We start from the raw sequence: 1049557 nt of genomic DNA on the forward strand, positions 1-1049557 counted from the left end.
CAGTTGGTATGTATAATTTCCCTTCATGATAATACAAGCCTTCTATTATTTAGTATCTGTGGTTTTTTAACCAGTCAGATGTGGAGAAGGTAGAATAAGCCTGTGTTAGTCAATACAAAAACGATGGAGCATGGTTTTCTACTCGATATCCTACCCCTATTATCTTATGACATGGTATGATGGGAGAGAATGTGCTCATATGGATCTTCTTTTCTTGACCTATTCTGGATAATGTGTCTGCTTTTCCTTGTTGAGAGCCAGGGCGATATGTGATAATGAAGTTGTATTCGCTAAAGAATAGAACCCATCGCATTTGTCGGGGAGTCAAGGCTCTAGTGGATTAAAAAATTGTAAATTTTTGTGGTCTGTACAAATAGTAACTGTGTGAGGGGAGCCTAATAGATAATGTCTCCATTCTTGGAAAGCCATCTTTATGGCCAATAACTCCCGTTCTCCGATGGTGTAATTTTGCTCTGATGGGAGGAGTTTTTTTGAGAAAATCTACTGGATGCAAACAGCAAGTTATCTGATCACGTTGTGACAGAACTCCTCCTACTGCAAATTGGGAAGCGTCTGCTTCAACAGAATAAGGCTGGGTGTTGTCTGCATGCTTAAGGATAGGAGATGTAGTAAATCTTTTCTTTAATTGTGAAGAAGCCTGTTCTGCCTCATGGGACCACTTAAAGACCACTCTTTTGCGAAGTAAATGGTCAATGAATCTTCTGTAAAAATTTGCAAAACCTAGAAAGGATTGTACTTCCTTTACTGAGGTGGGGCTGGGCCAATTAATCAAGGCTTCTATTTTCTTGGGGTCCATATGAATGCCATCGGGAGAGATCACAAAGCCTAGGAATTCTACTTTGGTAGTATGAAATATACTCTTATCTAATTTAGCAAATAAGTGATTGTCTTTGAGTCGTTGTAAGATCTTCTTTACATGCTCTACGTGCTCTTCTTCATTCTGAGAGTAATCAAAATGTCATCTATATAGACAATCACGAAGAGATCTAGATATTCCCGTAAAATCTCATTAATGAAAAATTGAAAGGCCGCAGGGGCGTTACAGAGTCCAAAAGGCATGACACAATATTTATGCAATTCAAATTTAGTTCGAAACGCAGTTCTCCATTCATCTCCCTCTTTAATTCTTATCAGTTGATAGGCCCCTCTAAGATCTAATTTGGTAAAGATTTTGGCTCCGCGTATTTGGTCTAATAGCACTGGAATGAGTGGCAAGGGATATTTATTCTTTATAGTTACCTTATTCAATGCGCGGTAGTCCAAACAGGCACGCAGACCTCCTTCTCTCTTAGGAATAATAAAAATGGGTGATGATACAGGAGATGTAGAATGTCTAATGAACCCTTTCCGAACATTCTGTTATGTATTTTTGCAAATATTCTGTTTCAGAATCTGTCAAGGCATAAACTCTACTGACTGGTAACACGGCTCCTGGAACCAGATCAATTCTACAATCATAACTTCTATGTGGGGGAATAGCACTAACTTCATCAAAGACTTCTTTATAAGTTTCATAGATAGAGGGGATTTTGTGTGTCCCTTCAAGAGTACCAAGGGCACAACACATAGTGTGTTCTATCCGGCTGGCTTCTTTATAGCAATGTAACAGACAATGGGGGGACTTCAGGGTAACTGTACGCTTAGTCCAGTCTATAAGAGGATTATGAGTCAGCAACCATGGAACTCCTAAAATGGCTCCAAAATTGTGTGTATCTATCAAATCAAATTGAAGAGATTAGGGGCACTAGAGAGCCCACTGCAGAATGGCTGCCTCTTGAGACAGCTCCTCCGATCAGGCACAAAAAGCGGCAATCTATGGGGCATGGCGAGTTCGTATCTCCATACAACCGACATATCCTAACGTCGGAATGTCTGGGCTATGCGAGGAGAGCCTAGCGACGTATCCAGAGGCGCTCCTGAGCCGCTAATCGGCGCCCGACTGAGCAGCGAAGACACCGGCAAAAGCGCGAACAAAATGGCGGCACCCTAAAGTTGCGATCCAACCGGAGTGAAACAAATGAAGTGCAGAGCGGAGTATCGTGACACTGTCTGGCCGGGATCCGATACCCGGATGACCGTAGTGCGGCGTTGACACAGCTGAAGTGGCGCGGTTGCTGGTTACGAGTGGAAGGGTGAGAGGCAAGCGGGACGACTGTGGGAGTCAACCCCGCGCCTCAGTTCAAAATGGCGGATAGAGATATCAGCGGAACGCACTGCCATACATAGAGGACGCAGCGGCCGAGATCGCGGCAACCCGGAGCCACACCACACGCTGATTGTCCCTGATGTAGTGCTGCAGCGGATCTATGCGGGTGAGACCGCGATTGTGTGCGGTTGTGTGGGGGATTTACAAGTGCTGGCTGCTGGATGTCTTTACTCATGGATGTCCCTGCAGCGTTGGATGACCGAGGGAGGATGGCGATTTGACGCTGCGATGTGCGCCCCGCTGGATGCGGCTACCCTGCATAATATCAACCACTCGAGGGTACGAACTCTGCTGACGGCGGGACGTATGTTCTACTAAGTGCATGTGCGGTGGGGCTACCATGTGCGTATTAACTGCTATCTGTCGGGAGCTGCGATCTACTAGCACCGAGCGGAGGACGGGGCGACTCCCACGCAGTGGTCATTGAGTGGCTGTCCCCGATGTGTGAAGTGCATGCATATGGCCCGCTTCTCGGATGAGGTACAGTCATAGTGCTGGAGTCGACCGTTGTCAGCCCTAAAGTAACTCGATGTATGTGGACCCCCCTAGCGTCTGGCGACCTTTTTTCTGGGTGCAGTACTGTAGCTTTGAGGGCTGATTCATTGCGACGTTGTGCTGTGTAGTGCCATTGAAGACGTTGTGAGGATCTGGTGGCTTGAGACCGGTGTGCTGCACGGGGTTCGTCGACTCCCGTTGGGGGTTACACCTGCACGGCGCAAAGATGTGGAAGCCGGATAAGATGCAATCCAAATTGCCATTTGACACTAAAAAGAACGCAAAGGATACGGCGACACCCCCGGTGGTGGAACCTGTGCCCAATCTAGAGGTATCTACTGGCATGGAGGGAGTCCTGCAGGCCATACAGCGCAGTTTGCAGGATATCAATGGCAAATTGGACACCATCACCTTACGGGTGGACAACATGTCGGCCAAGCTGGATGGACACGGCGAGCACCTGGAGGATGCGGAATCTCGTATCGCGGCGGTGGAGGATGAGGCGCATGGCGCAGCGCAGAAATGCAACGAGATGGAGAAGCTGCTCGACGTTATAAGAAACAAGGCGGAAGATTTGGAAGCACGATCGAGGCGAAATAACATTAGAATCGCGGGAATTCCGTAATCCACAAATACAGGTCGAATGGAAACATATATTGAGGAGCTGGTTAGAAGCGTGTTCGGAACGGAAAGCCTCTCGGCTATTTTTGTGGTGGAACGTGCGCACAGGACTCTTGCCCCGCGGCCGAAGCCGGGCGCAACTCCCCGATTGATTGTTGCCGCGTTCTGAACTATAGAGATCGTGATACCATTTTAAGACTGGCTCGTGAGAAGCGACAAATCACCTACCAGGGTAACACGCTGGAGTTCTTCCCGGACTTCACTATGGCAGTTCAACTGGCGCGAAAAGAATTCAACCCAGCGAAAAAGAAACTCCGTGATTTACACATTGAATACGCCATGCTCTACCCGGCGAGGCTCCGGGTGTCGCATGACGGCTGACAGACAATCCTTCAAACGCAGAGGGCGGCGCAGGACTTCATTAAGAGACTCGGGGCCAAACGCAAAGAACGGCGACAGGTGGAGCAGCACTGGGAGTCAGATATGGACACCGATCTAGGTTGAAATGATTGTTGCACTCAGGCTGAAATGTACCGGTAAGATCTGTGCATGTACTATTGTAGATGACTGTTCTGCTGAGGTCCTAGGTGCCCCAGCAGGGGTGGGTTTGTGACGTGAAAAGTGACATTGGTACATATAAAAGATGTAACTTGGCCTATGTCGGGCCCTCCTGGTCTGGAATTACCGAACTATTGCTGGCATGCTGGGTACATCTGTCATGTACGGTCGGAGGATGGGCGCTTCAGAAATGGGGGCGACCATGGATCTGTACTACACTAGCGTCTAGCTTTAGGTTGCTTAGTAATGTTACAGCCGCAGTGCCTGGTTCTCTCGTTTGGCGACCTGCTCTGGGTTTCGGGTGGTGGTTGGCGGGGTGGCCATGTTACCAGGGTGGCATAGATTGGTGGCGAGGCATTCAATTGGATCAGTATAATGCACCGGATAGCCCTGGGTAGGGAGGTAGCGGCTGATAGCTCCAAACATAGGCCTGTTGCGATCTATTATGTTTAAAAAGTATCTGGTAGCCATGGAGGGCTGGGTTTGAGATACCTCGCATAGATCATGGTTGCCTGATCACATCCATTTTAATGGATGGAGTTGTGAGCTTTCGGTGGACCCCCGAAGCGGGTGCTCCCCAATCTCAGTTAAACTATGTTGTTCTGCAGGGGTGGGGCTTGGCTTTGGCATGGTTGGGGTGCTGAAGTGGGTGGGGGGTGGGTGCATCGGGGTTGGGGACTGGTATACAGGTTATGGTGCATGAGAAACATGGCTGAATTCCAGAACTGCATTTGGTTGTACAATGTTATGTTTCTGATTATTTATGGTTGCTATGGTGTAAGTGAATATCCATCCAATACTTGGAGTATGTCTTATGTCCGATGGCTGATGTGAAATCACGTGCCACTCGCTTGAATTTCCTGACCTGGAATATAAGAGGTCTTAATAACCCTAGAAAAATCAGGCAGGTATTTGCATATTTAGACAGACATCAAATTGACATTGTCCTATTGCAGGAAACGCATCTTGCACCCGCCTCACATATTCACATAGGGAAGAGATGGGAGGAGGTAATAAAAGGCTCCTCATACTCTTCCTACTCCAGAGGAGTCATTATCCTGATTAGAAAGGGAGTGCAGTTTAGTGTAGAGGACACTATTACGGACGAAGCCGGGAGGTCTGTCCTTATAACGGGTACGGTACGGGGTCAGAGACTAGCAACTGCTAAATACATATGGTCCGAATATAGATGATCCTGACTTCTATCATAAAATATGGCGAACACTTAGTGAACTCCCAGATATCCCGCTAATTTGGGGGGGTGATTTTAATATTGCACTCAATGATAAGCTTGACAGATCGGGTGGGTCTGCTGAACCACACAAAAGGGCATTAAGTAAACTACGGGATGTCATGGCTGACAGACGTTTGGCAGATATTTGGAGAGACCGGCATACTGAAACTAGGGAAGCCACACACATCTCGGTTGCGTATGGTAGCTGGTCTCGCCTGGACTATTGGTTGGGCTCGGACGAGGTGCTGCTGTGGACGAACTCCATTGCCCATCTCCCCAGGACACTATCAGACCATAACCCCGTGCTTCTGTCCTTAAACATACCATATTACACACCACCTCCGTATAGCTGGAGGTTCAATGCCAAGGTGCTGTTGGATTCTGTCTACACAGATACAATACACCAGGCCATTAAGGAATATTTTGACATCAACGCATCCACGGTGGATGATCCTGGGCTCTTGTGGGAGGCTTTCAAGGCTACAATTCGGGGTGTGTGCCTGGGTACTGCTGCCGGTATCCTCAAGGACATCAGGCAGCAACTGACTAAGCGTGAGGATAAGCTACGCGCCCTAGAGAATGAATGTGAAAGAACGCACAACACAAAAATTCTGAGTGATATTAGGGAAGTATTGTCAGAATATCAATCCTATGCTGAGGATGAGCTTAAATATGTAACCAAGCGCTCAACGGCGCGACACTACGGTGAAGGTGGCAGACCGGGTAGGAGCTTGGCAGCTAAAATCTGCTCCGGTCCCCAGGCGCACACAGTACGTGCAGTAAAAGATGCCACAGGGGCACTGAAGCACGATATGCAGGGTATATTGAGGGCATTCATGTGCACATACGAAACATTGTATGCCTCACGACCTACGGCATCACCTGAAGTGATAATGGATTACCTAGAAGATGTTGCAATAGCGTGGATGTCGGACAGGCAGAGAGAGTATTTGTCCCTGCCCGTCACGGTGGAGGAGGTAACGGAGGTGATTAAATCCCTGCCGAATGGGAAAGCCCCAGGCCATGATGGGTTCACGTGTGAATTCTATAAGGCGTTTGTCGATCAGCTGGCACCTCATTTAGTTGAGATGTATGGGGATGCCCATGAAAAACAACGACTGCCACCAACATTGCGTGAGGCCATGCTGATTGCATTGTTAAAGCCAAATAAAGACCCTGAATACTGCGATTCATATCGACCACTGTCCCTAATTAATGTGGACACCAAGATACTGGCTAAGCTCCTCGCAACTCGGCTGCAGCCTCTAATGCCTAAATTGATATTACCAATCGGGGTTTATCCCCTCCAGATCCACAACCCATAACACTAGGACACTTTTCGCATTATCACATTACTTACTTCCTCATACCAAGGCAGCGGCAGTGTTACTGGATGCTGCTAAAGCATTTGATTCGATCGAATGGCCATACTTACATACAATTTTACAACGAATGGGCTTTCCCCCGCTATTCCTGCAGTGGGTGACCCTACTTTACACGGCGCCGACGGCGCGGATAAAGGTTAATAGATACATATCCGACCCGATCAATATTGCGAGAGGTACAAGGCAGGGATGCCCACTGTCACCATTATTATTTGCAATTGCACTGGAACCCTTAGCCTGTAAAATTAGACAGAAACACCATTACTCAGCGCTCCAGTTCCCACAAAGACCACTGCACATCTCGCTATATGCTGATGATATGACGCTATATGTACGTGCTCCTGAGAAAAATTTGAATCCATTATTGAGGGAATATGTCAACATTCTGGTCTTAAAATTAGCTGGTCTAAATCGGTGATTATACCCTTAACAGATACCACTGACCCCTGTTTTGTGGACTACCCACTGGAGTGGCAGTCGGAGCCTGTAAGGTACCTGGGCGTTTGGTATCACCGAGACCCAGAAGTTGTAATTCGAACAAACTATGGACGAGCGCTTGATGTGCTGGAAGGTAAAATAGGGCGCTGGATCCAGCTGCCATTATCATTGGCCGATCGCATAGCCATTGTAAAAATGGTTATACTTCCCAAGCTGTTGTACCTTTTTAACAATATCCCAATTCAGCCCCCATCAGAGGTTTTTCGCAGGATCTCGGCCATGACCTTCCGCCTTATTTGAGCGGGTAAGCAAGCTAGGATCGAATTGCGGACTCTCACACTACCATACATGCAGGGTGGGTTTCAGGTTCCAGATTTCTTACTCTATTATTTATGCGCACAAGTGCAATATGCGCATTTTTGGTTCCATCCAATTCCGTTTCTTACGCATGCTGCGATTGAAGAAGGTGACGCTCACCCTCTCCCACTGAGCGCTATTATAACACATAAAAGACCTCCGCTGCACAATCGAGATATAAATACTATCGACACGACGAATAAAGCTTGACAGACTATGGGTGGGAAAGCACATAAACTGCCATTGTACGCCCCTGCGCTCCAGATACAGCATCACCCTGAGCTTTCAGTTTCTCAAGAGAAGGTGGGCATGGCTTTGCTCAGGCAGATAGGCCTGGACACCATGGGTGACCTGTATGAAAATGGATCTTTCAAATCGCATGAGGAGTTGACGTTCATTAGCAACCAAACGCTATTGTTTCAATTCACATACTATAGACTGCAAGGAGCACAGAAAAAATTATATCCGACACATCCTGCAGAGCCACCCCAATTGACTGCTTTGCAGTTGCTGATTACAACCACTACTGCTAAAAAGTTAGTGTCCAGACTATACACAGCATTGCAGACAGACATTGCTGACACCACGCACAAGGCAATGGAGAGATGGAACTGTAGCCTAATGGATCCATTAACAATGGAGGAATGGGTTATGGCTTGTTCAATTACTGGTATGTTGACACCGAATGGGAACTTGCGCATGATACACTATAAATACCTCCACCAGACATATTATACCCCAGCACGGCTTTATAAATATGGGCTGAGGGCTGACGCCAAATGCCGTCGCTGCAGGGCAGAATCGGCAGATTTTATACACCTGGCATGGCACTGTGAAGCGGTGGCTGACTACTGGTCAAGAGTAATACGTGTATTGGGTGCTATGGTGGATACAAACATTGAATGCACTGCTCGCGCATGTCTGTTGGGGTTTCTGCCCGGGGTTAGAGCAAATAAACGTAAATTCTGTATGATTGCATTGCTATTAGCCAAGAGGAGACTATCATTATGCTGGGGAGGCAGCATGGCACCCAGGGTTAAACACTGGATTCAGGATCTGACTTACTGCAGGGATACACTGCAAACATACGAGGAAGAGCTGACCACGGGTTCCAAGCCTAGGGACTATTGGAAATATTTAATTCAATATTTGCAAACGCACCAAGTTGACTAACTGTATTTCAACAAAAGACACCAGGTATGATGTGATGTCAGTGTTATTGCATAATTCTACATGCTGGATGAAGGATGTTGTTGTACCATGACCTGTAAGTTGTTTACATGTTGCTATTGTATGTTTTGCCTATTGCTGTTAAAACATGCTAATAAAACTAATTTAAAACAAAAAAAAGATTCTGGGTGACCATTACTGCATACCAGGATTAAGTCAGGAGTATGATAAGTAATTAACCCAGAGGACAGTTCACTCCCATCTACCACCCTCACAGGTTCAGGCCGGGATTTAGGTAGAAAAGGAATGCCTAACTTATGAGCTAACGGATATCAAGAAAATTACCGGTAGCACCAGAATCTAAAAGGATGGAGATGGCTTTTCTCTGCTGATTCGATATAATTAGTTTCACAGACAAGGTAAAATGTTTTGCAACAGGGGCTGCTAATAGGGCTGAATGTTGAGAGACCTCACAAGACCCACGACGTGAGAAACCGGTCTCACGTTTCCTCAAGTTGTTTAGTTTTCCGATGGGGAAGCATAGTTTTGATTTCCAGCTATTGTTTTAGAGAAGGAGCGGGTTTTAGCTGGACACTCTTTAGCATAATGTCCCCCTTTACCACAATATAAACAGAGATTGTTTTTTCTACGTTTATCTTTTTCTTCCATGGATAAGGGGTCCCACAAAACACCTATCTGCATGGGTTCACTCGTGTCTTTGGTGTCTCTAACTTCTCTTTTCTCCCCTCATGCTAGAACAAGTCGAGACAGAGTGGTGCGTGATTTCTCACCCTTTCTCCCTTTCTCCCGTTCAATCGATGATCAAGCTTAACCACCATATCAATGAAAGCATTACAGTCTTCTGGAGGATCAACTATTTGGGAGAGAAGGTCTTTTAAATCATCATTTAACCCACGGTAGAATAAGGAGGTTCTCTTTTCCTCTGGCCATTGAGTTTCGACTATGAGTCTATTGAATTCCGTAAGGTAAGTAAGTAGATCTTTAGACCCCTGTTTGAGATTTAATAGTTCATTATCACTGGCTCGGACAAACGTATGTTTAGCAAACAGGCTTCGCATCTTTTCCTTGAATTGCTGGAAATCGTAGAGGAGCGGATCATTGTTTTCTACTAGGGTATAGCCCATTTGGCTGCATTCCCACTTAAATAAGAAATGACAAAAGCCACCTTGGCTGCATCATCGGGGAAGGACGTTGCTTTACACATGAAATGCAAAAGACACTGATTCATGAACACACTGCATTTGGAGCTATCCCCATTAAATCTTTCAGGCAAGGCCAAAGGAACAGGGTTGGGAGCATGAACTGTTACATGTACAGGTGGTAGAGTCTCAGTGGTGGGAGAAACTGGATTCATAGTGGCAGAGGGAATCGTGAATCGAGCCGGCTGAATATAAGTTTTCTTATTCTTTTGTGTTATTTCTGTCGCACTATTATCTAATGACGACTGAAGTCGAGCTTGTACTAATTCAGTTTGGAGGCGTTGATTTTCTACCCTCAACCTACCAACCTCACTCTGTAAATCAACTATAGCTGCTGCGAGATCTTCTAATGAGGGTCTCTGGAGTGTAGGGTTTAAGGGAGAACATGCCCCTTCTAGATCCATCTTCGCTCAGGTGGACGATAATTCGTGGGCTTGGCTTTCTGTCGCCAGATCCACTGACCTGAAGGGATGCCCAGTCCACGGGAATGAAGAGAGCTCTCCACACTCCACAAAGACAGCCCCCCTGATATGGAAAAGAGATTCTCTCATACAGGAAGGCTAGCCCAGGGAGATGCGGGGAATGATATCCAACCCAGGTAGCCTCTTCTGAATCCCCAAAAGGTTCAAGGAAAGTGAATTCAAAATGAGTGTCCTAGGAGAGAAAACAAGAAATGCCCCAAATGAAATTCTATCCCCTTATGTAAATCTCAAAAACTTCGTAAGGATATTAGGCCTGTCCTGCAGAGACAATCGTTCCACTTACCAGCCAGATTTGATAAGGAACGTATGAACTGTGTGAGTGATTTGAAGAACAAGGTAAATCAGGCACATCAGTTATTTCCTTCACAGTCCGCAGAAGATCCGAAGAAGAAGAGGCAGATAAATCCAAAAAGGTTTGCTTTCAATGTCCAAACATGTTTAAAGGCGTAAGTTCCACAAAAAGTCTGACTTTACAAATTCGTAGGCCTCTTAAGAGCATTCACAGTCTATTACTGAGAACATATGGAGATTTCCAAACATAGGGGCTTTGGCACAAAATAAAAAGCTGGAGTATGGTTCAATTTCCCAAAAGGCCTTTTATTTCGGGGGCGTTTATTCAGCCCAATGTTGCCACTTGATATTGGGGGGGGGGGCCATGAATGTTCATGAATTGGCGCTTAAGCCAAAAAAATAATCAGAGAGGTGCTACTGTAATAAACATGGTCACGCATTAGCTATATACGCGACCGCGGTTGCAGCGAGAAAAAGGACGCGGCCGCGAATTACCTTCAAACGCGGCCGTGGAGTCACACACTGCTCAATATAAAAAAATAGGTGCTGCTCATTAAATGCCTTTAGCGCTACTGCGCAATAACAAGCAAACGCTCCATCCACAAAAAGAATCAGGGAGCAGTAGCATGCCAGCTGGCAAAAGAAAAGGAACAAAAAGGATTGGCAGCCAAAAAGAAATAGGATTTAATACCTCCACAGAAAAAAAGGTTTCAGCCACAGCAAGGATGATCTCCACGAAGGAAGTGGGCGTGGTCTCAAGGGTGAAGTTTCCGGAAGCCAAGCACTGGGTCCATCTGCTGGCCTGCATTTATACCCTTAAGGGAGCGTGTATAAATTCCTGTCCTTCTTCAGCATGGCAAGGGAATCTCGCAAAACGTTCTCTATCTCTGCAGAGTAGGCATTGCTACCCCTGACTAACAGTGGGGCCCTTTGATGGTACAAGAGGCTTGAGCTGTGACAAGAAGTCCTGTGTGTAGGTACAAAAATTGATTAAGATAAGGCTGAAAAACGTTTCCTGAAAGATGTATTATGGTTGCCGAAATGTGCCATACTCCAGGCAATAAGATTAGAAATGTATTTAAAATCCTGTAATTAGAGAGCAATGACTATAAGCTTGCGCTTTTGGGATAAGCAACTAAGGGCCCTATTACGATGTCAGTCGGTAAGCCTCCGACCTCTCGTTGGAGGCTTATCGACCGACACCGTTGGTTTACATTCCGACTGCTGAATTATAATGTCGGCGGTCGGAGTGGAAACCAGCCAGTCAAACCGACTGGTTTACGACCGGCTCAAGGAGCCCATCGGCCAGTTGGAAGCTACACATAATCCCTAACGGACAGCATTTCTGCCATCTGGATTATGATGTCGGTTTCCAACAGGTTTTCTGACATGGAAAGCCTTCAGAAAGTGACTTTTTGGACCTACTGTTGTGGGCCTGGGGCCACCTAAGGTGCCCCCCCTGAAAATCCCTGCCCTGTGTGGCAGATACCGCGAGGTGCCTGCCACACGGGGCAGAGATTTACACAAACTCCAATTTCTCTATGGGAGCTTATGCTGCGGGCAGTTTCCACCTGCACCACAATCTCCCACAGGGAAATGGGAGTTTGCGGTTTCTGGGCCGCCGACCAGAGGTCGGCCGGTTCCGCATCCGCAAGGCTGTCGGTCGGCGGGAACTCCGACCAACATCATAATGAGCCCTTAAGGGTTCCATTTCCAAAACTTCCAAGCTACTGTATAAAGAAATTATAAACAGTGAATTAGAATGGGCCAGTTAAGCAAGGAGATGACTTGAATCAATGGCAAGCGATTTTAATACACAAAATTTAAATATTGAGAAGTCCAGTTTCCCCCCAAAAAAGTATTAAATTCAACGGCTGCTCCTCCATTTGAATGGAGGAGCGTCGCACCACAAGTCTCAGAGCTGAAAAATAAAACGGAAATAAAGTTTATTACTGTTTAATTTTTCAGCAACCCGTTCTGAATCAAGTGTCAGGATGGGGCGGGGCCAGATGTGCGATTTAAAATGCGCATCTCTCTTTGGCCAGCTGTCTTGGGCCAGACAGCCAGAAATGCGCATTTTAAAGTTCTCTAACCTAGCTGTCTTAGACAGCTGGATTAGAGAAAGTTCAGGCCTCCAGTGCTCTTAGGAGCGCTGAGAGAGGCTGCCCTATCCAATCCTGGTGCTGCTTTTATGCTGTAAAAGCAGCGCCAGGATTGGGTAGTGCAGTTTCCTGCATCAGGAGCTTCTTGGAAGACACCCGAGGGAAGAGGACATCGCTCTATCAAGCTAAGTGAATTTATGGGTTTTTTTTTGTGCCCTCCCCTCCTACCGACCTCAGTACAAGCCAGCCGCCACTGATTAAATTTGAGGGTGTCGGGGGATCAAGATTAGGAGACTTGGTACAGGTATAAGCAAAGAAATCTACACTGCATTTTAGAGTGAATATCCTGCCAAGAAGCTACCTTGTACCCTTATTTTACAAAGTTACTTAACCACGCAATGCAGGAAAAATTGTTAAGATTTAGAATAGGCCAAAACTCCTTATACACATAAGGGGAAGTACTTAATTTTTTAAAATAAATAGTACAGATAATATGGCAGTATAGAAAGTATAGCACAACAACTGAATTACACAACGACTGAATTACACAATCACACAGATCATCTCATCATTGTACACAGTAAGTATTGAATGATGCGGCCATTTTAACTGCATCTAGGGCTGAAATTAAACTATTGGAATTCCGTATACATACACTTAGCGTTCAAAGGCAACTAAATCCCTCACGATTGGTTCAAGAACAATTAAATGAAGCTAAACAAAAATACACCACTTTTTTATATGAGCAGGGCGAGGCATTTTTTCGTATTCAATATCAGAAAATATATGAAGAAAGTAATTTCACTGGGAGATTCTTGGCCTGGCAGGCCAAGGAACAAGCAGCATCTAATTTAATTCGGGAGTTAAAATGTCCGGTCTCGCATCAATCTACAACTGACCCAGATAAGATAGGTGCGATAATGCATTGTCATTATCAAAATATATATTCTCATCAGCTTAAAATTAACCAGTCTACATTAAATTCCTTTTTGCGGCAGGCTGGGATCCCTTCTCTTTCCCACTCCGAAGAATTAACCATGGCAGATGGATTTTCTTTGGAAGAGATAGAGGCGGTGGTGAAAGATCTTCCATCAGGGAAAGCCGCTGGTCCGGATGGGCTACCCGCAGAGTTTTTTAAGGTTTATTTTCCCTCTTTTTCAAATTTGTTTCTACTATTGCTTAACTCTATGTTGGCTGGAGCCTCAATTCCCGACTCTTTCCGCGAGGGCACTGTGGTCAGCTTTTTGAAGAAGGGGAAAGATGCTACCGATCCTAATTCATATCGTCCCATTACTCTCTTAAATTCGGATTACAAGATCGTCACTAAATTATTGGCTATTCGATTTAATCAAATTTCTTCGGATCTGATTCATAAAGACCAAAACGGTTTTATTACCGGTAGACAGCTCATGACTAACACTCATTATCTGGCAGAAGCTTTGGACTACTTTGAGACACGGAGGATCCCTGCACTTATTTTGTTATTTGATGCGGAAAAAGCTTTTGATTTGGTGGTTTGGGAGACACTTTTTATTATTTTGCAGCACTTCCATATTCCTTCCAACGTTATTAACTTTATTCATAATCTTTATTTGGGTGCTAAAGCTAATATTATTATTAATTCACATTCGGTTGGATCAGTCTCAGTTAATCGCGGAACCCGTCAGGGTTGTCCCTTATCACCGATTCTTTTTGCTTTTTTTATTGAACCCCTCGCAATAGCTATTTGGAAGTCTGAAGAGATCTCACCCCCAATTCCATTTATGTCGAAGATAAAACTTTATGCAGACGATATTATGTTACTCATTAAATCCGATTTGCAGTCTCAAGCTCAGGCATTTCAGATTTTCGAGCAATATGAGACTTTTGGGGGTTACCGGATCAATAAAAAAAAGACCGAAATACTGATTTGTGGCAATCACATTCCCAAATTATATCCGGATTTACGTGGCTGTATTAATAATAAACTTAAAAGATATTTGGGGGTGTTTTTTTCCTCTTCAGTTAAAGATCTTTTCGGTTTGAATTTTGTTCCCCTTCTTCAAAGGGTTCACTCGATGCTAACTCGCTGGAATAAATTACCTTTATCAATACTGGGTAGAGTCGCTCTGATCAAAATGTCTATTTTACCATTATTTAATTTTCTGTTTTCAACAACTCCGTGTTTTCTTCCAGGTTCATTTTTCTCGAAAATAGAATCCTTATTCTCAAGCTTTCTGTGGTCACATAAAAAGCCCTGGATCGCGATGACTATTCTTTATGATGGTTTAGATAACGGTGGCCTTGCTCTTCCAAACATTAGAGATTATTATAATGCTTATTTTGCTCAGTACCTGACTCGATTCAAGGTCCCTACTCCGAACCCAAATGATTATATTAGTTTTTTCTTCGATTTAATTTTTTCAGAGAGTCAAATACCCTCCCCTCTTCAAATACCTAAATCCCCAAAATTGGCCAGGTATAAAATAATAGCTTGGTTTTTTAGGAAGCGTTCGGCCATGATTAGTAGATATTCTCTCTCTCTTTTTAATACCTCCTCCTTGCTGACTAACTTACTCTCATCTAGAGGGCAGGGGGTAAGCTCGCATTTAATGCGCTATTGGATTAAGGCCGGCTTTAGTAAAGTGGGCGATTTTTTACATTATTTCAGGTGGTTAACTCCGCCCGAGATGCGTTTACTACTTTCAGGAAATTTTTTGTTAGCCGGGTCTTATAATATAATTTATAAACTTTTGCAGCAGTATGCTCCCACCTCCTTTACTCAGACTTCCTCTTTAAACAACGATCTTTTCTTCAACAGTACTTTAATAAGGAAACCTGGTGAGTGGAAACGTCATCTCGCCCAGTCTAAACAAGACGATCTAGGATCCAAAGCAGTCAAAAAATGGTGGGAACACGAAAAACATGTTTTATCATTAACGACGTGGCGGACTATTAATAAATTTAATTTTTCCACATTAAGGGGAGCCAATTGGCGCAGAATGCTATTTTTTGGTAAATGGCTCCTGTATTATACCCCGGCGGCAATTGCTAAAATGTTTAGTAATTATATACCGATCTGCTTTCGTTGTCAAAGTTTCGCCCCAGCTAATTGGACACACGTCATAGTTGAATGTAGTATGGTCAAAGAGTTCTGGGCAGACATTTTTGCTTTTTTATGTTTTATCTTTCATATCCAGATATCTATAAATCCTAAACTGATGCTTTATGGCTTTGATCAGAATCTTAATCTTTCTGTTTCACTCGCTAAACTTCTATTCATCTGCATGGCAGTGGCCAGATCATTGTTACTTCAGAATTGGCGATCTACTCAGATACCATCCTTCCATGAATGGCTACGTAAAATGCGAAGAGTTAAGATTAGTGAGCGTAACTACGCGGCGAGGATTGGAGGGGGGAGAAAATTCGAAAAAATATGGGGAAACTTTTTTTGACTCTCTTTTCATTAATGCTATTTTAAAATTATTTTTGTTATTTTAGATGGATCTTGGTTCATTGTATAAGAGATGTTTTGGTCTTCGTAATTTTATATTTTCCGTATTGAACTTCAATGTTGTATGACACCTTTCAGTTTCAATAAAAAAAAAAAAAAAATTTAAAAAAAAGTATTGAAAAACATGCCTGGATTACAGAGGCCTTCCATAATTTCTAAATTTAGTAAAAGCATAACGCCCCTACAAGTCAACCTTATAGCAAGACCCTAATATATATCTGACAAAAAATATAATACATCTATGAGCCTTATCCTGTTGAGAGGAGCACACCTGCTCATTTCAAGCCTAATTTTGCCAAAAAAGTTCTCAATGGATGTCAGAAGTCTCACGGACTAGACGACAGTGGCAAAGTCTCTGTATATATCTCCGCCCATTCCACACACAAAGACATATCTTTCTACCAATCTTGAAATTTCGGGGAAAGATTACTACCCCATCTCACAGCTACCTTGCGTTTCCCCGAAAGCAGACCCATAGCAGTGAACTTTCTATATGTTTTCGGAAACTCATTAACATATCCCAGCAAACCCTTGGGGCATGGCTTGGCACCGATGTGAGGAGAAGCGAGAAATGCTGCAGATTACTTGGACCGGCTCAGAGCGTGGAGCCCTCAAAATGGCGGCTGGGCGCTGCTGATGCGCTTGCCTCCGATGGAGGTATGTGGAGCAGCCCCTTACTGCCACTTGTCAACAGAGAGGGGGGAATACCGTGGAGTGCTTCCCTGGTGGAGACAGTGCCTCCAAGACAACGACACACCGAGCACTGAGTGAATCGGCTCCAAGCGTGGAGCCTCTAAGATGGCGGCAGCGCTGAGCTGAAGTGACTGCCTTCGTATGCTGGGTCCGAGGATTACACTCTCCTGAGGCGGCGGCTCGAAGACTACCCGGGACTTTTCCACAAGTTGAAGGTGCGGTGAGAGTAGACCTTGGGATGCCAGAGAGCGGGGCGAGATTGATCTTCCATGGTCCTAGCCGGGGAAGTGCTGGAGAATGAGGTGTGCACCGCGGGGCCATACGTTTTGGGCCGGAGCCCAACCACACGTAAGGTGGATAGTGTTACACGCCTAGCCTCATGCACTTAGACCTAGGCCCCTTGCACTACTAGTACCACAATGCATCTGGGTGGGTAAGCGGATTGTGTGTGATCCCACGCAGCTTGAGGAGGTATCAGCTAACCCTGTGTTTAAATTTGGCCCGCCCCTAACACTAATTTCTTGGCTTCTTTGTACCGTTGGAACCTGCCGGTCCTGAATCATCGTGAATCTCTGCACTTCGGATCGTCTCCGCTGAGTGATACTCTCGTGGAGGTTCTTGTATCCATTTGTGTTGGCATTCTCCTGCTGAGCGCGAATAACGCGCTAACCTGCTTGGAAGATTATTTTCCTTCCGTGCGCGAAGAACGCGCCATCCTGATCTGAACATTATTTTTCCTGCCGTGCGCGAAGAACGCACCATCCTGCTCTGAACATTATTTCCTGCCGTGCGCGAAGAACGCGCCATCCTGCTCTGAACATTATTTTTCCTGCCTTGAGCGAAGAACACGCCATCCTGCTCTGAACATTATTTCCTGCCGTGCGCGAAGAACGCGCCATCCTGCTCTGAACAATATTTTTCCTGCCTTGCGCGAAGAACGCGCCATCCTGCTCAGAACATTATTTTTCCTTCCATGCATGAAGAACGAGCCTACCTGTAGCGAGGAAAAAGCGAATTAACCTTTACCTTTTGCACGCCCTCCCGCCCTTGCTAAAAGCTTCTGCCTTGCTGAGAGAAGGGCCTCCCAGCTGGTTTCCATAATCCGCACTCCGTGCTCAAAAGCACCCGCCTTGGTATAAAAACGACGCAAGACAAGTCTTCACTTACCTTTCCTTTTGTGAATCCACGCTCAGACGCTCTGAATACACTTAAGACGAACATAACTCCGTAAGGAAGCGAAATAAGGAGACTTCTCTGTCAATTAGGAAACTATTCTAATTTATCCAGGAAAGAACGGATCCTGTGTTACAAAGAGAACTTTCTTCACTACAGCGGCTGCTGTTTATTTTTTACGTTTCATTCACAGTGAGAACCCGTGTCTCCAGCAAGCGTATTTGCTTCCTCTTAGTCTGTGAACGGCAACTACTCTTGTTAAACAGACCTCCACCTCAGTTTCAGGTGAGTGTGAGACCACACACAATCCAAGACGCTTGAGTGTAGGGAGTAGATTGCACACATTATGTTGTCATATTATTGTCTTTTATTTCACCTTCTGTTTCTCTCCTTTCTACCCTGCAGCCTATTTACCTGGGTTCCCTTCCTGTGACAGAATAGCGTTGTCTTCTCCCTGGAGGTTATGAGATCGTCTCGTCTCTCCCTAGGGGTACGCTTAAGCCTTCCTGTTGCTCGATGAGTAGGGGCTGACTGTACCCTAGGGGAGAGGTGGGATCCTATCTTCGTTCCTGAGGATAGCAGGTGGTGAGACACCCCATAGGTCTGACAGAAAGCCAAGCCCACGTATACTTTATCCCCCGAGCGAAGATGGACAGAGGTGCTTCTTTTGACGCACTTTTACAAGGTGCTGCAGCCCCTGTGACTTCCGAACCTTCCCTGGCTGAACTCACTGCTGCTGTAGTGAGTCTACAGACAGAACTTAGAGAAGTGAAGTCAGAAAACCAACGCCTGGTATTAGAAATGGATGTACTACGAAGTCAGAAACCACTAGAATCAGAAGGTAGTCCCCTGTATAAGAAAAGCTATATACACCCTGCCCGCTTTCATGTTCCCTCCTTTTCTTGACCCTCTCCTGTAGAGAGCTCTGTGTCTACCCCTGTGAATGTCACAGTGGTAACTTCACCCCAAACTCCATTAGCCATGCCCGAGAGGTTCTCTGGAGACAGCAACAAATATGCTGTATTCATGAACCAGTGTCATCTGCACTTTTTGAGCAGAGCAACCTCTTTTCCTGATGACGCTGCTAAGGTGGCATTTATAATATCATATTTGACAGGTAATGCGACCCTGTGGGCTGTTTCATTAGTAGAGAATGATGACCCCATGCTTTACGATGTAGCGCAATTTAAAGACTGTATGAAACGTCTGTTTGCTCGGCATTCATATATGCAGGCTAGTGACAACGAGCTTCTAGGGCTCAAGCAAGGATCAAAGGATTTATTGACCTACATAACTACGTTTAATAGGTTGGTCACTGAAACACAATGGCCCGAAGTCAAAAGAACGTCTTTGTTCTACAGAGGTTTAAGAGACAAATTAAAAGATATTTTGTCTCAAATAGTTGATCCCCCGGAGGACTGCGCCTCTTTCATAGATCTGGTGGTTAAACTAGAACATCGGTCACAGGAACGAAAAGGGGAAAAAACCAAGGTAGATTATCCCCGTTTCCCTGTACCAAGGATGGAAAAGAAAGAAATAAAGGATACTAGCGAGCCTATGCAGATAGGAGGGATTCGAGGGCCGTTGACCCCAGAAGAACGGGACAAACGCAGAAAACAGAATCTTTGTCTGTATTGCGGTAAAAGTGGGCATTATGCCAAAGAATGTCCTGTCAAGCCTAAAGTAGGACCAAAGACGTCCATAAGTAAAACCATCTCCGTGTTGCAGGCGGAAAACTGACAGACTTGGAAGACATGGAGACCACCCTTCCAAGTCCCTCTCTCTTTCAGGTCTCACAGTTCCTTTCCAATACCTTCTCCCCGATCCCAAAACATCTGACCATCTCTGTGGTGCTCCACCTGTCCTCTCAACAAAGGAAGTCTTTGTCTATACTGGTGGATTCCGGAGCTACGGGGAACTTCCTAGATATAACCCTAGCCAAGTCTTTTGGGATTGATTTTATACCCAAACCTCACCCTGAAAAGGTTCGGGCAGTGGATGGATCAGAACTATCCTCAGGCCTGGTGACATACCGTACACCTGAATTACTAATGACGCGTGATAATGGACACACTGAAAGGATCATGTTTGACTTGATTGACACCCCTACGTTTCGAACCATCTTGGTTACAGCAACATATTCCTTTTATAGATTGGGTTACCAGGAAGATCACGCTCAAATCACCGTATTGTACGGAGCATTGTTATCAAGGCATGATTCACATGCAAATTCCCCTGTATTGTGCAGTAACAGCAAAACCACCTTCTGTTCTTCCTGTAGAATATTAGACCTATATAGACGTGTTCGATGGAGTAAAAGTGGTGGCCTTGCCCCCGCATAGAACATACGATTGCAGGATAGACTTAGTCCCTGGGGCTGAACTACCTATCAGCCAAGTCTATGCTCTTACTGAACCTGAAACTAAATACCTGTATGAATATCTGCAAGATATGTTAAGGAAAGGGTTCATACGTCACTCTTCCTCGCCAGTATCCTCGCCCATATTTTACATTCCCAAAAGGGAAGGAGGCCTAAGGGCATGCCTGGACTATCGCACCTTAAACAAGGTGACGATATAGAATAGATATCCTCTTCCACTCATCTCCAACCTCTTAGACCAAGTGCGCAAGGCCAGAATATTCACCAAACTGGATCTCAGAGGCGCGTATCATTTGATTCGCATTCGAGAAGGAGATGAGTTGAAGACTGCATTCCGTACCAAGTTTGGCTTATATGAGTACTGCGTAATGCCCTTCGGCTTATGCAATGCCCCAGCCGCCTTTCAGTTTTTTATAAATGAAGTCCTGCGGGAATATCTAGATGTATTCGTAATAGTCTACATCGACGATATCTTGATCTACTCTCAAACTGAACAGGAACATATCAAGCATGTAACAACAATTCTCCAATGTTTACAAGATAACCATTTGTTTGCCAAATTAGACAAATGTCTATTCCACACTACCACAGTTGAGTTCCTAGGGTTCGTCATCTCCCCTGACGGGATACAAATGGATCTGTCCAAGGTGTCCGCCATAATCAATTGGTCGAGTCCTCTGTCGGTGCGAGAAGTACAGTCCTTCTTAGGATTCACCAACTTCTATAGGAGGTTCATTGATCACTTCTCCGATCTCATCAGTCCTTTTACTAGGCTGCTTAAGAAAGACGTGTCTTTTGTGTGGGACAACGCTGCAGAACAGGCCTTCCAAACACTAAAGAACAGATTCACGTCAGCTCCCATTATACGCCATGCAGACGAAACGCGACCTTATTTTATTGAAGCAGACGCCTCTCAATATGCAGTGGGTGGGGTGTTGTCTCAAAGAGATCCAAAGACTGGGACGCTTCACCCCATAGCATACTTTTCAAAGACTCTTCTGCCGGCAGAGCAGAATTACACGATTAGGGAAAGAGAACTTTTGGCCATTAAATTGGCCTTTCAAGAGTGGCGTCATTATCTCCTTGGATCCCCTCATCTAATCACAATTTATTCCGATCATCGAAACTTGCAATTCTTCAAATCAGCAAGAGCCCTTACTCCAAGACAGATGCAGTGGGTTTCTTTCTTTTGCGAGTATGATTTTGTCATTTCATTCCGCCCTGGAGTAAAACATGGGAAGGCTGATGCCTTGTCTCGGCAGGGTAAAGAACTGAAAAACACAGTGGACACCCCTTTACCTATTATCCCTGACAGTAACATAATAGCAATAGGAGACAAGCAAAAAAGGGTGTCTGGCCTGTTTTTTGACAAGCTCTCTATGGCATATTCCACAGTATCACCTGAGGATTGGTTAGCAGATCCTCTTAATAAAATCGAGAACGACCTGTATTACCACGATAATTGTATACATGTACCCTCTGAGGAACTCCGTAACCTCATCATACAATGGTGTCATACTCTACCTTTAGCAGGACATCCTGGAAAAGACAAAACACTTCAAATGTGTAAAAGGTGTTTCTGGTGGAAAGGAATGATACAAGATATACACACCTTTGTGGGGGCCTGTCCCACATGTGCCCGTCAGAAACCATTACATTGTGCACCTGCAGGATTATTACAACCACTACCTGATCCGCCTGCCCCTTGGTTTTCTATCAGTCTCGACTTTATCACTGACATGCCAGCCTCACGAGGCTATACTACGATACTAGTGGTAGTAGACATGCTCTCCAAGATGGCACATTTCATTCCACTCAAACAGGTGCCCAAGGCCAAAGACCTCGCAGAGATATTCATAGACCAGATTGTGCGATTACATGGCTTGCCATCAGTTGTAGTGTCCGACAGGGGTCCCCAGTTTATCTCCCGATTCTGGCAAGGGTTGTGTCAGTCCTTACACATAGATCATCGTCTTTCTACAGCTTACCATCCTCAAACAGATGGTCAAACAGAAAGAACCACTCAGACAATAGAACAGTATCTCAGGTGCCTACTAAGCACCCTCACTAGTGATTGGGTTAAGGCATTGGCTGTAGCTGAATTTGATTACAATAACTCCACGCATTCTGCTTCCAAGGTTTCTCCTTTTTTCTTTTCTTATGGCTATCACCCTAGATCTCTACCTCTTCACCTTCCATCCTCTTTTTCCGAAATACCTGCTGTTGCAGAACACCATGCCCATCTACAGACTATATGGAATCAGGCTAAAAAGGAGTTGCAAGAGGCGAAGGAATACATGAAAACACAAGCTGACAAACACAGACGAGAAGTCTCTGGGTATCAAATAGGGGAGCAGGTATGGTTAGCCACCAAAAACATTCGTCTAGCGGGGGCCAGAAAATTGCAACCTCAATATATAGGGCCCTATAAGGTGGTACAACTCATTAACCCTGTAGTGGTGAAACTTGACTTACCCCAGGAAATTAAGGTACATCCTGTCTTTCACGTTTCTTTGCTTAAACCTTATGTCACCCCTTCCATTCCTGAGCCTCCACCCCCTCCTCTCATAGTTGAAGGAGAAGCAGAATATGCAGTGAAACGCATAGTAGATGCCCGGAGACATAGAGGCAAGCTGCAATACCTCATAGTTTGGGTTGGGTACACTCCAGACGATAGAACCTGGGAACCACGCACCTTTATTGGTTAGAAGATTCCATGTCTTACACCCCGAAAAACCGCGCCCGGTTAGGCGACCTTTAGGGAGGAAAACTGTTACACGCCTAGCCTCATGCACTTAGACCTAGGCCCCTTGCACTACTAGTACCACAATGCATCTGGGTGGGTAAGCGGATTGTGTGTGATCCCACGCAGCTTGAGGAGGTATCAGCTGACCCTGTGTTTAAATTTGGCTCGCCCCTAACACTAATTGCTTGGCTTCTTTCTACCGTTGGAACCTGCCGGTCCTGAATCATCGTGAGTCTCTGCACTTCGGATCGTCCCCGCTGAGTGATACTCTCGTGGAGGCTCTTGTATCCATTTGTGTTGGCATTCTCCTGCTGAGCGCGAAGAACGCGCTAACCTGCTTGGAAGATTATTTTCCTTCTGTGCGCGAAGAACGCGCAATCCTGCTCTGAACATTATTTTTCCTGCCGTGCGCGAAGAACGCGCCATCCTGCTCTGAACATTATTTCCTGCCGTGCGTGAAGAACGCGCCATCCTGCCCTGAACATTATTTTTCATGCCGTGCGCGAAGAACGCGCCATCCTGCTCAGAACATTATTTTTCCTTCCATGCACGAAGAACGAGCCTACCTGTAGCGAGGAAAAAGCAAATTAACCTTTACCTTTGGCACGCCCTCCCGCACTTGCTAAAAGCTTCTGCCTTGCTGAGAGAAGGGCCTCCCAGCTGGTTTCCATAGTCCGCACTCCGTGCTCAAAAGCACCCGCCTTGATATAAAAACGACGCAAGACAAGTCTTCACTTACCTTTCCTTTTGTGAATCCACGCTCAGACGCTCTGAATACACTTAAGACGAACATAACTCCGTAAGGAAGCGAAATAAGGAGACTTCTCTGTTAATTAGGAAACTATTCTAATTTATCCAGGAAAGAACGGATCCTGTGTTACAAAGAGAACTTTCTTCACGACAGCGGCTACTGTTTATTTTTTACGTTTCACTAACAGTGAGAACCCGTGTCTCCAGCAAGCGTGTTTGCTTCCTCTTATTCTGTGAACGGCAACTACTCTTGTTATACAGACCTCCATCTCAGTTTCAGGTGAGTGTGAGACCACACACAATCCAAGACGCTTGAGTGTAGGGAGTAGATTGCACACATTACGTTGTCATATTATTGTCTTTTATTTCACTTCTGTTTCTCTCCTTTCTACCCTGCAGCCTATTTACCTGGGTTCCCTTCCTGTGACAGAATAGCGTTGTCTTCTCCCTGGAGGTTCTGAGATCGTCTTGTCGCTCCCTAGGGGTACGCTTAAGCCTTCCTGTTGCTCGTTGAGTAGGGGCTGACTGTACCCTAGGGGAGAGGTGGGATCCTATCTTCGCTCCTGAGGATAGCGGGTGGTGAGACACCCCATAGGTCTGACAGATAGAAAGAGGGGACTGCTAGCTGGTTTTCACTCCGGCGGTCTTGGGGGGCATACTTCGCAGAGGTGGTAGAGCGGGACTGCTATAATTTGCAGCGCTGAACGAGCTCGCTGGCGGAGAGGACCCTTAACATTTGGAGTGTGCGGCGGCGACTGGGTGCTGGTGGGAGACGCCGGAGTTACTGACATTGCTGTTGCATCTGCGCTGCCTGGGAAGTGACTGAGCCCGGTTAAATTACTTGGAGGGGGCCGGGTCCCTCGCGATCGCCCCGCTCCTCTACTGTGATCACAGACTGGGCCGGCATTCCGATCCTACGGTGGAGGCCTGAGAGGAGTAACCAACTGGACAGGATTGCGCTGCTGTGATCACCCTATAGAAGGCCGGCTCAGTCACCTTCACCCTGCGGTCATGGGTCGGACCTCCCGGCGAAAGGGCTTTGCTGCTCTACAGATGGAAGGAGCGGGACAGCGCTCAGAGGATGAGGAGGAGGTAGCGGACCAACGGACAGACGTGGCTCTGGGGCAGTCCCACACTGGCGGACATAATGCAGGCCATCATCTCCTCGAGGGAGGCCTTGGAGACCAAGATTGACGCTATAGGAGTGGACCTTAGTTTATTAAAGGACGACCACCGCAAACTCAAGGAGCAGGTGATCGCTAAAGACAAGGCCATGGAGGAGGTCCCGGACGCAATCCTTACGTTACTGCGTTCCATGAAACTGGTGGGGAAAAGGTCTGGGTTTTGGAGGCAAGGGCAGAGGACAGTGAAGGGCGCTCTCGCAGGAACAATCTGCGTATAGTGGGGGGTCCCAAAGCGAGAGGAAGGGGATGACGCTATCAAATACATGGAGGCCTGGCTTAGGACCGAGGTGGCCCCGGAGGGCCTCTCCCCCATCTTTGCCCTCAAACGCGCCCATAGGGTCCCGGCTAGACCCCCCCAAGCCAGGGGCGGCTCCTCGGCCTATGGTTGTGCGTTTACTCCATTATCAGGACAGAGACCATATATTGCAGCAGGCCCAGGGGAAGCAGAATCTTCAAATCGGAAATGCTAGAGTGATGATTTTTCCGGACTTCACCAGGGAGGTGCAAAAGCAGCGTGCTTCTTTCTTGCAGTCAAGCGGAAACTCGGACAGTTGCAGATGCCATACGCCATGTTGTTTCCCGCACGCCTACGAGTGGTAGACCGGAATGACACGCACTTCTTTGTTACCCCGCAGGAGGCATGGCAGTGGCTGGAGGCGCGACAGACAGGGTCCAGAAATGCTTTTCCTACGAATACTCCAGGACGGGGGTCGCCCGCACCCCGGGGCTCTTTGAGGGCTCCTACATCGCCAGGACACCGCCTCGAGAGAGATAGAGCTGTGCAAGCGGTTGCATAGATTAGCAGAGGTGACATTAGCCCGAACTCCACTGCTACTGAGCATAGCACGGGCAGACCTGAGACTTCACCTCCTAGCAGCACGAACGGGGACTCTGAACCTGAACTTCCTGTGGTCACACTTCAAACGGCGGTCTTACTTGCATGAGAGTGTCGCATGCAGCTGGGTGAGACAGGTCCATGTTCATAGTGGGGACTGGCTGCTGGGAGAGTTCCCCCTTGGGGGTAGAGGGCTAATGGCACCAGCAACGAGTTGATGATAGGGGACCCCCATGATTGCTGTTGGCGGGGGGGTGGCCGGGGGAGCTCTGGGTCGTATAGGGCCAGTGCACGCTTCACCACATTTCGCGAATAGTTCTCTGTTGTACTAGTTTGGATGGGAGCTAGTTCAAATGTACCTGTCCTGGGGAGAGGGAGTTGGGGAGTTCAAGGGGTTGAGGGGAGTTTTCTTGGGATTGGTTATTTTGTTTTACGTAGGGGGCACTGCTGTCTATCTCATTCTCTATGCGGGGCCACAGGCCACTGCGAGGAGGCTCTCACCATCAGATATTGGGCGCCAGGTGTCAGGAGGGGCAGGGGAGGCCAGACAGAGGTGGAAAGACGGATTTGCAATGCCCTCTCCGGCAGAATATAATCTCCTCTCCTGGAATGTCTGGGGGATGCACTCCATGCACAAGCTCTACAACATCTTCTCACAACTAAATAGATGGGGGGTCCACATAGCAATGCTACAGGAAACGCATACATTGGCATCAGAGGGGGCGGCATTACACTGTAGGTGGAGAGGCCAGGCGTACTACACTACATACTCGGCATTTGCCAGAGGGGTCCTGATCTGGATCAGGGCAGGTGTCCCGTTCCAACACACCGGCCACAAAGTGGACCCAGAGGGTCGATATGTGGTGGTCACGGGGGCGACTAGACGGGCAGGACATCCCACTGATCAATATCTACGGCCCGAACACGGACCAAGGTACATTCTTTGAGCATTTATCGGGATGCCTAGCTCCACATATGACGGGGCAATTATCATGGGGACGACTTCAACTGTATAACAGACCCGGCCCTGGACCGTTCACACCCACCGCTACGAGATGCTCCAGTACATAGGACAGCTAAGACGTTTAGGAATGGCAAACCCACTGGGGGTCGGTGGACACGTGGCGTCGGGCGCAACCTCTGGACAGGGAGTACTCTCACCTTTCCCACGTACATGACTTACACGTCTGACTGGATCCCTTTCTATGCTCCCCAGACATGCACACCCGACTCCACAATTTGGAATACTTCATCCGAACAGTATCGGACCATAATCCTTTATTAATTCGACTACAGTGGGGATGCAAACAACAGCCCATCCCCACATGGCGTCTCAGGCTGGATGCTCTAGAAGACCAGGTGTTCCACCAAGAGATCAAAGAGCAAATCATCACATACTTTACGGACAATGCACACTCCACTGACTCCAGGGTGACGGAATGGGAGGCCTTTAAGATGGTGATTAGGGGGCGCTGCATGGCACTGTCCATAGGGGTACGACGTACAATACTGACTGACGGAGAACGGGCAGACCGAGCGTTGAAGGAGGTGGAACACAGACGCCCGAATGACCCGGACCTCCGCCAGGAGCGACTCGAGGAAAAGGAGGAAGTGGCGGTGCAGGAGGAGAGACTGAGGTGCTTTGACTACCGGGCATATATGGACAGAACGCACGCTGAGAGAGACAAGACGGTGTTCGCTATCGATATGGAAAAGGCATTCGAAAGCCTTGAATGTGGATTCCTGTATGCAGTGTTAAACAAAATGGGCCTAGGGCTGGTATTTGCACGCTGGGTGAAGCTACTATACACTGACCCGGTGGCGAGGGTCCGCACTGGACGCACAATATTGGAGCAGTACCTGGTGGAGAGGGGGATGCGTAAGGGGTGCCCACTGCTCTTTGCCCTGGCAGTGAAGCCATTAGCCTGCATGGCAAGATCTGGAGGGGCGTACCGGGGGATTTAGGTGGGCGAGCTGCGGCACCAAATAGCACTGTATGCGGATGACCTCCTTCTATTCTTAAATAACGCTGAGGACGATTTACCGGGAGCAAAGGCTATGATGGAGCGCTTTGGCTCTCTGTCGGGGCTACGAGTGAACTAGCTGAAGTCCAGATTATTCCCTTTGATGAGGGATGCACGCCCCCCCTGAACTTGGGAGATCTGCGGTGGGAACCCCGCTGCTTCCGCTTTTTGGGAGAAAATATATTGTGAGGAGGAACGTCTTCTCACTGACAAGGGCGCACTTAATATACGATGAAACACACGGGTTTCTTCACCAATTTTCATTTATTGATCGAAACACAAATTATTTGATTCCATACGATGAGTTTCAAATGTTCATCAATTCATGTGGAAAATCATGTTCATACTTCATTTCCAATAAAGTAAAATATTCTCTTTCATGACAACCTTAGATGTCCACCCAATGCATTTCGGGTCAATAACATCTGACCCTTCTTCAGGGGTCTAAAAATAAATGAGACAGGACCATTAAGTTCACTATAACATTAAACTAAATGCATAAACAAACAAATCAATAACGAGTGCTAAATCATGTCAGAAAATCAAATCATAAATGATCATACACTCTGATGCTAAAAAATAACCTAAAAGGTGCTTAAAAACTAGAGAAATGTGCAGCGCAAAAAACGGAAAGTGACATAAGCTATGGGAAACATGCACATGATCTGAAGAACGGTGAACGCAAATCTACTGAAAAATGATCTGTCTATGAGCATATAAAACGTGAAATACGATCAAAAAGATCGCATAAAAAATATAACTATCACGGTGTAGACTTACTGGGGACTAAGCGGTCTCCGTGGCTGTCAGGTTTCTGAACTCGACGGACGGCGTTCGCGCCAAAACAGGTAACGAGTCAAAGTGAAACATGATGGGTCAGGATTAGTAGACCAAATCACGTGGTATGGGACTGAACTAAAAACTACACTATGAATGGCTCTTGGGGGAACCAGTGAAAATGAGCGAAAGAAAAATGGAGCTGCGAATCAGCTGAAGGAATAGGCTAAATGTTCTGCGCTTACAAAAAGCAAACAAACGTCAGAGAATGTATGTGAGGAGTGTTCAATAAAGTTAACAACACAAAAAAAGAAACAATGTATATATGTAGAAAAATGTAAATATATAGAAAGATGATCTTAGGACCACATGATGCCTTATGACAATGCTGAATTATTGCAATGAAAATTATAGGAAACATGCATATTCTATGCGATCATTAATCCCAAAAGGGTGGGAACAGTTCAATTTCTTGATCCAATAATATTCAGTTCTTAGTCTTTGTTTTGTAGGATCCATGTCGCGGCGTTGTGAGATCGTTTCCAGTATAGTAAAACGTAGTTGGGATATTTGATAGCCAGCTTCCATCCAATGACATGCTACAGATGATTTCAAATTCTTCATCCTAATGTTACTCTTGTGCTCAGTAATGCGAACTTTCACTTTCCGCTCTGTTTGTCCAACATATACTTTGCCACAGGGGCATTTAATGGCGTAGATGCACTTGGCTGTGTCGCAAGTACTGGTATGATTGAGGGCTATAGCGTAACCCTTGGTAGGATGAGTGAATTTATTGCCAATTATTACATTCCCACAATGAGTAAAGTTTTGGCATTGAAGCATGCCGCGCCATTTCTGTGTCGATTTCTTGGGCGTGTTCAACATTTCTTTAAGATTTTTAGAACGTTGAAAAGCAAAAGTGATTTTATCTTCATATAGGTTATTTAAATCAGGTTCCATTTGTATAATTCTCCAGTGCTTATTTATCGTTTTCTGAATTTTGTGTGACTCAGTGGAATATTTTAACACACATACTGTTTTCTTTGTTTCTTTAGAATTGATAGTGCGTTGTTGAAGAAGGTCATTTCTAGATAGCGATGATACTTTATCTAAAGATGCCATTAAAACACTTTCAGGGTAACCTCTTAATCTGTACTTCATTGTTTGTTTATCAAGAGTCGTTTTTAAATCTTCTTGGTTGGATACGATGCGTTTTATTCTGATGAATTGAGAGGTAGGTAAGTGTTTCTTCAGTGGTTCTGGATGAAAACTCTGGAATAGTAAACTGGAGTTTTTATCAGTCTTTTTAATGTGGAGTTGAGTGGAAATCTGATTTTGATCAAGTTTCACAGTAACATCCAGAAATGCGATGGATTTCTCATCGATACAATGCGTGAATTTTATGCGATCATTGTGCGTGTTCAAATTAGCAATGTTATTTTCAAGTTGTAAACGAGATCCTTTCCAAATTAAAAATAAGTCATCAATATACCGCTTGTATATTACAATGCCTTCATTCCAAATGGGGTTCTCAAGAATGTGATCTGTCTCAAATTTACTCATGAAAATATTAGCGTACGAGGGAGCCCCCCCCGAATCCCATAGATGTACAGCTGGCTTGATTGTAAAATGTACCTTGCCATTCAAAATAGCTACAGAAAAGTGCAAACTGCATCAGTTCCATAATTAGCAATTTTTGAGAATCATCTAATTCACTGTTTAATAAACTCCATTCCAAAGCTTCCAAGCCTTCATTATGAGGTATCGAAGTATACAACGCAGTCACGTCTATGGTGCACAGTACATATGTTTCATTTTCATCAAGTTTGATTGATTTTAACAAATTCAAAAATGCTGTGGTGTCTTTGATGTAAGTGACGCTTTTTTGTACGATGGGTTGTAAAAATGTATCCACAAATTTTCCAATGGGTTCAGAGATGGACCCACAAGCCCATTTCTTATTACGTGGGGGACATATTGGATTGGGGAGTAGGACGCCGGGCGGCGCCATCTTTGTCTACGCTCTAGTGTTCACTAGGACGCTAGTGGTGCATTTAAGGCGATCATGCAGACGCGCAGCGGGCACGCGCAGCGGGTTCGCCGGATTTCCGCCGGAGTTACGCCTGAGTTCAGCCCGTCTGCGCCCGTCCGCGCTCGACCGAGCTCAGGTCAGGAGACTACTACTTTCCGCCATTCTTATTCTGGCAGTGTTCTACGCCACTTAGATAGTGGTGGGACGAAACTAGATATCGCTACTATGGGGAGGATTGGGGATATGAATCTACTGAGAACCCCCAGCGGGAGATCGGGGACTACTGCACGTACGCTAAAACTAACGTATCTAAACACTAGGTCGCTCCATAAACACCACCTAGAGATCTTCACACTGTTGCAGGATGAGGACATTGACGTCCTAACCCTTACGGAGACATGGTTGGGTGACGACTCCTTACCTGATATTATAGCGGCCCTCCCCTTTGGGTATGATGTGGTCTGGCAAAATCGAGCCCATAATGCTAGGGGGGGAGGGGTAGCAATTTTGTATAAAAAACACCTAAAGATTGTTAAAATAGCGGCTGAATCACTGGATATATCTGATGTTCTGGGTGTGAAGATCACGTTGGACAACTCATGTCTTGTAATCTTTACTGTTTACCGTCCGCCAAACTCGACGGCAGTGTTCAACGACTTATTTGCCTCTTTGATATCTGATCTTTGTACCCGGTACCAAAAGATCGTGATAACCGGAGACTTTAATATGCACTGGGATAAAAGTCATGATGACTCGATATCTTGTCATCTGGAGAGCATTATGTCATCTCTTGGAATGAGACAGCTGGTAAATGCCCCCACGCATATTAAAGGGAATATCTTAGATCTTATCTGGAGCTCAGATCCTGAGGTAGTTGTCGTTGATATTCTTCCATGTATTTGGTCCGACCATTATTTGGTAAACTGTGAGATCCCCATTACAGGATATCTAGCTCAAAAGCCTTCAAAAACGAAAGCAGTCCGTCAGTGGAAAGGAGTCGATTTACAATCCTTGTCCGCTACCCTTCCTGGATATGTCCAATCATTGATACTTAGTGAGGATCTAGATCTAGACTATAAAAACCTAACACGAACCTTGAGTCTGGCAATGGATGAAATAGTACCTGTGAAAACCCATAAAGTTAAAAGAGCAGGTAAAGGGGCTCCATGGTTCACCGCGGCCTTGAGGGATCATAAAAAGGAGCTTCGTTCTCTGGAAAGGAATTGGAGGAGAACAAAGGATGGTACGGATAGGGAACGATATAAAATCTGTTTTAATAGATATAAAAAGCTGATTATGGCTACAAAAGTAGCCTTTTATGAAGCTCGCATTAGTCAGGCTGAAAATATCCAGAAGGAAACATTTAACATCTTGACGGAGCTGAGTAAAAAACCTGAAACGTCGGAAACCACAATAAATGTGGACACGTTTCAACGCTTCTTCCTCGAGAAGGTGGAGACCATTCTCTTAGAGATTAAGAATGGCACGTTGTATGGCCCACCTCCGCTACAGGAGCCTCTTTTTCCTCTGGAAATTTCTCTTTTAAGGTTCCCTGTGATAGATCATCAAAGCTTTGAAAAGCTTATGAATAGAACCAAGTCCGGTTCCCCGGCGGACCCATGCCCTCCGAAGGTTTTTCGTTTGGCGTGCTCCTTGTTAGGAGATTATATTATTCCTCTCCTTAACAGTTCACTGGAGACCGGCTTTCTACCATCCAGCTTTAAGGAAGCTCGTGTTAGACCTCTTTTGAAGAAGCCGGGAGCCGACGCGACCATTCTGAAAAATTATAGACCGATTTCTCAGTTGCCTTTTTTGGCTAAGGTTTTGGAGCAACATGTTCTGAAGTCTCTTTCCGGTTTCCTGGAGACACACCACATACTCCAGGAGCGTCAGGCAGGCTTCCGTGCACATCATAGCACTGAGCTGGTGATGCTTGCAGTGCTAGATGAGCTTAGAGGTATGGCTGACAGTAAGAAGCCTAGCGCCCTGATACTGTTAGATCTATCAGCGGCGTTTGATACTGTCAGCCATTCCCTACTACTGGATAGACTAGCCCGTTTTGGGATAAAAGACCTGGCTCTTAAATGGCTGCAGTCTTTTTTAAACGGTAGGACACAGAGAATCCAGTTTGGGGATTGTATATCGGAGGTCGGAGTGTTAGAGTGCGGCGTCCCGCAGGGCTCCGCTCTCTCTCCGTTATTATTTAATCTCTATCTGCAACCTCTGATTAACTCTTTAGCCAAAATGGGTTGTCATGTATTTAATTACGCTGATGACACCCAGTTACTTTTGAGTATCGATAATACGATGTCAGCTCAATCCAATGCCCAAGATATCCTCAGACATACGGTCAGTTGGATGACGGTAAATTTGCTGAAAATAAATCCAAACAAGACCGAGATACTGGTGGTTTCAACTACAGCTTCACCTTGGGGTGACCTTTATTGGCCCCAGGACTTGGGCCCTACACCGATCCCAAGCAAGCAAGTAAAAAGTCTTGGGATAAAGATTGATAACGAGCTGTCAATGGCCAATCAGATCTCTGCGGTTGTAGGGACTTGCACTGGCATGATTAGACAACTGCGCAAGCTTGTCCCTTTTCTTTCCTTCTCCATGCTACGTACAGTTGTTTCTGCCACAATAATATCTAGGCTGGACTATGGAAACGTCCTGTACCTAGGCCTACCAAAGTCTTTGACTAAGAGATTGCAGGTTGTGTTAAATGATGCTGCGCGACTGATTTTCAGACTCCCTAGAAGAGCCCAGGCTTCTCCCCTACTGCACAAATTACATTGGCTCCCCATTGTGCAGAGAGTGGAGTTTAAGAGCCTCTGTACGGCCCACAAGGCGATCTATGGACAGGCCCCTGTTTACATCAAGGAACGTTTAGAGCTTTATCAGCCTAAACGAGCGCTTAGATCGGGGAATACCCAGTTGCTAGCCTGCCCGCGATACAGGTTGTCAACAAAAGGAGGTAGATCCTTCTCAGTGCTGGTCCCACAACTTTGGAATAGATTACCGGAATCACTCCGGAGAGAGGGTAACCTTCTATGCTTTAGGAAGCAGCTGAAGACGCTCCTCTTCAAAGAGGCTTTTTGCCACTTAAAATACCTTCGCGTAGGGCATTTCCTCTTCTCGCGTCCAGGGCCTGATCTATAGTTGTTAGTCATTGGTTTAAAGCGCCTAGAGACCTGCAGCTGAGTTGGCGCTATATAAGCCTAATATAACATAACATAACATAACATAACAAGCCGAGACAATGGGTCTGAAAGGTGGACAAACTATGTCCTTATGTATTTTTGGCAGCATATATAATTTAGGGCTTCTGGGAAACTTAGTGACAAAGAATTGCTTGGTTTTGGCGCAAATCCAATTCATTTCAAAAGCATGTTCGATGATCTTATCAAGCATTTGTTGATATTCAGCTGTGGGATCAGATTCCAAAGGAAGATAAATATCCTGGTTAGCAACGTGTTCATTAACACTCTTAATGTAGAATTCTGTGTCCATCACGACAAGGGCACCACCTTTATCTGCTTTTTGAAAGGTGAGTAGTTTATCCGAACTGAGATTTTTAAGGGTATTCCATTATTTGGGGGACAGGTTCATCTTCTTGGGTTTAGTGAACTTAATTTCTTGAATGTCCGCTAATACCGACCGTTCAAAAATTCAATCGTTTTATGTGTGAATGGCGCACAAAAAGTACTTTTTGGTTTAAAGTCTTTATCCCATGTCTCAATCACTTGAGATGTTTGAATGTCTTTGAAAAAGAATTTTAATTTCAAGGTCCTAAAGAATTTAAACAAGGCTATCTCAGTTTCTGCTAGATTAGAATGATAAGTGGGAACGAATGTGATGCCTTTATTCAACAGTTTGATTTCCGCTTTCGTCAGAATTTTAGATGAGATGTTTACTACGAGGTTGCTTTCGACATCTGGCTCCTGGTCCTTTCTGCAATATTTTGATCTGTTTCTTTTGCCCCTTCGTGTAAACCTTCTGTTACTGGTGGGGAGTTTGCTGCAGGACTGATGTCTAAAAAAGACGATTGTTGAGTAATTTTACTTGTGGACGGTTTTGTGATGGATATGTTAGACTTGTTTATTGGACCTCTTGATGCTGAAATCTCAGAGTCAGATACCACACTTTCTTGGGATGAAGATGTTGTTGACTTTTGTGCTTGTTGTTGTGGTTGCCATTTCCTTTGGTTATACACTTCAGCCCAAGAATATACTTCTTCGAGTTTATAATCTAATGTATCTCTTCGATACTTTCGGATTTTTCTCTCGTTCACTTCTTTGGCATATTTATCCAATTTCAAATTGATATCTTCCAGAGTTTTAGTGAGATCAGGACTTTTGTTGATTTCTGCTTGTAAGATTTTAATTTCTTCTTCTAATTCAATTAAAACTTTAGATAATTCTTCAACGATTAGCAAAATCAAATCAAGTGAACATTTATTTAGAATCTGATACCATCTTTCAATAAATTTCTTGCTGTTTTTGCAAAGCATTGTGTAGTGATCTGCTTTTAATGTAGTGCATTTCCCTTGCCCTGCTGTTCTCCCCAGCTATGTGATGTCATGTAGAATGTTGGGAATGTTGGGACTTGAAGAGTGGCAGTTGTGGAAGATGGGCTGAGTGGCCAGGAGGCTGCTCCTGGTGGGGCTTACTTAAAGACTTACAAAAGAACCTGTAAAGATACAACTAAGAAATAAACTACGAGACCTGTCTATGAGACTTCTTTCATTTCTACATTGGCGACGAGGATGGGATTCGAACCCACGAATATTCAATATTTAAACTATGACAACAGTGCCACCTGGTGGACTTTTCAAATATTTATTTGTAGCTCATAGTATAAAGCATTGGATGGTCATAATCTCTTTTGCTAACATAATATATTGAATTATAGCAATTGGGATAATAGTTGAAAGACAGAGAAAGTAATGTAATGGGAAAAGTGGTAAAGGAGTACACATATTCAAAAAAAACTTGTTAAGCGTGCTCACTACAGCAACACTTTGTTTTTGTTTAATTTAAATGTTCTAAAATGTGTTTTGGGATTTGATGCTTACTGAACATGTCCACAGTGATTGCAATGTATGGTCATTTTTGTGATATGTGTTGTGTGGTAGTTTAATTTAAGTTCTTTTTTTTGAGGTAACGGGGTAGTATAGGGAGGAGGATTTCCCCTGTGCGAGATAGATATTTGTTGAGGCTCCCCATCTTGATATTTTTAGGGTACTAGGCTTTGATTGGTTTTGTGTGGGTCTTTGTGTGTTGAAGCTGGTCTTCACACACTCTATTTTATTCTAAGGTGTGGGTTGTGCATACCCTTTACACTGATTCTACCCTACAGAGTTTTCATTTGTGCCTAGCATTAGTGTTTCAATCTGGTTACCCTTTTTGTTGTGATTTTGCTGTGTGTTTGATGGTTACCTCTAGTTGTTACATAAGGTTGAAGTGCGCAATGAACAACATTCTTATTTTATTTAGTTATGCACAATAGTCACTATAGGGACGAGGTTTCCCCTGTCCAGTAGGTGAAGTGTGTATGCAGTAGAGGGCATGTAATACTCCCTGGTCCTGCCATTTGTATTGGGAGGAGGTTTCCCCCTTTACATTGTGTTAAAAAATGGTCGATATGTGTAGGGAGGAGGATTCCCCCTGTTCAGTTGGTGAAGTGTGTATGCAGTAGAGGGCATGTAATACTCCCTGGTCCTGCCATTTGTTTAGGGAGGAGGATTCCCCCTTTACATTGTGTTAAAAAAAAATTGTCGATATGTGTAGGGAGGAGGATTCCCCCTGTCCAGTTGGTGAAGTGTGTATGCAGTAGAGGGCATGTAATATTCCCTGGTCCTGCCATTTGTTCAGGGAGGAGGATTCCCCCTTTACATAGAATTCTATATTTCTTGTTATTTGATTATACTTACTTATTATTATATTTACAGTATATTTCTTGCTAGATGTTTATCTTCTTTTACTACGCTTATAGTATTGTATGCTATTTCATTTTGTTAATATTATTATTATATTTACAGTATATTTCTTGCTAGATGTTTATCTTCTTTTACTACATTTATAGAATTGTGTGCTAATTCATTTTATTAATATTTAAAGGGGGGAGATATGTAGTGATCTGCTTTTAATGTAGTGCATTTCCCTTGCCCTGCTGTTCTCCCCAGCTATGTGATGTCATGTAGAATGTTGGGAATGTTGGGACTTGAAGAGTGGCAGTTGTGGAAGATGGGCTGAGTGGCCAGGAGGCTGCTCCTGGTGGGGCTTACTTAAAGACTTACAAAAGAACCTGTAAAGATACAACTAAATAAACTACGAGACCTGTCTATGAGACTTCTTTCATTTCTACACATTGGCTTAAGGGCTATCCTGAGGCCCCTTGGTATTCTCTTGTTTTTATGATAATGAATTAACGTGGTGGCATGCATCCTTTGGTTTATTTCTTTCTTGCTCATATATTCAAATTGTCTTAGTAACTGGGCTGTGGTGGTTTTTTGTGTAGTGAAACTTCTGGTCTCCTGAATCAAATCATAAATTTCTAGAGCTGCTTCTGGCGAAAAGCCAAGAGTTTCTGCTTTATTGGTGGTTAGTTGAGCGATGTCATCTAATTGCATTGTTGCGGTTTGGTGCAATCAGGGATAAGGCGGACTGAAGATAGATAATGCAACACTGTGTAATCCCCGTGCACTCAGAAATATGTGAATGGTTCAAGATAATACTTTCGGCGCTGCTTGTGTCACACGGAGTCCCAACGTGTCTTACAAATGAAAATATATTGTGAGGAGGAACGTCTTCTCACTGACAAGGGCGCACTTAATATACGATGAAACACACGGGTTTCTTCACCAATTTTCATTTATTGATCGAAACACAAATTATTTGATTCCATACGATGAGTTTCAAATGTTCATCAATTCATGTGGAAAATCATGTTCATACTTCATTTCCAATAAAGTAAAATATTCTCTTTCATGACAACCTTAGATGTCCACCCAATGCATTTCGGGTCAATAACATCTGACCCTTCTTCAGGGGTCTAAAAATAAATGAGACAGGACCATTAAGTTCACTATAACATTAAACTAAATGCATAAACAAACAAATCAATAACGAGTGCTAAATCATGTCAAAAAATCTGATCATACACTCTGATGCTAAAAAATAACCTAAAAGGTGCTTAAAAACTAGAGAAATGGGGGAGGAGCCTAGCGCTTGACCAAGATGGCCGCGTGAGCTTTGAGCTCCCGAGACCCTCGTGCCCTCCGTCGTCTATCCTGTATATAATCCTGTTTGTATGCATGGCATCGTGTAGATGACTTGTCAGGGAGGCGATCGATGCCACCCGAGGTCGAATCGCCCACCGGGAACCGGAGTTATGCATGGCGGACGATTGAGGCCCATCTCCGAGGGATGCCAGGGGCTCGAGTTGGCAGGATGCCCGACCTCTAATTGAACAACAGCGGCCAGGCGAGGTGTGAACTGCCGGACGGAGGTCCTTATCCTTTCACTTTCACTTTCTCGCCCTTTGTCTGCCCAGCCCAGGGAGTGCTCGCGTCTGCTTTATTATCATTCGGACGCTCTGCATGCCACACTGGCGACCCATCGTAAGACGGAGCACTCCTGATCTCTCTCGCTGAGAGAGGGCAGTCCGGTTTGAACCGACTTGCTTGAGCCCACCATGTCGGGCAAGGCAGAGGTGGACCGGCCGAAGCCCAAGGCCACCAGGCGGGGAGCCTACACTCAAGCCAATAACATGGACCGCTATGCCCAGCAGAAGGGGTCACCGGGTGCACCGAGCCAGTCCCCGGACACACAGAAGACTGCCTCACCCTTGGCCCCGGAGCTCTCACTGCAGGATGTCATGGGTGCACTCGACGGGCTGCAGACTTCGATTGGGAGACAGTGGCCGGGATGAACAAGGTTGATGTCTTCGGAACCGGGCTGACTCGGACTGACTTTAGATAATGACTTGCAGTAAATACGGAGGTTGTGGGAGGACGAGGGGAGCTCTTTCTTCCCTTAGGGTACTTTTTGTAGATGTTGGGTTTGGTAGGGCGACAGGCACACTGCAAGTTGGGGGGGCTTTGTAAGCTGCAGCAGGGGTGCAGGGTGGGGGGGGTTTCCGGGATTTTGGGTTTGTTGTGGGGAGGTTTGTTTCCGCAAGGCATAGTGATTATCTTCAGGACTGTTCCATGGTGGCTCTTCGGGTGTGGGGTGGGCCTCTTTACGTTTGGGGATGGGGGGTAGGGGCTTAAGTGTTATAAGCTGGAATGTTAATGGTTTGGGGGATCGCATTAAGCGTGGGATTGTTTTGCAATTCTTGAAACGGTCATTGCCGGATGTTGCCCTGCTGCAGGAGACGCATCTTATAGGTAATACGTGCTATGCCCTGAATAGGAAGGGTTATAAACTCATAGCTCATTCGGGATTCTCCTCTGGATCCAGGGGTGTGGGCATCCTAGTCAGAGCCTCGCTACCATTTGAGGTGGATTCCACCATTGTTGATGATAGGGGGAGGTTTGTGGCGGTGGCGGGGCGGTGGGAAGGAAGAACTTTGGTTTTGGTTTCGGTTTATGTCCCGCCGGCCCTGCAGTCCTCCACGTTCACAGATCTGGGTAGGGCCCTGCTGGATCTCCCGGGGGGTATGCTTGTAGTGGGAGGTGATTTCAACGCTGTTGGCTCCGGCCTGCTGGATAGATACCCGCCCAGAGACACTGGGGGGGCTCAGAAGTGGCTTCCAGACTTTCTAGATACGCTTGGCCTGATAGACTGCTGGAGGCTCCGGCACCCCACACAGAGCCAATACACTTTCCACTCCGGGGCGCATGGTAGCCTTTCCAGGATTGACTACATACTCACTCTGGCTGCGCACGCCTCATTGGTGTCTGAGGCCAGGCACATGGCGCGTGGTATATCTGATCATTCGCCGGTGTGGGTCAGGCTGGATCTGGGTCGAGACTCGAGAGGGAGGGGGAAGGGTGGCCCCTATCAACCCTTGGTATTTCCGAGACCCCAAGATGCGCAGCGCGCTGGTAAAGACAGTAGAAAACTTTTTCAAGGACAATCAGGGATCCGTGGACTCGGCAGTGTCGCTGTGGGAAGCATTTAAGACCGTGCTGCGAGGGGAAGCCCTCTCCCTTGTAGTGGCTGCCAAGCGGCGGAGAGATGGCGAGGTTTTGCAGATTGAGGAGGAGATCGCGGCTTTGGAGGGAGCGCTGGAGGAGGAGGTTACAGAGGCCTCACTGCATGAGCTGTGCTTGAAGCAATCCGAGTATAAGGACCTGGTGACGAATGCCGCTAAGACCCTCGGTAGGGAACAGCAGGGCCGTCTGTATGATGTTGGTGACAAGGCCGGGAAACTCCTGGCTTGGCTGGACAAAAAAGAACGGGTCAATAGAGTAGTGCCGGAGTTGACGGGAGAGGGGGGAGAGGTGATTGTGGAACCTGAGAGGATTGTGCAGTGTTTCTCGGACTATTTCCGTATGGTTTATGCCTCAGTGTCGGACAGGCCGCCCGAGGACTCGCGTGACCTCCTGCGCGATATCGCATTGCCCTGCCTCTCTGATATAGATAGGGACGATCTAGATGGTGACATAACGGTCGATGAGGTGGCGGGGGCTATCCGCGCGTTGAACTCGGGCAAGGCCTCGGGTCCGAACGGCTTGCCGGTCGACCTGTACAAGCTGTTTCCGGATAGGGTTGCCCCTCACCTGCGCGCCATGTTCGTGGAGGCGCGGGGGAGTGGGGCCCTCCCGTTGGATCAGCGACTGGCGACGATTGTGGTTATACACAAAGAGGGCAAACCCAGAGATAAGTGCGCCTCATATAGGCCTATCTCACTCCTTAACGCAGAGCCGAAAATTCTGGCTAAAATCCTGGCGGCCCGGTTGATTAGGGTACTCGGTGACTTGGTCCACCCGGATCAATCCGGATTCATCCCGCACCGTAACACAGCGTTAAATCTTCGGCGCCTTCATGGTGTAATCGCCAGGGCGGGCACGCTGCGTGAACCAGCTATTGTGGCGTCTCTCGACGCCACGATGGCCTTTGACACGGTGGAATGGGCATATTTGTGGGCCGTGTTGACCAAGTTCGGTTTTGGCCACGGTTTTGTGAGCTGGGTGAGGTTGCTGTATGAGGGCCCTCTTGCTAGTGTGGTGGTAAATGGCCGGGCGTCGACTCCGTTTCAGCTTGGGAGGGGTACTCGGCAAGGTTGTCCCCTGTCGCCATTGTTGTTTGCCCTCGCCCTTGAGCCGCTAGCTGCGTGGATACGCTGGCACCCGGATATACGGGGACTTAGATGGTCGCCTGAACACGAGGACCGTATATCGCTCTATGCTGATGACATCCTGTTGTATCTTGCCTCACCCAAGAAATCACTTATAGTGGTCTGTGACGTACTCACATCATTCGGTAGGAACTCGGGTCTCGTTATCAACTGGAGTAAATCGTACTTATATGCTCTTAGTGGCGAGGTTCCACCGATCCCTCGAACTTGTTCGATCCAGGTTGCTCAGCAGGGCTTCGTGTATCTGGGGATCTTTATCTCCATGGACTCTGCCGTGCGATATGAGAGGAACCTGCTCCCCCCCCTAGCGCGCCTGAGGCGGGACGTGGAGGGCTGGCGGAGGCTGCCGCTCTCCCTCGTTGGGCGCGCGGCCCTGTTCAAAATGATGTCTCTTCCCCGGTTCCTCTACGCACTGCAGAATACTTTGGATTGGGTACCGGCCAACTACTTTCGGGAGGTCGAAGGCCTCCAACGAACGTTGCTGTGGGACGGGCGGCCGCGAACAGCTATTGCAAAGTTGACGCTTCCATGGTACGACGGGGGTATTGCGCTTCCAGACATCCGACGGTACTATTGGGCCACCCAGCTGAGTGCGATTAATCATGGGTTTTATGGCCCTGCCCTCAGCCCCGGGTATGCCATGGACAGGTGGTTGATGCGTGGTGGTAACTATTACAGGGCGTTGTATTCGCGGTCCCTGGACTCATCCCTCACGGGGCCCACTGGTGTGGCGGTGCGGGTGTGGAAGATGGCAACGGACTCGCTGGGTTGGAAGGATAGGCTCACCCTCGCTACCCCGCTGTTTGAATCTGAGAGACTGGGTAGGCTTTGGCACACAAAAGGCTTTGACAAATGGGACTTGATCGGCATCTCCAGGGTCGGAGATGTCCTGATTACGGGGAGGGTGAAGTCCTTTGAAGAGTTGCAGAAGGAGTATGAGCTGGGGCCATCTGAGTATTTCCGCTATATTCAGGTGCGTCATGCCCTCCGATCAGTCCTCATAGAGGGTGAGAAGGTGCCTGAGTCCTCTCCTTTGGAGGACCGGGTCCTTGATGGCCATATGCCCGAGAGCACGATCTCGCTCATCTATAAGAAACTGATCAACGTCCGGGCGGATATGCTTCTGCGGTTGAGGGACCAGTGGTCTAGGGATGGCCTCGAGTTGGATGACGAGGATTGGCAGTCCGCTGTTTCCTCTCCTAAGGAGGTTGCGATCCCGTCGCGTCTGAGGCTGGTGCAGCTTAAAATACTGCATTGAGTGTACGTGACGGGGCCAAGGCTGGTTCACATGGGATTCTCGGAGGACGGCCTATGCAGGAGGGGATGTGGTATGGTGGGTACTTTCCTGCATATCATTTGGGAATGTGGTGTCATCGCGGAATTCTGGAGGAGAATCCATGCAGTGATGGGGGAGGTGACGGGCATTGCTATGCAGCCGGAAGCGCGGTGTTGTCTCCTGAATGTCTGGGGGCCCACTGATCATTATGCGGCGCAGACCCAATGGGTGACTCTGGGTAACATGGTCGCTAAGAGAGATATAGCGCGATTGTGGGGATCCGTGGGGCCCCCCACATTGACTGCGTGGAAAGAAAATATGGATTGGAGTATGCTAAGGGAGAAGACGGTATATTGCGCTAGAGGCCGCCCTCGGAAGTGGCACGCCATCTGGGGGCGATGGAATCAATACAGGGGGGAATTTGTCTTGCCCCTGATTTGGATCCCCCCGAGGAACAGCTTTCCTCCTAACCTTCTTTCCAGCTCAGTATGGTTAATGGTCTTCTTTGGCCTCTGCTGTCCCCCTTCTTCCTCTTTTCACAGTACTGTAAATGGTAGATGATTGGGGTCCTGCCTCCCCTGGGGGGCTATCACCATGGGCGTTCAGTGTTCTTGCCTTGCTGGGGGTTGTTGTGTGTTTTGTGTTTATTTAAAAAATGGAATCTTTGCACTCCTCCTTCATTGTACTGTGGACGCGTCTCTGTTCCTCTTTATCGAAGCTGCCGAACCTCCGGGTTGTCGGCTGAATAGCTGTGTCCAGACTTTTGAAAATAAAGGTTTTTAAAAAAAAAAAAAAAAAACTAGAGAAATGTGCAGCGCAAAAAACGCAAAGTGACATAAGCTATGGGAAACATGCACATGATCTGAAGAACGGTGAACGCAAATCTACTGAAAAATGATCTGTCTATGAGCGTATAAAACGTGAAATACGATCAAAAAGATCGCATAAAAATTATAACTATCACGGTGTAGACTTACTGGGGACTAAGCGGTCTCCGTGGCTGTCAGGTTTCTGAACTCGACGGACGGCGTTCGCGCCAAAACAGGTAACGAGTCAAAGTGAAACATGATGGGTCAGGATTAGTAGACCAAATCACGTGGTATGGGACTGAACTAAAAACTACACTATGAATGGCTCTTGGGGGAACCAGTGAAAATGAGCGAAAGAAAAATGGAGCTGCGAATCAGCTGAAGGAATAGGCTAAATGTTCTGCGCTTACAAAAAGCAAACAAACGTCAGAGAATGTATGTGAGGAGTGTTCAATAAAGTTAACAACACAAAAAAAGAAACAATGTATATATGTAGAAAAATGTAAATATATAGAAAGATGATCTTAGGACCACATGTCATTCGCAGCTCCATTTTTCTTTCGCTCATTTTCACTGGTTCCCCCAAGAGCCATTCATAGTGTAGTTTTTAGTTCAGTCCCATACCACGTGATTTGGTCTACTAATCCTGACCCATCATGTTTCACTTTGACTCGTTACCTGTTTTGGCGCGAACGCCGTCCGTCGAGTTCAGAAACCTGACAGCCACGGAGACCGCTTAGTCCCCAGTAAGTCTACACCGTGATAGTTATAATTTTTATGCGATCTTTTTGATCGTATTTCACGTTTTATACGCTCATAGACAGATCATTTTGCAGTAGATTTGCGTTCACCGTTCTTCAGATCATGTGCATGTTTCCCATAGCTTATGTCACTTTCCGTTTTTTGCGCTGCACATTTCTCTAGTTTTTAAGCACCTTTTAGGTTATTTTTTAGCATCAGAGTGTATGATCATTTATGATTTGATTTTTTGACATGATTTAGCACTCGTTATTGATTTGTTTGTTTATGCATTTAGTTTAATGTTATAGTGAACTTAATGGTCCTGTCTCATTTATTTTTAGACCCCTGAAGAAGGGTCAGATGTTATTGACCCGAAATGCATTGGGTGGACATCTAAGGTTGTCATGAAAGAGAATATTTTACTTTATTGGAAATGAAGTATGAACATGATTTTCCACATGAATTGATGAACATTTGAAACTCATCGTATGGAATCAAATAATTTGTGTTTCGATCAATAAATGAAAATTGGTGAAGAAACCCGTGTGTTTCATCGTATATTAAGTGCGCCCTTATCAGTGAGAAGACGTTCCTCTTCACAATATATTTTCATTTGTAAGACACGTTGGGACTCCGTGTGACACAAGGAGCGCCGAAATTATTATCTTGAACCATTCACATATTTCTGAGTGCACGGGCATTACACAGTGTTGCATTATCTATCTTCAGTCCGCCTTATCCCTGATTGCACCAAACCGCAACAATGCAATTAGATGACATCGCTCAACTAACCACCAATAAAGCAGAAACTCTTGGCTTTTCGCCAGAAGCAGCTCTAGAAATTTATGATTTGATTCAGGAGACCAGAAGTTTCACTACACAAAAAACCACCACAGCCCAGTTACTAAGACAATTTGAATATATGAGCAAGAAAGAAATAAACCAAAGGATGCATGCCACCACGTTAATTCATTATCATAAAAACAAGAGAATACCAAGGGGCCTCAGGATAGCCCTTAAGCCAATGCTTTGCAAAAACAGCAAGAAATGTATTGAAAGATGGTATCAGATTCTAAATAAATGTTCACTTGATTTGATTTTGCTAATCGTTGAAGAATTATCTAAAGTTTTAATTGAATTAGAAGAAGAAATTAAAATCTTACAAGCACAAATCAACAAAAGTCCTGATCTCACTAAAACTCTGGAAGATATCAATTTGAAATTGGATAAATATGCCAAAGAAGTGAACGAGAGAAAAATCCGAAAGTATCGAAGAGATACATTAGATTATAAACTCGAAGAAGTATATTCTTGGGCTGAAGTGTATATCCAAAGGAAATGGGAACCACAACAGCAAGCACAAAAGACAACAACATCTTCATCCCAAGAAAGTGTGGTATCTGACTCTGAGATTTCAGCATCAAGAGGTCCAATAAACAAGTCTAACATATCCATCACAAAACCGTCCACAACTAAAATTACTCAACAATCGTCTTTTTTAGACATCAGTCCTGCAGCAAACTCCCCACCAGTAACAGAAGGTTTACACAAAGGGGCAAAAGAAACAGATCAAAATATTGCAGAAAGGACCAGGAGCCAGATGTCGAAGCAACCTCGTAGTAAACATCTCACCTAAAATTCTGACGAAAGCTGAAATCAAACTGTTGAATAAAGGCATCACATTCGTTCCCACTTATCATTCTGATCTAGCAGAAACTGAGATAGCCTTGTTTAAATTCTTTAGAACCTTGAAATTAAAATTCTTTTTCAAAGACATTCAAACATCTCAAGTGATTGAGACATGGGATAAAGACTTTAAACCAAAAAGTACTCTTTGTGCGCCATTCACACATAAAACGATTGAAGCTTTTGAACGGTCGGTATTAGCGGACATTCAAGAAATTAAGTTCACTAAACCCAAGAAGATGAACCTGTCCCCCAAAGAATGGAATACCCTTAAAAATCTCAGTTCGGATAAACTACTCACCTTTCAAAAAGCAGATAAAGGTGGTGCCCTTGTCGTGATGGACACAGAATTCTACATTAAGAGTGTTAATGAACACGTTGCTAACCAGGATATTTATCTTCCTTTGGAATCTGATCCCACAGCTGAATATCAACAAATGCTTGATAAGATCATCGAACATGCTTTTGAAATGAATTGGATTTGCGCCAAAACCAAGCAATTCTTTGTCACTAAGTTTCCCAGAAGGCCTAAATTATATATGCTGCCAAAAATACATAAGGACATAGTTTGTCCACCTTTCAGACCCATTGTCTCGGCTTGTGGGTCCATCTCTGAACCCATTGAAAAATTTGTGGATACATTTTTACAACCCATCGTACAAAAAAGTGTCACTTACATCAAAGACACCACAGCATTTTTGAATTTGTTAAAATCAATCAAACTTGATGAAAATGCAACATATGTACTGTGCACCACAGACGTGACTGCGTTGTATACTTCGATACCTCATAATGAAGGCTTGGAAGCTTTGGAATGGAGTTTATTAAACAGTGAATTAGATGATTCTCAAAAAATTGCTAATTATGGAACTGATGCAGTTTGCACTTTTCGGTAGCTATTTTGAATGGCAAGGTACATTTTACAATCAAGCCAGCGGTACATCTATGGGATTCGGGGGGGCTCCCTCGTACGCTAATATTTTCATGAGTAAATTTGAGACAGATCACATTCTTGAGAACCCCATTTGGAATGAAGGCATTGTAATATACAAGCGGTATATTGATGACCTATTTTTAATTTGGAAAGGATCTCGTTTACAACTTGAAAATAACATTGCTAATTTGAACACGCACAATGATCGCATAAAATTCACGCATTGTATCGATGAGAAATCCATCGCATTTCTGGATGTTACTGTGAAACTTGATCAAAATCAGATTTCCACTCAACTCCATATTAAAAAGACTGATAAAAACTCCAGTTTACTATTCCAGAGTTTTCATCCAGAACGACTGAAGAAACACTTACCTACCTCTCAATTCATCAGAATAAAACGCATCGTATCCAACCAAGAAGATTTAAAAACGACTCTTGATAAACAAACAATGAAGTACAGATTAAGAAGTTACCCTGAAAGTGTTTTAATGGCATCTTTAGATAAAGTATCATCGCTATCTAGAAATGACCTTCTTCAACAACGCACTATCAATTCTAAAGAAACAAAGAAAACAGTATGTGTGTTAAAATATTCCACTGAGTCACACAAAATTCAGAAAACGATAAATAAGCACTGGAGAATTATACAAATGGAACCTGATTAAATAACCTATATGAAGATAAAATCACTTTTGCTTTTCAACGTTCTAAAAATCTTAAAGAAATGTTGAACACGCCCAAGAAATCGACACAGAAATGGCGCGGCATGCTTCAATGCCAAAACTGTACTCATTGTGGGAATGTAATAATTGGCAATTAATTCACTCATCCTACCAAGGGTTACGCTATAGCCCTCAATCATACCAGTACTTGCGACACAGCCAATTGCATCTACGCCATTAAATGCCCCTGTGGCAAAGTATATGTTGGACAAACAGAGCGGAAAGTGAAAGTTCGCATTACTGAGCACAAGAGTAACATTAGGATGAAGAATTTGAAATCATCTGTAGCATGTCATTGGATGGAAGCTGGCCATCAAATATCCCAACTACGTTTTACTATACTGGAAACGATCTCACAACGCCGCGACATGGATCCTACAAAACAAAGACTAAGAACTGAATATTATTGGATCAAGAAATTGAACTGTTCCCACCCTTTTGGGATTAATGATCGCATAGAATATGCATGTTTCCTATAATTTTCATTGCAATAATTCAGCATTGTCATAAGGCATCATGTGGTCCTAAGATCATCTTTCTATATATTTACATTTTTCTACATATATACATTGTTTCTTTTTTTGTGTTGTTAACTTTATTGAACACTCCTCACATACATTCTCTGACGTTTGTTTGCTTTTTGTAAGCGCAGAACATTTAGCCTATTCCTTCAGCTGATTCGCAGCTCCATTTTTCTTTCGCTCATTTTCACTGGTTCCCCCAAGAGCCATTCATAGTGTAGTTTTTAGTTCAGTCCCATACCACGTGATTTGGTCTACTAATCCTGACCCATCATGTTTCACTTTGACTCGTTACCTGTTTTGGCACGAACGCCGTCCGTCGAGTTCAGAAACCTGACAGCCACGGAGACCGCTTAGTCCCCAGTAAGTCTACACCGTGATAGTTATAATTTTTATGCGATCTTTTTGATCGTATTTCACGTTTTATACGCTCATAGACAGATCATTTTTCAGTAGATTTGCGTTCACCGTTCTTCAGATCATGTGCATGTTTCCCATAGCTTATGTCACTTTCCGTTTTTTGCGCTGCACATTTCTCTAGTTTTTAAGCACCTTTTAGGTTATTTTTTAGCATCAGAGTGTATGATCATTTATGATTTGATTTTTTGTCATGATTTAGCACTCGTTATTGATTTTTTGTTTATGCATTTAGTTTAATGTTATAGTGAACTTAATGGTCCTGTCTCATTTATTTTTATACCCCTGAAGAAGGGTCAGATGTTATTGACCCGAAATGCATTGGGTGGACATCTAAGGTTGTCATGAAAGAGAATATTTTACTTTATTGGAAATGAAGTATGAACATGATTTTCCACATGAATTGATGAACATTTGAAACTCATCGTATGGAATCAAATAATTTGTGTTTCGATCAATAAATGAAAATTGGTGAAGAAACCCGTGTGTTTCATCGTATATTAAGTGCGCCCTTGTCAGTGAGAAGACGTTTCTCCTCACAATATATTTTCATTTGTAAGACACGTTGGGACTCCGTGTGACACAAGGAGCGCCAAAATTATTATCTTGAACCATTCACATATTTCTGAGTGCACGGGGATTACACAGTGTTGCATCCGCTATTTGGGAGCACACATCTTCCACTCTATGGAGGATGTGAAGGAAGGCAATGTAGGAGGGGCGTTACGTTCGCGCAAAGACACTATGGCTTTTTGGGGAAGACTTCCCCTATTAGTGATGGGCCGCATCTCAATGCTTAAAATGGTGGCTCTTCCTTGGCTGCTTTACTTCTTTGTAACACTCCCGATCTGGATATCAGCAGTGATGCAGCGCCTAAAGGTTTGGAAATTGTAGGGGTGCATTATATTCACTGTTAGTGTATAACTAATGTATTAAGCAAATGTATCAGTTATATCGTAACATAGAAGTGTTAGAAATGTGAAACTACATTGTGGATATATTCGGTGAAATACATGATGATTAGTTTTGTTCAAATGCAATGTATTAGTTAAACGTGGGACATGATTAAAATGTATTCGTATAGGTTGCCCATTCATATATGTGAAAGTAAAAGTACTAAGGCTTAGGATGTGATTTAATAGCGTGTTTAACCTGGTAGAGGCCTGAATGCACATATATCGTTAGAGAAAAGGCCTGGTATTTTCTTATGTTAGCTGAATGCGGTAGGCCGCAATGATTTATTCCGTTAGAGGTTTTAGGCTGCAGTAAATTGTAAAGTTAAAAGATGCAAAGTATTTTTCCATCCCATGATCTCACCGCAGGTGCAAGGACAGTTGGTTCGTTAGTAGAAAAGGTCTTTGTCTAAGAGTTGAATTATGGAGAAAGCCAGACATGGGAGTGCATTGGAATGTGCCAATCGCAACTCCTCGTGCCGACGGTGTCTGGGACTCAAGGCCAAGCTGATGGACGATGGAAGATGGACAGCGTCGGACGGAAAAGTACTGGAAGAAGACCTGGTCGAGGAGGTGTGCCAGAGGGCGTGTTCTATGTTTTGGGGTTTCGTATTAGGGACAGCACCCCGAGGGTTGAGCAGAACAGAGTAGCCCAGAGCAGAGAGAAGGGGTGGGCGAGGAGCTAGAAGGAATATTGTAGATCAAACTCTCACCAAGTGAAGACTTCTTAGGGAGTTTCACTTCTGACACCTTTTCATGATTTCTTGGGTCTCAAGGGAACGCTAAGTAGGGATGTCATCTAGCATAGAGTAGGGACAGAGATGCTTTGGTTTAATGATTCCTAATATCGACATTGGCTTGGTAGTTATCTACCTCATGCTTTTAGAATTTGTACTTTTGTTTGTATTTAGTCGTATGCGGATTCTTCGTAGAGTAGCATTTGTGTTTCTGCCTATTTACCTGTTGTGCCTGGTATTGAGGTGCCTTTATCTGCAGATGTTTTTGTTGATAATAAAATCCCGAGAGCAATAGAGATTGGGTTTCGAGTCCTTAATTATGTCAAATTGCGGAAAGTATTCTCTGATAATTGTGTTTGCTCCCTCCACGCTATTGGGCAAGTAAAAAGGTTCAATCGGCCAGAGTGGGTTCTTGGAGACTAATGGAAACAAGAAAATTGGGCCCCAGCAGTTGGTAGCAGAGACGGATGGTTACTTCCGATAGCGAGGGACGATTAGATTAAGATAAGTGATCCTTGAGACCCATATATGATAAGAGATGGTGAATCATCAGATGGTGAGCAGCAGACGACGGCAGATGGTGAACATTGACGGCGAGTAGCAGTGCGGCAGGAAGCAGCAGTCCTTGGAGTGAGTATGAAAAGGATGAGATGTTGTAGATTGCGGTGTTGGGTTGTTGTGTGATGTCTTGCGGAGTTGGAGTAAATGTTGAGTGATTGTGAGATCAGGCTGTGAGCGCGCGCAGCCCGGGAATTGAGGTGTAGAAGACACCCGTGGTAGATTTTGTTGACCACCCAAAGGAGATCGTGAGGTACCATCGATCATCTGGACCGAGAAAGGGGGAGCGAATGTGTGAGTGCATGACAACTCGACGCTGGTCGTGGGTTGCTGTATGTAGATTTGGGTATTTGTAACCTATCAGAGGCGATCCGTCTGGTTGGACGGAGACAGACAGTTGCCAACCGAGGTCAACAATTTCGAGAGACTGTGGACGAACAGTCAGAGGCTGTGGACGGACAGCCAGAGAAGTAACTTGTTTGGGACAAACGGTTATTTCAGTGTATGAATGGGACGAATGCAGGTGTGAGACGTAAGCGTAAGGAAAGGGAACTGCTGCGAACGAAGGAAGGTGACGTCAGAGAGTGCCGCGCTGTGATAGGCCAGTTGGTGTTAGTTGCGCTGTAATTGGAGGGTTCGACACCAAGAGGTAAAAACAGTGCGTGTAATCGAATTTTGTCAACCATGAAGTGTTTTAAGGTCTTTCGAGAAATGTGTAGGGGTGACAAACATGTGGTTACTCGAGAGGGAGAAGAAGCCCCTCCTGAGGATACCCCCGCACATTATATGGCAAAGAATGTGGGATTGCATACGATAATTTGGCTTGAGAATTGGCATAAAATGACACAAGGTGAAGGGGAATTAGCATTACCGAGGTATGGCTCGTTCAGGCTAGCAGTGTTGTAGCAGTTGAAATCTGTGATGGCAGGGTTACGACCTATGCCAAGGCCAACACAGTTCGAAGCACTACATGCGTGGATTAGAGCAGCGCATGATAGGGATAGAGGAAGGAATCAGGAAAGGGTGAAAAAGTCGATCAGGGCTTACCAGGATGCCAGATGGGACACAGCGGAGAAAAGGTGGAGAGTGAAGGCGATAAAGGGAGATAGACTGTATCCCTTATTGATCACATCGGAGGGGGTAAAGAACGTAAAGCCAGAAGAAGAGGATGAGAGTGACATAGATGATGACCTATTGGAAAGATTGTTAGCAGAGAGACCAACTCCGTATAACCCAGAGGTCCCAGAAGGGACATTGATTCAGATAGAAGACACTAGAGGAGTAACAATCCACCCAGAGATGAGAGTAGAAGGAAGACTCTCGATAGGAACAGAGGGTACAAGGAGCCCGTCCGAGGCAAGCGTAAAGGTCGAGAGAGATGTGAGGTTACCGGATGCTTTCAAGGTACCGGTTACCATTGGACCCATTGTTTCAATTTACCACCCAGATACAGAGGAGGGTGAAAACCCAGAACAGACAGCCGAGGGGGTTAGGAGAGAGGTCGCAGAAAGTGGCCTAGCGGGTGCAATGGCCCGGACTCCGAACCCTATAGAATGGAGTACACCATTGCCAGCCATGTCAGATTCATCTAGGGGACAAGGAGAACAGAGATCAGAGAGGTCAAGATCTCTGAGAGAGTCGGGATCAGATTTACGAACATGGGTACCTCCCCTGAGAGGCCAAGACCCAGGAGTAAGGATAGCAGAGAGAGAGCAGGTCAGTTTCGGAGATCGGTCCGCGACAAGGGATATATCAGGAGAAAGGAGGTCGCTGGACCAGGAATGTGAGGATGACGGTAGAGGAAGGGTGGTCTGTTGAGAGATGCTGAAAGGAGCCCTAGGAGCCGGGATGATAGATGCAGTTAAGGTTAAAGGCAGAAGTGGATGAGAGAATAAGTGGAAGCTTACCCCTTGAGAGAGTGGTAACATATGCACCGGATGAATTACTTTTTGTAGCGAAGGATGTGACTCGGAAGGCACGAGTTGCACATGAGAAATTGTCGGAATTGGCTAGGCAATATGAGGTAGATTTGTCTAAAACTAAAACATTGCAAGGAAACCATAGGTTGCCGTATAGTGACCAGGAATTGGAGGAGAAAAGGGTCGTCGGATTGAGGGCCCATAGCAGAGATTTGATCCTAGCCATGCGTATATGGAAGACGCTCGATAAATGGGAAGAAAAATGGTCCAGGAAGAAAAGCTCTAGGGGAATGATAGGAGGGACTCCACCTCCGGGTGGAGGGCAGGTAAAGATAGGGAATTTCCCTTTAGGGAAGTGCAGAATGGAGGATACGTACACGTACCCTGGAGCAGGGGCGATTTGGCGGCGTTTACCAATGATTTTCCCCGGCTTAGGGAGAAGCCAGTAGAGTGGTATAAGCAGGTTGAGCGCTTTGTTAAGATCTCAAAGGTATTGTGGACCGATCTGAATACTTTATTTGATATTGTGGTTCCGGGAGATTTGTGGGCGGCATGTAAGATTGCCATTGATTGGCCAACTCACGAGCCTGAGAGAAATGCATACACAAATGGCCCATCACCGGCAGTAATGAGGATGTATGATCGAGTGATCGTCTGGTTGAAGGAGAAAGTTTCACCCCAAGATATCTATTGGGTGAAGATAGACAGGACAGTGCAGGAACCTAAGGAGACGGTACATGAATTCTATGAGAGACTCTTGCAGGCTTTTAAGCAGTACAGTGGCCTAGATGTGTTGGACACGAAAGATATGGGACAGTTTGTTTCAAAGTTTGTGTTGGGATTGAGGCCAGAGGTTAGCCTCATGATACAGCAGCACTTGATTTGTTGGCAGAATAAGCCTGTTGACGAGATTTTACGGTACGCCAGGTACTGTGCTGATGAGATTGAATCCAAGCACAGGAAGTTGAAGGATAACTTGATGCTTGTTCAGATGCAAACCGCTCAAGGACAGCCTAATGAGGGAGCGTTGGTAAGGAGACAGGGGAATTATCAGGCGGGAAATCAGAACGTTCAGGGGCAGGGAAGGCCAAGACCAATAGACCCTAGGACGGGGATGGATGTGGCGACATTGAAAAAGACCACAGCATGTCATCAGTGTCACCAGGTTGGACACTGGAGACGCGAGTGTCCCCTGAACCCATGGAATCAGATACAGCCGGAAGGAGAAGTAGTTCAGGTCCCTGGGGCGGAGGCGGTACAGACAGTAACTAGACCTAGGACGGTAAAAAGGGGGACTGGTGTTCCGCAGGTGCAGGTTCCCCAGCCACCCAGAATACAGACTGTACAGCAGGGAGCTCGCACTTATTTGCAGATGCCAATGTTCTAAGTGAGTGAGGGAAACGATACAAGCTTGTTGGCACGATTAGGGTCAAAAAGAGACACGGATTGTATGCTTAGAGCCATTCTAGAGGTAGATCAGGCAGGACCCTTTGTGGAAGCAGATCTTGACGGTCACCCTACAACCTTTTTGGTTGATACGGGGGCTACCCGATCGACTATAAGGTCGGCAGTGGTTCCACGGTTGGCCCTTTCCGGACAAAGTATCCAGGTTGTTGGAGTGGCAAATATGAAACTGGTTAGTCCATTGACGGAGCCAATACCAATCAGGATAGGAAATTTCAGTGATCGACATCAGTTCGTGGTGTGCGACTCGAGTCCGGTTTGCTTGTTAGGAAGAGACCTATTGTGCAAGCTCAACTGCACGATCTACTGTACCCCAAAAGGAGTGGAGGTACAGACGAGAGACGATGATGCGACCTTTAAGGTTGCAAATCAGCGTGTGTGTGTGGAAATGTACCCAGCATTGACGGTGGAGGAGCTTCCACTTGATCTGAGGGACTCAGTGTCTATTGACGTATGGGACCTTAGTGGTGAGGAGATTGGTTTAGTCAAGGGAGTAGACCCAGTGAAAATCCAGATTAAACCAAATGTAGAGTTTCCGAGGACACCCCAGTATAAGTTATCTCCTGAAACTATTGCAGGGATTAAACCTGTGATTGAGTCTATGATCAGGCAGGGAATACTAATGGAGATTATGGGTAGCCCAAGTAATTCGCCTATCATGGGACTACAGAAACCGAGCGGGAAATTTAGGATTGTGCAAGATCTGCGAAAAATAAATGACATAGTTGTTCCATGTTGTCCAGTGGTACCGAATCCATCTGTGATTCTATTTCAGATCCCATGTGAAGCTGAATGGTTCACAGTGATTGACTTTTGTCAAGCTTTTTTCTCGATTCCCCTACATGAAGAAAGCCGATTTCTTTCTGCATTTAGGCTGGAAAATCGCGTGTTAACGTGGTGTCGTATCCCACAGGGGTATACAGAGAGCCCATCTATTTTTAATCAGATCTTGAAGAAAAATCTCGAAGGTATTGTGTTGCCACAAAACTCTGTTTTAGTGCAATACATTGATGATCTGCTTGTTGCGTCGGAAACGGAAGACGCCTACAGAATTGATACCGTTGCTCTGTTGAATTACCTAGGAGAGAATGGTCACAAGGTGTCTCCAAACAAGCTGCAATACTGTTTAAGTGAGGTACAGTATTTGGGGCACCGAATTGAGAAAGGCAAGAGAAAGGTGTCACCAGATCGCATTGATGCGATTCTGAGAATGCCAGTTCCCTCGACTCATAGGGAAGTCAGAATGTTTCTGGGAATGGTGGGCTATTGCCGCCAGTGGATCCCGAACTTTTCCTTTGAAGCAAAGCCCTTACAGCGGCTGACGCGAAAGGATGTGAATGATCTGGTACCATGGGACGAAGACTGCTTAAGGTCATTCTTGAGGCTGAGGGAAGCTTTATGCAGTGCCCCAGCTTTGGGAATGCCAGATTATAACAAGGCATTCGCTTTATTCTGTTGCGAAAAGGAAGGTTGTGCATTAGCAGTGTTGACTCACGGAGGTGTCCGTAGACCAGTTGCCTATTTCTCAGCTACTTTAGATCCAGTAGCTTCTACGTTGCCCGGATGTCTCAGATCCGTTGCTGCAACAGGTGTCAGTATCGAAAGATGTGAGAGCATTGTGATGGGACATCCACTTACTGTTCATGTGCCACATTCGGTTGAATTGTTGATGACTAGGACTAAAACACAGCACCTCACAAATAATAGGTTGACTCGTTATGAGCAAGTTATCCTTGCCGCAGACAATGTGACGCTGAAGAGGTGTTCTGTTTTAAATCCTGCTACACTGTTGCCTATTCCAAATGTAGATGTAGATGAAGATTGTGAGGACCATGATTGTCTCGAGACCAGACATTGTCAATGAACCACTTCCAGTTTCAGACGAGATTTTCTTTGTGGAGGGTTCATGTTTAAGAGACAGTGTTGGTCGACTGAAAGCAGCGTTTGCTGTGTGTACCATCACAGGGGTGGTTGAAGCCGCTTGTCTAGAAGGAGTATACTCCGCGCAGGTGGCTGAGCTTATTGCTTTGACCCGTGCCTGTTTGGCCACTGATAAGATCCGTGTAACGATTTACACAGATAGCCAATATGGGTTTGGTGTAGTTCATGATTTCGGACAGCTATAGTCCCAGAGAGGGTTTATGACATCTTCTGGTTCACCCATCAGAAATGGGGATTATGTACGACAATTGTTGGAAGCATTGCAAGGCCCAGATGAAATTGCTGTTGTTAAATGTTCTGCACATACTAAAGGAAATTATTTTGTGTCACTGGGTAATAATTATGCAGATGAAGTTGCTCGATTTTGTGCAGAACAGGGATGCAATTTTACAGAGAACTATGTTGTGCAAAGCGAAGAGATAACAGAGTATGATGTGATGTTAGCTATGGCAGACTCATGGGAGGAACTGAAACAGTTGCAAGATGGAGTCTCTGATCAGGAGCGGGACAGCTGGATAAGAGCTGGATGTGAGAAGGGAGATGTAGATGTATGGGTTTCGAGTGATGGACGAGCTGTGTTACCAGAATGTTTGCTGAACCCCATGGCGAGGTTGATACATGGTGCTGTGCATCTTGGCAGGGACGCAATGATGCAAGTGTTTCGTCAGACGTGGTACAATCCGAAGTTTCGGATGGTAGCTGAAGCTGTGTGCCAGAGGTGTGTCACATGTCAACAGATGAATGTAGGAAAGAGGACCGCTGTGACGTTGAGTCACATAGGTAGGTCAGGTGGTCCTTTTAATAGGATGCAGCTGGATTTTATCGAAATGCCGAAGTGTAATGGGTTGAGGTACATATTAGTCATAGTATGTGTCTTTTCCAGGTGGGTGGAGGCTTACCCGACACGTAGGTGTGACACAATCACTGTAGCTAAGTTACTACTGAGGGAATTAATCCCGAGGTACGGTTTCCCGACCTCTTTTGAATCAGATAGGGGAACGCACTTCCACAGTGAAATCATGAAGCTGCTTTGTGCTGCCTTGAATGTAGATCAAAGATTGCATTGTAGTTACCGACCAGAGGCTTCTGGGATTGTGGAGCAAGTTAATGGGACTCTGAAGGCCCGAATGGCAAAAGTGTGTTCTTCGACATCCCTGAAGTGGCCAGATGCATTACCCTTGGTTCTCATTAGTCTCCGTAGTGTCCCTGATAGGAGGACTGGATTATCACCCCACAAGATCCTTATGGGGAGGGCGATGCGCTTGCCAGCAATACCTACTACTGCTTTGATTAATATCACTGATGATATGATACTGGACTATTGTAAAGGCCTGGCTGACGTGGTCCGTTCTGTGTCTCAGCAGGTGCAGACAGCAACAGTTCCAGCTGTAAGTGACCTGTGCCACGACTTGTGTCCAGGAGACTGGGTACTAGTGCGCAAACACGTGAGGAAGAGTTGCCTGGATGCTCGCTGGCGAGGACAGTATCAAGTTATATTAATCACGAATACAGCAGTGAAGTGTGGAGGACTTCCAAATTGGGTGCACGCCTCCCATACCCGTAGAGTTCCAGCACCCTTGGAAGAAACAGCCCCTCTCGAGAACGAAAACCCAGCTGAGGTGGCAGAGCCATCTGAGAGGGCAAGTCAAGCTGTAGGGGTTGCTGACGCAGCTGGTTGTGCACTAAAACAAGCCGAAAGGGAACGTGAAAGTAACACGGAAGCTGACTCGGAAGCAGAAGAAGAAAGAGCTGCAGTGGGCAGTGCCGAGTCAAATCCTGCTGAAGGAGAAAGCAGTGCACAGGGTACCAGTAGAGAGACTGGAGGTGCCACCGAAGCAGAAAGGGTTTGGCCCGTGAGTCAGAGACGGGTAAACTTGAGATCGGCACCAAGAACAGATCTCGGAGGAACCTAGCGCGCAACCAAGATGGCCGCGAAGGTGCGAGGCTCCCGAGGACCTCCGCAACCTCCTACGTTTATCCTGTCTTCATCCTGAATCGGTTGAGGGGACTGTGTCGGTGAACCTGAGCCGAGGTGGTACCCGTTTTCCGTTTTTGAATCGGACCCCGGGGGCCGGGGTGAGCATCGACTGAAGTTTGCGGCCTTCTTCTCTCCTGACCCCGGACTCGAGTTTGGGGGTGACCCAGTGGCGAAGTGAATAACAACGGCGGGCCGGGCCTGGCGAGTCGCGTACCCCGCACTTTCACTTTCGCTTTTGAGTCCCCTTGCCGCCATCGCGAGTGGGACTACGGCGCTTCTTTGTGTGGTGGTGGCCTCGCTGGGGGACCCTGCCTGCCTGCCTGCGGGGACCCGCTCCGCCTTCCTGAGGTGACCCCCGGGGCTCACGGCCTTGATTGCTTGCTCTCCACTGCGTGACTGGCGGGGGTGCGAGATACGCGACGATGGCCACGAAGCAGGATGGAGATCGGCTGAAGGCCAAATCGACCCGGCGTGGCACCGCACCTCAAGTCAACATTATGGATCGCTACACCCTCCCGAAGGGGTCTCCCGGCGGATCGCACAAGTCTTCCGAGTGTCCCCCGGATGCCCCGGATTTGCCTACGGATCTGACTTTGCAGGACGTCATGGGCGCCATTGCTGAGATGAAGACCTCAGTAGGCCAACAATTCGACACCTTGACGTACAAACTCGATGCGGTCCTCATCGATGTCAACCTTGTTAGAGCAGATCTATCTAAGACAAATGACCGGGTTGACTCCTTGGCCCATACCGCGTCGGGCCTCACGACTGAGGTCGCGGCCCTTCAGACGGAGGTGCGCCGGCTCCGGCAGGCCAGTGCGCTCACGGATCGGCGCCTGGAGGACTCCGAGAGCAGGGCCCGGAGGAATAACATTCGCATCATCGGAGTGCCCGAGGGACGGGAGGACTCGGCGGCGGATCTCTTTGTGGAGGACCTGATTTCTACCCATCTCCAGCCTCGAGGACTGAGTAAATTCTTCGCGGTGGAGAGGGCCCATAGAGTTCCTGGCGGCAGACCGAACGTCGGAGCTCCTCCGCGGCCTCTTATTGCCCTTATCTTCAACTTTCGGGATAGGGATGCGATTTTGCAAGCTTCCAGACTGCAAGGGCCGCTTAAGCTGGAGAACATGGAGGTGAACTTTTATCCTGATTTCACGCAGGCGGTCCAGAAGCAGAGACTGAGTTTCATGGGCGTTAAGCGGCGGCTTCGAGACATGAACTTAAAATACGCCATGCTTTTCCCGGCCAGGCTGCGTGTGGAGGCTGATGGTCGCACTCACTTTTTTGACCGTCCCGAGGTGGTCGGGGACTGGTTGGACACTTTGTCTGGGGGACATGATCGGGATGGGATGGGGGCGGCGGGAGGAGAGTGCCCTCCGGACCGGGTATGAGGTATTGACACTGGGGCTCATTCCTGATGATGCCACCTTTCGGCCAGGCTTAGGGTTTCTTGACTGTTGTGTCTTGTTTCCCCTCCGTTGGAGGTGGTGCTGTGTCTCGAGGGGGTTCTCTTTCCTCCTCTAGGGGGTCTTTGTAGTTTAGTTTACACAGGGGCGACAGGCACACTGCAAGTTGGGGGGGCTATTTGGGCTCATGCAGGGGTGCAGGGAGGGGGGAGTTTTGTTTGGGATGTTGGGTTGGGGTTGGGTATTGTTTATTTGTACCACAAGGCAGAAGTATTGTTGTGCTATCGCTAAAGTGCTCTCTGGGGGGAGATTGCTCGGTTTTGGCTATGATGGGGGGTAGGGGACTGAGCCTTTTGTCCTGGAATGTCAATGGACTGGGGGACAGGATAAAACGGGGAGTGGTCCTGCAGTTCTTAAAACGAATTTCACCCGATATAGTATTTCTGCAGGAAACACACCTCATTGGAAACTCCTTTCGTGCCATGAACAGACGGGGCTATCGCCTTGCAGCCCACTCGGGCTTCACATCTGGTTCGAGGGGTGTGGGCATTATGGTTAAAACCTCGCTCCCGTTGGAGGTTGATGAGGTGCTCCATGATGATAGGGGACGATATACGGCTCTGGTGGGTAGATTGGAGGGTAAAGTGATTGTTTTGGTTTCTGTTTATGTCCCGCCAGGGTTGCATACAACTACTTTTGCTGATTTGGGGCGCCTTCTTCTTGGCCTGCCGGTGGGGATTCTAGTGGTTGGGGGGGATTTTAACGCTGTCATTTCCGGAACTGAGGATCGTCACCCTCCCAGGGATCTCCCCCGTGCCCAAGCTTGGTTGTCTGGCCTCTTGGATACCCTGGGGCTGGTGGATTGTTGGCGGCTGAAACACCCTACGCAGATACAATACACCTTTCATTCCGGGGCTCATGGTATTCTTTCGAGGCTTGATTATGTTCTGATGCCAGCAGCACAGGCAGGGAGGGTCGGGGAGGTACGACATCTGGCTCGGGGTATTTCAGATCACTCCCCGCTCCTGTTGTACTTCGACATTGTCCCGAGGGGGGAGGGGAGGGTGGTCCCGATTAATTCCTGGTACCTGCGTGACCCCACAATTCGCGCTGATTTGGTTAAATCTCTTGAGCGATATTTTGAAGACAATGTGGGGTCTGTGTCGTCTGCGGTTTCTTTGTGGGAGGCGTTTAAGACGGTACTCCGAGGGGAGGCCCTGTCCCTCATTTCCCATTCCCGGAGGCGCGAGCGGGAGGAGGTGACCCGTATCGAATCTGAAATAACTGAGTTGGAGGGTGATCTGGAGTGTGGGGTAACGGATGATAAACTGCATGCTCTCCGACTCAAACAGGCGGACTACAAGGCCCTAGTCACGGAGGCAGCCAGGGGCCTGAGTAGAGAGCAACAGGGGCGACTGTATGATGTGGGTGATAAGGCTGGTAAATTGATTGCGTGGCTGGATAAAAAGGAGAGAGCGAGTCGAGTTGTCCCGTCGATTGAGAGACTGGATGGTGTGTGGGTCACTGAGCCGGAGGAAATTGTTGAATGTTTCGCTGAGTATTTCCGTGGGGTGTATTCCCCGGTATCTTCCCGCTCGGAAGAGGATTCCCATGACCTGCTTAAAGACATTGCGCTGCCTTCCCTTTCGGAGGAGGATAAATTGTCGTTGGACGCGGCCCCGACATCTGAGGAGATTGCCCTCGCCATACGTTCGGTCGCCTCTGGCAAGGCCATGGGTCCTAATGGCCTTCCCATTGAATTGTACAAATTACGACCGGATACGCTGGCTCCGCATCTCCGCGCTATGTTCCTCGCGGCCCGGTCGGCGGGTTCCCTCCCGCTGGACCAGCGTCTTGCCACTATTGTGGTTATTCATAAGGAGGGGAGGCCGCGGGATCGGGTCACGTCTTACAGGCCCATTTCGCTGTTGAATGCGGAGCCGAAAATTCTCGCCAAGGTGCTGGCTAATCGGCTGGTTGGCGTGGTGTGCGATCTGATCCACCAGGACCAGTCCGGCTTTATCCCTCATCGCAACACCGCGCTTAACTTGCGGCGTCTGCACGGGGTGCTCGCGAGGGTCCCGTTCATATGAGAACCAGCCATTTTGGCGTCCTTGGACGCCACTATGGCGTTCGACACGCTTGAGTGGCCATATATTTGGGCGACGCTGGCTAAGTTTGGGTTTGGCCCGGGATTCATTGGCTGGGTGAAACTGTTGTATTCCGGACCGCTGGCGCAGGTGGCGGTGAATGGGAGAGTATCGGCGCCGTTTGAGCTGGGCAGGGGCACGCGGCAGGGCTGCCCGCTGTCGCCGCTCCTTTTTGCGCTTGCCTTGGAGCCCCTGGCGGAGTGGCTGCGGTGGCACCCTTCGATTCGTGGTCTCCGATGGACCCCCGAGTATGAGGATCGCGTATCCCTTTACGCGGACGATATTCTTTTGTACCTTGCTTCCCCACGCAAATCACTGATTGTTTTAGTGGATGTGTTGCGTTCATTCGGCCGCAACTCCGGCTTAGTTATCAACTGGGCTAAATCCTGTGTGTATGTCCTCTCTGGGGAGGCTCCTATCCTTCCACGGGGTTGTCCTATCCAGGTTGCTCCGCAGGGATTTAAGTATCTGGGTATCTTTATTACCCTGGACGCTGATATAAACAGAACTTACTCCCCCCCCTCCAGCGCTTGAAGGAGGATGTGGCGCATTGGAGGCGCTTGCCGCTCTCGCCGCTCGGCCGTGCGGCCCTGTTTAAGATGATGTCGTTGCCACGTTTCTTATACGCTTTACAAAACACGATGGACGTCGTCCCGGCGCGCTACTTTCGGGAGGTGGAGGGTCTGCAGCGCCACCTGTTTTGGGATGGGAGGCCGCGTATCGCCCTCGCGAAGCTGACGCTCCCGTGGTATGACGGGGGGGTCGCCCTCCCAGACATCAAACGGTATTACTGGGCCTCCCAGCTGGCTGCGATAAACCACGGCCTTTATGGGCCCGCCCTTAACCCGGCTTTTGAAATGGACAAACTGTTACTGCCGGGTGGTGACTATAATCGTGCGCTTTACTCTACATCGCTCGACGCACGTTTGACGGGCCCTACGCGGGTCGCGGTACGGGTGTGGCACGCGGCAAACTTGGCTATGGGGTGGAAGGATCGGTTGACCCGGGCGACGCCACTGTACGCATCTGAGCGACTGGGCTGCTTGTGGACCTCGAAAGGCTTTGAGAAGTGGGACATGATAGGCATCAGCAGGGTGGGCGATCTCTGGACGAGGGGGGGATTCAAAACGTTCGATGTGCTGCAGAAGGAATTCCAGTTGCAGGACAGGGAGTACTTCCGATATGTACAGGTTCGTCACGCGCTGTGTTCTGTATTCCCGGATGTTGCCTCCATACCGGAGTGCTCCCCTCTGGAAGATAGAGTGCTAGATGGGCATGTACCGGATGGCACTATCTCATTGATTTATAAAAAGCTCATCAACGATCGCTCCGGACTGCTGACTGGCCTTCGTGAGGCATGGGTCGCCGATGGCTTGGAGCTGGATGACGAGGACTGGGTGTCTGCGGTGGCCTCCCCGAAAGAGGTGGCCATACCGGCCCGCCTTCGCTTCGTCCAGCTCAAAATACTCCACAGGGTCTATGTTTCGGGGCCAGGTCTGATGCGTATGGGATATGCCGTGGATGGACTGTGTAAGCGTGGGTGTGGTTTGTTAGGGACCTTTATCCATATTTTGTGGGAATGTCCGGAGGTGGCGCGATTCTGGCGTGGTGTACATGCGGTGTTGCAAGCGGTCACGCATGTGGCGCTGTTTCCCGAGGCTAGGAGATGTCTGCTAAATGTGTGGGAGCCGACTGATTATACGGTGCCGCAGACGTGGTGGGTGACTCTGGGATATATGGTGGCCAAGCGTGACATAGCACAATTGTGGGGCTCCCAGAGGTCACCAACGGTTTCGGTGTGGAAGGACAACATGGATTGGTGTATGTTTCGGGAGAAGGTAGTGTATGTGGCGAGAGGTAAGCCTGGGAAATGGGTGAAGGTGTGGGGCCCCTGGAACTCCTATCGTGGCGGGATTTGTACCCCGCCGCTGATGCCTGACTTGGCAGTGGCCCAGTCTCCCTAGTCTGCTTGTCACCTTGGTTCTGGGCATTGTGTCTACTTTGTTTCTGTCCCGGCCTGTCCCCCCCCCCTATTCCTGTGGATCGGTAGGGTCCTCCCCAGGGGAGCTCATAATGCTGCTTTGACTTTTGCTGCCTTGTGGATTTGTTTGTGGTTTCTTATAAAAAATGGAACCGTCATTTGGGGGGTCCGGCCGGTGTGGCCGCCAACGCTTCCCTCGACTTCTGGGACCTTTATCACTTGCCGCTTGTGTTTAATGACTGTATTTTATGCTCTCACTGTTTGCTAGCGGCCGGCCTGAAGGTTGTAGGCCCATCTTTGTATATCTTTTGCATTCTGTAATAAAGGTTTAAAAAAAAAAAAAAAAAAAAAAAAAAAAAGAACAGATCTCGCCCCAGTTTCTGAAGAGTCTGAAGCAGAGCAAGTTGACGAAGATCAACCCCAAGGTGCTTTGAGGCGATCGAAAAGGACAAGAGTGCCGTGCCAGAAGTACGCTTCACCAGAGTGGGCTTATTCCGTGACTGATGACAAGTTTACTGACCACGGGACGGCTGAGATCGATCACACTGGTCAGCAATACTCCGTTTCCGAGAGTAGAAGTGTAGTTGAAGATCCCAGGATTGGAGATCGAAGGAATACTGACCATCAATATTCCGAATCCGCCACTTCTGAGCATCATCCGTGGTCTGATTTTAGAAACGCTGGACTTCCCAAATTTTGCAGTTATACCAGTTCCCCAAGAATTCACAACCCTTAAACTTGAAATTTTGCAAGGGGTCCTACAGCTGTTGGGACCCGCAGTTATTCTGGACTGATTGGTGTATATAACGTTTGAAAAGAAGATAACTTAGGCCCAAGTGGAAGAAGAATAAATTTAGGGATTTTCCGTTGGAGGGCGAAGAAGAGTAGGGAGGCCTTCCAGACCGAAAAGATAAATAATTGAACTTTGCTAGAGGTTCCCCCGGTTGAAGGGAGTAGCTGAACTGAACATTGCTGGATGAGAAAAAGACTTGTGTCAACAGAGACTGTACTGAACATTGAGAACGGTGCAAAGATGGCGGAACCTGGAAATACACACCGTAGAGCCAAAATAGTGATAGGCACACTGTTAGGGATAGTGATAGTTGTTATATTAGCAGTAGTAATAACTTCATACATGGTGGCCCATAGACAGGAGGGGGGGGTTCAGGGAACACCCACACCTGCCACTTTAGGACAGGGAGGGGTCACTATTAGGGATCAGAGAGCTCAGACGCTTGAGGAGAGTCGTATGTTTCATATAGATTTGTCTCGAGCTGATTTCAAACTCAACGCTTATGCGAAGCTGTTGTATGAGTACATTGATGCGATGGATGCGAAGGATTGTTATGTGTGCATGCAGTTGCCTGCTTCAGTAGACGAAGGTATTAGGTATCATCATCTTCCATTGACATATGGGATTTCTTGTAGCCTATTGCTTAGTTTGTTTTATGATAGGAGACAGTTTGAGTATTTCTTTTCAAATTACGATACAGTACTTCCTGAAGTTCCGGCATACAAGCATTTGAATAAGTATGATTATTACAAGTCAGAAGATAGGCTTCGGAAGTATTTCATACCGACTGTGAAGCTAGACACAGCTTATGCTCATAGACATAATTTGACATGTTGGTTGTCCGAGACAGAAAAGATGTTCATAGCTCAGATAGAGGATAGGTATAGGAAACTGACTCAGACACGAGATACAGGAGATAGTCCAGTGGATTGGATGGATGAGGACAGATTGCATAAATCTAAGGGAAGTTATGGACCGATTGCATTAGATGAAGTACAGAAGGGGAAATTGTGTGTTGCTAAGGAGAAGGTTCCAGTGGGACAGAGTACGTGTGATCATACTTTTACCATGGAGGACTCTGCTAAGAATTTCTTGCAAGGTCCGGTACAGGTGATTCCGACCGTGTACTATGTATGTGGGAAGAAGGCCTATGTGAGATTGCCTGCGAATTGGTATGGTTCATGTTACTTGGCTATCATCTTCCCAAAGATTTATCATGCTGAGGATCTAAAGATGCTAGAGACGGGGCGTCATTCTAAAGTGCGTAGAGCTGTGAGTGCAGGAGTAGTGATTGGTGATATATATGGAGCGACTATACCTAGTTTGGGTGTGGTCTTGAATGACGTGAAAATAAGAAGGTTGGCGACAGTGGTGGATGAATTGTCAATGAATTCGGCGAGGTCATTGTTGTTGGTGAATGGAGAAATGTTATCGATACGGAATATGGTTTTGCAGAATCGCCTTGCGTTAGACGTGTTATTGGCAAAAGAGGGCAGAGTCTGTAAATTGTTGAAGGTTCAAGAATGTTGCACGTATATTCCAGACAATAGTAAGGATCTGGAGAAATACATTGTCAATATTACCACAATTCACAAGGAAATATTAGATCTGACAGAAGAGAATGTGTGGGAAAAGATTGGTCAAGGATTTGGTCGCGTGGGAACTTGGTTTGCGAACTTGGGAATGGGATTTCTTGGATCTGTGTTGAAGCCTATCATAATTGCTGTGGTTTGTGTGATCTGTTTGTGGGGATTCGTAAGAGCATGGAAATGGTACAGAGGGAATAGGGCCGAAAGAGCCCTCAGAGCGAATGAGCAGAGAATGGCGAGATTGCAGGACCGCCAATATCAGAACCTTAAAAGGATGGAAGGGATCCGACATGGTAGGATGGTAGCAACTGCAGTTTAGATCAGCTTCATTCCAGGAGGAATGAGAATGATGGTGTGATGACAGTTGTCATCAAAGGGGGGAACTGATGCAGCGCCTAAAGGTTTGGAAATTGTAGGGGTGCATTATATTCACTGTTAGTCGGCACCCGCACATAATCAATGCATATTTAGATGTGTCGTGCAGACAAATGTATCAGTTATATTGTAACATAGAAGTGTTAGAAATGTGAAACTACATTATGAATATATTCGGTGAAATACATGATGATTAGTTTTGTTCAAATGCAATGTATTAGTTAAACGTGGGACATGATTAAAATTTATTCGTATAGGTTGCCCATTCATATATGTGAAAGTAAAAGTACTAAGGCTTAGGATGTGATTTAATAGCATGTTTAACCTGGTAGAGGCCTGAATGCACATATATCGTTAGCGAAAAGGCCTGGTATTTTCTTATGCTAGCTGAATGCGGTAGGCCGCAATGATTTATTCCGTTAGAGGTTTTAGGCTGCAGTAAATTGTAAAGTTAAAAGATGCGAAGTACTTCTCCATCCCATGATCTCACCGCAGGTGCAAGGACAGTTGGTTCGTTAGTAGAAAAGGTCTTTGTCTAAGAGTTGAATTATGGAGAAAGCCAGACATGGGAGTGCATTGGAATGTGCCAATCGCAACTCCTCGTGCCGACGGTGTCTGGGACTCAAGGCCAAGCTGATGGACGATGGAAGATGGAGAGCGTCGGACGGAAAAGTACTGGAAGAAGACCTGGTCGAGGAGGTGTGCCAGAGGGCGTGTTCTATGTTTTGGGGTCTCGTATTAGGGACAGCACCCCAAGGGTTGAGCAGAACAGAGTAGCCCAGAGCAGAGAGAAGGGGTGGGCGAGGAGCTAGAAGGAATATTGTAGATCAAACTCTTACCAAGTGAAGACTTCTTAGGGAGTTTCACTTCTGACACCTTTTCATGATTTCTTGGGTCTCAAGGGAATGCTAAGTAGGGATGTCATCTAGCATAGAGTAGCGACAGAGATGCTTTGGTTTAATGATTCCTACTATCGACATTGGCTTGGTAGTTATCTACCTCATGCTTTTAGAATTTGTACTTTTGTTTATATTAAGTCGTATGCGGATTCTTCGTAGAGTAGCATTTGTGTTAGTGCCTATTTACCTGTTGTGCCTGGTATTGAGGTGCCTTTATCTGCAGATGTTTTTGTTGATAATAAAATCCCGAGAGCAATAGAGATTGGGTTTCGAGTCCTTAATTATGTCAAATTGCGGAAAGTATTCTCTGATAATTGTGTTTGCTCCCTCCACGCTATTGGGCAAGTAAAAAGGTTCAATCGGCCAGAGTGGGTTCTTGGAGACTAATGGAAACAAGAAAATTGGGCCCCAGCAGTAGCATGGTTCAGAGAACTGGACTCCAGCATGTCGGCTTTCATATGGGGATCAGGATGTAGACGAGTAGCCCTCAATACGTTAAAGCTGCCCAGGCTGGAGGGAGGCATGGCGGTGCCGGACATGGAGGCCTACTACCTAGCAGGACAACTGCAGAGGTTCACGCAGTGGGTGGCGGGTAGCAGGGAGCCGGACAGGGGGGTGCCACCTTTTGCCCCAGACGGGGCTAATGTGTTCCGAACACTATTAAGAACGGCCAGGCCTCAACAGATTCGCAGCTATGAGAATAGAGTGATAAATCGCTGTTGGGGCAGATGCCTGTGCAAAACCGGAACCAAGCGGCCATACTCACCGGAAATGGTGCTGTCAATGTTAGAAGCCCTTCCCCATGGAGGACAGTGGCGGGGTTTGGATGATTGGGTTCAAGCGGGAGCAACGAAGGTTGGGGATCTCTTCCGGGACAGGGAGCTTCTCTCTTCTGAGGACTTCAGGGCTGACTGGAACATACCACAGGGGCATTTCCTACTATATGGGGCGGTCACGGGAGCGGTGAGATGACATTGGAACCACCGCGACATACCACCTGCGAATACATAAGCTTGGCGGGTGGGACCATCAAGGTCGTGGCGTGCCTCTACAGAGCCATAGCGTAAGACTCCATACAACCACTGGACAGACTAAGACATAAATGGGGTGACGACATTGACAGGCCACTAGATGACAAGGACTGGGACAATATTTTAGAATGAACCACCAAAGTATCTTGAAATGCTCGGTTTAGCCTGATAAGTTTTTACATGCTACACCAAGCTTATCTAACCCCTGAACGTATTAACCGCTACTTTGATGGCGCGGACGCTCGCTGCCCGCATTGTCAAGTGCAGGGGGCAACTTTTATTCATATGGTGTGGAGCTGTGCCTCCTTAACACAATACTGGCAGGAGGTTACACAGGTGACAGCGAGGGTGACGGAGATGGTGGTCCCCTGCACCCCTGCACACGTTCTGCTCCACTTGTTCCCACAAACTGCCAAAACCAAGACCACAGCTAGGTTTCAGGACCTAGCATTTATCCTGGTGAAACGAGAAATAACTAGTAGCTGGAAGAAATCGGAGGGCCCCAACGTACACAGATGGAAACGGGAGCTGGTGAAATGGGCGGTATGTGAGGGCAGGGTCCTGCTTAGAAATGCACAGCAAGGAGTGGGCAAGCCGGAAGGGGCTCAGGCATGGGAGGGGCTGATGGCAGACTTAATAAGAGATGGCGAAGCATTGGAGGCTTCCACCCCAGAGAGACCCCCACAGGTAGAGAACCCCCGGAGACCAGAATAGGACAGAACAACCCAGCAGAGCTAGAGAGAAGGGTGCATTGCATGGCACTGACACACAGAGGAGAGGAGAGGATGAGATTGCAATAGACGGCCCCGGTGCAGCATCATCACACACACCTCGAGCGCAGAAGCGACAACTAACCTCAATAGCAGTAGAGGGGAGACAGTAGTGCGGGGAGGGTGGGGGAGGGGGGGATCAGTTACATGTTGGGGAGGGGGGGATTTTATCGAATAGATACTGGACTGATATTAGCTTGCGATGTGACTATGACAGCCAACGTTCGCAGATGGGACAACGTAGGGGCAACAACTGATGTATTCGCTTGGCCGCGCTCTATTGTTTTGTGTACACTGATTCCCTGAAAATAGATATGTGATATGATTTGTAAAAGGCAATAAAATTTGTTTTAAAAAAAAAACATATCCCAGCAAACCCATAATGGGAGTGAAGTGAAAAGTATGGTCTGTCATTTCATGAAGTGACGACATAAGTCAATACCAGAAAGTGGCAATCTAGGGCAGGCCCATGCAGGATGGAGGAAGTTCGCATCCATATCGCCACAGCGCCTACAGCTAGTATCTATGTCTGAGTAAAACCGTACAAGCGTCAGTGGCGAAAGGTATACTCTATGTAAAAACTTAGAGTGAATCAGACAATTTCTGCCATTTGAAGATACCCCTCTGGTTTGCTGGCAACAATATTGCAATTATTCATCATTTATTTTGAGTCCCAGGTCACTCACCCATTCTGGCGACTCCTGGGAGGTTCCAGATTAAACATTCCATGACTGCATTATATAGTTGTGAGAGACTTCTATGCGATTGTGGACTAGTCAGTAGAATGCGTAGCACAGGCCATTTGGGGGAACTTGTCAAAGAGGCGTCGAGCTTCATGTGAGAGCTTGCCATAGGCAAGAACATCTAGCATGGTAGCCGGGGAGTCACCCACATATTCACTGAATGTTTTGAACGTATGTTCCAGGAATAAGTCTCCTAGTGTTGAAATGTGTCTTTTCCCCAATGACCTCACAACCTCAGGAGCACAGTCCAGTTGGAGCAGGCAATAGTGTTTAATATGTATATGCGGAGAGTATGAATGAATTTTACGTGTGCCACTAAATAATAAACTTCAAAGTTGGGGGCAGCAAGTCCGCCGTGGTGATATTGAAGCTGTAGTATACGCTCGCTAATCCTAGGCTGCCGGACAGCCCACCCCAGCCTGATCATAAGGAAATGCATTTGAGCAAAAAATGCTTTATTCAAAGGCACTGGGATATTTTGGAATAGATATGACAGCTTGGGCAGGACCCCCATTTTCATTAAAGCAATCCTACCCACCAGAGACAGTCGGAGAGTAATCCACCTGTCTACAGCGGACTTAAGGCTTACCATATAATGTCCATAATTCTCCCTAAGCAGGATTGAAATGTCGGTATGATACAGAACACCCAGATATCTAATTGGTTCAGTTTGCCATTGCAACTGATAGGGCGTATCTGGCCTAGTAATGGCTCCAGTCAGTGGGAATATGATTGATTTGGTCCAATTTATTTTGAGTTCAGACCATTGACCAATCTTAATGATTTCACATATAACGGAGTCATGTTAACTGCGGGGTCTTTGAGAATTCACATTGCGTCATCCGTGTGCATAGATAATAGTGTGTAGTGGGACCCCATATGTACACCCCTATTATAATGGAATTCATGAAGGGCACATGCCAGGGGCTCCACTATATGGGTAAAAAGGAGTGGCGACAGGTGGCAACCCTGTCGCGTACCTCGACCTATTAAAAAAGGTTCTGACAAGCCACAGTTTAAATGCAGTCTAGCCTAAGGGGCTGTGTATAACAACTGCACCTACCTTACAAACGTGCCACCCAGGCCCATTCTGGTTAACACCGTGAGCAGGAACGACCATTCAACGGTGTCAAAAGCCTTAGCAGCATCCAAAAATGCAGCAACGACTGGCACATCACGATTTAATTTATGTGTAAGGGAAAACAGAGAGTGAAGATTATCCGCCGTAGAATGGGGCAGGATGAAGCCGAACTGATCTGGATGAATCAGCCGCGGCATCAAGGGAAGCAACCTATTTGCCAGCAATTTAGCTACATTTTACAATCAACAGTGATAAGGGATAGGGGATGGTAGGAGTTATATTTACTCGGAAGCTAGTCTGACTTGAGAAGAGTGATAACTACAGATTCCCTCATAGTTACGGGTAAGGTGCCTGATTGGAGTGCCTCTTCATATGCTTCTAATAATTTAGGAGCCAACTCCTCGGTATAGGCTTTATAAAATTCAACCGGGAGGCAGTCGCTTCCCGGTGCTTTGCCATTCTTTAATTGCCTGAGAACCTACTTGATCTCCGCAACCATTGGGGGTTGACAAAAGAACTCTCTCTCCGCCTGATCCAGCCATGCCAAAGTGAGATGTCTTAAATATTCAGTTGCGTCAGCAGAGGTAGCCTGAGTGTGGAAGGTGTACAGCCTGTGGTAAAAAGCAACACATTTGTGCATAATCTCACCAGGGTCGTGCAAGGGGTGGCGGTCAGTGTCATCTATGGGGTAGATATGGTTAGCAGTCGACCTGGGCTCAAGCAGCATAGCTAGTTTGTGCCCTGGTCTGCCGCCCTCCCCATATGTTCGTGCTTGGCAGTATTTACTCAAAAATTCACTTCCCTATCAGCCTCATCTTGGAACTCTCGCGCTGGATCACCAGAAAGAGGGTACGCATGGGGTTCAAAAGTAAGGGAACTTGGGGGGGCATGGCCTGGCTGATGGCTGATTAAGACGCACATCTACCGAGCTCCTGCTGGAGCATTTTACCCGTGCATAATTCCGGCAGTTCCCTGCATCATCTTAAGTGCCACAAAGGATCCCCCTGAGTGGCAGAAATGCTCTCACCTAAATCGGAGCAAAGAAAAGCAGCCAAACCAGCGAAGAAATAAAAAGAAACCGGGCAAGCACATTGGCGGCCAACACACAAAATGGCGGCCCGGCAGGCTTGATACTCTCCCATTCTCCAGAGATCCCAAAAGAGTGGGCCGACAGAAGACCACAGTGAACTGGGCAACGCTGGCAACCTGCGGCAAGACGAAACACCCAGGGCTCTCTCCTCTGATGACAGGGTGCAGCCGAGCGACGTTGGAAAGTGGCAGACCCCCGCAGAAGCAGGACCAGACCGGCCTCTACAGAAAGCGGAAGGCGAGTCCCGATCCATGACAGTCCGGACTGGGAAAACGTAAGACAAGAAATCGGCGACAAGAAGGTTAGGCTGTGCAGACCCCCGACTCGGCCGAGCGGCGTCTACCCAAGGTATGAGAAGGAGATTTGGGAGACTGGCCGAGACTTGGGAGAGAAGACCGCAAACTGGGGGGAGACAAAGCAGCCACAGGTGGGTCCTGCTGAAGATTCGGACTGCGAGGGAAGGACGCCAAACACCAGGACCTCTCCCCCCACCTACGATCATGGTTATGAGGAGGCCTGTCCATTGGAACCCTAAACGGAGGGCCTGAAGGGAGGGACGAAGAGACAGAGAGGAGAACCAAGCCAGGAGCTGGGAGAAATACCCAACAACCGAATCACAGCATCAACCACTGTAGGGACCCAGAGACCAAGGCCCACTAGAATTGCAGAAGCAAAGAGGCTGGAGTCGGCCACTGTAAGTCGCATAAGCTGTCACTAGCAAAACGCAGGACATAAACTGCAGCATCAAGGTGGATGGAGGCAGATGGGAACCTGACACCGAAAGACAGGTAGGCACTGATACTGTGACTGGGCTGGGTCTTTGGGAAGTGACAAGAACAGTACAGGACTGAAGAGGCAGCAAGTCATCACTGGCCTCTAACAAGTGCAACACAGGCCCACCCCACGAGACAACACCACCTGATAAAAGGGTCCAAGATAGGAGAATCTGAACCTGTACCCCTCCTCTCCGTGACTGCAGATTACAGAAAGATGAGGCCCTGTGAGCCCCTGTGTGCTCTAGCCGTGTAGGGCCTGAGAAAACTGGATAAAACAGAGTCCTGTGCTACTACACTTGGGAGGCAAAAGGCAGAGGCAATCACCCAGGATGATGGCCAAGGAAAACGTCCCAAACACCCAAGGGAAGGGAAAATGGACCGTTACATGAACATACTGACAACACAGGTGGAGCTGGTTGACGCTATGCATTTTCCATCAGACACTGCTGCACTCCTTCAAGTGATACAAAGTTCCAGAGAATCAGAGAGGTCTGCTCCAAAAAGACACTCCTCCGCCAAGACCTGCTCAAGGTGTCGGAAAGAGTGACAGAGGCAGAGACCCGAGTTTCAGAAGTGGAAGATGCAGTGAAAGACCTCCAGAAAGGGATGAAAGATGTACATAGCGCTACCATGGACATAATATGGTGAATTGAAGATGCAGAAAATAGAGCCTAGAAAAATAATCTCTGCTTTATTGGCTTTCTGAAAGGAGCGGAGGGGACCAATACACCAGCATTACTAGCGACCTGGCTCAGAGACATCATCCTAGCAGAACACTTCTCCACCTGTTTCGTCATAGAGCGAGCACCCCGCACACTGAGAGCAAAACCTCCCCCTGGAGCGGTACCAAGACCGATCATTGCGAAGCTCCTTAATTTTATGGACAGAGACAAGATCCTACACAAAATGTGTCGCAGGGGAGAGGTCATATATGAAAACTCAAAGATCATGAACTTCTGGGATTACAGTCGCAAAATGCAAAGACGGCCCGAACATTTGATTCAGTTAAGGCGAAACTCAGGGCCCTTCATATCCAATATATGCTTCTTTTTCTGGCAGAACTGAAGATTATTTATTTGGGGAAATCACACTTTTTAAAGAAGAGAGACCAGCCCTCCGACCCATGAGAAAACCGACAATGGGCAAATGCAAGGACCGGAATATGGAAGAGGAACACATGAAACCACGCCAAAAGAAACACAGGACCGAAACCCGGACAAGACAAATAGGAGGAGGAGCACCTTAAACTCTCAGGAAAGCTACCCAAGACAAAAGACGGCTTGCTCAAGAGGAAGGCTCTCAGCACAACTCGGGAACTGAGGCCGCCCAGAGGGCCAAATCCCCAGATGCACATGCAGACTCAGAGGACACTGAGATGTCCTAGGGACCTGAATCTGTGCACCCACTGGTGGCAGAACTACTCGCCTCGGAGAGAGTTGAAGTTTGCGAGATACAGATTGAGAAAAACACATGCCAGGCTCGCAACCGACAGACTTGGGAACTGGCACTTGAACTCCTTTATTTGCATTGTTGATTCAAATGTTATGAGAGTTGGGGGTTTGAAATACTGGGCTGAGTTGTGAGGGGTAGACGACAGACCACCCTGTCTTCTCTGGCTGATAGCCGCTTCTACAGATGAGGAGGCGTAATACTGAGGGGGAATTGAGGGAGGTGGGGAGATGGGGTTGCTGAGCGGAAATTCTGTTATGGTTATGTTGTTCACTTTATAGTTTACCAGTCGCATGGGCCACCAGAAAACTGAACCCCCATAGGATACCTAATGCCGCGAGGAGTTGCTTCCCTACCCCGAGGAGGAAACAAAAATGCATCCTAGGGCCAAACACACACTAGTCCACCACCTAGACTTTATGGTACTGACATGGAACATTAACGGGTTGGGAGATAAAATCGAAAGGGGACTGGTGATGCAACTCATCAAAAGACTCCACCCAGATATAACGATGCTCCAAGAAACACACCTTAAGGGCACACAATGAAGATTTCTCGGTCTGATGCATACCGTTTTGGCACATGCGGGATACACCACAGGGTCTAGGGGAGTAACCATATTGATCAAGAAAACCATCCCTTTCCAAACAATACACCTTTGGCAGGACCCTGTTGGCAGATATGTGGGAGTGACTGGGCAATGGGGGAGGAAAGAGGTAACCCTGATATGTGTATATGCACCGCCCAGACTCCAAGCACCCACCATGAGCAAAGTCATAGATATTCTGCTTGAGACACCCTCGGCCCTTCATATAGTGGGGGGAGGATCTTAATGACTTAATGGACCCCACAGTAGATCGTTCGGGGGGGATGAGCCCACAAAAACCACCCCTTTGTCGAGATTCGTCAGCACCATGGGGTTGGTTGATATGTGGCACCACAAACATCCACTGACAAAACAATTCTCATTCCACTCTGGAGCATACAACGCATACTCCAGATTAGACTATGTCTTTATTCCTGGGGATAAATTAAATGAGATTGGGCAGGCTGAATAGGCAGCAAAGGGTCTTTCTGACCACTTCCCACTTCTTCTACAAATAGGAGCACGAAGCCTGGGCGGTAATCAAGGGTGGCGTCTTAACGCCTGGGAATTACAGGCCAGTAAAGTGTTGAAAGGTATTCGGACGAACACAGAAATATATTTTTAAAAAAATGCGACCTTGGTCCCTTCCGGGGTGACAGTGTGGGATGCATACAAGACGGTGCTGCAGGACAGAGCCCAAAGTCGTATCTCCTGGGGAAAGAAAGAGAAGAGTAAAGGTTTAGAAGACATGGTACAGAAGATATTAGAGCTTGATGAACAGGCGATTTAAAGGACAGGCTCCACACTAACCCGTAAACTGAACACCATGAGACAGGAATACAGGGATATGGCCATGGACAACGCCAGAAAACAAAGACTGGTCACACTCCATCACCTCTTTGAAGTGGGAGACAAGGCAGGGAAGTAACTAGCCTGGATAAGCAAGAAAGAGATGCAAGCTAGTTGGGTACAGGAAATTGTCAATAGCCAGGGTATTACTCATACCACTGACACTAGCATGGCTGGGGTATTCGCCGACTATTATTGGGATTTTTATACAGCCCGTCACCGAAGATCCCACACAGAGATAGAGGATACCTAGCTTCAGTCAAGACCCCAGTATTGGGGGTAAGAGAGATAAGAACTAACTTGACTTCAACAGAAATAAGGGAGGCAGTGGCTAAACTAATTCTGAGTAAGACCCCTGACCCTAATGGGTTACCGGCCGAACTCTATAAGCACTGTATTAACCTTCTAGGCCCCCATTTGTTGCAGCTCTTCACAGATGCACATGAGGAAGGCATCCCACCCCCTGGTCTGAGATCGGCAACAATTATTGTCATACACAAGGAAGGCAAACCCTACAACCAATGTGGCTCATACAGACCTATCTCATTATTAAACACCGAAGTAAAGATATTGGCCCCAATCCTAGCAACACGCCTCCTCAAACATATCACATCACTAGTCCATGACAACCAATCGGGTTTTATATCAGGTCGAGCAACCCGGCTGAACACAGGACACATAATTGGTTAATGAAGGTAAAAGACTGTGACGCCCCCACATATTCCTATCGCTAGATGCAGAAAAAGCGTTCAACGTGGTACATTGGCCATTTTTAGAATGTACTCTGGCCAAATTTGGGATAGGCCCGCAATTCCGTAGCTGGGTAGCGCTCCTCTATAATCAACCCATAGCCATAGTGAGAGTAAACTGAGTAAGATCAGCAACATTCCCCATAGGCCAGGGGACGAGACAGGGATGTCCTCTCTCACCACTACTCTTTGCGCTCACCCTCGAATCCCTCGCCTTTAATATCCCAGGCCACCCAGGAATCCGGGGCTTACAAATGGTTCCTTCTGACCAAGAGGAGGAAAGGATTTCCCTTTACGCTGACGACATCCTCATATATGTCACCAACCCGATACAGTAATTCCTACCCTATTTGATACATAGCAAAATATGGTAGTCACTCCTGCAGGGCTCGAAAAATCATACAAATGTTACTAGATCTGCAGGTCTAGTAACTTTACTAATCTACTCGACCTAGCTGTAATGTACTTGACCCGTGAACAGGTCTCAAATTGTGTGATCCTAGGGAAATATTTTGTCTTATGGAGCCGTCTTTTATTTAATTATCACATAAGAGAGCACCTTCAAATATGCAAGTTTACTATTTCTGCTGTACAAAAACTCTTTTTATTTACTAGATAAATGTTTATAACAAGAATCAAGCCCATATATAGGGAACACATGATCCCTGGCTTGCCTCTTAGTTCACTAATAGCATTACCATCTGGGAAGGAGCAGTAATAATTCCCAGTTCATGTTTAAAAACTCACTTTTCATATTACCCAAGCATGAAGTGGTAGTGCACTGTCGTTTACAGATTGCATATTTTCCATTGAAATGGCCACAAAACTTTGCCACTAACATGTAGTTTTACTGATAATGGCGCATAAACAATGTTTGGAAATTGGGTTTCAGCAAAATTATTTAAAATTTGCACTAAAGTGTTCTAATTTGTTTTGATCCTATAAAAATATTTTTTCGCCACAGAATTTAAAAAATGGGTCTTCATAACTAGCTAAATATATTTAAAATGTTTAAACAGTTCACTTAGCTACTTCAGTGTTGTGTTAGAAAAAAGACTGACATCTTACAGCCTTTCATTTAACATGTTTTGCAAAGTTCAGTTGTTACACAGTTCACTTTACAAAATCCTTTAACTTTAGTCACAGAAAGAAAACTAAAGTAAGGAAAACAAACTGACTTTTAGGACGAGTAGTCCCTAAAAATAGCTTGTCCTTAATAAATCTTGCTCGATAATACGAGAGGTCGAGTGGATTTTTCGAACCTGGCTCCTGGTACAAATAAATTTGGAACAAGTCCACACTCTACAGCCCTAACGAAACTCAGCTGGACGTTGCCTGGTGACCTAAGAGTCGTTAAGGTGTGCTTCCAATACTTAGGAATCTTTATAACCCCACATAAAGAGAAATGTAGGCTTAAAAACCTAGTAACGGTCATACAAGACTTGTGGAACTCTGGAAAGACCTCCCCCTCTATCTGCTCAGAAGAGCGTCCATCTTTAAAATGATCACCTTACCCCCAATTGCTATATGCCCTCCAGAATACATATCATCCACTCCCACGGGGAGTGTTTGCCGAGCTGGAAAGTGGACTCAGATCCCTACTATGGCAGGGAGGTCACCCTAGAATTGCGCTTAAAACATTGCAGCAAAACCCTTACAATGTGAGGATTGCACTACCAGATGTAGAAGCCTACTATTGGTCCTCCCACCTCGTTCTCATAAATGAATAGCTACATAGAGATCACCCAACACACCGCCTGGAGAGAGAATTGATGGTGCTGCACACACATCTACACAATCTTTATGGTGGGAAGGGAATTTCCCACTTATGCCCGCAACACAAGTCACTTTAAAGGCATGGGCGAGAGCAACGAAAACCATGGGCTGGGCGAGCTGGGTTCCAAAGACCACACCTCTAAAGTAAGAGGGAGGATTCAAGGAACTGTGCAAACTAAAGGGATTTGAGGCCTGGGACCTCTTGGGCATCTCCACAATAGGGGACTTAATGGACAAAGAAGAACTAAAAACCTGGACTATGCTTAGTGAGGAATATGGCCTACACAAATCCCAATCCATCATATATGAGCAGCTGCAACATGCATGATGAGCAGAGGGTATACAGTGTACAAACTTACCGGAGTATGCCCCACTAGAGGGAAGACTACTACAGGAAGAGCTTGTAGAAAAGGCTGTCTCTCTAACATACAAAACTATTAACAATAACATGCCAGACAGATTGGGGGGATTGCGAGGAAGGTGGGAAAAGGATATAGGGCCCCTGGAAAACATAGATTGGGAGGCGGCATTAATGCCCCCCAGAAAGGTTGCAATCAAGGCAAGGTTGCACCTCATACAGGATAAAATACTGCATATGATGGAGCAGGTAAAGCAAAATTTTGTATACCTCCTCTATTTTGCATGAAAATACTAATTATATAACCTACTTATATTATAATTTGACTAACGGGTTGCTGTGTTATATTAATCAACTATTTGCACCTTTATTAAACATCAATTACACGTGGGACTTATTGCTATTTGCATGGCAGAATAACTCTAATAACTAAATTATGTACGTATATTAATAGTAGCACCTGTGGTAATAAGATATCGCATGATTTATGTTGCTTTTGTGATGTTTGCGTTCCCGTTTTGGACCGTAAGGGTGAGTTTTATTGCTTTAAATGTCGCTAAAAACTAGAAAAATACTAATACATAAAGGGATTAGTGAGGCTTTAACATTAGAATCTTCATTTCTTTGTATTAATTACTCTTTTGTGTTTGTTTCGCTTAAGTTGGCATTTGGGCCTACCAAAACATGGCGTCCGAAATGGTTCAGAAGTGGCCACCGTCTTGTGAGCGCGATGCCTACTGCGCAGACTCTGATGGCTCCGTAGACCTCCAGGTGACCTCAAGGCACAGTGTTACTGTTCAAGGATAGGAACATGGAGACCTGCCAAACTTCAGTCAGTAAAATCTGGTCTAAATGAACAATTGGGACATACAAGCAAAACTTTTACAATTTTGCATAAGGGCAACATGGACAGAGGAAGTGAACCAGCAAAATCCATGAGCACCTCAAGTGATGTGAAAATCGGACGTTTCAAATTAACCAATCATCTGCTTTCTTACTCTAAGAATGTTTCATGTTATCCCGAATTTCATTATAACAACGGTAGTAGAATAGGGGGGCTGGCATTCTGCGGTTTTCGATGACTGCACACACCTATCGACCCCACAGGCGATGACAGATGCTTGCACGATTTCTGGTCCTTTGGAGATCTTTGGGACTGTAACGTGCTGAGCAAAGAACTTTCGGACTTTGAGCTTTGAAATTTGGCCTGCTTTATTGGGTCAATTAACGGCTAAATTTGGTTATGCAGAGCCAAATGAATTAGGAAAAATCCAGATAGCAAGAATAGGTAAATATAAATGTCATGCGATTTGTGCTGATTGAACAAAATTCTAAACTTTGATTGACCAAAATGCTAATATTAATTACAAACAATATTTAGATAAACAAATATTTGATTAACAGAAATTACGAGTTTGTAGTTTTTCAGTAAAGAGAGTAGAGGATTCTGAGTATTAAATGTGTTTTAGCTGGTTCTAAATCACCATCAACCAGTCCAACTAATTGGTCCGTCGACCAAGTGGTGGAGTGCCTTGATGTTTAAGGTTAGGATCCTGAAAAGGGGTGAGGCTAATGTATATTCTGTAAAATAACTTTTCTTTCCTATAGGTAATAAGGTACTCCCTCACATGTCCATCGCTTGATTTATCATCCCTCCTGCGTGCAGACTCGAATGTGGAGTTAGTGTGAGTGTTGGTGTTATGGGCCCCACCAATGACTGCGTGTGTGAATGAGCTAGTGTGACGTCGGGTCTGCGACACAGGGAAGGATAAGTTGTTGATGTAAAAATGTTGCACCTTTTTCTTTTCTTTTTTCCCCTGGGTTTTCCCGCGTGCTGGATAAATGTTTCTGGTAGCATAATGATGGTTATTATTGCCTAGTTTGGTGATTATTACTTATTGATTTCTGATTTTTTGATTATTGATTATTGATTGCGGATGTTAGGATGAGTATTGATTTATGTACTAACATTCTATGTTGAGTCGCGTTGCGTTCTATGTTGTTTTTGAAGACTTCTGGGATGTAGGAAGTCGGATGGCTTGTGGCAAGTGAAGTCACATGGTGAATTGTTTGTTGCCCTGTAGGTACACGGGGAAAACGTGTGACGATTGGAGTTGCATGACGCATTGTCTGGGTTCGATTTGGTAACATCGCCGTGTGTTATCGTTAGGGACATTTCCGTGTGAAAGCAGTGTATGGGTAGCGAAGGCCACCTGTGAAATTTTGGTCTTAAGTAACAGGAGTCCACGTGAACTCTGATTACACTTATCACTGGAAAGGTAATAGGTGTTCCCTAAGCTTGTAAGAAGGATAAAGTAGAGGGAAGTGCTACTTTATTAACAAATGAAATAATTCTGTAGTAGGGCAGAGGCAAGCGCTGCTCTCGGGAAAGACAGGATTCTGTGCGAATGAACTACATTTTCCGTATGAATATGTAAATGAAATAGCATTCGACTTAATTGTGAAACTCTGGTCTTATTTCTCAGGAGCAGAGCGTCTCCAACAGGTGTCTTATTTCCAGAGAAACGGTTAGTTAATGCTTGCTAGAAGGGTAAGGTAGAGGGAAGTGCTACTTTATCGGCGAATGTAATGATTCCGTAGTAGGGCAGAGGTAAGCGCTGCTCTCAGGAAAGACGGAATTCTTGTAAAAAAGGTCAAGACTATTTCTTTTGTTAGCGAAACAGATAATGGTGGTATTTTTATGTTGTTACTAACAGAATTTGAGTAAAAGAGAACGTAAGAAAAGTTTGCAGATACATTTTGTAAAGGAGGGGTCAGCAGAAGCAGAAGTAGCGAGAAAAGCTGACGTCAGAAAAGAACGTGCTGGGATTGGCCAGTCAGTAAGGGACGTAGACGCTCCTGATTGGTGCGTTAGTGTATGCCGCGCTAGGATTGGAGAATTACAGGGTGACGTAGACGCTCCGGATTGGTGCGTTAGAGTGAGTCGAGCTGGGATTGGAAATTTACAGAAGTGACATAGACGCTCCGGATTGGTGCGTTAGTGTGAGTCGCGCTACGATTGGATAAAACAACAGAATAGTCGTAGGAGAAATCTAGCAATACTGAGAAGATAAAATGATGTATTACGATCCACCAGAAAAAGAGAAAAAGTCCTGGTTCGGAAAGATCAAGAGTTTATTTAAAAAGGACAAACCGATTGTGACTAGAGAGGGACAGTTGCTTCCTCCACCGAAATCAGCTGCATCCTTTATGGTTGCGAAATATGGATATCATACATGTATTTGGCTAGACAATTGGGCAAAGTATACAAAAGATGATGGAGTTTTAGCATTTCCGGAACATGGTTCATTCAATTTAGCGGTATTGAGGAATTTAAGAGAAAGAATGATGAGATTAGAACCAAGACCTAGACCTACTCAGTTTGAAGCATTGACAGAATGGGAAGATGAGATGTATGACAGAGAACGACAGCGGAGGGGCAGAAGGTACAAATATATGTTTGGTAGACTGTGTGGACAAGAGAATCATGATGATAGAATTAGGAGATGGTGAAGTGCAAATATGGCTGATGGTATGTTCCCTATGAGAAGTGCTGAAGAGACTAGTAGTAGAAAATGTACAGAGAAGAGAAATAATACAGGATCAGAAGGTTATAAGTATGGTGTCATGAGTCAGAGGATGATGTTCTTGAGGACATGTTTTATAAAAATCCACCCCCGTACCAACCAAATTCCACATTATTGACACCAAGTGCCCCAGCAAAAGAATCACCACAAAATATAAAGTTTGAGTCAATGCCACCTGAGGTAGGAAGAAATAATCCCTTTAGAGAAACAGAAAATACACAACCTGGTAAAATGATAAATGAAAATTCAGCTGAAGTAGCCAGAACTACTTTAGATTTAACTGAAAAGATTAGGGAATTGACTAAAAACATGGAAGCTGTAACTGTTCCTGTAACAATAGGACCCGTAATGCCTATTTTTGATAAGCAAAAAGATAGTGAGCATTGTCTGACGATTCCTTATAACAGTAATAAACAAACCGAAATGGAAAGAAGAGGTTCAAGAGAGAACCCATGGGGACAGGTGGTAGAAACTTCTGGACTAAGTACTCCTAAAAATTTGACTGTAAATTAGAGTCTAGCGAATAGAGCAATAATGACGACAAAATCAGTACCAGGGTCACCAAAAAGTTTAGAACAAACACAAAATGAAACAATTCCTGTAGGTCCTACTTCTGATGAATTAAGTGAATGGTCAAGAAGTTTACAGCAAAAAGATACTGAACCTCAACCTTTTGATGTGTCTAAATTAAAAATAGTTTTAGAAGAATTAATAGTAGGAACTATTCCCACAGAAAAGTTAAAAGCCTATCAGGATGAAGAACTGATGTTTCTATGCAAAAGTATAACATGGAGAGCAAGAAATTTACAAGAAAGATTGGAAGAAGTAGCAAGTGAAATGGGTATCGACTTTTAAAAAATAAAATCATTACAGAAACCATACAGAGTAGACTTTGCTGAAAAAGACATTGAAAATTTGAATACAGCAGGAAGAATAACTCAAATTAAAGATCTAATTGTTTTACTGAGAAAATGGGGCGATGTAGACAAATGGAAAAGTAGGTGATTTTGAAAATGAGACAAAACGGTTGCAGCTTTCCCAGTAAGAGAAAAAGAAAAAGTGGTAACTGAATGTCTCATGAGGGAGATTCCAGGCGGAGGCTATGTGCATGTCCCCTGGACTAGACAAGACATTTTATCATTCACCAATGACTTTCCTCGTTTGCGCGAGAAGCCGGTTGAATGGTACAGGCAGGTAGACAGGTTTGTAAAATTATCAAAAGTACTATGGATTGATATGGATAGTTTATTTGACATAATTGTGCCAGCAAATCTATGGGCAGAATGTAAAATTACAATAGGTTGGCCTACTCAAGAATACCCTAGAGATCCCAAAACAAGTGCTCCGGATCCAGAAGTAATGAGAAAATATGAACAGGTAGTTACCTTCCTGAAAAATAAAGTGCCTCCTAAAGAAACTGATTGGGTAAAAATTGATAGAACTCATCAAGAAGTAAAAGAATCTGTACATGCCTACTATGAGAGGTTGCTGTGAGCTTTTAAACAATACAGTGGTAATGAAATTTGGGTGAAAAGGATTTGAGTCATTTTGTATATCGATTTGTGTATGGGTTGCGTCCTGAAGTAAGCGAAATGATTAAACAGCATACAGTGGCAAAATAAAAAGATAGATGAAGTACTGAGACATGCAAAATATTTTAGAGATGAGATTGAAGCAAAGCAGCGTAAATTAAAAGAAAAGGCCATGTGGGCTCAAGTAAAAGTGGCAGAGAGACAGGAAGCCCAACTGATTGAACAAGCAAATGGTACAAGCATGAAACAAAAACCCAACATTGGGAAAGGGAAAGGACAGATTAGTATAGAAGGAGCCAAAAAGAAGTGGCTATGTCATAATTGCGGAAGAATAGGGCATTGGAGAACCGAGTGTAAATTTCCCCCAAGTGCTAATGGCGATAATGCATCATTGAATCCACAGGTGCACAATGAGGTGAGTTGTCAACCGCAGCGACAACAGCAGGTTGTTGCCCAACTGTGTCAGGTGCCAAAACCGCCTTTTCCTCAGAGCGTAAAACCTCAGAAATAAAGTAATGAGACAGGATTCTACAACGAAGAACAGGTAAGTAAGCTGCCGCGCGCTAGTGCTGTTTCGCAGTATTGGCTACAACGCGATGAGAGTGAGTCAGAAGAAAGTTATTGACTGTGCCGAGGGGAGGAAGAAGAGCGTGTACTTGGCACAACTCTAGAAGTAGACCAGACATGCCCTTTTGTGGATGGAACGGTAAATGACGAAAACATTACTTTCCTAGTAGATACTGGTGCTACTCGTTCAACTGTTAGGTCAGCTGATGTCAAAAATCTTCCTCTATCGGATGAAACAATCCAAGTAGTTGGAGTATCCAACAGACAGATAAAAACGTAGCTCACTGAACCAGTTAAAGTTAAAATAGGGACATTTTCTGAAATGCACCGTTTTGTCGTGTGCGATTCAAGCCCTGTAAATTTGTTAGGGAGAGACTTGCTGTGCAAAATGAACTGCACAATATTCTGTACTCCTGATGGAATAGCTTTTGAAACTCCTGATGAGTATGTACTGTACAAAATGACTATGGCTAACATGGAACCTGATATCACTGAGGCATTTGCTGTATTTGACCCCGAGGAATTGCCTCAAGAATTGAAGAAAACAGTAAAAACGGAGGTATGGGATTTTACAGGAGAAGATGTGGGATTAATGAAAAATGTAAAGGAAGGAGTAAGTTACCCAAATATTCCACAGTACAAATTGACACCCGAGATAATTGCAGGAGTTACTCCTATAATAGATAGAATGATTGAACAAGGTATTTTGAGGGAAATAATGAGCAGTCCATGTAATTCCCCAATTATGGGTCTGAAAAAGCGGAACTTTCAGAATAGTGCAAGACCTGAGAAAAATAAATAAAATCGTTGTATCATGTTGTCCCATTGTACCAAATCCATCTGTGATTTTATATCATATTACTCATTATGCAGAATGGTATACAGCGATTGATTTGTGTCATGCTTTCTTTTCCATTCCGTTGCACCCTGACAGCCAACAGATTTTTGCGTTCCGGTTTGGCGAACGTACTTTGGCATGGTGCCGAATCCCACAGGGGTATACAGAGAGTCCCTCGATATTCAATCAGATTCTGAAAAAGTCCCTAGAAGATTTAAAAATGACCGAAAGTTTGGTATTGGTCCAATATATCGATGACCTACTTGTGGCATCGAGAACTCGAGAAGCTTGTGTAGTGGATACCGTTGCATTGTTGAATCATTTGGCAGATGGAGGACTTAAAGTATCCCCATTGAAATTGCAATTCTGTCAGAAAGAAGTACAATATTTGGGCCATAAAATTGAAAAAGGACTAAGAAAAGTAACTGCAGATAGAATCAGGATAATAAAAGGAATGAGAGCCCCAATGACTCAGAGAGAAGTGAGAATGTTTCTTGGAATGGTTGGATATTGCTGTCAGTGGATTAGTAATTTTTCATTGATTGCAAAACCTCTGGTACGCTTGACAAGGAGTGATGTAAAAGATCCCATTGAATTTAATGAAGAGTTGAAGGCTTTTAAACAATTGAGAGATGGTTTGTGTGAAGCCCCAGCGCTTGGCATGCCTGACTATGAGAAAGAATTTGAACTCTATTGCAGCGAAAGAAATGGATGTGCACTTTCTGTGTTAATACAGAAACACGGAAAGTTGAGGAGACCAATTGCATATTTTTCCGCTATGTTAGACCCTGTAGCTGTAGCATTGCCTGGTTGTTTGAAAGCTGTAGCAGCTACTAAGAGTCTGGAACAGAGTGAAGGAATTGTGATGGGATATCCTGTGAGAGTATTTGTACCTCAGGATGTGGCAATCCTTTTAAAAAGGAGCAGCACTCAGTTCATGACGCATAGTCGTCTGACTAAATATGAGAAAGTTGTGTGCAACGAATGTGAGTCTTGTGAGGTGTTTGAATGTGAATCCTTCAACAATGTTACCTGATGCTGAGAATGTGGAAGTCAGAGATGATGTGGATCATGACTGTTTGGAAGTACTTGATTTTTGTACCAAACCACGTCCAGATATAAAAGATGTACCTTTGACAGAAAGTGACTACGTGATGTTCGTGGATGGATCATGCCTGAGAAAGGATGAGGGAATTTTGAGTGAAGCATATGCAGTATGTACGGTAGCAGCTGTACTGGAAGCATCTTGTCTGAAAGGAGTAAAATCAGCCCAGGTTGCTGAACTTTTTGCATTAACAAGAGCATGTAAGTTGGGAAAGAATGTGAGAGTGACTGTGATAACTGATAGTCAGTACGGCTTTGGTGTGGTGCATGACTTTGGGCAGATCTGATCCCAAAGAGGGTTTTTGACATCGAGTGGAACACCTATAAGGAATGCTGAAGTGGTTGTAAAATTGTTTGAGGCGATACAGCTGCTTAAGCAGTTAGCAGTGGTGAAATGTGCTGCACATTCGAAGTCTGCTGATTACATTTCAGCTGGAAATCAGTTTGCCAACGATATGGCTCAGTACTGTGCACGAAATCAGAACTCTGTAAATCGGGGTAGAGAAAAAGAAATGAATTCATGTCCCTTGCTGTTTACTAACACTGTGAATACATGGGAAGAAGTGAGGCAGTTACAGGAAGAAGCAGGAGATGAGGAAAGGAGACAGTGGGTAAAAGCAGGATGTGCACCACGGGAGACAGATCATGTGTGGATTTATCGGGATGGAAGACCAGTCATGCCTGATAGCATGGTTTCTACCATGGCACGGATGTATCATGGACAAGCAAATGTAGGAAGAGATGCTATGATCAGACTTTTCAAACAGACATGGTATAATGCAAAATTCAGACTTGTAGCTGAAAGCCTTTGTCAAAGATGCCTTATATGTCAGCTATACAATCCTGGAAGAAAAACAGTGGTAAGTCTGGGAACGATAGGACGAGAAGGTGGGCCTTTCACAAGAATGCAGATTGACTTCATTGAAATGCCCCCCTGCAACAGGTTGAGGTATGTTCTAGTGATAGTTTGCCTATTCTCTTGATGCGTGGAAGCATACCCAACTAGAAGGAGTGATGGAATTACAGTGGCTCAGCTACTATTGAGAGAGTTAATTCCCAGATTTGGTTTTCCAGTCATGATCGAGTCAGATAGAGGAAAACATTTCCATAATGAAATCATGAAATTAATTTGTGAAGCATTGAATGTACAACAGAAACTACATTGTGCCTATCGCCCAGAGGCTTCTGGTGTGGTGGAACAAGTAAATGGCACCATTAAAAATAGATTGGGAAAAATGTGTTTAGCCACAGGTTTGAAATGGCCTGATGTCTTGCCTCTGGTACTCATGAATATTAGATCTATTCCGGATAGGAATACTGGCTTGAGTCCTCATGAGATTGTGATGGGGAGAGCAATAAGACATGTTTTCATACCTGTCAACAAGCTATTACCTATATCTGATGACTTGGTGTTGGATTATTGCAAGGGGTTGGCTGATTCCGTTCATTCTGTGTTTCATCAGGTTGGATCGGATGCAACCACTCTTGAAAAGAAGCCAGCTCATGATCTGAGCCCAGGTGACTGGGTGAGAATAAAAGTGCATAGAAGAAGAAATTGTTTGGTCCCAAGGTGGGGTAAACCACGTCAGGTGATCCTGACCACGACGACAGCTGTAAAATGTGCAGGAGTGAAGAACTGGATTCATGCTAGTCATACCTTGCGAATTCCAACTCCAGTGGATAACACAGAAGAAGAATACTTTGAAGAATCTGATACAAGTTCCGAATCAGATACAGAAGAAATAAGAGCAAGACCAACTCCTGAAAGGGGGGAGTCAGAACCAAGTTCAGCTATAGCACCAGAGAATCTACCATTAAGAAGAAAATTGCAACTTTCTGACACCAGCTCAGAATCAGACACTGAATCAGCACAAGCACATAAGAGTGTAAACAAAAACAGTGGAGAGACTGTCAAAGAAATTCTTGATAAAGAAGTTCCGTATGAAATGTCAAGAGAAATTCCACCTGAAATTGCAGAAGTAGATGGTAAGGTACCAGATACAGAGAGAGAGGGAAAGATTGTTGCGGAAGACCTCCGAGGAGATGTAGGGAAACCATACATCCAGGTAGAAGAAGGGACAGTTAGTCTGCAGGAAGATTGTGTGGAAGAATCACGAGGAGGGACAGAAGTAGATAAGAAAAAGGAAGTGGTGGAAAGAAGGACTACTGAAAGTAAGAGTCAAGTTGGAACTGAATCTGAGGACAGTGACGAAGAAGTACCAGAAGGTCGAGTCCTGAGGAAAAGAGCATGGAGCACTGGAATGAAAAGGGAAATAAGTTAAAAAGGTGAGAAAAGGATGACATTTGGCCAAACAAGATAAAGAGATTGAGATACAGATTGACACAAGTAAAATCATCCAGAGCTGAACAAGTGAATGAGGTGTCTAGCCAAGAGAAATCAAAAGACGTTCAACAGACACCAGGAAAGCAAAAGGACTAGAAAACCTAACCAGAAGTATAAGTCACCAGAATGGTCGTATGTGGCACTTCCTGAAGTACAAGAAGAGGCAGACAGCCAAGGAGATCTAGAGGTGACTATACCAGAAGTGGTTGAGGACGACGAAGAATCGGAAATCCTGAGAGTTATCTTGTCCGACATCGGGGAAGAGACGGATGTTCAAGAAATTCTGAATCAAGATTGTGAAAGAACAGTGAAAGACGATCAAATGCCAAACTGAAGAGACAAAAGTGCTCTAAAAGGAGAATCTTGAAAAATACTAAATAAAAGGCATAACAGAAAAGAACCAAGTAGACGCTTAGAGCCTTGGGTTTAGACAAAACTAGTTGTGAGGTAGAAGAGGCTAAGTCAAAAGACACTGATCATTTTCCGAAATGGCAAACACAGAAAGTAGAAATCTACATGTATGTTCCTTCAAAGATGGTGCAAAATGTTTTGTTGTTGTACAGGATTACTAATGCTTTTGTGGAGTGTGTTGGCTTTAATGGTCTCATTATAGCCTTATAGCCCGCCGTAGCGGGCTATACCGGCTATTAAAGGCCCTCTGCAGCATTAAAGGCCCGAGCAGAAGGCGAGGGACTTTAACAAAGCAGCGGGACTTTAATTGCCGGTATAGCCCTGCTACGAAGGGCTATAAGGCTATTAGAACATTCTGCCACTAGAGGGCAGAATATTCTAACAAATAAAGCCTTCAGGGAGTGCGAGGGGATTCAAATCCCCTCCGGCTCCCTGAAGCCTTTGTTCACAGCCAGAGCTGTGAACAAAGAAACATTGGAATGTTGGAGCTCCGGGCTTTTACCAGCCATTATAAGCCCGGAGCACTCCATTGTTTTCAATGGAGCTTCCAACAATCCAATGTTCTAATTAAGGTTACATTAGAAACAATAGAAGGTCATAGTGAGAATAAGACTGATGTAGAAAAGATTCAGAAGATTTATCCGACTAAAATAGATAGAAATTATTTACATAAAGATAGGTCCATAACTGATTTTTCTAACAATATTTTCTCAAAATTATTATATGAATATGTAAAAACAATGGATGTGAGAGACTGCTATGTATGCATGCAGTTGCCTGCATCAATGTCTGAGGGAGTGACGTACCATCACCTTCCAGTGACATATGAAATAACATGTAGCGCATTAGCAAGTTTGTTTTACAAAATAGGGAAACTAGAATATTATTTTTCAGATGTAGATAACATATTTACACAAGTACCCGTAGTCCATAAACTGAATAAAGTAAAACCTGGTAAAGTGTTAGGTGAATTTTTCTTAGAAACTAGAGAATTCACATTAGAGTCAGTATTCAAAAATAATCTAACTTGCAGTCTGAAAAGAGAGGAGAAGACTTTCTTAGATATGGTAGAAGAGAGGAGAATAAAAATGCAAAAAAAGGTATCTGAGGGAAAAGTAGAAAAGACAGTTTGGGATGTTGAAAGAGAAAAACATTTGAAAGGAGAAGCTAGTCCAGCAATGGCTCTAGATTGGCCTTAGAAAGGGAAATTGTGTATTAAAAGAAATCAAACTGCATATGATAACTATTTCATAGGTGCAAGTGATTGCCATGATACTTATAGAATCATGGGTGGGTGGGGATTTAAAGGAGGAAATGATCCGGTATTTCCTGGATTATCTTTTATCTGCAGGAATAAAGCTTATTATCGATTACCCGACCATTGGTATGGCACGTTATCTAGGCCTGGTTTTCCCAAAGATATTTCATGTGGGAAGAGGAAAAGATGGTGCACACGAGATAGGTAGACAACTAACACGTAGAAGAAGAGAATCTTGGTCAGAAATTGTAGGAGACATTGGAGCTTTGATACCAGCAGTTGGAATATCTCTGAATGCACATAAAATTAGAAAATTATCAACAGTAGTGGATCGCTTGTCAACAAGCACTGCTGGAGGATTTTTATTGGTACATACCGAAATGGTTGCCATGCGAGCCATGGTGATGCAAAATCGACTTGCCCTTGATATAATTTTGGCAAAAGAGGGTGGAGTCTGTGGAATGCTGAAGGTTCAACATTGTTGTACTTATATTCCTGCCGAAAGTCAAGATTTAAAGACGAACATAAAGAATATAACTGATTTGCATGAGGAGATTGTTCCACTGGAGGTTGAAGGAATTTGGGAAAAGATTGGGAAAAAGTTTTCTACTATTAAAGACTTTTTATTAAATTTAAGTAGTACCTTTATGGGTAAGATTTTATTTCCAGTAACATGTGTGATTATTCTAGTATTAATTCTGAAATTAGGATGTTTATGTAGCAAAAGAAGAAAAATACGAACTAACATAAAAAGAGAAACTGTAAAGAAAAGAGAGAAAGAAAGAAAAGAAAGAGAATTTGAAGAGGTAGAATTAGAAGAATGGAAAGAGAATATGTATAAAAAGACAAGAGAAGAAGAGACAGGGGAAACAATCATGTGATCTAACAAAAATGTTGAGAAAACTGAATTCATTTCTATTTTCAAATGTTATCAAAATTTTAGGGATTTGCGGTGATATTAAAAATCACCAAAGGGGGGATTGATGGAGCAGGTAAAGCAAAATGTTCTATACCTCCTCTATTTTGCATGAAAATACTAATTATATAACCTACTTATATTATAATTTGACTAACGGTTTGCTGTGTTATATTGATCAACTATTTGCACCTTTATTAAACATCAATTACGCGTGGGACTTATTGCTATTTGCATGGCAGAATAACTCTAATAACTAAATTATGTACGCATATTAATAGTAGTACGTGTGGTAATAGAATATTGCATGATTTATGTTGCTTTTGTGACGTTTGCGTTCCTGTTTTGGACCGTAAGGGTGAGTTTTATTACTTTAAATGTCGCTAAAAGTTAGGAAAATACTAATACATAAAGGGATTAGTGAGGGTTTAACATTAGAATCTTCATTTCTTTGTATTAATTACTCTTTTGTGTGTGTTTCGCTTAAGTTGGCATTTGGGCCTACCAAAACATGGCGTCCGAAATGGAGTTCAGAAGTGGCCACCGTCTTGTGAGCGCGATGCCTACTGCGCAGACTCGGATGGCTCCGTAGACCTCCAGACGACCTCAAGGCACGGTGTTCCTGGTCAAGGATAGGAACATGGAGGACTGCCAAACTTCAGTCAGTAAAATCTGGTCTAAATGAACAATTGGGACATACAAGCAAAACTTTTACAATGTTGCATAAGGGCAACATGGACAGAGGAAGTGAACCAGCAAAATCCATGAGAACCTCAAGTGATGTGAAAATCGGACGTTTCAAATTAACCAATCATCTGCTTTCTTACTCTAAGAATGTTTCATGTTATCCCGAATTTCATTATAACAAGGGTAGAAGAATAAGGGGTTGCTGGCATTCGACCCCACAGATGACAGATGCTTGCACGATTTCTGGTCCTTTGGAGATCTTTGGGACTGTAACGTGCTGAGCAAAGAACTTTCGGACTTTGAGCTTTGAACTTTGGCCTGCTTTATTGGGACAATTAATGGCTAAATTCGGTTATGCAGAGCCAAATGAATTAGGAAAAATCCAGATAGCAGGAATAGGTAAATATAAATGTCATGCGATTTGTGCTGATTGAACAAAATTCTAAACTTTGATTGACCAAAATGCTAATATTAATTGCAAACAATATTTAGATAAACCAATATATGATTAACAGAAATTACGAGTTTGTGGTTTTTCAGTAAAGAGAGTAGAGGATTCTGAGTCTTAAATGTGTTTTAGCTGGTTCTAAATCACCATCAACCAGTCCAACTAATTGATCCGTCGACCAAGTGGTGGAGTGCCTTGATGTTTAAGGTTAGGATCCTGAAAAGGCGTGATGCTAATGTATATTCTGTAAAATAACTTTTCTTTCCTATAGGTAATAAGGTACTCCCCCACATGTCCAGCGCTTGATTTATCATCCCTCCTGCATGCAAACTCGAATGTGGAGTTAGTGTGAGTGTTGGTTTTATGGGCCCCACCAATGACTGCGTGTGTGAATGAGCTAGTGTGACGTCGGGTCTGAGACGCAGGGAAGGATAAGTTGTTGATGTAAAACTTTTGTACCTTTTTCTTTTCTTTTTCCCCTGGGTTTTCCCGTGTGCTGTATCACATAGAATATATTATGAGAACGAAAAATTACACAAGATGGGAAGATCAGAAACGTCATACTGCCCCACCTGTAAAATGGTCAAAGGTTACTTTTTTCACACAATATGGGACTGCCCCGTGATACAGACATATTGGGAGCCCATAATTGAGACACTGGGGACAATATAGGAAACAACACTGCAGGTCGAACCTGGATTCGCCCTATTGGGAATCCCAAGTGAGGTAGACATTAATAGGGCCCAACTACTTTTCGTTTTCCTAGGACTGGCGGTAGCCAAGAGAGATGTGGCCTTGGCAATGGGGAGTAGTGGAGAGTCCTACGATTCAGGAATGGACAAGGGGGATGGACCTTTATATGACCGCTGGACACACCACATACCTAAGTATGGGGCTGCCCCAGAAAATTCCGTAAAATATGGGGTCCCTGGAGACAACACTTTGGGCTTGATCTATGGGAAGACACGCAACAGCTCACGTTACAATCCTGAGGGGGAGCCTTTATAGTTCGAAATGGACAACCATCTTAATAGAGAATGTACCTTGTTATCCCTCACTCCCGGGCCCAGAGAGGAGGGCGGATGCCATGAAAGAGCAACAGTATTGATTCAAACTAATGCGATGTTATGGGAATGGGAGGATTCTGTCGACGATGGCTGGGTTTTCATGCGACCAACTGTTGTAGTATTGTCTGTTGAATGTATCTGGCATATAAAAAAAAGAGATTTGGAAAAAAAGTAAGGGGCAGTACTTACACACAGTTTAAATGAGGCGGGAGTATGCTCCTGTGGGCTTGCAGCTTGTGACATTATAAAATGCACTTTTCATTTGATTGTTTACATTTCTTACGCTATAGGCGTCCTATTTTAAAACTAGTTTTACTAAATATGGTAGCAAATTTCAATGGGATGCAATAGGGCTTTTATATGAATTTAACCTTTTAGATATAACCCGTGCTGTTGGTACATTGTTTATGGTTTTATCTGAAAGGGGAAATAATTTGTAATTTTCAATGTATATGTGATTAGTTGGTTGTATAGGATAATATAATAGGAAGATGTTCACTATTCTAAATTCACAAGGATCTAAATAAACATAATTTTACTACTACTACTGGAAGTACCTTTGGTGACACCTCATTTCACATTACACCCCTAGTGATCACTGAACCCTATTACCACAATACCGCCACCTATACCAGATTAAACATCACAATACAAGGCGCTGTCATAAGAACCAAGGAAGGCCCACTGGATTTTTCAGGGTGTTACCACATCAATAAAACTAACCACATGTTAAATATCCCCTTAATAACATCAATAAAACCAGTAGTCAAAAGCAGTCATAATATTGATAAACATGGCATTATTGGGGCATGGCCAAGGAGGGCAACATGGCAATCGCAGTGTAAAACTGCTCCTCACCTTCTCTGCCATTCGCCTTCATCCTGGCTACCCAGGTTGTTGTCTCTGGGCCCCGCTTGCCTACCTGTCCTCCGCGAAGGAGCTGTTACTGTCTGGTTGGGGCTGGAGCTTCCCGGGATACTGTGGGGACCGGTCGTCTGAAGCCCTCGTCCCATGGCCTGAGTCCTGTGCCTGCTAACGCGGCTTGTTGGGGAACCGCCTTGTGTTGAGCAGCGGCATGGCTGAGGAGGAGCCTGAACTCGGGTGGCAGCTGACTGGGGTTCCGCCTGCTGCGTCTACCCTCCTTCCCCCTAGGGCTCCTCTTTCCCCTAGCGGGACCTGACTGCGGTGGACCTCTCGGCCGTTGGCCAAATTCCCATGGGGCCAAAGGTCAAGGGCCTCCTCTCTCTCTCTCCCCCCTCCTCTGGGTTCCGCGGTGTGACCCACTGAGGCGCTGAGCCTCCCATGAAGGGTCCTGCCACAGCCCCTGTGGGTGGTAGGGGTCAGTGTCTGACTCCGGGGGACATGTGAGTCACCTGAGGATGTGATGCCAGAGACACCCTCTACCCCTGCCTTAGGTCGACGTCTGCCTGTTTTGGGGCCGGGGAAGAGACTGCCCTTTGTAGTCTGTCACCCCTTTCCCTCCATAGCAACATACCCACTTGAATAATCCTTCTCACCTGCAGCAGCCCGGAGGCCTAGTGATTGATGGTGCGAGAGAAGACCTCAGCGGCCTGGACCACTCACAGATATACCGGTAAGGGGGATCATGGAGAGGCTGTGGCGGCTACAGTGCCTCTCCACCTGGAACTCGTGGGCGATCCCCTCCACCATTGCCTTCCTGAAGGATATGTGCCTGGGACACACCAGCTGACCCCGCCACTGGTCATGGCCCCTGGGGGCATCCTGGCTACTCATGTTGCCTGAGGGCAAGCGGGCCAGAGTGGGGCTCTACTTACCACTTCAGCTCCTGACCAGGGCCCTGTGTCAACAACGTTGAGCAAGGATAAGGCCCTCCAACCTGTGCAGGCCCAATCCAAAATTGACCATTTTACCATGCTACTGGCGAGAACTGGGAACTCAACTGGGCCCCCTAAGTAACGGCCCCTCCAGATCATGCCCATCCCGACCTAGCTACCACTTTCAAAGCCATGCAAGACTCGAAATCTGTCCTGGAAAGCAGAGTAGGTGAAGTACAGATAGATGTTGCGCTCCTCTGCCAGGATCTTAGAGAAGTTCCCACTCAAGTCTCTCAAGCCGATACCCGGCTGTCCTCAGTGGAGGATGACATGACTGTCCTGAAGCGGCAGGTCACTTGCCTTTTGTCCTCTGCAGCAGCCCTGGAGGAGAGAGCTGAAGATGCAGAGAAATGCTCCTGCCGCAATAATGTGTGAACAGCAGGTTTCTCGTAGGGGTCTGAGACACCGGATGCCTGTTAATTTCCTGGAGAATTGGTTTTGCTCATGGATCCTGGTGACAGCGCTCTCTCCTTGGTTTGTGGTGGAATGAGCCCACAGATCTTTAGCACATCTTCCTCTCCCTGGGGTCCGGTGCACCCATTGATTGCTAAATTACTAAACTTCTGAGACAGAAACATTATCCTCAGAGAGGACAATGGGCAACCTTCAATTTAAAAATGCACTCATAATGCTCTTCCCCTATTATTCCAAGTCAGTCCAACAACGTTGTTGCTCCTTCAGTGAGGTCAAGTAAGAACTACAAGCACTTAATCTCCAATACATGCCCCTCTTCCCTGCGAAATTTGAGCCCTGAGCAGCCCTGGGGGTGGGTTGAGGAATGGAGTGTGGGGTAGGTTGGCGTGCCCAACTAGAAAAGTCTATTTAAAGTCATTGGGTTGCCCACAGAAACACAATAAGGTTTGGGGGAAATGGGGAGCATACTGTGGATTGGGTCTGTGATTATTAATTCTGACAATTGTACCAGGGTGCTGCTATAACAGATGTAGGGGTGCTTCAAATGGTGGATTTGAAAAGTCAATAAAAAACAACATGGCATTGTCAACTATCAACATTTTAACCAAAGCATTTCAATACAAAACATGCATCTCAGAGTCTTTACTTTACTATAGTAACACTGCTAGACTGCTACTGCACTGTAGAGTCCAAGAGCAAACGCTCTAGCTCTGAGAGTGCATGAAGGTATATTAAACCTCTTCTGGGGTCAGGGATTCAATTCCCTGAGAGAGGGAGGGTGAGTTACATAAAAAACCATGCCTATGTGGGGGTTGCTGCACCACCACCAGCCTCCACAGCACATTTACAAAACGCTAGCTGTGCCCCTGCCCACTTTGGGGCTTCAAAGAAGCAAAGTAGGTATATTTTAGCCTGCCGTTGGGGCACTATGGGGTTCTCCAGCCCAGCATTGTGAATATCTAATGAGCGCCTTTCTGTTGCTTAACACTGGAAGCAGCCTTTTCTTTTTTTGGGGTACCCTGCTCCCACCCGGGGCACCCACAAATAGCAGAGGCCATTGGGGGGGGGGGGGGGGGAGCAGCAAGACCGCCATGGCTCCCTGTGCACATTTGAGGATATTGTGGGAGCTGTCACCATTCTCCTCTGCTCCCGCCTGCCAAAAACAGCCATTCTTCTTGGCTTCCACCCATGGCAGGAACAATGTTGAGTCCCCTGCCCGCGAGGAGCACAGGCAAGGAGGAAGAAGGGCAGCGTGACATGGCCCCACCTCAGACACTGGGGGCTGACTACACGCCCGGTCTGTTGTGTGTTCCCTTCTTGCGAAGGAGGGAACACACAGAGAATGTGATTCCCACAGAGAGATGGCAGCCTCCTGGCGCAATACTGATTCAGGACAGGGGGCCCCACATAGGCATCTTCTGCCAAAAAAGGGAGGGAGCACAATTTTAAAAGCTAGCTGCGTCGACCCCTGGCCCAAGATATTTGCTGAAATCACAACAAAGCTCTATGCCCCATATACTTGCTTTTTAATTCTTATGGGGAAAAGACTTCTCAAGCCTGTTTCTCACAATAGGTCAAATTTTCACAATTTATGGCTTGTTTTTCTCCTGGTGGCCCTCCATAGCCGCCAGGAGCATTTCCTTCCGGCCTTTGGGCCTCTAAAAGGGCATTTTTCATGAGGAGATGGACTTTCTGGCTCCCTATTATAGACATGTTCTCTGCCTGGCTTCTGGTGCTCTTCTCCTACTGGCGGGGGCATCTTGCACAGCCCCTCTGAACCCACCAAAACACCCTTCCAGCTGCTCTTCTCCAGATCCAGAGATTCTGGACATTTTAATGTGTGTCACTGTGTGTCAGAAAAGTCATGGGCCAGTCCACAAATAGCCATGGGGCACCATCCATGGTGCCTCAGCAGGTCCATTTCCCCAACGGTTCGTCAAAGGACATAAATGCCAGCACTATTGGACCTGGAGAGACCCATCCAATTCAACTGGAGTCAAAGTCCCAAAATTCCTTCTTATAGAGCATCAGGCAGCTTCTTCTTCCAGCTGGGCGTCCTTTTGCCATTGTCGCTCCAAGGTCCAGTGACTTCCCAACTTTGTATAGGCGGTTTTAAGTTGTGGTGGAAAGTTCTAGAACCTAGACATCCTAGGCCAATCCGAAGATGCAACATTATCACTCCATCCCTGTTCCAACCCTCCTGCAAAGCATTCAGGGACATCCTAAAATTTTACTTCAAGTGGTCTGTAGAAAGTACTCCCCTGACAGCCTCAGCTCTGCCCCTAGGTATAATTCCTTCCCACTACAACTTCAAAGGTGAGCATCTTTTGTGCTTGCTCCAGAGGTCTAGTTCTCCTACTGTGCTCCTGTCCTAGCCAATGTACAGTGTGACAAGCTCATTATTGGAAGCAGATTTGCTCTCTACATCTTCCTTTCCCAGGAACTGGGTCAAGCACTGTTAATTACTCTGTGGTGTGGGGAGGCCTTTAATCCCTCTGCTTGGCAGCAGAATAGTTAACTCGGCCAAGCAGGTGGAACAAAGGCCTAGAATCGGATTCTGAGGCAGGCCAGAGAGATAGAACAAATCTTAAAGTGCCATAAGGTGTTTAGCTTGGATGTTAGGGACTGTAAATTCACACTCAGGTGCATGTTTAACACCAGACTGGTACCTCTCTGGACCCTGTAGTGGAGTGAAACTGTACTATAGAGCAGATTTTGCCTATAATGTGTACATAGTGTAATCAAACCAGACCTTCAGTAAGCACTAAAGATGTACACTCACTCACACCAGAAGATCTATCAGCACCATCCACAGAAGAGTCCCTACTGCGACAAGCTACCTGTGTGGAGATGCCAGGCTGCAGAAGACGGTAGTCTCACACACGCAGCTGACCCATGTGCGCACAAGCATATGCACATGTGTTCATGTCTTAGCCTAACTGTGCGGCAGCAGCCTTGTCTTAAAAGGTAGACGCTGTTGATTAGCATGCTCAGACTTATTACTGTAAATTTACAGTAAGGCTGACGTTGTGATACCTGCTCACAGTAAAAGTTCAAAAAACAGGTAGTCAAAAGCCAAAAGTCCTGGTGGACTAAATGGAAGAAACCTAACTGCTACAACCATTATTAGAAGAATTTGGTTAGCGTGGATTTTAATTCCAAATGCCTTTTGCCAATGTTGTCCAGCAGTGGCTAATGCTGTGTAGCATGGCAAAAAAGAAAGAACAAATACACAAAAAAGCCTGTAACAGCTGCCTCATTTGTATATTTTTAAAAAAAACTGAGGGGCTTTGCGGCTGAAATCGAGTAGTCGTTTGGGGAAGCATTGGGGAGTGGGTATAGGGCATGAAGGAAAGAGCAACACGGGGCGGGGAGAAGCACACGAGAGAGACACTGAGAGCATTGGCAGAGTGAGTACAGGGTACAGAACAAACAAAGAGCATGGAGGTAGTGGGGATGGTATTTGGTGGGGCGGAAGAGAAAGACATGAGGGTGGGAGCTGGAAAACACATGCACTCTCATGGAGCACTTAACCAAAAAAATAAGTAGTTCACAAAAAATAAACAGTAGAAGGACACAAGTAAGGTAGTCAAGAGGCAAAAAGGGTATGCAAACACAATATGGACAAGGAAAGCAATTGAATAAGAATCAAGCTAATGAGAGGCTATCCAATAGTAATGGTGCACCATAGGTCTTTTGAGATCAGACTGCTTGTGCTGTCTTGTAGGCTGGACCTAAAAAAAATCATCACTGGTGCCCTCTCCCACACTGTTAGAGGCTACTATGACTAGACAGACCATGTACAGCCCATGAAACAGAATGTTCTTGGCATCTCTCCAGACCCAGTTTAATGAGTGCACTGAGGGTATAGTCAGCATCTCAGAATGCAGAAATCTGTGTCAGTCAAGTAAAGTGAGTTCTGCAGCAGCCACACTATTGTAGTTTGGCTCTGGAATTCAGGGGCACTTGCTGATAGCAGCCAGTGAAGAAAGTATTGTCAATTTGGAAAAGCAGTTGATGCTTTCGTCAAAATTAAGAACACTAAACCAATGTTTATTTACGTCTGTAACCACAGAATCCTCTTTTTGTATGATGGAGTTTTTCACGGGTGCGAACAATTTAGGAATAAAAGCCGTCATTGCAGTCCTTTGGGGAGCAGGGAAGATAAAATTAATATTTTTGTCTGCAACTTCACTGCCATTTTGGCTACTAGACATCTCCATATCATCAGCGTACCTAGTTTCCAATTTTTGCTTTCATTAAACACATCACTGTATTATGCAAGGCAGTAGACATCAATTCCATTAAACAACTCATACTTAGCTAGGAAAAGACTGGTAACCTTACTGACATGGCCTCAAAGGATCTAAAAGATTAATATTTAATTTTGCATCAAGAAATTATATTTCAGTCTTCAGAAGTACTACTTTCTTTTTTTACATGAAGGGCTCTGGTTGACAGCTATGTTCTTATACAATGGTTGTGTCATTAGAAAACAACGTGAGGGATAGAATACTTGAATTAATCTCAGCCACTGGCAATCACTTGTGGCTACATCCCAATCCATTCTTTTTCTCCCACCATGTCTGAGTTTGGACCCAACTCTATACAAATTAGTCTTGAGTCTGCTCCAATGGGTACAGTCCAGGGCAAACTGCCAGGCCCTCCTTGAGCCGGAACACAAGCAACCCAGGACAGGTTTTGCCCTAGTCAGGGCTCATCAGTCAGGTATAGCTTGATTCCAGTGGCACGGTGAGCATGGCAACCACGTCCGGGCATATCCATTGCACTTAGGGCAACAAAAAACAAAGTGATGGATGTAGTGTTTGAATTAATCTCAGCCACTGACAATTGCTTGAGCCACATCCCAATCTATCATTTTTCACCCACTATACCACCTCAGTTTGGAGGCCTGCCATATGAAAACTAGTCTTGACCCTGCTCCAATAGGCCAGGCCCTTCCTTAACTGCAACACAAGCAACCCAGGCAGGTATAGCTTGGTTCCAGTACGTGGCACAGTGAGCATGGGACCCACGTCTGGGCATACCTGTTGCACAAATTGAAGGACTCAATTGTAAAGGCACTTCTGTTATCACCATTTGATCAAAAATGAGGAGTTGCTTGTATGTTGATGCCAGTGTGAGGGGTCTGAGTTCCATGCTTAGTAAGATATATCAAGGAACTGAGAGAACAGTTGGTTTTGCATCAAGACCTTTGTCGAATTCTGAAAGCAGATATTCCACTATCGAAAATGAAGCTCTTGCTTGCGCATGGGCAGTGGAATATTTGAAGACCTATATGTGGGGTAAGGAATTTACTTTAAAATCTGACCTAAAACCTCTATTGTCTTTACTCAGTAGCAATGGTACTGGAAGGGCATTTGCAGGGTTAAATGGGTCCAAAAGGCGAGGTCTATTGGCTTTGCCACTGCTTGTTTTTTCTTAACGTCTGCCCTTCTCTGTTCACAAATGTGCCCAGGTGCGTTTTTTGAAGGCTGTGTTCCGCACATTCGATGCATTCATTGATTGGTGTTTTAATATAGAGGTAAGCAGGGTCATAAAAACATTTTGACGTGACAATCGGAATTTATCAGAACTGCTCTTGTGCAGTTTTACATAGCCGTGATGTTAAGCGAAGAGGGTGTACAGATCGACTGTACTGTTCAATTCGACGATACTAATAAAGTTTATCTAATTCCAAAGCCGTCATTCGAACGCGCCATGTTGTGGAAGTAGTTTTGTCTCACGTTGTGAGATTCTAACATCAGCATATGCTTCATGGAGGCAGCCATGTCAGAGTCAGGAAGATAATAGTCCAGGGCCCTGTGCAATCGACGACCCGCTTTGATCACTACGAAGACTTGCCTGTTATTAAAATGGCTACCCTTGTGACTCGGGTACGCCCCCGACGCAGTGAGGAATGCGCAGAATGGATGTATCCGCACCGGAGTACTTGATGTGTGTTTAGCATTCGAGAGTAGAAGGGGCGCTGGGTTATATGTTTTCTGCCAGATATCAGCATGGAGACCACTCAGTCGCAGACACCAGCTACCCCAGTAGTCAAGAAAGCTTCTAGGTTTAACAACCGCACAGACCCCGTGAAGAACTTTGAGCGATGGAAGAAAAAGTACAGTAAAAAGCAACAGAAGTGCAAGATCCTGCGAAAAGAGCGACATAAGCCAGAGTGGCAAGTGGAGAAGGAGAGCATCAGCCGCCTGGTGCAGCGATACAATGAGGTAAGAGCAGAAGTACTGAAGGTACGGAGGGCACTGCGTTAGGGACTGACTCGGCACTGCAAGAACATGGGGCTGTCACTGCTTGGGAGACGCACTGTATGTGTAAAGACAGGCACATTACTTTAGAATGAGAGGAGATATGTACAAGCTATGATTGGGGAGAGTGGCATAGGGAAAAGCAACACTAAGGAAAAATAATTTTAATGTACGGAACTAATCCTGTTAGGGTGGTCCGGTTTCCAATATCATTTCGCTGGACACTTTGCGAATATGGCGAGACATTGCGCGTGTTGGCATCCTATTTCTGTTGGGGGTGGGGGAGCCATAAGTCACGTAGCGTATTTTTGGAATTCCATTCTAACCCCCCCCCCCCTCTAAATTAGCCCATATTAAATGATAAACACTACCATAGATTGTTTAGTGAGTGTGATTATTATGCACACTGTACCAGTCTGTTGCCCGGTTTGTCCCACTTTAGTGATGATTGCAGTACCTCGCAGGGTCGCGTTAATATTTCCATATCATACTAATGTGCACACCCAAGGCGGCATTATCGCCTAATAATATATTTATTGCCTTTGCCATTATTGCCGTATGTACAGGACTCTGAAGCATTATCAGCCACATCTTCATGATAATATCCCCGTGGGGTGTATACCCCTCTCTTATGTCATTTTCATATGTGTGTGATTGGAAATGGAGTTATCGGATATGGCCACTTTCATGAGAGAGCGAATCACAGTGTAGAAAGTCAGTCATTAAGCTATACATGAGTATGTGGCTTGCGATTGAGCGTAGTGAGAAAAGTGCTTTCTTGAAGGATGAAGGTACCTACAGGTGTCTATAGGACTGTCTATTAATTCTCTTTTAGTTCCCCTGACATGCCCATTGTGCCTGTGTATGACCTTCTGTCTCTATCCAGCTTTGAGTCCCAGGCGAAGTTGAAGTTACCCCCAACTATTATATTCCCCTTTGTGTTCCTGAGTTGGTTGCTAAAAAGTTGTTGGACGCGTAACGTTTGAAGAGGGAATAAGGTGTTAGTGAAGCATTCTTCCCTGTCTCTTTTAATTGTGACTCCTTCTCTCCCCAAATTTGGTCTGCAGAGGATCGCCAGGCCTGCTGTTTTTATTGGGCTGGCACCCAAAATAGGGTGGGGGGTAGGTAGGGGTTTTGGGCTGAGGCTAAAACTAGTACTGCTGCAAAAGGTGGGTTTCATGGAGAAAGACCACATCTGGAGTGTGCTTAGATAGATAACTACACATTTATTGCTGCTTACTCTGGGAGTTTAGTCCCCTCACACTCAGGGAAAGTAGTTTGAATGTTAACATAGGGTGTGCTTGGTGCTGTCCTCTGCCACTTCCCACCTCATGACTAGAAAATAAAATGTAACTGGCCAACTGGAGGTTTCCATTGGAGTTGTCTAGGATACTTGTGTGCTTGGCAATAGTGAGATAGTCTCTCCAAGTCCGTAGGGTCATATTATGATGAGTTATGGGGTGCGCAGGTCTGTGATGTGCGAGATTTTAGAAAAGCTTTGGAGCCAGTGGACCACCAATCCCGGCCTGATTACCCCAACTGTTCATTCCCCAATGTCTTATGGACACCAACAGGTTTGTCATCATTTAGGCTACTGCTGCCTGTTAAGCTTTTGCTTTGTTAATTACCATAGTGCCGTCTGCTTGCCATTGAACTGGAGGCGAAAGGAGTGGCTCGCCTCCTTCTCTAGAATCCCTAGTAGTGGGGGATCTGCTGTTCCCTGTAAAATTATTTTATTAGCAGTCTCTGCGTTTTCTCAGGGTAACTGCCAACAAGTCTTGGTACAATTATTTGTGTCCTCTGAAGAGAATGCTAACTTCTCACTTCATGACTTATTCTTCCTCCTTGAAGGCACGACCCCTCGTCAGAATGACTAGGAGGGCTATTCCTTGCAAACTTGCTGTACATACACTCTGTGTATCTAATCTAGCTTGAATGGAGGTGCATCTGACCTCAGAATTTGTGCAAAAGGTCACACACAAATTATTGGGTGCCATTCCTTTCCGCATTCCTTGGGACTTCTTCGAATCCAATCTTCTTTCTTGCTCTGGAGGTTCCTGTTCTGCTGTTTCAGAGTCATGATCATGTTCCATTGCTGTTCAGATCTGTTCACATCACAGGGGGCACCTGACAGATCGTCCCAAAGCTTTTGTGGCCCAACATTGTTATTGTTGGCTATGCAGCTGGTCAGCATGCTGAATCCATTCCGCTCCTCTTTAAGTCTTGAGCCGTCCCTATGCCTCATGGTCTCTGTGGCCCTACTTTCTTTTGTGCGGCACATGGGGTGATGGAATTTAAATTTGCTCCGCCTCTATTCTCTAGGAGGCTCCCACCTGTAGCCTCTCCGAAGCAGCTCTCCTGCGTATCTGAGACAGGCCCTGTCACAGCTCAAGTTTTCATGTTTGTGCCTTGAAGTTGCACTCCCCCTCTGATCCTGTTCAGGAGCTTTTGTCACATGGGCTCACCTCTACCTTCTGGCTCGCCCCTTTCTTTGTTAAGTTGATTCCGCTTTCTCAAGGGTCTGCAGTTGGGACAGCATCTGTCTGGGAGCCCTTCACCCCCTGTTTTGCTGGAGGTTTGGAATGCCTTGATGTCAGGAATTGAAAGGAACTGAAAGCTCTATAGAAACGACCAGAGTTTTCCAGTCATTTGTGAACTCAGATTGCTTACTTCTGCTTCCCAGTCCTACCTTCATAGATAGTAGCTTCAGAGAGCCAGGAAAGGAGCTACTACCCCTATTTCATTTGATCCTGTTTTCATTTGATGTGCTACCTAGTATTGTCGCCAATAACATTGCTCGTTGTATAGCCAAATTGGTGAATTATTCACTTAATACAGGAGAGATGAATGCCTCTCTCAAAAAATCAGAACGAAATTTTTGGTTCTAAAAAGAGCTCCATTACTTCCTGTTACCCTGCAAAACGTGTTCTTCTGCAGAACTTGCCTGGATCTGTAAAATCATGAAGACAAACATATCATCCCAATTTGCATACTTTACTGGATCATCATCTGAAGCTGGATAGCCATCTGTCAGTTATTCTAGCAGCGAGGCACTGTTTTGGTCTTATGGCTAGATATCATGCTTACGTTGATGGTGATAGAAATTTTTCATTGCTGGTAATCCTTTTTTTTTTCACATTTTTTTTGTTTTGTTTATATAACGAGTAAACCACGAGCACATGGGTGTGCGTACAAAACAACAATGTACATGCAAAGGCAATTCTTCATTAGGTACCTGTAGTACCACGATGTATCCGATCCGCCCATCAGGTAGCACAGCACACATCAAGTTACAGACCATCCCTCTTAAAGCTTCCGTAGAAGACTTCCACATCATTCAGGTGAGGACACAATTTCTTTATCCATCATAGCTATTCCACTGTATTTACCACAGGGACCCCAAATGTAACATTTTTCTTTGGACAAACTCTGGCTTCATACACAACTTCCTCTGCGGCCATGTACATGTCCATCCCACTCCTCAACGATGGGTAGTTCAGGTGCCCCCCAGTGCTTGGCAAAGTCACATTTTGCCACCACTAGACCTAGATTACAAAAGAGAAACTGGTCTCTCAGGAGAGCCATTGATGTGGGGATGCTGATGAGTACGTATTTGGGATCCACCTGTACGGGTGCCATCTGGAGCATACCTAGATCAGCCAATATGTCCATCAGTATATGCGAACAGTAGGGCACCCCCAGAGTGTTTGAAAGAAAGAGCCCTCTATATCCCCACATCTTAAGCAGTACAGTGTTTCGGCTCTTCCAAATTTGTGTAGTCAAGATCGGTCATAATAGAGTCGAGGAATCTCCAACCTTTTTCTTTAATAAAAGCTTCTTGTGTTCAATTGAACTCATGAAGAGCTGCTGATATTGTTTTTTTAAATATAATCCTTCATTAAATTCTTACCATATTACAATGACTTTCGCATTTGTATCTATATCAGTTGCACAATTGTCTAATCTCCATAGACATGTTGGGCGTAGGTGTACACATATCTTATTACATTGAGCATTTAATACAGTTGTTGTAGTATATTTTGCCATCTACATCAATGTTGCATATCACTGTTACCTGTGTGTGGGAGTTATACCTTTCGCCAATTTTACTGAACCATCCATTGTGTTACTTAAGCAAACATTAAGAAACGAGAAGAAACAAATGGTAACATAATGTTGATGGGCGTAGTCTGTAGTGAGGGGTGTTATAGGTGGATTGTCTACTACCATGTTTCGTTTGCACTGAGTGGTACATGCTTATATTGTGTTTCTGTAGCAGTTTAAGGTATGTTGCCTGTGCTTGGGAGGGAGTTGTGGGCCTATCTTTTCCGGATGTCCACTGTTGAGTGTATGAGTGTAGTTGTATAGTGGCCGGTGCAGGGGGGCAGTTTCCTGTATATTGTCGCTGGGAAGACCTACATATGTGTACGTGAGGGTTTACTTTAGTGGTGGAGGCGGCGGTGTATATAATTGTTGTTAGCGGCATTTATGATGTTGCGGTAATTATTTTCGATTCAATTAAGGAAAGATATGTCTTCCATTCTGGAGTTGAGGTGTCTGTCAAGGTGTCTAGTTGTTGTTTTTGTGAGATGTCTATTTCAGCCATCAGGGCTTTGAGTAAATCTTTAAGCCATTGAGATATAGGAGGGGATGACCTCGCTTTCCAGCGCATAGCTATTCTGCGTTTGTTATTATTAGATCTAGGTCCAGAAACTTGTTCAACGATTTGCGTTTAGGTGTACGTTTAGTAATTCCTAGAATAAAATGTTGCACGCTTGCTTGCACAGTTTTTTCTGTGGCATCGGTCAAGATCCCTGCCACTTCGTCCCAATATTCACCTATTTTTGGGCATGTCCATACGATGCGTTCGAATGTAGCTATGGGTGTGCAGCATCGTGGGCAAGTATCTGAGGAGGCCGCCGGATACATTCTAGCAATCCTGTGAGGTGTGAGATAAGTGTGGTATAAATAATTGAATTGGGTGTATTTTAGTATCTCATTGATTGAGCTAGTCTTTTTGTTCATTAAGCATTGTGTCCACTGCTTGTCGGTCAGAGTTGGAGATCACTCTCTCTCCCAGTAAGTCCTCACTGTTGCAAATTGTGGTGTTTTGTCTTGGCGAGGTGTAGAGTATTGTAATTGCTCGACCAGCTGTGCCATGGGTGAGTAGTGTTTGAAGGGGCTTGAATTTCTCTGGTTCATAGTGTGTTTTGTTCCATATCCTAAGCAACTGGTTTGTAAGTGTGGTGTACATTAAAAAAGAAGCAAGTGGCAATCCATATTCTTCTGTTAAATGTGTTGAATGTGACAAGTATTGAGACAGTGAACATGCCCGCTCAAGTTGTGAGTCCTGTGTTCACCCATTCTACAATTTTTGGTCTGCGACCGTGCGCAGTATAGTCCGGTGTAGCCCATAGCGGCAGAGCTGGTACATATGGGAACGGTTCCTTTTTATGTACATAATGATGCCAGCAGCTTTTAGCTATGGTCATTAGCAGGTTTTCTGGGTATCACAATGTCCGTACCTAGGAGCCCCTCTAAAACAGCATTTGAGGGGAGCCTAGTTGCCCATTGCCCCAATCAGAAGATATTTTGGCCTGCAATCCAATGCATCGGCCATTACAACTGGGCCATCTCAAAGTAGTATTCATAGTTTGAAGCGAAAAAGCCACCCTTCTGACAGTGGTGCATGAAGTCTTGCTAGAGAAACCCATTTTCTGCCCTTACCCCATATTAAGGCTATTAGTAGTGACTTTAAGTCTTGGAAAAATCTTGGAGGTTTATGTATCGGGAGGGCTGCAAAAAAGTATAATAGTTTGAGTAATATAAGCATCTTGGATATAGCAATGCGCCCCACGGGTGAAAGTGGTAGACCTGTCCAGAAATGCAATGAAGATTTGGCACTGGTCAATATTTTGCCTAGATTTCGGTCCATTAAATCTATGGGTGAATGATTATCTTGGACACCCAGATATTTAAATGTGTCGCGTTTCCATGTTAATGGAGCAAATGGGAGTGTATCCCGCTGTTCCGGTCTCATAAATGTCAGGGGGAATAGAAGTGACTTGTCACAATTCACGTTTAACCCTGAAATTTTGCCACAGTGCGCCAGTAATTGCATCGGATGGTTTAGACTTTCTGCATCATTCCTCAGATATAATAATGCGTCATCCACGTATAACAATACTATGTGCCATGTATTGTGCACTTTTAAGCCCCATTCCAGAACATGTTTATGAAGTATGCATGCCAATGGTTCTATTGCTAAAGCAAATATAATTGGTGATAGAGGGCAGCCTTGACCTGTGCCCCGTTCTATATTGGACAGTGCTGAGATTTCTGCTTGCGTACAGACTCTCGCGTCGGAGAGTTGTACAGTAGGGATACCTATTTCTGGCAGTGTGGCTCAATTCCGTAACGTGGCAGAACTTCTTGTAGGTATTGCCACCCATAGTGTGTCGAACGTCTTTTCTATTTCCAAGGAATCCACCCAGTCTTGCCTCTCCTGCTTCTTTGCCCAGGCCATTATCATAAACAACCTACGTATGTTTAGGAATGTGTTCCTGTTTTGGAGGAATCCATTTTGGTCTTGATGTATTAGTATTTGTATTAGGTCGATTAATCTATTTGCTAGGACTTTGCCTAATATTTTAGAATTTGTGTTTAATAGGAATAATGGTCGATATGTGCCAAGAAGTAGTGGTCCCTACCTGGTTTAGGGAGCATGAACAGAACTGCCTTTCGCAGGGGTGTGGGTAGTATGCCTTTATTGTACGCCTCTAAGTACACACGATGTAAACGAGGGGCTAACTGTGTTTGGTATTTCAAGTAAAATTCTGGTGGCCATCCATCTGCCGCTGGTGTTTTTCCCCCTTGCTAGTTGTTGAAGGGCATTTTATATTTCATTTAAGGTAATGGGGGACTCTAGATCTGTATATTGTGTTTTTGTTATTTGTGGGAGTTCTATTTCTTCCAGGAACAACTGAATGTCCGCGATTTCTACATTTTCAGGGGTACTGTAGAATGTTCTTAGTAAGAGTGAAAGGTCGTGTTTATTGCCGTCTGTGTGTTAACTATTATATCTGTTTCATCCTTGATAGCGAGGATCGGTACTCTAGGTGTATCGGAGTGTAGCAACATGCCAGAACCTTGCCTGCTTTGTCTCCTTCTGCATGTCATTTAGCCATGTATTCCTTCTAATCAATCGCTCCCAAGCAATCTAATGCGACCTTGTGGACCAGTCTTGTCTGAGCTAACTGTCCTGCCTGTAGTGTCGCATCTATAGTCCTCTGCTCTAGCTGTCTTATTTCAGATTCTTTTTGGATTAGTTCTTTCTGGAGGACCATTTTAGTTCCATATGTAGTTTTGCTTGTGTTTCCCTTTAATACTACCTTGAACTCATCCCACTCCACCCCCGTTCCCGATGCAGAGCCCTCGTTCTCTTGGAAGTATATGGTTATCTCCTTCAGTATGGTGGCGGGGAATGGCATGTCTTTGAGTGCCGCCACAGATAATCACCATGTAGGTATTGTGGGCCTAGTTCTACCCCATGCCAACCATAATTGCAGTGGGTTATGGTCTGATATAGTTCATCTGAGATATTCTGCCTTGGCGAGGGCTTCGTGAGAGCCGTATATTAAGTCTATTCTGCTGTGTAGGTCATGCAGGCCTGAGCAATGAGAATATTCCTGGGCCTCTTGGTGTAAACTTCTCTCTAGGTATCACGTAGCTATAGATCCCTGGACCAGGCCTGCAGACTACGGGCCAAAGCAATGGATTGCAAACCTGGTACTGGGGGGCGAGAGCGGTCCATGTCCAGGTCCTGGGCACAATTGAAGTCTCTGCCTCAGAAAACAGGGGCTCTAGTGTATTGTGAAGTAGGGTTGGGGAAAAAGAGTGCAGGAAGGAAGTCTGGTTGGTATTTGGTGCATATATCGTCACTAGTGATAGTAGATAGCCGTCCAATACCACATATCTACCCTTCAAGTCTATGCAGGTGTGTTGGATCTCTAGTGGGGTTCCAGGTGCCACCCAAATCAGCGCGCCCCCTCCATAACTAGAGTATGCAGTGCCAATCAGCGTTCCCATCCAGTGTTGACGTATCACCTCAAGCGTCTGTGTGATGAGATGTGTTTCTTGTAATAATGCTATATTGACCTTACGTCTTTTAAGGTACTGAATAACTTGGTTCCTCTTAGTGTAACCTGCTAAACTCTGTACATTCCAGGTTAATATTGTAATAATTGGGGCAGGAACATGCGTTTGCGGGTTCATGGTTTAGTAGTAAGGTACAGTTGTGGCACATGTAGGATATCTCCCCCACCCTCTCCCTCCCCACTTCAGAACCTCCTGAATATATTCTAGGTAGATTCTCCCCTGTTATGGTTGTTTAAACATTTTCATCTCACGTTGAAGAAATAAAACAAGTAAAAACGAATTAATCCCAACTCCAACACCCAGACTGGTATGCCAACAGGCGGCCAGCCATTGGCACTTAGATGCATAGTAACTACACAAATGTGTATCAAAATGTTTTGATCCATACAGTGCTTCTTAGAGGAAGAAACAAATGCGGGTGGGCTGTCAAGCACCAAACTAGGCCCTATCCTATCGGACTAGAGGAGATAGCCCATAAACCCTATAAAGGCCAGGGCGAAGATATGTAACATACAACAATGTCTCTGAGGGTATTAGTTAGTGGTCAATTTTTAGTAGCACAATAAATTGCTACGGGCAGAAGGAGAAAACAGGGAGACAAATAATTCAATGTGACAACATAAATTGTGTTTTTTGGTATCTACATATATTTGTTATAAATAACTTCATATATTTAAACATGCATGAGAACAGCACTGTGTTACATTAAATGGCATGTAACCTGTGGGATACTGTGCACAAGTGCTCGTGAAATAGTGAACGACGCAAGTGACACCTGAGGAAGTATGTACAACGACTGGAAGCGGCGCAATAAAAAAGCAATTGCTGATAAAATTTACATTGTAGAGATACCCAAACAGTGAATGTTAATAATTCAAGATAGGTATCCTTGAAGAAATAGCGCCGTAATTTTCACTGTAAAAGTCGACGGCGTTTCGGCCTGTTGATATGTTTAGGCCTTCATCAGGACCAGGTTATTCTTGTTTTATTGACAGTTGGCGTAGGTCGAGACAGAGGTCCCAATTGTAGACGTGCGGGGTCCCTTAATGGATCATTCCGAGTCAGGACGCACCCATATGTCTGGTGGAGTCAGACGAGGCTACGTTGGGAGGTCTTTGGGAGGGAGTCCAGAGAAGGTCCAAGAGATACTGCAGGGATACGCACAGGGTACATGCCATTTAATGTAACGCAGTGCTGTTCTCATACATGTTTAAATATATGAAGTTATTTATAACAAATAATGTAGTTACCAAAAAACACAATTTATCGTCACATTGAATTGTCACCTTATTTTCTCCTTCTGCCCCTAGCAATGTATTGTGCTACTAAAAATTGATCACTAACTAATGCTACCTCCCAAAGCGTGTTCCAATGGGGAAATTATCCCAGTAGTGTTCACAGTGTTAGCATGCTGGCCCCTCCCAGCAACCCGTGTTCCCTTCAACCCTCACGGTGGTTTGTCATATCACATCATCTGCAGTTTGTGGTGTGACTGTCGGGCCATCACCTATTGCCGCAGCTATTTGAGTGGGTGAAAGTTGTAGTATTTCTTCTTGTTTACTTTCTAGGTCTAATCCCGAAGCTGCGGAGGGGGGAGAACGTTTCCCCACATCTAGCACTACCTTGCCTCTTCCTTTCATTACTTGTTCTTTGGTGGGACCTTTGGGTTGATGTTTTATGGGTATCCTCCATTTTTGCTCGGTGTGCCAGGATTGCCTTGAGGTTGGGTCTGCTCCTTCCGTCGGTGTCAGACCTGTTTGTTCTAGCCAGTCCCATGGTGCTTCTGGAGTTTTCCAGAATTGCGTTGTGCCTTCACATTGAATTCGCTGAGTGGCTGAAAACTGTACGGCATATTCTATTTTGTGTTCACATAATACTCCCTTTTTTTTTTTTAATATCTTTTTATTGACATTTATATTTTAACATTACAGTACTACAATATTTAAATGATCACAACTGCCAAGTGAGGATACTGCAGCAAACATATGACATGTCCTTAGCAACGGTGACATGAATGCACTATGTTGGATATGGTATAGTGAAGTTATCCACAACATCGGATCACTTGAAAGGAAGTTTGAGCGAGTGCACAACCCAAACGCTGCATATTGTGATGCTATACTATGCGTGATATCGTGTAGTTATGAACGGTGGGAGGAGGGTTCAACATAACGAGGACAAAATAACTTGACTAAGGGAAAGTGGGTAACTGCTCGTGACCCAAGACCCTGATGTGTAGCAACAGCTAAGTAACTGCAAGTGGAGCACACGAAGACCTCGTGCTTCAGTGGAGCGTGTAAGTATTGCGTGAGACAGCCCCCTTTATGTTGCCTCGTTAGTGGGAGTGGAGTACACTCTTGGCGCTGAGGAGACCTCCGCTTCCTCCTGGGTGTCTGCTGTGGGTGTGGCTGCCTTCTGCAATTCAATCACCATAGCCCCCCAATCTGCAGCAAGAAGGAACCTGCGAAGTCCCAGTAAGTCCTCCCTCTGCAGTCCCATGCCCTATGCCTTGGCTCCATTGTGCCTAGAATGGTGCCAGGCCAGCACCTGAGGCGCCGCCAGGTTTTTCCATCTTTTGGTGATCAGACGCTTTGCACTGATTAAACCCAAATCTAAGAATCGTGCCATAGCCTCGTGTTTTTAGCTCCTCTTGAAGAGGCGTAATATATACACCTCCCAGTGGAAGGGAACTGCACGCTTGGTGCAGCGGAACAAGGTGGCTGCCACGTCTATCCAGTAGTCCCCTAGGACAGGGGAATTCCAGAGTATGTGTAGGAGGTCGGTGTTGGACAGTTGACACCTGGGGCATACAGAGTCCTCCCTATGAAAGAACTTATTTATCTGGGCAGGGGAGAGGTACGTGCGATGGAGTATAAAATATTGGATCTGCTGAAAGCGCTGGTTGCGAGGGACACTTGTAGGACTTTCTAGTATAGTCATCCATTCATTCTCTGATAGGGGGCAACCTAGGTCTTCCTCCCAGTATTGTCTCAGGGGCATCAGTGGTATCGCAGTGTGTTGGCGGAGTGAGGAAGCAAACCAGCGAATCAAGTGTCCCCCCTGTGCCCATTACGTGTAGATATTGCAATAGATGGTGTGTGGGAAGTTCTGTTGCTAAATTGCCCCACCTGGCAGAAAGTGAGGCAATGAGTGTGTGGTGCATTAGGAATAGCCCCGGAGGTAGACCATTGTCTGTGATATGGTCTGCATAGGGGATTAGAGCGCCATCTCTAAAAAGGTCCCCTGTGTCATGTATGTCCGCAGCCTCCCAACCATGTAACTCTGCCGGGGGCACACGGTGTGGTGGCACGAGTGATGTATACGCTTCTGCGATAGCTTTGGAACGCTATGGAGAGCAGCAAGGAGTCCGATTTCCTGGGCCTAGCGCATGGGTGAAAAACATTTGAAGGAAGTCATGAAGGGATATGGGAGGTCGCAGAGTGGCAGTGTCTGTTAGGTGTTGTGATACTAGCCATCTGGCTATCCATTGCAGCTCAGCTGCTAAGAAATAGTGTTCAAAATTAGGAATGTCCAGCCGGAAGATATAACTTCCTAATGGAGACTCTATGCGTGGATGTGCTCCAAAGAAAATCCCTAACCTTTGCCTCCTGTTTTTTAAAATAGGAGGGAGGAATGTAGAGTAGCGAAATAGTAAAGTAGGCGTGGGAGAACCACATTTTTTGCAAGGGCCACCCTGCCCGAAATAGTGGGAGCATCTTCCAGAATGTCCTCTGCGAGTAAATAGAGGAAGTGGCTCTAGTGATGTTTCCGTCAAAGAGGTCAGTTTTAGTACGGTATATTTCACATAATACTCTTTTCAAAGCAGCAAAGGATGTTCTGCGTTTCTGGACGTCCACAGTGTAATCTGGATACATTTGTACTTTGGCATTCTCAATTAACCATAGTCCCCTTGCTCTCGACACCTGCAGTATATGGTCCCTATCTCTATAATTTAATAGGCGTGCTACCACAGTTCTTAGTGTCGCGCCTGGTCAAGGCGATCTGCCTAGGACTCTATGGGCTCTTTCTCCCGAGAAGAAGGTGGACTGTTTACCCTGTAGTACCATTCCCACAAACCAATGCTCTAAGAAAAAATCCATATTGTGACCCTCCGCCCGTTCAGGCAGGCCCACTATGCGTACGTTATTATGACGAGACCGCCCTTCATGATCTTCGAGTCGATCACGTAATGGTTCACATCTGATTGGAGTTTAAGGATACGGTGGTCTGAGTCCCTTACCATGGGGCGTTGTGCTGCCAGAATTGATTGTCTCTTCCGCACGCTCTGTTAGTTTTTTTTGATTTTCTCGTAGGATATCAATCTCGACACAGAGCAAGTCCAGTTTGGGTTCCAATGATGATTTGATGTCAATCACAGCTGTAAGTAACTCCTCGAACTGCCGAGTAATATGGTTGCCAGTGTTCTCTGTAGCTTCATCATCGGTAGCGTGGAGCAGTTCTCCCTGTGCATCTCGTTGTGGTGCAGGTGTCTTGTCTGCTTTAGGTTTCACCATGTTGTTCGAGTGTTCGCGATCTTCTTTAGTCCGTTGTGAATAGAGGATTCAGAGTAGAGGTAGTGTCAGGCTCCAGGCTCTATTTGGTAGTTCACACTTGTTTTCTGTCTGTGCTTAGTTCTTGTCGCGTTATACTAGAGCCGCGTTGTTCTTGGTGTAGTCTTCCCACTTTACAGTACGTTAGGATGTTGTAAGAGTCACTAATATAGTTGCTTGTAGGAAGAGGGTGAAGGGGGTGAGCTCCAGCCTCCAATGTCAATATGCGCTGGCCAATGTGGCTGTATTCCTGTAGGGACAGGAAGGACAGCCTGCATTCCTGGTCCGTGCCTTGTGGTCACTGAATATTACCCTGCCCAGTGTGGGTCCCATGAGGATTGGTTCCTTGTCTTTTGGGGAAGTACAGGGAGGTGTTCAGAATAAATGGCGACGTGCATGGGGGGGTTGGGTGCCGGTCCCCTACCTCTGTTGGGAGCTTTCCTTTGTAGGTTGTCTGCCACTTGGGTGTTCACCCCTCGCCCGGTTATTTGGACCTGTTTTGCGGTCTCGTGTAATTCCCAAAGTCCCCTCGGGTGGTTCATTTTAGAGCTTTCCGCAGCCCAGCACGTTTTGTGAGCGCTCGCACTCGCTCTGCCCCTTAGACCTCACTCGCGACCCAGCTTGGTCCCGATGCTTGATGTCTTCATCTGGGCTTGCACCTTCTCCCCATAGAGTTTCCTGCGATCTAGGCAAAGTTGCGGTGAGCGGGGGGGGACGGGGGTGCGGGGGGGGGGTTGGTAGCACCGGGCCTATTATTGTTCGCAGCCCATATGTGCGCCAGTGGAGGGGAGACAAGACTGGGAGTTGCGGCAGTCTGCCCCTACCTACAGTTCTAGCGCGTTGTTGTCTCTTGTTTTGGGGACAGGCTTTGCCACCAGTGGTCTCTGCACCCTCCGGGGATCTCACGCTGCAGCCCGTAAATCTCAGCATGCGCGGCCTCCCTTTTGCGATCGGTGCTGCTCCATAACTCTGAGATTCCTGGCCAGGCTTCGATTTCACCATGGGTAGGGTGGGGAACCTGCTTTGGGAGAGCAGCCCTCCTTGTCGCGGGGAGCTGCAGGAGGGGAGAATTATGTCAGGATTTCGCTGGGCATGCACGGAGCTCGCTACAGCAATCCGTCTTGGCCACGCCCCAAGAGCTACTAATTTTGTTAATGTTGTAATACTGACTACATCAGACAAAATTACATTAGTGGGCACCATATGCAAAATTACTACCCATGCCACGATCACCTCAGGCATGGTTGCAAACAGTAAAGTGTGAAAGGCTCTGTCAATATGTAATGCCTCTACATGGGTAGTACATAACAACTCTAGCTGTGATGACTCTGACAGCAAGGTAATAAAGATTTCGAAAAGGTTTACCCAATGGCACATTAATTATCACTCAAATAGCAGCTTTAAATATATTTTGGAAATTCAGGCACTTTTTCTCCAAATATCAGCTTATGAGTTCTGAAAATCAGAACATTTTTGCTCCAACTATACGCTCGAAATTTTGGTATGCATATATTAAGTAAACCAAGTGAAAGCTTCTAATTTAGTAGTTTGGGTTGCACACAGGCGAGCTACTTGCAGGTGCCTGGAGAGCTACCTGTAGCTCACGAGCTACTTGTTGGAGAAGACTTTAATAGACTCTATGTAGGATCTTTAACTGTATACGACGTAATCCTGACTTACTCGCCATCTCTCCCGGGTGCTTTCTGGCTGCCTCCCAATCCTTACTATCTAGCTCTCCCACGCCAATGTCCTACTTTTCCTTTATTTTCTCATTGCAGATAATCATGATCAATCAGGAGGATTTAACTCAGTGGCCTATGATTTACTACTTTATAGTTTTAGGATTTGAGACAAAGTTTTGGATGAGGCCTTGAGATGGTTTCAATCTTTTCTGAGATGTGGACACAACATGTGAAGCGTGGCCTTTTTGATATCTTCTGAGTGGAGAGTTGAGTGTGGAGTACTGCAAGTGTGTCCTTCGTCACCACTACTCGTCACTGTAAATCGCTGTGCACATCATGCCCACTGTATCCCATCATCGAGATCAAAGGCATGAATTTCAAATCGTACATAGATGACACGTGTATGTGTGTATGTATATATATATATAAAAGGACCAAAAGATGATTTTTCTGGCCCTAAGAAAAGAGATCGAAGAAGTGGTCTCCTGGATGACTAATAGTTGTCTCAAACTTAATTGATTAAAAATGCAGGTGCTACCTAAAGGTCCATGCAAAAAGTTACAGACTTCAGATATACTTATTCCATCCTGCTGAGCTATTTGGGCTTCCAACATCCTTACCTAAAAAGAAAGGAATGCAGCTGTTGTATATGGGGTTCTGGACTATATTTTGAGGCTCATAATGAGTTGTTAGTTCGCTCAGCATTTTTAAGTCTTCAGCTGTTAAAACAGATAATGGCTTACATTGCTAAGCAATATCACAAAAGTATTACATGTTTGTTAATTAACTCCAAATTGAACTATGTAAAGGCGGCATTGAGTGGGCTTCCAAGGAACCAAATTGTGTGACTGCAATAGCAGCAAAACACAGCAGTGAGGCTGGTCCTTAAATAAAGAAATGGGACCATATCTCAGCAGGGTTAATCCCATTGAACTATTATCAGGGCATAAGAGCATCGCCTGCAAAGTTGCAGATTTTGATTTTAGACCATCTACATGTTCCTAGAACTAAACTCGTGTGGAAGGAAGACTGAAGGGTTTCAGTGATAGGCCAAATGATCTGCCATCTTTTTGCTCATAGACCTCAGGGGAAAAAAATGCTCTGCTGCGCTTTAGAAAACACCCTTGGAAATTCTCTTGTCGGATAGTAAACCGCTTATGGATTGTACATAGCATGTTGCATCCAGGGTTTCTTTTCTAGTTGTACTTCTCATATGATTATTTATTGTTTTCTTGCTCCTCGTGCCTAGAGACAATTTAGTCAGTGGTGTGCGCTCTAACAATAAATACACCAATGTGCGTTCCAGTTGTCTCTCGTGAAATGAAGAGTAACTGAATTCACTATTCTTCTGTTCTGTTTAGAGATGCTCTTTCATATTGATAATTTCAGTACTAATGTATGTGGTAGTTGTAAAGTACGAAACTAGTCAAAAGACTTGTTTGCAAGTGCTTGTTTGTGTGTAACTATGATGGGGTGGATTGCAAAGCAGTTAACTGTTTACTAATATAAGGTAATCGGTGTGTGTGCAGTTTTGTTTGTTGTACTCATCAGTTTTTTATACTGTTGCTTGTGATGTCATTGCTTGAGTACATTCAAGAGTGTAAATTTGCATAAAGCAATATTTGTATGTACAGTACATGTTCTACTCTACAAGGTGTTTATTTGTTTCGAGTCGGTTAAATGAATTTAATTCGGTTGCAGCTACAAAGGTTCATCTATTTACATTGTTGCTAAGTTTCTTTGGTGCTGTTGTTGTAGCAGTGAGGGTTTATCACTCCGTGTGTGAAGCAGCTCGCGTTTTGGTTTCTTTGGTTTTCTAGACCCAAATATAGCAGGATGATTGGTCTCTCAGAGTACAATGTTGCAAGGATTACCCTTGACCATTTGATACCTTGTCTATCTTTGTTTCATTTTTCTAAGAAGACATTTGAAATATTTTGCCCAGTTGCAGTTGGGGCTCTATTTAAGTCATGGACTGCCTGTTGCGATAGATTCCTGAGTTGTCATGTTTTGTTGATCATATTTATTCAGCTGAATATATGCAAGGCTTCTTGGTGCTACATAGACAGTTGCACTGAAAGTTCGATACTGAAGAGGAAGAAACCTAATAAAAGCCAGTAAAAATATATACCATCATCATAATGTTCTAAAAAATGCATATTGAATTTAGAACAGGGTCAAGATTAGTTATTAAAAAAACGTTTTAAGGAAATTAATGAATTTTGTCAAGCAGGACTCTACCCAAAGTCCTAAAGAGGGAAGATTACATTCTTGCTGGTGCCACTGAAAATTTTAAAGTTACTTCATAATCATAGTTCTCCTTCAAAGGATCCTCATTTAAGTCATAAGCACTGAAATGTCCCTTCCATGTACAGGCTCTTTTAGCACCCTAATCTCACATATTTATAAAGCCTTTAAGTAGAAAAGCACACTTTAATAATGAATCAAATCAGTTTAGTTTTGTAGTCTGACTGAAGGCTATATTGCCTACATTTTGTTTACTGTATTTTGTTTATTTGTACTAGGAAATTTAATTAATTCTAAAATAGGTCACAGAAGTAAAAATAAGATCCATATATGTAATATATCATTTACAAGTGTTCCAGAGATCCAGCACATAAGCAGGGCAGTTCACTGCTTTAATTATTCATGATGATTCCCAGAGGAGATATCCTAGCTCTGCAAGTTACAATCCTTGTCATGGGAACTTGGAAAATGTAGTGGTGACCTGAGCACAGACTGCCTCCTGGTTTTTGCCAATTTCATTTGGTCACTTAGAATTCTGGGGTATTTGAATAGATGTTCTTGTAGACCATGAAGGACTTGGAGGCCATCCTATGCTTAATAGACAGCCTGACACGTGTCTGGTCATTTCCAATTTGCTAAAAGGGATGCCGTTACTGTAGCAGGGAGAGGCAGAGGCACTGTAGCATGTAGATGCACACAGTGTATGAAGGAAAGGTGTGGACACAGAAGAGCAAGAAAGCTGCCCAGAATGAAAGATCCAGAAGCACTTCATTGGGGCAAACACAGTGTGGGGGATGCTGTAGCTGTACTGAAACCTGGGAGATGCATGCGCTGTCGGACAGAGAGAGGGGGGCTGACTCTTTCAAAAATAGAAAAGCAGGAAACCCATTGGGGGAGAGGGCAGCAAAATCCTAGAGAGGGAGAAGCAAGCACAAATGCTACAGTAGGAAGGGGACCTGGATCTCCAGAATGAGATTGCCCCTCTTTAATGTATGTTTTTCTTTTTCAGATTAATCTTGAAACTATAATCAAGTTTTCTGATTTTCCGTTGTCAAGAAAAACATTGAGAGGTAAGTGTTAACTTTATGCTGCAGTTGATTTACTGAGGTTCTAATGCAAGCTAAGGTTTGTTACAGCCACTTCTGACAATTATGATAAGGATTTACATACTTTATAAGAAGTATGGCAGCATCTGTACAATATAACTAAAGAGCAGCAGTGGCCTGTCCATATGAGCTGAGGGGCCACACCCTCAACCTTCTTCCCAGTAAGAAGAGTGTCTGTCAGGGTGAACAAAGGTCAGTCTGACTGACATCTTCTTGTTCAGGTTAGGCAGCCAGGAGCTAGATATGTGCTAACTGCGCATGCTTCTGGCTGCCTGAGCTGAACTTTTCCAGGATGAGGATTTCACAGCCCTGGAGGCATGACCTCCTCAGCCTGACTAAAGTGCCTCGAGCCCCTCCCCCTCAGTTTTTTTTTTTGTAAATAATTTTATTAGTTTTTTAGCGTACATACAGAGTATACATTTGATTACGTCATTAATAGCCATGTAACATTCGTCAAGTTATGTTGCTATCAGAACAGAAAAAACATTAGGGTCCCTACGTGTTCTGGCAGGCATTTTGTTTCTGACCCTGTGTAGGCGCCTAGTGAATCTGGGTCTCCTGCCAGTTTGTTAGTTACCGGGGTCTATCCAGTGAATCTTACTACTCTTAAGTGGCTGAAAAAAAAATGCACCCATTTGGACCCAACTGGGGAGAATAACTCCGGAATGGAACGAGGGGGGCTGGTAATCAGCACCTTGGTTGCTGCTGGTCTGTTGGCACCGAGCATCACTGTCACACCGGGAGTCTTATGGGGGATGGGTGGCGAGACCCTTTCGGGGGGCTCCTGTGATGCGCTGGGTGCCTCGGGGTCGTACTCTGCCTGCGCGGCCTCGGTGGTATTCGTGGAGGAGTTGTATGTCTGTTTGAAGCCGTGGAGGAGCTTTGACCTCTCCATGGATATTGTACTTATCCGTGTGCCCCTCGCCTCTTCTAGCCTGATTGCGCCCTCTTCCGCTGCCCCCCATTCTTGGACTGCGCCCCTCCATGCCGCTATCGGGGGGCCACTAGGAGAATGCCAGTGTAGTGTAATGCAGCACTTAGCTAGGAGTATGGCCAATATCACAAAGAGGGTTTCCACCTTCCTCTGCTCTTTCCGTTTAAAAATTCCAGGGCTCTAGCCTCCCAGGAAGCGATGCCCGTCAGACCCGTGACCGTTAAACTCGTGGCATGTACGTCTGCTCAGTAGGACTGCAGGGTGGTGCAGGACCATAACGTGAACAAATTGAGCCTCTGGCATGTGGCAGCGTGGGCATTCAAAGTGTGTCTCTGGGAAGAAGCGCTTGAGCCGCTCCGGCGTGAGTTACGTGCAATGTAGTATGTTGAATTGGATGTTTTTAAAACGTTGATTACGCAACTTTTTTTATTTTTTATGATGCTCTAGTGCTGTTGACCATTCCTTATCAAATAGCGCCCAGCCAAATTCCTCCTCCCACTTTAGCCGTAATCGTGTTAGCAGTACACAGGTCTATGATTGATTGATTTATATATCCATGTGATAAGGTGTCTCCCTGCTCCCATGTTCAGTATCGTGTGTAGTGTGGGGTGTGTTTTGGGTTCCCCCTCCGTAAAGTCCCACGTTCTCCTACAGTCCTCTATGAGTTGTCTGTGAAGCCGGAATTGTCCAGCGGGAAGCCCACTTCCCTCTGCTATGCCTTCAAACGAAGTTAACTGACCATCCGTAAACAGGGTATCCACCTCTGTGAGTGCATATTCTGTCCATATTTGTAAATCCCTGGAGGTGTAGTGGTTAGGTCCCCTAGGAATACCTGCTAGTGGCAATTGTAGGGAGTATAGTGGCGTCGTTCGAGTAAGACGGTGGACCCGCAGTATACAGGATCTGGCTACCTTCACCAAAACGGGGTGGGAGGGATTGGTTCTGGTCCCCGGGAGGAGCATTCGGGTGATCTCTGGAGCTGACAGTGCTCCGCTGACGCTTCCGTTTCCTCTAAATGACACCCCGCTGTCCAACGCGAGACCCACTGAAACATGGAATACCTTGCCTCTATATCTCCGATTGGAACCTGATTATAAGAGGTTCCGCAAAACCCTTAAAACCTGGCTTTTCTAGCTCTGCCGAGACACCTCTCCTGGTTTCTTTGAGTATATACTGGCGCTGTGAGACCTACGGGTGATATACGCGCTTAACAAATACCAAATACTGCAGTTGCTGCGAGGAAGTAAGCCTCAAAGGAAGGGGCCCCTAGCCCACCGCGGTCATGTGGTAGCTGTAGTGTCGCCATAGCTACTCTGCTGTGACTACCGCCCCAGACCAAGGTCAGCAGTAAGGAGTTTAGGTCTTGAAAAAAGGCCCGGGGGGATCACTGGGACATTGGCAAAAAAATCAAGAAGACTGGGTACTATTATCATTTTTGATAAAGCCACCACCACAATGAGGGCCGAGGGAAGCGTACGCCAGAAGGTGACCTGGGTCTTGATCCCCCGCAGGGCGCGAAGTGGTTGCTCTCAAGAAGATCCCTCGGAGTATGGTACAGCCTGATTTCTAGATATCTAGGAGCGGCCCCTTTCCATGCTAACCTGACTTCCCCAGCTGATAACTCCCAGTGGGGGGCATCTGGATGAAGGGGATAGATAGTAGATTTGGTCCATCTCACCCTCAAGCCCGCAGGTCTCCCAAAGTAGTCGAGTGTAGCCCACAGAGGTCGCTGTGATGTCTCTCACATATTTGAGAAGGGCATCCGTGTATAGAGACCACGCTGTGGGTTCGCCCCTCCAGTGGTATACCCCAGAGTTCGCCCCTTTCCCGAAGTCTTATCGCCAGCGGTTCCATTGCAAAGGCGAACAGCAACGGGGATAGGGGGCATCCTTGACGCGTCCCACAGGACACCGGAATAGGTGAGGAGATATGTTGGCCTATGCGGACCCAGGTGGTGAGGCCGGTGTATAGTAATTTAATGTAAGCCAGTAGTTGGGGCCCCATCCCTACTTGTTGGAGAACCGCGAATAAATACTGCCACGCAAAGGTATCAAAGGCCTTTTCTAGGTCTAGTATAAGGCAAGCGGCACGCGGGAATCGGCCTCGCACCCCGTCTTGAATGTGAAATAGCGGACCTAGATTCTGAGAGGTGTTTCTCCCTGGCATGAACCCACACTGATCGGGGTGTACCAACTGTGGGAGCACCCCATTACTCGGTCTGCCAGAATCTTCCCCAGTATTTTGCATTCGGACACAAGTAGGGTAATAGGTCGATATGATGACCTAAGCAGTGGGTCCCAGTCTGGTTTGGGGAACGTTACCAGTGTTGAGTCACGCATGGAAGGGGGAGTGTTTCCCCCTCTGGTGCCGCCCTATATACTATGTTATGTCCAGTTGTGGGGCTAGTTGCTGGGAGAACGTGTGGTAGTATTCTATGGGGAAGCCGCCATGTCCCGGGGCTTTGTTTTTGGCTAAATGATGGATCGCGTGTTTGATTTCCGCTGTTGTGATGTGTTCGTCTAGTGCAGTCTGGCCATCTTCCGTCAACTGTGTCAGGGTAATGGAGTGTAGTACTTTTTGGATGTGGTCTTCTTTGTCCGGGACTAGTTCCCTGTACAGACCACTATAATATTCATGGAAGGCGAGCAAAATATCTGCTTGCTAGTAGAGGATCTCACCGGTCGTGTTTCTGATATAAGTGATGGGTTGGGCGTCTGGTCCTGCTGGACAAGCCATGCCAGCAGGGTTCCAGCTTGGTTTCCCTCCCTGTGGGTTCTGGCTGCATAAGCGCGGAAATTGTATCTGCGTAAATCTGCTCAGGTCTCTGCCTATTTGGTCTTGGCTTCTGCTATTTGTGCAGACCCCCCCAGGATATTGCGGCATAGATTTGCAAATTTAGTGGCACAAAAATGGAAATTGAGCGGCACAAAAATGGAAATTTAGCGGCATTATTGCGGCACTTCATTTTACTTGTAATTATTCATTTTCAGCCTTAAATCAATGTAAACTGATTTAGCAGAGTTTTCCACTGTGAAACAGGCATGTTTAAAGTGTTTGTTGCTCTACAGAAGCACAGTTACAATCTGCAATTCGTGAGAGGGGGTTCTATTTCTCTCCGAGGTGTTTTAGCACCCATGTATGCACCCCTGCCGGGGCACCGCTGCCTACTGGACCGGTCCAGAATGTGCTACACCCGTGGCCAAGGGGAGTGTTTGCCTCAGGGCCAGAGTGACTGTTCTATCTATACCAAACTGCACAACTCCATCTGCACGTGACTTAGGTTTGGAATGAAGTCCGCAATTAAGTAACAGCAGAGGGGTGTGTGCAGGGCTTTAAGTAGTATGAAAAACCTGTTGGGAGGTCTCTCATAGGGGCGTGCCTGATGTAATTAAGGTTGTTGCTTAAAACACTTAAGCTAAAAATCTACATTTAGTATAGTGTGCTGCCCCGAATGGTATTTTCTGCTTCTGTCCATTCATCCAGATTTATAACACAACGTGGCCATGCAATTGATGACCTGCATATGTCTGCACTCCAGCGCTTCCTCTGATAGGAAATATGCCCCAGAAGGATCCCATGGCTGGAAACTGACTTGCTCCCTCATTAATCGAAATGTAAAGGGCTCATGTAAAGGGCTCTCATACCTTCGTGTCGAGTCCGCGCTATAATAAACTGCGACCTCAAAAAAAGGACCTGCTTAGTAGAGCTGTCCCTCGGGTCTAATACCAGCCAGTAAGCACACGTAGAGTGGAGCTATCCCTCTAATTATCCATCTTCTAGTTAAGGCTGAGAGAGCAGGGACACCCTCAGTAAGCCCTCATGGCAGGTCCTTGCACTGCACAGCTGGCTCTCACACATACATGCCAACATTTTGAAATAGAAAGAAGGAGATTTCGATAGAGAATAAAAAGGGGGGGCTTTATTTTCCTCCTTTTGGTACATTCAGGCAAAGGAAATTTAAGGTAGCAGACAGTTAAAAAAATAACTTTGGGCTTAAAAAATGGGCGCCTCCTGCCTGAACCAGGTATGCTGGCATGCATGCTCATGGTACACAGCTCTTGGTAACTCCATAGAAGGCAGTTGCTGTCGTTAGTCATTTCTCAATGAATATATCTCGTTCAAAACTGGTCTTAGTGAGGTATCAGCCAGCAGGCCTATCCCTTGGATTAATGTTGCTCAACAACAGATATCGGACAGCAGAGCTACCCCTCGAGATACTCATGTAACCTTCAGCTACAACTCGATGCACGTAATTATTTCAAGCACAAACACCAGCCCTTTGCTTTAGCAGAGCTACTGGTGTTTATAAGACACTGGGACAGCAAAGTAAAAGCAGCAGCTAATTGAGCAGATCAGAGATAAATGTCATCCATACAGAATTGTATACACCCTCCATCCCCTCCCCTGCCCCCCTCCTGCCACGGGCAAATAGGAACTGGAAAGGGAAGGAGGGGACTAGAGCGAAGGGACAGCGTTGAAGAGATGTGGGAATGAATCTATTAAGGGGAGGGATGCTGTCACGGCGAGGTGTAAAAGAGAGAGGCAAGCGCAGCTGAAAATGCAGCCTCTTAAGGCGTACAATTGTGTCAATGGGCAGGGCCCACTGACAAGACTGTACTTCTCATTTCTGTATTCCCTAAGGCCAGCCGCAGTAAGAAGCAGGCAGGTAAGCTGTACGGTGCCACGTAGTGACGTGTGCGCGTACAGCCTATAAGATATCATAATATTTTTTTTAATGCCTGCCGGAGACCTTTTTTGCGGGCAAAAAGGTAAATATCACGGTAATCGCGCTCCTCTGCTGATTTCGTGATTATTTAGCAAATTGCAAAATGCTGGAGGGTCTGTTTGTGTGTGGAGGTTAGCCTGTGTGTCTGCCTTTTTGGATAACTGTGCTAAACGTTGCTCTGTCCCCTGTACCTCCTGCTCCAGTGTTTTCTGCACCCCCGCTATTTGTCGGATGCATGCACTCCTCATGACCACCTTGAAGGCGTCCCACTCAAGCGTCCTAGAGTCTGTGGAGTGTGCATTGTCAGAAAAGTAGTTTTGGATGTTCTCCCTCTTTTCATGTTGGAACACAGGATCCTCCAGGCAGTCTCGTGGGAGCCGCCAGGTGGGGACTGGTGGTGAGGGTAAACGCCAGCGAAGCGTCAGAACGTGTGCATCGTGATCTGATACCACCCTGCCTAGATAGTCCGAGTGTTGCGCTTGGGGAAGGATCGAGCGCATACACATGAAGCGGTCCAACCGTACTCGTAAGTCGTGGGGGATTGAATGGAATGAGTAGAGTTTAGTTGTCGGATGTGCATGTCGCCATGCGTCCGTCAACGACCAGTGATTTGCCCAGTCTTGGAACCGGGATTAGCACGTGTGGGCTTGCAACTTTGGGGCCAGCGGGTACGATCTGTCTAAGGTGAGATTTAACACGCAATTGTAATCCCCTCCCAAAACCCTCGGTGAAGATGTGAATTGTGCCAGAGTGCGTGACAGGGTTTCCCAGAATAGTGTTTGTTCCATGTTTGGAGCATAGATGCTGCCTATCAGTATGGGCTGTCCACCCAATAATCCCTCTGGCAGGGCGTATCTCCCATCTGGGTCTATCTGTCTCTTGGTCTCCAAGGGGACTCTTGGCCTGAGCCAGATGAGGGCTCCTCGCGCGTATGCTGAATATGTCGTGGCGCAAAAGGTTCCCCTCCATCTCTTTTGAAGTTTGTCCAGTTCTCCCTTTGTGAGATGAGTTTCCAGTAATAGTATGACCTGCGCTTGCTGGCGATTAATATAAGCGCAGATGACGTAGCCCTTCGCGCTGTATGTATACCGGGGGCAGTGCGCCCACAGGTGTAAGTGGACTTCATATTAGCGTGTCGGCCATCTGCGGCGTGACGGCCGGCAGGGCCCCAGAGTTCTCGTTATCACTCCAGTCATTGGGATCTTCTTCTTCAGGCGTGAAAATATGTGGGGTGTCTTCATGATCAGAGATTTCCCCCCATTTCTACTGCTGCCTGTAAAGCCTTTTTGCACTCCGCTATGATCTGTTCCAAGTCCTGCAATGCTAGTGCTTTAGGAAGTGGTTGCTTTCCTGACTGACTCCGGGTGCTCCGTGTTCCGCGTCTTGGGGGGCCTAGCCGCCCTGGATCCCAGTGTTGTGGCACTTTTCTGTTTTCCACTCTGTAGGTTCAGGTCCAGCCAGTCCGTTGCTTCCTGCGGATCCGTGAAGAACACCGTGGTATCCTTGTGGATTATTTTGAGCTTTTGCTGGGAACAACGGAGAGTATTGCATGCCTTTATCTCGTAGTAGTCTTTTTATCTCCAGGAAGGATGCACGTTTCCGTTGTACTGCCTTGGAGTAGTCTGAGAAGAGCATGACAGTTTTATCCTCTACCATGATGGGAGCATTCTGCCTGGCAGGCACGTAAGATGGCATCTGTTAGACCTGGTACCATGGGCGTGAGTCTCCCTTCCATGTTTTAGGTTTCGCCTTCGCAGCGCGCATGCGCTGCCAGGAGGAGACCTTTAGAAATCTATTCTGTTTTTCAGGCAAAAACGTGCACGCATTGCATTGCTTTGAATGGCAACGCGTGCACGTTTGGCGATTCCCTTGCTCCCGCAAAGGAAACGGGTGCAGGCCCCCTCCTCTCTCCCCTTCCGCCTCCTCCTCTCCTCGTCAAACTTGTTTTTTTTACTTTCAGCGCAAGGCGCGCACGCTTGTTATATTAGGTATATTAACCACATTTCCACCCGCAGAACACAACCCAGTCTCCATCACTAAGTGCTAACTGTAAACTCCCAAAGTGTAGCGCTGCAGCTGCAATTGTACCAATATCACAGGCATCGCCATAGGCCCTATAATAGACTTCCTCTATGTCACTGAGGCGTGGCTCTCAACCTCTCTTTGACATTCTACCACCAATAGGAATAGTTTGGTGGAGTGGTGCACTGCTTATTGAAATGTCACTGACAATCAAAGAAATAAATAAGTAGGTGATAAGTTTCTTTTATTTTCCAAGACAAAAGATTTTTTTAGCCAGCCAACGCGTTTCGTTCATAAAATGAACTTCTTCAGGGCAGGGTAGGCGCTCTTGACAGTATCCAAACAGTAGGTAAGAATAGAAGTAGACACGATATAGCGCGTGGGCCACCTTGATAAGGGCCTAGTTACGCAATGTGCTGTGAACGCTGATCAGAAGGTCTCGTTCCCTCACGGAAAGACTGAGTAATGTCTCATTACTCAGTTTTTCCGTGAGGGAAATTATGGGACATGTAGTTTCAAGTGTAGCATGACGTAACCAATACAAAACCATGACAAAACGGTGCCGGAAAAGCTCCGATGGAAATAACATACTTGCTAAATATTTTTGAATCTTCTGCCAAAACATGATGTGGATAGCTATTTAGTATGTGCAAGTTTTGTTTTCTGCACGTTGTATGTAGCGAAAACGTGCTTTACTTGAGCACCAGAATTAATTACTCAAGATCAGATCTTTTCTCTAGGCACGGAGATATTAAATGATTTGCTCAGTATGACAACGTGTTGAGCTGACGCCGGGATTCAAATCTGGTCAGGTTCGGCTTTTGTGTTGGTGGTGCGATACTCTTTGTTGGCGCCCTTCACCGATGAAAGTCTTTAGGAAGTCCCTCGTTATTATCTGCTCTGGGGTTCATGCTTTGGAATTGTGAAATGAAGCTTCTGGGGGGAGGGCATGTCAGCATCTGAATGGTGTTAAATAGGCCCTAGCACAATCTGGATAGAGGCGAAGGGACACTAAAGAAACTGGTCGTATAGGTGCTGGAGTTTGATTTAGCCTTAGGGTATGGGCTCTGAGGGGATGGCACAGTCCGGGGCAGACAGAACTGAGGTTTAGGCAGTTTGTCATGGCCGTTGCAGGCAGTTTCAGCTGGTACAGGCAGAGACGTATGAGGCAAGCAGACTTGCATTTGGGGTAGCCTGAGTTAAGCAGAAAGGTATGGGGTAAGCAGAAAGAGGTGCAGCTAAGTCCGGAGCAGTTTCAGACGAGGCAAACAATTGCAGATGAAGGAGATAAGATCACATTTTTGGACAGGAACCGGAGGCAGTGAGGAAGCTGGTTGCTTGAGCACCATCTGCACTAGCTCTAGGCAAACTATTTAAACAGTAATTCGAATTTCGTGAACAAGCAGGGGCATCACTGCTCTTTGACAGAAGTGCATACACTCGCACTTTGCTGTTTTAAAGGAAGTTACAGGCATGTTGTGTGTTTGTGAAGTGCGTTGCAGCTTACAAAGGGCCTAAGTCTGAGTGTTGAAGTAACTAAACTCCCACCTCACCATCCCGTCCTCTCTATCCAACTCCCCATTTTATCTGTCTTCTCCACTATCGGTTTGGTTCACTTTCTTGCATTCTCTTGGTCTCTTTCTCTCTCACAGCATTATCTCTTCAATATTTACCCACCTCTGTCTCTTACATTATTTCATCATGCTGTTCCTCCCCTCCATCTTTTTCTCTTTACCACATCGTTTTCCTTTCTCTCCCTCCTCCCCTCATATTCTCTCCTAATTCCGAAATTCCATCTCTATATTTTAGTTTGTGTCTTTGTCATTCATTCTCTATCGCTCCTTCTGTCTTTCTCTCCCACTCACTAATTCTCTTACTCCCAATTTCTGTCTTTCTGTCTCTCTCATTTCAATATTTATTGGGATACTTTCCACACAAACTCTCTTGGACCGGAATCGGTCGTGGAATTTGGTGCACATACTCCATGCTGTCTAACTTAAATTGTCCCGGGTGCCCCCATACGATCCAGACTCTCCTTGGGTTACAGAAGTTTATTTTCCCTTTGGGCATAGAATGAATAGCCATATGTGTGATGAGTGTACAGTGGAGGTTTAGCTTCCCTTGAAAAACAAGCATTGGCATAGCCAATAGGTCTCGCTTTTGGGGCCGTAAAAGTGTTTAGCCATTCAACAGTTGATGTTGTTGCACCAAGGATATTATGCTGCATAACTAATACTTATAAGGTCCCAAAGGCGATACCTTTTGGCTATTCCAATGCTTGTTACTGATTGCCTCCTCTGTTTTTGATATGTTTTGCTGGTTTAGATGCTTTTGGCACTGTGCCTCTGCTATTCAGTGCCACAGTGCAAGTGCTCCCTTTGTTAAATTGATGTATTGATTAGTGACTCCATGATTGGCTTATTTGATTTACTTGTCAGACCTTAGTAGAGTGCACCATGTGTGCCCAGGGAGTGTAAATCAAATGCTGCTGGTGGGCTTGCAGCACTGGTTGTGCCACCCACAGAACCGGTCTGTAAAGTGTCTCAGGCCTGCCATTGCAGAGCCTGTGTGCAGTCTAGTACTGCCATGTCGACTTGGTAAGTGCACCCACTTACCAGTCCCTAAACCTTCCCTTTTCTACATATTAATCACCCCTAAGGTAGGCCCAAGGGCAGGGTGCATTGTAATTATAAGGTAGGACATGCCCTGGTGTGTGTGGCATGTCCTGATAGTGAAAAACGAAAATGGCTGTAATTCACTATTGCAAGGCTACCTGTCCCCATAGGCCAGAATGGGCAGTTTATAATCCTAACTGACCCAAGGAACATGGTAGAAATTCGAGTTTAGTATGCCTGAACTCCGAAGGATAAAATACATCTTTTAGTGAAGTTGGTTTTAACATTCTGTGTTTCAAAATACCACTTTTAGAAAGTAGTTATTTTCTTGCCTAACCATCCAAGCCTGCCTCTGTTAGGTTGGGTATTCCTTGTCTGGGTTGTGTGCGACAGGGGCTGGGGAGGCTCCAGGAGAACGGGTGAGTCAGCACAGGGCTGAATAGACCCATCTGCATGTAGAGTGGTGGGAGAAGTAGCACCTGGGTCTGCATAGGGCTCTGCCTGCCTTCCATAATGCTGGCTCCACCTCCTGTGGTGTGTCTGAGGACTGTGGCCCATCCAGACAAAGAAGAGAAGGAGTCTTGTAAGCAAAGTGTTTCAAGACTGACCAGAACTGGTTTGGACTAGGTACAGACTAGGTACAGACACGCTCTGCCTTCAGAGACAAAGGATTTTGGTATATAAAAAGGGGGACCCAGACCCCAGAACTTTAGATCACTTCTGGAACAACAAGACAAACCTTTGCCAAGGAGAAGAACCAAGGAAGATGCAGGAGTTTGGACTGCCCCCCTGCCAGTGTGATGGGTTGTTGGGTTGGCCTGCAGTGGCGTTTTCATTGCCAAGGAAAGGAGAAGAAACTTTTGAAGAACTTTCATCATCTTGCAGAATATTTCTCCAAGGGCTTGAACTTGTGCTTGCCTCCTGCTCAAGTCTCAGGGACAAAAGACTTCACCACCAGCTCCCCTCTGAATTTCCTTGCTGGGAATTCTGACTGCAGAAACCTGCGTGTCGCTGGGAGCTGGAAGCGTGACTCAACGAGAAGAAGAGTGTCGCAGTCGCAGCTGTTGCCGTCGCATCACCAACAGAATCATGCCTTCGTCGCAGCTGTTTACCGGCGCATCACCGGAGAAGCGTGTCGCCGTCGCATTACCGGAGAAGCGTGACGCAGTGCCTGCCGCGACTCCAAAGTTAGAGTTCACTGCACGGCCGTCGGGCGTGCACACATCGTCGTCTCATCACATCGCTTCAAGGGCGCCATCTTATCACATCGCTCCAGTGTGTCGCATCGCATCGAGGCGCCATCTTGCCGCATCGTAACCGGAACGCAGTACGAGAATCAACGTATCACCTCCTCTCCGGTAAGGACCAAGACGCATCCCCTACTCTGCGCAAGCATTGAGAAGCGACGCATCGTCTTCCCCCAAAGCAAGGAACCGACTCATCTCCCCTCCGCAAACCTTTTGTTTGTTTTGTGTTACGCATCCAGGTATTTTTGTGAGAATCGTGTTGCATTTATCCTCAACTTGAACTAAGTGAATTCTACCATCTATAAGTCTATTTTAAGTACATTATTGTGGATTTTTGTCGTTTGTGGTCTTGTGTTAAGTCTATATAAAGAATACTTATTTTTATAAAACCTGTGTGGTGTCCATCTGTAGTGTTTTCACTGTGTTAATGTATGTGTTTACAAATGCTTAACACACTGCCTCTGAAATAAGCCTGTCTGCTCGTGCCAAGCTACCAAGGGGGGTGAGCAGGGGTTATCCAGGAGTGTAATCCCCTTACCCAGACTTAGAAGCAAGTGTCCCTATTTGGTCAAAGGTACCTACCTCTGCCAACTAGAGACCCCCAGTTCTAACACCATCCCTGTCCCGGAAGTGGAGCAACTTCACCAGCATGGGGTGAGGATGCGAGCCCGGGGGCAGTGGTCGCGGCGGACCCTTGTGCGCCCTTTCAATGGAGAAGTATGAGGTGAGGTCCTCTCGTGGTGTAAAGGATCGGAGCCAGGCTTCTGTATATTCAACAGACTCTTTCCCCCCCACTCCCTCCGGTAGGTTCAGAATGCGCAAGTTGCTTTGCCTGGAGCGCCCTTCCAGATCGTCTGTTCTATCCTCCAGAGTCGCGACTCGGGCTTGCAAATCTTTGATAGAGTCCTGCTACGCCTTAGTTTTAGGTATCATTGCCGAGAGCATTTTTACCCTGTCTCCCACCGTGTCCGCCAGCATACTGTTGTCATCGCTCAGTAGATTGAGGTCCGAGGCCAGCGTTCCGAAGTGCTCCACCATTGTAACCCGTGAGTGCTCTATGGCTGCTAGCACCTTGTCCAGTTTTTCTGACATGGTGGCGCTGGGGTCTGTATTTGCCTTCTGACCTGTTAGTGCAGGGGATCCCGTCTGGTTAGGGGGCTGGGGTCCCCCAGTTGCCTTTAGACGACCCATGGTCACGGTTCTTGATGCAAGCTCCCAGCCACTCCGTTTGTGTAGCTAGCTGGGGGGTGGGTGGGGAGGGGCTGGTTGTCTATTGTTCTCTGACTCTGGGTCAGTTCCGACTGAGTCCCCCGGTCTAACTTCATCGTGTTCCCCCGCTCGGTCCTGGAGGGGCAGCCGGCTTGTGAGTAGCGCGCCTCAGTGATGCTTGGTCGGATCGGCCCCTCCTCCGCGTCCCCATGGGCTCTCCAGACCGGTCCCGGAATATGGGGTGTGTCGGGTCTAGTTTGCCAGGGCCCCCTCACCGATGATCCGTCGGGAGCTATGACTCAGTTCGCTCTCGCTTCGTGGGCAAGGTGGGTAGGCCTGCTGCTGCTGATTCCCCTTGGGGGACGATATCGTAATGCTGCTGCGGTTTGCGGGTGAAAGGGATAAGAGAGGCTCCTGCAGCTCATTCTCCGGTGTCAATTGTTTGGGCCTGTCGCTCCGTTCTGTGGTTCCCTCGTCTCAACTGCCCCCCCCCTCCTCTTTGAGGCTCACTCCAATTGTGTCTGCACAGTCTTTGGTCCCCAGCCATCTTGGCTGCCAGTACAAGTTTTCCCGCGCTGACCCCACACTGCCCACGCCGCCCCCCTGTGAGTGGCAGTCCCCCTCTCAGAAGTGGTCGGGACTCGAGAGGCCTCGTCTGTGTGCCACGGAGGCTACTGGGCAGTCCGATGGGGCCCTGGCAGTGCTTCCTGGTGGTGCCGCTTACCATCGCCACCTTCCAGCGATGGGGGGGAGGAAGGGGGGCGCCGAGCGCGTCTGCATGGCTCTCGGTGTGACGCCCTCCTTGCTTCGGCCTTCCCGGTTCTTACTCCCCGGTCCACCCTGCGAAATCCTTATTGCCCTGCGGTGAGCTGCAGCTCCTTCTCTGGGTGGATCCGGGGCATAAGATGGGCTCATGCGTATGCCCGTGAGGCCACCGGGCAACGCTCCGGGGTCCCGCAGGTATCCGATGGTCACCGGCTTGAAGGGCGCTCGCTGCAGGACCCCTCCCAGGCCTCAGTCCAGTCAGGTCTCCAGCCATGCTTTACGGTGGTGCCGGAGCAGCCGGGGCTCGAGATGCCGGAGCAGCCGGGGCTCGAGGCAGCCTCACGCCTTCACCCAAGAGGGTCAGGCCGTTCGCCGCACTGCCCGCCAGAAATGTCTTGTTTTCTCTGTTCTCCCTTCGGGATCACTGCCACTGCTGACGCCCTGCAGTTCAGGAGTGTGGCGCACACCTTTCGCTTTGATTTGGGCCCCCCCCCCCCCACCGTCGTCGATGGATGTCGCTTGATGGGCTCCCGGCACAGAACACTAGCAAGTTGCGTCCGCCATCGTGGCCCGCGAAGCCATGCCCGAGCCCCTCCCCCTCATGATGAGGGAGAAGTTCACTGATTTCCTCAGACCTGTTTGCTTCAGTTTCAAGCCCTTAAGTGCCATGGGCTGAGTGTCAATCAGTGACACCTCGTCAGAATGGGGTAGGGTCAGCAGGCTGCTGCCTTCTCTCATTAGCTTAACTTAGGTCAGCCAATGAAGGAAGGCAACAGCCCCAAACCTACTGGCTTCCACCTCTACAGTGAAGGTACGTTTTATTGTTTTTTTTTGTATGTTTGGCGCATGTGTGTGTGTGTATATATGTGTGTATATATCTGTGTTAGTGAGTGTTGTGAATGGGTGTACATGTGTAAATGCATGGATGTGAGTGAATGGGTGTGTGTGTGTGTGGCCGCCACTGCCCTCTCTGGGAAAATTACCAGACAGGACTGGTAAAGAGCAAATTAGAGGTTGAGAACTGTACATGTTAAAACATTTCTAATTGTATTTGACCCCATCCCCTGGGGCCAAATACAATTAAACAGGGTACTGGCATGCAGCCCCCTTACCCAAGCCTTTTTAGGCCCCGGGGACCCCAACCCCCGGGACTAAATTTAAATAAAAGGGGAGGTGTGCCTCGTGGCCCCTCTCGCCGAGTCTTTATAGGCCCCGGGGACCCCATCCTTATTTTAAAGGGGAGAGGGTGGGTGTGTGTTTGTCTGACTGTCTGTCTGGCTGGCTGTCTGTCTTGTCCATCCAGACCCCCTTGGAAACAGTAGGCATGCACAGCTGTTGTTATTTTACAGTAAGATGTTATTTATTTTGTACAAGGAGGACTTCGATCATATGTATCAAAATGATTATTATTATTCTAATCACAGCATTCATTATATAAGATAAAATGAACATTAAAAAATCCCAAAGTATTTTGCATCACACACTCCCTACTTCCCCTACTAAATCAGTCTAATCCCTACATAACACATATGTTTATGTGTATATTACCCATTGGTGGTCGCCACCCCTGAGCACCAATGTGAGAAATGGGGTTTTTGATTGAGGGGAGGAATACACTTTTCAAGCAACAACCACAATCCTTGTCAGGGTGAACCACAAAAGTCACTGAATTAACCTGTGCTTAACCCTCTGGTAGCTTGGAACAAAAGCAGTTAGGCTTAACTTAAAGGCAACGTATGAAGTATTTATGCAGCCCACAAAGAGTGCTAAAGTGAAGCCACAACACAATAAAAATCCTAAAACAATTTAGAATAGAGTAAAATGTAATAAATAAGATGAAACCATAATGAAACAAAATCCATTCCGTAGAGCAAGAGATATGCAATTTTTAACACTGAAGTAAAAATAGCTCTAAGAAGCAGAAAGCACTAACTGGGTATCTGGTCGCGCTTGACCGGGGCGAAGTCAGAAGTTCAGGCCGACTGCGATGGAGTGCGGGCTAGATTCAGGGACCAGGGTAGTCCCGCTGAAAAAATTATCCTTTCAAACTCCTGTGTGCAGAGATTGAAACTTCAGGATTTCACAGAAGGCACTCAACTGATGCCAGCCAATGAGCCAGGACCTGGGGACACACCTCTAGATTATCATGAACTCACTTCAGCAGAGGTCAGCAGGGCTCAAGCTGGTCCAGTTTCATGTCCAGTAAGAGTCGGTTGCAGCAGGTCAGCTGGGCAGTTGCATGCCGTCTTCTGGAGCTTGTTGTGTCCCTGTAGCACAGAACAGGTCAGCCAACTGACCCTTGGAGTCAGTCTGGTAGTCCTGGGTTCAAGCAGATGGTCCTATCATCTTCATGCTGCAGGGCAGTCCTCTGAAGAAAAATACAGGCCTCCAGCAGCAGGGCAGTCCTCCGTAGAACAAGACAAATCTCAAGCAGCAAGGCAGTCCTCTGAGAAACAAGGCAGGTCGTAAGCAGCAGAGCAGTCCTCTGAAGAACAAGGAAGTCCTTCTGTAATCTTCTTGAGTGTACTGAAGAGTGGGTCTGAGGGTCCAATATTAATACCTGGTGCCAGCTTTGAAGTGTGAAAAACTTCTGGAGTTTTTCCCCTACAGATTGTTCTGGAATTGCCTTTCGCCCTACCAAGATCCTAAGATGTCCAGGGTGACAAAAGCATGGTGACAAATTCCTTGTGAGTGTTAAAGCAACTCCCTTGAAATGTAAGTGGGCAGGGAAAGCTCCGCCCCTCCCATTTTGGCAGGATGGCCCTCTCCCAGCTGCACTCAGGTCCTATTGTTCACTGTCTGGGCAGAGTGCGCATTTCTGATGGGGTAGCAATAAACGGACCCAGGCAACTGGAAATTCCTCAGAAAGTCTAGGGCATGAAATAGCCAATGTTCTAAAAGGGGCATTCTCAAAATTGTAATTTAAAATCAGACTTTACCATAGTCAAAGTACAATTCATTGAGTCCAAACAGGGCATGCCTGCCTGCTCCCCACCAAAAGATTACACTTATTAAATGTAATAAGGTAAGCAAATATTATCCTATGAGAAGTTGGCCTCAAAGCAGAGAAAAACAAATTTAGGAGTTTTTTACTACCAGGACAGGTGCAATGTAAAAGTACATGTTCAACATTTTTAATCCAATATACCCTGTCCTATGGGGTGGGTAGGGCCTACCCTAGGGGCAAGATTTATGTATTAAAAAGGAAGATTTAGGTCTGGAAAAAGGTTTGCCAGGTCAAATTGTCAGTTTAAAACTGCACTACTAGGCTACGTAAGTGGTTGGCACAATAAGTGCTGCAGGCCCACTAGTAGCATTTAATTAACAGGCCCTGGATACATGCCGTACCACTTTACTAGGTTGTTATAAGAAAATTAAATGCACCAATCAGGTGTAAACCAAGTATACCTTGCTTTAATGGGGAGCACAAGCACTTTAGCACTAGTTAACAGTGGTAATGTGCACAGAGTCCTAAACAACAAAAAGGGTTCAGAAAACAGGGGGGTGAAGATAAAAAGTTTGGGGTTAACCCTGCTGAGAGTGCCATGTCCAGCAGAATGTCTTCCCCCCCAATGATGATATAGTCATTTTATAATGCATTTCTGTGTGTAGTTTTAATGTCATTTTTATTTCACCCCCTAGAGATAAGAATGACAGAATGTTCCCTCCATAACTTTGATCAAACGGGTCATTCATGTCTACTTACCTGGCCTGAGCCAATGATCTTTCTATCAGTTTCTCCATTTCCAATTTTCATTATGGCCCAAATTTTCTGTGAAACGCTCCAACGTGCAAAATGTTTCGTGAAAGACGGTCTCCTTGGGAGCACGCTTCCTCTGTGTTGACTTCACTAACAAGCTTTGAAAATGCAGTAGGTCTCGCCTTTGAATAAGTTAAAGCTATTCGCTTTGCTAATGGTATTGTATAGCAAAGCAAATGGCTTAACTTAATGAAAGGCGAGACCTATTGCATTTTTAATGCTTGTTTTATTTATGCTTGTGGATGATCCATTGCAAACAGATTCTATATTGATATTGCTCTCCTGTTTGAAAGACAGTCATGACCATGTAATATGCTTATCTTAATTTTAATTGAAGGGGATCGAATTCTTTTTGGTTGCCAATGTGCGCCTAGTCTGATCTCTCTCTGGCTTTGATTTTACCCTTAGGGGAAGAAAATTATGCATTAAACCACCACTGCTGCTATAGCTACTGCTTATTCTGATGGCGTATCTTACTGCGCGCACCTACTGAGTAGGGACACTGTGGAACTAGCCATGCTAACCTTAGCCACGTTTGGTATAGTCGGAAGCCAAACTCCAACCCCACAAATGAAAAGCCCCTCTTTTTAGAAAGTCCGATATAATGCACCATAAATAGCTTACAATACACTAACTTTTCTCTGCTGTTTCAAATCCCAAAAACAGATTGGTTTGTAATGGCATTAAGGGCATCTAGAAGACATATTCAACATAGGTTATTTGTTCAGACCCACATTATTACTAGTTTCCATGACTTAAGGTTTCCTCCAACGAAGAAGTGGGTGAATATAATTTCTTGTGTACAGACATCACACATTCATGAAAGTGCTCAATTACATCATATTCACTTTCAGAGGAACAGCCGCTAGATTGCTCTCTCAAATATCTTCAGGTATTCACTCACTAGCATACGGTGAATTAAGAGAAGAGGGGACATTACGCTACAATGACCGACCCACCTCGTCATACCTCATGTCTAGATGTCCACAGCCGCCTCAGCCAGCAGAGCTCTTGGGGTGTCGGGTGGGACAGTGAGCGAGTCCTTCTCTTGCACCATGACGGTCCTCAGTGTCGGCCTCTGGAACGCGCCTATGGGTCCTCGCCAGACCGCCTTACTACAGCTTCCAGATTTGGCATCGCTCCCCCAGGTCGAAGGATGCCCGCCTCTTTGTCTGCATGGACACGGGAGGGGGGGGGGTTAGCCTTGAAGCAGTTTCATCTCTCTCTATCCCATTACAGTGAAATCCAAGCCTCATTTGTGGTGGGATGGAGGGAGGGGGCAGGGCCTCAGAAGGAATACCCAGCTACTGGCTGACCTCATGCTTTAATTCCACAGCAGCACAGATGGCTGGCAGTCTGTTTCATAATCTCGGTTAGCCATTCCCTCGATGCACGTGCAGTTTGTAAAATAAAACTCTAGATCATAATGCTGCACATATAACTCCTGAACAGTGGGTTTATCTGCCGGGATAGCGTTTACCTGATCTGATGTACACACGTCTGCCCGGATTTGAGATACCAGCAGGCGATGCAAAGATCTCTCCCTCTGCAGCTGAAAGGCTGGGCACTGGGGCCGGGGATCGATAGAGAGCGCAGACATAAGCAGGTACTTGTGGCTAAACATGGCCGCAGGCTGTACTTAACAAGCATTGATCTCTTGTCTTTATGGGGCCATGTGTTTATAATTAGAAACACATGGCCCCATAAAGATAAGAAGGTGCTTTGCGACTGCAGCAAAGCAGGCAACCCAGTCCAGATCGGAGCCGAAAGGGCTTCAACCAAAAACCCTCCTTTCCAATGGCAGGCCATCGTTTAGCATAAACGGTGACTCCAGCCAATGGAAATGAGGGGCGTGGCTTTAAGTCCCTTTCTGAAAATCCCTCATCCACAAAATCTCTCGCCGAGCGAGAAGCGCTTTGAGCTGCAACGCTACGCGAGACCTAAAAATGATTGTGTAACATCTGGTCCAATAATTCTACTGACAGAGTGCCCATCCCCAATAGATTAGTCTCATCTTCTATAAAGAAGACAATGCTGGATAGATTAACCCAGAACTGATCAGACTTGCCTTGGTAATCCTGAGTTTGAAAAAGTTTGGAAAATAAACGTTCCCCAAAGATACCCTTGGCTATCCTGTTCATCTTTGAAATTATCAAGCTCACTTAACCCCTTCAGTGCCCATGACGAGCTGGACTCGTCATGGGCTGCGGTGGCGCTGTGCCCATGACGAGTCCAGCTCGTCATGAACTCCGCCTGCTAATGGAAGGCGCGGCACTGGGCGGGGAAAGGGGCGGGCATGCAAGGGGTTAAAACCTGTGGTTGTTTACCAACTTGAGTCTTCTCTGTGACAAATCTATAGAGTAATCTATCTTTGCTCCTTTTGGCATTAAGAAAATTGCAGACCCTCATTATTTTAGATTCTTTGTCTAGAACCTACATGAAGAGCTCTCTGCATTTCTCTTTTTTTGTAATTCTTGTTTTTGTTTCTTAAGTCTTTCAATGTAAACAAAATAGAAATAATGTATAGAGTCCCCTGGTTTTTATCACCTCTTTATTCACTGAAATACTTAAATGAACGTTGACACAAATGTAATTCTTGTAATACAGATACTGAAACAAATTCTGGGGAATTGGCTTGCCTATGTATGTTTCACACAATACAGCAATACATTTGTTTTTATTTCTTTTTAAAAACTGGAACATTGACACCATGCTCCAACACTGTCCTAAATTTATTAGGCACACTCTTCTGTCAAGTGTAGTTCGTTCAGCTTCCATACACCATTGTAGATTTCCTCTCTGCCTTCATTTAATAGGGTTTGTAAGACTTTCCCAGTTTTGGACTATAGCTCGTCAAGGGGCCTCCAAAGCCAAATCTATAGAAATTCTATGATAGCTCAAAGCTTCTAAATCTCTCCAGATTCCCAGCAATGCCTGCACTGCAATGCTGTATTTTTGGTATTGCTATTGTATCTGATGGAAAGTGTCTTCCTTGCCACAGTGTCTCAGGGAGGCTAACATGTCAGAGTAACTAACACATTTGGGTTCTGGAATAAAACCCTGTGTATTTAAAATTAGACTAATCTGAAACTCGCCCTAATGGTAACCTTGTGTGTACACAAAATAATTTACTGCCAGTCTTCCTCACCTGGGCTTCCCAAGCCTTTCTCCATTTCAATGTAGGTTTAGCAAGGGAGTGCACAGTGCTGTTGCTTAGGGTCTTCTAGGTCCTGGTGACTACCTTTAACAACATCCATTCCTGAGCAAACTGTTCTCCAGGCAATTTATGTCACTCCGAAAATGCACTTCCCCAAAGCATTACATGGATGTATATACCTGGAAAAAGTCTCATAGATATTCCATATTCATATTAAATTTCATATTTATTTGTGAAAATGTCATCATGGTGCCTGTCTCCCAGACATCTGACCTATCTACTTTCAGGTGATTGTGAAGAATATCTTGAATCCCTTTTCTTCTGTTTCATCCCTTTTACATTGGACCACTTCACATTTTCAGTAACTGCTTGTGAATAGTTAATATTGAGGACCTTCCCTTGAGCATTTGCATTTTAAAATTACTCCGCGTTATCAACCATTGTTAATAACTTTTCTTTTTTTGTATGTGTATGGATAGCCCAAATACTTGCTGTGGTAATCCTTCTTATAAGAGTTTACATCATTCTGTCAAATTCACCTAATTTTCCAGGGTTCATTTATTAACTGGTCAGTCACCAAGACATTCTAGGTGTTCAAGGGGCAAGTCATACTATGTTTTTCAGGACCATCAGTTGGCAGATATTTTGTCCATATCTTAGTTTTGTAAGTTCTCTCAGTCAAGTTTGAAATTTTTGGACATCAAATGTTTGCATAATCGCTGTCGTGTTCATCATTTACAGGTTAGGTTCTCTGTTTTACATGATAGAAATCAGTCTAATCATATGCTTGACAGTCCTGTCCCACTAATCAACCGCGTAGATTAAACCAAGAACTAGTGGGTGTTTTCAAACCATCAATTCATGACATGAGCTCCCAACAGATGTCACTGTTGAATCCTGTGAAAAAAGAGGTGATGCTTTTTCTTGACCACCCTAAACTTTGGTGGCCATCAGCAAGAGGTTTTTCCAGTACCATTTAAATAGGTCTTGGGCTTTGATGACATACATTTTAGTTCTTTTTTTCTGTTCTTTCTGATCAACACCGTAATCGGTGTGAGAAAGTGGGTTTCTGTTGCAGTGAACCCCCCCTTTTTAGGTCTCGCCTGACCCAGCGCATGCGCTGGTCTGGCGAGACTTTTTGAGAGGGCTCCAAAAAGTGCTACCAGGCCAGCCTAGAGCTACAGCTTGACCGCAATTACTTTCTCTTTCGCATCCGCACGGCCGCTTTGATGTTTGATCGCATAGACAATAGGTCTCGCTATTGGGACCTTAGAAGTATTTAGTTATGCAACTGTTGCATGGGTAAACACTTGTAAGGTCCCAAAGGCGAGACCTATTGGCTATGCCAATGCTTGTTGTTTTTGTTTCCAGAGTACTGATACTCTTTTGACTTGATGTGCTCTGGGTCCCTGCCAGTCAGGACCCCAGGGCCTGTGTCCTTTCCCCAAAACAAAACCCAATTGGCAACTCTGGCCACAGGTAGGTCCGTAGTAAATGGTACCCCATGTACCCAGGGCACTGTGACCAGAGAAGGCTCCTAAGGGCTGCAGCACCAATTGTGCCACCCTTAGGGGCCCTGTACCTTTTCACAAATACACTGCCTTGCAGGCTGCATGTCTTGGTGCAGATCAAAAGTGAAGAGTCGACATGGCACACATCCCTGTGTGCCATGCCTACCAACCACTGCACTGGCCTAGGTCAGTCACCCCTCTAGCTGGGTGCACTATGCCAGTGGTAAGGGCACAGAGGCATGAGCCCTGTGCCCCTACAGTGTCTGAGTCCATTCTCAGACATTGTAAGTGCAGTGTACCATTAAAGAGTATATGGTGCTGGGAGGTTGTCATTGCGAACTCCACAGTACCATGATGGATACACTGAAGTCTGGGAAGTTTGGTATCAAACTTCTCAGAACATTGTACCCACATTGATGCCAGTGTGGGTTTCAATGTAAAACGCACGACAGAGGGCATTTCGGAAATGCCCGCTGAACTCGACCCACAACCAGTGTCCTGACTGAGTGGCTGTTTAGGTTGCCACCCACCAGACATGTTGCTGGACCCCTGGGTCGAGAGCCATCCGCTCTCGAGGGCCTGCAACAATGCACATCCTGGGACGAGGAGCTAGGTCCCCTTCCCCAGGATGGGCAGGGGAAGCTTCAAAGGCCAGCCGCCTTTGTGAGCTTCACCAGACCACTTGCTGTACTCAGCAATTGGTCCCCACTGGTTATACCCTCCTCTTTGGGCGTTAGAACTGGCGGGAAAAACAAGTGAGGAAGAGAGGTGTGCCGACCTCTGCCAACTCCACCCCTAAGGTGGGGGAGGCGAGGTGAAGCACAACCTCGAGTCCCCGCCATGTTGAGGATGGGGGGACCCAGCCAACCAGTGACAGGCTCCTGCTCCCCTCCCACTGGAGAGTGGCAGAATAGGGGGTGTACCCACCCCAGGGAAGGGACCCATTGGTCCCTGCTCGTTACCAACCTGTAACGCCCCTAAATGTAGTTTTTAGGGGCACCCTGAACCTTCCTTCCTCAGATCCAGCAACCACAAGAAAAGAAGGACGAGAAGCCGTGCAGAGCTAACTAGAGAACGACGCCCACTGACTTGGCCCCAGCCCAACAGGCCTGTCTCAGTGCTGAGCCCAGGTGTCCAGTACTGAGTAAGAAAAGTAACTAAAAAGTAACTTACCTGTGAATTCAATTTCCTTCCATAGTATAACATTGGGGGTCCTTTGTGAAAAAGTTTCAGTGTCAACTTTTGAAATACAAGAATATTCTTTAAAAATACAAACTACAAAAACGTAATCACTTACCTGTTTTAAGTAGATGTCCCAGTGCTGAATCTAGGAGTCCAGCACTGGATTATAAAAGTAACGCAAAAGTAACTTACCTGCTAAGTGAATTTGCTCCCATAGGATAACATTGGTGATTCTATGTGAAAAAGTTTGTGTCAACTTTTGAAATGCAATAAAATTCTTTAAAAATCGAACCTCTAACCAAAACGCATTTACTCACCTGTTTTCGGGAAATGTCCCAGGGCTGAATCTAGGATCCAGCCCTGTGTTAGCCAAAGTAATCTGAAAAGTAATTAACTGCTTTTTACATAAAAAGCCCATTCAATTGAATGTAATATACCTGCAATGTGTTGCAAACTGCTTTCTTAAAACTGTAACCAAAACCAGTACAAGTTACACTGCTATTTTGAACTGTGTTCATACAAGTAATTTACTACTGAAAAGTATTTTTATGCTTACCTGTACCAGGCTTGCTTGGTTCTAGAAATAAAACAGTATATTTTTTTTTTATACAAAACAATTGGCCTGGAGTTCAGTTCTTGACTGTGTGAATTAATTTGCTGCCTGAGTGTGTACATCAAATGCTTAACACTGTCCTCTGATACTGCCTTACTGCTCGACCAAGCTACCACTTTAGAGAGTAAGGTTCTATCTAACTTTAACCTCTGCCAAACCTCTGGAGACTCTTGGACTCTATACACACTGTACCTCACTTTGGTGCAGTGTATATATAGAGTCAGTTTCTTACAATCAGTGCACATTTATTCGATCTTCTGTACCATTTCATGTCTACCCTCATTGTGTGGCTGCAGTGAAACTATATCATAGCTTTGTTTCTATTCTTGGATCCCAATGACTCTGCCTGTCTCTCCTTGAAATTCTAAGGGATACTCCTGTTGCTGGCTTCTTCATTAGCACCCTGTAACCATATAAGTGTGCCTTATACTACCTTTCAGTGTATAGTTTATGCAGTCTTTTCTCACAGTGAAAGCTAAGTTTGGATGAGAGCCTCTGGTTAGGTCTCGCTGAGCCCCAGCGCTTGCGCTGGCTCGAAGAGACATTTTGTATGTGGGCTCCAAAAAGTGCTACCAGGCCAGCCTAGAGGTACAGTGCATGTGCGCGGGCGCGCGCGCCGCGCTTACTTTCACTTTTGCGACCGCACGGCCGCTTTGATCGCGATCACGGCCAACGCTTGTTTTTCATTACTACAAGCTTCCTGCGTCCCGCGGCCAATGCTTGTTTGGACTTGGACTGCCGAATTCCAGACTTAAGCTCATGTGCGCAGAGGTGCCAACATGTCGGAAGAAAATCGCTCTTGAAACTCGTCCCAGCGATCCGGTTACATTCTCTGCAGACCCGCAGGGCTGTGCCAAGCGATCGCCGTGCCCTCCTCACCGCCTCGCTCTGCCCAGCATTGACTTGTAATGTATTCTGGTAAGACTCCCCGGGCCCTTTTAGAAGCATTGTGCGCGTTCAGTTGTGTCTCGCGCCGACTTGTGTGGATTTAATCCTGCGTTTTCGAGAGAGCGCTGTGTGAATCGGATTTCCGCTCTCTACTAAATTGCTGACCTTAAAGACCTGGGTTTGAACCCGAGGTTAGGCACTTGGCAACGATAATGACAGACTTTGAACATCACTTTATATCCTTGTGTTTCAAAATGTAAATAATGCCTATCGTTATAAATCATCTATAAAGTGAAACGCCCCAATGACACAATTGCACATTTTCTTATCCTAATTTCTGCAACTCTTTCTGAAATATACCCCACACTCCAAACTTGTTTATGAACAGCACTTCAAGTCAGAAGTGCCCCTACTATAGTGGAAATGCCATTTGTAAAGTGCACGGATGGTATCCTTACAGCCAGGTCTGCAGATCTAGCCAGTACCCACCAATAACAAAATAATCCCCGATGCAACACAATCGGGTCCTTCGATTCAAGAACATTATTCTAACGTGTAATCCTAAAAAGGCCCCCAGATGGATTCTCTTTTATATATATCGCGAGCTTTGAAGTATTAACATTACGTCTCATGCTCTCCAGGTTGTAGTACGCAATGTATAGTGCAGTTGCATTTGCAAATCATCATTGTACATCTACTATGTAATAAGATTTATATTTGTTACATTATTTTTTAAATGGTCAGTTTTTCATCTGTAATGCTTTGTGGTTATCTGCTAATGGAATTTATGGCCTTTCCAGGTGCTGCCGCCCTGGATTAAACTAGTATCCTGTTACTAATTGATTTCCGCCCGGATTTTCTTTGAAATGCTTGTTGTAATTGAAAGCAGTCCCCAAAGAACCTTTTTCGTCACTGTTTTTGTCCTAGTTTATTAAATAATAATACACAGCAGAGCCGTGTGCCATGTTTTACAACAGCAGTAATGAAAATGTTGTCCTGAGCACAAAAATCAACTTGAAGAATGCCTGAAACTTCCCTCTCGCAGTTGTTTCAACACAAGGTACTCGCGGTATGCTATATGGCAGTTGTGCAATACGCCGCGCTCTCCATACAGGGGCTTAATTTCACCCGGTGTTTCACGGTATGCACCAAAACATATTAAAACATAAAAAAATATGGCTAATATGTATGATATGCTATAGGGCATTTATGCAGCGCGCCACTCTCTCCATACAGGGGGCTTAATAGCTGCATTCCACGTGTGATGTTAAGCACCGGCTTCTTGCTGCGCAGCGTTTTGCCTGCTTTTAAGAGATGACGCATTATATTGGCCAGGGTGATGTAGTAAGCGCTATATAAAACGCAACGTCATGGTGTTATATAACATTATGTAAGTCAGTCGTCACTGTCCCATTCATTCCCACCCAATGGCTTAGTAACCAGGACGCAGCGTGTGATGTTAACCACCGGCTTCTTGCTGCGCAGTGTTTCTGGTGCAAATAGTCCTTTTTGAATTGTTTACATTTAAATGTTTGAAAGCGCTGCATAGGTTTCAACCCTATGAGTTATATGGGGTGCTGGAAACTCCCGGGAGACTCAGTGAGTGCTGTGGATGAGTCGCACAGTCAGTCCTCGGCTAGTGTTTTTGTTGCAAGAGACAATACCTGTGCCGTCCATTAGGGTGCAACAATGAGACGGGAAGCATCTCTACTCTTTTCTGCAAGGAGAGAACTCCTTCAGTAGGAGGGAAGTTATAGTACATCTCAGCAAACCTACAGTGGATGCTTTCAGCCGGAGAGTAGAGCAGACCTGCAATACTCACTGAAAGAGTAACTGCACTTCTGAGCAGAGCTGCAATACTGTCAGTGGGACAGTAACTGGACCCCTCAGCAGACCTACAATACGCTCAGTGGGAGAGTACCTGCACTTCACAGCAAACGTGCAATTCTCTCAGTGGGTGGGTAACGGCACTTATAAACAGACCTGCAAAGTTTTCAGTGGGAGGGTACTGGCACTTCTCAGCAGCCCTACCATGCTTTCTGTTGGAGTGTAACTGCACTTCTCAGCAGACCTGCAATGCTTCCAGCACAAAAGCACTTCTCAGCAGATCTTCGGTGCTTTCAGTGGGAGGACGCCTTCATTTCTCGGAAGAGACACTCATTTCACCAGGGAGCACTGCTTGGCAAAGGCAATAGGTCTGGATTTAATGTGCTACCGCAAATACAGGCATGCACCACCGTGCCCCAGGGGTGTAACACAGGCCCCCGCATCCCCCGTGGTGCGGGGGGGGCCTGAGCTGAAAGGGGCCCCCTCAGCACAGTACTAAGGCCTTAGAGCTCCGGGTTAAATCCAGAGCGGGGCCCCTCTGTGTACCTTGCAGGGGGGCCACCTCTGCTTTTGTTACATCACTGCTGTGCCCAGATGACTCTTGTTGTGTCTCTGAGTAACCTGTCTCTTCCTGTGCATCCCATCTGTGCCTTTTAAAAAACAAGCATTTGCAATGCAATAGTTCCGCATTTGCGAGAGTTTAAGCTATTGGCATTGTAAATGACAATGCCTTTTATTTATGTTTTAAAAACCAACACGTAAATAAAAGGCATTGTCATTTACAATGCCAATAGCTCAAACTCTCACAATTGCGAGACCTATTGCATTGCAAATGCTTGTTATAGTTTGCCTTTGTACAATGCATATTCGAATTATAGATTGCCAGCGATACACACAGAGAACTCACGCTGAGGCGGACAAATCAGGGGCGCTGCTGGCTAAAATATTGAAAGATGACCCCCCCCGGCCACGGTGATTAGGGTGGTCACTACCTTGGAGGCCGGTACAGCACGTACACAAAATGACATCAACACAGCCTTCTGCCAATACTATGCCAAGCTCTATAGCAAACCCGCAAATAGCATGGACGCACAAATAGACGACTTCTTACACACGCTGACATGTCCTCAACCGACTCCAAACGCCATAAAAGACCTTTTAGGCCCAATTACCAAAGATGAAATAAAAACGGTGCTTCATAGAGCCTACCTTACCCCTCATAGATTGGACAAAATGTTCCTGCAAACACAGCACCATTGCGCTAGATGCTACACAGTTGGCGCTGAGCTAGCACACATTATGGTCCTGCCCACATATAAGGAGTTTTTGGGTCTCGATCAGAAGGCTCATCTCTGCAGCCATACAGAGGGACATAGCCAATACTATGGAGGAATGTATCCTGGGCCTTCATAAGTCCTCCTCGAACCACAAGGTACAATACAGATTTGCGAACCTGTCACTCATTTTAGGGATACGAGCCATCACTATGCGATGGAAGACCAAGAAACCAACCCCCATAAATATGTGGCATAGCAAAGTGATCAGGTGGGGTAGTGCAGAAAGTGCAGCCCTAGGGCGAGAAGAGGCTAGGGGATTACGTAAAACTCCGATAGCATTAGAGTGAGATACAATGTTAGAATCCTTAAAAACGCAGGAGGTGGATGTGGTGGAATCTCGCATCAACTCACAATAATGCCTGTGGATCCCAAGTACCTGTACTGTACACGTTACTACTACCCACAAGATTTTATTTTTACTGACTGTAGTTGTATAGCGCGAAGTATTGCCTCACTATCAACGTTGATTTATTAATGGAACTGTCAGCTGGTGTTTATGTGGACAACCACTCTACAAAGGATATGTACATGTTTATATGAAGGACTGTAGGGAGGGGAATGTGATTAAGAAAGTTATGTTTCACTAGCGCAGACTGTGTTACGATAGGACGAGAAATGCATACCCGGCTGGGTAGACATGGACACTTGGACAATGTTATCGAAGTTTTGTCCTTACTAGACGGAATTATCCACGAACAGTTAGGATAGTGGATACACATGCTAACGATACCTGTTAAGATGGAAGACAGTTTATTGCACATGCCACAATTACTATGACTCTAATGCTAAAGATACCGTCCCACATATCTCAGGCATAATAGTACTTGTATTGTATAACATAAAAAACAGCGAATAAAATTGTGTTACAAAAAAAAAAAAAGGTGGTACCTGCGTAAGAAGTTAGATGTCTATTCTTTCGCCCAAAAATATGGAGAAATGTCCAGCATGGCTGTAAAAGATGACTTTGATTTAAACACTCATGATTAAGACCTGCTCGTCATCACAGCGGGTGGGTTAGATGTTCCGCACATTAATTTAAATTCGGTAGCAAGTGTTATGCTTTATAAATTTGGCACTCAGCAAGCCTATTTTGATATGACATAATGCGTGTTTGGAGATGGATGGGCGGATAATTGGGAACGATGAGAACTGTGCTCAGAGCTGGAAAATGGCCATGTTATTGTAGTACTGAATTGTAGCAGACTTTTCTGAATATTAAATTGTTGAAAAACACCAATAAGTGTATGAGTTCTTTATGGTCCCCCTACTCATTGGTTCTTCTTGTGCAAGAATAGTCCAAACATATGAATTAGAGAAATTTAAGATAAATATTGTTTGCTTTATTCTGCCTTCAAATAACTTGTTATTCTACACAAGCCTAATGTTCTGCTTTTGTCCCCTTTTGTGACAGGTTTGCAGGAAGCTCAGTACCGCATGCCATCCGAGATACAAAAGCAGACTATAGGGCTCGCTTTGCAAGGAAAAGATGTCCTAGGAGCTGCAAAAACAGGATCAGGCAAAACTTTGGCTTTCCTTATTCCTGTAAGCTTTGGGTTTGATTTGGATCACTAGTTTTCATTCCATTGATCACTAATATCTGCCAACTTTATTCACAAAGATTTGTGTGCATATAAATGGAATGTCTGTGCATAACAAACTTACCTATCAACAGAAATTCTCTTCTTCATTCTGTCAATCATGAAACATTTGCACCAGCAATTAGACTTAGTATTGCAGTCATTCCATCTGAAAACTAGATTGTGCCCATTAGTAACCTTAGGAACAAGATCAAGAGTATGGATGTTCCTGGGGGTGAGGGGACGTGGAGGTAAGTAGTTGATGCCTGGCAAGCGTTGCAAATTTGTGCAAACTCGTTACTCCTTTTTCAGCTTGTTTCGCACTTTGAATTCACTTGCATAAACTCCTGGGAAATGCTGTAGTAAATGATTTTCCAGAGTGGGTAAAGGACTGGGTACACCCCCTTGTTTGATCCTGTGTAGGGGATGGGGTTTCTGCAGGGAGAGCAGAGAATAATCTGTACTTTTCATAGTTCTGTCATTCGGAGTTGAGTGAATTGTCAGAACCACACAGAGTTTTATCCCTTGGAAATGTGAGATAATTACGATACCCTTGTGCTATTAAACCCACACAGTGCACACATTGTAATCTGTGTTATAATTTCAAATTCTCATTAATCCCTACTGCATGCTCCGGGTACTCCTCTGTTCATGGAGTCTAAGCCATTGTGTTACATCATCAAACATTAAGTAGTGAAACTCCTGTGCCACAATCTTCTGCCTCTCCTGGTTGTTCCAGATCCAAATCAAACTATGTAGCCACTTCTATGCACATAAATTAATCTAGATTTATTTAAACACATCAATTTTCATTCATACAATTTAGAAAGTAGCTTTCTTGTTGTAAACAATTCCTCATTAACTGAGTGCATATCTGTTATTTCCAAACCTTTTAACCTGAGAAAAGATTTGTATAAGTCTACCATTTATCAGTCTACCCGACTCCGGGTGTGTCGTGTTGAGATTATTCTCACTTTCTCGTCTTCCATCAGGGTTCTTGTTTAGTGTTCCTGCAGAAAAGTGGCTCTAATTTTTTGTGAATCTGCAACACCCCAGAGGGATGGAAGATGCAGTGACAGGGGCTTAGTTACATAATGGTATGTAGTAATACATATAGTTGCCAATACCCCTTTAGCAGCTATTTAAATTATTTTGCTTGACGTTAGAACTAACATATATTTAGTTACTTATATAGAAATTGAACTGCACTTTTATAAAATGCAAGCACTGTAACTCATCCAGCCAATCATACATAAACAAATTGGTTTAGTTTTGTTTGTCAAAGTCAGCGTGCGCATAGTAACCATTTTATAATCTTTCCATTGATTGGGGGAAACTTGCAGTAAAGAGACTAGTTAATTTTTTCTGTCAGTAGAATATTTTTCGGTGTGCAGGACCTGAAGTTTCATCAAAATTAAATGCTTTCATTCATCAGATTGCCTAGAGCAATAGCCTGCTAGCCCTGTTGCTTCTTATGCTTTTGGTACAGTATAATATTCGACTGCAAATTCCTAAACTGCTTTGTTAAAAGCAAAAAGAAACTGCGAGATGTTACTACTAGATGTAAGAAATTGTGTTATTGGTTGAATGGGGTGAGAACGCTCTTCATATAATAATCACAATCCTTGTACAGGTGAATCACAAAAGTCACAAAATAAACCTATGCTTAACCCTTTGGTAGGTTGGCACAAAAACAGTCAGGCTTAACTTTGAGTTTTGTATTTTTGCAGCACTCAAACAGCAATGAAGTAAAAACACAACACGAGAAGAATGCCAAACCAATTTAGAAAAATAAAATATATTTTACCAAATAAAAAGACACTCAAACAATAAAAAATCAATCAGTAGAATCAGAGTTATGAGTATAGCACCAAAAGACACAAGGCGCCAACTGTGGATGTCTTGTTTCATAAAACCGGAACAAACTCACAAGTTCAGGATGACCATGACCGAGTGCCGGTCGGGTATGGGACCAGGTGCAGCCTGCTGCGAGTTGTACTTTTTGTTGTCTGGAGGCTGTGCTGCAATGCGAGGTTCTGGGTCACTATGCGTTGTCTATTGAGTTGCCGATCAGAGGCTGCACGATGCTGCAACACGTGGCTCTGCATTGGATCAGGTGAAGCCACCGATAAGGCGCTGCACAGTGCTGCGATTTGAGGCTCTGTGTCGTCCTGCGCACGATCCAGTGAAATCTTTAATTGATCTGGGAGGGTTGCACTCCAACTCCAGTAAAGGGCCCAGGTCCTTTAGGACATCACTTGGGTCAGACCTGACACCCACAGAAGCCAGCATAGGGGACCACATCCAGTCCAGTTGGGTCTGGCAGTTGGGAAGCAGAAGGAGCCTCTGGAAGCATGTGTAGCTCAAAGAGAAGGTCAGCCATCTTGACCCTTCGAGTCCTGGCTTTAAGGCCAGCGGGTCCAGTCTTCCTTCTTCAGACAGCAGGGTGGTCCTTCTTCTGAGTCTTCTTAGATCTTGGAATGTTCTGATTTCAGGTTCTGGGGGTGCCACTTTTATACCCAGTGCCAGCCTGTGAGTGGGGGTTCACTTCTTTGTCTAACCTTAAAACTGGTTCTGGTCAGTTCTTCACCTTTCCCTAGGTTTGGCTACAGTCTGCCTAGTGAAACAAAGGGCAGGCAGTCCCAGATGTGAGCTGCATTTACCATTGGCAAGGTAGGCATCTTCTGAAGTCAGGAAGGGCCCGAGAACAGCGCTCAGGCTGCTCATTGAAGCTCAGAAAGGGGCTGGGTACATTCTGCTCAGGAGAGGAACACCCTTCCCCACACCCAGGCCCCTTGTCAACTATCTAAGAAGAATGCACATCACCCCGCAGGAGAGCCATTATAACTCATCGGGCCCCGGGCACTGTCAGAAAAGCACATTTTGTTTAGGCAGGACAGGGTCTACTTTATAAAAGAGGCATTTTCAAAATTGTAAGTTCAAATGTGACAACTTTTAAAGAGGAATTTAAATTACAATTCAAATGAGCAGAAACAGTGTTTCTCAAGCAGGTCCCAAACTGAAGTTATCACTTATTAAATGTATTAGGCAACACAATGTTAGTCTATGTTAGGCTAGCCTTGCTACAGTGAAAAAAATACCTTTGTTTTTTTTCCCACTGCCAGGTCATGTGAAACTCAAGTCTTCTTGTCCAACCTTTTAAATACCATGCACCGTGCCCCTTGAGCCTTTAGGGTCTACCTTATGGGTGACTTATAAATATTAAAAAGGGACGGTTTAGGCCTTGAAAAAGATTTATTTTGCCAGGTCGAAATGGCAGTTTTTAAATCTGCAAAAAACAGTGGCAATGGCAGACCTGAGACAGGTTTTACAGTGCTACCTTAGTGGGTGGCACAATAAGTGCTGCAGCCCAATTGTAGCATTGAAATTACAGGCTCTGGGTACATGTAGTACCTTATGCTAGGGACATATGAGTAAATAAATTGTACCTATCTGGTGTAATCTGGAAAACAAAAGCAATTTACCAATGGTTAGCAGGATTAAAGAGTACTAAGTTCTAAAGTCAACAAAATCGCATTCAGCAAAAAAAAAAGGGTAGTGAAAGGCAAGAATCCGGAGGAATACCAGGCAACAGATGGTCATTTTTAGGTCTCGCCTGACCCAGCGCATGCGCTGGTCTGGCAAGACTTTTTGTGAGGGCTCAAAAAAGTGCTACCACTGTAGCCTAGAGCTACAGTGCATGGGCGCGCGCGCCTCACTTTCGCGGCTGCACGGCCGGTTTGATGTTTGATTGCGATCACTTCCACTTTGATGTTCTCCGTGAGCCCGTTTTTTTTTTCCTCCTGTTTATTACTTCTATGTAGTAATGGTGGCACCCGTGCGCCGCCATTACTACAGGGCTGTAATAAACAGAAACAAGCCTTGGCATAGCCAATAGGTCTCGCTTTTGGGACCTTATAAGTTTTTAGTTATGCATCTGTTGCATGGCTAAACACTAATAAGGTACCAAAAGCGAGACCTATTGGCTATGCCAATGCTTGTTAAATTTATAAAGGAGCATGTTGACCAAAACTCTGTGCCCATGGCAGTGCTCCTAGACTTATCTTCGGCTTTCGACACAGTCTCCCATGAGATTCTATTGGGTAGGCTTACGAACCTAAGGATACAAGCCTTGTGGTTTGTCTTTTTTTGAGGACAGGACACAGTCGGTCCTGTTATGTCCCTTTTCCTCCACTACAAAACCGTTGGAGTGTGAAGAGCTACAGGGCTCTGCTCTGAGTCCCACTCTTTTCAATATTTACCTGGATCTGCTACCAAGTCTAGATGAAAGATTGGGTCTCGGGGTGATTTCCCATGCAGACTATACCCAATAGCTTTTGGTCCCTCTTCGGCCTTCAACTCTTTTAAAATGGTCCTACGGTCTGTTGAAGATTGGATGAGTAATAATTTCCTCAGGCGTAACTCTGACAAAAAAGAGGCCCTCTTTTTTGGTACTATGTACCATCCTGACAGATGCAATAGGTAGCTTTCAGAGCTTGGGGTTCCTCCCTCCCCTGCTTCATCTGCCAGGAATCTTGGAATCATTTTTGACTCCAATCTTCCCTTTGCTCCCTAAGTGAAAACTGTGTTGGACAGCTGCTTTGCCACTCTTAATTCTCTAGGCAGAATGCTACTTCGTGTGCCCAAGGGCACTTGTAAGACCACATTGCTCACTCATTAGTGACGTCCAACCTGGACTACATGAGTAGGCTTTATCTGCGTTTACCTGCTTACTTACTGCGTCGTCTACAGAGTGTGCAAAATGCGGCTGCCAGGATGATTTTGAAAATTCCCGTTTTCAATCAGTAATGTCCCATCTTCAACATCTCCATTCGCTGACTATTGCTAAACAAGTGCAAATAATGCGCTCACCTTGGCCTTTGGAGCTTTGGATCTTAGAGGTCCTGCGTATTGAAGATAGAGAATTAAAGTCTACTCCCAATCTTGATCTTTGAGGTCCAGTAGTCAAAGGCTACTTCAGACTCCTCTGGTTCACAGAGGAAGAGGAGGAGGAAGATCATTCGCTTTCCTACAGTTGGGCTCTGAAACACCCTTCCAATCAACCTGTGGTTTGCTTCCTCTGAAGCAATTTTTAGAAAAATCTTTAAAAAACTCTTTTTAACTCTGTAGTCTTTTCCTTTGACCTAAGCCACTAGCGCCGGATGCCTCTTCAGAGGCCGCTGTGCACTCTACAGATTGTTTTGTAGTTTATTTCCAACACTTGTAATTCCTCCAGATGTACAACTGTGTAGTTCTCCCTGTTCAACTGTGGTAATGACGTGTGACTGTTCAGTGACTCGTTTATTTTCTCAGACTAAAAGTCTTCAGTTTTTCTTTTCAGATATTCAGTTTGATTAGGTCATATATCTGGTTCATCACAATTTACATCCTTTTTTCTGGTTGTTTCTGAAGATTCTCTTTTTACAGCTAGTGGATTTCTTCTACAGATGCTCAGGTTGTCTGAGACCGAAGATGAAGGGAGCAAAGAATGTAAACAAAAAACCTTAACAGCAAATTCCATGAACTTTACATCTACAACTTTGCAGACCTAAGCAGTGTTAAGACTGAATGGTATCCAAATCAAAGCATGTCAAATTCACAAATGGGCAATGTAGGAAACTGGGTTTTTCTTGCATGTTGTCGCCACAATTTGTTTACCCCCTTTTTAGGTCGAGCCTATTCCGCGTATGCGCTGCTGCGAGGTATTCAGTTGTGGATTATGGCTTCGAAGCCCCGCCCACTCTCCGCCCATATTTTTAATTGGCTTGTGTCATTGTCCTTTGAAAATGCTGGCTTCCGAGTCTTTATTAGGCTTGTTAGTCACTCCTGGGTACCACCATGTCCGCATTTGTAACCTCCCATGGCAACGGGCCCTTTCACTTCTGTTGCGAGACAGTACGTCTTAGTCTGTAACCACTATTTTCTTTAATGAGTTTCTCCTACTGCAGGCACGACATGCTTTCCTCGCCATGCACGCTTTCACTTTCAAGTAGCCCAGACAATGGCAGCCGCCTATTTGAAGTGAAATAGGTCTCGAATGTTTATCTATTGGATGGTTGTTTTTTACTCTGACAGTGCACTGAGGTCTGCCAACCAGACCTCCGTGCCAGTGCTCTTTCCTTAAAACAAAGTGATATCTAATTGTAGCCCAACTGGCATGAACTTTAGTACCCCTGCAAATCCCTAGTAAATGGTACCCCTGGAACCTAGGGCATGAGTCCTAAAGAGGGTCCCTAAGGGCTCCAGCTTATCTTATGCCACCCTAAGGGACCCACACAAAAATCCACACAGACTGCCATTGCAGGCTGCGTGACATGGTGCAAACAATGTCTGAAAACATAACATGGCACACTCTTGTGTGCCATGACTAAGATACTGCATGGGTTGTATGTAAGTCACTCCTACAACAGGCCTTGGATCCCTAAGTTAGGGTGCATTATAGCACATGTGAGGACATATCTGCATGAGCAGACATGCCCCTGTAATGTGTAGGTCCATTGCTGGATATTACAAGTGAGCAGGGAAGCCATCTTAAGGTATGTATTGGTCACTGGTCAAAATGAGTTTCCCAGCTACATAATGGCTTCCCTGAAACCTATGGTGTTTGGAATCAAACACCTTGTATTAATAAACCCATACTGATTCCAGTATTGTATTTATTAACCTCTTCTGTGCCCATGACGAGATGGTCTCGTCATGGAGCACAGTCGCGCTGTGCCCATGACGAGACTATCTCGTCATGACACCCACCCACTAGGGAATCGCCAGGCACAGGAGGGGGAAAAGGCCTGGCACCCAAAGGGTTAATGCCTGCACCCAGAGGGTAGCTTAGAGGAACCCCCTGAAACCTACTAGTCCTCTAGTGTGCTGGCTGAAGGGTCCTGACCAGTCTGCCACCAAAGTTACTGGCCCCCTACGAGGTGAGAACCCTGCTCTCAGAGGTCAGACACAAAGCCTGCTCTGGAAGGAGATGTTTATATCTCCTCCAGCTGGAAGGCTAGTAAATTAGCATGTCTTAGCAGAGAGATTCAAAGATCAAACCGCCTTTAATCTGGCACCAGGACAGATAGGAAATTAGGTAGTTAGGAGGCGTGTTAAACTCACAGGCTAGTCACACCCCTAGGGTGGACTACCTGAAGTGAACACGAAAGAAACAATTCCACCATCTTGTGTGTGGTGGAATTGTAACTCTGGGACAGGGTGATTCCCACTCCCCGCGGGAAGTGGTCATCTAAGGAGTGTAGTTACCCCCAGGGTTAAGTAGCCCATTGGCTACTACCCGTCACTCTCCTTAAGGCCCCTAAATTGAGTATTCAGGTGACCCCCTGACACCAGAAACTGAGATTTGTCTGCCTGAAGAAGAAATGAGGACAAAGAAGAGCCCCTAACGTGAGAACTAAGGAGCAGCAACTGACTTGGTGCCAACACTGCCAGCCGGCCTGCTGTCCCTGACAACTGGATCTGGTTCATCCTAAAAGTGGTGTCTCCTCCAGAAGCAGTGAAGACTTACCCACGACTTTAACTGGCCAACAACATCTCCCTTGGAGCAGAGGAGCTGCTCCTGCTTTGTTGCAGGCACCAAAATGACCGTTGCAAGAGCCTCTGTCAGCGTGGCCCCGCTGGACAAAGCTGCACTGCACACAAGGCACCTGCCTGAGTTGCCATGAACTAACTGACTGTGCCCTTGAGGCCCACAAACCCTCAAGAGTTGAGCCCCCCTCTGTGCTCCACTGGTCTGGCCCCCCAGTCCCCACCTGTTGCCTCTCATGCCAGACAGCAGGAACAACAATAACCCGACACCAAGAAACACCTTTGCACCCGAACCCCACAGCTGGGGAGAAGTGGACCTACGGTGCTAATGGGGTCCTGAGACCCTCAAGAGCTGAGCCCACCTTTGGGTTTGGCTGGACTGGTCCCCCAGTCCCTGCTTGCAGCCTGTTTTTGCAGTCTAACGTCAAACCACTATTGCCTCCTGCAGCTCGCCCCCACCCGAGAAATCACCCCTGCAGCTGAGCTGACCAGCCTGAGTTACAGTGGCCCAGCGGTGTCCCTACGTGCCCAATCATCTCAAGGACTGAGCCCCCCTGTGGGTTCGCCTGAAAGGAATACAGTGCAAAGGGTAAAGGACACATAAACAAAAGACAGATAGTACAAATCTAATAGTAAAAAGACGCAGTGGCTCAGCACTTCGTAGAAGGGCAAAACCTGCAAAGGATATCGGTAATTCGGTTGCAGCACCATGTATATTAAGAATGATTTGAAAATAACCTGTTGGTAATAAAACTTTGTTGGGAAAGAAACTAAGTTGATAACAAAACACCCCTGTTAGGCTATTGAGTCGGATGCAAGTGTGAATGAACCTTTGATTTTAAAGAATGTTGTTAAAAGTCGACCAGTTGTTGTGTGCTGAACCTCGTGCCAGGCGGTGGGTATAAACCTCGTTTGTAATAGCACACCGGATAGTTGTTGTCCCAAATGGGATACTACCTAATAGGGCACCGTTCAACTATTGTTAAGGGTGCTGTATGGGGAAATCCAAAGATTTGTGTAGAAGCACTGGAGTGGATTGTAGGGTGTGCGGTGTAATCAGGGCGACTCACCCATGACTAGTGGATACTTCTTAATAAGAACAGCAGATACGGTTGTCAAAAGGTTGACCATACAAACTGGCCCCAAGGGATGTTTTCGTTCAGGCCCATTTCATATGATTTTAGTCTATAAAGCCCACGTTCTTCTTTTTCGAACAATTGAGATTCCTGATTCACTTGCTCTATCACTGTGCACCGTAGTTCGTTTGTGGTGTGTTGTGAAATGGGCCTGAACGAAAACATCCCTTGGGGCCAGTTTGTATGGTCAACCTTTTGACAACCGTATCTGCTGTTCTTCTTTTTTTTTTTTTTTAATAAATCTGTTTTTATTGTTTTGAAGAATTTACATCTTGTAGACAGGCAGCATTTATCATATAACATCGACCATACCTTAAAGCGTTTGGCAATATCAGATGAACATCACCGTGGACCAGTGATAAACCGATGTACATATCAAGGACAGTAGTGGTTTAGTTACAAGTTGAACCTTGACAGGATAAACAACATCATACATTGGTGACATGGTTCCAGTGGTATGGTGTACAGAGTCTACGCAGAGTCTTCAGGATACATGTGTGCACAGATGTTAGAAAGAAAACATTAAAGGGGGCAAAACTCAATAAAACCCAATAACCAAGAACAGCAGCATAGTCCGACTTTTGAATGTGCATTCCGCCCGTGTCCCCACTGCTTCTCCCTCCCCGCCCCCCCAGTTCCCCGCAGGCAGACACCACCAGTCAGTGAGCTCAGCATTGCCCATCCTGAGCGCCAGATAGTACACGGGTGTTTACATGGCGACGCTGCTGACCATTGGTGGTTTAATCATCACTAGCCATAAGGACGCCTCCCCCATGTTCAGGACACCCCTCTGTGTTGTTCCCCCCCCCCCTCCCTAGTCAGTGTCGAGGCCTGTAGTAGACCCTCCCATTGTGTCGCAATAGGTGTCTTCCGGAGTCCCAGCGTTTCCTCTTTCAGGATGGCTATTCCCTCTGCCTTGGCCCACGCCAGGAGCGAATACTTCCACGCCCTTATGTGTGGTGGGTCTGGCGCCTTCCACCGTTTAGTGAGTAGTCGTTTAGCCACCACCAGCCCCAAGTCGAGAAAGCGGGAGGAAACTTTTGTGGACGGTGTTCTGCGAAAGAGGTGCAGCAGGTAAACGGGCCATTCAAAGGGTATGGTGTGGCCCGTGCACGTGTGTAGCGCCTCTCGAACCACCCCCCAGTAGGGGTGTAGCTTGTGGCAGCTCCACAGCATGTGTACTAACCCAGCTCCCAACTCGGCGCAGCTGGGGCAGACCGTATCTGTGCGGTGAAAGTACCTATTGATCGTTTCGGGTGTAAGGTATGCTCTGTGGAGTATAAACAGCTGTATTTGGCGGAACCTCATATTTCTGGGTATGCATGTTGGACTCTGTAGCATCTTACCCCACTCCCTATCGTCTAGTGGCCGCGCCAGATCTGTTTCCCATTTGCGGCATAGTGGTTCCAAACTTATCGCTGCATGTTTACGTAGGGATGCCGCAAACCACCGAATCAAGTGTCTACCTCGCCCCATAACATAAAGATACTGTATGGTAAAGTGTTGGCTTGGCTCCTCCTTCATGTCCCCCCCATCTAGAGGTCAGCGTCGCAATCAGTGAGCGGTGTCTGAGAAATTGCCCAGGTGGTAGCCCCGCCTCTTCAACCAGGGATTCATACGTCATGAGAGTGCCGTCCCGATAAAAGTCTCCTAGGGTCTGTATGTCCGCTTCGTGCCACTCCACAATCTCAGAAGGTGTAAGCGTTCCCAGCCCACCGGGGGAGCCCTCTAGTGGTATGGCCGGAGCGTAGGGGACCAGAGTTCTAGTAAGGTATAGACTACGGCGGTAGCATTTGTAAGCCACCACCATGAGGAGCGGTGTCTGCGCTGGTGCTTTTGCGGCGGGGTGAAAGAGTTTGGTAATGTCAACTAGAGAGAGGGGAGGTGCTGTGGTTGCGGTGTCGTCACGGCTTCTGTCAGCTAGCCAGCGAACTATCCATTGTAGTTGCGCTGCCAAATAGTTATGCTCGAAGCACGGCACAGAAATGCCTCCCTGGTCAGTGGGCAAGTACATCTTGGACAACGCTACCCTGTGACGTGTGTTGCCCCAGAGGAAGTCCCGAAGTAACTGAGTGAGTGTGGTGAAGAAGGCCGCCAGCACATAAACTGGCAGGTTGGCAAAGTAATACAGGAGGCGGGGAAGGATCACCATCTTAGATAATGCTACCCTGTCGGTGACTGTTAGTGGGAGCGTGTTCCAGAATCGTATTTGAGACTTAATTGCTGTTACAGCCCGGCCCAGGTTACCCTCGATGAGATCCGCCGGTTGATGATATATCTGAACTCTTAGGTAGTGGAAAGTGTCCACTTTCCACTGCACCCGTACTCTGTCTAGGATGTAGCCCGGGTCCTGGGTGTCTCCTTTGAACGCATAGAGGCAGGACTTGCTGGCGTTTACCCTGAGGCCCAAGAGAGCGGCGAAGTCGCGCAACGTGTGCGCCAACCGGGCTGGAATATTACCCACATCTCTTATGAAGACCAAGAGGTCGTCCGCGTACAGTGATACCTGATGTGTCGCATCCCCCAGGGGGATTCCATCTCCCATTGTCGCACGCAGTGCCGCTGCCAGGGGTTCGATTGCTAGCGCAAACAGGAGGGGTGAAAGTGGGCACCCCTGCCTGGTGCCTCTGCGAATTGGTATGGCGTCAGAGATGTATGGCCCTGTCTTCACCCTCACTGTAGGGTTCTTGTATAGTAGGGCGACCATCTGGAGAAACCCCGGGCCCAACCCATAGCGCATCAGCACTGCCGCGAGGTAGCCCCACTCCAGACAGTCAAAGGCTTTTTCGAGGTCCAGCACAAGGCAACCCGCCCTAGGCCACTCCTGTGCGCTATTCGACGCCACCCTAAAGGATCTCTGCAGATTCAGTGAGGTACTACGTTTGGGTACAAAGCCATTCTGGTCGCTGTGGACTAACTTAGGTACTACTGGTGCCAGGCGCTCCGCCAACACCTTGGCAAATATTTTATAGTCCACGTTAAGAAGTGCCAGAGGTCTGTATGATCCCAAATTCTCGGGGTCCCTGTTCGGCTTGAGTAGGGACCCCAGGTAGGCCTCGTGCATTGAAGAGGGCAGAGTGCGCTCGTCAAAAGCTGTGGAGTAAAGGGCATATAACCTCGACACTAGGGACTCCCGGTAGGCCTTATAGTATTCAGCGGGTAGGCCATCTGGCCCCGGCGCTTTCCCAGATGCCATGGAGCCGATCACCTCCCCGATTTCCTCCAAAGTGAGGGGAACGTCGAGCGTTTCTTGGTGGTCTTCGGGGACCGTGGGCAGGCGGATAGTCTCGAAGAATCTATCCAGATCGGGGCCCGAACAGCGCCCTGCGGATCGGTGCAGTTATGCGTAATGGTCGAACATCACCATGTTTATCTCTCGCTGCATGTATACCAGGGCCCCCTCAGGTGTGCGTATGGCCCCGATTGGGGCGTGGTTGCTCTCCTGTTTGAGTAGCCAGGCTAACAAGCGGCCCACCCTGTCGGCTTTGGCATGAGTACGAGCTTTGTGGGCTGCATAATTGTGGCATCGCAGACATTCCATGAGGTCCGCATGCTGCGCCCGAAGGCTCACCAGACGGTCTGAGTGGCGGCCTCCGCACTCTCTTTCGTATTGGAGTAATTGCGATTCAAGGCGAGTAAGTGACAACGCCAGGTTTTTGCGTATGTTCCACGTGGCACCGGGGCAGTGACCCCTGATAGCCATTTTATGGGCATCCCATTCCACCAATGTGTTTCTCGCCGTGCCTTCGTTCAGTTACTCCAGGATAACCGTCCCCAGGGTTGCATGGAATTCCGGATCCTCCAGTGCCGCTGATTGGAGACGCCAGGTAGGGACCGGAGGACGATCGGATTCCCAGTTCAGCCGTAGCCTCAGGGGGTTATGGTCAGTGTGTCCGCCCTAAATATGCCGCGTCCTCAATCAACGGAGTTATTGAGTATGTTGTGCCATATAATTGACCCCTCCAGCGCTTGTGCAGCCTGTCTAATTCCGGCTGTTTCATCTGTGTTTCCTGCAGGAGGGCAATTGCAGCGGAGTGTCTTTGGAGATATTCGAATATGGAGTAGCGACGCACGGGTGTGTACATGCCGCGTATGTTCCACGTGATTATGTCAGTGTGCGCCATCTCGGATGAGTCGATTCAATGGTGGTGCGGGACGTGCCCGGGTGGTGCGGGGAACAGGGACAGGGCGTTTCATGTTAGTGTGCTGCAACGGAAAACATAACTGAAGAACTAAAAACGGTGTAACATCTGGGGCGGACATTTCGCGATGTCTGTCCAAACCACTGTAACTGTGAAGTAGCGTGAACTAGGTCAGTGGGGTGCCTATTGGGGTGCACGCACTAGCGGTGTCGTGTTATGGCCGTCCCCCTTGCTCCTGCACGTGTGTTGTGCCATCCGTGTGAACACCAGCTTCGCCTCGCGAGAGACCAAAAGACTGTGAGTCGAACCGGTGCGCCAGGTGAGTGTGCCTCTCCTCCCATTCTCCCCCTTCCCTCCCCCCCCCATCCCCTTGGGATGATGTACGGAACCTGACCAGTGGCGGGTGTGGCGTGGCTGCTCTGCCACCGTGTGGGCTGGACATTGCAGCTAGTTCAGTAGGCTCACCCTCCCCCCCCCCTAACTGCAGCCAAAATACAGAGGTTAACAGACAGTGGTCTACTTGCGTGAGCTGTCCATGCTGAAGGCTATCGTGACAGTGTCAATTCAGATAATGTCATCCGCAGTTTGCGGAGTTACCACTGGTAATCCGAGATCCTCCGATACTTCCATGGATGGCGATGAGGAGCTGCTGGGCACCAAGGTGGTGCACATGTGGGAGTCCGGTCGTTCTTGGGTGTGTGAGGAGCCAAGGGTGGTGACTGCATCTAGGGCTTCCAGTCTTTCCCTTCGCATGTTCTCCAGGCTCGGGGCGTTTATCCCAGGTTGGGCATTCTTCATTGTCCCCCGCCACCATCGTCGCCGGGTTCTCCTGCCTGCCGTAGTATCACTTTCTGAGCTCGAAGGTCTCGCGCCCGACCACAGTCCCGACTCTTCATGCCAGTCCCACGCCTCCTCTGGTGAGTCAAAGAAGCGGGTCCCCTTTTTTGGGACTACACATAGTCGGGCTGGAAACAACGAGTAAGGTAGTTCTAAGATGCGGAGCTGTCGTTTCACCGCTGTGTAGTTGCTCCTACGCCTCTGCACCTGAGCTGTATAGTCTGGGAAGAGCATAACTGAGTTGCCACCCACTTTAAGGTAGTCCATCTTGCGTGTTTCTCGAAGGACCGCATCCCTGTCCCTATAGTTGAGCAGCTTAAAGATGAACGGCCGTGGTTTGGCTCCCGGTTGGGGTTTCTGTGCCGGGATGCGGTGGGCTTTTTCAACCACAAACTGCTGTGACAGTGTTCCCTGAGGCAGGAGGTCGCGCAGCCAACGTTTTGTGAATTGCTCCGGGTGTCTTCCTTCTTCGCCTTCCGGCAGGCTCACCACGCAGACGTTGTTGCGGCGGGAACGGCCCTCCGCATCATCTGCTCTGTCTTCCAGGTCGTGGACACGATCTATCAGGTCTTGCAGCGCAGCAGTATGGCTTTGCGTGACAGCTTGAAGCTCTTTTATTGTTTGGCCTTGCGGGGTGACTTTGTCTGCCAGCTTACGGTGATCTGCATGGAGGTGGGTGTAGTCCGAGGTAACCTTGTCGATTCTGGTTTCCAAGGAGGTCCTGGTATGTTCCAGCGCGTCACCTATCCTTTCTACTGCTGCAAGTACGGAGTCCATTTTGGCTGCTAGGGCCGTGGTCGCAGGCTCTGTCGCCCCTCCAGTACTCATACTCATGGGATCCGAGGCGTTCCCACGTAAGGGCCCCTGCTGCATCTTGGCTCCCATCCGGGCCATTACAAGCTGCTGCGCTGTGGGCCTTCGCGGTTGGACACCAGTGGGGCGGTGTGCCAGCAGTGATATTACTTACAGGGGAGTTGGCTCCCGTGGTAGCTGCACGCGGGTTATAGCCCGGCGGGGAAGATCGTGGCGACCTCTCCCCGCTGTTTGTTGTCAGGACTCTGGTAGCGGCCTGTGGGGGCTGCATATGGACTCAGCCTCAAGTTGTCCAGTGAGGGCGAGGCGACGGACCACGGTAGCTCTGTGTGCCGGAGTGTGGGGCTTTCAGTCTGCGCAGCTACAAGCCGGTGCCGGCGATGTTAAGATCCCCGCGGTTGGTCGCCTCTCCAGTGGCTGGGCCCCAGGCGCGCAAGCAGGGGGGTTGATATCTTCTGCGCTCGTCCAGCACGGCCTCCGCACACTCCTATTGTACTCTGTAGGGGCCACCACTGTGCCGGTAGCGACCGCCGGCTAACGTCCTCCTGGGCGCGGCGCACACATGGGGCTCCCGCCCGCGCCACCCCGCGTCGTCGTCTAGGCCCAGGCACTAGCTGGTATGTTCGTGACCACTGTGGATGGTGCGGGTGCCAGGCTGCAGCAGGGTGGTCCCAGTGGAGGCCTCCAGGTCACGCTCCGTGGACGTGGCTCCCCTCCTCTCCCGCCAGAGGCCGCCGGTACTACAGGTCGGTGCGTGGCGGCCTACCTCAGCACCAGGCCACTCTTGGCATCCCCGCGGGCTGTCTATAGCCGCTGCGCCCGCTCACCACAATTCCGCCTCGTCTGGGCCGCACACTACCCTCAATCTCGGCGGCGCATGAGGGGCCCCCTGTCTCACGAGGGACTGCGCTTCCAAGGCTCTGGGAGGTGTCCAGTGCGTGGCGTTGTCACCTACCAGTGCTGGTTCCGCGTGTCAAGTTTCAGGCAGGCACAGCCCCAGCCAGCCACCGATGCCGAAAGGCCCCCGCCCTCTGGGCCGCACCGTCGCCGGAGGGACTGTCAGCAGGTGGGGGGCCTCGGTGAGCGCAGCGCCTCTACCGTCTGGGTTCACCCGGCGGCAGCGCGAGAGACTGTCCTGCTCACCTCCGGCTTCTCCGACTCCGCACAACACGGGAAAACACCCCTCTGGTCGGGCGGGACCGCGGACTACACACTGCTGCGAACAGGCCTCCGGGAAGGGGGGCAGCGCGGTCTCATGCGCTCCGCCGGCCGCGGCGTCTCCCCCGTGCAGCCCGCCCGGTCCAAAGACCTCCGCCGCCGCTGATTTCCTTACTCAAGTGTTGGCGACCATCATGCGGTTTGGAAAGGCCGCGTGCGGGCTCGCAGCAGGCAAGGCCGCGCAGTCTTCACCCGCACTGCCGCGTTGTCGGCAGGCCAAAAAGACTCGGGGCACAGCTCGCTAGATGCAGGAAAGCTTCCGCTACCAGGTTCTGGCCAGCAGGTACATGGATGGCAAGTTTTTCAGGAGAAATTACCGGAGTTGGGGGATTAACGGCTCGAGCTTTATGGACTCACATCCGCCATGTTGGCTGGTTAGCCACGCCCCCCACCGTATCTGCTGCTCTTATTGAGAAGTATCCACTAGTTTTGGGTGCATCGCCCTGACTAGACCGCACACCCTACAGTCCACTCCTGTGATTCTCCATGAAACTTGTGGTTTTCCCCATACAGCACCCTTAACAATAGTTGGACGGTGCCCTATTGAGGTAGTATCCCATTTGGGACAACGGCTACCCGGTGTGCTATTACAAACAGGGTTTATACCCGCTGCCTGGCGCGAGGTCCAGCACACAACAACTGGTCGACTTTTAACAACATCCTTTAAAATCCAAGGTTCATACAAACTCGCACCTGACTCCAATATCCTGACGGGGGTGTTTTGTTACCAATTTAGTTTCTTTCCCAACTAAGTTTTATTCTTAACAGGTTTTTTTCAATATTTCTTAATATACATGGTGCTGCAATCGAATTACCGATATCCTTTGCAGGTTTTGCCATTCTACAAAGTGCTGAGCCACTGCTCCTTTTCACTATTGGATTTGTACAATTTGTCTTTTTTTATGTGTCCTTTACCCTTTTCACTGTGTTCTTTTCTGGTAAACAGACTCTGAATACGCAATGAGTATTAGACAGCCGAGGCATGAACCCAGATTCCCTGAGCGCACATCTGGTAAAACAAGGAAGTGAGTATTACTTCCCTAACACCGCTACCACCACGAGGTTGCTAGCGATCGTGTCCCATCCGCGCATAAGAAGCAATCTGCCACGCCCCTCTAGTATATCCGGAGCCACGGGCAAACGGGTTCTTTCCCCAGTGAGGGAGTACCCTTGATGAAGTAAGTGCAAGTAAACCTTACCGGTTCTGCTGAACCTCGCTGGACAGATGATTTTTCTCTTCCCCAGCATCTAACGTCTGGAGGAGGGAACTCTGTTTCTTAACCCACAGGGTCTGATTACAGATGTGCCTCCTTCCCCGATTTGGACTCTTGAGGCCTGAATATGGTCGCTTTCATGTATGTAATGTCTCCTAGATATGTACTGTTTCCATTTGGGATCCAGTACGATATAAGTGTGTGTTTTGTGTACTGTACACCCATGTTTTTCCTTCTTCATTATCACATTTCTCAGTGTGCTCACATGTTTTTGAAAAATATATCACTACTCACTATTAGAACGCATGAAGAACAAATCTTTTATAAGGCGCGGGGGCCGTGCATGTTTTTAATGATTGTTTTTGGTCTTCCCCAAAATCTATAATGATTTAGAAAAACTGAGAACAGACAAATTTGGTGCTGTTTAGTTTTCCTTTATTTCCATTCTTTATTGTGTATTCTTCTTCTGCTATTTACTTAGAGATCAGTTGACTCTAGGAGTGGGAGCAACACCCTTCGGTCCTGAAGAAAAGCCTTGGGGTAGGGCTTGAAACTAGTTGACCAGGGAAACGGTAGGTCATATATCATAGTAGTTTCCCAGCATCCCCATTTATTAAACATATCAGCAAGGGGAGTGAATAAATTTACCTTTTTCCTACTAGTTAGATATTTGTATCCTTTTTATGCACTATAGAACCCACTCCAATACCATCCCAACCAGCATAGGTGTATAGGAGTATCACAAAATGAGTGCTCCCGCGTATCCGCTGGTCGTATCACGCCCCTTTCCGTAGCAGGTTAGGGATGAATCCTATGGTGAAGCATGCCACCAAGGGCTAATCCTGGTGGGTGTGGGTTACTTAAAAGGAAAACAAATTCCCTTCCACAACGAGGTTGGTGTTGTCTGTTTTTTTTCCATCTCTTTCGTCTCCTTGGAGGGACTCTTGTTTAGCCATTTTTTTAAAACCATCTTTTTTAGCATTCTCATGGTTAGCAGACAACAGATTGCTAGCTGACACCTGCCGGATATGAGATACAGCATAGATAGAATACGTCTGCCCATGTACTGCTATTTTATCGCTTCACATCTGCGCTTACAGGAGCTATGTGCTCTTAAGGTGGTAAATAACCTAAAATAGTAGAATACAAAAAATAGAACAATTAACAAAGCAGGCAGTCACCCTGATGAGAGCTATAGAACAAAGTCCTGTGCACACGTATAAGGATAGTGGTTTTAGTGTCAAAACCAAAGTTAAAAATTTCTTCTTGCTGAATTTATGAAGGTCGACATAAGGAGTATCATAAATGGGGATTTTATATCAATCCAGATCAATACAGAATGAAACAAACCAGCCGACACGTGTTTCGTCACAACGTGGTACAATTGTGATTCTTCAGGGCTGTATGTTTGGCAAAAGAGCATGGCAATCGCAATACCGGTGATAATTCCCCAAGTTAAAGGGACACGAGTGCAAACGACGGGTACGTCCGAAAAGGAGGCAATCTGCGCTCCAGAATCCTGTGTGTAGGATTCACGCTGTCCTATACAGGGTAATGGAAACCATTTACCATTACCCTGGATAGGACAGCGTGAATCCTACACACGTACCCGTCGTTTGCACTCGTGTCCCTTTAACTTGGGGACGCAGGGAAGGTTCATTTTCCACTTTCCCGATTTTCCATTTTTGCTCTACCTGTGTTGCTACCGGGTCGGAATTATCACCGGTATTGCGATTGCCATGATCTTTTGCCAAACATACAGCCCTGAAGAATCACAATTGTACCACGTTGTGACGAAACACGTGTCGGATGGTTTGTTTCATTCTGGATTGATATAAAATCCCCATTTATGATACTCCTGATGTCGACCTTCATAAATTCAGCAAGAAGAAATTTTTTACTTTGGTTTTGACACTAAAACCACTATCCTTATACGTGTGCACAGGACTTTGTTCTATATTTACTGGGTAGATCTTCACCTACACGTTTGCAGGGGTTGTTTTATTTGGGTTTGTTCCCCCTGACCTGTTTAGCACCGTGCACATTCATCCTCATCCCACACTCCTAGCGTACATGCCAGAGCGCCATTTCTTCCTGTCCTTAATCTAAACCCTTCACCGATACAACCCAGATGAGAGCTCCCCACAGCAATGGGAGCTGTCCAGTTGACATGATGTAATAAAGCCCCTTGTCCACGTTTCCTCACAGCCCTACCCTTTATCACTTTGACAGTATATATTACACACTGCTGAATGTTTCAGAACCCCACACATCCACCCCTCCCCGTCACCCCAAGCTGAATGCTCCTCTATCCGAATAGAAAGTTCTTCGCCACTGGGAAGTACCAGAGAATGTTATAATCCTTAGTTGTCCGGGCGGTTGCAAGCCTTCTAGCGATTCTTCCTATTCTGTTATAGGATTTTTCCGTAGGCCTCTTCCCATCTCAGTGCTGCCACTTGCACCGTACCCCATGATATCATATCTGCACTCCATAATTCTATCATGGGTAGCGCTCTGGCTTTCCAGTATATAGCGATCAGTCTATGAGTTGTGAGCATCGCTAGGTCAATGAAATGCGTGTAAGTTCTTGTCGACCACCTTGTCTTGTGTGGTCCAAGCAGACAGCTGGCATAATAGGAAGGTCAGTGCGACCCATGAGGTCTGTCGATTTGTTCGTTACCACTAGCCATAGGTTGTGTGCTAAGGGACCATTCCAGAACACGTGCATTATATCGGCCTCCTTTCCCATGCATTATGGTCAATTAGGGGAGAGTCAGGGAAGAGCCTGTGAAGTCTCACCTGGGTAAGGTAGGCTATATGTAGTAGATTATGCTGAATATATTGGAACCAGGTGTTCGAGAGACCTTCCTCGGATAGAGGCGAGTACTCTTCCATTCTTTCTGAGAGAGCTTGCAGCCTGTGTCTTCCTGCAAGGCTCTGTGTAGTGGAAACAGGGGGTCCTGTGTGTGCTGGTAAAAAACATGGTACAGCCATGTGATCAGGTGGCACCCAGCGCCTACCGTATGCAGAGCCTGTACAATCGGATGGGCGTTAAGTTCTGTGTCAGTGATGTGCCTCAAAATGGTGTTGCTATTTCATTTTAGGAGCAATATGCTTAATAAAGTAGGACTCCATAGTTACGGGAATTGGTTGGATTTTACCTGGATGGCAGAAAGGGACTTATTGACACTAGAATTTCTGGTGCCTCTAGCCATAACTTTTCTCATAGCATGGTGAAGGGAGGGCAAAATTAAAAAATACCTGGATGCAGTGTGAAATCCAGAACATTTCAGCATTAAAACTATATTGAATAATTAGTTAATCAGAGCCACAGTGAAATTGGGACATTTCTAATTTGAAGTTCTTACAAGGTCACATTGTTTCAGCGATAGCAGGCCTTTGTCCAAAAGCACTTCTTGTACTGTCCCCCCTCCACATTACCCTCTCTCTGTTGCATTTCTTGTTTTGAATGACTGGCTCTATGTTATTCTGGTTGTTTAAGGTGTCATAACACATTGTATGTGGCATTGCAGGCCTTGGAATGCTTGTATCGTCAACAGTGGACAGCCGATGATGGCTTGGGTATTCTAATAATCTCACCGACTAGAGAGCTGGCTTATCAAACCTTCGAGGTTCTGCGAAAAATTGGGAAGAACCATGACTTTTCGGCTGGGCTCATCATTGGTGGAAAGGTATGTTTTCTCATGTTTGTGCAACATTTTTATCCAAATCACTCAAGGATAGCACGTCATCTGCTTACAGGAAGAGTAAAGTTAATGTTTTGTTTCTTAAAAACTAACTTACTGACAACGTTGTTTTGCATTTTGAATATATATTATAGTATTTGTGAACACCAATGTTCCTCTGTGGGCACGGTCAATAATTAGATGTGTTTGAGACTTGTGAAAAATGTATTTGTGCTTTTCTTATGGAATTCTATACAACTTATTTCGGATTCCAAAATGATGTACACAGTTGGTCATGTCCGAGTTTGCTGTAAGAGCTACCTGTGCCCACATACAATTTGATTGTGCTTGATCAGTGAATTTAATGAAGAGCGAAAATATTTACATCTTTTTTTCTGTACTCCAATCTGATTTGGGACTGTCAAAATATTAAAATGTCTATATGAAATGAATGAAATACATTCTAGATACGTTATATTTTTAGAACTCGGTTAATTTAATTAACCCAGATGCAAAAAACATTTGTTGTGATTTCTAGAGGATACTCTTAATATGATATAGAATTTCTTTTCTTTGGCAATAATGCTGGATGTTAGTGTAAACATATGCTGAACATTCATGACTGTGTGTTGCAAGAGTATTGGCTGTGATTCACCACGGTGTTATGAAGCTGAATAGAGATAGTATATATTTTGACTTGTATTGAAATTGTGGGGACAAGGAACACTGCTCTTAGTATCTTCTTAATACTCTTTCACATGGTGTGTTATTTGAAAGGTAAAGCGTTTAAAGAAACATCATTAAAAAACAAGCGGAAATGGTTCTAATTAACTAAGCCATTATGTTTTTGAAGCAATATTAGTTTGAAGTAGCACCTAATCCCGTGGCAATATGCTCTGAAGTGTAAATGCTTTTGTATGTGTCTGCTATAACGAGATCTGTTGTCACTGAAAGTTAGCGTGTGCATGCCTATACGTGCTGGGCATGACTGTAACTAAAACCATGTTCATCTACAGAGTATTCGTCACGTCTAGATTCGGTTGCGCATCATACATGTGCTCTTGTGGCAGCATTAGTCTTTTACAACATCAGATTGAAGGTAGGCTGAGAAAGACCCATAAGAACTAGTTTTGAGCATTATGCATCAAGAAAGACTGGTCGCCCATTTCCCCATACACATTAAATCATTCACTCATGCCCCCCCAAGAGTGAGCGTCCCTTCATGAAAGAGTCCCATCGTTTCTGATGTACATCATAACTGTCCTCGCCTTTTTACTCCTACCTGTAAAGCAGGGCACATCTGTAGGAAGCTGGCTCTTTATATAGTGTACCAAAATGAGGTGCACTGTGCAGAGTCCAGGTAACCCCTACTAGTGTACTGAAGCTCGCATTAACAATCCCAATGTGCTCCATTTGTGGTAGTGTGGTCGAGCAGCCTTAGTCTTATCAGAGGGGAGTGTTAGGCATTTGTTGCGCACACACACAATCAATAAGAAAATCCGACACCAATTTAGAAATATAGCATAGATTTTTATATTAATTTAGACACCAAGGTCTATGAGAATAGGGAAGTACTTTTTGAGTTAGCCGTATTTTCTTTGTTTCTGAAAATTGCTGTCCGATTTGAAGCATTAGCCTCGAACGCACTAATGTTATCCTATGGGAGAAACACACACTGCATAGGGGTACTTGCAATTGAGTTACAGGGTAGTTCTTCTGGAATTAAGGTAAGGAGGGGCCAAGGTTCTTAGAACCACCAGCAGTTTTGTTATCCTGCTCCAGGGCAATTCTGATTAGATACAGGTCGGACCAACTCCCCAACTTGTGACCTTGATTGTTTCCCCCCTCTGTTTGACAGTGTGTGGATTTAACTACACCATTTGTAAGGGTCTTGTTCGCGCTTCATAAAACTTTTCAAATAAATAAATAATGGAGCTCACAAGGCTGGCCACCTTATGGGTGTGATTAGCCTGGTGGTGGAACACGCCTACTTGCATAGGTAATTTCCCTCCAGTCCTGATGCCAAATGGCCCTTAGGGCAGAGGGTGGTTTCTCCCAGGTCTGGGGGAAGCCATGGTCGCATATCAAAGGCAGGAGGGGTTTTGAAGCCCCTAGCCTTGATATGATAAATCACTAGCCATCCTGCTGGAGAAGGTATGAACACCTTCCTCCCGGAGCAGGCATTGTTTGTGGACTCAGAGATCATAGGCTGTCACCTGCAGGGGTTAGAAAAATATCTGTGGTGGCAGACTGGACGGGACCAGTCAAACAGCACATTAGATAGTGGTAGGTTTTTCAGGGGGCACCTCCACGGTGCCCTCTGGGTGCATGTCAAAATACATCTTGTACTGGCAACAGTACAGATTTATTAAGACAAGGTGTTTGCTACCAAACACCATAGGTTTGAGTAAAGCCATCATGTAGCTAGGGAGCTCGTAAGGACCAATGCATATACTTAAGATGACTTCCCTGTTCACTTGTACCATCTAGTAAGTGCACTAGAGAGCAAAGGGGCATATCTGCTAATGTAGATATGCCCCCACACGTAATATAATGCACCGTGCCTTAGGGCTACCAGGCCTGCTGTAGGGATGACTTGCATATATTACATTCAGTGACTTTGGCATGGCACACACTGAGTGTGCCATGTCGTGTTTTCACTCCTGGTTTGCACTATGTCGCAATGGTAGCATGAATGCAGGTTGTATGGGGATCTCTTAGGTGGCATAATGCATGCTGCAACCTGCAGGAACCCTCTTTTGTACCCATGTCCTAGGTACCAGTGGCACCACTTGCTAGGGGTGCCAAAGTATGTGCCAATCGTGTGACAATTAGACCATTTTACCTTGTTTTTAGGAAAAGAGCACTGGCACTTGGGCCTGGTTAGCAGGGACCCAGTGCACATCAGTAGAAAAAAATCAATACCAATGGCAAAAAGTGGGGAGTGACCATGACAAAAAGAGGCACTTTCCTACAACATAGTCTTGCTGTCATGGCAATTGCACCCTTTTGGCTGGTGCTGTTTATTCTTTCATGTTGTCCCCTTTGTGGAGAGCCATTTACTAGCATTGCTCTGAAGTGCATATCAATCACAACTGGCTTCAAGCTAAATGTAGAGAGCAGTTCTTGGCAGTTGGCCCACAAAAATCAAGCTTGGGTAAGCTTTTGTCATTCTGTAGTGGAATATATTGCTGAGAAACAGACTTCTGTGTATATTGAATACGATAATGGTGCAGTGGCTAAGAGATTCAGTATTGGTTTAACAAATTGTCTGCAGCACTAACAGCACCACCAATGAGTTGCCTTCCTTGTTTAACGGCCCTCTAAGTGTAATATAAAACATAGGGCATGCACATTTTAAACAGAGTCAAAAGATTTGAGTGTCCTGTGGCATAGATGTTCAGTTTAGAGAAGTTGCATGTTTCTAACATGGAACTCTAGGTGGGGCATATCAGGCATCCAGTGCTCTTTGATGCAGTGGCTCCAATCCTCTTTACATATCAGACTATGGTATTGCTGCTCCTGAAGAACAGGATGAGTACCCAGAAGGTGAGGAGAATTGGCCGTCATCCCCAAAACTGAGCTGAGAACCCATGTTTGTCCGGTGCAGGACGTGCATTTGCATTGAAAAATGTAAAGGTGAATGCATTCTTTTCTAAAGTTTCTCTAGTCCTGCTCGCTATCTCGGGCAATTCCAAACCAGTTTCAAAGGAGGGAGAACAAAGACTAAGTGTGCGAGAATCACATTGAAGGTAATCTTCCTAGACATATTAGAGGAAAAATTGCCACCATTCTGCAGCTGACATCTTTCAAATATTGACAATCTTAATAAGTTTATCCTACCACTAGTCAGAAATCAACCTAACAAATGTTTTCAAGACATGGTATATCGGTGGTCATTGTGCCAAAATTTTCTTTTCAGTTATAAGGAGTAATTAATTTCACATAAATAAGCAGCTGAACTTGATGTTTGGAGAGCCCCTTAACAGTTGCAGACTGTTCTTTGTTGGATGGTTTTAGCCTATTGGCAATGATTAATTTAGCTATTTAATGAGATGTTTGGATTTTAATGACCATGGCTTGTAGGAAGTTGCCTCTGGGAAAAGAGCTCATTGTTGCCTCTTTTTCACATTGTTATATTTTAGGACTTGAAACAAGAATCAGCAAGTATCCATCGCACAAATGTTTTGATTTGTACCCCAGGACGACTTCTACAGCACATGGATGAAACTTCTTTTTTCCATGCATCTAATCTTCAAATGTTGAGTAAGCAAATGACAACACTGAAATACGTTTTAAAAGATATGTCTTTGGGAATGGTGTTCAAGGCTTTTGGTTTGCTAAATATCCTGTTTTAAGTAATTGCATCTCAAGCTTAGTTTAGAGGATTCTTTTGTACGTTCAGTACTGCTGGCTTTACTTTAGAATTTCTTCTGCATTCCTCTGATCTTTCATTTGCCTGAACATAGACATATTCTAGGCTTAACCCCTTCCCTGCTCATGACGGAACCACTCCGTCATGAGCCACGGTTGCGCTGTGCTCATGACAGAGTGGTTCCGTCATGCTGCGGCCGTTGGCCGCCGCTCCGCCCACGCGGCGCTAATTCCCCGCCTGTGCGGGCGATTAGCGCAGTGGGCGGAGACGTGACAGAACCACTCCGTCATGAGCACAGCTCAACTGTGGCTCGTGACGGAGCGGTTCCGTCACAAGCACAGCGCCACCGCGCTGCCCCCAAACCCCCCCCCCCGCGCCGCGGCGGAATTCCTGCCCCGGCGAAGGGGTTAAGAACCTGTTATGGATAAAAGAGCTGTGATAACATTTTCTGTAATTAATAGTTTAACATATTTTCTGAAAGTAATATTCTCTTGTGTCTATTGTAATATGTAACAACATAACCCATTCTTTTGGATAGTTTAAAGTGCCAGATCTCGATTTTCTTTTGTTCTTGGCGACAGATGACAACATTTATGGATCTGATATTACTGCTGTTTTTAAAATTGCATCTACTTGAGAGTAGTTGTTCAGATAAGGTTATCTGGCATTGTATGTGGTGTTATTGGGTAAATCATTATTTATAGTTCTGTCCTTAACCAATAATGTAAAGACTTCAAACTTTAATCTTTTTTTTTTTAAAGTTCTCGATGAAGCGGATAGGATCCTGGATATGGGTTTTGCTGATACCATGAATGCGATCATAGAAAATTTGCCTAAGAAACGTCAAACACTGCTTTTCTCTGCCACACAGACAAAATCTGTAAAGGACCTGGCACGTCTGAGTCTAAAGGACCCAGAATATGTTTGGGTTCATGATAAAGCAAAATTCAGGTGATTATTTTTTTGTTTGAACTTTTTTGGGGATGATATTGACAGTATTATTCAGATTGCCTTCTACTGTACTGTTCCCTGAACCAAGTGCTTGCCAAATTTATGTAGTCTGCACAAACTCTTACATTTATCTCATGCGATTGTGTTTGGCCAAAATGTTCATGTTCAGCCTGTACTGTTTACTCAAGGTAAATGTCTGTTTTCCTTCTGCTGTGTGTATATTCAACTTTACCTAGTACTATTCTAAGCTATGATGCAGTACAGTGATATAAACAGTATAGGCAATGTTGCAATCAGGTCATCTATTAAACAATGAGAGTGAGGCACAGAGGAAAGTTCTCTTTGCAGTTCAGACCCGGGGGTGGGGAGCAAGAGGAGCCAAGGAATTCCTTATCAGTGGCGGATGAGATGTATTTTAGTGAGATGATTTTTCTATTATTTACCTAAATTAGGTCAGCGAAGGGGTGAGCATGATCTGGAACAGGCTGAATTCCCACATACTTTGTACGCCTGAGAAGATTTTTTTTCTAGCCTCTCCCTTTTTGGTTCCTCTTGATACATAACATATCTGATGATTTCTTTGGTTGTTACTTTGGCATCCTGAGGTTGATTTCTTTTTTTTTTGGTCCGCTTGGGTGGTGCGTCTAGTGTGAATGCCCTTGTTGATGATGCACATGTCTTGCAGATGATCTGAGACTGTAGTGGTAGCCAGTGCCCCTCTGCCAGGATTGGGTGATGAGGTCACACTACTTTAAAACTTTTAGTTGGCCCACTGCAGGCAAGATGCTTTTCAGTGGAGCTAGGTGGGAACCAGGTATACTGTTCAGGGGTGCCTTGCAACTGTTAAGGTAGGAAAGGTGCCTTTTAATGTTCCTTTGAAAGCTACAGTATTCTTACAGCTTTCCAATTCTCAACCGCTTGGTGGCAGGGACCGTAAACATCTTCCATAGCTATTTGAATACAGAAATGTACTTCCAGTACTGCGAACTCGCATATATTTCCTACAAAGTACACTTCTATCCCTCCTAGTCAAATTTTTTTCCTCTCGTCATGTGGATCGGAACCTACTTATTTCATGTTTGGATCCTTTGTGTTTATGCTACTGTTTCTCCTTCCATCTCCTTCTTTCTTTAGATCAGGTACCTTATGCCACAGTAACGTGGATTGAAGCCTTTGTCATTTTATGAACATTTTATGCTGACTCTAATCAACTCTCTAAATTTAGGCCTGTCATTAAATGGCACAGCAGCGTAAAGCATTTAAGAAATGCGTGGCTGGTTAACTTACCACATCCATTGATAAGAACAAGCTTCTTTTCCCTGTAGGAAAGTGCCCTTTTTTAGGTCTCGCCTAGCGGTGCAGCGCATGCGCTGCACGCTTTGCGAGGCATGCAGTATACACTATAGGTGAGGGAAGCCCCGCCCACTCCCCCACCCACTTTTTCATTGGCTTGTGGCTTTTTCCTTTGTAAATGCTGCCTTTTCACTGGTTTAGAGGCTGCTAGTCCCGCCCTATGACGGCCATGTCTCCTTCCACGGCTATTGGCCCCTTTACTGCGTGTTTCCTGAGCACTACTTTTCCCCCTGCCACCCCTCCCGCTGTCCGAGCCTTCACTCCCGCCCCTCCCACTTCCGCCGTTCGTGCCTTATTTTCCTTTCCATTCAGCCCTTTGCCCTCCTGGACGCGGCCCCGCGCCACCTCTCAGGTGCACGCGCTCGCTAAACCGCTTTCCTCAGAAGGAGGACACTGCTGAGGGATCCTCGCCGAAGCTTGTCCGCGATGTTGGCCATATTGGAACGGGTCTGGTCTTGTTGTAAAGCACGAACTGGAAGACCGTTTACTTTTCGCCAGAGGCACACCTAAAGTAGATGTAACATTAAGTATTTTGGTATACACAGAACGTGGTAATAGTAAGGATAATAATTGGTTACAGTTTAACTAATAATATTGAAAACACTGTTTTCGACAGTTAGACATTTAGTATATTATCCAATCTGCGTGGCTGTGAACGTCGCACCGGATAAAGAACGGACGCACTCCTTGTTTCCATTGCGCCCCGGCTCTGCGCCGCGATAAGGCCTCCATTCTAAGGTGGCGCTGGACGCGCAGGTGGCGGGGCCACGTGAGGGTCCGGCCACGCCCTCTACTTTCCATCGCGCACCGCTGTCACCATGACGCTTGTTCCCACATCACCATGGGCACCCCGGCGGAGAGCGTGAAGCCCCGGACCTCCCCCAAGGCTGTCAAGTTCCGGCGCCGGTGTCTTCAGGGCACGGTACCCTGCCACCCAGGATCCTACCTGCCCCGCCCCAACACTACCTGCCCCAGCCCCGACTCTGGAGTTCCCGGTATCCAGCCACTCTAGAGGAACCTACACAGTCCGCAGGAGGCGGCGTGCGGCCCCCACCTCCAAACCTCGCACCCTCCCAAACCAGACCCGGTTACTGCCCAAAGCGCCCTGAAGACCCTGCCCCCAGGACCCCTACACCCAGTGCTTTAAACGGGCCGGTACTGAGCACCGGCACTTGTTCATTTTGAGAGGGAGAACACCTGCACTTCTCAAGAAACAAGAAGGTACTCTGTTACAGAGCACCTGCACTTCTCTTTACTGCCCCTAGGCGATTCAATTCTACCGCCCCCCCCCCCCCCCCCCCCACACCCTCCTCCCCCACCCCATGTCCAGCCCACAGGAAAGAATACTGCTCCTGAAAAACTACACAGCCCTCTATTGACAGAACACTTCACTGCAGGGTACAGGGTAATCCATTCCGTCCTCTGCCCCAAGATGACGCGTACACTTCCCAAGTGCTGTGCACTACCCTGGAACATATCCTCATTGCTCGTTGGAGGAAACAAAAGTGGTAGCATTTGTATCAGCCGTTGTTGTAGGACAAGCTTTACAGTGCCTCGACGTAAAACAACAAGGTGCATTCTGAAAGAGTAAACAGTGGATGTTATTAAAAGTACGAAGGACATATAGAAAAGAATATAGGATGAAATGTAACTAGCAGACTGCAGTTCGTGGAATAATGAAAGCTTAAGAATGCCCTTCGTTGTCATGGTGAGCTGTACAGAAATAATATTTGGGAGTCAATGCTACGATAAGTACTAAATGCCCATTTTAATTCATTAATTTCTGCTGTAGCGAGGTTGTTCTACTAAATTAACGACTCTGCACGTCACTTTGCAAGAGTTGATGGCCTACACCTTAAAACCGGTCATACTTGACCGTTCGTTTCAACTTTGACCTTATACCAATCCCTTACTTCAGGCGGACATCAGCACTGCCCACCTACCCTCTTCACAAGCAGCTGTCGAGGCAGACGGAGTTCCCTTTGTGCTTAACTTGTTTTGCTGCTTGTACAGCGTTCTGATACCCGGACAGGTCGTGTTCGCACTATATAAACCTAATTCAATAAATTAATTTGCCCAGTAGTATTTTTTTTAACTAAATGGCCCTGAGAGGAGCTTCTGAATTCCTCGCAGTGATCCCCCTCTGCTCTCGTTCCCCTCCGGCCGCCAGCCATGTACCTGTCTGGTGTCTTGATTGTGGGCAGAGGAGCTGTTATCTTGAAGAAGGACCCGTTCCTCTGACCAGGATCTAGGGCACTCCACAAGCAAGGCCCTTCTAGCGTTTGTTCCTTAGAGAAGTTCACTCTGTGCTCACTCTAGAAACCAAACCCATAGTTGTGTTTGTCCCTTTAAATCCAGCAACATTAGCACACCAAGAGCTCTGCGTCATCGTTTACATCACTGCTCCAGTCTGGCAGTGCCATCTTTGAGGTTCCTTGTCTGACTACACCCCAGCTAGAGCAGCAGAGCGCCTTGTAATGAGGCAGAGATGTTTACAGCAAGCTAGTAATATTCGGATATGCTTCAACAGTCTAACAAAAGCATAAGCGAGAGAGCAAAACTTTAAATAACAAAACATAAATCGGGGCTTTAAACCTGATAATGGAAAACAGTGATGCAGGCAATGATGCAAAATAAAGTTTATTCTTATGGCTGTGAAATAATAGATCTGTGATGTTTAAGTAAATGAAGGAGGTATTTTTAAGCATTTCTTGATGGAGGTGGGGGTAGTGCAGTCCATATTTCATTTTTACGCCCACAGAAAGATTTTTTTTAGGCACAGAGAAGAGTGATGTATCATTGTGTGGAAGGATGCATGTGTTAAGTGTGTCAAGGGAGCCATAGACCTCTCTACATGTTACTATTGTGTGTGTAGCTGCAGTGTCCTGTGTAAGAGAGAGGTGTTACAGAGGTGTGCAAGAACAAAGAGGGGTGGGGGTGAGCGGATGCAGAGCTGTTCACGGGTGTGACTGCACTGCGCTTTGGGTGAGTGCCAGGCAGGTAGTTACAGATGAGATGAGGGAAGACCGATTTACAGGATGCTGAGCGGGTGGTGAGTACTAATGTAGCGCTCGGAGCTGTCACTTGCTAGGATAACGCTATAAAGAGCGCAGAGAGCTCTCCAACATCGCTCAGTTAGCCTCGGAGTTACACTGCGACGATGTGGTGTGACCTGATGCACGTGGACTGGGGTTTATTTCCAACCCCTCGGGGGCACAGGAGGAGACTGCTTGGCATCTGTTCGTGGTGGTCTTGCTCATCTGGGATTCCAGCTTCGCTCTTCTGCTGCACATTTTACATGCGCGCTTTTTGTTTTCAAGCAGCGGGACAATGGCGTGCTTCTTTCCAATGCAATAGTTCTCGCATTTAAATGCGAGAACTATTGCATTGCAATTATTTTTGTATAGCACTCCCACCATTCCCTACCGAAACCTTACACCCACACCCCTGACAATGGGCAGCGCAATTATTTTATGCTAAGGTTTACAGCCAAGACTTCCAGTTGCCGGACCACCCATCATCATCATCTGCCTGCCTATCCTGTGGCAGGAATTCATCGCCACTGGCAGGCAGGGTAAATTAAATGTTACCTTGCCAGAGGTCTGAAAACATTGCTGCCTACGCGATTTTCAAAGTTGCCCTGCTTTGCGCAGCTTCAAATACAAGTGCGGTGCGCTCTACGACTAGACTTTAATTAAATCTAACTTTTGAAAACGGTCCCTGTTGGGCCCAATATTCGTGTCCTTAACTCTGCAGGCACAAACACTGATCAATTTCTCAAAAATGACTGAGAAATCTTTTAACTAATACATGTGAGCAACGCGGTCCCTCTTTACATTTAGCATGTTTTACCCCACCGTGCTTTCTTTAAGACTAGTGGCTTTTTTCCAGATGTGTTTTTTTTTTAAGCAACATATCGCTCTTACGTATACCGTGGATAGAATTGCCTGTAGGTGTCTATCGGTGTTCAGGTTTTGGGTGAATTTGAATATGAAGGGCCCGATTGAGAGCCCTAGAGTTGATGCTGAAGGTAGAGCCTGTTTGTCACAGGGCATGCCTGTGGCTCATAAAGGTAGTCATGCTCCATGTTTGTCCAATCCTTAGCCTCTCTGCGGAGCGCACAGAACGATCATATGTGTGCTAATTGTTAATTAACACTCTTTGGGAAAGTCAAAATGTAGCAGCATCAAAGACAACTCATAGGTGAGTAGGTGTGTTGTGGCTGAAGGGTAGGTCACAAGACAGTCCAAATACCTCTACACCTGCCACAGACTTTAGTAATCTTTAATTGACAGTATTATATTTTCAGAGTTTAAATATTTTCTCTTGTAATTATGCACAACTGAATCCTTGTTACTCATTTCTCTGATACGGTCAACACGCAATGGAAAAGCCGATATGTCTGTCTTCTTTTAGAACTATGTCTATTCAATTTTTGGATCTTGCAATAACAGAAGTGTCACAGAGAAGCTCCCAAATACCTATACTGGTCAGGTGGCATGCAGTTTCAAGCAATTGTTTTTTTAGTTTACACGTTGTAGGCCATGTCTTTAAATACATTAGCCACGCTTCTGGAAAAAGACTCACAGATAAGTTTCTTTTGCCACTCCTCATTTAGAGACCACCCAACTTTTTTCAACATATGTGATTTTTGTACAAAGCAGTGCTAACAGTTCCTTTTCTCTTTGGTGCCAGTGGCTTTTCGCATGTAGGCTAAAGCTTGCCATTTGTGAGTTTGTATAATGGAGGACAACCCTGACGTAATGGGTCACCTCCCTTCCCATACCATAGTAAGAGTGGATGATGTTTTTAGTGTTAGTCTTTCCCAAAGCATCATACTTTTTACGGATTGAGTGGCTCAAACATTCTTCCACCTACCCCCAGCAAGTGTGACCTTTTGTCATGAGTTACCCCTGAGGAGACCCTTACACCCCTCCTCACTTCAGTGGGCTATTATCCTGTTTTCTGTCATTGTCAAGACCAGTCAGCTGCACATTGTCCTGGCACTTTAAATTTGCTCTCATGTGCACCCTTTTTTGCCCTCAGCTGAGGGCCCGAGCTCAGCCGGGCGCCAACAGTGCTGGGTGGCATGCATGAAACCGACTCTGTACATCCTGGCACTACCCATCAGTTACTCACACCAACGTATTTGAAATTTACTTGTCTTTAATATAGCGCAAACTCGAACCAAAGGAATTAGAGCGCTTTACCTGTGCACCAGTTACATTGCACAAGGACACACTTGTTTTTTGTAGGCATGGGGAGATTAAGGGATATGCCCAGAGTACAGGATGCTGAGCAACGCCTAGGCTCAAACCTGGTTCCCCAGTTCCAAAGAGGCAGCTCTGGTCGTTACGCCACATCCTGTCTCAACTGGCAGTGTTGGCTATTTGTCCTTATCACGGATGCAGAAGCATTGCATTGCAAGCGAATGTTTGTGTGTTAGGGGTGCCGATGCCAATTATGTCAACTCTAAGCCCTTATAGGAGAAAGCATGCTATAATCTCTGGGCAGATGTGGCTTGTAAAAGCCAAGGGGCTTTGTACCCGGAGCACCTCCATGGGTGGCCACTAGAAATATTTAGACTGTGAGGAAAAGCTTGTTATCCTAGTGCTTCAACTTTCACAGAGTACAGTATGTGACCCCAACACTCCTAATAAGTCTATCACATTGTATACAAACCTGGCACACATCTTACAGGCTATTTTGGCCTTACTAAACATTAGTGAAAACCTGTCTGCACAAATACACACCACATAATTCCACTACACAACACATTTCCCCATTTTATAATTCCGCACCACGCAAATCAACTCCACATTATTCCACTACATAACACATAATGCCAGTCCATCAAATTCAGCTCCACAAATTTCCACTCCACTCCATGCCAATAATTCCACTTCACATAATACCACTCCATGCTACTTAATTCCATTACACTCCACGCAACACAATTTAGCTCCAAATAATTCCACTACATATAATTTCACTCCAACCCACATAATTACACTTCACTCCACATAATTACATTACACATTTACACTCTGCTCCAAAACACATAATTGCACTAAACAAAATTCAACTCCACAATCTGCCTCATATTTACACTCCACATAATTCCACACCATGCCACATAACTCCACACATTGCCACATCACACAATTCTATACCACAAAACATATTTACACTCCACTCCATACCACAAAAGAACAATCCACATAAATCTACTCCATACTAGGGGTGGGCGAAATTTGCGAAATTCACTTTCGCAAACTATCGCGAAAATGTAAAAAATCTCCGCAAACACGTGGAAATATCGCGAAGACGCTGAAGTTTTTTTCCCGCCCGTTCGCGGTATTTTCTGCGTGATCGCAGCTCACCAACTTACCCATGCGGATGCTCACGGGCGCGGCCATCTTGTTTTCACTTGTCCCGCCCGCTCGCGTTCGATATGACGTGCCCACGTCCTCACGCTCTCGCTCGCGCTGGAGAATAACGTGTTCGAGATTTCAAGCATCTCATACTCTCGCGGTGCATGATCGTGAGAAGAAAGACGTGATCGCACCCGCATTAACGTCATTTGTCGTACGAACTGTCGCGAGACAGCGCAAATGGCTACCAACAATCCAACATCTCGTCGAGAACGTGACCGGATCGGGAAAACTTGTCGACGAACGCGGGGATTGAGGTAAGGCGCACGCGAGAATGTATGTTTTTTACCGCGCGAGCAAGAAAAAAAATTCCGGTAAGATGCGGATTGCGGAAATTTTTACATTTCCGCGCTCTCGGCGGAACACGAAAATGTCAAATTATCGCAATTTCCGCAAGTGGAACGGAATTTTCGCCCAGGCCTACTCCATACCACATACCGTAGCTCCACATAATGTAATGTAGTAACCATTTCTAAAGCGCACGGCTACCTCTACGGAAGTGTCTCAGCGCTAAAGGCAGGCTCACGCAAAGGTCAAGGGTGGCAGTTAATACACTCCATACCATGCCACATAATTTCGCTCAGCATAATTTCACTCAATGTCACACAATTCCAAAAAACACATTTCAACTCCACACAATTTTATTCCACAACACAAAATTCAACTCCACAACACATAATTCCACTACATACAACATACAGCCAATCTGCACCACAAAATTCCACACCATAGCACATAATTCAACACCACACTGCATAATTTCACTCAATACACTCGAAAACAAGACACACAATGCCACTACACACAAGTCCACTACACTTAATACTTTATAAATACTGTCCACATAATTCCATTGCACATGCACAAACTGATCCAACATTTCTCACATTGGCTCACTTCAGCTCTTTCAGACAGTTTCTTTACTTTAACTTTTAGAAAAATCCAAACCTCAAACACCCACTCTCCTCCTCTTCTTTCGGTGTCTTCTGCGTACACAAGAGCAGCCTCTTTTTGAATCTATAACCTTCTCACCCCTTCATACTCTCTAGCTCACACACTCTTTATACTTCTCTATCTAGAGTTCATTCCCCACTTCATACACAAACTACCTATCCCTCTCAATCTTAGTTTCTATCTATTCTATACAACTCTCACCCTTATCTATTCACCATTCTGCATAGTTCAAATATACAAATATACTACACACCACACAATTCCACACCGCACAATTTCACAACTAACAAATCCAAATTAAACCACATAATTCCACTGCAAACAACATACATCTACTCCACTACAAACAATAAACATAAGTAAAAATACAATAACATTATAACACCAATAGCTCTAACTCACAAATGCGAGACCGATTGCATTGCAAATGCTTGTTTGACATGGTCACCCCCATTTTCTGCCTGGTATTTCATGCAACTTTGACTGAAGTGCACTGGGTTCCTAATAACCAGGTCCCAAGTGCCAGTGTTCTTTCCCAAAAACAAAGTAAATGTGCAATTGGGATACAATTGGCAAGACCTTTAGCACCCATGTAAGTCCCTTGTAAATGTTACTCCTGGTACCTAGAGCATGGGTGCGAAAGATGATCTCTAAGGGTTGCAGCATGTATTATGCCACCCTAAGGGACCCACCACCAGACTCATGCCGACTACTATTGCAGGGTGTGTGAAATGGTGCAGACAAAAGTGAAAACCAGACATGGCACACATGTCCCCAACACTGCATGAAATATATGTAAGTCACACTACAGCAGGCCTTCCAGCCATAAGGCAGGGTGCAGTATATTACATGTGTTGTCATATCTGCATGAGCAGATATGCCACTGTGCTGTCCAGTTCAATTACTAGATAGTACAAGTGAAAAGGGAGGCCATCTTACGGTATGTACTGGGCACTGGTCAAAACGAGTTTCCCAGCTACATTGAAACCTACACTGAAACCTATGGTGTTTGGTATCAAACATCTGGTATTAATAAACCCACACTGGTTCCTGTGATTAATTTATTAATGCATGCACCCAGAGGGTACCTTAAATGTACCCCCTGAACCATACTAGACCAGCCTGCCACCACAGATGGGTTTTTGACCCCCCTAGGAGGTTAGAGCATCACGTTCCGAGAACAGAAACAATGCCTGCTCTAGCAGGAAGTGATTATACCTCCTCCAGCATATCAAGGCTGGAGGCTTCAAAGGCCTCTGTCGCCTTTGATATGCGACCTGAGGCTTCCCCCAGACAGGGGAAATGCCAACCCTGCCCAGGGTCCATCTGGCACCAGGCCAGGCGGTAAAATTAGCTAGTCAGGCGGTGTGTTCAGGCTCAGGTTAGTACCGTCCTGAAGGATGTGCACATGACTAGGAAAGTTGCACCATCTTGTTTTTTGTGTGGAATTAGTTCCTCTGGGTCAGGATTATGCCTGCTTCCCACAGGAAGTGGCCATATATAGGGTGTAGTCACCCTAAAGGTAGGTAACCCACTGGCTACCACCTGACAGTCCCTGCAACAACCCTAAATACAGTATGTAGGTGGCACCCCTGATACCAGAACTTCAGATTCCACGGGCAAAAAGGAGTGGACAAAGAAGATTGCTGACACGAGAACAGTGGAGCAACGACTGTCGTGGGGCCAACCCTGTCGGCCTGCCTGCTGCTCCCGACCCTCATAGAGAAACCAACTTGTCCTGCTGCTGTGCAGACTCCTAGAAACCCAGAGGGCTGCCAATGCATCAGAAATCGCCAGAGAACTCCCTTGGAGTAGGGTAGCTACTTCCTAGCAGGCACTAAGAAGCAAGGTCCAGTTGACGGTCCTGCTGTCTACCGACGCTGTAGCCACCCAGGAAGAGGTCGCCGTGCTCCCACAGGTCAGATCTGTCCTCCCTCCAAGTGTGGGGACGCCAGGACTGACTTGAGCCGCACAGTAACAGTGCCTGGGGTACCGGACCCCTTGCAGAAAGCAAGGCTTGTTGTGTCCAGCCCGGGCACAAACGCCGAGGAAGACCGACCTGTATGTCGAGGGACTCCAGGGACAGTGCGACCCACATCGAGAGTGGCCCACCTGTCCTATTTTCCCCTTTTCTGCAGAACCAAGACAGAGTGAATCTCCGACCGTCGCCATGCGACACCTCAAAGTTCCTCTACCCCTGCACCCCACAGCTCGAGTCAGAGGGCGGTGACCGTGCTAATGAACTCCCAACCTCTTTGTGCTGGCCCCCTCAACCGCGAGCATCTCCTGCAGCACGGACCCGACGCCGAAAGACAGCACCTCACCCGAGCCCTACAGCCTGAGGAGAAGTGGACCTATGTGCCTGAGCATCTCAAGGACTGAGCCCCCCTGTGGGTTCACACGGACTGCTGTTCGAGGTGATCTGCTGGTGTTGCCTTGGACCTTGCCCCACACTCACCTTAAGTTCCGGAAAAGTCGCTGACAAGTGCCGAATGCAGTATATGTTTTTCCCCCTTATGATAACAATACCGCTCCAAAAATTGCACTGTCGACTTTTGAAAGGTATAAAAATTCATAAATTTAAAAATACTTACCCAATTCCGACGATCTTGGTATCTAAATTCAAATAAAAATAAAAATGTTTTTATAAAATGTTGCCGAATTTCGTTATTGAGTGTATGTCTCACTCACTGCCTTTGTGTGTATAATAAATGCTTAGCACGGCCCTCTGATAAGCCTAACCGCTCTCCCACACTACCACAAAAAAGAGCATTTGGGTAATTTCGGCTTCTGTAAAACTATTGGGGTTTGCCTGGACTCTTTGCACAGAATACCTCTTTTTGGTCCACTATATAAAGAGACACTTTTCCCCTAAATCTTTTATATCTCCAGCTCCCCAAATTGGATTTTTGTAATTTTGTTGTAATTTTAGTTTATTAAAGTGTCCTCTATTTTTCTAATTTGATTTGGGTTTTTTATTGTTTGACATTTTGATTTCTTTGCTATTTTGGTACTGCGTAAGTAATTCACGCCCTAAGTCAATCCTGTCTGCTCTGTGCCATACCAGGGTTTTGAGCTCAGGATAATTTAGTGACTTTGAGGGCTCACCCATACAAGGTTTGTGATTATATAATAATCTAACTTCTTAGAGCCGCATTCTAAAATAAGGTGCCTGAGTGCATGATGAGTGCACCATCTTCCTCTGAAGGCTTGCGAGTTCTTATAGTCTTTTAGTATTGATGTATCAATAGTGATCATCCAGTGGCCATCCAATAGTGAGTAAAATACAGGCAGTTTGTAATAAAAACAAATAGTGAGTTTGCACTCTGGGGAAAGGCAACGATTTAAGTGTTGTAACTGATTTAGGAGATGATCTTGAAGAGATTGTTCCAGTCTGCAGTACAAAACCCAGTATTGGAATCCGTCTTTCATTAGAGCCTTGAAACAAAGAATAAAAAGAATAACTAATTCTAAAATGTTGCTGGCAGTTCATTGCTCTGAAGGGCTCAACCAACGAAGTGTGGGGTTCCCATGACATGTCCACTCTATGGTTGTTGGCCAGCACGATGACAAAGAATGCTTAGCCAATCAGGACTTCAAAGTACAATCTATGAAATCATGTACGTAATATCTGCATCCCCTCTCCATGCTTTTAAGTGAGATCTAGAAGACCACTAGAGCGGCTCTCACCGGAACTAAAAAGGTCTGAAATGAAAACAGTAAAGTAATTGTGAAGATGGATATAATGTAGGGTCTGCATTAAAAGACTACGCGGAGACTTGGCAAATTTTGTTAGTCTCAGAGTAGAAATCTGTCACCCAGTTGTTTTTGTCTGTTATGTAACAGGCAACCTTATGAACTATCCAACTTTTCGCCATAAAATGTGTTTTTCTGACCAGAACATCTTCTTCTTTTTTTTCTTCTTTTTTTTCAGTACTCCAGCAACTTTGGAACAAAACTATGTAGTTTGTGAACTATCTCAAAAAATTAACATGTTGTACTCATTCATACGAAATCACCTGAAGAAAAAGAGCATCGTCTTTTTTGCAAGTTGCAAAGAGGTACAGTTACATCACTGATGCATGTTGTTAACTTTTTGTTTGTTTCTTAAGATTGCACTTTGATAAATGCTCTAAGTCCTTTCCTTGTTTACATTTATGCATGTTGTATGAAACTGATACACAGAACTGTTTGTGTTTGTGAAATCATAATAATTCAGTTAAGTAAAAGAGTACATCTGTGTTTTTATTTTTGTTACAGCTGTTGATCATAGATATTTTCATTTGTTGCTCATCCTCAGGATAAAAGCCTTATGTAGCAGTCTTCTGGCAATATAACTTTAAACTTCCACTCCGATTCCCCCGGTATTATATGCAACAGCTTTTAAATAAAAGATATATTTTTTAAGTTCCAGTAAAGAGGAAGAAACGCAAAGAAAAGTGTCATCAGTGAGACATGAAGAAGCAGTCCTACAGGGATCATAATAGAAGCAGAGGAAACATAAACAAGTGTTAGCTCTGATCCTAAACACACAGATAATATGTGAGAAACGGTTCTCTCCCTATCAGTGTTATTTACGCTTACCTTTTGAGGAATCATCAGTCAAGACCAAAGTGTCTAACCCGAGGTTGCTGCGTTTATTAAATTTGTGGGGCAGCATCTACTATCCTTTACCATGCTCTTGGCCATCGTCCACATCAGGTGTTCAAGTTGGGGCTAATGTGCACATCAGTGTACAAACCATTGATGATAAACTGGGTGGTGTTGTATTCGACCAACCCTTACCACTCCGGGCCCTTGTCCGGGATTAGAAGGGCTATACAAATGCTGGAAATAATGGTGAGTGCAGAGAGTAATGAGAGTGAGTTGCAAAAGAGGAAAGTGCAAATTGTGGGGTGGTGTGCATGCACGATGATGAGGGTTTTGTGTTTGACTTCTGGTAAGGGATGAGTAGTGTATACATAAGCGCAAATTCTGTCCAGCTATTAGAATGAACATCGAGTTGTGACGTTTGTACTGTCTGTTTAGGGGGTGATGAGCAAGGAAGCGCAAGGAGGAAGTAAAGAAACCTCTGAAAATTCTCTACATCCTCTCCTATAGGGTGATTTGCCTGTTCTGTTGAAAAAATAGACTCCCACAATTGTTTTCCCAGTTCCACTATCTTACATATGGATAGCACTGCTGGAATAGTTTGTAACCACAAAGATAGGAGCATAAATAAATTGACAGTGTGGTCATTTGAGCAATGATAAAGAGAAACAGCAAGCAGCTTCCGGGCAAATCAAAGACCAAGGCACTCCTGTAAAGGAATTTGCACTGCCTTTCTTTTGTTGACACATTTTGGTTTCCTAACAGTACATCAGCATATCGTTTTTAATCATACGGTCATGTTCATTGAAGCATTCAGCACTCCTATTTGTCTTTTTAAACATGTTATTGGCATTTTGCTAGTAACAAATACACATTAGTCACGACTGTGCCTCAGCGAGATTGGTCCAATAACAAGTAATGAGCATGTGAGACAAAGACATAGCAGGAGATAGGAATAAGCATCAAAGTCTCTCGTGATCAGACCCAGAAAGATCTAGCAATACACAGTCTGACTAAAATAGTCCAGATAACGGTCTGGGCCTGCCGCGTAATGTGTTTGCCAACTCAGCCTAAGCAGAGCCTATGTGATTGTATAAAACTTGCTGTGGTCCGTAAGCCCTTGGGACAGGAGTGAGGTAAGGGGGAAACATTTAAAATAACATCTGAAAAAAACTGAACTGTCTCAGGGTGAGCGAACTGTCTCAGGGTGAGCGAACTGTCTCAGGGTGAGCGAACTGTCTCAGGGTGAGCGAACTGTCTCAGGGTGAGCGAACTGTCTCAGGTTGAGCGAACTGTCTCAGGGTGAGTGAACTGTCTCAGGGTGAGCATTTCCTACATGTGAGGAGTAACATCAGTGAGGACGCACTTAAGCAGGTATCAGCAGGCCGAGAACTCTGTAATGTATCAGGGAAGTCTCACCACATCCAGAGGGCAGGGAAAGGAGGGGGGTGGGGGGAGTGGCACAAGGGCACTCGGATATCATAACAGGTGGGGGGCGGAGTACCCCAAATAGAAGGGGGCCAGTTCTCCTCTGTGTGCACCCACGCCTACTTAAACACCTGGGTCCATGCCCTGAACTCCATCAATTAGCTCATCCTGCTCCTCGGGCTCTGACTCCACATCCTCCTCTGGGTGTTCCCCGCTCTCCAACACCTCTGTCCACAGACCAGCTATTGGGAGTCAACGCACCCCACATGCGTCTTCCCTAAGCAAGGCCCTTTCCACATCTCTAGTCCACGTGGTAACATCCCCCACCCAGGTCCCCAGAACAGTCCCCACTACAGACTTCACACCATTGCAGTTCGTCTCTTTTATAACATAAGTGCCAGGTCCAACAACCTAGTGTCTACCTTCCACGCTTTGGGTCTGGGGAACCCCGAGGAGGCAAGTCTAAATTGTGCACGGAAGAGTGCGACCCAGTGCAGTGTGCAATCTGAGGACTGTCACGTTTCAGAACAGCTGTAGAGTGGGGCAGCTCCACGTCATGTGACAAGTCTGCGTCTGGGTGGCTCCCATCCATAAGTGACCTGAAACCGATGGGGTGTCAGGTAGGTCATGTGGACATAGTTAAATTCAATGTATTTCAGTCTCATATTTCTGGAGACTTTATTAGGAAAGCCCAATATCCTACTCCACTCCTGGTCTGTGAGATCGCGACCCAGCACTCCGTCCCACCTTATTCAAAGTTCTCTGCACCATTTCATTGAGGGCCTTGTAGAACCACTTTACTAGACGCCATGCCGACCCCCCATAGCCGACAACAACTGGAATACTGCATGGGCACCAGCTGCTCCAGGGCCAAGGTCCCAGAGAGCTTCAGAGGACAGCACCTGGCTTCATGGATTAGGAATAGTCCCAGGGGCAAAGTGTGCTGGTTTTCTAGTTCCTCCAAGGGAATAAGGGTGCCCAGATGGTAAGACTCCCCCACCGACACCATGCATGCCTCTGTCCAGTCCGACATTTGCGGGACTGTGAAAAGGGCAATAGGATCCCCATGAGGCAGCCCCACCAACAACAAAGCAGGGGCATAAAGTGGCACGTTTCTAGTTTTCATTATGCAGCGCTGGCAACATTTTAGGGCCACCATCAACAGGGTACCAGGTTGTGGAATAACCACTGCTTTTAGGAGCTGTCAAGCCAGCAGCACTTCCGGATGGGGTGTCGGTGCCATAAGGTCCAATTTGTTGTGTGGGTCCTCCTCAACCCATCAGGCGACCCACTGAAACTATGCTGCTAAGAAGTACAGCTCTAAATCTGGAGCCCCCAGTCCCTCTTCACCTGGCGGACACTGCAGAAGATAGAGGGAAACTCTATGACGGCCCTCATCCCAGATCAATTCTCTGAGCAGGATGTTTAACTGTCGGAATCAGGTGACCGGTTCTTTAACTGGGAGATTTGTGAAGAAATACAGTAAGTGGGGGAGCAGCACCATTTTGGAGCCAGATATCTGGGTCATGATTGGCAGCGGTGAGGACCTTCAGAAAGTAAAGCTAGACTTAAGGGATTGGAGTGCCCCTCCCAAGTTGCCTTCTTAAATCTTCCAGACTGTGGTGCACCTAAATACCCAGATATTTAAAAGTTGAAGGGGACCAGGTCAAGACCGGAGGATAGTCCAGAGGTTGCTGGGCCCCCTGTTTAACCAGAAATAGGCAGGTTTTGAGGTTTTGGCCCTATTGACTTATAGGCCTGAGAGTGTCCTAAAATCCTCCAGCCATCAGGGTGCACCTGGGGCACTAGCAGGGCCGTCAGTCAGATAAAGCAGAAGGTCATCCGCATAAAGTGAAAGGATGTGTTTATGGCCATCCACGACAATATCACAGCCCCTGCTCGCCTGACGAAATAAGTCCTCCAAGGGCCTGATTGCCTAGGCCAACATGAGGGGGGGGGGAGGGGGGGATGACAATGGGCAACCTTGCCTTGTTCCCCAAAATCTATCATATTGACAGGAGACCCAAGTGCCTGTCCTGGCTCTTGCTGTCGGGTTACAATACCGTAATGTGACCCATATGACCCAGCCCTCTCCCAGTCACACGCGATGCATGACCGCGATTAGAAGGTCCCATCAAACCGTGTCAAAGGCCTTTTCAATGTCCACCGACATGAGCATTGCTCCCGGTAAGGACGACACTGCAGGGTAATATAAGATATGATAGAGCCGTCGGAGGTTAAGGGGGGACAGCTGGTTGATATGAAGCCGTTCTGGTCCCTATGTACCAGAGCTGGCATGTGGGGCAGCAATCGAGAGGCTCTTGAAATCCATGTTGAGCATGGACAGAGGCCAGAACATGGATGTAGGTGCACCCATAGCTTTGGTGTTAGGAAGGGGCACCACAAGTGCGTTTCGCATAGATTTGCGCAAGGCTCCCAATCTCAGCGACTCTATCAAGTGCTTCCAGTTTTGTGGCCAGTGGTCCCATGAATTTGGTGTAAAACTCTGCAGGGAGTCCATGCAGGGCCCGGGGTTATGTCAGTATCCATTTTGTTTATGGCATGCCTAATCTCTTGAACAGTCACCGAACCCCCAAGGTCCACCCTGGTCCCATAAGGTAAAGTCAGGAGTGGTTACCAGTCTGTAAAATCTGTCTGCAAACCCACCAGAAGTAGCTCTGGGCAGCAATAAAGTGACTCATAGTAGTCCCAAAACTCATCATTAATGGTCCCCGGAGAGTAGGCGCACACACCGACAGCAGCCTAAAGTTGGGTGATAGGGATGCCTCGAGTCTCTGGTTTAATGAACCCTGACTGTCATTTCCTCCTCATGAGTCCGGGCCACCTCATTCTTATAGTCATGACATCACAGACGCTCTAGTGTAAGGTTATACTACCGCTCCTTCACCTCAAGGAGCCTATTGTGAGCCAATGGATCCACCCCTAAGGCCTTAGCCAAGACATGGAGCATGCCACCCAGAACTCGCAACGCCCCATCCAATTCCCTTCGGACTCCCACCGACTTACCCAAACATTGTCCGCGGAACATTACTTTAAATGCCACTGGATGCCGAGCCCTGGTTAGTATCAAAGTACCCTGTGATGACAGCTTGTAGGTAGTCCCAATAGCAGGCGTCTTAAAGTGCCGACGGGTTGAGTCTCCATGTGGGAATCACTGTGCGAACATCAATTGGATGGACCCCCAGAAGTAACGGGCTGTGGTCAGAAAAAGTGCGGCCAAGATATTCAAAGTAAGTTGCATATTGACTCAAAGTGCCGGAACACACACATCTGTCCAATCTAGTATAAAGTGCGTAAATTTGGGAAATGTAGGATTAATCCAGTTCCACCCAATGTTGGATTCGCCAGATGTCAGCCAGCTTCCAGTGCCGTAACCAGTTACGGAGGCCTACTGCTATTCTATTGGCCTGTGCCCCAGGTAGAGGAGGTGTGGAACGATCGAACAATACGACAGTGACACAATTAAAGTCTCCTCCCAGGAGCAGATCATCACTTGTCAGGTGTCTCGGGGGTGCCAAGAGGGACAGGAAAAACGCTGCTTGGCCCAGATTTGGTGCATTTGCACTCCCTAGTGTGATTTCCTTACCCAGTAGCCTGCCCTTGACCAAGACGTATCTCCCCTCATTATCTATGGAGGAGTGTTCCAGCTCAAAAGGGGTCCCAGTCCTAATCCACACCAAGGCCCCTCGGGCATAAGCGGAGTAGGAGGTGGCATATAATTTGCTGCGCCACCAACGCCGCAGGCACTCCACCTCCACACCTGTAAGGTCGATCTTCTGCAGCATAGTGCTGTGCACCCTTCTGCACCTGATATCTGTGGATGTTATGCCGATTTGATGCAGACCCCATCCCCCAGGTGTTCCATGTCATAAATGTGAGTCCTGCGCTTAGAGCAGCCATGTACCCAAACGGAACATAAAACCCATACAGTCGACTCCAAACTAACCCCTCGCCTACACCTTCCACCACAGTACGCACCGCATTCCCCAAGACCAACAACAAATACCCCAACATCGAACTCCCCAACCCGAAAGCTGTACAGTAACAGTTAGCCACCCAAACATGATTGAAAAACACAGACACACTGAAGACAATCCACTTAGGGCCCCCAAATCTTCAACAAAGCTGCCGACACCATCGCACTCATGCTCCGCCACACCATCAACCGCTCCCTGGTGACCGCCTCATTCCCAGACGACTGGAAACACGCCACGATCAACCCCTTCCTGAAGAAGCCCTCGGCGGACCCCACTGACCTCAAAAACTACAGACCCATCTCATTGCTCCCGTTCCCAGCTAAATTCATCGAGAAAGCCATCAACAGCCAACTCGCCACATTCATCGAAGATCACAACATCCTCGACTCCTCCCAATCCGGCTTCAGAAAAAACCCACAGTACGGAAACCACCTTCCTCGCTGCAACAGACGACATCTGCACCCTACTGGACAAAAGAGAAACAGTAGCACTCATCCTCCTCGACCTCTCAGCGGCGTTCGACACAGCCTCTCACCGCACCCTAATACGCAGACTCTTCGACGCAGGGATCCAGTACAAGGCCCTCGACTGGATCCACTCCTTCCTCTGTGAGAACGCAGCGGGTCAGACCCCCCCCCCTTTCCTCTTGGACCCTACTTCAACTACCTGCGGAGTCCCCCATGGGTCTTCCCTCAGCTCTATGCTCTTCAAGGTCTACATGGCTCCCCTCGCCCTCATCGTCAGAACCTACGGACTCAACATTGTGTCATACGCAGGCGACACCCAACTCATTCTTTCCCTACCCTAACGAACCCAACACCGCAAGACACAACTTTCGAGAAGGCATGGAAGCCGTCACCAAATGGATGAAAAACAGCTGCCTACAACTAAACACCACCAAAACAGAAGTACTCATCATGGGCCCAAACCCCGATGCTTGGAACAACACCTGGTGGTCCCCCGCCCTCGGAAGCCTGCCCACCCCCACGGACCACGCACGCAACCTGGGAATCATCCTGGACTCAGAGCTCAAAATGGACCGCCAGATCAACTCCGTCTCGTCCTCCTGCTTCCACACCCTCCACCTCCTACGTAAGACCTTCAAATGCATCCCCCTCCAACACAGAAAGACAGTCACTCACGCCCTGGTCACCAGCAGACTCGACTACGGCAACGCACTCTACGCCGGAATAAATAAAACCCTCCCCCGCAAGCTACTGAACATCCAGAACGCCGCCGCAAGACTGGTCCTCAGCCTGCCAAGACACTGCCACATCTCCCAGCACCTGCGCACACTCCACTGGCTCCCCATCGAGGGTAGAGTCACTTTCAAGATGCTCACCCACGCACACAAGGCCCTCCACTACACCGGACCAGAATACCTTAACAGCCGACTCAAATGCCACGCACCCCAACGGACCCCACGATCAGCCCAGCTCTTCTACGCTGTGGTCCCCTGCACCAGAAAGACCAGATCGGGAGGCCGCTCCTTCTCCTTCCTCGCAGCCAGAGTCTGGAACGCCCTTCCAATCCACCTCAGACGGACAGCATCGCTCCCCATCTTCGCAAGAAACCTCAAGACCTGGCTCTTCGACAGACCTCCTCCTTGATGGACTGGAACCTGCACCACCCCCACCCGCAGCGCCTTCAGACCCTTACGCGTGGGTAGTTGCGCTCAACAATCAGCTGATTGATTGATTGATTGATTGATAATAAGCATGACTCTTCCGGACTTCTGATAGGGCTAAGGTTTGAGGGGCAGGCAAAAGTAATCTGAGTCCACAATTCCCTCTCTAGCCCTGGCTGCGCATGTCATCCGGGAGAAAACTATGACCCCCTAATAGGTCATTCAGGCACCCCTCACCTAGTCGTCCCAGAACCATTGAAAGAGGTGCTCACCTGACCCCCACAGTCATTGGCATGGCAGGTAAACCATATAGCCTCCTAGAGGCAGGTTACAAAGGCAAAGGTCCTCATCAATCCACTGTCAGCAGGGGGGGAGGGGGGAGGGGAGTGCTGGGCAAGGGCAAATCCCAGTAAACAAACATCTCCGAGTTGCATCAGTTCAGATCAGGTTCTCTACAGATTGTGGGGTCACTTTTGCGGGACACCCACCGTCCACTGTCAAACCGTCAGATTTCGATTCTACGGACTGCTACACTGACGGAAAACCATTCTCTGAGTCCGACACATGTGGCACCGCAATCTCCGCCACTGCCTGAACTGCAGCCTCTCGATCTTTCTCCGTCTGGGATCTAGTCGGTTTCTTCAGGCCCCCTCTGAAATTGGCTGCAGGAAAGCATTTCCTGGGCCTGCACCTGGTTTTACCCACTGCGACCTGAGGGACTGTGGGGCCGACCCCGGTCTGTAAGCGTCCAGCCATTCCCACGCTGTTTTTGGTTCCTCTTAGAAGTGCTTGACGCCATCCAGCATTATTTTCATTTTCGACAGGAAGATTAAAAAGGTTTGGAGACCCTGGTCTCGAAGCACCCTCTTGACCTCTAGGAAGGAGGCTCTCTTGGCTTGCACAGCAGTGGTGGCTACTCCACTATAGCGGAGGAGCGTCGACCCACTGCTTTCTCGCAGTGCGAGAAGCAGAAACATAAAATGGTAATAACTTTTAGTTATTACCATTACCCCAAGGAATATACAATGAGGTCCGTGCATGTTTTTCACCATTTGGTGAGATGTTAATTAGGTGTCATTGTCAGTTATCAAAACCACAGGAACACCCTCTTCCCTGAAAATTCTTTTCTTCACAGCAATAGTGGACACATCTTTCATAAATTTAACAGTGATCCTCTTGGAATGCACATCGACCATGACTACCGCAAATCTTAAATTCACTGGCAGATCAATCGTGGGGCCAATAAAGTAGAGGCAAATGGTATGCCAAGGCTTGCCTGGATCTTCTATATGTCCTCCAACATCCTTACACCCTACCTTCATTTTTTTCACTTTTCTTGCAAATGGAGCAACATTCCACCCACCTCTTCACTTCATCATCCAAGCCTGGCCACCAGAATTCTCCTTTGAGTCTTTTACTAGTCAGACCTTGACCTAAATGGCCCATATGCACAAGCTCAAACAACCTCTGTCTCAACCTTTCTAGAGGAACAAAGTGATCACCCCTATTTATAAGATTCACCCCACAAATGGACAACTCATCAGCAACCCTAAAATAAGGCTGAACGGTTTGTGACCATGCACTCTCTCTTGCTGCTCCATTCTGAATCATTCTAGACACCTCCTTAAGTACAACATCAAGTTCAATTTCTTCCGCCCATTGTTCAATAGTGAATGCTCCTAGACCACGCTGGACCGCGTCCTGTATGGACGCTACCGCACCCTCCAGTTCAAACATCTTCACTGCCATAACACCTACAGTCTTCCAATCCAACAACTGTCTAGACAAACAGTCTGCTTGGATGTTCATCCACCCCTTCACAAATTCTAGTGTAAAAATATTCTTGCAGCCTAGCAGCGAACCTAGCTGGTCTGGCAGACCCCTTGCCTGCCCCACCCAAAGATAACATTTTCATCAAGGGTTTATGATCCGTGCGTAACACAAAACGTGCTCCCCATAGGTAAACGTGAAAGTACTCCATGCAGCAGCTAATGCCTCTCGCTCTATCACCGAATAGTTTCTTTCCGCTGGTGTGCGAGTGCGCGGGGCAAAAGCAACTGTTTCTTCCCATGCCTTTGTGAAATAACCACCCCTAAACCGGTGCCACTCGCATCCACTTTAAGGACAGACTTCAATTTATCAAAGAGTGCTAAAACTCCGCATTACACATTTCTGCTTTGATGTTATCAAAGCAACTGCTTTGTTCCCTGCCCCAGACAAACTTTTCTCCCTTCCTCAGTAATCTCCTCAAACCCTCATTCTTGTCAGCAAACCTCTCTACACATTTTGAATAACATTCAATAAGTCCAAGGAAAGATCTTAATTGATCCGTCTCTTCAGGAGCAGGTGCCTTTCCAATGGCATCCAAAAGAGTGGTTAGGACTGGCACCTCGATTGGGTATAGAATACCCAAGGTAGTCTACCTGCTCTGTAAAAAATGTACACTTGTCCTTGTTCAACGTTAGTCCAACGTCCTCCAGTGTTTTCAACACCCTCCTTAAAGCGACATTGTGCCGCCCTATGGTTTACCCCATAATTAGAATAGCATCCTGAAAGTAAATGACATCTTTAACTCCCGCTCACACTTCCGTCATCACCCGTTAGAACAGGCTCGCGGCAGATGCCAAGCCAAACGGCATATGGGTGAACTCGAACGTTCCTTCAGTGGTGACGAAAGTAGTGAGTCTTTTGGATTTTTCATGCAACCGAATTTGGTGGTAAGCACTTCTCAAATCTAACGTTAAGAAGTACTTACCACCCTTCACCATGTTCAAAATGTCCCTTGTATTAGGAAGAGGAAATGTCTCAAACACAATCTCTTGATTAAGAGGTCTCAAATCGACAGAATCTCAGGCGGCCATCCGATTTTTGGGTGATAACCACCGGAGAAACCCATGGTGACGATTCAACCGTTTCAATCACACCCTCCTTGAGCATGTCGGTGAGTAACTTCTTCTGTGCCCCCCTGCCCCCGCTTGCTTCCGTGCCCTCTCTGATTCCGTACCCCTCGCCAGTGTGCCCCCTTTTATTCTGTACCACTGACTTCTGTGCCCCTCTGATTCTGTGCTTATTTCGTATTTCTGTGCCCCTCTGATTTTGTGCTTTTTCATATTCTGTGCCCCCTCCTCGAGTCCGTGCCCCACGCCGGTCTCCTCTCCCCCGCCGCTGCCTCCCCTGCGGCCCCGCCCCCTCCGCGCCCATTCGCTCCACCCGTCCATCGCCTCCCGCCTCCCAGCTGCTCCTCCCTCCCCACCTCCCCATATATGGCGGCCACTGCGCGGCCGCGCAGCGGGCGTGTGTTAGACCCGGCCTCGTGGCATTGCCATCCCTGTCCCCGCACCACATATCCTGACCCATGCACCTCATGCAGCCCCCGAGCACACGGCCTAGCCGATCCTTCCCACCAGGACACACACACACACGACCCGGACTTCCCCGTCCGTGGCCTTCCTCCTTTCGGCCACACCGGGCCCGCGTGTCAACTTCATGCACCATGATGGCCGCACGGCCCCAGCGCGACCTTGGCCTAGAGGCGCCACTCTGGCGGGAGGACATCGCGCTCCCATTGGGATGAGAGAGGGAGGAGCAGTTTCCATCGCACCTCTGAGCTCCCCTGGGAAGGTGGGTTTCGATCGGCCCTCCGGCCTCCCCGAGGGCTGGCTCCACGCCTGCTGGGTGTCTGGGACTCCTCCCGACCCGGCCCTGAAAGGATCAAAAGACAATGGCAGGAAACCCCAACAAGCGACCCCCAGGTGACAAGACCCCTGCCTGCACAGACTCCGGACATCAAAGAGGAGTCGACCTATAACAAGGGGTGCTCTGGGACTATCCGGCGGATTCGCCTTTGGAAACACCTGAGCCCTGCTGAGTGACTCGCGGCTCCCTGAAGATCGTAAGACCTCTGAACTTGTGCTTGAGCCCTGCTGAGTGACTCGCGGCTCCCTGAAGATCGTAAGACCTCCGAACTTGTGCTTGAGCCCTGCTGAGTGACTCGCGGCTCCCCGAAAGATCGTAAGACCTCCGAACTTGTGCTTGAGCCCTGCTGAGTGACTCGCGGCTCCCACAGACTCTCCTGGTCCCGCCGGACCCCGACGACGACAAGCGTATCCCCCAGCTCGAGGATTGTGAGCTGTGCGCCAGGTACGCCCCTGCATTTGATCCATATCCTCAAAGACTGTCCCGCTACCTCCTACCCCCCCCCCCCCGAGACTCTATGAGCCCGTGCTCTACTTGTATATATTTGCCTTCCTGATCATAAAGATCCTACGACTCCGATTTGATAAAGATTTGTTCTTAAGAACTCACGGTGTGGCGTCTCTTTGTCGTGTGGTGCCGAGTGTACGATCCTAGATACGAGATTCCTCCCCTGAGGAGTCTCCCGCCAGTGCCCGGCTACGATACCTCGAGGGTTGGTCTCAGGATAGTCAGGGCCCCCTCCGGGCTCCTCTGAGGTCGCCTTCTAACAGCGTGCCTAAGGCAAGCCCGTCTGCGCCCGTCCGCGCCTGGACCGCAACCCAAACGCCAGACAGCCGCACTGCCCTCAAAGACGCCATCTGCAACCACCACCACCTCATCAGTACCGCCAAAAGGGCCTCCTTCACAGACCGCCTTGACAACAACGCACACAACAGCAAGGAGCTCTTCACCATCGTGAAGGAACTCTCCAACCCCAGCTCCAAAGCCAACGACATGCCACCATCGCAAGCCCTGTGCGACTCCCTCGCCACCTTCTTTCACCGGAAAATCACCGACATCCCTAACAGTTTCAGACCCCGGACGACCCCTGCCGACCGCGCCGCACCGAACCCACCGCACCCCACCGCCCACGACACCCTGACAACCTGGGCCAACGTAAGCATCGAGGACACAATCAAGACCATGGGAACAATCCACTCCGGATCCCCGTCCGACCCTCTCCCGCACCACATCTTCAACAAAGCCAGCAATTCCATCGCACCCCACCTTCACAAAATCATCAACCTCTCCTTCAAGACCGCCACCTGTCCTGAGAACTGGAAGCACGCAGAGATCAACGCTCTACTGAAGAAACCCAAGGCGGATCCGAGCGGCCTCAAGAACTTCCGACCCATCTCCCTGCTTCCGTTCTCAGCAAAGGTCATCGAGAAGATAGTTAACACCCAGCTCAGCCATCACCTCGAAGACCACAACATCCTGGACCCGTCCCAATCAGGATTCTGCAGTAACCACAGCACCGAGACCGCCCTCATCGCCGCCACAGACGACATCAGGATCCTGCTAGACAACGGCGAGACGGCGGCCCTCATCCTCCTGGACCTCTCCGCCGCCTTCGACACCGTCTGCCACCGCACACTACGCACGCGCCTCCACGACGCAGGGATCAGAGACAAGGCCCTGGACTGGACCGCCTCCTTCCTCTCCGGCAGAACTCAGAGAGTCCGCCTCCCCCGTTCCAATCCAATGCCTGTTCATCGTCTACATGGCACCACTAGCACGCATCGCCCAACAGCACGACCTCAACATAATCTCCTACGCCGATGACACTCAGCTGATCCTCTCCCTCACCTAGGACCCCCTCACCGCTAAATCCAACCTCCACCAGGAAATGAAGGCGGTCGCAGTCTGGATGGAGGATAGCCGCCTCAAACTGAACACAGACAAGACGGAAATCCTCATCCTCGGGTCCAACTCCTCCGCATGGGACGACTCCTGGTGACCCACGTCACTGGGGTCCCCCCTGGCCCCCACCGACCACGCACGCAACCTGGGAGTCATCCTCGACTCAAAACTCTCCATGACCAAACAAGTCAACGCAGTCTCCTCCACCTGTTTCAACACCCTCCGCATGCTCCGCTCCCGCTCAAACTTATCAACAGACTACAGAGAATCCAGAACGCCTCTGAACGCCTGATCCTCGACGTCCCACGCCGCGACCACATCACCCCCCACCTGAGGAACCTGCACTGGCTCCCCGTCGACAAAAGAATCTCCTTCAAGCTCCTGATCCACGCACACAAGGCACTCTACAAAACCGGCCCAGCCTATCTCAACAGTCGACTCTCCTTCTACGTACCCAACAGGAAACTCCGCTCTGCTGACCACGCCCTGGCCACGGTCCCACGCATCCGGAGAACAACTTCCGGAGGCAGATCCTTCTCCCATCGCGCCGCCTGGACCTGGAACACCCTCCCCCTCTACCTGCGACAAACCGAAGACCTGCTGACCTTCAGGAGATAACTCAAGACCTGGCTCTTCGACCAATAGCAACAGCACCTCCCCCTCTCACCCCCCCGCACCTTGAAACCCTCACGGGTATGTAGTGCGCTTTACAAATTATTGATTGATTGATTGATTGATTGATTGATTGATTGACTTTTTAACCCCCTTCCCTCATAGACAAAGTTACCCTTGATGCATCCAACCCAGAATTGGTGGCCCCTGCTGGGATACATACACCTTCCTTTTAGTACATTGCATCCCAAGTTGAATGTCTCCTTCCATTTATCCCATAATGTCAATGGCCTCCCCTTGATACCCTGCAGGATTGATGCCCCTTTTGCCAACAGCATAACACCACTCCACACAGTGTTGAATATTTTCTTAGGAATTATGGAGTACATAGATCCTGCATTACCCATCAGTTCCACTTCCTTCCCACACACAATAAATTTCGCTAAGGGTCTCACTTGTCTCCTCACATTGCCGCATACTTCTTCCACTTATCCTCACTTTCACACACTACCAACGCTCTTTCTCCATAAACATTGTTCTTCATATCCTCCACGCCCATCACATTAGATTTGTTTTCCTTGCCCCACGCACTGTTATCTTTACACATTTGGGAATAATGCCCTTGGCCCCACCTGCATTCCTTGTTGATTGCAAAGCACCTCTTAGATTCCACTGTATGGTAACCACTGCCACACCTAAAACACTCCTTACCTTTACCTCCAGGCACAGATAATGATGCTCCCTTCCCATCTCACCTCTTTACCACACAAACTACATCCTCCTGACTGTTCTCATTATGTCACCCCCTCTCTATTTTCTGTTGAGTTCCTTCATACTCCTTTGGGACTCTTCAGTGACTTTTGTCTAGTCTCGCTTCCTTGAGAGAAGGATCGTTTGCTGCCCATAGTCCATCTTGGATCTTCTTGTCTGTACACTGTACAGTAAGCTGGTCACTTATCAATTCATCATTCATGGTACCAAAACGGCGTTTGGTTGAAAGCTCCCTCAATCTTGCTACAAATTCATCAATTGATTCGTGCTCTGCCTGGGGTTGGGTATAAAACTTGTAGCGCACCATAACCAAATTGATCTCGTTAGCAAACATATTCTCTAATCGTTTAATAGCCTCCTTATGGTTATGGGTTGGCCATTGGGCCCCACTGCTACAGGTTAGTACTTAAAAATCCTTTGCCCCTTATTCACAAGCACACTCAAAAGGTGGGTCTTCTTCCTAGCGGCAGAAAAATCCTGACCGTCTAATGCTACGATATAGTTCTCCATCATCTCTACCCAATCCTCCTACTGTATTGATGGAGGTCCTGGCTGAGATAGGAAAAATGGTGGTGTGATTATATTATTAGCCATAGTCAAAGAGCAATGCCCAATTCTAAGAAGAAACCCTGGACTCTTTACAACAAAATGTGGTGTTAAGATGGGAAGAATTCACTTCATAAGTCTGTCACAATATTGCTGCTAAATGAACCAGAATGGCCACATTTCAACTCCTCACCGCATATGACCGTAATTTCAGTCATTAACCAACTTCCATTCCAAGCACGTGTGTTCTCTGCTGACTCCTCCGATTTCCTGAAACGGAACGTCAAAGTGAGTCGTCCAATGACACTTGTCAAGTAATTATGACTTGTTCGGCAGTCCAGTTGTTTCTGTGACACACGTGATGTGCATAGGTCACGTGTCGTAAACACGTCAATCACCTTGTGCTGGTTATGACGTGACCACCGAAGACTTTGCATGCCACAGTATCGTTCACTCGCGCCAGTGTGATTTTTTTAAAATGATGGCTCCAACTTCTCACGCTTGTACGAGTATAGCGGATGCTCGAGCTCCATCTCCCTGTTCAGTGCATCAGTCACTGGTGTTCAGGCACAATGGAATGCTTAAAAAAGGCTGTCCTGCAATGTTGCTTTTTATTTTCTCTCTCTCACCCTAGTGCACTGGACAAAGACTTGTGTACTGCTGTTGATGTCTACCATGCAATTGCCCAAACAAAAACCCAGTAAGCTTCACTTAAAAGCAGAGTCCTTCTAAGGTTCTTGTAGAAACATTTGCTCTGCTAGATAGCTATAATGTCTTGAGAAAGACCTAAAAGATTAAGTAATAATCAACATTGCTGCATGTAACCAGTTGCTTATGTGGCATGCTCATGGTTGGACTCTATAGAGCATTTAGCTTGGTGATCAGTTACTGAGGTTTTCTCTGTTACTTGTTGGTGATAAAGGACTGAATGGGACACATAGGCCATAGCCTTTGATTTGTGAATTGACACATTTGGTTCTCTCCAAGTATCCCAAGTTCAATTAGTTTGGGAGCCTCCATGTTGAACAGACCTGTAGGTCGCTACTCTAGAATGTAAGCGTGCATGCCCTTGAGCGTATAGAATGGCTGCCTGTAACCAATGCATTTCTGTCTGTTGCTCCTTTTATGCTTATGGGTGCACTTCCTGGAGTTTACGCTATGGCTGACCGTAACCAGTGAATTCCAGCGGGCCACTCCTAGGCCACCCATGGGTGCAGTCCCGAATGTATACTATAGCTTCCTCTAACCAGTACATTCCTGCAGGTTGCTCCTCTAATGCTCAGTTCTTCCAAAAAGCTGAACCGTTTGCCTCTCAGGGATGCTAGGAAGGGCCACATACACTGCTATGGTTGTCCACTGCAAGCAAATTTCAGCAAGATGAAGGGTGCCTTCCGCTGTGTATTGTGCATGCCATCAAAACATTTCCCATGCAGGCCTCAGTCATAACCATTACCCTTCCAGCCATGTGGAGCAATATTTTAATGTAAAGCGCATGCATTCTATCCCTTCTTCATATGTCCTGCACTGCATGCCTAGGTGTAGGCAGCGATGTCTGGATAAGAACACCTCTTTGGTCATCATGCATTATACACATATGATTCCAGTAGAGGCCACACTGCAATTCAGTACTCTTGCAACTAAGCACTTTACTGAGTTGTAGTGTGCCCCCTGTCTGCCAACATGCTTCAGTACATCACCTTGTGTATAAAGTGCTGTAGATTTTAAAGCCTTAGCGCCTCTAGTGCCAAAGTGCTTATGCCTTACAGAGACACACGTTGGTTCTTATACTTGAAATGTTGTATTGCATGATGAAGGATTTGTACAGTACATGTTAATGTGTTTCTTTCATTTGCCTTTCACACAGGTGCAGTATTTGTTCAGAGTGTTCTGCAGGCTGCGCCCCGGCATACCTATACTTGCTCTTCATGGTAAACAGCAGCAAATGAAGAGGATGGAAGTCTACAACGACTTCATTCGGAAGAAAGCAGCAGTGCTGTTTGCCACCGATATTGCAGCAAGAGGCCTTGGTAGGTGTCAATAACTTTAAAGTTTCTTAATTAAAGCGATAACCCAAGGGCGAAAGCAACTGCTGATGTAGCTTGCGGTGAAGTAAAGCAAAACTGTTTTTGGGTACACCATATGTCAGCTTCATGTTTAGTCTTGAAAACGCATGCATTTCTTATTATGAACAGCTGCTGACAAATTCTAATGAACACACACCATTGAATAATCCAGATATCAACTACTCACTTTCAAATCGCTGTGCACTTTTAAGTGCAGAGATAAAATCAATATTCAAATTGATCTCACTACAATCTAAGCCTTAGGACACACAAGTGTTAGACTGAGTGTAAATAATTTACCACTGTGCATATGAGCCTAAGACATCACTAAGAGGTCAATCAAAAACTGCATTTTGTGAATTCCTATCTCTGATAAATATACACAGTCACATTAATGGAATGCCTATACTCAAAACAAAACCACCTACAGTACATCACCAATTTATATTGCAGTACTGGAAAAATTCACTGTATTTCAAAACGGGTAAATAACATTAATAAAACATTTACAGTCTTGTCTCGTGCCCACGGCTATATTAGGTTTTGTAAATGTTGATCACAAGAATCTAACAAGTTGAATGATAAAAATGGAGCAAAAAACAATAAAAAATACTTAACCACAGAAACAGAAGTCCGATAGTGTTCAAGGTAATTTGTTAATTAATGTGAAACACTTATGTGAAGTTTCTTTTTATTCAACAAACACTACAAACTACTTGTTACTCAGAGGGCAATCTAATATAATTGGGAGGCTCCAGTCTATATTTGGGGCAATCAAGTGAATGAACACTTATTTGCCATGTCTGGCAAAAGAATGTACACGTACTAGTCCTTTAAAGTTGTTATTGAGGAATTAAACAAATGCATCGATTTTCTCTAGTATGTAGCATCTGCCTTACGAATGAGGGCTAGACCAAAGTATTTTTAACACTCAGATTAAATCTTTACAAAATAAAGTGTGTGTGTACCTTTCAATCTCATTGGGCTAAGGTAGAGGAGTTTAAGATCGAAGCCTCCTAAGCTTTGGCAGAGGAGCTGAGGCAACCTGTGACAGGCCTGCCTGACAGGTTGATTTGAAAACCTACATCTATCCACCTGTTGAAAATATTCCAATTCAAATTGATGTAGTTTTGCAACACCCTGATCTTTACAAGTGTAGTTCTCTGGTCTGAGGCCTGGTGCCTGGGTTGCAATTTATTTAGCATTTTCTTCCACGCTTTTCTTTAAAGATTTCTGCTCATACACATTGGAACGTACAGCATTCTATAAGATGTAAGCCCATTCTATTGTAAAATTTCTGAATCAAAGAAGTCACTCATTGCAGACAACGAAATATTTGCTCCAGTTGCCTTTAGCCAGGTCATACCTGCTGGTAAGTGGCGCTGGAACAATTTTCAGAGTGGAGGTGCAGCCATCAATGTCACTGCATTGAAGTCCTAGGGATTGTGAAAAATCCAAGCGTCTCCGAAAGAGCGTTTTTTGCAAATGAGTCACTCTAATTCAGCAATAGAGAGGTATGTAGCTGGCGATGCATTTTGGTGCACACTGTCTTAAATATAGTATCTGGGGCTCAGCGAGACCTCGTCTGGCAATTCGGAAGTTAATTCCCCACAGATCAGAATGGAGAAGAGGGGGGGGGGGGGCACAGGCCTGCCCTCACTGGAACATTATTGTTTAGCCCTAGATTTGGCACAAATGGCATGCATGCACCACCAGGTCAAAGACCCCATGTTGTGGGTTAGGATTGAACAAAGACTCTGGGAGGCATCATTGGGATTACAGGCCCTCTATCTTCCCGACCCTCTGCCGCCAACTCATCCAATCCCATGATGAAAGCCATGTACGCTGCCTGGATGCCGGCCCACAAGTTTTATTCAGTGGATGTGCATCTTTATGACAAAACTCCAAGTTGGAATAATGCTGGCATTCGCATAGGAGGGACCATGCTTGTCTGGGGCCCTCGGCGCAGAGCTGGGATTCTGACTCTTAACGCTTCTGATCTCCGCTGGGGAACTCACGTCCTTTGAGATGCTACAGGAAGAATTTGGCTTGTTGCTTACCAAACAATGTCGATATATACAATTACGTCATTGTCTGCTGAGCAAATTGGGTCTCCAACCCTGGACCATTCCCTGTTCCCCGGTGCTCTCTTACCTCAACACTTGGGGCCAGCTTAAAGCAGGAATGTCTGGGTTATATAACTCCTGATTCGTCATCTTTACTCTCAGCCACAATTAGCTAGCCTCAGGACAACCTAGCAAGCTCATCTGTAGGTGGAATAGGACGAGGGAGACTCTACAGGACTTTTGGTGGCCCTGGAACGAGGAGTCCGTGAGGCACGGATGAAAATCATTTTTTTTAAGATCCTTCAGGGCTGGCACTGGACACCGGCGTGGCTCCAGGCTGCAGGGTTGCTCCCTTATTCTGCCTGTTGGCGATGTGACCATGCATTCTGTGATATGGTCCATATTTTGCTGGACTGTCCCACCAAACACTCCTTCGGGACATCAATTGAGTCGATGCTCCTGGAATCTATGGGTTTGCCCTCACCACTTCCAGACCCCCTAGTTCTCATTTCCAAATTGACCCGCCATGCTCGCTGATTGTTCGTCACTGCCCTTACAGCTGCCAAAATCGGTATTTTGTGACGGTGGCGCTCTCCACAATTGCCATCACATGAGGAATGGTTTGCGGAGATGTACAAGACTGTATCATATGAAAAGATTATTTGCAATTTAATGGACAAAGCAGATACTTTTCTTCTTATCTGGTCCCCCTTTTTGAAGATGCCCCCCCTTACCTCATAGGTCGCTTTGACTCTTGCTGTTTCCTTATTACCTTAATTGTACTCACCATGCCCTCCCTCACGTTCTTCCCTTCTTTGTAATTTACATCTTTCTTCCCTTCTTTCTCTCTCCTTCTTCTCTTCCTCTCTTCACTTTCTTCCTTCTGTAGCTTATTCTCTCACCCCTCTCTTCCCTTTTCTATCTCTCTTCAATATTTTATATATAAGTATTGTTTGCTATTGGTGCTTGTATCTTAATCAGCGTTTGTATCTTTATATTGGTATAAGCTGGACTTGCATGTCACTGTATTTGCTGTTATTTCTCAATACTTAATTTTATCATTAAAATAATTGCTATACAAAAATATATATATATATATTATTAAAGCATGGTGTGGTAGTGTGCTGTAATTTACAGACCGCACATTTTCCATTGAAATGCCCATTAAAGTTACACAGACATGCAGTTTTACAGATAAAACTATATTCTCTATAGGGCAAAAGTGATAATGTTTCAGCGAATATTTATCATTTTTACTACACCAAGTAAAGTGTCTTTATTGTATTAAAATCTTTGTTTCCATCACTCTTCAGAATTGCATTCAAGTGCACTCCATTTTTCTTTTCCTAACTGGTGATATACTTTCAAATGTGTGTACAGTTCATTTATGAGTATTTACATTCTGTGCGTTAATAAATAAACATTAAAATCCTACTTCCTTTCATCAGCCCAGTAGGTTTGTTACATAGTTCACCTTACCAAATCCTCTTGATTTTCAATCATAGAAAGAAAAGTAAACACCAGTCTCCATTTTAAAAGAGAAAGCAGCAAATTGTCAGAAATCCTAGCCTGGCATTTGACCTCCATCTTTAAACGTACAGCAAATGTGACAAGATAAACACAACAATTTAAAGTCATCTTTATTGCTCATTCACCTTCTGAACTCCGGCATGGTTATTTTGGTACTGCTGCAGCATCTTCATAGCCCTATTTCCAACACCTATGAAGCTCCACAAACCACTGACCCGATTGCATGGCAGTGTGTTTTAAACAAGTTACCTTTTGACACAAATATGCAACAATACATAGCAGATCAGGTATCACCCCTCGAGCCAGATTCTCCCCCCTTTAAAATTGCTTTGTGCGTTCTATTTGCCCAGTGATGCACTTCATCTAGATTGGAACTTCAGCTAAGTAACCTTTTCATCCAGAATTCAAAGCATTTTCTTTTGCATTTCTCAACATGCAAATCATCTTGGCAGTCTGTGATCACAGGTGTGACTTGGGTAGTGGGTTACATTAAAAATTAAACAAAATGTGTTTCCTTGTTAAGCACCTCTAGATAACAAGGTTGTGAAATAATATAAATATATCTGCACAGTTGCTCTACTTTCAAATGTGCCCCTCATAACCTCATATATCTTCTCTGTAGACTCTTTAAGTGGTCATGAGGGTGGAGCCTGCAGAGTCCTTGGAAGACCACCAATCCTTTGGGCTCCGGCTCATCATCTTTCTTGAGGTTGCGTAAAGCTCCTGAGGCTCAGAGGGATTAAAGAATGTGCCATTTTTGTGTAGTGGGAGATGCACCGGCCCTCCTAAAGCACTGCCACTGAAACTAGAAGGCTGACACTGGCTGCAGAACAGCTCTCCCACTCACAGAGCTTTCAAGATGGCCACAGCGCTGCAATGATGATGCATAGCAGCTACATGCCCAGCTGTGCAATTCCACAAAAAGTCACTATTTTATTCAGAATTGAAGGTGAAATCTAACACCAAACACCACCAACTGCCAGAATGGCATAGGGTTTTCTCACATCTGAAGTGGCAGTAACAGCAGGAGAAACCAGAGTGGTGCTTGATTTGGAACAGAGTGGAAGGGTGTTGCCATTCAGTGACTGGGGCCCTGCCTGCTGCACATGACTGTAGACCGAAAAATAGTGGATTCTCTTACCAAAGGGATGTGGCATTTCGTAACTTATACAGGGGATACGGGTGTCCATCCTGACACCTTTTTTCTGCAGAATGACCCTGCTAATGGAAGCAAATTCATCCAGACCCCTCTGATGTGTCTATAACCAAAGGTAAATTGATGCTGCTGGTGAGCAACTTGGAAAAAAAATCTTAGCAGATTGGAAGTAAGATCATCTCCTTGGAAGGCACTTATTGAGAAAGACTGAGGCAGATATTAATGTACTGGACAGTAACGTTACCAGAAGAGAGATTGGTTCATGAGAAGCTTATTCTAAGAGGTACAAGCACTTTCAGAGTGTTTTGTTACATCTATTGTGTAGCGTTACTCCAAGTTAGGTCTCGTTGAAAATGCTACAGGGAATTCTTTACTGTGATGCCTTGAGTACCCTCTTAAACAGATGGACCACTCAGATTTTGTTGATGTCTGCTGTATTAGGGTGACTGTTGCTGCGCCTCTTGATGGTCCTATGTGTTACTGGACTTACTACATAAGAACGGGCTTGTAGTCGAAAGAGAATCTTCTGATCGCAGAATTGGATGACTCATGGCAATGAGAACTTCTAAACAAAGAACTTCTTTCTTCACAGTTATAAGATTCATGTTTTTCTGGATTTGAGCTGTCCTTCCCTGTTGGACAGGGTACACTTGCAGGTTGTGAAAAAAAGAAAAAACACACCCTAGGGCGGTTTATTGCTTTTCCCTGCTAACATATTTCAGCAGGGGAGAAAATGCACAGCTTCTCCTGTCTTGAAGCTGCCTGTAGTTTCCTTACCCTGAGCAAAGGGACGTTAAGATAGATACTGCTGAGCGCATAGGTCCTTTTATACTTCATGCTTATTTATGTGTTTTTCCCAGTTTTTGGCTTCAGGTTTTATTGTCATTCCCTCCCCGAACTCCTCTGCACTGGCTCATTTCCTGATTTCAGGGTATTACTTACAATGTCTATTTATTTGGTGATGCCGCAATGTAAGTAATTTGTTCTGGTTACACTATCTGTACTGCTTTGCTCACAATACTGAGTGGTTTGTCAAATGCACTGTCTGGATGTGATGTATAGTGCTGTAATAAACCTACTTGTAAGACCAAATCATGCTTATAAAGGGAAGGAATGTGGTTGGAAGGACAAAACAATCTTAAAAGCCTGGCCACTTGGACACACTCAGCCGGGGAAATTTTAACCACATATGATATTTGTGTTTATTTCTCACCTGTTTCTGACGCTGCTGATCACAGTCTCTCTGAGGTATGTCTGTCTACAGTAGGTTACTCTTCATCACTTCCTTCCAGGCTCCAGGTTCCTAAGGGTCTGAGTGTCAATGGCAGCTTTTTGCAAAATGGACCCCACCTACAGATCTTTTAACGACAATTTGCCACTCAAGAAATATAGATTAACATTCATTGAACTACTTTTATATAATTTTGTATGGAAATGTGTGTCCTGTCCTCTGAAATTTTCATCTCGCCAAAATCACCTCTCTGTAGACAACACTGTGGAATCTAGATCCTCTCTTTTGTTGCTTGTCCCAGTTGACTCACTGCCATTATCCTCTTTACCCATAAGACTGCTTTCAAAACTCTGGACCTCATTTAGAGTTTGGATTGCTAGCCCCCTGATCAGGGGCAGCTAGTATGCAACTGCTGCCTGACAGGTGCCTCCATGTTGTTACTTTACATAATGTTCAAGGCCAACAGATAAATGGAAAGATGCTAAAGGCAGAATTACAATGCCCATAATTTATCCTATAAATATATAAATGAGACCTTCACAAATATATCATTGAGCTCAGTAAGACATACATTTTATTGTTTGCAACCACCACTGATTACCCTTCTGACTACATGGCAAGAAATATCAACGGTGTATGTATTTACAAATGCCATTACAGATCAACTGCATGCATTGTTTTGAAGACATCAGGTTAGTTTGAAAGTCAAATGTTTATGTAGTAAAAAAACCTAAGGCAGTAATGCATGCCATTATTTAAAAGAAAGTGAGAGATCTAAATCTTTGTGAAGGTAATTCAGAAATAAATACATGTAAAACAATATGAAATCACTTTTGATAATGCGCTTGCAGTATAGTTTTTGGGAAGTGGAGCAGAGAAATGGAACATGAGGGAACATGAAATATCTCATTGAGAGCTAGAATGTCGATACTGACAGATGAAAGAAAGCAAAAGTAACTTTTTAATACTGTTTCCAATTCTTAGCAACTTGTGATGCTGTTAAAAATGCCATATGTGATGGCCGTAGCAGCGTTATTGATATGAATTTAGTTATTGTCAAGCGACATTCACACTGTTATCAATTGTAATGTAGTTACTAGAATAGTGTATTTTAGCTTGTGTGTGTTTTTGTGATAATGATTATAATAGCTATATACCTACATTTCTTAACATTTTAATCTCTTTAATGTGGTTACAGATCGAACATTACTCAGAACCGTATTTCAATGAATGTCTATTTGTGCAGCACAAACTGCAGTTAAGCAATATTACGTTTAGAACTTAATAATATGTCTTGAAATTTAAATCCACAAAGGACCTGTGTTGCTAGAGTTCTCATACTGCCTCAGAATGTATTCTTTCACATATCATCCATCACAAAGTTTATCCCAGATGCCACCCTTATTTAGGCTCTCCCAATCCTCTGTCTCCTTCACCTTTAACCCTATTGCCTTATTCTCTCCTTACACCCTCTTTCGCTAATCATCTTTTTGTACATGTTTGAAACACCAGGGTGTTATATCCATTTTATAGTGTTGTTGTAGGAAAGTGCCTCTTTTTGTATGATCATTTCCCGAATTTTGGACTGATGCCACTAGTTTTTCAACTATGTAGTGCACTGGGCCTTGCTGTCCTGGTCCTGGTGCATGTGTATGTGCAATTGCTATTCCCTGTTTGGCATAGCTTACTTAGAAGACCCTCTTGTATAGTTCTCTGGGTAACCGGGGCTAGTAAGTTAAGTGCCACTAGGGGACTGCTGTGTTATATTCCATATAGGTGCCCCAATATGGGCTCAGGTAACATCCTAACCTTTCACCTGTTTTCTTCCCTACATTACACACATAACGGTTCTTAGGGACTGACCTTTTACCTAGATACGACCCTGAACACAGAACACAGGATTTTCCCTGGTAAAAGCCTCATACATTATGCATGAGGATTCTTGGAACCTCAGCAGGACTACCATCTCCTGTATAATAACTATGTATAAAGTTAATTCCCGACGTCATCCTAAGTCCGACAAGTGGCACAGCCGGGACTTCCCTGCCGACACACTGACGCGAGACGCTGAGGTTCCTGCATGCAGATACTCCAGCTCGCAGTGGTCTAACATCCCTTGTGGGGTGTCCAACTCGAGACCAAGACGGGGGTCCCACAGTCTCTCACTTCAGGTAATGGGGTTGACTTTATCCTAGCGGGATTCTTGGCTTAACACCTACACACATGCTAGGTACACTTAGGTACATCTAGTTAGGATTGCATCGTATGAGTACGCATTTTATTGCCCTGTATTTTATATACTTGCCTGTACTCATGGTTATAGCAAAATGGTAGAAATCTACCATCCTTTTACTTTCTTAGTGCTTGTAATCATTTATATCTGTTTGTCTGGTGGTTGTTTCAGCACACCTATTTTACACTAGAATGACGACTGTTCAATAAATGCTTATTGAAAAAAGTCCATACAATTATTCTGTGTATCTCTCTGAGACCAAGTGTGCACGAGTGACTGAGCGAAAAGTAGTACACTGTTTCCACGATCCTGAGGGATCAGGGTTGTCATGTTCGATAGTTGCCAAGAACTATTCTCTCCTTGGTAAGAGGAGTTTCTAGTGGCACTGTGGGGTAGCTGGTACACAGGCCAACATACCCAGTGGGGGTGTCTAAAATCAGTCTGACACCAATCCTTCAGTGTATGTTGTCTAAACACGCAGATCCTATATAGGTACTACACAACAACAGCACTCGTGCCACTGTTTGGGCAAAGTGGAAACATAGCTCTACGTCTCCCATCACAACCTAGTTGGGTAGCTTCTAAACTGCCATCTTAACATGGAAAAAGAACTCTTTTGCCAGGTCCAAACCTTTGTTTTTAATATCTATATTCACCCCCTAAGGGAGGCCTTATTAGCGCTTGAGTCAGTGTGCTGACATTAAAAAGGAGGACATGTCGAATTTATACCTTACATGTCTTGACAGTAAAACAGTAAAAACTCGCAATTGTCATTTTTATTGCAGTAAGGCTCGTAGCTCCATTGACTAACATGGAGTTTCACTATCCCACATGCTAAGTGGTAACTTCCTATATGGGACCATCGAATATGGTACTTTAAGGTATAAAATGAAATGTAGCATTAAACCAGAGTTATTACCGGAGCTGGATTTAGAGTAACTTTTAAGGCAAAGGTGACTGTAGAAAGTTACGGCTTTGTTACCAAAACCTCCCATAGCCCTTTCTGGCGTCAGGCTTCTTCCCTGCTCTGAAGTGTGAAGCGCTCCCAGGAACAGGGAACAAAGAGAACTGTTGGTGGGAGGAGGTGTGGCCTCCTTATTTATTTATTTATTTTATTTAAGCAATTTATTGAGCGCGCAAATACCCAGGGGTGTCTCGGCGCTATAGGACAACTTAAACGAAACAGACAGGAGAGACAGAGAGTATTATTGGAATAGCCATGTTTTTATGTTCTTCCGAAAAGATAATAAAGTAGGGGAACTTTTGATATGTAGTGGAAGTTTGTTCCAGAGTTTGGATGTTGCCACGATAAATCTCCTGTCGCCCCAGGTGGCTCTCTTGGTTCTAGGAACCATTAGCAGCTGATTAGAGCTGGAACGTAAGGTCCTGTTGGGTCTGTACAGGCAGAAGCTTTTCTTAAGGAATTCGGGGCCTGAGCCGTGGATTGCTTTATAGGCTATACACAATGCCTTAAATTTAGTCCTGCTTTTGATGGGTAGCCAATGAAGCTGTCGTATGACTCCTGAGATAGGTTTGAATTTGGGAGTGCCTGAAAGAATCCTAGCTGCGGCATTCTGTACCATTTGCAATTTTTGCAGGACTTTTTCTTGTGCGTTAATAAGTAGACCATTACAATAGTCTATTTTAGACATGACAATGGTACTAATAAGAGTTTTTCCTGCACTAGGAGGAAGAAAGGGTAGAAGCTTCTTTATCATTCTGATGGTGTAGAATGAGGATGAGGTGACATAATTAGCGTGTGGCATGAATGATAACTTATCATCAAATAAAACTCCAAGGTTTCTGACCTTAGTGACCGGAACCGGGGGGGAGCCTAGTTCCTTTGGCCACCAGGAGGTCGACCAACTGGGTTGTGGCTTCCCAAAAATCATCACCTCAGTTTTGTCGGAGTTTAGTTTCAGACAGTTATTTGACATCCATGTGCAGATGGTGGACATTCCTTTTTTAAAATTGTTTGCGATTGAATTTCCATTTTCATATATTTCTATTACAATCTGGGTGTCGTCAGCATAAGATGAGAGTCGCAGATCGTAAGCTTTTATGATTCTAGCAAGGTCTGCAACATAAAGATTAAACAACGTAGGGCTTAGTGAAGAACCCTGGGGGACACCGCATGGTTGGGAAAAGGGAGGAGAGAAAAAACTGCCCAATTTTACCTGTTGTGATCGATTGGCTAGAAAGGAAGCTAGTAAGGCCTTGGCTCTGTCTTTGATCCCAATGGCTGAGATACGGTTGATTAGGATAGAATGGTCCACCGTATCGAATGCTGCTGAGAGATCCAGCAGCACCAAAACTGCAGCCCCGCCCTTATCCATAGTTGTTGGTATTTCATCAGCTGTTTTAATGAGAGCTGTCTCTGTCCCATGTCCTTTCCTGAATCCGAATTGGGTTTCATCTAAGCAGTTGTTGTTTTCGATATATTCGGCCAACTGAGTGTTCATCACCTTTTCTATGATTTTTGCTGGAAAAGGGAGACCTGCTATGGGTCTGTAGTTGCAACAGTCAGAAGGGTTGAGTTGTTTTTTTTTAGAAGAGGTCTGATTACTGTTTCTTTCCAGATGGAGGGGTATATTCCTGTTTCAAACATGGAGTTGCAGATTTTGGCCAATTCAGGGGCAATAATTTCTGGAATGATTTTTATTATATTAGGTGGGCAAGGGTCATTGGGGGATCCTTCAGCAGGATGGCAACCGGGCAGTGGTTACAGCTTCAGAGAGACTGCCACTTCAGTGAAGTAAATGCTGATCACACTCTAGCATGCCTAGAAAATGCTGATCACACTCTAGTGTACCTGGTCCTTTGTGTCAATAGAGCGGCTGGCACCTACAGAGGAAGGAAAGCCGATTGCAGAACCGGTGTTTCAGTAGGGGTGGCTCATTATGCTGGGCACACCTTAAAGGTGTGCCCAGAACTCAACACAGTGGAAGAAAAACTTGAGCCATCTTCAATTCACGCAAAGAAGGGTGCTCTGGAATATTTTTTGACCAAACCCTCAGACAGTAATGTATAGTATGAAGAATTGTCCTGTGGAAACTGTTGCCCCGTTGGCTAGTAGGTCCTCCCCACTAACAAACATGAAGCTGGAATAAAAGTAGCACCCCTTGCAGTCTTCAGATCCCTACTTGCCTGGAAAAAATGCAGAAGGACTACCCTGCTGCTCCCTGGACCCATCAAAGAGAGGCTGCACCAAAGACTGGGCTGCAGCTGCTGCACCAGAGAAACCCACAAAGAGGACTGTGCTTGCTGTGCCCACTCACGGAAAAGAGCTCCACTTGTGCCGGAACAGAAGTGGCCCCAAGGGCTAGGTGACTAGCCTCCTGTTATGCAACAGGAATACAAAAGCTAAAGAAGCCTGCACCCTCAAGAGCCGAGCTGCCTAGAAACGCCTGCCCACCACTCGATGTCAAAGTGAACTGTGCGATATAGAGTCCTGACCTACACGAAGTGCCCCCTTTGGCTATAGTAAAAGTGGACCCTGGTTCCCCATCAAAAATGATTTACATACCTGCAAGTAACCACTGAGACCACTGTAACCGAGAGAGGAGTGTACCAGTTGCGACTGGACCTACCCTAGAAACCAGTGGGGCATCGTGGGAGTATGAGTTTTGAGGCAGGAGATGATGCCTGGATGTTCGTGGATTCAAGGGTGGCCTAAGGAAGACTCAACGTGCCTCTTCAGCATGTTGCATTCCCAGCATCAGAACCACTACTTTGCTGGACCACGATAAAGGACAAAATCACAGTGAAGACCATGAGACTGCTGAACCCGACAGGTAACTGTCTTCCTGGACCTGAGTGGTCCTTGTAACTGGCTCCCAACCCGTTGTGGCCTGTCCAAAAGAGTTTTAGTAGCTGTTCTAGCCTCTTTGCTCAAAACCATTAAACTGCTTACAACGATTCATTGTGTTATAAAAATTGAAATACAATGATTTAAGGGAACTTTGAAAAATCATTCACTGGTTTGCCGCAATAGATTTTTGTCATTTTGGTGTCTATTTAAAGGTAAAAAATATACCGTATTTTTATAAATTGGTGTTGGATTTTTATTGATTTGTGTTTCTTACTTACTGACTGTTTTGGTATTCTAAATTATTCCTTTGATAAAACCTGACTGCTCTGTGCCACAGCTTCATAGGACTGAGCTAAAGTTTTTATTAAAGAATCTAATTGGACCTGATGGAGATTGTGACATTACATGGTGAGGTCTCACAACCACAACCCAAAATAATCCACTTTCCTACAGTTGTGTTATGTTGATGGCATTTGTGTAGTACATAGTCTGCCATTAATATGGCCTTGTGCCAGTCTTCTGCTGTCCAGGGGTACCTCCACACAAGTCCAAGGCTTTTATCTTCTGGGAAGACATGTAGTATGTTTTGAGAACTGTGGTGTGGTCCCTCTCTAAGATGGCAGTGTGACCTTTAAGGTATGAGATTGTGGATTGTTTTTTTTATAAAAAGAAACTAAAATGTGTTGTGTTAGATGGCCTGCTCGATGGTTTGGAATATGTATGTGGAATGTTCAGTATAATATATTTTTTTTTTTTGTGATTGGTATCACGTAGGAGCTGAGTGCATAGTGACATCGTTTAACTCCCTGCATAGCATTTCTCTCCGTTGTTGAATGTACGCAATATGTTGTCTCTAATGTATACTTCAATGTTAAGTGAGAGAAAGATATATTACGCTCTATTGTGTTTCTGTGTGGCTCAGTTTGCTGATTAGTGCATGCAGGAAGCTATTTAGAAGATGCCAGTATTGTATATGTGTTTTTTGTTAAGGTATGTTAAAATGATCTCTTCAGTGAGTTCAATTGTTTGTTTGTGTGTGGCATCACACTGAGACAAGTGCTATGGAGGGCAGTGTACAACATCACTATATGTCACATCCTTGCTGTGTTTTTGTGTGATGATCAGTTGAACGCATTCCCTGAAGTGCTGGACAACAGTATGAAATTCAAGCAAGTACTGCAAACTTTATATTTCTTAGTTGAGATAACTGTCATTTAGAGTTAGGTGTACGTTGCCTTTTTTCTGTCGCAAAAGGACTAATTCATAGAATCGATTTGTTTGTGACCACACAAAGGCTTTTCTGCATGTACAATCACAAATTGAGATTTGGTAAGATATTGCAGAATCGCAATTTTGGTTTGAAACCAAAGTCCGAATTGATATTTGGAAGGGGCGTGTTTTAGGGAGCAAGTTCCAATTATTGGTTTGCATTAGTATGTATTAATATTTTTGAGACCGAATTCTGTCACAGAACATTAATCTTTACCACCTACTCAAAGGAGGTGGTAAGCCATTTGCAACTGAAAGGGTGCCCCAATGGCCCCCCCTTCCACTTTTTGAATGTTGACCAAACGTTGTTTAAGAGTAGGCAGTGGTCCCTTGGATCTCTTTCTTCTCTTGAAAAAATTAAACATACACTTTTTTTTTTTTAACTGCATCCCGTTTTGTGGGTTGTATTAAAAAACAATGCAGTCGGAGACTTGGTAGTCTGCTTACCCCAGCAGGCCACCATCCCTGTGATGGCTGTGACTCCTAGTGGGTCGTAATTGGCAACCTAACTCATTATTGATTATGAGGTAGGTCAAATTGCGACCCACTACAAATCTGTAATTTGGAATCTGTCCTATTAGTACATAGGACGATTCGCAAATTTCCACACTGGTTGCAAAAATACTAGCACATATTGCGACCAGTATGTTGCAATCAATGCTACGTACGTCTAGCCCTTAATTCCAGACACTGATGCAAAGGAGCTAATACATGACTAGACGTTAGATATGAAGAACAGGCCAATTAACTTGGGATGAAGGCACTAACATCCAACAGTGCTCCATGCCTGTCAATGTACTATAACAAGATTATGTCTTTCCTTGGTTCTCCAGTGGGTTTTAATGGGTGCTGTGATTGGCAGTGCTGTCATGCTGTGATGGCATAGGAAGGTGAAAGACACAAAAAGTGATTGGAGGAATGCTTGCAATGGGGGGAATGCTTGCAGTAAGTCTAACCACTGGCAGTCTCTCGGGGTAGCATTCCAACCCATTGTTCTTTTTCCCATCATGTCAACTCAGATTAGATCCAGCAATATGCAAATCAGACTTGGGCCTGCTCCAATAGGACCATTCCAACCACGAACTGCCAAGCCAGGTCCTCTCTGAACTGGAACACAAGCATACCACTATCTGTGTCCACCTGATTGGTCCTCTTCAGTCAGGTGTAGCTTTTTTTCAGTGGCACAGTGAGAAAGGCACCCACGTCTGGGCATACTCTTGGCCACTGAGGGCATTACATCTAACACTCAAAATAAGTCTAACCACTGGCAATCGCTTTGGTTGGCATTCCAAGACATTTTTCTTTTGTCCACGTTGGCTCCTCGAATTAGATACAACGATATGCAAATATGTTTTGGTGTTGTTCCAGTAGGAACAGTCCAGCACAAACTGGGGAGAGGAGTTGGCCTAACAGCTGGGCCGGTCAACCTCAAATCTGGGGAACCAAGTTCGTGTCTCGGTAAAGATGCACAACATCCTGTAATTCTGGGCAAATCACTTCATCTTGCCTAACAAAAGTTAATGTGTCCTCATGTAAGGCAACTGGTGCTCGTGTAAAGCGTTCTGATACCCAATACCTTCAGGTCAAGTTTGCGCTATATAAAACTTTGTGGGGAAAAAAAACTGCAGAGGCAGGTTTTTTCATTGTGTAGAGTGGCACAATGGGCGAAAAACGCTAGAATGCTACCCGAGCAAATTCAGAGACCATGATAGCTGCTATTCTGAATCTGCACCTCTTGTGAGTCCTTTCAGGTGAAGAGCCCCAAGATATGTAATTGCAGATGATAAATACTTGGAACCATTGCCCCTTGTGACATCCACACAAATGAGGAGTATACTGCTTCTTTATAATGCTGTGATATTTCTCCAATACAAATTTGATGTTCTGTATACATCTCCTTTTTTTTTTTTTAACATAATATGATGTTTTATTTAACTACAGCTCATCTATGACACTACCCTTATGGGTTCTCTTTATTTATATGATGTGCACTACCGCCTATAGTTATGCTTAGTCATGTAGCCAAATTGTGTATCTATATATATTCAAATGAGATAGTAAACCTATATAATGTATAGATTTTGTTAACATATGGCTTTTGTTTGCTTAGATTTTCCTGCAGTCAACTGGGTTCTTCAGCTTGATTGTCCTGAGGATGCCAGCACCTACATTCATCGAGTAGGAAGGACAGCAAGGTATGTTAAAACTGTGTAGTTATTAGTATTTATTTTTTAAAAGTCAGGTTTTCTTTTTCCACTGTTCACCTGGTTCTCAAAGGAAAAAATTAACGTTGATGTATTAAGGGAACATATTCACTGACCCAAATTGGTGCTCTTGGTCAGTTTGCTAAGAGGACCTTGTTAACTTCCTATCTGACCCGCTGAATTGTATTGAAGATGAAGCATAGCTTGGAGATTAAATCAAATGAAACACAAACAGCTGAACATCCTATACTAAGTTGATAACAAATCCTGAATTGTTGAAGCAAACATTGTAACGAAGAAGCTCCTGGTAGTGGGAAATATGAGATTGTACACGACATTCATCCCAGGTGTGATGATCAAGTTATTAATTGTTTCACTAGTTGGACGATTTCAATCTTTCAGATGGGTTTGAAGATCAACTGTCTATCCAAAACATTTCTAGTAAAATGGGGTACACCGGTATTGTTATATCAGTATCTATTCACACCTTGGTGTATGTTTCTATCTCCCCTTGTGGTACTTTGCCTGCCACTAAAGCCCTCCTTCTGCAATGCCTAAAAATTCATAATTGCAGGTTACACACTGGCCCCAACTTGTTAAATTAACTCTTCCCATATCTTGTTTTATCAAATTGCTTGCTAATAAGCTGCTCTCAGTGATAGCATTGTTTTTACATTACGATCATAGAGAAAGATTTCAATGCAGTTTGTTGGACGTATGTATGGGAGGACCTAGAGCTTGGCGGGTGCAGACCATCCTATTTAAAATGTGTGAGACTACTATTCGCATTGCCCACAGCTAGGATTTAAACAGATAATGTTAGGCAGTACTGCGTCGAAAAAAGGGCACGAGGCAGGGTTTTCACTGTTTCCACTCTTTTTAGATCGAGCCTAGAGCAGCGCATGCGCTGATTGCTCGACTTTTAGTAAGTGTGTTTTCAAAGTGCTACCCACAAGCTTTTCCTGGCCTAAAGCTTGCGTGCATGTGCGCGTGAACGTGCGCAGCCACCATCTGCCTTTCTTATCTCATTAAGCCTTGTTTTACAGTTACGAGCCGTCATGGCTCATTAAGTGCTTTCGCGCGCAACGCGCGCGCACACAACTCCCTCCACCTTTCTTTCCTGCTGCAGCTCCCATCTATGCATTCCGCGCGGCCAATGCTTGTCTTGCTTCTCTTGAGCATAGGGAATCCAGTTTGCAGATAATATAAATACAGCTTGCTTTTAGCTGAAGTTTAGCAAGTCTGCATTCTTTGAAAGAGCTGCTTGGGGCCAGTTTAGGGATCAGTTCCTTTCTCCCAGATACAACAGGCGGGTTTGCTCGAGATGACACCACTGGGAAGAAATCCATGTCAGATTTAGTAATGTTTATGTGAACACCACAGAGAAGGCTTGTAAGAAACACATGTTTTCCGTTTGCATGAGGGACGAAGCACCAAAACCGCTTGCAGTCTCAGATGGTGGCATGAACACGCACTCTCATGAGGCACGAGTCTTCGGGTGGGTTCAATGCCACCTTCTGGTTTGGCCTGGACTCCCAATCACTGGGCACATGGTGCTCGAAAAGAATTGAAACGGATAGTTAACGAATTTAATTTCTGCCCAATTGTTTTAAACTTGATTTTAATAATGCATACTTTTCTGTCTTTTTGTAAAATGGTTATGATATTAGATTATGAATCATTTGAAGTGTTCTCCTCGAGTTAGGTTCAGTGCTGCTCTTCCAGTCAGTTACATTCTTCAGCGTTCTAGCTCTGCGTTTATCCAATAATGTAAATACTATTGTTTTCAAATCAAATGAATAGGGATGCAGCTTCCTCGTGCCCAAGATCGAAGCTTTTATCGAATAATTTCTACTTTTAGGTGCACTTTTTGCACACGCTGTGTGCTGACGAAGTATCTTCACTGTATTCCAAGGTGCATTCACTTCCAAAGACACGTGAGGGATTAGGTGAGGTTTGCTGAGCAGCCAATTATAATATTCTGATGATTATCCCCGTCATCATTACTATAGGTGGCCTGCAAAGTAAAGCTTGTAAAGTCTGGATAGTGCACGGGGAGAGCTTGTTGTAGTATATTGTGCTTTGCTGTGCCCTTCTGCTGGCTTCCTGTGTTTTAGACCTTGAAATACTTGCTATGAGGTGACACTGGTTTCCAGCGTAGATGCTGCACACAAGTTGGCTTATTTCTCACATTGTGTAACATGGAAACAAGTGATATCATTTTGTGCCCAAAACATTCATAAAGTTGTGAACATATTTGGCAAATTACATTGTGGCAAGGAAATACAGGAGGAGTGTTTTTCCTGAAGATTACTGAATGCTGTAATTACAATGGTGGCACGGTTATTGCCAGATGTAAAAGAGAATGTATTATATGTCCCCGATGTTGATTTTTTTTTTTTCTTTTTAACTAGGTGTAACCAAAAAACTCCATAACTCAAACATTTACAACAAGCATTGGCAGAGCCAATAGGTCTCGCCTTTGGGACCTTATAAGTATTTAGTATTGCAGCACAATATCCTTGGTTCAACAACATCAACTGTTGCATGGATAAACACTTATAAGGTCCCAAAGGCAAGACCTATTGGCTATGCCAATGCTTGTTGCATTGGCTGTGGAACCATTCGATAGTAGATTGATAAAAAACTTGAAAGAACGGGCATGCAGCTGGAAGTCAGGAATCATGTTGTATCCTTGTACATGGCTGATGCATTAGTATACCTAAAAACCTGACATGTGCAATTCCTGTACTGCTTTAGGTATTGGAAACCTATAAAACACTATAGGTGTTCAAAATAACCCAGGCCAGATCCAAATTGTACCCATTGGGTGGGTTGACATACATGCAAAGCGAGCACTGCACAAAACTGTGTCTAGAATGGGTTTCCAAAAGCTACATATACCTGGGAATATGTTACCCAAAACATAGAAGACAGACATTGAATGGAACAAATTATAGCTGGCTTGAAAGCATCAATACCATTCTGAAACAGGCAAAGTGTCCATAACAAAAATGGTGGTCTTGTTTTGGTGCCTTTAACGTTTCATAGGTCTCTTTATTGAATCCAACACATTGTATTCAAAGCACTAGATGAGCTGCCACCCTCTGATATAGCTGAAAGACTTGGCATATCAAATTAGAAACCTTAAAGGTGACACGGAGTAGTGGAGGCTTATAGATCCCAGATATGTCGCTTTATTACATTGCAACTTGGCTACAGCTCATTGGTTAGATGACTAGGGAAACTGGATAATAACACTGCTGAGAGGAACACACGATGATACACCGCTAAAAGACCTTCTCATGATGGGTGTATGAATCTCAAGTCACTTACCATACCGAATTAGACAGGTGTGTCAGATCTGAAAGAGAGAAATTAAAGTCATAATGAAATACTCTCTGTGCACACTAGATATGCCTTTGTGAAGCATCAAACCATTATAAAAAAAGGCAGACCAGATGTGGAGATGGAAATGGACATGTAAGTTACTGGGTGACTTGTACCCATACAGATAATTTATCACATATGGAAGCACAGGAGCACTTAAGAATAGGACAAATCTTACGATATGCTTGCATTGGTTTCAGATAGTAAGAGAAATAGGGAACACATTCTCAGACGCCCCGACACCATACAGACTATGGTAACTACAGGAAAGTGGATTATTATTTGAGGTGGTCGACTGTCCACCTCAATGATAAGGCCAACATCTGCTAGATGTTACACAAATTAACTGAAATAAACCTGTGCTCAATCTCTGGTAACATGACGCAAATCGGTCAGGCTTAAATCCAAAGGCAATGTGTTCAGTATTTAATCAGTGCATACACTAGAAAAAGTTATACAAAACACAATAAACTTCCACAGCAAATTTTAAAACAAGGAGAAAATGTTATAGAAACGTAAGAACAAAACAACAAGAATCCAATAAGGGGAACCAGAGATATGCATTTTCAAAGATTTAAGTGAAAATACTGCTCAATCAGGTGCCTGTGGAAGCAGTAGACCTGGACCCAATTGAAAGCCGTCCACGATGGGTCCCAAGTTGGATACAATGAGTGGATTGGTGTCTGTCAAAGTCAAAAAGTTTCTAAGTCCCAATGCAGAAAGAGTCTTTTTCATTTTTGAGAAGAAAATTCTCCTTGAGCTGGCTGCCGCTGAAATTGTAGCTGCTGCTGTGGAACCGAAGGCTGGATAGTTGAAGCAGGTTGGTCTGTTTGAAGCTTTGGAGATTTCTTGCTGAAAATATTTTACGTCCCAACAAAAAATGGAACTTAGACTTTTTTATCAGGTGCAGGGCTTGGGCCTAAAATTCTGTCTGACACTGTGAAACTGCAGGTTGGATACTTAATCCTGCATGTCCTGCTGGAGCTCTAGACGAAACGTTTTCCAAAGTTTCCAGACTTTCGTCTTGTGCCCGAACAATAACAGGAGTACACTTCTGAAGGTCCAGGACCTCAGCGGATGCACTTAAAGAGCATCGGTGGCCAGCAGCATAGTCCACTCCAGCACAAATTGCCACTCCCGGGCATTTGGGTACTTGCTGGAAAAACACCTCTTGCAGCTTGTGGTGTCTCTGTAACCACACAGCAAGCTGACCCTTGGAGTCCACTTCTTTGTCCTGGGTACAAGTGCAAGCAGGTCAGCCTTTCACAGCAAATCTCATTCAAAGGCACCAGGTCCAGCTCTCTTCTGATCTTCCGCAGGTCCAGAAAGTGTTTTGAGGAGGTGCCTTGAGGTGCCACCTTTATGCCTCGCGTCAGCTATTGAGTGGGGGAGGGAAGGCTCCTGGCCACTATCTAACCGAAGGGTAAAAGTTTCTGGGGCAACCCTGCCCACTTTTTCAACAGCTCCTGCTTGCCCTTCTGCAGACAATCCCAAAGTGTGCCTCACTCTCAAAGAGGGGATACCCTTCTCCTCTTGTAAAGAGCCTGTGTGACATCCCAGAGGTGTGGCTGGGGTCATGCACAGTCCCCTCTGCTGTTGTCACTTAAAAACTTTTTTTGGGGTAGCCTTCCTCCCACTCGGTTTTGTACCAGCCTGACAAGGGTGACAAAAGCTAGGTCCTTTCCCGATGTTGCTTAACATTTAATTGTGACAGAGAAGGTCCCTTTTAAAGTACGTTGCATTCTTGAGCCCAACACAACTGTTCTTCCTTCTGGGGGAAGAAAATATCTCCCCGCTCGCAGGCCATGTCTCTACCCTGGAAGCAGTTTTCACACCTCTTTCACTCATAATTTATGCTTGATACTGGCTGAATAGTTGCTGGAGACCTCATGCAAATAAGCATCCAGCCATTTCAGGCAAGGTAAAGGTAACTTTCTATAGCTTTAAAGCCTGCTGGCGAGGGCTATACTGGTTGTTAAAATCCCTGAATCCAAGTTATATGTGGCGAGTGCCATTAACGAAGATGAGGTCCTTTAACAATGGATATAGCCTTAAGCAGAAGGGCTATAGGGTATAGCCCAAGGCAGAATGGCTACAAGGGTATAAGACAATTCTACCCAGTGAGGGTGGAATGTTCTAAATTAAAAAGGGAGAAACAGAAATATAAACATTGGAATGCTGGAGCTCCGGCTTACACCAGAAAACGTAAGTCCGGTGCTACTCCGTTGTCTTCAATGGGGCGTTCATTATTCCAGTGTTATAATAAAAGTTACATTTCCAATATACTTAAGAAAAACCTTCACCATTTAATTAGATTTATATAAAAATAAGCCTTTGAGTGGAGCCCGTGGGTGGTACAAGTCAAACGTTATAGATTAAATTGTATCATTTATACTTTGACTGTTCCTATGTGCTGGCTACAGCATACCCACCGCCAATTTCTTTTTGGGCCTAGTCACTTGGGTAACATGCCATCTTCAATATCCCACATAGTTCACTCTTAAATATTATGCACCTTACCTTGTGGGCAGCAAGGTGCACTTAGGGGTGTTTTAAAATTCGTTCTTCCACCTGTCAAATGGGTGATTTTGAAAGCTCTGTACAGCAGGGTTCAAGCTACTGCTATCAGGCTCCATGTGGTAGGACTTAAGCCATATTTTCTCTTCCACTGTAGTGGATGTGACAATAAGTATTGCAGTCAAACAAGTGGCATTTAACTTTCCATTGGCCTTATAGGAAAGTTATATTTGCCAATCCTGTTTTAAGCCGATTTCGACGTGTTTTAGGGATTATGTCACATACACTGGGAACTGGATAGTAGGTTCCCAGTGTTGGCGTTCAAGATTACCCAAAGGTGATTCCCCCCAAAAAATGAAAACCTCTTGACCATCATTACAGGGGTCATTTTGCAGTGGTAACTTTGTTGGCAATGGGAGGGTGCAGGCGACTTTACAATTGTATATAAATACAGAGCCCTCCGGCAAGATGGAGAAGGAAGCTTCATTGCGGCATATGAAATATATTTAACCTTCATAGATAAACTGCTTACTGAAAATGAAGAACAAAACATGTCAAAGAGTTAAAAGTACATGCAGCAGTGCCTGTTTTAAGTTAATGCAGTACAGGGACTATCAGACTTCCCTCAACTGAAGGTGGACTTTGGACTACCTGAGTCCGAGTATTGGCACTACAATGCTATCCAACACTGGGTAACCCACGCGCTAATAAGCCCACTTGCAAGTAGACCAATCGTCCCTTTTGAGAGGTGGTTCCTCTCTAGGCATGACAACAAGTGTATCCTCTCTGAAATTTACGCTTTCCTCAAAACTATCCCCAATGCTACCGCCTCACCTGCCCACACCCGATGGGAACTGGAGTGTGAGCAACAGTTCTCTGATCAAGAATGGTCACATATCTTGTGACAGGCCGGCACCTGTGCCTGCAGCGCTTCAGCAAGGGAGTCTCTACTTAAAGTTGCCCACTAGTGGTACTATACACCTGCACGCGCAGCCAGGTGGAAACATGGATGTGATGATCTGGCAGCCTTTGTAGAACACACCTTTCCCCAGTTTGAGAAGACCTGGGGCCCCTGTTTGAGATTTGTGTCCCAAAGCTTCAGAGAACTCACCTTACTAACATATCTATGAGTGCTTCGCCTTATGGTGGAAGTTACAGACACAGTCTGGCTTTTCCTCTGTGGCGGGCCTGGTACATGAACTGGAATGTGAGACATTGATTTGTGTGAGTATCTACCTTCTTCTCCCTCCATCATCTCCCACCTCCTTAACATATATGTGAACTTCTTGTACCGCTTCACCCTCCACCCCCGTCACTCTCGTTTTATGATCTGTACCACTGTCCCTTTTATTTCCCCGCCGGCCTTCAGTTGTAGGCGTGTTATGTTAACTGGTTTATTTTCTTTGCACAAAACAATAAAAAACTATTTGGTCCTAAAACTAGGCAAGGCACCTGGGTTGGATAAAATCCCGGGTGAACTGTTGTCCCATTATTTATCAGTTTGTGTCTCCTATGTTAAATTTCTTAGCAACGCTATAATGTCAGGTGCTCCGATCCCCAACACTTTGAAAGGTGCAGCGATAATCCTCTTGTATAAAAATGGGGACCGTAGGAACCCAGGTAATTGTAGGATAATAAGTCTTATAGACAGTCTACAGAAGGTCTATGTGAGGCAAAACCTCAATAAACTCTTAGGTCCTCATTATGATGTTGGGTGGACCGCCTTCGACAGGCCGTCGGTGGCGGTCCGCCCCACATGCAGGACATCGGTCCGACTGTCGCATTATGATGCAGGCGGTTAAAGTGATAATGTCGGGGGAAGACCACCGCCTCCGACAGGATCCAAGATGCCTTCGGGGCGGGGGCAGAATCCTATCCCTACAATGGAGGCAGTGCTTGTACGTGCACTGCCGTAGGGATTAGAATGTCCCTTTCTGACTGCCTTTTCATTGCGGTCTCACCAGCATGAAAAGGCAGACGGAAAGAGACTTTGGGGTCCCTAAGCAGGGGCCCTGTCCCCTGTATGCCACTGCTAAGTGGCCCTGGGGACGCATGTAGTGACCCCCCACACATCCGTGTGCCAGGCGCCACCTGGTGCCTGGCACATGGTGCAGTGGTGTGCACAAAGTGCCTTTCTCTACCGCGGCTTGTGCTGCGGCACTTTTCCTGGGCCGCAGTACAAGCCACAGTAGAAAAAGGCACTTTCAGCCCGACAGCCTCATCCTAATTTGGCGGATGGAACTGCCAGTTCATTTTCGGGTGGTCTCCTGACAGAAGCGAAGGCGGTCAGTGGCTCGGCCGACCGCTATCTTAATAAGGGCCTTAGAGTGGATTGATGACACAGAAATCTTGACCCCCTATCAGGCAGGGTTCAGAGCGAAAGTCGGTGCCCTACACCAGGTTTGAAGGCTTATTATAATTATCTGGAAGAATACTAAGTTGAGAGGCATCCATCTAAACACAGCTTTTGTAGATCTTAGGGCTGCCTTCGACCAAGGAGGTTGGGTGTTCTTGAGACATTGCGTGCCCTGTTAATAAAACTTCACCAGGACAACTCCGCTCAAGTCCGCTGGGGTCGAGAGGGACAATTAACTGACTGTATCTCAGTATGTAGAGAGTTGAGACGGGGTGCCCATTGTCCCCCACACTTGTCCCACTCTTTGTAAAAGAGGCTTTAGGGTCCTTTCTTAACAGTGACATATATGCCCCCAAATTAGGTGGGGTGTGTGTGCCAGCTGTCCTATTCGCAGACGATACTTTGCTAATCTACCAGACGCCTATGGGCTTGCAGCAACTACAAAGAACTCCCACGAGTTTTGTTCATCCAGGGGGCTGAAGATCAATGCGTCAAAACAAAATACAATAGTTGTCAGACCCCATAAGTCTTTTAGAGGTGCTATACAGTGGATAAGGAGGAACTGGAGCGTGCTTTTAAATTCGAATATCTGGGTATTTTGCTGGATGGGAAGGTTTTGTGATCCCCACATGTTCAAAAGCGCAGGGCCGTCATCCAGCACCAAGCTGCCGCAATTTATAAAAGCCATCAGGCATCATTCATAAGAGCCAGGCTTCCTGCCATGGAAGTGTATAAATTAAAGGTTCAACCTGCGGCACTTAATGGCGCTGAAATCTGGGGCCACATAGACTCCGAGATACTGACTTTAAGCGAGAACTAGTTCTCTGCTGTGTCTCCCTAAGAGTGCTTCGCGGATCCCAATGTTTTTTGACCTAGCTCTCAAAAGGGTGGGCTGTAGTGCCAGGTTAGGCTCTTTATTATACTAGGTGGGGCTTTGGTCTGCTGAGGGGCTTGTGCCTGATAGGAACGCTGTGAAGGAACTTCAAGCCTTAGATGAGAACTCCCCTTTTCCGGGGTTTAGGCATGTACAGCAATGGTTCTCGAGGCTGGGACTTGAAAGGTTCTGGACTCGCCCAGAAGATTTAACTATACATCTTCTAAAAAGCAACTAAAGCAAACCTGCTGGGACTAGGTCGCAGCTAATTCTTTTTGTAATTCCACTCTGGGGAGATTATCAGAAGAGTTCTTGTCTGTTAAGGATACCCCATGTTATGAGCCCTTCCTGGACATACTGCAACAACAGATGGCAAAACGTCTGTGCTTGAAGTTTCATTGTGGCACACTATAAATGCATTACAGCCATGTGGTCTGTAGGAATCTCAGTAGACCCTATTAATATATATGTCCAGTGTGCTCTTTATCTTGCATGGAAAATAGTAGTCAGGGCTCCTCTTTAGCAAGGCTCGTGTAAACCCAAGAGCAAAGTGGATTCGACCATTATGCGTTCATCAGGCTTGGCTCTAGACTTCATGATGGAGCTCGAAGGGTTTTCAAGAATGACACATCTATTGATACTGTGTCTTCCCTGATTTTAATTTTTTTTTCTTCATTGTGATATTGTGATTATTGATTATTTTAATAAATGTTGTTATGAAGCTGACCGTGTGGACTATTATTATTTCAGTTAGTTACATGTTGAGAAAAAATAAGAATGTAACGTTTTAGTTGCAGGTTGTATTGACTACATAGGCTTCCAGGTAGTATTTCTAGCAGTTCAATTTTGGTAATATTAGTTTTAAATGATGTACAGTTTCTTTTATACAGTAGTTTTATATTCTTACATAAGCTTGATATTATGGCTTGCGCTTTATTAGCTTCACCACCAGTATAAAAATGAGAGATCACAGGTTGCAAGTCTCATTTCTCCACCGTGTGAAAGTCTGGTGGAACCTCCAATGGTCCTAAATTGTTTTTATAAAATTGTATAATTGTCTGAAAAACTTGTATTTTTTATGGTGGAATTGGCACTTTACTACTGATTCTAAAACTGTGAAATTGTGGGTGCCTTTTTTTCCCTTGACCTTCTTCCCGCTTATATTGTTGTTAGTTGTGTCACATATGTATTTTAATCCACACAATTTTGAGTTAATGCTGCGACATTCACTATCCTCCAGTCTCAGCCGAATAGTAGACATGATATATATAGCCTGTCCCCGAAAAAAAATGTGTATTTGACGGCATACTACTGGTCTATTTTATGGTTTTTTTTAATTGTGGCGATGTAGGTTGTGTGACTATTTTAGCGTTATTTTCTGTATTTTAACGATGTTATTTACTGCATGAAGGCTTTTAATCAAATGTGATGTTGCACAGTTTTATGTATTTTATGGGTGTATTTTCCGAATAAACATTCTTGACTGACTGAATCATTTAAATCTTGTGTGAGGCAAAACCGTTCCTCTGCTTGGAGTGGTTGCTTCCCACACCCCGTTGCCTTCATTTCTCAGCAAACACCAACGCAAACATTAGCTGAATTGCAGCCTAGTGCGGATCATTAATGCGGTTAGCTATGATTTGATAGAAAGGGCCATGGCCCGTGATATGGGTAATAGAATTGATCCGAATCTAAATTAAATACCGCAACTAATTAGAATCCTTCGTGTTGCGGTGCCGCGGACACTTAATTTTCGTGAAATTAAAGTAATGCTTTGAATGTCTATGGTTCTGGCTGTTGCCTGCTGTAATGTGTCACCTAGCTGCGGAGGTAGCAGAATTCCAATGACGCCATCACTGGCATTGGTGTGAGACTCAATATGCCATGTTGCCACAAACTACCTGTGTGTCAGGTGCTGCTGCCAGTGAATATCAGTGTGTGATGTGCGGCTTGCCAGCGTCCTGTAATCAGGGGGGGGAGTGTGGGGGGGGGTGCGGGGGTCTCTTAAAGGGGCGTGACCAATGTAATTAAGGTGTGGCTTAACACAAGTAAGATAAACATCTATGCATAGCATAGTGTGCTTGCCAGACTTGTATTTTGCTGTTTCTGTCATTGCATCCAGATATATGATACAACAAGTAACATCATACCTACAGCAAGTAAGGACTATTGGCTTTGTCAATGGTTGTTAGTTGGCTAAGATAAATAAGCAGCAACTATGGCTTGTATATAATATTGAAAAAGCTTCCACTTAAAGCCTTGGTGACACCACGACAATGCTGCTGCTCCTGAGTTTCAAAATGAGAGCGGTAGTCAGAAAGAAAATGACTCTCTTTAAAGGATTTCCCTTCCCCTACAACGCTCGCCTGGCATGACGCCATGCTGTAACTTCTCCACTGTTGAGAAGTGAGCACATGCACATCGATGTGCCTGCTGTCACTGCAGTGGAATGAAACGGACCGCCTGTGCCAGGGCACAAAACAGAGCCCGCTAGAGACCCGTTTCGAGGCCCCCTTTAAAAACTGTCGGAGCTCAGCACCGGTGAGACCCGGCCCACTTAAAGCCCTGCCTGTAATGACCAAAACCACGCATGGATTCTGGCATTCTCACAGCACAGTGTTGCCCGCCCCGACGGCTCGCTTTGGGGGTGCCCGTGATGCCGAATTCACCGCCTGCTGTTGCTTCCAGGTCGTCTTGCCTTGTGCGTTACCTGAAGAAGCCCCCCTTTTAGGCCAGGAAGAGAGAAACGTTGGGTCTGCCTCTCACAAGCTAGTAGATTTTGCATTCGGCGTTTACAGTTCCTGGTGTCCGGCAACATGGCTGCACAGCCGTGCAGCACCCGTTTTCTCCCTCACAAGGCGCTGCTTTTATGAAACGCTTTATTGTCAAAAATAGCACCTGACTTTCGAGACGTGGAAACTGAGCTGGGCAGATCGTTAATTCCCCCATTCTGGGACCTGTGCCGGCTCTCGCGCTCCCTCCTGTCCCCCTTCCAACCAAAGAAGACATTACGCACTACGCAATTACCGTCATCATGGAATACGCGTGAGGAGAATGCTTGAATGAAGATTGCATTTTAAAGAGTGGGCCTTCAAGGACTACCTTAATCATAAAGCAATGGGGGACGTGGCTTTAAAAACCGTAAGTGTCGCCCACCCTCACTGAAAGTTGACATTTAAAATGCACTCCGTGTGTGGGCTTTCGAGGCGTGACGGGTCTGCGCCGGAAGATTCGGCCTCTTGCCCAACAATACACTGGATACGAATGCATTTGTTACGCATTCAACCTGAAACATTCACATACGCCGCTCTGCACTGAGGAGGGGTTTAAAAGAATGTGAAGCCAGGTGCCAAGGTATTGTCTAAATATTGCATATCTCGAGCAGTAAATAGTAAAACGGGGACACCGCCTCCTTCAACCTGGAGTTGTTACTCCCACAAGTTAAGCAGAAGATCATAAGACCCACCCGCCTCGTCTCCCTCTTTTTCTGTCGCCCCCGTGGCCGTGGAACCCTTGCCCACAACCTGCCAGCGGCAGTTAATTCTTGCATATTCTCACAGGACGTTGAGGCAAGGCTGGCACAGTTATTATGCTTTGTATTTATTGAATGACAGCTACAGCAGATCGCCACTAGGGGGAGCTGCTGTATAACCCACACATTCAAGAAGTGGTACCTAAACGAAACGCGTCGACAATGGATGGTGGTGTTCTTGAATGAAGGAGTCATTGGTTAAATGTAAGGAAGGAGGACTGGCTGAGTGAGCGTATGGAAAGGCGGAAGCATAGATATGTATGTTCTCGTGCTGGTAGTACTGTACGGGCATTGTGTATTCATCCGGGTGCTGTTAGAAATGTAGACGCAGCAAGTGAGGCCAGTACTGTGCTGATGCTGGTGCTAATGTACAGGTGTGTATTTTGGAATCCGACCTGGTCCCCATCTTCCCTGTAGCTTGTCTGTACAACGTGTGATTTGAATGGCACCGAAACTGGGTCACCAGCTGTCTACCTGGACTGGAGTTTTGGGTTAATCCCTGTAGAGCTGACGTGGAGGTCGTAGTGTGGTGGCTGCAGTGAAGATGTCAGGCTATAATACACAGATCATCGTTAGCATGTCCATTTCCGGATGGGGAATCTTCATTCAGTTGTTGATGTGAGGGCTCGGCAGACGTAAGCAATGGAGCGCAGAGACTCGTTCGCTACTCTTTGCATGAGGATTACGCAGAGTCCCCAATGCTGGAATCAGCAGGATGCTGTTGATTTGCTCACAGCTGCCCGCGAGCGCTGCTTTCCATGCTTTCGATACCCACTGATGGCCCGGAGTCCAAGGCGCAGTGACGTGCTATCGCGAGCTTATGAAGGACTTGTGTGTAAGAGAGTTGTAGATTGGACGTGAAGTGGTCACAGCTGCTGACCTGCCCAGACGTGTGACGTCGGAAAGTGTCATTGCTACTGGCAAGAGTTGAAACAGAAGGTGTAAGCAGGCGGGGGCATTTGGTGTGCTAGAGCTCACAGTAGTGTCTATCGGGTGTGGGCTCTGCTTCCTGAAGGCCTTGTAAAGCCACCGCCTGAGGGGGGCCCAGACCAGAGTTCTCTATTAAAGGCTAGATATTATCTGCAGGGTGGTACTTGAAAGATATCAGATGAACTGTTTGTATCCACCAGGCCCAAACACAAGTTTGGATGTTGTTGAGCTGTTGACAGCTGCCATCGAGTTGGAGAATGCTCTTTAATTTGTCCAGTCCAGGAGCCCGTCCTCATGTAAGGGAGATGTTCTGCTGCATGAGGGTTGTGGCCTTGTTTTAAGATGGCCGATTGTACAGTCTTGGCAAGGGGAAGGCGCCTTCGCTTAGCTGCCAGTTTGCTGCCTCCCCCTCCCTTCCACCAGTTATGGTTTGTATTGCGCTGTAGCCAGGGTGAGCTGGTTGAGTGTTTCAAAGATCAGAAACCGCACTAGATTCAGTGGCGTAACGAAACTTGAGGGGGCCCCCCTGCAAAGTACATGGAGGGGGCCCCCCATTCTCCTCGCCAGTCAAGAGCCCTCAGGCCAACGACCCGCCATACTGCAGGGGCTCACCCCAGCCATATAAAAAGGATTCTGGTTCCTCTATTGGTCACATCCGCCCTCTCATCGAGCGATTTACATACATCAGTAAATGCTGCTGCGCCCTCCAGCAAAGTTACATAACACTGCCTCCAGCCGGCCTACCAAACACATCCTCCTACTTGATGACCCACCTTCAAGCGAAGCCCGCTCAGTTAACCACCTCCAAACGCAGATCACTTCCGTCGTGCCTGCTACTAACTCATCCATTACACTCTACCCTCACCCCTATGAAACCCGCAATTATGCTTTTCTGCCCGCCTTTAAAACCACCCCTCGTATGTCACTTCAAACCTGTGACCGCCGCCTACTACTCCCCTGTCCATCACCCACAGAAAGACTGATGACCGGTCACCATCTAACCACTGCCTACCAGTAAAGACAGAGCCTTTGAGCTGCTGGCCTCCCCAATGCCACTATGGAAGTTTTAAAAATGTTGAACAATCTCTGCAACTGACCACCTCAAAACCTTTCTTCCTGCTAGCCTATACGGCATCAAAGCCGTTCCTGCTACTTTTCATCCTCTGCATGATGCACACAATAATATCAAATGTACAAAGGGTCCGATTTTTGTTTCCTCACGCCAACATTAATTTACACTATGTACCCCACTAAACCAACCTGCTGTCAAAGGCAAACCAGATCCCATATGTAGCACCAGTCAACAAGTACCCCAAGGACAAACACCAGAGAGAATGAGCGATTCATGAATTAAACCTACAATGACAACGTAGCATTTCCCCACCAACTGTCAGCCCAGCGAAGTCTGCAACCGCACAGTAGCCATCAATACCAGCAACGTCTAAAGCGCATTTCCACTTCCGTTTTTTGGCAGCTCCTGATACATATACGTATGCCTTCTGGGCGCCATCTACCACAGACCACAGCATTCTTTGTCTCCCTAAGACTAACCGAATGCTGTCGGTGAACGCTTCTCTTCCCCTTCCTTACTAATAACTAATGGAGGATAACGAAAAAAATATATAGTATTTTCTTATGCAAATAGCGTATCAAGCACTTGCTGCCCGCAGTCCTCGCCAGATCCACACAAATCAATATTCTGCTATCGCACCATCCTGTCACCCCTATTATTATCTGAAGATATTTTTTTATCCCTTCCTTGAACCGGGAAAAGCAATACTTTGCACAAAAACAAGTCCCTTTAAAACCTTTGCTACTTACAGACTCGCAAAGCACTTCCTTGTTTTACTAACTGTTGTAAAGCAAACGGATAACTCATTCTAGGATTGGGATTATTGTTTAGAGGTGTGGAAGTTAATACTGAGACATAGGATGATTTTTTGCATACACTCGTTCTTCCCTGCATGCGCACACAAAGCAACATTACAATTTAGCTAAACAAATTGTTCAGAAATGTACCGGAAGGTAAAGAAACAGCCCAAATTATTTTTACAAAGAAAAATAAACAATCGTCAACTTTATACCCCATGACATAAAAGCCTTAGCGTGCACAGCTTGCTCAAATCCACGCTACCAAATTCTACCAAACTCAGCACATTTGAACATCTCATAATTCCATGCCACACAATTCAACTATAAATAATTTAACCCTACATTCCATACCACATAATTACAATCCTAAAAATGAAAAAACATATATTTCTACTTCACTCCATACCACATAAGTCCACATCACATAATAACATTCCACACAACTTAATAGCACTCCAAACCACATAATTACACTCCACACAACACAATTTAAGTATACATAATTCCACTTCAACCTATATAATTATACGTCACACAACATATTTACACTCCACTTTAAAACACAGAATTACCCTCCACAAAATACAACTCTGCAACATGCTACATAATTCCACTCCGCACAATTATACACCACACCATGCCACATAATTCCACACGTCTCACAATTCCACAATTCATCCCCACACAATTCATCACACATAATTACTCCACATAATACCACTCAGCACCACATAATTAACCTCCACATAATTATGCTCTCATCCATATTGCAGAAATACACTCCACATAAATCTAGTCTATGCCACGTAGCAACATTCCACATACACTCATTCTTTCCTGCATACGCACAAAAAGAAACATTACAATTTAGCTTAACAAATTGTTCAGAAATGTACCGGAAGGTAAAGAAACAGCCCACATTATTTTTACAAAGAAAAATAGACAATCGTCAACTTTATACCCCATGACATAAAAGCCTTAGCGTGCACAGCTTGCTCAAATCCACGCTACCTAATTCTACCAAACTCAGCACATTTGAACCTCTCATAATTCCATGCCACACTATTCAACTATAAATAATTTAACCCTACATTCCATACCACATAATTACAATCCTAAATATGAAAAAACATATATTTCTACTTCACTCCATACCTCATAATTCCACATCACATAATAACATTCCACACAACTTAATAGCACTCCAAACCACATAATTACACTCAACACTACACAATTCAAGTACACATAATTCCACTTCAACCTATATAATTATACGTCCCACAACATATTTACACACAACTCCAAAACACAGAATTACCCTCCACAAAATACAACTCTGCAAAATGCTACATAATTCCACTCCGCACAATTATACACCACACCATGCCACATAATTCCACACGTCACAATTCCACAATTCATCCCCACACAATTCATCACACATAATTACTCCACATAATACCACTCAGCACCACATAATTAACCTCCACATAATTATGCTCTCATCCATATTGCATAAATACACTCCACATAAATCCAGTCTGTCACGTAGCAACATTCCACATAACTACACTTCACACCATGCCTCATAATACCACTCAACATAATTTTCACCCAGCAGCGAACACTTCCACGTCACACATTTCAACTCTACACATTTCCATTCCACACCACATAATTCAACAACAAACTACATAATTCAAACCAACAACAGAATTACATAACACACCACATACATCCAATCTACACCACAAAATTCCACATCATGCTATATTTAACAGCACACCACATAAGTAAACTCCACTACATACCACTCCACAACGCAAAATACCATTCCAGATAATCTCACTCCAAGACACACAATCCCACTCCATGACACACAATCCCACTCCACATAATTCCAGTACACTCAATACCACACAATTACTATCCACATAATTACATTATTTCTCTACACAGATCCAATCCACACAACACAATTCCACAGCTAACAATTCCAATCCAAACCACATATGTCCACTTGACACCACACACATTCACTCCACTCCAAGCAGAAAACACATAGGTAAAATACACTGTCCTTTACAATGTCAATAGTTCTAACTCTCACAAATGTGAGACCAATTGCATTGCAAATGCTTGTTTACCTTCCAATGCGACCGAGCAGATCCTGTTCATTTTTTTTATTTTTATTTATTTTATGGAGTTTTATATAGCTCGAACTTGACCCGTATCGGGTATCATAGCGCTTTACATGAGCACCAGTTGCGTTACATGAGGACACATTCATATTTGTTAGGCACAGGGAGATTAAGTGATTTGCCCAGAATCACAGGATGTTCAGCGTCATTGTTGAAACTCGAACCCAGTTCCCCAGATTCGAGGGCGACCGCCCTAGCCGTTAGGCCAACTCCTCTCCCAAGTATGAGTAAGAATAGGCATAAGAAGGGCTAAGCAGAAGAGCTGAAGTATTTAGATGTAAAAGTAGTGGAAGGTAGGTTCAAGTAGGAGTATGCAGGAGTAAGAGTGCAAGTAGGAGTAGGTAGGACTAAGTTAATGGTAATAAGGGCATTGGTAAATACGGTAGCAAAAGTAAGAATAGCAGTTAGAAGACGTAATAGGAGTAAGAGGAGAAATGAGTAAGAGCAGGAGGAAATAGGCGTAATAAATTGTTAGTGGAAGCAAGAGTATGTTGGAATAATAAAACGTAAGAGTGGGAACAAATATGAGGTGTAAGAGAAAGGTAAAATTTAGAGGTTACGTAGCACAGTAAGAGGAAGTATGCAACATATGAGTAGAAACAAAAATCAGCAGTAGGCATAAGTAGGAAAAGTTAGTAAATTAAGTGTAAGATTAATGAAAGTAAGATTGAAAGAGACCAAGATGAGAAAAGAAAGACAAAGACAGCAAATCCTTCCATATTCTTCTACGACTCCAGTGCTAACAAAGCATGACATGCTTTTCATTTTATGTACACATCAGATGAAGAGGAAGGACCTTCCATTAAGCACTATTGTAACACGCTTCAGTTGGTAACTTGTGTGCAGCTGAAATAGGTACAATTTATGTGTTTTATAGCGCTCACAAACAGCATAAGCGTGTTTCTTGGCACTATTTCAACAAAAGTTACCGCTATGCCACTGGCAGAGGTGCAATTTGTTTTATTATTGGGTTGCACACAGACCGGTCTCTGTGACCTGCTGTTCGACGAAAAAGTGCAAGAAAAGACTTCTTAATACCACGTGAGCAGCACTTCAGAACTGTTTGGATAAAGCTTAGCCGATGCCCGGGAGCCGAATAGTGATTTTTGTGTGTCTCTGGCGCCCAGTAGCAGTGCGTTTACCCCGAGGGCCACATTTGGCATGTTCTGATTTGAACTCACCATTATAGAGAGAATGTAATACTAGGTCATTTATTGTCACATGCAACAAGGGTTGTCAACCCGGCCCCCTTTCTCTGTAGTCCCCGGCACCTGTTTAGAGGTGGACAGGAAGGAGCCCTCTCTCCTTCCAGCACAGCAAGCAATACCACAGAACAGCGCCAAGACCAACACAAACGGCTCCCGGTAGCTCAGCTCATGTGCCCCGGTAGATGTGAGGCTGTGAGCTGATGAGTAAGAGGTTTAGGAGCAGGGTGAGGAGCTGGCAGCCTACACCAGGGTGGAGCAACAGCACCGAGGCGTCTACAGCAACAGGGGACGGGTCTCCTCAGCTCCGAAGTGTGAGGCCAGCACGAGGGAGCCATGCAGCGGCAGCCAATGCTTGTGAAGCAAGTAATCAAGCATTGGCAAAGGTAAAATAAAACCAAGCTAGTGCCAACTAACACGAAGGGTGGGACGGGGAATGGTAAAATTGGGGGCAGGAGGCAGGCCCGGCTCCAGGAATTTTTATTTTGGTGGGCCAAGGGTACATTCGGGTGGGCCAATGCTGGCCCGATTTATCGCTTATATATCTAGCCAGGCCTGCTTCTGGGCCCTCCTTTATCTCTCCTTACTCTTACAAGGCACAGTAAAACGCACTCTTTTCAAAGTCTCTTTCTAAATGTTATCACTCTCAAAAAGTGCTTTTCTTCCATGCAATGTCCCTTTGATGGGAAGAGGAAGTTTCTAAGGTGGGTGTATCAAGCAAGTGACACTACCCGGGCTTCCTCTGTGCGAGCCTTCAGGGAGAATCCCTCTTCATTACTACCTCCACCTGACCTCTGACTCTGCAGCGCACTCTCTTACAGGCTTGATTATCCACTTTTCTACCACCCTTCTCCATCACACCTTATCTCACACCTGACCTTGGGCCCTAGCCCCATATCAGCCACCATTCAGTTCCACTTTCACTATTCCCAGTAAAAAACAATAGTAAAATCACCTTCAAACTTGAAACATTGAATATAGCGGTAAAAATAATTAGCATGCATGATAAAGTATGCTCCACAGTTGTCCTAATCACCTGACTGTTAATTAAATAAATGAAAACAGAAAGGCCATGACAGGGCCGGCTTTACTGCTGGTGCAAACGTCTTTTTGACCTCTTTCTCTGTAGATAGCTTAACTACCACCCTCCAACAGTACCCTTCATCTCGCCATAGCCACTCCCCTCATGGCCTCCTCCTCAGACTCCCTCACTGCCACCCTCCACCAGCACCCCTCATAGCTTCGTATTTCCCCCCACCCCATGACCTCCTCCTCGGATTCCCTGCCACCCTCCACCAGTGCCCCTCATCTCTCTGTAGTTCCCCCCCCCATGACCCCCTCATCAGATTCCTTCACTGCCACCCTCCACTAGTGCCCCTCATCTCTCTATAGTTCCCCCCCACCCCATGACCTCCTCCTCGGCTTCCCTCGCTGTCATCCTTCACTAGTGCCTCTCATTTCTCTGTAGCCCCCCACCCCATGACCTCCTCCTCAGATTCCCTCACTGCTCCCTCAACCAGCGCCCCTCATCTCTCTGTAATTCCCCCCGAGCCCCATGACCTCCTCCTCGGATTACCTCACTGCCACCCTCCACCAGTGCCCCCCATCTCTCTGTAGTTCCCCCCCACCCCTGACCTCCTCCTCAGATTCCCTCACTGCCACCCTCCACCAGTGCCCCTCATTTCTCCATAATTCCCCCCACCCCCATAACCTCCTCCTCAGAATCCTTCACTGCCACCCTCCACCAGCACCCCTCATCTCTCCGTAGATCCCCCCACCCGTGACCTCCTCTTTGGATTCCCTCACTGCCACCCCCCACTAGTGCCCCTCCGCTCTCTGTAGTTCCCCCACCTCATGACCTCCTCCTCAGATTCCCTCACTGCTCCCTCCACCAGTGCCCCTCATCTCTCTGTAGTTCCCCCCCACCCCATAACCTCCTCCTCAGATTTCTTCACTGCCGCCCTCCACCAGTACCTCTCATCTCTCTGTAGTTCCCCTCCACCCTGTGACCTCCTCCTCGGATTCCCTCACTGCCACCCTCCACTAGTGCCCCTCATCACTCTGCTGTTCCCCCCACCCCGTGACCACCTCCTCTGACTCCCTCACTGCCACCCTCCACCAGTGCTCCTCATCTCACTGTAGCTCCCCACCCCATTACCTCTTCCTCGTTTTCCCTCACTGCCACCCTCCACTAGTGCCCCTCATCTTTCCGCAGCTCCACCCCCACTCCAGGACCTCCTCCTCGGCTTCCCTCACTGCCACTCTCCACTAGTGCCCCTCATCTCTCTGTAGTTCCCCCCACCCCGTGACCTCCTCCTCTGACTCCCTCACTGCCACCCTCCACCAGCGCCCCTCATCTCTCCGTAGCTCCCCACCCCATGACCTCTTCCTCGGATTCCCTCACTGCCACCCTCCACTTGTGCCCCTCATCTCTCCGTTGCCCCTCTCTCATATCCATTCCATTTGTTGTACAGCGCTACTCATATGAGTGTAGGGTGTCACAGTACTTTACATAACAGTACGCATTATACAGAGACAATAAATCCGTCTATGGGGAATGTCACATAAACCAATGAGGATTACAAGGTGTAGAGATCACGTCATCCATACTGGTGGGCAATATATTTTACGGGGGTTTGGACTGGAGAAGCACAAACTCAAACAAACTTTTTGGCAACATTAGAATAATGAAGGAATGGAGAAGTTCTAACTATATCACAATACAAAAAAGTGAAGTTTGTATGCAGCTCTTTAAAGACAGTTCATAGGTCACTGTCCTATGTTAGGATAGTAACTTCTGAACTGCAAGTAACACAAGGATATCTGTGACAGAGGTAGTAACCCACTGAGCTATTCCCATAAAATTCAGTTTATCAACATTTAAAAACTACCAACAGACAAATGGTTACTCTGCAGCAGGATCGTAAATCACCAGTTATCTGCACAGTTTTTATTGTAGTTGTACATCGGTGGCAGATTCACTGGGAGGGCCATGGCTCATGTTTGGGTGGGCCTGGCCCACCCGGCCCACCCCACCCTCTAGAACCGGGCCTGGCAGGAGGTAACATATCCTGCACTTGTTAGTGGTGTGAGACAAAGAAAAGGGTCAGCGGCAGGAGGATATTTACAGCTGGGACTAATTAAAGTCCCAGATAACCTAACTATCTGTAGAAATGTAAATGCTGCATTTTAAAATATATCAGGCATTTGTTATCAACCCACAACATAGCATGTTTTTTGAAGGAGCTCACAATGAAAACTCACAATTAAAACTGCTAGACTTACCGACACGCTGCAGAATGTTATCTGTCCTGCTCTTTACAAGTCTAACCTTTCTCCCTGAAAGCCCCGGTGTTTCTGAAGAGTGCAGGGCCCCATCCTTTTTCCGGCCGGGCTCTGACTGAAGAGAAACAATGTAACTTGTTACTTTGTTTCTCTTCAGTCCTGCACTGTGTCAGCGCGAGGACTCAGAGCCGGTTGCAGACTGCACCTGCTTTCTAGAGCAAGCCTTTCACTCACAGCTCTTTCCTGAAGAGCTGAGGGGGCCCCCTTCACCTACCGAAGACTGGGGCCCCCCCCGCACCGCGGGGGCTGCGGGGGCGTTTGTTACGCCCCTGACTAGATTGGGGACACACGCTGAAGCAGAGCTCACACATTGAATCGCCAGCCATGAGACACAATATTACCCTTTGACTGGTGCTGTGAGTGTAGTCCTCAACTCGCCAGCAGTGCTGTTTATTTCACTGGCATCTGTGCAAGCTTTTCTAGCTACTATCTGTGTATTTTGTTTACATTTACTGTAGTAGAAAGTGGCAGACTCTAGTGTCTGTGTTTAGTGAGAAAGATGTTGCATGTTAGCACCTAGTGTGAAACGGGATATTCACGCAGGCACCCATGCTAGTCGAGCGCCCTCTGAGGGGGCGTAGACCGCTGTGTCACAGCAGAGCCTGTTTGTGCTGGACATTGCATTGTCAAGGCTGGTGGGGGTTGTGAATGCAGCAGGAGTACTTTTCTGCGTACTTGTTTGACACGGGCAGTGGCTGCAGATGGTCCAGTGATGACAAGACACCATTTTGGTTGGCACTGTGCTGCTGCTGAGGTTAAGGCGGTGGCCTCTGTGAAGATCTGCAGGTAGCTCAGGATGCTCGAAGAGCAGCTGCTTTAAACACGTTTTACTAAAAGTTGGAAGGGGATGTCAAAGGCCCAGACCCGTCGCAGTAAAAAACTGGTTTGAAAAGGGAAACCCAAACAAACTCACTGGGACATCAATCCAATGTAATTAATCAGTGGAAGTGCTTGATTAATTGGAAACGTTCTGAAATGATTTGGTACCCAGACCAGGCATGGGAATGCTACCTGCTCGGCTATATTGATTCGGTCTTGAGCATTGGGACAAAGTCTCCACAAATATGAACTTTTGCAGACTTTCTGAGCAAACCGTCACACTGGGTTCAGATGGGGAGAGGCACAGACTATCTCCCGATTTCCTTCTTGGCGACATGAAGAGTATAGTGGAGGAAAATGGAGTTGTTGCAGTACTGTTGAATCCGTCCATCACTTTTGACACAGTATACCCTCACTTCTTACTGAGACCAGAGGAACATGGCATCTAAGGAACCATCTTCGACTAGATATCTTACTACCTCTCCGAAAGATCTGCCATCATATCACTACCGCCATTTTTATCCCCTCCTTTCAACACCAGCTCTGGCGAGCCTCAAGGCTAGATGCGTTCACTTCTCCTAAGGTTAAAAAAGCAGGGACCGCTATTATTCAGGACTCTATCTTTTACTCCGAGCTGTTGACCAGTGGATGCCAAGTTAGCACATAGTGTAGGCTACGGCTCTCCAAAATGGAGACCGGCAGATAATGGAAGAACTACCAGCCTACAACCACCTGGCTCCAGGGAAGGGCAACTTTGGCTGAAGCAAGAAACCTTGGAGTAATTGTGGACTCCCGCCTTTCCTTAGTCCTCAAGGTGAACGAAGGCTGAAGAAGAGCGTTCTACGTGATGCAGCCCTTTAAGCATCATCCTTCATCTAGGCTTCCCTGAGAATCTCTAGGCCGCCATTTTCGTGAAAATGTCCAACTCAGCCTACACTAATGGGGCTATACCTAAGAGCCTAGCCCTTATTACTCCAAAGACTGTAACAAATTCAAAATGATGTTGCAGGACCACCCTTAGGTTTTCTGCAGCACATCGCCCCATCCACCCAAACAGGCTGTCCATGCCAAAACACTGCCTTCACAACACTCTGCATTACCCACAGGCCCATCCATTGCAGAGGGCGTTTCTTCATCCAAGTAAGAATGTAAAGATACTCCCGGAACAGAAACCTCTGCTGTAGACTGGCACCTCAACTGATCTTTCCCTCCTACTAGAAAGAACGGATCAGTGGAACCTCTCCAGTCCGAGCGGCCCAAACACTGATCTCTCTCCGGCGAGGACAAGGGACATCCAAGATCACCTGGGAATCAGGAAGGCAGTAATGACCTGGCTCTTTTCTGACAAAGGATGAAAGTCTTACTGCAAAAAACAGAGGAAAGTCTTGTAATCATAAGGATGCCATGGAAGCCTTGGAATGGAAAATAGTGGCCTAGAAATGTAGCGCTTTGAGACCCTCACGTGTGAGTAGTCGTGCTTTATAAGATTCTGATTGATTGGTTGATTGAACCAAATCTCCCTTCCGCATGGTAGGCAGGAGCACAGGTACAGCTTTCTCTCATTCATTTGTTCCACTCCTCGCGTAAGTGCAGCTACAGGGCCTCAGCTACGTTTGTGTGGCATGGACCACACCACCCGTGTAGGCCAAACTCCATCTTTCGTGCGTCCAACAAAACACAGCAGTGCATTATAAGCGGAAGCGCCCTCTCTCTCACTTGTTTTCAGTCCACTACACAAGGGACAACAGCACTTGAAACAATAAGAGCTGAACTCTGGACCAGGGCTGGACGGGGAACCCAGAGCAGCCCTGGCAACTTTGTCAAACCAGCCTGGGGTGGTGGGCAAGTGTGAAGCACGGCTGCTTTTGTTACTAGGGGCCAGTATTGCAACACCGCTGAAAAACCGGTCCCCTCCAGTAACAAACCTGCCCCCACTACTGCAAAACCGGCTCCCACCCTTCCAGCCTCCCGAGGAAACGCCTGCAGTGGCCCCTGCTCTGGAAATTGCTGGGTGTGTGAAAAATCAGTTTATCGAAAATGTCTCTCCACTTGTCTATCCCTTTCATTTAAAACTCCGCATGTGCAGCACCACACGAAAAAATATCTCAGATAATATATGCACAATTGATTTAGAAGTTTGCTTCCTAAGGCTAATCCATACACTTTTTGTTTTTAACGTTTTCCAGTGTTTTTCTGTAATGTTTTGCCCACTTTTCTCTCTGGTCAGCATCTATGAGCAGAACATATATTGATTAAAGTGTGAGCTTTTGTCCGGCCTGTAGTGACACCATCTAGCATGCCTAACCTCAGGATCTTCGCTTGGTATTGGATTTGGAACATTACCAGGTCTCGCATTTTACATCTGAGCCCTGCTGAAGCCTGGACAGATGCAAGTGCACAAGTGTGCACGGGCCTCGCCCTACTCCAACATTAGTCTGCTGCTCCATGGCCCCTGCACATGAGGTGGACAGATCTAGAAAAAGACTCACAGGTGTGTGCAGTAAACACACTCCAACTAGTTCCAAGATGGCCGACGGAGAGCACAGAAAAGGACTCTGTGCAGCTGCCATCGCTGTGCTTCTATTTCTGAATATAATGTTGTCGCCTCAGTCCGTTCGCTCTACAGTTAAACAGAATACTTTGTTATTTGGTGCCCTACAGTGGCGCTGTAGTTGTCTATATAAGCAGCAGTTTCCCAGTGTCTGTTTTTCATCCACAGTTTAATCTATTTTCTTCCACTCCGTGGATGTTACATGTTGGTAGTAGGGTGTAGTTAAGATACAGGAGTCTGTGTGGAGTATATTTCCCAGCCCATTGTGGTGGGCAAAGCTAGCGGGTAGTACACGTTTCTCCCATGGTCGATGCTTCGGAGTGAAGTAAATGCACCTTTTTTCAAGCAGACACAACAACGCGAAACTAGAAATAGAGTTGCAAAAATATGTATATATTAATTTTTAAATGAAACGAGCAGGTAGAAATGTCAAGAAAATATTCAGTATTGTTATAGCTGCAGTAATTCCACAAGTATTTGAGCTTTCCCATTCAGAGATTTATGTATCTTTTATCTGCAGGAGTGTGGGCAATGGAGGGGCGGGGGGCGGGGGGGTGAGAGGTGGACAAACCACGCAGGGTTCGTGCCTGACCCGAGCTGAATGTCCAGGGCCGGACTGGGAACTAAAACCGGCCCTGGCAAAGTGCCCGGACGCCCCCCCCCCCACCCCCCCCCCCCACCCCCGGGGCTTGGGGGTGCCGCCGAGCTCTATGCCAGGGCCGGTTTTCGGCCGATTTCGTCACAGGGCAGAAACGGCCCTGTAACAAAAACGGCCCCCAGGGGCCCAAAACCGGCCCCCACCCGTGCGGCACACCGGGGGATTGCCCGGTGCCCGCTACGGCCACTCCGGGCCTGTGAATGTCTGTCTCTGGCTCGGCATCTGTTCCATGGGATTGGCAAGCCAACATAGGGCCGATCCCAGCATCCGAGGCACTACACTCTCCCTTCCCTAGCTCAGGTTTAAAAGACAAAAGATCAGTCAGCACGTGAACTCTGCAAAGGTGCGTCTCTGCTCTGTATGAGCCTGTGGGAAGGTGGGCTGCAACCTGTGCCCCCTTGTTCCGGATGTCTGAGTCCGGTTTCATTTGACTGACCATATAACTGCTGTCATTGCCTTCGCCGAAGTTTGTGCTTTTTTTATAAGACATATTTTGACATTTTATATATATTTATACTGAATTAAAATCTGAGAATTGTATTTATTGAGTATATGTACCATACTAATTTAGTTCATGAAATAATTGAACCCTGTCGGCATATTTATCCCGTGGCTGAATTGCAGTATGTGAGAGCAGGAAAGGAAACCTGTGTTCAAATCCTGGCGTCTCCACTTGACCAAACTGTCTATTCCTAGGTGAACCACTTTACTACACTGTACCGCACTTTGATGGAATGTCAAATCTGAGAGGATTTGAAATAATTTAGTTCAGAATTTGCACTATATAAAGCGTATTTGTATGGATGGACAGGCATAGCTGCTCCACTTGTAAGAATGTTCTTAACCTGTGGCCTGCTGCCCCTGGGGGATCTGCAGGGTCTGCTGACCGATATGATCCCTAACAATTCATTTCTGTCAATAATTGGTAACATTTGAGCTAAATAACCGTATAAAGATGGTTCCTTCTACAAGGAAAATAGTTTAATCAAGTAACAGTAATGCTTACTTGAGGTCTACTGTATGGCCTCCCCAATGTATTTGATACAAGTACTTATAAAATCAATAAAGAAATGTTTTGAAAAGTCATAAGCATTTTAAAATGTTTTAAGTGGGAGGCTGAGTATTAGTTCAGGACGGAGCATGTATGACTGCACAGTCTCTGTTCGCATTCAAACACGCTCCGACCTGAAGTACCAATCAGCTGCTAACTAAAAACGTTTGAATTCCTTATGATTTTCTACAACATCATACACATTTGGAAATTTAGAGCCAGCAGTTGCTCTAACTGCTCACTGACCTATGCATCTATACATGTGTGTAGACAGCCCAAAAGGCCCTCAAGGCAGCGCATGTTCTCCATCCACTGCTTAACGTAGGCCGGAATCTACAGGTTTCAGGCACCTATACTTCTTGTATAAGAAAGAGGGCGTGCCGCATAGCTATGACCAAGTTAACAATGGGATGGTATGATGGGGGTATAGGATTGCCGGACCTGCGCCTTTACTACCAAGCCTCACAACTGACGTCCATTAACCATTGGGTGTTCGGGAGACATGATGACCCGAGCTTCCGCACGGACCATTGGTTGTTGGGGAAAGGGGGCTTTAATAGAGCTCTGTACACAAATCATAATAAATTGGGACTGACCGGCCCAACGGCACGCACGGTGGAGGTATGGCATGGAGCGCAGAGACGGATGGGATGGCAGCGACGACTAACGAAGGCTACCCCACTATGGGAGCCGGATATTCTAGGGAGACGTGGCGCATATGCGGGGTTCGATAAGTGGGAGATGATTGGAATCTCCAAGGTGGGCGATCTGTGGATCAAGGGCAAAAAGGCATAATTCCCGGAACTTCAGGCCAAATAACAATTAGCTCCATCGGAGTGATTTCGGTACCTACAGATAATGCCATAGAATCGGCCCGCCCTAAAAACACACCCCTTCCGGACTCCTCTTCCCTGGAGGATAGGCTCTTGTTAGATCCTATGAACCGTAAGGCCTTATCATTCACATACAAGAAGCTGATCAACAACCGGGTTTATCCGATGTCGAAGCTCAGGGTGTTCTGGGAAAACGAACTAGGGGATTTGGCCGATGAGGACTGGCGGGAGGCATTGTCCTCACCCAGAGAGGTGGCTATCCCAATGCGTCTTCGCCTGGTGCAGCTTAAAATCCTGCATCGGGTGTACTTTGATGCCATCCTGCTGCACAGGCTTAATAGGCGACCTGATACACTCTGCCTCTGACATTGCGCTCAGACGGGAACATTCTTGCATATTTTATGGGGCTGCCCTCACATACAGAGATACTGGACTGATGTTACCAGGCAATTGACTAGGACGTGTGGTAAGACAATTCACCCGACACCCACGTTATGTCTCCTCAATATCTGGGAGGCGACAGACCTCACGCAGGCTGAACAGGAGTGGGCCACATTGGGGTGGTGTGTAGCTAAGAGGAACATCGCCCAGTGGTGGGGAGTGGACACCATACCGTTGATGGCAGATTGGGCAAAGGATATGGATCATGCCATGCTTGCCGAAAAAACAGTGTTTAAAGGGAGGGGTGCCCGAACAAATGGGACCACAAGTGGGGGAAATGGAATATGTATAGAGGAAGAATATGTGTCTCTCCGACGATAGAACTCAGGAGGGAGAGGCCGCTGGGATGTGAGGGGTGAGCGGAGGACTGGATGGCACACATGGTGAAAGGTCATGAATAGACAGAGTGATATGCAGACTCCTGACCCAGGGACACGCAAGTGCTTTTCAGGGGGAGCAAATGGCGGCGATTGGATTGTGATACTCTGGACTCCAGCGTGGTCGAGGATCGCTGAGGTTGATTTGTAATCGTATGGACTGACTTATCTACATTGTCAAGGTTATTGTCTCTGCTGCTGTCTTTGTTTCTGATAAAAATTGTTTTAAAAAAAAAAAAAAAGAAAGAGGGCGTGACTGCACTGTCTGTCACAGACTCCCGGCACCTATACTTCTTATATAAGAAAGAGGGCGTGACTGCACTGTCTGTCACAGACTCCCGGCACCTATACTTCTTGTATAAGAAAGAGGGCATTTTCTTGTATAAGAAAGAGGACATGACTACACTTTCTGTCACAGACTCCTGGCGCCTATACTTCTTGTATAAGAACGAGGGCGTGACTGCACTTTCTGTCACGGACTCCCGTGCCTATACTTCTTGTATAAGAAAGAGGGTGTGACTGCACTGTCTGTCACAGACTATCGATGCCTGTACTTCTTGTATAAGAGGGCGTGACTGCACTTTCTGTCACGGACTCCCGGCGCCTATACTTCTTGTATAAGAAAGAGGGTGTGACTGCACGGTCTGTCACAGACTCTCTGCGCCTGTACTTCTTGTATAAGAAAGAGGGCGTGACTGCACTTTCTGTCACGGACTCCCGGCGCCTATACTTCTTGTATAAGAAAGAGGGTGTGACTTCACTGTCTGTCACAGACTCCCGGGGCCTGTTCTTCTTATTATAGAAAGAGGGCCCGACTGCACTTTCCGTCAGACGCTCAGCACCTGTACTACTTGCATTAGAAAGAGGGTCAGACTGCACTTCCTGTCAGAGACTCCAGGCACCTATATTTCTTGTATTAGAAAGATGGTCGGACTGCACTTCCTGTCAGAGACTCCCGGCACCTGTACTTCTTGTATTAGAGTAAGGCCGTGACTGCACTTCCTGTCAGAGACTCCCGGCACCTGTACTTCTTATATTAGAAAGAGGTCCTGACTGCACTTTCCGTCAGAGACTCCCGGCGCCTGTACTTCTTGTATTAGAAAGAGGGTCGGACTGCACTTCCTGTCAGACTCCTGGCACCTGTACTTCTTATATTAGAATGAGGGCCTGACTGCACTTTCCGTCAGAGACTCCCGGCACCTGTACTTCTTGTATTATAAAGATGGCCGGACTGCACTTTCTGTCAGAGACTCCCGGCGCCTGTGCTTCTTATATTAGAAAGAGGTCCTGACTGCACTTTCCGTCAGAGACTCCCGGCGCCTGTACTTTTTGTATTAGAGAGAGGATATGACTGCATTTTCTGTCAGACTCCTGGCACCTATACTTCTTGTATGAGAAAGAGGGTCGGACTGCACTTCTTGTCCCGGCGCCTGTACTTCTTATATTAGAAAGAGGTCCTGACTGCACTTTCTGTCAGAGACTCCCGGCACCTGTACTTCTTGTATTAGAGAAAGGGTGACTGCACTTTCTATCAGAGACTCCCGGCGCCTGTACTTCTTGTATAAGAAAGAGGGTGTGACTGCACTTCCTATCAGACTCCCGGCGCCTGTACTTCTTGTATAAGAAAGAGGGTCGGACTGCACTTTCTGTCAGACTCCAGGCACCTATACTTCTTGTATTGGAAAGAGGGTCGGACTGCACTTCCTATCAGAGATTCCTGGCGCCTGTACTTCTTGTATTAGAGAGAGGGTGTGACTGCACTTTCTGTCAAAGACTCCTGGCATCTGTACTTCTTGTATTAGAAAAGGGGTCGGACTGCACTTCCTGTCAGAGACTCCCGGCGCCTATACTTTTTGTCTGGAATCACCGTATCAAGGCTTTTTTAGAATTATGCATGATGGAGACCTTGGACCTCAAGCACGTGCATGGAGGCAGACTCTGTCACTAAACAGAGTCCTTGGCGGGCACAAAGAATAATAGCCCTGTGGGTAATGCAACCCAAGAGTCAGGGCAGACAAATTGTGCTTTTGTCACCGGCTCCCTACCCCTCTTCTCTCCTGTCTTGCTGTTAAGCAGTGGTATGGGATGATGCATGCCATCATCCCATACCGCTGCTTCCTTGTCTTCTCATTCCCTAGTATCTCAGCTCACTGCTGATCCCTGTATCCAAGAAGCCTTCACCCCAGGATCCCATGGATCCCCCTCGCCCTTTCCACCTCCGTAGCTGCTCCATGGCATCCCCAGTGACTGCCCACCCACAGTCCTCTTCCCCCATTGTTTCATTCCACTCCTGCCGACCAAGCTTGTCCCACCTTCTCCCCAATCTTCTGTAGATTCCAGTCTCCCTTCACCACGGCGCTGCTCCCTGATCAACACAAAATGTTAGCGCTTTCACTTTGTTAATACTCCAGAGTGATTATGGCGCTCGATGGGCCATTCTGCTGCGGCTTAGTATTAGCCATGCATTATTAGCTTCATGCTCTCCCACAGAACCCCGAAACAGGTGATAAACACCGAAAAACCGCACAGTTCGGAGAGCAATAAACAGAATACCCCCCTCGCAGCCAGATCCCTCTAAGAAGCATTATGCTAATATATCAGATTTGTATATAGACACATGCTCCACTATCTGAGAGGGCCTTAGCCCAAAAATATACATTTACTCACCCACAGCTCACCCATAGGTTACCCATTCTGAAAGACAGAACTGCAAATATACAGATACATTTGTGCATAAATACCAAGTGTTCATGCTGGTGAATCATTACTTAATTTAATCATAATTTCCCGTTATCCCAAATAAGTTTTCAGTCCTATTTCTTTTAGAGTAAAAAAAAGTTCATTTTGCTGTCGCCATTAAAGCTTTGTAAGAATCCTCTCTGTTTGCAGCAGAAGAGCACAACTTTTTATATGCTTTACTTTTACCACTGTAACGCTGTTTTTGTAAACTCTTTTTTAGGGGTGAGTCTGAGACAAGTTTAGGGCATAGAAGGATATTTTGTGTGGCTATGACTATTGGGCTACTAGTCGGCAGCAGAGGCTAATTTTCCGAGTATCGCTGTTGTGACTATCTTTAGTTCTGATTCCACCAAAACATCACTTACCTGGGCTTGATAGTGTGGTTGAAATATTGCGAAATAAACTGCGTGTTATTAAGTTTGGACAAAGCAATTCGGCAATCTGAATTCAAGTAGTGCCCAGGTAATGAAAGATTAATATGTGACCGATTTAAATCAATATAAAGGAATATTTTCTTACTTAAAATGTTTGCTTATTAGCACAGCTGAACTTTTCTAAACGTTGATGCGTGCATTCGTCTCTTGTTTTGTGCAAGTCAATCTCTTTGAATTAAGGTACAGGGCTGTCCTGTTCAGTTTGTGGAAAAGACGCACTCCTTACAATTCCCATATCGCCATCCATACCCACCTCCCACTTACATCCATCGCTCCTTTTTAGGTCTCGCCTGAGCCAGCTCGTGCGCTGTTCTGCGAGACATTTAGTAAGTGAGTTTTCAAAGTTCTACCACACGCTTTTGCTGGCCATCTGCCTTTCCGTCATGCCTCATTAAGCACATCGCTTGCGGCACCCTTACAGCGTGGTCACTTTCACTTTTTTCTGCTGCCGCGAGTGCATCACTCGCGTGCTGTCATGTCTCATTAGCAAGCGATCACTTTCATTTTCGCGGCTTCTGTTTCAGCACTGTGCGCGCGACTCGCTTCAATGCTCCTCCCCCACCACAGAGCGCTAGTCCAACAAGTGCACACATCGTGCAGAGTTTCGTAGCATACAAAACTGAAAATGTGGAGTCACAGAAGGAGTTACTGGGTTATCCGTCGATGCTTTCACCGTACCAAATGGTTTACAAAACATTTCTTCAAACTTTGCAGTGTGAAAGGTCACGGCTTAATGCAACTAACATTTAACTGTCCAATTGTTACCTCCATGCGGCCGCCTACAACAACTGTCCTTGACCTCCGCAGTGCCCTTCCCGCACCCCAGCAGCGCCCGACGGCTGCCGCACGCCCACCGTGCAGCCGCCATTCTGCCCCACTGGGCGGACTAACTCAGTACTGTTTTCAGGGGGGTGGAATGAAACACGCGAGTGAACGGACTAACTGCGCGCCTGTGATCCCTTTTTGTATTTGATAACTACGCCCTCTATACTGTTCCAAACGCAAGCCGTGGAGCTACTTTATACATGTCTTTAAAGTTCCCACGTGAATTTCGGAAAAGTAGCCTGCACCTCCGTTGCCACCTGGGCACTTAGTACATTCCAAGATGGCGGCCTCCATGATGCGGCGGTGCTGGCTGTCAAACCGGGGTGCTTTTGCTGCATTAGCAGCCCCTCATCCTCTGTGTGCAGGTAACAGATTTCGGTTCACCACAAGCAGCCACTGTGCCTACTAGGTGACCAAAAACGACCTGTGCGCGACTCCCGTCCATTGCATAGGAGACCGATGAAATGATCCCTGGCCCAGCGACCTTGTCCTGCTGAGCTGCTTTATTGAGAAAAGAGCGTGTTTCTGTTTGCTTTAGTTTGTAATCGCTGAAAAAGAGTGCTCACGTTGTTTTATTTGTTTTATTTAGCTCTGACATTTCCCAACAGCTTTTGATTTTAGTTTCAGTGTGTGCGTATGTGTAATTTATTTACATAGGTTATGTGCCAGCTCTCTTAATGGGTCTATTGTGTCATTCACATTCTTCTGCCCACTATAGTATGGAGCAACGGACAATCCACTTCAGCTGACTTCACCTTGAGTGGCACCGTTCTGCTGTTTAATAAGCAGACTACACTCACACAATGTAGTTCTGTTCTGTTTCAGGGACTTCTGTTGCAATGTGTACTTTTTTATACAAAATGTCATCGCCACTTCCCTCCATTCCTCCATGACCATCTTGTGTACCCATCGCATTTGGGACATTTTTCAAATGTTCATGTCTCACGATTCTTTCAGAAACTGCAGGAAGGAAATCCAAATTATTAACACACAGATCTTTCATCTCGGATTGTCCGTACTCTCAATGAAAATGAATCAAACTACCTCACAGAGGATTTATTAGGCCAATACAAAATAACACAATGCCATTTTCAAAGTCAAAAGTATTTTTTTCAACGGACCAAATAGACAAAGAAATAAATCAATCAAAGATGGCTTCATGTTCTGAAAGTCTTGCCAATTATATTTCCCTACAATCAAGGTCCGGTTTACACATAGTTACACAACTGAACTACACCATTTTCTGTATGCAAAGTAAACACTGTAACTCCTTTTTCACCAACGAATCCAACATCAAACATAATACTAAAATGAAAAAATAATACCAAATACCATTTTCAGACCCAGTTTTCAACGCCTTTTTCGAAAACACCTTCAAATGCTGATAATCTCACTACTTTCATCCTATAAAATGCCAGCGGTCTGATAAAGGGTACTTTTCCCCTCCCGTTTGACTCCTGCTTGACCTCCTTCTCCTGAGACTTAAAAACCCGTTGAGCAGGGTGCAGATCAGCAACTGCGTTTTACTTGTTCTCTGGATCAACTCTCTGGTACCAGACCTGCCAACTAGAACAACAAGCATTGGCATGGCCAATAGGTCTTGCTTTGGGACCTTGTAAGTGTTTAGCTATGCAACAGTTGATGTTGTTGCACCAAGGATATTGTGCTGCATAACTAAATACTTATAAGGTCCCAAAAGCGAGACCTATTGGCTATGCCAATGCTTGTTTCCCTTATTCCCCGTGCTTTTCTCACCCCGTTATTGTTTTTTTCTTCTGAATTGTCCATTCACTTTATCTCTTTGCTGGTTTCTTATTTTCAGAATCTTTCTCAACATTCTTTGTTCCACAGAGACATTTTGTGCCATGTCCCTCTTTTTAATTTGCCAGAGGTTTTTCAGAACTTCTTATTTATCAGTGTGTTTTTTTTTTTATTCAAGAAGGTTTTATCTTGAAAGGCAGCCTTATTTTTTTTTTTTATAGTGCTTTGAGTTACCTTCAGTTACTGCCAAGTGCCAGTTAGCCGCCAGCTTGCAGAAACGTTAAGAAATAAGGGCACACTTTAAGTCGATTCAATAAGGGGGAGCCCATAACCAATATTATTTGATCGCGACCTATTTGTCAGTCTAGTTAGAAAGGAAAGCAAGCCTGAAAATTTGAGGCTTGCAGAGTTCCTGAATAATAAGGAGTTTGGTTCAAATCTCAATGAGAGGCTAAGGGCATAGCGTAGTCTGGTGCTGTGTACTCTTTGGGATTTGCGTCAGTGCTTCGTTCTCTTGAATGATCGGTGAGCCAGCTTGGCATACAATGATCAGGGATGTAGTGGGGAGCGAGTTTCTGATATGCTCAGCTTTTGCCCTGGTAGGACCATCGTACAGTACAGGGAACCATGAATGTGATCCTTGCTTCTGTTTCAAGCCAGAGGAGAGCTTTCTAGGATGGGTTTGATGTGGTCACGTTTGTGGAGATTTGAGCATAGTCTGGGTTCCTGATTTTGTAGCCTTTGTAGTCTGTTAGTAAGTTTTTGGCAGAGACCAGTGTAAGTGATGTAGCAGTAGTCAAGGGGTTCCATGATTATAGCTCTAGTCACCCTTAATGGATGATTGGTTTGGAGAAGTGGAAGGATTTTATGGAGTACAGAGAGCTACATGTTGATGCTTTTGACCAATGCATTGACTTGGAGGGATGAGTCCAAAAGTGTCTCTAGGATTCTAGAATTTTGGGCAATTGATGCCGGGATTTCTAGGCTTTAGTGTCAGTCAAATTCATGGAAAGTGGCATTGGCTCAGGTCCTCCAGGGAGCTACGGTTTGGTGCTGTTCATGCAGGGGACGGTAGTCATCCTATAGAGTACATAGTCCAAGCACTAGGAGATGTTGGTAGGATTATTTGGTTGGTTGTCTAGGCACAAATGACATACGCTTACCTTTCGAAGTACTTGGGGTACTAACGTAGATGTTAAACAATAGGCAGTAGAAGGATTAACCTTGAGTACGCCTTCAGGCACCCAACGTATGGGCCATTTAACTGATCCAGCCCTGATATTTTTGGCTGCTCTTAGAAAGATCCCAGGAATGAGCAAATCTAGATGTGGATGCCCATTGTTCCAGCCTTTCCACCAGTGGTATATAGTCGACCATGTTATAGGCTGAAGGTAAGCTAGGAGTTTCTCATCTTTGCTCATGGAAACAGAGAGCTGATCCTTTGTTTTGTTCAGGAATGACTCCGTGCCCTTGGTGGGTGGTTTAGTGGAGTGTTCTTTTGGAGTTGTTTTTTCACCTACCTTTCTATAACTTGCTGGCAATGGGAAGGTCGGAAATTAGAAGTAGTTCAATAAAATCTTAGGATCCACTTTTTTGTAGTTGGACTGGGCACAACTCTCAATCCTAAGAAAGTATTTATCATCTTTGACTTTTTGAGAAAAGGAAGAGTCTTTAAAGCAAGACTGAGCATTGCTCCATGGTTTTATCTTGGAGATCAGGCTTAATAGCCAGGTGGTATCCAGAAATTTGAATGAGGATAAGGCAGATTGCCTCTGTGGTAGAGACTGGTGGAAAAGATATCCAGTATTTTTCAGACTGATACACAGATTTTGACATTTGTGGACGAGAATGAGCAAAGTAAGTTTTTGCACTGTTCTCTAGATGTGCGTGGGTTTCCTTGCATGGCATCTAAGTGAGATTGCTAGTGATAAATGTTGAAGATTTCACTAGTTTGTTTGGATGTTTAGTTGGTGCATTTGGTGAAGTAAATCATTTTTGGATCTTAGTTATTCTGTGGTAATCTCACCTGTGTATGTTGTAGGGAGATTTATCTCTTTCAGTCCTAGACTTGCTGTATTCAGGATCCAGGTTGGGGGTAACACATTTCAGTTAAGCTGGTTCCCGCTGAATGACGTTTTTGATGCCTTACTTGGGTTTTGAAGGTATGATTTCAGCTTGGATGCCATGGGCAGAAAATATGTTATGATTGAGGTGGTTTAACATGGTTTCCAGGTCTGTAGAGTGGCTCGATCTTTCTAGCACTGTAAGTAACTCTAAGGAATCTATGCAGATGTTTCACATGTGCCTTTGAGGGATGGTAAGGATAGGGTAACTGCTGAGAGTGGTAGATATGTAACATAGGTCAGACAGGTTCATGGAGAAGGAATGAATTGACCATGACAATGGTTTGACTCCCAGGTTCGGTGTTTCAAGTTTATAGGTGAACATGACTACGAGCATGTGCCCAACAGTATTCTCTGGGCCTCGTACTACATGTTGGAAGTCTAGAGCCTGCATATTTTAGCAGGTCCCCACCAGATTTTGAGTCAAGCTTGTTAACTCCTAGTTTTGAAGTCACCCATTATCAAGGTCTTGTTTACTTTTATCTGTAAGCAGGGTGCCATTTTGAGAAATTCCTGTGGGAGTTTGAGATAATTTTGCAGGTAGCTAACCATTGCTAGGCACACATTGGGGATATTAATAAAGGTCAAGAAGTTAGTCACCCTTTTCTTGTCCTCCCGAAATTCCGGATTATTTTGTGACTCTGAGGTAGAAAGTGAATGTTAGCAAGAGTGTTATCGATTTCTCTCCAAAATTTGTGTCATTAAGGACAAATAAGCAACAATTGAAGTCAGAAAGAAGGTCATGGGCACGCTTCAAGGCATAGCAGGTCTTCATGAGGCCAACCTTCATGAAAAGGCTTGGTCATGAAGTTTGGGATTAGATAAATCATTTGAGTGCGGTAGGAGATGGTCAAATGCTTTAAACGGTTTGGACTGGGAGGTGTGGTAGGAGGTAGTGTTTTTAGGTTTATATTGAGAGTGAAAGTGGGTCTCCTCTCAAGAGGGTTGTACTAGTTAAAGACAGTGAGGGAAGACTATGCTGTAGAGTGGTCAAGGAAGTTGATGGTTTTTATTTGTGCATCGTAGTGGCTTGGGTGTTGAGAGGTTTCCATTGTTTTGTGATAGTGTTGCTGAAATATGGCTGAGTGAGTAGGTTTTTCGAGTTACATAAAGTGTACAGGTTGGTCATTTTGAGACACTGATGGATTTTACCGAATCTGTAGGTTCCTGTCATTGACCAGAATCTTGTTTCTGTTTTTATGTATAATCATTTTGTGATTACTTCAGTGAGCCATAGTGGATGGCAGCATCGAGTTGGGCAGCACTTTGAATTTCCAAGTTCTGGCTTCGTCTGGGCATCGTCCAGTCTGGTGTATGATGAAGAGGATGTCCATCTTTGTAACTATTGTCTTTGGGCTGGTGTAGTCTTCTGTAGTTGGGAAGTCCAGGTCAAGGCCCATGTTCCTTGGTCACATAGAGTGCAATTAAGGCACAGAGACCAATTGTTCCAGTCTCTAGTTTTGCAGGAACCAACAATGGTTTCTGCCTGGGTACGGTTCAGTTGGTAAATTCATTTAATTTGTTGGTACAAGCCTGCAAACTACATCTATGAAAATACATCTTGTTCCCCATAATGCAAAGCTGAAATATATTGAAGTAGAATACTTTGTATGTTAATCACTGGCCCCACCATTGAGTTAACAAACCATGTGCCAGAGGAACTGAACATTGGTCGCGAAGTACTGGTCGCTATTTGTGACTAGTGTTTTGCGACCAGTGTGGAATTTTGCTAACCGGACTATTTACTAATGGGTTTGTTCGCAAAATCAGAATGTTAGTGGGTCACAGTCAGACCTACCTCATCAATATTCACAAGGTAGGTGCAAATTGCCACTCGCTAGGATTAGATGCTATCACAGGGATGGTGGCCTGATGTGATCAGCAGACCACCACGTCTGTGATCGCATTTCAGTAGAGTACTTTTTTTTTAATGCAGCACATTTTCCTTTAAGAAAGTCTGCATAAAAAAAAAAGAAAATTACTTAAACATTTAAGCGTTGACAGTGGTCCTGTGTACCACTGCCCAATCCCAAACTTTTTTACATTCACCCAGAAGAAGGGGTCCTACAGTGGTTACAAATCGGTTACCACCTCCATTTCAATGTTTTGCTGCCCTATTTCTTTCCGCCTGTGTCTTTCTGCTTCTTTCTTTCCACTTTATTTTCCACCTTCTTATTTTCTTTCTACATTACCTCAAGTTCCACCTTCTCTTTCTTTATTTCCACTTTCTCTGTCTTTCAGTTTGCTTTCTGCTTTGTGCTAGGTACAGGTTAGTCCTTCCCTGTTCATCAGATCCATGAGTCCAATACCAAATACAATTTCGAGAGGCTTCAATGCACAGCTTTTCCCTATGACTCCACTAGTTACCCTCCTCTCCTGTTGCACTTGGACTGGACCCTGTTGTTTCTGCACATATTGTATCTTTGAGTCATCTTTGGAGACTGTGTCCAATACGCAAACTTTTTTTTCTTCCTTGAGTCAGTATGTTTTACTCCTGGAAGTTCAGGAGTGAGTGGTGTCTAAGTCATGTGAAAAACATAACTAATCACAGAGAAAGATTTTGGAGTCAGGCCCACTATAGTTTTTTGACCCAGGTGTGCTCCCATCAGTGACCCGTGCACCACTTCACATTTTACTTTGGGCTCAAACAGCTAGAAGTAGGGTCTGCATATGTATCTGTTGTTAGGTCTGACTTCATAGCGCAGCTGTCGTCTGCTCTTATGTAATCAACCAAAAAAGAGCTTTAACATGTACTACTGTGTGAAGGGATTTTGCGCCTCTGACATGTTGATTACCTTGAGTTCATGAATTGAGTGAGCAGACGTTCTGTGCTTCCTCAGAAGAGTGCTTGTTGCACTCTTATTGGCTCCTCTGGGGTTTTCCCTTCATCTAACTTGGCCGCTCCCAGTGGCAGCTCGTAAATAGCAGTTTCTGATCTAGACTTCCAGCCGCAGATTTAATAATAATAATAATAATAATAATAATAAGGTGCCTCCCTAGCACGCTGATATCCGTTCTTTTCTTACAGTGCCAGTTAGCGCAGATCTGGAGAATATCTACCCCCAAGTCACTTTGTGACTAACCTTTTTTGACCTTTTGTCGAAGACTTTTTGAGACATTGTTTCCCGGTATCCTAAAATGTCCGCAAGGAAGGCTGGTTTTAAGCCCTGTGGATCCTGTCATCAGCAGATGTCAGTGACAGATTCACAACTTGTCTGCCTCTGATGTCTCGAGCACGACCACAACGCAAAAGACCTTGAGGGATCGGTCCCTCAAGCTCCTTGCCTCTTGACGTGCAATGTTGCGATAGTCTTGATCCTGGTCAAGAGTAAGGTACCGGGATTGGTCGCAGAGCCATTGATCTTCGTCGAAGTCGTACAGGCGTTCGGATAAGTCCCACAAGAAAAGGAAAAGCATGAAGTCGAAGAGATCTTCGACTTCGCCCTATCTGTCGAACTCATCTGACGAGATTAGGGAATGTCTGTATTCAAGGCCTGGCTCCACGGTCGAGCCTGAGCCTGGGCTGTCTCCAGCCTCTCCTAGTTTTTTGGAGCCAAAGCGACCCGCACAGAACGCCATTAACTTTTATGAGGCCATGCACCTCCTATTTGAGCGGCTGTTCCCCTGGCGGGCCTTTGTTCTCTGCAGGGTTGGCAGGGGCCCCTACTTGTTTTTCGCTGGCAGGCTCGACTCCGTTGCTACTCGGGCCTCTTGGATCAATGGACGGATCTGGACCGACACTGGTCGAACCATATCGACCTTCCCCAGCACTGTTCCCTTTGCCAATGTTCCCAACACCGCCGTCCCCATTCTTATACCCGACATTCTGACAAAGAACCGGATGAGCGTCGTTTGATGCCGACTCTGGCGCTGAGTAGAGTCATTCCGTCCAGACCGAAGTCTGAGCCCTATTCCTATGGGCTAGGACTTGGTGAAGATTGGGAGGAGCCACTGGACCCTTATGAATACCAGCCCGTAGACCACAATGAGGACAACTAGTGCAAGGATTTGGCGGATGCCAGTGAACTGGACACCTCCCCAGATACTGGCTTGGTCTCTCCTCATACTGTAGCTACAGAGGAAGGAGCCTCATTTGCAGTGGTGGTGAATAGGGCGGCCTAGGTCCTGGACCTTAATCTACCCTCTGTGGCTGTCAAGACGAAGTCTTGATGGAGGTGCTTCAACCGGGAGTCACCCATCCGAACCGTCTCTCCCTTTTTAATGAAGCCCTCACAGATGTCCTACTCGAACCTGGTCCAAGCCCTCCACAGGGGCTCCTGTGAATAGGACAATAACCCGCTGCCATCAGCCTTCCCCTGGGGGACCCCACCTTCCTCACCCTACCCCGGTGATTGATGGTCCAAGCCGCCACGTACAAATTATGTGCGGGCGCATTCCCTACCATGCCACTGGACCGAGAATTCAGGAGACTGGATAATTTATCAAAGAGGATGTTTTCTTCTGCCGGCATGGCACTGCAGTCAGTTAACCCCGCGTGCCTTTTGAGTCGATGGTGCCACTCACTCTGGGACTCAGTTGCGTAGGTGCTGCCTATGGTCTCAGAGGAAGCCCGAGCCATACTCTTCCAAGCTATTGCTGATGGGATGGACGCAGCTAAGTTCGCCATTTGCTGTGGACTGGATACAACCGACTCACTAAGCAGAGCGGTCCTCCGCATCCTGCTTGTGACACATGCCCACTGGCATATGCAGGCTCTGCAGTGGGACCTGAAGTTCCAGCGGGTGCAGCATCAGGGGAATCTCTATGACATGGTCCAGATCTCTGCGGTAACTGCATGAAACCTGCAGTGGTGGCTGACAAACTGCAATTGTGTCAGAGGCAGACCCCTCTCCCTTCCCCAACCACATATCACAGTAATGACAGATGCGTCACTACTGGGATGGGGCAGCCATCTGGGAGAGGTGGAGATCAGAGGACTCTAGTCTCTGGCAGAATCTGTACTCCATATCAACCTGTTGGAGCTGCGACCGATCCAACTGTCACTGAAAGCCTTTCTACCCCCCATCAAAGGAAGGCTAGTTCAGGTGTTCATGGACAACACTACCGCCATGCAGTACTGCAACAAACAGGGTGTGTTGGGGTTGAGTACTGCCTATCAAGAGGCCCTGTGTCTCTGGAGTTGGCTGGAATGTCGGGCATTTCCCTGATGGTTCAACACTTGGTGAAATTTCTGAACACCAGAGTGGACGAATTCAGCTGAAGATGCCTAGCGGATCACAAATGGTGCCTCCATCTGGAGGTGGTGCAGCCTCTTTTAGCAGTGGGGAGAACCTTGGTTAGATCTGTTCTCCACCACTGAGAACTTGCAATGTCAGTACTTCTGCACACTAAAGTTTCCAGGGCGGCTCTCGCTCAGAAACTCTTTTCATCTTGAGTGGAGCTCCAGCCTCCTGTACACCTTTTCGCCCATACCACTCGGGAACTTCAAGGCCCAAGTCATACTCCTGGCTCCCTACTGACCTCAGAGAGTCTGGTATCCTGAGCTTTTGAGCATGGCCATCAGTCCTCCGGTCAGGCTGCCACTTAGGGAAGGGTTCTTTTCCCAAACCTGTCAACACCCCACCTTTATGCCTGGGGATTAAGGGGCGACTGTTGACAGCTTGTGACCTTCTGCCCATAGTCTGTAATGTTATCTTGGCAGCATGACGTCCCTCCCTCAAAACGGTATATGCCTGCTATTGGTGCAGGTGTGTGTCATGGTGCCCAGCCAAACAAGTTGACCTCTTATCTGCCCCCCTTTCTCAAGTCTTGTTGTTTATCCTTACCCAGGCCAGCAAGGCTCTGTATTGGACTCCTTAAAGGTTTACTTAACTGCCATCTGTGCTTTCCTACGGCTGCCAGATCAACCTTCCCTCTCAAAGTTCCCGATTTATAAAGAGGCTCCTTAAAAGTCTCCAGCGCGTTTCCGCCAACTCCATTCGTAATGCCTTAATGGGCGTTAATTTGGTTCTTACTTTTCTGATGTGTTCTCCCTTTGAGCCAATTCATACCTGCCATCTTCGTTCTTCAGACGGCCTTTGTGGTGGCAATTACATCTGCCCGGAGTGTCAGTAAACTGCAGGCACTGCCATCTCCGCCTTCATATGTATCGTTCTTTCCAGATAAACTCGTCCTTCAGACTCGGGCATCCTTTTTGCCAAAGTTTCTCACCCTGTTCCACGTAGGCCAGTCCATCATTTAGTTTATTTTTTACGCTCCACCTAATCCCACTAAAGAAGAGACTCCACTGGCTGGACCCGATGTCATTCTACTTTGACCGCACAAAACTGTTCCTTGTGGATGATCCACTATTTGTAGGATATGTCTGGGCCATGAAAATGGAAAGGCAGGGAAGAAACAAACCAACTCCCTATGGTTCGTACTCTGCACGGCTACGCATTGGCCAAGACGCAGCGGCCAGAGGGCTTGCATGGTCATTCCACCAGAGCAAAGGCTGTGACCACTACCTCAGCATGCAAAGTTCCGGTCCTGGACATCTGCCAGGCAGCAACGTGGGCCTCACTGTCGTGTTCACCAAACACTACTGCCTTCACAGTCCGATCCGTCGGGATGGGCACTTCTCCCATTTGGTCCTTCAGGACTTTCTGGTTTAAACCATGTTTGCAGACCCACTTCTGGGAAGCTATTGCTTGGGTATCTATTCTAAGATAAGGAATCCTCAGCTAGAAGTCTATCAGATTAACAAGTTACTTACCTTGGGTCTTATCTGGTAGGGACTTTATCTAGCTGCAGATTTCGTATCGACCCACCCATCCTCACCGCTCTGCGAATGGATTTTAGAGTTATGGGCTGCTCCCCTTTTTGGGGCCCTACCTCCACACACAAGTGGTCCATGTTTTTCGTGGCTTCACACTTCTGGCTTGAAAAGTTGCAAAAAGAACGGGACATCAGTTCACTGGCATGGTGCCTATATACGCACCACACACATCATTTCCGGCGCTGACAACGCCAGTCTCTGTCAGAAAATAAATGCATGTAATACAGAAAGCTGCTTACAAGACAGTTCAGTGGGCGGATCACCTGCTAGGATGGTCTGTGTAGATACGACAGGGAGTGCCCAAGATATTGCATTATCAGCCAGAGAACCAAAGAAATGAGTAACCCCCCGTCCCCTTGCTGATGAAATATGCTGAATTTTAAGGTATTGAAACTCTTTTGATAACTGGTCAGGCCAGTGCAAACCTTTTGTTTTCTAAGTGCCTGGGTGCAGAATAAGCCCCTTCTGTTTGAAACCATGCAATCTAGAGAAGTATCTCCTTCCCTTTCATCGGTCCCACCCTCCTCTTTCTCCTCCCCCCCCCCCATATTCCTCTTACCCCTACCCAGCACCCTGGGCCCTTTGTTACCTTAACTTTTTTCATCCCTTAACCCTTTTTTAGGTCAAGCCTAGCGCAGCGCGCATGCGCTGCTCTAGGAGAGGGTCTCTTGGAAACACTCCACACTTTCTAAAAGCTCGTGTGTGTGGTTGTCACATTTTATTAGCATGTCCCGCCTTTTCTGTAAACGTTCACTCCCATGGCCTTTGGGTCTCGGGAGCGAGCGCAGGGTGCCAGCTGAATTCTTTGCATTCTTGGATCATGTTACTAATTGACCCAGGCTTTCTTTTTTCTCAGCTTTCCCTTATCGTACAAACTTGTGACCTCCGCTTCTTCTCTCCCCTCTACCTAATGGGCCCCTTTCTCTGCCCTCTTCTTTCCTTCACATGCACCCCTGTCTCCACACCGTGAGACACCCTCTCTTCCTATTTCCTTTCATCCTGTCGTTTTATCTTTTTAAACTGTCTGCTTCTTCTCTTCCCTCTACGTAATGGGCCCCTTTCTCTGCCCTCTTCTTTACTTTGCATGCACCCCCCGTCTCCACGCCGTGAGACACCCTCTCTTCCTATTTCCTTTCAGCTTGTTCGTTTAAAAAAACAAAAACAAAAAACAGTCCGCTTCTTCTCTCCCACTAACGTAATGGGCCCCTTTCTCTGCCCTCTTCTTTCCTTGTCACCAAACGTGATTCCATCTGCGTATTGCAAATATTGAGAAATTACACCATAGTATTTAATAGTGTGTGTATAATAAAGGTATATTAGTGTGTGTATAATAAAGGTATATTTGTTTTTTGAATATAAAAAAATAACGGAGTCCATTTTTTTTACTGTCATTAATGCATAATAGTAGTAGCCAAAACAAACTCCCTTTAATAGGCCTTTAACTACACAACAGTAAAACAGTAAACTGCTACAGGTGGGTACTTATATTTCATTTACAGAACACTGCAAATTATAACTTATGAACTCCTCATATACAGCAAAACTACTTACAGCTCCCAAAGGTGAGACCTATTGGCTATGCCAATGCTTGTTCTGTTTTACCAATGCTAAAGAGGCGGTTAAAGTTCAAAGGTGCACACCCCACTGAAAGCTTAAGCCAGGCTCCATCCAGATGTTTGGGCCAGTTCGAGGTCCTCTTGGAACCTGGAGCTCAAAACAAGCTAAGCTTTCATAGGAGGCGGCATGGCCTAATATCAACTGCTTCCTGCCATGCAACATGGGGAACTAAGTTTGAATCTTTGCCTCAGCTCATCATCCTGTGAAGGCCGCAAATATCCCTCCATCAAAGAAAGTCGTACAGTAATCTGTGTGTTTTCGAGCACTTTTATGTCCTTGGGAATGGTTCGTTGTATGTAAAACTGCCAAAAATAAATGTGGGTTCTGTCCATAGCCCACACTCTGCTGTCATCCTCCAAAAATGGATGACAAAGCTTTAACCTTTAAAGTCAGAAAAAGGTCTCCATCTAGTGGATGAATTGCACAGTATGAAAATGGAAACTCTGGCATCAGTCTCGGCTTCCCTGCTTGATGAAACTGTGATGCTAGTCTACTTTATTTCACCAAGCCTCCTTTATGTTCATTATCACACATGAGGCACCTTCAGATACATGAGTACTGGATGTGTGCTGTACAAAAACCTCTATTATGTTTCATTTAACTGCCTACAATGTTGCTCCATCTAGAATAAGAATCTAGGACACTTAAAGGGTACACATGTCAACTGAATTGCCTCTTAGTTCACTAATAGCATTTTCATCAAGGTGGTGCAGGGATGCATGTTTAAAAACTCACTTTTAATAAATACTTCTCAAAGCTGATATCATCTGATGTACTAATATGAAACGCTACCTTGTGTTAAAGAAATTCAATTTCGAGGAGACTATTTTTTTTCCAAACTTTTTATTGTGGTTTTTCCTTATTCATTACATTGTTTATAACCGCATTGCAGTAATACAGTTAACATGAAAGTATCATGAGTGCTATAGACATTATATGACGAGGAGTAGTACAAGCTTAGGGCTAACATCGACTATTCCCTGCGGTCGTACTCGACTAACTTGTGGGAGAATACTATGGAGCAGTAACACCATGTATGATGTAGGTCCCGGCATATGTAAGTATTTTTTTTTTTTTAAAAACCTTTATTTGTGCATATTAAAGGAACAAATACGGGCCTACAACCGTCAGGCCGGCCACGGTACATTTAAGCACTGGTACAAACATTACATCCCCTGTGCATCAGCGGTCAAGGTTAGCAACGAGTCGTGAGGTATACACTGGAGAGATCCTTGACACCAGGGGAAGGAGAAATGAAGGTTAATTTTAAGGTTTTTCAATATAATTTTATCAGGGAAAAATCAGTAAAGAATGAGAACCAAGGAGATTCGAGTCCGCAAGATAGCTTCACCACACGGGAGAGCAGCAGCATCATTAAAACGGTCATAGAAGGAAAACCTCAGGCAGTGAGGCGATGCAGTTATATAACAGGATAGTCACATGAGTAAATATGCACCCCTCCAGAGCCGCCCCCACTCAATCCACCCCACACCCGGACCCCGAATCGAAACAAGTATAGCGCAGAAACAGAAAAGAAAAAGGCCCATAGAACTAAGTAGAAACAATGAATTACCCCCCCCACCCTACACCAATGCGGAGGCTACGGCCTGCCCCCCCCCAGCATAGTGCCTGTCGCCCAATGAACCCGAAATATAGACAAGAGAGAAAGTAGGAATAGAGTGAAGAAAAATAAGAGAACAGAGAGGTAAGTGGGGAGGAGCCTACGTTACCCCAGAGCGCCCGAAACCATCGGCCAGCTGTGGCCTCCACACACTGAGAACCCACTACGCCAAAAGCGGTCGTGGGAAGATGACGTGTCACAACAATTGAAGTGAAGGCGGACAAACCGCGACGAGTGCGCACAACATATGCAAACAGTTCCAGTCCCAGTCCAGTCCATCCGTGAAACCATGGCGATATAAATCAGTTTAGCCCTGGCCCGATCGCGGGCTTAAGATTACACCAGCCCCTACATGAAGGCCCCGCCCCCCGTGCAGACAAAGACAATATGGCCGCTTGGGAGAAGATGGTGAAGTAGAGTCACAAAATGGCCGCCGACCATCTATTGAGGTCCCCTTGTACACCACATAAAGTCCCAACCTAGCATGTAAAGCACAGGAGTTCCACAGAAAAGAAGCAGTAGGCCGCCGTGAACAGTTCCTCGAGGGCGTCAGGTGTCGCTCTGCTGGATACCCTTGCGGGCACGATGAGGCATGCAACAACGAAGCAGGCAGCAATAAACGGGGAGACAAAGTATCCGCAATTGAGCTGAAGAGCGATTGATCCTGGGTGCCGGTAAAGCCAGAGGCATGCACCAGTGTAGCACGATCATAAACAGCCATTGCGTCCCCGCAAGAGGACAAAAGCACTGGCAGACCCACGCCTTGTTGATGGCAAACGGGGCGCTCACGACCTGCAGCCGACAGTATGGAGTCAAACCGCTCACTCAGCGCTTGCAAGCCAAGACACATTTGTAGACGCAAGTCCCGCAGGGCAGCCAGAACGGAGCCGCATGTCAGCGGAGGCTGCTCCCCCCCATCGGTAGCAATCCGGGACGGCACTGTGGAGCTGGTGTCTGGTAGAGGGAGGGCGAAGCGGGCAGCGGGCGAGACCGGAGTAGCATCCCCCAGCCGCGAGCAGGCAATCATCGCCATGTTTTACCGCAGCACGGTACGGTGGCCAGGGGGGGAGGTCGTAGCAAGGAGGCAATTCCCCTCAGGTCTGCGCCGCAACAGGGAAAAGCCAACAATCGCTGCCCTTCCCTCGGGTTCTCTCTGCAGCCGACTAGGCAATAGAAGAAGGGGGTCTGCAGCCTCCCACAGCGCGGTCCACGGAACGGGGCAGGAGACCCTCCGCACCGGGGCTTACCCTGTAGCTCCAGCCCATCAGTTGCGGGGCACGGGAGGTGTCTGGGCGTCCCTCCCCCGGCTCATCTGGCGACAGTCCGTGGTGTGAGGTGGGACCGGGACCGTGGGGCTCAGGTTTATGCTAGCGGGTCCGGTAACTGCGGAGCTTCCAGGGGGCCGGCCAAGGCCACAATAGAGCAGGGGTCCAGTGCGGAGAACAAAAGCACCAAGAACTCCGGCGTCCGGGCGGGCTACGACTCCGGGAAAGCGGCAGCGCGGTCAGCGCGTCGTCGCACACGTTGCACCTCGAAAATCGGCGAGGATAGGAAGCAGGATGATAGTCCGAGGCCAAAGGCCGACGGAGCCGGGCGCTCAAGCGTCTGCTCCGGTCGCCATCTTGGCTCCTCCCCGCATATGTAAGTATTGATGGTATGCTGACCGTCGGGGCTTGGGGATGAATTGTGACCCTTAAGCTAGGCAAAGGAGGATGCAAACCTCTGAGTGAAAACTGGGGGATAGGGAGATTAATGAAAAAAGAGGAACTATGGCAGAAGGGGGCCAACTAATTAACTGCACAAGTGTGAGCCGAGAGGGAGCTTCAGGAGAATCCTGCATGGGTGAAACGTTCATCAGGTGTGGTGATGTCTATAGTTTCTGCCCGTGGCACCTCGCCTGCTCCTGCTCCCCGACGACGAAGGGATAGTTTTGTATGCTGAAGGGTTACCTCTGTGTTTTTTTGAAGTTTTGAGCCCCTGCAGTACTTCCCATCAGTAAGTGCTCTGTGCCAGGCATATTATTGGGTCTCTTGGCTGCTTTGACATGTTTCTCCAGAGTCTTTTCCCCCTGGGGCATGGCCACTTTGAGCTTTCCATGACTCACTAATTTTTCACCACTGGTGTCCTGCACATAAGTCACTGAATACTTTGTTGCACGAACGCGGGGGATATACTGGATAATCATTCCTTTCCTTTGAGAAATGCATGCCTATCTGCCCGTACTGTACTGCCAAATAAAGAGCACATGCTACAGCCTTTCTACTAAAATGCACTTCCTGGTTGACAGTACTGTTCAGCCCTGCATGTCACAGAACTACGGGTACTTAGACTTGGTTTTCAATTCATTGGGGTGCACTACCGCTATATTTGCGCCTGCCAATGACGTTACAGCTTGTATATATTGTTTTAAGAAGTACTTATGTTCTTCCGTTGTTCTGAAGAGGGCTGCATTTAAAATGGCCGAAACGCATCGACAGCACCCATTGGAGGAGTCTTCTAAATCCGAATTTTGGAAAGCATTAGTTAGGAGACGCACTAAAGAAACTGAGGATATGTCTATGCTCAGTGTGCCAATTGTCCAAAGGACCGCTTCATAGTGTGGACTGTGCACTCAATTATGGAAACAGACACATTTGCCCTAAACAGTTGGAAGACTGGAAAAAAGAAAAAAAAAGTGTTTTGTTGCACTTTTTTGTGACTTAATGGATTTGTTTGTATATATGTAGTAACAGGACGATTGAATGCCCTTGGGCTACGTTTTTTGCTGCCTTATGTATGTGTATTGTTACATATTGCCATATAAATGGATATACATGTTTATCCCAGATTCATGTATAGAGAGCGAAGGTTGTGAAGCTTGTTCATAAGTCACTGAATAAATCATAGTCTGTGATGAATAGACAAACATACCGGTGACTAATTTGAATTTTCACTTTGTTGAGTTTCCGTTGGACAATTTGCCCCCACAATATACCTACTGTTTCTGTTGTCACTTGTTATGGTGGGGTTATTTGGGCGAACCCCTTTTGTATGATCTATTTATGCTTCTAGGAGTGCGGCAGGGCAGAATTACGCTGTGTTGTTCTATGGAGGAACGGGAAGAGCCAGGTGACAAACAATAGGGAGGGCGTTTAATCGAATTGCGAGCCCTGTGTGGAGGGGACCTCTTCCCGCACCAGTATCTTGAGGAGACTTTATCATATTTTTGTACGTGTTTGTTGCACGATTTATATGCACATAGCTTGAAGGCTCAGCTGGTTCACAGGCTCTTGGAGCCAGAGCCGACCACTGGATCCGCTCTCGCCCAGCTCTCCCTGTGAATTTGTTGGCTCGCCCACTTCTAGGTAAAGCTAGCCTGCTGAAGGTTTTCAGAGGCTGCACACGTGCCCTCCAGTCATTGGCCACCTGCCCACAAACACTAGTATTTAATTTTGCAAATGAAGACATTTCTTAGTTTCCCCATCATTTTTGATAAACTAAAAACAATAGCTAACATTAAAGGAACATAAGAGTTGTTCTGCAGCTGACAAAAGAGATTTGTAACCATTTTAGAAAGCACTGGGAGGGTGGAGGCCTCCCAAGCTGCCATTGTGCAGGTCTACCTGAGGCCCTGAAGGCGGAGTGGCGATGCTAGGCACTGAGGTAGGGATAGATATCACTGCCACCTGCAGGCCTCATGTTGGCACCCTGGTCAGTTGATTAAAGTATCTGCTGCTGAGTCTGGTGTGTCACTGTTCCACAGATTCATTTCCTGAGATTGCAGTGCCTGTGTTAGTGCACTGTAAGAGGTGTTTCTGTGTGAATGCAGGGTAGGCAGTGTTACTTTATGGTTGCAGGGTGAGCAGTGTGTGCTGATGTGAGGGCGGTAGGAGTGTGCCCGTACGTTTGCACGGTGAGAGTGTGCCTGTGTGAGTGCAGAAATAGTTTATGCCCATATGAGAAGAGACGTGTTCACACTCTGTGCTCACTGGGCTCATGTGGTTTGTGCTCACTGGGTTGAGAGGAGTACATGTGTGAGTACAGAGGCAAAGATGTGCCATTTAAGTGAGGGGGATGGGTCATGCACATGAGTGCGTGGGTGGGATGGTGAGTGTGAAATAAGAGAAGCGTGCCCATGCGACTACAAGACATTTCCTTGTTAGTGCAGGGTGAGTGGTATGCTTTTGTGAGTGCACAGTGAGTGCTGCTCCCTTGTGATTGCAAGGAGACCATTGTGCCATTGTGAATGCTTGGTGAGTGGCATTCTTGTCTGAGTGCAGTCTAAGCCATGTCTGTGTGAGTGCAGTGGGAGAAGTGTGAGTGCAGAGGCAAAGGTGTCCCTTTTGAGTACAGGGTGAGGGGTGTGCCTATGTGAAGTGTGTCTGGGTGTGTTCTAGATGAGCAGTGTGCCCTTGTGAGTACAGGGTGAATGGTGTGCCGATGTGAGTGCAGGGGGAGGAGTGTTCATGTGAGTACACAGTGCTAGTCTGTCGTTGTGACTGAGGGGATTACCAGTGTGTCGACAGGGTGGGTAGTGTGCCTGTGTGAGTGCTAGGGAAGGGCATGCCTGTATGAGTGTGAGGGTATGTCTGTGTGCATGTGAATGCTGGGCATGCGGTGTAAGTGTGTGAGTACAGGGACAAGGGGGGGTGCTCTTTGGAGGGGTGAGCCCTGACTTTGAGTGCATGGTGAACGGTGCATCTCTGTGAGTGTAGTGGGAGGGATGTGCCTGTGTGAGTGCAGGGGCATTGCTGTGCCCATGTTGAGTGCTGGGTGAAAAGAGGACACGTGATTGCAGTGGCAAGTGTGTGCCTATTGAGGCAGGTGTAGGGGTAAGAGGTGTGCTTGTGTGTTTGCGGGGTGAGCGATGTGGCAGTGTGAATATGTTGATCGAGTGTCCTTGTGAGTGCAGTGTGAGCAGTGTGCCTGTGGTGCAGATTGGGGTGTACAAAATCTCCCTACTTCCACGGATAGAGTAAATTCACAGATACACGCACATACACTCATCATACGCTTGGGCCCATTTTACTAACATACACTCAGATTACTCTATTAGCACTGAACCTGTGGGAAAAAAACTTCTAAACACCCTGCATCTACACTGAGGTCGATAAGACCTAATTGTGACTGTCCTGAGTCATGATCTAAACAATCTATACAACAATAATCAAAATAGAGTACTCAATGATTGACAAGAAATAACCACCAACACTGTATTTAAAATTATAATTCTTTATCTAAAATTAGTCAAAGGGAAAATCAATCAAAGTAAATCATTCTCATAATTACCTATTCTAGCTAAATGTCAGAATGGGTCAGGACAGGTCTCTCAGTAGAAGTCTCCCGAGTCGCCGTCCTCACAGCATAAGTCCTCACCAACGCAGGTTTGGGAAGAAGTGGCAAAGTGGCAAAAACCCTCTCTAGGCTAACAATATTTATAATGTGTTTAACAATAGAAGGCAACATAAAATGTTTTCGATATCCGCTGAACCGCTGAGCAGAGCGAGCAGGAAAGGATGTAGCATTGCTACATTTGGAAAATCTCCGCTCAGGAAAAATCACAAAAATAAAAAGACAGAACACGGAACTGGAAATTAAAAAGTAACTCTTCATGTTCATCTTTCCTCGGAACCAACATCATGATCTCAGAGTTCATTCATTATGGCTCCTTTGTCCTCCAAGGTTACTCGGATGTATCTGGATGCTTGCCCAGAACTGCTATTGTCCTCACGGAAAATTTTAACCAGGCGAAGACTGTGGTCAGATGACTCTCGACCATGTTCAGCAAGGCCTTCTCATCCCAAAATTCACTCGAATACAGGCTTTAAACGGTAGCCATTTTCCCACCAGGCCAAAATGTACCATCTTAATTAAAAGAGACAAAACAACGTTACCACAGCATAGTGATTAAACAATGTTAACCCCACTAATACCCTTATGTGCTAGCCTTTGCAACACAAGAAAAGCATTAGTACATAACATTTAAAAAGCGTTTTTCGTGCTTTAAATAAACAGCACTCAGCAACATTTATTAATAAAACATGCACATTTATTAAATAGCAACGCAAAAGCATTCCCACGTGTCGTTTTTCTCTCATTAGTACGTATTGGTTAGTTAAAACATTTACACAAAACAAATAATTAATAGTTAAAAATTTATATTTTATTAATCGACAAATAGACAAACCAGAGCTTAAAAAAAACCAATAGATTTTCAACAGAAAACTCTGCTCCAGCAATCCCCCCTTTGGTGATATTATCACCAAATAAACACCCCCAAAAAAAAATTCGTAAAATTTTAATCCCAATTTTTAGGAGAAACTGGAAATGTCTTTTTCTTATACACAACACTAGACACCAGACTCCCTTTCATCATCCCTCTTTGTCTCCAAATAAACACTCTCCCTCAATTCTTCTAATTCTATTTCTTGTGGATCTCTTTTTCTTTTATTTCTCCTTTCAATTTTTCTTTTAATCAATTTCTTTTTCCCTCCCCTGTTTTTACAACACAAACACACCAATCTTAGTATCAATAAAGCAATAATTATACAAGTCAAAGGAAACAATATCTTACCTATAATAGTACTACCTATTTTTGCAATAAAATTCTTAACAGCAACTACTTTATTAGCTATTTTAGTCCAGATACTCTCCGCTTCCAGTGGTACTAATTCTTCATGCAAATCAGTAATATTTTTGATATAGACCTTCAGGTCTTTGCTTTCGTCTGGAATGTAAGTGCAACAATGTTGAACTTTCAATATTCCACAAACTCCACCCTCCTTGGCCAATAGAATATCAAGGGCAAGTCGATTTTGCATAGACATGGCACGTACGGCAATCAATTCCGTATTCACCAAAACAAACCCTCCAGCAGTATTTGTCGATAAGCGATCCACCACTGTTGACAGTTTCCGAATTTTATATGCATTCAAAGAAATTCCCACTGCTGGAATTAAAGCTCCAAAAATGTCACCCACTATTTCTGACCAAGTTTCTCTCTTAAAACGTGTTAGTAAATTAATATGTTCTACATCTTCTATTCTAGCTATATGAAAAATCTTTGGAAAAACCAGGCCCACATAACACGTGCCATACCAATGGTCAGGCAACTTGTAATAAGCCTTGTTCCCACAAACATAATACACTCCTGGAAAAATTGGATCCTCTCCTCCTCTAAAACCCCATCCTGTCGCAATGAAGTATGTATCATGACTAATTCTAGTTGGAACTACTTTTTGTGAACTTTTCTCTACATTAGTCTCATTCTCAGTATGTATTTCAAATGTACCTATTGAAACTCTAAATGTAACTAATAAAGCTAAAACACCCCATAATAGCATTAATAATACAGTACAGCACCAGCACATTCTACACCATCTTTTCAAGAAGGCACATCTACTTTGATTATTCTCTATGTTAGCCATTTTACTACTTTGACCTTGTCTTTTGACTTAGCCTCTACTACTCCACTACTGTATTACTCTTTATTTCTGGATTACTTCAAACAGCTTGATTTCAGACTTTCTCCTTTTCACTTTTCTCCAAGTGATTTCTTCAGTTCACTCAATTTGGATATTCATCACTTTTCACTCCTTCTTCTTCAGCAACATCAAATTGTATCAGATCATCAACAACATCCTGTGCATCCGACTCTTCTCCAATGTCAGTCAGGATAACTTTTAAGATTCCAACAGATTTGTCCTTTTCCTCAACCACTTTTCTCAAGATCCCCTCCGGATTGTCTCGATTCACTGTTTCTTCTCCTTCTCCTCCTTCAGACAGTGCCACATAAGACCATTCCGGTGATCTGTACTTTTGGTTGGGTTTTCTAATTCTTTTTATCTCCTCAGGTTCTCTTGACTCCTTTTGCTCCTTCCTTTTTACTTCGTTTTGACTCGACACCTCATTCACTTGTTCAGCTTTCGATGTATTTGCTCTTATCAGTCTGTATCTCAGCCTCTTTACTCTGTTGTTAGGCCAAAAATCTCCTCTTACAATCTTTTTCGGTCTTGTTTCTGTATTATTTCTCTCTCCAATCCAAGTTCTTTTTCTTAGAACTCGACCTTCTGATTTTTCATTCTCACTTTCATCCGATTCTGTTTCAAATGCCTCTTCTTCTTCAGCAGATTTCTTTCGCTCCACAGTCTTTTTCACCACTGTTTGAGACTTCCCTACTTCTTTCCCTCCTCGAGTCTCCGACACGTAATCTTCTTGCTGTCTACTTGTCCCTTCACCTAGCTTATCAGGAATGTTCCCTACACCTCCTCGGGGGTCTTCCGCAATCTGTCCCTCTCTATCTTCTTCTGACCCTACTTCTTCAGGTATAATCTCAAGTGGTTCTTCAATCTCCTCCTCTGATTCAGGAGTAATTTCTGTGGAACTGCTCTTTTCTTTTCTTTTTCCTCCACTGCTTTTTGGAACTTCAGGCTCTCTTACAGAATCTGATCTCCCTTCTGAGACTCTCAATGGTTCTCTTGAAGTCTTTTCTGCTTCTTTTCCTGAACTTTGATTTTTTCTCACCGGTTCTGGGTCTTCATCATCACTGGAATCTGATTCTTCAAAATATTCCTGGCCAGTCCCATCCTTTGGGTTTGGAACTCTCAGAGTATGACTTGCATGTACCCAGTTTTTCACACCAGCACACTTCACTGCAGTTGTCGTAGTCAAAATAACTTGTCTTGGTCTTCCCCACCTTGGAACCAAGCAATTTCTTCTTCTGTGTACTTTAATCCTCACCCAGTCTCCTGAACTCCGATCATGAGCTTGCTTCTTCTCAAGTGTGGTAGCTTCTTCTCCAATCTGGTGAAACACAGAATGAACTGCGTCAGCCAGGCCTTTACAGTAATCCAAAATCATGTCATCAGTTATTGTCATCAACTTATTGACAGGCAGATATGCATGTCGCATTGCGCGTCCCATCAAGATTTCGTGCGGACTTAAACCAGTAGTTCTATCTGGAGTAGATCTAATAGTCATTAGCACTAGAGGCAAGACATCAGGCCATTTCATTCCAGTGGCTAAACACATCTTACCAATCCTGTTCTTTATTGTGCCATTAATCTGCTCAACCACACCAGAAGCCTCTGGCCTGTATGCACAATGTAGCTTTTGCTGTATGCCCAATGCTTCACAAATCAAACTCATGAGCTCATTATAGAAGTGTCCACCTCTATCAGACTCAATCGTTACTGGAAACCCGTACCTAGGAATCAACTCTCTTAACAGTAACTTTGCCACTGTTATTCCATCATTTCTCCTAGTCGGATAGGCCTCCACCCATCTTGAAAACAAACAGACTACCACTAGAACATACCTCAGTCTGTTCACTTGGGGCATTTCAATGAAATCTACCTGCATTCTCGTGAAAGGACCACCTTCTCTACCTATTGTTCCCAGACTCACCACTGTCTTTTTCCCAGTGTTAAATTGCTGGCAAATCAAACACCTTTGACAGATGCTTTCTGCAATTGTCCTGAACTTTGCATTGTACCAAGTCTGTTTAAAAGACCTGATCATCGCATCCCTTCCCAAATGTCCCTGGCCATGATACATCCTTGCCATTGCCGACAGCATGGAATTTGGCATGACTGGTCTGCCATCTCTATAGACCCAAACATGGTCTGTTTCTCTTGGGGCACAACCTGCCTTGATCCAGTCTTTCTTTTCTTCCTTTCCTGCCTCATCCTGCAACTGTTTCACTTCATCCCACGTTTCTAGGACATTAGTAAACATCACAGAACAAAAAGACATTTCACCTTCTCGTTCCCTATTAATTGAGTGATTGTTCTTAGCACAATATTGTGCAATGTCGTTGGCAAATCTATTTCCAACTGTCACAAAATCATCTCCTTGTCCATGAGCAGCACATTTCACAACTGCTAATTCTTTAGGCAGCTGTATCGCCTCAAGCAATTTCCCAATCACTTCAGCATTCTTTATTGGAGTCCCACTCGACGTCAAGAAACCTCTCTGTAGCCAAAGTTGGCCAAAATCATGCACAACTCCAAATCCATACTGACTATCAGTCATCACAGTTACTCTCAGATCTTTCCCAATTTCACAAGCTTTCGTCAACGCCACCAATTCAGCAACTTGTGCAGATTTCACTCCTTTCAATGGTGATGCTTCCATCACTTCTGAAACTTTGCACACTGCATATGCTGCACTCAGCACACCATCATCATTCCTCAGGCATGATCCATCTACAAACAGCACATGATCACTCTCAAGTAAGGGAAGATCCCTTATGTCTGGTCTCTGTTTTGTACAGTACTCCAGCACATCCAAACAATTGTGATCATCTTCTGTCTTCACACCCACATTTTCAATATCCGGCAACAATGTCGCTGGATTCACATTCACACATCTCTCCAGAGTCACATTTGATGCTCCCAGAATGACTTTCTCATATTTAGTCAGCCGACTATGTGACATATACTGAGTTCTGCTTCTTGTCAAAAGAATTGCCACATTATGAGGTACGAATACCCTTACAGGATATCCCATTATAATTCCCTCACTCTGTTCCAGACTTCTGCATGTTGCAGCCACAGATTTCAGACAACCTGGTAAACCCACAGCTACAGGGTCAAGTGTCGATGAGAAGTACGCAATAGGCCTTCTCAGTAATCCATGCTTCTGAATTAACACTGAAAATGCACATCCATTTCTCTCACTGCAGTACAATTCAAACTCTTTCTCATAGTCTGGCATACCCAAAGCAGGGGCTTCACACATTCTGCTCTTCAGCTCCTCAAATGCTGCCATTTGTTCTCCATCTAGTTCCAATGGATCTGTCATTTCACTTTTTGTCAGCTTAATCAGTGGCTTTGCTATCAGCGAGAAATTAATTATCCACTGACTACAATAACCCACCATTCCCAGGAACATTCTCACTTCTCTCTGGGTCTTTGGGGCTTTCATTTCTCTGATAATTTTGATCCTGTCATCAGTCACTTTTCTCAGACCTTTTTCAATATTGTGTCCAAGATAATGCACCTCTTTCTTGCAAAATTGCAATTTAGCTGGAGATACCTTTAACCCTCCATCTGCCAGATGATTCAGTAAAGCTATGGTATCTACTTCACAAGCTTCACGTGTTTTTGATGCCACTAGTAGGTCATCAATATATTGCACTAGCACTGAGTTTTCAGGCATGATCAAACTCTCCAATGACCTTTTCAATAACTGATTGAATATCGAAGGACTCTCTGTATACCCCTGTGGGATACGACACCATGCTAAAATACGCTGGCCAAACCTAAATGCAAAAATCGGCTGGCTGTCATGATGCAATGGAATTGAAAAGAAAGCATGACACAAATCAATCACTGTGTACCACTCAGCATCATGTGGAATCTGATACAAAATCACTGACGGATTTGGCACAATAGGACAACATGCCACCACAATTTGATTAACTTTTCTCAAATCCTGTACAATCCTGAACTTCCCATTAGGTTTCTTTAGCCCCATTATCGGTGAGTTACACGGGATACTCAATAATTCTCTCAAAACTCCTTGCTGAATCATTTTCTCAATTATAGGAGTTATCCCTTCAATTATTTCTGGTGTCATTTTGTACTGAGGAATGTTAGGATAAGTAATTCCCTCTTTCACTGAAATTTTCACAGGATCTACATTATTCATCAATCCCACATCTTCTCCAGTAAAATCCCAAACTGTCCTTTTCACTGTATCTCTCAACTCTTGAGGCAAATCCTCCGGATCAAACACAGCATATGCACCAATTAACTCACTCTCTCTATTTTCTAGAGTCATTCGGTACAAAACATCCTCATCTGGTGTTTCAAAAGCTATTCCATCCGGTGTACAAAAAATTGTACAATTCATTTTACAAAGTAGATCCCTACCTAACAGGTTCACTGGACTAGTGTCACAGACAATAAATCTGTGCAAGTCTGAAAATTTCCCTATTTGTACTCTTACTGGTTCAGTAAGACGTGTCTTGATTTGTGTATTGGCTACACCAACTACTTGGATTGCTTCATCCGAGAGAGGAAGATTTCTAATATCTGTTGACCTGACAGTTGATCTTGTTGCACCTGTGTCTACTAAAAAAGTAACACCTTCTTCATTTATTTTTCCATCCACAAATGGTCCTGCCTGGTCTATTTCTAGAGTTGCACCAAGTATGCACTCTTCCTCCTCTCTTCGGCACCGTCAATAATCACCTTCAGACTCACTCCCTTCATTCTTTAACAAGTACTGTTGTACCTGGTTAGAACGCCTTGGTTTGTTTACCTGCTCATCATTGTAGAATCCCGAATCCGGATTATACTTTTGTGACCCTCTATTCTGCGGCAAGGGCGGTTTTGGCTCTTGACTCTGCTGTTTCACAACAGAAGATTGTTGCTGCTGTCGATTATTCCCTTCGTTCTGCACCTGTTGATTTAAGTTTTTATTCTCATTATTCGCTAATGGTGGATTGGTACATTCAGATCTCCAATGTCCCAGTTGGCCACAGTTGTGACACGGGAACTTTTTTTTGGCTTCCTCAAGATTCCCCTTTCCTTTCCCTGCATATCTAGGTCTATTCCCTGGATTATTTCCTGCATTATTCGCCTGTTCCACTAATTGTGCTTCCTGTCTTTCCGCAACTTTCACTTGTGCCCACATTGCTTTCTCTTTCAGCTTTCTCTGTTTTGCTTCAATTTCATCACCGAAGTATTTTGCATGTCTCAAAATCTCATCTATTTTCTTACTCTGCCAGTCCACAGTATGCTCACGAATTCTCTCACTAATCTCAGGTCTCAGGCCATATACAAATCTGTATACAAAGTGACTCAAATCCTTGTCACCCAGGTGTTCATCCCCACTGAATTGTTTAAAAGCCAGTATCAGCCTCTCATAAAAAGCAAGAACCGATTCTTTTGCTTCCTGATGTGTTCGATCTATTTTAACCCAGTCTGTTTCTTTTGGAGGTACTTTATTTTTCAGGAATACGATCACCTGCTCATACTTTCTCATTACTTCTGGATCTGGTGCTCCTGTTCTCTGATCTCTTGGATATTCCTCAGTAGGCCAACTTACAACTATTTTACACTCAGCCCACAAATCTGCTGGAACAATTATATCAAACAGACTATTCAGGTCAATCCACAGCACTTTTGACAATTTCACAAATCTGTCTACCTGCCTATACCACTCGACGGGCTTTTCTCTCAGTCGAGGGAAATCATTCGTAAATGATAAAATATCCTGTCTGGTCCATGGAACATGTACATATCCTCCTCCAGGTATTTCTCTCATAGGATAAGCAACAGTGGATGCTTTCTCTTTTTCTCTCACAGGAAATGCTGAATAAGTCCTATCCCCTGATTCTTCTCTTTTCTTGTACCACCTATCCTTCCACTTCTCAACATCACCCCATTTTCGCAATAAAGCGATCATTTCTTTAATCTGTCCTGTTCTACCACCACCATTCAGATTTTCAATATCTTTGTCTGTGAAATCCATCCTGTAAGACTTCTGCAAAACTTTCACTTTATCAATGTCAACTCCATAGTCATTTGCTATTGCTCTTAATCTGTCATGTGTATTTTTAGTTCTCCAGGTGATGTTTTTACACATAAATAACAATTCACCATCATGATGATTTTTTAGAATTTCTGTAGGAACTGTCCCTGCAACAAGCTCTTCTAATTCTACACGTAACCTAGCCACATCAATTGCCTGTGAATTTTTATCCCTCTTTTGAAGAACTTTCATCCATTCATTCAAATCCTCAGCTGTTATTTCAGTAGATTTTCTCACTGGAACCACTTTCTTCTGCGGTTCTAAAATTGGCATCCCTGAACAACTAGCTTCACCAGCATCCAATCCTGAATTAGACTGTATCTCTAATCCTTCACTACATGTCTCATGTCTGGATTTTTCTGTCTTTTTTCCTGAATCTCCTGAAGGACCAGCCAAACTTGTCAATCTATTCCCAACATATGGAATCACCAAACCATTCCCACCTGTCCTCTGCTTATCAAAAACAGGCATAATCGGACCTATGGTTACGGGCACCGTAACAGCGTCTAGATTCTTTGTCAGTTCTTTGATCTTTTCAGTCAACTCCGATGTAGTTCTGGCTAATTCTCTCGTATTTTCGCCACCGCTTCTATTCTCTCTTTCCCTAAAAGGATTACCACTTCTTAATTCAGGTGTCACATTTTCTGTCTCAATGATACGCAATGTATCTCTTATCGGAGAAACAACTGGTGTGCTCTCTTCTGGTTCTGGTCTATATGGAGGTGGTCTTTTTTTTTTTTTTTTCTTTTTTTTTTTTTTTATTCCTCATTTACTGCCATGGTTCCAGACTACTGAAAGCCTGCTGCTTGGGTAACAGGAGCTACGGGCGCACCGTTGTGCTGGCGCAGCAATTGCTGGGAGGGCGAACGGTGGGAGATCACATATAGAAGCCCTACAGCCACCGCGGCCGCCCTAACAGCTCAACCCTTGCTAGCCAGCTGACAGAAGTTAACCATCTTGAAAGAGGGGAACATGGCGGCAGTTCGTTAGCTGTCGCGGTGCTCCGCCCCTGACCTCCGGAGTGGGAATGCGGCAGTAGCGGTTCTACAACTGATATCTCAGGGGGCTACTCTGTTAACTCCGTGAGCTTCTAGGAAAACTTATATTACTTACATTACTACGCGTCCTCTTTTTTTGTTTTCGTCCGGATGCCTTTCCTTTCTCTCCTCCATGTGCGTTTGGATTGAACGCGTGAGGGAACCGGTGCCGGCGCCCTCGAGTCAGTTGAGTCAGAGCCTCTCACCAGGTGTGCTGCGCTGGAGCATTGCGGCGGTTGATCTGTGGCGGAGCAGACGAAGCTACTGGATCACAGCTGCTCTTCTCGCTGCTCCCTTCACCGGGTCGACCTGCTTCAACGTGGAGGTGGCGGCTCGCGTAGGGACTCCAGCAGAGACTCAAGCAGCAACAGTGGTGGCGGCTGCTGGTGAGACCAACGCGGAGCAACAAGAGCGAGTTACTACGAGGTCGACAGCAGCGTCGGGGAAACAGCGATCTGAGGTGAAAGGGAAAGGGAAAGTGAAAGGGAAAGGGTTGCGGGGGCGCTTGAAAGACTCCCCCTGGGGAGACGAGTCGGGTGTAGAGCGGGAGAGTCAGTCTGGGCCCTTGGGGTTTACTGACAGTGTTGGAGCCGGGGACTGTGTCTCTAAAGCGCATGAGGTAGGGAGCGAGGGAAAAAAGGTATTAACGCTCTAAAAATTCACTCCTCCCACGATAATAAGGCGACTATTAGGGGGGCAAGGGCACAAAAGTTGCAGAAAATACATCAGCCCGCAGCGGCTCCCCCACAAGAGACACAACCTGCAAAAAAATCCTCATCCTTCTTTACGTTCTTATTTTAAGGTTGTCCCCCAACTCCTTAATATTCACAAAAGCCCCTCTGCATATCTTGGCGGTCCACCTCTGCCCAGTGTTGAGACCGCTCACGGGCGTAAGCTAGACTATTCTTTGTCAGCGCCTGTTTCTGTTTCTGCCTCTGTTTCATTCCCCGAGTTCAGTCTGCCGTCCAACAATAATCAGATAACCTCTCTGCCAAACGTCTCCATAAACTTACGGCAATCTGCTTCACCTCTGGCTGTAATGGAGGTCTCTCCTCACACTTCCTCCTCTGAGCCCTCGCATCCCACTACCGAGTCTACCCCGGAGCGTATGAGTACTCCTCCCCCTGCCCTGGTGGTGGCAACCCCGTTTATTGAGCCAGTTGTTTTGGGAGAATACCCACCGCTGCCGGTCAACGTGCCAGGTATCATCGTTCCTGTCCTTGGCCCCGTTCACGTTACAAAGCCAGAGCTCGGAGGATTAGGTACTATGGTTCAGGCACCACAGGGGGCAAGGGGTGATGATCACCACTCGGGCCAGGTTGCAATAGATCCATTGGTACAGGAGCAATGCTCGCTTCAAGGAGTGCAAGATGTGATATTGAGCAGCAACTTTGAGCATGATTCACAGACATTGAGGGTAGGACTGCATCAACCGACCCCAGTTGATATAGCAACCCCTCTTTTGTCTCTCCCATCAGTTCCCTCTCTAGAGCAAATGTTTCGATCTCTCTCAGCCGACATTAAGCGAGGTTTTGAAGAATCAGCAGTGATTCAAAGAGAGATCAAAAGCTTTTGCGAGGCGTTGGGTACTAAAGTTGATGGGCTCACTGCAAGGACTAATGCGTTAGAGGAAGCGGTTGGTGGACTATCCGTGCATATAGATGAAGCGAGGGATGAGATATTGAAACTTAAGAACGAAGACATTTCTATTTCTGAGAGGATGGAGACTTTGGAAAATCACGCAAGGCGAAACAACATCCGAGTTTTGAATGTACCCGAGGGAGTTGAGGGCTCTGATCTTAAAGCTTTCATTGTCCCTTTGCTAGTTCAATCGTTAAAGTTGGCGTTATCTGAAGAAGATATAGTTCGGGATATTCAACGGGTACACAGAGAACCCTTTAGACGGAACCCTCAAAGATCAAAACCGAGGAGGATCCTTGTGAACTTTCATACTTACACTATAAAGGAGCAGATCCTTAACGCAGCTCTAATGTTAAAGTCCCTTGACTATAAAGGTTTTTCGTTTCAAGTACGTTCTGATCTGTCTAGAGTGACGCTTGAGAAGCAATGGGAACTCGGTAAAAGGATGGATGCTTTTCGGAAGATTGGTGCCACGGTCCAGTTAAGTTTTCCTGCAATTTTGAAGGTTATGTTCTGTAACAAAATGTACAATATTCGATCAGTCCAGGTGGCTGATGACTTGTTAGCTACCCTTCAAAGCGATAAGGGCGCAGCCGGGGTGCCTCCTTGAGTAACCTATTTCAACCCTTTTTACAGCTATTGTTCTTTACCTCAGGTGTACTCTTAGGAAATTTCATATTCTCCCACTTCTCTATATATCCATAGATTGTTCCAACGTACATACATGGAATCGCAAGTAAGGTGGGAAATCTGAAGCTTCTTGTAAATTATAAAGTGGGAGCAAGAAAGCAAAAAAAAAAACAAAAAAAAAAATTTATAAAAAAAAACAAAAAAAAAACCTATATAAATATTCACATATAGTGGAACTATGTCAATTGTACATACACTCCGGGGGGTGGGGTTGGGCTAGGGGCATCATACACCGGGTTCTGGTTGGACTTGGCAAGGGTTCCCCAGGGGGTAGGGGGGTGTGCGTAGGTCACTGGGTTGTAGGGGTAAGGTTAGGGGTGTGGGTTAGCATTAACAGAAAAATTTCCTCGTTTTCAGTCTGGTCCCAGATTCAGTTTTGTAAATTCATACTTTCCTTTGTTTCTTCCTGGTATGAATTCTTACATTTCTTACATTTTAACTCATTTAAAGGGTGGAATTTGAGCTATGAGTGATTTTAGGATTCTCTCCTGGAATGTTAATGGTCTGCGTACCAAATCAAGAGCAAACAGAATTCTTCAGTACCTTCGTGATGTTGATGCGCAGATCATTATACTCCAGGAGACACATCTAATTGAAGAGGAGATGTTGGATTTAGTGAAAAGGAACAGGTGGATTGACATATCGGTATCCACCTCCCAGACTTCGAACACGAGGGGTGTTACAGTTCTCTTTAAAAAACCAGTCAATACTAGGATTATAACCTCTAAGGTTGATCCGGGAGGCAGATGGGCAATTACTCAGGTGGTTATTGGAGGGGTAAACATAACACTTGCAGGTTTTTATGGTCCCAACCAGGATGATCCTGCTCCTCTAGAGTCTCTTTTCTCGAGTTTGTTACATTTTCCGGATCCTATAATCCTTTCAGGAGACTTTAATATTGTACTCGATCCATCTTTAGATAAGATCCCTCGTAGTAGGCAGTTAGCTCCATCTAAAGCCAGAGCTCTTCTGCAGAGTTCTATGAAACAATACGGGTACGTGGACATCTGGCGGGCAAGAGCTGGTACGAAACCAGGTTTTTCTTTTTATAATCACAAGTATCACCATCGTTCTAGAATTGACTATTTTCTGATAAGCCATATCTTGGTTGATTCAGTTAAAGACATCTCTTACCTTCCTTCGCATCTCTCAGATCACTCTGCTGTTCTTTTGGAACTGGTCGGTGTAACTAAACCTCTCACCTACTCTTGGTCATTTGACAGATCTTTACTTTCCTGTTCCCAAGACGTATTGTCTATTAGATCAGAAACCATTGAATTCATGCGTATAAATATTGGATCGTCAGACCCTCGGGTCCTTTGGGATGCATTTAAGTGTAGTCTTCGTGGAGTGATTAAAAACAAGGCTGTACATCGTAGGAGGCTCTATGTCCAGGAGGTAACATCTATTGAAGCAGCGCTTCTGGAAGTGCAAGCAGAAATTAATGTTACTAACAAAGATCTTACAGATATTTATTCTCCGCTCCAAGAGAAGTTGGCTTCCCTTAAAGCGGGTTTATCCGACGTATTAAATACACGTATCTTGCAAAAATGGGAAGCGAGTAAGCTGTCGCATTTTGAATATGGAGAGGGGGCTGGTAAACTGTTGGCCTGGAAGGCAAAGTCTGAAAGAGCGCGTAACATTATTAGCGAGGTAACAACCACCCAGGGGACTGCTTCCTCTGATATAGAGATTAGAACCGCCTTTAAAAAAAAATTTCAGAACATCTATCTGGAGGACAAGAATATTGACTTAGCAGATATAGAGAGTTGGCTAAGGGGTATCTCTCTCCCAAGACTCTCGGATCTGCAACGCGATATGTTGGAAAAGGAGGTAACCAAGGAAGAGGTAGAAGCAGCAATTCGTGCTAGTAAGAGGGGGAAAGCTGCTGGTCCGGATGGCCTACCAGCAGAACTATATAAGATCCTGGTAGAAGAAATTTCTCCCTTTCTTACAATATTATTTAACCATATCATAGTAGGAGGGGCCATACCACCAGCAACTTGGAATGAAGCTTCTATTGCTCTTATATTAAAACCCGGTAAGCCTCCCGATGACTGTGGTTCTTATCGCCCCATATCAATTTTAAATGCTGACTACAAAATCTTTGCCTCCTTATTGGCTAGAAGACTGGGTCAAGTCATACCCGCGTTAGTTCATCCTAACCAAAAGGGATTTATTAGAGGCCGCCAGCTCTTCGAGTTAACATATGATCTAATTGGGGCCATAGATATGGCCACCTTGAATGCAGCCCCGTTGGCCATTCTTGCGCTCGACGCCACCAAGGCCTTCGATAGGGTCAATTGGTTGTACTTGTCGGGGTTCTTGGCTAAGTTTGGCGTGGGGGGAAACTTTCAAAGGGCTGTACGGCTGTTATATAATTGTCCAACAGCTCGGGTACTTGTTAATGGCGGTCTCTCTGAATCATTTTCCATCTCTAGAGGACCCGCCAGGGCTGTCCTCTTTCCCCTCTTTTAATTGACCTCTATATCGAACCTTTGGCTCAAAAGCTCAAAAATTCGTGAGGAACCCCGTATCAAACCTTTTAGATATAGGGAATGGGAGAAGAAAGTCGCGTTGTACGCGGATGACCTCATGGTTTTGACAGCAGACATCGATACTGCTTTCCCGGCAGTTATCAGTTTGGCAGCCGAATTTGGAAATGTTTCTGGTTACGAGGTAAATGCTGCCAAAACTGAAACTTTGGTATGGAATGATGTCGGGAGCAGTTTTAGTAACGGCTCAAATAAATGCCTTCGATATTTGGGGTTAAATATTATTAAAGATATTACTTTGATCGCGTCCAATAATTTTGCCAGGATTGCAAAGGAATGTCGGAAATTGATGAGATCTTGGGTGCATCTTCCTCTTACTCTAATTGGCAGAGTTAACTTAGTCAAAATGTCTATCCTTCCCAAAATCTCTTTTTTGTTTAACACAATCCCTCTTTATTTTGAACCTGCTTTGTTGTCTAAACTTCAGGGTGAGATCAGTTCTTTCATCTGGTGCAATAAAAATCCAAGGATAGCTTGGAAAAAGATAAGGCGTCGAAGGGAGAAGGGGGGCTTGGCAGGGCCCGATCTACAAATTTATGCTTGGGCTTTTCAGCTTTCCCATTCACGTATGCTCTTAAAAACTCCTGCAGGTGATGGGATTGGCAACCTGTTTTCTACTTTGTTGAAGAGCGAAGGAGCTGGGCAGTCAGGTTTTTTGTTTAAGTTTGGAGACCCTAAATTTTTCAAAAAGGTGAAGTTAAAGATTTTACAGGGCCTGGCAAGAACTTGGGCAAAAATTAAATATTCTACTAAACTAGGGTATTATTCTAGTAGAGCTCCCCTCTGGGATCTTCCAGAGTCCCCAAACTGGCTAAGTGATGCACTTGCAGTACCACTCAGGGAATCGGGGATAGCTGTTTGGGGAGATCTTTTTGTGGAAGGGATCTTGATCCCCTGGGAGGATTTAGTTCGTAAAGTTGGGCCCAATCTCTCAAGATTTAAGTATTTACAAATAGTAAGTTGGTCCCAAGCAGTAACATCACGATCCACACGGCTTGATAAGTTTGTTCTAGGGGGAGGAAACCACTTGGAAACTCTTTTGGTTGATCAGACTCCTGCAAAAAAAGAGGTTTCACTATGGTATTCTTTAATATTGGACGAAATGGACGGCGATTTTGACCTCCCAAAACAGCTCTGGAGCTCTTCACTCCCAGCCTCCAATGTTGTAGATCTCTGGTTGAGGTCCTGTAAACTGTTGTGGGAATTAGTCAAACCAGCTTGGCTTCGCAGGAATCACCTGTTCACTTTACATAGAGCTTATTATTCTCCACAAAGACTTTCGAAATTTTCTGCCGGAGGCCCGGTGGCTTGCCCGAGATGTGGACTTATGGAGGCGGCCGATACACATATGTTCTTTGAGTGTTCCCATTTAACTCCTTTTTGGGATGCAATTAGTATTAAACTCTCGGCCAGCCTGGGTCGTCCAATATTAATAGATCTGAAACTTGTAATTTTTGGAATAGTAGACAATCTACGATCTATGGCTGGTAACCTACTATTCTACGCAATGTTAGCGGCTCGAAGAGAAATTTGTAAACGTTGGAAAGAACCTACGCCACCATCTCTTTTTGAGTGGCGTAGTTCTTTGCTTCAGCTCTCTAAACTAGATATAGCTAGGGCCGGTAATCGTGACAGGAGAAAATACTGGAGGATGCTGGATGGGACTGCTTGAACTTGCTGGGTTTTTTTTTTTTTTTTTTTCCCAGCTCCGATGATTATTCTGCCATAGTGCCACCTTGCTGTCTCATTGATGGTCTCCCTCTTTCTCTTGCCCAGGCGCACATATCCTTTCCAGCATGAATAACCACAAAGATGGTTAACTTCTGTCAGATGGAGGTGGTCTTTTGTAAATCATGTCATTCAAGACTTCATCCTCATACTCATTAACTTCATATCTTCTCACTTCAGGAACCCTTTCTGTACCCTTCTCTTCAATTGTTCTCATAGGGTATAATCCCTCTGACATACTAGCATCTCGCCATCTCGTCATTCGATCATGATGAGTTTCACGACCATGTCTCCTCCCAAACATATACCTATAGTTTCCCCCAGACCTCTGTTTTTCTCGCTCATGTACTTCCTCTTCCCATTCCACTAAAGCCTCAAACTGTGTCGGCCTTGGTCTTGGGTCAAGACACAACATCTTTTCCCGCAAAATTTTCAACACGGCCAGATTAAATGAACCATGTTCTGGAAATGCTAGAACACCATCTTCCTTTGTATACCTAACCCAATTCTCCAACCATATACAGGTATGATACCCATATCTCGCAGCCATGAAGGATGCAGGCGTTTTCGATGGAGGTAACAATTCACCCTCTCTCGTTTTAACATCTTTATCCTTGTCAAACCAATTTTTAATCTTTCTGAACAAAGATTTTTTCTTTTTCTCTTCTTGGTAATACATTTTAGCTTTTACCAAACTTTTCTAATCCTTTCCGTAATACAACTCAATAGTACGATGTTTTATCCAATAACAGCGCGACTCACACTAACGAACCAATCCTGGAGCGTCTACGTCACTAGAATACAAGAGTGACTCTTTCCAATCCCTGCGCGGCTCACACCAACGCACCAATCTCAGCGCGAGCACTGTTCTGATCTAATATCCAATCAGAGCGCGGTCTGTTTGACGTCAGCAGTCACTGCAGTCTCTTGCTCCTGTCTCCTGTCAGTCGTCTACCCCTCCTTTACAAAACTTCTCAGTAGACTTTGTGTCAGATTCTACAAAATCTATTAGTTACAACATATAAACATTTCCATTGTCTGCTTCGCTAACCAAAGAATAGTAAAGAAAATCTATTTCACAAGAATCCCGTTGACACAGTAACATGCATTCATTAACTGTTTCCTCTAGGACTGCTCCAAAGAGTATTACAATTAACCAAATATATGAGCATTCACGCACATTCATACAAGAAAATATAGTACATACACACAGAATCCTGCTTTTCCCGAGAACAGCGAACAATCTGCCCTACTACAGAATTATAACATACGTTAACCAAGCAGTGTTTACCTCTGCCCAGTCCTTCAAACAAGCTCAGAGAATACCTATTACTCCTCCCGCGATAAGCTTTAACGGTGAACCTTACGGATCCCTGGGACTTAAGACCAGAGTTTCACAAATAACCTTCGCTACCATACACACTCCTTTTATACCAGAAATATTTCTAATAGTAACACACAACGATGTCACTAATTTCGAACACAGACAATGTGACGCGCAACTTCGATTGTCACACGTTTTCTTTTCCTGCATACATACAGGACCAACAATCCCGTCTTTCCCGAGAGCAGCATATACTTCCCTCTGCCCTACTACGGAACTGCTATCAGCTCCCAAATTCCAGAAGCACTACATAAAACTCAACATGACGACTTCAACATATAGTATTAGTACATATACCAACATCAATCAATAATCAATAATCAAAAGCCAATGTACAAGCAATCTAATCAGATCAAGACAATCATCAATAACCATCAAATTCTGCTACCAGGAAATTGGTGCAGATTGGGGTGTACAAAATCTCCCTACTTCCACGGATAGAGTAAATTCACAGATACACGCACATACACTCATCATACGCTTGGGCCCATTTTACTAACATACACTCAGATTACTCTATTAGCACTGAACCTGTGGGAAAAAACCTTCTAAACACCCTGCATCTACACTGAGGTCGATAAGACCTAATTGTGACTGTCCTGAGTCATGATCTAAACAATCTATACAACAATAATCAAAATAGAGTACTCATTGATTGACAAGAAATAACCACCAACACTGTATTTAAAATTATAATTCTTTATCTAAAATTAGTCAAAGGGAAAATCAATCAAAGTAAATCATTATTCTCATAATTACCTATTCTAGCTAAATGTCAGAATGGGTCAGGACAGGTCTCTCAGTAGAAGTCTCCCGAGTCGCCGTCCTCACAGCATAAGTCCTCACCAACGCAGGTTTGGGAAGAAGTGGCAAAGTGGCAAAAACCCTCTCTAGGCTAACAATATTTATAATGTGTTTAACAATAGAAGGCAACATAAAATGTTTTCGATATCCGCTGAACCGCTGAGCAGAGCGAGCAGGAAAGGATGTAGCATTGCTACATTTGGAAAATCTCCGCTCAGGAAAAATCACAAAAATAAAAAGACAGAACACGGAACTGGAAATTAAAAAGTAACTCTTCATGTTCATCTTTCCTCGGAACCAACATCATGATCTCAGAGTTCATTCATTATGGCTCCTTTGTCCTCCAAGGTTACTCGGATGTATCTGGATGCTTGCCCAGAACTGCTACTGTCCTCACGGAAAATTTTAACCAGGCGAAGACTGTGGTCAGATGACTCTCGACCATGTTCAGCAAGGCCTTCTCATCACAAAATTCACTCGAATACAGGCTTTAAACGGTAGCCATTTTCCCACCAGGCCAAAATGTACCATCTTAATTAAAAGAGACAAAACAACGTTACCACAGCATAGTGATTAAACAATGTTAACCCCACTAATACCCTTATGTGCTAGCCTTTGCAACACAAGAAAAGCATTAGTACATAACATTTAAAAAGCGTTTTTCGTGCTTTAAATAAACAGCACTCAGCAACATTTATTAATAAAACATGCACATTTATTAAATAGCAACGCAAAAGCATTCCCACGTGTCGTTTTTCTCTCATTAGTACGTATTGGTTAGTTAAAACATTTACACAAAACAAATAATTAATAGTTAAAAATTAATATTTTATTAATCGACAAATAGACAAACCAGAGCTTAAAAAACCCAATAGATTTTCAACAGAAAACTCTGCTCCAGCACCTGTCTGAGTGAAGGGTGAGCGATATGCATGTGTGAGTGCAGTGGGAGGGGTTTACGTGTGTGAGTGCAGGGTGAGAGGTGCATGTGTGAGTGCAGTGGGAGGGGTTTATGTGTGTGAGTGCAGGGTGAGAGGTATGTATGTGTGTGAGTGCAGTGGGAGGGGTTTACCTGTGTGAGTGCAGTGTGAGCGGTATGCGCGTGTGAGTGCAGGGTGAGCGGTATGCGTGTGTGAGTGCAGTGGGAGGGGTTTACGTGTGAGTGCAGGATGAGCGGTATGCATGTGTGAGTGCAGGGTGAGCGGTATGCATGTGTGAGTGCAGTGGGAGGGGTTTACGTGTGTGAGTGCCGTGTGAGCGGTATGCGTGTGTGAGTGCAGTGGGAGAGGTTTACGTGTGAGTGCAGGATGAGCGGTATGCGTGTGTGTGTGCAGGGGGGGTTTACCTGTGTGAGTGCAGGGTGAGCGGTATGCATGTTTGAGTGCAGTGGGAGGGGTTTACATGTGAGTGAAGGGTATGCGGTATGCGTGTATGAGTGCAGTGGGAGGGGTTTATGTGTGAGTGCAGGATGAGCGGTATGCATGTGTGAGTGCAGGGTGAGCGGTATGAGTGTGAGTGAGTGCAGGGTGAGCAGTGTGAGTGTGTGAGTGCAGGGTTAGCGGTATGCGTGTATGAGTGCAGTGGGAGGGGTTTACGTGTGAGTACAGGGTGAGCGGTATGCGTGTATGAGTGCAGTGGGAGGGGTTTATGTGTGAGTACAGGGTGAGCGGTATGCGTGTATGAGTGCAGTGGGAGGGGTTTATGTGTGAGTGCAGGATGAGCGGTATGCATGTGTGAGTGCAGGGTGAGCGGTATGAGTGTGAGTGAGTGCAGGGTGAGGTGTGTGAGTGCAGGGTTAGCGGTATGCGTGTATGAGTGCAGTGGGAGGGGTTTACGTGTGAGTACAGGGTGAGCGGTATGCGTGTACGAGTGCAGTGGGAGGGGTTTATGTGTGAGTACAGGGTGAGCGGTATGCGTGTATGAGTGCAGTGGGAGGGGTTTACGTGTGAGTACAGGGTGAGCGGTATGAGTGTGAGCGAGTGCAGGGTGAGCAGTGTGAGTGCAGGGTGAGCGGTATGCGTGTATGAGTGCAGTGGGAGGGGTTTACGTGTGAGTACAGGGTGAGCGGTATGCGTGTATGAGTGCAGTGGGAGGGGTTTATGTGTGAGTACAGGGTGAGCGGTATGCGTGTATGAGTGCAGTGGGATGGGTTTACCTGTGTGAGTGCAGGATGAGCAGTGGCCTGTGCGAGTTCAGGGTGAGTGGTGTTCCTGTGAGAGTGCTGAGGGGAGTGTTGAACAGGAGTAAGGGTGAAGAGAGGTGGGGATGCGTGCGCCCCAAGTGAGTGCAAGGGGTGTGTTTGCGAGTGAAAGAGGGGCGGCACGCCCTAGTGTATGTCGGCTGTAGCGCATTCAAGCCGAACCTATTTGCATTGCCAGCGCGTGTTCTGGGCTTTTCTACAGCGCTGATGTTCGTGCTACCTGAGTGTTCATTTCTGAAAATGGAGGGGTGCAGCCCTGTTTTGGCACAGTCCAGCCTCCGCAGACCAGAGGGTGCACTCAAAGGCAGAACTGTATGCCCTTCGTTTCTTGTACAGATTTAAGACAGAAATAGCTTCTCGTTGTGCTCGAGGCGTGGACGGCTAAAGCCTATAGAGCCAGCCAGCTGAGCGGCGCAGACTTGTGTCGATTCTACATTCCCCGACTCACCGAGCCTGAACCAGTCGTTTTTTATAGGTTTGTTTGAACATTTTCCGATGGAAGTTTTTGGTTAATACAGATTGGCAGAACACGGAGTCTGTGGAGGGGCCAAGAATCATTACTCTCCGTCCGCAACCGATCTGCATTATTCTGAAATTGAGATGCAATTGATCAGCTCAGTAATCAATTAATCATTGTAATCGCCCACGGTGCATACCGATTGCTTCAGGCTCTGTTGTGGAGTCACTTGCTGACCTCAGTCCTCTCAGCAGGCCGCACCTCTCATGGTTCTGTGCTAATAGATTGCACTAGTGCATTTTAATATAATAAAGACGACACTATAGACCCCATTGTGTAAAAGTAAGGCAGAGCACACCGTTTCAAGATGTGAACACCAGTGTCTCTTTTTAATAACATTAGCTGACGAATCTTGATAGCAAACAGTTTTGTGCAGATGGCAAAATGTGGGCTCCAGTTGATCAATGTGTTTAGTAACAGTTTATTATTTGCATTTTTAGTAATGACATTTTTATTCGCAATAACATTTGAGAGAGCAGGTATTTAATTTTTACGTTTGTATTTTAGTGTATAATGGGTGTTTTCTCCATGGTCTCTTAAACTTGACTTTTTGCTTTGAGGGATTTGGGCCGGTGCATTTATTTGAGGAAACCTGTTTGTATTCATGTGAATCAATTAAGACATTATCAAGAATGTCCCCATCCCTCCTCTTTTCAAAATCTTAGAAACCTGAGACAGATGTGGCCGTAGTATTGGTGTAGAAGCAGTAGAAGCATTGCGTTAGATAAAAATTATACAAAGTGGTAGGTAGCAGAGCAAGTGTCACAAGAGACTTTATGTCACGGCTACACCGCGCTTCAAAAAGTTAATCTTAAAGTACATTTTTTTGGCAATTATTATAATGCCACATGATTCTGAAGTTGCACCCCTCTTGGAAACCTATTCTAGGGCACTAATTACAAAGTACACGATCACTGGTTAGTTATTCTTCTAGATGTACACTCTGTCAATTTATGCATTTGTGAATTTTGCTAAGGCTGAGCCAGACCGCTTTAAGCGATGGACGGCTCTATAGATATGTGGCCATGGCAAGGTTCAACGTCATCGGTTGTAACCCGTCACTAGATCACCTATTCCGTACAAAAATGGACTATGGGTCAGTCTGTCTAATGGGTTGGTGCTTATGGATGCAGGGGTATTTATATCCTTTAGGCCGTAGAGAATATACGAGCAAGCTCATTGCACTGTGTGGACAGCTGTACCATCCTAACCGGTTTCTACAGTTCTGTTTGACCCCTTCCCTTGTGGTCTCCCCTGTAGGCTTGAGATATTTAGATCTTCTGAGTTTGCTCCACATTGTTTAGATTGCTCTACCAGTAGAGCACCATGCTCTCCTGGATGGGGGGCAGCATCACATACAGTGGAGGGTTTCCACAGCCCTCTACACAGGCTTTTAGGAGACTTGTGTTTGATGGTAGATGAATGAATATACAGTTCACAGGCACTCCAAAGTGTACCTAGTTGCTGGCACTTTGGCCTTTGACCAAATACCTAGGAAGTCCCTTTTTTTGACTGGGTAGAATCAAGCACAATCAATGTCCAAGCCCAGGAGGAACTTTATAATTTCCTTTCTTTCCCATTTGATTCCTAAGGTGTGTTCTGTTGACTAGGGGTGGTTTTACCGAGTTTGAAAATATTGCCAACATTATTCTCTGTCATATGGTTCCCAGCTTATCAGAATATTAGTTTACACCCTACACTGTGGGGCCGCGTTGTGGCTTTCCATGGCACATTATTCTGGGAAGCCCTTTCTTTCTGGCAATTAATTTTGGAGCATGTTCTTTGGAGAAGAATTGTGGTGGATTTCTCTGCTCTGTGTACTCTGATAAAATGGATTTGTTGTTGGGCTATGTAGTGGCACAGTATTTACGATAGTGTCCCTTGTTAAATTAAATACCTTTGCTGAACTCAGTACTACCTTCCCACCCCTCTATTCTCATGGGCTGCACTGTCATTGATTGGTGAGTCTGTAAATGTTTGAAGCTAATCTCATAACCATGCAACCAGAAGACGAATAACTGGTTATCAAGGTTGTTAGATATGCTTGGCACGCACACTAGGTCCCAGTTCTTATGCCACAGTCGGTCGACAAGTTGTTAGATTTGGTTATCCTGGTTTACAGCTGGATCTTACAGGTTTTCTTTTTCTTTAACAGGTACAAAGAAGGGGGTGAAGCTTTACTGGTCCTCCTTCCTTCAGAGGAGAAAGGCATGGTGCAACAGCTGACCGAGCGGAAGGTTCCCATCAATGGAATCAAGTAGGAAAACAAATGTCCATTTTTCCTGATTTGAACTTACTGGGTAACTTCAAATTGTTATGGAGATAAATGCAGGGGTATTGGGGAGCAGCAATGACTTTGTAAAATATGTTTTTCTTTTAAGTAACTTAAATTGAAATGTGATACACCGAGCTGTTGGAAAAAGCCCGGATGGGCATTCTTGGAGCATTGGATGAAAATGATTATTTACAAGATTACTGGATTGTTCACTGTGGTGATTGATTGATCGTATGCAGTGCAGCTTTAAACTGGTGCCTAAATACGCACCAGGCATTCTTTGTCTTTCCTTTAAGTAATGGTATCTTTTCCCAGCATTTGATCTTACATAAATTGAAATGCTTGATTAATTCTGCTTAGTCGAGCTGTTTATCCATCAGTAATTTTTAAATAGTAGTGTAATGCTCAACAGTCACACGAAGAGCTGTAAAGACTGTCACTTTAGTAGCACAGTCACCTCTTTGACCAAACCTTGAGCCAGTGAGGCTGAGCTCCATTCATCTAGTGGCCGTCATACCCCAGAAGTCCCAGCACACGTGTGAAAGCATTGTATCTAGTAGGGGAGCTTCTACCCGGATGGAAGGGTGGACCACTTGTGAAGCTATGAGAGACACCAATGCTAGAGGATTATAGTTGCATATAAGTAACATTTATTTTGTAGTATTGGATATTTCATAGGTTTACATGCTTGAATCAGATTAGGAAGCAGTTTATTACAATTGTAGACCAACAAAACAGCAGACGGTGGGTTAAAAGAGAGACTCACCTAATTGAAAAAGATAGCAAAGGGCCTCTTGACTCACTGCTGCATTATTGCTGAGTAAAGGTGTGGAGAATCTTGCGGGTCACAGCTCTACATATAACTGCTAATGGTGCTGGTGCATTGAGGTCAGCTGATCAAGTGGACATCTATACAGTATGACACAGTGTGAGCTTCCCATTGAGGCCAGGATACAGCATCATAGCAGAACCAGATTCTCAAACACATTTTCTAGGATAAACAACCTTGCTCAGTTAAAACACAAACTCGACCAACTGATTAGTAGAAATAGAACACCACAGCATTGGGTCCAGAAACGACAGGAGACTACAAGATAGTGGGGAACTGGAAAGCAGGGTGGCAATGTACTATTGAAAATGCGTGGGGGCGGTGTGGCAACCCTTGGTCTAAAGAAGGAGACACTTAACGACCATCCTAAGCGAGCAAACCCATCAGCAAGAGACCCATTACTTTGTCATATCGAGTAGGAAGCCTTGAAGTGTGAGATGACTATTGGTTTATCTGAATTGAACCATAGTCTATTCTGAAGCACTTTCATCTCCTATAACCGTGAAACCTATTGAAAATGGGTTTGGAGAGCCTAGGCAAAATCATTGACACGATGAAGTGAATCCTTCCAGGAACCTCCTCCCGTGCCCCCTGAGCTGGAAGGCAAAGCATGAGAAAAATTGCTTCTCATGGTAATACTGGGCAAAGGGAATGCAGCAGGCATCACCATGACCCAGCTCCTGAAAAACAAGGCCTGCTCTACAAATTTATCTTTAAATGTGCTTCAAGACCACAAGGGTGTTGCTGGCATGTGCATCTCACGCTAGGGCCCCTCTGTACCTGAAATCTTTGCATTGATATGGTGCATCAATAAGATGTATAACTCTTTTACTACTTCTGCAAATATTATATTGCCAGGCTTTACATAATCATTTTTACATAGCCGTAACATTACTACATTTATATTGCCTCAATGGCTTTACCTAGCCCTCACTCTCTCCCTTGTCCTAGCACTACCCTTACCCCAGCCCTTACCAACGCCTAAGCATTACCCTAACCATTAATCTTAACCAATCCCTAAACTTTGCTCAAAACCTAAATTTGTGCCCGAATCCAAACCTGAATTTGTGCAAAGATTATTGATGTAAAGATTTACATCAATCATTGCATTAGAGACAATGTAAAGTAATTGTCAATAAAATGTTACGGCAATGTAAATGTATTTGTCAATTTACGTCTTTCTAAACGAGACATTGTGATTGACTGCGCCAATTCTCTGGCTGAGGTCAAGGAAGGTCCGATCAAAAGCAACATCAAAGACAAGTGACTGTTCCCTAGAGAAAGACTTGGATTTGGGAGGAAAGCACGAGTCACCTAGGGACATTGATCTGCAATTCTGCTTCTGCGTCTGCGTCTTTGGCCTTGCCACACCCATTCCAGCCAGATAAACAAATCCCTGGACATGCAATCCCAAACGTCTGACAAAAAAAATATGAAGGAAGCATTGGGATTCTCTCAGAGAAAGTGAATCAAAATGCGCTACCAGGAGAAAATAAATGTATATATAATAAATATGGTGAGGACATGCAGAAAGAGGTTGTATGGAAACTCTCAGAGAAAGGAGGCACCACGTGGTCCATTGGAGTTGTTCAAAAGTTCGATTGTGGATGGCCCCCTATGGATATCGGTACCACAAGCAGAGGCAGTTGATGGTGATGACATCACATGTATCAAATACAGAGAGGAAAGACCCCCTAGCTGGGTCGCCAGAGGAGGACAGGCAAGTTGACCCAGTGTGCCAGTGTGTTGACAGGGTCTACTGCTTCCATGTTTTTTGAGATGGAAAGATGTACGTAAAATTCCACGGCTTCGAATGATCTTCGCTAATAGAGTACTTGGGCTACTAAACAATTTAAAAACCACACAGGACGTGTTCTCTCCAATCATTTTAAAATGGCATGTATGTTCTGCAAAGCTACTTTGAAAGCAATTCATTTTCCAGTTATTGAGACTGCTGAGATACAGATTATTAATCTAAGTTCCCAACCACACTGTGGCGCTGATAATTGCAGCTTTTATTTTTTGAACATGTGTCCAGATACCCAAAATGGAAGCTTGCCCTATGTTTGCCAAATTCAGAAATGTTTATTTTCTATTGAGTGTTAACCCCTTCAGTGCCCATGACGAGATAGTCTCGTCATGGAGCGCGGTTGCGCTGTGCCCATGACGAGACTATCTCGTCATGAACTCCGCCCGCTAATGCAACGCCCGGCACAGGGCGTGGAAAGGGCGGGGCACTGAAGAGGTTAAGAGCTAATGCCTTTAGTCCTGTATACTTTGTATAAAACGTTTTTGTAAGGACTCTTCTTAAGGGATCATTATCTTATTTAGGCATACATTATCTGCCTTAAGATCCTTGTTTGGAAAAATCCTTAGCTGTTGTCACCATCTTGCACTCTCTGGACATGGATGACTGTGTGTATCTGCTGCACCTCTGTTTATTTACCTCCTTAACACACTCCGAGCTCTTTGTTCACGGAGTGGTGATAGTTTACTTTGTTATAAGCCAATAAAAAGTATCCATTTATTTCTTTTGAGGATTAACCCTGAAAAGCTCATAGATGTCCAGACGAGGCTAGAGGCATTCCTTGCACAAGAACAAGAGTTAAAAGAGCGGGCTCAGAGGGTAAGTTTTCTTCAAAACGTATTGTTTATTTAGTTTTCATTGCCTTTTGCAGAAAGGGACACAATTGGAAAATGTATTGGCATGTAAGTGGCAAGATGAAAATATGCTCCATCAGCTCCCCATCTGGTGAGTGGGTAGTTAAGGGGTTTGGCTTCTGTGGCAGACCGAGGAGTGCTTAATGTGTCTCTGTGATTGCAGGTGGTGAGCACCGGAACTCATTTTTGGAGACTGACACCAGACTTTGACAAAAAGCAAGAGAGAGAGAGAGAGAGGCTGAAAAGGGAGAAAGAAGGGGGGGAACAAGATAGGGAAACTGTTACAAAGGAAGAGAGCAACGATGAAAAGAGCCTGTGAGATTTAGATAGAGGCAGGAAGAATAGGATGGTGGAAGAAAGAGGCAAGAGGTGGAATCAAGACTAGGCAGTCACGTTATTCTGTAACCAACTCCACATCCTCCACTGGCTATGGGCCCGGATGTAAAAATTGGGGCTCTTCACTCATAGTTTTTCTATATCAAGCAATGGCTAGTAATGGAAGTATGAACTAGGGTTGCTGTGAAAGGCACCTTACGAACCAACTAGTTACCACAGCGCCTGTACAAGCACTTCCAAGCAGCATTGCTATACTTTAGAAGGATATACTACTATAGTGTAAAAGGATAATGCTCCCACTTCGCAGTAGAATGGCTAGACATTTTATGGGGCAGTATCACCACTTGTCTGCTATACCTCAGCTGTAGGATGTTTTCAGAACCCACGTATATGTGAGGGTTTGTTTTCACTGGCATTCAGAAGACTTTCCTCCTTTTTGTTTTGTTTCGTTTCTTTTGTGTTTATGCCCAAAGATCCTTCATTATTAGTGCAACTCTGAAGATTTTTTACTTTCATTTAAAAATAAATAAATCTGTACATTATTTTCTTTCATCCCAGACAACCTAACACAAGGGGTACTACTTATAAATCATCATCCTTCATAAAAATGTTTTTGAAATGCTTTCGATCCACAGTCCTGGCGAGTTGGGGTTTAGGTTATTCGTTTAATTAGAACAAAATATTAAAAAGGGGATTCATGGGGGCGTGGTTTGGACGCCGAGAGAGATGGCGGCTCGGTGATTCTCTCTGCCCGTGCGTGAAACGAATGAGGGCAGAGGAACGGGTCTCACCGCTCCTATCCAGCAACGGACGGTGGAAACAGTGATCGGAATGTGAGGGGGCCTGTGAGGCGAAGTTTGGAGACTTTTCGCTGATGAGAAGCGGCTCGGCCGCAGCCTTAAGCGATCCGCCCGATGCCCGCGAGGACTTCGGCAGGCTACGGTACCGCGTGACTGGAGGTGTGTCGGCGGCCGGGCGGTTGCCGGAGTGGATCGAGCCCATGTGCGACTGTTATCGGAACTCAGCCGGTATATGAACAGGAGCGCACCTGTGGTGAGGCAGAGGAGCTGCGCAGCGCGATGGGCAGTCGTTGGTGCATATCGCACAGACAAGATGGCGGCTACCGCGACATAGAGGGAGAGCCCTGACGCTTCTGCTGCAGAATCTGTGGGGAGTTTGGAGCATACTGAGCTATCTGCATTCCGTGAGTGATGTGTGCCTACTGGATCGTACCTTGATGCTGTTAGTTGTTGGGATGTGAGGCCGGCTCTACCCCCTTCAGTGCTGCCGTGAAATGATGGTGGTGTTCGTGTCATCGTGGGAGCGCGCATGGAATGGATGGCTCCCTCTAGGGTGGAACTAGGCCTGCAAAGTCGAATCTGATGCTCCGCCTGTGGCGCGCTCTGCTTTATTCATCTGGAGTTCGAGGTGCCTTACATGGGGATGTGGAGCTGTAATTGTCTCAGGCGCTGTCTTGTATGGGGTGATCCTTCATTACTGCTATCGTGTTGCTCTGGGCCTGCCAGGCTTCCCTGCTACCGTGTGATCTCGCCTGCAATCTTGTGCCTTGTACCATGGTTCCTGTGAGTGGAGGCGCGACCATTCCCTGTTCGTCTTCGCTGGTCTCCAGGATGTGATCACGTACCTCTGCGCTTAGGTGGGTAACACGAGCGCCATGCTCTGAGATCCTCCATTCACACAGATAGCGGACGGGAAGGCGCCAGGGGATGAAGCCTTAGTTGCACGCGTGGTGATGTTTTAAGTTAAAGTGAATATACCTGGCTGCTACCAGTCGGCAGAGGGAAACGGCGATCAGGAGGCACTCCATAGGAGTAGGCTGAAGCACTTTGGGACATTTCTGACTGGCAAAGGAATCTACACGACGGACTACCATGGCTGATAGTAAAGAATCAGTGAAAAGCATGAAGAGGCTCAAATCTGATCAGTCGAATCCTAGTTCACCCAGCAAGGGAGCGAAAGGTAATCCGGACCCGATGGAACTGATACTTAATAAACTGGAAGAAGTTAGGGAGCTAGCTAAGGCAACCAAAGATGAGGTGGCGGCTATCAGGCAGGATAATCGCGAAACCAATGCAAAATTGGTGGAGGCAGAATCGAGGATTAGCAGACTTGAGGATCTAGAAGTAAAGTCGTGTGCAGCCATCAACCGCTTATGCATATCATCGGATCAAACTATGCGGAAACTGGCGGAGTTGGAGGACAGGAACAGGCGGGGGAACCTACGCATTTTTGGCCTTCCGGAGGGGTCGGAGGATCAACATGCGAGCTGTGGGGCCTTCTTGGAGTCTTGGTTTACCCAGGCTACTAATCTGTCCTTTCACCATCCACTGGAGTTTGATAGGGCTCATAGAGTGCCAGGCAAGATAAGTAAAAACCAGAAAGGGCCCAGAGCGATTGTGGGCAAGCCATTGCGATATCAGCATGTGGAGCAGATTCTTGACTTCATGAGGAAAAACAACCATATTTTATGGAAATCGGTCAAGGTATACATCTCACAGGACTACAGTAAAGAGACGGTGGAGGTTAGGAAAGCGTTCTTGGCACTGCGACCAATGCTAAAGAAAAGGGGCTTCCAGTATGGGTTTGCTGGCCCTGCAAAGTACCGTGTGTTGGTCCATGGGTCTCCACATTTCTTCTCGGATCCTTTGAAACTGAAACGCATGCTTGATGGTCCGGACGATCTGGACATGGATACAAGCGCCTCAATGGGGGCAGTAGCGCAGGCCTCAGCCTCAGGTTATAAGTGAACACAGCTCTGTATGAGCTAATGCTACTTGAAGGGGCAGGTTGCCTGGGGCATGTTCTCTGCCTCGAGGCTCTCTCCAAAGACAGTTTTGTTGGCAGTATGCAGTTGCAGATGCTCAGGGTACCTGGCCACATAATATGTTTTAGAATTATTACCTTTCGAATAGATGGGTTTCAGTTTAACGGGCCAAGATTGCTAATGGTCATGTATAATGTTTCACAGGTTTATTAGGTGGGTTTGTAGTGATTGACGGGGGTGGGCTGTTGTTTAAACGGCTGATCTATTATGGTTGATGAGGTACCCGAAGGTTGTGCTGGTGGGGGGGGTGTTGATGCCTAAGGGGTGGTAACAGGCCTTAGTTTAAGGGTGATAGTTCCTCTGTTCCATGGTTTTTATCTCTCTGTAACGGCTATGCACGGGGGGGGTTTCTGATGCATTCTCTTTCCAGTCACCATGCCTAAATCGTACAGTTGGGGTGGGGCGGGTGGGGGGCTGGGGTTTTTTTGGGTAGGGGTATGTGTTCCTTGTTTTTTGCTCTTGTTTTTGTTTGTTCCGGCTTGCATGGTCTCCATCTTCTTGCTTCTCGTGGGTGTGGGTGGTGCCGGGCACTACTGCGGCTTTAAATCCGCTTACACTGTGAAGTATATGCTTGTTGTGATGTTGATGCAACCTCCTGATGCTAAATAGCTCACTTAGCTCTCCGATGGGAGTATGTAATTTGGACAGACTGAAGGTACTGTCGTTTAACGTTAAGGGCCTGAACCAGCCTGTTAAGAGACAGAAGATATTAGATTATGTTAAAAGACTGAGGGGTGATATTGTTTTACTCCAGGAGACGAAGCTTGATGCGAAGCAGTTTTACCACCTGAGGAATAAATTTTATAATGAGGTGGTGGGTGCTGAGGCTGTGAATAAAAAGAATGGTGTCCTGATACTTGTTGCGAGGAAATCTAAGGTGGAGGTTTTATCGTCTGAAGTTAGTGCAGATGGGTCACGGCCAAGATGAGTAAGGATAATACAGAGTTCTATGTTACTAGCGTGTACGCACCCAACACTAGCGACCTGGTCTTTTGGGACAAACTAAATAAACACCTTGAAACTATTCCGGACAATGCGTTGCACATAGTAGCTGGGGATTTCAATCTTCCAATAGATGCAATTTTAGATAGAGACTCACACTGCATCTTTAAACCAACAAAAGCTCATAAAGCTTTTCTTAGTATGTGTAAGCGCTTTAACTTGGTGGATACATGGAGACTCCAGAATCCCACTGAGAGGGATTATACTTTCTATTCTCCACCACACGACTCGTATTCCCGGATTGACTTCCTCCTTATCACACAGAATGGCGTTCCTAGATTAGACTCTACAACCATTGAACCTCGTGTATTATCGGATCATTCGTGCATTTCATTAACAATTACGAATGTTAAACCATCCTCTCGTCAGACATCTTGGAGGCTGAATGATGAAATCCTAACTAGTGACAAACACCGGTCCACAATCCAGGAGGCGATATCCTCCTACCTTCAGATTAATAAACAGGGGGACACGTCCGATCTCATTAGGTGGGAGGCTCTGAAAAGTACTATAAGGGGAGTGTGTATTAAAATTAGGTCTGAGATGAATAAATCTTATAATGAGAAGTTGGAGGCTTTGGAGATGGACATTAGGAATCTAGAGATGAAACATCTAAAAGATAGGGATGAGGTGTCTCTTGCTGCGTTGGCGAATAAAAAATATTAATATAATAAAATAGTTAGTGAGAGAGCGGGAGTCTGGCTTGACAAGGGCAGGCGTTTTAAGCTTTGTGAGTCTAATAAGGCAGGTAAATCCCTCGCCTCATACTTGAAGTTCAAGGTTCAGAAGAACTCTATTAGTGTCATTAAAGATGCATTGGGGCATTCGCATTCAGACCCTGACAAAATAACGGAGGTGTTTAGAGTTTTCTACGAGGACCTCTATGCAAAAAATGGGGCGGTAGAGGAATCTAGAATTAAGGATTACTTAGATGAGTGTGATCTCCCACAGCTTTCGGATGAGGACCGGGTCAGTCTTAATGGTCCAATTAGTTCTTCAGAGATAGAGACTGCAATTAAACGCTTAAAAGTAGGGAAAGCCCCGGGCCCTGACGGATTCACTGCAAAATTTTATAAAACCTTCCCCTCCCTTTTGGTCGACCCCCTCCTACAGCTATTTCAAGGTATTAATAAATCGGGTGAGGTTAGAGGTACTTTGGCAGAGGCCATAATTGCTGTACTTCCTAAAGATGGGAAAGACCCCTCGCTACCGAAAAACTATAGGCCGATCTCATTGATTAATATTGATTGCAAACTCCTGGCCATGATACTATCCGCCCGCCTGCAGGGGGTTCTCCCGCAGCTGATCCATCCATCCCAAGCTGGCTTCCTTAAGAATCGTTTGTCCAGTGACAACACAAGAATTCTGGCGCACGTACTAGAAAAAGCGAAACTTTTAGACACACCGACTGCAGCAATAACACTAGATGCTGAAAAAGCATTCGATAAGGTTGATTGGTCCTTCCTCCGTGCTGTTCTCTGTAAATTCAATTTAGGGGAGTCATTTACTAGACTGGTAATGTCCCTTTACTGCTGCCCTTCGGCGCGTGTTAGGGCTGGTGGATCCTTTTCCTCTCCCTTTTGCTTACAACAAGGCACGAGACAGGGTTGCCCCCTGTCACCCTCACTGTTCCTGTTGGCAATTGAACCGTTCTTATATCATATAAGGCATGACCCAAATATAGCGGGTATACCGTTTGGTGATTGCACTGTAAAATTAACGGCTTATGCGGACGATGTGCTGATTATGTCGGAAAGAGCGGATGAAGCAATTCCGGCGCTCATGACTGACATTGAGGAATTTTCCAGAGTCTCTGGATATAAACTCAATAAAGATAAAACGGAGGTAAAACTTTTGAACAGTGTTTGGGACAAGGGAATTATTGGAGATTCTGGGCTTACATGGCAGCCTCGGTGTTTTAAATACCTTGGGCTGGATTTTGATAAGGATTTGATCTCCACGCTGAAAGTAAATGAAGACTTGACCCTGAAAAAGATTTCTACATTACTGAAAGGTTGGTCCCCAAAGTTTCTCTCCTGGTGGGGTAGAGCAGAGACGCTTAAAATGATGTCGACCCCGTTGGTCAACTATCTGGCCAGTATGCTCCCTATGACGTTCTCTAATGCTTTTATTACTAAGGTGGATCAGTTGTTTGGGAATTTTCTGTGGCAGGGCAAGAAGGCCAGAGTCTCACTGAAGAAATTACAATTAGCAAAAGACAAAGGCGGTCTGGGTCTCCCCTCCTTCAGGTGCTATCAGACAGCGTTTCTGTGCAAACAGGGTGCTCAGTGGCTGTTAAAATCCCCTGCATATACACCATTATGGATTAATATTGAAGAGGCATTGGTGGATCACGCGCCTTTGGAGGCCCTCCTTACGATGGACCTGTCACACCTTCCTCATTCTAAATATATCCTGCTTAATACTAGAAGGGCCTTACTTAGACTCGACCAAACGCATAAAACAAACTTGACATTTGCCAGATCATCATTTATGTCCCTGTGGAGGAATGCCCATCTTAAACATAAGGGTAGTAGTATATTCTGGGAGTCATGGTCCAAGAAGGGCATTAATTTGGTGAAGGACTTATATGATGATAAGGCTCCGCTGCCATTCTCGACCTTACAGCACCGGCATGATCTTACCCCGATGGATTTTTATGATTTCCTAAAACTTAAATCGATTCTGACAGCGAGTAACTTCTCTCCTTATGTCCCATGGCTATTACAGCATATCCCACGATTAATACATGCTGGACACTTTGTGTCGAAGGTATATAAAATGTTGTTGCCTCTACCCATGAAAAAACACAAAAGAGTGGAGGGCGTATGGGAGGCGGAGCCAAATCTATCAGGCATATCCTTTGATTGGGAAGTGATTCATAAGTTAGCCCTTACACATAAAGTCTCACCCATCCTATTTCAGACGAAATATATGCTTCTCAACAGGGCCTTTTGGACGCCCGACAGGCTTTTCAGATGTAAATTAAGAGATTCCCCTGTGTGCTGGAACTGTCAGTCAGGTACTGGGGATCTTGCACACATGCTATTTTCCTGTTCTTCATTAGGGGATTATTGGGGGAAGATATTTGATTGCATTTCTCATGTTTTTAAGATAAAACCTATACAGGAATTTGTTTACGTCATTCTGGGGGCACTGGACCCACAAATAACAACTGACCAAGATCGCCAGCTGATGGATTTAATGTTAACAATGGCATGTAAAGTGATTCTTTGCAAATGGAAAAATGCGACTGAAGTGAGCTTTAAAATCTGGCAGGAATGGCTATCTTTCCTGAGGGGGTCTAGCAATCCGGCGCTGCAGGCTTCTACCTGGAGCCCTTCTAACAAAAAGCTTTGGAAATCGTTGGATGCATCCTCCTTTCATTACGAGCCACCTTGAGAGGTATACTGTGGTTGGCCCCTCTGAGTGGGGTTGTTGTAAGGTGAGGCGTGATTGACCCCTCGAGTCCGGGGCGCTGCGCCCACACACGAAGCAATGTAATGGGAATGTACCTGTATTTGATGATGCGAGCTAGAACGGGGTTTTATTCTTCATTTCATTTGTCTTGTCACTCATTTCTATTTTTTGTATTTGTATGTATGGATATGACTATTTTGAACTTTGTCTACGGAAGAGTTATTGTATTGTCTCTGTTACTTTAATAAAAACAATTTGAAATAAAAAAAAGAATAAAAACTGAAAAAAAAAAAAGAAAAAAAAAAGGGGATTCATTTTAAAGCCAAATGCTCAGGGATGGCACGCGTGTAATATGACATCCAAAGTGAAAAGATTCATGTCTTAGTATATGCTGCCTAAAGGTGAAAATTAAAGGCTAGATAAAATCTAACAAAGGTTCCTTTCATTATGTGTGTATATTTGTTGGTTCAAAACATGAAGTAGTAAACAGAAACATAAATGAACATGTACCTCCCACTCGACCAACTCTAACTATCAACTGACTCTGTAAAGCTCTGTTGGGCTATCCCTATGCTTAGCAGAATCAAATACAATTTACAAAAAATGTACATCAATTCACATTTTGTTTCATATTTTCTCTTTCAGTTATTTCTGTCATCGTCTTTTGAAATGTATAAATGCATTTTTTTACATGGTAATAAAAGTCACCATAATTTTTTTCTATATACATATATATAATACAACTCATACATGGTGCAAAATTAATACAAAACTATTAATTGTGCAAATTTGGTATAACTTGTCCGAGAATAGGCGTACAAAATAACATTATTAGATTTGTCCCAAAACCATTATCACATAAATACAAAACCTCACATCCAATCATAACATACCAAACATTCTCATACACACATCACATTCATTATTCTCCAGCTTAAAAAAGTGGTTTTTCCTTAGCTCAAGGGTCGACCCATGTATCCTTCAGACTTGTCCTATTGGTCATTAGATGTCCATTTCTTGTTTTTCTGTTCGCTCATAGTGGATTTGCGGCGGTCGGGAGTCCAACTAGAAGCTCACAAATAACAGCCAAGTGATAGAAATGGACTCCGTAAAGCTACACATACTGTCCATATAACTAAAGTGACGTTAGATAAAGCAAATCCTAAAGAAACAAAGGAAAAAATAAGAGAGCAGACTCGTTGGAGAACCAACAAGAAATGGACATCTAATGACCAATAGGACAAGTCTGAAGGATATATGGGTCTACCCTTGAGCTAAGGAAATCGCCCAGATATATATCAATTTATTCCCCAATTCACCTCCGGTGCATTAACTACAAGAAAGCATGTGGTCCTGAAGAAGGTGGATTAAATGAAAGGTATCCACTGAAACGTGCGTCGGCCTGTTTCTGTCCCAGCTGGCGGCATTATCATGGATACTAAAGAAGATTTCTCACCATGAGTTTTTTCTGTTGCAAGCCACTTTTTTAAGCTGGATAATAATGAATGTGATGTGTGTATGAGAATGTTTAGTATGTTATGATTGGATGTGAGGTTTTGTATTTATGTGATAATGGTTTGGGGACAAATCGAATATTGTTATTTTGTACGCATATTCTTGGACAAGTTATGCCAAATTTCCACACTTAATAGTTTTGTATTCATTTTGCACCATGTATGAGTTGTATTGTATATATGTATATAGAGAAATTATGGTGACTTTTATTACCATGTAAAAAAAAATGCATTTATAAATTTCAAAAAAGATGACAGAAATAACTGAAAGGGAAAATAATAAACAAAATGTGAATTGATGTACTTTCTTTGTAAATTGTGTGTGATTCTGCTAAGCATAGGGATAGCCCAACAGAGCTTTACAGAGCCAATTGATAGTTAGAGTTGGTCGATTGGGAGGTACATGTTCATCTATGTTTCTGTTTTTCCCTTTTCTCCCAGACCACAAAATTAAACATTAAGGGGTACCTTATTCTCTGAAAACATGAAGTAGTGGCACAATTAGCCATTAGGTTAGAGGGTCCCAGCACTTTTTGGTATGTAGGCTGTGCCTACATGCCTATGTTTTAGGTAGCGCTAAATATCTAGACTGGTTTTCTTCATCGCATGAAGAACAATGACTTTGTCTCAAGGCGGAATAGGCTTTATAAAACCCTGACACGATTAAGAGTTCTGGTCTCAATGCAAACTGACCGCATATGAAGTGATCCAACAAAAGATTATATTGATATATTTTCTCAGAAAGTGTCCAATTTAATAAGTTATTTTTACATTGTTTAATTACCAAACGAGTAGAATTCTGTACACCTATGGCCACTGATGCAGAAAGTATTTTTCCCACTGACCAAGAATATGACCTTTAGAGGATATGGATAATATCTCATTTGATTTACGGTTTTAAAGACTATTTAAAACCTAACCGAGGGAAGGCGCTATATTGTTTAATCATTTATTTTTTAACCAGGAACACCAGTGGTTTCTGTTGATATTGTTTCTGTTTTTCATTAATACTGCAATGGAAATCCTTATTATGTTGAGCAACGGTTCAGGTTGACTCGACCTCAAGAAATAGAGTGTGAGACAGAAGTGGCCCGTCCTTTTGGCAGACATAAAGAGTATCTGTCAGGCTGAGCAAAGGTCAGCCTAATAGACACATTTTATGTTCAGGTCAGGCACCCAGGCCCTGTACATGTGCTAAATGCGCAGGTGCCTGGCTGTCTGAGCTGAACTTTGCTGGGTTGAAGATGTCACAGCCCTGTGGGTGTGACCTTCTCATCCCAGCCAAGCGCTGCAAGATCCATAGCCTCAGACCTGGGCACTTTAGTTTTCAGCCGTGAAGTGACCAGGGCAGAGTGTCAATCAGTGACTCTTTGTCACAGAGCAGGATGGGGTCAGCAACTCTCACGTACCTCATCCCAATCTGTGACAAGCTAGGGACCGCCTCCTCCCAGAGAGGAAGCAGCAGTTCCAACCCTTCAGGAACCTCGGAGGCTTTAATGCAGTGCATGGTGTGCATGGTATGTGTGTATATATGAATGTTTGTGCATGCGTGCCTGGAATGGGTGTGTATGCTTGTGAATGGTGGGTTTATGCATGCATACGTGTGAATGCAAGGGGGTGTGAGTGTGCATGTATATGTGTGAGTGTTTGTGTGTTCCATCCGCCAACCTGTCGTGTAGTTCCTATATTACCCATACAGGATCTGCGTGTTTGGATAACATAAACTGTAGGATTGGTGGCAGACTGACTGTACACCCCCACCGAGAATGTTAGCCTTTCTGTTTTAGCTAGCTCACAGTGCCACTAGAATCTCCTCTTATTGGGTAGAGGCTAGTTCTTGGCAACCTCAGAACATGACAACCCTGATCCCTCAGAATCGTGGAAACAATGTACTTCCTTTTGCTGAGTCACTCGTGCTCACTTATTCGGTCTCCGCGAGTTGCACAGAAGAAACAGTCGGGCGTGTTACAATAAGAATTCATTGCACAGTTCTTCTAGTGTAAAATAGACGTGCTGCAACAACTGTTAGACAGCAGTAGATACAAATGATTAACAGTACCGTGAAAATAAAAGGATAGTACAGTTCTACCATCTTGCAATAATCATGAATACATACATGAATATAAAATGCATGATAAAAAGAAAGCGCGTACTCCTACGATGCCTGTCTAGATATACCTAGCATGTGAGTAGGTGTGAAGCCAAGAATCCCTCTAGGTTTTAGTCTAACCCCATTACCTGAAGTGAGAGAGTGTGGGACCCCGCCCTGGTCTCGAGTTGGACACCCCGTGAGGGATGTGTTAGACCTCTGTCAGCTGGAGCGTCTGCATGCAGGAGCCTCAGCGTCTCTGGTCAGTGTGTCAGCTGGAAAGCCTCGGTCTCCTCTCCCTAACCCTAGTAAGGTGCACTGTATTTATACAAAAAGTATCTAGGGTTCCATTGTCCCTTGTTTCTTGTATTAGCCATTGTTGGATTTGAGGATGACGTATAGGATGAACCTTGTACGTAGATATTATGCAGGTGGTGTATCCCCCGCCTGGTTTCCGTGAACCCTTATGAATATTCATTCATACTGTATGAGTCCATTGATGAAGTTATAGGATGCTACTGTTCAGGGAGAAACCCTCCTGCTGCGCCCAGGGCTAGAACTAGGTAAAGGTTCAATCCTAAAGGCTCGTTACTGTGTAGTATAAGGGAGATAATGTAGGTGAATTATATGATATTACCCGGGCCTATATTAGGGTACCTATATGGAACAAAGCAAACCCCCACCCCTTCCTGCTCATATTACCAGCTGCCACTGCAGTGAGAACCCCCTAACTGTTTAGTTTATTACAGCATCTTATTTATGCATATACATGAATGTCAGCTTATTGGTGATAGACATAATAGCTGTATAGCACATACATTAAAATAAAGAGCTAGAGTGCTTGATGTGGGTGCATATATTTGTGTGCAGATGCTAACTATATGTGTATAGAAGGGTTACTGTATTATTGGGTAATAGTGTGCTGGCTGCATGTGTGTCTGATGATTTCTATGTTATCAATTGTGTGTGATGGCTCTGTGTGTATATGAAGGTGAACACATGCAGGTGAGAAACTCATCACAAACTCCTATCTACCGAGGGGGATGCGATTCTCAATGGAAAATTGCTTTTTCTAAAAAAAGAGCTCTTTGTGAGACCTAATGAGTAAATCTCTTCGTAATTGCTTTAAATCTTTCTGCCTTCTTGCTATCCAGCTTACGATGGATACTTCTAAGAAGTGATTGCCAGTGGCAGGAGAACTGTTCCTGGGCCGGTTCCGATGCCAGTTAACTCTTCCACACCATTCCTTTATGTTTCAGCACTAATGCTGACTCCACCTGTCCCGAGGCCGGTGTGTGATTCTGAGCAGTCGTCAACCAGCCCCAGGCCTATGTCGCATTATAAGAGTACACAAGTGCAACCAGTCAGCTTGCAATTAGACTCTAATCCTTAGCCTCTGCCTCATTGTCAGCTCTATCAGATGCTAGAGGTCTTGTTGGGATCAACTTGATCAGTTCTCTGTGAGATTCTTTGGTGGAAAGAAAGGGAAGGTGGTGCAGAAAAGAACCCGGTTAAGACCCTGGAGGAATGAGCCTCAGAATCAAGATCTGCTATGTGCTGGCCACGAAACAACCCCCTGAAGATCTGCAGGCTCATTCCTCCAGGGTCAAATTTGCCATTACGTCATTGGCAAGAGGGTGCTGGTTCTAGACATCTGCCAGGCTGCAACATGGGCATCAGAGCACACCTTCACAAAACACTCGTGTCTTGACAGCCAGGTCCAATGGAAGGGCCTTTTTGCCTGCTCAGTCCTCTAAGATTTTTCAATCTAAGACCACTCCTCAGACACTTCACCTTTGGGAACACTGCTGTAGTATTGATTCTAAAGGTGAGGAATCTATGTTTAGAAATGTCCATCGGAAGAACAAGTTATTTACCTTTGGTAATGCTCTTTCTGGTGAATACTCTATCTAAAAGCATATTCCTCACTTCCCTTACACCTCTTTGTTCTGTGGTATGGACTCCTGAACAATATAAGGTTAGAAGATGGGTTTTGGCACAGGCACCTTCAGTTTGTTCACAGTGGTCCGTGTCTGGGGGAGTGGAAGGAGAAAGATTAAGAAACTGGCATCAGCACAAAGAGGTGGCGCTTATTAATGCAGCTCCACTTTGTTACTCTCAGGGTGGTACAGGGTCGTACAGGGTCACTGCAGCATCACCTATTTGCATGTAGGAGCATTACTGTAAAATTCTCCTGACCCAGTCTGGTGCCTGTGGATATTCTAAAGGTGAAGGATCTATAGTTTGGCAGAGTATCCACCAGAAAGACCGTTATCAAAGGCAAACATCTTGTTCATCCCCACCTTCTAGTAAGTTTATTGCTGATCTATCCATTTCTGGCTTGTACAGGGAAATAAAAGTCAAAGTTCTCAGATTTTTTTACAAAGTGGTTGAAGGACTCCCATAAATAGCCAATTGGAAGTACTCATGGAAATTTTATGTTAAGTTGTTGACATTTGGTAGTGCAGAAACTGATATTTGTATGGCATTTAAAAGATGCAAGTTTTAAATTTGCACCAACTTTGTAGATTCAGAATGGTAATTCATTTATGAAGCCATGTAAAACCAGTGGTAGACTGTTGCTGTTTTAATGGACTAGTAACATTGGTTTTCATAGTGACTGGTGTGCGAAGCAGTGAAGATTTAGTTTGCTTCACTTTGGTGTGTTACTACTTGACTTTAACTACCCTGTGTTACTTTTGTATTGTAAAGGACATACAGTGACACTACACTGTGTGTGTGTGTGTGTGTGTCTCTCTCTCTCTCTCTCTCTCTCTCTCTCTCTCTCTCTCTCTCTCTCTCTCTCTCTCTCTCTCTCTCCTTTGCTCTCCTCTCTCTCTCTCCTCCTCTCCCTCTCTCTCTCCTCCTCTCCCTCTCTCTCTCCTCCTCTCTCTCCTCCTCTCTCTCCTTCTCTGCCTCCCTTCCCTATTTTCTTGTTCCCTCCCTTCTGAATGTTATCATGGGTGCTGTGTGACTTATCAGATTAAACAGATAGCTGTGTAATGATTGCACTTGCTTCAGTTATGACACTATATTGATGCTATTATGGTTTTGTATTCTTTTAGTGTTTTGTATCCTACTTGCGTTCAGTATACCTAATGAAGAACAAAGAAGTGTTTGATGTCTTCAAGTTGCCTTTAGTGCAATATGCCCTGTAAGTACATAACAAAATACTGTGTGATGTATTTAGTCAGGTACACATTTCTTTTGTTAGGTTTGTAAGTTTGTTGCAAATATCCAATGCTTTTTGAGTGTTTGTTTTAAAACAAATTCATTGCTACAGGTGAGCAGGTACATTTTGGTAATGTCACCAAGAATATTTGTTATTAGCACTCCGCGTTTATTGTTACTGTGTTCTTCTCAATCTATATTCTTGTTTCTGATGGATATTTCTAACTACAGATTCCTCATCTTCAGAATATTCTCCAGTGCAAGACTTTTACAGCAATACTTGTGCGTGCCGCTACCCCATACCACCCTGGAAATGACAGAGCGGAGCCGCATATAATTGCCACCTCTACCCACTGACATTAGTTCCTTTCTTTCCACATGTTCCGACAGAGATCCATAGCCCCGCTTCCAATTTTGTTGGCTTTCCAGTGACCCCTAAACTAAGAAAATCCAGTGTGCTAGGAATCCTTGTCTCATCCTAAGACTTTCAAAGCATGCCACAACTCCGGGAAACAGATGTTGGGCACTGATCCAAAGGAGGTGTGCATCAAGAGTGACCTCATGGACCCTCAGTGTGCCCTAAGGTAATCCAGGACTGAGAAGAAAAGCTGTAGTTTGCAGAACACCAGAACTTCAAGTTGAGGGCACGAACACGCTCCCCGAGAGATCAACTTGGCGGTCAAGGTCCTCCAATATGTCAACGTCCGAACATAAACACTAGAAGACGAAGTGGGATTTGGCCCCATTATGGTGCTTTTTCCAGGCTGGCAATCCATCACGATCGAGAGATGGGTCCTTTCAATCGTTCACTGCTGCTGTTTCTTTCTGCTCTGCTGAATTTTCCCCCCCTCATCAGAGTGAATCTCAGAGAATCACCTGTCCATTGTGTTGCAAGAGGTGCCAGTTTACTCTCCAAAGGAGCGATTGGGAGGGCTTCAGACTTGAAAATGGGGGCAAGTTGCAACTCTTTATATTTCCTTATGACGAAGAATGATGGAGGCATTTGGACGATCTTAGATCTTCATCCTCTGAATTCCTTCCTGTGGGGAGGACAAATACAGAATGCTCATGCTGGCCCAGGTTCTGTCTGCCCTGGAACAGAGTGACTTGATGGTGTCCCTGGATCTGAAGTATTGTGTAATTGCATATACCCGTCCTGCAGTCCCACAGACATTACCTGCCTCTCAAGTATCCTATGCTTCCCTACAGTCTCACCAGTGAACCCTAGGTGCTCAGAAAAGGGATGGCGATCGTTGCTGCTCATTTTTATGGAGGTCGGGGATAGCAGTTTTCCGCTACTTTGATGACCTAGCTTGCCAAAGTCAGTGGTAGACCACCACCAGACGATGGTGGACTTTGCAATCTTGTTGGGATTCACTATGAGCAAACCGAAGTAGCACTTAACTCTTTCTCAGAGGTTTTCTTTCATTGGTGCCATCTTGAATATGGTATGAATTATTTCCGTTGCAACGGGTGCAGGATATTCGTGCTAGGATCCTGGTGTTTCAGCCTCTGTCCTGGATCTCGATAAGAGCAGCTCAAGGCTTTTTGGCCTTTCAGCCTCCTGCATCCTCTTTGTCAACTATGCCAGGTGGCATATTCAGGCTTTGCAATGGAATGGGAAGTTCCAGTGGGCCCAGCACCAAGGAAACCTGGAGATGCAGTTCGAATTTTGGCGAAAACTACATACGATACGCAGTGATGGCTGCTCAATCGCATTTGGACTGGTGACAGGGCCCTCTCTCTTCTACACCCTTAAGTGACCATGGGGACATATGCATGACTGCTAGGTTTGGGAGATCATCTGCTTGATTTGGAGTTCAGACGACTGGTTTCCAACGTAAATCCAGCACCATATTAAACTGCTGGAGTTGCCGACCTTTCGTTGGGCATTTATGGCCTTCATGATGTCCATCAAGGGGAGGCTGGTGCAGATTCTTACGGGCAAAATAACCACCATGTGGTACTGTAACAAGTAGAGCGGAGTGGGGTTGTAGGTCCTGTTCCAAGAGGCTCTGCGACTCTGCAGTTGGTTTAAGAGGATCATCTGGTTGGGATCCATGAATGAATGACGGGATTTGTTAAGAGCACGGCTACTTGGAGAGAGTGTCGTGGTGCTATACGAAGAGTAAAAAAAAGAGAGGCTAAAGTATAAAAAGCAATGTCTTAGGCTGCTTTCTGGATAGACTCTCACCTTCATTTTAACGCAATTCTATTGGGAGCCTATTCCAGGCCTGAGGTCCTAGAAGTGAGAAGGATCTGCCCCCTGATTGGGAAGGCGGACCCTAGGAGTTGCGGCCAAGTGGCCACAAGATGAGCGCAAGGGTCTCTTGAATTAATAGTGGCGTATCCTGAATGACAGATCAGCTGGACCAGAGTGGTTTATTTCTCTGTGCATTAGGAGAAGGGTCTTAAATAAGATCAGCTTGTTCACAGTGAGCAAATCCAGAACTCTCAAATGCGGCAAGACGTGCTCGGTATAGTAAATTCAGCACCTAGCGAGCAGCCGCTTTGCAAAGGCAGACATCTCAACCACCATGTCTGGTGAACCATGAATGTCTCCTGTGTCCTGAGGTGGTGCAGGGCATTTTCTGGTAGAGAGGAAAACCATGGTGAGATATTTTCGACACTATTGAGAATGCACAGGATCAAAGGTTTTGAGTTTCTGCGAAGACACTCGCTAGGGACTGCATTATGGCTGGAATGGAACAGAAAGCTCCTGTACTCCTTCCCACCACTACCTCGCCTGCCACAAGTTCTGTAAAAAATCAGGAATGCCTGGGCCCAAGTCATCTTTGTGGCTTCAGGGAGAATCTAAAAATGGAATGGTAATTCCTGGAATCCAGTGGATTTAGTTCAGGCTGTTTCAGAATTGTTTGACACTGACATTTTATTAGTCTAGGACTTTATTGTCCTTTTGTGATTTATTGATAAGTTTGGTCTTTTATCTCCTGTGCCACTTTAAAAATAAATCCAGTGGTCCAGGATCCACAGGCGATGCAGTTGTTCCTAGGTCGTTGATCGTATTTAGGTCGAACTCATCTATTTACAACCAGACCCTTTTGCTTAAGAAAATGTGTTATGTTAAATGAGTCTCTTATTCCTACACGACTCTATGCGATTATAGGTTTGTCAGTTTATTTGCTCTGTTCGTAGTCATACCATGGTATTTGTGCAGTCATACTTTGTGAGATCCTGTTTTAATGTCTGGTTTACCCCCGCCCCAGTGGGAATGCAGCAAAATCACAATTTAACAAGCACAGAGTCAAAGCCACATTTCAGTTAGTGTCAGTAATCACAAAGGCTAGACAATATATGCTTAATTAGCTAGGCGATCGCCCTGAAATGCTACAGATCCAGATGAGGATTCTTGGAGAGAGGTACTCTTGTGTGGGTATTGACTAGTTTGAAAGGGACAGTGAAGTGCATATATAATCCGGAAAATACTTTCAAAAGAAAGCTGGCTTCAACTCTAGCTCTAATAAGTATTCTTCCTGTATTGATGAAACATGTGTAGCCAGGTGGTGGTGGGAAAATGACTGAGCAATGGTAGGAAGAAGCTGATGACACCAGTCTGTCAGTTCGCTTATAATTTGACAGGTGATTTGTTTCAATGGGGGAATGTTTTCCACTTTTCATTTTGCCATAATGCCACATCCATTACAGTAAGTAGTTGTGTATTGCATTTAGTTGTTTTTTTCTCATTTCACACCTACTACTTGACTTTGCCCCTTTCAATCATTTCTAATTTCTTTTAAGAAAATATTTTTCCTCAAAACAATTCACCGAATTCCTTGCTGTCTTCATGGAAGCATTTTCACCTCAGGGCAGCGTGGCTTCACTCCAAGCTGGAGCCAGTGGTCTCCCTACAGATCCTTATGAGAAGCTTCAGTTTAGTGAAGACCCTTCCTGCGGAAACAATTTGTGATGAATCAGAATCATGCCCGAAGAGGTGTTTATGGACTATTGTTCCACCACTCATTGATGCAATTTTGGGCTTTGTATATGATGTTGATTCACTTTAGATCATTGGGAGGCTTTCCCAATTCAAGCCCAGTTATCTTTGAGTGAGTCGGCTTCTACCCAGCGATACTTGCAGATAGTGAAGCTTCCTGACCTCCAGAAATTCTCTGAAGATCATTCACTCCACAGCAACCTCACTGCAGAATTGACAGAATTGTTTATACTTATATGCTCACTTTCGATATTACCTTTTGTCTGGCTTTCAACTTATTCTAATAGCTTTTGAGATGTCTGAACAGGGTTTATAGGGAACATTTTGCATTTCTTTAGGTCTCTTTTGCCAAACAGCGAAAACTGTCTGTTTGTGAAAAGACTTATTATCAGTTTACAGTGGGATTAAAACCTGCTCATCGATTATCATTGGTGGGTTCTATTGTCACACTTGTTTGTGCGCACATCTGTCTTTAATTTTTGCTTAAGGGGTATGCCAACATCTATGACCGGGAGCGGTATAGTCCGGATATGGACTTTGGTGCTTCACGGCTGGAGCCATCACTTTTCTAATTAGGGGAACCCATGTAATAATGCCGAAACATTCTCATGAGAACAACAGACAGACATTCTCGTTTCAATTAAAAAATCTTTATTCATTCAATATGTAATAAGCATGAAGGGGTCATAAAACCTTTTAAAAGATATAAAACGTTCTGAATAAAATACAGGTTAACAAATTAAAACTCATTACAAAACAGATGCCCTCTGCCTCATAACACTTTCAATATAAACAGCAGTACAGAATCAAATCCTCACATTTGACAATGACTGCAGAAACGCAAAAGCAGCTCTATTATATAAGATATTAGCCTCTTTTAAAAAGGTAAAAGATACACCTTTCTCAGTGATGCATAATATTTACAAAAAACATCAAGTGAACTGTACACAGTATGTGTAACTAGCAAGCACTATGTTGCCGATTGCTAACCCATGTTAAATATGGCTCTACACCGTTGTTTGTGCAAATCTCAGCAAATGACTTGACAGCTTGCTTCTCAGCATCTCCCCGCACTCTCACCTCTTTGCATTTAGCTAAAAACTTGTTTTTGGAGGTACTTAAGAAACTAGCATTCATTCTACCAGGAGAGGTACAAAAATCTTCCAGGCCCAGGGTAAGAGAGGTGTTATGAATGTGCCTGAGCTAGGGGAATTTTAAGCATTGATCTAGCTTCAGGCAGTCCGTGAGAACCACCTAGTTAAAGGAGGTTTGACTCCTTGTCAATATCCTTAACCACAGAAGGAGGGGTTGCATCTTAATAACACCACTAATAAACCCTAGCCCAATCTCAGAAAGGCAGATTAAAGAGTTTGTCGATTTGGGGACAGCCAATAATCTCTTGATAAAGCTGTTCTCAATCCTTTCCAGCCCGCCTGGTCACTGTGGCCCCAAACCCCTGCCCCATAGCTAGCAATTGTGCAGCATTTGGCTTTATAAATGGCAGTGACCTCCCTAATGGGCTTATTACCTAGCCTCAATGGCTTTTGAGTAGGCTGCGGCTCTAATATTTTTTAGTGGGCCCTGGGTGAGGTTCTTGTCAAATGGGATTTCAAGATAAGAAAACGTAGGCATGGTACTTCCTTTATTGTTATTGACTATAAAAACAGTACCTTCCTTCTTCCTTGCAGCAAAAACCATAACCAAAAACCATAACATGATGAACCCTCAGATCCAAACTCATCAAAAAGTTACAAAGTGTTCAGGCAAGCGCTGCAAACTGATTACCGTTCTGGCTATTAGGACTGTATTGTCGGCGTAAATCAAAGCATGGATGCTACGATCACTTCTACATGGACAGTCCACACTGAGCTCAAAGAGTTATTCTTCCAGACCATTCACTTACAGCGAGAAGAGGAAAGGGGCCTGGACACAGCCCTGGCGAACACCTCTGGCTCAGTTGAAAGCTGTAGTTGTCTCCCCCTCCCCCCTGACCCTTACCTCAAACTGGTAGTTACTTCATTGGGAACTTAATGATGTTCTGATTTACACCCTTGCCTGACGTAATTCTCCACAACTTTATTCTATTACGGAGTGGAAAGTGGGGCTCGGGTCCATAAATGATAACTACAACTTGCCCTTCTTAGCCACAGTGTATTTGCTTATTAATAGATAAAGATGAGGGACTGCTCCACTGTCCCAGAGCCAGGGCAGAAACCAAATTGAACCTCAGAGATCACATTGTGCACTCAAGCCCAAGTTGAGGGGGCACCCCTGCAACTACATCTAGGGCCCCCTCTGCACTGAGTCAGGAGCTCTCAGACCAGGGTACTGTGCTATGGGGGACTCCTGGAGCCTGCCCTCCTCCGCTCACTGGGCTGCTGGGCCTATGTGTAGCCAATGTCCAGGAGTACCACCACAATGCTGCCGTTTATGACACTAATGCAATTATCAATGTCCTTCTACAAAGACCTGACCACTTCCACCTTAGTTAGATCAAAAACATTATTATAGATGTTCATCAGTAACATTCACATTGTTAGATATTGTAATACAATGAACTGGTAGTGCGCAGAACCAAGACCATGTAACCTGGGCAGGGAACGTGAGGGAAATAAGGGTGATGAAACTTCCTTTGGCCCTGCCCATAGCACCTGGGATTGGTGGTAAGAAATAAGTGTCACACCCATCTATTGATACAGGATCAGTTAACTATGTCTCTTGCAGGCATATGATTGTGTAGCGTTCAATGAATTTGTGCCAGTCTTGGCTGAGCCACTTCCTCGCCAGGCCCACCACGTTACGTGAGATTATCATTAAAGACTTGGCTGAGCTGTATCCAGGGTCCTCCCTGAGGATAGGACTATCACTGCTGGCAGAGGGGTTCGATGGGCCTGCGCAGGCCTAGCCAACCCATTCCCGCCTGTTAGACCTTGCATATTGGCGAGAGTCTCCCTTCCATTTTTTGGTTGTGCCTCATGTATTTTTGCTGGTGTTAACTGCGGGCACTGTGCCACTGCTGTCCAGTGCCACAGTGCAAGTGCTCCCTATTGTCAATTGATGTATGATTTGTGATTCCAGGATTGGTTGGTTTGGTTTACTTGTCAGACCCTAGTACAGTGCACCAGGAGTGCCCAGGGCTTGCAAATCCAAATACTGCTGGTGGGCTTGCAGCACTGGTTGTGCCACCCACAGAAGCAGCCTGTAAACATGTGTCGAAGGTCTGCCATTGCAGAGCCTGCGTGCAGTCTGGTACTGTCATGCTGACTGGGCAAGTGCACCCCAAGGGCAGGGTGCATTGTAAGATAAGGTAGGACATGCCCTGGTGTGTGTGGCATGTTCTAATAGTGAATTAACAGCCATTTTCGTTTTTCACTATTGCAAGGCTACCTGTTCTCCATAGGCCAGAATGGGCAGTTTGATTATTACATCTTATAATCCTAACTGACTCCGAGAACATGGTAGAAATTCGCATTTAGTATGCTTGAACTCAGGATGATAAAATACATCTTTTAGTGAAGTTGGTTTTAACATTCTGTGTTTGAAAGTGGCACTTTTAGAAAGTAGGCATTTTCTTGTCTAACCATTCAAACCTGCCTCTGCTAGGCTGTGTGTATTCCTTTGTCTGGAGTTTGAGTGACAGGGCTGGGGAATTCCAGGAGACAGGCTGAGGTGTCCCAGCGGTGAATAGAGAGATCTACATCCAGATGGGTGGGAGGAGCTGCACCTGGGACCTGAATAGGGCTGTGCCTGCCTTCCACAATGCTGGCTCCACCTCCTGGGGAGCGGCTGATGTCTCTGCCCTGCACAGTGAATGAAGAGAAGGAATCCTGTCAACAAAGTGCTCCAGTGCTGTACTTGCCTTCCACAATGCTGGCTCCACCTCCTGTGGGGCGTCTAATGTTTCTGCCCTGCACTGTGAAAGGAAAGGAGAAGTCTGGTAAACAGAGTGCTCAGGAACTGGTTTGGACTGGACAAAGGCCCCTCTGCCTTCAGAGGACAAAGGATTTCTGGGTATAAATATTGGGACCCTGATCCCAAGAACTTAGATCACTTTGGGAAAACAAGAAGAACCTCTGCTGAGGGAGGAACCAGAAGACGCTGAGGAGGAAACTATCCCTGAAACTGGGGGATTGGCCTGCAGTGGTTGCCTTACTGCCAAAGAGAGGAGAAAGGAACTTTGTGTGTACTTTTGCTCAACTTGTGAAGGATCTCCAAGGGCTTGGAAAAGAGCTTGCTGCCTGCTGAAGTCTCAGGAACGACAGACTTCACCCCCCCCCCCAGCTCCCCAGAGTTCTTTGGAAGTGCCTGCTGCTGTTGTTGGGCCTTCTGAGGGACTGCGTGTCGCAAGGAGCTGGAAGCGCGACTCAAGAAGGAGAAGCGTGTCGCCATCGTAGCTGACGCATGGCACCTCATCAAGAGAAGAGTCTCGCCTCGAGGAAGAAGCGTGTCGCCATCGCAGCCATCGTAGTTGTCGCATTGCACCGCATCAAGAAAATCGCCTCGCATCCACGGAGAAGCGTGCCGCCGTCGGAGCTGCTGTCGTCGCATCGCGTAAAGGGGTGTCGCCGTTGCAACGTCGCATCGAGCGGAAGCGTCTCGCAAACGTCGGAGAAGAGTGCCGCTGCCAAGGCTGCTGCCGTTGCATCGCGTAAAGGGTGTCGCCGCTGCAGCTGACGCATCGAGTCCTCTCGCAACATCGAAGAAACGTGCCGCATCTGGAAGATCTTCACGTCTTTATTTCTTTGCACCAAAAACTTTAACGCATCAACATCGCTGCAACACTTTTGTTGCCCTGCGTGTCGCATCTAAAAGGTACATTGACTTAAAGTGTCGCATTTAAGAACTTAAGAGAACTAAGCAAAATCCTCCCATCTAAAATAACAGTATTGTGTGTTTTTGTCGTTTAATGGTCTTGTGGTAAATCTATATAAAGAATACTTAATTTTAATATAAAACCTGTGTGGTGTCCATTTGTAGTGTTGTCACTTGGTTACTGTATGTGTTCACAAATGCTTTACGCACTGCCTCTGAGATAAGCCTGTCTGCTCGTGCCAAGCTACCAAGGGGGTGAGCAGGGGTTATTTTAGGAGTGTACCCCCTTACCCTGACTAGAGCAGGAGGTCCCTATTTGTCACAAGTGCATAACTGTGCCAACTAGAGACCCCCCAAGTCTAACACCGCCCTACAGATTGTTCGGGCCAGAGGTAGAGGCATCGGCAGGAAGCCAATCTAGCGTGTCCAGCTGCAAGATGGGCGCAAACCTATTTTTAAGTGGGGACAGAATGACAAAAAGTCATTGGAGCAGGCATAAGACTAGCTGTGGCCTGTAAAAGTAGTCGAACAGAAGTGTTTCTAAGATCGAGCCAGTAGGCCCGGTAAAGCTAAGCCTGGTCAAAATATCTTTGGCCACCCTTCTGTCTTGAAAGTCGATGACAATGCAAGTTTTGTTATCAGGCTTCAGGGTGTTTCCCACCCATGAGAGTCTGTGGACAAGGTTGATCTGCCTGTGAAGTAACACTGGACTGCCCATGTACCACTTTGTTAACCAATTGGTCATGGTCTTCCCGCGGGGGCGTAGATGTAGCGTGGGGAGCACAGGAGGCGGGACCCCAAAGTACACCCAGATCTATTGCTCCCTGGGCTGCGGGACACTTTGTTTTGCACTGGGGTCTGCCACCCCCTGCAAGAGTGCCTTGCACGCCACACCCTTTTCTCAGCAGGTTGATGCTCCATAAGGACACCACTCCACATTATCAAAGCTTCCTTGACCTGCTCTAGGCGGGCCGAAATTGATGCTCACACTCCTATGAACCAGATGACTTTCTCCTCCCATTGCGATGTGGATGTCTTTCCACGTCTAGGCCTCGTAACTCCGTCCCCACCCATCCTCTCGTGGAACACCCCGTTATATCTAGTCCTAACTCAGTAGGAATAGAGGGCATCTTGGTTAATGCCCGCTCCCTTGTCAAGAACAAGGTTATGTTCAAGGAGATGGTTTTGGATAGAACACCCACTCTAGTGTTTGTGACCGAAACATGGGCCAAGGATTCATCCGACCCTGACCTAATCGAGGCGGTCCCTGAAGGGTACTGCCTGGCCAGACTCGATAGACAGGGACGAGTGGGAGGGGGGATAGCGATCCTTTATAAAGATCACCTACAATGTCATATCGTCCCCATTCCCGATTTTCCTGATAGTTTTCAAGCACTTTATTTTTCAATAAAGGAAGCGCAACGCCCCTTCTTCAACGGTATCTTAGTTTATCGACCTCCCGGCTCGAGAACCCACTTTACGCACAACTTCCTCCAGTCCCTTGAACCCTATTTTGGCCGAGACAACCTTTCTATCATGGGTGATTTTAATTACCACCTAGAACGGCTTGACCTTTCTGATACCTCCTGTCTCACTGAGGCCCTTGAATCTTGTGGGCTCACGCAACGTGTTTTCGGAGCCACACATCAGCCAGGACACACTTTGGATGGTATCTTTTCCAATGACCCTCGTCTGACCACTAAGGACCCGTTTCATCTATCCTGGTCCGATCATCTGGCGGTCCCTTTTCTTTTGAGATATCATAGGATGGACTCCGGTAAAAAAGGGAACCACCTAATGGAGACTGCCAGAAACTTCAGGAATATCAACAGCGACTCTTTCAAGCCCTGGGCTGCTAGCCTTACTATCACTGGCCTAGATAACGTACAGACTGCAGTCGCTCGCTTCGAAAAGGTCACCACCGAGGCCTTGAATAAATTGGCCCCAGTACAATCTCGGCGCCGAGCCAGAAAGAGACCATCTGCCCCCTGGTTCTCTGACTCTCTTAGGCTCCTTAGGCAGGAAGTGAGGAGAAAGGAGAGGCTTTGGCATACTAGTTGGGACCTCAAGAACAAGGAAGCTCATAAACTCCTTGTTAAAAAATACAAGGCTGAAATTCTACAAGCTAAACAAGATTACTTTGTTACCGTGACCTCCTCGCTCTCCTCCCCGAAGGAGCTCTTTAAAACTGTTGATTCCTTGGTCAAACTGCAAGCCCCTGACCCTGTTATTCCTTCGCAGGATCTATGTGATAAGATTGCCTCCTTCTTCTACACTAAAATCCAGGATATCCACTTGGCCCTCGAGGAACAAAGAGCTGGTCTCAGTGCATCTACACCTGGGGGAGAGATGAGTTTAACCACCACAGAAATCTCCCCCTCAAGCACCCTGGACTCTTTTCCCCCGTTGGTCTTACAAGATCTTGAGCTATTGCTAACTAAGACCAAGTCTGGTTATCCTTTGGATACCTGCCCACTGAAAGTCATCAAGCAGTGTAGGGATACCCTCTTACCTCCACTGCTAGAGGTAATGAATCTAGCCATTAGAGACGGTACCTTCCCTATAGAATGGAAGAAGGCGGTAGTAAAACCCCTGTTGAAAAAGGCCTCCTTGGACCCGGGTGTCTTAAAAAACTACCGGCCTATCTCTCTGATCCCTGCCCCAGCGAAGATGCTTGAGACTCATCTTAACAGGCATCTCGCTGTTTTTGTGGAAAGCTCGGAATGCTTAGATCCCTCCCAGCATGGATTTAGGAGAGAATTCAGCACCGAGTCAGCCCTCACCATCGTGCTCGATAAAATCCGCACGACAGTAGATGAGGGCCAGACCTCTCTCCTGGTCCTGCTTGATCTAACTGCGGCTTTCGATACCCTCTCCCCCTCAGTCCTTACATCTCGACTGAGGGAGGTGGGGGTGAAGAACGCAGCTCTAGATCTTTTGACCTCTTTCCTCACAGGGAGGGAACAAAGAGTTAAGCTGGGGGAGTTCCTATCTCCATCCCGATCTGTGCTATGTGGGGTCCCTCAAGGGTCAGCACTTAGCCCAACCCTTTTTAATATCTATGTTACCCCACTAGCCAAACTTATAAGATCTTTCGGGATGGAGGTAGTCTCTTACGCAGACGACACCCAAATCCTCGTCTCTCTTCCCCATTCAGATGAACTAATCTCCTCCAGGTTTAGATCTTGTATGGAGGCGGTTGGTCAGTGGATGATTCAGAACTCTCTAAAACTGAATGGGGAGAAGACTGAGGTGATGGTGTTCGGGGGGAAAGAAAACATCTGGTCAGCTGATTGGTGGCCTGACTCACTAGGGACATGCCCTTCCCCTACAACATCTGCCAAGAACCTCTGGGTGCTGATAGATCCTGCCCTCGACTTAGGCAGCCAGGTGAGCAGAACTGTTTCCACCTGCTGGGGTTTGATTCACACCATACGAAGGATCAGGAATTATCTCTCCCTGCAGGCAAGAAAACAAATAGCTGTTGCGCTCATCGGATCACGCTTGGACTACTGTAATGCACTGTATGCTGGGCTTAACAAAGGCCAGCTGCAGCGCTTACAGGTAGTCCAAAATGCCATAGCCAGATTTGTCCTGGATATCCCCAGACGTTCTTCGGCCACTGCGGCCAGGAAAACGCTGCATTGGCTGCCGGTAGAACACCGAATCCGGTTCAAAGTTCTATGCATGACCTACAAAGCCATTGCCAAAAATAGCGACACAGGAATTGGGTCCATCATTTCCCACTATATTCCCGGAAGGAACTTGCGTTCCTCTGGGAAACTGCGTCTGACTGCCCCCCGTGTGCGAAGAGCCAAATGGGGTGGTAGAGCCTTTTCCACTCTTGCTCCTAAGTGGTGGAATGACCTTCCCCTGGACCTGAGATCTCTCCCGTCTTTACAGCACTTTCGCTCTGCTCTAAAAACCCTTCTCTTTCGGCAAGCCTACATGTAAGGTTTCCTGTCTCCTTCTCTGATCATTCTCTGATCTTTTTGTTAGGCGCCTTGATACCTGTGGGTTATTGTCTTGCGCAATATAAATTGCCATTCATTCATTCATTCAAGAATTGATAGGCAAATTTGAGAAAAGGTGTCATGAGCAGGTTTAGCAGCTAAGTATATAAGTCATAAGTACAAGCAATTCAGTTCAGTTCCAAATTAAATCTGCCATTGGTTTGCCTTTTAAAGTGGGGAATAGAGGGTTTCTCATGCTAGCAAAAGCCACACACTAATATAGGGCTTCATACAAAGTCTTTCATACATTCTGTGGAAACGCAATGATTGTCCTGGTTTGGACCAATAGAAAATAACCTAAGAGAAGCATTTTACTGCAGAATACATTAGAGGATTCTCTCTGGATAGTAGTTCATTGAGATTCAACCATTCTCGCGGTCTTGGCTGGGCAGTTAAGCTGATACATTGTTTTAACAAAAACCTAGGACAGTGAGAACCGTCCTTGATTCAGTACGAGGAAAATTCTTTGAGAACACTTTCTGCTTACTCAAGTGAATAGTAGACAAGTTTTATTTAGAACAGGAATCAGCGGCAGTTATCACATGATATATTGGGACGTGGAGGCAAAATGGAGGACAGTGTAAACAGATTCTAATGTTGGCATAAGCTCAAATCATAAGGCTCTTTTTATTAACAGAAAATTGACTCTCACACTTATTTACTTGTTTTTTATTCGTCAGCTTGTGTGGGCTTTCCTTCCTCTTCTTGTGTTTGTACCGCCCCTGGAGTAAGGCCTAATTGTTTTTGTCCTTCTACTGCTCACTTTTTGGACACAGCTTTTTCAGTTTCATTGCTTGTTTTCTTAAACTGTCTCCCTTGTGTACTTTTGTTCCCTTCCCTGCTGAACTCTGTATTACACTTTCTCCCCCTTTTGCTTCTCACCGCCACCCTGTGTGTATTGTGCCTGCCCTTGTGTGCTACTACCCTTGTTGCTTCCTCACCCATATGCTTCTCCCCCCGCCCCCCCCCCCCCTCCTCTCTCTAGCACATGTGCTTCTCTCCTTCCCTGCCGTGGTCCATGTTACCCTCTTTCTCCTGTGGCGATTCCCCCATATTGCTCCCCACCCACGCCCTTCCAGTTGCTTCTACCCCCTCACCACCCCTTGTTTCTTCATGCCTCCAACTCCCAGTGTTATTTCCTTCCCCACATCCTTTGTGTTTCTTCCCCTCACCTGTGTCTGGGGAAAAAATAGAAAAAATGTTTTCACTTTCTTTTCTTTTTTAGATAAAAACAAATAAAGTGCTTGTATCATTTTGTAGGAGCGTATGTTGTTGCATGCACATACAAAATGATGCAGCAGGGTCATAATAACTTTTTTTTTCTTCTTTTGTTTTCTGTTTAGCCATGCTGTATAGAATCGCGAGACATTTTGGCTTTGCCAATAATTGTTTTTTTTAATAAATAGCATTTTTATTAACATCGGATACAAGACATTAGTTGTGCAAGTTACATTTTACCCAATAACCACCCAATAAACATTCACACAAAACAATAACATACATATAATACAAGGCAAAACAGATTATGACTTCAAAATTGCATTCCCATTCAACCTTATATACGAGTGAAACTTATCTTACCTCTTTGCATTTACAACACTGTATCGGCATGTGAGGACAGTTCCTAGATGCCGCGGGGTGCCTCTCATATACAATTTGGCATTCACTACCTTACCACGCTCTTATTTTCCACACTCCTTGCCTTTGACATCACGTTTACAACATTCACACCAGACCCTTCCTTGTACTCCTGCTACAAAATTCTGGTTTTAATTATTTTAAATACTGCGATGTGCTCTCGCTCTGCTGGGTCAAATGTAAAAAGTTATGAAATATTGATTATTTCATACACAATATTTGTCCTGGATTTTAAAATTGTTCATCCTGCTGATTAGTTGAAGTCTATCTCTCACGGGTCTTTGAATGTACATGTGACTTCCAGTGTGCTTGAAGCACACTGTCCTTGGGAGAAAAATCTGTCTTTCAACCACTGTATTTATTTTATTGTTACAGTTCTTTCCCAGAGCCATTATCATGATCATCACCCTTCTCTTTACCCATCTCCTTGCCCTCTTCGTTCAATCCGCCTCTTCCTGTCACTGGTAGGTCTTTAAATATTCTTCTACCTTCCCATTCCCAGCTACATTTCGAGATGGCAAGTTCCTTTTTGCCAAAACGTCACTCAAAAACGTTTTGAATACCTCCTCCGGTCTCCCACTGCATAAACAGATCAGATCAGATGTGATCGGGAAGATCACATAAGACGCATGTTACTAGCGATATGCATGTACCGACTGGCAACCACAGCTGACAACCACTGGTGCACTGTTCTGATGGCCACACACTCTGACCTTGACACACAGTGAGCCACAACAGCCGTTGAATGTCAGTGAAGCACCTCCAGTGTAACCCACACCATCAGTTTCATTAAGCGCCAAAACTCCATCTCAGTACATGTCCAGCAAGAGACTGCGACAAATCTTTAGCCCAGTATCTGCATTGAGGTCCAGTGGTTTTTTTTCTTAGCTTCCATACATGCTTATGGCCCCTGAAAAGAACACCATGCAAGGGGGTAGAAATGGTTATTTCTGCATAAGAAAACTAGCTGTTGGGTCAGCAATTGCGAAACATCTTAAATTTGCTGTACAATGGGAAGAAAACTTTTCAGAAAATGAGATGTCAGGGCAAGCATTTAACTTCTTTTGCACTCTACATCTTACATCTTGTCTTAAATTAAATTTGACTTTGGGTAAAGGAAACCACTGCAAGAAATTCTTCGAGGTGTTTTTCTTTTCGAAATGCATTTCAAAGCATCCTGAGAGTGCACTATTGATAAGTAACACTTGAGCAAAAGGAGAATTTAGCTTATCTGGTGCATGCCATTGTGGGTATCTATCCAGGTATAACACTCCATCAATCTTTTCTCCAACTCCCTTTTGAATACTTGGGAAAAAAATAATCGCGGTTTGAAAACAAATAAGTAAAGGTGCTCCCACTTGTTCAATATACACATATTCACGTTACAGTCTGGTCTTTTTTGGACCAGCGTGTTGCTACAGATGCCTCCTAGTTGAGCGAACCGTCAACATTTGGTTTTATAAAAGGCAGACCGCACACCTAACACTGGCATTTTTTTATTTTATATTTACTGTTGATGAACATTTTAATGGTGTTTAAAATAAAGCGCTGTCTTTCAGTTTTTGTTTATTGGCATTGTGTATTGCTGTAGAATATATTGAAAAAAATATTTGAGGTTGTGAAACATGTCCACTGAAACGTGGTGAAACAGATGTTCTGTTTTTGTGTGTCGGATAGCAGCACACACTAAATTCAGAATTGCACACACAAATCGGCACCAGCTGCTGATTGGCATGTTTTTGTGATTCTTTGCACTAAAAGCTACTTCGATTTGAAAACGTGATAACGATTTAAATCTTTACTGCTAGCAATTTGCCTTGGTGAAAGAAGACTGCCGGCATTGTATCTACTGAACTAGTGCATTACCTATGTTTGAATAAAGGTACGCTCTAAAAACTAAAAAAAAACAACAACAAAAAACTAGTTGTTTACCCAAAAGACCACAGTGGTGTAACTAACTGCTGGGCTCAGAACACTCAGTCCTCCATGCCTCCAAAGCTCCCAACGTAATGGCAGGATATTGATATGTGAAAAAAAATGCAACACATCATAACACTAATGGAGTCCCTTCTGTCTCCGGATACCTGAAGGAGGTGTTGGAATGACAGATGGTGGGCTATCCTCTCTATTGCACTCCTTCTCCGTGGACTTTCCAGAACTAAGGGATGCTGGGACTCCCCAGACCCAGGGGATGCTGGGACTCTCCGGACCCAGGGGATGCAGACCAAGGGCATGCTGGGACTCCTCAGACCCAGGGGATACTGGGACTCTCCAGACCCAGGTGATGCAGACCAAGGGCATGCTGGGACTCTCCATAGCCTTGGGATGCTGGAGCATCAACCCGACCAGTGTCGCCAGTGATGATCTCTATACAGTATAGAATACAGCTAGTTACATTTCCCTTACTGATGCATCTTTAGAAGCTACTGGCAGCATGGTATATGGTCTCTCCTTGACCCCAGAGAGCACAACATCAGGGGATAAGAGTGGTACAGAGAGAAGCAGAATATGGTGACAGGCCACCATGTTGATCTTGTTTTTTTTTTTTTTTCTTTGTGGGGTTGACCCTGAGGGAGGAGGCAAAGGGTAAGGAAAGGAATCCTGAGTGGAGCTTCCTTATGACATCTCCCACTCTACACGGGCGGTCCATAGAATCAGGTATGGGAGGAAAAGGGTCTTCAGATTGCAAGCTACAACAGACAATTGTAGATTGGTAGCTATTATTTATTAGTTTTCCGCCCCATGGCTCCAGGTGGTATCACAAAATTAATGTGAGCTCATGCTAACCTCATGTGGAAGGCCGTTCTAATACCGACAGCTTTCCATCTATAATTCTAACTGCTCCTTGAATCATCATAGTTCTGTGTATTGGGCCAAAGTGACGTATGTGTTTTTACCTGATTGCTGTACCTGTGTAATGAAATGCACGATGGGCAGATAGTTCCTCGTTGTATAGTTCCAATGTTGGGTGTTTCATTTCCATTGCTGTCTCTGCAAACATTATGTATGTTTTACAGCAATAGTATGTTCTATATGTAATGTTGGGAGCGGTGTATATGCAGGAAATTGTTTTTTTTTTTTGCATTAAATATTTGCATGTGTTTGTGGGCATTACACTTTCCAGTATGCTTTACTGGTGTGAGAGATAACATTGAGAATTGTCCTGGCTGTGGAATGGAATGGCCATTGATCTTTTTCCTGACCACACATTTGGCATACACACTTGTAGACTGTTGCGGCGTTCATGTGTGCATACATTTGCTGCCCTCCCTAACTCGGATTGAGGCCCGAGATCGATCTAGTAATGAAGTGTCACCATTAGCGAGCCTTACTTTTGATTTTTGCTGATAATTTCTTAGGCCTCTCAAAACCTGCGTCATACACAAGGGATGAATGCAGCGAGGTGGAGCTGCCTTGTTTTAATAAAAACGCTTCTGACTGGTGGAGAGGGATTTATTCCATCCTTCATTAATCATAAATGGGGTTCTTTAGGCTGCTTTGGGTACCGAATGTCCACCCCGATGAGTAAATAGCATGGTAGATGGCTGAAGTGGCGGTGTTGAGGCACCAGGATTGGCTCAAGACCACCACATTCTGCCCAGAAGTTCAAGCCAGAGTGCTGGGTAGGACGATTGACGGCAAATACCTTTTTAATAAGCACGTTAACGACACACTACAACTGATCCAATCGGATACTTCCCCAGCTAAATCGCTGGGGAGCTTACAGCAGAGGAAGTTTTCCTCCTTCCAGGGCAGAGGAAGAGAACAATATCTCTCTCAACCGCAGTTGCAGCAGCGCTTTCAACTCTATTCCCTGCAAGGGTTTCGATTGCAATATTAGGCGCAGGCTTACTGACCAAACACGACGCCCTCTTATTCTAGAACGTCGGGATGTCGACGTCCCGCAATAGGAGAAAGGCCTCAGGAAACCAACAGGAGACAAAAAGGAATCACAGGCCACTGTAACCACAGTCCCACTTCAATTCAGTCCCGCCTTGTCCAAATTCTTCAATAAATGGAATCTCGTTTCTTCTGACAAATGGGTGCTAGACATATGCCAGAATGGTCACACCCTGAAACAGCCTCCACATGCCTCCATGGAAGAGATTGCATCGTCATCTTCCAGTTCTCAAAAAACAAATCAGATTACTCTTTTGAAAAAGAGTAATCGAAGAGGTGCTGCACAATCAGCGCAGACTGAGTTTCTACTCCCACTTCTTTCTGCTCAAGAAAATGCCGGGAAGGTGGAGGCAAATAATGGACCTCCGGTTACTGAACAAGTTCATCAAAAATCAACTCTTCAGGATTCACTCTCACCAGGAGATTTTGCTACTCATGGATGCGGGAGATTATCGGTCCTTCCTCAATCTTCTGGATGCATATTTCACATCCCCATACATTCCAAGCACCAAAGGTTTCAGAGGTTCGTAGTGGTAGGGTGCCATTGTCAAATCAAGATGCTTCCCTTCGGGCTGAAGTCAGCACCCAGGGTCTTCATCAAGTGCATCGGGCCAGTGGCGGCGTCTCTCTGACGTACTGGTCACAGGGTAGTCCCCTACCTGGACAATTGGTTAGTCATAGCTCCATCCTTCCAGATAGCCAAAAATACACAGAAGCCTCCCTACAACTGTTTCAAACCCTAGGTCTCAAGCTCAACAGAAAAAAAAATCTCTTATTCCGTCCAGGTCGCTAGTGTTTCTAGGAGCAACCCTGGATACAACGCTTTCAAAGACTTTTCCCACAGAAAATAGGCTTTCACGCCTGCAGAAAATAACTCCGTCACTGTTTTCAAAAAGATGCATTTCTGTAAGGACACGCAAATCCGTGCTAGGGATGATGTCATCCTGTATCCCCCTAATCCCCAAATGCCACCTACACATGAGGTTTCTTCAGGAGCAGCTCGATCCACAGTGCACGCAATCTCGGGGCTCTTTCAACGACATTGTTTCCATAACCTCAGAAATGACCTTGCAATGTCCTGGTGGATGGTCAAAGATAACATCTCTCAGGGTCTCTCCTTCCTCCCTGCAAATCGAAAGGTGGTGATGACATTGGATGCTTCCATGGAAGGATGGGGAGCCCACCCACAGGATTTACAAATCCATGGCAAGTAGTCCACACAGGAAGCATTGTGTCTCATAAATCTGCTACAATTAAAGGCGGTCTTTCTTGGTCTCCAGGCTTTCCTTCCAAGGATCCTGGAATCGTCATGTTTTCATCAGAAAGGACAGCACCACCACCATGTTTTATCTGCAGAAACCGGGTGGGACGAGATCTCAGGCCCAGTCAGCCCAAGCACAATAAATATGGGAGTGTACCAGGAGTCCAAAATGAGTGGGCCGACTCCCTCAGCAGGGACACCAAGCAGTGCCTCAAGTGGGAGCTCAGCCAGAGACAATTACAAAGGGTTTTTCAGTCTTGGGGATTTCCACACCTATCAGAGTGTTCTCTAGTTCAGTTCTGGCAGACTGAGTATCTCCTTACTATGAACCAGAGCCAATTGGTTCATCCGCAAATTCACACACTCCATTTGTCAGCCTGGCTCCTCACCACACTAAATTCAGAGCTCTAACAATTTCGGACAAATGTAGGTCGATACTTCGAAAGCTTGAGCTCCTTGGACACTCGAGTGCTACTCGGCGAAATGGAAGAGACTCTGTTCATGATGTGTTTCAGTCTTAACATCCTTTCTCCTAGACACCCGAAGAGACTGTACCCCATCTTCAGCATCTCCCATTAATCCATTAGAGTACACCTGGCGTCAATCTCCAGATACAGACGGTGTTCTGGTCAATTATCCCTGTGGTCTAACAGACTCATTAAAGAGTTTATGAAAGGTCTATTTAGAGCTTACTCACCGGTTAAGCCTCCTTCAGTACTCTGGCAGCTGAACACAGTTTTATCGCAGCTCACGAGGTCTCCATTTGAGCCTATCCACAAATGCAAATTTAAATTCCTTTCATGGAAGGTGGCTTTTCAATTAGCCATTACATCTGCTAGACGTATTAGTGAAATTCAGGCTTTTATCCACAACAGAACCTACAGTTCGCTGAGGACGGAGTAGTCCTATGCACCAATCCTTCTTTCATTCTCAAGGTGTCTACAGCATTTCATCTCAATGAACCTGTGATTCTGGCTTCCTTTTTTCCCAGTGCCTCTCTGCCTGCAGGGAAAGCTTTACACTCACTGGACAGTAGGCATAGTTTTGAAATTCTACTTACAAAGGACAAAGACTTTCAGTAAATTTACTCAGTTGCTCATTTCCTTCTCTGCCCCCAGAAAAGGTCAACCCTTAACACTGGCTAATATTGCTCGCTGAGTCTCCTCGACTATAGTCTTCTATCATGAGAAGGCTGGACGTCCTTTAGCTGTAAAGATGAAGGCTCATTCAACTCAAAAGGCGGTAGTGTCCTCAGCCCTGTTCGCAGGAGTGTCTCTACCTGACCTCTGCAGTGCAGCGACATGAGCAAACGCCCATACCTTCACAAAGCATTACTGCCTGGATGCCTGGAGTAAGGCGGATGTAGCAGTCGACCAGGCTGCCATACGAAGACTGTTCGCATGAGGTATTTTCTCTCTGAGCTTTCATTATCATTGATTAATGCTGAACTATGTCTTCTGATTTTGTGCAATTCCAGTGTCTTTGGTTCAACTGTTGTATTTAAGTCTGGGTCGCATGGCGGGATGGTTCGCCTTACCCACCGCCATTACTCTTCGGATACTGCTTACTACTGTTTCAAGCTTGTGGATCTATAAAAGATAAAATATTGGAGGAAAAACAAGTTACTTGCCTGTACACTGTGGCTCTCCTGTATTGATAACTTTAATAGATTTACATGCGACCCTCCCTCCTCCCCCTTCAGTCTCACCAGTTGCATACCTCTATTATTTTATTTACGCTTGTGCTCGAAATCTGAGGTATGGTGGCTCTGCAGGGGATGAGTGCTCCAGGGTCTCTGCTCTGATTGGCTGAAGTTTGGCTGTATTAAATCAATTTAGCACTTCTCTAATTACTGTTACTGTGGGACTCCCAGAAGATTCTAACATGTGAATCTATGAACGATATCAAAACTGAAGAATCACACTGTACAGGCAAGTGGCTTGTGTTTAATATTCCCAGCATATTCTTTTAGTAGTAAAGGAATACCAGAGGAAAGTTAGCCATTCTGTCAGCGTTTTGATTCAGAGTTGCCTTGTCTGCGCATTGAAATTGTTTTAAACACAGAAAAGATAGATGTGTTTACTGAACGTGAAATTAAAACTCCACAGTAGAAAATTGAGTACAAGTTTTCTTCCCATAATCTGCAATGCCATAATAGTTTACGTTGCAGCAGCGGGACGTGACTAGTGTAGAGCGAGGCAGCTGTAATAACGATTTGATTTTTCCTTCCTTCCAAGAGTCGGCGTGCCTTGAAGGGGGCTCAGCCGCTCTGTGGCGCGCAGCGCGCTGACGCAGGAGCCGGCGTTGCTGCGAAAATGCCACTAATCCGTTCTGGCGCCTGCGTTTATAGCGTCAATGCGTCACTCTGGAAGGAACGAGCCGTGTGACAGGGGTGAGCCTGGGCCAGACTACTGCCCATGCGGGAAAAATATCTTATCTCAAAAGAGGCCTCGCTGCACACTTACCAGAGAATAATAGGCTTTTCAATTATTTCTCACATTTTAAACTCTCAACCCGGTAGCCTCCTGTCAGAGATTAAATCTTGATTTCTGTTAAGCAATTACATATGCTGAGCGCCCTGTTTAAAAACTACCAAATACAACCTATCGGGTCTAATTGGAGCCACTCTTCTTCAGCGCTTCTCATTTTAAAGTAAAAGTTGGCTTTCATATTTAGTCAGCCCGAGTAGAAATATATTCAGAGCTATGACTCATGCTGACCTATATTACCGCCAAGTGTCCTGCTGTGGCCTCTCCCGCTTTTTCTTACTCAACTGGGATTTTATTCTTCCACAGAAGACACACAGTAACAGAAACATCACTAGTCATGTTTTTTATATCGACATATGTACCATGTTTGTTCTCATTGTAATTTCTATGTACAATAGTTTAATCACCATACGATGTACATTACCTTCCTGGCTTCACTCGTTGCTGTTTTTGCAAAATAATAAAAAGTATTTCGCCTGTATTCTCTACTTTGTATTTCTTCTGCCTGCCTGCTGTGCTGCTTCACCCCCCCCCCCCCACCTTCAGGTGTTTCTTAAACACCCAGCTGCTGTGTTGTTTCCCAACAGCCATGTTGCTTTCCCAAACCACATGTTGCTTTACCCTAACCCTACACCTGCTGTGTTGCTTCACCTCGCCCACTGCGTTGATTCCCCTTCCTTCCAGGTAAATTCCCCCCACTCGCCTTGTAGCTCCACCCCCTCCAACCCGCTTATCATCAGTTTACTTTCTTTTTGTTTTTAAATAAAACACTTTCACATTACATTTTGAAAATGTGTTGAACCATCTCGGTACACAGAAAGCATCTGTGTCCTTTTGTAGGGACACGTGCGTGTTGAGCTCCTGTGCTTGCCTATAAAATGATGCAGCGCTTTGTCATTGCGTTATTTATTTTTTCAACCATGCTGCACAGGAGCCATGTTAATGCACAGTGCGGCTAATAACCCCCGCACTTAGCCCATTCTCCCCTCCCAGGGGTACTCTCCCCCCGTTGTATCCCTTGTGCAAATAAGCCAACGTACACACTTCTTGTGGTGGTCATTTGTTGGCCGCAGTTTTATTAGGAATACATGTAGTTATACTGGCAGTTTGGTAAAAGCTTTATTGGCATGTTAGTCTTGTCTCTTGGTCCTTCTGTCGGTTCTTTCCGGTTGGGTTTCCCCTTTTTCTGCGTGGGAGGTGTAGCAGCTGTCCCGGAGTTAGGCCGCAACTCGCTACCTTGCCGGACTCGTGTTGTGCCCTGCCAACCGGCGGGGGCTGGGCTGCGAGCGCGTCTCCATTTGCTACCCCCTCTTGGTAGGCCGACTCACCCAGCCGTGAGGCATCCCAAAGTGAGTGGCCCTACTCGCACCTTTCGGTCCACTCGCCCAGCCGTGAGGCATCCCAAGGTGAGTGGTCCTGTCCCGGCACACCGCCCTCCGGTGTGCCTCCGTACCGACTGTTCTCCCCGTCGTTCTCCGCCCAGCGTCCTGCCTGTTCCTCAGCCCTGCGACCTAGCTGTTCCTCAGGTGTGGGTGGGTGGGTCAAAGAAAAAGGAGGGTCCTTCGCCGGTGCTGCTCCCCCGCTCCCAAGTATAGTAGCCAGCTTGGGGGAGCCATGCTTATATCCCCCCCCAGCGTCGCTCGCCCCTGCCGGTGTTCGCCCCTCATTGGGCCGTTTGTATGGCGCTAGGGCCCCCATTGGCCGGGGGGGTTGGCGCCAAGCCGGCGGCCGCGGCTGGGGGGAGAGGGGGCGGGTAGCCCCTGTCCTGTGGGCGCTTCTTGGCGCCAGAAAACCGGTTTTCGCGGGGGTGGGGAGGGGGCCCGGCGTTGGTTATGGCGCCGGCCTCTTATGCCCCCGTTGGGGGCTGCCTCTGCGATAACCCCCGCACTTAGCCCATTCTCCCCTCCCAGGGGTACTCTCCCCCCATTGTATCCCTTGTGCAAATAAGCCAACGTACACACTTCTTGTGGTGGTCATTTGTTGGCCGCAGTTTTATTAGGAATACATGTAGTTATACTGGCAGTTTGGTAAAAGCTTTACTGGCATGTTAGTCTTGTCTCTTGGTCCTTCTGTCGGTTCTTTCCGGTTGGGTTTCCCCTTTTTCTGCGTGGTAGGTGTAGCAGCTGTCCCGGAGTTAGGCCGCAACTCGCTACCTTGCCGGACTCGTGTTGTGCCCTGCCAACCGGCAGGGGCTGGGCTGCGAGCGCCGTCTCCGTTTGCTACCCCCTCTTGGTAGGCCGACTCACCCAGCCGTGAGGCATCCCAAAGTGAGTGGCCCTACTCGCACCTTTCGGTCCACTCGCCCAGCCGTGAGGCATCCCAAGGTGAGTGGTCCTGTCCCGGCACACCGCCCTCCGGTGTGCCTCCGTACCGACTGTTCTCCCCGTCGTTCTCCGCCACGCCGCCAGGGAGGCTCCCGTCTTCCTGCGGCTCCCCCCCCTCTCTTGGGACGGCTTCACCTGCAACCCGCCATAGCCATGGCGCCCCATAGGTTGCTCCAAAAGACCCCCATGCCTTCCTCGGATAGGTGCACCCCATCCTGTGCGTAGAGTTCTGGGCGGCCCGTGTGGATGAGCCCGTGTCTGACTGACTCCAAACCATTGATTCTGCAGAATTTGCTTACGGTGAGGTTCAGCTTCTTCCGGGAGTTCTCGACCGCTTTCTGGGATTCTGCCCCGCGCCATACCTTTCTGCTGATCAGCTCCGACCAAATAATGGTGGTGCTCCTGAAGGCTTTGGCTGCCTCCGTGAGATCCCTCTGTATGTCGTGGAGGAGTGCTCTCCTCCCCAGTTTGGCCAGATCGTTCCCCCCCAAGTGGATAATCAGGACGTCCGGGTGCCATACCGCCTCTGCCTGTAGGTCTGCCAGGGTGGCCGGTAGCTGGCCCCACCTCATCCCTGGTTGGCCGTACAACCGCACGCATGTGTCCCCTGGCCGTCCTTCCCGCTTGTGGCCCCGGCGTCGCCACCAGGTTTGCATCCGCTTTATAAACGAGTGGCCCACCACCCACACCAAACGTGGTTTCCGTCCTGCTGGTGAAAGGGACAGCAACAAAAATTGTCATGTGGGTGCCTGACTGCTGGGGGGTGCCTTCGCTTCTCCCCCCCAGCCGCCCTATAGCTCATAGCAGCTGGGGCCTTACGTAGGTGCGGTATGCCCGTGACCGCCATCGCCCAACTGCCTGGATCCCCGCCTCGCTCATCCCATGCAGCGCGGCAGTCGTGGCAGCCCCTATCCGGAATGAATGGGACCCGAAGGCCGCTGGTGGCAGCCCTGCTTTGCTGAGCGCGAGTCGCAACATTGCTTTGAACTGAAATTTGCTCAGGTGCGTGCCATCCCTGTGCCTGAATAAGGGGCCTTCACCGGCCGGGCGTACGGCCATAAAAGCCAGCAGGCAGCATACTGCGCAGCAATCTTGTTCCCTGATGCATCGTAGCTTTATTAATGCCCCCTTGCCAGCCTGATCTGTTTTTGATCGTTTCAGCAGGATCTCCATTTCCCCTGCCCCGGGCGCCACGTCGCCCGCTTGCAGGCAGTGCTCCGCTGCCCCTGTCTTTGCTGGCGCCACCAGCTCGCTCGCTGAGGCGGAATGCCCCGAAGAAGGCGGTCGTAAAAACCGCCCTAAACAGCAGGAGCTCAAAGTCGTCCTTGGCCACTCCCTGCAATGCCCCCATTAGTCTGCCCAGCCTAGTGTAGTCTATTGGGCGCCTGCTATCCCTCCTTGTGCCCTCCGAGCGTCTCCAACCCTTCATTGCCGTCTTGATGTAGTGGGATGCAACGGGGTCGTGGCCGGTCATCAGTTTACTGTAATGCGATACTGCAGCCAGGTGGGCCTGCGCCCATGACCTGGATTTGTTGGCGTTAAACGCCCACTGTATGAATACTCCGGTTGCTCTGCCCGTTGCCCCCACATCGCCCAGGGTCTGGATGCCGCCCACTTGCATTACGGTAGCAACGTACTTCCTATACCTCCTGTTAGCCTCCGGGGCGAGTGCCTGGCCAATTAGTTCTGATAGGTCAACCCCGCCAGGCCCCACAGTGGTTCCGGAAAGGGGGTCATGTTCCGCTCCGCGCTGGGTGCTAGCTCCCTGAACCTTGCCATTCGTGCCCTGGACAGGGCGTCCGCCACCTCGTTTTCTGCTCCCGGTACGTGGCGAGCTCTCAGGTCTATGTTGCCCTCCAACTGCAATTTAATCAGTCGGCGCATTAGTCTCAGAGTATTAGGGCACCTGGCTGTCCCTCTGTTAATCGCTTGCACCACCCCCTTGTTGTCGGACCAAAGTGTCAGCTTCATGTTTTTTAGGGCCTGCTTCCATACTGTGAGTGCGACTATGATAGGGAATAGCTCTAAGAAGGTGATATTGCTGGTCATGCCCTCCTTGTGCCAACTGCTAGGCCACTGCCCTGCGCACCACTTGTCGCCCAGGATCGCCCCAAAGCCCGTGCTACCTGAAGCGTCAGTGTACAGCGCGATCTGCTTGCTGGTCACCCAGCCTTCCCTCCATATCAGCACGCCGTTGAAGTCTGCTAGAAAAGTGTCCCACATTAGCAGTTCCTGTTTGACTGCCGCACCCAACCTCACATGATGGTGCTTCTGGTGGAGCCCGCATGTTAACTGTGTCAAGCGCCTGGCAAACGCCCTGCCCGCTGGGATCACCCTGGCCGCGAAGTTTAGTTTGCCTATGAGCCTTTGGATTTCCCTTAAGGAGGCTTTTTCCCGCCCGCAAAGGCCCCTAATCTCTGCCCTGAAATCCTCTACTTTGTCTGGGGGGAGCCTGGACGTCCCTGCAATCGAGTCTATCTCTATCCCTAGGAAGGTGATGCTTGTAGAGGGACCCATTGTTTTGTCCTGGGACAAGGGGATCCCTAGCTCGTCTGCCAATTCCACGAATGCTGCCAATGTGTTCCCGCAAACTGCTGACCCCGCCGGGCCTGTGAAGAGGAAGTCATCCAGGTAATGGAGCTTCCCGCCCGCCGGGTGCCTGTCGTGCAGTGCCCACTCAACAAAGGTGCTGAATATCTCGAAGTAAGCACATGAGACCGAGCAACCCATTGGCATAGCTTTGTCGAAATACACCCTCCCCTCCCACTGGAAACCTAATAAGTGGAAACTTGCCGGGTGTACCGGGAGTAAGCGGAAAGCGGACTCAATGTCAGCTTTCGCCATGAGCGCTCCCCGGCCTGTGGCCCTAACTAGGTCGATGGCGTCGTCTATCGAGGAGTAGCTCACTGAACATACCTCCGCGCAGATCCCATCATTCACCGAGGAGCCGTGAGGGAAAGACAGGTGGTGTATTAGCCTGTACTGTCCCTGCTCCTTCTTGGGCACCACCCCTAGCGGGGAGATCACCATACCCTTGCCCATGTCGGGAGGGAGGGGACCCTCAACTCTGCCCAGGGACCTCTCTTTCTCCAACTTCTTGGTCACCACTCCTGGGTGTAGCAATGCCGATTTCAAGTTTTTGGTGCTGCCTGGCGGGAGGGGGCCTGAGAATGGGATGGGGAAGCCCTCCTCAAAGCCATGAACCAAAGTTTCTGCGTCCTTCCTGTTGTGATATCTGTTTGCTAGCTTCCGTAACCGGTGTGTGTTGATTGGTGACCATGCCAGCCCAAATGCCGCCCACCCCCTAGGTCCCCCTGTGGCTCCCGTGTGCCCTTCACTATTTCTTTGCGTCTTTCCTGTCCCCCTTGTGTTCCTTTCTTCTCTTGCATGCTGCTGCTGGGTGCCCCCCCCCGCAGGATGAGCAGCAGTGTTGGAATTTACATGATGCCCCATAAGTGCACTCGTTAGCCTCAAACTTCCAACATATTGCCGGGGACCCATTGGCGTGTGATGGCCTCCCTGAACTGGCCTGCCTGGTCTTTTGAAAAGGCCTCCCTCTACTTTTGTGGAAGGGGGGCCGAAAGGACTGCTCGCTCCTCCCCGCCCATGACCTGGCCTCCTTCGCAACCATCATCTTATGGATGAAGCCGGACACATCTTCCTCGTTCCACTCCATTTTGGGGTGCGTCTGCATTTTTAGCCTGAAGCCCTTGTCGTATTCTAGCCATGCATCGCCTGGGAATTGCCTTTGCGCTTTATGTATGTTGGCTTCATAAAGCCATAAGTCAGCTGCGCAGCGTGGGACTTTCTCTACTATGATGCAGGCCATGATCCTGAATGCATCAAGCCAATTGTCGAAATTTCTCTCTTTGCGCTCCCTTCGCCTTTCCCTTCTTTCGTCGTCCTTCCTATCGCATGCCGTCAAGTCCAGCCCTTCTAACTGTATTTCCAACAGGGAGAAGATGTCGATAAACTCTTTTCGCCAAATTCGCTCTTTTACTGCTGGCGGTATGAGGCATGCCAAGCCTGTCGCCCTGGTGGTCATGGATGCCGGGCCTGGTGACGCCCTTACATATGGTTCGGGCGTCGGCGGTGCCATGTGTGAGCTGCCCTGCGCGCTTGTGCCCCCCCAGGCTGCTACTGGCGCCCCGTTGTCTCCCCTGGACCCGGCCGCGCCCCGTCCTAGTGCTTGCGCTCGTGCCTGCCCTGGGTCTATGAGGTGCCACGGCAGACCAGCCCGCCCCTCCTCTGCTGCTGCCGGTGCCCCCGTCACCCGATCCCCCTGTGCCTGTGCTCCTGCCACCCCTGTGCTTAAACTCTGTAACAGCAACGGTGTCATAGATTTAATACATTCCTGCACTATTGCGCTGATATGCTCACCGGGTGTTGTCGTGTCACTGCCCCCTGGGCCTGGTCCCGCCACCGCCGCCGTGCTGGCTACAGGTGGCTGGGCCTTCCTCTGGGGAGTTTTCTTGGGAGCGGCTGCCTCAGCAAGCTTGGCTGGTGCCCTTCTTATCCTCTTGGCCGCCGGGGCTCTGGCGTGCACCTGCCGCTGGCTGCTTGTCCCCTCGCTGGTGTCGTCCTGCGAATAGCGGTCCATCCAGTCGTGCCCATGCTCCTGCGACGCAGCGCGGATCCTTTTCAACAGCTCTCCCAAATCCTCCTGCTGGCGTTTCCCGCCCCTCTTTGCCATCTCGTGTGCTTCTTAGGGATCTCAAACCAGCTCCCGTGTTAATTTGGCCAAAGGCGGGGTGCTGCCGCTGGCTATATGCACCAATTCCGCTCGCGATGGCACTGTAATGGTGTGCGTCGCCTCCCTCACGTTGCCCGGCAACCCAGCTTTGTTTATGCTGCTTCGGCGGTGGCCGCTTCGTGCTCTCCCTCTTCTAGGGCAATCCAACGCTGCCTCCGCCTGCCGCGTGAAGTCGTGCCTGCCCCTTTAAGGCGCGTCCCCTTGTATCTTGCTTCGCGCTTGGGCGGGGCTGGCTGTGGGGAGTTCGCTTCCCGCTTCCCGGTACTTGCGCCGGACCTCAGGGCACGGGGGACGTCGTTCCTGCTCCCGTGGGTGCTTCTTCCTTCCGCTGCACTTCCCCGGCTGTCTGGCCGGCCCCACGCTGCTGTTCACCGCCGGTGGGCTGTCCCCAGCGGCCTCCTTGGGACGTGATGCACTTGGGTGAGGGAAGGCGGCGAGCACGGGCGGCGAACTCTGGAAGGACCGCGCCGCTGTCCCTGATCGAGGCACTGGTCGTCCCGGCAGCACGGCAGTCTAAGCGTCCTAGGCAGCCCGGCAGTCTCCGAAGTCCGAGATTCTCCTTACGACGGGTAAGATCGATGATTCCTTCCGCTCAAAGAAAAAGGAGGGTCCTTCGCCGGTGCTGCTCCCCCGCTCCCAAGTATAGTAGCCAGCTTGGGGGAGCCATGCTTATATCCCCCCCCCAGCGTCGCTCGCCCCTGCCGGTGTTCGCCCCTCATTGGGCCGTTTGTATGGCGCTAGGGCCCCCATTGGCCGGGGGGGTTGGCGCCAAGCCGGCGGCCGCGGCTGGGGGGAGAGGGGGCGGGTAGCCCCTGTCCTGTGGGCGCTTCTTGGCGCCAGAAAACCGGTTTTCGCGGGGGTGGGGAGGGGGCCCGGCGTTGGTTATGGCGCCGGCCTCTTATGCCCCCGTTGGGGGCTGCCTCTGCGAAAACACTGACAAAGCCAGTCGGTTTTATTGGCATGACCTATTGGCTTTCCCTAATCTTGCTTGGCAGCCTGTTACTTAAGGGTGAGTGAGGTTGGTGTCCAAGGCGAATGCAAATGATTTGGCAATTAGGGAAAGTTGTGATTCGAAACCGGCAAAGTTCATGTCATTGAACCATCAAGCTTTCAGTGAGAGGTGCCCAACTGGACAAAGTTAACCTCCCTCTTTGCCGAAAAATATAAATATTGGCTGTGAAGAGCGAGACACTCCTATATGTGAGAAGAGGAAAGTATTAAACCCCCTAATCATTTTGCAGAATAAAAGAGAATCCCAATAAAGCTCCCAATCCACACACAGTACCATCGAAGCTCTGCAGGTGGCAGAGGACATTACCAGGGATGCCCATGGTGGCCTAGCGCATGGTTAGTCCTCATCGGAAACTGCCCTACACTCTGTCACCGAATACATACCTTAGTTGCTGGCGCCATAGCTTACGGTAGTATAGGGAACCAAATTAGTGAAGCACATTGAACATTAAGCAAACTTACACCCATCTTTTACTACTCCCCCCTGAAAAACAAATCTTCTTGCCCTTGTGGAAGCTGTGCACACAGGATTGTCTTTTAGATTATGTATGGATTTCAGGACAGCAGAGTCTGCGATAAGTGGATTCCTGCTGCTGTCCTCAAATGCACTAGTGCTTAGGGAGCGAAGTAGCCACGAGTGTATGCATTGAGCGAACAGAAACAGAATGGTGTAAATCAGTGCTTTAAATGGGGTGGGGGGGGGGGGAGTGCAGGTACTCATTTACATGTGGCGAGTGGGCGGGGATTGGGGGCGGGGCTTAGGGGAAGACATGCTTCTTGATTTATATACTACTTGAAGCACATACCAAAACAGATGAGAAATGGCTTTCAATAAACAAAGAACTTAGTTACTCATTACACAATGAAAGCCAAACGTGGTGATATTTTTGCATTTCCTTGTTTTGTAATGTTTGCGACATCACTCCTGTTAATTGCTGTTGCTTGACATAATACCATATATTCTCCAGTGACACAGAAAGAAACAAGCAGACGTGCATACACCAGCATTCCACACATTTCCTCCTTGCAAGTGTCTATTCTCTCCCCCATTTCTCTCACACAAAAATAGTCACAGGCAAGCAGACAAACAATAGCAGACACTTAACAAAAGAATCAGGTGGGATTAAAGCCATTTGAACCTGGTTACCTCCCACTGCTTTCTGAATAGCTTTGTCACTGGGCTGCCTCGATTTCTGTGTTTGCAACACAGCATGATGGTAAACACCCGGATGGTGTGCAAATGAGCCCAATCCGAATAGTTCAGCAGGGCTCGGCTCAGGCCTACAGAAGTGCCTTGGCTGTCAGAGACAGGACGCCAGCATCAGCGCTTCATGAGTACCGGTACTCTTCTCGACAGTAGAGAAGTGCCGGTACTCAGAGTGATAAAACTAAGAAGTGCCAGTACTCAGTACCCGTGAGTACCCGCCCATTTAAAGCACTGGTGTAAATAATAAAAAAAAAAAATGGCAACTGCATAAGGAGCCAAAACGCGCTAATTCAGCAAATTGATCTGATTGCGTGTACTATATTAGAACCACGAGCTAATGTATTTTTGAAAAAATATTTGGTTAACATATTGGGTGAGTGAGGGGCGCAAGGCAGTAAACTGTGAAGGGGGATATGCAGGGCCAGCACATTGCCTAGCATGATTTCACTTCGTCTCAAGGAAGCTGGTAAAGAAGGGGAGTTGTTTGTGAGTTCTCCAAGCATATAATGTATAGTGGGAGTAGGAAGTTGTAGTGATTTTTTAAGTGTGACAGAATGTGAAAACAGAGTACTTGAGACCAGTGTAGGTTGCATACAGCATATGAGTGAGCAGTCTTCTTAGGGAGAGAGATGTGATGGATAAGCAGGTGTCAGTTTCTTCAAGTGGGGTGGGTGGATGAACTCAGCCCAATCTACACTTTTTTTCCAGGATTCCATAGTGGAAGCAAAGATTGGTGAGAAAACAACCATTAACCGTCTAAAGATTAAAGGACTTAAGCCTTCAAAAATGTATGTTCTGATAGAGACTTCTAGCCGTACCTTTTCGAAATTCCCCAAGCATCACACAGGATCTTGAAACTTGTTTGTGTTGCCGTACGCCTCCACACTGATGCAGTTTTCCTCCAGAAATGACGTGTTGCTCCCATAAAGGCAACATTCCCACACGCTGGCGTCAGTTCCTTTCTTTCCACTCCACCAGACGCAGATCTGGAGCTCCCCATCTCCGAGACACTTTTTTTTTTTTTTTATAAACAAATTTTTATTTTCGGCATAAAGGACAATATCAAGGATGATACACAACAGTGCATTGAACATGGCATCAGTAACGTCAATCAGGGAAGCATTGACAAGCAGATGTAAAGACCCCCCCTTCCACCCCCATCCCCCGCCCCCCGCGCCCCCACCCCTCAAAATATGCCCCCCAGCCATTTCCCCCATATCTTGCGGAATTTTTTGGGGCAGCCCCGGGCAGCGTATAACGACCGCTCCTGGGCCGCACACCAATCCACCCCTCTACTCCAAGTAGCCCTTCTGGGTGGGTCTGGTTGTGACCACACGGCCGCTATATCCCTCTTAGCTACCATTAGGGCAGTAGTGAGAAAATACTTGTCGTTACGGGACCCATCCAGCCCGTCCGTGATGCCCAGCAGAGCCATTTTAGGCTCATGGGGGACCTCCCATCCCAAGACCTCCGCTAGGTCGGTCTCAATCGCTGCCCAGTAGTCCTCCAGGCGGGAACAAGACCACACCATATGGAAGAAATCCGCCGGAGCCACCCCACAGCGAGCACAGGAGGGGTCCACGCGGAGGCCCGCCCGATACAGGCGGTCCGGAGTCAGATAAGCGGTGTGGAGGTAATAGAGCTGGATGAGCCGCAGCCTAGCGGAGGTGGTAAGCGATCGAGGTGCCATAAGGGCGCCTCCAATCCGCGTCGTCTAGGGGTCCCACCCAGACCTCCCATCGCTGCTTCAGTCCACTCCAGTCTACCGGGGTATTGTTAATCAGGGATTTGTAAATGCGGGATATGCCTCCCTTTCCCAGGCACCCTAACATCACCTGAGCTTCAGGTGGGCTATGAGAAGGCAATCTGGAGTCGAGAGGGACGTGGGCCCGGACCGCATGGCGCAGCTGAAGGTATCTATAGAATTGGGAAGACTGTAGCGAGAAGCGGGTCTGAAGCTCCTGGAAGGAACACATGTGGCTCCCCCGCCATATATCGCCCAGATTGGAGATCCCTAGAAGATCCCACTGCCGAAAACCCGCCAGTCCCACCACCTCCCGAAGCCATGTCCCGTGCCAAAGCGGAGTGAGCTGTGTTTTCGTCCCCGACCATCGGGTGTGCCTCAGAGCTGCGCGCCACGCGAGAAAAGGGGCCCGCACGACGCCAGGGAGCGACAGGGGGACCGCTGCTCCATAGAGCATGTTTTGGATAGAGGAGAATCCGAGGCATTGCACCTCGAGTCGATAGGCCGGATCGCCCCATCCACTCGAACCAGTCGTGGATCACCAGTAGCTGGGTGGCCAAGTAATATAGATATAGGTTAGTCATGCTCAGGCCGCCGTCGTAGGAGGGGACCCTGCAGCGATCTAAGGCCAGCCGGGGCCTGCCGCCGCCCCAGAGGAATTTGACCACCATCTTATCCAGTTCCCGGAACCACGGGCGCGGAAAGGGGCACGGGGTGTTTTGTAGCATGTACAGAAACTTGGGGAGGATCATCATCTTATAGAGGGCGACTCTCCCCAGCGGATTCAATGGGAGTGTCTGCCACCGGAGCATATCTGATCTGGTTTTGTTGACTATGGGAGCCACATTGAGGGCCCAGCAGAGTTCCGGAAGGAGGGTGACCCAGATCCCCAGGTATTTAAAGGAGAGTCTCCAGAGGGGAATGTCCGATTGCCAGTCGAAACAATCCCTTGACGGGTGTAGCGGGACTAGAACGGATTTTTTAGGGTTCAGATGAAGACCCGACGCTTGGCCAAACCGACGGAGAATCCGGCGGACCTGGGGCCCCGAGGTCGCTGGATCAGAGAGATAGAGGAGGACGTCGTCCGCATATAGGGCAATCTTATCGGGGGTCATACCTGGCCAGTCCCACCCGCGAAGAGCGGGATCCGAGCGAATCAAGACCGCCAGGGGTTCCATGGCCAGAGCGAAAAGGAGGGGCGAGAGCGGACATCCCTGGCGCGTTCCTCGACCTATGGGAAACGGGCGGGATAGAGCTCCGTTGACTAAAACACGGGCCCGCGGGCTCGCGTACAGGACCGCAACCATGGCACGGAACTGGGGGCCGAAGCCCATGTGCTCCAGGACCTCACCCAAGTACTCCCACCCCACTGAGTCGAAGGCCTTTTCAAAGACGACCAGCAGGAGGGCCAGATAGGGGGAAAGGCGGCTGCGGTGCGCTAGAGCGAGGTGCAGGCGCCGCAGGCAGTGTCTGGTCCCCCGTTCCGGCATAAATCCACATTGGTCCGGGTGGACCAGGGAGGCAAGAGATGGGCGCAACCGCTGCGCGAGGACTGTGGCATAGATTTTGAGCTCGGTGTTAATAAGGGAGATCGGCCGGTAATCCGAGCAGGACTGTGAAGGGGGCTGCGTCTTAGGGAGGACAACTATGGTTGCTGTGTCCGTCTCGGGCCGGAATGAGCCCTTCTCCACCGCGTCCGCAAACAGGTCCCGAAGCCTCGGGGCCAGAGTCTCCCGATAGTGAGCGTAGTATTCCTGAGGGAACCCATCAGGTCCCGGGGTCTTCCCGGGCGCCAGGCGGCTGATCGCGTCCTCAATCTCCTGCAGCTCGATAGGTGAATCGAGGGTCTCCGAAACCTCGGGCAGCAGCCGCTTGAGCACTGCTCCATTCGTCCCCAGCAACTCCTCCAGGGAGAGCGTGGACGGCCGGCGTCGGTACAGCCGGGAATAATAGCCAGCGAACGCCTGGGCCATCGCCACCAAGGCTGTGTGGAGGCCGCCCGCAGAGTCCGCGATGGCTGGAATAATCCTGCCTGCCCGAGGGTAAGTGGCCAGCCGGTGGAGAAGAGTGCCGTTTTTGTCCCCCCAGCCGTATACCTGGGCCACCGAGGAGCGCCACAAGGTCTTTGCCGCCTCCAGGGAGTGTAGGCGAATTTCTTCCCGCAGGAAGGCCAAGCGACGCGACCGGGTGTTGTCTCCCAACTCCCCCAGGTTGCGCTCCAGTTCCAAGGCTTGAGCTTCGCATTCCGCGAGTTTCTGGGATTGAGCTCGTCTTTGCCGTTGCAGATGCCCCTTAGCGGCCCCCCGAATAGTCGCCTTGCCAGCCTCCCACAGAACAGCAGGGGAGGGGAAGGAGCCCGCGTTGTGAGAGTAATAATCGGCTATCTCGCCACCGACCACCTTCCGAAAAGCCTTGTCGTGGAGGAACCAAGCGTTCAAACGCCACATTGGACGGGCAGAGAGGGGGGGGGGGCCAAGAGCCAGGAGCACCGGCGAGTGGTCCGAGAGGCCCCTCGGGAGAATGCGCGCATCCTGCACCCCTGCACAGTCGGTAGATGGGACGAAGATGAGGTCGATCCGGGCATGGGAGTGATGGGCCGCCGACGTGTGGGTGTACTGGCGAGCCCGCGGGTGCCAGATCCTCCAAACATCACAGAGGCCCTGAGATTCCGCCCAGGTCGAAAGCTGCTTTGCACGAGCGACGCGGGCCAGGGATACCGGACCCGTCGAGTCCAGGTGGGGCGCGTAAACCGCGTTAAAATCCCCGCCGAGGATGAGAGAACCCGCCGGAAGCTTCGGGAGGAGGCCCCCGGTGTAGGAGAGGGCCGACGACAGGAGGGATGGAGCCGCGTAGAGGGACATCAGGGTGAGAGGTCGCCCCTCCAGAGTACCACATACCACCACCACCATGCCCAGGGGGTCCAAGTGCACCTGGGTCAGGACGAAGGGAAAGGACTTGCGGACCAGGATAGCTACCCCTCGGGACCCCCGCGCAAAACCGGAGTGCCACACCCTGTCATAACCATAGCGGGACAGAAAGGGACAGTTATTATCCAGAAGGTGAGTCTCTTGGAGGAGGAGCACATCAATCTCTGCGCGTTGCGCATATTTGAGGACCGCCATGCGTTTAAAACGGTCCAGAAGACCATTGACGTTCCAGGACAGTACGCGCATGGCGGCCCTAGGAACAGGTGGGTCAGCCATAGTCCAGGACAGAAGAGGGGGCCATTGGAGGCACGGCTGGGCATGCCCCTAAAAGGGAGGGACAGCGGGACATCGGGCAGAAGAGCAGGTCAAAGAGTATAAGATGCCTTGGCACAACAACAAAGAAGGAGTAACCCCCCACCAACAAAACCTTCCCCATGAGGAAGAAACAACCCCAAACCAACCCCAAATCCCCACCCCCCACCCTATACTTCGAAAACAGAAGCATCTGTCGCCCGAACTAAATGAAAGAACCACCAAGCTAGAACGCTCGGGCTTGAGCACTAGTGGACCCCCGGTACAACTGAAGTCAAGCCTGATTCACCTGCCCTGGCCAAGAGCAACATTAACAGCGGAGCACTCCAGCCCCCCCCCCCCCCCCCCCCCCCCCCCCAAAGAAACATAGAGAGTCAAATGTTAGGACTGCGAGAGAGGTCTGAAGTGTCCACCAACTCAGCCGGTTGGGTCGCAGGGCCCGTAAGCCGGGGCGACACGGCTCGTCGCCCGTCAGCCGCGGGACTGGTGGGCGCGGCCGAGGAGGCAGAAGATGCTCTCGACCCCCGGCGCGGCCGTCCCCCAGAGCGCGTGGTGATCACCTCCTCCGCCGTGTGCTCCCGGGGTAACGTGGGGTGCCGCCGGCGGGTCTTCGATGTCCGGGGCCTCCCCCGTCCCCCCCGCACACCCGCAGGCGAGCCGCGCCCAGAGCGGTGCAGGGGATGCTCTTCCGTCAGCCAGGACCAGGCCGCTCGTGGCGTGTCAAAGAACAATGTCTTGTGCTGGAAGATGACCCGGAGGCGGGCCGGAAACTGAAGCTGGTACTGGAGGCCCAGAGAACGCATCTTCTGCTTCACTTCAGTGTAGGAGCGGCGCAGTTCTTGGACTTCGCGAGTGTAGTCCGGGAAGATCATAATTTTGTGGTTTTGGTAGTGCAGGGTGTCAGTGCGCCGGGCCTCGCGGAGAATGGCGTCTCTGTCTCTGAAATTCAAGAGCTTGAGGATGAATGGCCAGGGGGGCGCACCAGGGGGCCTGAGGGCCAGGGCGCGATGAGCCCTCTCCACCACGAACGAAGCAGAGAGGCTGTCCGCCGGCATCCAGGATCGGAACCAGCGTTCCATAAAGTCATCCACCCGGCCCGATTCGACCCCCTCCGGGAAACCCACCAGGCGCAGGTTGCTGCGCCGAGCGCGGTTTTCTGCATCTTCGACCCGGCGGTGTAGCTCCTTAGAGTGGGTGGTCAGCTCCCGAACCTGGTCCTGGAGATGGCGGATGTCATCCTCCGCGGTGGATATCCTGGATTTGGCTTCCGAGATGCGGGTGGTGGCATTCCGCAGGTCCTGCCGGAGGAGAGCAACATCCACCTTGACCTCTCCCACCATGCCTTCAAGGGATGCACGGGATGAGTTGATGGCCTGCAGGATGGCAGCAAGGTCCGCAGCGGGAGCCGGGGCCGGCTCGCCAGTGGGGCCGAACCCCTTCTCAGAGGTCGTGAATTTGTCCATCATGGTTTGGGTGGCCCCGGACGCCGGCTTGGTGGCCCTGTCCTTACCCATGGCGGGGGCGGCGTTCAGCTAAGCCGGTCAACAGGACGAAGACCCTCCTGCAGGATGTTGACGGGTGCTCGGGCTGAAGCGGAAGCAGGAGGAGGAACGGCCGGGGGGTCCCGCGGCGAGAAATGGATGGGCACCACCCGCCCCAGCGGTCAAGCCCCAGCGGGACTCCCAGCGGGACAGCCGGTCTGACCCCCGGCCACAGTCTCGCCCGTTGCCCTCCACCGACAAGGCGAGATCCAGCACCGGGCCCTTAGAGTGTCCCCCGAGTGCACCGCAGCTGATAACCTCCAGGCCTCGACTCCTGCGCACAGCCCACCTCTCCGAGGCAGCGCCTCACCGGTGTGGTCCCCCCACAGCCCCGGGGGGGGCATGTCATCACTCGGCGGGTCTCTTCGTCCGGGGCCCAGAGCGATGGGAGGGGGGGGAGGACGGCACACACACCCCCCCGACCGCCGATGCGCGGCCCGAGTCAAGAAGGGCCCCCCCTGCGCCCGGAATCCGTCAGTCGACCTCGGGCCAGTAGGGCCAGCTCAACACTACAGCCAGGGGGAGGAGGGAGAGGGGGGGGAGCTGGGGGCCCGGGCCCCCGGCTGCCGATGCACAGCCCGATGGGGGGGGGTCTCCCCTCCGCACCCGGCCCCAAGCGGTCCCACGCAGCCGCACTCACCGCTTGCTCCGCAGCATCAGTCCATTCAGGGGGGGGGCCGTCGCCCCACTCCCGGGTCTCCGCGATGTGCCAGTGGAGGAGGGCCGCACCTCTCCGATGCCAACAGGGCCCGCGGAAGCCTCGTGGCCGCCCTCTCTTCATCACTTGCAGGGTCCGGCCTGTGCCCCTCGTGGGCGCCGCGGGCTCAATTGCACCGCGCGGCCGGGTCACAGCTCCACGGCCGCCACCATCCGCCGCCGGTCGGGTTCCGCGATGTCCCAGCGGGTCCCGCAGTGTCCGCGGCGCTCCTGGATCAGGCCCGGGACAGCAGGGCAGCTCCACAGGTCCCCGCAACTCAGAGCGCGCCGGCCAGGGCAGTGCAGGAGGGATTTAGGAGGATTAGCGGGGACCGGCGCCGGGAGCCTTACTGAAAGGCGTCCATGACGGTCAGGCGCCACCTAGAGCTCCCCAAGACACTTTTACCTCAATATTTCTCAAAATTCCTCGGTGTGCAAAGGATGTCACCTCCTAAAATGACAGATTTCAAACCCTGTTGGGACTGTCGCAAACTAATGTTTGTAACATATCCCTACCAAGTATGCCTGTGGTATCTAGGGTTGAGCCACGATTCGAAAAGTTGTGGAGACTGTGCGTAGATGAACCCGAAGACCATCAGGGAACGTGAGGCAAACCTTTGCCCAAGCATCAGAAAGCACAGCTCCAGGACCACTTCATGTCCCGCTCAACGTCCAAGGTTCGATCCTGGTCCATTTCCAGTTCCCAGAGTCGACACAGCTGCTCTAGAAGGCAGTCTTCATAACACTTCAAGTCCTCCGGTAAACACAAGAAACACAAAAAAATCAAAGGAGAGTTCCACTCCTTCATGCCACTAGCACTCCCCTGAGCAAGCGGGTGGGAGGCGCCATCTGTCTCAATCACCCTCTTGAAGCCGACCGACTTTGGAGCGGATTTCAGCGCTACCCAAATTTTTGGGGACTTCAGCTATGTCATGCCGGGAAACATCGGTTACATCGCGGTGTTTACACTGCAATACCTTTACAACGCGGGTATTACAACACAAGTCATTACAATGACTTGCGCTGGATGGCGCTCTAAGCTAAGGAATAGTATGATTTACTATTCCAACACCTTCCCTACTGTAACGTAGGCTGGAGTTGGAATAGTAAATCATACTATTCCTAAGTTCAGCGACCTCCAGCGCAAGTCTTTGTGATGACTTGCTTTGTAAGGCCTGCGTTGTAAAGGTATCGCAGTGTAAACACTGCGATGTAACGTCATATATTCTGCCATGCCAGATCGAAGAGTTCTGTGCAGCTATGCTCCGGATCTTTGAATCCCTACTGACTCCCTGTGGCACACTTTCGGGCTCCAAGGAACTGAGAGACCTTCCATCTAGGATGCTGGATTGCTCTCGGCACCAGCTGGTCCCTCTGAGCCAATCTTGCCTCTGGCTCTTGTTATGATGCCTCCTTCAGCACCTAAACTCCCGCAGGGCCTGTATACATTGACGCCAATGCGATCTCGCCTCCTGAAGAGGTGGCCTCGATTGTCCTCTCCAACGCCATATCGACGCTAGTCAGATTTCGATCAACCTTGCTCCAAAATCTGACCGAGATGCCCATTCATGCACTCGACGTACTGCAAGGCAGGCAGCATTCTGCACTCCCTTTTTGGGACTAACTCCAATAATGATTATGACCCGGATGATTATTTCATTCAGCCCTATAGGATGACAACTGGTACGAGGACTTGCAGGTGGCTAGTGGCTAGACACCTCTTGGAGGTGCTCTTTAATCTCCTCCCAGACCAGCCACGGAAGAATCCGTCTCCTATACCATGGTCATGAATATGGCGGCAGAAGTCCTTCACCACCAACTTCCCAGCCTGGAGGTAAAAACTAATGTTCTGACTGAGGACCTGCTGCCAGGCTAGACTTCCTCTGAGCCCCACCTGCCTGTCAGTGAGGCTCTGATGAACACCCTTGTGGGAACAGCCAAGCCTTGCTTTGCTCCACCAGTTCATAGACAGATTTCCAGGTGCTATCTCCCTCATCCTGGTGACCTAGCTTTTCAGAGCACCCTTCACTAGAAAGTCTTGTAATGCAAGCCTCCACCATTCGTTCCAATCTAAACACTTTTGCTACCACTCCCGCTGATAAGGAGTCAAAGAGAGTGGAAACATTCGGAAAATGCCTCTTTTCATCCACCAGTGTGACCCTACGCTCTGTTAATGTCTCCTGTTTGTTGGACGGTTACTCTCAAGCCCTTTGGGATTCAGCGGCACAAGTCCTCAGAGCTATGGTTGTAAAACTACACAAGATGTCAGTGACAACTGACATGAAAATGGTACATCCTCAACAGTGACAGAGGGAGAAAGACCTAAACATGGTAATTGATGCAGAAAACTAGGAAAAGCTCTGCACTAAATTGACACTGCAAAATATATATACAACATAAAGATGATCTTTGGAAGAACTTGTATAGTTGGATTTACACCCCAACAATAATAAACATTTTCTTTCTAATACATTGGATGGAGCTTGGTGTGTTTTGCGTGGTACAATGTTAAACATGGTGTATACGTCTGAAGCTCGAAGAATTCAGAGAGTTAGTTGGATAAAGTATAAATGATTTGAGTGATATTCCGTTTTAAACAATCCATATTACGTTTTAGAAGATGGGAGTCTGGGTGTTTTCAGTTGCTCACTGAGACCAACATTGAAAATATTGAAGACACGGTTTTTAACCACTGCTGGGCTAACAATGGCTACACTCCAGGGTACCAACAATGTTCATAGAGATAACTCATGGGTATTAAAAGCTTGGCCCAAGGTGACTATGGAGCACAGTACAGACCGAATTCTGTGCTTTCTGGATGCCTTCATCAGTTTTATGCAAGCTCTGCATCTTTCCTCCTAAGGTAACCCGGTAACCCTGGTTATCTGTCTTACCAGTGCCTGCATGAATTTCTTACCTCCTTTCATACTTGTAAAGAAGAGGATGAGCCGGGTGCTGAAATACTTGGTTCAGTGAATCGTGTATAGCCTTTCTGCAGTTCTTTGATACAATTAATGTAACTGTCTCCAACTGGAAATAAGCGTTTCAACACAAAAGCACCATGCCTTACAGTCAACACAAAACAACCAGAAGGATCTGACAAAGGCAAAATGCTAAAGAACCGGAGGCCACAAAATGTTTGCACTCTGAAAAAAACGATTCTGTTTTATGTTTTAAATGAGGACCTATTAAACATTTGAGGTGAGAGAAATGTTGCGTAATTATTAGATGTTTTCTAAGAGACTTCCTAGCAGTGCAACGATGACAGAGCAGACCAGGCTGCATGTGGATTTGGTCATCATCTCAGTGGAGGTTTATCCTGGGAGAAAAGTTGCAGAATTTCATTTCTTGGTGCTGAATTCATCCAAATTGGAACTGGGGCAGGCGATGATGTTCAATGTGAGTTCCTCTGTCATGCTTCTCCCACCAGTCCATGAAACTGCAGAAACAACAATGAGATTGCAAGCATTCTCTACAAATTAGTCAAGCTCTCTAAGTTTAGCTCAACAAACTCTCTCACACAACTTCCTCTTACCATCTTTCCCTGACCTCAACACAAACCTCACTTCTTTCTGCCTTACCATAACTTGCTTCTTTTTCACTCTACCTCGCTTCATCAAAATATTACCGCATCCTCATTCCAAGTTCAACCTCTACATCTCTCCTTAACTTCATTTGAATCAAAACCACCTTACCTTCACATAGACTCACGCTTGCATCTGCATCACCTCAATATCACACTTGTCAGCTAAATTTTAATCTCACCTAATGTCAACCTCTCCCCAAAATCAAACTTTTTTTCAACTCCATCTCAATTGACCCCAAACTCACCCTAGCTTTATCTCATCTCAGCCTTGCATCACACTTACCCTCCTCCCTCAGTTTACTCTAGCCCCAGCCTCATGTGAACCTCAACTTTACCCTGACCTGTCATCTCCGGTAAACATCGATTGAGTAGCTTGGGAGGAAACACCAGCTTATTGATGAAATAGAGCAATTATAACGGGAAATGGTTTGCTAAGTGAAATCAGTGTGTATGTTGGGAATGACTGTGCAGATAAGTGGGAATATGGTTGACAGGTGCCTCTGGAAAAGGCGCATCTTCAGTTGTTTTCTAAATGTAAGAAGGGAGCGTTCTTAGGAAAGTGAGGAGGGAAGAATTGTTTCAGTGCTTGAGATGGTGTGAATTTCAGTATTTCCAGCTGGAAGGAGTCATTGCTTTTTAGGTCCTTTTGGCCTGCGGACATAATTAGGATGTTTACCAAGTATGCTATGTTTCTGGTTTACTGTTCTGTGGGACAGAGAGTACATTTTGAATTTGATCTTAGCTTCAAGGTGAAGCCAGTAAAGGTCTTTCAGAATGATGGAAGTGTGGTCAAATTTTGTCACAGTGTGCATTTTGATATTGCATACTCGGTGTGAGTTGTAGAAGTAGCAAATGCAGCTTTGTACCGACACTGCAGGTTCCTTATCCAAAAAGACCCTTTCTTGCATTATTTAGAAATGTTGTATATAAAGACGTGAGCCACAGTTCTTGTGCCAAATGTAGGATCTATATTACCTGTCTTGTTTATTTCTGAGGTGAGATTGGGCAAATAAACTGGTTTTACATTTTGCTCCACCCATAGCCAATCAGAGTAGTGTTTAATTTATACAGATCTGAAGCGGTCGGACCGCTGCATTGTTGCACTACCTTTAGCGACTTATGCTAGATAGTCTGAGGCTGATCAAACACTTGACATCTTAGTAAGTAGATTTGGGTATAAATTGCAGGGTTTAGTGATAGTGATAGATTTGTTCTCCAGTTATGCTCCAGCCCTGTGTATTTGTTTACATAGTTATATAATGCACTGATCTGGTCTGAAGAGTGCCCGAATGCTATGGACAAATATGAACATAAACTTGAAGGTGCATGTTGTACAATCAGTCAGCAGTATAGATTTAATATAGACATCTAGTCCAATCTACAACTTATGGTGAGACTTGGAAAATAAAGGTGCGTCAATCGGGAAAGAGATCATGGGATGAGAGAATCAATTTGGGACTGTTGAAACAAACCTTGAGGCCAGGGCTTTAGGTGAGGGCCGATCAAAGGTTTCCTAGTCTCAAGGTTTCTAATAGGGATGTAGGAGAATCTCTAAGGTGCATACATGGGAGACAGCTCAAGGTCTTTAACATAGATGTGGTTGAATCCCTAAGTTGCATGCATGGGAGGAAAGAAGATAGAATAGCCAAATTGGTGCTCAGGTATCGAATTGGAAATTGCTGCGCTGCTAAGCCTATTGCTGGTAGCCACGCCTGCTTTTTATTCATCCTTGGTTGATAATTTTGGGTATAAAAGATGGAAAAATCGATTCTGCAAGTCTTTATTGCATGTCTCCTCCAGCAACAAAAGACTGCCAGAAACGTTTCTGATACTACGAGGAGGTGAGGTAGTAAAACCTTACATTCTTCAGTATTACTATTTTATATAGCTCTCTACTCCACTCTAAAACCTCCCTATCCCTTCTAAAATATCATCACTCTCCAGAAACACACTATCTCTTTCCTTGGGGCTCAAATAGTTGTGAGATATGGTTTTCTCTACCATAAATTTCCAGACATACTTAATGGAATGAAGTGGAAACAATGTTCGGTGCTACTGCAGCTTAACATTGATACTGCTCTATTTCTGCCTGTTCTAGATGCGCTCCTACACTTATTAAATTTCTCTTGCTTATATTTTCCATTTCCTAGATAACTCTTTGCTGTGTGTTCAGCAATGAAGCCATTTTTTCATTAAAAACATGGCAGCTGGCCAGGTTTAATCCATAGCAAACCTCTTGTTTGTCTGTTGGTGTCTGCAAGACATACATAATGCCTCCTGGATGTAACTTAGTAGCCTTTTTTACCTTGTCTGACAGTAGGCATGAGAATGTGGGTTGAGGTTAGGTAGTTGAATTAATGAGCAGATTTTGCTTTTTTTGCTGTTCCTGGTGATCCTCACATCTCAAATCTTGACATCACCTTTTCTTCAAATGCACCTGGAAGTCTGGTCCACTCTCCTTCTGGAAATGGTGGGTTCTGGCTGTGTATTTGAGGCTATCTTCAGTGGCTCAGATATACCTAAATATTTCCTGTGCAGCTTTCGGGTACCCTTGGAAACCAGCAGGCCATGCAGTGGAAGTTCTGAGGTTTGAGCACCTTTGGCTGTGAAGTGATGTCTGCAACTCTTAAAGACTACCACAGACTTTCATGGACTGGCGGGTACCTCAGGCATTTAGCGCATCCACCTAATCAGTCAAAGAGCACCTATGTACAAAACAACATCCAATATACACTGAGACTCTTCAACAACAATGCCACCTTCAGGCTTGTAGAGAACAGCAGTATTCTTCAAAGTCTCAGTACTACACTTAACCAGACACATTAATCAAACCCATTCAGACAGTCCACACGCGCAGCATTTACAAGAGTAAGTAATGCCTTGTACAGCCATAGAATAAGTCTGCTTGTCTGAACTTTATTTCAAACATCAGATATGCCACACCGAATTCAAGAAAGCAGGTGGATGTGCATTGAAGAATGCACAGAGCACACTTCCAGAAGCTCCTTTTATTATGCAAGGGTTGGCAGTTCTTCACAAACTGAACCACCCGCTTCAGCCAGTAAATGTATAGGCATATGTTACAGTGATGTGAGAGATACCTCATAATGACAACACTGTTGTTTCTTCCTTTTTCATACTGTACAAATAAGTAAAGATCTCCCTTTAGATTTTGTGTGATGAGTTGTATTTGTAGAGCTTTAGTGGCTGGCTGTCCAGAGTGAAGATGGTTAGTATTTGAATTGTGTTTGTTCCTTTAAATATGTTCTCATATTTGGTGTACTTTATTTTGCGGTATCTTTGGTTACACTATAAGAACAATACTCACAGATGGTGTGGTGGGTAGTTCAAAACAATAAAAACATATCACAGTAATTGCTGCTTATTTGTTAGTGCAGTTCCTTTCTAAAGAACCATGTGGCCTGTACTCTACATTAAGAAATGATTGATTTTCACTATTTTATCCTTCCTCTCCCTCAAAACACAGTTCCCTTGGTCTTGCAATTGCACCACGAGTGAGATTTCTTCAGAAAGCCCAGGCCCAGCGTTCAACTGCAGATCATGCAGAAAAAGGCAAATCCGTGGAGATGACCAATCGAAGTAAAGAGAGCTCTTCAGTCAGTGATGATGAGGTGGAGGAATTTAGAGCACGCTTAAACTTAAAGGCTGCAGACCAAACAAAAGCTGGACAGTCGGAGGCCACCTTGGCTAGTCCATCCTGTGATGAAGAGAGCGATGGGCTAGAGGATGACTCAGAAGAAGAGTCACTTGATCGTTCTACAGATGATACCACTTATAACAAGTTAGTATCCCTACAGCTATTAGATGACGACGATGAAGAAGATGCTCGGGATCTTGACCTCCTCACAGTCAAACGCAGGGATGTTTTTGGTTTGAATACTAATGATTCTTCCATACAGGTACGTGGATTTAAGTTTTTTATTACAAGTACATTTATTTTCCTCTAATATAGATTGTTTCCATTATTTTATGAATATTGTGTTAGCTGCTTATTCAGATGTTAAACAAATGTTGCCATCTTTTTCAGTTTTGCACTTACCTGTTTATTTGAGTTTCAAATATAGCACGGAACATGTTTAAACACAATAGCCATGCATATGATCAGTTAAAGGAGCATAGCCATGGAAACATGATCTGGTCATACAGTAATGGCCCATTCACAAAGGTACACTTGTACATTAGTAAATGTATACACGTAAATTTACTGTTACACTTTTGAGTAACTTCACTACCGTGGGCAGTTCACCACTGAGAGTGTGAAGTTACTCCAAAGTGCAGACTTACATGTTCCCACCCCCTGAAATAAGGAGTCAGTCAAAAAGTCAAACACAACCATAAAGTTATACTAGTAGTGGCTTTTGTTCTGAAAAATTTGGCTGTGAACGCCACTGTTGGGCCGAGCATGGTAAGGAATAGGGGAAAGTCTAATATTTTTAAGGTAAATATTGATGTTAATTTTATATATTTAGTTTACAGGTAGAATATTATAAAATATTGCAGCATTACCAACTAAATTTTAAATTAAAAATGTAATTATTTTGAATATATTAAATTTAAAAGAAACTTCTTTTTTTCTGTAGTTTAATTTAAAAAATCCACCTAAATCAAAAACATGCATTTAAAACTAAGTAAGTTGTATATAGACTTAATCAACAGTAATTTAATTATTTTTTAATAAATATAAATGTTACATTTATTTTAAATTTAAAAAAGGGTCAAAATATTTTAATACAGTAATATTTGCTTTACTTTGATCATTTAATTAAATAAAATATGCATTTATTTAAACAGTTTAAAACCGTTAATTGATTTTAACGTTATTTTCAAGGGGTGTTATTTAATGTCCCAAGCTCCATTATTTTCTATGGGAAGGGTGTTGCAGTACCAGTGAGAGGCCATGGGTGTTACTGGACTTACTCCAGCTCTGGGCTGGAGAATATTTACAACTGTTTTGGGTCGTTTTTGACTGTAGTAACTCGATGGCATTTTGTAAATAGGAATGGGCTTACTCTTTTGTGGGTGGGTACATGTCCATTCCTAACCCTACCTTAATGCCTCCTTACTCCTACCTTAAGTCCTCCCCATTAGTAGTAATTAAAATTGGGGGTGGTGGTGGAGGAAAACCCCTCACATAGGCTTGTGAATTGCGTTTTGTAGTATGTTTAGAAGTACTGTTGTAGTCTAAACTTTATACAAAATGCAGTTTATGATTGGCCCCATATAGTTTTAGCTGTGTAACAGTCAGTAAAAGAAGTTGCTTTACACAGAGGGTTCCCAGTGACTTCAAATAAGCAAAGCTACAGTGAACTGATTTGCTTGGAACCACCACTCCACTATCTGCCTCAGGTCTCTAGAGACAGAGACACTGCTATCCTTCTTTACGGCCATTGAGCCTATAGTTTTCAGTGCTTTGAAAGAATGAATCTAAACTTGTACAGCACACTATGACCTCACCATGATGCTTGGATTTGCATGATTGTGCAACAAAAGTCAGTAGCTTCTAAACATCACAAGAGGTTCAAAATATTTCGTTTTTAAGGCTTTACATAATTTTCAATGATCAGGGATGGTGCAAAAATGAAGGCAGCATTTTAGTGGTTTTCTTTGGAGGATATGAAAAGAAACTATCAATATTCTAGACCGGCGAATGCCGGCAAATGTAAAGTAGGCTGTGCTAGAATGCAGTGCTACAAATGAGGACAAATGAAGCAGGTCTTTTTCCGCTGCCTGGGTTTAAGGCAAAAGCACAACACTTTGAACATTGTGCGTTTAAGTATGGGCTATCAAAGCAGAACAGCAAGATGTTCAGAAATGTATTTCTTCCATGGAAGACCCTATACTAATTAGCAGTCCGATTTAAAATAGTCTGCATCTGTTGTAACATTTATTTGGGTAGTCCCACATAAACAGTGTTACCATAATCTAGTCTAGATGTAATAACAGCTTGTGTTATGGATTTTGTACAAATGGATGGTAAAGTGCTACATTTTCCTCTAAGTATGCAACACCAGAGAAAAGATAGATGTCAGTGATGCTAGTTGAGGTTTGAAATACCAAATGCCAAGATTTCAGGCTTGATGTTGATTGACCTCAAAGAGAAAGAGCCTCCGAACATGAGAATGAGCCTCCGAACATGAGAATGTCTGTTTTCTCACAGTTCCATATGAGATAGTGATTGATCTTCCAAGTAAGGTCGATAAGGCACTTGTGGAATGTTCCTGAAAATGATTGATATCATCTTGATGAATATGCAAATTAAATTATGTCTCATCCGCATAGCACTAAAAATTGAACCATGGGACCTAAATGGGACTCAGGCAGGAACCCTTTGGCACACCATAAGTCACTGTACGACAGGATGAATGAAAAGAAGGAAGGACCGGATGCTTGTTCCCTATCACAAAGAAAAGAATTGAAGCCATAGCAAGGCACTATCTTGAGCCTCTGTCTCTTTTAACAAGCTAGTAACATAGATTGTGAGATAATGTCAAATGGGACTGAAAGGTGGACTTCAGAGCAGTAAATAACTGGGTTTTTGAATCCATGGTTTGTGCTAAAGTCTTCAAATGGAAGTTGTACACTACAATCTTGTTAGCAAAAGTTATATACTGGCTCTTCTCATGAGCTGGTGCAGAATTGAGAAGTTGTTAAAATAGATGGCCGACCTCTTCTGATGACTTGAGTCACCAGTAAGCATGACAGAGGTTGTGGTTTGGGGTACTGTAAAGTAGTCATCAACAGACAAGTTGAGTCTACTGTTTGGATGGACTAGAAGAGTAATAACTTAGACTAATGATGGAGTATATGTTGGTGCAGCTGTCTGGTGTTCCCTCACAACAAAAGACAGTATGTCCTTTGAACAGTTTGGTGGTGTTAAAGTGAAAGTTGGTCTTACTATTGGTTTGGGGTTGTTTGATACTGGTCAGCGTCACAGTTCTGAAAGCATGTCAATTGTATTGCAGCTATGTATCATATTTAAGATATTTCTATTTGACTACAAAAACTTGTATTTAAAGTGGTCTAACCTTCAGCATGGCCTACTCGTGCCTAAGCGGCTGGTGTTCTTCAGTGAATGTTTGAAGTAGTGTTCCTACATTTTCATGGGGGATTGATCATTGTTTCCAACTTTCATTTTTATTATTTTCGAAAACTTAAACGCGTTTTCACTTTGTAATACAAATTCAGTTTCTTGAAGAAGACCAAGTCCTGTTATGTGAAATACAGTATCTTGTGGCCATGCATATTCCAGGTTTGGGATCTCTTCTGTTGGTGCGTGATGCATTTGACTTGCTTTATTGTGATGCCTGATGTTGAACAACCCTTTGTTGACTTGTCAAATTTTAAATGTTATTTCAAAACCCATAATGTCATGTACATGTTTCAGGGTACAGTGTAGCCACAGGCTATATGAACACTAGGTGGGATGGGTTGATGCGTACATTGTTGGAGAGAAAGACTAATGCTTCAGTGTAGGTATGTGAGAAGTGCTAGAAATAAATTGACCTAACGTAGCACAGATAGTTAGGTTGAGATGCTACGTAAATCAAAACATATTTTGTCTACACCTTCTAATATTAAACCATAAGAAATTATTTATGTACAGTGTTTGTCATCTCCACTTTTAATGAACTGAACATTGCCACGTTACCTTTGCCTTGTCAGTCTGTAAATCTGCCATAGAGGATTGGGGGTTATTTAGAGTAAGGTGGATGGAGGATATCCTCCAAAACTGATGGATTTCCCATGTTACCAATTTAGAGTGTATACAAGGGCCTACATTGATATACATTCTAAATATGGTGGGCGAGTTATCGCCCAGCATTTGGCAGATGCCACAGTTCAGCAGTTCTTTACATTTTCCCTACTGTGAACCCCCAAAGAATAAGTACTGGATGCTTCCACGCCCTCACCCACCCCTAAGCAATTTCTATGATTTCAACCTAAAACACACACAAAAATACTGAATCAATTATACATCAAATAAACACAGGGTTTATGTTATTTTATTGAATTCACAAACAAAAAGATACAAAAATGTATTTAATCCCCATAAATTTTAAATAATTTTAATGGGAATGTTGAAGCATTGCAGTATTTGGATCTATTTCTTAAAGATGAAGCAATATGGTAGACTGTAGCCTGTTCCTTTTTTCCTCCTAATGCATGGTCTCCTTATGTTGGTGTATATAAGTGCTTTAGTTGAGGCCGCAAATTATACATACGAGATTGTTTAATAATGTATCTGCACTGCTCCTACTAATCAAGCTGTTGATACCAACTTGATTTAAGCTCCCATTTTAAATTCCTTCACATTTGTTAAGCATTTTGTAACTTTCAATTTTACTTTGTGCTGTTTATGTAGATATACTTTATTAATCTGCTAAAATTGTGTAATTGTCTAAACAGTTGGACCCCCCTTGAGTAGGTGTTGTGGACCCCAAGGGCCTAATGAGCCCAGGTTAGGAACTGTTGCCTTGGTTCATTGTGTGCTTCTAAATGCTCTAGAGTGAGCAGTGGTTGTATGTTAGACTTTTTAGTTCCTCAGTCTCAGTATTGAATATATTGATTCTTACATGCTACAGCCGTAAGAAACCGTATAGAACAACAAACTGTTTATTTTGAGGCAGTTGTGCTTAATCAAACAAAGTATGGATAGATTTGACAATTTAAAGAATTCAAACTCAGCTATCCTCATTCAGCCTGTGTTCAATGAAGCCTAGTTCTGACACAGTGTTCTCTCTAAATCATTGGTGTGTGACCTGGAGTCATCCTTATTTTTAGATTTGTGGCTAATTTATTCTTCTGTATACTTAATATGAATCTAATTGTTTTAAATGCAGAAACATGTGCCTTTAAGCCAAACTACATGAATGTGGTTGGACATTTAACAGGGTCACCTGACTGACTTTTTTCAAGCAATTAGTTCCTGTAGGCTTAAGTGTTTTGACTATATTTAGAAACTAAAGCTGATCCTTTAAACCATTAATAAATCCTTAATAATAATTTAGTATCTTATATGAATGATAAATGCATATGATTGATAACTGTGAGGTTGAAAGGTGTGTTTTTTCCACACTCTTTGCAATATTTTTTATGTTCTGAGAAAACATCCTGATGAAATTAACTTGATGTATCTGTGCAAGTGTGATAACTCTCATACAAATGTGCAGGTTCCTTCTTGAAGCCAATATTGCCCAAGGCAAGTCAAAGCTGTTGCTTCAGTTTTGCCCCTGTGCATTACCGTCCACCCTTTAGAAGATCCACTATTCAGAACACGGAGCAAAAGGGGGTAATGCTGCATGTTTTCTGGAGTTCTGAGGTGCAAAACTTGGAATCTTAAGATTTTATCCCGCACAAGGTTTTTAAGATGTTAACTAGCGAAGTTTGTGTAGAATACCTTAGATCGCAGTAAAATTAGTGCACAACTCGTAATGCCGATTCTGGCGCAAAATTCTGTTTTGCCGGTAGTGACCAGCTTGGAATGAGAGACTTGCGGCTGGTTTAAAATTTCCATGGTGGGATACTCCTTCAGAAACATGTAGACTATTCTGTTCTGCCTAATTAAAATGTATTATATCCTATGGCACATGGAATACGGCTGATTCTAAATCAAGTCCTCCGTGTTCTTAGTTTGCACTTGTATAATTACATTGTGTGCTGTTGCATTTGCCGCCCAGGTACGTGAAAAATGGAACACATTTTGGCCTTCCGCATCTCGCTGCTTTTCTTGCTGCATGCTGTCGAAGATGCCAAAATTGTTCATTGGTGTTAACCTGAGTTGATGGGTTCTCGCTGCCAGTGCAGCAGCGCGTCTCATTGTAATTCTCTGTAGAGCTAATACAAATCGTTACCAGTGCTCTTGACGGCAATGTAACACTTTGGGGCCTGAATTTTACTTTTAGTAAGACCTTTGCGGCTGGGACGTTATCCAATGACTGAAAAAGCTTCTTGGGCTTATTTATAAAGCTTTGTTTAACTCTTCATGCAGATACATTATTCCTCTGCCAAGATTAAATCAGAGTTTTAATGCTTCAATATTTTCACATCCTCTTCATTATGGGTTGATAGCTTGCAGAGCAGCATTTATAGTGCTAGACTCTAAAATACAATCTTGTAGATGCCTAAGAACCTTTTTCATGGGCAGTACATACTGCATATTTCTATAAACACAGGTATTTTGTGTTGTAAAGAAACCGGGATATTGTAAGACTTCTGGGATGTTCTTGTATATTGGGTCTTGCTGTACTTTACCTTCCTTCTTATATCTAGACCAGGCTGATTGCTTAATGTCTTCTATGGTTTTGTATTTACATGTGTAGAGTCTCATATCCCCGATGAGACCTGGAACAGAATCCCACTGTGTGGGTAGCATGCAACTCCTGTGGTTGTGTTTTATTGGAAGAGTGTAGATGTACAGCATGGTCTGTATGAAAAGTGTTTTACTGTTGTGCATGATGAACAGAGGGGTGTTATTATTGCATCATTGCAATCTTGTAAATGTGCCCAGCTGGGCAAAGAGCAACGAAAGAAACATATGCATTTGCTTGTCATGTTCTAGTTTTACAATGCTCTGTTTATCTATAGGCATGGCGCTTTCCTCTTTTTGGAGGCTGCCACGTCTTATATCTCAGTTCTGTCGCAGTGAACCTCAAAATATTTATATTAATTTGTATGGATGTGTGAACTCTAAGACTAATTTTAACTAAGAAAACAATTGATTACTTTCTGAGCATCTTGAGGACTGGAATGTCAAATTTCAGAGGTTATAACTCTTCACTCTCCAGGATACTCTTTTAAAGGAGACTCACTGTGGTTTAAATAAGAGCTGCGCACATAGTCCCTAAAGCAACCCCGCCCTAACCTAAAAATGAGGAGCAGTGTGCAAAGTCCCATCAGCAGCAATGCTATGACCCTTAATCACATCCTAGGCTCATGCCAAGCTCCTCTGTATGCCGCAGGCGCTCAGCGGTGCCTGTCAGAGGGTTAAAAGGCTCCTTTCCAACATGGCTGCCAATCTTGCTGTTCGTGAAACCATCTACCTTGTTATATTTAGACTCCCTTTTTTCATTTTCTTAGTTTCCTTGTGACTTTAGATGATGTTTCATATGCTGGTTCCTTAGAGAGTTTCTTTCCAACTGCTTTCTTCCACACATGTTTTAGTTCTGTCCTAAAGACAGCTGTCCCTCCAACATCTTGGCAACTAAACAAACGGTAAAAGTGACATTGTAGTTAGGTATTGTAGTAAGAGATTAGTTTACATTAAAGAAACCCCAAACTTTAACTGAAAAAGCAAACATTAATGTTTGCTGTTAGTTCAGTGTTGAAAAGAGATAAAAACGGACATTTTAAAACCAATGAAATTCACGAGTTAAAATTTACTGAGCTAACTTTAACTTGTTCCTGCGCCATGCCTTGCATATAACTTTACACATGACTTATTAAGTGACATCATTGATATCTCATCTCATGTGTTTGAGGTAAGCCTCCCTTTTCAAGTATCATGTAATTTTATGCAAGTGATAATAAGCAGCGATTAAGTCCTTGTCAGTCGAGTGCTTATAAGAGAACTTTTGTGATACTGTTCCACTGAACAAGACAACTGGAAGGAAAATGATGACTTCAGGAATTTGTTATTGATATACAATCACAGTAGATCAGTGACCAATCCATCAAGACTGATGCCTAAAATAAGGCTTAGTTATCAAGAGAAGAGCACTCCTGCTAAAGAGATATATTCACTCTCTCACTAGCAGCTACATCACACTGAGTGCGTTTCAAATTCTGTTTTATACTTCTGCCTGCTGATTCCTCACCTTTTGAATATCCCCAGGAGAGCACCAGGTTTGGTATCACTCACGCTCAAGGTCAGAGTCAAGGTTGTGTTGCTCTCCTTCTGTGAAATACTCTGAGAATAGTAGGAAGCATAAGAAGAAAAGAAGACATGAAGACTTCTCTCTCAAACGCTGCTGCTATAGCGGTAGGTCACTTCGTCAGTCTGCACTTCCAGTGGAGTCCTTGTCTGAGTCAGAGCCGGTTATTATCACACCTCTACTGACTCCGAACCTGGCCCCAGGCCCAGACTCAACTTCTGTTCCAGTCCCAGACTCCTTGCCAGCTCCTGACCCAGTGTTGTTTTCAGTGTCATGCTTGCAGCCTTCCTGGGTTACATAGAATTTCCAGCACCGATCCAGTGCAGTTCTTACTTTCATAATGGCATTGTTTTAGAACACTCCGGTTCCCTCTGTTGTCCCTTTGGGCCCCCTTGGAACCAATTAGGATACTGCCGGTGGGATTTCCCTTTGGTGCCAGTCAGCCTCAGTGCCACACCCTGGCGCCCAGTTTTCTGCCTGTCCGTGCTCCACAGTTGCCACTGGTGCCTGTTGTGATACCGCTTATGGTACTGCCATTCACACTAGCTCCTCCTCAATTTACTAACCTGCTGTCAAAATCAGTACTCATGCAATACAGAAACAAAGTGCAGTATGTTGGGGGAGAGCCAGGTACAGGGAAAGTATCCAGTCTATTTCTGCGCCAAGAAAAGAATATTGGCAGACAATGGAGGATCTATTCGGGTCAAACTCTCATCCTATCCAAATGCCCCAAATAATTCCACTCGATAATAACAGCAGTGAGGCAGCCAGATTAATTCCTTTTGCTGCCTCAGGTGCCACAGACTACTTGGCACCACAAAATTCCAGTGGTCTGTACAGATCATCAGACATGGACATGAACATGGACATTGAGTGTCCTTTGGGGCCAGTATCTCTGGAGGTGGCCTCATTCCGTGGTGTTCTGAGGAAGTCCGTAGAAGTGCTGGAATTGCCACAGCCAACAAGGGGACCATGTTAAGTAAATTTTTAGAAAAATTTCAACCTGCTTCAACGGCACTCCAACCCCTCCTCCCATTTAATGACAATCTCATTAAGCCTATTAAAGTGGCATGGGACAAACCAACGTCTGCCTCTCCAGTCAACTGGCTTATTGCCCGATGTTATAGTATAGTATCTATTCTTTACACTCGTCATTCACCAGAGAATCTAGTAATGCAGGCGTCTTCATGCACTAAGCAGAACCTGGGGGAATTTCCCATTGCATCTCCGACACGGAATCCTAAAAGGTGGAAACCATGGGAAAAAGGTACTTTTAGTCAGGAACTTTGCACAAAGATCCTTGAATCCCTCAGGCCTCCTTGTTGGATATACCCATGTGCTTTGGGAGATGGCAGCTGTGGTGATGCCAAATCTGTCTGAGCATCTGAAGAATTACTTTGCAGAGTTGGTCAAGGATGGCTAGGGATCCTCTCTCCAGGCCATTAGGGTAAGGGTGGCCATGGGGCCTTCCAATGCACTAAGGCCTTATTGGCTATGTTCCATGGACCATTCAGTGGATGTTCAAGCTATCTTGACAGTTCTTGCCTTCTCAGAAATAAGGAGAATTCAACCCTGGAACGTTGTAAAACAAGAAGACCAATTGCCAGATCGTTAGGCCTGACTTCCCACAGACAGTATAGAGAGTCTCAGGGCTACTCCAGAGGACTTCCTTTAAGCCAGCACCATCCTTCCCAACCTGTCCAGCACTGTAACCAATTTCTTAGGCAATACAAAAGCAGTGGCAAGCTTATGGCTAGATAAGCTCAGCACACCTCCTCCTCCCCGGCACCACCAGGAAAACTACTTTAGTAGCCCCTCAAGGGAACACACATAATCGCTTAGAAAGTTGATATTGTCCTTTACACTGGCCTTGGGAAGCCATTATGATGGACTAGTGGGTCTTACAGATTATAAAAAGAGGCTATGCCTTTACCTTCCATTAGGCCCCTCCTTGAATCTGTCCCCCTAAGTCCTAGGATCATCTTCGGATTCAGTAGCATGTGGTGGCAGCCCTCTTGAAGAAGGTAGTGGTGAGGTTGGTCCCAGAGTGGGACATTGGTTAAGGGTGCAATTCCTCGTATTTCCTGGTTCCCAAGAATGATGGTGATCTGCATCTGATACTAGACCTCAGGAACATGAACTAGCACCTTCTCAAGGAAACATTTTAAATGCTTTCCCTGGCTGGGGCAATTTTGGGCTAGAAGAGGAAGACTGACTGTAACCCTCGACCTGCAAGACGCATATTCCCACAAACCCATCCTACAGTTGCACAAGAGGTATGTGTGGTTCATGGTGTTTCTGTACTTCGATGATTGCCTGCCCAAGGCTGGCTCGCTCTAGCTGGTATTTGACCTCCTGAAGGCTGCAGCATTCCTGCTGTTCTACTTGGGCCTTTCCATCAACCGGCCCTATTCTCACCTAGAGCCCTCTCAGTAGCTCCTGTTCATTGGGGCAGTATTGGACACAGCATCTTTACCGGGCTTCCCGTCCTCCCCAAATATTAGGACCATTCAGGAAATTATTCTGATGTTTTGCAAGGGATCTCAAGTTGTGATCCTGACTGATCTTCTGCTAGGTCTGCTGACTTCATGGTTTGTACTAGTCACACATGCACACTGGCACATGAGAGCCCTCCAGCGGCGCCTCTGTATGAAATGGTTCCAACATCTGGTGATCTGTCAGACATAATCAGGATCCCCCAGACACGTCAATGGACATAGTTTTTGCTGACAAGGCTCTATCCTGGATCAATTCTTACTTGCATAATGACTTTCAAGCCATTCTTCTGCCCCCATTTAGGTCATCCTTCCTGCCCCTCTCTTCCCGAGTCCCAAAGGGTTCCTTACTATGCCCTACTTTATTTAACATCTATGTTGCGCCTCTTGCTACGCCTATTTGTTCATATGGTTTCTCATTTTCAACCTGCGCTAATGATCCGCCACTCCTAATTTTGCTTGACTCCTGCTAGCCATATCTTTGCATCAAGCTACTTTCTAGTCTCTCTAAAGTTTTAGCTTGATGCACTGGAATTCTTTAACGGTCAATACTGACAATACAGAGATTTTTATCATTGGGAAAGACCCCTCAATCTTGTCTTGTGATTGGAGGCCTTCTGAAATTGCCTCATCCAAAACTCCTGTTTCTGCAGTCATAAAGTAGGATTTTCCTTTTGCTCAGTTTCTCTCTCTCATGCCCCTCAGATTGCTAAGGCTTCTTCTCCTGTATTCATCACCTACATCTTAATCATACAACGGTTCCTCTTTCCTTGCGCTCAGCTTGTCAAATAGTGGTTCAAGAACTCTTTCTTTCATGACTAGATTACTGTAACTTTCTTAATCTCGGTCTCCTGGCATCCGCCCTCTCTAAGCTATCCAGAATTTGGAATGCTGTAGTTCATGCTACCTTTCACTTATATCATCTCTCTCACACTATTTTGCTTCCTTGCATTGGCTTCCCATTCTTAGTAGAATTAAAATCAAATCACTCTGCTTGTTACATTGGGCCTTTGATCACACTGCCCCAGATTTCTACAACTCCAGTTTATGCACAGTAGGAATATGTGATCACTCAGACCATCTCCTCAATGTTTTCTCTCAATTCCCAAAATTCGCAGTCTTTTCGCAAGAGGTCATTTCGGTTCCTACCTGGCAGCTAAAGCATGGAAAGGCTCTTTCGCTACCTCTTCCCCAGATTGATGACCTCTTGTCTTATCAAAAGGTTTTAAAGACCTATGTTTTCTCTGCTTCATCTTATTATCTTAGGTGAAAGATTCTATTGCCTGCTAGGGCCAGGATGCCCTTATGGGGTGATGGTGCGTTTTACAAGTTGTAATATAACACAGAGATTACATGGCATTGAGGGGATGCTAACAAAGGAAGTCTATTGGTAGGTTACATTTAAGTAAGGCAAATGGTGGAAGAATGAGAGGAACAGTTTGTTATCAGAGGAAATGGAAATAAGGGGTCTTTTGAGCTGGAATGGTGGAAAAAGGGAAAGTTTGAGATGCTGGCGTCAGCAATTCCACATTCATAGACCACATAGAGAAGGTATGCTTCCACACATGTTCATTGTGCAACAGTGGAACTTCACATATGCCTGAGATGGAGCTGAGGGCCGTGTGATATGCTCTAGAAATGTTAATTTTAGTTTTGAGGTAGACCTTTTTTCCTCTTTTTCCAGGAAAAAACCTTTTGATCAGACACTATGTTTGATGAGGAGTTACACTTGGTGAGGAAGAATGCGTAGTTTCATTAATACTCTCTTCTGGGCTTCTCAGGCTTCTCAAGGCAGAATTACTCTGAAAGCCTTGCGATTTAGCACAAGGGGAGAAACAGTTGAAGAACCCCTCCACATTCGCATAGCTGAGATGGTTCTGGACGTAGGGTTGACGTTTTTTAAGTATAAGGTATCTGAAACTTAAGTATGAATGCAATCGAAGCAGAATCTGAGTTTATGGATGCAGGGAGTGGATGACACTTTAATGTATAATAGAATATTAGCATCCTATTGAGCTGAATATTGCTCTCAGCTACTCCATAATGATTAACAAAATGGGTTTGAGTATTTATCTTGGTGTTAAGTGGGTGAGTGAGGAACATATGAACGAATCTGTGTGAAAGGAATGATTGTCTCCCAAAAGAAGTAGGAATAGAACCATCTGACATAAGCTTCTGTGATGCCCAGGCATGGGAAGGGGTTCAGTTGCTGCTTAGTAGCATTGTTCACTACTTTGTAACAGCAGCGTTCAAATAGGTTGTGATGGTCTAGTGATGTTGAAGCTGTCTGTCAACCACTCGCTCTATGAAAAAAATGTAAGTGATTGTTTGGGGTGAATGGAGAGCGCATAGTATACAAGATACGTTTTTTAGTAGGAGAAGGATTTTTCCTTATTTCAAAGAGCTTGGGAATGTGAGGAGAGAGATTCTGAACATGTTTAGAAGTGGTGTGAGTGCATTCTGTGGTACGGATTTTGATTGGATGATTGAGAAAGATGCTTCGAATTATTTTTGGATACTATTCAGAGAATGAATTGTCAGTGGTTTGGAGGAGGGCCACGAGGGAGTTTGGTGAAAGGGATGTTTTGGGCTGAGGAGCATGGTTTTTGTAAGAAGTTGGCTAATTGGTTGAAGGGGGGTGGAAGCCCCTCTCAGTAAACAACCACAATCCTTTTCAGGGTGAACAACAAAAAATCACTAAAACCAGGCTTAACTTGGAGGCAATGTGTAAAGCATTTATGCAGTACACAAACCACAATAAAGTGAAAAAACAACACAAAAAAATCCCAAACCTATGTAGAAAATTATGTACATTTTAATAAATAAAATGATAGAACGACTAAAATCTTAACAGTAGAACCAGAGTTATTTATTTCGTAAATGTAACACCTAAAAAAAGCACAAAGCACCCCCTGTGATCATCTGATTGTGCTAGATTGGGGGAAAGTCGTACGTTCAGGCTGTCTGTGATGGAGTGTGGGTTAGATACAGGGACCAGGTTAGTCGCACTGAAATGTTACCTTCTCAAGTCCGATGCAAAGAGTTTCGTTCCTGGTGGAGGAATCGATCGTCGCTAGCGGTTGATGTAGCGCAAGGAGCAGTCGTCACTGGAGCTTAGTAATTGCAGTCGTCGTGAGCGGCAAAGTCTCTGCAAAAAAGGGCCTATTCGCTGTCGTGAAAAGCCCAAAGCTTCAGGAATCCACCTTTCTTCTCAGGAGGAGTTGAACTGATGCCAGCCAATGACCCAGGACATGGGGAGGCACCTCTTGAGGATCAATAGAGGCCAGCAGGGCTTAGGCAGGTCCAGTCCAGCTTGGCAGTTGCTGGGAGGCCTCGCATGCTTGTGTCCCTGTAGCTCACACAGGAGGTCAGTCAACTGACCATTGGAGTCACTCAGGTTAGCATGGAATGAAGGGAGCAGCTCCAGTCTTCATCCTTAGAACAAGGCAGTCCTCCAGCAGCAGGGCAGTCCTTTTTAGGTCTCGGCTAGCGAAGGCTGCGCTTGCGCAGTCTCGCTCGCGAGATTTAATGATTTCAGTACGGGCTTGAACCCGCCCCTCTTCTCCATTGGCTGGCTTCCTAAACGGAGGCCAGCCATTGGAGGAGAGGGGCGTCTGTCCGTTTAAGCCCCATCTTTTTCGGATTTTTTACTTTCTTTCTCTCCTCTGGAATGTAAACATTCCAGCCAATGGCAAGAGGAGCGAAAGAAAAACACGCCCCCGAATCCGAAAACGCCGCTGCGTTTCTCCGAGGCATTTCTGCTTGACCTCGGAGAAAGGCAGTGGTGTTAATGGCGTCCTCTCCCCCTGCTCTCGGCTCCCGTGTTCGGCTGCCGCACTGGTCTCCTCCCCCTGTCCTCTCAGGCTGGGGCTATGTCAAGGACTACCATCCCCCCTTTCACCCAGCCCACCCCGTGTTCTTACCGGGCTGCGCACCTGACCGTGCGTCAGGGTCAGACGGAAGCCCCCGCCGCTCCTCTCCGGGTCCATGCTGAGCTGCAACCGCAGGTCCTCCGCAGGGGTGTCCCCTCCGGGCCCCCGCACCCCAGGACACGACACCCGCACGGTCATCAGCACAGTGGAAAACAGCGAGGGGGGTCCGGGTCCCTGCGCCGCCACCGCTGCAGGCACGCCGGCGAAGGGCGTGGCGCCCTGCCAGGGGGGCGGTACGGCCAACCCCACCCGCTGGCCCGCCCATAATGAGCCCCAGCGGTGTGGTCAGGTCAGGTGCGTGTGATCCCGGGAGCGTCACCGGTTGTAGCTCAGCAGCGCTCCGAGAGGCGAGGTCACGTGCCCCCAGCTGGCTGTCTCCATCGCGCTCCTTCTTGGGTAACAGCAAAGCCCACTACAGCGACTAGCTCTAGGAAGACTCGGGGTGGCTAAACATACACAAACCCGGGCTGCTGAGCAGGCGCGCGTTCTTTCCGGGAGTCGCTGAGGGGAAACGGATGCTGTCGCTCTCAGGGGGTGGCCATATTAGAAAACATACATTTTGTACATTTGGGGTCGTAAACCGGTCAGAAACCCGAGCCTTTTTAATGTTTGGGATTCGTATTCGCAATTTCAGCACTTTTTTTTTTTATTTCAATCACAATGACCTGAATAACCGTTCATATAAGGTAGAATATATTACAAGCAATGTCCAATCTACTTTATTCTTGCTAAATTTCTTCTTGTCAATTATAAATAGAATGGCTCTGTAAAGGTTTCCGTTAACTTATAGACTTTTCAGTTAACTGTACTGTCTTTGCAGGTCCGATTGCAAATCTAACTGTTACATCCGTTCGACATGGCCACTATATTGATGTGGAAAGGTCTGTTTCCCCAGTGTAACTTTCTACTTTCGTTTTCTACTTGAAGTGTTGCATTGCTCTTTCCTGGAAACGAGAGCGAGTTGTTCTGTCTTCTGTGCAGAACAATCAGGACAAGTGTTTTAATGACGGTTACAGAGAACGTTTCAATAGCTTTAATGTTTTCAGGTAAAAACCAGAATACTCTGGTTTAGTGTGTGGAGTGGAACAGATAGGGTATGGAAAACGCGTAATAAAAAACTGTCAACTAAGTATATTTTGGTGAACAGTGGTTTTATGTTAAGTACTTTACCTATTTTGTTTTGCGAACGTTGAAACCTAGTCTACAAGAGAATCTAAACAAGCAACCTCGAGGTTCGAACCCTGGTTTCCTGCACCAGAGGAGGCAGCGCAGCCGACGGACCACATCCTGTGATTCAGGACAAATCATTTAATCTGCCCGTGCCTAAAAATAGGATCGTGAAATTGTGTGTTGAGAGATCGCGCTAGAAAACTACCCAAAAAATACATACCCAACTGCGATCGAAAGACTACCTATGGTAGGGTGACCAGCATTTTAAAGCCAAAAACCGGGACATTTTTAAAAAATAGCAGAAGGACTACAATTTTACCTCACCTGAGTACACAGAATGACAGTGCTCCTCAGCAGAGAATTACAGAAGAGATAGTAAGAACATAAATAAAATGCAATGTTTAAAGTCAGCAGCATGTCTGTGTGTGTGTGTGTGGCTCTGTGTAAGTGTGGGTGGCTCTGTGTGTGTGGGGGAGACTCTGTGTGTGTGTGTGTGTGTGTGTGTGTGGCTTTTTTTGTAGGTGGCTCTATGTGTGGGTGGCTCTGTCTGTGTGTGGGTAACTCTGTGTGTGTGTAGGTGGCTCTGTGTGGGTGGCTCGATTTGTGTGTGGGTTGCTCAATGTGAATAGCTCTGTGTAGGTGGCTCTGTGTGTGTGGGTGGCTCTGTGTGTGAGTGGCTTTGTGTGTGTGGCTCTGTGTGTGGGTGCAAATGCAATAGATCTCGCATTTGAGAGAGATTAAGCTATTGACATTGTAAATAACAATGCCGTTTCTTTATATGTTTTAAAAACAAAAACATAAACAAAAATGTCATTAGCAATGCCAATAGCTCTAACTTTAACAATGCCGAGACCATTGCATTGTAAATGCTTGTTCTGTAATGTCCACAGGTCGAGGAGTGTACTGAAGAGTTTCTTTAGAGGTCCATTATTTATACCAGGTGCCAGCCTTTGATGTGGGACGTATTCACTATACTAACCCCACATCTGGTTCTGGAAAGTCCTTTGCTTCCCCTATCACGGCTCCAAGAAGTGTGCAGTAACAAAAGGCTAGTGTCGGGTTCCTTTGTGTTTGCTGGAGGCAAGCCCTTTGAAGTGTTAGTGGAGCATGGAACAGCTCCACCCCAACCATCCTAGAAGGATGGCCCATCCTGACCGCAACTAGTCCCCTTTGTATCCCTGTCTGGGAAGAATACTCAAACCCCAACAGTAGAGCCATTCACAGTCATGTGACCCAGGACCTTGGCAGAAAGCACAAATGGTTAGGACAAGAAAAAGACACATTTTTAAAAGTGGCATTTTTAGAACTGTGACTTAAAATTCGTCTTTACCATTAAAGACAGTTTTAAATTGTGATTCGTTCAAGTGTACACAGCATATGTCGACCTGTTACCAATTCACTTATTAAACGTAATAAGGTAACCCAGTGTTGTAAGGATTCTGCTCATGAACAGAACTATGCTTGGGGCCATAGAACATCAGTATGTAGAGACTGAGTAGGCATACCACCTCAGTATCTATCAGCCCGACTCCGACTAGCTATAGTGCCTCACTTGCCCTCCTAACCTTTCCAGAGAGTCAAGTGGTTTGGCACACCAGGTGACAAGACTCTCGACCCTGTCAGGGATCGCAGTAACAGGACACACCCTTTCACTCTCTCACTCAAACTTGTCCACAAAAAGATTTTTAAAAAAGACACAAAGGAATTTTACAATGTTTATTTAAACTATTGTGCTCTAAGATTCAACAAGAGCGCCACAATTAGTAAACAGATGCATGTCAATAATGTCATCAACATGGTTTAGAAACCATATGCAATAAAGAGCCCTGTCATGATCTGCCTAAACCCTCCCCCACTATTGAAGCGAAGCGGTTATAGATTATAGATCTCTGGTTTTGGTGGCGGACTCCGTACTTTTGAATACATAGATGGATGTTCTAAATCTTGGGTGACGCAGCGCTCCTGTATCAGGACCTTCGCTCAGTGAGTTTGTTTATTCCGGAACCCCTGTCCCTAGTTATACGGCAAGATATGCGTATTGAAAACAGCAGCTGCATTCTACGATTATGCCTAGGCTGTTCAGACTAAATCCGAGGAAAATAATAAAATGCAAAAACATGTGCTGGTTCTGTGTGAAAATACAGTGTGGCACAAAAGCAAGCGTAATCTTTAGTAACGTGCAAAACAAAAGCAGCCTACAATGTGCATATTAAGGCCAACATAGGGAAAATGACAATGGGCCATGTGAGAAACACACGACACCAGTGTTTGTCAATGGGAGAGATAAGCCTTGCAAAAGTGAAAAACGACTTAGATGTTTTCACTCCTAGGACAAGCAAACTTAAGTGCACATTTCCTACTTTGTAAATAGTGCACCCGTCCATATGAGCCATTGGGGCATACATTAGGGGTGACTTTTAAGTATTAAAAGGGAAGGTTTAGGCCTGGCAAAAGGTTTATTTTGCCAGGTCGAAATGATAGTTTAAAACTGTACTACAGGCTGCAGTGACATGCCTGAGACATGTTTTACATGGCAATGTAAGCGGGTGGCACAATGAGTGCTGCAGGCCCATTAGTAATGTTTAATTTACAAGCCCTTAGCACATGTAGTGCCATTTACTATGGACTTACAAGTAAAATAAATGTGCCAATCAGGTGTAGGCCAATTTTACCATATTTGAAGGAGGGAGCACGAGCACTTTATCACTGGTTAGCAGTGGTAAAGTGCTTAGAGTCCCAATGCCAGCAAAGTAAACTAAGCAAAACAGGAGGAGCAAAGGCAAAAAGGTTTGTGGGATTAGCACACCTAGGATGCCAGGTCTAACATTTTCAATAATTAATTAGTTTGTGTTTAAAAATCTTTATTGTGAAGGAACCTTTCTGAGGGTAATCTTAAGATTGAGTATTTTATGAAGTTGAGCCCCCTTCCTGGTGGTGACGTAACTGTACCACAATATTGCTTTCAAATATGCAGCTTTTGTTTCTTCTTTTACCCCTGCGACCTGTAAATATGTTCCTGCTTGTTTCTGAGGAATGCCAAAAGGAGTAGAGCACCGTGTTAATTGAACAAGGCACCCTTCAGTATGTATTTGGAAGCCAAGAATGGCCATCTTTCAGGCCCCAAGTTCCGTTGCTGTTTTTTCGCTCAATCCTATGAAGCAAAAGTTAGACAATACAGCTGTATGGCACGGAAGCGAATCAGCATCACAATCTACTCTCTGATGTGTTAATTCTGTAGCTGTGTTCATAGATATGACCAGGAAAACTAGAATGAGATAAGAGAGAAAACTCAAACAGCACTTGAGGCAAGGAAAGCTAAAATCTAAGCTTGCCTTGCGAATGGGAGTTGTCAAACCAGACTCTAGCAGATGCAGTGGTTTGAGGAGACTTGCTTATCATTGGGTAGAGCTGTTTTTGTTAGCAGGAAGGTGGGCCTTCACAGCCCAGTGAATGAGGATTATCACAGGCAGAAGAACATTGAGCAACTAGAGCACAGTCAAGAGCACAACAGAAGTTCAATTAGCGAATCAAAGAAACAGAAGACTGATACCGCAGAAAGAAAGAAGCCCAAAGATAATGTACTGATAGAAGAACCCTAATGCTTTCTGCGGCTGCCAAATTAAAATTACTTTCATGATCCTATTTCAATCCGTTGCACACCTAGTGTGATGCAATGTATCAGATTTCTCCCAAAGTAAAAGCCTTTACATCTGACAAGTGGTTGTTAAAGGCTTTTTGCTTGTATTGTTTCTCTGCACCCTTTCACAAATCGTTCCTCTCTCCACTCCTAATTCTTATTAACAACCCCCTAATTCTTGTCAGCACCCTCAATGCCCCTTCCACTGCTTTTCAGCACACCATTTTAATGCTTCTTAGCATCCCAATCCTTCTTAGAACCACCTAATTCTTCTCAGCACCTTCCCTCCTAGTTCTTCTCTGCATCCACTCCTCACCTTTCCTAGTTGTTTCTTTGTGTTGGCACTCTGCCTAATTCTGCTCTGCAACATCCACCTAATCCTCACTCCTAACCGGCCTCGGCATCCCCTCTAATTCCTCTTAGGACCGTCCTCAAATCCTTCTTAATTGCTTCCTGAATTCCTCACGGATCACTTCTAAGCGCCCTCACCCGGTGTGATTGCTTCCAGGCACTCCTATCTTGGATCTCCGCTCTACCTCAGATTGCTTCCCAGCTCCTCCCCTCTATTTGCTGGTCAGTGACCCTCTCAGATTGTTTCTTTGCAGATCCCCCGTCCCAATTTTCTTGCTTAGATTTACTCTCTGCACAACCAGTGTTGATTTCATCATCGCCCTCGATTTGTTTCTGTGCACCTACTCAGATTGCTTATCAGCATCCTAGTCCCCTCTCAAAACAGTGTTTGAAGGGCCATAATAGTAAACGAGGTGCTTGGCCTAGAGTGAGAAGGGTGGTGCAGGAGTGACTGCAAGGGTGGATATGGTTTGAGTTGGCAAGGAAGAAAGGCATAAGGGTGCCTCTTTACTCTTTAATAAGGGGAGGTGGTAGGGTGGGGTACTGTTCACAGTGGATAAAGAATAGCAGTAGAACAGCATAGGAGGGCATCACAGATTCTAGTTTTAAAGCTAGGACATGAAAAACAAGAAAGTAATGGAAATTAGTGAAACGTCTGTCCCTTTCTTGCTTGAATATAGTGAATAATAGGCCCTTGCTTGCATATAGTGAATGCTACCCTCTTGCTTGTAAAGAGTGAATGCTGTGCTCTTGCTTGCAAAGAGTGAATGCTCAGCTCTTGCTAGCATAGGTTAAATGCTAGGCTCTTGCTTGCATATAGTGAATGCTCAGCTCTTGCTAGCATGTTGTGAATCTTAGGCTCTTGCTTGCATATAGTGAATGCCATGCTCTTGCTTGCATAGGTTAAATGCTAGGCTCTTGCTTGCAAAGAGTGAATGCTAGGCTCTTGCTTGCAAAGAGTGAATGCTAGGCTCTTGCTTGCAAAGAGTGAATGCTAGGCTAGGCTCTTGCTTGCAAAGAGTGAATGCTAGGCTCTTGCTTGCAAAGAGTAAATGCTAGGCTCTTGCTTCCATAGAGTGAATGCTAGGCTCTTGCTTGCAAAGAGTGAATGCTAGGCTCTTGCTTGCAAAGAGTAAATGCTAGGCTCTTGCTTGCAAAGAGTAAATGCTAGGCTCTTGCTTCCATAGAGTGAATGCTAGGCTCTTGCTTGCAAAGAGTGAATGCTAGGCTCTTGGTTGCAAAGAGAGAATGCTAGGCTCTTGCTTGCAAAGGGTGGCTGCTCGCCTCTTGCTAGCATGTAGTGAATGCTAGGCTCTTGGTTGCAAAGAGTGAATGCTAGGCTCTTGCTTGCAAAGGGTGGATGCTCACCTCTTGCTAGCATGTAGTGAAGGCTCAGCTCTTGCTAGCATGTTGTGAATCTTAGGCTCTTGGTTGCATATAGTGAATGCCATGCTCTTGCTTGCATAGTGTGAATGCTCGGCTCTTGCTTGCATATAGTGAATGCCATGCTCTTGCTTGCAAAGGGTGACTGCTCGCCTCTTGCTAGCATGTAGTGAATGCACAGCTCTTGCTTGCAAAGAGTGAATGCTAGGCTCTTGCTTGCAAAGAGTGGATGCTCTCCTCTTGCTAGCAGGTAGTGAATGCTCAGCTCTTGCTTGCAAAGAGTGAGTGCTCGGCTCTTGCTTGCAAAGGGTGAATGCTAGGCTCTTGCTTGCAAAGAGTGAATGCTAGGCTCTTGCTTGCAATGGGTGAATGCTAGGCTCTTGCTTGCAAAGAGTGAATGCTAGGCTCTTGCTTGCAAAGGGTGAATGCTAGGCTCTTGCTTGCAAAGGGTGAATGCTAGGCTCTTGCTTGCAAAGGGTGAATGCTAGGCTCTTGCTTGCAAAGAGTGAATGCTAGGCTCTTGCTTGCAAAGAGTGAATGCTAGGCTCTTGCTTGCAAAGAGAGAATGCTAGGCTCTTGCTTGCAAAGAGTGAATGCTAGGCTCTTGCTTGCAAAGAGTGAATGCTAGGCTCTTGCTTGCAAAGAGTGGCTGCTCGCCTCTTGCTAGCATGTAGTGAATGCTAGGCTCTTGCTTGCAAAGAGTGAATGCTAGGCTCTTGCTTGCAAAGAGTGAATGCTAGGCTCTTGCTTGCAAAGAGTGAATGCTAGGCTCTTGCTTGCAAAGAGTGAATGCTAGGCTCTTGCTTGCAAAGGGTGGCTGCTATGCTCTTGCTTGCAAAGAGTGAATGCTCAGCTCTTGCTAGCATGTTGTGAATCTTAGGCTCTTGCTTGCATATAGTGAATGCCATGCTCTTGCTTGCATATGTTAAATGCTAGGCTCTTGCTTGCAAAGAGTGAATGCTAGGCTCTTGCTTGCAAAGAGTGAATGCTAGGCTCTTGCTTGCAAAGAGTGAATGCTAGGCTCTTGCTTGCAAAGGGTGGCTGCTCGCCTCTTGCTAGCATGTAGTGAATGCTAGGCTCTTGCTTGCAAAGAGTGAATGCTAGGCTCTTGCTTACATAGGTTAAATGCTAGACTCTTGCTTGCAAAGAGTAAATGCTAGGCTCTTGCTTCCATAGAGTGAATGCTAGGCTCTTGCTTCCATAGAGTGAATGCTAGGCTCTTGCTTGCAAAGAGTGAATGCTAGGCTCTTGGTTGCAAAGAGAGAATGCTAGGCTCTTGCTTGCAAAGGGTGGCTGCTCGCCTCTTGCTAGCATGTAGTGAATGCGAGACTCTTGGTTGCAAAGAGTGAATGCTAGGCTCTTGCTTGCAAAGGATGGATGCTCACCTCTTGCTAGCATGTAGTGAAGACTCCGCTCTTGCTAGCATGTTGGGAATCTTAGGCTCTTGGTTGCATATAGTGAATGCCATGCTCTTGCTTGCATAGTGTGAATGCTCGGCTCTTGCTTGAATATAGTGAATGCCATGCTCTTGTTTGCAAAGAGTGGCTGCTCGCCTCTTGCTAGCATGTAGTGAATGCTAGGCTCTTGCTTGCAAAGAGTGAATGCTAGGCTCTTGCTTGCAAAGAGTGAATGCTAGGCTCTTGCTTGCAAAGAGTGAATGCTAGGCTCTTGCTTGCAAAGAGTGAATGCTAGGCTCTTGCTTGCAAAGGGTGGCTGCTATGCTCTTGCTTGCAAAGAGTGAATGCTCAGCTCTTGCTAGCATGTTGTGAATCTTAGGCTCTTGCTTGCATATAGTGAATGCCATGCTCTTGCTTGCATATGTTAAATGCTAGGCTCTTGCTTGCAAAGAGTGAATGCTAGGCTCTTGCTTGCAAAGAGTGAATGCTAGGCTCTTGCTTGCAAAGAGTGAATGCTAGGCTCTTGCTTGCAAAGGGTGGCTGCTCGCCTCTTGCTAGCATGTAGTGAATGCTAGGCTCTTGCTTGCAAAGAGTGAATGCTAGGCTCTTGCTCACATAGGTTAAATGCTAGACTCTTGCTTGCAAAGAGTAAATGCTAGGCTCTTGCTTCCATAGAGTGAATGCTAGGCTCTTGCTTCCATAGAGTGAATGCTAGGCTCTTGCTTGCAAAGAGTGAATGCTAGGCTCTTGGTTGCAAAGAGAGAATGCTAGGCTCTTGCTTGCAAAGGGTGGCTGCTCGCCTCTTGCTAGCATGTAGTGAATGCGAGACTCTTGGTTGCAAAGAGTGAATGCTAGGCTCTTGCTTGCAAAGGGTGGATGCTCACCTCTTGCTAGCATGTAGTGAAGACTCCGCTCTTGCTAGCATGTTGGGAATCTTAGGCTCTTGGTTGCATATAGTGAATGCCATGCTCTTGCTTGCATAGTGTGAATGCTCGGCTCTTGCTTGAATATAGTGAATGCCATGCTCTTGTTTGCAAAGGGTGACTGCTCGCCTCTTGCTAGCAGGTAGTGAATGCTCAGCTCTTGCTTGCAAAGAGTGAATGCTCGGCTCTTGCTTGCAAAGGGTGAATGCTAGGCTCTTGCTTGCAAAGGGTGAATGCTAGGCTCTTGCTTGCAAAGAGTGAATGCTAGGCTCTTGCTTGCAAAGAGTGAATGCTAGGCTCTTGCTTGCAAAGGGTGAATGCTCGGCTCTTGCTTGCAAAGAGTGAATGCTCGGCTCTTGCTTGCAAAGAGTGAATGCTCGGCTTTGCTTGCAAAGAGTGAATGCTCGGCTCTTGCTTGCAAAGGGTGAATGCTAGGCTCTTGCTTGCAAAGAGTGAATGCTAGGCTCTTGCTTGCAAAGAGTGAATGCTGGGCTCTTGCTTGCAAAGAGTGAATGCTAGGCTCTTGCTTGCAAAGAGTGAATGCTAGGCTCTTGCTTGCAAAGAGTGAATGCTAGGCTCTTGCTTGCAAAGGGTGGCTGCTCGCCTCTTGCTAGCATGTAGTGAATGCTAGGCTCTTGGTTGCAAAGAGTGAATGCTAGGCTCTTGCTTGCAAAGAGTGAATGCTAGGCTCTTGCTTGCAAAGAGTGAATGCTAGGCTCTTGCTTGCAAAGAGTGAATGCTAGGCTCTTGCTTCCATAGAGTGAATGCTAGGCTCTTGCTTGCAAAGAGAGAATGCTAGGCTCTTGCTTGCAAAGAGTGAATGCTAGGCTCTTGCTTGCAAAGAGTGAATGCTAGGCTCTTGGTTGCAAAGAGTGAATGCTAGGCTCTTGCTTGCAAAGAGTGAATGCTAGGCTCTTGCTTGCAAAGGGTGGATGCTCGCCTCTTGCTAGCATGTAGTGAAGGCTCAGCTCTAGCTAGCATGTTGTGAATCTTAGGCTCTTGCTTGCATATAGTGAATGCACAGCTCTTGCTTGCAAAGAGTGAATGCTAGGCTCTTGCTTGCAAAGAGTGGATGCTCGCCTCTTGCTAGCAGGTAGTGAATGCTCAGCTCTTGCTAGCATGTAATGAATCTTAGGCTCTTCCTTGCATATAATGACTGCTAGGCACTTGTTTGCATATAATGACTGCTAGGCTCTTGTTTGCATAAGGTGAATGCTAGGCTCGTTGCTTGCAAAGAGTGAATGCTAGGCTCTTGCTTGCAAAGAGTGAATGCTCGGCTCTTGCTTGCAAAGAGGGAATGTTCGGCTCTTGCTAGCATGTAATGAATCTTAGGCTCTTGCTTGCATATAATGACTGCTAGGCTCTTGTGTGCATATAATGACTGCTAGGCTCTTGTTTGCATAAGGTGAATGCTAGGCTCCTTGCTTGCAAAGAGTGAATGCTAGGCTCTTGCTTGCAAAGAATGAATGCTAGGCTCTTGCTTGCAAAGAGTAAATGCTAGGCTCTGGCTTGCAAAGGGTGGTTGCTCGCCTCTTGCTAGCAGGTAGTGAATGCTCAGCTCTTACTTGCATATAGTAAATGCTAGGCTCTTGTTTGCATAAGGCGAATGCTAGGCTCCTTGCTTGCAAAGAGTGAATGCTAGGCTCTTGCTTGCAAAGAGTGAATGCTAGGCTCTTGCTTGCAAAGAGTGAATGCTAGGCTCTTGCTTGCAAAGAGTGAATGCTAGGCTCTTGCTTGCAAAGAGTGAATGCTAGGCTTCTTGCTTGCAAAGAGTGAATGCTAGGCTTCTTGCTTGCAAAGAGTGAATGCTAGGCTCTTGCTTGCAAAGAGTGAATGCTAGGCTCTTGGTTGCAAAGAGAGAATGCTAGGCTCTTGCTTGCAAAGGGTGGCTGCTCGCCTCTTGCTAGCATGTAGTGAATGCGAGACTCTTGGTTGCAAAGAGTGAATGCTAGGCTCTTGCTTGCAAAGGATGGATGCTCACCTCTTGCTAGCATGTAGTGAAGACTCCGCTCTTGCTAGCATGTTGGGAATCTTAGGCTCTTGGTTGCATATAGTGAATGCCATGCTCTTGCTTGCATAGTGTGAATGCTCGGCTCTTGCTTGAATATAGTGAATGCCATGCTCTTGTTTGCAAAGAGTGGCTGCTCGCCTCTTGCTAGCATGTAGTGAATGCTAGGCTCTTGCTTGCAAAGAGTGAATGCTAGGCTCTTGCTTGCAAAGAGTGAATGCTAGGCTCTTGCTTGCAAAGAGTGAATGCTAGGCTCTTGCTTGCAAAGAGTGAATGCTAGGCTCTTGCTTGCAAAGGGTGGCTGCTATGCTCTTGCTTGCAAAGAGTGAATGCTCAGCTCTTGCTAGCATGTTGTGAATCTTAGGCTCTTGCTTGCATATAGTGAATGCCATGCTCTTGCTTGCATATGTTAAATGCTAGGCTCTTGCTTGCAAAGAGTGAATGCTAGGCTCTTGCTTGCAAAGAGTGAATGCTAGGCTCTTGCTTGCAAAGAGTGAATGCTAGGCTCTTGCTTGCAAAGGGTGGCTGCTCGCCTCTTGCTAGCATGTAGTGAATGCTAGGCTCTTGCTTGCAAAGAGTGAATGCTAGGCTCTTGCTCACATAGGTTAAATGCTAGACTCTTGCTTGCAAAGAGTAAATGCTAGGCTCTTGCTTCCATAGAGTGAATGCTAGGCTCTTGCTTCCATAGAGTGAATGCTAGGCTCTTGCTTGCAAAGAGTGAATGCTAGGCTCTTGGTTGCAAAGAGAGAATGCTAGGCTCTTGCTTGCAAAGGGTGGCTGCTCGCCTCTTGCTAGCATGTAGTGAATGCGAGACTCTTGGTTGCAAAGAGTGAATGCTAGGCTCTTGCTTGCAAAGGGTGGATGCTCACCTCTTGCTAGCATGTAGTGAAGACTCCGCTCTTGCTAGCATGTTGGGAATCTTAGGCTCTTGGTTGCATATAGTGAATGCCATGCTCTTGCTTGCATAGTGTGAATGCTCGGCTCTTGCTTGAATATAGTGAATGCCATGCTCTTGTTTGCAAAGGGTGACTGCTCGCCTCTTGCTAGCAGGTAGTGAATGCTCAGCTCTTGCTTGCAAAGAGTGAATGCTCGGCTCTTGCTTGCAAAGGGTGAATGCTAGGCTCTTGCTTGCAAAGGGTGAATGCTAGGCTCTTGCTTGCAAAGAGTGAATGCTAGGCTCTTGCTTGCAAAGAGTGAATGCTAGGCTCTTGCTTGCAAAGGGTGAATGCTCGGCTCTTGCTTGCAAAGAGTGAATGCTCGGCTCTTGCTTGCAAAGAGTGAATGCTCGGCTTTGCTTGCAAAGAGTGAATGCTCGGCTCTTGCTTGCAAAGGGTGAATGCTAGGCTCTTGCTTGCAAAGAGTGAATGCTAGGCTCTTGCTTGCAAAGAGTGAATGCTGGGCTCTTGCTTGCAAAGAGTGAATGCTAGGCTCTTGCTTGCAAAGAGTGAATGCTAGGCTCTTGCTTGCAAAGAGTGAATGCTAGGCTCTTGCTTGCAAAGGGTGGCTGCTCGCCTCTTGCTAGCATGTAGTGAATGCTAGGCTCTTGGTTGCAAAGAGTGAATGCTAGGCTCTTGCTTGCAAAGAGTGAATGCTAGGCTCTTGCTTGCAAAGAGTGAATGCTAGGCTCTTGCTTGCAAAGAGTGAATGCTAGGCTCTTGCTTCCATAGAGTGAATGCTAGGCTCTTGCTTGCAAAGAGAGAATGCTAGGCTCTTGCTTGCAAAGAGTGAATGCTAGGCTCTTGCTTGCAAAGAGTGAATGCTAGGCTCTTGGTTGCAAAGAGTGAATGCTAGGCTCTTGCTTGCAAAGAGTGAATGCTAGGCTCTTGCTTGCAAAGGGTGGATGCTCGCCTCTTGCTAGCATGTAGTGAAGGCTCAGCTCTAGCTAGCATGTTGTGAATCTTAGGCTCTTGCTTGCATATAGTGAATGCACAGCTCTTGCTTGCAAAGAGTGAATGCTAGGCTCTTGCTTGCAAAGAGTGGATGCTCGCCTCTTGCTAGCAGGTAGTGAATGCTCAGCTCTTGCTAGCATGTAATGAATCTTAGGCTCTTCCTTGCATATAATGACTGCTAGGCACTTGTTTGCATATAATGACTGCTAGGCTCTTGTTTGCATAAGGTGAATGCTAGGCTCGTTGCTTGCAAAGAGTGAATGCTAGGCTCTTGCTTGCAAAGAGTGAATGCTCGGCTCTTGCTTGCAAAGAGGGAATGTTCGGCTCTTGCTAGCATGTAATGAATCTTAGGCTCTTGCTTGCATATAATGACTGCTAGGCTCTTGTGTGCATATAATGACTGCTAGGCTCTTGTTTGCATAAGGTGAATGCTAGGCTCCTTGCTTGCAAAGAGTGAATGCTAGGCTCTTGCTTGCAAAGAATGAATGCTAGGCTCTTGCTTGCAAAGAGTAAATGCTAGGCTCTGGCTTGCAAAGGGTGGTTGCTCGCCTCTTGCTAGCAGGTAGTGAATGCTCAGCTCTTACTTGCATATAGTAAATGCTAGGCTCTTGTTTGCATAAGGCGAATGCTAGGCTCCTTGCTTGCAAAGAGTGAATGCTAGGCTCTTGCTTGCAAAGAGTGAATGCTAGGCTCTTGCTTGCAAAGAGTGAATGCTAGGCTCTTGCTTGCAAAGAGTGAATGCTAGGCTCTTGCTTGCAAAGAGTGAATGCTAGGCTCTTGCTTGCAAAGAGTGAATGCTAGGCTCTTGCTTGCAAAGAGTGAATGCTAGGCTTCTTGCTTGCAAAGAGTGAATGCTAGGCTTCTTGCTTGCAAAGAGTGAATGCTAGGCTCTTGCTTGCAAAGAGTGAATGCTAGGCTCTTGCTTGCAAAGAGTGAATGCTAGGCTCTTGCTTGCAAAGGGTGGCTGCTCGCCTCTTGCTAGCATGTAGTGAATGCTAGGCTCTTGCTTGCAAAGAGTGAATGCTCGGCTCTTGCTTGCAAAGAGTGAATGCTAGGCTTCTTGCTTGCAAAGAGTGAATGCTAGGCTTCTTGCTTGCAAAGAGTGAATGCTCGGCTCTTGCTTGCAAAGAGTGAATGCTAGGCTTCTTGCTTGCAAAGAGTGAATGCTCGGCTCTTGCTTGCAAAGTGTGAATGTTCGGCTCTTGCTTGCAAAGAGTGAATGCTCGGCTCTTGCTTGCAAAGAGTGAATGTTCGGCTCTTGCTAGCAGATAGTGAATGCTAGGATCTTGTTTACATATATTGATTCTTAAGCTCTCGTTTGCATATACGGAATGCTAGGCTTTGAAGACATTCAAGAGATGGTTTCTGGTGTAAACGTAATGCTCACCTGTAATGTAGGATGTTTTCGTTGAGTCTCTGGTAGCATTACTTGTACTTTTGTTGATTGGTGTCCCCTACGTCATGTGTAATCCATTCCTTAAAGTCTTTTTGGCAAATCGGATTGTTTTTTGAGAAAGTTTCAATGTAGTGGATAGTTTGTGCGTCGTCGTTATTCCTTTAGGTCTCCTCGGAAAGCAGAAGTGTGTGAAACGGATTTTCTGACGTTTTGGTTTTACGAGCGAGTGTAGAGCTTGAAGGCATTTGGAGCCCTGACAAGTTCACGTGGCGTCCCGGGCTGTGCTCGCGATAGTGTATCCATTAGTTTGTCAAGTGCTGAATGTGGAGTTGAATACTTCTGTGGAAAGGTATTTGGATTGACACATAAAGCACAATTCCATTGGATGCGATGGTTGCCGGGCCTTCGCCCTTGCATGGCTCAGCATGTTTCCTCTAGTACAGATTCTTTTTCCAAATGAAAGTATTGTGCAGGGTTTACGAGTTCAAAGCTCCTGAGCTAAAGTGCGCAGGTGAGTTCTGTTGCACTGTCTGAAACTAGTTCTGTTTTAAGACGCTGGAGGCTGCCAATGGCCTTTCTTTATCTCATTCTTCCAAAACATTCATTTTCGACTATTCATGGCATCCTAAGTTGTCCGGGGTATTAATGCTGCATCTTATTATCTTATTTTTCTTTTGAAATGTTATATATATATATATATATATATCATACCTCAAACTCAGACATTAGCTTAAACATCTGCGTCATTTTGCTCCTCCTGTAATAAGTCATTGTCGAGTTCCTCAATGATACTGAAGAGCCCTAGACAATCTGCTGTCGTCTTGGAACTAACCCACAGTCAGTGTTTGTTAGTGATGGCGCTCGTGTTAATCTGCAGGTTGCTGTACGTAATCGCTGCAGCAGGGGTCATGCTTGTTCACCATCCAAGTAGAGTTAATCTTCGCCCATTTTTTCTCATCACATATTCGCTAACCTAGTTTGATAGCCGACATTTTGACGCCCAGTGCAGACGGTGAGAACTGATGACCTTTCCTTACAGTTCCTCTTTTGGTCTGTTATCGCCATGTAGATATAGGTACAAGGGTCTGGCCATGATGGGTTGCATAGCTCACTGTGCTAGGGCTCAAGCAGCACCTCACGGATGAGGCCCATAGGAGTGTAAACCAGTCTGAACTTGCTTGTGTGCCTTTTCGGAGAAGACATGGCCTGGCATTACATACTGGATTTTTCGAGACGGAGTTAGGACCAAGAAGTAGGGCCAACACTGGTTTGCATATGCTGGTCACTGCCGATAATGACAAAGTGAGGAAAAATCTATTGGCTAAAATACATGCCAGAGTAAATACCACTGGTTGAGATCATTCAAGTAGTCCAGCCCTCAAATATTTTTTTTGCACCTATACACCATATATAAGTGTAAGCAAGGGAACCTGGTCCTGTGCTCTGAGTAGGGACTTCTGCTGTCCTAGTATGTGCTTTCACCGGTGTTAGAAGTTTCTCTTAGCGACTAGTTGTTCACACAGAATGCCATCTTTAAGAGTCGGTAATATATAAAGAAGCTCACCTTAGCTCGCAGCTCCTACTACTCATCGCACATCTTTTAGATTATCAAATAACTGTCTGCCCTATTGGTGGGTGACGTGACTGGCATTTACTTATACAACAGACTAGCCTCCAAAGTTGGGGTTATTGTAGATTTAGTAGAACACTTTCCAGTGTCTACATACAGTAAGAAACTTCCAGAATCTTCTCTAACAGTATTTACTCCTTTTGGCAGTCCTTAATTGCTAAGACCTTGGAGAACTTATATTACATTAAATATAAGTTAGTTACCAAACAGGCACTGGAATGGCTGTCCAGAATGTAGACTGGAGAGTGAGCGCTGTCTACAAAGTCTTTGACGTTTGTACCTTATTTGATATGAGAAATACTTTAAAATCCCTTATTGAATGTATAGCCGTAAAAGGGAAGGTGTCCGCATGGGTGACTTTCGATGAATCTTGTTTTTCACCTAATATCACTATTCCTGTTGGGACGTAAAAGTCCATGCTTCCAAGCGGTAAGATGGAGCTAGCAGCATGCTTTATGCTGTTGCTGAAAAACCAGGAGTGACTGAAAAAATATACTCACTAAATGAGGCCACATATAATCAAATTAACTCTTTTGTCTACAATGTAAACAATATTTATCTAAAGAAATAAACCTGCCTGGCCATTAAAGCAATTCACATTACCGTCTGTAGGTTTTACACACTCCATTACAAAATGACATGCTCTAGTTTGCAGCAGAAAATGCAGTCACTGGGTAGGCAGAAAATGAAAATGTAACTAATACCAGGCATTCCTTCTGTAAATGGGATTTGGTTAATGTATTACATGTCTCATATATAATTAAAATGCAGGAATTATAGAATGATGTGGAACCTGTTTACAATTATCATCATGTATATGCATAGTTGAGGGAAGGGGGGGTGGTTATTTGGTTTGTAACATGGGGTATGGGTCACGCACCAGAATCTGGACATATGTTTCAGGACACCCCAGCAGTAACAAACTAGCCACTTCTATACCCCGACACAGACTTCTTTGTGTATACCGAGTCTTCACCCCTTGAACGTCCCCTATGTTCCCTTGCAGTCTCTTATTAGCAATGCCGCCTCTTCACAGCGGCTCTTTTCTTAAGCTCTTGAAAGAACTCCTACACCTTCCAATTGAGGTTATGCACACAGGGACAAGTGTTGAAAGAAAATCGGTTGCATTTCGGCTTCTCCTCTAAGACCAGCCGGTGACGAGATACAAGAACAGCATGGTGCAGAACACAGTAGCGCGTTGTGGGGGTCAGGGGTTCGGAGGGATGCATCACCATCAGTCGTCATGCAGTGAGAAAGCTGCAATGGAGACATCACCAAACTGGCAGACATGGATTTAATTATCTGCATACAACTGGCAGCTATATTGGAAAAGACCGCGTCAGGGTCCTTCTTAGTGAAGTGATGAGAATTTATCAAGTTGAGGTGGAGAGATGATATCACAGAGAATTGAAAAATGCGAGGGAGTGGACTCTGTAACACGAGATAGCAACTGTGCAGAGGAAAGGGGTGATGGTCAGTGAGTGTTTGGTACCAGAATCAACAGTGAGAACCAATGGGTCAGGGAGACCAATAACCACTATCCAAGAAGCAGCACATTTCAGTGGACCCAATTATGGAAACTGTGGAAATTGACATCATGCAGCAAAAGGTGTACTCTGCTGTATGTAATTAACAAGCATTTACAATGCAATGGTCTCGGCAATATTATAGGTAGAGCTATTGGTATTGCTCATTATTTTTTTATCATTTTTGTATCCCTAAATAGATGGCATTGTCATTTCTATTGGCATAAGTTTTTTTTTGCATATGTGATACCTATTGCATTAGCAGAGAGAGAGTGAGGTAGTGAGATAGAGAGAGAGTGAGGTATTGAAAGAGAGAGTGAGGTAGTGAGAGAGTGAGGTAGATAGAGAGTGAGGTAGTGAAAGAGTGAGTTAGTGAGTGAGGTATTTTCTGACGTAGTGAGATAGAAACAGTGAGTGATGTTGTGAGATAGCGAAAAGTTGAGGTAGTGAAAGAGAGAGTGAGGTAGTGAGGGATGTTGTGAGGTATTAAGATAGAAACAGAGAGTGATGTGGTGAAGTAGTGAGATAGAGTGGTGTAGTGAAAGAGTGAGTGTAAGTGACTTAGTGTATTTGAGAGAGAGAGTGAGGTAGTGAGATCGAGTGAGTTATAAGAGAGAGTGAATTTGCGAGGGATTTTTGCATCTCACATTTTAACACATTAAGGCCTTGCATGCACATTTTTTTTTTCTAGTTTGGTCCACAGAGGGAGTTGGTAGTTTTTGGACACCGGATGGGAGCCCATTCTTTTTACTACTCCTACGTAGGAGGCACTTTAGGGCAAAAAGAGAAATTGTGTTCAGACAGGGCCTCTAGTGGTGAGTTCCCAGGATCGACCCCAGGGTATGGGTATTCGCAGGGATAACGACACTCGAGCATGATAATTAGTTTAATCTGTGGTCATTTGTAAGAATCGTGCAAGTGGGTTACAACTGTAAATCATTTTGGCTTGGGCATAACTTTGAGATGTAGTTAAGGACTTGAGCATTACTAGCTCATTTATATGCACTTTAAAATGTGTTTTGTAAATATTCTAAGTAGTAGTTTCCGAGTTCTGCTGTTGATTGAAAAGAAATTATTAGTTTCCCATGTCGGGGTTAGCTCAATAGAAGTGAGTGTGAAGGTTAAAGAAACGATTTTGGAAACGAATCCAACAAATGCTATTCACTATATACAATTTTATAATTTCTTGATGTATGTTTCACACTGCTCACGTGAACAGACGACGCTAGCAAATAGTAGTGTTACTTTAAGACTGAAGGGGTAACTCCCCCGTACACCTGGTCTACTGGGGCTACGCCTTTATTTGCCCTTCAGTCTACCCTGCAACAATTAAAAGGAACGCAAAAGAAAAGGGGTGTTAACTGGAACAGGGGCATTAGCAAACAACTGCCTCTATACTGCTTTAGCTGCGAAATTAAAGGTGCGCTAATAGCAACACCCCTGTTCTCCAGCTGAGCCAGCCCTGACTCGCACAGCACACAAAGGGAGGCGATACCATTCTAGAAACGCAGGGTATTCACAGCAGGTAACTAGTGTACTCCTCCCACCCGCCGACCAAAGTGGCGCACTCCCATGCTGTGCACAGTCTTCGGTGCACCAAATCCGGACCATAAAAAGGTGGATGCTGGTGGCAAAAACCGTTCAAGAGCGCGTCTCGGATTCCGGCCAAAATTGGTTTGAGATGTTTCGTTTACCTTGATGTATCCAGCGAGAGAAGTCCCCGCGCTCAAAAGGAGACAGAGGGTGACAGGAACGGACCCCATGATGCGCATATCTTCTCTGCAGAGTCTAAGCCTTTACTGTGCTGAAGCCGCAGCGGCTAGCAAGGATTTGGGTAGCCGGAAACTACATCACAGGACACGCCTGTTCTAGCACTGTGACGGACAGGAGAGATTCCAGGCTATTGCAGTAGAGGGATGTGGATAGGGGAGGGCACCTCGCTCCCAGCCCGGTAAACTGTGACGCTGTGCACTGCTTTCCAGGGTGGGGTGAGACGGGGGTGTGTTGGGTTGGTGGGCTAGGGATAGGTTCAAGGGGGACAGAGGAAAAAGACTGCTGAATAGATCCGAGGGAACTTTGCATGGGATGTGGAAGATTTTTGACGGACGAGGATTATTGGGGAGGGAAGTTTGTGCAGAAAACGACATTAACCATGGATTTAAAAGGAAATCCGTTGATACGGAGCGGAAAAGGGAGTGAGCACAGACAATCATACATACAAATATAGAAAATCACACAAAAGGCACCTAGGCATAAAAACATGCCTGGACAGGCAAAATGCAATCATACGTACATAAGAAGGCACAACAATCTGTAATTAAATGCCTACCAAGTATACACAAGATATGTGCCGAACACGGGAGCCGAGAGCAGGGGGAGAGGACGCCATTAAAACCACTGCCTTTCTCCGAGGCGAAGCAGAAATGCCTCGGAGAAACGCAGCGGCGTTTCAGATTCGGGGGCGTGTTTTTCTTTTCTCTCCTCTTGCCATTGGCTGGAGGAGAGAAAAACACGCCTAAAAAAGGGCGTGGCTAAAAAGTGGAAAGAACAGCAAGGAACCCGCCCCCGAATCTGAAAAAGACGGAGCCTATTTGGAGGGACGGCTCTCTCCTCCAATGGCTGGCCTCCGTTTAGGAAGCCAGCCAATGGAGGAGAGGCAAAAAGAGAGGCGGGCTAAGGAGCCACTCTCAAACATTAAATCTCCGACTTCCGGTTCTGCCTTCGGTAGACCGGACGGTCCTCGACCTAAAAATTAAAAATAAAGCCGAGATCAATGAAGAAAATGTCTCTTGAGCTGGTATCTAATGATCCTGCCTGCAGCCAAAAGGCTGTCAAGACAGATTAGGGCCCCTCTGACCTACAAGTGTCTTAACACCACTTTTAAAACAAAAGTAATCCTGATTTGCAGTAGTTCTCAAGCTGTGCTTAATGATACACCCCAGGCTGATGTAAAAGCTCTGAGAAGCTTTGTGCGGCCGATTTGGCAAGCTTACTCTGTATCTGGGGCTCTTATTTCAACTAGGTCTTTGGGTCAGACATAATAGTTTAATGCCTACTCACGAGTGCAGCGTGAGTCACCGAGAAGCCTCATGCATGGGATCAGTTGAACATCCATGCTCTGTAGGAGAGCAGGATCAAATTTAAGGCTCTTTGTATAGCCTATAAGGCCATCCACCAGACAGGACCAAAGTTTCTAAAAGAGGCTTTTCAGGTGTACATCCCCAAAAAGAATCTAAGATCAGCAGCTAGCTATCTTTTGACTGTCCCCCGCACAAGAACGGCCACCTGGGGTGACAGGCGATTCTTGGTAACAACGCCTGTGCTCTGGAATTCACTTCCTTTGCACATTAAAACCGCTCCCACCCTTATTAACTTCCGCAAATTACTGAAGACCTGGCTTTTTAATCAATGAGAACGCGCTCTGATCTGTGCTGTAATCTAGAGTATCTCGCTGCGCCTAGACACCTTAGGGTATTAGTTGCGCACAAAAAAAAAATCTCATAAATAAATAAACATACATCGTGATCTGTGGGAATACCAAGGCACAAATTAACTATGTCCCGAGCTCAGGAAAGGTATACGCTTCCTCCAAGTGTCCAGATGGACATGGAAGCACCTGGGCTTTTGCACCCTCTCCATTTGCGTGGTCATTCTATTGTAGTAATGGAGGGATTACTTGAGCCTAAAAGGGTTACAGTTTTTAACTTATTTAGGCTCCAAACATTTTGCCCACATTTAATGACTAATAGCTACTGTATAGTCATGTGTTTCTTGTGAGATGTTACATTTCTAATGAACGAGTTTACTTTTTCAGTTGTGAAAAGCCTGCATTTTCTACTGTAGTGCTGGCGGACAGGTAGTTCCAAGTAAGTAAGTAGAAAATCAGTTAATATCAGGCTTTTAAGAAGCTTGAACTTGTGTGGGAGATCAGGAAGTTGTGCTAGATAAGTCAGAGTTTTCTTATAAATGCATAAACCCCTTCTACCTAACCCCCGTCATCCCATAAATCCAAATGCCCCCTTCCCAACAGCTGCACTCCCACCAGACACCCCTACAGCACGGTGCCTTGATACCAGTAGTGACGGAGACATGCAATGCAGGCGAACTTGCTATTTAGCCCTGGAATTTATTAGTTCATCTCCTTCTGTGAAGAGCAGCTGTTCTTCTGGAGTGAGATTGCTTTATTGTCAGTTATCACTGCAAAATGTGACTTGCACGATATTCGGGATGCAAATGTGGAAGACAGTTCAAAAAAGCAATAGCTGAAAGGGGCAGACCAAAAGTAACCAATGACTATGAAGGGGTTTTACCTAAAGGCCACTCTCTGTTTCTGATTATGACATAGGTTTTACTTCAGACCTAAAAATACCAATCAGGGCCACAAACAGCAGTTGCTGTGAAGATCCTTCAAAGCATATATAGAGATTTTTGTTAACTGTTTTATTAGTTTTTGCACTATAAGAAACTTACAGTGCATGAATACAGCTTTACACATATTATCTCAGCGAGTACGAAACAAAGATAGTTACAAAAATGAAATCACGTCATCCGTCGATCAGGTGCCACAGCTGAAAAGCAGTACATACAATGGATAGTGCAATTTATGCAATAAATCAAATTTCTCAGTCGTCGCCATAAACTCAGCAAAGGTAACTTCGATCAGTACATTTGCCCCTCTGCTTCATAGCTGTCATCAGTGCTAGACTCCCATCCTCATTGAGTCTCCCAAGCAATTGGACCCAGATCAGTACCTCCTCCGCCACCTCCTCGTCAGTTTATGACGGTCTCATATAGTGTTCTTATGCCACCCCCATTCCATCAGGTCCCTCAGCCACTGAGCTACCAGCTGAACTTTTGCGCCCAGCCACTCGATGGCCACACGATGCTTCACCAGGAGGAGGGCCAGCTGTGCAAGTCTATAGGGAGTCTTTCGTACCCGGGGTCTAACCAGCCCACCCAATATGCAAGCGAGTGGCGTTAGTGGGATCACCATTCCAGTGGCTTCCTCAATACGTGGCACCACTTGCCCTCAGTAGGACTGGACCCCGGCATATTCCCAAGCCAGATGTAGATAGGAAGTTCCCACCTCCCCGCAGCGCACGCATCTAGCTCCCCTAGAAGGGTCCATTTTGTTGAGTTTATAAGGTGTCACATAGGTGCGGTGTAGAAAGTGAAAAGGCAGCAATTTGAATCAGTTGTTACAAGACACTGCTCGGACCAAAGCAGATGCCTTAGCCCAATTGGTGTCCAAAATGAGCTCTCCGAGTTCTCTTTCCAAGGCCTGCGTGCTATGAATGGCTGTTTATGCAGCCCCCCCCTGAGGGCCCTTTAAAAAGTGTGAATAAATGTCCCCCCATCCGATTAGGCCTTCTAGCACCTCTGAGGGCTGTGGCGTTGCAGGAAAATCACCCCACACCTCCCTTGCGACGCTCTCTATCTTGGTGTAATGTAAGAAGTGGGCCGGTCAGACCTTAAGGTGTCCTGAGCTTCTTAAAAGGTGATAAAGGTTTCTCTGGGGCAGAGATCTCCCGCCACCTGACACCCTCCTGCTCTCCAGTTTTCCATGGATATGTCTGTGTCAATAGCTTAAAAGAAAGTGAGATCCCACAACTGCAGAACTCTGCTGAAGGGGCCCTTACGGATAGCACTCTGGACCACCGTCTCCCAAATCCCAGTCGTGGTTTTAATTAAATACAGAACTGCGTGCTCCGACTGACTCCCGCGCATTAATACCTGTGGTAAGGTGTCTCCTTCCACCATTGTCCCCAGTAGTCCTTTCTCTCAATTATCAGTCTGGCAACCATCTGGCGGCATGCTGCAGATGCGCTGCATAATAGTAAAATTGCATATCTGGGACAGCCAGCCCTCCATGTCTCTCTTAAGCGCCGCCAATGCCACCCTGCTATGCTTCCTACCCATATTAGAGAGACTAACAGGCTATCCAGTTTGCAAAAGAACCCGGCCTTTAGCAGGAAAAATGAGTTGTGAACGAGGTAAAGTCAGCGCAGTAGGAAGACCATTTTCGCTATGGCCACCCTGCCCATTATAAAAAGAGGGAACCTATTCTAGAACACAATGGAATTCGCAAGGCTGGATACAACCTTGTCCACGTTCTTGAGCTTGTGTTGTGTCTGGAATGCGTGACCCAGGTCCCTAGGTACCAGAACCCCTCCAACTCCCAGCAGAGTTTCAGAGCAGGCAGTTGATCAGGATGTGTCCCAGTGCACCCTTCCAGGGGAAACAAGAGCGATTTGTGAACATTGACAGCGAAGGTTGGAAACCTCGCCATATTATACCAACCGTCGCATCACAAACTGAGCGAATTCCCCAGGGTTCTACGTAAACTAACACGCCACCTGTGTATGAAAAAAACCACTATCAGTGGAATTGCCCCCCTGGAGGCCCCAAGGCTCCATTTCCCTATGCAACAACAGTGCAAGCCGCTTAATTGGCAGCGCAAAAAGAAGGGGGAAAGAGGGCACCCCTGTCTGGTTCCCCTTCCAACCGACCAAGACTCGGAGAGTTCCCCCCACCCGTATACGTATAGAGGGCTCAGTATACAGGAGTTGTATCCATGCACAGGAATTGGGACCAAACCCCATGCCACTCAACACAGCCATTTAATAACCCCACTGCACCGTATCAAAGGCCTTTTCAAAATCAAAGGAAACTAAGGCCATTCCCCTTCTCCATCCAAGGCATTGTGCAATACATGGGTCAGTCGTAGTAGATTATGGGTGGTTCTACGCGCCGGCATACAGCCAAATTGGTCCTCATGGACCAGCTCGCAACTCACCCCTTGTAATCTATTCGCCAGAATTTTGCATAATACCTTAATATCTGAATTAATCATGGTGAGGGGCTTGTTTGAGGAAGAGTTAGCTGAATCACCCCAGGTTTCAGCATGAGGCACACTATTCCCTCACGTAAGGTCGCTAAGCGGATTCCCCTCTCTTTTGCTTCAAGGAAGACCCCCAGCAGTTTCTCCTCAAAGACCACAGAGTAGGTTTGATAAAACTCTGACGTAAATCTGTCTCCGCTGGAGGCCTTGGATCTGTTAAGCGCCTTTAGCGCTGTACCCACCTCTTCAATTCAGAGGTCCTCCTCCAAGTCCTGTACGAGTTACTGTCTCAACTGAGGGAGCCCAACCTTGGCCCCTCTGGTCCAGGTCGCCTGCCCTAATACATCTATTTTAAATGATCAAATAGATGTATATAGATGTATTATTTGATCAAAGGCTGACAAAATGTCCTGCCGCCTGGTCTGCAACTCCCCCTGCCTATTCCAAACATGCAAGATGCAGGGTATCTCTGTTTTGCGCCTGAGAATCCAAGCTAGGAGCTTGCCGGATTTATCACCCTCCCTGTGTAAGAGCTGATGGTATTCACTCCCAGTACCATTGTGCGCATATCCGCAGCGGGTGCTTCATGTTAGTACAGATTAGCCAACCGACTCGTCTGAATCTTAAGATCCGCCACCAATTGCCTCCGCACCCTACAGACAGTCCCTATACACTCTCTTCTAACAACTACCTTGAGCGCATCCCACTCAACAGCGCTAAAGTCCATGGTACCCTGGTTTGCTTCTAGATAATTCTCCCAGGATGTTGCCAGTGAATCCTGGCAGACTGCATTTGTGAGGAGGTATGGAGGCATTCTCCAGGTTCTAAGCCCACGCAATTTATCTCCCCAAGCCAAAGTCAGAAGTACAGGAGCATGATCATACAGAAACTGACCAAAATGTGTCACTGCTGCTAACCGTGAATTATCCAATCCTCCTATCAAAAAGTGTTCCAAGCAACTGTAGGTATTTTGGGTCCGGTAGTGGCAGTACTTGGGACACTCTGTGATAATGAAAGAAGGGTAGTGAACAGAGTTGTATCACCAATGCATATCCTCGGTTGCCACATCAGATTAAAGTATCGTCACTCATCAGCGGAGCCCCCGGAATCATTGCAGTCTCCCCCGCCTCCAACTGCTGCTCCGAGGAGGCCAATACAATGGTATCATCATCCTGAATCACCACCCTGGTGAGACTACTCCTCTCAGGAGCGGGTGTCTGCCCCCACTCTTGCTTCCCTCTCGTGCCCTCCAGGAGGGACCACCTTCTCCAGTTGTCTCCCATGACCCGGCCCTCCAGGATCTCAGTTTGTCCCGGGGCACCTTGTCCCACACCTCCAGCCAGAGCCACACATCCTCAGGGTGATCGAAAAAATGAAATTTGCCTCCCAAGAACACCCTCAATCTGGCCTGATACAACATATAGCGGAGGCCCATTGAACAGAGCTTAGCCTTAACTTCCATGAAGGTTTTCCATGCCCCTTGAACTTTGTTAGCGTAGTCAGGGTAGATGGAGATCTTTTGGTTCTCACACCTTGCAGTGTCCGTGGCCGCTCAAAGTATGCCATCCCTGTCTTTGTAGCTCAATATGCGGGGAATTATGGCCTACGGTGGTGCCCTGGGTCGAGGCAAAGCCACCAGTGCCCGATGTGTCCTCTCAATGGTGAACATAGGGGACAGACCTCAGGGTACCACCGGTCCTTGTTCCTACACTGTGTTCAGTAGCAGTCCCCTCTGCCCATTCCGGAAATCCCAGCAGGCGCACATTGTTGCGGCATGACCTGCCCTCAGCGTCCTCTACTCATGCTTCTAGGTCCCCCGATTTGGACGTGACTGTATCATCCTGCTTCTGCAAGGTAGCCACCTCGGCTTGAAGCTTCACAATAGAACCCACGTGCACCCAGACCTTTTCAGAGACCTTCAGAGGTTTGTGTGCAGCAGATTAATCTCAAGTACCACAATTTTCAATTTTGTTTTCGAGTGCCACCTGAGAGCCATGAATGGCCACGAGGAGTTCTGCCCTGGTGGGCTCCTCAGCAGACACCCCCGGAGCCTGGTCCCCCGGCCGTAAGCTTGACATGTCTGTCGCTGCAAGGCTTCCACCGGGATGGTGCATTGCTCCATGGTGTTCGCCTGCGGCCCCCACATTGTTTATTCCTTCCCTTAGGAATGTCAATAGTGTACACAATTGTTCACACCCGAGACTCAAGCCAACAGCTTGGCTACCACACCAGGCAGTGGACGTGTGTCCCCCAGAGCAGGCTTCCAGGAAGGCCCCCATAGGCATTGGGGAGCAGGGGCCTCAGCAATGCAGCTCAATTCATCCACTTCACAAACTATCCCTGCTGTCCGCAGAGCGATAGGCCCCGATAGGCAGGAGGGGCTGAGGGTGCAATTCAGCAGGGTGGAAAGCCATCCCCAAAGTGACCCAGTGGCAGTCCAGGCTAGTCACAGTGTGCCAAAACGCCCACGAGGCAGGTGAGCAAGCATGCCCTTAAATGCCCTCAGCCAGGTTCCTGTGGCCCCTCCATCTCCATGTGTCTGCTAGACGCCCCTGGTCAAGTAGGGCATGCCATGGAAACCCATAGTTTCCAAAAGGCCCCCCGCAAAGGCCGTCGGTCACCTGCCTAGTTATCACTCGCCTAGTTATCACTCACCCCACAAGGCGCCAGTGTCTGCAGGGCCACCCAGGATTATATAGCAGAATAAATCCCTTGTAGGCACCTTTACCTGTCTATACGTATTCTACCCGAGCCTCCAAGGGTGTGCCAGGTTCCCCACTTTCTTTTTTATTTGGGCCACCCAGGAGGCGCGACCCCAACTGGAGGCGCAGTCTTCTAAGCCCGGCCTCCGCCTCACAGCAGGGCCCTTACCTAATCCAGGAGCTCAACTCACCAGGTTCCAGACTGCCCGGATGCAGTCCACACTCTCTTGCCCCTTGGCTGCCGGGATCCACAGGGCTGTCTAAGAGGTATGCACCAGCAAACCCACCAGCCTACCCGGGCATTGGAGTGTAGTGCGCTAGGCCCTTGGTCACCGCACCGACGCGAGGGGGGTGGGGGGGATCGTCACGCACCAGCGTCCCCCACAAGTCATGGCAGGAACACGAAGGCCCCTCTCCTCCGCCAGCAGCAGGGTGCTCCCTCGATTTGACAGGGGGTCCCCGAAGTCGAGAAGGCACAGCTGGCCACACAGGTCATGATGCCACCAGATTTCCACCGGGCAAAGGCCTCCGGGCCTGCCACAAGTTTTCACGCCATGCTGGACAGGGTGTCGGGGTGTGCAGTGTTGGTGCACGCTCTAGGTAAGTGGGTTCCGCTAGCACAATTGAAGCAGGATACTAAAGAATTATTTGGGGTCAGACAGGGAGCCTCTTAGGAGTGCGTCCTGTCAGCCATTTTGCGTGGCCACACCCCCTCTCCCCCTTCAAAGTTTGAGTGCAATTTGTGCTCAGGTGGCATTTTGCTCTAGATGAAGTTTTGAATCAGTTTTATTATCGTTTTAGTTGACTTAGGGATGTCAGTAGTTGGGGCAGTGCACTGATATTTCGAAACAATTATGCTGCACTTGGCACTGTTAGTAATGATGTTGTGCTGGAAAGTTTGCTGAAAATTGGAAGTGGGGGCTTGGTACATGACGGACTCCGGTCCTTTCATATAGAGTGTCTACTATTTTTACTTCTGTCATCTGTGGGATCTCGCCATACGTTTTAATTGTTGAGCCAGCCTCTTTGCCAAGCTTATTTTAGTTCCATGACCTACTTTGTGATTGTCCGCAGAGGATACCCATCTCCTCATCTGGTTGGAGTGGTCACTGCTTTCTTTTTCGTTAGTTTCATCCTCCATGCCGACGCCAGCTCGCTTATGCCTTGCTTTTCCTAGCAGGGTCAGGCATCTAATATTCTCCAGTCTAGTGTGCTTGCATTCTTTCCAGCCAGACAAGGCAACAGAACTCCTCCAGACTCTAGGCTTGCTCTCGGGCTTGGGTGTTGGGGGGGGGGGGGGGGGGCGGGGTCAGCAAACAACAACTGAAGCGATCCCTGTCCTGCTCAGGTGACGTCTTTGAGCTGAGCTGCAGAAGTCGTCAAGTAAGTTTTCTATATAATGTGTCAAGCAATTTATTTCCAAGTCCGAAGTGAATGCGGGGAGGGTCAGTTCTTATCCTGTCCTGGTGCCACTGACAGGAAGCCAGACCAATCCGAGGTTGTGCTGCTCTTAAAACCCATAACTTTGGCCTGTCAGTGCTGGGTGCATCTTTTCAAGCTAGCAGGAAGGGCGGTCACCAAATGGTCCAAGAACTATCTATTTCATGAGACACAGGCCAGATTTCCTTAGTGAGGAGTCTTCTGTTTCCACACAACTGTCTCTTCTGTACAAAAGGAGGGAGCCCATGGGCGAGTTCAGGATATCTGAGTCACACATCCTGGGCAAAGAACTGCCGAGCGGAGCAGAGTTTGTCAGTTATTTTGTTTTAAGGCATGCCTATCGCTCAGTGTAGATTGCCTCCAGAAACTATATGTCGGAGACTTCCACTGGGAATCCCAGATGCAGGCCCCGGAGTTGTTTCAAGGAGTGGGAAGCCAGATTGTCCTCAGTCCTGTGGAAGGAGCCATCACATAGGAGACCATTTGTACTTCACACAGTCTATGTTCAGAATATGTATGCCGGACCACATAATACAAAGCACCAATTTTACCCAAAGGGTCAGTAGATGCCTATCCCAGGGGTAGAAGTAAAAATCCCAGTCCCTATATCTTGAAGTAAAGTTCACCTCTCAGGCCGGTGATGGCGCATTATTTACCACCCCCACATTTTGAGTGGTCTTCAGATTTAGCAGAGTTTCAGAAGAACAAAAGAATCATACCAGCACATCCTCTCAGTTGCGTTGAGATGTGTGCCACTGGGCAGACAATATATAGCGAGCGGAATGCTCAAAAAGGAGGTACAATATTCATCCATAAGGGGGTTAATCCCAAGAGGGAAGATCTGTGCCGTCTTTAAAAATATTATTGGGTTGGAGAAAGTGGGTACAAAATCGCAATCAGAAGAAAAGCGTAACTTTTGTGTGGCTCATAAACTTTAGATGTAGAACACGCTCAGAACAAGGTTGTTGTTTATTATAGGATTTGGACTGAAATTCAACAGAGTACTAGAGGGAAGTTCGTCTAAATGTGTTGGTCAGCCTGGAATCTTAGCCGCTGCCTCATACCAGGGTCATTAGAAGAATCTGATTAGTTATTTAGTGATCACACATAGCCAAACCATTATTATTTAAAAACAAGAAACGTTCCTGAGATTGTATTGTGTTGCAGCTGCATTTATGTAGTGCTTTATACCCTTGACAGTGGGCTGAAACGTGTTTATAGTCAGTAGTTTGCTACTCTATGGAAGCTCTATGGATCAAAGGATGTGTACCCGGTATGTGGTTTACAATTGTTGTGTTTTGATGATGTGACTGAGAACCAGAGAGGTATTCACTGTGTGTTTGCCGCTGTGCCTGAATTTGAAGTGGAAAGGAGTAAAAAATAGTTAGTTTAAACATTAGGTGCCAGTATATGGGTGGATAGAAAGTGTTCGCGTGTGGCCTATGTGGAAAGCATTATGGATTTGTGTGTCAGTGACTGCTCACACCATTTCATAGCAAGCACATAGCTGCGTTTAGCAATGTCTTAAGGAAAAAAGTGTGAAAAAAGATAGTCTTATGGATTGTCCTGCCTCATTTAGTTAAAACCATACTGAATATGGGCATAGGAAGTACTAAGAGCAGGGTCAGACTGGGACAGGAAATAGGCCTGGGCACCAAAAAATGAGACCCCATCAGTGAATTAGATAGCTAAAAAAAAGTGGTCAATGTTTGCAAATTGAGGTTGTTTTGAACATGTAGAGACACGCTGTGTACGTTTTTGAGAGGTATGGATGAGTGCATGGATTTGAGCTTGCTGCAGGCAAAGTTTGTTTTAGTATCAGAGACATCAAAAGTAAAGATCTTCCCAGCAGACTATATTACATGGCCACGAACCGCAAAAAACGGCCCAGCTGACCAAAACAGGCCCATGAACAGCCAAACAACTGGCCCACATACTGATCTTTCAGTCCAGCCCTTCGGGCACCACCCAATTGCCCTATAGGCCAATCTAAGCCTGGCCAAGAGGTGGCGGATGTTACACTGGATGCATAATATTTGTTTGCAAAAAGTAGTACTTATCCATAACTTGTGTGTGTAAGAACAACCACCAAGCATTAAAAACCTTGCCAGAGACAGTAGGTATCACCTCTACAGTGAGCCTGATCCTTTGCTAATCTTTTTGCACTCAAAATGTCTTTTCCCGTGACAGTGACTGAATGCCTCGTATTTCAGCTTTAGTAGATGGGCAGTTGTTCTCTTGCCTGTGACAGACCAGGATTCTCGCTCGCACGTGCACTCGGCATGTCAATAGACTCACTTGACAATATAACATTAATATAGATGCTGGCTTCTGCTCCTTTTTCAGAGGTATATTTCTACATTTTAACACAATTATTTGAAGGATACTTTTCTGCAGTTTCCACCAACTGTTTTAAATGTGCAAAAACAATTTTTTACAGATAAAGTACATCATTTCTAATGAAACAGCTGACTAATATCTTGTTAAATTTTGGTTTTCTTGCAATGGCTTTCCGCTCATAGTTTGAGTTACTAAATTAAAGTGTGTCTGTCTGATTTAATTACCAAGCACGATCGTTGGATTCGGCAGTCTGATGATGAGCGATAAGTTGCAGTGAATATGAATTGCCTTTTTTGGAATTGTTTGCACTTTTCTGAAGGGGTTTTGGGCAAGTTGCGACTGTATTAAACAACGTGATTTTCCGCAGGGTTGAAGTCTTGTCTAATAATGTGACAGTGTTTGTTTGCCCCAAAGCTGCGGTCGCTTCACGTGTCAGTCGCCTCTGGCACGCGAGTGCAAGCGCGTGCTCTGCTTTGTGCTGCAGGCGCCATTTTACTCCTGTCGAAACAAGATTCCTTCATCGGTTTATTAATCATGCCAGAGCAAATTAAAACGAAGAGTTCTAGACTTCGTGATGTTTTTGCCTGGTGTTTTGATTTGTGTCTTTACGTTTTGTAGAAACGAGGATGTATACCTGAGAATTAGGGTTGAGTTGTCATATTTTAGCAGCTGTCCATGTCATGGCACGCTGCCAAACACAGACATATTCACAATTTAGATTGAAAAGATTTTTATTGTTTGTTGAGTTATGTTACCTCGAAATCGTTTGATGGGCAAAATGTCAAATGCCTATTTGGATAATAGTTGTATTTGTAGTACTTGCAGGCAGGTGTGTGAACAAAAACCCATTTAAGGTGGAGTTTTTCGAAGCATTTGTTTTGTAGGTCGTCAAAATCACGAGACGTTCCCAATACATTATTGAACTGCTGATAATGTGACCTGGTCTAAATAAAAATAAAAAAGCATTGACAAAGTCAATTGGATGAGGTTTGCCAATGTTGAAAGGACGACGTCATTGGCTTTGTCACTGCCCCACTGGCAATGTGAACAGTATAGAAAACAATGTATGAAAACATTGTTTTCTGTGCTTTCAAGGTGGCTGCCGCATTGCATGATGCAGCATCGTTACACATTGCTTGACATGCCTACGCAGTGCAGCAGCCATTTTGAAAGTTGAAAATTCATTGCTTTCTATACTTGTAACATTGCAACTCGCCGCTTTGGCTTTGCCAATGGTGGAGGAATTTAAAAGGTTCTGGCTTTGGCAAAGCCAGTAGTGGATACCACCATGCAGAGGGGCAGCACTTTATAGTGCAGCGAGGCAACATCCAGCCCAGCTCCAGGGCTGCTGCCCAGCTTGCCGAACACAAGCATTGGGGGAGGAGAAATGAGGTGAGTCGGGGAGGCCAAAAAGCAAAGTAAAGAGCCTGAGCGCATGCTGAACACCAAGACATGCAGCATGGCCCTGGATTGCTAAAAAAGTAATGATAAAGCAAAAAAGTATTTTCATGACGTCAGCAGTGGAGGGCTGAGCCCTAATGGATCAAAAGCAAGGGTAAACAAGCTATGCTTCAGAAGAGGGACAACTTCAGAATGGGGAGTGGGTAATCGACATTAACCAGAAAACCATCTATTCATGAGCAAGGGGCCAGGCCTTATTGTGTTGTATTGTATACAGACAGTGCTGTGTGCGACAGATACCAGGTGTCTCTAGCGAAACTTCAAGCTTTGCTAAACACTTTTCTTTTTGCACTCATCTTACAGTGACAGCCAGTGGATGAGTTTGTGTACAGTTAATTGGACAGCAGTAGCATGAATATAAATGTGTTTATGGACTCTCAGGCTTTCTTCAAACTCTGTTTCTCAGAAGAGACAACAGGGTAGAGCTGGAAACAGATGCCGAGTATTAATATCTTTAAAAGTGGGCAGTGAGCAGCCGTCAGTGGGAAATGAAATATATTGCTTGTGTTGAGTAAAGCAATATCACAGCGTAGAGGAACTTCCGCTCGATCAGCTCACAGCTCCCTTATATTCTCCTCTGCTCTTTCGGCGTGCCCGGCATTGGGAAACTAGCAAACATATTGAAAATGGAGTTAGGTTTACCTGATCATTACCAAGGGCCTTGAGGTGGCACAGGAACCTCTGGGTTCCATCCCCGAAAATACTTTCAGGAATGCTCGTCATATTTTTTTATGTCGCACAGTCTCTTGCTGCTATTGGCCCGACATTTGATTTTTATATTATTATTTCATTAATATTGAATTCACTCTACTTTGCTTGATAAACCAGTCAACATTTTTTGGCACCGTACTCCATTGGTCACAGTTCTAAAAATGGCATAAGCAGTTCGCCTTTAGTGAATCACTAGACTGTTTTACATGGATGATGAGTGTAACATTCCAGGACAATTTCAGTCTGTACTCATTTATTGTAAAGATCCATAAAGAAATGACTCCATCCTTTGATTATGCCCTTTTCCAGTCAGTAGTAGCCGCCGTGGTAGAATGATATGCCGCTGGACTAGGTTCAAGGCTGGGATCATCACTTGCCCCATTCTAACTACTCACAGGAATTTAGGGGCTGATGTACAAAGTGTTTTAACAGTCGTAAAAGCCCAGATTCCCAATAAATCTGAGGGTTTGCGACTGCCAAAACATTCATTGTAATGTAGTAAACCCTTGTTAATAATTCAGAAAAGGTTTACAGGTTTGTTAAATGAGTAAATATTAAGAAATTCCTATTTGGAAGGTGTGTGTTGAGAGCATCCCTACAAAATACTGATTCCTTGAGGTATGTATTAAAAGTTTGTGACTGAAATCTGGTCGCAAAACAATAGTATTTTACCACCAATTCAAAATTAATGGTAAGTCATTTGCAAACATGGAAGATCTCTTCCCCTTTGAAAATGTTGACAAAAACGTTTTTTTAGTTGTAGGCAGTGGTCCAATGGAGGTTTGTTCAACTTTTATTTTTTTTAAATGCGTCCCGTTTTCCTTTCAGGAAAATTAACTGCATTTTAAAGCAAAAATTAAAAAAGAAAGATTGCTTTATTTCAAAGAAATCACAGACATGGTGGTCTGCTGACATCAGCAAGTTGCCATGTCCGTGACTATAGCCAATCGTAGTTGCTCGCAGTTTGTGACCTGGCTCATTGCATATTGATGAGGTAGATGGAATTGCGACCCACTACGATTCGGTATTTTTTTAGCCGACCTCTTGGTACGTAGGTCAGGTTACCGAATTCCTTACCATTTGCAAACAGTTGGTGCACAGTTTGCGAAAATTCATACATCAGGCCTCAAATTCCAAAACAGACTTCGTCTACGTTGTCAGGACAAAACCTCTTGGCTTTGGCAGTGTTCGTTTCATTTCTTCCTCTCTAGATGATGAGGTTGAGAAGTTCATAATGTTGATGTTGTTTAACCGAGTGAAGCATAGGAATCGTGTTGTACAGCAGTCCTTCAGTGATGCCACAGGCTTAAGTTGTCAGGAACTTTGAGATTACTCTACTTTTGTCATCCTTTATTTCTCCAATGTAACCGCAGCAAAGTTTGAGGCCTGTGCAACACTGGATCCAAGCCAAGCACATTGGCCCGAATCCCATGCTGGCTGGCTACATTACCTAGCACTTAAGGCGACTCACTGAAGTTCAACTGTTTATGAAACCTGCAGACAATCATAATTAAAATCTATTTGTGAAGAATAGGCATCGCTGTAATGCAATGGAAATCTAAAACGACCTTAAAGAAAAAAAGTCAGTATTAAATTCTAAAGCAATAAAATAAGAGGCTGCACAAGTTTCTACAAAATACAGGAGTTATGAGCAGAAAAGTGTAGATCCAGATAGTGCTCACTCGATAAGATGCATGTATAATGCATTTACCTATAATAATAAAAGAAAGGGAACATGAAAGAAGTGTGCTAAGACCATACAAACTGAAGTACAGTTTTTTGTGGAGTGGGCATAACCCAATGGAGTAAAAGCTAGGATGCTCTAATGAAAATGTTTGCAGTCCGCAAAAGCGTGGAAGACTGGGAGAGAAAATGGCCTAGTTGCAAATTTGCAATAGCCACTCTGCTTTTAAACTTCCCATCTCCAGTCCCTGATTAACATTTCTGAGGGATAATTCCAACCTCAGATTCTTCATGTTGTGAATATTCCCTGGTACCAGACTGGATCCAAAAACACAAAAAGCAGTGCTCCTGCATGCCGGTAGGTGGCACTGTGTGGCTCGGCGCCATTATTATTCTACTCCAGAAGTGATGAACAGACCTGTATATAAACGTCACCCATGCACACTGATGCTAGTTTCTTTCTTTCTGTGCCTTGAGACTCTGACCCGAAGCTCCGTATTTCTTTTTCTTGAGTCAGTAAAGTGACGTTTTCCTTTAAAAAAAAAAAAAAATCCAGTGTGCAAGGGAACATGTCACTTCCTAAGACTACAGAGTTTAAGCCTTCTAGGGACTCTCACAAACAGGTGTCTGTGACCGATCCCCCACAATGTCTCTATGGTGCTTGGATTCGGTGCACAACTCTAAAGCCTGCTATGTATGTGCCCAGATGAATCCAAAGTACTTTTGTGAACGTGAATCGAAGCTTTACATGGCGATGCACCTTACGACTCTACGCAGGTTCCGCTTCATATCAAAGTTGAGAGAGTGGACCTGTTCCCATTCCCACAGCAGCTCATCTTCGCGGTCAAAGTCCTCAGGTAAGTACAAAAAGAAACCTAAGAAGTCCAAGTGGAACTCAAGCTCTTCCTGCCACTCTTGTTTCTCCGTAGAAGGTGGGAGGGAGTCACTGTGCCTTCAGGTCTTGCCACTGTTCCACTGAGGAGCTGATTCAGTCTTTGGTACTTATGCACCCTGAGTTCCCTGGTAAACTGGCAACATTGCAGCATATCAAAGTTTTTTGAGAGGCTATGCTGCACATCTGTAGGATGCTTCTGGCTCCATCTGGTGTGCCTTTAGTCTCCAGAGGTCTGCAGGGGCCTCCAGTCAGGTTGCCCAAGGGTGGGTCCATCCTCAATGCTATCTGTGCCCCTTGAGCCCACTTTAGGTTCCACACTGGCATCAGTGCCGACTACCGAACTCTGTACCAGTTTAGATGTAGACTCTGGCCTCGACGGTGCTGTAAGAGGAACCACAACCCTTTGTGATTTTTTACTCTGAGCCAAATTCATCTTGACTGAGGCCGCACCCAAACCCCGATGTGGCGCAGCCTAAACTCAATCCCCCTGACTCTGACACTATTCCTCTACCAAGCGGTCACGTACATACAGTGCAACGCTTGGACTCTGACCAGAGCCAGCCATAAGGACAAGACAATGGAGGGGATCGGGAAAAGTTTGACCTCTTTTCCTTCTTATGATGAAGGCAATTGGTACATAGATCTACAGGATGCCACTCCCCACTGTGGAGTTCAAACAGTTGTCCTCACAGTCTGGGTAGGTACTTTCTGAACCTCTTCTGCCCTTCAACGAGGCCCTCACAGACATGTTATTGGCCACTTGGGCAAAACCATGTTCTGGCCCTTCAGTCAATCAACAGGTCGCATGTTGACTTGACCAGCTCCAGGTGACACAAATTTTTTATCTCAGCATCCAACCCCTGAGAGTTTGGTGGTGGAGGCATCTGCCAGCAGAGTCAATCTGAATACCTTTTTGATGACTTCTTCTGATAGAGTTTAAAAACATTTGGAAACTCCATGGCCAGCCTTGCCTTAAGGCTGGTTAACGGCAGCTGCATCCATGGATTCTACACCCTTGCACTTTGGAACATGGTTGGTGATATCTTACGACAGTCCCACAAGACCTATGGGCTTTACTGGCCCAAATCATTCAGGATGGCCGGGATGTGACCAAGTTTGTCATCTCATCGGGCCTGGACACCACGGAATGTGTAGGAAAGGCTACTGGGGCAAGCCTGGTGTTCCAAAGTAGATCCAAAGGATTCTCGGGGTGTTTGACCATCCTTAATATACATTCCCTTTGACTGTAACTGCTTGTTTGGCAAAAGGTGGATTCTGCCATGGAGCATTTTGAGAGCTGAGCCACAGCACATTCCTTAGGCCTTTTGGCATCAGTCAGGTAACCCCTACCCCCAACAGTTTTGTCCTTTTCAGGGATACACCAGGGCTAGGCATATCGATGGCGTTGGGCCACCCACGTACACAACAGGCCTCCCAGCTCTTTTGAGGTTAGGGCCGTAGGTAAAACAGACAGCAACAAGACTATTAAGAGAAGCGTACATTCGCAGCCCCCGTCCCTCCAGCAGTTACCTCAAACCTTAGTGGCAAATAGTCTTGTGGTAGGAGACAGGGTCAGTCACTTTCTTCCGGAGTGCAGAGCATTACAGCCGACAGGTTGTTCCTCCAAATTGTTCAACGTGGCTACGCCCTGCCATTTCTTTTTGGCACACCACACCTGCCACCTATATCAGAGCAGTTCCTGGAGTTCCATCTGTCTGTTTTGCACCAGGAGGTGCAGGCTGTTGTAGCCAAAGGAGCCATAGAGAGGGTACCGGCCTCGTAAGTAAGAACTGGATGTGATTCTCACTACTTCCTTGTGCAGAAGGATGGAGGCCTTTGTCCTGTTTTAGATCTTCACCCTCTTGATGCATTCAAGATGCTAATGCTAGTCCAGGTTCTACCTGCCCTGGATCATCGAGACTGGATGGTGGTAATGGACTTGCAGAACGCCTATTTTCCCATCCCCGTTCTGCAGGGCCACAGGTCCGGCCTACGGACGAGGTGGGCCACAAGCATTTTCAGTATTCCATGTTCTCTTTTGGCCTCCCTAGTGCCCCTCAGATGATTACAAAGGTGATGGTGTTAGTCTCTGCCCATCTGCTGAGGTCAAGGATACCAGTCTTCCCTTAATTTGATGTCTGGCTGTTGAAGGCAGGTTTGCCACAGTCTGTCGCAGACCAACTCCAGACACAGCAAACCAGTTGATATTGTTGGGGTTCTCAACCAACGTATCATAATCACACTTGACTCATTCACAGAGGCTCCCTCCTCTTCATACGAGCCATCCTGGATTCAGTGTGCCTTTCATCCGAACCATCAAGTCCAAAACATTCGGGTTATGATCCTGATGTGTCAGACTGTGTCCTTTGTCTCTGAGGATGGCCCTGAGGCTTCTAGGCCTGCTTGCAGACCATGCCTAAAGGGATACATGGGTTCTGCAGTGGGATCTGAAGTCTCAGTGGGCCCACCACCAGGCGAACCTATTGGAATCTATTGATGTGTCAAAGGAGACTTCAGAAGATCATTCTTCTGGGTTGGTGAGACCATTTGGAAACGGTGGAGGCCCAGGGCTGTAGCCAAAGGGGGTATGTGAGGGCTGGGCCAACCCATTATAATCTTTACCCTTCTGCACACCAATCATTGACTGAGGTAGCTGACACATTATAGAGTTTCTGGAGTTCAGAAAGTCCATGCACAATAAAAGCGCCTTAAAATGTTGTATTTATCTTGTTACATTTGCTGTGTGTGCCAAGACAGGGTAAATGTCATGCTTCTTCTTCTGACAAATTGCTTCTTATTCTTTTCACATTGAGACGTTTACTTTTCTTTCTGTGACGGCAAAGTGAGAGGATTTGTAAAGTGAAGTGTGTGACAATCTCTCTGGCGTACAGTTATGCAGCAATGTTGACTAAATTATGTGGCAAGAAAGCACACATTATGCGGCTTATGTGGCAAATTTTGTGGTAGTATCACTTCATCATTTTGCTATTTTTTCGTGTTGGCAATGTCTGGGCAAAGGTTTCACTTCATTAGTACCAGTTTCACATCCAAATACAGCTGTAAATAACTGAAAGGCACCAAGGCCCTCCCCAATTTGCTCTTCCTTCGCCAAGGCTGTCACCTGTACTAGGCTTCTGAAGCGTGAACTCAACACGTCAGTCAGGGCCACTCAACCCGCCCCACCCCACCCCTTTTTGTGAGTCCTCCTCTGTTTCCAATGTACTGGCCAAATCACATACCATAACCAGGGGTTCTGTAGGTCCTTCCCAAACATTATCTTGTGTTAACGTAATCTTAAACTTTAAGAGAACAGGATCTTTATAGTGTAAAGTTGAGGCGCATCAAATGTATGTAGTTTATTCAGGTTCTAATACAGTGTCTCTTGCTGGCAGGAATCCTCCTGCAATTCTCCTTCCCACCTCCCATCTCCCTTATAGACTGCACATAAATGTCTTGTCTCTCACTTTTTCATGCTCTAGCCCAGACCAGCCTGATTCCTAGGTTGAGCTCTTAATTTAACCAACGATTATGTCTCTTCTATCTCAAACAATGCTTTCCTAGATGATCTTATCACAAAAGAGTGTGTCTTTTGGAATCTGCGGGAGTCTAAGTCAGTGTTGGCCTAGGAAGTAAATCTTTACATACTCCACTGTTGAAAAAGGCTTCCTTGTACCAGTTTCATTCACACACTTTACAAATTGATATGCCTTTTTGTAGAATATCAGTACCACGGTGAAGCTAATGTTCTACTTTCGTGAAAAAAATAAATATATATCATTATAAAATATTACGTTGTTTTACAAAACCAGCATATTAACACAACGTAAAAAAGGTTTTGGGAGTGAGAATAGACTCTGCAGAGGAGACAAGTTGCACGTCGAGAGAAGCTCGCCCTGGGAATATACAAATCTTTCAGATTTAGAGAAGGGATGCCAAGTCCCCTTTCAGTCGAGCCAATAACTCCAAATGGACTTCCTAAGTCGCCGCAGAAGCTTTTTCCATTCTTGTGATTGGGCTGAGAGCTCTCCGAGTCTCTGTGCCAGGTCACAGAGCCCTCCATGAATACAAACAGCGGCGACTTGTCCGGCTCAGATTGAAACAAATGCATTTGGGTAAAGGAGACACAGGCTTAATGGCTGTGCTTCAAAGGCAGCCAAAGGGAAGAGCAGGAAGCAAATTAACATCGAGCAGCCTTCAGAGCTATTGTTGGTTCTACATTTTAAAAGTGCTCTGGTGGGTGCTGGCCCTCTTCTGAGTTTGATGCTAGAGAGGCGACCGAAGTATATTTTCAGAACTGACATGCGGGTACATAAAAAAAAAAAACTCATCCATTGACAGAAATGGTATCCATTGGCAAGTTGGGTTTTTTACCTAAAATCCAAAGTGATAATGCAGTTGCCTGATAGTCTGGTTTATAGGGTGAGTGGGTCTGTGCAGTCCAGTGAAGTCAGATTTTTCTTATCTTGAAGCCGCCTGCTCCTGGTGCCGCAAAAGATATGGGAAAAGGGATCAGTGGGAGCGGCTCTTTTTAACCTCGCTCATACTTGACGCATCCTAGATGATGAGGGTCCAGCAATTGGGAACCCCACCTGCCTCACGGTGGGGATTGTGTCACAGATGATGCCAAACGGTGGGATGTCAGGCCCGCCTCTTATACTTCTGACTAGCAGCAGAGCATTGAGTAGAAACTTGAAAACATTTCAATTTTAGAGTATCTCTTGATCTTTCTGGCCCTAGTGTATGAAAACCTGGAGCGCTGAGACACCAGAGGTGGCAGCTACATCTAAATCACAGAATTGAAAATTATCATAGGGGACTTCACCATGCAACTCTCAACCTCATTGGTGCTTCTTGTGAAAACGCTGTAGAGTTATGGGAGCATCAGCCATATGTGCCATTTTACAGGTTGAGCCAGATAGCCGACTTTTGGGCAGCAATATGTACCATTGCTATTCTTATGCAATCTGAATTTCGTTTCCAAGAAAGAAGTTGGAGCCCTTGCTGGGTTCACAGGCGAAGAATATACCAAACTTGCACAGCAGCAGCTTTTCGGACTATTATTTGTGTGTGCATTTCTATCCCAACTTTCCACAGCATTAGTCTTCTTGTCTCTGTGGCTTGTGAAAGAGGAAACTGGATCATAAAAAATTTGCTTTCCAAAAGACGTGATTTCTCTATTTCCACTATCATTAATAACATCTACATTTGTAGTCAAGTCAATGAATCTTTAACAGATTCAATAACCATAAAATACAACAAATCTTAAAGGACAATTTGTATTGACAAGAACACATAGTACCTTAAAATGGGTATATAAAAGACATTACATTTGCTTCTTAAAATATTTAAAAGCAGGTATTTCATCTAGAAATTAATAGTCTCCTTACCTTAAGTGATTGTTTTATAAATATCATGACTAAAACAGGTACATACATCTTGTAGCTGCTTTAGAAATAACAATGCAGGTTTACAGTGTCTTTAGCCGACTTTCTTTAACAGTGGGAGCAGATAACAGTCTAGCCTCTTTATAAAATCTGCAGAGTAAGATGTAAAGTGCTTTGACCAGATATATGATCACATGGACAGAGTGGAAGGACTCTAGATCATTCACCCTTTTTCAGGAAGGAAACTTGAATGTGTATTGTATTTAAAAAGAAGCGTGACAACAAATATCTGTTTTCAGAGTCCATAAAAGCAGACCAATAAAACTGCATGCCCTCAGATATGAGAAGCAAGGTATGATCCACATTTGTAACTTTGATCGCTTCCGATCGATAACGCCTTTCAGTAAATACACTCAAATAAAGGGAATTGTTTTGCTTCTTGAAATGAGAAAAGATAGTTTCAGGATTGCAAAAAAACATTCTGATTTTCCTAGGTTCTCATTGAGTTGTGCTATCACTATATAAGCTAACCAGGGGATGCGCAGAGCGTAATCAGGAGATAGACAATCCCGCAGCACCTACCAATCAATCAGGATTTCTGGTTTAGACCACACACTATTCTACAGCAAAAGGTTGTGTGACTTAATAAAATAGATAATATAATTGAGCCCCATTTCCCTATGAGCTATGGCATTTGAACAGCTGTGTGGAACACCAAGGCTCTCTCCAAAAAGTGCTTTTGAACTGTTTGGAGATTCCTGTGGTCAACAAACCCCCAGCACTGCTCCATAACTCGCTGCTCGGATGCACTTAGATTTATAAATCATACACATTTCTTTTAGTGGCTTTTGTCCCAGCTTGTTAGCAAATCTAAATATGGATTCACAGGGGCGGCTGGTGACATTTGCAAAGGGTGGGGCGTAAAATTTTAGTCATACTGCACCGTAGCAAGCGAGCGTAGCGAGCGAGCCCGAACAACCTAAGGGGGCTACCTTACAGAAATTCTCTGAGCCGACCGCTCTCAGTCACAGAGCCAGTGCGATGCTCATAGTCAACTGTTAGAGGGTGCGGTTCTTTTTCTGCATGACAATGCAAGTGACAATGGGTTAGCAGCCCCACCTCAAAACGTGAGGCACAGAAAAAAATAAATTAAAGACTCTAGTGCACATGTACCACACTGGCAAAGGAAACGCAAGGGGAGAACATTTGTAGCCTCTACCCAGCAGCCCCAGAATTGACCTGCTCGCAGCACTCACTAGGGGTCCCACTCAGGCAAGGGACAACCTGAATGGAATGAAGCACACAGAAGTCATTGCTGGTCGTTTTTCCTGACCTCAATTGTGAGCAGCAGCACTGAACCAGTGTATTCATTGGTTTGAGAGGGAAGGAGAGGCAGCTACTGTATTGTGGTGCAGCCTTAGCACCGCCAGAGGCCTGTATGCATTGATGTGCAAATTATAACCAATACATATAAAAATACCGCACCTTGACTCCGGTATTTGTTCTTAAACTGCACACCTTTGTAAACACTTTCCATTTCGGTGTCATGACTCACAGTGCTTGCATTACAGCGCTGCCGAGATGTGACAACCCAGAGGGGGGAAGAGTCAGAGGGAAGGGTATTGCATGTTATCTAAACATCCACACCCTTTCCTTCTTCAACATACTGAATAGTACATTTGCCTTTGCTACTTAATTCTCCAAGGATTGAGGAAAAGAAAATATATTTTTTATTTTATGTCTTACCGCGCCTTTTCCCCAGATTGTTGTGGCACTGACATCTGCAATCAGTGGTATCTCCAATTACCATACCCTCATATTAGCCAGTCAGCTCTGTATTAATGATTCATCAGCTATTCATCCACACAATAAAGAGCGATTAATTAGCAATACCGCGCGGTTTCCAAAATTAAAGACAAGCGCTGAGACAGTTAATAGATGAAACTGGTAGCCTCCGCGCCAGCAAGGTTTGCTGCCACAAAGTTTATCTAGCAGATAATTACCAGCGAGCCTTTCTTGTGTAAGTTACCACAAAGCTTGCTTAATTGAACTGAAATTAATATTTTTCACATTACAGCAAAGTGGCTGTTTGAAGCTCTCCTGTCAGTAAGCTCCGCGCACAATAAGATCATATAATGCCAGTGTTAAGGTAACAAGTCGCTCTTTCCCTTTAAGAGCGACTTGTTATTCACGTGCCATCAATCTGGTTTCCCGAGCGCATCCCCCGCGCTCTGTATACTTTCGTAATGGTAGGCTGATTCCAGGGTTTCCGTTTTGGCTGCCTGTAACTGCTCCTCAGGCAGTTACATCAGGAGCCCTGGATGACCGGTTGTGGGTTTTTCTTCCGTGTATCTTGCTTGTGGAATAAACATCCATTCTTGAAATACTACTTCCAGGAATTCATCATTTTACTTTCCACATTTGGCGACCAGGATTATTTAAAGAAAACCCACCGACCCAAGACGAAATTGAAACGTTTTCAACTCACCGTTTCAAAAGAACAACGCAACAGCAACTCTCCGCCTCTACTCCACGAAGGATTGTTGTATTTTAATTTTGGCACCTCCCCTCTGACGTCGTTACGCTCTTCGCGTACACGGCTAGAGGGATTAATTTGATGTTTACACTGTTTTGGGCTTAAATGCGCTCCGTTCATACAAGGAAAGACTGTGTTGCCTAGCAACGGTATAAACGAAGACTTTTCTTCCGTTTTTCAAGCGCTCTACAATGAATCTTCGCCCTGATTTCAACGCCAGGAAGATCTAAAAGGCGGTAAGACTTGCTCATCCATCGGTGATGGGCACACCTTAATCTAAGCTTTATTTAAAGGAAGTTTTATACATTTTTAATCTGCATGACTTTAAAAATATAGTTTATGGGAGCCAACAACTCGCATTTCTGCTTGCACATTCAGTGACAAGCACACTTTTGACAATAACATTTGAAATTTAGCACATTTAACCAATATGGCGTCAAATGGGAACTTATTGAAAATTTCAGAATTTTTACCTTCACCAGGAAAACCAATTGTTCCATGGAAACATTGGCTAAACTTATTCCAAAATTATCTGGTTGCAAATGACGCAAATGACTTTGAACCAAAAAGAAAATTCGCACTCCTATATGGTCACCTGGGTTTTGAAGGACAGAAGGTATTCAACAATTTACCACGAGTCCAACCCCCAGCAGGAGCTCAAGAGGGTTGGAATGTGTATGCTGAAGGCTTAGCGAGGCTATCAAGGAAATTTACGGAGGAACCCAGTATACTTCTTGAACGATTCAATTTTATGAAAAGAAAACAGCACATAGATGAATCGGTAGAGGACTACATTTCAATATTAAGACATTTAGCTTCTACATGTCATTTTGGAGCCGTTTTAGACACATGCCTTAGAGATCAATTTGTGTATCACTGTGCGTCTAAAAAAATACAAGAGAGACTATTAGGGCGTAGAGACCCAACTTTGAGTGAGACAATAGAAATAGCAAAAGGTATTGAGAGGTCCATAGTCTCTTCAAAGGTGATCTCTAGTGATCTTCAATCCCAGAGCCCTTCAGTGTCAATAGTGTCTAATGATGATGTCCAGATCTCAGCCGTAGACACCAGAAACAGGTTTAACAGAATTCCTTTTAGAAAACCAAATAATTTTTGTTTTAGATGTGGTTCTCGGAATCATCTAGGCAATAATCAAAGCTGTCCAGCTTCATTTAAACGTTGCACAAAATGTGGCAAATTAGGACACTTTATGTCAGTCTGTAAGTCTGGTAAAAATGTTGTTAAAGTGAGCTCAGTTGAAATCACACCTAATTCATGCGCACAAGATTTGGGTCAGATGTTTCTCACAATTTCAGACGACAACATAGAAGTCATAACTATAAAAGGACCGTATTGTCAAGCAACCATATCTAACATTCCTCTTGAGATGATGGCTGATTCAGGTGCACCCATCACCATCATTTCTGACATTTTATTTGCAGGAAAGTACAAAGAGAGACAACTCTCTCAATCAGATGTTCACCCAAAAGCATTTGGGGGTCAAAATATTGATATGTCTGGTTATTTCATTGACATCCTTTCATGTTTGGGCAGGAAAATTACGATGAAAATATATGTAGCAATCAGAGGGCAAAACATAATTGGTTGGAAGGACTTGGCTAGATTAGGTATTATGCTTATCCCTGGAGCTGAAAACCCAATTGTTCTGGCTGAACAATCTATCAATTTCATTGATAGCGATTTTGATAATAATGTTACTAATGTGATCAACAAGTTTAATGAGGTATTTTGTGATGTTATTGGCAACATAAAAAAGTTTGAGCATTTAATTAAACTCCAAGAGAATGCATCTCCGGTGGTACACAAGGTAAGATCCGTACCCCTCAGTGTCAGGCAGGATCTCAAGACCTTACTTGACAAACTGTGCAAGGAGGGTATCATTACAACCACTGATTCATCAGAATGGGTCAGTCCAATTGTAATCGTGAAGAAAAAGACAAATGAGATTCGTTTGTGTGTAGACCTTCGCACGCTCAACAAAAATATTGTGATTGTCATCCTTTGCCCAAGGTTCATGATTTATTAGCGAATCTAGGCAAAGCAAAAGTATTTTCTTTACTTGATTTGAGATCAGCGTATCATCAGATACCACTTGCCAAAGAGAGCCAAGATCTAACAACATTTATCACACCTTTTGGCGCTTTCAAATATCTGCGCATGCCTTTTGGTCTTGCCTCCGCAGCAAGCGTATTTCAAAAATTTATGGAGACCATTCTCAAAGGCATATCTGGAGTACAGGCATTTCAGGACGATGTCCTCATTTTTGCTGAGACAAATAGAGAACACAATCTTATTTTAGAAAGAGTGTTGTCTACTTTCAGAGATGTTGGCATTACCCTGAGAAAAGAGAAATGCAGGTTCATGGTGGATAAGTTGGACTACCTAGGCCACAGTATCTCTAAAGATGGTATTAGACCAAAAGTTTCTCTCATTGCTGCTATCAGAGATACTACTGCTCCCAAAAATAAAGACACTCCCTGGTCCTTTCTAGGACTTTGTGAATATTACTCTCGATTTATTCAAGGTTATTCGGTTATAGTTCAGCCACTGAGAGAATTATTGCGCAAAGGAAATACTTTTAGTTGGTCTGAAGATGCACACAAGTCTTTTGGAGAAATCAAAACTTTAATTACTTCCGAACCTATCTTAGCACCTTTTATTTCTGGTAAATCCTGCTATGTAACTGTAGACGCCAGTCAATTAGGGTTAGGTGCTGTCTTATCTCAGAATTATGAAGGTAAAGAACACACTATTGCCTATGCCTCAAGATCTCTCCTTTCACCAGAAAAAAACTACAGCACAATTGAAAAAGAGGCACTGGCTTACACATGGGCAGTAGAAAAATTCAAAACATTTCTCTGGGGAACTCATTTTTACTGATCATAAGCCACTCATTTATTTACTTAATGGGAATGGTACAGGAAAGGCTTCAGCGAGACTAGTGAGAATTCTTTCTAAATTGCATGAATACAATTTCTCCATCAGATACTTACCTGGTGGTAAGAATGGTCGGGCAGATTGCCTATCAAGGATGCCTATTGAAGACACTTCATCAAGTATTCAAGATGAAGTGGAATGTGTTGTGGCCCTTATTGATGAAATTTTGGTGAAGAATCCTTTTGTTACCAAAGACTCATGGTTAGACGCACTCTCTGGTGACACTATTCTTCAATCTGTTCTGCTTTATATCAAATCAGGTTGGCCTCATGAAAGGAATCTACCTGCTGACATTAAACCCTATTTCCAGGTATCGGATGAACTGTCAATTGTGAATGAATGTTTACTCAGACATGATTTTTTGGTTCCTCCCACAAATTTTAGACACCTTCTGTTCAAGAAGAGTCATGAAGGACATATGGGGGTGTCTGCCACCATTCGTAATCTTAAGCAATTTTATTGGTGGCCTGGTTTAGATTCGCAGGTGAGAACATGGATTTCAGATTGTAATACCTGTCTTGTGTCTGATAAGCATTGGAGAACAACGGAACCCAACATTCACATGGTCCCTTTACCAGAGTCACCCTGGGATAAGGTTGCGTTAGACTTTGCTGGTCCATTTGAACTGCTTCCTGCTAGTAAGAGATTTCTTTTGGTATTGATTGACTATTTTTCTAAATGGGTCTATTTTGATTTGGAGTCATCCCCTGATACCAGCACTGTTATCAAATTTTTGAAAAAGGTGTTTGACATTGAGGCCCCTCCAAGGCAAATTGTCACAGACAATGGAACACATTTCAAGTCCCACCAAATGTTAAAATTTGTGGAGGATTTTCAAATCAAACATCTCACCGTGGCACTTTATTCTCCTTCCTCTAATGGACTAGTTGAACGTATCTACAGGTTCTTTAAGGAAGGAGTCCAAACTGCTCTATCTTCTGGTTTACAAGTTGAGGAATTTTCAAAAGAGAAACTGTGGACGTATCATAATACCCCCCATAGTACCACAAATGTTTCTCCTTTTAAAATGTTACGCAACAGAGTACCAATTTCACATCTCTGTCCCCATTGGGTGAAAGATATTACTAACACGGAGGTTACTCATGTGAGGAACTTGAAGAGAATCCAGGAACATGTTAAGTGTAAAAATGATGCTGTTTCTTTACATCATCATGATTTCAAACACACCAAGGATGTCCCATTTTTTGTTGGTGATTGGGTGCTAATTAAAAAACCAAAGAGAGTCAGGAAAGGAGAGTCAAGATTCACATTACCTGTCAAGGTTGTTCATGTGGCAAATAGTGCTGTTTTATTAAACGATAGGGGGTGGTGGAATAGGAGAAGTCTGGTTAAAATCACAGATGATCAAGCTTCAAAAATTATTTCCACCAAGAAGAAAAGTTTTTGCACTTCGGACTTTGAAGGTTTTGATTTTGGCATGGATTTCTTCTATGACAACTTTCCTTCGACTTCTTTGGTCAGTAACAACTCTGTGTCTGAAAATCGTTTGCATAATGATTGTTCTAATGTTACTGATTCTGAAACTGCTTTGTGTCATGATCTTTTACCCAGTGTTCAACCTTCACCAAATATTCCTTCATCCACGGTCTCTGCTAGAGTTTCGCATCGTAATGTTTCTGTTCCTCAAAGGTTTAAGGATTATTATTTGATGTGAGTTAGTAGTACAGCTGTAAGTTTTTATTTTTAATCAAATGTCTAGTTGTTGATGTTAATCAATTTTTGTGCTTATGTATTTCTGTGATTTACTGTATTTCTTGTTTTGTTTAATAAAAGGGAAATGATGTTAAGGTAACAGATCGCTCTTTCCCTTTAAGAGCGACTTGTTATTCACGTGCCATCAATCTGGTTTCCCGAGCGCATCCCCCGCGCTCTGTATACTTTCGTAATGGTAGGCTGATTCCAGGGTTTCCGTTGTGGCTGCCTGTAACTGCTCCTCAGGCAGTTACATCAGGAGCCCTGGATGACCGGTTGTGGGTTTTTCTTCCGTGTATCTTGCTTGTGGAATAAACATCCATTCTTGAAATACTACTTCCAGGAATTCATCATTTTACTTTCCACAGCCAGACACCAAGACTGAGCCCATTGTTTGCGCAGCTTAGCGCCTCGCGAAGAACAATAAATCGCACTCATGTCAGAGGAGGCCCAGCCTTGTGCTAATTACCACTTGGTGCTGAAATGACTTCTGTGAAATTGGGAGCAGGCAGCAACATCGAGCCATACAAGGCAGGTTTTTCAGCAGTAAATGCGAGATAGGCCCCAGGCACACAGAATTCCCCCACAGATTACGCTAATGGAAACGCTGTCAGGGAAAGTCAAATCCTGGATCTGTGGGCAAAATCTTCTAATTAAATATTCTGTACTTAAAAGAACATGAATGCCTGGAGGTGGTGAAGACTATACAGTTGTGGCCGGCATGACTCGGGGGGGTGAGGCGTTTAATTATATAAATTAAAACAAATAAACTTACCAGTATGAGGCATCTCCTCCGCCGGTCCCGCGTTGCATCACGTCTCCGAGTTCTCTCACAGATATTGGCAAATCATAAGACTGGATGCGACTGGGGGAGGCTTCTCGACTGTTTCCTGCCACTTGACAGGGCATCGGGCGACTGTACGTCACCGCCCGACAGGATTCTATCTTTAGACTCCTGCATTACACTAGGCATGCGCAGCATACCTAATGTAATGTAAGTGGAGTGGCCGTGCTGAAATAAAAAGTGCTCTGTTCGCAGATGTGCAGTCGGAGTCTGCTGGACTCCTGCTGCTCTTGCCTGCGTGCCTGCGCTGTTCGTTTGTTGACTATGGCTTCACAGCCTCAAGTGCGCATGAGTCTCATGCGCACTTGAGGCTGTGAAGCACAGGCCGGAAATGTAAACAGACGAATTGCGTCTGCTTACATTTCTTGCTGCCCGTGAGCAGTTTTTGTGTTTTTCTTGGTGATTCTGCCTAGTGGGGCGCTGCCTCGCTGCCCCCTATGGACCAGCCGCCACTGTGGATTCAACAGTTCATTCAAGTTGTGGTCTCCTGATTGTTCTTTAAAGAACCCAGTTCCCATCCGAGTCGAACTGTATGCCAAGATAGGAGACAGTGCTAGCCTTCTCACTCACTGGTCATACCAAGTGTTGGGCGAGGGCGTGACTTAGTAGGTTGTAGGCCACAATTCATGCAGAAGGCCTTACTTTGGTTTGTTTTTGCTTCCAATTCGTTCATGTATGTAGCAAAGGCATCTTTTCTGGAGTACACTTATAGTGTTGGACATTATTACTGCGACATTCACATCGAGTGTTATAGGGAAAGGACTGTTTCTTGCTTTAGGTATACCTTGTCCCTTGTTGAGCAAAAATAATTGTATGCCGTGAACATATAAAAAAACCGATATATAAATATCTCTCCAGAATCCCAGTGAACAACTGCAGCTGGCCAAACAAGGGCACAGACTCCAGTTGAAGATACAATTAATCCGTTTATTGCTTTAGGATGACGCGTTTCGACCACAAGCCTGTGGTCTTGATCACATCTATATATATATATATATATAGATTGTTGTTTTTTTCTGAACACGAGTCAGGAGGAGGTGAATAAAAGATCTTATTCACCGTGCTCTAGCCCCTGCAATGTGTTTCCGCCAACGGCCTTGATCACGCATGGGGGTAGGTAGTTAGAGTTAGGACCTAATTCCCTTAGACTAAGTATTTTTTGTTTTCGTAATAACTTTGCAGCTGTTTGACAAATCTTCGCAAAATTTCCAAAACTAGTTTGCCACTCACTTCAGCTGTTGTGTGGTAAGTTTGGGTGTAATTCGAAAAGGGAGGGGGGGGGTCTCAAAACGCAATTTCCCCATGAAATTTCCCATAGGGATTTTGAACATTAATACTGCCTGAACCGCTGAACAGAATTACACCAAATTTGTCAGAAAGCAAGAGCTTGATCCAGAAAGAGTGCTTTTTTGTAATTTTGTGCAAATCCGTTCAGTAGTTTTGGAGTTATTTAAGGGAAAAGAAATACAGATATCTAGGGACTCGAATCCTCCGTGGATCAGACAGATCTCATGCTGAGATCTAATTGGCTGCTAACACTTCAACCAGTAAGTGTTGGCAGCCGTCCTGGGACTTGGACTTGGTAGGAATAGCCTGAATCCCTAGACCAGATAGTGGGGTTCCCACAGGTACCCTGTCAGGGCCAGAATAGTTTTTGTGTCCAATTTTGCCACAAATTCGCAAGACAATTAAAAAAAAAAAAAAAAAGCTGTCCTGTGTGCTGGTTTTCTATATGCCCCCCGGTGGGCCATGTCCCCGGGGCATATGGAAAACAAGTACTGGAGACCGCCCCATACGCCCATACGCCCCTACGCCTCCCCCCCCTAACCCCTCCACCCCAGGCCTGGTCAAATTAATTATGGGGGAGAAGAGGCCTTATTGGACCCCTCGTGGGCCATATTCGGCCCAGGGATCACCACCTCCCCGGGGCCAGGCAATTTATAGACTGGGGAGGGGATGCCGCATGGCCTTCCTACCAATCTGTAATCTGCCACCACAACCCTGAGGCAAGCCTCGGCTATGCCTGGGTACCGACCCCCAGGACATAGCGTGTTTGATCTCGCTTGGCGGGAGCAATTAAAGCTCACGCCAGCGAAATCAAACAGTAAGTCCACACCCAGCGTGCAGGAGCAGGAAAAATGCTCCCGCCTGCTGGGAGAGGACTTTTCATCTGTTTTTCTGCCCGCTGTGAAGCGGGTAGGGAAACAAGAAAAAATTGTTCCCACAGACCGAGGAGGCATTAGGACTCCCCCGCCCCTCTCGTGGCCCCCAACAAGATCATGGTGGTTCTATGGCACCAGAGCACCCACCCTGAGTTGGCTGGGCCCCAGGGGATGGGGTCCCCGGGGCTAAAATCAGCCTGGGGAGGGGAGCCACGCTTCCACCGCTTTTTCTTCATACAAGGTGCCCCAGTTGAAGCTACACTTCTGTAAATGCGCAAAATCACTTACAAGCTTCGCCCATTTGGCCCTGCGCCTTCCACGGCCGCGGTTGGATTAACGTATGGTATTTAAATATTACTTTACGTTAAAAAAGCAATCGAAGGAGGAGGAGCCTAGCGCGCAACCAAGATGGCCGCGTAGGTGCGAGGCTCCCGAGGACCTCCGCGACCTCCTACGTTTATCCTGTCTTCATCCTGCATCGGTTGAGGGGACTGTGTCGGTGAGCCTGAGCCGAGGTGGTACCCGTTTCCCGTTCTCGAATCGGACCTCGGGTGCCGGAGTGAGCACCGATTGAAGTTTGCGGCCTCCTTCGCTCCTGACCCTGGACTCGCGTTTGGGGGCGACCCGGTGGCAAAGTGAACAACAACGGCGGGCTGGGCCTGGCGAGTCGCGTACCCCGCACTTTCACTTTCACTTTCGCGCCCCCTTGCCGTCTTTGCAAGTGGGATCGCGGCGCTCTTTGTGTTGGGGTGGCCTCGCTGGGTGACCCAGCCTGCCTGCCTGCTGTGGCCCGCTCCGCCGTCCTGGGGTGACCCCCGGAGCCCGTGGCCTTGATTGCTTGCCTTTTACGGCGTGGCTGGTGAGGGGGTGAGACCCGCGACGATGGCCAAGTCGACCCGGCGTGGCGCCGCACATCAGGCCAACATCATGGACCGCTACACCCTCCCGAAAGGATCTCCCGGTGGACCGCACAAGTCCTCTGGGTGCCCTCCGGATGCCCCGGATTTGCCCACAGAGTTGACTCTGCAAGACGTCATGGGCGCCATTGCTGAGATGAAGGCCTCGGTGGGCCAGCGGTTTGACACCTTAGCCCATAAAATCGATGCGATCCTAGTGGATGTCAACCTGGTGAGGGCTGATCTCTCCAAGACCAACGACCGGGTCGATTCTTTGGCCCACACCGCGTCGGGCCTCACGACTGAGGTGGCGGCCCTCCAAACGGAGGTGCACCGACTTCGTCAGGCGAGTGTGCTTATGGATCGGCGCCTGGAAGATTCCGAGAGTCGGGCCCGGAGGAATAACATCCGCATCATCGGAGTACCCGAGGGACGGGAGGAAGCGGCGGCGGATCTTTTTGTAGAGGACCTGATCGTTACCCATCTCCAGCCTCGGGGACTGAGTAAATTCTTTGCAGTGGAGAGGGCCCACAGAGTTCCCGGGGGAAGGCCGAAGGTCGGAGCCCCTCCGCGGCCTCTCATTGCCCGGATTTTTAACTTTCGGGACAGGGACGTGATCTTGCAAGCCTCCAGACTGCAAGGGCCGATGAAGCTGGAAAACATGGAGGTGAACTTTTATCCCGATTTCACTCAAGCGGTCCAGAAACAGAGACTGAGTTTCCTGGGTGTTAAGCGCCGGCTCCGGGACATGAACTTAAAGTACGCCATGCTCTTCCCGGCCAAGCTGCGGGTAGAGGTGGATGGTCGCACGCACGTTTTTGATCGTCCCGAAGCGGCCGGGGACTGGCTGGACACTCTGTCTGGGGGTAGTGCTCGAGATGGTGGGGGGGGGGGGGCGGGAGGAGACGGCCCAATGGATCGGGACTGAGGGGTTGATATTGGACCTCACTCTGGATGACTATGATGCCACTTTCGACCAAAGCTTCTGTCTTTGTCCTTTCCCCTCTTTTGGAGGTTGTGTGTGGTCTAGAAGGGGTACTCTTTCCTTCTCTAGGGGGTCTAGCTAGTTTCACTATATAGGGGCGACAGGCACACTGCAAGTTGGGGGGGCTGTCTGGGCTCATGCAGGGGTGCAGGGAGGGGGGAGTTTTGTTGGGGTGGGTGGGTTGGGGTGGGGTGTTTGTTCGTTTCTACCACAAGGCAAAAGCATCGTTGTATCATTTCTAAAGTGCTCTCTGGGGGACGAGTGATGGCTTCTGCTTATGATGGGGGGTAGGGGACTGAGCTTGTTGTCCTGGAATGTTAATGGATTGGGGGACAGGATAAAACGAGGTGTGGTCCTGCAGTTCTTGAAGCAAATCTCGCCCGATATAGTTTTTCTGCAGGAGACACACCTCATTGGCAACTCCTTTTGTGCCATGAATAGACGGGGCTACCGCCTTGTGGCCCATTCGGGCTTCACGTCTGGTTCAAGGGGTGTGGGCATTATGGTTAAGAACTCGCTCCCGTTGGAGATTGATGAGGTGCACCATGACGACAGGGGACGTTACACGGTTTTGGTGGGTAGAATGGAGGGTAGAGTGGTCGTTTTTGTGTCTGTCTATGTCCCGCCGGGGCTGCAGACGACCACCTTTGCGGATCTGGGGCGCCTCCTCCTTGGCCTTCCGGAGGGGATTCTAGTAGTGGGGGGGGGATTTTAATGCTGTGGTTTCCGGAACTGTGGATCGTCACCCCCCTAGGGATCTCCCCCGTGCCCAGGCATGGTTGTCTGGCCTCTTGGATACCTTGGGGCTGGTGGATTGTTGGCGTTTGAAACATCCCACGCAGCTGCAGTACACCTTCCATTCAGGGGCTCATGGTAGTCTCTCACGGCTAGATTATGTCCTGGTTCCGGCGGCGCACGTTGGGAGGATAGGGGAGGTGCGCCATTTGGCACGGGGTATTTCGGACCACTCTCCACTCTTGTTGCACTTTGATATTCTTCCGAGGGGAGAAGGTAGGGTGGTCCCGATTAATCCCTGGTACCTGCGTGACCCCACCATTCGCGCAGAGCTGGTTAAATCCCTTAAGCGCTACTTTGACGAGAATGTGGGGTCTGTGTCATCAGCGATCTCATTGTGGGAGGCGTTCAAGACGGTACTCAGGGGAGAGGCCTTGTCCCTTATTTCCCATTCCCGGAGGCGCGAGCGGGAGGAGGTGACTCGTATTGAAGCGGAGATAACCGAGTTGGAGGGTGATCTAGAATGTGGGGTGACGGATGACAAATTACATGTTCTTCGACTCAAGCAATCGGCTTATAAAGCCCTCGTCACGGAGGAGGCCAGGGGCCTCAGTAGAGAGCAACAGGGGAGACTGTATGATGTGGGTGACAAGGCTGGTAAATTGATTGCATGGTTGGACAAAAAGGAGAGAGCGAGTCGAGTTGTCCCTTCGATTGAGAAACAGAATGGTGTGTGTGTCACTGAACCAGAAGAAATTGTCGCCTGCTTTGCAGACTATTTCCGTGGGGTGTATTCCCCGGTGTCCTCCCGCTCTGAAGAGGATTCCCACGCCCTGCTCAGGGATATCGCGCTGCCTTCCCTTTCGGAGGAGGACAGAGTGTCGTTGGACGCTGCTCCAACTTCCGAAGAAATTGCCCTCGCCATACGATCGGTCGCTTCCGGCAAGGCCATGGGCCCTAATGGTCTTCCCATCGAGTTGTATAAATTGCGACCGGATACGCTGGCGTCACATCTCCGTGCTATGTTCCTCGCGGCCCACTCGGCGGGTTCCCTCCCGCTAGACCAGCGTCTAGCTACTATCGTGGTTATCCATAAGTAGGGGAGGCCACGGGACCGGGTCACATCCTATCGGCCTATTTCGTTATTGAATGCAGAGCCCAAAATCCTTGCCAATGTGTTGGCCAATCGGCTGGTCGGCGTAGTGTGTGACTTGATTCACCAGGATCAGTCCGGCTTCATCCCTCATCGCAATACATCGCTTAACCTGCGGCGTTTGCATGGGGTGCTCGCACGTGTCCCGTTCATACGAGAGCCGGCCATTTTGGCGTCCTTGGACGCCACTATGGCGTTTGATACGCTTGAATGGCCCTATATTTGGGCGACGCTCGCGAAGTTTGGGTTTGGCCCAGGATTCATCAGTTGGGTAAAATTGTTGTACTCTGGCCCGCTGGCGCAGGTCGTGGTCAACGGTAGAGTGTCGGCCTCGTTCGAGCTGGGCAGGGGCACGCGGCAGGGCTGCCCGTTATCGCCGCTCCTTTTCGCGCTCGCTTTGGAGCCCCTGGCGGAGTGGCTGCGGTGGGAACCTTCTATTCGTGGTCTCCGCTGGACCCCCGAGTATGAGGACCGCGTATCTCTATACGCTGACGATATCCTCCTGTACCTGGCTTCCCCACGTAACTCACTGATAGTGCTGGTTGATGTATTGCATTCATTTGGTCTTAACTCCGGCCTTGTCATCAACTGGGCTAAATCGTGCGTCTATGTTCTCTCTGGGGAGGACCCTATCCTTCCGCGAGGCTGTCCCATCCAGATCGCCCCGCGGGGATTTCGGTACCTGGGTGTCTTCATTACCCTGGACGCGGAGGCCCGATATAGTCAGAACTTGCTTCCCCCCCCTCCAGCGCCTGAAGGAGGATGTTGCGCGTTGGAGGCGCTTGCCGCTCTCGCCGCCCGGCCGGGCGGCATTGTTTAAGATGATGTCGCTGCCGCGTTTCCTGTACGCTCTGCAGAACACAATGGACGTCGTCCCGGCGCGCTACTTTCGCGAGGTGGAGAGTTTGCAGCGCCGACTGCTCTGGGAGGGTAGACCGCGTATCGCCTTGGCGAAGCTGACGCTCCCGTGGTATGACGGGGGGGATCGCCCTCCCGGATATCAAACGGTATTATAGGGCCTCCCAGCTGGCTGCGATTAATCACGGCCTGTACGGGCCCGCTCTAAACCCGGCTTTTGAAATGGATAAGATTTTACTGCCGGGTGGTGATTCTAACCGAGCGCTGTACTCCGGCTCGCTTGACGCACGTCTGACGGGCCCCACTCGTGTCATGGTACGAGTGTGGCACGCGGCTAATGTGGCGCTGGGGTGGAAAGGTCGTTTGACCCGGGCGTCGCCACTATACGCATCTGAGCAGTTGGGCTCCCTGTGGACCTCGAAGGGCTTTGAAAAGTGGGACATGATAGGCATCAGCAGGGTGGGTGATCTCTGGACGAGGGGGGGATTCAAAAAGTTCGAGATGCTACGGACAGAATTCCAGTTGCAGGACAGGGAGTACTTTCGGTATATGCAGATCCATCATTCGCTATGCTCCGTATTCCCGGACTTTGCCTCCTTCCCGGAGTATTCCCCCCTGGAGGATAGAGTGCTAGATGGACATGTACCGGACAGCACGATTTCATTGATTTATAAAAAACTTATCAATGACCGCTCGGGACTGCTGACTAACCTTCGTGAGGCATGGGTGGCCGATGGATTGGAGCTGGATGACGAGGACTGGGTATCGGCGGTGGCCTCCCCGAAAGAGGTGGCCATACCGGCCCGCCTTCGCTTCGTCCAGCTCAAGGTACTCCATAGGGTCTATGTCACGGGGCCAAGGCTACTGCGTATGGGATATGCTGTAGACGGGTTGTGTAAGCGTGGGTGTGGTTCTTTGGGGACCTTTTTCCATATTTTGTGGGAATGCCCGGAGGTGGAGCGATTCTGGCGTGGTGTGCATGAGGTCCTGCGGGTGGTTACGCGTGTGTCGCTGCTGCCCGAAGCGAGGAGATGCCTGTTGAATGTGTGGGAGCCAACCGACTACTCGGTACCACAGACGCGGTGGGTGACTCTGGGATATATGGTGGCCAAACGCGACATAGCTCAACTGTGGGGTTCCCAGAGGTCGCCGACTGTCTCGGCATGGAAGGATAACATGGATTGGTGCATGTTTCGGGAAAAAGTGGTGTATGTTGCGAGAGGTAAGCCTGGGACATGGGTGAACGTATGGGGCCCCTGGAACGCCTACCGCGGGGGAATCTGTACCCCGCCGTTATTGCCCGATCCGTCACTGGCCCCATCCCCTTAGCCAGTTTATCTCCCCGGTCCCGGGCACTGAGTCCACCTAATCCCAGTCTTGCCCCTTTTTCCCCCCCTTGCTACTCCTATGGATTGGTAGGGTCCCCCCCTCTAGGGGAGCACATGCTGTTGTTTCCGATTGTGGGTTGCCTTGTGGATTTGTTCTTTTGTTGTTATTTATATTAAAATGAAACCGTTATGTGTGCCCGGATGGTGTGGCTACCACCGCTTCTAACTCCTGTGCATTTCCCTTTGCCGCGGCATGGGCGCTATTGTTTGTATCCAATGCTCCTCTTGCTTGCTAGCGGCCGGCCTGAAGGTTGTAGGCCCATCTCTGTATATTTTTTGAATTTTGTAATAAACGGTTTCAAAAAAAAAAAAAAAAAAAAAAAAAAGCAATCGAAATTTCTCTGAAAAAAATAAAGATTACTGGGACATTATAGGTACGTTCACATTTTACACACAGAAAACCATTGAAATTCAGCAGTTCTAGTTAGTTTTCTGAAGAAACTATAACTTTTGCCGTAAGTTAAGTGTGACTTTCGCCCTCGCCATGCACTGCTAATTACCCCACATATTACACCACTCATGTCATCTTCTATGACATCATTAATAATATCACTGCAACATTTGCAATACAATCATTGATGAGAAGTCTGTGCATGGCGAGTTTTAGTTACCTTAGGGCACAAGTTATAGTTGCTTGAGATAACTCGAGCTATAACTGCTCAATTTCTATGGTTTTGTGTGTGTAAAATCTGAACCTAACTATACCATCCCTGTAAACTTTGTGTTTTTGTTTTTTAGTCATCTCTCCCTCTCTCTCGCTTCTCTCTCTCTCTCTCTCTCTCTCTCTCTCTCTCTCTCTCTCTCTCTCTCTCTCTCTCTCTCTCTCTCTCTCTCTCTCTCTCTCTCACTTATCTCTCTCTCTCTCTCTCTCTCTCTCTCTCTCTCTCTCTCTCTCTCTCTCTCTCTCTGTCTCTCTCTCTGTCTCTCTCTCTGTCTCTCTCTCTTGCCTCCTCTGTCTCTCTCTCTTGCCTCCTCTGTCTCTCACCCCCCCCCCCCCCCCCCCCCAGCACTCACACCTGCCTAAATCACCTTTCAGGCCAAATCTCACTCTAGCAGAGGCATTGCTGTAGAGCTAGCATAAGATGTTGACTGTGCGCTCCTCCATCCACTTTCTAAACATGATTGTCCAGAGCTTACTGTGAGCGCTAGACAAATCCATGAATGCAAATGGAGTGTACCTTGATTAGCTAAAGTATATTTGCCAACAAGTTAGTGGAGGTTTAATGATTGTTGAACTGTAGTAAACCTTTTTTAAAGCCATATTAAACATCTGACAAAGCATTATTTAGCTCCGGGTCATCTCTTGTACCAATGTTTTATATGCCCTGACCAAATCTTGTCTTCCCCTCCCAGTTCCCGCGATTTTGACCATCCTTAATGGTGAAGCGCTCTGATATCCTTCGGGATCATGTTCGAGCTATATAAAACTTTATAAATAAATAAATCTCTGTTGTCCTTTTAAAAGATTGGTACCATGATTCACTCTTGGTAGGCACATGGAGGAGCAGTTTTGACCGTTCATCAGTAACTGTTCCCATAAATCAATTTAAACATATCAAGTGGTACTCTGTCAGGGCCTGGGGCCTTTAATATAGGGCTTTTTATTAGAGTTAAAAGAACCTCAGCAAGTTCACAATCAGCTGCTAACTATGTAATACTATTTATAAGTCTACTTATGGATCTTTCAAGACACGTTTGACAATTGTTTTAAAAATTCTGAACCCATCTATCAGGTGTAAGGTTTGCCTCAATATTGGGGGGCCAGTTGCTTCTTAAAATATAGATGGCATGTTGACCACTCTCCAAAAAGCCGTAGCTGTCCTTGTCTGAGTGGCCTCGAACAAAAACTCCTAAACCTTTACTCGGATAGTAGATATTCTCTTCTTAAGCGCTGGTTTATAGATTAGTCTTGCTCTAAATACTTTGTCGGGTTCTCTAGATATTTTTGCATCCCTTACAGACCTACTGATATGGTCCTTGAATGCACTCAGGACCTCAGTAGCTACAGAGTCAGCTGTTAGACATGTTGCTGTTGCAGGGGTTCTGCTCAGGAACAGAACTATGCTTGGGACCTTAGAACATCAACATGTAGGAACGGAGTCACCATACCATCTCCTTATCTATGAGCCCAAGTCCAACTGTACTGCCTCACATGCCCTCCTAACCTTTCCAGAGAAACAAGTGAATTGGCACCCCAGAACCGAACACTCTCGACCCTCTCTGGGATCCCGGTAACAGGACACACCATTTCGCGCTCTCACTTGTATTTGTTCACAATAAGAGACACAAAGGAAGTTTATAATATTTATTTAAACTATCATGCGCTAAGATGCAGTATTTGCGCCACAATTACGAAACAAATGCATACCAAAAATATTGTTAGCGTGGTTAACCAACCATATACCATAAGAAGCCCTGTCATGTTGTGAGACAGATTATCCTAAACCCTCCTGCTTCCTACTGAAGCTAAATGATTATATATCAAAGATCTCTGGGATTAGTGTCGGATTTTGTACCATAGCATACATAGACGGATGTTCTACATCTCAGTTGACGTGTAATCTTGCTTCATGACCTTCGCTAAGAGTGAGTTTTAGAACTGCTGTCCTCAGTTATATGACAAGACATGTTTGTTCACAAACAGCAGCTGCATTCTTGTGTTATGTCTCGGTGCTAGTACCTGACCAGGGAGAATATCAAGGGGCATTGTTGTTTGACCTTTTCTATTTTGTTCAGACTGATTCCTAGGAAAAGAACAGATCACGAAAACATATGCAGGTTCTGTGTGAAAATACAATGTGGTATAAAAGCAAGCGTGGTTATGTAGTAATGTGTGCAAAAGAAACACGGCCTGCAACGTGCACAAATAGGCTATCCTAGGTAAAACGACAATGGGCCATGTCGGAAACGCACAACATTGCACATCTGGCGGTCAATACATTTTTTTTAAACGAATTTGTTGTCGTCACCGTCCCAGCGAATCCTTATCCTATCGTTTCTCCCTATGGTCAGAACTGTTGGATAGACATGACATGGAATGATTTCCTGATAATACAGCAAAAAAATTACTTTCATATGATTATGATCACTAATACAGGTAGGTATGATGTTAAAGTTGAAAACCAATTGACAGTCACAAGAATAAAATCTATTGTACTAAAAGTGCTTCTGCTCACAAGCATGGGAGGATAGGACACAGCACCGGCTGAGGGACAAACGTCATAAGCAAACATAAAAAAAAAATATATTCACCAACAAATTATTTAGCACTATTCAATAATCATAGTGGATAAAAAAAATTTTTTACAGCGTTTTATATAGCGCGAACTTGACCCGAGGGTATCGGGTATCAGAGCACTATACATGAGCACCAGTTGCGTTACATTTCCATGTTAGATCTATCATACCACAAATCTGCTTCGCTGGCAGGTGAGAAATGCAGGTGTCAAACTCTCCTGTCCAAATTATTTCATATGCTCGATCTTTTTTTGCTAGAAATGACTGTTAGCTCAAGATCTTTTATGACAGTTGCACTGTGTAGATTATAAACGTTTTTATTGCAGTTTATCACTACCATATCAGAATCTCCAGACAGAGCCAACCACAGAATATGGTGAATTAGAGTCTGAGCAGAGTGTCTTCTCTGGGACCCTGGTTGACAGTAAAATAGCAAGCCCATCCTTATTTCTACCTGTTTTGCAAGGCAATGCCTTAGAGTGAAAGGCAAAATAGCCGTTCACGTGAAAACGGTTGGGAGCCCAGGTCTTATGAAGGCAGATAACAATAGAATTTTTTATGCAGGATATTCAATCTATATTATCTAATTTCGTATTAATCCCAGCCACGTTCCTCAAAACTAAATTAATCTGCCTGTTGGGGCGAAGCTGAGGAGGTTGGAACTCTGTCAACCTCAGGGGGCAATAGTGCGGAATTTTTAAAAGATCAGAGACTATCAGTCGTATTTCCTCATAGGTCTGTGCTGCTCGGCCACTCCCCTCCCCCCCCCCCCCCCTTTTTTGAGTGTCTATCAAGTGGCAGAACACTCTTGTGTTATCGCTTGCCACGTGATCTTTAATGAAGTAGGACTGTAGTTAATCTGTGTGCCAAGCTATTGGCATAGACTATACAACCCTCTTTACTAAATTAAATAGGCCTCCAATTAGCCCCTATTTATGTGCCTTGGTCTTGTTAGGCATTACTGCTATGACTATTGTGTCCTACATGGTTCTTTGTGTTTATTGTTTCACTGCCATTCTGTTGCATAATTCTAGTAATATTGGAGCTGGCAATTCAGTTGCTGTAAATCAACATTTGTCTTGGACTTTGCCAATTTTGACTTAATTTGAAGCGAGATTGGACCCTGAATTTTATCTTAAAAAGTTAAGTGTGAGATGATAGGGTGTGTGTGTTGCTGTGTATTAATTTTGGCGGACTGGTGATATGATGGACTATCAATCTGCGTGACTTCCTGAGTTCTTCATCTTCATTTTTCATGATGATTATTCTGAGTTTAAGATCACTCAAAAGATAGATCAAAATCTCTCTTCGACTTTGAAGAAAAAACACCAGCTGATTCCAGTGCAAGTGTGTATTCATTTCAAAGACCTGATATTGGTCCATGAAGGTGATATAAGGCAGTCAATGTTGTATTTAAACCAAAGATTGAGACTCCTATTTCTCTATTAAAATGTTGTGGGCAGAAAATAAGCAACTTTTCAAAGCACCAATAATCAAATTGAGTTCTGTAATCAGCTCCTTAGTCTCTTTCTTCGTTGTAAAACTAGGGGATTTCTTTAGAGTTTTTATTGTAGAACTTGAGCCATTACCACTTTTTACAAGGCATCTGCATTTTTGTTCAAGTTAACCCTTCATTCTGGCATGTACAGTGAACAGAAGCGTCGCTCAGTAAGGTTGACCTAATATCGAGTTGTTCAAAGTTATTGAAGTTTTGGTCAAATTCTGTCCATTTTTCTTCATTGTTCCGGTACATGGCAATATCAATATATGCACCGCTGATTTTGGCTTTAAATGCTTCCCAGTAAATTTGAGCTGAGGACAAACTTTAGTTGTCATTGGATTTATAGTAGCCTTTGATTTAGTTTTTGCAGCTTTCTTTGTGAGATGTTTATCTGCAACTAAAACGTGTTTTGGTGCATATTTCAGCTTTGGGGTATTTTTCTTATACATCAGAAAGTCATATGTGTAGCAGGAGACCGTAAATGAATCTAATTTGTTTGCAGGTTGAGGTCTGACATGGACTCTGGGACCATGATATAGTGAACACAACTATAGGATTTGTGTTGATTTGACATAGTTGTTTGAGCACTGGGATGGTAGAATCTGGGTGATTTGTTTGTCTAACGTTCGCTCCTGCCTTCCTTCCGAAAGCATTGTATCGTACGTATTCTATTTGAACATGAATAAATTAGCTTTACCTGATGTGCAGACATATATCCATCAACGTATACCGCTCTTATAAAATGGTCTAATTGATACATTCGTTTTCTTTGGTTTCACAACCAGCACCCATTTTTCCTTTGATTATGCAACAGAACCCATCTCATCACCACCCCCCTTATCTTCATTCTTTTGATGTCATCTACTATTAGGTACATATCATGCAGTACAACCACCCATCACATTATTATTCATCCAAGTTCTCAGCCTATGTTTTACTGGGTGGTTTACCCCCCTTGCTGTGGAAAGAGACAAATCAGATTTTGCTTGTAGCTTATATACGGGAAAGGTAAATTGTTAGTGATACCATTGACGATAGTCATGTAATCTCCTTTTTGCTTAACATTGTTTGCAAGTTATGTGCTAAAATTATATGTGAGCCTGAAGTCAGCTTTTGGTACAAGAAGAAAAAGATCAACGCGAGGGGTATAGAAATAATAATCTAGTAAAATAGACCAAAAAACTTTCACAGAATGCGGACCCATCAACAGCCGAAGGCCAGTAAGTATAGCGCAGACAAAATCTCATGTCGTCTTTACTAGCATATCTTATGCTACTTTTGATATATTGAATAATGATCACATTTTGAATAGAATGAGGGCACCATTCTAATAACATTTATAGCAACATAAGCATGAACATTCTCAGTGCAGACAAGGTAACCTAGGTGTTGCATTGACTTTTGAGTCATCAAATGGGTTTCTAAACTTTCAGTGGGACTGCGTGTCCCGTTATGCAGAAGAAAAGCTTGTGTATGCACCTTTCAGTTTGCCTGGCTTAATTTTAAACCAGTTGTCCAAATACTAAAATAGTCTGTCATAGAATAGCTTTAAAATAACGAATACAGACTGTATTAAGTTCAGTATCCCAGGCAGATGGCAATATGAGCTAGGTTATATCCTGTGAAACTCCGACTGATCCGCAGTTTGAACTTTTGTCCTGAGAGAGAATTACCTAAGAATGATAATATTTGGGTGAAATGCAGATTTATCTTTTAGGTGGTTTCTCTGGGGTACTGCAGTAACATCCCCTTTGGACTTGCCCTATGGAGCAAAACTTCCAGGAATAGGTTGAAGCAGTACTGACAGGGGGAGTGGGTGCAGAGATCACAATAATGCCCATATTGCTGCTCCCATGAATCTACAGAAAAGCAGATATGACAAGGTCGCCAATCGTTAATGACATTGGGTGTGATAATGGCAAAAAGAGACATTGTTACACAGTAGACAGAGCAGTCTGTGGTATCACCAAGATAACAGGTTTATTTCAAGATAAAGGACACCATCCATCTCACATCTCTGCAGTCTTCCCACAACAGATCTATAGAACTCCCCAGAGATTCATCTGTAAACATTTTAAGAACCACAGAATGTAAACTGAGTTCATCAAAGAAGTAGAAGGGAAACTCAAGATGCCTCACAGTCCTTTCCAAAAGGGTGTTGATTGGAAGGAATAGGTCATTGTGTGCTCAATGAAAAGAGTATCCTTGAAAGCTGAGGCTACCCAGGAAAATTCTGTAAAAGAAGGAGGGGGGGGGGGTCTTTGCGGACGTCCCAGGACCTTAGAAGAAAGAATGGCACTGGGGGAGGAGTAGATGATTGTACGTATTGTCAAGCAAAGCGGAATGTCTGGTGGGATGGGTGATTAATTGAAATATTTTATGTAGCAGATCATAAATGTTCTTGCTTTCCCACATGCTTGTGTTCTCTCCATTGTTTTCTACAGCCTTTATTCTGAACAGTGCTCTGTTGCGTTGTTGGAGCTAGGTTCATGTTTTATGCATGCATACATATATTTGTGAAATCAATCAAAGCATTTCATTAAAAATAGCAGAGTCAAAGCAAAGTACATCCGCATTATGTCGATAAGGTAGGTACAGGGTTCAATCAATATATTATGGCTGTGTAAGGTAGTGGGCAAGAACTGAATACATGAGACCTCTAGCAAACTCTAACTCCTGACTGAGCTGTCAGATCCTCTGAGGGATCTTATCACATTGCAGTTGCGACCCCTAGAGATCTTTGTTGGTTTGTGATCTCTGCAGATTTTAAAACTTATTGTATTTGCAGAGCCTTGAGGAATAACATGAACGTTGAGTTAACATTTGGTAATCTCTGTAGTACTCCTTTATGAACCTTGGAAGCCTGACAACCCGAGTGTCTCTCCAACATTCAGACCTGTGACCTGCAAGTTCTACACCCATTTCAGAAGCATCTACATTACTGCTCAGCTATTGTACTGGCTGCTCTTAAGTTGTGGCCCTGAATCTAAAGGCTGAGGTGATAGGGCAAACAGGAGTTGTCACTCAAATTGGAATTTTAATTGGAGCACAAATACAGCACATCTGACAGTTTCTCTCCTCACAAATAGGGCCAGGTAAAACTTTGCAGTATGTGTGCAGGGGAAAAAGTAGCATTACGTTTTGTGCAACTCAGATTGGGGGAATCAAGGACTATTGCTGCGTTATTCTCCATTAAATACAAATAAAAAAATGTATGTTTTTTAGGAAGCAGGTCATAATACATATCAGTTAAATTCCTCAGAGGTACATGTCGCCTTTAGATGAAGTGATTATGCATTAGCATGACGCAGATTCAATTCTATGAACCCAGTACCCTACATTGACGTATGAGCATACATATATTCTCCTTATGATCATCAGGGGTTCAGGATGAGTTTTGCTTTCTTCTGGGCCAATATATACTGTGTAAGGGGTTCCCAGAAGTCTTTTGGTCTAGATTTGATAGGCAACAGAGTTGAGGATACCTCTGCCTTTGTATTACAATTTCTTAGATCTACTAATCATTCTGCCTTTTTAGGTGCTGTTCCCTTCCCCCGTTTCATGGCTTCTTCTTTTGCTCAGCTGTAGGGCTAGTGCTATGAATTGCCTATATTTTTGGGGTATTTATTTTGCGTATCCCAATAGGGCCTCCAGAGGCGTTGGTTGTATATTTGTAATTTTTATGAGGGTGCTCTCCACTTCCCGCTAGTAGGTCAGGATAACTGGGCAAGGCCACGCCAAGTGTAGGAATCCAGTTTCCAGAGTGGTGCATCTCATGCACTCAGATGTTGCAGACAAACCACATTTAGCCTTTGTGACGGGTGTATAATAAGCCTGTTGTATGAATTTGTAGTGTATTAGTCTGCGTTTCCCTTTAGGGAAACTATATTTAGTTTGTTGGCAAATGTACTGCAAGATATAATTGGGTGTTTCCTGGTCCAGTACTCTTGACCATTTCTCTCTGGCTTGGTCCATCACTTTTGCTATGCTACAGAGCACTTCATTGTATATAGTCTTGTATAATCTAGCTATCAGTTGTTTTGTGGAGGGGTGAGATCACCATAGATAGCGGTTTCCACTCTTGTAGCTAGCTCACCGACGTGCAATAAATGTCTCTTATTTCCCCTCAGAGTCGATAGTGTAGCAGGGTATCTAGGGAAGTTGCAGGGCCCATCACTGTAGCCTTGTGTTGTTAAATGTGTAATTTGGGAACAAGTCCCCCAATGTGCACAATCTTTTTTCAGCAAAACGAGTGCTCGCTCCATCTCCTCTAGAGCAGCAGTTGAAATGAGTATTGCCTCTTCAATGCACACATCTTTGCAAGTCTAGACCAAGCCCAAATAGTGCAATTCACTGTGTGTATCTTCTTTTGGGGCCTGTGAGGCAAGCTAGTAATTACCATGCTCAGTGAGGTTGGGTGAGCCAAGCCTTTCTCAGATTTGCAGTTAGGCACCTTCCTCACATTGCGAAACCAGTGGTGTGAAAACTGGGCCTGGGCTAGCAGGTAGTATAACTCGTAATTAGAGGCAGCAAACCCTACCCCACCACTCCACCGTCCCCATCCTTATATGGTTTTTGTAGTGTGTCCCAACTAATTCTTGACGGCTTGCTAGCCCAGGATGATATTTGTAACTTCAGTTGGTCAAAGAACACCCAACTTAATGGAATGGTTATATTTTGGATCCAATACAATAACGTAGGTGGCACTACCATTTACATGAGGACTATTCTCCCTGCTATCGATATCTGTAGTCTGGTCCACCTTTCAACTTGTGTACTTATCCTGTTGAAGTGATTTCTCATAATTTTGTTGCATTAGGTCTCTGTCCCAATGATGATAAATGCTTAAATAATGGAGTGGATTTTCTGTCCAGATTATGGGATAATCTAGTGCAGGGATTTGAGTATTTTTGGTTTTAGGCATCAGTGGTGATTTCCCCAATTTATAGTTAGGCCGAACCTTCCACCAAAATAGGTAAATTCCCATATGGGCAGATTCAGATTTGTTTCTAGATGTTTTACCAATAAGAGTATGTTGTCAGATTACAGTGATAGCAGTATCCAACAGGATCCAAATTTTATGCTATGATTATGGTGGTATGCTTTCAGTATACACTCCAGAGGCTCGACAGCAAACAATATTGGTGATAATGGGCATTCTTGCCTGGTACCACTGTATGTTTATGGGATTTGATGTTTGACCATTGACTTGTATTTTAGCAACTGGTTGGGTGTATAGTAGGTCTATCCATTGAAGCATTCCCCTGCTCAGGTCCCATTCTGCTTAGCAAAGTACGCTTGCATTTTATGGAATTGAACGCCTTAGTAGCATCCAAGAAGGTAGCTGAGGCTGAAGTGTAAAGGTCAATTAGATGCATGACTGCAAATATTATTCTATGGTTATCTGCAGTTGAGCAATTGGGTATAATGCCAGTAGCAATCTGTTTACTATTATCTTGGCTAAGATTTTATTATCTGTGTTATTTAATGATAGCGTTTTAGAAGATTAACACCTGTGGGGGTGTTTTCTCTGGCTTTATTAGCGTTACGGCAATTGCCTCTCTGAGAGATAACATTTGTATGGTATACCATAGTTCCTCTTTTTGATTCTATTTGGACCACCTCATTTGCAGGTTTCTGCAACCTAATAAGCCATGCTAATGTATGACCTGGTTTCCTGTATTTCCAATTTTGTGCATATTTTCCTAGAAATTTAGTCTCTCTCTCAGCCTCCTCTTGACATTCTTGTCTATTATTGTGTATGTCCTGTACCGTACATGGGCTGTGGGCGTTTATATATTTATCATTGAGTGTTTTTGTCTAATTTTCCAATATCTTCAACCTTCCCCTGATGAATTTCAGTATGCCTCTACATTTAACGATACATTCTTCCCTTACAATGACTTATAATGCTTCCCAAAATGTGGCATATGGGTCCACTGAGCCGTGGTTGATATCAAAGTATGTATGAATTGTCTAAAGTTTATTTAGTCTCGAAAAACCCCAGCCAGGAGCACATCTGGTTGGAATCTTCATTTTATGCGGGTTTTTCATACATCATATATAAGGCTAACATAATGGGGAGTGATCGGACAGATGTGTTCTAGGCAGATGTGTAATAGTCTTTGTCCAGTCAACCACATCTCATGAACATAGCTAGTAATCTAATCTGGCCTCGGAGTCATGTACGGCCGAAAAGTGCGGGTATACACGTGTTACCCCCCATTCTGACCCGCATACCTCACATGAATCTTTTAACATTGCACTGCTATTTCACTCTCCTCTATTGCTGTATCATGTCACCGAAGGCCTTAGAATGATTGCCTCTGTGGTTTGTTCTATTCACTGTACTGTGAAAGACTTGATGAACCCAGATCTGAACATTGTGATTTAAGTGTTCTGATATAGTTTTAGGACATGGTGTTAATTTGGTCTGCTGTTTAAAGAGTACTCCTGCCATGGTGTTTGTCCCAAACACTATCACACCGTAAGCCGTCTTCGCTCCCCAATATTGGAGGTAGTTCATGAAAAGGGAAGGAGACTGAGCCCTGAAATTGCTACTAAGGGAAGCATTTGGACATGGTGATTAGATACTTGGCAACCAAAGGGGCTTAATGATTCTTATAAAGGAAAGTGAAAATCCAGATGACATGGACTTTAAATGTGGATGCTCAAAAAGAAGAAATTAGGTGTCCGATACAAACTGCAGCTTTTTATGAAATTAGACATGATTTTAAATCGTGACAAAGATAAGTGTCTCACCAGCGCCCCTAGGGTGTTCACCAAGTTGATGGTGGTGGTCATAGCTCACTCATCTGCTGAGATCAGTGGTGCCAATCTTTCCCTATCTTGATGACTGGTTGTTGAGGGCAGCCTCTCCCCCAGGCTTTTGGCTCCCACCCCAGACAACGGACCTTCTGCATTTGCTGGGGTTCACTATCAACATGCCAAAGTCACACCTGACTCCCCTCAGATGCTCCCCTTCATCGGAGCTGCAGTTTCAGGCCTTTCCTCCCCAATGGTTATTCCAAGATATTCAGGATATGATACCGATGTTTCAGCCTCTATTATGGATATTGATGAAACTGACTCTGAGGCTGGTGGACCTTAATAGCCTACTGCATCCTGCTTATGACACATGCCCTCTGGCATATGCAGGCTCAGCAGACTCCTCTCCCTTCCCCAGTGAATCACACCTGGGATGGGGTGGCCATATGGGACAGGTGGAAATCAGAGGCCTCTGAGGCCTCTGCTCTCCTTCAGAATCCAGACTCTATATTAACCTTCTGGAGCTCCGGGCGATCCGGCTGGCATTAAAAGCTTTTTAACCGTCCATCAATGGAAGGCTTGTGCAGGTGTTCACGGACAACACCGCCATTGGGTACTGTAACAAACAGGGCGTGGTGGGGTCGTGGACCTTTTGTCAAGAGGCCCTACTTCTCTGGACAAGGCTGGAATGTCAGGGCATTTCCCTGGTGGTTCAACACCTGGCGGGCTCTGTGAACAGCAGGGTCTACAAACTCAGCCACAGAGACCTAACGGATCACAAATGGCGTCTCCATCTGTGGGTGGTGCAAGGCCTCTTTAAGCATTTGGGGCAGGTTAGCTCTTGGTTAGATCTGTTCACCACTGCCGAGAATGCACAATGTCTGCAGTTCAGCTCACTGGAGTTTCTAAGGCGTCTCTTGCTCGAAGACTCCTTTCGTCTCATGTGAAGCTCTGGCCTCCTGTACTCCTTTCCGCCCAAACCACTCCTGCCCAGAATTCCGCAGAAGCTCAGGTACAACCTGGCCCAAGTCATCCTTGTGGCTCCGGCCTGTGTTCGGAGAGTTTCGTGTCTGTTTAGCATGGCCTTCGGTCCTCCAATCAGGCTGCCCCTTCGGGGGGGGGAGGGGGGGAGATCTTCTGTTGCAGCTGAAGGGGAGGGTTCTCCACCCAAACCTGTCAACTCTCCGCCTTCTTGCATGGAGATAGAACAGAAACAGTTGACAGCTTTCGGCCTTCCGCCCTAAGTCTGCAATGTTATTCTGGAAGCCAGGGGTCCCTCCACCAAGACGGGTATACTCCTGATGGTGGGGCAATTTTGTGGCATGGTGTGCTGACTCAGCAGGTTGACCTCCTTACTGCTCCCCTTTCTAATTTTCTTCTCTTTATTCTTTCCCTTGCCCAGCAGGGCTCTCCTCTGGACACCTTAAAGGGTTATCTTCTGTGGTTGCCTGACCAGCCATCCCTTTTCAAATCCTCTTGTTGTACGTAGGTTCTTGAAAGGTTTGCAACATACATCCCATCCTTTTCCCTTTATGATGCTTCAGTGGGACCTTAATCTCGTCCTGACTTCCTGATGTGTGCTTCCTTTGCTCCCTGGCCCAGCTTTCCTCTTAGGCTCCTTATCATCAAGATGGCCTTCCTGGGGGCAATAACATCTGCCTGGAGGGTCAGTGAGCTTCAGGCTTTTTCATCCAAGCCTCCATACCTGAACATCTACCCAGACTAAACTTTTTCTGTAAACTAGAGCTTCCTTTCTGTCGAAAGTCGTCACTCCCTTTCATGTAGGCCAGTCCATCACTCTGCCTACATTTTACTCTCCACTGCATCCCTCTAAGGAAGCATCTTCACCGACTGGACCCAAAAAGAGCGTTCTCGTTCTACCTTTACCGTAAAAGAGAGTTCTGAGTGGTCTACCAACTATTCGTCGGGTATGTCAAAGCAAAGACGGGAAAAGGCTGTTCAGCCAATAAGCAATCCCCTGAGGACTTGCATGCTCATTCCACCAGAGCACAAGTTGCGACCACTGCATTAGCATGCGATGTTCCGGTCCTGGACATCTGCCAGGCAGCAATGTGGACTTTCTTGCGCACATTCACAAAACACTACTGCCTGGACAGTCGGGTACGTCTGGATGCGCGCTTTACCTGTTCTGTCCCGCAGGACGTTTGGGTATGAAATTGTTTTGCAGATCCACCTCCCGGGAGGTATCCATCAATTCAAAGATGAGGAATCTGCGGCTAGAAGTCACTATTAGATGGAAAGGTTACTTTGGTAATGCCTTATCTGGTAGAGACTCTATCTAGCAGCAGATTTCTTTCCAACCCACCCATCATCCCTGCTCTGCGAACAGATTTCTAGGGACAGGGCGTTCCCATTTTAGGGCCCTTGTTTTCCACACCAGTGGTCCGTGTTCTTCGTGGCTTTGCGCTCCTGTTCTTTATGTTCACATCTGTTTTCAAACCTCTCCCTCGCCAACACGCTTTCATCTGTGCTGACAATGTTGCAGCAGACTTCTTCAGGGCTGGTCCTGTCGTGATGTAACAAGAAAGGCCTGATGATATCGTAGGTCTTATTTTTTCTTGAACACTCCCACTTAACGTGTGTGCTGTCTGAGGCGCATATATCAAAGGTGTGCCATAGTGTCTTTGGGGGAGTACTCCTGCCACGTTGTTTCACCGCCTTTCCTTTGATAAACGCCAAAGGAAAGCCGATGAAACAGCTCAACACTGTCCGCACAGGCGAAACACGTGTTGGCGAGGGCGAAGTTTTAAAACCGATGTAAAAATAAAGAACATAACTGTTGATAACTCAAACTCAACCTTGATTCATTGAGTGCTGGGAGACTATTTTTCATATTTGGACTTCTCCAGCCAGGAAAGACTTGTGAACATTCAAATACTACTAACCTTGACATATCGCATACTTTGGTGTGTGCACCCGTGTCCCCAGCCACCGCTGGACTGAATTGCAAACAATAGCAGGAGTATGCTTGGCTTCTTTCAGAGGCAGTGTAGGGGTGTGACCAGTGCATTGATGCTTGGTGCTGCACTCCAGGAGTATGATTTCTGTGCCTTTGCTCTACAGTGTCGGCTTTCCAAGATTGAAATAGTTTTTACATTTTTTTTTAGTGTTCATAAGTTCTTTGCGGTAAGAGCACAAATTACAACATTGCTCCTTGATTGAGAGGTTCATCCGTCGAAAATCTAATGTTTCTGCAATGGGCAAAATGACATTGCCGCGTTGCACCAATCCTCGGGAGCTTTGTTTGATCTTTCGAAGTGCTCGTAAATTGCTTCGCGGTTATGGTGCCCAAATGGCTCCCGTAATCAGCCTGACATTTCTGTAGTGCAGCCTGCTGCTTTTCAGGGGAAGAAATTAGAGCCACTTCATGCTCAGTTTGGCCTGCAAATGTGCAGATGGGAGCTCTATAAATCCATTTATGCATACAGAGTGAATGGCTAGTCATTGGAAATTCCAGATATTGATGCAGCGGCCATGCTCCGGTGACCTGCTGGGAGCAGAGTTAGTGGATTTACGAGGACTGGTCACTCTCCAGATGGAAGTTTTTTAAAAGAAATATACATTCTAGCAAAAGAGGTATAAGAAAAGACCTGGGACGCATTCGGTGCAATAGGAGGAGGTGGGTCTTTATATTGGACTCAGTGGTTCCTCCTGTGCCCGGAGCTTCTTAGCCTGATGATCGCATTGTTGTCCCTTAATGGGCATTGTGCCCCTTAGAGTATTGAAGCGCTAGGTGCTAGACCAGTTTGTCAAGAGGCTAAACATCCTATAAAGACTCAGTACTCCAATCCCCAAGCTTTTCGGGGCCATTATTGCTTATAGTCCAATGAAACAACCAATATAGGTACCACGAGAGGCACCACGAGAGCTTCTACTGAGCCATCCTGTAAGGTAAAAGAGTAAACAGCCCGTGACTGTTCTCTGCTGGGGTCCCTGACTATTTTGTGAAGGTGACCCTTTACAAAGTAGATTAAATTGCAAGTGGCAGGGGCACCATTTTAGATTAACTAAAATGAGGGTTAAAATCTTCCCAAATTAAAGGAAAGTCTAAAATTGAGTTCAAGCGGGAAGAAAAAACAAACCTTTTCAGAGCCAATAGATGTGCCCTTGGCATACGTGAAACATTTTTATTTTGGAAATGTGCAATATGCAAAGAAAATAGCACAAATGTAAAAATCGAGGAGTGGGCTAGCAGGCGGGGCCCTGGTATGGAAGTGGAGCCCGAGACCTGATACTGAAGAATACAGACTATGGGATCTCATCTGACTTTACACCAATTTCTTACTTCTCTCAATCTTGTCATTCAATACGTTGTACACTGTTAAGATGTTTAAAATTAGGCTCTTGGCATTCAGCCACAGAAAAGTATTTCCCGCAACACTCTCTCTCTACATTCTAATAATGGGTAGAAGGATCAATCTTGACCCCTAATGTAAGCTTCCAGGACCCCAATACGTTTCTTGGGGCAACAGATCTTACTGGTGCTGCATCATTTAATAGCTGTTGGCTGACTTCTGTGCAGATCCTCTTCACCAGTACTGCAAACACCTCCTCCTTTCTCAGGTGGAGCCTTTAGTGCCCTGATGAGCTGGAATAAGGGTTCTTGTAACCCCTGAAGCTCTGCCTTGTTCTTTGGGATGGAAGGACCCTGTGTTTCTCGCCAGTTCTGTGAGCAGTTATTCAAGGCTCTTTATCCAAGTATGACAAGGTTATAAAAAAGACTCTGCCCCGTGGGAATTTGACAAACAAGGACCATATGATGACTGTGTCTGGGGCAGTTCAGTAGTGGAATATGCTGATAAAGAGATTGCAAAGATGTAGAGTTTCACAAATTTTCGGAGATGCCTCGCCACCCGCATCTGTTTAGCCTTGAGACCCACCAACATTGATGCATACCAACCCCCCTTACACCTGCCCAAACCATACCCCTGCAAATGGTATGTTCAAACTGCTATAGCAGGTTTACCCTTTTTGGGCCACGAATCCTGCCCGACTATCTCTTTACATACAGGTATATCCCTCAGAAACCAGGTGTATGTTGCGTCGTTAGTATCTTGCATCTCATCCGTTACTTACATAGTTTGTCTCTTACTTAACCAGAAACTCAACCAAACTGCATAGTGTGATTAACATATCAGTTTCATGACCTGTTTGCCATGTGACGCATGTCCGTTCCAAATACCCTTTCATGTGGCAAATAAGCGCATCGGTGAGAATAAAGCTCGCTTGGTGAACACTATTTTTTGGTCCTCTTTCACCTTCAGATATTGTTTTACATGATTGAGAATGCCCTCAAACATCTTATATAGTGCTTTGCTGTATGCTTCCTGTTGGGGAGCTCCCACTCCAGAGGCTCCTACAGCCAATTTGGCATAATCATTGGACCTCTGATTGTAGGGATTTAGTTCGCCAGTTGTGGTAAACACATTTGGAAACTGAAGAAGTGCCACCATAGTTGAGTTTGCAAAGGTCATACGCAGTTCCCATCCCTCTGACATTCTGCATTCTGTCCATCAATTGTTGTTTTTTCATTTGTCACCCCGAGTGGGACGGGTGTGCTCAGACGTGAGTCCCGTGCTCTCCATGCCACTGGAATCAAGCTATCCTGGCTGAAGAGGGGTGAAACCCCGAAACCGGTCCTAGGATGCTTGTTTCCAGTCCAGGGAGGACCTGGCTTGGCATTTCGGGCTGGACTGTTCCCATGAGGAACAGGGTCAAGACTGATTTGCATATGGCTGGGTTCAAACTGGAATGGCATGGTGAGCAAAAAAACGATGGATTTAGGCCCAGATCGCTGTACTGGGGTGAATGTATGACATTGTTCTGCATTCTGTCCATCAATTGTTTTTTTTTGCATTTGCCATCCCTCTGACATAAGGCAGCCATCTGCAGTCCACTGCATCTAATTATGATGTCCTTTTGTATCACTAAATCCGGCCGCCCAGCTTGTGATGGTCTCTTACCCAGAGAAAGTCCACTATAAAGACCCAGTAAGCACAATTGATGTGGTTTGAGTCTTTGGTGCCACAGCTGCCCATTTGGTTTAACGGGCAGATCCTTTTGCTCGGAGGTTGTCTCAGACTGCCATCCTAACTTTTTAACATAGACTAATGAGGGGTGCCAGGGGGTAGTTTATAGCACTGGATCCAGCAGATCAGACCATCTGCGGAAATATTTTTAGAATGAAGAGAGTAAAATTGCTTCAATTATTTAGCAGGAATTTGTGAAAACTATGCTAATTACTCACATTTTTTAATTTAAACATGAGGGAATACTTTGAGTAAAAAAAAAAAAATCACAGAAGTTACTGACAATATATTGGTTCCAACACAAGATGCTTGTTGGAGAGAGCTATTCTGCTAGAACCATTCTCTTTTAAGCAAAAAATGATATTAACTGGTGTAATGTGGAATTTCACAAATTTTGTGAGCATAATTAAAATTTGACACCAGCCTAGTTTTGAACAATGTTGGTTTAACTCCATTGTTTAACATGTATGGCAACTGAAGAAATAACTTTTAAGAATATTTTAATTTTTTCCCTTGGTAAGCTGAATTTGCCATTTATTCATTGTTTGACTTTGATTGTTCTGAACATAATGTTCTCAACACATTGAAGAAATATCAATTAAAAGGTGAACATGGAGCAAAGCAATTTAATACAGAATCCTTTCTAATGAGATTGAAATCCATCTAGGGTGCTGGGACGGACTGGATAAAGAAGGGTAGGTTTGAAAGTTAATTAGTCTGAAAGGTTTTAGACCGAGTTTTGAACCCTCAGGCATCCCGTCCTCACCTCCTATGTGGCAAAGAATAGATTTAAAAGGTCACAGCTGCCATCTTATGCACCGAAGGACCCACTGTAACCACAGTCAATGCAGCATGGCGTCAGTCTTTTTAATGTTTTTAAATATGTTCTATCTGGAAGAATACCTTTTAATCAAAAGGAGAAAAAGAAACTTGTTTGATGCTTACCGCGTAGCATTTAACACATTTAGCTTGTCTGACGGCATATCTTGACAGAGGCTTCTTATCCTGTTTAAGAAAAGCCTCAACTTCCAAACATTACTTCTCAAAGCGATAATTACACGAATGACAGCTTGTCTGCACACACAGATCGGGTATTACATCAAACAATAAGCCGGTTAAAATGCTCATCCTTATCTTTTACATTAAACATTTTCTTATTTTTTCCTCTAATATTTAGTTTTTTTTCCCGATGAGCACTGGATATAAAAAAAGACCACAAAAGGCCTTCATAAGCTGGATGGTCCTAAGACCTTTTTTCAAACGTTGTCACTGACGTAAAATGGTAATGCCGTACCAGTCTGAGGCAAATGAAAGTGATGCATATTTCGAGATTTGTCTTTTATCTGGCTTTGCAAATAATGTTTAAAGAAACACTGCCTGACTGCCTTATTTGAATTGCAGCGATAATAAAGACCCCCTCATTAATATTTAAATATCCATGCCTGATGCCTTGGATCTCGGTGTAAAGAGGGTGACTATTATGCTACCATGGGAAATTTTATTAACTGTATTGCACATGTGTTTTATTTCATTGTTAGGTCTCCTACTACTAGACAGCGCATGCACGGTCTGTTGCGAGAAGTATTTTTAGCTTATAATGTGCTTAGCATTGTCATTTGATTACTTCTTATTCGTTAGCTTGTGTGGGCTTTCTTTCCTCTTCTTGAGTTTCCCCACCCCCTTAAGCACGGATGCATTACTGTGTCCTTAAACCGCATTTCTTTTCAGATGATACGTTTTACTTTTTGCCTAAGTACTATGAGAGTGCATGTGTTTTCCAGCTGTTTCCCTTGTGTGCTACTCCTCGCCTCTCCGTGCTTCTCTCTCTCGCCCCAGGTGCTTCTCCCCTGTCCGTGATGCGTTTGCCCTCATGTGCTCCCCCACCTGTGTTGCTTGCTTGACTGGGTGCGTCTACCCTCCCAGCTGGAGAAATACTCTCTCAGTCTGTAAGTCATGTGCTTTTCTCTCCTCCACCCTCTGCGCTCCAGGTTGCGCTGTAACACTGCTATTTGCTCCTCCATGCTGCTTCCCACCCCCTCCCCCGCATGTTGCTTCCAGATACCCGATATTGCTTCAGCCCCCACTGGTTCCCCCATGTTACTTCGCGCCCTCCTGATGTTTTGTTCCCCCCCACTTGCTAAGCCCTGTGTTGCTTCCACGTCCCCAACCCTGTTGTTTCGACAAAAAGAAAAATATTTCATGCTTTTTTATTTTTATTTGTTGGATCGCCAAACGAAAGCAAAACAAATCAGCATTTTTTTTACCATTCAAGAATCTCCAAAATGCAGCAATCTAATTTTTTATTTAGCAATGCTGCACAGCATCCAGGATGCTACACAGTACAGCTAAAAAGCAAAAAAGTATTGACAAAGCCAGTAGGTCCCAAAGGCTTGACCTTTTGGCTTTGCCAATGCGTGTGGAATTTGTTACGGATATAACATTGGTTTGTTAGGCTTTTGCTCTCTTTCACAATCATGTCTACCAGATCCCTCTACGTCTCAAACAAGCTAATATTGTGCAAAGCGTCCTGTATGCAGTTTGATATTAATCTTTCTTTGTGTCTTAAATGTGGCCAAAATTGTTTGAGCAAACATTTGTGGGCTTCTTGCACCTGCTTCTAATAGTGAGGGGTTGAAACTTTCTCCGCATTATACTTCCATTATTAACCCACTTTAAATGTAAGGAACTTGGTAGAGACTTTAGGCTAGATCTTACCTTAAGGACACTGCTGATGTTAACCCATGGCACCAGCCCATCTCCTTAAGTGACCTGCCAAGTACAACATCTTTACAATCCCTGAAGTCCTTGCAGCTTTTTAGAGCTATAAGGAGACTGTGTTGCCCTCCCCCATGAGTTCCACGCCTGTGCTGGGAGCTTAAGTACTAGATGGAAATATTTAGATTGGAAAGATTACCCAAGGAGTTAGGTGCTTGCTGATGAGATGTGCACACTGTCTGTTTTTTACATGTTTGAGTTCTGACCCAACACCCACTCTGGAGCCCCTATGGACCCCTGCTCACCGCACATCTTCCACAGGGCCGCCACCGTCATCGCACCTGAACTAGGACGCACCATCAACGCCTCCCTCAGATCTGGCATCTGCCCAGACGACTGGAAACAGGCAGAGGTAAAACCCCTCCTCCAGAAACCATCAGCCGACCCTACTGACCTGAAAAACGACTGGCCCATCTCTCTCCTCCCCTTTGCGGCCAAAGTCACTGAGAGACTCGTAAACACCCAGCTGACCACCTTCATAGAAGAGAACTCCATCCTGGACGCCTCCCAGTCTGGATTCCGCAGCAACGAGAGCACCGAGACCGGCCTCCTTGCCGCCACTAACGACAACCGCATGCTGCTCGACCAGGGACACACCGCGGTCCTCACCCTTCTAGATCTCACCGCAGTTTTCGACACCACTTCACATCGCACAGACTGCACGACGTGGGAATTCAAGGAGCCGCCCTCCACTGGATCCAATCCTTCCTCTCCTGCAGAACCGAGAGGATCAGACTCCCTCCCTTCCTCTCCGAACCCACGGAAATCAACTGCGGGGTACCCCAGGGATCTTCACTCAGTCCCAAGCTCTTCAACATCTACATGGCCCCCCTCGCCGCCATCGTCAGACAGCACAGGCTCAGCATCGTATCCTACGCCGACGACACCCAGCTCATCCTCTCTCTCACGAAGAATCCCGAAAACGCCAGACTCTGTTACCAGGAAGGCATGAAGAACGTGGCAGCCTGGATGAAGGACAGCTGCCTGAAGCTAAACTCTGAGAAGACCGAGGTCCTCATCCTCGGTCCCTGCATCTCTGCCTGGGACAACACCTGGTGGCCCTCCACCCTCGGGAGCCCACCAACCCCTACAGACCAGGCTTGGAACCTCACCTCAGCATCATCCTTGACTCCTCCCTCTCCCTGAAACGCCAGATCAACGCCTTTGCATTCACTAGTTTCAACTGCCTTCGCATCCTCTGTAAGACTTTGAAGTGGATCCCCTCCGACTGCAGACGGACCGTCACCCATGCACTCATTACACCCTCTACGCCGGAATCAACAAAACTCTCCTGCATAGACTCCAGACCATCCAGAACGCCGCTGCCAGACTCGTCCTTGGGACACCGCGCCATGAACACGTGACCCAACACCTACGAGGCCTCTACTTGTTTCCCGTCAAGAAGAGGGTCTCCTTCAAACTCCTAACCCATGCCTACAAATCCCTCCACAATATCGGACCCAAATACCCCAAAGAGAGAGTTTCCTTCCACATATCCAAGAGTAACCTCCACTCCGCCGACCTCGCCCTGGCAGAGGTCCCCCGCATCCGCAGACACAGAACCGGCGGGAGAGCTTTCTACTACATTGCAGCCAAAAACTTTAACGCGCTCCCTTTGAACATCAGGCGCTCCTCGATCCTGCACACATTCAGAAAGGACCTCAAGACCTGGCTCTTCGACTGACCGGAGCCACACCCCCGCGCCTTGAGACCCTCACGGGTAAGTAGCTCGCTTTATAAGCCCCTGATTGATTGAATCAACTCATGCATCTTTACTATTCTTTTGTGATCGATAAATTGAGTGCTATCACAGTTTATAAACATACACCATTTTTAGGTCTGGCATTAGCCAAGACCTTCGGATTTGGATTTTACTAAAATTATATATGTAATATACCTATAGAGGGTTTTAACCAGCCTCCTTCATCCATTGGTCTGCTTCTATGTCATTCGCATGTTTCTACCACTCACTACAGCATACATCATGAGGCAAAGGGTCAGCCCTCTTCAGTCATTGGCTAACTTCACTGTGAGTGATGCTCATTCACACAAAAAGTAGTTCCTTTCAGTGTCCGGAATTACTATAGTAGTGTTTTTTGACACCATAAAAATATTTTTTTCCTTTAAGCCATTTTTTTTTTAATGTTGTAGAAGGTCCAGCAACTCCCCCACAATAAAGTTCTACAGCATCCATGACAAAACAAAAGAAACAATGACAACGTCAAAAGGCTGGCAGCCAAAGCTCTTACCCCTACAGATAAGAAGCTACACCATGTATTGTTTTATATGTGTGTTTTTGCTTAGATGTGAAGTTTGTAGGTGTGTGATAATGAGCCAATGGTTATTTGGATGAGGCAAGGTCATAGGATGTATATATGTATTAATGAATGAATAGATGAGTGGTTGAGTGAGTGAGCGAGTGTGTGAAGCCTGAGTGAAATTCAGTCCCAATAAGACTGTGTTCCTCAGTCTTTCTATAGAATAATCTAATTCACACAACTAGACCACATTTTCGACCTCTCTGTGGAACCGAATTGATCCTGGTTGCATTAATAGAGAACCTAGGGAAGATGGCTTCATCGTTGGTGCTTTAGTTCTAATTGATGTGTCAGACGCGAGCCGCTTCATTGGCCGTTTTGTAATGATCAGCAAGCTGCACCTGCATGGTATCTTGGAAAACACTAGACTAGCAGATTGATATTAGATTATCCCATTCACCTGTTTCCGTCAAAATCAGCCCTCTGATATTTACAGCACTACGGTAGTCATCACTTTTAATGTCTTTCTTTAGCCGGTATTCTCTTTGAGGCATTCAACTTCATATGTTACATGCATGCAGAGAAGATAGAAAATCTTCCTTTGGTGGGAACACCACCAGAATTCACACTCTTTTACACAGCGGTGAAGGCACGAGGCTAGAGTTGGCTAAGACAAAGTCCTAACAAACTGAACTGCATATCTTTTTTAGAAAATGTCTGTCCTTCATCAGTAGGACCATACCTCGCTGCAGTTGAGACACTGAGGAATCTGAACAATCTTATAGGTACCAGAAGCGCTTTGGCCACATGGGCTACAAAGTGCACCAGCCAATGCCTTTAATATGGAGAACTTTTGGGAAAAACAGTCTTCCCTTCTTCACTTATGGCCAAAGATTTGGGTCGTTTTTATTAATACTTTCCTTCTTAGAGTTCACAAAGTGCCAACTACAACAGGTCGTAATTTCACAACTCATCTGTTAGATTGCTAGCTAGAACAAGATCATGTGACGTTTTGTGTTCTAGCTGCCTTTGGGAACTATCTGTAAAAAAAACACACAAAAAACAGGTCGATATCAAGTCATTACAGGTAGATAATGGACCGCAAAATGAAATCGGTCTTCTGTTTCTGGCTCATAACATCAAGTTATGTAGGTCTGATCCAGCAATGATTGTTTATATCTTCTGTCCATAAGAATGTGAACAAGTTTTCTCAGTTCCAGAAGCGACACCATGTCTTCTTCTGCTTCCTTGATGTGCTTCCTTTTTGGTCACTGATTGAAGACCTGGCTATTTACCTAGCATTGCTCTCTATCAAAGATACCAGCATTCAGATTCTGGGCAGCTGCAAGAGGCGATGTTAACAGATATGTGCTTTAGAAATATAGAATAGGAATAACTGCACCAGGATCTGTCTTTGCTGGCTGTGACTGTTGAGGCTCGGTTCTTTGTTTTTCTGTCCAAGGATGAATGCACTGGTGTGTTTTTCATGCAGTCAATTATTGTCTTCCATATTCTCAAGGATAGAACTGAAACGCAGATCCTAAAATTCATAACTATATTGCACTTAAACTGTTGGCATTGGCTGTGATATGGTGAAAGTTGATTTGAATAAAATACTTCTAAACACATGTAATCATTATTTTGCTAATATGTGAGAGGTATAAAACAACACAGCGCCTGACGTGTGATTATGTGCAAAGGGACTTTGAAGTGTCATATTCTGTGTGTCAGTAGTGTGGGTTTAATTCTCTTCGTACAATACTTAATTTCTTGTATCTGATAGAGACATCTAGCCGCAGATTCCTTTACTTGGAATATCCCCAGGTGTCAGACTGGATCCGGAAAACTTTTCCCACCCAGTAGTACCTCTGCATGCGAGGGGCCGCGTCGTCGCCCGGCTCCGTGCTGACGTCATCCACAGAAGTGAGCCATATAAGACCCCCCCTGGCATGCTGACGTCTGTTTTCTTCTTTTCCGCATCCCAACGCGGATCCGGGAGAAGCGGTTCCTTTGGCCTGTTTTGATTTCAGGCCTTTACGATGCCTTTTTGCGTCTGGAACAGCGTGTCGATGCCTTCGGGCTTCAAGTCGTGTGCGTCCTGTTCGCTGCAGATGTCGGCGACGGATCCACACGAAATCTGTATGTAGTGCTTGGGTGAGCAAAAAATCAAATATTATTAATATGTAATATATGTGCCTAATTTTGTTCAGCCACAAATCATGCTCAAATTAAGCATGCAAAAAAAACATACCTATATGGTATCTTTTACGACCTGTAAAAAAATGGAAAAAATAATACAGTGATGCATTATTTAAAACATTAATTTGATCAAGTTACACCACACTTATACTTTTAAAGTGGGTGCTGTGCTGCCCTGCCCAATGGTAGTTTCAAGTCATTTGTCACGTTGTTTAAACACACTTAAAAACACACACACACACATATATGTACAAAACACACACAAAATGCCTACTGTTCTTAAAAACATTTTACGCTCATATTACTCTTCATTCTTACGTAATTCTCTATGCGATCATGGGTGATACATACACTATTTGAGAGACTCTAGAGTTTCATGAGCTGTCACGGAAGGGGAGGGCACTTGTAGTCAAACACTGCGTGGAAGAACGTTAAATAATATAGTATTAGTTTAGTTCATGTAGTCGTTAGTCAACAGACCGTGAGGAGGCTATTTTTAAAGACCCACCCGGGTCTTACTCACATCATCAAGTCTGCACACTCGCCCATAAATACCTTCGCGTGGCTCCGTGGAACGTTTACTGAACGTCTGGAGCATCTATTTGTATTGCCTGCAATCTGAACGCACGCTAAACTTGAGATTAACCGCTAGAATGTAAAGTCTTCCAAGATGGCCGCCCGTATTGTGCTGCTCTCGGTTTTGTAAAAAGTTCACTTCCTATAAAATCGCATTGGCGCACTATCTGCCCGATTATATATAAAATAACTCCTGGACAAAAGAATTGTTGGTTAAATCAGAGCATTGGTGCAGAGCATTGATGATGATTTTAGTTGGTACCTCAATGGACATACTGTAATTATTTCGAGGTATTACTATAGCGCTGTTTTTTACAAAATAGCCGCCGTGAGTGTGCTGTTCTTGTTCTTTTTTTTGATAAACAAATTTTTATTGTGTTTTGCGGCATGGAGAATAGTATCAAGAATGATATACAGCAGTGCATTGAACAAGGCATCAGTAACTTCAATCGGGGAAGCATCAATAAACAATTGCAAAGACCCTCCCACCCTCCCCCATCCTCCGTTCCCACCCTCCGCATCCCCACCCTTCAAACCAGGCCCCCCAGCCATTTCCCCCATATCTTGCGGAATTTTTTGGGGGCAGCCCCGTGCAGCATACAACGACCGCTCTTGGGCCGCACACCAATCCACCCCTCTACTCCAGGTAGCCACTCTGGGCGGGTCCGGCTGTGACCACACTGCTGCTATATCTCTCTTAGCCACCATAAGGGCGGTGGTGAGGAAGTACTTCTCGTTACGGGACCCGTCCAACCCGTCCATGATGCCCAACAGGGCCATTCTAGGCTCGTGGGGAACCTCCCATCCCAGGACCTCCGCTAGCTCGGCTTCGATCGCTGTCCAGTAGTCTGCTAGACGGGAACAAGACCACACCATGTGGAAAAAGTCTGCCGGAGCCACCCCACAACGAGTGCAGGAGGCGTCCACACGGAGGCCCGCCCGATACAGGCGGTCCGGAGTCAGATAGGCGGTGTGGAGGTAATAGATTTGGATGAGCCGCAGCCTAGCGGAGGTGGTAAGCGACCGAGGGTCCATAAGGGCGTCCCTCCAGTCTGCCTCATCCAGGGGTCCCACCCAGGCCTCCCATCGCTGTTTGAGCCCGCTCCAGTCCACCGGGGTATTGTTAATCAGGGATTTATAAATGCGGGATATACCCCCCTTCCCCAGATACCCCAACATCACCTGAGCCTCAGGTGGGCTATGGGAAGGCAGTCTGGAGTCTAGAGGGACGTGAGCCCGGACCGCGTGGCGCAATTGAAGGTAGCGGTAGAATTGGGAGGGCTGCAGCGAGAAGCGGGTCTGAAGCTCCTGGAAGGAACACATGCGGCTCCCACGCCATAGATCGCCCAGACAGGAGATACCAAGAAGATCCCACTGCCGAAAGCCCGCTAGTCCCACCACCTCCCGCAGCCATGCCCCGTGCCAAAGCGGAGTGAGCTGCGTGAACGTTCCCGACCATCTAGTGTGCCGCAGGGCCGCGCGCCACGCGAGAAAGGGAGCCCGCACGACGTCGGGGAGTGATAGGGGGACCGTTGTGCCATAGAGCATGTTTTGGATGGAGGAGAACCCGAGGCGGTGCACCTCGAGTCGATAAGCCGGGTCGCCCCAGCCTCCCGAGAACCAGTCATGGATCACCAGTAGCTGGGTGGCCAGATAGTATAGATAGAGGTTGGTCATGCTCAGGCCGCCGTCATAGGAGGGGACCCTGCATCGGTCCAAGGCCAGCCGAGGCCTACCGCCGCCCCAGAGGAATTTAGTCACCATTTTATCCAGGTCTCGGAACCACGGGCGCGGAAAAGGGCATGGAGTATTTTGTAGCATGTAAAGAAACTTGGGGAGGATCATCATCTTGTATAGAGCGACTCTCCCCAGCGGGTTCAATGGGAGGGACTGCCACCGGAGCATATCTGACCTGGTTTTGTTGACTACTGGAGCCACATTGAGGGCCTAGCAGAGTTCCGGAAGGAGGGTGACCCAGATCCCCAGGTACTTAAAGGAGAGTCTCCGGAGGGGAAATGTCCGACTGCCAGTCAAAACATTCCCGCGACGGGTGTAGCGGGACTAGAACGGATTTTTTGGGGTTCAGATGAAGACCCGACGCGTGGCCAAACCGATGGAGGATCCGGCGGACCCGGGGTCCCGAGGTCGCTGGGTCCGAAAGATAGAGGAGGACATCGTCCGCGTATAGGGCAATCTTGTCGGGGGCCACATCTGGCCATTCCCATCCGCGGAGAACGGGATCCGCGCGAATCAGCACCGCCAGAGGTTCCATCCCCAGAGCGAAAAGGAGGGGCGAGAGCGGACAACCCTGGCGCGTCCCCCGACCTATGGGAAACGGGCGAGATAGTGCCCCATTGACCAACACACGGGCCCGCGGGTGCGCATAGAGGACCATTACCATGGCACGGAACCGGGGACCGAAGCCCATACGCTCCAGGACATCACCTAAGTACGCCCATCCCGCGGAGTCGAAGGCCTTTTCAAAATCGACCAAGAGGAGGGCCAGATAGGGGGAAAGGCGGCCGCGGTGCGCCATCGCGAGGTGGAGGCGCCGCAGGCAGTGTCTGGTCCCCCGGTCCGGCATAAAGCCACATTGATCCGGGTGGACCAGGGAGGCGAGCGATGGGCGTAACCGCTGTGCCAGGACCGTGGCGTAGATTTTGAGTTCGGTGTTGATAAGGGATATCGGCCGGTAGTCGGAGCAGGACCGCGAGGGAGGCTGTGTCTTGGGGAGGGCAACTATGGTTGCTGTGTCCGTTTCGGGCCGGAACGAACCCGCCTCCACCACGGCCGCAAAGAGGTCCCGAAGCCTCGGGGCCAGAGTCTCACGATAGTGAGCGTAGTACTCCTGGGGGAACCCGTCGGGTCCCGGGGTCTTCCCAGGTGCCAGGCGGCCGATCGCCTCTTCAATCTCCTGCAACTCGATCGGCGAATCAAGGGTCTCAGAAACCTCAGGCTGCAGCCGCGCAAGCGTCGCCCCGCTTGTCCCCAGCAACTCCTCCAGGGAGAGCGTGGACGGACGGAGACGGTACAGCTGGGAATAATAGTCAGCGAATGCTTGGGCTATCGCCACCGAGACCGTGTGGACGCCCCCCGCCGGATCCGCGATGGCTGGAATGATCCTGCCCGCCCTGGGATAGGTCGCCAGGCGGTGGAGAAGAGTGCCGTTTTTGTCTCCCCATCCGTACACCCTGGCCACCGAGGAGCGCCATAGGATCTTCGCCGCCTCCAGGGAGTGTAGGCGAATCTCTTCCCGTAGGAAGGCCAAGCGACGAGACCGTGCGGCATCATCTAAATCCCCCAGACTACGCTCCAGTTCTAAGGCTTGGGCCTCACATTCTGCGAGCTTCTGGGATTGAGCCCGTCGTTGGCGTTGCAGATGCCCTTTAGCGGCGCCCCGAACAGTCGCCTTGCCGGCCTCCCATAGGACGGCGGGGGAGATGACGGAGCCCTCATTATTAGAGTAGTAGTCGGCTATCTCGCCCCCGACCGCCCTCCGAAACGCCTTGTCGTGGAGGAACCAGGCGTTCAGACGCCATATCGGACGGGCAGAGAGGGGGGGGGGGCCGAGAGCGAGGAGCACTGGCGAGTGGTCCGAAAGGCCCCTCGGGAGAATGCGTACGTCCCGCACCCCCGCGCAATCGGTGGAGGGCACGAAGATGAGGTCGATCCGGGCATGGGAGTGATGGGCCGCCGACGTGTGGGTGTATTGGCGCGTCTGCGGGTGCCAGATCCTCCAGACATCGCAGAGGCCCTGTGATTCCGCCCAAGATGAGAGCTGTTTTGCACGGGCGACGCGGGTCAAGGAGACCGGACCCGTCGAGTCCAGGTGGGGCGAGTAGACAGCGTTGAAGTCCCCGCCGAGAATGAGGGCACCCCCAGGGAGTGTCGGGAGGATACCCGCTGCGTGGGAGAGGGCCGACGGCAGGAGGGACGGCGCCGCGTAGAGGGACATCAGGGTAAGGGGTCGCCCCTCCAGAGTGCCACATACCACCACTACCATACCCTGGGGGTCTAAAAGCACCCGGGTCAGGACAAAGGGGAAGGACTTGCGAAGCAATATGGCCACCCCCCGGGATCCCCGGGCAAAACCTGAATGCCATACCCTGTCATAACCGTAACGGCCAAGGAAGGGGCAGTTGTTACCCAACAGGTGAGTCTCCTGGAGGAGGAGCACATCGATCTCTGCACGTTGTGCATATTTGAGGACCGCCATGCGCTTGAAACGGTCCAGAAGACCATTGACGTTCCAGGAAAGTATGCGCATGGCGGTCCTAGGGATAGGTGGGTCATCCATAGTCGAGGACAGAAGAGGGGGCTAGTGGAGGCGTGTCTGAGCAGGCTCCTAGAGAGGAAGGACAGCGGAGCATCGGGTGAGAGAGCAGAACAAACAGTACATGATACCTTAGCACAACAGATAAGAGGGAGTCATCCCCCACCAACAAAATCCCCCCAACGAGGAAGAAACAACCCCAAACCAACCCCAACCCCCCACCCTATACTTCGAAAACGGAAGCATCTGTCGCCCGAACCAAATGGAAGAACCACCAAACTAAAACGCTTGGGCTTGAGCGCTAGTGGACCCCTGATACATCGAAAGTCAAGCCTGATTTACCTGCCCTGGCCCAGAGCAACACTGACAACGGAGCAATCCACCCCCGCCCAGGCACCTCCCACCCCCCCCTCCCCAAAAAGAGGCAAAGAGAGTCAAATGTTAGGGCTGCGAGAGAGGTCCGAAGTGTCCACCAACTCAACCGGGTGGGTTGCAGGGCCTGTGAGCCGAGGTGACGCGGACCGCCGCCCATCCGCCACGGGACTGGCATGTGCGGCCGAGGAGGCAGAGGAGGTTCTCGATCCCTGGCGTGGCCGGCCCCCGGAGCGCGTGGTGATCGCCTCCCCCGTTGTGCGCTCCCGGGGTAATGTACGATGCCGCCGGCGGGTCTTTGATGTCCGGGGTCTCCCCCGCCTCCCCCGCGCACCCGGAGGCGATCCGCGTCCAGAGCGCTGCAGGGGGTGCTCCTCCGTCAACCAGGTCCAGGCCGCCCACGGTGTATCGAAGAAGAGAGTCTTTTGCTGGAAGACGACCCGGAGGCGGGCCGGGAACTGGAGCTGGTACTGGAGTCCCAGGGAGCGCAGCTTTTGTTTCACTTCAGTGTAGGAGCGACGCAGCTCTTGGACTTCGCGGGTGTAGTCCGGGAATACCATGATTTTGTGGTTCTGATAGTGGAGGGCATCCGTGCGCCGGGCTTCGCGGAGAATGGCATCTCGGTCACGGAAGTTTAAGAGCTTGAGGATGAACGGCTGGGGCGGTGCCCCTGGGGGCCTGGGGGCCAGGGAGCGGTGGGCTCTCCACCACGAATGAAGCCGACAGGCTATCCGCCGGCATCCAGGACCGGAACCAGCGCTCCATGAAGTCGTCCGCCCGGCCCGATTCAACTCCCTCCGGGAAACCCACTAAGCGCAGGTTGCTGCGCCGAGCGCGGTTTTCCGCATCCTCGACCCGGCGGTGCAACTCCCTAGAGTGGGTGGTCAGCTCCCGAACCTGATCTTGCAGATGGCGGATGTCATCCTCAGCCGTGGATATCCGGGACTCGGCTTCCGAAATGCGGGCGGTGGCATTCCTCAGATCTTGCCGGAGAAGAGCGACGTCCACCTTGATCTCTCCCACCATGCCCTCGAGTGAGGCGCGGGACGAGTTGATGGCCTGCAGGATGGCAGCCAGGTCTGTAGCGGGGGCCGGGGCCTGTTCGCCCGTGGGGCCGGGCCCCTTGTCGGAGGTCGTGAATTTGTCCATCCTGGTTTGGGTGGCCCCGGACGCCGGCTTGGTGGCCCTGTCTTTACCCATTTCTGGGGCGGCCGTCAGCGGAGAAGGGCAACGGGCTGGCGATACACCTGCGGGACCGCAACGGGCAGTCGGGCTGTCGCGGGACCAGCAGGAGGCCCGTCCGGGAGGTCCCGCGGCTGGAAACGGCTGGGTAGCACCAGCCTCAACGGTCAAGCCCTGCCGGGCATCTCAGGGGGACCGCCCGTCCAACCCCTAGTCGCAGGGGCGTCCGCAGGCTCCCCTCAACAAGCGAGGTCCCGCAATGTAGTTCCCAGTTCCAGGCCACTGGTCCGCCACTCGGGGGGCCCCCCAGCCGGTAGTCGCAAGGCTGCACCTCCGTCACGGCCCACTTCCCCAAGGGGACAGTTCGCCAGGTCCGTCTCCCCGCAGTCCCCAGGGGGGGGCACGGTGCCACTCGTCGGGGTCCTCAGCCGGGAGCCCAAGCGACAGAGGGGGGGGGGGGGGGAGACAGTACACAGACCCCCGGCCGCCGGTATGCGGCCCGAATCAGGGAGGGCCCCCCGCACCCGGAGTCCGCAGTCAGTCTGGGGCCGATGGAGCTGGTTCCACGCTGCAGGCAGGAGGAGAAGGGAGGGAGAAAAGGGGGGGGCTGGGGGCCCGGGCCCCCCGGCCGCCGACACACGGCCCGATGGGGGGGGGGACTCCCCTGCACAGCCAACCCCACAGTTGCCCCGGTGAAGCGGTCGCAGCCAGCCGCACTCACCGCCAGATTTGCCGCTCTGTGTCGCTTGGGGGGGTCCGCTCCAGCATTCCCGGGGCTCCGGACAGCATCAGCGGAGCAGGGCAGCACCCGGGCAGCGCCAGCAGCACCCGCGGCAGCCCCGCGGCCACCGCGTCTTCCGCACCAGCTGGATCAGGCCTGCGCCCCTCGTGGGCGCCGCGGGCTAAATTTCTCAGCTCGCCCGAGCCGCGGCTCCACAGCCGCCACTTGCCGCCGTCGGTCCGGTTCCACGACGGCTAGGGATGCCCCCAATGCCCGCAGCGCCCCAGGATTCGGTGTGAGGCAGCAGGGCAGCTTCACAGACCCCCGCACTCCGAGTGAGCCGGCCAGGGCAGTTCAGGAGAGGAGTCAGCAGGATTTGCGGGGACCGATGCCGGGAGCCTCAGTGAAAGGCGGCCATGACGGTCAGGCGCCGCTGTTCTTGTTCTTAGAAAAGACACACTTCCTATATGCTACCCGTTACGCTTATAGCTGAACACTAGAGTGTTATTCAAAACAAAATGGCCACCCGTAACGTGCTTTTATTATTCATAAAGTGTGCCACACTTCCTGTATGAACGCGCAACTGTGCTAGCTCTTTATGTATGTCCGATGATGACACAGAAGCAGAAATTACATGGGTATTTTGTAAAAAGGATTGGGGTGGTGTACAGGAATTACGTTGTTTAGTGCAATTTAATTTGCATAATGTTTATCGTGAAAGAGCTACTTAGAGCGCTATCTTTCACAAAAAGCCACTGATAATGTGCTATTCCCGGTACTAAAAAAACAAATTTCCTGTCTATGCTTGATCACACAGGATCGTACACTCCATGTTATAACCATCATTTGTGATATTGTCTGAATATGTAACATACATGTGACCTGAACTTTGTGGCATGTTCAGATTTGTTACACGATGTATGTGATAATATGTGAGTGAAGTAGGGATCACGCACGGTCCTGAAGAGAAAGCCAGGGGGATGGCTTTTGAAACATGTTGACCAAGTAGGAGGCAACTCATAATAGTAGACCCCCTACGTTTCCCCAAGTTTTTGACGTTTCCAGCTAGGGAAGCGAATAAAGTTTATTTTTTCCACTAGCCAAGCAACTTTTAACATTGCACTGCAAACTTTTCCTGACCCTACCACTCCTCCTTCTGCACTACACATAGCCTTTTTTCACTTTATCAAGTGCTCTCACATCTCTGTAGGTTGCAGCACGCCCCGCCCCGCCCGGTAGAGGGACATGAAGACAAGTGCGACGCGTGACAGCAGCTGAAGCTGAAGTCCCTACGGTAGCAACGGATGAAATTGATGTCTGCCCGGTTGTCCCGGTCGGAATCCTCGCAGCGCCGGCCTCCGTCTACGGCGGAGGGATCCAAATAGCGCAGTTCTTCCTCCCATGCTGAGGTTCCTGTTTGGGACAGGCCTCAGAGTCGTTCCCGTGGGTGTCACTCGCCTGCCTCAGTTAAGCACCGAAATAAATCACGGAGGTCGCCAACCTCGCAGAAGCATGACGTCGGGGCCCGCTGCTCCCGTTTTTCACTGGAGATGGGGCCTCAGGAGTCGGCCCCCGCCTACCCACCTTTTCCTGGTGCTGGGGCGACTCGGACCCAGATGGAGGCCTATTCCAGGGCCCTGCAGGCCATCTTTGGCTCACCCCCTCTCCCTGGCACGCCTTCGGGCCCCTCAGTGGGGGTAGGGACTCAGATCGGTAATTCGCCGACGGGTTCGCCCTTGACGCCGACCGAGTGCCTGACTCCGGTTCCGGGGTTGCTGCGATGTCGAGACACGGCCCGGTGGGGCATCCCATTCAGACGTCTAGTGCTCCTGAAGCGTCTTCGCACAGTCCTGCGGGGCTCCCTCCGTCATCGCTGGATGCGGCTGCAGCGCAGAGCTTGACTGCGAGTCGACTTCGTTCCTCCCCTCTGGCTCCTGCCTTGGTGGAGGTCAGGTTGGCGCCAGTCCGGCGCCGGGCGGGCGAATCCTCTTCGGGGGTCGTCAACGTTGTTCTGATGCCGTCTGGACGTCGGTCGATGCCGGTTCCGTCCCCGGCTGTTCCTCTGCTGGTGGAGGACGTGACCCCAGTGGGTTCCCCACCCCCAGGGTTTTATCAATGCTCCACGGAGCAGGGGCCCATGGGGCACTGTTCGGCTCATTCTTCTGCAGGGCCCCTGTCATTGGGTAGACGGATTAGCCTGCAGCCGTCACCAACGGATGACTTGCTGTCTCCTCCTCGGATTTTCATGGAGGCTAGCGCAGATTTTTTGAGGGAGGTTCGCAGGGCTGCGGATATCTTGCAGATGCAGCCGCCCTCTGTCTCCCTGCCTTCGGATCCATTGTTGGCTCTTCTCCACTAAGGCACGGTGGATGTGGAGCCCTTGTTGCCTTTTGTCAGTCATTATATGATGTCCTTCTGGGGACTTGGTCCAGACCCTCATCAGGTGACCCTGTGGGTTGTGCAATTGAACATCACCATCGTCCGGCTCCAGATGACCGTGCCTGTTTGTCCCTCCATCCTAGGGCCTCATGGACTTGTAGTCCAGGCAGTGCTCCTTTCCTCTCCTCCTCCGTTGCTTTCTCCCACTCGGGGGGTCTAGGTGGTTGGAGTCTTGTGGCTGCGATGTCTTAGCGTCCATCAGCTCAGGCCTTCGGTCCCTGAACACGATCTACGTGTTTGCTCGGGCTACTTTTGCCGTTTGGGACTCAGCTGAACAACTCCTTCCTTCGTTGCCGGAGGGCGCTCGTGCTGACCTGACCCGACTTATTCGGGATGGCCGCAGCATGGCACAGTTTTCCGTTAGTTCGGCCATGGACACTACTGACTCCGTGGGTCGAGCTATGACCAGGTCAGTTGCTCTGCGTCGCCATGCGTGGCTGCGCGATGGCAGTTTCCCTGAGAATGTTCGGGAGCGACTCAGAGATCTGCCCTTTGATGGAATCCATCTGTTCGATGAGCATGCCGACTCGGCGGTCCGGTGCCTTTTTCCTTCCTTTGGTACAACTGTGCCAGCTGTTCATATGGTTCTTTTGATCTCTGCCTATTAGCTTGTCTCAAGAGGTGTCCCTTGCCTTTTATGGGGATGTGACACTATCTTGGCTGCGTTCTCTCCCAGTTGTCGTCCTCCCTGGTGTTGGAAAAGGGCTTGGGTGAGCCCAAGCCCCTGCATATGTTATGTATATATGTTTACTAATTGAGCACTGTGTCGTCTGCACAATGTTCACATTGTATGCTGTTGCTTCTTGCTCTTAATTAGACATTATTCAAACAAGAAAATGTGTCCTGTTTTTGATTCGCTTTGATGTCATAATTCAATAAGCATTGAGCACCTAAGAAGCTTCTTTGGGTTTGCGGGCGGTACGTTGAGGGTGGGGGTGGGGGGGATATCCGACTGGGTGGCTCATATAACCCAACACCTGCCTTTAGTTCTGCTGCATGCTGTTTCTAAATGCAAAACGGAGGGTTGTTCTCAGAGTGAAACTCTGGAAGTTTCGTCAAGAACAGTCAAGGTCTGCTCGGTTTCCTGGCGGGCATAATGGGGAAAGAGTGTACCTGGTGAACTTCCTTCTCAAAGTCCTTTTTGGAACACCTTTCCTAGTACTCCTCGAACGATATTCTATGATCCTTACCTTCTGTTCTCTCTTTGATCTCAAATATACAGAGATTGCTCCTCCTTTTATGGTTTCTGAAACTCTTCCCTCTGTTAAGTGCCTCCGACCCCCCGCTCCTACTCCGCGCTCCCCTCACTCCATTATACCTTCATTATTGCCTGCTGTCTTGGAGCTGTGCCATTTAGATACATTTTAGGTGTGCAGAGTTTCTGAATCGCTAGCCTTCTTAAACAAAATTTTGTCGGCTGCTGAATTCCTGGCTGCATTCTTCCCCTGTCATGCAACGTACTTCAAAGTAGCACACAAAGAGTAACACTACTGTCAAATGTTTTCTATTTCTAATAAAGTGGGTTTGTCCCATCGGTTCTGTTACATTCTATGTGCAGCGCTCTGAAACTGCCTTCTCAGGCAATGTAGCTCAGGGCTGGCATTAGGGCAGTGCGACTGGTGCGTCTGCACTGAGCGCTGACCTCGGGGGTGGGGAAGGGCGCACTGTGTTTAGCAATAACTTATGATTGGAGAAATATGAGGCACTTTTGCCTGGTGGTAGTGAGAGAATCCGAGATGGCGGTCATGGGGTGTGGGGCCGCCAAAAATAGTGGTCGCATCGGGTGTCACCTCTTAAGCTGGCCCTAATGTAATTTATCTAGGCTGAGACTGAACATACCAGGTTAAAATATTACCATCGAAAAAGGCGTCTGCCGAAACGCGTCTGGTTGCTGTGAGTCCGTGAAAAATAAAAACGTTGGGCTCGCCCCGTGAGTGCTTTCCTTTACGTTCAGGATGAGAATGTGAGACTGGAAGCTGGCATAATTTCGGGTACACCGCCCGCGAGAAAGCACCCGTTTGCGAGTGCACAAAGGAGGTGGGAAACAGAGGAGCTTAAAATATTACTTCCCCTGAAAAGTGGGAAAGTACACTGGTGGGTGACAGGACCAGAGAAAGAGGACACCCACATTGGGACCATGAGAATCTTCAGGTGTGACCATTTGATGCAGACTCTGGCCGAGAGTGATAGCACAGTGGTGGTATAGGTAGGACTGAAGGAAGGAGGCTGCTATAGGTAGAGCAAGCGGAACATATAGAGTGTGGCTGCGAAAGGCATACCACACATCGGTCTAGATTTAAAGTGCACCGGTGGGGGCAGAAAGAAAGGTAGGAAGGGGTTGACGTGTGCCTCAATAAAAGCGTTGGGCAGCAGAGCCTGTGGGCATGCCTCTCATTGCATTGTCCTTTACATCTACCCCACCTTGGGTGAATGGATAGTGTAATATCACTTTCATGATAGTTCATGTCTTCTTGGTCCATGTTATCCTTCATTTATAATGCCCACCCAGACTTCTCTACATGCATACACTAGGTCGCCTTGGGGCATGCGAGAAACCTGAAGAACTGGGGCTGTATTTAGGAGCTTTGGTGCCCGTCGGTCTTGCCGACATACAGGAGTGACATTGTTTAGCACCATATGTCCTGATTTTAAATGTGCATGCAATTGGAAAACGGCTTCAGACAAGATGTCAGATCGGGTGCATTAATGTCAGTATGGGCCTTTCATAAAAGCAGATGAGAGCTCTGTATTACAGTCAGGAAACTGACCTAGAATAGTGGCTAAACTAGGGCTTTTAAAGCACTCTCTCATTTGATTTTCGCTTGTCTCTCAGAGTACCGCAGGTGTTTGATTCCCATCTGAGATCACTTTTCGTTTTAATGGAGCACACGCCATAGTGAGATGAGCAAAGCCTTCCTATATTGTAGCTAACATTTACCTGGCACCAGAACCTCTTTTAATGTCTCATCGACTGCATCTGGTTAATGGGCTAGCCTTTTGAGACTAAAGAGAAATATCATTAGCAGGTGCATGTGTCACTGCCTTTTTGCCTGCTCTTTTGTTAGCAGAGATGTCGTTAGCCCGCTTCTTTCTATCTGCCTCCATCTAGTCAATGCATTTAGGGCCAGGGCGTGAAACCGGTGGATTGTGGCTCCTTGGTAAAGGACTACACCGGCACTGCCTCTCACTGGCGAGCTTATTGGAGCACACCATCTCTCATGTTTCAATCTTCGCTTATCCCTAAATAGACCATGTGCTTTGCGCCATTCGCTCTTTATGTATTTTTATTGCAATCACTACGTTTGTCATAGTTAGACCAAGGTTGTTTTGCAATGATAAAAATGTATTTAATTTCATAAAATCATTCACTTTTAAAGCAAGTACTGTTTTAGGTTCATAAAGACACACCAGTCCGCTCACCCGCATTTGGTGCCTTCTCCCTTTTTTCCTTCTGTTCGCCTACCTGACAAACAAGATGCCTCCATGGACTTTAACGCGGACACTCGCTTTTCAGCCTTGTAGCACCCTCACAAAAAGTGCTTATTAGAGAGTATGTGCTTGGTAGCTTCTTCTGCTACTGAGTTTCACTCCCTTGTCAGCATGGCGGCGTAGATGGCAGTCCTAAGGATTCTTAGCAGAGTCGAGTCCACGTAAAGTAAATGATCAAATAAGCTCACCTAGTCTGTGATCTTTGCTCCTGTTCTCTTCTTGTGCCTACAGCTTCCCTCTGCATGGCTTAAAGGACAATAGCAGTGCACCTCTAAGGCTAGATTATTTTTTCTGCCATTTCCTAGAGCAGTGATGATCCCATTAACTAAAGCAGTTGCCACTCTTTGGGTGTGTTGCGTTTACACAACCACAGATGAGTTTCATCAGTTTTACTTGCCATGATAGACACAAGTGTAGCAAAGGTTTTTGGAGACACAAGCCAGTTTTCATTTTTATTTTTTACATAGGGTTGATTGATAATTGTCTCGTAGCTTCTGTATCGTTTAACACGCAAATACCGTATCACAAACGGAGGCACATCTGCTTTACAATAATTCCACAATACGTTAATGTCATTCTTTTCATTTTTTATAATCTTCTGTCTTCTTGTTTCCTTTTAGATGGAACCCCTTTTGTGCGTTTCACCCATAACACAACATTTCTGTTTTAGACCTTTCCTCTGGTCTTTAGAAACGTGCAGTTTGCCTAGCCGCTAGTTTGTTTATCTAGAGGCATGTGTCAGTCTATAGAAATACCTGGCATCTTCGTGGAGCGGAGCACCATTGGTCAAGAGGGTGAGAACATTTCACTGGACCAACCTTATGGTGCCAATTTGTGGAGCTTTTGGAATAAGCCTTAGCCTTAGTAGGCTAAGCCTTAGTAGCTCGAGGCTGTAACCAAGAAATGGACAGGAGCCACAAGCTACACCAACTGCTGTTGCTACTTGAGTCATGTTAGAAACAGTGTCTTTACTCTGGCTGTTGATTGAGCCCTGATTCTTCGCCGCAGTTTGGCGGATCCAAAAGTGGGTGACAGAAGTTATCTTCTCTGGGAGCTTAGGCAGTTGAGAAGATTTAATGAGCTATCCAAACCATTGTTACATATTGCAAAACACTTTTGGTCTGACTCTATTATTAGTGTGAAAGCATCCCTTAATGTATCCCATAATAATTATTTGCAGCCGTATCGGAAAACATTTTGGCCAGAATTTATGTACAAAAGGACATTATTATTGGTAGGTAGGCTATTCGACCGATTTAGTGATCTGCATAGATGAAAGTGGTATTTAATAGAAGTGCTGTTGTGTCTCGTTAACACAGACAAACAATAACTTAGTTTGTACCAAAGGTTATGCACAAGCATTTTGTTAGGGTTTATTGACATGTCATATGTACAGTGGATAGTTGAAGACCAGGTGGGACTGCTAACTTTTGTTACAGGAGATAGTTTTTCAAACTTCTTTTGACCTCTGTAAAGGCACTATTTTTTAAAGCAGTTGAATATGGATGTGACTTCAACGGTTCTAGCGCTGAAGAACAGGGATTTGGATGTGAAGCAGGGCTTTTTTTTGTGGAGTTGAAATGTTCGGATTGTGATGGAGCATGGATATTTGAACTCAGTCTCTTGGTAAAATCATCAAACAGTATCCCCCACTGGTCTTATGGACCTTTTGGTTGTTGACTTGAAGTGTTGAGAGGAGCTGACATCGGAAATACATTTCAAATACAGTGAAACCAAAGGGCTTCACCATGACAGAGGGTGGTATTTCAACCATAAACCTTTATTTTCCAGATTAATAATCAATCATCACTCAACAAATTTGAAAATGGTTAAGAAAGTATATCAATACAGCAATAACTCACCTCCTTGTGACTCTTCAGGCACCACCAGGGATCCGGAGACCCATCTTTCCTCTCTTTCCTTTTTCTCTTCCAGCATCTCTCTCAAATAGGTACTTCTACTCAGTCTTCCACTCTATGTAAACTGAGTAGCAATTGTTGTGAACAGCATTCCTAGTTGCAATAGTCCTATTAGTAGGCCTTTAAAAAAAAAAAAAATATATATATATATATATATATATATATATATTCAATGAAAAAACCAAAGGTTTCACACATGTTATAGTTAGCTGGACATTTCACTCGTAAAAAACCATTGAAATTCCCCCGTTATAGTTAGTTCAGCTAACTATAACTCGCGCGCCCGCAATGCACTACTGATGACGTCACATATTACATCACTCATGACATGGTCACTGACATCATTCATGACATCACTGATGACATCTCAAATGACATCACTGATGACATCACTGATGACATCATCCTTGTGATAGAGTGGCAGACCTCCTCTCCCCCTAATATAACCATTGAAACACACATTCAAAAATAGAAACTAAAATGTTCAAAATAATGAACATATCAATATCAGTTACAACAACCTATTCAGTAATTCTAAGAACCACATACACATACAGTAATTCACCAACAGTCCTCTACAGTCACTCATACATGTACTCACTCATCATATGTACTCATACACCTGTACATCCCGTTACACAATGCCACTCATCCATAGAGTAACTCACACACATAGTCACTCATGCTAATAAAGAATCAATCATCCATTTACTTGCATATACAGTTATACACACACCACCACACTTACTTCTACAGAAACTTACATATACTTACTCTTTTAAACAATCACTTATAGAAACACATACTTATTCATACAGGAACTCTTCCAATCTCTCACTCTCACATATACTCACTTATATACACCAATAGTCATATATACTAGTTTAAAACATATGTAGTTACTCATAAAGACACTATTGAGACAGTCATTCACTCACTAACACACCCATGCACACACTCATCCACCCATACAGTCCTGCACACATGCTGTATTCAACACATACAAACAGTGAGTCACTCATTCATGCACCTATGCACTAAGTAATACCCCCCACCGAACCATACAGAAACTCAGACACTCATAGTGATAAAAAACCAACTAATAACCTATATAGACACTCATGTAGCTACTCACCAACCCATGCAGCCACTTATACACAAAGTAAGAAACTGATACAGATATTTAAATATTTAAAGATTACTCAGTAAGCCATGTATTCACTATGATACACTTAAACAGTCAGTTACACAAAAAAATTCCAAAAAAAAGTATCCATTTAGACACTTATATACCCATTTATTCTTCCTTTGACCTTGAGATATACATAAATATAAAAAATATATAATTTTCATAAAAACACACAATCACTGGATGATGTCATCAGTGATGTCATCAGTGATGTCATTTGAGATGTCATCAGTGATGTCATGAGTGATGTCAGTGACCATGTCATGAGTGATGTAATATGTGACGTCATCAGTAGTGCATTGCGGGCGCGCGAGTTATAGTTAGCTGAACTAACTATAACGGGGGAATTTCAATGGTTTTTTACGAGTGAAATGTCCAGCTAACTATAACATGTGTGAAACCTTTGGTTTTTTCATTGAATTTCTAAGGTTTTTTAAATGCTAATTCCTAACTATAACGTGTGTGAAACCCATGGTTTTTTCAGTGAATTTCAAAGGTTTTTTAAATGCTAATTTCTAACTATGCCTACAGAGATAGGACATGTGAAGAAAGAAGAAAAAATGCACAGAAAGAAACAAAAGAAGTGCAGAAAGAAGCAACAGAAGTCCTCAAATACGAAGATAAGTGCAGGAAGAAGGATAACGTGCAGAAAGAACAAAAAGAAGAGCAGAAAGAAGCCTTGTTGCAAAATCATCCTGTACCCTCAACTTTTTCAGACGGATACTGGTGGTAACTGAGTCTGACTAACCAGTCCTAGAGCCAGTGCTATGTTAAAAGACACTTAGAATACAGTGAAAACACCTACATACACTAGGGAACATTATGCGTTGGGGTCCCCCTGTGATTAGCATGACCTCCTCTGTAAGCCCCTAGTGTATAATAGGGCATGGGGATTAAATCTACCTCTTAAAACAGGCCACAGGGCGTTTTTGCACACATTAACTCAGGCCCCGTCCCCTCCCTTCACCACTGTGTAAACACGCCCTGTGTCCATTTTTAGTTGGGAGATTAAGTTCATTTGAATCCTGACGGTCCCTAGGGTCCAACTAGCCCACTAGGTACCTCCAGTAAGTGCCACAGAGCTGCGTTGCAGAGAGGTGTAAAAAGTGGCACGGCCTGGACCACCTCTCTGCAATGCAGCTCAGTGGCGCTTACTGGAAGCACTTGGTGGGCTAGTTAGCCCCCAGGGGCCCTCAGTATTGAAGGGAAATTATATCCCCAATTTAAAACATGCCATAGTGCGTGTTTGCACACGTCACCTCAGGCCCCGTCCCCTCCCTTCACCACTGTGTAAACGCGCCCTATGGCTGTTCTAAGTTGAGAGTCCCCCTGAATCCTAAGGGTCCCTAGGGTCAAACTTGACCACTAGGTACCTCCAGTTAGCGCCACAGAGCTGCGTTGCAGAGAGGTGTAAAAAGGGGCTTGGCCCCAGAACACCTGGCTGCAGCGCAGCTCCCTGGCGCATACTGGAGATGCCTGTTGGGGGCGCGTTTGCAGAGTGCTGCACGGAGGGGGCATGGCCTCCGGCACGATGCCAGTCTTTTATTTATTTTAGTTTTTTAAGAAGGGGGGCTGTTTGGTTCCCCTTCTTATTCTAATTTATTGGCCCTGATGACCCCATCCCCCAGGGCCAGTCTCCTAATTACATTTTTTTGACCCCAATCCCCAGGGCCGGCCACTGTTTTTTATTATTTTAAAAAAATATATATTTATAGACACACCTAGGACATGCTGGACAAACCGTACGTACCTATCACCATGATGATTTGCGTGATATTCATTAAAAGGCGACTATGCATGCAATGAATCCACGTGGAATGTATTTACACCACTAGTGAAGCTCTGACATGTCTGATGCCCTACCGTGCCTAATCCTGGTAGACACCCGTGTCGTTTATTTATACAAACATGGGTAGCTATTGACGGGCACATTTAATACACATGCACACCAAGCCATTCAAAGGGGATTCGACAAAAATTCGACCAAAACTATGCAAGAAACCCCCCTCACGGTTAATAAAACACACATCCACTGCCGGATGTGTAATACTTTTTATTTTACTCTCTGGAAAGGGGACGAACATCACTTGAGAGTCACAGCGTGCTCCTGACAGAGCCCAATGCTGTGTTACACCCACCATTGCCTGCCGAGTGCCACACACCTCTGTGTTGTATTCCACTAGCTAGTGCATATGCTATGACACTCTCTAGCCCATGTGCACTGTAACACCACCCCGTGAATATGTCATGCCACACTTGTCTTCGCACGGGTTATATTGCCCCATCTAACGTGCCTTTCTCGATGCCTATGTTATAACGCACAGTGCTATGCCATACATATTACAATCTGGGATCCATATATTTGTCACAGTGCATATGCAACGTTACACTCCCCAGCACATATTTTATATTACAACTTTAGAGACTAGTTAGGTTACACAACACTGCCCTGTGCATATTACACTCCAAGGCGCATATCGCATAGCACGCGCTAGTGCCTGTGCTATCTCGCGCTCTCCAATGAATCTGTCATTGCGCACAATGTATTGCAAATTATATTTCACGCCCGGTTCATCTTATATCACACTTTTTGGTGCATAGTTTATACCATACACTATATCTAGTTTTCATTTTCAATCGTGCTCTCAGGACTATGTTCTATATAACACTGTGTTCACCTACCCTTTTCACGGGCATTACATTTTGCGATAGGGGGTGGAGGGTCAGGGGGTGTTTCTGCCAAGTGAGCCCGGAGTCACAGTCACAAACGTCCTCTTCTTCCTGAATAAAAGTGAGATTATGCTGCATACTTGTTCATATTTTAAGTAGTTCGCACAGACACAATGTTTTAAAAACAATAAAGTTCCTAATACCCGCCTTCTCTGAACAGTTAGCTTGCTGCCCCATCCCCTTCCTCCCTATCCTCTGTTGTGTGAATCCATGGACTAGCCTCCTCCCTCCTGCCATGCATGGTCTGATGTGCTGCCACTGCCCTCAATTTAGTATGATGTACCAGTCCAGTCCTCCTGCCCTCCATTGCCCAATTCTATGCCCCATCATTGACCTCCTGCTTAAACTCTGTGCTTAGCTTGCTGCCCCTATTCTCCTTCCCCCTGCCCTCCGATGTCTTTGTGCATGCCCCTGCTCCATCCTTTTTGCCCACCATGTCCCATGGACCTGCCACTCCTATCTACTCTGAGTGTTCTGTTGAGCTGCCACTCCCCTCCCACCTGCCTAGCATTGTCAGATGACTGTAACCTGTCCCTGCCACCTCCACCCTGCCTGTCCACATGCCATGCCCCTATCCTCTTCCTCCTGTCCTACATGGTCCATTGTACTGCCACACCCTTCTGCCCTCCCTGGTCTGTTGTGCTGCAACTGCTCCTCCTGCCTGCCCCGTGTGGTCTGTTGTGAGGTCCCTTCCCCTGAACTTTCTTGTCTGTGCACAGGTCCTGACCCTCCCTTCTATCCTCCATTGTCCTTTGTGCATGCCCCTCCACCCTCCTTCTTGCCCATCATAGCCATTGTGCTGCCACTAACCCTCCCACTTGCCATGCATGGTCTTCTGTGCTGCCATGGCCCCTCCCACCTTCCCTGTGTGGTCAGTTAGCTGCCCCTGACCCCCTCCCACCTTCCCTCCATGGTCTGTGTGTATGCCATCACAGTCTCACTGTTGCTCTTCATGGTATGTCTTGCTTCTAGTGCCCATCCTGCCTGACCTCCATGGCTATCTTGCTGCTCCTGCCCTGCCCCCTTGCCCCCAGCCCTACTCCCTCCCTCCTGGCTTGTCTGTTCCATTGTAATGCCCCTGATCCGTCCCTCCTGCCCTTTATGGTCTGTTATGCTGCAGCTTTCTCTCCTGTCTGTCCATTATGGTCAGCTAGCTACCATTGCCTCTTGCCCCTCTGTTCTCTGTTGTCCATGTGCATGGTCCTGTCCCCTCCCTCTTGCTTTCTATGGATTGTTGTGCTGCACTCCCGTCCTGCATGCCCTGTGTGGTGTATTGTGCTGCTGCAAACCCTGATGCCTGCCCTGCAGGGTCAGTTTGGTGCACCTCTCCATGTCCCTCCTGTCCTCTGTTATCCAAGTCCATGTCCCTATCCCATTTCCTTCCATGATCCAATGTACCATACTTGCGAACATTTTGAACTTGGTAAGAGGGAGATTTTGAAAAAAAACTGGGGTATTGATTTTCCCCTTTGAGTTACATTGAAAAAGAGGATATTGTAGACAGGAGACAGATCAAATAAAGCCCATTTGAGCTTAAAAACATTGGACGTTTCCTGGCTGAATCGGGTCTGTTGGCATGTATGGTTGTACTACCATTGCCTCTTCCTTCTGCCCACAATGGTCTATTACATTGCCACAGCCTTGAAGGAGGGTAGATTTTGTATCACAGGGGGCCCCTGGCCCGTTCTGTCCACACCTGAAGTATGAGACCCTTGTCCTTGCCCTGCCAGCTGCATTTGTAGGCCGTATTAAATTGACCAGCGGGTCCTGTATTGCTATATAATTATCCTGAGACATCCTTACCACTCAGCCAGCATAAAACCCCTGTGTAGGCCCTTCTGTTCAATATGTAGGCCTCTTTGTTAAATTGACCATAGCTCTGCAATTTTAGTGTATAGCAGTCTGAAGGCAGGTCTGCGAGGCCTTCTGATCCAAACTAGTAGCCCCCACCCTACCCGAGTGCTCCGTGCTCGGTATCAAAGTTCAACATCCCCCTGAAGCTGTCGACATACAGTAGGCTGCATCCTGGACTGGTACTTGCTTCCTGGGCAGGTTTCCCGCTTTTAAGGAAGTGGCAACCGCAGAGCGTCAAGTTAGGAGAACTGAGGAGATTTTATACATGAATATATTGAATTCCCGTACAATACCCATTATTTTCTGCTTGCTCTATGGAACTTACGATAAGCGATTGGCCTGAGAGACTGACCTTTTCACCCAGTCCATTGTCAGCATTAAGTGGGTAAATGACGAAATGTCTGGTAAAATCTGCAGTCGAAGCTTTTGGGTAGCATACGTAGGTAGATGTAGCGTGCAAAGGAGCCCACAAAATGATATAAAAAGGGAGCACCCACAGATATCGACGGACTACCTCGCCGTCTGTATGTAGGTTAACAGGCAGTGCAGGTTTTCCCCAAGAGCTGGGAGCTCTTGTCTTCCTTTGCTTAAAATGTCTTGCTCTGCTTTGCTTGAAGTATCTTATTCTATTTTACCTATATGAAATGTCATGTTATGTTTAACCATTGTTCTCTTTACTTTTGCATTTAAAAGATTTTGTATTGTAATTGCAGGAATGCTTGCTCTAAGAGTAAACGTGAGTGTTCCTAGGTAACATTTTCCTTGGTGTAACTTGTTTCTCATGATGCATTTATAGATGTGTTTTCTCTCTCTCTCTGTCAGTACATTAATTGAGATACAGAGAATATTATGACAGCTGTATGATTATCTGGATTCTGTTTTTTGTACTTTATGTCTCTATTCTGCGGTTTCTTTGAAGTTGCATCTTCTCATTAAACTGCCATTGTATTCTGCCTCCAATTCCATGTCTCATATGTCTGTTTTCTTCATTTTTGGAGCAAGCGTTCCTAGGCACCCCGGCTCAAATTAAGGTGCCCCTTTTGTCCCTGACTCACTCTCCTGCTCAGTTCTGTGGTGGCTCCCGGGGATCTGGGGACCACCCCTAGCTTCCTTGACCCGTAATAGATCTTCCCTCCAACAGCCTCTCTTGCAAGTCCTGTATTGTTGGTTTGTTGCCCCTGCCCCCCTTTCCACTGCCCTCCATAGTCTGTTGTGCTTCCACGGCCCTTCCTGCCTGCTCAGTGTGGTTAAATTGTTGCCTTTGCACCCTCCTACCTGCCTTCAATTTTCAGAGTCCGTGCCCCTGGCCTCTGCCTCTCAACAGTATCCTAATGAACAACTAGATTGCTAACATTCTATATTTATTACAAAAGTGTGGAACGCCTGACATCATCTTGATGTAATCAAAACTGTAATACCTAGAGCATTTCCTTTAGAAATTACATATATGAGAGGGTCTTATTGGCATCAAAATTATGGTTAGTGCTCTAAAAGACTAAAATAAGGACATATTTTCTGAGTTTTCAAATAGCGACAAAGCACTTTTAAATTATTTGTTATCTTTATGTTTTTTTATCCAGTTGACCACTTGATTAAATGTTGCACTTAGGGGAGAGGATGTGGTGTTACTTCCAGAACTGCAGACTTTGCAACTGGGGAACCAGGTTGAAGTTTCTGCTTCAGCTCGACATTCTGTGATTCTGGTCAAATCACTTAGTCTCCCCATGTCTACAACCAAAATGAATTTGTTCTTGTGTGATGTAACCAATGCTCATGTAAAGCACTCCAATACCTGACAAGTCTGCACTATATAACACTGCAAAAACACAAAATAATAAGTGTTTTGCACACTTCTGTCATTGGGCTATATTTGGGCTACATCTGGTTGATTTTGGGCTACATTTGGGCTCTTTTGTCTCCGGTGGCCATCTTGGGAGATTTATTTGTTATGAAGTTTCCTAATTTCCTCATGTACTGCAGTCTCCTCAGTAGGAAATGCTTTCAGTTTTTTACTTTGATTCCATCATGAAGGTATTCAGATATGTCACACATTTGCCATAAATTCTGAATGTTAGCACTCTAGTTGCTCATTAGATCACTGTAGTAAAACTACTCCACCATGGAAGTCTGCTCCTGGTATTAAAAGTGCATGTTTCAGTCTGCATGTCAGAATTTTTTAATGAAATAGAAGAGGATTTGAGAAGTCACTCAAAATGTGCCCTCATTTTCTTTCTTCAGTATTAATCATAATTTCTATGGCAAAATGAACCTCCTCATTGTGTTCCTTTTTAAATTAAATGTTTTAAGTGTTACCAGTTTATTCCAATCAAGATGGCTTCAGGTGTGCCATACTTTTGTCATAATGAAGACAGTAAGCGCTCTAGTTGTTTTTAAGAACATTCTGGGACATTCTGTCATTGGGCTATACTTGGGCTACATCTGGGTGATATTTGGGCTACATTTGGGCTCTTTTGTCTCTGGTGGCCATCTTGGGAGACTTATTTGTTATGAAGTTTCCTAATTTCCTCATTTACTGCAGTCTCCTCAGTAGGAAATACTTTCAGTTTTTTACTTTGATTCCATCAAGAAGGCATTCAGATGTGTCACACATTTGCCATAAATTCAGAATGTTAGCACTCTTTTTGCTAATTAGATCACTGTAGTAAAGCTACTGCTCACCAGGGAAAACTGCTGCTGGTATTGAAAGTGCATGTTTCAGTCTGCATGTCAGAATTTTTTAATGAAATAGAAGAGGATTTGAGAAGTCACTCAAAATGTGCCCTAATTTTTCTTTCTGCAGCACTAATCATACTTTTTATGGAAAAATGAACCCCCTCATTTTGTTCCTTTTTAAATTAAATGTTTTAAGAGTTACCACTTTAATCCAAGCAAGATGGCTTCAGGTGTGCCATACGTTTATCATAAGTAGGACTGTTAGCGCTCTAGTAGTTCTTTGGAACACTCTGGGAAGCTGCAGTAGAACACAAAGGAATCAACTGACAGTCTCTGCCCTTGTTGGATGTACATGTTTTACTGAGAATATCAGACTTCATTCTCACATGACTGAGAAAGATAATGTGAATTTACAAAAAATAAGCTCTCAGTTTAGCCTATAGATCACCTTCCAAACCTCTGTGGTAAAAGCATGAGAAAATATTTTTCTCTCAATCATGATATCCCAGCAGAAGGCTTTTTCACATGGTGAAATCACCTTAGAACATACCACAATTCCTAAAATGAGTATGGTACCATCAACAAATGATTTATAATGTAACTAAAGTCTTAAAACCTTCTATTAACTGCAATGCTTTTTAATGAGGTGCTATCATGTATATTTGTCCCAAGATGGCTGCCAACACTTCTTGGATGAAGTGCTGACAGCCAATCAGATCTCAGGATGAGATGTGTGGTTAGGCTCCGCCCACATGTATATATGCTTTTAAATGCTATTTACTCAGGAAATACTGAACAGATTTACACCAGACCTGCAAAAGGCACTTCCTTGACCTTATGGCTACCTCTCTGCCAAATTTCTAGTAATTCTGTTCAGCCGTTCGGGCTGTAGCTCGTTCTAAAGGTCCTATGGAAAAATGCATGGGAAAAACGCGTTTTGGGACCCCCCTTTTATCTCAGCCCCCGCTTGACGAATCCCCCCGAGACTTTCAGGGTAGGAGCGGAGCGTAGCGCCCCACCTATTTTGAGAAATTCGCGAGGATTCATCGACCGGCGCCAAAGTTATTCAAAATAGAATGTTGCGGATTTCCTATGGAAAAGGGGTCCTAACTATAACTACCTACTGGCGACCGCCAGTAGGTAATATATATATATATATATATGATTACGATCCTATCCTCAAAGTTTAAATCCAGAGGAAAAAGGGACAGCACACCAGGAAACAGCACAAAATAACTTTATTTGTGCACTAGCTTAATTCAGGACGACGCGTTTCGGCGTTAGCCTTTGTCAAGTAACTTCCTGTTTACCCACAGGCCGTAGAAATACACGGACATGGTTGATAGACATAAAAGAAATACTGCTATTGATTCAAGCATAGCGTAAGAATTGCATAAATTAATTCCGTAATTCAATTCACATCAATCAGTGACAGTCGCAATCTATTTACAAATTCATAGACTGAAATTATTTCAATGATACCAAAATATTGTCATAATTCAATGCGATCATGCACTGTAAAAGTAGACAAAGTATAGAGTCCCTCATTATCATGACATGGCCTAATATAAAATTACATTAGTGACTCATGCAAGTGTATTCGACGGGAAATGGCAATACAATTGTGAGCTAAGCCCCATCTGGTGACCGTTTCTGACAATTACTGTACAATAAAGTTATAAAAATTCAATCAAACTCGATTTCAACATGAATACATATGCTGCTTTTGTCTTGCTTCTGTCATTTATAAGGATTATTATGCATTCATTTGCTATTATGACATAAGGTATCATGGTTAGTGATATCTGCATGGCAAAGTACATCACCAGTAAAAATAAAAATAAAATAGAGCATAAATCTCGATAACGGGGTAAGGGCGCAATTGCGTCATTATCTTAACCCCGTTCGTGTGTGATAGTTTATGTAGGTGAGTGCCCTGCAATAGTCTCTACCGCGGGGAAAGCAGGAAGAAGCCTTTATTAAGTACTAGATAGGGGAAGTGATGAGGAAGTGTGGGAGTGAAGTGCATAATTACACGTGACACAAGAAAAGGGTGACAGGACATACTATGGACAACATCTGCCACAATTGCGGTTAGTAATGTATGTTACCCCTATTGGGGTTGATAACATAGTCCATTGGTATCCTGATACCCTAACTAAATAAAATGTGTGAAGTAAGAAATAGAATACCATTACCATTAAAATCCCAGCCCACACAGGTTGGGAGAAAACACATTACTGATTACGAGATTGCAGAATACGGCGAAAGTGGCAGGCTATAGCCCTATGTGGGTCGCAAGTTCTTCCCCACTATTGAGTCCCTTGGGTACCTTGCAGTCCAGATCGATAATGAATTTGGACTCAAGTACTCTTAGATCTTTTTCTCGGTCACCTCCCCGTGTATGTTTCAAAAATCGCTCAACTCCATAGAATCTTAGACTGCTGTTGTCACTGTTGTGGAGTTCTGAATAGTGACGTGCCACCGGATAATTGTGATCACAATTCGTAATGGCACGTAAATGCTGTAGAATTCTTAGTTTTAAGGGCAGCTTTGTACTGCCCACATACTGGAGGCCACAGGGGCATTCCAGGACGTAGACAGTAAAATCGCTGGTGCAGTTAATGATGTGTTTGATTGGACATATTTGTCCAGAGCCCGTAATGTATTCTTTGCAATTCTTGCCATTTCGATCAGCTTTACACATACCACACATGGTGAAGCCATTAGGCATTCTCAACCACTGTGATCTCATATCCTCATTCTGAAAGCTGTGGACTAGTCTGTCTCTCAGTGATCTTCCCTTTTTGTAGGTTATCTGTGGTCTTGATCCTATACGATCACCAATAATTGGATCTGCAGTTAATAGATTCCAATGCCTGCTCATGATCCTCTCTAATGTCCAAGCACCCCTACTGTACTGTGTTATCATTCTAGGTGCATTAGACTTGGTCTCCTCATCCTCTTTTTTCCTAGTACTGGTTCTCGATGGTTTGAATAGTAGGTCGTGTTGTTTCAGATCCTTGACCTTATTTTTAGCTATTGTTAGGGTTTGTTCCTTGTATCCCCTTGATTTAAAGCGGGTCAACATGGTCTGTTGTTCCTGCAGAAAATCATCATCAGTGCTGCATGCACGGCGGGCTCTCAGCAGCTCCCCATATGGTATGCTGCTTTTCAATGGTACTGGGTGGTGGCTCACAGCGTGTAATAGTGTATTTCCAGCGGTTTGTTTACGAAAAAGGCGGGTGGTAATACGTTCCTCCTTTATCTCTACCGCAAATGTCCAGGAATTCACAGTAAGTTGTACTTATGGTGTGTGTGAATTGTAGGTTTAGATCATTGATTCCTAATTGCTCGATGAATTCCTTGGCTAGATTCTTTGAACCGTTCCATATAAGGAACAAGTCATCTATGTATCTGATCCATATATATATATATATATATATATATATATATATATATATATATATATATATATATATATATTTTTTTTTTTTTAGTTAGGAATTAGCATTTAAAAAACCTTGCAAATTCACTGAAAAAACCATAGGTTTCACACATGTTATAGTTAGTGGAAATTTTACTGATAAAAACCAATGAAATTGCCCCGTTATAGTTAGCGCAGGCAACTATAACTCACGCGACCGCAATCCTCTGCTGATGCTAATACTGTATTTAGACACTTATTTGCCCATGTCTTCTTCCATACATTTTTAGCTATACATATATTACAAATATTTTTTTTTCATAAAGACACATATGTCATCAGCAGAGGATTGCGGTCGCGTGAGTTATAGTTGCCTGCGCTAACTATAACGGGGCAATTTCATTGGTTTTTTATCAGTAAAATTTCCACTAACTATAACATGTGTGAAACCTATGGTTTTTTCAGTGAATTTGCAAGGTTTTTTAAATGCTAATTCCTAACTATAACGTGTGTGAAACCTATGGTTTTTTCAGTGAATTAGTACGGTTTTTTAAATGCTAAGTTTTTTTCCCTTATAATAAGCCCTGTACATTTGGTGGCCTACGGCCACCAAAAGCACAGGGGGTGGGGTAAGTGTGGATAGTGTTTTTTTCCATTGTAATAAGCCCAGCACATTTGGTGGCCTTCGGCCACCAAAAGCACAGGGGGTGGGGTAAGTGTGGATAGTGTTTTTTTTATTTTTATTTTTTTACCGTACGCTTACCGTAAGCGTACGGTAAGCGTACCCCGCGAAATTGCAGAAAAAAAAATAAAACCGTTTTTGCACTTGGGGGATGTTTGGGGACTCCCTCAACATGACTATGTGGGAGGGAGTTGTCAAAACAGCCCCTTTACATGTTTTTGGGCTTCCGATTTTAAAAATCTCTCTCAGTGCGAGAGACAAAATGGCGGCCGCCGCTTCCTGGTTTCGGCCGATTCGAATGTTTACTAAGATCTAAGAGCCAATCAGAATCGCGCTCGCGCACGCCACCGTACGCTTACCGTAAGCGTACGGTAAGCGTACCGTAAGCTGGCTCAGATATATATATTGATTTAAAGGCTATTTTCTCAGAATCTACTGAACAGATTTACACCAAACCTACAAAAGGCACTTCCTTGACCTAGGGACTACCTCTCTGCCAAATTTCTAGTAATTCTGTTCAGCCGTTCGGGCTGTAGCTCGTTCTAAAGGTCCTATGGAAAAATGCATGGGAAAAACGCGTTTTGGGACCCCCCTTTTATCTCAGCCCCCGCTTGACGGATCCCCCCGAGACTTTCAGGGTAGGAGCGGAGCGTAGCGCCCCACCTATTTTGAGAAATTCGCGAGGATTCGTCGACCGGCGCCAAAGTTATTCAAAATAGAATGTTGAGGTTTTCCTATGGAAACGTGGTCCTAACTATAACTACCTACTGGCGACCGCCAGTAGGATATATATATATATATATATATATATATCTCCTACTGGCGGTCGCCAGTAGGTAGTTATAGTTAGGACCGTGTTTCCATAGGAAATCTCAAAATTCTATTTTGAATAACTTTGGCGCCGGTTGACGAATCCTCGCGAAATTTTCTAAACTAATGGGGCGCTCAGCTCCTACCCTGAAAGTTGCGGGGGCCGAGAAAAAGGGGGGGTCCTAAAACACGTTTTCCCCATGCATTTTTCCATAGGGACTTTAGTCGCAGCTACAGCCCGAACGGCTGAACAGAATTATGTGAAATTTGGCAGAGAGGTAGCCATAAGGTCCATGAAGTGCCTTTTGCAGGTTTGGTGTAAATCTGTTCATTATTTAATGAGAAATTAGCATTTAAATCAATATATATATCTGTACGCGCGTACCGTGCGCGCACTGAGCAAGTCCTGTGCGCGCACCTTGCCGTGCGCAAGCGCACTTCTGATTGGTTGTTAGATGTCAGTAAACATTCGAATCGGTGGAAATCAGGAAGCGGCGGCCGCCATTTTTGTCTCTCGCATAAAGAGGGAGTGATAAACAAAGGGGGAGAACTTGAAAAGGGGGCAGAGTGGGGAGATATTGACCCACTAGGCATTGTAAGGGGGTCACAGTAGGACCTTGTAGGGCAAAAAAAAGATTTATATTTTGAAAAAAAAATATCGCCGAGTGCGCGCACCCAGCGCGCACCCGAAAAAAAACTTTTTTAAAAAAATAATAAAAAATCGCATTTAAGTGTTTAGATATAAGGTGGCTCTAAAAAGAGCCCTTGTGTTTGTTTGTTTTTTGGTACCTACAAGTAAGTACCGATGCAGAGACTAAAGTTCAAGAGGAAGACTCTGTTGCCTTCATCAGTGAAGTGTACACCATCTCCTCTATAAATGTCTTGCATGTTGTAACGCAAGTTGTTGTGGTATATAGAACCCATACCATAGTCTCTGAGGAAAGCAGAAATAGATTTGTTGACGTGCTTCCTTGCTTTGTCAATCTGCGGACAAAATTGGTTGGACCAGTTCCACTTTTGCCTTTGGCATATGTTAGAATATACGAAGGCAGTTTGTGGAAAAAGCGACATCAATTGCACAAAGGTGTCCTTAATAAGCATTTCCAGACCTACCCCAGTTAAAGTGCCTAGGTCATTTCCACCACAGTGCACAATCATAAGGTTAGGCTGTTGGAGGTGTAGAAAAGATTTCACCAAAGGCATTAATTGGTGACACTTTAACCCTCTCTGACCAATCCATTTAATGTCTACATTTGGCAAAGCAAGGTCTCTCACCATATCTCTTTTTTTCTGCATACTTTTCACTCCAGAAGACATAGCTGTGACCTACAATCCACACTGTGAACATCTTTCAAGGAGATCTGGATGCACTCAGGAGGTGTCTTTCAGTAGAAAGGCAATATGAAATGAAAGACAGTTGAAAAATGGAGGCACACATAGTTTTTTTTATAAAAAGAACTCATTGGCTGTTTCAAACCATTCTACACTAAAAACTAGGCTGTATGTGTACATTTTTAGAAGCATGTTTTGTATTGGTTCAGAAAATTGTGTTCCCACAGAAGATTAATTTGGATTTGCTGTTAGGTTTTACAGGTTAAGCACTCTTGCTCTTTGGAATAGAAACATTGTGTGCTGAACTTCTGACCTCTCTGCTCACACCAGTGTTCCATGAGCTGTTGCTATGGTAGCAGGCAGAAGTCAAGTTGGGGGAAGGGTTCATTTGGAAAAGGGTTGAAGTTTTCAACCAATAGATATGTGTGATTTCATTTGAAAAAATGTGGGAAGCACTGAGATTTGTAATCAACATGTATATGTGTGAAAAAAGAGAGGGAAACATTGCCATTTACTGGTTCTGGTGAGAGGAGAGAGGTGTACAGCTCTGAGATTCTGACTCTATTAATCTGCTGTGTTCTCCTCTCTCTGCTTTTCTCATTTCCGTTGTACTCCCTCAAGGACCTTGTAGGGTGAAAATTAAAAAAAAAAAAAAAAATACGCGTAGGGTAAAAAAATACGCGTACGGTAAAAAAAAAAATTTTCAAAATTAATTACAAAATTTGGCCTAAAGGAAAAGTAATAAAAACAATTGTGGACTCCTTTGACAGAAATTATTTTGGCATGTGTGCTTTTGCGACAAGGTTTAAAGACGGTTTGTCTAGAAAATTTTTATTCATCTAGAGAAGTACTTGTAATATATATGTAATATTTGTAACAAGGTATATTTTAGTGAGGAAAGTTTTAGGGCTTTTTTTAAACAATCTTTCAGATTGTTTTTTTTTTGCCCGCTGTTAAATGATGAATACAATTGTTTTCACTATTTTAAGTGAAAATTTAAAAATTCTGAAAACAGCAAAAAAAGGGCAAAAAATTGCTTTGTAAAATATGTAAAAACATGCAATGCTTTTTGTAATGTATGATTGAATATTAATACTTTTTTCTTTTTTTGCAGAACTGGAAAGAAAAAAATTATTAAAAACAAATTCTGTTCCCTTGCAAAATACTTTTAAAAAAAAAATTCCAAATTTTTTCAAAAAAAATAAGTGAAAAATATTTGTATTTCTCAAATCTCCCTTTTCATGCTTCCATTTCTTCACCTCTTTTTGTACATTAAATTAAAAATTTTTTTTAAAAAAAACCTTGTGTGCGCGCAGAAAAAATAAATAAATAAATCCCCCCCCCCAAAAAATTTTTGGGATTTAGTTTTTAAGTGGCTAATTCCTAACTATACCGTGCCTGAAACCTATGTCTTTTTAAGTGAATTTGTACAGTTTTTTAAATGCTCATTTTTAAAAAAAGATTTATGGTTTTTCACCGTGCGCGCACCCCGCGAATTAAAAAAAGAAAAAAAAAATGTTTTTTAACCCTTCGCGGTCCTTTAGGGACCCCCTGACAAAGGCTAGGGGGTCAGGAACTCTCTACCCTGCCCCCTTTTCATGTTCGCCACCTCTCTTTTTTACTCTCGCATCCACAACAAACAAAATGGCGGCCGACACTTCCTGATTTCGACCGATTCGAACGTTGACTGGCATGTACCCACCAATCAGAATTACGCTCGCGCACGTTAGGGTGCGCGCACGGCGCGCGGCTATAGATATGTATGTGCTTTTAAATGCAATTTTCTCAAAAACTACTGAACAGATTGACTCCATATATGCAAAAGGCACTTCCCTAACCTGAGGACTACCTCTCTGCCAAATTTCAAGTAATTCTGTTCAGCCGTTCGGACTGTACCTTCGATTAAAGGTTCTATGGGAAAATGCATGGGGAAAACGCGTTTTGGGACCCCCTTTTTTCTCGGCCCCCGCTTGACGAATCACCCCGAGACTTTCAGGGTAGGAGCTGAGCGGAGCGCCCAATTAGATTTGAAAATTTTGCGAGGATTCGTCAACCGGCACCAAAGTTATTCAAAATAGAATTTTCAGATTTCCTATGGGAACACTGTCCTAACTATAACTATCTACTGGCGACCGCCAGTAGATAATATATATATATATATATATATATATATATATATATATAATCTGTTTATTATCAGTATTTTTCTCACAGACGTTTCCAGATTGGTTGCAAAGCGGGAGCCTTCAGAAAAATATTATTTATGGCATTATTTTATCAGAAGAGAAGGAGGCGCCCGTTCAGATCAGCTTTTTAGGTCTCGCCTGACCCAGCGCTTGCGCTGGTCCGGCGAGACTTTAAGTAAGGGCTTCAAAAAATGCTACCGCCGGCCAGAGCTTGCAGTGCATGTGCGCGGGCGCGCGCTTGAGCAGAGGTGCCATATGGCGTGATTACTGCTGCGTGCGCACCACTCGCGCACATGCACTGCAAGCTGTGGCCGGCGGTAGCATTTTTCCCCTGCGATCACTTTCACTTTGGCCCCGCGGTTAACTTCCTTGTTTCAATACCTTCGGGCAAAAGTAGTAAAGGCCGGTCTATGAATGGATGGATGAACGTTACCACTAGTATAGCATACCACACTGACCTCATTGTCTCTAGGCGCTGAGCCGAGGTTTTTTTTTTGTATTGGAACAGACCCTGCCAGTCGCCTCGCCTTTTTCTCATTCTAATTTAAATGCGTGATACGTTAGTTAGCCAATCGAATCAACTCTTTGAATTAGATGAGCTAATTCGATTGGCAAATGGCGCGAGGATATTTCACAGACATTTGCTTACTGAACGCTTGGACTGTGGAATGGTGTGCAAACGTCTTTTCTACCTACAAAAATGCTCGAAGGTTCATTAGATGACGTGTTAGTTGTGTATATGCACAGTATAGCCCTGTGTGATATTGTTGTCACTGTGCTTAAAAAGTATTCGGAACATTAGCATAACGCACTATATATAGCAGTTCTGTAAACGTTTTTGTTGTGTCTAGACGCCTTCATACATGAGGGGGTTAACACTATATTGTTAGTGTCCTTGTACAAACAAATCCTACCGTGGAAGAATCTGGAAAAAAACCCGAGCTCTTCAGAAAAACGTGACCTCCATTTTGGCACTGGGCGCGTCATGCGCCAAGCTGGTTCCCATTTGCTCCAGAATGTCCGCGCGCCGCCGCGCTTCCGTGTTGGGATGGGCCGGAGAGCTGTTGGGAATGAAATTGGTCTTGCAGTCAATCGCCCCCGCTTGACTCGCAATTAGCTCCTTCACCTCCGCTTTTTCTTCACGGAGTCCTGGTGACAGTTAATTGGAGTCAGATGGGAGTCAGATGGAAGCCATCGGTGGTGCCCACCCGCCCCGGCACTGACCCTCTTCCTGGAACAAGTGTTCGGCTAATTGGCTCCGGTGCTCCTCTAACTAGCGCTCGTGGCCCGGCCTCCCTGGGAAGGAGGCATTCACATCCGGCGTGCTGCCAGCGACAACACGCGCAAGGCATTTCTGATGGATACATCTGCCAGTGGATTCCTCACCTTGTGAACATCCCCTGCGCCAGCAACGTTCGGAAACTTTTGTAGCAGTCCACGCCGATGGTGTCGAAGACGACCTCACAGAGACACGGCTCCGCTCGCGACTCCGCTGACATCACCGGCTCCATAAGAAGACCTTGTCGGCGTGATGACGTCAGTTCCCTTTTTTCCGCGCCGTCAACGCCAACGGATTTCGGGAATTGCTGTTGGTAGCTTTACTGTTACTTTGTATTTCTTCTGGGTTTTCCCTGTTTCTCTTCGAAGAAGATGTCAACGAAGAAGTTGGGCTTCAAGCCCTGTCGGGAATGTGGCAAACACATGTCGATCACGGATCCACATGACGACTGTGTTTGGTGTCTGTCATCTGACCACGATGTGGATGGTTGCTCTTGCTGTCGCAAGATGAGCTCCAAAGCTCTAAAAGAAAGGATGAAAAAGGAAAAGAGAGGAAGAAGGAAGTCGAGATCGAGGTCTAGGTCGGCGTCGAAGTCAACTTCGGAGCATGCTTCGCGAACCAAGAAGCATAAGAAGAAGAGGAGGCATTCTTCTCATCATCATTCTGATAAGAGTTTGGCTCCGAAGTCGAAGTCGCCGACTCGACGCCGGAAGGAATCCGTGTCAACTTCACCAGTTCCGGATTCTCCTCCTGGTCCTTCTTCTCTAGTGACTTCGCCGGCTCCGGCTACATCTCCGGGTACGGTGCCATCCCCGACGCCGGCTCCATCTCCGGCTCCGTCTCCGGCTGAAGATCTTCAAGTCCCGGGTGAGCCTGCGACGCCGCTTATTCCACCGTCAGCGCCGGTTGGCCCGAGTCCGGTGATGCCTGACCAGTACCCTGCATTCCCTGGACCAGGTCAGGACCCCTCGCATTATCTGAATGCGATGTATGGGGTGTTCGCGAGAGCCATGTACACCACTGGTGCACCTGCGGGTCCGATGGGTCCAATGGCGTTTAATTTGGGGGTGCCGCAAGTCTATCCGCAGGCCCCTTTCATGCCGTTTTTTCCAGCGACGCCGTCTTGGCATCTACCTCGTTCGACGCCGGCTGCTCCTGCGGATCCACGTTCGACGCCGGCGCCGTCGGATTCGAACACGGTGCCGCCGACGCCGCTTGTACGGAATCGATCCAGAAGGGAAGCACAGAGAGTGGTGGATGAAAGGAGATACCTTTTGGAAAAGGCTGAAGAGGGAGAGCTGGTTGAGTCTGATGAGGTGTTTGAGGAGCTTAAGGAGGCTAGTAGACTGGATTTGTCTCCTGAGTGGGAAATCACTCCACCTTCAGATGAACCCTCGAAAGATGTGGCTCCGTATCATGCAGTCATCAGGAAGGCTGCAGAGCTGCTAGATCTTCAGTTGCCAACTACGGAGTTCAGATCAAATTTTCTGACTGAGGTGCTGCATTCGCCCACTACAGTTTCGGAGCCTTTGTTGCCTTTTAATGAGGCCATTATTGACCCTGTATTGGAGGTGTGGCGTAAGCCTTTTTCTGCTCCCGCAGTCTCTAGGACGGTTGCAAGGAGGTATAGGGCGGCTCCAGGGGACCCTGAGTTTCTAACGTCGCACCCATCACCTGAGAGCCTGGTGGTTCAGGCGGCTTGCTCGGGTAAATCCAAGGGTGGTTTCCCTCAGGTTCCAGGGGACAGAGAAGCTAAAAAGATAGACCAGTCGGCCAAAAAGGTCTTTTCATCGGCCAGCATGGCCCTTAAGTCGACGAATGCAACTTGCCTATTGGGACGCTATATCCATGCGCTCATGGACTCAGCGAAAAAATTGGCGCCAAAGCTTTCTGAGGAAGATGGACTTGGCTTTAATGAAGTTTTGACTGATGCCCAGGCGGCAGCACGCCAAGTGATTCAAAGTGGGCTGGACACGGCAGACTCAGTGGTGAGAGTCATGGGGTCTTCTGTTGCCACCAGGAGAGGTGCGTGGCTGAAGTCTTCTGAGTTCTCCCCGGATGTACAGTCGACTTTGTTGGACCTGCCATTTGATAGGTCTGGTTTGTTTGGTAAGAAGGCTGATACTGCTCTTGAACGCTTTAAGGACAGCAAGGCTACAGCTAGGTCTTTGGGCCTTCAATCCCAGTCGAGGGGGTCTTTTAAAAGATACAGAGGCTTCGGAAGGGCAACCTTTCGTTCCTACAGACAGACCCTGCAGCAGCAGCAGCAGCAGCAAAGCTCTTTGTCCAAAGGATACAGAGGTAGAATCAGGGGTCGCACACGTGGCCGTCAACTCTCCTCCTCCTCTTTCTCCTCCTCAGCCCCTCCCACCACCGCAAAGCAGCCCTAGATCCGCCATTCTGGATCATGCTGGTCCTGTGGGGGGGCCGGCTTACCCATTTTCAACAAGATTGGGAATCTGTAACTACAGATCTCTGGGCTCTGGATCTTGTAGAAAATGGGTACGCCCTTCCCTTTTGGGAATTTCCTCCAAATTACCCTCCTTGTCAAGGGGCTTGCTCAGAGAACCACCGTCTTCTGCTACAGGAGGAAGTCCTGAAGTTACTACAGAAAGGTGCGATAGAGGTGGTTCCAGAGCAGGAGAGGGGTCAGGGATGCTACTCCCGGTATTTCCTGATTCTGAAAAAGGACGGCAGATTGCGTCCGATATTGGACCTCAGGATCTTGAATCTTTATCTTAAGCAAGAGAAGTTCAAGATGCTCACCCTTGCTCAGGTTCTTCAAGTGCTGAATCAGGAGGACTGGATGGTGTCGATCGACTTGCAAGATGCGTATTTCCACATTCTCATCCTGAAGTCGCACAGGAAGTATCTCCGGTTTACAGTAGTGTCGCAACATTATCAGTTTGCGGTCCTTCCGTTTGGTCTTACTACTGCACCCCGAATCTTCACGAAGGTGATGGTAGTGGTGGCAGCCCATCTCAGAAGGTCGGGGAGTTCCGTTTTCCCCTACCTGGACGACTGGCTGATCAAAGCGGAGTCGCCAGAGAAGGTGCTACATCATCTGCCGGATACAACTCAGCTGTTGTTCAAATTGGGTTTTTCGATAAACGTGCCCAAATCTCACCTGGTGCCCTCTCAGCGCAACCTGTTCATAGGTGCGGTACTGGACACTACTGTGTGTCGAGCATCCCCTCCGCCTCAAAGGATTCTCGACATACAGGAAATGATTCCGTTATTTTGCAATGGAGCGTGCGTTCGAGGCCTGAAGGTCCTTCGCCTGCTTGGTCTGTTTGCTTCCTGCATTCTGTTGGTCAACCATGCACGCTGGCACATGAGGACGCTCCAGTGGTGTCTCCGCAGGCAGTGGTATCAGCACAAAGGAGATCTCAGGGAGTCTGTGAGGATCTCCAGAGAAGCTGCAGCGGATCTGTCTTGGTGGAGCGTGGGGGCAATCTGTCCCAAGGAAAGCCCTTCATCTACCTCCATCGGTGGCCACAGTGATAACGGACGCGTCCACTTTAGGGTGGGGTGCGCATCTGGGGGATCTGGAGATCAAGGGTCTTTGGTCTCCAGAGTAAAGGTTGCTTCACATCAACCTTCAAGAATAGCGGGCGATTCGTTTAGCACTCAATGCCTTCCTCCCTTCACTTCGCGGTCAGTCTGTTCAAGTTCTGACGGACAACACTACCGCGATGTGGTATGTCAACAAGCAGGGAGGGGTGGGGTCTCTTTGTCTCTCCAGAGTGGCCCTGCGTCTATGGTCCTGGGCTCAGGACCATCAGATTTGTCTGATGGCAATTCATCTAGCCGGGGTGCTGAACGTGCGTGCGGACAGTCTCAGTCGGCAGTTCTCCGCTGACCACGAGTGGAGGCTCCATCCGGAGGTGGTTCGTCACGTCTTTCGGATGTGGGGGACTCCTCGGGTGGACCTGTTCACCACCTGCGAGAATGCTCACTGCCTGTCATTCTGCAGTCTCCAGTATCCGATGCAGGGAGCGTTGGGGGTCGCGTTTCAGTTGAGTTGGGGCTCACGACTCCTTTACGCGTTTCCTCCCATACCCTTGATTCCTCGGGTTTTGAGGAAGATTCGCCAAGACCGGGCCCAACTTATATTGATCGCTCCGGATTGGCCAAGAAGGGTGTGGTATTCAGATCTTCTCCACCTCTCCTCATGCCTTCCGCTCCGTCTCCCTCTCAGGGCAGACCTCCTCTCGCAATCGGAGGGGCAGGTTCTACACCCCCACCTCCAGAGCTTACACCTTCATGCCTGGAGATTGAACGGGGCAACCTGAACTCTTTTTCTCTCCCATCTGATGTGGTAGATGTAATTTTGTCTGCCAGACGTCATTCCACCAAATCAATCTATTCCTATAGGTGGTCTAAATTTGTTCTCTGGTGTGGGGAGAAGTCAATTGATCCTTTGAAGGCTCGTTTATCTGACATTCTGCAGTTTGCCCTTTCTCTTGCTCAGCAAGGCTTTGCTGTGGCTACTGTAAAAGTATACTTATAGGCTTTGTCGGCTTTCCTTTGCTTGCCGGATCAGCCGTCATTATTCAAATCACCTATTGTTCTTCATTTTCTTAAGGGCCTCACAAACAGGTTTCCTCCTACTCCCTTTATTGTGCCTCAATGGGACTTAAACCTTGTCTTGACTTATCTTATGGGTTCTCCCTTCGAGCCCTTACACAAGTGTCCCTTGAGACTGTTGTCTTTTAAAACGTTTTTTCTCATTGCAATCACCTCGGCAAGGAGGGTAAGTGAACTTCAAGCTCTAAGTTCAAAACCCCCATTTTTATCCATTCATGCTGAAAGAATGGTACTCAGGACCAGCGCTGCATTTCTGCCTAAGGTGGTAACTCCCTTCCATCTGGGGCAGTCCATTACCCTTCCTTCCTTCTATCCTCCCCCTCACCCTTCCAAGGAGGAGGAGAGACTTCACCACTTGGACCCTAAGAGGGCGGTGAGCTTCTACCTGGACAGGACTAAAGACTTCAGGGTTGATGACCAGCTCTTCGTGGGCTTTGTTGGATGCAGGAAAGGTCGAGCGGTGCACAAGCGCACCCTTTCCAGATGGATTGTCTTGTGCATCAAGATATGCTACTCCATGGCTGGTAAGGAACCTCCAGAGGGTTTAAGGGCTCATTCCACTAGAGCAAAGTCTTCCACTTCTGCTTTATCTAGGGGCGTTCCTGTGGAGGACATTTGTAGGGCGGCAACTTGGGCCTCCCTCCACACCTTCACAAAACATTATTGCTTGGACACCGAGGTGAGGAGGGACGGACACTTTGCTCGTTCCGTCCTTCAGGACTTTCTGGTATAGAAGGGTGGACACCCTCCTCCGGAAGTGGGGACTGCTGTGGGATTCTATTCACAAGGTGAGGAATCCACTGGCAGATGTATCCATCAGAAGAACAAGTTACTTACCTTTGGTAACGCTTTTTCTGGTGGATACAGTATCTGCCTGTGGATTCCTCACTGACCCACCCGCCTCCCCGTTGTCCATCCTTCTATACCTACGATTCTATTGATGATGTTTTCAAAAGGTATTTGTTACTGTCAAGGGCATTGTGTTATTTCTTTTGCCTTTCTACTTATTCTCCACACTGTGTGTGTTGCTTTGTATATTATGTACTGTGTATACTGTGTATATATTGCTGTCAGTCCGTCCGTGTGCCTCGAAGGTACGGAAAAAAGGGCGGAACTGACGTCATCACGCCGACGAGGTCTTCTTATGGAGCCGGTGACGTCAGCGGAGTCGCGAGCGGAGCCGTGTCTCTGTGACGTCGTCTTCGACCCCATCGGCGTGGACTGCTACAAAAGTTTCCGAACGTTGCTGGCGCAGGGGATATTCACAAGATGAGGAATTCACAGGCAGATACTGTATCCACCAGAAAAAGCGTTACCGAAGATAAGTAACATGTTCTTTCGCTTCAAAACCATCAGTTTTTTTCATGGATGGAGAATGCATAGCCTGGCGGTTCCCAAATAGAAAGCGTACCTTCACTGCGGATTAAAGGATGGGGCGGAGCTGCCATTGGTGCAGCTGGCGCAGTGGCACCTGGGCCCATTGAGCCCTGATTATTGCTGTATTTCACAGTCCAAACAACAGCCATGGGGCCTATTTCCTTCCTACTTCTAGGGCTCATGATACACTGGCTATACTCCTGACTAGAGATACACCATATATGGCCTACCAACAGAAAGGTTAGTCCCCTACACAACAATGGCATGTGTAAAATATGCAACTGTGTCACTTACTCGAGGCCTAAATGCAGCTGCAAATCTCCAACAACACAATCTGAGCACCACTCCGGTCCTCAGATATGACACCAACCTCCTTAAATGGATGATGTGGCTCAGTGGCCAGAGCTGCCGACTCGGGGGCTGGAGATACGGGTTTGAGTCTCACGTCGGCCCAGCATCCTGTGATTTGGGGCAAATCACCTAATCTCCCCGTGCCCATGAACTGCGCGTGAATACCCTCATGTGTGATGAGCTGTGCTATATAAATCTTCAAACTAACACTCCATCAAGGGGGCACAACAAACTGAGTAGCGGCTGATTTATCAACCAAGATGATTCAGCGAATCGTCAGGGACATACGGAGGGCCGGATTCTTGCTGCAGACAGTCAATTTCAGAGGTGGATGGGCTGCCATGACTCAAGCATGAACCCACAGCCTCATACTAGCATCAGCCCCCTGCAATGTGCAGCTAGTTTGAACTGTTTTGCCAGGACTAATTTTGGTTTCCAGTCCAGCTTTGGATATGTGGTTCTATATAAGTGGTACTGCAATACTCATTCCATCATTTGTGTATGGCTGACGCAATACACAAAAAATAGATTTTTTTTAAGTGGTACGTTTTGTGCCATGTCCCATATTTTTCAAGATATTCTTACAAGATATTTTTTCCAAAATTTGAATATTTACTCTTTCACAATAATTCAAAACCACAAGTTCCAGTGTTCCCGTAATTCTGTGATAGGATTTTATCTGAACGAACTTGAGCGTGGCTTAGTGGCTACATTTCAGGAATTTCATACAACAAAAGGTAAAGCAAAATGCCAGAAATGACACAATGTTATTGCAGCATAACAGCAATTTCACCGGGACCTACTTTGAGTACATTATAAATAGGGTTTGACACATATTACCATGCGAGATTCGCTTTAGACAGCACAAACTTTACCTAAGCAGAGAGCCTTTCTCTCCACTCGTAGGGCCATATTACCAGAATAGCTCACCCATAGCGTTGAAGCTGCAGGTGTCTGCTGTCTTTCACCCCTCCTTGGCCTTGAAGATAATCGATGCTTGAGGCGTAAGGTGATTGATGGCTCTAAGGTAGTGTTGATGGCTTTCGAGCTGGTGCAGCATGTTCTCCAGTCGGGAAGAATTAGTACTATACGTGTTAAGGTGTTTTCATACTCCAGGGTGAGGGATGCATTTATGCTCCCTGAATGACAGCTCACATGCACTTGGTTTTTGTATGCTATGCCGTTTCATACTATGTTAAATTTGGGAAACATCCTTTACTATGCAGCCAAAACTAGGCACTACCATTGCAACGCAGGCAAAACAACGAACACGTTGTTACCACACATTCCATTACTATGCGTTAAATTACCACGCAAGTCGTTACAACGACTTGCAAAAGGGAACATGCTGTTGGATTTTAAATCCAACCCCTTCCCTATTGTTTCACAGACTGGAGTTGGAATAGTAATATATATATATTGTTCCAATGTCCAGCGCTTCCCTGAGGCAAGTCATTGTAACGACTTGTGTGATAATGGACTGCGTGGTAACAACGCGTTTGTTGTATTACCCGCGTTGTAATGCCATGCGTTGGAAAAGCATGCGTGATTGTGTCATACATCCGTTAGATTTGGCAAGGCTGGCTATGCTACGGAGAACCTAGCAATGGGATGGTATATGGGTTGAGACATGGCATAGTATGTGACTGGATAAGTGATGAGATATGTGATAGGATGGCATATGGAATGGGATAGGATATGAAATGGGATGGATTGGATTAAGTTGGGCAATGGGATAGGATATGAAATCCTATACGTGATGGAATGGATTGGGCTAGGATATGGAATGTGATGGTATATAGGATGGGATGGGATGTGGCATCCAATACGTGATGAGATGTATTTTAATAGGATATGGGATGGGATGCGATGCAATTCCACGCCAGGTCAAATGCTGTCCAACCCCCACTTGTGCCAACAGGACCTTTTCTCACTTGTTATTAGGTGGCTTTGCGCAACTTAAGTGGATTTGCTGTGTGTGTTTCTGTGAACTGATTGTTAAGTGTGCATATGGATCAGTGGGTGCAGCAGACTGTGGGTCACCAAATACAATATTTACACAGACAATCAGACCAGACCACCCCTTGTCACACACACAAGCATTCACTCATAGGCTCTCTTATTCCCACATACATATGGTATCGTACCTCAGGACGAACAGCAAGGAGGAAATACATATAAGAATGCACGTAGCTCTACACTCTGTATTTGGTCACTGGAGAATCCAGTTCCCTCCTCCATTTTGGCATAGAGCTCGTGAAAAGTGACCGCAGAGAAGCTAACAACTATCCGGTCCTTGACAAGTGTACTGATAAAGCCAGCAGGCAATTTGACGATTGGCTTCAGGGAGCATTAGAATAGATTGCTCCCATTACAAAACGAGTTGTCAGTAGGAGCAAACTGTCAGCGGCATGGTTTTCTGTTGAACTTCTGGCCCTGAAAAAGGAATGGAAGAAGCTGGAGAATCTCTGGCGCAAAACCTATGATCAAGAGATCAGAGACAAATACAAGATTATCCTTAAATCATATCATGTGCACCTAAAACAGCCACGTCGATAGTATTACTCAGGAAAATTCTTCCTTTAACAACTCATCTTGTACTGTTTTCCAGTTTATTAAATCCCTCAGAGCTTTAAAGACTGTTGCACCTCCTTGTGTTTCAGTGGAGAGCTGTGACGCCTTAGCTTCCTTTTTCTTGAAAAAGGTCGAAAATATCTATTCCTCCTTTCCACCAGAAACCATCCGCAATTGGAGACATGGTTTGAACCGACCGATGAGGGTGTTCATTTTCAGCAGATCTGTCCCATCCAAATTGAGAAATTTATGTCTATCTGTCCTACCATTAAATCAGGGTCTCCAGATGACCTCATGTCTCCTGCCATTCTGGCATAAGGAAGTGAAACCATTTATCCAGGTTTATGCAAATTAATCAATCTATCCCTGGCCCCCGGACATGTTTCTTAGCAATGGAAGCATGCTGTGGTGGTACTTCTGCTTATAAAAACACTACTTGATCTGTCCAAAGCAGAGAATTGCCGGCCTATATCTCTGTTACCTCTATTTGCAAAAATCACTGAAAAGTATGTGGTCAGGCAGTTGACAAGCTATCTGGAGGACAACAATCCATTGCATGGGACCCACTAGGGTTTTCATCCTCTATATAGCTCTGAGTTCCCCCTGCTACTAGCGTCTGAATCAGTGTGTCGAATTATACATGAGGGGGACACAGCGGCTATCCGGATGTTGGATCTTAGTACCGCCTTTGACACAGTGTCGCATAATATTTTGCTGAAGAGACCTTACAAATGTGAGATTAGTGGCATTGCACTGTGTTGGCTGTCTTCGTTCCTTTCAGGCGGCACCTTTCCACTCGCTCAGAAATCTTTCAAGTCCTCGGTGCGCCTGTTGCAGCAGGGAGTTCCACAAGGCTTTTCATTTAGGCCGACACTTTTTAACGTGTATGTCCGCCACTTAGCGGAGGTCATCAAGCGGTTTGAGTTTTCGATAATTTCATACGCAGATGACACACAAATTGTCATTACTCTGTCAAAGAACTGCAATATTGTGGCTTCCTCTCTCCGTGAATGCCTCTTGGAAGTTGGGATATGGAAGAACTCTAACTGCCTTAAACTTAATGCAGGGAAGGCAGAGGTAGTAGTCTTAGGCAAGCACATCAACATCTGGTCTAATGCTTGGTGGTCTGATCTAGACCTGCTATCTGTAATCAAGGATAAGGTTAAAACCCTAGGCATCTGGTTTGATGCCAAGTTTTCCATTGATGCTCCAATCACCACCCTTGTTGGGAAATGTTTTGATATATTGAGATCCCTGAGGAAAATCCTCCATTTCTTACCAGAGGTCATCCAGAAAACGGTGATCCAAACACTAGTGATCTCCAGGCTGGATTATTACAATCTCCTTAATCTGGGTGTGGCTCAGAGCCGTTTTAAGAGATTACAACGGGTCCAGAATGGCTTGGGCACTGTTGAAGCTTCCCAGGTGGGCTTCTATGAGACCCATGTTGTGGAAACCGCACTGGCTCCCGATAAATCATAGAGTCCTTTTCAAAGCACTTTGTATTACTTTTCATGGCCCTCACTACCTTCAGCCAATAGTGAATTCCTCTGTGCCCATCAGAAACCTGAGATCAGTGGCAGCCAAACTGGCCACTGTCACAGTATTCAAAAGGGCAAGAGTGGGAAGTAGTTCCTTTGTCTAAAGCATAGAATGCCCGACCTATGGAAATTCCGCAGGCGTCTTCCGAACTTCAGGTCCGAAAGAAACTAAAAACCTGGTTTTTCTGTTTAGAGTACCCTTAAACTGGGTTTTCTAGTTCTTATTGTGTCCACTTCCTAGTGCTGGGACACTCCGTACTGGAGTAGCCATGCGCTTTAATAAATTGTATTATTATTATGAAACACCAATTATGACAGCAGATAAAGACCGCTTAGTTTATTCACACATGGGCCATATATGGAGTTCAGCATTACCTCTCCGATGGCAGATTGTTCCTTTCTGTATTTAAAAAAATATATATTTATAACTTTCCTCCTATCATGCTTGCATTTTTTATGTCTCACCTGAGCCAGCGCATGCGCTGCACTGCGAGACATTTACTAGTGGGCTTTGAAAAGTCCTACCACATGCTTTTTGGTGGCATAGAGCGTGCGGTTACGCGCACATGCACGAGCGGAGGCGCCATCGCGAACCACTCGCGTCCTTTTTTTTTTTTTCTTTAAGCGCGCGCACTCATCTCCCGTTTCTCCCCCCACCACATATCGCGTCTCGCGACCACTCGCGCGGCTAATGCTTGTTTTTGTTTGCAAGAGGGTTGCAGCGAAGCAGAGTGAGAAGTGTTTGGGGGATAAATCCGAAATTCCCTCCTGTGAGGTAACATCAGAAACACTGTAGCACGTTGAGATTGACAGAATCATGAATGAGGCCAAAAACTTGTTTTCGTTCCAAGAAAGCCTTTTTAAACTGGAGCGTTCAGACATCTCTACTCCACCCATCCAACAGCCTGCCAGAATCTGGGGTCAGAGCCTTCCATAGGGCGGAGCCTCAGATTAGTTCCTCATACGCGCTTTCACGTCGTTCCATGCCTCCTGCCTACCAGCCCTGCCAGATATTGTATTTCTCCGTGCCCAGAGCACGCTGCCAACTGCAGTCACTCCAGGCAGAGGTGTTTTGCTTTAAATACAAAAAAAAAAACATAAAGTTATTTAGTGTGCATTTCACTGTGTGCGAACCGAAGCACAGCACCTGTGCGCCCCAGGTACTGAGGAGGCATGCCTCCGGCGCCCCCTGCAGCCCTGGTGAAGTCGCTGCCCCCATGCCTGCAGCGGATGTCGCAGGACGAACAGCGAAGAAAGCCTCTTAACCCAGCCGGGTTGCGCTGAACTTGGCATTTGTTTCAAATGACATTGCCGTGAACTTTGAGCATGACGCATTTCACAAACAAGAAACCTCAAACTGCCGTCCTTTAAAGGGGGCGCATTGTTTTAATTTCCACACCCGCATTCCAGATACGCCAGTGGTAAATCACCGTTGGTGGAGCGATCTGTTTGTGTTTCTTCTCCGGGCAGGTCGGCCAGGTAATTCCACTGCGCACGTTTTGCACAAGATGAACGGATCTGTTTATGGAACAACACAGCTTCGGCGCCACAAAAACAAGGCTCAATCGTGCGTCTGGTAGATTTCTCATGGGTAGACGGAACATAAGCTGCACATTGACATCTTGTAAATGTACAGTATCCATGCACCTTCACTCAGTGGCGTTAGTTTAGGCTAACATTTAGGGGTGCCTCAAGGTTCGAAATGCTTTGACCTGTGAAGGAACTTCGGTTTCCCACCTTTGGAGCGTCTACAACGCCCTAAATGCTGTTATAAAACCACCTTGGTGTCAGTCCTAATCCGTGTGTTGCTAAAGAACACATTTCACAGCTCAGCGCCCGAGTTACAACTTTCGCCTGCACCACACGCTAGTTCTTCCTGTTGTCAAGTGACAATGCTGTAGCCATGGCCCACCAGCATTGTAAGGACTCCTTTTCTTCAGGTCACTTTGGCCATCTCGCAACAATGCCCCGTGGGAAGTGGGGCATTTCCATGTGTAGGCTTGTGCTTTGGGTAAATATTCAACTTTTTAGCAATTCTCGAAGAATTCCAGGAGTGCCTTAGGGAATCTGCAAGTGTTTTTCAAATGACAACAAAAAATAACCTGCGCATATCCATTTGTACACACACAAATGTATTTGTGCAGCTTTCCAGGTGTATAAATATGAAGCTATAGTCTGTTTGTGCTTAGTATTGGTTTTTTTGTTTCTTCACTTTTCTTAAAGTCAAATAGTCTTAATGACTTATCCACTCATTATTGACTCCTCACTTCCACCTTCAACCAGGTGTTCATAAAAAAATATATTTGTGGGATCATTCTTCAGAGGTGCTTTTGTGTACAGTACACTTTAGTCATGTTTTGCCAGCATGTTTTATTACTTTTGGTGTAATTTCACAAACTAGCTTTCAAAAGCAGGTTTTCTAGTAATGATGGAAACGCTACACCCTTTTCAGTTTTGTGTCATGTGGAGTCATCTTCCTCATAATTTCTTGACTAAAGGCGCAGCTCTGTCCTGGCAATCCTTTTTTTCCAGTGGGGATTAGCTCCTAATATTGACCGTCGTTTTATTACAGTCCATGAAAATTTTGCTTTTTTCCTCTCCACATAAAAAAGCTGAATAGCTGCAATATTCTTTAACTCAAAAACTCATTCAAATCAAGGCTATCTTCGATGTACCTAATTTTGGTTATAGAGAAGTTCAGGTCTACCAGCGTGTTACTATATTCCATGACTGAATTTAGGTTTTATTTCTGTATTTGCATTTGTCAGCAGCCAGTGAAAAACAATATATTGCAAACTAAACAATGCAAAACATCAGTAGAAATCATTTCTAAAAAGCGAAACCATCAGGAGCAGCATTTAATTGGTATCACTTAATGATCTACATGAAATATAGTACAAAAATCAGATTACAAAAGAAAATTATGCAGCGAAGCCACAACAGCAAAAAGTAATGTTAGAAAGTGATAGTTACACTGTAGTGCTTTCTTCAGAATTTCCTTACAGCCCATGTTAAAACATGCAACGTTATTTTGCAAAGAATGCATTTGTAGAATTACATAACACAAAGGCGTCCTTGCATGGCAGAAGCCCTTCTGTCCTAAGCATTGGCATCACCAGTTTTCTTATATTTGTGAAAAATGGGCAAAACTCAAAATGTATGGTAGTCTCTCAAGTGAAATACCATCACAACCACAGTGATCCAATGCATTTGTAGCAGTACTCCATTCCATTGTAGGTCTGCATAGCATAACAAAACACAACAAAACATAGCATAACAAAACACAACATAGCATAACAAAACACAACATAGCCTAGCATAACAAAACATAGCATAGCATAACAAAACAAAACATAGCATAGCATAACAAAACACACAAAAATAGCATTGCATAGCATAACATAGCATAACATAACATAAGAAAAACATAGCATTAAGTTTGATAAACTCATAGTAGCGGGCTAGCTAGCTTTAACGGGCAGTGACTGTAAGCAACTCCGTCAACCCATAAGCAGTCACTCGGTCACCTTTGCTCTTGTATTGCAGTGGCTTAATTTTTTAAACAGTGCCCATATTTATACTGTTAGCACTTTACTTGTGCAAATTTCAGAATTCACAAAACTTTGATGAATCGAAATTCACAAGTGAGGCTGTTAAGTTTGCGCTATATAAAACCCCAAGGATAAATAAAAAACATTGCCATTTACAATGTGAATAGCTCCAACAAATACAAGACCTATTGCAAAGTACAAAACATTGCCATTTACAATGCCAATAGCTCCCGCTCCAACAAATGCAAGACCTATTGCATTTCCAATGCTTGTTTCTCTGGTTGCTCCATAGTTCCTTTTGGGAGACTGCAGGCTGTAGGGGCGTAGTCGGGCCACTCTCAAACACACTCCCCTTTTTTATTATATTTCGCTTCTTGCCCCTCTAGCAGATTACGGCAACTATTTTTCTCCTGCATTCTCCCTCTTGTCATAGCTCAGCTGATCAATACGCTCCCACCTCTTAATATGCTTTTACTCTTTATTTAATAAGTTCTATTTTTGGTCCAAATACGTGCCTCATCAATATATGGATGTAGAGCCATATTTGCTTGAAAAAGTATTTCTACTTGCACACATTTTGCTGATGTTGTTCTTCCTTGTATGTTTAGATCAGATGAATATTAGCTCGGTGAGTGAATCACTTGGTAAGGTCTGTGTGCAGTAGCTGAGATCTGTGTTCAATTTGCAGGTCACAGGTTTGAATCCTGTCTGGGTCAACTGTTCCTTCCAACGTCGAAGAGATGAATGAAGTTGTGTCGACTAAATCGCTGTTATTAAGAGTTAAATAAGATAGTAAAAACCTTGATGGGACTAAAAGTACGTTTATTATTGGTCTTCAGTTCTTTAAATGGAAATATAGAAGTGCAGTTACTCGCTCTTTAGAGTACCTGTTTGTTCCTTAGAAGTGTTGGTACTCTGCTATTAAAGGTATTTGAGCAGTGCTGAGAAGTGCAGGTACTCTCCCTTTCAAATGGAAGGGAAGGAACTCAGTACCGAACAGTACCTGCGCATTTAAAGCACTGTTCTTATTTCTCACCTGATCCCTATTTTCGAAAGTTTAATGCAAAACAGAATGTAAAAACGTAGGAGATATTTTTTTTCTGTGCCCAATTTCAATGAACCTGTGCACTAACATAATGCAATTCTATGGCTTAGCGACTGTCTTAAAACTAGATCTGCCCAAAATCCTTGTATTGATGCATGTCTCTTTGAGATCTGATGATTTCCAATGGACCTGTTGGTATTGTATGTTTTCCATGATTGCCTAAATGTGTGCAATCTATTCCTTGACGCCTTTTATTTTTCTTGCAGTGACATTGGCACTCTTGTGTGAAATGGCTTCTCAGTGTGTCTGATGTGAATGAAGACCTGTCTGAAAAAGCAACTGCCTTTTTAATGTGTGTTATCTAGTGCATTTGTTTGTACAGTGTTTGTCATAAATGTATCCCTATGTGTGGTTCTCTTGTGTATGTCAGTACACAGAGATTGCTGAGCTTGATTGATGCTCGGGGAGTTAACTCGCCTTCAGGTGAGTTATTTTCCCATTCATGATTTGTAGGTCAACTACTTGGGAATTCATTACATATTTCTACGGATCATTACCTCTGCGACATTGGGTCATGAAGAAAATCTTACATTTGTCTTTCCCGAGCAAATGTTATTTATCCTTGGGCTGTTGTGTTATTTTCGATCAAGCCTCCATTGAATTTTTTTCATGTCGAAATATTCATTTTCTCTGGCGCAGTGAAAAAATTTCAAGACGTGCCTTGGGTTGTTCTTGAAAAGTGCAAGATCATGCTATCAACTTTATCTACTATATAAACGCAGATTTGTTTTAGAAAATCTGAGTATTAAAAAGTATTTAAGGTTCAATTTCGATAAAAATCTTTAGTCAACTTCATACATTAAAGCCTGCTGAATGTCCATAACACACAATGAAAGGTATGGCTATGTTGTGGACTCTTCACTGTTTGTGTCCCCTTGCAGATTTCCAGTGTTTTCAAATACCCCAAGGTCTGCAGACACTTCAAAAAACCTTTCTTCATGGGCGAGCACAATGTTTATCCAATCTTGTGCCTGTGCCACTGTTTCCAACAAATTGATACCATGCCACTGCTTCAAACACCAACCCGCAACTGACCATCTGCTTTTCTATTTTCTCCAGAGAACTGTTATTCCCAGCTAATTATTTTAGGTATTTTTTCCAAGTATACTAAAAAAAAATACTGATGGGCTGGTCCAACCTGCAGCAAATGTCTTTTGCTGACCCTCAGCTCACCACATGTGGTGCTTAAAGCAGCACCATGGCATTTTCAGGCGCAAACAATTAAAAGGTTGAGAGCCTCTTAAAATTGTACCACAACAAACAAAGCTCCGAGATTTGGTTCCAAGAAATGAGTCTATCTTCCCAGTTGAGGGGAATACTAAGCCTCCATCAGTTATTCTTCTCAGCCTGCATTTTACTTCCTTTCCACATGGAAGACTACAAAGAGATTCTGAAATTAGAACCGCAGTGAAAGATTTACATTAATCAATCCATTCAGCTACCTTCTTTCTTTTCTCTGCCCTCCAGGCCAGAAGAAATTCTTCACTGCTTCTACCCAAGATTGGTTATTTGCGGTATCACCCGTGTAGATGAGGTACAATGATAGATCTTAATTATGTACGTAGGAGCCTACAAAAAGGCAATTACTAAAAAGAGAACATTGTATTGGATCCAGCTGTTTCCTTATATTATACACTGTTCAACTAGCCAGTCACTTAAGGTGAGATGGAAACCACAGGCCATGCTCCTATCAAGGCTTTGCTCACGAGAAGTAGATGAAGGAGATTTTCAAGGAAACACTGTGATCTTCACTGATTACTTTTGATGAGCACTCCTATCTGAATTATTGTTCTCTCGAGCCAGGTTTAGGAATTCACTATTGGCTCAATCATTTCACCTTGCGTTAATTTCTGGATTCATTGGGGCTTACCATCCAAGTAGTACGACATGGATATGTAAATCCTTCTAGATATAGAGAACACCCAAGTGACCACTGTCAATGTGAGTACATTTCATTCCTTTTTCTTGGTTTGTTTCGAACTACTTTAACTTTCCCCATCTCAGAAGGATAGTGGGTAAAATATTGGGTTAAATAAAAAAAATATCATAACTTTAAATTGAACCTTCCTAAGTTAGAATCAGAAATAACTTTATTTGAATTAAATGGATAGATCATAAAAGTACATAAAAACCTATTGACTGCATTAAAAAACAATTAATATCCACAAGTACATAATAAAACAATTCATGCGGGAGAGCAAAAACCTCATGAAAAAGAAAAGGGTCTGCTAGGCACTCCTTTCAGCATGATTATTGGTACTGAAATGTACTAAGGCGTGCCAGCTATACACAGATGTAAAGTCAAGCAGAAATGAGGGCAAAGTATGATCACAGTGGCAACCATCCGGCAGAATTAATCGAAAGCTGTGACACCAAAGCCAGAGCCACAAAGTCACACCTCTAAACATCAGGGAGTGAGAAGGACTAGTGAAGACTACAGGGGGCAGCTAACTGCAGTGCTAAAAACACAATACATAAACATTTTAAAAGACATATTTAAAGTAATTGAATAACGGACCACAGATCTAGAAACCTTAATAAGAATGTAAAAGTGCAGAAAAACAAAGTCAGACCACCCCGGGTAAAAAGCCTAACCCACTAATACGATGGTATGAGCAAGGCATGGGGGCAAAGGACCACAGCCTGGATCAGTACAGAACTACATCATCGTATTGTCCGAAGTCATTGGTCGATGAAGAGTCTGGAGGTGACTTCCCTTGTACTGCCCAAATTCCTCCCGATCTTAATTACCGCTCTAAGATACGTATACATAGTTGTTATAACATCAACAAAGGTCAGAGGTTGGAGAAGATGTAATGCCTGCATGCAATGACTTGGAGAGAGTTTATTTAAAAGAACCTAATAGTGTGGGATCTTGGTAGAACATAAAAAGTACAAAAAAACAATATGTCCAAAGTGCTTTGTGAGGAAATCAAATCACAGGAACAGGGATCCAGATTACGCTCCAGTTATTGCAATTGGAATCTCAAAATGAGAAAGTTCTGGTAGTGTTGTACGTTGCGTAACAAGAATGGCTGCGGGCCATCAGACTGAGGCAGCGAGATATAAGATATGACTGAGGACATGGTTATGACTTTGTCCCACCTTGCCGCCCCATACTTTACTTAGCACATATCCCTCTGAGTCCTTTTGTTAAGGAAGGAGAAGGATGACGGACAGTCGACCAGCTCTGGTCTAGACAGAGCCAGTGTCATATTCTTAATCTCCCTCAACCAGGGGATTTCAAGGCCCTGGTCCAATGACCAACAATCTTCAATGATTGCTCTATTTAATGTCAATGCCTCATTGTTCCAGACTCTGCATCACAGCATCAGGGGGCAATTCCATATTTTGATCTCCAAAGGAATGAACACCAACTCATTCAGGCAGATAAAAGTGGCAGTGTTTGGGGAAAGCAGACGACCAGCGAACCTATTTTCAGTTAACTGTAGCTCTGTTGCTTTGTTCAGGCCCCAGACTTCGGCACCATAAATAGCCACACTTGGGCATTTCGCCTGGTCGATCACTAACATATGATGTACGGGCCTTCTTACTAGTTTAGCAGCAAATCCGAAGAGGGCGTTGGTACTCCAGCTGATGATGCCAAGACCCAGAGTTGTTAAAAACAAAACCAAGATAACAAATTATTAATTGTTGGAGTAGGTTTAGGGCTCAGAAATAATTGTGACCACATGTTTGGGGCTCTACGGCATAACAAAAGTTTTGCTAATATTAACTTTGAGATCCAGCCCTTCCATTGAGGTGGAAAATCAATCTAAAAGAAGCTGCAACGCTAGGGAGGTGCGCCCCATAAGGATAGCATCATCTGCATACAGCAGAGCTGGAATGAGATGCTGACCAATCTGGGTCAAGTCCCAGCACATATAAACCAGGTCCTTCTGTAAATGATCTTAGGGATAAAGGGTGAAGAGAAAAGGAGCAAGGATGCATACTAGCCTGCGAACATCAAAGGATAAATCTCTCTAACAGGGTTAATTATATACCTGTCAACACCAAGATCTTCCATAGTTTGCTATGAGAAACATAAAGGTGCTGGACAGGTTAATAAACGCCAAGAATAAGGAGCCCTGCTTAGCAATGGTGTGCTTGCCAAGCAGGAGAGAGAGATTGAGACATTCATACTCCACCCGAGCCCTCTCTTGAACCCATACTGAATGTCAGAAAGAGTTATGGAATCCTCTGGCCAGGCCTCCAGATGAGATAAGAGCACATGACTCGGTATCTTCACCATAGAATCCAGCAGAGAGATCGGGCTATAGTAGCTTGCGTCCCCTCGATCCCCCTTTTTAAAAACGAGGACAATGGTTGACTGCAGCCAGATATGTAGTTTGCTGGTACGAAGAACATTAGTGACCAGTGGGGACCAAAAGTCCAGCTGGCTCTTGAAAAGGTCCATGGGCACCTCATCGGGCCCTGGAGCTTTACAGCTGGGGCTTGTGATAATGGCCTCAAGCACTTCATCATAGCACAGGGGGTATTTAGACTGGGAGTTAGCCCGTGGGTCTGCTCAAGGGGTATACTTGGATTCACTCATCTCCATCTCCCCAGATCCCATGGAATAGATCCCTCTGAAAACAAATGCCCACTCCTGTCATGATATGGCAATTCTAGGGAGGGCTCAACAACCTTGGTTAGAAAAGATGGGTTCACAATGCCCCAGAATGCCCTAAGATCTTTCTCCCAGTTAGCTTTCTTAAGATCCTTTCAGGTTTTCATCTTTAGTGCCTTCCGGTAGTTTTTCCTGCACTGGGTCCCTACATGCGGTATCCTGTGGTGTTTTTGGAGTGTGGGCATGAGTGTCTTTATCGAACCATCCCTTCTGGTGCCCTGAGTGCGAATTACCGGGCCTAACAAGTGCAGCATTAATAGCCTCGGAAAGAGATGAGAAGGCCTCGATAACATGGCTAGGGTTTGACTTGTCGTCCAGGCAAATGTCTATCAAACAGCAGTTGTCCTCCACCAATTTGACATAAAGGTCTCGATGTTCACGTCTTCCCACCTAATCCTTGAGCCCTTTTACGGTGAACAGCGATGTGTGTAACACACCGGTCAGGGCTGAAAGTAGCCTGCCAGGCAAAAATATTGATGGATAGACTTTACAGCACATGGTCACTAAAGGGACTCAGGTGTATGTATGGTGAAGCACCCAATACAAAGGTCTAGGTTGGCTGGGGAAAGAATAAAATCAATAGTGAATCAGTCTCCCTTACCCACAAACGTAGTTGCAAAAGGCACATTATTTCTACTGGATTCGTTGGCAAAACCCAAGTTATCTTTTAACAAGTTATAATTAAGGTAATTGCCAAGGGCATCATGCGAGAAGTGGGTCTGTGGTAGCATGTCTTTATCTAAAACCTCACAAGTCTCTCGCAGCACTGTGGCGCATAAGTAGGCGATAAAGCCTCTCCCCACATACACACACACAAACACCATGCCTAAATGTTTGCCCCCTCTGAGAGTAATGGAATCCAGCTCCATATCCAGTCTGGTCGATACTGTGGCTCTGTCGACAGATGGGATCTTATTATAAAAAATAACAATGCCCAGCTTTGTACCGTCTCTAAATTCAAGGCCGAGCAATAGATAATAAGGTGTGTCTGCCTTATAAAAAGATGCTCTTGTATGTACCATAACTGAAAGGTAGATTGCCAAGCCTCCCATAAGTCTACCAGAAGAAGATGGTGTAGCAGCAAGGTGAAAAGTCTTAAAACCATTTAAAGGTAATGGTGTTATAACCCAAGTTTCTTGTAAGCAAGCAATTGCAAAGGTCTTCGTTAACTCAGTCCCCAAGACATTATTACTATTGAAACTAAGACCTGCTACGTTCCAGAAAACAAGCGTCAGCTTCTGATCCATACAACTTGAAATTAGGGGACCCTGGGGTGAAAATTCAGTCCCACAGTGATTGTGAGAAACAAATGTGCCCAGCATTAAGCTGAGTTCAGTATTAGAGTCCCCAGGAGTAAAATACAAGTGCTGAAGTAATGCTTTGTGGATATCCCGATTGCACCAGAGCATCATACTGCAGTCCTGAGAAGTGGTGGGGGTGGGGGGCGGGCAAGGCAACAATTTGTCACGGGTGACCATTAGTAAGGGCGCTGGAGATTTGCATATGTACATAGTTATTACTAAGCTGCTCAAAGCAAACCCCACCTCTGAGAACACCTCTTTTGGTAGAATCGGAATTAGAGGGGAGGGATAGCACAGTGGTGTTTGAAAGGCAAACTCAATGCCCCAGTCTAAAAATGTATCCCTATGCTCCTAGGCCTTAATGGCAACCTCCTGGGTAGCCCAAGAGATCACAGTTGTGTTTCTAACTTGCAGCGTGGGGCTTAAACTCCACGAATTCGAGATGTTCGATTTTCCAGATCCACTAAAATGCCAATCAGTTTGAGTATGACACTTCTATTGGGTATGTCATGACTACCTGTAGAAACGTAACTGGGAGTCAACACTGGTTTCTTTGTGTGCTGGCGTGAGCGGCTATGAACCTCAGAATTAACCTCCAAGACCATTGGAGTTACCCAGCCGATACACTGTTCGGTGGCCCCAGCATGGTGCTTGCAAACACTATTAGTTGGATTCTCCATGTTTACTGGCTTATGCCTCCTGGTCGAGGGCAAGGACAGTGGAGCTGGAGCACCTGCGCCGTAAGATATGGGAGGGCCATCTACTACTCCCTTACGGCAAGCGACAAAGTGCTAGGCCCACTGGTGATTGTTTGAGAGTGCTCCCTCCGTGATAACATGGCTGAAGGCGACTTGCTGAGTGTTTGACATGGCACCCTCTGAAGGTGCTGTTGGCTTTGCCCTAGGGGGATGTCCAAGAGTAGTTGGTAAATCCAGTTGGAAAGTTGGGCAAGCCTAGGAAAGAACCTACGGAATAAAAGAGGTCTCTTGTTTACGGTTGTCTACCCCTTCCCCACTACCCCCCTGGCTTGCAATTGTCCAGCTTTTGGGGGAGCGATAGGGTGAAAAAATGAGATAAATCTGCTATCCCTTTGGTGAAATGGTCTTAGATGATTAAGGTGCTAGGATGGCCGGTGTTACGACCCGGGCCATGGGGCTTGATGAAGTCAGATGGTTTTATCCATGTTAGCCATGGGCTGGTTCTTCCTTGCCTTCCTCTTTCTTTCCCTTTTTGAGAGCATCCTATGAAGCACAGGCGATGGCGCATGCACCTGGGACAGTTGCCCTGTAGACAATGGAACAGTAGTAAACGCAGGGCTTGAGGGTGCATTGCTGGGCAACCTCGATGGAATTATCTGATCCCTTACTGTTCAAAGACTGAATTCAATGAATCGGCACTAACATTTTCCCCTCCGACTAAACCACCTCCACGCGACACATCCTAGTGGTGCCTTTAATTTTCTCCAGTACAACAGAGAGTACTGACGGGACAGAGGCAAGACTATTGAGAATAGATGAACACGAGCAAGTGTGGTATGTTGTTTATTTATTTATTTATTGAGTTTTATATAGCGCTGGCTAGACCCGGAGGTATCAGATCACTTTACATTGTTTCAGAACATGGTTACAAAGTTACATCAGTTACTGGAGCGTAGTTACAGGAATTACATGAGTACTAATAATAATCCACATTTGTAAAGCGCGAACAATCACCCGTAAGGGTCTCTAGGCGCTGGGGGCCGTCAGGAATTTTAAGCAAGCTATTGCCCAGAGTCACATGGTGCAGGGCTAATCTGCCGCCGGCGCCGGGGATCGAACTGTGATCCCCAGATTCCGGCGTCAGTCGCCCTGGCCGCGGCGCCACACAAAAGCATAGCATAAACATGAGGTAAAAAATAGGCATGGGGAGAGAAGATTAGGGGAGAGAGGGAAGGAATAGGGGAGGTAGACTGAGAATAATTGAGGGAAGAGGAGGGGGAGGTTGTAGGAGGCACAACGGGGAGACCAGGAAAAACAGTGTCCCACGTCCAGTTGGGTAGGTGACGGCCGAGGGGTGAACCACAGCCAAACTCCTCTTTAGCTGCGTGGGACAGCTCCACTGGTCATCGGCCAAAGGTTGCTCGGGCACCGCAGTATATACAGAAAGGTTATAGTTTCCGCCTAGGGGGGCATAGTCCAAAGGTTGCATGGTCGACCTGCACTCGGAGAACCATTTCATTAAGAGCCTTAAGTTTGTTGTTAATATCCACTACATGAAGGGTATCGAGGAGATCCACCTGAAGCTCTAATTTATTAGAGTGGAATTTGAGAGCTGAAGAAATTGCCTTCAAATTATGTAGCAGGGATTTCCCATTTCAATTGCATTCTGCCATTAGCATGACAAATCCTGCTCTGTGGGGTGTGCTTTCAACACCCCCAGCAGTGCTATCAACCCCGCTTTGCAGATGGCCAGTTAAACTAAGAGGTGTTTCCTTTTGATTTGTTCAAGGAGGATGATTCCGGATAAACTTGTGTGAAATACACTGGCAGTAGAAGTGGTTTAGCAAGAGGTAACTTTATGGAGGTGACCAAATGGTTGTAGTCCCCAATAATTCCTCTCTGGATAGACGTACTCAGGCTCAAATCGGGCAGTCCAAAGGGGCTGAGGAGGATCGATTCCATCTTCTGTAGCAGAGGAGAATCCTCTGCCGCGACGTCCACCCGAACCGAGGATAGTCCGTAACGTCCCCATGGGCGACGCAGTTGTTGTGAATGTGTAACAGGGTATTAATCCCAGATGTTACCCCAACTATGGGAGTATCTCCTTCCTCTGGTGGATGCAGCACCCCTTCAAGAGAAATCTCAAGCCCACTGGCATTGATAGAGAGCGCAGCATGGAGGCCATTTGTATGCACTATGGCTTGCATAGTGAATGTCCTTCTTTTTTCTGGGGTAAGTCTTCCTGCACTAGATGTTTAAAGATCTTAGTTTTCAAATTAGCTTGCTTGGTTATCAAGGCTAGGAGAGCCGAAGGATGCAGCGGTGACAGTTTGTCAGTGTTAAAAAACTTTTTTAAACAAATCTGTGATTCTCCGTTTCTTTGCAGCGGGTGAGCAAAGACTCAATCCCTCGTGAATCAAAGTTTCACTGACTGCCTCATCTTACCGCAGCACGCCCATTTGGGTGTCGGTATTTGGATTTTTAGTTTTGTTTTTACTTCACCCCTTCCTGGTAAGACTGCAGGCTAGTTTTATGGCCCCGCAAACCTTACTAAAGCTGTCCTGGCGTTCAATAATATTACCGTGGGAGCAACCACTGGGGGCCTATTGAGAAGGCTAAACAGCCAGTAGACCTAGAGGATAAGCGCTGCCTCACCTTCCGTAGCAGCAAGATGCCGACAGATAGCTACGGGAAAGGGACACAAGCACACTGAAGAGGGCCCTAAAGCCTTTGGAAGACTTGGTGCCTGTCAGAAGTTTCACTTTACTTTGAGTGCTCCGAATCTTTAAGTCTTCAGAAAGCTGAGGGAAGTCGACATAGATCTTGAATAAAAGGTGCAGAAACAAGCTGGGGAAATAAAATGGAGGCTAGAGCAGTGGGGCTCGATTCTGCCTTGCTGATATAGCAACACGCCGGGACTAAGATAGGATGGGTAGAGACGATGTGAGGGGGAATCACTCCATGTAAGCAAACTGTACCACCCGCCTAGCGCTGGCCGCTCAACACAGGGAGACCACCTGACACCTATGCACACAGTCTCACTCCTGACTCCTGCCAAACTCGTTCCTCATTCTCACTTCACACTCCCACTGCACCAGCTATGTCTATGCCTTTCTCAGGCTACTCACCTGGGGCACATTGGGATTGGCTGGCTGTACCTTAGCAGAGTCTGAACGGCGTAGAGTGAGGCCACAAGGGGACCATGGTAGATGCCAATTCCCTTGGGGGACAGTTCTCAGGTAGCTCTTAAGCAGGAGCTCGAATTCCCAGGGCAACGAGTAAATGTCAAACCTAGCTGCGCAGGATTCACCAATAAGTGTAGGCCGTCCTCTGCCTGTCTGCTCGTCACCTCCCTGTCCCCACTCTGTCACGTTGTCCTCCCTCTGGCAGCCATAGTCCACTGCCCGTGGGAACAGCAACAGAACTGACGAGGAGTCAACGAGTCAGCGAGGTGGAACAGTGTGGTCAGCGGCACAGGAGCTGCGGCTCCGGCTTTCGGCCATGCCCCTCACATGGCATTGTGTAGCAGCTTCACCTGGGAGTCCTTCCTTAGTTACTCATTATCAGTCCTCCGATTCTGCTTAGAATTTATTGAAAGAATTCATCTGCACCATAGCCCATTTTTTCCTATTTTTTCCTTGTTTTCCTGAAAGCTATTGTGTTCTTCATCGTTTTGTTGGCAGTAGGTAAGGCTGGTGGTCAACCACACCTCTGTTTTATAGGATTCTCATAATGAGAGTAACAAAACATGACTGATTGCCAAAAAGTAATTGGCCTGCACTTATTGTGGTTTAGAGCAATAAACGTGAACTCTGCCCCATCTAGTCTGTTGCCAGAGCATAAAATTCCAGTGTCTGCTCTATGTACTTAAGAGCAATTAATGCTCTTTAGTCATAATGTTTTCTTTTATATAATTGTGTGACGCTTTCTAAAGGGATCAAAGTCCAACATGCTAGAGTTGAATGAGGCAAACTATCTCAGAACTAAAAGACTAAGGCTTTTTGGAGTTACATAGTTTGTTAAAAGCCCTTGAGGCCATAATAATGCAGATTGTATTATATGGTGCTAGTTCATGGGAAAGGGTTAGTTGGCAATCTGTTGGGTGTTAAAATGAGTGCGCTACTTAAATCAGCCTTTGTGAGGCAATTAACCCCTCAAAAATACTGTCAGATTTCCATCTCAACTAATAGATTGTCCTCCTGATTTTTTTTCTTTACTGAGATGTTTCACAAGTGGATATCAGGCACTTTGTGCACTGTGATCTTTCAAGTGTGTGCCAGGGGTGCTCTGAGTTGTGTACTGCATGGATCAATACATGATGGGTAAAAGGAAATAATGAGATGCCGACATTGTCCAACGTTAAACATAGGATTGAGAAGAAGGAAAAGGAATATAAGTAATACCATGGTAGGAGGAATGGCATTGAGAATGACAATTTGAAGGTTGACAATTGTGTATTCATTCCCATTGTTCTAATGTGTGTGTAGAAGCTCATGGATCTGTGCCAGTGGTGTGTGGTTAATCAAACTAAAGATTTTAAGAGGTGGACCCTAGGCATGTAGTGTGGTCCAGTCGTGGTATGGCTGGTGCTTGGCACTGTGTACAGCCCAACAGCAGTACTTTATGACGTAGCAATGAACTGATGCATGTGATTGAAGAACGTGATTCCAAGGAAGAGCTAAAGGGAGAGACCTTGAATCAAGAGTGGATGGTGGAGTCACAAGAGCATCTACGTTGTACACAGCTGGTAAGGAGCGAGAGAGAAGCTGGCGGAATATGTTGCTGATTGATATAGACATGTTCTGGAAAAGTAGGACGTCTGTGCAAAGGCTGTTGCTACACATTATTCTGGTTGTGTGAGCAGCACGCCGACAACATCCCCAGATTATGTACTTGATGGCTCATTTATTTTTGATCCTTCTGCTGTTTAGTTGAGCAGCATTTTTCCACTTAGTTACGGCATTGTTAGTTCTTTCGAAGACCCTGGCTCAAGGGCATGTTGATGGTTGGTGCTTGGCAGTCAGTCGTCTCGCTGCAAAGGTGTGAGGTTCTGTTACTAAAGAGCTGTCTTAATACTCATCTGGTACATCACGTTTCGTCTGCCTTTACATTATGGAAATGTGCATGAACCTGGGACTCCTGAACTCTTTAGAAACCATCCATGAATAGAGTAAAAGCATTTACTTCTTGAAGGGAAATGTTAGCAAAAGGTTTCCCATTCTTGTGCGCGTATCACATATTTATGCTGGTCTGTTTTATTCCTGCCAGTGACATTAATGTTTTTTCTGCGTAAACACATTTGTTTGTTAAATTGAAGGAAGTTTCCTTTCCATAACTTGGGGGTGAGGGGGGGGGGGGTGGGGGATTACTGTAAGAAAAGAATGTAAAGGATTTGGTACTTAGCTAAGATTGGTAAATGATAGTGATGGTATGGTACCCTAGTTACTGAATGAGGAGTGAAATGTTAAGGAAAAGCATTGCACTTTTTTGAAGCACTAACTATGGCAGTAGGTACGTGGTATTTGCTTACCGCAAACCTAGCTTAGAAGCAGCGGGGCACTGTATATGGTCAAGGACAATTTGGAGGAGGTTCTGAGAGTCAGAGTGGACATTTGCTTTGTGTTTGAGTGTTCTTTAAAGAGGTGTCTCTTCAGCTGTTTCCTAAATTAGAGCTGGATGTAGGGGCTGTGCTGATGGGCATGGGGCTGTGCTGATGGGCATGGGGCTGTGCTCCAGATTCGCAGGGCAGAGATGGAGAAGGTCTGCTGCCTTGTTTTTCCTCTTTTTGCATTTCTCCGTCTTCAGTCTGTTGGTGTCATGGCTGCAGGCGTGCCAAGAGACACCAGAAGTGACCTTGTGAGACAGATAGGAGGAGGGGCTGGTCGTTATGTTGTTAAAAGTCCAGTAATTTCACAAGGAGTAGCAGGCAATTGACATCTAGTGGGTTGGCGGTTTTGCTCTTCTAAACATCTTTGTCGTGCAGGAGGAACCATTTCTACTTCTGGCATTACCCAAGACTGTTTAATTTTCCTAGCTTACTTACTGAGAGCGTCTTCCATCTAGCCCTCTTCATCCATTTGTCTAGTGTGTCATTCCCATTTTTCCACCCACTACAGCCTTCAACATTGGAAAATGGAGCATCCCGCTTCGGCTTTTGGCTAACTTCACTGTGAGCGATGGCATTCTGTTCTTTCAGAAAGTTGTTCCCTTTATTGCCAGGGACATCAATGGCAATGTGTTGTTTTTTAGACAAAAAAAGTCTTTCTTTTAGCCAGTGTTTCTTCCATATATTGGCGAGGGTGTGGCAGTTCACTCAACAATGAAATGTTACAAAACCCATGACAAAACAAAACAAGCATTGACAAAGGTAGGAAGGAGGCTGACAGTCAGATCTATTGGATTTGCTAATGCTTGTTTTGTTTTCATCTTCTCTGGTTTGTACAGTAAGTACATCTCGCAGCATACTGAATCGCTTTCGATGCGTGTCCCATCTAAATTGTACCAGACCACAGAAGCACATTAGGATTAGTTGTGCTCCTCTGTTTTCTTGTTTCCCATTTCTCGCTTCCATATCTCATTCTCCTTTTAGAGTTTGCAGCTGATCCTATTACCAAGTCTGTCCAATCCCAGGAGCTCATTTGCTGGTATTTTCAGAGGCTGGAGTCTTGGCAGAGCCACAGGGATAAGAACTGACCATTTCTGTGCAGAATACTCTGTGGGTTAATTGCATGCAGTATATCCTTGAAAAACACCGTGATTTGATCTGATCCACGCTCTTGCCTCTTGTCAGGAAATCTAATACTATTTATCATGGCCTTTTTCAATTTCTTTTAGCGAGTCCTTCCTTCTCTGTGCTCTTGTTAAGGGGAAGTGTATTTTGAGATGGAGTGAAATGGATTTATGGCATTGTACTGCCTAGCAGACCAGTTATGAATTAGTCTGCAACAAAAACTGTGTCAGAAGCAAGTTATCTACATAATTCTTCTAATTAGTGCGTGCAGTTCTCATTTCATGCATTGTGTCATGACCAATGGCAGGGTGAAATTAGCATACATGCTCCTGCAGACTTTTTCCACATCTTACATAAACCTGCACCGCCAAGTGAGTTGGGGGGAGTAATACTGATGCTCTTTGTATTTTTTCGTGGTCCACTGTTCTTTTTTAATGTGTAAAATGCCTTAGGAGCATGTTATTTTGTCAGTTCTTCCTTGGCTTGGTTGTGTGCTACAATGCCTGCCTTCCTTTGGGAGTTGGTGGCAAGCCACTGTTCTCCCCTCCCAATGTTTGCTTCTGCTTTTGTTTGCCGAAACGTTTATTCAGATTCATCTATCTTTCGCCTCTGTTGCGCCTTTCTTTTCTTCTATTTTTTCCAGATATTCTGTCTTTTAGCCAATATGTCCCTCCCCCTCTCTTTTACTTTCTCCTCTACATTACCTCCATTTCACTCTCCACTTCCCCATGCCTCCATTTTGCTCTCCACAGTCTGCCTTTGAACAGTACATACGGCATTCTTCTGTCTTAGACTCTGATGGCCCTTTCTATGTCCCCTGTGGCTGTCTGGCCAATAATATATGTTATATAGCCTGCATTATAGGCTTTAGGCCCGGTCCCTTGCTGGTTTAGATTGGTGATCGTATTTCTCCTTGTAGCAGCACTGAAAATGAAAATTTTTCTTTAAAGCTGTATTTGGTGTTATGCCTGTGCTGAAGCTCCTGTAAACAACGCTGGACACTTCTGCATCGCTCAAGCTCAGAAGTTTCATGGGGCTGTATGAAGGGGCATCTTTCTCTGTTCCTTCACTGCTCGGTCCACGCTTCTCCCACTCCTTCATTCCTCCCCTCTCTTCCAGGCTTGTAGAGGTCTACACATTGCAAACCTCTGCTCTCTCTGGGATATCCATTAAACAGAACATGTTCTCCCTATTGCATAAGAGAGAATACAGTCTGTATATGCAACTGTTTTTATTTTTGTATTTTTATTGAATGTTATTTGCATTTTAGATAATCCAAACATTTCCCAAATTATATTTTCAGGATATACATGTAAAAACAAATCATCACATCTGCATTAAAGTTCATAAAAGAAAGACTTGGATTCATCAGTAACTCCCCCCCCCCCCCCCCCCCCATCTACCTTATGAATTCAAAAAACACTGAATTCCATTAAGCCCAGGGGTGTAGATAAACATGAAATGACATGCAGTCAGTGCACCTCTCACCCAAAGGTATGTATATTCAAAAATTGCTGCTATGTGCATTCCTGTACAGATGTATCATCCATGTCCTGTTCTCTAAGACAGTCCAGTAAATTATTCCAAGCTCGAGCCCTCTCAATTGATCCCCTTCCTTTCCTCACTTCTCTGAGCAACACAACGCTCTTGTATCCCGCCCACTGAATCATTTCATCCCTCCATTTCTCAAACCTAGGGGCCCTAGAAGCTTTCCAGTGCATGGTAATCTCACACCTAGCAAGGGCCAGAGCCAGATCTATGAACCCTGTAGTAGTCTAAAAGTTATTCTGGTTAAATCTAGCATTTCTATATACTGTATAAGTGCAAATAAGTATATAGCAACATCTGCTTCTGAAATAGGAAGTGCTAAATCTTCTTCCCATCGGTCACAAAGCCCCACTAGAGGTGTTACAATATCATGCCGTAACGCTTGATAAAGACACGTCATCATGCTAAAGCGGCCCGATTTAGTACACAACACCTGGCAAGCACTGTGTTGTGGAGGCTCCTCCACGCCCATGCACCGATGAAGACGCACCTTGACCACTACTGCTTGATATAATAAAAACTGACCTCTTGGGATCTAGAAGGTAGTTGAAAAATCCTCATACGATTCAATGTGCCCCAGAAGCTGACCATCCCACCAGGCCCCTGAATCCCCCGCCAGGTGTAGTATCCTCCAAACTCCTCAGTGGGATATACCCGGGCATAGGGAATGAGAACATGGGTGCGTTGGACAGTACGCCGCCAGCAGTGTTGGCCGACATGAAGTGCAGAGACAATCACCAAAGCAGGTCTCCCCGGTGCCAGGAGAATTGGCACGATACACAGAGATTTGGCATCAACTCCACATGCACCTCCTCAGGATATCTTAATGAATGGATCATTGAGCAAACCAATGCAATTGCACCATGAAATAGTAGATCTCAAAATATGGAGCCTATAATCCTGCTATAGTTGTAGAGCGTTGTAAATAAGATAACGCCACTCTGCACCTACCCGTTCCCCTTACCCTGTGGGGTATCACTATAGGCAGCACAAAGAAGTAATATAGCAATCGGGGTGGGTTACGTTCTTTGCTACCACTATACATCCCGCCACCGATGGTGACTGGGTCCTCCAGAAATCCACACACGTGCAAAGACTCCTATTGGCCACATCAATGTTAGCCTCTAAAAGGTCAGAGGGCTGATGATAGATTCTAACCACAAGATACGTTAAGCTTTGTATAAGCAACTGTTAAAATCTTTATTAGCAACAAGTTTTCGGTGTCAGACACTTTAGGGTTCAACTTGTGGACTTGTTGGTGAATCAGTGGCTACCAATGTTAATTTCTTGGACTTTGCTGATGTCCCATATGGCCTAATGTAGATCTGCAAGGCTACGTGCGAGTTAGTCATCATGAATCATCATTGTAAGACCTTTGTGTTTCTCTGGATTCTCTTGCCCTTCTGGCAAGTTGTGACACTTGGCTAGTACATTGTTTATTTGCTTGTGTATGTTTATTCTGGATTCAGTGTGTCGTGCTATAGGCGTATTTCCACTTACGTCGCATGCAGTTTGCATACCATTGCAAAATCTAACACCTAAGCAGTCATATTACCTGCAATCTATGCATGTAAACCTAGACTAGGGCAATGGCCGTGAACCTGTCAACCTACCACTTAAGGCCTCAATGCGCCCGCAGCTGCCGCCTTCGATGTTCTGTTGCTGGGTAAATGAGAGATTATGGTCCACTGGTGAGGAGTTCTATGTTCCAACATCCGCCTGCCTCCATCCTCTGCTATATGTCTAACCATAGATATTCCTAAAATGTATACCGATTGGCTTGGGTGTATTATATCTAGGGTTTCCTGATTTCAGTGTTTATTTTTTTGAATTACACTAAATACTTTTCAGTGTTTCCTCGGGTTCTGAAAATCAGTGCTTGTATATTTTAGCACCCCAAAATATGATTGTGGTATTCCATTGCTTACTAAATACAATGCAGAGACGTTCACTGGTAGCATGTTTTTGGTAGCAGGGCCACCTCTAACATGAAGTGGCTCTTTCAGTGAAACAGACGGGATATTGGAGAAGAACCGTTTGCTAAGGTGGCTACAAAGACAAAGTGCTTGCATGGTCTACAAACCAGTGCAATAAACACCCATAGCTCCTTTATGACAAGCATTGGCATAGCCAATAGGTCTCGCCGTTGGGACCTTATAAGTGTTTAGCCATGCAACAGTTAATGTTGTTGTACCAAGGATTTTGTGCTGCATAACTAAATACTTATAAAGTCCCAAAAGCGAGACCTATTGGCACATTGTTCGGAAACAGCGAAGCAACTGCTCCTGAAAAACTTATAGACAGATGTTTTGAAATATGCCATGATGGACATTTGGGAGGCATCGAAATCAAAGCCGTGACAAACGGTGGCCAGGGTTAGACAAAGACACAGAAAGGATAGTAAGGGAGTGCTGTGGGTAAAATAAACTCAGAATATGCTCAGTCTACTTTCAGACCACATTTGTAACTATTGAAATCCCAATATGTGTAGGGAAATAATTTATAATTATATCCTGGGCCCAAAACACAAGAGAGAAGCGTACAAGTATCCTATTGTAATAACTGATCATTTTTCTAGTAGGCCAGAAATCAATTTGGTAAACAAAGCAGATACTGAGGCCATTGTACAGTTCTTGGATGAAGTGTGCTTAAGAGGAGGCAAAGTCGGTCAGTGACAATGATTCACAATTTTTATCCATTTTTCAAAACTTCTTGAAAAGCCATGGTATCGCAGATAACACCACACGTGTCTGTTATCCCGCAGAGAACGAATGCGTAGAGCGCTTCAACAGTGTGGAGAGGTATCATAGTCTAAACGTGGGAGAAGGAATTCTTGACGCTGTGTTGCAATGCTGTCATACTGAAATCTACGAGCTGCCTTACAGCCTTGAAGTGTGAGCACAAGGGGAGAAGAAGGAAGTCTATGATAGAAACAGTATGACGACGCACGGGACATATTACTGGGGTTGGGGTTTCAGCTAACACACTATCCGACTCAAGAGCCTAGAAAGGGTATCATGGTTGGGATGAATGATCTATCTAAATACATGAAGATGCGATGGGCTAAACGCCTGCGTTCAGCTGGAAAAATAGGATCTAAGATGCTGACGGCAATGTGTACATGTACAGACACACACTAAAGTCTGAGGCACGCGCCCTACCTTATATACTGCCACACAGGCACATGTGCAGCGAAGATGGACCCCAATTGCCGCCATGCCGATGCCGGGATCACAGCCGATCAAACCGGCACATACTGTGAAATAAAGAACTGACAAGTCAGGCAGAAGCGACTCTGAATGCTGGCTAGGCGACGGACATCACAATTTTTTCCCGATTCATGTCAGTATACCCGTAGCAAATAAAAGATAACTGGAACTGCACAAGTGATTTAGAGATGCGGTCATGAATACGGACACGCTTTTTACAATTTAATTCATTTTTTAATGTTATTTACTAATGGATAAAATAGGGTGCATATACATTAATGTATGGAGCTATAAATAATATTTCATAAACAACCTGCAGAAGTACCAATTGAGTTTACGACCGGAATGTACGGAAAATAGATGTACTAAGAGTTATTTTGGGGCGTCCTTCATGTCTAACATCTGTAACAGTGACTTTTTTCCCAACCAATCAAAACCGAGAACACCAATGTGGCCAACCACAAGTCAGGAGTTGCAACCAATAGACTACCTTTTATTAGCATGACATTGCCATAGAAATAGAAAAGACTGTTGTTGCGCTTTTTAATAACATTTCCCATCACAACATGGCTGTGTGGGCCAAAGACTGAAAAAATATGGATTGTCACTAGTCTGTCGTTTATGTCGTTCGTTTTCCGAGTCTAACTGAAGTGCTGTAACGGCGAGTGTAGGGTCAGTCATGCTTGGTCTGTTGTTCCTTCGCTGTTTCCCGGCCGGGACTTGTCAGGCGTTAGATTGTGAAGGTGAGCAGATCTGTGCTGCTTGCTTTGTGTAGACAACGACGCACTCTGAAGTACCCCTTACACACTGACAATCCCTCATCGAGATCGAAATCACTCTAAAAGCGAAAGTGATCGCGATCTCGATGACGCACGCTAGGGATGCGCGCGCAGCAGCGGGGGGAGGGGTATGGTGCTGAAGGCTGGCGCAGGAAAGGCAGATGGCTGGGCGAGAAGGGAGGGGGAAATGTGGGGAGCAGCTGTGCGCGTGCACGCCATCGTGCACTGTAGCTTGTCGCCAGCACAAAAATGTGGGTAGCACTTTCTAAACCCACCTACTAAATGTCTCGCCTGACCAACGCATGCACTGGGTCAGGCGAGACCTAAAAAAACACTATACCATACGGCCTGTGAAAGTGTTTGTTTACAGAAAGATTGGGGGAGCGGCAGCACTGATCTTCTGCGCCATGTCCTTATGGAATACATTGTCACCTGTGGCGCTTCTAACACGGAAGAAATGCTAGTATCTGGGTGGTCAGGGGCGGGGGGTATGTGTAGGTGTGACATACCCTAATTCAGCATGGGTACGGGATAAATACTTTTAATAGTGGTTAACGAGACATTTCTACAAAGGTAATTTATAGGTTTGATGTAGAGGACTGGTTGACTGTCTGCAGAAGCACCTAGAAGGGTGTCTTGTCCGACAGGCTGTCTGTGTGCAGAGATATCTTTCTAGATTACAGTAGTCCAACATGAAGTTATCAGTCTCTGCCATAAACAAGCACTGGAAAAGACAATAGGTCTCGCCTATGAAAGACCTATGGCTAAAAGTTAGTGGCATAGAGGACAGTGGCGAGGAGTGTCATAGAGTGGAGTAGAGTGTCATAGAGTGGTGTGGTATGGAGTGGAGTTGTGCAGAGTGGCGTACAGTAGGGTGGTGTACAGTAAAGTGGACTGGTGTAGAGTGTTGCAGAGTATAGTGGTGCAGAGTGCAGTGGCATAGAATTCAGCATCGTAGATTGCAGTAGCGTAGATTAGTATAGCATAGTAGAGTGCAGAGAAGAGTGGCATAGATTGTAGTGGCGTAGAGTGTAGTGCCGTAGAATGCAGTGGCATAGAGTAGAGTTATACAGAGTAGAGTAGTGTAGCTTGCATTGGCATAGAATGCAATTGTGCAAAGTAGAGTGGCGTCGAATGCAGTGTTTGAGAGTAGAGTATTATAGAGTGCAGTGGTGTAGAATAGAGGGTTGTTCAGAAAAGTGCAGTGGCGTTGAGCACAGTGGTGCAGAGGCAGAAAGTAGTGTTGTAGAGTAGAATGCAGTGGTGTGGAGTGGTGTAGAGTACTTGGTGTAGAGTATAGTGGTGTAGAGTGCAGTGGCGTACAATGTTTGGGGATAACCCTGCGAAAAGGGCCAAGTCCAACACAAGGGTTAAAATAGTACAAGACAATTGTTCTGATCACTCAGAGTTAAAAAAGAAATTAAACATCCGTCCAATCAAGGAGTTGTAAGGTATCAGTAGTCTTTAATTCGGTCCACCAACTTTTTCCTTCACATATTAGTTTCTGTACATCAGTCTGTTTACATCAGTAATGCACTCTGCACAGCCAACACGTGTTTCGTCGTAGGGCTTATTAGCCTCTAACTTCATCAGGGCTGTGAATAATAAACAAATCATAACACAAATTAACTAAAGGTACTCTGTACACGGACCAAAACTTAATTACATAAAAACACAAGCCAATAAATGCAACGTAACACATCCAGTGCAAGGAATATCGACACATACATGACATTGTACAACGTTGTGGTTTCTAAGTCACAAAGCATAAGTCAAATTTATATTTTAATTATAGGAGTGAAAAGATTACATCAAACATGAACAGTATGAAGTGAATGAAGACCAACATCATGTAGGTACAAAAACTGCGAACAACCACACACGCAGTGCCCCAAATTGTTGTGCTAGCCCCTCTGTGCCATTCCAAAAAGGAAACTAAGCAAGTAAATGAATAATAATAAAGACCTCTAATGTAGCAAAATAATTTCTCTAATTTCTTATGTTGCACAAATCGGGTACAATGAACATGTAAATAGGGTTCTAAATAAGTGAATAGAAAGAAACAATAATTAATGAGACACAAGTATCTAAAAGCGAGGATCTAGATAATTACATACACACTTAAAAGCATAACCGAGTATTCTAAAGACAGCCCAGGAGCAAAAATCATCACTAATGTTGTGGCTGGGAAGTTTAACCTGCTTTTTCCAACATGATCAAGTGTACCAAAAATTGTCATAAAGTGAGTATGTATAAAGTTTAACAAATTTGCATGTACCACATAATGATGTGAATAGTGATAATAGCAGTGGCGGCTCCTCTGCTAAGGTGGAGTAGCCTCGCCCCACTGCTCCGCAGCAGGAAACATAAAATGGTAATAACTTGCGTTATCATTTTAAGTTTCCTTCTGCTGCAGCAGCTTTCAGGGCTGTGCTGCTCCGAGAACAGAGCAGCAGGGGAGGCGTGGTTGGCCCACTCTTAAGTGCACATGACTGTTTGGTCAGCCCTCTCGGGCCGCCCAAAACAGTCATGCGCACTTCCCATATTCTCCATGCAGGCTGCATTACAGCCTGCGTGGAGAACATGCCCAGGCCCCCATTCTCTGGCTGAGTGCCTATCCGTGGTGCTAGTGCTGAGTAATGTGATAGTCATTCTGGGTGCTGCTAATGCTGAACTCGGAGCCTCACTAGGGAAGGACATGAACAGTTCCATAAAATGCAATAACAAAGCTCAACACACAGTAAGTGCAATTAATGTGTAAGAGGAATTATACTTGAGTCCAGGGCCGTTTCTACCATTAGGCAAGACGAGGCGGCCGCCTAGGGTGGCAAAAGTACTAGGGCGGCAAAAGGGGGATTTTTTGTTTAATTTGAACCTACAAAAGTAAAGCTAGGCAGCCGCCTAGTTTTTGCCTAATGATAGAAACGGCCCTGCTTGAGAAACAACACTTTTTAAATAGAAAGATTTTCTTTTCTGACAGCTCTGTAACTTACATACGTTTTATTTCCGATGCTCAGCATGTAGTGTTCCTGTAGACCTAGCAATTAATGGGAAAAAAACAGACTCATTCTCAGGTGGATGGGTGTGCCCCAAATGCATTTTTATGTGCTGTGTCTTCTCTGCAGTAAAACTCGGTATGCTCACTGTCACACTTCATACAAAACAATTAGCATTTCCATATTCTTCCGCTTTGCTCTAACTCATAGTTATTTTGAATTATTCCTTCTTGAAAAAATATATATTTTTCAAATTTTAAGTTGAGCCTGCTTGTCCTGCAACAATTCACTGCGGAGTTTAATGAAAACCTGCTTTGTCTTTCTGCCCCATACCTCCCTGTGTTCAGCCCAGTGGCGGACGGTGACATTTGAAAGTGGTGTGCGTAAAATGATTGTCATACTTCAGCATAGCGAGCGAGCGAGGCTGAACAACCTAAGGGGGGTTCGGGGGGGGTTCTCCCCCCGAGAAAATTTTGAAAAAAGAGTGGAAAAATGGTGCATTTTCAAGCAACTTTGAGAAAGCAGAAAGGTTAATAAAGCAATTAAGAGAGTGCAGTTATTACAGTAATAAAGAGATCATGTCATATAACATAGGTAGCTGCTTATTCAGTATAACCACAGAGCTTCATAACAGACTTTGAGATATAATGCATTTCTGAGTACCTCACAGGTGTTTTTTATTTAACAAACAACTAAACAGGTGGTCGGAAACTAGCAGCATTCAACATATGTTTACTTTTTGTATCTAAAATCAGCACGTCCGTCTTTAAGAGCAGCAAACTTTTTTCAATTACTTGAACGTTAAAGTCTGAGATATTTGGAACTATCTTGCTCTCTATATAGAGCATTGCCAAAGCATTTAGTCTTTCTTTAAGCATGGTGTTCCTTAGGAATGTCTTAATCCTCTTTAAGGCGGAAAAAGATCGTTCTGCCTCTGCTGTTGTCATAGGAGTGGTTATGACAATTTTAAGTAAAACCACTGTCTCTGTAAATGTCTTTTCCATATTAAGTTTATGAATTAAAGCCAGCAAAGACCTGGCATCTCTGGCCTTTCGGTACACAGGCATTGATGCACACCAACACCCAAAGATACTACAGACATTATTAGATAGTCCATTTCACCCTCACACACAATAGATCACCAGTGCCATGTAGTGGGCAGCAGGATGCCCTCTAAAACGACAACTCAATACAAACTACTGAGTAATGCTTCTAAACAAGAGAAATGGCACAGTTCATTCTCTCACTCATTCAGATACAAAACTCACATCAAAGCGACTCCGTGCAAACTTAGACTCAGAAACGGCACATAAGCGGCTCTTCCATTAATCCAGTAGGAATAGCTGTTAACCAATACACTGAAAAGTCCCACAGTTCAACAGAGGTGATAAAAACACCAGACTACCATGACTCTGCTCAGCGAGAAAGGCCAGAACCTAGGGGAAAAGGTACCCTGGATAACCGGCAGCATTGTGAGACCTAAACAAATCGACGAACCGTGCTTTACAGTTACTGAAAACATAATAATATTGTTCTGTGAAAAGCATTTTGTCCCTTTTGCAGCTGGGTGATCAGTTATAGGGCAGACCTACAAAGATGACACTGATATGTGGTTTTACTTTATGATGGCCCTGGCCATGGCAGTGTCTATTGTATAGGACATTTTACAGTATTTATAAGCGTTGTATGCAACAGCAGTAAAGGAGGGGCTGTGCAGCTGTGAGCCACTTCAGAACAGCACCGGCTCAGAGACATGCATGGGCAAAGTTGGCATATGCAGAAGGCCTCCACCATCCAAGGGGCACCCTGGGAGAGTGACATTTCTTTCGATTTCCCTATCTTAACCTCTCTCTTCTCTGTGTGCCTCTGTCTCCACAGAGCCTTCTGAAGGAGGTCTGAGACCCCATGCAAGACATATGTCAACTGCTTTTGTGTGACACTTTTATTGAAAGTTTCGCACATAATTAAGTATTGTTTTGCGTTATGTGGGCTTGAATTAGCAGGCAAGGGGTAGAACAATTCGAAATTGTTCCAAACAGGGACTCTTAAAATTTGTCTTGCCCATGGCCACCATCATCCTTAAAATGGCCCAGCAAGAGCTCTCCTTTGGCAGAAATAATCCTAGTGATGGGGTACGTGACCTGACCTTCAAAATGCCAGCAAATCCCACAATGGTTAGTCTGGGTGCCTCTACTGTGACGGCCACTGGAACAAATACTAGGTGTGTCTGCGATAAAATAGGTCGCATAACGTTGATGACTCAAGCGTGCCGTGTGGTCCACAGGCACAGGGCAGAGGCTTCCTACTTGAACTAAGTGGTGGGTGAGATCAATCGCTGCGGTTGTCCTGGAATATTCTTTTACCTGTTTCATTTTTTTTAATAGCCCGGATTCGGAGATATCCCGGCCAGTAATGCACCGTGCGGCAATCTGCCTGTATGGGCCCTGACACGCACTGAGGCAGCCAGCCATAGGTGTGATGCGAGTCGAAGGTCATTTACTGGCTGCCAGTGCCACAACACAACAGTAAAGGAACCAGGGGAACGGGGAACCTGCGTATCAAGATCAGCCAGAGGCAGAGACTACTAGACGTCACGTCATTGATCGGATTTCGAAGGTCGCGCTGCCGCTGCCTGCACCTCTCTGTGATTCAAGGGACCGACCGAGCGCTGCTGCTGCACTGCCTTATACTGTTACACACATTAATAAAAACTTACATTATATGGGAATGAAATGATGATTGATGAATGGATAATGGGAGGGAGAACGATTGCCTGACTGAGCTTCCTCTGAATCCTCTCTCGACGAGTGACGACTCGTGCTCGTGACTGGTGACTAATAAGCTGAAAAGAAGTAAACGCCACGGTTTCAAAAAGTCCAAGTATTAATAACTCAAAAGACATAATTGTAGTCATTGTAATTATAATATTGACTAATTCTGCCATCAAATTCTAATCCGAGGAAGCAATCTTCTCTGTAGATGTCATGTATATATTTAACTATGAAATCATATTTTTAAAAGTTTTAATAATGAGTATTATATTTTTGTCTGTCTGCAGTGTCCATTAAAGTCCAAGAGATAATCAATGATATTACACCATGCTCCTTTTTCATGAAGTTGTCTGTGCCTCTGATGTTTAACACGCAAGTCCTTAAAACTAACAGCTGTATATCTATTTTATGTGATGTCTCCACACATGTTGGCAGTCCATCAATTGAATACCCATACATTTCTTTGAAAGCTACTCCGCAATTAGAGCTGAGGTTCAAACTAGTTTGTAACCATAAAATAGACATAAAATAAGTATAACTCATTTAGGGAAATTAGAAAAGGAGCAATTAATAGACTCCCATGGTGAAGCTTTGCTGTGGGGAATGGATGATCTATCTATAGAATATTCTTTGAGAAAATAATTTTTGAGAGAAATAAGATGTCTGAGTGATTGATTTTTCTATGCTAAAACTTTTCAAAAGGCCCAAGTTTCCAAACTTTGTAAACTTCTTCTCAGTAGATTTTGAACTTCCTCTACACGAATTTCTCCTTCTATTATTTCTGCAGGGATTAAAACGAGCGAGCTTTTTCCATATTTGTAATGCTAAACAACATAGTGACATTATAGAGGTACATATCTGATTCAAAAGCACAATTGCAAATTTGTAGTTTAATCAACCTTTTGACTCACTTATACTTCAACATTAGCACACAATTGTGCTTACATAATCTGCTATCTCATAATTAAGGTTACACTGTGCACAGTGGGCCATAATACAGGAGGCATGTGTACGTGTACAGTACCATTTTATTATCTTAGTAGCTTTGTACAAGCGATTGCTACTCGTTTTCCTGTTAAAAACATACAGAGACGTGTCACCTCTGACAGACGTGAGCGTTTGAAAAGAAATGAATGGCACTCTCGAGAGACGGGTTTTCTGTCACTTAAGAAGTTTACAATGAAATTTCCCATTTTTTGTAGTTTTTTCGAGTTGTGATCACAAGGGAACCCAATGTTAGCTCGGGGTCATTTAGGCTGTGTTCAAATTCAAGGCCCCCCCTGGCGCGAGTCGCCATCAATAAAAGTAAAAGATAAGGCGCGTGCTTCCAGTTGCGATCATCTCATTATAGCTGGGCCCTGGGGCCACAACACGTCACTAACGGAACCAGGGGGGGGAACGGGGAACCTGCGTATCAAGATCAGCCAGAGGCAGAGAGACAGACTACTACTAGACGTCATTGATCGGATTTCGAAGGTTGCGCTGCCGGCTGCACCTCTCTGATTCAAGGGACCGACCGAGCGCTGCTGCTGCACTGCCTTATACTGTTACACACATTAATAAAAACTTACATTATATGGAATGAAAGATGAATGGATAATGGGAGAACGATTGCCTGACTGAGCTTCCTCTCTCTGCTCTGACTCTCAGTCTCACTCTCTCTGACAGTCTGACTCCTCGTGTCGCGTGTCGTCTTGTGTCGACTCGTGTGGCAGCAGGCGCCCTGGCGCGGTGACGTGGTGCGCCGACAGCGTAGGGATGGCCAATCACTACTGCATGGCTTCACATTGCCGCAGTGTGATTGGCCATACGCAGCACCATGAGTCATCATGATGACCATGCTGCTGCACTGCGCGCTGCGCGGTGAAAGACTCAGCCAATCCTGGCGCTGCATTACCAGTGCCACTACGCCAGCAGCGCCAGGATTGGCTTAAGAGCAGGGTTACTCCCTGCCCATAATGAGACCCGGGGGGCTGCGTTATGAGAAGCACCCTCGGGTCCCAGTCGCCACTGAAGTAGATGGTGCTATAGCACTACAGCACACACACGTGTGTGCATGTTCGGGCCAGGATTCAACAATAATAGCCCAAAACGTGACATGCGCACTGAATGTCTGCTGCGCTATTCCCACGTCAGCGGCAGCCCCGCCCCCACACACACCCACAGACTGCGAGTGGGTGCGCGGCGCGCGCTTGTCACTTGACAGTCACTCTACTAGTGCGCTGCGCTGGCATTTATTGCAAATATAATTGGGGAATTATAATTTATTATTTTTGTGTGACTGTTGTCGTCTTAGTGGGGCAACGCCCCCAATGGACGCACCGCCACTGGTTCAGCCCCTAGACTGCCCTTAGACCGCGACCCCAGCGCCCAGGGCACAACAATGAACACAGCCCCGGGGTCTAGGAATGATGCCAAGCCGCCGGCCGCCGGCCGCACCCGGGCCCTTCGTGTGCTCTTTGCAGTACTGTCACTTTAACCGGCTCCTTTGTTGCTGAAAAAAGCGCAATTAAAAAAGGGGTGGGCGGACTCTGCCAATCAAACTTAGCTCTCTTCTTTCTCTTCTGGGCAGCAGTTCCCGCTTTCAGTTGGACTCTAATATTTCGGATTTCCTTGGCTCCTTTCATGAGCACTGGGTTGGGCTTTGTGGCGCTCGGGACATCCCGTTGTTTGAACTTTCGATTTTTTTTTTCCCCCAAGGAGCGGCTATAAAATGGAGTTGATCAACTTGGTTAAAAAAGTTATGGGGGAACTTCTCATCAGCTCTGCGCAGAGTTTCATCCCGGAGGAGAAGGCGAGCACCTCCACATGCTTGGCTACTTATGTGTGGAAGTTATCACAACGCTAGGTCTGCGCCGGCACTATTTTTGAACCCATATTCATCTTTTTTTTTTAACCGCTCGGTACCTTTTTGAAGACATTGCTGGAAGCTTGAGCAGTGTAACTGCGTGGCGATTGCCTCTTATGTAGGCATCACATAGAACCTTTACGCAGTTCATTACTGGTAACTGGTTAATGGCTTAACAACTGAATGAGTAGAGATTTGCACTTAAGTTAGCTTCATCTTCAACATGCCTTGAACTATTAAAAATGGTTATTGTGCTCTTTCGGAATTCTGGGCTGCAATATTGGCAGCTCAGTGAATTTTGTGCCTGTTGTCATAATAAAAGGCTGTTCGTGCCTAACAAAAATGAATGTGTCCTCATGATGAAACGCAACTTGTGCTTGTGTAAAGCGCTCTGATACCCGATACTTTCGGGTCAAGATCACGCTATATAAAACTCCACTAGCCTAGTGTCATGCCCGATACCGTCATCCGGTAGTGACTGTTTAGGCCAACGTCACTGTCCACGCTGGGATTTTTGAGGCAGTGCTTACCCTGTTAAAAGTAAGACTGCAAATCCCAGAATGCAATGCACAGGTGGCCGCAAACCCAGGATTGGTTGAAGGTGTTCCACAACATGGAACCACTTGTCAACTATGGTGAAGTGTGCATTTTGCCTTGCACCAGTTCAAATTCTGGTCAGAATTACTCTCATAGTGGTACCATGCACGAGCTTGTCAATAACTTCTAGTCACAGCGCCAAGAAGCAGTTCATTCTGTGTTGTACGCCAAACTTTATTAACGTCTTGCCGTAGTGATCTGATTAGCGCAGATTTGAGCATCATAAACTATAATCTCCCTGACGTGGAAATCTTTTAATTGTTGTGATCTGCCTCTATTAAATGGATACAATAGTAGATGATAACTATTTCAGGTGCCTCAGTGACAAAACAAGCGTTGGCAAAACCACTAGGTCTGACCTTGGAAGATGGTCCAAGATACTATTTTTGTTGTTTCTGGTTTTGAAAAAAAGGTGCACTTGACGCCTTGGTGGTATTTAAACACAAGGCTCTATTGGGCATCCGTGTACATCGTTCTGTGAGTGTATGGCTACCGTAATGGGCTGGCCTGGGCCTTTCGTTGAGGTTGTTTGCAGGACTGACTGTTGTGATAGTGTTTCCTAATAGTAAATGAGAGTAACATAGAAGGGTTCGGCAGTAGAGGCGTGTGCCTCTCTAGCCTGGATGACCGGGGGAGAGAGTGATGGTAGTAAGAGAGAGGGAGCGGCATTCTTCAATTCTCGCCTAGGGCGGCAAAACACCTAGAAACGGCCCTGCTTGAGTCCTTGGTTAGTGCTGCGCCTGTTGTCCAACAAAATGAATATTAAATTTGCGAAGCAAATACCTGCTCAAGTGCAAACTGCAACGCTCACTATGCATAAATCCCTGGTTGACATGATATATATTCCATAATAGCACCAGGACTCAATTTTAAAAAGAAGGCCCAAGTAGGGCTTCAAGAAACCGAGCAGGATACCGCCCTAAATTACTCGACGGAAATGTTGGCACAAAAATAATGTGAGTACTGATGAAGCTTACCAAGGTGTCGCCTCCACGGGAAGACCAGCTTCTAGTCCCAGTTAATGTGTTTTACATTTCTTAGGAATTCTGCGAGCCAAAGTGGTCTCACCAGCTGCCAGTGTGGCATCTGTAGAAACATTATTCGAGGGACTAGAACATGCACTTGACTCAGAATAGTCAGTTGATAGTTTTTTTAGGGGCAGTGTTATTTATAGCGCAAACCTGTCCCTAGGGCATGAGATGATTGTGCAGCAGAACCAGTGTAACATTACACACTAACTTTTTTTTGTCGTGTTTGCACATGGAAATTCATTGATTGTTAAGAAGGATGTTGAGCCCAAGGTGAATTCGAATCTGGACCCTCATTTTCCAGAATCGGTAACTCTATCCAGAAGGCCCCATCTCCTGATTGTTTTTTTTCTCGGGATATGTTACTGTGCGGTCGACAGCCAGCAGAATGAAAAATGCTTTTGTAGATAAAATTCATGCATCTTTGTTTTATGGTGTTTTTGGCATTTACTTCCTGCACAAACCTCCATTTCATATCACACCTGCTTGGGCTGGATCAGATGTATCTACGGTGAACGCAGCAGCTCACTGCTCAGTCTTGTGTGTTCTTTACATAACCTTTTAAGAGTATGGCTCTTGTTGACATTTATGGCTGCACCCTCAAGATTTCCTTCTCGACGTAACATCCAGTGAGCGGGAGGCAAAAGCTCTTTATGCAAATGAACTGCCTGTTGGGTGTCACGAAGGTGTTACTGCCACACGTATTCATTTTCTCTCGTTATTGTCGGATTGCCACTAAAAACAGCAGACTCAGGCTTTTGTTTCAGGGTTTTAGTAATAGCTGAATATTAACACAAAGAGCTTTATACGACAAGAGCGCCGACAGCTTACCTGCTTACCTCCGCGAGACCCTCTACCCAGGCCGGGTAGGAGAAGCTTCCAGTCCCTCATCTGCTTGATGTACAGCGCCTAGAAGCGTCTCCAAAACCCTCTTTGCTTCTGAGCGAGATTTCCATGACATAACATCAGCACCCAGTCATGAGCACCTTCAGTCATTTACAGCCACCTGTTGAGAGGGGACGAGCACTGAGCTGCTTTCAAGGGGCTGCAAATAAACCGCATACCACCTACAAGTAAGCAAAAGTCGTCTATTTGCCATGAAAGAACTCACCCCATCAAAAGGCTTCGGTAACATTCTACACGCGGGTGCTGTAAAGGGCAAACCAAGAGAAGGACAAAGGCAGCTGAGGGGAAAAGCATGACGGTGGCATGTGCTACATAACCTTTGAAATACAAAGCTTCTATGAAAGCATGCTCCTTGGTGTTGCAGCCTCTGTCTCTTTGTAGTATGTTTGAAGACATTGCAGTGTTTTCTTCGTTCTGTGGACCTTCACACTAATCTCCATTTTGCTGGCAAATATCAGTTGTTTCTATGCATGCATTTACTGCGCATATAATTCAACTTGTAGACCTTTATAACGTGTTGTATTTCATAGTGCGCCTTTGTTGTAGTGCATCATATATATATGAATTTGAATATAAATGTCATTCTCCCACATACGAGTGAAAACCCAGTGAATGCGGAACATAAGGCATCTTCTATTTTTATTATTTTGGTAACGCTTTAAAGGAAGCACCAATATGGCGCAAAACAGGTGGAAGAAGGCAGTGAGACTGCCGAAACGCGGCCCTGTGGTTTTTTGTGTTTAATGTAACCATGCAATAAACGGAAGAATACCTGTGATCACGAGTGCCGGGTCTTCAATCATAGAAGATTGGGGAATTGTTTGTTCCATATTTCTAGCGCTTGTGGTAGCGCTACTTTTTGTGCACCACCAGCGATCAGGCAGCACGCCAGCAAAACCGGACTTTTGTTAATATTCAGGCTCCTTGAGCCGGTGGAGCTGACGAGCTCATGGTTACGCACCTGCGCGCTACGAGAGGTACTTTACCTGAGAACACTTATTTTACACTTACTTACACTCATGACTCGGGCATAGGCGTACCCGCCGACGCTGACTTCAGGGACCACAATTCTTTGGGGCAACACGCTGGTAGGTAGAGCAGTGTGCGACCAATTGGACTTTTGTTAATATTCAGGCTTCTTGAGCCGGTGGAGCTGACGAGCTCATGGTTACGCACCTGCGCGCTACGAGAGGTACTTTACCTGAGAACACTTATTTTAGCAGCCTACACAGCAACCCTACACACTCACCTACTCCCTGCTGACGAGAGGCAACTACCTCGAAACACGTGTCCAGGGATGGCTAACGCTACACTTACTTGCACTCATGACTCGGGCATAGGCGTACCCGCCGACGCTGACTTCAGGGACCACAATTCTTTGGGGCAACACGCTGGTAGGTAGAGCAGTGTGCGACCAATTGGACTTTTGTTAATATTCAGGCTTCTTGAGCCGGTGGAGCTGACGAGCTCATGGTTACGCACCTGCGCGCTACGAGTGGTACTTTACCTGAGAACACTTATTTTAGCAGCCTACACAGCAACCCTACACACTCACCTACTCCCTGCTGACGAGAGGCAACTACCTCGAAACACGTGTCCAAGGATGGCTAACGCTACACTTACTTGCACTCATGACTCGGGCATAGGCGTACCCGCCGACGCTGACTTCAGGGACCACAATTCTTTGGGGCAACACGCTGGTAGGTAGAGCAGTGTGCGACCAATTGGACTTTTGTATATATATGTATATATACACACTCTTACTACCCTTAAAAATCCCTTACCATACCCTTACCATTTCCTGAAAACCCTTTACTCTACTCCTACCCTTACTCCTCCCTGGACCCTACAAACCTTTTACTACTCCTTACTTACACAACCCTGAACCCTAAAAACCCTTACATCTCTGCACCCTTTCTCATTGCACTCTAACGTATCCCTATCTTTGTTCAACCCTGAACCCTAATAATGAGTACAACCTTATATCCGTATCCATCCCTGAACCCTAAAAACCCTTTACTACCCATTAACACCCTATACCTTTTTGCATCCCTGAGCCCTATAAATGTCCTTCCATCCCTTACTTACACCTACCCTTATCCAACTTCAACCCCTTAAATCCCTTTACCCTTACCCATTCCTTGGCCCCTAACCCCATAATTGCCTAAGTAAAATAAATTTAAAAACACTTACCTGCATGGTAAAATCCCATGTTGTAAAGAGCCTGGAAATGGCATGTATGGTACATACCGACATGGTAACTGTTGTGTGGTAAGTGTAACATTTGGTAATGCCTGCGTTGTAAAGAGTGCATACCCACCTGACTCAAGGTTCATTCTCTTAAATTCCTCTTGCATGGCATTCTCAAATGCTGTATGCCTCTGCTCATTTATGCTTAGCTGTAGTACCAGAAAGTATATTTTGTACCCCACTACTCTGGAAGTAAAGGAGTAAAAGTATAATTTTGGTGTTAATCATTCTTTCAGTGTACTTACCAGGGGCGGCGCCTCCATTAGGGTCCCGCCGTTTTCTCACAGAGTGAGAGGCAGAAACATAAAATGGTATTTTAAATAACATGTTATGTTTCTGCTTCTCGCACTGCCAGAAAGCAGAAGGATATGCCTGGTTGGTACGGGGCGGGGAGAAGTGGCTTGCCCAATGCTGTGGGCCCTGACTGTTTGGTCGGCCCTCTGGGGCTGACCACACCAGGCATGCGCACTCTGCCTTTTCACTAAAATGGACTCCCCATAGGCGCCATGCTGGGCGCCGTTCCCACCAATCACAACACTGCAATTGCAGCGTTGTGATTGGCTTAGGGGAGGGAGGCTGCCTGTGGCTGCTTCCTATTGGAAAAACGCAGGACCCAGCCAGGAGCAGAGGCGGCGCAGGATCCGGTAAGGTACTTTTTAAAATTTGTAATTAAACCCCCCCGCACGAACTCGCGTGACTCTCCCCTCCCCCCTCAACCTGCGTGCCATGCCGGCCGCGACTAGTAGTTACTGGAGCACTGATCCAAGGATCTGCTTAGTTTTTAGTAAGCTTTGCATACAAATTCATGATTGGTAGGACGTGAGTGCGTCTGCCTTCGCCTACCCTTGCCGTTTCTAGGTAAGGCTACAGGGTCTGAATTCTGTAAACACTATGAATTCTGTAAACCGGGGGTCTCCAACGAGTAACTCAGGAGCTACTGGTAGCCTGCCAGTTCCTTCAAAGTAGCTCTCTTAGGTGAAGTCAAGCCCAGTATCAATTTCAGAGAGTAGGTGCCTATTAAAGAAGGCAGGAGTCAGAGTGAAATGAATGATTGTAAATCCATAAGGGACAGGCCTATCTGTAAAACTGGTGCCACTATGAACCACGACCAGTTTTACCAAGGATACCAGAATGTTTAATTGATTGGTTATTGAATTTGCCTTTTGGATTCCCCTCCTTTATTTCTGTCCTACCTCACAAGCAGTTTCCTTTTTCACACTCCCCTTGGAGCAACCTCTTTCTCTATTTGGAGCATTGAATATGATGATCTGTTATAAAAGTAACTAAATAATAAGCAGTCACTATTGGAGCAATATTTTGTGCCTTTGCGTCTTTTGAGGATATACTTGTGTGCATTGTAAAGAAAATGGTGGTACATTAATGATACAATGCTAATTCTATATGTACCGGATGCCATTTGACTAATGTTTTTCATAACATAATTGTAGCTTTAAAGAAGTCTAGGACCATTGTTTCCTATTTCAATGGTAAACATCCATGTCATATGACTGTAATACCTGGAAATTCAAAGTAGACTGTCCGTATGAGGCATTTGCACATGGGAGTACATGATGATAATGACAAGCTGATGTTCTGAGACTTTGCATTTTTCAAAAACTGAAAATTGATATTTTAAAATCAGTTTTAGTTTTCAAAAATGGGGTTTCTTCTGGAAAATTGAATTTGTTTGTCCACAGTAGAAAGTAGTATTAGATAGAAAAATGTGCATTTTCAGAAACTGGTGAATGATAATTCAAGCTGAGCTGGGGAGACGTACTGCTGTGGTTATGTCCTTTGTGCCCCTGGTTATGTCAAGATTTGAATGTTACTTCATAAGTCAAGGGGAGGCATTTAATATTGAAGAACTTTTTCCCGGCATTTCTGCTGGTAAACGCACTTGGTATACTTGGGTGGTAACTACTGAAAATCTTGCTTTGGGTGGTCATAGAGTAGTCACTATTTTACAGGTATAACATTTGCTAGTAGCTCAGGAAGACCTTGAGCAGAAGTAGCTATCACTACAGAAAAGGTTGGAGACCCCTGCTGTAAACACTACCATGAGGTAACAAGTTATGAGGGACAGACACTTCGGTTGCCATTTTCTAGTTTCTATGCAGGTCATTTAGACCCTGGCAGAAGACTCGCCAGGTCAGTGGAGGCTGTCGTCAAACCTTCCCTGGTGGAGGACTGCCCACCGTATCATGATTTGCCAGCCTGCTTAGCAAGAAACTCATTGTTTTTATGTGCATCTTGTGGCGCAAGCGGTTGTACATGAGGCAAAAAAGTTTGCCGAGTGGGTGCCATGTTGCTTTGGACCAATTAGAAAACTTTTTGTAGTTTTTTAAAAATCAGCCACAAAAGCGAAGTTATGTTTCCGAAACTCAACCAAATTACCCTGACTCACCTGGAGTTTTCTTTAGCACAGTCACGTTGGGGCGAATTGTGTTTTTTTCTGATATTTTTTCCTGTTCTGCACTGCCTTCCTTTTCCTGGCGGCCCCAGACTGGGCAAATGTATGTCATAATGATTTGACCGCCGAATGTATGTCACAGTGACGTAGGGCCCCCTCTGGTGGACAGGGCATCAGTCCAAGGTTTCCAGTGGTGGAGCCATCAGAGACTCCACCGCTGAAAACCTGGGACTTCACCCATCTCTAAAGCAGAGAGGCGGTCTCTGAATTTGACAGAGCTCCCGCTCCGCCGAACTCTAACTGAGGCTCTATGATATTTTTTCATTGGAGTTAACCAAATTTCGTATTGTTTGAGACCATGCATGGATTGTACTTATGACTACTTTTTTAGCTTTACTTTTAATGTTGTTGAACTTTTCACTTACAATTTTTTCTTCTATTTTTCATCATTCGCCTTTTGTGTTTTTTGGCATTCTTGAAATTGTACTTCAGATCCTTAAGGGGAAATTGGACGTAACCTTTTATTATTTTTAAATTTCTGTTATGCTTCCCTTCAAGCTCTAATTGTCTCATTATCTGAACAAGTGAATTTTTTGTGCCTTTTCTGCAGCTGTGCTTTGCATTTGTCCATTTGCAGAAAATAGCTCACTCATGCTGAGGATGCTTTTGTATTGCATTCCTATTTGAATCCATTTTTATCTTTGGATTATGTTTAATAATATTTCCTCCCACAAATCAGAGTGTTATTTAACAGTCTTTTTCTGATTGTGTTCATATGTGGCTTTTATATTATGTTATTTATTTAGCACTCATGCTGCTGGCAGCCTAGTTTGACGCAAGAAGTCTCTGCAGTTTTTATTTGTCAATATCAACATTTTTCTAGTGTGTATGCATTATCGTAAATGCTAGATTGGAAATGTGGTTTTCAATGCTCCTAGATGAGAATAGTGAAAGGCATTAGATTTGAATCTGGTGTTTTTGGTGGATGCTGATCCACCGCCTCTTCCAGGTTTCCCATGATCTGAGGGAGGTGTGAATGTCGGATGACAGTTGCTACCTCTTGTGCCTTATATCACCTCGCTCGAGTCTGTACAGGCCTGAGTGAGCGGTGTGGGTAGTCCTGTGGTGTCCACATATATGGTGTCCCACGCCAGCCATGGCTTTCCATAGATTTGTGGTTGACTGGGAATGTAGCCACCGTCAGCATGGTGCAGGCTTACTGCTCTATCTCTTGTTGAAAGTGGGGCGCACAGCTTTCAAATTTGGAGGGGGAAAGGAAGAACCAGAGGGGTGGTGGGTATTGGCTTTTATTTTTAAATATTGGGACTGTGGGAGGGCATTACCATGGATGGCAGGAATCCATTTTGTTTTTCAAATATATGATTTGTGTGTGGAGGAGGGTGTAACCAAGAGTGGTGTTGGCGGATGGCAGGGTGCCAGGTATATTATGATTTTTGGGAGTGTGTCATGATGTGGGCTGTCAAGTGAAGAGGTTGCGAGGACACCAGATACCTATGCGGTTATTTCTTTGGGAGTGTGCCAGGCAGGGGATGGCAGGGTCCTGAGGTGATGTCCATTTGGTGATAGATATACATATTTAAATATGGACACTCAGAAAGGCATTGGACGGTAGTGAATCGTTACCCTCTGCTTTTAGGAGGAGACCTTTGGTGAGTGGGGGAGGAACACATAGGCTAAAATTGTAAATAGACAGCTGTCAGAAGTAATTTTCCACTTCTGGTTTCCACTTGACAGCCTAGCTAACGCAAGATTCTCTTTCTATTTATTGTCACTTGATGCATTTGAAAAAGCATTGTAGCTGGAACAGCTATTTATAATGTAGTTGTTTTCCACAGAGAGGTTTCAAGTGACATCAGATACACAATGACGATGAGAGTGAAGTTTCACTTGTCTGTAATGTCACTTGGAACTTTGAGGTGGAAAGCGCCACATTAATTGCCACTACTCATCTACCTAGTTATGAAGGTCCCCAAATTCCACTTCCATTGCAAAGGTAAACCTATGAAAGAGCTGCGCAGAAGGAATAGCAGTCATTGGGAAGCCAAGCACATCATGTCCCTTCCTGCTTCGACCCCCTGCCCTTAACTGAACCTGAAACTTAACATTTATCTCAAGTCCTGCCACCACCCCCCACCCTTATTCTTTAAGTATCTGGAGGCGGTAATACCAGCTTTCCCGCCCCAATATCTCCCTCCCCCACTTTTCCTAATATTTAAAACATTTAATACCTGGCTCCCTGCTACCCCTCAATCCCCCTCCCCCCACCCTCAGCGACTTTCTTCCGTGCCTCACCAGACGTAGTGCTGTCTGTGAACGCTGGTGCTACGCCAACAGCAGCTCGTTAAGAGCGGCTCATATATGTGGCCTTAAAACCCTGTCAGTAAAGGTGGCAGTTGTCCTCCACTTTCAGTTCAGTGAAGACTAGTGAGAAGCACGAGAGATACCAGACCACTAACTGCCATTCCACCACCTTCCTGGGGAGTATATGGAGGCCCAAGTAATGCGGTGGATCAGCATTCGCCTGCCCGCTGACATTGCCTTTTGCTACTCCCATGGCAGTGCATAACGGAGTTTTGAAACCTGTAGTCTTAATTTGACAGCTAGCCATCTACAATTCCATTTACATTGAGTTTTCAACTTGCGCATACTAGTGACACACTTGGAATACAAAAAGTAATAATTTTGCTACTGATAGTGCAAACCTCTTTAAAGTATTGTGATCACTGCTGCCAGATCACGTCATGTCTGCTTAATACCATGCATAGGATATCATTAAACATTTTTGTACAGCCTGGATGTGACCGCCTTTGTTTCAGTTGGACCAATAATAAAAGTTGTTTTGTTAAAAGACAAGCTCACGCCTGGAGCCGTGGTGTTTGGAGTACAACTAGCGACCTGGCATCCCACTGTGTAACTTGTTAATTTGTCAGAAGGCTTTTATCACCAACTTCTTACTATTTGCTTCATCTCCCAGCGCTCTGTGGCATAAAATGAAGCATACAAGCACGCGTTAATTTGATTTTATGTACTGAAGGATGCCAATGAAAGCACTTGGTACTAGTGCCCTCAGAGCAAGCACTTCATTACTTCAAGACAGGGACTTTGCAATAAAATCAAGATGCAGCCTAATAGTTTGACAAAAAGAGGAGGCGAGGGCTGTGCTTACAGGTTCTGAAAGTACTAGAAGTAGGTTGGAGCAGAAGAGTGAAGGAAAGATGGCCTCGAGGGGGGAGGTTCATGTGCTGTGAGCTCCTGTGCCCTTGTAATAAGCCACTGACATTCAGTATTGTTGTGTTCCCTCCTTAGGGGCAGTTCCTTCTGGTCCATTAGTTAAGGGCAGGTCAATAATTTGCGCAGGTTTATCTAAAAAAAGCCTGCATTCCAGTGATGTGTTACACAGCATTCCCTATTCTCTAGATAGGTTTTACTTAACGTTTTGACTTCTGTGGACCCCCACTTAATCATTGCTAGAATCCAAGGAGTCCCCCAGTGAAGCATTACAGGAAGTCAGGGACCGCGGCCTAAGTAATCTTGATGATTTGAACTTCAACATACTACACAAATATATAAACAAGCATTATTATACAAATACACAAATGAGGAAATGTTTTATTTAATTCGCTAACAAATACAAAACGGCAAAATTTTAATGGGAAAGTTGGAGCTTCTTGAGGCCACCGATCGTCTATGCTGTAGCTGTTTGTCGCACTTGCACTGCTTCTAGAATCAACCCGAGGATTCCAACTTTATTTTGAGCCTCTAGTTTCAGTACCTTCATATATACAGAACGTTTTTAAATTTTCAGTTTTACATTTTGCTTTTTTTTAATTAATTTCCCTAATTAATCTGTTAATGCTATTTAATTTTGTAAGCAGTCGCACACCTTGTGAGTAGATGTCACGGACCCCCAGGGATCCCCTGATCACAGGTTAAGAACCGCTGCTGTAGATGGAAGCTTTGCATTGTCTGCCTTTTCCCATTCCAGTGAAGCAAGGTCCTAGTAGAGGTAAAGCCCTGCTGTCTGGCTTTCTCAAGACAAAACTTAAACTAATTAAAGAGTGGCCAAAAGTTCTGAATGTATTGATGTGGCAAATCTCCGATATTGAATATGAGGCGGGGGTGTGCGAAAAGCTTATTAAAACGGAGAAAGTGTTGGAGATAATTTTAGCGAAGAATGAGGACTTGGAGGTGAGCCCATGTCAAAAGAACTTTTGTATGGTAGGAGTTGAAAAAGCCAACAAAATAGAGAAATACGTGGAAAACTGCTATTAATATTCGGCACATCACTACTATTGAGAGTCATTATCGTGGAATTAGTGCATTGCTACGCCAACAGTGTCTCGTATAATGAACTGTAGTGACAGTGATGCACTATACAGATGCAGAGGAGAAGAGACACTTGCAATATGAAGAGATATCAATTTGCATATTTCCTGATTTTACGCTTTCTCTGCAGGAGGCATGCAGGGACTTCAGTGCTGTGAGAAAATGCTCCAATAATTGGGCTGGGACTATGTAAGGCTATGTCCAGCCAGACATAAAATTATTAAAAACGCAACGCACACATCTAGGAGAACTCCATTGTCTCCTGCTACATGCCCGCATGTCATTTGAAAGTTGTCGCCGTTCTACTCCAGTAGCCGGCCCCGTCTGTTATCAAAATCAGGATTTCCAGGTGAATCCGTAACTGGTATTACCATGTTGAAAACTAACAAAATACAGGGTAAAAAAGGGTCTTAAAGCACATTGTGGTATAGATTTGACAAGCCACATCTCTTCTCCCCTCCTGGGATAAGCTGAAGACTAATTCAACACCTGGATGCAGTTTAGGCGTCCAGTTATATGACTCCCCTTGAAGAGAATATACTACTGTTTCCTACCTCTTCAGTATTTCACCTTTCCTGTCTCTGCTGTTCCCCTTCCTTTCTGCCCCGCTTCCGACAGCAAACCGATTCTCCTACCTTGTGGTGTGTACAAACTGCCTGTATGTATCAAACCCTATTTTATTTTACCTATCTCCTGTACCCTTTCTGTACATAGTCTGTCCCCTACTCATTGTAACCTTCTCTGCAGTACAGTTGTCTATTTACAGCTAAATCTGAACTATAGCAATCGTACAGCCACAAGAAGTTTACGAAGCACTGCTAAACTTCCTACAAAACTTCCATCTTTATAGGACGACAGTTGACATGCTAAGGAGCCATGGATTAACAAGCATTTGCAATGCAATAGGCCTCGTATTTGCGAGAGTTTAAGCTATTTGCATTGTAAATGACAATGTCTTTTATTTATTTGTTTGGATAAATAACACATAAATAAAAGGCATTGTTATTTACAATGCCAGTAGCTCAAACTCTTGTAAATCCAAGACCTGTTTCATTTCAAAGAAGCGACCGCCATTGTCCCGAGCTGCTTGGAAAGTGAAAGCGCGTAAGGCGCGCTGAATGTTGCACTACGCAAAAGACACACAATCGATGGACGGAATGAAGAACAAATCAAAACATTCACCCCCAGTCAAGAGATCTGGGTTAGATCCATCATTCTTTTACTCACCATGCCACCCCAGGTGAAGCGCTCTATCCATCATCACCTTGTGTCTGCTTTGTTTGCCCTAAGTTGGCAGGGTATGCCCAGACGTGGGCCCCTTGCTCACTTTGGCATTGAATTCAAGATAGCCTGGCTGATAAGGGGTGTTACCCCAAAACCGGTCCTAGAATGCTTGTTTCTGGTCCAGGGAAGACCTGGCTTGCAGTTTGTGCTGGACAGTTCCCATGAGGCACAGGGTCAAGACTGATTTGCATATAGCTGTGTCTGAACTGCGGTGGTGAAGTGAGCTAAAGAACGATGATGGATTGAACCCAGATCCTTGACTGGGGGTGAGTGTTTGAAAAGTTTCAGCGTTCCGTCCATCATCACCTTGTGTTTGATTTGTTTGCCCTAGGTTGACAGGGCCTTCCCAGACGTGGGCCCCTTGCTCAGTTTGCCACTGGATTCAAGCTAGCCTGGCTGATGAGGGGTATTATCCCGAAACCGGTCACAGGATGCTTGTTTCCGGTCCAGGAAAGGCCTGGTTTGGCAGTTCGGCTGGACTGTTCCCGTGAGGCACAGGGTCAAGACTGATTTGCATATAGCTGGGTCTGAAGTAGGGTGGTAAAGTGAGCAAAAGAACGATGATGGATTTAACCTAGATCTGTGACTGGGGTTGAGTGTCTGAAAAGTTTCAGCGCTCCGTCCATCATCACCTTGTGTTTGCTTTAAAGCATGTCGTGCCTGCAGTTGGAGAAACTCATTAAATAAAATAGTGCTTACAGACATACTGTGTAACAACAGAAGTAAAATGGCTAGTCCTCATAGGAGGTTACAAATAATAGAGAGGGACTAACAAGCCTATTAACGAATCAGAAGCCTGCGTTTATGAAGGACAATGACACAAGCCAATGAAAAATATGGGCGGGGCTTCAAGTCCATACTCGAATACAGCATGCCTCGCAGAGCAGCGCATATGTTGCCCAGGCTCGACCTAAAAGAAAAAAAAGAGTTGGATCTGCTTGAGAAGTTTAGTAAATGCTCGTGTGCAGTATAAGAAGGGTGCATGGATGATTCTGTTGACTTGAATGCTTAATCTGCACCCTGGATTGGTGATAGCACCAATATATGATCCTGTTTGTTGTTTTGTGTTCTTGAAGAGTGCTAACTAACAAAATGATTAATTTAAATATAATGATCCAAGAATATTGTATGATTCATGTTATGTTAAAGTTCAAATATGAAAGGGAACTTAGATGTGTGTAGATATTATCCGGTTTGCTTGGCAACCTGCTGATTCGATCATAGTGTTTTTTTACTTCTCTTGGGCATCCATATGCCATTCTGCAGAATTTCCTTTGATGGATTAGCAGCTGGATCTTGACTGACAAGATGATCTTCCTGAGAAGGAATGAAAGGCACAGCATGTTATTATTTTGCACTTTTTTCCTATTTTAAACCCGTTTCAGTTTTTCAGAACATTTTCTGAATTAAATTAAAGTTGCGTTTAGCCGTTCTAGACATTAACCCTTGTTTTCCCCTCCCTCCAGCACCAGTATTGTAAGTTTTCAGCACCTTGTCAATATCCAGTAAGCCATTATCTTTCATTTTTTAATTCTTTAAGTAATACTCATGGGAAACTGGATTCACTTCTTAATCGCAATTCCTGCAACTGCTTGCCAAAAAAAGAAATACTTGGTTCATTGTATCATCGTGGTTGGACTATAAATACGTTACATATTTCAGCATAATCATGGTACAAGAGATTCATGTATCATTGAGTAAATGCATCAATTAATGTTCAAACATGGATGGGAAATGGTCATAAAAGAAATGTTCTAAAAAAAAAACGTAGGCTTTTTGACATTTTTTAGATATTTATTTTTGGATGACGTGTAGCGGGACAGATTGTAGGGAGTCTCTGCACATATAAATGTTCACAGTCCTCATGAAAGAAACTGTGTAAGTGGAACACTAAGAAAGGAATCCAGGAGAGCATCCCTGATGTTACATACGAAATATTGGTGTCTTTTTTTTTAGGTCTAGAAACAGGCTGCTTCAGCAAAGATACTCCATAAGAGTATGTGCGTTAGCTGGTATTCTGACTGCGACTGGCAGTCACCAGGAAATGCAAGTTAGCTTTCAAGAGAGCAGGGGACAGCACTGTTTGTAATGGCACAGCTCATGTGGCATTTACGACTTTGGGGAAAATGGATACCATTTTAACTTGGCTTGTGTGACAAAAATGACGCAAGCCAATGGAGTGCTGTCCCTGCAATGCCACAGAAAGCTATTCCCAGTTTAGATTAATTTTGTGTCAACCTTGTCTAGAGCCACAGACAGGTCCACACTGGGCACCCATAGTCCTGAGTCACATCCTGAGCATTTATTCCACCATGTTCTTAAGGATGATTCTGGTAGATACTTCTAACCGCACATTCCATTCCTTTAGAGTATTTCCCAGGCGCCAGATTGGATATGGACATTTTCACAGCAGTGCTGCTGCATGCTGCTTGGTGGCGCCATGCGCTCCTTGTTGGCATTGTTCTACCCCGGAAATGACTGAACGGATCCCCATATAAGCGCAACCCCCTGCATGTATACGTCAGTTGCTTTCTTTCCGCACCTTTGAACGCGGATCTGACTCTCTGCTCCCTTTTTTGTCAGTGATAAATTCTTTCAAATTGTATGCAAGGTATGCAATACCATCTCCAAAGATTAGAAGGTTCACACCATGCTGGACTGTATGAAACAATTTCGGTGATGGACCCACAGTAGGTGTGCCTCTGGTGTTTGGTCTCAAGCCACAACTAAAAGTCATGCAAAGAATGTGCTCTCATTCACCCACAGGCGATCAGAGACAGTGAAGCGAAGTGTTATGTTGCGGAACAGCATAAGAAGTCATGGACTTTGTGTAAGCCCCACTCCACATTGAGGGCGCAGACCTATTCCTGCTTTCAAGGATGTTCCTGCAACAGGTCTTCTTCTTGATCATTTCTATTTATTTATATACGTTTTATATAGTACCTGCTAGACCTGAAGGTGTCAGAGCGCTTCACATGATCGCGATAGAATACAGTGAAACAGTCATGCAATGAACATATGAGGTGAGAGTTCGATAGATAATGGTACACACATACTTCGATGGATAATGGTACAAATCAAAGGTGATAGTAGAGTGGCCAACAACTAGAGACAAAATTCGAGAGGATCGAATAGACAGCATAAGCAAATAAATAGCCGCTTTAGACAGAGGGTCTAGATCTGATCAGGCGATAGTTAACCAAGTTCCGTAAACTAGAAGTTAAACTATTTGTTGAAAAGGAGGAGTTTCAGGTTTCTCTTGAAGTAAGGGAAGAAAGGGTTGCAACGAAGGCCACATGATAGTGAGTTCCATATGCTTGGAGCATTTTCGGAAAAAGAGCGCTACTTGGTTGCTGACTTTTTTGATTGGGAAGTAGGAGCAGAAGTGCATTGGAGCTTCTTAATGATCTAGTAGACCAAGCTTTTGACAGCTTGTTTTCTACGTAGTTGGTTGTATGAAAGTGAAGGGCTTTGTGGATGATACATGCAGTCTTTTAGGTACAACTTCCTTCAATAGGAAGCCAGTTGAGGCTCTTGAGTGCAGGAGTGATGTGTTCAAACCGTTTAACGTCTGAGATGAGCCAGACTGCCATGTTAAGTATTGTTCTCAGGGGGGGCGAGGTGAGTTTTCGGGATCCCGGTGAGAATGGCGTTACCATAGTCTAGTTTGGAGAGGACCAAAGATTGCACCACAATCTTGAAATCATCGGCCGAAATAAATGGTTTCAGTTTCTTTGTTTTTGAGTGAGTACCTCGCTCCTTTTGCTGTATTCTTGATGTGGTCTTTCATTAACATGTTGTTGTCTATGATGAAGCCAAGGGAGTTTCGGAGTTGGATTGAGTAAGAGAGCAATTCAAAGAATTCAGGTCGTTGAGCCATTCGTGGATTGGAAGGTGGTTTTGTTCTCTGCCATCCGAGCCCCTCAAAGCAGCATCAGGTTCTGCAACGACTTTAATGCAGACTTCACTCCAGTTCTAAGACCTGCACCACGAATGACCCGTGAACAAGAAGCGAAGGCTTCGAAACGCGTCCGGTGTTTTTTAGTGCTGGATTCATTAATAGACGCATAGAGAAACAAGAGCTTTGCCCATCTTTCTATTTCGTTACGTGAACGACGTTGGAAAAGTGAAGACGTTTGTGTGAGTAATTTGGGGCTTGTCACCCCGCCAAGGGCTCGCCGTTTTAAGAGGCAAGAGGATCGGCACACAGTGGGAGAATATATATATGTATATTGCTAGGGCCCATGAAAAAAGGGGATCACCTTGAACTTCTCTGAACTGGCCCTGGTTAGTCGTGCTGGCCCCCTGTATGCTGGTGGTAGGCCAGGATGCTTCTGGAGTGCAGGTAGTGACAGTAATCTGCCTGAGAATGTTATGGTGCAGCTACAGAAAGACCCCGGAATAGGAGGCTACTAAGGGCTAGGACAGAAGTGCAGACCGAAAGCCTTTCAGCCCACTCCTTCTAGGAAGGAGGACGCTGCAGTTCCCATAGAATATTAAAATCAAACTAAAACATCCCAAACATTTAGAAGCCAGAAGGCCCCAAATTATCACTCCTAATTGCTGGAGCACCCCACCAGGCGCAATTAGGAACTAACCCGTTGTACATCGGCCTGATGATATATTTGAATTTAAAACAACCGGTCATGTGTGACATTAACATTTCTCTGCAATGAGCCCTGTCGCTCAGGGGCACCTCTGCTCTTCATTTGATCTTTGGCAGGATCAGTCTTTCATCCCCGGGGAGCCTGTGTGCTGTGGGTTCTCTCAGGGTACCAGCCTGTGTAGTGGGCTGTTAGTAAAAACACCCCCACTTGGAGGTGGCGTCACGGAAGAGGGACTTCCTTTGCTTAGGGAGCTTCCAGTCCTCACTCTGGTGGCCCTTCTTGGAGGTGGCTCTTCCCAGGTCTCCAGATTGCTTAAATACTTGCAATCCCCACTGCCTGCGTATCTGCTCCCCAAGCCCTTGTCTGGGGATAGAGGGCCCAAGTAGACATGCAGGGGCAGTGTAGACATTGGCTCTTCGTACTTGCTAGGATAGGCAGGAAGCTGGCCAGTCTGCACGCAGGCGCCCCACAGAGAAGCAGGGTCACCTGACAGGTGAGTCTGTGAGGGACTAGTTTCATGGAAGCTGGCACTTTAAATCAGGAAAACAAAAAGAAAGGTAAAGATTTCCTGTGTAGGCCACGGATGCATCAAGTCCCAGAAAATGGTCACTAATGAGCCCTACTGAGGGATTGGAAATGTTCATAGTTTTTGGGTGGGGTTCCAGGAGGGGCACCAGAAGTGCTGTAACAGTTTGTGGGGCTCCCAAAAGAGCAGTAACCCCACAAGATCCGCACATTATTCCTGCAAGTAGGCACCTTAGTTCTCCAGCGGCCGGTAAAGTTGAACCCATGAGAGGTTTCTATAATTTATTAGGCACTCCAAGAGCTAGACTTTATGCTGTGAGGTTCTGAAGTGCATGGGCCTGTATGTCTGGCTAGTGGCTGCTAGGGAAACTGGTTGAATGGCGTAAATAAGACTTTCAATGAAATGTTTGCTGTTTTGTACTGTTTGCTATTGCAGTATATTAAAACACACAAAACACATAGAAATGGCATGTTACTAGTGAAAGTTATAGCAATGACATTTTTAGTACCGTCTTAAAAAGTTCGAAAGGGCTCATATTTGCTGTTGATGTATGGTGACACCCTTTTTCAAAGCAAGTAGGCCTGTCCTTTTATTAATGCACACCACGTTTGTTTTAGGTATACATAGGCGTGTGATGATTTTAGGTGTTAGGGTATGCTGACACACAAACCATTTAAGAAAATTTAGATTACATTTAGAGGGTTTCTTGAGCTTTTTATGATTGATCTTTCCTTATGTTCCGTCTGCAGTTTGTGTTACCCTCTAGAGGGTGTCCCCATTGGCATTTCCATCTGCCATCTTGTGCATATTTGTACTTTTGTGCACAGTATTTAGCTTTGTGTGTATTAAAGTAGTTTTCCTTTTGAAAAGAAAAGTCATGCCTAGACATTAACTAACTTATTAAGAGATTTTGTTGGCTGTTGAGTTCTGGGTATCCAGTCCACAGCACCTCCCTGAGTAAGCCTGGAACTGCTCTGTTTTGTTACCCTGAGAGTCAAGTGCTAAAAGCGTACATGGCTCTCAGATTGGGGGTCCACAGAGTGGGACCCAAGAGCACCAGCAGCAAAATAACCTTGTTGTTATAATTGAGGCCCAGTAACTTCTGCTTTCCATGGAACACTCGGACCAGGATTTCTGCACTCAGGATTTGTATAATACAAGCAGAAGCAGTGCCAGCTTTCCTGATATGCAAATGGTACAGGACGGAAAGGAGCAGTCAGGGATGCAGAACTCCTATAGCCTGACGCCCGGGACATATTGCTTGGGGTCAAGAGCAACACGTTTTCATGTGTATTTTGTCCTTGGGACAAGTAGGCCCAACCCCCTAAATCACAAACCCTTTGGCTGCCAGTTTACAGTACCACATTATGGATTAGGGAAAGGCATTGCCTGCAGTTAAGGTAATATTTGTGTCTATGTGTTAATGCTGTTCAGACTTGTATTTATGGTTCATTAATGCAAAGGCTTTATTATTAGGGTGAGTGCTCTAAGTAAACGTTGTGAGCTTAGACTGATATACTGACAGTGGTAAGAATATAAAAATGCGTGCATATGCTTTCAATGTTTAGCAATATGAGGCTATGTACACTTCTCTCCAGAATGCAAATATTTGCAGAAGACTAAACGCAAGATTGATGATTCTTTACTTTCAAAATAAAATGTTCACAAAACAAATGCAATAACATTTAGCTAAACTACTTAAAAACAAATGTAGGTACCATTTATTTGATGCATTATTTAGTAAAATGTGTTGATGTATGCTATTTCCCAAAAATATTCATAATTGAAAACCAGTGTAACCATTTTTGATAAGATTATGGGAAACAAAAACAAAAAAGCATTGATTGGTAAATCCAATAAGTCTGAAATTGTGGGTCAGCCTTTTGGTTTTGGTTTTGTCAATGCGTGACTTGTTTTGGCATGGTTTTTGTAAAACCTTATTGGTGTGAAAGCTGCCGGGCCCTCACCATTATCACAAACATTGGCAAAAGCAAAAATTGTTTTTGTCTCAAAAAGCACACATTGCACAGTAGTTCCTGGCACTGAACAAAACAACTGTATGTTGATATGCTCCTTGTGAAAGAACAGAATGCTGTCACTCACAGTGAAGCAAGCCTTTAGAGAGTGACAACAATTTAATAAACACAAAAGGTCATGGTTAACGCCAGACCTAATTAGGGGCCCAATAATTAAAGTGCCCCATGTCCTTTCATTAAGTGCAGATATATTATACGACTTTCGTGAATTCACAAGACTTAACAGAAGTAGGCCAAGAAATAGTACTCCTAGAAAATATTTGTGAACTGCATTATAGCATGAACATTTATGCAGGTGTAGATTTGCTCATGCGAAAATCTGAGTGTATGCAAGTCCATTTTCCTTCCCACCACTTTTTTCCCAACCCTGGAAGAAGGTTTATGTCTGCCATTGCCAGGAGTAAAAATCCAATCTTTCTCAGTATGGGAAAAGATTAGAGAAGAGTTGGTGAAAACCCTTAAAACATGCATGCTATTAGATTTTCACAGACTCAAAAGGGCAATCCAACCCTGGAACTGTTGCTTACTATTACCTTTAGTCGCAGTATGTAGATCTGCAGAAACGTGGCAACATAAGGGAATTGCTAGTATTCAAACCCTACTATGGAAGGAGCCCTGGCATAATCAGAGAGGCTATTTCAGAGCTCTTATATAATGAGATTGTTGCCGTATTACACAGCACAAAATGGACAAGTGGATTTTGTTACAGGACATGTAGATTTATGAAGCAACCTGCCCCATGGACAAGTAGATATTTTATTAAATTCCACACCCCGGTACGAACATATTGGGGAGAGGTTCACTAAACACATACAAGGTGCAGTGGTCAACATTGGCTTTTATGATCGCGAAACGGAACATTGCCCAACTGTGGGGTGCCAGCCAGCCGCCGCGGATTGGGAAGTGGATGGAGGACTTGGACTGGTGTATGTTTAGGGAGAGATCTGTCTATTCTGCAAGGGGTTGTCCGAGGAAGTAGAGCAGGGTCTGGGAGGCCTGGAATCATTATAGGGGTGATATTTGTGACCCGCCGACCAGTCAGGTGGAAGCGGAAGCGCCTGAGTCCCCATGATCCCCTAAATTCTTTCATTGTACAGACTCTGTATGGTATGGTATGTCACTTAGAAACATTGAAGATTTATCAGGATGTCACTTGATGTGTTAATTTGTTGATTGTATTGTTCAATAAAAAGAAATCGAAAAATCCACACCCCTGAGCATTGTACGCTTCTTTACCAGCACAAGTGGAGTCCTTATATGCACAGTGCGAGTGCAATGCTGTAGTAGAGCAAGCTTCCTTCACACAGAAGTTCAGTGTGTGCAGCAGCACTAAATAGCTACAGTACTGGCATCAGCAAGCCAAGCTTTTTTATACACACAGGACATTTATAGTATATGCAGCAGCATTTTAATTTTGCTTTCACACACATGGTAGGAAGTGTGGCAAATCAGTCTAGACACCACACATGCTAAATAGGGTGTAGTCATTTGGACTGACTAGGTTTTGGTTGAGGAAGTAGACGTCAATGGATGTTGAGTCCTAGGTAACCTCATTTCAGTAGAGTGGTATGAATGCATATTTTTCTATTCAATTTGTAGGAAAGTATGCTTCAACAATACACTCTATTTGTGATGGCACTACCAATGTTACAAGAGAAAAATTATTTTTAAAGTCTTCAATGAATTTGTCCAGATGTTATTGTTACCCGAGTGTCTCCAGATCCAGTATGTATTGATTTGGGGTTTGATGTTACAAAGGGGTCCATGTAATGTTTTTGTTAGAGTTATATATGATCACTCATTTAAACACCATTGGTGGGTACAAAGAACCAATTATGGTGCAAACTCATCTGCCAACTTACATGGAGCCACTGCATGTCACATGATAGGGGCGTTCTTTACACGGTCATCTGGTAAAGAGCCAATATCGCATGGTGGAAGGGAAGGCGAGCTAGAAACCCCTGCACTAAGGGCATTTCCATCTCGTGTTTGGGGTCTCTAAGGGGAGGGGAGTCTGGTGGAGGCAGAAGTGCCTTTCAGACAGCTCTAGACATGGACGCCCCCCTCCCCACCCCCACTTAGATCAAAATTGTGTTCAGTTTACTTGGCCCACAGTGTTGCTTGATTAACGATCATAGACACCTCCTCTTGGAAGTAACGACAAAGACTAGGACTCTGAGTGCGAAGTACTAGTAGGTAATTGGAAAATAGGATCAGATTAGTTTTTCTTTTTCCACAAATCTCAAAATCAGATTTTTTTTCCCTACCTGAGCTAACACTGTATATCCATCTAGAGCAGCTTTTCCCAAACTGTGGGTCGTGTTCGACTGGCGGTTCGCAAGACGATTTTGTGGTGGATCTTAAAAGTGCCAGTCTATTTGTATGGAATATTTAAAATGATTAGCCAATTTTGTGGACCGATGCAAAGGTGCTGAACAATATCCCTAGTCCAGACTTAAAACAAACACTTGCAACTATTCCCTAGCAAGACTCCGAGTGAATCTTGCAGTATTTGTTGCATCTGTGTTTTTGTTGCATCAGTGTTTTTTGTTACTGTTTTTTTTGTGTTGCTGCTGGGTTTTTAAACTTCACAAAGCCATCAGTATAAGTGATCGTACACAACCACACACTCGTGTACGACTTTCACATATAAATTGAGAAATATGAATTTGATTTCATAGCTATTGACTGGTTCCGGGGAATCTGACGTTCGCTCAACATTCTATGATTCTACAAAAATCACTAAGTCTCCCTTGCTTAAAATAAAATTATTCTGACCTTGTATAATAAAGTGCTCCAATGATATGTAGATTATATATATATATTCCAAAATGCACCACTGGGCCTAGTTTTAACGTTAGGAGGCCAAACCCCATACTTTATTGCTGAAGGGGTTTCTGAAATGTGCTAAAATCACTGGTATCAGCCCCGAGGTTTTTCAGAAACCTTGTGATTTTAGTGAATGGATGCCACGGGACAGCACCCCACTCTGGTAAGTGTTCCAGACTCCAGTAGAGTTATCCCTGTGCCACTTTTATGGGTAGATCAATGTCTTGGCCACAGTCTGATATTGAAGGGCGTGGTCCAGGTTGTGATGTTTGCAATTGCTGTTATTACATTAAAAATTGCCCTTGCCTTATGTCCAAGAAAACTAGGTGGGACACAAAGGGTCTTTGTTATAAAAATTAGGTCGTAGTATCATGTTTGAGAAGCACTGTTCTAGAGCATTTTTAATTCAGCTGCAGTAAAGGGTTTTGTGGTCGGGCCGTTCATTTGTTTCTTTAAAGAAAATTGTGCGACCCAGCCTCTCCCAGTGCCTTTACGTGTATTGAGTTTGATGCAGTTAATTTTCTTTGTATTTCTTTTCCTATTTGTTTTTTATCAGCAGGCTGCTGTTTCATCATGCATGTGTTTCTTGCAGAAGTTTCCTTTGTGCTGCTGCAAAGTCACCTGCGTTTTCTTTTTCTGCATCTCTCCAGGCTTCTTTTTCGCTTCTTTATTTAAGCAGGTCTGCTCCATCAGCCCTTAAAGGGCTCCATCCTGTTCTGGCATCAGCCTTTGTGCGCTTACCTCAAGATTAATTTCCTTCTTTTTTTTTTTACTTATACCATGCTGCAGTTATTTTGTTATGCAGCATTTTGACAAACAGCTTATGCATCCCTTGTCTACAGATGTTGCCTTCAAAGCAACGCTGCTTCAGTTACATTGGGCCTAATTCACAAAGTGTTTTGCGCCCCGAAGTATAACTTAAGTGCATGAATGGTTGTATTTACAACTGTAAGCATGCGTATTGTATTCACAAAACGTGCATTTTCAGTCTGAATGTAATACTGCACAATCGCACATTATTAATAAGGTTCCCTGTTTTCCGTTTTTACGGATTTTTACAGATAAATACAGACAGAAAACAATGTGTTTTCTCACTGCATTTTTTTTTTAAGTGGATAAATACAGAAAATGTGCTTCTTTTAAGTGACTCTTCGTGCTGACTTTCATGAATTTTAGCCTAACAGCTGAGCCGATGGACAGCATGGGAAATTAAAAAACAGGATGACATTTCTTCAAATAACTGCATGTGTCAACTTACATTTGTGGTATAATGCTAATATTTGCCAGTGGGTGTACTGGTATATAATATTTGACAACTTAAATAGCTAAAACAAGACAGACATCCAAGTTTGAGTGTGCATCTATCATTTAAATAAATATGGCAATGTCCAGCTTTACAACTACATTTATGCACAAAACACACAATAAATATGGATAAATACAGATAAAATGGTCAAAAAACAAATATGGATAAATACAGACAGAAATGTTAAGAAAATAAATACCATAAAACAGGGAGCCCTGATTATTACATAGGAGTAGATCTCCTCTCTGGTGCCTGGAAAGGCCATTTCTGGGTGGAAACGCTTGCAGAAGTAGGTGAATACCCACAAGCTTGCTAGTTTATTGGTATTCAAAACTACTGTAAGTAATTTCAAGCCCAAATGTGATTTACAGGTATTTCTTTAAATTTACTACTATGAAAAGGCAGAAAGAAATGTGTATTTGTATTGGAGGAAAGGAGGGTGACACCACAATCTTGGTGGAAGTGTGTGGAAAAGGGTTTCTAGATTAAACAAAGGGAGAGCGAGGAGATACAGAGGTACGTCCTTACCCCCAGATAAACAACCAAAAATAAAGGGACGGACTCTGCAGGGGAATTACACATGCATAAATTGTAAAGCATGTATGTGTCATGGAATTCACAAAAGAACTCTATGGTTGTCAAAATATTGCTCCAAATATACAAGAGGTCGTATAGAAGTAAATTGCTGTGAATCATTTATGAATTTGGTCCACAGCTAACAGTGCTGGAAAAAGCAGAGAAAAGTATTACTCTTAATCGGCATTGCACCTGGGAAGAATACGTAAATTCTGTTTAAAAAAAAAAAAATATATATATATACCTCGAGCACCTCACCTCCCAGGTGGATAGAGTAAAGTACTGCCTGGACGTGTTAAACAACTAAGCGAGGAGTTGAGGCCTGCAGCCGCAGTGTGCCTTCCCATAAAAAACAGCAGCATTGAAACAGGCCTCTACTTGCCCTAACTTCATGAAACTGTGCCAGTAAGGGCATCGAGTAAAATTTAAATTAGTACTCAGAGCACTGGTTCTCGGTGGTAATTGGTAAGGGTAAGACTTTCTACAGAAACTGCTACCACGCTGCCCCAGCAGCAGAAACCTCTGGTCCAATCAGTCCTGTCACGCATTTTCGATGTGAGAGCAGAAATCGATCGTTCCAGAAGCATCGGCACACTGTTCTTGTTACAGAAGCATTTTGACGATTCCATGGCCACGTTCTCGGCCATAGAGTGTCGTGACGTAGGTACAAGGTGTCACGATTCGCATTTGACCGAAAAATAAGATGCAAAGGTGCACTGAATTGCATTTCTTCTAATCGGCAGAATCTTTGTATCAATAAAGTGCTTCATTCATTTATAAAATAATAACATTTTAAAAAAGCTCTGGCATTTAAAGTTTTTTTTAGGAGCCCAGTGCTACTATAAGCTAGGTTGCTGATCACCAGGTTGTTTATTTACCTAATCTGTCTAGTCTTGATTCCAGAGCATTTTTCTTTCTTTTGTAACCTACTCTTTTTGTATCTTTATCTCACTGTTTCAGGTTATTTTTCTTCCAGCTTTCTCCTCTTGCAACTGTTTTCCCATATTTCTCTTTATCTTTATCCCATCCCTCCCTTTCTTTCTGTCACGCTGCTTCAAAGTCTGATGATGGAAAATAGTTCCTGGTCCCCAAAAATAAGTTCCAGTGCTTACCACCTGCAACAACGCCCCAAATATGATCGACTCACATCTGTAAGTATAGAATAGTTAATGTGTCTGTGACGAAAATGTAGATTTTCCACACCCTGGTGAGCAGAAAATAAGAGTTTTATTAAGAACACGAAGGCTAATATTATGCTGCTGTGAGTAGTGGCATTAAAGGAGATTGCATAATATTGGCCTCTGGGTCTTAAAATTCAATTTGCTCAATCTGCCGCTAAAACATTGCATAAGGGTGGGGTCCAAGCTTTGTGCTTAGTTCTGTGAGCATTAGTGTATTGATCGAAATTTAAGAGGCAAAAGATTCTCACTCAGTTCTTTTCAAAACATTTAATAAAATATTAGGCTCTATGCCACCTTAACTCAGGGCCTTCTGTTTTCTGTATGTTTCTGGTAGATACATTTTCTGACAGATTCCTTACCTTATGAATATCCCTCTGGAGGTTGTATTCGGCAACATACAACAAACAATATCCAACTTGAGTGACAATGACTCGTTCTTTCAGAAGCTGCCACTCTCACTGATGAGAGTGGAAGCTTCTAACACTTGCACTGGCTAAGGTGGTGATTTTACCTAGGTTGCTTTATTACTTTCTGATGCGGTTGTTAATTCTGCAACGATCCCTATTTAGAGAATAGGACTCTTTAATTACTTAAAATGGAGCTCTGGAATGCGTGAAGTAGCTGCACATAAACTCAGACTTACAACTGTTGAGAGTGGTCTTGGAGAACCAGAATTTGAGTTTTACTATCACGGGACCTAGCTTTAGTGGACTTCCAGATGATTTTCTAAATAGCTCCATAATTGAGACTGAAACATTACCGTCGAGACTGGGAACTGAGGCAGTGGGTTGATATGCACGGCTAGCTGTTGTTGGGATGGGTGCTTGGAAAGACATCTACGACAGTAGCATGTGCTCCTGAGCTGCCTTTTATGGTGTACTCCCCATCAGAACGATTCTGTCAATTTAGGGGTGGGGGGGGCTAGAATATGGGAAGAATCTTAGATACTAAGAATGGGAGACCAGTTTGACAGTGGTGTGCTAAAAACAAGGATTTGACATTGGAATACAACTTTCAAGCAGGACAATTTCTGATATATGGCTCCATGGTGAGAGTAACAGAGTTAACACTGGACAGTGAGGTAACTGAACCAACGACTTACTTAGTGTGGCAACAAATGTGTACGATAGGTGATGGAAAATGATTAATAGCAACCCTGTATCTTACAGTGGTGTGAATGTCCACATTTGATTTCCCAGATGTCAATGCTAACCAGATTTATAGAAAGAACTCGCAGATATTGAATGGAACGTAATAAAGGGATACCCTTGAAATGTTTCCAGAAGTGCAAGATTTATGTACTTGCAATATAATGATTTACATAAGATACCAGGCCCGGTTCTAGCGGGTGGGCCAGGCCCACCAAAACATGTCCTTTGGCCCTCACAGTCACTGCAGAAGACACCACAGAGAAAGAACCTGTTAAGTGCTTCCTCCATGTGGACGGCAAACAAGATTGCTTTCGCTTTGTTTACTTTAATTATCAGTCAGGGTCATCAAGGAACCTCTAGAATACATTTTAAAGTGCATTGTTTTAATACAAGCTGATTTACTTATTTATTGATAAGGGAGACGAATACCTGCTTTAGATGATTTTCCCTACTTTTGTACTGGCTGAGATATTAAAATACTGGTCATGCCGGTAAAACAAAATACAGCCCAGAAGTACCCCTATCTTGTGTATGAGGCAAGCTGCAGTGGGGAGGTGCGTGTTGGGGGAGAGGGAACAGGGGTTTACCTGCCAATGATGCAGAAGGTGCAGTGGCACGAGGGCTATAAAAGGCCTTCTGCATCTCAGTTATGGGTTTTTCTGTGTTGGCGTTCTGAGAGTGTTATGTAGTTTAGTATGTGTAGGATGCACGCAGTAATATACTGTAGAGCCGTTTCTCCTTGTGTCCCATGTGGCTGTTATGGCCTTGAAACGTGCCCTCTGTAGGACAGTGTTGTTGCACATGGTGAGCACCGTGCGGAGATCATGCTGCATCGGAATAATGTACATTGAAAACCTGGATTTACTGTGCTGTAAATGAGCTGCCTTTTAAAATCAGTAAGCGCATACACACGCCAGCCAACAGAGTGGTTGTAAATTTAGCTTCTTGGCCTTTTCAGTTACGTTGCTCAGATTTTTCCCCAACGGTCTGCCCCTTGGCTTGCCCCCCCCCCCCCCCCCCCTTCCCAAAGGGGTGGTGGGATATGGCTGGACTGTGGTTCTTAATGGAGGCCACCCCCAGGGAGGAGAACCAGCCCTGTACAGGCATATTTTGCTTTCTGCCAATGCATGGAGGGGACACCAGGCATGTCTTGGGATCAGAGAGAGACTGAAGAAGGAATGGAGCTTATGGGGGCTGGTGCAGGATACAGGGTAGGGCATGCTGGGACAGGATTTGGTTTACAGCAGTAACCCACGCCACTTGGGGTGCACCTATTGGACATTAGAGTGGATGTATTTCTACACAACATAAGCACAACATTGAATGCAAGGGGTTATTGGTAGGTTGGAAGAATTGAGGTGCATCTTTAGCGGGGGGCCTTGCCAGCAGCGGAATCTCCCAGCAAGGCATGGCGGTACTTACAATGCCATCCTAAACAAAAAAGGCAGGTTGCCAGTGGGGAACAGGTGACAGTCAGGACCCAGGGGGTACTAGAAGGCTACCGCAATGGCCTTGTGGGTTGTACTGGAGGAAAACAATCAAGGGCAGAGCCTGTGGCCTGGAAGAATTGGGTGTGCAGGTGACACGGTCACCTTGCAAGTAAGGGTAGAGATGTTTACCCAGGATATCGGCTCATTCATGGGCTGGAAGCAAATGCTTGCCCTGAAGATAATACATTGTTACACCGGAAGTGAATGGTCACCCGGCGGGCTGGAAGCAAACACTTGCCCGGAAAAGAAAAGGCTTAGTTACGCTGGAAGTGAAAGTTCACCCAGCTGGGTTGGAAGCAGACACTTGTCCGGAAGGATATGTGTGGTTGCGCACAAGTGAAAGGTCACCCACTCGGGATGGAGGCAGACGTTTACCCGGAAGGAAATGTGTGGTTGCACCAGAAGTGAAAGGTCAACCGGTTGGGGCTGGAAGCAGACGATTGCCCGGAATCTGAGTATATGGTTACACCCAAGGTGATAGGTCACCTGGGCAGACAGGCCAGCACTGAATGTAGGGCACAATGCTTGTAGCTATGGTAAGGAGGACACAGGCTCGCCGAATAAAGAAATGGTAGATGAAGGATCGCTTGTCAGTTTTAAAATCGGCTAATAAATTGCGGCCTCAACTCTTCCATAAACTTGAAATTGGTGTGGTCTGAGTTTGTCGAATCCAGATGGGACGACCAGGTGGGGGTTGCCGCCGCTATGCATTTACAAAAAAGGCACTAGAACATCAGTGGCAAGTTTTGTCTTGCTTGGCCTCTGCTGCGTAAACTAAAAATAAGGTGCTTACGGTGCCGTGTGTTTGACAGGCCCTCAAAAGTGCTGCTTGGAAATTGATGCCATTAGCTAGATCTGTAGCCGAGGTGCAGGAATTGTGCTGCCTAAAGACTTTCTCTGCAGATTTAATAGTCTGGCAGATGTGCAATTTGCGAAGCAAAAAATGCTAATCATCGTCTGTACATAATTTTACTGGCAAACAAACATCATTTCCATAAACATTTCTTTTTTGCTGCATATGTTTATGAAATAGCTCTTACGGCTTTGAATTCTGAGTGGTGAGCACCGCTTTGATTATAAGAAGGCGAAAGGCAGTGGATGGAGGAGGGGAGAGTGTGCGTGCACAGTTCTGCACATTCATAGGGTGAAAGTGCATGTGCAAGGCTTTGGAAGCTGCTTTTAAAGTCTGGAGGAAAATACGCAAGTGAATTGATCTAGAAGGACTAACATACTACACACCAACGAATGCGCTAAAGCTCCTCCCAACAATATTTTGGGACAGGGTGGCCCTAGGCTGGAGACACAAGGGTATTTGCCAGATTGGAGATTAGTATGTGGATGGGGGGCTTATTAAGCTGTATGAAGATCTTGCAAGGCAGTATAGTCTGCCTAACTCTCAATTTTTAAAATTTCTTCAAATGCAGGATTTCCTCAATCGTAGAAACTTGAAATTGAATCCAAACCCACTTATTGAGGCTGTAAGGTCCCAGGGGAAATAGGGGTGTTATATAAAATATTATTGTTATTTAGAACGGACGATTTGGGGAAACATAACGCGCAATGGGCTGCGACTTTGGGAGAATCTGATATATCTATGGAAGATGCAATTACTAGATCTAACAACGTTTTTTTATCTTCAAATTTAAAAGTACAATTCTTTAAAACTGTATTTAATTTATATTATACTCCTGCCCGTATGTATAAGTGGGGAGATCGCTATGATGGTAAATGTTTTCGATGTGGGGGAGACAATGCAGACAGTATCCATATATTTTTTAGCTGTGTTAAACTGAGCAAATAGCTGAAGGACATTGAAAAATTTCTATCAAATATTCTTGGAACTTTTCCTAATATTACACCGGCCTTAATGCTTTTAGGGATTGGTCAGGTTGTAAAAAAAAAGGGTAATTCTCTCTATAAACATCGCTATTTTTTATTTGTGGCAATGACTGTTGCACGACTATGTATAGCCTCCGCCTCGTTACGACCAGACCCTCCTAGGTTTGAGGGCTGGCGGGTCAAAATGTGCAATTTAGCTAACATAGAATCAAGTCTGTACTCCATAAAGGGGACAAGGAAACGAAAATTAGGATTGTATAAATGGGGGGGCCTTCTCTGATCATATGAATGCATGATTCAATGTGCATTTTCTGTATTCTTTTGTCGTTTATGTATTTCATTTTTGGCTATGTGGCCTATCTTGGTTGTTTCTCCTTGTGTTGACACTGTGGAATCTAAAATAAATAAAAAAAATAAAGTGCATGTGCAAGGTTCTGCACCTTCATACAACCACAGTGGTCATAAGTTTTGATTATAAGAAGGCGAAAGGCAGTGGATGGAGGAGGGGAGAGTGCGCGTGCACAGTTCTGCGCGTTCAAACGGTGGATGGAGGTGAAAGTGCATGTGCAAGGTTCTGCACCTTCATACAACCACAGTGGCCATAAGGTTTGATTATAAGAAGGCGAAAGGCAGTAGATGGAGAAGGGGAGAGGGCGCGTGCACAGTTCTGCGCGTTCATACGGTGGATGGAGGAGGGGAGAGTGCGCGTGCACAGTTCTGCTCGTTCATACGATGGATGGAGGAGGTGCATGTGCAAGGTTCTGTGCCTTGATGCAACCACAGTGGTCATAAGTTTTGCAGTAGCATAGAAATTCCCATCATGAATGCTACACAATCATTGTTTTGTTTTTGGGAATTAGTGCTTTAATGACATTGATTAATGCCATTTTCCTATTGGTAGGAAAATGCCTTTCATGAAAGTAAACTGTATTTGGTAAAGGAAACAGTAGTTCCAGTACTTCTGGTTCCTATGCACATTATAATTTGTATCACCAGTGTTTCTTCTCCAGTGCCTGTGGGATTTGCAGCGATATTGTGGTCTTATATCCTCAGAAGAGAAGTAGCTGGTTTAACATTTTTTTCTACCTCTGTAAATTGAATCAAGTGTCCATACAGCTGTAGGGTTGAGGTTGCTAACATGGTCACTTTGTGTCACTGTACTCTGCATTTCATCTTTTTTGTTAGCCTATCATGTTTTCCAGTGTGATGGACTTGTCTCATGGGCTGATGCTGTTCATGAGTAGGTCTTTGCTACACAGAGCATGGTTATAGTTCAGTGGGCTTACAACCCGCCCACAGCCTACCATTATTTGTTTTCGTTGTCACTCTCACTTGCAATATTTCGATTGCTTTGCTACTGTAGGCTTCCCTTCCATTTTGTGTTAGCTCATCCCTAGAGCATGGACCGGGAACATATGTTCTTCCGGGTCTTTGTTCTTCCTCATCTTTGTTCTTCCTCATCTTTTTGCAACACACTATTATTGATATTATATTAGTTTCTGTATTATTCCTAGACGTGCATGGCTTCTTATTTATGTTGCTTTCATCCTATCTACCGTCTCTATTGACACTTAAGTTACTTGCACACACAACTGTACTATTCTGCGCTACTCTACTCCTCTCCATTCTACGCCACTCCACTTTACTCTATGCCACTCCACCACACCCTACTGTACTCCTCTACTCCACTCCAGTCTTCTCTGCTCCACTCTTCTCTATGCTACCTCCTCTCTACTCTACGGTACTGCTCTCTATTCAATGCCACCCCAGTCTACTCTACGCCAGACCAATCTACTCTGTCGCTCTGCTCCAGGCCCTTCCAATCTACACCACTCAATGCCTCTCCACTTTGTGCCACTCCACTCTCCTGTACACTAATCCACTCTGTTGTCTGCCATTCCACTCTATGATACTTCACTCCACTCTATGGCACTCCACTCCACTCTATGGCACTCCACTCTATGCCACTCCACTGTTCCACTCCACACAATGCCACTCTACGTCACTCTGCTGTACGCCACTCTGCTCTACATAACTCCGCTCTATGAAGCTCCACTCTATGCAGCTCCACTCTATGCACTCTACCCTACGCCACTTCACTCTACGCCTTTAGACTCTACGCCACTTAACGCCACACAACTCTCCTCCATGCCACTCTATGCCACTCCACTCCACTGCACTCTACTCAGCGCTACTCTATTCTATGACACTCCACTCACTTCACACCACTCTGCTCTGTGCCACTCCACTTTACACCACTATACTCTACACCACTTTACTCCCCTCTCGTCTACACCACACTTCTCTATGCCACTGTACTACCTACTGGTTTTGTCAATGCTTGTTTTTATGTTGCTTCCTAGCAGAGTTGTAGACTGTGCTGAACTAGAGGCCCACGCAAAGTGAAACTCTTCATCATTGGTGACTACCATTGCTATGAATATGCTATCACACACAACTGTTGGGTGCGTCTGATTCATAGATGTAGGCTTTATGCCTTTTTACCCGAACCACAAAGTGTGAAGGTTTCCTTTTGGCTTTCTCTGAGTGTAGTCTGTCATATGAGAGGGTCCACTGATTTCCCCCCCCCCCCCACCCCCAAAGTGTGACCTCTGTGTATGTATTTTTGTGTGAAACAGTTAGATATATAACATTTGAGGCACCCCAGATGGAGAGACATTGTTTGTAGCCCTGAGGCGGATAGGGACAGAAAATAGGCTCAGGCACCATAATAAAAGTGGCCCCCATTAGTGACTTAAATAACTAAAAAAAAAATGGCCCATGTTTGCAAATTGTGACAGTTTTGAACTTGTAAAGGAACACTTTATAAGTGTTTTACAAGTTATGGAAGACTGCATGCATGTGTGCTTACTGCAGACAATGTTTGTTTGAATATCAGAGGAAGATTGTAAAACAGCCACAAAACCAGCCCGCAAACTGATCTGTCAGACCAGCCCGTCAGGCCCTAGCTGATTGCCCTTTAGTTCAGTGTGACTTTGATGTAGCCCGAGGGTAGTGCCTGTGGCATAACACAACACGAAGAGCTCCCCAGTCTCCTAAATCTCACAGACATGCATTGGCCTTGGGCGGAATCGGGCGCCTTGAAGGTTTGGGACCTCCCTACTTTTCAGGGGCCTATGTTGGTGCATTTGAGATGGACGGTAACACACTGAGACCGATCAGTGGTTGTTAGGACTGAGCTCCATTGTGCTTTCTCTCTTACCACCGCTACAGATTCCTCCCTAATTCACTACATAAACAATCACATACAACGCCTGATTACAGGGGAAGGGATGGCATCTGGAGCCGTGGTGAAAATCTAAATGGAGACTGTGGCCATTGAGAAGGATGGCAGCCCAGACAGCATGTAGCTTCATGATACACCAATTCGATGTTGGAAGGTGCTGGCAGGCAAGCTCTGCTTTTATAATACGGGCCACTCTACTGGGGCCTGCCGACCTGTCACACATGAACCCAGCCAGCACAACTGAAAGCCATTATTAATCAAGGGAAGCCCTATAAAAAGGAACAGACAATGTAGGACAGTGTCTCACCAACTTCTTTAGTTAGGGAGACTAACTGGTGCTCCTGTTGTTCAGACCTACCTCCTACTTTTGTGCTTTGACTGTTTAAGTATTTAGAGTTTGTGTTGATTTTGTTTCAGTTTCTACCTTACTTGTCTTCCTCTTTAAGGAGAGTTCCCTTGATTCTTGTTCCCCCCCTGCTATGCATCCCTCTCCTGCCACCATTATCTTTATTTCTATCCATTCATGATACAGTGACACCTTCCTTGGGGTTCACTTTGACTAATTTTCGGTGATTTGTGGGAAACATGATCTTTCAAGGTCATAGAACTTGTAGGAAGATGTATGTAGCAGATCAGGAAGACCCCATTTTAGGTTGGCAACACCAGGAGGTAATGTGGATCAAATTTGATCCAAGTGCTAGTGCCCCAGTATATGTTAGTGATTCAAGGAACTTTAATGACTCTTGACTAGATTGGATCTGTGGAAAGGCTGAAAGAGAAGTTCAGCATTGTGTTTAGTAACACATTTGGGTGGATGTTTGAATTTTAAGCAATACACCATACTAAAATAAGGTGCCATTCTTTTAAGACATTGTGTGAGAATTGTCCCTTGAGTGTAACAGAGGATAGCTCAAAGAGATGATAATTCATCTTTGTTCTGGAGACCTCAGGGAGCCAGTGGAGTCATCTACTGGGTTTCTTCTTTTGTTACTTCCCATAAAATACAGGGGATTAGTGTCTGTGCATTGACCTGCGCCGCCTGAATTACACTTTCTGATTAGATAACCATGTATTCCATTGGTTGAAGTTCGAAAAAATAAAGTTTGGGAACTGTGATGCAGTGCGCAAATGGGGGCGGGTGAGTGAGCCTGGGGGCGTGGGTAAAAGTTCTGGGTAAAAAAAATATTCTGCTACTTTTTCTAGTCTTTCACCTTCAGGGAGCAACATATAAAATAACGTGCAGCTTAAATTACATCTAAATACAAGTTAAGTTAATCGGTGGGAAATGCACTCATACATTATGAAACCTCTATTAGTGCACTGCAGAGGTCGTTGCCTGGAACCAGAAAATCACAGGATTGAACCATGATTGGTGCAGTGTTGAATAGTGACTTGTGTTTTATACTTAGTGCTACAAGGTCCCAGTCTGTATCATAAAGCACTGTGAGTAGGTTAGCCATTATTTTAACTAGCACTACACACGATAGAAGATAGGCTGCTATAAATGTGCAAAAAGGTTTAAGATTTTAAAAAAGGGCTTCCAAAATATAGATTTTAGAAATTTTTATACCAGTTCTTTAAAAGCACACACTTTACATCTTGGCTATTCCCTTGGAATACCACCCCAAAAAATAAATCTGTGTCATCAGGACGCTTCAAGTGATTTTATCTATTAAAGCCAATACTAGCCTCCATGCACCCTTTACAGTTGTAGATGAACGAGTCGGTTAGATTTAAATTTCTTTCAGGCAAGCAGGTTTCTTTTTCATAAAAAGTAGAGGAACTGTCTTACCTAAATTAAGAGTATGGGCAAGTCGTGCCCCTCAGATCCCGCCCACTTCGACCTCGGATCCAGTCCCAAACATGTATCAGATGTTTTCTACTTTAGGAGGTAGAGCATTGTTTTCTACTCTGGACCTTGCATGCCTGTCATCAGGTTGTACTGGCAGATGAGTCAAAACACCTAATAGCTTTTATGAGTAAAGAGAGCATGTTTCAGTACAAACACTTGCCTTATGCTATATCGGTTTTCAAGCATATAATGAAAGAAGCACTAAAGAGAGTTGATGGAGCTGTTGCTTTATAGGAGGACATGCTTGTATTTGGCAAGAATCAGGATCAACATGACAAAAATTTGCTAAGCACTTTCAGCGCAAGGTATTACACTTAAGATTTAGAAATTTACATTTGGTTGTGATAAGGTTGGATATTTGGGACATACTGTGCCCAAAGAGGTTATAATACCTAAATGGAGTCATGTCAATGCAATTCTAGAACCTCTTGATCCTGGTTCCACAGTGCAGTTGATATCCCTTTTAGGGTTTACGGTGGCTGTAACAAACTTCTGCCAATCTTTATCCATAAAGTTGATACTCTACTGGCTTGCAATGCCACTGTTATTGTCGGGGACACCGAGCCTTGCACGACTCCACCTACACCTCCAAGTACAAGGTATTTTTACAAGTTTTTACCTATCTCTGATTCTGACTCAAGGAACTTCTTGGTCTTCAAAAAGTAATCCCCTCCTTGGCACAGTCACAAAGCTAAAGTCCTCAAACTTGCCCTCCCAGCACTGACAGGATTATCAGTGGCCTCATTAACTCCTTATCCAGTGACGTCATTCGCAGGTCCTTAAACATGCAGTCATTACTCCCACTCTAAAGAAATCCACTGTAATTTACCACAGCCCCATTTCGTCATCCCTGTGGCCCAGAGTTGCTTAAAACTGTTGTTCTTCAATTATCCTCTCACCTAGGTTCCATCGGCTTTCTGAAGACTTTCGATCACACTTTAGACTATAGTACAGCAAGACAATGTTATTAAGTAATGACTTTATTGAGGAAAATGCATAGCAACAGTACTGCATAAAACAAAACTGAAAGTGAACTGTTTCTTTGATTTTTAGGTCTCGCCTGGCTATTGCGTAAGCGTTCGCTCATCGAGACTTATGTAGGGGCTTCAGAAAATGCTCCCAAAGGCTTCCCAGGCGGATCGGGTGGCGGTTACGCGCACAACCACGCGCATTCCATTTGCCACCAGCTTCTTCCTGCGCGTGCGCCGCCTCACGCATTCAGAGAGATTTAGTAAGAGGCACAAGACCATAGGAATGCGGTTTATGGCCAGTGCATGTGAGGCATTCAAGCGCGAAGCTGGCATCTGGCATCGGACTTGAAAGCAGCAGACTGCTTTCGCCAGCGTGCGCTCGGCCTCACTTCCTGCATCCCCTCTTACAACAATTAACTTTCGTTATAACTCACACCCCATATGCTTGTTCCCTCCCACCCTTCCTTTGATGTCCGCTTTTCTTGTTATTTACAAACCACGCCACACACTTGGGGAGAGGATGTGGTCCGTCGGCTGCGCTGCCGCCTCTGGTGCAGGAAACCAGGGTTCGAGCCTCGAGGTCGCGTCCACATCCTGTGATACTGGGCAAATTAATTAATCTCCCTGTGCCTGAATGTGTAATGTAAATACGGTGCTATGTAAAGCGCTCCAATACCTTCGGGTCGAGTTCGCGCTATATAAAATATGCAAAAAAAAAACCCAAAAAACACACTGCTGCACGCCACACACTGCTGCACGCCACACACTGCTGCACGCCGCACACTGCTGCACGCCTCACACTGCTACACGCCTCACACTGCTGCACGCCTCACACTGCTGCACGGCACACACTGGTGCACGCCTCACACTGCTGCACGCCACTGCACTGCTGCACGCCACTGCACTGCTGCATGCCGCTGCACTGCTGCATGCCGCTGCACTGCTGCACGCCACACACTGCTGCACGCCGCACACTGCTGCACGCCGCACACTGCTGCACGCCGCACACTGCTACACGAAACACTGCTGCACGCCACACACTGCTGCACGCCACACCACACACTGCTGCATGCCGCACACTGCTGCACGGCACACACTGCTGCACGGCACACACTGCTGCACGCCGCACACTGCTGCATTACTCACTGCTGCATGTTGCACGACACTGCTGCATGCAGCACACTGCTGCACGCCTCACACTGCTGCACGCCTCACACTGCTGCACGCCTCACACTGCTGCGCACACTGCTGCATTACTCACTGCTGCATTACTCACTGCTGCACGCCACACACTGCTGCACGCCGCACAATGCTACACGAAACACTGCTGCACGGCACACACTGCTGCACGCCGCACACTGCTGCACACTGCTGCATTACTCACTGCTGCATGTTGCACGACACTGCTGCACTCCGCACACTGCTGTACGCCGCACACTGCTACACGCCTCATACTGCTACACGCCTCACACTGCTGCACGCCTCACACTGCTGCGCACACTGCTGCATTACTCACTGCTGCATTACACACTGCTGCACGCCGCACACTACTGCACGCCTCACACTGCTACACGAAACACTGCTGCACGCCTCACACTGCTGCACGCCTCACACTGCTGCACGCCTCACACTGCTGCACGCCTCACACTGCTGCACGCCGCACACTGCTGCACGCCGCACACTGCTGCACGCCGCACACTGCTGCATGCCGCTGCATGCCACACACTGCTGCACGCCGCAAACTGCTGCACGCCACACACTGCTGCATGCCGCTGCATGCAACACACTGCTGCACGCCGCAAACTGCTGCACGCCGCACACTGCTGCATGCCGCACACTGCTACACAAAACACTGCTGCACGCCTCACACTGCTGCACGCCTCACACTGCTGCATGCCACACACTGCTGCATGCCACACACTGCTGCACGCCACACACTGCTGCATGCCGCTGCACGCCACACACTGCTGCACACCACACACTGCTGCACGCCGCACACTGCTGCACGCCGCACACTGCTGCACGCCGCACACTGCTGCACGCCGCACACTGCTACACAAAACACTGCTGCAAGCCACACACTGCTACATGAAACACTGCTGCACGCCACAAACTGCTGCACGGCACACACTGCTGCACGGCACACACTGCTGCACGCCACACACTGCTGCACGCCACACACTGCTGCACGCCACACACTGCTGCACGCCGCACACTGCTGCACACTGCTGCATTACTCACTGCTGCATGTTGCACGACACTGCTGCACGCCGCACACTGCTGCACGCCTCACACTGCTCCGCACACTGCTGCATTACACAATGCTGCATTACACACTGCTGCACGCCGCACACTGCTGCACGCCTCACACTGCTACACGAAACACTGCTGCACGCCTCACACTGCTGCACGCCTCACACTGCTGCACGCCTCACACTGCTGCACGCCGCACACTGCTGCACGCCGCACACTGCTACACGCCGCACACTGCTGCACGCCGCACACTGCTGCATGCGTGCATGCCACACACTGCTGCACGCCACACACTGCTGCACGCCGCACACTGCTGCACGCCGCACCCTGCTGCACGCACACTGCTGCACGCCGCACACTGCTGCACGCCGCACACTGCTGCACGGCACACACTGCTGCACACAGCACACTGCTGCACGGCACACACTGCTGCACACTGCTGCATTACTCACTGCTGCATGCTGCACGACACTGCTGCACACCGCACACTGCTGCACACCGCACACTGCTGCACGTCGCACACTGCTGCACGTCGCACACTGCTGCACGCCGCACACTGCTGCACGCCGCACACTGCTGCACGCCGCACACTGCTACACGAAACACTGCTGCAAGCCACACACTGCTACATGAAACACTGCTGCACGCCACAAACTGCTGCACGGCACACACTGCTGCACGGCACACACTGCTGCACGCCACACACTGCTGCACGCCACACACTGCTGCACGCCACACACTGCTGCACGCCACACACTGCTGCACGCCACACACTGCTGCACACTGCTGCATTACTCACTGCTGCATGTTGCACGACACTGCTGCACGCCGCACACTGCTGCACGCCTCACACTGCTCCGCACACTGCTGCATTACACAATGCTGCATTACACACTGCTGCACGCCGCACACTGCTGCACGCCTCACACTGCTACACGAAACACTGCTGCACGCCTCACACTGCTGCACGCCTCACACTGCTGCACGCCTCACACTGCTGCACGCCGCACACTGCTGCACGCCGCACACTGCTACACGCCGCACACTGCTGCACGCCGCACACTGCTGCATGCGTGCACGCCACACACTGCTGCACGCCACACACTGCTGCACGCCGCACACTGCTGCACGCCGCACCCTGCTGCACGCACACTGCTGCACGCCGCACACTGCTGCACGCCGCACACTGCTGCACGGCACACACTGCTGCACACAGCACACTGCTGCACGGCACACACTGCTGCACACTGCTGCATTACTCACTGCTGCATGCTGCACGACACTGCTGCACACCGCACACTGCTGCACGTCGCACACTGCTGCACGCCTCACACTGCTGCACGCCTCACACTGCTGCACGCCTCACACTGCTGCACGCCTCACACTGCTGCACGCCTCACACTGCTGCACGCCTCACACTGCTGCACGCCTCACACTGCTGCACGCTGCACACTGCTGCACGCCGCACACTGCTACACAAAATACTGCTGCACGCCACACACTGCTGCACGCCACACACTGCTGCACGCTGCACAATGCTACACGAAACACTGCTGCACGCCACACACTGCTGCACGCCGCACACTGCTGCATTACTCACTGCTGCATGCTGCACGACACTGCTGCACGCAGCACACTGCTGCACGCCACACACTGCTGCACGCCGCACAATGCTACACGAAACACTGCTGCACGGCACACACTGCCGCACGCCGCACACTGCTGCACGCCGCACACTGCTGCACACTGCTGCATTACTCACTGCTGCATGTTGCACGACACTGCTACACGCCTCACACTGCTGCACGCCTCACACTGCTGCACGCCTCACTGCTGCACGCCTCACACTGCTGCATTACTCACTGCTGCATTACACACTGCTGCACGCCACACACTGCTGCACGCCACACACTGCTGCACGCCGCACAATGCCACACGAAACACTGCTGCACGGCACACACTGCTGCACGGCACACACTGCTGCACGCCGCACACTGCTGCACGCCGCACACTGCTGCACGCCGCACACTGCTGCACGCTGCACACTGCTGCACGCCGCACACTGCTGCACGCCGCACACTGCTGCACGCCGCACACTGCTGCATTACTCACTGCTGCACGTTGCACGACACTGCTGCACGCCGCACACTGCTACACGCCGCACACTGCTACACGCCTCACACTGCTACACGCCTCACACTGCTACACGCCTCACACTGCTACACGCCTCACACTGCTACACGCCTCACACAGCTGCACGCCTCACACTGCTGCGCACACTGCTGCATTACTCACTGCTGCATTACACACTGCTGCACGCCGCACACTACTGCACGCCTCACACTGCTGCACGCCTCACAGTGCTGCACGCCTCACACTGCTGCACGCCTCACACTGCTGCACGCCACACACTGCTGCACGCCTCACACTGCTGCACGCCGCACACTGCTGCACGCCGCACACTGCTGCACGCCTCACACTGCTGCACGCCGCACACTGCTGCACGCCGCACACTGCTGCACGCCGCACACTGCTGCACGCCGCACACTGCTGCACGCCGCACACTGCTGCACGCCACACACTGCTGCATGCCGCTGCATGCCGCACACTGCTGCACGCCTCACACTGCTGCACGCCTCACACTGCTGCACGCCTCACACTGCTGCACGCCTCACACTGCTGCACGCCTCACACTGCTGCACGCCACACACTGCTGCACGCCACACACTGCTGCACGCCACACACTGCTGCACGCCTCACACTGCTACACGAAACACTGCTGCACGCCTCACACTGCTGCACGCCACACACCATACACTGCTGCACGCCGCACACTGCTGCACGCCACACACTGCTGCACGCCACACACTGCTGCACGCCACACACTGCTGCACGCCGCTGCACGCCACACACTGATGCACACCGCACACTGCTGCACGCCGCACACTGCTGCACGCTGCACGCCGCACACTGCTACACGAAACACTGCTGCAAGCCACACACTGCTACACGAAACACTGCTGCACGCCACAAACTGCTGCACGCCACACACTGCTGCACGCCGCACAATGCTACACAAAACACTGCTGCACGGCACACACTGCTATACGGCACACACTGCTGCACACTGCTGCCCACTGCTGCATTACTCACTGCTGCATGTTGCACGACACTGCCGCATGTTGCACGACACTGCCGCACGCCGCACACTGCTGTACGCCGCACACTGCTGTACGCCGCACACTGCTGAACGCCCGCACACTGCTGCACGCCGCACACTGCTGCACTCCACACACTGCTTTTATGCGAGTTTATGCTACTGACATTGTAAATGACAATGCCTTTTATTTGTTTTAAAACCAAAACATAAATAAAAGGCATTGTAATTTTACAATGCCAATAGCTCAAACTCTAATAAATGCGAGACCTATTGCATTGCAAATGCTTGTTAACTTGATGAAGCAGCACTGACCGGCATGGGTCTTAGTGTGCTGGCCAGAGAAATCACTGTGAATTTCTGACCACCTGAATTGGGATTTTTTCCCATCCCGAATTGGGCCATGGTTATATCAAGTTTGTGCTGGAAACGAAGTAAGAAGAGCTGTTGCTTTGTATTTATGAACATAAATACGAGATTCGTCAAGCGAAACACCCTTTCTTTTGTGGATTAGTAAAACGTGTGACTGTCACTTAGCCCGCCAATGTCACCTTGCACTGCTTCGCGTAAGAGTGATAGCCCGGGGGGGGGTCTTTCTGTTCTTATAAGTAGGCTCCACTTCTATACTGGTTGGGCCCTCCGACGTGCCACAAACATGGCAAAATGACGCCCCTCGGGCACGAGGCGCTGACGTTCTAGGATGCACTCGACAGCGTTTGATATTCTCATCAGCTAGTCCAAGAAATGCCTGGCGCCGACAGTGACGCATTGCCCCGTGCTCGTCGCCTGATAAGCATCCGCAGTAAGCCCTCGTGCACCGGACCCGCGGTATATTACAGACGCGCTGCTTTTCTCTTTTTGTCAAATGACTCTGAGCCCTATTTTGTACAGACTCGCAAGTCGGCATTTTTGTTAGCACGTCCATGGAAGTGGCTCCGTGTGAGTAAATGCCGCATTTTGTGTAGCGTGGTAATAGCTAGCTTTATTTTTTTTGGGTTAAAACATCACTTTGCATCGCTGGTTTAGAGCAAGCTCATACATTTTCCTCGAGCAATTCTTGTTATGACAGGCCGCACCAAACACTGGAATCCATTTGTGTTCTATGAGGAACAAGCAGCGAGAGAAGGCAATAAATTATCCAGACTTTTCTTCTGGGGATTGTAAAATGGATTGAAAATATGTCGTGACTTTGCCCTTGAAAGCGGCTTGCCGTTTGAGCATTGAATGAGCTTGCTTGCTTGCTGTGCCTCCTCCAGCAGTGACCCAGCGATGAACCACTTGATTTCTTAAAAATGCATTTCTGCTGCAAAGTGGGATGGCTCTGCACACATTTATTTTGTCTTGCTCGCGAGCTTTCTTCAAAGTATACCACCTCTACTGTACAGATGACTTTCGAATCGGACGTCTCTTTTGTATGCAATTATCCGGGAAGGAGCAGGTCCCAATCACGAATTAAAGGACCTGCCATAAGGAGCTTCTTGAATTTTTTTTTAATTGATGGTTGAGCCGACGACCTCGGTGCCACTGCGCCAAAATCAGAAGAGTAGTTTATTCTGATGGAGGTGTAACACAGACATATATTGGTACACCTAGGATAAAAGTCTGTGGGGAGGACAATATTTTTAGCTTCGTTTTTAGGGGTGAACCTGAGAGCGCGCTTGCAAGACTATTGTGTTCAACAAAGGACTTGCAGCCCGCCCACTGCTTATCATTTGTTGGCTCCAGTTTCAGTCTTCTTCGGTGCTTCCTAACTGGCCAGTGCAGCCTAAAGGTCAGTTCTGTTTGTCTCTGTGGAGCTGGGACCGAGCACAGATTACTCAAACATAATCCGTGCCCATCTGCTGTTCCCCACATGATTGAGGTACTATTTCTTCTTCCCATTCCCACTTCTCTTTCCTGCTGCAGTGGATGCACGCAACACGTGTTAGCTCCTCTTTAGGAACCGCTTGAAGTAAGTTCATGGCGCTACTAGTAATCGTCTGCCACGTGCAAAAGCTCCCCAACCAAGGGGATAAAGAATGCAGGCTTTATGGGAGGAGTGTGGCGTCTCATGCAATCTGAACCTAGGCTCCCAAAATTAATTAAACTTGAACCTTGCTAATCTCCTGAGGCACAGCCGGGAGAAGATAGAAAGATCGTGTATTTCACATTGTTTATTTTAAATTGTAATTAGAAAGCTACTTTTAAAACTGCACTTACCCTGCCTGTCACACGATTGCTGTGTGCAGACACCCCTTCTTCCAGCAAAACGAGCGCTGGAAAGGCTGAAAATCGCTGATCTCTCACTAAACCGCCATTACCCACGCCCTGACTGGACCACGCCCACTACGAGGCCACGCCCCCTCGCTCTTAAAAAGCGCGCTGAATCGCTAGTGCGCAGAGAACCTTGCTAATCTCCTGAGGCACAGCCGGGAGAAGATAGAAAGATCGTGTATTTCACATTGTTTATTTTAAATTGTAATTAGAAAGCTACTTTTAAAACTGCACTTACCCTGCCTGTCACACGATTGCTGTGTGCAGACACCCCTTCTTCCAGCAAAACGAGCGCTGGAAAGGCTGAAAATCGCTGATCTCTCACTAAACCGCCATTACCCACGCCCTGACTGGACCACGCCCACTACGAGGCCACGCCCCCTCGCTCTTAAAAAGCGCGCTGAATCGCTAGTGCGCAGAGAACCTTGCTAATCTCCTGAGGCACAGCCGGGAGAAGATAGAAAGATCGTGTATTTCACATTGTTTATTTTAAATTGTAATTAGAAAGCTACTTTTAAAACTGCACTTACCCTGCCTGTCACACGATTGCTGTGTGCAGACACCCCTTCTTCCAGCAAAACGAGCGCTGGAAAGGCTGAAAATCGCTGATCTCTCACTAAACCGCCATTACGCACGCCCTGACTGGACCACGCCCACTACGAGGCCACACCCCCCCTCTTCACATCCTCATAATAATGTGCATGTACCGGAAGCGCAGCGGACGAGCGCAGCGGGCGCGACGATTGCGCGCCGAAGGCGCGCTTAAGGCAAGCTCGTCTGCGCTCGTCCGCGATCAGGACGCGACCGGGGCCGGCCTCTATCTCCGACCAACCAGCCATACCACCGCTACTTACACTCGAAATGAGCTGTTGGCTCTAAAAACCCCCCAATGCACGACCTGCCCTTCTCCCTCCTCTGACGCTCAGAGCAAAGCCTTTGTTTGCACTGCCTGCAACTTCTCCCTGCCCGTCCCAGGCCATACTATCAGGACGACCTATGCCCTGAACTCCGCCTCCTCGCGCGGAACCCAATCCCCCCTGACCCTCCCAGCCGCCTTAATCAACTGCAGATCTTTGAGTAAACATGCTATCGACATCTGGCAGTCCCTACGGGACAACGACTGGGACCTACTATTTTTAACCGAAACATGGTTGAATGACACCACAAATCCTGCAATCGCCCTCGCACTGCCGGAAGGTTATAACATCATCTGTGCAAACAGACCCAATGGTAAATCTGGGGGTGGTGTTGCGTTAATCCATAAATCCAAATGGACGGTTACCCTCCCCCCTTACGACCCAATCGACTGTATTGAAGGCCTCCCCTTCAGTGTTCAAATCTCCCCATCCTCCTCCTGTTCTGGAATCCTTATTTACCGTCCCCCACATTCCAATACCTCTCACTTACTCGCTCTGGCGGACTATCTCACTCAGCTTAGCACACGATACGCTAACTTTACTGCACTAGGAGACTTCAATCTCCACGTTAATAATGAATCTTGCTTGCACAGCAGCAACTTCATTTCAACGCTAGCAGTATGCAATTTAGTCCAAATAATTACCCTACCTACGCATAAAGCAGGTCACACGCTCGATCTGATCTGCTCCAACTTACCATCTATCCGGGCCACATCTCCTATCCCGGTTATATGGTCCGACCACTTCCTCATCCCTTTTGAAATCGACATTCCCTGTCATGTCAGACCCGCCATCACCCCTAAATCATCAGGCAGAAACTGGAGTCGTATCACCCCTGAATCGCTCCTGGGATATTTAAAAAACACTCTACCCCGTCCATCGTCCGATCCGGACTCACAGATTGACCATCTGGACGCATGGATTAGCCAGGCCATAGACGCCCTGGCTCCCATTAAACCCACTAAAACCTACAGGGCGGCACCCTCCGCACCATGGTACTCAGATGAGCTCCGGCAGAAAAAGGCCTCCTGTAAATCCTGTAAATCCCTCGAACGCCTCTGGAGACAAAACTACTCCTTGGACAGCAAAACCATTTATAAATCGGCCCTTAAAGAATACCGGAGAATGATCGAAAAACACAAACAAGATTTTCTAGCCTCCAGAATCAAACTTGCCAGCAATGGCGCTAGGGAAATTTTTAATATAGTAAGATCCTTTACAAACCCCAATGCGCTGACCCGTACTCAGCCCGCCTCTCTGTCGCTTTGCGACAAACTTTCACAATTTTTTGAGGATAAAATCGAAGCCATCTACTCTTCCTTCCCTATTCCTAACACAGAAGGGCGACAAAAGGAACTCGTGACTTCCCCGCTTCTGCAGCCTATCCTACTCGAATTTGCATCCATATCAGAAACAGATTCCATGGCTGAACTTATCAAATGCAAATCAGGCTCACCCAAAGACCCTTGGCCTGCCAAGCAATATAAAAATCTTGCATCCCTCCTCAACCCCCACCTCAACTCTATCTGGAATAACTCCCTCAGAACGGGCTGTTTCCCTGCCAAATGGAAACATGCCTCCTTAGTCCCCATCCTTAAAAAACCCAACTTGGATCCAGACAACCCCAGTAACTACAGGCCTATTTCTCTCCTGCCTGCTCCAGCCAAGATCCTGGAAAAACTGGTACACTCGCAGTTGTCGAATTACATTGAAACCAATGGGCTTCTCCATGACTCCCAGCACGGTTTCAGGTCGGGCCACAGCACCGAGTCGGCCCTAATTGAAATGGCTGACTCGGTGAGGTGGACGCTTGACCAAGGATCGAGGGCGGTGTTGGTGCTGCTGGATCTCTCGGCAGCATTCGACACCGTCTCTCATAAAATCCTGCTGGAAAGACTGGAGGACCTTGGGCTGGGTGGCGCTGCTCTGAAATGGCTCTCATCTTACCTTTCGGACCGCACACAGCAGGTCTTCACTCCTCCATTCACCTCTTCTGCCAGACCACTCAAATGGGGAGTCCCTCAGGGTTCTTCCCTAAGCCCGCTCCTTTTTAATGTGTATTTCACCCCCCCTGGCCAAGCTGATTGCACAGACGGGGATTAAATCTACCTCCTACGCTGATGACATCCAGCTTCTTTTCACCTTTGACTCCCCCTCCGCCTCAGCTTTTGATCCACTCAAATCCTGCCTTAGGGACATTTCGAGCTGGATGGATGCTAATTCCCTCCGACTCAATGCTGGAAAAACAGAGATCCTCTTTTTCAACACACCATCCCCTCTGGACTCCAGTATATGGTGGCCAGAAGACCTGAGCCTAGCCCCCACCCCCAAAGATTCGGTGAGAAATCTCGGAGTTCGCTGGGACAATCAACTTAGCTTTAACAATCAGGTGCAAACAGTTGCATCCTCCTGCTTTGCTAAGATCCGCACCATAAAACGCCTCATTAACTTCTTGCCGGCGGACTGCCGTAAAACTGTGATCCAGGCATTGATCATTTCACACCTCGATTATGCCAATGCCCTCTACCTTGGTATCACAGCAGGCCTCTGCCATAAACTTCAGACGGTCCAAAATGCCGCCGCCCGGCTGGTGGAGAGCATTCCTGCTAGACACCATATCACTCCACACCTCCGCAAACTCCATTGGCTGCCCATAGCCAAAAGATGTGTGTTCAAGGCCATGACATTGGCCTACCGAGCATCAAAAGGCAGTGGATCGGCACACCTGAAAAACACTCTGCGACCCTATGCCAACTCCAGGACTTTACGATCCAATACCCTCCACTTCCTGGAAACTCCCCGATTTAAACGCTCTCGGGCAGGTGGAAAAACCTTTGAGGTCTGTACCTCTCAGCGCTGGAACAAGCTCCCACTAGCCTTACGCACTTGTCAGTCAGAATCAGCCTTCCGTAAATCCTTGAAAACACATCTATTCTCCTCTTAAACAGTGGAATTCTGACCCCTGACCTCTATTTTTCAGAGTTCTCAGCGCCGGGACGCCCCGTTGGGGCCGCTGCGCGCTTTACAAAATACTCAAATAAATAATAATACTATCTTTTCGGTCCCACTCTGGAACTGTGGTCTGCAGCTCCCGTAATCTCTCAGACAATGCCTAAGTAAAACAAACTGGAGGTAAATGGAGCTGGAGAGGTCCAAACAGACTCCGTGCAGATTAATGAACTGCTAAGGGCCATAAAAGATACAGGGAAAAACTAATTGCATGGATGAGACCGGAGCCTCGAAATTCGGGCCACATGGCTATAAACAGCGACTCCAAACCATTTGGCTTAAAACCGTAACCTAGGAGTACCTCATCCAGTCAAGATGTATTGCATTCTGGAGCTTGTAGTCACGTTTATGACGTATTATCACAAGGACTACAAGTCACAGAATGCAAAGCTAAAATCAGGCCTGGATGAGCTACACTCTTGAGCCTAGGAAATGTGAGCACTTTTTAGGTCTCGCCTGGCATAGGCTGCGCGCATGCGCAGTCTCGCTGGCGAGATTTAATGATATGAAGTATTTTCTGTAAGGGACATTAAGCCCCGCCCCTCTTTTCCATTGGCTGGCGTCACCGTTTATGCTAAACAGTGGCCAGCCATTGGAAAAGAGCTCTTTGTGACGTATTCGCTCGGCTTTTTTGGCTGTCCCATTTGGACGGCCTCGCGTGCTTTGCGTTCGTCGCAAAAGGTTTCTTATCTTTATGGGGCCATAAAGACAAACCTTTTAGCAGGCGAGGCCACGGCAGAAAAAGCTAAACAAAAACGTCATGTTCCCCCGAGCAGCCGAACATATCTCTGTTTCTCTTTTAGAAATTAACAGGGCTCACTCACTCCTGTCAATCAGTGTTTGTGGGAGAGTCTGGGGGCCGGCATGTTAAATGATTTGCCTCAATGTATACAATGTATCTACAATGACATCTAAACGCCTATTCCAGAATTGTTTTTTAATAAAGACAATCTTTTTTGTAGGCTCCGCCCCTTGTCCCTCCTCCTGAAACCTCTTACAACCGTTTCGGTTTGGGGTGATTGGAAGGTGTGCTGAGGTTGCCCCGTCTGAGCCCCAACCCCTCCCCATGCTGCACTTGTGACGTCACTGTGGAAGGGCAGGGGTGAGACCACCTAACCCCTGGATGCCAGACACAGACTGGCGAGTTATTTTGATCCCGAAGTGCTGTGAAGGGAGCGCGCCGTGTGACCTGCTTCATGTGAGTTGTCGATGTGGGAGGGTTAGAGGCCGAAAGGGGAAGGTACTGAGTGAGAGGGGTTTTGTTTCCCCCTTCGGTCTGCGATGTAATTGTGGCGTAAGGGCCTGCCCTGCCGACTCTGGAGCTGGGAGACCAGGTTGGAGTTTCGGCGCCTGACCATCTTCTGTGATTCTGAGCAAATCGCTTACCCTCCCCCTAACAAAAATGAATGCATCCTTGAGTAATGTAACTGGTGCTGGTGTAAAGTGCTCCGATACCTTCGGGTCAATTTTGCGCTAGATAAAACTACAATAACAAAAATAATTAATTAACAACAAGCTTTTTAACTCTATCCAGGACACCCCCACCCCCAGAGGTTTTCAGGCATGTGACGGGTGAAACTGGGCTATATTGCAATAAACGCGAGGGGTATTCCGCTACCCCGTCCCTTCACTCTGCCCCCTGTCTTGGACTCGATTCCTCTTTCTTCCCATTCGCTCCACCTCACTCTCTCCACCCCTTCCCTCTCCCTCCTCTGTTTCTGTTCCTTACACCTCCCCTTTGTTTGTCCTATCTTTGGCTTTTAGCACTTCATACACTTCGATCCCTATCGGACTGTTACACCTAAAAGGGTACACTGGTGATCAGCCTTAGAGCCCAGCAGGGCTGTCTCAGCCTGTCATCCTTGTAAAGTGGATTAGTAGTAGCTGTTATGACGAGGTATTGGGTGTGATGTCATCTTACATCGAGTTTGATGTGATGCTTGTTTAACACACTTAACAATTCTGTTGTGTTCGTGCTCTTGTATTAGCTTGTCTGCAGTTGAGTGTGTTCGCCCATGTGGCAGAGATATTGTGGGGGCGGGGAAGGGGGGGATGCATATGCTGTAAGTGTGCTGTTTCCCTCTGGGTGGGATCCAGGCGTGGAGGGGGGAGGGTCCGGGGGTCCAGTTGTCAGGGGTTGTTTTAGGTCGCAGCTCCTGCAGACATCTTGGGGAGTGTCAGAAAGTGGCCCTGGGAGTGCATCCGTCGTGGCTCGCTCATCACATTTGCTACAGTAAAAGACCAGATCAAAGGTCAAGCGCTGTCCTCCCATGTGGGTTTGTAAAGCTGCCGCGTGAAAGGAGCACATATACAACCAGAATAGCTGAGCAGGGGCACTTTCACACTTCTGTGAAAGTGCCATTGTGATGTAAAGCCAACAAAATCTGTGTAAACGACTCCCTTCATCTTGGGCCAAACCAATGTAAAGGGGTCATTCTCACACCTCCATGAAAAGCATGGAGTTTCTAACCAGTCATCCTGCCCAGGGTGTGCTAAATCCAGACCGTGGCTGGCACGGTCGCTATGCAGCCCTTTGGCCGACGCCATCTCCCAGACTTTGCTGCATAGCTTCTGATATCTGCTCTCGCCCATTAGATATGGCATATGAGTACTGACTTGGGGGTATGCTCTAGGACTATTAAATCTCACCAGACGCCTAAAGGAAGTGCTTAGCTTCGCCATTCGCAACTCTATAAACCTATTGTTTTACCTCTCCAAATAGTATGGTTATTTTATTAACTGCTTGGTACCTTAGAAAAATATTTTCAAATATCAGACAGACACACGTGTGAGTTCTTGAATTTACGGTCGGCCAAGGCGCCGGCTGCAGTTCATCAGTGTGCAGCAACGTGCAGTTAACAGGGTTAAATGGTGTGGGGTCTGCTCATTCTCTCATCTGCCCGAGGCCGATAATAAGTGCATCGCTGAGTAGGGTAACAGCCTGAATGCCACATGAGACTGCACCAGCATTCTTACGGGCCATCGCCATTCACATAGGACAGTCTGGTCCTGCCAGAAACAGTACAACTTCACATGGATGGAAGTCATAATGTACATGGAAGATGAGTTGTTGACAGGTTGCCATATAATAAACAATGTCAATGGAGCAAGGAGATTAAGCCATCTGCCCAGGATCACAGGAGGATGAGCGTCTCAGCCGAGACTTAAACCCGGTGCCCCAGCTCCAAGGTCGACCGCTCTAGCCGTTAGGCCACATAGTCTCCACTTCTCCTGCAGGGATTGCCCATTATTTTGCACTCTGTCACTCAATGCTTCATTGACATTGTTTGTTATTATATGGCAACCGGTCAACAACTCATCTTCCATCTACACCATGACCTCCATGTGAAGTTGTATTGTCTCTGGCTGAGGTAACAAGCTCTGATGACCATTAAACACCTTAGCAAAAATGTAAAGGAATAATAAAAACCTTTAGCACACTCCCTGTCCAGGATAGACTTGTGGCACATTCATGAGGTGTTATTAGTACACAGCTTGAAGGCAACAGAGGGCTCGCGGGACTAGGGGCCAAGAAGTCGCCACCAGTTGGAGTAAAACGATGATAATTTGGCTTCCTTTAGCACCTACGAATCTTACCCGCAATAGTCAGGGCTACTATTATGCGGCAGAGTTGAATAAATTATGGGGCATAACAAGGCACATTTTTAATTTTATTACTTCATTATTTTGTCATTTGTCCACATGGCAATACTGTCTGGCCAAAAACGTCCTCATTAGTACCAGTTTAACAAACCAAATGCATAAATAAGCAACTGAAAGATGACCAGTTAACCTTGGAGATGGTCTTCCAAAGCGCACCAACACATATCCCTACGTTTTAAGTAACTTTTGATCACCTTTGAGCTAGAAACATTTTATTTGTTAAAATTTGCAGATTATGCAGCAGATAGTGGATTATGTGGCAAATGCAGCAAATCCCTAATTATGCAAACAAAAATAAAGCCATGGCTGCAGAATCGCATAGTTTGAGTGGTCCTGCCAATAGTTCAGTGTTAGATTTAGTTTTTCTAGAGCGATTAGCAGCTACTTCGAAGCGCTTCTGTGTAAGAAAGTGCAGCACAAAAAGGATAGTCTTGCAGGACAGGATTTTTTGTTAAAAATGAATGTGTCGGTCTGTAACACAACTGGTGCTCATGTAAAGCGCTCTGATACCTTTGGCTCTAGTTTGCGCTATATAAAACTCAAAAACAACAAGCATTAAAAATGCAATAGGTCTCGCCTTTCATTAAGTTAAAGCCATTTGCTTTGCTATACAATACTATTAGCAAAGCAAATAGCTTTAACTTAATCAAAGGCAAGACCTATTGCATTTCCAATGCTTGTTGTATTTTGCATCCAATTCATGGAGTATTCGGGGGCAATTTAACACAGCTAAGGTTGTTTAGTTTCAGGTGCAAGTAAGTAGTCCATTTCTCTTTCCTTGCATGCTAGGTCTTGTAATCCTGGACTTGTAATATGAAATTTCAAGTTACACTACCAAAAAAAAGGTAATGTCACTCAGCACCAGGTGATTATATTCAGTTTCTCGGACATCAGTATGTAATCAGCTTACTCCGCCTTTCCTATGTAATCACTGGCCCCATGTGTTGTATGGTAAAACATCCTATTACAAACCTGAAAAGAGGTATCGTACTTTCAGTTTCACTTTCTAAGTGGTCAGTAGTAAAACTGTTCGAGTTCACCATGTAGCCGCTGTGAAAAGCCTGTTCCGTGTTCTTTTAGTTAGACTAGTTTGTGCTCATCACATGTACAAAGAGGACAGCCACCAACACACCCTTTTGCCAAATGCCAACTCTGTTTTTTCACGGTGGCCTTTCTGAACTCAGTTTTATTAAAATAAAGGTTTAATCTTCTCTTCTCACCCTTGCACCCACACGCATAAGCAGACACCCATATCCGTAGCAACTGTTAGAGAGCAATACTCTTGTTGTTTTATTATTTAGGAAGAAGGGGTTCAAGGTAGAGTGCTTCCTTTAGCAAGGTTTCTTGGGCTCGTGAGCTTCCAGTAGCCACCCCCTCCCTGGAGCTCTTTAGCAGAATTACAGTTGCAGCACTTGGGTTGCTTTCGAGGTTCTGTGCGCCCACAGCAGAACTGCAGGTTCTTGCAAAGACCCCCACTCTCACCCCTCCCTCGTCGCACCAGGGAGGGCAGGACAATGCCTCCACCCGCCTTATCCCGCAATGGCCTGCGGGATGGCCGCATTTACATGGACCCCCAGACAACTATCTGGAGGCCGCTTTGAAATACTCAACTTGCATAGAACGACCTGTGAACTGCATCTCTTATAACAAGTGCGGTAAATTTATGGGGCTGTTTTTTTCAGGGCTGTTATCAATGAATTTACTTTAGTGCCAACATTTTTAAATTGTACTAATAAACCCTGTACATACCACTCCCTCATTCTGATTAGTGTGTGTGTTCAACCATTAGACACCCTTTAATGATAATGTGGCTGTAGACTGTCCTGCCTTTGGGATGGCGCTCAGTTTGCCATGCACTTTTACCAGCATACCAGTACACCTATTATCATTTTACTAATTGCTTTGTTGCCATCCATTAATTGGTGTTTAAGAAATTTGTGAAATTCAACTGTGATAACATCGGTAGTGGTAAATAAGTCACTTAGTCCTTCGAGACGTATTCTACGGGCAGTACCGCGAATCCCTTCTCAACAAAAGCAAAAACATCTGGAGCATAAATATATTGTTTGTGTCCTTTCACAGCTCCCTTTTCGGATGCTGCTTTTTCTTTTTGTTTAAGCACTCTGAGACTGCATGTGTTTATCAGCTGTCTCCCTAGTGTACTTCACTTCCCCTCTCTACCCTACTTTGTCACCCATGTGCTCCTCCCCCTCTCTGTGATACACTTGCTTTTGAGTGTCCACCAGCCTGCGTTGCTTTCTTGCCTGTGTATCGCTACCACCTCCCAGCTCCATATTGCTGTCCCTCTTACCTGTTCTCTTCCCCCATCATCCATTGTGTTGCTTCCCTCCCACTTTCCCAAAAATGCTTTTGCACGTTTTGTTTTCTTTTTATTTGCTAATCCGAGTTGAATCTGCAGATAAAAAGAAAATAAAAGCAGCTGCATCCTTTTGTAGGCGTGCGCATGGGTAGTGCGTGTACCTACAAATCATAAAATCGCCCTTTCCCCCCACTTATTTAGCCATGCTGGACAGCATAGCTAAAAACCATTGGCAAAGCAAGCCGGTCTCAAAGGCGCGATCTGCTGGCTTTGCCAATGATTGTTTATTAATTTTTTACTTTGGGTACAATGATTCCATGAAATCGAATGCAAAAGGTAAACCAAATCAAACTGTGAAACAAGTTAACAAATGCATTTTTAGCTCCAAAGTGAAGCTCTTCATCTGGTGTAATAGATGACTGCGTTTCAGGAATCATCATGCAACATTACTTGGTATTAACCAGAAAAAAAACGAGCGTGGCAAAGTTGGACATTGGAAAATGAGGATATGATAAGACTGATTTGTGGAAATGGATGGCAGACAACCCACATTTAGCTGTTGGTGTCACCACGTTCGCTCTCGTACTACCACTGGCCATCTTTGTGATCAACAACGATGACAAGTTGTCTCAGTGGAATCACTAAGTCTCCCTTTCATCCATCACTTGCACCCTCACCACGAGCAGTATGTTCATAACTTGATGACTAGTGGGAACTGTTTTGGAGCAATAATGATGTGATCAGTAAGAGAACCAAACATTCTGTTAAGACTTCTGGATATCTTTTCCCCCCGTAACGTTCATTGAATGTTTCCATGCGTGTTTCAAGCTTATTATTGTGGCCTATGGGTCTAAAAAGATACTGAACTCTTCTCACAGTTTTCCACCCCAATAACACTGGCCATGCCTAAAATTTTTGAATGATGCTATGTTTTTGTAGTTGATTAGCGTAAAGTCTCAACTAACAGTTTTTATTAGTGCTTTCCTGAGCTGACCTATCAGTGCACTCCCATTTCATCATATGTTGCTGTAAGGCCTCCCATATTACACTAACACTTTGATGGACTCCTCGGGAATCTACAAGGCTGGTTTTGAAGTCTTAATCTTCCAGTAGTAGTAATAGGCTGCCGCCCTTGAAGTTGACCTCCACACTCTTCACAATCAAATATTGTACCTTCCTCATACCCTCTGACCCTCAGCCTGGTGCCCTTTACCCAGTCCTACTGTGTATGTTTTAACAAAATGTACCCCAGGGTTGCATACCTGCATTCGCTATTTCTTGGCCGAGCTCTGTTAGTAACTGGAGTGATGTTGGTACAGCCCCCACCATAGCAACAATACTCTCATGATGCGGATAGTTGTATATTTTTACCAACATTGTGAACACTTGCTTCATTTCCTGCCCTGATTTGGTACCTTTCTGCTTTAAGGATAATGTCGTTTGTAATTTGATGTCCTTCTTCATTGTTGATTCTGTAGATGCACGTAGTGTTTCTTGATTGATTGGTCCACATGTTTGCACCAAGAATTGGTTGTGAGAAGGATCATCATATAGGACATTAGATATGCATTGGTTGTTACATACTGGGCTTCTCCTTAGGGTGCATGAGTAAAATGTGTAGCTTTCGAGAAAATAGTTTGTCTTCTTACCAAATGTTAACTCCAACAATCTCTCTCATAATTCTCATGTATGTCAGGATTATGTCCACCTCCTCCTGAATTTCCCACTTTTCCCCCCAAAAGTGCAGGAAGACTAATCTAGATCTAGACTGAGAAACAGCAATGCATCCTTCATGGTGCTTTTAATGCATTTTCTCATGTGGCTGCCATATATTTCATGAACATCTTTTACACAATTCTCGTGTGATAGAGGGCTGCTTTGGGCGAATTTGTGCTTCATTCTGAATTGGACTAAACTCACGATTTAAGAATGTGACAAATGTTAAAGTGAAGTGGGTGATTGTCCCTGCAGTTAAAACCACCTAACTAGTCCTAGAGATTTATTCTCATGACCAGGGTGCTCCACTGGAAGAAAAAAATCACAAATCAGACTGAGATCGACAATGCTATATCTCTGCTATTGGTCCTTTATTTATTTCCATATTTATGTTCATGCCCTTCCTGCAAGATTGAGCCTCTGCTGTTTGCATGCTTGTTTTTTTGGGTGCAACTTTTAAAAACATTCCACCCCATTATCATGATCCCCAGTAGTTCCCCCAACTCATGGATTCCTTACCCGAGAAGCAGCATTTTTTCAAAGCCACTACCTCCTTGAAACAACTGCTCACCATTGACCGCTCCAGTGGCACCTACGTTCTAGCCGAGGACAGGCCTTACCTCCCTAGATAAAGGCGTAATATACTGTGTTTTGCTTTCTGTATGCTTTCCTTGGTACAGACTTGTGTTCATGCACTTTCAGATGCTCCCTTGACTTACAGCCTCCAGTTTCCACCCCTCAGTATTTAGGAAACGAAATGGAGGCTGCAGGAGCCCTGCCTGTGGCCAATGCTCTACCACCACCGACCGTGTAAAAGTCTCGAAGACAGCCTTTGCCTGAAGAGAAACCTGGAACACTAGCAGGACCACTCTCCAGATACTGATGCACTTGAACTACCCTAAAGAGCAGTAGCAAGGTGTCCACACCTCAGAGTGGCGGAGCTGTAACCGCGATGAAAGGGGAGCCACAAGGGATGAATCTCATCCACTCTTGTAGTACGTGGCTGAAAACACACCACGTGACGATGAATAACACATCCAGCACTGATCTGAGCCTTAGAACCGCTCCTACTTCCCATCCAGTGCCCGATGAAACCCTGTGGAGGCCCCTAGGAAGTCGAAATTTCGGGCCCCCCTCGCAGATTATCTCCTAATACGTGTTTACTTTTTACCAACCAACAATTTTAATAAACCAATTTTATTACACAAAACTAAACATTAACAATTATTATTAAACAAAAATGAATTGAAAACAATTTGAGAAAGCTTGATTTGTAATTTTCTTTCAAGATCTAATCAATAGTATTTTGATCCGTTTTCGTGGGACCCCTAAAAGGAGTGAGGCCCATAGGCCGGTGCATACTCTCCCTATTTAGTAATCCGGAAATGTTCCCTTCAGCCCAGTGGCGTAATGAAAGTTGAGGGGGCCCACCTGCAAAGTGAATGAAGGGGCAAGGGGGCCCCCTCCGACCACACTCAGGAGCTCTGCTGACAGGGTACTGGGCTGAAGGGGCCTCCCCGCATCGCGGGGGCCTTTGTTACGCCCCTGCTTCTAACCAAGTACTGCCCTGAAAAATGTTGCCTTGCACTGTGGTATGCTGCACATGCGCCTTGTTCAGCTCATGATGTCACCGCTGTCAAAACAGATGCATGAAAGAATCATAAGACCTTTTCATAATAAGCCACCCCGTGAGTGAAGGGTGAGACACCTATGTACCGCCGCCACGCACTTGGCGGATGGAACCTTCGGAAGTTTGAGGCTTCAGTGCGCTATTGGTGGCGCGAGCGTAGACAGGAAGCTTTACTCCGCTTCAGCAGTAGTATATGGAAGAAACCTTGAAAGAATGTCCCTTGCTCTTCATAAGAGTTTAGACCTAAGCTATGTTTGTCAGTGACTTCACACCTCCCCCCCCCCCCCCCCCGATGTAACTATGCAAGTCATTGATGCGGCACAGCTCAAGGAAAAGTAAGAAAAATAAAAGTTGGTGTTTCCTTTCACAATAAAAAGATAAGTTGAATGAAAAACTGAGAAATAATGTGTTCCACCGCGCTACAATCCTTCCCTTTAATAGGTTCGGCGGGTGTTACTGTGTGCAACCTCTCCTTGTTGTGCAGCCCCCTCCCCCAGGGCTGCTTCAGGCTTTACAATATCTGACTTGTAGGCTGGAGCCCTGCACTGCTGTGCTGTGCACGGGCTCTCCTGAGGCCTTATCAGCCCATCTCCATCTGCTGACAGCCAGTGCATTCTGAGGCATTTACCGTGATCAAGCGGCAAGAAATGAACACAAATGACGCCTCCTTAGCTATGCTGCCGCACGCTTAGTTTATGTCAGAAACAACAGAGGAACATCTCAGACGAGCCTTCAAGCTACTCTACAGATCTAATTCCGACACCCTATCGCAAGTCTACATTTCCATACACTGTAAAACAAAAAAAAAAGGAAAAATACCAGCATCCAAACAGACATGCATTCTGGGATGACTCGAGTATGAATTAGTCAGCATGAAACAGTAGATTTAACATAATGTCTTACAGATGTCTAAACCCACTTAAACTCGGGGCTTTGTTCCCTGCGAGCGAATAGTTCTCTAAACCCTGGCTTCTAAGCGGAGATCACGCATGTACAAATTCGGTGCAAGGATTTCGAAAGCCCTAATCAAAATGTATTGCAATTTTTGTGTATGTAATTGCCACCCCCATTTTGATACCTGCTATCAAGTATATGACGAAGCATAAATTAATGAGAACATTTCAGTGCCCTTTGAAACGTTTTAAATTGTTTAAATCGTTTAAAAATCAAGGAGGCACCTCATTGCAAAAAGAACCCGCACACATACACCTGTGCAGCCGTGTAAGAGGCCTGCACCCAGAGTCACAGTTCCCCATATTTCTACATTTCATAACTTTTGCCTGCGATGCTTTGGCACTTAAACGTGTATTCAGCCCGAAGCCTTAACAGACCTCAGGGGGCAGGGTGGGGGCAGGAAGACTCCGTAATATTCAGTATTACTGAATAATATCCAGCCTCGCTAATTCCAAGTTGTCATTTAAACACCACGCTCCCTCCCCCCACCGTGTCAAGCCTCCGCCAGAACAATCATACAGTATTTTTTCTTCCGTTTTTTGATTTAAGAATTTTGTTTCACAGTGTCTGAATGCAGCAACGCCAGAGTCCACAAAGAATTCCCACATCTCATCAAAATATAAAGATTAATAATCATCCTCACAAGCAGCCGAAGCAGGGGCGATATGTGCGTCTTACTTGAAATATGAACCCATAACACATGGGACCTGTGACATCAGAAAGGTGATCTACAGCCTTGTTTAACCCCCAAAATGAACATGAATTCAACTGAACATATGGCCTTTAATTAGAAGTACGGCATCTAGCATGATCGGCAAAGTCATCTGGGGGAAATATGCCATAATTTGGAGATATTTAGGAATAAAAGAGTGGAGGCTCAATGGACAAACACGAGTCACGAAGGAGTGAGGGAAGGCAGAGTAATGGAAGAGTCCACGGCCTTCAAGACTACCCAAAGGGTAACAGGATGATAACCAGAGCAACAGCTAGAGCTGGGAATCGAAAAATGATCTGGCGACAGTACTTGTACCTCAGGAGAGAGGCTATCAGAAGTTAAACTCGGATTCAGTCAGTGCTTAATTTGTTAAAGTAGGTGCCGGTACCCAAATTGTTGCTCAGAAGTCCACAGCAGGTGCTATCGAATGTGGGGTGTACTGAATACTAAGGCTCCGTAGTCTTGAATTCCACCTCATGCCTCATTAATCCACCACCTGACACCCCCGCGCCCCTTCATTTCACTCTTTCAGGTGCTTTTCCATACCTACCTATTTCCTTTGTTACTGTTTTTCACTCTCTTCATGTAGACCTTAGCACTCAAAAAGCAAGTTAGTCCTATTGACTTTACCAATACTCGTTTCCCAAAGGAAGATTAGGTTAATAAAAAGGGTTATTTCCAGTCATAAGCACGTCTACCTGGACAGCAGTAGCAGGGCAATTAACGGGAAACTGTTCTTCAGTACGAGTCTCCCGGGCCCAACGCAGCCAGTCGCGTCAACGCAAATGTCAAACGTTTAATGGGAACCCAAGGAATAGAATGTATAATTACATGAATGGGACCAAACCTCTATTGGCAGATAGGAAATCATGGACACGTGCTTTTCCCAGATGAATTGTTGCCGTGGCAACCGTGTGGGCTCTCCCGGGGGAAATGTGCTAAGCAAGGAAGCCTGGGTTGTTGGTCAGTGCTGGAGACGCGTAAAATCAGGGTAATTCTTTCTCACTCCATGGCGGCAGGAAACATGCATTCTATTTCTGATATGCAAGTATTGCTGATCTGCACTTTAACCACGTATTCTCTGGACAGGGTATAGTAAGCCCCTCATTCCAATAATTGGGGCAAATCTTGTACAACAAAACCTTCCTGGGGACCCTCCACCACCTCATACTAATGCTGTACCTGCTCATGAGAGTTACCCATGCAATATGGAATAAACCTTGCAGTATTGTATTTACAGAACATTATTCCCCTTTTCCCACCATTTTGGTTCAGCAAATTCCTACACATCTTACCTGAAGAAACTTCCATGGGCAAAATCGAGGCAACGTCTAGTTTTCTTAGTACCCATAATACGCTGAACCGGGTGCATCATTTGTTTTGTAGTCGGCTTTGCGTGGGCCTTGTAATGAAGTCTTGGGCAGATAAAAAAAAAAGTGCGATAACCACGTAAGTTTCTCAAAATGTACTTCTTTGAATAATGAAAAAAAAGTGTTCCACATATGGTGCCTATGTTAGCGTAATTCTTATTTTCAGTTCTTTATTCTCTCGACCACAGACCGGATTTATTTATAAAGAAAAATGTTTTATGCCGCAGCACAGGAACCCCGAGCCTTACTAGAAGTACAAATTAATTGTGATTTGTCTCGCCTATCTTGTCCTTTAACAAAGAGCAGGACAACTGCTCTTTGTATGTTTTTGGGCTCTTTGAATCCTTCCTAGAAATGTGCTGATGCGTTTCGATTTCCATCTGTATATATCTGTAATGTAATATTTATTTTTGAGTAGGACCGTGGAGGAGGTGCGGTGGCCCACTGACCAGCTATTCTTCCTCCGTGACTCTTGAGTGTGCATGCTGGCAGCCCCGTTTCTGTTCTCTACGCGCACACGAGGTGCTTGGCAGCAGCAGTCTGTGCAGTGAGCATGAATCCTGTGCAGACCGAACGGAGATCTGCCCAGAGGTGGCCCTAGCCTAGTTTGCCCGCAACTGGTGCTTAAGATGAACCACACAATCTGCCCTACCACTATATTTTAATGTGATTTATTCTCCTGAAATTTGGTGTTGCGTTTAACTTGACCCCTTCGGCTACTGCCTAGTTTACTTACGTGGATTGGTCCGTCCCGGAGTAGTAGGTAGCACAAGAGATAGGTCTTGACTATGAGCAGAGCAGGATACCTGGGCGGGGCACCCCTTTACTCAATTACAAGTGGCCTGGTGTTCCTACCTCAGATGTTCTGGGAGCAGGAACTCCAGACCCATTTTTGCTTGCAGGAGTAAAATCCAGTGGTAAAATTGCATTGGGATTGGACTGGAAGTACAGCCTGGCCATTCCCCGGCTGCCTTTTAAGGCACGTTTGGGCATGTACTTCTTTGCCTTTTCCCAGGTCACCTTCTCCGCTTCCCTCATTCCTTTTCCCCATTCCACGGGGGTTAACTCGTGGTATGCATATGTAAGTACAGGGGCACCGGTCGGAAACGTTATGTCTGGCCACACTAATTTCCCTACACCTAACTCAAAATCAGGGTCATAGATGGTTGTTGGCATCGCGACCCTCCCTAAACCCAAAACATTAAACACTGGCAGTCAAGTATAAAGTGAAGGGTCTGTGGAAATCACCTATCTGGATTTAATAGTCTAAGCCAGATGGGATTGCTTTGCCCCAGACAGTATGAGATCTCCTCTATATTCTGCCTTCACCACATTCTCTTCCATGATAGCATGTGACCAGTGCTTCATTAATAACGCAATATGACACTCTACATTTTATTACACTATGGAGGTTTTGCGAGTGATCTCTTCATACAACAAGCATTGGCAAAGCGAATAGATCTGGCTTTGGCCATTGGGTGCAGTGGTTATATATATTTTTTTTACTGCAAGCATGTGGGGCAAAAAGAACAAGAAGATATGCTACATTTAAACCTACATGACATATGCTTGCATTAAAATTGTTACATTTAAAAAACATTCACTCCGTGGCAATTTCATTAGTGATGTTTTTTAAGTAACAACCCTTTCAGTTTTGACATGCATTTTGTTATTATTTGTAAAAGACACAATAATCACCACCTAACGAAGCACTCAAATCTCAGCCAGCTAGAATGCTACAAAGTCACTTAAAAAAAAGAAAAGGCACACTACGAACCAACTTACTCAATGAATAATAAGGCACTATATTTAGGCAGATGTGAACAAGGTGCACAGGGTTTGTGCAGTCACTCTAGGTGAAGACGGCCAGTAGGTAACTTGTGCAGGCCCATCCCTATGCTGTGGTGGGTGAACTCAAAATATGAGTGGCAAGTTAACAGACCAGTGAATGAATCCAAATGACCAAAAGTCCTATCTATATATATTTCTAGGAAAATCAGTAGTGTAACAAACATCTAAAGCTGTCTCCAAGACCAGACCTAAAATGCTGCTGGACTGAATATTGCCAGTTTGTCAGAAGCCTCCAGTATCTTTAACTGCAACATTTTTAGGCTTTTCAATATATATATATATATATATATATATATATATATATATATATATAGATAGATAGATAGATAGATAGATAGATAGATAGATAGATATAGATATAGATAGATTATCTACTGGCGGTCGCCAGTAGATAGTTATAGTTAGGACCACGTTTCCATAGGAAATCCGCAACATTCTATTTTGAATAACTTTGGCGCCGGTTGACGAATCCTCGCAAATTTTTCAAAATAGGTGGGGCGCTACGCTCCGCTCCTACCCTGAAAGTCTCGGGGGGATTCGTCAAGCGGGGGCTGAGATAAAAGGGGGGTCCCAAAACGCGTTTTTCCCATGCATTTTTCCATAGGACCTTTAGACACAGCTACAGCCCGAACGGCTGAACAGAATTAATTGAAATTTGGCAGAGAGGTAGTCCTCAGGTCAAGGAAGTGCCTTTTGTAGGTTTGGTGTAAATCTGTTCAGTAGATTCTGAGAAAATAGCCTTTAAATCAATATATATATCTGAGCCAGCTTACGGTGCGCTTACGGTGCGCTTACCGTACGCGTACGGTGACGTGCGTGAGCGTGATTCTGATTGGCCCTTAGATCTTAGTAAACATTCGAATCGGTCGAAACCAGGAAGCGGCAGCCGCCATTTTCTCTCTCGCACTCTGTCAGGGGGTTGAAAAACAAAGCCCCAAAACATGTAAAGGGGCTGTTTAGACAGCTCCCAAGCACCTAGCCATGTCCAGGGAGTCCCCAACGATCCCCCAAGGGTAAAAAGGCAATTTTAATTTTTTCGAAAATTTCGCCGATTACGCTTACCGTACGCGTACGGTAATACATTTAAAATAAAAAAAAAAATAATATCCACACTCTCCCCACCCCGTGTGCAAAAGGTGCCCAAAAGGCACCTTTTGTGCATGGCTTATTTAAGCTAAAACTAACACATATTTTACCTATCACAGCGATGCTCATCATATTTCCTCCATGTGCGCACGGTGCGCGAAGCGCATCGTGCGTTCATGGCCCATGTTCATGGCCCATGTTCATGGCCCATGTAGCGTAACGTGGGCACGCGGTGCGCGAAGCGCACCGCGTGCTCACTGTGCGAAGCGCATCGTGCGTTCATGGCCCATGTAGCGTAACGTGGGCACGCGGTGCGCGAAGCGCACCGCGTGCTCACTGTGCGCGCACGGTGCGCTTCGCGCACCGTGCGCGCATGGAACGAACTGCGTTAAGTGGGCGCGCACGCCACAAATGGCGTAAAGTAACTTAGCATTTAAAAAAACGTACAAATTCACTGAAAAAACCATAGGTTTCACACACGTTATAGTTAGGAATTAGCATTTAAAAAACCTTGCAAATTCACTGAAAAAACCATAGGTTTCACACATGTTATAGTTAGCTGGACATTTTACTGATAAAAAAACAATGAAATTCCCCCGTTATAGTTACTGTAGGCAACTATAACTCACGCGACCGTAATCCTCTGCTGATGACATATGTGTCTTTATGAAAAAAAAATATTTGTAATATATGTATAGCTAAAATTTAATGGAAGAAGACATGGGCAAATAAGTGTCTAAATGCAGTATTAGCATCAGCAGAGGATTACGGTCGCGTGAGTTATAGTTGCCTACAGTAACTATAACGGGGGAATTTCATTGTTTTTTTATCAGTAAAATGTCCAGCTAACTATAACATGTGTGAAACCTATGGTTTTTTCAGTGAATATAGATATAGATATAGATAGATAGATATAGATAGATAGATAGATATAGATAGATATAGATAGATATAGATAGATATAGATAGATATAGATAGATAGATATAGATAGATATAGATAGATAGATAGATAGATAGATGGATATAGATATATATATATATATATTTTTTGTTTGTTGTTGTTGTTTATTTTGATGATATTTTTCTGTAGTTTTCCTTTAGTCTGGTCTCATTCAACTTTTGGTACCACACAGAACTTTAACACCATTTTGTCTTTACTTGATACATATTAATGGGCGGCTGAAATGTGCAGTTCAAAGCCCCCAAAAGTCTTTGGACTTTCTCAGTCCGTATCAGCCTTTGAGTTTTTGACTAAAAGACTGAACAAGGATTTACCATGCAATGGTCTCGGCATTGTTAAAGTTAGAGCTATCGGCATTGCTCATGACATTTTTTTGTTCATGTTTTTGTTTTTAAAACCCACGCATAGAGCCACCTACAAAAAAAGCCACCCACACAGAGCCACACACATACACACACATAAAGCCTCCCACACACACATAGCCACCCACACTTACACAGAGCCACATACACACACAGCCACACACACACAGAACCACACACACACACATAGATCTAGACACATACACATTGATCTTGGGAGCCAAAGCAGAAGTGGCACCGTTGTTTCTAGATCTTTGCATTTATCACAAAAAATTAAGCATTTAAAAAAAAAAAGACTAATAAAAGTTGACAGATTATCTGAAAGGTGGAAATGACGTTTTGAGATTTATGATTTTTGAAGCAGCGAAATAAAAAGGAAAGAAAAGTGTGCGTCTGTGTGCGACACTCAGAGAAGGAAATAAATATCTACAAGAATGGAAAGGAATTGAGAGGATGAAAGAAAATGAAGTGGGAATGAAAAAGAAATAAGAATAATATATGAGAAAAGAGCATAAGAAGAAGCGAGAGAAGGAAAGAGAAGGAAAGTATGTTTGTTCGTGTGAGACTCACTGGAGCGTCAGTTTCCGTGTGCACATATCTCTGTCCTAAACCCGTGCGATGTCTACTCCCGGTCGTGTTTTCAGCCACTCACTGGGGCTCTAATAACGGCTGGTGCAGCTGTGCAAGTGTTAGCGTATGGTGAGACATGACGCAAGACACACCCTCTCAGTGAAGGGGGGGAGGGGTGGCTCCGGGGACACTCGTGCATGAGGCAAGGAATCAAAGTGCTGCCCACCCGCAGTTCCCCATCAATTTTAAGAAGTGTAAACAATGAAAGCGCTTTAGGTCTGGGGACAGACTTTGCCAAAACACTGACGAAATCTAGAATCAATACTTGTTAACCATCTGCATGTGGCACAGCGGCCTGCCACACGGGGCGCAGGAGGCACTACACCAGCCCGCACAATTTGAAAGATTTTAGACAGAGAAGAACAATTATATATATGCTCAACATCTAGATGGGACTCGAGGTTACTTTGCCTCCGCCATTTTAGAAGGCATTTAAGAATATCAAACATATTCTTAAATGCCTTCTAAAATGGCGGAGGCAAAGTAACTTCTCAAGTCTCATCTCGATGTTTCACAAACGGGGTGATTTGGCTCGATCTTCTGCCGATCAAGTTGAGTATATAATGAGACCCGGTGCGTAGGTAAATAATGAGGCATTTTTACGTACGTGCAGGAGATTTTTGAATCCCGGTAAGTGGTCGACCAGCATGAAGGTGGATGAGCATAGGATGCTGGCTTTGCTTAGTATTGTATTTCAGCCTCATTTTCAGATTCGGGGGCGTGTTTTTCTTTCTCTCCTCTTCCCATTGGCTGGAATGTTTACATTCCAGAGGAGAGAAAGAAACTAAAAAACACGCCCGAATCCGAAAAAGACGGGGCTTAAAAGGACTGACGCCCCTCTCCTCCAATGGCTGGCCTCCGTTTAGGAAGCCAGCCAATGGAGAAGAGGGGCGGGTTCAAGCCCACTACTGAAAGACATTAAATCTCGCAAGCGAGACTGCGCAAGCGCAGCCTTCGCTACCCGAGACCTAAAAAGGACTCTCTTTGTAAAAGTTCCCGTTTTTAAACAGAATACATTCCTCAGTTCTGTTTCACAATGTCCAAACTTTGACTGTCTGTCCCAACACGTGCCCCTCCTGTCATTTCTCACAACGTCAGCATGGCGTTTGAGCCTTGGGAAGGCTCTTGCCTTGCAATTGCAGTAAAACATATTCATGTAAAAATAAGTCAAAGAAAAATAAATATAAAGTTGTTGCAAACACAAAATTAGTATCATAACATGGCATACATGGCATACTAAATATGTGTGTAGTGTATGGAATGGACACTGATGACAACTGTAGTATAGAGATAGTGTGGCTAGTACGACTAGGGCTGGATCTTCCAGTTCACGTCTTCTTCCAGTTCACAATGTCCTTTTCACGTGTAAGTACAACTCCCCCATGTAAACCGCTTGATTTATAATTTCGAGCAATTCAGAAATGATGAATTAAATTTGTAAATCGATTTAGATATGCTTAATGTTACCTCTACAAGGTGCCACATAATGTGTGGGTAAATCTACTATCACGAGATGGTAGTGGTTGTTCTATGTAAGGATTCCCTGAAAAGTTTGGGAAGGCCCAAAAACCTGTCCACAACTCATTTCCACCTGGAAACTGACGAAGATGTACTGCTGCTCAAGACAGGAGTTTATCGGTTTGCATCTGTGGGATTGGGAAGGAAACATCCTGAAAGTTGGCATAGTATAGGGTAAGGTTTTTCCCATGGGCAAACCTTTTACAGATGCAGCAGTGTAAACTATCTTGCGTGTAGAATTGCCTATGCATAGGCATAATTAGGAATTCACAAAATATTTTCAGAAGGACTGTGGGAAACCTTGTGCAGTAAGCATTAGTGAATTTGCACCTAGAAGAGGTGCTAAACCTCATGGTCCAGCGTTGCAAATGTCTTTGTGGTTTTGACCCTTAACTTTTAGTGACTCTTGTTAAAACAAGTGTAACTAGTGTACTGATTATTGTACGCGGGGCTGCTATCGCCTCGTTATATCATGTTTTGTCAGAGGTGACGTCATTGGCTTCCTGTGTGTTGTGTTGAAAGGTGCTGGTAGCTGCCATGGACAGTTTTGTGCTAGAAGGAGTATATTGATTGTGATGCATAGGTCCACCTGTAATTTATATGCAAGGTGTTATGTCCTGCAGAGGTGCCCTGCTGCCTTGAACAGGATGCTTCGTTCTGGTGCAGGGAATTGTTGCCGCTAGGATTTATATTCGGTATTTTCCATTTTGATTGTGTTCAGCGTGCTGTGCTGCAGTAATTCAAATCCAGCAGATCATGTCTGGATGATTTGTTTTGCCTGGCCGACCCCTCAGAGATCAAAGCCAATATTGCATTATCTTGATAATAAATCCCTGCAAGATGCTAGGAGGTAACCTGAGTTCAAAAGGAGGAGGGCTTCTGTAAAGCAAGCAGCAAGTGCACATCCCGTATAAAAAACAAACAGGGGCTTTATTTTCAGGCGCACCCCGCACAATGCTTAAAACAAACTGAGTGGAGAGTGGATCCCACCAATGTTCCTTTATGTAGGAAGCACCTGTCGCGGCTCATGCGATTGAACTAGCTACAAACTCAAATCCAGCTTGCCAAAAATGCATTGATTAGCTATTATACGTAGACAGGTCTAAGTGCAACCCAAGTAAGCGTCATAGCCTATGGTGTGGTAAATCGTTGGTTGTGAAAAAGCTTCAAAGAGAACGTCGCAGATTTATACTGATGTCCACTCTTAGCTCAGACAGTAAGTGAAAGTTGTTGATGTTCAAACGTTTTGCACACTGGCAGTGAGAGTTCAGCACAACGCTAAATGTCTATTCTTGACCTTTGGTGAGTCAGGATCCTATTATAGTAGGGGCTGCTGGAGACAGTGAGAGGCACACCCCCCAAGTGATGATCCTAACAAGACTGACGATTTCATGGTAACCAAACTAGTAGGACATTGTTACACCATAGCTCTGTTTTCTTGCCCTAAAGTAGAAGCACGATTATGGGGTCCTTATTTAGAGAAGAAGTTCACGCATATTGTGGAAATAGGACGACAGTCTCTTCATCTTTAGGGACTCAGGATATATCAGGCATTTCCGCACTAAGATCGTTCCCAAAGGTCGTCCAGTGAGGTCCAGATATCACTACGCTTTGTATGCAAGATTGGCTCTTATTGGTCCATTGTCCAACAGTCTTAATTTGCAAACTCAATATTGAGTAACCCTAATAAAGAGTGTTTCGATTCAGTTCGTTAACACTAGTTCGATCCAGAAATGGCAAGATTTCTTGCCTGCTTACAATAGGGCCGTTGTTAGATCATGTTCATCAGTGCTGGAAATATCTGAGGCCTGCTCAGAAGAGATTGGTAAGAGAACAGGAGCAGTAGGGATCGCCTGTTTCGGAAACCTGCAGCCAAGGGTTATGCAAGATAAGGTAAACTTTCTGAGTTACACTCAAACGATGGGAAGTTTGGAAGCGATTCTAGATAAAGAGAATTTTGAGTTTTATTTTAAAATGTTTTCAGAACTGTATTCTGTGCTATAAAGGGGAGTAAAATGTCTGAATTTTATGTGGGACTGATGCAGTAAGTAGCACATTTTGATCACAGTGTATTTGAGTAGCGACGGAATAGTTCCCTCAGATTACTGCAAAAGATTTGAATTTTATCACGGACTTTGAAATCACAGTTATTATTTTCTGCCAATATTATGATTCCACTTAGATAAAAAGCAGGTAAGACGTAAATTTTAATATTTTAGATGTGTTAGGAGAGGAACACTAGTGTATTTACATACTGTTCAAGGTGATGTGGAGGGTTTGTTTGTTGGGATTTTGGAAATATTCAGAACCTCTGTTTGCCAAATTATGTAGAATATTATTGGAATTGGGTGAGCAAGATCCAAAAATAATTTCTTGCAATTTATTTTGGTCTGATTTTAAAGGCCAAACGAGGAAGTGCAGAGGTACAGTCTGTTGGAACTGTGTTTTTGAGGAAAGAAATTAGAGAAAACGATTTGGAGAATATATCTCAGGAAGCATGGGCATTAGCAAAAGAGTATGTTTAAAAGCTAGAGAGTATTGCAACGTGAAATGTTTAAGCTGTTACTTGGTAATATGCAGTAGCACTTGAGGTACATACCAGCTCTGCACTTTACTGAAAAGTTTGGACTAAAGAAATGGATAGAAGTATATGTAACTCCGCTACTTTAACAAATTACAAAATTGTGGGAATGTTTAGAAGAGACCCACAGCATGCAGTGAATGTTTTTTAAATATTAAAAATATGACTAGTCACATTCTACACTAAGGGGACGATTTCGATACAGCCTGTAAAGGTTCCGACCTTTGATGGAGGCGGTCAGAAAGTAACCCGACCGGTCATTCCGGCTGGCTTCCGACAGGCTCAGAGAGCCCTTTCGTCAGTCAGGAAGTGGCCTATAATCTCAAGGGCGGCTCTTTCCACCCTTGAGATTACAATGCACGATTTCCGACTTCGTTTCCATGCCGGTCTGTCGGACATGGAAACCATGTCGGAAAGCGTGTTGGGGGGCCCCCAGCTGGGCCCCCTTTGGTGCATGGCCTACGGTTGGAGGCCGAGGGGTCTCTTGTTAATCCCTGCACCTTGTGGCAGGCACCATGACACGGGGGTGCAGGGATGAACTGCACCTCCCATTTCACTATGGGAGCACTAGTTTACGGCCGCAATGCATGCTCCCATAGTGAAATATAGGAATGCGTTCGAACAGTGTTCGGTTGCATCCTAATGGGGTGGTCGAGACCGAAGACCGGGTGTTGGTCGGTCCCATGACCAAGTCGGTGTCGGGCGTAAGTGATTCTGCCCGACATCGTAATGAGACCTTAAGGTCTAGAAGTACACGAGTACCCATACCTGAAAATGGCTCGTAATTCTTCCATTTACCAGCAAATTCGCCCCATAAGTATTGTGTTGAAAAAATCAGACATTTACTTTATCAGCAGCCAGAAATGGCTACAGTAAATCCTTCTTTATTAGGCAAAACTAGGCAAGGCTAATTTAAGGACAGTTGAGCACTCCTTTGTCTCCAGTAACGTGGTCGAGCTTTAGGATCCTGCTGCTTAATTTTTTAAACCTAAAAGGAGTATCAATTTTGAGACCTTTAGTGTCTGAAGTTTGCAATCACAGTGTCCATCATACCATCCAAAAAGAAACTCTAAAACACCGTGAATTAAATAAGGTATGTGTAGAAATTACTTGAATAATGTTACTGAATGTAATAAAAAAGTCAAGTGTGTGCTTGTAGTTTAAACAAGTGCAAGCTTTGCATGATTAAGCGCAGTACACACACCTGTCACTCTGTCATATACAACTTACTATTTTATGGTTTACATTTATTTCTAGGCAGAAATCGCACAGAGGAATCTCCTAATGTATATCAAAACAAATCACAGGTATTATGTAAATAGTACCAATTTCAGTCTCTTGGGAATCAAGGTTTCAATACCATATCTGTTTGTGAGGACTAGGTCCGGCTTACTGGGGGTGAGAGAACAGCAAGGAACTGCTATGAGACACACCATCAATATTGCACAACAGAGGAACATTGAATCTCATAATAATATCTCAACCATGTTCACATAGATTTCCTTCAGTCCTAGAAAGGTAAAAAAAAAAAACAAGACAGTCCATGGTCTATTCTTTTATCAACCATTAGCAGGTTGCCAGGGTCGGGTGCAATGGTCTTCCATTCAAGCACAACCCCCACCTGTTTTCCCTCATCATCTGCCCCCCGTAACCTGAGTGGAAGTCACTGAGAGGCCGTAGCAGCCTTTGAGAATCGGTACCTTTTAATCTCTAGCAGATCAACCAGGGCCCTTAATCCAGTTCTGTGGTCCCTTTCTCCCTGTGGCTCCGGTTGTGATCTCACATTGCTTCGGGACAGACAACAGAGTCTTTTTGGTACCCAAGTTTAGTCCTTTATCTGAAGCTTGGCCCTGGATATGTGCTATGTTCTTATCACCATCACCTCCGCCTCTGCCATGTAGCTCCGTAATGAGAAAGAGAAGAACCTCCCCGCGAGTTGCGGTTCTTACACATTGCAGGCAGGCCCAGGATTCAAACTCTTGCTGTTTTAGCTGCATTGTTCGACATCTTACCCGTCGAATTGTGGTTTACAGATGAGTAGTAGTAATTCCTCAGACCTCTGACACCTCCAGACTCCTCCTACCTGAGCTGATCTTTATACTTAAAGCTTTGATCAGTCCCTTGTAATATTTTGACCAACTGTTCATGTAAGCGGCCTGGGTTAGTTGAGTCATCGCTAAGATTGTACATTTTTATTTGCAAACAGCTTTTCCTGGCTAGATCTGAAGGTGCTCATGCAATATAGTGCTACAACCATTGGACAGATAAAGAGAAATTAGCCTTCGCGTCAAATAGAAACTCAGTGATGGAGAACTTACTGGAAACCTTTACTACTTGCAGGAGTCTGCTGGGCGGAGGGCTGAGCTCTTTGCGCAAGGCAATTGGCTCTCTCCTGAGCTAAAGCAATAATTTCTCAGAAGCAATAATTTTGAAGGAGGTTCAAAATCTAGATTTGCTTAAGGCAGAAGACGTCACCAGGATAATGTTTGATCACCAGCTCTTTACCACTCCCGACAGCATCTCTGTTTTGTTAAGGGGAGGAGGTAGGACTTGTGCCGCGGTTCAGCTGATAAGCCCGATTGGACTTCTGGCGGGAGGTTCTCATGAGCTACAAGATCTATCATACACATATATGTGTATGTTTGTCTCAAACATCGTAGTAGTAAGATTTAGCTTCATGTTATTGTGTCCTATAGCGTGAATTGTGTATCTTTTTTTTTTTTTTATAATTCTTTTTATTGGCATTTAGTAATATAAACACACATTTATCATGTTTCGCATAAATGACTGTAACATATAAGTAGCAAGGTAGACCATCGTTGGTATCGAGGTGAATTGTGTATCATAGCATTCATAATGTAGACCATTTTGTGAGGCGAGAATCAAAACGTGAGGGGAATCCACATCTATTTTATTTTATCCTTTGTGTCTTGCATGTGCAATATTACTGTTACAAATATATATTTTATGTAAAATAAAAGTTAAACCTTGAAAACGCTTTTAGGAGAGTTTGGTGGACTCATCGCTGAAACTGCAGAAGGGCCTTGTTGCTTTATTTTTCGATTGGAAATAGAAGCCGAGAACCACATTTCACATTCAGTTTCTCAAAATGATTCCCGCCCGCCCGATTCGTAATGCAGAGGAATGTATTAACAGTGGCAGGATACAAATTGGATTCCCTGGGCACAAGATGGCCGGTGTAATTTGGTTGGGGGTAGAGGAAATATGTGCTGTGCGGTTGCCTCTCTAGTTTGCGTGTTTTCCAGGCGAAATCAATGAGACGGGCCCGCTAATGACATCCATTTCCGTACTTAATAAAATGGGAAGGCAGCGCAGGGGCGATGGGCTGTAAACACACCGTCTTGTGGTTTTACTGAAGCAGCCTGACACCTTGGGATTGTTCTGCTGCTTGATTTAATTGTCTTTTTCTCCCGGGAAGATGCATTTCTTTAATTAAGCATTCCAATCGGAAACCCTGAGAAGCTGGGCTCGTTGTTGCGATCAGTGCGTTGGCTCTCTGAGGAGAGAGATGGTTTTGACCTACAGCACAACTGGTGTAGAGACTGGTAGAATGCTAAAAACTGCCTCACTTCACTGGAACATGTGTGTTATCTAAACTTACATGCTGGCACAACATGGATATATATATATGTGTGTGTGTGTGTGTGTCTACTGAAAAAAACAAAGGTTAAATGGACTTTATAATTTAGTGAATAGAATTAAAAAAAAAAACCTTATAAATTCACAAAAAAAACAAAGGTTACAGGGACGTTATAGTCAGGTTCACATTTTACACACCAAAACCATAGAAATTCAGCAGCTACGTGATGTGATACGTGAGGTCATAAGCAGTGCATTGCTGGGGCATAAGTTATAGTTAGCTTAGGTAACTATAACTGCTGAATTTCATTGGTTTTGTTTGAGTAAAATCTGAGCCTAACTATAACGTTCCTGTGATCTTTGTTTTTTTAGTTAATTTCTATGTTTTTTTAACTAGTAATAACATTTGTAGCGTTGAGGAGAAAGGGGGCGTGACCCCTGATGACCTCTCCACAATCCAATTGTGTGGTACTTATTGAAGGTTACAGAAGGGGTTGTGCGCCCCCAAGGACCCTCAGCAGCCAAGGAGGCTTCATCCCCCACCCAGTAGTGCACCAGGAGGCGCGTTTACAGAGTGGTGGAGAAAGGGGACAGGGCCTCTGTTGACCTCTCAGCAATCCACTGGAGGTAACAGGATGGGTAGTTGGCCCCAAAAGATCCTCCGCAGTCATAGGGACTTCATCCCCCAACTAGTAGTGGGCCAGGATGTACGTTTGCAGAGTGGTGGTGAAAGGGGACGGGGTCTCCTGCAACTTGCTGTGGCCGGCTTTTTTATGTTACTTTTTTTGCTTTTATTAGAGAAGGGGGCCCGCGTGCCCCCCCTTTCCCTTGGCTGATTTTGGCCCTGGGAACCCCATCCCTCGGCCTTTTATGTGTTTTTATGTGATTGATATTTTCCAGAGTGCGGGGGGGGGGGGGCTGTGGGCACCTCCGGCAACATGCTGGGGCCGGCTTTTGTATTTTACTTTTTTTGCTTTTATTAGAACAGGGTCCCCCCATTTTTAAAATATATGAACCCTGCAGAGGTGGTGGGCCCCATGCATTTTTAAGCCCCAGGAGGGGGCCTATGTACCCCCCTCCCTTACTATAAAAATGCCTACGGGACGTGGCCTACCGAAGGGCTGATTACTAAGAAGCGCGGGAGCCGGCACTTCATTAAACAAACCAAATGTCAGTGGTAGCATCTAAAACTAATACCACCCCTTTTTCTTTGTCCTCGCTATCCATAGGTACACACGATTTCTCCAGGTACCTTCTCTAATAGTCCCGTCTGGTTTACTTGTGCTTGCTTTATTCGACACTGCAGTTTTTTACTGTTCCTTACGGTTCCTTTTTTCATCCATTAGGCATCTATTATTCTATGTTGTGTTTTCCATGTCCTGAAGATGAGCCCAAGTCATGACAGTCGAAACGCCGTCGACTTCCAGAAGCGAACATTTTGGCTTTGAATTATGACATGATTTTATATTTCGTTAAAACTGCACTGATCCATGCATAACTTTAGTTTGATTTCTGGTCCAATACGCTGTAGCATTTTTTCCTATATATATCTTCAACTGTTTAACTTGCGCCGGTTATATGCTTTCCACGAGCACAAAGTGTTCACTATTTCACTTTAAAACACAACCTTAAAAATATAGTTGAAGCTGTAATTTAATTTTTATACAAATCTGATTTGGTTGTTCTTTTCTGATATTATTATTGCATTAAATCATGTTCTTGGGCTGATTTGTGTTATCATTTAACGTATATTATAATGAAGTTGTCTCATTAAGTTTATCCCCTTATTAATTCCCATTGAGACATTGTTATATGTTACCACATTTACCCAGGTCCCCTCTGGGCCTACGGATGTTCCCTGTAGTTGCTAACATGAGCTGTTGTGGTCAGCAGAAGTTGCTTAGTCTGAGGCCACTCGGAGAAGGAGTGGTGGTCTTAGATTGCAATGCAGGGCTCTGGGCAGCAGTAGCAGGGGGCGATAAATAGGCAATGAAGGCCTGGAGAATGCTCAGAAGAGAAAAAGATTTGTGTTGGAATTGTGAAGGGTGCATTTAGCGATATTTTAAGAAAACGTCCAGGGTAATGCTTATGACAGGCATGTGGGCCTCATACAGTTATGAACGTTGCTTAAAGAATGGTTGCTCAACAGTGCTAGGTACTTGCACTCGGTAATCAATGCTGCACTTCAGAATCACACATAGCAATCCAGGGTATCGCCATATGGACTTCTTATGGACATCAGTGCTGCAGTTATTACGCAAAGCAATAGAGGGAGCTTCAGATGGATATCAGCAACGCACAGAAGCATGCAGCTATACAAGGTGTAGGTCCTCATGACTTGCTTGGATATCAGCGCCACATGTCTTGGCTCTCACTTGAGCACACAGGATTCAGGATTACTCATGGGGAGAGTGCGGTGGAGGGTTTACTGTCTCAGTAGTTTCAGGCTTCTCCGACCTCATGACAAGGTTCTGAATGCTAAGCTTGGACTCTGGCTGATGAGGCCTGGTGCTCTACAAACAGGGCTGTCCATCTCATGGCTCCTTCAGCATCAGCAGAGCCTTTTCCACATCCTCAATGGTAGACCTTAACCCTAAAAGAGAGACAGCCTCTGCTCCTTGCTTAGCCTCTTGTACCCATATGTGCAGAACTCCGTGAGCTGTAAAGTGACATCTGAATATGTTGTGTGGGCCTACTTTTATCCAGTACTGCGTCAGTAGAGCCAGTCAGTCTTTATGCGGCTTATATCAGCCACATAAGACACTAAAACACATAAAAATAGACAATACACTATATAAAAACACTATTCATCTGTTTACAAAGATTCAAAAATGTAATTCCAGCATAGATTATACTATAGGTTCAATTATTTCAAAGTGCATCCTATGTTACAGACATTCCTTATTTTAATTGAACAATGTAAAACGCGTGTAACAAATGAGATGATGATACTTGTAAGAAAAGGAAAGCAGTACAATCCTATCTGTAGGTATTTGAAATAAGTATAGGTAATAAAAAACCTTTTTTCTGTAAAAATGACAAAAAATAGTCCAATGTATTGTGGACTGCACAGACGTGTTATCACAAGGTCATGGAGCCAACCTCACGTTCAAAATCCCTTTATTCGAAAAATTTACTAGAAAATGAACAATGTTAAAACAAAACCTTGTTAGTCTGATAAACATTAATTACACATTTTAAGATCTGGTTCACTTAAATTTGATGGAACATATGGAACAAATGCACCAACAGTTGGCTTGTTTACTATTAGCAATAACCTAACCAAGGCATTTCCCCAGAAACCATTGTTTTAATATTTCCTTAGTACAAAGATTTCGAGATTCTGGTGAGGAGAAAATGCTTGGTTAACCAATCTTTTCAAGGCTCTTTTGAACATATTTCAAGCAAGGTACTCAATTACCATAGTCTAACAAGAGGCAATCCAAAATAATTGTAAGTTGAGCAAGGCTTCATTATTACTTCAAATGCTTAGCCACAGTGAAGGGGCAGAGCTCTATCGGGTCTTCAGCAGGTAAGTCTAAGCTCGGTATGACAACTAAAGGAAGATGCTGATTTAGGTACAGACAAAAGTCTTTGAAGAAAGGCGTTCACCACTGGAGTTCCTTGGCATCACTGGAAGTCCAAATTCCAGCCCAGTAACTAGGAGTGGATATGCATTTACTTTTATACATCTCTATCATCTTTTTTAACCTAACTTGCTTAAAAATCTTAAACAAAACACCTTTGATGGAACTCTCAAATTCACAGGGTCTGACATTGTGACAATTTTCCCATCTAAAGCTTGAATCAAAAAGAACTCCTAGATACTGGAAAGTTTTTACAGGCCAAAATGGTACACCATTGATGCAAATTGGTTTAGGCGAACACATGGGCCACAGACTTATGGGAAAGATGTAGTCACATTGGTCTGCAAATCTAAGTTTTCCATAAAAGAAACAAATGAGTCTATCAATAGTGGCAGACCATTCATAGTATGTGCCATAAGGACTGCACCATCAACATACTGACAGCGAACATGAACCTACCTAGGGCATGTCCTGACCTTTTAACCTTACAAATTCCTTATATTTATTCATCTACAGGGTAAACAACAAAGGGGCCAAGACACACGCAAAATGCTCTTACCAAGTCCATAAATGACAAGTGCAAAGAGCCAGCCTTTACTGTTGCATAATTCAGCTCTCCAGTTAAATTCAAAGTTAAGCTTTAACATTTGAGGGTACTAGTCAGGATAAAGTACATTTTTCCCACATCTCCATAGTAAGTTGGTTCAGGTGAAACTGTCACATCCAGTTTGTATATTGCTTTCAGACGACTTCTCTCCAGCTACACAAAGGACAAGATGTAGGGGTGGAGCAGGCAGCCCATCTTCTCTGCTTGGGCTGGGGTTGGGGCAAGATAGAATTGCACCTATCTCTAGTATATTTGTTATCTAAGAAAGTAAGGTTCTGCGGACCGGAGTTTCATAACCCCTAAAATTCCTACGACACAAGATGCCTCAATTTGCCACAAGCAATATACAATGGTCCAGCACTCTTAATATTAGTTAATATTCTTTAGGTATGACACATTTCCTCAAAGTAATGGCAATTCAGCAGTGTTGATTCCATCAAATTCTTTATTCGTAACTTCTTTTTTTCAACACGATAAAAAGACCGTAGCCAACATGTTTCGTCCTCTTGGACTTCTTCAGGGCTACAAATGACACATATATTTACATAAATTAATATACAATATGTACATATCCTAAACAGTACAAAACAATGACAATACAAAGACATCCCCATCACTTTGAAACATTAAATTATCAACAGTTCAGATACTGTGAATTTCATAGGCTCATACCAATTTTTTCGATCTTTTCAGTCAAACAGGATATATAGAATCATATTTCACGAATCGTATGCATTCTTTATTTCAATATGATCTAAAAGGTGTTTTTTTTCATGAGAATTTTTAAGCAGCTCAAAATTTTAAAAAGAGATACCATTAGCCTATTATTATATCTGTTCTAATAGCTTTTTGGGAAAGATAAACGGAGGATGGCTGAGATTGACTGACCATCTACCATGAGAATGAAACAATACAATATATAATGAGGATTGTAGAAGTGCACTTTAACTTAAGGTATGGACATACCTGTATGCTTCACATTAAGAATGACTATCCTACCTCTGAATATATTTGAAATCGGCCTTATTATTCTTTTAATAAAAAATCCCTTCTTAATTTTGTCAGATATAATCAGATTTTATCGAATCCAGAAAAGGGATACAGTACTCTTTGAATTACAGTACAGACCGCAAGTAAATGTGCTTTTTGGAAAGAGATGCTAACTTTTCTACTTTTGCTAATGGTTGTTTAATTTAACCACTTGACTGCACATGTATTAAACCCATCTTCTCTGCTTGGGTTGTGCAATATTGGCCCTGCCTTTCAGCGGTTGCATTGTAATGATGCTTCTCTTGTCAGAACACAGACTGTTCTGGAGCTGATTTTGGTTGTGGTTTACTGCAAGAATAGTTCTTCTTGCTTCATTTGGTGTATTTATATACGAAAGTGAGAAAGATGCACTTGGCTTCACAGTGCATTTTAAAGAGAGTGGAAATCAGAGGAGCAGTGTGGGAAGAGAGAGAGACAGCAGGAAGGACTACAACTAGGCAATATAGAGTGCCCAACAACCATAAAGTATACAGAAACATGGAGGAAACTCCAGCCCAGGGGTATCCCACCTCTGATGGACTCAAGCGCTCTTGAATGCAACATTTAATCAGGGGAATGGGAGTATTTTCTTTATGGCATAATAAATGAATTTATCAGAGAGGGAGTCTCTTCAAGGGTTACGAGTAAACAGCATGTACCTCAGAACTGTAGGCTTCTGTCAACAACCATTAGAACTGTCCTTACCTAGTCATGGGAGTGGTAGCCACCCATGTCATAAAGGAGTATTACCTTAAATGTTGGTGAGCAACATACTTAGATCATGTAGGGCACATGACAGGAAACTCCCGACATGTTTACTCTACAAGAAAACATAACAGGCCTGCACATGGACACCACATCAGGGTTTTTCAACCCTTTTATAATTATTATGTAATACCTACTGCCACACCTCTGGCAAATATCAGGTTTGACTTTTACCCACCTAAATTGTAACCATGTTAGTACAGGATGGAAGGATGGAAGGCAGATTAGACACCATTGTGGTAAGACCCTGTGAGGAAAAGGATGTAATCTAAAGACTCGGTGACGTACTTTGAACCAGAACACTCCAGTACTAATCCAATCTTTCTAACATAATTTAAATAGAAAGATTGTGAGTAGATCACAATCTTTCCTAATGCCTCAGTTCTCCTATGTGCAACAATTCTCTGAACTTAGAAAACATGGTAAGAAATTAAGTTATTAGGGGTAAATCCCCACTCAAATAATAACTACAGTCCTTGTCAGGGTGAACCAAAAATGTCACTAAATTAACCTCTGCTTAACTCTCTGGTAGTTTAGCACAAAGTAGTCAGGCTTAACTTACAGGCAAAGTGTAAAGTATTTATGCAGTACACAAACCGTAACAAAGGGAAAATGAACACAAGAAAAATCCCAAGCCAATTTACACAAACAGAGTAATTTTTAATAATTAAAGTGACACCAAAACGACAAAAATTCAATCAGTAGAACCGGAGATATGATTTATCAAAAGTTTTAGGTGAAAATAGCACTAAGAAGCATGAAGTCCCATCCACACGCTCAACTAGGGGAAAGTCACAAGTTCAGGCAGACCTCGATGAGTGCGGGATGGATACAGGGACCTGGTTAGTCCAAAGGAAGAGTTACCTTCTCAAAGTCCACTCGAAGAGCTCCTTTAAGAGGGGTTGTGAGGAGGTCGCTGTCGGCAAGAGCAGCAGGTCGAGCTTTGCAGATGGTCGTTAATGTAGCGTGAAGAGCTGGTTGTTGCTAAAACTGCACTTGGTGATCGTCGCGGGTAGTCGCTGACGGTGTGAAGTGCAGGTCTTGCGTTATATATAGGTCATGGACATTTGCTGTCCGTGTGAAAATCAGGTCCTACTGGAGCTTCGCGGTGGTGGTGGTTGTGGGCAGTCTATTCTCAGCGTGAGGAGGTCTCTTTGCTGTCACCTGGAGCCTGAAACTTCTGTATCTTCACCTGTTCTTCAGAAGGAGTTAACACTGATGCCAGCCAAGGGTCCTGGACTGGGGGTACCTCTTGGGGATCAGGACATACTCCAGAAGAGGCCAGCAGAAGGGTTGCTACTGGTCAGCTGTGCAGCTGCAGGAAGGCCTTGTAACCAACAGAGGAGGTTAGCCAACTGACCTTTAGAATCACTGTGGGCAGCCTGGGTTTAAGACTAGCAGGTCCAATCGTTCAGGGCAGTCCCTCTTCATCAGCCAGCAGGGCAGTTCTTCCTCTGAATCTTCCACAGGTCCAGGAGAGTTCTGATGAGAGATTGTGAAGATGCCCGATTTATACCTGATGCAAGCTTTTGTGTGGTGGAAATCCGTGGACTAACCCTAAAACTGGTTTTAGTCAGTTCTTTCCCTGGGTTTGGGACAAACTTTCTAGGGTGACAAAGGGACGTTGAGGCCTGATGTCAGGTTCAATTATGTGTGTGTGTGGTGCAGGCAGGTCCCTTTGAAGTGTAATCAGTGCAGGGTACTGCTCCTCCCCATCCATCCTGTCAGGAAGACCCTCTACCCTCATATGTAAGCCTCTTTTGTCTAAATGTCTGCAAGCAATAGAGAATCTACCTCCGGAAAGCCTTTGACAGTCGTGTGACCCAGGACAATGGCACTAAGGCACAGTAAGTTTAGGTATAAAAATACCAACTTTCTAAAAGTCTTATTTTTAAAATAACCTAAAATGCGACTGAACCATCAAAGAAAATGTAAATTACAATTCATTTGAGTGTAAACCACATTTCTGTTCCCAAACTGAAGTTGGTACTAATTAAGTGTAATAAGGTAACCCAGTGTTAGGCTTTGGGAGAGATAGCCTTGCAGCAGTGAAAAATGACTTTTGAAGTTTTCGCTGCCAAGACATGTAAAACTTGAAGATGCATTTCCTATTTCTTAAATACCATGCACCCTGTCCTGTGAGCTTTTAGAGCCTACCTTAGGGTTGACTTACAATGAGTATTTAAAATAAGCCTAGGCAAAGCACTACGCTACGCTCAGGTAGTTTGCGAAGTTTGCGCTACTTTGCACTACGCGAATTGCACGTAGCACAGTGCAAACACGCGTAGCGGTCATGTTTTGCTTGCTCGCGGTCCTCAACGTCAAGTTGGCAACCGCGATCAAGCAAAATGACATCCCGGCGAGACTTTTTCCTCGTTCGCGATCAGCAACATCAAGTTGGCGATCGCGAGCGTGGAAAATAAACCTCCCGGCGAGATACTCAACGCGGGGAGGTCAGGTTTCTCATTGCGAGTGGTCGCGTATGCTCGCAATGAGAAACTACCAGTCCGTGTTGAGAAAGCTGCCGCTCGAGTAAAAATCTACTCAAGCGGCAGAAAACTACAGCTCACACTATGCAAGATTGCGTTTTCAATGATTGCACAGTGCCGGATGCTTGTCCGCACTGTGCAATCATTGAAAACGGCATCTTGCACAGTGCGAACAGGGTACTACGCAGTTCGTGAAGTGCTACGCGTAGCTCGCGTAGTGCACTTTGCGTAGCTACGCGTAGCATTACTTCACGAACTACGCCCAGGGTTAATTTAAAAGGAAGGTTTAAGTCTGGCAAAAGGTTTATTTTTCCAGATTGGAAAGGCAGTTGAAAACTGCACTACAGGCTGCAGTGGCAGGCCTTAGAAATGTTTTGCAGTGTTTCTTTAGTGACTTGCACAACGTGTGTTGCTGCCTATTAGTAACATTTAATTTACAGGCTCCAGGTACATTTAGTACCCTTTACTAGGAATTTACAAGTACATTAAATGTACCAATCACATGTAGGCAAATTTTTCCATGTTTAAAAAGGAAGATAACAAGCGTGTTAGCGCTGCTTAGCAGGGGTAAAATACACAGAGTCCTAAAAGCCCCCAAAAATGTGTTCAGCACAATAGGGCCAAATCTTGGGTGACACTGTAGAGAGGGCCAGGTCCAACAGCGATTCAGCTTGATGTGATGTTAGGTACAGGACCGTTAACTCCCTCCTTTAGATGAGAATAAAACAGCAAAATTGAAAATTTTAAAACACTATGTGAAGAAATTTGAAATTGGAGCATAAAAATTAAATTGGTATCCTAAACTTGATTTGTGTGACAGCTCAAGTACTGCCGCAGGAATCTAGTATGGATGTTTAGTGGCACCCAATCGAAGCACTGGTAAACAACAAAAACAAGACAGTATGCATTTGGAGCAAAAAAGAAAGGGCCGGAAGTACGACCCGTTTTTGCATGCGCAAACGGGTTTTCGAACACGTTTGCGCATGCAAAAACATCATGGCCCATGTACAAAGCCTATTTAGCTAGTCGCAATTTATTTGCAACTCGTTAAATGGGTTTTGCGACTCGCTATTTGGAAGGGGTGATCCCTTCCAAATAGCGAGTCTCAAAACCATGTACTAATGTTTTGCGACCGCAATTGTGGTCGCAAAACACTCTCAATTGCCACCTACTTCAAGTAGGTGTTAATGCATTCGCAAATGGGAAGGGGTCCCCTTTTACCTTTGCAAATGCAAGCGAAAATATTTTTTAAGGGCAGGCAGTGGTTCCAGAGACCACTGACTGCCCTTAAAAAATGAAACCAACGTTTCATTTTTTCTTTCTTTTAAATGCATCATGTTTTCCTTTAAAGAAAACGGGCTGCATTAAACAAAAAAATGCTTTGTTTCAAAGCAGTCCCAGACATGGTGGTCTACTGAGCCCAGCATGCCACCATCCCTGGGAGGGCCTGTCATTCCCAATGGGCTCGCAAATTGCGAGAGGCTCATTAATATTAATGAGCCTCGCAATTTGCGACCCCATTTGGAAGCGCAAACAGAGTTAAACACACTGTTGTACATTGTATTTTGCGACCCGCAGTTTGCGACCCGCAATTAGTCACAAATTGCGAGGCGCAAAATAAAATGGTCATACATCTGGCCCAAAATGATATGCTGGACTCCAGCATATCATTTCATCTTATAGAAATAAAACTACATTTTGAAATATTCCAACTTCCGATTCAAATTAATATTTCAGTTCTTGTGTATGTTTTGGAATAAGTAAAATATTTCATAATTTGTGTATTTGACGTACAGCTGTTTCTGTATTTTTGTGTATTGTTTTTAGGTTCACATCATTGAAATTGCGTATGTGGGAGTTTCTGGCTTCCAGTAGTGGTTCAGAGGGGTCCACAGGAGTCAATCAGTTAAAAACCGCTGCTCTACTACACTCTTAGGACTCATGTGTGTTGTTCTGGCTCTTGAAAGAGGTGCCAGTCCCACTGATGCTGCTGTGCAGGGAGATGTCGCTTATAGAATAGAGTACACATGTGTGATCCTAACTTAAAATAAGATGTAGTCTGAGGCCTCTGTTTGACTTTAAGCGGAGGATATCGGCTGGTTGTTATGCAGGTATCATCACGTAGCTGAAATCTCATAAAACCTAGAAAAAAACGTTTTACGACATTTCAGAAATTGAAACTTAAAGTTTTGCCATAAATCCTTGTAAACCCGTTTCCCGAGGTGATGCACAGCCCGAGCGTTAATGAAGTTAAATAACAATTTTATTTTGAATGCTGCCCAAACAGAGCGTAGCCTATAAAAGCAGAAGCCTGCCGAGCCACCCTAAGGCGGTTGGGAGCGAAGAAGGGAAGGCACGAATAGGCCAAGCCAAGGCATGAGCTATTGACGAGGAGTAAAAAAAGTATTTGTTGAATTTTACAGAAATCCAAAGGGAAAATTAACAACTTTTCGAAAACGTATTATTGCAGATTGTCAAGATAGTTCCTTAAAGGGGTTCTGCAAAGAAAACAAATTCCCTCCGATATTCAACATCCCCTTGCCGTACCTTTTTCTTACTTTTCAGTGCTATTGAGCTGGGCACACTACCAGGGCTCCATCCTTCGTCTTTCTTGCCGTCATGGTAGAAAGTGAACGCAACTTAAGTTTTTCAGAACTGGACGAACAAAGATCAGTAATTCATATAAAATTGCAAGTATGTATTGTGGAAGATGGCGGTCTGTTTTTTTATTGGCGAGTGTAGCCCTTCAAACAATCTAAGCTTAGAAATTAGCCAACTAGGACACAATATGGCCACGCTTTTCCGCGTGCTTCTTCTATTGTTGCAAGCTCTGCACTCATGGGGTGGATTTGGGTGAACATATGGGCACTAAAATTGTGAGTCATGCTATGTTGGGTTGTTGACCAAATTTTAGTTTTGATGCATCTTTTCTGCCCTGGTGATGGGTGACGCTGAACACATGAAAATCTGCAGCAACTGTGGTGGTTCTTGTGTACATTGCTGTTCCCCTGAGTGAAAGTTGGGAAAGTGACCTGGGTGGGGCACCGGATTCTGTGGAAACTCTACACAAACCGTGAGGAAGGAGAGTCCATAAGTGATCCCGACGTTGGAACTGGCAGTATGGCTGGGCTTTGTGGAACTGGGGTAAATGGCTGGGTGTTCGAATGAACTGGAAAAATTAGATGTTAACACACAAGATGAAAGACCGCAGCCTTGACTACATCCCTCCTGACAGGGCCAGATTTGATCTCCTTGTCAAGGGACCTTCATCCTGATGGCGACCCTGATGTGGCTTTCTGACGGAGTATGAGTTATTTGACTAGTGTATGCTGTAGTCCCTATTAGCCCTCCAGTATATTTCCATGTCTGGGAGAAAGAAGAGTAAGAAAGACTTCTTTGCACCCATAACCCGATGACTAAAAGAGGTCATGGGGAGGAGTCTTGTTATTCACTTGATGAAACACAAATGAGTGTCAGAGGACCATATTCACCTTACATACCTGTCCAAAAGGTTCAGCACATCAGAAGACACAGTAAGAAAAAGTGGGGAAAATTAGAGGTCCTAAGCAACCGCTGGAGGGAGGGAGGAGGAGGAGGAAGGGGGGGTCAAAAAGAAGCTTCATATGAGTGGAACTGGATCACCAGGCAGCTGAAACTAAACATGGTGAGGGAGACCACTTCCTTTAGTCAATGTGCTTTAGACCTTTTGGTGAGGTTAAAAGAACAAGGTTAGCTGGTGGGTCAGTCTGCAAAGAGGAGACCAACTCAAATTGTTGGGTGTGGGAGCGCGGAAGTCAAATTAATTAGTCAGTTCAACCTGTAATTTACAAAATGGAACCCAACTCCGCGCTGTGTTCTTCTTCAGGCGAATGGATCTTTGTCACTGTATTTTGATCATAAGAGCTATTTCATCATCACAAACAAATCTCAAATGCAATTCCAAATTTTAGTCAAAAATGAGAGTTGTGAGTAGTTTTAAAGGGCTTTAATTTCTAATTGAAAGTTTTTAGTGAGTTCAGTTTCTTGATTAATTAGTCCAGTATCATTTGGGTTACAGAGGTGATAATAAAAAATATGGTAGGGGCAGATCATATTAAAATAATGTATTGAGTGCATTCCATTGAGGAAAAAGAATCCTCTTCGAAGTATGGGTCGAACATAGTGTCAGTCATAACCCATGAAGACTTTGAAAGAGAAAGGCAACAGTGAAACTAAAGCATGAAGCTCAAAATCAATATTTAATATTTTCAGAACTTCCCATAAAGAGAAATAAAGCAACGAGAAAATAAGCCTTGGCAAAAGCCAATCAGTTAAAGGTAAAGCATAATGTTTGTATAATGTCAAAAGGGCTCAGCCTGTCCTGCCCCTTCTCTGTCCTGCTCTGCTGCTGCGCCCCTGCTCTACCCTGCTCTTATCTCCTGTCATCCAAACTCCTAGACTAGGAACACGCTTTAAAAAGACGATATGATTCATGTTGCAAAACTTGTGGCCTGTTCTTCTCATCTTCAGCAATAAGAATTCAGCATTCTACAAATGGCACATTTCTCTTCCGTTCTCGCATACCTTTTCACCATCCGAGCAGGCTGTCTTCTATGGTGCAACAATAAATCTACTCATGGCACATTTCTTATCTTGAGTCTTTAGTTTTCATGACTTCACTTCCCTAACCTTCTAATAAAACAAAATGTATTTTAACTAAACAAATCTGTTAAAAAAAATTACTAGCTGCAAGAAATGATTGTTAAGCTGGAAATTCATTTTTTATTTATTTAAGAGTCTTATATAGCGCTAGCCAGACCTGAAGGTATCCGAGCGCTTTGCAACATTTATCATGATCCAATCGGACACATATTTCAATAAGTAGCATTGTCTTGTGTCGATTAGATCATAACATGAAATTGTGAAAAGAAAAAGATCTATGCATTTTGTAATGTGTGTTTTCTGCTTTCCTCCGCAAGTAAAATAAAGCTTTAGTCAGTTATGAATGGCTTTCTGTGTGAACAGATAACATTTAGCAGCAACAACTTTTACCATACCAGTGAGGAAAGAAGCGTCTTCATTGCTTCACAAAACGAAAGGCAACATTCCTTTCTATGTTAATCGGAAAGCTAAGATGAGGTGAGCTCTTTAAACGTGCATGTCCTTGCACTTTTTAGCAGAGATTATATCCACCAGGATGGTGACCTTCTTTTGCTACCTACTGTGTTTGCAACCTGATGATGAACACCGACTGGTGATAAGTACTTTCACACTTTCCCTGAGAACTCCAAAACCTGGTAAAACATCTGGTGGGACGAAAAAAGTGAAATCTATGGAATGGTCAAATCACATTTTACACAAGACGAGTGAAATCTGTGATGCTGGCTGGGGAGAAATGACTTGGTGATTCCAGATCTAAATCCCACTCCAATGGTTAGAAAAATCGCCATGATCAACACTACACAGGATTTGATAATACAAGAAATCACAGCTTCAGTGGGCTTACCCTTAAAACAGGAACACAAAAGGAAAATGTTAGTCTTTTTCACAACTGGACATGGCAAGGACCTTAATATTTGGTTTGAATTTGGAATCTGCATAAGTTTGTTTGGACTTAATAGAGATTCCCAGGGCATAGTGTTGGGGCAAATATTAGTTCATTAGATGGAACGAGCTGATGGAGTTTTTCCTTGGATGTGTGTTATCTGCTATTCTTGGTGTTTTTATATTTTTTTCTCCCCTAAGTAAACAGATTGTTAAGGATAGATGTGTCTACAGCGATCTCTCACCTTCCTTGTGCCCCACTAGTGCTGCAACATTTTTTCTTTTAACTTATTTATTTTTGTTTGTCCAGCTAGTGTTTCTGAGTACTAAAGTTAATAAACTTTATAATCCTCAAACAAATGTAGTAGTTTTAGCTGCCATGTTGCTAATGAGTTTTTATCTCACGGTAACAACTGCTCAGAACTGATCCTCACTCCTGATTGGCGGGGTGTCCACTAACAATTGTCCTAGCTTGTTTTCTGGGAGCAAGATTAGCAGTAGGACTAGGATATTGAAATGCTGCAGCAGTTGAGGTCTACATGACAAACGCATACCTGCGTGCATCTTGGTTGAGATTTTCTGTGTAAAGGTTGTATTAATTTCCCTTGAAAGGCAACCAGCTTTGTATCAAATCTCTGAAATAGCAAATGATATCAAGTTGTAAGGTCAGTCTTATTGAATGATTTGGGGATTAGAGTGAGCAGAACACCCTGAAACCATTCATTAGGCTTCAAGTATTGGGGGAGTCCAGTAAACAGCGATAGTTCGTGAATTACTTGATCCATAATCTTCTTGAAATTCCCATGGTCCACCCACTTTGAAGATGAAGGAAATTTAGCTATCAGGATATTCCAGGTAGGCAGGGCTTAATTTGTGTTGGTGTTTTGGCCCCATTACTGACATAATTGCTTCACGACCACTCCTATTCGGGCGCAGTGTCTGGAGCACCCCAGAGCTAATAAACTACAGGGAGGAATTGAAGGGTGTTATGACCATCCTGGGAGCAGGGAACATACCATGGCTGTCCCACATTAGAAATACATGCCAAGCATTGGGGAGGGCGAATATGTGGGTAATACCAGAAGAGATCTGTCCCTCCATTCCCCAAAAGTCCCTATTCCTTGCCTATAAAGAACACAAATTTGCCCAACTATCACAGAGTATCAACTCAAGCAGTCTGACCTCCCGGTTTTTGGATGTCAAACAGCAATACAAGATGGAGTTGGTCCTGGATAGTATTCAACCTTTTATGGCAAATAAATAGTTCCTTCAATTTAGACACGGGGTGCTCCCTTTACGAGCACTCGCAAACAAATGGAAGGGAGCTATCAAACTAGATTGCCCAGGGTGTAATTTGACCGAAGAAACAGAACTTCATGTTCTTCTCTTTTGTCCCACCTATAGAAGGCCAAGGTCCAAGTGGGTGATTCAGCTTTGCAGAAATGTGGGGATTAGGCACCACATCAAGGCCTTCAGGCTATTAAAATATGAGACACACCCACTATTTGTATTTGCCATTTCCGGGTTTTTATTCATGATGTGGTGCATACGTAGGAGCATTATAAAGAAATATAGCCTGGAAATAATCTAACTGTGCTCACCCATTAATTATGCTGCTAAGCTATGTTTGCACAACTCTTTAGCTAGAAAAATTGCTTTGAAACCTTCCCTTTTTGAGCTATTTTATCGTTTTATTGCCTTTTAAATGTGTAAATTGTAATTGTTTTTAAATGTTTTTAAAATTATGCTTATAGATTACCAGGCAAAGATTGACACCTAAGGTTGCTAATAACAGGGTGATCAGTAGTAGGGGAGTCAGAAAATACTGTAAAACTTGTATTATACTATCTCCTTTGGTTTTTAGAATATTTTGTATTTTTTTCTTCTTTTTTATGTAGAACTTCTGTGTAGTATATGTTTTTGTAATACATGGAATGGTATAAATATATGTGCTTTTATGGCTGCATAGCTGAAAAAAGTTTTTTTGACTGACTGACTGGTGTTTTCCAGTGCTCTGCACAGGAACTTAAATCTTAACGCTACACTTTTCTTAGGACAGTCTACCACATATTGGAGTTGTATGCCTATTTTCAGCATAGCACATCAGTGCAGCAATTTAATATACATTAAAAATAATAATAGTAACATGTACTGGTCATTGGTACTGGCATTCTGCAGCACTGACAGGGGAAGGGGTTGTGCAAGCTACAGATGCATCCGAGGCAATACCTTGGGCTCTGGCACTTATTTTTTTATTAACATTTAGCACTGCTAGCGTTCCTGGTCTTGTTCTATGTACCAAGAGATTATACTGGCAGCTTCTGTTATGGATCATCAGTCTCCCTTTGGCTCACTTTCTTATTAATGGACATCTTGCTTTACAAAAAGTCTATACCTCAAATTAACGGTAACTTAATGTGCTTGGTTGTGTGACACCTTGCACCTGTTGGAATCTTGGCGGCCTGCTGATTTACCAAATAACATTGAAGAGTGAATTATTTCCTGGTCTGTCATCTCACAGGCACACTGTAAACACATACTGGCATGGAGGACAGAAACATAGCAGAGTAATAGCGGCAACCCATTTAATTGTATTTGCTGCATAGAAAGTGACGCTTTGCTCAATGCATTCCAAATTTATCAACCCTCCCTCGGATCCTCCATTGTTCCATTGGCTGCTGTAGCACCTGGCTTATAGTCTAGGATGACCAGAAATGTACGCGTGGTTCCATTTATAGCTTTGCACAAACTTGTAATCGGCTGCTTGATAACCTTTCTCAAACATGTTATTATGGAAAATTCAGCAGAAGGGTCCTTCAATGCATTTACATAGCACACTAGAAGGTATTGTTTAGGCATGGAGTGATAGCATTTTATTCCTCACACAAGAGATATGTTTTGGTCAGTTTCCAAAAATTATAATAATTGGTAAAGTGTTTTTTTCTGTGCAATCTAATAAGACGTGCTGATTTGGTTTATTGCAGGGGAGTTCTAATAACGTGCATTTTAATGAGCTAGTTATGAGAAATTATATTCTCTGCTGCACAGAAATCCTACAAGAAGCTGCCAGAAATGAGTAGACGATTTCACTCTCATGGCATTTGAATATTCTGGGCCAGAATTGAAGAAGATTCTGCCCCAGTTCCAATGATGTCCATGTGTTGATTGATTGACATGTAAAACAAAGTCTAGCTCTATTACTGAAGTGGTTACCTAAAGGAGACTAGAATTAAAAGAGAATTACGTCATGGCTGATTATTTTTATTATTTATGCCCAGGCAATGTAATGACCTAACTATAATCACTGTCCTGATAATTATATTACCAGGCCTTAGCCGTACTGGGTCATACATGTAATTTTCTGTTCTTACACTGAGAAATGCATACACATTTCACAGTTCTTACTGCAAAAACTGATAACTGATATCTCTTTGTTAGTTGGCATTGTTTCTGTATTCCATTTTTTAGGTCTGACCTAGAGATGGCTAGCAGCTGTGTAGTTAACATTATCTTTTCCCAAAAATAATTATAAAAATACATACATTTCAACATTGAGGAACTTTCTGACAGCCCTTCTGTGAAAGTGAACGACTGGTCAAACATGTAGAGATTTGAAGTAGATTTTAATTGAGATCCTCAGTAACAACCTCTTCCAGCCTCTCTCCTCACTAGCTTCTTCCAAATCCTCCCTTACACGCTAATAATAACATTCTAAGAATTCTCAGGGCACAGAGTTCTCCCTAATAAAATGCACAAAATGAAACCAACTAAGCCTCTATAAACAGATATAAATTAAAATATAACGATAACATCTATAGATACATTCAGCTATTCTCATAAACATAATATTCGGTATCTCTTATCAAACAAAGTCACTCAAATAGTGAGGTTCTTTACGTATTCTTGAACTTCTCCTTTGCCCTTCATTTTCCCTGACTGTAGAATTTTCTAAAGACGATTGCACACTACGAAGCGTATTTTCCTTCCTGGCAGCGGATAAAGAGGTTTCTGATTTTCAATCCAACACACCTCTTCATCACATGACTTGCCATTAAAACTAAACAATCTCATCCAGATCATCTTTTCCACGCAATCTTGAAAAAATATCCACCAACGAGTTTTTCACGGGTACATAGTTCAAATTAAAATCAAATCCCGGAGAGAAACCACCCACTTCCGTATTCTGCTGGACACCAAATCAATACCCTTGTTTTCAACAAATTCTTTCAAAAGTTTGTGATCCGTTTTAACTTCAAACACACCTCCCCACAGAAACTTTCTCAATTTCCGCACTGCCCAAAGATAGCCAACGTTTCTTTTTCGATAACTGGGTAATTTAACTCTGCACTTTTCAAACTCCTCGGATAAACAAAATTGTCCTTTCCTGACCATCCACAGTTTGCAGAAGTACTCCCCCCTAATTCTTTCAAACTAGCATCGATCATAAGTGTAGTTTTCATACCAGGTTCAAAACTACTCCAACATGGTGCATATTCCAGACTAGCTTTAAGAAATTGAAATTGTTTTTCACAAGCAAGATTCCAATGTCAAAAATTCCCTTTCTTCAACAAGGACCTCATATCCTTGCTCTTCTCAGCAAAATTGGGAACAAATTTCCCAGAATACTCGTCAATGCCCAAAAACTTAATTAATTCACCTTTGTTGGAGGGACTGTCCATGTCATTGATGGCCTTCACCAGCTCAATTTTCGGTTGAATCCAGTTAGATGAAAACAAATGACCCGAATATTCAATGGAAGGAACATTGTAGCTGCATTTCTCTAGTGCCGTCAATCTTCGCAACACTTTCTGCAAGTGCTCATCATGTTCTTATGAGTTATCATCATACATCAACACATCCTCCCGATATATTCTGACCCCTCTGATTCCCTTCAAAACACTCTCTTTTGCTCTTTGAAATACAGATGAAGCAGAGATTAGCCCAAATGGCATTCTCAAATATTTGAAAGTACCAAAAGGAGTGATAAAAGAAGTGTGTTCCTGTGACAGTGGATGTATTGTAATTTGATGATACGCTGAAGTCATGAAAAATGCTTAGCGCTACCCAAAGAGTGTAGCAGTGCCAAGATTTTTGGCAAAGGATAATGATCCACAATCACACACTTGTTTAGTCCCCTGAGATCCACACATAGCCTCAAGTCACCATTAATTTTCTTTGCCATCACAACTGGAGACAACCTCTCAGAACTCTTTGCTTCTTTAATCACACCATGGCTTTATGAGCTGTTCTAGCTCACAAGCCATATAATTTTTCTTTTGTAAACAGACCTTATCGGGTTTTACAAAGGTTCCATGTAGCCATTATGCAACAATCTTATCATAGATTAGTATTACAATTGACCGGCTGGAAACACAATTAAGGCAGTAACATAACATAAGGATTGCTCATTACATTCAACTTTCCCGTTATTCCCCGGCAGTCCAGCCTCACAAGCCATATCATCTCTCACTTTGAGAGGAACACCGCACCTTGCCAACGTTGGGTATAGAATCAGATTTAAGTTTGCTAAAATTGGAATAATTTTTTAAACAGCCTAATTCTTTCCTGAAAACATTGGGGAAAGCTTTCTCAGTAATCTGATGACAAAACCTGAATGATAGTAATTTTTTCCTTTAACCTGACAGAGGGTGACTCCTTAGGATCTAAATCAGGGGTCTCCAACCGGTCGATCGCGAGCTACCGGTAGTTCGCCGACCCCCTGGGCATAGCTCGGCCCGGCATCCAATTATTATTGCTTCATTCTGAGCTCCGGTATCTATTTATTTTCCCTTTATTTTTTTAGGCGTGTGATGAGCACTTGCACGCCCTCACCCACACCAACTGCTCGGATTGGCTGAAGTGATCTTAGCTGGGGCGGGGCAGGCTGAAGAACATGACGTTCTTCCTGAACCCCGGCACAGGCAGGAACTGCTCCACTGGCCTTTTCCAGACTGGCATTGCGCTTTATATTCTGCATGACGTGTGCGCAAAGCAGCAGGACGGAAAGCCTGGTAGCTGTAGTTCAGGTGGCACAAGCACTGTTGATCTATCTACGCGACTGGAAACCGTGCCAAGTGCCTTTTGATCCTGCGAGAAATGGAGCACATTAGCATATTGGTAAGCGAGCCCCTGGTCCAGTAGCTATATAGTAAGTGAAAGCAGCTGAGTGCATGTAAGACCTTTTGATGTGAACGTGCGCGCCCGTACATGCAATACTCCCCCGCCCCCCCAAAAAAATCTGAGTGAAACGCTGCCTAATTTGAATGATTCTACAATAGCTAATCAGCATACTGATAATCGAAAAACCAAACATGCACGCTGGGGAGTACCGTCGTCCTCCTGCATTTTAGAAATGCGTGCAGCTGAAAAACATGCACTATTAACTTTAATTATAACATTTCAGTAAACAAAGGCCTACTTGCAAGTGCTGCGGATTATCAGATTCAAAGATGTATATTGGGAACTCAAGAAACAAGCCCGTGGGAAAAAAGTACTATGAATGCAAGTCAAAACGCTCTTCCGAATAGCTATTCCCCTTCCGGTCCACTAGCTGAAATACAATTGCTGAGTGGTCAGGTGACTCTTCATTAATGAGAATTTATTAGGCATAAATCAGATAATAAATAAAGTAATTTCATTTTCCCTTTTCTGGTTCCCAAGTGCTGAGTCAGACAACGGACAGGCCTAGCCGCAGCCGCTTACAGACAGCCCCAGCAGCAAGCAGTCAGAGTGCATGCAAGGCACAAGTGAGGATATGCATTCTTCTCAGCGATGGCAGTTAACCTGCTTTCTCTGTCAGCAAACAGATTGATGAAAAGATGATCAGCGGGTACACGGAGAGATAGGCATAGAGAGGCAGGAAGTGGGAGGCAGTCACTTTAATAAACTGACAGAAAATTAATTGGCAGTGCTCTTAGAAGAGGAACGATCAAAGCATGGGCCCAGGCCAACAGCCACTGTTCGTAACCTTAAAATACGTCATCAGATGACGCAGATTAGAAAAACTGGGAAAACTTCAAGGCACTGTTCATGACTGCTGCAGCAGGTGCTCTGCCCCATGAGCAACCTTAGTAAGACGTAAAGATGTGACCCGCAAGGTACCCACAGAGATCCCGAGCAGGTCCTTTAATCACCTGAACTGCCTTCTCGGGACTGAAACTTCTGACTTGCACGTTGCCAAACAGAGCACTATTGTGAGTGAATTAATCCCATAAACTATCTCACGTAGACTCTAAGTGTAAACTGTGAACTCCAGTGCTTTGCAGCAAGTGCAATAAGCCCCTGATCTATCCTACTTTCATTTGAACCAATGAGACATAGGTTTACACAGATTAGTGAAGGAGGTGCATTTGCCTCCGATGTATATTCTAGAACAGGAAACTGTTATCTGTAGGGAGATGGCCTGCGTTAACCTATTCAACTACCTTACCCGGGCAAGAAGTAGTAAACTGTGGGTTACATCAAGCACAATAATCTCCTGAGCTTTCGTAGTTTGTTTGAATCTGTGACGTTCAGTTTGCATGCCTATCTCTGCAGCAGGTGCATTACCACATATACATTTCGCTGCTATGTAACCATAATATGACAAGCATGGAAAATGTGGCTGAAAGTCAGACCCATTGACTTCGCCATTGTTTACTTTACTCTGTTGCAGACTGATGCAAAATCGCCAAAATTATGAAAATCTCTTAGGATTGGCATCCGTTTTATGTGGTTTAAACCATCTCTACTTACAGTCCTCCAAGGATTCATCAGGGCTGTTTCCAAGTAATTCTAACTCCATACACCTTTATACCTTGATCTCCCTGAAGAGTAGTCCCAGAAGTTGGCCAAGTTTGTTCTAGCTTTGGTTAGAATGGGAGAAGGTATATGTGACCATCAGACTATGTAGGGGCTGGTAACAGTACTTTGGCATCCAGGGAGGCAAAGGAGGGGTGAATGCTGCTAGGATTAGGAGTCCAGAGCAAACAAGGTGAGTTGCCAGTTGGGTGCAGCCATGGTAAACAAGAAGTAGGAACTGGGACACCTTAACCCATCACTGGGGCATAGTTTGCTAAACACTGGACATTCTGAGGATCCTTTCTTTAGACATGAAGTATGGAATTAACCAAAACTACTGCTTCCATTTTTCAAGCACTTGTTGAAAAAAGATCTCATAGTTTAGAAAGCCACATCATGGTATGTGTGCGTTTCACTACAGACTTTAATGTTGAGTTTTTTTATTAAAAAAAAAAGTAAAGGGGTGCATAGAAATACGAAAAATATAAAAAAGACCCAAACTGTTATAAAGATGAACACCATGGCAATTTACGTCACACAGCTAAGTCTAATGAGCGAAAAGCAGTCAATGCAAAAGAAAATTGTATATATATATAATCACTCACATTCAGTAGGTGACTGAGAAAGGCTGGGATCAGCCGAAACGCGTCAGGGCGGACATCGTATTGTGAGAAATAAAGAAATTGCTTGACTTGCCTGGAGTGCCCACTTCTGCTCTTGTTTGTAGGAGTTCTTGAAGGAATATATATATATCTGTTCACAGTTACTAAAAAAACTAAGGTTACAGGGACGTTATGGTTGAGAAATATATTTAAAAACACCTTAGAAATTCACTAAAACAAACAAAGGTTACAGGGATGTTATCGGTAGGCTCAGATTTCACTCGTACAAAACCATAGAAATTCAGCAGTTATAGTTGCCTCAGCTAACTATAACGTATGCCACTACAATGCACTGCTTATGACCTCACATATTACATCACTCAAGACATGGTCAGTGTCAGTTTTCCTTTTCTGCTCCTTTTTCTGCCCACTGCTTTGCCATTTCTGCTAGTTTTTCTGCCTTCTGTTTTGCCTTTTTCTGCTTGTTTTCCTACCCTCTGTTTTGCCTTTCCAGCTCTTTTCTGTCTTCTTTTTTGCCCTTTCTAGTGTATTTTCTGTGCTGCCTTTTCTGCTAATTTTTCTACCCTCTGTTCCCCACCCTTCCCCTCACCCCCGATACCTCAGGCCACTTTGGGCCCCATGGTCTCTATCCGCCGGGGCCCAGCCTTAACTGAATGGAGTATGGGGGCCATGCGGCACCCCCTTCCCCAGGCCAATTTCGGCACCGAGGACCCTCAAGGCCCAGTCATGTCTTCTGGGTGCCCTGGAGCTCACCCAGGGCACCCAGTTTTCAGCATGGGGAAAGCGGGAAGAGCCTCAAGGTCCTAACCAGCTTCCCATCTCCTGCAGGAGCCGGCATTATTATTACCCACATGGAGCTGCTGGAAATGCAGCCCCATGCATGCAAGAGCAATAGTTTCATCTATTTCCCTGACCGCATGTCTGCGGGCAGGGAAAGAGATGAAACCTCCACTTCCAGCTGGTGGGAGCACTTTGACACCTCCTTCCCGCTGGACCTGGAGAGTTTGCTTTTGCTTGATGGGAGCTGCCAGCTCCTACCAAGCAAAAGCAATCAGCTATGTCTCGGGAATGGGCACCCATGGACATAGCAGGAGCTAGGGCCATTAATTGCTCCAAGAGTGGGCCACGGGGCCTCCCTTCTTTAATTTTGAGGGCCACCCTGGGGAGATGGTGGTTCCCAGGGCCGTATGTGGCCTGTAAGGGGGGGACAGCATGGCCCCTCTCCCATTGTTTTAAAAGTCTTTGGCCCAGGGGAGTTTTTGGTCTGCGGGCACCCCCCCATTAAATGTTATTTAGCCCAGGGAGATGGTTATCCCCGGGGCTCGGGGGAGGGGGGCCTACGTGGCGCCTCCCATTACTGGTTATTTAGCTGTGGAGAGGTTCTGGTCCCCGGTGCTCCAAAAACAGCAGGGGGGGGAGGCCTATTGCGCCCCCTTCTGTTTTTTAAACAATTCCCACAGGACCTGACCCATCTGGGGGCTTTTGTCCCCAAAAAGCGTGGAGCCCGTGCTTGTTTTTTTTTTTTGTTCTTCATTTTCACTAGATTGGCGGATCCGCATTTGGTCTAATTCCTTTCAGCGGTTCTGGCAGCCGTCCTGTCTAAAATTCCTATGGGAAATGCAATTTCTTCGACCCCCCCCCCCCCCCCCCCTTTTTTTCTCGGCCCCGCTTGATTTATCGCCTCAAAACTTTCCATGCGCAACAAGAATTACCGGCACTCTTGTTTTAAAAAAAATATTTCATGACAATTCGTCACATGGCACCAAAGATCTAGGCATGTCAAAAAACGCTTTTCTTATGGAAACGTGGTCCTAACTATAACTACCTACTTGCTACTGCCAGTAGATGAATCTTCAAAATGTCGTAACCTCTTCTTTCCCCTATAAAGTGCTCTCCCATTTCGAGGGAGTCGTGTCTGCCTCAGTGTTTGTCATCGTGTATGCCTTTTCATGAAATACTGCTGAAAAGGTTCTGTTACGGTACCACCTTTCTGTCGCTATTCATTTGGGCTTGCACGCATACTCTGGGCATGCGTGTCAAAGCCTCCTCTGACATAACACTGTGTTTCGATTGGGAGACCTGCCTTCTACTACAAATCAAAGCACGTAGCTTTGCTCGACAGTTTCTCATTGAGTAATGGAACTGCTGATGTTGTGGTTCGGGTAAAATTTATTTAATTTGCTGTCTAGCAAGACGGCAAACATCAGTCACTTGTAATTCTGTCAGGATTACCCAGTTTGCAAAAATTACATTTCATTGAAAAACCGGCCAAAAATTCAAATACAAGAACTTTTTAACTTTGACTATAGTATTACATCCTACAAAAGAACACAGTCTGAAAACACAGAGAGCAGCGTGTTCGAAATCTGTAAAATAACTGCGCATATCTATAGTTGCCCCATCGGCTATATTTTAAGTTTAGTTCTTACTGTGTATAGAATCTTTAAAGGGCTAGCTTTGAGCACGGTTTCAGTTGCTAATACTTATGGTGTCTCAATTGATACACGTCATGCTGGAGCCCAAATGTTGAGAAAAAAGTCAGCATAAGCGGCAAAGCCATTCACTGTGGTGGGGGATGAAGGCTCCTAGATACAAACATCTTATAAATAAATGCCTTGGCTCTACTTTTTGCAGGGTGAATGCTGGAATTTGCAGAAAGAAATCATGAGTGATCCCGGTGCCAAATATGACAGCAATTTTTACCGATATCAGGATCTGTATAGAGTTCTGCGCTTTTTACGTCTGGTTTGACAGCGCTGATGTCGCCATACTACCGTCTGTGATCAAGAAAAAATACCTTTCCCTGTACTACTCTGAGAAGGGCTTTGGCTTCTCCCACCGGTTGTTTTCTCTGAGTACAGGATTTGACTGGGTCGAAGGAGTATAAACTGTTTTGGCTTTTGCCAAAGTTTATACTCCATTCAACAGGGCTGAGTTTGTTCTGTTGGCAAGCCAATGGTCATGGCTAAAGGCCTGATCTGTTTATTATTAAATTCAATAAAGGCGGTAGAGACCTGATGAATTTATTGTAAAAAGCATATTTTAGCATTATTGAATTTTAAAATGACTTATTTCTTCTCTGATGAAAGCGTGTAGAGAAGGGTGTATATAGTTACATGGAATCTCACAGATTACTGTTGTAGGCAATGGCTGTGGGTTCGGTTACCCATGGTGACAGACCGTTGATATAGAAGATTTGATCTGTGAGAATCATTGTTAGTCCTTCTTAGGGGAGAGACTAGTATGCTTTGCCAATGGTAATTTTGTATTTATTTGTAATTTCATGATTGTTGCTCTAGGGGAAATTTTGTTCAAAACTGAAGGGCTGAAATAGTATTCGTCTTAGGAGGGATTTTATATTGTTTTTGCAACTGTAATTTTGTACATATTTGTAATTTTACTATGGTGTACCTGATGGGTGTTTGTGTGTGGTTATGATGAGATCTGTTGGTCGGGTTGGTGCACTGGGAAATGTTATGTCCAATGCTATAGGTCTGATCTGCTTATTATGAAAAGTTATGACAAAGTAAGGAGGCCTGGCCTATTTATCATGAAAAGCGTTTGTTGCAGCCAGTAGGCTTTTTCCAGAGGTTTGTTAACACATTGTGATGCAGGCTGTAGACTGGTATTTTGTTGCATGTAGTCTTTCAGATTATCATAGTACCCATGAGGTTTGGCATTGGCTACCCACTCTGACAAACCTTGGTATGGTTTCACTGTGATCATTCTTGCCAGGCCCTTTTGAGAGGAGTTGTACATTGTTTTGCAATTACATATACAAATACATATTTGTAATTTCATAACTATCTACATGATGTTTGCCAGTTTGTGTTGGTTATGATGTCCACCCAATGATGAAGGCTTTTGGCCTTATGGGTTTATTGGGAAAAGATAATCCAGATTCCATAGGTTTGATTTGTTTATTATGAAACATTATGACAAAGCCAGAAGTCCAAGCATGTGTTAAAGGCAATAAAGTTGTATTGCTATTACACTGTGATAAAATTTGTAGGCAGATATTATGTTGCATGGAATTTTACAGATTAGCGTATTAGGCAAGGGGTTTGGAGTTGATGACCCATGTAAACAAACTATGGGGATAGAAGATGTGCAGTACAAAATCCTTTTTAGTCTCTCTTAGCAGGGTCTTTATATTGTTTTGGCAACTGTAATTGTGTACATATTTGTAATTTTACTATGGTGTATCTGATGGTTTCTTGTAGGTGTTTATGGCGACAAGCTAATTATAACGTTTATAGGTTATAAGGAAGGCAGTAGGCCTGACACATTTTTTAATTTTTTTTATTTTTTTTTAAGTTTCAAAAACCTTTATTTAACAAAAAGTAAGCAGACAGGTCAGCACAGCAGGAAGTCACATAGCAATGTGTTACCCCCCCTGATCCACAGGAGGTGGGGGGGGGGGGAAAGAGGGAGGTGCAGTATACAGGTACACGGCCATTTAGCCGACATCCCGGAGGACCGGCGGCGTTTCAGGGAGATCTACCCACCAGGTATCCCATTGCCTGTACTGCAAATATTAGTGGCAGCACCAGCCCTCAGACCCCGCTACGGACCGTCATGTATGTGGGGCGGTTCCACCAGCAACCTCCTTCACCAGCTAACCTGAGCCAGTCCCTGAGTTTCTGTTAAACAAGACCCAACTCCCCTCCTCCCATCCCACCCACCCCGCGCACGTCGTCTCATCACACTCGCATCTGCGTACTGTCCTATCCGCCGTCCCTGCCTCCGGCTTTAAGCGGGCAAAGCAGCGCTCCACTCTCAGTTCGCCGTCCACTCCGCATCCACTCTCCGTCTCCCCTGCACTTCCACTCAAAGCATGCCACGTCCCTCCGGGTAATGCCCCGCAGCACACTCAGCCCACAGGCTCGCCTCCTAAGCGTCACGCCAACCCTCCATCCAGTCAAACTTCATCCAGCATGCTCTCCAGTATCACACCTGCCTCCGCCTCGCCGTGTGCATCATGTCCGTTGTCCTGTGACGCTCCCCGGCTCGCCCCCTCGGCTTCCCCAGCCGTCAGATATGTTCTGTACAGTCCCCAAAAGTTCTTGGGCCGGCTTTTCGGGGGCAACAATTCACCATATGTCTCCGCTTGCGTGCAGCAGTACAGCATATCTCTGACCCAGCGTTTTTTGGTGGGGAGCGGCCCCCTCATCCAGCACGACGCCACAACTCGCCGAGCCATTAGAAGCGCTATATCCGTCAGACGTCTGAGCGCCCGCGGGAGTGGCCTGGAGAAACCCAGCAACGCCAGCGCCGGGTTAGGCTGTATGTCCTTTTCTAGTATCTGGCTCAGTTCCAGGAACACCGCTGTCCAGAACCGGGCTATACCCGGACAGTGCCAGGCCATGTGTATGAAGTCCGCTACCGGGACATGGCAGCGTTCGCACTCCGCCGATGGGCGAAGCCCATACCTGTGTAGTCTCTCTGGGGTGTAATAGACCCGCTGCAGGAACTTAAAGTGTATCAGTCGGTGCCTACCGTTTAGCGACACCCTTTTAGTGCTAGAGCAGCAGTAGGCCCACATCTCGTCGGTTATTTCCATTTGTAGGTCGGCCTGCCACCCCCGTCGCGCCGCCGAGCACTCAGGCGCCCGGTGCTGGTCCCCAAGTTTTTTGAGAGCCGAAACGAGTTTGGCTGGGGCCACCGTTTTGATGACATATGTGAGTTCCGGGACCTCCGGCGGCTCCTCCAGGCCCGGCCCCAGCAGGACCGACAGCGCACCACGGATCCTATGGAATTGGAAGCGCTGGAGCTGGGTAGCCCCAGGCCGGGCCGAGCAAATCTGTTCCCACGTTTTAACCACCCCATCCTGGAACAGGTCCGCCAGTTTGGCGACGCCCAAGGCGCCCAGTGCACGCCTCACCCCCGCGTCCCTCAGTGGGGGGAGCCAGATCGCCCACTCCACTCTCATCAGCGGGGAATACAGTAGATCGCAGTCCTGCGCCCTCCGAATCGCATGCCATGCATGATTCGTGGCCCTGAGGGAGTCCAATGTTCCCACCCTGCGGTCCACCGACTGGAAGACAGTAGCCGGGAGGGGAAGCGGTTCCGCAAATAGCCGCTCCATCAGCACGTGAGGTACATCCGTAGTGGTGTGGATCCATGTATGTAGGTGGGCCGCCTGCGCTATCCTATAATACCTTTCCAGGTCAGGGGCCCCAAGCCCCCCCATCTCGTAGGGGAGCGTCAGAACCTTCCACTGCACCCTGGGCTGCTTACCGCCCCAGGCCAGCCGCACCAGAGTCCGGGTCAGCTGCGCAAAGAAAGCCTTAGAGAGTACCACGGGGATGTTCGCGAAGAGGAACAGAAATCTCGGCAGAACCACCATTTTCATGATGGCCACTCTGCCCATCAGCGACAGAGGGAGTTTGATCCACACCTCTACGTCGTCGACAAGTTTGGAGTAGGCTACCCCGTAGTTTTCCCGGAGCAGGACCTCCGTGTCCTTGTGCAGCTGGATCCCCAAGTATCGGACGGAGTCCGTTGTCCACTGGAGGGGATATTCCATGGGGAACGGCACTGTGAGCGGAGTCAGTGGGAACGCCAGCGACTTATTCCAGTTCACCTGGAGGCCCGAGAGGGCCCCAAACCGGACTACCTCTCTCAGCACGGAGGAGAGATTCTCCTCCGGGTTGCGGACATAGAGCAACGTATCGTCCGCGTAGGTAGAGATGCAAATCCGATAGGAGGGGAAGTTGATACCTTCAAATTGATGATACTCCCGCATAGCGCACGCCAGCGGCTCCGCCACCAGAGCGTATGAGAGGGGAGAAAGGGGGCACCCCTGCCGAGTACCCCTGGAGACAGCAAAGGCGTCCGTGACTCGGTCCCCTATGCGCAGCCTGGCCGTGGGTCTAAAATATAGTGCACCCACCATCTGCATGAACGGTTCTCCCAGCCCTAGTTTCCTCAGGACTCTCACCATGAAGGGCCACTCGACAGAGTCAAATGCCTTCTCCATGTCAAGGAAAATCGCCAAGGCTTTACCTCCCGGGTGCACATGCTGCATGGCTCCAAGGACTGTGCGAATGTTGTAAGTGAGGTTCCTGGACGGGATGAACCCCGCCTGCTCCGGGGCCACCAGCTCCGGCACCAGCAGCGCCAGACGCGTAGCCAGGACCTTTGCGTACAGCTTGGCGTCAACATTTATCAGGGAAAGCGGCCTGTACGAGCCGCACAGGTTCGGGGGCCGCCCCGGTTTCAGAATGGTGACGAGCAGTGCCTCCCGCATCGAGTCCGGCATGCTACCCTCCTGGCAGATATCATCAAAAAGGGTCATGATGTGTGGTAGAAGTTTATCCTGAAAGGCCTTGTAGAACGCCACCGTTAGCCCATCCGCGCCCGGGGCAGAACCCGCCCTCATGCCTCCCAGTGCTTCCAGGATTTCGTCTTTTTGCACCGGCAGCGCCAGGAATTCCCTCTGCGAATTCGACAGGAAGGGCATTTTTATATAACTGAGGTAGTCGTCTATCTCCTCCTCCATTTGGGAGGATTTTGCTGTGTACAGCCCCGCGTAGTAGCCCCGAAATTCTTCCACTGTCTCCGTTTCGTCGGTAATCACCGACCCAGATGCTGTCACCAGCTCGTCAACGACTAGGGGCCGCCTGGTACTACGGAGTATCCCCGCTAATAGGGAGCCCGGGCGCTCGCTCTCCCCATAGGTGCGGGCCGTAGCGTATTTGCCCATGTGCTGCACTTCCCTGTCCGCCTCGCTGTTGAAGTCTGAAACTAACGTCTGAATCTGGGCGGCCACCTCAGGGTCCGTGGACCCCCTGTGCCGCTCCTCCAGCTGAGCCAGTTGCGTCTCCAATGCCTTCATACGCTGCCGTATGGATTTGAGAACACCGGAGTGCTTGGCCATGGCCACGCCGCGAATGTAGGCCTTAAACGAGTCCCATACCGTTTGGAAGCTCTGCACGGTTCCCAGGTTAGCCGCGAAGAAAGCGTCAATCTCGTCCGCCAATTCCCCCCTATATGCCTCGTCCAGCAGGGAGTAGGGCGGCATCCGCCATGTGAACGGCGGCAATCGTGTGCCCGGGGCAGCAAATACCAGGAGAAGGGGGGAATGGTCCGACAGAGTACGAGGTAGAACCTCGCATCGCTTGATAGCCGCTAGGAGCGTCCGGGACGCCAGCCAGTAGTCAATTCTGGTGTGCACATCGTGGTATGCCGAGTAATGTGTGTAACCTGCCTTTTCGGGGCTTCTATGCCGCCAGACATCCACCATGTCCAGTTTGGTCAATTCCGCCTGCATATACACCGCAGCCGCCGCCGGTCGGCAGGCCCGCCCCGAGGAGCGGTCCAAGGCCGGGTCGAATATGAAGTTGAAATTGCCCCCCCACACCATGCGCGCCTGGGCGTGTCTCCTGCACTGCGCTGCGAGTGCGGCGTAGAACTCCGGGGTATCGTAGTTGGGACCATAAACATTGACCACAATGAGGTCATGACCTTTGCCGATACACCTCGCGATCAAGTAGCGTCCGTCCGGGTCAGCGGCCAGCTTCTGCAGCGACAGTTTGGATCGCGGGTTCACCCATGTGACCACCCCTCTAGAGTGTGAAGTAAAGCCTGCCGCCAAGCTGCAACCAGACAGACCTCTGTGAGTGAGTAATTTGCTAGTGAGTGGGAGGTGAGACTCCTGCATGAGTGCCAAGTCTATGTTGTGCCTATTGAAGTAGTTCAGTACTTTGCGCAATTTGCGAAAGTCGTTCAATCCCCGCACATTCCATGTGAGCGCTCTGAGGGTCACCTCACGGCCATCCCGCGTCAGCTCTCCACTTTCAGGCATTCCTGCAGTCATACTTCATAGCTTCCATAGGGGGAGAGTCAGCGAAGGACCTTCCCCCGCTATCACCGCCTGACAGCACATCTCGGGCAGGCAAGAACATAGCAGAAGACCCTTTTCTCGACATACCGTGCGTTTCCCAGTCCCCAACCCCAAAACAACTCCCCAACCGCCCACCCCCCCCCCACAGCCGACCACCCCCAACCTGGCCAGACAGGACCCCATCCCCACCCCCCAACCTCCATTCGCAACAAACATGAGATAACTTCCCCAAATCGGCCCTCAAGAGGGCCACCCGTGCTTAACAGCGCTGGGGCAGCGGCCACCGGGGGTCGAACGTCCCTACCCGTCGGGACACCGCTGTGCAGACGCACCCCCCGCACCATTACCCTCACTTGTCTGCTGGGCTCGAGCTGGTGATGTTCCCCAGTCAATAGTTCTAGTGGGCCCTTGGGTTGACCTCTCGGGGGCGCAATACCCACGCCAGCAGGCCGAACCCGGCCGTCCCAGGGAGCCTATGCTTGGGCATCTAGTTCAGCCACTGGCCGGGGCGGAAATAGGTCATCTCAGCATCCGGATAGAACCACCCCTATGGAGAACCCCGCAACTATGAGACCCCAAAGCACCGCGCTGGCGGTAGTCCACAACTGCTAGCGAAACGCCCCCCCCAGGTCCAGTGTCACAATAGGAAGGCGCCCTCCACCATTTAGAAAGATCTCACCCAGCAGCGACCTCGTCGAGGGCCGTCACCATCACCTCCATCCACACACAGGTCCAGTAGGCAGGCCACTCTCAGGGGACCCAGGCGCCCCCAGGAGGAGGGGGCCACAGATCCGCGCCGGGCGGCCATCCACCGGGGGGGAGGCAGCTCCCGACGGCTAGTCCTGCTCCTCCAAGCCTGAGGCCCCGGCACAGGCGCCCGCGTGTTCCCGCGAGCCACTGCGTTGACCCCTGGACCAGTCCTTCAAGGATCGTTGCAGTTCTTTCGGGTCCGTGAAAAAGTGCGACTGGCCCTGCCTGTTGATCCGCAGCCTCGCTGGATACAGCATCACGTAGTCCAGCCCCAGATCGCGCAATTGTTTCTTGTAGGGGGCGAACTGTCTCCGTTCCTCCTGCACCTTAGCCGTGAAGTCCGGGTAGATGGAGATGTCCATTCCCTCGAATTGCAGCTTCCCTTTTTCTCTCGCAATCCGCAGGGCAGTGTCCCTGTCCCTATAGTTCAGCAGCTTTGCTATGATAGGTCTCGCAGGAGCGCCCGGCCTGGGGCGAGGTCCCAGCGAGCGATGGGCCCTCTCCACGACGAACATGGGCGAGAACACGTCCTCACCCAGCAGAGCGCGAAGCAGTTTTTCAACGAAGGGCTCCATCCGCCCCGTTTGCGTCGTCTCAGCAACTCCAGTGATGCGGACGTTTGACCTCCGCGAGCGGGCCTCCAAGTCCTCTGACTTGTCCTGTATGACCTGGAGCAGTTTACGAAAGTGTTTGCGGTCTGAGTCCCATTCCGTCTGTGCCTCCTCGATCTGTGCTATTCTGGTCTCAGACTCGTCCAGGCGCGCTGAGTTCTTGTCCACCCTCTCCGACATGCGGTCCATGCGATAGGAGAGTGCATCGATCTTGGTGCCGATCTCCGTCAGACTGCCCTGCAACCCCTTTTCCATGGTCGCCAGCATTTCTTTAATGTCCGCACAGATAGAGGTCTCCGGGGAGGGTCCACCGGGCGGCGGCGCCGGAGCCGGAGCCGCGACATCAGGCCCCTTCGTCTTGCGCGGGTCGAAGGACAGTTTCGGCTGGGTCTTGTCCCCCTTGCCCATGTTGCTTCCGAAGCTCCGCACTCCCTAGGGTCTCAGCACCGCACGGCCGGCCCCAGTATCCGTCCGGAGGCTCCCGCGTCCGGCGACCCCCACGAGGCCAGGAGGCGGCTCAGCCGTTTCTCGTCAAGGCGCAGGCCCGGAGGCCCCCCAGCGCGGCCAAGCCGCGTCGCCCAGCAATCGCTCCTGCCCTATGTCCGGAGGGTGCCTCCCGGCAGTCTCCCCCAAAGGGGCAGCTATGTTCGCTCCAGCAAGGCTCCACCTGCCCCTCCAGGCCGCACGTCGCCGTCTGATTCCTGGCCGGCGTCCCGAAGGGGGCCAACTGGTCTAGGTCTGCAATGCTCTCCACACTGGTCTGGCAGTCGTCTGGAGCGCGCTCCGAGTTTCCCCAACGCCCCGCCGGGCTCCTCAGGGCTCGCTGGGAGGCCGCGGCCGAAGCACCAGTGCCGGTCCGCCAGGCGGCCGCGGCGTCACGCCACTTCGCCCCGAGGCAGCAGGGGTTCGGGTCCTCCCTATGCTGGGGTTGCGTGTGTGGGGGCGCCCGCCCGGTTTCCTCCCAGAGGGGGCTAGGGAGGGGGAGGGCCAGCGGCAGGCTCCGAGGCACGAGGGCTCCACGTGTTCCGCGAGGTCCCCGTCCGTCTGGCTAAGGCCCGACTCGGGAGGGGGGGGGAGGCAGATCCGACGGTTCTCAGCCCCCGTCCTCCACTGGTGTTCGTATCTCCTGGGCCCCACCGGGTGTCGTCCGCGTCCTGGCGTCTCCGGCTCCACCGCGGTCGGCGCTCCCGGGGGTACGGGTCCTCCCCCTCGCCAGTGACCGCACGTCGAACGACGCACACCGGGGCAGGTCCCAAGGGAGGTCGGGGATGACGGCCCAGTCCGCCCGACCGAGTCCCGCTCTCCGCTCCGACTCCCCGCCGCGCTGTAGGGGTATTCCGGGGTTCCCAGGCGAGGCAGTCTGGTGCGGGAGGGTTTCCCCGCGTGTAGGTGCTCGAGCTATGCAGAGCAGAGGATAAATGAAGGATCGTTTGAGGGTTGATGCCAGGAGCTACGCGCTCACGCGTCCGCCATGATCCCCGGCAAGCTCCGCCCCCAGGCCTGACACATTTATTGTGAAAAGAAATAATGGCTTGCCCTGTTGATCTTGTGTTACTTTTTTGTTGTATCATATGTCTGCTGTCCCATTAGACAGTAGCATACTGTGGTGTGTCCCTTGCAGCCCCATCCCCTCCGTCACTTCTCGCTAGCCTGAGTAGTCTCAGAGATGCAATTCTATGACATCCCTCCATGCTGGCCCACTTTGGTCTTGATATCAGGTTATTCAGAAGCGAATCCAGTGTGAGCAGTGAGTGCTGCAGCCCTTTCTTGCTCCAGCACTGTCCGGAATCCCATGTTCCCCCAAAGCTGCTGCAGCAGAACTGGGCTGGGAAACAGGAGACTACAACAGCTGCCTCACAACCCTGGCCAGATGAAGAAGGATGCAAATAAGGCAAAAGAGGATGCGGAGAGGACCAGCGGTCGGGACATCTATTTCTGCCAGTCGCTGTAAGCTAGAAGCGTTTTGTTTTAACACTTGCAGGTGATTTGTCCTCACAGGGCCAAACCCACTCTAAATGAAGATGCTGCACCTTTTACAGATTGTTGAATGCACAATACTGTTAGCATAAGTAGAGATACCCTTGCCTTGGATTGGTGATCTGTTGCAAAGGTCTGGATACTCACCCTATAAGGTTACACTTAACTTCTAGGGCCAGATGTAGGAAGCAAATTTGCGATCGCAAACGCTGAAATTAGCAGAATTTTAGCGTTTGCGGTTCGCAAATTAGCAATGTACAATGTAGCACACAAAAAGCCCCTCGCAAATTGAAGAATCTCAAAATTTGCGATTCCCTATTTTGCGATTACATTTAAGGAATCGCAAATTGCGATTATGTCCTAACAAAGGAGCTTTCATGATACAATCCTTGATCTTATACGAAGAATGAAGTTACAAAAGTTAATGATCTTGGAACAGAAGTAAATGAGGAAAGTAAGATTCATGAATGTGTGGCATTGAGAAAAGAAGTGTGGGATGTTGCTATGGACAATGAGCCAGTGTTAGTAAGAATAAAAGAGTACAACAGGAATGGTTGGGAAACAAGTGTAAGTTGTGATGAACACATAAGAGAATATTGGAATATTAAGGATGAGTTGAGTATAATTGATGACAAGCTAATGAGAAGGGATCGTATTGTACCTCCTATAAGTCTTTGGAGTCAAATTATTGAACTAGCTCATGAAGGACACCCTGGAAGGAGCATGACGAAGAGAAGAATTAGACAAACTTATTGGTGGCCAAAGTTAGATAGCATGGTTGAGGAAGTGATTAAGCATTGTTATGCATGTGCTAACAGCGACAAAGTAAAGACATTGAGAGAACTGCCACTGAAGTGTGTTGAGTTACCTGCTAGGCCATGGGAAAAATTAGCAATGGATTTCTTGGGTCCTATAAACAAATTGGGTAGTGCAAACAGGTTTATTTTTGTACTTGCTGATTATCACACAAAATGGTTTGTGTACAAAACAACGAATGTCATCAACACTAAAACTGTGATGGGATTTTTAGAGGAGGTTTTCATGGAAGAAGGTGTACCAAAAACCATTGTATCTGATAATGGTGTACAATTTATATCAAGTGAAATGAAGGAGTTTATGGAAAAATGGGGAGTTACTCATGAGAGAGTAGCTTTATATAGACCACAAGCCAATGGAATGGTAAAGAGGATTAATCGTCTAATAATGAACAATATCCAATTATCATTAGCAAATAGTTTATCTTGGAAGGAAGAGTTAAAGAAGCTAGTCTGGGCACATAGGACTACTCCTCATGCTGTTACGGGTATTTCTCCCTTTGTAGCTCTTAAAGGGAGAGAACCAGGTAGGAAAGATAATCCCTCTTGGTTGGTTGTCAAGGATCGTTTATGAATAGACCACCATGCTGTCAAAGCTAATGTCACACAAAGACAAAGACTCGCTGAAGAATACTACAATATTAGAAAAGGGGTGAAAATGCCAAGTATTGTGGTTGGGGATTGGGTTGTAACTAAGAAAGGTGGCGTGGTCATTAAAGGGGATAGTACATTTTCTGTTCCCTTAAGAGTAGTTGAAGTAAGACGCAATGTGGTAGTACTAGAAAATGGGACTGTATGGAGTGTTGGAAATGTTTGCAAAGTACCTAATGTAATGAAGTAATCATCATTTTATGTCATGTATTGCCAGGAGATTTCCTATGTTATATTCTTCAAATCTTTTTCTCGTTTATCTTATTTCATTGTACAATTTGTTTTCATGTTTTATAAGGGGGAGATATGTAGAGTTAAGTGAAGTTAAATAGGGCCTTTCATATTGGCTAGCATGTGAGCTGGAATGTCCAGACAGGATTTAGATTCTTTATTCATAGAGTTCTATGTATGACTCATTACTGTTAGGCAGCGCTGTGAGCTAGACTGCTGTGCTGAGGATACCAATTCAGAATAAACAAATCTGAATTACACTTTTGGATTTATGTAATTACAACAGATTCCTTAAATGCAATGTAAGAAGCAAAAAAGAAAGTGCGATTTGACCTTAAGAAATCGCAAATTACCACGAAGTTGGTGGTAATTGCGATTTCCTTTAAAAAAGCACTTTTCTGCTTCTTTAAAAGTGCCATGTGGCACACATTCATGCCCTTATGTTCGCCACATGTGCACACATGCACATTTCAGGTGTGCAACAGGGTGTCCCTCTGGAACCCTTGCACCCTTGAAATTGCACACGCAATTTGCGGGTACCTATTGGGTACTCGCAAATTGCGTGCACAATTCCCATTCATTCCTATGGGCCTCTTGGCCAATAGGAATGAATGGGAAGGTATTCCTTGATTGCGAATCGCAATTTGCAATTCGCAATTAAGGAATATTAAGGAATCACAAAAAATATTGCCATTCCTACCTACATGGCATTTTGCGAGTCCTTAATAGCGATTCCCTAAAATTCGTTATTAAGGACTCGCAAAATTGCTTTCACCTACATCTGGCCCCTAATGTTCTACACTAGGGTGATAGAAGTTCTGTAGGAAACCCAATGTCTGTAAAAAGATATTTCATGAACAACGGGGAGGATATAGGACATGCTTAAGCGTGTGAATTCTAATACGCTTCCTATTATAAATTGGTGGGGGACGATTTTTGCTATTAGGTGTAAAGCCAAATACCCAAGTTAAATAACAAATTCTGTGGGCACCTTTAGAAGCCCTTTCTGAGAATAGTTGAGCTTTGAAGCAGCCTTCTGTTTGGTCAACTGGATTTCCAGGAGTAAGTCCTTATTTACTCACAGGAAAAAGGTTTTGTGAATCGCCCGTCTTACTCTTGGAAATTTACGAGTAAGTTACACAGTGGCTGCTGCAGCCTACCTAAAGTGGGAGGGCGGCCGCGGGAGGAGAGGGTGGTGGGTTGGGGAAGGGGGGAGAAATAATATATATATATATATATATATATATATATATATATATATTACCTACTATAGGACCCTGTTTCCATAGGAAAACCGCAACATTCTATTTTGAATAACTTTGGCGCCGGTCGACGAATCCTCGCGAAATTTTCAAAACTAATGGGGCGCTACGCTCCGCTCCTACCCTGAAAGTCTCGGGGGGGATTCGTGAAGCGGGGGCTGAGAAAAAAGGGGGGTCCCGCAACGCGTTTTCCCCATGCATTTTTCTATAGGACCTTTAGACACAGCTACAGCCCGAACGGCTGAACAGAGTTACTTGAAATTTGGCAGAGAGGTAGTCTACAGGTCAAGGAAGTGCCTTTTGTAGGTCTGGTGTAAATCTGTTCAGTAGTTCCTGAGAAAATAGCATTTAAATCAATATATATATCTGTGGCAGCTTACCGTGCGCTTACCGTGCGCTTACGGTAAGCTTACCGTACGCGTACGGTGCCGTGCGCGAGCGCGATTCTGATTGGCTGTTAGATCTTAGTCAACATTCGAATCGGTCGAAACCAGGAAATGGCGGCCGCCATTTTCTCTCTCGCACTCTGAGGGGGGGAGGAAAAACAAAGTTGTATATCAGGAAAAGGGGCAAGCTAACAGCTCCTAACCACCTAGCCTTGGTTAGGGTGTCCCAAAAGAACCCCCAAGGGCAAAAATTCATTTTTTTTTTTTTAAAAACGCCGATTGCGCTTACCGTACGCGTACGGTAAAAAATAATTAAAAAAAATATATATCCTCAATTCCCCCCCGCCCCCCCCCCCCCCCGTGTGCAAAAGGTGAAAAGGTGCACGGAATTTGTTAGATATTGAACATTTAATGGATAACCTTTCACAACGAAGCGCATAATATGTCCTCCGTGTGCAGACGGTGCGCAAAGCGCATCGTGCGTACATGGCCCATCCAGCGTAACGTGGGCACGCGGTGCGCGTAGCGCACCGCCGGCACTAACTGCGTAAAGCGGGCGCGCGGTGCGCGCACGGAACGAACTGCGTGAAGTGGGCGCGCACGCCACGAATGGCGTAAAGTAACTTAGCATTTAAAAAACCGTACAAATTCACTGAAAAAACCATAGGTTTCACACACGTTATAGTTAGGAATTGGCATTTAAAAAACCTTGCAAATTCACTGAAAAAACCATATGAAATTCCCCTGTTATAGTTAGTGCAGGCAACTATAACTCACGCGACCTGAATCCTCTGCTGATGCTAATACTGTATTTAGACACTTATTTGCCCATGTCTTCTTCCATTAAATTTTAGCTATACATATATTGCAAATATTTTTTTTTCATAAAGACACATATGTCATCAGCAGAGGATTGCGGTCGCGTGAGTTATAGTTGCCTGCACTAACTATAACGGGGGAATTTCATTGGTTTTTTATGAGTGAAATGTCCGCTAACTATAACGTGTGTGAAACCTATGGTTTTTTCAGTGAAAATATATATATATATATATATATATATATAAATAAAATAAAAGACTTACCTGCTGCTTCTCTCCGCTCCCGGCGGCTGGAAGGGACTGGGCCTTCAGGGTACAAGCTCCACACCCAATCCGGACGCTGCTCTCACATGAGAGCAGCGCCAGGATTGGTCCAAGCGGCCTTGTGTGCTGCTCAAGCGAAGCAAAGGAGCCTGTGCCTTTTCTCCAACCCAGCTGTGTAACACAGTGGGTTGGAGAAACATACGTGCACACGTGTGTTTGGCCGGCTTATGACTTATAAGTGCACTCTACTCCTCCTCCCAGCCCCATACTTAATGAGGGGTTCAGACAGATAGCATAAATAAAACGATAATAACATTTGGCTATTATCATTTTATTTATCGACGGCTTGTACGGGCTATGGGGCGATGTACGGGCTATGGGGCGACGCCCACCCCCCGCCATTACGTAGGAGCCGCCCCTGAAGTTGCCCCTAATTCTGGAATAAGAACCTGCTCATAGAAAAGGTTTTAAGAATAAGGCCCGAAGAAAGGGGCACATTTCATCTGGGGTGTATGAAGTGATTAATGCAAACTCTAGTGTCATCATTGCAAAGCACAGATGCGCCCACGGATGTAAATCGAGAGGATTAGCCAGTTTTAGAAGCCCTGCTTCTGAAGATTGACTGTTTATTTCATGTAGTTAATTGCTGAATATATGTGCCATTGCCCTCATTTGAAGTTTAATAATCTTTGCTTTTCATAGAAGTCTCTCTGCCCTCTCCACATTTCAGGCTGATACTGAGCAAAGCACTCAATCTGTATGCAAATACTTTCAGAACCTATCTACAAGTGACCTTAACAGTTACGACTAAAGGTCAGAGTAGTAAAATCATTTTTAATAACTAGGCAGATTGCATTAAACACCCGTCGGGCACATTTATTAAATGCTTAAACAACCGTTTAACAGACTAAATTTAGAAACGTAATTCCAAACTTTGATTTCTGTATGCAGTGAGACCCCATAGAACGAAGAATATAATCCTATGTGCAGTGCGGCATTTCGAAAGCTTCTTTTAATCCAAATAGACTAAGTAACTTAATAGCTTAGTTAATAAAAAAAAATGCAATACCTTACACGTAATGTAAAAATAATAAACTATCTTCAAAAAAATGCTAAAAAAAATGACAGCACATATATTAAAATAGGACAACTACCCATTCTTATTTGACAACAATATAATTTTGCCCAATTTATCACACAGGTCTTCACTAAACTCCCTTTTTACTTCGACTGGAGTATGTTGGAGAGACACATAAACACCTTGATATAAAAATGAATACAGTGGATGAGGATCAACAACCAGATTGTGTGTCATCCGCTTTTTGAAAGGCACATCTGCTATAAAAAGCATTATTAATGTAGTTCTACAGTCAAATAAGTAGTGCTTCTGGCCCTAACTTTCAGAATATAAAAACTTGGTAGGCAGGCGTGTAAGTGCTCACTGCGCATAAGTCATTGTCCATTAGCTGTGGAACTGGCACTTTTGTCTGTCTGTAACGCAATGTTATTATCGTTTTATTTTTCACTACTGGCTCGGTTTAGTTGTGGAGGTGGGCTGCCCACAGAGCAGGGGGAGGAGCAGTGAGCACCTTCTAAGTGTGCATGGGGGTTTGGCCGGCCGTCTTGGACAGTCATGCACACTTAGCATGTTCTCTACCGGGCTGTAATGCACAGCCTGGCTCTTCTGCTGTGCAGTTAGGTTCTTGCTATATGTCAGAAACATACTTACACACATACATAAATGCCTCAATGAAAGGTGCTTCATTATTTGGTTGGTGAATTATTTCATGTCAGAAGCAAAACACTCCCAACAGTCCAAATGTGCGAGAGAGATGTTAGAATGTAGGTGTTTGAAATCTTATTCATCATGCATGCCACCTTTATCCAGGAATTCGGAAAGGTGAAATGGGCAAGAAATCTTCACTCTTATACCCTGTCAAGATGAGCCATATTGAGGGAATGAGGATAGATGAAGGAAGGGCAGGCCCAACTTTAAGATCAGGAAATAACCCTGAGCTTTCTTTATTGACTACGCGTTGCATGAACATGTACAGCTTGCCTGTGCTGGCACGATTGTTTCCCAAGGCATCACATAGCATTTTGGCATGTTTATGCTGAATGTGCTTCAGCCATGGGCTAGAATGGAAAAAGATAGGAAAGGTACACCAGCTGGGCCAAGCTTGTATAATTTGCAGCATGTTTTTATCGCCCTTATATTAAGATCAAAAGGCTTATTTAAGACCTAGCTTTTGAAATATGACATTACCAACAGATGGAAAGCTTTCTTCTTTTTGTGAAAGGGAAACTCACTGGATGGTGTGCAAACAATAAGAAATGATTTACACAAAGAGCCTAATGAACCTCAGAATATATATGTTAAGTGTTGTATCCATCTCTTAATACTGAAAAAAAGCAATTTTGAGTGTAGATTTGTATATATTAAGTAGATTAATCCAATAACTAACCTTTTGTATTTGTTTAAAAAAATAATAATAAAAATAATCTTTTGCACTGAAGCCCATTAAGTTGCATTGATGTCTCCCAGTCTTTGGAAAGGTTTATTATATTCCGTTGCTATTAGTAGCACTTATGCACTTATGATTGATTTAGTTAAAATGTATCTTGTATATTTTATTTTTGATAGCATGAAGATGAAGATGAAGATTCGACCTTGAAACCCAAGAAATCTGAAAAAGTAACAAAAATAAAAGGTGCAAAAAAAGTGCTGAAGAAGAATTTTAAAGTCAACACAAAAGTAAAATTTACTGATGATGGAAAGGTAAGTTCTCACACAAACCAATTACTCATGAGCCTATGCCAGAAGATTAAGAAAATATTATTGGCTGAAATTGATTATCTGGAAAGTACAATTCGTTTCATTCTCAAAGGTCTGCATTTTAATGTTTTTCATAGGCTTTTTTACTCAGTAAGTGTCGCGTTATTAAAGTGACATAACCATTGAATGCTTCGGCTGTCATGCCCCTTTATTGTTCACTTCTGTGTGGCAAGTTATGATATATTCATGACTGCACAAATATAATGTTGCTTAAGTGTATGTGAATAAATGAGTCAAATTTCACAAAACCTTTTTTCTTTCGTTTTGCGTCTGTTACTCGAAACGCAAGGCAGACGTTTTTCCGTTGCTAAAAGAAATCCATTTCATTTTCCGCATGAAATGTGACTTTCAGTGGATACAGTGATTTTACACACACCTTTCTTTACCTCATCTACCCTCATAGAGCCTCATGTATAAATAAATTGAATGAAAACACATGGTAAAATCAGTTAAGTTTGACTGCCTGGAGATATTGATAGTGATAAAAGATTTGAAAAAGGCATCAGGAGGAAACAGCCTCCTGCAGACCCTATTCCAGAGCCCATTGTAGATACTTGTTAGAGGTGTGCCGGGAGGTGTAGGTCAGTAAGCAGCCGCCTCCATCCGTGAAAGAGGTTATTAGTCTCATGCTCCCAAAGTCAGATCGAGACCCAGAAGAATGTGGCTCGTGGTGTCCACTCTTTGATCAACACTGGTTTTAAAGTTCTGAGCAGGGTGCTGTCTGCTCAAGGTGATACAGTCCCTGCTCTACACTGGCCATTGTGGTTTTATACCTCCCAGAAGCATACTGTGAAATATAAGATGCCTCACGTATGTAATACAGTTTAGAATCTGCTGAGGCGCATTATGCGTCATCAGTATTACACATAGAAAAAGCTTTTGATCCAGTTGAGTAGTCTAACTTGTTCAAGGGGCCTGGAAATATGGGCAGAGGGCATGGTTTGTTTTTATTTACATATTAAACACCAGCGGTTATTATAACCTATCGGTTATTATAACATATCGGTTATTATAACATATCTCTTCACAGTAGCTAACATCTGAAAAAAGCAACATATGCATCTGTGAAGACAAATAACCCTTATCCCCATTAGCTGAGGACTTTGAGGCACGTGGCGTAGGTGGTGTCAGATTGTCGTTGCATCAAGTATGACCTCAGAGACGCCCATATATCTTTGGGCCCAGATCTAATCGACAGCATCTTTGTAAACATATTAACATGTCCATCACAGACCAGCGTTCCTGCGGGAGGATGGGCCACTCATCCATTGGAGGGCCAGCTCTCATCTCGTCAGCAGTATAAGTACTGCCGCAAGGCGTCCGACTGACTAGGTGACTTTGGCTTCAAGTCCTAGCACAGCAGCATCCAGTGTATTGGGAACTTCCCAGTCCACTGCTTGGTACATCACGCTCAGCAACTCCATCCAGTAATCGGCAACAATACGACATTTCCTTGCTGAGTAAAAAAATAATCATAATGACATCTAAGGGATTTGTGTGTTCTGGAGTTATCAAGTTTGTGTAATTTAGCAGTGGTACAATAAAGCTTATGCAAAAAGTTGAAGTGTACAATCTTACGTGTATAATTCATCAAAATGATAATCTCAAGCAATGCCACATTTAAACTAGTACAGTCCAATTACATCCACAGAACCTACACTACACCAGTATAACTAAACAAGGTACTCCCAGGAGGCCCGTACTTTGGTCTAATACAAGGAAAGTATGCAACACATTTGGACTTCAATTCCTTATACATTGCACTCAATTATATAAAGGGATACCAGTAACGACCCCCAAGTACTGCCTGCTGGATATAGTACCTCAAACCTAATAAAGTAAAATGAGGTTCGAATTTGCCTTGTTGGGTGCAATACTATTAAGAGGTGCATAGCAAGACACAGGATTAGGCTGTGGGAGCCACAGATGAACATCTTAGTATTCAACACGTTGGAGTGGTCATCAGAGGAGAAAGGGCAGGTGAAACCAGCAGGAACAGACAACAAACTCCCAGAACAGAAGACTTGGGGGATTGGACAATTTATTTAAGAAGTTTATAGAGCGCGCAGCTACCCAAAAGTGTCTCCCAGCGCTAGAGGCGGACAGTAGGGAGAGATTGAGCAAGAGAGACAGCCTCATAATCAGGTGACAAAAGGCTCAGTCAGGGCAGTTGAAGAGCATGGTTTTTAGGTTCTTACGGAAAGTAAGCAATGAGTTACAGTTCCTGAGAGCTGCCGGAAGAGAGTTCTGGTCCTAAAATGGAGAAGGAGCGCCGCTTAATATGGGCTCTACAAAACCTAGGCGTGGTAAACAGTGCGAGGTTAGCTGATCTCAGTGGCCAGGAAGGGACATAAGGAGACACCAGATCTTGGATATAAGAAGGGGCGAGACCGTATGTAGTTCGAAACAAATAACATAAGATTTTGAATTTAATCCATTTGTCAAACTTCAGCCAGTGTAATTTATAGAGCAAGGGAGAGACGGAAGCATATCTCGCCAACTGGAAGAGAAGGCAGGGGTCCACGTTCTGGATGATCTGCAAGCGATGAATCAAGGCTTTATCGGCGCCCAAATACAGTACATTCCCATAGTCCAATCTGGACGCTACCTAGGCCTGTAGCACTGTTTCTGGGTACTTAGAGGAATCAGCCAAAGGATTTTCTTGAGACAAATTCTGAATAGAAAAGCAAGAGGCTGTGAACCTGGAAACCTGCGGCTTCAGGGAGAAATTCTTAGCAATGATGAAGCTGAGATTCTTAACCTTATCAATGACAATGATGGTTCAAAGGCTGTCTGACCCCTTTGAACTGGAGACTGTCATGAGTGAATTGGTCCAGTGGTGCTACGTAACTGGTGGCAATGAAGAAGAAGAAAGGCAAAACAAAACTCGGTTTATGTTCACCAAAAACAAATATGTTGCACTTGATTGGACTGAGGTGTGGGGAAGTGAAGAGAAGTGTAGTATACATGAGTGAACAGATTGCAAAATGATTATTGTTAGATGATGCAGCAAAACATAGTCTAGTAAATTAAAAGTGGCTTAGCAACGCCACGTAATGACATATTATACTCAATGCAAATTGTACATTTGCAATTAGTGCTTGCCATAATGACTTTAAAGAAACGTGTTTAAAGATTCTTCTGAATAGATGACTTCACATGAAGTGGTAAAGACTGTTTTAACTTGACACTGCTAGTTTTACTAGAGCAAGAGACCGGTTGTATGGGAGAGATGACTCTGGTTTACTTAGTGTTTTGTATCTTGAGGCTCAAAATTAAAATAAAGCAAAACCAAAGGAGAGGATGGATGGAGTGTTGAACTTTTCAAGCACTCACCCCCAGTCACCTGATCTGGGTTTAATCCATCATTCTTTAGCTCACTCCGCCACCCCAGTTCAGACATGCGCATATGCAAATCAGTGTGACCCTGTGCCTCATGGGAACAGTCCAGCCCGAACTGCCAAGCCATGTCTTCCCTGGACCGGAAACAAGCATCCTGGGACCGGTTTCTGGCTAATCAGCCGTCATCAGCCAGGATAGCTTGAAAATTAAAATCAGGCTTAAAAAAAGTATCTCTGTCAAGGGAGGAAGACGCTCAGGTCACTCTGCGGTCTTCATTCAAACTCTTAATTTTGATTAGTTGTCGATTTCTCTGCCTGCGTTTAGTTTCCATATACATTGTTCTATGACATTGAATATAGTTCAACGTTTGCACAGAGTCCATTGTTTACATATGTTAAAGAAAATATGTGCTCACACATACCTAACTGAAGTCTCAAAGCGTGTTAACAAATGAATAAAACATCCGTGAATCACTGAATCCGTAGCATAATCGAAGGCAAGACAACTATTTTGTATTCGATAAACAGGGTAATCGCATGGTTTAGGTTTTAAAAAAAGGAAGTACACAGGTGTCAGAGATTGACATCATGAGAAGACGATGACCTTCAGTTTCGAGAATTTATTTTATTTCGACAGAGCAAGCTAACAAATACTTTCTCGTCTCGATATTCAAAATGTGAGAGAGAGGCTCTAAGCCTCATAGATTTATACACTCTTTAGGCACTGTTAGCATAAGAAAGAAAACATGTCTGCAGCCAGTATAGTTGTGTCACGGTATTAATTTACATTGACACATATATGAAAGAAATCCAGTTTCTGTGCTCTGGCTGCTTTTCAGAACCGGTGAGTAGCGTCACAATGTAGTCCACCCCCCTTTCTTACAATTAAGGAAATGGTGCTCGGCCATCTCGGGTGGTAGCTAATTCTCAACTGACAGTCAATGCATTTGCCACTGTTCAGTAGCTTCTTTATATAATAATTACTGAAGACTTTTGTGTCTGGTGGTCACAGCTCACGTTATGCACCTCTTACGTCTATGATAGTCTGTCAACGTCCTACAAGAACTTCTTCCTCCTGATGCACCAATGGCCAGTCGCACTGGTATGCGACAGAAATGCTGACCAGGCTCAGCCTGCTCCATGCCAGGATGCCCTTTCAATCCCTGCATCTTCTTCATCTACGAGCCTCTGAAAATGTTGAATCAGAGCCCAGCTAACAATTTAATGATCGACAAGCCAGACTCTGCCTCGAGGAGCTTGATATTTTGCTCCACACCAATAACGTCAAGGTTATCACATAATTTACAGAAACGATAGGCAGCAAGGGACACAAAGGTCTCAATATACAGAGAGTTCGTTTAAAGTCACGTCAAGATTCAATCCAAACTCCAATTTATCCCAGAGCAGCAACACAGTGTTGTGCATGATACCGTCTGGAGGCATTTCTGTAGCAATAGTCATCCTCAAGCGATAGCGATGTTAATCGATCGTCAGGGCGAACTCCCTGCTGTCGCAAAGACTAGAGATGCAGGGGTGCCTAGATGTCTTTAGGCCTAGACTTTATAGGCTGCATGTTAGAAAGCATCTGAGCGTTAAAATTACAGTGTCACACTTTAGAGAAGCCCAGCCTACGTGGGTGTAGGTCCCTTCATCCAATGGGGAGCTGTCTCCTACTTAGCAAGTAGTAGCAGTATTGCCACCACTTCAACTGCATAACCTAGTACAGCAATATCTGGAGTGCATGGGATGTCTTACTCAGTCACATTTAATACGTCTGAAACCTCTTTCCCGTATACAGCAACATGACTACACTAGATGGAAGATGTCAGCCAGGGGCCGGTGGCAAATGTGGCTCTCATGTGATCTGGTGGTGTACATTTTGTGTAATTTGGCAGAGTGCCTAAAGAGATTTTTCTAGTCCTGAATCCTGCCATAATGAATTAGCCTACAAGGTCTGTAGAAGTCTTTTCTAGAGCCCACCCTAATCGATACTATTGCAACTATACTTAGATCCACATTGGATGCACAGATCTTTATCAAGTTGGAGAATGTTTAAAAAACGTTTATTTTGTGAATGCATATCTTGCACTATATAAGGGAAAGTTACCTGGTCCCAAGTGGGCCAGCTAAAATTATTACAATGCAGAGCATCTTGAACGGTACCTTTCCATTCGGCTGGCCTTTAGAGCCTGGGACGTCCCGAAACCTACAAAACCTGGAAGAACATAGGGATATGCAGATTTCACCCTGTCGTGTAAGAGGCTAGTTTCCGCATATGATACTTAGAATGGGCCTGCCTCTTATTGAAACTGCAACAAGCAGCAAAGTGATACAAGGAATGCTTGATTTAATCTCAGCCACTGGTGGTCGATTGGGGACGCATTCCCATCCATCATTTTTGTCCCAGTCTACCACGTTAGATTGCAGCCTGAACTGCACTGTATGCTGAAATCAGTCTGGGGAGCTTGTTTTCCTGTTTGGACCTCGCCTGGCAGTTTGGTTTAGACTGCTCTAATTGAAGCAGGAGAACCAATGAATGAATGAGTGAGTAGATTTTATGGATTTTTGTACACCCTGGCTATCTTGACATTGAACATCTAAAACGCACAACTCTCAGTGATGTCACCGGAGGCGGTGTGGAAATCTTGTTCATCAAATCTCTTCTCTTTGGATGAAAAGTCCTCATCCATCTAGTGTTGCATGCTTCATCATGGGTTCCCACTGCGAGGCATCCAAAGGTCATTACATCCTCTATTTCAACCAGTATGTCAGTGGATAGAAATGCAGTTAAGTGTTTATCCTGGTTCCACCTAGATTAAAATCGTATATGGTTTAACTTTCACAATATTTTAATTCACAAGGTAAAAAGATCAAGCTTCGCAGACTAATGAACCACGCTATGCCAAATTGTCAAGATGTTTCAGGACTTTTGGTAGCCCCCCTAAACAGATGCTTTCTTAAGGATGCTAGTCTGTATGAACATATATGTCAGTGGCTTTACATTTTGAAAAAAGAAGATACAGAGACATGTCAGTAGGTCCCAGTCAGCCAAAGGACAGGTTATGCAGCTGCTGTACATAAAAGGCTCAGAAAGGTCTCTCTAAATATCTTTCAGTAAAAGCTACCTGTTACAGGGGCTAGCGGACATCGATGTATCCTATTAGGGAGAGGACATAATCACCTTTGTATGGGTCACACAATCAGATTGTTGATCCACTAAGGAAACATCCCACACTAGCTGGGTGAGGAAGCATCATCCAAATAGCAGAGATGTGGGGAATAATATTGCCATGCAAGGCCCAGTGACCGCATACAAAATTTGATGTATTAGATGTCCCTTATTGAAGTAGGCCTGAGAATGATTTGCATATGACTGGTTTCGGTCTTCTAGAGTGGCACAAGGGCAGACACAATATGGAGTGTAACATGGCTGAGCAATCCCAAGTGGCCTAGATTAATTGAATCATTGCTCTCGTTTGTTACACTCATTCTAACTGAGCATCGAGTGCAGGTTACCAGAGCAACAAATATGGTCTCTGTTCGACTGTTTTAAAATAAACTATTTTAAAAAAATATTTTTTTTTAAATTGTTTTAATTACAATGCAAAATGTAAGCTCCTGTGCCATACGATATTATAATCCTGTAGTGTGACGCCAAAGGAAGACTTCTTGCACCACAACAGCTCGTTTGTATATTAATTATTTATTAATGAACAGCTGAAGGGAAATCGTGACACGAACCAAAGGATCCGACTAGAACGCTTGCCGCAGGGGAAAGGTGACGTCCATACCATGACCTGGAATAAATACCACCCCCACATTCCAACCTGACGTGAACATGTTTAACCAATTAGATTACAGTGACCTTATAGTAATCTGATTGGTTCTTTACTGATAACATATGCGGGATACAATATCTCCCTTTCATAAACAATTTACATATCAAACTAGTTACGAATAAGAACCTTTCTTTTACATTCTGAACACCAATGCTTCAATACACAATAAAGTCTTTGTATATACTTGGAAAGCGCGAAATTCTTCCAGATGATGTGCTAGTGTACACCTCTTGACAAATAGTCGATGCCTCACAAGTTGGCATCTTGCTGGTGCTCTGATCTTTAACATTCACATCACTCATTGACTGTGTTTCACTTTGCGATGCTTCACATCTAACGTCCTCAGATGCAACTTCCGACCTTGGATGCATCAAAGTGCGGGTGACATCACTCTCACTGACCGAATCATCATGCTCTTCCTTCCTCCATTGATTTGATCTTAACTCTTTCTCCTTTTCTCCAAAATCATACCAATCGTTACTTTGACCATTATCTGCAGCCCATCTTCCTTCTTTGTTAATTAGATCTTTTTGCATGTCTTTAATTTTAATTATATCTGACTTGTGTCGCCATCCAAAATTTTGCAATAGCACTGCACTATTTGACACGTCTACTACTTCTTGTGGCTCATAAAATTTTGACTCTCCTTTACATTTCACAAATGGTTTCTTTGAGCAAAACCCAGTCACCAATGACGATGTCCTTTACAATTGCTCTGTGTACTTTATCATGGTACACCTTGGACTTTAGTTGTTGGCTTACAATCTTATCCTTTACCTTAAGCTCAGAATCTTTCACCTCAATTCTCTTCAAATCTCCATCCTTTTGCAAACCGAAGTTTGGTGAAATAGATGTAATACACTGTCTACCTCTCATAAGAAAAAATGGTGAATATCCCGTAACACTATTAGTTGTGGCATTGTATGCTTTGACTCTTTCTCTAACGAACTCCTGTACTGGGTAACCAGCTGCCAATGCCATCTGTATACTTTCCTTCAAGAATCGATTCACCCTTTCCACCTGACCATTTGATTTTGGTGAATAATTTGGTGTTTTTTCTTGCAAAATCTCATTTTGTTTCAAAAACTTCACCATTCTTTCTGAAACCAATTGTTTACCATTGTCTGATACCAATATTTTTGGTAAATCTTCTATTGCAAAACAAGATTCCAAGAATTTAACCACCTCTTCAGAATCAATTTTAGACACAAATTTGAAATAAATCCATTTGCTATAACAATCGCTCATAACAATTAAAAATTTGCAAACATTTTCTAATACATGTAATGGTCCGGCAAAATCAATTGCCACTTTTATCCATGGTGCATTAGGTATTTGTACTAATTGCATTTCATGCACCCGCGTCTTCCAATGTTTGTCTGATCTAAGGCAAATTGCACAATTATCCACAAACATGTTGACATCAGCATCTAACCCAGGCCACCAATAATGCTCCTTCAATAACTTTTTTGTCATGGTAGATCCCAAATGGCATTTGTGTGCCTGTTCAATCAACTTCTTTCTTATTTTTGTTGGCGGCAATAATGCATCACCCCTTAATACAAAACCACTATCAATACATAGTTCACTTGCTACCTGAAAATATGTCTTGAGATCTGAAGACAGATTCCTGATTGGTGGCCAATTGGTTACAATATAGTTCTTAACTTTTGTCAACACTGGATCGTTATCAATATATTCCAACCACTCTGCTGTATTTCCCACTTTTAAATCATTTTCAACATCTTTTATGCAAGAAACAACCCATTCCGTGTTTTCATCCACTCTTGGTTCAGGAATATTCAATGGTAACCTCGACAAACAGTCTGCTCTTACATTATTCTTACCTGGAATATGACTTATGGTAAATGTGTATTCCTGAAGCTTAGCCAATAATCTTACCAATCTGGCAGACAAATTTCCATTACCTCTACCATATCCATCCATCAAATACGTTAATGGCTTATGATCCGTTACTAGTTCAAATTGCTTTCCCCACAAATACATTTTTAACTTTTCTACCGCCCACACACATGCCAGTGCTTCCCTTTCTATAGTGCTATAATGCACTTCTGCTTCCTGTAACCGTCTTGAAATGAAAGCTATAGTGTGTGAACTTCCTTTCACTTTTTGTGTGAAAACCGCACCAATTCCAACTGAACTCGCATCAACTGTAATAATGTTTATTCCTTCCAGATCATACGGTTTTAATGAAGGTGCATTTACAATTGCTTGTTTGACTTTTTCAAAAGCACCATTCTGATTCGCAGACCATGAAAACTTTTCTCCTTTGCGCAGCAGTATGCGCAATGGTTCAACCACTTCTGAATAATTTTCCAGAAATCGAGAATAATATTCACTTAAACCCAAAAATGATTTTAAAGAATCCTTGTAATGTGGTACTGGGGCATCTTTTATGGCTTTTACTAAATCTAATTTTGGTTTTATTCCATCTCCCCCAATTACGTCGCCTAAATACTCAATTTCTGTTTGCAAAAACTTACATTTCTCTTTTGAAACTGTCATTCCTCTTTCATTTAGTCTATTCAATACTAAATCAAGAATGTTATTATGCTCCTCAATGGTGCTTGCATGAATGAGTATATCGTCTTGGAATTTCTGTACACCTTCAACACCCTCCAAAATACACTCCATCAGTTTCTGAAATACGCTTGACGATGACGCCAAGCCAAATGGTAATCTTTTAAACCTGTACGCACCTAACGGTGTGATGAATGTCGTGAAATCTTTCGAACTATCAGACAACTTGACCTGGTGATATGCCGACTTGAGGTCAATAATTGAAAAATATCTGGATCCATTAATTGCTGCTAAAATTTCTTGGACCTTAGGCAAAGGGTAACAATCCACCACAATATTTTTATTCAAAGACCTCAAGTCAGCACACAAACGCACCTCACCATTTTTTTTTTAATTAAAACAATTGCAGATACCCATTCTGCCGAATCTGTTTGCTCAATTACCTCTTCTTTGACTAACTTATCTAGAACTTTCCTCAAATCCGTTTTTACCGACAAAGGAATTGATCTTACCTTATGTTTTATTGGAATGGCTCCCTTCTTAATTTTGATGTTGTGCTCAAACCCACTTACACAACCTATTCTGTCTTCAAATAACGATGAATACTTGTTCAGCACCATACCTACATTTTCTGGATAGGATACTGAACTGGAATTAGAAATTGAGCACACCCAATTATCATCTAATACAATAGGATCACTTGCACCGGGTTTCAAAATAATTCCCAAACGAGCTAAATCCCTCCAACCAACTATATTCCTACCTCGCTCTGCAACATAAACCTTTGTAGTGACAGATCTACCTTTGACCTCTAAATCATCATGAAAATACCCCAACATGTTGATGTCAAATTCTCCAAATGCCTTGGGGTTCACATCGGAAGCTAAAAGATCCACATTTGGCCAATATTGCTCTTATTTTTGGTCAGAAACAATTGTTATTGGAGACCCAGAATCTGCCATTATATTTAATTCAACACTTCCAATGTTTGCAATACCCAAAGGACCTTTTATAGATTGGTAATCATCTCCCATAGTTAGAACTATGTTGGAACACATATCCTCTTCAAAATCGTCTACTGCATTGACTTTTACTTTTGAAAACTTTTGCACCCTGAAATTCTTACATACACCCGCAAAATGCCCTACCTTAAAACACTTCGTGCACTTCTTCCCCTGTGCTGGGCATCCTGTGTAATCTGCCTTGTGATTTCTCGAACCAAACCTAAAACAAACAAATGTGTTATTTTCTGAATTGGACGCCAACTTATTTCTTCTGTCTGGCATATTTGAAACTTTCTAATTGTCCTGCAGATAATACACACTAGTCTTGGTACCGTTTTCTGCGGATAATACTTTTGAACTTTCAAGAGATCGTTCAATGCCCTTTGCTATATCAATTGCTTCTTCTAACGTTGGGTTTATACATGCCAATAACCTTTCTTGTATTTTCTTTTCAAAACAATGGAACACAAACTGGTCGCGAATATACACATCAACCATATCATTAAAGTCACACTTAGTTGCCAAAACTCTCAAACACGCAATATATTCTTCTATTGTTTCATTTTCAGAATGCTTGCGCATAGCAAATCGATGTCTGCCAACCATAATATTTGGTTCTTCCCCAAATTGCTTTTCCAATCTTTTAGTTGCTTCCTGAAATTCATCAAGCGGAATAAATTGACCAGGTTGAGCCTCATATTCTGGCAAACTGTCAAAAATTTATTGACCTGCTGCACCTAATAATCCGAACATAATTGCTTTTTTCCTTTCAGGTTCATATTTTTTACCATCAATGGCCACCAGGTAGTTCTCAAATGCCCGGAACCAATTTTTCCACCTCATAACTGGTTTTCCTGGTTCGTTCAAAAATGCAGCTGGCGCACTGATATTTGAATTGCTCGCCATGTTATTCACAAAAAACAAACTTGACTTTCTGAAAATATAAAATAATCTTGAAATAAATATTTATGTATTAGTCACACTCGAATAGTAGTAATATTATAAATTCTTATTATTGCTTGCACAAGAGAAATATATTTCAACTTTATATCCTATTTCTCTTTTATTAAATTGAGCAATGAATTCTGAGCGTTTAGCTCACCTCCAACAGTATCTGCCTATCATATGGACTTTGACCGTGCACTCTGAATCACTTACAAAAAAAAAAAAAAAGGCGTCACGTAACGTGAACCCGACGCGTTTAAATGCGTCACCTTACTTGAAGAACAGCTGACGTTGAACTGTCAAACGTCAACGAGCAATGCGACGGTTGAAACTGACGGTTGAATACCGTTACGAATACCCACACGCTTCAAGAAGATTTCAATACACGCCTCTCATAGACGATGCCTGACAAAATAAACAAGAATGCCGACTTCAATTTTATGCAGATTTCCACGAAACACATGTCATGCAGTAACTTGCCTTAAAGCGTAAATCTGCAGGCTGAAAACACACCAACACTCCAATTTTCCTCACAACGATGCAGGTAGCCGCACTACGAAATTGTAGACTACAGGATATCGCTACGAAATAGTAGAATACAGGACAATTAACTAACGATTAACATGCCATTCTGAACATGATATCGTAACTTGCCTGAATTAAACTTTTGAAGATCTCCTTTCCAAACGAATTTCACCCGATTCTTCATGAATAAATCAGGATCCCGCACTCGTCGCCATTTGTAGTGTGACGCCAAAGGAAGACTTCTTGCACCACAACAGCTCGTTTGTATATTAATTATTTATTAATGAACAGCTGAAGGGAAATCGTGACACGAACCAAAGGATCCGACTAGAACGCTTGCCGCAGGGGAAAGGTGACGCCCATACCATGACGTGGAATAAATACCACCCCCACATTCCAACCTGACGTGAACATGTTTAACCAATCAGATTACAGTGACCTTATAGTAATCTGATTGGTTCTTTACTGATAACATATGCGGGATACAACAAATCCTTTTATCTTTCCTTTCCCCTTCAGACCGTGTTTCAAAACACTAGGTCTAATGCATACTTTCATCGTTGAACTCTTTATGTTATAACCTTATGCGTCCACTAGGGCTACTTTCAACATACCTAAGTGGCACCTTGTCACAAGTTACACAATTAACATCGTTTTTATTTTAAATCAAGTAGATTTGGACGTTTTAAGTTGTTTATTTTCTCTACTGGTTTGTTGATTTGTTTAGTAGTTGCACATGTGATGCATGATTTTACCAAAGGCTTTGCTGCTTGAGCCAAGCTGTCAAGGGTGAGACATGGATTCCTCACAGAAATCCGTTTACCTTTTAGTGTTTACATATTTTGGGCCGTGTGGCAGCGTACTCTTAGCTCACTTTTTTGTGTCTTTAAAATGGGCTCCAATATTCTTTTAAAAGTTGCAGTTTAAAACCAAGTTAGTCAGCCAGTCTTACCATCATATTTTATTCACAGTAAACTGTATTTCCCAGTGAACCCAAATTAATGTTTGTCCTAACGCATAGCTGAACACACGTTCACATCAAATAAATCAAAACCTTAAATTGAGTACATTTGCAACTCTCTTATGAGGAAGCAATTTTGCATACTTAATTAGATTAATTGATTTGTACAGTGAGTTTAATCATGTTGCTACTCTGATTAGCCATTCAGCTAAGTGACTTGATGTTTTCATTGCGTCCCTGGGAAAAGCCACACACTGATGCAGAACCATGAGCACTTGCAGGGGTTCCCCAGTAAAGGGTTTCACCAGAATTGTATGCAAATAAAGTGAAGCTCAGAGAGTGCCTTTCACTTATCGAATTGCGGTTTTAAACGCGGCTGTCATTTGCCTTTTCACTGTTTGCTGTTTTTGCTGCCTAGCAGGAATGTAAATTTAATTTAATAAAGTATTATTTAAACTTTTGTCCTTTCTACAGCTTAAATGTGCGCCCTCTCATTCTGCCATCCCCGATGGGGATGGTAGTAAGAGATCCAGTAATCATATACAATGATTGGAGCACACTTTGCAAGCATGAAAAGTAGCAGCACTGGTGTATTTAGAGTCCATTTCAGTTTTAGTTTGAATCCATAGAGGCCTTTATTCCTTTTCAGTGGGTAAGGAAGTAGAAGAAATAAGTGGTTTGCAAACGTCAGTTGCAATATGTGAATTATAAATATTGAATGATATATCTACGTATAGTCTGAAAGACATCATAAGATATTAGATGACAGGGCCTTGTCAAATGTTAAGAGGTCAATTAAACCCGAGAGTGTATTTATGGTGCAGCATAACATTAGTTACTGTTAGAATAGTGAGAATATCCGAGATTGAAAGAAGACCCCTGAGAACTGTGTTGTTTACAACAGAATAGAGTTGTGTAGATAATAAAGTATATCTACTTTAAGAAGTGCATCAATGTATTGTTTATTAAGTCTTAGTACTCGTGGTCAGATAGATATCTGATGGGCTGTATTTTTCTTATTCGTAGAGAAAGCCCTACCTCTGGTATCACATTGAGTATAAAGTTGACCTTAATGCACAGGAACTTACCTATTATCGTGGACCAGGTTTATTTGTAAAAACAGGAAGGAGAGAGAAAAAAGAAGAAAGACCATCTTTGTTTTACCTGTCCAATAGCCAGTACAATGGGGCTGACCCACTAATTGATAGTTAAGCCAGTCACAAGTGGGACTATGACTGCTAAGGTAATCTCTGTGGGCAATAGTTTCACTGCAAGTTGTAAGGGTTGGGGCAATATACCTGTTACTTCTCAACATAACTGTGATGCCAGCAAAGGCGGGACTGAAGGAAAATTGTAGGATGCAGGTTTAGGGTTCACGGGAAGGACAAATGTTTTTTGAACCAAATGAAATGCCTTTGCTATGTTCTAGTATTAAGAATCAATCAAATTGCCTATGGGTGGAACCAGCCAGCTACGATGGCAGTCGTGACTTTGTGAAACTCCAATTCTTGTTAAAGCTGTCACTAATTGTAGGAAAGGGGTTACCCCCACTTCTTGCCTGGTATCTTGTGCAACTGTGGCTGAAAGTGTGCTGGGTTCCTGCCAACCAGGTCCCCATCCACCAGTGTTCCTGCCCTAAACTGTACGATTGTTACACCATACTCATGCAAACTGCCATTGCAGCCTGCGTGTCTTGGAGCGGAGAAAACCAACAAGTTGACATGGCACCCATCCCTGTTTGCCATACCTGCTGCACTACATGTGGTATAGGTAAATCACCCCTATGGCAGGCTTTACAGCCCTAAGGCAGGGTGCACTATATCCATGGGAAGGCAAATCTGTGAGAGTGTGTATGCTTTGGTGATATCCAAGTTCACCCTTAGATATTACCAATGCACAGGGAAGCCATAACGAATACATGGGCTGACACTCCTCATTACGAGTTCCCCAGCTACATGACAGCTTCACTATACCCCAAGGTGTTTGGTACCAAACACCGCATCTTCATAAACCCGCACTGATGCCAGTGCTGGATTTATTAACAAATGCACACAGAGGGTACCTTAGAGGTGCTCCATGAAAACCTACCGACTACTAGTGTGTTGACTGACTGGTCTCGACCAGCCAGCCTCTATGGACAGGTTTCTGACCTCCTGAGGTGAGAGCCATCGCTCTCGGAGGACGGGACCAAAGCATGCTCTGGACGGAGGTGTTCATACATCATCCAAGCAGGATGGACATTCCAGGACTGGAAGCTTCAAAGGCCCTGCCGCCTTTGATGTGTGATATAGATCTTCTCCATATAGTGGAGGTGTCCACCCCCCTGTCCTGACCCCACTTTTTGGCAGTAAGAAAGGCAGAGTTTTGGCTCAAACCCCTGCCTGCCTCTACAAGACTAGACAGTCGAGGTGAACTGTCTCATCGTGTTGCTGTGTGGCCACTAAGAACCCCAGTAGACTACTAGCCTTCACAAATTGCCCAAGAATTCCATCAGAGGAGAGGAGCTACTCCCCTGCAAACTGCAGGCACCGAAACCTCACAGTCCAGTCCACCAGCTGCAGCTCCCTGGCCCTTCCAGCGCAGCGACCGACCAGGAAGAATTACTCGTGCTCTGGAAGGTCAGATCTGTTTCCCCCTGCCCCAAGTGTGGAGGCACCAGGACAGACTTGAGCCATGCAGAACCAATCCCTGAGGCACTTGAGGCCCTGCAACCAAGACCTACATTGAGTATTCCAGTAGGAACTCCAACTGTACCGGAGCCCAGCAGTCGCCAAGGGACATCACAACCCCTGAGACCCACTTTGAGAGTGGCCCATCAGTCCTGAATTTGCCCCTGACAGCTCAGCCCTCCTGGCCTGGGTAACGACGAACCAGCTGTGCTCCCTTCCGTCTAAGGCCCTTGTGACCCTAGACCCCGTTTGGGAGCTCTTAGAATTGCCTGCAAGTTTCCATATGCAGCCTGTCTTTAGAGGACCCTCCCTTCCCTGTAGCGTGCAAGCTACCAACTTCACAAACTCCCTGCTCCCAGTGTAATTTGGGATGCACCCAACAAACCGTTGGACCTTGGCTTCCTGCTACTCAAAACAAGGAAGGTGAACCCCTACAACTATCTGCACTGTGTGCTTTACCTACCTGCTTTTTCCTCCCATAGAATTGCATTGTACGTAATTGCGCATTACTTTGAAGTAATTTGCATATCTTAGAAAATTCATAAGAAATACAGTACTTCCCTTTGACCATTGTTCTTGGTTCGAAAATGTATTTAAAAAGAAGTGTTATTTTTTTCTAAATTTGGCTCATATTTATTCTTTGAGTGTCTCTCATTTATTGACTCTGTGAGTACAACAAATGATTAGCATTACCCTCTGATAAGCCTAACTGCTCGTCCACACTACCACAAAAGAGAGCGTTAGTATTTTATACTTTATCCTCTGTAAACGAATTGGGGACCCACTGAACTCTCTGCACGCTATACTTTAGTACACTATATAGATAGCCAACTTACTGCACTAATCCTTGCGCCAGAAAAGTGGGTGTGGGTGTAATTCAGTGTTGTAATCATGTAAAATTACCTAAAATTCTGCAAGAGATTACGCTTGAATTACACAAGAAGAGTAATTCTGCATTTAGCACTATTTCTTTGGGCAAAAATGCCCCTCGCATCCAAAATGGACGCGAGAATGGATTTTGCACTAGGAAATAGCACTAAATGTAAACGAAAATAAATAGCGAACGTGAGCTGCTGCTCACAGTCGCTAAATGTTCTGTTTGTGTAGGATTTGCCTCTGAAATTACTTACCACCGACATTTAGCACTATTTTGTTAGCTCAAAATGTACATGAGGATGTATTTTTCGCTGAGAAACAAAGCTGAATGCAGCAGAACTCAAATAACGAGTGTCAGCCGGCGCTCGTGCTCACTAAATTTGCTCTTGCGTTAGGATTTTTCCCCCCCAAGTTACTCTTAATGATGTGAGGAGAAGTAATTGCATCATTATCAGTAATTTTGCGTCAAAGAGTTACATGAAATGACTTCGGCGTAGTTGAAATTTCCCCCAGGCCTACAAGAAGAGTCATTCATTTCCTGAAATTTGAGCACAAAACGACCACCAATGAATAGACAGACTGATGGTTCCGTAAGGCAACCTGAGGCAGTGGGGGATTACCACAAGAACGGACCCGGCTCGCCGCACTTGGCTGTCCCAAGGTCTGACTGTACTCCTGGGGGACAGCAATGTGTGGGTGCCTGTTCAAAGTTCCTCAGTGCAGACATCGGAGCCTGGTAGGGATGAGAGGGCAAGCACTGTGAATACCTCCAGCTCCTCCCTCTTTTCCCTCCAATGGATTTTGGTAGCAGGCAGCCGAGGCAGGAACCACCCACTCCATTGATGCCTAAAGTGACTCGACCATCACTTCTACTTTATAGCCCTAACAGATTACAAGTGTGAAATTTGTTTAGAGTTTGTCTGTCACAATCCACCGATCAAATTTGTTATCCAGTATTCCTTTATCTCCCACTGCACACAAACTGAATATAGAGCGCTAGTGAAAAACGAGTTCAAACCTCAATATCTAGCGAAAAATATACAAAACTATCAGCAAACCTGGAAATTTCTTGCCTGGTCGAGCTGAATTGAAGGGGACCTCGGCTAGATACTAACAGTAAAAGACACAAAGGGTACTGAGATCCGAGAAAACTATGGTATGGGATCGCTCAGGAGTGTTTTTACTATTAGGCCAAAATGTATGGTCATGTGGAGGAAGAGATGGCACTCTGATGACAACTTTCATGCTGAGCTCTAAATGACCTAGTTTAACAAATGACCTCAAAGCAGAATTAGACAATCCCATTGTACTAGATGAGAGCGAGGAGGTCATCAAGCAGTTGGAAATGGGCAAAACCCGGGCCTGTGTGACTTACCAGGGGCAATGTGCAAGAGATTCTCCTCTACACTGAGTACTCGCTCTGTGAACAGATATGTTCAGAATAGAGACAGGCAGGCTTTCTGAAAATCTTTGCAGAGCAACAATAGTCATAATACACAAAGAGGGTGAACCCAGGGACGAATGTTCCTCCCAAAATCCAATTTCTCTCCTAACATGTAGGTGAAAATTCTAGCAAACTTCCTAACAGACAGACTTAGAAAGATAATACAGACTTAATACATACAGACCAAACTGCATTTATGTGTAATTGGTCAACTACACTAAATATAAGCCAGGTACAGAACATACCACATAGATGGGAAGAGGGAGACAAAACCAGCAGTCATCTTCCCACTTGACGCCATAAAGATGTTTGATTCTATCAGAAGGAACTACCTATTTTGAGTACTACAGGGATTTGGGGTGGGCTAGGAGTTCTGAGCATGGGTTCAGTTGTTGTACACGGACCCGGTGGCAGAGCTGAATGTGAATGAAAGGCATCAAGCACCTTTAGAGTGAGACGGAACTGCCCCCTATCGCCCCACGTTTTTGCCTCACGATAGAGCCTATGGCCTGTTGGATCGTGTTGAGTGTTTTTGAATGTTAAAGCATTCAAACTGCAATTGGTATTGGAAGATAGGATATCCCAATATGCAGATGACATCCTCCTGTACATTACACCACCAAACACTACACCCTCCATATGGATATATTTGACAGGTTCTCGGATATCTCAGGATATAAACTTCATTGGCAGAAGTCCAGGCTGAGAGTTAGAGAAGATGGCTTCCGATACCTTGGAATTAAACTTACTAGAAGCAAGGAGTGGTTCCTGGTCAAAAACCTACAACCAGCTATAATGAAATTAGGAGAGTAGGCTTGGTACTAAAGGGCTTTGTCATTATCTATATGAGGGAGTACGTCGCTCTTCAAAATGATATCATTGCCACACCTCCTATATGGATAGCTGAGAACACTGTTGTGGGAGGCAAGTCTCAGAATAGCCCCTTAGAGCCTGTATGGTATGGTTTAGATAGGGAGAATAGCACTTCCTAACACCCGGTATTATTATCAGACATCCCAACAAGTGGTGGCAAATGACTGGCCATCAAAGACTTAGAGGACCTATCGAGTGACCTAGATAGAAAGCCAATAGGAATCGAAACAAGAGTATACTACCTGTGCAATGGAGCGGAAATGGGATCATAAATGTATGGAACACTGCCACAGCTGTCCTAGGTTGATGAGGTAAGAACACCTGAAGCGTTTCCAGCAAGGGACAATATAGGAAGATTGCAACCAGGAGATACGCTAAAACAGAAACGTTAAAAGAGTTGTCATAACTCCAAGTAGAGTACGACCTGCACAACACTACAGATACAGGCAGCTAAAACATGCCTTTGATACACCAGTCGAAGACTGGACGGACCGCCAAGACGAAACCCTGCTAGAAAGGAAAGTTTAAGGAGGTGGGAAATTGGGGAAGGGTGCCATTTCCCATGTTTACTAAACGATCATCAACAGCATCTCAGACAACCAATCGCATCTGCAAGAATGATGGCAAAACAGATTTAGGAAAACTAGAAGAGGACTACTGGGACAATGCATTTCAACTCCTGGGGAAAGTGGAAGCTTGGACTAATCCAATTAAAGATATTGCGCAGGGAATACTACCATAGGAATCGGCTACACTAGATGGGTCTGTCTCCACCAGTACTTGTCTCAAATGCAACACAGAGAAAGGTACTTTTATGCATGGACTGTGGTAATGTAGCCAAAAAAAAACTCTTCTGGAAAGCTACAGGAGAAGAGAGATCAAGGGTAGTTGGGAAAGATATGAAATAAATGCCCTGAAAGGTTACACTTGGGATTCAGGGAGACAATTTGCTAACAAAATCTAAAACAATCTTTTGAATCCTGGAGGTCTTGGTGGAGTAAGGCTCCCAGTTTTCCGTTTTCGCTGATTCTTACAGATCAATACAGACAGAAAAAAATGTGTTTCGTGTCTGTATTTATTTATTTTTAAAAGTGGAAACATACAGAAAAAATTGAATGACTCTCTATGCTGTCTTTCATGAGTTTCAGACCAACAGCTGAGCAGATAGCATGCAGTTACAAAACAGGGTGAGGTTTCATTAAATACAGGTATATGTTCACTATATTTGAAATATAATTCTAATATTTACCTGTGGGTGGATTGTTTTGTTATGCTTGACTGCTTAATTTGCTAAAACAGGACAGGCATTTAAGTATGAGTGCATGCTTATCAGGTAAATAAATACGGAAATATACCATTTTACGACTTCATTTATTCTCAAAATACAAAATAATTATGGATAATGCAAATAGGATGGACCCAAAATAAACATGGCTAAATACAGACAGAAATAAAAAAAAAAATACCATAAAGCCTGGAGCCCTAATTATGAGACATTGGGGAGCCCAAACTATACCCACGAAAGAGCAAAGGCAAAAAGGAATAAATATTACATTCCCTGGTGCATGTCAGAAATGTACCCTTTCTTAAAAAAAAAATCGGAGATGAGAAAGTAGATACTATAGTAAATGTATAATGCCTCAGAAATGGAGACGTAAATTGTTAACTTTATGTTGAAATAGATAATCAGTAAAAAGAAAAAGTGTTCTTGAAACGAAATCCACGACGTTGATCATCAGTTAGAAAAAAGCAATGTTTCCTCTAAATGTTTATGAATAAACCTTGCTGAATATTTCTCTATATGCCTCTTTTGAATAGCAGATAAGATGAGGTGTCCAATCACAATAAGGCGTCATTTCTGCTGGCCATTGTTAGAAGAAAAACAAGATATGAGATTTACCACAGATCGTCTTTAATTTGAGAACTATAGTTGATTGTTTTTAATAGCAGCTCAAATATGGCGTAAGAACTTGTTTTCATAATGCTCAGTACCACCGGTAAACGAAGGTTGGAAATTGGGTGGCACTGGAGAAAAAACACTTTTTTTGCAGAAGGTGCAATGAACAATACCAATGCATTGATGCTGTAACAGACAAAATAGACATGAGATGTTGAAATTCCTTGACTTCTGGATACTAGACAAGAGGAAGGATGCTGCTGATATCCTTTTTGAGGGAGGGTCAGCCACAGAACATCTAATACAGACAACTCTGGTTTTTGCTGAAAAAGCTGTTGGCAGCTTGTCAATGAAGCAGCCCAGAGAAGGCAGGCAAGGCTGTAGAGCACTAACGTCCATCCTGAAATGCAAACAAGAACCAAGAATGTTTCTTGCTCATTAGAAGTGTTTGTCTAAAAGACTAAACTTTACACGCTATAGAAGCTGACCCGTACCATAAGGTCTTTTGGGTCCCTACAGCATGGAGAAAGATCAAAATTGCTTTCAAGAATCATATGGGATAAGGAAGAGTATGGGCAAAGGACCATTTTCCTACCGGTCTTTAAAATATAATTTTATTTACCAGTGATGCAACCAGCGTGGACAGAATGACTGAACATTAATGCTCGAGCGTGGTCCACACAGATGCAAAATGACTCAAATATCAGACCTCCTCCCCTTCAAGATCAGGGAAGTCTTCAACCATGAACGAGAGTAGGTCAGAGTTACTTCAGACAAGTAGGTATACAGCATACCGCTGAAGGAGCACACAGGGCAGTTATTAAAAAAATAAAAAAGCCCCCCAGTAGACCACATTCAGCTTTTAAAAGGTGCAATAGAAAACCAAGAGACTAAAGAAGTTGGAGCATGCACTTAGATGCATTTTGGTGATAAAGGATGATGCTTGCCAAGTGTAAATGGATTGTTTGTCGACTACTATATAAAGAAACAGCACTTTCAGAGGCTTACTTTAACGGGGCATATGTAGGGCGAGGGAGGGGAACACAACTGGATGAGGTTAATAACTGCTATGGTCCTACGACAAAGCATACTTTCAAATCCATATGTCCAAGAAACAAAGAGCAGTCCTCACAGACAATTCCCTTTCTGGAAGATGAGCATACTCACAAGTCTTACCCGAACAAGGAAACATCAACACAAGAATGCCCTGGACTTCCAGTTTGATAATTTTGGCCCTGCAGCTTTTTTTGCGTAACATCCAAGACCTGACACAAAATATCTCAAAGGCCTACATGATAACAATGGTTATATATGGAATCAAGGTGTTAGAAAGTCATCTCAGATTGTCAGAAAGTCATCTCAAATTGTCATTGAAGGTGCAGATTTTATATTTTTCTGGTAGGACTCGTTATTCCGTAGCATCTGGTGTGTAGTCCGCAATCTAGCAGGTGTCTTAAACAGAGGTTAAGGGCTGTACCACTGTTGGGGATTAGATGAAAGTTAGGTTCAGCAACTCTTTGACAAATGGGACAACCATTAAATTAAACCATCTGTGGTAAATAAATGCACGATCTTCACATTTGTCGATCCGACATGTCTTCAATCCCCTATTCCTGGAGATTAATGTATGTCATCTACCAATACCTTTAGTGTCCTCAATTACTCCGTAGATGAAATGAGTACTAAGCAGGATGAGTCTTATCAGACTGATGTGGACGAGGTATAAGCGGTAAGCATACCTAGCAAGGGGTCACAGTAAAGCAAGAGTACCTAGTCATATTGAAGTGGGCAGACATCCTCCACTGAAGCCTATCTTTATTGAGTTTGCGTGCTTCACAGGGCAGGTTTCACATAAAAAACCTACTTTAAGAACATGGAAAATATTAAGTCTGTAATTTATCTCAAAGGGATTGCAACTATTTTAGCTTTATCATTTGAACTTCTGCTCGCAATAGATTCAGTACTACACCACAACTCCAAACTTCAACTGGCAGCCATTTCAGCTTCAGGAGGCTGGTGCTAATAAATTCCTTTTGTTCTGAAACTTTCATCAAAAACTTTATGAAAGACCTGTTCAGTTTATTCATTCCGCTCGGACAACCTTTGCATCTTTGGGGGTTTGAGCTGATGCATGAGTATGTGAAAGGCAGACTTAATGTTTGCTTTAACAGCTTTCAGACACAAAGATGATATCAATCATTGTTTATCAAAGAGGGATGCCTGTGTTTCTTAAAAAAAAAAAATTTAAAACAGAATTTATTGGTCTTTCTATTACATCATATCATTACATTTCAGCAGTTCAAGTCCCATTGTCTGATATGAACCCTCTGCAAGCTTCTACTGTTAATTACATTTAAGGTCCACCTGAGAGGTCGAATAAGATTAAAAACTCACAGTAATTATCCCCCCACCCTTCCCACGAGTCACCAGGTGAGTGGATCTTATGTGGAGCACTGAACCAGCACTTTCAGTAATCAATCAGAGTTTGTTTGTAGGGCAGTGTGATGCTATGAGTTAGTCTTCAGGATCTCGTTTACATAGAAACCATTTGAATTAGCTGGTTACTGTTAGCATGTCTGCGTCGTAGCCCTCCTTAAAAATCTTCCCTCTCTCTCTCTATCTGGGATCTCTAGTTCCGGGTGCATCAGATCATGTATCACGTATAAGCATCTCCCAAGCTCTGGCTACCTCTATTTTTCGCAATCCCCACTTAGCTTCCTGCATCAGTATTTGCCCCTCAGAATCCGCCCACTTCAGGAGTTCTTTCTTCTAGGTGGATAGTTTGGGGCCTCCCTTTGCTTTTCAGCTTCTGGTTATTTCCGCTTCGCTAGTACAAATGCCAGGTCTTGGAATTTACTAGTAACTTTGGTTTTCGCTGTGTGAGGGAAACACCCCAGCAGGCAGTGGGCTGGAGAGAAGGAGCACTCCCTATCAACGACCTCGCCTGTTTGTAATACTCCTTCCCAAAACTCGCGCAGGTGTGGGCCGTCCCGGAACATGTGCCGGATGTTTGTCCGTGCTTCGCCGCTGTGTGGGCAAGCTGCTTCTTCTATCTTGAAATATCTACTTATGCGTTCAGGGGTAAGGTATGCTCTATGAATGACATAGTAATTTATCTATTTGAAGCACGCATTTCTGGATGCTTTAGGTATCTCAGCTAATATACTGTCCCAGTCCTTCTCCAGGATTTGTGTGCCCAAGTCCCTTTCCCATTGGAGTTGCAGCATCTCCAGTGGGCGCAGTCCATCTGCGTGAAGCGCTCTGTACAAGCAGGACACGGCTTTAATGGTGCCCGCTGATATGGCCATATAATAACAGCTCTGTTGTGGTGGTGGTTCTCTATTTCCTGGCCGCCAATGCTTGCTGATTGCTGCCTTGAGTGTTCTTTGCAATGAGAAATGTCCCTGGGGTAGCCCAAACTCTGCCCAAAACTCATTGAACAATAACAGCTCAGTGTCTCTGTAGAGGTCCCCCATTTTTGTTTCCCCGGCTTCTAGCCAAGCCTCGCCAGGTGTGGGAGTGCCCTTAACAAATCTAGGGGGATGTCTGGTGAGTATGGAACCTGCATTCCCATTCTCTGCAGCCCCTGGCGCCAGCATTTGGCCTGTACTTTACGTTATTGGGGGTCCTTCTCTGTTGACCTGCCCACCCTGAGAAACACTTGCAGCAGATCATGTAGTGGTGATTTAGCCTGTCTAGGTGCCTTCACTTGTCGTCGCTCTAGAGCTATTTTTTTGTACTAGCCATTGCAGCTAAGCTGCTATGTAAGAAGTCTCAAAGTCCAAGGCCGCCAACACACCCGCAGCTGTAGGTCGTTGCATTGTTGTGTGGGAAAAACCTCCATCGCCCTGAGCCCCGGAAAAAGATCTGAATCTGGGAATCTAGGTCCCAGAAAAAGGCAGACGGGATCCACAGTGGGAGCGTGTTAAAATAGTACAGCAGGCAGGGGCATTTTAAGGAGCGCAATCATGCCAGCTGCCGAGAGCGGGAGGGTCCTCCAAAAGTCCATTGCCATTCACAGTCCTCGAAAGGCCCATCCCTATATTGCCCTCATAAAGATCTGGCCAGGTATAGTAAATGTGGACTCCCAGACATGGCATACAATTAGGCTCCAATTGCAGTCGTGCTAGGTCTCTCGGGTGTATCCTGTCCTCATTACCAGGAAAAGAGTAGACTTTTGCCAATTCACCTTGAGCCCTGATATAAAGCTAAACCTCTCCAGCAGAGCATGGGCCACAGCCAATTCCCCAACCCCGCCTCCCAGAAACTGCAGATATCAGCATAGAGCGCTATATGATGGTAGACCTGTCCAACTCTCAGTCCTTCATATGAGTGCCCTGTTCTAGCTGCAATTGCAAGAGGCTCCATAGCAAGGGCAAACAGTAGGGGGGAAGAGTGAACATCCCAGCCTGGTACCGCGCTCGACCGGCCAGCTCCGCAATATAGTTCTTCCTGTGCGCACCCTGGTCCAGTTAATAAACCCCTACCCAAATCCCATATTCATCATTACTTCGTACAAGTAGGGCCATTCTAGGCTGTCAAAGTTCTTCTCTATATCTACCGCAAAAATCGCTGCTTTTTCTCGGTTCCTCTCGTTCACCTCTAGTATGGTTAATAACCGTCTGATATTCCCTGTTGTACTGCGTGATGGGATGAACCCTGCTTGGCTTTTGTGCACTAGTGTAGTCATGAGGGGTAGGAGACTGGTAGCTAGGATCTGGCTTAGGAATTTATAATCAATATTGAGCATCGATAGCAGCCGATAAGCCGATTTGTCATGGGCGGCTCTATTTGGTTTTAACATGGGGACTATGATAGCCTCCCTCGTGGTGTCTGGCAGGGCATGTGTCTCGTTAGCCGCCTGGTAGAGCGTCAGGAGATGAGGGATTAATTCGGCCGAGTATGTGGAGTAAAACTCCACTAGGAACCCGTCTGTGCCCGGGGTTTTATTGCACGCCATGTGTTTGATAGTGGCAGCTATTTCCTGGGTAGTTATCTTCCCTCCTAGGAAATCTTCTTTCTCTGTGATCTGAGGGATCTGGAGGTCTACCAGATATGTCCGTGTTTGTTGTAGGTCACGCGCAGAAGAGCTAGTGTATAAGGCAGAGTAGTAACCTGCAAATGCATTATTAATCCCTTCTGGCATATACACCCTGGCTCCCTCCCCGGTCTCTAAATCTAGGATTGGGTTGGCCGCCATGCAAGTAAAGAGCCCAACTTGTCCCTCTCGGTATGCGTCTTGTCCACATAGTCCCAGTAGTCGAAACATCGCAGTCTCTCTACCTGCATCGCTATCTCCTCTTTAGCTGTCAGGAGTCAGGTTGTAGCTCCAGATTTCCTGGTCATCTAGTTTCAGTGTTCCTTAAGCGGTCTTCTGCCTTTTCTACAAGTCATTGGAGTATGCCTGATCCCCTTTGATTCGGCAATGCAATATCCTTGCACCACAGCCTTGAAGGCATCCCATTGTATTTGGGGAGTGTAGGCCGTTCCAGCATTTTTAGCAAATTACTGAGTGATTTTGGTCCTGATCGTTTCGCGGAAGACCTGGTCTTCCAACAATTCAAGTTTAATCCTCCATGAAGGTATGGAGGGTCTGGGATGTGCCTACCACAGGTCTAATAACACTGGGTGGTGGTCCGATATAGTACGGGCCAGATATTCGATCACCCTGATCAGGCTGTGTACTTCAGAAACCGATCTAGGCAGACATGAACCTCATGAAGGCCTGAGAAAAGGAATTGTCTCGGCCTTGTGGGTTCTGGCGTCTCCAGGAGTCTATCAGACCCCATTGTTGCTGCCAGTCCGATATTATTTTGGCCGTTTGGGTCTCTTCATTGTCTTGCAGGGGAGGGTGTGAGTGATCCAACAGGGTATTGGATACACAATTAAAGTCCCCACCAATTAGTGTCGTTGTTGTCAGCCATGGGGCTAGGCATTGTAATCGGATCGCAAAAAATGTGCTTTGCTCAGTGTTGGGAGCCTATATGCTTATCAAAGTTAGTTCCTTCCCCTCTAAACGCCCCCTTATTGCTACATTCCTACCCTCAGTATCAATTATGGTGTCTGTACGTTGGAATAGGACCCCTGCTAGTGTCCATTTGAGTACCCCTCTAGCATATGCGGAGTATGTGGTGAAATATGCCAGACCCAGCCATAACCTTCTCAATGCTTGGCCTTTTTTTTCAGTGAGGTGCGTTTCTTGTAAGAGCGCAATATGTTCCCCTCTCCTATGTAGGTAAGAAAAAATCTTATATCTTTTCGCCTAGTTATGCATGCCCCTGACATTCCACGTCAGGCACTTATAAACTGGGTTGCTAGTCATGTGTATTCTCGGTGTGGGGGACAACTTCGTTCTATTCCCATCAGGTGTTCTCACCCGCCTCGTTCATTGTGCCCCAGATCAGATTGTGTAAATTGTTTACGTGACTCGCAAATTCCCAACCTCAAAGGCAACAGCCAGCAACCCCAACTTCCTCTCTCCAGAACAAGCAGCAACGTGCTACTCGCCCAAACCATGTTAATGTTCCTTAACATTCGTGGAAGTACTTCCACAGTGCTCTGGAGCGTGGAGGTGTGCCTTGTGCAATCCTCAGGTGGCTAGGCCCTCATCCAGCATGTTTATTCATTAGTATGATACACTGCTGGTGTTCACGGCTCTTCTGAAGTTCTGTAGGGTATCGGGGCACTGGCATGGAAAGTTCAATTTTGTCTATGTTCCCTGGGGAGTATCAAGGGTCTTATATGATGCCATCGGCTGTGCCCGGTGTGACTGTGGGCATCTCCAGGCTTGTACTCTCGGACGCATTAGACTCCGGGTCTGACTCAGAGTCTGGTATTTCCTGGTCCGTCTGACCTCCACTGTTGGGCTACAACTTCCACCGCTCTTCAGCGTCCCAATCTAGCTTCAGCTTGGGAAGGTGCAGGTACATTCCGCCGCAATCCTGTGCTTCTGGGGTTCTTGCGCAGTTGTTTTCACTTCCCGTCATCTGCATCAGACTTTGGTCCATCATGAGTTTCCAGCCAGTTCCATGCTTCTTGCGGAGACTGGAAAACCTTGCTCCGTCTAGGGTTACCACTCTCAATTTTGCTGGAAAAAGCATGGAGTATTGAAGTTCCATCTGTCTCCGTTTCTTTTTGACTTCCTGGTAGGACACTCTTAGTCGCTGAACCTCTCTGGAGAAGTCTGGGAAGATACGCACAGTCACATTGTTGACCTTTAGCTCTCCTTTCTTACGTGCTTGGGCTAATATGTGGTCCCGGTCTTTATAGTGCAGAAGGTGCTCTATTATTGGCCGTGGTGCAACGCCTGGCGGGGGAAGTCTGGTCGGGGCTCGGTGTGCCCTCTCCAGGGCAAAAAGCGCAGTTAGGCCCTCATGGGCTACGCACGTTCGCAGCCAATGTTCCATATATTGTGCTGCATTTGCGCCCTCAACTTTCTCTGGCATACCTATGACACGGATATTATTATGGTGTGAGTGTTTTTCCGCATTTTCTGCTCCATTCTGCATCATTAGCACTTTGGATTCCATGGTTTGAAGGCGTTTTACATCGCAGTCACAGCTGGGGAGAGACCAGCTAGTGTGCACTCGTTGTTAGTTACCTTCTCCGCCAGCCTCCTATGATTGTCTTTGAGCAGGTTAAGATCCACACCAATGACGTCAATTTTGAGTTCTAAGGCCTCTCTGGTGGTAGTGATAGCTATGTCCTGAAGGGTAGGATCACTGCTTGGTCTTGCTGTTGGCGGCGCAGCCATTATCACACTTTCAGGCGCGCTCGCCTCGCTTTGTCTTGATCTGGGTGCTTCCATCTGGAGGATTTGCCCATTGTCTTTGGGATCTGGTTCTGGGTGACTCTGGGCTTGTGTACAGTGCTGAGGTGTATGAGTGTGGTGCTGGCAGTTCTCTTGTAAGCAATTCAGGGGTCTCAGGTGCTCCAGAATCAGAGCCCACCTGCCTCGTTCGCGTCAGCCTCTCCGTTTCCCTGTTAGGTTAGGTCAACAGGTTCCTTGCCTTCCTTACCTTGATGCTGAGAACTGAAGGTCAACAATGTTACTGTACCTATCTTCCCCCTCCATTCATCAAGCCTGGGGCCAAAGCAGTTGCTCATGCAGCTGCCTCATTCCCAACTCACGGCTTCCAGTGGGACAGGTAAGCTGGGCTCCTCAGTCCTCTGTTCCGTGGGGTGGTGAGGTGCAGTGCGGGAAAGTAAGGAGCGGCCGCACGGGCCCCCCCCCCCTCGGGTTGGGGGTCTCTATCCGCTGCCTGTCCGCAGGCAGGGGACACGGTCTCGTACCAGGTGGGCCCTGGTCCTTATTTCTCCCATCCGTGGGGTGTTGGAGAAGTAGGGCGCCACTAGGCGGTATGGGCCAGGGCCAGTAAGGCCTCTACTCTTCCCTCGGAAGATAACCAACAAAGAGGTTATCTTTTCATAAACAGGGATACGATTATTAGGACATAATCTCATCAAATTCGAGCCTTGAAAAAGCCCGGGGGGTCTAACGTGCGTTGGCTGCTGTTGCTCTCCATGTTTTGAGAAGTGAAAATAAAAGCTTACAGAAGGACCTGATTCAAGACTTTTCTCTAATTTTCAATCAAAAGGACATTTGATCAATGGCAAAGTGAAACATTTTTGGTAGCAAAAATTCTATTTTTATTGTGTGATTCTTCTTTTGGATAATAGATATAATGATCTGGTGTGCTCTGGTGTATTTTGGTCATACTTTTTTTTGTATTGAACTGGACTTTGTAAATGGTACTTAGTGTGGAGATACTTTTCTTCTACACTAAAGTATACAAAAAAGTGATGGATGGAATGCTTAGCCACTGGTAACTACTCGGGCCGCATCCCAGTCTATGGTCATTTTGCACACCATGCCACCCCAGTTTGCAATATGCAAATTAGTCTTGGCACTGCTCCAATGGGTACAGTCCATCCCGAACTACCAGACCAGATCCTCCCTGAACCAGAACACAAGCAACCCAAGACATTTGTCGCCCTAGTTAGGGTTTATCAGCCAGGTATAGCTTGGTGCTAGTGACACAGTATGCACGTGACCCATGTCTGGGTATACCTCTCCCACTTCCGGCGACACACCAAAGTATATGAAAAAGTGATGGATTTTTTTTCAGCCTCCACCATCAGCCACAACAGCATGGACTTCTCCTCAAAGCCAATCTACTGGAAGGCGTCATCAGTTCCATTCAAAAATGTCTTTGCTATGCCTGCTTTTGCTTTGTGTGAGCAATGTAGTTAGCTATTTAGCCTGTATGACTACAGCTGCCCCTCCTCTCCAGTTCTGTTAGCATAAGTTCTAGTAGTTGATGCTAGCTTAATACTGCTCCTGGTTTTCCTGTCATATTCCTTATCTAGGAGAATTTGAGGACTCCTTTCAAAGGTGTGAGAACTTGTTTCTACACTCGGTAGTACATCCTGTTTCAGAGTGTAGTACACAGTTTTATTACTTCTATTTCCTTTGACTAGTTTAGTCTCAATTAATGTATTAGTGATCTTTAAATAGTTGGCACTATTATTCCTAATGTTATAGTTGCACATGCATGATCTCTGTTTTTATTTACATTGATGGCTTTCTTTCCATTTCATCAGTATGTAAAGAAACGTAAACCCACCTCCTGTTCTCGCCACTCCAGGTAACCCTACCATTAGGGGCGGGGTAGAGTTCAGTGTCCTGAATACATTTTGAGAGCAATTGAGAGCCTGTGCTCCAAACCTGAAACCAAGGAATGTTTTTCATTGATCATCTTGAGATTAAGTCCCACTCAATGTCTGAGCATGTATCCATCCACTGTTGTAGGGGTTTCATGTAGGGGTTTCATGCGACAGTGAATTGGAAGATTTCCAAGGGGCCATCAGACGTCCGAAAGAAGCACTTTAACAAGCAACCCAGCATAATAGTTCATAGATAAAGAAATTAGGGAAGGGAGCGTCAAGCTTATGAGAGTATTGATTCCTATGCTGTTGCTCTTCCTGCTTTAGCCTCAGTGTCCGAATTTGAAATATTTAAAGGGCAGCTAATTCCAGACCAACTTGTAGTCGGATGTTTTAACAAGAACGTGCAAGAGAAACTTCTGCCCACTACAAATCCTTCTCTAAATGAGAATCACTTTACAAAAATGATCTAGAGGCTCTGCTAAGAATTACAGCTCAATAATGATGGTACTACTAATTCCGTTAACAATGTGAGCAGAAATAAAGGCCTTTCAGCAGAAGAGAATAGGCTATGCAAATATGCTCTTGGTGTGTGGGGGCAACTTTATTGTGGAAGGTGGAGTGCAGGTCATGTGGGTGGAGTGGTCACTACAGACGTGGCGGCTGAAACACCTGAAGGAAAAATGTTAATGTTCTGAGCAAAAAGGACTGTGCAGATATTATTGTAGAGAAACCGGGTACTTTAATAATGTCTCTAAGAAATGTTTCTTTGCAGTTAGAAGAAGCTGACCTTGCATTTGTTTAAAAAAAATGATCACATAGTTCTTGATTAGCTTGGAGCTTCCGATTTAAAAAAAGTACTATGTTGTGTGATACCACCTTTATTCACGAATGGTAAACTGATGTAGATAATTGTTCAATGATGTACCTTCAGGGATGGATGGGGGTATTCCATGGAGAGGTTATAGACATTCAGTTTCAGCAAAATAAAACGAATTGAAAAAACTATTTTCAGCCAACAGAGACATAGAAAATATCGGGTGGTTAAATAGGACAGCTTTAAAATGGTACACCAGGTACACATCACAAGTTACAATCATATTAGATGTTTAAACTAAAGTGAGAGGGGAACACTTCTTGTTTTAGTAGTGAGTTTGCCAGTCAGCCTACAGCATAAGATGAAGTTGATGCATCTACCTGTTCAAAGCAAACACAAGGAGATGATGATCGACATACTCAAAATAGTTTTTCCTTTTTCCAACCCTTTAGGTGCTGAGACTTTCCGGCCCCACCCCTAGTCCTGATCCCTTTTTTGGGGTATTTAGAGTACTCGTTCCTGAATTTTCATAGAAGATGATCAGGCCAGATTTGCATCCCTTTTTTTCATATGTTGAAGAATGTAAAGGTACCCAGAGGTTAAGGTTTCCCCAGAGTGAAAATCGCCATTTTGGGTTTTCCCCCCAAAAATCTGAAAATAGTAAAAAAGCAATTTTCTAGAAAGTTTTTTTTTGTTTCTAAAAATGGCACATACAAATGGTTTGCTGTGCTAAGATCGCCTTCTTCCTAGCTTTCGGAAACAGGAAGTAGGAAAAAAAAAATTGCATCCCAGGTTTTGCAACTTTTTAAGTGGGGGTCAATATTACCCATTTTTCTGTTTCAACCTACATCCATATCTCGGGGGAAAGAAGTATGAAATTCATGGGTGAACCCGGAATGCTATACATTTCTGAAAAGTTGACCAAATTCTGAATTCAGTAAAGGGTCATTTGTGTAAGTCGCTCATGGTTTTCCCAAAGTAATTAATCATAGAAATAAAAAGAACAGTGGAAGTAAGAATAAATAGGTGATATGTACATTTTTTCCCTGATGGCCACTCTGCATATATAATATAATATGGCTCCTGTCAGACTCTTCTGGTTGCAGAGTTGTATAGTTTTTGTTGGTTCTCCAAACACATGCAATGCCCAAAGCCATCAGCTGACCTGAAGCTTACAATGATTTGTTTAGTGTGTTTTGGCCATGTATCAATTTATAAGGTATGTACAAGAATGCAAAATGGTTATGAAGGAAAGCTATGCCATTTTGGAATGTGTCCAAGAATCAGAGGCTAGGGATAGGGGTTATTTGTATCCCTCTGAATTTGAAGTTACTCATAATAGATTTAGGTTCATTGTTTTTTGCACACTAACTTACATTTGGAAGCCAAAACTGTAGAGATGTTCAATATATAGTAACACATGTTTTACGATTCTGTGTTTTTACACTTTTCCCAATAAAAATGGTCCAACACATGGGTGAGTGGACCTATTGCACTGGATAGGAAAGACCCCAAAACACTCCATGGCAATGTCGAATTTTGCTTGAATAACATTGATTCTTGAGATGAGGTAGCTACAGCATTTGGGCCTCGGGTTGACCACCGGCCAAGGTGTCCTACCAATGTGACATTTTTGAAAACTAGTCAACGAAGGGAGTCTAGTTTTATGTTGCTTGTGTGGGTCCCATTACTTTTTTTTACCTACTAAATTGTCATGCAAATGTCAATCATTGGCTACAATCACAGAAGAATCTCTTTTCTGTAAAGTAAAGTTGAAGAATCCGCAGAAATTGTCAAAAGCCCTATCACCCATTTTCCCCACATCTCTCCCGATATATTGGTAGTCCACTTTCACAGGAAAATCTCCTAAATGCAACGGGAAAGCATCTAGATTTTACCCTTTTATTTCAATGATTCGGGAGATACAAGTAATTTGGCTATTTGGGTTTAACGTTGGCCTCAACACTGGGGAAACCTACCACCCAGACATTTCTTTAAAGTAGGCACCCTGAGGAGTCCAGAGTGGTGTGCCATTTGTGAATCACACTATGTTTTCTTGCACACAATACCATGAAACGTCATAACTAGGCCAGAAAACACCCACATTCCTTTCACTATCCATGGCGAATGGCTTCAGAATTCTTCCCTAGATTGGCTGGCAACTACTGAGGTGTGTTGAGTGCAGAAACACTGACAAATATTTCAATACTAGTGTTACATCACTGATACTAGTAGAAGTTTCCTACTGATCCTTGTCCAAGTTAGTGAGCGATTTCTTCCATCCTAATAATGTTCTTCCGAAGGACGTATACTGCATAATTTACCTGTGAACGATTTCCCAGACTAGGCAGATGTCAGATTTTTGGTGGAACATGAATGTCATTAATTTCTTGACGAATGTATTTTCCAGGAAGGGAAACTCTCGCTGACAAGGGTCATCAGAAAAAAATCTGGTTTCTAGGAGTGTAAGATTCTACGGTAGACAATTTCTCTATCACCCCGTAGTCTAATGGCCTGCTAGAACAAATTAACTGGTTATTCAATCCAATGGGTGGAAAACCGTTGTTTCCTCTGTCAGATAACTCCTCTGTTCCTATAGGAAGACTACCATTCAACTGCTGGGTATTCTCAAGACCGCACTGAATTTTTTTTGGGATCAACAAGAAACAAGGCGGATAGACTTCCAACCTGATGTAACTAGTATGCCTCTTTGTGCCCTTAGTGATAGAATAGCTTATTTGTATTTGTTTATATCTTCGCCAACCAGATTCAGCCTTTGGCACAATTCATCTTTACTCACTATGCCAACAATCCAAAAAATCTTTACCTGTATAGGGTCACTGTTGCTATGTTACAGCATTTCTGAAAGAATTGTTTTTCTCGCCGTAAATAAATATATACAGAAATCACCGCTGCTGGTCTCTTTCCAATGAAGGACTGTCCTACAGGATGTGTGTGCGTGAACTCATGATTTATGTTCTAGGCTGCTGTGGAAAGAGATCAGTGACCAGCTGATGCACACTGAAGGGTAGAAAATGAGTTATTTTACGGAAATGATACTCGGGCCGGAGATGAGAGATAGTGAGGGCTGTGCTGCAATGGGCAGCCCCCAGCATTAATCACAGCGAAATTCAAGATTGTGCTTCTGGCGCATTCCACCCGTCCTGAAGTTTAATTGGTTGCTGCTTTAAGATGCCCATTTGTAAAAATAAAGCATCAGCTCCCAGACAAAATGTATATGTTATGCAAAATATTGTCCTGAACAAGAAAGGGCGACTTGACAAATTAATGCGTTTTATTTTTTAAGGTCTCTGGCATGATTTATGAAAGTTATGTTTCGACTCTCTTTGTGTCCCTGGCCAAACCCCTTGATAAATAGAGCCCATTACCTCGCAGCCGCTTGTTTAAGTCGGCTCGAATGCAAAACCACTAATCCTGTAGTGTACGCCCTGGATACTGTTTTGTAAGGTTGTGGATTGTATTGTAACATGCACCATGGTTACTATATGAGACTATATGGGACTGATGCTGTTCCTCCCCCCACCCCCTTCCCCCCCCGACGCGATTATGCATACCATTGGATACCCAAGCACGTTACCCACAATTGATTCCATGCCCGCCTCTATACATACACTAGTACAGTTATACCTGCTGTTCTGTCTATGCATTGAACATGCTCTTATCATCTGGAAAATTATAAATAAAGGATAAATAAATAAAATTTAAAAAAGCCCTGGATACTGTTTCATTGAATTTACTGCGGGTTTTTCTGTCTCACAGCTGATCCAACAGTGGCCCCAGGTTCAAAAGTCTGCGGTGAAGGACCCCGAAGAGTGCGAGGATTCTAGTGGTATAAATCTGGACAAAGCTAAAGAGAGACTTCACGAGGAAGACAAATTTGACAAAGAAGAATACAGGAAGAAAATAAAAGAAAAGCACCGAGTGAGTAAACTGTCGCCCTTAGGGTCACCCTTAAAGATTTCTTCTCCTGATACAATAATATAAGGGTAGTTTTTTTTATTTTATGTGTTATGTGCACCCCACATCTTATTTATTTAGCTATTTATCTGTTCTTGTTTAGTTCTACAGACCGAGTGGTAATGGAAAGCGTTACAAGTACTACATTAAAACGTCAACAATCCGGAGGATGTATCTTCTACATAGAAATACAAATAAAGCCAGAGGGTAGACAGGTGACGGGAGGCCCTTAATAACCGCCCGATAAGTGAAAAGAGAGCACACAATGAGAATTTGTGGAAAATGAATGTTTTGAGGTTTTCCTGAAAGAACTGATATAGGGGAGGGTGTGAAAATCAGAAGGCCGAGTAGTAGGCCGCAGAAGGCCGAGTAGTAGTACACTTGGAAATGCTGATTTATCCCATGGCAACACTCCAGCCCGAACTGCCAAGCCAGGTCCTCACTGGACCAGAAACAAGCATCCTGGGACCGGTTTCGGGGTGTCATCCCTCATCCGCCAGGCTAGCTTGAATCCAGTGGCACAGCAAGCAAGGGACCCACGTCTGGGCATACCCTTAGCCATTTAGGGCACACATAGCAACCTCACAAAATAAAATGATGGAAGGAGTGTTGAAACGTTTCAAACATTCACCCCCAATCACAGATCTGGGTTTAATTGATCATTATTTTGATCGCCACATCACCCAAGTTTGGATCCAGCCATATGCAAAACCGGATTCAAGCTAGCCTGGGTGATGAGGAGGTGATACCCCGAAACCAGTCCCAGAATGCTTGTGTCCTGTCCATGGAGAATCTGGTCTGGCAGTTCGGGCTGGACTGTTTCCATGGTAAGCAAGGCCAAGACTGATTTGCATATGTCTGGGTCCAACTGGGGTGACATGGCGAGCAAAATAACAGTGGATTAAACCCAGATCTGTGACTGGGGATGAGTGTTTAGAAAGTTTCAACACTCCGTCCATCATTTTATTTTGTGATGTTCCTATGTGCACCCTAAGTGGCTAAGGGTATGCCCAGACGTGGGTCCCTTGTTTGCTGTGCCACTGGCCTAGTGGCCTAGCTAATGAGGGGTGATACCGTGAAACTGGTCTCAGGATCCTTGTTTCCTGTTCAGGGTGGCTTGTCAGTTTGGGATGGACTATTGCCATGAGCAGCAGGGTCAAGACTGATTTGCCTATGGCTGAATCCAAGCTGGAGTGACGTGTCAGGCAAAATAACGATGGATTAAACCTAGATCTGTGACATGGGGTGAGTGTTTGAAAAGTTTCTGCACTCAGGCCATCATTTTATTTTGTGATGTTAATTACTGAGTTGTGCTACAAAAACACAGCACCTATCAGCATACTAAACTCTACATGCGTAAGTGAGCGAGCAGTAAACTAACCCTGAAACCCCAGAAGGGCATCGGTTCATTACCTCTCTGCCTTACCTGCAACTGAATGCCTCCCTCAGGGCTGGTTTTAGCCCTGGTGGCGGTCAGAGTGACTGTTTCTTGGCACCCCCCAATGACCTCCTTCTCTATGAATTCCCTCACTACCACCCTTTAACAGTGACCCTCAAGTCTCCGTAACCACTCTCTCTTACATGCTTTTCTTTAGTAGCGCTCATCATACCAGAGTAGGACCATGAATCATACATGTGTAAATCAGCGTATAGGAAATGTTACATAAGACACAGACAGAGGACTACAAGATATAGGAATCAGATGCCATCCATAATGTTTGGCAGTATAGATTAAGAGTGCTTGATCTGAAGAAGCTCAAGCTCAGGATTTAAAAGTGCCGCTATGGTTGGGGGTAATTGATTTTTACCCATATAAACCTTTTTTGCAACAATAGGATAAAAGACTGGGGCCAAAATCATAACGCTCTAACCTATACCTTTCAGTTTCCTTGCAGCTCTTTGATGACAGTTAACAGCTCACTGTGCTATATTAGGATTTTAATTTATAAATTGCAAGTAACGAAAGGATCTCGCTGACAAAAGTAGTAACCTACTGATGTATTTACATTGTATGTACTTCCGTGATCCGCATGGTACATGTGCTTTACAACAGGCATAATAACCTCCACTAGAAAAAACTCGATCCCTCCCAAGTAGGTCCATTAATCACCAGAGTGATCTTGACATTTTTATTGTTGCTTGAAAATTGCTGGAGGCAAGGAGCAGGTCTTTTAAATGCATTATATATTTGATAACAAAGCGCCCGGTGCGGTGGCACCGATTGCACCGCCCTAGAGCCGGTCCTGATGCCCTCTCTGGACTCTATGCAGGCCTCGTGGGTTTAGAGGTGCTGCAAAGGCTCCACTGGTTCATAATCCAGCAGGGCATTCATTGAGTCGAGGCCTCGGTGATCTGCATGTCATGAGTTCGAATCCTGACACGGCCGACTCAGCCTGCCATCTTTCCAAGGTCAGTAAATTAAAAAGTGAAACAAGCACCATTGAATTGGGTAACATCAAGGCCTGACATATACAGCGCATACAACCAGTTTACATCCAGCTCCTTGGGCCCTCGGGTTGTCTCAAGGGCACAACTCTGATTAAAGCTCGAAGAGTTGTAAGTAGTAGTATGTGGTTGTCGGTTCAAGTAAGGACTACTTGTTTTACTTGTATTGCACCAGTGTATCTCTGAAAGCCGATTACAAATACATACACCACAGTAGTAGTCCACACCAACCTGCTGGTTCACAGGTCAGTTCTGAAAAGGGACATGTAAGGTATCCAATGCCAATATACGTCCTTCATTGTACTTTAATGTACTTGAATCAAGATTAAGATTTAGGAGGCACAGGCGGCTTCTAACAACAGACACAAACCAGCATCTTGCAAAAAGAATCACAATTCTCTGGAAAGCCATTGTCCACTCTCGTGCACCCCCAAGTTCACTGGCATAATTCAGTAGAGATACATGTGTTCCTCCGTCCATTTATATTTTGCACACACTGATTGTACACAATCTGATCAAGCATTGGCAAAACCAATTGGTATTGCCTTTGCGAGATATATCAGGTATGTAAATGTTTTTTTTTTGTTTTTAGCAATGTTGTACAGAAGTGCATCTGCTGTGCACCATGGCTGAAAGCAGAAAAAAAAAACCTAAGACACCGTCAACGGAGGCTGTATCATAGGCATTTTTTTTTACTTCAGCCATGCTGCACAGAAGCTGTGCTGCTGTAAAACATGGCTTAAAAAAACTTTTTTCCAGAGCCATTCACTAGCCAAAATTGTGAATCTATTTTGCTTTTTCAGTTTTTTAAGCCATGTTGTTCAGCAACACGGCTGCTGTGCAGCATGGTTGAAATGGGAAAAAAACACTACGCCATGGCCAGTGTAACTTGAAGAACACTTGGCGCTGAAAGGTAGCAGTACTTTGGCCATGCTCCATGGGAGGGATGAATACATGAAGATGAAATGTAGTCAGCATGTGCTGGTCAAAAACAGGTAAGAAAATGAAAGTGAGGATGAAGCCAACCATCAACTGTAAGCAATGGCCAGGCTCTGAGCTCTGCAAGTCAACAAAATATCTTGCAAGTGACAGCGCCTGCGCTGTCTCTGAGGAGAACTAAAAAGTATTTAACCTAGTTTTAGAAACCAGTACAGACTGTGGTCAATTATGTACATTGCAGGTGCGCTGACAATCTCGTTGTAGATAAGTGACTTTCCATTTTAGTTGTATCAGTTTTAATTTTTCACTTTCAGCCACGCTGCTGTACAATATAGCTTAAAACACATTGACAAAGCCAATAGCTCTTCCACCAAAGGGATCTATCAGCTTTGCCAATCCTTGTTATTCTCAGTTACCTCCAGGTACAAGGCCATCTCCGGGCTGGTCGACTTTTATCTTGGAAGTTTAATACCTTAAAGTTTATTTCGAAATGCAAGCGTCTCTTGGTAGTATATCAGCTTCCTGATCATCGGTTCGGGCCTTTCGTCGCAGGATAATGATCGGGATTGTATTTGATGGCATTTGCCCAGTGCAGATCATACATTAACATTAAGCCCTCTCCAATGGTCTCATAGGGCACGTGCCAGCATAAAAGGATTTATATAGTTGCCGGCCAGGAGAGCCCCATCCTTAGCCCACCTGCAGTGTGTGACGCGTCCTCCATGTTTTAATGTCTTTCGAATTCCTGTCCGAGTTAATAGGCTGCCTCGGTGAATGGGAAACGATGCACTTCGCTGCTCTGGAAACCCCTTGCAAAGCCTTCGAGGTTGTAATTGATGCGGCTGTTCGGCGCCATAAATAAAAACACATTTTGTAACCGGCAGCTTGTAATAAGCCTTGATGTATTTCTGCATGGGTGTGAAGCCTCGCGAAGTCGTATGGCTTATGTTTGTTAATAACTGCCTAGTAACAAGAAGTCTATCACTCTTAACGCACAAGCACCGTCAATGTCTAGGTATTGTTGAAGGATTGCTTTCATTTTTTTTACATTTGTAAGGGCATGCTGCCACGCAGAAGGCCTATTGATCTAAAGAGCGTCAGCAATGACGCTGGTGGGAACTGGGGGAGGTGCATGCGGACCCTGCTCGTCGTGGGTTTGAAGTTCTATATAAAGTTGGATCGCTGTTGAGACGCTGCAGTGCTAGCCTGATGTGGTTGTCCATTCCAGATCAGTGTCTGTCTAAAAAAGTAGCTGGCCTTTTAGTGTTTTCCTGGAGCATGTTTTCGGAGTGGCATGAGATTCCAAAGAGACAGTAACCAAAATCTTACTAAGCGTCGGTCAACCATAAATTATTGCAACTCCCCATATTGTCATCTCTTTCTCCCATCACTTTGAAATCCTGAATTGAACGCCGTGATAATTAGCTTTTTGACTTTTAGCACAAAAAAAAATAGATTTCAGGATTTGCTAATACCTAGATTCCCTATAATTATCAGATTGCCTTTGATCTGGATGTCACATTGATGCACTATCGATAATGTTCAGACTTGCCTTAATTAGTGTATCATATATATTTTTCAAAAGATTATTGTAACCCCTTACTAGGATATACCTGCCTGCTGTCGCTGTAAAGACTATTGTTTACGATAAAGGGCTTGTAACCTGCCCATTGCTTACCATTCGTCGGCTTCATTGTCATTTCTCTTTGCTGCCTCCTAATTTCCAGCGCATGCTGGACGCCACTTTCTTTTCTTTCTATGACGCATGGACCAAGCGCAGATTGATTTTTTTAATTGCAATCTGTCTGACTGCTGCCCACGCTGTGTTTGAGGTATTAATTCCTCTTCCCCTCCCGCCCACTCTTGTGCGTGGTGCTTGCGTGCACTGGCTCTCCCTTATATCAACTCCACCCAGTTGTCGTTGCTTGTCCCTTCCCCCATATTTTAAATTTTTGTTTTTATTGATTTTCAGTAAAACCATGAACCACAAACATAGTCATGTCAGTTTACAATATGCAGTGGATGACGGTGTTTCACAAAAGGGAAGAAAGGAAGGGGAATACATACATATTATAGGAGATTCTCAGGACTTCAACTACATTATTTATACAGAGTTATCATCAGTCCGGTCGGGCTCCGGGCCAGAATATTATGTTCCAATAGATATGTTGTGAAGGGAGCCCAAAAGTCTTTTGGCCTCGACCTGGCGGGCAGCTCCTCTTCGTAAGACATTAGAGTGTCGCTGCAATACACCAGGTCTGTTATCCATTTTTTGTCGTCGGGCTGACCTTACTATCCCAATGCATGGACACTCTGCGCTTCGCCACCAGTAGTGCTATGGCCAGCAGTTTTTTCTTCGCTGACGGAACCTTCAGAAGAAGTACCAAAATGCACACTTGTACAGAGCACTCTATTTCACACTGAGTGACCTCACGCAGGATGTTCACTACCTGCACCCAATAGTCCCAGACTTTCCCACAACTCCACGCTAGGTGAACGAAGTCTGCAGCCTGCATCGCACATCTAAGGCATGTAGTGTCTGCCCTCAGTCCCTGTCGCCACAACTTCTCAGGTGTGTGGTAGGCCTGATGAAGGTATTTTATGTGTATTATACGTAGGTTGCCATTGGGTGTCAACATGTCAGTGAGGCCACAGCACACAGTCCAGTCTTCTTGGGACAGTGGTACGTCTAGTGACTGATTTCCACCGCTCAAGGGCTCTAGTGATGGGCTGAGCGCATTCTGTCTGCATTGTGCGGTATAGTCGAGCAACCAAGTGCTTCCTGGAGGGTTCCGCTATTATCATTTGCAGCGGGGTTAGGGTTGGGGGCTCCGCTGGGAAATTAGGATACATAACTTTAATGGCCGCTCTCAGCCTGTGATAGTTGAATCTAAACAGAAGTGTTTGGTTAGTGATGTATTGTAATGAGGATGCTTCCACAAACTGCCCATCTGCATATAAGTCTCCTATGGTGCTTATACCCGCTCCCCGTAACATGGCAATATTGCGGCCAGCGTCTTGTGTCACCGATAGCTCAAGGTGATTTGCGAGTGGCATGGCAGGGCGTTTGGAGGTAATTTATTAGCCCTGTTACCCAGCTGACGCCATGCTTCAGTGGTGGCCTGCACAGGGTTTATTTCCGTGCGAGGGACCTCTTTCCGTTTATATGGCAAGATGTGTGGTAGTGGTATGGGGTGAGCATCGCCCTCCTCCACTGCCAGGTGGGACAGGTATGGCACCGGGTGGTACCAATAGTTGGCATATTGTGCCTGCGCACATTGAAAGTAGAGTTTGTAATTCGGGGCAGCAAACCCGCCTTGATTGTAGGGAAGTGACAGTGTGTCCCAGCTAATTCTCACCTGCTTTCCCGCCCACACCATTTTGTTAATGTGTGCTTTGCCATTCGGCAGGGATCTCATCGCTTCCTGGACCTCTTGGACAGTCACCGGTTGGGTCAGATATTCCCTATGGCCATCAGCCATCCACACCAAGGCTATATCCTCTAGGTATGCCGTCAATGCCTCTGTGTCTGTGGGTCCTGTCGAAGTGTACATGTGGTTATAGGCTGTGGCAAAAGTGGAGGAAATACCGGCGTTATCGTAATGAGGTTCCCCGCTGTCGTCTGTGAGTCGTATCACTGTGTGTGAGATGCACCGCATGTTTGTATTTTCCGAGCTAGAGTATGTCCTGACCTGCCCCCCTCACCATAGGCCCTAGCTGTCTGTCTTTTTTATGTATGTTTGAGCTCATCCTCTGCAAATTCATTGTAGAGATTGAGTTGGTCCCTTATGCGCCCTAGGATATCCGTTCGCTGCGTGCTTTCATATTAAGTCTTTAACTGTTTGATGGTCGCCTCTATGCTCCGTATTTTGGAACGGATATCCTTCAGTATTCCTGCACTGGTGCTGATGCACATACCTCGTATGGTAGCCTTGAATGCTTCCCACACCACACCCAGGTCCTCCACCGACCCCACATATAGCTGGAAGTATTCCTCTATCGCCCCTCGTATGGTGTCGCTATAAACAGGGTCTAGTAGTGACTTAGCATTGAGGCGCCATAGGAATTGATGTGTTGTGCATGTGGGTATGTCCACAGTTAGCAGGACAGGCTTGTGGTCGGAGAGCGTCCGGGGGAGATGTTGAACGTCCGTCATCCAGCCATTAACACGGTATGTGACCAGCCAGTAGTCCAATCTGGACCAGCTGGCATGTGCGGTAGAAATATATGTGCCCTCTCTGGTTCCCGAGTGTCGTAGTCTCCATGTGTCGACTAGGTCGAGCTCATCCATGCATGCCCAGATCTCCTTGGTGGCTTGTTTATGGTGATTTGTCGCATTTCTGGACCTATCCTGTTCCGCGTCAAGTGTGACATTGAGGTCGTTCCCCCCCCCCCCCCCCCCCCCCCCAATAGAAAGAGTCAGTGTAGGGCAGTTCCCTTAACCTGTTGCGTAAGTCCGTGTAGAAGTTGGGGTCGTCTGTGTTTGGCCCATATATATTGATCAGGCCCATGCGAGCGCCTCGGAGTGTGCCCGTTAAAATCACCCAACGGCCCTGGTCATCTCATAATAGTTGGTCTAGGTGGAATTGTACTCCCTTTTTAACTAGGATGATGACTACACGTGAGTATGTTAAATAGGAGGGAGGAGGCCACTACCAGTTCTGCCCAGTGTCTTGTCTGTATGAGAGGTGAGGTGTGTTTCCTGCAACATTGCTATCTCTATTTGATACTTTATGCAAAGAAACAAGCTACGGCTGACCATAAGTTAAGCACTTCAAATCTCAAATTTTTTAATTAAAAGTTCAGTTCCTGTGCACAAATCTTCCTGGAGCACGCCGTAGATCGACTCCACTGGAGACCAGTTATATGAAAGAAGAGCAAAAGAGGAAGGTGCACCAGTAAGAAGTCCAGGTCCAAACAATATCTTTGAAAAATTCTTTGAATTTTCTTGTAAAAAAGACTCGCAGCCAACGTGTTTCGTTCCACACTGGAACTTCTTCAAGGCTGAAAACATGCAACATAACCACATTTAAATACCAAAACACCACAGAACATCACATGACACAACGATACATTCTATCCGATAATCGATTGTTTCAAAAGTACCAGAGACAAAAAATACATCAATTGAAAAAATGATAATAATATAACAACATGAACAAAGCTTCACAGGAAGGACAAAAATATTTGCCAAAGAAAAAACATCACGACATTTATATCATTAATAAATAAAGCACAATACAACATTTTTATCACATATATCTTGTGCAATAAAAATACTGCATACAGTATTTGATGTCTATTGAGATAAGCAATCACCTGACGTACTTTCCTGGGATTGCTTAATCCCCGGATGTTCCATGTTAGGCACCTTAATGCTCTGTTACCTGCCCGCTTGGGCATCTCAATGTGTTACTTAGCTGGTGTTAAAACAACCGCATCCACAATGGAGTCCCAACATGACATGAGTACATTAAAGAAATAACAAAAACTTACAAGACTGTAGGCCCTCCACCCACTCCCGCATCCCAACCATGCCGGAGAATGTCCCTAATACTTGAAAATCAAAGGCCAGTCTTCTTTGTGACTAGTCTTCCCGCTCCGTGTCACCGTTTCATACACCTCGTGCAATCGGCGCCTTAGTGCCTCTTTGCTATAGTTATCCCATAGGTGGCGTGTGCTATCTGGGCACCGCGTAGTTCACGATGTCAGTGCGCCCCTCTTTAAAGGCATGTGGTCAGTGGGGCATTTATCATGCAGTATGGGGCGCGTGCCTTTATTCTCCCTCCTTCGCGTCTAGTTGACAATATGCTGGTCAGCTGCAGTGGTGTGCCCACAGTTCCAGTGCCAGGAAGGGCTACGTTTATAAGATGGATCTCATTATCTCAGGAGGGCTACCACATTTGCGTTTTGTTAAACAGGCCATCGCAGCGCTCTTCCCATACTCTGCAGAAATTTTGCATCTACATACTTGTATCAAGCAAGTGGCTCCACACACTATTCAGGGCCAATGCCAGTTCCATGTGCTCCCCTCGGTGGCAGGCGGATATTTTTTGCACTAAATCCAGCTGTCACGATCGCTCCCGTGTCTTCTGCCCCACCAGTCCTACTCAACAGGGCGTCGTCAGTGACTTGCAGCGGGGTCAGGGTTCTGGCGCCTATTTTAACAGCCTTAACTAGGCTGCAGGCTCCTTGCAGTCCCCACGGAGGGCGAGTAGTGCACCGCCTCCATGCAAGCCGCCTCAGAATCTCCCAGCGTCAGTGTGTCTCCACTGTCCCGCCCGGGTTCCGCACTGGGCAAACAGGCAGCATCTCAGCATGTGTGGAGCGCAATCAGCCACTCACCGGCGCGGTCTCCGGCAACCGTCAGGGCCTCCAGTCCGGCATCCACAGCGTCTGCCGCTTCCGGATCCGTCCTACCCCCGGAGCCGACACCAGTGGAGGCGATGGGAGTCTGGCTTACACCAATCGCTGCAGGCTGAGAAGGCGCCGGTGTCGCTCTATGGCCGCGACCGTCACGCGGGAGCCGCCCCCACCCCCACCCCTTCCCCCATTTTTGCTAACCCATCCCACCTTAATAAAAATCGCTATGATGTGGCACCAGCCCTGGCTGTGTCTTAGCACGTTTTACCTAACTTTGCTACCATACCATGAAATAAAGACTGTAAGAAAGCTGCTAGTGACATTACAGAAGGCTTTCAAACAAAAAATCACATTCCCCAATGCAACTAACTTTAATATTTGTCATAACACGACAAACTTCACTATGGAGAGTCCATAAACACTTGTGTTACTACACATTCAGAAACACTTAGATGGATGGCATTTTGCTTCAGAATTTGTAAACTGCATGACTGCAAATATTTAGGGATCTAGTTGCCCGGGACATTAACATTACAAGTCTTCCTGATTCGAAGCGTATGACTCAGCAATTAGATGATTCTTCTTGCTTACTATCTGTCCGCTGCTTGTGCGGTGTTTGAAGTACTGTTTTTTCTTCCCATTCCCACTCCCTTGTCTCTGTGTTGCTTCCTCCCCCTCCCACCCACTCTGTTGCTTTGTCCTCCTCCTGCCCATCATGCCTCTCTATTGATTGTCCTCTTCCCACCCACCCGACCTCTGTTTTGCTTCTTCTTCCTCCCGCCCACCCGTCTGTGTTGTTTTGTCTCCCTCCCACCACCCATTCTGTGTTGCACTGTCTCCCTCCCACCCTCGCCTTCCCCCTGTTGCTTTGTTCCCCTCCCACCCGCCCCTTCCCCGTGTTGCTTTGTTCCCCTCCCACCCGCCCCTTCCCCGTGTTGCTTTGTTCCCCTCCCACCCGCCCCTTCCCCGTGTTGCTTTGTTCCACTCCCACCCGCCCCTTCCCCGTGTTGCTTTGTTCCCCTCCCACCCGCCCCTTCCCCGTGTTGCTTTGTTCCCCTCCCTCCCACCCGCCCCTTCCCCGTGTTGCTTTGTTCCCCTCCCACCCGCCCCTTCCCCGTGTTGCTTTGTTCCCCTCCCACCTGCCCATTCCCCGTGTTGCTTTTTTTCCCTCCTACCCGCCCCTTCCCCGTGTTGCTTTGTTTCCCTCCCACCCGCCCTTTCCCCGTGTTGCTTTGTTTCCCTCCCACCCGCCCTTTCCCCGTGTTGCTTTGTTTCCCTCCCACCCGCCCTTTCCCCGTGTTGCTTTGTTTCCCTCCCACCCGCCCTTTCCCCGTGTTGCTTTGTTTCCCTCCCACCCGCCCTTTCCCCATGTTGCTTTGTTTCCCTCCCACCCGCCCTTTCCCCGTGTTGCTTTGTTTCCCTCCCACCCGCCCTTTCCCCGTGTTGCTTTGTTTCCCTCCCACCCGCCTTTTCCCCGTGTTGCTTTGTTTCCCTCCCACCCGCCCTTTCCCCGTGTTGCTTTGTTTCCCTCCCACCCGCCCTTTCCCCGTGTTGCTTTGTTTCCCTCCCACCCGCCCCTTTCCCCGTGTTGCTTTGTTTCCCTCCCACCCGCCCCTTCCCCGTGTTGCTTTGTTTCCCTCCCACCCGCCCCTTCCCCGTGTTGCTTTGTTTCCCTCCCACCCGCCCCTTCCCCGTGTTGCTTTGTTTCCCTCCCACCCGCCCCTTCCCCGTGTTGCTTTGTTTCCCTCCCACCCGCCCCTTCCCCGTGTTGCTTTGTTTCCCTCCCACCCGCCCCTTCCCCGTGTTGCTTTGTTTCCCTCCCACCCGCCCCATCCCCGTGTTGCTTTGTTTCCCTCCCACCCGCCCCATCCCCGTGTTGCTTTGTTTCCCTCCCACCCGCCCCATCCCCGTGTTGCTTTGTTTCCCTCCCACCCGCCCCATCCCAGTGTTGCTTTGTTTCCCTCCCACCCGATCCCCGTGTTGCTTTGTTTCCCTACCACCCGCCCCTTCCCCATGTTGCTTTGTCCCCCTCCTGCCCGCCCTTTCCCCGTGTGCTGGGCTCGCCCTCCCGCCCGTCCTTTCTCTGTGCTGCTGGGCTCCCCCTCCTGCCCTCTGCCAGCGCTGCTGGGCTTCCCCTCCCGCCCGCCCCTTCTCTGCTCAGCTAGGCTTCCCCTCCCGCCCGCCCCTTCTCTGCTCAGCTAGGCTTCCCCTCCCGCCCGCCCCTTCTCTGCTCAGCTAGGCTTCCCCTCCCGCCCGCCCCTTCTCTGCTCAGCTAGGCTTCCCCTCCCGCCCGTCCCTTCTCTGCTCAGCTAGGCTTCCCCTCCCGCCAGCCCCTTATCTGCGCCACTGGGCTTCCCCTCCCGCCCGCCCCTTCTCTGCGCCGCTGGGCTTCCCCTCCCGCCCGCCCCTTCTCTGCGCTGCTGGGACAGGTAAGTCACGGCGCCATTAAAAGTCAAAGAAGCGACGTCGCTCTTCGTCTACCCCTCACCAGTCGCGGGATGCGGTGGAGGGGGCAGACGGTCATTCCCCCGCAGCTCCGATGGATCCTCCGTTGTGGCCTGCGGCCTACCCGCCCTTTCCAGGCCCGCACGCGACTTCGGACGAGGTACAGGCCTTCCTGTCGGCCATGAGCCATTTGTTTAGCCCATCGGGTCCCTCTGGAGCGCCTTTTGGCCCCACGGACCCATTGGGTGGGTCTGACCCTGTGCCGCCACCTTTGGCCACGGCTATGCCGGCACCATGCCCTGCGGCGCCGCCGGCTCCGACCTCTGCGCCGCCTCCGGATCCGGACGGCGCCGAACCAGAATTGGTCTCTTACTCCCTGATTCCATTTCTTGGTGGGGAGTTTGTCCCATTTCCTCGGGCACCTCGTCCTTACCGGCCTCTTCACCAACCGGTGGATGAAGGGGAGTACTGGGAGGGGTCTAAAGACCCTCTTGCAGCTCAATGCGAGGATGAGCCTGAATGGGAAGGCGACATGGAGGGTCCAGTGAATCTGCATTTCTCTCCATACCCTGGTACGCTGTCCCCCTTGTCCGTGGCTACGGAGGAGGTTGGGACTTTTTCTGTGGTGTTGCGTAGAGCGGCTCCGGCTCTTAACCTCGAGCTCCCTTCTGTGCCTATCAAGACCAATCTCCTTACTGAGGTACTGCAACCAGTGTCCTCCTCCGCGGAGCCGCTACTGCCCTTCAACAAGGCACTTACAGACGTCCTATTGAGCACCTGGAACAAACCCAACACAGGGGCACCTGTGGATAAGGGTGTGGCGCGCCAGGTGACCCCAGCTTTCTCACGCAACACCCGACGCTTTAGAGTCTGGTTGTACAGGCCTCTGCCTCGCCGAGCGCATTCTCTTCTGTCCCATCCGGACAAGAATCTAAGAAACTGGAGCAGTTTGGTAAAAAGATTTTCACTTCTGCCAGTTCAGTTGTATCCTAGAACGGAAATGAACTAGCAAAAAGGTGTTTCACTGTGTTTTAAAAGAACCCTCACTCACCAACCTAGTTGGTGACATGCTTCGTCATTGGGTTCCCACCAGAGAGGCCGAGTGCCTCTTCGGTGTGCTGCGACGCCTGAATTACAGCGGAGCTGGATTGAGTGAAATCAGTGCAAGTTGTGAGTGGTGAAAGTGAAGTTAAAATGGTGTCGCAATTTTATCCAAAAATTAGTTTTAATGGTGGAAAACTGGACACAGTTAAAAGGGGTGTGTTGGACGTGTAGAAACTGGTGATTATTAGACCAGCTACATCCTAATATATGTGTAAGTGGTCAACATGTTTCTGCTTCTAAAAGTATTAGGCGAAGCATTCGTCAGGACCTTAATGGACTACCACGGCGGTATGCGCTCGCTAAGGCGCACCCTAATCTGTGGAGTCTGGAACCGCTTGGACTCACGGTTCTTTAGTGGCCTTCAGGATTTCTGAAAGCTTTTGATCTGTGAAGTGAGAATGAAACTCACGACTTGAGTCCGGGTGGGGGGCGGGACTTGTAGTCAAACTTACATCAAAGCCTGCCGCCCGGACACCTGCCTGCTCCCTCCTGAAGACTCGGAAGATAATACTGAATACTGCGTGCCTGTTGGGCTGCTATTCACATTCTGTGTGGGACACGGTGGCACAGGTGCTGCCTCAGTGCCCAGTGGAAGCTCGGGCGGTGCTCTCCCAGGCCATAACCGAGTGGAGAGATGCTGCTAAATTTACTATCTGTTGTGGACTTGACACGGCCGATTCACTCGGCAGGGCACTTTCCTCAATGGTGGCGCTCCGCTGTTACGCTTGGCTCCGAACAACTGGCTTCTCCGGGGATGTTCAGAACACTTTGTTGGACATCCCCTTTGATGTCACACGCCTCTTTGGTGACCAGGCGGATAGCACCCTGGAACGCTTTAAGGACTCTCGGGCTATGGCTCAATCCTTGGGTCTCGCCACCACGCGCACTCCCTTGGGGTCCGCTTTTCACTCCTTTCGAGGTCAGGGTCGAGGCGCCCAATCGCGTTCCTTTCAGACCCGCAGGCCTGCGCAGCCACAGTCTCAGCGCAGCCGCGGACATGGGACCTGACGTAGTGGGTCCCAAGGACAGCGGGCAGGTCAACCCAACACCGCTCCTGCCGTAGCCTCAAAACCTTCCTAGTCCAGTGTTTCAGACCCACCGGACTCCAGAGGGCGGCAGGATTCGCCATCACCTCCTCCACTGTCATGCCATCACTTCGGACAGGTGGGTTCTGCAAATAGTCCGAAGGGGCTACTCCCTCCCCTTCGTATCTACCCCTCCAGCCATGCCACCTCAGTACCACCGCATGTCGGGGGATAACTTGGCACTTCTCCAGCAGGAAGTGGCGGCCCTCTTAGCCAATGGGGCCATCGAGCGCGTTCCGACACCAGAAGTAGGTCTTGGTTGTTACTCCCACTACTTCTTGGTTCCAAAGAAGGACAAAGGTCTGCGCCCTATTTTAGACCTCAGGAACGTCAATCGCTTCCTCCGGAAGGAGAAGTTATAGATGCTCACGCTTGCTCAGGTCTTGTCTGTCCTAGACCCACAAGACTGGCTGGTAGCGTTGGAATTGCAGGATGCTTATTTTCATATCCCCATCCTGCCAGCCCACCGGCGTTACCTACGGTGGGCCAAGAGCACTTTCAGTTCACCGTGCTCCCCTTTGGCCTTACCAGCGCCCCTCGGGTGTTCACGAAGGTGATGGCGGTGGTCGCAGCTCATCTGCGCAGATCAGGGGTTTCAGTCTTCCCCCTATCTCCACGACTGGCGGCTGAAGGCGGGCTCGCCCCAGGCATTCGTCTCCCACCTCCAGACTGCGGTCGACCTCCTGCATTTGCTGGGGTTTTCCATCAACGTGCCGAAGTCGCACCTGATTCCCTCTCAGAAGCTCCTCTTTATCGGCGCAGTTTCGGGTTTATCCTCCCGAACAGCGAGTATAGGACATTCAGGTTATGATTCCGATCTTTTGGCCCTGGTCCTGGTCAGGAAGACCCTGAGGCTGCTGGCCCTCATGGCCTCCTGCATCCTGCTGATCTATCATGCCAGATGGCATATGCGGGCTCTGCAGTGGGACCTGAAGTTCCAGTGGACGCAGCATCGGGGAAACCTGTCCGACTACGTCCAGATCTCGAAGGGCACTGCACAGGACTTGCATTGGTGGGTCACGAACCAGCGTTGGGTCAGCAGCAGATACCTCTCCCTTCCCCAACCGGAGGGCACAGTAGTGACGGACGCGTCTCTACTGGGATGGGATCGCCACATGGGAGAGGCGGAGATCAGAGGCCTCTCGTCTCCAGTGGAGTCCAAGCTCCATATCAACCTTTTGGAGCTCAGGGCGATCCTACTTGCACTGAAAGCATTCCTTCCCTCTGTCAAGGGGAACGTAGTGCAGGTGTTCACGGACAACACCACCGCCATGTGGTACTGCAACAAGCAGGGCGGGGTGGGGTCGTGGACCCTATGTCAGGAGGCTCTACGTCTCTGGATGTGGCTGGAACGTCAAGGCATTTCCTTGGTGGTTCGACACCTGGCAGGTACCCTGAACGTCGGTGCGGATGAACTCGGCCGCAGGTGCATGCTGGATCACGAATGGCGTCTTCACTCAGAGGTGGTGCAAGGTCTCTTTCAGCACTGGGGAGAACCTTGGTTAGATCTATTTGCCACCGAAGAGAACGCGCAATGTCAGCAGTTCTGCGCGTTGGAATTTCCAAGGCGGCACTCGCTCGGATACTCTTTTCATCGCGAGTGGAGTTGTGATCTGTTGTACTCCTTTCCGCCTATACCACTTCTGCCCAGAGTGCTGAAGAAGATCAGACGCGACCGGGCCCAAGTCATTCTTGTGGCACTGGACTGGGCTCGAAGAGTTTGGTATCCCGATGTTAGAAGGTGGTTCTAACACTATGGGCCGCCCAGATTTTTTGCTTTTTGAGCAACCAATTTGTTGAGCTTTTACTGTGGGGGAGCCTCATAAGTTGGGACTCACCCACAGTGAACTCAGGATGTAAGAGACTGCATGGGGATTTTACTGGTGTCCCCCTGGCTTGACCAGGCCACCTCGCAGCAGCTGGAGTAAGGGACACCGGGCTGGTAACATGCAGACACCTGTGGCCAGGAGTCCACCCTGGCCCCCTCCGAAGATGGAGGTGGGGGAGCGCCGTCGCGCCCCCCACAAAGATGTAAGCCCCCTGAAGGTGCCCCCGCGGGGTGCCAGGAGCCCACCCTGGCCCCCGCCGAGAAATGAAGATGGGGAGCGCCGTTGCACTCCCCGTGAAGGCAGGGGGGCGGGACCCGGGATCCCGGGGAGCGCGACGATGAGGAAGGCGTTGGGTGCTAGGAGCCCAACATGGTCCTCAGCGAGCAGCCAAGACTGGGAGCGCAGGCGCGCTCCACGTGAAGAGGACGCAAGGGCCACGGACCCCATCTCCGGGCCCCGAAGCTGGAGGGAGGTGGGGGAGTGCCGTCGCACTCCCGCCGAAGGTTCGCCGGTCCTGCGTCAGCCGCCGCGTCTGCCCACCGGAGCGGGCAGACCCGAAGAGCAGTGCTGGCTCCCGCGGCTGCACACAAGAGTGCGGGCCGGGCTGGGAGTCAACTGGAGTAGCCGGGGGTGGGCTCCCCGGGCTGCCCCCACCACCAGAAGGGCCAACTTTGCGGAGGGGCCGGGTGGGACCGGACCCCCGCGAAGGAGGAGAAGCGGTGATTTGGGACCGGGCCCCGAAGACTCTGCATAAGCTGCCGGGGGTGGGCTCCCCGAGCCGACTTACTCAACTGAGGGTCCAGGTGGGACTGGACCCTCCAATGGGCAGCCAAAGTGGCCGGAGGCACAGATCGCGGCTCTCCCCGTCGCTGCAGGAGAGCCGCTGCTATAATGTTCACCAGCAGGACCCTGAAGCGCACCATAATGCCTTGCAGGGCATGGGGAATCGATCGTTTTTGGCGCTTTGGTGGCCCCCAGAGGAGAGGGGTCACCCTCAATGGTGAAAAGGTGCTGGGGGGAGCGGCTGGAGAAGCGCAGCCTCCCCCCCCCCCCCCCCCCCCCCCAGCACGAAGAGACCTCACCCCTAAATCACATAGGGACTTAAAAAGAATAACCCCTCAAGGGCTTAGCCAGTATGTTAACTCCTCTTGGGCTGGAACTTTCGTTCTACAGCTGGAGGAGGGTTGAAAAGTGCATAATGGAGTGAAGGGCTGAGTAGTGGATGTCTAGAGAAGAGCATCCCCTGGAGGTAAAGAGGTGTAATTGCACTGAAATGCATTTACTAATGGATATTTCTTTTAGGGGGACTGAAGTTCACGTGTTCAATGTGTTCAGGTGATGTCATAAGAAAAGTGGGGTTATGTGGCCAGACTTTCCTGCTAGGGTGTCTGGCTGTACATGTAATCCTGTGATTTCATCTGTGATGCCTTTAGGGCTGTAATTGCAATACATTCTAATGATCCTCAAATGTGCTGAGTACTGTCATTCTAAAGTGTGCTTATATTCTTGCTGCTGCCCTTAGGTGAAGACCCCAGGTTGCTAGCCCTTAAGATATAGAGGTGCATACTTTATGGTCAGTAGGAGATGCTCAGTCAGGGTCATGTGTCACCAAGGCAGGTGTACCCATTTTTAATGCTTGTTGAGGTAATGGGGTGGGTCGCCACTGGGATGGTGCCAGTGCGCAGGGCCCACGCCCCAGGTTATGTTCAACTAACGGCATTGGGGTAAAGATGATGTGCACACATGGGAGTGGTGGTACTAGACACCACCCCCCTCAGGAGGGGTGGAGATGTTATGCAATGTCACAAAGTATTTCCAACAGCATATGTATATTTGTAAATTGATGCATAGTATTGAGTAGTGTGTGTGTTTAATAAATGTACTCTTACTTTTATAAAGCAAAGTACATACTGGACAATCAATTATTGAGTGTTATTTTTGCGCACCTGCAAATGGCGATTACTAGCCCACACCACCTCCCTTGAGTAAGCCTCAGAGTGCTCTGCAATTCTACCCTCTGATAGTTAGGCGCTACAATTGGGTGTTTGGTTCCCAGTGAAGGACAAATGTAGTCATGTTATTTGTGCAGGCCTCAGAGATGCTGCCTCATTTTCCAACACCAAGCTACTCAGTATGAGCGTGGATCCCCCGATCCTACTACCTCTTCGGCAGGATCTCCTGTCGCAGCAACAGGGGACGGTCCTCCACCCGAAACTGTCCAGCCTCTACCTCCTTGCGTGGAGTTTGAGTGGTGACAGCTGATTCCATTTGACTTGCCTCCTGAAGTCTGTAATGTAATTCTGGCAGCCAGGCGTCCCTCCACTAAAACGGTATACTCCTGTCAGTGGAAAAGATTTGTGGCATGGTGCACAGCGAAAGCTGTAAATCCTCTTTCTGCCCCTCTTTCTGAGGTTCTATTGTTCCTTCTCTCTTTGGCCCAGCAGGGCTCTGCTCTGGCACTATCAAGGGCTACCTTTCTGCTCTTTCAGCCTTTCTTAGGCTGCCTGATCAGCCCTCTCTTTTCAAGTCCTCAGTTGTCAATAGATTTCTCGAAGGCATTACTCACCTTTTCCCTCCTGTTTCTTTTGTGATGCCTCAATGGGACTTGAACCTGGTTCTCACATACTTGATGTGCGCTCCCTTTGAGCCTCTTGATAACTGTCCTTTGCTGTTATTAACTTTGAAAACGGTCTTCCTGGTGGCCATCACCTCCGCTCGGTGGGTGAGTGAGCCCCAGGCTCTTTCCTGCAAACCTCCTTTCCTGGCGATCCATCCGGACATGGTTGTGCTTTGACCGCGTCCCTCCTTTCTACCAAAAGTAGTCTCTGCCTTTCATCTCGGGCAAACTGTCACTGCCCACTTTCTTTCCACCTCCGCACCCTTCAAGAGAAGAGGAGCGGCTCCACCGCCTGGTCCCAAAACGTGCGCTTTCGTTCTATCTCAACCGCACACAACAGTTCCAGGTGGATGACCAGCTCTTTGTTGGCTACGTGGGCGCCAAGAAAGTCCGGGCTGTGCACAAGCAAACTATCTCCCGATGGGCTGTCTTGTCCATTAAAGCCTGTTACTCTCTGGCTAAAAAAGAACCTTTGGTTGGGCTGTGCGCCCATTCTACCTGGGCGACAGCAGCTACTACAGCATTGGGGCGCGGTGCCCCCTGCAAGATATCTGTCAGGCGCCCACTTGGGCCTCGTTGCATACTTTCACTAAGCACTATTGCCTTGATAGTCCGGTCCGGAGAGACGGCTTCTTTGGCCGTTCAGTTCTCCGTGACTTTCTGGCGTAATCTCAGTTCGCAGACCCACCACCGGGGTTGGTATTGCTTGGGTATGTATTCTAAGGTAAGGAATCTATCACTAACGTGTCTCTTTCAGATGCACAAGTTACTTACTTGTGTAACGATATATCTGTAAGAGACATTAGTTAGTGATATATTTCTTACCGCCCGCCCATCCTCCCCGTCCTGCGAACTGTTCTCTAGGGTTTAGGTCATCCCTTTCAGGGCTCTAGTTCTAGTGCACCAGTAGTCGGTCTCTGGCATGGCTCTGCGCTCCTGGCGTGGAAAAGTTGGGTACAGAACTGACGTCCGCGCGTGTGGGCGTGTCTAAGTAGCTCCGCCGACATCATCTCGGCGGCTACGACGCCAGCGACTTATACGGAGCTGTACGACGACGCCTACCGACGCGCAGGGGTACTGCTGACGAAAACTTTCCGGATCCAGTCTGACGCCTAGGGATTATTCTAAGGTAAGGAATCTATCACTAACTAATGTCTCTTACAGATATATCATTACACAAGTAAGTAACTTGTGCTTCTATTTGACTTGTAAATCAAATATAACATAAAGCGTTTTCGGTGCAATTGCTATGTTAGACAAACTCCAAAAACACTGTGGGTCATACAAACAGGGGTGTAGCTACAGTTGTGCAGTAGTTGCAGGGCCCAATAGCGCTCTGATAATTGTTGTATTTTACTACCTCAACAATAGTGAATGTGTCATTGCTTGTACCAGAGCCCGCGCATCTTTTCTACAGTATTGCAAAGGGGTGTTAGAAATGTGCTATGCAAAAAGTGGTGACATCTTTTTTTCCATCAGTAGTGCAGACATTGGTGTACACATGTTCCTGGAAGTGCCTATCAATATGCTTGTGCCTTGAAATTCGAGTCTTATAAAAACAGAACTTTTTAAAAACCTAGGTCCCCATTATGATGCCGGTCGCACCGTGGCTGAAGCAGGACCGCCCGCCTAGTAGTCGGTGGTCCAGCTGGCCACATTACAATGCTACTGCCTTCATGGCGGTCGCAATGTGTGTAGTTTGTATTGCGGCGTGTGCTGCAGCACACACTGCAGTACAAAATAAAAACATCTTACATATCCCTGAACTAAGGGGCAGGCACCATATCCAGGGCCCATAGCGGAGGCCCAGGGAGGAAGGGGGTCAAAGTCCCTTGCCGCCTGCATTTTCATGGCGGGTTAACAGCCATGGGATGGCCGGCGGAAAGGGACATTGTAATCCCTACAGCGGTGCCTGATCCCTGTTGTAGAGATTGCACTCCTTCCGACGGTACCCTGTTGGATGCATGGCAGTTGGTCTCTCCACCCGCCTTACATCTGTCTGTCATCAGAATGCGGCAGGCGGTCCTGCAGGGTCCGATGGAGGTGGGACAGCCACCGACGGCCTGACGGTTGCGGTCCCACCACCATAGTGGTGGGGGTTTAATGTGGGAGGATTAACAGTAGAAAGATGTCTTTAATCTCAAAAATGATGAATTAGTAAGTGCAGGGCTTAATTTGAGCTGGTGATTCCTGGTGCTCAGCACCGGCACTTAATTGGCAACAATCGGGCCTCTGACAGTCTGCCACAAGGTGGCGCTATCTGGCTAATTTAGAGATGACCACAACAATAGTTAATATTTAATTCAATACAAGTTAAAAACTACCATTACCTGCCGCCCAAGCCATTCTTATAGCTGAGGGGGGCCTGAAATAGTCCGAATTGGCACACTTGTAGGAGTGTGAAGGTCAGTAGTTGTGTTGTTACTGTTATTGACAGCATGTGTTGTGCAAGCTGCAGTGGCATCCTGTGGAGAGCCCGGGCACTTGATATTTTACAAATTAAGCACTGAGTAGGGGCACATTTTTTAGGAAGAATAGCTCACCTACAAATAGGAGAACTCGTGTTGTAAATCCGATATTTTCATGATTTCGATTATAGTGGTGCCATCCACTAACTGTGTTCCTCATCTTTCTTGCAGGAGAAGAGGCTGAAAGCGAAGGCAGCCCGAAGAGCACACACTAAACCGGAAGAGGTAGGGCGCGCTCCCTTTCCCGCCCTTTTAATGCTGTCGCTTCGGAAAGCTCTCTGGCTGGCGAGTGGCGTGTACTCTGACATGTCCGCGAGGGGGAGGGGGCGTGCGCTGTCTTTTGCCTGCTCACCGGTGCATGGCTACTTGTCATTTTCTCCTCCTCTAGTTTAATTCTGTGCCTCGAGCCTGCCTCTGGGAATAGCAATCCATCTGCCTTATGTGACAGGCCTCGCGCTCTCAGCTCTCGCGTGCAGACGCCTTCTTTTCAGACAGAAAATGCACATTCGGGAAGAAGCATCTTTCTACGCATACTGTGTGGCAAGTGCTTCTGCTGCTTTCAATGAAAATGCATTTCATGGTGTCTTTCATCTGTTTGTTTTCTAATCAGTCTTAACAGCAGCTAACAGTTTAAGTAGAGAAAGGGCTGTGAGGCTAATTCCTTATTTGAATGTAACACAATACGAGTAGGTTTGAGTGAGAACAGTTCTTTTTATTTATCACTTGATTGAGTCCATTTCACTTATTATAACTTTTTCATAGAAAACGTTGTAAAAGAAAGGGCTGTTCCCTTTCTTTTACAATGTTTTCTATGAAAAACGTATTATGAGTGAAATGGACTCAATATTGTGTTACATTCAAATAAGGATTTAGCCTACTGACGGGTATATATACTTTTTTGGAAAGGAGGAACTCATGCTCACAACCCTTTCTCTACCTGTCCTCTTGAGGCTGAAAAGGTCCAGAGCCTTGAGCAAAAATCCTCCAGAACTCTAGGGATCCAGATTCAGGATCTCTGGGCCCTTCTCCTTTACCCTAGCTAACCGTTTAAGTGCCCATAAATGTATGGAAGCTGTCAGTGGTACTGGCATGGTGAAATGAGCCCTCCCTAGAATACAGGGTTGCTTGAGAACAGTGTTTATTTATATTATTATATTTCTTATTAAGTGTTGCGTGTCATTGTTTGGAGCAATGCAAGTGAGTAAGAATATGGATATTGAAGTGATGGGGGAGGGGTTCGAGACAAATCGGCGCCGCGAAGGTTCAGTCCAATATTCTTAAACCGCTGCCTGCCTTTACGAAGAGGGGTCAGATAAATGGGATTTGGAAGATTGGGTCATGTGGCCTCTCGTTTAACCGTTGAGATTTACTGTGGGAAATTAACAGCCCTGAGGCACTATGTAGAACACATGATGGTCTTTATCAAGCATTTTTATTTGCGGTCATGACACAATAAGCACAAATCTGGGATTATTAATACTGTTATAACGTTAGTTCTTAAATAATATATGGAAAAAGTACCCATGCAGTACATTAGAAGGGTAGCACAAGTCATGCATGAGTTCCGGCGCATATCGCTGCAGCGTGTTGCAATATCCTTTTAACATACAGTAGGAGGTATTTTATTCCTTATAATTCATGGTCAAACCCGCAAGTTCATCCTCCCCAACTCTGATTAAATTCTTGGTCTCTTGCCCCTGAACAAAGACATTTTCTGTTGCAGTTAAGGTGTAAAAAGGTGAAATCTGTGCTGTGAAAATAAGCACTGTGTAATTTCTTGAAAGCATGCATTCTTAAGCAGTATCATGTAAATCAGTATCAGGCCGCTTTGGTGTTTTAGAAATGTGTGTAACATACACATAGGTTTATTCTCTGCTACATTGAATGCCAGCAGTGCAATAAACAGTTTAACTAGAGCACCAAATGAGTGGAGTTTTAGGATGCATGTATATTTTAGAAGAATGCAATGTGAAAAGCAAGACTTCACTTCAATAATGTACATGATCATTAATTGTTTACATAGGAAGGTACTTTTTATAGTGTTTCTGTTCTGCTACGAGGCGTACATGTTACAATTCAACTGTAAAAACTTACTAAAGTAGAAAAGCTGTCATTTTCTTATTATAGGGGGCTAGTGATGTCACAGTTGCACTGTAGTAGAGAAAGCAGAAACAGGATTTTATACAAGAGGGCATGTTTTCATCTACTATGCACAGACTAGCCATTGAATATATTTATTAGCGAAATATGGCCTGGGTACATATTAAACACTGTACATTATAATTGGAGAACTGTTTCTCTGTGGCATAACAACTAGCCAGTTATACGATAGGGCAATGGTATGTCATAAGAATGTGTATTATAATTATTAAGGTACTCCCTAACGTTTTTTAAAATTATATTGCAGTGTATCACAGTATTTGCGTAGCGCTTATTACTTTATGTGGAGTGCTGAAGCACACTACATCGTGTTGGTGTATGGTTGGAAGAGTGTGTTCTTTGCTTTGAGCCTATGTGGCAAGTGGTTCAGTGTCCTGTGCGTGACCACCGAGGTGCAGTTCTCATGCTATGGGACACATCAGTGCTCACTGTGAAGGATGAGGGATTGTGGGAGGTAGACACACACTATTTAATTTGTGTTATGCTGGAAGGTCTGATTAGCTCTGCAGGTCCCTTTGTTGTGTTGGTAGTTTATCTTTTATATTCTTGATTCAATTTCTTATGCTGGCTGTGAGAGGAGTCAACTCTGATCTTATGGATCTGAAAGGGCTAAAAGTTGCCAGAGTCATAAGTAGTAGTAGTAGTTTATTTCGATCAGTTCATGATCATTCACATAAGAAAACAAAACAAGTCACATCATACAATAAATACATATGTAAGAAAGTATCAAAGAGTAACGTAATTAAAGCACATCATACAGACAACAGGGTCTTGGTCTAGGTTAAAAAAGATAAAACAGATCAGATTGAATCAGACTACAGATCAATCGTGTTAGCGTCTTAAATAAAGGTTAAAAGACCCCTCCTCCCAGCATGTGGTCAGCATAATTATTCCTGTTTGTCAAGTATGTGCCTAGTCCTAATGCGGCAAGCATATAAGAGGCATCTCGTCATTGTAAACATTAGCCATTTGGTGCTGTCAGACCTGAGTATCCGTAGGGCGTCAGCTGAACGTTTGAAAGACAGGAGGCGACATGCTGGGGTTAACCACCTTTTTCAAATGCGCGCATAAGAATGGCAAATGAAGATGAAAAATTCATTTGATTCTGCACTTGAACTACACAAGGGGCACAGTGGGGTTACAGATACATTTTTCCATTTACTTTTGGTGGCATTCAGTGGTATAACCCCAACCCTAAACTGTAAGTAAAGTGCACATGCATAAAGCGGTTCGATTTCATCCATAAAAATTACAAACTAAAAGCATTTTTTTAAATCAAGGAATCTGTCAGTTAAAATGCTGGATGCAGATTTGTTAAATAGAACAAGATCAGTATAATCCCCAGATCTGTTTTTTAAAAGAGGGAGCACTTTGATGGTCATGGATTTAGGGTTCTCCCACAGTGCCCCTACCCCAGTATATACAACCACTGCTTAACCTCCTTAAACCAACACAGTCGCCCAACTTGTTTTACTATGGTGAATAGTTTGTCTACTACTTCCCTGACCGGGATCTGGGTGTTACTGGTCCACAGTCTTACCCAGAACACCAGGACCATCAAAACAGCGTAGAGGGAAATGGGTTTTAGCCCTAAGTCTAGATGTACCGGAAGCAGTGGTGTATTTGTTGGTAAGTTTAGGATTGATCGTATGAATTTGTTTTCCGCCACCAAGTTTTTTCAGATACTTCATACCCCACAGTTTGGTGCAATAAAGGGTGGCTCCCAACCCTCTCACCCTATGGATTTTGATTGCAGGGGAAATTGGGCGGAAAACGTATTGCTTAAGTTTTTTTGCAATTGCACTATCAGCATGCTGGAGTGTGTGAGTGATCTTTTGAATCTGGGGCAACCGTGTCAGATTGCTGGTTAGCCTGACTCCCAAATACTCAAAAATCCATAACCTGTTCTATAGAGTTTTGGGCCAACCTCAATTTCCCTTTATACGTTTTATATGGGTTAGAAACCACAAACTTAGTTTTGGAGAAATTAATTTCAAGGCCCGATCATTGCATGCTGCCATGAACCTGTTTACTACATTCTGTGTTCCCATTGAGGTTTTAGAGATGAGCAGTGTGTCGTCTGCAAAAAGAACGGACGGCAGTTTGGGAGGATCCCCCCACAATCATATAGGTCATAAATTAGCCCATTCATATTTAGAGTAAACAGAATTTGGGCCATTACACAACCTTGTCGGACGCCTTTCATTACGCTTACCCTCTTGGTTTAGTCCCCTCCAGTGCTCCCTCTGACTTAAGCATAATTGTCTTTGTGCAATCGGACTATAAGTCTTAATAAACCACTCTGCAGACCCATGTCCCTGAGGGCAGTCCAAAGTTTAGCACGATTTATAGAGTCAAAGGCCGATCTGAGATCCACAAGCACGACATACAGGTCCCACTTTTTAATCGTGACTGCCTTCCATATGAGCAGGAGTAAGCGAAATACCTGATCCAGGTTGCTTGTGGATGTCCTACAGCCAGAGGCAAGCCCGTCTGCGCCCGTCCGCGCCTCGGACGAGCATAGGACTTCTCAGGGCTTAGCCACTGGCGTCAAGGTATGCCGCCAGTATACCAGATTACAACTCTTGGAGATAGGAGGCAGGATGGGCTATACCGCACCCACTCAGATTAAGTCCGCCACACAACTCCCTAACCTGGGAACAAGGGCAGGCAATAGACGCCTGAAGGAGCCGAGCACCCTTAACTGCGCACTGCTGAACTGCAGATCCTTAGTCAAGCACCACCCTGAAATTGCACTATTAATAGAAGATCTGCTGTTGGATGCGCTCTTCCTCACAGAAACATGGGCTAGGGCAGATGCAGTAGTGGAGATCGGCTCTGCCTGTCCTGAGGGCTTTAAGTTCTTGCATAAACCCAGACAGGGAGGCAAGGGAGGTGGGGTGGGGCTAATTTACAGGGAGAAATATCATCCCACCCTGTTACAAACGGATGGGTTGGAGGGGATTGAAGCAATGGCCTTCTCATTACAAGGTGACAGAGGGAACTTATTCACAGGCCTGCTCTGTTATCGCTCTCCAGGGCTGTATACCCCGATGCAACCCCTCCTGAATACAATTACCAACCTGGCACTCACACATTCCAAAATGATTGTTCTGGGTGATTTTAATTGGCGGGAGAACGCAAGCACAAAGAGCCAGCTGCGGGACCTGACGTCTACCTGCTATGGCCTTGGACTTCACCAATTAGTCGCATCTCCCACTCATCAAAAAGGTCATATCCTGGATCTTCTGTTTGCCAGTAAGACGGAGGCTGAGCTCACAAATGTTCGCCCGCTTATCTGGACAGACTATTATTGTATTCAGTTCAAGATACTGTTAACAGCTTCCTCCACCCAACCTAAAGCCACGGTAGCGTTTAGAGAGGGCAGAAACTGGATCAAATTGACCAAAACGGGATCATTACTGACCCCTCCCACAGTCAGCCTTTTTTTAGCCTCTAGATCGGTTGAGGCAAACGATAATGCCTACCACAAGTTCATTACCAACGAGCTGGACCTTCTAATCCCGAAAAAGAAGATTAGAGTCAGGAGCAGGCCATCCGTGCCCTGGTATGACGATGATCTGCGACTGCTAAGACAGCTCTGCAGGCAGGCCGAAAGGAAATGGAGGAAGGGGCTCCTTGCCAGGGACAAGATGGCGCTGAGGTCCGTACAGAGCAGATACAAGCAGCTTATCATGGACCGCAAAGCGAGTTTCTATGCTAACTCTATAACGCATGCCCCAAACGGGGCGAGGGAACTGTTTAGAATTGTGAATTTCTTGTCGGCCCCAAGCTGCCTTGAAAATAAAGTTGTACCTTCAAAGAGGCTATGTAACGAGATTGCCACCTATTTCAAGGACAAGGTGACGAAGATAACCGATCTCTTTAGGGGCACTGACAGAGTGGCTGACGACTCTGGTAAGGGGGTGGCCCACGAGAGGCCAGGCAGGACTTGTTCTCTGACCCTCTTTCCACCTTTCTCGGACGAGTCTTTTGCTAAGACGGCAAACAGCATCTCGTCTGGCTCTCCCCTTGACCCTCTGCCCCAGAAGGCTTGGAAGCTATATGGCCATCCGACCTTCCCCTGGTTGCGTCAGATCTGCAATCAGTCGTTGGAAGAGGGCCTGGTCCCGGACAGCTGGAAACAGGCTGTTGTTTCCCCCCTTATTAAAAAACCAACTCTGGACCCAACTGTTCCTGCCAGCTTTCGGCCTATCTCTCTCCTCCCGTTCCCTATCAAAATCTTAGAGAAGGCAGTGAGCAGGTCCCTCTCGAACTACCTAGAGGCCAACCTTCTGCTGGACAAGGACCAGTTCGGTTTCCGCCCCTGCCACGGAACCGAGTCTGCATTAGTCACCATGCTGGACTCGATGCGGGTGCGGGCTGACACAGGGAGCACCGCTGTCCTGGTGCTCCTGGATCTGTCAGCCGCATTCGATACCGTGAGTCATAAAATTCTGTTGGGACGGCTGATGGAGGCTGGGGTGGGGGGCCAGGCATTACAGTGGCTTCGCTCCTACTTAGCGGGGAGACACCAAAAGGTGACTATGGGGCCTTTTGTCTCAGAGAACACACCTGTGGACTTTGGAGTTCCACAGGGTTCCAGCATCAGCCCCATCCTGTTCAATATATACCTGCAGCCGCTATTCTCCATCATCAAAGCGTTCGGGGTGGAGCTGATTAACTATGCAGACAACACTCAACTGGCCTTCTCCCTGGAAGGTAAACGGGCAGTTCCTCTGGAGCAGTTCCAAAGCTGCATGAGGCAGACTACGGACTGGCTGCGGAGAAACTGCCTGCAGTTCAATGGAGACAAAACCGAGCTGCTGCTCTACGCACCAACAAAACCGATTCAACATCTACCAGTGGATTTCAGGCTCACTCCGGACGCGGCCCCATTGATACCAGCTAGCACTGTACGGAACCTTGGGGTTTTATTTGACAATAACCTCCAGCTGGATTCACAGGCTAGTAAAACATCCAGTACCTGTTTCGGTCTGCTGCGACTTCTACGCCGAATCCTTCCGCTGCTGCCTGCCGACTCTCGCAACACGGTCGTCAGGAGGCCCATTCTCAGCAGATTGTATTACTGCAACTCTCTGTACCTCGGAGCCCCCCAATACACTCTGCAGGGGTTACAGAGAGTTCAGTCAGCCGCTGCCAAGCTGACACTTGGTCGCAAGTTTGATTCATCCTCCACTCAGGCACTAAGAGAATTACACTGGTTACCTATTAGAGAAAGGGTCCTATTCAAGTCTCTCTGCCTGGTTCATAAGGCAATTTATGGAACAGGCCCGATCCCACTCCAGGATAGATTCTCATGTTACTCCCCCGCAAGGCAGCTGCGGTCATCCAAGGCCAACCTGCTGGCACAGCCCAGCTTTAAACAGGCCAGGCTGGGGGGGAGGGCTTTTAGGGTGGTTGGAGCCTAAAGCTGGAACGCGCTCCCACCCAAACTCAGACAGACGCAGTCACTGGTGGAATTCAGAAGGAGCCTTAAGACCTGGCTTTTCCCAGCAGCATGATGTCCCCGACCTTGCACCCCTGAGCGCTAATACATCTGGTCTGGTCAGAGCGCCTGGATACCCGTAGGGTTACAGTTTTCTCTGCGCTATATAAATACTCATACAATACAATACAATACAATAACCCCAACCCTAAACTGTAAGTAAAGTGCACATGCATAAAGCGGTTCGATTTCATCCATAAAAATTACAAACTAAAAGCATTTTTTTAAATCAAGGAATCTGTCAGTTAAAATGCTGGATGCAGATTTGTTAAATAGAACAAGATCAGTATAATCCCCAGATCTGTTTTTTAAAAGAGGGAGCACTTTGATGGTCATGGATTTAGGGTTCTCCCACAGTGCCCCTACCCCAGTATATACAACCACTGCTTAACCTCCTTAAACCAACACAGTCGCCCAACTTGTTTTACTATGGTGAATAGTTTGTCTACTACTTCCCTGACCGGGATCTGGGTGTTACTGGTCCACAGTCTTACCCAGAACACCAGGACCATCAAAACAGCGTAGAGGGAAATGGGTTTTAGCCCTAAGTCGAGATGTACCGGAAGCAGTGGCGTATTTGTTGGTAAGTTTAGGATTGATCGTATGAATTTGTTTTCCGCCACCTCAAGTTTTTTCAGATACTTCATACCCCACAGTTTGGTGCAATAAAGGGTGGCTCCCAACCCTCTCACCCTATGGATTTTGATTGCAGGGGAAATTGAGCGGAAAACTGATTGCTTACGTTTTTTTGCAATTGCACTATCAGCATGCTGGAGTGTGTGAGTGATCTTTTGAATCTGGGGCAACCGTGTCAGATTGCTGGTTAGCCTGACTCCCAAATACTCAAAAATCCATAACCTGTTCTATAGAGTTTTGGGCCAACCTCAATTTCCCTTTATACGTTTTATATGGGTTAGAAACCACAAACTTAGTTTTGGAGAAATTAATTTCAAGGCCCGATCATTGCATGCTGCCATGAACCTGTTTACTACATTCTGTGTTCCCATTGAGGTTTTAGAGATGAGCAGTGTGTCGTCTGCAAAAAGAACGGACGGCAGTTTGGGAGGATCCCCCACAATCATATAGGTCAGAAATTAGCCCATTCATATTTAGAGTAAACAGAATTTGGGCCATTACACAACCTTGTTGGACGCCTTTCATTACGCTTACCCTCTTGGTTTAGTCACCATTACACAACCTTGTTGGACGCCTTTCATTACGCTTACCCTCTTGGTTTAGTCACCTCCAGTACTCCCTCTGACTTAAGCATAATTGTCTTGGTGCAATCGGACTATAAGTCTTAATAAACCACTCTGCAGACCCATGTCCCTGAGGGCAGTACAAAGTTTAGCACGATTTATAGAGTCAAAGGCCGATCTGAGATCCACAAGCACGACATACAGGTCCCACTTTTTAATCGTGACTTCCTTCCATATGAGCAGGAGGAAGCGAAATACCCGATCCAGGTTGCTTGTGGATGTCCTAAAGCCTGCAAGGACAGAATGTTATTAGCTTCAATCCAGGATTGCAAGTGGGTCAGGATTAATTTAGAGAAAACTTTCTGTGCGGTTTCAATGAGGCTAATGGGGCTACAGTTGGATGGGTTCCCTTTTTCCCTTTCTTAAAAATTGAGATTATTTCAGCGCCCTTCCAAGTCACTGGACTATCCCCCCTCGTGCTATAGTGTTAAAGACCGTGTGCAGTAAAGGGCCCGGATATGTTCGGTTCAGAGCAATAAAGATCTCCTGGAATTCTGTCTAGACCTGGGGCTTTACTGGGTGGCATCATACTTATTGCAGTCATAGTCTCTTGCAGGGTGAAACTGACTGAATCCCCTGCTGATGGCTCAAAAGAGAGGGTGTCCTATCCTTAGCACAGTTATTGTCAGACTCCCTGTCAGTTTCAGTGTTTTCTTGTCTTTGCTTTGAGCCTATGTGGCAAGTGGTTCAGTGTCATGTGTGTGACTACCAAGGTGCAGTTCTAATGCTATGGGACACATCAGTTCTCATTGTGAGGGATGAGGAAATGTGGGGGGTAGACACACACTATTTAATTTGTTATGCTGACAGGTCTGATTAGCTCTGCAGGTCCCTTTATTGTGTTGGTAGTTTATCTTTTATATTCTTGATTCAATTTCTTATGCTGGCTGTGACTGAGGCCGTCAACTCTCTGATCTTATAAATCTGCAAGGGCTAAAAGTTGGCAGAGTCATAAGTATGAAAAGCATGACCCTGAATTGATCATCATCACTTAAACAATTGATCGAACGACTACCTTTTTAGATCTGTTGCTTATGATTTTTCTCTCTCTGAAGAATCACCATTGATAAATAAATGTTTAATAGTGTTTATTTATTTCACTCCATTGAATTCTAGTCCAGGACAACAAAAATCGATCTGCATGTTACCACTTTTATTAAAGGACAACACTTATGTTGAAATTAAGAAACTACACTTCGAGTATCTGAACTAAAGCAATTAGATGTGGTTGGAAGCTTTGTAGTAGTGTTTGGTCTGAGCATAATTTAGAGTTAATTCTTTTAGTTCTTACTTTGCTATTTGGCTAATAGAGGCGACCAGTCTGACCTGGGAAACCGAGGCATGTAAATGTTTGGGCCTCATGATATACGTTTCTGAGGGTAAGCTATATAAACTGAAAATAGAAAGGGTCATTGCTAGACCTTGGAACTTTGGTTATCGGCAGAGTGGCACTGATCAGTGTTCATGCTGCCTACTTGTCTTTACATTTCTAGCACTGTTTGTGTACACTAAGGTAATATTTAAAGAGCCTGGGCATCCTCCTAACAGACTAGGTTGGAGCGCGTACCCAAAGCTAGGTTAGTTATCCTATCTTCCCAATATAAAGTGTTACCTGCCTGCAAAATTCCAATACATAGTCAGATCGATGGAGGTAGGGACATGTTTCAATGGGAAATTGCGAACGGAATCTGTCTGGAGACCAGAAGTTGCTTTTCTGTTCTTCAGTGAGCCAAAGAAATCCCCCTACCACCCCATTTTGTTTACTTTGATTTTTACATCTTATGTTGTCTATTTTAAAACAAATAGTTGTTGAAGGGAAAGGATGTGGGAAGCGGACAGGCTTCCTTGCATGTTAAAAAGATGTTTTGTAATTCAAGGTAACTTAACCAATTGACCTTAGTCATGCTACATAGGATTAACAGTGCTAAAGATGAGAATTTACTCTAAGTGTGTTCATAGTCCCTCCTCTGCTTTATTAGCTTATGTAAGGGACTTGCAGACTCTACAATTGAGGGGGATTGTCACAGAAAGGATGAAGTTGTGTTTGGTAATAGATGATTGGATTAATCCCAGAACCTGCCTACTGGGAATAGCACACAGATCCAGTGCGTTGGGGTGTATGGGACACAGATCAGTGCCACTTATATTGTTGCTAGCAATTCATATTTACCACAAACCCCTGAAGATAGATATGTGACTTGAGGAATCTTATAGAGTGGTCAGAGGCAGACGCGATAAGCAAGGACAGACAGAATGGTGTAGGATTGTCGTAGTACGCATGCAGTATTCCATGCTCTGAATTATAGAGTATAGAACCAGCAGTGTTTTGCATTTGGCAGATTAATAAGAATTGGGTCACGTAAAGTTCAACTGAAATTACTTTTCGCTTCATTTGCTTTATGTGGTGTTTTATGTACCTCAATACATCATCCTGTTTAGGAAGGGTCAGTGTAACATTGTTGGGAAAGTCTCTGCATGCATGGGATTAATTGAATGAGCCTTGTTGCTGGACTTTAATGGTGTTTGGACTGCTAACACCCATGTTAACCTCCTTAACATATGGTGATCTTTGTTTCTCTGTGTCTTTTGAGTCTTCTGCCATGGAACGTTTGGCAGAGCCTGCAATGGTTAGCACCACATTATGCATATGGATGGTCTACATTTTAAAGGCTCTGCTCAGTTGTAGGCACATCATGCAACCTCCAGTAATGATGACCCTCCCTGCCCTTGGTTGAATTTTGGTGTGGAGTATAGGTCTGATTAAATATATTGTGCAGTTTACCGACTGTCTCAATCTTCATTCAGCAAGGTATGAGCTTAGTCTTTGGAGCAATTATGTGACTTATAGTACTGTTCTTGCGCAGAAACAAGCTTTAACACAGTCCATTATATGATTTCTTCTCAATTTGAAAAGCCACCTGGTCTTTTTAAAATAGCTTTTTATTAAACCCGTCATTATAATTCAGCACCGTTGAACATAAAACACTAAATCTCGGAAAGATGAACGTTTACCATATTTTAGTGAAAGAAGCACATACCTTAACATTTACTTGGCTATAGATCCTACACAATTATTAATGTTCCTCATCATGAATATTCAGAGTTTCAGTTAGTGATACTGATCCTAGCCCATAATTTCCTGGGAGTCATAACATTTTAATTTAGAATAAAACTAGTGAGCTTCATGGCTTCCTGATGCTAGATGTTAGAACACATCCATCAATGTCTAGACTAGAGACAGGACCCCCACATTCTGTGGTGAGGTGTTTTTTTCCCGCCCTGGTTGATGACTTTTTTTTTTTTTGCAAATCTGTTTTTATTGTTTTTCTTTGGTAAAAGAAAACATGTTTCGGCAGCATGGATTACACACAGAAGTTCATGAGCATATGCAGATTGTTAATCCGTGCCTGGCCTGTAGTCAATTTAATATAACCTGCATTCGAGTTGTGTGCCAACCACCACCCGCCCAGAAGCCGGCTGCATTTTCCTTATCAGTTCTGGTGTTGTCTCTTAAGGAGGGGCAGTAGCCACCGTATACCAGCCACTTAGCCGTGCATGCAAACTTATGTCGCCCACGCAACTTGGGCGTTAGAAACAGATGAGTTACCTACAATTCAAAAGAAGAACTCATAACAATGGCAGCGTGAACAGTTGTACACATAGATTGCTCCCCCCACGTTCTACCCCTGACATCCCCCCCCCTCACCCCCGGGACCACCCCACCAACCCCACAGTTGCAACCATCCCCATGTGTGCACAGACGCCCGGTCTTTAGGCCAGAGGCAGTAGGGGCTATGCTATCCCGTCAGCGAGGCAGCCTGTACTACGCCGTCACTCGCGCAGGCACGTCCAACCACCCCCGTGTGACCCTCCCCGTCCAAGCGCCGGAGCTCAGCAAGTAACTGCTCCCAGCGGTCCGCCATAGGTTCCTTCCGCAGCCCCAGAGTTTCCTCCCTGCGGATGGCGGTCCCCTCCGCCCTAGCCCATGCCTGAAATGAGGAGCACCATGCTCGCGTGTGGTGGGTCATGTGCCTTCCATCTCCTAGTGATGAGGCGTTTTGCTACTACGAGCCCCAGGTCCAAAAATCGGGACGTTACCTTGTCTTTGGGCGATCTTTTAAATTGGTGTAAAATGTGTTCGGGCCAATCTAATGGGATGTTACGACCCACACTCCCATGCAACAGCCCACTAACCACTCTCCAATAGGTGCTCAACCCAGGGCAGCTCCACAGCATGTGCAAAAACCCCGCCCCCAGCTCGCTGCACCTAGGGCAGAGTGCGTCATTGCGGTGAAAGTACCCGTTAATTAACTCAGGTGTGAGGTAGGCCCTGTGTACTATGAACAGCTGGATTTGGCGGAACCGCATGTTTCTGGGGATACGCACTGGGCCTTTAAGGACCCTCTCCCACTCCTTGTCTGCTAACGGCCTCCCCAGGTCCAGCTCCCATTTGCAGCGAAGCAAGCCCAGACTAACCGCCGTGTGCTCCCGTAACAAAGCCACGAACCAGCGGACCAGATGTCTGCCCCTCCCCATGACGTGCAGGTATTGCATGGTTAGGTGCTGACTAGGCTCCGTGGTCATGTTCCCCCATTTGGCGGTCAATCTCGCCAGCAGTGAGCGGTGCGTAAGGAACCCACCGGGTGGGAGCCCGTCCTCCGACACTAAGGTCTCATACGGTATAAGCTCACCATCTCGGTATAGGTCCCCCAGCGTGTGCACATCTGCTTCCCTCCAGCCCGTCAGTGCAGGGGCCGCAAGCACCCCTCCACCTCCGGGGGAACCCTGCAGAGGTATTGCCGGCGCGTATGGAACAACAGCGTGAGTGAGGTACAAAGCCCTCCGAAAGCACCTATGTGCCACAGCCAGAAGGAGCGGCATCGGTCTCGTAACCATGGCTAGGGGGTGAAAGAGTCCGGTCACACGTTCCAGCGAGTCTGGTTGATGACTTTTAACCTTGTTGTGGGAATGATATCTGTGAGGAATTGGGTTACTGGGTGACTGGGGTGTGAGCCCAGGTCAAGCAGCAACCATATTTCTGGTCAGAGTGAGGTACAGGCAAAATCCAAATTAACTTGTGCTCAAGCCTCTGGTGGCTTGGGACAGAGAAGTCATGCTTAACTTGGAGGCAATGTGTAAGTATTTATGCAGCACTTCAAGCAGTAATATAGTGAAAACACAACACAAGAAAAATTCCACACCAAATTAGAAAAATAGAGCAAAATTGTATAAATAAACATCAACAAAAAAAAAATCCAATCAGTAGATCTGGCGATATGTAATTTTACAGACTTGAGTGAAAATAGGGCCAAAATGCTCAAAGTGCTACTTGTAGCTATCTGGTCGTGCAAGACCATGAGAAAGTCACAAGTTCAGGCTGAGTGCGATGGAGCGGGGATCGGATACAGGGACAAGGTTAGTTCCTCTGCAAAGTTACCTTCTCAGTCCAGTGCAAAGACTCTCGTTCCCGTGTAAGACGCCACAAGGAGCAGAGAAGTGTTGCACGCGGTCATCAATGTAGTTCTAAGAGCAGGACTGGTGTCGCGGACAGTAATCACGGTAACGCAAAGATGCTGTTTTCATCGTTAACGGTTGGGCCGGAGCTTCGTGATGGTACTCCCTGTGAGCAGTTGCTGCTGTAGAGAGAAGGGTCGGGTTGACAGTACTTCCCATTAGCTGGCAGTGCGAGCGTCAAGGTTTTGGCACAAACTGACCTGTTTGCAGTCGCGAAGAGCCCAAATTTTAAATTCAGCTCCACTGAGGCCACACCAAGGGTCCAGGACCTGAGTGTCACCACTTGGGGGTCAGAGGCTTTCTCCAGCTGGGTATGGATCAGGTAGTTGGAAGTCTGTTATGTCCCTTTGGTTCTGATCAGGAGGACAGCAGACTAGCCCTTGGATTCACTCTGGGAGTCCTGGATTCAGGTGCACTTCTCATCCCTCTGACTCTGGAAGGAGGGCAGTAGGTCAGCAATCCAACAAGGCAGCAGGGCAGCAGTCCAGCAGAGTGGCAGTCCTTTCAGGAGCACAGCAGTCCTTCTTCCTAGTAGTCTCCATAGGCACAGAAGTGTACTGAAGAGTGGTCTCTGAGGACAAATATTTATACCAGGTTCCTCCTTTGAAGTGGGGGAGAAGCTTCTTAAGTATTCCCTTTGACGTTTACAGGTTTCCTGCCTCCTCTGCCCTGGCTCTAGCATAACTACAGGGGGTATGCAGCCCTTTGTGTGGAGGCAGGACACAGCCTATTCAAATGTAAGTTCTGCTGTGCCCAGCTCCGCCTTCACTTATTGCCAGTGATTGCCCATCCAGGCACTGAGTGTGGCTGTCTAGGAGGTATAAACAAAGACCAACTGTCAGCTACACCCAGCCATGTGACCCAGAGACAGGCTTCAGGCACTAGATGTCTAAGGCAGGAAAATACCAACTTTTTTGTTTAGCAGCAATTTCAAAATTGTCCTTTAAAATTCGACTTCGCAATAAGAGAGGATTTTTCATTACAATTTATAAGGCACCAAACATGAACTGGTTACCTGCTCCATTTTAGAAGTTGCAGCTTATTGACTGTAATAAGGTAAATCCAATGTTTTCCTATGGGAAAGATAGGCCTAGCAGTACAGAGAAACAAATTTAGGAGTTTTTCACTACCAGGACATGTAAAACTTAAAAGTCCATGTCCTACTTTTTCAATACACTGCACCCTCCCCTCTGGGCTGTCCAGGGCCTACCCTATGGGTGTCTTATGTGTATTAAAAAGGAAGGCTTAGGCCTGGCAAAAGGTTTATTTTGCCAGGTTGACATGGCAGTTTAAAACTACACACATTAGCTGCAGTGGCAGGCCTGAGATGTTTAAAGGGCTACTCAAGTGGTTGGCAAAATCAGTGCTGCCGGTCTACTAGTAGCATTTAATTTACAGTCCCTGGGCACAGGTAGTGCCACGTTACCAGGGAGTTAGAAATACATTAAATATGCCAATTAGGTTTAAGCCAAATCTACCAGGTTTTAAGGAGAGAGAACATACATTTTTGCACTGTTAGCAGTGGTAAAGTGCACGGAGCACTAAAGCCCACAAAACAGGAGGGTTGAAGGCAAAAAGTTAGAGGGAAAACCACTCCAAGGATGCCAAGTCTAACAGTGTCCATTTCACTGCTGAACCATCTGGGCTTTTTCTTCCTCTCGGTCGCAGTGAACACTCAATTATAGAGAACTTTCATCATGATGTATGCAGCCAGTCTGTTTTGAGTTTGCTGTGCTGTAAACTGCAAGGACAATTCCCAAAGTACTAAGGAAAACCGCATGTAAACAATGACATTCATTCGTAATTGTAGTTATTAATAGTGTATTTTCTTGAATTTGTATGACATTGACATACATTCGGACTGACAGCCATTTTTCTTACCCTAAATATGTGTGTCAGATGTGTGTGTACTATATGAATTGTGTACGGTAGACTCAAGTTTTGGAAAATCTTGGAAACTTTTTTTATAACAGGTGTACTTATTTCTATCACTAAATATCCCAACTTTCGTCATGTGTCCTATATATGTTGACCAGTTTAATGTGCTGTGCAGTTTCACCTCCACTATTGGAGATGTTTTTTAAAAGAGTGTTAAACGTATGCAAATCAGTAATTGTTTCCAGTGTTGGTGAGGGCTCCCAAAATACCTCTGCCATTGAATCAATTACATCTGCTCCTTGCTGAACCAATGGGATGGAAAATATTGGAGGATTTGAATGTATGTACTTGCGATAATTTTTCCACCCAGGACTCAATGCACTTTGTATTATTTTGTGATCATTTTCTGCACATTCGAAACTGGTTCATTTTACCAATTTTAAAAGGCAAAGGATTTACTCAGGCTAGACCGGCTTTTTTATATTTACAATTGTTGAATATCATTTGGGAAATGTTTAATATAGCTAGCTTTTTGACTGCTGCTGTTAGATTATGGAGAAAAGGAAGAATTGTTAATAATGATCATTACTTGTAGAAAATTCATGACATTTTTATATGTACATTGATGATTTAGATCTTGCCACTGATATTCTGTGATGAATGTGATTTTGTATTCGTTTTTAAAATGATTTTTAATGTGTATTTTGTAGTATGGTTTTAATTAACCGAATAAAGTGAATTTGACTGACTGACTGACCTTTGTCACTGTTAACCTTGTTTACTTTGGCTTTTCCTGGTCACACCCCAGTGTCCACTAGTTTAATACAATATCAGAGCTTTGGTGAAAAGACTGTTACAAATTAATTGCTAAAGAAGCCTAACCTTGACTTGTCCAATCCAAGAAACTGTTGTTGACTAGCAGGGCTTCCTATTATCAGAGAGATTGTTGAGGAGGTGGTTACCATCTAGTTGTAGAGATATATTGATTCCCATTAGCTATTAGATCCCAAGCAGTCAAGCTTTAGGCCCAAGTACAGAATACCAACAGCATTATTAGATTGTAACATATAATATTCATAGTGCAGCTGATGAGGTGATGTTCCACATCTGAAATCTGGAAAATAAATTCTCATACTACCAAAATACACCTAATGGAACAAGTTTCTGAAATGCATTAATCCTGTGGAAACCTGAGTGGAGTGACTCACATTGGTATTGCGAGTTTTATTTACAATTCTCATACTCAAAGAAGCTGCGATGCACAAAATAAAACAATACCAGCTAATAAAAAAACACCTACATCTTGCTTTACACCATGAGCCAACCAAGACTGTCTGAGCTATATTTTTCCTCCGGTCAGTAGATGACATATATTTGCAACGTGTGAATTGATATCTGATTATATTTATGTATGATTAAATGTGAATGCCGAGCATGCCATGTATAAGTTGAACTAAATGGAAGTCTATTGATGAGTCGAAGCATTTGACTGAAACTAGCACACCTCAAGATGACGAAGGTCATGAAACTAGAGGAACATACCACCTGAAACTGCAGAAAGGGTAGGAAGGTGCAAGCAGCACCCCTCTGTCAGAGGAAATACAGTCTTACTATTAAAAGTAAAATCTGGTAGGAGGCAGCATTCGGTAGCCAGGTCTGTTTGGTGGTGGGAAATTTATTGGAAAAAAATGTAATTTGGTGAACCCATGAAGGAGACACAACACAGTTTCACCAGCCAGTAATACGTTCTTCTGTGACTGCCATCTTACATTGAAGTCGCTTTGCTAGTGCATTAGCAGTGAACCAGTGTTGCTTTTACCTGTTGTACTGCCTCACTTTAGACAGTCTTTTCTTGATCTATCTGTTTCTTTGGCATTTCCGTCTGGAGGAGGTTGTTTTAATCAAACCTGGTTTTGGCTTCTACTTTAGCTTTCCTGTATTATACTGACATAAAGATACTTTCTTTTTTTTATATTAACTTTTAGGTAGGCATAAACCCAGGATCACTATCTTAGCTTGCCTTTCAACTACCTATGAAAATATACTAGGGCTTTGATGAGCTAGCCATCACTTCACTTTGTGTTTGGTTAGAGCCTGTAAGGATAGGTTTAAATGTCAACTTCTTACTGTGCAGAGAAAGCACACTTATCCAATGGATGTACCATGAATTAAAATCCAATGATTAGCAGTACTGCATATAACTACTATCCAGAGATCAGATGGATATCCGATTAGAGGAGTCCCTCCTCGACACTTCTATCATTGGCACTTCCTCAGCAGGTAGCTTTGAATTCTCTGGGGGAATGACAGCAACTGTATCTCCCTTCTGCTGCCACTTTTCTCTAACTGTATTTTTGAAGTCTCCTTCTACTCTGTGTAGAGTGGCCAGAGAAAGAAAATGTATTAAGAAATGTATTAAGATCTGGTTTCACATCCAAACGCTGCAACGCAATCCTCCTACCATTTAAATAAGCAATATCCTATCTTGTGTGTGCAGCATTCAGTACTTTGCAAGTTGTGTATTGCTTAACAGAGATGGCTGCGTAACTTCCTGAGAGCTGCAGAACTGCTCTCCCTGATCAGCCACTGTGCATATGTCATATTTTGTATTGAATCATGATACAGGTTGAAGGTCCGAAGAATTACTGTGTACACAGACGTGTTTTCCAAAAGCTTGCAGTGCTTGCGCGCACCAGCCTTTGAAAGAATGACAAAAAGAGACTACTCCGCAAAGAAAGGAAAACCTTTATATCAACATGTTGCATCATTCATGTTATTAAACATCTTCACTTAGGCCCTGATTATGATAGCAGGCGGATGGACCGCCTCCCGCTATCACAACATTCAGGAGACCACCTGAAAGCAGGCGGCGGTCCGACCACCCTATCCCTAAGCGACCGTCGGGCTGGCAGCCGTAAAGTGCTCCTTTACATGGCAGGAAAAGGGCCACAGCACAAGCTGGCGTGTAAAGGAGCACTTCCTGCACCTCCATGAACTGTGTGCCATGCACCATGTGACTATCCCTTTCGCAGCCCTGCACACGGAACATGAGTGGTGCAATTGTGCCTGTGACTGGGCAGTATGTGTTTTCTAGGTAAAAGAGGGAGGAGCGGCTAAGAATTTGATTGCATGCAATTAGGCAGTACTAAACTAGCAGGTGAGTAGCCCTAAAGCATCCATGCTTTAGCCCTCAGTGTTATTGGTCAGTCTGCTCTTGGATTCACCTCCTCTAAGAACTGGTGGAGGGAGCAGAATGAGCACAGAGAAGCACCTCTAGTGCTGGGCAGAAGACCTCTTATTGTGATGTAAGTTGTCTTAGAAGGGCTCCCTGTATTGCCAGATGGCTTGCTGTATCGTCATCAGCATCATCTTACTCTTCCATTGATAGCACTAACCTACAGGGGAGAAGCATCCGTCCGAAAAGATACTTATCTCTTAGTATTTATGATGATTGCATTATGTGCCCTCCACATTCTTCTAACCTCCACCCTGTTTGGTTGAAGGATTCCTCCACATCTTTCTCTAGTTATAAAGATTTTATTAATAAGTTAGATGAACAGCATGAAGTTACATTTATATTTGGTTTACTGTTTAAAACTGAAAACACTTTTGTGTCACAAATTAGGCTTCTCATTTTTCTGCCTATTTGAAAATGTAATCAAGCAAACTCCCTTATGCTCGATCTGGCCTCAATAGTATACCTTTTGTCATCATACAACAGTCTGGTAAATATCTTTGCATTAACACTGAGAAGAGACCGTTGCCCCAGGTTTTGGAATAAGTATAGCATCACAGACATGGTGGCATTTGTTTCGTTTTTTGCATCTTGCTAAAAAGACACTGAGCCTCAAACTACCCCACATGAACGACAAAACAGAGAAAAGAGCATCAGTAATACCCCTATTCCCCATAACTCCCCAGTGGGCAGCAAGAACATCCATCTAGGCATTTTCCATTATAGTATATAGGTAATTTATCTTATGCTTATACACTTAATGCCTCTGTCTCTTTAGAGTCCAGTTGCTTCGCCAATCTGAATGATCTTAAAGATTACTGACATCCCCAAGTTATCGTTTATGCTGACAAATTCCACTAAAGTACACCATGTTTGGTTGTATTAGTGCCCCATATCTTAAAGGTCCCCTGATAATTTTTCTATCGTCAATAAACCCCATAATTTACCTGGCGATTTGTGAATTTCCGGCACCGCTGCTGACTTCCATCTCTGTGCTATCAATTGCTTGGCCGCTAAAATCATATTGGTCACTATTAGTCAGTCAGATTTGGAAAGGGGCTTATAGTCCTGGTGTCATAAGTGTGGCAGGATTATAGCAGGGTCTGACCATAATGGCTAGCATAGTACACTCCTTAATTGACTGAGAATATCCTTCCAGAGCATTCCCTCATGGTCACACTCCCTCCAACACAGCCCTGATGTTTGTGAATACATCGCTTTGAGTTTTGTAGGCATAATGTACCAGTTTCACATATTTATAAAGAGATTCTCTATTTTGGACACTGTGATGCACGTAAAATGTGCCTGACCAGAGTATCTGCCATTGTTGTAGCGGGATATCGCACTGTAAGGTAGTTTGCCGCTGCCTCGTTCATCAGGGCCTATCACCCTTCGTGTTGAATGGATATTGAATGTAATCTCTCTAGGACAGTGGTTCTTGCCCTGTGGTCTGGGGACCCCTGGGGCTTCGTGAAGCCTCTTTGGGAGTCCACGACTGATTTACAAAATTAATTAAAATTAATACATTAAAATTAATAAAGAATATTAAAATAAAGATGCAAAATTGAAAATTGTAAAGCTTTTCCAAATTTGCTTGTGATTAAATTACATATTCCAATATTTGAGCATTAATTTGGTGTATGCATATTTCTGTGTATTGTTTTTGGGGTCATTGCTTAGGCTGGGGGCCAAAGCTTCCAACAAGCATTTTCAATGCAATAGGTCTCGCATTTGCAAGAGTTTGAGCTATTATCATTTGTAAATGACGATGCCTTTTATGGTATGTGTTGTTTTTCAAAACCGATAAATAAAAGGCCTTGTCATTTACAATGCCAATAGCTTAAACTCTTGCAAATGCGAAACGCTGTAAATCCTCCATGGTGGGATTTAGCTGCGTTACACCCGTGCACTTCAAGTGGTGCACTGTAGAATCAGGGAACCAAGTACAAGCCCACCCCGGCATCCCACCTTTAGGCTGCGCAGTTTTACACAATTCACCAAACATGCACTGTGGTTTAGCACATACTTTATAAATGCCAGTGCTCCCCCCGCTGTGCATGCCTGCTCTCTTTAATGCAAGGCTTGTTTCTGACTATAATGCAATTTGTGCTGATTTAAAGCACTCAGATACCTTCGGGTAAAGTTTGCGCTATATAAAAATGCAAACAAATAAATAAATAAAAAAAGCCTACCTGTAGCACGTCTGTTCTTAGTCTGCGATGCACATGCCTTCGGGTCCATGTACTGATTAACTGCACCCGGCTGTAGGAAACCTCCATGGCAGGAACAACGTGTTGCGGGGCATGTAGCCATTGTCATGTGGCATCACCGCAGGGTAACAGTGCGGGGGCAGGAAGGCAGGCAGTCGGTACGGCTGTGCCATGGCAGTGTAGTCCTCGGTGCAGGCTAGGCATGGTTGATGCTGTTGGCTGACAGGAAGTGGTGAGGAGGTGCTGGTTCGGTATGCCTGCTTCCTGACCTTGGGCAGGCCACGGTTATAAAAAAAAAACGAGTTGGGCGACCTGCTGCCACGAGATGTTCGGTTGCCATTATCGAATGTTATTTAAAAAAAAAATGATTTGGGTGAGCTGCGCGCAAGAAGATGCGCGGCCGCCATCAATTAATGTAAATAAAAGAAGCCTCTCCACTGGAGGAATATAACAATATTAAAAGATACACGTTACCATCTATTTTTTTTTTTACATAGCGCGACCTCGACTCGAACGTATCAGCCCGCTTTACATGAGCACCAATTGCATTACAGAGGAACATATTTTTCAGCACTGGGAGACGCGGGGGCGCCCATGTTACAAATATGAAAGGGCGCTGTGCTAACATGTTAAGTGCAGCACCCGGCATGGGGGTTGCTGATGGCCGATGGGAAGTGGTGAGGAGGTGCTGATTTGGTATGCCTGCTTCCTGATACACCGATCTTGGGCAGGCATCAGTAATAAAGTAGAAAACGAGTTGGGCGACCCGCTGCAATGAGATGCGCGGTCACTATTGAATGTTTAAAAAACAAATAACAATTTGGGCGGGTTGCGCACAAGATGCACAGCCGCCATCATTTAATGTATGTAAAAAAAGCCTCTCCACTGGGGGAATATAACAATATTAAAAGATACAGGTTACCATCTGTTTTTTTTAGATAGCATGAACTCGATCGGAACGTATCAGCCCGCTTTACATGATCACCAATTGCATTACAGAGGGACGCATTTTTCAGCACCGAGAGATTGTGATTTGTCTACAATCACAGAATGTTCGAACCTCCCGCCACACTCGAACCTGGTTCCCAGCTTCAAAGTCGGCCGCCGTTGGGAATGCAACCTCGGCTTTATCATGAAGACGGATGCCGTGCTAAAACATCAATGGCGGCACCCGTGTATACTGAAGTTCTGCGCATGGCGGCCCATGAAACAGGTGCCATGGCTAGCAGGAAATGAAAAGAAATAGTCCCTAAAGTACCACAAAAACAGTCTACAGTGTAAGTAAACTGTAGTTGGTCGGTGCCTGCTCCGTACAAAACGGAAATTATGTATTGGGACCAACAACAAATGAGGAGCCACCTAAGTAGGGCAACAGGAGCATGAACCAATGGCAAGCAGGAGGCAGCATTTCACTCTGTGTAGAGATTACTTCAGGTCTTGCAGACGGCGCATGCGCGCTGCCTAGGCTCGACCTAAAAATGACTCAGTGGAGGTCCCCAGATTCCAGTAATGATTCACTGTGGTTCCACAGCGGTCAAAAGGTGAAGAACAACTGCAGTAGGAGATGTGTAGATTCAGGAGGGTTTCTCCCAATCATTGAGCGGCCGAAAAGCCACCTGCTATTTAGTGGGAAATTGCCAATACTTTATTCTTTCAGTCTCTTGTATTTTCAATTCATTTTTACACAGCTCAAACGTTTTAATCTCCTCTTTTACAAAGAGATCTCTGAGCATTCGACAACCTCCTCCATGCAATGACCTGCTCCTTCTCTGTCACTGCCTGGCACAAATTCCGGGTTCCTCCACAAAGGAGTGAACTGGGAGGGAAATGAAATCAAGGCAACCTTTCTGGTATCCGTGTCCCGGACTCCCATTACCCTCATAAATATTTCACTGAATTAACACACAGATGATCAAGCATGCTTTGCCAGCCAGTGTATCTCGCAGGAAGTCTGGCCCACGACTGCTTCATCCATATGGATCCTGTGTTGTTCTGGCTCATAAAGAGATCATTCAAAAAGAACTGAAGCTTGGAGGCATAGTATTACAGTATAATGGCTAGAAGCCTGAGTGCACCCAATTTTTTATGGCCTGGTAAAACCTTCCTTGAAATTCAGGCCGTCTTCCCCGCCCAGATGAAGAAGCGAATGCCACTCTGCAGGGTCTTCAAATCTGCCTCTGGAATGTGAACTGGCAGGACTTGGAAGGCATACAACAATCTGGGTGGGATATTCATTTTAATTGCCACTACTGTTCCCACCCAATAGATATACATGATGCATTAACAATTACACTGAACTAGCAGGTATAACTGAGGTACAGCAAGCTAACTCTGTCAAATGCTTTTTCAGTATCTAGTGACAGTATTGTATTGATAGTATTGTCAGGTGTAACTTCTTGCAAGATGCCTTTTTCACTAGGTGAAGCACTCGGATTTTATTCATGTTAGGCACAAATCTCGACTGATCTGGGTGTGTTAGGTATGGCATGTGAGGCATCGTCAGGGCTGTCAAAAAAATCGTGGCATCAGAATTTTGGAGGGCGATGGGTTGTTATTCCTCGCATAGATCCATTGGTTTGCCTTCTTTATGTAGGAGCATGATGTGTGCTTTGGTCATCGTAGACGTGATTGACCCCGTTTGTAAGAAGGAGTTGAAAGTGGCCACAAGCTGGGTGTCAAGTTTAACTGGAAGTGTTTATAAATGCATTATTGAGGGAATCGGGTTATGGGGATTTATTGGGTTTAAATTTGTGATAGTATTCCTAACCTCTTTTGGAATGATAAGCTCTTCCAAAGCTTTATGCAATAAGAACAATTTACCAGCTGTCTTGTTAAAAGCATTTACCTCCCCTGGATTGATAGAGTTTTCTGAGTATAGTGCTGAATAACATTTCCTGAATGCCTCTCTCACCTTCCCAATTTACAGCTTCTCAATTATTTCCCCTAAAATCTGGGATTGGTTTAAGCTCCTTCACATGCCCGAGTCTCTGAGCCAGCATGGAGTCTTTCTAACTAGCTTTTTCCATGGAATTTTTGCTGTAGACATATCGCTTTTTTGGAATCTCAGTTGCCAGGAGACTCATGCGCCCGTTGCTCCAATCGGGGCCCAAAAGGAGCGCATTGATCTCATCCTCTGGATTTCCTCTGCTGCTACTTTAAGTTCGAACTCCATTGTATACCCTGGGGGTATCTCCAGTATCATTTTTTTTTTAAATTGTTTGCCCTGGATTCTTTTCGAGAACAAGATGCCAGTTTATCTTTAATGAGGGCTCTGTCAAACTTCCAATAACATCCCTTCCAGGCACTACCAGTCCATTCCCCTTCCTGTATCAAACATGGAGCGGTCTGATATCCTAGTTGAGCCCTGAGTGATTTGTTGTATGCCAGTGACTATCCCAGGCAAGATCAATGCATGAATATGATCTTTGTACATTTGTGAAGTACTTGTATTTTCCTTCCATAGGGTTCTTCTCTCTCAAGAGATCTAGAAGGCCTACAGAATGTTTCCCCTGTGGGTGTCTGCCTAGGAGCTATTACTGGGCAATATTAGTCTCCCACCCAGAGAAGATCACTTGGGTTCTATGCCTTTACTTTAGCAAGCATGCGTACTAACAAGGTTGTTTGTGCTACATTCAGAGCATAGACATAAAGTATCAAAGCTTCCAGCAGGTCCTATGCATTCCAAATAGATATAGGATGCGTCCTACCCTCATTTCCCTCACCAATTTGATTTTTTTCCAGCAGGAAATCCCTATGAAGACCTATCATAGCTCCCACTTTTTTAGATCACAGTCTAGCAAACAGCGCAACTGTGTGGTATGCGAAAGACATCTTGTGGAGTTTCAGAAAGTTGGGATGGGAATGCATTCTGCCCGCCGCTAGCCATTGGCTTTGTGGTTTGTAACTCAGGTGTTCTTGCTTCCCATTTGCTGGTTTTATTTGCTTTAGGCTGCCCAGCAGGAGTTTTTATCTCTCCATGCAAAAGTAGTGTTTACTATATTCTTCCATAAACTTGTTTTCTGTAATAAACCTGCCTGTAAAACATGTTCTTATCTCGTCACGTTTGCTGGGCATTAAATGACAGAGGTCACATGTCAGGCGCTGTCTTCTGAGGGCGCTTGTTTTTCTCCTTTCTGAAACCTACCCTCCTTCTCTTATTGCTAAGGTACCACCTTGACTGTTGGCAAGCTTTTGATTTTTTTGGTGCATTGTATGCCTATTCTGGTTTCATTTTGCCGCAGAAGCATGGGAAATTTGACTGTTTGTGTTCACGCTACGTTCGCTTCACAGTATGATTTGAAAACGTTTTTTGTCAGGGTTTAATTTAAATCGTGCATTCATATTGGACTGTATACCAAGATTGCGGTATTTTTTGTATTGATGAGAGAAACCAGGAGGGGGATACAATATTTAGAAGTACCCAGAGCCTGGGGAACTATGACAGATCTCATAGCCAATCCTAAACCAGATACCAGATCACCTGCGGGGTCCCCCTGAGAGTCTCCTAATGGCTGAAAACCCCTTCTATCTAGCCTTGTAGTATTGACCTCTAAACTAATATGTAGAAGGCGGGCCTGCTTGTAACTGTTTCACCTTTTCTTGTGTGTCATGTAAATATATATCTTGCACCCCAAGGCTTCTTCTAGATCACACTCTGTAGTTTTGACTCATGGAGGGGGAGTGAGAAGGGACACCCAACCTAATTGTTATGGTTCTGGCATTGTCACGATTTAGATTTACGAATGTACCGGGGAGTATTTCTGGATCCAAACCATCTAAGAATGCTATCATGATTGTGTTGACAGATGTGTAAAAGCAAATCAAATATTGCAGTATTTTTTAAATTAGGCTTTTTCCTCATTTGGTTATTGGTGAGAGCAGAAAATACAGATTTAATTATACGCGTTACATTCAAAGAGATGGTGGCATAATGGCAAATTAGTCGGTTTATAAACCGGGCTGGTGCCTCTGATAAGCCGATAAGTGTCCAGTGTCAGACTCCTTACATATGACTGACTCACTCCAGCCCGTTTGGCCTTTCCACAAATCAGTTTATGTGCCAGTGTGGCCGTGAGTACATCTATGCAGACTGCTGCTGAGCTGCTGGGTTTACAGCTTGATGACGGAGCATACCACAGAAAGCTGTCTTGAAGTAGCGCATCAGTGTCTTCACGAAAGGTGTTCCTCGCCAAAAAGGAGATTGTCAAGAGACCGCGATTTGTTTAAGGGCTGTCCACAAAGAAGCCTTAATTCACCCTTTTCCTTGTAGCCTCCTTGCAGTGATGAAACTACATTGCTCTTGGCAGCCGCATTCGCATATGTCATAGAGCTGTCATAATTTAGCAAAGGGGTGGAGGGCGGTGGACTCCTACAAATAACGGATCGTTTTTTTGATCAATGCAGATGTGCAGGAGCCCCAGAAGGAATCCTACAGAGTTGTGCACAGTATGCTGTGATTAAAAGACATCTCCTGGAAAATATAAAATATATGCCTTTAGTTATTTATCTGGAACAGGGCTTTGCATTCTGAATGTAAGTGTCACCCCGCTGATACGTACCACTTAACACCTTCCATGCTCATGGCGAGCTCAACTCGTCATGAGTCACAGTGGAGCTGTGCTCATGACGAGCTGAGCTTGTCATAACGGCCGCGGCCCGGCCACGCGTGGTAAATTCCCCGCCTGTGCGGGAGAATTAATCAGTGGGCGGGGTCGTGACGAGCTCAGCGGCGCCGCGCCCCCCAGCTCCCCCACCCCCGCACCTTGGGGGAATTACCCCCGCAGGGAAGAGGTTAAGGACGGCCCTATCTATAGTATGTATGTAGCCAACCAGTTGCACTCAAAAGATTTATTATAACAATTCAAAGATCATCCTCTGCTACTATTCTGCTACTATTCTGAGCAAAGCACCCAGCAAAAACCTCACCAATTCCTGCATATCTAAGATCCTATTTGGTTACATGTTGGTAGCCTGTTCAATGGCGTGGATGAGCTTGTTCAATAAAAGCAAGCATTGGTAAAGCCAATAGGTCTTGCCTATGTGAGATCTATTGGCTTTGTAAATTTGTTTTAGCCATATTGTACAGGAGCACTGGCATCAGTGCAGAATGGCTAAATGTAAAAGTAAAAAAAAAAGCACTATGACTCCGTCAACGCTTGCTGTGTCATATAGCTTTTTTTCTTTACTTTCATCCATGTTGCCTACAAGGAGATTCGTTAGATTCTGGCTAGTGTCAAATATACCAATTTATGCTGTGTTAGATGTTTATCAATTGAGCAGAATAATTGTATTCTCTAAATTGATGTGCTTCACAATAAATCTGGTGTTCTTTATGGTCAGAATATGGGTTGTAGGGATGCTGATGTTTAACAAAGATTGCCAGCCTCACCAATGTTAACAAGCGGGATGTAGAGAATTCTGTGTGGTATTCCTTACATCTCTTCATGATATGATTTCAAGTCTTCAGGTTGTGTAAAAATGCAAAATCTGGTAGCAGTGCCCCATACCTAGTGTTCTATCCAGCTCCTTTAATTGGGCAAGTTGAATCCCCTCAGATGTCTTTCTGTATTTGTTTGCTGTGTTTGCACTGCCCATTCACTTCCCTTCATGTATTTTTTACCATGTATGTTTGACCTGACTGCTCTATGTACAGCGCTCTGATACTCTGACTGGTCATGTTCGGGCTTTATAAAACTCCAAAAATAAATAAAATAAATAATAAATACAATTCTGCAAAAGTTATTTTGATCTTCTGTCTACATAGTAGATTCTATTTTGCCTAGCTACGTTTCTGAATCCCTTCCTATCCTCATGTACCCACCCTCCAACTTGTTTAAGTTGTAATGCCAGCAGTTTACATACCTTAAAAATGAGTTTGGCCAAGCAAGAAAACCAAATAGAAAAGCTGCTCCATGCCTTGACACGCTTATTTTAGAAGGTATTATTTATGGGGCCCCTTTCAGCCGAAGCCCAATGAATATATGTAAGAGATGGTGGATTCAGGGCCCCCTCATCACATTCTGAAAGGGGTACCATGTGCAACCCCCCCCCATTCTTCTCAAAGCCAATTAATATCTGTGAGGCATGAAAGAGGGAGTGGCCCCCATCATATTATGGAGAAGGGCAAACGTTCAAGGGTGTCCCCATTCAGCTGCAGCCCAGTTAATATCTGTGAGGTATCGAAGAGTCAGGGACCCCTCATCACATTCTGCTGGGGTACTCTTCATTTTACGTTACGCCACTGCACCAGACAGAGGACACTTCCATATCTTTACTCCAAGGCTGGCAAATGTACAGACATGCAGAAGTTTGAGAAGCAACATAATAATGCCGAGACAAACTATCTACTGAGGTCTTACAAATTCCACCAACTACTGCTCTCTCCTCCATTTTGACATCCACTATAGGGGGCCCTAAAAGAAATTCCTCGAGCAGCTAATTTTTAAGAAAAAATTAATTGTTCCTCTGCTGAAAAATATGAAGAGCCGATGGATGCCCTTACAAAAAATAATGACATGAAGGTTTTGTAGAGCGCATGTATGCCAAGGCGTCTTAGCGCTAGAGCTGGCGTTAAATCTTGAGCAGAGGGAACAGGCAGAGGCCAGGATTTGGATGCAAACATCCATGTTTTTAGCGATTTTCTAAACAGCTGTCTATTGGTTTGGCTTCTCAGTGTTAAAGGCGGAATATTCCAAAGTTTAGAGGCCAAATGAAAAAAGCTTCTGCCACCCCATTTTACGGTCTTCAATCTAGGGATGACCAGCAGAGAGGCAGTCGACGACTTAAGATTGCGTTGAGGGATATGCCAGCTAATGCGATTGCTGAAGAAGGCAGGTCCGACCCGGTAGAGGGTCTTGTGAACAATGCACAAGGACTTGAATTGGACCCTTGCCTGGACCGGCAGCCTGTGCAGATCTCGAATACTTTGGGGCACCGTACTGAATTGGGGATTTTAGACAGTAGTCGAGCTGCCGCATTTTGAAATGATTGAGGCTTATGTAGAGTCATCTTGTTTGCACCCAGATACAGGGCGTTACAGTAATCGATCTTTGATAACACCATGGCAACGATCACTGTTTTCCTTAGGTTCACGGGAATGAAAGGTAAAATTAATATGTAATAAATAATGGCTCAAAACGTTAACCAAGCTGATTGGTTCTCACTGCCAGGAAAAGAGTATGTAACAATAATAGACCAGCATTACTTGATCCTCACACAGAATTGTGTAACACATTTTCGGACATCTTCAAAGAGTGACTGAGCTTTGTCATTACGGGAAATCACCAATAGGATAAGCCATTATATGTCTTTAAGAGAGGTAGAAACTTGAAAGACAGTCTGGGCCACAGCAGACCACGAAAAGGTGCACAATAACTAACACAAAGTACATTGTAGGGAAGACGTCCAGTAACAGGACACTATCCTTGTGGTATCTGTAGCATATGTTATGTCACAAAAAGTGTGCACACCGTAGATCTAGGTGTTACAAAACTTATGGAATCTTACCAAACACACTAACTGTAATAGCGATTTGAATATTGGACTGTTGAGGGCTCAATTGAAGACAATGGAGTAGCTCTTGGCTTATAATGGCCGGTATAAGCCTGGAGCTACAAAATTCCAATGTTTGTCTTCGTGTTTCTTCCTTTTTAATTTAGAACATTCTACCCTTAGTTGGTGGAATAGCCCTTGTGCTTCAGTCTATTTCATTGTTAAAGGCGCTCTCTCTCGTTAAAGGCCCTCTCCTGCGGCTCAGGCATAAAACTCAGGTTCAGTACCTTTAACAACTGTTATAGCCCTCAGCAGTGGGTTATAAGGTTATCTTGTGTAATTTACTTAATTACCCACCCTTGCAATCTGCGCAACAATGGCATACCTACCAGGAAAGTCAAAACCTGCATCTGTAAGCATTGCAGTGATATTAAATGAGGTCATACCACCACTAAAACGACTGCCTATTTTTTATATATATATTTTTATAATTATATAATAACTGTTTCCTGAGGAGAAGAAACTAAGTGGATAGGTTTCCAAAAAAATACAGAGTTGGTTTTCAAACTGAATAATTTATACTGGGCCTCAATGATGAAAGAACATGTAGCTCAATGGAGAATCACTTACCTTTTTGCAGGCTATCTGAATTGTGCCCTGTCCCTTCATACACCAGTTTACTAGCCCTCCATGCAAGGAACTTGACCTGGTCAAGTTTTCCTCCAGTTTAGCAGTCATTGGCTTATTTTAAAACTGGAACTAATGTATTCAAGAGGATTAACTGTTGCAAGGTCATCTGTTTTCATAGTCAGCCTCAGTTAAACATTTTTTAGTTTTAGCTATGAATATCACCCACTATTAAACAATATTCCTTTATATTGCTATGAAAGCCTGCACGAAGTGACCAGCACCCTGAGATTAACATGGGGTTTTAGTGAATTCCTTCTCCCCTCTTCAAACTTCTCTGATTTTGAGACCCTTAGGGACAGTGTCTTAATTCTTCACTGGATATTCCTAACAAGACTCCTTCATAAGATCTCCAGTCAAGAATTAGGAGCTTGCCTGTATTATGAGAGAACTCTCAGAACAGTTGATGAATGGGCCCGATTATGAACCATTCTACCTTTGAGTTGGTTTTGGTACGCGTTCTTTGAACTAAGGAGTCTGCCAGTCATTTACATAACACATCTGCCATATATTTAAACTTATATGTTTATTAGGACCCACCCCCAATATTATACTTTTACTTAATTGCTTATTGTAGGCTTTAAGCCACAAAGATCTATTTCACTATTGCACAGCAATGTGTGTTACGTTTATTTTGTGTTTTGATAGTATGATTCCAGATCATATATTTAGATATTATGTATATATAGTGAATATCTGAATAGCTGGTGCTTAGGAAAGAGCATAAACGCTTTAGGCTTTTACATGACTGTGCAAGAGAACTCTCACATTATTTTTCCCACTTGGCATCATGATCGTAAGGTTTATTTTTCTCAAAACAAAAGTTTTGGATAGTTTAAATGGGTGTTTGTAGCCCCCTCCATAACATTTTATGGCCTTGCAAGCAAGCCCGCGGTCTGGAAAACATATGAAGTTCAAGTACAGTTGTTTGTTGACTCTATTGAAATACTAATCATATAAGCTCGACAAGACATTGTGAAAAATATCGTCAGATCTGGGCTGGACACCACTAATTGCTTGGGTAGGGCAGTCGGTACCAGCGTGGAGCTTCGCAGTCACTCCTGTATGAAATCCTTGGGCTTCTTCAGTGACATCCAGGCACCACTGATGGACATGCCATATGATGGCACCCGTCTCTTTAGAGACACAGCAGATTTGGCCCCTGAGTACTTCAAAGAAAACAATATCTGAGCACACTCCCTTGGCCTTTCAGCGCCCGTGATGCAGTATCCCCTAGAGTACTGCCCTTTTGAAGGTTTCGGAAGGGACATCCAACAGATGCAACACCAAGGCCTGCCTCTTCAACCACAGACCTCCCTATCTTTTAGAGTTTGCGGTCAGGGATCTGGCATACTGCGTCTAGCAGGACCTCACTATCCAGTCTCCTGCAACTGACTCCAACAGCCCCCCCAACCCCACCACTCCTATATCCCTTTACCCTACCCTTGGTGGCACATTGTCACTGTGTTGGGCCAGGATAAGTTATTACCTCCGTGGGTGACAAAGTATCACATCAGACAGATGGGTACTTCAAATTGTCCAGGATGGTACGCCCTATCTTTCCTGTCCAGTTCTCCTCCTATGCCACCTGCACCACAGTGACTTCTGGAGGCCCACCATCACCAGTTGTGGTGCGCTTCTTGAAGGGGCTAACCCACATGTTTCCACCCAAACTCTTTGTGATGCCACAGTGAGACCTTAATTAGGTCCTAACATTCTTGTGGGCACCCAATTTGAGCCACAGCATAGCTGTTGTATACGTATCATAACCCTAGACAGTTTTCCTAAAGGTAATAGCATCAGCTTGTTCATGAGTGAATTGCAAGACTTCCCTGTCCAGCAACCATATGCCATCTTCCTAGCAGTCAAAATGGTGCTTAGAACTAGGGCAGCATTTCTACCAAAAGTCAGAGCACCGCCAATCAGCTCTTTGTGGTGTTCGTAAGAGCAAAGAACGGTAAAGCAGTACAGAAAATAACGATATCTATATGAATGGTCCTTTGCAGAAAATTCTGCAATGCACCTGCTAAGAAGCAACCTCCAGAAGTCTTGATGGCCCATTCCACCATGGCCAAGGCTGCCATCATGGCATTGGTGCATGGAGTGCCTGTCTTCGACATCTACTAGGCTCCCACACATGCATCTCTACTCATGTTCAGAAAGAACTACTGCCTTGATAGCCACATCTGTCTGGGGGAAACACTTTGGTCATTCTGTCCTCCAGAACTTCCATGTCTGTTCCAATCCACAAACCCACACATCCTCTTGGGTACTTCTTTGGTATCTACTCAGACTATGAAGAATCTGTGGTTAGAAGTAGTCATCACAGGAACAAATTCCTTCTGTAATTCTTACTGCAGATACCCTAGCTAACTGCAGATTCTTCACCGACCCACTCACCTCGCCGCTCTGTTGAATGGACTCCTTTTTCTCCAAATAATAAGATTCCAATTTCGAGATCAGCACACTGTCAACTCTGATCTGTATTGGCTCAGTGCCTTACGGGGTGGACAGGGTCAAGAAAGAAACTGACATCAGTGCACAAAGGTGGCGGCTATATGTGGTTCTGGTGTATTTTATGGGATGGAGCAGCACAACACAACTCCACCTACCCTAGGGGTTTTTCTTTTTACAAAATCTCCCAATCCAGTCTGGCGCATTTGGATATCCTCAAGGTGAGTATCCTGCGGTTAGGTAGAGTATACATCACAAAGAGGGTTACCAAACTACTCTTGAGTATTTTCCAGCTGCTTTTTTGTCTGGGCAGTTGTAACGAGCAAATAGTGTAAGTGGCATGCACCTGATTATGCTTATGTATGGTAGAGCAGCATGTTCAATTTGCAGTGGCAAAGCAAAGGGGGTGGGGGGGACGGACCGCCCCGAGCAGCACTAGTTTTGGGGGCTGCAATTCCCCCCAATCCCTGCTTATACCTGCGACTGTTGTGGTAAGGCAAAGCAGAGATTGCCAGACCTCCCCACCCCGCGCTCTTACCTTATCTTCCGATCATTCGGCCATTTTGTTTAAAATTGCACTCTCAGGAAGCGCCCCTCAAATAGATGGCGTTCTAAGAAATAGATCAGCAAGAACTTGGAACACATTAATCAACAGGAATTGCAATTACATCTAGCTAGCTCCCAACAAGGTTATGCGGATGATGTAGACCGAAATGCCAGTAATTTTAACTACTGCTTGGAGGCAAATGTCTCTCTTTTAGCTCCGATGGCCACATAACGATCTGGGAGCACCTGTCCTACGGCCCCCTAGTACCCAGATAGGTTAAAAGAGTGCAAATTAGGATGTAAACTACAGGAACGTCTTTAGAGGTCGTCCTACGATCCTGTAGAGAGGCAAACATATAAAGAAAGTCTTAGCAGCTATAAAGTAATGATAATTAGGGGAAAAACCTAATATTTCACCCAAAAAATAGAAAGCGCCAAAAACTCCTCTAAGGAACTTTTTTATACTGTTCTGTTACTTACATCGCTACATACCCTTGAGGTTGTGCCAACTCAGTCTTTGTGTGACAAGATTGCTTTGTACTTTGTGCATAAAGTTGAAAGTATCTTTAATGATGTGGGCAGACACGGGTCCAAGGATGTAGAGCCCACTCTGCCCAATGGTCCCACCTCACACAGACCTTTAGATGACCCGAGTTTTGATAAGTTTGCTGACCTTGAAAAGGCGCAAGTTGAAGATCTTATCGCTGTGACCACACCTGGTTCTCCGACGGATCGCTGCCCAGTGGCAGGAGTAAAATTGGCGCAAGAGATTATAGCGGACAATCTGTCAAAAATATTTGACATAATTTTTAAGACAGGCTGCTTTCCTAAGCTGTGGAAAACCGCATCAATTCTGCCTATTCTAAAGAAACATAACCTAGACCCAGATGATACTAATAATTACCGTACTTTATCGCGCCTTCCTTTTCCCACTAAACTTCTAGAAAGGGCAATGAATAAACAGCTCATGGATTAGGTTACTGAACACTGCTGGCTAGATGAGACACAACATGGTTTTAGATCTGGCCATAGTACAGAATCGGCGCTGATTAAATCGGTTGAAAAAATCAGGCAAGCACTGGATAATGGTGGTAGGGCTGCCCTCATCTTATTAGACTTGTCGGCGGCCTTCAACACCGTCCACCATACCATCTTGGTGGATAGGCTAGCAGCAATTGTAGTGCAGGGAATGGCGCTCAGTCTGCTTAAATCTTTCTTGGAAGAGAGGATGCAATTTGTTGCCCTGGATCCGTTTAAGTCTGATCCGTTTCGGCTACCATGTGGAGAGCCACAGGGCTTTTATATTAGTCCTACTGTTTTTAATATTTATATTGCTGCCCTGGCCCCAGTTATAAAACCCTTTGGCTTTGCTCTAACATCTTACGCAGACGACACTCAGATTGTCTTGGCAGTCACTCCATTAGTAAGCAATTTAATGACTGCATGACGGTGATAAGCTCATGGATGAGCGATAATTGCTTAAAGTTGAACACTAATAAGACAGAGGTGGTGATTTTTGGCAATGAAACTTCATTTTGGTCCCTGAACTGATGGCCTGCGGACTTGGGCAATATGCCAAAGCTGGTTGAAAAAGCAAAAAATCTAGGGATCATTATAGATAGTAAGCTGTCGTTTGACAATCAGATCAATTCTCTGACATTCGCTACATGTTTTATCCTAAGAAAAATCAAAAAGATTTTGACTTCTATACTGGCAAACTCCCAAAAGATGGTTATATTGGCCTTGGTGTTGGCCAGATTAGATTATTGTAATGGTCTAGACCTGAGTCTTCGAGTACAACACCTAAAAAAAACCTACAGGTATTACAAAACACAGCAGCAAGAGTTCTTTCACGCACCCGTCAACAGGTCTCGGTGAGGAAGATCATCAAGCAGCTGCATTGGCTGCCAGTAAAAGAGGATACGATTTAAGGCTCTGTGCTTTGCGTATAAAGCCTTGCACAATCGGGGACCACAATATCTTGGTCAGAAATGTCGATGGTACTCGCCTAATAGACCTCTTAGATCCTCTAATTCCAGGACTTTGGTGGAACCACAATTTAAGAGAATGAACTGGGGTGGAAGAAGTTTTTACCTACGGACGGTAGCAATTTGGAACAAGCTTTCGTTATCGATCCGTTCAGCTACCTCTCTGTAAAAATGTAGAGGGCTGCTGCAAACGAGGCTTTTCAGCCACTCAGATCTCTGCCAAGATATTTTCCTTCTCCACCGATCAGACTAAGCTAGCGCCAGGACACCCAACGATAACAGTGTGCTTTATAAATCTATCACATTAACCATAACATTACCAGCGGCTGTCGCGGGGCAGCAAAAGCAGGGACCGCCACGAGCGGCCAAAGGTCTCGCTACGCCACTGGCAATTAGTATACCCTGAAAAGGTTTGATAATTGAAAATGGATGACTTTTTAAACAAGGGGAACTATTTGACTAGGCAAAAGTATAATTAGTCGAAATGAAGTTATGAACTTGAGACCCCATGGTCCACCCGTTGATCATTTGATATTTTGTCAAACTTTTGTTGCTGCCTCTTCACAGACTAATTAATGTCAGGCCCTCGAGTCCAGCCTTGACGTCAGGGACTCGCATTCTGCTGTACATCATCCTGACAGGCTGCCCTCAGACTGCCAGCTTCCTTGACAAGTGTTGGGCGTTTGACTGAGCGCCATGATAACAGCTTTGCTCATCCTCAATGGACGGTACCGCGCTGAGAAGTAATACAAGGTGGTGCTTTTAGGAGTTCTCTTTCTTGCATTAGTTGTCGTCCTTGAGCCTTGCCGGTATTTTGTTTTGTCTCCACCCTGCATTTCCGAACAGCGTGTGCCTGTTTCATAATAAGTGGCTCTTTTCTGCTAGGTGCTTGCTTTAAGTGGGGCTCATCGCCTGTGCATAGCACTTTGAGGGCATGTTTACTTGAATGTACACACAAAGCAATTGTACTGGAGAGCCATATGCGGAAAGGTAATGGCTGATACTCGGATCTATCATTCTTATCTTTGGTTCGTTTTTCCTTTCCAGACCGTGAAGCATGACCTCTTTGTCTTTCAGTGTGCGCGCGGAAAGCATGCAAAAACAAGCATTGGCAGTCCCAGTTTGGTCTTAGTATAATAAAAAGAAGTGCTCGGCTTGCATAATACCCTGAAGAGACGGTGGCTGACCGCAATGGATGCATATAGTGTGGTTGTGGAAGCACACACTGCTGCCACCCGCCCTGTAGCTGGCGTTTATGCTAGGGACGCGTGCACCGCTGAAGCTCGTCCTATGCCTGGATTGCATGTTAACCATCAGCACTATTGGGGATGGAAAGGTACAAGGGGGAGGGATTGCTGTGGAGCCCAAAGCCCAGTGGAGGAATGTAAAGTGCAAGGGGGTTCCCAGGATGCAATGCGCAGCCCAGACCGCAATGGGTTGCAGTTTATCAGGCAGCAGGAACACAGTGCAAGGTTGAAGCACAATGGAGAGTTCATGTTTGTTGAGCGCATGGTGTAAGGCAGGACGTGTTGTGCAGACCTCAAGCTTCCATTGAACACACAACATAGGTGCGCCACATGCTGCAACATTGCATGTCTAACACCAGTCAAAAGCTGGGGCCGGATTATACAGACTGCCCCGGGGGCGCAACGGATTTGCACCGGCTTTCCTCACCCCCAGGGCACTTTGGTATTCTAGAAAGGGCCACAGACGCTTGTGCGCGGCCCTTTCTGTAATACAAATAGTGCTGGCGCACCTATAGTGCCAGCGCTATCACCAGAGGGTGTTGCCTGTGCACCAGTGCCATATTACCGACACAGGTGAAGAGGCAAACAAGCTGTCAGGAGGCGCACTGTCAGTGCACCCCCTGATAGCACCCCTCTTGAAGGGGGAAAGGGAGCCCTATGGACTATGGCGCACTTGTTTTAAGGTGTGCGGTGATGCAAACAGAGAAAGTGCACCCTATCTGTAATAGTACCCTAGTATGCCAGTGGGTGGAGTGCCCGAGTAGCGTCTAGTCCCTCTCAGCAGTTTAGTTTCATGTTCTGGACTTACAATGGTGCATGGAGATGAAACGTACCTGTGGGGGTCCGTATGAACATGAGAGCTCTAAAGGTCAACCTGAGAGTCACACAAAGTGGCACTAGAGGGCGATACATTGCTCTTGTGGGGTATGACAGCACTCAAGACTTGAAGCACCGATGATCTTCACTTTAAAGGCCTGCTTTGTACACCCAGATTATGGCTAGGGTTTGGAAGGGACAGGCACACATGGACTGCGCCAGTCTGGAAGGTGAAGTTTCTGCCTTCCTGGGTGCACATTCATGGGATATCTGATGATGTTAGGCGCGAACTACTTGTTGTTCACCTTCCTATGCTCCTGTAAATATAAATTCAAGCATTGTCAATGTCAATAGGACTATCCTTAGTTTAAATGATGGTAAACGCACAAAAAAGTTGACAATGATCAATATGCGTCATATGTTGCTGAGGTATTTGTTTTGTTTTGTTTAAATATACCATTCCAAGGTGCCAAACACCCATTTTGAGCGGTAAATTTATTTTTATTCCTTTCCAGGAAAGGAAATTGCAGCTGCTGGGCCCCCAAAAATGGAAAAACGTGATGGTGGGGAGCCATATTAGAGCAGGCACGGGGTGATTAAGGAAAGTAAAGCGCAACAGGCAGCTGGAGCAATGTAGGTGCTATTTGGAGGTGTGGGTTTATATAGAAAATCAAAAGCTGAGTGGAATGGGAGAGGTTGGGGGGGCAACAGAGGTACTTTGGGTGGGGAAACAGTATGGAAAACACTGGGGGTTACTATCTTGGGGAGGAAGCAGTCCTCGAGGAGGGGTGGGTGCAACAAATGTGCACTACCATGGAATCCTGCAAGCACAAACAAAAAGTAGTTAACTGATGTGGAGCTGAAGAAGGATAGAAATCATCCAGTGAAAACATGTTAACGAGTCTAAGCTCCAGGAGAGGCAGAGAAACATTAAGAAGCACTGCTGTCAACTAAAACGCAAGCAAAGCGATTGGCAAGACAGCTAACTAGTGGTAATCAATGGGCTGACACAAAGTCTGTTGTAAATATTGGTGTTGTCCATGAAAGGTCTTGGACAACACACAGCTAAAAGCTCTGTTGGAGGCAAGACCAAAAAACACAGGTCAGAATGTGCCCGGAGTAATTATCAGTGGATGAGGTTAATGGAAGCAGTCCATCTATCGCTTTCTGTTCTTTTTTTTCAGAATCACTGCCTGGGTAACTTAGGAAAAGGAGGTAGGCAGGGCCTCCAGCATGGCCGTTGTATAATGTGAGGATGCTTGAGAGGTCGCATTGTGAGCATCCTGCTCTGTTTCATGGTGTTTCTAAGGCTGATACCTAATCCAGCATGGAATGAGCATTTGTGGTATGGACGACACAGATTTTACCTGAACCGGACCGGGTTTAGTCAATGATTTGTGTTTATGGAGAAAGCTGCTTTAGGTGCATACCATTTTGGATCTAAGATTTTTATGTAGGAGGCTGCTGCCATAATTTGAAAGCTTGAAATTAAATATATAATTGTGATTAAATGAATTAAAAATTTAAAAGTCCGCACTATGACTGTGTGTGACTGCAACTCTGCACAGTCTAACTCCACAAAGGTCAATTTTATGTGTATCAGAAATTGCTATGAAAAGATTCAGCACCTAATGTTAAGTTATTTGTACAGAAGCAAATGGACACTGACTTGTTAATTTGCAGAATGTTATTTTTGTGAACTTTAATGCTGCAGTCTAGGCAAAGCATTGTTGTTACTTTTGTAGAAGAGCAGTATATTGAATTCAGGTAGAATGGCATCTGTGTTTCTGTTTAGTAAATTAAATTGCCTTGATCTCAAACCTAGTCCCACATGTACAATCCTTGGCATGTACAAAGCCCTAATAGCGATTTGGTAACTTGTTACAGAATCGCAATTTGGGTTTTGTGATTCGGTAATAGGAAGGAGCATGTTAAGGACGTCCCTTCCTAATAGCGACTCACAGTGCCATATATGAATATTTGAGTTCGGAATGCGATCGCAAAACATTTGTATTTTACCGCCTACTTCAAGTAGGTAGTAACCCAGTCGCAAACAGGAAGGGGTCCCAAGTTCTCGTTGTGAATGGTTGCGAAAATGTTTTTTAAGAGAAGGCAGTGGTCCCAGGGACCAAAAATGAAACTGAAATGTTTCATTTTTCTTTTTGAAACGCATCCTGATTTCCTTTAAGGGAAACGGGCTGCTTTAAAAAAAAAAATAATAATAAATTTAAAAAAAGTTGCTTTATTTTAAAGCGAACACAGACATGGTGGTCTGCTTCTCCCCAGACGGCCACTAGCCCTGTGTTTTGAGCGATTCCCAATAGGTCACAAATTGCGACCTACATCATGAATATTAATGAGGTAAGTTAATTGCGATCCCCGTTAGGAATCGCTAAGTGTGTCAAGAACACATTAGTACATAGGTGTTTGCGATTTCATAATAGCGAATTGCAAAAATGATGTGGTATTAGGAACTTGCACAATGAAACCTACGTACGTGTGGCCCCCTATTCCTATAAAAATAGACCCCTGTTTGCAAAACTGGTGTGTAATTTCTGTGATGGGGCTAAAGGATTACAATATGTCTTATAGACACTATGCAACTTATTTCCTGAATCATAATAATTTACACATAAGCAGAACGGTTAGACCACAAAACACAGTGCAGCAAACAATATAAAACACACTGCAATTCGTGGTACAAAAATATATATTGTGTGTCTTAAATCGTAAGCCTCTTGCCTTGGGACTAAATTGGCTTTTCCCTGTTTCAGCACCTCAGCAGCACATAAAAGTTCTGTTAATGTGTTTCTAAATGTGGAAGCCTGACATTATGGATGTGGCATTCAGTTTTGTACACAGCAGAATTTCATATACTACTTTCCAGTAAGCCTGCAGCTCTTTAGCCATCCGCACAAACTGCTAGCAACAGAACATAAATCTCCCTCTATTCAGGCTAGGCTAGAGGATCCATAATTTTTAATAAGTATCTACTTGTCTATATCTCAGCTTCTTGCAAAAACGCATTGAGTACAAAACAATGCTCAATGAGTGAGGTGCAACTGTACGCCATGCTGTATCTTTGAGAGAGCCGCAGACCTTATTAGGGCTAATAGCAAGCACAGGGATGGGGTATAGAAGGGACAAATTAAGACGAGCAAAAGTGAGATGGGAGTAAGAAAGTCGGTTTGGCTTGTGAGCCATGCATGCTACTATAGGGCAAGAGAACATGATGTGATGGCTCAGGCAGATGGCATGGTATTGAATTTAATTAGGTCTCAGTAATCGAGTTGGGGGTCTATGCACTATTACCTTCAACAGACCACATTGGTGTTCATGTTCTTATCGAGTTTGAGTTACTCTAAAGTTCTGTACCAAGTAGGGATAGTGCAGGCCGCAACATAAGTCTAATGGTAATACATCTCCTTTTTAAAAGATTGTCAATCGGGGCGCTTGGGGGGGCTCTTGGCACTAAGAGTACCATTGGCTCAGTTCGACCCATAACTTTCTTCTCCATCTCCAGTGATTTGGGAATGCCACCATTGATGTATTTTCCTCCCATGATTGTTTGTTTGTGTATCTGCTGTCCTGGGTTGTTCCAATCCTCCTCAAGATCAGGCCACATGATAAGTCTCCACTTTTCCTTTGTTGTACTCCTTAGCTGCCAACATACGGTTTGTTGAAGCCCCCCAAATTCTCACATATTGAAGCTTTTGCACTATTGTTTCCCATAAAATCCCCAGCCTCTGTCTCTGCAGTGGCAAAGTGAACAAGGGACTCGCGTCTGAGCATACCCTGCCAACTTATGGCGAACAAAGCGGTACAAAAGGGGGTGGAGATGGACGGAGTATCAGAAGTTTGATACAGTGAGTCTCCCTTTTTAGGTCTCACCTGAGAGCGAGCGCATGCGCTAGCTCAGGCGAGACCTTTAGTAAGCGGGTTTTCAAAGTGCTACCAGAGTGGCCTAAAGCCTGCGTGTATGTGAGCGTGAACGTGCACAGGCCTCTCCTTTCGCACACATCACTCGCGTGTTGGGTTTTTTTTTGCGCGCGCACACAACTGCCGGGCTTGTTGCTCGCGCTTCTTGTTTTATAAGCGTCTTAAGGCTTCATGAAATCCAATTTGAGAGGCCCATCACTCTTTCACTTGATGTCATCTCATTATCATGTACGTTAAATTCCCATTGTTTTTTCTGTTTGAAGCCTCCCGTTGTTTTCTAAATCTGTATTTTATACCCTTTTCTTCCTTATATATTTTGGGTCTCACTTCACTGAAATAACACATACAACTCCTGGTGTGCTAAAATGCTGTTTTCGTATGTTCCCATCTTAAAGCTAGACCTATTGCCTCTGTCAATGCTTCTTTATGTTATGCCATATACCAAAATCATATGAGGGATATTCATCATGACTGTGAGAATTCATGTATTTTTATTTTTCAGTATTTAATAGGAAGTATGAGTGGAGCATCAGTCACTCCGTTTTCTGTTTTTTCCATGTATACAAGAGTTTGCACGAATGGCCAAGGAACTCTGCATTGGGCTTCAAGCACATCATGATTGCTACTGCCTGTTCATGAGCCATCAAATGCAAACAAACGTGAAGGAAGAGGCCCTCGGCTATGGTGCCTTGGGGTGCGAGGGACCCTCCCACATCCTGGAATGCTATTGATTTGCAATGTGCTTGAGGTAACACAACTTTTGATTTGGAAAGAGAGAGCCTGTCAGTCACCCATCTGCTGGTTTAGTATATGAAGCTGGCCAAATCATGCACAGGGCAACATTAGATTGGGCATCAACTTACAGTTGTCTCATAACTGAATAGTCCTATCTACATATTTTTCAGAGTAGGCTTACCTACAGAGGGACAAAGGAGGTGTTGTGATCACCCCAATATTTTTGGGGTCAGACCTGGCAGATATCCTTAGCTCCAAAAGGAAGTGTACCCTTTTCACAGAAAAGAAGAACTGTCGGGTGTCTATCAATCCTCCGCTAGCGTGTTATGGTTTGTTAGATATGGATTGTTAGGAGTCAGATAAATCTGTCTGAGAAGCTACAATCAGCAAGTGATGAGAGAATGGAGCCTCATCCGTGTACCCACAAATCAGTGCGCCAACACAACAAATGATATTTTACAGTAGTAAATTTATTATGAAGTATTTGCCTATAACACGTGCATCAGAATGATTTGTTTATTATTAAAAACTCAGCATATAATATGCAGATTTACACAAATGTTAAATAGACCTTACCGAATTTCATAACACACCCCTAACCGTATAATCTATTGCCTATCCTAAGTGTCTACAATGGATTTAGCCATCCAGATTATGTGTTTGTATTATTTCACAAAGCCTAAATTATGCCGAGATATATATAGTTTCCCCGGATACCTTATGCTGTAATAGGGTCAGAATTCGGAATCTAATCCTTCAGCCTCTCTCCTCAGCACCCGGTCACTGTGGCTAACCATCCCTTAATACCATTGGTCATGTCTAGACCAATAGCACACAGACGTAGTCCCACACCAACCCTGTTGTTGGCAGCCATATTTATTATGCATGTAATATGAAATAACAGTGCCTGTTTGCTTTGTCGCATATTCTGACATTACAAAGCAGTGTCAGAGGGTGCTCCAGAGACAACTGGAGCAGCAAGGAATCCTGAGGAAGGATCACAAAGTGGGGATGCAAAATATGTCCTCAGGAGTCTCTGCGAAAGGGGCTTTGCGGCAGCCTTCCTTATTCTTGCAGGCAGATGAAAATCATGAGCAATGACATGGCTAGACCCATATCGCTCCATCCAGCACATAACCAGTATTTCATGGATGGTGGGTCCAGAAGTGAGTCGAAGTTTGAAAAGTAACACCAGAGGCTAAACAATACATGGTGGCTGATCTCCACTCAGAAGCACAGTAGGGTCAATTCGTTTCATGGCTTCCCTGGATCACCAATAAGTTAACTCAAACCTCTGTTTAATAAACTTGAAACAACATGCAATGCTTCCCTTTATTTAAAGTTGTGATGACCATTTCAGGCTGCGATCCTTCTTGCTCTGCAGAGGATGCCAAGTTTGGCCCTGGAAGAGGATGCTTTTAGTTTGAATTCTTTGGGGAGAGGGGATGGGTAGGTATTACTGTTAGAATGCTTCAGCCGAGGGATACTGCTGGCCCTAATTGTTTGACTTTTTCTCTGCACCTGAAGAGCTGCAGGGGATGGGCCCCATTTTTGTGTATGGAGTTTTCCGATAGTAGAAAATATGTAGCTCACATATTATCCCAAATCTTGTCTGTTTCTACCAGAGGCAGGAGCAGAGGATGGAAACCTTCCCACTAGCAGTAAAGAAGAGTCTTATGAAATGGTCTGGCACAGAGGTTACTCTTCTTAAATATAGAGAAACTGTCCCCATGTGAACGAGCCTGGCCATGTAAGCAAAGGACTTCTTTCTATATGTATCCCATACTCTGCATCTTTCAGTATTCCTGAGTCAAAGGAAGGCGAGTGGCTGTGTTGGGAACCACGGGCCAACTGGGGTCAAAGGGCAGTATTTGATTTAAAACAAAGGGTGTGGTCGTTCGATTTATTTAACGAAACATGATGCACCGTACACTCTTTCCAGCATATATTTTCTTTTTTAATGAATGTCCTTGCAGGCTCAATCTAATTTCGCTGTAGGGTGGCGGATGCTTGTTGGGTTTTCCTTTTTCCTCACAGAAGGCCGTACCCATACAATGAATGTCTTGTAGTATATCCTAACAACAATCCAAAGGGTTTAGTGGGGGTGGCCTGACTAGACAGCACGTTCTGGTACACATTCATACTGATGGATAGTACCAAACCCCAAAAAGGGGACAGGTGCGTGAAGTTTAACCTAATAGTTCCATACACTATAAAATGTGAGTATATTTATGTAACAATATGTCAATTGCTTGCAACACGCAAACTACAAACTGAATCACTTCTGAGCATGCCTCAAGAGCAGAGCAAGAACCCAAGTGCAATGGGCCGGACCAAGAAGAGAAATCAATGCGAACATTGAGGGAAATATTGGACCTAGGAGTGAGAGATGGAAATGGGCCTTAGACACAGCAGAATAGGGTCCTAGCAGAGCCATGAACGCCAGACAAACTCACCCACCATCAATGGACACAGTCATCTCTTCTCCTTCCTTTCTCCCTGATCCTGAAGCTTACCTTTCTGTACACCACCTGAGCGAAGGTGACTGCTTGATCGGGTGAGGTAGGAGACGTGAGTGTTATTAAGGTGGCCACTAAGACCAGCATTCTTTGCGACTTACAGTAAGATTTTTTAATAACACAACTCTTCTCGCATTTCCACGCGCTCAGAGAGTGCGTGCGTGTGTGTGTGTGTGCGTGCATGTGCGTGTCTGTCTCTTTCTCTCGGTCTGGAGCATGGATCGGCCATGAAAGCTTTACTGTAGTCTAAATTTAGAAGCACATTTGCACAATACATAAGCAACTTAATGTGTGTCTAGTCTGCTTGCTTCCTTAATGGAAATGCATCATAATGAGAAATGCTCCACTTTCGACAGCTCTGTGCAAAAGAAAAGTCCCCACTTGTAGTGCACACAAGCACATTTAAAACAAGCATTGGCATAGTCAATAGGTCTCGCCTTTGGGACCTTATAAGTGTTTAACCATGCAACAGTTAATGTTGTTGCACCAAGGACATTGTGCTGCATAAATAAATACTTATAAGGTCCCAAAAGCGAGAGCTATTGGCTATGTCAATGCTTGTTTACTGTAGTAGGCAAGGGTTTTGGTGACACCCCCAAACAAATTATGGGGATAGAAGATTTACACCATGGTATTTCTTAATTGGCCTCATTAGCAGAGACTCCAGTTCGTTTTGACCACTGTAGTTTTGTATATTTTTATAATTTTACTATGGTTTCCCTGATGGATGCATTGTGGGAAAGCTTATGACCAACACAGTAGGTCTGAGTTGGTTTTGGTGACAAGCCAAAGATAAAGGTTAGAGTCCTAATTGTTTATAATGAAATGTTACGATAAAGACAGTAGGCCTGATGCTGATTGTAAACAGCATAAGTTGAAGTCAGTAGGCAATTATGGGTGGATTGTTATTACTCTGTATTAAAGCTTTTATCACATGTACGGGCACTCTTTGTACAGCTGGTGCATGGCGCAGCCTGCAGACGCCTGACGCGTTTCGAAATTAATCTTTTTCAAAGGCATTGACCCACAGGAACGTGCTGCACTTACCCCATGCTATATATATATTATGACACGCACGATGGGGCTGCTTCAATAAGGCAATGTCCAGTGCATTATGGGGGTTGTAGTGCCTCTTTATTCAAAATTGTTTTGTTTAGTTACCACATTATTGGCATCTTGTACAGTGTTAGTTGCTATCATGTCTCCCTTCATGTCCTGTAATAGCTCAGCTCTAGTTTTAACCATAGACTTGCTAATGGCTGATTCAATGGTCTTTGGTGAGTATCCTCTTGCCAAAAATCTTAGTTTGCATTCCTATTGGGCAAGTTTGAGATCATTGTCATTACTGTGAAGTCGTCTCTCCGCAGCATCTCGCCGTAGGGAATACTATTGACGAGATGCTGCGGATGTGCACTGCCCGCATGTAGGGTTGAATTACCTGATGTCTGTTTCCTAAAAAGTTTAGTTTCAATTAGGTTATCAACAATATATACCTGAGTGTCAAGAAAAGTAACAGACTTATCACTAGTAGTAGCAGTTAAGTGCAAAATTAATCTTTGATGTTAATGTCCGTTACAAATTGGAGGGCCGAGTCTTTTGTGCCATTCCATATGACAAACAAGTCATCTATATATCGTAACCACGATATCACCCTGTTTACATTTTGCAGTAGCGCTTTGAGGACCAGCTCCTCCCACCTCCCCATGTGTAGGCAGGCATAACTAGGAGAGAAGCTGACCCCCATTGCCACTCCTCTGGTTTGCTGGTATAGAATATTGTTGAACATAAATGCATTGTAAGGCAAGACAAAATCATGTCTAGGAGCATTCTCTTGTGTTTTTCACAGTGATCATGTTCTTTGTTAAGATAATGCTCAATCGCTACAATACCATCTTCCTGTCTAATACTAGTGTATAGCGATGATACATCTAAAGCCATCATGATATGATTTTTCCCATTTGACTCCTCGTAGTTTGTTGAGGAAGTCACTAGTATCACGCACGTAGGAAGGTAATGATTTCACATGAGGCTGGAGGAAATGATCCACATATTGTGAGGTATGTTCAAGGAGCCAATTTCGGGCCGATATGATCGGTCGTCCAGGGGGTTTAAGTGGATCCTTATGAGTCGTAGGAATAAAGTAAATAGTTGGAATGACTGGATATTCATTTTTCAAAAATGTATATTCCTGTGTGGTAATAAGGTCCTGCTTCTGCCAGGCATGTAGCATATGTTGGTACTGTGCATAGATAGTCTTTAAGTTTGTGCTACTCATTCTTACATAACAGTCCCTGTCATTCAATTGTGCATATGCCTCCTTGTTGTATTCAACTTTGCTCCAAATCATAATATTACCTCCCTTGTCGGAATTCCATATAACTATATTTTTCTTCAGTTTGACAATGAGCTCATTGTATTTACGATCTTGCCACCGGTATTTGTTACTCTGTCCTTGAATTTTATAGTTCAATTTTTTGATTTGTTCTGTTACCAATTCGTGGAACACATCAATACACTCCTTTAGGGTTATAGGGTTAAAAGTAGATTTCGGTTTGAAATTGGTCTTATGTTTATCTGTGCTTCCCTGAGATGGGATTATATTACTTGCCCCAATTGCCACCTGTGTATCTGCCATTTCAGATATATTCTGTGGTTGCAACCAAAGTTCTTGTAGAGTCTCCATGAGTGGTACATCTATTTGTGTAAGATTCCCGATTTAATCTCCTTTAATCGTGGTCTCTAGTGGTTCCTTGTTTTACTTGGCAAGTTTGTGGAATTTTTGTAACTTGAGTTTCCTCACCGTTTTATAGATATCCATCCGTGTTTTTGCATAGTTAAAATTTATTCTGGGACAGAATGATAATCCTAGACCTAAGATACGTTTCTCTTCATCGCTGAGTTTTACATTGGCCAAATTCATTATGGTTTTGTCATTTTCATCTATGGTGGTATCTGTTATATGGTCTACCACCGTCCCCCTCTTTGTTTCCTTGTTTTTGGTCCGTTTGTTGTTCGCTTGTCTTCTTTGTCGCCTCCTGTAGTTTTTGTATTTCCTTCGTTGTTCCTCGGTTTTCTGCGGCTTAATGTCTGTCTCCGGTCGTGATATAAAAAAGACAATTCCTGGACCAGGGTATTTGGTTTGGTCTGTGTTGTTCCCGTTGCACCATAGTTTTCGTTATCAGAGCTGCTTTCTGTTGGGGAGCTGAGGTCGGATAGCGTCGAATTGGATCCAGTGGTGCCTCCTTGTATCGCACCTAACTTTGGTGGTATTACTTGGTTGTCTTTTGATGAACGCATAGCCTCGTATTTTTTGGCAAATGTAAAGATCTGACCGGGCTCTTAATCTATTTTATCACGATTGAATTTGAATTTCTTACGTTCCTTTATCAATTCTTCCTCCTTTAGAAGTCGTGTTGTCATTTCTTTACGTAATTTTGACCGTTCTTCCGTTGTACCCATTTCCTCTATTTCCTCATTTAGTTTGTTAATCTCCTCTAATAATGCAGCTCTGTCTATGTCAGCGTATCAGAATTAATATCAAGCGTTTGGAAGAATCTAAATTGCATTCTGCCTACTCGCGCATCATGTCAATGTTAGGATTTTCATAACTTGGTGCAAGGAAAATTCTCAGACCACGGGGAATCCTCCCCACATCGATATACCGTTGAAGCGAACGGGACTCCCACCATTTGCTTTGTTCCGCTTTGCTCTTTTTCTCGAAAATTTTAAATTTTTCTTTTAAAGTATTTGTAGGACTAGTCTTGGGTTTGACCGTATTTTCATTGTTATTGGCGGGCGTACCATCATCAAATATATCCAATGCTGCCGCTTCTCTGTTACGTACCGTCTCATCCGATATGGCGATTATACAGTTATCAATGAAGTGGGGGAAACTTAAATTCTATTGTCAGTGTTTGTTTGTGTTCCCCCTGGTTAGGCACACCTCTCTACCCCAACGTATGCCGTAATATTTCCTACCTGATTAGCTGCTCAGTAACTCGGGTTCTCCGACTCGAGTTTCTTCGTAGGTTCCTCAGGCTTTACGGTAATCGCTTGGCTGTGGGGGGTCAGACGCTCGATTACTTCACAGGGAATACTACTTGTACTGGTTCCGGGTTGCCTCGTAGCCAGTCACCTCCTTCCATGCGTCGATCTATTCCAGAGAGGGGGTCCGTCGTAAGTCGTTGGAGATTTTCCGACGTTCAAATATTCTGTCACTCCTCAGTTTTGCAACATGGACGGAAACGGACCACTAGATAGTGCCAAACGGTGAAGTTTATTGCCTGCTCAGTCCTGACGCGTTTCGGTTCAACAAGAACCTTGATCACATGACACAGGTACGAAGCTGCTTTCCATTTTTAAAGTGACAGTGCAGAAATTGTATGCGCTCATGTGACTTCAAGCAGGCTAAACATAGTAGATACACTTAAAATGTATACTACTTGTTATAATCGACAGACATATAAATAAATATGCATATAAATAGACATGTTTATAACATAAAATTAATGTATTAAATTTATAAAATTCTTTTACTGTCTATAACCATGGTAGAATATTCGAACCTATCTATTGCACGACAACGTGTTTCTTGATAAGAGGTACTTCGATAGCAGCATATAAATATCACGATTTTAACAAAAAAGTCTATTACATAATTGATAACAGCGTTATGTATAATTGTCAATGCTTGACGTCCAATTGCACATACAGTTGTGTGAATATAACAATTTCTTTGTGTAGTGTCTATACATAAAATGTGCAAGTGCTATTCGTGCTAGGTCAGACTGACTCGACAAAGTCCCTTAAAAATCAATCTAGATGTTCCCAAAACAATACTGGCACAATACCATTGATGCCTATATTTTGGCATATGTTCAAGCGATTATGTGCCAAATATAATGTATCTAAATCGTTGATAATTTCATTTATATCATTACTGTTTAATTACATAGACATTCCTTAATCATGGTAAAATAGTCTTCTTATGGACAACTCATATAGTACTGATTTATCCTTATCCTCTAGGCATCTATTGAAATTTTGTTCTTTATATGCCTATATTATTCGCTAGTGTGGATATGTTGTTACTATGTGTCCCGAGAGCTATCGTGGAACCAATGATTCAGATTCTTAATGCATAATGTGCAAAAATCGCAGTCGTGACTTATATTATAATGTAAATCGTTTTTACGTTCTTTCACTTTGGACAATTATTAAATAAATATTGAATTAAAATACAATAGATTAATCCTTTAAATATCTAAAATTATGATCATATAGTCAGATTCGCATCTAATAGGGACTTAAGTGTATAGTTCAAATGGTCATAAAATGGTATATTAATTAGAGACATATTGTAATAATGTCTTATTATAACCATCGTTTAGTCCAACTAAGACCAGTGTAAAACAGTAAGAAACGAAAAATAGTAAAAAAGAAAAGTTTTTTCGTTCACAAAGGTATAGATTATTCTAATCAATTGATCACATTTTCAGATTTTATTTAGAGAAAAAGTATTACAAGGCGTGTTCTATTTTTCCTTCATGGGCTCGCTATCCTTGAGCTTTCTTGCTGACTTAGTACTGTATTTATTTAGATGATAATACTGTACTGTATTTAGATATTTTAACTATAAATCAATTATGATTTGGCCAAAAAAAGGATCATGTTTGAACAGATGTATATGTGTATATGTATATGTGTGTGTATATGTATGTGTATGTATGTATATGTGTATGTATATGTATGTATATTTATATGTATGTATATGTGTATGTATATATGTGTGTATATGTATATGTGTGTATGTATGTATATCAATTCAATTCAATAGCTTTATTTCGATAACGTATCATAAAAGCATTGTTCAACAGTTGTACAATAAGTAAAAACAAGTACTCGATGGTAATAGATCTTTAAATACATAGATTGGTTAAAAGTTGTACTAACACTGTATTTTTGACATCATGTTATACCACAAAGCATTAAAAACAGTTATCATTAAAACAGTTATCTAAAAAGTGTGTATGCAAATTTCTGCTAGTTCATTCCATAAAATGCATACATTGATTAACAAAAAGAGAAAAAGGTAGCAGATCATCACAACAGTGTTATGAAAAGTGCAGGTGCTTTGTTAATCAGGAGAGGCTTTCTTGGGGTATGGTGACTCCCCGATATAACCTAAGGTTTGGTGAGTGCGGCGTCTTGAGGATTTTTACCTGCCACCTGTATCACCCAAGGTCTGCAATTAGGTGATTAGGTCGCCCCAAGCAGGGCTTTATGCCTAACTATCCAGGTGTGGCTTAAAAACTTAGCCACCACTTAAGAGAAAAGGACGCAATGGGTGGATTTCAGAGTACGCAGAGCAACCATGTGGTCAAGGGTGCCCATGTCTCTGCAGATTGGTTTTAGCCATTTAGACCTTGCGTTGTTCTAGTCTGGGCAAGCAAACATGACGTGGGCAACGCACTTCAGCTGGGCTCTACAACAAGGGCAGCCTTCTGTTGTGTGCTTAGCTGAGCTCCACTTTGATGTTAAAGCATTAACAGTGAGTGAGCCAAACCTAAATTGAATGTACAGGGCCCTGTCACGTGGGACCTGGATTACATCCAGGTATGCCTTGAGGCTTCTGGTCTGCTTAAAAGTACGAAATTCATCTGTTAATCTCCCCATATTCGGCTTGCTGTGCTTCTGACTGTCAATCCAGCCCCAGTATAGGCTCTTGAGCTCTGCCTTATTCGGTGGGAGGGGGATTGGGGGGGGGGGGGTGTCCCATGAATCTTTAAGGCCCAATAGTACCAGCGTTTTCCTAACATTTGATATCCATTTGACCCTGTGGTCCACATCTAGGTTCGTCAACTCCGTTAGAGCTGTGGCATATTTGGTGAGCTCAGGAGTGCGCCTTAGGCGAGCCTAAAAGAGCAGTGGGCGGAGGTTGACAATGTCTCTGAACGGCCGCCTACCCATATCATACATTAGAGGTGTTAGTGGGGTATTACGTGGGAGCATCACCGAATCCCTCAAAAACTTGTCCTCGGATCTACCAAGCTCGTCTACATTCTCAAACCCCCATAGCTCAGCTCCATATAGAGCTGAGCTAACTGCCTTGGCATCGTAAACTACGAGGGCCGGGGCAACTGGCCTGCTATACGAAGAGCGATGTTCTTTGGTTAGTGCCCCGACCACGCGTTTAAGATTCATAAGCATTTTAGGTAGATGGGGCCTCCAAAGCATTTTGTCTGAGAGTCGAATGCCAAGGTATTCAAAGGTACTGACTCTCTCCAGGGGGGTAGCATTCAGTGTGAGGTTGTTCATGAAAGATTTGTGGGGGTTGAAAACCATGATTTTAGTCTTAGAGGTGTTATTGACTAAGCCCCGGGAGTCACTGAAAGATTGGTATCTATCTGTTCATTCGTTTTTGTAACCCAACTGGGGTCTTCGACACCAACAGGGTGTCGTCAGCAAATAGAAGCGTCGGCACTTTGTCGCCCGCCAGGATTGGGGCATCAGCTGGATCTTCTTGAAGAAAACTCACCACCCCATTCACATATAAAGGGAACAGGGTGGGGGCCATGACGCAACCCTGGTGGACTCCCTTGCCAACAGTGATCTGCTCTGTCAGCTGACCTTTGGCCCCCCCATCTCACCTGGGCGTAATTTCCCTCATGGAGGCGAATCTACAAGTTGAGGATTAGGGAGGGAATGCCCATAATTTTGAGGATCTGCCACAGCCTGATCCTAGGTACCAGGTCAAAGGCAGTCTTTAAGTTGATGAATGCAAGGTAAAGGCTGCTCTTTCCAATTAACTCGACTTTCCAGTATATAAGCATTAGCCTAAAAACCTAAAAAATGAATGTGCTTCAGTGCCAGGGCTGGGTGGCCACTCTTAGTTGTCAATGTTCTCCTTTTATAGCTCCCCTTTAATTTATTCCTTATCCCCTTTTTAGTCTAGTTTTGCACAGGTCCTTGCATGACTTAAAGTTCATCTGCTGTGCATCACATCCCACATGGCCGCTTCTTCTAATCTAAGCAACCGTCATGGAATGCTATTTTTCAGATTTCACATCTTACCATTCAAAGATGGGCAACGTGTTGGTTTAAAACTTGGCAGTCATGCAGGAACTTTAAAACATCATGTTGTGTACAGTACCTCTGCAAGAGGAACACCTCCTGCTATATTTAGTTTAATTGTTGGCAATTGCCAGCCATGTTAGAAGGTAGCATGTTTTCTTTTTTCTAATTGTATTCCTATCATTTATCTGTCATATACTTTTAAATTTTTGTATTTTTTTACGGTTGTATCGGATGGAGAGTAAAAGAACCAGTCACTTAATGGCTGAATTAATGCAGGAGTGCAAAGATGAGTGACCGAGTGCATGTATGATTACTTATTGTGTGCCTAAACCCATCAGTGACACATATGGTACTTTCATTTATGAGCCAGACGTATTACTATTGGCAATGCTTGTTAAAGATAACTAATACAATAGCCCAACCATGAGGGATAAGCACAGACCCTTCAGCTACAAGCCTCTCCCTCCCAAGTCTTTTGGTAGTGCTTTCCTTATGCCATTGAGTCCATTTTAGGTGTCCTCTGCCGACCACTTTTAGCTGTCAGCTGTCAAAAGACCTTTTGTGATTCAAACCAAAAACGTACAGTGAGCTTAGAGACGCCTATTGCTTACAATTAGTTGGCTATATTGTCACCCTCATTTGCTTGCTTTTTATTCAATATGACCCTCCACTGGAGCATAGCTTCCTTACCATTCTTTTGTTTGGATGACTTGTATCCTATCACTGCTCACAATCAGGGAAGTACTTTTTTGTTTCGTTCAGCAGTTCATGAGAGTGCACTCGTGCTTCTCCCTGCCTCCTGCCTATCCACTGTGTCTCTGTCCTGCCCATTCCCCCTGTTCGTCCATTGCTTCCTCAACTTGCTCTCGACCTAGTGTGCTGCTTGTTGCTCCCTCCTTCCTGTTTTTTAAAAATGTTTTCCAGCATATCTGTTGCTCTCCCACCAACTGTGCAAGGCTTCCCTCCCGCCAAGCCCCTTCCTTTCCACCACTCCTCTATTGCTCCTCCATATCTTGCGGTACCGAAAATATTTTTGTCAACTTTTTTGGAGGGTCTGGCAGCTGCTATTTGCTACCAGCCTGCTCTTTAAAAATATATATAAATATACTTTCACACAGGTCACAAAGGCAAGACAGATTGGCTATGCTACTGCTTGCTAGATCTGGCTTACCAGCACAGTTGTCTGCAAGGCTGCTGCTACCAGTTCTTTATAGCAGAGATAAAATGGGCTTGGCTGCACCCTGAGTAGTATTAGTCTCTCACCAAATGCTGTTGGATGTTTTGTGCAACATTCCATCTCCTATAGAGTGCTTGCGTTGCATATAGGGCTATTTTACTTTGTAAAAGTACACCAAATCATCATATGTTAAATTGTTTATCTCATAGGTTTACTTCATATAGAAAACAAGTGACACCTATACCCATGGAGCTCTTAGCGTCATTTCTCACTCTCTGCAACTTAGACTGCTTCCTTTCCTCTCATTTACACAACTTCTGGCAAAACAAGGACTATTACATTGATGAATTATTGGATCTTCTCAACAGCACGTTCATCCGATACACCCAGACCATCCTCTTGGGTGATTTCAAATACCCAGACAAAACAAGCCCAAAAAAAAGAAAAAGGAGAGACACCCACCTCAGCTTATCAACACACTTAATGTGGTAAATCAAGTTACTCAACCAACACTCTCCAAAGAGAACGTCTTTGACCTGTTCTTCTCAACGTCACCAACAATCTTATTCAGACTACCCATACCGCTGGGCTGGACTGACTGCCTCACCATCTCTATCTCCCTGCTCAGCAGTCTACCAACAAACTGAGTTCTACTCAAAAGAGAAGACCAGACCTTCATATCCCTCAAAGATTTCTCAATAGACATACTGATTCTTGAACTCATCTCTTGCCTGGCCAACTTCAATTTAAACAATTTGTTTGGTAAACTATGTGAACATCCATTCCTCACCAAAAAAACTCATGTGCCTGCCAAAACCATTAGTACCATGGTACTCTTGACCTTGTTGACAATATTTACTCCATTTGCATGCAGAAAAGAAATTGTAAGAAGAACAGAACTTCAGATGACCTCTTGATACTGAAAGCCCCTCTGTGTAGCACAAAGAGAGCTTATCTCATCAGCCAAAGCAAAGTACTATAACAACAAAATCAGTGAACCCACCAGCAGAGCAGGGCGCTCTTCAAGACAATTAAGCACTTCATCAACAAACTTGCTCGACTCCCGGAACTCCATCCTACACTCCACAGACCAATACAATTCCATCAACCGCTTCTTCATTGAAAAAATACAGAGGAACCAACAGCACATCGACAACACCAGGCCTGCTTTGCATCTTACACCAACCCCTTCTTATAGAATCCTGCAATGATATTCATTCAAAGACCTTTCTCTTTCAGATTTTGCCTCCAAGCTTAGCTCCCTCAAAGCCACTTCCTATGAATGTGATCTCTTACCCTCATCCTTAAACAAAATTCTTTTAAGGGAGGCTCTCTCACTCATACTCACCATTGTCAACACCTCCCTTACTCATGGAATCTTCCAGAAACTCTCAAGGCAGGTGAGATCCTCCTAGTTCCAAAGAAGCCTACCCAAGACCGTGATGGCCTCACCAACTACGTGTCCATCAGTCACCTACCATTCATCTGCAAGATCATCAAAAAAGCTGTCTAAATTCAACTTCTTGATGACGTCAGTGCCGTCTCCTACACAATTTCAATATCTGGTTTCAGATCACGTTGCACGACTGAGGCCACTACCTTAAACATCGAGACAACAGTCTTCTGACCACAGATGTAGATGACCCCCGATTCCTGATACTGTTGGTCCTGTCAGATGCCTTTGATACAGTTGTCCAGCCCACCCGCCTCCACACCCTGAAGTCTCAAATGAGATTCACTGGCAATGTCCTTCACTGGTTTTCTTCTTACTTTTCCAACTCACACCAGTCCATTCATAATGGCACCTTCAGGTCCCAAAGATCCCTAGCACCTTTGATCGCCCAGGATTCCATGCTGTCCCCTGTCATTTTCAACCTCTACATGCAGTCTTTTGGGGCTCTACTCATAGGTAACTGCACCAAAATTCACCAATATGCAGATGATTCACAACTCTACTTGAAAGTCTCCTCTGTTCCAGACATTTAACTCCTCCAACACTACCTGCATCATAACAAGGCAAAAACGCCCAACAGTCACTTGAAGCTTAACCCCACCATAATTCCTGTTATTTGCCAACAAAAACAATAATAAAAAAGAGTTCATTCCTGGTTTGATGATCCGGATCATGTCGGCTACAAACCCCACCTTTCACCAAATGCCAAGCCACTTGGATTCACCCTTGACACCACCCATACCCTCAAGGAACAAATGGCCCAAAAAAAAACTGAGTGCTCTCTCTCCTAAGGAAAGAGAAACCATTTATTCCAGAAAGCCACATCAGCACTGTTCAAGCCATGATGCTCTTGCATCTGGAAGGTGATTTAAGGGCTTGCAGCAGCTCGTCTAATCCTGGCCTGGAAGAAATACCTTCTTCCTGATGGAACTCCGTTGGCTCCTCTTGCTGGCCCACGTCATCTTCAAAACCAACTGCATCATTTACAAGGCCAACATGACATGGGTCCTCTCTTATTTTGCAAACTAACTCACCTTCTGTGACGGCAAGCCCACAGCCAGGACCTCATCAGACTGGAGACTAAACTAAGAGGTGATAAACAAAATAAACAAGGTAGCAGGCCTTTTCTATGTATGCACCCACGATGTGGCAGATTATAGGAAAGAATTGATGATGCTCCTCTTCATAGAATACTACATTACAATGAAGTAATAGCGCTGTTCTGCTCTCAGAACCCAGCTACCACGCATCACGTTTTACTGCATGCTTGTCTTTGACCATGTATAGCAATGAGCTGCTTCTTGGCTATGGTCACTGTACACAGGTACCACATACATACATTCATAATTACATACATACATACATACCAGCAGTAGGAGAAAGGGATGTGGGTTATCAAAGGGATTTACAACTCATTCTTTCACTTTTATTGCCCACCCACAGGTGTCACACTCTGTCCACACCTTTATAAATGAACAAGCATTCCAGAAGTCAATAGGTTTTGCTTTTATTTTATTTGTATGGGTTTTATATACCGCCTGAATCACCCCATACGGGGTATCTCTGCGCTTAGGACAGCCGAATGACCACTACGGCGAGTGTAATTTAGAAAAGTTCTGTTTTCAATAATTTCCTGAAGACCAGTAGGTTGGTACATTGACGAAGTTGTAGTGGGAGAAGATTCCAGTAATGGGGTGCCAGATGAGAGAATGCCTTCCCTCCCATCCGTGCCAGTTTGATGCGAGGGGTACACAGGTATGCAAGTTGACTGGATCTCAACAGTCGTGTGGGAGTGTATCTAATAAGTTTACGAGCTAGGTAGCCAGGCCCCAAGTTATGTAAGGATTTGAAAACCATACAGCAGATTTTAAACCTGACTCTCTTTTTCATAGGGAGCCAATGGAGGTCACGGAGCAGTGGGGCTGAAGGGGTCCTGGGAAGTGCGTTGTTTACTAAGCGGGCTGCATTGTTCTGGACCACCTGCAATTTGTTTAAAGGTTTTTCTTTGGCTGCAATTAATAAGGCATTGTAGTAATCTAGTCTGCTGATAATCAATGATTGGACAAGGGTTTTACGAGTGGTAATAGGAAGAAAGGGACAGACCTTACGCAAGATGCGGAGAGTATGGAAACAGGTGTAGGCAGTACTGTTTACATGTTCTTCAAGAGTTAGATCCTTGTCCAAGTGCACACCTAAATCCTTTACTACATCTTTAGGGGACGGGGCAGAGCCCAATTCCTCTGGCCACCAGCTAGGGGACCATCTTAGTCTTGCCTCTCCAAACAGCATAATTTCTGATTTGTCAGTGTTCAGTTGTAGAAAATTCTCCCTCATCCAATGCGCAACACCCTTCATACCCTCAGAAAAAATGTCCTCGGTGAGTGGATTTGCTTTGTCAAATGACAGCAGAAGTTGCGTGTCATCAGCATAGGATCTGGGGGTGAAGCCAAGCCTTCTGAGGAGTCCTGCTAAGGGGGCCACATAGATGTTAAATAATGTAGGGCTCAAACAGGAGCCCTGAGGAACCCCCTTGCTGATACCGGTGGTTTGAGAACGGTAAGGACCAAGATTGATGGTTTGCGTCCTATTGGTCAGGAAATCAATTAACCAACTTAGTGCTTTGCCTCTAACACCTATCTCCTTAAGGCAGGTGATCAGAACCTGATGGGATATGGTGTCGAAGGCAGCCGACAGGTCAAGCAGGACCAACATCACTGCCTGACCCTTGTCTGCTGCCATTCTGATGTTATCAGTGACTTCCACTAATGTAGTCTCAGTACTGTGTTTCGAGCGGAAACCGGACTGTGATTGATCTAGACAGTGGGTAGTTTCAATAAACTCAGAGAGATGTTTATTAATATTGTTTTCGAGAAGTTTACTGTTAAGGGGAAGCAAAGAAATAGGACGATAGTTGGTAATGTCCTCTGGTGACAGCTTCGGGTTTTTCTTTATCGGAACAACCTGGGCTGCTTTCCACTCAGCCGCAAGGACACCTTCCTCCAACGATTTATTAAGGATAGCACAAATAGGACTGGCGAGAGAAGTTGACAAAGTGGCTGCGATTTTGGCAGGCATAGGGTCTGAAGGTGAGCCAGATTTTGTGCTTTTTAAAAGAGCGTCAACTTCCGGTATAGTGCATGTAGGGAAGGTATCTAGGGTTTGTAGTGCCTCTTTAACGGGGATAGAATTTAGAGGCTGACTAGGGCAGGGCCCAGTGGTCGAGGTAATTTTTTGATATATTTGTTCAATTTTCTGAGCTAGATAATTTGCTATGTTGTCACAGAGGAGTTGTGAGGGGGCAGCATCAGCATTGCATGCTTTGGGGTTGGTAAATGTGTTTAATATTTGATAAAGCGTACGGGAGGAATTTTCGGCATTATCAATCTGGGTCGCGATATACGTTTTTCGAGCAAGTTTCAAATTTTTATGGTAAGTAGTCAGAGCATTTTTGAATAAGTCTTTGTCAGTTTGATTGTGTGAGAGGCGCCAGGTGCGTTCTAACTTTCTGCACCGGCATTTCTCTGTTTTCAAAGTGGGTGAATACCACGAGGCCTGCGCACGTTTATGGGGGTTTAATTGTGATTTAGATGGAGCTAACTGATTGATGGCTGCCATGAGGTTGGTATTCAAAGATGTTAATTGATCCTCTATGCCGTCCGATCCTTCAAAACAGGGGGGGATGAAGGAATCTCGAAAGGATTGAGGAGTGATTTTGTGCCACTGCCTAAATACTCTGGTGGGTCTAGTTTTATAACCTCCTAACTCTTGTTTACTCAGGACTGAGAAATCCACCAAATGGTGATCTGACCATTCAAGAGGGGTCGTTGTATTGTAGCGGATATTCGGGGAGTTGGTTAAAATAAGGTCGAGCATGTGTCCGGCCTGGTGTGTTGCATCTGTGTTTATTTTCCTTAAATTTAGAGTAGATAGATCAGTTAAAAAGGAGAGAGTTTCTTTGTTATTAAGATTTTCTCCCTGGACATTAAAGTCACCAAGTAGTAGAAAATTATTGGTGGAAATCACATGCGGAGAAATTACTTTCAGTAGGCGACATGAGAAGTTAGATAAGGGCCCCGGGGGTCGATAGACTAAGGCACCCTTCCAACATGACTGCGGATGTATGTCTACTCTAAAAATCAGTATCTCCATCATGTCGATACAGTGTTGTTCTATGATTGCTACTTTAATGGGGTCCTTAAATATTATTGCCAGACCTCCGCCTTTCCTAATAGGCCTGTCTTGCCTTAGAATGCTATAGCCCTCGGGGAGAGCGATAGCAATATCGGGATTTGAATGGGACTTTGTCCAGGTCTCTGTTAGAAACCCAATATGGGGAAGGGTAGAAGCTAACAGATCCCAAATATTGATAGCATGTTTAGGTAATGAGCGCACATTGGCCAGGAAACAATTCCAAGTTAGCGTAGGTTTCTGTGACACATTTAATGGCTTTAGTTGGGAGGGCAGTTCCTTCATATGGATTCCATTGTAAACTAAGCACTGGAATCTGCAGTGTCTGCAAGAGACAGGGCCTTCAAGGGCTGCTGGTAGTGAGCATGAAAGCATATGAGGATTCCTTGAATGACTCCGAAGTCTGATGGCTTTGAGGTCAGAGTTAGAATATTTTATAAGTGCAGGGATGTTTAAATGCGGATCAGAGGTCGCATTAACAGGGGCTCTGACCGCTGGCCGCGGACGGGCGCAGACGGGCTTGGCTGCGCGTGTCGCGCCTTTCATTCCTTATATGCTGGCGTCTGGAGCGCTAACTGCCCTACTGCCTGCCTGCTTCAAGGGCAGATGAATAACCACGTGGTCAGCAAAATGGGAGGGGGACCAGGAGTGCTTATGGCTGTAGTAAATGGTTGACAGTTAACATTCGAGACCAGGTGCCCTGGCAGCTACAAACCCTCAGCACGTACATTGCTTTTAGCTGAGTCAGGAAGTCAACTAAAATAGATAGCACAAGCAGAGTGAAAAGACGAAAGAATTACGAAGGAAACTTAAGAGGACACCACAGCCAAAATGGCTGCCGCTTATGCCAAGTAAAATATTACACGTTTTCCACAGACGGCCCTTTTGGCATAAGCTAAGACATTTTCCTATGCTTTAAAAGGAGTACGATAAACATCCTGTATATCAATTAACATTATATTGCTGATTTCTCGGTCTATTATTAAACGGGCATTTACATTTTGGACATTCGTTTTAGATGGTAGACAAGTAGTACAAGTGGAAATACAGAGGGAACAAAGCATTGGCCCACATTGGATGCATAAACAACAAGAGCAGAGAATTGCAATAATTATGAACAAGGCCGATAATATTTTTAATCCCCATACAGAAAATATGTTCCAGATTCATCCAGCCCAAGTCCATGTTCCTGAGTCTTGATGTATCTCAGTAGCTATTTTGTATAGCTTGGAAATGACCGCATATACAGAAGGTGAATTGTCCAGTGTGAAGACACAACAGCTGGATCCGATGATACAGCATGCTCCAGTCTATACTGTTCCCATGTGGTCTCTGTCTGGTCGACTATAGAGACATCGATTGCACGTTTTCCCCTACTACCAGCATAGTGATCGAACAATTGCAAATCTTGATGGTAGGTTGGGGGAGCTAAAAACATAGGTGGTAGAAGGAAGGCTATGTAACAGGTACCAGACCAGCCTGGAGGTAGGAAGTAGTATGCCTTAATTCCACAAACAAAATAAGTGTGATGTGATGCAAGGAAGCTGCTTCGGCCTCTCGTAGACATCTGCAACACTGTAGTAGTTACTGTGGCCCACTGGCACATAGCCTGTACTTCGTACACAAAGGGGGCCAGTGGTCATGGCAACAGAGATAACAAGGGGTCCATTTCCTTTAGCCGACCTAGAATTTGGATACACATAATGTGTTGCTGCACTTCCTTTACTATATTCTTCCGTTTCTAAAGCAGTCCCTTTTGCTGATGAGTCCCCATCTTCGTTGGGGTAACAGACTTTCTTCATTAGAAACATATAGAAGTTTGAACCAAGCTGGGCATGAGCCATTGTGAGAGAATGGCAGCGGTGACAACGGGATTCCTTTTATGTTCTGATGAGGAGGAATCTTGCCACAAACCCAACAGTTAGTAGTATTGCTTGGCTGGTGTGTCTGATGCAACATTTGAAGAAATTAATTGTTACTCAGATTTTGCCGGTATCCTTGTTTATGTTTCGGCAAATCAAAATGATGGTGCTCTTTTGCAGCAAATGATGTAACAGTAATGTTAGGTAAGGAGGCTCCAGGCATTACTTCCTCCACCACCTACATTACAGTAGCGATGATGGCAGCAGTCAAAGTCAGACCAAGGATGCAGATTGTACAGCCGTTGCACCTTGTCGCAGTGATCTCCTTCTTCTTAGGCGAGCTCATTTTCATCCAACAAAATAGATGATGCCCTAAGGTCCTGGGCAAGAGTTGGTTTCTTCACTAACGTTGAGACAAGTAGTCACTAATAGGCTACCCCCCTTTGTAGTCAGTCTTTAACCACCCAGGACAGTGGCTCAAACAGTCTCTTTCTGCGATGGAATGTCTTTCTTTCTGGATCGAAGCAGATATCTAGATGTATCAGGGATCGTGTGGTCCGGGAAGACTTCCTCAGGTCTTTCAGGTGACAGAGCTCGCCCTCTCTCGGTGACCAAAATGTCGCGATGATCTGTCAGCACAGCAGGGCTCAAGAAGGAAGAGCTTCCCGCACCTGCCGATAAATAGAAGACAAGCTGTCAGTTAACTGGGACAAATGGTCACTCATCAACATGTCTGGGGTACCTAATACTGATGCAGAAGAAAAAGCTTGGCGCAACAGTTGGGAGGTGCTCTGGCACTCAGCAGTCCATGGGAGGGGCATCGGAGTGTCTTTAGTCAAAAGGGCCAACAAAGGTTTAATAATGTGTGAAAAAACTGCCTACAAAAAGAAGTGAGGCTAATCAGTGAAAGAACATCTTTCTGAGTGTGGGGTACAGGAGTATCTAAAATGGTCTGAATGCGGTCTGGTATAAGTGCACGTCCCTCCTTAGACAGGAGGTGACCTAAATAGGTAACCTGCTGTCTACAATATTGCAATTTATTTCGCAAGACTTTCTGATGATGGGAGGCAATAAATGATAATAACAGTGTTCCTTCTTCACACTAGGTAAGGATGCCATAGCGGCATCCTCATTGATAAGTCAGGATCTCTCAACCATTGGATAATTGTTATTTAAAATAACACGCACACCTTCCGGACAACGTTTTGTAGCACGAAAATATTTAAGCATATATCGATACCCACAATGTTGTCCGGCGTGTTAAGGGAAAGCAAAAATGAACATGCTGCAGTGAATTTGTCAAGTCCAAATTCAAGTGGCTGTGAAAGCGGGCTAGGTGTAGGTGTCTCATCGAATCCTATCGATGCTATCATTGTGCTGGACAGGGGAGCCCTAGGAACCAATTTTTTAGACAGAGCACTACGGGTAGCCCCTGTGTCAACCAGAAACCGATCAGTAAATCCCAAAACGTTTGCGTCAGTATAAGGACCCATTTGATCTACTGGCACCTCAACCGATTCCTTACCCCATTCTAGACATCCCTATGCATAATTGGAATCCTCAAGGGCATCAGCAGAATAATCAGACATTTGATATTGATTTTGTCTATCAAAAGTTTTAGAGTAATTTGGTCCTTGTTCGACTGCCTCAAACCTGGGACGAGCTCCCATACCTCTCCAGTTTCCTGAATTCCCTGGGCGTCCTCTCATACTACCCCTTCCCCGTTAATACTGCTGACCTTGCAAAAGAGGGCACTCAGAACACCAATGTCCAGTCTCTTTCCAATCAGCACACTGATCAAAGGACAAATTTGCTCAAGGGAGAGGGGGCACCCCAGGTGTATACATTGCACGTCCGCCTCTTCCAACTCCCCTAAATGGTGGACCATATATTTGAGCCAACATAACTTTTGTCTTTAAGGTTTATCCTTCTTATCCTTCCTTCCTTTGGCTTCCTGTTCCTGCCGCTCATAATATTGGGCCATAGTCAAAAGGCTATTTCCGGTAACATGTTGGCGACAAATTTATCGACAAACAAATGCTGACCCGTATCATCGGCCAATGACTGACCACTAAAATCATGGAATATTTCTTCAACCTTAAAAAAAATAATCAGAAACTAACTCATCCTTTTTCTGTTTACAGGACGCTAACGTAGTCCAATCTATTTTCTTAGGAGGTATGAAAGTCTTTAACTTAGTCACGATAGCTTTAGGAAGATCTAATATCTCTTTCTGAGGTGTCTGCACAGGCTCCCTTTCTGCATCAATTTGTTCTAAATGTTCCCAGGTAACACCATATGCTACATTATCATCTATTTTACGTATCGTTCTCCACATATCAGGGGGCAAAATAAGCCAGAAGAACATATCAATATCTGGCAAGGTCATAGTGCAGGACCTAATGGTTCCTTCCACCTCCTCATAGAAGGCGGCAGGATTTTTCCGGGGTCGGGCAAAGCAGCTTTAAGAGCCATCACGTCAGCTCTACTCCATCCGAAGTTTTATCATCATTTGTTCCCGCACCCTTAGGAGGAACATAAAGGGGTGCAGCTGCACGCATAGGTTTTATAGCAACCGCACTACTAACAGGTGCAACCTCATCCACCAGAGCATCTACTTTTTGTGCTGGGGATTGAACTGTTTCTACACCTTTATGTTTTCTAGCTAATTCTTGCTCCTTTCGTAAACGCAGTGTTGTGTCTCGTATTTTAACCACTCGTCTAATCATATCAGATAAGGCAGAAAAAGGGAAAGTCCCCTCTGTTAATCGTGTATATTCAGTATTTATATCCTTTGGCCCTAATTCCTGAGAAATTTGTCTATAATCAAATATTACCTCCCAAACAAATTTTTCTACAAAATAAAATTGCTCCATATTTTCCACTGTTGAACCATAGTTACAATGAGCGATGCAGCGTGAGGCTGACTAGCCTCATCCCTAGCAGCGGTTTTTAATTTATCTTTTTCTGCTCTTGTCAAAATAGAGCGAGTCTGTCGCCCATCTTGTTTATCTTGTTCTTTGTCATCTGAAGACAAATGCTTGTCGGCAGAAACCTCATCAGGGGCACTTGGAGTGGGAAACATATACAGGGTGGGGGGCGTTCTAATGGGATGCAGTCATCCTGAGGTTTATTAAGTATGGGATAAATAGGGCGCCTAATAGGGTACTGGCCATTTACCTCTAATCGACGTTCCCTATCTTTTTTCCAATTTTTTCCTTTCTTTATTTTTTTAATCCTAGTGCTTTTTGATATATCGTTTTACGTTGTACTTTTTTCTGCTATAGCTTCTGCTCTCTTCGCTCTCTCTTGCACTTTTTTCTCCCACATACGCACACAATCAAACATATCTTGTCTACTTTTTCTTTTAAATAAACACTGCTCTACATATTGAACCTTTTTTTAAATCAAATGACCCATTCACTGGCCATTGCAGATCAGAATCTTTTTTTGTGTATTTGTTCCACAGTGGACCATACATTATGGAAGAAATACCATATTTGACATGTATATCTCTATTAGGTATCCCCTCTGGGGGAGCGGCTGACTTTTTTTCAAGTTTACTTTGGTACCACCAGAGCAGCAACACCACCTACGGAGTATGCTGAGAACAGGCATGCTTTTCCAATCTGTGTAAAATATTACTACTTCAAAATATTTCAAAAGGAGAAAAATCTCCACATTACCTGCCTTAAAACTTTGCAAAGATAAAATAACAAATTCAAACAAAAAGTCCAGGCTTAACAAATCAAGAGTGCCGCTTTAGCGACCTTACCAAACAGAAGACTCCAACTCCCACCTGCTGATCTCCGGTTGACCTAATGGTCACTTCAAAATTGCCCAATAGAAAACCCCAGTTGAGATCGGCCATCACCTGGAGGGTCAAATCGGGAAAACCGAAAAAATCACGTTGGCCTGCAAAGACGAAGGTCTCCTCATGCAGTGCGCTTCCTCAGTGAGATTTTGATCCTCTGTCAAGACCACTCCTTCGTACGGCTGCGTCTCCAATGGGGCCCCATGAGTCGGCAACTGTGGAAATTTACCTTTTTTGGGGTACACTGGTGCTGTAGGGTCACTCTTTTGTCCACGGGTTCAAAGACCAACAAAATAGAGATCAGCACTGGAGTTGGAAATAAATAACACGTTGATTAATCACTCATGAGTGGGACCACATCCACACAGCACTCTCAAGTGCTGTGTGAGGTAGTACACTGAGGTCACAGAACACAGGTCTTTTATACAGGTTTTCTGCACTGCAAGCATGTGAACAGAAGTAGGAAGAACAAGTTTTAGAAATAGTTATCAGCAAACAAGAGTAGATGAATAACCATGTGGTCAGCAAAGTGGGAGGGGGAGCAGGAGTGTTTATGGCAGCAGTAAATGGTTGACAGTTAACATCTGAGACCAGGTGCTCTGGCAGCTACAAACATACATACATTGCTTTTAGCTGAGTCAGGAAGTCAACTAAAATAGATAGCACAAGCAGAGTGAAATGACGAAAGAACTACGAAGGAAACTTAAATGGACACCACAGCCAAAATGGCTGTCGCTTATGCCAAGAAAAATATTACAAGTTTTCCACAAGGGATCTGGAATGGAGTTCTCTGGTAGGTTGATGGAAATTCACTCGTTTGTTGAGGGTATGCCGGTCGTTCATTGTGTAGTGCCTTATAAGCATTGGTAAGTGGCTTGAACTGGCATCTCTTCACGACTGGTAGCCAATGGAGTTTCTTGAGGTGAGGGGTGATGTGCGTCTGTCTGCGGAGGTTGAGGATGAGTCTGGCTACTGTGTTCTGGATGGTCTGGAGTTTCCTCATGAGTTGGGCGTTGATTCCTATGCAGAGGGAGTTACCGTAGTCGAGTCTGCTGGTGACAAGAGCTTGCGTGACAGTTCGCCTGGTGTTGGCTGGGAGCCATCTGAAGATCTTCCTCAGCATTCGGAGGGTGAGGAAGCATGACCCAAATGATTATATCTTACCTTGTAGATTTCAATGGTACATGGGTTCTGTCCCAAAGCCCTTCCTGGCCCAAACAGGCAATGTCCTTGTCTGTGTCCGCCCTTAACTGGGGACGCTCTAGTGGTGGGGTGACCTGAAGAGCTAATTGAAGTAGAGAGAAGGAAGGACTCATCAGTTTCTGTGCAGATGAATGCAGTCAGATGCAGTAATGTCACTTCCTGTGGAGTTGGATGATGGGAAATTCAGTGATTTCACTTCCTGTGGATAATTGGAAATGAAATCATCTTGCCTCTCCTCTTTCTTTGAAAGATGGTTTTGGGGGAGACCAATGATGTCTCCTCCTGTGCAGATGGATGGTGGAAATTGCAGTGATTCAACTTTCTCTGCAGGCTGATCATGGGAAATTGAGTCCTCTTGCCTAACTTCTTCTTTTAAAGATCCTTCAAATTTCCACTGTATGTTTGTAGAGGACAACCCCATGTGTCCATACAGCACTCCAACTGAAATGTGGAAACCAGAAGGTTGTAATCCATTGGTCTCCATTAAGAAGCAGGCTATTGTTGCGTTGGAGATCAGAGGATATTTTCATTCCTCACTTTATTGTATTTATACAGTGCTAAACTCCTAAGCAGTGCACAGAGAACAATGCCATGACTGGTGGTCTATAGAACATGATTTTGACCGGTTGCTGCCTTATCACAGTGCGGTTCACATTTCATTAGGTTTGAAACTTAGCACTTGATAGGAGAATTTTAATCCTACCCATACGAGCGTGGTCAGTGGTATTCGTATATCTAGAAGGACGGGCTCCCTGCCAGATTTTCAGGAAAACCAGATAAAATAAATGTACATACAATGTTTCTCAGTGCAACTGATTTACATAGCCCATCAGTATCTTGAAAGCCTGGCATGGATCCCACCCTCCTAGATGTATATTGGACACTTCTACCATGGTTGAATGTAACATTGGTTTGAGCGCTATTGAAGGGTTTTCATTCCTTCATTGTGCAGATTCGGTTCACAACACTTACTAAAAGATGTGGCATATAAGCAGGAGGGAGATATATTAACACCAGTTTTATTCTCCCCCCCGGCACAATCTGTGCTATTTTTGTGCATTTAAAATGAGCCATCTCCACTGGGCAAGAACATTCCGCTGCACCCACCCCAGCAGGCCGTCCCACCTGCGCCTCACTGTCTGAGGTCACACGTGGATAACGTTTCCAGATGACTCGATGTCTCGAAGGACGCCAGTGTTCCGGTCCTTGGCTAAGGTTTTCCCTTTCTTGATTGAATATCATTATGATCCAAGACAACAGTGACTTCCTACTATTTTAAGGACGGTTTTCCCCCTTAAGCGTGCATTGGTTGATTGTTTGTGTTGTCTCTTAGAATCATTGCAGTGAATTCTCTGAAAATGTATGAGAATTAATACCTATTGTTTTCACCTATTAACATAACAAGCTCTGTGTAGGTCAGAATGTATCTTACAATGTTAATCCGCTAACAGATATTTTTAAATTTTACTTTTAACTCCTATGCAGTTTAGCCTACGCATCATTTTTCTGATAGGTTGGCTTGCCTTTTCCTTCACGTGCTAGCCCTTGATCTGCTGGCAAGTTACAGCAGGTAAGTGGAGCACAAAGACAATGAAATGATCTGGCTCCTCTTCCCGATAGCCATCTCTTCCTCCGGGCATTCAAGATGGGAGCTATGGCAAGACTCTGAGCTGACTGCGGCCTACATTGATAAAAGATGGGCGCTCAGTGTGGTTCAGTGCTGGCTCAGCAAATTAAGTGAGGTGCAGAGACAGCAAGGATTGATTGCTACCAGACTCAACTTAATTTTAAATAATTGATTTCCTATTAGGCTCTTATTTGAGCTGAAATCTATCAACATCATTAGCTTCTCTTTTAAATTAGTATTCGTCAAACAATCCAAATTTTCAATAATGCATTATTTGCACTTTTCGCAAGCTTGTAGAGTGAACGTCGGTGGCACGTGAAACGCGTGAGGTGGGATGATGCATAAGTGGATTGAACAGGTTTATTGCCGTTAAAGCAGTAATTGGGGTTTGTAAATCCTTTTTTGATGAGGAGTACTCTAATGTGTATAGGCTATGGGCTGCCTTTGATTGGAGTCTTTGTTTCGGTGTGCGTAGTCGATTGTTACTGTGAGTGCTCGGAATGGATGCATTGATCAGATCGTTTTAGTGGATTGTTCATGTGTATTAACAATTAAGTGCGTGTCTTAACTTCACCAGCAACACGTGGCAGATTACCAGTACTATTGTATCCGCCGGCCCATTGGTTCGTTTGAGTTAACGGTCGCCTCTTCACTTGACTGCCGCACGCATTACATTGGCAGCGAGTGCATGAAAATGCATGTTCTGCGGTTCTAGGAAGCCGTCTGATTGACAAGACATTTTTAAAAGAGCCCCACGGGCGCACCAAGACTCCATTCTATGCCTTTAGAACGTGTAGTCAATTCCACGCGGTTTTAGTGTGCGTTCTCCCCAGTCTAAGTAGGTTTCTGTTTCCCATTTGGTTTAATAGCTTCCTGCATTCTCAACTGCATTTCATCAGGGAATCGTTTTGTGGCTTGATTTGTGCCACTAAACTACTATGCATAGTATTTATGTTTCACTGTACGCTGTCTGATTGGGGTCACCCAGCTCTGTGTTCCTGCTGAAGAAAACGCAGTTGATAATTTACAGTGACTTATTCGACTTTGGTACTATGTAAATATCTAGTTATTTCCACAACCTTAATAACACTGTGCCGGAAAACAATTGTATGTTTTACTTCTACGAGCCACTAAGGAAAGATTGTATTTGCTTTGCATACCAAATGATGTGCAGGTGAACAGTGGCCGCATCTCTGCATTTATTATGTCTTTGTAATTATAGAGTGCTAGAGAGGTCCTTTTTCAATATGTAAGGTAAGTTCTTATAGGGAAGTATAGATTTACTATTTATATATATATATTGCGTAGGTGCGTATATGTGAAGTAAGGTATAGAAAAACTATACTTGCTTAACTCACTAAGAGCATATAGTATCAAATAACATGGTGGTGTTCTTGTTAAGCAATTTCCAAAAATCAATGTGGATCAAGTAACAATGGTTAGACCTTATTAGGATTTTAAAGGCCAATCAATATACAATGTGATTTTTGGATCTTACACTAAGTTTCCTAACAGAAAACAAAGTGTAAATGTGTACTTTGAAATCAAAATGGGCAGGTATATTGGCCAAAACATGATAAACTATAAATTCCACTTAATATTTCCAAACATTTCTCTACATGTATGTACCAAGCTCTCATTTTGCTCCTTTAGGCTCTCTTGTACTCTCTCTATTTACTCCCAATCTCTTCCCTCTGCCTTTTTAACCCTTTTCCTTTGCTATCGCTTTCTGTCTGCTGCTGCATCCATCGTCCCATGCCTGTGTCTCCTGCTCTTTCTTGCTTTTTCTATTTACTGTCCTTTCTTACTCTTAATTTTCACTCCTTTTCTAAAACCTTTTCTCAATATTCTCTTCTATCTTCTTTGTACTTCTCAATATTTTTCATTCTCACATCAAAAAAAAAGTGAAAGCATATTGCACTAAATGGAATCTGCTGGGAACCCCAAGTGTCTTACCAAACAGCTTATCCTACACTTCTCCCAATAACAGTAGTACTCCACTAAGCTATCACCTATGAAAGGAAAGGGTCCCTAAGACACAAGGAAAGATCAATATTTTGCCTTGCAAATTGACCAAGTCTGGTGAGATGGCTAGCTGTGGTATTTAGGCCAGGGCTCCATCGGCACCCAGGGAAACCTTCCAAGCCCAGACATTTGTGAAAACAAGGTACCTAGGTAAGTATGGGGTGGTGTAGCTTGCGTGGATCCCAATACTTTTTCTTACCCAGAATTCCCTGCAAACACCAAACCTTGGCTGAATCAGAGATTTTCCTCATTTCTGTGAAGTAAAATTTCAGAATCTGTGAGAAACCATAACATTCCTACTAACCATCATTCCCACACTTCTCCCAAGAAAAACACTACCCGAATTCACTAAATATTATGCATTTAGTCTATTCATTGGAGCCTCATAACAGCAGTTTTATTTCCTATGAAAATAAATTAGATAATGATAATGCAGAATTTCAAAGAAGTCAAAACATTTCAAAACGCAGATCCATACTACACAGATTTTAAATTGCAATATACAAAAAATCTGAACATGTTAGTCGATGTTCTGTGGAGATGTCTAGAGAGGTCAATTATAATACAAGTGCTTTCGGTCCAGATGCCCTAATTTGGGTGTCCACGATATTTGGTTCAAGGAGATGACTCGTCAGTGCGTTGGCACTGGCAGGGTTATTCAGCTATTAAACCATTTTTGAAAGATACTCTGTTACAGCAGCCCTTTGTGACATGTCAGGCTATATTGGGTCATTTCAGATTCACACTACTGCTAGTTAAGGTATTTGCACCTCTTTTGCAACAGGCACATTAACCTAACAAACTATTTTTCTCCTATTAAAATATAATGATCTGTAAATCAGATACATTATCTCACCAGGCTATATTTCACTAAATGCCAGGGTAGGCTGGAACAATGTCAGTCATATATACGTGGTGCCTGACTTGTGTTAAATCTGTCCCAGCACAATAGGCCAATCAAAGCACGATCCCATATTAGAATCTCAGGTTTTCTGATTGGACTTTGCTCTGTATGACTGATAGGCTTAGGTAGTGGCAACCACTTATGCATCAGGAATAGGAAATATCATGAAAGTGGCTGGCTTAAGAACAACATGACTCAGTTTCCTGTACAGTTGTGCAATCTCTTCACACAGTAAATTATTGTTGGACATACCTCTAAGCTGTGACAGCAGACTAGTTTTGATACCACCTTTCATATCAGCTCTTCGCACACAACACTGTGCCATCCCACAGGGGTCCATCATATCCCTTCTACTATTCAACATCTACCTACCATTCTTACCTAACCTGATTAAATCATTCTCTCACACCAGTTACAACTATGTAGATGCCCACATCATTTAAAAAAATGTATGGCCTGGAAAACCTCTACAAATTAACACTTGATGATTGCGTTTAGGCCTTAAATACTTTGCTGATAACCATATAAACTACATACCCCCAAGGCCGAGCTTTTAACCTGTGAAAAATACCAAAAATACCAGCCGGCCGCCATATGGCCTAAGGAACATGAGGCCTCTCCAACAATATCAAGAGAAGTCAGAAACTTTGGGTAAACCATGGATTCAAAGCTTTATTTGACTGAACATGTTAACAACATAAAACAGAGTGCCTTCTATACAAAGAAAACAATACGTTGCATCCTCCCATACCTTGGATGCCAACAGAAACTGCAAGCCATCATCAAACTCATAATCTCCAATCTTGACTATGCCAAGAGCTTATAGCTTGGCACATCGACATTTATAATACACAAAATGCAATTCATCCAAAATGCTGCTGCAAGATTTCTTCTCTGCCTTCACCCAAGAGAACACATGTCTCCAGTCTTCCAATCACTCCACTGGCTACCTTCAGCAAGAAGGGGATTTTTGCATTGTTCAGAGCCTTCAAGGTAAAGGACCACTATACCTACAAGCTAAATTCAAGCAACAAAAGATGATAGTAACAATGCACAACCTAGCAGATCTCTCCACTTCTTCCTCCCTCCAACAATACCCGCTCTCGTCCAGAACCATCCAATAGGGGCAGATTTACTAAGGTTTTGTGTCAGGTTGCTTCACTTTTGTGGCATAGCCCTGGCGCAAATTCATTTTTGGAATTTTAGTAAGCCATGCAAAACCACTTTGTGTACTTTATACTATGTAACGCAAGACATTACATATCATTGTCTTGCGTTACCTTGCATTCCTTGGGAAGTAGTTCCATGGGTGGAGTATGGGCATTCTCATGCATCCACCCATGGATGTTTGGCGCATTTACAGATTTACTGCAGCTAGTAAACCTGGAAATGCATCAGAATGCTCTTGTCTTCCCTGGTTAGGCGTAACAAGGCGAAATATCTTTATTTTGCCTTTTTACTTCCTCATTCTACGTGTGTTGCATTCTGTAGCACACATAGAAAGGGATCTATGCCTCTAAGGAATTTATTTGTGCAGGAAGTTGTCCCTTCTGCAAAAACATAACCCTGCCTGTAACGGCTGTAACGCAGGCACCCTTGCACAATGGCACAAGGGTGCCTGCTTTGGTGCTAGGCAGCTGTCAGTGCACCAGTGTTAGAACACAGCAGAAATGCGCCATATTTTTGTAAATATGGAGCGTTTTTGTTGTCTGCCTTTCAAGCACATACAGTGCAGCAAGTTGCCTGGTGTGTTGCATGAAATGTAAGCAACTCAGCCCCACAATTTCTGATTGGACAACCCAATGAAGTTACCAGCTAAGCAGACTATAATCATAAGAAATACCATAATGGGACCCACAGAGCTGTGCAAAGCTGCCAGCATACTGAAAAACCATAAACTGTGCATGTGTCTCTCACACCTCATCATCCACCACACTTCTATGCACTGCATCTCATAGCACGATAACTGCAGCTCAGTGGTCATCACGCATGACATGGAAACACTTCCCACGTTGGATCACAAAACAAAACACCCTTCTAACCACACACCAACTAACCACACACCACCCTATATGGCATAGCTTGCTGCCTATATAGGTAAGCTTTTCAGTAGCACACATAGTAGTAAGCACTATACAAATGTGCAATTTAATGCAATATTTTTCGCTTGTGCATCACCAAGATTTGTTGTGTTTCTATTACAATTTGTGTTTCCATCACACTTAAGAATTATAAAACAAAATGTGCTTCATTTGTGCTTTTGAAGGGCAACCTTTTCCCAGACAGTGCTAACATGTGTAACAAGCATTTGTAATGCAATAGGTCTTGCATTTACGAAAGTTGAAGCTATTGGCATTGTAAATGACAATAGCTGAACTTCTTGCAAATCCGGGACCTAATCCATTGCAAATATTTTTTTTGTTTACAAGCGCCTCATGCCGCACTTTCACATTAATAGAGGCTAGCCCCTTTCTTTAGAAGAGCTGTGTCTAAAGAAAAGTCCGCGGCTGCTATTAAAATGAAAGTGCGTTATGGGGCGCTTTTACCAAATGAAAGCGGTGTGGCCTCTATTAATGTGAAAGCGAGCAAGGGGGCGCTTAAAAACAAACAAAAAGTGAAATAGTAAAAAATAAAAAATGCGGGCGTCTGTGCAGTGGTGGGAGGGGGCAAGGAACAGAGCATATTTCAAACTGAAGCTCTGAGTCACTAAAAAACTGTTTTGGGAAATTAACAGCGCCTGCTTCGAAAGCGCTTGGGGGGGGGGGCATATTTTTAGCCGACGCCCATTATGTGAAAGCGAGCATAGCGCGTTGCAAATACCACCCAAAAACATGCCCGCTGGGAGCCAATTGAAAAAATGTGCGGGAAAATGGGTGGAGCCTTCTTTCCATTCCTCAAAACAGCATGCCTCGCAGAGCAGGGCATGCGATGCCCAGGCTCAACCTAAACATGACAAAATAATGAAATGATACTATTGAAAAATATGCTGCATTAAGCCACATAATATGTTTTCTTGGCACATAATTTAATCAACATTGCTGCTTAATTTAAGCCTTCCTGTAGCCTAATTCCAGTGGCTGTGTTTGTACCACAGAGAGATTGTCGCATATTTCACTTTACAAAATCCTCTCACTTTTAAGTCAAAGGAAGAAAAGTAAACAACATCTCTGTTAGAAGAACAAGCAGCAATTTGTTGGAAGATACAGCCTGACATGTAATCTGTCTTGGAACATTCAGCAAATGTAACAATATAAAAACAGCATTTAAAGGAATTGTTATTGCTTATTCTCCTTCTGAAAACCCACAGTCTTTTATGTGCCAGCTGCATTGGTCGTTTGGGGGTAGGGGTGCAAAGATTATTAAAGGCTGGTCCTCAAATGCCCCCATCCCGCCCACCCCCAAATTTCCAATTTTAACAGTAGGGAGGGAACTGGGTGTCTACAGAAAACCGTGAATGGTGACTCTTGGGTCCTTCTGATTGGGTGCCCTAGGAATTGGTATTTTGCGGCTCTGACTTGACCAGTACTCAGCCTATCGAGAAGTCTTTGCTAAAGGTTTCCAAACAAAGTTAGGCAGATATTGATCAATAAAATCCTAACCGCAAGAGTATAGGCCTTGTGCATTTCTAAATCTACATGCATAAATGATTTCTCTGCAATGAAATGCTGTTAATTAACTGAGACCACCTCAAACTCTTAAGAGTGTACTTTGGCCATGGCAAGTGCTACATTAGGACACTATAGGCAACCGCCTTACAGCACCACTGCTAGAAGCAATAAGAGGGCCCCAGATTGCAACAAAAGTTCTGAATTTGACCTTGTTTTTATCGGAAGAGTGGCTCCCAAATGGCCAGCACTTTATGAAGCTTCCAAAATTCTTGCACTGGAGCATTCCCTGTTTTCCAATGACACATATTAAGAGGTAGTTCGGATTAGCACCATAGAATAGGCCTTATAATGTCATTTATTGTGCCACGCTATAGGTTATTAGCCTACAAAGAAGTGAAATGTTTTAGGTTAGCTCATGTGACTCAATTTGTAGCATCTTGTTGATTTAATGTATGTATTTGTGCATATCTCTCTCTCTCTCTCTCTCTCTCTCTCTCTCTCTCTCTCTCATTTCTCACCATCGATGCCCACATGGCCCTGTGTCCTAAGTTCTAATCTACCATGGTAATTGTTATGTAAAGTGTTTCTAATTCTAATACTGTTTCCTCATACTCCAATAACATAAAAGTGCTTGCATTTAAGTTATGTACGCATGTCAATAAAATAGGCAAACACACTTTACATCTATATTAATATCTGTACTCCCACACAAGAGTCTGTTCTTACGCTACTGTGAGTCCTTCAAAGCTCAGCTGATCTGCCCTGATTTTGGAATCTGAGTGGGTCTGTAGCCGACAAGACAAAAGTTGATTTGGAAGCAGCTATCTCTCTCCACCTGCCTGCCACCTCCAGCTCTGCTCCCACCTCCCTGGCTTAGTGATGCCAGTGCTTATATGCTTTTTGTCTACCTTGAAGTTTCTTCTATGTAGCCTCAGTGCTATTAAACTTCACACAGCTAGTAAAACCCTATGAAATGTTGCACATCTACCAAGTCATCTTACCTGGCACTCCCGCCTATTTGGCAGACAAGCTCACCATTTTTGGTGGCTCTCGGGCCAGCAGAACATTAGACTGTTGGAGCTATAAAAAATTAAAAAAAAAAAGCAAGGAAACTGGTCTTCCTCATCTATGAACCCAGTATATGGAATGACATACCCATATCCATTAAGAAAACCACACCCTGTTCCAGTTTAGGAAACCTTATTTATTTATTAGATTTATAAGGCGCGACAGCTACCCAAAAAGGGTTTCCCGGCGCCTGGACAGTACTGGATGCAGTCAGAAATACGGAAAAGAATTATTGATTAAATAACCACGTTTTTAATGAACGACGGAACTGGGTGTAAATGGTTTCTTTGCGAATAGCAAGAGGAAGGGAATTCCAAAGGGTAGGACCTAGAACCGAAAAAGATCTGCCACCCATTCTAGCAAGTTTGAACCTCGGCACTGAAAATGTTTCAAGCGTGGCAGAGTGGAGATGGCGAGTAGGAACGTAGGGGCAGACAAGAGTGTACAAATAGTCGGGTGCTAAGCCCCCTTGATCTTGAACATATAACTCAGAGCTTTCAATTCTATCCGCTTTTCAATTCTGAGCCAATGTAGATCTCGAAGGTGGCCAGAGATGGGAGAGAACCTGGGGATCCTACAGAGGAGTCTTGCAGCTGAGTTTTGCACCAATTGCAATCTACGGGTCACAGCCTTGTTTGCACCCAGAAAAAGAACATTCCCATAGTCCAGCCGTGATGTAATAAGGGCATGGACTACTGTTTTCTGGGTGGCATTAGGTAACATCCAAAGGATCTTACCCAACCATTTTAGAATGGTAAAGCAAGTAGCTGTAACCCTGACTGCTTGATGGTGCATCGTCAAAGAATCGTCAATATGAAAACCCAGCTTACGGACATGATCTACTGGCTGCGGAAGAGCACCCATCTCATCAGGCCAGTGAAACGAGCCCCAGAGGTCTTTCTTTTTGCCAAGGATTAAGACCTCGATTTTGTTACCATTTAGCTTCAGATAATTTTGGCTCATCCAAATTGCGATTTGTTGAATACCCAACTGGAGACCAGAAGAGGAGCAGGAGTCAGAGTTGGAAAGTGTGAAGATGATCTGCGAGTCATCGGCATATGTAAAAAGAGTCAGACCAGCTTTGTCATCAATGTCTGCTAGCGGCCTGACATAGAGATTAAAAAGCAAAGGACTTAGAATAGAACCTTGAGGGACTCCAAAAGGCGACGAATGGACATTAGAGCTATCTGAAGCAGAAAAAACCTGAAAGGTGCGGTCGTCCAAAAAGGAGACCAACCAATCCAGGGCTGAGCCACAAATGCCAAAAGATCTCAACGTATTTATTAGTATAGGATGGGAGATAGTATCAAACGCCGCGCTCAAATCCAACAATATGAGCGCGACTGTGTCTCCAGCATCCAGGTGAAGGCGTAGTCTTTCCGTGACCCCTAGTAGAGTTGTCTCCGTCGAGAAACCTGCTCTGAACCCGGATTGTGAAGGATGAAGGATTTTACTAGTTTCAATAAACTTGGAGAGGTAGAAATGGATATGTCTTTCCAAACTTTTAGAAAAAATGGACAGAAGGGAAATAGGCAGATAGTTTGCAAGAACCTTAGTGTCCGCAGTAGGCTTTTTTAACAATGGGACGACCATTGCAAGTTTCTAGGAAGACGGAACTTTGGACTCCTGCAATGAGGAGTTCATAGCTTTCAGGATAACTTATATGTGAGAGGGACCAAGTTGTTTAAGAATGGAGATAGGTAGTGGGTCATTAGGAGAGCCAGATTTAATTTTGTCAAGAATAGTACCAAGGGAGCCCAAATTAAGAGGAGGCCAGGAAGCTAATAGGGGAGGAATAATGAGATGTTCCGTAGAAACACTAGCCAAATTAGAGGACGGCAACACACAGGCCATGGTAGTCGATTGTTGTTGTAAGGAACAATACAAGGAGGAGTTGGTTATTTCCAAGTGGATTTTCTCTATTTTACACGACAAGAAGAGAGCAAGATCTTCACACTGCTTCTTATTTAACGGCAGAGGCTTTGCTATGGTTTCAGAACCCGCAAGACTTTTTACTAAGCCAAAGAGTGTCTTAGGGCAATTAGTGGCAGCAGTGATAGTTTTGGAAGTATAAGTGGCTCTAGCAGTTTTACATAAATTGTGGTAGACTTTTTTGGATTTTTTGTAAACTTCTTTCAGATCAGGCGCATAATTTCTTCGCCATTTCCTTTCCAATGGTTTACATTTGGATTTTTCAACTTTATGGGTCTCGCTATACCAAGGAGCTGGGGAACGATGGTGAATTCGTTTTTTCTTAGTCAAAGGAAGGCACATATCAACAGCGTCGGAAAGCCAAGTATGAATATTTTTGGACATTACGTCAACCTGAGAGTCGAAAATAGGTACATTTATACTGAGAAGATTATTCAAGGCAATTGCGTCATTTTTTTTCCAGTCTCTTTTAGAAGACATGGACGAGGGGAGTAAGGACGTAAAACTAGAAGGGAAGGAGATTATAAACTTTTGCAAAAAGTGATCCGACCAAGTGATAGGTGTTGCTGGTTCCCTTTTAATAGAGGGAAGACTGGAGAAGATGGGATCTAGAAGGTGTCCGGCATTATGTGTTGGGCCCGAATTACACAAATTAATATTCATGAGATCCGCAATAAAGTTGGTACATGTAGGATGTAGGAAACCTCTGAGGACACACCTCTTTAGTAGTACTAGAATGCATCCCAATGCCAGTTCACTTCCACTCTCAGAACCCTACCACCTCTCCAGTCACTCATTGACTGTATCGTTGCAATTGACCACTTATAACACTGCTGCATTTCATCTGGTGCTTGATTTATGCCAGTGGTTTCCGGTGCTCAGCCCCGTCACTTATTTCACAGGGCCGGGGCTATACCATTTTTCTTCCATCAGTGGTGGGGTCCGGTAATTGATCAAAATAAATGTACCTGTCCTTCAGGGTGGCTGCCTGATGTATCTTCACAGGAAAGCCCGCCCTGGCCCATGCAGCATGAAGACCGTGCATCATCGTGTTAGTGATGTTTTCTCATATTTTGCTGATGCGGATGGGATAATTGGGTCGGAGGTCTGCCCCCGGCTCCCGTGGCAGAGCCAGGGTGAGGCAGGCTAGAACTGCGTGGGTGCAGGGTGAAGTTTTCTGCCAAGGTACTACACGGGAAGAGGACATCAATTTTGCATGCCTGGCTGCCCGGAAACAAAGCTGGCTATCCATATTCTTTTCTCATAGTTGTGCAGGTGACCAATGTAATGTTCGGCATGCGCGAGGCGTTCTAGCCTTCCGCGCTGCCGAGGTGCGCTAGCGCTGACGCGTGACGTCAGACGCTAGCTAGATATAATAAAGAGGCGTGGCCTCGGCTCGGCAGTCGGAGCCGCGTGTGTAATCACATAAGACCGGCTCCCGTGTGTTTATTTAGCGCGATCGCGCTGCCATGCTAATTAGGCATTTACAAATACTACACTGGCGACGAGGGGTCAAGTGAGCCCTGCTGTGCTATGTTGGCACCCCACAATGCTTCTGGTGCCCTCTCAGGTTGCCTAAGCCTGTGCATGCTGCTTCCCTCATGGTGTCTCGTTTGAGCCTGCTGGGAGGCCTGGTGAAGACAACTGCAGGTGCCAGGAGGGCCCTTCCTAAGATCTGCTGGGTGTGCCCTGGAGCCCCAATCCACGGCCTGGAAGGGATATGTCTCGCCCAGGTGCTGTCGCACATGCCCCCACGAGGAGTCTGCAGACCACCGTGCCCTCCTCCGATCCAGGCCCATGCCAGGTGTGATCGCCGTGACCCAGAAGCGCCGAAGAGTCCCACGGACGACGTCCGGAGGTAGGCGCGTCCCCGATTGGTGCAGCAGCGCGAGGGAGGTCACCGACCAACGCCCGGGGGAGTGCAGGCCAAGTGGCGTCGACGCAGAGGAGAGGTAGCCAGCGTTCACCGCGTGCTGCGCACGTGCCAAGATGGCGTCGATTCCCGCCATCGAGCCGTTTGTCGTGGATGGTGCCCCGTCGTCCCTCGCCCCGCGATGGAAGGATTGGACAGACCGCCTGCAATTCTACTTCGAGGGGGCTGGCATCGCAAGGGAAAGACGCAGAGCACTGCTGCTCCACCTGGGAGGTAAAGACATCCACCGCATCTACAAAACGCTCGTGGAAGCCACGCCGAAGACGTACCACACATTGCTGAACGCGCTCAACGCCCATTTTGAGCCCATGGCGAACAGAGACTATGAGAGGTTCATCTTCCGTCAGGCCAAGCAAGAGGCGGACGAGTCTCTGGATGCGTTCCATGGCAGGCTGAAGGAGCTAGCCAGCACGTGTGGGTTCCGTGATGAGCAGGAGGAGATCCGAGGGCAGATCATACAGGGGTGCTACTCGTCTAAGCTTCGTGTCACCGTCCTCCAGGAAGAAGGAAAGCCCCTGGCGGACATCCTCACCCTCGGACGGTCAAAGGAGTTGTCGCAAGCGAGAGCCTCGCACATGGAGGCAGGCCTACATCGCCCTGTGAAGACGGAGCAAGTGCAAGTGGCGGAAGCGGTGAACGTAGTGCGGCCAAAAGGGAGGCAAACCGGAGGGAAACGGCAGCCGGAGGCCAAGAAGAAAGACTGTGGGTACTGTGGCGGCCAACCCCACCGCATGCAAGACTGTCCGGCCAGAGGGAAAAGGTGCGGCGCCTGCGGGTGGATGAACCACTTTGCGGCGGTATGCCGGTCCACCAAAGCCAAGAAGGAGGCGGCCCATGCGGTACGCGAAGAGGCAGACAGCGAAGACATGGACGACGACACCGAAGAATACCCAGTCCACTACGTGTTTGCAATCCACCAACCACAGAAGAAGAAGCGCAGACTTCCGAAATGTCGCATACTAGTCCAACAACAGGAAGTAAAGGCGACGATTGACACTGGGGCCTCCATCGAGCTGATGGCCGCCAATGTCTACCACCAACTGCGGGCCAAACCCCCGCTCAGAGGGGCGAAGATTAGAGTGTTCGCATATGGCCAGAAGACGCCCATCCCCCTCATTGGTTGCTTCCAAACAGAGATACAACATGGCGAGAGGAGCATCACCACCACCGTCTACGTCACGGAAGAGGGCAGCGGGATGCTGCTGAGCGGGCAATCGGCCGAAGAATTGAGGTTGATATCGTTCGCCATGGCGGTCCTGGAGGAAGAACTAGACACCATCCTAGAAGAGTTTGGAGAGGTCTTCAACGGCATTGGATGCCTGAAAGGAAAGGAAGTATCCCTACACATCGACCCGTCGGTCCAGCCAGTGGCCCTGAGGCACCGACGAATTGCTTTCCACCTGCGGCAGAAGGTCGAGGAGGAGCTAGAGGCCCTGGAGAGGCAAGGCATCATTGAAAAGGTCAGTGGGCCAACCCCGTGGGTATCCCCGATCGTCATCGCCAGGAAGCCGAAGCAGCCAGGACAAGTCCGCATCTGTGTAGACATGCGCCTCCCCAACGCCGCGGTCAAAAGAGAGCGACACCTGACGCCCACCATTGATGACATCCTGGGAGAGCTGAACGGGGCCAGGTGGTTCTCGAAAATGGACCTACGGTCAGGCTACCACCAGCTACCCCTCCATCCGGACTCGAGGTACATCACCACTTTTTCCACCCATGTGGGCCTCAGACGGTATCGGCGCCTGAACTTTGGCATTTCAAGTGCCGCCGAGGTATTCCAAAATACCATCAGAGAGGTGCTCAGTGGGCTCCCTGGTGTGCTCAATGTGAGTGACGATCTGCTCATATATGCGTCAACCATAGAGGAACACCATCAGCGGTTGAGGGGGGTCCTCAAGAGGATCCAGGAGTCAGGCCTGACCCTGCACCGAGAGAAGTGCCAGTTCCTGCAGAATAAGATCAGTTTCTTCGGGTATACATTCTCGGACCAAGGGGTGGCCCCAGACCCGGACAAGGTGAAGGATGTACAAGACACCCCAGCTCCGACGAACATCTCGGAGGCCCGGAGTTTCCTGGGCATGGTCAATTTCTGCGGCCGTTTCATTCCGGACCTCTCCAACCTCACCAAACCCCTCAGGGAGCTGACCAAGTCGTCCACCACGTGGCAGTGGGGCCCGGAACAAGAGCAGGCGTTCCAAGCGACGAAGGCGGCCCTGTCCGCAGACACTACCCTTTCATATTTCGACCCGGCCAAGCTCACCAACGTGGCAGTGGACGCGAGTCCGTTTGGGCTGGGAGCGGTCCTAACACAACTCCAGGACAATGAGGAGTGGGCCCCCATCGCCTACGCCAGCCGGTCCCTGACCGAAACAGAGCAGCGGTACTCGCAAATTGAACGAGAAGCCATCGCCATCCACTGGGCATGCCGGTATTTTCACGTATATGTGTATGGACATCATTTCACGGTGACAACCGACCACAAGCCACTCATCCCTCTCTTCCAGGGGTCGTCCTCGAAGCCGCCACCCCGAATTGAAAAATGGATACTCCAGCTACAAGGGTACGACTACCGGGTGGAGTATAAACCAGGGGCCACGAACCCGGCGGACTACCTATCACGACACCCGCGGAGAGCCACGACGGAGGAGAAAGAGGAGGCCGAGGATACAGAGGAGTACGTCCGGTACGTGACAGAGCGGTCACGGCCCCTCCCAATGAGCCTGGCCGCAATAAGAGAAGCTTCAGAAGGCGATGAGTGTGTGAGAGCAGCAGTGGAGGCTGTCAGATCGGGGGATTGGAGGACAATTCAAGCCTCGCTCAACAGACGAACGCCCCAAGCCAAGCTAACACTAGAGTCGTTCCTAAAGGTGAGAAGTGAGCTGTCCATTGACGCCCAAGGATGTCTTCTGCGGGGTCCGAGACTAATCATGCCGGCCAGCCTCGCTCAACAAGCGGTGGACCTCGCCCACAGGGGACATCAAGGAGTGGTGAAAACAAAGGGCAGGCTCAGAGCCAAAGTATGGTTCCCAGGAATGGATGCGATGGTGGAACAGACGGTGAGAACCTGCACGTGGTGCCAAGCCGCAGGACCGCCGGAGCGCCCTCGCCCAGTGGCAACCGAAGACAATCCGCTGCGACCATGGGAGTGCGTGAGTGCCGACTTCGGACATCTCCCCGATGGGCGGTATGCGTTGGTCATCATCGACGACTTCACCAAATACCCAGAGGTCGAGATCGTGGGGAGCCAGACAGCCACGGAGGTGATCGCGAAGTTTGAAAAAACCATCGCCACTCATGGCATATTCGGGGTGGTTAAGACCGACAATGGACCGCCTTTCCAGGGGCAGGAGTTTGCAGAGTATCTCAAGAGCTGGGGGATCGCTCATCGCAAGATAACACCGCGGTGGCCTCAGGCCAATGGAGAGGTGGAGAGGTTCATGAGGACGCTCAATAAAACCATTCGCATCGCTATGGCTGAGGGATCTCCTCTAGAGAGAGCAATCTACAGCTTCCTGCGGGAATACCGTCTGACCCCCCATGTCACAACCGAGGCAGCGCCCGGGTCAGCCACCATGGGGAGAATCGTAAGCGACACGATCCCGCACCACCCTACTTAGGTTCCGGCACAAGCCACCAATGAGAGGACACTAGCCAACCGGAGGCGATCAAACAACCACGCCAGCCTGCGAAGGGGAGCTAAGGAGTCCAGGATACAGCAGCAAGACCGAGTATACGTGAAGGACCGCTACCCAGGCAGCAAGTTCAGACTTCCTTTTGAACCACAACCATGGGTGGTCACCCGCCGGACAGGCACGATGGTGACCGCTCAAAGAGGTGCGGAAACGGTCACGCGAGATGTGTCCTTCTTTAAGAAAGTCCACCCAGGAACACCGCCGCGTCCCGGGGCCGAGTCTGAGAGGCCGGATCCCGACCAGCTGAGAGAAGATCAGGAGGTGGAGGACGGTCCGAGCGAGGATGGGGGTGCACAACCCGTCCCAACCACCCCAGGGGGTAACCCGCCTGGCAGCTCCCCAGCCCGGGTCGAGCCGAACACCCCAAGGCGCAGAACCCCCGAGGTGGTCCCTTCCAGAGGCGGTCCGTCCCGCTACAACCTGAGGAAGAACCCTGCACCCTCATCCCAGCTGGCGGACTATATGGTGTGACCTGTAAGGACTGGCGAACTGGTAACAGATCCATCGTTTTGTTTTCATGTTGTGCTTGATGTTTTATGAAGGTTGGAAGGAATGTAATGTTCGGCATGCGCGAGGCGTTCTAGCCTTCCGCGCTGCCGAGGTGCGCTAGCGCTGACGCGTGACGTCAGACGCTAGCTAGATATAATAAAGAGGCGTGGCCTCGGCTCGGCAGTCGGAGCCGCGTGTGTAATCACATAAGACCGGCTCCCGTGTGTTTATTTAGCGCGATCGCGCTGCCATGCTAATTAGGCATTTACAAATACTACAACCCCCAATCCATTCCAGTCCGCTCACGCTGCCTATCGGTGGTATGTGCTGCAGTGCAGTGTCTAACTGCTGAGCTACGTGCGTCGTGCAGCGTTAGAGGGTCTGGGAGCAGGTGAGCAGCTGGCACTGGCCCGCCTGCCCCGATAGATTACAGTGTCATTCGTCACCCTCCACTAAGCGGCTAAACGATGGAAGACCGAGAGCATTCTCGGCGCCGGGACCAAGGTTGCTTCATTGAGGACTCCCTCACGTGCCCGAGGCGAAGACACGGGCACGTGAGGGAGGCAGTCGGACCAGCAATGGCTCTGTAACATTTGCAGAGCACTGTGCATGCACGCATGGATTGCTGTGCAGTAGTGCGTGCACACACGTTCACTAATTAAACAATGATTGTGAAGCGAGTGCAAATGGGACCCTTAACCCTTTCCTATATTATTTTCGGCAACCCAATGTTCTGTGGCACCGGCCACATTCTTCTGCGCTAAAGATTGAGCCCCGGGACATGTTCTTTCACAAATTAAGCACTGATTTCATCTGGCTTCTCACTGTGTAAATGTCACATACATAGATGTTTACAGACCTCTGTTTTTACTCCTGGGTGACCCTATCCTCCCGAATCACCATCATTCTGAGAAGACCTTGAGTTCTGGAGGCCTGCTGAACTTTTAATGCCTTTATGGTGACAAAGGCCTGTGCTGCATTCCCATGCTTGAAAGTCATAATCATTTGTCTGTTGTAAACTATATCTGCATCACAAGAACCTAAAAAAAAACCAAGCATTTGCAATGCAACAGGTCTCGCATTTACGTGAGTTTGAGCTGTTGGCATTGTAAATGACAATGCCTTTTATTTATGTTTTGGTTTTGAAACATAAATAAAACACATTGTCATTTATAATGCCAATAGCTCAAACTGCTTTGCGAGACCTATTGCATTGCAAATTCCTGTTTGCGTTTGCAAACAGGAGATGGGTACGTTTGCAACCACAAAAAATCCAAACGTCTTGGAACAGCCATGGACTTTAGCAGCAAATGCGTGATTTCTGTGGGATGTCTGGTAAATGTGGAGAGCAAAGCGCAATATGGCAGATACAAAGGCGCCCATCAGCATGGAGAAGAACCATACTATAACGTTTATTTGTAAAGCGCACGCTCACTAAAGGATATTTTGGCACTGGATAACCGATGTTTATCGTTACCTTGCTCAATGTCACTCATTTTATCGACCTCAGAAAGATGAAAGGCTAAGTGAACCCCCTGTGATTTGAACCTGTGACCAAGAAGTCGAACACAGGCCCCCTACCATGGATGCATTTGTCCACCTAGCCATCAGACCCGGTGTGAAGGAGCCATTCACATGTTCGTACAGGCATGAAGTTACAAATTGCACATCAAAGGATCTCTAAATAATGGGTACAAAAGTCAGGATGGACTTCCGTTTACTGAGTATTAACTAGCAAGAGTTTAGTTAGCTTCAAAGGAATAGTAAGTCTGGCAAATAGTGAAAGCAAAAGTAATTTAAAGAAACAGAATATTAAACTACGTGATTATAATAATGTGGTTAATATCTTTCGGTTTAATAGATGTAAAGCCAATAGATTTGACTATGTTCACTTGAGAGCTAAGGTATTGTTAGGGCTTCTAGAATTATGTGGCTGAGGAGGGCAAAAATATGTGGCAGGGTTGAGGAAAATATGCAGCGGGAAAAGGCAAATTATGCGGCATAATGCACCACATTTTGTAATAGTATTACTTCATGATTTTGTCATTTTTATTAAACTTGGTAATTCTGTTTGGGCATTAGTTGCACTTCATTAGTAACAGTTTAATACTTAAATATAGCAATAAGCAACAGAAAGGTGACCAGTTCAACTTTGCAAAGGGCCGTCCAATGCGCGGCAACATGCATCACTGCATTTTTAGTAACTTGTGAACTGTTTGGGCTAGAAACAAATTTAGTTTTTCTTAAAATAAGCATATTATGTTGCAAATTATGGATTATGTGGCACATCTATAGTAATGCGGAAAATCTATTGACTTTGTTAATGTTCATATGCTAAATATACAATTCAGCAGGCGGCTTCTACTCATAAACCGTTTATTGTGTTATTATTGAGGTTGCTGTGTGGCATGTAGGAGAGAGTCGGTTTCCCAGACAATAAATTATTTCTTTTCAGCTGGTTGGCTGTTTTACACAACTCGGGTGACCGCTGCGGGCCTTGCTAGATAAAATGTTTATTTTTACTACAGCGCTGAGTGCATTGTGTTATCTCTGTCCCGGGCCATAAAAGCTTCCTGTGCTCACGCTCCGCTTTCCTAGTTTTCCGAAGCTCTGCTCAGGAGCCGGCGGCCAGAGCAATAAATGCAACTGCATTGACATAGACACTAGGTCTCACCTTTGGGAATTTATAAGTATTTAGTCATGCATCACATTATACTGGGTGCTACAACAGCTACTACAGATGCAGTATTTTTCCATTCCCGGTTGATGTAGTCCCATTAATAGTGGATCTGGTAGAGGATGGTAGTTGGTGACTGCGCTTAAAACAATGTTTAAACAAATGTGCTCCTGGACAGACACAGAGACAGATGCAAGTGTGCACACGGACAGACATAGCGACAGAAGAAAGCGTGCGCAGACACTGCGATAGCCGCAAATGTGCACACTGACACAGACAGGGCGACAGCTGCAAGCACGCAACCCTATAGATTCAAGTGTGCGCACACACTGACACGGTGACAGTCTTAAATGTACACAAAATACAAACCGCCCCACTAATTCAAAGCAAAGGACTGTAAAGAGCATCACACATATGGAGACATGCAAACTGCAGATAGTCACAGAGTAAGACGGACAAACCAATACGGACAGATTGATAGTCACAGAGGATCATTAACCATCACACAGACAAGTAAAGGTTAACGCATCTAGAGAGGCACACATAGCACGCCGGGTTGTATGCAAACAAAGGAAGTTAGAAACACACACTGTTTGCGAACAGACGTACACAGAGACATACATGCGCGAAGACATGCCGAGGCAAACATACACGCCCTGCAGACTGCTACGAGGATAAGGGGATATGCACACAAAACATAATGATAATGCAGAGCACATGAGACATACCGACAAGTACGCACACATGCAAAGAGGCACATCCGCAGATAAACAATGGGGGAAAGGGTCAGCATGCGGACACATAGAAGCAGGGTGTGCGTTAAACAAAACCTATACAAAAAGAGAGCCATGGAGATTCCTACTTTAATACGTGTGCACAAGCACAACACAGTCGAGTTAGTATGTTTAGCACTGCTCGGTGGTTTTTGGTGTCACTGATGCTACCTTGCGGGGGCTGCAGGCAGAAGAAACACATGGAAAACAACCAACAGATGAGCATGCATATCAATTTGTAAGAAAAGGTAGGGGTGAATAAGAAAGACTGCAGAGACATGCAGTAAAAAAGAGTGCATGTAAAAAATTAAACATGCAGAAGCTCCATTTCTCCTTTCTTCAAAAAACATGCCTTGAACAATATGGGGGTGGCAAAGATATCGGAGGGCGGTAGGGTTAATCACAGGGAGTGGGAGGAGGGTGCGGGGATGCTAAACGCAGCTTGTTCTGAAACTTCTGAACAGAGTATAAACACGAACAGAGGCAGATTAGTGAGGCCACGAGTGCAATAGAGCCTCTGCATGTGCACGTAAAAGCGGCAAATAATCCATTTGACAATAAAGACTCAAGTAAGTTGCCGTGGACCTTAGCAAATTGGTGTTAGATTTTCTGGCATTCATGGAGGGAGGAAGGGAGGCGGCCGTGCGGCCGCGAATGTGAAAGTTATCGCGATCAAACATCAAAGCGGCCGTGCGGCCGCGAAAGTGAAAGAAAACGAATGCTTTCATGCTGCCAAATGGTGCGCGCGCCCGGCACACATGCACTGTAGTTGGCGGCCTGAAATGCACTTGTTTCCACTTCCAAAAGTCGCTTATTATAAGTCTCGCCAGAGCAGCACTAAAGCGCTGTCTCAGGCAAGACCTAAAAAGCAGGTGTTGGAGTGTCACATGGCCTATAATTTACCGAACTGCATGCATACAGAACTGCTTTCCCCATCCCTTTCCAAAATATATCTTATAACTGAGTCTACCTGGAGGGGGCAGGGTGGACACATCAGATTATAGCAGTCGGCAGAAGAGTAAGACAAATCTTAAAGGCCCAGACAACAGATAGGTTACATAAAGGCTACTTGTTTGAGCATAAAAAGAGTTTTTAATAGAAATGGCACAATCCCCCATGACAAGCCATGAAATAGCCATTGCAGGAAGTGCCCTCTGGTATCAAGAAATCAAAAGCCGCAATAACCACCCAGTCCCCAAATTCATCATGGATTAGCCCTCAAACAGCAGCTTTAAAGATATTTCTGAGGTGCAGTACTTTTATCCAAAACACCAGTTTTCCAAATTTTGTAAATACAGTAATATTACCATGAAATTAAAAGTAACACTTTTACATAACCATGTTCAATCCCCTTTACCAGAGGTTTGTCTCTTACATGAAATATCAGATGTTGATCGTTCGTAGTTACATCTTTAGTCCCCGAAGATCGACGCTCATTTTCACCAAGAACTCACGTACACTAATGTCACTCGTGTGGAGATTCCGCCTTTCATCATCATCGAATACAAGGCATGCTCATTGTATGGTAGAGATGTTCGTACTATTATGATAGGAATACCCAGGTTATTACAGCAAGTGATTGATGCTTCTAGGGCCACTTTTTTGAAAGGATGGCCACAGGCTGGTATGTAATGTCATCAAGAATGCTCACAATGTATCAAGTACGACCAGTTTTAGACCACCTGCCCGCATGCCCACTTCTGCCACCCTACCCTTGTAGTGGACCCCATTTAAATACATCTTCACATGCATTCACACAACACGCGCTCTGTCATCCAGTGAAGCATGTGCACCGCTCCTTACTCAGAAAAGACTGTTTGCTGTTTTTTCCAGGCACACTGTGTGAAGAAGGGCTAAGACTCAACCACATGCGCATGGTCTTGTAAGTCACTAGCTTCATGAATGGTGAGACATTAGGAAAGGGGTGGGGCTGTACTGACAGCACCCATATGGGTCGTCCAAAACTGGAAGGCATTTTAACCTCTTCTCGCCATTCCTTATTTGTTATGAATATTTTAACATTTTCTAAATGTGTTTAAGATACATTTACCCAAAACACCACTTGAGATTCTGATCCAAGAGCAAATTTCTAGATCTGTGTTCACATATGTTAAATTCTGTTCTCAAACTGTGATTGATCTTTAGTAGGACAGGCTTTCGTTTGGACAGAGTATTGCATCTGAGTTACTATATTTTAATGTATTTTTATGATTACATAACTTTTTCTGCTACCGGTTTCGGGGGTCTGGAGTTTTATAAAATATTTATTAGGCCAAGGGGGCGGGGTGCTTCGGAAATGTACTTGTTGTGTAACAAAATGTACTTTCCATTTTGCTGCCATAGACTGAGTTGAGAAATGATGGCTGCATTCTCATTATATACAAGCTCTGCTAATACTTTATCTGATGATGCCACTGCTCATGTTATGTCAGAGTTAAGATTCTTGCAAGGGTCGGATTTTGCCATTTTTCTGTAAATCTATACTGTTCCCGATTAGGAGTTTAATGGGCCCGAATTCTAGTATGAAATCCCATTTCGCTCACTCATGAGTGGGCCCAGATTTAACAGGTGCAAGAACAATGGACACAATTTTTCTGACTAAAACATTTTGCCAGTAAAATAGTTTTCGGTTCTGGCTGCATTGCAGCCTAGACCTGTTTTCCTGCCTGTGCCCAACGCTCAGCCATGGAAACCGGAGAGCAAACTGCACTATCCCCAGCATCCCCCTACCCTCCCGACCCCACCCCTCCCTTGCCTCGAGGCAGCCCCTCACTCATGTTTGCAACCTGCCTAGAGCTAGTCTAAATGTGATCAATAATACCCACAGGAAAGGAATACCATGAATATTTCTGCCCGGTAAAACCAGGTCCAAAAAGAACAATAAATGGACAGAATGCAGACCACCCCAGCACAGAGACCATGCCATTCCAGTTTAGACCCAGATATATGCAAATCAGTCTTGACCCTGCGCCCAATGGGAACAGTCCAGCCCAAACTGCCAGGCCAGGTCCTCCCTGGACTGGAAACAAACATCCTAGGACTGGTTTCAGGGTTTCACCCCTCCTTTGCCAAGATAGCCCTACTCCAGTGGCATGGAGAGCACGGGACCCACGTCTGGGCATACCCGTCCCACTCGGGGTGACAAACTCATAAGAGCAATAGATGGTCAGAATGCAGAACAATGTCATACATTCACCCCAGTACAAAGATCTGGGCCTAAATCCATCGTTTTTTTTCTCCCCATGCCATTCCAGTTTGTACCGAGCCATATCCAAATCAGTCTTGACCTTGCACCCAATGGGAACAGTCCAGCCAGAACTGCCAGGCCAGGTCCTCCCTGGACTGGTTTCGGGGTTTCACCCCTTCATCAGCCAAGATAGCCTGACTCCAGTGGCATGGAGAGCACAGGACCCATGTCTGGGCATACCCGTCCCACTCGGGGTGACTAATGCAAAAATAACAATAGATGAACAGAAAAATGTCATCCAGTCACCCCAGTACAGAGATCTGGGCCTAAATCCATAGTTTTTTTGCTCCAGGTCAGCATGCTTATTCTACAATCCATGGATAAACGTCTAACTGCGTGGTACCGATGAGGTTTTATCGACTGTCTTTTTTTTTGAATGAGTATGAATTTATCACCCCACCAGTACCATGCAAATCTTATTTGGATCATACAGGGGCTCGAAGTAGGCAGGAAGTGATGACTTTTGTATTCATGAATCATATATGCAAGCTAGAACTAGCTTTACAGATGGATACACATTGTGCCTTAGTAACTGACAATCCTCTTTTACAGACCACAGATCCATACTATTGACTGTATACTGGCAACCAAAGTGTTTCTGTTGAGGTGGGATGGGCCTACTTGTTCATTGGTCAAAATAAACATGAAAACATGTTGTCCTTGACCCAAAACAGTGTCTTAGGCGTTGGGCTATAGGAATTTCACATGCCCACTGTTTGTTTTATTTGTTGATTGCTGGTATTATGATATTTATGTATTTATCAACACTATTGAATGCATTCGCAGTGCAGGTTCAGGTTGTAGTAATTGAATGCATGTCAACACAATTGCTGCATCTTATTAACTCCCTTTAGTTGTGAGAGACTGCCCTCCTCCATCCTTACTTGAGTACTTTTCTTTTCTTATATTTGGGCAGTTCACACTTAAGCCTTCATAACTTTTTTTCAACCAGAGGAGTCCAGACCAAATGTACATCCTTTTGTTGCCACGTATTATGGATTCTAACGGTACACAGGGTTTGTGGAGTAAAAAAAATAGTCAGCAAAAAGTGCTGTGTGAGAGTTTTATTCTCTAAAAGTGGCATCGAAAAAGGTTTGCTGTATGGGTGCTGGGGGGTCGACTATAAATGTGTACTAGACCTGACCTTGGATCGATCACATCCTCCAGGCCCGGGTTCCCCCGTGCAAGCGAATGCAGAACGATTCCGCTTATGGACACAACACTGGGCCCTAGCAGACGCATGGCGGACCCAAAATCCAACCACTAAACTATACTCCTGCCATTCAGTACCACACGACCTACGGGTACGGCTTGATCGGTTTGTATGCTCGCAGGTACTATTGCCCCAGACCCAGCATACAGACTATCTAGGGAGAGTAATCTCAGATCACAATGCACATTTGTTAACCCTTAGACGGAGGCCGCCCCACCCACCAGTCCTGACCGTGAAATTGCAGCGCGAATGTTTAGAGGACCCGGTGTTTCGTCACGATCACGAGAACAGCATTGTAGAATGCTTTGAGGACAACACCAACACAGTATCCAACAGAATGCTAGAATGGGATGCTTTTAAGGTTGTGATGCGGGGAGCCTGCATCAGACAAATAACTGGAGTGCGCAGGGCACTTGACAAAAATCTCGAAAGGGCAGAACTCAAATTAGCATTGCTGACTAAAGCAGAAAATGCAGACACGGCAACTCATGTACAAGTCGCGGAGGCTAAAATGGTATATGAGGAGGGCCTGTGGGCTTAAGGTGGTACAACTTTAAATTATACACAGCTAAAAGACACAGGGAGGGCGATAGATCAGGCATACTTCTAGCCTGGTTGGCCCGCCAGCACCAAGAAGTCGGCCCAATTACAGAAATTAGGGACCCCTTAGGCGGAATCTCGACATCCCAATCTGACATTTTACGTCTCTTCCGTGATTACCACGCAACACTTTACCAGTGTCCCACACAAGACAGTTGAGAAGCACTTTCCCGATTCCTAGATCCCCTAACAATGCCCCTAATACCTAGCGAGGACGGAGACCTTCTGGAAGCAGAAATTACACAGTTTGACATGAAACAGGTGGTTCGTGCATTGGCCCGAAATAAAGCCTCGGGGATGGACGGCTTGCCCTTAGAATATTATAATACTTTCATTACTAAACTGGCACCAGGACTCACCGCTATGTATGCGGCAGCTCTAGAGGGGGGGAGCTACCAGGCTTGTTACGGTAATCCCTTATAGTCTCGATCCAGAAACCTGATCGAGACCTAATACACCTGGCCTCATACAGACCAATCGTGCTACTCTCTACTGACTGCAAAATCTTCGGCAAGATCCTGGCAGACCGGTTAGACCCTCTGCTTCCGCCACTCATACACCAAGACCAGAACGGATTTGTGCCGGGCTGAAATATGTCCCAGAATATCCATAGGCTCTTTCAGGTTCAGGATCAGGTCAGAGAACGTTACCCTAAGGTGGCCTGCCTGATCCTGGACCTTGAGAAGGCGTTTGATACCCTAGCATGGTCATACATATTTGAAGCACTGAGGCGAATGGGAATAGGCCCCACTTTTAGAGCATACTTAAAACTAATATATACGAAACTTACCTCCAGAATACGGTTGGATAAATACATATCCTCGCCCTTCTCAATAGAGAGGGGTACCAGGCAGATGTGGCCCCCTCCCCTCTCCTATTTGCCATGGCTATTGAGCCCGTAGCGATTCGATTACGGTGAGAGGGGGACGCATGGGGCATCCCAATCACAGGAACCCCCCATATAGTATCAATGTATGCGGATGACTACTGCTTTATGTGAGGGACATAGAGTCCGATCTCAGCCCCATAGCAAACTTTCTCTCGGACTTTGCAGCCGCAACAGGGCTCAAAGTCAACTGGGCGAAGTCTGTTATATACCCCCTAAACCCTCACCTTCCCCCACGGGAGATAGGATTTGGGACCTCTCGCATAACATGGAGCAATGGTGCTCTGCAATACCTCAGTATCAGACTTTATCACTCACCCGCTGAGCTCTTTGAAGGTAATCACCGCCGAGCCTTGATAGGAGCCAGGACACAGGTAAATATCTGGCACCCATTGGCAGAATTGCCTTGGCCAAGATGATCCTGGTACCACAATTTCTTTACTACTTCGCCAACACTCCTGTTGTTACCCTGCGTTCCTTTTTTCATGAATTAAACACTCTACTGAGCTTCCCTCCGCAAAGTCGCACTCTCAAACCTGCAGGTCTCGTTGAACCAAGGAGAGTTGGGGAGCGCCATCCTTTGAGGCCTACTTATACACAGCGCAAACGCAGTGGATATCTAGATGAACGGGGGCGTCACTTAGCAGAGACTGCCACAGACGAGGGGCCCATGTCGATACAGGCCGTCTGTCACCTACTGGTCCTGGGCACACAACCCAGAGCATCGCACTCGATCCAGGTAAAGGTGTCACGGGCATGCATGTTACGTATACACTGCATTTCCGGTAATACCCCATTATATACTCCTTTGTACCCACTAACTGGTCTGCTCAAAAAGGGCGGGTTTTATACTGCTCACACAATGCAAACCTGGACGGATCATAATACTCTGATCAAAGAGGGACAACTGCTGCCATTCAACCGTCTCTCGGACGAGATATGCCTCCCCCAGGGCAATTTTTATTGCACAGGCAATTAATACTTAGCAGTCGCCACATATGGGATCTCACCGAAGGAGAAACAGTGATGCACCCAGTACTACATGCAAATCTTCACATGGGGCTAGGGCGGGACTTAATAACATGGCTTTATAAAGCAATCCGGGATCTCACTGCCACTACATTAGCCCCGTTGCGATTGAAATGGGAAGAGGAGATAGGTTGCCCATCCCATGCTAAGGAGTGGGTACGGGTCTTGGAATACCCGAAGAAGGTATCTAGAAATGCCCGCTTAAAAAACATACAATTTTCCATATTACATCGCGCCTACCTCACTCCAGCAAGGCTCCAGCGCTTCTACCCAGGCACGCAGTTGGTGTGCCCGAGATGACAATCCTCGAACGCGACATTCATACACATGTTCTGGTCGTGCCCCACACTACGCCCCTATTGGAAGACTATACACGAGATATTACAGGAAATAACAGGACTCAAAGACATTTACACACGGGAAGCCAGTTGGTTGGGGCTCTTCCGTTAGCCCAAAACTCCCAAAGTCCAAACATGCTTCACCTCCCTAGCTCTTCTATTGGCAAAAAAGGGGGGGATTGCTATGCACTGGAGACCCCCAAATGGTCCCCCCCTTAGCAGCCTGGGTGGGAACAGTCAAGAAATGGGGCTCAGCGGAGGAGGACACAGTTGGGAGGGAGGAGGTGCAGGGGGTACGTAAAAGACACATTTCCATGTTATGGTCCATGTTACTGCACCAGTTTTGTCAACATGGAGCTAGCGCACAGCAACCAGCATCGCCCCCGGGTGTACCCGAGGGTTCCAACCATGTCACACAGCCCGGACCCTTTCTTGACACAGACAACAGCGATCCCCAGCCGCTGCAAGAGCCATAATTGGACGATGTCTTCCGAAAATGGAACACTAAGACAACACATAATACCTTGGTTAAACAGCATTCCCAACGACTCATGCGCTCCTGACAGCACCCTTGGCCCCCTTGCTTATGAAAACACATGGTGAAATATATCGCTTTGTCCCTTAAGGATAAAGCAGACAATCTAGGCAGCACGACCGAATCCCCCAAGTTCTAATTCCTAGTTTTGGCACACGTGCCGGTAGGTTCTCCCCTTTAACAAAGCGGCCTCATATTCCTCGACACACCACTCTGTTGGGCAAACATTGAAACTTATCAAGACACCACATGATGCCACAAGATATGTACGATTCAATTGCATTTTCCTGCTGTTTTAACTTGTAATCACATGTTCTCACCTGAACCAGTGAATCACAACATATAATTGTAAAGTCTTGATTAACTACCATACTTATGCCTACTTGAACGTGAAATAACAAAATGCCAATAAAATTATTTTTAAAAAAAGGGTTGCTTTGCTTCGATCACCCCCTACCCAGCTTTAAGGAACATGCAAAGGAGTTTTTTACTACAGGTTTTGCAATTTTCTAAGTGGTAATAGATTTATTCTATTTTTGTGTGGTTTCTACCTGTTTGCAGTGTGTGATGGAAACAGCTTTTAAATGCATGGGTGAACCTAGAAACTATACTTTCTGAAAAGTAGACAAAATTCTGAATTCAGAAAGTAGTTGTGTGTAGATCATTCTGTTTTTTTCAATAAAACTAATTGTTGAAATCAAAAGTTGATGAAAATAATTAGGACAGCGTTTTAATCTGGGTATTTTTGTTCTGATGGCAGATTAACAAAAGTAATACACTTATGTAAAATTACTAGTTTTCCTCACTTTTCTGTGAGACAGTTCTGGACTCTGAGGGTCATCTGCAAAGTTCCTTCCACCCAGCGGTCTCACACTTCACTCGTAAGGCTTGGCCTGTGAGCCGGTGACCGCAACAGATGAAAACTGTGACCATAGGAAGTCTGTGTACGGTCATTGTGGTCTTTGCAATGTCACTGGTTTGGTCTGTTGTTATCTTAGGCAGTAGGTTCATCCTCACATGTGGGATACGATTGTCTGCAGAAAAATGATGGGAAAGCTGGGTGGTTGGAATTTTCTGGACCTCCACGGATTCCAGAACTTTACCTTACAGAAATATGAGGCAAATCTGTGATTTTGGCCAAAAGTTTGACATTTCCACTGCATGGTCTATGCAAGGGACAGCATCCAAACTCCACTGAGTGTCTACTTTTACGAAAGGCCTGGGGTTGATAGATTTGCTTGGGAGCCGGCTTACCTTGTGCCCAAATACTGCAGTCATATCCTACGTTTGATTGTATTTGGGTGTAGTATCAAAAATGTCTTCTACATACCTGCCAATATATTATTCATTAAGTGCGAGACAGTTGTCCTCAGTAAGACACTACTGATTGGTGGTTTACACAGTTTTCTCAAAAGCAGTGATAAGTCTCAGAAAATTTAAACTCGTCTACTGAAGTGTGCTCCCTCAAAAACTGTTCGACATGCACATTCTTTGTGGCAGAATTTCCTCAAGGAATTCTTTAAAATGTTGGAAATCAATTGACAAACAATGAACAGTGTTAACTTTATATCCAGCATCTGAAGTGAAAGGAGAAGCTAGATGCTGCAGTCTGTTAGGAGGCTGCCACATGAGCACTCTTCCTGTGCTGGTATGCGATACTTGACAGCTCTCCCGGTTGGGCTATTCTGCCACTGTATCTCCATTTCACAGGTTGTGCTTGTAAAGGGACATACATCATGGCTGCATTGCATTGCTGCATGGCTATGTCCTTCAGAATAACTGGAAGAAGAGTCACCACCACCTGATGGATCTCCAACAACTGAAAAATCACTTCCAGATTCTGACCCGTGACCCTCTTCCTCAGATGCAGCCTCAGTTCCTCAGAGCACTCCTCCATTATTTGACTTAAGTCCTGGACAGCACTCATTCAGTGAGGTGCCACGTCTCTTTCCTATCTAAACCGCCCCCCCTCCCCCAAGTATCCTGCTAGGTAGAATGCAGAAGTACTCCTAGAAATGTTATTACACTGACAATGTTCTCTGTGTGATTTGAGCAGAAAAGGAGAATGCAGTGCAAGTGAGACTGGGGTACAACTGGAAACAATCAGAGGATTTATATCTTATCTGAGAATCTTCCAGGAAAACTGGCTTTACAAGCTTGCAAAAAGCAATCTTGAAGAGAAGATAAAGAAAAAAAAATACTTCAATTTGCAAGATGCACATCAAGGCAAACTGTAATGCAATTACAATATTCAAAGAAGCAACAAAGCAAATATTGCTTTCAAAATATCATTACAATTCATAAGCGTAATTCACCTGGCAGAGAAGTTGGTGCACACCTTATTTTTGTAGAGGCAAGTCCCCAAGCTCAGAGAAGCCAAATCCAAAATGGCTACTGACATTTCCCCTTCCACTACCCGACCCCGGAAGGATAGATGCTTACATATAATAACCCCAAGGAGGGTCGGTCCAATGCCAGGAAGACCTACCCCGTCAAAAACAAAATCCCTAGTGTGTAGTTGTGGATTCCAGCACTGCTTCCTGCAAACAGGAATCCTTTCTGGAGGGGTACCCCTCATGTCAATAAATCTGTACACGGACTGCAAGACTTGACCAGTTTGACATTAATAGTGCAACACCAAGAGGGAGACTGATACGGAAGTGTATCTGTTTCAGACCCCGTGAAACCTTAAGTAGGGGAAGTCTTGGGGGTACCCCCTTAACCCCCAAGAAGGATGAGACTTTCACGTCCTCTGCATCTATCAGGTGGTACGGAGCACAGAAATATCTCGTCCTCCACACCAGAGGAGTTAATGGAGAAGAGATCCGTTTATTGAGTTCTATTTAAGTAGTTACAATATGTGCTCATCATTACATTTGCTGATGCTTCCCTTGCAGTTGGACAAAAATTGGCAAAAACCAGGGCGTGGCGGATTACCAAACTAAAATAAAAATTAAAAAAACAGTGACACTGTTCATCAGGCTAAGACTATCTGGCTTCGTCAGTGCTTGTTAATACACTGATGGCTGAGTAGTATTCCGTAGAAGTGGGTGTACATATGTACATAAACAGAGCTTTCAAGTGGCCACATAGCATGAGAGTGCATAACTCATTTAGCTTTGGATTGTTGTGGAAGTCTGAAACTCGTGGTTTTGCTTCTATGATTATAAATGCAGAATATCCTAGACTGCAAAAAGAGAGCTCTTACATGGGCTAGTTCTGCCACTGGCTTGACCTAGGGTAACCCTTGAGTATCACAGAAGGTAATACCCCCAAAGAGTCCCACTGGACAACGGCTTTATTTTGACCTAGGGTAACTGCAGAGGTTTTGGGGTGGGGAAAGCCCACTTCTAAAATTGTGACTATGTTGGAAGGTTGCAGAGAAGCACGGGGTCGCTCCTGCTCCTTCCTTTTTTTTAACAAGGACCTGTCTGAGGACACCTTTGCTGTTGACTGAATTGCTTTGGGAGGTTGAAGTCTTTCAAGGACGGATGGTCCTCATCTGGGATTCTGCACAGAGTAGCTGGTGGTAGATCCTGTTCTGAACACTACCTGCATCTAAAGGGTAGGCAGCTGAACGTGGGAAAGAGACACATGGGGCTAGTAGGTCAGGTACCATCAGCACAGCATACATGCTCTGGGGGGGTCCTCTACCCAGTACCTGTTTCAATGTTCTGTTTTTCCACAGTGAGGACATAAGGGGTTGAGGGGAGCCCTCCAACCTGCTGTAGCTAGCAAGTAGGTCACAATGCAATGTCACTACATGCTCCTAATACATTTTTATTAATTAGTAGTGTGACATTTGTTTTTATTATTGGTGTGTTCTGATGTACCAACCACCTTGCAATAAGAAAATAATCGACAATGTAAACTTCCACTTATATTTAGATAACATACAGGTACACTAAATCAGAATCTTTGTTTTAGACATGGCGTGCAGGACCAAAGTATGTCCAGGACTCTGTATGATCACATCCTGTTTTGGAATTTAACTGAAACGAATACCTAATATTAAATGTGCTTGAGTTTGTGAAACAAATCAAAATTAGCTCTCCTCATCCACAGTCCATTAATAAAAAGTGCAGCGTGAGCAAGTATGCAAATCATGTTAGGAACCATAATTGTACATCTGCAGAGTCAGGTGTCTAATTGTTGCCCTTGGCAGAATTGACATTACTATTACACAGGGCGGTGTTCAGGTCTCGGTGACAGCTGCCTTCCTCAGCCTAGCGGGAACTAGTTGACGTATTGTGTAGTCAGCTCTGTTGTGATTTTCCAATCCAGGAGCTAGTGATTTTCCTTCTTCAAGCAAAACATGCAATTCTACAATGTAAATGTTTTTGCAATAAAAGATCAGCTTTGTTTTCTGACTGTACACTTTGGTCTTGGGCTCTTCATTTTATGGTATAAAACGATGATACAGTTTCACCACTGCAAATTTGTCATATTTTTTTGTATTTTGTAGCAGTAGAACAAACCTTTACAGTGTGGGTGTTGGCCACTGGCCGATACCCACACTGACTCCCCAGTGGCCATTGGCCGATGCCCGCACTACCTCACCAGTGTATCTATTGGCCTAAGCTGGAGAGGGGCTCTAAGGGACCCTCTTGTGCGAGCACTAAAGGGTTTCCTATATTTTGTTTTAGAGGTCGGGCTACTGGGGCCTTTTAATATGAAATGATGATCATCATGTATGGTGTGCTGACGTTATTTCCGCTGAAAATGAAAGTGGAATGATCCGATAGGCTCATTTCACTTTCACTGAATTGGTGCTCATGGACATATCTAAGCCCTCGAGCTGCGATTTGCATAGGGGAGGTACCGTTGGAAAGAGGAGAATTTACCGCTTCCAATGATCGCTCTCTCTATAGTGGATCCCTGCTTGGGGGGGTCGGCGCAGTAGGGTGATCCCCAAACATGGATCCACCCACTACATACCAGTGAACAGGGCCGGAATGGCCGTAGCGGGCACCGGGCAATCCCCCGGTGCGCTGCACAGGTGGGCGCTGGTTTTGGGCCCCTGGGGGCCGTTTTTGTTACAGGGCCGTTTTTACAGCATAGCTGCAAAATCGGCCCTGTAACAAAATCGGCCGAAAACCAGCCCTGGCAAAGATCTCGGCAGCACCCCCGAGCCCCGAGGAGGCCGGCCGAGCACTTTGCCAGGGCCGGTTTTGGTTCCCAGTCCGGCCCTGCCATTTAGTAAGTGGCTTTTAAAAGTGCCACCAGAGGCTTTTGCTGGCCTCCAGCTTGCGTTCACGAGCGCGTGCACGTGCACAGCTGCTATCTGTGTTTTTATTGCTGTAATCAGGCTCCTCTGCTTGCACTACCCCCTCCCTTTTCCCCTTCCCTCTTCGGATATTCAGTCTGAACTCATTCTTCGCCCATACTAGATTTTATGAAGTTACTGGTTCCCACCCATTTATTTAATTGTTTTTTTCTGAATTTTGGAGGTTCTCACATTGGGAAGTGGTTTAGAAACAGAGCTTCTTGAAATTACGTTCCTGCGTGAACTGTCACAACATTACGGCTCTAGAAGACACTGTAAAAGATCACAAGAACTCTAGCTCGTCCGTCTGCTCTGACGTAGCCTGTCTGCAGCTGGGTAGCTTATGACCCTCTTTCATAGCACACCCACTGAAAAGCTCTTAACAGGGAGGTTTATACTTGGTGCTATTTTGAAATTTTTTGCTAAATTGCTCTGTGTTCTGCTTAGAGTTGCCCCCTGGTTTTGTCCTCTCCTATTTTACTAGCAAGCTTGAATTCGAGTTTGTGAGCTGCTTTACCAAAAGTTTGCATGAAACTAAGCAGACCTGATCTGCCAAAGCTGCCCCGGCAACAAGGTGTAAATATTCATGATGGAAATGCTCTTCAAAGGACTGTTTAGTTTTGGGTGTCTCGCGGGGGTACCATGGCACAGCTCTTTGCTTAGGTACGGTATTCAGTGGAAGGCCATAGCTTCATTTATGGAGCGCGGCCAGCTATATGCATACTACTCTGCAGCAGAAACCTGGAGTAAATCCGTAGCTGTCAGTGTGAGTTCGCCACACACCTAAGGCACTCATTTGGATTCTCGTGGACTTCAGTTACGGGAATTCTGCACCAGAAAATAATGACCCTGGAGCAAGGTGGCATTCTTTGAATGAAACATTAACGCACTATTCAGTTCCACTTCTCCGCACTGATTTCGGCAGTTTTCCCCCCACATTTCGCGTTGTTTTCTGCTGACATTCAATTACGATTTACGTGGTGAAATGTGTCCGTAGAAAACCTTGGAATCCCGATTTGGGAAGAAACTCCCATTTCTACCCATCTTTCATCGGAGGACCCCTTTAATTTGGATTCGGGGTAGACCACATCGTCCCTTGTACGAAGATAAGACTATTTTGGATTGAGGACTGTCACATTTATATGTGATACTTGCTGTTATATAGTGTTATACTCCTGGAGCTTTGCTACAGTGGAAGTTATGTTGTTTGTAGCTTTATGTTAGATATGCCAGTAGCAGGTTCAAGTCTCGGCGTCTGCTCACCAACCTTTGATTCTAGGCATATCACATAATCTCCCGCAACTACCAACAAGCATTGGCATAGCCAATAGGTCTCGCCTTTGGGACCTTATAAGTGTTTAGCCATGCAACACTTGATATTGTTGCACCAAGGATATTGTGCTGGATAACTAAACACTTATAAGGTCCCAAAGGCGAGACCTATTGGCTATGCCAATGCTTGTTGCTGATGATACTATTCTGCTCTCGCTGACGCCAAGGGGTCTCCTTTTAGATAGCTTCAATGAATAATGCACTGGAAAGGGATTGGAAATTAACATTAGCAAGACCAAATGTACATCTTTAAAACACAATAGGACCTTTAAGAAAAAACTTCCATGTTGCTATGAAAAATCTTGAAATGGTCTCACATTTTAATTATCTGGGTATTACTATAGATTCTAGGGTGTTGTGGAATCCCCAAATAAATCACGCAAAAAATGATTTTCACACGTGGGCAAGAGCTGTGTCTAATAAATATCAGAAGTCTACAATAAAAGCTGTTATTGCAGTTCCTGAGATTTACAAGTACAAAGCTCAGGCCGCAGCATTGTATGGGGCTGAGTTATGGGCCATAGAACATTTGAGGCAGCTTTCCATTGAGGAAAATAAATTCATGAGGGGGCTATTATGCCTACCGGTGGCTACACCACTAAAGCTTCATTTCCACGATCTTAACGTAAAACAGATAGAGCATATTGCAAACTTGAGACCTCTGCTCTTTTGGGTAAGGTTGTGGATTAAACAAGAGTTGTATCATTATAGAGAAGGCCTTAGAGAAATAATACTCTTAGAGGAACTGCAAACTCTCCCCTGGCTGCGTTACGTGAAAGCATGGTTCCTTAATCTTGGTTTAAGTGATTATTGGGACTAGCCACTTACACTGTCACAGAACTCACAGAAACAGTTGAAACAGATAAATTGGGAGTATCAGCTGAATATACTGCATAGTAACCCAAGTTTAGGTAGATTAACTACGCAATTTTGGAAGCAAAGCCTTGTCCAGGGTTTGAGGAGTTGTTGGATGTTGTTTATCCTCGCCTGGCAAGAACAGTATATTTGAAGTTTTATTATGGTATCCTTCAAATTAAACTTTATGCAGCAAAATGGAATTCGGATAATGGGTAAAACGCTGAATCCCTTTGCACTTTATGCACTGCAGAAAGTATTTCACATATTTTGCACAATTTATGGTAAGATTCGGAAGAAGGCGATTCGCCCTCTCTGTCAGAAGTTGAGATTTAGAAAGCACCAGGAAGCTCTGAGAGTTTTGAGGCACGAAACGTTGCCATATGTTGATTTTGGCTTGAGTAGGTATTTATTAGCAGTGGCAATTGCACAGAAAAAAAAGTAGATCTAAAGTTTTAACATTTTTTAAATAATGTATTTCTTATCTCAATCTGTTTTTATTTTTTCGTTCTTATTGTTTAAAAGATTCCATTTATTTTACTGTAACTGTATGATTAATAAGCAAAATAAAGTTTGAAAGAGGGTTCTAACCATTTGGTGCCTCCAGCCTGCTTCCTGGGTCACATAATTAGGTGTAGATGGCAGTTGATCTCTGTGTATTGCTCCCAGACAGTGATACAAAGGAGCATTGGTGTTGGCCAGGATAGGGCGATTTCTGACTTGATGAGGGGGAGGAGCTTTCACATACCACACCGTGCTGATCACAAAGCTGTGCCTGAGCAAGCTGACAAAGGCGTGACACTAGTTTTTTGTGACCCCAGACAACGTAGAGCAAGGGAAGGGAGGTGGAAAATTCCAAGCACTTCTGGGGGTGGAAACCTCCGGAACGGTCTCCTCCTTCAGAACGGGCTCCAGGTATAAATAATGGACCCTCAGATCCAACTCTTCATTACAACTCTGGACCTGTGGAATACTAGGCAGGACTCCTCTGCTGCTCTGCAAGAACTGCTACTCTCGTTTTAGTGTCTAAAAATTCATAAAAATAAGAGCTTGTTTTTTACAAATTAGTGTTGAGTTTTCTTTGTGTCATGTTTCTTTCTTGTAAATACAAGGAGATGATGGACGGAGTGCTGAAACTTTTCAAACACTCACCCCCAGTCACAGATCTGGGTTTCTTTCTTGTTCAGCTGTTTTGGTACTTGTAAATGCTTTGCACGTTTTCCTATGACAAACTGACTGCTCGACGCCACAGCTACCCAGGGTTGAGCTGAGGTTTTGCGAACGAGCCAAACTGCACCAACGACGGGTTTGTGAGTTTATTACACGGTGAGGTCGCTCAACCACACCAATCAGAGGCGCAAATAGAGCCAAATTTCGGGGGGGCTGAGAAAAAGTTTCGGGGGGGGCTGAACTTTAAGCAATAGGCAGAGTGGAGCTGCAGGGGCTCTTAGAAGGGGGTCAAACAACAGCAAGGCCTCCATTAACATGCAAATGGTCTTTTAACCCCTTCGGTGCTCATGACGGAACGGTTCCGTCATGAGCCACGGTTGAGCTGTGCTCATGACGGAACCGTTCCGTCATGACCACGCCCGCGCAAGATTCCGTCAGCACAGCGGCGGAATTTGCGCAGCATGGAAGGGGTTAAAGACCTGTGAAGTGCTCGGGCGCCACTGCTTTTTTGCCCGGGAAGGTGTCTCATCCCGGGCTGCCACACACGACGGGGGGGGGCTGAAGCCCTTTGAGTCCAATGGGTGTTGCGCGCCTGACACCAATAATAAACTGCTTTCGTCAGATCGTGCATTTCCCGCCATCAAAACATGAGTAATGGCAATTAAAATTTTAATAACGTGGTTGAATGATAGCACCAAAGGCACTTTCACAGTCTCTTGTCTGTATTTACACAGACGTTCTTTGTAGGGATCTTGAATGTTGAACCTAGTCGATTGTATTGTACATATTCGGAGTATGTTGTCTATTATAACATAGACATGTAAGCATGGTGAGAACGCTAATCCTGCTGATATTCTATTGCTCAGATTGAGACCTACTGCAACCCATGTACAATATTTTTTTACTATTTGTGTTTTCAAATTCTGTGCAGTGAATTATGTGTACATTAACAAGTGTAAACAAATTGGGACCTACTCCTTACCTATTATCATTGGAATCTTTTTTTTTACTGAGTGACATTTTTCACTGTTTTTGGTACATTGATGCTTAAAATAACCACTGTGGAATATAGATCGCATGTGATCAAGGCACACATAGGGTCGAAACTCGTTGTCGTTTTCCTGTCTGAGTTGGAAATGCACTCTGCGCACTGGTTTTCAGTTTGCCGTCCCTGACACACTGATGTATCGTGTGAGTTACTAGGTCTGCACTTCACACATGTTCACAGCTGCTTTCTGGGCTCTCCCTTCGTAGCTTATCATTTAGAGGGTTTTGGTTGTAGATAGATATATATGTGAGATATTGGGCAAGTTGGGTGAAGTTTTGAGACGTGCTCCTAATATATTGTAGTATAGCTTCCAATAAAAGGAAAGTTTAAAACACCATTTGGAATGGAAGAAAAGCTTCATTTAAAAGACAAACAATATTTATGTTTTCTTTTTGCTCCACATAATATTGCTTTACGAACAATTGATGACCGGGGCAGCCTCCTCTCGTTTCTGATATTTTACACTACTGTGCACGATTTCCATCATTTTAGAATTCGCTGCTACATAAAGATGCACCACCACAAAAAGATACAAGCAAGTATATTTGTCATGTTCCAAGCAGCCGCCTCTCGAATCTACTGCTATAATTCTTTTAAAATCCAATTCGCCATAGCAGACAAATTTGGTTGGTTAAATGAGACAAATGATACAGTGCCATCTATTTTTAAAAGACTGCTTTTTACTATCCATTAAAAATATTTTATTATTTTTACAGAAGACTAAATTACTGTTTTGTAATGATCAATTATATGCCCTGCAGGCACAGAGAAAAGTGAGAGATATTTCAGCTCAAAGAAGTAAAATGAGAAAAAGCTCGTCCTCTCTAAAAGCTATTCTTTATGCTAGGAATATGTTCACCACTTCCTTCTCTTTTGTCTTGAGACTAATTTGAAGGGTGCTTCGATGCACATTGATGCATTGCATACGTGCTCCCTTGCCAGGCTGTATTATGCTAGGATGTCCTAGGATGCTTGTTTCTGGCCCCCGAGGACCTGGCTTGGCAGTTCTAGCTGGACTGTCCCCATGAGGAACAGGGTCAAGACAACGCCACAGTGCCTAGCAACTAATCATACTACACCGCGCCTTACCACAACATGGCACTCGAGATCACACTATATCACACCACTGTACACCACAGCTCACCACATAGCACATGACAGGAAGTCACACTGTACAATGCCACAGTGCCTAGCAACTCAGCATACTACACCTCGCCTTACCACAACATGGCACTCAAGGTCACACTATATCACACCCCTCCACCACACCACTGTACACCACAGCTCACCACATAGCACATGACAGGAAGTCACACTGTACAATGCCACAGTGCCTAGCAACTCAGCATACTACACCTCGCCTTACCACAACATGGCACTCAAGATCACACTATATCACACCACCACACCACTGTACACCACAGCTCACCACATAGCACATGACAGGAAATCACACTGTACAATGCCACAGTGCCTAGCAACTCCGCATACTACACCTCGCCTTACCACAACATGGCCCTCAAGATTACACTAGATCACACCACACCACACCACACCACACCACTGTCCACCACATCCCACTGCATAGCAACAATACTGTAAAGCATTATGTGAGTTAAATCAAAAGAAACCCAGAGGGCAATCTCACAGCCAGTGCAGTACCTGTAGGGGACACCAGTGGACCCGTGAAAGACTACAGGATGGTCCACCTGCTGCTGTGAGGTTAAAGACGCACACAGTGACCTCAGCACGTGCCAGCAGAATCCACCGCTGCACTCAGACCATACCATAATGCACATCTCATCACCACAGGGTATTGTTGTTTGGTTCTGTTCTGCAGCAGGGTCAGTGGCATATCCTGCGTCGGTCAGGGGCACCTACCTCTGTATGACCCTCTGAGGGACCAGGGGCTGTTTCACTGCTGTGGTCACAGTAGGAAGTGGCAGAGAGCACTGAATATAAACAGTGAATATCATAATCATGTAGCGGTGGAGATGGTGGCCACCAAAAAACAGTCCAATTGCCTTACTTTCGAGTTTGGCATGTGTGTGCAGAATTGTGGATTTATACAAGAAAACCCATGCACAGAAACAGGTGCGGACAATGCTTGCTTGCTGCAGTAGGAAGTATTAGGTGCGAGGAAGATTAATTGTGTTGTTGTAGTTGTGTTCACCTCCCGGGAATTCATCCTTCCTCCACTAGGCCATATCAAGAAAGAGAAGCATTTCAATCAGCATTTTATCATTTCACGATAACCTAAAGGTGATATGCGTTTTTTTTCTCTGGAATATTATTTGTCTGGATGAGCTTTTTTGTGAAAGGGTCAAGAGCAAAACAAAGCAATTGCATTTAAATTGTATTTGCTGCAGTTTAAAGTGCCTTTCTTCTTGAGAATGTTTCATCATTTTACATCTATTTATAGGGTGTTTTCAACATTCTCATTTCCAATAGTTAAATCTTCAAACCATTGAGGGTAATTTAAGCAAATCATTGTATATTTGCATGAGGAAAAGTGATTGATAACTTTGGTTGTCTTAGAGATTACCAGTATGTTTGTGTCTAGACCAGTTTGCTCTCACTATTCCCTAGTGTCGAGTTAAACCATCAAGTTCCATTTATGCAAACCTTATATTTTGGTGTATTCGAAGGTAAATGCGCCTTTTATTGTCCTACGTCTTTACCCCGATATCCACAGTTGTTAATGTTGCTGCTTGCATTTGGTGTCACAGACTAACTCCTAGCTTCCTTGGTGCAACGAACCTTCTGTGTTTGCCGCATCACTAATTTAAGGGTAAATGTAACCCCTATGTGTCAAGTTTCAGTATATGATCCTCATGTTCCTACTTAATAGACTTTCGAAAATGATTGTTTGAAGGTGCACGTTTCCCCAGTCACTGGTAAAGCTATATTTATTTTCCACTAAACATTTTATTTATAATGCCTTCAGAAGACTTCACAAAACATATCCCTGGAAACCCACTGTCGCCTTATTGGTTGTGTTCCAAATGGAGCTCGCTTGTTTGCTGAGCCTTAGGCGCAGTCCACAGTCTTTTCCACAAGCTGCATTTCCTAGAGACAGAACATGCACTTGCTTCTCGGTAGCTCCAGCCCCCCCTTTGGTGACATGTAAAACTAAGCAATATTTGAATCATGTAATAAGGGCTGATCTCAGGCCAGACAATCAGCTCGCCCCTCACCTGTAGTAAAAGTCGGTTTCATGATAGATTATCGATCTTCTGATACCCCGATGAGACATTGTACTTTGCACCTTTAGACACATACTGGCCTCACACAATCCACCCAGAATGTCTGGCATACTTTCACTTTGAGCGGCCAGCATCATCAATTACACCACCCCCCCCCCCCCCCCCCCCCCCCCCCAACCCTCCTGCAGTATTTACCAGTACTGACTCCTTTGGTGACTAAACTATGCAAGCGAAAATATTTCAGTATTTCTTCACCTTGAAAATAGCAACTTACTTCCTCTTTCTTCAAAGTTAAAAAGCTCAATAAATGAGAAGTCTGTGATATGCTGCAATGCCCCAGGATGCTGCATATCCTCTGAAAATCCCACGTACAACCATCCTAAAATGTGGACTTTATATGTGCTTTATTCCACAGCAATGTGGAGAGTCTTTCTTCAGGTCCATCAACAGTACATGTTCCTTCCCATATTAACAAGACTGTGGGCAAAGGAGGAGGCGTCATGGATAGAAGTCCAAGGAGAATTGGCAGCGTGTACGCGTACACGTGTAATCTCAGCTGCACCTCCAACCTGTCTATTGTCTATTGGTGCGCTAATTGCTGAGCTTAATGATTCGAACACTTTTTTAAAAAAATGTGTTTATTGGTTATTAATCAACTTGCATAAAATACAGTAGGTCCTCATGCAAGAGGCCAATGCTGACATCAAAAAGCAATAATAGTTACAAGCAGTTGTTTATGCCTATATAGCAGGGTAGCAACCCCCAGAACTCCCCACCACCCTGCAACCCATGAACCCCAAGGCACTGAAAAGATAAGATCATGACCCCCACGGAGCATCTCATCACATACAGTATTATGACCGCAAACGGCAGTCCCACGAGAAAACATAGCGAGAGCATCCAATGACATAATCTATTATACAGGATTTGTAAGAAGGTACACAGAAAGCGGAGCCCAAAAGTCTTTAGGGCGGGAAGTGTCGGGCAATTCCTCAGCATAGGTCTCAAGTTGCTCTTTGCAGTACAGCAGGTCCCGGACCCATTTTTTCAGTGTTGGGGTGAGTCTAGAGTCCCAGAATTGTGCCACAGCTCTTTTTGCCAATAAGGTTGAGACCGCTACTAGTCTGCGATTACAGGGTTTTAGATTCTTTACGCACCCCAGCAGGCACACCTCAGGGGTAAATTGCACAGCCTCCAGCACCACCTTCGTAAGCAGGCTTGTAACCTTACCCCAAAAGCTGTATACACCCTTGCAGCTCCATGCGAGATGTAATAAGTCTGTATCAGCCTGACGACAGCAGGAGTTCTCTCACAGGCAAAACCGCATCAACTGCATCGGGGTATAATATAGCTGGTGCAGGTATTTGAAATGGATGATGTGGAGGTTACAATTTGCTGTTAACTAGCCAGAAAGAACACAGCAGAACCTCCACATCTCAAGTGAGAATGAGGTCCCTAGTAACACCACCCATTTATTATATGAAGGGGAGTCAAACTGTTCTCTTTCCCTGAGAGACGCCGGATATAATTTCGGGATCAGGCATGTGCGATCCGCACCCGCTAGCACCGCCTGCAGTGCTAACAATGGCTGGGGTTCGCTGGGTAATCAGGATAAATGGAACGAATAGCCTGCCTCACGCGCACATATGTGAACCCGAGCATGAACCCACTGTCCCTACCACCTTGTACGTCAGAGAGCGAACTGAACCGGCCTTGTTTATAAAGATCCCCCAATTGAGTAATTCTCACCAAGCTCAACGCTTTAAGGGCAGCCAGCTCTTTTGCAGCAGAGATTTCCAGGTGCGCCGAAAGCGGTAATCTTGGGGCATAGAGGTATCGTAATTGTGCATGCATCACTAGTGTCTTCCACGTCCATGCCGTGCAAAGTGCAAGGTTGATATCAGTTTTTAGTCCACCACTCCCACTGGACAAGGCGGTCGCAGCTAGGGCCATCGGGAGGACTGAGTCAGCTTCAATAGCCACATGTGGCTGGAATCATTGTGGGTAGAACCAGTAATGAGCAAACTGGGCCTGTGCACAGAGATAATAGAGGCGCATGTCAGGGGCTTCAAAGCCTCCCCTCTCATACGGCAGTACGAACACCTCCCAGCTGCAGCGGGCCTTCTTGCCGCCCCACATGAAGGAGAGCAACGCTGACTGGAGTGAGTTGATCATGCAAGATTAAGACGGATGGGAATATTATGATTCGAACACCAATTCTTGTAGAAGTTTGAGCATCATTGTCCTAATTGCTCGTGCCCAGAACACAGGCGGGAACATATCTATCACCCCCATGATCTCTATCCTCCCCAGACTGTCAGACATTCAGACAGGGCAAAGTGTCGTTGTAAAGTAATGCTCAGTCCAGGGGGTTGCGGAGTCAGCTATAGGCCTGATGGTGCTGCAATTGGACTGAGTTGGCAACAATCCAGTAAGCGCCTCTGACATTTGACCCTCAGTTGTCCAACCAACCATTTCCAATTTGATCACGCAGAGGCAAAATGCTGTATCTTAGTGACCCTCTTGGGTAAGTCAAAGTTCTTGCATACCAGCTTATATTGGTGTTCCCTTCCTTGCAAGGTCTCTGCCTACAACCTAGGAATTTCCAGTCCGTGTCCAAGAGGCTTTTCCTCCCATGAATGAATCTATCTGCAAAAGAATCACATGTTCTTCTCGCGGCTTTCTGCTTACTGATGCCATCCCGACAGGCATGGTGGAGTGTGGGTGATGGATGTGTTGACAGCCTAATGGCCAAGAATTCTTCTTTTTAAAATATATTTATTGACAATAGCATGTCTTCTGCAGCGTACAGAACCAACCTCTAGATTACAGTCCGAACAAACCTGCACAGTATACCCGAACGCAGAAAAAATTAAATGTTTGTAACCTCCACTCGTTCAGTAACGTGGCACAGCACATTAAATTTCAGCATTACTCCTGTGTATTTATATTCAACTGTAAATGGGAAGTATATAATTGGAAATGATAAAGAGAAAAAGGTGGAAGAAAATTAACGGGAAATGGGAAAGGAGGAGGAGAGCAAGTGCAGCACAGTGTTTAAGGCTACCTTTATTTCATATCCACATGTTCCGTGACAGTCAGATTGAAATCTGGTAGAACAGAATAACATGGTGCTGAAGCCATCACTATAAAGACATATGGGCTCTCAAATCGCCCCTTGCTGGAAATTCTATAGAAAAGCAACCAGACCATCTTGGGTTTAATAAAAAAAATTGTCCATCCTCAATAATAACTTTGTGTTTGAGGCATATGAGCTGCAGATCGTATACTTGTGCATAGATCGCCATCTGGTGTGGGGCTCGGATGTTTGCAGTCTGTTTTTGTGTTGGAAGAAGTCTTTGTAGTCACGAGGTACGTGACTCCTCTTGCTGCGCTCCGGGTCGATATCTCTTTCGAATCCCCCTTCGACACGCAATTCTCTCCACACGACCGTATTGTCTCGATCGCGTTTCCATTTTCGACATGCATCTTCAAAACAAACTTCTCGACCATCTTCGACGTGGGCCATTGGGCCTCTCCGCACCGACCACGCCTGCAGTCAATGGAAAGGACTCCTTTCAAAAAATGCCCTGGGTGTGTTGCCAAGTTCCCACACACAGACTAGCACGAGGCGTGCAATCTCTGCCTCTCCCCGAAGCACGAAGATAAGAACTGCAAGGCCTGTGCATCTTTCAGGTTGAAAAAAACCATCCGTGATCGTCTGGCTCGACGGCACTAAATGTCTCGCGGAAGCAGCTTGATTCCGGACGTCTTCGGAATAGATCCCGAACTCCAGCCGGAACAATTGGGTGATGAAGACGTCTCCGTCTCTGAAGCTGACGACTCCAACGCCGAAGAGGAGACAGTCACCCCGGCTCAGCAGTCTGTGAGTACTGAAACCCCTCTCCCAAAAAACAAACCGAAGGCCCTGGTAACACCCTCGCCCTCCGGCTCGGATCGACACTGACAACATACTTCAGACGCCCCGCCCTCCATCAGGCTATGAAACCAAAACATAAGCCTTCCGACTCGGGCTCGAGTCAACCCCATTCCGGCACCGAAAGTCCTCCCCAGCACTGAAGCCACAAAGCAAAGATTCTTCGTCGACGTCGAAGACAGCCTCGATGTCTAAGCTCTCAGCGTCGAAGCACACCAAAGACAAAGACTCTGAGCCGAAGAAATCTTCAGAGCCGAAAAAGGCTTCAGACTCCAAAAAGTAATCGGAGCCGAAAAAAGCCTCGGAACAGAAAAACCCTAAAGAGTCTAAGACCTCACGGAAAGCCTCACAGACTCCGTCCAAAGAAGGCTCGGACCCGAAATCTTCGGCACCGAACAAAGACATTTTACCCACACAGCCTGCACCTGATTTTTCGGACCCAAAACTGGGAGGACTACAATACAGACCCCCGACCCACATGATGTCTATCCATCTAAGCAGTCACCGCCAGATGACAACACTGGGTTCGCGCAACTTATCACCAGAGCTGTCCAATACCATGGGGTCCCTTTACACTCCGACCCCTTAGATGAAGTTTTTTGCTAGACACCTTCGCACCCTCGTAAAAATCAGCATGCACCCTGCCAATGTTAAAAGCTTGTTAAAACACGCCCCAGAAGTTTTTAAGGACCCAGTGAGAGCCAGGGTACTCAACCCCAGGGTGGATAAAAAATACAAGACAGCTCCTAATGACCCAATTTATATTAAAGGTCAGATCCCCTTGGATTCCCTTGTGGTAACTAATGCACGCAAGTGGGCAAACTCACAGGGTACAGGTGACACCCCCCTCCTGATAAGGAATCCAAATTAATTGACGCATCAGGGAAACGTATCGTCAATGCCCAAGCTTTATTGGCCAGGTATGACAGAGCTCATGGAACACCTTCCTGACCAGTACAAACAAAAGGCCAACGACCTTATTCAAGAGGGCAAATTGATTACCAACACATCAATAAAATGTGCTTTAGATGCGGCCAATACAGCATCTTGCGCAATTAATACTAGTGTCTTGTTGCGCAGACACGCCTGGCTCCGGGTTTCCGGATTCTAGCAAGAAGTTCAAACTTCTATTTTAAATCAGCCGTTTGATCAGGAACATCTTTTCCGGCCCACAGTTGAAACATCCCTAGAAAAGATGAAGAAAGATACCGAGACTGCTAAGTCTATGGGGGCCTTACAGTTCCCTTCCCCTCGAGGCTCTTTTCACCACTCTTCCTACAGAGCCAGCTCGAAAAACATGGGTTCAGAACAGCCCTCTTCCTCCTACAAGAGCCCCACTCAAACATCCCCCAAGGGATGCTTTCGCGTAGGACGCAGAGGCGGCAATAATAAAGGTAGAGGTTGCGGCAACAACAGCCGCACCTCCCCTACCACTAGACAGTGACTTCCTCCACTTCCCCCAGATCATCCCACTCCTGTCGGGGGACGTCTTTCACAGTTCCTACCTGTCTGGAATTCCATCACAACAGACAAGTGGGTAAGACAAATTATCCAGTATGGTTATTGCCTGGAACTTACTTCTACCCCCCCAAACATTCCTCCCAGACAGCGCTTGATGTCCTCAGAACATCTAACACTTCTCAAACAGAAGGTTCTGTCTATTACAAAAACATGCAATAGAACCAGTCCCCTTGCGTCATCAAGGCACAGGGGTTACTCCCTCTACTTCCTAATTCCAAAAAAGGATGTCTCTCTCAGGCCCTTACTGGACCTCATGCCACTAAACCCTCCACATTTAGTCAGACCACTTCCACATGGTCACTCCCCAACAGGTGCTCCCACTACTTCAACAGGGCAACTTTCTCTCCACTCTGGATCTCAAGGACGCATACTTCGATATCCCCATTCACCCCGCTCACAGGAAATATCTCAGGTTTGTGGCAGATGGTCAACACTACCAATTCAAAGTCCTTCCGTTCGGGGTCACTACAGCACCCAGAGTCTTCACCAAGTGTCTCCCAGTAGTTGCAGCACACTAATGGAGACAGCACATTCATGTCTTCCCTTATCTGGACGACTGGCTCATAAAAGCCAAATCTCACAACAGCTGTGTGCAACACACACACAAGACAATTCAACTGCTTCACAACTTGGGATTCACAGTAAACCTTGCCAAATCCCATCTACAACCGTCCAGCATACAACAGTACTTAGGAGCTACAATAATTACTACAAAAGCTCTAGCATATCCCAATCCGGTCAGGATAAGCGCCATACAGACTCTAATCCAAAAAGTCCAGCCTCAACACTCACTGCCAGCGCGAGTGTTCATGCAGTTAATCAGGATGATGGCCTCATGTATTCTCCTAGTACCTTATGCAAGACTTCAAATGCGTCCCTTACAGGAATGTTTGACACGTCAGTGGAACCAGGCTCAAGGTCAGCTCACAAATCTGGTGTTAGTGGACGACCGCACCCATCACTCTCTGCAGTGGTGGAACACACAAAACCTTTACAAAGGGCGGCCGTTCCTTGACCCGGTTCCACAGACAGTGCTAACAGCAGACGCATCGCTCACCGGCTGAGGAGCTCATCTTCAAACCCATACCATTCAGGGCATATGGACCCCCCCAACAAAGACAATTCCACATAAACTACCTGGAATTGTTGAAAGCTTTTCAACTTGACCTCCTAGGCAAAACTGTTCTTGTTCACACAGACATGACAGAAGTGCACTACATACAGAAGCAGGGGGGAACCCACTGTCTGCAGCTTTCACACCTCGCTCAAAGCATTTGGAGATGGGCCATTCCGCAAAACCTATATCTCCTTGCAGAACATCTCCCAGGCGTACACAATCGGATCGCAGATCTGCTCAGTCGTCAAACACAACAGATCCACGAATGGGAACTTCATCCTCAAGTTCTTCTTCCATTCTTTCAAATGTGGGGCCACCCAGAAATAGATCTGTTCGCTACACACCAGGTATCCACACCCAATGTCCAAAGGCAATGCCCTATGGATGAACTGGTCAGGCAAATTTGCTTATGCTTTTCCGCCTCTCCCACTCATTCCCTTACTAGTTCGGAAACTTAAACAGCATTCCCTCACAATGAACCTGGTTGCTCCAACATAGGCCCGACAACCATGGTTTACAACCCTATTGGAACTATCAGTAATTCTTTATCAAAAGCTAAGCCTCTCACCCAAGCTTCTCACTCAGAGCCATGGAGAGATAAGACATCCAGATCCCTATCAACTCAACCTTGCGATCTGGCACCTGAGGTCTTAGAGTTTGGCTACCTCAATCTCCCCCCAAACTGTATGAACGTCATTAAAGAAGCTAGATATCCTACCACCAGGGCATGCTACGCAGCATAATTGAAAAGATTTGTTGTTTATTGCACAAACAACAAAATCAATCCACTAGATGCTTCTATTCAGAACATTATCTGCTACCTCCTGCATCTACAACAATGTACCCTAGCCTATACATCTATTAGGCTTCATCTAGCTGCCATAGCAGCCTATCTCCAAAACAGACAATATTTGTCTTTGTTTAGAGTGCCCGCTATCAAGGCTTTTATGGAAGGCCTTAAGAGAATAATTCCACCACGAGTGCCGCCCTCTCCACTGTGGAACCTAAACGTGGTCCTTACCAGACTCATGGCCCCCCTTTTGAACCTCTCTACAAATGCGAACTTCCGTTCCTCACTTGGAAAGTAGCCTTTCTAGTCGCTATCACATCTCTCAGAAGAGTTAGTGAACTCCAGGCATTAACCATACAAGAACCATTTTTACAGATCCATCATAACAAAGTGGTTCTTAGGACTAACCCTAAATTTTTACTCAAAGTTGTATCTGCCTTCCATCTCAACCAGTCTGTTGAACTTCCTGTGTTTTTCACTCAACTACCCTCAGTGGCAGATCGAGCTCTTCACACATTAGACGTGAAAAGAGCAATACTCTTCTACATTGAAAGGACAAAATCCTTTAGAAAGACCAAACAACTCTTTGTGGCTTTCTCTCCACCTCATAAAGGCAATCCTATCTCAAAAGCAGGAATTGCAAGGTGGATTGTTAAATGCATCCAAATATGCAATATCAAAGCCAAATGCACATTAACCGTTCCCCCTAGAGCTCATTCCACACGCAAACTAGGGGCTTCTATGGCATTCTTAGGGAACATCCCCCTAGATGATATCTGCAGAGCAGCCACATGGGCTACACCACACGCCTTCACAAAACACTATTGTGTAGATGTGCAAGCAAAACAACAAGCTAGTGTGGGCCAGGCAGTATTAAGAACACTTTTTCAAACTACTGCAAAGGATACAGGTAGCCACCACTAAGGGGGTAACTGCTGTATAGTCTATGCACAAGTATACGATCTGCAGCTCATATGCCACGAACGGAAAATGCTACTTACCAGTATGCATCTGTTCTTGGCATATAGAGCTGCAGATTCGTATACGCCCTCCCGCCTCCCCGCATACCTCTATCTGTTCCAGTACTATCTTACTTAGATACATTACACTTGGACATCTCTTTCTACTTCTTACTACTCCATCGTAATCCTTCGTGGCAAAAAAAAAATCTAAGGATGGAGTCGATGCCCATGCGCACTATCGTCCTAGGGAGGAGTCAGCTACCTCGTGACTACAAAGACTTCTTCCAAGACAAAAACAAACTGCAAACATCCAAGCCCATCACCAGATGGCGATCTATGCACAAGTATACAAATTTGCAGCTCTACGTGCCAAGAATAGATGCATACTGGTAAGTAGCATTTTCCTTTTCAGGGCTCCACCCAGATATTTCAAATCCCATAGCCATACACCTCATGTAACTCATGAAGCTGTTACCTTCAGAACTATATCTTGATGCAAAAGTCTGGAAAGATCAGGGTAATCTTCTTCCAAGCTGTAACTCTTTTGTGAAGGTAGTAACTTTCCTAGGCACAGGATCGATCAATATCAGTATCAATGTCATATTAACTGTGCTGCCTCCTCAATTTAAACAAGACAGTCCCCCGAGCCTGCAATCCTTCATTGCCAGTGTTCTGTTGTGGCAGTCAAGGAAGATCAGACGAGTAGCAAGAAAGCCACTAATTGCCACTGTAATGTTCTCCTGAGCAGGGAAGAAAGACAACAATGCTCAGAAATTTCTCAGGTTCTTCGCATTGTCTACCCTAACCTCTTGGTTCTGCACTACAGTTTAAACATCTCCTGAAATACTGATTCAAAAGTCCACCAGAGCCCAGACCTCAAAGTTCAACTGATCTGAGCATCCACTTTTTGAAGCCTGCTGTCCAGCACTGTTGCAAAAGCCTTCACTTCAGTCATCCCACCTTCTAGTTTCCGCATCCTCAACTCCACAGCGGATACTGTCTTCTGCACTCTATGCTGTTGCGACGTGATGGTCCCCTACATTGCTGGCATCTCCTTCTAGCACCTGTAGAGTTCATCAGTCCCTGAACCATCAGCATCATCCTCGTTAGAGGTATATTCATGGAAAAAGAATCTTGGGTAGTTCGCTGGCGGGGACTGGATAGGTTGAAAAGACATTAAGTCAATACAAATATATTGTGACTGCACTCAAGATGGACATCGCTAGCCAGAATATTTGTACATATGCAAGCCTTTGCTGAAGCATTGATTAGAGAAGTAAAATTCTTCGACTAGGCCTGCCAATGCTAGGATGTATAGGACATTTGAAAGGCCCAGATGTTCACCAACATGGCTGTTTAACAATGGGCAGAGGACAACAAGACTTATCAACATACATCTACTAATGAGATCTGAATAACATTAAATTGGAATTCTGCAATTTCTTAATGGAAATGTCTCTAGTTCGTGCTCCTGAATTTTGAGCTTTTGCACTTATTAAAGTGCTAAATAAGGGCCCTTACTAATTGCACACTGTCCACCCCTTTTCTTTGCGAGTCCCTAAACTAGATTGTTTTCTCTTTTCTCAACATTTATTGCACTTTATATTGTACCACTCTCTGGTATGCTTTGAAAGATTCACACCACAAAGGCTTACTGCTTGGAGCAAAAAAGGTACCATGTGTCGTTTTGTGAGATTTTGTGAAATCTTACACAAAGGTCTCCAAGATGACTATCCCCTTGGGAAGGTCAGATAGAATTGATTATGGCAAATGCTCTGGGGTTGGGAGATGATAGAGGACTTTTGCTTTACCATCCCACCTAATTTGTTGTGGACAGTTGAAAGTCTCCCTTCAAATAATGCAGGGAAGGGTGGAGTGGTTGAAAGCAAAATAATGGGTTAGGACTAGGTCAAGTGAATAGGGGGCAACAGAAGTGTCCTGTCCTACTGGGGGAATTTTCTCACTTGCCTTCACAGGGAGATTGAAATGACAGGTTTCATCCTGACAGTACATGTCACTGTGCTGACCTTCAGGAGGTTGGGATAGATCCTTTTGAGTATATGACCTGGGTATGGGGATACATTGAAAATAGATTGAATAAAAAAGGGCCATTCTGGACAGAGTTTGAATTTTAAATACATCAGGGTTGACTTGGAGATTACACTTAAGAAGCAGCTATGCCGCATATGGCTAGGCTACAGTGCTAGACCATCAGAAGATGTGCTAGTAGAAGATTCTTTCATTGCATAAGAGAATTTCTTGAAAAATGCTGGGTGCTTCAGCTGTTAGACATGTAAGCCTTAGGGTGGTTTTCCCCAAAACCTTTTGCCTTCCTTTTCCATTTTTTTTCCTGCTGATTCCGTTTTGCTGGTCTTAGGACTGTGCACACGTTTCTACTGGTAACCAGTGCTAAAGTGCATGTGCTCACTCCTTAAAACATGGTAACATTGGCTTATACACAATTGTCATATTTAATTTACTTATAAGTCCCTAGTAAAGTGATATGATACTACATGTGCCCAGGGCCTGTAAATTAAATGCGAATAGTGGGCCTGCAGCCCTCATTATGCCACCCACTTAAGTAACCTTTTAAAAATGTCTCAGGCCTGCCATTACAGCCTGTATGTGCAGTTTTAAAACTGCCATTTCGACCTGGCGGCAAAAAAGACCTTTTGCCTGGCCAAACCTCCCTTTTCAATACATATATGTCACCCTGGAGAGGCCAGAGGGCAAGGTGCAATGTATTTAAAAAGTGGGACATGTACTTTTAGGTTTCACATGTCCTGGTAGTGAAAAACTCTTAAATTTGTTTTACACTACTACAAGGCCTACCTCTCCCATAGGATAACATTGGAGTTATCTAATTACATCTTATAAGTGTCCTTTCCAAATGGGGACAAGTAACCACAATTTTAAATTCTCTCTTATGGTGAAGTTGGATTTTAAGTTACAATTTTCAAAATGCCACTATTAGAAAGGTGCCATTTTCCTGCATTAGCCATTTAGTGTCTGAAGTCTACCTCTGGGTCACATGACTGGGTGTATGTGACAGCTGGGCTTTGTGTATTCCTCCTAGGCATCCACACTCTGTAGATAGCTTAGGTGTACCTGGATGAGCCATCACTAGCAAGATGGGAGGGTGGAGTTGGGCACAGCCTTACCTACACTTGAATAGGCTGTGTCCTGCCTCCACACAGAGGGCTGCATACCTCCTGTAGTTAGTTTAAAGCCAAGGCAGGGAAGGCAGGACACCTGTGCACTTCTAGAAGCTTCTCTCACCTTCCTTCGGAAGAGCACCAGGTTTAAATATTGGACCTCAGACACCACCTCTTCAATGCACTTTTGGACCTATGGATTCTCTACCAGGAAGAATGACTGCTGTGTTGATGACAGGACTACCACTCTGCTGGACTTCTATTCTGAAGAACTGCTGCCCTGCTGCCTTCTGCCCTCTTGCATGGGTGAGAAGGACTGGACCTGCATCTGTTGAACCCAGAACCCCAAGGCTGGCCTCCTGACTTGAGCCTCAGGAACAGAAGGCTCCAACAACCTCCTGCACCTTAGACTCCTCCATCTGTGAGTCTACCCTGCCAAGTGGTGTCACCCTAGTCCTAGACCCTTGGAAGTGGCATAAAGTGCTCTACCATCCTCTGTGGATCCAGCGAAACCGACGCATCTCCTCTGCTGCGTGGTGCAACACTGAGCAGAACCAAAGCATCACCTCTGATGTGTGGCTCGGAACCACTACAAAGACCGGCATTGCAGCTCGTCGCTCCATTGGAACCGCCGATATGTGACACATCCTCAGCGCAGACCCTCACATCCCTCATCTAAGGCAGCCTCAATGCCGGACTCCACATCATATGTTATGTAATCTAATGTAAATACGATTTATATAGTGAAACTCATGCCCGAGGGCGTCTTGGTGCTGTGAACGTTGAGCTAAAGATAGTGACAATGTCTGCGGCGGGTTGGACGAGTGTACAGAATGCCTTCTAATCCTGTGTGAACAGCCAAGTTTTTAGGGCTTTTCTAAAACTAAATAAGGAGGGGGCTGTTGTTAGTGTCAGTGGCAGACTGTTCCCGAGTATCCCGGTAGCCCTGAAAAAACTCTCCCCTACCCCCCCATGGCCTTCCTGAATGGGGGACAGTCATGTTCCTGGCAGAGCCCGAGCGCAGTGCTCTGATTGGTTCATACCATTTGAGTTTCCTCTTGAAATGGTGTGGCCCAAATCCTTCGGAATATTACAAATGAAGCGGGCAGCAGCATTTTGCAAGATCTGTGATCTTTCCAGAAGACCTGATGCAAGAGTGAGGTAGAGACTATTGCAAAAGTCAATGCTTGTGAGGACCAAAGCCATGGTTACTGTTTTTAAAAGTTCTGGAGGCAGAATTTTTAAGTTTTAATTTTTATAAGCTTTAGGGAGCAGAAAGAGGCAGAGGTAATTTTATTAACTTGGTCCTTAAATTTCAGTTTGCTGTCTACTATACTAGGAAACCCAGGTTCTTTACTTTAGTTGAAGGCGTGGGCAGTGTGTCCAGCTCTGGAGGTCACCAGTCTGGTGTCCAAAGAGAGGGTTTGTTGCCAAAGATGATAACCTCGGTTTTTGATGCATTCAATTTCAGGCAGTTGCAATCCATCCAGTTGCTCACCTTGCTCATGCATAAGCTGAAAGCCTCGCCCAGGTTGTTTTCACTGTTTGCTAGTGACACCACAATTTGGATGTCATCCGCGTAAGATGCTAAAGTAAAGCCGGAGTCTTTGATAATTGACGCAAGTGGCGTAACATAGAGGTTAAACAGCTTTGGACTTAATGCCGAATCACGGAGGACTCCACAGGACAAGGAAAACTGCCTGGAGACGAAATTGCCCATTGTCACATTATGTAGTCGGTTCGCCAGAAATGATTTCAGGAGTTCCAACGCTGTGCCCCAATTCCCAGGCTTCGCATACGGTCAACCAGAATCTCATGACTGACCGTATTAAAAGCAGCAGAGAGATCCAACAAGATCAGCGCCGCCATCCCCCCCCTGTCAAGAATTTGTCGTATATCTTCAGTTGCAACCACTAGGGCTGACTCTGTACTATGATTTTTCTAAAACCATGTTGTGTGTCATCTAGCAAAGAGTTTTCCTCTATATATTCTGAGATCTGCTGACTCATAATTTTCACAGCCAACTAGGCGGCAAAAGGGAGTCTAGAAATAGGACGGTAATTATTTTGGTCCATGGTGTTCAGATTGTCTTTCTTTAGGAGCGGGAGGATTGAAGCATAGTCAAGCAGCTCCTCTGAACCGACACATCGACCCGACTGTGTGACGCCGGACTTCACATCACAAGCCCTCAATGACGGGATCCTCGATAACTACGCAGGACTCTGCACTGCAGCCTTGCCTCATCTCAGAACAATGCATCTCTTTGCCTGCGTGACGCATCTTTGACATGGATAATCAAAAGCCTCTGTAAACCAGTATTTAAGATACTCTGTTTAGCAAGCCTAACTGGGTCCCTGTAGTGGGTCCGTGCTCCATTGCGCTCTGCCTGAACTTGTGACTTTGTCCCGGTCCGGTGCAACCAGATATCCACAGTTGACGCTTTGTGCTTTTTGGCTCTATTTTCACTGAAATCTTAAAGCCTGCATATCTCTGGTTCTAATGATTGGATTTTTGTCTTTTTGATCTTGTTTTATTTATTAAACATTATTCTCTTTTTCTAATCTGATGTGGGATTCTTTTGTTGTGTGCTTTCACAGTGTACTGTTTGAAGTATTGCTCACTTTACACATTGCCTCTGAGTTAAGCCTGAATGCTCTGTGCCAACCTTCCCGAGGTTTGAGCACAGGCTAATTTAGGGTTTGCTTGTGACTTCACCCTAAGAATAATTGTGGTTGCTGCTTGAGAAGGGTTTCACTCCCCTCAACCAGTAACCCAATTTCTTGCTCTGTGCCAACCTTCCCGAGGTTTGAGCACAGGCTAATTTAGGGTTTGCTTGTGACTTCACCCTAAGAATAATTGTGGTTGCTGCTTGAGAAGGGTTTCACTCCCCTCAACCAGTAACCCAATTTCTTGCTCTGTGCCAACCTTCCCGAGGTTTGAGCACAGGCTAATTTAGGGTTTGCTTGTGACTTCACCCTAAGAATAATTGTGGTTGCTTCTTGAGAAGGGTTTCACTTTCCTCAACCAGTAACCCAATTTCTTTCATCAGCACACTGGTGTTAACAAACTATATGACATAGAATCCCCTTACGAGGTACTGGGCAGATTTCTTCTGGGTCTCATGTTGCTCTCCGCTGCATTGTGCAGTACTGTAACTACTAAATTCATCCAACATTGTACAGAATCATCCTTGAGGAACAAATACGCTTTGTTACAATGCACCAAAACTATTGGTCTAATTTGGAGTTTGGTGGACAGGTTAATCTGTCACAAACATGATGGGTATGCCGTAGGCCTTATTACAAGTGCCATAGGATATAATTTATTTATAGGTTTTATACCGCGCCTGAATTACCCCCGAAGGGGTATCTCCGCACTAAGAATTGCACTAGCCAGATAGACAGAGCTTAAGGGAATAGGGCAGTTTTAAGAAGTTTTCTAAAACTCAGATAGTCTGGGCACTGTCTTAGGTCAATTGGAAGCTCGTTCCAATAGTAGGGAGCGAGGAAGGAAAAAGACTTTCCGCCTAACCTTGTTTTCCTCACCAGAGGGACCACAAGGAGAGCCTTGTCTCCCGATGTGAGTGGCCTGATAGGGACATAAGGCTTGAGTTTCCTAGCAGTGTAAGAAGGACCCTTATTATGCAAGGCCCTATAAACAATGCAGCAAACTTTAAATTTTGATCGCTTGCGGATGGGCAACCAGTGTAGACGTTGGAGCAAGGGGAGAGAAGGAGTTCTTGGTGGAGCATTCATAATGAGACGTGCCGCAGTGTTTTGGACCACCTGCAATCTGCTCAACGAAGACTCATTAGCAGATATCAGGAGAGCATTGCAGTAGTCCAGTCGGCTCATAACCATGGTCTGAACAAGGGTTTTGCGAGTTAGAGTCCGGAAGAAGCGGAAAAACTCGACGAAGCAAACCCAACACATAAAAAGCAACCGCTGGCAGTGTAGGCAGCGTGCTCCTTTAATGACAACACACGATCGAGGCGAATGCCCAGGTTTTTAACCAGAGCCTTCGGGGCAGGAACCATGGGCTGTTGGCCACCAATCAGGTGACCACTGCAAAGGAGCCTCACCGAAGTGCATAATCTCCATCTTCTCGGCATTAAGTTGGAGAAAATTACTTTTCATCCAATTTGCGGTAGCTGTCATACCCACCGAGAAAGAGGACTGAGCCACCAAAGAAGATTTATTGAACGAAAAGAGGAGCTGGGTGTCATCAGCGTAAGAAATCGGTATGAAGCCACAGGATCTAAGAAGATTGGCCAAGGGAGCTATGTAGATATTAAATAATGTAGGGCTCAAACACGAGCCCTGAGGAACTCCCTTGGTGAGATCCAAAGGTTTCGACCGGAGAGGGCCCAAATTGACAATCTGGGAGCGAGAAGACAGAAAACTAGTCATCCACTGAAGCGCGAAGCCCCTAAGTTCAATATCCTCTAATCTCCTAAGCAAGATTTGGTGAGAGATTGTGTTGAACGCAGCCGAGAGGTCCCAACAGCACAAGAATCGTAGACTAACCCCCATCAAGGGTCATCCTGATGTTATCTGTAACTTGTAACAGAGCAGATTCCGTGCTGTATTTGGGCCTGAATCCAGATTGAGAAGGATCCAGGCTACCTGTGATCTCGGCATGGTTCGACAACTGTTTGTTAATATATTTTTCCAGCACCTTACCCAGGAGAGGAAGTAGGGAGATAGGGGAAGATTGGAAAACTCTTCCATAGGGATCTTAGCGTTCCTACGGATGGGGATAGCTTGTGCCACCTTCCAATCCCAAGGAAGATAGCCCTCCCTCATGGAAAGGTTGAAGATGGTACCTATAGACGAGGACAGTTCTTTGGAGAGGGAGGAAACTAACCTAACAGGGATGACGTCCAGGGGAGAGCCTGATTTAGCTGTGCAAAGTAAGGCTTCCACCTCCTCAGTAGATATGAGAAGAAAGCTCTCCAGCTGATGAGTTGTAACAATTGCTGGTAAATCAAGAGGAAGGGCATCCATTTGCTGGCTCTCAGAAACACAAATCTTATCATAGATGCGTTCAATTTTCTCCGAAAAATACTGGACAATACCATCACAAAGCACTTGCGAAGGAGTCTCTGGATTGTCGCAAGCCTTCGGATTAGTAAAAGATTTGAGTATTTGAAATAAAGTTTTAGGGGTATTCTCCACCCCCGCAAGCTGGGCGGCAATGAAAGCTTTCCAAGCACCCTTTATGGTAGCTGGAAAAGGCTCTCCTAAAATTATCTTTATTCCTTGTCGCCTGGGATCCACGTCATCATTTCTCCAGATTTCTACATAGCCGCTTTTCAGTGCGGAGCCCCGGGGAGAACCAGGCGTTCTGGAGACGCTTGGCTGAATTGGTCGAGAGTTTAAGGGGCGCGATTAGATCAATGGCATTTTTCACCGAGGAATTATACAGTACCAAGCCCTCTTCTAAGGTTGGAGGTTAAGATTCCCAGGGTGCTGAAAAAGCAGCCTGGAAAGCCTCAGAGGAAATCATGTGCCATTGTCTTTGGCCCTTAGAAGAAGCTAAGGGGGGTAAAGTCATGGCCCTCGGACCTGGAATGGTAAATTCAATAGAAGCATGATCAGACCAAATCTGAGGCCTAGGGGGTTCGCACGAAATGCTGGGAGCATTAGTGAAAATAATATCAAGAGTATGTCCCGCGGAGTGTGTCGGGCCATCGTTATGCTTAGTAAAGCCTAAGAGAGCGAGATCTGATCAGAGCTGTGACGTGTCTGAAAGGGAAGTATTTTCACTGTGCACGTTGAAGCCTCCCAACAGAAGAAATTTACTAGTGGAAATGACATAGGGAGCTATAATTTCCGTGAGTTGAAGAGAGAAATCTGTTAAAGGGCCAGGGGCCCGATACACCAGGGCACCTTTCCAACTTAGTTGTGGATGAAAATCAATATGGAAAACTAATATTTCAATATTAGAGTTGCAACGTTGCTCAAGTATAGTGACAGAGATGCCGTCTCTATAAATAGCAATCCCACCTCTACTTTAGTTTGTCTATCCGTTCTTGTAAGCCTGTAGCCAACAGGCAGGGCAAGGGGGATGACGGGAGTCGAATGCGGCTTGAGCCAGGTCTCAGTCAAAAAACCTACATCGGGGTTGATGGAGGTAAGAAGATCCCATACCTCCGTAGTGTGCTTAGGGAGGGATCTAACATTACTCAAAACACCTTTCCAGCTCAGATTGAGAAAATTAGACAGCCTCCTGGGAACTGAGAGAGGTGAATGAACATCCTTTGTGCTGTGAGAATGAAATGTTGGGGAAAAACACCCAGGAGTTCTAGGTGTCAGAGAATGACTCATGATCTTGCATTGGAACTAGCAGAATCTACAGGAGAAAGGACCTTCTGACACTAACCCGGTGCAAGATGTGTCCCAAACGAGATGTTCACAGTGGGGCAATAAGCCCCTCCGTAATGCAAGTAATTCAGTGCTAAAGTAGCATATGCCTGGGGTCAGAGCATGAGCGGGAGTGGAACGGGCAGGGTTCCTGGCGACCTCCAGGCGCGGACAGGTGCAGACTGGCTTGCCTTAGGCGGGCCTTCTTGTGCGTTGTGCAAAGCATCCGGTTTTATGGAGGAGGTTGTGGCCACTAGACCGCTAACCTCCCTCCAACCGGAGGTGGCCTTATCTCCCTCCACACAATCGGGACGCGATCCCCGATGGACCGGGGAGTGGCCAAGGAGAAGGACGGACAGGATATCAGCCATGTTAATAACGGTGTAAACCCTTTGTGATGGAGCAACCCATTCATCAAACTCTGAATTAGACCCTTAATCTCTAATGTAGACCTTAGAGATGTTTATTAGCTAACTATCCTAGGTTTCCTTAGGAGTATAGTGCTAGTATTCAGACCAAGGGCTAATTTTCCCCTCTCACAATGCTGTTAGAGGTGTAGCCACACCCTTCCTGACTCCTACCATCCGCAAAGGAATATTTTTATGGTCAGAGTTACTTTGGTATTCCTCACATGTCAACATTTTAAGAGTGGCCACTTTCTTTGCCTGCTCAAGTTTAGTGATTTACTGGATGCGCACGTGGGCCATTGGATTTGAAGGCTGATACGTTTAATACTTCGGAAGATGTCCTTTATGAGTTGGAGAGCCTGAGTTTCAGTCAAGTGCCCTGAATATTTCTAGTATTTCCAATGTGCCTGACCAGGCCTTTCCTTGCCTAAGTCTTCATCTGCATGATGGGTGCACTCATCATTCAGATACCTTGAATATTGATGTAATGAGTAAAAATCTGCTAGTATTGCTACTACTCCTTTAAACTGTGAACCAAGAACATGGCTGTAATTCCACCCTTTATTGTGTTTTTGTGCTGTAATGTGATGCACGGTAGAAATAATAAATAAAGGTTTGATTAAATAAATCTATAGCGTTTTAAACATTTTTCCAACTATAGCCTTATAATGCAGTGCAGTGCAATCTTATAGTTAAAACCCAATTAATAACTGATGTCCTAGATAATGGATGGCTAGTGAGAATTTTGATTCATTAATGGACATCGAATATCGATATCCTACTTGTTTTCCCTCAACCAACTGTAGATATGTTGCTTTCATGTTACTTAGAGCGTACTCTCTTCATGCTTACCGAAATCCTCTATATATTAAGTTGAGCTCCCGATTTTTTAAATATTATCTTTAGTATTGCTTAAGAAGCATCGCCTGCGCCTCTGATACAAACCAATTATAATACAGATCTGAAATAAACACAGGGGCGGTGGGTGAGATTTTAAAGTGGTGGGGCGCAAACGAATTAGCATACAGCACCGTAGCGAGCGAGCGCAGCGAGCGAGCCCGAACCCCAAAAGGGGGGTTTGGGGGGGTTACCCCCCCCTAGAAAATATTGAAAAAAAAGAAGAAAAATCAGGCATTTTCAAGCAAATTTGAGAAAGCAGGAAGGTTAATAAAGCAATTGTGAAAGTGCAGTTATTACATTAATAGATGGCATAACATAGGTAGCTGCTTATTCAGTATTACCACAGAGCTTCATACATTCTGTCCTATTATGCTCAGGTGCTGAATTCAGACTATAAGACTCATGGAAATCTCAGCTCTAAGAGTAGAAGAAGTTGCACAGCAGTGTAATTGGAGTAAGTGGGGTAGATTGGAGTAAGTGGGGTAGATTGGAGTAAGTGGGGTAGATTGGAGTAAGTGGGGTAGATTGGAGTAAGTGGGGTAGATTGGGGCGGAGTGGGGTAGATTGGGGCGGAGTGGGGTAGATTGTAGTAGACTGGAGTAGATTGGGGTACATGGGTGTGAAGTGGGCTAGAGTGGGGTGGGGTAGACTGGAGTTGAGCGGGGTAGACTGGTGTATTGGAAAGGGGTAGATTGGAGCGGGGCAGAAAGGGGTGGGGTACATTGGAGTGGAGTTGGGGTAGTCTTGAGAAGAGCGAGTGGAGTTGGGGTGAAGTGGAGTTGGGGTAGACTTGAGAAGACCAGAGCGGGGAAGGCATGGGGTGGGGTAGTTTGCTGTGGAGTAGACTGGAGTGCAAGATTGTGGGAGAGTGGAGTGGGGTAGATTGTAGTAGAGTGGAAAACATTGAGAGGATTGCAGTGAGGTAGATTGCAGTAGGGTAGATAGGCAGACTGGACTGGTGTAGATTGTGGTTGAGTGGATTGGAGTAGATTGTAGTGATGTAGATTGTAGTGGAATGAGGCAGGTTGGGGTGGATTGGCCAGGAGTGGAGAGGGGTAAAGTTGGGTAGACCCTAGTGGGGTAGACTGTAGTGAAGTGAGATAGAGTTGACTGAAATAGATTAGTAAAGAGTGGGGTGGGTAGAGTTAAGAGGGTCAAATGGTGTTGAGTGGCTTAGATTGGAGTGGCATAGAGTGGCATGTCAAAGTCGAGGGGCATGTCTCTGAATCAAAGGGCATAGACTGAAGGAGAGTGTTGCAGAGTGGAGCGGCGTAATGTGGAGTATCCATCGTGTGGTAGCACACTGCCTTTACAGACAACACATTTCCAATTGAAATGACCATAACATTGGTACAGACATGCAGATTTTTAGCGCATAAATGATAATGTGTGGAAATAGCATTGGCTAGTGTATTGTGTTTTCATTGTATTCAAATATTTGTTTCCAGACTCCAATACAAAAATTAACTTCATTATCTATTTATAATTCTAATATAGTGTGAAATATCAGCACTTTTCATATTTGTTGTGTGCTAGAAAAAACCCTTTCCATTTCATAGCAAGATTTCACATAACTCTCTCACTTCGAAGTCAGAGAAAGAAAAGTAAACACCAGGCTCCCAGAATGAAAGCGGCTGACATTTGACCTTTGTATTTCAATAACCAGCAAACGTGACAAGAAAACAAGTGCAAAAGGGTAATAGCTCAGTTCATCACCCAATGAGACAACTGCAAAGCAGAAGCTAAGGCAAACACAGGCAATCACAGATATTGAAGTGCAGTGTCTCACAGTATGCATAATATATCAGAAGCCCACTAGGAAAGGTGCAATAAAGCACACAATACTAGAGATTCATTGTCGACAATCCTAGAGTCACGGAGTAAGTCATTTTGATTACGCTGCCATCAGATTGACCCTAATCATAAAGTGTACATTTTGAATGAATCCCATTCAGCAGAGATTTAGAATATAACATATTTAACACATACCTAATCCAGTATAAAATATTCTCTCATTCGCAAATCTAAGAAAGGTACCTTAAGACATGGAAATACATAAATGCATGATATATGTATTGTATCACAACTAAAGCATTACCCTAAAGTGCTTAAGTGCAATCATGATTATGCGGTGTCAAAGTGTATTCTTCGCTTCTAGCCACACCTTCGCATGACTGCTCTCAGTTCACCAGTCTGTGTGTTTTAATTACTACAGGCCCCCCTGCTGTCCCTGCTCTTGTTAAGGACCCTTGATGCCACAGTGGAAGAATACATTTCAGGAACAATACAGAGCTAGGCAAGCAGAACATTAAAAGAGTGCCGAGCCAGAGTCCAGGCAGTGCTCTGTGTGGTGTATAATTTGCCATGTAAACCTATGCTAAAGGCTCAAATTTTAAAAAGGTAGATTTGTTTAACTTGGATGCGTTTTAGTTCAGAGACCTAGAATTAATTTCTGCATGGACTGGAATTTATGAGAAGTTATTGGTTCTAAATGTCAACTTTGAAACATTCATGCCTGCGAGGACGATGCTTTTAGTGAACCAAGAGGCAAGTCAGCCGTCATGTGAACACTGCATAGGTTTTTATAACATAGGGGGTATTATTAAAGTCTTTTAAACAAATGAGGTTGTTGATGACACATCCTTAATTGAGTTTTAAGGTAGGATGATAACAGAAAAGAAGGCACAGTGAAATAAGTTAATGGGCCAGGGAAACACACATTTTGCCAAGCAGATATACCATTTGAAACCAGGTTTCTTGGTTTTACGTTGCAACATTTAGCCTCTCGATGAGGCGGCGTAGTGACAAACATAAGTGTGTGGGTGACAGAAACCACAAGAAGACTTGGCGTGAAGTTCCAAGAACACTTCTTTCAGAGCCAGAGCTCAACATCTGGCTCTGGCCTTCAAAGGCTCACCTACCTCTACAAAAGTAACTTTGAAATATCCAAAATACTGACATTTTGTTGCAGGATCAGCTTCACAATCATTATAATTATAGTTCCAATTACACCTAAACTGTCAATGACGGTTTCTTCCTGTCGAGGGATGAATCCTCCTGCATGGACACAGCTCCACGAATGACCCTACACTCACACTGGTTCACGATTCCCCCAGCACTCGCACTGGTACTTCGGTTACGCATTTCTCACACAGCTCATCTTTCACGCTTCCCGTCCTGAGACAAGACCACACTGGTCACCCAGTTCTCACATGGGCACCCTATTCACCCTGCACTCACTACTCACCCTGTACTTCCACAGGCATACCTTTCACCCTGCACTCACACTGCTCACTCCGTGTCACCCAGCACTTACACAGGCACACCTAACACAGCATACATTTAATTACCCAACTCTCGTGAAAGTGTACATACTTTGAATATCTGTTCTTCCTGCATTAGTGCATGCCTACTCTCCGTAACTAAAATACCAGTGCAAGAGGGGAAGAGTGCGCTGAGGAATAGCACAGGAAAGAAGACTGAGTGGGAACCAGAGGTGGCTGAGTGGGAGGTGGGATTAGTCTTAGGCCCTGAGGAATCAGCCAAAAGGGAGTAGATAAAGCAGGCAAAGGCTGCTGGAGGGCAGCAGCACAACAGATGAGGTTCAAGCACTGCAACTGTGGCTGTGAGCTTGTGTGGGAATCGAGCAGGGACTGATCGCTAAGGGTATAGCGCAGGTGGGGTGGAAGAAATCCCATGCCCAACACTGAGCCCCAATGGATTTCATAACGACCACTATGAAGGAAGGAATAGGTCACCTACAGCCACAAGTGCTGTTTTGCAGCTTTTGAAGAAATGATGTAGACCGGCATCTAGGCTGGTTTTCATTCTTTTCCTTTAATGCCTTTAGTGCGGCATTTCTACCTGCACACACTGTGCCCTTGACTTCCAATGAAATGTAGAATTCAGTGAATAGTGATTAACGGACTATATAGACTTGGGTGGCACAACGAGTAAAGTTGGTCACTCTGAATACATAACCTTTCTGGTTGAAGGCATGTGCCAGACCCAGTTTAGGGGCTGAGCCACGGCCATAGGGCAGGGGTGGTTCACCTCAGATCTCCTGTAATCTGTCCTACTATGGCTTCGCAAACTAGGCCAAGTACAACCCCTTCAACACGAATTTCAGTGGTACCGCTGGTGAACAGCCACAGGCTTCTCAGGAAAGTAGGGCAGGGGTGTACAAACTGAACGCTCCGCAGCACAAAATTGTAGGTCCAACTCACTGCTTTAATTTGATACGAAAAGGACTTTAATAAACACTTAAAACGGTATATGACAGCAGTTACAAATCAGCCGGCCCAGCATTTCCCCATGTTTCCCCAACCGATCCTACCTGTGTGTCCTCAGTCCTCAGCCACCGTCCAGTCCACGAGTCACGACGACCACGAGGCTCAGGCGACGCGCACGAAGTGAACCCGACCGTTACCGGATCCAAGCAGCACGCTTACCTTACGTCAAGCTCGGCATCCAATCAGGATTGCCCCTGCTCATGCTGCGCGGTGACCGGCCAATCCTGGCGCAGTGGCGCTGCATGCAGCGCCAGGATTGGCTTGGAGGGCATAGTGACTGCTCGCCCTGTCGCCCTTTTGCTGCCAGCGCTGCCGCCAGCAGGTCCTGCACCCCCCCCCCCCCTACTAGCTAATGGGGCCGGCCTGGGTGCGCATGCTCGGGCAAGTTGCTGCCCGAAGTATACATGCGGGGAAAGGGGAAAAAAAAAGTTTTTAGACCTGTCAATCATCCGGCTTCAAATCAATGACCACACCAGCCAGCCCGCCCCCCTGCACACTCCCGATAAAGTCGGGTGCTGCCCGGCGCCGCCGGAATAATGTGCGCAGTAAATGGTAATTTGGACATTATATTTTAATTATTTAACGCGGGTATTATTTAACGCGGGTCCAATCAGCAGGGCTGGTGGGGCTACGCCCCTACGCCCCAATGGACGCACCGCGGCTGAATAAACATGTTAGTTATGTTAGTTATAGATTCCGTACCTTAGAATTGCTCCCAGGTGTCAGACTGGATCCGGAAAGTTTTTTCGTCAGCAGTACCTCCGCGCGTCGGAAGGTGGCATAGGTCTTTCTCCGATCTAATGTTGAAGTTCGTTTACAACAGTTTCCAATTTTGACATCACTTGTAGCATCGAATGAAGAGGAAAGGAGGGGGGGGGGGGGAACTGCTGACGAAGCAAGCTCAGTTCATATTACTTTTTTCATTATATGAAATGCACACACGGTTGCCTTGGGAGAAATGCCTTCAGCCTCCAACTTCAATATTCCAGTTTGAGATCTGAAAAAAAATTAGGGACTTCAGTTGGTGGAAAAGAAGTACAAGCCAAAAAAGGTTGTTTTTCAATGAAGTGGGAACATGAATAAAGTGTGATCTGATAGTAAAATTGTACACATTAAATAGCATCACAACAGTTTAAACAGTCATGGAATCAAATGAACAAAACTTAGATGGCACAGCATTAAAACAAGTTGTGAGGAGGAGCAAGTGTGTGCATGGGAGGAGTGGAGGACGGGAAGGGGGTAGTCTAGCAGTGCATGATTATGTGCGGTAGAGGAGAATGGGCACAAGTGTGTACATCAGAGGAGAGGATAACAATGAGGGGAGCTGCTTGCCTGTGCAAGGTCGTGCCTAGCCGGAGACAGGATGCACAAGTGTGTGCATGAGAAGAAAGGACAACAGTGGAAGAAATGGTGCAGTAGAGTAGAGTAGGAGCGACTGTGTGCCAGGGTGAAGAGGACGCGTGGAGGGACGTGGCCTAGCTGTGCAAGATATGGTGCCGCAGAGGAGAGGAGAAGCGACTGTGTGCAAGTGAGGAGAGGACGCCTGGAAGAGACGTGACCTAGCTGTGCAATATACGGTGCAGCAGAGGAGAGGAGGTCATGGAGGGTAGGACGCCTGGGAGGGAAGTGCCTAGCTGTGCAAGATACAGTGCCGCATAGGAGAGGAGAAGCGACTGTGTGCAAGGGAGGAGAGGGCGCCAGGGATAGACGTGGCCTAGGTGTGCAAGATACGGTGCAGCAGAGGAGAGGCAGAGGAGAGGAGTGCAGGGAGGGTAGGACGCCTGGGAGGGAAGTGCCTAGCTGTGTAAGATACGGTGCCAGAGAGGAAAAGTGACTGTGTGCAAGGGAGGAGAGAACGCCAGGGAGGGACGTGGCCTAGGTGTGCAAGATATGGTGCAGCAGAGGAGAAGGGACTGTGTACTAGGAAGGAGAGGACATCTGGTAGAGAAGTGGCCTAGCTGTGCAAGATACGGTGCAGCAGAGCAGAGGAGAGGAGGAGCGGCAGAGGAGAGGAGGCCAGGGAGGGTAGGACACCTGGGAGGGAAGTGCCTTGCTGTGCAACATACAGTGCCGCAGAGGAGAGGAGAAGCGACTGTGTGCAAGGGAGGAGAGGACGCCAGGGAGGGACGTGGTTTAGGTGTGCAAGATACTGTGCAGCAGAGGAGATGAGGAGTGACTGTGTACCAGGGAGGAGAGGACTCCTGGGAGGGTAGTGGCCTAGCTGTGCAACATACGGTGCAGCAGAGCAGAGGAGAGGAGGTGGTGAGGCAGAAGAAAGGAGGCCAGGGAGGGTAGGACGCCTGGGTGTAAAGTGCCTAGCTGTGCAAGATACGATGCAGCAGAGGAAAGTCAGAGCAACTGTGTGTTAGGTATGGGAGGACGCCTGGGAGGGAAGCGGCCTCGCTCTGCAAGATACGATGCAGCAGAGGCAAGGAGGAACCACTGTGTGTCAGGGAGGAAAGGACGTCTGGGAGGGAAGTGGACTAGCTGTGCAAGATACAGTGCCACAGAAGAAAGGAGGAGCGACTGTGTGCTAGGGTTGGGAGGACGCCTGGGAGAGAAGTGGCCTAGCTGTGCAAGATACTGTGCAGCAGAGGAGAGGAGGAGCGACTGTGTGCTAGGGTCAGGAGGATGCCTGGGAGAGAAGTGGCCTAGATGGGCAACATACGGTGCAGCAGAGGTGGTGCGGCAGAGGAGAGGAGGCCAGAGGAAAGTAGGAGCAACTGTGTGCCAGGTATGAGAAGACGCCTGGGAGGGAAGCGGCCTCGCTCTGCAAGATACGATGCAGCAGAGGCAAGGAGGAACCACTGTGTGCCAGGGAGTAAAGGACGTCTGGGAGGGAAGTGGACTAGCTGTGCAAGATACAGTGCCGCAGAAGAGAGGAGGAGCGACTGTGTGCTAGGGTCGGGAGGACGCCTGGGAGAGAAGTGGCCTAGCTGGGCAAGCTACAGTGCCGCAGAGGAGAGACGGAGTGGCTGTGTGCAAGGAATGAGAGGACGCCTGAGACGGAAGTGGCCTAGCTGTGCAAGATACTGTGCAGCAGAGGAGAGGAGGAGCGACTGTGTGCTAGGGTCGGGAGGACGCCTGGGAGAGAAGTGGCCTAGCTGGGCAAGCTACAGTGCCGGAGAGGAGAGGACTGACTCTGTGCAAGGGAGGAGAGGACGCCTGAGAGGTAAGTGGGCTAGCTGTGCAAGATATGGTGCAGCAGAGGAGAGGAGGAGCGTTGTGTGCAAGGGAGTAGAAGACGCCTGAGAGGAAAGTGGCCTAGCTGGGCAAGCTACAGTGCCACAGAGGAGAGAAGAAGTGACTGTGTGCAAGGGAGACGAGGACGCCAGAGAGGGAAGTGGGCTAGCTGTGCAAGATACAGCGCAGCAGAGGAGAGTAGGAGAGACTGTCTGCAAGGGATGGGAGGACACCTGGGAGGGAAGTAGCCTAGCTGTGCAAGATACTGTGCAGCAGAGCAGAGGAGAGGAGAGGACGCCTGTGAGGGAAGTGGCCTAGTTGTGCAAGATACAGCACAGTAGAGGAGAGGACGAGTGACTGTGTGCAAGGATCGAAAGGACAACCGGGAGAGGAGTGGCCTAGCTGTGCAAGATACCAAGCCGCAGAGGAGAGGAGGAGCGTCTTTGTGCTAGGGATGGGAGAACGCCTGGGAGGGAAGTGGCCTATCTGTCTAAGATACGGTGCAGCAGAGGAGTGGAGTTGCAACTGTGTGCCAGGGACGAGAGGACGCCTGGGTGGAAAGTGGCCTAGCTGTGCAAGATATTGTGCAGGAGAGGAGAGGAGGAGCGACTGTGTGCAAGGGTTGGGAGGACTCCTGGGAGGGAAGTGGACTAGCTGTGCAAGATACTGTGCAGCAGAGGAGAGGAGGAGCGACTCTGTACAAGGGAGGAGAGGACGGCGGAGAGGGAAGTGGGCTAGCTGTGCAAGATACGGTGGAGCAGAGGAGAGGAGGAGCGACTGTGTGCGAGGGAGGAGAGGACGGCGGAGAGAGAAGTAGGCTAGCTGTGCAAGATACGGTGCAGCAGAGGAGAGGAGGAGCAACTGTTTGCCGGGGAGGACGCCTGGGAGGGAAGTGGACTGGCTCTGCAAGATATGGTGGAGCAGATTAGAGGCGGAGCAACTGTGTGCTAGGGAGGAGAGGACGCCTGAAAGGGAAGTGGGCTTGCTGTGCAAGATACTGTGCAGCAGAGGGGGAGAGGAGCGACTGTGTGCAAGGGAGGAGAGGACACCTGAGAGGATGGGGGCCTAGCTAAGCAAGATACGGTGCAGCAGAGTAGAGGAGGAGCGACTGTGTTTTAAGGAGGAGAGGAAGCCTGGGAGGGAAGTGGCCTAGCTGTGCAAGATACTGTGCAGCAGACTAAAGGAGTTGCAACTGTGTGCAAGGGAGGAGAGAAAACCTGAGAGGAAAGTGGGCTAGCTGTGCAATATAATGTGCAGCAGAGGAGAGGACGAGTGACTGTGTGCAGTGGTCGGGAGGACGCCTGGGAGGGAAGTGGCCTAGCTCTGCAAAATACAGCGCAGCAGAGGAGAGGAGAGGAGAGGAGGAGCGACAGTGTGCAAGAGATGGGAGGATGCTTGGGAGGGAAGTGGCCTAGCTGTGCAAGATACTGTGCAGCAGACTAAAGGAGTTGCAACTATGTGCAAGGGAGGAGAGAAAGCCTGAGAGGAAAGTGGCCTAGCTGTGCAAGATACTGTGCAGCAGAGGAGAGGAGAAGCGACTGTGTGCAAGGGAGGAGAGGACGCCAGGGATAGACGTGGCCTAGGTGTGCAAGATATGGTGCAGCAGAGGAGAGGAGGAGCGGCAGAGGAGAGGAGTGCAGGGAGGGTAGGACACCTGGGAGGGAAGTGACCTAGCTGTGCAAGATACTATGCAGCAGAGGAGAGGAGTTGCGACTGTGTGCAAGGGTTGAGAGGACTCCTGGGAGGGAAGTGGGCTAGCTGTGCAAGATACTGTGCAGCAGAGGACGAGCGACTGTGCAAGGGTCGGGAGGAGGCCTGGGAGGGAAGTGGCCTATCTGTGCAAGATACGGTGCAGCAGAGGAGAGAAGGAGCGACTGTGTGCAAGGGAGGAGAGGACATCTGAGAGGGATGTGGCCTAGTTGTGCAAGATACGGTGCAGCAGAGGAAAGGAGGAGCGACTGTGTGCAAGGGAGGAGAGGACGGCGGAGAGGGAAGTAGGCTAGCTGTGCAAGATACGGTGCAGCAAAGGAGAGGAGGAGCAACCGTTTGCTGTGGAGGTCGCCTGGGAGGGAAGTGGCCTAGCTCTGCAAGATACGGTGGAGCAGAGGAGAGGCGGAGCAACTGTGTGCCAGGGAGGAGAGGATGCCTGAGAGGGAAGTTGGCTATCTGTGCAAGATACGGTGCAGCAGAGGGGGAGAGGAGCGACTGTGTGCAAGGGAGGAGAGGACACCTGAGAGGGAGGTGGCCTAGCTGTGCAAGATACGGTGCAGCAGAGTAGAGGAGGAGCGACTGTGTGCTAAGGAGGAGAGAAAGCCTGGGAGGGAAATGGCCTAGCTGTGCAACATACTGTGCAGCAGACTAAAGGAGTTGCAACTGTGTGCAAGGGAGGAGAGAACGCCTGAGAAGTAAGTTGGCTAGCTGTGCAAGATACGATGCAGCAGAGGAGAGGAGGAGCGACTGTGTGCAAGGGAGGAGAGGACGCCTGAGAGGAAAGTGGGCTAGCTGTGCAATATAATGTGCAGCAGAGGAGAGGACGAGAGACTGTGTGCAATGGTTGGGAAGACGCCTGGGAGGGAAGTGGCCTAGCTGTGCAAGATACTGTCCAGCAGAGGAGAGGAGTTGCGACTGTGTGCAAGGGTTGAGAGGACTCCTGGGAGGGAAGTGGGCTAGCTGTGCAAGATACTGTGCAGCAGAGGACGAGCGACTGTGCAAGGGTCGGGAGGAGGCCTGGGAGGGAAGTGGCCTAGCTGTGCAAGGTACAGCGCAGCAGAGGAGAGAAGGAGTGACTGTGTGCAAGGGATGGGAGGATGCTTGAGAGAGAAGTGGCTTAGCTGTGCAAGATACTGTTCAGCAGAGCAGAGGACGAGCGACTGTGTGCAAGGGTCGGGAGGATGCCTGGGAGGGAAGTGGCCTAGCTGTGCATGATACTGTGCAGCAGAGGAGAGGACGAGCAACTGTGTGCAAGGGTCGGGAGGACGCCTGGGAGGGAAGTGGCCTAGCTGTGCATGATACTGTGCAGCAGAGGAGAGGACGAGCAACTGTGTGCAAGGGTCGGGAGGACGCCTGGGAGGGAAGTGGCCTAGCTGTGCATGAGTCTGTGCAGCAGAAGAGAGGACGAGCAACTGTGTGCAAGGGTCAGGAGGACGCCTGGGAGGGAAGTGGCCTAGCTGTGCATGAGTCTGTGCAGCAGAAGAGAGGACGAGCGACTGTGTGCAAGGGTCGGGAGGAAGGCTGGAGGGAAGTGGCCTAGCTGTGCAAGATACGGTGCAGCAGAGGAGAGGAGGAGCGACTGTGTGCAAGGGATGGGAGGACGCCTGAGATAGATGTGGCCTAGGTGGTCAAAATACTGTGCAGCAGAGGAGAGGAGGTGCATGTGTGAGCATGAGAGAAGGTGGCCTTCAGGGGAGAAACCTACTGTGTAAGGTAGGGTTGTAGAGCAGAGGGCAAGCAAGTGTACTGCACCGAAGTAGAGAATGGCGGGGGTGGGGGGGTTAGTAACCTAGCTGTGTAAGTTAAGTACAGCAAAGGAGAGGAGGTGCAAGTTTGCTCATCGGAGGAGAGGATGGCAGGGAGAGGGGTAGCCTAGCTGTGCAAGATACGATGCAGTGTTGCAGAGGGCGAGGAAGGCTCTGCAGAGAAGTACAAGAGTAGAGGAGTAGAGCGGAGTAGCCAGCCCAGCTGTGCAACATACGGCGCAGGCGCGTAGAAGAGTCTCGCCTGGTAGTCTTTCACGAGTAAGAAGAAAAAAGAGAGTTTGGGAGTTTGCCAGAGTGGCTGGTTCTTGAAATAAGATGCCAACGGAGCAGTAGAGGTGTGACGGGAGGGGGTGGGGGGGCAAGAAATAGGCCCTTAGTTGCGGATGGGTGCTCCCCTATCTCTGAGAAAGAAAGAAAAACATCCGTGTAAAAGTGCATAATGTAAGAACACCTGCTGTCAGCTACCTTAGGTGTTGAATACATTCATTTTGAGGTTTTCAATTGTAAACCTAAATCTCGTCAGGTACAATTGCTGTCTGTGATTTGTTTTTTTAATGCACGTTTTTTTTTTAAAGTATAGGTAGTCTAGATTTCTGTTCGAAGTGTGGCTAAAATATCTGTTGCGTTTCACCTTTGAGCAGAGGTCGGTAGGAACTGTAGCTCATGGAGAGTTCTTCTGAGGACACTTGCAGACATCCCCTCGGGTCGGCTTGAGCTGAGCCGAGCTGAGCTGATATTAGCGCTCTAAGGCGCTGTCATCCTGTCCCTTCCCTAACCTTTATGGTGACAGGCCACCATTTTCATTATTTTCTTTTTATTGAAACTCGTTCATCCTCAGATTTCATCACCTCGGCTGACAGCATCAGGTATTTTGTATTTTGCGTCTGGCGGAGAGGACATTTATTAGGCGCATTATCTCCCGCTTGCAGTTTGCGTGGGCTCATTTCCAGAAATAGCGCGGGTGTGTTAGGCAGGATCAGCGCGACAGAGGGGGGTGATCGGAGCTCTGGGGCGAACCCGAGATTGTGAGTGAGCGGGAGGCAGAGCCATCAGCCTTCACTGCATGATTGGAAAAGACACAGTAACATTTAGCGGGTCAATTTTTAAAAAATATTTGTTCCCAGGCGCAGGAAAAACAGGAACATTGCGTTCTCAATCTGGCACTAGACTTTATTTTGAAATTCTTGTTCATTAGCACTATGTGATTAATAGTATACTGTGAAATTAAAGAAGAATAGCTGTTTTCCCTCCTGTTTCCTTGTAATTTCAGGAGCAGTTTAATGAAAGTATTTTTTTTTTTTTTTAGTAATGCACCGAGTGATGTGTGGAGACACTGCTCTCTGGACCTTGGCTTTAGACTTGCCTCTCTCCTCATATTATTGTCGCATAGATTCTGCCTGCTGCTTCTAGACTGTGTTTTCTTTCAGCAGCAGTTCTTGTTCTCAGTTTGTTGTTGTCAGAAAGGAAATTCGTATGCTGTTTAACCTTAGTGTGAAGCGGAACCTGTTGTTATTATTTAAAGCCCACTGCTGTGGGCTATACCTGATGTATCTGAATTAATGGGAAAACTGGGAAACCACCTTGGAGGAAACCAAATCATGAAAAAACTATTTTAAGGGCAGACATTGTCAAGGAGATACAAATAAATTGAAAAAGAAAGGAAAGAAAATGTTATGGAAACTTCCAAAATCACACACTTGGGTCTTGAAAATTAGAGGTGGTGCGGGTTTTTTTTGGTGCAGGGGTGGGTGGTGTTAAGAGATGAGGGGTTTTTAGAGTACAAGATTGGGTGGATTATAGGGATGGAGAGAGTTTTTAGGGATCAGGCATGAGGGGAGTTGAAGGTGGTGATGGTTTTTTAGGGTTAAGGGATGGATGGCGTGTAGGTGTGTTGAGGTACTTTAGGTTTGACAGATGGGTGGAGTTTAGGGCTGTTGAGTGTTTTAGGAATTCAGTGGTCGGTCGAGTTTTGGGGTGGTAAAGGGTTTTTAGTATTCACGAATGAATAGCGTTTAGGGTGATGTGGGTTTAAGCGTTCAGGGATTGGTGAAGTTTATATGAAGAAAGGGCTTTTAGGCTTCAAGGATGTGGGAGTTTGGTGGTGGTGAGGAATTTTAGAGGTTCTGAATGAATGGTTTTCAGAGGTGGTGAGTTTTTTTTAGTGTAAATGGATAAGGAGTTTAGGGGTAGTGAGGTGGTTTTAGGTTAAAAGATGGGTAGAGTTTAGGAGTGCAAAGGGCTTTAGGGGTTGAGGAATGTGTGGAGGTTAGGGGCAGATATAGGTGATTTAGGTTTGGGGAGGGTTTTTAGGGTGGAGTTTAGGGTTAGAAAGGGCTTTAAGGGTTCAGGAATGGGTGGAGTTTAGGAGTCAGAGATGGGTTTAGTTTATGCATCAGGAGGCATTCTTAGGGGGCAGAGATGGATGGTGTTTAAGTGCGGTGAGGGTTCAGTGAATTAAAACCATGCAAAGTAATTGACATTGTAAAATATAAAAATCCAAAATAATGTCCCCTGATGTAAAGGATTAAAATAAATACATTTTACAAAAATGGTCTGAAAGTAAGACCTTCACTCATTTCATTTATACCTTAAAAATAAATATGCAGAAGCCAAATTCAGAAAAAATATATTCTATAAAATTGCAAATGCCATTCATCCTGAAATTTTCCATTAAACCATTTAGATGAAATGGTTTCTGAGTAATGGTGTTCATTAAATTGTTTTTCTATCAAATCGCTTACAGTCGGCTATACTAGTTGCTAAAGGGCCCGAACCCGAGTTAAAAACCTGAGCCGGACTATAACGAGAGTGAGGACCTCTACAAACCAGTGTATCTCAAGGTAGAAGGGCTGCAATGCTATTGAAACATCCCACCCACTGATGGCAGAATGTTCTAAATTAAAAAAGGGAGACATAACGAGACCAGCATTGGAATTTTGGAGCAGAAGATCAGTACCAGCCGTTATTGGCCCTGAGCTACTCCATTTACTTAAGTGGCGCTCTCAACATTCAATGTCGTAATTATATATTATAAACTCATGTAAAAGATTAACTCTCTTGCTGGAGATAGTGCGGGCAAGTAGTTTACATCACTGTCCTGTACAAATGGGGATCTCAGCTTTATTTTTATTTTTTTATTTTTTAAACATTTCAGTCTGTATTTATCCATACTTAATTTTTTGCTCATCTCACTAATTTTATCCATATTTTGTATTCTGTGAAAAAGATGACGTTTTAACTAATATAATGCCACTTAATTAATTGATGAATTTACACTCACGCTGCCAGTTGTTAGCAGAAAATTTAGATATTTCTAATACAAAACCTTTCTTCTGAAAATATTAGGATTCTGTGTAAACAAGTTCGTAGCTGCTACTGTTTCATCCCTTCAAACATAACAGTTGTTGGCATAGCATTTAGGATGGACAGCAAAGAGAGTAAGACCAAAGTTTTTTTTCCCCATTTTTTATTATGGAAGGGCAAACACATTATTGTTCAATGGCATTTATATGTAAAAATCAGTTCAAATGTAAAACAGTGAGCCTTGCATTGATGACGTTTTTTTCTGCCAATGAAGCACTGTTACCTCAGTCTTTGATGTAAGAAGGTGCATGCATTATTTTTCGAAAGGATGTTGGTTAGTGTGTCCTATGTGTGAAAAACAGGGGTTTGCCTAGGTGGCAGGTGGACAGGTGTGCATGATGTGTTTGAAGGAAATGGAGTGCAGGCTGTAGTTATGCATCGGATAACATGTTTTTGTCTGCATGGTACAGGGCACTTCAGCATAAAATTATGCATTTTTAGATACGATTCAGTCACAGATGTTGTTGCCTTGCCAGCTTCACGTTTTCCAAAAATAAGAATACATACATATATCATTCAAACAGGTGCTTTTGGTCAGTCCCTACATCCATTGGTCGCCTCAAACGTTATTCTTAGTTTTCCTTCGCCCACCAAAGTACGCAGTTTGGGGCAGTGGGGTCAGCCCAATACATCCTTTGCCTTTCTTGCAATTTTGGGCATTTTTTCCTGATCACATGTGCTCAGCCGCCTTAAAAAAAAAGTACACTTCTCTGCTTGAGCTTGTGTAGTTTGACTGCTGGACCACTCCTTTAGTTTTTAGTAATTAGAATTTCAGCCCTACAGAGCCTTGTACTTCTTCTAGGCGGCAGCTAACAATGTTTCTTTGGGATGCTTGTAAGGCCGGTAACTCACTCCTCAGGCACATCTGACCTGGTTAAACTTGTATTTATTACTGGGCTACCTAATTCAGCAGATTTTGTCCCACTGTTGAATTTTCTCACAACCAATGTATTCTCTCAATGTTTTTTTTATTTTTTATTGCGGCTTGTTTTTGTATATCAATTCCTACCACAGTTGCTATTTCTAAGTGGTGCTTTAACTGACAGTTGTTGCAATTACCAATGTACTGACCCCGGAAGAATGGATAGCTGAGTTACTAAGATTCCAAAACTTGATACGAAGTTCCCAACCTCTCCGCACCCCTCTTGAGTATGTCCTGTATTCTACTTTTCCCCAAGGATCTCCTTTTCTCCTCCTTTCCTGCTTTGATCAAGCTCATTTCTCCTGAATTGACCCTGTTTTCTCTGCTTCAACACACTGTCCTCTGACTCACCCCATCTCCCATTGCCCCTTGCATTTACCAACTCCTCACCACACACTTCCTGATTTTTCTTTCCCTCCCTTTCACCCATTCTGTGTCTCTGCATTCATAAATCCAAATCCAAGCTTGCATTCCCCAATCTTCGTCCATCCCCTTTCTTCTTTTTAATATGAATACAGTTTGTGATCAGTTGTCTAAGTCTAAGTTTAAGATTGTTCCTTTTCCAATGCAAGTCCTTCTTTTCAGCTTTATGTCACAAATTGCCCATTGCTCCAGGTAGTTGCCAACATACTCCGTAATTGGTGTACCTTGCCATGTTGTATGGAAAATTGGTCACCTGATGTGCAACAGAATACCTCTAGACTCCAGAACGTCCAGTTTCCTCACTTTTCTTAAATATAAATCTATAATTTATCTCTGCAGTACCTAGTGTCATCTGTGCAGGGTCGTCTGTCATTGTCAAACTGAGAAATCTCCAGGTAGTGTTGAGCTTTACAAAAACCCCCACCACATACATTCATTCATAAACATTCAAGCATGTTCTGTTGCATCCTATGATAAAATGTGTGCCAAGTATGCCTTACTTCTTTCTCGTAAGGGATTTGATCCTTCACAGTTGGATAAGGTGGGACTTCTAATTAGTGAGAAAAATAAAGATAATTTACTCAAAGCTCAGTCATAATATTTCCTTTCAAAAAAAGGAATTCACCACACAAACTTAATTTTAGTAGGTAGTGTCTGACACTGTTATATTCCTCCTTTCAAATATCACGTAACTAAATTGAATGAAGAAATTTGATTTCTGTAAACCATTTCATCACATGATAATAAGCACAAGTGTTGATTTTATTACTTCTGTGGAATCACCTTTAATTCTGTATGATAGTTCATGTCCCACTACTATGTATATTAAAAACAATTAAGACAGTGAAATAAAGAAACACATTTTTTAATCATTCAGTTCTGTCCTGTGGAATTGTTTTTAGCTCGTCTGATGGTGAGTGGCATAAATTTGTGACCTGATGAAAACACATTATTTTTGTCGGGCAATAGAAAGTTGACTCTCTCTACTTTTATTCCATCACTCACTGTTTGTTTTGATGCTTTTTGACCTCCATGTAGGAGCAAATCTTTATGGAGGTCGTCGGCAGTACTGTTTGTGGAGTTCAAATCTTTGAATATAAGGAGATAATTGGAGTTCTTGTAGACATGTTTTTTTTCTCCGCATTACTTGTAATATTTACTATTGTTGGATTTAATTATGCCTGTGATGGTGGCTGCATATATGTTGAAGAAGATGGGGATCTATCTAATCATTGTGGCACTTCGCATGTGATGATGAAGGTTCTAGGGAGAAAGAGGCTGAGTTTGACATGATACGTTTAGTTGCGGCTGTCAATCACCTCAGGTTCACCTTGGTGGTTGAGAGGAGTATGTTTTGGTTGTTAGCATTGATGAGGATAAAAAGATCGATATGAGTAGTGTAAACAATTATTCATGCTACAGAAAATTTGAATTTTTCATAGGGTTTGTTTTTTGCGCAATAACTACTGACCTAATATTAACCCCATTAGATAGATTGATGTAGTTAAATTGTCTGTCCTATCCCAATTACATATCTCTTATTTTTCAGGATGAAGAAGAAGCCGTCGCCTACCTTGACCGTGAAGAAAGTGCAGATGAGATAGATTTAACCACTCTTCCTGATCCTGATAAATTGCGTGGTTCTGATCAGGAGGATTTGGATAATGAACTTGAGGAAAATGACAGGTAAGCTTTTTATATTAAAAAACAAACCTATCCAACACATATAGTTACAGGGGCATTCATACATGTCCAATTTTCCATTATAAATTATTCCAGTATTTACATTATGAACAGAATTTTGAAAACCATACAAATACATCTTTGGATGTATGAAATCAGGCAACATTATGCACCCCACCTAATTAGAACATTGTCTAGGAAGCAGAGTTGCTACTTGAGGCTGGGAGAAAATGAGGAGGGTGTATGTGGATTTCAGAATGGTTTGTAGAATTGAAGAAGAGTTTAAAACAAAGATAGGAATAAAGTTTGGTTGACTAAAATGATTTGTTAAAGGACAGGATTTTCAGATACTGTATTTTGTGAAAAGTGACCTGATGGTAGGTTCACACAGCCTTTAGTCGAGCACAGCAGGGTTGGCCACAGATCCTAGCGTATGGCCAGTCCCAGCATTCAACACAGTTTGAGCAAACTCTGCTGTGTATGGTCGTTGGGTACCACAATTGCTAAAAAAATGTTTTTGAGGAAGTTCGTGAGACTTGGGGGAGGATCCGCATTTTCCAGGATCTGTAAATCCAGACCACTAACTGTAAATCCCATGACAAATCTGAACAAAACTTGACTTTCTGAAACAGAGCTACTTTAACTATTTGTCTGTCAGGTGTGTCATCTGTGTATATATCATTTGCCCCCAGATAGAGGTGGATTTCAAAAGAGATTTCCTTAAATTGCCAGTCTTTATGATAGTTGACAACTGGAAAGGGTTCCCTTGGCCCAGACATTTTCCAGAATTTAATTTTCCTAAAAACAACTCGCAGTACACTGAAAGCTGAAGTGAGGGCTGGTTGAAATCAAAGGGGGATGTGAGAAATATCAAGATATAGCCAATATGTGGTTTCACATAGGTCAAAGCAGAGAGCTACTAAGAAACATCTGCGCACACATGTGTTAGAAATCTGAGCTGCGGTAGTCTATGGGGGTAGTAGTAAAGCTCAGCCATTCCAAATGAAGTTTGTTGTTCAAATGAGGTGGATATGCCACTAATCAAACATTGTTGTTGAAACCTGTGGCCATTTTGACACTGTTCACTGCTATTTATTGTTATCTGGGATTCCCAGCCTGATGATGGGGAATGATTCACGCATGCCAATGTAGGAAAGATATTAATGCTGGTGAACTAGTTACAGGTAAGTAACTAATTTCATCTTCTTTTTACAATCCGGAAATACCTAATCTGAGCCTTTTCTGCCGATCAAGAATGCCCTGACCAACACCCTTGTGCTCTTGGGCTAAATCCTGCTCTTCTTGCTCACCTGTTAACAGAAAGGTGGCTCGCCGACACAGACCAGTCCTGGATGGGCCTGCCTGCTCCGTACAGAATCTTATTCCAAGCCTGGTATTACAGACCTCAACCAAGAGGGTTAACCCTAATTATTTCCTATGACCTCTTGCTAGACAGAGACTCAAATAGAGTTGAGTAATTTGAGAAGAGGATGTTTTCTTCAGCTATCCTTGCCCTCAGGTCAGTCAACATAATCTGTTTGCAGGGTAAGTACTGTCATGGGACATGGTCGCTGAGATCATGGAAGCTGTCCCAGAGGAATACCACTCTAACTTGGAATAGATCGCCGAGATACAGCCATATATGTAATTCTGTCAAGCTTGAACACAACAGACCGCTTAGAGCTGTCGGCACAAATGTGGTGCTTCGGTGCCATGGATGAGATCCACAGGCTGTTCTGGTGATGTTCATGCACAGCTTATGGATATATCCTTTGATAGATCTTGCCTTTTTGGTAGAAAGGCTAACTCTGCTCTTGAGTGCTTCAAAGGAAGTAGAGCCACTGCATGCTGCCTCAATGTCTCAACACTTGCAAAACAATATCCACAACAATTTCACCTCTTTTGAGGTATTGTGAGGGTTTCACACACAGGCAGCATCACAGCCTACCACCCAACCAGCAGGCCCCCCAGGCATTTCGTGTTCCAACAAACAGTACCCAGACTCCCTGATACAGGGATCCCCCCAGTCCCCTGCTCCTCTGGCAGCAGCCTCCAAGCATATTTAGTTTGCTCTTAGTGGCACAAGACCACCCTATGGTAGGCAGGATCAGACATTTTCTCCAAGGGTCCTAAGCCTTTACATCTGACTGGTGGGTCTTGCAGGTAATCCAAAGGGGCTATGCCCTGTCATTCCTTCTGTTCTGCTGCACCTTCCACCCACTTCAGAGAGGCTTTCAGAGGACAATTTGTCCTTTTTACTGCAGAAGGTTCAGACTGTTTTGGAGAAAGGAGCATTAGAGAGAGCCCCTACCTTTGAGACCGTAACTGGGTATTACTCCCACTATTTCCTGCCGTCAAAAAAGTACAGAGGCTTTTGTCCTATTTTAGATCTTCAACCTCTGTTTCTTCCTGCAAAAGGATAAATTCAGGCGGCTCACACTGGCAAGATTGTTATCTGCCCTGTATCCAGGAGACTGGATGGTGGTGTTCAACCTACAGGATGCCTATTTCCATATCCATGTCCCGCAGGGACACCGTAGCCACCTGCGGTTCAAGGTCCGCTACAACCATTTTCAGTTTTCCATGCTTCCTTTCACTGTCACCAGCGCACCTCCGGTATCACAAAGGTGATGAAGATGATTGCGGCATAACCTTCAGAGGTAGGGAGCACCAGTTTTCCTACCTTGATGACTGGCTGTTGAAGGTAAATTCATTACAGTCAGTTGTGGACCACCTACAGATGTGGGAAAACCTCCTTACAACACCGGGGTTCACACTTAATGTGCCCGAGTCATAAAGGACTCCCTTGCAAAGGCTCCCTTTCATCAGAGCCATCCTGGATACCGTGCACTTTTCAGACTCTCTACCAAATCAGTTTATCCAGGACATTCGAACTATGATCCTGATGTTTCGACCTTATTCCTGGGTCTCAGTGAGTGTAGTTCTGAGGCCCAGCAAGGACAAGCATTGGGCACTGTTAAAGGTTATTTTTACACAATCTTGCATGGCAGTTATTCGGGTGTTTTGATCTGGCAATGAAACGTTCAATCCCATTGGCTGTTGATACAATAGATGTGGCCAAGGCCTTTGATCGGGTTTGCTGGGTGTATTTGTGGGAGGTCCTGGTAGTACAAGAGTGTAGCCCATGTTTTATCACGACTCTACAGAGATTATATGAAAATTCAACAGCGCTATTCCTATTTAATAGCGCTGTGACAGAGAGTTTTAGGATTACTCTGGGTACGAGGCAGGGGTGTCCGCTTTCCCCCTTTTTGTTTGATATTTATATAGAGCTTTTCGCTCAGCTCCTTTAAAAAGACCCTCAGGTAACCCCTTTTTCTGCACAACAACTTAGACCCAAGATAGCGTTGTATGCAGATAATTTAATCATTTATACATCTGACCCTTTTCCTTTTCAGACTATACCTAGGGTGGGAAAGTAAGCAGAAGAATTTGGGGCATTGTCAGGCTACACTGTGAATGCAACTAAGTCAGAGATTATGTGCTGGAATATCACCAATTGGAGTCAGGAGGTAAGTGACATCTCAGCACATAATTTAGGCAGGTAGCAAAGGAGATGGATAAGCTGCTTATAAGGTGGAGGAACTTACCATTGTTGATTTTTGGACAGGGTAATTAAAATGACGAATCAACCTAAATTGACTTATCTCTTTAACTGTATTCCCCATACGTTTTTTAAAAAAGAGATAGGGAAAATACAGGGGGAAATTACTAGCTTTATCTGGGCATCAGGGGGAGCTAGGCTCTCTTGGAAATAGTTAAGGAGGAGTTTGATAAAAGAGTGCTTGGCATTACTGCATCTAAACCTATGGCGTTTCAATTTAAAAACTGTAGGATGCTCCTTGGGACTCTGAATAGCTCAACATGGAGACGCATTCTAACAGAAATGGTGATAGGGCTGGAATCTACAAGTGTTTTATGTAAATTTGAGGCTCCCAAGCTTTAAAGAAGGTGCGTCTGAAAGTTCTGAAAGCTGCACTATGCCTTTGGTACAGGGTCAGGAAGATTCTTGGCATCGGGTACTACTCTGATTGTTCCCCGATTTGGGTTTCCCCGGGCACTCCCAAATGTTTGCGGGATAGGCTGAGCCTTCCTCTGAGGGAGGCCGGGATTGCCAGCTGGGGGGATCTTTTTACAGCGCAATGGCTTTTACCCCGGGAAGAACTCAAGGTAAAGACTGGGGGCTCCTTGTCTAGATTTAAGTATATACAGCTCATCTCTTGGTATATAAGCACTATTTTAGAGATAGGTGGGCTTAGGAAGTAGAAGCACTTTTGCAGGACACACAGCCTTTAAGCAATGAGGTCTCTACATGGTACCAGAGTATGGAGTTTTGGAGCTACCTGGTGGGATGTGGAAGGGGGTAATTCCAGAATCCGATCTCCCATATATAGGGCAAATTTCTTTGAAACTGTTATACTCTACGGTAAAGGCAGCAAATTTAAAAAATAACACATTTTTCACCCTTGATAGAATATATTGAACACCCCAGAGGCTAGCTAGATTTGTACGATCCCCTATCCTAAAATGTAAAAGATGTGGATATCCTGAAGCAAATGATGAGCACATGTTCGTTACCTGTCCCTCAATTAGTGAATTCTGGAATAAATTGAGCAATATTAAAACAGACATCCTTGGTCTCAAAATTGAGGTGAGCCTGGTGCTGGTGTTAATGGGTGTGGAAGCAGAGTCACTTAGCCTTTTGGGCAGGAAACAGAGGGAGCTGCTCTTCTATCTTGCGCGCCTGGCTTTTTTAAACATTGCCAATTAAATAGAATAATTGTGAAAAAATTGAGAGGGGGCAAGGACTTTATTTTTATTTTTTACGGCGGTGGGCACAACATTAAGAAGTTTGAAGACCACTGGTTTAGAGGGTGGACAATAGATTGCCTCTACCCACAGGCTAGAAGGCATAAACGTGGCATCCCCAGAACTCTCCTGGACCTGTGAGGAATCTAAAGAAGGAATGCCCTGCTGTCTGAATCCTGAAGGTAGACAGAGCCTTTTTGTCTTGAACTAGGATCCCAGAGGTGATTCCAAGGGTCAGTTGGCTGACCTGTTTGAACTGCAGGGACACAACAACTTTCAGGTGCCTTTTCCTGCTTTCCAGATGACCAGTCCAACCTGCACCTGACCTGGTCCCCTCTGCTGGCGTCTGGGGGAGTGGGTCTTGACCCCCTCCCTCCAAGTACTTTCCCTAAGATGCTGGACCCTTGGTTATGGTCAGAGTGTAATCCTTCTTGCCTAACTGCAAACTTCATAAGATTAGACGCAGACAATCTTTGTCTATGGCTTCACCTGTTCCAACACTGAGCAGCCACCGATCAACTCCGAGACCTCACACAGTGGCCCCCGTCCTTACACAGGAGCCCCCATTGTCATCGAGACATTCTTTGGAATGCGTTTTCCCCACTGCTGCCTCATCAAAGGCCACTTTCTCTACAGAAAACTGTAGATCAGAAGGTAAACTTTCTACTGTGATGGACCTTGTGCCTATACTTGACTGGCGATCCATTGCGGTCAGCCTTAACTTTTGACTTTGACACGGTGTAGCGTGACCAGATACCACGGTTGGCGCTTTGTGCTTTATGGCTCTATTTTAACTCAAACTTTTAAAAAACGTATATCTTCGAATCTACTTATTAGATTTTTGTAATTTTGATGTCATTTTATTTACTAAAATATTCTTTATTTTTCTAAATTTGTTTAGGATTCTCATTTAGTTGTGTATTCATTCCATTACTGTTTGAGTGCTGCATAATTACTTCACCTATTGCCTTTAGGCTAAGCCTGACCGCTCTCAACCAAGGCACAAGAGACTTGAGCACAGGTTTATTTTGTGAATCAAGTGGTTCACCCTGACAAGTTTTGTGATTATTACCTGACATGTGTTCTAATCTAATGCTACAATTTCTTAGACATACCATAACAAATGCTTGCCAGTGTTAAAATGAAACTTTTTTCTATTTTTTTTTGCCAAGCACAGTGGGAGTTTCAGGGTGTCTTTGGTGTATTTTAGACGTTGATGTTTCAGATTTTCTTTTTCAAGTTTCCTCTTATAACCCCATGCCTCTGCTGACGCAGATCTAATTATTTTAGGAAAGTACTTGGAGTGAGCTTTCTTATTAGGTTTTCAGAAGTGACACACTGGCTTGTCGTTAAAAAACCTATCTATGACCATGATTGGAACGCTGTAGGCAATAAATTGGCAAAAAAAACCTCTTTGTAGTTTAGGTGGCTATACGCGCGACCCAAAAATTATTTTGACGCCATGTTCAAAGCGAGTTGCTGATTTCTCACAGGGCCACTGTCTCAAAGCTGGCTTGGGTGTCTTGTCGGAGGTGGCCACAACAACAAACACCAACTTTCTTCTAATAAAAAACAAAAGCTAACTTAAAAATTTGATGAGCCTTGCCAAACTGCAAAGGACCTGATTCACAAAGGTAAACTTACACTTTAGTGTAAATTCACTACTTTTTAGTATTCACAAACTAGATGCGGAGTTTTACGACTCCGGGGTTTTACGACTCGGCACACCCTATACTTACTTGTGCGATTGCAGAGTCTCCAAATCACAATTCAGTATAGGGAGTACGGAGTCTTAAAACTCTGCACGTGTTTTGTGAATACCTAAAAGTAGTAAACTTATACAAAAGTCTACGTTTACCTTTGTGAATCAGGCCCACAATTTTATTGTTTAGATAACAATCTAAGCTTTCAGTACAGTGTATACCATTATGTTCTGCTCGCACGTACATTCACAAGTTTTTATTTAAAGGAGATGCAGATCTGCACCCTTGTAGGAAACGCTCTGCTGCTGCCACCTAACTTTAATAGCGGCCACTAGAATAAGGTAAACTAGGTACACTGAACACATTCCAAGAGCAAAACCATTAAAATCTAGCAAAATCAATATTTCAATCCTACAGGCAAAGCTTAACAAAATCAGCAAAATGAGAAAGATGGCTGCCATATCGACTGCAGAGATTAAAATATATAAGGAGCCGGAATACAGTACTGCTGCACGAGACATGTATATGTGTGTGTGTGTGTGTGTGTGTGTGTGTGTGTGTGTGTGTGTGTATATATATATATATATATATATATATATATATATATATATATATATATATACATGTATATATATAAACTTTTTTTTACAATTTACAATAGTGAAATTGAGAATTGAGTCACAAATAATTTAGACTAAATTAGTTTGGAAGAAATAAAACATGACCAGGATCCTGGAACTGTGTTGCTAATAAATGAATTGCAAGGACCCTTGTGCAGAGGTCAACATACTGCACCTCTGAGTGGAAGGGGTTTGCTTACAAACTTACAGAGTTGTGTTTTCAGGTTGAACATATTCTACATTTTGCGTAGGCTGACACTGAGGGACCATCTCTAAGAGACCTATTTCATATACTTGGAGGAATGTCTGTCTAAACTCCTCTTGTTTCGATTTTGTGACAATGGAAGTGGCTGCCAGGATTAATAAGAGTGAAATGTACATGTAATGTAAGATAAAACTGTGCAAGGTTTGATTGTGGTTTAGAATTTGTATGTGTGTCTTGGGAATGCGTGTCCTAACTCCACAACCCTGCCACAAGGGATCTAGTACCACCCAGGAGTATCTGGTCTTCACTACACCATCGTCTTCGAACCTAATTTTCAGTCGACCCCTTGCTCTGTTTCTCTCTTGCCTCACAGTAGACCATAGCGACACTGTTTTCCTTAGGAACTGTTACCTCATTTGTACGTGTATCCATGTGCTCCCACCCATGGGCGGGTGCAAACTCTGCCCAGAGTCATATAACAGAAGATTAAGCTGGATGCAGTGGTGGCTATTGTGCATGTTAAGCCAATCAAGTGCTGAATGTAGACTGACTGGAATAGTACATATGGTGTTCATAAGCAATGCAAAGAGCTCCCTTGGACCAAAGTGTTGACTATTATTAAACATATTCGCCTCAGCTCATAGCGCCATCTTCACAGGATGGTGCACTGTTGTCCAGAGCTTGAGTGCACTCTTTATGGGTCAGTGTCTTTGCCTTGCTTTTGTCACACTGTCGTCTAGGCAAGCATGTAGGAATAGCTGTTAATTATGTTTGCATCTTGGGATCTTGGATTTTGTTTTACTAGATATGTTGTGACCACTGCTTTATACCTCCATTTCACTCACACAAAACTTCTCATCCTCGGGGTCTTCTCAGTCAGACTGCACAATAAAATTTCCCAAATCAATTCAGAAAAATAAAGAACAAATTAATGGGCAAAAAATGTGAAGATCATCAAAATAGGTTAAGGGGAACTGGAGATAGATTTTTAAATTTTTTTAAGGCAAAAGCACCTAGTGTACCAGGACCTAGGTGCAATTTAAGGCCTATGGCAGTGGAGCAGAGATGATAAAATAAGTGGGCTGTCATGTTCAAAGGTTTAACTTTAAGACTTAGTTTCTAACTGCTAGGGAAGTTTTTTAGTCAGTCCTGCAGCCCCTAGCTCTTTGGGCAGGTTTGTGGGCACCAGGACTCTGTTCAGCCAGGTCTCCAACAGGGTTAAGTTCTCTTTAGTCAGCTTGGCCTTTTTGGAGCCAGGAGTTCTTCTGCTTTTTGTCTCCCTGAATCAGGTAATCAGAGGGCCAACGACTTTACCCTTGGAGAGCAGTTCCAGTCCTTGGGTGCCCGCAGGATTCAGGCATCCTTAAGTGAGTTCTCTTCTTCCAGCAGAAGTCAGGATTCGTCTCCCTAAGGAGCATTTTTTCCTAGATGGTCATCTCAGGACTCGGAATGTTCTGAGGAGGGGTTGCTTGAGGTGCCAGACTTAATCTGTGCACTAGCTACTAATTGGAGAAAATCTTCCACCCAATCCTAAGTAGTGGAGAGGTGTGGCACAGCGGCCAGGGCAGCTGACTCTGAAGCACGGGGCTCCCGGTTCGATCCCCGGCTCCGGCGGCAGCTCAGCCCAGCACCATGTGACTCTGGGCAAAAGCTCGCTTAATCTTCCCGACTGCCCCCAGCGCCTTGAGACCCTTGGGGGTGATTTATTTGCGCTTTACAAATACTGAGTTATTATTATAAGTATTTTCTCAGAATTCCCCACCTCCTTTTGCAGCACTTCCTGTTTGCCTTACTGTAAAATTACCAGTCTCCCCAATTCCAACATGGTAGGACCCAGCTGTCACCAGGCAGGCCTGCCTTCGCCTTCTTGGCTACTCACCACATGACAGGGCAAAGAACAGTTTTCTCTCGTACAGTGGCTGAAGACTGGCTGTCCAGGAGGATCTTAGGGCAATGTAGGAGAATCCCTACCTGGCATCTCCAAGTCAAATGTGGTAGTGCTAAAGCTTCAATTTGTTCTGCCCTCTCTTCCTGTTCACTCCCAGATAGCTCATCCTTGCTAATGGTCACCCGTTAACATCAATCATCCTTGCCTTGACCGAGAGGCAAGCCATTGTTCTCTAAGCCAGAGTTGTTAATTATCCCAGCGAAGAATGTGTATTCCAGCTCTGGAGCTGTTGTGGCTGGAGGCTGGCTGCTTGGATAGGTCCTGAGATTGAATAGGGGAAACCCTTTGTGGCTTCTCCAAGACAATAGAGGTAGTGCTGAACCTGCTGTTTGGTCTGCCATTTGCTCATACATCTCCCAGATAGCTAATTCCTACTAAGTGGTCAGCAGTTCACACTCATTGGCCTTTCCTAGGCCAGACCCAATCAATTTTCCTTTGAGGCAGATTCATAAAGTTATCCAGACATGGATATGTATTCCAGCTCCAGAGGTGTGAGAAGTGGCAGAACTGGTTTTAAGCCAGTACTGGCTCCGGTGGCATTAAGCAGCATTTTAAAAAGAAAAAACTGGGGGGGGAGGGGAGGGGGGTCACTGAGGGATATCTTACCTACTGGCGTTTGCTTGTAGGTAGTTTTAGTTAGGACCCAGTTTCCATAGGAAAAGCGTTTGTTTTGCTAATAACTTTAGCACCTTTTGACGAATCTTCACAATTTTCAAAACTAGTTTGGCACTCACTTCAGCTGCGATTTGGAAAGTTTCAGGGTGATTCGTCGAGGATCCGTGAATGCCAGAAACGTTGTTTTTAATTTTTTTTGCTGTAAATTCATGGAGGATCCGCAGCAAAAAGAAAACAGACGAGGTCTCCCGGGCGTGTATTTTCTTTTCACTCCTCGGGTGGGCCATGTCCCGGGGGCATTGTATATATTAATATGGGGGAGGGGTGCACGTGACCCCCTCCCCAGTCTGATTTCAGCCCCGGGGTCCCCATCTCCCAGGGCCCGATCGATATTGAGAAGGTGAGGGGGGGGCTGCGTGCCCCACTCCCCTTTCAAAAAAGTGGTGGGCCCTGAGGGATGTTGTCCTCGGGGAGGGGAGCTCCCCCTTTAGAATATTGCTGGGCTCCTTAAAATGGGATCCTCGAGCCAAATCATCCCAGGGAGGGGGGCTTCGTTCGTACTCCCTCTAAATATGGTGGTAGGTCGCAGGTGGTGGGGTCCCTGGGACCAAACACAGCCTGGGGAGGGGGCCACATACCCCCTCTCCTAAAACGTAAAAATGCATAGGGTCCCAGGGAATAGGTCCCGTGGCGCAAATTGGCCCACTGAGGGGGTTGAGTAATTCCTGCCTATTACATATAGTGCCTGGCCCCATGGGATGGGATCCTGTAACCAAATTCGTCCTGGGAGGGGAGCTGCATGCCCCCGTCACCTTGAAATATGTTGCTGGGGGATTGTGTTCCTGGGGCCAAAAGTGAGGTGGGAGGGGGCCCTGTGCCCACCTCCCCCAATAATATGCGCCGCCGCCCCCCCGGGGATGGGGTCCCAGGGCCAAAAGCGACCCGGGAGAGGGCCTGCAGGAAGGCCAGAGGATCTGGAGTAGCGCATGACTGAAGGCTGTACGCGGGGTGGGGTTGACTGCATGTGGGCGGTTGGATTAACGAATGGTAATTATATATTATTTTACCTTAAAAGAACCATAGAAATTCACTGAAAAAAACCAACGTTTACAGGGACATTATAGTTGGTAAATAGCATTAAAAAACTGTAGAAATTCACTGGAAAAAAACCCACAGGTAACAGAGATGTTATTGTTAAGAAATAAAGTTTAAAAACAACTTAAAAATTCACTAAAAACCAAAGGTTGCAGGGACATTATAGTTAGTTTCAGATTTTACACACACAAAACCATAGACATTGAGCAGTTATAGTTATCTCAAGCCACTATAACTCGTGCCCTAAGGTACCTACAACTTGCGTCTACCATGCACTTCTAATTACCCCACATATTACTACACTCATGACATCTTCTATGACATCATTAATAATGTCTCCGCAACATTTGCTGTAAAATTATTGATGGGAAAACTGTGCATGGTGGGGCATGAGTTAATGTTACTTTAGGGCATGAATCACCATCACCACATCTGCATCACTAGCTGGTTGGGGGACGCACCTCAACAACATAACAGTCCAAGGTCTGTAAGGGGTCTCAACTTCAGCCACTTGGATATGTTAGCCATTCATCTAGTTCTCAGAGCTTTTCTCCTACAGATTCAAGGCAAGGTAGTCCTGGTATGTACAGACAACATGGCCACCATGTTCTATCTTGAAACACAAGGAGGTGCTCACTCACCTCACTTGTCCGCCCTAACGCAACAGATTTTGCATTGAGCCATCCATCAATGCGATCACCTCCTGGCAGAGTGTTCCTGGGAGTGTACAACAACTTTGTGGACCTGCTCAGCAGGATGCAGCAATAAGTCCATGAGTGGAAACCACCTACAAGTCCTGCTTCCCTATTTTTTCAAGTGGGATACCCCAAACATAGATCCTTTCACCAGGGCACGAAACGCAAAATGCCAAAACTTCATCGCCATGTCTCCCCATCCCTAGTACATGGCAATGCTCTTGGGATGAACTGGTGAGGGATGTTTTCCTATGCTTTTCCTTCTCTCTTACTCGTTCCGTATGTGATCAGGAAGCTGAGGGAAGCATTCCTCGCCTTCACCCTGGTGGTTCCAACATGGACCAGACAGCCCTGGTTCTTAATCCTGCTCGAGATGTCCATTGCCCCTCAGAAGAAGCTCACCAACAGGCCGGACCTTCTCACTCAAGACCACGGGAAAGTCAAGCACCCAGACCCCATGCAGCTCAACCTAGCAAATTGACTCCTGAGGTCCTAGAGTTTGGTTACCTTGGTTTGCTGCAGAAGTGCATGGACATACTCAGAGAAGCCCGCAGGCTCACCACATGCACTTGCTATGCTGCTAAGTGAAAGTGTTTTGTTCACTACTGTACCCCAAACAACATGCACCTGCTCACCCCTGCAGTGCAGGACATCATTTGTTATATCCTACACCTTCAAAAGTCATGGTTGGTTTGCACATCAATTAGGCTACACCTAGTGGCCTTTGCGGCATATAAGCAGAACAGGGAAAACTCTTTCCTCTTGAAAATTCCAGTTTTCAAAGTTCACAAGGAGGGCCATAAGCTTGTAACTCCACCAAGGCTGCTACTTGCCTCAGTCTGGAACATCAACATTGCTCTCACTTGAATCATGGGTCCCCTTTTCGAGCCATTGCATACATTGCAAAATACTTGAACTATCCGGTTTGAATCGAACCTTAAGAAGCTCTAACAATCTATTGCTGAAACCACAAACATTCAATAAGAAGAGAACTTATAACTGAGCCTTCTTCGGATTTGCTCTGAGAATTTGGAATGCTCTTGCTCCTGAAATCAGATCTAACCCCTCGTTTGCCACATAAAAAAATAAGTCAAAGCGTTGCTCCTGAATAGCTACCTGCAACGATAGGCCTGACACCACGCCAACTAACTCTTACTTCTTTGTCTACAGCATTATTAACATTCAATGATGCATTTTGTACTGATCTATACCTTCTATTACCTGGGTTGTTGTTTTCTTGCGTTTCTACTTACCCGACTACCTATGTGTTTAATATACTACCTTTTACTGTTTATCTTGCATACTTTGTGTACAGCGCTCAAATACCCTGACGGGCCATGTTCCCACTTTTATAAAACCTTTCAAATAAAATAAATAAATACATGTCCTCAGTAGTTCCTTTCTTGGAAGGTTACCTTCCTCATTGCAGTTACATCACTCAGGCACATCAGTGAATTGCAGGCCCTCACACTTTAGGAACTTTTTTTTCCAAGTCTACAAAGACAAGGTGGTTCTTAGGATCAATCCTACCTTTTTACTCAAGGTGTATTGTGCTCCCAGTTTTTTTTCTACGACCTGTCTCTTTAGCTGAGAGAGAACTCCACATGCTTGATGTTAAGCGTGCTCTTATGTACTACAAAGACAGGACCAAATCCTTTCACAAAACGCAACAGCTGTTTGTAGTTTTCTCGCAGTCTCATAAAGGCCACACTATTTTAAATACATTTTCTACTTGCATAGTCACTATTTGTTCTCTATACACTGCTCCATACTTACTCTCACCTGTTTGGGCGCAAACAATGGAGTCAGTGGCAATGGACACCAACGAGCAGAGGAGGACACACTGAGACCTCCTGATTAGAAAGACTCCTTCGAGGAAAAACAACCGACTTATAAGGAAGCTCACTAGGCCAAATATGGAGTTCCATTGTACAGCAGATGATTTAGAGCGAAAGCAAGGGCTCTTTACTACTGCTAAGCAGTGGTGCAGTGCACAGATTCATAAAGTCAGCAAAAATAGGATCTAGAAAAATGTGAAACATCTTGCAAGACCAGTCAGAAAGGGTGGATTTGCTACAGTCTTGCTTCAACACTGTGCCTGGCAGTAGCTCTTTAGCAGCAGGCCTCATTTGTACACATGCTGTGTGGGACAGCTTCCCTGTCTCCATATCTCCAGCCACATTCCTTCTGCGGCAGTCCATTCCACTCCTTCGCCTGATTGCATCACAGCACTCGCTCTTCTCACTGCAACTGTACCTAATTTCCCAAGTCCCCACACTCATATCTCACCCAAGCACTCACCCTTCTCTGTTCCATGTAGGGTCTACAAAACATTGCTCTTAACCTCACCTTTCCTGAATGCTAAGCTACTTACCCCTGACCCTGAATCCTGATCTTCTCTCCACTCGCCCACTTCCTATCTCTCCCCTCACAAGCAGCTTCATAGCTATTTTCCCTACCACCCAGTGCCCTCTCCCCTCTACCTAGTCCCACCTCCCGATCTAGCCAGCAGGTATTTACTGACATTTTGATCTTACACTTACATTAGAAAACACTTAATTTACAGTCTCCCTTCCGCAACTTCCTCCTAATTCTCAGACCCACTAAAAAACAAACATGCTGCCTCTTTCATCGGGAGCAATATATGGCAATATATTTTGCTTGCATCACACAAAGGACAGACAACTATGGTTGACCACTTCTCTTTGCTAGCTGACACAGCATGGGTCTATACACTGTGTGATATTGCCTTGCCATGGTCAAAGACCATCAAAACATCTGCAAACACTGTTCTCTGTTGTGTTGTGTTGTGTTGTGTTGTGAGTGGGAGGGTCCAGCTGTATGGCTTTTACATTGATCCCATAGTGCACTGTTGCATGCAGGAAGGGAAGAAATAGCAGTGCTGGTCCTTTCCCCTTCCTTGTGGCAGTATTTATCTGCAGCCTCAATTAAGGTGAGAAAGGCAGAGAGAGAGACCCTGTTAGTGGTGCTGTGCAGGCAGCTATTCCCAGCCGTGCCCTACATCCATCTCACCTGTCTCCATTCTTACTCTAATCTTTTTTCAAGTCACATCCATTCAAGAGCGGGTGCACTTCCCTCCTAGCTCTCAAGTTCTCTCCAACAAGAGGTGTCCATAGAAAATACTCCCTCATTGAATATCTGTGACTCTATGCCTGCACTTGGCTCCACCCTCCTGTCAAACAGATAGCCAGTAGTTTGCTGCATAGCTGTCTAATGGGGACAAATAGTGGGTATGTTCGACTTGGCTTTCCAGTCAAATGGCGTTTTCTTGTGTAGCATACCTCAACTTAAATGATGGACAGTTGGTAGCATAACAGCGGTTTAAATGGACAGTCGAACAAGAAATTCAAATAATAAACTGTACTTGACACATTTGGTCATGTGGTCACCCAACAGGCAAATCATGCTATGCCCATCTCCCGAAATGTCTAGAGGTCCTTTTTGATATAGGATAGTCTATAACCAGCTGTCGCCTAACTGCTCCTACCATCAAATCGTTTTCCCGTGCTGGCATCTGCAAGAAAATGAATCTTTTTGAACAGCTTGTTGGAAAAATACAAGACTCTTCATCTGTCCAGTGGGGGGAAACAGTCTTTTCAATGGAGTTTTTACACCGCAGTGCCTTTACCACGCATTTATTACCATGCAAGTTTTTACCATGTATAGGCCTTTACGACGCATTTAGGATAGGATAGGCTATATGTTTGTATAGCGCTCGAATGCCGCTGCGTCTTGGCGCTGGGGTGTATGGAAGTGGTACAGCCTATGTTACTAGAGAGCTAGATCGAAGTAAACAGCCACGTTTTCAGATCCTTCCTGAAGGATTGTCGATTTGGTTGGAATCTCATGGCTATTGGCACTTTGTTCATAACTTTGCTACACAGTTTGAAAAGGTTCTGCCACCCCATCTAACCCGCCTAATCCTATCAATCTGGAGGAGGCCTAAATTACTGGACCTAAGGGCGCGAGCAGGGGTGTAGGGTAAAAACATTTTTTGAATGTCCCTGGCCCCACCCCCATACATTGCTTTATGAACCAGGCATAAAGCCTTGAATTCCACGCGCTGCTGCACAGGCAGCCAATGCAATGCTTTGATTCCTGCCGAGGTTGGATGACCTCTAGGTATATTTAAAAGCAGCCTTGCTGCAGCATTCTGTAAAGGCTGCAGCTTTCTCATCTGGGTTTTATCAATCCCCAGCAGCAGAGCATAGCAGTAATCCAGTTTGTATAACAAGAGAGCCACCACCACCGTCTTTTGTAGTTTCTGAGTGATGAAAGGAAATATCTTTCTCAAAGTTTTTATTAGAAAAGAAGCAGGAGGAAGTGAGGCTGTTTACCTGAGCGGAAAAGTTTAACTGGTCATCGAAAATGACTCCGAGGTTTCTAACCTTAGACACGGGGCAGGGGCATTCCCCCGCTCCCACCGGCCACCAGGAATCATTTCACAGGGATCAACCCTGACCAAACTCAATGACCTCCGTCTTATCTGTATTAATTTTCAGGAAGCTATGGTTCATCCAGGTCATAATCTCGGGTAGACATGAATGAAACCTAACAGCTGTAGCTTCAGGTTGTTTATCTATCGAGATTACAAGCTGTGAATCATCCGCATAGGATTCCAGGGTGAATCCATGCTTCCTGATGAGTCTGGCCAAGGGAATGACGTAGATATTAAACATCGTCAGTGATAAGGCCGATCCCTGTGGGACCCCACAGGGAAGATGGAAACTGTCTGATTGCAGACCTTCCCAATACAGGCTCTGCTCCCTCCCCTCCAAAAATGATGAGAGGAGGGTCAGAGCCATACCCTCGATCCCCACTTCCTTCAGCCGCTGCACTAACACCGTGTAGTTCACGGTATCAAAAGCTGCTGACAGGTCTAAAAGTAAAAGGACTGCTCTGCCCCCTCTGTCAACTATTCTGCGGACCTCCTCCGTGGCTACAATCAACGCAGATTCAGTGGAGTGGTATGACCGGAAACCATGCTGAGTAGAGTCCAGCAGGTTATTGGTGTTTAGATAGTTAGTCAATACCTTGTTCACCGACTTCTCCAAGATTTTAGCTGCAATTGGTAGACCAGCAATCGGGCGATAGTTCTTAGGTTCCGAGGGGTCTAGAGTGGACTTTTTCAGAATCGGCCTGATCATTACTTTTTTCCAACATACTGGGTAACTACCTGATTCCAAAACTTGATTGACTAGAGGGGTCAGTTCGTCACAGATTCTACTAGCCGCCAGATGCATAAACGCGGGAGGACAGGGGTCTTTGGGTGAACTCGTTTCTATAAAAGCTGGAAGTTTATGTACCTCGTCATTTGTTACTGCTTGAAAGCACGCTAATCTGCAGTGTATGAAACCAGCCTCATCAAATGATTGACATAACGTATCTGGACCCATTCGAGTGTTCAAGAGGTCATTATAGATTACTTGGACCTTATTCTGGAAGTATAAGGCCAGTTTATTGCACATAGCTTGGTCTGGTTGGAAAGCATTAGCCTGCTGCGATTTAGACAACAGTGTGACAGTTTGGAAAGTTCCTTAGTGGATTTCCGGCTTCCTCAATCTTAGTTGTGTAAAATGATCTTTTTGCAGCAATGATTGCATCCTTGTACTGTTGGAGGACAAGATTGTAAATTATTTTCTTGTCTTTGCTATAGTCTTGTCTCCAAAGCCGTCCCGCTCTCCTGCAGTTTACTTTTAAACCTTTCAGCTCAGAGCTGTACCATGGCGACGAGATCTTTATCCTCTTGACCGTCACTAATTTTTCAGGTGCTACATGGTCAGCTGCTGTCAAGAGCCATTTATTGAACAGAGACGCTGCCTCATTATTGTCCTTAGCCAGCGAGAGAGGGAGCTGGCCAAGGGCCACCTCTAGATCGTTGGCTTGGACTTTGTTCCAGCGTCTGGTTTTTACCTTGACTGATTTAGTTTGAGTATAATGATTCGGCTGCATGACCCTGATGTTAAAATGGACCGCCTTATGGTCTGTCCATGGGAAATCTGTTACTTTAGTCAGATTGATGTCTGCATTATTAGAGAAAATACCATCTAGGGTATGGCCCGCCTGATGGGTGGGTTCCTTAACTAGTTGGCTTAAGCCAAAGGCTGCTAAGTTATCTAGTAGTCTGACTGTGTCTGAGTTGTTTGTCAGTTCCAGGTGATAATTAAAATCCCCTAGGATTTAAGGTAAGTATGGGGGTCTCCCCAAAAAGAGAAAATATATATATATGTGTGAGCAAGGTAGGGGATCCTGTTGAAACGTGTTACAACAGCATAGTACTTAAAGGAATAAAATGGAACTATACCTGAGCCAGCAGTGTCGGTGTCCGGTTTCTGCAGAGGACCCAGTGGTGGTTTTGATATATATATTATTTATTTATTTAAACTCACCTTAGTTAGACTGATAATATTTGGTGATGGCATTCGAGGTAAAAGCATATGTGTGCTAAAAAAATGTGAGGTAACAAAAGCATGTGCAGTGGTCACCTGAGATCCTAAAATCAAGAATCACTGACATGGGTTAGGTGGAGGAGTCCCCAAACCGACAGTCAAACCCCAACACGCACTTAACATTCAAATTGGTGCGGTTGGACGCTTGCCATTGTCCCCATATAAACAGCACAGAGCCCACTGATGGGAAAACTCTTGTACTACAAACCATTTCACTGACATATGTCTGGGAAGGTAATTTAACTCCATCTCTTATGCAACCACTATCGAACAAACCCACACTCGCAGACAGCACAGAGCAGTCTACCCTAAACATCACTGGTCTACTGCCTGTTACTACTCATCGCCTCTTCATGGAAGTGCATTGCCGACAGGCCTACCGAATCCTTCCTAGCACCTATCAAATCACCCAGAGACGTTTTAAGGGATGGGCAAAGTGGGCTCTGGCCCAGGGTCCCCACCATTCTAGGTGCCCCATCATTAAGCTTTCTTAACAGCCCCAGACAGTGGTATAATAAAAAATGATGCCCCCCACACCCCACAAGCAATATGGAAAGAGGCTCTAGGTCTTTAATATCTCATAAATATTCAAAGGCTTTACACTGACATGGGGCCCCTAAAGGACTGGGTCCCCATAAAGGTTTGAGAGCCAACGAAGAGGGTTGTCATTAATCAGACCATAGTTGCTGAGGGCTTGAATGAGCTGAAAATGGATAATAAATTCAAAGTTGTTCTGAGCAGGAGGCCCCAAATTATGTTTGGCCCAGTGCCTCCAAAATCCTTAAGATGTCCCCAAAATTGCCTTTCCGTGAATCTGCAGGGGTGATCCAAAAGACTGCAGTGCATCTCTCCTATCTTCACATAAGAGGACTTCCCCTCAAACTCAGATGCACCTATCAAATTGTGTACATTATGTACAACACCCCTGCTTAGCTCTCCCAAAAACATCACACTACCAATAAAAACAGAACATAAGAAACGAGCAGTGGCATAGCCAATAGGTCTCGCCTTTGGGATCTTATATGTGGTTAGTGATGCAGCATATTATCCTAGGTGCTGTGTCGCCATGGATTGAAGCATTGTCAGGCTTATCTGCACTTATTTTGCACCTGAGTCGGATAAACAGTTTGTGTGGAGGGAATTAGGGACTTTGACTACATAGAGGGGTAAGAGAAGGTGAGAGCATGTAAATTACCACAAAAAGTAGTTTTTTTGCTTGAACGATCTAAAAGGAAAGGTTAACATTTTTGTTGAGACCCAAAACAACAATAATCACCGTGTTAGTCACACTAGCATTGAAGGGGGGGGGGGGGAGGGGGACCAAACAGTTCACCTGATTAAAGTGAAAATGCAGTTCTATGCAACTCAAGTTGCAGTGTTGCTTCTAACGAGTCCTACAGCTTTACACCTCCACGGAGACTAAGAAGCTACCAAAGAGCAATATTCTGGAATTCAGGCTTAGTCCCCTCAAAACTACAGGGAATCGTTTCATTTAGTTCATTAAAGCTTCCGTTCAAAGCCTGCAAAGACCCACGGGGAACTCCACTGTACACCTTCAGGCGGTTATAGCGGCGAGAGAGCAGATCTCCCGCCTCATCCACACTGACCGGCTCACACCCCAGCGTGGGCTGTAAAAAAAAAAAATCGAAATGCAGCCAAAGAAAGTTTAAAGAGCCACATGGAAAGAGGCAGTGCACGAAGTGAGACGTGAAAACAACAGCTCGGCCAAACTCACCCACGAGCTAGACTTGGGAAAAGCAGAAGACAACCTCACCATTTCTCAACCTTACTAACTGCTGTTGGACGATTTCAAAAGTTGAGAAGGCAACCCCCCTCCCCACACACAGACCATCTTCAAAAGTCTCGCTGATACTCTACAGTAAAGACAGCATTTAAAAGGATATGATGGGCAGAGCTAGTAAGTGTACCTCAGGAGGTCGATTAGATTGGGCCCCCAGCCAACCCTTACCCAGAAAAGCAAACATCTGCAACATAGCCCCATAAAACAACTTACTAGTAAGAGAGCACAAGGAAATGCATAAGTGAAACAGAGGGGGGAGGAGGAAAGGCAAGAGGCTGGGGGGAAATGAGGACACACACAGACACATGAAGAGCACACGTGGGAATCTTGTCTCATGCACTTGGCAAAGCATAGGAACCTCGTTGTAGCAGAGGAAGCAGGAGAAAGGGTGTTGTTTATGGCTGCAAGTGTAAATGCACTGAAAGGTAGGGGTTGTGTGTGTCAGGGGTATTACAGACCACCCTCCACAAATTGTTGCCCTTAGAGCAGAGGACTAATGTGAGCACATGAAACAGGAGCAGTGGGCGAGATGAAGAAACAGGAGCACTGATAGGGGTGGCAGGAGATTACTAAGAGGGTACTAAGGGGAAGTGGTGCTTGAGAAGGTGACCAGATTATCGCCAGATGTAATGGGGCACAGGAAGCCTCAGCTTCAAAGATAGAGGACTGAGCGTTTTGAGTCTGGGGGGAGGATGCATGGTGAAAGGATGGGAGGGGGTGGGAGAGAGAGGAGGCTGCAGGGACCAGCGTGGTGCCTCTGCACAGACAGTTTGGTTGACGATCACTCACCTGGGTCTGCAGTGACCATGGGGCCGGTGATAGAGGCGCTCATTTCAAAGAGTTGTTGCAGTGGCAATCACATGTTGGTTTTATAGGTAAGGTACAAACTCCTTCCTGTAAAGTCCAATTTCACCAGAGTGCTATGTCTGCCGACTCATATTTGTAGAAGCATTCTCCAATTTACATCGGGCAGGTGTTGCGTATTCCTGCTCCTCATAGGCTAATCAGGTGGGTCGCCAGCTTAGGTCACATTATCATTGGCTGCCCTTGGGTCGCCCGTACGTTTGCCCATTTGTCCGTTAGCCTCAATCGAGAGGAAAAATTAAAGAATGCATTAAATACTGCGTCACCGCTTTGAAGTGTGCGGGAGTTACACGAGCATCTCAACTGGACGCCCAATAAGGTGCTCGGAGCAGGATTCCTTTTTATGGGGAACGGTCTAGTTTCCCATGAAACATTTTTTTTTATGCCGAACTGTCCTGACCGCAGTTAGTAAATTGCTACAACTAGTTTTCCTCCCAAACCTCACGCTCCTCAGCGCGACACCAAGGCACAATGACATTAAACGTGTAGGGCACATGTTAACACAACATGCTGCTGGGAAGAAGATAGCATTTTCCTCAGGAGATGCGCCCTCGAAGGGAGGAGGAGGGGGCTGCTTGGGAGAGTGGGGTGTTTGCACATTCCAATTTCCTGAAAACTCCAGCCCGCGAGGAAGATTTGGCATTCATGCGTTTGGAGTCAGAAGTGCACAAGGTCCCAAGAGCCAAACGCACACAGTTCCCTGCCGCTGGCATATAGAATACACCACCTCGTTCCAGTTACATCACTTGATTTCCGGCGTGCAGGCAGAGGGGCGTCCACTGTTGTCACTTTACAACGGGCGACCGAGAGGGTCTGTAATACTATGTCACAGGACGGTGAAAGGTTACCCCTTGCGCTCTGTATTCCAGTGTCCTACAGAGAGCTGTGCTATTCGCTGACTTGGGACAATTGATATGTGGTCAAGAGTAAGTATTCAAGAATTTCAGTCGAGCAGCAGGGGGCAAAAGCTGGCTAGGCCGAGGTGTGGTCTAGACTCCAGTGAAAACACTGATTTTGGAAGCATAATTCTTGGGGTTGGATTCCCAACAGCCCCACTTGGTGTCTGTCAATTGCATGATCTTCAGCAACTCACTGTATATCTTTGTACTTTAGTTCGCATTTTGCACACTCTAAGACACTTAAAAACAAGTGGGTGCGCCTCGCGCTGAAAGTAAAAACGAGGAGAGGAGGAGGCAGCAGGGGGAGGGGAGAGAGGAGGGGGCCTGCGCCTGTTTCCCTTGCGGGAGCGAGCAGGAACCATCTGTTAATTACAAATAAATGGTTTCAAAGCTGGGTCCCGCAAGGGAATCGCCAAACGTGCATACGTTGCCATTCAAAGCAATGCAATGCGTGCACGTTTTTGCCTGAAAAACGGAATCGATTTCTAAAAGTCTCCTCCTATGCAGCGCATGCGCGCTGCATAGACGAGACCTAAAAAGGACTGCCCAAAATAGACGCACCCACATTCAACAACACATTCTGTGTGAAATTTGCATAATTTGCTTTTGTGTAACCACGTGAAATTCTGAAAAAATATATGCGAAATTACTTTAAAATTTAATGCATTTAGCAATATATTTTGGAATAAAATGCGATTTTGCATTCATTTAGGACACTAAAAACACTTTTTAAAAAGTAGTGCATAAAGCACAAGTGGCGCAAACAGCTGCTCGTGTTTTGCTTGTTTGAATTGTTCATGCACTCATGTGGTAACATTTTGCCTTCAACGTGGTGCAATTACTGGGATTTTGCGTACCAAGCGAAATGTGTAGTTATGCAAGATTTTGCCAGCGTAACAGAAATTTCTCCTGGGCGTATGAAATAGAAACAATCCATTCCTATTAATGCATACGTTGCCTAGAATGCTCTCCCTATACATGAGAAGATCCCCAGTAATTTCTCCATTCAAAAGAGCCTTCAAACAACTCTTTGGTAGCACCCTTTGTGTCCTACTTGAGACATTCCTCCCAGCCTAAAATTGCTTCCCTCCTTCCATTTATTAGCTGTTGCCTTACACGCTCTTTTCTATTCCAGGATGTGCATAAACACATGTAATACCTAATCGCTGCCGTCCTCGGTATATTCATATATAGATTTATCTATTTGGCAATAATACTGAAGTTGAGATCTCTTACCTGACCTGTTCTTGAATCAGGGATTTGTTTACATCATGGCACATCAGTGTGACTATGTTCTTGCTCCTCATTCAATTATGCCTAATTTAGTGCTTACCTTTCTTTATGTTAAGACTGAACCATTTTAAAGTGCTCTAACACCTTGTGCAGAGGTTTGATCTCCATAACGCAAGAACTAAATAAATAAATTAAAAAATATGACAGCAGCCTGCCCAAGAACTTGAAGCCAGGAGATCAAGCAACAGATGAAAGCTGTGCAGTGCAAAAAAAAAAAGCAAACCTCTTTGGTACAGGGAGGATTATATTACCACTGAATAGCAGGAATTTCATGGAATCAGTTCTAAAGTTAAAGAACATCCGAAATCATGAACGCAGGGGGGTTGCAGGAGGCGCTGTATTGTGATTTCACAAAGAGAAAGTCATGCTGAATATATGTAATTCAGTTTTTGATTAGGTGACACATGGGATTTATCAAGGCACATTGACAGATGTAACGGCATTGGAAGAAAGCCTTCAATGTAGCTTCACAGAAAAGATCTACTTTTCTTCTGCTTCCTTTTCTCACTTTACAATTTCATGGTCGATTAAAAATCCAACAATAGACATATGCTGCTCTATGGCAACGTGTACCAAGCAAAATACCTGGAAATGTGTGTTCCATTGAAGCGACAGATCAAATTATTGTATGCCTTGCTTATTTATTTATGCGATAGGATCTTTATCAGCGTATAATGATTGCGTTCACCTCCATTTGTTCCCTTTCAGTGACAACAACCACAACACCTACGTGAGATTTGTAGCACTTTTAGCTTGTTGATACACTGCGCGCGCACCCCCCCCCCCCCCCCCCCCCCCTTCAATATTGTCTTTCACAATCCTCAGGGTCTGTTACGTGAAAGGATTCTGATTTCTTTTGAAGTTATACGTGAATATATTGAAGGTTCTCTCACTATATAACCTTCTCTCGCGTCAGAGGTGGGCTATCATGAGGGTGAATGGGCTGAAATGAACATAGAGAGCCAAATACCCTAACTAGTACAATCTTGGAGAGAGAATTAGAGAAGTGAAACCACAATCTTTAATAAATGTTAGAGGTATAAATTCAGTGCAAGCTAATGGCAGGTACTGAACTACATGGTTGAGAGATGCAAGGTTAACACAAAGATACACTCTTCCTCAGAAAAATGTATAAGTGCACAGAACTGGCCTTGAGTAGGAGTAGTGGGATTAAACGCAATGCCATAATTGTAAAATACTGAGAACATCCGAGGGGATGGAGTTGGGGATATGATGGTATTGGAGTTCTTGATTATGTGGAGTGGGGGCGTTAGCTGCATGGTATATGGGCTATCACACCTGCCCTAAGTGACCCGACTGCATGTGATCCTGTCCTGCCATTTTACTGGTCAAGTATGTGCACTGCGGCCTTTTTCTATCCATGGTAATGCCAAAGTCATGAACCTGATCTGTGACCTGGCAGGGCACACCAAGCTTGTCTTTTTTAATCAACATAGGATTACTCTCTGTATTCCGAGTTGACATCAAAGGGTTGTGGCAGCACACCATTTTTTTGAATTAATAAACCTGAACAGACCTACCTGCCTCACTGCTACAACTTTCTGTTTCCATGTAACACTCAGACTCTTGCGCTAAAAGTGTGTGTCGCATGAGTTCATGCATGGTGGATGTGTGTCACATGCATGGGAGCCAGATTTTGTGTGAGGTGCAACTATAATTGCTGGGACCAGTGGGATTCATTATGGATTGCCACTGGTTTAGCATGGCACAAGATGTAGGGTGGATACAGCTTTCATGGACAGTGAAGGTGTATTGCCTGCATTCCTGTGTTTGGAGTGTATATATTCAGGCACTGAAATGAGGGAGAATGGAAGCAAGGCTACCTTCAGAATTTCTGTGAAGATCTTTTAGCAAGGGATTTAGATTTTCCTGATCACTGCCATTTAGTGGATGGTAGAAGAGAAGGGTTGAGCAAACAGAATCTGTTGAGGGTGGGATGGTTAACAGGCATGGCTTGCCCTTTTGGCTATCCCTAATTGTGACTTCAAGAAGGCTATTGACAATTGAGTACAGAGACTACACACTTCACTGTGCCCATGTTTTATACATGTATAATTGAGAGCTATTACCTTACATAAAAGCTTAGTCTGTACTACAGTCAGAAAATGTCATTTGAAAGAGAACCACCCCAAATGACTTCCAAGATCCTAGATAGTGGATCCACATCCTCTTTCTGGAAAAATGAGTATAAAAGTGGGACTCAAACCATCCTACTTGGTTGCAGTTCCAAGTTCTTTTTAACCAAAGAGTGTGCTTCAGGATTTTGCTGCTGTGAGACCGGTGCTTGCGTCTGCATGACAGCCATCATATAAGGGACCATCACCTGAAGTCTGCACACCATAATGTAGAACTTGTTAGCCTGCCTAGAGCCTAGAAGCCTGCCTGCTAAGTAATGGAAGAAAATTACCTGGCCCTGCAGGAGGGTGACACTGCCAATGAGGTGAAACTCAGTCATCTTTTCGGGGTATAAAGTGCCCATAAAAAGCAGACTGCCTGTTGGCGGGAGCAGGTGGTGACTCGAGTTGAGAGGGGTAATCCGAACTACGAGAATGCAGGCCATGTGGTGAAACCTGAAGAAACTAAAGTCAGAACAGCAGCATGCCATCTGGCACCCTTGCTGCATGCTGAAGGACTAGTGCTGGCCGATGTGTGGCGAATACTTAAGAGTCATTGCTGCTGACGAAGCTGAAGATGTACCCCACAGCCCAGTGGCCGCAACTGCAAAGAACACACTGATCAGGCCTGCCATGCTGATCACCCCTTCGACACGAATGAGAAGTGAGGCCACCATCCTCTCTCCAAATTGGTGCCACAGCCGAAGACCTATCCCACGGCCCAGAGACTGCAACTGCAGAAGACATGAACTCACCAACCAGGCCAACCTTTTCACCTCAGGCATAGGGGAACTGAATATATAAAGTAAATCTCCTACCACTATATGGAAAAGAAGAAAAACAGTCTTGTAAATTCAATCCACACCTACGAGGTTAGGGCAGCATACAAGATTTCAAAAACAGAAGATTAAGACACATACACATAATTGTATTTCTGAAAGTTTAGTTACATATGTCAGTCTCAAATAACATTCTTTTTTACAAGTAATATCGAAAACTCATGGTTCCGCAAATAGATAGTGAAAAAGATTAGTGCTGAGAGAAGGTGCTCGTGTGGATTAGGAGTAGAAAAAGGAAAAGATAAAAAGGGGGGTCCTTTAAACCTTTTAACAAATCATATTATTGTACATGGAAGCCTGACTGGTATACAATTTCTAATAACATATATCACATCTAGAAGTGGTCCCGTAGTTGAGTTACTATTGCCACTCTGCACAGATATGCAAACGATCCAGGTTTAATGAAAAAGCATCAACGTTTCGACCTGACACCTGGGGAGGGAAAGAGGCCACTGAATGCCTCGAACGCTGGTTTCCTCCTGAGTAGGAGGATGAAGGTTCAACTGGATGCTGAAGTCAGCCAACTGAGAAAATAGACCTGGATAATTCCATGAAGCAGAAGGGCCCAAAGGCTCCACTCTGATGAGTGAACAATCTCCACTTTAATATATGGTCGTAACAGTGACCATAATGGGGAGAACACAAGCCTTCAAATTCAGCTTAGCCGCGTGGCCGTTTGGATATCTGTGCAGAGTGGCAATAGTAACTTAACTACGGGACCACTTCTAGATGCGATATATGTTATTTGAAATTGTATACCGGACAGGCTTCCATGTACAATAATATGATTTGTGAACAGGCCTAAAGGACCACCCCCTTTTTTTCTTTTCCTTTTTCTACTCCTTATCCACACGAGCACCTTCTCTGAGCACTCATCTTTATCACTTTATTGATTTGTGGAACCATGATTTTTGGATATAATGTGTAAATAAGATTGTTATTTGAGACTGACTTATATGTAACTAAACTTTCAGAAATGCAATTATGTGTATGTGTCTTAATCTTCTGTTTTTAAATCTTGTCTGCTGCCCGAACCTCATAACTGTGGATTGAATCTATGAGACTGCTTTTCTCCTTTTCCATATAGTGGTAGGAGATCTTTTGGTATATTAAGTTCTCCTATGCCTCTTGTTGCTTTTTCCGTTCTGACAATTGTTTGTCTGTATCATAAGCTACCCAGGTCCTTAGGGTTCATTTTGGGTTACCCCATTGTTTTGTGACTATGTTGCTCATCGCAGCAGCCTGCTGCCAGATGTTCCGCGACTCCAGAGAGGTTGCCAAAGGTGCACTCCCGACAGCTAAGCACAAATTTACAGAAGTGTGGTGTGTTTACGCGTAAGTTAAAATGGCCAAGCTGCTCAAACTCTCACGAGAATAACTCCCTCGCAGCAGTTCTGGCTGCGGTTATCACACTTTCAAAGGACGTTTCTCTGATTCATAAAAGTCGGTTACACATTTGTTTACAACTATAATGTTAGTACAGTTTACCGTGCTGTTACAATGCACATAGTTATTTGCGTGAGCAGGAGCTCCTTCAGGGTCAATGGCTGCACCATGTCAATTGGTAAAGTCTTGATCTTTCTGGATCTCTTTGTTCACAGGAAATGCGCCTTTGGAGTGTCCACTCTGTGCTCTTAAAAATTAATGTATTGCTTTCAAGCACAAATTTAAACTAGTTTGTATTAGTTCTTCAGGCAGCCACTGGTGGCCGCTTAACCCCTTGAGAACAGAGTTTGGCAGTATAGTTTGTTAGACGGACGTTTTCACCTGATCTGCTTTCAGCATTGATGAGCCGAGGAGATGCATCTTATTAATGTATAGGAAAGAACTCGTCTGTGTTACAGATGTTCTGGTTTGCTTGATGTGTGTTTTTTCCATGCTGCCCTTTCTCTTTCTCGGAATATTGAAGTGGCCTGTGCAGATTGGTACCAATACACGATCACATAGTGAGCAGAGAGCCTTCACTGGTGGCTTTCTGCAGCGTAAATTAGGTCAGAGGACTATGAAGGGAGTGCCAGTGACCAGAGTATTAAGGTTGTTTCAATAACACTTTAAAGCGTGGTTCACTGGCTTTGCCAATGCTTGCTTTTTTATTGCTTTTTCTTGTACTATTTTCCCATTGATACTTTTCTTTTTATTAACCAAGGTATGATATTGTGTATTTTTCTAAATGTCTTTTCTTCCTGGTTTTATTGGTATGTTGTGTTTTTTACCGTCTTAGTCTTTTTATCGTCTTAGTCTTTTTATTTCATGCCAGGCTACTGTCTGAGCTTAGAGATTCACTTTATCAAATGCCATAAAAAAATGGAAAGAAACGAGTTAGATAGACAGTGCAATAATTCTGCTGCTGTCATGATATCTGATAGTTTCAGCGCAAACAGGGTTGTAATTTTCTTATGATTTTAATAAGCACTTAATTTGTGAAAGAGTAAGTGCCGTGGCCCAATCTCTTGCTTAGAAGCCTGCGAGGGCTCCTGATTCCACCTCAGGCTTCTTTCTCCCCCACCAGACTCTCCGTCCCTTTATCTTACAGGTTCTTTTTCGTCCCTGCTTCCTTTATTTGTCCCTGTTTTGCGTCTTTTCGTCCTCCTTTCACCCTTTTGCGTTTTTCTCTCTTTTACGTTTTTCTCTCTGGTGCTATAATACAAAGTCTGATGAGGAAGAATAAGTGGTGGTGTGCCCCAGCTGCAACCACCGGCTCAAATTAAGCGCTTATTTTAATGAAGGAGAAGTGATCTCTGCGCCCTAATCAGTGGATTATTTGCTTTCTCCATTCAGTTAATCTTCTGGAGTTACTGTGGGTTTCATAATTATTTTTCACAGCCACTCTAGTTTGAAACGTTCATTTTTCGGTGCGGTCATTTTTCAGGATAATCAAAAGATAAGAGTCTGTTGTATTGCTAGTTTTTTTTATAACATGTTTAGGGTTGTAGTAATTTCTCCGCGCATCAGTGAGAGATCCCGCAAACAGGCCAAGCTAGCACAATATGTTTTCATTATCAATGTACATTGCCGGAGCACTCTGACAGTAAATGAGAAGACCGCTGGACTCCGTTGAGGAGACCACAGTGATTAATCTTCATTAAGCGACAGGCCATACCCTTGTAAATTGAAATTTATGATATAGGAACACGTTGGTTGCGCTACATGTTTGATTATCAAAGTACCAATACCCGAGGGATAGATTATTTCTAAATTTCCTCGATTTTGTGTGGCTGAAATTCCCTCAATAGCCGATTAATTATCTGCATTGAATTTTGTAGAACTTCTGGCCCCCCTGTATTTTTAATTGCATCAATTCTCACTACCGGAAACCAGCAGCCAAGCACGTTTCAGCCTCCTTTGAAAGGAAATTGCGTTTTTTTATTCATGAGTTAGCTGTGTGTCTGCAACTATTATCTCCATCCTCGGGAGGGAGTGGGGTGTTGGGTTATCTGCATCTTCAGGAGGGGGGGGGTTGGGTTATCTGCATCCTCGGGAGGGAGGGTTGGGTTATCTGCATCCTCTGGAGGGAGTGGGCGGTTGGGTTATCTCCATCCTCTGGAGGGAGTGGGGGGTTGGGTTATCTCCATCCTCGGCAGGGAGTGGGGGTTGGGTTATCTGCATCTTCAGGAGGGGGGGGGGTTGGGTTATCTGCATCCTCGGGAGGGAGAGAGGGTTGGGTTATCTGCAACCTCAGGAGGGAGGGGGAGGGTTGGGTTGGGGATATCTGCATCCTCGGGAGGTGGGGGGGGGGGGGGGGTTTGGGTTATCTACATCCTCGGGAGGGAGTGGGGGGTTGGGTTATCTGCATCCTGGGGGGGGGGGGGGGTTATCCGCATCCTCGGGAGGGAGTGGGGGATGAGTTATCTGCATCCTCGGGAGGGAGTGGGGGGTTGGGTTATCTGCATCTTCAGGAGGGGGGGCTGGGTTATCTGCATCCTCGGGAGGGAGTTGGGGGGTTTGGGTTATCTGCATCCTCGGGAGGGAGTTGGGGGGTTTGGGTTATCTGCATCCTAGGGAGTGAGTGGGGGGTTGGGTTATCCGCATCCTCGGGAGGGAGTGGGGAATATGTGGAATCGGAGCAAGATCCAAATCGGATTCAAGCATGGCCTCCATCCTGCCAAATCTTCGACTCTGTGGTAAGCCACAGGTGGCTTATCATCAAAGAAAGTTTGCGTTTTTGTGGTAGTACAGTAAAATTTAGAGTACAGCACTGCAAACAGCACCAGTAGAGTCAAAGCTGATTCCATTGAAGGAGGGGCTGAAGACACCGAAGGCAGCCCTGATTTAAGAATAATTTTGCATATTTAATTTCTCTGTAAGTCCATAGTAAAGTGGTACTACATGTAAACAGGGCCTGTAATTTAAATGCTACTAATGGGCTTGCGGCACTCACATTGCCACCCACTTAAGTAGCCCTTCAAACATGTCTCAGGCGTGCCATTGCAGCCCATGTGTTCAGTTTTAAACTACCATATCTGAAAGAGACATGTTAGCAGTGCTTAATTTGTGCCGGTGCTTTCCGGTGCTTAGCACCGGCACTTATTTACCAGGACCGGGGCTATTGATTTTTTACTCCCCTGTTAGATGAATAGGCCCAGTAATTATTAAAAATAAATGTACTTACCTGTCTGTCTCCCTCCTTCGGTTTGGATGCATGTCTGCCTGGTTTGTCTTCCGAGGATCGCCCACCCAGCTCCAGGCATGATGACTACATTACGTAAGTGATGTCAGCTGCGCACGCATGTGTGTCAAGGGGCATCATTCTCATTTGTTAAATTGTTACGTTTGAGGGCGGGCTGGTGGGTGAGCTGGGCGAGGCACTGAGGCAGGCTGGGTCCTGGAAAGTTCAGGCCTCGCTCCAGTGCTTAATTTGTAAAAAATGAAGTGCAGGTGCTCAAATGTTTGTCAGAGGCCACGCCCACTTTTCTCCGGCTCCACCCACTTCCTCGACTGGCTCCACCCACTTACTCTATTAGCTCCACCCACATCCTCAACTGAATTTCAGCAAGGGAACCTTCCTCCTAGTAAGGTTTTGATAGGAAGTTACCCTACCCTGTGCAAATTTTGAAAAAGATTAAATCAAAAGTGCATTCAAAGCACAATTTTGGAATAAATTAAATAGAATCACTAATGCATTGAAAAGGGACAATTCCAATGCTCTATGTGCTGGTTTGGGAAAAGGACAATACTGGGGTATGCCATTTGTAACAGTCTATGAGTTGAAAGATACAACTTTTACATAGCTTATGTGAAAAAATAAACCAAAATGTTGTGAAAACACGCTGAACAGATAAAATGAATAAAATCATGCAATACAGTTGAATGAGTCACTGTGTCACTTCCAGTGGCTGAAGTGGTTTGGAGTTCATAAAGGTATTTATCCAAAAGCAGGGTGACGTCGGTGGCAGTGTACAGAGTTAGTTTCACACTGTCATTCACAAAGATTATGAATTAATCAACACTCAGGGCTGGGCTGGGAACCCAAAGTGGCCCTCGCAAGTTTGTTAGACCAGCCCCCATACGGTGCGTAGCAAGCGAGCTTAACGACTGCTATAGGTGTTGAGGGGAGAATTCTCCCCTCAAGAACATTTTGTAAAAAGAAAGACCAAATTGGTGCCCAACACATTTTCCATTAGATATTCAGCTGTATTAACTTTCAAAGCATAGTAAATCGTAAATGATGACCTGACATAAGCACCCAGGCCAGAAAGCATGGAAATGTCACACATAAGCACCCAGGCCAGAAAGCATGGAAATCTCACACTGTACTCTGACCAGGAAGCATGGAAATGTCACACAAAGGCACCCAGGCCAGAAAGCATGGAAATGTCAAACAAAGGAACCCACCCCAAGCCAGTAGCGCTGGAACAATTTTCAGCTGGAAAAATGTTCACAGTGTTGGTGCTGTAGCTGCCCTAAATGTTACATCACTGAAGAAGTCCTAAGATTGTGAAAAATCCAAACATCACAGTTAAGACAAACATAGCAAAGGAGCCTTGCCCATTCTGGCGGAGGTGGTGAGGGTGTGGTGGTTAGGTATGTTGCAGTGGAGCATTTTGAATGTTTTCAAAGAAATCTGTATTTCCTAAGCTTTTTATGTACAAAACACATCAATACCCTGCTATGCTAGGAATGATGCAACTCCCTCTAGCTTAGCCTAACCAAAGGTCTGTTGCACAGATTCGAGGCAGCATAGAATGATTTTTTTTCAGCATGGAAGCAGTGTAGTAGCAAGGATGCAATGGGCCCTGCTGCAAGCAAGGAAAATGCCCCCTTTGACTGTTATTGGGGCAGTCAGCAATTACCAGGGTTAATTGGGCCCCTCAGGGCTCTGTGGCCTGGTGCCACTGTACCTGCGCACCAATAGTAGCTACATCCCTGCATGGAAGAGAGGTCACATAACCAATACCAGGAGCGGAGTATTGGCTCAAAATTGAAAGCCACATTAAGTTCAACTGCCTGGACTTTCCAAAGCAGTACATTATCAATTAAGCACTTATCACTCTTTTACTTGAAGGAAAACTTCTTTACCCCATTTGTACCAAAGGGCCAAGGTCGTTTGACTCAGAAGTACTATGTTCAGATTCAGTAGACTTTTGATTATTAAGTGTGTGGGTGGGCGGTATTTAAGCAGTGGAACACTCTGCCTTTAGACATCTAGTGGCAGCTTAAATCAATGATATTTTGGACCACCCTAAAACTCTCCTAGTTGTATGATGTCATCTTTTTTGTATTACTGGTAAAAGACTCTAAAGCGCCTAGACAGAGTAGGGCACAGTGTTTCTATATAAGTTCTATTGTTATTATCACAATTCAAACAAACGCCCAGTGTTCGGAAATGTCACAACCATGAAGAAGATACTAAGCAGAATTCTAAGCATATTCTTTTGAATTACAGTTGTTTAACCATAGCAAAGCTATGGACCATAATACATTTCCTTCAATAACACAACCATTCATCTAATTAAAATGCAACAAACAGATCGGATGAGATAGGAAAAGAGGACACCAGATACATAATCTAGAAGAACAGGAAGGCAAAGTGAAAGTGGTTTGCGACCTTCCAATTTGAAATATATTATGTAAAGACTTTGTAGAGGTGTGCGTAGGCAGACTACTTATGCTTTCTGAGCAATGAAATATATTATGCAGAGAGCCAGGGGGATGATTCAGTGGGAGAGTTTCTGTTTTTCTGTTTTCCTGAGGCCAAGCGATAGTTTAACCACAATGTTTTGTGAGAGTCACAGTTCAATTTTTCTAGAAACATAGGCCAGTGGTGCTACAGTACTCTACTTAGGGTTTAGGATTAAAACAGAATGCACTTGGTACTAGGAAGTAAAAAGGAGGAGTCCTTTCCTTGCTTTAAGCAATTGAAAATAAATCCATTCATGACTTTCTCTAGCAGCATTTTTTAACAACTTTGAAACAAATAGGCCCCTAAATGTACAGACTTCCATGCCCCACAATGTTTCTGTATGTATACATGTAAAAGCAGTTGTGTGGTTGAGTTCTCGGTTCTGTGGAAGCTTTTCATATCTAACCTTGTATACCATCCCTTCTGGACCATAACTTAGATATACAATATCTAATTTTACATACCATAACTAACATTACATACCACACCATATAAAACTTTAAATACCATACACTTACCAAACCAATCCTTCCTAATCTACTACATCCACCATACCGACCTTCTGTACCTACCATATCTATACTCTAACCTACCTTACTGTTGCTAACCCATGTGCCCGTAGTACAGTGTTGTGGGTACTTTTATTAAACCAAGCACTGCCAAAATCCTTAGGTCTAGTTCAGCATCGGGGATAAAAAATCTGTTTACTAGTGCTGTACAGCATAGGCGTAAAAATGCGGTGAGCGGTAAAGCTGAGTAGCCGGGTGACTCTGAAAGCATAATGCTTGCCTCTGACAATAAATAAAAATGCTGTAGCAAAAAGGCAAAAAACGAATAAAAAGTTCTCCAGTTTTGGCAATGTCCTTTTTAATTGCTGTTGAACTAGGAGAGTTTTTGCCCTTTGCAGGCCATTCTGTGCCTGGACCTGACCCCTGTTTGCGGCATTGCCAGGTTGGTGGAATGGGATCGGGCTGGAGCGGCAGACAGAAGATACTAGCTCGGTTGCCTGGAGTGGATACAATAACCCCCTCCCTGTGACAGCCACTTTACTTTTAAAGGTACAGCACAGCAGTACTTACTACATGCAATGAAGAGTCTATCTCTTTCCAGAGAAACAGCTACTCTTCTTTCTTGTACATTTGGGGGGCCTGTTCTGTGTTAGTGCGGTGGAATGGTCCACGCAGCGCTACTCCTGGTCTGTTAGCTCCTCCACCTAAAGGAGCTGGAAGGCGCTCGCAACTTTGGCAGTTAAAGGAGTGGCGGTAGCTTTGGAGCACGTTAAACTTAAGGCCCTGCACTGGCCCCTGCCGTTTTACAGCCTTCTCCGGGCCGGGCAGTGGCATTTTACTTGCACACGGTACCCGGCGCCGGAGGCATGATTGCTCAGGGCAGGCCTTGGACTCGTCACCACTGAGTGACGCGTCCAAGGCCTGCCCTGAGCAATCATGCCTCCGGCGCCGGGCACGGAGCACCTGACCATGTGAAAGTAAAATGCCACTTCCCGGCCCAGGCAGGGCAGGAGAAGGCTGGTAGAAGGGCAGGGACCAGTTCAGGGTCTTTAACTTAATCCAGCCGGACATTATGTGGAGCTGAGCTGGAGCCGAAGCTACCACGCCGGTGACTGTCGCGTCGCGCCACCCATGAGCCTCCACGCCCAAGGAAAAAAAATGAGCAGAGTTGGTAGTGGCCTATGGCTGCTACTTACATTTACTGGTAGTGGTGGGTGGCCGGGCACTGACGCACAGCTTCCGCTGCAGACCCCAATCCAAGCCCCTGCCCAATCAGTGTCCCGCCCACCGGCAAGAGATGCTGCCTAAACAAAAGAAATTTCAAAAAGCGCATCGATATCGATTCGTGACCGTCATGACTGAATCAGGGTCTTTAACTTAACCCAGCCGGACATTATGTGGAGCTGAGCTGGAGCCGAAGCTACCACGCCGGTGACTGTCGCGTCGCGCCACCCATGAGCCTCCACGCCCAAGGAAAAAAAATTAGCAGAGTTGGTAGTGGCCTATGGCTGCTACTTACATTTACTGGTAGTGGTGGGTGGCCGGGCACTGGCCGGCCGGCCGGACTGCCTGCATACCTTTATGCGATAGGCGGCGTAGGCCTGCTGCTGCTGCCTGCACTCGACGTCGGGGCTGCGCTAACCACCTCAACCGCTGGCTACTCGTGGCGCGGTGCATGCGGGCGGGCAGGGAGTGGCCTCTTGAAGAAAATTTGACGCACGTTGCCTGACGCACAGCTTCTGCTGCAGACCCCAATCCAAGCCCCTGCCCAATCAGTGTCCCGCCCACCGGCAAGAGATGCTGCCTAAACAAAAGAAATTTCAAAAAGCGCATCGATTCGTGACCGTCATGACTAAATCATGTGTGGATATTGACTAAATACATTATGAGTCGGACTGTCTGGCCAGTGTGTGATGCGCCGAGTCACTGAGGTAAATCCATTAAAAAAAACTGTCTAGTCTACAGCTACGCCACATTCACATTGCCTTTTGACGTGCTGTCATTTGCAGACAGGTGGTGTTATGTAGACCCGGCCCTGATAAATATGTGCCGGTGTTAATGACCGGCAAGCACCAGCACAAATTAAGCACTGCCTCACTCAGCCAGATAACAAACTTGATGCGTCGTCTGAATAATTAAATATAAACGTGATTTGCTGCCTATGCCATGGTTTTAACATTTAACAGCGCGCAAGCACGACATGCACTGAACTGAAAATCCAGCTGAGTGGCGTCCCAGAAGAAATCTCAGAAACGAACAGCAGTGCCGGACTTGCATTTAAAAGTTTACCTGGTTCCGCTTGCTGTCAGCACTCGAATCCAGACAGGAGCACTGACCTTCTAACGGCTCTCCACCTACTGTAGGTGCCCAGGCCTAATCCTAGTTGGATCCTTACAGTAAGTGTAAAGTGTTTATAATGGAGCGAATGGGACCTTTTTTCTTGATCTCTTCCTTTCAGTGAGACCGCCCACTCTCATCCCACCCATCGGTGCTCGCTATGTTGCTCCCACTTAAAGGTCATCCATTCTTTTATGCACCCCTTCCTTACTCGGTAATCTTTTTGTTGATTTATTAAATCCCTCCCGCATGCTCTTCCACTACTTCCTAGCCCCTTCTTGACCTTATTGCGCCTCATAATAGGTTGCATTTACTGTCTCCAAGCCCATTCCACTATGGCAGCCCGTACCGTGAAGTATATTTTCAGTTGTATTTTTTCCTGAAGGGACCAGCAGCTGCAATTTGCTGCCATGCTCCCCATTTTAAAAACGACACCTTCACACACTGTATGTTTTTTTTATTTACTCCTCCGTGAGCAGCATCTGTCATTTTGGAAACAAATGGTTGCCACTGTGCCATGATGTATGGCATGTACATGTTTGGTGACATCTCCAGGTGCGTAATTCACAACGCTGGGGTCAGCATAGTTTCAATACTCCGTAGGAGGCATGCATTATAACGTGTGCATCATTGCTCTGATGGTCGTGCCAGTGGTTGTTTATTCCAGTGGGTGGAGATAGTATGAGCCTTTTCGTCACATCTTGTGCTTATTTCAACATGTACACTGGTATCTTTTTATAGACAGAAGCTCCCAAAGACAGAATAGAATTGAAGAGGTTTTTAATCTAAGCCTATGAAATAAAATATTGGAGTGATTGGTTGGCACGAGGCAGATGTTTCATTCACATTTTAGGCCCTTCTGCCTCGCTTGCACTTCAGGCACTTGTAAGCCCCAATAACACTTTTGGATATTTAAACCTTTAAACTACACCTACACTCATGCTCAGTCTCTCAACGGAAGTCTCCCAATCAAATTTCTTAGAGAAAAGTTTTTATCATTTAAAAAAAAATATTTTCCAACCCTCAGCTAACATATAGTTAGAACAGTCTTCCTGCCAGGCTTGTACATTTCCCCGAATGCGAGCTTTACCTTAGGACCCATACTGAATTTTAACCTCTTGTAGAATCTCCAGGGCAGTGAGGCCTGGGACGTGGCATAGCTGTTGTATGTGTTTTGTGGCACTAACAGTTTTACATGCACTGTCATTACATCTAGTTTCAGCAGTGCCAGTTGAGGATATGGATGATGCCAATAGAGTAAGTAAATGGAGTTGGTGGAGGATGTGGGTGGAGACAGGGAAGTGGGCGTGGCATCCTAAAAATATTTGAGCACCTGCACTTAATATTTTACAAATTAAGCACTGCATGTTAGTGATAGATTCCTTACCTTAGAATAATCCCCTGGCGTCAGACTGGATCCGGAAAGTTTTTGTCAGCAGTACCCCTGCGCGTGGGTAGGCGTCATCGTACGGCTCCGCGTACATCGCTGGCGTCGTAGCCGCCGAGATGACGTTGTCGGAGCTACTTAGACGCGCCCACGCGTGCTGACGTCAGTTCTTTCTTTTTCCGTGCCAGCAGCGCAGATCCGAGAGAGAGCGGTACCCCTAGTTAAAAGTTTTAACTTGGTTTCTGAGAACTTGTTTCTCTTGTTTTGTGGAGTACTCGACTCCTGGTGCAGTAGGGATGCCCGAGTTTAAGTCCTGTAGGGCCTGCTGTCGGAACATGATGGTAGCGGACCTGCACGACGTGTGTCTCTTCTGCTTGGGGCACTCCCATGACCCCGAGGCGTGCTCCGATTGTCGGGCCATGGTGCCGAGAGCTTTGCGGGAGCGTTCCCGAAAGTTGTTGGACGTCTGGCAATCGGTTCCGTGCCGATCGAGGTCCCGCTCCCGTGGGAGGTCGAGGGACTGGTTGTGGAGCCGACACCATCTCTCGTCGGAATCAGGGACAGGTAAGTCACGGTGCCATAAAAAGTCGAAGAAGCGAAATCGCTCTTCGTCTACTCCTCACTGGTCGCGGGATACGGTGGAGGGGGCGGGTGGTCACTCCCCCACGGCTCCGATGTAGCATCTGTTGTTGCCTGCAGCCTACCCGCCCTTTCCAGGCCCGCATGCGACTTCAGACGAGGTATGTTTGGCCCACTGGGCCCCTCCCCTTGTGAATATTGCTCTACAACAAATCTGGCTCGAAATAACTTACTCCCCTTATTACCAAACCAAAGCCCCTCCGTCCCCAAAGCTGTGCCGTGATAAACAGTGAATATGTCATCCCATGTTTCCAACTGTTATCTAGCTCCCCCCTTTCAACCAATCTTCCCACATCAACATTCTCCCCACTCTCGCAATCAGACAGTGCGTCTGGGAGTGGAGCGTCACAGCGCTCCCCACAGCATTGTTCTACCTCTCTCATAGGACAACTTTGGGTTACCTTATTACATTTAATACGTGATATTTTTTTACGTGGGAGCAGATAGGGATTTCGAGTTTGGTGTCTAAAGAATTGTAATTTAAAACCCTCTTTAAAGGTAAAGTCAGACTTTAAGTCCTAATACTGAAAATGCCACTTTAAGAAAGTTTCCAGTTTTGTTGTCCTACCTATTTGGTGTCTTCAGCCTTTATCCTGGACCACATGAATAGGTGTAGCTGACAGTTGCTATTTTTGTTTTGCTCCCAGACAGTGAGTCAAAGGGCAATAGTTGCTGGCAGGATGGGCCATCTCTGACTTGATGATGGAGAGGAGCTGTCACCTACCACAATTGCACATCACTAAGGCACACTCACAAAGGGTTTGACACTATTTGTTTGTGACCCCAGACAAGCTGGGACTAGGGCAGGAAGACAGGATATTCCAGACACCTCTGAGGGTGGGAACCTCCAGAACCTTCTCCCACTACAAAGTGGGCACCAGGTATAAATATTGGACTCTCAGTCCCAACTCTGAAGTACTCCTCTGGACCTGTGGAAGACTCAAAAGGACTGCTGTGCTGCTCTGCAAGATGAAATGCTACTCTGTTGCCCTACCGCCTGAGTGAAAGAGCTGGATTCATTTTGAACCCATGGCCCCCAGAGTGACTCCAAGGGCTAGTTAGCTGGCCTCCTGATCCGAGCCTCAGGGACAGTTAATCCAACCACCTTGAGCCAACCCCTGGACTCTGCTGTGAGTCCTACCCCCATGTTGTTCCACCCCAGCCCTGGACCCTTAGAAGGGGGCCTGAAGGTGCTCTGCCAGCCAATCTCTAGTCCTGTAGGAAGAACCGAAGCAGTGCGACACATCTCCTTGCATCTTAGCTTCGGAACTACTGCTGTGCAACCCAACTCAGAAGCCGAACCCCACACCCCAGCCTCCTCAGAACCGTCTCTGTTTATCTTCATGACCACATCCTCAACAACAACGCAGGACCACAAATTGCAGCCCGCAGCTTCTTCAGAACCGCCCGATGTGCAACGCTTTTTCAATGCAGGACTTGGCACCGCAGACCCCTCAGCAACAGCATCCTCAGCTAGAACACAGGTTTCCGTATCGCAGCCGCCGCCTTCTTCGCTGCGCAACACTTCACAAATCAGGATTTAAGGTATTTTGTTAGGTGGACCTAACTAGTCCCTGTATCTGGCCCGTGCTCCATCGCGGTTGGCCTGAACTTGTGACTTTGTCCAGGTCCAGCACAACCAGATAACCACAGTCAACGCTTTATGCTATTAGGCACTATTTTCACCGAAATCTTTAAAATTGCAAACCTTTGGTTATACTGATTGGATTCTTGTCATTTTGGTGGTTCAATTTGTTAATTTTTACTCTATTTTCATAAGTTGGTGTGGCATTTTTCTTGTGTTATGTTTTCAGTTTCCATAAATACTTTACATATTGCTTCTGAGTTAAGCTAATCCTCTGCTGCCAAGCTACCAGAGGATTAAGCACAGTTTAATTTAGGGTTTGCTTGTGTTTCACCCTGACAGGGATTTTGGTTTCTACTTGCGTAAGGTATCACCTCCCTCAACCAGTAACCCAATTTCCAACAATTGCCCATGCCATGGACTCAGTGTTCTCATTAGCAGACGTGCACTGATGTGATCTTTGAGATTCTCAGGAAACATCCCAATTATACTTGTGGAAATGTCCTTTGATCTTGCCCAGTTCTTTAGTGAGCAGGGTGATTCTGCTCTTATGAAATTTAAACAGAAGCATGCAAAGACGTGCTTGATGGGCCTGGCTTCCCTAGTACACCAGTTCAGCCACCAGTATCTGGTGTTTTGGGACTACACTGAGGTCTTCTCCTTTCTGCAGTGGCACCTGTTGAATCCCATACCAGAGACTGTTCATAAGTTTCGAACCATCAAGGGCAGAGGTGGTGAAAGAGGTCGGGGGCAGCAGCAGTCTTACTCCTCCCCCTTTATGGCACTGCTGCAAAATATCTTTGGATCACCCATAGGTGAACCCAAGCACCGGGTTGGGGAAAATATACGTCATTTTCTGGAAGACTAACGTTCCATTACTGCAGATTGTTCAACTTCGGGGTGCCTTGCCCTTTCCGGGTGTACCTCTACACATCCCATCTGCTTTAACAGCAGTCTCCGTGGATTACACCGAGTTCTCTCTAGGAAGGTGTTGAGTTGCTGCTCAAGGCAAAGATAAAAAATGGTTGCTATTCCTGACGGTTTCTGGTCCCAAGAAGCTTGGTAGAACCTTCTTCAGATCCTAGACCTCAGGTTGTTGAATTTGGTTGTCTGGAAGAAGAGAGTCAGCATTCTGACCCTTGCTCAGGTGTTCTAGCCTTGGATCATGAAGACTAGATGGTAGATGGTATTTTTGGACTTTCAGGATGTGTACTTTCATGTGGCAGTCTTCTGCAGATAACAGCATTTCTGGTGGTTCCATTCGTTATCAATTCACAGCCCTTGCCTTTGGCCTTACTTACGCTCTCATATGTTTACAATGGTCATGTCGGTGGTTGTGGCTAGTCTTCACAGGTCAAGGGAATACATATTCCATTACTACTTTGACTAGAACATGAAGGCAGCTAATTTCAGACCACTTACAAAGCATGTCACTGTTCAGCCTGAGGTTCTCCATCAATAGATCCAGGTCTCGCGTCCAGCCCACACAAAGGCTGCTCTCCATTGGGGCAATTTTGGACAATCAATTGTCAATCAATCAGTTTATAAAAACGACTAATTACCCATAAGGGTATCCAGGCTATGAGAGCCTTGCTGCTTCCGATGGATTGAGTTGAACAGCCAGGTCTTGAGTCCTTTCCTGAATTCCAGAAGGGAGGATGGGGTCTGAAGGTAAATTGGTGTGGGGGGGGGGGGGGGCAATCCAAGACTTGGCAGCAAGGTAGGAGAAGGGGTGTCCTCCACTAATGCTGCAGCAGATGTGGGGTACGAGGTAGAGTGAGGCGGAGCACAGGTGTCTGGACGGTTGGTGGAAGTTAATGCGGTGGTTGATGTAGGCTAGTCCTTGGTTGTGAAGGGCTTCGTAGGTGTGGATCAGCATCTTGAATTGACATCTCTTCTCAGTGGGAAGCCAGTGGATCTTCTTGAGGTGGGGTGTGATGTGGGTACATTTGGAGAGGTTGAGGATGAGTCTGGCTGCTTAGTTTCTGTATGGTCTGCAGTCTCTTCAGGAGGTGGGTAGTGAGTCCTATGTAGAGTGTGTTGCCGTAGTTCAGCCAGCTGGTGACGAGGGCTTGAGTGACGGTTCGTCTGGTGTTGATGGGGCGCCATTTGAAGATTTTACGGAGCATGCAAGAATGAGAAAGCAGGTGGATGAGACTCCATTGATCTGGCTTTTCATGATGAGCTAGCTGTCCAGGATAATGCCAAGGTTGTGGGCATGGTCTGTCTGAGTGGGCGACAGTCCATGTTCAGAAGGCCACCTGTACAAAGATCTTAATTTGGTTTAAAAACCCATAAAAGAAACATGCAATTCATTGTAACAATTTCATTAAAATCGCATAAAAATGTTTCCAGATGTTAAAATCTCCATGATAAGTCATCTTAAATAGTGTGTAAAAACAACTTACCATTAAACCATGAGCAAATTTCCCAAAAACAACTGCAGCTGTCATCAACCTATGGTTGTAGCAAAGAGATCTCAAAAATAGAAGTGCAGAATTTACAAGAGCGGCTACACTAGCAGTATAAGCAGTCTAATTTCATAACATAACTTATATTGTGTGCATGATGCAACTCCCAGTATGTCCTACCATTAATAGACCATGGGAAAATACAGAAAGGGACAACTTAATTCTTATATGCAGCAAGTATAGATATCTAATTAGAATTACTTGCCCGCTACTTTACGCAAGCTTGCTGCAGCTGCAGTAAATCTAACCTTTCCCTTAATCGGCACGAGCCATATAAATACATAAAAACACATGATTCATTCAATCAATCAATACTTGGATAAATGACTAAAAGAATCATCCCAGCAAGAACAACAATTTACATACAGAATGTGTGCGAGCCAGACTGCAATGGAACCAGGTTCTCTTGACTGCAGATATTTGACCTTAATCTCCACATGCATAACAGATACAGTGAGACCGCAAACACTATGGATTGCCTAGAATCAGTTCTCAAAATCCTAATTACTGTTTTATAGTCTGGTATGCCCAGGAGCCGGCAAATTAGAAGTATCCATTTTCCCCGATATCTCCTGTAAGTTGGGCAAAATCACAGAACATGTTCGATGGTTTAATTGGATTTAGCACAAAGAGGGAAATTTCCTTCCAGATCCCTGGAAAATCGCCGCCATTTAGAAATAAAAACACAGAGGAAGGGTCCCATAACAAAATTTCAAATATAATGTTTTAGCTGATAGGGGCTCAACCTCATCAAAAGAGGGTCCCAGTTTAAAATGTACTTTAAATTCACTGCTTGCTCAATGTAAGTAAATGTCTTATGCAGCCAGTACGAGCTCTTAATGGCAGCCTTAGTGACCTTGCTAAGGTCTGTTGGAGTGGTCCAAAGATTCGCCCAGCCTAGTTGGGTAAAGGATTGTTGAATGTACCTGACCCATGGTATTTTTAGGGCACCAGGTAACCAAAGGACATCCTCTAGGCGCCGCCAATAGGCTAATAGCTCCGGTGTCACCCAAATTCTACGCCAATATAATAAAGGCCTAAGCCCTATTTTTGAACTAAGTGCTCTCAGTCCCAAGTCTAGGCACAGAGGAATGAGCGGGTGCTAACAGGAAGGTAAGTCAATGAACACATAAAGCTGTTCTCATCTTTATCCAGCAAGCTACAATCTTTGTGGCCCCAGAGTTCCGCTCCATACGATGCTGCCCCCACAGCTTGCATATTGTAAATTTGTAGAGCTGGGGAAATAGGGCAGAATTGGGAGCCACTGAGGGACCAAATAATACCACCTGAGTACTGTTTGAGTTTGAACTTGCATTTTACGATATATTGGAGACCAGTCAAAGTGTTCTATTAGTGTAATCCCCAAGTAATCAAATATTGTAACTCGTCCCAGCCGAGCTCCATGCAGTTCAGAGTTGGACCTGGATGTTGGACATGGGTTAAGGACCATGCACTTGGGCTTGCTGATGTTGACCTCCAACCCCCTCTGCTTGCAGAAACACCCGAACTGAGTCAGGAGCTTTTGAAGGCCCATCGGGAATCTAGAGATCAGGAGGGTGTCGTCCACAAACAGTAGGTCCGATATCTGCATGACTTGGTGTATCGTTCTTTAACTCGGCCAAGTACGCCACCAGCCCATTTATAAATATAAGGATGGGGCCAAAACACATCCCTGTCTGATGCCCTGGTTGACCAGGATGGCATCCGTGAGTTCGCCCTGGGTCCCGCAATGCACTAAAATCTGTTTTTTTAACTTTTTATGCACAGACAAAAGGAAAAAGAAATTCCAGGACACAATAAATATCAAAGCATGTTCTTGAATATAGAATGACCCCCAGGCTATCCGACAATGCGCAGCCTCGAAAGCAGTACAATGTTGTAGTACCTGGAAGCGGGGAAAGCAAATAAGTTTGAACAGTCAGGGGAAAATTACAAAACATTCACCGCGGAGACCACATGATGATCTCCTATGGGCATTCCCCACAAAACTATCTATATAAAGTAAAGGAAAAAAAGAAAAGAAGGGAACGGAAAAAATTAAAAATTACACACTCAAAGTCATCATGTCCCTAGAATGAAGGCCAAAGCAAATAATAAAGAACAATTCGAAAAAGCAACTCATGCCTATCAAACTATCATATGGAACTCACACATGCAAACAAAAAAAAAGGGGGGAAAGGGAAAAAAACACCTAACTGCCAGGGGACCATGTGCTCCTAAATGGAAGAGAAATTAGACGTTGAATCTCCAGGTATAGACTGGGGGAGGGGAAGTGGGGGCGCAGTGCCCTTCGCTAAGCGGGAAGGGGGGAGGTTGGATCTCCCAGTACCCAGCTCCCAGAACACCCTAGACCGTAAACTCCGGTGAGGAGGGTCCCGCAGGACGGTCCGGCATGTGGCATGCCTCCCAGGCCCTAAGGATATCCCCCCACGGTTCCGCATACGGCCGGCGTCGCTTGGTGATCCTGTCTTCCGCAATCAGGGCCCACTCCTCAGCCCTAGCCCAACGTGTAACATCAGCCTCCCACAAGGTCACCAGGGGGGGATGTGCAGACTTCCAGCCAAGCGCTATCTGTTGTTTAGCTAACAGAAAGGCCAGATCAACAAACCTATGTCCCAACTTACGGGCTTTAGGCCTCGGGAAAAGGCCTAATAGGCAAACCTCAGGAGCACACACCAGAGTACGGGACAGCACCTTATTAACCACATCCAATACTCCAACACAGTAGGCAGATAGCTGCGGGCAGGACCAAATCATGTGGTCGAAGTCCGCATCTTCCAAGAGGCACCTGGCACAGGACATATCCACCCTATTATAGACCACATTCAGCCTGTGCGGGGTAAGATGTGTTCGATGGAGTATGTTAAATTGCAGGACTTTAAAAGCCGTATTCCTCGAGACTTTCTTGTGGCCCTTCAGGATTTTCTACCACTCCTTGTCCGATAGACTCCTATGGAGGGTTCCTTCCCAATGCTCCCTGAGGCCCGATAGAGGACACTAATTCAACTCCAATAGTGCAAGGTAGAGCCAGCGCACCAATTGCCCCGCTGAACTCAACGTCACCACCGCATGGAGGGCCGCGTGGGTCTCGGGTTCCACCGTGCCGTCCCCCCACAGCGCTCGCATTGCCCCTCTTATCTTGCGATAGTTTAAGAATTGCCCAGCCGGGAGTTCGTGATACTCTAAAAAAAAATCTCCCAGAGGGAGCAGTTCCCCATCTCTGTAACAATCTCCGACTGTCGACGCACCGGCTTCCTCCCAACCCGCCAGTTGGCGCCACGGTAGCGGGGGGCCCATACCAGATGGAGGGAGACACGCCAGCAGGAGACTAGGAGTGTATAACAATTTAGTTCTGGAACGTGTCGTACACCTATCCCAGCATCGCACCGCCACAGAAAGCAACAGGCCCACTGGGGAAAGTTTCCGGCTCCTACAAAGAAGCCTGGGAAAGAGCTCAGTCTGCACAGCACCTGCTGGAAGCGGCAGTGTGGCCAGATCCCTGCCATCCAGCCATCTGGCTAGCCACTGCAGCTGCCCCGCGAGATAATAAGCTTCAAAGTCCGGTGCCCCTAGACCACCATCCACAAGCGGGAGCCGCAGAGTCTGCAAAGAAACTCTATTGCGCCCGCCATCCCAAACTAGATCTCTCAGGAGACCATCCAACAGTTTGAACCAGGATCGTGGAATCAGCACTGGAAGATTGTCAAAATAATATAGTAAGCGGGCAGGACCACCATTTTAGATAACCCCACTCTCGCCATGATGGGCAACTTAAGAGTGCGCCAAAAGGCCACATGGCCCGAAGCACCCAGAGGGCGCCCCCAAGATTCCCTTCGAATAAGTCAGCCTGTGTATGGTAGACTCGTATCCCTAAATATTTAAACGATAGCGGTGCCCATTCGATAGAAGTCGGCAAGGACAATGGTCTGTCCACGGAGGGGTGCAGTGGGAACACAAAGGTTTTCTTCCCGTTGACGCGCAGGCCTGAGTAATTGGCGAATTCCTCCAGGATGGTTAGGATAGGGCGGATCCCCAGATTGCCATCACGAAGATAAATCAAGACATCATCCGCATACAGCAAGATAATGTGGTGGGCCCCGCCCAGAGATATCCCCAAACCGTCGCCTCCCTCCAAATCCGCACCGCCAGGGGCTCCATAGACAGGGCAAATAACAATGGTGCAAGGGGGCACCCCTGCCTGGTCCCCCTGTAAATAGGATAGGAAGCCAAAATAGTCGCCCCTGTGTGCACTCTGGCAGAGGGCTCCCCATAGAGGAGACGGACCCACTGCGGCCAGTCCACTCCCAGCTGCATCTCGCCCATGACCGCCCGCAGAAAGTCCCAGCGGAGAGTGTCGAATGCTTTCTCGAAATCAATTGCCACCACCACCGCATCTGGGTAATGGCAAAGATCGGAATGAAACATGACATGATACAACCGCCTGAGGTTATTGGACGTTGAACAGGAAGGGATAAAACCATCTTGGTCAACATGGACCAGACGACGCATAAGAGGGAGGAGTCTCGGGGCCAGTACCTTGCTTAATATTTTAAAATCCACGTTCAACATGGAAAGAGGCGAAACTCAGTCAAAGGAGCGTGTTCAGTCTTTGTCTTGGGCAAGGGGATGACTAACGCCACACGCAGCGAGGGTGGTAGCTGCTTAGCCTGAAATGCAGAGGCATAAATGCGTACAAGCTGTGGGGCCAGCATGTCGATATAGGTGCTATAGTATTCGGCCCGAAAGCAGTCAGGCCCAGGTGTTTTACCTCGGGCCATATCCCGGATTGCTGCTCGAATCTCACCTGCACAAATTGGGAGGCCAAGTGGGTCACTCGCAACCATATCCAGTTGCGTCATAGGTTGGTCGGCCAGATAGATACGCAAGGCTTCCTCCCCGGAAGGCTTGCCCCGGGGTGTCCTAGAGCACTTCATAATACTCTCGAAATGCATCATTGATCGCCCTCGGGGAGGGGAGCGTGTGGCCACGAAGGTCCCCAACACTCAGGATCGGCGTGCCTCTACTATCTGATTTAATCAACCAAGCCAAGAGCTTCCCAGCTCTACCTCCCTCCACGTGCTGAGTGGCTTGATACGCAGAGATCTACTAACCGTAATCTGTCCCAAGTGGCGCTATACAGGCTCTTAACTTCAGCTAGCTCCCGTGGACCCCAACCCCCCCAGCAAGTTCCCTGTCCAGGGCCAGAATTCGGGATTCCAACTCCTCCAGCTCCTGGGTGACCAGGCGGCGGGTGCCTACGGTTTGACGTATACAAAATCCCCTAGTCACCACCTTGAACGCTTCCCACTCCACTAGCGGCGAACTAGCGGTGCCCTGATTAGTCAGGAAATAGTCACCGACAGCCCCAGAAAGCACCTGATGGAACCCATCATCTTCCAACAAAGAAGTTTTCAATCTCCACCGTGGCATCGGGGGGTCTCTCAGGGAGTGGGGTAAAAGCCAGGAGTAGGGGGCTGTGGTCAGAGAGGGCCCTACCAAGATATTCAGCTCCAGACAACAAAGGGGACAAGGTGGGGGAGCAAAAAAACTTATCAATGCGCGTGTGTAGGTCACAGAGAGGGGAATAATGAGAATATTCCCGTCCTGCGGCATGTTGGAGGCGCCAGATATCATGAATATCCCAACCAGAGGCCCAGCCGCAAAGTCCTCTAGCTATGGAAGTAGCTGTGGCACCGCGTAGAGGGGTAGACCTATCCCACTGCACATCTCACACACAATTGAAGTCGCCCCCAAGATTAAATTCTCGTGGGGGAAACTCGCCAAAACACCAGAGAGCCGATTAAAAAAGGACAACTGGTCTCTATTCGGGGCATAAACGCTACCTATGGTGACCTCTTTGCCTTCCAAGACACCCTCAGTGATCACATGTCTCCCCTCCCTGTCAATCACATTCCGAATAAGCTGGAAGGGCACCCCTGGTCTGACCAAGGCCCCCCGAGAGAAGGCTGAATGCTCAGTTGCATATAGCTGACCTGCGCCTCAAGCGAGCAAATTCCGCCACAGTAAGGTGCGTTTCTTGCAGCAGAACTACATGCACTCCTCTGCGTTTAATATAATTCAATATATTATATCGCTTAGAGGGCGATCCCATCCCCTGATATTCCACGTCATAAGTTTATACTTTCCACGGCGACCGTCAGGTCCTGCCATGAGAAGTCAAAGTGTGGGTCCCCCAACCCCCCCCATCCCAGCACCCAACTCGGAGCTACCACAGTTCCCCTGGCATATAACAACAGCCTCAACAATTAAACTCCCCATCCCAAGAGCGGTCCGACAACGGCCAGCTGCCCAAACTTAGTCACCATGGCCAGAACCATGGACCTGGTGGTATCCTACACCAAACCGGCAAGGTCCAAGGCAAACAACCCTAAGACCTACAGAGGGGGCGCAGCACGCACAAAAGGAAAGCGAGTGTACCAGAGATCTAGTCTCCTACCAGTGTAGCCACGAAGGGCCGCCCCAGCCCTCCCCCTGGTGCTGACACCAAAAGCCCCCCACACTAAGAGACCCAAGGAGCAACATCATAGACAACGCAGCCTGGAGCACCCAGGAAAATGGAGCATACTAAGTAGTAGTATAAAGGAGAGGGAGAAGGAGAGGAACAGTGGGACCCAGGTCCCTCCCAGAGTTACTTTAGTCCACAATGTCACCCGCCGTCTGTGGGGTCACCTGTCGTGGCCTGCGACGAGTCAGAGTCAATGTTTTCTTCTCCGTACTTGGCCTCCGCGTCCTTCTCCGAGGAGGAACCCCCGTCCTGCAGCCAACACCGCCAGGTCCACCTCCGATTGCTTCACCCTGTCCGCCAACTTGGGATGCTCCCCACGCAGCAGGCCCAGGCCCACCGCCACCGTACTAATGTCCTGGTGCAGCGTCGCCTAAGTGTCTGCAATGGCCTCCAGGATTTTGGACAGTTGATGCTGGACTGGCACCTCCACAGGAGTGTCCCCCATCGCCTTCTCAGCCATCTCCGGTGGAAGGGATTCTGAGCCCTGCAGGGGCCTGGCCTGCCGCCCCTTGGGTTTACCCATGACAGAGGGGACAGAGTCAGCTGCCCGCGATCGGGTTCTCCTCTCCCTGGGCGGGCTCGATGCATCTGCCAGCGTTGCCGGTGCCCACCACTCCAGGGTCCAACAGGTCTCCACGAGCCCAGCAGAAAGTCTACAGAAGCCCCCCAGCGCCCACTCAACAATGCTCAGCCGCAGGGGGCGCCCAAGGCCGCTCTCATGCGTCTCTCACCACCACTCCTGAGCGTTATGGGGGAAATCAGCAGGCCGCAGACCCCCCCCGAGTGTTGCAGCACAATGGGGCCCAGACTTCACGGGAGGCGTCCTCCCCAGCTCCAACTCGGGTATCTGGATCAACAGGGAGCGTGATGGACAGGTTCCAGCGCCTCCATACACTCCATCACCCGCCAAGCGCTGCAGCCGCTCGGCAGTCAGGGCGCACGCAAGCCGCTCCACAGGTGGGCCGCCGACGCCGCCTCCACACAGTTGGCCCAGCCAGCCCAAGCCAGGGACACACTTCCTCCTGCTCGGGGCAACTCTGCCGCCTCTCCGCCAGGGGCACACCTCCGTTCACCAAGCATCGGGATCTTCACTCGGCCAGGGATCACTCGGGCCGCCCCCCGCACCTCCTCACCAGTAGGCCGGCAGTGTCCCCACACTGCAGCCTCCGTCAGCCCGAATCAGCAGCACTCGTCCAGCGCTTCCTCCCGCCTGCCACAGCGCCGGCCGAGACGTGGCCGCCCGCTGGGGAGCAGCCGCCGCACCTCTGCGCAACCCGCGGCCACCACCACGGAGCTATGCTCCGGCTGCCATCTTAAGGCCGTTGCGGCCGGCGGGATCAATCTCGCAGAGCCTCCGAAGAAAAAATGTGTGAGGCAAGCCAGGGGTGAAAACAGAGCCCCCAGGGTGCGCATGGCCCAGCCCCTCTCACTGGCACGAAGGTTCAGGCCAGATCTCCGATCCCAGGCGGATAAATGGCAAGGCTGGCGCGGAGCTCCGGGCTCACGCGTCCGCCATCGTTGGCTCTCAAGCCACGCCCCCCTGGGTCCCGCAACGCACTTGTGCAAAGTTGGCAATGTGTAACCTGATCAAGAACAACAAGAGATACTTGGGGATACCATATCATCCCAGAACCTTCCAAAGAACATCCCTAGAGACAAGGTCAAAAGCTCACCGGAAGTCAATAAACGTCATGTATAGACGGCAACCCCTGAGTAATACATACTTTCAGTGCAGCAGCTGAAGATGAAAAACTTGATCGATTGTACCAACACCTTCTCTAAAGCCAGCTTGTAAGGAAGTCAGTAACGCAGCAACTGTGAGCCACTTACGCAGCGTAGCCAAGATGATTCTACCAAAGATTTTCTGCGTACCGTCAATGAGGCTGATGGGCCACCAGGAGTCATTCCACGGGGAGGTGTTATTCCCGAAAATCAGCACCTCCGTTTTATCCGTGTTGGGTTTTAGTCAGTTGCTTTTCATCCAGTCTGAGATGCTCATCATGCACCTAAGGAAGTTGTTCCTTGTAGTGGAGTGGTCTTCTAATAGCAAGAGTGTTAGACCTGGCCCTTTTTGCAGGTTTATCCCCAAACTTTTTGCCTTTTGCCTCTTATTTTTCTGACCTGCTTTTGTTGGCGCTAGGACTCTGGGCACTTTACCACTTCTGATCAGTGCTAAAGTGCATATGCTCTCTGTGTAAATTGCGATTATGATTGGTTCTCCATGATTGGCATATTTTTTTTTTAATACATTTTATTTGGTTTTCCTCATGCAATATGGGCCGTAGCCGTACAAGCACCTGTAGAAAACAAAATGAGTCAGGAGTAACATAGCATTTAAACCGTTGTAACTCCTGCAGAACTTGCAGGTCAAACAATATAAACACGGTGCAGACAGTTTTAGATCCCAATGGTTGCATAAATGTTACATACGTACACAGGCAGACAAGTTACAGGACACGGAATGATACGTTCAATAAACATTTGTATGAGTGGTGATTTCCATTAGGAGTCCAAAGATGGGAGGGAGGGAGGTCTATCCCTCCTTATGTCGCCCAACGGGTCCATATTTTTCTATGTTTCTGGGGGCAGCCACGGGTCAGAAACACAGCAATCTCCGCACCCATACACCTGTCCAGTTCAGCCTTCCATTTACCTATGGTCGGAGGGGAGAACCTCTTCCACAGCTGGGCTATATGGTGTTTGGCAATAAAAGCCAAAAAGAGCAGATGTTGTTTGTACTTGTTATCCGCTATGTCGTCAGTGCTGTGTAAAAGGAAAAGTCTCGGATCTAGTGGGAGCTCCCATGAGAGTATGTTGCTGAGGCAAGAAGCCACCCTCCTCCAGAACAGCTGTAATGCAGTACAGCTCCAGCCCGTGTGTAAAAACGTACCCTCTTCCCTCTTACATCTCAAGCAGATAGGGGACTGAAAAACCCCATTTCCCAGAGTCGGTATCGGGTATAGTATGCGCGATGTATATTCTTGAATTGTATAGGGTAGTAGCGTGTAGACACAGCGGCGCCCCGAAGGCTGATAATGGGTTCGGCCCAGTCATCATCCATCAAGTCAGGAATGTCGTCTTGCCATGCTCTCCTAGTCTTGTTGAGTGTTGTTCGTGTGTGTGTCGTCAGTGTTTGATATATTTGCCTGATTTTATGTAGCTTCAGGTCTCCCATCAGTAGGCGACCCTCAAGTGGGGTTTCTGGGGCATGAATCTAGGGGCCCAACGCATGGCATAGTCGAAGATATCTATAAAATTGTCTTCTGTAATTGTAATTCCTCTTTAACTGTTGAAAGGATTTCAACGTAGTGCCCTGCATCACGTCTCCTAATGTAGATATTCCCACCAAATTCCTTTGCCGGAACTCCTTTGTTAGATTTGGGGGTCTCTAGTTGGCAGAGGTAGGTCCCTTTGACCAAATAGGGACCCTTGCGTCTAGTCAGGGTAAGGGGGTTCACTCCTAAAATAACCCCATCTCACCCTCTTGGTAGCTTGTCACGAGCAGACAGGCTTATCTCAGAGGCAGTGTGTAAAGCATTTGTGAACATATACAGTAATCAAGTGACAACACTACAGATGGACACCACACAGGTTGTATTATAAAAATAAGTATCTTTTATATAGACTTAACACAAGACCATAAACTGCAAAAACACACAATACTGTACTTAAAATGATAGCATTAGCTTAGTTCTCTTAAGATGGTAAATGGGACACTTTGAGTTCAATGTACCTTAAGATGCGTAACGCTTCTACAACGGAAGTGTTGCAGGGAAGGTGATGCGGTAGTCCCTTACACGCAAGGACGGTGATGCGTTGAAGATCTGGTGCAAAGAAACAAAGATGGCGCTTTCTTCTTGATGCGACATGCAGTGGGTCGCAACAGGCCCTGCGACACGCTTCCCGGTGATGCGGCGGCGTCTGCTGCGACGTCGATCCTCTTCGGCGATGCGAGATGCTTTACACAATGAGAGCCGCGACAGGCCCTGCGACACGCTTCCCAGTGATGCGATGGCGTCTGCTGCGACGTCGTTCATCTCCCCTGGCGATGCGAGTTGCTTCCAAAACGATGCGAACCGCGACAGGCCCTGCAACACTCTTCCCGGTGATGCGGCGTCTGATGCGACGTCGATCCTCTTCTCCGGCGATGAGCCGCGACAGGCCCTGCGATACGCTTCCCAGTGATGCGGAGGCGTCTGCTGCGACGTTGATCCTCTCCCCTGGTGATGCAAGGCGCTTCGATGGCCCTGCGATGACACAACAATTCTTCTGCAACGCGCTTCCCGGTGATGCGGCGGCGTCTGCTGCAACGTCAATCCTCTTCTCTGGTGATGCGAGGCGCTTCGTGTTGTGAAGCAGCAGCGGCAGTTCGGCGACACGCTTCCTGTTCTTGAGTCCCGCTTCCAGCTCCATGCAACACGCAGTTCCTCAGAAAGTCCAGCACAATTGCAGGCACTTCCAAAGAACTCTTGGGGAGCTGGTGGTTGAAGTCTATTGTCCCTGAGACTTCAGCAGGAGGCAAGCTCTTCTCTCAAGCCCTTGGAGATCCTTCACAAGTTGAATAAAGTACATACAAAGTTACTTTTCTCCTTTCTTTGGCAGTCAGGCAGCCACTGCAGGCCAATCCCTCAAGCTTAGGGATAGTCTCTTCTCAGTCTCTCTGGTTCCACTCCTCAGCAAAGGTTTCTTCTTGTTTCCCAAAGTGATCTAAAGTTCTGGGGTCTGGGTCCCCTTTTATACACAGTTTCTCTTTGTTCTCTGAAGGCAGAGAGGCCTTTGCCTAGTCCAAACCAGTTCTGGTCAGTCCTGGAGCACTTTGTTGACATGACTGCTTCTTTCCTTTCACAGTGCAGGGCAGAGACATCAGACACACCACAGGAGGTGGAACCAGCATTGTGGAGGGAAAGCACAGCCCTCTTCAGGTCCCAGGTGCAAATCCTCCCACCCATCTACATGGAGATCTCTCTATTCAGCCCTATGCTGACTCACCCTGTCTCCGGGAATTCCCCAGCCCCCTGGAATTCCCTAGCCCCCTGGAATTCCCCAGACCCCTGGAATTCCCTAGCCCCTGTCACTCAAACTCCAGACAAGGAATACACAACCTGGCAGAGGCAGGCTTGGATGGTTAGACAAGAAAATACCTACTTTCTAAAAGTGGTATTTTCAAACACAGAATGTTAAAACCAACTTCACTAAAATATGTATTTTATCATTCTGAGTTCAGGCATACTAAACTCGAATTTCTACCATGTTCCATGAGTCAGGATTATAGGATGTAATAATTAAACTGCCCATTCTGGCCTATGGGGAACAGGTAGCCTTGCAATAGTGAAAAATGAAAATGGCTGTATTTCACTATTAGGACATGCCACACACATCAGGGCATGTCCTACCTTATACTTACAATGCACCCTTCCCTTGGGCCTACCATAGGGGTGTCTAATATGAAGAAACTGGAAGGTTTAGGGACTGGCAAGTGGGAGCAGCATTGCAGCATCAGACTGCACACAGGCTCTGCAATGGCAGGCCTTAGACACACTTTTACAGGCTGCTTCTGTGGGTGGCACAACCAGTGCTACAAGCCCACCAGCAGCATTTGGGTTACCAGCCCTGGGCACTCCTGGTGCACTGTACTAAGGTCTGACAGGTAAACCAAACCAGCCAATCATGGAATCACTAATTCATACATCAATTTACAATAGGGAGAGCATATGCACTTTAGCACTGGTCAGCAGTAGTAAAGTGCCCAGAGTCATGAAACAGCCAACAACAGGTCAGAAAAAATATAGGAGGAAGGCAAAAAGTTCAGGGATGACCCTGCAAAAAGGGCCAAGTCCAACACCCTTCAAGGCCATCACTGGGCGCAGGTATGTGCCTTGCCACAGGGGAGGTTGTCTGGGTCAAGGTTCTGCGCCACCCTATCTATCTCACCGTGTATTGCCAGAGCTGAATCACAGTTCTACTTGCCGGAGGTAATACATTTAGATTCCTGGAGCTATAAAGGAGCTGAAGAAGGCGAGCCCCTTCCATTGCCGTATGCTCCAGTGCGAAAGCCGAGTCGGTTGTGGAGTTATACCTCCATTCGTTTATTATTAACAGGTGAGAGGCAGCATAGTATGCATATATGTCCGCTGCTGCAGTTCCCCCACAATACGTGGATTGTGTGCATGTGTGTAACGCCACCCGGATCGCCCCCCCCATTCCACAGGGATTTATTGTGTGTGGCATTGACTTGTGCAAACCAGGATCGCGGTATGTTGTAAGGGAAGTTTTGTAAACGTTAGAGAATTCTAGGCAGAGAGACCATCTTAAAGATGGGGGACCGCCCATATAGCGATAGTGGAAGGAAGGACCATATTGTTGTTTCATTATTTAGACTTGTAAGTTGCTGGTTAATATCGTGTGCCCATGAAATCTTTGAACATTGCGATACATAGATGCCCAAGTATTTAAACCCCCCAGTCGCGTGTGATAGCTGCATCGCCCAGGTGCCCCGCCCCTGATTTCCATATACTGGAAAAAGCACGGATTTAGCAGGGTTAGTGTGAAGGCCCGTAGTTTCCCCAAACACTCTGAGAATTTGTAAGAGAGGTGGGCCCGTGAACCACGCGTCAGTTAAAAAGAGGACGTCATCCGCATATAGCGCGATGCGATCCGATCTCGACTGAGACCACTCACAGGGTCACTCCGAACCCACGCTGCCAGAGGCTCCACTGTCTAAGCGAATAACAGCGAGGACAGGGGGCACCCCTGACTCGTGCCTCTGTATATAGGGAAAGGGGTCTGAGCGATGTCCTGCTATACGAACCGAGGCCGTCAAGTTAGTAAACAGCAAACGGACATATGCTATAAACTGAGGGCCAAAATTAACTGCTTCAAGTAATTGGAAAAGATAGAGCCAGCTAAGAGAATAAAATGCTTTGTCTATATCGGCTAATAGTATAGCCGCTGGGCGTCCTAGTTCTGGGGCTAGTGTCATGGCATTATGCACCCTTCGGATGTTGTGACGGGTGGCTAGGAATGGCATAAAGCCAGATTGATCTGGGTGGATTAAATCCGACACACAAGTTCGTAGGTGGTCTGCTAGAACCTTCCCTAACAGTTTGGGTTCAAAGTTAATAAGGGAGAAAGGGCAGTATGAAGAGGGGTCCTCCGGAGGGCGACCCGGTTTGAGGAATAATACAATCTCCGCGTGCCGCCAGTCCCGGGGTAGTATACTCTGTTCTTGGTGTTCTGTATTGCCGCTAGCAAGTTTGGGCCCAACGTACGCATGTGCAGTCACAGTAATTCTATGGGGAATCCATTGGGTCCGGGGGCCCACCCCGGACGCATGGCATGTGGGGCCCCGCTCAACTCGTCTAGTGTAATGGGGGCTTCCAGTTGGTCCCACATGTGGTCTGTGAGTCTGCGGGATATCTCGAAGGAATTCTGCTATTTGAGCTTCTGAGAGCTGCTCACGACGTTCTTATAGTGATGAGAAGTGACGTGCAAATTCTTGAGCTATCCTCCCCGGGGATGAACAAAGGCCCCCCATCAGCTTCCCGTAGGGTAGGGACTGCAGCGGGGGATTTGTCCACTTGGCATAGCCTGTGCAGCATTTTACTTGACTTATCTCCTCACTGATATATCCTATGTTGCGATGCCTCCCAGATCTCCTGTGCTTCGCCCAATAGGTATTGTTGTATAGCTTGTTGCACCTGCAGCAAGTTGCGCTGGAGCGAGGGGCTAGGGTCTGTAACACCGCCAAGGTCATTTGGCATGACTCTAGGTGCGCCAATTGCGCTTCTCGAGCGCATTTCTCCTTGGTGCGGTAGCTGATATCTGCCCCCCCCGGACCATGGGCTTTAGGGCTTCCCAGAGGATACCTTTCGATTGAGCTGAAGCTACATTAGTGTCAAGATATTCAGATGCTACCTTAGCTAGCATATCTTGATAGTCTGGTTCTCGAAGGGGACATTCGCCACCTAAAGCGGGGTCTGCGGGAACCGGTATGAAATTTGAGAGTAACTGGTGAGTGATCCGAGAGCCCTCTGGAGAGGTGAGATATTTGTGAGAACCTATGAATATATGTGTGAGGTGTAAAGAAGCTGTCTAGTCGGGACTGTGAACCATGTACCGTGGACATATAGGTGTAACTTTGTTCGGCTGGTGGTATTCACGCCAGATGTCGACCCATTCTAAACTAGAGGCAAGGAGGTGCAGGGGCCATGGTGTCGTTCCAGTGCCCGCCCAGGAGGGTTACGCCCTCCGGAAGGTTCCCCCTAAGTCTAGAGATCCTGTCAACAAAGGCAGTCCCCAATGGAGGAGGAGCATAGATACTGCCTATGGTGATATACCATATAACGTGCCCTTGACAATCACATAGCGGCCCCCTGGGTCCACCTATTGCTTTGTGTGTACAAAAGGAACTCTACAGTGAATTAAAATGGCTGCTCCCCGCGATCCCCTGGTGAACCCTGCATGGTATTTAGTATGGTAACCAAATCTGGCCAGGCAAAGGGTTTTAGTGCCATGAAGATGGGTCTCTTGTAAGAGTAGTAAATTGGCCTCATATCGCTTGGCTTGTCGTAGGACCGCACCCCGTTTAATTTGTATTAAACAGAACCCTGACATTCCAAGAAACCACTATAAGGTCCCCTAGAGGGGTTGTACCCATCTGTGCTGTCATCCCGTATCTATGAAAACGTGTGTAGTGCGTCGGGGTCTAGATAATGTGTCTTCACATATAAAAACAGTGAAACTGCCTCCATGAACACCCCCCAAAACTCCCCTAGCAACCCCCCTCCCCCACCCAATACTGCTAGGAGCATCAGTCGCAGTGAGGGGTATGCCCGGGCCCCAACGGGGGGGAACCAGGGACACGCCGCCAAAAGTACCCCACACAGGGGTGTGGAATTTTCCAAATAATCTAGTTGTCGAAGGGACAAAATGCCACTGAGATCTACATGTCCTGTAAATTCCACTTGTCCCACCTACCCCCGTTCCACATCAAACCTAATGGCTCCGGCTGACAGAGAAACATTAATATATTTTTGCTTTATTAAAATCAGTAAACTATTGAATGCTGTGCAATAATAATGCTAAAGGAAAACTTGTCAAGCGATATTATCGCGTCCCTGCCCCCCTGCGCCCCCTCCCCTTAACCCTGACGGCAATTCTTTTATTTCTATTCCCCTTTTTTCCCATTTTTTTTGTCTGTGTATTTATTCCCACAAAATACGTACATTTCAAACCATACGTAATGTACTAATTTACCCTCACCCTTGGATGTGTATTTATTCCCACAAAATACGTACATTTCAAACCATACGTAATGTACTAATTTACCGTCACCCTTGTAAAAACGTATGGGTGGGATATAAAAGGTGTCAGCCAGCGTGCCTCCTGCCATTTCCCCCTCACTTTTGCAGCTGGCCAGACGTGAGCCCTACGTTCCCTGCGAATCGGTAAGTTGTATCGAAAAAGAAACAGCAAAGTTGGGAGCTTCCTTTTAATAATAAGAATCGTTTTTTTCGCCAAATGTACCCTCTTTGCAACATTAATCAATTGTGTAATGTATATTGTCGGTGTGTTTACGCAGTTATGGGCTGAAAGTTAATAGCTCACTATTCTATATTAGGACTTTAAGTTATAAATTGTAAGTCACCAACGGATGTCTCTTTTGAAAGCATTAATCTGCAGATCTGTTTCCATCCTATGCACTCTGTAATCGACTTCGAGCATGTTCTTTGCAGCAGGCATATTAACCCTCTGTACTAACTTCACCAAGGTCACAACCTCAACTATACAAAACACGGATCTTTTCGCCAAATGTACCCTCTTTGCAACATTAATCAATTTTGTAATGTATATTTGTCGGTGTGTTTATGCAGATCTGGGCTGAAAGTTAATAGTTCACTATTCTATATTAGGACTTTAAGTTATAAATTGCAAGTCACCAACGGATGTCTCTTTTGAAAGCATTAATCTGCAGATCTGTTTCCATCCTATGCACTCTGTAATCGACTTCGTACATGTTCTTTGCAGCAGGCATATTAACCCTCTGCACTAACTTCACCGAGGTCACAACCTCAACTATACAAAACACGGATCTCTTTCCAGGATGGTAATTCATCACACAAGTTTACTACACATTTCTGTGAGGCCTGGTAATTGCCGGCGGAAAGAAACGCTGCAGCAGGTGCTTCGAAAGCTTTTAGTGCTGGCTGCACCGTGTGCGACAATGTTTTTTTGCCCATAAGCCAAAGGAGTGAAAGTGTTGGAGTCACATGTCACCCATACTGGTAGGCAGTAGTTTAAGAGTGCTTGGTGTGGAGAAGCACAAACGCAGAGTTGAAAAAGAAACAGCAAAGTTGGGAGCTTCCTTTAATAATAAGAATCGTTTTTTCGCCAAATGTACCCTCTTTGCAACATTAATCAATTTTGTAATGTATGTTTGTCGGTGTGTTTATGCAGTTCTGGGCTGAAAGTTAATAGTTCACTATTCTATATTAGGACTTTAAGTTATAAATTGCAAGTCACCAACGGATGTCTCTTTTGAAAGCATTAATCTGCAGATCTGTTTCCATCTGCGGTATGAAGGCTCCGAACCCGCGTTGCTATGGCAGCGCGTGAATCTGAATTCGTTGTATGGGTGTTTCCCCCATGAAGCGGTGGTAGCGCACACGCCTGCTTGCGATACGCTTTTTTGACGTCCTCATCTGAGGCGCCGAGGCGGGCCAGGCCTAGGCTTTTGTACTAATTAATCTACCCACGCACGGTTGCTAAAAATATAAATAAAAGAAAATCGCAGCACCTCCGTCACAATATCACACAATTCAAGCGGGCAAAACTGCTTATTTTACCTGAATGCTTATTGCAAGCCTCGTGGCGGCCACGGAATACTGCTTGCAGAGGCTGAGTGACGTTTCACTCCCCCAGCCAATCACTGGCTAGAGCCCAGTCATGGGCTGCTAGCCAATCAGATGCCGCCAAAGGCTCTCTGCAAGCTTCGGATTGGCTGTGAGCCCCAGAGTGCCCACAGCCTGTTGTTTTAACGTGATTAAAACGTGATTAATGTCTACATGTCCGTCGGACCTAAATAGACAATAAATCTTCTTGCCCGTCAATATAAACAACATGGTTCGGGCGTCGGGCGATATGATTCCCCCACCCCTGCCATAAAACATTTGACAGAGGGAGGCGAAAATGTCCAGGGCTAAGCAGCCCCATGACTGGGCATCCTCGCCCCTTCGGAGATCAGTGAAGAGCAGAGTAATCACAATAGAACATATATTCTATGGCTACGGTGATTAGCCAATCACTGGCTGTCTGGCTGGTTCAGGATACATGTTCTGGACTGGAGGAGCCCCTGTCTGAACCAGATCTATGACTTTGCTTTGATTTGGTCCGTCTGTGTCTGGTCCGCCATGAGCCGCGGGAAGAGTCGGAGTCCTGTGGCGGAGGCCTATGTGGTTTGAGATTAGCGCGTTCGTCTGTCCATGCAAATACAGCTTCTGGCGTATCAAAGAAATGTGACTTGGAATTAAATATAACTCTCATCCTGGCTGGGTAAAAAAGAATATATTGCATGTTGAGGTCTTGTAATCTATGCTTTGCTGCCACAAAAGACTGGCGTTGCTGTTGGACCAAGCGTGTATAGTCGGGAAATATCATGATGGGCTTCAAATCATAGTGGACTTTATCTTTAAGTGATCTAGCGAACTGCAGGATGGCATCCCGATCTGCATAGTTCAGCAGCCGTGCGATCACAGGTCTAGGATTCTCGCCTGGGGGAGCTTCTTTGTCAGTGCTCGGTGAGCTCTCTTAACGACAAAGCAAGAGGATAACATTTCCTTTGGCATGAGATCTTTGAGCCACTGGGCGATAAACCGAGTTATGGAGGTACCTTCGCATCCTTCCGGGAGGCCTATAAAGCGCAGCTTACTGCGCCTTGAGCGGCCTTCTGCATCTTCCGCTCTGGAGGCAAGTTCTTGTGAAACAACCGTTAGCTTGTTGACTTTTTTTGCAAGGTAGCTACCACATTGTCAACAGTCGATGCACGCGCTTCGGCCTCTGTGATCCGGTCCACCGCCCTCCTGAGATCCTGGTGCAGAAACGAGACTTCGGCCCCCACCACGCCAGTCTTGACATCGAGCTTGTCTCTGGCGTCATGGATGGCCGCTAGGAGTGCAGCATTGTCCGGCACCATACCTTCCACATCGCCCCCGGTGGCACCCCCTGCAGTCGTGGCATACTGGCCCAGGGTACTCTGTTTGGAGCTAGCCCGACAGGTTTGTCCTTGTTCATTGTTGTATGCGAGGGTGGGTCGGCGCGGGCCCCTGGGAATTCTGCTGTCAGGTTGCTGCCTATTTTATGGAAGGGAGCACCACCTCGTCGAGGAAGGCCGTGAGCATGGCGTCAGGCCTATAGTGGGGATGCACTGCAGGTAGGCCTTCTCGGAATCAGGCGCGTCCTGGGCCACAAGCCGCACCAAGCCTAGCTCAGCCGCCTCTGCAGCCCACAACCGCCTGCCAAGATACCCCGTAGTGGGACCAGACTCTCCAGACCGCCCACCTACAGCACCCCCAGGTAAACGTCAAGTTTTCAGGCACCAGTGTCTCACCTTAAGTCTCTAGAGGGCCGAATACACCCCATGTCATGTAGGTGGGGGAAGATAGAGTGCCCTGGGCCACTCAGTCATTCAAGGGGGATCGGTCCTCCCCTACGATTCCCCCGGTGCCCACACGCGGTCATGTGCCTTCAGATGTGGTCGATGGGGCGCAAGTGGGGGGCGATCCTCACCACCTACATAGGCCTCCGCCGATAATTTTCCCCTGGCAGGTGTAATAATGAGGGAGAAGAGCGGGAGCCAGGCTGAAGCGCCGGATTCCAGGCCGGGCTGGTAGGTGATCCTCAATTTGGCGCCCCAAACTTCAATTCCAGTTAAGCCCTCACTGGGCACTCATACAGGCTCTTGGGGGGCCCCGGGTCTCTGCCGTGGTGCAGGTGCAGCTGGGAGTCCCCGCTGATAATTTTTCCGGGGGCGGCGGCAACACCGGTGGGGCCGGCCCCTTTCCCTGCAGGGCCGTCACGGCCTTATGATGATTTCCGCGGGTCGGCACTCTCGGCTGCACCCCTTTGTTACAAGTGCCATCGTTCACCTTCTGGGCCTCAACCCGGCCCCACGTCCCCCGCCACACAACGAGCAGCCGGCCTGATGTCTGATGGGAGGAGCCGCCTACTTCAGGCGCTGGTCTGCGGCCCTCCCTCGGCGTCTCCACGACACGGGGCGCCCGCTAAGGCTCAGCAGCAGCCGATCACTGGGAAAACGGCACTCCAGGCACTGCCGGGATCAGGGTATTCACTGATCCAATTCTCCGAACAGGATTTTAGGTAGATTTCAGTTGGATTATGGCGTGGACGCACGGAGCTCGTTTAAGCCGAATCCGCCATGTTGGCTATCAAAGCCACGCCCCCCATGATTGGCATATTTGATTTACTGGTAAGTCCCTAGCAATGTGCGCTGTGTATGCCCAGGGCCTGTAAATCAAATGCTACTAGTGGGCCTGCAGCACTGATTGTGCCACCCACACCAGAAGCCTTTCAAATGTGTTTCAGACCTGCCACTGCAATGTCTGCGCGTGTACTTTTAACTGCCTTGTCGACCTGGCAGGTGCACCCACTTGCTAGACCCTAACCTTCCCTTTTCTTACATGTAAGTAATCCCTAAGGTAGGCCCAAGGTATCCCATGGGCAGGGTGCAGTGTCTGTGAAAGGTAGGATAAGTACTGGTGTGTGTTAATTGTCCTAATAGTGAAACACTATGCATTTCGTTTTTCACTATTGAAAAGCTGTCTGTTGCATAGGTTAACATGGGAGTTGCCTTGTAACATCTTACAGGTGCAACTTTCCATTAGGACCAGATAGCGAAATGGAGTTTAGGCTCTCTGAACTCAGGATTTAATAACACACCTCTTTCAGCGGAGGTGGATTTTAAATTGTGTGTTTGAAAATGCCACTATTAGAAAGAAGGCATTTTCTTGCTTTACCATTACGTGTGCCTCTGCCTGTTTGTGTATTCACCATCTGGTTTTAGAGTCACAGGAGCTGGGGATGAGCATTCACTCTAGGCAGTCAAAATGGAGGGGGGGGCGTTGTGGTGTGCCCTGCCTTTCCTGGGTGACTCCTAGCCAGGCTGAATAGACCTTTCTGCATTTAGAGTGGTGGTAGGAGTTTTCACTGGCACCTGCATAGACTGTCTGCTCTGAACAATGCTGTCTCCACCTCCTGTAGCGAAGCTGGCCCAGGGAGGGTAGAACTGGTTTTACAGAGCTCAGAGACTTATGGGAGAAAGACTACAAACAGAACATGGGGTATAAATATTATACCTATGATCCCAGAACTTTAGATCACTTCTGGAATCATGAGGAACCTCTGCCAAGAAAGAAGAGCTGTAAAGGAGAAGCACTGCCCCTTTGTTGTGTGTTGCTTTGCTGGGTTAGCCTGCAGTTGCTGCTTCTGAAAAGGAGAAGACAAAGACAGGACTTTGCTGTGAAACCTGCTTAAGAAGAATCTCCGAGGGCTTGTTTGTGCAGTTCTGAAGTCTCAGGGACACAAAGACAACACCAACTGCTTCCTTGAGCACCATTGCTGGGAGTTCTGATCTGCCCGTGGGGCCAGTTCCAGTTTTCAGCCCCTGGAGATTGCTGTGAAAGCCTGAAAGTCGATGCTTCACTCTGCTAGCAGTTGTTTATTTCAATGCATGACTGCCATGCGGGAGAAATTTCAGATGCACAGCTTTGTGTGACCGAAGAAATCGCTGCAGCACCGACCCATGGCACGAAAACTACCGCACCAATCTTCGAAGTTCGAGATCACCGCACCAACACCGATGCAGGCCCTGCTGTGCAACTAAAATAATAGATACATTGTTGGACCGCAGCTGAAGAAATCGACGCAGTGCCTGTGTGACCGCCACCGCATGATCTCCGCAAAAGACACACAATTGATGGACGGAATGCAGAACAAATCGAAACATTCACCCCCAGTCAAGAGATCTGGGTTAAATCCATCATTCTTTTGCTCACCATGCCACCCCAGTTTAGACCTGGCCATATGCAAATCTTGACCCTGTGCCTCATGGTAACAGCCCAGCCCGAACTGCCAAGCTAGGTCCTCCCTGGACCGGAAACAAGCATCCTAGGACCGGTTTTGGGGTTTCACCCCTCTTCAGCCAGGATAGCTTGATTCCATTAGCACAGTGAGCCCGGGACCCACGTCTGGGCATACCTGGCACACTTAGGGCGAGAAAGCAAAGGACACACAATTGATGGACGGAATGCAGAACAAATCAAAACATTCACCCCCAGTCAAGAGATCTGGGTTAAATCCATCATTCTTTTGCTCACCATGCCACCCAGACCTGGCCATATGCAAATCAGTTTTGACCCTGTGCCTCATGGGAACAGTCCAGCCCAAACTGCCAAGCCAGGTCCTCCCTGGACCGGAAACAAGCATCCTAGGACCGGTTTTGGGGTTTCACCCCTCTTCAGCCAGGATAGCTTGATTTCAGTAGCACAGTGAGTCCGGGACCCACGTCTGGGCATACCTGGCACACTTAGGGCGAGAAAGCAAAGGACACACAATTGATTGACGGAATGCAGAACAAATCAAAACATTCACCCCCAGTCAAGAGATCTGGATTAAATCCATCATTCTTTTGCTCACCATGCCACCCCAGTTTAGACCTGGCCATATGCAAATCAGTCTTGACCCTGTGCCTCATGGGAACAGTCCAGCCCGAACTGCCAAGCTAGGTCCTCCCTGGACCGGAAACAAGCCTCCTAGGACCGGTTTCGGGGTTTCACCCCTCTTCAGCCAGGATAGCTTGATTCCAGTGGCACAGTGAGCCCGGGACCCACGTCTGGGCATACCTGGCGCACTTAGGGCGAGAAAGCAAAGGACGCACAATTGATGGACGGAAAGCAGAACAAATCAAAACATTCACCCCCAGTCAAGAGATCTGGGTTAAATCCATCATTCTTTTGCTCACCATGCCACCCCAGTTTAGACCTAGCCATATGCAAATAAGTCTTGGCCCTGTGCCTCATGGGAACAGTCCAGCCCGAACTGCCAAGCCAGGTCCTCCCTGGACCGGAAACAAGCATCCTAGGACCGGTTTCGGGGTCCAGCACGTCCGGATCTCCACGCATCACACCTGTGCGCCAAGACTACATAAAACGCTGGGGCTGCAGTAAGAAACTGGTGCATCACCGTGGTGGTAAGGAACCAACGCATCACTCCCCGTTGAGCAAGGAACCGAGGCATCACCATCCCTGTGCGTAAGAAACTGATACATCACCCTCCCTGCTGCTGTTTTTGCTCACGATTTTGACGCATCCCAGGTACTTTGTGCTAAAAGTGACTGTTCCATAGTTTCCTACGGACAGAACTATTTTTTCCTTCTAAAAGTCATATTTTGATATCTGTATGTTTGATTTTTGTTGTTCTGGTCTTGTTTGGTTTAAATAAATATACTGTATTTTTCTAGACTAGTGTGGTGTCCATTTGTGGCGTTTTCACTGTGTAACTGTGGGTTTTATACAAATGCTTTACACATTGCCTCTGTAGTTTAGCCTGACTGCTCTGTGCCAAGCCACCAGAGGGTGAGCACAGGCAAATTTAGGTGAGGTGTGTACCTTACTCATCTTGACTAGAAGGAAGGGTCTCTGCTTGGACAGGGTGTATACTACTGCCAGCTAGAGACCCCCAATTCTAACAGATAGGATGAGCTGGGTGTCGTCTGCGTCACTGTAGCCTTGAAAGTGTTTGCATCTTTGCAACAAGTATGGGACACTCGGGTAATGACTGTCATGCAAAAGCTCTTCTTCTAGTGTTAGCAGTCTGGTGGCTGCTGGGCCTGTAAGTTTCTTGCATTCTGTTGATGCCTTTCAATTGGTGCCACATATGTGCCCTCTTTTGGAACTTGTTTCTTCAACGGATTCCACACTAGGGGTTGCTTTTCGGGCAATATCCGTATCTCTGAGGTACTTTGTATTTGAAGCCTGGACAACCAGACTCTCTGGAGTAGGATATTTAGTGAGAAAATAAGGGGTGCCAGGTGTCTGTCTGTGATGTCCGGCCACCTGCCTATTCACCGGTAGGGAAGAATAGGGATTTGACCAGGGGCCCATTAAGGTGTCAGTGAGGGCTTCATTGAATGGGAGCAAGGGCTGTAATGTGTCTGGTCCTGACTGTAAGATTTTCTTAAGGATATTTCTCTTAAATCAATAGAGGGCAGTTGTAGGTTCAAGACACCAACAACCAAGAATATGTTTGAGTCCACACTGGTTGCATAAGAAATTTCTCCAAGTACTCTTCTGATTTAACCGTCAAACTGACTCCAAGGTAAAACAAGGCATCAAATTCTCAGAGGCAGTCATTAGCTTAAGACACATGGTTAATTCTATGTTAGTGAAGTGCTGGAAAAACAGCTTCTATCGCAGTACTCTGTTATTTACCCATTTGGAGGGAGGTGATCCTTGTCAGATTTAGGGTTCCTGTTTAGTGATGATTACTCCCCTTTAGGTTAGTGGTATTCCAATCTATCTCATCCCTGGCCTATCTCATCGCACCCTCGATCGCTCCTGGGCAATCACTGTTGTATGATGGGAAAAGACTGATGGTTGCGGAGAACTGCCTAGACGTCGGATCACAAATTTGTGGTGAATAATTACATCAGTTTGAAGCAGCCGCCCCACAAATCTTTCAAACGCCTATGTCTGTTGCATTGTTCACCTTGTGCCCCTAGCAGTGAATCGTGGCAAAGATGATGGCGCTCCACCGGAACCACACCGGATATCTTGTTGCCGTCAAGCTGGGGCACCTCAGATGGAAAGAGATGACCGAATTGTGGGATATTTGGATAGGAGCTATTCTGACTTGGTTTACATTTTAGTCCTTAAAGTTTAACTTCATATCAGGACCCCGGTACTTGCCTTTAGTAACATAAATACTTTACCTTGCAAAACCTTTCCAGTGTCGTTGGGTACTGGTTAACAGAAGACAGGAAAGCGCTTTTAGTAAGGACGTAGATTTATTCTGATTTAAGGAACACTCAAGGCAAGAGTGGTGAAGAAACACCAGCTGAAAAGGCGCGACACCAACTGCTTCTAACCACCACAAAAATCAAACCCTTCTATTGCATTCTGTTACCTCATACCTTCTAGGCAGGGGTGGCTCCTCTGTTGGAGAGGAGGAGCGGCGCCCCACTTAAAAAAATCCCTAAAACCCCATGAAAAATAAAATGGTAATTTATTTTTCATCCCTGTCCCGAGTCAACCGTCAGGACGGTGGCGGGGTCGCTTCTGAGTGACAGAGCAGGGAGGAGAGTGGGCGGTCTATGCACTTATGTTTATAGTGCGCATGTCTTTTTAGCTGGCCGTCTTGAAACGACTAGCCACACATAGACACTTTAAACATCTCTAATCCAGCTGTCTTAAGATAGCTAGGTTAGAGGCAGTGCAGACCTCCAGGGTGCTGTGGAACGCAGAGTGAGGCCGCTCCCTCAATCAGGGAGTGCACGCACAGCATGAGAGCAGAGCCCTGATTGGTCAAGGGAGTTCCAGGCTCCAGCTTCCAGGTCCTGCGGAGGTCGAGTGGAAGACGTCGCATTCACCCGGTACGTTTTTTTTTATATATATATATTTTTATTTATTTTTGCACCTGCCCCTCCCTGTCCCTGCAGATGCCAGCCGCTACTACTTCTAGTGTTTCTCTCCATCCTTGATCACACACATACTCGTTCCACACTCGCTCATCTAACTTCATCACCACAGGCTCGTACACTGCATTCCTTCATTCCCTGGAGCACAAGAGCAGCTTGTTCTCCGTGTGTTACAGCGTTAGTCCCAGGTAATAAAGGTGCAATGAAGCACACACGGGATCCCCGAAGAAGTCTGGGAGGGGCCCGAGCTGCCTGGTCATACTGCGCAGTCACAGAGAAGAACAGCATCGTGGATATCTGTAACACTGGCCTGTTAATATAGCTAGTTTTACAGGCTTATTTGTTTTTGTGCTTTAATTGACATGTGTTGTAACCAGCGTCAAAGGTACTGATTGTATTGACCTTTATAGGACAAAGGGGTAAATTGGCTTCCCTTTGGTTACAAAATGTGAGTGACTCATTGCACATGTAAAATGTAGCAGAGGCTCAACTCGCTGAACTCTTTAGTGAAATAACTACACTTTTTATTCAAGTTTCACATTTAACATAAGACGAAAATGACCCCATTGTGGTTCTCAAACCTCTCCAGTCCCAGAAACAGGACATTTCCCTAATGTAGTTCCATTAATGAGCGGCACTTTTCTCGTTGTCGAGAAGCATGTATCTGCTCGTTCGTGTTTTATTTTTGTTTTGGCTTGCTGAGGCAGTATCAGGGCGCCTATTGAGAGATTTGAACTTTTTCAGCAAGAATAAAAACACCGGAGACTGAGAATAGAAATGACCCTTTAGAAGAGTGTTCTGAAGACCATGCCCGGGTTGGTGGATAACCAGTTGCATGGAACGAGGGGGATAACACATCTGAAGCAATTCATCGTCGTACGGGAGACAGCGCTTACATATTTTGTACAAGGATATAAAGAGAGAATAAAGGCACATCCCTTATCTGACCTCGGTATGAAAGTTATAGGCCGCACTCCCCTATGGCTTTGCTTTATCTCAGAATTGTTCGCCTGGCGGGGAGTCCCGAGTATGCACGACTGATGCCTGCAAAAGTGGACACGTTTTTTCCCCCGTGGAAAATACCCTCCCCAAACCTCGAGAAATATGAAGATGTCTCCATTTTCTTCAACCTGGAAGGGTTCGTGCTGTTGCTGTTCTTAAGAGTAGGTTTCCAGCGTGTGATCAGCAGCGGCCCTGCTTTTCGCTCGGGCAAACAACATCCTGCCTCTGGCGGGGATTTACTGCAACGGATAGCCGGAAATATGTAATGATCCAGTCATCCACTACCCTACATCATTATTTCCATCCATGCCATGCATGTATCTTGCAAAGGCATGCTTTCATTAATTCATTCATCCACCCGCACCCATGCATTCATTCTGGATTCTAAGCCCATTAAGCAATCCAGTCATTCCTCCATCTGTCTACTACACCGTGCCAGCTTCTTTCTCGCTAAACCTTTTCATTTTCTCATTCATTCAAACCTTTGCATTTAGTCCCAACTCGGCACCAGCATTTGCCCATCCGTCTTGGTGTGCACCATGGCTTGTAGTGTTTCAACTCCGCAGCCTGTTTACCTGTACCCAGTGGCGTAACGAAAGTTTAAGGGGCCCCCCTGCATATCTAAAATATATACAAGGAGCCATATTGGGTTCCATGTATGTTGTGCGAATATTTACGTTTCTTCCGGAGGGGCCCGCCTCCGGATCTAATCTGGAGCACTCAGGCCTGAGCACAGTGCTGGGGGACCCCCTGCAGTTCGGGGGCCTGTGTTACGCCCCTGCCACCCAGCCCATGACGTTCAATGCACCAAAGGGCTCCTGTATGCAGCGACTCTCGCAGTGGTGGCTAGAACCCTTCTGTAGTCACTGGCATCCTTTTGGGGAAGGGGGGGGTATCCACATTTTCGGTTTTGGAGTCACTCTATACTTGGATTGCAGAGATTGGGAGGGGCTAACCGTATACAGGGGCGTTCTATTATGTAAATATGTCTGCATGGTCCTCTTAAGTTTGATAGTTAACTGGACATACCAAAGGCGTTGGGCCCCGATTCGTTTTATCTACTTCATGGGTGATTTTGTGAGTGCCATGTGCCGCCACATATAGGCCACTTCGGAGCAGGGCACGGCTATCATCGGTGCAGCAGGTGCTGTGGCACCAGGGCTCAGGCGAGGAAGGAAAGCACATGACTCGCTGCACCACTGCGCCAGCCTTGTTTCACCCGGAAGCTATTTTCTGACTGGACTGGGATGTCTGGATCTAGAACTACCTCAAGGAGGGGTCTCGGGTCAGATGCGCAGTGGGACTTCACGGAGGCAGACGCAGGCACCGACTGGAGCATGGGCGCTGTCGGCCCCACAACATGGCCTCAGAGACGAAAGAGAGCGCAACTCACGAGGGAGGGCTGTGAGTTAGTGGAGGGTTGGGGGACGCTGTGTCCATAGCTGCCCACGGGCTGGCAGGGCTGGCATGCGTGTTCTTTTAACATGACTTACAATGCCTCCAAAATGTGATAGTCCACAGAAGGCGACTGAAGAAACGTAAATATTCGCACAACATACATGGAACCCAATATGGCTCCTTGTATATATTTTAGATATGACTATAGTTCAGTGTACTAAAACGTCTCACAGGTCTTCTTTACATGCATAATACATTAACATGTCTATTTAATGACAATATAAATCAAGCATTGCCCCGAAGCTGAAGGTCCCTGCATATTGTTGGCATTTTCCTGCACGCAGACACCAGGGAGAGACGCTCGAGAGGCTGTCCTTTATCACCCCAGTGGACACGACTTCATTTATAATGAATAAAAGAAATAAGTCAAAACCTACCAGAGCTCAGTCCATTATATGGAGTGCAGGGTTAAAGTAGAAAAGTACCAGAGGAATTCCTTCTATAACCAGTGCAGACTCTAACATAATTTACTATGCAGCAAGTGAATGATGCACAGAAACTGCCATACTTTATACATACCCCTGAGTGCATCGATAAACAAGTAAGCCTTCAATGGAGGTGTAAAAATCCCTTCGAAATGCTTTAGTGCTCTTAAAATCGTTTGTTGTAAGCCAATGAAATCACTCTCCCGCTCTGAATGAGGTTAAACACGGCTTAGACTCGGGAAGAAATATAGGAGTACTTACCTTATGCCACTTGATTTATGACATCACTACTGAAGGAGGACGATTGTCATTAACCTCCTGCTGCATCCGGCTCTAAGGCTGGAGCATCCACCTCTCAGTAGGGAAATTAATATTTTACAATGCAGAAAAAGGGTAGAAATCCAAAGCAGACGTGCTGCCATTCACATGTCCATCCCCTGGCACCATGCCCTCTCCCTGGCACCATGCCCTCTCCTCACATTCTACTTTTATCATTTCTTTTTAAGGAAAACTAAACAGGCTGTGTAAAATAAGGAGTTCTGGTGCCCCATCTCTGCTCAGAAGCCCACGACCCGGGCAGTTAAATGTCAGCGTGCCCAATACCAAGGCTCCGTAGCCTTGATTCTACTTGATACCTTCGCAATTCTCTACCAGACACTCCCTTCCCCTTTATCTTACTCTTGGAAGACCCTGCTTGCTCTCTCTATGACGGTTTTTCCGTCTTTCCAATTTGTGTGTTTTCCCTCTATTACTCTCAGCAAATGCTGGTCCCCAAAAATGAGTGCCTGTGGCCCGACCGGATCAAATTAAGCACTGGTGATACGTCTCCTGATACAGGGCTGAACGTACCATTTGGAATTCCAACTGAAGAAAGTGCATCATTAGCGGTGATAATTCAAGGGGCAGCTGAGGTCTTGAACCTACAGTGACTCTCTATTCAGATAGGACAAATGACCTAACAGAAATCTCACAGTCCGGGCCAGCCACCTTTGAGCCCCTGCTCCCTTTCAATGATGCCATCACTGACACCTTAATTGGCACCTGGTCAAAGCCCTGTTCTTGCCCACTGGTTCATAGGCAGGTAGCCAGACTTCAGATACTGGTGCCTGGGGACCCTGATTTTCTCACTAAAAAGCCTACTCCTGTGAGTCTGGTTGTTCAGCCGGCAACCAGTAAGGTGAACCCTAATTTATTCCCTACTACTCCGCCACATAGGAAGCCTTAAGAGGATTAAGACATTCGGAAAACAAATGCTCTTTTCGGTTAGCCTAGCCTTGACGTCACTCAATGCTGTCCATTTATTGGGCCAAAACACGCATCATTCCCTCTGAGACAAGGGAAAGGTGATCTTGTTGGTGGTCCCAGGAGACCTCAAGGCCTTAGTGGCTCAAATCGTTCAGGATGGTCAAAATGCAGACAGATACGTGATTGGTGCTGGCCTTGATACTACTGATAGTCTGAGGAAGGTGGTTGGCACCAATATAGTGCTCATCCGCCATGTGTGGTTGCCCTCTACATGATTCTCGTAAGACATATTGGTCTCTCTCATGGACTACCTTTTGATGACTCGCACCTGCTCGGCGAAAAACAAAATTCTGCCTTGGAACATTTCAAAGAGAGTAGTACTACAGCACACTCTCTGGGTCTTTTGACCCCTGCACTTTCTTTATCAGTATAGTAAATTCTGAGGCTACTCTAGGAGATTTGCATAGAGGCAATATCAATCTCACCAGCCTCTACTGCAATCACTTCAGACCTTTTGAGGCTGAGGCTGTGGATATTGATCTGGCAGACAACACAAAGGCCACCAAGCTCACCAGTCTTCACAGTCCCCTTCCTCCGCAGCAAAAGACACCTTTCCATTTTTAGCTTGCCATTAGTTGGGCACAACTACTGTGTGGGAAGGAGGAAGCCAGCACTTTTCCCAGGGTGGCGATCCATCACGTTCCACAGATGAGTCCTCCAAAGCGGTCAGCATGGTTATGTCCACCCTTTCTATCTGCTCTGCCAAATCATCCTCTTCCCACATCAGAGAGACTCTCAGAGGAACACCTATTTATTCTTTTGCAAGATGTGCAGGTTTTACTATCCATATGAGCCGTTGAGAAAGTTCCAGAATCAAAAAGTAGGGAAGGGTTGCTACTCTCGCTATTTTATTGTGCCGAAAAAGGATGGAAGTCTTCAACCGATCTTTGATCTTCCGATGAATGCCTTCCTGCTGAAGGACAAATTCAAAAGCTACACTGGCCCAGATTCTATTTGCCCTGAACCTGAGGGACTGGAGGTGGTCTTGGACCTTCAGGACACCTATTTTCATATACCCATTCTGCAGACCTACAAACATTACCTGCAGTTCAAGATAGGCTAGGAGCATTTTCAGTTTGCTGTGCCCCCCTCCGGCCTCACAAGTGCCCCTCGAAAGTTTACAAAAGTGACGGCAGTGGTTGCTGCCCATCTTCCGAAGTTGGCGATGCCAGGGTTCCCCTATCTCAATGACTGGCTGTTGAAGGCTTGCCTGTCTCAGTCAGCCGTAGACTACCTGCAGAGGACAGTGAACCTCCTGACATCATTGGGGTTCACAATCGGCGAGTCAAAGTGACACCTGACTCCTTCGCAGAGGGATTTTTTAATTGGAGCTGTCCTAGATACGGTATAGTTCAGGACTTTTCCTATATTGGAATGAGCCCGATGTTTCAGTCTCGGGCTTGGATCTTGACCTTTAAACCTCCTGCATTCTTGTTGACTATGACAGGTGGCATATTCCGGCTTTGTAATGGAATCTGAAGCTCTAATGGGCCAAACACCAAGGAAGCCTACCATTTGCCATTTAGATTTCAGAGGAGATTGCACATAATCTGCAGTAGTGGCTGCTCGCCTGCAGTGGCAGGACCCTCTCCCTTCCACCAGCTACAACTGACAGTTGTGACGGATGGTTCACTGCTGGGTTGGTGAGGCCATCTAGATGAGATGGAGATGAAGATCGAGGACTCTTCGCTCCGACGGGACCCAGCTTTAAAGCAATCTGTTGGAGTTGCTGGTAATGTATCTGGCTTTAAAGGCCTTCCTGCCGTCCATCAAGTGGAGGCTGGTGCGGGTTCCCATCGCCATGTGGTACTGCAAAAAGCTGGGCGGAGTGGGCTCATGGTTCCTGTGCCAAGTGGCTCTGTGTTTCGGAGTTGACTAGAGCGTAAGGGCACTTCCTTTATTGTGAGCCATCTGGCAAGAACCTTAAATGCCATGGGCATACAAGCCCAGCAGGTGGCATCTGACAGATCAAGAATGGTTTCCACATCCTAACGCGGCACTGGGCATCTTCCACCAGTGTGGAGAACCTGGTCTGCAAAGATACTCGCTATGATTTGCATTCCAGCTGGGATGGAACACAGGACTCCTGTATGCCTTCTTGCCTCTGCCTCCTGAGAATGAGGTACCTGATAAATCTGGGCAAAAGCATCAGCCCTTGGTCAAGCTATCACTTTGCGAGAATTTTCTGTTGCAGCAGCAGGGCAGGGTCCTTCTCCCAACTTTCGCAGTCTACACCTCCATGCATAAAGATTGAGAGGAGCAGTGGCTGCTGGTACTAAACGAGGGTGGCAGGGTGGGGGGGGGAGAGGGGGTTAAAAAAAAAAAAACTCACCTTTGTAAGGCCGCCGACTCTCCTGTATCGTCGTCTCTCATCCGCTTCTTTTCTGGAGTAAGGAAAAACACAGGCTCCACTAAGCCAATCACAACGCTGCTTACACCATGACAGCAGCGTCGTGATTGGTCTGAGCGCCGAGGTTCAGCGCTCAGACAGGCAGTGGGAGCCTGTGCATGTTTCCACCCAGGCTGTGCATTACAACCCAGTGGAGAACATTCTAAGTGTGCATGACTGTTTGGCCGGCCCAAGGCGGCCGGCCAAACCGTCTTGTGCACTTTAGTGGGCATATTTCCTCCTCTCCCTGCAGGCTGAGATGACAGCAAAGCCCGGCCCCACCCCATAGCCTGCTTCAGCACAGAAAAATAAAATAATATTGTGTTGTTATAATTTTGTTTTTCTTTCTTTGCACTGCTGAAAAGCAATGGGGAAACGCTACTAGGCATTGTAGGGTTGGAACCGCCACTGGAGAGGAGGCAGTTGACCGCATTTGATTCTCCATCTGAAGTTGTGGATGTTTTCCTAGCCGCCAGGTGCCATTTGCGATGGGCGCTGGGGCAAATTTGTGGCTTGGTGTGGAGTCCCCAAGACGGGCCCTTTACCAGCTAAACTGTTGAATGTTTTATTGTTTGTTTTGTCTTTGGCCCAGCAATACCTTGTAGTGGGCACTATTAAAGGTAATTTGTTGGCCTTTTCAGCCTTTTTGATTTTGCTGGACCAACTGTCATTGTTTAAATCACTTGTTGTGATGCAGCTTATGGTTTGAGGCACATATTCCCTCCCAAACTGTTTGGGATGTCACAGTGGGAATTTAACTTGTTCTTGATGTTTCTCATGTGTACACCCTTAGAGCCGATGCACAGCTGCTCAGTTCTTTTTTTCAATCTAAAACCTCTATTCTTCATTGCCGGTCACTACAGCTCGTCACCTGAAGTGAGCTTCAGGCACTACTGGTGCAACGGTCAGACAAAGTGGTGCTGCGGATTTGAGCGTCATCCTTACCAAAAATCATGACTTCCTTCAACTTTGAGCAATCCATTACCCTTAACAGCGTTCTTCACCCGCTACATCCCTTGAAAGAGGAGGAAAGGCTTCATCAGCTGGACCTCAAAAGGGCTTCATTGTACCTATTAGTGCCATGTGGGTGATCAGCGTTTTCTGGGGTTCTCTAGGAAGAAAAAAGGGAAAGCTGTTCAGAAGAGGACCTTGTCAAGGTGGATAGTGTGAGAAGTTGGCCTGCTATATGATGTCACTAATTCTAGTGTACACCTTGTATCAGTCCAAACAACCCTTATGGGGATTGGTTGTAAAGTCAACCTTATAGACCAGCTATCCTAGTGGTAGCATGGACAAGAGCAGTCTTAGGCTAAACTCTGTATGGCATGTGAAGCCAGCTGATATACCATTTGCAATCCCTTGAATACCAAATGAAAGGACACCACAACAGATATATATATATAAAATAAAGTGTATTTATTCTAGTCAAACCCTCAGCACTCTTTATGAGATTCGATGTAAGTACAACACAGTCTTATTTAAGCATACATTGTCACACAGGTAAGTAATACAGTTAGGTCCTAGGGGCCACGCAAACCATATACTAAGTAAGTGGTATAAGAACCACTGTCACAAACACAGGATAGGCCTAGGCCTAGGGAATCGCTGGGGCTACACTATACTACCAAAGGTTAGGAAGTGGGAGGCCCATGGGATTCAGGTGCAGAGTGGAAACACTCACGCGTAATGCGTAAAAGTCGATAGAAATAGTAGTTATTAGAAATTAACAGTTTTAGGACACTTCTGGAATAGCTAGGAGTTCGAGACTTGGAAACTAGACCCTAGGATAGTCAATACCCTTGTGAGCACCGGAGTATTCAAGTTACCTAGCCCACGGGCTGCGGGTGCATAGGTGTGAACTTGTGTCGGGTTTCGTCGTTGACTCCTATGGATGCCTGAAGGAAAGTTGCTGACAGGCAGTCAGTGAAGAGTGTCCGGTGGATCCCAAGGATGGAATCAAGAAGGAAGGATACCTGCAAGCAGAAGGGACAGAGTCTAGGTCACCAGCCAGGAGCCGGGAAGGAACCAGGAAGGAACCAGGCGATGTCGTGCAGATGCAGGTGAAGAGGTGAAGCTTGTCGCAGCAGCCACGGGTACCAGGAGGCGTCGAGGACGACCAGGACCAGGAGGCGAGCTGTCCCACGAAGGCTCTTGCTGTCGGCGGAGTCGATGTCGAGTTAGGACCCAACAAGCCTTGGCAAGCGGAACCCACGCAGAATGGAGGACTTGCTTCTGGTGCAGATCAGGAAGGTCTGGGGTGCTTCTCTTTCACAGAGGAGCGAGTGCCAGTCTGGAGGAGCCGGACCAGCAAGGTGTAATCAAAGGTTCGTCGTCGCAGAGGTCACTAGCCAACGGGCCAGCAACCGGACAACACGTCGAGCAACTCGGGTGCAGAAGGGCCCCACGCAGAACACGTGAAGTGTGGGGAGCTGATCTTCTTGTCAGATGGTGCTCGGGATGGGGGCTTCTCAATTCCCCAAGCACAGCCTCGAGGAAGCCTCAGAAGTCGCGCTAGTCAGTTACTAGCCACTATTCCCAAGTCGCCGGTCCCACGTCCCTCGTCGCCTCCACGGGTCTCAGCTTTGCTGTAGAGGTGGACCTGGTTCAGAGGTGTCTGGAAGTCTCGGCGCTGGTCAGTCTCTGCAGTCGTCCCTCGTAGGATCAGTCGCAAAGCAAGCAGCGGTCGCTGGATGGTGCCTGGTTGGTTGCCCAGGGTGGTCACTCCTTGGCCACAAGGGAGATTCTTCAGTCTTCTTCCTGAGGTCGAATGTCGAAAATCCAGAGTTTCTGTTCAAGTTGCAGATTCAGGATAATCTAATTTCTGCAGGGCTCAGCTACCTACTGATATACTGGGCTAGTGGGCTGGGCTACCTGCAAGGTCCCTCCTATGGGTGGGACCAGGAAGGGGAGTGGTTACACCCCCTTTCCTTTGTCCAGTTTCGCGCCAGAGCTGGGGCTGGAGTGCCCCAGCGCCGGTTTGAACTGGACTATGCATGGAACACCTTGTGTGCCCCAGGCAGTGTCTAGTTTCTTTCATCCCTCCCTGCCCCAATACACTAAGTCCTGTCTGAGGTGGTGCTTGCACCTCCCAAGGCAGGAAACCTATTGTCCAAGCCTCCCTCGCTGGAAGGACTCCCAGCAGCAGGAGGTCAGACTTGTGTCTGTGGCAGCAGCATCCATTTTGTGATGCTGGGGCTCTGGTTAACTTTAACCGGGTAAGTAGGTTTCAACATGTCTTCTCCCTCTAGAAGGGAGGAATAGTATCCTCATTGCCAGAAATGGTATGGGGGTATTATTCCAAAGTGTTAGACACCTTACACGACATGTTTTGATAAAGCCAAACCATAGTTACCATAACTGTTTAGATTATAAGGTACTTTAAGAGTATATGTTAGGCTATATCATAGAACAGCTATAAGGACATGGTTCCGAAAGCTGCAGACAGGCTCAGCTCATGCTAGAGCACCATCTCACATGTTACCAAGCACTCTGCCTCCAGGATTGTTAAGGCCTGCCATAGGAGTGGCTGATAGGTACACATGTGTCTATATACAAGGTAGGTATAGGAATACTACAACAAAGCAAGTGGTGATTACACGACCTTGCCCCAGCTGAGTGATCAGCCAGTTGTGTCATAATGGAAGGCCAGCCAGGGGTGGCATAATACATGCTGCAGCCCCTGGTAGGCCTAGGGTACACCTATGCCCTGGGTACCTAGGGTACACTGTACAGGGGCCAATAAGGTGATCCTTACCAATTGGGTTATGCACCTAAAGTACATAGTATGAATTTAGAGAGATAACAGCTGGGCTGTGGGTCTGATTGGCAGGCCCACAGCCACATCTAAGTCAAAAACCAGTGGAGCAAAAGCAAAAAAGTGGGGGTGAACATAGAAAGCAGACCCTACTCTCCTACAGATAGTCCTCTGCATGGCCAATAAGCCACCTCTGAAAGGTCTGATAGCCCATTCAGCCAGGGCTAAGGCTTCTACCACTGTGACACAAGGAGTGTCCTTCCTTGATATTTGCTAGACTGCGATGTGGGCGTTAGGGCACACATTCACATAGCACTACTGCATTGATGACCTGGTCCGCCGTGAAGGACAGTTTGCATGCTTGGTTCTGTGGGACTTTTTAGCCTGAGTCCAATGCACAGACCCTCTACCTTGTGGAGGTACTGCTGTGGTATTTATTCTACGGTGAGGAATTTGAACGTACAAGTATCCATCAGAAGAACAAGTTACCTACCTTCTGTAGTGCTCATCCCGATGGATATTCTATCTACCTGCAGACTCCTCCCTGCCCTCCAGCATCCCCATTCTGTGGAGTGGCCTTATTTTAAAACCTAAAAGGGTCCCAAGTTAGAAATCTGCACACTGGTACTATCAATCCTTTATGCTCCTCATTTGAGGGTGCGGAAGGAGACAAGAAACTAACACCAGTGCACAGGGTTGGCACTTCTCTTCGGCTCCACTCCCTCACTTCTAGGGTGTTGTTGAACTAATGAGGAGCCACACAATGCCACCTAACAATGTATAGAGCATTGCTAGTCGAAGCTGTCTGGTTCTAGTTTAGCCCCTGGGGAGTGTTAGATTATCCACCAGAAGTAGCGCTGCCGAAGGTAACTAACTTGTTCATCTGAAAGAAACAAGTTGGTGTTAGATTCCTTACCTCAGAATATCCCCAGGTATCAGACTGGATCTGGAAAGCTTTCGCTAGCAGTACCTCTGCGCGTCAGTAGTTGGAGTCGTGCGGCTCCGCGTCCGTCGCTGGTGTCGTATGCGCCGAGATGACGTCACGGAGACTACTTGGGCGCCACCCATGCGTGCTGACGTCAGTTCTTTTTCCGCACCAGTAAGCACAGATCCGGTTAGAGCACGTACCTTAGTCACTTTTTGACTATCTTTTTTGAGACTTTTTGTCTCCTGTGAGTTTGAGTCTACTCTGGTGCATGAAGGGATGCCTGGTTTTAAGTCTTGTGGGGCCTGCCGTCGCAATATGTCGGTGGCGGACCCCCACGACGTCTGTCTCTACTGCCTGGAGAGCGACCACGACTCCTGTATGGACTGTTTGGTCATGGCCCCAAAGGCCTTGAGGGTGCGGCGCCAGAAACTGTTTGAGGTCCCGCACTCGTCCCCGTGCCGTTCTCTGTCCAGGGGCTGCTCCAGAGAACGCTTGCGGGGCCACCATCATCGCTCCTCGAGCTCCAAGTCTTCACCCTCGGATTCGGGTAAGAGACGACACAAAAAGAAGTCGAAGAAGCGTTGTCGCTCTCCGACGTTCCCCCGTCGGTCCCCGGATGCGGACGAGGGGGACAGGGGTTCTGCCCCTGCGGCTCCTTCAGAGCCTGGGAGTCCCGCGGCCTACCCACCTTACCCGGGTCCGTCGGCGACTCCCGCACAGGTGCAAGATTGGTACGTGGACCGCCTGTTTAGGCCTCGGGCTCCCGCCGGCGCGCCCTTGGGCCCCGTGGTCCCATGTCGGGATCCTGTTGGCGCCGCTGGCGGCTCCGGCCCCGGCGCTGCAGGATACTGCGCCACTGGCTCCGGCCACGGCGCCACAAGGTTCCAGACTGCCGCCACCGGCCCCAGTCTGTATCACATACGGCAGAGGTGGAGGATGACTGGGAGGGGTCTGAGGACCCTCTAGCTTGTCAGTGTGACTCTGAGCAGGACTGGGCGGACGAGTTGGAGGAGGCCGGCGGCCTTGATGTCTCCTCTGACCCGGGGTTTGCCTCTCCTCCGCCTACCATGGAGGAGGGCGATTCTTACACAGTGGTGCTCCGTCGGGCAGCTGAGGTCCTCAACCTTGATCTCCCTACGGTGGTCCTAAAAACGAATCTCCTCACTGAGGTGCTCCAGACGGCGTCCACTTCGTCGGAGCCCCTGCTGCCATTTAATGACGCCCTCACTGACGTCTTACTAGGCACTTGGTCGCGGCCAGCCACAGGGGCCCCTGTGGATAAGAACGTCGCCCGGCGCCGGGTGACCTTGCGTTTCTGACCACTCATTCTATGCCCGAGAGCCTGGTCATCCAAGCTTCGACGTCCGAGTGCCTTTCCCACGGCTCCGCCGGATAAGGACTCTTAAGAAGCTGGAGCAGTTCGGCAAGTGGTTGTTCTCTTCGGCCAGCTTAGGGCTGCGGTCGGTGAACACCGCCTGCCTCTTGGGCCGCTATTCCCACGCGGCGTGGGATACAGTTACACAGGTGTTGCCTCAGTGTCTTGAAGAGACCCAAGCTGTGCTGTCCCAAGCTATTGCCGAGGGTAAAGATGCAGCTAAGTTCGCCATTCGGTGTGGTTTGGACACCGCAGACTCACTAGGTAGAACAATTGCTACGACTGTGGCGCTTCGTCACCACGCCTGGTTGAGATCTACCGGGTTCTCACCAGATGTCCAAAGCTCACTCATGGACTTGCCCTTTGATGGCACTCGCCTGTTTGGCGATAAAGCCGACACTGCGCTGGAGCATGGCCAAGTCCTTAGGTCTTTCCACGAAAAGCCCAGCCACTCCTGGGTTTTGTTCCTTTCGTGGTCACGGAAGGGGCGCCCAGGCACGTTCCTTCAGCAAGCCTGTGCAGATCCAGCCTCAGCACGGCCGCGGTTTCCGCAGGGGCGAGTCTGGGAATCAGCGTGGGGGTCAGTCCACCTCTGCTGCTTCTACCTCCAAACCTTCCTAATCCGAACTTTGGGGGGGCACCCCACGCCAGTGGGTGGCAGGATCCGCCATCACCTCCCCCACTGGCACGCTATCACGTCGGACAAGTGGGTGTTGCAGATCATCCGCAAGGGTTACTCCCTTCCCTTTCAGTCCACCCCTCCAGCCATGCCACCTCAGTACCACTGCATGTCGGGGGAACACTTGGCACTTCTCCAGCAGGAAGTCACGGCCTCTTGGCCAAGGGGGCCATCGAGTGCGTTCCTGGGCCAGAAGTAGGGAGTGGTTGTTATTCCCACTAATGTCTGGTCCCCAAGAAGGACAAAGGGGGTCTGCGTCCCATCTTGGACCTCCGGAACGTCAACCGCTTCCTCCGGAAGGAGAAATTCAAGATGTTGACATTGGCTCAGGTCTTGTCTGCTCTCGATTCAGGGGACTGGATGGTAGCTTTGGACTTGTAGGACACCTATTTTCATATTCCCGTCCTGCAGGCCCATCGGCGTTACCTGCAGTTCATGGTAGGCCACGAGCACTTTCAGTTTACCGTGCTTCCCTTTGGCCTTACCAGCGCCCCTCAGGTGTTCACGAAAGTGATGGCAGTGGTCGCAGCTCATCTGCGCAGATCGGGGGTCTCAGTCTTCCCCTATCCAGACAACTGGTTGTTGAAGGCGGGCCCGCCCCAAACGGTCGTCTCCCACCTCCACACTACGGCCGACCTCCTGCATTTGCTGGGGTTTCCCATCAACGTGACGAAGACGCACCTGAGTCCCTCTCAGAAACTCCAATTCATCGGAGCGGTTCTGGATTCGGCGCAGTTTTGGGTCTATCCTCCCGAACAGCGGATTCAGGATATTCAGGCTATGATTCCGCTCTTTCAGCCTCTATCCCGGATTTCAGTCAGGATGACCCTCCGGCTCCTGGGCCTGATGGCCTCCTGCATCCTGCTAGTGCAACATGCCAGATGGCATATGCGGGCTCTGCAGTGGGACCTGAAGTTTCAGTGGGCACAGCATCAGGGCAACCTGTCTGATCACGTCCAGTTCTCGGAGGGCACTGCACGTCACTTGCAGTGGTGGCTCACGAATCACGATTGGGTCAATGGCTGATCCCTCTCCCTTCCCCAACCGGAGTTTACAGTGGTGACGGATAAGTCCCTCCTGGGATGGGGTGGCCACATGGGAGAGGCGGATATCAGGGCCTTCTGGTCTGCGGCGGAATCCCGGCTCCATATCAACCTTCTGGCGCTACGGGCGATCCGACTTGCTCTGAAAGCCTTCCTTCCCTCTGTCCGGGGACAGGTAGTGCAGGTGTTCACAGACAATACCACCGCCATGTGGTATTGCAACATACAGGGCGGGGTGGGGTCCTGGACCCTATGTCAGGAGGCTCTCCGCCTCTGGACATGGCTGTAACATCGGGGCATGTCTCTGGTGGTTCAACACCTGGCAGGTTCCCTGAACGCCAGGGCGGACGAACTCATGATGCATGTTGGATCACGAATGGTGTCTGACCTCGGGCCTGGTGCAAGGTCTCTTTCTGCAGTGGGAAGAGCCTTGGTTAGATCTATTCGCCACCAAAGAGAACGCGCAATGTCATCAATTCTGCGCATTGGAATTTCCAAGGCGGCACTCTCTTGGAGATGCTTTTCGTCACAAGTGGTGTTGCGGTCTCTTATACGCCTCTCCGCCTATACCACTCCAGCCCAGAGTGCTGAAGAAGATCAGACACGACCGGGCCCAAGTCATTCTTGTGTGACTCCGGATTGGGCAAGAAGAGTATGGTATCCCGAGCGTCTCAGTCTGGCAATCTGTCCTCCGATCCGACTGCCTCTTCGGGAGGATCTTCTGTCGCAGCAGCAGGGGAAGGTCCTTCACCCGAACCTGTCCAGCCTCCACCTCCATGCGTGGAGATTGAGCTGCGACAGTTGACCGCTTTTGACCTTCCTGCCGAAGTCTGTGATGTTACTTTGGCAGCCAGGCGTCCCTCCACTAAAACGGTGTACGCCTGCAGGTGGAATCTCTCGGCCATTTCCGCCTTTTTAAGGCTTCCAGATCAGCCTTTTTTTTTCAAGTCCCCTGTTGTTAGTCGTTTCTTGAAAGGCATTACACACACGTTCCCTCCAGTCCCCTTTATAATGCCTCAGTGGGACTTGAATCTTGTGTTGACTTATTTGATGTGCGCTCCCTTTGAGCCGCTTCACAACTGTCCCTTACGTCTTCTCACCTTAAAGACTGCTTTCCTGGTTGCTATCACCTCTGCCAGAAGAGTGAGTGAGCTCCAGGCTCTTTCTTCTAAACCTCCTTTCCTTTCTGTTCATCCGGACAAGGTGATGTTAAGGACCCGTCCTTCTTTTCTGCCCAAGGTTGTCACGCCCTTCCACATCGGGCAGACCATCACTTTGCCCACCTTCTTTCCGCCTCCGCATCCTTCGAAAGAGGAAGAGAGGCTCCACCGTCTGGACCCAAAACGTGTGCTCTCGTTCTATCTGAAGCACACACAACAGTTCCGGGTGGATGATCAACTCTTTGTTGACTACGTGGGTGCCAAGAAAGGTCGGGCTGTTCATAAACGGACCACCTCTCGGTGGGTCGTTCTGTGTATTAAAGCCTGTTACTCCTTTGCTAAAAAGGAGCCTCCTGTGGGGCTGCGTGCCCATTCTGCTTGGGCGACGGCAGCCTCTACCGCTCTGGGACGGGGAGTCCCTTTGCAGGATATCGGTCAGGCAGCTACGTGGTCCTCTCTGCATACCTTTACCAAGCATTATTGCCTTGACAGCCAAGTCCGGAGAGACGGCTTCTTTGGCCGTTCTGTTCTCCGGGATTTTCTGGTGTCATCTTAGTTCGCAGACCCACCACCGGGGTTGGTATTGCTGGGGTATCTATTCTAAGGTAAGGAATCTAACACTAACGTGTTTCTTTCAGATGAACAAGTTACTTACCTTCGGTAACGATATATCTGTAAGAAACATTAGTTAGTGTTAGATTGCTTACCGCCCTACTCATCCTCCCCGTTCTGCGAACTGATTTCTAGGATTAAGGTTATCCCTTTTAGGGCCCTAGTTTTATGCACCAGTGTCAGTGTCATGCATGGCTCTGCGTTCCTGGCGCGGAAAATCGTGTACAGAACTGACGTCAGCGTGCTTAGGTGGCGCCTGAGTAGTCTCTGTGACGTCAATTTGGCGCACACAACACCAGCAATGGACACGGAGCCGCACGACGCCACCTACTGACGCGCAGAGGTACTGCTAGTGAAAACGTTCCGGATCCCGTCTGATGCCTGGGGATATTCTAAGGTAAGGAATCTAACACTAACTAATGTTTCTTACAGATATATCGTTACCGAAGGTAAGTAACTTGTTCGATAGGCAGAGCAACAAGAAGGAATGTACAGTTTCCCCCTAAATTAACAACATTTAGAGTAAGAAATTCATTTACTTTTTATTAATAGCACTGTTAATATTTGGATTTTCCAACTGTCCCTCCTGATACACTATTGTTGATGTGTGAGAGCATTGTAGGCAGGGCTCGAGTCGAGGGTAGATGCGTGTAGATGCCATCTACCCACTATTTTCAGAAGGTAGATGCCGTCTACCCTTCTGCAGAGCTGGCCACTTTCAGCGGAGTGCCACGTTCCTTTCCCACTTCTCCCGGAATTCACAGAAATATACTGAACTCGTCCCGGTGTAATTTTCTGACACCAGGACACTTTCAGCAGCGCCTGCAGGAGGTTGTCTGCTTTTGTTCCAAGCAGCAACGTACTGGCAGTGAAGGGCTTATCAGATGCAAGCTGGGCCCATAACAAAGGCCAAAGTTAAGGGGCCATTAGGCCTCTCTTTGTTGGAATATCCTGGCTGGGAGCTATCGAAGCCTCTCACCTAGATGAAATGGAGGGGAAACAAAGGCTCACATCTTATCACTTCACAGGTACTTAAGAAAGAAATTATTTTGCCTTTGTTCAGTTCCTGTGTATAAGAAATGTAAATGCATGCACTGTAAGAACGTCAGATGTGTTGGTTGCTCCAGTATTTATACAAATAACAATTGAAATACCAATATTTGGTTTTATTTCTTTTATAGCGCTTCAGCACTACATTAGTGCTAAAGCGCTATAAAAGAAATAAAACAAAATAGTAGCATTTAAATTGGTATTTGTGTACGTGTGATGTAGAGCGCTCTGATACCCTGCATTGGGATGAGTTGTGCTACTACTCACCCAGTGCAGGTCATCAGAGCGCTTTACATCACATGTGCAGATGATACATTGACAATAAATTATATGTGTGTACACCAATATAAAGGATGTGTACATGAGACAGTGAGGGTTACAAGGTGTGGGAGCCACATGTACTTCATACCACACCGTGCTATATTAGAAGGATTACAATTTATGAACTGCAAGTAACAAAAAGGATCTAGGTCTTAAAAGCAGTAATCCACTTATCCATTTACATAAAATAAAAATCTGTCATCTGTGTATAACATAATATGCTTTGCAGGAGACATATTAACCATCTATGCTAATTTGTTTCAAAACTAGGGCTAGGCAAAACACACATCTCTCCAGCAAATATGTTATCCTCCAGAGTTATTTTACCATTATTATTATTATTATTATTATTATTCCCTCAGATTTAGCTGGCACACAGATCTCTGCAGGAGGTGGCTTAACCGCATGAAATATTTTAAAATACAGACATTGTAACAAATTAAGCAGAAAATATTTACTGCCACATTTCTCATTGCTACCAATTTCTTTGTGGCAGGATTAAAAAAAAAAGAAATTTTTACTTTGAGGCCCAGATTTTGCATCTGGGTTGCATCAATATTTTGGCACAACCCCAATGCAAAATCTAATTAGTTAAATATTGTAATATGCTCAAAAGTACTCCTGATAGACCTGCTAAACATATGTAAGGTCTTAAGATCTGATGTCACTTCCTGTGAGGTCATGGGTTGTGATGCCACTTCCTGCGATACCACATGCGATGTGTCAAGCCGTGTGTAGGAGAGTAGGATCTGCTCCTTATGGTTACCCCACTTTTTGCTGATGTTTCACTGTTTTTCGACTTTAGTCTGGCTGGGACCCTGCTATCCAGGACTCCAGCCTAGCTGCTTCCTCTCTAAATTGATTGCATTTACTTTAGGTACCCCACAGATTGGGTTCTGGGGTACCCTTATAAGTCCCTAGTATATGGTATCCTATATACCCAGGGCATAGTTACCCCAGAAACAACTCGGGGGCTGCAGCATGTATTTTGCCACCTCTGGGAGACCATTTAAAATGACACAACAGGTCTGCTACAGCAGCCTGTGTAAGGTAGTGTATGCACCCCTTACTCAGATATAGGTTCCCTATATCTATCCATATCACTGCACATATAAACCTATCAGTCACCCCTATGGCAGGCCTTATCAATCCTGAAGGCAGGGTGCTGGGTTTTATGTGAGAGGGTGCCCATGCATGAGCAGAGCCCCTCTGCAACCTTCCGAACCTTTATTCCGGGGTTGTTTGTGATGCAGCCAAACCATATACTCTTAAGTGCATTATAACCTCGCGGTAAATGCCAACTTTGGAATGGCTGCATGGAAACATGTTGTGTTTGGTGTCAAACACCTTGAAATCATACCTCCCCGCCAGTAACTGGCGGGGGAGGTATGATTCCACCCTACTAGAGGGAGAACCATGACTTCACAGGTACACCCGGTACCAGCTTCACAGACCCTGGCATCACAAAATGGATGCTGCCAGCCACAGACACGTGTCTGCCCTCCTGCTGCTGGACGAAACTCCAGCAGGGGAGGCCTGGACAATAGGTTTCCTGTCACAGGGAGGTGCGACCACCTCCCAGACAGGCTTTAGTGTATTTGGGCTGGGTGGGTGCACTCCAAGAGTGCTTTGATGTCTGCACTGGGAGCACATTTGGTGTCTCTGTGCATAGTCCAGCTCAAACCGGTTGCAGGGGCACTCAGCCCCTGCTCTGTCACGAAACTTGTCAAAGGACATGGGTGTAGCCACCCCTCTGTCCAGACCCTCCCATAGGTGGGTCTCCAGAGTTTGTCCCACCCCTTTCTTGGGGATAAAGTAGGAACCCCTGACTACAGGACTCTAGATTTACCTGGGCGAAACTCTGCTACAGAATCCCAGAACTTCTACTATCTACACGACGTTGGATGACCGAAGAATCTCCCTTGGAGTAAAGGAGTTACTCCCCTGCAAAGCAGACACCAAAGACGCATCTGTCCGGTTTGCAACTACGCAGCTCCTGCAGGACTCCGAAGACTTTGCAGCACAGGAGGTGGGTATCGAAGCTTCCCCGAGGCCGATCCGTGCTCTCAGCAACCCTGAGATCCGAAGCCCTTGTGGGGACCGTGCAACCTGAACCCCTGGACACCGTGCACATTTGCAGCAGCATATGCCTCCTGCGATTCCTGAGGCTGTGCTTTGTCTCTAATCTGGACACCGTACCCCCCCCCCCCCCCCCCCCCCCCCCCAGCACTCGACATCCTTCGTGGGACAGCTTGCCTGCAGACTGTGGTCATCATCGACGCTTTCTGGTCTCCGTGGCAGTGGTGTCAAGCTTCACTTCATCGCACCTGAAACACCCGACATTGTTGGGCATTCGTCTGTCGTGCCCCTGGTCACTGGCAAGTGACCCAGACTCTGTCCCCTCTGCTTTCAGGTTCTTCACATCTTCGATCCAGGCTTGGATCACACCGGACACTTTTCCTTTCCACGACAGCAGCACTTTGCAGCAACTCTCCGTTGACATCGAAGATTCCCGACACCATTCGACACCTATGCGCCCGGCTTCCCTGGGTTAGGTAACTCCGGTGATCACGTAGCTGCTGGCCTTAGAACCTTCTAAGTCTGAAAGGGTTTTCTCCAAGTCCACTCCTAAGTGTCCTTAAACTCTAAAATTCCAACTACGACTTTCCCATAGGATTGTGCGGAGCTCGCGGCTGTGTTCTCACACTGCACGCGTCCCCCGTGGGTCCCCTGTGTCACTACCTTGGGTGGTTCCTTGGGGTCCCAGCGATTCTATGTGCTCTAGGCACTGTGTCTAGTCAAGTCGTGGTTCTTATACCACTTTCTTAATATATGGGTTGGTCTCCCCCTGGGGCCCTTTGTATATTGTGCTATTTACTGTCGTTTTATAACTGTATTATTGTGTGCCTTGCTCTCTAATCTCGTAAAGAGTGTTTAGAAATAAATACATATATTTTATATATACCTTGTGTGGTTCTCCTTTCATTTAGTTATTCAAGAGGTTATAATCTGGTAAACCAAGCTGCTTTACACTCCTTCAAGACTTAGTCTGAAGGCTTCTCTCCATAGCTACCACTAGGATAGCTTTAAAAAAAGGTTGTCTTAAACCTAATCATCAATAAGGCTTGTTTGGACTGGTGCAAGGTGCCCACTATAACTAGTGGACAGCATATACCAGGCCAACTTCTCACATTGGTGTGCAGCGGTTGGATTCAAGCTTGCTATTGCTTTACCAGATAATCTCATTGAGTGACTAACTGAAAACCACTATAGGTACATAGGTACATATAAATGACATTTAGAATACAGTAAGTTCTACTGAAGTTAGAGTTGTGTGTCACGGGCTTAGCACACCCTTTCTACAACTCACTTTAGTAGTTCCCACTAGGTTAGGTAGGTGCAACACCTCACTACCCTAGTATGTCTTCCAGAGCAGAAGCCAGCGGCTCCTTGCTGACTAAGTATGACCATCTCTCATTTCAGGACTTCAGAAATGTGTGCATCTAGGAAATTGAAGATAGGGAAGAACCCTAGGACTCAACGCCTCATAGAGATTTTGCTTATAGATGACCTCAGAAAGACCCCAGTGTCTGATGAGGCAGGCAAGTTGAGTGGGGCAGCAGAAGAGGACAGGTCTGGAAGTGAAAACATCCAGGACCTAGAATCTGAAGCTGACCAGGAGGATCAAGATGATTCTATTCTGGACAATCCAATCTTTCCTGAAGGTGGGAGAGAGGACCCAAGGGGTCCCCTCTTAACTCCATCTGGAAGTGTTAACAGTGTACCTAGAAGGTCTAGATCTCCTACTCAGGAATCTAATCATTCTGGTACATCTGTAGGGACCTCTATTACCCAGAAAAGGGAGTTCTCTTATGAGAGGAATTGCAGACTGCTTGAGTTTGAGAAAGCTAAGCTTAGGATCAAGAGAGAACAGTTAGCATTGGATAGGGAATCCCTGGAGCTTCAGAGAGCTTCACAAAGATGGAGGCTAGAGCCCCATGGTGGCAGCAACAGTGTCCCTAGAGGTAGAGATCATACTCATGACCATAGGAACGTGAACAAGATTGTCCCTCCCTACCAGAGTGGGATGACATCCACAAATGGATAACTGCATTAGAGAGGGCCTGTAAAGTACAGAGGGTCCCTCAGGAGCAGTGGGCAGCAATCTTGTGGCTCTCCTTTGCAGACAAAGGTAGAGACACGCTCCTCACTGTTAGAGAAGAGGATGCTGACAATTACAAAGTCTTGAAGAGTGCACTGATTGATGGGTGTGGCCTAACCACTGAACAATACAGGTTAAAGTTCAGAGACACCCAAAAGGTACAGAGTCAAGTCTGGGTTGACTTTATAGATTGTGCTACTAAGGGTCTGGAGGGCTGGTTTTCTCGGCAGTAAAGTGTGTGATTTTAAAGGATTGTACAATTTGATTATGAGGGAGCAGATCCTTAATAATTGTCAAAATCAGCTGTTGCATCAGTACCTGGTGGACTCTGATCTGACCTCTCCCCGATAATTGGGCCTGAAGGCAGGCAAATGGGTCAGAACCAGGGTGAGGCAGAAGGTTCAGAACCAAGGTGGTGACTCCAAGAAGCAGGATTCTAAGAACTCCTATAAGGGTGGGGAAAAGGGTAAAGACCAGAAGTCTTCTCAAGGGCCCCAAGAATCTGCATCTGGTGGGTAGTCCCAATCTAACAAAGGTAAAGGCCAAAAGAAACCATGGTGCAAAATCTGTAAACAGAAAACCCATTGGACGAGTGATTGTACCAAGTCCAAGGACTCTAATCCAGCCACCATTGCCCCTACAGCAACTGTTTCCCCTGGTTCAGGTCCAAGTGGTGGTACTCAGAATAAGGGTGTAGTAGGGTTAACCCTGGGATCTGTGATGGACTCTGACCTAGTCAGAGTTCCTACTCAGGCTGTACTGATCTGTGATGGAGGCATGGATATGGCCTCCTTATTTGTCAGTCCCAGTAATCTGGGCAAAAACAGACAGCAGCCTTTAATAAATTGAAAAGAGGCCTTGGCATTCAGGGACACAGGAGCAAGTGTCACAATGGTGACAAGAGATCTCGCGGCTCCTGAGCAAATCATACTTGGGGAAATGTACCAAGTGACCAATGCTAGCAATGTCAGGACAGACCATTCCTTGGTAGTTGTTAATTTCACCTGGGGAGGGGTAACTTGCCTTAAGAAGGTTGTGGTGAGTGCAGACCTCCCTGTTGAATGCTTGCTTGGCAATGATTTAGAAACTTCAGCTTGGGCTGAAGTGGAGCTTAGGACTCATGCAGAAATGCTGGGAATCCCTGCAGATGTGTTTGCTATGACCAGGTCACGGGCAAAAATGTCTAACACTGGACAGGCCCTGGATCCTGGAAGAATGGACCAAGTGCCTCCCAAGAAAAGGAGCAGTAGGGGTAAGGCAGTGTATTCACCCCTGACTCAGAAAGCAGATCAGTCTCTTGAGGGAGATTATCTCAGTCCTAAAGAAAGAACTGTCCCAGAGGAGCTTGAACCTGACAAGGTTGAGTTCTTGGGGACAAGGGGCCCTTTCAGGGCAGATCTGAGCCAGGAGCAGCTGAACTGCCCTTCTCTTGAACCCCTCAGAAAGCAAGCTGCTGATGAGGCTGCTGGGAATGCTAGTGGAACCCATAGGATCTATTGGGATGATGGACTCCTGTATTCAGAGTGTAGAGACCCCAAGCCTGGTGCCACCAGGAGGTTGATTATACCTCTGAAGTTCAGGGGCTTCCTATTAACAGTAGCCCATGATATTCCCTTAGCAGGACACCTAGGCCAAAACAAGACTTGGAACAGAATTGTCCCTCACTTTCATTGGCCTCACATGTCTGAAGACACCAAGGAGTTTTGTCGCTCCTGTGTCACCTGTCAAGCCAGTGGTAAGGCAGGTGGTACAACAAAGCCCCCCCTGATACCACTACCTGTGGTGGGGGTTCCATTTGGGAGGGTTGGGATTGACATAGTTGGTCCCATGGATCCTCAAACAGCATCTGGTCACAGGTTTATACTGGTGGTTGTGGACCATGCAGAGGCTATCCCCCTTAGGACCACCACAGCACCTGTGGTGGCAAGAGCCCTACTTGGAATCTTTTCCACAGTGGGTTTATCTAAGGAGGTAGTATCAGACAGAGGTGCAAACTTCATGTCTAGTTACTTGACTGCTATGTGGAAGGAGTGTGGTGTGAATTACAAATTCACCACCCCTTATCACCCACAATGTAATGGGTTAGTTGAAAGGTTCAACAAGACCCTCGGGGCATGATCAAAGGTCTCCTAGAAAAGCTTAGGCGCAGATGAGACATACTTTTGCCCTGCCTTTTCTTTGCCTACAGATAGGTCCCACAGAAGGGTGTTGGTTACAGCCCATTTGAGCTTCTGTTTCAACATCCAGTGAGGGGCCCATTGTGTCTGGTGAAGGAGGGATGGGAGTTACCTCTCAAATCCCCTAAACAGGATATTGTGTACTATGTACTTGGTCTCCGCTCCAGGATAGCTGGATACATGAAGAAGGCAAGTAAAAACCTTGAGGCTAGCCAGGAATTGCAAAAGGCCTGACATGACCAAAAGGCTGTGCTGACTGTTTACCAGCCAGAGCAGAAAGTATGGGTGTTTGAGCCTGTGGCCCCAGCAGCCCTCCAAGACAGATTGAGTGGCCCCCATACCATAATTGAGCAGATGGGAGAGGTTACCTACTTGCTGGACCTTGGAACTCCCAGGAGCCCATACAGGGTGCTCTATGTCAATAGGCTCAAACCATATGTTGACAGGGCTGACACCATGGGCTTGCTCATGGCTCCTGATGAGGGACAGGAGGAAGAGAGTGACCCACTCCCTGACCTTCTCTATCAGAACCCTGATGATGGATCAGTAGATGATGTAGCCTTGGCAGGCAGCCTCACTGTCCAGCAACAAACTGACTGCAGAAAAGTTCTCAGTCAGTTTAGACATATGTTTTCACTGACTCCAAGTCAGACTACCTGGTGCACTCATGAAGTGGACACCGGGGACAGTCTGCCTGTTAAAAATAAGATTTACAGGCAACCTGACCATGTAAGGGACTGTAGCAGGGCTAAAGACCAGAAGATGTTGGAATTGGGAGCTATTGAACCCTCAGATAGTCCAGTAGTCTTAGTGCCTAAACCTCACACCAAAGATGGCAAGAGAAAGATGAGGTTTTGTGTAGACTACAGGGGTCTCAATGCTGTCACTAGGACTGATGCCCATCCAATCCCTAGGGCAGATGAGCTTATAGACACTTTGGCCTCAGCTAAGTTTCTTAGCACATGTGACCTGACAGCTGGCTACTGGCATATCAGACTAGCTGATGATGCAAAGCCAAAGACAGCATTTTCTACCCCTAGTGGGCACTACCAATTTGTGGTGATGCCCTTTGGTTTGAAAAATGCACCTGCCACTTTTTAACCCCTTGAGTGCCCCGCCCTTTCCACGCCCTGTGCCGGGCGTTTCATTAGCGGGCGGGGTTCATGACGAGATAGTCTCGTCATGGGCACAGCGCAACCGCGGCCCATGACGAGACCATCTCATCATGGGCACTCAAGAGGTTAAAGGTTGGTGAACAAAGTCCTTACAGGTCTAGAAGCATATAGTGCAGCATATCTGGATGATATTGCTGTATTTAGCTCCACCTGGGAGGATCACATAAGAAATGTTTTGGAGGCCCTGCAAAAAGCAGGCCTAACTATCAAGGCCACTAAGTGCCAGATAGGGCAGAGTCAGGTTGTGTACCTAGGCCACCTTGTGGGTGGAGGCCAGGTTCAACCATTGCAGAGCAAAATCCAGACCATCATGGACTGGGTTGCTCCAACCACCCAGACTCAGGTCAGAGCTTTCTTGGGCCTGGCTGGGTATTATAGAAGATTTGTCAAAGGTTATGGATCCATAGGGACCCCTTTGAATGACTTAACTTCTAAGAAAATGCCCAAGAAAGTTCAGTGGACAGTCAGCTGTCAAATGGCATTTGATGACCAGAAGCAGGCCATGTGCACTGCTCCCATTCTGCAAAGTCCTAACTACTCCAAAGAATTCATTGTCCAAACAGATGTATCTGAGTTGGGAGTAGGGGCTGTGTTATCACAATTGAATGATGAGGGTCAGGATAAGCCAGTAGCTTTTATTAGCAGAAGGCTGATTCCCAGAGAGAAACGTTGGTCAGCTATTGAGAGGGAGGCCGTTGCCGTGGTTTGGGCTCTGAAGAAGTTGAGGCCATACTTGTTTGGCACTCACTTCATTGTTCAGACAGACCATAAAACCCCTCTTATGGCTAAAACAGATGAAGGGTGAAAACCCCAAACTTTTAAGGTGGTCCATTTCCCTACAGGGGATGGACTATACAGTGGAACATAGACCTGGGAGTAACCATGCCAATGCAGATGGACTCTCCAGATATTTCCACTTAGAACATGAAGACTCAACTGGTCAAGGTTAGTTTAATATCCTTATGTTTGGGGGGGGGGGGTTGTGTAGGAGAGTAGGATCTGCTTCTTATGTTTACCCCCACTTTTTGCTGATGTTTCACAGTTTTTCGACTTTAGTCTGGCTGGGACCCTGCTATCCAGGGCCCCAGCCTAGCTGCTTCCTCTCTAAATTGATTGCATGTACTTTAGGTACACCACAGATTGGATTCTGGGGTACCCTTATAAGTCCCTAGTATATGGTATCCTATATACCCAGGCCATAGGTACCACAGATGCCTCTCAGGGGCTGCAGCATGTATTATGCCACTCCTGGGAGACCATTTAAAATGACACAACAGGTCTGCTACAGCAGCCTGTGTAAGGTGGTGTAAGCACCCCATACTCAGATATAGGGTCCCTATATCTATCCATATCACCCTATGGCAGGTCTTATCAATCCTGAAGGCAGGGTGCTGGGTTTTATGTGAGAGGGTGCCCATGCATGAGCAGAGCCCCTCTGCAGCCTTCAGAACCTTTATTCCGGAGTTGCTTGTGATGCAGCCAAATCATATACTCTTAAGTGCATTATAACCTCACGGTAAATGCTAACTTTGGAATGGCTGCATGAAAACATGTCGTGTTTGGTGTCAAACACCTTGGAATCCTACCTCCCTGCCAGTAACTGGCGGGGGAGGTATGATTCCACCCTACTAGAGGGAGAACCATGACTTCACCAGTACACCCGGTAACCGCTTCACAGACCCTGGCATCACAAAATGGATGATGCCAGCCACAGACACAAGTCTGCCCTCCTGCTGCTGGATGAAACTCTGGCAGGGGAGGCCTGGACAATAGGTTTCCTGTCACAGGGAAGTGTGACCACCTCCCAGACAGACCTTAGTGTATTGGGGCTGGGTGGGTGCACTCCAAGAGTGCTTTGATGTCTGCACTGGGGGTACATTTGGTGTCACTGTGCATAGTCCAGCTCAAACCGGTTGCTGGGGCACTCAGCCCCTGCCCTGGTGCGAAACTTGACAAAGGCCATGGGTGTATCCACCCCTCTGTCCTGACCCTCCCATCGGTGGGTCCCCAGAGTTTGTCCCACCCCTTCCTTGGGTATAAAATAGGAACCCCTGACTACAGGACTTTAGGTTTACCTGGACGAAACTCTGCTACAGAATCCCAGAACTTCTACTATCTACACGACGTTGGATGACTGAAGAATCTCCCTTGAAGTAAAGGAGTTACTCCCCTGCAAAGCAGGCACCAAAGACGCATCTGTCCGGTTTGCAACTACGCAGCTCCTGAAGGACTCCGAAGACTTTGCAACACAGCAGCATTTTGCAGCAACTTCCCATTGACGACATCGAAGATTCCCGACACCATTTGACACCTATGCACCCGGATTCCCTGGGTTAGGTAACACGAGTACTCTGGTGCTCACGTGGGTACTGACCTTAGAACCTTCTAAGTCTGAAAGGGTTTGATCCAAGACCTCTCCTAAGTGTCCTTAAACTCTAAAATTCCAACCGCGAGTTTCCCATAGGATTTTACGGAGCTCACAGCTGTGTTCTTACACTGCACGCGTCCCCCGTGGGTCCCCTGTATCACTACCTTGGGTGGTTCCTTGGGGTCCCAGCGATTCTACGTGCTCTAGGCACTGTGTCTAGTCAAGTCGTGATTCTTATACCACATTCTAAATATATGGTTTGGTCTCCCCCTGGGGCCCATTGTATATTGTGCCATTTACTGTCGTTTTAGAACTGTATTATTGTGTGCCTTGCTCTCTAATCTCATAAAGAGGTTAGTAGAGAGTGTTTAGAAATAAATACATATATTTGATATATATATATATATATATACCATGTGTGGTTCTCCTTTCATTTAGTTATTCAAGAGGTTATAATCTGGTTAGCCAAGCTGCTTTACACTCCTTCAAGACTTAGCCTGAAGGCTGCTCTCCATAGCTACCACTAGGATAGCTTTCAATAAAGGTTGTCTTAAACCTAATCATCGATAAGGGTTGTTTGGACTGGTGCAAGGTGCCCACTATAACTAGTGGACAGCATATACCAGGCCAACTTCTCACACCGTGATGTCACTTCCTTTGATGTCACACATAGTAATGTCACTTACTGTGATGTCAGGCCTGATGATATCACACGCTGTGATGTCACACCCACTCTGCCTAACGTGGTGAGTCCCCCCACTTCTGTTTTTTAGGACTTGAGACCTGACTGTAGGGTAAGGACGTGCATTTTATGTCTCACCTTAGTAATTAGACAAAAATGCTGTTCTCCCCCTCCCCTTGTGCAGTGTAAGATTAGGTTGGGAGGTGGCCCCACAGTGTGAACCCTGTATTTTGAGAATTGTAAGGATCTGTAGTGCAAATGTTAGCAATGCTGGTGCTCATCTTCTGACGTGTGAGAATAAGATGAGTCCATTCTCACCTTTGTGTTTTTAAAGTGACTTTCGCACTTGAGGGAACGCACGGATGCTAAGAACATGAACCATATAGTGAGTCAAACGTATAATATGGTACTTTAAATTTTGGGAGACTGCATATATTTTGCTGAGGCACCCAAGCATCTTGGTAGAGCGCTTTTGAGACTAACTATAAACACTGTATTAAACATTTGAACAATGGTTCTTTTGCTCGGATATGAGTTTATCTTAAATAAATGAAAATACAAGAGGTGTTTGGCAAAACGGGAACAAGTTGGTTTAAAAAAAAAAAAGCTGCGGTCCGGAGAACCTCGACAAAGTGCTTCTGCTCAAAGTCTCTCGAAGTACAAAGTTTTGGCCACTGTTATATACAGTTCATGAGGTAGAACCAATTTTCTACATTCCAAAAAAGCATACAAGTCATAAATCAACAAAGGTGGGAATCTGATAAGGACAGAGATGGCTCTTGACCTTGGGGAGAGCTAGTGTGGGCCAGTGTGTATTTGTCCAGTTGTCCGTCATGAGGAGTGCATGATCACTACATGTGGGGTACATGTTGTGTCATGATTGGTTGATTGTTTCTATCTACATGTGGTATCTAGCTTTGTGGTATTTTGGTGAACGCGAGCCATTGGCCAAACGTGTTTTAATAGGCCCAATTACCTCTGACCTGTTTGTGGTGCAACTACTTATCTGTGGGATCGATCAGAGTTATCCCAGGGCACGCGTTAGTCTTTAGGTTAAGAGAGACCCCACCTGCGACCTGGTATTCGAAAGGTGTGGGTGTGGGTTGTAGAACTTGCCTAACCACGTATTTCTGACTCGGGGTTGACGGGGAGGTCACCATGGGTGAATACGACAGCAGTGATGCGAGTTCATTAGAACTCCTGAAAATAATATGGCAGTCACTGATATCATTTCTATCGACATCCTTAACATTGTGCATACAGTTGTCATAGCATACAGTGACATTGTTCTTACCGGTATTGAAACGGTATAGTTTGCTTAAGTCATAATGCACATAGACATTGTTTTTACTAGCAACGATATTGTCATTTGTGCATGGATTTTGACATAGATTGATCTCGTCCTTGCTGCTGTCCGTGCCACTGTGCGGGTACAGGTTATGACATACATTGACATTACATTGACGGGTATTGGCATGGCCCTGCGGGCATAGGTTATGGCATACATTGATATTGTCTTTATTGGTATTTCCGTTGTCAGGCCTGCACATCATTGGTTTCATTGACATTGTATTCACCCATTCCAACACTCCCCCCTCTAGTTGATTCTTCAAATACTCTATCCTCCTCATGTGTCATGACAGTTACGCTGAAAGTGTGTGTAGTGTCTATTACCTTTTCGCTAGCAATGTGCATACAACCTAATTTGAGGATGGCTTTTTTACAGCAGGAAAGCCCCAATTGTAGGAAACCACTTACAACTACAACAATGAGAATTGGCATAAATGTGGTAAATAGTTTGTATGTCCATAGGCGGATCCACAAAAAGATAATATGCAACCAGTCCTGCTCCGGGGCGCCTCCCTCCTCCTTTATGCCGGCTTGCAGACGATGCAGTTCTTGAATGCCATGGGCTAATGTCCTGTTGTCCATATCTTTTCCGGGAATAAAAGTAAAACCGGAAGCACCAACCATGGCACACACCCCACCCCCCGTAGTGGTCATCAAGTCCAACATGCACCGATGTTGTGTTGCCATGAGACGAATGGCTCTCAATTCCTCCTTGCTCAGTATTGTTGATCATCTTCATAATTTCCCATCTGGTTATTTGTAGCCAGTGGCCCTTCGTTTTTGTTTGAATGGCAAAAAAGGGTATTTACCCTCCTTCATTTACTTGAGCCTCAGTGAACTGTCTGAATTCTTGTGGAATGTCCCTGTACTGAGCTCAGCCAAAATACTGAGCAGTTCTTCTCCTAGCTTGATGCAACAGAGTTGTTTTCTTTTGTAACGGCTGTTGAGACAACTCAGACGGATCTTCTCCAGGGATAGCCAGGGTTGGGGTGTGTATGGTCACGAGGGTGCAGAGGCCTCGCCATCCGGGGACAAGCTGTGTGTAGGCAAGGTCCCCACACTCCCAGTAGTAATCAATCAATGTGGAGGTGCCCCATTGCAGGTCCGGAATATGCATTATTGTGCTACAATTCCCATTGCTGCCCAATGGTATGTTTCATGTGCCTTTGAAACAAAGAGTAGAGCATACATTTCCGCACAATTGTGGGTTGCCCTCTCTCTTCCAACCATGTATACCTATTGAGCTTGCTATCCTGGGGTGCCTATGCTGGCGTTTGACCTCCTCCTTGGGACTCATTCCCCCCTGCGTGATTGAAATGAGCGGCCCTGCGCCAGAATTCCATCTCTGGTGTCCATTTTTTGTTATTGAAGGTGGCCCTAAAGATGTTAAGGGCCAACTGGGACCCCAGATGGAGGTGGGAGCAAACGTGTTTGTGCATTGGTTGGGTGGTTTTGCTACCTCAAGAAATCTCTTTCCTGCAAAGTCCCGGGGCCAAACAGTGTCCTCCCCTATGGTGCCCTTTCTGCGCATCCTGTTTCCTTTGGATTGGGTATCACTTGGCTCAGTGAAAAGATATAGTGCAGTGGGGTTGGTTTCATACTGGATGGTGTTTGTTAGTGTCCGGGGTTCTACTCTTTTTGGTTGTATTTTTGCCCTGACCCTGCATAGGTACAGGTGGGCGAGGGAGGAACTTTGCTTTTTCGGAGGCCATCTGCTGTGATAAGTAAAGCCAGTCTGCTCCTAGGGAATGAGACATCAGTGAACAGACATAAAATTACCTGTTCGTAATTTGTGTGCCTATGTCAGTCATGTGCTGATACCAGGTGTTGTTTATGAGTGTGCTGTGTAGTGCGTGAGGAATACTAGCGTTTGGTTCGGTGTAGGTGTATGTGAGTTGAGAGAGATCTGTGTGCATGCCTTGCTAGAATGTAGAAGTAGAGCTTATGAGATAATGCATACTTTTAGCTCCAGGGGGGCCTGAGAGCGCCCCGGCTAGAGAGAGTGTGTGAAAAAAAATACAAGAACATGTAACTTAGGAATCATTTCATAGCTGTACGGTCGTCTTCAAGGGAGATGTCTGTCATCCAGACCTGTTGTCTGTTGTTTGATGTCTGTTGTCCTGTGTCTGGGCGCCCAGAGGTGTCTTGTCCTGGTGCAGTGCAGAAAAAATGTTTTTAAGGCAACTCTACAAAAGTCAGTTCGGACTTTGCGTTCCTTGAGCGATTGGCCTTGTAAACCAGTCCTGAAAGCTGTGATCGAAGAAATGGCGGACTGCTGTCGTGTTGGTGCACTTGTAGTTCAATCGCACACCTGCAGGATAAGAACTGTGGGCTGTAGGTTAGCTTGGAAAAACTCATTATTAGGCAGTTTTGGAACATTCCTGCGTTTATTTTTAAAGGGTACCCTCTATGGTTTTACTGAGGGGCATTTTTTTCTCTCAAACTGGACAGAGTTGATAACATTTTAGTAGGATGGAGGGATTTTAACCTAATTTTAGTAGTTGCTAGAATTTCGGGGGAAATTGTGACTTGTGACTTTTAAACTTTTTTAATGCTATTAGTAATATGGGTTTTTCCCCGCTCTTCTTGCCACAGCGGTGAGAGTACTCCTCTCTGTGGGCTGCTTTGCATGAAGGTGTGATGTTTTAACCGGTGCAGTAGTGTCCTTTTGATCTGCATGAGAAGCGTGCAATTGTGAGGATAGGCGGATTTTTAATTTTAGGTTATTGGGGATGAGTCCTGGATCAACGCTTGGGTTTTACGTCAGAGAAGTAGACCCAAGCTTCTCTCCCTTCCACCTTGATGGCGGTTGGTGTTGAATATTACCCTGTACGGTCCATCATACTTAGCCTGCTTCCACTTCGTACCAGGTTGCAGATGTAGACTTCTTGCCCTGGCTGTGGTGTTTGGTATGGTAGCTTGGTGTTGAGTTCTCGAGCGCTCCGGTGATGTACTTGTTTAGTCAAAAACTTGGCAGTCCTTGTCAGCTCGGAGAGGTACACATGCATCTCATCCCCCAATGCCTGAGAGCTAGCTTCAGCGATTAATTTGGTCTGGGTCATTTGGATGGGCGTTGCCATTTGTCTGCTTGTCACAATCTGGTGATGTGTGAGGTGATGGTCGCTGCTGGGTATGTTTCTTAATGCAAACAGGGCTAGGGGGAGGCAGTTGAGCCATTTTTCATTGAGACTGAAATGAATTTTACGAATTTTGTTCTTGAGAAAACCATTCAGTCTCTCAACTATCCCGTTGCTTGGTGGGTGAGGCTTAATTGCGTGTGATAGTCAGGAGGGTGCAGATATGATCAAACATGGAGTTGGCAAAGTGTCTGCCGTTACCCGATCGGATGACGTCAGGCACTCCCCATCTCTGTATTACCTCCCTGACTAGGAACGTGGCCACTGCCTTGGATTCACAGTGTATGCAAGGGCCGGCATCGATCCACCTGAAGTAGGGGCAGACCACCACTATCAGGTACCGATAGTTGGCACATCGGTCTATCATATCAACGAAATTGCTATGTAGGGCTTTGAACGACCCTGTAGGTCGAGGAATGGTCGACGCAAAGACCTTCAGCATGGGTTTGGGTGAATATAGTTGAAATACAGTGCAATCGTTGAGGTATATAGTTCTTATTGCGGCCATGTTGGGGATAAACCAGTCACTTTTAAGCTCCACTGCCATGTTATCTTTGACAATGTGCATGGGCAGGTGCAGCTGCGGTAAGGTTATGTCAACTAAACTGCGGGACATAACGGGTTTCCCTGAAGGGGGTTTGTTTGTAAATGAGGTTGTGTGCAGCCCCTGGCCAGCCACCGTTTCTTTTCTTCAGCAGGGGCTGTCTCCTGTAGTTACAATAGATATAAACTTGCCGTCTCCGTGTACGGTTTGTCGTGTGATACTTTGGGCTCCTCATTCGGCTGCAAGGGCAGTACGTGAGCCTCATGAAACCTCCCATATGCTGCTCTCTTCGCCATCTGGTGTGCTAACGCATTTTCACGGTGCACAAAGTCTTTCCCCCCATATGGGCAACACACTTAACCACGACTACGTGTGTTGGTAAAGTTAGCATGTCTATCAGCATTTCCAGGAGATCCAGGTGCATGATTGGGGTGCTGTCTGATTATAGGAACCCTCGTCTCCTCCACCTTATGATGCTTGAGTGCACGGTGGTGGTGACGTATGCAGTGTCAGAGTAGATGGTCACCATCCTCCCGGAGCTGTGGATGAGGACTTCAATTAATGCTGTTAGCTCTGCTGCCAATGCTGTTAGCTCTGCTGCCTGCACGTATAGGTGGGGGAGGAGAGTCCGTTGCACTGTGACTCGTAGGCTGTCTGATTTGTCGTGACTAGAGGCTATCACCACGGCAGCTCACATGTGCCTCACCCCTGTCTCCTGGTCTGTTGTGGAGGAACCATCAATAAACAGCACATCGCTATCAGGAATGGTATCTTCTTCAGCCTGGCTGATCCCTTTGAGGATATGAGCCGCACAATTGTGGATCTCCTCACCCTCCTTAGCCTCGAGCACTAGGAAAGCGTCAGGGTTCACCAAATGGCATAGTATTATTTTTAGCGATGGCCTGGAGAGCATTAGTTTGTACCACGACACCCATTGCGTAGTCAGCGCGCTCTTTCCTTTTTGTATGACTGCAAACACCGAATGCTCTGCATACAAGATCAGAGGTACCCCCATCACAATGGAAGGGATTTTGTAAACAGCAAAGGCTGCAGCGCCCAAGGCCTGTTCCCATGGGAATTGGCCCTGCATGACTGAATCTAACAGTCTGCTGTAATCCAGGGGATACTTTAGGGTTAGGATGGCGGCCATGACTCGTCCGTTACTGTGGCTGAACAGGAAGAACTCCTTCCTAAAGTCGGGCGTACCTTACATAGGGCTTGAGAAATTTCTGCATTTAGTTTGACAAAGGTTTCTTACATCTTGGATTTCCAGACCAGCTCCTTATTGCCAGTTTTGGCCTTTTTCATTGTCCCGAGCAAGGGGACGATGAGCGTGCTATAATCAAAGACCCATTGTCACACAAAATTGCACAGACCTAAGAACTTTTGCATACCCTTCTTTGTCCTGTGTGGCGGCAGGGCCCTGGTGGAATCTGCCCGTTCCAGTGTAATCCGCCAGTCAGATGCTGAAATAAGCTGGCCTAGATAACTAACCTTGTTTTGCACATATTGTACTTTACCTTATTCCACCTTATATCCTCTTGTGGCAAGTGCAGTTAGGAGAGCTATTGTCTCTTGACCACACATCCTCAGAGGGACTGCAGACCTAGATGTTAACAGCATACTGTATGAGGGTGCTGTTCGACTGAAAGTTGGCGAGGTCTTTTCTCAGTATTCTGCTGAAAATACTGGGCGAATCGCAGTATCCTTGTGGCAGTCTCCTGTATAGCAGCTGGACCCCGTGGAAGGTGAATGCTGTGAGGTACTGACAATCAGGGTGCAATAGGATGCTGAAGAATGCATTCTTTATGTCTACCACTGAGAAATAGCAGGCACCTGCCGGTATGCCATTAATATGACAGAGGGGTCCGGTACCACAGGGAATTCTGAGACCACAATGTCATTGAGGGGGCACAGATCCTGCACTAGACGCCAAAAACCTCCCTGGCTCTTTTTGATAGGGAAAATCAGTCTATTGCAGGGAGTAACCCCCCACATGGAGGACCCCACCTGGATCATGGAGGCTATGTCCTTTTCTGCATCTGGAGGAGAGGTCCTGACGCACATGCGGAAGAAGTGCCCCCTCACTCCATGTTATCCTCACTTGGCCCGCAGTGTTGATAAGCCCTACATCGTAGGGCCCCAGGGCCCACAGTTGGTGTGGCACAGAAGCCAAGTCCTTCTCCTGTCATGTAGCGAGCACTGCCAAGCGCACCGGGGCCTCACTCCATATTTCTACCCTAGGATGGATGGGGTTCATGAAGATGATCTCTGGGGCCCCCAGGTAATAGCCGAAAAGGTGGTCATCTGTTATTTACCGTACACTGACGCCGGTTACTGGGAAGATGGCGCATGCCCACATTACATTTGTATGGTCTGTGGCAAGCAGTATATCGTACCTGGGCCGTATCTCAACGACTTCCAAGCAGAACAGGTCTTCCTGCAAGGGTTCCGCATCCACAGTGAGCCTCCAGGCCGACATAAACACGGGTGGCAGTTGCAACTTGTCCTAACTCGGGGGTGTAAGCCACGTGGTGAGTTCAGCACTGGTAAAGGCCGGCAAATTGGTGGGTGTCGCTCTCGCCTGTCCCACCGTGCTCTGTGGGCCTACCAGGGACATGAGCCTGATCGTGGGGACTCCTGGGGTGGAACATGTCATTGTCCCGTCTTTAGAGAAATGGATGGTCATATTTAATTTGCCCATTAGATCTCTGCCCAGGAGGTTAGCAGGTGACAAGGTGTGATACAGCAGTTGCCCCTTCACTCTGCTGCCTCCCACCTCTAGCTCTAAGGGTTTCCGGAAGGGTACCCTTATGAGTGCACTCGAGAATCCTAGTGTGCCCATTCAGTCCCAGGACATTATATAAGACTTTGATGCTTCGGGGTCAATCAGACTGTGAGCAGTATCATTTATCAGGATGGTCACCGTGGGTTACTCGTCGGATCGCTGTGTCATGGACCGCATGGGTCACATGAGCGTTGGGGTGTCTTCCTCGCCAGTTGGGTGCTGGACTGGCAAATTACTTGAGGTTGCAAGAATGGAGGAGGAGATGTCCTGGCCCTGGCTTGGGATTCCCTATACAACTTCCTTGACCCTTGTGACTTCATGCTGTGTCCTTCTTGAATCTCTGAGGCGCTGTTCTCATTAACGCCACCACCTTCTGTGCCGTGATGGCTACAGCTGTTCTGACTGGTGTTGCCTTTCCCCTGTGCAGAGTTTCAGCGGCAACCACATCTCGTTTCGTTCCCTTTCTACTTGCTCTCATCTCTGTTTCTTTCTCTACCTGCTTCCTTTCCCATTTTGTAAGGCATTGCTGCATGTAGGAGAAATCCCAGACAGGGTTTCCTTTCCTGTATCTGATACAATCCTCCACTATTGCCATGTCTTCTGACTCAAATGACCCCTGTGTGCCATAACCGATTAAACTACCTCTCTTCTTTTATCCATTCCGCTAGGAGCTCGCAAAAGGGGCGAGCAAACCTTTCCCCATCTTCTCTGGCTATAATTTCTCTAGAATGAGCTGGCCTACTTCGCGTCTCTGGGATCTGTGAAAGCTACTTTGGTGGCTAGCCTATTTGTCCCAGGCATCTAGTCTGGATGTGTTGGGTGAGTTCTGTGATGTTGGTATCAAATGCTCCCCCCTCAGGTCAGTGAAGTACATGAGTTTTGGTATGGGCGTGCCACACTCAGCAGTGTTTCTCTAGTTTTATGGCCTGCATGTGGTCTAGCGGAGTCTCCATGATGGATTAGGATGCATGTTTGTTTTAAGGTCTTTGCAAATTTTTGATGGTCTTGAGAGGTTTTTTAAATAATCACAATTCTGCTCAAATTATGAGGTTCTGTGTACACGGGGTGGTACCGAAAACCAATTTACTTGATCATGCGCTCGAAAAATACTGATGCAGTAAAAAGAATTGATTAACATGAAACTAGACACAAAAGTATAATGAAATAATACCAACCTATAAAACAAGTGCAATTGTTAGTTCAGAGCAGTACGAGTTGATTTGTAGCAGGAAACTAGCAATCATGAACCTTTGATTTGCATAAGGGTTAATATTACCTAAAGCATAGACTTACTAACATGACATAACATTTAAACATGCAGCATTATTTGCAAACTTTCTAACTCCCAGCGATCCAAGTGGAGAGAAAAAAGGGAACACCTCTCACTTCTTTTAGATGTTACCAGTGTGGAATCGATAGCACTTAGATAAGATTTGTGACCTAAAAATAAGTTTGAGATCTTAGCTCCATATCACAATAAAAGCCTATGCGAACTGACTTGCTTCCGTCCCCAGTAGTCCAAGCTATTGCTTACTGTCACCCAGGGATGAGGCGTATCCTCTGATCCACGACCAGTGGTACGAGCGATCCTTACTAACACCCAGGGAAAGGCGTACCCTGTCGCATGCCCATGGTCAGGCTATCCCTTACTAACACCCAGGAAAGAGGCGTGCCGTGTGCTCCACTCGTAAGGTCAGGTAGCTACCTTTGCCTTCCTCTAGCGTGCTGACTAGGGGAAAAACAAACGTCATCTAGCTTGTCCTAGTTTGTCATACCCCACACGTTGAGACTAGAAACAGATGTAGTTTATTACCCTGTGATGGCTGTCTCCGAACAGACCTCTGCCCCATGGATTCAGCAGAACTTCTACTCAATTATGGCATTTGCAGTGTTTCGCGGAGTATTTTCGTAGGGTTTATTCCTCTGTGTCGGACAGGCCGCCCGAGGACTCGTCTGATCTCCTCCGTGATATCGAGCTGCCCTGCCTCTCTGACATAGATAGGGATGATTTGGATGGTGACATAACGGTTGACGAGGTGGCGGGGGCGATTCGCGCGTTAAACTCGGGTAAGGCCTCTGGACCGAATGGACTGCCGATCGACCTGTACAAACTGTTCCCGGATAGGGTCGCCCCTCACCTGCGCGCCATGTTTTTGGAGGCGCGGGGGGATGGGATCCTTCCGTTGGATCAGCGGCTGGCGTCGATCGTGGTCATACATAAAGAGGGTAAACCCCGAGATAGGTGCGCCTCCTATCGGCCCATTTCACTCCTCAACGCTGAGCCGAAAATTCTGGCCAAACTCCTGGCTACCCGTTTGAGTAGGGTGCTTGGCGATTTGGTCCACCCGGATCAATCTGGCTTCATCCCGCACCGAAACACAGCATTAAACCTTAGGCGTCTTCATGGCGTCATCGCCAGGGCGGGCACGCTGCGTGAACCGGCTATTGTGGCATCTCTTGATGCCACGATGGCCTTTGACACGGTGGAGTGGGCATACTTATGGGCCGTGCTGGCCAAGTTCGGTTTCGGTCGCGGTTTTGTGAGTTGGGTCCGGTTGCTGTACGAGGGGCCACTAGCGAATGTTGTGGTGAATGGTCGGGCATCTACTCCGTTTCAGCTTGGTAGGGGTACTCGGCAGGGTTGCCCCCTGTCGCCTCTGTTGTTCGCCCTCGCCCTTGAACCGTTGGCTGCGTGGATACGTTGGCACCCGGATATACGGGGCCTTCGGTGGTCGCCTGATCACGAGGACCGTATTTCGCTTTATGCCGATGATATCCTACTGTATCTTGCCTCACCTAAGAAGTCACTTATAGTGGTCTGTGACGTACTCGCATCGTTCGGTAGGAACTCGGGGCTTGTGATTAATTGGGGCAAATCGTACTTGTACGTTCTTAGTGGCGAGGTCCCACCGATCCCTAGAACATGTTCGATACAGGTTGCCCAGCAGGGTTTCGTGTATTTGGGGATTTTTATATCCATGGATCCTGCTGTGCGCTATGAGAGGAATCTGCTCCCCCCCTTGGCGCGCTTGAGGCGAGATGTTGAAGGTTGGCGGAGGCTGCCGCTCTCCCTTGTTGGGCGTGCGGCCCTGTTCAAAATGATGTCTCTTCCCCGCTTCCTCTATGCCCTCCAGAACACCTTGGACTGGGTACCGGCCAAATACTTTCGGGAGGTCGAAGGCCTCCAACGGACGTTGCTGTGGGATGGGCGGCCGCGAATAGCTATTTCAAAGTTGACGCTCCCATGGTACGATGGGGGCATTGCGCTCCCAGACATCCGACGGTACTATTGGGCCACGCAGCTGAGCGCGATAAACCATGGGTTTTATGGCCCTGCCCTCAGCCCTGGGTATGCCCTGGATAGGTGGCTGCTGCGTGGCGGCAACTACTACAGGGCGTTGTATTCGCGGTCCTTAGACTCGTCCCTCACGGGGCCCACAGGTGTGGCGGTGCGTGTATGGAAGATGGCGACTGATTCGTTGGGCTGGAAGGATAGGCTCACCCTCGCTACCCCATTGTTTGAATCGGAAAGATTGGGAAGACTCTGGCATACGAAGGGCTTTGATAAGTGGGACCTGATAGGTATATCCAAGGTGGGAGATGTGCTGCATAAGGGGAGGGTGAAGTCCTTCGAGGAGTTGCAGACTGAGTATGAGCTAGGGCCCTCAGAGTATTTCAGGTATATCCAGCTGCGTCACGCCCTCCGATCAGTCCTCGTGGAGGGTGAGAAGGTGCCGGAGTCCTCTCCCCTTGAGGACCGAGTCCTTGATGGTCATATGCCCGAGAGCACGATCTCGCTCATATATAAGAAGTTGATTAACGTCCGGGCAGGTATGCTTTTGGGGCTGAGAGAACAGTGGACTAGGGATGGCCTTGAGTTGGATAATGAGGACTGGCAGTCAGCGGTTTCTTCTCCTAAGGAGGTTGCGATCCCGTCGCGTCTGAGGCTGGTGCAGCTTAAAATACTGCACCGGGTGTATGTGACGGGGCCAAGGCTGGTCCACATGGGATTCTCGGAGGACGGCCTGTGCAGAAGGGGATGTGGTATGGTGGGTACTTTCCTGCACATCATTTGGGAATGTGGTGTCATTGTGGAGTTCTGGAGGAGAGTCCATGCAGTTATGGGGGAGGTGACGGGCACTGCGGTACAGCCGGAGGCGCGGTGTTGCCTCCTGAACGTCTGGGGGCCCACTGACCTCGATGAGGCGCAGACCCAATGGGTGACTCTGGGTAACATGGTAGCTAAAAGGGATATCGCGCGATTGTGGGGCTCCTCGGGACCCCCTACACTGACCGCGTGGAAGGAGAACATGGACTGGAGCATGTTTAGGGAGAAGACGGTCTACTGCTCTAGAGGTCGCCCCCGGAAGTGGCATGCCATCTGGGGGCGGTGGAACCAATACAGGGGGGGAATATGTCTTGCCCCGGATCTGGAACCTCCCGAGGAACAGCTTTCCCCCTGACCTACTTTCCAGCACAGTTTGGTTTTAGGAACCGTTTTGGGCCTCTGCTGTCCCCCTTCTTCCTCCGTACACAGTCTTGTAACTAGTAGATGAGTGGGGTCCGGCCTCCCCTGGGGGCTTTCGCCATGGGCTTTCAATGTCCTTGCCTTGCTGGGGTTTGTTGTGAGTTTTTTCTGTGTTTATTTAAAATTGGACCTTTGCATTACTCTTTGAACTGTATTGGGGACACATCACTGTATCTAACTCTCAATGCTGCCGAACCTTCGGGCTGTCGGCTGAATAGCTGTGTCCTGAATTTCGAAATAAAGGTTTTCAAAAAAAAAAAAAAATTATGGCATTTGCTCACCAATCTTTTTGCACAGAATCGGGTCCTTCCTTCGACAGCAGTCGGGCTCAATGAGCCAATACCCCCTGGCTGGCTCGCCAAAATGTTGCTCGGATATGAGTTTACCTTAAATACATGAAAAGACAAGAGGTGTTGGGCAAAACAGGAGCAAATTGGTTTGTTTAAACACTGTGGCCGGGAGAGCCTCGTCAGAGTGCCTCTGCTCAAAGTCTCTCGATGTGCCAAGTCTTGGCCTCTATTATATACAGTTCATGAGGTACAAAAAAGCAATATTCTACATTCCAAACAAGCATCTCAGTCATTATTTTACAAATGCAGGCATCTGATAAGGACACAGATGGCTCCTCACCTCGGGGAGACCTAGTTTGGGTCAGTGTGTAGGTGTGCAGATGCCCGGCATGAGGAGCACGTGATCACTATGTGTGGAGTGCATGTTGTGTCCTGATCGGTTGAGTGTTTCTATCTACATGTGTTATCTAGCTTTGTGGTATTTTGGGGAAAGCGAGCCCTTGGCCAAACGTGTTTTATTGGCGCCAATTTCCTCTGACCTGTTTGTGGTGCAATTATCTATCTGTGGGATCGATCAGGGTTTTCCTTGGGTACGCGTTTGTCTTTAGGTTAAGAGGGACCCCACCTGTGACCTGATATTCGATAGGAGTGTGTCATAGGACTTGTCTAACCACATATCTCTGACTCAAGGTTGATGGGGAGGTCACCTTGGGTAATCCGACAGCAATGATACAAGCTCATTGGAACTCCTGAAAATAATTTGGCAGTCTCTGGTATCATTTCTATCTACATCCTTAACATTGTATATACAGTTGCCGTAGCATATATTGACATTGTTCTTACTGGTATTGACACTGTTAAGTTTGCAAAAGTCATAACATACATCACCGTTGTTTTTACTAGCAACAGTATTGTCATTTGTGCAAGGATTATGACATACATTGATCTCGTCCTTGCTGTCGTCGGCGCCATTGTGCAGGTACTGGTTATGGCATACATTGATATTACATTAACTGTTATTGCAGGGCTTAATTTGTGCCGGTGCTTTCCGGTGCTTAGCACCAGCACTTACTTGACAGGGCCGGGTCTACACTCGGCTGCACTGCGTGCACCAGGCGCACGTCACATTTTTCAATTTAACTTAAACTTACACTACTGTGTGTCTATACTTACTGTCAGACTTTCGTTCCGTGCCTCATCGTGTTTACGCATTGCATGCATCTCCCGAGGAGTGAGTGAGTCAGTCACAGAGTCACACATACTGTAGTTTGTATTATTATTCAAATATAAACGGTGTTGATCACATGATGTCATGATGGCGGCATCGTCGCACTGTGTACCGTGCCGCGGAGGCCTTAACCATATACTTGCTGCTGTGGGCAGGCCGGAGGAGGACACTGGTTCGGGCGTTTTTTGGGCTGGATTTTGGTTAGGGGCTGTGCGACAACGTGCCAGATTTTTTTACACATTGGCACGCCCCAGCATAACCACCGCAGCGCGCAACAGGCAGCTGAGCTCACTCACCATGATGAGTCATCGCCTTCAAGTTGGCCCCGGCGCCCATGGCGCCCGACCCGACGACCTTGGTGGCGCGGTTGAATTGAGGGCATCGATCAGCCAGTACTAGACTACTAGTAGTACTGTGTCTGGTACAATTAAGCAGCAGCAGGCCAGCAGTAGTTGCACCCGTTCGGACCAGGCCTAATCACAGCCGGCTGTGTCAGAGTCCCTGCCGGCCAGCCCACCACAGCAGGAAACGGTTAAGACTGAGGTTAACTTAAGTAGTTATGACACCGACACAGTATCCTGTTTACTGTTGTTAATTGCACAATTGTCACTTTTCCTCATGTAACGTAACGTTTGCTCTTGTATTATGCACACTTGTAATTTTCTCCTCATGAAACGTTATTGTTACTATTGTGAAGCGCTCTGACACCTTCGGGTAGAGCCCGCGCTATATAAAAACGCATAAATAAAATAAATGTAGTGTGTGTTTTGTTGTCCACAAGTCCTCTTCGGGAAGCCTCTCCAAGCACACAAGCCTCCAGCGAGCCTTTCATAGCCAGCAGCGTGTTCGGCGCCCAGAAGCGGGGGCATTTAATGTGTAGGAGCTACCGGCCACCTAGCACTCTAAAGGGACCGCATCACATGGAAAGTGCAGAAGGACATTTAGCCAGTCAACATACAGGGAGATTGGAATCTCTCTCATAGAGGTCACTCTGATTGTGTGTAACAACGTGCTCGTGCTTCGTGACGTAAATGCAGTTCAAATGTCTCCTGAGTAACTGTTGGTGTTTTGAGGACAGTAAGCAGAGCGAAAAAAGGGGTACATGCTCATACAATGCAGGTCGTCTAATGCTTAAATGCAATTTGCGACCACTCTCTTGTTTTATTTAGTTATGTATTTATTGTTCAAATGTTAAACCTTTTTTTCTCTCCCCCCGAGGCTGCATAGAAAAATGTCAGAAAAAGACATATGCAGCAAAAGTGTTTCCTCTTTTTTTGGATCCATTTCGCAGCGGAACGAATGAAGGAAGGCAGAGGAAAGAAAAGTCACGGTTTTAAACAAGTGACCTGGAGCACGACAAAAAGGTAGAGAATACGAGAAAGAGAGGGGGGCGACTGCTCGCAGCGGAGCAGGAGAAGTGAACACTGTCCTTGACTTCTCTGGGCAAGAAGGAAACTACAACCCTTTTCCTTCTGTGCCCACCCGTCCTTGAACAGCCACGAACGGCCGGGCTATTTCGGCCGTCCTGGGACGCATATCTAAAATAATTAAGTAGGGGAACGGACTGTATTAAATGAAAGAAGTAGGGGCACGCCGTGCCCTGCTGATCCCGCCCACTTCGACCACTGGATGCCAGTAACCCTAAAGTGAAAAACTTCACCGTTATTCATATTTTCCCCCCTCTATAGTTTTTTGTTTTATATGGCCCTCCCTAATCATCTGACCCTGCTCCCAACATATACGCAGGGGAGAGGAGCATTGAGGGAGCTATATGTCATATGTAAAAAGAAAAACTTAAAAACTGGGCCTCTTTACTCCCACTGAACAACCCTCAAGATACCCCCTCCTACCCCAAATTAAACACGCATAGCCAATAGTCTCTCTTCTGGGACCTTATAAGTATTTAGTTATGCAACACAATATCCTTGGTGCAACAACATCAACGGTTGCATGGCTAAGCACTTATAGGGTCCCAAAGGAGAGACCTATTGGCTATGCCAATGCTTGTTTACTTGAGCCAGGATTTCTCCAGGGCATCCGCATAGGTCCCAGTAGTGCGTTCTACCTCGTGGGTGTGGCATTGGGGGGCGTCACAAGTGCTAATCTTTTAAGTGAAGGTCACTGAAGCGTCTGGGACAGCTTGCAATGGAGCTAGAAGGTGAAAAAATGGGTAGGCCTGGCTTACAAGCCACAGCTTCCAAGGGCCAGGCTTTCTGCTGCAGTAGCTTCTGTTAGTTTTCCACCTTGTCTAGCTAGTGGAGCCCAGAGAGAAATAATGCGGTCACTGGGCAGTGCTAGAAGTCCTACCGGAAGTCCAGCCATCAGCTTGTGTGTACTGCTGCTGGTGATTATGATGAGCCTTAGTAGGCAGTAGATCGGACACACACACTTTTGTCTTTGGCCGTCCTAGGGTTCAAGTTCCTAACCTAAACCAATACCAATCCGCACAATGTGATTTTTCAATAGGGGAGGGGCGGGGGCCTGCCGCAGTACGGACCTGCCTGCCGCTACTGTATGTAGAGAGACGACTCGAGTAGAGAGAAAGCCAAGGCCCTGCTCGGCGTGTACGCACAGCTGCTTTGTTGTCCAAACATGGCACGCATCAGCCGCGGCCATGCAGGATGAATTGGGTTCAAAATCACAGCACTGCACAACATAAGCCTTTTATCTCACTTGTAAGAGATCTTGATTCTTAAAATATTTAGTTCCTCAAAAGAGTTGACGCTGTTGGTAATTAAAGCCTAGACTTAGGGTGTTTCCAATAAAAGCTTATTTCTCAAAGTGGTACACCAAAGAGAACAGTGATGGTGTGTGCTATTAGAATATGGGAGGGATGGGATGGAACAACCTGGGAGGAATGGAAGGAATGGAAGGATGGAAGCGACTACCTGCTTTATGCTGTTTTGTGAAGGAAAAACACCTGTCCTTGTTCATGTCCCATGGTGCTATGAGCCATAAAGAAGCTTTTGCCTTATCCAGTAGGATCGGAATAGCTTGAGGTTATCTCTCAGTAGCAGCCTACACCTGGTCGAAATTCAGGCCTCACCTGAATGTTCTTATGGTGTTGCTATATTTTGAGATTCTTTTAGATTTTTACCAAATTTCAGATATAAGCTGGGGTAATTGTTTGACAATAATGCTTTTCCTTATTGTTTTATTAGACATATTGTATGGCTTTTATTCAAGATGATAGTAGAGTTGCTAGTTACAATTTAGTTAACAGTCTCCATTGTTACCATAAAGCATTTTACACTGAAAAATATCTGATGCTATCCAAACGCCTGATCTACTTTTGTGACTTACATTTTTTTGCCATGTTTATAAAGTACTTCCCAAAATAGTGTTGACATTGGTTGCTTAAGACTGCACTCTGTCTTGACTCTTCACTTCTCGGGCCGTTCCCCACAATATGCAGTTTGGTTTCACTTTCTGGTGGTCTCTCACTTGGCCTGTATACTAAATGATTGTGAACACTCCTGAAACATGATGCAATGACTTAAAAAGGGTCAAACATAAACTGGTAAAAGGATTCAACACCATAGCCAAATGTTCTCAGCATGTGTCTGATCACTCCAAGACTGTGAACTCTGTGCTGTAAAATGGAGATCTGCAATCCTGCAGCTAAAATCTAGTAACTTCGGATGAGCAGCTCCGTATCCCATAGGATAGCACTTTGTTAAAGTGTGCAGGTTGCAGTCTGATCCATGGAATCATGAAAGTTGGTGGATGGAGGGAAGTGTTCTCACGAGGAAGAGTTCATACTCAGCTTACCTATATTTATAGATGTTGGAACTTCATGCAGCCCTATTTTGGGCTTTGGTGGGGGGAGAAGAGTGCTTCCAGCCGGGTGCCTTATTTGCTTTGCAGAACTTTTTATGCTTGTTGATGGCTTCCACACAGTGGTCGAAGTGGGCGGGATCGGAAGGGCACGGTGTGCCCCTACTTCTTTTATTAAAAGGATTCTGTTCCCCTACTTTTTCTTTTGAAAACTGTGTCCCAGGACGGCAGAAATAGTAAAGGCCTTCAGATAAGGCTCAGCTTGCTTTCGTGGACGTTCGGGGAGGGCAGAGAAGGAAAAGGACTCGGTCTCTTCATTACTGCCCTGAGAAGACATGGACAATGTCCTCTTTGCTGGCAGCTGCCCCCCCCCCTTCCTAATATTCCCTCTCTTTCTGTCTTGCTCCTCACTTACTGAAAACCGTGACTTGAAAACACGGTTCACAACATTTTTTTCATTCTTTCATTTAGTTGCTTCCCTGTGAAATGGATCCAAAAAAGAAAAACACTCTTGTGGGAAATGCCCTTTTTCTGACAATTTTCTATTCCAAAGTGCAGCCCCGGGAGGGAGAGAAATAAAAGGTTTTAAATATGAAAAATAAATACATAACTAAATAAAGCAAGACCGAGGGTTGCAAAATGGCCAGATTGGTTTTATTCACATCCAAAAACTTTAGCCTCACTTTACAGACTTGCATTGAAGCGCTACTTTTGTTTTTTCGTCTTTCTGTGAACAGCATTGTTGTCCCCAGGTGGGAAAGTGCACCATTCCTGGAGGTACTGCAATACCTGGTTGATGGGTGTTTTGGAAAACAAAATGTGTACAATGGCTCTGTGTTTATGGATGTGGTCTTTTTAAACCATACTGCTCATGTTTTGCAAGGATATAAGCAATGGACAGTGAAACGGTTCCCTTCAGGGCCCTGTAGTCATCTTCTTAAGTTTTCAGGTAAAACCGCTTGCTGATTTCTGAATAGTGAGTGAGAGATCGTTAAGGTAACCATGTTTTTTCTGCTTACATTTCACATGCTTTACTTAATCTTGCATTAAATGCACTTTTGGTTTAATCTTTTTCAAAATGTTCACAGGGCAGGGGAACCTCCTCTCAAAACCTTACTATGAGGAAGGCTCCCTTGCTGAAATTCAGATCGATTGAGTATTACATCTGACTTACAGCAGTGCCAGTTGAAGATGTGGGAGGAGCTAACAAAGTGGGTGGAGCCAGTGGACAAATTGGGTGGAGCCGAAGAAAAGTAGGTGTGGCCTCCCCAAAAAAATTTGAGCACCTGCACTTCATATTTTACAAATTAAGCACTGAGTTATTGGCATGTTCATGTGGGCACAGGTTATGGCATACATTGATATTGCCTTTATTGGTATTGCCGTTATCAGGCCTGCACATATCTTGGTCTGCATTGACATCATATTCACCCATTCCAACACTTCCAAAGTGTTTCCTACGGATAAGATTTCAAGGTGCCCTCATTCATGGCCTGCAGAAAATTGGTAGTGTTGGTGCTGCTGAAATCAGGTGCGAGCCTTTTAGTCCTATATTACAATGGTCCGGTTTGTCTTTAGTACAGCTTATCTCTGCTACTAATGTTCTCATCGGCACTCCAACCTTTTACGATTTTTGTAAGTCGGAGCAAAATTGTGCAGTCTGGTTGATTTCAGGACATGCCTGCCTTGTAGATTGAATACCAACTGTAGCACGCATGCTTGGTTAGAGGTGGGCAGTGCCAACCATGCCTTACAACAGACTTACCGCAGTCTGCGTGGTTTCGCTCGTGCCCTGGTACACCATCAGTGGCTCTAGGCGTATGTGTCTGCTGGATAGTAGTGCATAGAGGTGGGCGAGCCAAGGTAGGCTCCGGCTAGTGGAATGGCTCTGGTTTGGGATGTGGCTCGGGTTCCTCTGTGAGGCCCAATGGAAAAACGAGCCAGGCCACTGCCCTCTCTCCTTTCTCCATTATGCTGCTCGGTAAAAGAAAAACAAGCGGCAAACTGAATAACAAAAGTGAGCTGCTGTAATACTGTTTAAACACGAATGTGGGTTTTTCACCATGGAAGTTGGAGTTTTTATTGAATACCGAACTCGAAAGTGAAAGTAGCAGACATGGTGAGGTTGTGAAGGATGGGCTCGTTGTTTGGCTCCACGGGCCTAGCCAGATGCATGGCTCAGTTCTCCCTTTGAATTTGGTGGCTTGTGTTTGTGAGCGCTGCACCAAGGTCTGAAGAGCTTGAAAGTTAGTGCCTTTTCAATCCACAAAGCAGCCCCACAAATGTAAAGTTTGAGGTGTGAAAGATGTACAAACTATAGTATTGATTATTTATGTAGCACATTCCAATAATTGAATTTTCCCTTATTGCAAAAATAATCATGGGCTTCCCTATCAATAGTGCAGTGGTACCGGGGCCCAGAGTTTGAGAGGCCCACTGCACCCCAAAGGAAGTTGGGGACCTTACTCGCATTAGGGCCCATGTCACCTTTGAGACACGGCAGTGGTACCGAAACAGGCATTGTTGCAAAGCATACAAAAATCTGCTCTTGATGACAAGAACGTTTGTTGGTTAATAAAAAATATTTTCGAACACTGTCAAAAGAAAAAACTTTTCATTTCTTACATTTTAAAAGAATCAGTACCAGGACCAAAATTCTGTCTGAAGCACTCGGCGCCGCTGCCCAAATGTCAGGGCTGAGAAATACCATAATGTTGATTTTACCTCATGCTTCTCTCTCCCGCCTCGTACTCTCCCTGCCCCCTATCTGTTGCCTGTTCCTTTTCATCCTCGCTTTTGCATGTCAACGTTTTTCTGTCTCCCTTCTCGTTTCTCCCTTAGCTCCCTTTCTCCATATTTGTCTGTCTCAAAGACTGGTGATTAAATATAAGTACCAGTCCCCAAAAAGAGTGCCGATGGGCCCCACTTGCAGCCACCGGCTGAAATTAAGCATGGACTTTATTTACTTAAGTTTGTGATTATTATTGCATTGGCTGCTTGAGCGAAGTATCCCATTTTGAAGGGAAAAAATCGTGGTACTGTAAATTCAAAAATCTGATATTTTCACTAAAGTGGAAAATCAATCTACAGAGTACGCAACTTTTCATTTTTTTAAATTTAATTTTCCATTTCATGCCCATTTGTAGCTGTGTCAGATCCAGACTTCTTTAACTGAAATATCCATTACTTCGAAGCTCCCTCCCCTCCAGGGTGCTGTTGGAACAGAGTGAGCTCCTTTTTCCTTTCACAACGAAGGTCTATGACATTATTAAACAATTTTGGGCTGATTTTGATTGACGTTAATGGGAAGATATGTCCTTCTGGCGGTTAATACTGTTCCAGCGTCATGACCCCTTTCATTCATGTCAAACAGTACTTCTTTCTCACAGCAGTGTGAATATTTTAAGTAGACGTGGATCAGCTTTACCGCTTCTCCTAAATGCACAGTTCATGCTTTCAGGTAGTTGATGAGTGCCCATTTTGTACATATTTCTTAAATTTAATTTTGATTTCCCATCCAGTTTAACAGATCGCCTGTTTCATTTTTGACTTTGAAAGGATTGTTTCTGGGTCTTTTATTGTGCAATCCAAGAGAAAGTGGAGTAGAGTAAAATTGTGCCTTTTAAACTTATATAAGGGTATTACTTTTTCAGCTCTTAAATACCTCCGTTGTTTTGTGCAGCTTGCTGTGGGTTTTTTTGTAACACAGACAGTACTACTCAAACAATAGCTTTTCAGAAAGCAAAGGGGGTGTTCCCACAACATAGTAAGCAGTCATCTAGGTTTGATTCTGGGTGCTAGCCCCAACATGGCCCCTCCTCACTGAAAAAGGAAAGTATGTTGTGCTCCATCTGGGGGGTGGTTCGCCTGCCAGACTTACGGAAGGGGGCTAACACTAAATGTCGGGGTGGCTAAAGGAGTTGGGTACTAATTAGGATAAGGGCACTCGTATCAGGTAGGATTGAAGGAAAGTCCCAGGAATGTGGTAAAGCACGTGGGTGGTGCAATCTGGGTCCTAAAGGGTAAACTGAAGTTATGGATATTACGCACAATTGATAAAGCGCGACATTCTCCTGACAAGTATCTTGGCGCTATGAAATCTTTCAGGGTGATAAATGAAAGGTTAGTACACAGGTATAAAAAAAATGGAACCACAGGTAGCTTTTCTAGCAGGGTGCTGGGTAGGAGAAAGGGTAAAGTAATGAAATCTTAGTTGAGCACTTGGAATCCCTTGGATTGGGTCATCAGTAAATCCTTCAAGCAACACATTCTTTCAGTAGGTCGAGTAAGACCTTCCTCACTGTGGATCAGTGTTTATGGGGCCCCACTAAGTATGACAAGATCGCTTCACTATAATCCTTCCACCATGGAGGTCACTTCAGTCCACCGGATGCCTCCGGGGAGGGATTCGGTCACATTTCCCCACAAAAACTTCCCCCGCACAAAGCAGGTAGAACTGTTCTCAGTGTGCTGATTTCCTTGTATTGTGCAACAATCGGCCTCCCCCCTTTAAAGTAACAGCTCCTCTTGGTTAAAGGCTCGCTCCAAGGCAGATGATCTGCAGGGTGTCTCAGAACAGCATACTCCTGCCAATGGTGAAGCGACTGGAATACAGGACATCAGCCCATCAAAAGAAAGGGGTATTCTCAATGACCCAATTGAATCTTCTTCTATAGTCAATTCTTCAAGAAATGTTGGGATTACTCCCTGACACTCCATAGTTCAGTAAGATCCCAGGATAGTTTCCAAGAACCATCACAACCTGCTGCTACTTCACACCCTCAGTTTAAAACACAAACTTGCAACCTCCATTGCCAAATATAGCTGTGATGTGGAAGTCCTATATAGTAGGCCTGCCGGTGAACCCTGCTCCGTTTGCAGTGTTTGCAAAGTTTTCCACACTCCGCGGAGCGGGCAGAGTTCAGAAAAACTCACTGAGCAGAGTTTCTTCCTCACTCGCCACTGTTAAGTTGGTGTGCGAGGAAAATCCAACGCTAGACCACCTCCCAGCGAGATTTCTCAAAGCGGGCGGTCGTGACCGCTTGCGTTCAGAAACCATCTGTTTGCATTGAGGAAGCTACCGCTCGAGTAGAAAATCTATTTGAGCGGCAGAAAGAAGCAGCACTCCACATGGTGCCATTCGCGCTGATTTTCTAACGCTGGCCAAACAACTGGTGCTAAAAATCTGTGTGAACGGTGCGACCTAACTCACTCTGGTGCTTGTGGAACTCCACCTAGTGTGACAGAGTTAGCTGCGATGTGAAAGCCCTCCAGGGTATCTTTGGCATTAACATTGGGCTTCGGGCTTCTCTTATAGTTATTCCCTAAACAAACGCATGCCACCCTGTTTGGACCAAGAGTGTGCAATAAGAATCTAAAAGGGTCTAGCGGACCTAACGATATTTTGCTTTTGTAAATCGGCCACTACGTCAAAAAGTTATGGATGAAAATGTTGTGACAAATGGCAGTTTTTCCTTACTCGTTTTCAATATTTATTTATTTCAGCAGTTAGTTTCTTTGGGAAAACCGTGAGGAATAATCTACACTTATGACCCTTTGCTGAATACCCATGGGTTTCACACTGATTTCCACCACAAACTAGAAGTAGGCTGAGAGCGCGAAAAATGGACAACCTCTTTGAAAAATGCCAAATCTGTGTTAAAAAAAAGTCTGTATTTTTTTATTCGGCTCTGCATGTTGCTGGAAGATGGTGACTTCAGCACAACAAACAGTTAATTGATGCATTTTTTTAGGAAAAATAAAAAACAGACACTACTATCCGGAGCACTTTTCTTGTATTTTGCCCTAAAAAGTCCAAATGTATCTTTATTTTTCTTATTTTCTCGGTTCCTCCAGGGGAATCCACAAACCCTAGGTACCTTTAGAATCCTCAGGATGTTGGAAAAAGGACACAATTTTGACTTGGACTGGGAGTAGGGGAGAAGGCCCAGCAGTCCAGCAGTTAGGGGTTTTTGGAGCCCCTGTTCGGAACAGCTTTGAATTTTTGATCCAGTTTCAGCTCTTCCATGCCCTCTTTGGCCAGGTCACTGTCAGTGCAGTCACACTTGTCCAGATTCTTAAAGTATTTACATCAAATATTCATGGATAGTGACCTGTGTGTTCAATATTGTAACACAGCACCAGTTCACTAATATTACTGCAAATAATCTCTATGACATCCTATACTCAGCTGGTTAGGGGCGGAGCGTGCTGTCTCAGAGGAGCAGGGGGAGGAGGGGTGATCTGTCTCTTAAGTGCGCATGATGGTTTGGCTGGCCGTCTTGGGCCGGCCAAACCATTGTGCGCACTTGGCATGTTCTCCACTGGGCTGTAATGCACAGCCTGGGTGGAGAACATGCCCAGGCTCCCAGTCTCCATCTGAGCGCCAAACCATTGTGCTCAGACCAATCACGGCGCTGCTAGCAGCAGCGTTGTGATTGGCTAGGGGTGTCTGGAAGCCTGAGTGCTTCCTGTTCCTAGACTCCTGGAAGCAGGTAAAGACCAATACGCAGCGGCTAGCATGCAAGCAAGTGCATTTTTTTTTCCACCGCTTTTAATAGCAGACGTCCTGTTTTGATCTAAAAAACTGTTTTACGGAGGTTGCATGAAACAAACACATTTTGCTGCAAAATGTCTGTAATACATTTTTATACATCAACCACTTTAAATATAAATTAAAGGAAAATGGTCAGTTTAACATAACATAATAGGTGTATTTGTAAAGCGCACAATTACCCGTAGGTGTCCCAGTGCTGAATAACAGATGTTTATTGTTACCCAACTCAATGGTACTCATTTTATCGACCTCAGATGGATGAAAGACTGAGTGGACCCGCTGGGATTTGAACCTGTGACCATGAGGTCGAACACAGGCCCCTGCAGTGGCTGCTTTAGTCCACAAAGCCACCAGACCCGGCTTCAAGGTCATCAGGGCAAGACTTTATACAGAACACAGCTGGCTGTATCAGGGGCCACCTCTGCAAGGCTGGGGCCCTGGCCCAGAGCCCACTTTGCCCATGCCTTAGAACGTCTCTGCTTTGTACCCGTGAAAAGAGGATCAGAGTTGAATACAATCAATATTGATTTTCGTGTACACTGTAATCAATAAATGCTCTGATGTACCTGCACAACCACAGCTTTGAAAGTGAGCTGATTCAGTTCCATTGTGTCGCCTGCTTCATTGTTTTCTTAAATGTGCTATGTTTTTACATTAATGGCTGCCTTAACACCTCATAATTAATAGCTGGATGCTCGTTTGATCTATCCGTGTGACTAAGTGAACCATTCTCTTTCAGCAACGAGCTTGTGAAAAAGAAGGCGAAGCGGAAAAGAACCCTGGGCAGCAGCCGAGCGGAAGAGGAAACACCTTCGAAAATTAAAAAGAAAAAGGCCAAGCGCGGCCCCGAGGAGTCCGCGGCGCCGCTAGACACAGGCCTCTCCCTGGCCGAAGATGAGGAGCTGGTGCTACACCTGCTCGCGGGCAGAAGCTAATTATTTCCCCTTCACATTTTTTTCTAGGTCATCTTGGCTGTTAGGGCAACAGCCTTCAAAAATCAATGTGGCGTAATAGCAGGTGGGCAGCGGCGGACGTAGATAAATGTGCGCCGTACACAATGGACCTGCCTCAAAGCTGCCCCCAGGGAGAGCGCGCAGTGATATTTCTCCCCTTGTCTGCGCATGCTTGCCTGGTGTCAAGTATCTAGCAGGAAGTGCCGGGGCGGAAACACCAAGACAGCGGGTGCTTTCAACCAGTCGTGGAGAATCTGCAGAAAAAATATAAGCCCCCCCCCCCCCCCCTATCGTTTTAAAATTATCATGTTCGTCTTTTATTATGACATTTAATTTCAAGAGTTTGCAATTGTGACGAAAATAGCAGTTTCACACTAAGGTACAGTTTCGGATTATCACAAAAGTTTCATTCTGTACAGTAGTTATGCATCTGCTCTGATTGTGTTTTTCAATGTGACTTTTCTATGCCCTTGCTTCTATCTAATAATAAAGTTGAATGTCTCGAAGTCATTTGATGCGTTAATTGTATTGTCATTTGCTGATAAAGCAAGATTTTCAATACATCGCTTTTCTATATGTCAGCATCTTCAAGCAGTGATGTATAGAGACCAGGGCTCCGCTGACCTATTGAATCTCATACATTTTCTGCATTGTAATGATATCATGTGCCTTTTTACATTAAACTCTGCCTGGCTCCTGCATAATTAGTTGAACACCGGTGAGCTGTTTGATGTGCTCCATTCCAGAATGGTTTTCGTGAGCCTTCCTTATGCTGGCAATAATGCCTGCATCAAGAAGTCCTAAAAAAGAATCCTGTTCTGCCCATACCTTAGCGCTAAATACGATTCATAAAACTGTCAGACTCCCCAAAATCAAATAAACCGTCCTACATCCTCCTGACCAGCTCGCAGGGACCGCACTCTAAACCTCTGCTTCAGCCTGCTCCTCTCTGCATGTAGGAAGTGCTAATCAGTGGTGGATGTTGAACTCAAAGTGGTGCACGCAATAGTTGCGTCCGCACTCGGGGCGGAATCTCTGCGACTCCGCGCGAACGTAAAAATACTACTTGTAAATGCCCTTTGTAAATACCTAAAGTAGTAAACTTAGACTTTCGGTATGAGTATAGACCAAAAGTCTGAGTTTACTTTTGTGAATCGGGCCTTAGCCTTTTTTTGGGAACAGGGATGGTCAGCTGGGATACTCAGGAAAGAAGCCTGGATAAAGGGAGGGAAGGGGGCCTGTAAAGACACTCTGTGAGAACAAGAAGTGGCATTTCTTTAAGTAGGAGTTAAGCTGCGAGTCGGCCAGAAAAGGGAGTTAGGATGACAGGAAAGTGCTAGGAAGTGGAGCAGAAGGAGGAATCAAAGCAAAAACACATACAATGTTTGCTTTTCAGGTGTTTCCAAACAGTACAAGTGTTCGACATAGAAGTATTTCCTCAAGTATGTCATTGAGTGTATATTGTGTATCCATGTCATAGTCTCTGTGGTGGCAGTACAGGACTGTCATACTTACTGTACCTAGTGTTTACGGGGTCCAGCATGGATCAATGTCCAGGCAGCCTCAGTAGAGAAGAAGGATGTGCTGCTTTCTGACCCTGTCTCCCTCATACACAGTGGTCAGAACTGCCTCGCATAATGTGGACATTGGGTGCAAGAAGCGTTTAAAGGAGTGTTTCCAGCAGCACAGGCTAGCCCTTGAGTCCTTACCTTACGACCAACTGAGGAGGCAACAATGGCAGCATAGCACAGAAGAATAGAGTGCCAGTAGCCCATACAGCACAGTGTTTATCACTGTAGGGTGGAGGTCTTACCTGGGATGGGCAGGCATGGCTGGTATCGAAGTGTTAGATAGTATAATGTAATATAACAATGTAGACCATTGCATAATGTAATGCAGTATAAAAAGCTACACAACATAGCCGCACAGTAAAACATAGCACAAAAGTAATTTAAAATGTATTCTCTTTCTCACACGCGCACACATACACACACATACGATGCATAGTGAGATATAATCAGTTATCATAAAAGCGTGGCATAAAATAGCAGCATAATATAGAAGTTTATAGTTTAGTAGAACAGCATGGTACAAACGTAAGTGAACAGACACATCCATGCACAAGATATCATAAGGCTGCTGTCTGTTATTGACTGTTACCATAGCATAACATAACCAAATATAAATGTATCATTGACCATACCCTTGTATAACATAGCAGATCAAGTTAGGATAACATAGCTGCTATGCTACACCACTAATTCTGGCTGCTAAGTATAGTGTATAGTACATGCAGTACTTCAACAACCTTCCATAACATATACCCATGAATAGCTGGACCTTCATGCCACACACACGCCGGTTTATGTCCTTATTTGCACACAGATGTCCACCCGTAGCCAGGGCTTTAAGTGGGCCGGGTCTGAGCACCAGCAGTTATTTTCAGGGGGCCTCAAAACTGGTCTCTATCGGCCTCTATTTTCGGGCCTCGCAGAGGTAGGCCGTTTTCATTTTTCTTTCTTGAACCAAACTTATTTTGCTCTAGCTGGAATTGCCAGGCTAGATCCTGAGGTCGCTGACCTTTGTGCACGCTGTAGATCCTTTCATGCAGATTTTTAGGTCTCGCCTGGCGAATCTCGCCATGGGGAGGACCTTTTGCAATCGATTCTCTGAAAGCCTTACATGCACGCGCAGGGATGGACAAAGATGGCTGCTCTTGCCATTTGTCCAAACCTAACAGCATGCGCTTGCATGTAAGGACAGTGGACAGTCCAACGCCATTTTGTTGAACACGCTGGCTTCCTTCAACTCTGGCTCCAGAGATGTGCACGCGCGCATGGCGGCGTGCTTTAACTTTAAACACGCTGGCTTCCTTCAACTCTGGCTATGTTTGTTCTGCGAGCCGCTAGTCTGTCCTGAAGTTTCCCTTTTGGTGTCTGGTTGCAACCAGGCTGGGTGCAGCAGTCCTCGGCAAACAGCGCTCACATCACCCAACAAATGCAACCAGCGCATAGCTTGTACTGATTTATGCATGCCATGGTCTGGTGTGATTGTGCTCTCCCAGGCGCGTTCGGGGGAGGGTCTAATGCCTTCTAGAAAAGACACTTAGAGGGGACACTGCTGAGGTCTTTAGAGCCTTGCTGAGACCACTGGTAATTAATACTTAGTGACAGAGGCGTGCTTTCACTTTAAACAGTGCACGCCCACGCATGGCGGCGTGCTTTCACTTTAAACACGCCGGCTTCCTTCAACTCTGGCTGTGTTTGTTTTGCGAGCCGCTAATCTGTCCTGAAGTTTCCCTTTTGGTGTCTGGTTGCAACCAGGCTGGGTGCAGCAGGTTGCGGAAATGGCATTACTACCACCGATGCGCGGCAAATTCAAATCAATGATCCATCATCCACGTGACCTGCACCGGAGTCTGGACCCAACCCCACGGGATCGTGCAGCACAGAGCACGCACTGTGCAGCTGCCTGCTGCTGAGCATAAATGCAGCACGTCTGTCGATGGAGTCGACGTCTTTGCGGCCAGGAGAACTCTAAGGAGTCAGGCGGCCCAGCTGTAAAACGCAATTGCTGCGGCTTGCCTCGCAAGGAAAGTTTCAGTCTCAGATAGTGGTGCGCCTCTGGACTCTCTCACAGACTCAAAAATGAGCATTATTCTATAAGTGGCGCTTAGCGCTCAGTCAGTGATCAGCTGCCTGTCCTATGGCTAAAATTATATGCACCGCAAATGAAACATAAAAACACGTATGTTTTAAAACCTATACTTTGCGAAATGTTCTCTGGACTTTAATGGAGAGAGGCAGACAAACGTCTTCTACCGGGGGCTCTGGTGACAGGAGGAAGACGTCACAAATGTGAAGGTGCTAGTGGGCGAGGTACAGAAGGCAAAAAGCATTACCTGTGGAACATGTGATGTGGAGGGGAGCGTGACAATCACAACACACATGTTTGCGCATACCCTTCCCCCTTTCAGTCTCACCCAGACACTTCTTGAATGGTAGGTTGGTCTACTGTAGGCTCCTATCAAAGAGCAGCATCCTCACTCCTAAATAAAGAAACAGAGTCGGAGTTTCTGTAGCAAAAGTGTCCGGCTTCCGGGGTGCACCCCTGGGGGGCGAGGGATCACTCTTGGGTTTGTTTTCGTGAAGGGGTGGCTGTCACTCTAAGCTTGTAGGGGTCAGTTCCTGGCTGTATACTCGGGCTGTTTTAGTCGTGCTTTTTAATGTAGGGTTGAGGGGGGTTAGTCGTCTTCCTCGCTTTCGAGGAGTGACTGGACTGGAGAAGATAACTTTTAGAGGACTGTGGAAAGGAGCAGCTCACTGCTGCTGTTCGAAATCAGTCTCTTCCTTTCTCCTCTCACGGCCTGAGGCCCTCCTGGGGTGATACCTCTAATACCCCTCCCCTCCAGATACAAGATGCAAGAGAACCGACTCAAACCGGCCAGAGCAGGTCCTGCCCCAGTAACACCTTCCCCGTCCTATGAGTTCGCACTTCAGCACTGCTCATACTAGGGCCTGCCCGCTCACAGTGACCTCTGCTGAGTGATAGCAAACAGCATGCGCGTGTCCGTAGTCCGTAGGGACTGTGGACAGCATGACGCCATTTTGCATTTTGGTGTCCTAGCAACGAAAATGCTGTTTCCTGTACAGCGTGGAAGGTGTCCTAGTAACGAAAATGGTTGTTATTTATTTATTCTTAACCGGCACGTTTCTTAAAAATACCGCTTACACTGAGTTTATATTTATTTTGTTGAAACGCGCGCCGTGTAACTTGGTGAGCATTTTTGTGTGTTTTTGTTGTTAAAAAGGCTGCTTTCAGTACGCAGCTTGCCGGGGTTTGATGACTGTGAAAGTACTCACTCTCTACTCTCTACTACTCACTCTCTACTACCCACTCTATTACTCTCTACTACTCATACTCACTCTCTACTACTCACACTCTACTACTCACACTCTACTACTCTCTACTACTCACTCTCTACTACTCTACTCTCTCTACTACTCTCTCCTACTCTCTCTCTACTACTCACTCTCTATCTACTACTCACACTCTACTACTCACTATCTACTACTCTACTCTCTACTACTCACTCTCTACTACTCACTCTCTACGACTCACTCTACTAATCTCTCTACTAATCTCTACTACTCACTCTCTACTACCCACTCTATTACTCTCTACTACTCTACTCATTATCTACTACTCACTCTACTACTCTCTACTACTCTGTACTACTCACTCTCTACTACCCACTCCCTACTACTCTACTCACTCTCTACTACTCTACTCACTCTCTACTACTCTACTCTCTACTACTCACTCTACTACTCACTCTGCTACTCTCTATTACTACTCTCTAGTACTCTACTCACTCTACTACTAACTCTCTACTACTCTACTACTCACTCTCTACTACTCTCTACTACTCACTCTACTACTCACTCTGCTACTCTCTACTACTCACTCTACTACTCTACTCACTCTACTACTCACACTCTAGTACTCACACTACTACTCACTCTCTAGTACTCACACTACTACTCTACTCTCTACTACTCACTCTCTACTACTCGCTCTCTACTACTCTACTACTCATGCTACTCACTCTACTACTCACTCTACTACTCTCTACTACTCACTCTCTGCTACTCTACTACTCACACTCTACTACTCACTCTAATACTCTACTCTCTACTACAACTCTACTCTCTACTACTCACTCTACTACTCTCTTCTATTCCCTCTCTACTCCTCTCTACTGCTCACTCTCTACTACTCACACTCAAATACTCACTCTACTATTCACTCTACTATTCACTCTCTACTATTCACTCTCTACTATTCACTCTCTACTATTCACTCTCTACTACTCACACTCTACTACTCTACTACTACTCTCTACTACTCACTCTCTACTACTCTACTCTCTACTAACTCTACTACGCACTCTACTACTCACTCTCTACTACTCACTGTCTACTACTCTACCACTCTCTACTACTCACTCTCTACTACTCACTCTGCTACTCACTCTCTGCTACTCTCTACTACTCACACTCTACTACTCACTCTACTACTCGCTACTACTCTACTCACTGTACTACTCTACTACTCATTCTACTACGCTGCTACTCCCTCTACTACCATCTACTACTCACTCTGCTACTCACTCTCTACTACTGTACTCTCTACCATTCTACTCTCTACCACTCACTCTCTACTACTCACTCTACTATGCTCTACTACTCACTCTACCACTCTCTACTACTCTACTCACTCTCTACTACTCACTCTCTACTCACTCTACTACTCACTCTCTACTACTCACTCTCTAATACGCTACTACTCTCGACTCACTCTCTACTGCTCACTCTACTACTCACTGTACTCTACTTCTCACTCTACTCACTCTCTACTACTCACTCTACTACTCTCTACTCACACTCTACTCTACTACTCTCTACTACTCTACTCTATACTACTCTACTACTCACTCTACTACTCGCTCTCTACTACTCTACTCACTACTCACACTCTACTACTTACTCTCTACTACTCTACTCACTCTCTATTACTCTCTACTGCTTTCTATTACTCTACTACTCTACTCTCTACTCACTCTACTACTCACTCTCTACTACTCACTCTATTACTCTCTACTACTCACTCTCTACTACTCTCTACGCGCACACATATGCACATATATATATATATATGCATATTCATTTATATATATGTATGTTTATTACCTACTGGCGGTCGCCAGTAGGTAGTTATAGTTAGGACCCCGTTTCCATAGGAAAACCGCAACATTCTATTTGGAATAACTTTGGCGCCAGTCGACGAATCCTCGCGAAATTTTCAAAATAGGTGGGGCGCTACGCTCCGCTCCTATCCTGAAAGTCTCGGGGGGATTCGTCAAGCGGGGGCTGAGAAAAAAGGGGGGTCCCAAAACGCGTTTCTCCCATGCATTTTTCCATAGGACCTTTAGACACAGCTACAGCCCGAACGGCTGAACAGAGCTACTTGAAATTTGGCAGAGAGGTAGTCCTCAGGTCAAGGAAGTGCCTTTTGTAGGTCTGGTGTAAATCTGTTCAGTAGTTCCTGAGAAAATAGCATTTAAATCAATATATATATCTGTGGCAGCTTACGGTGCGCTTACGGTAAGCTTACCGTACGCGTACGGTGCCGTGCGCGAGCGCGAATCTGATTGGCTGTTAGATCTTAGTAAACATTCGAATCGGTCGAAACCAGGAAGTTGCGGCCGCCATTTTCTCTCTCGCACTCTGAGAGGGGGTTGAAAAACAAAGGCCAAAAACATGGAAAGCGGCTGTTTAGACTGCTCTTAAGCACCTAGCCATGTTGTGGGAGTCCCCAAAGATCCCCCAAGGCCAAAAAGGGAATTTTAATTTTTTCGAAAATTTCGCCGATTACGCTTACCGTACGTGTACGGTAAAAATTATTTTTAAAAAAACAAATTATCCATACTCTCCCCACCCCATGTGCAAATGGTGCCCGAAGGGCACCATTTGTGCAAGGCATATTTTTTACCTTAAAAATTAAAATATTACCTTTCACAACGAAGCGCATCATATGTCCTCCATGTGCGCACGGTGCGCGAAGCGCATCGTGCGTACATGGCCCATCTAGCGTAACTGAGGCACGCGGTGCGCGTAGCGCACCGCGTGCCCACCGTGCGTGCACGGCACTAACTGCGTAAAGTGGGCGCACGGTGCGCGAAGCGCACCGTGCGCGCACGGAACGAACTGCGTTAAGTGGGCGCGCACGCCACGAATGGCGTAAAGTAACTTAGCATTTAAAAAACCGTACAAATTCACTGAAAAAACCATAGGTTTCACACACGTTATAGTTAGGAATTAGCATTTAAAAAACCTTGCAAATTCACTGAAAAAACCATAGGTTTCACATAAGTTATAGTTAGCGGACATTTTACTGATAAAAAACCATTGAAATTCCCCCGTTATAGTTAGTGCAGGCAACTATAACTCACGCGACCGCAATCCTCTGCTGATGACATATGTGTCTTTATGAAAAAAAAATATTTGTAATATATGTATAGCTAAAAATTTATGGAAGAAGACATGGGTAAATAAGTGTCTAAATACAGTATTAGCATCAGCAGAGGATTGCGGTCGCGTGAGTTATAGTTGCCTGCACTAACTATAAAGGGGGAATTTCAATGGTTTTTTATCAGTAAAATGTCCGCTATCTATAACTTGTGTGAAACCTATGGTTTTTTCAGTGAATATATATATACATACATACATACATATATAAACATATTACCTACTGGCGGCCATCTCTTTGGCCCAGCAGGGCTCTGCTCTCGGCACTCTTAAAGGCTATATTTCGGCCTTTCTTCGCCTTCCTGATCAGCCTTCTCTTTTCAAGTCCCCTATTGTAAACAGATGTTCGAGGCATATGAGCTGCAGATTGTACACTTAGCATAGATCGCCATCTGGTGTTGGGCCCGGATGTTTGCAGTTTGTTTTTGTTCTTTGGACAGTCTTTGGAAGTCACGAGTTCGGTGACTCCTCCTTCGGTCCGTACTGCGCATGGGCTTCGGCTCCATCCTCAGATTGTTTTTTTCCGCCATCGGGCTCGGATGTGATACTTCGTGCTCCGGCTTCGAACTTCTACGGTTCCAGCCTCGACGGAAAATCCTCGTTCTTCGAGTTTCTTCATCATATCTTCATCTCTCGAAGCGGCACTTTTCTCCATTCCGTACATCGGCACCGGCCTTCGGGCCCTCCTCGACTCCGGTCCCGGCCGATGGAAAGGACTCCGTTCAAAAAGTGCCCAAAATGTGGGTCTAAATTTCCCCACACAGACCTCCATCAGGTGTGTAACCTTTGCCTCTCTCCAGAACACGAGGCTAGAGACTGCCCCGCCTGTAAGTCTTTTCGATCAAAAAAGACCATCTGGGATCGAAGAGCTCGACGCACCATGGCGCACTCATCGACCGCAGCTCCACCGGACATCTTCGGAGACGACGCCGAAGCTTCGGGGCAACTACACACCGAGCAGGAGGACGACGTCGTCAGCGCTTCCGAGGCCGACGACTCCGACGTGGAGGACATAACACCGGCGCAGCGGGTCGGGAGTACTGTACCCCCTCCCACCCCCGCGCCCAAAACCAAAGAGACTCAGGTTACACCCTCGCCTGCAGGCCTGGGTAAAACCAAGCACACAGCTTCTATCACCCAACCTTCGGGCCCGGTGTCGAAGCCTCAAAAGTCTCACGGCAGCTCGGGCTTGAGCCAGCCGACGCCTGGTGCCGAAAAACACCATCCGGCACCGAAGAAAGTGATACCCAGCTCGACTCCGAAGCCACCGGTGCCGAAGCCTGGACTCTCGGTGCCGACCAAACACAAACACAAATCTGTCGGCACCGACGCTCCGGCGCTGAAAACTCCTTCGACGCCGAAAAAACCGGAGGTTCCAAAAATGCATGGCGCACAGAAACCATCGAAGCCCTCGGCTCCGAAACCATCGGCGCCAGCGGACGATTCGGCGCCACTGGATCTGTTTACACCAGACCCTTTGCAAAAGTCTCTATTTAAAGATCCAAAGACTGGGCTATTGACTTTAGTTATCAAAAAGAGACGTCTTAACACTCCGGCTCCTCCTCCACCACCCAAGCGGAAGGACTCTGCTACTTCTCCTCTCAGAGTGCCTTCCCCACTACCTTCTCCTCTGCCTCCCGCTCCTCTGTCAGGGAGACTTTCTCACTACCTTGGATCTGAAAGACGCATACTTTCACATTCCAATACACCCTTCTCACAGGAAGTACCTCAGGTTCGTGGTGGACGGTCAGCATTACCAATTCACGGTTCTCCCCTTCGGGGTCACCACCGCACCACGGGTGTTTACCAAATGCCTAGCGGTAGTAGCAGCACACCTCAGACGTCAACAGATTCACATCTTCCCCTACTTAGACGACTGGCTGATAAAAGCCGCGTCCTACCACCAATGTGTGCAACATACAAACAGCACCATCCAACTGCTCCACCAGCTAGGCTTCACGGTGAACTACCAAAAGTCCCACCTCATACCATCTCACACAAAGCAATATCTCGGGGCCACTATAGACACCTCCAAAGATATTGCCTATCCAAACTCAGCCAGAATCGCAAGCATACAAGCCTTGCGCAAAACTTTCCTTCCTCAACACTCTCTTTCAGCAAGAGTGTTTATGAAGCTCATAGGAATGATGGCGTCTTGCATTTTCATAGTGCCCCATGCAAGACTTCACATGCGTCCACTTCAAGAGTGCCTAGCACAACAGTGGAACCAGGCCCAGGGTCAGCTGACGGATCTGGTGTTGGTGGACGGCCGCACCCATCACTCTCTGCAGTGGTGGAACACCACAAACCTTTCCAAAGGGCGCCCGTTCCTGGACCCGGTTCCTCAGGTGATTCTAACAGCGGACGCATCGCTCTCCGGCTGGGGAGCGCACCTCTTACACCTCACAATGCAAGGTCTATGGACGCCACAGCAAAAGTCGCTCCACATCAACCATCTGGAGCTCTTGGCGATCTTTCTAGCCCTAAAATCTTTTCAAAAACAGATTTCGGGCAAAGCAGTCCTCATTCGCACAGACAACATGACTGCAATGTATTATATCCAAAAACAGGGGGGGGGGGCACTCTCCCCAGCTCTCCCGCTTAGCCCAGAGCATATGGAGATGGGCAATTCCCCAAAACATCTTTCTCCTGGCACAGCACGTTCCAGGCGTACAAAACACCATGGCAGATCTGCTCAGCAGACAAACACAACAACTACACGAATGGGAACTGCATCCACAAGTTCTTCACCCATTCTTCCAACAGTGGGGGCATCCTCAGATAGACCTCTTCGCCACCCACGAAAACAAAAAATGCCCAAGCTTCGCCGCCAGATACCCACACCCATTGTCCAAGGGCAATGCGAAATGGATGAACTGGTCAGGCAGATTTGCATACGCCTTTCCACCTCTCCCACTAATTCCGTTAGTGGTAAGGAAGCTACAGCAGCACTCCCTCACACTCATCCTGGTAGCCCCAACATGGGCCAGGCAGCCGTGGTACACCACACTACTACAGCTATCGGTGGTGCCACATCAAAAACTGCACCTGTCCCCATGCCTCCTAACCCAGAACCATGGAGAAATCAGGCACCCGGACCTAGCTCAGCTCAACCTTGCGATCTTGCTCCTGAAATCTTAGAATTTGGATACCTTAACCTTCCCCCTGATTGCATGAACATTATCATGGAAGCCAGAGGTCCTACCACTAGAGCATTCTATGCCGCAAAGTGGAAAACATTTGTAATTTACTGCCGTAACAATACAATCAACCCTTTAGATGCATCCATACAGCACATCAGATGCGATCTGCTCCATCTTCACAGGTGTAACCTGGCATATTCATCCATACGTTTACACCTAGCAGCAATTGCTGCTTATCTACAAAACAGACAGCATTTATCACTGTTCAGAGTGCCCGCTATTAAAGCCTTTATGGAAGGCCTTAAACGAGTAATTCCTCCCAGGGCACCACCTTCCCCTGTGTGGAATCTAAATGTAGTTCTTACACGGCTAATGGGTCCACCCTTCGAACCAATGCATAAATGTGAGCTACAGTTCCTCACCTGGAAAACAGCTTTCCCCGTAGCTATCACTTCCCTTAGAAGGGTTGGTGAAATACAAGCGTTCACTATACAGGAACCCTTCCTACAAATACATCACAGCAAGGTCATACTTCGTACAAATCCGAAGTTTCTGCCCAAGGTCATTTCCCCCTTCCATCTCAATCAATCGGTGGAATTACCTGTCTTTTTCTCGCAACCTCAATCTGTTGCAGAAAGGGCCTTACACACACTGGATGTTAAGAGGGCTTTGCTGTACTACATACAAAGAACGCAACCTCTCAGGAAGACTAAACAATTGTTCGTTTCCTTCTCTCCACCACATAAAGGCAACCCCATCTCTAAATCAGGGATAGCTAGGTGGATTGTAAAGTGCATACAAATTTGCTATCAAAAGGCAAAAAGAACATTATCTGTTCCACCTAAAGCCCACTCTACTAGAAAGTTAGGGGCTTCTATGGCTTTTCTAGGGAACATACCCTTAGATGACATCTGCAAAGCAGCCACATGGTCAACACCGCACACCTTCACAAAACATTACTGTGTAGATGTGCATTCCAAGCAGCAAGCTAGTGTGGGCCAGGCTGTACTAAAGACACTTTTTCAAACCGCTGCAACGGATACCGGTGGTCGCCGCTAAGGTTGGGTACTGCTATATAATCTATGCTAAGTGTACAATCTGCAGCTCATATGCCTCGAACGGAATATGCTACTTACCAGTATGCATCTGTTCTTGGCATGTAGAGCTGCAGAGTTGTACACGCCCACCCGCCTCCCCGGCTACCTGTATCCGTTCCAGTCCATCTTATTTAGATACAACACACATGGGTTTCTCACTGTTATTACTACGCTCCATCATTTCCCTGTTGGCGAAAAACAATCTGAGGATGGAGCCGAAGCCCATGCGCAGTACGTACCGAAGGAGGAGTCACCGAACTCGTGACTTCCAAAGACTGTCCAAAGAACAAAAACAAACTGCAAACATCCGGGCCCAACACCAGATGGCGATCTATGCTAAGTGTACAACTGTGCAGCTCTACATGCCAAGAACAGATGCATACTGGTAAGTAGCATATTCCTTCTGAAGGGCATTACTGATCTCTTTCCTCCTTCTCCTTTCTTAATGCCCCACTGGGACTTGAATCTTGTATTTACTTATCTTATGTGTGCTCCCTTTGAGCCACTACATAATTGTCCTCTTTGTCTTCTTTCTTTAAAGACTGCTTTCCTGCTTGCTATCACCTTTGCTCGTAGGGTGAGTGAGCTTCAGGCTCTGTCTTCCAAGCCTCCCTTTCTTACTGTTCAAACGGACAAAGTGGTCCTACGCACTAGGCCCTCTTTTCTGCCCAAAGTGGTTACCTCTTTCCACATAGGTAAGACCATCACATTGCCCACCTTCTTCCCACCTCCACACCCTTCTAAAGAGGAGGAGAGACTCCACCGTCTGGACCCAAAACGTGTGCTGTCCTTCTATCTTGACTGCACTAAATAATTCTGGGTGGACGATCAACTCTTCGTGGGTTATGTGGGAGCCAAGAAAGGTCGGGCCGTGCACAAACGTACCATCTCTCGATGGATTGTCCTATGCATCAAGATCTGTTGTTCTTTGGCAAAAAAGGAACCTCCAGTAGGCTTGCGCACCCACTGTACCAGGGCGACGGCAGCCACTACTGCTTTGGGGCGTGGAGTTCCGCTGGTTGACATCTGCCAGGCAACCACATGGGCATCCCTGCACACGTTCACTAAACATTACTGCCTGGACAGCCGCTTTTTTAGCCGTTCTCTTCTCCAGGACTTTCGGTGTGAACTTAGTTCGTAGACCCACCACCGGGGTTGGTATTGCTCGGGTATCTATTCTAAGGTAAGGAATCTATAAGTACAGTCTCTTTCAGATGAAAAAGTTACTTACCTTCGGTAACGATGTATCTGTAAAAGACATATGTAGTTATAGATTCCTTACCGCCCCACCCATCCTCCCCATTTTGCAAACTGACTTCTAGGGATAGGGACTCCCTTCCAGGACCCTAGTTTAGTGTACCAGGGGTCAGTGTCTTGCATGGTGCTGCGCTTCTGGCATAGAAGGTCGTGTCAGAACTGACATCGGCTCGCAGGGGCGGCATCTAAGTAGACACTGCAACATCATCCTGGTGACCATGACGCCGACAATGGACACGAAATCGACCAGCGCCACCTACCGACGCGCAGGGTTACTGCTACGAAAGAATTTCTCCAGATCCAGTCTCACGCCTAGGGGTAATTCTAAGGTAAGGAATCTATAACTACATATGTCTCTTACAAATACATTGTTACCGAAGGTAAGTAACTCGTTCCTCTGGTTGTCAGCCACCCATCTCTGGTGGTTAACACAGATCTTCTCAGCACACGTGCATATTCTCTCCATGATTGGAAAATTTGACTCTTCTTATCTGATAGTGACCTCAAGCCGCAAATTCCTTACCTTTGAATTTCCCAGACTGGATGTGGAAGATTTTTCGTGAGTGGTACCCCTGCGAGCCGGTAGGTGGCATCAATCAGCTCCACGTGCGCCATCAGCTTCGTCTGCACCGCAAGTGATGTCTCAGTATCTATATAGGTACCACCCAGGCACGCTAATGCCACTTCTTTTCTTTCAGCTTCAGTTAGCACTGATCCGGAGAAGAGCTACTCCTCAGTCACTATTTGACTGGATGTTTTGTCGAGAGTGTTTGAGGTTGTGTTAGGAGTAAGTCATTTAGAAAGATGGGATTCAAGCCCTGCGGAGCCTGTCATCGCCCGATGACCGTGATGAACTCACACGTTGTCTTCCTGTGGTGTTCGGAGCGTGACCACGACCTGAAGTTGTGTCGAAAGCTTTGAGAGAGGAGTCCCTAAAACTCATGGTGGCCCTGCATGCTACTCCATGCAACTCAAGGTCCCAGTTGAGAGGAAGGTCATGGGACCAGTCTCGGAGCCTGAAGTCATGATTGTTCCATTCCAAGGCATTGGGACACTCGGGTAAGTTAAGGCACAAGAAATAGAGCAAGAAGTCAAAGCGGTCTTTAACTTCTCCTCGTCTGTCGGCTGGTGCAATGAGGGAGCCTCGAAATTCAAGGCCTGGTTCCTCAGAGCCTCTTCCTCTGCCGACTCCACGCTGCTCCAACTTTCCAGGAGCTGGAGCGACCCCTGCCCAACTGAAAATTTTGTGAGGCCATATACCTCATTTTTGGGGGGGCTTGACCCCTGTGGCATGCCTTTGGGCCCCGTGGGCTCTGAGGGTCCCCAGCTGGTACGAAGGCTCCTGCCCCAACTTCAGTGGTCCATTCCTAGATCCGGACCACTGCCGGTCATACTATTGCAACCTTTCTCAGCTCCCGCCCGCTGCCGACACTCCCGGTGCCACTGGCAGTGCTATCTACAGTCTGGTCCCCGACTCCAACACAGAGCCAGGTGGGCGTCGCCCAACTCAGATGCCAGCAGGAGCCTTGCCTCCTAGATCGGAGCCTGAGCCCTATTCCCTTGGGCTAGGCCTCAGGGCAGAATGTGAGGGGTTGCTAGACCCTACGGAATGCCAGCCCTATCAAGAAGACCCAAATATGGAGTTGTGTGAGGAACTGGGTGAAGCCAGTGGACTGGCTACTTCTACAGGCACTGTTATGCCTTCTCTCCCTACCATGGATATGGAGGAAGGAGCCTCATATGCAATGGTGGTGTGAAGGGCTGCTGAGGTCCTTGACCTTCATTTGCCCTCGTTTGCAACATCTTGACAGGCGTTAGAACCAGGAGTTTCCTCGCCTGAACCCTTACTCCCAATCAGTGACGTTCTTACTGATGTCTTTTTGGAGACTTGGTACAAACCCAACACAGGGGCTCCCATAAATCCAGCGATCGCCCACCGCCCCGCCCCAGGGTCCTATACTTCCTCACCCAACACCCCATCCTGTAGAGCTTGGTCGTCTAAGCCTCGCTGTCCCAAGGCGCATTCCCTGTTTCTCCCCTGGACAGGAAATCCAAAAGGCTGGACTCCTTGGGGAAGAAGATGTTTTTTTCTGACAGGCCAGCATTGGGATCTGTGAACACTGCATGCCTTTTGGGCTGTTACTCCCACACTCTGTGGGAAACGGTTGCGCAAGTGCTGCCACAGGTCCCGGAGGAGGCCCAGGCAGTTCTCTCTCAGGCTATTGCAGATGGGAGAGATTCAGCAAAGTTTACAATACAATGTGGCCTCTGCACGACCGACTCACTTGGCAGAGCGGTTTCATCGACAGTGGCCCAGAGGCACTATGCCAGGTTGAGGACTGACGTTTTCAGGGGATGTCCAGGCTTCCCTTATGGACATGCCCTTCGATGGCATCTGTCTGTTTGGAGACAATGCAACTTCAGTGCTTGAGCACTTTAAGGACTCTCGGGCTATGCCAAAGTCCTTGGACGTCTCTGCTGCCCCATGTCACTGCAAATCTGCAGTTTGCTCCTTTCAAAGGCTAGTGAAGGGGCTTCCAGCCACACCAGTTCCCTCTCAGCCATCGAGCCACACATGCTCCACAGCCTTGTGAGTGGCTGAGGACGCGGTAACTGCAGATATCATGGGTCAGGTAGCCAGCGCTCTGGTCAGTCCACCATCCCCCCGGCAGCCTCCAAACTTTCCTAATCTGCCCCTTTACCACCAGGGAAATCCAGTTGGCAACAGGATTAGCCATCACCTGCCCCACAGGCAGTCCATTACATCGGACAGGTGGGTTTTGCAGATTGTCCGAAGGGACTACTCTCTCCCATCCATGCCACCATCTCCCGACCTTAGAGATATGAAGGACAAAGTAGTTATATTGTGCGTTATTTTTTGTAGTTCATGAAATCAGTAGTCCTGATTTTCTGCGAAGTAATTTTTATTAATTAGATTTGGATGGAGTTCCAAAACATGAACCGCAATTTGTAAGGGACAGCCAACACATGTTTCGCCCCTTCCCAGCTCACAAGCCTGGGGCTTTCTCAAGGCTGACACAGTAAGCAACATGAAACATAACAAAAGACACCCACATATGTGTATAGTCAGTCATGTTGAGGATAGGACAGATAGGAGAAGAGAAAAATTCAACCCAAGTTGGTAAAACCCATTAGAGGACCCAACCTAAACGAAATTAAAACAATAGTGAGATTTTAAAGACAAAATAATGGAGGGTGATATACTGTGTGAGCAACAGACGGAACTGATAGAAATACATGTGTTTGAAAAAATGGCACCCAAGGTTAGTGCAGTTATAATGGTATAGTATTCAAAACAGGTAGTGCTCAGGATATACACAGAGCATTATAAACGTAATCCAAAATTGTTATACATGTATATTTAAATAGCATGTAAACATGAAAGAACAAATGTCAATATAGATATAAATAAAACAGGGAGTAAATACAGAATCCCTGGTGGTTCAACACCTGGCAGGTTCTCTGAACAACAGGGCAGATGAACTCTGATGTTAATGCCTAGCCGATCATGAATGGCGTCTCCACCCGTCTCTTCCCTAAATCAGGTGGCGATTGCTCAAATTTTTTATTTGCAGGGTTTCTTTTACTGGCGCACTCTGCGTCAGCAACGTAGAATTTGGTTGATACGGGGGAGGATTTTTATAAAACGTGTCCTCTAGCACATCATCCTCCAACTCATTGACACCATACTTATAACTTTCTGACCCTGTATTGTTTCTCTTCTCTGTACACTTTCTGCCACTTGTCTCTCCAGTATTTCTCAATGGAAACATCCCATCAGTCATGTTTGCACTCCGCCATCTCCTCATTCTGTCATCATGACTTTCCTGCCCACACGGTCTACGAAACATGTAATTATACCTTCTACCACCACGATGCCGTTCCCTTTTATACATCTCTTCTTCCCACTCTGTCAAAGCTTCAAATTGAGTAGGTCTAGGTCTTGGTTCTAACCTCATCATTCTTTCTCTTAAGTTCCTTAATACAGCTAAACTAAATGAACCACTTTCTGGAGACGCTAAGACTCCATCTTCTTTTGTATACTTTGCCCAATTATCTAGCCAAATACATGTATGGTGCCCATATTTCGCTACCATAAAGGATGCAGGCGATTTCGGTGGAGGAAGTATCTGTCCTTCCCTAGTAACAATTGGCTTATCCTTTTTAAATAGGCTTTTATTTTTCCCAAACCATGACTTTTTCTCCTTCTCAGGTGGATCGTAATACATCATTTTTATTTATCCTTAGTCCTGAATCACTAGACTTCTCAAATCACTTCTCTACGACTATTCCGTTGTCTGTCCAATCCCAGCACGACTCACACCAACGCACCAATCCTGTGCGCCTATTTCACTCCACAGCTGGCCAATCCCAGCGCGGTCTTCCTGATGTCAGCCTTTCTCGCTACTCCTGCTTCTGCTGACCCCTCCTTTACAACAATTTTATCGGCAATCTTCTCTTACGTTTTCTTCAATACAAATCTGTTAGTAACGACATAAAAACACCACCATTGCCTGTCTCGCTAAACCAAAGAGATAGTTTTATTCATTTACACAAGAATTCTGTATTTCCAGTAGGCAGCACTTACCTCTACCCTACCACAGAATTATTCCATTTCGCTGATAAAGTAGCACTTCCCTCTACCTTACCCTTCTAACAAGCAAACAGGCTAACCGTTTCTCTGGGGATAAAACACATGTGGAGACTACACTGCTCCTGAGAATAAAGGCCAGAGTTTCACAAGAGAACCTGTTGCTATTGCACTCACGCACTTTCACACAGAAATGTCCCTAATGATAATACACGACGATGTTACCAACTCGAAACCAGGCAATGCGTTGTGCGACTTCACTTGCCACACATTTCCCCGTGTACCTACAGGGCGACCAGGCAATACACTGTGCGACTTCACTTGCCACACATTTTCCCCGTGTACCTACAGGGCATCCAACTTCCTACATCCCGGAAGTCTTCAAAAACAACATAAAACACGACGCAACACAACATAGAGAGTTAGAACATAAATCAATAGTCAATAGTCAAAAATTAATAATCACCAAACCAATGCAATAACCATTACTAACCAACAAACTAGCCAAAAATAACCATCAATCTGCTTCCAGAAATACTGCTCCAGCGGAAAAGGCAAATTTACATATCCTCCCTGTGTCACAGACCCGTCATCACCCTTACTCATTCACACGCATTCATTGGTGGGGCCCATGACACCAACACTCATACGTCTCACTCGAATCTGCACACAGGAGGAAAGAAGCGCTGGACATGTGGGGGTACCTTGTTACCTATCAGGAGAAAATTCTTTACATTATATACATCAGTACCTATAGAATCCTAACTTTAACATCAAGGCACTCTACCACTTGGTCGATGGACCAATTAGTTGGACTGGTTGATGCTGATTTAGAACCAGCTAAAACACATTTAAAGCTTCGGAACCTTCGGTTAATCAATACCTTGTTAAAGAATCACAGACTCGTTTTTGTTAATCGATACTTGGTTTATATAATTAATTCACTCCGTTTAACATAATCAATATTTTAATCAAGTCAAAATTCTAATGAGCGATTTCTTACACTTTGATCATGGATACAAATTAACGTGACAATGATATTTACCTAAATTCGAATATTGGCGACCAATTTCTGGAAGAACCTGTCAACCCACAGCATAACTCAAGATCCCTTCAGATGGAATCCGCCTGTTATCCTTAGTAGGAACTCAATTTAAATCCAAGAAAGTCCCTCTCAGCACGACATCAGTCTCATAAAGGTAGCCAAGGGACCAGGCAATCGCGCTATCGAAACGAACTCCACACCAACAGAGAAAACAGTACCGACTTTTTTTTGTCTACTAAATACCCCCACTTTTATATCTTTTTCCCCTTTCTTTTAGACCAAATATGCAACAATTTTAAAGGCAGAAGTGTCATGATTGGCTAAATCCCCCTGAATTTGCAAGAAGTGGTGATTTTCCCAAGTGTGTTTGCTTCCCATGGGACGGAGTATGACATCTCCCAAAATTTAAATGTTTCCCCGGGTTCTTAAGCGACAGTTCCGAAGTATCAACATGTAGACTCCGGGTACAGGTCTCTATTGTCTTTTCAGTCATTCACACTAGCTGGGTCCTGGCAATCCTCCACGTTCCTATCCTTGACAAGGAACACGTAGTTTTGTAGTTAGAGGTCGCCTGGAGATCTTCAGAGCCATCCGAGTCTGTGCAGTAGGCATCGCGCTCAAATGACGGTGGCCACTTCCGAACTCCATTTTGAATACTGCGGCCTAGTAGGCCCAAATGCTAACTTAAGCAAAAACAAACATAAAAGTAATTAATACACGGAAATGAAGACTCTAATGTTCAAACGCACACTAATCCCAATATATATTAGTATTGACCTAGCTTATAGCAACATATAAAGCAATAATACTCACCATTCCGCAACACTGGAAGCACAAACCATCACAAAAGCAACATAAATCATGCAAATCTCTATTTCAACACATCCTACAGTTAGTTTGCGTACCACAGTTAATCATTAAAATTATTAGCCATGCATTTAGCATTTTAGTCCCACGTGTATCTTGTGTTTATTAAGATGCAAAATTGGTTAGTCATAACACTCCAAACGATTAATACGGGTTATTATTTAGAATGATTACGTAATTCGTATTTTCATGCAAAATAGAGAAGGTATACAAAATTTTGCTTTACCTGCTCCAGCAGGGGAGGGTTCTCCACCTGAACCTGTCAACTCCCCGCCTTCTTGCATGGGGATTGAGCAGCATTGAGATTGAGCAGCGGCAGTTGACAGCTTTTGACCTTCCTCCCAAAGTCTGTTATGTTATTCTGGCAGCCAGGCATCCCTCCACCAAGACTGTATACGCCTGGCGTTGGAAACAATTTGTGGCATGGTGTGCAGGAATAAATATTGATCCTCTTTCTGTCCCTCATTCTGAAGCCATGCTCCCCCTTTCTTTCCCTTGCCCACCTGGGCTCTGCTCTGTACAATCTTAAGGGCTATCTGTCTGCTTTTACTACCTTCTTGCGTCTGCCTGACCAATCCTCCTTGTTCAAGTCCCCTATTGTACATAGGTTTCTAAAGGGTCTTGTTCACCTTTTTCCTCCTTCACTCTTTATCATGCATCAGTGGGACCTTAGTCTGGTCATAACATTCTTAGGGTGTGCTCTTATCGAGCCTCTCTACAATTGTCCCCTCAGAATTCTGGCGTTGAAAACAGCCTTCCTTGTGACAATTACATCTGCCCGCAGAGTGAGTGAACTACAGGCCTCATCCCCTAAACCGCCTTATCTCTCTGTTTATCCTGACAAACTGGCCCTTCGCACAAGGGCTTCTTTTCTGCCAAAAGTGGTCACCCCATTTCATGTAGGTCAGTCAGTCTCCTTGCTTAACTGTGTTCCTCCTCATCTCTGTAAAGAAGACGAGCGATTCACCATCTGGACCTAAAAAGAGCGCTGCTGTTCTACCTTTACCACACAAAAGAGTTTTGGGTTGACAACCATCTCTTCGTGGTGTATGTTAGTGCAAAGAATGGTAGAGCAATGCAGAGGTGGACCACCTCCAGATGAGTTGTGCTCTACATCAAAATCTGCTACGCACTGGCTAAGAAGCAACCTCCTGAAGGCTTGCAGCCTCATTCCACCAGAGCTAAAGCTGCCACCACTGTGTTAGAATGTAGAGTTCCAACCCTGGACATCTGCGAGTCACCAACATGGGCATCTCTGTACACGTTTACCAAACACTACTCTCTGGAAGGTCAGGTCCAAAGAGATGGGCATTTTGCCCATTTGGTCCTGCAGGTCTTCCTTGTTTGACATTGGTCCGCAGACCCACCTCCAGGGAGGTAATGCTTAAGTATCTATTCGAAGGTAAGGAGTTTGCAGCTAGAAGTCTCTATCAGATGAACAAGGTACTTACCTTTGGTAACGCATTATCTGACGGAGACAATATCTAGCCGCAGATTTCTTACCGACTCACCCATCCTCTGCGCTCTACGAACAGATTTCTAGGAATAGGGCTGCACCCTTTCAGGGCCCTAGTGGTCAGTGATCTTCATGGCTCTGCACTTCTGGCATGGAAAGTCGTGAAAAGTAACTGACAGCATGCCTAAGTGGTGCCTATATAGGTTCTGCGAAGTCTCTTACACTGTGGATGATGCCAACAATGCACAAACCGCCAATAGAAGCCACCTACTGGCACGCAAGGGTACTGCTCACGAAAAATCTTCCGGCTCCAGTCTGACTCCTGGGAAATTCTAAGATAAGGAACTGGTGGCTAAATATAGTCTCAACCAGATAAGGCGTTTCCGAAGGTAAGTAACTTGTTCTTTACGTCTTATGTTACCCTTCAGTGCATCTTTTAGCCTCGCAGAAAAAGATTAAATGCATTTAATTCACATCTTAGATAGAAAAGGACCATTTGTCTCCTGGAAACAAGTTAGCGCTCACCTGAATGACCTATTGCTGTATGTGTCTCTCCCCATAGTTCCTCCCATCTCGGAGCTAGATCTTAGGTTGCTAAAAAGCCAAAAATGCAGTTCACGTACGAGCCCCCAGCTAGACCAACAGCATTTGGTTCTCTAACCTCAAAGTTTAAAGAGATCCCTCACTCATGTTACCTCTTGGGGGATTTTCTTCCTCAGCCGAAGAACATCGTTCTCAAACTTTCAGCTCGATGAAATAGATCAGCCTCCTGCTTCCTGGGACTTTGACCTATGGTCAGTTTGGTATGTACCAAGAGAACCTAGAAAGTCTCCACGAATCACATGGGCTTAAGCTGACGACATAAACCTTGTTCTCTCAAAAAAGCGATTTTTAAAAGGATGGGGAATTATTGCCAACAGAGTAATTACCATCCCCTACCCAACGATTTGAAAACATTAAGCAGATACACATGACCCCTTGAAGTAATAAAACTGCTACTCAACCTTGCTCAATTCGAAAAAAAGGAAAAAAACCCTAAAGATCATAATTATTAATGATCAAGGACATTTCACCAGGGTGGTGGTACCACCTACTTGACAGGCTTCCATCGACAACGATCAGTGACTTTCTTCATTTCGAAATGCACATAACTTAGCGTAAAGACGTGGCACAAGCACCCAGTCCGTCTTTTTTCCTCTCAAGGCTCGAAAGGCTGGTACAAAACAATGAGGCTATTTCCTATTTTTCCACTTTCAACTGTTTGTCTTTAATAAGCATGGTAAAAACAGATGTCCTATTGGGAAACAGCTGTTACAACGCAGCTGTTTCCCTGCATATACTTATCCATGCATGCGTTACAACGCATGCCCCGTTACCACGCACAGCCTTTACCACGCATGCCTTTATAACGAATTACGTTGTAAAGCTATTTGTGTAGTAAGAGTGGTCTATCAGATTTGTTAGAGGAAACAAACCCTTCTATTTCCTCTGTACAACATCCGTTGCGTCTCAGAGGAGCTGCATGTGTGACGCCATGGAGAGGTAAGGGGGATTATAAAATTAATATGTTTAAATGTATTTATTTTAATAAAAATATAAATAATGTTAAATAATTTTCAGGGGAGGGCTAGTTTTGGGATGGAATGGGGGGTGGGGTGTAGGGTTTGGCCTCTAGGGCTCAGGGGTGGGGTAGTTTAAAGAAGGGCCGTGGGAAAGGGGTCGAAAAGGGTCTATTCTTAAGGTTCAGGGGAGGGGTAATTTTTAGAAGGGTTTGGTGTGATGGGTCGCGTAGGGGTACAGCGAGGGGTATTTCTTTTTTTTTCTTCTTAAGGACGGGGGAGGGCAGGAGACCAGACCTGAAGCAGGGGTCAGAAACCACCTTTATTACGAATATGCCGTTAACATGCATGCTTTTGCAACGAAGTTCGTTGTCAAGGAATGCGTGGTAAAAGCATATACGTGGTAAATGTTATACTTGGTAATGGCATTTGCGTTGTAATGCATGTATTATAAAGACATGCGTTGCAACGGAATGCGTTCTAACGTCATACAACATTACCTGGCTTTTAAGTATTCCACAAGCAGGCAACAATACATGCAGGACTAGGTCGGGCTAAGAGCGGTTTACCCACCTCTGTAATTCTGGGCAATAATTACATCATAACTAGCCATCAACTCTATGATTCAGTGCAAACGTTACACTGTAAAAAATCAGGCACCAACATTTAGGAATTAAATCTGTTTTTATTGGCAGAACACATAACAAGAAGGTACAGAGTGTCGTTGCCTACAACCCACTGGGCCGGTGACCTCACGAGCAGAGGACAGTAAACGGAGCTTATGATTCATGAGTCGACTAAGTAGACATTTAACACAGCATGTCGCCTACAACCCATCTTGGGCACCAACATTTAGGCAATCTCTTGCTGCTCTCTCGAGGTGATGTCTGCTTTTGGAGACGATGCTAAAACACAAAACATGCCACCACGGACAGGACTGCACTAGAGCAATCAATGGTTCGGTAAGGTATTAAAGGAAGAGAACAAGAGTCTTCGCATCATAAAAATAATCTAAAAAAAAATACCCTGAAGATGTCAATCTCCTATCGAGTTTGAAAAATAAGTCGATAGCATAAAAGAAAGCTACCTGGATAGCAACACAAATAAGGCCAGGGTGGAGCTATGGACCAAGCTAATAACTGCTTGAATTAAATACAACCCCAGATTATTCTGGGGATCAATTAACAGCTTGGCCAATAGCAATGTAAAATTATAAAAATAGCACATCAAAGAAAAATGGGTTTAATTCCTACAAGTCTATTGTGAACCAAACTCTAGGTGCCCTCCTCCACCAGACATTTGTTGTCTGATCTTGGAAAGTGCTGCAGAAGCCTCCCACAGCTGGAAACCTGAGGAGCCACATAAAATCATCCCCAACCCTGTGACTATAGTGATCAGGAAGGGTCACCAAGACAGTTCTCCGAGCTCTTCAAAAACAACCAAGAATTTTGGGCTATGGTGCTAACTCCACTCTTTAACTTCTACTTATTCTCTGAAGCAACTCAAAAATCATGGCAGGGCTCCATAATTCAGCCTATCTACAAAAAAAGCAAACCCGAAAAGGCTGCTAATTATCACTTAATAGCATTATTAGACATTGAGCCAAATAGTGAGGCAAATGCCTTTCACAGGACCTTGAAAAATGGGCTGAAGAACAGGGTTGAATGCCACTAACTCAAACCGGCTTCTACCAAGGCACAGCACCAAACTCAATGTGTTATCACTAGCCACCTTTATGTCCAAGGCCTTATAAACAAACCCACTATTGAATATTTCCATTATTGATTTCATAGCAACATTTCCTCTGAATCTATTTTGGTAAAAATTGACGAAATGGAACATCACTCGGCCATTGTTAAATGCAAATCAGACCCTTTGCACCAACACACAGGGCCTGTTTGAGATAGGTTGTAATGGTGCAATCGCAAGAAAAATTGCAACATGCAATGATTTCAAGGAAGGCCCGGGTCCTGGCTCACATTTTGTTTAACATCTTTACCTCAGTCCTCTATGAGGTAGTCCGAAATCTAGCTGCAGATGCCCAAGACTGGGCAACTTAAAAGTGCCAGTTCTGCAATTTGCAGGTATCACAGCCCTTATACAGCAGCAGCCCGTCCAAATGGGCTGACTGGCTATGCCTCAGTTTTTTATCCGGCAAGAAGAGTGTCTGTCAGGCTGAACAAAGGTCAGCCTGACAGACACTCTTCTTGTGCAGGTCAGGCAGCCAGGAGCTAGACATGTGCTAAATGCGCATGCTCCTGGCTGCCTGTGCGGAACTTTGCCAGGCTGAGGATTTTACAGCTCTGTCTGTGTGGCTTCCTCAGCTTGGCTAAAGTGCCTCGAAGCCCTACCCCTTGTGACGAGCGCGTGTCACTGATTGCCTCGGGCCTGGGTGCTTCAGTTTTAAGCCATGAAGTGCCCAGGGCCACGTGTCAATCAATGACACCTCCTCACAGATTTGGGCGGGGTCAGCTGTCTGACTGACTTCATCCCACTCTGACCAGTGATGAGCTGCTGCCTTCCCTCACTGGCCAGAGGTCAGCCAGTGAGGGAAGGCAGCAGACCCAACCCTTATCGGATCTCCAAAGCTTCCCTCTCTACAGTGAAGGTACGTTTTATGTCTTTTTATATATGTTTTATGTTTTTTTAATATTTGGTGCATGTATGCGTGTATATGAATGTGTTTGTATTTGTTAGGGGGGTGGGGGGGGTGTGTGTGTCTGTGTGTGTGTGTCCGTGTGTGTGTCCGTCCGTCCTCGTGTGTCCTCCCGCTCTCCTCCCTGGTAAAATTACCAGCTGCCACAGCTCATATAATCAAAACCCTGACAGGGCTGCAAAGACTATTAGATTGTCTGAGTATTTATTGCAAGAATAACTTACTGGTAATACACTTTTAAAAAAACCCAATGATTATTGACTGGAAAAATATCAGAATAGGTAACTTGGTATTTACACAAAGAAAAGGTCCAAATCGTGCAAGTACACAATACCTAGGGATGCTCTTCGATCACCTTGGAACCTTCGAGGGATGCACACGCCTTAGGACCCAAGGTTGACTCATTGGGTCTGGCTTTTAAGTCAGTACAGTCCAACTTCAGTGTCCATCGTTTGCACCTTTACTTAAGGCTATTAAATGCAAAAATCAGCAGACTTTAGCCCACGGTTCAGCTGTCGTGCCCGAGTCTTCGGCCTCTAGGATAAATCCACTCATTTGTAAAATATATAGGCAATTATTCTGCCTTCCACCTCACGCCTCTCAACAGCGAATTCGACTTGAATTCATTTTAAGCGACCAAAAAACGGAATGGTTATCTCGCCTTACATAAAGCTCATGCAATAAAAATGACCATTTGTGAAAACTTGCTGGGACACTTTTTAGGCAAGACATGATCTCCAAGACAATTACATGAATTAATAATTAGTAGCATCTTTTAGAGAATTATTTAAAAACACTGCATTTAGAAGATGCTTGAACTTTACCAACAAGCCATCCTTTTAAGAAAATATCAAACACATCAGTGAGTATTGCATCAAATGAACCAAATAAAAGTGTGCTCAGAAATCGTTCACACGCTTGGTCTGTAATGACCTCTCTCTACTGGTGTGGAGCAAACATACCTTCCACAGCCATTTCCTGCAAAGCTCTAAGTAAAAATTAATTCAGTATCCTTTTGAAATATTTTCATACAAGGCCTAAGCTCCTCCGTGGGCTCAGAGCGGTGTAGACAGCTGTTTGAGGTTACATGGCTACAATGTGCAGTCAGCTCTACATTTTCTACATATTTTAGGTGTCCGCCCTTTCTTAAAACGGGCCAGATGGCTCCCTTTAAAAACCTGTTTTTATAGTCTGCTTGACTGCGTAGTTGTTGCCAGACAGTTATGTAAGAATACAGTGGCGGTTCCTCTGCTATGGCCGGGGAGCGTCACCCCCCCCCGCCAATAGCCTAAAAAAGTAAATAAAATAAAACGATAATAAACCTGGGTTTATTATCATTTCATTTTGTTTCTCGGCCGAGTTTTTGGGGGCGGGGCCAGGGGGGATGATAGGCACTGAACGGAGTGGTTGCACACAATGCCTTCAGTGTGCATGTGGGTTTGGCCTGCTGTCTCAGGACGGCCAAACCGACATGCGCACTGAAGCGGTCTCCAACCCGAGCTGTGTTGCCGGGTTGGAGACAGCAGGCACAGGCTCCCAGTTTCACGGGGAGCACAAATTGAGGGCGCTCAGGCCAATCCTGTCACCAGCATGAGAGCAGCGTCGGAATTGGCTGCAGGGGAGTCTGGGAACCTGTGCCTGCAGTGGACTGGAGCCAGAGAGGAGCCGAAGATTGACGATGCAGCAGGTACATTTTTTGTTTTCCGTCATCCCTGATCCCCTCACCTTCCCCCCACCACCACTTTGCCCCGACACCGGCCGCTACTGTGAGAACACCAGGAATGGGGATTTGGCTCCGCCCACATGTTGGGAGCCAGAAGTACATGTTTTGATTGGGCAGAAGTTTTGTGCTTCTCAAAAAATGTACTTGCTCTCCACTCAGCTGTGATCATTTTGTTTATCCAGCTGCCTGAGGGTTGAACTTTCAAGGTCGTACACATGCTATTAAATTGTCTTGAATAACTAGCTTTTCTCTGGCAGCTTGACAGTTCAACTGTCACCTGACCTTTTACCTACCGCAATATTATTCTACAGTTCTTTGCTTCTACACAAATATGTATCAATTCCCACACTATCTACTTGTGATACTTCATATTACCATAGAACATTCTTTTAAATCAGATGTATTGGCATTGCCAATGCTTGTTAAGATTTGACAACTTAATCTTGTTGACAAGCAATGATTCTTGGGCCAAACACCCATTTGAACTGCAGATTTGTTAAGCTTATGACGGTTGTGGAGAAGTCCCTTAATTGATATTGACACGCTTTAAAAATTGCTTTCTTTTAACTTGCCTTAGTTAGTTTTTTTTACCCACATTTTATTATCTTTATTTTTCAAGTTGTATGTGCATTTATCTTCTTCCCTACTGTAATGATTTTAAGCAACTATAGGATAAATTATTTGTCATCTTGGTCTCCAGATGGCAACCGGACAATCTAGGAGAGGCCAGTTCAAGAGCAGAAGGCTGAGGTTCTTACCTCATCCCTACACATATTCTGATATGCTGGCATGTCTTGTCTGGCTGCCGGTATCTCAGGCAGGGAAGAGAGTATGTGTTTACACTACAGTGTTCTGTTTATAGCCCCTTTTGGATGAGAGCCCATCTTAGGATTGTGGACATTTCCTGATCAGTGTTAACTCATACGATTTTGAGCACTTTGCATCCATTTCAGTATTTAGTGCTGTAGCAAAAACTAAGACAGCTGCTCATTTTATTTTGGTAAGAGCTCCCAGAGAATATTTTGGTATTAAAACTTAACAAACTATCAAAAAAGATGGTCCTGCACTTCTTGGCTGCGGTGATGTGGCCAGTTACTTGAAGGAATGAAAAACCCAGAAAACATTTTTGCACTGTGAAACCGTATTTTTGTCAGAATGTGCACTCTGTTGCAGCTGGCACGGATCTGATGTGGCGAGGTGGGTGGGGGGGGTGGGGGGGGGGCAAAGGGGTCTAAAAAAGATTTAAAAAAAAGAGAAATACACTTACCTCCTGCAGCGTCTCTCCCACGTCGTCTCGCCTCCGCGTCTGGTAAAGTCGGTGAACAGGAAGCACATCCATGTTCCCCATAGCTAATCACAACACTGCACTGCAGTGTTCTGATTGGCTCCCCTAAGCCAATCACGAATGGTCTGAGTGCTGTAGTTTGGCGCTCAGACGGGGACTAGGGCCGTGCTGACTTTTTGGGCCGGCCAAAGCAACATGCAAACTTCAGTGTGCCACCACCACTCCTCTACCTGCCCTGCTCTGTGAGCAGAGCAGAGCAGCCCCGCCTGCCAAGCAACCGCAGCGGGACAAAATAAAATTATGATAACATCAAGTAATCATTTAATTTTTCCTTTCTTTGACTGCTTCAAAGCAGTGGGGTGACGCTTCTCCACCATAGCGGATGAGCCACCACTGTGTGCACTGCAGAAATACGTATCACACTTATATGTTACGTTTTTTAAAAGGGTGCCTATACTAGTTAAACAGATTCATTAAGTTTGTGCAACCCTTCTGTTGTTGGGGGCCTATTGACAAAGGCATTTTAGAGTACGTAAAAAGTACTTTTGCTGTTTTCTTTTAAATAGCCCTACTTTTTTAGACTCAGTTGCAAACTTCTAACTCCCTAACACTACAAATGCAAAAAGGGGCACAGTCCTTTGTATTTGTACTAACTGCATATGAATATTCCCTGAACATTCCCATTTAAACCCAATTTTAGATGTTTTGGGGCTAATATAAAAATCATAGAAGAGTACATGAAATAGTACCATTGGAGTACGTTTTTAAATATTCCAAAATGTCGTTGTGAATAGGCCCCATTATTTTTATCGACGCATTTAAGACATTTTTTTTTCTCCTGGACAAATACCCCCAACTTAATTTATTCCCTGTACTCGCTTTCCCTCTCCTTACTGGTGCCTACACGCATTCAAGAAGGGCGTCCTCATTCATCTGTGTAGCATTATTATTATTATCAGAGGCTGAATGAGTTGACGCAGGCCGCTGTTTCCTGCCTGTTTGCTCTGTGTGGTGGGGGCAAGCACCATGTCCCTCTGCGGCAGGAGCCGCCGCCAGTCAATTGGAGCGCTCGGAGGCGCTTTAAAACTCAACGCGGGCTCCCGCAGTGTGGGTCCCGCAGTCAGCTGTTTCCTGCAGTCAGCTGTTTCCTGCCTGTTTGCTCTGTGTGGTGGGGGCAAGCACCACGTCTCTTTGCGGTAGGAGCAGCCGCCAGCCAACTGGAGCGCTCGGAGGCGCTTTAAAACTCAATGCGGTCTCCCACAGCGCGGGATGCGCGTGGGCGAAGCCCGGGCCCGTCCTTGCCCGGAAGAGGCTGGGCTGGGCCCCCTCCCTAACATCTGCCTCCTGGACTTAAGGTAATCACCCATTTTTCAAATCTACTCAGCGCATGTGGACTTTATGGGGAGAAGGAAGGGGGTGGGAAAGTAGTCACAACTCTCGATGCGTTTCTGTCAAGAGCTGCAAGCGTTCTCTCCCGCGAGATCGAAATAACAGAGTGACGCTTATCGATGGAACCATTACTACACCCTAACAGGTCACCTTTATTGAGCACTCCAGAAAACATCTTGCAGTCCTCACTAATTTTATCGGTTCCATCTGATGATCTCCCACCTGGCCAACGGCTGTCCTCACCTTCTACCGAACCGTCCCCTGTTCTTAACGGGAGGACTGATGTCTCATCATCCCCCGTTAACCTTGCTATTAATCTGCCAACAAGTCGATCCAGGGCTCGAGGGGGTGAGAAACCCAAAGCATCTAAAGTTACCCGAGCTACAGAACCCAGGGCAGCTCGCGCTAAGATGATCATGACAAATAATCTGACAACTGCCCGCACCCTCCAGCTAACATCTTGCCCTGTGACATAGCTTCGGACAAATCTTTTTGGCAGGAAGCAACTAAACTCATGTCCACCCTCCTCGATCCTATCATGCTGAAGCTGACTCAAATTGAGGAGAGACTAGCCAGTTTAGAGACTCAAAATTTGCGAGCCCCTTCAAAAATGGCGACCCTCAATGTTGACCAACTCTCTGCAGTCACAGATAAGCCTAAACCCACTCCGCCCCCTAGTCGGGGCACAATGCCTTCATCGTCCTTGGGTATTTCAACATGGCCATCTGTGCAGGGGGGTTTTGTTTCCCCAGTCTGAGCACCATCAATTGGCCAACTGGAGGTTTGCGCCCCAACTCTTTTGGGCACGGGTAGAAACAACCAACCGGCTCCAACAGGACCGTTAAAACAATCCTGAGACCTATTCCATCGGAAACTCAAGTTCCTCCTCTGGAAGTGGGGGTCATTCATCAACATTGACCCTTTCATCCTACACCAGCAGTCTCATCTCTTGTGCTGGTCCTGGCAAATGTTTGCACTGGCTATCTAATCATCTTATGTACAGGGGCACGGGGTGCTACCAGGTAGCAAATAAGATCATTATGGCAAGAAGGGTGGGATGGGTTGGTAATTCTAACAAATCCTTTGCAGGGGACTGCGTGGTAATACATTTTAATCAAGCGCACTTTGGCAGTGCGCTTCTTAAAAAAATACACAAGACATCTCTTAGGAGCACACAGATAATTCCCCTGGAACTGGAGTACTTTTACAGGCAGGGTTTTAAACAGGGTCCTTTGCGTGGATTTGTACAGCAGGGTGAGATGAGGCCAGTGATAAACATTCCACGAGATCTTGACTATGAACACACATGCTTCGTCTCAGGGGTTGGCCTATCAAATTGATATACCTCCCTCTCAGACCTGGAAGCATGCGATTGACCATTACCATCAAGTGATTGTCCGTCTCTCACCTCAGAGCAAGTAATCCCCGCCCTGCAGGTAACTCCCATGCCCCTTTTAACACAGAGGCTGGTCGACGGAAATAAGATAAATTTGGCATCGTGGAACGTGGCAGTGATCATTTCCAAGTTGGGTAATGCCGAGTGGCAAAACTACTGGTCAAAGCAGGATATCATTTGCTTTCATGAGACATGGGCCAAGGACCCAGTGTATTTTGATGGATATCATACATTTTACACACCAGCTGTGCCCTCTGCATCAGGTAGAGCGAAAGGGGGTTTATTACCATCATTTCTAACACCTTACCGATTCAAATAAAGCAGATAGGCTCTCCGAACAATCACTTCCAAATGTTACGATTGGAGTTCACAAAGGAAGATTACTGGATTTTAATTAATTTTTACAATAACGAATTTGGGGGCAACATGAAGAGACCAGTAGTCGACTTGGGCAATGACCTGGATCGCCTCAACCCACGCACTTTTAAGCCCTCCTGCAGCTTAATCTGGATGGGGGATTTCAACATACACATGTGCAAGTATAATGAGGCTAGGGTGTGTGGGCTGGATGACCATCAGGGCAACCCTCTCTGTCGCTTTTCACACACTGAATATGGTGACACTCTAAACCAATCACTTTCCTCGAGGCATCTGAGCGTAATTAATAGCTCAAGGACCGGTCAAATGGAGAGTACTTTTAGGAGAAACAATACTGAGTCAATAATCGACTTTGTCTTAGTTTCTCTGATTACACGAGATAGAGTAGACCACAAAGCCACCCTGTTTACTCCCTATAGTGATCACGCTATTTTATACTCCCATTTGACCCTTCCATATAAAATGAAAAGAGACCAGCAGGTAGTGGATGACATCGTAGTAGCCAGGAAAAATGGTTACCAATTAAAATGGACCCAGGTTGTTAAATATGATCGACTCTAATAGCCCAAGTAAGCGATAACATCTTATACTGCCTGGCAGAGGACTTTCCTCCCTCCCAAATATTCACACAGTTTAGAGACTTATTAATAAAAGTAAAAGGTGCACTTGCCTGCCCCAAACCAGCCAACAAATTCCATCTGAGCCGCTGGTTTGATACAGTTTGCTCTAAAGCAAAGAGATCCCTAGTAGGTGCCTTAAAATCTAACCCCAGAGACCCGGTACTGGTAAGAACACTGAGAAGTGAGTACAAGCAGGCGAGATCCAAACGAATAAAGGACATAAGCGAGAAGGCATGGGAGGACCTTGAACAACCTGCCAGGATTGGGAACAGCCGGGAGTTCTGGACAGTCATAAATGCCCCCTACTTCAAAGACGTAAAAGATCCAACACTAGATACGTATGTAGGGGAAGAGGCGTGGATAAAGCATTGTGAGGACATTTATAGTTTAAGAGCCCCACAGAATCCACGCAACCCGTCCCAGTCCCCCCCCCCCCCCCCCCGTAGCTTCTTGACTTTTTCGATCCATGGAGTAAGAACAGGGTTGGCAGCCTGCGTCCCGGGAAAAGCCCCAGGCCCAGACGGGGTTCCCATTGACCTCTTTCATGTAAATGGAGACAAATGGGTCCCACTTTTAACAAATGTATTTAACAGCATACCATAGAGGGCACCCCCCCCCCCTCCCTCCTGGAAACATAGTGTTCTAGTCCCCATCTTCAAGAGGGGAGATAGGGGCTGTCCGAACAACTATAGACCCATTTCCCTTCTGGATACAACGGCAAAATTAATGGGCCGGCTATTATTAGCCAGACTGGAGGCAGGGGCACTGGACTGAAACATCTTAATGCAGGCACAATATGGCTTCCAGAAGGGAAAGGGGACGGTGGACCAATGTCTTAATCTTTCGCTATGCATAGACAAGTACACAAAAAAGGCCAAGGGCGCAAAGCTATACATGGCCTTCATGGACTTGTCAGCTGCGTTCGATTGTGTGTCCCATTAGAAGTTGTGGCCCATGATGCTGGAAATGGGGATCTATCCTCCAATCATTCACTTAATTTATCAGCTATACGCTAACGCCACAGCCTGTGTGAGATATGGCCGAAATGGAGAATGCACACGTGCATTTAAAATCGAGAAGTGGGTTATGCAGAGTTGTGTCCTCGCCCCATTTCTTTTTTCCATCTATACTAATGATTTGATGACTCCCCCTTACCATTATTGGCTTACGCTGATGAGGCAGTGTTACTAGCGAGGACAGGCGTAGCTCTTCAGAGCCTTTTAACTGCGTATGCTGCCTTTATGGCCTTGCTGGACCTCCGCGTTAATGAAGGTAAATCTTCTATCATTATAGCTGGAGCTACCTGAGGTGCAAAAGTGCCTCATTTTCATTTAGCCTCCCAAAAAAATCGAAGTAGTTGACTCCTTCGCATGCCTGGGCGTTCTGTTCAACAGCAAATAAACTTGGTCGAAATTGGTGGCTGCCAGAGCCCTGGACATGGAAAGAAGCCTACTAGCGATAAGAGGCTTTATTAAGAAGCTGGGGGCTAGCCCCGTGGACACGGTTAAAACCATCTATCTAGCCAAAACAAAGGCGGCGGTAACCTATGGGGCTGGAGTCTGGGGGATGGCTCATATCGAGCAATTGCAGAGAATGGAAGGCACCTTTTTTAAGTCTAGGGTCTCACTACCACCTACAGCATCTAATTTCATCTTACACCTTGGATTAGGACTCCCTTACTTGTCTGATTGCATTAGGCTGGCACCGCTCCTTCTGTGGTTCTCCATCTGGCGGAGGTCGACAGTTAATTTAACCCAACGCATTATTGGCGAATGCCTCAGGTTGGAGGTTCGCAGTGGGATCGGTTGGCTCAGTTATGTAGAAGCCAAGCTAAGAGCCATCGGACAGGAGGAGCTGTTCAAAGACCCAGCTTCCTGTAGGAACGTTTCTAAACAGAAATTGACTGATCTATACATGCAGAGGGCTGCTTTTATTGGCAGGGGGAGGATTTGTCACCAACAGGGGCTTATCGCTTATGCCTTTGTTCAAACTAGACCTGCGGGAGAGCATCATTATTTCTATCTCTCACATATTACTATGGCTCAACACAGATTTATTCTTGTGCGTTTTCGTCTTAATTTTATCCCCCTGATGCTTGGGTTCCCAGTGAGGAAGTTCAAGCATGCTGACCTCATACCATGTCCGTGTGACAATGTCTCACCCCAAACTGACTTACATTTGGTATTGTTTTGCAAATTTTTCCACAGAGAAAGAGAAGCTTTTATTTTACCCATTTTAAAACTTCAAAACTTTAAACAATGCAAGGTGGCACTGTATTTTTTGAAGTCTTTACCTAATCTGTATATTTGTTTTTCAGTAGCATCTTTTTTGTGGGCTTGCAGGAGAAAAAGAAAGTCGATGGGCACGCTAACTTGAATCATTATAAAGGTTACCTAAAATCATTATTGTAAATTGTTTTATGGTTTTTAATTGTTTGATATGACGAATTTGTGCTTTTATGATCTTTTTTTTTTAATAGATCGAATAATGATTTTAAGCAAAACGAGTTGACCCTGAAGGGCAGCACCTGGCTGCCTAAGTTCAGTTTAATAATATGTGAAAAAATAGTAATTAGAAGACAATGGAAATTGTTGCGAATGAAATATAAAACGTGCACATTAAAATAACACATCTGGCGTGCTTTGAGAGTTATTCTGACCTAGGTTTCTAGAAATCGCATTTAATTTTCAGATAAAATAATTGAAAACTGCACCAATATGTAGTGATTCTAACGATTAAACATTTCATCTCGCAAAACACCATGTATGCTAGCGGATATTAACTGTTTTCTGTTATTTTCTCCCAGTTAACGACATAAATTGCCCTTTTCACTTGAAAAAAACACCGAAAGAAAGTTATTGCTTTTTCTGTAGTGCATTCCAGACTTAATTAGAATTGCTTTCATACCTTTTGCCTGTAGCAATACCAGAAAAAAACGAAATAAATAAATATAACATGTGTAACCATCTCTACAGTAGCAGAGTCATGAAAACTATTTTTTTAAAGTATATGTCTGTCTACATAATGAGACTGGGGATTTGGAAGTTGCCCCAGAATTTGGCACAGCCATTCAACCATTGCTTTCAATAGTTCATGATACTGTGTTGCTTTATATTTTATTTTTTACCAAAAGACTGCCTAAGTGTTTAGTGAATTCCCTGAAAAAGATCACAACTTACTTCTATCATTGGTCTATAAACAGAGAGTACCCTTGGTCTTTTGTAGGGGGGAGCGAGAACACAAGAACAACAGTAAATGCTCTACTTTCTCCAAACACAAACAAGCATTTGCAATGTAATAGGTCTCGCATTTACGCGCGTTTAAGCTATTGGCATTGTAAATGACAATGCCTTTTATTTATGTTTTATAAACCAAAATATAAATAAAAGGCATTGTCATTTACAATGCCAAAGGCTCAAACTCGCGTACATGCGAGACCTATTGCATTGCAAATGCTTGTTTCTGTTGAGAGTTATCCACAGGGCTCTTCTTGTTCCCTTGTAAAGCGCTCTGATGCCGTGGGTGGCGATACATTTGCGCTACATAAAAGGACACAAATAAACAAAGCAGCTATAGATATTTGCATTTTCAAGGGTAAACAAATTGCCAGATCTTCTCAATAACTTAACACTTGTGGCAGCCATCCGAAGTGACATGCATGCTGAAGTTTGGATGCGAGCAAGGTGAACTCAGCACTCCATCCTTCCGAGGTTGGTGAATTGAGTACCTTTAAATAGGGTATAGTGCCAACTATGGCGCTTATAAACATCTAAAGAGCCCCCGGCTAGGAAATGTGCAGACTTTGCAGCTAAGAGTTTGCAGTGCTGCGGGACTGACACAGGGCTTAATCCTTTGAAGGTCGATGAAAAACAACGCTCAGAGCTGAGTTAGGTAATAATCCGCATTGTCAACAAGGACCTACATTTTGTGGTGTGAACTATTTAAATGTCCTTTATTCACCCCTAACCAGAGGGACCTTTATGACCAGTCTGCCTCAGTGCCCCTCCCCACTCTTAACACGTCGGCCTGACGTCCAGGGCCTGCTCCCTGGAGACTGGGACGGGCTACGCTGAGGTACCCCAGCTGCAAACGTTGTTTCCATGACTGAGCTCTCATTTCAAGCATTTCCTCTGAGAGTCTTCCACGGACTCCACCCATCACCCTGGGGTCTGTCACTAGAGAGAGCGCCATGGAAACCTGTGGGTGGTGGCAGGAGACGGAATACGGTCATCACACCCACCTAAAAGTTTGATTCAGGTCAGACACTATATCAGTATAAAAGGAGGAGTCACAGCTAAAATGCGCCCCACTCCCAACTATAAACTTTTACACTATATAATAAAAAGGGGGCATAGCCAATAGGTCTCGCCTTTGGGACCTTATAAGTATTTAGTTATGCAGCGCAATATCCTTACTGCAACAACATCAACTGTTGCATGGCTAAACACTTATAAGGTCCTAAAGGCGAGACCTATTAGCTATTTATTTAGGCTATCTGATGGATCTGCATGCATATAGGATAGATGGATAGATAGATTGTGTCTGCCGCAGGGCTTGTAATTACATAAACAATTTTATTATCCGTTTGGTTCTGGCTGGCGGCGCCTCGGCCAAAAATTAAAGATAAAGGAAGAGACTGCGTCGTGGAGCACGAGGCAGAGGAGGGCTGTAGAGGGGAGAAAGCGTGCGGGAGGGGTAGAGGAGAGAGAGCACACAGGAGGGGTAGAGGAGAGAGACAGTCCAAGAGAGGGAGAGAGGCAGTCACAGAGAGACGCAAGCCAGGCAGTGGTTAGTGAGAGAGGCAGAGACAGGCAGCGGAGTGAGATAAAAGCATAAAGAGAGAGAGAGAGCGAGAGGAGCGAGGCCAAGTAGAAAAGACAGGCAGACAGAAAGTCAACGGAAGAGAAAGAGACAGGCAGTCAAAGAAAGAAAAAGAGACATTCAGCGGAAGAAAAAAATGAAACGGGCAGAGAGAGCAAGTCAAAAAGAGAGGGCGGGGCAGAGATGGACCGTGGAAGAGTGAGACTGGCAAGGTAGAAAAGAGACATCGGAACAGAAAGAGACAGGCAGTCAGAGAGACTATCTGGGGCAGACAGTGGAAGAAAGAGGGGCAGAGACAGTCGGGGGGAAAAGAAAGGGAATCAGCAGAGGCAGATAGCGGAGCAGAGAGGGAGGGAAATACAGGGGAAACGATAGAGTGGCGGTGACAGAAACAGTGCAATGCACAGAGACAGGGAGACTGATACACAGAGCGAGGCAGATGCGGACTGTGGAGAGATAGACAAGGAGACACAATGGAAAAGATAGAGACATTCAGGGGGGAAGACAGAAGCGGAGAATGACAGTGGGAAAGAGGGGCGCAGACTGAAGCACAGAGAGGCAGATAGCGACAGCTGCAAAAGAGAGAGACAAGCTCAGTGATCGGAGACGCGATCAAGGGAGCAGAAAGGAAACTGATTAGAAGGGAGGGGGTAGTGTGAAAACAGCGGGGAGAGAAGGGAGGGTGTAATAAAAAACAAAGGAGCCAAAGCTATAGAGAAGGGAGGGGGAGTGTGAGCAGCTGTGCACGTGCATGTGATCGTGCACTCAAGATTTAGGCCAGCCAAAACTGTGGGTAGCACTTTGAAAATCCCACATATAAAATGTCACTTCGAGCCTTTGGCTCGCGAGACCTAAAAAATCAGAGTGCCTCGTGGATCACTGGCATCCTGATTTCAGGGAGCTTCAAAAACAGCTACGCAGGAGTAAAATGACCCACTGACCATAAACATTTTCCTTTTCGTGCTGTACAAAAGCTGTTTCTTTACTCCTCCATTATCATCATCATCAAATCACTTTATTCGGTTTTTGCATAAAAGTCAAATAAACAGTGTGTACAGAAAGATCTATCATTAAAAAAGTCTATCAAGTGACAGGGGCGTGGCTAGTTGCCTAAAATGGCAGACGCAGCTTGAACTCGGTCTGTGCCCTATCCCTGTTTATCCTTACCATCGTTGTGCCAATCTTGCCACTAACGACACACAAGGTACTGTGGATACTGCCTGGCTCCTGCTGACCACGTAGGCGGATTCCTGGTGAACGCAGGTACCTCGACGCCTCTGAAACCCAGGGTGCGGCGTGCACCACGCTGGAGCCCGTGGCCTAGACCATGCAGCTGTAACCCCTCCGGTCCGCGGCATGCCAGCCAGTTATCTCGGTTGGAGGGCAGCAGAGCCAGGAAGCAGGTGTTCACTTGGACGGCTTGGCGGGTCGTCTGCAGCACCAGTCCCATGCTACATGAGACGCTGCTGGGTTGCGACCATGGGCAGCCGATGCCTCTGTAAGACTTGAGGCCTGCTGCGGCGAGGCTCGGAGACTACTGTAGGACGCACTGCCCTGTGGGACATAAGCCGGAGCGGCATCGGGCGGCTGGCTGACTGCCGTCCGGCCTGAATCCGACTGGAGGCCCCGTTGGCCTCTTGCATCCACGGGACAGCCGACGATCCTGACAGCTCATTGCACCCAGACCCTGCCACGCTTGATGAGGTGAGTCCGGTGGAGTGCCTGAGTGGTGGAGCGGGCGAGAAACAGGGGCGGTGGCCCAGGCATCGCCCCACCGGCGATGTGACTCCACTGTGGAGAAAGGGACGACTCAGCACGAGGCCAAGGTAGAGGCAAGACAGTGAATAGAAGGCAACACAAGGGTCGTCTCAGGCCCGGGCTGCTCCTCCTCCCCTTCCCCCATGCTCTAGCAGGTCCCTGGGAGCTCAGGAAATTACATCAGCGGTACTTCCTGGAGGTGCACAGACAAGGGGAAGGCCTGGATACAGACTCAGGTCCAGGCCACATGCTACTAGTACTCGCTTCCCCCTTCTGAGACAGTCGATCTATTGGTGACTATCGGGCTGATGATGTACTGGGGGTTTTCCAATGGGACGTGGCAGAGATCGCCTTTGAGACCTGAAGCCTTCATCCTCCTGGCCTTACTCAATAGGTAGGGGAGCTTGTGTAGAGGGAGAGCTGCAGCCCCTTCCCCTTCACCAGACTTCTCAGCGTTCGCGCACCAGTGAAGGCCACGGTGGGTGGGCAACATGAGTCATATCGGGCCCGGGTCACTTATCCCTCCCTCCTTTCTTCTACCTCCTCCTCTGCGCCCTGGAAAGTTTCTGAATCAACCCTGCGAACTTGGTGCTGGGCCCCCTGCTGGATCCCACTGGGTCGGAGCTGGGCCACACAGGGTCGTCCACCCTATTGTTTTTTTTAGGGGCAGGTGAGTGGTCTGGGTTCTGGGCTGCGGCTGCTGGGCCTGTCATAGAGGCGGCTGTACTGGTCTAACCGCCTGGGGTTTCGCCTTGCTGCAGTGCCGAGCAGACACCTGGGGATTGCAAACCTGGCTGGAGGATCATTTGCCCAGGCCAGAGGAGTGGCCCCCTTGCCGAAGCATAGGATCCTCAGTGGATTGATCACTGGCGCCGTCGGGGTGGCGGTGTACCGGGTGCCCACCTGATGGTCTGTGGGGGCTTTCCAGCGTGACGGGGCCTGTTGGTGGGTGCGCAGAGATACTGCCCACATCGTGCCGCATATATAGTCAAACTGGGCTTGAGCAGGGCCTCTACAAACAACGGATTGTCTTATCATCCTTCTGGCAACTGCGGCCTGGTACACCACGTCAACTGTCCCCCCCATGCCCAGTGCGCAGCAGTTGGCCATGGGCTACCTCCGCTCCACCACCCAGCAGGTTGGGACACCTCGAGACACCGGGAAGGGGTCATCCTCTAGGACGGAGAAACTCACGGAACCTCAATACCCAGATCTTTCGACTCCATACTGGCTGCAGTGGAATAGAATTGCACGGTGCTGGATCAGACGTGCACATCCCTCAAGACTAGGATAGACAATGTGGTGTCGGACTTTACACTGTTGAGGGCAGATCACCAGAAATTATCTGACTGGGTACACAAGGCTGAACTCACTCTTTCCGATATACAGCCCGAAACTCGCAATAACACGGCTACACTACAAGATTTACTGGATCGTGTCTGTACTCTCGAAGATGAGCTTGATGACGCGGAAGGCCGGTCCTGCCGTAATAATGTATGTGTGATTGTCTGCCTGAGGGGGCGGAGGGGAAAAACCCGGTCGAATATGTGGAGAATTGGCTGAAAGACTTGCTTCCACTGGAAGCTCACCCCCCACCCCCCCCCCCCCACCCAATCGTGCTGGAACGCGCTCACAGATTACCAGCCCGCCAACCATCTCCTGGAGCTAACCCACAACCATTCCTGTTCAGAGTATTGATTTTTCGAGACAGAGACACAATACTGAGGGAAGTATCTAGGGCCCAGGGTGCAAAATGCATCTGTTCTATTCTTTCCTGATTACAGCGCCCAGGTGCAAAAGTGGCGGCCTCCTTCGGGCAGTGAAAAGCCAGCTGCGGGACCTTGACCTACGCTATTCTTTGCTGTTCCCGGCTCACCTACGAGTGGTCAGAAACGGAAACTCCCCATCGGACGCCTGGGACTGGCTGAAGGAAATGGGCTTGGCCATGTCAGCTAGGCCACCAGATGACTTATCGTCCCACAAACGGGACAGGCGTGGCTGCCGACGGGGCAGAGGTGAAGGATCTCGCCACCGTACTTCACTGGTTAGTGCCCCTGACCCGGAACAGATTCTGACAGAAAGACAGAAGGCACTACACGTGGCGGCAACCCTTCACGCCACGAGATCTTCATTATCTTCCACGGCGTCACCTTCCCGATGTGGTGGTGACATTGACTCCTAACTGGCATGGTCTGTAGATTCTGACGCACCTCACTTTCCTGATGTCACCCCCCCAGACCGCAGATATCATTATTTAGTCTGCCCTGAAATAAGCTGGGTACCATCTACCCCGCCGGAATACACCCTACCAGGCACTTAGCTGAGAGATACACTGCCCTTGACCTGGGGATACACCACATAGGTCCTCACAACAACATGCACACATGATGACATTTTTCCTTCTCTTTCTTTAAGGCTACTTTCCTGGGGATAGGTCACACTGGTCACCTCAGCACTCGCTAGGCCTACCCAAAGTCCAAGTCTGACTTAGTGTTAGTTGTCATGGTTCGACACGTCAGTTTGGGTCAAATCCGTTAGGGGTTCGCTCTTATGCAATTCCATACCTAAGTTATAGATTTTTTGGTTTTTCCCGTACAGTTTCTGTTATTTCTTGTGAAATGCTGCTGCACCATGCGCTCTTACATTTCATGACTGCTCCGCGGTCAAAGCCCTACTACTACAACCCTTCCTCATGATACGTGTAAACATCATCACCTGGAACATGAGAGGGATTCATACCCCCTTGTGCAGGTATTCCATATGCGCATATCTCCGGCATCAATCTACTGGTATTCCCTTACTCTAGGAGACACATCTGACAAGCATTGAAGCAGCCTGGTTGGAACACCGCTGGCGGGGTCGGGTATACAGCACTAAGTTTTCCTCCATGGCACTGGCGCATTGATCTGGGTGAAGGCTTCAACCCCTTGGGAGGAAGAGGAGGTGATAATTGACGCCGATGGGCGCTATGTATTCCTCAAGGGTAGACTCAATGTGCAGTCCCTCGTATTGGGTTCAATATAGGCCCCCCAACGTAGACCAGAATGCCTTCCTTTATGGCCTTTCAACAGTCCTATCCCACTGGAGTGATGTTCCACGGTTCTTAGGAGGCGATTTCAATACAGTCTTAGATGTCTCGCTAGACAGTTCTTTCCCACCCCTCACGCGCACAGCAGCATCATCCAATGCACAAGCTTTACGTAACTGGCTGGGGTATTGGTCACTGTCTGATGTTTGGAGAGCACGTAACCCAGACTCCTGCATATACTCTTTTTACTCACCGGTCCACAACCTACATGTGCAACTGGATCTCATACAGGCCTCGGCTGCATTGCTTCCTTTCATCCAGGAAACTGAATATCTCGGCCACACACATTCGGAACACAACCCTCATACCATTTTGACCATTTGGGAGAGGAGACCTCCCCCATCCCTACCTGGAGGTTGCAGCCAGCGGCACTTCATGTCCAAGCTTTCGCAGTTCCCTAGGAATGTCGTTGCTAGACTATTTCGAACGCAACATCGGCTCCACAGTCTCTTTATATCAGAATGTGATGCTTTTAAAGTCACGACCCAGGGACACTGCCTGGGCCTAACATGGAACATTTGCAAGCAACTCGACACTTCCCTAGACGCTCTTGAACGGAAACTCTTATGACTCGAATCTCTCTTGGTTACTCACCTTAAATCAAAACACAACTTGATGAAATGCAAGTAGCCTGGCTTGAACTCTTGGAGAGGCTACGCTGTCATAATTTCTTAGCTCACTCTGCACGAACGCATGCTGCACCGGATGGGGCAGGCAGAATGCTGGCTTATCTTGTAAGGCAGGAACAGCCCCAACGTCGAATTCACGCCATGCGCGAAGATTTAGGATATATGCGATACATGCAGTTTGACATCCACACAGCTATGACTTGCTACTCTTCCACTCTCTACACATCCCAAGCTCATGGGAATTCCCAGCAAATTAGTACCTTCTTGGACTCAATTGAGTTGCCTACGCTATCCATTGACCAGCACCTGGCATTGGACTCCCCCATTACAACAGACGAGGTGCGGGAAGCACTGATGCCGCTGGCATCAGGGCGGGTGACGGGCCCCGGGCCCAGATAGGCTCCCCGCTGATTTTTTTAAGACATATGCTGATACACTTATACCACACTTGCATGCCCTCTATTACTCCGCGATAGAAAGCTCCATGCTACCACCATCCTTATATATGGCCAACGTAGTCTCCTTACAGAAGCCGGGCAAAGACCCCACGACCCTGAGTTCCTACAGGCCCCTAGCGATTTTAAACTCTGACTATAAATTACTAGCAAAGATCCTAGCTAATAGACTTGCGCCCTATATCCCCACCTTGGTCATATCTGACCGAAATATATTTGGTCCCGCCCATAACACTTCTCTAAATCTCCGCCACTATTTCAGAGTGGCCGAATATGCCCCACTTGAATGGCCTCCATCAAGCTGCTTAGTTTTAGACCTTGAGAGAGCATTTGACTCTCTTGAATGTGATTACCTTTTTGCTGTCCTGCCCAGATTCGGCATCAGGACCTTCTTTACGGGTCTGGTAAGACTGCTCTACAAGCACCCAGTTATCCGGGTTAAGACGGGCCCTAGCAGTAGGTAGCGGGACCCGGCAAGGCTGCCCTTTGTCCCCCCTTCTTTTCTCTTTAGCAGTGGAACTCCTTGCAGCATATATCCGTGCTTGAGTGGATGTGGGAATCTCCCTTGGGGATGACACACATATAATTTCTCTATCCGCAGATGACATTCTGCTATATATTAAAGAGCTTCACTCCATCCCTCCCTCGCTGGAACTGGCACTGTCTTCATTTGCTACTATATCTGGTTTAAGAGGTCAACGCTTTAAAATCTACCCTTTTCCCTTTCTCTGGGATCACCCCAGACCCAGGTTACTCTGAGTGGCATTCCAGTGTATGGGATCCGTATCTATCGGGACAACGGCTATTCGGTCCCAGATGTCCTTCTGGAGGACTATTCCGCTATCCATCTCTGGCAGATTAGCCCTCACTAAGATGGTGATCCTGCCCCGGATTCTTTAATATTTTGCCAACCTACCTCTTTACATTCCCCCTGCCTTCTTCAACAAATTTGAGAAATCAATTAGAGACTTCATTTGGGGGCATCCAGACACAGAGTTTCCATTAAAAAGCTCTACCTACCCGCCGGCCAGGGTGGCCTTGCTGCGCCTAATTTCGGGCACTATTATTTGGCCGCTCAGGTACAATATATTGCCAGGTGGCTGGCATCTCGTCATATTTCAGACACGGCCACAATGCGCCCTCCTGACTCTCTCTCCTCCATCGATTACATCCGTGTGCGCGGCCCAGAGGCACAGATTCTTTGTTACTCTCTGTGGCCTATAAATGCTTCCGAAGATGCCTGTTTATCACTCGCTCCACAAAACCATACGACCCCTCTATACCACTTTTGGGGACTCCCACGGAACAAAATATTACCACAGCTGTGGAACTACATGACTGGGACACAGCCGGAATCCGTGATACCGGCGACCTGTTCCGGATGGCACCCTTATCCCTTACACCGAGCTAGTGGCTTAGGAGGGTCTTCATCCGGGATATTTTTTACTGCACAGTTCACTCATCACATCTCTCTCATTCAGATGGGGTGGCCTGTCCACAGAGCCTCCCGTGCACCACACAATTCAATACTTACACATTTTGGGTGAGGGGGTCACTTGATCAGATGGTTCACAGCGTCACTCCGTCAACATACTGCACTTTCACTAGCCCCCCTAAAACTACAGTGGGAAGAAGATTTGGGACGGGCCTTTTGTGAGTCCGAATGGACAGCGGTCCTGGAGAGCCCCCCTCACATCCTCCACTACAAGCGTTTCCGCCAAATTCAGTTTTTCATTCTATACCGAGGATACCTCACTCCCGCCAAAATTAACAAGTATTTTCACTGCACAGACTCTGCTTGCCCCAGATGCCACTTAGTCAATGCAGATATCTTGCACATGTTATGGCACTGCCCAGACCTCAACGGGTATTGGACGGATGTGGCCACCACCCTAGCCCGCTGCACTGAACGTGACATCCCTTTCCAATGGGAGGTCTATCTCTTACATTTGTTTAAAAGGGGCAGGAAACATAGGGTTACTTCCCGCTTCCTGGACCTGGGCCTCGCCACTGCTAAATTCACGAAACTATGGAGAACACCGGTCAGTCCTCTTGCAGTGGCGTGGCGCCACTCTTTGCTTAGCTGGGCTAGGGCGGCGAGTGTCGCTCTACGAAGGGAGGATCTGCTGGGTCTTCGCAAATTCCCCCTACCCGACAAATGGGAGACCATTCTAGTACATCTGCAGATGTTAGATGCAAGCTCTGTGGATTGCTCTGTGGGGGTAGGGGTCCAGACTGCGGTAGCGGTATAGGTGGCATGGCTTAATGAGCAAACAGTTAATTCAAATTAATATATAAACTGATTACGTCATTAGTATTTTTATGCAAAATAGAGAAGCTATACAACATTTAGTTTTACCTGCTCCATCACTTCCTTGCCACTACACCCACAGAGATGTAGTCGAGGTAGCCCCTACCTGCATGAGTTAATGCTAGTACATAACCATGAGTAATCTCTCGATACTGTGGATTGGTACTCGATGAAGAGTAAGCAGCAACGTTTCACAAATAGTTAACTCTCCCCTCCTTCAACTTATTTTGGCCTAATTCTGTTGAATGCCACTCCTACTGTTCAGATCTGTGACATGACACCCTTGGATTCCATGCATTTCCACATACCACTCTATGGAACTCGTGTCACAAATCGATAGACACTGATAAATGACTCTTCAATGAATGTACATTGTTTCCCACTCTTTGGCACACCATATGCTTAATAGAAGTCGTGCTGCTCCGTAAATGGGGTCGCTCTTGGGTCCAATGCATGCATATTATTTTGTTTTTAGGTCTCGGCTCGAAGGCTGCGCTTGCGCAGTCTCGATCCGAGATTTAATGACTTGGAGAAGTGGGGCTTGAACCCGCCCCTCTTCTCCCCTGTTCTCCATTGGCTGGCCTCTTGAATGCTGGCCAGCCATTGGAGAAGAGGTCCCGTCACTCCGATCAGGCCCCGTCCTTTTCGGATCGGGGGCGTGTTTTTTGCAGAAAGTCTAATTATCTCCTGCAGCCAATGGCAAGAGGAGATAACAGCAAAACATGCCCCCGAATCCGAAAACGACACTGCGTTTCTCCGAGGCATTTCTGCTCTGCCTCGGAGAAAGGCGTGGTGTGCTTGCCTTTTGCTCTGCCTTGTTATGTATATACAGCTTCCTATTGCTGGTTAATGCAGGTAACTGGAAGTAAATGGCTATTTTTTTATGGCGCTAAGTTGAGCTGTCTGAATCTGTATCAAGCAAGAAATCGAACTTTTAAAAAGGAGCATGCTAGAGAGCTTTTGAAAACGAAAGTAAAAAAGGTGTTAGAAATTATGGATGTACACATTCTTTACGAATTATCTATGCATAGTAACTATGTTTCGAATTTCAGCTTCTGTGATATCGACTTTTAGGGCATGTACTCATCATTAACCTCACGGCAGACAAAGCCTTTCTAAGATGGCCGCTGGGTTGTAGTCCCTCCCCAGCCGAGCCTGACGTCGTGCCCTGTGACGGCGTCAGAAAGAGACTCCAAGCAGCAGCACCGTTCATGGTGCAAGATGGCGGCCCCCGGAGGAGAGTTTCGTGCAACGTGATCAAGTTATTCAGCAATTAGGATTGGTGAGCCGACCTGCAGAGATCGGTAAAGCCGATCCCGTGCCTTGCCTGATATCCCAATGCCTTCGAGAACTTGAGTGACAGCTAATCAGGTAATGCGTACTGAAGGAAGCGCCGCGAACCACTATGGCACAACTGCCCACATTCACACGCTTAGATTGAGGAATTTAGCAAATTGATTCACAACTGTCTGTTTAGTACTAAAGGGCAACAGCGGCGATGTGCATGGCCATGCTCCTTTCCATAATCATTCCTGTGCATTGTCCTTTCATTGAAGCAGACAATCTGGCACTGCTTCCTACTTAGAGCATCATGATATTTCTGTTACCAGGGACTGGAGGTCATTTTTCTCCGTGCATGTCAGCTGTATATTTCATGTAATCTTAGCATTTTGAATCCGCACGCTTCCTCAGCCAGCCCCTTCATTCACGGATGAATCCACTGATCGTTCTGTCAATCCATCCAGCCATTCATCCCTCGATACATTCATCTCCACACTCATACTTCCGATTACCATCCATGCAACCATCTATCAACGTATCCATTCATCCACCCATTCATCTCACACATCCACCCTGCTGCTTTCGATGTTTGTTATCTAAGCAACATACTGATAGTAACCAATTGTCCTCCATATAGAATACATGACCAGATCACTGTATGGTCAATGTCTCGGCATTGTTAAAGTTAGAGCTATTGGCATTGCTCATGACATTATTTTTGTTTATGTTTTTGTTTTTAAAACATGTAGAGAAACGGCATTGTTATTTACAATGTCAATAGCTTAATCAGTGTGTGTGTAGGTGGCTCTGTGTGTGGGTGCAAATGCAATAGGTCTTGCATTTGAGAGTGATTAAGCTATTGACATTGTAAATAACAATGCCGTTTCTTTAAATGTTTTAAAAACAAAAACATAAACAAAAATAATGTCATGAGCCATGCCAATAGCTCTAACTTTACCAATGCCGAGACCATTGCATTGTAAATGCTTGTTTCATTGCTCCTGTTGTGAGATTGCGATTTTTTTTTTTAAATGACCATAAAGCGATTTAACAAAAAAGAAAGTCTACCAAGTGACATTAAAACGCTATTCACACAGGTGAAATATACTGATAAAAAATAAATATATATAGTATATATTTAAAAACATAAAGAATAGAATTCAATATAAAAAGCTGGGCACAGTATAACGATACTTCCAGGGTCACATCTTAGGTGTCCCTTATATACGTCTGGAAGTTAATCATAACTGGCACGGAGCCTTGCAGCGGATTTTTAAAAGAACATGAAAAACGATATCACCTGACAACATTTGTAAAAAAATAAAAGCTGGCCGCACCTGCCTGAACTTACATTTTTTCAAGATAAGGATGATGAATTTCTTCCGGGGTGCCTCATAGAAACTACAAAACATTATAAAATGGGGCATGTCCTGTGGAGACTTGCCATCGAAGCCACAGGACATTAAGCTCTGACCCCTGTTACACCCACATATCTGTGCAAGGAGATAAAAAAGATCAAAACGGAACCTGGTCAATAAAAAGCGATCATAACCACTTAAAGGCCCTAAAAGATATGGTTCCGTGGCCGGTGCAGTTTTCAGAGTGATAAATCTGCGTATACTGGGCTTCCTTAGCTCCCGGTCTTCCCTGTCTGTAATCCGCTGCTTAAAAAAAGACTCCTGTGCCCACTGCAGATCCTTCTTATTCACTGAATCCGGATTGGAAAATAAATCAGCTCTCCCCAGGCTCGAAAAACATTGCTTAATATAATTGAGCCAGGAGATATGGTGGGCGTAGTCAAGGGCCATACAATCCTTCAAACTCAGTTTGTTTAAAGTTGTCCCCTGACTGAGCCAGATGTTTAACCACAAGGATAGTGGGCGAAAAGACAGCAATTCAGAAAGGTAAGCCACACCCAGCTCTTCATGTACTGCTAAGATGGAAACTCCCTGAGGTACACTTAAAAGGCATCTTAAAAAACAATTTTCTACTACTTGTAGTTCCTCAAGGGGGATATATCCCCAGATTTCACTACCGCAGCACGCTTTGGCAATACACTTAGCCCGATATATCTGCAAGAGAGCCCCAATCGGTCTCTTACCTATTCTCGAGGCAAAGTTAAAAATGGCGACATTGGCTCGCGCTAGTTCACCTTTCTTTCTATGTATTAAGGGCCCCCAATTCATCTTATCGTCTAACAGGACCCCCAGGTATAAAAAAACGTCTGTCCGGGGGACCTGAACAGGACCGACATGGAAAGGATAGAGCTTTCTTGGACGGGGTCACACCTGCATCACATAGGATTTTGAGTTATTTATCAGCAGGTCTTGTTCCTCCATAAAAGAGACAAAAGAGTAAAGCAGCGTGTGCAGCCCTCGTGCTGTATGGGCCATGAGGACCGCGTCGTCTGTATACAGTAGTACGGACAAACCACGCAGACACAGCTGTGGATAATCCACCTTAGACTCCACTAATACCTTCCCTAAATTATTGATGTATAAATTAAACAAAAAAGGGGGCCAAGATACATCCCGGTCAAACACCTCTGTATTAGTAACTGAAGGATTAGCTTGAAATCTTGAATGTATCAGACCTCAACCTTTGTATCTCTGTGGAAGTCCCGCAGGAAGACGACAATATCTCTGCCCACCCCCATGGATAACATGGTCTGCCATAGTTTTGTTATATTAAAGACTTCAAACGCAGATGACAGGTCCATAAAAGTCAGGTAGATGGTACTGGGGCGAGTAACTGTGTACTTGTTAAGAATCATAAATAAATGTAAACATTGGTCCATGGTCTACCGTCCCGGACGAAAACCATACTGGGCGTCTGCCAGTATGTTATTGTCCTCTGCCCAGCGGGCCAGTCTGTCAAGTAAAATGCGTCCGACCACCTTGACCATGGAGCTCAACAGGGAGATCGGCCTGTAGCAATGGGTACTGTCCATCTTTCCCTTTTTAAATACTGAGGCAATGGTGGATATGGCCGTGAGGGCAGGTACCCACAGATTCAAGTTGGATTTATAGAGGTCGGGGGGGGGGGATTCCATCTGGTCCTAGGGCCTTTTTTCTTCACAGCCCAACAATACCCTTTCTAACTTCTTCAGTAGAAAAGGCCAGGGCAGATTTCCCTTCACCCAATCCAATGGCTGTGATCTTGTCAGTGAGGCACTGAAATATGTTCCCAAACTGCTGACCCATTCTTCCTCTGTTGTGGAGGCCCCAAGGACATTGCCAGCATCCTCAGCTGAGAGGGGACTTTTTATAATGCTCCAAAACTTGGAACTTCTCTTTAAGGTGCTTGCCTCAATGAGCTCACTCCATGCCTCTTCCTTCAGCACAGCCGTACGTCTTACTAGTTCAGCTTTATAAGACCTTTGGCAGGTCTTTGTTAAGGCGGTATCCCTTGGTCTTTGACCTAATGCCTCCTTCAACTTCCTGGTCGCACAAGTACAGGCAGAATCAAACCATCTAGGGGCCAAGTCAGAAAATCGCCACGCTGGAGCGTTAAGAAGGTCTATATTGTCGTCCAGTTCCGCCTGGATGTTTCTAGCTCCTTCTGGCACATGGCAGATAATGATGTGTGGAAAGAATCTGGGATTATTTTAGCCCATTATAGGCTTCTACCCCCATCTGTGGCTTTCAGTGTCCCCCTCATACCTCCCCCCTCAAAAGGCGCTAGTAAGTGCCCGGCGATTAGGGCACATAGTGGATTGTGGTCACTCTATATACTTGCCTCAATGGAAAAGTCTGAAATCAAATAAAAAGGGGAGTTGACACAAGCATGTAATCTATAACTGAACCACACCCCCTCCCAGAAAATGATGGATTAATATCCTTCCTGCCAGGGTCTATTTTGCACATGGCCAATGTTAGGTCAAATTCATTTACCAGAGCGTTAATGGAGTCTCCCTGGAAATTAAGCTAAAAATGAATACACTTCAGGCTTGGGCAGTCCGTGTCTCTAAAACCTGATACCCTGAGGTCCTGCACAGGTGAACATTGATGTCCCCGACATTCATTACGTTGTTATAATCTTGGGGGGGGTTTGGTTTCTTAAAAATTAGCCCAGTAAAGATATGTTACAAACATCTGAGGAAGAAGAGGTAGTTATAAAAGTTATAAAAGAAGAGCACCAATTTACAGGACCCACAAAAAACTAACAAGGCATGCAAAAAAGGGCACAGTAACTCTATATACTAATGCTAAAGAGACATAAACCACTAAACCCCCCTTGGATCTTCCTAACCTCGAATAGATAGCTGATATAAAAAAGGACTTGTATCCCTCCAAGAGAAACTATTCTCAGTGGTCCACGTTTCCTGTAAACAGATCACATCAAACATTTTTATAAACAAAGGCTATGCAGGATCTGAGAACTTACTAGCCAGACCAGCTATGTTCCAAGAGATAAAATTAAAGTCCTTCCCAGCCAAAGGGCCGCAACCTTGTGGGAGACAGTCGCACTGAGGAGTAGATGCCCCTAGTTCCGCGGGGGATGCCCCAGGTAGTCAATCACAGTTATCCATGGAACACAGAGGTGCGATACTGTTGGAAAGAGAAGTATGAGAGGCGACCATCTGCCCCCCATGCTGGGCCTGCACAGGGTGACTCTTGGTGCTCCATCTGCTAAACGAGGGTTTGTAGAAGAAACCCAAGGGGATGGCTACAATAGACGAATAAAGGCTAGACGGGTTACTAGAGGTGAATGAAGATAGAATCTTTTCTGCCACATGAGGTGTGTTAAAATTAATGATAATGCAATCTCCGTTACAAATCTTTTTAGACCTCCCTATCCAGTTAACTCTGCGCACCATGTTGATGAATTTATCCACCCTGGGTCCCAATGGCGTTTTACGGGTCAGCCAGTGCAAGACTTTGTTTTTCAGCTGGGAAAAGGGTGCTGTTTCCCTTGATGAGATACGCTGATTGAGATTAGAAAGTTCCAACTCTAAAGATTTTAGGCATTGCATGAGTGGATCAAGTATCGAGTCCAGTACAGCCTGTAGTGAGCCCAAAAAAGATTCCAACATGGTGGTCATATCCACCTTTCCAAATGCATGCTCGTTGTGTGCCTTTTGCTGCATATCCTCAGCTCTCGGACACTTAGCTTTTCCCCCAGTCAAAGAACACTTTCTTTTCGCACCAGTTCCGGGCCCAGCTCCTCCTCTGATCCCCCAACTAGAGTTGTTGGATGGGTGGCCAGAGACGTAACAGAACTGGCATTGCCCTGTGCTTGGAGGAAAGAAGATTCAGACAAGGGGACACAGGCAGATGGTGTGGGTTGGCCAGTTAATAAGGGAGGTGATCATAGGATAGACTTGGGTTGCAGCAACACTTTCGAAGGGATAGAGAGTAAGCAGTTGGCAGGGGAACGCGAGAGACGCTGGGTCACTAACTCAATCTCCTTATCGAGAACCCCGCTCTTTGCAAAAAAGAGTACATGGTATTTACAGTGCATGCTGACTCCTCACGGGTCAATGAGACCACCTTCCGTTTTTCCATGACTGACTAACACTGTACCAAAACCTGATGGATACTGGGATATGCTTGGATATAAACCTGATGGATACTGGGATATGCTTGGATATAAACCTGATGGATTCTGGGATATGCTTGGATATAATTAATGGGCGTACTACTAGAGTTCTGATAAAAGACTCAAAACACAAAATCCAAGGTGAACTATGATGACATTATTGGGCCTTATACCCCAAGCAGACTGAGGCAAATAAAAAAGCCAAACCTTCAGGCAGAAAGAAAGAGCTGTTTATCTTACCTCCTTTTGTTGCACCGTCCATGTGCTTCCCTTAGATCGTTCAATGATATCAGCTGGTTGCTGTGTCGCTGTGAACCCAACTGCTAGGAAAGAGAGCAGCCGAGGCCTGTAAAACCAGAAAATCAAGAGGGGGGCCCAGCCTCCTCCAGTCTCTGAAGGGCACCGACTGGCCAGCCCTTGGCCCGCACGTGTACCACGCCGCGGGAGGTCAACAGCGCTTTCTGCACGAGGTGCAGCAAAATCTCCTCCTCCTGCACGAATGGCTCCTGAGTGTCCCCTACTGCCAATGTCACCACCAGCACACTGGAAAAGACCAGCAAAGACAAACAGCGTCCCGCGCAGCAGGAAGTCAACAGCGCTTTTCAGCGCGCGGCGCGGGAAAATCTCCTCCTCCTTCATGAATTGATCCTGGGACTCGGAGTCCCCTGCTGCCAAAGTCACCACCAGCACACATGTAGAAAAAAGTGCATGCTATACCATTTACTCAAGATGTGGGCAGTAGGGAAAAAATTATCGCAGCACCAAGTCATTGGTGACCTTTGTCCCTGTGTGCAAATCTCCACATGCACCCCCTGCCCAGTGATGCCGGCCTTCAACAGGGAGTATTTCCAAAACGTTAGAGATTCTCTTTTCAAACACATGTGTATGTATGTATATATTCGCTAAATGTGTGTGTATTGTTAACACTGTACAGTTTGTTTTACACTATATATGTAATCTATTTTAACCTACAGCCCTGAAGAAGTCCAAATGCAAATGGACAAAACGCATTGGCTGATGTATTTTATGAACTGAAACGCAACAAAATAAAAGAAGAAACCACAATTTATGGACTGTATCGACATTGTCTTTAAAAAGGAAAATGTCCTAGCATTTTGTTGTCTGACATTATCTTAGTCAAGTTGTCTGTCTGCATGTGGTGCAGCTCCTACTATATATTATTGCACACTATACCATATTAAATAAAAAAAAAAAAAAAAAAGACGCACAAGCTTCACGATGACAGTGTCAATAGCATAGGGTTGACTTTCCCGTATATAATTCCCCTTTGGGAAATCTAACCAGGGATTGAAGAGCTATACAATTGCTACAAACTAGATTATGGCGGTGCTGATATAGGCCATTATGCAGAGTACACCAGGTGTGAAAGGTAAGCTTTTAATTTTCTGAGCCATCTTGCTGAGGCACGTTGCAACTTAACCAGCTGTCTGGGCTGCAGTTTTTCCCCTCTTTAGAACATTTGTGCCTCGTGCACAAAGCTTGTTCTGCTGTTGAGGTTTCTCAATTGCTACCTTTCTTAAATTGCCTAGAACCGATACATTTGTGCACTTTACAAAAAGTGTGCTTTCTTAGTTAGATAGAAAATATCAACTTTTGAGAAAATAAACAGCATTTAGTGAGACTTGGTTATTTTGGCCTCATAGAAGTACATTTCCCTGAGACAGATGAAAACATCAAGAGAAACAAGACATTTCATAAAACAAATTATACGGCTTTATAAAACAAGTAACGTGATGGGAGGGGTGAGGGACAGGAGCACCAGGAACAAGGGGGAGTGGAAGGGGCTGAATGTGGCGCAACATACAGAGCTGCCGACTTTGGCACTGAAACAATGCCGTACTATGTAAACGGTTGAACTCGCTTCATGAAGGGCACAGAATCAGGTGAAAAAAGAAGCGCTTCCTGAACTACAGGATCGGGTGAACAAAGAAAAAAGAGAACATCATCTAACCAGAAATAAACAAATGAGTAAGAGGACATGTAACAGACCAATACTCCTGAGGAGGAGCAACATACAAGAAGGTGAGAGATATACTGGTTGACCTAAAAAAAAACATAGAGAAGAAAGCTTTTCGGAATGATACACACTTTGACCAATTGGGAGCGAGGGCTTGGCCAAAGCACATAAAGTGAATACAGCATGTTTGAAGTGCTCGAACTAAAAAAACACAGTCTCTGTCTCACTATAGAGCAAAGAATTATCATTTATTATATAATTAAGAATATACACCACAGTGTTTAAATAGCAAGTTTGTTAGAAAAGATCTCATGCATATACATAATATTCAGGTACATAAATCATTTTCCATTTTACAACAATGCTAAATGAAATTTTTAAAATAATCAGATTCTTATAATAAATAAAGATTCTTTGAACTATAGTGAGTCAGAGACTGTGGGCCTCATTTACCAGGTTTTGGCGCACAGCAGCGCTACAAGGAATCTTGCTGCACTGCCCTGCATCAGAAGAAAAGGGCAGGAGTGTGCCGTATCCATAAGTTAGGGCGCATTCCTGCCCGTCACCCCTGCGGTGGCACACAATGGGCTGCCATGCCCCATCGCAAGTACCCTTGTGCCATGGTGCAAGGGTGTTTGCATTGTAGGGGATACATTCCTGCACAGAAACAATCGCAAGAGTTGTTTTCCTCTTTCTATGTGTGCTGCACAATGCAGCACACATAGAAAAAGGAAACAACGAGGAGAAATAGGGATATTTTTCCTTGTTGCGCCTCCCTAACGCCACCTCCTTGGGTGGTGTTAGAATCTGACGCATTCCCAGGTTTACGATTCCTCATAAATATGGGAATGCTTTGGATTCCAATGGTGTTGCTTGGGAACACCAACAGCAACACCCATCGACCGCCCCTTTCACGCAGTGTTCCGCGTGAAAGGGGCACATATTTACAAGGCCATGAAAAACAATGCAAAGAGGCTTTGCGTGGTCTTGTATATATGCTGCAGCACATTGCTCCACCAGAGCGTCAAAAAAGTGCCTCCGGGTGCACAAAAGGGCCATTAAGAGCCTCATAAATGAGGCCGTGTGTGTGTTTTAAAAAAAAACAACTATTGCATATTGCCCAAGGTGTGTACTCATTCGAATATGGTGTTGGTGTGTCTAATGGAGGTATAAAGAGACAGGTAACCCACGTTAGGAAAATTGTTTTTGTTCAGTTGCAAACTATCCTGTCCCTTTTGGCTATCAAGGGTGACTTCCTTTTGTTTGCAGTAAAATGACAAACTCCCTTCCCGTGCAAAGCAGCACAAGGAGTCACAGGGATTACTCTCTCTCGAACTTCTTCGCATGTCTTTGTGCTTCCTCCATATTGTACAGCATGTGTAGCCCATCATAATGTACATTCTTGGTGTCAAGCCAGTTCTGTGTGGCCTATGTGACTCACGTGCAGGGTGACGAGAATTGCCAAGTCCCTCCTTACTAGGCTTCAACTTTCATGGGTAGCAAGTTCGAACAGTCAATTTGTGCCTATGGAGAGTGGGGTGACATAGAACATCTAGTCCAGGAAGCACATATATCACGCGCAATAAATATAATTTCCATGCAGTGTATTTTTTAATCAAAAGGTATATGATTGTTATTATTATTAAGGTAATAAGCTCAGCAACTCTTAGAATTTTTACTTTTCGTCCTTATCTAGTTACTCAGTAACTTCTCGGTGCTTCCCAGGGTTGCGCGTGCAGGTGGTAATTCAGCCACAAACACATTTCTGTTAATCTAGTTGAGTACAGAAAATAGGATGGATTGCTCTTCCTAGTATAGTTTGATACCTTAAACAGTCCCTCTTTTTGTTTCGCACGTGGCTTTTCTCAAGACTGTGATATGGGCCACAACACTCTGCAGCAGTTACGCAGTTCGGAAGTCTGCCAAAAGAGGCTGTTGCAGCAGTCTCTGGCCAGGTGGCCGGAGGACCAGTGGCAGGGCAGGTGCAAAGACTTGCGCATCAAACCAGCCACTCAGTGAAAAGGATCCTGGGTAGCAAGTGCAGGTAATGTGACTCTAGATCTCAAGAACACACACTGCAATGGTGGAGTACTGTCAACCCCACTGGTCACACAGCCTTCAGGTGTTTACATTTGTAGTGCGCACCAATGAGGCTTTGTTGAGCACATGGACTTACATGTGCGTTATTTACCAAATAATTCAGTGTGCAGTTGTCATGTATGTGCGGCTCACATTTGTGGCTAGAGATGTGACCTTGCAGACCTGGTAGCAACAGCAATTGATCTGTTTGAAGGCTGGGGAAGGTGAAGCCGGACCGATGGGGGCCTGGGACCAACACCACCCGGGGCGGGAAACACGCCCCCCACTCCCCTGTCGCAGGAGCCTGCAAAAAAAGGGGGGAATGGTCGCCCCAGGGCAAGCCACGGCACCCCAATCAGGGAGCGAAGTGGCGGGCGAGCAGCCGAGGAGTTTAAATAAGAGGCACAGGGCCACTAGAGAAATCACAACAACCCCCCCCCCCCTCCCCCCGGCAGTGAAGAGAAGAGAAGACCACCCACCCACACCAAAAGAAAGCGGGTGTCGCAGCCGCAGGGACAGAGGTGAGGTGGAAGAAACATAGCAAAATTAAACAAAAGAGAGAAAAGTACTAGAGGTAGATGGAAGGCTCACACAGTGACCTTGGGATGCCTCACGGCTGGGGTACTGGAGGAGTGGATCGTCTGGGTGCAGCCGCAGGCAGAATAGATGAAAGGCTCACACGGGGTCCTTGGAATGTCACACGGCAGGGGCCCCGGAGGAGCAGGGAGGGGCCAGCAAAGGGCCCAAGGCAAGCAGAACGGCACTTGCAGCCCAGGCAGGTCTTGACAGACACCCACACATCTCAGTAGCAAGTTGAAGCCTGGAACCACAGACAGAAAGGCCCAGACGCTCAGGCCCTCCTGCGAATAGACTGTCTGGGAGCGCTTATCAACAGAGAATGGACATCATATTTACAAAGACAATGAAACATGCGTAAACATTGATGGTATGTATAACCAATGAACTTTGAATGTATGACCATGTTATGTTTGAATAAACTGCGACCTTTTAAGGCACCATAGCACGTTGTCAAGTGGTGTGATTTAAGGTAAAGCGACGCAGTGAAATGGGGGGGAAGGGGAGGTGGACTTGCCCATGGGAGGGGTTTTGATAACCCTGCTTTATTTATAAATTCAGTTTTTGACTTCTGTTGTTTGTGACTCTCTTGAGCTTGCTAGCCTGTAGGGGGGGGGTGCATTCTGCTCCCGTACCTCCATCGTTGATAGCCCATGCTACAATACTTCCACTGGGGGGCATCCAACTGTTAAATACATCTTTCATCCTGAGGAAACCCCATCTGGTTCTACTCAATGTGATATAGAAATATATTTTTGTATTTTATTATTTTAAATAGTGAATAAACAAAATAAAGCAGTGCCTTCCGTGGTTTCAGATAAAGGCACTTGATGTTTTTTTAAAATACCCCTCACACACTATGAATTCCCATAGTGTCATGCTTCATCATGGGGGTCTTCCCGTCCCTCTACGGGGCGGGGCGTGCTTCAACCAATAGATATATGGGAGCACTGTTGTTAGGTGAAGGAAGAGAAACTATGTGTAAAGTGATGGTGAGTGAGATAGGGTTAGTGAGTGAAATATACAAAAAATTAAAAATCCTCTAGCTAGTGGAAAAAACAAACTTTATTAAATTCCCTAGCTGAGAATGGTTAAAAATTGGGGTTGCGTAGGGGGTGTATACCAAATAGATACTCCCTACTGGGTCAACATGTTTCGTAAGCAGGCCCCACTGCTTTACTCATCAGGACCAAAAATATATATGTCCCTACTACACTCAAAAAATATGGATAGGGTAGTATGCCTATTCACTAGTTTTAAGTCCTCCCAAGATGGGGAATTTCACAGGTACATTGACCTTTCTTGATTGAAATGGCGTTGCTTCGTTATTTCATTGCGTATAATCATCCGATCTCATGAGCTTGCATCGGAGAAAAGGGGGAACTTCTACCAAGCAATTTTGGTGAATCTTTTCTCACCTCAGCTTTCCACCGTGCTGCTCCGTTCTGAACGGAGCAGCACGGTGGAAAGCTGAGGTGAGAAAAGATTAGTGAATAGGCATACTACCCTATCCATATTTTTTGAGTGTAGTAGGGACATATATATTTTTGGTCCTGATGAGTAAAGCAGTGGGGCCTGCTTACGAAACATGTTGACCCAGTAGGGAGTATCTATTTGGTATACACCCCCTACGCAACCCCAATTTTTAACCATTCTCAGCTAGGGAATTTAATAAAGTTTGTTTTTTCCACTAGCTAGAGGATTTTTAATTTTTTGTATATTTCACTCACTAACCCTATCTCACTCACCATCACTTTACACATAGTTTCTCTTCCTTCACCTAACAACAGTGCTCCCATATATCTATTGGTTGAAGCACGCCCCGCCCCGTAGAGGGACGGGAAGACCCCCATGATGAAGCATGACACTATGGGAATTCATAGTGTGTGAGGGGTATTTTAAAAAACCATCAAGTGCCTTTATCTGAAACCACGGAAGGCACTGCTTTATTTTGTTTATTCACTATTTAAAATAATAAAATACAAAAATATATTTCTATATCACATTGAGTAGAACCACCTTGTTTAGTTGTAGTCTGACATAGGAGGAAGGTTCTACCAGAAATCCTCTTCAATCCCTCTCTTTGTTAAATTTTGAAACCCCATCTGGTCTGAAAGGTCTTTACCTTCAGATTGTTTTAATGAACCATGTCTTTATTTACAAAATGGCTGACAGGACATAGTAACATTTGTTGTATGAGTTAATGAGAGACTGTCGGGCCCACCAGCCTTGCTTTGAACCAGCCACACAAGAATGCTGGATGCAGGGCTGTCAGAAACACTGGCCTTACATTGGCATCTGCCATTGCAGAAGGATGCACAGTGGCGCAGGGCGAAGACACATGGGGCTTCACGCAGCATCATTGCCGCTTGGCTCGGCTGTCACGTTGTGGTGATAGGGTGAATGAAGCATGCAGGCTCCAAGGCCACTCAGAGAAAAGGATACTTTTCCAGCTAGTTGTTCTGGGGACATAGGAAAGATCCTAGAAAATTGCTTTTTATTTTCTGGTGCGTCACAGCTCCATGTGGTAGATCCACATGGACCGAGGCGCTCTCATCTTGTTTGAAGCTCCCAGACAGTTCTCTTCCGCACCACAAGGCACACGATGTGGCTGGTCGGACAGTTAGTTGGTCAAATCTGTAAAAAGTGTTAATTTGGGCATGCCCTGTGGCCTATGAATTGTTCAAGCGTTGCTCTTGTACAGATAGAGTCTGACCAGTTGGAACTGGTTTGGACCTGTTACCAGAATCACTTTTTTTTACGTCAGATTCTTTGATGCATGTTCGTCAAGTGGGTATCTTGCTCGTCCTCAGTCTTCAGAATCAGCGGCACTTCCTTGTGATGTTCTCTCTTGTGGAAGGCTGGGAACAACGGACTCTGTAAAGTTAGAGACACTCACGAATGGATTTTTAAGCTTTGTTTGGTAAAATGTGTGGGCTGAAACTCGTGATTTATATGAGTCAGAAAGTGTGTCCGTCACAAAATGCTGCTTGATTTGGGCTCTGTCACTGCTGGAGACTGTCATATCACAGTCAGTGACGTGGCAGAACCTCCAGCAGCCCCGTCCCTGAACAGGAGGGTGTTTGGAACGGAGTGCAGATTTCAACTTGAAAGCTCGGCTCTCTCAGGCACCAGGAAAGCTGCCTTTAAGTGCTGCGCAGGGTGGCAGTGGATAGAGGGGGGGTCAAGTGAGATGGGGGTGCCACATGAGTCACAGGAGGAGGAGGCACAGTAGGCAACTTGGAGGTGCAGAGGAATCAATTAATCAAAATACCTTTATTTTGGCACAGAGCCAACAAAGCAGAATAAAACATTGATAAAAATAGTACAATAAAACATCTTCAGCAAAACATACAATACCATCCCCGACCCCCCCCGAATTCCAGCGGAGAAAAGGGGAGAGTCTTCGTACCGTCTCCAGTGGTGGTATGCCTGCCTGGCTCCCCATGCCCGTGTCTGGGAGAAACGTGTGGCCACCACAAACAGAAGCAGTCCTGCCCTCCTGCAGCCAGACACCAGGTGTGGGCCATATAGGAGCTGGCAGGGCAGTGAGTTTTGGGCTCCCTCAAATGGTCCCAACGTTTGAGGGCATGGTGGTGCCCGAGTGGGATCAGGCACCCCTGAAAAAAGAAAAAGCAGCACGTTGCGAGGACGCGCAGCAAGAAAAGAAAAACAAGCATTTGCAATGCAATCGGTCTCGCCTTTGGGACCTTATATGTATTTAGCTGTGCAGCATGAAAGTAACTGTAACAATAGAGGATATTGTTCTGAAGTCCGAGTTAGAAAGTTATTATTTAAAACTGTTGTGCCATGTCAAGAGGGCCCTACGGGCGTCTTGGTGTAGTAGGTGAGTATCGGATCTGACGGTGACGATGGTAGACTGGGTGTAGGGCTTGCAGGCATCATTGTGCCGCGGGATGAGGGACTGCGGGGTGAGCCCACTGGGCCAGCGTCCAGGGCTCTCAGGGTCCACCGACAGGGCCGTGATGCTTTTGTTACTCCTCTGCGGGGACCGAGGGCCATCCATATACTCAGGGTGGGCATCACGCTCTCGTTGAGGGAGAGGCGGCCATCGGAGGTACAGGCAGATAGCTTAATCGGGTAGTGGGAAGGGAGATGCAGGGAAGGCCTTCCGGCCTGATTAGTGACTCTGCAGGAAGTGCTCTGATGTTTGACTCTGGTCGGGCTGTAGGGAGGTCCATCTCGTGCAAGGACGTGGTGTGCTCAGATGGACCCACCTTGTTTGTTTTGCGGATGCAAAAGAAGTCTGCAGGCTGTACAATCTTGCGTGTATTGTGTTAAAACACCATTATGTGTGAGCATAAAACTGACTGTTTGGGAGCGAGGGTATATTGCGTTGTATTGGCTTTTGGGGTTGCCATGTAAGTTGCCACTTCACTTGTATCGTTAAATGAACGTTTATAAGCGGGACAAGGTCCCGATGCTATCCGATAGTCATGTGGTTCCTGGTTTTCCTTTAAGTGTGTGGTCAAAATTGGCGTTGGTTGTAGTTTGATGCAGATGTGGACTGTTGGGTGAAGCGCGTGAGAGTTTGAAAACATAATACAGGTCTAGTTTGTTTAAACATGTCTATAAATAAACATGCTGTGTTGCGGAGAGTTTAGAATGCACGCAATGCTACTTTTGGGTACATACTTTGGAAACTGGTGCTCATAATCAGACCTACAAGGCGTGAATATTAACCCGCTAGTAGAAGTGAAAAAAGCCACACATTATGTGGTGTCCTCTTCACTGTGTCCCTGACGCACTAAAGCACAATAAAAACAAGGCCTGGCAGAAAAGGCCAAATCAACTTTATCCTGCATGAGGCGTAATTGAAATGGATGATTGGGGCATGGGGTGGGGGGGATCCGGGGTCGTGGCAGGCCATTCTGCTCTGAGCGCAGCGGCAAAAAATTGTATCACCACGAAACCGCGTTCACATTTTCTTTTTTTAAACGTTATTTCGAAATGCATGTGTATGCCAGCAAGGTGGTTCGGCGGGCAGAAACTCTCTTGGTCGTGGCAGCGATTTAAAAGCCAGAGCAAGCATAGACATTTCGCCAAATTAAACGCCGTTAAAAAAAGGTCATAGACACGTGTTATTGTTGACAGCGCTTAAAAAGGCAGGGGTGCATGGAGTGCTACGGTGCTCTGGACAGGCTGCACGTACCTTCCCTTGTCCCCTGTGTGTGGAAGCTCAGGCTCCTGCCTGCCCTCGGTAAAGGTTCACCTGTCTTTCCTCATCCCCCGTGGCTGCAAGCTGAGGCTCCTGCCTGCCCTCGGTATAGCGCACTGCAGGACGCGCATTAGCATTACAGCTGTCATGCTGCTGCTGACATTGACCCTTCTGCCTTCTCACAGCCGTGCTTCCGCTTCCAGGTAATGTCTGTATTGTGCATGTGTTCAGGACAAGTCAAGCAAAATAGAGTGCGAATGTACTCAGCCAATCCCAGGTTCAAACAAGCATTTACAAATGCAATAGGACTCGTATTTACGTGAGCCCTATTGCATTGTAAACAAAAGTGCGGGCGTCTAAAAAGGCATGAACGGGAATGAAGGGGGGGGGGGGTTGTGGTGGGCAGAGAAGTCATGGACTGCGGGAGGGAACGGGGGGAGGCAGGGGAACAAAAGAGTTTTAAAGTGAAGGGGCTGATAGCCATGGAAGGAGAAAAATGACGACATGGTCGTCAGGAGGCGGGACTAACTTGCCGAAAACCAATCACAATGCAACATTTAAGATTTCGGCCAATCAAAAAGATAGGTAAAGCTAGAAGGAAAGTGGGCGGAGCTTCCCCACCATACTGTATACAGCATCTCTCTACGAGACAGCGCATGCGCTGCCTAGGCAAGACCTAACAACAACAGCAGCAGTACTCCCCAGCACAGCGGGAGAGCCGCTTCTCAAGTATTCACTGCTCCGGCAGGAGTGCCCCATATTGCCCTGCTGGTCTTCTTTACTTGCCTTCTTTCTCCTCTTGTGGTGACCCCAGAATGGCCAGGGGCACCACCAACATTAAAAACAAGGCATGGGGGGCTACAAGAGTTTACAACCACCCCCCCCATGAGTTTTTAAAGTACGGACCCTACCTCTGCAGGGTCATTGAATCCTGAACCTTTCAATGATTTCCTTAATGTTTCAAAGTACTCCATAGGCTGGAGCTTCTGCTCTACAGCACCCACTAGGGACTTATTCTATGGTTGCACCTATTGTGGCCTGAAAATGTTTGAAGAAGGAACAAGGAACATGTGTAAAGCGCTCTCTAGGGGCTAAATCTATGGTTGCATTTTATGTGATCAAAATGTGATGATCTCTAGGTATTATTTATATACGTGCATTTTCATAGCTGAAAGTTTACTAAAAGCACACAGACACGTTTTGCTAATTTTGAAATGCTTTATTGAGATAATGTTGACAATGATTATTGATCAAAGTGAATATGCTTTATTAACCTTAATAAGTGCATTTACCCAGGATTATTATTATTGATGATTACATTTATGTACAAAATGATGTCTTCAACATGTGGTTTGTTGCTCTTGACTCTTTGACAAAACCAATAGACTCACCTTATATGTTTGTATGACCCCTTCAGGAAGTCAAAGGCGTTTATGCGATGTCATTATGGTGTTTTCCATCAGCTGAAGTAAATATTTATAAATTACTTCATGATATTTAGTAGTGTGTGTAACATACTTTTCTTTTTCTCAAGAAAAAGCACTGACTTGACAATAATGTTTTGAGTGTTATTATTGTGTGACAGCGAATGGAGATTACTATCTCACACCACCTCCCCTGAATAAGCCTTGGACTGCTCTGCTTCGCTACCCTGAAAGATTCAAATGCTACAATGAGGTGCTTGGTTCCCAGTAAGGAGAAATTGTGGTCCTCTTACTTGTGCAGGCCACACAACTAGTAGCCCAATTTCCAACACCTGTGCATTTGCAAGTGCTATACAGTAAGGCAACAGAGGAAGTTACCACCTCTGCTGCCTGCTGGCCTGTTGCTCACCCTTATTTTATTGTCCCAGCAGCAGCACACAGTCAGTGAAATGACACCATTCTTATTTTTAGTAACTGTTCTTTAAAAAAACAAAATGGGATTTTTACAAACGTGCAGATTTGGGCATTTTTTGCAAATGACTAAATTATGGTGGGAATTGCTAAGTGTTCTAAGATCATGTTATTTTATGTTATATTATCTTAACTGAACTTATATAGCTCCGCTCTTAACAAAAAAAAGGCATCTTTGTGATGCAGAACCTGAAGTATGGAGATGATCTCCATCACATTGGTAGCCACATTTTGCACTCTCTTTTCATTTGGGTTTAATTTAGGGGGCATAAATTTCAGTTTGATCTCCACTGAAGTCAGTTTTCTTTCAATGGTCACACAACTTTGATTGGTGTAGCAAGCAAGATTTCACCATGTGATAGCACAAGAGGAAAGATCTAAATAGTACTCCTCTAAATCTTCCATTTTATTGTGAAACCTGGGCATAAGTAAGTCACTAATCATGTCTGGGTCTTATGTGTTGTCTCTCTCCATTTCTGGTCACTCACCCATACAGTAGGTAAAAGCTGACAACCCAAGCATACACTGTGAAAGATAGTGGGTCCCGCTTTCAGCCTGCCTGCCTTCCCTGCCTCTACCTGCACTCCAGCATCCAGTGGGCATTGCGGCAGGAGCCGCCAGAGTCATCTGTAAGCGCCTGGAGGCGCTATAAAAACGATTGCGGGCTCCCGCAGCGCGGTTCCAGCATTCAGCCTGCCTGCCTTCCCTGCCTCTACCTGCACTCTAGCATCCAGTGGGAATTGCGGCAGGAGCAGCCAGAGTCATCTGTAAGTGTCTGGAGGCGCTATAAAAACAAGGGCGGGCTCCCGCAGCGCGGGTCCTGCTTTCAGCCTGCCTGCCTTTCCTGCCTCTACCTGCACTCCAGCATCCAGTGGGCGTTGTGGCAGGAGACGCCAGAGTCATCTGTAAGCGTCTGGAGGCGCTATAAAAACAAGAGCGGGCTCCCGCAGCGCGTGTCCCGCTTTCAGCCTGCCTTTCTTCCCTGCCTCTACCTGCACTCCAGCTTCCAGTGGGCATTGCGGCAGGAGCCGTCAGAGTCATCTGTAAGTGCTTGGAGGCGCTATAAAAATGAGCGTGGGCTCCCACAGCACGGGTCCCGCTTTCAGTCTGCCTGCCTTCCCTGACTCTACCTGCACTCCAGCATCCAGTGGGCATTGCGGCAGGAGCCGTCAGAGTCATCTGTAAGCGCTTGGAGGCGCTATAAAAATGAACGTGGGCTCCCACAGCACGGGTCCTGCTTTCAGTCTGCCTGCCTTCCCTGACTCTACCTGCACTCCAGCATCCAGTGGGGATTGCGGCAGGAGCCGCCAGAGTCATCTGTAAGCGCCTGATGGTGCTATAAAAACGAGCACGGGCCCGCTTTCAGCCTGCCTGCCTTCCCTGCCTCTACCTGCACTCCAGCATCCAGTCGGCATTGTGGACGGAGCCGCCAGAGTCATCTGTAAGCGCCTGGAGGCGCTATAAAAATGAGCGCGGGGTCCCGCAGCAGAGGCCGCGCATGGATGCGCCCGGGCCAATGTCAGGCCCGTCCATGCCTGTCTGAGCCCGAAGGAGGCTGGGCTGGGCCTACCCTCTAACAATATGCCCCTCGTCACCACTCTCAGACTCAACTAACTCAACTAACTCCAGGTACAGCAGTGCTTCCTTTTCTTTTGCCTGTGTGATTTGCGTGTTCTGAGATTTGTAATTATTCTCCTGGTGGTGACGTACAGTGCAAACCCAATCATGAGTAACCCAGCAGTGAATAAATGTAAGGGAGCCAAGGGGACATTGGATGCCTTCATCACGAGGGCAGAAACATTACTTTGCCATGAGATTGAATTAACGGAGAGGCGGCTTTCCCTAGATTCTTCATCCTTGCAGAGGCGCTCCTCACTAGGCATGCATATCCCGGGTTGTATAACCCAACATCAAATTTGTTCACTCCCCACGATTCAGGGGACAGCACCGGTTACCCCAGATACTTCGGTCCCTGCACAGGATGAATTAACAGCAACACACATTGAAACTCCCAGCGGGTGTAGTATAGCCTCTAGGACCCGGACTTCCAATCTTCCGGTGGTGGGTACGAAGGCAAAGGCACCTGTGAGCCACAAGAAGTCCGTGGGTCCCCAGAAGTCAAAACAACAAAAGGGGCCTCAGTGCAACGACGTGGTGGCGACCTGTTCCATTGGTACTCAGACTACGGACGTCCCCCCCTCAACACCGTTCTCTACTCGGGAGGACAAAACTGCTACCATTATTGCTGGTGTAACTGCCCTGAACACTGCTCTTGAACAGATTGAAGAATCGATAGACAAAAACTTTGCTCTATTGCATGGTCGCTTAGAGCACTTGGATGGGGCATTGATCAATTTGTCTGGACACATTGAGTCTCTCACTACCCTTGAGAACCCTAAGGCCTTGAGGGAGGGCCTAGGACCCGACAATCCCCCTATCATCATAAGTCAGCCCTGGTTCCTCTAGAGAAATTGCCGGCTATGACATCTGTTATTGAGGACTTGTTGTGTAAAGTACAAGGTGTAAGCCTTAATAATACCTTGCAAAATTGCCCAGGAAGTGTATCAAATGACGGTAGGGTAGCTCAGTCCTCCCTGGCTGATATTCCACTACCGGTTCCTGGGGATTGTATTGGTTCTAAGAGCATTCCCAATTTAAACCATAAAAATGTGCCATCCCAAACAGGGCCTAGAGGTTTTTCACAGTCGCACAATCCCGTTTAGTCCAAGGGAGAGGGAGAGGGAAAATGGGGAGAAGGCGCTCTTAAGCTTGCCGCCAGAGGCAACTCCCTACACAATAATATTGACTAATGTACCGCAACTTACTTTAAAGTCAATTAAATCCTGGGAGTCCTTAAGAAATAAGGCCCTTTGTTGGCTCGGATCTAAAACTGGCCTAACAGATGCCTTATTCAGGAAGTTTAAAATGGTGAGAAGAGTGGGATGGGTGGGGAAAAGAGGAAAAACGCTTTCTGGAGATTGCGTTGTCCTTACATTTAGAACGCCAAGTTTAATACATGAGATTCTGCGTAGACAAGGCTCCAATAATGTGACCAATCGTGGAATAAATGTACTCCCCCTGTGCTATTTTTACCCTTCAATCAATTACACCTTCAACGTAACACAGCAGATATACTCACCCTATGAACCACTCCCAATTCAGTCTACCTCTGTTTAACAGATTTGATATGTTTTCTTCTTTGGAGGATATTGATTGAATCGTAAATAGAAGCAACTATGTGGCCCAAACACAAATTTCCAGAAATAATTCACCTGGTCTAACTTTGCCATGCATAGTGCCTTTGGCTAATGTCCAACAAGTTGATGCGAGGTGGGAGATACTCCTGGTGACTCCAATACCTATAATGGAATATCCCAACAAATTATAAATACCTCCCACGCATGTCCATCTAATAGTTATGGTCATCATCTTAATGCTTCTACTGCTGACCTTCCCCACAACGATCGTGTATCCCAGTGTGCGCCTAGGACTAACCAAATGGAAATTCTATTTTTGGAATCTAGCGGGCCTAAAGGCTAAATTGACCAACCCAGCTTGGCTGGAATTTATTCACAAATTTGATACTCTATGTATCCAAGAAACCTGGGTGGACAATGTACAATACATAAATGGGTACAAAACTTTCCTTACCCCAGCAGTTCCCTCCAGTCAAGGGAGGAAAAAGGGTTGTTTATGTACCTACATCTCCTACAGGTTGAACACAGGTAAGATAGATCTCGTGGAGTCCAAAACTTATTACCAGGAGCTGAAAATGTGTATAGATAACTCCCACTGTACAGTATTAATACATTTTTACAATAATATACCAGTCATGGACACTGAACAAATTCTAAAGCACTTACAGGAAGACCTGGATAATATTCAAAAGGGCACTAATAAGGATCTTTGCATAATCTGGGGAGGGGATTTTAATTCTGGTCCTTGTTTACATGTTGCAGGAGATGTCTGTGGTATAGCACTAGATGACGATAATGATTCGTCCCATATTTTGCATTCTGCTCTTGGTGATCACCTTAACCTGCTTAAATATACCTTGGACTTGGGCTTTGTAAATAACCTATGTCTACCACCAATCCCGTTTAGCAGTACTTTTAATGGCTGTGGTCTGTCTTCAGTTATAGGTCACATTTTAGTATCAAATAGATACGCAGACAGAATACATTATTTTAAAATCCATCCTGTTGCTTTTAGTGACCATTACCCTATAAGTGTTTTTATAGATCTTCCTGCTAAGGTGTTAACTAGCAAAAGATTGGCTACTCAACCTGCGGAAGATATCGTTATTAATAGATTGAATGGCTATACAGTTAAGTGGGCAGGCGTTGACTCGCTACAATTATGTAAGTCTCTCCTAAGTAGCTCTAAAGATGACATCTTGGTTTGTCTCGATGAAACTGCCAACAAGGCTGATGTTCGTAGCTCTTTTAGAAACATATCTCAGTCCATACAAAACAAATTATTATCAAAAAGCAAAAACCGGGCAGATAATAAGAAAGGCTGGTTCGACTCTAAATGCTCAAAAGCACATGCAGCCCTGATAACAGCTTTACACAAGCGTATAAGCTATCCCTTAAAGAGCGTAAGATTGCCATAAAATTGGAATTATCGCAAAATCTTAAGCAAGCCTCAGATTTAAAAGATATCAAGGGCTTCTGGAAGGCGGTGAATGCTTCATTTCTTGCCTCTAGGAAACTACCCAGCATTGAAATATCAGTAAGGGAGGATCAATGGGTGACTCATTTTTCTAGTCTCTATTGTAATTTGGTAGATTTCCAAAATGAAGAGGCCTCTAGAATAAACCCTTTAAGCTATCTCCCAATTGGGATTGATATTAACGTCAACGAGGTGATCTTAGCTATAAATGCGAGTACGGGTGGCATTTATTTAAATCTTGCCCCGCGCTTTGGGGACCGTTGTTAGCTATGGTCCTAAAGGCTTGTTGTACCCAGGGATTTACAGCTACTTGGACGGAGTTCATACTTGTCCCCATTTATAAGAAAGGCAATCGTAAAGACCCGGCCTGCTACAGACCAATATCACTCCTGGACTCTCTCGTAAAGGTGGCCAGGCATGTTGTCGTAAATTGACTGCAGCTCTGGGCGGAGGAAAATGGTATAATTTCGGAGTTACAGTATGGATTTTGCCAAGGTTTGGGTACTATTGAACAGGGCCTGAACTTGAATCTCCTGCTGGGAAAATATCTACAGGCCAAAAGGGGGAGCTTATATTTGTGTTTTGTTAATTTGAGTTCAGCTTTTGAATGTGTCAATCACCAGAAGCTTTGGAGTATATTAGAGACCATGGGGGTGGATCCACCAATTTTAAACTTTTTATAGCAGTCCTATCGAGATGCTAGGGCCCGGGTGCGCTACGGAAGATGTGGCAAACTTAGCCACACTTTCCCTGTTAAGAAGGGGGTGTGGCAGGGATGTGTGCTAGCCCCCCTTCTGTTTACTCTTTATATTAATAGCTTGGGAGCAAGATTGAGAAGTGACTGCCAGGACCTACCATGCATTGGAAAACGCCCAATCGGAGCATTGTTATATGCGGACGATGCTGTCCTTTTGGCTCGTACTCCCCTTGGTCTACAAAAAGTTATCTCTAGCTTTTCTGCCTATATGTTAAATCTTGACCTTAATGTAAATATTACCAAACCATTTACAATGAAATACTGCAAGCCCAATGTTAAGTGCCGAGATTTCTATATTAACAACAGGAAACTCGATTGTACTAATCCTTTTTCTAATTTGGGCATTGTATTTGAAAGAAGGGGTCTATGGGCTAAAGCTATTGAGTCAAGAAAATTGCTATTCTGCAAAGAAACCGGTGCATTGATACATTTTGCTAGAAAATTAGGAAAGTGCCCAGTTGCTGATTTACTAATAATCTATAAAGCCAAATGCATACCGATTGCTATGTATGGAGCTGGCATCCGGGGCTATGCTAATGTTGAGTCCTTGCAGCTAGCAGAAAATAGATTTTTAAGATATCTTTTGGCTGTACCGAATAGCACAGCTACATTTATTTGCCATGTTGGGTTTGTCATATTTGTCCGACCAGATTAAAACCCAGCCTATCCTGCTATGGCATGAGGCCCGGACTAGCACTTCCACTAGCTTGATTCGGGATGTGATTAATGACTGTCTGTCACTTCATGGGGTAGACTGTATTCCCTGGATTACATATGTTAAAAAATATGTAAATGATCTAGGACATCCCGAGTACTTTGTTAATCCTGACAGTTTGAATAAGGTTACCAGGAATGAACTAAAGCTGCTATGCACTGATCACTTGGAGACCATTAGATTGACCACCAATATTATGAAACAAACAGTAAGAGCACATCAATTACTTATGACCCAACCAGGAACGCAACCCTATCTGACAAATACCCTAGGAATTTATGACAGGTTGTTAGTGACCCGTTTATGTCTAGGAATTTTTCATTTCAAAGTCACTTTTCCAAATATAAACGACTGTCTTGCTCTTTATGCTTATGTCCCTGTAATAATACGTCTGCACAATCCACAATTCATGTCAAGTTCTTTGGTAAGTTTTATACTTTGCCTAGGAAAAAATTGATTTTGCCTATTTTAAAAGTGTACGGCCTGAGACAATGTCGACCTGCTTTTTTAAATTTGCAATATTTAAATGATGGAACTGTGACTGATCATATAGTCAAATATCTGAAAGGGGTGGTTAGACATAGGATGACAATGGATGGCCCCTCTCTCTTTTAAATTGTTTGTGATTTTTTTCCTTTTACTTAAATTACCTTGATGTAATTTATGTTTTTAAATGTCTTGTGCTTTTATGGTTTAATACTTCCTAAATTGAATAAGGCGTATTCTGATTCTGATTCTGAAAGATAGTGAAGCTGCCTTCCAGGTTGCCATACTCCTTGGACCTAAGGAAGGAGATGGGTGAAAGGGTGCTATCTCTGTTCTCAATACCCCTTTCCTCATTCTGATCTTCCTCCAGACTAGCTGTCACATGTTAGACAAACCAGAAGAGACCTAGTCGAGTTAATGGACCCATTCAGGGTGTGTGATGAATTTCCTCTTGGGGCTTCCCTATGTCACCCTTATCTCAGCAGTTATGGAGGTTTCCATGAGGTTCTGGTTAGCTTCATTTCCAGCTTCCCAGACTTAACACCCTAAGTGTGACTCTATCACTGTGGATGATAGCTCTCGCCTACTCCACATCCATGCAGCAGGGACCATCTCTTTGAAATAAAATTGTCTAATTTAGAAGGTACACCTTGTGGGTACATTATGTCGTTTAAAGTAATGTTTTCAAGTTGGGCACAATTTAGAAAGTGTTTTGCATTGTGACCAACACCTTTGGGGAATTCAGCAGTGAGGCAAACGTGCTCACAGGAAAAAAAGTTTGTGACTGCAGCTTATAGAGAATGGGTCGCATAAGACACCAGCATTGTAAATCTTTTAGTTTCCAAATGAGCCACATGCTGATTTTGAAGGATTTCGTCCATCAGTTGAAAGCATCATAGCAAAATTCTGCCAAATTATCTTTTTTGGGGGGTAATTTCCAGATGGGTCAAAGGGTTTGGTGAAGTACGCCAGTCAGTTCCAAGTTCTAGGTTTGTTTTTACTGTGTTAGAGACACCCAAAGGTTTCAAGTTTTGAAATATTATTAAAAAAATATCGAAATATGAATCCTAAAATATAAAAAAAATTAATGCTTTAATTTAAATCACAAATTATATTTAGTTGTTAATATAATTATAAAATTATATTACATTAAATACAATTTAAAATATCATGAATGTAAATGGTTTTTATAGGAAAGATGCATTTTGGAAAAATAAGTAATGCCCTTATTTTTACATTGAAAAAAAAAACACAGGCGCAGGTGTTAAAAATGGAAGGGAGAATGCTGCAAGACCTAAGAAAAGCAACAATAACATTCACACATAAGGAGGGTAAGCTAGTGGACCAATGCGCCTCCTACAGACCAATCAATATGCTGAACATAGAGGTAAAACCTTTGCAAAGGTTTTGGCCAACCGCCTTGTTCAAACATTGACAAATTAATTCCTCCAGACCAGTCAGTTTTTATGCCCCTGGTATCCACAAGTCATCATTTACAGAAGCTGTGGGGGTACTTGCAGAGGGAGCTGGCAAGCCTGCTGGCCCTAGATATCGAAAAGCATCTGACTCAATTGAGTGGCACTATCTGTGGGTGATCACAGATTAGATCAGATTTGGGCCTGAGTTCTTGTCATGGACATGGTTATTTAACGCACAACCAGTTGTTAAGGTACAAGTCAATGGAAAACTGTTGCAGGAGTTTGAGCTTGGGTGGAGACAAGGCAGGGTTGCATGCTCTCCCTTCTGTTGTATGCACTATTCATAGAACCCCTGGCAAAACAGGTACAGGCAGACACTCAGATCAGCGGGCTATGATGGACAGCAGAATGTAATCTAGAGGATGTAATCTCCCTATACGTAGCCGATATCTTGCTGTACTTTGCAGATCCGCTACCTTCAATCCCAAGGGTTTTAGTAATGCTAGACCTATTTGGCAGGTACTCAGGACTACGCATCAATTGGCACAAGTCAGTGGTGTTGCTGATCACAGAATGGCAGTCCCCGACTATTTGGGAGTGTCCATTGCATTGGGCGAGAGAGGGTTTCACCTACCTGGGGGGTATATGTGACACTAGGCCTAGTCGAATTCTAACAATGCAATGTGGGGAGATTTCTGGGAGAATATAAGAGATGTAGCACACTTGCGGAAACTCCCTCTGCCATTGCTGGGCAGAGCAGCTCTCTATGAAATGATTTTGCTACCCAACTTCCTCTGCTTGCTCTGTGAGGTTCCTGATAAATATTTGCATACAGCAGACATGGTTACGCGAGCGCTGCTTCGGTACGTTGGTGTACAAAGAATAACATTAACAACTAGGACAATTAATCCCTACAATGGAGGTATATCTCTTCCAAACTTGCAATTGTATTACTAGGCAGCCAAACTGTTGGTGGTGAGTGACTAGACTTTTGCATCTCAGCAGAAGCCTGCGCTTATGGTAGAAAGACAGGTAATGGGCCATGGGCAGTTACCCCTGCCGACTATATGGCAAAGCCCTTCCTGCCTCACGATCTAATACAACAGAGTGTGATCAAAGCTTGGAAAAGGGCTATGCAACAGCTGTGGTGGGCAGGTACGGTGACAATAGAAACACCCCTGTAGGAGTCAGACACCTTGGTAGCCTTGGAAAATTGAGGGCGAAGGCAATGGGACATGCTGGGGATATCTAAACTAGGAGACATATGGAACTCCTTCCATTTGAAGAATTACAAAGCCAATATGAGTTGGCAGAGAATCCGCGTTATTGTTGCATACTGGTGTAACACTCTTTGACAAGATATGGGGATAGTCTGCAGGGCATAGCAGAGGAAATGACCTTAGAATTTAGACTTTAACTGCTCCTTTACATGAGCATGTCTTCTCGCAAATTCATAGGACATTGGTGAGTGTCTTCCAGCCCTCCCTAACCACATTGAAAGGAAAATGGGAGTCCGACTTGGGAGCTTTGTGAGACAAATAGCTTGCCTCTATTTAAGAGAGGTTGCCATTAGGTCAGGGTTCTGCCTGGTGCAACTTAAAATCCTATACAGGGCATACTTTACAAGGATCAGACAATTCTGTATATGGAGAACAGATTTGCATGAGAGGGTGTGGACAAGTTGGCATACTTTTACACACACTGTGGGGCTGTCTGCGTGTTTGACTTTTTTGATCATGAGTGAGCCACGGAGCCACCAGATTTCAGCTGTAATAGAGCTTCACACTCAGCCCGTCACCAGTCACACTGAGAATATGGGCTGCAAGGCTGCAAATACATGCTGCTACTGTGTAATGTTGCTCTCATGAAGACCAAGAGAGATATTGTTAGATTGTGGGGTATGCCGGATGTTGCAGTACTTGAACAGTGGTCAGTTAACATTGACTGGTGTATGCAGGCACAGAAGTCTGTGTATAAATCAAGAGGATGCCTGCAGAAATTTGAGAAGGGGGGGGGTCCATGGCGAGAATTTTGTGAAGCGGACTGAGAACTTTTACAGGCACAAGGGGTACACGGGGACACCACAATAGCGTGGCGATTTTTCCAGAGGCTTCAGCACCAGTTGTATAGAGATGAGGACCACCCTTTCTTTATATATACCCTTATTAGCGTAGTGTCTTTTGCCTTGAATATCTATACTGTGGGGAAAAAAAAGTGTAAAATGTGTTTGAATTGTGTTGGATGGTTGTTCACAAGTTTATGTTTCTGCTGTTTTACAGCTGATGAAAATGTAATCAACAGTTTGGCAAAAATGAAAATGCAAAAGTATATAGAAGAAATTATTATGGGGTTGAAATTATAATATTCAATCTGAAGCTCTACAAATTTAACACTTTCACCAATGAGTGTAGGGTTGACATTAGAAAAGTAAATCTGAACTCACCAAAATTAAACACGCTTCCCAATGGATGTGGGGTTGGAGTGGCAATAGTAAGCCCAGATATGGGTCCCATGCTCACTGTGCCACTGGAACTAAGCTATAGCTGGCTGATTAGCCCTTATCAGGGTGAAACTGCTCCTAGGTTGCCTGTGCTCCGATTCAATGACGACCTGTCCTGGTAGTGCAGATTGGACTGTTCCAATGAGGACTAGGGTCAAGGCTGATTTTCATATGGCTGGGTCCAAACGGAAGTGGCATGGTGAGCAAAAGAATGATGGGCTGGGATGCTACCCCGAGCAACTGCAGGTGGTTAGACAAATTGAAAGCATTCCTCCCATCTCCTTTTGTGTGTTTCGGTAAATCTGCCTCCCTCAAAATTATACACTTTCCAAAATGGTAGCAGGGTTGGAGTTAGAATATTAAACCTGCACTCCCCAACATTAAAAATGGTAGTAGAGTTGGAGTTAAAATAATATGTATGTACTCCACAAAACTAAAAACTCTTCCCAGTGGGAGTTGGGCTGCAGTTAAAATAGTAAATCTGTACTCATCAATAATAAACACTTCCCCAATGCTAGTAGGGTTGCAGTCTAAAAAAAAAAGGTTTTATTGTTTTCACTGATACACAAATAGAAGCCAGCATCAAAGTCAACAGCTTTACAAGATCAGTACTCATCACTTTCTCCTCTCCCTTTGCCAAAAGAAGGCCATGACCACCATATCAAAAGGCACATATTTGCTATCCTTTTCTGCAATCTTTGGATTTACCAGAGAACTCCTCCATACCTCCTCCTCCCAGCAGAGCTAATTTCTTCATCCCTCCTCTGTAGCAGGCCCTGCCGATGCCACACCCTCCCCCAAACCCTCCTCCATGTACATTTCCTATGTATTCACTTATGTAGACTGAACTATCACAGTGGAATCTTGAGTGCCCACCTTGGCCTCCTGGATTTCCTTTAGTAACACTGCCCATATATGCTAGTCTTCTCTTACACTGTCATCCGTCCTAGCCAGTTGAAAGAGGGTTGGAGTTTGAATAGTAAGTATGCAATACCCAGAATTAAACATTTTCACCAATGGTAGTGGTAGGTGGAGTTAGAATAGTAATTCTGAACCTCCCCCTTCCTCCCACCTAGACCGCCCCCAAAAAATTAAAATGTTTACAATGGTAGTAGGGTGTGGAGTTAGAATTTGAATCTGCATTCTGCAAAATTAAACACTTTCCCTGATGGGTATGTTTTTAGAGTTAGAATAGTAAATCTGAACTAGAGGTTTTCGAAATTTCAATAATAACACAAAATTTCAGAAGAATTACACAAAATGCGAAACTGGCAGTTGGCGCTTTGTTTTATCATGATATGCATCAGATGTATTTTGAGCTAAAAGTAGTGCAAAAAAACCAAAAGCACTGCAAACTACAGCCGCTCACATATTTTTACTGCAAACGGCACATTTGTTGTTAATATTTACCGTGATGATACCCAGAATTAAACACTTTCCTAGTAAGAATGGGCTTTGATTTAGAATAGCAAATCTGAAAGCCACAAACAAATACTTTTCCCAATAGGTGTGGGTTTGGAGATAGAATAGTAAATCTGAACTCCCCAAAATTAAACACTTTCCCCAATGGTAGTAGGGTTGAAGTTAGAAAATAAATCTGACCTGGACAACATTAAATGCTTTCCACAATGAGGGCAGCTTTGCAGTAAGATTATTGAATTTGATTATCCCAATTACTTAATGTTTTTTTAAACCACTTTAGAAAGGAAATGAAATGAAGATGAATCATTTTTTATCAAATAGAAGAAACTTTGCGTTTGCGTGTGCGTTTTGTTGGATTCAATAAATAACCCTGCACTTATTTTATGGGTCCGTGTTCGTCTTTCCAGGAGGAATTGGGAGGTTTCAGACGAAGTTCCATATATATATATATATATATATATATATATATATATTAACCAACAAAGTGCCCTAAGCATCTTGGAAGGCACTCGACAGTTCTCTACCCTCCGAGTTTCAAAACAGCATACCATTCCGCTTCCACCAAAAATTAAGATTAGCCCGACGCGTTTCAGGGTTAAGAACCCCTTCCTCATGGGCTTGCAAAAAATGACACTCGAACACAGCTTTACTTGCATTTCCGGGTGTTTTATTCTTAACAAGCCCCCCTAGTGGGCGTATGCTAAGTGCATCGTCTCACCATTGTTACTGGAACTTGTAGTCCGTAATGCTCTCAATTAACTTCCTTTTAGTAAGGTCGAGTTTTCATTCGCAATAATGCTTAGTCCTTTGAATTCCTTGAGTAGGATGTGGCGCGGTCAGGCATGCTAATAAACAAAGAGTCCTGTGCTGATCAGTTCCCAATTGTTTAGGAACACAAGCCTCATCCTGCTGGCGAAACCCTCCTTCATTCAGCAAGTGATGGTGCCTCCCACACGGCCGGGCCGCCGTGTAAAATGTTAACCAACAAAGTGACCTAAGCATCTTGGAAGGCACTCGACAGTTCTCTACCCTCCGGGTTTCAAAACAGCATACCATTCCGCTTCCACCAAAAATTAAGATTAGCCCGACGCGTTTCAGGGTTAAGAACCCCTTCCTCATGGGCTTGCAAAAAATGACACTCGAACACAGCTTTACTTGCATTTCCGGTTATTTTATTCTTAACAAGCCCCCCTAGTGGGCGTATGCTAAGTGCATCGTCTCACCATTGTTACTGGAACTTGTAGTCCGTAATGCTCTCAATAATATATATATATATATATATATATATATATATATATATATATATATATTTTACAGGACACTCTGGGATGCTTCATAAATATATTCACGCAATGTTGCCTCATACCAATGCATTTCGGCTTTCGCCTTGTTTATATATGAATATAGGTTTTAAACATTCCTCCAAGGCACTGAATGTAGACATTGAAACATCAGTAGGCATCCTCTACCCCATGTTTGAAAGGATCTGAGAAGAGGAAAAGGTACCACCAGACTGGAAGGAGGGATATCTCATCAAGATCCTCAAGAAAGGTGACCTGAGTAACTGAACATACTACAGAAGAATAACTTCTGTCAACCCCAGGAAAAGTGCTCAACAGAGTCATGGTGAACAGAATGAAGAAACAAGTTGACGCTCCGTTGTGAGATCAGTAAGTTGGCTTCCGCAAAGATAGATCCTGCACACACCAGATTGCAACACTGCGGATCAACATTGTGAAGTCGATGGAATGGAACTCTCCCCTCTATGTCAACTTCATTTACTATGGGAAGGCATTCCACAGCGGGGACAGAGAGACCCTTTGGAAACTCCTCCACCACTATGGTGTGCAGATAAACTTGTAAGAATCATTAAAAACTCTTACGAGGAAATGACCTGCAAGGTAGTCTATGGAGGGCAACTCACAGAAGCCTTCCAACTGAGGACCGAAGTCCACCAGGGTTGTCTGCTGTCGCCTTTTCTCTTGCTACTGGCCATAGACTCGTTCATGAAAACATCTACAGCAATGAGAAGAAATTGGATCCAGCGGACACCTTGGACACAGCTCGACGGCCTGTACTTTGCAAACAATTTGGCCCTACTCTCTCATACCAATCTGCAGATGCAAGAGAAGACCGACAGTGTGTCAGCCACATCAGCACAACTTGGCCTCAAAACCCATAGGGGAAAAAACAAGATCCTGAAGTCTAACATGGAAAGCATAACTGCAGTCACTCTTGCAGGCGATGCACTGGAAGAGGTTGAGGCCTTCACCTATCTGGGCAGTGTCATAGACAAGCAGGGTGGCACAGACGCTGACATCAGGACAAGAATCGGCAAAGCAAGAGCTCCCTTCATTCAGCTAAAGAAGATCTGGAGCTTCAAGGACTTAACGCTGCAAACCAAGATCAAACATTTTAACACCAACTTAAAATCTGTCCTTCTGTGTGGAGCAGAAACTTGGAGGACAATAGTGACTACCACCAACGTAGTCCAGATCTTTATCAAAAACTGTCTGAGGGGGGGAGGAGCCTAGCGCTTGACCAAGATGGCCGCGTGAGCTTTGAGCTCCCGAGACCCTCGTGCCCTCCGTCGACTATCCTGTCTCTAATCCTGTTTGCATGCATGGCATCGTGCAGATGACTTGTCAGGGAGGCGATTGATGCTACCCGCGGTCGGATCGCCCACCGGGAACCGGAGTTATGCATGGCGGAAGATTGAGGCCTATCTCCGAGGGATGCCAGGGGCTAGAGTTGGCAGGATGCCCGACCTCTAATTGAACAACAGCGGCCAGGCGAGGTGTGAACTACCGGACGGAGGTCCCTATCCTTTCACTTTCACTTTCTCGCCATTTGTTGGTCCTGCCCAGGGAGTGCTCTCGGCTGCTTAATTATCATTTGGACGCTCTGCACGCTACTCTGGCGGCCCATCGCAGGACTGCGCACTCCTGCCTCCTTTCGCTGAGAGAGGGTCGTCCTGTTTGAACCGACCTGCTTGAGCCAACCATGTCGGGCAAAGCAGAGGTGGATCGGCTGAAGCCTAAGGCCACCAGGCGGGGAGCCTATACTCATGCCAATAATATGGACCGCTACGCCCAGCAGAAGGGGTCACCGGGTGGACTGAGCCAGTCGCCGGATGCACAGAAGACTGCCTCACCCTTGGCCCCGGAGCTCTCGCTCCAGGATGTCATGGGCGCGCTCGAAGGGCTGCAGACTTCGATTGGGAGACAGTTTGATGCCCTGGCGCACAAAGTGGATGCCATCTAGGTGGACGTTAATCTGATCCGCGCGGATTTGGGCAAAACGAACGAACGAGTTAAAACCCTGGACCTCAAGACCACGGGCCTCGCTGATGATGTCTCGGAACTACAGACCGAGGTCCGTAAGTTGCGGACCGAGAGTGATCTCGCCGCCCGTCGGCTGGAGGACTTTGAGAGCCGGGCCAGGCGCAACAACGTGCGCGTTATCGGGGTCCCGGAGTCCTCGGACGAGACTTCTGTAGACCTGCTAGTGGAGGACTTGGTGCTTAACCATCTGCAGCCTAGGGGTCTTGGAAAGTTTTTCGCAGTTGAGAGGGCCCATAGGGTTCCGGGTGGTAGGCCCAAAGTGGGAGCCCCACCGAGGCCGATTGTCGCCCGGCTCTTTCATTTTCGAGATCGGGACGCTATCCTGCAAGCATCGAGGGTGACGGGCCCGGTCCCCTTCCAGAACGCGTCGGTGAATTTCTATCCTGACTTCACCCAGCAGGTGCAGAGGCAGAGGCAGGGCTTCCTGGGGGTGAAGAGGCGGCTTCGGGAGAGGGAACTGAAATATGCCATGCTCTTCCCTGCCAGACTACGTGTGGTGTACGAAGACCGAACATTCTTTTTTGAGTCGCCTGTCATGGCTGATGAATGGCTGGACGCTCTGCCCCGACGACGGACGGGAGAGGACACTGCCGCAGACGGGGACAGTGGCCAGGATGAACAAGGTTGATGTCTTCGGAACCGGACTGACTCGATTTGACTCTAGCTAATGACTTGAACAGAATGCAGTAAATACGGAGGGTTGTGGGAGGACGAGGGGAGCTCTTTCCTCCCTTAGGGTACTTTTTGTAGATTTTGGGTTTGGTAGGGCGACAGGCACACTGCAAGTTGGGCGGGCTTTGTAAGCTGCAGCAGGGGTGCAGGGTGGGGGGGATAGTTGGGATTTTGGGTTTGTTGTTGGGGGGTTTGTTTCTGCAAGGCGTATTGATTATTTTCAGGACTGTTCCATGGTGGCTCTTCGGGTGTGGGGTGGGCCTCCTTACGTTTGGGGATGGGGGGTAGGGGTTTAAGTGTTATTAGCTGGAATGTTAATGGTTTGGGGGATCGCATTAAGCGCGGGATTGTTTTGCAATTCTTGAAACGGTCATTGCCGGATGTCGCCCTACTGCAGGAGACGCACCTTATAGGTAATGTGGTATGGTGGGTACTTTTCTGCATATCATCTGGGAATGTGGTGTCATCACGGAATTCTGGAGGAGAGTACATGCAGTGATGGGGGAGGTGACGGGCATTGCTATGCAGCCGGAAGCGCGGTGTTGTCTCCTGAATGTCTGGGGGCCCACTGATCACGATGCGGCACAGACCCAATGGGTGACTCTGGGTAACATGGTCGCTAAGAGAGACATCGCGCGATTGTGGGGCTCCGTGGGACCCCCCACATTGACCGCGTGGAAAGAAAATATGGATTGGAGTATGCTCAGGGAAAAGACAGTATATTGCGCTAGAGGCCGCCCTCGGAAGTGGCACGCCATCTGGGGGCGGTGGAATCAATACAGGGGGGGAATTTGTCTTGCCCCTGATTTGGATCCCCCCGAGGAACAGCTTTCTTCTTGACATTCTTTCCAGCCCAGTATATAAGATGTGATGATTAATTGACTTCTTGGGCCTCTGCTGTCCCCCTTCTTCCTCTTATCACAGTACTGTGACTGTTAGATGATTGGGGTCCGGCCTCCCCTGGGGGGCTATCACCATGGGCATTCAGTGTTCTTGCCTTGCTGGGGTTTGTTGTGTGTTTGTGTTTACTTAAAAATGGAATCTTTTCACTGCTCCTTTAATGCAATGTGGACGCTTCTTTGTCCTTCTCTATCGAAGCTGCCGAACCTCCGGGTTGTCGGCTGAATAGCTGTGTCCAGACTCTTGGAGAAATAAAGGTTTTTAAAAAAAAAAAAAAAAAAAAAAAAAAAAACTGTCTGAGGAAAATCCTCCAAATCCACTGGCCAAACACTATCCGCAACAATGACCTATAGCAGCAGACTTTCCAACTCCCTGCTCATGAAGAAATCATGAAAAGACGCTGGGGCTGCATAGGTCAAACCCTCCGCAAGCCTGCATCAAACACCACCAGGCAAGCCCTGGCCTGGAACCCTCAAGGAAAAAGGAAAAGAGGAAGGCCTAGAAACACCTGGCGCCAAGGCCTCAATGCTGACTGCAAGGAGATCAGTTACACTTGGAGTCAGATTGAAAGAAAAACCCAGGAAAGAGGTAGCTGAACATCTCTGGTTGATGGTCTACACCCCACGAGAGGTAGTAGGCAT

General features: G+C 45.8%; 1 protein-coding gene across 1 annotated transcript; it reads left to right on the forward strand.

Moving 5' to 3' along the window:
• Positions 1-100863: 100863 nt before the first annotated feature.
• Positions 100864-968374, forward strand: DDX10 (DEAD-box helicase 10). The gene is made up of 18 exons (XM_085621530.1): positions 100864-101347; positions 119029-119089; positions 148330-148460; positions 168919-169077; positions 173217-173337; positions 174208-174397; positions 187073-187199; positions 204173-204335; positions 219778-219862; positions 294957-295058; positions 298444-298531; positions 312838-312926; positions 358600-359032; positions 645586-645720; positions 680956-681117; positions 702620-702673; positions 847223-847359; positions 967651-968374. Exons 1-18 carry the CDS (start codon positions 101132-101134, stop codon positions 967844-967846), a joined length of 2649 nt encoding a protein of 882 aa, XP_085477656.1. The 5' UTR covers positions 100864-101131; the 3' UTR covers positions 967847-968374.
• The last annotated feature ends 81183 nt before the right edge of the window (positions 968375-1049557 follow it).

This window comes from Triturus cristatus, chromosome 8, assembly GCF_964204655.1.
Source record: "Triturus cristatus chromosome 8, aTriCri1.1, whole genome shotgun sequence".
NCBI lineage: Eukaryota > Metazoa > Chordata > Amphibia > Caudata > Salamandridae > Triturus > Triturus cristatus.

Excerpts from the sequence above, each read along its gene's own strand:
- DDX10 (XM_085621530.1), top strand. The coding sequence starts at position 101,132 with ATGGAGACCACTCAGTCGCAGACACCAGCTACCCCAGTAGTCAAGAAA. Across the intron at positions 169,078-173,216 it reads GGCTCATCATTGGTGGAAAG|GACTTGAAACAAGAATCAGC; the intron begins GTATGTTTTCTC and ends GTTATATTTTAG. Across the intron at positions 204,336-219,777 it reads TATTGCAGCAAGAGGCCTTG|ATTTTCCTGCAGTCAACTGG; the intron begins GTAGGTGTCAAT and ends TTGTTTGCTTAG.